General features: G+C 46.6%; 6 protein-coding genes and 4 long non-coding RNA genes across 22 annotated transcripts; 7 read left to right on the forward strand and 3 right to left on the reverse strand.

The window, feature by feature from the left end:
• The first annotated feature begins 76,570 nt into the window (after window positions 1–76,570).
• LOC142578549 (uncharacterized) lies at window positions 76,571–80,372 on the forward strand. The gene is made up of 3 exons (XR_012827217.1): window positions 76,571–76,784; window positions 78,071–78,183; window positions 80,131–80,372. It is a non-coding gene; the product is annotated as an uncharacterized LOC142578549 (long non-coding RNA).
• Window positions 77,025–82,637, reverse strand: LOC142578550 (uncharacterized). Its single transcript, XR_012827218.1, has 2 exons — window positions 82,371–82,637; window positions 77,025–77,232 (listed from the first exon to the last, which is right to left on the reverse strand). It is a non-coding gene; the product is annotated as an uncharacterized LOC142578550 (long non-coding RNA).
• A 64,031-nt stretch (window positions 82,638–146,668) lies between these two features.
• On the forward strand, window positions 146,669–148,082 carry LOC142578552 (uncharacterized). The gene is made up of 3 exons (XR_012827219.1): window positions 146,669–146,807; window positions 147,605–147,679; window positions 147,748–148,082. It is a non-coding gene; the product is annotated as an uncharacterized LOC142578552 (long non-coding RNA).
• A 4,081-nt stretch (window positions 148,083–152,163) lies between these two features.
• LOC142578551 (uncharacterized) lies at window positions 152,164–154,371 on the forward strand. The gene is made up of 2 exons (XM_075687919.1): window positions 152,164–152,653; window positions 153,618–154,371. Exons 1-2 carry the CDS (start codon window positions 152,402–152,404, stop codon window positions 153,930–153,932), a joined length of 567 nt encoding a protein of 188 aa, XP_075544034.1. The 5' UTR covers window positions 152,164–152,401; the 3' UTR covers window positions 153,933–154,371.
• A 2,068-nt stretch (window positions 154,372–156,439) lies between these two features.
• Window positions 156,440–159,043, forward strand: LOC142578553 (uncharacterized). Of its 2 annotated transcripts, XR_012827221.1 has the most exons (3): window positions 156,440–156,526; window positions 157,682–158,593; window positions 158,662–159,043. It is a non-coding gene; the product is annotated as an uncharacterized LOC142578553 (long non-coding RNA). The 2 variants fall into 2 exon arrangements; XR_012827220.1 differs by lacking the exon at window positions 156,440–156,526 and having other exon boundaries at window positions 157,271–158,593.
• An 11,549-nt stretch (window positions 159,044–170,592) lies between these two features.
• On the reverse strand, window positions 170,593–874,148 carry tweek (transmembrane protein KIAA1109 homolog tweek). Of its 5 annotated transcripts, none has more exons than XM_075687924.1 (62): window positions 873,877–874,148; window positions 869,446–869,657; window positions 854,165–854,308; window positions 841,657–841,865; window positions 832,458–832,619; window positions 823,904–824,027; window positions 798,529–798,827; window positions 787,728–787,898; window positions 783,736–783,853; window positions 770,652–770,801; window positions 756,915–757,012; window positions 736,436–736,593; window positions 729,152–729,401; window positions 712,165–712,374; window positions 708,032–708,199; window positions 699,180–699,299; window positions 687,624–687,866; window positions 679,136–679,261; window positions 639,004–639,216; window positions 633,645–633,763; window positions 618,137–618,461; window positions 617,808–617,909; window positions 590,270–590,515; window positions 572,561–572,860; window positions 563,347–563,487; window positions 562,198–562,455; window positions 535,465–535,721; window positions 527,396–527,576; window positions 527,282–527,329; window positions 519,867–520,184; window positions 506,586–507,493; window positions 505,078–505,241; window positions 504,537–504,664; window positions 463,136–463,483; window positions 450,660–450,875; window positions 430,337–430,573; window positions 411,722–412,027; window positions 394,281–394,358; window positions 394,118–394,214; window positions 393,971–394,044; window positions 384,624–384,755; window positions 376,466–376,586; window positions 372,435–372,575; window positions 369,305–369,400; window positions 351,638–351,804; window positions 349,788–350,030; window positions 321,043–321,275; window positions 316,420–316,545; window positions 309,346–309,504; window positions 288,664–288,856; window positions 288,487–288,603; window positions 276,593–276,692; window positions 271,899–272,239; window positions 268,953–269,169; window positions 268,754–268,861; window positions 263,749–263,875; window positions 250,753–250,910; window positions 250,445–250,650; window positions 215,562–215,996; window positions 184,041–184,377; window positions 183,801–183,929; window positions 170,593–174,543 (listed from the first exon to the last, which is right to left on the reverse strand). In XM_075687924.1, the coding sequence occupies exons 1-62, from the start codon at window positions 873,891–873,893 to the stop codon at window positions 174,230–174,232; spliced, it is 12,243 nt and encodes a 4,080-aa protein (XP_075544039.1). In that variant the 5' UTR covers window positions 873,894–874,148; the 3' UTR covers window positions 170,593–174,229. The 5 variants fall into 5 exon arrangements, with proteins under 5 accessions (XP_075544039.1, XP_075544037.1, XP_075544038.1 ...); XM_075687922.1 differs by having other exon boundaries at window positions 572,561–572,863; XM_075687923.1 differs by having other exon boundaries at window positions 450,660–450,872; window positions 572,561–572,866.
• A 19,076-nt stretch (window positions 874,149–893,224) lies between these two features.
• Window positions 893,225–898,882, forward strand: Rcd1 (Reduction in Cnn dots 1). Its single transcript, XM_075687926.1, has one exon. It carries the CDS (start codon window positions 893,507–893,509, stop codon window positions 896,180–896,182), a length of 2,676 nt encoding a protein of 891 aa, XP_075544041.1. The 5' UTR covers window positions 893,225–893,506; the 3' UTR covers window positions 896,183–898,882.
• Window positions 898,883–905,011: 6,129 nt separating this feature from the next.
• Window positions 905,012–923,991, forward strand: LOC142578558 (uncharacterized). Of its 3 annotated transcripts, XM_075687932.1 has the most exons (4): window positions 905,012–905,314; window positions 906,915–907,038; window positions 909,844–910,143; window positions 910,922–923,991. In XM_075687932.1, exons 3-4 carry the CDS (start codon window positions 910,014–910,016, stop codon window positions 911,014–911,016), a joined length of 225 nt encoding a protein of 74 aa, XP_075544047.1. In that variant the 5' UTR covers window positions 905,012–905,314; window positions 906,915–907,038; window positions 909,844–910,013; the 3' UTR covers window positions 911,017–923,991. The 3 variants fall into 3 exon arrangements, 2 of the variants coding, with proteins under 2 accessions (XP_075544047.1, XP_075544046.1); XR_012827226.1 differs by having other exon boundaries at window positions 905,012–905,201; window positions 909,844–923,991; XM_075687931.1 differs by lacking the exons at window positions 905,012–905,314; window positions 906,915–907,038 and having other exon boundaries at window positions 907,045–910,143.
• Hip14 (palmitoyltransferase Hip14) lies at window positions 922,883–1,094,905 on the reverse strand. 5 transcript variants are annotated; one of them, XR_012827222.1, is made up of 17 exons: window positions 1,094,805–1,094,905; window positions 1,093,263–1,093,390; window positions 1,092,318–1,092,521; window positions 1,090,478–1,090,687; window positions 1,075,147–1,075,309; window positions 1,063,414–1,063,539; window positions 1,026,609–1,026,748; window positions 1,016,166–1,016,266; window positions 1,013,192–1,013,316; window positions 1,012,511–1,012,667; window positions 1,011,626–1,011,709; window positions 999,727–999,848; window positions 963,123–963,220; window positions 954,556–954,721; window positions 946,774–946,850; window positions 944,761–944,891; window positions 922,883–930,337 (listed from the first exon to the last, which is right to left on the reverse strand). XR_012827222.1 is itself a non-coding variant. In XM_075687928.1 (15 exons), exons 1-14 carry the CDS (start codon window positions 1,094,862–1,094,864, stop codon window positions 954,589–954,591), a joined length of 1,851 nt encoding a protein of 616 aa, XP_075544043.1. In that variant the 5' UTR covers window positions 1,094,865–1,094,905; the 3' UTR covers window positions 922,883–930,337; window positions 954,556–954,588. The 5 variants fall into 5 exon arrangements, 2 of the variants coding, with proteins under 2 accessions (XP_075544043.1, XP_075544044.1); XR_012827224.1 differs by lacking the exon at window positions 946,774–946,850; XR_012827223.1 differs by lacking the exon at window positions 944,761–944,891.
• A 240-nt stretch (window positions 1,094,906–1,095,145) lies between these two features.
• On the forward strand, window positions 1,095,146–1,131,893 carry LOC142578557 (cysteine and glycine-rich protein 1-like). 2 transcript variants are annotated; one of them, XR_012827225.1, is made up of 6 exons: window positions 1,095,146–1,095,325; window positions 1,097,643–1,097,763; window positions 1,110,543–1,110,723; window positions 1,118,461–1,118,608; window positions 1,122,862–1,123,082; window positions 1,125,923–1,131,893. XR_012827225.1 is itself a non-coding variant. In XM_075687930.1 (5 exons), exons 2-5 carry the CDS (start codon window positions 1,097,667–1,097,669, stop codon window positions 1,123,027–1,123,029), a joined length of 594 nt encoding a protein of 197 aa, XP_075544045.1. In that variant the 5' UTR covers window positions 1,095,146–1,095,325; window positions 1,097,643–1,097,666; the 3' UTR covers window positions 1,123,030–1,131,893. The 2 variants fall into 2 exon arrangements, 1 of the variants encoding a protein (XP_075544045.1); XM_075687930.1 differs by having other exon boundaries at window positions 1,122,862–1,131,893.
• The last annotated feature ends 20,819 nt before the right edge of the window (window positions 1,131,894–1,152,712 follow it).

The following is a 1,152,712-nucleotide window of genomic DNA, read 5'->3' on the forward strand; positions in this document are numbered from 1 at the left end:
AAGCGGATCTATAAGTTTTCAAAGTTAAGGCCATGGCTACAGGACGAATGCACGGCGCTGTCGAGCCTTTCTCGGCCAAATCATGGGAATCGTGGATCCAGCGCCTCGACTTTTACTTCGTGGGGAGCGACGTCAGCGAAGAAGCGGGCACTTCTCCTCACGCTTTGTGGAGCCGACACTTTCGAACACCGTGTGCGCTCTGATATACGCCGAAGATCCCGGCAGAAGTCAACTTAAATGATTTAGTGACACTTCTTAGGCGGTACTTCGACACCAGGACATCCGAGCTTTAGAGCCGGTACGTGTTTCAAAGACCCGACCAACGGCCAGACGAGTCGATCAGTAGCTAAGCTGCGGCCCTCGGAACGTTGACAGCCGACTGCAACTTCGGAGCGCTGCCTTCGTCTACAATATCGACGACGTCACCTGACACCCAAACGACCGCTTCAGCGGCGAATCCAACTATGCCGCCCCAAGATGTGATGCTGCGGGACAAGTTCGTCCGCGGCGTATGCTGGGACGAACGCCTTCCGCAGACACTGTTCGCAGAAAAAGCCTGACATTTCAATGCGCTGTGGACTTAGCCTTGTCAGCGGAAAGTGCGTCAAGGCATCAGCGAGATATCAAGGGAGTGGTAAACTCGGAGGAAATTAACAGGACGTCGCAAATCAAGCCACGAGGCAAGCATACGTTAGCGTGAAATTGCTATCGATGCGACGGCTTGCACCACCCTGAAACATGCAAATTCAAGACAGCCGAGTGCCGTTTCTGCTCCAAGGAAGGTCACATCGAGCATGCCTGCATCTCAAAGAAAAAGAAAAACACGGAACCACGCTCCGACAATTAACAGCTATGGGCACACAGTGTCAAACCACCACCTGTCAGCAAATCCTGCTGCAAGCTGCACACAGATAGTGTACGTACACACTGCCCCAAGTTGCTCGCGGACTTGATAGTGGAGGGAAAGCCAGTCCAGTTTGAGGTGGACACAGGTACAGCATGCTCCCTGATAAGCGAACACACGGACTACAGAAGGTGGAAGAAAAACACTCCGTGGCTTTTATGCGAGCCGCTCGATTTGCGCACATGGTCAGGTAAACACTCACACGTCCTGAGCTCCACACAAGTTCATGTGATGTTGAGATCAAAGGACTATCTGCTGTCGTTGTTGGTTATGATGGGCACCAGGTGCAGCCTCCGAGGCAGAGATTGGTTTTTGGCACTTCAAATTCAGGTGAAGGGGATCAACCACGTTGGAGAGCCAGCACTAGAAATTACAGAGGTCGTGGGATGACACCCAGATGTCTTCAAGGAAGACATTGGAAGCTATACAGGTCCTTTAGTTCACCTGGAACTCGAAGACGGTGCGACAGCAATGTTTTGCAAGGCTCGTCCGATTTCAGTCGCGCTGCAGGCGCTTATGGAACATAAGCTTGACCATCTACAGCGCCAAGGCATCCTAAAACCAACGCAGCATACCGAATGGGCAACCCCATTGGTACTTGTTCAGAAGACCGACGGTACACTCAATGTCTGTGGTGACTACAGGAGTACTGTTAAAACTGTTACTGTTAATGCAGCAGCAAAGAAGGCATCTTACCCGCTACCAACTATAGATGAAGTGTTTGCAAACCTGCATGGTGGAATCCTCTTCTCAATGTTGGATCTTTATCAAGCATATCAACAACTGAAAGTTGATGAAAAAACAGCAGCACTGCTCACAGTGAACACCACAAAACGACTATTCAGGGTGGAATGCCTCCCGTTCTGAATTTCCGCTGCACCAGCTATCTTCCAGTGCGTGAGGGAGACAAAGATACCTGGAATTCCAGGGGTGAGTGTTCCCCTTGACGACATCATTGTCAACAGGAATAGTGCAAATGAGCACGCACAGTGTCTGAATCAGGTTCTGTCGAGACTGAGAAAGGCTTACGCCTCAAGAAAGAAATGTGCAGGTTCGGAATTACGTCAGTTTAGTTTCTGAGACATCGAATTGATTTGCAGTGGTGTTTGCAACACCGAGAAAAAGTTTGAGGCTATACTTCAAGCACCCAAACCATCTGACAAGACATCCCTAAGGGCTTTTCTGGGCCTTATTTCATCTGACGACTGCGTTTTGGAGAACAGAGCAATGGTCGTGGTGGAATTGTATAGGCTCCTAGAGAAAAACACGCACTGGAAGTGGAAGAGCAAGCATCAAGCCAATTTCGAGGCACTTAAGGAGATGATTCGTGCATCTACAGTGCTCGCTCACTACGACGGGACGAATCCCCTTCTTTTGTCTGTGGACGCATCGCCGTACGGCGTTGATGCCGTCCTCGCTCGGGAAGATGCTATTTGCCGAGAGGCGCCCATTGCATTCAGTTCATGAACACTGGAAAGTGCCGAAAAGAGCTACTTCCAGCTCAACAAAGAAAGTGCAGCAGTAATCTACAGCATCAGTCATTTTCATAAGTACATAGCTGGCCGGCATGTGACCATAACAAATCACCAGGCATTGATTGTAATCGTGAGTGAAACAAAGTACCCCGGGTCTTTTCATCAAGGATTACGCAATGGTGCAATGTACGATTACAAGTTGCTGTACAGGCCTGGCCTACTGCACCAAAATGCGGACACTCTAAGCTGACTTCCACTACCGGCACAAGATAAACCTTATCCCCTAAGAGACGTGCTCATGTTGGCTACCATTCCCAGCTTCGAGCTTTCACCGCGTCAACTAGCGCGAATGACTCGAGAAGGCTCAGTTCTGTCCCAAGTGCTGGAGGCTGTTTCAAATGGTGAAGTTCATAAACTGCCAAAAGAACAGTTTTCATTGTGCCGGAAACTGAAGACTGAGCTTTCAGCGCAGGAAGGGTGCCTTGTTAGAGGCTTCCGGATGGAAACTCCAACAAAGGCAAGAAACTACCTTCTTAAACTCGCACCTGCAAACCACCATATAATTGTGGTCATGAAGGCATGTGCACGAAGGTACTTTTGTTGGGCAGGCATTGACTTTTGTTGGGCAGGCAGGCATAACGGGCCATCCTTCGTTTCAGTAGAAGTTCAGAGCTTCCTAAAGAAGAATGGGGTAGTCCATGTAACAAGCACACCGTACCATCCTACAACAAATGGCCAAGCAGAAAGGATGGCTTTTGAAACAAAACGAGCATTAGCCAAAAACAAGGACGAAACATTCGCGTGTAGGCTCGCCCACTTTTTCTAAAGCAACACACCACAATCTGTACATCAACGGGTGAAATGCCAGCTCCACTTGTGTTTGGGTGTGAGCTGGATACAGCTCTCACGTGCATTCAGCCCCAAGCAAAAGCGAACAAAATCCATACTAACTGCAACAGGGACACAAAGTCGAGAGTACTCGCTGTAGGACAAGCAGTTTTCTTTTGAAACTGTGGATGGAATCTGATCTGGACAGAGGGAACGGTTTTGGAAAAGCTAGGCCACAGATTGTGGCTCATTAAAGGCCCCAACAGGTTAGTGCGATGACAATGTGACCACATCAAGCCTGGTATTTTGAGACACCGCACAGAAGATTCGGCGACACAGGATAAGGGCTGTACGCTAAGCGCGAGCAGTGTCCCGCTCCCATTTATGCTTGGGATAAAAGCAGATAACTCCACGTCGTCAGAGGCCACTCTCTCAGGGATGCTGGAGCCTTCGCAATCATCGGTGACCAAACCAGAGATTGGCACTGCCCCTGAGACCGTGCCAAACACAACTGCAGAGTCATGCCCGCAGCGGAACGACACCCTCTGGATCACTACGGCGACTCCATCTGAGAAGGGAGGCAAGTGTTTTGTACAAGCGATGCACCACCACTCCTCGGCTGGATAAGGCACCAGTGCAGACGAAACAGGAAGCCACCCCGCCCCGAGTCGAGTTCCAAGAATTCTCCATCACCCTCAGCGTCTCGGCCACTAGACAGGGACCGAGAGTTTGCCCCCTCGAACACATGCGGCTCTCTTCTGCATCCGTTGTAGAAAATAAACTCTGTCTGTTTTCTGCCACCAACCAATGCGAATTCCTTTCACGGATGGGGCCAGACCCTGTACGTAACAGCTTGGAAGAACACGCATACACGAACACACAGGTGTATCTAAGCCAATGAGCAAGGGATCTGTCACAGCAACAGCGTAGCACGCTGAAGCGCCGCAGCATTATCTATTAACATACTCCTATACAGATGTTCTATTATCACGGAATACAGCTGTGTTGATTGACAAGTCACTTCATCACCGAGCACGCATGTGAATCATCAACAGTGGCTTGTTGATTTAGTTGCACTTTGCTGCTGAGGTCTCTTTAGTAGCTGTCAAGTTAATAGTGAGCCTACAATTGCTTACATGATGTAATATGGCACTGCACTTCTGAACAATGATGTTACACCGAACGAACGCACAGGGGCGCACAGAGCTAGCATTTGTTAAATCTATGTTACATCATTATTTCAAAGTGCACTGCCATGTTAAGTCATGACTAAACTTAAACTAGCCATCAGTACGTCTTGAGCAATTGATTACAATTATGACATACATAAAAGTAATATGTACATATCACAGTTACTTCTTCAGGCAGAGATGCTTGTCAGATATGTTTTCAAGAGAAGAATGTTTGCATGAAAACAAATATTAATTCATATTGCTGAAAAGACACCACATATAGGCGTGAATTGACCTAATGTTTACATTTCTTGTTGGTGCTAAAAAATGTCCCTCCCAATAGAAGTAGTGTTATGTCATTCATGCCTTAAGAAATGACAGAGCTTTACAGCGCACACAAGGCAGCAATGCCCATGCATAAAGGCCTGGGTGGCCAATCTGCTGCCCCTTCACTATTTATCCACACTTCTATCAGCATTTAAACAATGTACAGCCTGTGGTCAAAGTGAATACAGGCATGCTTGCTCTCTCAGCAATGGCGACAATCAAGGATGATTGCCTTGACACCGTTTGCTGCTGTCAACATCATTTATGCATGCATTCTCTTTTTTTATTCTTTTCCCTAGACAAAAAAAGAAGCTTGCACAGTCAGTGAGCTATAGCAAAGTAAAGTTACTTGATTGCGTTGGGCTTGGCACAAACGTCATTCATGTAGTGACAACCTAGCTAGCTGATGCATGGCCACATTAAAAAAGAAAGAGAAGTGCATAGGCTAACAAACAGGTGCACAGTACGTGTACCTCATCTCAAAGCAAAGCAAGATTATCAAGCGACTATATAGAGATCTAGATTAAGGGGACGCAAGCATTGAGGCCCCCTTGTACTTCGAGCCTCAACGATTGCATCCCCCTGATCTAAAACTCTCTAATAAGCATTGCAATGAGTGCAAGGATCTTGCATGCAAAATGGTTGACATAGTAAGTCATTTTAAGCCTTTCTGAATCAGTAACAGCTTAAACAGGTACATGACAATGAAATGAAATGCTGGCTCATATGGTGCACAAGACACAAGTAGGGGAGAACATTTGCCATGCCTGCTGTAACACCGATTCCAACATGCAGTAGCTTGTGGGAAATGAATGCATGTTCATTGTGTCAGGGCAACTTGCACCTAACCCTAATGAAAGAACAGAATGTCTGCATTGTAGACATTAGTTAATTAGCAGCATGTGCGGGGCAGCACAAGAAAGTAAGAGAATGTTTGTTGCCATTTATTTTCATAACCAACAGACAGTTTCTTGGGTGGAGCTTTATGATGAATTCATATTATGTTGTGTGTAAATCTGTAATGTGGGCATGTTCTATTATGCAATCACTTCATAAGTAGTCAAATGAATGCAGATAGCCCCATAAACACTGTGAAACGGAACGCAGAAATTTCCAGTTAAGAAGCCATAGTAACTTCCACTCTGTGCTGAACATAAAATATAAAAAATGCGTAGTGGCAAATTGGGTGCACATTCTCATCTGCCATACAAATCCATATATTACAAGTAATCTTTTACTCATTCTCGTATTGCTTACAGTTGCACGAACCTTACTGCAGCATCCTCTGTGGAGTAAAATAATCTTGCCAGTCACAGCTACTTGTTCACTCTATTAACATATATTAGCCCCCAGGCTCTCCTGTATCCCTTCATGCATGCTACAATACCATGGCTGTGCTCAATCACCTCTTTCCATTCTACTGAAATGAAGATGGCATATATTTGTTACCAAAATATGCTGTAAAGCATAACTGTTCATCATTCTTTAAGCCTCTGAGAAGCAAGGATGGATGTTCAGCCTTGCTGTTGTGGGATTTCATAGGTTCTAACCCAACGTCGTATTCCTAAACAAACAATGATGAAATTATATAATCAAGCCATACCATCAGTACAACTGAGGTATTGCTTCCCCAGGGAGTCTCACTGCTACCCCAATTTCGTAAATACTTAGACATTTTAACAACCTAGACATGCTGAGTTTAACTTTACAGCCTGTGTTTTAACATGACAAATAAACCAGATTAACCCAACAGCCCTTATATCATTCTCTTAATCACTTGAAATACTAACTAGCACAAGGCATTATAGTCATATTATATTCTGTTTGTATGTTTGGTGAATTGCACAAATAATTTTTGTCGCCCCTACAGCCTAGCTGATGCTGCCTTTCTTTATAACAATTAAGCAACAACCTTACTTGGTGCATCGCGGTGAGAACTATAACTAGCTTCACAGTAGCACTGCATATGTACCCTCACACCACACCGTAGACATGCTTCTATAGATGCTATAGGCTGGCCACAATCAGCATAATTTTGAAATCTAGATGAACAGGGTGCGAATTCATGTGTATCAAATAAATGTCTGTTCCATTGAGAGGCTGTGTATTTGTGTGCAACATAGTTAATTCACTATACTTATGGTAGAAGAACAGAATACACAGAACAACAAAATCAAGTTCTCTCTGAAAAGCTGCTTTTTGCCACTATTATATGCAGCAAAGTAAGACTTCAGAAAGCGCAAATATGGCTGAGAACCACAGAAAGCTGAGCTAGTTGGTAAGGATTCATTAGGCAAAAAAGAGGTGAGGTGTGCAGACAGGAAACAAGAGTAGAGAAGTCCACTTCTCTTGTGTCCTACTCTACTCTCGTATCCTGCCTGCATGCCTCATCTCTTTTTTGCATCACAAATATGGCTTGGGGGCCTCTTCATGCATTGTGAGGTGGGCGAATGTTAATTTTTTTCAAACAGAAATTGAACAAAAATAGTAAGTGTTAAATATTGAACAGTGACACGACGACGTGAGTACTTGTAGTAGCAATATTTATTTCCGTATATTTAGGTACTACATCTTAACCAACTAGTGCGAAATAGATCTAACTATTGGGGACAAAGGATAAGGTTTAAATGCAAGGCTACTAATGTTATATAAAAAAAAAATACTTGAATAGTGTATCAACAACTTTAGAGCCTCGTTGCAAAGAAGCTTTCCAAGAAATAATGGCTGCTGTATGAAGAGCTTCCAAAAATTCAAAATAAATTGTTTCCAAAAAAACATGAAAGTTGTAGAAAAAACAAACGTAATGAAGGGCCAATGTTTTGCGGACACATGTAAAAGGACTTGTTGCAAGGAAAACAGCAGAGACTTTTCACATAAAAGATAAATCTGCTAGATCGAGATGGGTGCTTGGCTTTAGGCAAAAAAAAGCCTATGGAAAAGTTTTGTGCCAATATGGCTAAAACATACATTCGTTACCGTGCCTGCCTTCGGAAGGCTGCATAGGCTTGTTCACATGCAAGTACTTGTCACATATTCGTTGTTAAAAAACTTCCAATTTATATATTGATACAAAAGCCTGCTCTGATCACAGAAAAAAAATAGAACTGTCATATAGTATACATAACATTTAGAACATCAGGGTACTATTTTTCACATTACACAAATACTCGTGAAAGACAAAACTGCAAGAAACAGCATAACACTGGCATAATCCGTAACTGATTATGTCAGTGAGTTTCCCATTTCATGTGGCAAAGTTGCATAGGGCAGATGGGATGTGACATCTTTGATTCGGAGAAGCGTTATTGTATCTGAGTACAAGTTTTATACAATTGATCATTCTGGGAGTAAAGAAATAACAGGCATTGATTACCAGTATGTCATCATGTCACTTCTATCTGAAAAGTGACTATCATTTCAAGTCAAAATTGCATTGAGCACCATGTTTATGTGCCCGTATATGTGTATCCCATGAACCGTTGCTTTAAGTTATGGCCAGTGTCATGTCATTCCTGTATGTAAATGTGGGTTTGCACTATACAACTATAAAATTTTTGATCAGCATCCTAGTACATTTCCTTGAATTTGCCCCACAGGCTTTCTGTCGCAACACCCTCTTCGCACCCATGATAAATGCTGCAGTCAGTAAAATAGAGCTTTACATTATTTCCTAAACTGCTTTCATTCCAGCAAGTAGACGCCGAGCAGACGCTGCGCCGCAACTGAACATTTATGAGGGCGTTCATGCTTGCTGTTTATTAAGGTGGCTGCAAGGTAAATGGAGGGAAAGTGTACAGGTGAAGCAAAGCTCTGCTGTCGCATGCACGTAAACAAAGCTTCTGGTTATGGCTTCAAAACATTTTTTTCATCAATCCTCCAACAATGGAGCACGTACTGACAGGATGGAAAGCAGACACCAAGCAGACGGTGCAGTGCAATGAAGACACCTTGAGGGGCATTCAGCCTTCCTATTAACTAAGGAGCCCTGCAGCTTCCCCAGTGCGGCAAGGAACTACTGAGATGGAGTGCAGCTCACAGAACACATTGTTAGCGTGAAAGGTTGGTTTCGTGTTCCAGGGCTTCCGTGAACGAAGAGGCAGACTGAACTTGAAACATGTTTTATTGCATGGCAGCAACTTAACGTGGCAGAATGACAGCCAAGGAATATAAGGACAAAAAGTACACCGCAGCTTGGCGGCCAATGATTACATACACATAGTGAGCGAGGTTGATGTGATCGCAATATGGCCCGCATGACAGAAAGGGAAACGCTATCACACATGTACACGTGTACAGATATGCGACAGTTGGGCAGTGGCAGAGAGGGTGTTTTGCTGTGTCGCCACATGTGCAAAAAATTGCATAAGGAGCATTTGCATAGCTTACATTACAGCACATGACACCTATAACAAAATGAATAATTGCAATACGTGGAGCAGTGCCATAACTTCTAAGCTGTTCCCTAGCCTCCCCTCTTCATAAAGCGTAAAATGTTCAGAGACAGCTCTGGAAACAAACATGTACAAAGCAAGGAATCTGCTTTGATACACCTATATTGAGAGGCATAAGAGCATAAACGATCAGTGATGCTTCTGCAATGTTTATTGCTGCAGAGCACATGCAATTGACAGAAAATACGAAATTTGAGTGCAGCTCTACATGTGTTGTCATTTCACTGGCAAGGACAATCGGTCTCGTGTCGCATGTTGCAAACGGAGCGAAGTATGGCGCCACTGCCTTGCCAATCTGGAGATCGCGTGAGCCAGCGCATGGGTGACGCATGGGCATGGTTCACAGAAGCCGCCGCCAGCAAACCTCCCAGACATTGCGTGCTACTCCGGCACCATCTCATAGCTACCGTCACTGCATTTCGCTTTTATTTGCACACTTTTGCTATACACTCCTCTCCTTTCTGCCTCATGGTTATGCTGCACCTTCCTATCCACTTTCCTCCTCATGCCTCTTCTCACTTGCCAATTTTTTAATCTCCCACTGCATGCTGCCTTCGCTCTCATCTTTTGATGAACTCGTTCGCTCAGTTTAACCGAGCGAACGAGTGGTCCTCACAGCACGACAAAAGCTAAAGGAAATGTGCTCAAAAGTAAATGGAATGACCAGCGAAAGGAATACCCTGAATGCATGCACTATAAACCACGTTAAAGGATTGACTGAATGCACGATAGACATGGTCTACAAGATACCTTTGACACGTGGGGCTGATTACATGGGCCAAACAGGCAGGTGCGTAAACCATTGACTGTGCAACCACCTATACAACTGCAGTCTGATACAAGCACCCAGAGACCTTGCCATACACTGCACTTCATGTCGTATCTTCCACAGGATGGGGATCTTGCTCAAATGTAGTAACCAAAGAAAAAGAAGTCATGGAAGCCTACAACATCAAGATGACCCCATGTGCCATCTATATAAGTCAGCAAAGAGATTAGCTTAATGACTCACAATAGATGGCATGGTTAGACTAAAAAGAACATCCTTGAACATGCGAGTAGGCTGTATGAAGGTCTCATTTTCCGAAAAATAAAACAGTTGTTAGTTTGCACTTGGGTGTCGTGCATTGTTTTTCTCTCTTAAGTCCTGTCCCTTCGTCACTTTGTGCAACAGTGTTATGTCGAACCAACTAGCCCACTGGGAATTTTTTTTTAATTATATGTAATATGCTCTGAGTGCACATTTATGTCAGTCTTGTTTGCAATGCACATGTGAAAGACAGCACAAAAAAGATGCAATATTAGAGGTGAGCAAATAAGGATTTTTGGGACAGAATAGTATAGTGCCAGAAGCAAATTGAATTGAACACTTTTCTAAAAATGAATAGCCATTATCGTAATTAACATAAACTGATGTTTATATCCCTGTATTTTTGAAGTTAGCAAATTGCTGTAATAGTATAGTACCTTACTAATATTGTATTCGAAAAACACAAACTGAGCATACTAGCAAACAAGTACTTTATTCGCATGCACAGGGCTCTTCAGAGGATGCAAATGATCACTGTAGAGCCTGCAAAGTGTGGCTGCCTGAGTAACCTAGCCTGCTCCTCTACGCAAGTTCTCATGTTTTATGGCTATAGCACGCCTGTCATGGTGAAAATTTACCGTACTTTTCTGCAATTTAGTGTTTATGTGGGTGCAGGTGGCATTTTGAAATACCCGAAACGTATCAAAAAAATATTCACATTTACAAAAGGTGACCACCGAATCGAATAGGGCACTATTCGATGCATAATTACAAAGTTGCAAATATTCACACATCCTTATGCAATACAACAGCTTAAAATAATGGTTTCGACACTTACATACACACTACATGCTCCAGCAGCCAACAGAATATCATATATTGACAAAAGGGTGTTTAACTGGGCTACTTGGTTATTCTTCGAGGGTTGTAGCAGCAGAATTTAAGGAACACGGGCATAGAAGGAACGACTAGACGAGTACGCAGCTGCACTGTCAACTGATTTCTTGATTGAAATTCCCACTATTTATTTCATCGCCATATCCCTTCTCTTATACATCTGAGGCTGTCTCAGAAAGGTGACTTCCTTTCTTGTCAAGGCCACTGACGGTGTGCTTACACATTACGCTCCTGTTTTACTTATCTCGAATGCCTCAAGGATCTCCCGAGTTAGCCTATCGTCGTTCCTTTTCAGGACTTGTAATTCATGAAATTACGAGTTACGACAAGTTTGCCAAAGTCTGGTGCCTACTGTCAGCGGCGTGTGTTCGTGTAGTGTCTCTGCGTTTCTCGTTGGACGGGGTGAAGCGATGGAGCAAGACCATTCTCAGGAGAAATGAGAAAAGCGTGCGCGCATGAAACAAACTTACGAGCGTCTCAACAGAAAATATTTGCAAAAGAAGCCTCCAACGCAAAGATTTCTCGCCATTAACTTAGCGTGAACGATCATTGTCAGCAGTGAGATAGCCGAGCGTCTAACGGTGGTGTTCAAGCATTGTGTAGCACCGTCGATTGATTGCTTTCCACCAGTGCTCACCACACGCGCAAGCTGTAGAATGTGTGCTGTGGCACAGTCACGCATAAGTTGTGTTGCCAGCGCTTGATATGGTTTCCCACAACATAGCTTCACGCTGCTTTTCGATTCTCGTGATATGTTGCAATTAAAAATTCCCAAGACAGTGTTAAGAGAGCGGTTAAAAAAAAACATACAAGAAGGTAGGTAAAGCAGCTTGTGAACCCACTCCTATAATACCTCTACCTGCATCTGTTTGTAAATGTGCTTTTTCTTGCGTTTGTCGATTTTTTTTAATTTCCCACATTTCTTTCTATTCGAGTTTTTCTTAGTTTTCGCATTTGTGTATGAACACGTGCCTGCTACCATGCGTGTTTGCGCTTACTCTTATTTCTGTCCTTTTATTTTATATTAGCATTTGTTTTTGCTAGTTTTTTTTTAGCAAAGTATTTACACATTTTCATTAACCAATCTCATTCAAAGCACTAACTCCTGTACACTGCAGGGCTGGCCTCTTCCATCTTATTAAAACCTGTCTCGTTGGTCTACCTCGTCTTTTCAATCTGCCTACTCGCTGTGTTTTCTGTCCTTGCTTCTTGTGTTGTTGCTGCGATGTGATTAACCAACTTGCTCAAAACAAATTTTGGTCGCCTATGAAAACAGAAAGGTTTAGAGATACATTTTCTTAAAAGCGTCATGTGGGTTGCACAGTACTTTGCCTCTTACCTCTGTTCATGCTTATGCATCAGTGCATGTGGCAGCTCGCCAAAAGTGCACATGAAAGGCTGAATATTGCAAAACAACACCTTGCTATGCTGCTGCATTTTTCATGCATTCAGTCTTAGTAAACAGACGGTTTCACTGCCCATCACATATGATGGTAAAAATATTCAACACGAATAACATTGTGCAGTGGGGTGTCATTTCCTGTCTGATGCTTTCGTCGTTGCAAAGACATTTTTCAGTGAATGGAGCCCGGCGAAGCAGTGCACTGAGAGCTTTTGCAACTTTCACCATTTATTACTTCACGAATGTCACTGTCTGAACCTGGCCATCGATCGCTATGCCGATGGCTTGTGAATTAAATAATTGCCTCAATAAAACATAGTCAACTTCACTCAGCATTTTTTAGTACAAACAATGTTAGCAGAGCTATTTAGGGTGAATAATTGTGCTTACAATGGTGTTACTTGCGCGGTCAGATAAACAAACATAACAAAGGCTGCGGCATGGCTGTGATTTGATGTGCAGATTGCAAATGGTGCCTTTCAAGTGTGCCCTCGACTACTGCTATTAATAGCTACCCGACTGAGTATTTTGGGCCTAACTAAGCTATTGACGTTTGATAATTGTTCTCTTATTCGCATTACTTGCCTGGGCCAGGTAGCCAAAATAAACAATGCCACCACATTAATGTGTGTTTGCATGCAAGCTGCCAACAGTGGCTGTCCTTTTTGCATTGATTGCTGCCATTTCACTGACAGTGGCGACAGCTTGACTGTGCTTTGACGTGCAGACTGCTAATGGTGCCTTTCAAGCGTGCCCTCGACTACTGCTATGAATAGTTACCCAAATGAGTATTTTGGTCCTCACTAAGCTAATGATGTTTGATAATTGTTCTATTGTCCATATTACTTGCCTGAGCCATATAACCAAAATAAAGAATGCGACCACATAAATGTGCTTTTGCATGCAAACTGCTAAAGTGACGGTCAATTTCGCGTTGACTGCTGCTGTTTCACCTACAATGTCTACGACATGGTTGCGCTTTGAAGTGCAGATGCTAAAGGTGTCTTTCAAGCATGCCCTGACGACTGTTATCTCATCACAGGGCCCGTCATGCTCGTAGGTGGCTGCCCAATAGAGTATTTTGGGCCTTCTGACATTGGCATTAGTCATCTCAATGGGCTGGAAATAACAGTAGGGGCAGCACAACTGCACGCAAAGCACAATGTGCTTTGGCGTGCACATTGGTGTGGCTGTCACTTTCACGTTGACTACTGCTTTTTCGTGTGAAGCTGGATAGTGGCTGCCCGAATGAGCATTTTGGGCCCCGCATAGTTATTCAGGGTTAACAACTGTATTTGCATTCAGATTTTCCAGCATTTCAGCACGTTTCCATGCCAATACTTATATTGAGCACGATCTGTGCAGGACGTTGCTTTTTCAGAATTGGGCTTCCATTAAAAGGAATATGTCACCAAATGAACTGCTTATTTATTTGAGAGGTCACGGCAGAATGCTTGGCTGCTGCGAACCCACCGGCAATATTTTGGTAGCCCTAATAAGGGCTGTTCTTTCATTAAAAAGAAGCTGTTATGCTTCATCGAGTGGCTCAATGCCGGACAGCTCGCAGTCGGAGTCGCTTTCTTCACTGTCATTTTCACCCAGTTGGATGATGATGGGTTGCATGTGGTCACTTCCAGACATATCAAGCCTGAACTTTGCCTCCAGGTCCATCACATGGTGAAGTTTCTTCCTCCAGTCTTCCGCCGTTACGTGCTTGATTTTTTCCATCAAGACGTCTCTGACCGTGGACAGCTTGATGCCTCTGTTGTCCTCAGCTATGCCATTTTTTACCTTTGCCCACACGAGCTCGATAGGATTAAATTCTCAGTGGTACGGTGGGAGCCCGAGTACGATGCAACCGGCGCTTTCAGCTGCATTGTCTACGATGTAGCTCAGAAAGCGTGGCTTTACAGATGCTACCAACTCAAGCAGCTGCTTTTTAACCACCCTTTCGCTGTAGGTGATGTTTTTGCTTTTGAGTCGCTCCTGTATTTTTTCTTTCTTCCAAGCTGTTGACGGCAATTTCTCTTCTCGCCGGGAATGATAAGGTGCATTGCCCAAAATAATGACGCTACCAGCAGGCAACTTCTGCAGAACGTCATTAAACCATCCCTCGAAGTGATTGCCGTCCATTTCTTTGTGGTAGTCGCTTGTTTTTTGGCCTCAGAATATAACTAAGCAGCCATCGACGAAGCCATCCTCGCTGCCAATGTGCGTCACAATCAGGCGCTGGCCTTTTCCAGAAGGTTGTTTTAGACCCGTTGACAGGCCATTTGCTCGAGCGTATAGGTGTCCGCGCTTCTGCACCACGATGTCTGTCCACACGATCGACCCAGTGTGTACCGCCGTCACCCATGTCTCGTCCAGGAAAAAGATCTTTCGGCCTTCTGCCCGTAGCGCTCCACGTCACGAAGGTAGCGATTCTGCCATTCAGCGATGTCATCCTGATCGGTCAGTAGCGAATTGTGGCTCCTCTTCTCGTGCTTGAATCAGATCTCAACAAGCAGGCAACGCACAGTACACCGCTTCAGTGATGGGAGATCCATTGTTGCATGTGTCTAGGTATGTGTGGCTGGCAGGAGGTCTGGACCCCACTTCACGCAGAGTCAGAGACGAGGAGAGCTTTCTCGGTGAAGAATTCTTTATATAATGTTTACATGTTGTCGTCGTTATCAGGAGAGAGACCAACAGAGTAGCTGCAAGCTGCTTAAATAACACCCCTCAGTCCACAGATTCGCCAGACAGTCCCTAAGGACAAAACAAGGTCGAGAGAGAGAGGGTCTGGGCAGCCTCCGTGGTCCTAACGCCGCTCTCGGTGGCCGGCACTTCCTCAAACCGCGCTGCGGCGTCGGGCCGATCTGGCGGTCGGTCAGAATGGTGCGCCGGGGAAGTTTTATGGCCCGCATAGGACAAAGGGAACCAACTGTAAGGCACAGGGTCGACACACAGGCCTCCTTTGGAAACCGTCCCAAACACAGTGGGAGTCGTTCGTGGTGCGGGCACTGCTGGACAAAACAGGGGGGGTTGCATTGCAGCCGGCACGGGGAGGGGCCGAATAGCAGTCCGGGATCCGGTGGCCGCTTCCGTCGTGGACGCCGTGCAGCCACGGGGAAACCCAAGCCGTGCACATAGTCGTGTGCCCGAAGCAGGGACCATGCGGGGATGAATGCTGCCTCCACAGTCGACACACCATAGCACTGGCCTTCCGTCAGACAAATTCCAGGGCACAAACATAACACCATATACGCTTCGAGAACTCGTTAGTGATCTTCTCGATCGTCGATATCTCGTTGCGGCGAAATAAATCGTGCACACGACCTCGGTGTGCACAATGTGTCATACTTCGTGCCGTGTCTTTTTTTCTCCGCATTTCGTGGGCACTTCCGCGAGGGCGTCGATAGTTTGCCACCCGAAATATGCAAAGCTTTGACCTCCCTCCTCACCTTGAACACTGTGCTTTTGCTGACACCGAGCATCTTGAGTTTGTAATGGTTGCGATAAATGCATTGTTTTATATAAGTACTTGTTCAATAGCAACTGATTCATTTGAAGCTCGGAACAGGAGTAGTAAATGTGCCGTGTACATGCAAACAAGCACAAAAGCCAGAGTTTCTCTTTCTACTTTTGTCACTTGCATGAAGCTAAAGAGCAGACGACGGGCAGCGTTGTGGAAGGCAAGGGGTTATTTTTCGGTCGCGATCCGGCATGTGCTGTAGCACATGAGAGCTCTACTAAACCAGTTATTAAAATACGAAACTCTTTATTTATACCTAGAATTGCGCGTTTTAGAAGCACGATTTTTTGAGTGGAATTATTTTAGTCACGGAGGCAATCGGACATCGCGCTTTGGTCATCTGGGCGAGGCCTCCCCTTTTTTCTAAAGTTGTATCCGACTATAGTTGTTCCTTCTGTGCCCGCATTCTTCAAGTTTTTCTGCTACAATCCTCGAACCAGTTGTGTTGTCATCTTCATGCTTTGTTAAAACATGCATATAGCTTTTTATCAAAAAATGCAAATTGTCAAGAATCAAAATGAAGTATCTATTTTTCACACATTATATGCTTATCATGCTGTGCCACTGGTGTTGGCACTAACAGTGTGTACTCAGACACAAGAAACAACCAGCTGAATTTCTTGCACATGCAAGGCGCTAAAATCTCTCAGTATAAAAATGTATACTTTGCTTAATCTAGAAATACGCCTCAGGATTTCTGCTGTTTACACCAATGTCCCTATGACAAAAATGAAGAGTGCCCGAAATTTGCATTCATGAGAACAGTGCACACGCGCGTCCACATTTCACGATAGCGCGCATGTACTCATGTAACTTTTAAGCTGTTCCTTATATTGCCCTCAGCGACTATAAACACCTTCATAGCACAGAAATAACAGAAATAACTTCTGAAAAACCCACAAGATACGTGAACGAGGCAGAAAGGGCCGGAACCAAAACTCGCCCGCAACGCTTATGCACTGTTCACTTCAGAACATATGCATATTGCATGAAACGAACACTTATACGCCTAGCACCACTGCGACACATTGCACGTGCATATCACAGTACACTTACGCTTCGTAAAAGTAAGAACCCTAGCGCTCGAACATTCTGTACGTGTTCGCGGTCACCAATGCGCATCGCAGCCGGCAAAACAGCTCACACGAAGCAAGACACAAACAGCACATTACGAATGCCTGCAATGAGACGACAATGAAGCTCATCGCTACACATCGTGCCATCACTTCTGAAACACAAGCCAGCACTGCACAAACGTGCAATCTTCGTATCGATGAAGCGCGCACACACAACACCTACGAACACTATATGCTGATGTGGTCGAGCGCAAATCCTTTCATTTTGGCGCGTACCGAACTAGTGTCAAGCTTAGAATGCAGGTGTGTGCGATGGCCTTCACGTTTGTAATGCACATGCAAAAAAACGGCCTAACACACGAAATCTGCGGCTTCATTCCTTCCGATCCTCGCGTAAACACAACGCACATCCGTCTGTTTCCTTTGGCGATCGCACGTACTGAAGACTGTCAGGAAGAGTACAGCTGCTTGTTACGTTAGACAAATAGCTTTGCAGGTGCTGAATAGCTCTTGCAATCATCACAATAAACCACACAAAAAACAAACGGCCGCTGAAGCCTAGGGGTCTAGGGCTTGCGCCCCGCTTCGCTTCGAACCAGCGCCATGTTTATGCGGGCGCCGCACGGATATGGCACGGAGGCAAAAGTTCACGACCGCCTCTCGTGACGTCACGTCGGCCATTACTGGCGGGCCGCTGGCTTGCGGTGCGGCGTGCGGCCATGGGCGGTTTGAGCGTAAATCGGCCCTTAACAAGGTTGCTAGCGAAGTAGAGAGTACTGCTGACCCGACAGACGCGAAAGCGTTTGGAACGGGAGGCCAAGAGAGCTTCCGTAGAAGTAAAAAGTGCTGTTTTGTTTTATTTTTGAACATATGAAAAATATCGCGATTTAAGACTACAGTTTCTTTCAGTATGTAAGGTATGAGCTTTGTTTATGTTTTGTTTGGGAAGCTCCGAGAGTTGAAAGACGCGTTTTAAGTAAACCTGTAGCATAGCGAGTTGTTAGTTAATGAGTAAATAGGCTTTCTTTTTTGTGTGCGTGAGTAACCTGAAGGTCAAGGTTATCGTTGAGAGGCCTATCATAAATAGAACTGAGGTGAAACAGCGCGAAAAAGACGAGGACACAAGGAAACAAATACCACAGACAAGCGCTGACTGCCAACTGGAAGTTTATTTGAAATTCACCGGACATTTATACCTTTTTTAGCACAGGCATGCGCACATCAGTCGCAGAAACATCTGCAAATCAACATTTTAATCTTATGTGATTTCTTTTTCCGACAAGGCAAGAGAGGGAGTGCTTACACATTTATCTCCTTCCTCTCTTATATGAAAGGCCTCTACTATTTCCCTTTCCTTCTGACCCTTTCCTTTCCCTATGAATTTTGCCTTTTCAAATATGGGGGTGCATTGACACTTGTTACAGTGTCCAGCTAAATGACTCCCATAGCCATTTTTTAGGTTAGTGTTGTGCTGACGAGCTCTTTCATTGAAGCACTGTCCCGTTTGACCTATATAAGATTTTCCACAGCTGAAAATGGGAGTCATTTAAAGAATGCATGAAGCTGCTTAGCGCAGCTTCATGCAAGACAGGCACTTGTGCTCGCGGACCAACAGGCTAAGAAAATGCTAAACAGCAGCACTCAGGTTGTCACAGTGACATGTTCATCTCAAAGTGCAAGTTGCGGATTCTTTTTAATCCTTTGTACTTCACCTGCATTTTCTTCCCTCTCTTGTACAGGTACACTAGCTGTACCAGCTGCATGCATTCACACTAACATCAAGTCATCAGGAGTGTCTGTACCTCTATCTAAATATTACACTATTGTCTAAGATGGAAAATCAGACTTGTCTATTTTGCTGTAATGGTTCTGCCAATAAAAGACTGATTATACATATTTATTTTCTTGCAAAGCTGGCATTGTATATGTAACAAACCAGTGCAGCATATAATCTATAACATTTTTCCTTTTTTTTTTTGCAGATGCGTAACACTCACCTGCTATGAAACCAACTTGCAGTGCACAGTTCATACAAAACACAGAAGATGATTGTGCACCATCTTGAATGCCTTGGCATACTTATTTAGGAGTATTTTGTATCAGCTATGCAGCACAACTTGACTTCCATGTTCAAGAACAAACTAGCCTGCACACAAGTTTCTTTTTGCACTAACTACGTTAAGCATGTGCCATTTAAGTCCTAGTCAAGTCTTTTAAATACTCCTCCTTGATCAGGTGCTTGTCACTGTCAAAACTGAGGCAAGGTATAGCTTTGTCTACAATTTTTATTGCACATGAACGCAAATGAACAGAGACGACAGAATTAAAAAAATTCATGCTAAAGGGCAGCACTCTATAACAACCCAACACTCAAGTCCAGATTACAGTTTTGCAATGAACTGGCTTGAAAAGCACAACACACATTTACTGTTCGATTGTGTCTGACTGTTGCGTGGGTGATCAAGTATTGGGCCCCTGTACCTAATCTGAGCATACTTTAAAGAATTGTAACACAATTCAGTCATCCACATCACATTTTTGCATGCACTATACATCCATTTTTTTTCTAGAACATTTTCTGGGTATCCCATAGACATTTCGCTGCAAGACTTGTGTATATTACATGGATGTTCAGCGAACGTCTAGAAAAGGCACTTTGAATGTTACCTGAAAACGCCCTCAATATTAATTCAATGTTATTCTTATTTTGTTTGACAAAGAATACTGCACATTTTTATGGTGTATGACAGTGTAGCCCATCTAAATGTTACTTTAATGTAGCAGAGAAATCTGTATGGTCATTAAAAGAGCTATATAAAGTTAGCCTGCTTCACTACATAAAATGGGTATGAAAAGGTGACATATCTGAGGGATAAAAATAATTCCAAGTTCACAACAATTGGTAAAACTTGGTGACCTAAGGCACCTAAATAAACCTTTCCATGCCTTGTTCACATACTGATTTCTACTACACTGTAACACTGAAGGTGCAGCGGTGGCGTAGAGGTAGAACACCCGCCTCGCGTGCAAGAGGTGTGTGGTTCGAATCCCGGTGCCGCGTAATTTTCCACCGGATTAAAAAAAAATCCGCGTTGTGATAAAATTGCATAAACAGGCCTGGAGTGTGGCCTGATCACGGTGACCAGAAGCGGTAACCAGAGCGGATTGGCCTCACCAGAGCAGGACTGGCCACCCTGGTGCAGTAATTGGCCACAACCTCCTATATATGAACACAATCAAATCCCGGCCCTCAGTCCCCAGCAGCTGCGAAGCAACTGACCACGGCAGCGGTCAGACCTGCGACGCAGCAGAGGGTGCTAAGAATCCCTGGTTCCGGACAGGCCGCCATTGGAATATGAACCTGGCAACGTTTAACGCTAAAACGTTATCTAGTGAGGCGCGTCTAGCAGTGCTGTTGGAGGAATTAGAAGGCAGTAAATGAGATATAATAGGGCTCAGTGAAGTTAGGAGGCCAAAAGAAGCGTATACAGTGCTAAAAAGCGGGCACGTCCTGTGCTACCGGGGCTTAGCGGAGAGACGAGAACTAGGAGTCGGATTCCTGATTACTAAGGATATAGCTGGTAACATACAGGAATTCTATAGCATAAACGAGAGGGTGGCAAGTCTTGTTGTGAAACTTAATAAGAGGTACAAATTGAAGGTAGTACAGGTCTACGCCCCTACATCCAGTCATGATGACCAGGAAGTCGAAAGCTTTTATGAAGACGTGGAATCGGCGATGCGTAAAGTCAAAACAAAATACACTATACTGATGGGCGACTTCAATGCCAGGGTAGGCAAGAAGCAGGCTGGAGACAAGGCAGTGGGGGAATATGGCATAGGCACTAGGAATAGCAGGAAGGAGTTATTAGTAGAGTTTGAAGAACAGAATAATATGCGGATAATGAATACCTTCTTCCGCAAGCGGGATAGCCGAAAATGGACGTAGAGGAGCCCGAACGGCGAGACTAGAAATGAAATAGACTTTATTTATTTATTTATTTATTTATTTATTTATTTATTTATTTATTTATTTATTTATTTATTTATTTATTTATTTATTTGAATATACTGCCAGCTGCTTTTTGGCAGCCAAAGCAGGAGTGGTACATAGAAAATACAAAGGGATACTGTAGAAGCAAAGAAAATGCCAAAATAAAATTCGAACACAGCAAGCTCACACACAGTGCAACACAGATCATACTTGTTCGTTACTGCGCAGAACAATATCTCTGAAACTAGTGACACGAGTTGAACAAAAATTCCGTACGAAACGAATTGCGTGCTTCGCTCACAACTGAGAAATAGCCGATAAAAAAAGAGTCGACAGTACGCTTGTTCGTTACCTCTTGTGGAAGCCTGTTCCATTTTCTTATCGTTCTAGGAAAAAATGAAAACTGATAAGCGATAGTTCTAGCCTGGGGTACAATAAGGGTAAGTTCGTGCTTTCCGCGGGTACTTCTACACGTGTTAAACTGTAAGTATTTGTCAAAATTTATTTTAGTTTGGCCGTTCACTATCGTGTAAAGCATCTTCAGACGGCGTAGCTTACGGCGTTCCTCCAGTGTTGGAAGACCAGACCTTGAACGGAGATCAGATAGTGATACTTGTCTTCCGCAGGCATTAAAATAAACCTGAGTGCTCTTTTTTGTACTTTTTCCCGCTTATCTGTATCAGTCTTAGTGTGCGGGTCCCAAACGACATCGCACCAGTGAAGTATAACCAACTAGTTTCGTCTTGCTTGTACAGTGCTTCAGACGTTGCCGCAGTAACCATAGTCTTTTTGAGGCTGACGAAACTATCTTTTTAATGTGCGCACTCCATCTTAAATCGCGAGATATTTCAATCCCCAGATATTTAAACGTATCGACAAGAGTAACGCCAACGTCGTTAATTTTGTATGCATGCGATAGTGGACTCTTCTTTTTTGTTACGGTCATTTGGGAGCCCTTAGGGATATTTAGGCTCATTTTCCAGGTCTGGCACCAGTTAGCAATTGATGTTAGAGAATTACTTAAGAGTAATTGATCATCTTTAGTTTGAATGGCATGATAAACAACGCAGTCATCCGCGAAAAATCGGCATTGTACAGCAGCGTCAAGTGAGAGATCATTCAGATAAACAAGAAAAAGTAATGGTCCAAGGACGGACCCTTGAGGTACGCCTGAAAGGACTGGAAGCATTGATGATTTAGAGTCACCTATTTGAACATATTGTTGGCGTTGCGTTAGGTAAGAGTCAAGCCACCCCAGAATACGCTCATTTCTAAAGAGGTGCTTTAGTTTTAATATCATTTTGGAATGCGACACGCGGTCAAAAGCTTTTTCAAAGTCTAGAAAGATTATGTCGACCTGGCCACTGTTATCAAGAACTGCAAACAAATCATTAGTAATATGGAGTAAGTCTGTCACTGTTGAAAGGCCACGCCTGAATCCGTGTTGACTGTTCATAAAAAAATTGTTGCCTTCTAGGAAGCTGCTTAAATGTTTGAAAAGAAAATGTTCTAATACCTTGCTAGCTGTGCACAACAACGACACCGGGCGATAGTTAGTTACTGTGAGCTTATCGCCAGTCTTGTGTATTGGTATAATTTTGCCTATTTTCCAGTCAGAAGGAACTTCTTTCTCCAAACTTTTGCTAAAAATAATATAAAGATACTTGGCATGCCACTCCGCGTATCTAAACAAAAATGCATTGGGGATTTCGTCGGGTCCCGAAGATTTCCTGATGTCTAAGCTAAGCAATGCTGAAAAAATACCTTCTGTGATTATTAGCTCTGGAAGTTCATACATAGTTGCGTGGCTGAAATCTATATTGTTATCGGCACTGCGCAGAAAAACGGACGAAAAATAGTCGTTGTATGCCGTTGCTATACATGTTGGGTCAGTGACGTCCTTATCGTGTATTTTCAATTTATTAACTGGTTCCTTCTTTTGCGTCAAGTGAAGCCAAAACTTTCTCGGATCGCTGGAAAGGAAGTTGTGCATATTGACGTTAAAAAAAGTGAATCTGGACGATTTTATTTTCGAACGCAAGTCCGATCGCAGCTCAGCCAAGGTGCCGCTATCTCTCTGGTTTTTAGACGATAATCGTTTTACGCGCCGCTTTATATGAATGATTTCGCGCGTTATCCAGAGGCTTCGACGTTTGCTATTATGCCTTTTAGGGATATATTTATTCATGCAATGACGCACCGAACATTTGAAGTGCGGCCACAAACTATTAACAGTTGTAAAGTTTCTGTGACAATGTAAAAAGAAATCATAGTCTTGTTCTAAGAAATCTAATATGCTGACATTGTCCGCATTATTAAAATCATAGTAGGGCCTTGGCTTGCTGCGCTCAGCTTTACGCCACAGTTGGCTTTTAAGAAGGACAGAGAAATGGTCGGATATACCGGGCACGATGTCGACAGTATAACCTAGTTGACTTGACGTTTTCGGATATGAAGACTAGGTCGAGAATCGAACTTGATACGGCAGTCTGGCGCGTTAGGGTATGCACTACCTGGTGTAGATCGAAGGCATATGCGATGTCTAGCAACAGATCCGCGTGATGGAATGTTGAAGTGGCACACATCAAGTCCCAGTCTATATTAGGCATGTTGAAGTCGACACTCATTATAACGCAACTGTAGCGCTTTTTGTTGTCGTACAGAAAGTCGTGTAGTGCCTCCAGCAAAGAAATGTCAGCATTGGGTGGCCTATAGACAGCTCCGATAAGTGCGTTTTGGCCGGAAAGTTTGGCAGCTATCCACACCATTTCAATCTGCTTATTGTGTGGGACCAGCGTATACTGAGTGCCTTTCTTCATCAGAAGTGCCACACCTCCCCCTCTTGAACAGCGATCATGACGGATAATTTCATGCGTGACAGGTACAACATCTGCATCATCTATGCTATCGTGAAGCCAAGTCTCTGTTACCACGGTGATGTCAGGATCGTAAGCAATGAGTAAACCTTCTAGATCGTCGCTTTTATTTACAATGCTTCTAGCGTTGACATTCATTAAGGATAAAGCTCTTCGGTTGTGAGGAACTATCGGCTGAGGTGGGGGGTTGTTTGGATTGCATTGTTGGGTGCAGTCATCCCAAGAGCGTGGTCATTGCCTAGTAGACTGAACAAGTTCGTTCCGCGCCTCATTCCAATAGTAAAGGGTCCCATTGATTCTAACCTTGTCGAAAACAAGGATGACTTTATCCCCATTGGACCTGTTTACTTTGGTACTTGCCCAAAGCTTCTTGCGGATTGACTGTACCCTAGGCGAAAAGTCCTCCGAAATACTGAATTCCGTATCTCGCAATTTACCACAGTTTTTCAAAATCCTAAATTTGTCTCTCCCATCAACAAGTTTGAGAATAACTGGACGAAGCCTATTCTCTGTTGGCTTACCGATTCTGTGGATTCGTTCAATGCCCACGTTGGGCAGCTTCAACAGGTCGTCAAGGATATCTTTCGATACTGTCCGCTCAAGAGATGCAATATGCTCCCCTTTTGCTTCCTTTACTCCAAAAATGATGAGGTTACTACGTCTGCTTCGGTTCTCGAGGTCGTCAATCTTCAAAAGTAAGCTGTCAACTGTCTCTTGCAAGGCATCAACTTTACTCGTATATTTGGTGACCGTTGAAGCTACGTTATCCAATTTCCTGTCAATGGCATTCAGTTTGTCGGTAGACTAAGTTTACTGTTCGTTGTTTGCTTGAGGTCTCGTATGTCGTCGCGTATGATTTTAAGAATGTCTTCAGTAGAAGAACCCGGATTAGATTCAATGTCTCCACAACATGGTAACAAATTAACAAAAGTGATACATCATCAATGTAAGATCAAAAATGGACCATGGGCACGGCAGAAGCAAGAGGCATACGTTGTTGCTACGGTAAGAATGAACCAAATGGTCTTACCTCACCTGCACAATAAACAAGAAGGGATTCGTGAGACGCATGGTCTCGGTGCTTCCGCCGTGCCCACTGGTCGTGCTCCGTGCAGTGCAGTCCCTTAAGAGGAAGCTTTAGCTGAATTATTGCTCCGATTTGAAATTTTTTGTTCAACAGATGGCGTAGCCTACGCTACTAAATCAAGGCACATTCTAGCTGTTTTAAGAACTCTATGCAGACCGCGTAGCAATTTATGCCGCTCGAGAAAGTAGTGCGCAGTATGAAGACCGCGTACAGGGAAATAACAAAATTTAGTATGACAGAGCCTTACAAGGAAGACGTGAATTGTGCTACAAAGCATCTTGACGTCGCTTAAATTGCCAAAAACTTTGTATGCTTTTTCAAGAGTCGCCCATTGAAAATGCACAACAAAATGGCGGCCGTTCAGCTGTTTAGATTCTGTGGTAGGTGTGTTTGTGAAAGCGGTCTTTCTGGAATAAGCAACGCGTTGTGTGAAAGGTTTGTGCAATATTTTGCATCGTCGCTGGTATTTTGTTTCCAACGAATGTGTGCCATCACAAAAGAAGCCTGTTTCTTCCGAGGAGGCGCTTGAAAGTGGTCGAGTACGCGCTGGTGTCGTTGTGCGGTTCTTGTGCACATGTAGTTTATTTGTTGCTTATATTTAATGCTGGGCGTACGACTGCATAGCTTATCGGATTTTAGACACTTCTAAGGTAGCGTAGCAGTACAGGTGTGTACCGTTGCGTCGTTGAGTGTAATTCCCTCCGTTCGTTCATAGTACGTAGCAGTAGGCCTAATCTCGCCCAGCGGCTGCCGACTCCGTCACCCTATCGTGCTGTCGCTAAGTTTTGCAAAATTCGTTGGGCCCCTAGGACCAGGTGGGTTGTTGTATAAACAATATCACAACGGCTCGCATGGCGGCAGTTTACACCTAACTGTACGACGTCCGCGAGCAGCGTGCATGGTCGTGGAACGAAGAATTAGTCGTGCATTCGGCACTGTATACGGCGTACCTCGCGAGGTAAAGACTATTCTCAAATGAAAGTGGATACGATGCCAACGTTGTCCTGCCTTTTTGCTACACTGTGCTGGCAGTGGCTTGTGCCAATGGGAAATAGACTCGCCTCGCTCGTGCAATGACAAGGCGCAAACGAGGAACTTGACGTACGATACAGGCAGCGTAGTGTCTCATGTCGCAATTCTGGGGTTTTACGTGCCAACACCACGATCTCGTTATTAGGCACGCCGTAGTGAGGGACCCCAGATCAGTTGTGACCGCCCTATACGTGACCCCAGGCGCTGCCCCAACGCACGGGGCACGGACGTTATCGCCCAGCCGCTAAGCCACCGCGGCGGGGATCTCTTATGAAGTACCTTCGCAGTTTTGCGCGGTGTCTGTACGAACTTATATGTCTCGTATAGCCACTGAAGATCCAGCGGTTGTAAAAAATGCTCTACACAATAAGATAGTATTGGAAGAGAAACTAGCGTCTCCGCTACGATGGCAGATCTCTTGCAGAGACTTTTGAGGCTCTTTCCATAAATGACAACAGCCTTGAGCAGATTGTCAAGCATGCGCCCCCACAAAGCATGCGCCAGACATGTTGGCCGGTGCTCACTAAAATCTTTAATGTTTTCATGGAAAGGGAATTAAGATACCATCCGTCACAACCCCATGCAAAGGGAATATGCCTAAATTGTACGAACTATACGTAGACTAATTTCCACGACGCCAATTGGCAAACACAATGGAGACCTGAAATGTGTTGAGAGCTACCGATACGGTTCTCAACCTGGAAGGAGCTGTGATGTTGTTCTTGCCATGTTTGCTGCAGAACGTTCTTGCGTGGTTGCGAGACATTCTCTTACAGAAAAGTCAGCACATCACTTTGCCTCTGCTCATTGTGCTAGTTACCTTGAGGAACAGTGCAAGGACATACACTGTTAATGGTTTCAAGTGTTACATTTTGCATTTGGTGCGTTCCAAATGTGTGGGTTGGTCGCCTACACGTGTGGCTTTGATTTCCTTAGGAGCAGCGCGACCATTAACCCTGGAGTGTGTAGAAACGGCCCTTTTCTGTTTTTAACGTTATCATTGACCATCATCTCGGCTGCTGACAGTACACTCATGCGATATTCTTGAATGCATGGGGACTATAGGACGGCAAGAAAAGTTGGTGTCGACATTGTTAAAATGCCCCCCAAAGCAACAGTCCTGCCGATACTCAAATACTACAGCTGAAAGTGCGGTCCCTCATCCACCCATGCAACTCACCTCATCGCTCGGGTTGGTGCAATGTCAAGTTGCGTACATCGCTGTCTGGTGCAGTCTTGTATGGAACACATGTCCCTACCACGAGCGGCAATGTTTGGTTGGTTGCGAGTTGCTGAATTTCTGCCACTAGGTAGCCACAGTATGCTTCCTAGCGAGATTATTAGGGTCTAGATGCTGTCACTCTCTTGTGCTGAACTGCCATCAACAGAGTGCATTCCATTTTTAGAACCACAAATGCAATCATTGCTCACACCGTGTGCTTTTTTTTAGGGGTGGGGGGTGGGATTTTGCCTGCCACTGTGCATCACCTTTGACTGATGCAAGCATTCTGCATTGAATGTACCACGAAGTGACCACACAATTCTAGAAATTGACCTTAGACATGCAGAAGATTCGGAGAGTTTATGAGACATGTTGAAACAACTGTGCAGTACTGAAGAACGAGACCAAACGGAAACAACACATAGGACGAGCGCCAACTTTAAGTGAAGTTTGTAGTCGCTGCTTGCCATGCGTAATCTTTTTTAAGCGTCCTCATTGTTCAATGCTAGAGGTAATTCAACATTAGTAGAACTACCCATCGCAAGGGCTGTACATTAACACTCTATAGATGTTTCCTTTTCTCTTTTTCATTTCCATTTGGGGTCATTACGGTCACTCTTGGCAAGCTTCGCAGTGGCAGTCCGTAGCTGGCCAGCTTTCTTGAGGTGAATAAATGCAACTACTAGTATAAGCTATAAACGACCCAGTACCACTTTGTGCAGTAGCTCACGTGGTCAACATCACTTGCAGGAGCTCAGGTGACTGCAGTTATGCAACACATGAGCACAGGTTGGCGTGGTCGCCTGTGCAGTATTTGCAGACTTTTATCCGACTGAAAAGGGGGAGATGGGGGGGGCCCAGCAATATTACTTCTACGAAATGGTATTGGCACGGCGTGGAAGGAAATTGTTGAAAGCAGGTGAAGATGTCTAGTAGGAAGTACATGAGATATGTACAGGGAAGGCATACAATAGGCTCATGCTTTCAGTCGCAATGTGAGAGTGGAAGGCAAGCAATGGTTCATAGAAGCACTCATTCACTGCACAGCCGTCACATATTGTATATTAGATTGAGTTATTTGTATGTGATCACTGCATTACACATGACAATGCAACATGCAAGACCAGAATTTATGCGAAAAAAGTTATGATTGTGGGAAATAGAGATTGTTCTTTAAGAAAACGTATATTACTATGCGCAGAAAGTAATTGATAGGCCCCCTTTCACCAGAAAAGAGGGCTTATGACAACATATGCAGAAAGTGCACTGGAGTTGTTGAAGTATGTGTTGGCATACCCTCAAATTTCAGTTTGGGCACCCCGAAATGTTAGTAAGGCCACCCGTAAATTTCAAGTAGGACTACCCGCAAACTTAGGGTTGGCTCACACTGAAATGTCACGTTGTGCAACCTCTAAATTTAAGCTGGTCTGCCTCCAAACTTCAGTTGGGCCACCCATACATTTAAAGTTGGCCGACCCTCAAATTTATGCTGGCTTACAACGAAACCTCAAGTTAGCCCACCCGCGAAATCATGTTGGCCCATCTTCAACTTTCTATTTGGCTTACCCATAAACTTGCAGTTGGCGTGTTCTCAAATTAGTTGGCTTACGGCGAAATGTCAAGTTAGCCCACCCCCAAATTTCAAGTTGGCCGATTGCCAAATCGCAATTGTTCTGCCAACAAATTTCACTTGGCTAACTTTTACTACAGGATTCCCCACGAAATTCCTACGCAGACCTATGTATGTCAAAGGGTTTGCATAAATGTGATCTCGGGGATTTCTGAGAGCAATTTAGTTTTTTGTTTCAATTGTTTCTTATCCCATTTTAATATACCAATCATCAGCATGTGCACTATTGATTAAATGTGTTAAATTCGCGAATTAATTTTTTTGACATATGCAAAGCATATTACACTTTGCGCGTGACACAAGCACTTTGCCGAGGTACTTGGCAAAGCATACATACATATTGAAATGGAGAAAGCTGAACAGGGTAATGAATTTACGAAAACACCATAGATGTGAAACCCTAACATACACCCATAACACAAAGAATGTGGGGGAAATGTTCAGTAAATTTTTGTTTGTTATGGCAACGGTACCTAAGAGGAAAGGATACGAGATCATGAAATAAGCAAGAAAATTCTACCTTGCACAGCTCTGCAATGTGGCATTGCCGAAAGGCATTGCATGGATTGAGTACACGTACGTAGGCTGTAGCACTTGATTTTAACCGGCATGCCGGGGCTGCATCATTCGTCTGCATACTTGTGGTTGCCACTGTACATGACCATTTAGTAAGCTCAGTTACGAAAATGTTTTATTGATGCGAGTGGACACCACCAATCATAAATGTGTTTGTCAGATAGACTTAAATTGGCTCACATGATACAATGCAGAAAAACATCTCTGAGATGATGCAACATTGTTTGCTTTCTATTTGTTAATATTCATGCAAAGACACAAAAAAGTCCAATAACTACCTTTAATTGCCACTTATGCGCAGACTGGTAGTGTTTAGATTATATCGTAACTCAGCCAGGTGACATAAGTCGTCTTGATGGGAAACTGTAGCCTACTAAGAAAATGCAGTCTTGTGAAAGTGATTAGCCCTAAAAAAAGCGATAAAATATGTTACATGTCAAGTATAGGTTATTTCAGTGATGATATATTGCTGAATTGACACAAACACGGTGACACATACCTAATTTTTAAAACATTCGGTGTGGCTGCTGCATGTACAGTTTGTCTAGTTTGTCATGCCCATGCTAATGCCTCATTTTTTACACATCATGCCGTGTGTACCATCTTTGAAATGTCAGCTATACAGAGCCCTACCATTCCTCGCATAGAAGAAGTTGTGGCACAAAATACTGTGAACAGCGCAGTGCCACAGATAATTAGAAGTGATGACAATGAAAGTAAACGTGCCATACATGCCACAGATATGGTCACGGCAGCAGAATTTACATCAACTTTCTCTCATTACGTTATGAGCTTATGCAAGTCGAAATGTAATGGCATATTTATTCAGTATTCTTGTCGTGGCACTTGTGTGATCCTTGTATATAGCGATGCGATGGTACAGGAATAGAGAGCTCAGGTGCTGTCCCGAAGTTGAAAGGCAGTCTTTCCATATTTGCCTGAAAAAAAGAAAAATGAGGGAGCATAAACAACTTGCACTTGCTTCGATACGATTATGGAAGGCTGCAACAGAGGCAAGAAACTTGACAGCTGAGGATGGTAACTTGTAACAATGGTTTGTGATGAACGGTTCGTCATTCATCAAGTGTCAACATGGCGATTAGAAAGTGCACAAATGAGGTGTATGAAAGTACGTAAAGTAAACTTTAGCTTACAACAGCATTTCAATTTACACACTGAATGAATTTAATCAGACAGTGTAAGTAAACATAGCATTAATATACATTTGCACCTTCACATAAGAGATTGTCAGTGTAACAGATTCAGCAATGGAACAAAATATTTACCTTTCTAGGAGTTGTCCCTCGAACATGTGTTTCAAATTTCAATATACTGAAGTGTGTTTATACTCGATATCAACGTAAGGAAATGTCACTTTCACCGCAAAGGTATACCGAGACAACATACCAAGCTTGTCCAGATGAAGATGGTTGAATGGTTGAACTATATGCAGCTGCTTACGCATGTACCTCTAAAATTGTGCGCTGCACGACCACTGAGGTGAAGCACTGTCATTAACGATGAAATGTGTGAGTGCAATTTTTGTGCCTCACACGATGTAATGTTTGGCTGCGAGTGAGTAATGGGAGGCGATGGCGAGTGGAGGAGGACGGTGGTTTGATAGCACCGTTTTCCTGTGCAATCACGGGGAAAGGGGTGGGGTGCGGTTACACTATCAAGAACGCAGAGGGGGGGGGGGGGGGGGGAGTTGGCACATGTGTTTTAGAAATATAGTTGTCTGGGCTATTTGGCTAGATACAGCAATGGCAGTCATAGCAAGGATTTGTTGAAGCTGATGTGACAGTAAGGACCAATGATAACTGCACCAGTTCACCCTTCAGTTGCTCCGACTACAAGTGAATTTGTGTTCCTGGAAGCGGCTGGTTTTCATGGGCGGTGATTGCGCCTGTTCGGTGTGTGGGCCTACAAATACGTTTTTTTATAAAATAAACACGGAGTTGAAAGTTAGCGCCCGTCATCTTGTCTCACTCTGCTCCGTGTTGTTTAGCACGAAGACCCCACTGCTTATATATTTTAAGCACGTTCGCAGTCGTAGGTGCATGTGGCTGAGCACATGTGCCGCCTGTGCACCGTTTAAAAGTAATCTGCAGTGAGTGCAAAGAGTGGGTGCGCTGAGATGGTGTGGCATCATGTGCACTGTTTTCAGGTGCCTTAAGGTTTGGAGACTGAGTAAACTCGAGTTTCTGAGACACTTCGATGCGAGAGGCAGACAAAGCACTCGCTCCCCATCGCCGGCACTTACAATGCCAGTGTAGTCCCAATTCAGGCGACACTGTCAGCAGCAGGGCCAAAGCCATGGGGCCAAACGAAGCATGGCTGCCACTGGTTCGCAACGCCAATGTGAAGAACTTGGCAACACTGCACGAAACCGTCTGCTGTCTCCAACTTTCATATTCAATAACATTTTTATCTTTTTCTCATACAAATTTGCTTATTCCAATTGCATGATATTTCCGAAAATGTGGCCTCTACTGTGTAAAACTCATGTACTACTGCACTTATATGCATAGTAAGTGAAACTGCAATATAAGACTTAAAGTTTCGATATAATGCACATTGGAGATTTCACCAAAATGTCGAAATTCACTGCAGTTTGAGTGTTCTATAGAACAGCTAGCACCATTACACCAGTTCTAGAGTGAATATTTTTGTAAGAGCAAGTTCGTGCCTAAACGTCCAACTATTTACTGCTACCTGCTGCCTGATTCCCACTGTCATAGCTGCAAAATATGGGGTGTCTGAATGAGAAATCGAGAAATTGTTGATAAATGCTGGGAGGATCACCTCGAATTGTATTATTGACGTCGCGTTCCTTGTATAGTGCAATAGTGTTTGTGTTAAATGAGTTAGCACATGAGGTACTACTATGCTGCACTATGGGAAACTGAACAGTCTGCTCAATAAACAACTTCTTTCAACTCCACGTAATGCTGCATGTATGACGCTCCTGCGATGTATTTCCTGGAATTTGCATTCAAGCTGTGAGACACAAGTGTAGTCCACAAGAGGTCCTGTGCACTGTATTGTGAGAAGTACGGTTCGAAATTGAACTGGAACACATGGTGCACAATAAAATGATAATGCGTTCCACATCCCAGTTTCATCACTTCTAAAAAGTGTGCCTGATGAGAACAGTACTTTCAGGTTGTGCATACAGTACCGACATACAAACCAACAGACATATGTGTTTCCATTTGCTATGCCACGAATGTATGACAACTAATGAAAGTGGAGAATGTGAGTGCTTCTTTCACCTAAGTACGCGCAAAGTGTAATGCCAAAGTATTATCCAAGTAGACAAAAGAATTGTGTTTAGCTTTGATAAGACTTTTCATGCGTACGAACATAATGCTTTCTCATTTGGCTGGAAGAGTTCGTGTGCCTGGTTAAAAAAAATTAGGAACAATGTTCGAACTTTTGCTGGTCACTTTTACGTCTACATGGACAATATTCTGTCATAAAAACCATACAACCAGCACGTAAGTCATGTATCGCACCTTTTCAAAGCAGTGAGGTATGCCAAATTAACGATAAGCACACAAAATCTCAGGGCGAAATGTTCGAATGACCACACGAAAAGTAGCAAAGGCCAAACCATCACAATTTGCATTCCTTGCGCGACTCTTTCTAAGTCCATCTGGACACTTTCCAGCCTTCATGCCACGCAATGCCAACATGAGGAAGTGCTTGACATCTGTAAGACAGGTGCACTTTTTGCTTGCAGTCTACATTCCTAACGAAAATATCAAGACCTTCATATAATTACATCTTCAGGTGCTTGCTGCCTTGATAGTGGTGGGCTTCGAATAGCTCAGCGTGGATGCATACCTTTATGTAACTGCGATTGTCCTCTACCTACAGGAGATGACTCGCGGCCATCGGGGTGCCAAGTCAAGGTCGCATGTTATTACTCATACATATATACGAAATCCCACGAAAAGTACCCGAGTACAGAAAAGTAACTACCATACTTATTCGAATCTAGGCCGATAGTTTTTTTTTTTCAAATAATCGTACTGTCACGTGGTGGTGACGTTGAAAAACACAGTAGCAATACTGTGAAATACAAACTAACTTTATTGGGCAAACCTGTGCCCACAAAAACAGGCTACACTTATAGCACAACGGTAGCGGTGCTATCTCATCAGCGGGTCAAGCGCATTGGCTTTTATACATCAGTCGTCGAATGTTCCAGAGTAATTGCTGGGACCCGCGTGCCTTCCACAAAGTTCACATTATTTGCGTCGCGCACACATGCACTCAGATTACACAAGGTTCGGCCACAGACAGCGGATGGAAGCATCGATAACATTTCCGAAACTTCCGATATATGCAGGCGCGTCCTGCGCTGTGCGATAACACTTGTTAGGCAGTGAAACGTGTCGCTTGATAAAAGGGTAACAAGTACACGTGTCAATATTCACAACTCTAGGGTCGGCTTAGAATCGAGGATATTAAAAAATGTGCCAGCTTTTCATTGAAACTGCTAAATATGGTGCATAGCTAGGGCCATCTAAAAAATTCAGTATTGCAGCCCCTACTAGCCGTGCCAGTAGCCAACCGTACACAAGCACGGTCACCATTTTGACCTGTGTCGTGTCAGCCGTATTGGTGTGCGGCGTGGTGGTATCGCGATGGCACCAAGCAGGATATGCCATTACAGTGCCGCTATCAAACGAAAAGTTGTGATAGCTGCAGAGGCACTGTCGAACCTTCAAGCTGGGTGGGACCTCAGCGTCGACAAGAAAAATGTCCGTCGTTGTAGGGGACAACGACAGCAGCTTTTTGCGTGCACCACAACGAGGATGGCATTTAGCGGACTAAAGAAAGGCCGTCAGCACAGAGTGGAGACAGTTTTGGCCGACTTTGTTTGGATGCAGAGAACAGCTGCCCTTCCAGTGACAACAGAAGTGCTCCAAGCGAAAGCTAGGGAACTTTCGAGGGAGCGAGGCCTAACGCCAAAGCATTTCAAAGCCAGCCGGGGCTGGCTTCAGAAATTCATGAAGCGCTTCGGCTTCAGCCTCCGACATCGCACTTCAATCACCTAGAAGCTCCCAAGCTGTTTTGAAGAAAAGGCGATAGCTTTTCAGCACTACATGCTGCGAAAGAGAGAAGCGGCAGGCTACAACCTTGGGCAAATTGGCAACGGTGACCACACGGCTGTGTATTTTGATATGCCAGTGGCGTACACCATGAATGAAAAGGATGCCAAGGAGGTGAAGGTGCGGCCTACGAGAAGCAGCGCGCAACTGTGATGCTCTGCTGCACAGCTGATGGACATAAAGTCCCTCCTTATATGATATTTAAAAGCAAGACACTGCCTGCTCGAGAAACTGTCCCACGAAATGTCATTGTGCAGGCAAATAAGAACGGGTGGATGACGGGTGCGATGGTGGAATAGTGGGATAAGACTGTGTGGCGACAGCGTTCAGGTGCCCTTTGACAAAGAACTCACTCCTTGTCGTCAAATCTTACCGTGGGCACTTGACAGACGTGAAGGCAGCGCTCGCCCAAGCGAACACGGACCTTCCTGTCATTCCGGGCGGCAGGATGGGCCAGCTGCAGCCACTTAATGTCTGCATCAACGAACCTTTCAAGGATCGTCTGCGGAAATATTACACGGGCTCGTTGACTGATGGAGACCACATGCTAACGGCAACAGGCCGCACCAAATGTGCATCGCTATCGCAGCTAACGGCCTGGGTAGCTGCAGCATGGGGCGACATCTCAGGTACTTTGATCATGCGCAGCTTTAAATTTAAAGTGCAGCATATCTAATGCGCTTGACGGTACCGAAGATAGTGCACTGTTTGAAGCTGACAGGGACAAGGAACACAGCAACGAGTCTAGCAGTGACGACGTTGAACGAGCTCTGCACGTTCAGGCTAAATAAATGCTGTTTGCATTTTGTGAACGCTGTCCTCGTTTTTTTTGTTCAGTACATTCAAGGTAATATATATATATTTTTGTTGGCCTCAGACTTTAGGCGGTCGGCTTAGAATTGGGGTCGGCCTAGATTCGAGTAAATACGCTTCTTGCAATGGTGACGGCTGTCGGGCATTTCCAAACATGCGCTGATAATCAATAGGTTAAACTGGCATGAGACACCGAAGCACTTGCCTACCTTTTCAATTTCACGCAACCCCGCGGATATAATTGTTGTTGAAAGTCGCAAGCGAGAACCATGCATTGTTGCACACGTGGTTGGGGGACCGACGAAACACGAGAGAGAGGGGGAGCCGGCCAACGGGCGAGGGGCGCCCCACTGCACCACGTACCGGCCGGCACATCTACTGACAAGCTGATCCGTTCCACCGGCTTTTCGGCGAACCGCCAACTCAGTGCGAGGCGCAGGCGTCCCCGACAAAGACGAAGGCCTTGGTGTGGCCAAAAGAGAACGTGGACTTTCTGTAACTTCTCTCTTTCCATTCTCCTTTCTTCGATCTATCTTTTGTAAATAAACCAGTCTCGAAACGGATCCCAACGAGTGAAGTTCCTTCCTTCGAGGCTCCTGCGTGCACGACCCACGCCGTCCACCTTAGTTAACACGCAGCAAAAGTAGGCGGAGTCGTCCAAGAGCGACAGCAATTAGAGTTAGCCCAAAGGCGCGAGCATTCATTTACAATTGTGAGGTGGATGAGCGTACTGTAGAAATTAACATTTGAGTTGATCAATAGACAAATGGGCAAGCTGCCAGAAGTTGATGCATTGTTAAGGCTGGCTATTTCACCAGCAATAAATACGAACAAAGTGGTCGCCAACGGCATCTTGGAGGGCACAGAGGAAATTTGAAATCAAAATCACTTCAAAATAGTCGTTACAACATAACAAGGGAAATGCATTTTCGAGGATGAGAGGTCAAAAGCCCTCTTGAGGCATGACTGGCCCTGCATCTTATAAACTAGGCACAGGAGTGGTTGCAAAGCAAAAGAAAATGTTCAGAAGAAGCTCATAAACAAGGCAATGTAATAATGTTTCTAAATCAGTGTTGAGAGATAAGCTATATCAAAGATTTATTTAAAATTTATTAAGGGAAGACCATGTTACATTTTGTATAGTAACACCCAAGCATAAGAGCGTAGAAAAGCCTCGAATTCTGGAGGGTTCATTCTTCCAATATCAATGTCTATTTCTTTAAAAGAATTTAATAACCTCGGTAAATTACTTTCAAGCATCTGTTTGCTATATTTGTCGTATGTCTCACAACATTCCATATTTCAGTGCGGCGGGTGGTGTAGGCAGGTACATTGTGATGCTGGTTGGCAATTTCCGCAAGCGTAACATTATGTTTCTTTATTTAAGTAACTCCCGTAGGAGTCTATATGTGTACAAGTCATTAATTTTTCTTATGTGGTACCTATCGAAAAGTGGTGCGGTGTGTTCAATGTAAGATACATCGGTAATAATACGTAGCACCCTTTTCTGCATGACGAGCATATTGTTAAGATTTGTCTGTGTGGTAGTACCTCATACTAAATGACCGTAATTGATATGCGACGCAAACAAAGCGTTTATAAAGCAGTATTTTAACAGAAGTGGGGAAAGTGTGTCTACTGTGACTTGGCATACTAAGTGTGCTGCTGAGTTTCTTGGGGGATTAGTCTATGTGGCCATCCTATTGTAAGCTGTTGGAAAAGGTTACACCAAGAATTATAATTGTGTTCACAACCTCAATATTCATAGACTCAAACGTTATATTGTTATGCTGTGGGATTTGTTTACCTGGAGTTCAAAAAATTACTGCTTTGGTCTTATTGCGATTAACGTGTACACAATTCTTGTTTGGCCAAAAAGAAAGCCTATCAAAAGTTCATTTGCCATTCTCAGCAATTCTGTGTAGCTTTGAGACGATAAGAAAATACTAGTGTCATCACAATACATAACAAATTTTGCTTGTTGGTAAATAGGTATTAGATCATTGACATAAATGTTGAAAAGTAGCGGCCCGAGAATACTTCCTTGTGGTAACCTGAAATTATTTGTTTGGGTTGAGATTGAAATTCATTTATTGAGACAAACTGATGTCTGTTATTGAGATAGGAGAATAATAATGCGAGTGGTGTGCCCCTTACCCCATACCATTATAGCTTACTGAGGAGAATATTGTGATTGATGTAGTGAAAAGCCTGCGTGTAATCAACAAATATACGGATTGCTAATAACCTGTTGTCAAAGTTTTTTTAACGTGTACTCTTTCTGATCTAATAGTGCCAGTTCTGTGGATTTGTGCTTCAGAAATCCCTACTGAGCTTCAGTTATAAGGTGGTATCTGGTACAAAAATGATGAAAACCGATTTTGCATAATTTTCTCCAAGCCCTTTGAGAAAATTGGGAGGATCGATGTTGGGTGATAATTTTGTACATTTTTGTTTGTCACCTTTTTTTAAAAGTGGTGGTTACTCTGGCAGTTGTCATTCTGTCAAGAAAAGTACAAGAAGTACACAAGTTGTAAATATACACTAAAATTGGGGCGATATCATAAATGACATATACAATAGGCTGTATGCGCAGGCCGTCTATGTCACAGCTACGTGAACTTTTGAGGTTCAAATAAACGTAACATACCTCAGCAGAGTCGGTGTGAGAAAAAACTGAATTTTTTGTTTCTAGGTGTTGTGATATCATTAGTGTGGCAATAATTTGGGTCAACATTCTTGGCTGCAAAGTATTGGTTAAATACATCACCAAGTTCCTAGTCTTAGACTAGGTGTCCGTTTAATTAAATTTCTTGTGGTGACTCTCTCTTCTGCTTCTGTCTCGTAAGAGTGTTTATCTTGTTCCATAGTTTATCAGTTTGTACTGTGCAAGATCCAAACTCCCTAATATAATGTGCATCACTTTGCCGTTCATAATTGTTTTGTTAATTTACTTCTGAAGGTCTTAAACACTGTAACATAAAGGTTCCCGAGTTTCTTAAAAGTTCGCCTACAACCTATCTTGTTTTCTAATTTTCGTTAAGAGCTCTTCGTTTACCCAAGGCTTTTGAATCTTTGTACTGATTTTTCGCTCTTTCGTGACAAAGTGTTTCCTGTATGCTGCCACGACCACGACGTTACTAATGAAGATATCGTAAGCCTTTTCTGGCGAGTCTTCTAGAAAAAGCTTTATCCTAGCAGGTCCCGTGTATCTTGATCTGAAATACTTCCACAGAGTTTCCCTGATGCTTTGCAAGGTTACACACATTTTCTTTGTTTTATTTGTACTTTTGGGAGCGTTAAGAGACATACATATTGGCATATGGTCACCTACACAGCAGCTTAGAACGGCATTTGAGACGTTGGTTGGGTCATAGTTTGTGATAAAAAGGTCAAGCAGTGCATCTGATGTGGAGGTTGATGTTTCACACTTTATAACACTCGCGTAACCATATGTGTAAGTAGTCTTTCAAAGTCTATTGTTTTGCGAGTAGCACCTTTCATGTCAGTCTTAAAGTCACCGCCAATCATAACTCTCTGCCTATTCTAACTTGTAAAAATAAAAAATTTCTCAAGTGAAAAACGTGCAATAGTCTTCATCAGGGGCACGACAACGTGTGGCAAGAAGCAAGCACTTGCTTTCAACAAAAAGCATTTCGTAGTCATTGGTAATGCAACAGAAATCAGTTAACAAATCAGTTTTCCCACAGTCATCTATAAATAACAAGAGACTTCTGCCACGTCTTGATGTCCTGTTCAAGTAAAATGTGTTTTTGTTAGGCAATTTAAACACCTCAGTATCTTCATTGTACAATGTTTCACTAAACATAACATCACAGTGTCTGTATGTATCCACATTCTCCACTTTGTGCCTAAGATGTTTCTTTCTTTCTTGGTGGTCCTGGCGCTGCTGTATGACATCAAAGCGATCTTCTGAGAGTAGCTAGCTTCCAATTCCGGAATGTCATTATTCAGCGACTGACCATTCATACGTACACAGCTCAGTTGTTTTCTACCGAGGCCTCGAGGAGTGAAGCATTTTTCTTTTGGTATATGTTGAAAACTGTGCATGAGGCAACGCAGTTTCAGAAAGCAACCAAACGAACAGCACGCCTACAAATGTAGAGCCTTCAAGTCATCTTCATGTTTAATCACCGCAGCAATTTCACCTGGTGCCCTACGCACGAGAATCGTACCACCTGTGTGCCATACGAACTGATAGCCTGATCCCTTCGCACATTCTTTGGTGGATGTAAGCACTTTCCTAGACCGAGATGTCACATTTTCACAGATGTACCGCTTATCGTTGGGGCCATTTTGAGCCATTCTTTTAGCCATGAAAGCACTCTTAAGTTCACGGCGAGCACAGCACATGATAATCCCTGGTGTCTATCCAGGCTTTGATGGCAATCTGTGGAGTGCTACTACGTCTTCTCTAGTTATCACTTTTGGCTCTAGCTCTCTCGCCAAGTCATTCACCTTCTCAAGAACATCTTCCCCCCTTCGTTTCAGCAATGCCGTGGATTGCGACGTTGAGGCTTGGACTAGGCCACTCAAGAGCCTCGATGTCAGCCTGAAGGTGGTCTAGCTCTTTTGTGGTGCTGCATTTCTGCATATTCTCCACTTTGCCCCTAAGATCTTTAAGTTCTCTATCTTGGCGGTCCTGGCACTGCTGTATGACATCAAAGCAATCTGAGAGTAGCTAGATGGCTTCTTCACTGCCGTTAACCTTAGTCAGCAATTCGAGCAGCATGTTTAGCTTGCGGTCCACATCTACAAGCCTAGTGACCACTTCACTGTTGTATGTTCTTGCAACTGTGTTCATGCCGTCTTCTGTCCTACACCTTTCACGCTTCCAGTGCTTGTTTGCAAACTTTTTTACCTTAAAGTGTTGCTCAGTGACATGCGACCATGCTCCTACGTGAAATAAAAATTCACACTGTACAGGTCACTGCAAGATCACCATCACTCAGCACACATTGCCATAAGTTACACTGCTCCATGATAACAAGAACACAAAAGATGACAGGATTATTGCCTCGACCTAGAACACTTTCAACCGTGCATGTCATGTTTACATCATCAGTAACCCATCACACTGGCAGCAAACAGCAAACGGCGGAGTGTCTATGTACAGTGCAAATAATACCAAAGAATAGTAACCAACCTGCGACGGTAGATAAAACAAGGATTCGGCGGGCTGCATGCGATGCACTTCGCCGCTGCTGCCAAAGTGAAGGGCACTGCCCCAGCTGTGGCCGTGGCCTGCATGTGGTAACAACAGCGCTTGAGTAGAATGATGTGGCCGGCAGCAATGCAGCGCGGATTCAAAAGGTCAGACCGCCAGGTCCAGGATAAGCACAGGGCAACGAAGTTTACGGCACCTACGAAGCTTGCCGTTCGCAGCCTCCGATTCCGTGACAGGGGTATAGCCTGTGACAGTAGAGAAAAGGATTCAGCGGGCTGCATGCAATGCGCCCCACTGCTGCTGCCAAAAAAGTAATATAGTCAAAAAAGTCAATTTGACCACAGGGCGAGAAGCATTATGTGCCAGACACCGTGCGGCCAAGCATCTTGCCTGTTTACCATGACAGCGCCCTATCAGTTGGCCATGACAGATTCTGAAAGCTGTTCATGAGAGATCAACCAGCATTCCACCTCGGAAGCATAAAAGATGTGAACACTGTCCACGTTTGGCACCCACGCAAGGTGGCTAGAGCGAAATGCAAAACCCGAAGATACAAAATGTTCATGCCCACGTAATCAAGCGTACCCTTTCAACTTGTACAATACATTTTATTGGATTTGAAACAATAGCAAAAGTTTAATGCAGATTAAAAAAATACTACATTGCGCAAATTCTAAAATGCCATTCTGTCATTTGCAACGGCCAGTGCCATTGTCCTATGGCCACTAGGAAAGAGTGCACCATATGTGGAACATGCTGCATGGAATATTCTGAAAGTTTATACATAGTAACCAGAGCTTACCACTTTCATTACGTGACCGTTAGACATGACATAACAGTGTATGTATTACGCATACACCTTCCTTGAGGTGGTCAGATGCATGAAATGCAGAGGCAGTGGCCTAACATGTTACAGCAACTCAGACAAGCTCGTTAGTCGATTTTGGGCACTGCTGCAAAGCAAGGTCCCATTTCTTGATGGTTAGTGGCATTGGTGACAGTGTGCTCATAGGTAGCATGTGTTTCTAATAGCAATATGAGTGTTTTCCTTAATTAGCCATGTTGATTTCTTTACGTGAAGTCACTGCACTAGATGAGCTCCTAAAGCGAAGTTTTCTTAGCGTCTTGAACGTTATAACTGTCTCAATTAGCTGCTAGCACACGGTACAGGTGCGCTATGACACCAAGTGAAAGTGCACACTAAGTAAAGGTGTTGCTAAATTAAAGGTTCGTTTTAACGCAGTATTTCCAGCACCAAGCTTGCTGCTTTAACCATTACGCCAAGAATGCATTCCCGAAAGAGGCAAAGAAAAACACCCTTGCAATGTTTCATCATGCAAGCCAGCGCTTAATGACGTTCGGCATTGTAGTCATGTTAAATAGCTATGATGACAAAGAGTGAGTGCATGATTCTTTCGGCTCACGATGAATAGAGATGATACGGGATTCAATTTCCACTGAAATTCGCTATCACATGTCAGTTTAGTGCGGTTCTAAAGGCTAAACACATGGTGTGTTGCAAGTCACGTCGCAGTTCACTCAGTGATACAAATTATGCATGCTCTGCAATGTCCACATTGGTGACGGAGGGATTTCTCATCACATAAATCTTCAGAGGGTGTTTTGATTCAATACACCATTTACCTTTGCAGGCTCATGAAAGCTTCTCGTACACCTATTCCCACAGTGTGAGATGTCTGCATAATTTTTCTCCCGTAAATCCAATCAATGCACTACTCTTTCCTAGACCTCTTGTACCTTAGATGTTCCTTGATAGTGCCCTGCCATGCCTGCAATGGCCAACATGACTATTACCTCAAGAAAATGAGACTCCCTTGTCATACAGCTAGATTGCACTGCTATTGTTGTTTCTTTTGAGCTAACGAAAGAGAGAAATGACTATGATTTGTGCTTTCGTTGCATAGAGCGTGAACATACGCTATGCAACATTGTAGCAGTTACTTGGCATTATGACACATTTCATCTCTCGACACCTACTTCCTCTGATGACCAGGATAGCAAGGTATTTCGAAGGATTTATAATTGTAAATTATGTTTTGTCCAATGCAGGGTCCTGACATTTGAAAGTCATATTAACAGAACTGATACTGTTCCTCGTAACTGCTCTGTCATGTACATGCTCAATCTGATCTGTAGGTCGAACTGGGTAATGAAGGCAATGTTAAATACATTTTACAATGGGCATTTGAAGGATATGTCAAACCTGTGTAGCTGCCATAATAAATAATAAGTGTTAGATCACATAAGCAGATCACGTAGTGTGCTATACAAATAGCAGTAGTATGTAACTGTAATGAAATACATACAAAATGAAAGGGGAAGTGCTGTAAAGCTTGAGCGTCAAGCTCAGATGCGGTAGTGATGATGTAGTCAGCTCGCACACGACAGGGGTGACTGGAGATTGCAGAGATGGCCCTTTATTCTGCAGTTGGAACAAGCAATTCCTGCCAACGAAAAACCACAGACGTAGTAGAAAATTTGCAAGTAGTATGTAGTAACAAGTTTGCATGTGAATGTCTATGCAGCCGGGTAACCTCAAGAAAAGTGAAATACTTCAAAATTATGGATATAGGTGCCCATAAAAGGCACTAAGGCTGCCATTTGAGGCATATATAAGAATCAATGACTGTCCTTTAGGCTGCTCCCCCGACCCCCAATACAGGCTCAAATAATAAGTTCTAACGCTGTGCATTTGAGGATAAAGTATGATTTCCTTCGGGACTCAACCCACTGACTCCCCCCCTTTATTGTGAAATTCAGATTGTTTTCACAATAAAATGGCTTGAGGCAGGTTGCATAGATGAACAGCCAGCAATTAGCCCACTCAGTTGCCCATAAGTTAGTAAGGTATGATAACGACATCACTTACATGAAATGGCACATTTCTAAGGTCTCAGTCTCTGGTAATGTCGCAATGTTAGCAGAGTGATGAGAAGAAGGCTTGGTTGCGGAAGTAAACAATGTGGCCATCAAGCTTTCAGAATTGGAGATTCAATATCTCAAGAAACGTGACACACGCTTTTTTGTTAGGCAGTGTGTAAGTAGCAAAGCAGCTGTATATAGTTCCTCTTTCTGTTATTTCAACGATGTCGATTTGTGTAGAGTGACAGAAAATTCTAAGGCATGTGTGTTAGCTTACGAACTTAATAAATTTTTGAGGAAGTGTTATGCAAAAATTTTTCGCCAGTGCACTAATTGCAGCTGCCACATTACAGCGCAAACTTTCATGAACAGCCTTACGAGCTCAACACATAGAAATTGTGCTCATTGTTGGAATCTGTCAGCCAAAAAAAAATATGTGGAGCAAGTTCTTGAAATGCCACAGCATCTTGGAAAGAAAGTGGAGATAGTTTAGCGCCAAGCATGTGATAGTGTCCATCAGGTGACCCTTCAGAAAGAATAAAAACTTGCCAGGTGTGACAGGTCACATGATTTGCCTTGAGGGACACAAGAAAATGTGGAAGCAAACAAACATGCTGAGGCACTATCAGCTCCATAAGGTTATCTCAACATATAATCAAACGCATCATAAACTCGCACTCGCGCTGCGACGTTTTATTCACATATTCATCAGCTCACTCGCAGGTCTGTTCCTCCTTGGTGCAAATGACACTTGGGAGAACTTACTGAAAGCTCATACTCGTCTGCTCTGATGCTCTGAGCAGCATGTACGCACTTGTGATAACAATATCCGTCCATACTTACTGACACAAGTTTAAAAACACAGTTATTTCCATTCGCCCATAATAAGGTAGCAATAATTTCCACTAGCTTGCAACCACATACACTGCCACAAACACTGGAGTTTACAATGTGCTCATAGGCACACTGCCTTTCACTCACGCTTATCTTCAATCATGCATCTTGCCATTACTTGCTCTTTGCACTTCTTGCATGCCACGGTGGTGCAGTTGGTTCTACAATGTATGTTTAAAGGGGATAACTGAGGTGCGATAATGGACGAGGTGTGTCTTTCATTGAAAACATCAGTGTGCTTTAATGAAATGTATGTGTTACTCCGTCTGGATGACGTGGACATTGTTACCTGGTAGGCAATGAAACAATGATGTGCAGCAACAGTCTGTGATGGTACCCATATATGTGTGTGTGTGTGTGTGTGTGTGTGTGTGTGTGTGTGTGTGTGTGTGTGTGTGTGTGTGTGTGTGTGTGTGTGTGTGTGTGTGTGTGTGTGTGTGTGTGTGTGTGTGTGTTTGTGTGTGTGTGTGTGTGTGAAAATCCCGAAGAGGATCTGCTGTAATAAGAACAAATGTCATGCATCTGTCGTAATGTCACATAGTTTTCATATGTACGGATAGTTTGGTACAGGAGCACAGTTCTTCCATAAATCACTCGATGAAAAGTTTCCCCAGCAGACATTGAATGTTGTTGCTTTGTCACAATAACTACACAATTAATGCCGCTACATTAAAATGCATAATTGTGTCTATCATCATGAACACCCTAAAGGCTATGAATGTGAGCTAGTTGGTACAAATTCATGGGTGAAAAACAGTGCAAACACGGACAAGGGAAGAACACAAGACCACACACGTGCTGTGTTCTTCCTTTGTCCGTGTTTACTTTGCATTTTCTTCGCACATGGACCACGACGGAATTCAAGTCCAAGCAACAAATTAGAAGCCAAATAATGCATACAACTGCCACAACAAGAGTCACCCTAACAGAAAACTGACTGTGAAATGCGAACCTGAATTCAGCAGTTAACAAATAAGATTGTGCTGCTATTACCGGCCAATAAAAGTATGAGGCCGACAGGGAGTATGTGCACAGTCAGTGTCGCACTCACTGGGGATTTCACTGCAATTCACACAATCTTGTTAATCCATAGTTGCTTATATCCCTACTGACGTGTGAAACGTAGGTAGATGTGGATGAATGGGTGCATTTAAGCAAGTGCAATTTATTGTTGCAGTATGTACAGATTCCCAACACCTTGAGAAAATACACAGGTTACACAGAGTAAGCACATAGGTTTGTAATCATTTCTGATACCAGAGATTAAAATTTATGTGAAATCCTGCAACATTACTTCAACTACACTGTACTGATTCTACAAATTGCTGCACAAAATGGAATTAAAAATTAAATAGAAGTCACTCGCTGCTTATATACCTGCCTTACTGAAGTCTCCCCGAGCTTGGCGCGCATACACGTAAGGTCCTGGAAGATGGTCTCCAGAGAATGTGTGAAGGTACGTGGTGCTGCAAGCAAACGATACAGCATTTGTGTCAAATGGCGCAACTTGTAGGCGAAAATGCACAGAGAAAAAGAGTATAATGAAGTTTAATTTGGCATTTTAAAATCGCATATTGGCATTGCTCATAGGTGGACATTTATTTAAACAAGTAAACAGTGGCTGCATTAGCACTGCAGCACCAACATTAACTAGAAAAAGACATAACATAGTGGCACCTTCTTCAAAGAAAATGAGTGCGAATAATGCACTTGTGTTACAGCATCTTTCTCTTTATCAATCAGGCCAAAAGCGTGCCTATTATTAACAGTACCAAGCCATACTCCGTCTTTGTGCACGTTACCACACATGAAAGAAGGCACTCGGGCTCTTCTATGTTCACAAACTGATAGGAGTATTCAACAATCCATATGAACATGCATACATGTTGAAGCGCAGTGAATAAACGTGAGTACAACACCTGTAGCACAACAATATGCAGTTTTCTATCAGCGTCATATTGCTTCTCCAACAGAGGACAGTACATGATTGCAGTAGCTGTCATGCCCCTCATGTTCGTTCTATTCATTACTTGAAATCTTCTTCCATTACATGTGCATGTGCTGATCAACAAGCAGTGCGATGTTTGGTAAAGGTGCCGTTTAACGTAAAATGCCTGTCGAAATGCGCTGCTGCAGGAATCTTGATGCGTGGTGTTTGCTTGGTAATGGTTTATGGTTGCAGCTATGTGCTACATTACATATATCGGGAATATGTGATGTAGAAGACCAGTACTATGTGGCACTGTTCTGACTGAGTCAGCCAGCATTACAAGTCTGCAATTCCTTTGTGACACAGTAAGATCGTCATGCCCACAGTGCTCGATTGAACTTAGTCATAAGGGTAGTGACCAGCGTTACTCCCACACATAACAGTTATCATCACTAGAGTTACCTCCAAGTACGCACATCATATCTGTACTGTCTAGAGAACCCCGTGACATTCAGTACTATCAATGGAGTGCAACGATGAAAACTAACAGTTTTGAGCATGCTCAGAGGATGAAGTGCAAATGAATTATTAACTTGTGCACAAGACCTCACATCATATTGAGCTCATCCTCTGCTATGCCAAGCTGTTGCAAACAACGAATCGAGTATTACCCTATGCGGAACGTACATTGTGGCGTACGACAGAGCCCTAGTGAAACAGCTATTTATTCTATCACTGCACAGTAGCGATGAGAACCTGTTTGTGAAGAGTGGTGATTGTGAGAGTAGACTCTTAGAGGCTGCTTTGTTCTTTGTGCTGTCTCATTTGCTCTCTCAGAATGTAACACATGTATGATTAGTATTGTACCCATGGTCTGAAGTGTTTAAACTTTTAAGAGTGTGCAATCTTGTATTTTATATTGATTACCTGTCCTCCCTACTGTAATGCCCAATGGGCGAAGTAGGTATGTAAATAAAAAGAAAAGTCCGTGCATGTTGTGTACAATTTACTCCCAAGCAGAATCACCTAACGTTAAAAAAATCCAAGGGAGTGTACTGTAATTCATCGCAAGATGCTGGCGGAGCGTGAAGTAAAAAATATATTATGGGTTTTTTACGTGCCAAACCCACGAAATGATTATGCGGCACGCCGTAGTGAGAGACTTCGGAATAATTTCAACCACCAGGGATTCTTCAACGTGCACTAAAATCTAAATACGCGGATCTTATCGCATTTCGCCCCACTCGAAAGGCGGCCGTCGTGGCCGGAATTCGATCCGGCGACTTCGTGTTGAGCAGCCCAACACCACAGCCACTAAGTAGCCATGTCGGGTTGGAGCGTGACCTCGTGGGGTAATGTGGAACAAAGTTGTCGCAGCTACAAATTGGTAGACAGCAGTTTTATCGGCTGCGTAAACTTGTAAGCATGCGCTTACTAAGCAGATTAACAGACACGGTGTCACGCGCGCTCCGGAATGTCCGCGGTGTCGGAAGTATGGTTTGAGGAAGAGCGGTAGTAGCAGCAAGCGACCCTCGTATTGCCCGTCGCTTCAACGCGAACAGCGAGAACGCAGCGCACACGAACCCTCGCTGAGCGTAGCCTATCGTAGACCGGCATCAAGATAGGACCTGCGCGGCCGCGCATACGCAGTCGCCGGTGGATGCGGCTTGCGGCCACGATCTTATCGCACTTGCACTCTGCACGGAACATCACGCGGCGATGCCGACGGCGGAAATCCGCCAGAATTGTTCATATATGTGTGCTATCGCAACACGGAAAAAAAAAAAAAATGAGGGGGGACGTTCGGTAACGGTTACGCCATAGCCGGTTACACCATGGAGGAAGTGTAGGTGTGCGGGGCGGAAGATGAACATGAAAACGAACCAGATGCAGCGATTCCTAGGGAATGAGGAGGGGAACAAGATAGTCATTTAAAGTGTTCGAAGTTATGCTGCCTTCTAGTGGCAAAAAATGTTATTAATATTTAGATGAAGCATTATATCAACAGTGAAAGGTAATTACATCAGAACTGCCCGTACAAATGAGTGAAATTCGCTTATGCTAAAAATGGGTCCAGTCATTTGTGCGTTGCGTTTAGTACATTTTTTTATGGAGCTGTTGTTACAGTCTCCAATCCGATTGCACGTTTCCGAGGATGGATGGTCTCTCATTTTTTTTTTTTCATACGCGCAGCCGGAGGCGACGGGCGAGAGCACGCGCTTGTCGCCTGCAGAGCACCAATGGCGCACTGTGAAGCGGCAAACCTGTTACGTGGCCCCAAGCGACACAAGCCCACGTAACACGACAAAGGACTAGCAATCGTTACAGCTACGCCTGGAAGTAAAGCGAAGTGGAACGGAAACGTAGCAAGCGGCTTCAAAAACGCGTCGCCGCTGAGATACAAGAGAACCTTTTGTTGCAAGCTAAATGCATGTGCACTTTCTGTTAAGTGCGCCTAGACCTGCTACTTCGACAATGCTGCTGTCACATACGCATACCTTTCCCGGACGTTTTCGTTGCAATGCTTCCACACCTTGCGTTGTTGACTTGCTGCGGATTTCGCCAGAACGCAGGGCGCGCGAAATAGCGTGCGACGAAACAGTAGGTATTTCCATCTGCTTCGCCGAAATAATTATTCGACGAAGTTGCGACACGGAACAGCACGTAGTATCTGGTCAACACTCAATACGTGTCCGTCGTACGGGTGGTCTGGTGAGGCAATGATTCGCAGAGAGAATCACCTGTAGCACAACATCACTGGTCTCATGCCACACGCACCACGACACACAACACGCCAGCGCGCAGTAAATGGCAGCCACGTGAATGCAACAATACTTTGGCTGCGGCTATTACCGCCATTGGCTTATAGCACGCCCCAGGGCACTTTCGAGTTTCGGTTTCGAATGACCGCGTATGATGTAATGCGTGCGAGCGAGAGGGTTAGGAGCGCATTTCATCGGCGATGCAGCGAGCGCTTGAGTGAGGTTGCGGCAGCAGCTCGCGCAGGCGCAAGTGCTCGAGGGGCGGGTCTTGAACGGCATCGTCTGCTACGGCGACGCGCGCTGGCCGCATTGTCTGCAAATGTGCTACTGTCAGGGTGGTGCGCTGATGTCATCGTTACTGCGTGAAATGAGCCGGTATTCTTTACTAAGCGTTGCGCGACGCCCACTAATATGCCTTGACGGTAAGTTCATCGCTGAAAGGTGCAGGGCAATCATAGACGATGTAGTGATTCCATACGTTATATTGACAGCCCAATCCCGGAAGGCGACTATATATTCCAACACGATAGGCCGCCGATTCACATTGCTCGTGTGTTGCAAGGAACGCTCAAGGAGCGTGCCGTCACTCTCCTGAAGTGGCCGCCCCAATCCCCGGGCGTCAACATCATTTAAAATGTCTAGGGAGTATTGAAAGCATCGCTGACTAACCACCCTCTCTATTGTTTGCCCGAGGGATAGGCTTTGGGCCACCATCGTCATGGCGTGAGACGTGCTGCGAATGAACACATCGCTGTCCAAGTCACTCTGCACTTCACTGCCTTCCAGGAAGTGCGCTGTCATCGCGGCCGCTGGGGACATGACGAGATACTACTAAGTCAAGTTCGGAACATGACGCGTCTAACTCTCCGCCGGCGAGCAGGGCCTGTTTGGTTTAGGGAATGATTGTGGAAAAAAATCACTTCCAGCTCGTTGTCGTAACCTTTAAAAGATTCCTTTATTCGTATCCGTTTCTTTCATCGTGTATGGCCCCCAGAAGTTATCATTATTGAGTGCCTCGTTTTCCTTTAGAGTCAAAGACAGCACGTTGCGCGCATATCTTGGTGCGTCTTGTCCCTACATATTACATAGCACACGTACTGAAGAAATTTACACGCACGCACTCGGTACCCCGGCCTTTTGAAAGAACAAACGAAGCATGCCGCCAAAATAAGTTTGTTGAACTCCATCATCGCCAATGAAGGCTCAGAGTTTGGCGTCGCACAACGTTCAGTACAGAATGTCAGCTCAGTTCCCGCAGTTACGATGAAAGCGGTGCCCCGCCCCTGACAGTAGCACGCTTCCCAACAATGCTAAAACAATGCAGCCAGCGCGCGCCGCCGTGGCAGACGACGCAGAACACGACTCCGCCCCTCCTGTATAGGGTCTACGGTGCCACTCTGCGGCCACGCGAGCTGCAGCCGCCAGCCGCTTCGGTCCTTACCGACTCCAGCGCTCGCCGCATCGCGATACATGTGTGTTCCGAGTTTTCCCCTGAGTGAGAAACAGACTACGTTGGTGCATGCGTGTGTGTTGACACGTGGGTGCGTGTTGACGTGTGTGTAGACAAGATGACATTCTTTGTTTCGATGTTATTTGCACCAGGCAGCGAGATAACAGAGCCCAAGTTTCTACGTGTCACGCACTACATTCGCTTGTGGTCCTGAAACGCAGACGCTGCGCGTCTAGTTTATCGGTTTGCTTTTGCCATGGCTTTCGCTCTTGCCATACGGTCATCTCCTCTCTCGCTCTTTCGCACATGTTTTATTATTGTCCAAGTGTTCGTCCCGCTTTTCCTCTTTCATTAGCCACATCTCTGTCGGCGCCCAGGTGACGGAGAGCTGTTTGTTTCAATGTGAGCAATATGCCCCACCCTCGGTCCCTATAACCGGTCCCACTGCGATGCTTGCGCGTCACTGTACAGTATACTGCCTGGACATGTCCCAACGCACCGATACTCTCCTCATACTCAACCACACATCCGAACAGTGGGAGGCCGCACTGTCCAATTCGAACCCGCTTGACCAGCAACAACTTCTATATGGTGGACCCGACAGGCAGCCAGAGCCGCCGCAATCTCTTCTGGCTTGTATCTGACGTGTGAAAGTTCTAATAAAAGGGTTCCTGTTATAACACAATTTGTACTGTCTTCTGAACTGAAGTGTCGGTCGGCTGCAAACGTCTCTCCGCTGCCCGCAGCAGACGCAGGGTACGCGCCGAGCAGACGACAGAGCAGATGCGCAAGTGGACTCGGGCGTATTCCAGCCGGTAGCATGGCCCAGCAGCCATGGTTGCTATAGTAACGGCGCAGGGAACCGAGCGCGCGTCCTAGATTTTTTCGTGGCAGCAGCAGAGCAACACTACTCGCTTACGACCTAATGCGCCTAATAGAGGGGCACCCGGACCTTGTGCTACGTGTCCTCGGTGTACTAGCATAACAATAAATGTTCCTGCATTTCAGAAACCAAGCCTGCAGTGGCTATGGGAGGTTATCTCATTTTTACGCATCTGTATGACAGGCAGTGTCATCTGCACTCGTGACGCTGAGAGCACACGCATGTACGTAGACGCGTAGTGTGTCTACTTTACGGCTTAGCTGCTACAGACGTCGGGTGCTGGCTTTTTTTCTCTCAATGAGAGAAAAACGCTTTCGAATCAAAACTTCCTCCGGGAATAGGTGGTTATGCTCAGTGCCTGTTTGCGACCTTTTCTGACTTCGGGGGTTGTTGCTGACCATAGGCGCCAAGGGCCTACGTGCGCGAGCCCCCTCCGGAGTTTTCCGGGAAAGTCTGAGCCACGTCACCCCCCACCACCACCAAACGTTCCAATACCAGTGCTTTGTCACCCACATTATGTGACGTTTCTTTTAACTTTCCTCGACGTTTTCACTTGAAATTCTGCTGGGGCAACCTTGTTGGCGCGGATGAGAACGGCTTCGAATTCATACTTTCGCTTTCATTCTTCAAAAAGAAAAATTAAATTATGGGGTTTCGCCTGCCAAACCACGATCTGATCATGAGGCACGCCGTGGTAGGGTACTCCAGAAGTTTGGACCACCTGGGGTCCTTCAACGAGCACCTCAATCTAAGTACACGGGAGTTTTCGCAATTCGCCCCAATCGAAATACGGTCTGCCTGGCCGGAATTATATCCTGCGATCTCGTGATTTGTAGCCCAACACCATTCTCACGAAGCAACCACGGCGAGTCGCTTTATTTCTGCAAATCCTGACATTATGTAGGAGGACGCGCGCATTAGAAGCACTAGCGGCTTCAGCGTCATCCGTATTTTCTCACTTCAACATTGTTTACATTTGCACTGTAAACACCACGAACGTATACAATGCATTTCAGTATACGTGCAGCACAAAGTTTATTTCATTTTTGGAAACAGAAGAATGTACCCAATTATCAATCATTTCAAAAGGTATGGATAGCTCATACCTAGAGAATTAATATGTAGCTGCACATTCACCTCGCTTTAAATTGCTTTGCGGGATTTTTTGACCATGACAGAAAACTAGACTTCAGTGACCCCTTCGGCAGAGTCTTTTATCAATGGCGTGCGAAATGCAAGTAAATGTTGTGTCTGCTAGTAATGCTTCTCTTTCCAGTAAGCAATGATAACGACTCAGAGAAATAGAAAACTCCAGTAATCTACAACATTTTGTAGAGATGGAAACATCGCTACTTGCATGCAAAGGTCATAAATATACACGGTGTCCAACATAACGTCAGCCAAGAATAGAGAGATGAAAGGCGCATCGGAAGCGACATTGAACCGAACGCATACTATTCGCACTACGCTATATAGTAACTCATACAATTTTTTCTTGTTTTCCCCATAACTCAGTAATTAATGAAGCTTCATTATCCAACTGTTTAAATTGTTGGCTGAGAACCCCGTGTATGATACGCAGATTTGTACAGCCCCTTCAGAAACCACCGATCGAGTTGTTTCCTGTGCGATACTGCTCATGTAGTCCTTGTCTCCGTGTAGCCCAGAAGGCCCGCAAAATATGAAAAAAAAAAGCCACGTGACAGCGCTTGCGCAGTGATATCATGCTCCTTGCTCTCGAGCTGGATCTTTATTCTCGGTCTACCTCCATGACTTTCGGAGGCAGGTTCACCTACGCGAGATTTCGCAAACGCGTCCAAGTATACTGCCGACAAAGCTTGGCACAGCGCCAGAAATGAGGACGCGCTTGGAGAGTGCAACTTCAAAGCGAAACTATCTGATCCGCCCCTTTCTCGTGTTTCCTGCTTGGATTGCCCGGCTCGAGCTGGTTGCACGCGCTCTAGGAGGGCACGCTAGCTGCGTCAGCACAGAGCTGCGGGCCGCACTGAGGCAAAGAAGGGAAGGCCATTTTTTTTTTTTTTTAAGATGCTGCGCCTAAGGATAATTACTTATACACTGTGTGGCGCAGCTCAGGTAGGCGCGCCCTGCAACATCGACATTTTGAAAAATGCGCCTATCTTCGCCCGCCACGCGCCGCAGCTAGAGGGAGGTGCGAGAAGAAAGAAAAAAAAAACATTCTGTTTGCGCGCGGTCACGTGCCATGGTGCGAAGAAGCACAGCTGCTCGACGTCCTATTCGAAGGGGGTGTTTTTGATAAGCCGCGCCAGACAAGTGCGGAGCCCGGTGCGGCTCACGTGGCGCAATTCGGTCGGTATTTTTGGTTCCGGGGCCGAATGCAGTCCATCATAACCATTGGCAGCACAATTTCACTACGTGAAATCGAGGTGTCGAATAGGTGTATATCTACGGGGTTTTCAAGGGGAGTTGCACTTCGTTTTATTCATTACTTCATTATAAGCCGTCTTCTTACAACCAGGTTCAAGATTATTCATTCTGACCGAGTTACGTCACGCTATATCTTGGTGTATCTATGCATGTACGCCTTACGTAATTGCAGGATTCATTTGCGGGATTTATGGCGACAACAATGGCGCGGACGCTCGAGGCCCGTTTGCGCCGTCGGTGTGTGCCTCGTTGTCGTCGGGCAGTCCGGCTATCGGCAGCTCATGCGCGGCCACCGTCTGTAGTATCATACGCATTTCCATTCTATCCTGATTTATTTCTTGTTGATTTTGTAATAAACGTGCCTTTTTCTTTCGATCCTTTTTATCCAATAAATGCCTTCTCTGATTCTCTCGCTTCCTTTTTTATTATTCATGTTTGTCTATACACACTCTCAATTGTGCTGCACCTGGTTGCCTACTTTCTTGATATCTTCCTCTATTCCGTGTCCACGCTTTTCAGGCGAACATATTTGTGCACAAACTCCGGCCATTTCTTTCCATCCATGTACATTACAGTGTATCTTCAAAACTAGTCTTGCCCTGCATGCGCTTCTCCAACATCAACAGAAGCCCAAGCCATGTCCCAATGCATTGCCTCATTTGTGTTTTTACCATGGCCTCTCAAAGCCAGTTGGCCCACCGCCCTCTGACATACAACCTCGGTAATATTTCTGATTTATAGCGCAGATTTGTTATTTCGACCGCTAGCGCTGGCACCATTAAACATTTCCCAATTCCTCGCGCGACCTGGCATTTGTCCTAGCCCCAAATTCCTGTATTATAGTCTGTATTCCTGTATTCCTGCACGAGCTCGAGATTCCTGTATTAGTCTGCAGGAGCTCGTGTTGTTGTTGTCTTCTTTCCCCTAATAGATAATGCTGTTCTTGCTTTCATGCCTCTCAAACATAATTTCCTTTATTTTAATCATTCCGGCCAAGACCTTAATCAGCAGCGCTTTTCTCCTTGGGCCCGGCTGTTTGATTACAGGTATCGGAATGTCATTGGGTCCTGCGACCTCATTGGTGAAAAGATTTCCTTCTGCTATCTGCCAATAGCACTATTGTTACTACTGTAGGATAATTTTATTTCTCTCGGGCTTCTGCGTTGCTGGATTTGCTTGAGCCAGGACTCTTGAACCGTACTAATGTGAAGCTTGGGGCTCCCATTCAAGACGCGGTAAAGACACATGCAGGTGGTAATCTAAAGCGGCCTTGTTCATATTTGTGTGCACGTTAAATAATAATCCAGTATTCCCCACTACTAAGCACGTCATTATCAGATGCTGGGTTTGGCGCTGAAAACGCAAGGCTTTATTCAAACTGCCAGTGCACGCTTTCACGGCAATTTGCATACAAGCCGTAACCTCCGCAAGTACGAGCATGCGGACTTCGCGGCATTCCTGCTTACCGATAAGGTATGTGCCGCGCTGACAGAGGCTTCCGAAACGGCTAAAGGAAGAGACGAAAAAAAAGCAGACGAAACAGTTTATTTACAGGGTGCAGAGCTACCTCATTAAAAACTCGCAAAAAAAAAAAACGCGCATTTCCAGATTTCGCTCCATCTCGCACACTCCGCAATCAAAGAACGGCAAGGAGAGACATACACGATGTAACACATGTACACGTGCAAAAGAACCGCGTGCAAAAGTTCCCCAGCCCCCTCACCTCTCGTGATTATCACCATGAGCTGCTGCTCATGGTGATAATCACTTCCCGGCGCAGACGCAATTCTTTGTTGCTGAAGGTCTGTGTGCCTGCGCGTGAACAATTTCCTCGATTAGAAGCGACGGCTCTGTTGCGGTGACACTGTGGTTCAAAACCTGTCGCTTTTTCTTTATCAAACGGAAGGGCAACAGAAATGGTGGTTGATCATAATTCCACGAATGCGCGAAACTCCATCTCTCCTTGCCTGTATATGTATAGGCAGGAGTGCTGTTCACCCAACTCGCTTGACTACGCGTTTGCCTCCTCACCGCGTTGCCGAGCGCCGGGCGAAACCTCTCTAGGGAAGAAAAATGGGCTTGCCCACCAAAAACTTTGGTTTAACAAAACGTCTACACTAGTCCAACAATTAATACATAAACGGGCACAACTTTCTGATCGAAAACAACATATACCGAGAGGGGTTTCATGGGACTGGCAAGTAACACCCACTGATTCCAATCAGGAGAGCTCGCGTGCACTAGGGTGTGTCGAAGACAGAGACAGCGCTCGTCGCACTCTATCTATAGAGGCTGCACTGCGAGCGCATGATCCGCACTACGTACTGCATGTGGCACGCTGGCCCCCGAGCAGTGCTTCCGAGCTATAGTTGGTTTCGCCTTGTACAAACAGCAGAACGTAAGAGAATAACTAAGTTTCAGCTCACACAGGCGGTACGAAGTCATCGATGTAAGGCTTATGGTTATAAGCTTCCACCTTATATAACAATGGCTTTCGCAGGGTGCCATATAAGCATGGTCCGCTGTCATGATGTGTCCACAGTGGCGCTCTTTTGTGGAAACTCAATACAGCCTCTTCGTCTTTCGCACTTCCGAGCAGCTCTGTCAGGTTACACATTTGAGCTCACACGAACCGGTGTCATATATACTCTCACGAAAAGTGGTCTTTGCACGTTTATTCATCACTGTTTTTATTTTATTTTATTTCGGACAACAACACACGGTGTACGCGGGGAGAGGCTAAAGGAGGCTAACATGTCTCCTGACGAGGCCGAACACCCGCATTACACGTCGGTGCAGATGGTGCGGAGTAACATATCAAGAACAGTGGTACATCAAACACAGCGAGACAAGAATTCAACATAAGCAATCCGCGTCTTTCATGTTCCTGAGCTGCCCTCTGACGCACGCCGCTGGAAACGTTTTGGAAGGATGTCGGGGATTTCGCCGGTTGATTTGTGTATCTGCGCCCATGTTGGCTTTACGTCCGTTGTGCGGTTCGTGGATCGCGATTAATTATTAACGGTTTCTCTGGGGCAGCATGTCGTTCACCCATTGAGTATAGTGGGTGTACAGGCCCGAGTGCGCTGTTGCGGAAACAGCGCGGCCCATAAAGGCACGCTGAGTTCCGTCTGCCGAGGAGCCTGCCTTGAGTTCGTTGTCGCTGATGTCTGCAATTGCACATTGCTTTTTGTATTCCTTTTGCACATTCACTAAACATTTCGCATATTCAAGAAGCCTTCGAGCGCAGCCTTCCAGGTGGGATTTGCCAAAGCGGTGCATTTGTTTACCTCTGCAGCTTCAGATCGCTGTAAGCTTCGGTTATTGTAGAAACGGCGCGTCGCTGGTGTGAAATAGTCTCGAAACGTAGCAAAACATACAGACGAGTCAGTATGAGCGGCCGAGTCCCTTAAACAACTGCAACTGTGATCCAGACACATATATATTACGGGCTGTTACTGCTGATTCTCGCTTTTGTTTAACTTCATCGTACTTACAGTTTGCGCGTGCTATAAAGTATTATTAGAGACAACTGTGCTCGGCGTAAGTCCCCACTTATATGCCGTGTAGTTCTCTCGCTCAAAGGCGGATGCCATCGCTGAAACCGTTGGCAACTGAGCGAGTTTATGCTGCTGTATCGAATGCGCTGTCTCTCCTTTCCGGTTTGACGCAGAGGTAAACAATACCTATTTGGAATTAACAAATGTCACCATAACAATACACTCAGGCCCACCATCCACGGGGATTCGGCCGGCAGCGTTCGGGAACGGTGACCGAAATACAAAATGTTGGCACAGGGCTGTGTCACCGCTTGCCGCTTATTATGTGCGTGCCGTGCGAGGTGAAGAGCAGTTATCAAATCGCTATAGGGCTGCAACTAAGAGCGGTTTCCTTCGTCCTGACTGCTTATTTTTTAAGTCCAGCTCCATCGGTAGCAGGTGCACGAACTCGATGGGGTGAGGCCTAACCCAAACTTCGCTAAATAGGATCAACATTGACTCAAACTTCACACGCACAGCTTGAGAGGAGTGAAGCTCGTGCATTTCAACTTCGAAGGCATCTCGGCGCATTTTGAGCGCGAATAATTTTATTTACAAGTGAATGAGCTGCAACATTGGCTGCAGCTATCGCGTTGTCGGTTCGATATCACGTAGGGTTCGGTCAAGCTATCACTGTCGGCTCGATGATTTTGTCGGTGCTGTTGACACGAAAGCCCGTCGCGCTATATGACAACTCGCACCCGTCGGCTACGTGGTTGTCGGCCCATTACGATCAAATGGTCTTAGTGATACAGTGCTGAATAGTCGGCCAATCATCGGCGCCAGTGACTTGTCGGTCTCGTATCAATGTTACCACGCCTTAAAACAGTACATGAAGTCAGGCACGCGCTGCCACTACCAGCAACAGTGGGCTGACGCTGCAAGAAGACTGCGTCAGCAACGTGTTTTTGAAGTGTCGTCCAAGTGTAACGCAGGGGTTTATCGATAAATTTGACAACCGTCAATTAAAGGCGGCAACTACGTGTTTCACGGTGCAGTCCGGACGAAGGCCTGGCCCTTTTCTGTTTCGAATTGAAGTTGCAGTCCTACGCAGGTTTTCGGCACCGAACCGACGTCGAGCTACCAGTAGAGCTTCAACGCGGTACATAGCACGAGCGTTTGCAACAGCGAGCGTCCAAGTGCTTTTTTTTTTCGGGGTACTTTCTGCCGATATCTGGCCGCGCGGCCTCGCTAGCGTCCCTTCCAAAACGTTTCGCAACTAATCCGCTAGGGCAGGGCGCATGCGCCGTCGCACCGTGAAAGAGGCGGATTATACAAGCACTGGTCAGGCAGAACATAATAGTGAAGAAGTCATCAACAATGAGCTATGGTAAGTGGTGTAGAAAGAAATAAAAAAAAACATAGACGTGCTTTATCGGCGCATTTTAAACCGCGAAATTGGAGTGATTCACAGCGTCAACTCGCCAATTCAGGGAAAAAAATAGAGAGAATTTGTTCAACTTTCCTCAACAAGCTGTGCACAGTAGCCGTTTGAACAGGCGATCGAGTACAATATGCGGACAGCCTCATCGCGGCAAAGTTCTCCATGCACAGCGCATACAATGAGCACTGCCGTAAACATGGCGCGGAAGTTTTCTGTCTTTTTTTGTTATTTTTCGCTCGCTGTTCTTACGTACTGTACCGTCTCAACTCCAACAAGGGTGTTCATTGAACGTATGCCACATATCAAACCACAGCAGCTCCTATCTACTTTCTGCAGATTCCAACCTAGTTTCTTCGAGGCGGAGTTACTGCGGGTTATGGATAGCATGGGAGTGGCATCGTAACGGAGTCGACGATGGTGATTTGCTGCTGGATAGTCTTCAGATTCCCTAGCCGACTCGCCTAGAGAACACGAGGGGATTAAAAGCAGACACTTTGCGAAAGTGAAGACAGAGGGTGCTGGGGCCCTATAACGTAAAACCATTCCAATATGTTTCGATTCCAATCTCCTGACGTCAAATTTGCGTCAACGCAACCACCGGGCGGTCACGCGCAGCGTTGTCTGAACATACCAATCAAACGCTCTCCTCCTTTATAGGAGGTCACTTTTGTTTGCTTGAAAAACGAATAACATTGCCTACACTAAGCGGCTTCTCGTATCTAATTGGCTGACAAGAGGCGAGGAGAACGCTCAAGTGGAGAGGGATTCGATGGGGCCGAGCCACTGCACTGAAAGTCGATAACCGGATGAAGAGGGTGGTGCCGGCGTCTACGATTGGTCGGCTTTGCCTTAGCTTGCGGTTGCTGGTGGAAAATCGCGGGGGCATGAAACGGAAGCTGAAGAATGACCCTAAAACGGACCTTCAACAAACAATATTTGGCAGAATGAGGGGGTAAACGTGCCCAAAGTGCTTGAAAACGTTGCACGGCCACGCAAGAAGATTTATTATACGCAAATATACCCATGCTCTCCGGCAGGTGCGAGTAGCCAGTGTCTGAGCGATCGGCGGCAGCCATCTTTTATTCCTTTCGGAACGGGGCAGCCTGCGGCTATTCCGAAGAAAGCTCAGTTTTGTTCGGCATAATAATGCATCTTTAACGCGTGCACATCTCTTTGACGCGGTGAGTTTTTGTGGTTCTGTGACGTCGCGTGACAGGCAGGTGAAGTGGGTTCAGCGCGAAAACTCTTGACCAATAGCCGAGGGCTAATGGTGAAAAGGCGTCGAATCAGAAGTAACTATACTTGTTTTGTTCGGTCAAGTCATGCATAATCAGTGTGTACACGTATATCGGAGGGGGAGGTATCGCGGTTTTCGTGACGTCGCGTGACAGACAAGTGAAGTGGGGGTGGTTGAAAAAAGGTTTTGGCCAATCGTGGAGGGCTGATAGCAGAATTGGAATGGAAAAATTTGCAATAGTTTTACGTTATAGCGCCCCTGATGTGAACTGAGACGGTCAAATTGCTCCTGAATTGAGTGGGCTCCCTCACTGGAGCAGTGTAACTTAGCTAAATAAAGCCTTTTTCCTTCATTTTCTGCAACTTGACGCCGCAGTCGATGGTGGATTTCATGCCCTGAACGCTACCCTAGCCGCAACAGTACATCGCCCAACTCAAGCATGATACAGACCATGCTTCCCGAGGCGCATAACTACTCGTCAGGGCACGTGAAACGTAAATATAATGCAAGCGCATAGGCAAGCGTGTTTGTTCATTGATTCGCCCGCTTTGTCCTCTGCCGTCGTCTTCGAAGTGACTGCTGCGCGATGACGCGTTAATTTCTATTCGACTGCGTGCTGCATTTCTCTTGCTTACTGGTACCTTTGCTATACGAACAACGGCCGCATGTTCGAAGTGTGACGCAACTGAGCGATTACCTCCACGCTGAAGGTAATAAGGAGGCTGCTTGTGAAGAGTATATGTGCAATGTTGAACGCGAATGTGAAAGGAAGACTCGCTAATAAACCGATGAGTAATATGCTATGTAGGCATTCTGTGACATCGCCCACTCGCGCGTAAGAACATGTCCGTGTGACTGAATGCGAAACCATTGCGGCAAGCGCCAGGACAGCCAGGAATGAGAGAAAATTTGAGGACCGTCCTTATTACCTTAACGTCTACTCAGTATAGTGCGGTACCCGTATCTATTACTCATTTGCAAATGTGTTGCTACCGGATTCACAGGGCTTCGGTTACATTTCTCCTTTTCTCTCCGTCGATACCGACATGCGTGCATGATCGACATTGGGAAAGCACTAGCGGAGTGCAATGTGCTTCTTCGGCCACTTGAACTATGTTTTCGTCGTCATAACACAGTGTAAAAAAGCTAATGGAAACATGAATAAACTGGAAAGGCTACATTCTTTTCTCTTCTTTTTTTGCTGTATACATTTCACGGAAGAAACATAAGCATGGACATGCTACGTAATGCGCAAACACGCGGTGACATCCACGTCATTCGTGTAAACGTCACATTGGCGGCATTGCGTGCCACTCATAGGACAGCTGAAAAATCATGCTGGACAAGGTCGTTGATATGTTCCGTTTTCCTTGAAGAAATTGTACACATTGATGTGATGAGCACGACTGTTTGCGTTTGACGCAGTCATGTAATACCGCTCAAAGTAGTTCCACCGACAGTCACATTTCGCTTGATAACATCCCGTCACCGCTCTTGTCGGCGACGTACCCGGTCCACCGCGTTGATCACTCTGGAAAGCTACAATGACGCTCGCCGTCATGGTATCATTGAAGGCAAGCTATTAGTTCTGCTTGCTGGACATGTCTGCGTGTGCCGCGGTTTCCTACAGCTGACACCTCTGACAGCAGAAATCTTGGCACCTAAGCTCAATCACGAATATGAAAACTGTGTCGGACGTTCGTCGGTAATATATTTGGAACAAAGTAGCGGCTCTACTATTTGCTTGACAATCCGACAGTTGTTTGGAAACTGTAACCTTACGATGGACAGCGAAAAAGACGTGACTACAGTCTACACAAAATCCAGCAATCGAAAAAGAAAAACTTCACGGTGTTGACGTGCCAGAACCAGGATCTTATTATGAGCCACGCCGAAGTGGAAGATTCTGGAAATTCGGCCCACCTGGGGTTCTTTAACGTGCACCTAAATCTAAGTATACACGGTGTTGTGCCATACTACGAGCACCACGTGGCGACCACGAGGCGACGGGTGCTGCCTTACCCCATGCACCACGTGGCTGCCACGATGCGACGAGAGCACCCACTTCTCCGCGACGAATGAAGAATTCGACACGGGAGGCGAGTACAAGTAGCGCCAAGCCATCTCCGCGGCGCCCAGCCATCTCCGCGACGAATCAAAAATTCGACGCAGGCGAAGTCATCACCCTGCCACGCCTGGTTCCTGCCGACGAGCACTCGCCCAAGCCGGTTCCTGCCGACTAGGGGTCGCCGGGAGAACCGTTCCATTGTGAGAACACAGAGTCGCTTGCAGCCGCCCAGTCGGTCGGAAGCGCTCCTACTGCTACCTGTGCGCTATCATCCACTATCTGTAAATATTGTACGAGGTTTTTCGTTCCTTCTTCTTCTACGGAAGGAGTCCGTATTTCGTCTTCCACCCCGAAGTAACAACACCGGGTGTTCCCGCATTTCACCCCCATCAAAATGCGGCCGCCGTGGCCGGGATCCGTTTCCGCGACGTCGAGCTTAGAAGCCCAGCAATCGAAGAGACTTAGAATGCTTTCCTGCGTGCTTTGTTTCAAACATCGAAGTTCAACCAGACCACAACTATGACAGTGACATGCATAACCGACCCTACGGACCGACATGTGCACCACCGTGCCTACTGCATTTCTCATATAGCAAGACGCCATTCGAGACCATACACTTGCAGGCGACGTCCTACATCTATCAACTAATAACTGGGTGCCACCTGCGGGTTTCGTGAAATATAACGGTGGTATACGAAGCCTTTGGTGTTGAATGCCTCCAGCTCAACAAAGTGACGAAGAAGGACGTTTATATCCTTCCACGCGTCGAGGACTGTTTCCACCATTTTCGGCACGTCTGTTTCTTTTTTTCCCCTCATCAGCACGTATCCGCAGCAACTGGTAGCTTGTAAGAAATAGTAACCGCAACCTAAAACAAAAAACGGAATCATTTCGTCTGAGAGAAAGTACAATACGAAATTATGGCGATTCCATTCGAATTATGCCCAGAGCCTAATGCTTTTGAGTGCGTGATGAACAAGTTTTTATACGAGGGCTGGAGTGGCACTAACGCCCTGTATGTTTAGCGAGACAGTGGTGTTTTCCCAACTTTTCATCATGACCTCCCCAGTGACTACAAATGTCATGCCTAACACAAATCGAAGGGCCAGCCCGTTTTTAGGGCCCTAAAAATGCCTGCGCCAATGTGAACGTTTTGCGAACTGTTTGGTGTGGGGTCATTCAAGGCCATACCTTTAAAGCCATACTTGTTGCCGGCTTTCCAAGACCGACGAACAAAAGTGACATTCGGCAATGTTACTGTATCTCCGTACTCTACGTACGCTTCGCAACAATTTCTTTGATGAAAGCCGTACCGCGAAGCACGAAATTCTGTTGGTTTAGGTAGAGAGCCAATGGGATGCGTTCTACGAGCTCCACAAAGGTTAGCAAACGCCTTGCGTTCTGGAACACTTCGACGAATCAAGCGCTATTGCATTTCACACGGATGCCAGGAACATTGTCCTCGATGCATTACTTGTGCATTAGCAAGATGGAGCTGAGCGAGTGGTCGTGTGCCGCGAGCTGCAATCTGCCTGTGTCTAAAGGATTGAATCTCACGACAAAGAAGAATGTTTGGCGGTTGTGTGAACAATTGCAACGATATGCCCAACTTTCTACGGCCAGCCATTAGAGCTTTGGCAGAACAACGATCCTTGTGCGAGCTCGCCAAACAGAAAGGAGAGTGTGGCCGTGTTGCACGCTGCAGTCTTTGGTTGCAATAACAAGTCATGGTCGCATTTGGCGAGTGCATAGATCGACGCTGGATCCGTAGTCGACCTACTCGACGTCGGTGAAGCAGATATATTTCCCTCCGCCATCCTCGTTCCGACAAAGCCGATCGTCAGCGAAAAAATCCACAAATGCGGCCACTCATCGACTCCCTTGAAATTAGCATACTGGAAAATCCAATCAACGTTTGTTTCTACGCTACGTTCGTTTCTTCAGCGCCATTCACTCCTGCACAAACTTTCAGAAACGAGCAAAGGCGCCTGCCTCATTGCAATACAACGCCGTTGCTCAGTAACGAGCTCTTGCGCACCCCTCACGACGAGCGGGAGCTCGTCGCAAGAAGTGCATGAGAGATGCGACAAACATTTGGCAGTCACATCCACGTGCGCACACGGCGTAAGTACTTCAAGCCCGCTGGCTTCTTGCATCCTTCGTTCGTTCCCTTTCAATATAGTCGCGCTTTATTCGCTGCTCTTACAACCACCCTTGCGTTGTCAGTGACAGATTGTGCTGAACAGCTTTTCGCCCGACGCTTCGAAACCTATTTGGATCGACATTGGTTCGCCTATGGCACTGCTGTACAAGTAATCACCGCCACTCTCTGCTTCCCGCAAAAACATCGCCCAACTTTCACTGCGGGTGGCGCCAAATTGGCTCGATGTGCTCAAGATCCGCGCGAGCATACGCGGATGTATGTGCGCTATCACCAATGCAAAGACGGCCACCGATACAACCTTAACGCCACTGAGACTTCACGTATCAGCCTGGTGCTAAAGCATACGGGGAGACACCTATTCGCTAGCGCGTTACATTGGGGGAGCTTTGACGTCGATATTTTGCCCTTTATCTGGCACTTCACTAGGTTAGAGACGTCACATACCAAGGCCTTGCTGAGGGGGACGCAAAGGCCGCCACTGACGTATACCCCGGCAACGAGGTGATGTTTACGGTGCCAGGTTGAAGGCACGTTATTCCCGCTGGCAGCAGCACAAGTCGCTCACCAGCTACCGGCTTTCCTTTTTGCCTCATTGTATGCCTTTGCTGGCCACCAAGACGATGCTACAAGGTAAGCGGTTAATGTCATTGTCAAGCAGCAAATACAACGCGCGTGCTCTAGTATACCGGGGACAAAACAATTTCCCGTACTGCTGCTGACTGCGACCGCACGCACTCGCATTAATTTTGGCACAGCTTGAAAAGCAACTTGCTCTGCAGAATGGCACCGAATATTGGTTTCGGCAAGCGACTAAGTCACTAAAACGGAAACAATGTAACGTCAACTGAGCCACAACAGCAAACTCCTGATGTTAGCCAAAGCAGATAAATTACTGCAAATAGCAACACGTAAGGAAAAAATAAATAGAATGAGTAAATAAATGCATAGATGAGTATATGAAAACAAACAGTGACGAACGATATAGCATAAGTAACGTTAAAACACGCATGACAATGCCCACGTGTGCACAAAGTAAAAACACGGAGTAGAAGAAGTAACAGCACTGCAAGGTTCAAATGACTTTCATGTATGGCCAGACCTGCTCCGTTGAGTCGTCTCACAAGTTAGGCATGTTTATGCGCACTCGCACCACCCACAACACAACACCAGTAGCTGAACAAGAACTCTCGTCGGAGCACAGGAACTTACGCTGCAGCACTGGCCAAACGCCGCATACCTTACGAGTCTGCAGGGGGACAGAAACAATCCAGAAGACGAGCGGACTTGCTGTCTTGAGTCGTCTCACAAATTAGGCACGTTTATGCGCACTCGCACCACCCACAACACAACACCAATAGCTGAACAAGAACTCTCGTCGGAGCACAGGAACTTACGCCGCATACCTAACGAGTCTGCAGGGGGACAGAAACAATGCAGAAGAAGAGCGCACTTAATTGCTCCCTTGAGTCGGCTCACAAATTAGGCATGTTTATGCGCACTTGCACCACCCACAACACAACACCAATAGTTGAACAAGAACTCTCGTCGAAGTACAGGAACTTACGCCGCATACCTTACGAGTCTGCAGGGGGACAGAAACAATCCAGAAGACGAGCGGACTTGCTGTCTTGAGTCGTCTCACAAATTAGGCATGTTTATGCGCACTCGCACCATCCACAACACAACACCAGTAGCTGAACAAGAACTCTCGTCGGAGTACAGGAACTTACGCCGCATACCTTACGAGTCTGCAGGGGGACAGAAACAATCCAGAAGACGAGCGGACTTGCTGTCTTGAGTCGTCTCACAAATTAGGCATGTTTATGCGCACTCGCACCATCCACAACACAACACCAGTAGCTGAACAAGAACTCTCGTCGGAGCACAGGAACTTACGCCGCATACCTTACGAGTCTGCAGGGGGACAGAAACAATCCAGAAGACGAGCGGACTTGCTGTCTTGAGTCGTCTCACAAATTAGGCATGTTTATGCGCACTCGCACCATCCACAACACAACACCAGTAGCTGAACAAGAACTCTCGTCGGAGTACAGGAACTTACGCCGCATACCTTACGAGTCTGCAGGGGGACAGAAACAATCCAGAAGACGAGCGGACTTGCTGTCTTGAGTCGTCTCACAAATTAGGCATGTTTATGCGCACTCGCACCATCCACAACACAACACCAGTAGCTGAACAAGAACTCTCGTCGGAGCACAGGAACTTACGCCGCATACCTTACAGTCTGCAGGGGGACAGTAACAATCCAGAAGACGAGCGGACTTGCGGTCTTGAGTCGGCTCACAAATTAGGCATGTTTATGGGCACTCGCACCATACACAACACAACACCAGTAGCTGAACAAGAACTCTCGTCGGAGTACAGGAACTTACGCCGCAGTACTGGCCAAACGCCGCATACCTTGCGAGTCTGCAGGGGGACAGAAACAATCCAGAAGACGAGCGGACTTGCTGTCTTGAGTCGTCTCACAAATTAGGCATGTTTATGCGCACTCGCACCATCCACAACACAACACCAGTAGCTGAACAAGAACTCTCGTCGGAGCACAGGAACTTACGCCGCATACCTTACAGTCTGCAGGGGGGCAGTAACAATCCAGAAGACGAGCGGACTTGCGGTCTTGAGTCGGCTCACAAGTTAGGCATGTTTATGCGCACTCGCACCATGCACAACACAACACCAGTAGCTGAACAAGAACTCTCGTCGGAGTACAGGAACTTACGCCGCATACCTTACGAGTCTGCAGGGGGACAGAAACAATCCAGAAGACGAGCGGACTTGCTGTCTTGAGTCGTCTCACAAATTAGGCATGTTTATGGGCACTCGCACCATACACAACACAACACCAGTAGCTGAACAAGAACTCTCGTCGGAGTACAGGAACTTACGCCGCAGTACTGGCCAAACGCCGCATATCTTACACTCTGCTGGGGGACAGAAACAATCCAGAAGACGAGCGGACTTGCTGTCTTGAGTCGTCTCACAAATTAGGCATGTTTATGCGCACTCGCACCACCCACAACACCAATAGTTGAAGAACAAAGCTTCGGAGAACAGATGTCCACTGCACATTTAGCAGCACTGAAACTTCAGCACACCACGAATGTCACTGGCATGCCCCAAACATCGCTCCACGCTGTTCATACTGGTGGGCATTTATGTAATTGTAATACTGGATGCGTACAGGGACATCCCACGCGGCGTTGCCTATGTGACTTTCGCTTGCTGCAGTCATCGTGCTTGCTCACACTCGTCATAGTGCCCTTGAAGTTCTCCGCACCTGTCGAGCATATATACACTATGTAGTGTATTACGTCCTGCTCCTCCCTCGCCTCTACACCGAACTCATTTGCGTCCATCTATGTGCCAGTCGCTTGCTTCTTCAATTGCCGCTTTTGTGCCTCACAAATATACGAGGGCTCTCGTACGGGCAGGCTGCGCGGTACCCGTGGGTCAACCAGTTCTGGCACAAGGCAAAACCGGTAAAACCTACTCAAGAGCGGCAACATGTGGTCACTCCAGAAGTTGTCATCTCTTGCTATCTCCTGCACAAACAGACTTTTCTCCGTTCTCACAACGAAGAAGCAAGCTTGTCTCTCAGTTATATTGAGCTGCCCTTGGATTTGATACCAATAATCGCTTCTGGGTTTTAGTGCAATGTTGCCACTTCTGTCGATGGTCATGTAATGTAGCTTTTTTTGCTCCATTGCTTCGGCGATGGTCATGGTGCTAGCTGACTTCGGGCACTTCACTTCGACAACTTTGTCCTTTCCTACTAGGCCATCAGGGCTTGCAGCCAAGTAGCAGTGCGCAGGGTGGACAAACAAACCGCACTTTTGCACCTGGACCCCCAGATGCTCCTCCAGCTCCTGAATGGCTAGTGCTTCGTGTTGTCGGCCGAAGCGCATTGCGTCAGTATCCACAGAACTATACAAGAGCGCGCGCACGGTCTTCTCGCAGCTGGTATGCTCTCTCATTTTGCATACCCTGCCGAAAGAAGAAGCGGTCAGGCGCTTCCTTCGCTCCTGGAACCACACTGGGCTCTCGGCCTGTCCTCTCGTGTCTCGTTCGAGTTGTTCTCGTTGCGCTTGCGACAGCTCGAGAGTCTCCAGAAAGGTCTCGCATGCCGCTGCGAAGCGTTCTTCTGCCATGTCGGGTCTCTGTGCGTTCGGCCCGTAATCATGATCCGCGTTCGCATTTTTATGCGACAGCGGGTCCTCTCCGTGGGTACTCCGTGCCCTTGATCTTGCGGCGATTTTGTGACCAAGAGTTCTGGTCAGTCGCGCTTCCTTGCTCTTTACGTGGGCTTTTGTCCATCGCCCTGGGCTGCTTCTGTACATGCTCTTATGTAGCACACGGTGATAGCCTCCTCGAGCATTGAACGATACTGCCGCACCGAGGCATCTTGTGTTGTACGAACGCCTCTGGCAGAAGTTTACGCGTTTGCCTCCGACAAACTTTGCAACCACCGAGTTGAAGTGTTCCGCGGCATTGTTGTCCACGTCGTGTATCAGGCTGAACGAGTTGTCAGCCACTCGATTCATTGCTACGAGTATTTCTTCATACACGCCCGTGGACCGCAACTCGGGAACTCGGTTAAATTCGTCATTTTTTGGGCCGGAACAGAAGTAAGTCGCACAGTTCTGGTGCTCGCCGAACACGTGGCTTGGTCCGTTTCTTATGTCGGCCTCGAGTTGTCTAATTTTCTGATGCAGAGGGCCGTCCTGCGAACTGCGGTATCTTATTGCAGAGGCGACGCCACTGCGCAGCCGCACTGCTGCCTGAAGCAGGAGCACCTTTTGGGAGGATGGCAGCCTTTGCGGTCTTTTTCTCTGGGCAATGTCTCTGATGCAGCCTGAGTAGTTCCGCAGGACATGATTGCGGCATTCCACCTTCTGCACAATGTGGTGGCCATACGGTGCTGCTTCTAGTACGCACTTGTAAGTGCTAGAGTCACCGTCGGCTATCAGCCTAGTGTATTTTAGGCCGTGGATGTCCAGGCTGCGACGAAAGCCTTCGACAATTATGTCGCGCTCCATGCTCGTCGAGCTACCACGCCAATTTCGGTAGCAAGTGTGCTCCCTCGGTCCTCCAATGACCTTTGCCCTTGCGCAAAACGTGCAAAATTTATTTCGCACGCCTACGAAAAGGACCTTCTTCGTCCGGAATCCGATGATGGCAGCCTGGGCAAAAAAGGAAGGGTAGTGACTATCAACCATTTTATATTGTGTGAAAAACGAGCGATCCTTTCCATTTGCGCATCTGCGACCGGAAGTGCAGGAAATGAAAAAAAAATTTGCCTTATTATGGGTAACCGCTTGCATGAACGAGTTCTTCGGAGTACCCTCAACGGATAGGGGCGCCACCGAATATGACCATGCCAGTTTCTGGCGGCTGCAGTTACTATCGACTTACAACCCGAAAATAAAAGCAACATTTCTTCAAGATGACGTTGTGCAATAGGTGGAAACTGTGCAAGGAGAAATAAGAACAGCCTCATTCCGTTTCAATCCTCCATGGGGAGACGTGAAATTATGCACGAATTCAGGGCAGGTTACACTGATGCAACAAATGCGCATTTCCTAGATGTAATGCATTTACATCATCACTGTTTTTGTTAGACGAAAGGAAAATCTGATGCACCACGAAAAGAAGCAGCACAATAAATGGTATTTGAAATCTGTCTAGAGAAATGTCCTTTTAATAGCGATAAAGCTTTGTCATTTGAGCTACCTCGTTATGGAAATGTGCACGTTCCCTTCGTTTTTCAACATATATGCAGTTGTAGATCTTGCAAGTGAAAAGTAAACAACTTTGCGAAAATTTACGCTGTATGCGTACGCTCACCGATGCACGTTCTGCGTGGCTTGTGCTTTCACGAAAAAGCAGGTTGTGAATGACGCGCTCTGCAAGTACACGTGCTGACTAATGGTGATGACGAGCACATCCAGGTCGTTCTGCCGATGACAAGCAGCTAGTGTGCTAAGGAAAACTTAAACTATATCAACTATTCATTGATGGAGGGCATAGTGTGATCTGGAGTGAGGCGTAGTGGAAAGAACAACTTTGAGAAAATCTTGTACAGTGTGCTAAACGCAACGTTGCAATTGTCTTTCATTAACCCGACGTTACGTCGACATTTATATATTATTTTTCACTTGTTTCGCTTGTAACTTATTTCGATGTTGGTACTACGCACCCTCACCGTCACATTAACCAGCGCATAGTCAGTGCGACAATGTAAGAAACGCTTATACCAAACGCTCTTCACATTCCTGTTACAAAGGGTACACGTATTCAGTTTCACTAACAAGTACCTTTCTTTAATAAGAACAATTACATTACTATTCACACACAATTTTTCTTGTATTAAAATGGTGCAACAGTTCATTATAAGGAATTAGCTATTTCATTCACTGATCAAGCGTGTCATATGTTTGTCCACGTCATAGCACCGTATACAGTCTCAACCATTCAGTAACGGTCGCGCACAGGCACGTGTACGCCCAAAGGATGGCCCGAGCCCCCCCCCCCCCCCCCCCAACCCCACATTAAGCGGCATCCCCCCCCCCCTTCCTGCCCACGCCACCACTTCTCAGACACATTCCTAGAGCGCCGACAAATCAATCTATTCGGCGGTCAAGATGTCGCTGCCTTTTACAAGGAAAGCTGTGTACGACTAACCTTCCGTAGTTTTCCCAGCGTCCGCCATCAGAAGAAATCATCATGTGGGCTGATCCTGATGATAGTGCAGAAAGAGTACAAGCTCAATCGCACATACCCCTGTGGGCCGGGAACACGCGCCCTTCGAGATCATCCGGATGGGCCCACGTATGGGAAGTGCTTAACGCCTGCTTCACCTCCGCCGCGGGTCGGCCCGGCATTGCACTATCTAGGGAATCGGCCCACGTATGGGGACTGCCTACGTCACCTCCGCCGCAGGTCGGCCCGGCCATTAGCTGTTCAGGAGGTAATGGCCCGGCTTTGTACTACCTTGGGGCCGACCCACGGCAAAGGTGTAGTACTTCGCTTTTCGTTTGAGAGCTTTGGCTGTCGTCAGCTTCCGCTGCCATTCCATATTCACATAGTGGAATGGTCGTCAATTTTTCCTTTCCTTTTGGTAGGCAGTATGCTATTGGCAACTCCTGGGCCAGTTTTCTCCTCAGTTCGGTGCCCGCACGATTAACTCGAGATGCGTTCAGTTGCCATCACCTATTCAACGATCACGCGTATCGCTGTTGCTTCGTCAGTTCAACCTTCTTTGTTTAGACTGATCCAGGGACCAACAAAGCGATTTGGTTCGTTCTCAGCCGGTCTGTGTGCTCGTGCAACGAGTTATGGCCGGAAAAAACGCCGGTTGCCTTGAACTTTTTCTTTTCCTACAACATTTCCTCGAGTGACTGCTCGCCGCGACGCTGGAAGATCCTCAGAACCACGTAACCGCGCTATGGGTTAGTTAAGTTGGAGAATAACATAACGCGAACCAGCCTCCAATATCACAGCCTGCAATGACCGTTAAACTCATAAGCAATATGACTGTCACCCGTTACCTCGTCTGGCGTTTCCGTAATTGTGCAGCACTGTTCCTACGAAATCGCCAACTGGAAACAAGCGAGAGAGCCAAGGCAACAACCAAGCAGGAAAAAAAAGCGAAAATGAACAAATTTACCTGTTATGTGTGAAAATATTTATGGATATGAACATCTTTTTATTGGAAAAGGAAGCTGAGAAAACGTCGCCGAAACTGGAGAATAATGCCGTCTGTTTTAAATGATGCTTCTATAGTTATTAGTCGAGCCATCTGATGTAGCCACTTCACTGCTTTGCTAGATTGGGTGCTTTATACCCTCCGGTGGCGGCCGCAGTACGTTTAGAACCTCAGCGTCCTGCGCTCTACGCGGTTTTACGGGACTCGTGACCGCGCATCGTTACCCAACTTCCCAAGTAACAACACCAGTCGGCTTTGGCACTCTAATTGGTAAAGCAGTAAATGAGGCATCCAAAAGAACTGTGGTTGATCCGGAAATATATACATTTCTCTACAATTCTTCCAGAGTTTATTAGAAAAACGCTACTAGAAATCTTTCCTTTACGCTTTCTCTTGTTCACTTGCTGTTGTCAGTGTTCTTCCGTTACTTCTTTCATGCTCGAGTGCATTTGACGTGGTTCCTTGTTTGCCAAGTAAAGGAGAAGTGTAGCTCATAGGCGTTCCTGTCAGATACACCTTAGTTCAATTGTGCTTTGCGGGTTTGCGCGTCTTTATGGCGAATGGTGGGCCTTATTAAGATTTATACTACTAAAGGTACCTCCCCCCCCCTCATTTACACAGAAAGGTTACACCGGGTTGCCCCCCATCCCCCGAAAAAAAAATCCTGGGTACGTGTCTGGTCGTGCATATTCCAGGTTTCACTAAATTATTCCCCTCATCCTGTACATCTGTCTAGAGTGAACTCTTTCCGTACTGTAACAGTGACACCATAGTAGAACAATTCGATGAGTTGTAGCCGCGTTTAGAAGGGAGACATGTCAATTGACAAATGGTACCCGCCGTGGTGGCTTAGAGGCGGCCGTATTTCGCCGAGAGTGAAATGTACGAAAGGCCCGTGCATTGTGCGTTGGCTGTACATTAAAGAGCAGGAGTCGGTCGAAACTATGCTTCATAGTTTGTGCGTCATAGTGAGATCGAGGTCTTGTCACGCGAAAACCCCGACGTTTAGGTAATTTTAACCGCATAAAAAGTGAACAGATTAGCTGTGGCTCCTGAGTTTAGGGACACACATGATAAACGGTCCCGGTGCAAATAGGAATGTGCACACTGACAAAGTGCAGTGCATTGAGAGGATAAAATTTCCTGCTCATAGGAATCCCCTTGGCAACGCCGTTGGTGTAAAAGGCACGTGAAAATCGTAACTGACCTAAAAAGAGTGCTTTTGCGATGTCATTGCTGTCTTATTTTACGACCTAAGTCAAACATTGTGGGGAGCAAAATAAACACCAAGTGGGAGAAGTTAGCTGTCCTACATAATGGGAAACAACGGGAATAATGTACGAAGACTGATGTTACAGGGCGTGTATATACATTTTTCATACATGGACGTCACATCACTGGCAAAAGCGACATATTCATGTACAAGCTACTCTTACGACGCTATTACGCCTGCGTGTACCGGCTAACCGCATTTTCTTCCGCAGTACAAGGTACTTCTGTGCACGTCTTCCTTGTTGGCGGAACAGACAAATTTTATCCCTTTAATGAATTCCATACCTTCTTATGTCGAACGTTGCACGTGCACAGGGAATACTATAACTAAAAGGTAAAGCCTTGCGTGTAATAGAAGGACAGATCTCCCATAAAACGTCCTAATGTCTGTGCACTCAGATCCGCGGTGAAATGAATTGGTGCATGTGCTTCCAGTACTGCACTTCTCATCTTTTTCAATTCTTTGCCTAACAAATTGATGCAGGGGATTCTCATGCTTTTTTCTCTTTCATACAACAAGATTTGTCGAACAGCACGACTACGCAACATTGCTTTAATGCAGCGCAATGACGGAGTTTTTTTTGTTTGTAGTCACTATTGGGGAAGATAGAATTACTCCTAATTCGCATACGTCACCAAGTATATTGACGTTCAAGTGCTGTTCACTCGTGCGACGCGCTTTACTGTCGTCGTTCCAAGGCCGGCACGAGTGGCATGACCTAAATTTCCCTCTTCTCGTCACAGAGAGGAACTTTCGCGACCACCACAGTTCCTTGCGCTTGCAATCGAACAAATTTTTGAATGCGTCGCCGAAAAGGTCGCATCAATTGCACGTTAAATATTGTGCATTGCGATTATATTGCAGTCAGTAACACTTAATCGAAAATATGTTAACATTGTCTGAGTTATGCGCATTACAATAACTTTGATTCTACAAAAGACTTGGAATACGAAACAAGTGCGCAATTAGACGCTGCACCGCTGAAGCCTTCAAGGAGAGTGCGAACAGCAAAAAAAAAAAAAAAAAAAGAAAAGACGGTTTACACGCTTCTTTGGAACCGTCGTTTAATAGCCCGCCGACCTTCTGTGCGCCTGCTTCATTTTCTACTATTCTCCCACTCGATGTTCTTATATTTCACTTAACGCAGAACCTTCTAGCTCATCTTTCACCGCAAACTTGTTCAGAATATCTTACTTTCTTTCTTAGCAAATAAATTACAGTTACTCGTTGTGATGGTTCAAGCTGGGTTCAGGGCACCGACTAAATTTGCACAACATATGGAAAGTTCGCTCGTACAGAGGTTACATTAATTATTTCTTGTATGCTTTGCGCACCTGCACACCTACATTCATGTTCTTACGAAGCCCAAATGTTCAACATGACTGCAAGTTCGTGTGGCATTATTACTATTACTATTATTACTATTATTAGCCATGGAAACATACAAACACACAAAGGAAACAAGAGTGGCGCAAGTTGACAGCTGACACCGAGAGGGCCACAACGCCTGCCTACTCTTTTGGGACGAAGCATCACTATATGTTTTCCGATCGCAAGTACTTAATACAGTTCAAGCCGGTGTAAACGGGAAATAAATAAAATAAAAATAAATTTACGGCAATGGCTACCAATGCTGCTGAATGCATACTTTCACTGAAACCTACAACCCACATTCATACTGCAGTATTACCGAACACGTTCGCTAGAACAATGTCATACAAGAAGTCTCCGCATGACGACTTGTTCGGGAGCAGTCGGGGCCCCAACCGCTCTCCTGCCCCTGATACACGCTTATACCACTCCGGGCACCACTACAAAACATATAAGCACCGCTGCATACCCTCTGCGATCACTTGTTGTGCAAATCTTAAAGAAATTACGCTACTGTGCTCTGGGCTCTGACATACATACAATTTGCGTTTAAAATGCGTAGCTATGAACACAGGGGCCTGTATTCGGCATTATATATTGAGGTATCCGATGAGTGCAATGCAAACTCACTACTCCGGATGAGGCATCGTAGTGGTTCTTGTATGACCTCTTGGACCAGGCGCCGTCAGCAACAACTGTGATCGTCGGTACCCCGTCCTCGTCCACGTCTCCACACTCGCGGGCTAGGCGTGCTTCCTCGACGCCAGCCGCTTTCATCATGTCCCATGCAGCTATCTCGATGGTGTCGGCGACTTTGTCCTGGCACTTGGAGAAAGTTGCTGATGACATCGTTGGAACATTTAGCGTGCCCAGAAGTTCGGAGAGGTTCGTGTAACCGGCGCCAATGGCCACAGCTCCCGACGTCGCTGCCGTGTTTGCGTCCATCTTAGCCGGATTTTCCTTTGGGGGCGGCTCTGTGGTGATGACGTCTTCCCTGTTGCACATTCTGCATTTGAAGGTGAACGCGCTGATCAGCCCTTGCCGGCGCTCCTTCATAAACTGCATGTCCGCAAAGGAGCAATCGAAAGGCTCGTGCCTCGACAGTGCCTGGCAAGAGGCAATGAAATGGTTGATGTCGACCAGCCGCCTCCCTTCCAGTATTTCGCCGACCTTGTCTTGTGTGTCTTCATTCGCCAACGATGCGGAGACTTGCAAAGGTGCTGACTGTGCTAGTTGCTGAGAAGTGTCATCATCCTCACGAAATAGCACTTCTGAAGCAACGCTTTCCGTTGGTGAACTTGCCATTTGCCCAGCACCAGACGTCGAGGACGTAGCGAAGGAGCGAAACTTGCGCATATTTAGAAGTATGCGCTTTCTCTTCTTACCGAACTTCTGGCTACGCTTCCATGCCATGGCTTACTGTAGCGTGCGAGAAACTGCCGAACTCAACTTCACACAACGAAGTGACCACTTTCTCACGTACAGCAGCACTAACAACAACTGACCGCTCTTTTTCGCGTCAAGAAAGCCCGCGCTAAAGCCGTCTGCTCCGGGGATTGTTGAGAGTATGCTAGGCGCAGCATCGTATTTCTTGTGCGTTGAAATTACATTCTTAAGTTATGCGCACGCACAAAATTGACACCAAATGAGCGTTAGCTAACTAAAGCATTTAGATAAATCCACACTGCGTCTCGGGGCCGTTACTTTGGCCCATGCTATGCACAAGGACATGTCAAACAAGCACACCCTTTGGTGTCGTCTGCTATTGCTCCGTGCCAATGTACGTAATCGACGCGCTTACTTTGGTGCCCTTTTGTTTTCTACGCTTGCACCTCAGCACATGTAATTTACTATTTATGTTATCATTAAAGCGACTGAAAACCCTTTTTAAACAATCATTTCCATTGAATATATCATACGGCAATTCGGCTGAAAGTAACAACACTAAACAACGTCTTGTGTAGCAATGGCGCCGTAGTGGTGTACATCGAGTGCATGGTACACCGTGCGCAACTGCAGTACCTCAAGTCGGTTATTACATTTCACGCGTTCCTGCCGTACCATGCTAGTACGGAGCAATGCGTGCGCCATTTGTCGTCATTCCGTCAGTTTCTCTTTATCTTCGTTCGAGTGAATACACCTGGTGTGACGCAAAGAACGCGCGAGGCATGAAGCGGACTGCACGTTTTCTCACGTAAGTTGCTGTTTTCATGTCGTTATGGCTATGGCTGTTATTACAGTTTATATTTTCTTGCTGCGTACCACAACCTCATGAGTTACCGCGTGCTGGGGTTTCTACCCCCAGAGCAGCGGTAAGGCTACATCTCAGGTACTAACTTCATGAACCGACGGGGGAGAGAAACATGTTCCCCGTTATCGCTCAGTAAACAATAAAAATTCATGAACCGAACATGCCACAGGAACAGGCGGTGGGATGATGATAGAAACATCTTTATTGACAGCAAGGGAGAAGTCGTGAAGGCGCTGCTAGTCACGGAGTCTGCGGCGACGGCCCACGGCCCGTGCCTCTAGGATCAGTGCCCGTCGGTACTTGCACGCGCCGTCGGGAAGGCCGCCCTCCCACTGCTCTCGGGTGCAGGACGTGAAAAGCAGCCGACCGCCATAATTGATCGTACGATTTCCTGCACGTTTGCCACAACCAAAAAAATGTTACTTATTTGGGGCGCTAATGATATACAAAATCGCATGAAACGTGCCATTTGAGCCAATAACACGTTCGAGCGATATAGATGTCATGTTGCCAACAGCATGTACAAATAAATATTGCATGCAATTTCCAGTACTAGTTTTTAAATGTAGCCCGATTCGTAGGGTTGCGGGCGACGGCTTGAAGCACTTTTTAGACCTGAAAGTGCGCGGACTCGAGGAGGGTGAGCGATATATTGGGGTCGTACGGTGACTAGAAGTATGACTGTACCCATGCTTTCAGCTTTTCTTCAACGAAAGTAGCAAACAACTCTTGCGCGTACGACAGCATACTCTCAGCGACACTTCGGCACGTTTTCTATGGGCCTTTTATACGTGCTCATATGCAAGTACACTTGTGCATCCAGTGAAGAAATGAATAAATTTTTTTTTCTCAAATATTTCTTCTAACTTCAGCAGCGCTACAGTAAAACAGTGTCGCAGTCAACGTGACTACTCTATCAGGTGCATTTTAAAACAATTCTTGTCAACCATACTTCCGCAAGCGAGCTTAAATGTAAGATTACTTTGTAATACATCTAGTTCTCATTGCTTCAGCCAACTTAAATTGTTTTTCGAGCTAGCTTGGTATTTTTCTTTTATGTCATTTTATTGTTTTGCTTGCTTGTGTCTGCGTACATCCTTTGTAACTTCACAACAGAAATGTGTTGGAGCCCACCAGTTTGCTTTGGTCAGTCTCATTACTTTATTCATGTTAAGTATACACAATTGCCGTTCTTTATGCCGTCTGCTCACAACACTTCTTCTTTACAGATAACACAGCAGCCCAAAAATTACCTTATCGGTTGCTTTGGAGGTGCCACCGTGCTTGCCGTTCATATCGAAAGGTGGCCTTGGAGTGTGACACACGACACACAGGTGATTGGGTATGTTTGCTATACTCCTGCTAGGTGTCACCCATACATTAACAGCAATGTCATGTGTTCAACAATGAAAATTCATTGCAAGCTGAAGGCCACAAGCCCTTAATAAGGGTATCATGGGACAATGTTACCATGAAATAAAAGGATGGTTATAGGCACCCTCCCTCTACTGCTGTGCGAATGAAACATACCTGTACCTCTTCCTTTTTCCTTTCATGCTGCCATCCCCCTCTTCCCTGCAGGGCAGTAAAGCAAACCTCCACCCAGTCATCCTCCCTGCTTTTCTTTTTTTCTCTCTTTTTCTAATGTTATTGTTTCTCTGGAAGAGGCTTGCATCATTCTTAATAACACCCTGCTTGTGCTTCCTGGTGTACCTTGGTCATATAAGACGTGTTGACCTAGCAGTGTGAGGTGTAGTCCTGATTAAAACATTTCAGATACATACACATAGTTCAACTCACACAACGCTGTTTATTGAATAATACCGTTGCAACATGTATGGTGTCATGCATTACATGTGCCTTGACCATATCACATTAATCTGGTTATTAACAATTGCTATGACAACGTAAACATGTTGTTCGGCAACCATCTCTTTGCACGTGACACATGGACAATAACATTTGCTGTAACAGTGTAAACGAGGCATCCAGAGAAATTAAATGCATGCATTAATCACGCCATACTGCTGTGTTACACAGCGTTAGGTTGTATACATCATCACGTGACGTACACCATCACAAACAATTGCTATGTTAGACTGTGTTACATTGTACAAACTGCAGTGTTGCGACATCCTTTATTTCTGGATGTTCTCGAAATGGAACGTGCTGTTTAACTCTTTCAAATAACTGCAATTTGCATGGATTTAAACACAATTTGAACCTGTACTTGCAAACTAACACAGCATGTTGATGTCCATGCGCATCTTTATGTGTGTTTCTGCACATCGTTACTTGGAACACAGTATGGGAACATTTACTTTATTCTCTGCATCACTTTGTCCTATGGCTGCACCATACCACATCCATCTTCACATTTACAGCCTCACTGCCACAAGCCATAGCAGCTGATGGTGACAAGGCATCCGTTACAGTTCGTAAGATCAACAGACATTTAGAAGAGGCTGTAGCATCACTTTGTGCTCACACTGCCACAAGCAAAACCGTGCTGTGTAAGTGTGTGGAGATAGAAACCCGTTGCAGTTGTGCTTGTGCTCTTCGTCTGTCTAATTTTCTATCTCCTCACTTACATGCCCTGTTGGCTACTGTGGGTTATCAAACAGGATTTTACTTACTGTTTAACTTCACCTGTAATTCCCTTTCTTCTGTCTCTTTTTAACTGCACTTGGCTGGTCGTGAAATGTACATTTATTGTTCAGTAGGACTCTGGTGAGAGTTAGTTCATGATTTTGTTTCTTCCTGTTCTTTGTCTTTCTTCTCGTTTTCTTTGCACTGCTCAAAGTTTGCTTCAAAAGCATTCATTGTCTTTTTCCTGGGTACAATTTGCTACAGATTGTCTTTTGTTACATTAATGTTTGCCCCTAAGAAAACATATGCTCCCACATGCCACTCTAAACATCTCGTGGTCCTGTACATTCATTTCACCTTTTGGACATTGCACCACACACAAGATGCAGGGACACAGGCACACAACTGTCACACTGTGTGTTTTGTGTGCCCTAAAATGTTACACTGGCATACCGACATGCCCAAACTTGCATTCTTTCTTTTCGCTGAATCTGTACAGAAATGCAGAAATTGATGATGGCAAGCTTGGAGAAACATAGGTTAGATATTGTGCGCGACAGTCCAGTGCCATACACGCTCCTTTTGGATGCCTGCTACATGTGCTGTGTACAGAAATAAAACTATCCTGACTCTTGTACATGCACACTACTGACCGCTGTATATGCAATACCTGTATTGTTTACATCATTTCCTTTTCCAGGTTATTTCCACGTGCCAAATGATATCTTCTACGATGACTATTCAAGCCATTTGCAGCATGAATAACGCCTACTTGATTACCTTGCAATGACACACCCCACCATGACCGTTGGGAAGACTGTCCATTGCCTGTCGCTGGTGCACGAGGCTACATCTTCACCTGTTGGTACTCGCTAATTGTGTTGCAGCTTGTCTTTTGGCTCATCACCACTACGAATAAAAGCTCTGTTTTAAAATCAATAACGCTGCAACTTCTGAATAGCTCGACCTAATTCTCACAGCATACTGACCCCACACGACATCTAAACATTGCGAATGCTAATCCTGTATGGTTTGTTTTTGTCGAATTATTGACATCCTACATAAAATAGCATACTTCGAGTATACACACGCCTATGCATTTCATATCTCAAATTGGTGACATCCGTAGTATGACTCTTACTATGATATTACTTTTTACCCTTACTTCAGGTACACATTTTTTCCCATGCCATGTATGCTCACACGGCTGTGTTCAAAGTCAGGTTTCTTCATGCGCTTGCTCGCAGCACAATAGTTTTATGGCACCCACGTTTGTTTGCTGCGACATGCCATAGCCTCATTGGGGCGTCCCTCTCCATGGTAACCTTTACAAGCACATCAGGCACTTGGCACATTTCAAATGGGGTGAGCAAGACAAGAAATGGTGCATTTTTCAATCCGCACTGGCTACAAATTTTCTGCAGTCATGCATAGTGCATTGCAGGGCTTTGTAACCCTACTACTGTGAGACTCTACAAAGCAGGTGTGATACTAACACACAGTGCGGTTTCCACCTCGCTGCATCTTCCAGCTGTCTGATTATCCTGCATTTGTGCACTGTTGCTCTTCGACTCCTCCCTTCAAAATGTATCTCTTGCCAAGGCACCTCTGCTTTGTAGTTGCTACATATTCAATGAAAGACTATATTCATTTGGAAAGGATTGCCTCTCGAGAAGGACACACGAAACACTTGGCAGGACATTAGCAGCAAAAAAAGTGACACTTAACCGCCATGCTAAACTAGCACACAAGTGTTAGCTGGCACCTTATTGAAATTACTAGATTCCCTTTTGCACAGTTACCCCGATATGCAAGGAAAGCTCCCTATATCCTGTGACCTACACATGCAGCAATTTGTTTGACCTTGCAGTTTTAAAGAATGTATGAGGCGTGCTTGGACACGCTGCCTTCAGAGAAATTCGTTTAGCACTTTGGCCTCTGCTCTCGGCAGCGTGATCAAATACTCAACATGCAGCCAAAACAAGCAAACAAAAATTATATGAAAAAAAAAAATTGAAACAAACTTGCAAATGATCACACACCACTCGACGCCTTCTTCAGCTAGCCGAGCAGGTAAGGCTGTAAAATTAGTCACGTACGCGCTAGCGCAGGTACATAAAACCTCGATGTGTAATAATCTACACGCAAGCAAATGCCATTAGTAATGCGGAAAGCTTCTTTATTACGCCTACGCAGGTTAAATGCACTATTGCGCTCAATACGAGTTGCGATACGGCATACACTAGTAAATTATTCTAACAAAAAAAAGTGCAACTTCCCTTGTAAACACGGTGCGTACAGTGCCGTTGTCATATAACACTATTATCATCGCTCTTCAGTTTTTATTTGTGTGTGTGTTCGTGTGCGCGCGCGCGTTGGCGCAGCCACGCGCCGTGCCTGCGCCCTCATAGAAAAAGAAAAGAAACAAAAAACAGACGCTCGCGTTGCGACTCGCAGTGAGCGCGACAATATGTGGCAAAATGTGTACGCAGCTGCACCCATTGCATATTTAGGCAAAGTCACTTGAGGAATAAAAGTACTCCGAACGCGCGCAGGCAGCTTCTTATTGCAAATCACCCTTACATATTCCGTGCGGCAGCGTTCACACTAGTGTACCTCTAAGTTTCTAAAGCTTGCAGAAATCGAAACAAATCAAGCTATAACAGTTGCAAAAACACACTGCGCAGAATGTTGAACAACGCGGGTTTCTCACGGGCAGTTCTTTAGTTATGCTTACATACAACTGTGCGGTGGTGAGTGCTCAGTATTTCGTGCAAGAGCACCTTACCTGAGTGCGCCAATATTATTTCCCTATCGACAGAATAACTGCACACGCCACAGCTTTTTCATGGACTCGCAAGTTTCAGCCACATCGAAATTATGCGGATCATTTAGTTTAGAGACATCACGAAACGCAAGCAATTTCTTCATCCTTCTCACATTCCATTTTTGCTCGCCAGCGGTTTCAATCAGACCACGAGCTCCCGACTCAGGACGTCGTTCACATGGCCTTCCCATGTGCTTTCGATCCGGCATACCGGCTGCTGTCACATATATTACGCTACCTGCTGGTGCGTACAATGCTCTAGCGTTCCTAAATGAACACTGCACAACCTCGACACTGCCACTCGCGTACACAAATGTCATGGCGAAATCCTACAGGTACGACACCGCAACACAAAACACGTGTTTTCTTGCCTGGACAATGCTATTTCCCAGACGGCAAAAAGTAGTCCTCACGAAAACAACACAAAAAGTGTACCGTTCCGCGTGTACAGCTTCCGAGATTCCCGTTGTTAAACGATAGGCGGAAATTTTGACAGCAATTTCAAAGGCCATACAATACGAAGAATAGTTTTAGTTTATTCTGTGAGGTGGCAGCACATGATAGATTGTCTTTGAGGCCTTCGTTTGTTTGTTGCTACATGCTTTAGGAAAATTAGTTTTACCAATCACATGCATCACGTATGATGCCACCAGCGGTCTTAAATTTGTCCTCTAAGATTGATCTAGTGACTGTTGGTTTTAGTTTTTCCGTTTTGGCCTTCTTTTCCGACATATTCAGTTGTAAATTCGACGGTCGGAAAAACATGACTTTTACTCACATTTCGGTACTTTTTAATAAAAAATTGACAACCTAACTCAAAAATTCGAAACCAACAGTCACTAGATTTTGAGTTTTTCTTTTAAATGCAACAAACCTCGTCAAATTCGGTGCGGTGGTTGCCGAGAAAAACGAATTCTCCTTTTACATGTATTTAGATAGGAGCCCCCGAGCTAAAGCTTCCTCTTAAGAGGAAGCTTTAGCTCAAGTGCTCCTATCTAAATACATGTAAAAGGAGAATTCGTTTTTCTCGGCAACCACTGCACCAAATTTGACGAGGTTTGTTGCATTTAAAAGACAAACTTAAAATCTAGTGACTGTTGGTTTCGAATTTTTGAGTTAGATTGTCAATTTTTTGTTAAAAATTGGCAAACATCGAAAATTTTCAAAAAACGATACTATCAAGTTTACAACTCTGTAACTTAACCACTAAAAATGATAATACAATTCTGTGAATTGCATCTAATAGTACATCTAAAGCGGACAAAATTGATATGTTACACATGAATATAAAAAAAAGTTAATAATAGGGAAATACAACTTTTGCAGAACCGTTGTAACCAACGTAACAAATTCACCTAAGATGTAAAATGACATATTGAATTTGTCCGCTTTGAATGATCTAATGGATGCCGTTTACAGAACCGCGATATCGGTTCTTGATGCAGAGCTATGAATTTATAAACTTCGTGCTTCTATTTTTTTCAAAGGGTCAAATATTTGAAAATCGTTTTAAGAAAATTCAAGCCCTAAATCGAAATTTCGCTTCTAACAGTCACTAGAATTTAACTTTCTCTTTCAAATGCGGCAAATTTCATCAAAATCGGTCCTGGGGTTATCTCATAAAAACGTTTTTGCGTTTTACATGTATTTGAATAGGCCGCGTCGGAGTTGGGCCCGAGCTAAAGCTTCCTCTTAAGTACACCCATGTAGCAGACGTAGATGACGTTGGTATCACGTGAACGTCTGGTGTAGCTCTCCAACCGCGCAGGCTCCATAGACAATCGTCGGCACCGTGAAACGATGTGTCAAACCCAGCAACTTGATGCGCAGTCGTAGTAGCATTAGGTAGATTGTCGGTGTTCAGTTCCTCGGCCGGTACAGGTGAAGAAGTGAAAAGGACGGCCTGCACAATAAACAAGAAGGGATTCGTGAGACGCATGGTCTCGGTGCTTCCGCCGTGCCCACCCACTTTATACTCTGCGCTAACCCTGGCATCATACAAGATGTGGACGTTGTAAAGTCGCTCTGATTGTTCGTGTTCTTAAGTGTCACGAATCGGCCACGTGCTTTGTGTATAGAGAGGGGGTTCACTTGCCCCCATGTCAGCCGGGCGACAGTTGCTGTGTTGTGGGGTCACAGGCACCGCGCGGTGTTGGGTGACGCGTCGCGGCAGGCGCCAGGCGGGCGAGTGCAGATTCCGGGAAGTCGGTATTGTGCGCACGGTGTTGGCAGTCCGCCAACGGTCACACGAGTCCACACAGACCAGCCTTGAAAGGGACCGCTGTACAAGGTATTGTGGGTCTGGCCCCCGAGTGCCTGACTAATTGGAGGCGCCGCCGAGGTTAAGAAGGGCTTAGCAACTCTGACCCCGTGCCGCATGCAGTGAGCATGGACCTAATCTTCTACGCGTCCGGAACGCAATCGCCAGCCTTGTCGTTGGGTGCGACTGCCTGTGTGGTGTCGAAGGCCAGCTTACAGTGCACGCTGTAGGAATGCGGGGCACACGTAAAGAGTGCATTCGGACGACGGCGTCTTGGAAACACGCACTCGGAGAACTTTGTCTTGTAGACAATAGGTTTGAAGGACAAGGAGGGCCATCAGTCTCCCACGCGGACAAACTTTGAGTACGGCCGCACTACGTGGTGTCGATGCCCCTGCTTCCGAGACATTTGCAGCCTAGAGACGCCCTTGGGATTTGAGGCGGCCTAGCGATAACTTGTTCGGGCCTGGCGTGTTTTGCTGAGCGCGTCACGAACTACGGAGAAATGAGAGGGCAACGGAGTTTTAGGGAAGAAGGAAAAGAGCTTTGTTTTCCAATATGCTTATTTTTCAGAGTAAGCCCATCCCTGTGGGTTGTGGCTTAACAAACGGTTGATTCTGATTGGCAACTGAACCTGGGGGACGGGCCAACAGCCCTACCGCCTCTTTTTCTTTGTATATTTGGGCTATAAAAATCGGGACGACATGCTGTCCCTCAGACTTGGCTGAAATCAGGATTGCTGATAGATCAGTGAGCCTCCGTACTATGTACGTTAAAACGAGTCTGGGCTCTAACAGTGATTGAGACAGTCGAAGAGTGAGACTTTGTTTCTCAATTGTTGAAGTTTGTAATGTATTTGTTTTACCTGCCATGTATATAGAAAAGTTTACCTATAAATATTTCTTGTCCATCTGATCTCATCGCTTCCTGCCTGCGTTTGATCAACAACTGCCGATCATCGTCCGAGAAGCTTCAAGTTCCAGCGGTGAAGCGAGGACAGAGAACGAACGAAACTTTACTGACGTGCTCAGCAAGGTGCGCTGTAGTGACCATAGGATGGTAAGAACTCTAATTACACTAGCCCTGAGGAGGAAACGGAAGAAACTGGTACATAAGAAGCCGATCAATGAGTTAGCGGTAAGAGGGAAAATAGAGGAATTCCAGATCACGCTACAGAACAGTATTCGGCTTTAACTCAGGAAGAGGACCTTAGTGTTCCAGCAATGAACGACAATATTGTGGGCATCATTAAGGAGTGTGCAATGGCAGTCGGTGGTAACTCCGTTAGGCAGGATACCAGTAAACTATCTCAGGAGACGAAAGATCTGATCAAGAAACGCCAATGTATGAAAGCCTAAGTATGGACAGCTGGGCTAGTTGGTTGTGATTAGCATTATGAAACATTCCAGCGCATAAATGAACAAGGACGAGAAGAGAAAGACAACACGAACGCCAGACTTCAACTGAATTTTATTCATGGAAAACGGGGCTTTATGTACACAGGGGGAGGGAGAGGGGGCTGCTAGTGCGCAGGACCACCCAAAAATATTTCCTTGGTCTAGGCAACAGTCATCAGAAATGTCAAACCAAAAGAAGAAAGGAATAAAAGCAAAAAGTGAAAAAGCACTGTGCAAAGCACTGTGAGCGCTCTCTGCTGCAGCCTTCTTAGTGCAGCGCTCCTGTCACTTCGTCAGAGCCACTGCGAAGAAAAAAATAAGACATAACCAATTTTATACCCGAGCTTGCTGCTAGCCGTCACTACCATCTGGGGGCCCCCAATGCTTGACATGATGTCAAGGAAGCTTCACTTTTCAGCTGTCCCCTGCCTCCAAGCAATCTTTTTGCTCCTTTCTTACTTATAATATAAACGGAAAAGTTATACACACAGTATACGTAAGCCACAACATTCAGCAATGATAAGTGACATTGTTCTCATGCACTGAAACCTAAGCATTTTATTGTTGCAGTTTTAATATTGAATAGGCATGCTTGGATAGTGAAATTTTCTCATTGAATCGATAGCAATATTCAGGAAAAATTACCTCTGAATATCGAATCAAATATTGAATATTCCCAATTTATAAAATAATGAAATGAAAAATGCCGTGGAGTCCGTTAAGGAAAAAAAGACTTGCTGGCCTTCTTGGATGCGTGTAGTGCCATTAAAAACTAGATGTCAACTAGGAAGCTTGTAAATGAGAAGCAAAGGAAAGCACAATCATATCTGGTGCGCATTGACCATGACATCAATAAAAGAAAATGAACAGCATGTCCCAGACACATGTAGTATAGTAGAGTATACAGCTCAGTGAAGGAGCTAAGGGCAATAATACAGCCCTGCATATCATTTTGAAGGAATCCAAGCATATGTAGAGATTGACCAAACAATAAATTGATTGTCTAATTAGACAGAGCAAATGCAAAGTCTTCCTAAGGCAGGGCATGCTTACTCAACTATAGCATGTAAATTACCTCCTCCATATCTTTGTTTAGAAACTGGATCATCTGCGCAAGAATCACAGTTATCCTGCACTATAACCATTCAACGATTCTTTATACCAGTCTTCCTCCTTGTAGACTGCAAGAAGTGTTGTTGTCCCTTACAGTATTCGAACAAAACAAATGTACTATTCGACCACTTCAAATAGTGAATTTTCGAATCAAATACGAATTGAATAGCGAAGACTATTTGATTCATATTCGAAATATTGAATATTTGCACACTGCTATTATGGAATTACAAGATTGGCTTGTAATGCCAATATATGCGGCAAATTTTCTATTAAAAAAATATGGGTTAGCCCCCGCATGCATCTCATTTCACAGCCAGTCAGCCATCACTTAATTTCCTTGCGTTGCTGCTGTTCACTCTGTCTTATATACATACATCTACTAGTTGCAGCTCTCTGTTCTCATTTATACAGAGATCCTCCCATGATAATGACATTTTCTGACCTCCTGCTGTATGGCACTGTACTTATATTAGCACTAATACAAGAATAATGTTCAGGAGAAGTAATTACGCAGCTATTTCTTACGTGAGATATCAGGATGCCTAGAGGACACTGCAATTTACCCAGACTATGAGTATGGATCGCCGTCATCATCGCATTTACAGCATTAAAAATTATTTTTCTTTTATATGCACACACCTGTCCAGTTGACACAAAGAAAAGGCTTATTGCAAGACTGTGAGACACTAATTATGCATGCTATCAGATCCTGCCACACTAAATCATTTAGGAAAGTTGGCGAAGATTCTAGACAGCATCAAAGAGAAGAAAAATTGAGACCTGGAGACTACGGGCACGCTAATGTGTACTTTTGTGGTCTCATTTATTACTATGAGGGTACTCTAGGTTCATATGTGATGTCATTGTGATGAGAAAAGAAAGAAGTTAGGCAAGGATTTCAGCTGCTATGATATGTGCTTTATTAGAAAGTATATGTTGCATTAGTACCTGTGTGGTTAAACCAGCATGTTCCCTGAACAGTGAAGCTATTTTAGCCTACAAAAGCTGCCCTGAGGCTACTTCTTTTGCTTCAATTGTTGGCAAAAGGTATCTTGCTCTCTTAAAACAATTTTATAGGAAAATGCTGCATACTTATAAGATGCACATCATATCTAAGGCAACATGTAAAGCTTTATTTCGATAGCTAGTAAAGCCTTGGCCATCACTAATGTCTATGCTGTGTACTGATATGGCAGCACCACGCTTACACATTTAGACATCTTTTGCAGTCAAGCATGCAGGAATGCAGACAACTTTGAAAATCTTGGTCACAAGCCTGTCTCACGTACTGATGTTTAAATTTTGTCATTTTCCATCGTCTCCATGCTGAGTGATCACACGAGAGATCAACACGGGTGAAAAAATTTATATTTTAGATTCGATAGAATATTTTACATTTTACGCGCATATCACTCGGTAGCATAAAAGTGAACATGACTTCATTGCCAAATGAATATTTAGGAGGAAAGAAATAGGGAAATTCCTCAGTGTGGAGGCACCTATTTCATGCACAAGACATTCTCGTAAATTCGCAACAATGTGAAATACAATATATTAGAGCTACAAAGAATATATTTTTTGTTTGTAAAACATAAACGTAAGGAAGGGCCAGCTAGCCGTGCAAAACGGAAGTGTTTTAGCATAGCTGCTTAATTTGCTACAATTTTCAAAAGCTGCTATATCTACGATTTTTTATCAACTATACCAATCCGTGGACCTGTTGAAATTTGGCGGACTGTGAGACCTTAACCTATTCAACAACTGTGCACAATATTGCTGTATCACAAATTATCAGTTTTACAATTCACTTGAAATGTGAAGTTTTGACGAAAATGAATGAAATATAAAAATTAACATAAAGAAAGAACATCGTAAATTAAAAACAAGTTGCATTATTTTGTTTGTAAGGACAATATAAGTGACAGAAATGAGAACTTCACCAGAACAGAGCAATGTGCTAATAATAAGGGACATCAGGGTAAAAAGAACATGCACAAGGCTCTGACTTGCCTAAACTTGACCATGATTGCGACAGAAAGGCAGTTTTGGCCTTATGGTTAATACATATACATAGAAGTGCGTTTACTACAATAATCATTCGCTTTAATGGGAATAAAGAAGCGTCAACATAACCTTTACATGGCTCTTTTATTTAACAGCATATGTGCGCAGCTTATGGCGCAGATAATTTTTAACTAAGGTTTGTATTTCTTTGCGTGCTACAGAATTAACGGTTAACTCTCTGTGGATGTGCACAGGTAACAGAATGTACGGCAGGTGAATGCCTCTAAAAATGCCGCACTGGTCATTATATAAACGTCATTATATAACTGAGGATGCGGTGGTGGCAGTGGAAATGGTGCTGGTTAGGGCCGTGTTAGCTGGCACATAGTTTCAGCTGCCAGGTGCCTAAAACTGCTAAAACTATCCTTCTGTAGCAACCATGGTCAAGTTTAGGCAAGTCAAAGCCTTATCCATATTATTTTTACGCTGATGTCCCTTTTTTGTCTGATTATGTCTGATGTTTAATAGTACAAGGGCCTGGAATGACAAAAGAATGCCATGAATATTGCATGATACATTTAACACTTAATGAATTGCTATAAATAATAAATATTGGCTGTATACAGGCTTAAAATTACTAGCTGTATAGGAGTGTAAAATATGTCTACTGTTATTAAAATTACAAGCCTATAAGTGATGTTTGTCTTTGCTAAAATGCATGAGGAGAGGAGAAGATAAAGCATTTGAACTGATGTGGTCTTTTACCAAGCACTCTGGGCCTTTCCACAGCCTTTACGCACAATGGTTTGGAAGCTGGCACTGCATGTGCACTGCAGCATTGCAGCTTAAGCCTTCAACTGGAGGCAATGCTATGATTTAAGACTTTGAAGACACTGTATATATCCAGCATACCTACACCATTGAGAAAAGTACCTTACAATTTTGTTATTGAAAAGTAAATTGTTGCCAAGGAAAAGGGCTGTACTGAAAGGTAAACAGGTGCACATTATATCACACTTCCTGTCACAACCTATGCAGGACTGACAGTATTTGTCAAATAAATAAATAAAATTAAAAATATAATGTAATAATAAATTGTTATGCTGTTTTATAGATAGACCTATCATATAGACATGTTTTATGGCTGGACTACCTGTTCTCTATAAAGACATGGAGAACAGGTGGACCCTCCAAACTTGCTGCATGTTGACGGCTCACTGCTCGTCAGAAGGCAAGAATGTGTACATGCCATCCATTTTTATTCTCCACAATCCGAATTCCAGCCACCTTGCTTGTCTTTCCATTGGGATCAGGCTGCACTAAGTGTAAAAAGGTAAAAACAAAAAAGCGAAATGTAGTTGCCAAACAAAGCATGCGTCCAAGAGTGTATGCTGCTAACTAGACTTGGTATACCTGATCCCGTTATCTTGTGACGAGGTGTAACACGAGAGGGCAGAAGCACCACCATCCAGTGTGTGCTAGAGTGAAGTGAATTACTGATACTTTTATTTTTGTCCCTCTTGACATTTACACGTCTACTCTACCATTCTCTGTCATTGTTTTGTTATCACGTGGCATTGTGAACCAACTTTTGCGATTTATTTTTCTTGTGTATACTGTTCCTTCATGAAATCGAGGGTTCGACGGAAGCCCGTCTGGTCGGGATGAAGCATTGAAGAAATAAAACTGTGTGCTGTGGAACGCCGTCTGTCCAATCCAGCTCGTCCGGCCAATCCCCGACCAAGAAAGCGTGCTGCCATACCTTACGTTCCAGGGATAAGCGAAACCTTGTCTCGCGTTCTACGCAGTTATGACGTTGAGGTGGCGCACGTGCCCGTGTGTAAGCTGAGGCAAGCGCTCGTCGGCGGTAAGGACAGGCTTCCGAGAGAATCGTTTCCCGGCGTGGTCTACAAGATACCCTGCGCAGATTGCGACTACGTATACATCGGTGAGTCGGGAAACTTCAGAGACTGAGGCAGCATCAGAAAGATGTCGAAAAGAAGCGTACAGTGTCGAATGCCCTTGCCGAGCACACGTATACAACGGGCCACAAGATCGACTGGGATCGCTCGAAAATTATTGGCCACGAAAGAAACCTAAAATCGCGGCTGTATCTGGAATCACTGGAGATACAAAAAACACGTCACACGCTCAATCGAAATGAGGGAACCCTCCCCCCGTCATACACGCGCTGCTTACGTCACGTTCTGTAGCATACATAACCTTTCATGAACCTTCCGTCATCCCATTGAGAACAAGGCTTCCGTAGCGAAGCCGAAACGTCTTTTAGATTCTTTCATTTTTTAGCACTTCTGTTGGTCGGTGTCCTTCGTTTTATTTCTTCACTGTTGCTTCAGGACATTACCCACGCACACACACACACACGCACACACACACACGCACACACGCACACACACTGTCACGTGGTGGTGACGTTGAAGACCACAGTAACAATACGCAATACTGTGAAAGACAAAACTAACTTTTATTGGGCGAACCTGTGCCCACAAAAACAGGCTACAATTATAGCACAACGATAGCGGCGAACACGGTCGGCGATCGTCGAAAATCTGATCAACGGGTCAAGCGCGTCGGCTTTTATACATCAATCGTCGAACGTTCCAGACTAATCGTTGGGACCCGCGTGCCTTCCACAAAGTTTTACAGCATTCGCGTCAGGCGATGAAATCAGATAACATAAGGTTCGGCGACAACAGACAGCGGATAGAAACATCGATAACTTTCCAGAAACTTCGGATACATGCAGGCGCGTCCCGCGCTGTGAGATTACATTTGTTAGGCGGCGAAACGTGGTCGCCCGATAAAGATAAGTACACGTGTCATTACCCCCCTCTTAAAAAGCATCGACCCGATGCTGCAAACAAACGAAAGTAATAAACAAAAGCACTCGAAGCAAAGAAAACAAAAAAAAATAGGAAGTTCGTCAGCGTCCGTAAAAGGGTTTAAGGCGCACCACGTGGACCACTTCAGATCGTGCGCGGCGCCGCTGTGAATGCGAAAAGCCGTCTGGCACGTCCTCATAGTCCAGAGCGCCAATACGTCGGATGACCTTGTAGGGTCCGAAATAGCGTCGGAGTAGTTTCTCACTGAGTCCTCGTCGGCGTATCGGGGTCCATACCCAAACACGGTCGCCGGGCTGGTACTCGACGAAGCGTCGTCGGAGGTTGTGTCGGCTGTCGGTCCTCTGCTGGTTTTTGATCCGCAGGCTGGCGAGCTGGCGGGCTTCTTCAGCGCGCTGGAGATAGATAGCGACGTCAAGATTGTCCTCGTCAGTGACGTGCGGCAGCATGGCGTCGAGCGTCGTCGTCGTGTTCCTGCCGTAGACCAGTTTAAATGGCGTGACCTGTGTTGTTTCTTGCACCGCCGTGTTGTAAGCGAATGTTACGTACGACAGGACCGCATCCCACGTCTTGTGCTCGACGTCGACGTACATTGCTAGCATGTCGGCGAGGGTCTTCTTCAGGCGCTCCGTGAGACCATTCGTCTGCGGATGGTAGGCAGTTGTCCTCCTGTGACTTGTCTGGCTGTATTGCAGAATGGCTTGCGTGAGCTCTGCTGTAAAAGCCGTTCCTCTGTCGGTGACGAGGACTTCTGGAGCACCATGTCGCAGCAGGATGTTCTCGACGAAAAATTTCGCCACTTCTGCAGCGCTGCCTTTCGGTAGAGCTTTAGTTTCAGCGAAGCGGCTGAGATAGTCCGTCGCCACGACAATCCACTTATTTCCGGAAGTTGATGTCGGAAACTGTCCCAACAAGTCCATCCCGATCTGGTGAAAAGGTCGGTAAGGGGGCTTGATTGGCTGTAGTAATCCCGTTGGCCTTGTCGGTGGTGTCTTGAGTCGCTGACAGTCTCGGCATGTCCTGACGTAACGGGCGACATCGGCGGTTAGGTGCGGCCAGTAATACCTTTATTGTATCCTCGATAGCGTCCGGGAGAAACCGAGATGCCCAGCGGTCGGATCGTCATGTAGGGCGTGCAGTACTTCTGGACGCATCGCCGACGGAACAACAAGAAGGTAGTTGGCGCGGACTGGTGAGAAGTTCTTCACGAGTAGGTTGTTTTGAAGCGTGAACGAAGACAATCCACGCTTAAATGCCCTAGGGACAACGTCGGTGTGCCCTTCCAAATACTCGACTAGGGCGTTTAGCTCCGGGTCCCCTCGTTGTTGTTCGGCGAAGTCTTCCGCGCTTATTATACCAAGGAAGGCGTCGTCATCCTCGTCATCTTGCGGCGGTGAGTCAATGGGGGCGCGTGAGAGGCAATCGGCATCTGAGTGTTTTCGTCCGGACTTGTATGTTACAGTGATGTCGTATTCTTCTAGTCTGAGGCTCCGCCGTGCCAGCCGTCCTGAAGGGTCCTTTAAGTTAGCTAGCCAACAACGCGTGATGGTCGCTGACCACTTTGAATGGCCTGCCGTATAGGTAAGGGCGAAATTTCGCTGTAGCCCAAACGATGGCGAGGCATTCCTTTTCCGTGGTACAATAATTGCCTTCCGCTTTTGACAACGACCGGCTAGCGTAAGCTATCACGTGTTCATGTCCATCTTTTCTCTGGACTAGGACGGCACCGAGGCCTAGGCTACTGGCGTCAGTGTGGATTTCGGTATCGGCGTGCTCGTCGAAGCGCGCAAGTACCGGCGGCGACTGCATGCGTCGTTTGAGTTCTTTAAGTGCGTCGGCCTGGGGCGTTCCCCACTTGAACTCGACGTCACATTTAGTTAGCTGTGTCAGCGGCTCAGCGATCCATGAAAAGTCCTTGACAAATCGCCTGTAGTAGGCACACATGCCAAGAAATCTACGCGCTGCCTTCTTGTCGATGGGCTGCGGGAACTTTGCGATGGCAGCTGTCTTCTGCGGGTCGGGGCGGACTCCAGACTTGCTGATGACGTGGCCTAAGAACAGAAGCTCATCGTAAGCGAAGCGGCACTTTTCTGGCTTCAGAGTGAGCCCTGATGACTTGATTGCCTCTAGTACTGTTGCAAGCCGCCTAAGGTGATCGTCGAAATTTTCGGCGAAGACAAAGAAGTAAACGAGACAGGTCTGCCACTTCAATTCTGCTAAAACCGTGTCCATCAGGCGTTGGAACGTTGCAGGCGCCGAGCACAGTCCAAATGGCATAACCTTGAACTCGTTGAGGCCGTCTGGGGTAATGAAGGCGGTCTTTTCGCGATCTCTTTCGCCGACTTCTATTTGCCAATAGCCAGACTTCAGGTCTATCGACAAGAAGTATTTAGCGTTGCAGAGCCGATCCAATGCGTCGTCTATCAGTGGGAGGGGGTATACGTCCTTCTTCGTGATCTTGTTCAGACGACGATAACCGACGCAGAAACGTAGGGTTCCGTCCTTTTTCTTTACCAGGACAACAAGGGATGCCCACGGGCTTTTCGATGGCTGGATAATGTCGTCGCGCAGCATTTCGTCGACTTGTTCTCTTATAGCTTCACGTGCTCGCGGGGAAACTCGGTAAGGGCTCTGGCGGAGTGGTCGAGCGCACTCCTCGGTGATTATGCTATGCTTGGCGACTGGTGTTTGTCGAATCCTCGATGACGTAGAAAAACAGCCTTTGTATCGTCGGAGCAGACTTCTGCGCTGCTGTTGCTTAATCACGGGGAGACTTGGATTAATGTCGTAGTCTGGTTCGGGAACCATGGTCGTCGGCGTAGATGCGGTGGAATCCGAGAGGACAAACGCATTACTGGTTTCCAGAATTTCCTCGATGTACGCGATCGTCGTGCCCTTGTTGATGTGCTTGAACTCCTGGCTGAAGTTTGCCAGCAACACTTCAGTTTTCCCTCCATGCAGTCGAGCGATCCCTCTTGCGACGCAAATTTCACGGTCTAGCAGTAGACATTGGTCGCCTTCGATGACGCCTTCTACATCAGCGGGTGTTTTGGTGCCGACCGAAATAACAATGCTGGAGCGAGGCGGGATGCTCGCTTGATCTTCGAGCACATTCAATGCGGTGTGACTACGAGGGCTCTCCGGCGGTATCGCTTTATCTTCCGACAGCGTTATTGACTTCGACTTCAGGTCGATGATTGCGCTGTGTTGGTTCAGGAAGTCCATACCGAGAATGACGTCTCGTGAACACTGTTGGAGGATAACGAAGGTGGCACGGTAAGTCCGGTCATGAATGGTTATTCTTGCCGTGCAGATTCCAGTCGGCATGATGAGGTATCCTCCTGCGGTCCGAATTTGAGGGCCTTCCCATGCGGTCTTAACTTTCTTCAACTGGGCGGCGATGTGTCCACTCATTACGGAGTAATCAGCCCCTGTGTCCACTAAGGCGGTAACTGCGTGGCTGTCGAGAAGCACGTCGAGGTCGGTGGTTCTTTGTCTGGCGTTGCAGTTAGGTCTTGGCGTCGGATCACGGCTGCGTCGTGTTGAACTGAAGCTGGAACGTCGTGTCGTCAGGTCGTCCTTCGTCCTCGTATTCTTTGCTTCCAGACTTCGTCGGGACGGCGGCGTGTCGTTATGTCGTCGAGGTAGTTTCTTCGGCGTCTTCGTCGGCGGCGGAGGATCTTCGTCAGTTCGACGAACAGCGACCGCACCTCCATCGGTTGCTGCTTTTAGTTTTCCGGATATGGGCTCGCTGACCGGCCCCGGGCTGGGCCAGTGTATGGACGGCGCTGCGGAGACAGGTAGCGGCCTGGTGACGGCGAACGGGACGGTCGTCGAGAGTTGTACTGAGTGGCGGCTAGGTAATCGGCGATGGCACGTGGGCGCTCCCCAAGCTGCGGACGCGGCGCGTTGACGGCGAATCCTCTCAGTCCCAAGTCGCGGTATGGGCATCGGCGGTACACATGGCCGGCTTCCCCGCAGTGGTAGCAGAGCGGGCGGTGGTCAGGAGCGCGCCAAACGTCTGTCTTCCTCGGGTAGCTGCGCTGGGCGACGGGTGGGCGTGCTGGCGGCGGCGGCAGTGGTCGACGGAATTGCGGCGTTACAGGGCCCTGGCGCGGTCGTGGAGGAGGACCTTGACGGCGGGCGACGGCGGCATAGGTCATCGCTTCTGGCTGGGGCTGCGTTGATTGTGACTGTACCTCGGGAACTCCGAGCGATCGCTGGACTTCTTTGACAACTTCGGCGATTGAGGCCACTTGACGTTGCGATGAAAGGAAGATCTTCTGAAGCTCCTCTCGTACGACTGCCCGGATGGTCTCGCGCAGGTCGTCGGTGGCCACTGATTGAACGCCGGCGTAGCTTGTTGGCTTGGTGCGTCGGTCGAATTGCCGGTTCCGCAATTCCAGTGTCTTCTCGATGTTCGTCGCCTCACGAAGAAACTCGTCGACGGTCTTCGGTGGGCTTCTTACCATTCCGGCGAAAAGTTCCTCCTTTACACCACGCATCAGTAGGCGGACTTTCTTCTCCTCTGACATTTCCGGGTCGGCGTGGCGGAACAGACGGGCCATTTCCTCAGTGAAGATGGCGATCGTCTCATTCGGTAGCTGCGCTCTGGTCTCCAGTAGAGCTTGGGCTCGCTCTTTTTCGCACGACGCTTGTAAATGTTTGCAGGAAGCCGCTTCGAAACAGGTCCCACGTCGTCAAGGTGGCTTCTCGATTCTAGAACCACGTCCTGGCGGCGTCCTCCAATGCAAACTAGACATGTCGCAGCTTGTCGTCGCTTGCCCAGCTGTTAAACGTAGCGACCCTCTCATACGTTTCCAGCCAGCTTTCCGGGTCCTCAAATGTGGAACCGCGGAACGTCGGTGGTTCCCTGGGCTGCTGGAGCACGATGGGGGACGCTGGGGCTGCCATTGGGGTTGCCTTGGCCACAATCTTCTTGGTCTTCTCAGGTAGAAGTCCGTGCTCCGGGGGCAGTTGTTGAAGACGGCGGCTTGCTCGATGGTCCGGGACTATGTTGGTGTTCTCTTTGCGGTCCGGGCTTGAATTACGGCTTGTCGGGGGCGTCCAGTACATGAACGTAAAGCACCTCCACCATATGTCACGTGGTGGTGACGTTGAAGAACACAGTAGCAATACGCAATACTGTGAAAGACAAAACTAACTTTTATTGGGCGAACTTGTGCCCACAAAAACAGGCTACAATTATAGCACAACGATAGCGGCGAACACGGTCGGCGATCGTCGAAAATCTGATCAACGGGTCAAGCGCGTCGGCTTTTATACATCAATCGTCGAATGTTCCAGACTAATCGTTGGGACCCGCGTGCCTTCCACAAAGTTCTACAGCATTCGCGTCAGGCGATGAAATCAGATAACATAAGGTTCGGCGACAACAGACAGCGGATAGAAGCATCGATAACTTTCCAGAAACTTCGGATACATGCAGGCGCGTCCCGCGCTGTGAGATAACATTTGTTAGGCGGCGAAACGTGGTCGCCCGATAAAGATAAGTACACGTGTCTATATATATATATATATATATATATATATATATATATATATATATATATATATATATATATATATACGCAGGAAAGAGACGACGAACTTTTTGGGAGACTTCTTTTTCTTACTTAACGTTTTCGGCTGGTGGACCAGCCTTCGTCAGAGTACAGGTCCCACGTCGTCAAGGTGGCTTCTCGATTCTAGAACCACGTCCTGGCGGCGTCCTCCAATGCAAACTATATATATATATATATATATATATATATATATATATATATATATATATATATATATATATATATTAATGTTTTCCTTAAACAAATATTTTTTCTTGTGTACACAGTGCCAAGCCTACTTTCTTCACCTCTCTTCTTTCGCCTGTGTTGCATCGTGCGGCCAAGCAAAGCATCGCTATAAATCTGCACCCCCTTGCCCACCTTTCAGTTATTCTGCACTGTGTGTAATTCATTACTGACCTTTATATATTCCATGTATCTTGCAAATTGCTTCTGAACATTTTACGCAAGCTTTAGGTTCGTGAATGAAACGTGAGCTCCACTTTCAGGGACTCTATAAGTGATGGATGCTTCTTCCTAATCTGTGAGCCAGAGATGGATCCTGGGCAGCCTCTACAGGGGGGCCCACCTCAATATATGCAAAAGAGAAGGGGGACCTCATTGCACACTATGAGCGCTAAAATGCCAGCATTCTCAGGGGAAGCCTGGGCCCTGAGAATCTGCTGGTGCTGCAAGCTCATTTCATTCTAAGCAACGGCGAGCAGGCACCATATGCAACTAGGCCATGCACAGATACTTGTGTAACTAGCTTAGTACCACGTTCTCGTGATTTTTATATGTTTTCATTACTCTCACTGTGCTAAGGCAGTCAATGTGTAGTAATACAGCTTTATGAATGCTTGTGCCTATAATATATTTTATGGGGAAAATAACTGTTCGTGCTTTGCTTGTAAGGATGCTTGTTTTCAGATTAACAGCCTCACATGCATTAAAAGAAGGTCCCAGTGCTGCAAACAATAATCTTGCTTGTGATTTTGAGGTGTCAGTGATGAACTCTGAGCATGTATACTTATATTTCAATTCTAAGTATTGCAGTTGCATATATGCACACCTAGCACGTGCACATGCTTGGAAGTTTAAGGAATGAGGTGTCGCACTCTTCGCATTGTTACTGTTGAGGTGGAAAATGCTTAGCATGGGTCATTAAACGATTTCTGTCGTTCTGTCCAAGATCTGGCAACAATGCTCTTAACATGCATTGTGAATGGCAGTCTGCATGTTGGCCATGTAACTAGATCAGACTATTCGACATGCCATCTACTACAGTGTGGCAGCAGTGTTCAGGATCTGAGTGAATGTTAGCATGACTACTAAGTGACGCACTGGACTGGGGATGCAGAGGTTGAGGGAGTAAGGGGGAGGTGGGGGGGTCGGGTCTTTGCCAGCCACATACAGACGTCTTGGGGAAGGGGGATGTGTCCTTAGTGCCCCCCCCCGGTATATGCCACTGACGTTGCTACAGGAGTTGAGCACTTGGGGCACATTTCTTAGTCAACTTTAGGCGATCCCTAAGCCCAAGTGATTGATTGTCTAAGGGTCACTCCAGGACAAAGTCTCTGAAGAGATATTTCCTGTGTCCGGGTAAGGTCAGAGAGAAAGAGCAGACTTATCGGGGAAGTAAGGCACATATATACGTGTCCCACCAGAGGCAAGATTCCAGTGCGAGGTGAAGAGCATGGGGATTAGATGGAAGGAATACAGTTAGGCGTCACAAATGAGGCAGGTGATTGAGCCAACTGGTCAGCCCAAATGGTTGAACAAATCCCATCTGTGCCCTTGTACTCAGTGCACCTCAATACTGAGATGCGAGGAAGTGTAGAGTGTGAACTTATTGACAGATTTGTAGCATTCTTAACTGTGTGGTGAATGGGCGCTCGTCAAATTTCGTCCATACCTATATGGTCGCCCTTTTGACATTGTCACCAACCACCATTCACTTTGCTGGCTGTCCTCGTTGAAGGATCCGTCGGGTCGCCTAGGCCGATGGGCACTCCGCTTACAAGAATATGATATCCGCGTTGTCTACCGATCGGGCAGAAAGCACTCTGACGCCGATGCGCTTTCCCGATCACCGCTACCTTGTGATGTGGCTTCAGTGTCTCCGCTCTTCGCATCCATGTCAGCCTTCAACGTCGCTGATATACCGGACGAGCAGCGTAAGGATCCCCTGCTTTCAACTATGCTGAATTTCCTCCACGACCCATCCGCCACACCCTCTTCTCGAACACTTCGTCGCCAAGCCGCTCACTTTACTGTCCACGACAACGTCCTTTACCGCAGAAATTATTTGCCTGATGGTCGCAAATGGCTCCTGGTGATACCACGACACATGCGTTCCGACATATGCGCTTATTTTCATGCTGCTCCTCATAATGGTCACGCCGGTGTTCTGAAAACGTATACTCGGCTAAGGCAGCGTTTCTACTGGCACGGCATGTATCACTTCGTGCGCCAGTACGTACGCGCTTGCACGGCGTGCCAACGGCGTAAAATTGCACAGCGCCCTCCTGGTGAGCTACAGCCGCTGCCCTGCCCGGCTCGGCCCTTCGACCGCGTCGGCATAGACCTATACGGGCCACTTCCGTGCAGCTCCTCGGGTAACCGATGGATAATTGTAGGTGTCGACCACTTGACGCGCTACGCCGAGGCTGCCGCACTCCCGGCAGCCTCTGCGCGCGAAGTTGCGTTCTTCATCTTGCGGAACTTCGTTCTTCGACATGTTGACTATGTACGTCGCCTCGGATCACAGTAACTGGGACACTGTTTTGCCGTTCGTCATGTATGCCTATAATACGGCCACACAAGCTACCACTGGCTTTTCGCCTTTTTTTCTGCTGTATGGACGACAGCCCTCGTGTACATGGACACACTGCTCCCATACCGACCTGACGCTTCCGAATGCACGCCTGTGTCTGAAGCCGCCAAATACGCCGAGGACTGTAGGCAGCTCGCGCGAACCCTTACGACCGCTGCTCAAGGTCGTCAAAAGCTGCGGCGTGACAGTGGCGCGCTTACACCAGTTTTCCCGACTGGTTCCCTTGTTTGGTTGTGGGTCCGGCCTCACAGCCCTGGCCTTTCGACCAAACTCCTTGCACGCTATGATGGCCCCTACCGCGTCATAGACCGTACCTCCGCTGTCATTTACGTTGTAGAACCTGTGACGCCTTCACCCGACCATAGGCATCGCGGGCATGACACGGTTCATGTCAACCGACTTAAGCCGTACTATGACCCCCTCATCCTACCTACGCCGTAAGTCGCCAGGATGGCTCCTCTTCTCTCCCGGGGGCCATTGTGGTGAAGAGGAAGACGAAGAAGGCGCTCTTGTGTCGGCTGTGCGCGCGATCAGCGTTCGTCTACTGCCAGTGAAACTAGACTGTGCCTAGTGTCTTATAATAAATCATCATATTACAACTGTAACTTGTTTGAGCTGCTTCACTGCAGTAACTGATTGAATCTTTTATCGTAAGTGATAGAGAGGGACTTGCACTATTGTGATGTTTGGTGCTGTACAGATGTACTAGATGGCATCGTGAAAGGCTTGCAATTCAAGTAGTAGTGAGTTGGGTGTTTCTGCCTTGTACATGAAGAAAATACCAATAGCGGGGTGAGATGGGCTCACATAGTTCTGTTGTGCTCAGCATGTCACAAATGATTATTTCCGGCAAGCCTCACAAGATTCCATCAAGGTAAATATACCTGGTAGCGAAGCTTCCATAGGAACCCATACGTTCAAAACATGGCGGTCCTTGGGCAGTTCATGGGGCTTAGCGCCATCTGTATGTGGTGGGAACACTTCCGGTGGAAGAAAAAATAATGTGACGCCATGTCCGTTAAAAGCAGAAGTTACGTCATTTTGTTTTCGAAGGTGCGAAATTTGTTTTGTCCTTCCTTTGGAGCTATATATTCAAATGCACCGCCATTCGACTTGACGGGTGTTTCGAGCTTTCAGCGTGGAAAGCGATGCAGGAAGAGGCCAGCCGTACGGTTGTCGAAATCGCATCCCTGCACAGAACATACTTTCTTTGGAGGCTGAAGAAAGCTTTAGGTGTAGAGTGCTGACCCTATTGTCGGATGCCAAGCCCGTCGGCCAGCGCAGTCGCACGAAAACAACTACACAATTATCTGGCGGTCGTAACTCACTACTTCTGACTGAACAGATTAAGAAGCGATGAAGCTACCCGCGTCACCAAATGCAGACAAACTTCGACAAGCAAGAAAGCACAAACTGTGAGGGGGGCGTATTTCAGCAGGTGAACTTTACGAGTGCGCCTTTCTGCCCATTTCAATACGTGCCTTGCATTGCGAGTGATAATGGCGTCAACGCCCCCTGTAGCGATGGGCGCTAAAAAGAAATGCATTTATTAATAATAATAAAATTAAACTTTTATTTTCTTAACTCGTCACGAATATATAAGAATGACTAGGAATTTTATTTTCGTTGAATGAATCTAACTGTCTCGTTTTAATTAAAAAACGCGTTTTTCTTTCCGAATGTTTGTTCCCTCCAAACATAGTCGCTTGAATCCCTGCTCCCATAACCCCCCATGCTGATGTCGGTGACAATCTGTACTGAACCGCTTTTCGCCCGAAGCATCGCGACCTATTTGAATCGACCTTGATTCCATAGCGCCATGTCGTGTAACAAGCTTTTTTTTTTATATATGGAAATATGTAGATAGAGATAATCTGATGCGCTCAGTGTATACCAATTGTCATTGATCGTCAACATGCCCTCCCTAAAGCCGCATTGATACGGCTTATTTAGCTTTCTAGAGAGTGTAGGAGATGATTTATCATTTTCACGAAGACTTTGCATAGACAGCTACAGTAAGTATCACAGACCTGTTGCTAGCTGCCAAAGATGGATTCTAATCTTGCTTCCTTGAGAAGAGGAATTAGAATGGCTTTCTTTTTTATGCAGAACGAAGATGCGTGAAATTACAGATTTTTTTTTTATAATTTAAAGAATCGTTATAGTGTTTCAGGATGCAAGTGTTTTAATATCTCTCGTATGTATAATTCGATCAAGTGCCAGGGGCAGACTTATTACAGAAATTTAAGGAGGCTTTAAGCGCAGAATGATAATAGCTATAATGTGGAGCATACTTGAAGTTTACTTGTTTTCGATCAGCCATTTCACATAAAAGAATCTTAATAAAATAATGTGCATCACTATAGGAAATAGGTTCTAAATGTGAAGCTCCCACCCTCCCCAGGTGCATTCTTTGCTTGATCTCATGTGTTCCCTTAATTGATAATTGGCCAATGGCAAAGCATGGTTTTGCTTCTGTTTAAGCCTTCCAAGCCCAACAAGCAAATTTAAGCCCACGACTGCAGGGGTCACCTTTGATTATACATTATCTTCAATACATTTTCAAGATCTTCGGGATCGGCCCAGTTTACTATTACTCTTTCAAGGATCCGCTCATTTTACTCGACGATACGCACGAGAACGCAGCTAATCCCGGGGGAACGCAGGAAAGGAAAGCTTCTGTTTATAATTGAGCACAATGGTGGCGGCCGTATCGGTTTCTCCGCGATCCGAGCCAGTAATATTTGCGCAGCTATGATGACATTAAGACGCACGGCGCAGCAGGAAATGGGGCGTCAAAACTGGTCCACTGGTTGCTTCGATCTCGAAAACGAATTGTGGTGACAGATCTTGTGGTAGATAGCTAGCGAAGAAGTCGTATGGGCCCGACCCTTTGAGGAAACATTCGAGTGACAGTGCGAAGACTCCAGTTTTACGTATCCGTCACACACTGTATATAAATCCGTATTGCGGCGTTCGGAGACTGCTATAAATACAGCGTGTGGCGACGTAAACGTGGGCATGTGCTGCACGCTTGTAGCGCTTGTAGTCTGCTGCTCCAGAGAGGAAACAGGGGAGAAGCGTGCGTATGCTTGCGGCCCCACCTCATTCCTCGGGTGCTTGGGTGACGCACGAGAGGCTCAAAAAAATTGCTTTCCATCTCTGCAGGCACCTGATAGATAGTAAAATATTTTTCTGCCTTGTAATATTGAGCGCTGACTATTATTATAGAGAAACGCATGGCAGTATAGTTGAAATCATTTTGCGATGATGTCCTTAATCAAAATGTGTACATTAACGCATAAGACAACTTTCTTTCATATTGTTGCAAGTTCAACGCATTGTTTAGTAAGATTTCATATATTTCAATTGTTTTTTGTTTAATTTATTAAAGTGACGTCACTTCCGTGCGTTGCAGGGGCCGAATCTTATAACGGTTCGGAATACGAACCGTTCGCTTCGCCGCTTACGTCACTAGATGTGCCACTCCCAAGCCGGTGGTGGAAGCAGGGGAGGAGGCGACCAAGAGATGAGAGGGTGCCGCCTCTGAAGTGTACGTCATTATATGACGAGCTAATCGAGGAATTGCAGAATGTTTCTGCTTGGTAAATAAATTTAAAATATAAATTAAATATTATACGCCAAGTTCTGAAGTATAAACTTTTGGTGCCGGGCGTTTACGCAATGCAGAAGTAATTTATTAACGTCATTCTTTTTCATTCTCAGCCGACAGGCGGTATCGCTAGCAGGGAAGACGTTTGGGCGTGTTGGTGGTATACATACCTACTGGGATACATAGCGCAAAAAATGACACAGGGACAACCAGGAACACAGGACGAGCGCTAACTTTCAACAATTGATTTATTGCAGCTGGTGAGTATATATATATATATATATATATATATATATATATATACACACACACACACACACACACACACTCACTGGGACGCCCCTGCAATAGACACTCTGAAGGGGAGGAGGAAAACAGTCATGTGACTACTATGCCCAAAAAATTCAAGCTCTTTCTTTGATAAGAGTATAGACGGCGTGCTAACGCACTCGTCACCTGCTCTGGCTATCTCAGCTGCTTCCACAATTTCTCTCGTAATCTTATTCCTGTGGCAATAGACAAAAATAGCTTGTTTTTAAGAGCAGGAAGCATGGTGCCTTCGCGTCACATTTTCTACAATGGGCAGCCAGATGCCCATCTATTGCCGTTTGACTGTTCAAACACTGCTGTTAGCTGTATTCTTGCCTCATTCAATGAGTATTATAGGCCACTTACGCTCACCACTGAATTTCCAGCGCAGGGCAATATCAGGTTTTTAGACTTGCGTTTGCATTTCAAAGCTGAACACGTGTGTTGGGTACATGAGCCCAGAGCTAATAAGCCGCCCTTGAGGTACAGTTCTGCACACTCTAAACTCATAAAAAGAAGTATCGTACGTTCATTCCTGTCATGCGCTCTATCGTAATTCATGTGCTCACTTGCTCGATGAAGGCCTTAGTAAGCAGGTGGCTCGTCTGGAAGCAGCGAACTATCCGAGACATATCATTACCTCGGTTGCTGAAGGTCTGCATTGTCAAAGGAAACTAACTTCACGCATGAGCGATGAGCGGATGCCGAAAGAGAAAGAAAAGAAGGGACAAACGAAAAGGGGCGGTAATTCCCTATTTTCATAAGAATTCCCACAACCTAAAAAAGGTTGGGCAACGTTCTAGAGTAAACGTTGTGTTTACAGCACCTAACAAACTCTTGAGGTTGAGTGTGTTGAGCTGTCCCATGAGGAAACGAAAGCCTGGTTGTGCTACCGCGCACAAAGATCCTTTTGTTACATGCACTCGCAATGTTGTGTATAAGATCCCACTTTTGTGTGGGAAGTACTACGTGGGCCAGACGGGCAGATGTTTAAACGTGCGTCTGGCGGAGCATAGTAACAAAGTGGAGAGCATCTTGTTTGAATCGCACCGCTGGTACGAGTTGTTGTGGTCGTACCCGCTGGTACGATTTGTTGGGAACTCGGCGCTGACGCCCGTGGTTGTACCTGGGTCGCAAGCCCCAAGGGTAGCGTTGGCCTGGCGGCCTGGGGTACAACTGGAAGCATCCGAAGGTCCCGGCAAAGCATGAGTCGACTGGTAACAACAAAACAACTTGTTTATTTTAACATCGCAAAGAGTTGGCGGTCAGGTAGACCGAAGTAGAGACGGGAGAGCACTTTACTCAACAGAAGAAATCGGAGCCCTCCTTTTGGCGTCCGGGGGCAGCTGTTTTTATACTCTCGCAGTTGAGGGCAAGAAGGAACCCCTCAATAGACGAGCACGTGATTGTACAATGGGCTAAGGTGACGCACACTGTCGTAGCGCCGCCGGTCGGGCACAAAGACTGGGAGGAGAAGGTAACTTCGGCTCTCGTAGCGCCTCTGGTCGGGCACAATGACTGGAAGGAGAAGGTAACCTCGGCTCTCGTAGCGCCTCTGGTCAGGCACAATGACTGGAAGGAGAAGGTGACTCCCTGCTCTCGTAGCGCCTCTGGTCGGGCACAATGACTGAGAGGAGAAGGTGACCCCCTGCTGTCGCATCGCCGCCGGTCGGGCACAATGGCACATACACTCACACACGCACATGAAGACACGTGGCATCGGAACATGCCTGGAAACGCCTGGAAACGCCTGGAAACGCCTGGAAACGCCTGGCGGGGAGCGTAGCGGCGACGCCGAACGGGCCAAAATGTCTGCCGCTTTGTTGCAATCGCGCCGGCTAAACCGCGCGTCGTAGGCGAAACATAACAGACCGCCCCGCCGGGGGAAGGAGATCCCGATGGACAGGGGACTGCATCCGCTGTCCGGAGGGATGTCGCTCGATGATGCTCATAACCGAAGTCGGGCGTCCCTCGACGTTTCTTGAGCGCAGCGCACAGAGAAGGCCTCGTTCTCTCGTTCAGGTTCGCACAGGACACTGCAAAGTGACTTCGGGAGAGTTCACATTTTTGTTCTCGTTCCCGGCAAGCGTTAGAACTACGCTGAAACTCAACCGCTCAGTCAGCAAGCACGGCACAACCCTCACTAAGCCCTGCCAGGCTCTTTCCCTTTTTATACCACTGCCTAGTTCCTTACAGTAGTCCAGCATCACTCAGAACGCGTCCACAAATTGGAAAATTGCACTAGAAAGCATATCATCACTTTGAAACACTAAACAAAAGCAATATGTTAAAAAAAATCCTGCCTCAGGAAGAAAAACATCAGTAACAAACAATTTTGAGGCTGATTCCTACGTTAGGGGCTTCGACTTAAGCCATCGGCGTTACCGTTGAGACTCCCCTTTTTGTAACGCACCTCAAAGGAATATTGTTGCAAAGCGAGGCTCCAGCGCAGGAGGCGGCCATTTTTGGGAGAGATGGTCTGCAGCCATTGGAGAGGGCAGTGATCCGTCTCAATGATAAACCTCGAGCCGGCTAGATAGCATGACAATTTCTGAACGGCCCACACGAGACATGCACACTCTTTCTCGGTGGCGCTATACGCCTGCTCACGACTGGTCAGCTTACGACTAGCATACAGGACGGGGTGTTCTACTTCTCCATTCTCCCGTTGGCACAGTACAACGCCCATGCCTCGCTCACTAGCATCGCACTGAACAACGAACCCTTTTGTATAGTCTGGCGATCGTAGCACAGGCTGGCTTGTTAGGGCACTCTTTAGGGCGCTAAAAGCTCTTTCCTTTGTCTCGTCCCAGACGACTGTTTGAGGCTCTGTCTTTCTTAGAGCATCCGTCAGGGGAGCCGCGATATCAGAGTACCTGGGGATGTACCTCTGATAGTAGCCGGCGACACCTAAGAACGACCGAATATCGGTCTTCGTCCGCGGTTGCGGAAAGTCTCGCACTGCGGCCACTTTTATTTCAGAGGGGCGGCGATGACCCTGACCAATCACGTGACCGAGGTAGACAACCTCGGCCTGTGCTAACTGGCACTTAGGAGCCTTTACTGTCAAGCCCGCTTCGCGCAGGCGGGTTAGCACTGCCCGCAAGTGTGCCATATGCTCAGACCAGGATGCGGAGAATATCGCTACGTCGTCTAGATACGGTAAAGCGAATTCTTGCTGTCCCCGCAACACTTTATCCATGAGGCTTGAAAAACAGTATGGCGCGTTCTTCAAACCAAAACTCAATACTTTAGGACGGAATGTTCCCATTGGTGAAATGAACGCCGCATACCTACTAGCCTCTTCTGTAAGTGGAACCTGCCAATAACCCCTGACAAGATCTAGGGTGGAAATAAACTGAGCGCTACTAACTTTCTCAAGGCGCTCCTCGATGTTAGGGATCGGATAAATTTGATCCTTAGTGATGGAATTAAGCCTGCGGTAGTCGACGCAAGGACGAGGTTCCTTGCCCGGTACCTCAACTAAAATCAAAGGGGAGGTATAATCACTCTCACCTGCCTCAATAACACCGAGCTGTAGCATTTTCTTTACCTCAGCCTCCATAATATCGTTCTGGCGGGGTGACACCCGATACGCCTTGGATCGTACTGGCTCTGGGGAGGTAAGTTCTATATCATGAGTAAGTACAGAAGTCCTACCAGGCCTCTCAGAGAACAGACCTTGAAACTCTTGTAATAGCTGGTGTAGTTCGGTTTTCTGCTCACGTGACAGCGATGCTCCACTGACTAAGTCACTAATGACTTGACCGGTGTCTTCCCTGTTCGTCACTGAGCCTAGTCCCGGAAGCTCGACCGGAAGCTCTTCAGGAACGTTTACCATCATGCACACCACTGCTTCCCTTTGTCTATAAGGTTTGAGCAGATTACAGTGGTAAACTTGCTGTGCTTTCCGCTTTCCTGGCAGACTTACCACGTAGTTAACGTCCGACAGTTTCTGAACAATTCGTGCTGGGCCCTCCCACTGCACGTCTAGTTTGTTGTTTAGCGATGTGCGCAATATCATGACCTCATCGCCCACCTCAAAACGACGGGCCCTGGCGGTCCGATCATAATAAACCTTGGCCCTCTGCTGGGCCTTTGCCATTGCTTCACCTGACAACTCCTGTGCCCTTCTTAAGCGTTCGAGGAGCTTAAGCACGTACTCCACCACGACTGGGTCGTCGCCCCTGCCTTCCCACGATTCTCGAAGCATGCGAAGCGGAGACCGAAGCGAGCGACCGTACACCAGCTCGGCTGGCGAAAACCCCGTAGCTGCATGCGGCGCGGTCCTTAATGCAAACATCACCCCAGGCAGACACAGCTCCCAGTCAGTTCGATGTTCAAAACACAATGCTCTCAACACGCGCTTCATGACGGAGTGGAGCTTCTCAACGGAATTCGACTGTGGGTGGTACACTGAGCTGTGTAGCAGCTTTACCCCACACCTTTCGAGAAAAGTTGTCGTCAAAGCGCTAGTAAACACTGTGCCCTGATCTGATTGGATTTCTGCAGGAAAACCAACTCGCGCAAATATGGACAGTAGTGCATTGACTATCTCAACTGAGCTGAGTTCTTTAAGCGGCACTGCTTCAGGGAACTTTGTCGCTGGCCAGATCACTGTCAAAATGTGTCTGTACCCCGTGGCTGTTACCGGCAGAGGTCCCACTGTATCAATAACGAGCCGTCTAAAAGGCTCCGTAATGATAGGTACCAATTTCAACGGCGCCCTTGATTTGTCCCCTGGTTTGCCCACCCGCTGACAAGTGTCACATGTCCTCACGAAATGGTCTGCGTCCCGAAAACACCCTGGCCAATAGTACTCTTGCAAGAGACGGTCCTTAGTTTTCTTAACTCCTAGGTGTCCGGACCACGAACCCCCGTGCGTCAAGCGCAACAGATCCTGACGATAGCATTGAGGCACGATCAGCTGATCGAACTCCACTCCTCTGCGGTCTAGATACTTCCGGTACAGGACTCCACCTCTTTCCACAAAACGCGCATTTTTCCTGGCGATACCTTCCTTGACATTGCAGCGCACGTTTTCCAGGCTGCCATCCTTCTTTTGCTCGGCTATCAAAGCCGACCGGCTGACTTTTAGCAACCTATCAAGTCCGTCTGACGTAGGCGCGATGAGCAAATCTGTAGATAGCTCTTCTAACTTTCCCTTATCGGGCATTTCCTCTCCAGTATCTGGCGCCTTCAACGTACAGACTCAATTTTATTCAGTTCGGGCGTGCTCTGAATATCAGCTTGCTGCGCCTCTGACCCTTTTTCGTTGTTTGATAACGTCGGCCCCGCAACTACCGCCTTTGCAGCGAGCTCCCGAACCTTCGACCTGGTTAAGGCCTGAACACTAGCTTCACCAAACAAAAGCCCCTTCTCGCGCAGGAGGTGATCGGACCTGTTTGAAAATAGGTACGGGTACTGAGGTGGCAGCATAGATGACACTGCGGCCTCCGTCTCAAGCGCTCCGAAAGGTCCTTCAATAAGCACTTTTGCTACCGGCAGACACACGCTATGAGCTTCCACGGCTTGCTTGATCCATGCGCACTCGCCCGTGAACATATGGGGTTCTACATAAGACGGGTGAACTACATCCATCGTAGCTGCGGAATCTCGAAGCACTCGGCACTCTTTCCCGTTCACGAGGAGGTCTCGCATGTAAGGCTCGAGAAGCTTCATGTTCTCGTCAGTGCTGCATAATGACAAAAACACAACTTTTGGTGTTGTTTCCGGACACTGCGCCGAAAAGTGACCCGGCTTCTGGCACGTATAACAAACGCGCGCTTGCCTCATCTCGAACCGCTTTCTGCGTTCGGCTTCGGCTGCCGCCGTCTCCTTAGGTTCGGTCGCACTGCTTCCACTCGCATCCGCACTACGCGTGTTCCCCTTTGCTCTCATGGGTGTGAACTTCGGCCTTTCAAACTTCGAGCCAAATTCACCCTTTTGACCGTCTTTAGCTCCGCGAGCCCGACGCGTCACAAACTCCTCGGCTAGCTCAGCGGCTTTAGCCACCGTACAAACGTCTGGCCTATCCAAGACCCAGTATCGCACGTTCTCCGGTAACCGACTATAAAACTGTTCTAGCCCGAAGCACTGCAGAACTTTATCGTGGTCACCAAACGCTTTCTCTTCTTTGAGCCACTCCTGCATGTTTGACATAAGCCTATACGCAAACTCTGTATATGACTCACTTTTGCCTTTCTCATTTTCCCGAAACTTCCGACGGAACGCCTCCGCAGACAGCCGGTACTTTTTTAGAAGACTCGATTTCACTGTGTCGAAATCCTCTGCCTCCTCTCTATCCAAGCGAGCGACTACGTCGGCCGCCTCGCCGGGTAACAAAGTGAGCAAGCGCTGTGGCCACGTTTCCCGAGAGAACCCCTGCTTCTCGCACGTTCGCTCAAAGTTAACCAGGAACAAACCAATGTCCTCTCCAAGCTTAAACGGCCGCATCAGGTCAGTCATTTTGAACAATACGCGTTCTCCTGCACCGTGTGCCTGACTTCCATTACGAGCGCGTTCCATCTCTACCTCAAGACGCTTCATTTCCAAAGCGTGTTGACGGTCACGCTCTTGTTTTTCTTTTTGTTCTTTAAGTTCGCGCTCTTCTTTTTCTTTCTGTTCTTTAAGTTCGCGCTCCTGTCTTTTTGCAGTCTCCCTTTCCTCAATGGTCTCAAGGCATTCCGACAGCTCGTCATCCTCAGCTTCTAACTCAAGAATAGCCTTTAGCAGTTCTGGTTTTCTGTGTTTGTCCGAGACATCCAGACCCAACTCTCTTGCAAGCTCCAACAATTTCGGTTTGCGCAACGACTTCAAATCCATGGCTGCTCTGAATGCTGCTTTCTCTACTGCCTAATATTGTCTTGCCGCAAACTAACCCGGCAGCAACGACAACCACAATTACCAGCTCTGTTTCTGACACTAACAAAAGCCTGGCAAAGCTCAGAAGAAGAAAGTCCCGCACTCACCAAACCTCGCAGCCAAGAGTCCAGCGCAGTCGTTCCGCTGCAGGCAACCAGTCATCACACAGGGCTCGTTGCACTGCTCCCGGATCGTCGTTGAGCTGCTCAGCATACAGTCAACTGCATCTCTTCGCTGCTGGCCTCCGTTGTCGCGATCTCACCGCTGGCAGACAGTTATTTGGATCGCACCGCTGGTACGAGTTGTTGTGGTCGCACCGCTGGTGCGATCGGTTGCGAACTCGGCGCTGACGCCCGTGGTTGTACCTGGGTCGCAAGCCCCAAGGGTAGCGTTGGCCTGGCGGCCTGGGGTACAACTGGAAGCATCCGAAGGTCCCGGCAAAGCATGAGTCGACTGGTAACAATAAAACAACTTGTTTATTTTAACATCGCAAAGAGTTGGCGGTCAGGTTGACCGAAGTAGAGAGACGGGAGAGCACTTTACTCAACAGAAGAAATCGGAGCCCTCCTTTTGGCGTCCGGGGGCAGCTGTTTTTATACTCTCGCAGTTGAGGGCAAGAAGGAACCCCTCAATAGACGAGCACGTGATTGTACAATGGGCTAAGGTGACGCACACTGTCGTAGCGCCGCCGGTCGGGCACAAAGACTGGGAGGAGAAGGTAACTTCGGCTCTCGTAGCGCCTCTGGTCGGGCACAATGACTGGAAGGAGAAGGTAACCTCGGCTCTCGTAGCGCCTCTGGTCAGGCACAATGACTGGAAGGAGAAGGTGACTCCCTGCTCTCGTAGCGCCTCTGGTCGGGCACAATGACTGAGAGGAGAAGGTGACCCCCTGCTGTCGCATCGCCGCCGGTCGGGCACAATGGCACATACACTCACACACGCACATGAAGACACGTGGCATCGGAACATGCCTGGAAACGCCTGGAAACGCCTGGAAACGCCTGGAAACGCCTGGCGGGGAGCGTAGCGGCGACGCCGAACGGGCCAAAATGTCTGCCGCTTTGTTGCAATCGCGCCGGCTAAACCGCGCGTCGTAGGCGAAACATAACAGACCGCCCCGCCGGGGGAAGGAGATCCCGATGGACAGGGGACTGCATCCGCTGTCCGGAGGGATGTCGCTCGATGATGCTCATAACCGAAGTCGGGCGTCCCTCGACGTTTCTTGAGCGCAGCGCACAGAGAAGGCCTCGTTCTCTCGTTCAGGTTCGCACAGGACACTGCAAAGTGACTTCGGGAGAGTTCACATTTTTGTTCTCGTTCCCGGCAAGCGTTAGAACTACGCTGAAACTCAACCGCTCAGTCAGCAAGCACGGCACAACCCTCACTAAGCCCTGCCAGGCTCTTTCCCTTTTTATACCACTGCCTAGTTCCTTACAGTAGTCCAGCATCACTCAGAACGCGTCCACAAATTGGAAAATTGCACTAGAAAGCATATCATCACTTTGAAACACTAAACAAAAGCAATATGTTAAAAAAAATCCTGCCTCAGGAAGAAAAACATCAGTAACAAACAATTTTGAGGCTGATTCCTACGTTAGGGGCTTCGACTTAAGCCATCGGCGTTACCGTTGAGACTCCCCTTTTTGTAACGCACCTCAAAGGAATATTGTTGCAAAGCGAGGCTCCAGCGCAGGAGGCGGCCATTTTTGGGAGAGATGGTCTGCAGCCATTGGAGAGGGCAGTGATCCGTCTCAATGATAAACCTCGAGCCGGCTAGATAGCATGACAATTTCTGAACGGCCCACACGAGACATGCACACTCTTTCTCGGTGGCGCTATACGCCTGCTCACGACTGGTCAGCTTACGACTAGCATACAGGACGGGGTGTTCTACTTCTCCATTCTCCCGTTGGCACAGTACAACGCCCATGCCTCGCTCACTAGCATCGCACTGAACAACGAACCCTTTTGTATAGTCTGGCGATCGTAGCACAGGCTGGCTTGTTAGGGCACTCTTTAGGGCGCTAAAAGCTCTTTCCTTTGTCTCGTCCCAGACGACTGTTTGAGGCTCTGTCTTTCTTAGAGCATCCGTCAGGGGAGCCGCGATATCAGAGTACCTGGGGATGTACCTCTGATAGTAGCCGGCGACACCTAAGAACGACCGAATATCGGTCTTCGTCCGCGGTTGCGGAAAGTCTCGCACTGCGGCCACTTTTATTTCAGAGGGGCGGCGATGACCCTGACCAATCACGTGACCGAGGTAGACAACCTCGGCCTGTGCTAACTGGCACTTAGGAGCCTTTACTGTCAAGCCCGCTTCGCGCAGGCGGGTTAGCACTGCCCGCAAGTGTGCCATATGCTCAGACCAGGATGCGGAGAATATCGCTACGTCGTCTAGATACGGTAAAGCGAATTCTTGCTGTCCCCGCAACACTTTATCCATGAGGCTTGAAAAACAGTATGGCGCGTTCTTCAAACCAAAACTCAATACTTTAGGACGGAATGTTCCCATTGGTGAAATGAACGCCGCATACCTACTAGCCTCTTCTGTAAGTGGAACCTGCCAATAACCCCTGACAAGATCTAGGGTGGAAATAAACTGAGCGCTACTAACTTTCTCAAGGCGCTCCTCGATGTTAGGGATCGGATAAATTTGATCCTTAGTGATGGAATTAAGCCTGCGGTAGTCGACGCAAGGACGAGGTTCCTTGCCCGGTACCTCAACTAAAATCAAAGGGGAGGTATAATCACTCTCACCTGCCTCAATAACACCGAGCTGTAGCATTTTCTTTACCTCAGCCTCCATAATATCGTTCTGGCGGGGTGACACCCGATACGCCTTGGATCGTACTGGCTCTGGGGAGGTAAGTTCTATATCATGAGTAAGTACAGAAGTCCTACCAGGCCTCTCAGAGAACAGACCTTGAAACTCTTGTAATAGCTGGTGTAGTTCGGTTTTCTGCTCACGTGACAGCGATGCTCCACTGACTAAGTCACTAATGACTTGACCGGTGTCTTCCCTGTTCGTCACTGAGCCTAGTCCCGGAAGCTCGACCGGAAGCTCTTCAGGAACGTTTACCATCATGCACACCACTGCTTCCCTTTGTCTATAAGGTTTGAGCAGATTACAGTGGTAAACTTGCTGTGCTTTCCGCTTTCCTGGCAGACTTACCACGTAGTTAACGTCCGACAGTTTCTGAACAATTCGTGCTGGGCCCTCCCACTGCACGTCTAGTTTGTTGTTTAGCGATGTGCGCAATATCATGACCTCATCGCCCACCTCAAAACGACGGGCCCTGGCGGTCCGATCATAATAAACCTTGGCCCTCTGCTGGGCCTTTGCCATTGCTTCACCTGACAACTCCTGTGCCCTTCTTAAGCGTTCGAGGAGCTTAAGCACGTACTCCACCACGACTGGGTCGTCGCCCCTGCCTTCCCACGATTCTCGAAGCATGCGAAGCGGAGACCGAAGCGAGCGACCGTACACCAGCTCGGCTGGCGAAAACCCCGTAGCTGCATGCGGCGCGGTCCTTAATGCAAACATCACCCCAGGCAGACACAGCTCCCAGTCAGTTCGATGTTCAAAACACAATGCTCTCAACACGCGCTTCATGACGGAGTGGAGCTTCTCAACGGAATTCGACTGTGGGTGGTACACTGAGCTGTGTAGCAGCTTTACCCCACACCTTTCGAGAAAAGTTGTCGTCAAAGCGCTAGTAAACACTGTGCCCTGATCTGATTGGATTTCTGCAGGAAAACCAACTCGCGCAAATATGGACAGTAGTGCATTGACTATCTCAACTGAGCTGAGTTCTTTAAGCGGCACTGCTTCAGGGAACTTTGTCGCTGGCCAGATCACTGTCAAAATGTGTCTGTACCCCGTGGCTGTTACCGGCAGAGGTCCCACTGTATCAATAACGAGCCGTCTAAAAGGCTCCGTAATGATAGGTACCAATTTCAACGGCGCCCTTGATTTGTCCCCTGGTTTGCCCACCCGCTGACAAGTGTCACATGTCCTCACGAAATGGTCTGCGTCCCGAAAACACCCTGGCCAATAGTACTCTTGCAAGAGACGGTCCTTAGTTTTCTTAACTCCTAGGTGTCCGGACCACGAACCCCCGTGCGTCAAGCGCAACAGATCCTGACGATAGCATTGAGGCACGATCAGCTGATCGAACTCCACTCCTCTGCGGTCTAGATACTTCCGGTACAGGACTCCACCTCTTTCCACAAAACGCGCATTTTTCCTGGCGATACCTTCCTTGACATTGCAGCGCACGTTTTCCAGGCTGCCATCCTTCTTTTGCTCGGCTATCAAAGCCGACCGGCTGACTTTTAGCAACCTATCAAGTCCGTCTGACGTAGGCGCGATGAGCAAATCTGTAGATAGCTCTTCTAACTTTCCCTTATCGGGCATTTCCTCTCCAGTATCTGGCGCCTTCAACGTACAGACTCAATTTTATTCAGTTCGGGCGTGCTCTGAATATCAGCTTGCTGCGCCTCTGACCCTTTTTCGTTGTTTGATAACGTCGGCCCCGCAACTACCGCCTTTGCAGCGAGCTCCCGAACCTTCGACCTGGTTAAGGCCTGAACACTAGCTTCACCAAACAAAAGCCCCTTCTCGCGCAGGAGGTGATCGGACCTGTTTGAAAATAGGTACGGGTACTGAGGTGGCAGCATAGATGACACTGCGGCCTCCGTCTCAAGCGCTCCGAAAGGTCCTTCAATAAGCACTTTTGCTACCGGCAGACACACGCTATGAGCTTCCACGGCTTGCTTGATCCATGCGCACTCGCCCGTGAACATATGGGGTTCTACATAAGACGGGTGAACTACATCCATCGTAGCTGCGGAATCTCGAAGCACTCGGCACTCTTTCCCGTTCACGAGGAGGTCTCGCATGTAAGGCTCGAGAAGCTTCATGTTCTCGTCAGTGCTGCATAATGACAAAAACACAACTTTTGGTGTTGTTTCCGGACACTGCGCCGAAAAGTGACCCGGCTTCTGGCACGTATAACAAACGCGCGCTTGCCTCATCTCGAACCGCTTTCTGCGTTCGGCTTCGGCTGCCGCCGTCTCCTTAGGTTCGGTCGCACTGCTTCCACTCGCATCCGCACTACGCGTGTTCCCCTTTGCTCTCATGGGTGTGAACTTCGGCCTTTCAAACTTCGAGCCAAATTCACCCTTTTGACCGTCTTTAGCTCCGCGAGCCCGACGCGTCACAAACTCCTCGGCTAGCTCAGCGGCTTTAGCCACCGTACAAACGTCTGGCCTATCCAAGACCCAGTATCGCACGTTCTCCGGTAACCGACTATAAAACTGTTCTAGCCCGAAGCACTGCAGAACTTTATCGTGGTCACCAAACGCTTTCTCTTCTTTGAGCCACTCCTGCATGTTTGACATAAGCCTATACGCAAACTCTGTATATGACTCACTTTTGCCTTTCTCATTTTCCCGAAACTTCCGACGGAACGCCTCCGCAGACAGCCGGTACTTTTTTAGAAGACTCGATTTCACTGTGTCGAAATCCTCTGCCTCCTCTCTATCCAAGCGAGCGACTACGTCGGCCGCCTCGCCGGGTAACAAAGTGAGCAAGCGCTGTGGCCACGTTTCCCGAGAGAACCCCTGCTTCTCGCACGTTCGCTCAAAGTTAACCAGGAACAAACCAATGTCCTCTCCAAGCTTAAACGGCCGCATCAGGTCAGTCATTTTGAACAATACGCGTTCTCCTGCACCGTGTGCCTGACTTCCATTACGAGCGCGTTCCATCTCTACCTCAAGACGCTTCATTTCCAAAGCGTGTTGACGGTCACGCTCTTGTTTTTCTTTTTGTTCTTTAAGTTCGCGCTCTTCTTTTTCTTTCTGTTCTTTAAGTTCGCGCTCCTGTCTTTTTGCAGTCTCCCTTTCCTCAATGGTCTCAAGGCATTCCGACAGCTCGTCATCCTCAGCTTCTAACTCAAGAATAGCCTTTAGCAGTTCTGGTTTTCTGTGTTTGTCCGAGACATCCAGACCCAACTCTCTTGCAAGCTCCAACAATTTCGGTTTGCGCAACGACTTCAAATCCATGGCTGCTCTGAATGCTGCTTTCTCTACTGCCTAATATTGTCTTGCCGCAAACTAACCCGGCAGCAACGACAACCACAATTACCAGCTCTGTTTCTGACACTAACAAAAGCCTGGCAAAGCTCAGAAGAAGAAAGTCCCGCACTCACCAAACCTCGCAGCCAAGAGTCCAGCGCAGTCGTTCCGCTGCAGGCAACCAGTCATCACACAGGGCTCGTTGCACTGCTCCCGGATCGTCGTTGAGCTGCTCAGCATACAGTCAACTGCATCTCTTCGCTGCTGGCCTCCGTTGTCGCGATCTCACCGCTGGCAGACAGTTATTTGGATCGCACCGCTGGTACGAGTTGTTGTGGTCGCACCGCTGGTGCGATCGGTTGCGAACTCGGCGCTGACGCCCGTGGTTGTACCTGGGTCGCAAGCCCCAAGGGTAGCGTTGGCCTGGCGGCCTGGGGTACAACTGGAAGCATCCGAAGGTCCCGGCAAAGCATGAGTCGACTGGTAACAATAAAACAACTTGTTTATTTTAACATCGCAAAGAGTTGGCGGTCAGGTTGACCGAAGTAGAGAGACGGGAGAGCACTTTACTCAACAGAAGAAATCGGAGCCCTCCTTTTGGCGTCCGGGGGCAGCTGTTTTTATACTCTCGCAGTTGAGGGCAAGAAGGAACCCCTCAATAGACGAGCACGTGATTGTACAATGGGCTAAGGTGACGCACACTGTCGTAGCGCCGCCGGTCGGGCACAAAGACTGGGAGGAGAAGGTAACTTCGGCTCTCGTAGCGCCTCTGGTCGGGCACAATGACTGGAAGGAGAAGGTAACCTCGGCTCTCGTAGCGCCTCTGGTCAGGCACAATGACTGGAACGAGAAGGTGACTCCCTGCTCTCGTAGCGCCTCTGGTCGGGCACAATGACTGAGAGGAGAAGGTGACCCCCTGCTGTCGCATCGCCGCCGGTCGGGCACAATGGCACATACACTCACACACGCACATGAAGACACGTGGCATCGGAACATGCCTGGAAACGCCTGGAAACGCCTGGCGGGGAGCGTAGCGGCGACGCCGAACGGGCCAAAATGTCTGCCGCTTTGTTGCAATCGCGCCGGCTAAACCGCGCGTCGTAGGCGAAACATAACAATCTCAATAGATGGGCATCTGCTGCCCATTGTAGAAAATGTGACGCGAAGGCACCATGCTTCCCGCTCTTAAAACAAACTTGTTTTCTATCGCCACAGGAATGATTACGAGGGAAATTGTGGAAGCAGCTGAGATAGGCAGAGCAGGTGACGAGTGCGTTAGCACGCCGTCTATACTTTTATCAAGGAAAGAGCTTGAATTTTTGGGCATAGTAGTCACATGACTTTTCCTCCTTCCCTTCAGTGTGTCTATTGCAGTGGCGTCCCAGTGAGTGTGTGTGTGTGTATATTATATATATATATATATATATATATATATATATATATATATATATATATATATATATATATATACACTCACCGGCTGCAATAAATCAATTGTTGAAAGTTAACGTTCGTCCTGTGTTCCCGCTTGTGCCTGTGTCATTCTTGCGCTATGTATCCCAGTCTGTAGGTATCGCTAGCGTAGATGAGTTGGCAGAGCGGAGCGCTATATGTCGTCTGCTACCAAGAGCTCGCACGATGCTCGCGGAAGGAACGCACTGCCAGCACTTCCTAAGTAGCGAGCGCGACAAAACCGTGAACTGGTTCTTAGGGACACCTTTGCTAGCCGACTATATCAATTTTCTTTCTTTTTTCGCCCTTCGTCATCGGCTCGGACATGACTCACTCGCCGCCGCGCTGCCGCTATTCCTGCGATCTGCCCCACGGCGCGTCGCGTGATAGAAGCAATGGAACTTGAAATCGAACATAACGGTATACGGGACCTGCATTGCCTGCGCGAAGTAAAATCGAAGAGTGTGGTGCTGACGGTGCGCGCTGGGCCGTGAAGTTGAGGAACAAAGTGCGGCACTCCCGAACTAGAGAAAAAAAGGCAGCCAAATAAGAGATCTCCACAATACCTTCCCGTCCTGATTTTATAGCTTTATCAGCCGAACGAAGGAAGCGCTGAACCAGCCTAGATTGAACCCTTCTGACTGCTGAACGGCGATTTGCAAGCTATTCACGCTGGCGATAGCACTGGGAATTCGATCTCACCATGCAAATATATCCTTGACATTGGCTTTGAAGCTGAGGTCACGGGAAAGCTGACCCAGCCATTTAACCGGCCAACACAATAATTGCGAGAGCAACTTTGTGAACAGCGTCGGCAGCAGAGATCCAGGCCATTCCGATTAATGATTCGCGTCCGACTGACCTCTGGAAGCTGCAGGCCGGTGGCGATGAACCGCAGCGCGCAATACTCCTTCCTCCGCGTGGAATGGCCACTCGTACGCTTGCACCCGAGTCTCCTCCATTTGATAGCGTAGCCTGCAAAAGGTCTACTTAGAAAGCCAGCAAGGGCGGTGCAAATAATTATCCGTCACTTCTTCGAACGCGTATCGCACTCCCAGCCGTGGTCGACACCGAAAGAGCAACGCCAAGCAGACGACGAAGGCAAGTAATAGCCTCCGAAGCAACCAAGGCACGCGCGCGCGACGCCCGCGTGTCTCCGGGGTCGCGCGACCGGCGCGCGCGGCCAGGGTCACAAGTCAACAGCCAAGCCACAGCAACGGAACCCAAAGCGGACTACCCCTGCGCCGGTTCCTACGACTGGTTCGCTTTCAAGATGATTGACAGATGCGTGACGTATTCAAAAATTGCGATACCGCCCCGCTGCCTGTGACGACCTGGGACGTAATCAAAATTTCGGCCAATCAGCCAAAGGAACGGTTCCCCAACCGATTCGTCCCCAGGAGTCGATTCGGTGTGGAGTCATCTGGGGAGCACCGAGTCGCACGAGACGCTGCCTTTAATAAAATTTTAAGCCGCATAGGACCTAGTTTTGTAGTCTCTCACTAGATGGCAGAAACACAAAAACCAGCATTTATTTTCGGTTCTGGTTTTTCAGCGGCGCAATTTCTTTTTTAACCCGCATAGGATTAAGTTTTATAATCTCCCACCAGATGACAGAAACACAAACCTCATGATTGGCTTTCGGTGCTGGTTTTCCAGTGGTTCTCTTGAAATATTATGTTTTCTATTTTCCTTCCTAAAACATAGCAGTGTCACGTTAATTTCTTAAGTCATCGCATTTATGAAGATTTTATTCATTGGACATCATAACTAGAAGCTTGCGCATAGCTTTGTGTTATGCAAAAAAAAAAAAAAAGAACTTTCGTGCTTTGCAGCGTGGAACCTGGGAGAACAAGATGGCCATTCTTATTGCGTTATTCTGGAAAGTCCGTTTTCTTCGACTTTCGCCTGTCCTTAATGGCACATACTCCGAGCGAATCAGGTCCACCTGGGCTACAATGCCACCCTGTGGCAAATGCCATACCTATGCAACATTCGTGCGGAACAAAGGTTCCGCTGAGTCGCTGCCCGAACGTTAATGATTTCTAGATATTCATCCAAATAAGAAATGCACCAACTAGGAGATGTGCAGCGTGTGGAGTAATAGCTACTGTTAATGTGTTCGCTACAGCCAAGTGGTATGAATCCGTAGGTGTGGCCGTAAAAGAACCATTTGAGTAAATAAATGTCCCGTGCTGTGTCTGCCCCGGTCGCTACACAGAGAAGCTAGCTAGGCTAGCCGTCAGTATTTAGGATCATCATATGGCGTCGCTCGTTCGGTGCAGTTGCTTTTAATGCGCAGCATTCTTTGGCGATACCCCAGAAATTTGGTAGCAAAATCGTGGAAAATCGTGACTAACGCCAAAAAACTTGACAAATTTCCCATATGAATACATAGGTCTTCATAAAAAAGGTTGGGGGTGGCCAACTTGAAATTGGAAGTGGCATCAGCATAAATTTGGGCGTGATACAGGGATGGGCCAAGTTGAATCTGGTAGTGATATGGGAGTGGCCCAACCTAATTTGGGGTGAAATGTGCGGGAGTCTTAGTCTCACAGGAGTACCGACCACCGCGGGTTTGAGCTTAGCGAGCCACAGGGCCGCGTCAGCCTCTATAGCGCCGCGGCGCGCGCAAGCTCAGGCCACAAGGGGCTACCGAGCGACGCACGCAAGAACACAGTATTGCCCTAAGTTGACGGAAACCGTGTATTGTCTCCAACGGCACCTGACACTGCACAAACGCCCGGTCCCGGGGCTGCGGGGAACCAAAGGGGTCCCGCACCAGGGCGGAAAATACAGCCAGGGGCGCCTGTAGCACGTCGCTGCGAGAGCACAGGCACGTTCCGAAGGTGAGTATAACATGTTTGGTGGGGATTTCTTGGTCGTTTCTGCGGATTACTATTCTTTGTACTTTGGTAACATTTTGTTCCTGGAAACCTTCCAGCAGTTCCTCGTCGCTTAAGCCAATAAAGTCTTCAGATATTACTCCCCTGCTTGTATTAAGTGTTCTGTGGGCTGAAACAGTCACTGTCGCCTCGCCAATACTGGTAAGTTCAGACAGCTTATCTGCTTGATCTTTATTATTCAGTTCTAGGAGGAGGTCCCCGCTAGACATTTTGGAGGCTTTGTATATCGGTCCGATTTTATCTTTCAGGCATTTGGCTACAAGGAATGGGGAGAGTTTTCTTACTGGCATGTTGCTTTCGCTGTGTACTACATAGTATTTGGGGAAGGATGGAGCGTTGCTCCGAAAGGTGAAATGAAATGGTACTTCGGTGCGGCATCTCTTCAGACGCCGATCGTAAACAACAGAGGCTTGCGCTGCCATAGGAAAATATGCATGTTCGGCAACAGCGCCGACCGCCCACCACGGAGCGCAACGAGGGGACGCGGCAGAGCTTGTGTTCAAGCCTGCACGACGCCAGCCGTACGCCGTCACTATAACCAAATATGGTGTACCCAAGGTAGGATAGCCACACAAGGTTAACCCTTGCCGCCGTAGAGAAAGGAAATGGAAGAGAGAAGAAGACAGGAAAGATCAAAAAGTGAGCGAGAAAGACGAAGATTCGAGGAGAAAGACAGGAAGAGGCGACTGCCGATTTCCCCCGGGTGGGTCAGTCCGGGGGTCCCGTCTACGTGAAGCAGAGGTATGTGAAGCTGCGGCGGTATACATCCTGAGTTAGCTTCGCTTCGATGTTTGGAACAATCCCACAGCATGTGCTCGAATGTGGCCGTCCCCCTGCAGCACGCTCTGCACTTGTCATGGGGGTGCGATTCAGGGTACATCCTATGCAAGAGTGCCAGGCTTGGAATCGTTCTCGTTTGTAGTTGCCTGAATAGCACGGCCTACGACCTACTCAGCCCTTTGCAGGGCGACGGGAGAAGTCTGCGGGCCAGCCGAAAGCCTTGGTCAGTTTGTTATAGCTGGTCATCCGGTCTTTGACGCTGAACCACAGCGGGAAGCCGTTGCCTTGGGCGCGGTCGGTTAGTCCTTGTGCTCGGGCGTGTGCCGTTTCGTTGTGATTGGCATGCTTCTCCGACGCTTGTCCTGCGTGTGCCGGGAACCACTTGATTCGAGTCCTTTTGTCGCGGTCTGCCTGTCGGAGCAGGACGCGTGCCACCGTTGGGGCAATTCTTCCTTTGGCGTAGTTCCTAACCGCCTGTCAGGAGTCGCTGAGGATCATGTGGCATTCTCGGTCTACGATGGCCAGGGCGATGGCTATTTTTTCTGCTTCCTCCGCTTGCTTGCTCGATGTGCTGGCGGTCTCCCGCACTTTGCCTCCGGAGTCGACCACCGCGATCGTGAAGCCGTTGCGGCCGGCATATTCGGCTGCATCCACGTATCTGGTGACGGTGTCTTTCGCGTGCAGGTCCGTCAGTGCCTTGGCTCTAGCGCGTCTTCTGCCTTCGTTGAATTCCGGGTGCATGTTCCTCGGCAAGGGCTCAACCCACATGTTCCGTCGTACGTGGTCGGATGATATGTGGTGTTTAATGGCGCAAGGGCCAGGTGTGGCCAAAGAGCGCCATGACAAGTGGTGATGTTGACGATGTATTATGGAGATGTGACTTGGCTGTAAAGTGGCCTAAAAATAGTTGCTGTAAAGTGCATAAAATCTACGTGATATAAAATTATGGCGATGACTAATGACGAATACTGTGAACATTAAAATCCATCGTAAAAGAATGACATAGCATAGAAAATATATGAGATGGTAAAAATGGCTGGAGCACTGTTGCCTCGCCGGAGCCCTTGAAACACAAGGGCCTAGAGGCACGTGCTATACGAAAGAGCTATCACAGCGGTATCCTCTGAAGAGAGGACCCGCTATGAACATGTGGGGCTAATAACATGCAGGACAACATCTTTCAGGAAACTTAGGACTGCGTTGGTATCAAATAGCGGTTCTGGGCCGAGTAACATTGCGGGATGAAGGGGGATCTGCTGCCGGTATGCTAGGGGAAAATGCTTCTTTCTCTCAGATTCGACTGGCCGACACTCCAGGAGGACGTGGAGGACGGTCAGCCTCTCCCCGCATCTACCGCAGGTCGGAGGATCATTTTCATGGAGTAAAAAATTATGTGTGCCAAATGTGTGTCCTATTCTGAGGCGACAGAATAGGACATCTGTTCGCCGTGATTTTGTTACGGAGGGCCAAGAACCTAATTGTGGCTTTATCACGTGCAGTTTGTTATGTACTTCTGCGTCCCACTTACGTTGCCAGTGGTTTCGCAGTTTCCTTCTTAAAAAAGGCTTCAGGTCTGTGACAGGGACCGAAGCAGTAGGATTAGCTGCATGCAATGAAATTGATGTGGCCATCTGGTCTGCTAGAACGTTACCCTCAATGCCCCTATGCCCGGGCACCCAGCATATGACATGCTGGTTAGACATGTATGCTCTACAGAGAATGGAATAGAGCTCGATTATTACGGGGTTTCTGTGTTTACAGTGTGACTTCAAGGCTTTAACGACACTTAAGGAGTCTGTAAATAAAATTGTTTTTTGAATATTTGATTTTCTGATATGTTTCACAGCCGACAATAGTGCATGGGCCTCAGCCGTAAATATACTTGTTTCAGGGTGCAGTACACCGGATTCCGAGAAGGACGGACCAATGGCTGCGTAGGACACCCCGGCATGCGACTTAGAAGCGTCTGTGTAAAACTCTGTGCACGAGTACTTGTACTGGAGCTCCAAGAAATGCATTTTGATATGTGTCTCTGGCGCATGTTTAGTGACCTCTACAAAGGATGTGTCACACTATCAGCTGCCACTCCCAGGGCGGTACTAGCTTAGCTGGAGGCATTAGGCGTTGTTCGAGAACTGGGACATTCATTTCCGTGCTAAGTTCTCTTGCACGCAGTGAGAAAGGAAGTCTCATAGAGGGTCTGTTATGAAAAAGTGTTTCACACGTCAAGTCGTTAGCGATTGTGAAACACGGATGTTCCTTATTAGAGCGAACCTTGAGAAAATACGTTAAGCTGATGTTTGTTCTCTGAAGATGGAGTGGCCACTCATCTGACTCTACATATAGGCTTTCAACAGGGCTTGTCCTAAATGCGCCAGTGGCCAGACGGATACCCAGATGGTGAACGGGGTCTAACACCTTAAGTGCGCTCGGTGCGGCAGAGTGATATACTACGGCACCATAATCTAACTGTGATCGAACTAGGCTCTTGTAAATATTCAATAAACACTGTCTGTCGCTACCCCACGTTGTGTGGGATAGGATTTTAAGTAAGTTCATTGTTCTAAGACATTTTTCTTTAAGATGTTTTATGTGAGGTATGAAAGTGAGCCTGGAGTCAAGAATAACACCAAGGAATTTGTGTTCTTTGTTGACAGGGATTTGTTGTCCGCCCAGTTCTACACAAGTATGTGGGACCAGGCCTCTTTCTTGTGAAGAGAACACAAGAACTTTTGTGGGGGTTGACCTTAAATCCGTTTTCGTCTGCCCACTTGGAAACCTTGTTCAAGCCCTGCTGTACCTGTCTTTCGCATACTGTGAGGTTGCAGGATTTGAAGCCTATTTGTATATCGTCTACGTATACGGAATAAAAAATGGCAGGTGGTAGTGAAGCACGTAGCGTGTTCATCTTAACGATAAAGAGAGTGCAGCTGAGCACGCCTCCCTGGGGTACACCAGTTTCCTGCGTAAAGGGACGTGACAGTGCATTGCCGACTTTTACTCGGAAGGTACGATTTGACAAATAGTTTTACAATTGTGTTCAGCATATTTCCACGGATGCCAATTTCTGACAGGTCTCGCAAGATACCGTAACGCCATGCCGTGTCATATGCCTTCTCCATATCGAGGAATATCGATAGGAAAGACTGTTTATGTATAAAGGCATCGCGGATATTTCCTTCCATGCGCACAAGATGATCGGTCGTCGACCGCCCTTCTCGGAATCCACACTGATAAGGATCGAGCATATTGTTGACCTCGAGGAAATGTATAAGTCTGCGATTTACCATTTTTTCAAAAAGCTTACACAGACAGTTAGAGCTATCGGACAGTAACTTGCCGCCGAGGAGGGGTCTTTTCCGTGCTTCAGAACAGGGACTACAATCGCTTCTTTCCATGTGGATGGGAGGTATCCGGAAGCCCAAATAGTGTTGAATAGTGTAAGTAGTGTAACTTGTGTGTCAGTATGTAGGTTTCTGATCATGTCATACATGATTCTGTCAGGTCCCGGTGCAGTGCTTTTGCATGTGTTCAAGGCAGCTTTCAACTCGGCAATACTGAAAGGCCGGTTATACGGTTCCTTCTGCCTGGATTTTCGTATGATTGGCTTACGTTCTATTATTTCTTTATGTTTAAGAAAGGACTGGGGATAATTGATTGAGCTCGACACACGCTCAAAGTGCTCCCCAAGTGAATCTGCCTGGTCTTGCAGAATTTCGCCTTGTGTGTTTACCAAAGGGAGGGAGTATGTTTGTCGCCCTCTTATCCTACTAACCCTGTTCCAGACTTTCGCCTCATCTGTGTACGAGTTGATGCCCGATAAAAAGTTCTGCCAGCTTTCTCTTCTAGCCTGTCGGCGGGTTCGCCTGCCTTCGGATTTTACTTTTTTAAAGTTGATAAGATTTTCTGCAGTGGGAGAAGCGCGTAGCAAACCCCACGCTTTGTTCTGTTTTTTACGTGCGATCCTACAATCGTCGGTCCACCACGGGACGCGCCGTTTGCACGAGAGGCCATTTACTTGTGATATGCATTTAGATGCGGCATCTATTATAAAGGCTGTAAAATACTCCACAGCAGCATCAATTTCTAACGAGGAGATGTTATGCCATGCGATACCAGTAAGAGTTCGAAATTTGTCCCAATCAGCTGTCTCAATCTTCCACCGAGGTGCCTGTGCTGGATATTCGTTTTCTTGAGGTGTTCTTAGTAGTATGGGGAAGTGATCGCTTCCGTAAGGGTTCTTTGTAACTTCCCATTCAAGTTCAGACAGAATAGAAGGAGAAACTATGCTGAGATCGATTGAAGAAAAGGTTCTGTTTGCTAGAGAGTAATATGTGGGTTCCTTCTTATTCAAAAGGCACGCACCACAAGAAAAAATGAACTGTTCAACAAAACGACCTCGCGCATCTATACAAGAGTCTCCCCACAGGGAGCTGTGCGCATTGAAGTCGCCAAGAACAACATAGGGTTCTGGCAGTTCATCTATAAAGGACTGAAATTCATGTTTAGTTAATTTGTAATGCGGGGGTATATAAAGCGAGCAAATAGTGATGAGTTTGTTTAGCAGAACAACTCGCACCGCCACTGCTTCAAGGGGCGTTTGAAGCTGTAAAGGTTGACATGCTATACTTTTATGAGTGAGAATCGCAACACCACCCGATGATGCGATGGCATCATCGCGATCTTTGCGAAACGTAACATACGTACGGAGAAAGTTTGCGTGTCTGGATTTTAAATGTGTTTCCTGTAAACACAGCACTTTTGGATTATGTTTGTGGATGAGTTCTTGCAAATCATCAAGGTTTGTAAGGAGACCTCTAATGTTCCATTGAATGATTTGTGTATCCATATTTAAAATAAATTGGTGCTGTGTTTACGGAAACGGACGGGATGCCTTAGATTACAGAACCCTTTCGAGGCCCTGTAATAGGAGTTTTGTTCTTTCTGGAGCGTTCGAGGGAGCCTCGCCGCTCCTTAGGCGCTTGGTGCGCCTTGAGGATGGGTGTAGTGTCCATTGCCTCTTGTGAGGCGCCGGACACGTGCTCTTGCGAGCGGGAAGTTTTCAGAGGGAGTCCCGCCTTGGAGGGCAAGACCCCTGCGCCCACCAGTCCGGAGGTCGATGGGGCTCCCAGAGTGATTTGGCTACGCCGGCCGTTCCCAGCGCAGGAAGGGACCTGGGAAGTTGAGGCAGCCTCGGCTGCGCCCACCTTCGGGGTCAATGGTTCCTTCTCCTCGGTTGACGGAGCAGCGCTAGCTGCAACCGTCGCGGGGGCAGATGGCGTGACTGCCGACTCACTGCTTGTGGGTCGGACAGCCGCCGGAGGCCGTTGTGACGCTGCCCCCTGACGCGCCACTTCGGCAAAGCTTTTCCTTGGCAGGTATGCTACCCGCCTTCGTGCCTCTTTGAACGATATATTTTCTTTTACTTTTATGGTTACAATTTCTTTTTCCTTCTTCCAGGAGGGGCACGACCGTGAGTACGCGGCGTGATCCCCATCACAGTTTACACAGTGTAGAGAGTTCTTACATTCTTCAGTTGCGGGTTCAAGGGCACTGCATTTCGCACATGTTTGGCGGCCTCGGCAGCTCTGCGAGCTGGGGCCAAAACGTTGGCATTTGAAACATCTCAAGGGATTTGGCACATACGGTCTTACACGGAGCTTGATGTACCCGGCCTCGATTGATTCGGGCAGGACACTTGAATTAAAGGTGAGGATTAGGTGCTTGGTCGCAATTTCTTTACCCTCGCGCCTTATCTTGATTCTTTTGACATTTATGACCTTTTGTTCGCTGAAGCCCTCCAAGAGTTCAGCCTCAGTGAGCTCCAGCAAATCATCGTCCGAGACAACGCCGCGGGTGGTATTCATCGTGCGGTGCGGGGTTACTACTACTTGGGTCTCCCCAAATGATACTAGTTTTGGCATTTTCTCAAATGGTTTCAGATCGCGGAGCTCCAAGAGGAGGTCACCGCTAGCCATCCTCGACACCTTATATCCGGGACCAAAAACGTCGGTAAGAGACTTAGATACAAGGAACGGGGAGATTGTTCGCACTTGTTTAGCTGGTTTTTCTGCGTGGATGACATGAAAACGAGGAAAATTGTGGACTTGTCGTCCGAAAAACTGAAAAACTTCTTCGGTGCGCCCTCGTTTTTGAGGGCGATCAGGTAGTTTAGGAAAAGCATGTTTCATAAGTAATGGTGGGCTTTCGGCCGCGATGCCGACCACCCACCATGGAGCCCTACAGGGGGACGTGACAGAAGTTCCTGCAAGGGAAACCCTGCCAACGCCAGCCGTACATCGCTGCTATAACCAGATACCGCATAACCAAGGCTGGCTAGCTACACAAGGTTAACCCTTGCGGCCGGGAAACTAGGAAGTGAGGAGAAGTGAAGAGGAGACAGGAAAGATGGAAAAGTGGGAGAGAAAGACGAAGATTGGAGAGGAGGACAGGAAAAGGCGACTGCCGATTTCCCCCGGGTGGGTCAGTCCGGGGGTGCCGTCTACGTGAAGCAGAGGCCAAAGAGGTGTGTTGCCTCCGCCGGGGGGCCTTAAAGGTCCGAACACCCGGCATCGACTCAACCCCCAGGATCCCCCTTTCCCCGGACACGGCTTAGCCACGCACGGTTAGGCGCGGGAGGGTCCAACCCTCGTGTGCTCGGGTACGTGTTGTCGCGACACACCAAACGCCTGCTGACGCAGACGCCCCTGCGGGGGTACGTGGTCGGGGACGGGACATTTTGGTCCCTGCTGTTTGTGATAACCGATGCCTAGACTGCACAGGATCTTTCTGCCGGCCTTTGTTGATGACACTCTTTCCAACTGAGCGGCTCTTTGCGCTTCGGCGATTTCGTCAAGCGTGTTGTGTATGCCCAGCTGGAGGAGACGTTTCGTGTTGATAGTTTCGGGTAGACCGAGTGGTGTCTTGTAAACCCTCCGGATTAGGATGTCTAGCTTGTTCTTTTCGCTTTTCCCCCCACTTGTGGATGGCTGCCACGTACCCTATGTGGCGGAATACGAAGGAGTGTATAAGTCTGATGAAGTTTTCCTCCTTCATGACTTTCTTCTTGGTGGTAACGCGCTTGAGCAGTCTGGTGGCGTTGGCCGCCTTACCCATGATGCGGGTGACGGTGTCTCCGTTCCTGCCGAGCGCTGCGATCGTCATGCCCAGGACTCGGATCTTGCTGACCGTCGGTATTGTGTTGCCATCGCTGGTGCGGATCTTGATCTTTTCGTGTTTTCTTTGCTTCTTGATTCTGTGCGTTTTGATCGGCTGGTAAAGCAGGAGCTCCGACTTACTTGGGGAGCAACGCAGTCCCGTACTTTCCAGGCTTTCTTCGATCGTTTCGGCGGCTGTCTGTAGTGTGGATTTTATGCGGGCATCACAGCCCCCTTCCACCCACAGCGTAATGTCGTCCGCGTATATCGTGTGCTTCAGTTCTTCAAGCTGGCATAGTCTTTTGGCAACTTGAATCATAACAAGGTTAAATAGCATGGGTGAGATGACGGAGCCTTGGGGAGTGCCCTGGCTCCCTAATGTCTTCTCGTCCGTCTTCAGGTCGCCGGCTCTGAGCTCCGCCGTTCAGCCGGTGAGGAAGTCTTTGAAATATTCGTACGACCTTTCGCCTAGGTTTAGATGGGATACCTGCGCGAGGATGGCAGAGTGCGTCACTTTGTCGAAGGCGCGTTCTAGGTCGAGCCCGCGGACGGCTTTGGTGTCCCTGGCTTCGCCGTCGATGACCTGATGTTTGATAAGTAAAAAGTCTCAGTGCACTCCCACTCTGTGAAGAAAGATGACCAGCAAAGCTGTGTATGTGGGCCCCTTAATGGCGAACTGCACCTCCGCCGTATGTCGGCCCCGCATTGTACTGTCTTCGGGATCGGCCCACGTATGGGGAGTGCTTAATGCCTGCTTCACCACCGCCGCAGGTCGGCCTGGCATGGCGTTACATTCGGGATCAGCCCACGTATGGGGATAGCTGGACGCTTGCTTCACCTCCGCTGCGGGTCATGCCGGTATTACGCTATCTTCGGGATTTTGCTCTACACGCGGACGGACGCGATAGTGGGGAAAGTAGCCCTTAAAAGGAACCTTCAGCTCTGGTGGACCTATCTAAATACATGTAAAAGGAGAATTCGTTTTTCTCCACAACCACTGCATCAAATTTTACAAGGTTTGTTGCATTTAAAAGAAAAACTTAAAATCTAGTGACCGTTGGTTTAGAATTTTTGATTTAGGTCATTTGTTTATTCAAAATTGGCAAAGATCGCAAATTTTCAGAAAACGAGACCATCAAGTTTACAACTCTGTCTTTCGACAATGAAAACTGATATCACAATTCTGTACATTGTATCTAACAGCACATCTAAAGCGGACAAAATTGATATATTACGCATGAATCTAAAAAAAATAGTAATGTGGAAATACATCTTTTCCACAACCCTTGTTCACAACGTAACGACTTCACGTAAGATATAAATCGGCAAATTGGATTTGTCCGCTTTGAATTGTCTAAAGGATGCTGTTTATAGAACCGCGATATCAGTTCTTGATGCGGAGTTATTAATTTGTAAACTTCGTGCTTCTGTATTTTTCGCACTTTCGAATTTTTGAAAATCTTACCAGAATTCAAGCCCTAAATAGAAATTCCGCTTCCAATAGTAACTATAATTTACCTTTCTCTCCCGAATCCAGCAAATTTCATTAAAATCGGCCTAGGGGTTATCTCAGAAAAGCGTTTCGGCGTTTTACATCTATTTGAATAGGCCGCGTCGGAGTTAGGCCCGAGTTAAAGCTTCCTCTTAACGACTTCGCTGCAAAAAAAAAAAAGGAATATAAGAATAAAAGAAAAAAAAAACCGCCTCAGCCGTCAATATCGCGGCCTCAGATTTCGTCATGATGGCACCGCCACCACCGGCACGGCTCCGTGAGCAGCTACCAAGCTGTTCACTTTCGTTATCTTCCTTCCCTCGGCGGCAGCGCATTGTCTTGATGCCAGCGACGCGCTAAATCTGCACCATCATTCCGTCATGCATCGCTTCCGCGACCAAGCAATCTTTCGGCGGCAACCGTTCACTGCCGTATTGACAATACAACTTTAAAATGCTTGCCTTCGAGAAAGCAGCATGAATAAAAATGGAACGCGACTATGTGACCATGGGGAACATGTTCACAGGGCCATACTATTGATGACAGCATCACAAAAGGCTAGATGTGGTCAGGTTGACTTTGCAGGTTTGGAAGTAATGACTGACCGGCTAGTTGCTTCATTATCACAAAGAACAGCGCTTAAAGTTAGCGCAGTTTGTGTGTGGTTCCTCCTTTGTGTCCCATCGTAAAGTGCTGTTCTTTCTGTGACTTTACAGGTGCTCTTTTTCTGCGTCAGGTACGTCTTCTAAGAGTGTTTACTTGGAAAATTTTTGCTCGCATGGCTTTTACAGAAGCATGTTTAGTCGAAATATTTTCGCTTGGCTGCATAATCTCGAGGACGGGCTCCAAACTGCTCATTTTCTTTAGCCACGCAAGAACCATTACTGAAAATTTATTTAACGTAGCTTTGTTAATTACGCAAACAACTTCAACTTACTCCGCATCTAGAGGTTACCAATCTGAACACTCGAATGATAAAATGATGTTAACATTGTATCGTTTCAATATTTTTCTTTCGTGCGCTTAAGAGCAGCCGCATATTGATGGTGCTGTAGACGTCTTATAAAGTAAGTGTGAAAGCTTGGACAGGTTATCTTGGCACAAATCAACATCATGAACTTAAAACACATGGCCCAACCTTGCACGTCTGTCTTTACAACAGATTCTCATACATTATACAAGAAGCACCTCAGCGCTACGGTACATCCCACAAGGTGTGCGAGAACATTGTGCGCGCCCCCGATTAGGTTTCTGAGCGTTGGTGGCATCAGGCTCGGTTTCCTGGCACCATAAGGAATAAAAACAGCTACCTGGAGGAAAGCATTGGGTACATTTTTAGTACTTTGTAACATATGGATGAGCACGGATATGTACGTTAGATCGAAAAGTACTGAAATATTAAGGTGAGGGTTTCGCTGGATGTATTTTAGCTGACAGGATCTAAAGAAAAAAATACTGCGATTTTGTGACAATTAATGCTGACATGAAATATGAGCTGCGACACAGTACCAGTGCTGGAACTGGCCCCTGGACTACAGGGCTACATTGAACCACGATATGCTGGTTTGATAAATACCAGTAATTGAAAAGTTGTTCGCTCTTGCATTCCCTATATGTCGGCGCCGCTGTGCAGTGTTGGGGGCCCTTTTTAAACCACAAGCACTATGCTTCAGCTAATATTGCAAGCAACTATTCTTTTTTTTTTAGGTGGGGGGGGGGGCTTTATTTAGCGTCTAACCACAGTTCCAAAGTTATCAGTTAGCTCAAGATGCGCCTGCATGTGTATCTAATATCGAGTATGTTGTCGCGGATTCAATAGCGAAAGAGCGTTATCTTATCAGATTGCGCGCGTGAAGCGAATACTGGCGTACATTCTCCATCACATTTGACGACCCGAAATTGCGCTGCAATGTACGAGCATTCCAATCTGACGAACCGACGCCTTGATCCGTAGATCGGAATCAGAGGAAGCACTTTACGCGCAGCCATCGTTATGTTTGAGTGTTATTTTCTTTTCCAGCGCAAGCTCACCTATGAGTTAAATTCGTGACTGACTCTTTTGGAAGTGTTTTATTCTTGACATTACTACAACGTGAGAGTATAGAGGTGCTCCATCTTCATTGAGTGAATAGTGGGAAACGGACTAGGCCTTTTCTTGCGTCTGCGTTTACACATTTACCGCACCAATTTATTTTTCGTAACTTACTTCTTAATTTAGGGGGCTGTAAAGCACAGCAACCTTTTATTAACAGCATGTTTTAATAACACTGAACATTTAAATGTTTATTAGTCGGCTTTCACCTCATGGTAAGGAATTTAAATAAAGATATACTTATGTTTGGCGTTTAGCAGGCATTCTCAGATCATGAACAGCAGGTTGCCATTATCCCTCAAGAGAAAAGTGTATAATAGCTGTGTCTTACCAGTACTCACCTACGGGGCAGAAACCTGGAGGCTTACGAAAAGGGTTCTACTTAAATTGAGGACGACGCAACGAGCTATGGAAGTAAGAATGATGGGTGTAACGTTAAGGGATAAGAAAAGAGCAGATTGGGTGAGGGAACAAACGCGAGTTAATGACATCTTAGTTGAAATCAAGAGAAAGAAATGGGCATGGGCAGGACATGTAATGAGGAGGGAAGATAACCGATGGTCATTAAGGGTAACGGACTGGATTCCAAGGGAAGGAAAGCGTAGCAGGGGGCGGCAGAAAATTAGGTGGGCGGATGAGATTAAGAAGTTTGCAGGGACGACATGGCCACAATTAGTACATGACCGGGGTTGTTGGAGAAGTATGGGAGAGGCCTTTGCCCTGCAGTGGGAGTAACCAGACTGATGATGATGATGATGATTAAAAGCCTATCCGTTTGACAACGTTTCATCTGAGTTCCCCTTTGCAAGGTGATACAGACTTGCAGGTGGTTCGTATCGGGGACCCCCGACATATGTCCAACCGCCAAACAAAGGGTTATTCCGAATGTTTCATTTCAGGAAGGCGTGTTACCCTCCTGTCTTTTATTCCCGTTCGCAAACATGCATAAGACGAAAGTGCTGCGGGAAGAGCGTCGTTAGTCCAAGCTGACGAGCTACTGTAACTCACCTTGCGTATATCGCTGTCATATAGGCTTAGATAAGAAATATATGTATTTTAAATCGACGCATCACGAATACAAAAAGAGCTGCCCGCGACCAGCCCAGCTAGGTTTCGTTCATTTCGTACTTCGTCGTAGCGGCTAATAGTAGCTCACGAAGCAGAGCACTGAGTGTGGATATGGTAGAGAAGGTGTCCTATATACTGTCTCGTCACCCACCGAAAATTTCCCGCCGTGCTACTGGCCATTCCTAGAAAATTGTATATGTCACGCCCAGCCATTTCCAACACAGCAACTTTGTTTTGCGATGTTAAACTCTAAACTGGTCTCGTCGAGGAAGCACCAGCGCAGGCACTCGTCGCACTGCACTTGCTCCCCGTCCCCCGCGGCCTTCCCTTTCTTCGGTTTCAACGCTAGGCCAACGTCCTTAGGCTCAACGAGCAAGTCCGCCTAATCACTCGAGCAAAGCCGACTTCGCCCGCTTTCGTAGGTCGTAGGCGGGACCAATCTAATAGGTCCCGTCTACCACCTAGGCCTAACGGGGGAACCGCTAGACAATGTCACGAGGCATTATAGTTCGATTGCTAAAACGCTCAGATAGCAGAGCACCTCAGCGAGAGGACACAGAGCTTCGGCGACACAGGCACAAGCCTTCCAAGCACTCGTCGTCGTCTTTCTCTAAGCAGTGCCTACTGCTCATTCTTCTTCAGTACAATTGCCTCCCCGGGGAAGAGGAGCCGTCTCGGCGACCTACAGGCAAGATAGCACAGGTGGGTCAAAGTACGGCTTGAGTCGCTGAACGTGCACGATTTCGCGCCCTCGGCGGCGCTTACCGGAAGGCGGCTCAAGGGGTTCTACCATATAGTTCACAGGAGACGTTTGACTGATGACACGGTAGGGACCCTGGTACTTGGACACAAGCTTGGGTGAAAGTCCAGGGCTGGTAGCGGGAACCCAAAGCCAGACTAGTGAGTCAGGGGCATAGGGTGCCGGAGAAGAGGGAATATCCCGAAGGTGCTTCTGTCGCTGCTGATCTTCCGAAGTAAATGTGAGGGCGAGCTTCCGGCACTCTTCAGCGTGTGCAGCAGCCTCGGACAGGGTAGTAGCCTCCGTTGTGTCAGGGCGATACGGAAGGATGGTGTCCATTGTGCAGGAAGGCTCGCAGGGGGCGGAAGAATTCAAAATTTGCGCCCCTACTCCATGCAAAAGAGAACCCTTCGAAAACACTAGCTAATAAAAAGAAAATAGTACTTAGCTACGAACGACGTCACTGAAGCCTCGAACACAGGGGCGTCCACCACATCCACCCACCCCATAGATTTTTTGTAGGAAACTCTATGGGAAACTATGACCCACGCAGCAAGATAAAATGGATGGATGGGTGGATGGATGGGTGGTTGGATGTTATGAGCGTCCCTTTTGGAACGGGGCGGTGGGTTGCGCCACCAAGCTCTTGTTATTATATTGCCTAATGTCCTACCTAGGTTAAACAATAAGAAAAAAAAAAAACACTATGAACTACCACACCCAACTTTTCTGATCCCGTATACCGAACTGTGCTTTTGTACGTCTCCGTTTTTTGTCGTTTCCCTACTCTTCCACCAATCCTCCAATCGCCTCTTACTAATGCCTATTGCGGATATGTTTATTTTTCCACTGCTCCCGCTGAACCCAACGGCTTCCAGTAGGCCAGTGGTGCCTAAATCGACCGCTGGTTAGACGTCTTCACATTCTAATAAAACATGCTCCATAGTTTCCCTAGCTTTACTGCAGCAAGCACAAAACTGCGCTTATTACGGCGCCTCAGGAAATCTTGGAACTAACGTAAGCATCCCGAAGTGATTCTACTAGATTCTACTATGCTGGTTTTGTTAGCAGCGGCGCGCGGTCGATTTTTTCGCCCTCTGTGGCCATTCGTTGAGTTTGAACTGTGGTGAGCATGGAGGAGTCGGATTCCTGATTAATAAGAATATAGCTGGTAACATACAGGAATTCTATAGCATTAACGAGAGGGTGGCATGTCTTGTTGTGAAACTTAATAAGAGGTACAAAATGAAGATTATACAGGTCTACGCCCCTACATCCAGTCATGATGACCAGGAAGTCGAAAGCTTCTATGAAGACGTGGAATCGGCGGTGGGGAGAGTGAAAACTAAATACACTATACTAATGGGCGACTTTAATGCCAAGGTAGGCAAGAAACAGGCTGGAGACAAGGCAGTGGGGGAATATGGCATAGGCACTAGGAATAGCAGGGGAGAGTTATTAGTAGAGTTTGCGGAACAGAATAATATGAGGATAATGAATACCTTCTTCCGCAAGCGGGATAGCCGAAAGTGGACGTGGATGAGCCCGAACGGCGAGACTAGAAATGAAATAGACTTCATACTCTGCGCTAACCCTGGCATCATACAAGATGTGGACGTGCTCGGCAAGGTGCGCTGCAGTGACCACAGGATGGTAAGAACTCGAACTAGCCTAGACCTGAGGAGGGAACGGAAGAAACTGGTACATAAGAAGCCGATCAATGAGTTAGCGGTAAGAGGGAAACTAGAGGAATTCCGGATCAAGCTACAGAACAGGTACTCGGCTTTAACTCAAGAAGAGGACCTTAGTGTTGCAGCAATGAACGACAATCTCATGGGCACCATTAAGGAGTGTGCAATGGAAGTCGGTGGTAACTCCGTTAGGCAGGATACCAGCAAACTATCGCAGGAGACGAAAGATCTGATCAAGAAACGCCAATGTATGAAAGCATCTAACCCTACAGCTAGAATAGAACTGGCAGAACTTTCGAAGTTAATCAACAAGCGTAACACAGCTGACATAAGGAAGTATAATATGGATAGAATTGAACATGCTCTCAGGAGCGGAGGAAGCCTAAAAACAGTGAAGAAGAAACTAGGAATTGGCAAGAATCAGATGTATGCGTTAAGAGACAAAGCCGGCAATATCATTACTAATATGGATAAGATAGTTCAAGTGGCTGAGGAGTTCTATAGAGATTTATACAGTACCAGTGGCACGCACGACGATAATGGAAGAAAAAATAGTCTAGAGGAATTCGAAATCCCGAAGGTAACGCCGGAAGAAGTAAAGAAAGCCTTAGGAGATATGCAAAGGGGGAAGGCAGCTGGGGAGGATCAGGTAACAGCAGATTTGTTGAAGGATGGTGGACAGATTGTTCTAGAGAAACTGGCCACCCTGTATACGCAATGCCTCATGACCTCGAGCGTACCGGAATCTTGGAAAAACGCTAACATAATCCTAATCCATAAGAAAGGGGACGCCAAAGACTTGAAAAATTATAGACCGATCAGCTTACTGTCCGTTGCCTACAAAGTATTTACTAAGGTAATTTCAAATAGAATCAGGAACACCTTAGACTTCTGTCAACCAAAGGACCAGGCAGGATTCCGTAAAGGCTACTCAACAATAGACCATATTCACACTATCAATCAAGTGATAGAGAAATGTGCAGAATATAAGCAACCGTTGTATATAGCTTTCATTGATTACGAGAAAGCGTTTGATTCAGTCGAAACCTCAGCAGTCATGAAGGCATTACGGAATCAGGGTGTAGATGAGCCATATGTAAAAATACTGGAAGATATCTATGGCGGCTCCACAGCCACCGTAGTCCTCCATAAAGCAAGCAACAAAATCCCAATAAAGAAAGGCGTCAGGCAGGGAGATACGATATCTCCAATGCTATTCACAGCGTGTTTACAGGAGGTATTCAGAGACCTGGATTGGGAATAATTGGGGATAAAAGTTAATTGAGAATACCTTAGTAACTTGCGATTCGCTGATGATATTGCCTTGCTTAGTAACTCAGGGGACCAATTGCAATGCATGCTCACTGACCTGGAGAGGCAAAGCAGAAGAGTGGGTCTAAAAATTAATATGCAGAAAACTAAAGTAATGCTTAACAGTCTCGGGAGAGAACAGCAATTTACAATAGGCAGCGAGGCACTGGAAGTCGTAAGGGAATACATCTACTTAGGGCAGGTAGTGACGGCGGATCCGGATCATGAGACGGCAATAATCAGAAGAATAAGAATGGGCTGGAGTGCGTTTGGCAGGCATTCCCAAATCATGAACAGCAGGTTGCCGTTATCCCTCAAGAGAAAAGTATATAATAGCTGTGTCTTACCAGTACTCACCTACGGGGCAGAAACCTGGAGGCTTACGAAAAGGGTTCTACTCAAATTGAGGACGACGCAACGAGCTATGGAAAGAAGAATGATAGGTGTAACGTTAAGGGATAAGGAAAGAGCAGATTGGGTGAGGGAACAAACGCGAGTTAATGACATCTTAGTTGAAATCAAGAAAAAGAAATGGGCATGGGCAGGACATGTAATGAGGAGGGAAGATAACCGATGGTCATTAAGGGTTATGGACTGGATCCCAAGGGAAGGGAAGCGTAGCAGGGGGCGGCAGAAAGTCAGGTGGGCGGATGAGATTAAGAAGTTTGCAGGGACGGCATGGCCACAATTAGTACATGACCGGGGTTGTTGGAGAAGTATGGGAGAGGCCTTTGCCCTGCAGTGGGCGTAACCAGGCTGATGATGATGATGATGAGCATGGAGGAAGTAAACTGAGGAGAGGCCCTACCCCCTCCGCGCGCTAGGAGAAAAGTGTGGAGGAAATGACGTAGTAGGTTCTTTTTTTTGCTGATTTTTTTTTATTTCTTTGCTGTAGCGGCCACGCTTTTCGGGCCACAATGGCGGCTTTGTTATTGTTCTGTGCGCTCACATGTGTTCTTCCTTAGGTTTCGTACCGTGGCAAAGGCGCCGTACGGGCAGGTTTGCGTTGTTCTCCGTGTTTTGTTGCGCTGCGTTATCTGTACCATGCTCTAGCGGATGTTGCTGTGGCCAGGTGGGACAGGAGGAACTAAAGTTCGGGAAATGAACGCGCATGCAACGCTGTACGCAATGTACCGCGCCACGGCAACGGACGAAGGAATATCCGCGGTAGCGACTGTATCCGCGGGAAAGTTCGCCCTCTTTGGCGGAATCATGCTAACGTGGTAACGATTGTTTTGTATTGTTGCGGAGCACGCGCGTCCGAGCAGCCCGGTTGCGCGCAGCGCGGCGTGGTTTCGCGAGAGATGTAAACAAGAGAGGAGAGCTGGCCCGATAGGCGGAGCAACGCCATGAACAACGCCAACTTCCGGCTTCACTTTAGCTTCACAAAGAGTGACGTCAGGGCCTCTCTTGAGATTCCTTCCTCCGTGATGGCGAGCAAGCAACTGTGTCCCAAGCAAGTCGCTGCTAGCCGCCAAAATCGGAGATAAACAGGGAAAGAGTATGAACATGTAAGACAAGAAACAGAGGTAAATGCTACATCGAATGCCCTATAAAAAAATACAACAGCTCACTTGCTCGGGTAATATCAGCAACAGCAATCCCACGAAAGATGAAACAATTTTTTTAATTTTGTTTGCGATCGATGCATAACACTAAGCGGCCACTGCAGCAACAAGCGTTTAGAACGAGTTTAAACGTTTTCGCCATAAGAGTAAAGAAGTGCTGCCAAGCTGAGAGCACACATGTGCCCCATTCACAAAAACAAATTCAACAAAGAGCAACAGCACTGAAAAACGTGACAGGAGCTGCAAGGCATAAGCAAACGAGCTGCTCCAGCGTTGCGCCCAAGTGTCGCTCGTGATCGCTAGCTTGAACACCATCCGGTTCTTACAGCACAACTAGAACATGCTAGCTCATAATACAGTAAGAAACTGTAAAATTGTGTTTTGGCTAAGATGAAAAGCTGAAATAGCTCCAGGTCCAGCAGCGCGCGCAAAACTAGAGTGCAGTAGGTCACTCTAGCAAAACTACGAACCGGAACACGCCTATGTTTGTTTAAACACCACAACCACGTGTCCACAACTTGCGTTACTTCCATGCGTGGCAGCAGCATATGGAATTTCGCTTCTACCACACGCGTGTCACCAGTCGCCGCCTTTCGCTTACACCATGCATAGCTTACCCAGTGCATAGAAATAGCTAAGGCGGAAAATAGACCTCTGTATTTGGCCTTCATGGACATAAACGGTGCATACAACAACATGAGCAGGGAACTCCTGTGGAACATATTAAAATATGAAGGTATCGGTCATGGGGTAATTGATTTTCTACAGGAAATATATCCGGAAAATAATGTTGAAATAACATGGGAAGGGATTAAGAGTACGACAACTGTCGAGGTACACAAAGGATTAAGGCAAGGTTGTCCTCTATCACCGCTGCTGTTCATGTTTTATATGACAAGTATGGAAAGAAGGTTACAACGCAGCAATCTAGGGTATAATCTGTCGTACAGATTAGGCGGAAAGGTTGTTGAGCAGCGACTACCGGGTTTAATGTATGCGGACGATATTGTACTGTTAGCAGAGAGCCAGGAAGATTTGCAAACTCTGGTTAATTACTGTGGAGACGAATGAGACAGTTTAGGTTTCAGTTTTAGTGCAGCTAAGTCCGGTGGGATGTTTTTCAACGATACAACGGATCAGGAGCTTACAAGGCCATGAAATACCCCGAGTGGCCGAATACAAATATCTCGGGGTATGGATAAACAAAGGGCAGATGTACACGGAAAAGCACGAACATAGCAAAAGGGGCGAAGAGGTGCCGGGATAATGAAGCATAGGGTATGACGTATGAGGTACTGAGAGCTACTTGGAAGGAGTAATGGTGCCGGGGCTTACTTTCGGGAATGCGGTCCTGTGTTTAAGGGCAGAGGTTCAGTCGAGACTAGAAGTAAATCAGAGAGATGTGGGAAGATTAGCACTAGGTGCCCACAGGAAAACCACAAACGAAGCAGTACAGGGGGATATGGGCTGGGCATCGTTCGAAGCACGGGAAGCTCAGTAAAATCCTATACGAAAAACGCCTGAGGAAATTGGACGATAACAGGTGGGCAGCAAATGTATTTAAATACCTATACAGAAAGAGTGTTGACTCACAATGGCGGAAAAGAACTAGGTAACTAACCAGTAGGTATGCCAGACACGAGGACGGAGAAAGACAGAGCATTAACCCTTTGAGGGTTGATTTTTTTCGCCTTATGCGACCACCCAGGGTCGATTTTTTTATTGCACATTTAATTTCTTCAGAGGGACCTATTTCGAAAAAAATTTACCGTAATTTTTCTAGGGTGACCGTAAGGTGAGAAAAAAAAATGTTTTGCGTTGGCATATATACTGTTTATTCATGAAAAACAATAAAAACTAGCAAATAAGTTATAAGAATTAAAAAATTGGCGCATTGTTATACACAATGTCCACACGAGAAAAATACACAAGAAGAATGCGCACACGAAAATTTTTCGCAAGTCTCAAATGTTCTTCTTGCACTAATATTTCTTCAGCGTGTGGTAGTCCTTGAAGCATGGCTCCACACAGAGCGGTTTGTTGCACTCAGCGCAAATGTACGTTGCGTTGTTGCGACGTTTTGCCGTGGGAGGCAACTGCTGAATAAAGTGCCAAAAAAGGAAATGCATGCACGGCTGCATCCTTCGTATGCGGATCTCTGTGAGCAACAAACGAGCGAGTAACAGGCGGTCACCCTTTGAGTGATAAGAACGCGATAGCCATCAGTTTTTCGAGCAAAAGAAGCCCAAACCGCGTGCGGAACAAAACCAAAACTAACCGCCGCGCGCCCGCGAGGGCGCCAATGCGCGAGCGGTAGCAGACGCGTCGGAGCAAAAGAAAACTATACAACGAAAACCGAAAGAGAAGCGATAAAAAAATTCCATGTATTCCCGCATAGTAGCAGCACATGCCAGGCAAGAAAAAGTTAGGAAATTAGCGCGCGTTTTAAATGTACAGACGGAGCCGCAAATATACCGCATCGACCATTTTCGGACCTGTTCGCGGCGCCGTATATTCACGGCATGGACACTCAAAGGGTTAAACGACAGGTTAAAAATGCGTAAGGTAAAAATTGGATAAATTCAATGGAAAAGAAGCATAGTGTTCAACTATATCGAGACTGGAAACAGCAGATGAGGAAGGAAGCGTTTTATGATAACTCAAGAGGCAGTGCCCTTCTATTTCAAGCTATAGGTCAGGGTGTCTTAGAACACGGAGCTATAAAAAGAAATTTAACGAAGCGGAAGAGACATGTGCCATAGAGAAAGGAATAGAACAAGAGCGGACACTCTCATAGAGCCCAGCGGCCCAATTGACTGCAGCGCACCAAGCCGCCGGCGTTAATACTTGAACCACGCTTCCGGTTTCGGTTTTATGCGCGCGCGTTATGAATGCCAGCTGGCAAGCGTCACGCCGGCTGCGCGTTTTCTTTTTTTGCTTCTACAGCATCGACCGCGCGCGGTTTTCGTGCTAAATCGTTTTATTACTAAGTAAAAATGATTGCGGATGATATTTACAAGCCTCCATTGAATATGCGCCACGTGCAATTTCATAAATATGCAACAGGCCTTGTGAAATGAGTATATGTTAATTTTACTTATATAAATGCTCGTTGCAGGCCTTTTGTGCATTCATCCAACGTTGTGGCACCAGGTAAGCAGCATTAGTTCCCGTAGGAAGCTCCACCAGACGACGTAAGCTGAAAAAATTAAATTACTAGCACGTGTAATTTTGGTATTAACGTGCAAGAATATTGCGTGTAGAGGCGAAGCGTGCGAAAGTGGTGAATGGGTGGCATTCCAAGCAAAATCAGTTCGCTTTTACATACACGGCGTAGAAAATACCCAACTCATCCCAAACACCGTACATACCACGAAAACATTCTATTTACAAGCATTCCCCTCTTTTCGGGCCTTATTTCCTGCACTTTAATAGCACGAATACACGGGCTGCTGCGCGTTTCCAGGACTTGGCTACAACCGACGCGATAGCAGGCTACGAATACACAGAGGTGGCCACAACACAGGCTCTCAAACAGACAATGCTGGACGCTCGCAGAATTCCTTCTACTCGCATTTAAGACAAATGCGTCGGTTCAAAGCTTGCCTTCAGTCGTTCAGAAGACAGAATTTTAGAGTTACAAGTTCCTGGCGTTTGAGCTCCTTAGCGTTATCTTTTGCGCGTTCTGCCGGCGCAAGTAACACGCTCCCGTGTTATCACTCTTGGCAATTGCTCGTCGCGTTTTCGACAAGCGTGAGTACCGAAAGAAGACAAATTGGTTGCGTGGCCATAAAAATTGTCACAAACTTGTAGCAGTAAGATTCAGTACGCGCCAAACTGACTGTCGCCACGGCCGAGCTGCTGTTCGTTGCGTCACGACAGGGGCGGCGAGCGTGCCTCATAAGTAACAAAAAGTACTGAAAATAATTTTCAACAATGCTGGGCGTCAGAGAAAGCGCCTTGACCTTGTCGGCGCATTAAAGCGCGAAACTGCACACCACGGCCGAGTTGCTTGTCGCTAACCGCGTCACAGCGCCAGGCGCGCCCGCTGCGCTTGAAAAGCACCCCAAAAAGTAACGAAATTAGTTACAATAATGTTGGGGATCAGAGAAAGCGCCAAAACTTGTCGCAGTAAGATTCAGTACACGCGAAACCCGGTGAAAGCACCCTGTCGGCCCACCACGCCCAAAAACCGAAATAAGTTAAAATAATATTAAGGCTCATAGAAAGCGTCGCAAACATCTGCCAGTACGATTAATTAGTACAACTTAAGAGCGCCACAACGGCCGCGCCGTTTTTCGTTAACTGCGTCACACGTCTAGCCTATAGGTGCGTTGCCGTAAGCGTAATTACTTGAAATGCGTCGCAGACATTCTAACAAAGTTTCTCACCTTGCCGTAGTCCAATGGTGCAGTGGTGCCATGTCGAAGTTCAGGAGGAACGCAAAAATTCGCCGGGAGCCCACCAAACCAGGCTAAATCCAAAAATAGAAAAAGAGGCCGACGGTGACCGAACAGGCCAACACTCAAATGCGCGGGCGGTCTCTGGTCCCTCTCGCTTCGGCGGCGTGTGTCCATAAAATGGAATAAAGGTGCGTCTGACGAATGACGCATGCATCTGGCTCGTCATTCACCTGTGGCTAGGCAACGGAAGTAACCGCAAAGTTTAATTTAATTTATACGCAGGTATTTTTACTTTTGCCGGGAAAGAAAAAAGAAATTCTGTTAATCTCATTTCATATCTTTATTTTTTTTTCGATGCTCGCGGCAGCAAACGGTCGGCGTAAATACTCTAGCGTGACGTATTTCCTGTTGCCACTTTTCGCCGAGTGTCCCCTCTTGTTATATTTATTTATCTATGCATGTACATGTGTGTGGTAAATCTGTAGAAACCATACAGTATAGCAACTCTATGGTAGAAACAATAGAACACCTCGGGGCTCTATTCTCGACACACATGGCGGCTGCACGGCCGCCACTATCCTCCATGTTTACTCTCTGAATGGCTGTGGAGAGCTCACGTGCCTTGAAATTTGTGCCGGGAAACGGAAGTTTTGCGAAATGTCATTTTGCGTTTTCATCAAGGTGACGAAACGTGACGTGGAGCTGCAAATTTTATGGACTAATGCATCTTTTTGGTCCTTGGCAGATATATTGTGATGTTAGCGCTTCAAAACGAATGTGAGCGGTAGCGTGCAGAAGCCAGAGCAATGCATCTGCAATTGCACGAATATGTTGTGGCGATCCAAGATATGCGCCATGACAGCTTGCTAATTGGCTGAAGGAATATCTCGTGAGGAGCGTCACAGGAAGGGCTGTTTCGTAAACGTCATTTTGACGATGCGTGACGTTACGCCGGGCCGCCATTGCTGAGATCTTCCGCCATAATTTCTGCTGCGACGAGCAGCGCGAATTATGCTAATGAGCAGCCATATGCAATGGCAGCCGAGAGGAATGCGTATCGCCACATTTTTCCCGTCGTTTGGCGCCACGAAAATCTTTTGTTCATTACGCGCGCTCGTAGTATTTGCATCGCTCTCGGGTGGTGTTGGCATTTGTGTTTGGGGCCATCATTTTTTAAAAGAACGTGTTTATACGAAATAATATTGGTTGAATATAGCAAACTTTCGGCAATGTTGTCCACTTTTCACTGCTGCATTTGTATTGTAATCAAGATTAATGCCTTTTCGCACAATCAAAAGTTATGACAACGGCCTCTTTCTAATTTATAAAAAGAAATGTACGCAAGGCGGCGCCTTGAAGTTTCCTCCCGCCATAGAGTCAGTAGAACAACTCTAGAAAAAAAGCTGGGCCGGAAAAGTGGGAACCTCTAGGGCGCCGCCCTGTTGCTACTGGTCAATGCGGCCAGCGCAATTACTATTGAAAGAGCTGAAAACAAGTACAGGTCACCTTATGCTTTGTCATCTAAAAACGCATACCTGATGGCTTTATGAAGGTGGTACGTTAATATTAAGTTTACAAAAAGCGGTCGCTAAGTCCGTGACTTATGTAAATCACGATGTAGTACGCATTCATGCAATAAAGGTGACGCGAATTTCGGTTTCGAATCTGTTTTCTGGAAGCGTAGTAGTTTCGTACAGTTTAGGTTTGACATGCGACCGCGCGTCGACATCGGACGCTATGGCACACTCGTGCCTTATGTGCCACCGAAGCCCCGAAGTGCTCTGGCATATACCTTCACATGTAAGTAAACGAATGTTTCTCCTTGTTGAGAATATCACGCGAGTAGGCAGCTCTTGTGGTGCATCACAATCGTTTGAGAAGCGTCACAGTAGAGCATTTTTCTGCATGCTGAGCGGTGTTTTTATTTGCAGGTTTCCCTTCAGTAGCAAATTGCTGGACAGGCGGACCAGCGCACCGGAATCGTACTGGCGAAGCCACAAGCAACTCAAAGAATCTGTTTAATTGTTGCACTTTGAACAATCATGCTTCTACAAAGGCAACATCAGAAAAACAGCCTGATGCCGAGTATTTCTGTGCCACGAAATGATCAAGAGGCGAGTGCCTAATGCGGACGAAATCGAGTGCATCGAGACTTAGAACGACAGAAAGCTGAGCTAGTTGGTAAGGATTCATTATGCAAAACAGAGGTGAGGCGTGCAGACAGGACACAAGCGTAGAGAAGTGGGCGGCGCTCGTGTTGTTTGCTTGTAAATACTCTACTCTTGTGTCCTGTCTGCACGCCTCACCTCCGTTTTGCATAACGAGTGCAGCAACCCACATATTAATAGCGTAGGCGTTTTATTAACTGTGCAATATTTTCAACACTTCCTTGCATGCCATTTCATGTGGCATATCTTTTCTGGTCACAAATTTGTGCAGCGAATCTATTTGCATGATCTACTCCGGGCCTGTGGGACCGTTCACTTGCACTTGATGCAGAGTCTTTTACATGCATCCATAAACTGCAAATACGCACATCAGATCCCTGCGAGCTGTTTCAAAATTCAATTATTTTAGCCAACAAGCACAAATGCAATACTGACATAATCTCAAATACCACTAAGCAGCTGGGACACATTTTTGTTGACCATACTCGCAGGTAAAATAAGTAGATCATGTGGACAGCTCCAGCTCATTTTCCTTAAATAAGTGTGTACAAGGGGTATGCAAAAATAATTTTTTTCTCGCGCACCGATTATTTTGCTGTATAAGCAAGAGAACCCACTACGTTAGTGTAACGTATCTTGTACATCACACTAATATGTGCTTTAATTTACCAAGTGAGACGAGTTACTATTATGGCTCATTCAGTCATATCACACTGCAAGTTGCATTCATCAATCTTCAATTGGATTTTGCAAATGTTTAATGAAACATGTTTCCCTTTTATGCAGATATGAAATGGCAAGCCCTTCCGTGTGTTCCAAAGGTAAAATTTAAGCTCTAAATTAAAGAAGGCATTTCTAGTTAGAAACAAGCAAAAAATGAATGCAGAGTATCAGAAGCCCAAGGTACAGAAATTATGAAAAGTGTCGAATGATTTTAAGGAAAGAGTTGTATTTGAAAATGCAAGACTCTTTAGTGGAGGTCAAGCAAGTCAATATAAGTAGAATACTCTGCAAAATTATGCGAGTGAGGGGATGTCAAACAATGGGTCAGTCAGTGCATTGTTTTTCTGCAAAACAAAAGCTGATGATTGTCATTACATAAGTCACTTTAGCATCATGAGACTGCTGCTTGATAAATTCAGAAATAAACCAAAAAACAAGACACGCAAAAATAAAAAACAATTTAATGATGCTCTCTCCACACTGGGATAAATAAAATCAAACACATCTAATGTGGACATATCAGACGCCTTGTGAAACACTAAAGGAAAAATTCAGTTTCGAGCTATGGCACTTGCCGCGTAGATGTGGGGGGCCTTGCACTAATAGTGATAGTTACCACTGCATTTAGAAATTCAAAGCATTCATGCAGACAAGGTTGATTCTTTATATTTTTGGCTACCACTTCAAGTGCCTCCACAAAGTATTACAATGCTGCATGCAGCCATACTGAGGATCTCGCAGCAACACCTGCAGGTAAAAAGCAGAAGCAGTCAAAGTGCTGGTGTGTACTGGACACTATGTTTGAAAACTTTTAGGCAAGAAGAGTGCAAGAAGCAGACATAACTGCATTTATTTCCATAATTCCCCATTTGAATGGCCTTTTCTTTTTGCTTAGACAATGCCTACGCCTAACCACAGCAGCTCCCTCATACAGACTCCGCAAGCCAAGAGGCCGTGGAGGCAAATTCAGGTAAGAGGCAAGAAGCAATAGCACTGGTATCGACATTCATCTAATTTCTTTCTTTTTCTTTCGTTTAGGCAGCCAGCACACCTCGAACAGCCACCTTGACTGCGGGTGTGTCACCCTAGTCGCCAAGGAAACATTTGAGGGAAAGCGACAGGCAATGTGAACAGCCACTTCTTCATGTAAACGATACTCTTTCTCTCGGATGACTTCTATGCCTCACCACGCCAGCACACTTGTGCACAAAGATGCTGCAGAGGCACGTGCAGGTCAGAGTCAAGAAGCAGTGGCACTGGTGTCGACATTCACCCAATTTCTTTTTTTTACACTGAGGCAGCCAGCACACCTCGAACAGCCACTTTGACTGCGGGTGTGTCAGTAGATTCCTGTTGTACATATGCTCAGTAAACTTGAACTTGATAATAAACTTGAAGGCAAATGGGACATTGATGCATTGTTTTTTTGAACATTTATTGTACACATACAATATATGTTACACTTTGCAGTGCTACAGAGCGTATTTTGAAGCTTCCCCCTATATTTTGCACCTTTAATTACGTATGTGTTGTGTGGCCCTCAACGCAGTTCATGTTGTAGCAGCTGCTTTGTCAGTGTATCGCACATTGGCTTAAGCTCGTGATATGCACATACTTCTCTCACATATACGAAATAAGGTTCTATGTAGTCCTCAGTGTTACAACAAAAAATGAAAGTAAACGATCCGATCGTGGAATTGCGTTTACTACAGTGATAATTGTAACAACGGGTGTGCGTTCCGCCATGGCTTACTAGCGCTAGTAGATCGGGTCATGCCATATCAACAAACCTGTCAGTAATATTTTCGAACACGGTGCTTAGGAACGTCCGAGATTGTGAGACGTGTGCCTTTTCGGCTGACTAACATCAGCAGCGACATCGCGGCTGAGTGCGGACATACGCGCTCAATTTAAATGGTTTTATTTTTCACGTGGAATGAACCACGAACCACAGTTACTGAAAAGCTGACAACTTGAACTGGTCAATCCGTCCATAGCCTCCTCTATATTTCAAAAATGAAGGAGGCCATGATCCGTCATGGCAAGGAATTGTATGTATACATAAAGAAAAGGGGGTATGTGTGTGTGTTTGTAGTGGGGGGTATAGGATTAGGGCGGTACGAAAAAATGTACCAACACCGACCTCTAGACCCATTCCGTTAAGGTACCGTAACAAAGCGTATTATGCATAAAGTTCATACAACCAACTCCGATATTACTACACACGCCAGGCGACGCGAGCTGCATTTGCCATGACGCATTCGCGATTGCACCGGATACCCTCCATATTATTCTCGTTAATCGTGCTCACTGCACCGAGGCAGAGGAAAGATCATGGGCGCAGGTGCCTTTAAAATATCTCGACCTTGCGAGGCACTGCTGCGCGTGCCAGGGGAGCTGTCCGTGCGAACACCCCCTGGCACACACCTGCTTCGGCGGCCCCAACCTACGTACCGTTCTGCTTCGAGCTTTGATCCCCCCACTGTCCCTTGGGTAGGGTGTTCCTGCGCCGCCTGCTTTATTATAATCTCAGGTGCTCTCCTGAGACTTCCGTTTGTCGGTTACATGTGCCCTACAGCTGGATCAGTACTTATAATAATAATAAAAAAACCATCTATCGTCGCGACGATAGATCGCGAAAGCGGCTTTTGCAACATACCGCACCCGTGCGAAGAGAATTACGGAAAGCCAACGAGGAATCTGACCACAGCTTCGAGCTCGTAAACCTCGTCGAGTGACACTCTTGCAACAGGCGTGACCGTTGAAAACCGCATACCGCCGGAAACTTCAACAGGATCATCCTTCGGTTGCATAACTGCCACCTGTACGGCCAACATGGACCACACCCACACCGTCCCGCAACATAGAATGAAGAACCAACTTATAAAGCCCAAACACACGACTGCACGCACACATCACGACACTACAAGTGAGACGCCATGCTGCTACCTACGCTGCTACGGTTGCCGGATTAAAACTGACTACTGTCACCAAGTCTAGCAAGCGTCTCAGGAGCTGGCAACCTCGGCGCGTAGCAACATGGCGGCGCTCTTGCGGTTCCCGATTTCAATGCATGGGTTATTACATGGGTAGGGCCCTATGCGTAGCTTGTCTTCTAGAGTCAGTATAGTAACTCTATGCTGAGGCCCTAGGGTTCAGAGATAACAATAGTCATGTAAATAAATATGCGGTGGAAATTAGCAAAAAGCGATTGGAGGCTTGGTGTCTCATAAGCAGAGAGGTGACATAAGGTTAAAAGTGTAGGAAGACGTACTTAAAGAAAATGGCTAATTTTTTTAGCTTACAACACAGTTAAACAAAAATAAAAAGCTGAGCATGGTGACAATTGCCACCACCCCGTTTCAAAGGGGACACTCCTACATTCCATCCATCCATCCATAGAGAAAGAACTTTCTTTTCTGCGCGTATAGCATGCGCGCCACTAGTTACCGCGCTCGTCTGCTACCACGTTCAGCCGCACGCGACGTGAACCGACCATGACCAGTAATCCGCACAGCCGAGCGCTCTTCGTGAAAGCGGATGGCGGGCCCATGTACTTTTCCATGGTGCCCTACTCGGAGCGAAAGGAGATACGCCAGCTTATAGAAAATGGAGGCGGCGTTCTTTTGCGGCTGGATAAGAATCCTGACGTCGTCCGGTTGGTGCCCACTTCCATTACAACGACGGAAGGCCCCGATGACGCTTTCTCTGCCATTTACATACGTGCTTGCGTTTACAGCAAGAAGCTCTTTCCTCTGAAAGAATTCATATTGCCGAGAGTGTCAGCTGCGGAGACAGACGGAGATTGCAAGGTGCGTAAACTGCGCTCCGTTCGCTCAAGACGCGAGTACACGCTTGAGGAAGAAATTGCAATGGCGAAGTACATAGCGAACAAGCCCAGTGTCCGTGTACGAGGCAACGCTGTATACAAGGAAATGGCTGCGGCCTGTGCTGTGCCTGGCGGTCACCCATGGCAATCCCTCAAGCAGCATTACCTGAAGAAAATACTTCCGTTGAAACATCTGTACGAGTCACCTGTCGCGAGTAAACTCGTCAAGAGACATGCCCGCGAGGCGCAAGAAGCGCGTGACGCCGCGCCGAGCGCCACTTCAGAGCGCAAGATAGTTAACGTTGAAGACGGCAGCAGCGATGACGAACAGTTGCCCAAGCCGCGGGGAGCTACTGACGGTGGAGTCGAAAAGAAGTCCGTTCGCCTAAGACGCCAGTACACGCTTAGCGAACAAATTGCGTTGGCGAAGTACATAGCAAACAAGCCCAATGTCCGTGTCCGTGGCAACGCGATATACAAGGAAATAGCTGCGGCCTGTGCGGTGCCTGGCGATCACCCGTGGCAGTCACTGAGGCAGCATTACCTGAAGAAAATACTCCCGTGGAAACACCTGTACGAGTCACTTGTCGTGAGTGAACTCGTTGAGAGATACGCCCACGAGGCACAAGAAGCGCGTGACGCCTCGCCGAGCGCCACTTCAGAGCGTGGGATAGTTCTCGTTGAAGACAGCAGCAGCGATGACGAGCAATTTCCCAAGCCGCGGAGGGCTGCTGACGGTGGAGTGGAAAACTGGGATACCAAAATTGAAGTTATTGAGGAAACAGAATGTCAAGGTGCATCGTGTTGTTCACAGGACTGCGACACACCCGCTGTGGGAAAACATCCCAGTAGACAGCGCAGAATGAAACACAAGAAGCTTTTACTGTCTGCTGCATCTTTTTCGGGCAGTTGCAAGAAAAGCTCAAGTGAAGTGTCTCCTAGGAACAAAAGTAATGTCCCGACATGTGGGAAAAACAGTCGCGATGACGGCATTGTAGACTCCAGCCAAACGGCTGATGAGGTTGTTCCTAAGAAGTGTGCGATGCCTACACCTCAAAGAGTGCACAGCAAGACTTCTAGTATGCAAACTCAATCTCATCCTGATAAGCGAAATGATGGTGTGGGAATAGCAGATTCACAAACTGCTGCAGTATCGGAGACCACTTCTGGAAAAAAACATGTGCTGCAATCATCTCGAAGGAAGTCCAAGAATGCAAAGCAGCAGGACACGCCTGCTGATGAGAGCACTCATGGTCATAGTATACCAAACAGCGATCTCTCTGGGGAGCTGTGTGTCTCAGACATTGTTGGCATGCAACAAACCACCCAGCCATCACCACAAAAGAAAGTTGGCACTGCAACCTCCCAGAAGCATACTAGTGGCCATCTTAGCCCATCACTGCTTTTCCAGAGTCACGACTGCACTGCCTCGGGAGTCAATGAACAGCAGATGTCCTATGCCAGCAAGCTTAGGTCCTTTCGGTTGACTACAAGAAAGCCAGTGCCGAAGCCCACGGAAACCTTGACACTTGCTTGAATATACAATCCACATTTTAATCGACTACTGCTACAAAGGACAAATGTCCTCGCGTAGAAACCTTTAGTGGACAAAAGCCCTTGTGATCGTTCCAGAGCAAACGGCCAAACACAGCTAGGCAGATTGATCTTGACGGCCATTTGGATGAGCTGCCACATTCGGAGTCTACTGATGGCATCGCGGCAACAAAGGGCTTACGTTCTTCAACCGAGTCTGTCTACCGCACAGCAGAAAACGAGGGCACATCCCATGGCACTGAGCATGTAGGCAAGCATGGCAAAAAGGTACCCTCGGCAGAACAGCTAGCAGGGCCAGATCCAACAGCGATGAAAACACACAGGAAAGCATTGCGAGTGCCTGCATTACGTAGGAGTGATAAAACTTCACCGCCTTCTAGTGAGAACGCACATTTTAGCAGCACTCATCGAGCTGCAGGTTGTAAACATAAACCGAAGTCGACGCCAGGAATCAGCAGTGGGACATCAGGTTTTGACGGTGCTGATGCCCTGCTTGTGAGGACTGAAGAGCAAGCATCTTCACTTCATGTCTCATCTGGGGTCAGCTCTGAAGAACATGACGTGAGTTTCCTCCTGGCATTGATTGCAGATTCTTGGCCACATGTGGAAAAATTGAGCTTGAAACTACTGGTGTTCTGGTATCTCTGGTTGTTTAGCACCAATAGATGTCAAGAAGCTTGCTCTATCATGTTATTAGATGATGTGTAGCTAGCCTTTGTTAACTCATCATATTTTGTGCCCAGCACAAGGTAAATGTTGTGGACTGTAGTTTACTTATTGGTTTAAAGGAATACGCTTAAGAAAAAGTTTGCTCTTAGAAGAGACTTGGCAACCCAGAAAAGATGCAAACAAAAGCCAGGTGGGCGGACAAGTTGTTGCACTGGCTTTTCTTGACGTCATGGATATTGATATAGTTAATTTTTTATCAATAAAGCTCTGGACTAGATTATAAGAGCCAACGATTTTACTTACCAAGTCTTGAGAATGTTTACATTGCCACATCAGGCCTAATACGAAAAAACACTTTACTACCCGTGATGCCACACCACAGAACACCTATATGCCACACTGGCATAGTAGGACTGCTAACGTGAAATTCGATGATGGTGCTTTCACTTTCGAGTTCTCTTCTAATGATCGAGTTATTACAGTAAAAATTATTAAAGAGAGAGTTTTGAAAGGATGACTAATCAGGCTAAACTGTTCTGTGTTTATCTGAAGTGTCTCAACGTCACTTCACACATCATCACTGGTGTTTAAGTTCGTCAAAGAATAAGCCTCCCCCTGATGTCTCCAGTTGCTTTTGTCCTGCATCGGCGTGTTCCTCCATAGGCCCACAAATTTCCTAATTGTCACCCAATTCTGTATTGCACTAATCAGCACTTTCCATTCCTTCATATCCGTTTCATTACTGTAACTTATGATTAGTTCGGTTTTGTGCATTACATGGAATGTCCAGCTTCACTTGTGCTTGTTTATAATGGTATTGTATCCCACCGACATTCTCTGTTCGATCTCTCCCCAGGCAACCACAGCTACGCCTAACGTGCAATGGGAGCTCTCCAGGCTCCTCACCGCTCTTGGGGAAGGGAAGAGCCGGCTGCCACACACCACATGCCCCCTGCAGTATACGTGTCCTCTGACGAGCTGGTACGCCCAGTCTGTGTGGGCAGTCGTATCGCTCAGTGTCTTTCTGGCCTTCCACGATGCACCACTTCAGGACCAGTCAGGAGGTATCACCGACCCCGTTGTGGCCATGGCACTGGAATGGGCATTGCGCCACCAGGAACAGGGTGCCAAGAAGGCGACAGCAGTGCTTCGCAGTGAACGTTATTCCTAAGGCCTTAATCTATTGCCGCTCCAGTGAAAAGACGTGATGCGATGTTCTGAAATTTGTACTGGTGACTTTGATGACAGTGCATCATGAAATTTGCCATGTGAAGCATCATCATTTGAGGAAAGTGACTTAGCCTTCTGATCTGCATCCTTCTTTCTTCTTACTTTTTCTTCTTCCTTGTATTGAAGTTGTCTTAATTTAAGTTATTATTTTAACCTTTTATTACACCAAGAACATCTTTCTTGCAGAACAATTTGACGAGCCCTTATTCTTGGCCAAAAATGTTAGAATAACGCTCTGTCTTCCAAAAAGAAAGAAAGAAAACGAGGTCATATCTTATGAGCTATATACATGCTGTGCATCATATACTTGACCAGGAGCTTTTATTCTTATATGCCACAATAAAGAAAATTGCAGGCCCCTGCTGTTCATTTCCCAAATACTATCTGGATAAGCAGACATTACTAGCAAGAATAATTTTGCTAATTACCTAAAATGTGCTAAATAACAACTCTTCACCTTAGGGAGCATGTTGCAATGCGTAACTGAAGCAGGGCAGTTGTGAAGCCATGTCTCCATAGCAGAAATCCTAAGACTAGCACCACTTTCAAGATATGTTAACTTATGTGGTAAGAAATACCTTGACATTAAAGAGACACTTTTAAACACTAATATGGTTGGGCACAATTGTAGAGACGATCAAGGGAAACACTAAAACAGTTTGTGCCGACAAACTATATTCGCAGTATTTCCTATTTGGCCTCATTGGCTCAGCAAAAGTGCATGGAACTAGCCAGGTGCTATCTTTATCGCCTTTAGAATACAATTGTAGTCAAGGCGAGTACGGTAGCGCGATTAAAAGACGGGGCAAAAGAAGACACATAGGGACACACACAGCGATGCATTACCAACAAGCCCATATTGCAACCCTAATGTAGTCAATTTTTACCAATGAACAATTAACCATGCTGGCAAAATCTGATGTAATGGCAAGCTGCTGCAGGAACTTCAAGGTGGCCTCAACGCCCATTTTTTGTTCTTGCGGCTTTTTCTGGCTTACCAAGCCTAGTCCTGGCGTAAGAGGGGCTTTTTTTTCCCCCTAGAAGAGCTGTTTACTGATACAGTGCAATTATTTTTCTCGTAAGTGTTCCTTTAAAGGGCCCCTCACCAGGTCTGGCCATTTTGAGCTGACAAGCGCAGAGCATACATTGCAAGATAACGATCGTATCTGCAAAGTATTACATCGCTAAGCACCCCGGAAAGATCTTAAATTTAAAGCCGAACGCCGTTTTCATTTCTCCTCGTGGCCGCCGCGCTCCAAGCCGGAGGAGGACGTACGCGTACCTGCGCCTACGTACTGTCAGAGCTGCGATCGCGCAAACAGCTCGCTTTTCCATTCGTTCGGTTGTCCTCTCGTGATTCGGTGCCCGCGCGTTTTGTCACGGACGCCATTGCGCCAGGGCAGCCAGGTCAGGGCCACAAAATCATAGAGTTTCCTTTTTGTAGGAAACTCTATGCACAAAATGACCTGAACCATAGAGTTTCTCACTATAACACCTAGAGGGTAATCTGGCGCCACCGTCTATGGGAGTTTCTTAAGGGGGCCCCGTGCCGTCATGGGAATGACGGTATATGTGTCTGCGAGGCTCGTGTTGGCTGGTGTTGTAAGAGGCTTCGTCTAAAACGTGGATATGGCTACGCAAATAACGCGCTCTCAAAGTAAAATCTTCATAAAATGTTTCCATTCACGCATATTACATCTTTACTCACCCACAGCGCATGACGAAGCGAAGAGAAGCAAGAATAGACGACCAACTGTTTCAAAGCGAGCGCGAACCTTGTCGTCTGTCCTCCAACTTTAGCGGCCCGCTGATACTTTTTACGTAACATGTAGTCGCACACACAATAACAACTTCTCATAGTTAAACAAAACATGTTTTCGCGTAATAATAAAGCTAAAACAGCTTTTCACGTGCTGTTCTAGTAGAAAATGAATCATGGTGACAGACGGAACGGTACTTGCCAAGCGCGTCTTCAAGGTGTCCTGTCTCTACGAGAACGATGCCAATCCGAATCCACAATATACCGGCATTCCCATGCATACCACAGCGCAGCAGCGCCAGATTTCCCTCTAGGTAATGTAGTGAGAAACTCTATGACCTGAACATCGCCCCATAGAGTTAGTAGAACAACTCTAGAGGAAAAGCTGGACCGGAAAAGTGGGAACCTCTAGGGCGCCGCCCTGTTGCTACTGGTCAATGTGGCCAGCGCAATTACTATTGAAAGAGCTGAAAGCAAGTACAGGTCACCTTATGCTTTCTCATCTAAAAACGCATACCTGATGGCCTTATGAAGGTGGTACGTTAATATTAAGTTTACAGAAAGCGATCGCTAAGTCCGCGACTTATGTAAATCACGATGTACGCATTCTTGCAATAAAGGATGACACGAATTTCGGTTTCGACTCTGTTTTTTGGATGCGTAGTAGTTTCGTACAGTTTAGGTTTGACATGCGATCGCGCGTCGACATCGGACGCTATGGCACACACACTCGTGCCTTGTGTGCCACCGAAGTGCTCTGGCATATACCTTGACATGTAAGTAAACGAATGTATCTCCTTGTTGAGAATATCACGCGAGTAGGCAGCTCTTGTGGTGCATCACAATCGTTTCAGAAGCGTCACAGTAGAGCATTTTTCTGCATGCGGAGCGGTGTTTTTATTTGCAGGTTTCCCTTCTGTAGGAAATTGCTGGACAGGCGGACCAGCGCACCGGAATCGTACTGGCGAAGCCACAAGCAACTCAAAGAATCTGTTTAATTGTTGCACTTTGAACAATCATGCTTCTACAAAGGCAACATCAGAAAAACAGCCTGATGCCGAGTATTTCTGTGCCACGAAATGATCAAGAGGCGAGTGCCTAATGCGGACGAAATCGAGTGCATCGAGACTTAGAACGACAGAAAGCTGAGCTAGTTGGTAAGGATTCATTATGCAAAACAGAGGTGAGGCGTGCAGACGGGACACAAGAGTAGAGAAGTGGGCGGCGCTCGTGTTGTTTGCTTGTAAATACTCTACTCTTTGTGTCCTCTCTGCACGCCTCACCTCCGTTTTGCATAACGAGTGCATCAACCCACATATTAATAGCGTAGGCGTTTTATTAACTGTGCAATATTTTCAACACTTCCTTGCATGCCATTTCATGTGGAATATCTTTTCTGGTCACAAATTTGTGCAGCGAATCTATTTGCATGATTGACTCCGGGCCTGCAGGAACGTTCACTTGCACTTGATGCTGAGTCTTTTACATGTATCCATAAACTGAAGATATGCACATCGGATCCCTGCGAGCATTTTCAAAATGCAATTATTTTAGACAACAGGCACATATGCAATACTGACATAATCCCGAGTACCACTAAGCAGCTGGGACACATTTTTGTTGACCATACTCGCAGGTAAAATAAGTAGATCATGTGGACAGCTCCAGCTCATTCTCCTTAAATCAGTGTGTACAAGGGGTATGCAAAGATAATTTTTTTCTCGCGCACCGATTATTTTGCTGTATAAGCAAGAGAACCCACCACGTTAGTGTAACGTATCTTGCACATCACACTAATATGTGCTTTAATTTACCAAGTGAGATGAGTTACTTTTATGGCTCATTCAGTCATATCACACTGCAAGCTGCATTCATCAATCTTCAATTGGATTTTGCAAATGTTTAATGAAACATGTTTCCCTTTTATGCAGATATGCAATGGCAAGCCCTTCCGTGTGTTCCAAAGGTAAAATTTAAGCTCTAAATTAAGAAAAAACATTTTTAGTCAGAAACACGCAAAAACGGTGAATGCAGAGTATCGAAGCCCAAGGTACAGAAATTATGGGAAGTGTCGAATGGTTTTAAGGAAAGAATCGTATTTGCAAATGCAACTCTTTAGTGGAGGTCAAGCAAGTCAATATAGGTAGAATACTCTGCAAGATTATGCGAGTGAGGGGATGTCAAACAATGGGTCAGGAAATGCGTTGTTTTTCTGCAAAACAAAAGCTATGATTGTCATTACATAAGTCATTTTAGCATCATGAGACTGGTGCTTGATAAATTCAGAAATAAACCAAAAAACAAGACAAGCAAAAATAAAAAAACAGTTTAATGATGCTCTCTCCACACTGGGGTAAATAAAAATAAACACATCACATCTAATGTGGACATATCAGACGCCTTGTGAAACACGAAAGGAAAAATTCAGTTTCGAGCTATGGAACTTGCCGCATAGATGTGGGGGGCCTTGCACTAATAGTGATAGTTACCACTGCATTTAGAAATTGAAAGCATTTGTGCAGACAAGGATGATTCTTTATATTTTTGGCTACCACTTCAAATGCCTCCACCAAGTGTTACAATGCTGCACGCAGCCATACTAAGGATCTCGCAGCAACACCTGCAGGTAAAAAGCAGAAGCAGTCAAAGTCCTGGTGTGTACTGGACACCATGTTTGAAAATTTTTGGGCAAGAAGAATGCAAGAAGCAGACATAACTGCATTGATTTCAATAATTGCCCATTTGAATGGCCTTTTCTTTTTGTTTAGACAATGCCTACGCCTAGCCACAGCAGCTCCCTCATACAGACTCCGCAAGCCAAGAGGCCGTGGAGGCAAATGCAGGTAAGAGGCAAGAAGCAATAGCACTGGTGTCGACATTCATCTAATTTCTTTCTTTTTCTTTCGTTTAGGCAGCCAGCACACCTCGAACAGCCACCTTGACTGTGGGTGTGTCACCCTAGTCGTAAAGGAAACATTTGAGGGAAAGCGGCAGGCAATGTGAACATCCACTTCTCCATGTAAACGATACTCTTTCTCTCGGATGACTCCTACGCCTCGCCACGCCAGCACACTTGTGCACAAAGATGCCGCGGAGGCACGTGCAGGTCAGAGGCAAGAAGCAGTGGCACTGGTGTCGACATTCACCCAATTTCTTTTTCTTACACTGAGACAGCCAGCACACCTCGAACAGCCACCTTGACTGCGGGTGTGTCAGTAGATTCCTGTTGTACATATGCTCATAATAAACTTCAGTAAACTTGAACTTGATAATAAACTTGAAGGCAAGTGGGACATTGATGCATTGTATTTTTGAACATTTATTGTACACATACAATATATGTTACACTTTGCAGTGCTACAGAGCGTATTTTGAAGCTTCCCCCTATATTTTGCACCTTTAATTACGTATGTGTTGTGTGGCCCTCAATGCAGTTCATGTTGTAGCAGCTGCTTTGTCTGTGTATCGCACATTGGCTTAAGCTCGTGATATCCACATACTTCTCTCACATATACAAAATAAAGTTCGATGTAGTCCTCAGTGTTACAACAAAAAATGAAAGTAAACAATCCGATCGTGGAATTGTGTTTAATACAGTGATTCCTATGACAGTTACTGAGAAGTTGACAACTTGAACTGGTCAATTGGTCCATAGCCTCCTCTATTTTTCAAAAATAAAGGAGGCTACGGATCCGTCATGGCAAGGAATTGTATGTATACATAAAAAGAGGGGGGTATGTGTGTGTGTTTGTAGTAGGGGGTATAGGATTAGGGCGGTACGAAAAAATGTACCAACACCGTCCTCTAGAGCCATTGCGTTAAGGTACCGTAACAAAGCGTATTATGCATAAAGTTCACACAACCAACTCTGATATTACTGCACACGCCAGGCGACACGAGCTACATTTGTCATGACGCATTCGCGACTGCACCGGATGCCCTCCATAATCGTGCACACTGCACCGAGGCAAAAGAAAGATCATGGGCGCAGGTGCCTTTAAGGTATCTCGACCTTGCGAGGCTCTGCTGCGCGTGCCAGGGGAGCTGTCCGTGCGAACACTCCCTGGCACACACCTGCCTCGGCGGCCCCAACCTACGTACCGTTCTGCTTCGAGCTTTGATCCCCCCACTGTCCCTTGGGTGCCCTGGAGTTCCTGCGCCGCCTGCTTTATTATAATCTCAGGTGCTCTCCTGAGACTTCCGTTTGTAGGTTACATGTGCCCTACCCCAACTGGATCAGTGCTTATAATAATAAAAAAGCCCGATCTATCGTCGCGACGATAGATCGCGAAAGCGGCTTTTGCAACGTACCGCGCCCGTGCGAAGAGAATTACGGAACGCCAACGAGGAATCTGACCACAGCTCCGAGCTCGTAACCTCGTCGAGTGACACTCCTGCAACAGGCGTGACCGCTGAAAACCGCATACCGCCGGAAACTTCAACAAGATCATCCCTCGGTTGCATAACTGCCACCTGTACGGTCAACATGGACCACACCCACACCGCCCCGCAACATAGAATAAAGAACCAACTTATAAAGCCCAAACACACGGCTGCACCCACACGTCACGACACCACAAGCGAGACGCCATGCTGCTGCCTACGCTGCTACGGTTGCCGGATTAAAACTGACTACTGTCACCAAGTCTAGCAAACGTCTCAGGAGCTGGCAACCTCGGCGCGTAGCAACATGGCGGCGTTGTTGCGGTTCCCGATTTCAATGCATGGGCCCTATGGGTAGCTTCTCCTCTAGAGTCAGTATAGTAACTCTATGCATCGCCCCCCCCCCCCCCCGAGGGCTCTGCGGTCACTGCGCATGCCTGAGCTGAGAGAAGGTGAGAAAGGAGAACTCTTTTTCGCAGGATGTGACATCGCGTTGTTGCTTGTTTTTTACTTTTTTGAAAGAGCTACTCTCGAACGTAGATTAGCCATTGCCGTCGTGTCGGCTGCAAGACGTTCTGCGCGCGCTTTTGTGCGTGTAGAAAGCGTATAACGTGCGCGATATTCGTGCGAGCGCAGTTTGACTTGAGCAATCGTGGGCTTGGACTCCATGACATTTGCTTTCGTCATGTGCGAGTGAGGGGCTTGCCAACAGGTAAACCGCTGCTGTACTTAGGTGAATACCTTGTTTTTCGTGGTCCTGAAATAAATGGCGCGTCGCTGCGATGGAGACCTTAATTGAGTGTGGTAATTGCTGCGAGGGCTCTGTGGTTGCTGCGCATGCGTTAGCTGAGAGAAGGTGAGAAAGAAAGACAAGTTTGCTTTACCAGATGTGACGCCACATTGTTTGTTTTTGTAACTACTCTCGAACTCAGACGGCATGATTCGCGTCTGTTTCTTTATTCTATGTGCACACTTGGTCGCGTCGTCTTAGAGTGCATCGGCATATATTTTAACTCTGGCTAAAGTTAGCTGAAACACCCTGTATACAATGACTTTTGCTTAGATACGTAGATTTATTGGATACTTATAGGTATATATAAATATCTTGTTGCGAGATTTTGTGGATACGCGCACTGAACTTTGTTTGCAGAGAGACTTTTTTTTTGCTTTTATCAAGCTTTATCTTCGCATTTGTGTATCCCATTGTACTTCGCCTTTCTAATGTATATATTGCAAGACTGCTGATTTTTATATGTGATCTCTGTTGCGACTACAACTTCGGTGCAATTACAATACACGATCGGTGACAGCTCCTCCTGCGCAGTAAATTGGAACGAAGGACACCGTCACTGAGATTTTTCCCTGGCCATTGCATATGTACAAAAATTTAAACAAGGTTTTCGAATGACAAAGTTTCATTAAAATATTTGTCCTCAACTTGTTCATTTCACGGCCTTTACATTTATCATATCAGCGGTATGCACTGCGTTGCTGGTTTCGCACTGATATAGTTATAAAGTTCGTGTGATATTTTCTTTCTTATTAAACAGACAAAAAACGTGGAAGCATTAATGTCCATTATTTCTGGCACAATTTTTGGTACATAAGAATATATTCTTTAATGAAAAAAAAACATATTTTACTTGTCCTGATGCGTAGCGTCCAACAATTCGTTTGCAGCACCTTTATCAATGGCAATGCAGATATTATTGATGTATTTGATCCCTGGCAGATTCTGTGAGGAGGCCGAGCTCCAACGTGAGACCGCCCCCCCCCCCCCCTCCTCCTGACGAAATTTTTGGCTGCGCCACTGACTGTATATATCCAGCATACCTACATCACTGAAAAAAGTACCTGGCACTTTTTTTATTGAAAAGTAGATTGTTGCCAAGGAAAAGGGCTGTACTGAAAGGTACACAGGTGCACATTATATCGCACTTCCTGTCACAGCCTATGCAAGGCTGGAAGTATTTGTCAAATAAATAAATAAAAATAAAAATATATATAATGTCTGTACTGGAGTACTAAATTGTTGTTATGCTGTTTTATGGATCGGCCTGTTTTATAGGTATGTTTTATGGCTAGACTACCTGTTCTCCATAAAGACATGGAGAACAGGCGAACCCTCCAAACTTGTTGCATGTTGTTGGCTCACTGCTCATCAGAAGGTAAGAATGTGTACATGCCACCTATTTTTATTCTCCACAATCTGAATTCCAGCCACCTTGCTTGTCTTCCCATTGGGATCAGGCTGCACTAAGTGTAAATAGGTAAAAACAAAAAAGCAAAATCTGTTTGCCAAACAAAACATGCGTCCAAGTGTGTATGCTGCTAACTAGACTTGGTATACCTGATCCCGTTATCTTGTGACGTGGTGTAACACGAGAGTGCAGAAGCACCACCATCCATTCACTTTGTCTCGACTGTCTTACCATTTGGCCAGTTACTGTCACTCATGTGGATGTAACCCCACGCTCAATCACACACTTCTGCTTTCCCATCATTGTAACAAATTAATGAGCGAAATAATTGAATTTTATTTATTTTACAAGTACTGCCAGCCTTGTTACCAGGCCTTAGGCAGGAGTAGGCATTTGAAATAACAAAAAACATATATGAAATAAGATCAAACAAGATAACAGACACTGAACAAGAATCTGCATAAAAAACAACATAAGAGAAACCTTTCACAATCATGATTTGATTGGTAAAAACGAGAGATGAACGCTATGGTTTATTCACAAAGTGCAGAAAGAAAGGATGAAACCGTTGGACATTTGACAGTTGTGAATCATTTTGTATCAACAAATTACAAATGCATTAGCCAGGCTTATCTTGTGACCCTTGTGACCAAGAAATGTAATTATCTAGATGTGTGTGCTAGAGTGAAATGAATTATTGTTGCATTTTAATTTTTGTCCCTCTTTTGATATTTACACGTCTACTCTACCATTCTCTGTCATTGTTTTGTAATCACGTGGCTTTGTGAATCTACTTTTGTGATTTATTTTTCATGTGTATACTGTTGCTTCAGGACATATTATATATATATATATATATATATATATATATATATATATATATATATATATATATATATATATATATATATATATATATATATATATATATATATATATATATATATATATATTAGCGTTTACCTTAAACAAATAAATTTCTTGTGTATATACAGTGCCAAGTCTTTACTTTCTCCACCTCTCTTCTTTCGTCTGTGTTGCATCGTGCTGCCAAGCAAGGCAGCGCTATAAATCTGCACCCACTTGCCCACCTTTCAGTTATTCTGCACTGGGTGTAATTCATTACTGACCTTTATATATTCCATGTATCTTGCAAATAGCTTCTGAACATTTTACGCAAGAAAAGCTTGATGTCCGTGAATGAAACGTACGTGAGCTCCACTTTCAGGCCCTCTATAAGTGATGGATGCTCCTTCCTAATCTGTGAGCCAGAGATGGATCCTGGGCACCCTCTACAGCGGGGCCCACATCAATATATGCAAAAGAGAAGGGGGGCCTCATTGCACACTATGAGCGCTAAAATGCCAGCATTCTCAAGGAAAGCCTGGGCCCTCAGGACTCAGAATCTGCTTGTGCTGCAAGCTCATTTCATTCTAAGCCACGGCGAGCAGGCACCATGTGCAATTAGGCCATGCACAGATATTTGTGTAACTAGCTTAGTACCATGTCCTTGTAGTTTTTATGTTTTCATTACTTTCACTGTGCTAAGGCAGTCAATGTGTAGTAACACAGATTTATGAATGCTTGTGCCTATAATATGTTTTATGGGGAAAATAACTGTTAGTGCTTTGCTTGTAAGGATGCTTGTTGCAGATTAACAGCCTCACATGCATTAAAAGAAGGTCCCAGTGCTGCAAACAATACTCTTGCACGTGATTTTGAGGCGTCAGTGATGAACTCTGAGCATGTATACATATATTTCAGTTCTAAGTATGGCAGTTGCATATATGCACACCTAGCACATGCTTGGAAGTTCAAGGAATGAGGTGTCACACTCTTTGCATTGTTGCTGTTGAGGTGGCAAATGCTTAGCAGGGGTCATTAAACGATTTTCAATCGATCTGTCCAAGATCTGGCAACAATGCTCTTAACATGCATTGTGAATGGCAGTCTGCATGTTGGCCGTGTAAATAGATCAGAGTATTCGACCTGCCATCTACTACAGTGTGGCAGCAATGTTCAGGATCTGAGCATGAGGCTACTAAGTGACGCACTTGACTGGGGATGCAGAGGTTGAGGGAGTAGGGGGGAGGTGGGGGGGTCGGGTCTTTGCCAGCCACATACAGACGTCTTGGGGAAGGGGAATGTGTCCTTTGTGCCCCCGGTATATGCCACTGACGTTGCTACAGGAGTTGAGGACTTGGGGCACATTTCTTAGTCAACTTTAGGCGATCCCTAAGCCCAAGTGATGGATTGTCTAAGGGTCGCTCCAGGACAGTCTCTGAAGAGATATTTCCTGTGTCCGGGTAAGGTCACAGAGAAAGAGCAGACTTATCGGGGAAGTAAGGCACATACATACGTGTCCCACCAGAGGCAAGATTCATGTGCGAAGTGAAGAGCATGGAGATTAGGTGGAAGAAATACCGTTAGGTGTCGCAAATGAGGCAGGTGATTGAGCCAACTGGTTGAACCAATTCCATCTGTGCCCTTGTACTCAGTGCACCTCAATACTGAAATGTGAGGAAGTGCAGAGTCTGTGAATTTATTGACAGATTTGTAGCATTCTTAACTGTAACTTGATTGAGCTGCTTCACTGCAGAAAGTGATTGAATCTTTTATCGTAAGTGATAGAGAGGGACTTGCACTATTGTGATGTTGGGTGCTGTACAGATGTACTAGATGGCATCGTGAGAGGCTTGCAATTCAAGTAGTAGTGAGTTGGGCGTTTCTGCCTTGTACATGACGAAAATACCAATAGCGGGGTGAGATGGGCTCACATAGTTTTGTTGTGCTCAGCATGTCACAAATGATTATTTCTGGTAAGCCTCACAAGATTCCATAGCGCCATGTCGTGTAACAAGCTTTTTTTATACCTGGAAATATGTAGATAGAAATAATCTGATGCGCTCAGTTTAAATTTGAAGGATCATTAGTGTTTCAGGATGCAAGTGTTTTAATATCTCGTGTTTGTATAATTTGATCAAGTGCCAGGGGCAGACTTATTACAGAAATTTAAGGAGGCTTTAAGCTCAGAATGATAATGGCTATAATGTGGAGCCTCCTTGAAGTTTACTTGTTTTCGTTCAGCCATTTCACATAAAAGAATCTTAATAATGTGCATGACTATAGGAAATAGGTTCGAAATGTGAAGCTCCCACCCTCCCCAGGTGCATTCTTTGCATGACCTCATAATGTGTTCCCTTAATTGATAATTGGCCAAATGCAAAGCATGGGTTTGCTTCTGTTTAAGCCTTCCAAGCCCAACAAGCAAGGTCCACGACTGGGTCACCTTTCATTATACATAGCCTTGAATACATTTTCAATATCTTCGGGACCGGCCCAGTTTACTATTAGTGTTTAAAGGATCCGCTCATTTTACTCGACGATACACACGAGGGCGTGGTTAATCCCGGGAAAGCAGGAAAAGGAAGCTTCTGTTTATAATTGAGCACAATGGTGGTGGCCGCATCGGTTTCTCCGCGATCCGAGTCAGTAATATTTGCGCAGCTATGATGACATTAAGATGCAGGGCGCTGCAGGAAATGGGGTGTCAAAACTGGTTCACTGGTTGCTTCGATCTCGAAAACGAATCATGATGACAGACTTTTGTGGTAGACAGCTAGCAAAGAACTCGTATGGGCCTAACCCTTTGAGGAAACATTCGAGTGACAGTGCGAAGACTGCAGTTTCATGTATCCGTCACACTGTATATAAATCCATATTGCGGCATTCGGAGAATGCTGTAAACACAGCGTGTGGCAACGTAAACGTGGCCATGCGCTGTACGCTTGCAGCGCTTGTCGTCTGCTGCTCCAGAGAGGAAACGGGGGAGAAGCGTGCGTGTGCTTGCGGCCCCACCACATTCCTCGGGCTCTCGGGTGACACACGAGATACACAAAAAAATTGCTTTCCATCTTTGCAGGCACCTGATAGATAGTATAATATTTTTGTGCCTTGTAATATTGAACGCTGACTATTATTTAGAGAAATGCAAGACAGTATAGTTGAAATCATTTTGCAATGACGTCTTTAATCAAAATGTGTACATTAATTAACGCATGAGACAACTTTATTTCATACCGTTGCAAGTTCAATGCAGTGTTTAGTGAGATTTGATATATTTCAATTGTTCTTAGTTCGATCAATTTATTAAAGTGACGTCACTTCCGTGCGTCGCAGGAGTCGATTCGGTATATTTGCACACATCACATTGCAATTCCTGTTTGTGTGATCCTGTGCAATACACTTGTTTAATTAAATACCTTGGCGTTTTTTTACCGTGATTTATCCTGGAATTTTCATTTCGCACATATTTGTCAAAAACTTCGCGCAGTGTCTTGTGTTTTGTGTAATATTAAATTTTACATGCCATTGTCTGTTTGAAATTAAGTTTAATTAAGGGATACATACTGTGTCCCGTGACAATTGCCCCTTCCCACGCTTGTCGAGTCTCACCGCAATAATTTGCGCCCGCTTCACCGCGTAATATTGCTGTTGTGAGGCGAAGCTGACTTTCGGCAACCGGTATTATGCAACGTGTCGTGCTTTCCGAGCTTCGAAGCCAATCGCGAGGACCACAAAGGAGGAGTCGGTGCCATTGCTGACAGCGGCGAATTTTTCAATGAAAAACTGAAAAACATGGCACAGAACGGCAAGAAGCTTAATAGCGAACGCAGAAGCAGCTAGGCCTAGCGTTGCTGCGGTGGTGGCTACGGCTGCCAGCGGATCTGCGTGCGAGTGCGCCAGTTCGAGGAGCGACGAGGTAATCAAAATGGCGGCGGTGGTGGTGGTGGTTTTATTATAACCGTTTAGGACCTGCCATGACGGCAAAAAGTCCGGAAAATCGGATGGCCAAGGGTTTTCGCATCCTCAATTTCAGACGTTATTATACATATATAGGCTCTATGGGCTACATAGTGGTGCCGCGAATCCGCCCGAATTATCGGGCCGTCCGTAATGTCGGTAGTTGACTAAACACTGGCAACTCCTCCTACTCCAGCCAGCTTTACCGCGACTTTCTTTCCCTTTCAATAAAATTACAGCTAATTTTCCCTGATAGAAGCGCAAGTTCCCCGAGTTTTTCCAGACTATTGAAAATCCCCGATAATTCCTGGTTTTCCCGGTTGGTAGACACCCTGCTCATTGATCGGCTTCTTATGTGCCAATTTCTTCCGTTCCCTCCTCAAGTCTAGGCTAATTCCAGTTCTTACCATCCTATGGTCACTGCAACGCACTTTGCCGAGCACGTCTACATCTTGTATGATGCCAGGGTTAGCGGAGAGTATAAAGTCTATTTCATTTCTAGTCTCGCCATTCGGGCTCCTCCACGTCCACTTTCAGCTATTCCGCTTGCGGAATAAGGTATTCATTATCCGCATATTATTCTGTTCTGCAAGTTCTACTAATAACTCTCCCCTGCTATTCCTAGAGCCTATGCCGTATTCCCCCACTGACTTGTCTCCAGCCAGCTTCTTGCCTACCGTGGCATTGAAGTCGCCCATCAGTGTGGTGTATTTTTTTTTTTTTTTTGACTTTACCCATCGCCGATTCTACGTCTCCATAGAAGCTTTCGACTTCCTGGTCATCATGACTGGATGCAGGGGCATAGACCTGTACGACCTTCAATCTGTACCTCTTATTAAGTTTCACAACAAGACCTGCCGCCCTCTCATTAATGCTATAGAATTCCTGTATGTTACCAGCTATATCCTTATTAATCAGAAATCGGACTCCTAGTTCTCGTCTCCGCTAAGCCCCGGTAGCACAGGACGTGCCCGCTTTTATGCGAAGCATATTACTAGAGCTCAACCCAGCTTCCTCAGGCGCGGCGGTGTCGCCTTCAATACCACGTGACACCGTGACGTCACGACAGAGGAGAAACGGGGCTCCAACTCGCGCCGTCGCTCGCGGCGTCGCCTTCAAGGCTGACCACGTGACACCATGACGTCACGACAGAGGAGAAACGGGGCTCCAACTCGCGCCGTCGCTCGCGGCGTCGCGGCGGTATATAAGCAGCTGCGCTTGGTTCTAGGTGGCTTTGGCTCAACTCTTGCAAGATGGGCTGGGTGGGAATCGAACCAGGGTCTCCGGAGTGTGAGACGGAGACGCTACCACTGAGCCACGAGTACGATGCTTGAAAGCGGTACAAACGCGCCTCTAGTGAATGCGGTGTTGCCTTAGAAACGAGCTGTTTCTAAGGCTCAGGCGTGCGTCGCTTGCTCAGGCGCACATTTCGTTGCCGCGCCGAACGCTGCGTTGCTCGACGCTCACCGCGTCCAATGCGGGGCGCGTAGTCGCTGCGCCGTAGCCCATTGTCTTACACCCCTTGGCGGGTCGACGGGAACGCTGTCGCGTTCCACTCTTGAAGGCGGAGCAGAGTAACGCATGAGTTGTTTCTTCGTCTAGCCGAACCAAATATAGCCAAGCAACAGCAGTTCACCAGGCTAAACAGTGGTTCAACAACTAAAATAAAGGCTAGTATGCTTCGCATCCTGGGCTTAACCTTAGCTAAGCCACAGCCATTTTTTTAGCACTGTATATGCTTCTTTTGTCCTTCTAACTTCACTGAGCCCTATTATATCCCATTTGCTGCCCTCTTAATTCCTCCGATAGCACTGCTCGACTCGCCTCACTAGATAACGTTGTAGCGTTAAATGTTGCCAGGTTCAGATTTCAATGGTGGCCTGTTCGGACCCAGGTATTTTTAGCACCCTCTGCTGCATCACCACTGATCACCACAAAGTGTGCCCCACCCACAAAGTGTGCCTCAAGAGGACGAATGAGACGGCTTTTCGTTGCAGCAACAGAAAAGTACAGACACCCCGCAGCAAGAGGTACGCTGCCGAGATTCTCCGAAGTGACCCTGCTAAATGGCCGGACGATATTACTGACAGCTTTCGGAGTGTATGCCTTGAGAAAGGGCCATTGTATTTTCAAAATCTGGCAGAAAATTTTCCATCTCCCGAAAGGCAATACAAAACTCAGAAACGCTATATGTCACCTCATCTTTTCGTGCGAAAGGCTGTAAATGGGGAGGCGTACGAGCGACATTGGTTAATGTACTCTGAGTTCAAAGGTTCTGTTTACTGTTTCATCTGCAAACTATTTTCGATTTCAAGCAACCCCAGTGCTTTCACCACACACGGCTTTCCTGATTGGAAAAGAGCAGAAAAAAAGGTTTGCGCACATGAAAATAGCGTCGAGCACCGGAACTACGTGGCAGCATGGCTCGCCCGCTCTAACTCGAGCAGCACAATTGACAAGGAGCTGGTTAAGCATTTTGTCACTGAGACCGCTTACTGGACAACTACTGTTGACTTACTTACTACTACTTACTACTGTTGAAGCGCGTAGTCATTGTAGTTAAGCTTCTAGCTGAGCGCAACCTAGCATTTAGGGGCAGTGAGGTGATTTTTGGTTCACCGAGAAATGGCAATTCTATGGCAGTGCTTGAGGCCATTGCCAAGTTTGATCACTTTCTAGAGGAGCACATCAAACGCTGCGGGAACAAAAGAAAAAGTCACCCATCGTATCTGTCAAAAACCATTTGTGATGAATTTATCGAGCGTATGGCAAAGGCTGTCAAGGAACGTCTCGTTGATGAAGTGAAATGCGCAAAATACTGCTCTTTAATTGTTGATTCGACTCCAGACCTTACTCACGTTGATCAGCTGTCAGTTGTTTTACGATACTATATAAATGCGAAAGTGTACGAACACTTTCTTGGATTTGTTCAAATTTAATCGCATACCGGCTTGTATCTTTTCGATACCATGATGTCCCTCTTGACGACCAATGGCATCTCAATTGATGATTGTGGGGGCCAAGCTTATGATAATGCGAGTAATATGTCAGAAAAATACAAAGGACTGCAAGCTCAAATCGAAGACCTGAACGAATTGGCGGTCTACGTCCCGTGTGCTGGTCATTTACTGAACTTAGTTGGCACGTGTAGCGTTGACAGCTGCCTTGAGGCAGTCAAATTTTTCACTGTAATTCAGAGACTGTATGTGTTCTTTGCTGCCTCACCTAAGCGATGGAGGTATCTTTTGGACAGCATGGGCGGAACTGGCCAGCAGCTTGTTTTGAAAAGTCTCTCTGAGACCAGGTGGTCAAGACACGCTGAATCATGCAAGGCCATTCTGAAAAATTTCAATGCAGTCTTGTGTTGCCTTGAAGGTATATCAAAGAACGAGGAAGAAAATGGTGACATTAGGAACGAAGTGCACGCTCTTCAAGAAAATGACAAAACTAGAGACTGCATTCATGGCGATTTCCTGGAGTGAAATCTTGGAGCGCTTTGAAAAAACAAGCGCAGCACTTCAGAAACCAGGCCTAGACATTTCAACTGCTGTAGACCTGCTGAGCTCTTTAGAAGGCTTTGTCAATTCTTTGCGACCTCTCTTTGATACCTTCGAAGAGAGAGCACGCACCTAAGTACCAGTCAATGTTATCAGAATGAGGGCAAACGCATCGTTTTGAGTAAGCACCCGGACGGAAAAAGCGATAGTGCGCTGCAAGGTAGAAAAAAAATTATCGTAGAGACAATGTTGTACTTGACAGTCTAGGCTCTGCTTTGCGATTGCGAAAGGCTGCCTACACTGAACTCTGCAAAAGGTTCGGATTCTTAAAATTGCTGACAGAAGTTGGGAGCGAGGCCTCTCTGGCACAGCAGGCTGAGAAGTTGGTGAAAACCTACAAGAATTATTTGGAGCCAGAATTTTCCGCTGAAATCATTCAGTTTGCAAACTTTCTGCACAACTCTGTGTGCCAGGACACGGCTCCCCTGGGAATAATAAAGTTGCTGCATGAAAGAAAGCTTATTGATGTGCTTCCGAACCTTTCTCTTGCTTTGCGAATGTACTTAAGCATACCCGTGGCAAACTGTGAGACCGAACGATTGTTTTCCAAGTTGTTGCTGATAAAAAATCGCCTTCGTTCGAGCCTCCTTGACGACAAGGTGAACTCGCTTGCTATCATGTCCACTGAAAGTGACCTCCTCCGCGATCTATCCTTCGAATAAACTATATTGATTTCGCCAAAGCGAAGGCGCGAAAGATGCCATTTTAAAAGAGGACTGTTTGCGCTATACATGAATTGTTCCAATAAGTTCGTTGTGTCGCCTCCCAGCCTCCACGTTGCCAATGAAGCGCTGAGCAGTGTAATTCAAGATATGCAAATCTTCGTTGTTAATCTCTTGTTTGTTCTTCTTGCGATATTTAGCGTGCTTATAAAGAACTGTATTTTTGTTGTTTTTGATAGTGCCACATTTATTTGGTGTCGTCCTTGCTTGTCTTACCTTTAACGAAAAAATTTTCAAATAATGTTTTGTAATTACAGTTGGTAATGTTCATCTGTATTCTAGTGCACTTTTATGGTGTTTGTATTGCCTTAAGTATTGTATATATCTATTGCATGTTTATAGAGTAACGTGTATAACGATTACTGCAGTCTGATGCTTGAATTTTAATAAAGAATGTTTTGGATACAAGCATGCGTCTCCTCACAGAATTAAACTTAGTGATGCAAACAAAGCCTAGCTTCAGAAGGATCGACATCTGAGCTGTGTTGTCTTTTCTACGTTCTTGTTCGTCTTGAGCGCACTAAACTTTTCCTTAAAGCCTAGCTGTAACAAGCATGTGACGCCCCCTCGGGCATAATCTTCGTTGGCCCGCCAGGCTCGGTGGCCTGCCAGGCTCAGTTAGGCAACATTGGTCGCCGCACCAATAAACACCGGCGAGCACAACTGCTCGGCGGTCAGTCATCGTTCAGCACCACCACACTGCGGAGCGTCCATCTAACGGAGGGTGCCTTGAGCCCTCCCTTGTTCATGAACCCGAGCGGATCGGGACACTAGCTTTTGCTGAAAACAGAATGCAGATTAATCACAAAGTGAACATATGTGTAGGCGTTTACAACAGCACACGTTTCAAGTAAGTTTTGTTGTTTTCCATATCATAATAATAATAATAATCCCGTTGATCGCACTTCGTTCTTTTAAATTTGGTGGATTAAAATGAAACATGGCATATTTCCAGTAGCGTAGCAGGCGACAGGGGGGAGGGGTCAGTATAAGGAAAGGGGGCCTGCATGCGCATAAGCCCAGGGCCCCCATTTTTCTTAATCCGGCCCTGAGCATGACAAAGCTGTGAAGTGGCAATGGGACATACAGAATGAACTGCAAGATTAATGAGTTCTTTGCGGACTATTGCCTGTACAAATGGTGCTGCAGGCAAGTTCGGCTCACTGGGACGGTAAGAAAAAGGCTGCAGGAGCCATGGTTTCAAGTTCTCGCCACACTATCCGCATCAGGTCATCTGATGATGATGGTCCCTGCACTCCTAGCCTGTCGTCAGAAGATGATGCCACAGCTGTGTTCGGCAGATGCGCGAACGGCGTTTCAATGCAGTGGCTCTTGGCCTGCTCAAAATGCTGAGACGCTTTTATTTTTGCACATAAGCATATGTTGAAAGCATCGTCAGCAATCCCCTTCGGTACATGCCCAACTTTATCTAACTCAGCCATATCGCTGTCGGCATTACGGCACAGAGCCAGCACTGCCTGGATGTAAGAGACGTATGATTCTGTGGACATTTGGATGCGGGTCGCTAGTTCTTTCATAGCGGTGCTTTTCCGCTCAGCAGGACGGCCGAAAAAGTCCCTTTATCTTTTGTTAGCACATGTCCTGGTTGTTAAGCTCTTCCTCATGGTTGTCATACCATACCTTCGCCACGCCTTGTAGGTAGAAGACCAAGTTAGCTAACATAATCGTCGGATCCCATTTGTTTTGGGCATTTATACTCTCATACGTGGCGATCCAGTCTTCCACGTCGAAGTGGTCGGTGCCGCAGAACGTTCCTGGATTCCACGGCTGAGCCAGCACAACCATCGGGGTTGTAGGCATTGATGTGTGCCGCACCATGTCGGGTCTTGTTTCGTCCGTCATGTTGTCCAGTCCGAGGTAACGACCACTGTGGAGTTCCGTTGTTGTTTCTCGTGGGTACCCAGTACCTCCACCAATTTGTTACGTAGCAGAAATCACATATACAGATGTATTTACAATATTTGCAAAAGGGACAACGATGTGTAAATAAGATGGCTGTCGAGACCAATTCCACCTCTACATGTCAAATTCTTTTCTTCTGACTGGCGCCACTCTTGGTTGCTCCGTAACAAAATTGTGCAGCTAAAATACTGTATTGAAAGAAGCTGTCTTCTTATCTGAAAGCTATTCGAAAAGTATTCAATGGAGTTTTACAAATTACAAGTTTGCAATCCCCCTAATTCAGAGCGGCGCATCTGCAGATGTGTAGGTACGACTCACCAAGAGACAGGCACAAACATGTCAAAGGCTTTGCTGCAAGAGTAGAGATGGCTTCCTGTGACGCATGCCTTATGCTGTTTGACATATTGGAGCATTAGTAGTAGAATAAAACTTGTATCCTTATGATGAAATATGAGAAAGCATTCCATGCTTGCTTCCATACATGCAATATACCAAGAATTTTTCACTGCTGTAGAGCAGGATGCCACAATGTACTTTATACAATGGTGCACAAATCTTAGGTGTGGTGTCTAAGTGAGCAAGGCAAACTTAACTGCTCACTTCTTGAATATAACAAACACTGACACATTTGTCATTTTGCCATCTATTTCAGTTCATTCATTATACTGTAAATAATATCAACAAATCAGTGTGCATATCGAGCACAATGCAAACCAAACAATCACTGAAAGTCTAACAATATACAACAAATTATAGATAAATTTGCTTCTTGCATGCTTCATTTATGCAAAAAGCCAAGTTTAACTTAAAGTTGCTGCACAACCATGACTCAATAAATCACAATCATTGCTCATTAGCCTAAGCTGCAGCAATATCCTCTGGACAGTATATCAGTGCTGTCGCACAGCTTTAAGCATGCGCTCTAGCATGAGCGACAGGAACAGGTCCAGGGGGTCCATGCATCCTCGCTGCAGCCACTTTGGTATAGTAACACGAGCATGTGAAAATCCCAGCTTGTGCAAAATGTAGTCCACGCCATAAGGTTCGATGCCCTTGCCCGCCCATGATAGAAGGCGCACAGTGGGCTCAAGGTGCCAGGTGTAGCACTGGTAGTCACGGAAGTCTCGATGCAGAGACTCCAACGACTCTGCTACACTTCGCTTTCGCCGCTCACTTTCTGGTGACTGGCTTTTGGCTGCCCCACCTACAAAGGGACACTCTGTCTTAGAGGGAGCACTCTTTGAGTGTGAAATAAAATTTATACAGTGCTTCTGTGGATAAAGATATGATAGCAAAGTGTATGATATTACGTGAGTTGATGTGCATCTAATTCTTATTAACTTAGGCAATATCATTATTATGTACACTTCTCTACTTCGTAATAAATGAGTACTGACTATAAGTTTCCCTACATTGGCAGCTGTTGACCCATCGTTGAGAGTATGAAGTCTCACTTGATCCTGCCCTCAAAAAGTAATTACAGCATACTAAAAATTCACCACTTCAGAATACACATTATGCACATAATGGATTCATGCCAAAAGACACATCACTGCTGATTTTAAGGCCCAACATAGGCACCAGTGAGCTCATTTCCAACCAATAACTAAAAGCACACTAGTCACATGAAGCAAGTAGGACGAAGCTGCGAAGAAGAGGGGATGCAGTGCATGGCTGCAGGGCTGTCGGCACTATTACATCACACTGATCAGTGTGCACGTCAGCGGCCAAATGGTTTGATGCTTCTTTTGGCATGATGCTGCACTACTATGAATATTTGCCATGAAGGAACAAATATAACTGCATGTTGGGGAAGCCGTGCCATGCTGCAAGTTGTCAATTTTGGCCAGAAAACTGATATTAAATTCTCACAGGTATAAGTTCATTATTCATGATTGTCTAACCGTAACTTCCTTCATCAGGGCTTTGTAAAACTAATAGCGCATTAAAAAGTACTGTGGGTCTTTATCCAGTGCACTGTATGATCTACATCACAAACACATGGAGGTTCGCGATCCTAAAAAAATACTTAAGCATGGATAGTAAGCTCTTCACAAAACCGAGATGTACAGACTACGGTTGTGTGAATATAGAATATCACCGAATAGAATATCTACTATTCAGGAGTGCAGACTTTTGGGCTAGTTGGTTCCTAGCATAAATTGAAGTCGTAGTGCTGGATTGACAGGGACAAAAAAGACGACAGGACGTATGCTAGCTATCAACAGCTGATATCTAGCGCACATCCTGTCGTCTTTCTTATCTATGTCAATCCAGCGCTATTGGGGCGAGGAGTTACGGAGTCGCCATCTGTCAGAAGCGCCTCCCTTGCGTAGTATGAGGGATCACATGGCACGCTCCTCACAGGTTTCACTTACGGCACTTAGGGAAGTTTTTGACTGTCGATATAGTAATCTTGGGCAAACTGAAAGCGCAGAATTGTTTACAGACGCTATCTCTTTACCGAATATGTACAGTGAACGCCACTGCGCGCGGTCGCTGCGATGGAGTCTCCCGAACCGGCTTGTTGCGTGAAAGGTAGGCAAAAGCTGAGAGTAAACTATGTGAAAGATGTTCTTATAGTGGGCTTGTTTGTATAACCAAATGAGGCATAACAGAATGAAGCCTCAATGCAGCGATTGCACGGGTTTGCAGCGACCGACTGCGCGTATGCATGCATGTCCGTGCACAACGTTTTGCTTTCGCTGTGAGCGTGTTTTCGCACCGTGTTGTGAGCTTTAGGCCGCAGCATATGAGCATTTGTCAGTACACTAGCAACCATTGTGGCGTGGACACTATAAGAACCGCTCAAAAATAATTTCGGTATAGAGACTTCGACGCCTACGGCGACTGTGATGTGCCGTCGCAATGATTCAATCTTTTTTTGTCTTCTGAATTCTTGGACATTTCAATATTATTTCTCAAGTTGCGTCACACTGTATGTTTATCGGTCTTCCCAGTGTGCGATTTCCCTTTCTTTTTCGTAATCCAGTGTATTAATTCATAACGCAAACACGACCATATGCCATGCCTTTTTTAAATGTACGTCTTACTGCTCCCTTTCTGTTCTAGTGAACTTGCCAACATCTAGCATCAACAAGTTCATAGACCAAACCAACATGACATTAGCCAGGCAGCAGGCGCGGGTGAGCGTCTCGGTGCGCGTTTTCTGCTAATCGCCGAACATCACGCAGTCCCGGCCCCGTAGCAGAAATCTTCCTCGCCTCTGTGCTTGCTCCATACCCGAGTTATAGCCGAAGGCTTTCTGCCGGTTCTAAGCTTCCCCAGCCAAGCTTCGCCAGCCAAGCTTCGCGCAGCTCCTTGCCCTGTGGCTATGTGTCAATAAGGTTGACACCGAGCTCCGTTGCGTACGTCCGGCACTGCGGCACTGAGCAGTAGCTTACCATGCTGCATGCCTACAAAGGCAGCCACTACCTATTATAATACTTTCAAATGTTGTCAAGCAGACACCCAAGGCGGTAAAGCCTCACCACCTAAACAGAACCGCGGCGCAGGTGGGACTTTAAACTTTCGTTTTCAACTCGCTTCGGCACTCGTGAAGCAGCCGACGCAGCCGCTGTGTCCACGTGATTCCTCATGCCACATGCGCGCCATACCACGCCGATGGTGGCGCCAGCTTTTCCAGTGGTGGAGCTCACCCCCAATGACTTCAACTGATCTACTATTCGATTTTTCGAATGCTCGATATATCTGATGTAGAAATCCGCACAGTGTCACATCTCTAGAGTTGGGAAGTTACCGCAAAAAACACGCGGGACGAAGGAAAAGACACAGTCTTGTGTGTTCTTTGCCGTAACTTCCCAAATCAGGATTCACCAACTGGCCTACTCCCACACTCTTCTAAGCCACATGTCGCGCGCTGCGGAGGCCCTTGTGCTCGATGCTGCACAAGCGAGTGTTTCACTTCATTTTCAACGCAAAAGGAGCGCCGAGGGCGCCTTGAACGGGGAACAGTAGCGGACTTTGTCACTGCAAGTGTTCCCCGACATTGGCCCGACAGTGCCCGAATGTCACAATTCACGGAACGGCACCGCGTCTGCCAGGCCCGCCTCTGTCGGCACAAGGTTCGTCGGGGTCGACATCAGCGATCTAGATGATAACGCGATGCGGACAGAGCGAACGGCAAGAAAAGCAGTGTGTATTTTTGTAAAGTGCAAAAGCATATGTGAAGCTGGGCCGATTAGACGCCGATAGGCACGCAGATTGTGTTGGATATGAGTACCAACAAACTTAACGCCACTTCGAGAGCAGTCAGTCTAACCCGCACACTTAATCTCTGGACCGATCACTGATGAGCCACCCGTACGAACATATTAACGGCAAGAATTCCACAATGGCTTGCGACCCGTTGTCACAGCAGCCAGCGTCCAATTTTAACACATCCTTCTTCCTTTCCTGCTGTGTGCATGAGAGCTGAACTATTTTATGTTTCCAACAGTATTTAAATGGACGGCTGAAATGCTTGAGCAGTTCAAAGACACGTCCAAAATTAGAGCTTCCATCAACTTAAAATTTGCAAGTTTTAACTAATAAGGTGCAACTGCACAATTGGTCGTGTGAATTGAAGGATGGTTTCCTTTTACTGAATACAGCTATACAAACGAAATTCCACAGTAGCCTATATATGGATTCAGCAAAATTTTAAACTGTGCGAGGAAGACAGGACATGAACAGAAACATAGACAAACACACGAAGTGTGTCAATGTGTTTTTGTGAGCGTGTCTCCGTGTGTGTGCGACTAGCCCAACAACATGCCTGACTATATATGGCCCTTGCGACACAATCTAGGGCATAAAAATGGCACATTTTGAAGCAATGCTCTTGTCAAACCTTCTACAACCCTCTCTAACAGTTGACACACAGCGATAAAATTAATTAAAATCAAGCGTCTGCTCGATAAGCAGCTATACACTGGCACCAATCAGAGTGTGTTAATGGAGCACACTGCAAACTCCCCGCCCCCAACTGACCCATGACCTCTCCAGGCTCACTTTCCTGCCACACTAAGCCACGTGGCTGTTTACACACCAAATACTAAGGTCAAAAGCCTTTGTTTTATTTAAAGTGCAGTTCCAAATGCAAGGAGAGGTGTTTTGTATGCTAGTATTTACCTAAGCGAAAAGATCAAGAAAGCACTATACTTGTGCGAACAATACATTGACAGGCAAGTACGCAGTCATTGCTTAGCCATCAAGGCATATATCCCACATAAGCTCACATAAAGTACCTTAGCAGAAGGATTTCCCAATTTAGTGTTTGGTGACCTCGTTAAAGCTGGTCATCCGGTCTTTCTCTGTTTCCAGTATTTGCAGTATTTCCCAGTGCAAGGGTTCTCAAACTTTCTGGCATTGGGGAACCCTACCAGCTTGCCCAAAGTGCAGCGGAACCCCTCCCCTCTCCCTCCTTCCACCAATGCCATAAGGCCTCATTAAAGAGAATGGAATTGGGAGAGGATGTTATGGCACTCTGGATCTGCCTAACTAAAGTAACACCACCATTGCACTTGATGAGAAACGGACAATAACACAAGGGAAAACGGTCTCATTCTTCTTTTTTTATGCAGAATCGACCATACAGCTACCGCCCTAAGCATCACATGCCATAAATGGCGTCGTCAAGCAAACAAAGTGTCATACGCACGAAGGCTTCTTTCATGTTTTAAAGAAATGTCGTAAGTCACTTACACTGTCAAAACATCTTCGATATACTGATCACAACGCTAAACCTAAATGCCTGCTTGAGCTGGTAAGCAGCGGTACCCTTTGGGCACACCGAAATTCTTGTCGCGCATTATAATTACGGAACCAATACAGTGCGGTAGCAAGCCGGCTTGTATCACAACTATGCCATGCTGACACTAACACGTCTGAACAACAAATAACATGTGAAGTTCCCGTGTGGCTGTTATGTACATAATGACGTTTAAATGGACAGTGCTGTCCATGGACAACAAGAGTTGATCAGGCTGATGGCGCTAAATTCAGGCTCTTAGCTCGCAGACCTGCCCAATTGATTCCCGCTCACGTGCTACAGTAGACTACATGTAAAAGTCCGTAAGCTTAGCTTAGGCTAGCTTATGTAGGCAAGTTGCACAGCAAGTTGCCCTACTCAATATGGCCGCATTTTCGCTAGTAACGCTGTGAAAGCTGAGATACGAGCTCTGAAAGCTCGGCTTGTACGGGGAATGGATGATGGCAGGAATTATGTCATCATCCTGCATGTTGACACTTCAATTACAATTCTACATTGTGCATTCTACGTTACATTGCACACGTGTGTCTGTCTCTTTCTTTGCCTTCATATAACAGTATAGCGCAGCAAGGAGAACGATACGATTCTCGCCTGAGGTCTACCATCTTGGTTATGTCAAAGGAGGTGTATGGTGAAGTGCACATGCAAGTTTTACATATTGTCTATTAAACTGCGCTTGAGAGCATGAATTAGGAGTGCTCGGTGCAGCCACCGTGGGCACGTAAGTCACATGTAACGAGTCTTGTATGCTAGTGCCATGTTGGCCTCTCGCTGCTCGCAAACTAACGAAGTTGGTGAACATATTCGCTCGTTATCTGGTCGCGGTGAGTTGGACTTCCGCGATTTGTCGCGTGCCATTGGCATGTTGATGCTAGGCACTGTATTGCCTATCTCATTAAGAGCCCATGCGGCACGGTGGTACCAACTTGTCGGCCACCAAGCTTGTTCGATGGAGGAGTTTAGGATGCTCATCCGCACGAATTCCTCCCTCCTGACTATGAGCGCCGCATGCATCGCGAGCTAGAGCGTTACACCACCCAACACCTCGACGAATCTCTGATCGAGTATGCCAGGGCTATGCAGGAGCTCTATCTTCTTGCTGACCCTTTGGTATCTGACGCTGTGAAGGTAGAGCGGGTCATTCTTCAAGCCCATCCAACCTTGGTTGCTTACCTTCAGAGCACCCGTTATCGTGACCCAAACGAGTTGGCCTCCGATGCGAAGCAGATTCAGGGCAACATACTAACACTGAAAGCCTACCGCCCGCCACCTCTCTCGAACCTCGTTGTGCGTGGGCTGGTGGTGACACGTCACCCTGTAACTCCCAAAATACGAGGCGGCCTCGGCCACGAGAGAACATCGAGATGCGCATGAGTTTTCTCACCGCATGAGTTTTTCTCGACCCGTACTCACATGTCCGGGCGCGCTGTTCTGCCCCACACGGCCAACGAGAACACGAACCCCACGCCCTTGCGCACGAGGGGAAATCCGATCGCGGTGTTGGCTAGTGAACGGAAGCTACCTAGCACTCTAGATGCGCCCAGGCCACCTCAATCGGACCAAGGCATTGTCTGCTACCATTGTCATGATAACAACTGATATATTGTTACAACCGGTATCGTTATAAGTGGGTTCAACTGTAATTACGTTGTGGGATTCTCACCCGTGCTCTTGGGACAAAGGAATGACAACACACTAGGGCAAACAATCACAAGGGCATTTATTGCACCTTTCATAGACTAATGCCTGCTAGCAGAGTTGCTATCCACAAAACATGCCAATGGGCGCGCGACAAGTCGCGGAAGTCCGACTCACCGCGACCGGATAACGAGCAAATATGTTCGCCTCATGTTGGACACCAACGCCTGGTCGTTCGCGTGTACGGTCACGCGAATGGTGGCACGTTCGAACGAGGCCTGACGAGATGGTCTCGCAGAAGCATGGAACGTCTGTGCAGCTTGCTGATCCCAAACCAAAGAGGAAGAGCCTTCTCCTTTCAGTGTCCAAGTAACCCCGCCGTTAGGAGGCATTAGCAGCGCAACACTTGCGCCATCTCTTGTACTGCACTTCAACCAGACCGATTGCCGCGGGCATCACAGCATCACGCAAGCCACGCGGTGAAACCGGATTGCAGGAGACGGGAGCTATGCAGGAAAACAACATATCAGGGCACGCGTGAGAGTCGCGCATCCCCACATCGTGTTGGAAAGAAACGCGAGAAAAACATACTAACCAGGAAAATGTACGATCAGAAGTCCCTAAAAATTGGCAGACTAAACTAAAGTTGGCATCTACATAATGCGAAGCACTGCATGTATCCTTGTAGCACGAGACGCCGATGCGAGCTGAGCTAGTGGGGCTCAAGCAGCCCCGAAACACGCATTGTCGTTTTTATGGCTTTGGCAAGATTACATTTGCGCTTAACGAATTCAGCCTGGGTCAGCAGCTTCTTCAAGCAGGGCATTTTGGCAGAAAGTTCTGATGTGCCTACTCACCGCAAATCGTAGCGGTAAAAGACATAGGTGTCTGCGCCGAGCTGGTATTGCCTAAGCGACCTGAGACGGACATTGTCATTTTCCTTTTGGTTAGTGCTTTGAGGCTGCGACTGGAAATATAAACAAAATCGAGCTGGCGGGCAACACAGGAATATGATGTCTATGATGCCGCCAGACGATGGCGCTCCCTTTGCACCGCATGCACAAGGGAACGGCAGCACATTTGGGTTATTGCCCACTAAAAGCGTGCAGTACGCTTCTAACAGCACTGCGGCCCATGCGCTATGAAACAGATAAGTGAAGATGCGTATTGCAATAGGGTTGGCGGCGATACCTGTGAATGAGGTGTGCTACGACCTGAATGGTTATTTGCAGATACCAGAACAACAAAACCTGCATTTTCACGTGAGATGGGCGGGCGAGTATCCCGGAGAAGCACTGTGGTGTGCGGCTTACTATTTTCGATCGGGCGTGCTTCGCACTTCTTATTTGCATGGGATCTAGCGGCTGGAACATGTATCATACGATCGCAGTTTGGCGACATACTGAATGCTGGTACCGAAAGATTGCGTTTTCTGGGAACATATGAATCGATAAAAAAAATCATGCAGAAAGTCCTCTGCGAGTTATCTAAGCATTCGTAAGCATTGTGCAAATTGTTCATCTTCATGCAGCCTGGTGTCATTATCAATATTATGAAACTTGATTGGGCCAGTACAAATGACTGTGCTGCAGCGATATAAACTGGTGCAGACAGTGGCGCAAAGAGCATTTATGATGCAAGCAAGGTACTGCAGGTGGCGGCGCCAGGTCTGCTGATGACGTTCCAATCTGCATAAGCCATTATCGGTCTTTAGCGCCTTATTCACCTGCATCAAATCCTTATGAACCGTGGCCAAACATACTCTGGGGGTGGCTTCGCATGGCACCGCCATGCTGGCCAAACCTTGAAAGTGATCTGCGATGCCTCCAAGGAGTGCCGACTGCTCTGACAGGAAATTGTACGTCATGAGCTGTATATGTCTGTGATCTCAAAATGGCAAAAAATTATTTCATCTTTGCACTGCCGCTTTACACATGACAGCTGCACGCAACTGCTTCTGCTGCGCGTGGCCTCCAAGATACCAGTGGTGTGCTGTGTAGTGTGGTCTACCTTGGCAGCCACGGGATGTCACGAAGAGCCCTTTTGCTGCCAAGACACTTAATTTTGGGTGGGGCTCTGCCCTCTTGGCTCCTCCCCTGTTTAGCTTTCAGCGCCCGGAGACGAAAAGTAAGAGAGCTGGGTATCACTGCGGTATAACTCCACTTGTAGTTGAAGGATTCGAAAAGTTTTTGCAGCATGATATTCGTAAGATGAATTCCTATAATAGCGAGGCCATTCTATAATTAGTTAGGAAAACGTTTCAGGGTCCTTTTAAGTCGATAAATTGTGGAAGTCATTTGGGAAAAACGGGATGGGGCTAGATGGGGAATCCTAAGATGCCGATTGTGTAACCCAGTTTGAGAACCCATGTCCTACAGGAAAACAGGCACAAACAGAAAGGATGAAGAGACCGAGAAAGGAAGAATGCTCCATTTCGTTCACCTTTTTGCGCCATATAGCAAATAATACGTGTTGCCAAAAAATTTCAGTTCGCAATTTAAAATTAGCATATTTATTCATACTTAGCACATCATTGTAACATTTCTGTTAAATCCATGCTATTATTACTTAAAATGCTGCATTTAACAGATCTAGAAGCACAAAAAGTTCCTTTTGAACCAACCGAGCCTTACTTAACATTTTTTTATATGCCACATAATGCATGCGTTTGCATTTTCATTGGTTAATACTGAAGTTTATATCATGCTTATTGATCACATATGAAACTGCTTAAGCAAGCCCATTTTCTGTTCAATTTGTTCATGTTTCCATATGTTGTTTAAGTGATATAATTTGTGCTCTACTGTACTTATAATTGCTGCCTTTCTCATTTGTTTTATAGTTGTATTTATTACTGTTGCTGCGTTAACTAAGTTTACTTTTCCTTTCATTTATATCATGTACAGGAGGTCCCAATTCTGTCTTCGACTCCGGGACCTCCTCCTGTATATTACATGTTGTAATAACTTCGTATACAGTAATAAAATTTGATTCTGATTCTGACCGTGATGTCTGAGACAGCGAGCAGGGCAAGTAAGTAAGAAACTAACCACCGTCTTTTTCTCGGATGTACGACACGATCAGGTTGTGCAGGAAAAAGAAAGCTTCTGCATCCACAGCCACAAAGATATGGTCGTCAAACTCCGTGACAAAGCTGCACTCCACCACTGGTCTGGAATCTGAAAAGAGAAGTGATGTTTTACTGTGCAATGCAAGCTTCACAAATACCTCCTGAAAATGACAAGCTTTAAAAAGGAGGCATTAAAAACAGGAGGGCCACACCAACTGACCGTCAGGTCCCGGACTGTGCTCGCCCTGCAGCTGCTCTGTCTTCATGTGCAGCTCAAGGCTGGGGAAGGCAAAGATCATCTCCATTGTGTGGCCAGCCTCGGGTGGCCGTGGTGGTGTGGGTCGTCCTTCAAACACAGGGAAACGACCCACGTCATCCAGCTCACTGCTGGCAAATGCATACTGGAACCACTCGCTCACACTCTTGAACTGCGGTGGGAAGAGGACGTTGCGACTGATGCGGCACACGGTGGCCATACTGCCAGTGCTGCCCGAAGATCCGGCCGCATGACCCAGACGAAAAGTCAGGTGCTGCACGACATGTGTGTCCACAGCCGCCTGTGGGAATGTACCAACATTTTGTCACAACATTATGCCGGGACAAGGTCTAGTTTGTTACCCATACCGAAGCAGCACAATAGGGATATAGCAAAGGCAGGCACAGTGCCAATTAGAACTGACTTATTGCTGTGATGGACAAATAGTTTACAATCATATCTACATAATTTCAAGTTGAATGGGCAGAACAATTTATTCAGATTAAACAGAGTTGTAATTAAAGGAAGTCCACTGAATGGAGATGTTACGTGTTGCTCTGCGTTATGCGGTGCATGTGCACTGAGCTAACACACGAGTGAGGGGTTTCAAAAGTGCGGCTTCATAGCAGTGCGGCATGTGCTGTCGTGAAGCCACATTTCCAAACTAAATATTTGCTGCTCTAAAGCCGCACCTCACGGCAGAATTCACACATAACCCGCAGCCCAACTTTATTTTTATACTTTGTGAACTTTTTGCTGCTAGTTATACACGCCAAAATATGGTACTTGCAACAAAAGATGGAAGCAGCAGCCAGTGCATGGCTGCAATGCATGGTCGGAAGCGCCGCTGCATGAGTTGGCGTGTTGCTGAGAGCATGGTGGGATGAGATGTTCAAAGGAATCGTCGCAAACACTTACAGATTCAAATTACTGGGTGATTTCACACATTGAAATACACTTTATTTTGACAGGACCAAAACATCAATTCAAATAAACTGGAAGTTTGAATTAAGTGTGTTTAAATTCATTACATTACACTGTAGCACCACAGACAGGTACACTTGGTCAAGCAGATGAAAAAAAAAAAGATTAAGAAGTCTTCTTAAGTGGCCATTGTGCCTGAGAAAGGAAGCAGTGCAATATAACGCTATTAAGAGAATTTCGTGCGGGCCCCCCAGTACCGAAACAGGTTGTGCAACAGGTCGCGAGCAGAAAATCAGTATACCCACTGTTGAAACCAAGCTGACTCGAGCTGCAACCTGTCCCAAATATGTAAACATGAACATGCAATTATCTCAGGCTGATTTTAGCAGATGCAATGAAAAGAACAAAACAACTACGTGTTACTTATGTTTACCTAGGAAAAACACGGAAGGCAGGAGATGGTAATTCAAGATGATAAGCAAAAGAAGAACAAGGTGAAAGCCGGAGCCAACGTTTCGACAAGTAATCTTTCTCCAGGTGACACAGTTTCCTCTGCACAGTATACATAGGGTTGTTCATTTTCGGACTTTATATATTTTTAAAGGGGGGTAAAAATCAGGTGGTATTTCTCAAATGATAATCAGGAAGAAATCAGCTTTTGTGAAACCAAGCTGAAATACGGGGTTTTTTGCGTTAAATCTACAGATGTGCTAAGTAATACACTCAGTTTATTTCATCAGAAGGTATGACAGGCTTCTTAACACTAATGCATTAAAATTGGTGTTTGTTTCAAGCTGGTAATCTGGGGGGGACATCACAGTTTTCTAGCAAATACTTTCCGAAATTTGGCATTTGTTTGGAAAAGAATCAGTAATGGTGACAGCAAAGAGCATTCATCATCATCATCATCAGCCTGGTTACGCCCACTGCAGGGCAAAGGCCTCTCCCATAATTCTCCAACAACCCCGGTCATGTACTAATTGTGGCCATGCCATGCCTGCAAACTTCTTAATCTCATCCGCCCACCTAACTTTCTGCCGCCCCCTGCTACGCTTTCCTTCCCTTGGGATCCAGTCCGTAACCCTTAATGACCATCGGTTATCTTCCCTCCTCATTACATGTACTGCCCATGTCCATTTCTTTTTCTTGATTTCAACTAAGATGTCGTTAACTCGCGTTTGTTTCCTCACCCAATCTGCTCTTTTCTTATCCCTTAACGTTACACCTATCATTCTTCTTTCCATAGCTCGTTGCGTCGTCCTCAATTTGAGTAGAACCCTTTTCGTAAGCCTCCAGGTTTCTGCCCCATATGTGAGTACTGGTAAGAAACAGCTGTTATATACTTTTCTTTTGAGGGATAATGGCAACCTCCTGTTATGATCTGAGAATGCCTGCCAAACGCACCCCAGCCCATTCTTATTCTTCTGATTATTATCGTCTCATGATCCGGATCCGTCGTCACTACCTGCCCTAAGTAGATGTATTCCCTTACGACTTCCAGTGCCTCGCTGCCTATTGTAAATTGCTGTTCTCTTCGGAGACTGTTAAGCATTACTTTAGTTTTCTGCAGATTAATTTTTAGACCCACTCTTCTGCTTTGCCTCTCCAGGTCAGTGAGCATGCATTGCAATTGGTCCCCTGAGTTACTAAACAAGGCAATATCATCAGTTAATCGCAAGCTACTAAGGTATTCTCCTTTAAATCTAATCCCCAATTCCTCCCACTCCAGGTCTCTGAATATCTCCTGTAAACACGCTGTGAATAGCATTGGAGATATCGTATCTTTCTGCCTGACGCCTTTCTTTATTGGGATTTTGTTGCTTGCTTTATGGAGGACTACGGTGGCTGTGGAGCCGCTATAGATATCTTTCAGTATTTTTACATACGGCTCGTTTGCACCCTGATTCCGCAATGCCTCCATGACTGCTGAGGTTTCGACAGAATCAAACGCTTTCTCGTAATCAATGAAAGCTATATATAGGGGTTGGTTATATTCCGCACATTTCTCTATCACCTGATTGATAGTGTGAATATGATCTATTGTTGAGTAGCCTTTACGGAATCCTGCCTGGTCCTTTGCTTGACAGAAGTCTAAGGTGTTCCTGATTCTATTTGCGATTACCTTAGTAAATAGTTTGTAGGCAACGGACAGTAAGCTGATCGTTCTATAATTTTTCAAGTCTTTGGCGTCCCCTTTCTTATGGATTAGGATTATGTTAGCGTTCTTCCAAGATTCCGGTACGCTGGAGGTCATGAGGGATTGCGTATACAGGGTGGCCAGTTTCTCTAGAACAATCTGTCCACCATCCTTCAACAAATCTGTTGTTACCTGATCCTCCCCAGCTGCCTTCCCCCTTTGCATATCTCCCAAGGCTTTCTTTACTTCTTCCGGCGTTACCTTTGGGATTTCGAATTCCTCTAGACTATTTTCTCTTCCATTATCGTCGTGGGTGCCACTGGTACTGTATAAATCTCTATAGAACTCCTCAGCCACTTGAACTATCTCATCCATATTAGTAATGATATTGCCGGCTTTGTCTCTTAACGCATACATCTGATTCTTGCCAATTCCTAGTTTCTTCTTCACTGTTTTTAGGCTTCCTCCGCTCCTGAGAGCATGTTCAATTCTATCCATATTATACTTCCTTATGTCAGCTGTCTTACACTTGTTGATTAACTTCGAAAGTTCTGGCAGTTCTATTCTAGCTGTAGGGTTAGATGCTTTCATACATTGGCGTTTCTTGATCAGATCTTTCGTCTCCTGCGATAGTTTTGATAAGAGCATTGATAACTTCTAAAAAATGAAACGTTTTATTCACGAAAAGCTGGTCATGCAACATGTTGGTCTCCATTCGAGACCTGTCCAGTTGTTGAACGTTTCTCAGCTGGGAGAAAGTTCTCTCGGCCTCACAGCTTCCATTAGCTAGGCACAATGTCAGTGAAGTGTTTGCTATCCTGGGGTAGAGATGGGTACAGTCATGCCAATACTCAATGAGTTCAACAGCTGTGTTTGTGGCGCTTGCTTCCAGCAAGTACTGGTTGAACTTGCCGTGAAGTGAACATACACCGTCGGTTACAGACATGAACAGAGGTCAGTAGTCATCAAATGACTGCCCCAATAGACGCTTTTGAAATGGATCCAGGACAGCTCCCAACTTCCACAAAGTTAGCTGGTTTTCCTCTTTGTCTGAGGCATTCCGTTCAACAGTGCAGTGCCATTTTATGGCGAGTTTCATGCAGAACTTTTCACATGTTTTTACTAATCTGGTGCTGCTCTTGGGTAACATAGACAAAACAGGTCTGGCCTGATCGCTTTTACCGATCATAGTTGAAAACTCGCTGACAGTCTCCTGCAGCTTGACGTTTACCAGGTGATCAAAGCTGGGCATCAGAAGTTTTATGCTTTCAAGGGTTTTCTGGGCCTCTAAAAGGGGCAGACTGTGTCTCTCATCAGGATTACCTTCGAAGCTGGGAAATGGAAAGAACACTTGCGGAAACGTCCATGTCGGCGTTGGCAGGCGTGTGTACAGGGTAACGGGACAAGCAGTCAGCGTCCTCGTGTAGGCGACCAGACCTATACACCACCGAATAGGAATACTCTTGTAGCCGCAAAGCCCGTCGTCCAAGCCTCCCTGTGGGATCTTTTAATGACGAAAGCCAAGAGAGGGCGTGGTGGTCTGTTACAATAGAAAAGGGCCTGCCGTATAAATAGAGGAGAAATTTCGCCACTGCCCACACAACGTTTAAACATTCGCGCTCGGTAATAGAGTAGTTCCGCTCCTCAGGTGACAAAAGACGCCTAGCGTACGCGATGACACGTTCATGGCCGTGTTGAACTTGTGCCAAGACGGCACCGATTCCGTGGCCACTGGCATCGGTGCGCACCTCTGTAGGGGCTGAAGTCGCGAAGTGTCCTAGAATCTGTGGGGCGGTGAGCATGGTGGTAAGGAGTGAAAAGGCGGTGGCCTGAGCGGATCCCCATGAAAACGGCACACTTTTCTTCAGGAAATCTGTGAGAGGGCATGCTATGGTGCCAAAATCTTTAACAAAGCGCCGGAAGTAAGAGCAGAGGCCCATAAGACTTCGGATATCTTTTGTGGACCGTGGAACAGAAAACTCTTTCACTGCGTGAATTTTCTCGGGGTCCGGTCGGATGCCAGTCGCATTGACGACATGTCCAAGAACAGTAATCTCACGATGGCCGAAGTAACATTTTTTGGAGTTGAGCTGTAGACCGGCCTTGCGAAAAACGGCAAGTACAGCTGAAAGGCGCTCAATGTGTGTGCTGAATGAGGGCGAGAACACAATAACATCTAGGTAGCAGAGACAAGTCGACCACTTGAATCCTTGGAGTAATGAGTCCTTCATACTCTCAAAAGTAGCTGGAGCATTGTATAGCCCAAAAGGCATAACTTTGAAGTGCTAAAGACCATCAGGCATTATAAAAGCGGTCTTTTCACAATCTAGATCATCGACAGCGATTTGCCAATATCGGGACCGTAGGTCGATGGACGAAAAATACTGTGCCCTGTATAGGCAATCGAGGGCGTCATCGATATGAGGTAGTGGGTAGAGGTCCTTCTTCGTGATGCAGTTTAGGTGGCGGTAATCAACACAGAATCTCCATGAGCCGTCCTTCTTTTTGACAAGCACGACAGGAGATGCCCAGGGATTCGACGATGGTTCAATGATGTCTTTCGCTAGCATCTTGTCTACGTGCCGCTCTGAAGCTGAAACTCAGTATGGTCGCTTATGGATGGGTGGATTATCTCCTGTATGTATACGATGTTTGACAAGTGACGTCTGGCCTAAGGGTCGGTTGTTCAGGTCAAATATATCCTTGTAGGAAAGCAAGAGACTGCAGAGCTGTTCAGTCTCCGCAGGAGTGAGATTCGGGGCGATCATTTTCCTAATGTCGTTGTCAGTACATTTGGCAGACCAGAGAGGCTCACAGGAAGCGTCGACGGCGAAAGTTTCAACGCAACTAACTTCTAAAGCAGTGATTGTAGCCAGGGTGATATCTTTAGGCAGAGTTTGCTTAGCGAGCCCGAAATTCACCACAGGGAGTGTGGGGTTCTCAACCCGTACTCTTGGGACAAAGGAACGACAACACAGTAGTGCAAACAATCACAAGGGCATTTATTGCACCTTTCATAGATCAATGCCTGCTAGCCGAGTTGCTATCCCCAAACATGCCGATGGGCACGCGACAAATCTAGGAAGTCCGACTCACCGCGACCGGATAGCGAGCGAATATGTCCGCCCCATGCTGGAACCCAACGCCTGGTCGTTCGCACGTAGGGTCACGTGAACGGTGGCACGTTCGAAGGAGGCCACGCGAGACGGTCTCGCAGAAGCATGGATCGGTGCACGCGCGGGACGTCCGCGGTGTTCGCCGACCCGCAGCCAAAGAGGAAGCGCTTCAACCTCTCCGACCGCCCCGGGCGCCAGGCCACGCGGCGAAGCCGCACTGCAGGAGACGGGAGCTATGCGGGAAAACAAGATATCAGGGGATGCGTGAGAGTTGCGCATCCCCACAGGAGGTATGTGCGATTGTCTGTGACCCTCAGTATTGTATGCAAGATCAGTAACGCTGTACGTGAGAATGATGGCAGTTATGGGAGCGGAGATGTAATCACCATCGGGACCTGGCATAGAAGGCAACATTTCGATGTATGTCAAGACCTGCGGTGGAATGTGAACAAAATCAGTCGGTCTTAGGCGAATTTCGTGTGGTGTTGGAGTAATGTCCAGTAGAGGTAGGTCAAAACGAACAGTATTTGAAGAACAATCGATGAGCGCTGAGGAAGTCTAGGCCTAGGACGGGGTCATGGGGGCATTGGCCAAGCACAGTGAAAAGAATGACAGTATGGCGGCCGGAAATGCTCACACGGGCAGTACACAATCCGACCACGGTCACCGGGCTACCGTCGGCAATTCGTAAGAACGGAGTAACGGCAGGCGTAACAATTTTCTTTAAATGGCGGCGTAGGCGACTGGTCATAATCGATGTGTGCGCCGGTATTTATAAGGGCTGTGACGGGTGTGCCATCAACTTGGAAATCAAGGTTATGTCTTGTAAGCAGCGTCAAAGGAGGATTTTGGGGCGAATCTGACATTACAGCACCACCTCGAGGTGCTGAATTGCCTAGTTTTCCTGCTGGGACAGTCCTGGGTCAGGTCACGTTTTCGCTTGGTGGTGGCGAGCTAGATTGGTTGATACAGGAAGAGGTCGCTGCAGTATTTGTGTGTGAAGTGATTTTTGAAAAGGAGACGGAAGAGATGAGTGCAGCGCCGTAACTGTCTCCCACAGGAGGGCACCTCAACAGCACTGCACAGGGAAGGGGAAATGGGGAGAAAAAGGTGAAAGAGAGAAAGACAGGAGGAACGTGGCAAGGGCAAAAAAAAGATGAAAATGCGAGTGCGGGGCTTTCAAGTGCGTCGCATTGCAATAGTCCAGCAGTGCCGAAAGAGCGTGCTTCACGATGGACGAGTGGGCTGCAGGGAATAGCAGCGCGGTCGCCGTATCGTAAGTCAGTCCCAGTCGTCGATAGACTGCACACAAGTCCGTGCGCTGCACACCGAAGGCAGGGCAGTGTAGTAGCAAGTGGTCGAGCGTCTCCAAATCGCCGCAGTTGCTGCACGCGGGGCGGCCAATTCCCTGCAGCCTGTGCGTTCTGGCAGCCGTCTTGTAGCAGCCGACGCGCAGGCGAAGGAGGAAGGAGCGGTCCGCCCGAGAGAAGCCGACGCGGGGGAGGAGTCGAAGTGACGTAGTACCTGCGGCGATGCGCTGGTCCGGGTGCTGTGCGCGGAGCGCGCGCAGAATAGTTGTTTTCGCCACGTCGAAACCGTTGACCGAGGTCGCGAGGGGGAAGCGACAGGAATGAGCCTGCTTTGCGAGAGCGTCGGCGGCTTTGTTCCCTTGCAGGCCAATGTGCGCCGGAACCCATTGCAACGCCAAATCGCAGCCCTGGCTGACGAGATGGCGGAGCTTTGAGCCGACGCGCTGCACCAAAGGAGGTCCCAGGTAATCCTTCGCCAGCATACACAGTGCCGCGCGCGAGTCCGAAAGGATCGCGGCAGAAACAACACTGCACTGTTGAAGCAGGAGATCAGCTGCTAGGTCGATCGCCGCAAGCTCGGCCACCGTCGACGGCGACACAACACGAAGGCGGCACTGCCGTGTAGCACAAATATCCGGCGCCGTGCACGCTGCAGCACCGGAACCATCACTCGCCACTGGGCCATCGGTGTAAACAAACAGCCGGCCCCCCAGGCGCTCGTGCAGAAGTGCGGCCGTTTCCTGCTGCATAGCACAAACAGCTGTTCGACGCTTGCACTTGACGCCCGGCACCGTGGTGTTGACATCGAGTAGCGCGGAGGCGTGCGGCGAGACCGGCAGGGGTAGGAGTTGCGGCGTCGACGCGACGAGTGCGCTGAATTCGGTGGCACGCTGGCACTGCCCGAGCCTTCGAGGGTATGGAGGCGACACACGAGGCGTTGTCCCTGTGGCGAACGTTGAAGGCGCTCGATGTCGTTCATCGCTTGCTTCCGTGCGCGAAGTGAGGGCGGCCAGTCTCCCGCTTCGGCGAGAGTTGCTCCCACTTGCGAGTTGCGAGGAAGCCCGTAAAGTTGGCGGATTACGGTGCGGTGCTCCATATCGATCGCCCTCCAGTTGGCGGCTCTGACGTTGGTAATGGGCAGTGCATAGAGCGCACGCGACGTTGCTACCGAGTTGTAGACTCGGAGCGCAAGTTGCGGTGTGCATCCACGACCACGGGCGAGCAGGGAGCGTGCGGCGCCGGCCACCTTCTTCGAGTCCTTGCATAGCTGGGAGACGGCGGCGTCGAAGCTGAGCCGGCAGTCGATGTTGAGGCCGAGATAACGCACTTTTCTCTGCCACGGGAGGGGGCTTCCACGCAGCACGAGTGGCGGTACTTCGAAGCGCGCACGAGAGCGGGGATGCACCAACAGCGCCTCAGTTTTTGATGCCGAGAGCTGTAGCCCAATGCTGGCGAGGTGTTCATCCACAGCGTTGATCGCCGACTGCAGTGACTCTCGTACTGGATAGCCGGGGTCCGTGGGCCCGCACGCAAACAGCGCAATGTCGTCGGCGTAAATCGCCACACGGACTTCGTGTGCTGTGATCTTTGGAATAAAATCAGGGAGCCTTGCCAGTGCGAGGTTGAATAGAAACGGGCTGATGACGCTGCCCTGTGGAACGCCGGAAGTCACGCTTCGGGTGGAGCTGAGCGCGTTGCCAACTCGGACTGTGAGCGTGCGGTCACTGAGGAAGGCCGCAACGTAGTCGAAGAGGCGGCCGGTGACATGCAGCTCACGTAGTGCTTGAGTGATGGTGGTATGGGGCAGACCATCGAATGCGCCTTGCACGTCAAGCAGCACGAGATATCCAGCCTCACGGCGACTTACCGCGTCCTCGAGTGTAGCCACAACATCCGCGAGCGAGTCCGATGTTGAGCGCAGTCGCCGGAATCCACTCTGTTCGGGGGCGAAAGCGTCGAGGGCGGAAGCGATCCACTCAAGGCGGTGCAAAGCCATGGCCTCCAGTGTTTTGCCGGCTACCGAGGTAAGCGACACTGGACGATACGAGCTGGTGTTCGTGGCCGCTTTGCCGCGCTTGAGTATGGGCACGACGATCGCTTCCTTCCACTCAGCAGGGATGATGCCGCTGTGCCACACACCGTTGAATGCCTCGAGCAGTGAAGGGAGCTGCGCTGCATCGATGTTCCTCAGGACCTGATGTGTCAGTTCGTGGGCGCCAGGCGCGGAACGTCGTTTACGCGTGTTCAACACCCTTCGCAACTCACTGAGTGTAAAGTCCGCCGAACACAACACCTCGATATGTTCCAAAATTGCACGCGTAGGAAAATAGCGCAGGGGAGCGAGCAGTTCAGCCTTGTTGTACGGCGGGAGTGCGCAGGCTGCACTCGGCACGTTCACACCGAAGGCGGAGCGGACAAGCGGACAAGCGGATCCGGCCAAGCGGCCGCGGATTTTCCGCAAAGCGGAAAATCCGCGGCCGCTTGGCCGGATCGCGCCCGGACCGATTTTTTCCGCGCGGATAAGTTGGCCGCTTTGGCCGCAGCCAATCAGAACCCGACACTGCGGAAGCGCTGGTGAACGAATGTAAACGAATGTCTTTCTCTGGGCTTTTCGCTTCTGTTATTCAAAAGCGTCAAAACGGCAAGTTGGGCCACTTGGTTGGGATTCATAGTAAGGTTTGTTACAGCGCAACACAAGACAAGGACAAAAGAAGGTATAAAACGACGACACGGCGCCGTGTTGTCGCTTTATACCTTCTTTTTTCCTTGTCTTGTGTTGCGCTGTAACAAATCTTGAAAGTCGACTAGACAAGTGACGAGTAAAATGCCAACGATCTCGTCTTCTTCGTCTGAGCTTATTTTGCAGAAGTAGATAGCGGACGGGAGCGCGCCGACCCACGAAGAAAAAATATCGAAAGTGCGCGCACAAACCCAAAGTGCCGCGAGTTGGCGCCACATCCTTGAAATTGCTGATACACGTGATACTTGCTTGTAAACAACTTCACCCTGCAGTTGAATCTAACGGGGAACTATTCAAAGCCTTGGGTTTTAAAGACAGTGAAAGTAGAATAGACTTTGAACAGGTAGAAATAACTAAACGGAGGCTATCTGATTGGTGGACAATATCAACGCAAAAGTAAAGGAGTAAATACATAGGTATGCATGCATATAGAACCATTAAAGGCTAGGTGGCGCGCGCCGCCGCCGCCCGATTCAAAGGGTTGAGCCACAACCATCCATCCATTCATCCATCCATGCTAAAGAAAAATCGAGATGCCCCTCCTTCCCGGCGGCGCGGATAGCCAGACAACGCGGCCGGTCTGAACAGGCGTGAGCACTCGCCGCCTCGCCGCTTTGAAAATCCGCTTGTCCGCTTAGACGCTCCGCTTTCGGTGTGAATGTGTCACGGGGCGTGCAGCGGGTAACGGCGGCGCGAAGGAATCCGCGAATAGTTCTGCCAGTTGCTGTGTGCTCAAGCCCTGAGCTACTGCGATGGAGAGTGCAGGGTGGCGGGGATCTTCGGGTGAAGGAGGGCAGCGAGAATGCGCCAAGGGCGCGACTTGTCGCGACTATCCTCCAACGACACACAAAGGCTCTGCCAGCTCTGGTTTCGGCGCTGCCTGGCGTGACGGCGGCATGCAGCGTCAAGGCGGTTATATATCGACCAATGTTCCACCTTGTCGCTTCTGATGGCACGGCGTTCGGTGCGACGACGGACAGCGCGCAAGTTGAGGAGCTTCATATCGGGGGCCGGCGTTCCAGCAGGCACCACGCACGATTTGGTGGCGGCGTTCACGCACCTTGAAATATGCGTGAGGAAATCTGTGTTCGCCGGAGGGGGTGTGGCGCAGAGTGATCGGAACTTGGACCAGTCCGTGACGCGATACGTACAGGCGCCCAAATCTTTAACTGGCGCGCGCGAGCGGCGACTTTTCCGTGCGTCAGCGCCGTATGACGGGGCGCGGCTGCAAAGAGTCTGAGGCTAAGTGCATACGGACAAAGCGCGCTCAGCTGGGCCCATCGTCTGCTAAGCTGTTTCCAGCCTCGCCCCGTCATACGGCGCTGACGCACGGAAAAGTCGTCGCTCGCGCACGCCAGTTAAAGATTTGGGCGCCTGTACACGTTCTTGTGCGGTTGAAGCCGAGCGGGTCGAGGGAGATGGGGTAATGATCCGATCCCTGCGTGTCAGGGCTGCGGACCCACTCGTAGTGGCAGCGCTCGCTCACGAGCGACAGGTCTATTGCACTCCTGTGTACCCTCCGACGAACAAAAGTGGGACTGCCAGTGTTCAGGATTAGCAGGCCCGTTGAATTGATGCAGTTCAGCAGGTCCCTGCCACTCGGATCGCTGTGGGCGCTGCCCCATACCGTGTGGTGAGAGTTGAAATCACCGCACACGACACAGTCGCCACCGATGCGCGCGATGAGGCTCGAGATGAAGGCCGTATCCCACTGTCGTACGGGCTGCACATACACGCTGGCGACACAAGTGTAGGCCCCCCCAACGCGCACAGTCACAGCCACGCACTCCACGGAAGCAGGGACGATGTCGGCCACGCGAACGACGGCTTGAGCAAGGCTCGCACGGATGTAAACGCGCGGGAGCGACCGGGCGGGTGTAGCGGGTCACAACACGGCACGTTCGCGCAAGTCCGTAGCTCGCAGGTGGTCGCGCTGTGGTAGCCCACGAAACCCGGTAGGCTGCAGTCTCCGTTGCGCGTGTATGTTTCCTGCAACGCGAGTACGTCGTACTCGTGCAGGAGTAGGTGTGCGGCTAATTCCGCGTGACGCCGCCGCAGCGAACGCACATTCCACTGCAGGATGCGCGGCCGATGTTTGGCATTGCGACTAGCCATGCTGGTTGTGTGGCTGTTGGCTAGCCACTGCCTGCAGGCAGATGGTCCGGAGCGGGTGGTCAGCTGGTAGCATAGTGCTGACTGCTTGCATGGTGAGTAGCAGATTTGCTACCAGCTTATCCACAGTGGTCTGGGCAGGTGGGGCGGCGGCTTCCTGTGTGGGCTGGCGTTGGGAAGCACGCGGCGCTGGTACTGGGCGCCTCGGTGCAGGGCTGGAGCCCTTCAGTGCGCTGGCGTAGGACCGCGTCGCGGGTGAGGAGGACCGCTGCTCCTCGCGAACTGCTGCCCTGACAGCGCGCCTTGACAGTGCCGAGGTGGACGAAGCCATGATCGTGGCCACCCTCCGTTCTTCCTGCCACTTGGGACAAGCGGGAGTGTCTGCTCTGTGGGAGCCCCCGCAGTTTCTGCATCGGATGGTCTGGCAGGAGACGCTCGCCGCGTGGTTTTTGCCGCATGAGATGCAGTCGCTCGGCTATTGGCATGACTCTAGGACGTGCCCGAAGCGGCCGCACTGCCGGCACTGCACTGGACGGGGCCTGGCTGGCCTCACCCTGAAGCCGAGTTTGAGCACGCGAACATGCTCAGGGGGGACCGGTCCCGCAAAACGGAGGGTGGCGGTGCTCCCGTCCAGCCGCGCCGACAGGGCCCCGGCAGTGTGCTCGGGGCCCTGCTGCGACGAGCCGGTGGGGCCTTCGTCCGCGAGCTCCATCGCGGCAGCATCGTTCTCGCGAGCAGCCAGAATGCTAGCAGACGACGCTGCGAGGGGCGCGCCGCCATCGGGAGCAGACGGCGCGTTGGATGGATGGATGGATGTTATGAGCGTCCCCTTTGGAACGGGGCGGTGGCTTGCGCCACCAAGCTCTTGCTAGTATGCTGCCTAATATCCTACCTAGGTTAACCAATGAAAAAAAAAAAAAACACTATGAACTACCACGTCCAAATTTTCTGATACCCTATTGCGAACTGTGCTTTTGTACGTCTCCGTCTTTTGTCGTTTCCCTACTTTTCTTCCACCAATCCTCCAATCGCCTCTTGCTGATGTCTATTGCGGACCTGTTTGCTTTACCACTGCTCCCGCTGAACCCAAGGGCTTCAAGGAGGCCAGTGGTGCCTAAATCGACCGCTGGATAGACGTCTTCACATTCTAATAAAATATGCTCCGTCGTTTCCCTAGCTTTACCGCAGCAAGCACATGCTTCTTCTTCCTTCTTATATCTCGCTTTATAGGTGCGTGTTCTAAGGCATCCCGATCTCGCTTCGAAAAGTAATGAGCTTCCCTTTGAGTTATCATAAATGGTTTCTTTCCTAATTCCGTTTTTTCCCCTTAAGTAGTTACTCATGGCAGGTTTCTTTTCCATTGCCGCCACCCATGAGATTAATTCAGCCTCTCTGACTTTCCGCTTGACCTTCTTTGTTGCTGTGTTGCCCACGCCACAGGCCGCATACTTGCTGGTAAGCTTCCTAGTTCTTTTCCTCCACTGTGAATCAATGTTTTGCCTGTACAGATACCTGAACACTCTCCCAGCCCATTTACTTTCTTCCATATTCCTCAGCCGTTCTTCATACTCAATTTTACTGCGAGCTTCCCTCACTTCAAAACTAGTCCAGCCCATATCCCCTTGCACAGCTTCATTTGTAGTCTTCCCGTGAGCGCCCAATGCGAGGCGACCCACTGACCTTTGGTTCCCGTCGAGTCCTGATTGTACCCCTGATTTAAAGCAAACAACCGCATTTCCAAAAGTAAGTCCTGGAACCATTACCCCTTTCCACATACCTCGGAGGACCTCGTACCTATTGTATCCCCATAGCGCTCTGTGCTTCATTATGGCTGCATTTCTCTTCCCCTTGACTGTTATGGTTTTTTCCTGTGTTTCCATATATCCGTTGCCTTCGTTTATCCATATACCAAGGTATTTATATTCTGTTACCCGACGTATTTCTTGGCCCTGTATCTCCACTGTCTGTTCACTGTTTTCATTGAATACAATAACACCTGATTTTCTAACACTAAATTTCAAACCTAAATTGTTGCCTTCCTGTCCACAGATATTAGCCAGACGTTGCAAATCACTTTGCTTGTTTGCGAGCAACACAATGTCGTCCGCATAAAATAAACCTGGGAGTTGCTGCTCTATTACTGTACCTGCCTGTTTGTATGAGAGATTAAACCCGATATTACTTCCTTCTAGCGCCCTCTCCATTCTCACCATGTACATCATAAACAGCAGCGGGGATAAAGGGCACCCCTGCCTCAGTCCCTTGTTGATATGAACTTTCTCCGCGCTCCTCATCCCTTCCCATTCAACGCAAACAGTATTTTCTAGGTAAATCTCTCTCAAAAGCTGTATACAATCGTTACCTAAGCCTTCCCCTTCCAGAATATCCCACAAAATGCTGCGGTCTACGTTGTCGTATGCTCCTGTAATGTCCAAAAAGGCCACATACAACGGTCTGCTTTCTGCTTTTGATATTTCAATACACTGAGTAAGAACAAACAAGTTATCATCCAAAAGCCTACCTATTCTAAAGCCATTCTGAAGCTCTCCCAAAATGCCATTATTTTCTGCCCATGCTTGATGCTTTAATTTGATTGCCTGCATTGCTAGCCTGTATATTACCGATGTAATGGTCAACGGTCTATACGAGTGAATTCTGTCTTTCTCCCCCTTACCTTTATAAATTAAATTCATTCTACTTTGTCGCCAACTGTCTGGTATTCGTCTATCTTTTAAAGTTTTTTCAGCTGCTTTCACGAGAGCTTCCTTACTTTTTGGTCCCAGTTCATTTATCAGCCTAACGGGAACCTCGTCTAGCCCTGTGGCTGTGCGCTTAGGAATTTTCTCTTCCGCTTTCTTCCAGTTTAAATTTGTAAGCACTAGCTCCTTTCCCCCTTGGGTCTCTTTCATGCTCTTTTTTTCTTCAAATACAACCTCGTCCTTGCCTTGGAAAGATTCGGCTGTTACTTTTTGGATGTAATTTATTGCTGCTTCTCCTTCCAGTCTGTTTTCATCTTCGTCTAGGATATGTTGTTGTATTGTTGTTGACTTCCTGCCTAATAATTTTATGTGATTCCAAAATATTCTAGGTGCGGCCTTCTTTTTCTCACGTATTTCTGACAACCAACTTTCACTTTCACCTTTTAATTTTGCTTGCACCAGTATTTGAACCATAGACTTTTTCTCCCGGTATATTTCCCATTTACTGGTTACTTCATCCTGTGGCAACTGCGCCTTCTTTGCCTGCCTGTGCTCTCGAGATGCTTTCTGTCGTTCGGCGATCGCTTCTCGTATCTCCTTGTTCCACCAGCTTTTCGGTTTCTTTTTTCCTTTCCAATGAACATGTTGTTTCTCTTTCCGTATTTCTGTCGTTACTACACTTAGAAGCTCACCATATTCCCACCCCTTACTTGGCGACTTGCCAATTTCTTCCTCCACTCTAGTGACTATATTTGCTATTTGTTCAGCGTTCAAATTTGGACTGGCCATTTTGCTTTCGTTGCTCTCTTTCCCAACTACATATCCCATTTTCAAAATGATGCGTTTATGGTCACTCCCTATGCTGCTAAACCCTTCCTCATCGATGACCATTTCTCTCAACTTATCATGAATTCCTTCTGTCATCAGACAGTAATCAATGGTCGATTGCCGGTCTCCCACTTCCCACGTGATCTGTCCTTCACACTTAGGCCCTGTATTCACGATCACGAGGTTATGTTGCTCGCAAAGGTCTAGCATTGACTTCCCGTTATTGTCGGTATAGCCATCTAAATCCTGTATGTGGGCATTCATGTCACCTAATAGGACTATCTCAGCACCATTCCCGAAACCCCTAATATCAGCGCTTATGCATTCCACTAACTCTTTATTCTTCTCTGTGCAATTTATTCCGGTCCACAAATACGTAACTCCAAGCCAAGTTTCTTTCCCACTCATTGTACCTGATAACCAAAGATGCTCTTGACATTGTGAATTTACTCTTTTCCATTTGGCTCCCTGATGGATGAGCATTCCGACTCCCCCTCCCTTTCTTTCCGACTTAGTTCTGTTGCACCCTTCCTATACATAATTCTCAATAACTGGCGGCTCTCCTGAGTCTCTAAGGTGCGTTTCTGTAACCGCATACACCCCTATTTGTTCTCTATGTAACTGCTCCTCAATCTCTGCCCACTTTTCCTTTCTTCTGCCGCCCTGCATGTTTATGTAGCCTATTGCATGGCGAGCTCTTGTTCTTGCTTTCCTCCTTTTTCTGTTATCGACGGCGATGCTCTTCTGATGTTCCCCTAGGGGACCTTCTTTATTAACGCGACAGCGTTAAGGAGCTCGTGTCGCAGAAAAGCCGGTGTCGTCGGCGTCGGTGTCGGCGTCCGCGGCGTTGGCCGTGAGCGATAAATCCCGGTAGGCACTTCATGAATAAAAAACAGCTTGCAAGATGGGCTGGGTGGGAATCGAACCAGGGTCTCCGGAGTGTGAGACGGAGACTCTACCACTCAGCCACGAGTTCCATGCTTCAAAGCGGTGCAAAAGCGCCTCTAGTGAATGCGGTGTTGCCTTAGAAACGAGCCGTGGAAAGTTATACTGCGGTGTATATCGGTAATTATGAACATGTAACTTACAGAAGTTGCAGTTACACGAGTAGGGAAGTGCGTTTCCGCTACATTTCTTCAGCGCTTTCTGCACACGCAGAGCCATCTTGCGGCAAACACAGAAGATCCCCTCCTCTCAATGTACGGTGCTGCCCCGACAGGTGGCGCGTCACGCGCGCATTGGGGTGTGTGAGGACAGGTGCGAGGCGCGTCGCGTGCCGGACTCCCTCTCCCCTGACGACGTTTCTCCTTGCTCTCACACGGGTTGGAGAATCAAGCGTCCTTCCATTCTTTAGATCACTATCTCTCTATCTCTCTGCCCGTGCCGATCACGACGTTTGGCTGGCGTGCGTCGTTTCCCCGGGGCTCCGAGACACAGAGTTCTTTGGTTCGTTGCGCTAGCTCAGGCGCACGTTTCGTTGCCGCGCCGAACGCTCCGTTGCTCGACGCTCACCGCGTCCGATGCGGGGCGCCTCGTAAGTGATCGCTGCGCCGTAGCCCATTGTCTTACACCCCTTGGCGGGTCGACGGGAACGCTGTCGCGTTCCACTCTTGAAGGCGAAGCTTAAGCGTCCTCCAATTTTTACTACCTACTCTGACCTCCTGAGCGCCCGCGGGCCCCCTAAAAAGCAACAGCGCGACCCCCAAGTCGCCAGCCCACTTCTCGTGCTAGCCTGTAATTGAAGTGGATCCCATTTCGTTTAAAACCACCACAACTTCTCACTTCCCTGTTTACTTCGACAACCTCGAAGCCTTTCTCTCGGCCTTTGGGGGCGGGGCCAGGCGCGCCCTCGTTCGGAGGAGGCGCGAAGCAGGTGGCTGTCGCCTCGTCGGGACGCCGAGAGATGGCGCCCGCGCTTTCCGGAGGGGCTCCTTGGTCGGCCGGAAGGGAGAGACTCGCAGCTGTTTCGCGGGAGGTTGGCAAAATGGCGCTGTCCTGGTCTCCTTGCCCCACGTGGCTGCTGGCTGCAACGTGCAGCTCCGAGGTAGGGAGAGCGCTCAGCGGCTGCTTACGACGCGTGGTGTGCTCGTCGTCGTCGCTCTCCGTTTCGCGAGCTCGCTTTCTCGAGCTCGACAGGTCCATATCCTCGTCGTCAGAGGAAGGTAGGGGGATCGAGGTATGGGGCTCCTCGTGTGCTTGAAAACCGTCCGCGGGAGGCTTCAAGGCTACCTCGGGGGCTGACGGGTTCATGGCGTTTTCTGGGGTGTCCTCATGTGGTGGGGAAACCGTGGGTGGAGTAATGGTGGTGGCGCGGTGTTTGAGCCACTGGCCCAGCATGCGTGTGGCACGGATTTCAAGGTCTTCCCTTGACCGGAGTTCGTCCAGTGACGCGGGGCCGAGTGTCACCAAGCTTAGACTGGCGTGGCGACGGTGGCGAACGCGCGGCGGGCGCTGTCCGGGTGAGGCGAAATCCATGTTGTGCTCTGCTGCCGGTCCTTAGAGAGTCAGGAAAGCGGATCCATTGCTGCTACTCGTATCAATCAGGAGAGCGAATTCTCTTGCTGCTGCTTCGAAGCGAGTCAGGAAAGCGAATCTTGCTGCTGCTTCGAAGCGAGTCAGGAAAGCGAATCTGCTGCTGCTTCGAAGCGAGTCAGGAAAGCGAATGTTGCTGCTGCTTCGAAGCGAGTCAGGAAAGCGAATCTTGTTGCTGCTGCTTCGAAGCGAGTCAGGAAAGCGAATCTGCTGCTGCTTCGAAGCGAGTCAGGAAAGCGAATTCTGCTGCTGCTTCGAAGCGAGTCAGGAAAGCGAATGTTGCTGCTGCTTCGAAGCGAGTCAGGAAAGCGAATGTGCTGCTGCTTCGAAGCGAGTCAGGAAAGCGAATGCAGTATTTGGAAGCCGTGTAAACTGATTGTATATATGGCGACTCTTCTTCGCCTGCTCGAAATGGCGGCATTCCTTCATGATGGCGTCGACAATCGATAAGTTTCTGAAGGCCAAAAGGTTTAATGCATCGTCCGCGAAGCCTTTGATAATATGTCCAACCTTGTTCGCCTCTGGCAAGGATGGGTCGATATTATGACAGAAGGCTAGGACGTCCTGAATGTAGGAGACATACGACTCGGTAGCAGTTTAGGTACGCGTGGCCAGTTGTTTGGCGGCTAGTTGTCGACCGGTCGGATTATCAAAAACGTCGGACAGCTTTTCCTTGAACATGTCCCAGGTGGTTAGCTCTTCCTCGCGTGTATAAAACCACGTTCGCGGTGTTCCGTCAAGGTAGAACACGACATTGGCCAGCATTATGGTCAGATATCCCATCTGCTCCCCTTGCTGATGCGCTCATGCATCTTCAACCATTCTTCCACGTCAACACCATCAAGGCCGGTGAACTTGCCAGGATCTTGCGGCTGAGGTAGAGCAACGTACTGGGTATGCGTAGTCGGCATTGCAGCTGCAGATGCGGTGCCTTCCACTAGAAGCATGGTCCCAGGCTGGGTGAGACGTCCGCTGCGGAGCTCCGTGGCGAAGACGCGTACTCCGCACGCCCACCAAAATGTCATGGGTATAAAACTATTTACACGGTGTATTTACAAAGTGTATATTCAGGGTGTCTACTAAGTTGACATTTCCAAATTCCCCGAGTTTTCCAGGTTTTCCCTGAGTGCCTTTGCAAAATTGCCTGAGTGATGCAGAACTGTTTTATGTCAAGACGAGCTGAAACCATATCACCCGATGCGGTCATTCTCTAGTAAGCTTATATATATATAAAAAAACGACTTATTCCAATTTGAATACTAAGGAGTAGTGTTCATGTTATTCAAGAAGAGAATAAAATGGAGGGGTTAGTAAAATGCACAGCAAATAAAATGTCTCCGAAAAAAATTGCAAATTGAGTCGAACATTCTCAAATACGAATAAAAAAGGAAATGCATACAAAAACAAATATTTTCCAATAAGTTATTTCTATCAACTGATAGCAAGCTCAGTGGTATGAGGCCCAAACTTTGTCACAATTGAGATTCTCTCTCAACAGCTCGTAAGTCAATCTCAACCGTCCTGACATACTCTCAGCCCGTGCACGACGCCTCATTGACATGTTTCACAGTCTGCTTCAAAGAGTTTATTTTTGTTTAGATGAGGGACACTTGCATCTCGGCATCAGCCTACATTTTGTTTTTTGATCTCAAGCTTCTTCAAAACGGCGGCAGCACACTTCCTTTCCCGTTAATTCCTCAATGCGTAGGTCCTTTCTGTTATTGTACTCCTTCCGTCACTCGTTCGCCCCCACAGACCATTTGAAGCATCTTTTTGGTCAGTTGCACAGTCCATGTCTTAGTTTTCGAACTCCTTAGGGGCCGTGAAAACGTCCGAAAAATCGGCCAGTTGGAAAAAAATAAATGCATGTCATTTACTCCCATAAGGGCTCAAACCGCCACAGGCACATTCGAAAACGCTCTGAAGGCCTGTCGGTACACTTATTAGGCATATCGATGCTCGTACTGTGACAGGAAATACGGGGTGCACGCGTGTATAATCAAGGAATACATACTGTGTCCGAGGCAATAGCCCCTTCCCACGCTTGTTACGCTTCACTGCAATACTTTTGCGTATGCTTCACCAAGTAACATTTCTGTATGGAGGCGAAGCTGACTTCCAGGAACCGGCATTATGCAACGCACCGTGTTTTCCAAGTTCTAAGCCAATCGCGAAGACCGCAAAGATCGAGTCCGTGCCATTGCTGATAGCAGCGAATTTTTTCAATAAAAAACACGGCACCCAACGGCAAGAAGCTTCATAGCGAACGTCGAAGCAGCAAGGCCTAGCGTTGCCGCAGCAGTGGCTATAGACGGCTGCCAGCGGATCTGCGTGCGAGAGCGCCGGTTTCAGGCGGCGAGGTAATCAAAATGGCAGCAGTGGTGGCTTTGATTAATGCCGTTTCGGACCTGCGGTCAGGGCAAAAAGCCCGGAAAATCGGACGGAGAAGGGTTTTTGTGTCCGAAATTTCAGACGTTCTGATACATTGACTCTATGGGGTACGTGGTGGTGCCGCGAAGCCGTCCAAATCATCGGGAACCCGGAAAGTCGGTCGTTGACTGTACACTGGCAACTCCTCCAGCCGACGACAGGACGTCAAAGACGATTCATTACGATTCCTGTCTGTTGCTCGAGCCAGCATTACCACGACTTTCGACCCTTTCAATAAAATTACAGCTAATCTTCCCTGATAGAGGCACAAATTCCCTGAGTTTTTCCAGACTACTCAAAATTCCTGAGAATTCCCGGTTTTCCCGGCTGGTAGACACCCTGATAGTATTGGCGGCGAGGAGTTACGGAGTCGCCATCTATCGGAAGCGCCTCGCTGGCGTAGTATGAGGGATCACGCGGCGCGCTCCTCATAGGTTTTGCTGCCAGCGCTTACTGAAAACACCACGCGCGAGCTCTGCCGGACATTTCCGTAAGTACTTTCCAAACGAGAGAAGTTGTTTACTGTCTAAATAATGATCTTGGGCAAACTGAAAGCACACAATCGTTTACAGACGCTATCTCTTTACCGAATACGTACAGTGAACGCCACTGCGCGCGGTCGCCGCGATGGAGTCTCCCGAACCGGCTTCTTGCGTGAAAAATAGGTAAATACTGAGAGCAAACTATGTGAAATATGTTCTTATAGTGTTTGTATAACTAAATGGAGCGTAATAGAAAGAAGCCTCAATGCAGCGATCGCGCAGATTCGCAGCGACCGACTGCGCGTCTACATGCTTGTCTGCGTACTGTTTCGCTTTCTCCGCGCGCGCGTTCTCGCACCGTGCCATGAGCTTTAGGCCGCAGAAAACGAGCATTTGACAGTATACAAGCAACCATTGTTGCGTGGCAGCTATCAGAGCTGTTCAAAAATAACTTCATTGTAGAGACTTCGACGCCTACAGGGACTATGATGTGCCGTCACGACGACTCAATCTTTTTTTCTGCTTCTAAATTCTTTGACTTTTCAATATTATTTTTCGAGTTGCGTCGCACTGTATGTTTATCGGTGTTCTCAGCGTGCAATTTCCCGCTGCTCCTTTTTTGTAATCCAGTGCATTAATTCATAACACAAACATGACCATATGCCATGCTTTTTTTAAATGTGCTTCTTACTGCTGCCTTTCCACTCCACTGAACTTGCCAGTATCTATAGCATCGACAAGTTGATAAACCAAACCGTCATAACATTAGTCGTGCAGCAGACTCGGGCGAGCGTCTCAGTGCGCGTTTTCAGAACATCGCAGACCGGGCGCCGTAGCAGAAATCTTCCTCGCGTCTGTGCTTGCTGCACACCCGAGTTGTAGCCGATGACTGTTTGCCGGTTTTATGTTTCGCGAGCCAAGCTTCACGCAGCTTCTTGTCCTGCGGCTACGTGTGAATAAAGCTGACACCGGCCTCCGTTACGTGCGTCCGGCCCTGCGGCACTGAGCAGTAGCCTACCATGTTGCGCGCCTTCAAAGGCAGCCACTACCTATTGTAGTGCTTTCAAGCTTTGTAAAGGAGACACTCGAAGCGGGAAAATTTCGCCACTAAATGAGGACCGCAGCGTACGAGGGAATTCAAACTCGTTTTCAGCTCGCTTCGGCGCTCCCGAAGCAGCCGACGCGGCCGCTATGTCCACGTGATCCCTCCTAGCACGTCACGCCGACGGTGGCGCCAGCTTTTCCAGTGGTGGAGCTCGAGGCCAATATACACAGCTGCCGAGAATCCCGAGAGGCTCTTGCCATAGAGTGAAACTCTATGGCTCTTGCCACTTCGTCCTCTTCACCGTCGACGACCTTGTTCTCTTTACCCACCGTAACAATATTGCTACGGAACAGCCGCCACAGTGTGGCTGCACTGAGGACGAAGACGACGTGTGTGCCGGTTTGATATAGCGTCGCCATTTTGGCCTCCGTGAGCTTACCTGTAAATAAATTGTAAATAGTATTCGGCTTCAGTTTCACGTAACATTAATTTGGTGGAGGAGGACGTTCCCCGTACCCGTCATAGAGCTTCGCAGCGGTCGCAACGGCGACAATGCAACTTTGGCTCCTGCTGGCGGCACTTCATCTACGCAAGCGTCTCCCCCTGCAGCCCCGACCTACGTCGCCGTTTCCCCACCTCGGGATCCAGGTGTTTTCAACGGAGTCGGCAGTCCTGATGTTGACGACTGGCTCCGCTTATACGAACGTGTCAGCACCAGTCACAGGTGGGATCCGACTATTATGCTTGCCAACGTACTTTTCTAGCTCGATGAAGCTCCATTGGCGTGGTTCCAGACTCGCGAAGAGGAGATCTCGAGCTGGGATCTCTTCAAAGACAAGCTACGCGACCTTTTTGGCAATCCATTTGGTCGACAAGACAACGCCGGAAAGCCCGTGCCACACGTGTACAGACATCGACCGAGTCCTACGTGTCGTACATTCTCGACGTGTTGGCCCTTTGTGCCAAGGCTGACCCGAACATGACTGAGGACGATAAGGTTAATCACGTCCTCAAAGGCATTGCTGACGACGCCTTTAATTTACTGGTGTTTACGAACGTCACCAGCATCGATACCATCCTCAAGGAGTGCCGCCGTCTCGAGCATGCTAAAAGCCGCCGGGTATCCCAGCACATCACGCGACTTCCCAACACAGCTGCTACGTCATCCTGTGACGACCTCTTCCACCAGCCGTCGCGATGTGACAACTTGACCCGTATCATTCGTCGTGAGGTCGAAGCGGCACAACCGGTGGCCCCTTCATTCCCGTTACCTGATCATTCTCCGGTGACAATCTCCTTGATCCAGGCAGTCGTCCGTCAAGAGTTGTCCAACGTCGGCGTGCAATCCCTTCGTTCCGTACGCTCGGAACCTTTGTCTCCACGCACGTCCCCACCGTGCTCTTCTTACTCCTCTTATGGACAGCGCAACCCCTCCGAATGGCGAACCGTGGACGACAAGCCAATTTGTTTCAACTGCCGACGCATTGGACATGTCGCTCGCCACTGCCGCAGCCGCTGGACTTCTCCGACGCGCTATTATCCTGATTACCCCCCTCGCCCCTCTAGCGCATCCTTTTCCTTCACCCCTTCTATGCCCGCTCCATCATCTGACAATGCGACACCTTTGACACGACCCCGCTACTCCCGCTCGCCTTCTCCCCCCCGCCGCCAATCCCGCTCGCCCCCGTCACGCCGTGCTCCTTCTCCGACCTACTCGCCGCACCCCCGACCGGAAAACTAGACAGTGCAGCTTCTGCAGGTGAAGCTGCATTGACGACATTGGCACGAAATCCTCGCTTCACCTTACCCACGAACAAGAATCTTTTGGCCGTTCTCGTTGACAATGTTCCTGTGTGCGCGTTGACACCGGGGCGCATGTGTCCATTATGAGTGCTGCTCATCGCCGTCGGCTCAAGAAAGTTCTGACGCCTGCCCCGAACCGAGTTTTACAAGTCGCCGACGGAGGGACTGTCGCTATTGTTGGCATGTGTTCTGCCCAACTCACCATTGCTGAGAGACACACCGTCGTTCTCTTAACCGTCATCGAGCATTGCCCTCACGAACTCATTCTCGGTCTGGATTTTCTTGCCCATCATTCTGCCCTCATTGACTGTTCGGCCAGCTCACTTCGCCTTGACTTGCCTCTCCTTGCCGACCCTGTGGACCCGCCTCCAAGCCATCTGAGCTGCATAGATTTTATTCGCCTACCACTTCACTCTGTGACACACGTCAACTTGTTGTCCTCTCCAGCTGTACCTGACGGCAATTATGTGGCCGCACCAATTCCGGCCGTTACGCTTACACATGGTGTTACCGTGCCGCACACTGTGCTGACAATTACTGGCAACCGCACCTGCCTTCCACTTGTCAATTTCGCGCTAACCGCGCAAGTTCTGCCTCAGGGGATCCCCTTGGCTATAATTTGCGCTTTGCAGGATGATGAGGTCGAGCCATTCACAGTGGAAGATCGTTACAGCTCAGCCCATACCGTGACGTCATCGCACGGTACTGACGTCGACATTAAGAAGATGGTCTCCTCTGACCTTACACCTGCTCAAGCTGAAGCTCTTTGCCGCGTTCTTGAAGGCTATCGCGACATTTTTGACTTTGACAATAGACCCTTAGGTCAAACGTCCGTCGTGACCCATCGCATAAATACTGGCGATGCAAACCCTATTCACCGACGTCCATACCGTGTTTCTGCGTCGGAACGAGCTGTTATCCAACAGGAAGTCACAAAGATGCTTGCAAAGGACCTTATCGAGCCTTCCTGTAGTCCCTGGGCATCTCCCGTCGTACTTGTCAAAAAGAAGGATGGAACGTGGCGCTTTTGTGTAGATTATCGCCACCTGAACAAAATCACAAAAAAGGATGTGTACCCTTTGCCGCGTATTGATGACGCTCTAGACTGCCTGTAATGTGCCACCTATTTTTCTTCTATCGACTTACGGTCCGGCTACTGGCAGATATCCGTCGATGACATGGACCGAGAGAAGACTGCATTTGTTACCCCTGACGGCCTTTATCAGTTCAAGGTGATACCTTTCGGTTTCTGTAATGCGCCCGCCACGTTCGAACGAATGATGGACTCTTTGCTTCAGGGGTTCAAGTGGTCCACCTGTTTGTGCCATCTGGACGACGTCATCGTTTATTCGCCCACATTCGACACGCATCTAGACCGTCTTTCAGCGATTCTTGACGTGTTCCGCCTTGCCGGTCTCCAGTTGAACTCGTCAAAATGTCATTTCGCTTGCCGCCAAATCGCCGTCCTTGGACACCTCGTAGATGCCAGAGGCGTGCGACCCGATCCGGACAAAATTCGCGCCGTTACGAATTTCCCTGTTCCGAAGTCTACCAAGGACGTTCGTAGTTTCGTAGGGCTGTGCTCCTATTTCTGACGCTTTGTGAAGGATTTTGCGACCATCGCCCGTCCCCTTACCGACCTCTTGAAGAAAGACGCCTTATTTTCTTGGGGACCTGACCATGCCGCATCTTTTTCGCAGCTCACTACTCTCCTTACGACGCCTCCAATTCTGGCCCATTTTGACCCGTTTGCTTCAACGGAAGTTCGAACTGATGCCAGTGGTCATGGCATAGGAGCAGTGTTAGCACAGCGCCAGCGTGGACATGATCGCGTTATAGCCTACGCCAGCCGACTTCTATCACCCGCCGAGCGCAATTATTCAATCACAGAGCGCGAGTGCCTCGCTCTTGTGTGGGCTGTTGCGAAATTTCGTCCATACTTGTACGGACGCCCCTTCTGTGTGGATGGATGGATGGATGTGGATGGATGTTATGAGCGTCCCCTTTGGAACGGGGCGGTGGCTTGCGCCACCAAGCTCTTGCTACTATGCTGCCTAATATCCTACCTAGATTAACCAATGAAAAAAAAAAAAAAACACTATGAACTACCACGTCCAAATTTTCTGATACCCTATTGCGAACTGTGCTTTTGTACGTCTCCGTCTTTTGTCGTTTCCCTACTTTTCTTCCACCAATCCTCCAATCGCCTCTTACTGATGTCTATTGCGGACCTGTTTGCTTTACCACTGCTCCCGCTGAACCCAAGGGCTTCAAGGAGGCCAGTGGTGCCTAAATCGACCGCTGGATAGACGTCTTCACATTCTAATAAAATATGCTCCGTCGTTTCCCTAGCTTTACCGCAGCAAGCACATGCTTCTTCTTCCTTCTTATATCTCGCTTGATAGGTGCGTGTTCTAAGGCATCCCGATCTCGCTTCGAAAAGTAATGAGCTTCCCTTTGAGTTATCATAAATGGTTTCTTTCCTAATTTCGTTTTTTCCCCATAAGTAGTTACTCATGGCAGGTTTCTTTTCCATTGCCGCCACCCATGAGATTAATTCAGCCTCTCTGACTTTCCGCTTGACGTTCTTTGTTGCTGTGTTGCCCACCCCACAGGCCGCATACTTGCTGGTAAGCTTCCTAGTTCTTTTCCTCCACTGTGAATCAATGTTTTGCCTGTACAGATACCTGAACACTCTCCCAGCCCATTTACTTTCCTCCATATTCCTCAGCCGTTCTTCATACTCAATTTTACTGTGAGCTTCCCTCACTTCAATACTAGTCCAGCCCATATCCCCTTGCACAGCTTCATTTGTAGTCTTCCCGTGAGCGCCCAATGCGAGGCGACCCACTGACCTTTGGTTCCCGTCGAGTCCTGATTGTACCCCTGATTTAAAGCAAACAACCGCATTTCCAAAAGTAAGTCCTGGAACCATTACCCCTTTCCACATACCTCGGAGGACCTCGTACCTATTGTATACCCATAGCGCTCTGTGCTTCATTATGGCTGCATTTCTCTTCCCCTTGACTGTTATGGTTTTTTCCTGTGTTTCCATATATCTGTTGCCTTCGTTTATCCATATACCAAGGTATTTATATTCTGTTACCCGAGGTGTTTCTTGGCCCTGTATCTCCACTGTCTGTTCACTGTTTTCATTGAATACAATAACACCTGATTTTCTAACACTAAATTTCAAACCTAAATTGTTGCCTTCCTGTCCACAGATATTAGCCAGACGTTGCAAATCACTTTGCTTGTTTGCGAGCAACACAATGTCGTCCGCATAAAATAAACCTGGGAGTTGCTGCTCTATTACTGTACCTGCCTGTTTGTATGAGAGATTAAACCCGATATTACTTTTTTCTAGCGCCCTCTCCATCCTCACCATGTACATCATAAAGAGCAGCGGGGATAAGGGGCACCCCTGCCTCAGTCCCTTGTTGATATGAACTTTCTCCGCGCTCCTCATCCCTTCCCATTCAACGCAAACAGTATTTTCTAGGTAAATCTCTCTCAAAAGCTGTATACAATCGTTACCTAAGCCTTCCCCTTCCAGAATATCCCACAAAATGCTGCGGTCTACGTTGTCGTATGCTCCTGTAATGTCCAAAAAGGCCACATACATAGGTCTGCTTTCTGCTTTTGATATTTCAATACACTGAGTAACAACAAACAAGTTATCATCCAAACGTCTACCTATTCTAAAGCCATTCTGAAGCTCTCCCAAAATGCCATTATTTTCTGCCCATGCTTGAAGCTTTAATTTGATTGCCTGCATTGCCAGCCTGTATATTACCGATGTAATGGTCAACGGTCTATACGAGTGAATTCTGTCTTTCTCCCCCTTACCTTTATAAATTAAATTCATTCTACTCTGTCGCCAACTGTCTGGTATTCGTCTATCTTTTAAAGTTTTTTCCACTGCTTTCACGAGAGCTTCCTTACTTTTTGGTCGCAGTTCATTTATCAGCCTAACGGGAACCTCGTCTAGCCCTGTGGCTGTGCGCTTAGGAATTTTCTCTTCCGCTTTCTTCCAGTTTAAATTTGTAAGCACTAGCTCCTTTCCCCCTTGGGTCTCTTTCATGCTCTTTTTTTCTTCAAATACAACCTCGTCCTTGCCTTGGAAAGATTCGGCTGTTACTTTTTGGATGTAATTTATTGCTGCTTCTCCTTCCAGTCTGTTTTCATCTTCGTCTAGGATATGTTGTTGTATTGTTGTTGACTTCCTGCCTAATAATTTTATGTGATTCCAAAATATTCTAGGTGCGGCCTTCTTTTTCTCACGTATTTCTGACAACCAACTTTCACTTTCACCTTTTAATTTTGCTTGCACCAGTATTTGTACCATAGACTTTTTCTCCCGGTATATTTCCCATTTACTGGTTACTTCATCCTGTGGCAACTGCGCCTTCTTTGCCTGCCTGTGCTCTCGAGATGCTTTCTGTCGTTCGGCGATCGCTTCTCGTATCTCCTTGTTCCACCAGCTTTTCGGTTTCTTTTTTCCTTTCCAATGAACATGTTGTTTCTCTTTCCGTAGTTCTGTCGTTACTACACTTAGAAGCTCACCATATTCCCACCCCTTACTTGGCGACTTGCCAATTTCTTCCTCCACTCTAGTGACTATATTTGCTATTTGTTCAGCGTTCAAATTTGGACTGGCCATTTTGCTTTCGTTGCTCTCTTTCCCAACTACATATCCCATTTTCAAAATGATGCGTTTATGGTCACTCCCTATGCTGCTAAACCCTTCCTCATCGATGACCATTTCTCTCAACTTATCATGAATTCCTTCTGTCATCAGACAGTAATCAATGGTCGATTGCCGGTTTCCCACTTCCCACGTGATCTGTCCTTCACACTTAGGCCCTGTATTCACGATCACGAGGTTATGTTGCTCGCTAAGGTCTAGCATTGACTTCCCGTTATTGTCGGTATAGCCATCTAAATCCTGTATGTGGGCATTCATGTCACCTAATAGGACTATCTCAGCACCATTCCCGAAACCCCTAATATCAGCGCTTATGCATTCCACTAACTCTTTATTCTTCTCTGTGCAATTTATTCCGGTCCACAAATACGTAACTCCAAGCCAAGTTTCTTTCCCACTCATTGTACCTGATAACCAAAGATGCTCTTGACATTGTGAATTTACTCTTTTCCATTTGGCTCCCTGATGGATGAGCATTCCGACTCCCCCTCCCTTTCTTTCCGACTTAGTTCTGTTGCACCCTTCCCATACATAATTCTCAATAACTGGCGGCTCTTCTGAGTCTCTAAGGTGCGTTTCTGTAACCGCATACACCCCTATTTGTTCTCTATGTAACTGCTCCTCAATCTCTGCCCACTTTTCCTTTCTTCTGCCGCCCTGCATGTTTATGTAGCCTATTGCATGGCGAGCTCTTGTTCTTGCTTTCCTCCTTTTTCTCTTATTGACGGCGATGCTCTTCTGATGTTCCCCTAGGGGACCTTCTTTATTACTACCTACTCTGACTTCCTGAGCGCCCGCGGGCCCCCTAAAAAAGCAACAGCGCGACCCCCAAGTCGCCAGCCCACTTCTCGTGTCATCACTGATCACCACGCACTCTGCTGGCTATCCTCGCTCAAGGACCCCACGGGACGACTCGCTCGCTGGGCGTTACGCCTGCAAGAATATACCTTCTCTGCGGTGTATAAGACGGGACGCTTGCACCAGGATGCCGATTGTTTGTCCCGCTACCCCATCGACAAACCGGCTGATGCGGACGCCATCGCTTGCATTTTCTCTGTGTCCCAGTTGCTTCAAATCGGCAACGAGCAACGGTGCGATCCTTCATTACGCGCCCTCATCGACCGTCTGGAGTCAACTCCTGGCGACGCCTCTCTCCAGATGCTTCTCCTTAAGGAGGAGACATTATACCGCCGCAATCTCGATCCACACGGCCTTGTCCTTCTGCTCGTCATTCCAATGTACCTGCGTTCGACTGTCCTCCAGCAACTTCACGATGCTCCCTTGGCTGGACACTTGGGCGTCTCGCGCACATACGACCGTGTACGCCGTCGATTCTTTGCGGCGCTACGTTGCCGCTTGTGAGCCCTGTCAGCGCCGTAAGAAGCCCTCCACACCTCCAGCTGGATGTCTCCAGCCGATCGACATCCCACCCGAACCCTTTTTCCGTGTTGGTCTAGACCTTCTTGGACCATTTCCTCTCTCTCGGGCTCCGGAAATAAATGGGTCGCCGTCGCTACCGATTATGCTACGCGGTACGCAATCACCAGAGCCCTCCCGACAAGCTGTGCGACTGACGTTGCTGACTTTCTGCTGTATGACATCATTTTAGTGCACGGTGCTCCGCGCCAATTACTCACTGACCGTGGCCGCAGCTTTCTGTCGGCAGTCGTCGAGGACATCCTCCGCTCCTGCTCGACAAAGCACAATTTCAGCACGTCCTACCACCCCCAGACCAACGGCCTCACGGAGCGCCTCAACCGGACTATCACCAACATGCTTTCCAAGTACGTTGCGACCGACCACCACGACTGGGATCTTCACTTACCATATATGACGTTCGCATATAATTCATCGCGTCACGACACCGCCGGCTATTCACCGTTCTATCTCCTATATGGCCGAGAACCCGTGTTGCCCTTGGACAGTTTGCTGCCCTCGGCCACACGTTCCGCCACTGAATACGCCCGCGACGCGATCGCACACGCCGACCATGCGCGCCAGCTCGCCCGCTCCCGTTTCGAGGCCTCACAGGAGCATCAGAGATGCCTCTATGATTGCCACCATTGTGACGTGCACTTTTCTCCGGGTTCTCTGGTGCTTCTCTGGTCACCCGTTCGCCGTGTGGGCCTTTCCGAAAAGCTGCTGTCGCGCTACACTGGCCCTTACCGTGTGGTACGACAAGTGACCGATGTCACGTATGAAATCATTCCCGCCGATCTCTCAGCGTCATCATCAGCTGCAAGTGACATCATTCACGTGGCAAGACTAAAACCCTACCACACACCTTACACCGCGGATGTGTAGGTTAAGCACCGGGACGGTGCTTCTACAGCCGGGGGTGATGCTACGGAACAGTCGCCACAGTGTGGCTGCACTGAGGAGGACGAAGACGACGTGTGTGCCGGTTTGATATAGCGTCGCCATTTTGGCCTCTGTGAGCTTACCTGTAAATAAATTGTAAACAGTATTCGGCTTCAGTTTCACGTAACAATATCAACAATATTCTACCGTATTTGTGGTAAAAAAAATAATTTGAATCAACCTGAACAGCAGCTCCTGGCATCAACTGCAAAAAGGAAACCCTTTCATGAAAGTGTATAAACATGCAAGACAGCCCACCTGCGGGCCAAGCACATCCTGGGCCTCAGTGGCAAAGTGTATGCTGGGCTGCCGAAGGCTGAACAGGGCCCAGGCCTTGGATCGAAAGCTGACGCCGTGAAAACAGGCGAGTGAGACGTTCCCACCTCGCAGGTCCATGCTCCCGCCCACCAAGGTGCCATGCAGGGGCAGGCGTAGACCCCAGCCCAGCTGCAGGCCTGAGACCAGTGCTAGGGCCCCTTGCCAGTGTCGCTGATTGGCGTGTCGGCTCTCCTCTCCTCCTCCACCCATGCGGTCGGCACGACGTGGCCGAGGCCCAGCCAGCCGCATGGACGAGAACACACGTCTACTACTGTGGAACTGCTGGGAGAAGAACTCCTCCAGCTTGGCACCCATCTTAGCCAGGTCGGGTGTGGTTGACTTGGAGATAAGCAACTGCAGTTGATCCCAGTGCACCTGCGAGACCCATTGGAAACAGCTGCAAAAGCACTTTCTAGGGAGCACTCCACCACAATGATTTAAAAATATGTTTATATATTCATAACAGAGATATTACCATGCAAACAAAACCAAAGTACCAGACTGAACCAGAACCATAAAAATGCACCCGAACTGCAATTGTGGCTGGATCTGAATAAAAACTGATATTCTTGGAATTTGCCCGAGCGTGAACTGAACACAAACCCAGGAAACTAATAGTAATGGTTATCGTGTGGAACGAAATGGTTCGAACAAGAGGGCAGCACCAATACCTGAGTAGAAAATTGTTAGAACTCTTGAGTTGTGTTTTATGTGACAATGGGCACAGATGAAAGTTTATGATAGGTAACTGTGGCCATCTCAGCAGAGACACTTGCATGTTTACACTTGGTCATGCCAGTTGTGCTCCATGGCTGAAACATTGCCTTAGGGCTACGCAGAATTAATGTTTGTTTGTCAATTACGCAAACCGTTAGGTCAGACAAAGCTAGCAGTAAGAAAAAAGCCCCTTAAACTAAAAGGCCTGTAAAACATGCACTTGATAAATTTCCGCTGGTACTAACCAGTGCCTCTCTTCTCTAATTTCTTCCTAAAGCTTTTTTAACCAGTGGAAATCATATTAGGTTACGCCGGGTGACAATGAAAGATGTCAAAATGGTGTGCTCAAGGAGGGCAATAGTGACAGATCACAAACCACATGCCAATTCAATAACAAAAGAAAGAATGTGCTTATTTAGTATTTGGTCTTTTTCTATCCTTCTGGCACAATGTGACAACTTGATGCTATGCGCAGAACATATAAATGTTATCTTTGTCGGGGATTGCTGCACAGCAATAGGAACACCGGTGAGTGCAATAGCATGCATTCTTGTAACAACAACACTGCTGCAGTGAATGAATGCTGTCACCTTCTCAGTGCACAGCAGTAAATAGCGTGCGAGATCTACTTTTGATGGGTCATAGTTGAAGGCTTGCTTGGTGGCTGCAAACAGAGAACAGACAACAATGCTCGTGGACGCAATAACTGATGCACCCAGGTACACAGTCCTCAGCCTGGGCTGAAACGCATGCCTTTATTTCAAATGTACACAGATATATAGGGCGTTCTTTTTTGCTGTACCAAATTTAAAAAAATTGCCTGTGGCAGATAGCACAATTCTTACCTTTGATCAAAATTACTCAATGAGGCGGCCATTACTTCTAATAGAAATCGAAATGCTTACTTGAATAATTAACTTAATTACATTAACTCCTTAATTATTTTACAACACGTATTTCAACCTACAAATGATAGCCTGTATGTTCACAACGCGTGTCCCCTTGGAATGAATTATCTGGGCTGCACCAGTTTCAAGATATTAATTTTCAAACTGTCAGATGAAATGCATTGGTTTTCCAGTTACTTTCGTGCTTTAATTCGCAAAACAGCATTTTATTTAAGAAGGTAAATGGAACGCCAATGCATTTTATCAGGCACTTTGAAAATTAATATCTTGGAAATGGTCAAGTCCAGAGAATTCTTTCCAAAAGGATATGCCTTGTGAACTCAGATGCCATAAAATAAACAATAAAAAGGTTCATTAGCATAATTATGCTAATTATTTATTCAAGCATTTTGATTTCTAATATAGGTAATGGCTGCCTTATCGAGTAATTTAGATCAAGGGTTACACTTGCGCTACTTGCCACAGGCGATTTTTAAAAATTTGGTGCAGCTTGACCCGAGCAGCATTGACCTGAGCACCAACATCTGACGAACGTCTGCTTCCCAAGTTGCACACCCTCAAGGTGTGTCGCCATCATGGTTGAAGCACGTTACGTTAGGAATCTTTTCAATGCAAGCCTGGAATGCAGCATTTATCGCATAGCTGATATGCATGCTGCATGACATACTTGCATGGGAGAACATGAAGCTAAAGTTTGTTCGACTTCTAGGAAATTGTGTTATTGTTGCCGACATAAGTGCGAAAGGAAATATGCTACTCATGTCGCTCGGTGCGAGAATAGTCGTGCATAGTCGTCAAGTACACTATAGCATCGCAAAGGGATGAGACACCATGAAATCACCCATAAGCTGAGGAATAGCCTCTGAGCTTAGTGCATCACAGGTGCCAAAATCACAACATACTCTCTTCTTTATTTTAACATGTTGGTAATATTAGTAGAAGTTAGTATTGAAAATGCCAAACATGCACTAGCGTACTACACTATACACACCCCAAATTACTCAATACACATACTTTACACCATATACAGTAAGCGACCGCTTTCGTACATAATGTCTTTGAACCAAGCAGGTGGTCGGTGTTCTTGTATTCGCTGCTCAGCTGGCAGCAGACTGCACCGCCAAAAGCTGGGACTGTGGTGTGCCAGATGAAAAAAGGTGCACCATGGCAGCAGCAGGTGGTGGTGTCTGTACCGCGACAGAAGGAGGTTGTGGCATCTTGGTCAAAAGCTCATGAAGATGAAGCCTGCACCTCTGCGGAACCTTGGAGAGTTTTGATGCACTCCAGTTCGTGCCATCTTGTAGCCTGAAGACCCTTGCCTCTTCATGACTTCAGCTTGTGGTGAAAAGGAGGAGTCTTCTTTGAAGTCAACGAATGGCCTTCTTGATGAGAACAAAACCTGCTACTGCTACTGTTCTTTTCTTGGTAGCTCTTCTCTTGTTTGCATACTGCTTGCTGTGTTGCTATTGGTACTAGACTCTTTGGTGTAATTGGGAGAGCACCTTAGCCAGATCTTCAGTAAAGGCTGGCGCTGAAAAACACACCACATCCAACCTGGCTTGGGGCATTCTACCAAGCAATTAAACTGTTGGAACAACATCAGTCATTTCCTGTAGAGTGCATCTGTAGATGCCGAGATATTCTGTGACTGATTGGCGGAGTAGTTGCTGCTCAGGAAGTGACACCAGCACATGTTTTTAAAGGGGCCCTGAACGACTTTTTATTGAAATGGAGAAAGGCATTTGAAGTAAAAATAGGCTATTTGAGAAATACTTTGCCGTAAAAGGTACTTCAATGTGTTGAGCAGAAGCGGAGTTATTGGCAATCAAACACGGCCTCCGCTGTGCTGCCGTTCCTTCTTCAGTGCCTTGCACTGCGAAGGCTACGGCGGAGCTGGGTGTGCCCACAACGCTCCCTCTTCTAAATGTCACTGTGGCGCGCAGTTGAAATTTGATTTTGGATGTTAACGCAGACGCCACGATTTTCGATTTTGGTGCCTATGGCATGCTAAATGTAAGCGAAATGCGTTTCTCCTCAGCGAGCCACAATGCGCTTTGCCAGTGGACTCGTGGTGGTGCCCTGTGGCAGTTGCAGTATCTACACTACGTAGCTGACCACAGCTACCAGTAGCAGCTGCATATGAGAATGTGCGTTATTACGAAATAAAGTGTCCAGAAGAGAATTAGGAGCAGGCTTCTATTGAAAAGAGAGCGTTTGAGAGAAGAGTGACTCTGTGCTCCACTTGAGGGTTCCACGCACCGCGTACGACAGCAAAACTTGGCTGAGATGTTCACAGCAGCGTATGCTGCCCGCAGACTATGTTATTTCACCAAGCCCGAGGGGTGACTCAGGGCCCCTCTAAGCACTTGATTAAACTGTTCTATTTGCATGTTAGTCTGTCGATAACAGACTGATGAGTGAGACAGGTGGATGGCTTGCTCTTGAATAAATTCAGTGAATTCATGAGAAGTGAATTGTGGCCCGCTGTCACCGACTATTTCTTCAGGATAGCCCTCTCAAGAAAAAGTGCTAGCTAGAAACTCCTTGACCGTGCTTGTGGATACATTGCTACAGAAATATACCTGTGGCCATTTGGAGTGGTAATCCACAACAGTGATGACAAACCTGTTCTTGTGTGGTGCATGCTTCAGGGGCCCAACAATGTCAGCGCCAAACTTTTGCTATGGCCGCGCATTCCGCAAGCTCTAAGGGTACTGGTACTGGCAGACTTGTCTGCCCCTTGTAGGATGTTAGGATGTGCCCTGCAGGCACATCCTACAGTTCCTTATGGCCAATTCTACTCTGCTTGTCTGTCTGAGGCCACCAGAATTGCTTGCAAATTCGTGCCTTTGTGCGTTGATGCGCTGGTACATCTCATGTGTAGATGGGATGATCTGAACAGAAAAGGATGATGGAACCAGCCACTGTGCACACAGTAATAATTCATCCCCCATTGAAAGTTCTTCAAGAATGTTGAGAATGGGTTAATCTCTTGAGGAATGGACTTGTGCAGTGGCCAAAAAGTCATTATGAAGGACATCGCCTGTTGTAGACGGGCATCAACAAAGACAGCTTTCTTGAATTATTCTTTTGTCACACAAGCGCGCACAACAAGTGAGAATATATTCTTCCATGGCAAGCTCAGTTTCTGAACTAGGAACTGGCAGACAAGGAAGAGCATCTGCTACTGTTTTCATAGACCCATTTTTGTACGCAACCGCAAAACTGTAGCAAAGCAGCCTTCCGCACCAGCATGCAATATGAAGGGGGTGCTTCCCAGATTCTTGTGATGATAGCAAAGACACCAACCCCTGACAATCTGTTCAGAGTTGGAACCGGTGACCCCAAATGTAGGTATGTTATCGTTCACATGCCTAGCTGTAAGCAAATGCTTTGTGTTCTCTGACCGAGTACTTTCATTCAGTTGTTGATGGTATACATTATGCGAAAGCTATTGTGCCCATTTTATGCCCATCTTGCTGTTGCAAGACTGCTCCAAGTCTGCAGTCAGATTCGTCAGTTGACACAACCATTGGTAGTGCTGGGTCGAAGCACTGTATGTGATGAAAGAAGTTTGACTCTCCTGAAACTGCTGTCTGCTTATGACGAAATTAACAATCGATTTTGATGCTGTAAGTTTCATAGGTTCTACCACCTGAGCCAACCGACAAACAAACGGAGGGTGGCTACATTTGTTGGTAATGGCGTGTTTCAATAGAGTTTACTTACTTTGGAAGCAGTGCAATACCATTAGCAGTGACCTTGTGTGCTCGAAATGTCAGTTCTTGAATGTCGGAAAGGCATTTGTTGTACAGCTTCAAGCCTGCTTCCTTGATCATTTACAGGACAGCTTTCAAGTTCAGGAGGTGCTTTTGTGCACTATTCCCGAAAACAATGACGGCGTCTGTGTAGAATGTACACCAGAAGAGCGTGTAATAAACCTTGCCATTAACTTCTGGATTGCCCGCTTAGAATAAACAAGCAGGGAAATGCATGGCGCAGGTAGGAGTAAAAGGCTTAGAAAATTCTCCTTGAACACTTGTTCAGACAAAATAGAGATGGATAAATAAATAAAGATGGGCACACCTACACTCAGAAAAACAGGTTGTACTGAAATCACAACAATAGCGGCAAGCACAGGCGGCAAATGCCGAAAATTTGATCTCCTGGTGAAGCGCGTCGGCTTTTATATATGACTTGTCGAAGGTTCCAGCGTAATTGCTGGTGTCCGCGTGCCTTCCTGAAAGTACTACACATTTCGTGTTGCACATACAATCAGATTACACAAGGTTCGGTGACAACAGACAACGGATAAAACCATTGATAACATTTGAGAAACTTCAGCCACAGAAAGGCACGTCTTGTGCTGAGTGATAATACTGCAACATAGTTGGGTTGTAAAGAATGTTCACTGAATATATAAACAATTTATACAAATGTCAATATACTCATTGAGTATATTGACGTTGACTATACTGACCGCAGATTGAGCAACAATGGCCTTGAGCTGGGCACTGCTACGACAAAGCCTCACACTTTTTTATTGCGATAGCAATTAGACGGCCACTCCCTGTCGTGGCCTGTGAGGCGATGCTGTAGGCTTAGGTCACAAATGGTAAAACGAGATCCCAGTTAGGTTGTTGGACACAATGTACATGGATAGCATATCGCCCAAAGTGCAACTGAATCGCTCAGTTATGCCGTTAGTCTGTGGGTGATAGGCAGTAGTGGTGCGACAGACAGTACGGCATGCAGTAAGGAGTGCGTTAACTACCTCAGAAAGGAAGACCCATCCTCTGTCACTGAGAAGTGCCTGGGGTGCACTATGGCGAAGTATAAAGTGTTGCAAGAGGAAGGATGAAACATCGCGGGCAGTGGCGGTTGGTAGGGCAGCTGTGTCTGCATAACGCGTGAGGTGATCTACGGCAACAACAACCCAGCGATTCCCAGAAGGCGTGTACGGTAGAGGGCCGTAGAGGTTGATGCTAACGCGTTCGAATGGTCAAGAGGGGCGCGGGATTGGCTGCAAGGGACCACAAGGACGGCAAGCAGGAGACTTGTGGCGTTGGCATTCTGAACATGAGCTGATGTACGTCTGCAGAACACTGTACATCCCACGCCAATAAAAGCGCAAGCGGAGCCTGGTGTATGTTTTGAAGAGGCCAGCGCGGGCGCATTGCGCATTTGCATGGAAAGCAGAGCACACATCTGTGTGGAGGTGGCGATGGACGACGAACAACCACTTGCGACTGTTTGAAGCATAGTTGCGGCAATAGAGCAGTCCATCCCGTACCGTAAAGTGAGAAGCTTGATGGCAGAGAGCACGGGAAGGACGAGTCGCCAGGAAGTCAGATAGGCAATCCAAATGAGCTGCAATCCACAGATCCTTGCGCTGCTCCGCAGCCATATCGATGAGCGCTGGTGATGAAAACACAGTGTCGATGGCAGAAAGGCAAGTTTCGTCACCTGACGTAGGGGAGTGAGAGAGAGCGCCTGTGTCGAAGTCTTGTAACCGGAGGGCCCAGCGGGCGAGGCTGCATGATGGGTCTTTACATGTTGACAGCCAACATAAGGCATGATGGTCGGCAACGACATTGAAGGGACGGCCGTGCAGGTATGGTCGAAATTTTTCAAGGGCCCAAATGATAGCTAAGCACTCCTTTTCAGTTACGGAGTAATTAGAATTGGCCTTGGTTAGTGTCCTGCTGGCATAGGCTACTATGTATATGCTGTATCTACTTTTGAGCTGAGCGAGGACAGCGCCAAGTCCTACACCGCTGGCATCCATGTTAACTTCTGTGGGAGCCAGGGGTCAAAATGGCGCCATACGGGCGGCGATGTGAGCAGACAGCGCAACGTTGTAAATGCGTCCTCACAAGCTGGGGACCAGGCAGAAAGGCTGGTGTCGCCTCACAGAAGTTGGGTTAATGGAGCAATAATAGAAGCAAAATTCCGGGATAAAACGACGAAAGTATGAGCAGAGCCCGATGAGCCTTCGAAGTTCCTTCAGGGTCGTTGGTTTCAGAAAATCGGTGACAGAGCAATGTTTAGAAGCATCGGGTAAAATGGCGTCTTTGGAAACCACGTGCCCGAGTATCGTTAGTTACTTGGCTCCAAAGCAACATTTCTTCATATTGAGTTGGAGGCCCACATTAGTTAAGCACTGCAAGACATGCTCGAGACAGCACAGATGAGAGGTGAAGTCACGAGAAAAGACGACCACATCATCAAGGTAACATAAGCACGTCTTCCATTTTAGACCACGGAGGAAATTGTCCATCATCCATTCAAAAGTAGAAGGAGCATTGCAAAGACCAAACGGCATAACGTTAAATTCATACAGGCCATCTGTTGTTACAAAAGCTGTTTTTGGGTGATTGGCCAGTGCCATGGGCACTTGCCGATAGCCAGAACGTAAGTCGAGTGGGAAAAAGTACACTGTGCCTTGCAAAGAATCGAAGGTGTCATCAATGCACGGCAAAGGATATACATCTCTGCGCGTTATTTTATTAAGACGGTGACAGCCCACGTAAAACTGGATGGCCCATCCTTTTTCTTCACAAGGACTACAGTGGACAACAAGGGACTGTTAGAAAGTTGAACAACTCCACACTGAAGCATATCGCTGACTTGGTCTTCAATAGCACGGCACTCTGTGGGTGACACGCGATAAGGTCGCTGGCGCAGCGGAGTATGGACGCCTGTATCTATCTCGTGCTACACCCTCGATGTGCAGCCCAAAGTAGCTTGTTGACAATCAAATGTATAGGAGTACTTGCGAAGCAGGTTGAAAAAGCTGGGAACGTTGTATGATGCTCAGGTTGGGATCTATAGAACTGTTGAAGACATCTGGGGGAAACAAGGGGCAAACAGGACAACAAGCCAATGTACTGATCTCGGAGCAAGTGCCATCAACAGGGGCATCGAAGATGGTCGTAGAATTGTTACGCTCAAGACGTCCAAGGCACTCACTGCGACGCAAAGGGGCGAAGCACAATTGTTGGATACAAGCATATGAGTGAAGCTCCCGTTGACAGTGAGGACAACGAAGGGAAGAGAACATTGACGATGAACAAAAATATGCGACGGTGTAAAAAGAGCAGTGGTATCTGTAAAACTGTTGTAGCAGGCAGTTGCAATCACAGATGAGTGCGGAGGGATCGTAGTGTCATCAGCAATGAGCAGCTTGGCGCCGGAATCATCAACATCATCAAGTTGGGCGTCAGGAAGCGGTGGAAATTCAACTTTGGCGCGAGAACAGTCAAGGATGGCCTTGTAATCGGAAAGAAAGTCTCACCTCAAGATGGTGTCATATGAGCATGAAGACAGAAAAACAAATTCGACTGGGTATGCGAGTCCTTGAGTGGTGATGCAGGTAGTGCATGCAGCAACAGGGGTAATGTGCTCTGCGCTTGCTGTACGGAGCAACAAGGCAGACAAGGGTGTCATTACTTTTCTGAGCGAGAGACAAAGTTTTTTAGTAATGACAGAAACGGCGGCTCCTGTGTCGACTAGTGCAAGTTCAACGATTCCATCTACAGATACTTCAATAACGTTCGTCAGAGAATAGCGAGGCCTTGTGCTAATCGACACAGACACAGTTCTTGCCTCGAGAACTGTGGCGACTAGTTTTCCTGTTTGGCAGGAGGCGAACGACGACGCATTGGCGAAATTGAACGGCATCAGGGAGATGGCGAGCAGCACTCATGGGCAGTGTTGGCGGTGCGTGGAGAAGTCTGACATAATTCAAAAGGTGACGAGAACAGAACTGGAGGGGCGTATGATGGCGCACGTTGGTCCGCTCTGGGAATCAATGAACGTCGGTGACAGAACCATGCCACATGACCAGGGATGCCGCAATAGAAACCTATTGGATGGTTGTTGGGCATGCACCATGGTCCAGTGTTGGCTGGTATCCTGGTGGGAAACATGGGCGGATGTGATAGTAGAGCGGGCTGTGGTGGCGAGAACGGTGATGGCACGGTCCGTGCTAAAGTTCAGCGTATATCATAGGTGCAGGTAACGGTGCTGGTGTACGCAGGGACGGAATAGCCTCAGATACTTGCTCCTGTATCATTTGGCGCAGCTTTGGAGTCAAAGATGGCGTAGAGCTTGAAAAGGCAGTGAGTAGAAAGAGCTGCCGAGCGACTTCGGCACGGATGAACACTTTCGTCTCACAGAGCAGGGGGCCATGGTTGGGAACTGCAGTCAAGCTCAAAAAAGAGACATCCTGCGTGGAAGAATGCCGGGTCAGGAGACGTCTGTGGAGTTCGTCGTTACTCTGACAAAGATCAGCGACTTCGACGAATGTCCACAGACTTTTCGATAAGAGCATTTGAAAGGCATCGTCTTCGATGCCCTTCAAAATATGCCGGATCTTATCGGATTCGGTCACTGAAGCATTGACGTGCTTGCAAAGGTCCACAACGCTTTGTATGTAGTCGGTGAAGTTCTCACCAGGCTGCTGAAAATGGCTGTGCAAGCCCTCTTCGGCACGAAGCTTTCGCACTGGGGGCCGACTAAAAACTTGCGTGAAGCTAGTCTTTAAGTCTGACTAGCTGCAAAGGTCAGATTCGTGGTTGCAGAACCACACATTTGCAACGCCCGTGAGGTAGAAGACCGCGTTGTTCAACTTGTGAGCATCATCCCATTTGTTGTGGGCACTCACGAGTTCATAGGATGAGGACCAGTCTTTGACGTCATTTTCATTGGGGCGGCTGAAGATGGTGGGATCCCGTGGACGCAGCGAGCTGGAACAGAGGAGGTTGGGTGAGGCCGGTGGTGGTGTTTGGCTTGCATCTTCAGGCATAATGGGCGGCAACTTCCGACTGCGAAGTTCCAGGGTTTGGGAAAACGTATCAACCTCCACCAGATATGTACCGCAGTTTAATTAACTAGCCAGAACATTGCACGATACACAGGCAGGTCTATTGATCAAGCGTCGGGCACCAAGCGCGCGAGCTCTGTTCTCGAGCGAGGCATTGACGATGCATCTGAAGCACACGCCTGTCTTCTTTGCTACACTTTGTTCGTTTTCAATGCAGAACAACCATTTGAGTGATATTCTAAGCTACAATCTAATCATCATTTGTGAGAAGTTCTTTTTGTGTGTTTATTCTGATAATTAGTTGAGTTATTATTACTTCAAAATGGCAATTTACGGCTATACTTGGTCATGCATTCTCGAAGTTTGGACAAAACTATTCAAGCTGAAACTCTGACAACTTCAATAATCAAGCAGCAAGCTCTCCTCTCCCATTTCATAGAGCGAAAATTGTCTGATCTTTTTTAGGAAATCTACGTTGAAACAGTGAATTTAGCTATTTTTTTGCTAGCCAGGTCTGTGCAAATTGACGTTCTTTCCCATAATATGCCGTTTCACTAAGAGTGTCGCCCATTGGTATACAGCCATACAGTGTCCTTGTTCGTTTCAAGCAGTGCTTGAGACAAGCTTTCCAATGAATAACAAATACCACAACCGTTTTTTGGCAGTGGTGCCATTTGTGCAAAAATATATCGAGCCGTTTCACACCACTTTCAGCATTTCTCAATTGTGCCTGCCTCGCCATTAAACATTACAAAATGGGCAAAATGCAAATGGATTCTTTCTCCAGGTTTGAGTGTTTGGTTAGTCGAGTCACCTTGCCTACCTGACTGTCCTTCAAGCACATGTTCGTAACCACACCTTCACCATAGTTCTATCGGAGCTGCTGGAAGAAAGAATGGAAGTGCCAGGTACGGCTGACACGTGAACACATGCTGGAAGTAGGGTGCAGTCAAAAGGGCAGAGGCTAGGGCAAAGTAAACACAGGGAAAGTACGATAAGAATGACATAAGAAGGGCCATTTGATCTACTGTTCATTATAACGACTAATAGCGCCCCCAATTTACTTGGGTCATTTTGCTTCCTTTTCATGGTATATCATGAGCGCATGCCGCTAGCCAGCAGGTTAAGCTATTGTGTCATCGTGACCAGGAGCTATGGCGGATGAAGATTCCAGAAATTTGCTGGGTGACCACTTTTGTTCACAGGTGACTGGGGAAACGTTTTTGAAGTTCCCAATCTTGACATCGCTTCCTCCTAGCTCCCAGGCTTGTATGCTGATACCTGCAAAGTGCAGGTATGGCCGCTACTCATGCTTCTCCCAGTGCTTCTCCCCTTACGAGAAGCATTGGCAGGCAAGAGAGAGAAGAAAAAGAACTCACCGATGATTATGACGCTCCCCGATGCGAAATCTTAATGCAGCTCTATATGTGTTTTCATTTCGCTGTGTATTGGCTGGCGCAGACAATCTGTCTCATGCTGCACGTTGCAAATGGAGCGAAGTATGGCATGACTGCCTCGCTAATCTGGAGATCGTGAGCGTCAGCACGTGGGTGATGTGTAGGCAACATTCACAGCAGCCGTCACAGACAGACCTTAAAGACGAACTAGTCTGGCGCTCTACTTTGGCGCCATCTCGCAGCCATCATCGCCGCACTACGCTTTTCTTCTCACACTTTCGCCCTACCCTCCTCCTTCGCTTCCCGCCTCATGGTTCCACTGCATGAACCTCCTCTGCTTTTCCCCTCGCATCATTCATCCCCCCCCCCCCTGTGAACTGCATTCGCTCTTTTATCATCCGCTCTGCTCTAAAGCTTTATTGCATGGAGTAGTTCAGTTTCAGAGGCTTTTGTCTACAAACAAGTCCCCCTTTTCACAGTCTGGTGCATGCAGACGTAGATGCCACATGTACATGCAGCTCTGGCTATTTCATGGTGATTGCCTTGGCAGTTCTGTCATTTTCTTCGTCATTTGAAAAGAAACGAATTTAGGAGTTGGAGAGCTTTTCTTGATGCATCAAAGGCAAGGGCAGTTGGCCTTAATGACATCAGTTGGAGATATTTTTTTTTATTCAGCCATGAGCATGGTTTCATGGACAGTGCTTGCAAATGCAGATTGTGTCTCGTGGGCTTCGCAAATAACTCAGCTGTAGTGGAGAAGCACTAATGTTTTAATTTTTTGTCCTCTTCAAGAAGTCCGTGTCAGCACCCTTAAAAAATTAAATGATGGTGTTTTACACACCAAAACCACGATCTAATGATGAGGCATACTGTAGTGAGGGACTTGGGAAATTTGGACCACCTGGGGTTCTTTAACGTGCGCCTAAATCTAAGTACATAGGTGTTTTCGCATTTTGCCCCTACCTAAATGCAGCCGCCGTGGCCAGGATTTGATCCGGCGACCTCATAGTTAGCAGCCGAACACCATAGCCACTAAGCAACCACAGCAGGTTGTCAGTGCCCTTCCACATTCTAGCCGGTGAAAAGAGGAATCACTCCCCTCTAATTTATGAAATAATCTTATGGCCTGCGAACAATTTTCTTTTTAGAGCACAGCTCTTAAGCGCCCGTTCCTGCATTGAACGTTGGCGTGCCTCAGCAGTGGCGTTACACTTCGTAACCAAGCGAACGAGCACAGGGGGAAGATAAAAGTGAATATGGAGTGCAGTGGTAAACAAGAGCGCATGAGGAGGAATGTGAAGGAGGAGTTTACACGGAAAGCATGAGACGGGAAGTGGAGGAGTAGCAGAGAGGAAACGGCATGTGCATGCACTGAGCTGCCGGTGGCCACAGCATCCGCCGCCGTGTGGGTGTTTCATCTGCACTTCCAAGGGGGCACCAGGGTGGAGTGAAGTGTAGTGTTCCTGTATATGCTCCTGCAGGGAGCAGAGTTGCACATAACTTTTCCAGTGCTGCTTGCACTGCTATTCACTGAGCGCTATCACACGGCATCAAAGTTCAACTGTGCTGCTGTGAAGCCAACATTACAGGCGCGATGCCGACTCGTTTCCGTCAGTGCCATCGACGTTGCAATCAGTGAACCGTCGAGCGTGCGTTGCATTCATTGGCTCCAGCTTGCAGGTAGGCTATTCAATGATATTACAGAATGACGCAGTGCAGCGCACCAAACTGCACACACCACATGGAAGGTGGCAAAGTTTCTTACATGGTGCCGTGCGAACCGGAAACTGGTATGGCTACTGCGTATAAGCCGAGACCGGCAGGCTCCTAAAGTTACCAGGATATGTGAGATATGTTCGCCTTGATTACAGAAGTGAGCTTGCTTTGTTTACACTAAAGCAACATTCATCTCAACTAACACCCCTGTTAACGCTGAGATACGTATGGGTGGCATGAAAGGTTGTTCACTTATACGATTTTTGGCGCATATGTAAAGCACAATACAGACGTGGGACAAAGAATGAATGGCACATCTGTGTCGCGCTGCACATATACGCCATGAATGTTAACTTACCAAATAGCCCACTTTGCTGTGTTGCTCATATGATTGTTCTTACTATGTGGCTCTAGAACAGTGTTTCCAAACAGAGTAAATACTATAGTCGGACACAACTTAAGTTTGCAGTGAAGCCCTGCCCACGCCCTCATAACCGCCAGCCACTGTTCCATGCGCAATAAAGTTCCTGGTGCTTTGTCTCTGAACATATACTTAGTCACCAGTGAGCGCCTTTCCTGTCCACGTCTCCTTTTTCCGCAACGCTTCTGCGCTCCCCTTTGCAAAAATCGTCTGCAATGAACTTGATGCCGCAGCATATGATGTGACCGGTGTTGAACATAGCTCCGCCTTCATTTACACACCTTTGAGTCTCTTTAGCAAGAAAGAAAGTATGGTTTGCAGCGAAACTAGAGGGCCTGACGTGTTTTGCTGCTCGAGATGTACACACTTGCGAGATCGCCTTATCACCATCTCGGCAGCCATTTTGCCCTACCGTCGCGCCGCCTATAGTAACTGGAATGACTGAATAGTTTTAACAGTTTTGCTTCGTTCGAAACCTTTGTTTGATACGAAGCGTAGGCCTAGCATGGATTTTCTTGAGTGAGGCGATGGTGGCTGTAGTGTGTTTGAACTTTTCAACATGCTAAGCCTTTTCGCAAATGATCTTTTTAAATGACATTCGTCGGTACGAGAGCCAAGTGGTTTACATCCTGGGAGAGCGAGTGAGTACGGAAGCCTCGGGGTTGGTCCGAATTTCTTATGTAAATAGCTTCTTCTACCTCTTTGACTCTGATGAAGTCGCGGCTTCGGGAGCCGGGTGGCCGCGGGCCACGGGTGCCGTTACGGGCTGACTGGTATTGCGGCCTGGCACCGGGCGCTCCGACACTGTCTGGGACGGTGGGCACCGTCAACTCGGATGCCGTGTGCACCGAGCGTGGTAGGACCACCTAACAGAGCTGACGTTTCCTCGCGGCTGCCTGTTTTGCACCCATTTTGGGTGTTGTTTTTTGGATGCCGGTTGTTGTCAGGGTCGCTTTAGCGACGCTTTAGGCCTAAGGCTTTACGGAGCTGCCTGTCGCACGTGGAGGGACACAACCTGGTGGACCGTGGCGTTGAGGTGTTGCACTTTGCTTCCCTCATTCTAGTTAGCCTCGCACAAATTGAAATTACTCGTTTGACTCAAGGAAGCGAGCTTCGTTCACGTGAACTTAGCATCTGAGTAGCTGCCCGATCTTTTGCTAGCCGAGTTGAACATCGTACCACGTGGACGATGCGCATGCAGAATTCCTCTCCCTTGCACTACTCTGGTGTTTGCCGAGTGTGTTGAGTGTACGCAGCGTCATTGGAGTCACCCCTGGTTTGCCGTTACCTGCACATCGTCTGCACTGCTGCCCTGGACTATGATCGAGCCACCGGGCAATGGCGATGCTGTGGAGAGTTCGGCGCAGCGACTTCGGCGGCCGCCTGTATCCAGCTCGCAACCCTCGGCGGCGGAGAAAAGAGCCGGCGATCACCGACAGCTACCGCGGCTCGCCAGCAGGGCGCGTCGGCCCGAGCGATGCTTGCTCGTTCCGACTACTGCGTCGCCGTTTCCGGAGTACCGGCCTGGAATCGTGCCGTCGAGTCTGCAGAGCTGCTGCTGTGACCAGTGGACGCTAGCGGTGTACCCAAGGACAATGTCAGCTCGCATGCTATGGACACCGTGTAGACATTTCCTCGGCGCGGCCACTGTTGCATGTACCATCTTGTTCGTGAAGCACGGGTTGACGTTAGACCGTGTAACATGTTTCGCCGGAATAAGTAGGGATTTAAGGTTGGGGGGATGTGGGGATGCATGACTCTCACGCGTCCCCTGATATGTTTTTCCCGCATAGCTCCCTTTCCCTGCAATCCGGCTTCGCCGCGTGACTGCGTGATGCCCGCGGCAGTCGGTCTGGTTGAGCCGCAGTACGAGAGATGGCGCGAGTGTTGCGCTGCCAACGCCGCCTCCGGTGGGGTTCATTATGCAAAAAAGAAGTGAGGCGTGCAGACAGGACACAAGAGTAGAGAAGTGGACAACACGAACGCCGAACTCCGGTGGAGTTACTTGGGAGCGAAAAGGAGAAAGCTCTCTTTGGCGGCGGGCCGGCGAGCGCCGCGGACGTCCCGCGCGGGCGCAGATCCATGCTTCTGCGAGATCGTCTCGCGTGGCCACCTTCGAACGCGCCACCGTTCGCGTGACCGTACGCGTGAACGACCAGGAGTTGGGATCCAGCATGGGGCGAACATATTCGCTCGTTATCCGGTCGCGGTGAGTCGGACTTCTAGATTTATCGCGCACCCATCGGCATGTTTTGTGGGTAGCAACTCGGCTAGCAGGCATTGACCTATGAAAGGTGCAATAAATGCCCTTGTGACTGTGTTGTCGTTCCTTTGTCCCAAGAGTATGGGTTGAGAACCCCACAATGTTCAATGGGCGCTGTGCTACAGTAAATTGGCCCGAATAGTATGAAAAGATCAAGACATATGTATTGTCCTACTATAACTTGAAATGTGTTAATAATTACTTTGCAAGTTTGCCATCCTGACTTGATTACTAGTGCAATAAATATAACCTGCTGGTACTCTTAATGGTTTGTCGCCTTTCCAGTTGCTTTGAATTCTGCCCCCACCCCCCAAGGCTCCAAGAAACAGCACTCTTGCCCATCTGCCAACAGCCATTGGTCATCCATTCCAATGTACGAAATAAATTTGATCTAGATGCTCGTCCATTTTGAATATTTTTCCATTTCAAGATTTGCTGCTACAAAGCAGCTGGTTAGTGTGCGGTATGTATGAATCGTAAAAATAAGCTTTGCATAAAGTGTGTGCATGTGAACATTTGAAATGCGTTTCAATCTACGATGCGGCGCCAGAGTAGCGCGTCATCTGTATAGAAACAAAGCGCGCTACCCAAAGCGTCCTCTTCCTAATATAAACCTACATAATCATAACAAAAATACTGACAAGCAAAATGAAAAGACCTATAGAGCGGTGCTGAAATTTTGCATCAGGGGTATGATGGTCATCGGTGAATAAAACAAAATGAAAATATTTTGCGAGGAAGCAGTTTTTAAAGCAGTCGAGGTTCAAGTATTTGGCAAATTGTTCTATTGGACTAACTGAGCATTTTTTACTGTGGAGGTAATCCCACTGCGTGGCTAAAGAAAGGCTAAAGAAAGGATAAAGGAAGGCAAAAGGAAAGCAATAAAGAGCGTTCAAGATATCGTGGCTAACATTCAACTAGGCCCCTCATTTAGAGCAAGCTGAGCTCGTGAGAAAGCACTGACAGGAGTGGTGGGAATACCCATGCAATGCACTAGTTTCTATGAGCAGATCACTCAGAACATCAGTGTATTAGCAAGCACATAAAGAAAACAATTTTAATTTTCATCTGCAACAACTGAGCGCTCGTTCACATAGTTTCGTGTGTGCATGAGTACATGCTTATGCTTGCAAAGGTTGTATACAGAAGCCCTGTATAGGCACTCTGCAGTTTCTTGTTCTAGCAATTGCTTCCACATGCTGTTCAATGCTGGTCAGTATAATTTCTTAGCAATAACTTTGCACTCCAATTTTACAGAAGTGTTCAACAGCTTGAATGGCAAAACTTTTGGCGTTCAAACCATTGAATGGTAGCGTGAATAGCTATTGCTAAGAATTTTTTTAAATTGTTTCATCACTGCACACGCGCAGGAAACGTATATTGAGATGAAAATACTTTCGACCACAGACTAGCAGAATAAAGCATCGTTCCCATTCAATATGTTCCCTTTATTCTTTGTTCCCAGACCTAGCCTGACTGTTCCCACCTTTCTACTTTGCAAGGGTTGGGTCGTAGTAAAGGCTATTGAACAGCAACAATACCTATTTTCCTGGTGGCCAGGTGTCAGGTGTGGGGGCACTACGATGACAGGAATGTTTCAGAATACTTCTCTGAAATCCGTTGCACTTCCCTTCGTCCTTGGTTGTGGAGAGAAACCGCATACAAGGTAGACGTGTAGTCGGTAGACGTAAGTTTTTTTGAGAAACAGCCTTAGATGGTGTTATGTTAAAAAAATAACTGCACGGACTCTCGAAAGGTCGAACTAGTGGCGTACAGTGATTATAATCATCAACACAAATGATGGTGAGGAGGTAGGCATTTACCGCCATACCAGATGCCCCTCATTTTCTTGGTATCCAATTATCCCCAAAGGGAAACAATTTAAAAAGGAATCACTGGCTGCTTTCGCGAGGGCAGTCGAGGCACAATACACCAGACAATCCTACAAGAGACGGCGCAACCAGTCCTCAGTGCAGCATAGTCGTATGCTACTACGCCAGAGGTCCGTGCGTAATACCACTAACAAGCTGAATATGCATATGAATATGAGGCAAAGGTAACCCGACTGAAGCACGACCTGCCAGGCTGCGCTCCTTGAGCATTATCAGCACCGTTTTTCCACGCAACTTGGCTGAAGCACCACCAGCCAGGTCGTATGCCCTGCCACTGCTAAACATCTCATCGTCAACTGGCCACCCGTCCATAGCTAAAATGGAGTGTTTTAGTTTGGTGTTTTTATGCTCCGCTCAGCAGCTGAGGAGGAGCGGAAGCGCGAATGCGCCCTCCGCTTAGCCGCAAGCAGGCTAGTGGAGCAACAGACACAGTCCGCTTACAAGCTGCCTGGACGGAGTGTGCTGCGCAGCGCGTTGGCTAGCGTTGGCGTCAGGAAGGATTGGATTGGGTGCAAAAGCAAGCTCGCTGGCTGTACGTGGCGTTCCCCAAGACGGGGCTTTATTTTCCAGTGGATAAAATGGACCAGTAACGCATTAAAAGTGCACGTCTAGGTACTTCATGGACAAATAAGTTATATATATATATATATATATATATATATATATATATATATATATATATATATATATATGCGTTTTACTTTATAAAACTGATCAATGGGTGTTTCTATTTTCTTTCATCACCCTGAAGTTGGCCAGAGGGTGCTGCAACTACGAAAGGTCTAGAAAGGTCCGCTCCGCTACGCTACACGTTTAACTAAACCGTGAAAATCTCCCGCCGCTTTACTGTGGCTTAGCGAGGCCACTCGGAGCAGAGTGGACCATAATGACGCTCAACTAAAACACTCTAATATTGTGACACGCTGACGAAGAAGATGTTTTCAGCTTGATCGGAAGAAGACGACGCTCTGGACTTTGCGTGATCTCTACCATCTTGTCAGCTGCTACAGTTATTGTAAATATCCTGAAAATATATGTCTGACTGTTTTTAACCCCATAACATTTTTGGTGGAAGTTGCAGGATCATTATCAAGACGGATTTGCGCAGCGGGCACTCCTTGGCTGCATCTACAGTGCCAGCTCAAGGCGAGGATGCTTCGGGCCCGTCGGCACCCACGCCCCCCGTTATTCTAGCACAACCCCGTGACCCAGGAACCTTTTCTGGCATCAACAACACTGATGTTGAAGACTGTCTTCAACTATATGAGCGGGTGAGCGCCAGCAACCACTGGAACCAGACCATCACACTCACTAATTTGACATTTTACCTCGCGGGCACGGCACGCGCCTGGTTTCAGACCCACGAGGAGGAACTTACCAGCTGGGACATTTGTAAACAGAAGCTCAAGGATTTGTTTGGCAAGCTTGTTGGACGTCAGCGCGCCACCCAAAAAGACCTCGCTTCGCGTGTAGACGTGCACTGAATCCTACCTCACGTACATCCAGGACGTGCTCGCTCTGTGCCGCAAAGTGGACCCGAAGATGTCCGAACCTGATAAAGTTACACATGTAATAAAGGGCATAGCAGATGATGCCTTCCACCTCATTGTGTTCAAGAATTCTTCCACCGTGCAAGCCATTATTACCGAATGCCGGCGGTTTGAAGAATCCAAGAGTCGCCGCATTGCCCAGCCATTTCCCCGCCTTCCCAACACAGCTGCTACGGCCACCTGCGAGGACGTCCGCAGTCTGCCCATGCCCAATCGCTCTGATGACATCCTACATATCATCCGACGTGAAATAGAAGCCGCATCTCCTGTCACAACCCCAACCCATGGCCCCAACAATTGCCAGGCGACCGTCTCATTGATCCAGTCCGTTGTGCGCCAAGAATTAGCCAACATTGGCTTGACCAACGTCTGCTCAGTTGATCGACCTGACTACACTCCGTCCAGCACTGTCATACGCACCCGCAGCCTGAATGCCCCAACGCGTTATTGCAACCCAGCCAAATGGCGCACTCCAGACGACAAGCCTATATGCTTCACTTGTGGCCGTATCGGCCATATTTCATGTCACTACCGGTCTTCGTGGAATTCGACCCCCTGGCCCTACATCCCATCTCACGGCCCTCAGGCTGCTCCTTGGTTCACCCCGCAAACGCAGCCAGTAAATTCTGGCGACACTTCTCTTCCTACCCGCTCTAGCCACTCTCCTTCGCCATGTCGCTGCTTCTCCCAATCGTCCCCATCTCGTCGATCACCATCCCCTAGCTCCTTCCGGCGCACCCTTGCGGAAAACTAATGGGTGCAGCACCTGGAGGTGATGCTACCAAACCGACCCGACGCAAAAATCCTCTTCTGACCTTGCCCACACATCGGAACCTCATTAAAGTAAACGTGGATGGTGTACCTGTTACGGCTCTGATTGACACTGGCGCGCACGTATCTGTGATGAATGCTCAGCTTCACAATCGTCTCAAGAAAGTCCTCACTCCTGCCCCATTGCCAGTGGTCTGAGTTGCCGACGGCGGAACACCAGCCGTCATTGGCATGTGTACGGCTTACGTGAGTGTCGCCGAACATCATACTTCTGTTTTATTTTATGTTCTACAGCACTGGCCCTCCCGACCTCATACTTGGCCTTGACTTTCTGTCAATACATTCCACTTTGATAGACTGTTCTGCTGGTGTTGTGCAATTCGCTCTACCAGCTGCTATTGACCCTCCCGATAGTGCTCCGATACGGCTATGTTCCACAGATCATATTCGCCTCCCTCACCGTGCCGTTGCCTACATAGGTATCTCCCCCGTTCTACTTGTACCAGACGGTTACTACATAGTATCCCCTAATCCGGATGTCCTGCTCTCACACAACGTCACTTTCCTCACACCGTCATTACCATTTCGGACAACACGTCCTGCCTTCCGCTTGTGAACTTTGGACTTTGTACACAAGTACTCCCGTGTGGAATATCCCTGGCGCAAATAACACCAGCCAGAGACTACCACATTTTGGCTTTAACTTGTGACAGCTCCTCATGTTAAACTCTTGTTTCGCCCCCTGTCCCTTGAGACTTGAATGCCCTAACAAAAATGACTGCTCCCGACCTTCCGCCCCAGTGTGCTCAAGAACTACGTTGCCTCCTTGCCTCATACTGAGACATATTCGACCTTGGAGAGTGCCCTCTAGGACAAACATCTGTCGTCAAAGATCGAATAAACACCGGTGATGCAAGCCCGATCTATCGGCGACCCTACCGCGTCTCGCCTACTGACCGACACATCATCCAACATGAAGTTGACAAGATGCTTTCTCGAGACATCATCGAACCTTCTTGCAGCCCATGGGCATCCCCTGTTGTACTAGTTAAAAAGAAGGACAACAGTTAGCGATTTTGCATGGATTATGCAAACTTCGATTAGGATTATGCACATCCTAATGAAATGCGAGGGGGTAAGGTGAAACGCAGTGCGACCCGGAGGTAATGTATACACCTTCCAGAAGCGTCAAAAGTGTGGCAGGTTGGGCGAGTTGGTATGTCATGACTTTTTTAGGCTTGTAGCAGCCCTTCCAGCTTCATTTTCGCTTTTTCTGAGCTGCGCTACAAGCCTAAAAAAATTCCAGAAGCGCTTGGATTTGATGTGTACAGAAGCATCAACCAGTCAGCTGGCAAGAAAAGCTAGAGACGTTTGCATAATCCTCACAAAGAAGGACGTCCATTTGCTACCACGCATTGACGATGTCCTGGATTGCCTGCATGGAGCACAATATTTTTTGTCCATCGACCTTCGCTCCGGCTACTGGCAAATTGCCGTCGATGACAGGGACCGCGAGAAGACAGCTTTTATTACTCCCGATGGCCTGTATCAGTTCAAAGTGATGCCTTCCGGTTTATGTAATGCCCCGGCCACATTTGAACGAATGATGGACGCCCTCTTACACGGTTTCAAGTGGTCCATCTGCCTCTGTTACCTGGACGAGGTGATCGTTTTTTCTCCAACTTTTGTGATACACCTCGAAAGCCTATCGACCATCCTATCTGTTCTCCGTCAGGCGGGGCTACAACTAAATTCGTCCAAGTGCCACTTCGGTCGTCGTGAAATTTCTGTGCTCGGACATCTCGTCGATTCTTCTGGTGTACGCCCTGATCACGATAAAATACGGGCAGTGAAAGACTTTCCTGTGCCAACATGTGCCAAGAATGTTCGCAGCTTCTTGGGCCTTCGCTCCTACTTCCGTCGGTTTGTCCGAAATTTTGCGAACGTTGCGCGCCCTCTCAATCAGCTCCTCAAGAAAGATGCTGCATTCATTTGGGGCCCTGAGCAAGCTGGTGCTTTCACCGAGCTGATTGGGCTGCTTACGTCCCCGCCCATTCTCGCTTACTTTGATGCGTGAGCTCCAACAGAAGTCCGTACCGATGCCAGTGGCCACGGTATAGGAGCTATCTTGGCACAGAAACAACAAGGGCGAGAACGTGTTATTGCCTACGCCAGCCACCTCCGTTCCTCTGCTGAGCGCAATTATTCTATCACCGAGTGTCTGGCTCTCGTTTGGGCAGTGGGTAAAGTCCGCCCCTATTTGTAGGGCTGCCAACTCACAGTCATCACTGATCACCACGCTCTGTGTTGGCTTTCGTCCCTCAAAGATCCTTCAGGGCATCTTGGCCGCTGGGCTCTACGCATTCAAGAATGAAACTATTCAGTTGTATACAAAATTTGCCGGTTACATCAAGACGCGGATTGCTTGTTGTGCCATCCTCTCAACCCTCCTAACGTTCCTGCGGCCGGCATACCTGTCACTGTTCTCTCGCTGGCTGCTTTTTGTGATATTGGAGCCGAACAACGTCAGGACGCCTCCTTACAAGACCTTATTCAACGGCTCACTTCAACGACGCCTGATCCTTCCCTTCGCATGTTTGAACTCCAAGATGGTATATTCTACCGCTCTAACATGCGCCCGGACGGCATTGCCCGACTCTTCGTTGTGCCTGAGCATCTGCGTCAAACTGTTCTCACCCAGCTTCATGATATACCAACTGAAAGTCACCTTGGCGTGTCACGAACTTATAACTGCGTTCGTCGGCGCTTCTTTTGGCCTGGTCTATACCGTGACGTCTGCCGTTATGTCGCTGAGTGTGACCTTTGTCAACAACGCAAAAAGCCGCCCACATTCCCTGCTGGTTGCCTTCAACAACTTGACGTACCATCCGAACCATCCTTCCGTGTAGGTGTTGATCTTTTAGGCCCTTTTCCTACGTCTGCTTCGGGAAACAAGTGGATTGCTGTAGCAACAGACTACGCCACCCGATATGCAATCACACGGGCTCTTCTGACAAGCTGTGCAACCAATGTCGCTGACTTCCTCATAGAGAATGTCATCCTTCACCATGGCGACAGCTCCTCACTGACCGAAGCCGCTACTTTCTTTCTAAAGTTGTCAATGACATTCTGCACTCGTGCGTGACTAAACACAAACTTGCTACTGCTTAATTACCATCCACAAACGAACGGTCTAACCGAGCGCCTTAACCACACTCTTACTGACATGCTGTTCATGTATGTCTCTGCTGACCATCGCGACTGGGACCATTTTGCTGCCGTTCGTTACTTTTGCCTATAATTCGTCTCGCCATGATAACGCAGGCTTTTCTCCATTCTTCCTCTTGTTTGGTCGCGACCCTACGCTACCTTTCGACACCGTTCTGCCTGCTAGTCTGAATCCCACATCCGAGTATGCCCATGAAACCATACTCAAAGCACAAGAAGCACTCCATGTTGCCCAACGTCGACTTGTGGAGTCGCAGGACAATCAGCGGCACTTATATGACGCCCGTCATTGTGACGTCCATTACGCACCAGGTGCCCTGGTTCTCCTTTGGTCGCCGTTGCGAGACGTTGGCCTCACGGAGAAGTTACTTTCATGCTACTCTGGCCTTTACGGGGTCTTGCGTCAAGTAACTGACGTCGTGTACGAAATCGCCCCTCTTGAGCCAACCGTAGCTCAGCATCACTCCAACGTGGGCCACGTAGCGCCTCTTACGTTGTATCACTCACCCGCCTCCTAACCAGCACCGAGCCAGTGCTTCAGCCGCCGGAGATCATGTGACACACTGACGAAGAAGATGTTTTCAGCTTGATCGGAAGAAGACGACGCTCTGGACTTCGCGCGCTGTCTATCGTCATGTAAGCTGCTACAGTTATTGTAAATATCCTGTATATATACGTCTGACTGTTTTTAACCCCGTAACAATATTTACAGTCCCAAAAATAATGAAGTAACAGTGGCAACCAACTTATCGATTTTAGCAAATAGATTTTCCTCAATATGTGGCACTCAGAAAAGTCAAACACTACGAAGACGAAGCATCTTTCAACCATCAACGAGAGAAATCACAGCTGCAGCAAGCTAGAATTCTAAAACGATTACAAACAAACCAAAATGGTCAATAAGAATATTAGTCCATCTTTTTTATCACAAAGAGTACTGTGCTCCAAGCCAATCTCTATGCGCACTAGCTGAGGAGGGCAATATTGAAGTGATAAAAAAAATTTTTGTCTAAAGCTAAGAGCAAGTGTGTGAAACACTGACACATAAAAGGGATTATAATTGACGATTGTATTCACTTTATTTGCCTGTGTTGTGTTTTTAGTACTACTACTGCATAACGGATGTCTTATGCAATCTAGAAATATAGTGAGCTTGAGGCAGTTTCACCACAAAATGTGTACAATCATTATGCGTACGAGCATACAGCATGGAAATCACTGCACAAAGGCAAAGACCTCAGTCGAGGAAAGACGGGACCACTTCACGAAATGGCGAAGCAGCCTATGGAAATGTATTTGATGTGGACTGTTATGTGAGAAAATACGACTGCAAAAGCAGAATAGAAAATCAAGGTTCCTCAGTGCTCGAGGCTTGCATTTCCTTTCTTTACTTGCCGGGTTTCCGTCAACAAAAGTCCCTAATGCACATGTTGTGTTAGCTTCGAAAGCTTGCTATGCATTACTGCCCCCCAGGCCCCAGGTCGTCAGCCAAACATGAATGAGACCCACGGCGTGTATGGTCACGTGTTTGCTTCTTGCCCTATCTTGCATGATGTTGGTAGGATTCACAATAGGATTAGCAGTAAACAATGTTAGGAATGGCCGTACGGGGTGACAACGTGCCAGCTTTCAGCCCGCTGCACGTGTTCCAATCCAACCAGGCGGGACGCACTTCAGAGAACTGCGAATAAACCGGCAGGCACGTGGCGTGGGGTCAGCTCAGGAATGTGGCACTCGGCCGCGCCACCCGGGACAAAGCAGAGTTCTACGAAGCCCTCTGACGTCGGCTCCGGACCTTTACACCTGTGTGTGTGTGCAACACGAGTATGTGAGACCGCCTCCTCCAAAAGGGCGGGTCATCTTCGGTGACGTCGAACGCTGACGTCGAACGATGACTGGACGAACGTTTCCGTTCGCTGGGAATCAAGGGGGGACCAAGTGCTTATAAGCAGCGGTTGCCGGCTGCTAGGGTGTGCTCGTCGTCGGGAGCTGTATGCTCGCTGTCGTGCTCGAGATGTACTAGTGAGCTGCGTGCTCGTTGTCAGGCTCGAAATGTACTCGTGAGCTGTGTGCTCGTAAGCTGTTTGCTGTATGTTAGTCTTGCGGGCTCCATATGGGAGTCACGCTAGACTGCCAATGTATCTTGCTTAAAATGTAAATCCTGCAAATAAACCCTGCTCGCCTACCTCCTGACGATGACATTAAAGGGCCCCTGAAACGGTTCGGACAAATTTTGTAGACGCGTAGGGTACAGCTTAAGCAGAACATTCGTACCACAATTTAAGTGAAGCGTTGCGTATTAATGGAGCTACAAGCGATTAGAAGTTACCCTCCTCCCTAGCCATGCTTTTCCTCCTCAACTCGTTCGCCGAGCGAGCGGGGCTCCGCCTTTACTGGTTCAGCGTCACGATGCGACGTCATATCGTCCACTTCCGGTTGTTTTGGAGCCCGCCTGTGCGAAACCACTCCGCTAACCGCTTGGCCGTCGACCCCAAGCGAGAGCTATCGAAGCAGCGTGCGTTGCGAGCATTCTGTCGTAGCGCTGAACGTGTCTTGTATTCCGGTAACCACAGGCAAGCTGGTCATTTCGGCAAATGACTGTAGGCATAAACTCAAGCTGATGAAGGAACGTTAGCGTAGACGTACGTGAGCGGCCTGATCGGTCTGCACGGTCCATACACTTGTTGGTGCAGAGCTTAACCAGCCAAACAAAGCGCTAATATTGCTCTAACCAAGTGTAAAACATTTTAAACATTTATAAAAACAACGTGTTCATGATTACACTCCTGCGAAAAATACACACCAGCAGCAAAGAAGAATACACTTCGTTGCTGCTACTGTGTATGGTTGAGCTCTGTGCCACCAGGTGGCTGCACCGTGCAGACCGTTCGCATTTGCCCTTCTGCTCATCTCATGGCTCATCCCGTTACGGCAAAGTCAAGCGGCCAGACTCAGTCCCCTTGCGCTTGCGTTTTCCCTAATACCGGACTCGGGAAACGCTACTGCGTTAGTAATCTTCCGGTGTAAAGTGACGGCCACAAACGCGCAAATCCTGGCGCCAATCGGATAGCGGCAGTCCGATGCGCAGCAGCCAGTTCGCTCGTACGCTGCCTTGCAGAGGGACACGATGTCGCAGCTTGGCATATTGCCAGTCGCTACGTTTGCAGTCCACAAGGCAACAAAGTCGAATCATAGTGCTCGCGAAAAGACTGAGACCGACTCTGACCGCGGAGCTCTCTTCAAAATGGAGTACGTTGTAACACAAGCAGACGACACACGCTGTGTGCCGGAAGTGCTTAAGTGTACTGAAAAATTATTCTTGTGCATTCTCTTTATGTTACTTTCTTTTCATAAAAACAAATTAACTAACATTCCAACTATTACGAAGATCATTTGTTTATCATAAAATTGGAAAAATTATCGATCACGCGCCCTTGTCAGCCAATCGGATAGCTCGCCCCACTGACGTCGTATGGGTGATTTCGGTCATATGGGTAGGGGCGGCTTAAAATTCCGCCGAGCAGTGTGCTGCGATCGGCAGCGATGTGCATATTTAAAACCTTATAATAAATTACACGCTTTACGCGGAGCACTTAGATGTGTCAATTAATGATCAGAAGGACCTACTCTAACGACTCAATACGTTTGTAGAAAATCGTCAAAAGCGTTTCAGGGTCCCTTTAAGCCTCTCCCTTCAACTACGACCGCTCCAATCTTACAACTGGTGGCAGCGGTGGGATCGGCTTACGGCTCCTAGATCGGCCTACGGCTCCTAAATCGGCCTACGACTCGGAGACAGCAACGGCAGCTGACGGACGTTGGCACATGGTGACCGACCGGTATCCTGATCAAGTTGGAGGTGACGTGAGATTGACCACCTCTTGCAACTGACTGGGTACGGTGGAGAAGGACTGGTGATATGGTGCTGCTTCAGTGGGTAAGCGTTTGGCTTTGGCTGTAAGATTTACCAGGCTTCAATTTCTCTGTGTTTTTGGATTTGATTCGCTGGGGATCTTTTACTTGCATTTTGATTTGCGTGGGTATCGCAGCAAGTATTGTGTGACAGCAGAGCCAAAGCTTAAAGTAGCGACCATGGTCCTAATGTGTTTGACGAGAGCTCACCTGTTGTGGTTGTGTGAAGAGATCGAGGTAAACGTAGAGGAGGACTTGACGGAAACAGAAATTCGTAAGACAATTCTCGAAAGTGAGAATGATTTGAAATTCATAGAACAAATGGGCAAACGAATTCTAAGTAAGAAACGGGAACAGGAAGCAATTAGGCAAGAACAGGATGAATTTAGGCAAAAGCAGGAAGAAGCTAGGCAGAAACTAAAAAGCATTTCGCAAGAAAAAGACCTAACAGAAGTAACGAGGCAGTACATTGATGCACTGAACAAAGAGATTGAAGGTTTTGAGCAGTTAATCGAGCAAAGTCAACAGCGGCTTGAGAAATCTGTCGGCTGGACGCAGTGAAAGTGGGAGGAAGTAGATAGCAGATTTTGCTCAAAAGCCGAGAGAAGTAGCAGCACCTGCGAGATCAGCAGCACGTTCATAAGTGAACTCGAAGTGCTAGCAGCTAACAATGCCTTAGTGGCAGCAGAGGCCGTTAAAGGCCAGAGTGAGAGCGACGAGGTGCTGTGCCAACAGAGGACTGTAGAGACAGCTAGGCCAGCTGCGAACAAATTGGCACAGTTACCACGCGTGTGCGTCGCTTGTAATATTAGCGAGGTTGCTAGCGAAGAAAAAGGTACTGCTGACCTGATAGACACGAGCACCCATGTCGAGTCAGATCTGCGTGCCAAAGAGAAGTGCCAGCTGGACGATGCAGTTGAGAGTAGTTCTCGGGATGGCGAGCTCTGTAGCTCACGAGAGAACAACTGCATTGTTCAGGGATCGGTGCGGCTCTCCGCCAGTCTAGGTAGCCAAGAGAGCAATGATTTAGTTAAGGATCAATCAGACTGTGCGGGTAAGAGACCGATCCGTGCCGATGAGAGGTGTAACGGCCAGCACGAGGCGCCAGAAGGCGACATGAAAGAGAATTCAAGGAGAAAGCGCCGCAAAAAGAAGCGCCCTAAAGATAGGAATGCGGTGACTAATGTAGCACCGCCAAAGACGGCGAGAGACCCAAAAAGGCAGGGCGCGAGGAAAAGAAAGGTGCGGTCGTCACTGACGATGTTGACACATCAAACACGTTCTAGCCACCGGTCAAAGGGGGACCGCGAAGCATGTTCTGCACGGACGCGGACAAAGGGCACGGGGCAGTTAAATTCCTCGTCGTTCCGTCGTTCTCTTCGAAGCTCAGCGTGTAGTACAAAGAAGCGCGAGGTGGCAAGTCGAGACCAGGTGGGGAGTAGCGACGCGATCAATCGAGTTCGTGAGGAAAGAGGGGCGCCAGGACGCAAATTGGCAGAAGACTGTAACGTCTTGGGGGAGCTGATAGTGAGTCAACCCTTTTGTTGTTCCTCGGTAGCCAGAATAGCTTTCAAACTGCGACCACCTCGAGTACGACTCAAAAGTATGAGTCAGTCGTAAACATTTGAAACGGGAGGCGAAGGAAACTTCCGTAGAAGTGAAACATGTTTCGTTTTATTTTTTGAGCATCGGATAATTTTCGCGATTTGTTTCTTTCAATATGTAAAAGTATGAGCTTTGTTTTTGTTTTGTTAGAGAAGCCCGAGATTTGAAAGACGCGTTTTTTTGTAAACATGTAGTATCGCGAGTTGTGGGTTAATGAGTAGATAGGCTTTCTTTTTGTGTGTGTGAGTAACCTGAGTGTCAAGGTTATCGTTGAGAGGCCTATCGTAATGCGCGTGTGTGTTATTTAACCTTCTTTTTTAATGTTGTTTTTTTATTTTCTAAGGTTAAGAGCGTAGGTATTCAGTAAGTGCATGATTTGCACTGAGAAGAGCTCTTAGGTCCTTTAGCGCGTGTCCTGTGCGGACGGAGGGAAGCAGATCATTTATGACTGGGTTGCTCGTATGTGTTGAGGGCAGCCGTATTATGACTTCTATAGTACGCGTGCGTACAGCTAGTTAGTAGAATGCACATTTGTTGAAAGGTTCCTCTGTGTTGCTAAGTTACGCAAGTTTGGTTGTTCGTTTAAGGAACATGTCCTGTAAGGGCTAAAGGAACAAATGTGAGTCAGCATGATGAAAACTTTGTATGATGCAAGCACGTGTTCGGAATAGGGACCACAAAGCTAGCGCGATTGTATTTACGCACCTATGGAGTTGGCCAGACTGTTCAGTGGCAACAGTACGTGAGATAAGTACGCCACTGCGATAGGGTAAGAACAGGCTGTTCGTGAAGTTAGGCTGCTTAAGATATGTTCGGGTATTGGTGGTTGAGAAGCCTTCGGTTTAGTTCTACGTAAACCTTTGCTCTTATGCAGTGCGACGGTCAGGTTTGGTCAAACTCTGGGGGAACGTGAACGCTCGCTTTGGTGGCACAAAATTTTGGGGCAAAATTTGGGGTTCCCAGTTGAGTGACTTGCATTGAAATTTCGATAGGAAGCCTGGCAGGTTAACAGCTAATTCCGGGCGTTTGAACGCTGAGCGATATTGTGTTGCCGGGATCGACTCTTCAGTGCCAGTTGTTGTGAGATGGTTGAAGGCATTCCAAGTACGCAGGGGTTGCAGAGAGCAAAGCCATTGTCTTGCTCGCCAGCCATTCTCTTCCTGCCCAGCGGTTGCTAGCACTGGGCAGGCGAGATTTTCCGGGCCATGGAGGAGCTGTTAGGAATGGCCGTACGGGGTGACAACGTGCCAGCTTTCAGCCCGCTGCACGCGTTCCAATCCAACCAGACGGGACGCACTTCAGAGAACTGCGAATAAACCGGCAGCCACGTGGCGCGGGGTCAGCTCAGGACTGTGGTACTCGGCCGCGCCACCCGGGACAAAGCAGAGTTCTACGAAGCCCTCTGACGTCGGCTCCGGACCTTTACACCTGTGTGTGTGTGCAACACGAGTATGTGAGCCTGCCTCCTCCAAAAGGGCGGGTCATCTTCGGTGACGTCGAACGCTGACGTCGAACGGTGACTGGACGAACGTTTCCGTTCGCTGGGAATCAAGGGGGGACCAAGTGCTTATAAGCAGCGGTTGCCGGCTGCTAGGGTGTGCTCATCGTCGGGAGCTGTGTGCTCGCTGTCGTGCTCGAGATGTACCAGTGAGCTGCGTGCTCATTGTCAGGCTCGAAATGTACTCGTGAGCTGTGTGCTCGTAAGCTGTTTGCTGTATGTTAGTCTTGCGGGCTCCATATGGGAGTCGCGCTAGACTGCCAATGTATCTTGCTTAAAATGTAAATCCTGCAAATAAACCCTGCTCGCCTACCTCCTGACGATGACATTAAGTCTCTCCCTTCAACTACGACCGCTCCAATCTTACAACATTAAGTGAGTCGTTATTTTTCCGAACGCAGTGGAAAACAATTCTGGGGTTTTGCGTGCCAAAACCACAATCTGATTACGACGCACACCGTAGTGGGGGATTTCTGATTAATTTCGACCACTTGTGTTCTTTAAAGGGGCCCTGAACCACCCCTCGGACTTTGAGAAAAAACACATCCAGCGGATGGTTTTTGCACTCATGTGCGACACGTGGGGCTCACAAGCGGAGCGTGAAATCACCTTTTTTTCAAACTCTCTTGTTTCAAAAGAATCCATTTTCTCACTCTCTGTTGTGCACTTTATTTTGTCATAAAGCACTTCCCTTACACGGCTGCTATTGGCTGATCACTGACATCAATCAAGAAGGGTGTTTGGATCAGTGCACTTCTTCCTACTGTTACCGTGGATATTAATTGACACAGTTAACTAAACAGGCTGAAGTATAGCTGAAGTAAGCGAAAGCTTTGCTTTAAGTTTTCATATGGATGATGCGCTTCCGGGTGAAACCACCTGTCGTCTGCTGATGCTCAGCCATGGTTCAGCGGCGCCCAGAGCCGGCGCGCCCGCGTGCATTCGAACTATGTTTGACCACACTGTCTTTTTGGCATCGCCGCCTTTGTACCTCATTTGTTTCAAGTAGTTTTGAATGCCAGAAGTGGTCTCAAACCTTACGAAGCTTGTGATGCGGCTCTGCCGCTTAGTTCCAATGCCGCGGATCCTGTGCTGGTAAGTGCGCACACTGAGTATATGTGAGCATGGAGCACGGGGTGCATTGGGGAGCTCTAAGGCGCGCTACCAATGTAACTACGCACACTATTGAAACAGGTCGCACACAGGCGACGTTACAAACAGCAGTTCGGAGGACCAGTTGCACAGCCGTGCAAAAACGTTGGCCACGCGCACTCAGAAGCAGGTGACCGGAAATACCATGTTGCCAACAGCACCCAGCATCCGTTAATTTGAGTGAAAAGTATCAGCAAAAGAAGAAACACAACACTGAAGCCTGGTGACGTAATTCCACGGGCGGGGCATCACCATAGGCTCTGCCTCCCTCCGTCGGAACGGAGGATGTTGAGGAGGAATAAGAGAGATCAATATTCCTCTCGCGATATCTACGCTCCTGCTAGGTCTTTTTAAAAAATTCTTTCGAATATATGTTCCTGGGAGGTATGAAACTTGTCTGAAGGTGCTTTTGAGGCTTCAGAAAAAGGTGGTTCGGGGCCCCTTTAACATGCACCCAATGCACAGTACACGAGCTTTTTTGCATTTCGCCACCATCAAAATGCAGCCAATGTGGCTGGGTTTTGATCCTGCGACCTCATGTTTAGCAGCCACTAAGCAACTATGGCAAGTCAACGTCAGCGAAAAAATGCAGATGGCTGCGTGACCTGTGACATTCCCAGCTGCACGCAACAAACCAAATGTCATGTATTCCTACCCCCCATCGCAAATGCACATTACCTTTGAAACATGCAATTTCTAATAGGTTGTCTTCTTGTTGGAAAGATGTATTATATGCGAGCACTATGCTAGTTCTCGCATCCCCCAGCCATTTTCTTTTTCGATGAGTCATCACACACTCAAAAATTACTGCAGCTGCAGATGACTGCAAAAGAATGCCATCTGCTTGTTACAGCAGGTGAGGATTGTGCGCGGCAGCCAAGTTTCCTGCCATTTCTTTTTCCAAAGGGTTTCCCTCTCCCCCATTGTATGTGCAACAGTGCACTTGATAGTCTCCGATTTCAGCACACACACACACACAAGCACAAAAATGTGAACCAATGCAATAAAGACAGACGTGTACACGGATGCAAAAGCACCTGTGTACTTAGATTTAGAAGCACGTTAAAGAACCCCAGTTGGTCCGAATTCCCTGAGTCCCCCACTACGGCGTGCTTCATGAACAGATTGTGGTTTTGGCATGTAAAACTCCACAATCTATCTAGAACTTTCGGTCGGAATCAAATTAACCGAGAAATTGAATTAACCAGAGTCTAATTAACGGAAGTCTATTGTACTGTGGGTGCGAGCTGAGTGGGCTCGGTAGCGGGTGCGATGGCACACCTACTAGAGAGCCGTTTTTCTTAACTACAGCAGATGGCCTGTCACAACAGGGACAAACTGGAGCATGCTGCCATGGCAAAGAGCAGATTTTCCACCCCTTTTATTCAAACATGACTGAGTGGCGCTAACTGGTGGAAGAATCTGAACTACATGCAAGATGTCTGCTATGATGCATCTACCTTCATTCAACCTACTCGATAATTATCAATTTCGTCGCTGCCATCAGGGTCGAACTTACAGGAGTCAACTGTAGTACCAAATGAGTGTGTTCTTTTATTTTTGGGCTGTCACCACTTTCCCTCAGGTATCAATGTTTTAGTGCTCATCAATCAGGCACAAGATGCGATTTATGCAGCAAAACATTCGTTCCTTCATTAGTAAGGAGAGCCAATTGCATTCAGATTGTACAAATGTCGCAACTGCTACACCTAAAACCAATGTGAACCCCAGAGGCTGCTCTGGAATTGTACATTTGGTGGCAGTTTACAGGGCCTAGGTTGCACAAAAAAGCATAATTTCCAAGTGGCTTGGCTGTGCAGCCTGTCAAGAAACGGATTAGGCCACACATACTAATACAAGAGGCTTCCACTCTGGGCTATGCACCCAAGCATTATGGAAGCAGATTTTTAACAAGTTCTGTGCCCCGTAAGACTTTTATGCAAACAGTACAATGATGCAATGGCAGATGGATTCAAGCAGAAATATTTAATTGGTTCAATAATTGCTGCCAAGCTTGGCTTGCTCCTATCAAGCACCATTCTAGGAACAAGTTTGGCTTAAACAGGTTCTTTTTGGCTAGTGTTAGTCTGCGCACAGCTCACCCAATTAAGAACACTTGTAATTTTAACATTGCACCTGTACATACTCTACTTGCTATTATTTCAACCAGCTTGCTTTTCTGAGTGGATTAGGGTTGTGAACCATCCCAATTTTAGCGGGACAGTCTTGACTTTTGAGTAAATGTCCCATGTCCCGACCTGACCCGGTTGGGTGGAAAAATGTTCGGATATTTCCTTTTTATTTTACTGTATAATAATAAACATACCAGATGTGCTTTTTATAATGCTTGACAGCTCGTTTGCACATTCTTCTTTCTAGTGTTCTGTTGCATTCTTATAAACATAAATATGGTTTCGTTTTTGTTGTGGTTCCAGTTCAGCTGTAATCACTAACCATTTATGTACCTCTATTCATATTTGTAGCCGTGTTCGCCAGGCAACTATACTGCACCTTTCTTGTCGTAAACTGTGATACGGCAAGAGTAAAAAATTTTCTCTAACTTTGTTGCATGCACAGGCTCCAGGCACTTGGTAGCCGCCCTCCTCCTCCTCAAACCCCACCTTCGTCCCTGCTTCATCCACTCAAGAGTTGGCAACATAGTGTGGATTCTTGCCCCACATACGCTGAAGACCGGAATGGTTAAGGACAGATGTGGTAAAGCACAGATGAGTTTTTAACAACTGAGGCAATGGCGATGTGTTTTATGAAGTGAAATAAAGATGCCGGTCTGAGACAAAAGCATGTACAACGTCAGGTGCCCTGCTTGTAACTTAAGTGCTTCTAGCCATTTTGCAGCTGTTGCAGTCACAAAATAGTCGCTGATGCCACATGCAGTGTTTCAGGTCTTACCAAACACAGCAAACAATATGCTCAATGCCTTTAAAGTAACAACATTGTGAACTGACCTGGCCATGGACAAACAGCAGTGCCGGTCGCTTGGTAGCCTCACAGCCTTCACAGAGCCGCCACTCATCCCGCAGCTCCACAGTGAGCTGGGAGACCCGGCCCATGAGCACACTGCTGCCCATGTAGTCGAGCCGACTCTCAGCTGCCCACAGTGCCAGCGTCAATGTATGCACTGGCTCCCGGCCCCAGCTTTCCTGCAGGCCCACTGCATCGTGGGGTGCCCACACTCAAAACCTGTTGATTGCCCTCATTGCATGATGAGCTCACATTATAGCTACCTCAGGATGGTGTCAAAGGAAGCACTCACTGTGTGTGTGAATACGGCTAAGCTCGATGGCCCCACCAACAATGCCTCCTTTGGCATCAAGGCTAGAGCCATCAAGGTCCACTGCCAAATTCAGGTCCTTGTGGCCACGACTGTCAATCGCCAGGCGACCCTGGGACCTGAAGCCTTGCGTCAGCCACCTGCACAGGTGCCATTTGGCATGCAGTACTAAAGCACAATGCACTGCTTGTTGGAAAGGCTGTGCTAAGCACCTGCTACCTTTATCTCTTTTGGTATGAGCAGAGCATTGTATACAATCAGCAAATTGCATAGCATGTACAGACTGGATAAGTTAACCCAAGCCCACACATTCAGAGGCCAAGCAAGTGTACAAACTGAAGATGTCAATTATGTGCCACAGTCAAAGCAAAGTCAACAGGCTAGTTCCTAGTGAGGTGTGTGCCTCGCATGTACTGTAAGTATTGCTGGTGACCTGAAGCACCATGTGCAGCACACAAATTGCAATTTCAACTGACACTTAGGGTTACCATAGACCTTAGAATACCATACTGTAGGGTTACCATAGGATTTTACAGCATGAAACAGGGCTCTGCTGTAGTAAATAACACAGCGATTGCCTTAAAAACCTTACAAAAACATAAGGGGCCTGTAACAAGCAACCCTACATGACATATCTACTTGTTGCTGGAATATTTGGTTCAACTATAGTGGGAAACTTTTTCCTGTCCACTAATTTCTTCTTTAAACCTATCTAAAGCCTTTTACACAATAACCCTGCATGAGCTTAGGTATTCGTGGCACAACACGTCGCACATGGTGGCCTCTGATGGCATCACAGAAATATTTAATCATTTACCCAACTAGAACTCACCCACACTGTTAGTACCACTTCCACTGAGGCCGAGTCGAGCTCATCCACACCAAAATAGGGCTATAATCAAATTAAGCTGCATCCATTTATGGTTACAGTGATCTATTATTGGTTAAAACATGTTGGCGGGCTAGCTGGTTTGAATCCATGATGGAGTGAGTAAGCGTTGAAAGCTGCGCAGTCTCTGTGTATCTGTTTCTTTCTACGTCCCCATTCAGTCGCGCTTACACACTCTATCCTGGGTCCATTATTGCGCCCAATGATGATCCCAACAAGGAAATATTCTAATTAGAAGTGACACACCATGTGGAAAGGATAGCAACTTATAATGGTGATCTGAAAGTTAAGTCATCTTCACTGCACGGAAACAGCCTGTGCAGTGGGATAGCTAGAATTTGTTTTGGGAGGGGTGGGGTGGGGGGCTACCCACTTGAGCGGGGCAAAGGTGAGGCGGGGGGAGGCTCAGAAAGCCGCATACTAACAGAAATTTAGAGTGGAGAGGGGAGCGATTGGGGGCACATGCCTAATGTGCCGCCCCTGGCTATACCATTGTATTTGTGACCACTGCAAAAAATGACAGAAAACAAAATTATTCTCAGTTCTTCCAATTCAGAAGTGGGCATGTCACCAGAGAGTTATATTGAATAATTAAAATTAATGAGAAGCTCTGAATAACCTCTTTAATGGACCTATTTGACACAAACTTGGCTCACTGGGCATGTGTCACAGGATACCTGCTGCTCTTGAATGAACCTCTTTTAAGCCAACTTGACAATTTAGTAATATGGAAATACACCTTATGCAGACCCTCATACACAACATAACGAATTCATATAAGCTATAAATTGACACATCGAATTTGTCCGATTTGAATGGTCTAACAGATGCCATTTACAGAAGAGCGGTATCTGCTCTTGATGCAGAGCTATTAATTTGTAAACTTTGTGCTTTTATCTTTTTTCTAACTTTCAAATTTATGAAAAGTCTTAACTAAATGAAGGCTCTAAATCGAAATTTGGCTTCTAACAGTCACTAGAATTCAACTTTCTCTCTCAACTGCAACAAATCTTATGAAAATTGGTCCAGGGGTTATCTCCGTAAAGCATTTCTGCGTTTTACACGAACTTGAATGGGCCACGTCAAAGTAGGACCCGAGCTAAAGCTTCCTCTTAATGGAAAAAAAAAATCAAGAATTTCTGCCATGCTGGATGAAATCGAACCCAATTCATATGTAATCAGATAATCTTGTCCGAGTATATATTCGCCATAGGTCGGCAGTGTGGGAGAATACTCACTCACACTCACTCACCATAATTCTTCCAGGCGCCGCACTCACTCACGTTCACGCTCACCTCCACTCACACGCATCCACTAATACTTGCACTCACCTCCACTCACCTCCACTCACACTCACTGGCCCTCACTCGCAGTTGCACTCACGTCCGCTCACACTCACTGGCACTCACTCGCAATCACGCCTTTTAAACGAGTGCGAGTGAATGTGAGTGAGTTCACTCATTAGTGAGTGTGCTGCCCACTGCCACTCACAATTCGTGTATATTCAGACCGAAGCTTCCAATTTAGCACCTATTACATCTGGAATGGGAGAAGGCAGTGTTTTGGGCCCAGTTTTATTTTTAATATATATAAACGATTTGTCTTCCCAATTACATGGTAACATTCGTCTATTGGCTGACAGTTGTTTTTCGTATTGCAAAATTATTTGCAATGACGATCACCATATACAAAATTCTACCTTTTCTTGGTGTCAGGAGTAGCAGATGACCCTAATTGCCCAAAGATAAGTAGTGCTAACAGTAAGTAGAAAGCAATGGATATCTGATTTTACTTACATTATTAATGATACACTCCTCACTTGTGTATTTCAGGGTAAATATTTAGGTGTCACTTTAACATGCACTCTCCCCCTGCAGGGGCATCTGCGTCAGCAGGTGTTTGGTGTGTTGCGACACCACGTACCTGAGCACATGAGAGTTGGCCCTCCCACGTGTAGCCATGAGCGGCTTATAGCCGTGTCTGGGGAAAGGGGGATCCTGGGGGTTGAGCCAATGCTGGGCGTTTGGACCTTTAAGTCCCCCAGCGGAGGCAAAACACCTCTTTAGCCTCTGCTTCACATAGATGGCACCTCCAGACTGACTCGCCTGGAGGAAATCGGCAATTGCCTTTTCCTGTCCCCCTCTTCAATTTTTTTCTTTCTTTCTCACTTTCCCATCTTTCCTGTCTTCTAGTCACTTCTTCTCACTTCCGAATTTCTGGGCGGCAAGGGTTAACCTTGTGTGGGTAATCAACCTAGATTACAGAATATTTAGTTATATCAATGATGCACTGCTGACGTGTACACAACTTGCACTTATGTCGTCACGTCCCCTTGTTGAGCTCGGTGGTGGATGGCAGGCATCACTGCTGAACATAATACTATGTACAATGGGATCAAGCTATCCTCCACTTTCTGATTGTCCCCCTCAGAAAAGGGGGCGCACTGATGCAACACTCAACTTTTTTGCCCGACCTAAAGTGACATTCCCAAAGTCCCACGTTGTGCATTGTGAAAATCCAGACAAGACTGTTCAAACAATCTCACCATTTCTCGTGTCAAAATCTCTCACTGAAATAATACGGCCAGGTTACAAAGCAGTGAAGATGGCTAGTGGTGACTTGCTGTTTGAGCTGAGTGATAAAACACAGTATAGCAAGCTGTCCGACCTCGCGGCGATTGGGGACAACCCTTTCTCCATTTCTCCTCACCGCTCAATTAACACAGTCCGTGGAGTAATATCTGAACAAGACCTTTTGGACCTAACTGAAACAGAACTGCTTGAAGGATGGAAGGAGCAAGATGTAATCAATGCACAGAGAATTAAATTGAGACGCAATAACAAAGAAATACCAACAAAGCACCTAATTCTGACCTTCACGATGAGTAACTTACCAGAATCCATTGAGACAGGTTATCTTATTATCCGTGTGAGACCGTACATACCAATTCTCGCCGATGTTTCAAATGCCAGAGGGTTGGCCACGGCTCACAGAGCTGCCATGGTCGGCTGACGTGTGCTAAATGTGGAGCGAATGACCACCCTGCAGATGACTGTCAAGGCAAACTTCACTGTGCTAACTGTTATGGAGGGCACGCCGCATACTCGCGGTCATGTCCCAAATGGAAACAAGAAAAAGAAATTCCCCTAGCGCTTAAAGTAAAACAAAACATCTCTTTCAAAGAAGCGTGTAAGCATTTTTCTTTTGTTGAGAACACAACTTATGCCGATGTGGCGTGTCAGGTGGCGGCACCACCACGGCCAAAGGCGGCTGCTAAGATCCCTAGCTGTGAGCTTGCAGTTCCGCCACCCGCCCCCTTGGTGAGTGCAGCTAGCGCTGCCTCACCTGCTGGATTTGATGGAAGCGGTTGTACTTGCTCTTACTTTGGTCTGCGCACAACGGCCCTGTCCCTGAACTACCTCGGCTACACGAAGGTGATGTGGCACTCGTGCATGATGACAGCGCACATCCGCTACTAAGGAAGCTAGGCAGAGTTCTATCGGTGAACCCAGGAAAGGACGGTGTTATGCATGTACGTACAGTTTGACTAGCTTCTGGACAGATGATCAAACGACCCGTTCAGAAGGTGTACATTCTTGAAGCAAGCTACCAAGAACCAGCTGCCGAGTGATCCCCTTGGTCCCTTGGGAATATGTTGAAGATCATTGCCAACAGGTGACGAAAGAGAGAAGGAGGAAGAGAAACGGCAGGAGCAATAGAATAAAAGGATGGAGTGCTATGGCTATGGCTCAGGTCTTCATTATGCGACAGCCACCATTGATAGTTTGTACGCACGACCTTTGGTGGGAGTCGAACCATCGACCTTTGGTGGGACCAAAATTCAATGGCACAAAAATTTACAATGCCACCTTTGATGGCTGAACCCACAACCATTGGTGGGAGTCGCACCCACAACCATTGGTCTTAATTAAGGCACAGTTAATTAAGACAGAGTTAATTAAACCACATAAATCCATAACCTTTGGTGGGATAAAACAATAAGAAGTAACAACACATTCAAATGAGAATGTTAATTTAATGAATGTCTTGAGAGTGCGCAGGCTTTCACCTTCGTCGTCTTTAGAGTATGCTGAAGTAACTGTCAACTTTTCTTGTTTTTTTCTTTCCCACCCACCCCATCCTGGGGCCTCTCAGTCCTCGATCCCCTTCCCTATACTGAGTAGCATGTAGGCACCTGCATGCATTTCAATAAAGACCTTTTTCTCACTCTTTCCATCCTCGCTAGGGGGCACAAAGGCTCACTTCTGGTTGGTATTCTAACTGGCCACTGGGGCAAACCTTGCAAAATTATGAGTATGAATGGGGCATGCCCAGTGTAGTTTCCACATTGGCACAATCAATAGCAAGGTGGTGCGCTCTATCCTCCATCTATGGTTGGTGCTTACCAGCAACATGCATGAAAGGACGTGTGCAAATAATGCAGTGGAACCTGCTTATAACAATATTCAAGTGCCATGAAAATTCCATTGTTGTAACCAATAATTGTTATAACCGGTTGCATAAAAAAAAATGGGGGATGGCTTAACTGTTCGGAGAAAACTATAATGGCGGGGAGGCCACTTCCCCACCACTTTCCTCCATCCGGCTTCTGATTGTGTTGACTCGTTTAACTGTTTAACTCTGCTTCCTGTGCGCTTCGATTGCGTTGGCGCTCAAGAATGGCACTACTATAACAACTGCAAAGAAGGGTCACGGGCAGCAAGTGACATACGAGCTCCGCCGAGGCATCGCTTCAGTGGCCCCAAAAGGTGCCTTTTAATAAACTCAGTACTCTCCCACTCTGTGAAGAAGGATGGCCAGCGAAGCTGTGTATGTGGGCCCCTTAATGACAAACTGCACCTCCGCCGCGGGTCAGCCCGGCACTGCACTATCTTCAGGAACAGCCCACATATGGGGAGTGCTCAATGCCTACTTCACATCCGCCGCGGGTCGGCCCGGCATGGCACTAGCTTTGGGATCAGCCCACGTATGGGGAGTGCTTAACGCCTGCTTCACCTCCGCCGCGGGTCGGCCCAGTATTACCGTATTTATTCGCGTATAACCCGCACCAAAATGTGAAAAAACGCGTTTAAAAAGTGGGGGTGCGGGTTATCTGCGAATTTTTTCCTTGGGAGGGGGGGGGGTCGGCTTCACCGCAATGTGCGGCAGCCTCCCCGTGTAGTCCGCCATCCCCATCGTCATCGACGCTTGTCAAGCCGATGAAGGGCCAACGAAAGGCCAGCATTTTGAGCCTCGCGTTAGGCGCTGTTAGGGTGGCTAGAATTGGGAGGTGTGAAGACCGCGGCGTCGCCGCCATTGCCTAGGGAGGCCCCGCTGCGCGTTCCTCCCACTGGGGGAAAATTTGGCGCTTCCGTCGGGGGCGCGGGTAGGGTGGCTAGCGCGGGGGCGCCGTAAGCTTGTCACTCTCGTAGGCCACGGTGCAGTACAATGTAACTCTCGTGGTCGGTGTAGTGCAGCTGCGTTTTTCTCGCGTTTCCTAAGCTTTTCTTCAAAGTAGGTGGTGTGAACTGCTGTCGCTATCCCCTGACATCCTGTGAACATGTTGCAACGATATGGAAGGTCGACAGCAGTGCCTTGATATTGAAAGTTGCACCCAAGTTGACATGTTCACACATATACCCTATGGATTTGAAAAGATGCGGGTAAATCTGGCCTTCAATATTATCAACAGTGCAGTTGTGCACGCCATGAACTTACAGAAAGAAAAAATTGAGCAACAGTGCTCAAATCTAGAGCCAACAAGGGTGTTCATTGACGTGATGGCTCAAACAATTGAAGCCATGACATCACGGTTTCTAGCTGAAGCTTTGAGGTATGCACACAGCAACTGTGCTCAATTTCGTGTGACGGTGGTAAATGCTTTTCGTGTTGTTTCAGACGTGGCAGTGCTCAAGAAACTGCACTTAACAGCATGCTGGCGTTTCTGGATCAGTGGGAGGCCCATGCTAAAGGGCTCGGCTTCTTAAGGGCACATCAGGTCTGCGTGTGACCATACATTCCACTGAAGACCTCTTGACGTATCTAACTGAGAAGGTTGAGTTCAGGTTCTTGATGACTTCCCGCCTCAGTCAGGATTGCCTGGAGCGTTCATTTGGTATTGTGAGACAGTCCAGCGGAGCCAATGATCACCCCCCTCCTGCGCAGTTCATCATTATAATGAAGTATGCAAGCTTATGCATTTCAGTCTGGGGGGGGCTTCAGTATCCCTTAGTCTGTCTATACAACCTCATTCAGACACTCGAGGACAGGTTTACTCGGGCATTTAGTACTACGCGACTGCACGCAAAAGTTGTCAAGAATTTATTGCTTCTAGCAGCCAATGTGGCACAGATTTGCTGCAGGAAGCATTCCGCTGATCTAACAGGATCGGTGTCTAGGTTTTATTGAATAACACGTATTCACTTTTTAAAAATCAGTGTGTCATCCACAACAAAGCCAAGAAGGTTAAGCCTTGTGTTTTGTAAAAATGTGATATGCAATTATTGTGTTATTTCCAATAAACATGTATTAAGTCGCAAGAGCTTTGTACTTTCTAGAATTTCTTCACCACGTACAATGCTGATATATTGCATGAACTTCTTCCATTTAATGTTACAATCCCAAATATGTGACTTATGTGTGGGCGACACATTCAAGGTTATTCCAATGCGCTGGCCTTGCGCGGCGGTTCCTATGAACTATACTTTCGGCGAGGCATAGGCGCGCTAATCTCGGCAAGAGGTGGTCGCAAAAACCATTGCTGTGTCCGCTGCGTAGTCGGTGCTCGCTGTTTCCATGTGGAATGAGAGCAGCGAAACATTAAATTGTCTCAGCATCTACAATGTAGAGAAAAAAGTCTGGTCAGATTCTAACGCATTCAAACGCTAAAACTAAGCGCTACCAAATCAATTTCCCGCCCAGAGGTATGCAGACGCCGCGAGAAACTACGGCGCCCTAAACGGCGCCCACGGCGCCCCGGCCGGCAGCGCCGTCACGCGGCAGGAACGCGTTTTCGGGCCAGCTTCCGGAGGTCGGTCTTCACACCTCCCCATTCTAGCCACCCTAGCGCTGTTTAGTGTACTTACCCCAGTTTGCACTGTTTGCCTGCTTTGTTTTGGCATCATGAGTGCGACTCGACGGCAGTGTTTCACAGCGAAAGAGAAGCTAAAGATTATAGCCGCTGCCGAAGAAATCGGCAACAGAGCTGCTGCAAGACAGCATGACGTCGACGAGTCGTGCATTCGCGACTGGAGGAAGAAAAAAGAGAGTCTCGAAGCAACGAACCGGAACAGGCGAGCGTTTCGGGGTCCGAAGACTGGCGCGTACCCCCACCTCGAGACGCAGCTTGCGAAGTTCATTGAGGAGCAGAGAAGTCGTGGCCACGCTGTTTCGACTGAGATGACGCAAATGGAAGCCCTGAAGTTGGCCCGGGAATTGAACATTCCACGTGAGTTTCGTGCAAGCCGTGGATGGCTTCAGCGCTTCATGCGAAGACATGGATTTTCTATGCGGAGGCGAACAACCATGTGCCAGCGGCTTCCTGAAGCCTACGAGGAAAAGTTGTTGAACTTTCAACGATATGTGATCGCACTTCGGAAGGAGCACAGCTATTTGTTGTCTCAGGTGGGAAATGCTGATCAAACACCTGTGTACTTTGAGATGCCGATGGACACGACCATGGAAAAAAAGGGCTCCAAATCAGTCAGCGTGCTGACCGGCGGAAATGCCAAGCTGCGCTGCACAGTCATGCTATGCGCTTTGGCTGACGGCACGAAACTGCGCCCGTATGTGATTTTCAAACGCAAGACGCTACCTAGCATTCCACTGCCCCCAGGAATCGTTGTGCGTGCGGAAGAAAATTCGTGGATGAACAGTGGCCTAGTCGGTGACTGGCTTCGAGTAATCTGGGAGCGAAGACCAGGTGCCTTGCTGGCACGCCGGTCGATGCTCGTACTAGATTCCTTCAGAGGCCACTGCACTGATGCGGTGAAGGCTCGCCTTGCCGAGACCAGCACCGACCTCGTCATAATACCTGGCGGCATGACGTCCATGCTACAGCCACTCGACGTGTGCCTGAACAAGCCGTTCAAGGCACACGTGAAGCGGCTGTATGCCCAGTGGATGGCCGACGGCATGTACGCCCTCACACCGACGGGACGCGTGCGAAGGCCTGAGATTCCATTGCTGTGCCAGTGGATCGTGGATGCGTGGAAAGCGATACCGGCCGATTTGGTGCGCAAAAGCTTTAAAAAATGTGCGATCAGTAATAGTCTGGATGGTTCCGAGGACGACTACGTCTTTGAGAGTGGCGATGAAGCCTCGGATGGCAGTAGTGAGAGCGGCGACGATTAAGAATCGGATAACCAGTGACGTGGTGGCGGTCGTTTGAATAAATGTTCTGAAAACGAAATGATCACTGAGTGTGAGTTGCATCTTTCTAGCGCTCATTTCTTTTTTTTTCAGGTAAACGTGCGGGTTATACGCGAGTTTTTTTTTTTTTTTTTTTTCCGCCGAGTTCAAAGTTAGGGGTGCGGGTTATACGCAGGGGCGGGTTATACGCGGGTAAATACGGTACACTACCTCTGGGATCAACCCACGTATGAAGAAATTTTTGCTTATGACACGAAAATTTCTTCAGAGGGTAGAGGTATTCAGCTTTGCTGTAAAAATGCGGGAAGGTTGCCGCGGCAGCATCTCGGCTTGGGAAATCTAGAAGAAACGCAGGAGCGAGGTTGCCACAGTATCTCGCAATGTACTATCAGCGTCAAATGAAACGCGAACAGCGGAGCCAGGCCCAGAACACTCTCAAGTTCAACAAATGGCCACAGAGGGCAAAAAAACAGACCGTGCGGCGCTGCTAAAGAAACAGCCATAGACCACCAATTAAAAAGGTTCCCCATGAGTGCATTATCTCCTACTAGAGGCGCCATAGTAAGCACAATTTTAACCTATAAACTTTCTTCAACAATAAACGAAGCGTTTTTATTACATGACAAAGAGTACAAAATTATAATTCCCAATTCTACATTGTACTCTTTATTACCAACTTTGTTGTTTTTTGCCATTTTAAACGCAAAATAGCGTTCAGCATCATCGACTTCCCACGTGACCTCTGGCCTGGATTTAAAATGTTTACCGGTATGTTCGCGTGCACGGCAGGAACGGATTCTTTGGTTCATACATTGGTTGGTTATTTTGTGCTAAAACCAGTTTATTGCGCTTTTATATCTCACATTATTTAACTCGGGGTGTAAGCCGGAAAGCTAGATTTCAGTCGTGAGCCATGTGGAACACGTCTGCATCGAAATGGGAGCAGGGTCCTGCTGTGACTGGGGACTGCAATACCGGCGAGTCGGTTAACATCGCTGCTTCAATCACTATGTAATATATTCTTGTTAACTTACAGATGGAGGCAAGTTAAAGAACTAGATGCTGCATTACATATGGGCAGTTAGGACCCTTCGTTGCTGTTTCCTAAATAAACTTTCAGTTGTGAGGCCATCATTATACACACATTCACGAAAGAGAAAGCGATATCGGAACGCGCGTCACATTTTTCATCTTGTTGTAGCCGTAGCCATGGGTGACTGAGTAGCCTTTGTCAATATATATATTTTTTTCGAGTCCACCGGCAACTTCTTTCGTTCACAGAACCGAATAACCCTTTGATAAACTGAAGCTAAAGTACTAAATTTATTGTATTAAACAGTTGCATGCATGACAATTCACCCATATTTCGTACCTGTTGGTTCCAAATGTTCTTGCTGTTCAGTTTTAGAGTTAATGAGAGTTTACTGTATTTGTGTTTCGGAGGGTGACACGGCGCAGAGCTATGGGTGCAGCCCATTCGTGTTTGTAGGTGCGGGAGGGCGATGGGAGAGATGCACGTGAGGCTGCGTGAATCTCTCATGTAGAGGAGTGTGCGGCGGCAGTTAAGGTGGTGGGCGATCATGCAGCAGCCTCGCATTTCACTTCTTCTTTTTAAGGATTTCGCATTCCATTACCTTCCGGCATGGACACTCAACAGCCAGACTTCATCATCATAACCGATAATACGGCATGGGGACATTGTAGTAAGCGGGTTATTTCCCCTTAGAAAACATACAAAAGTTGATGGTGCAGCAGCTTTTCATTGTTACAATCGATATATTGTTACAACTGGTACCGTTATAAGTGGGTTCAACTGTAATTACGTTGTGGGATTCTCACCCGTGCTCTTGGGACAAAGGAATGACAACACACTAGGGCAAACAATCACAAGGGCATTTATTGCACCTTTGATAGACTAATGCCTGCTAGCCAAGTTGCTATATACAAAACATGCCGATGGGCGCGCGACAAATCGCAAAAGTCCGACTCACCGCGACCGGATAATGAGCGAATATGTTCGCCCCATGCTGGACACCAACGCTTAGCCGTTCAAGTGTATGGTCACGCGAACAGTGGCGCATTCGAACGAGGCCTCGCGAGACGGTCTCGCAGAAGCATGGATCGGCGCACGCACGGAACGTCCGTGCCGCTTGCCGATCCCCGAGCCAAAGCGCAAGTGCCTTCTCCTTTCCGCACCCAAGTAACCCTGCTGTTAGGTGGCGTTAGCAGAGCCACACTCGTGCCATATCTTGCGATGCGCTTCAACCACACCGACTGCCACGGGCATCAAGCCACGCGGCGAAGCCGGATTGCAGGAGACTGGAGCTATGCGGGAAAACAACATATTAGGGGACGCGTGAGAGTTGCGCATCCCCACAATGTTTTGGACAGCGTTCTGGTTTTCTTTTGTTGCCATGGCTTCAGCTAAATGCATGGGATACTTAGGGACAGTTAAATTAAAACTGTCGTACAATATTACATGCCTCACTAAATATTAGGAAACAATCCATCTTGTTAAGACTGCTAAATGAATAAAATTTGTTATACAGTAATAGCTCATTGATACGATGCCATTACGTATGATTTCCCAGCTCCAACGTTCCCAATCGAGGACACAAAAAATTATCCAATGCAGTTACGTTTATATTTATATACGTTCCCAGAAAACACAAATGTTTAGCCCCAACGTTCAGTAAATCACAAAACTGCGATCGTATGATACGTTTTCCAACCGCTAGATCCCATGTAAAGAAAAGGTGCAAGTTGCACATGATGGAGAATGGTAATCCATCTGCCGCAGCAGCTCCTCCGCAATACTGACCCAACCGTTGCACATGAAAATGCTGGTGCGCACTAAGTTTCTTATTCTGGTATCAGCAAATCTCCTCCCCGCTTGTCGCACATTTCATTTACAGCTATCGCCGCAAACCCTATTATAATGAGCACCTTGACTTATTTGTTTCACAGAGCGTGGGCCTTAGTGCCATTGGAAGCATACTGCATGCTTTTATAGGCAACAATCCAAATGTGCTGCCGTTCCCTGCTGCATGCGGCACAAAAGGAGAGTCATGTATTGCTCTGGCAGTATCATAGGCATCGTATTCCAGCATTGCGCACCAGCTCGATTTTGTTTATATTTCCAGTCACATTCTAAAAACACTATGCAATAGGAAAATGACATCTGTCTTGGGACGCTTAGGACCTACCAGCTCATTTCACAGACGTCCCCGTCTTGCACTGCAACAATTCGCGCTGAGTGGGCATGTTAAAACTTCCTGCCAAGAATTCGCCGCTAAAGGAAGCTGCTGACCCAAGCCGAATTCGAGGAGTGTAAATAAACATAAGCTTGCCGATGCTGTAAAAACAACAATATGTATATTGGGCCGTTCGAGCCCTGCCAGCTCGGCTCGCGTCGGCCCAACACTTTGCATTATGCAGATATCAACTACAGTTAGGTCTGTCAATCTTTTAGTAACTTCTAATCATACATTTTCTCAGTTAGTATGTTTTTTCACACACTTTTTGTTCTAAAATGTGTGAATGTGGTTCTACTGCATTTTGGATTATTGTGAGGTTCATAAAATCGAGGTTCATCTGCAATGGCAGCAGTGGTAAAGCTGTGCTGCCAAGACTATTGACATGTAACTTGCACAAACCTGCTCTGGCAGCAATAATTAGTTTCTTGTAATTCTTTTGGCAAAGAGAAACAGTGTACTCACGAAGTGTTGCCCATAACGTTGCCCATGTTCATGTGAACATTAAGACGGGACAGGTTCAAAGCATACAGCAGAAGTGTCTCCCATGCTTGACCCCTGGGAGGTGCTGGCCGTTCTTGAGGAAAGGGAGCTGGTGAGACAGAGCAAGAGGTACATGTTGAGAAATATTATACAAAAGACGCTGCTGCAGTGGATCTCAGCAGAAGGCAACTTGTTTAGTGGCAATTACAGTTAGAAGAGCATAGTTTCACTTGTATGTTAGACACAGGGTTCAGGAGAAGCTGCACCTGAATAAACCTGCCCCTTTCCAAGAAGTAAATAACCTAGTTTGCAGCTAGCTGAAGCATTCCACTCAAGGCTGCCTTGAGCCTAAGTGCAGCATTGCAGCCATGAAGCATTGCAGCCATGAAGATTGCAGTGACATTGGGTGATATGTGATACTAAGTAGCGCTAAAAAGTAGGGGTGTGCAAATACATGAATATCACTGAATCGAATCGAATAGTGAACGTTTGAATAATTCAATTTGCGAATTAAATATCTACTATTCGATTTTTCAATATATTTGGCGTATAGACCCTTGCAGTGCCACAAGTCGCGTGCGCCACGGCACCCCTTGTGCTTGATCCCACCTAAGTGAGCATTTCACTTCATTTTCAGCGCAAAAGGAGCGCCGAGCGTGATATGGATGGGCCGCCGTGGCTTATGCGGTAATGGACTTTGTCATTACAAGCGCTCCTCAAGGTTGGAATGATGCCCGAACTGCAATTCGCAGAACAGCATCGTGTTGGACAGGGCCACTTTTGTCGGTACAAGGTTTGCCTGAATCGACAGGACCAATCCAAATGATAATGCAGGACAGAGGGAATGACAACAAAAGCAGCGCATATCTTGTAAAGTACGAAAGCATGTGAGAAGAACAGGCCAATTAGCCGCCGATAGGCACATAGATCGTGTTGGATATGTGGCGACGAACTTTAATGCTGCTTCGACAGCTGTCAATTCAGTCCACACGCATGATCCCAGGACCAATCATGATGAGCTACCTGTATGAAAGTTTCAAACTAACCTTCATGCATGATCTCTGGACTAATCACTGATAAGCCACCCGTACAAACATTCTGCAACGGGCTTGTGGCTTGTTACCACATCAGCTAACGGCAAATTATCATCACGGCCACACTTCCTAAGCCATTAGGCCTAATCAGTGCTGATTCATTGGGTCTCAGCAAATAAAGTTATGGTTCAGTGCCAAATTCATGCAGATCTTTTCACAGTAGCTGTGCGACACTCAGAAAGCCAAAAAAACCACCTCACAAATGAAAAGCATGTAGGCGTCGGCCACAAGCGGAGCGGTGATCAAGTCCTGTGATGCGCGGCTCCTTCGTCTGTCGTGCAGATGGGCCTTACACTAATTCATTAGTTTCAGAGAAAAGGAAAGCACTTGATTCTATTCAACAGATTAATTAATAAAGATATATTTTCCAGATCTTCATATCCTAGAAGAGCTATAATCAGTGGTGGCATATTAATTTGGTATTCTCTTTAATAAAAATAGACCCTACCATAAGTCTTGATTTCTATGTACCTACCTAAGTTACTGATGGCTCGCTACATTCTTGTTATGCAATGTTAGGAGCATGTGCAGCAACGTATTTTCTTGCTGAAAATATTAAGCATTAAATTTTGCAAAAATTTTCTGATATTCGATTCGAAATCTACTAATCAATATTCTATGTTGTCATTCTTATGTCTGTCCTTGTATTATTTAGCGCTACTTGGCATCCCAGCAAGACGGACCAACTAGCCTGAAGCTCTTGAACTAGCTCTTGAACTAGCTCTTGAACAGCTCTTGAACTAGCTGGTGCAAGGCGTAAAGGGCCTCTCACTTTTTTAAATATGCGCCATCGATAAGAAATTCAATCAATGTTAGAAAAAACTTAACGAAAAAACAGATGGGACAGGAAGAAACGCTAGTTTTTTTCGCGCTGGAAACCATGTTGCAACAAACGCTACCCTCTCCAATTGCCTATCCTCTCCGCTTTCTCTCGTCAGAGCCTTTGCTTTTTGCCATGACCCTCTCAGCTCTATTTTTTTTTCTCTTGCTGCACAGTGTGTCTGTAGAGGTGGTTCTAGATGCTCTGCGTTTCACAGGATTTAAATCTCACTGCTGTGTTGGCACACTGGAGGCATCATGCGTGTGATGCAGAAGCACCAACACATGTGACACTGTTTCACTGGCTAGCTGAGTGGCTCCTCCAAGAATAACTGTATGCGGGTTCTTGTTTGGATTTTCAGCTAGTTTTTGAAGCATACATTGGTGCCATACTTTGTAGACACAATTGTCACTGTGTGACATAGGCACCATGCTTGTCTATTTGCAATGCCCAAACAAGGTGAGGGGTCCTTTATGTAAAAACAGTGCACAAGATTATACAAAGCACAGGAAATGCACTAACTTTTGAGTAAATTCACTTCTACAACACAAGAGAATTTGGAAGCAAGCACGTAAACAAGGAATGCACATACACAAAAAATAATAATTAACCATCACAACCTATGATGCTATGTCCACTACAAGACAAAGGTCACTCCCAGTCATGCACCAGCTGACACCATCTCATGCCTGCAAATTTCCCAATTTCATAACAGCACCTAGCTCTCTACAGTCCTCAACTGTACTTCCTTTCCTTATTACCTATTTCGCAAATCTATATTAGACCCCGATTATATGCCTGCACAGCTCTATTTCATCCTCATAATCTCAATGAGAAAAATGGCTGTCCTCATTTCCTCTCTAATCCACACCATAGTCTTCCCGTCCCTTACTGTTATACCTAAAGCTTTCTGACTTAGGGGTGTGCAAATACTCGAATATTATCGAATTGAACAGTGAACATTTGAATAACTCAATTCTCAAATCTAATATTTACTATTAAACATTTCAAATAATCGGTATATTTGGTGTAGAGACCCCTGCAGTGCCGAATGCCACATGCATCGTGGATGCCCCTTGTACTCGATGCCGTGCAAGTGAGTGCCTCGCTTGGTTATTTTGGGTACAAAAGCTCCAAGTCCACCATGGACAGGCCGTCCCGGCTGACACTGTAGCATACTTTGTCTCTGTGAACGCTTCTGCCCCACTATATGCGCTCGCTTGCTGATGGCGGGGAGCGCATGCAATTCGCAGAATGGTGGTGCATTGGCCAGGGCCGCCTCTGCCAGTACATGGTTTGCCCACGCTGATCAAAATGATAATGCGATGCGGGCAGAGGAAACAGCAACAAAAGCAGCGCATATTTCGATAAGTGCGAAGATCGGGCCGATTAGCCCCCAAGAGGTACGCAGATCATGTTGAAACATGGCAGCTAAAAGAGGAAGGGAGAGGGAAGGGGCTGCTCTGTGCGAACCTGCCATGACTTTCAGAAGCTTTGAAGCTTTCAGAAGCGAACCTGCCATTTCAGAAGCTTTGACAAGTGGCAAATAATCACACCTGACAATGAAAAGACGCCTGCTCTTTACCGTTGGTGCTGACAGCGATTCACCCGCACAGCACCAACGATGGCTATGCATGGAGCAGTGATTGAGACCCGTGATGTGCAGTCCGCACGTTTGTTTGTTGCACAAATTAACCTTACGATAGCACACCTACTCCAAAGATGGGAAAGCCCTTCTATATCTTGAACGAAAAGTGAAAAGCAAAACTTTCTATGCAATAAAAGACTGCCATAAAATACAGGTCGACTATCAAACTGAGAACCTCATTAGCATAATGTTGCTAATTCTTTAGCTTCAAAGGGAGAAAGCCCTTGGTTCTATTTGACATTCTATTGGCAAAAAAATGTTTTCCAGACCATATACTAGAAGTGAGCTGTAATCAGTGCCGGCATGCTAATTGGGACCTCCCTTTAATAAGAGTAGACCGTACTGTACGTATATCTTGATTTCTATGTACCTAAGTTAATGATAGCGTGCTACATTCTTGTTATGCAATGCCAGAAGACTCCCCAGCATGTGTAGCACAGTAGCACGATGAATGATGTGACATTAGAGTTTGTTATCATTGCTTTCTTTATGCGGTCATACATATGCTCACTACTTAAGCTTATAAACTTTCTATGTACATGTGCTTTCTAGATGTAACGTCCTCCAAGTACTTTCCAAATGTATAAAATATAACAAACATTTCCTGCATCACTTTTAGACAAATCTTTGTAGAGAAATTGTACATGAAATCGCACAAAACCAACATCTCTTAAGAGACTCTCCTAATAGGAAAGCTAGCAAGCAAATACTACATCAACAATAAGACATCTTTACGAGTTATCAGAAATTGCTATTCTGGCCCCTGGTGTGACTCCGCAGCAGTAAAGACAGCTATGTGGAGAGATGTGGTTCACATAAAGGCGCGGCCACTGCTAGCGGGAACACAAAAGCCTATGGCAGCGCTCTATGGAAAGGCACCACTGGTGCCACACGAAGTCATGGCAGACGACTTACCATAGCAGATGACTCGCTGGGCTTTTTTGCCAATCGCTTTGATTGCACCTGTGCCGCAAGACTTCATGAGACGAAGGCAGTGGGGCACTCCATGTAGCAATGCCATGGGCATCGTGTTCTCACTAGCAATGGCCACGCCTGTACACACTTCTTTCTTTCCTCATCATAATCACTCTTTTTCTTTCCCCTTTTTTCCTACGGATGCGCTACAGAGTCGATAGTGTTATTATTGTGAGCATACAGCTCCATGCAGTCAAGTGATATGATTGTACTCATTTGTCCACAGAATAAAGTGCGCAGTTAAGTTCTGGCATCGTGTGAACCACATTTGCTTCAGCCACTGCGGCTACCGCCGGAGGGGTTGGGGGTGACAAAAATCACGCTGTCTAGAGTAGCATACCAGACCATACTAGCTCAGGCCTCTTCTATAAAAAATTATCTCTTACTGAAAGTGCTTACTTCTTGCAAAGCCACTATTTTAGAAGAATTGAAATGTAGAGAGCACATCACCTGCTTCCTCTTCAGGTGAGCCAAGCTCCAAGCTTCCAAAGGGGAATGAATCAGCCCGACTTGGGGACAGGGTTCCACTGCTGCTACTTGTTTCGGCTGAGTCTTCGGCTTGCAGAGAAGATGTACATATATATATGTGTGTGACAAAGAATACCGAACGCAAAGGAATGACAAGACAAAGAACGAGAAGTGCACTCACCTTGGTCACCAAAAGCTGAGCCTGCAGTGGCGGGGTCTCCTAGGAACATGCGGCGAGCGATGCTACGTCGATACCAGGCTTTGGGGAAAGCTAGAATCTCTGTCAGACGTCTCATGTCATACTTAAATGAGGCAGAGCCAACATCACACAGCGCTGAGAAACGGATCAAGGCTCGGCCATTGTCCACACCAATGTGACGGCTACGGCTCATGTTGACCTGTGCATAAGTAGGAAGAAGTCATTTGCAAGGCTCTTTTATTAAGCAACACACCAGGAAGCTAACAAGCATCTAAAGTGCGTCCAAAACCTGACACCATCATCACGTGCACAACTGAACCCTGCATTAGCTGCCAGTGAACCACAAGAGCTAAAACTAAATAGTACCAGTAGATAAGTGCAGCAATGGCAAGACCGTGCGGGGGCATTTGGTGGTGTGAGCATCTGCCTTGCACAGCCAACGTTGCACCAGTCTTGAGCATGAGGGCAAGTGTTTAAAAAAGGGGACCAGGTGCCATTATCTGACACAGGGCAGCAAGAGAGTTATATTACCTTGTCGCAGCCCAGTGACGTCGTGTCAGAAACAACAGGTTGCACGAGAACTAACTGCGTGTCTCACTACTGCTTCTTGCTAATCCTCCGATGCATGGTGTCCATTCCTTGAAAGGGTTGCCAGAGGGCTTTTGCAACAATAAGCTATGCCTTTTTCTCTCTGTAATGTGCAGTCAATGCCTGGCCGGCTGATATGACATGTAGCTTTCACTGCATACACTTAGCTGATGTGTTCCCCAACTAAGCACTCTACGTTTAAATTAGACATTAAAGGTGTTCGAATAGTGTAACTTGCAAAACTAAATGAATAGAATATTCAAGAAACGTAACCCTTGAATATTAAATCAAATGTAGAATATTTTCCTATTTCTAAATGAATATAAAATATTTTGTGTGGTGCCAGTAAAGCAATAAAAAAAAAGAAAGTAATCAGACGTATATTGTGGGGGTTCTCCTCCGTGCTCTTGGGAAAAAGGAACGACAACACAGTAGCGCAAACAATCACAAGGGCATTTATTGCACCTTTCACAGATCAATGCCTGCTAGCCGAGTTGCTATCCACAAAACATGCCGATAGGCGCGCGACAAATCTAGAAGTCCGACTCACCGCGACCGGATAGCGAGCGAATATGTTCGCCCCATGCTGGATCCCAACGCCTGGTCGTTCGCGCGTACGGTCAAGCGAATGGTGGCGCGTTCGAAGGCAGGCCACACGAGGCGGTCTCGCAGGAGCATGGGTCAGCGCCCGCGCGGGACGTCTGCACGGCTTGACGATCTCGAATCCCAGAGCCAGCACCTTCCACTCCCGCACCCAACTAACCCCGCCGGTAGCAGCGCAACACTCGCGCCATCTCTCGCGCTGCGCTTCAACCACATCGACCGCCGTGGGCGTCACGCAGGCCACGCGGCGAAGCGGGATTGCAGGAGATGGGCGAAAACAAGATATCTGGGGACGCGCGAGAGTCGCGCATTCCCACAATATGCAATGGCCACATGCATATACCATTCACAATACAGATGGCGCGATGTGCCCGAGTTCGAAAGGATGTCCCCAAAGCTTGCCTTGCCTGGCACTTCGTGGAGCAGTGGATGAGGAGGACGTTGAGGTACTCTAGAGTTCGGGATGGAGGAGAGCTGGGCCATGCAAGTGCGCTCGCCTGAGCCTTGGGCATGTGGGTACATCTGAGTACGCATGTGCGCTGTCATCCTTGAGCATGCACAGACACAAAAGCGGCGCGATGGCCTTGATGTAGCCCTGGCACTATACACAGTATCTCGTAGTTCGTAACGGCAATATGCCGTTGCATGGCCGCATCTCAAGGAAGGAGTCGACGCTGAAAAAAGAAAATGCAACGGCTCCGAGGCCGCGCTTGTTTAACAGGGCAGTGAGAGTGCCGACGGAAGCAAAGCTCGTCTCGCCAAAGGACGCGCCCGCCATACCATGAAAACGGCCGAAACCCGCGAGGCCGGTCTCGCCCAAATTTGTTAATCGTATCGTGTTTGCATAATCAACATTCAATCATCAATTAATTTCAACCCCCATGTGCATCGACCTCGTCTTATTTAGCGTCAACACTTGGTAGATGGTTTCTCTCTTTTTTCTGCTCTGCATTTCTTTCTGTGGAATGGCGCTTGCAGTGGTGGAATTTCACATTCTGCATTGGGTGGTTTATCAAATTCATGTGTCATGGTGAGTGACATTGCAGGGAGTGCATCTTACACAGAGGCATTTGTGATGTGACCTTGCCTCTCTGGCTGGGAATGGGGCTCCATCGAGAGGGAGGGCACATGGCATTCAGTTTGAAATTACAGCTGTTTTTGCAGCGTGCAGCAGTGTAATACTTAGCACACAGGATTGTCGGCCCATGATGTATCTGCTGCGCTTGTCTGTCTAAAATGCCCCAACCTGCTGGGGGACTATTTAAATAAACAGACCCTCTATGAAACCAAGACCATTGCACAGCAACAACTCCTTCATCACTAACATTGGGCTGACGCCAAGTACTAGCTATACAGGAGTCAATAAAGTCCTATTAGTACAAGCAGCCTTGGAGTGGTGTAGTAGTCACAGCAGCCTCTTGTTTTATCTCAGCCCATCTCCTCCTCTCAAGCTATGGGGTCACCATGCATGTGTTGTGACACTGTCTGACTGCAACTGCAGTGGCTACTACTCATCCCCACTTCTATGGCTTCACCAGGTACCAACTGCACTAAATCTAGGAGGTCTAGATAAAAGACATTATATGCAGGATGTGCAGAAACACCTCAAGAGGCACTGCTGGCATTTACGAATTATAGCATTTGTCGGGCCCACTCAAAACTGGTCTTTGATGCTCCCCTACCAAAGGAATGTTTCAAGTTGTTTTGCTTAAGGGTCAGTGAATGGCGAAGACACACCTTGACAAACTCCACTTGCAGTGACAATGAGTCCTTGCGCTCTGTGACAGCCAGTGGGGAAGCGTCAGCTGTGGCAGCCATCTTTTTGGCTCCACCATATGGGTGGAAAATGTAGAGGGAGAAGTCGGCCAGGCAACCCGTGGCTGACAGGCCACCCACTGGCCCCTCATCGGCCCGTTTGGACGAGAAGGCCAGGTCAACCGAGGGAAGCCGCAACAGGCATTCTACTCGCGACACAGGCAAGCAGCTGAAGCGCAAGATGGATGGCTGCATGCGGAAGTAGACAATGACGTCCACCGGAAAAGAGCCATACTGGCTCTCTTCTAGTACCAGGCCTCCATCTGCGAGAACAAGGCACGCAACACTGCAAGGGCAGCAAAAGGGCTCAAGAATTAAATGCTTTTTGTTTCTGCCTCTGGTACAATCTATGCATCATCTCTGGTATGAAACCTGAATTACTGCTTCATTTGGACCAGAGTGTGGCAACCATGGAGCACTGCGATTGTGTCACACAATAACTGTGCTTGTGTAGGAACAGAAGGCCTGTCCACTACACTAGCATACAACTGAAACACTGCAACTGATACCTGCTTTGCTTTGTTTTATACATTGCCCATGGTGCTACATCTATACAGTATGGCAGGTGCAGCAAGCATTGGTTTCGTTCTGATTCATAGTAAGGTGCTCAGTGTAAAGAAAGAGCACGAGACTGATGGCAACAGTGTTGATTGCAACCCATGTAGCATCATATGCATACTAAATTACATTCTGATGTGTAATAAATGAGAAGAAAGGGGGGTTAACCACCTTTCGTGAAATGCGACGGCTGTGGGATCATTCCCCAGCTGCGGCAAGTTGTTTTACCATCCACTTTCATTTTAATTTTTTTATCGTTTCTTTATTTCATTTATTAAGCACATGTAATTTCCCCTATATTGTCCTTGGTGTCAGTGTTTGTTGGCTTTTTATGATTTTGATGTGCAAGTACACTTTGGGCCAGATTACCACTGACAATGAAGTTATCAGAACCTACAGGCACACAGTAGCGAAAACCATGCTTATTATTTTCATTTTGATATGTCAATAAATACTGCTGGATGCCTATTTGAAACATCCAATGCACTGCGGCATTAAGAAAAAGAGCCCAGTGTACATCAGTAATGACAAAAGGAAAAGCAATAATTATGTGCTAATGCAATAAGTGAAAGCAATAGCAATAATGAGGAACATTATGCATTTTGCAAAGACAGCAGCGTGAAATAACCTAGGCAGAAGGAGCAGCCACTGAAGTGCCCCCCACCCCCAAGTGCAAGTGAGGAAACTAATAAAGGTAGTTTTGTGGGATTCAGACACAAGGAGTTACAGGCACATAGCGCAATAATATGTGACATTACATATATGCACCTTCATTGCAGAATATAAGTTTAGTGGCATGCCCTCAAGTATTCTAGAAAAAAATCACCAAGTATGTCGCCGATTCCCCTCGGCTGATGGTTTAAATCTGGTGATGTTCCGTTGTCTTGTGTAAAAATGAATTTAAAATAGTTATTGAACTGATTTGCTCTTTGGAAAGCATCCTTAGGTGGCAAATTGTTTTGCTTATGCATGTTCGCGTTAAAATATCTCCAAAATTTTTGAGGAGCCGTCTTGATGAAGTTGCTGAGTGTGATGTCTTTGTATGTATGCTTTGCTTGTTTTATCGCTGCTCTCAACACATGTGCCAATTTGCTAATTTTCTCAGAGTAGCAGGGATTTGATGTCTTATTCTTAAGTTTCCTCAGCCTTGACATTTTACATTTCATATGTATTATATTCCTTGTGATCCAAGGGTTTCTTTTGCGCACTTTCTTTTTTTTTTTTCATGGGTACAAACTTTGATAAACATTGCTGTACAATGGTCTTAAATTTCGCCCATAATTCATCTACTGTCACAGAATTATCATGGAAAAGACAAGAAAAATTGGGGTAGTGATAATCAAAAAGGTCAAGAATGCTGACATCATCTGCGTTTTTCCAATCATATATTCGTGTGATCAATTTTTCTGAGCATGCTGACGACAACAGTGATAGACAGCATTTGGTTGCCTTGTGGTCCGAAATTCCGTCAATAATTTCCCATGATATGTTCTCTACAGGAATGTTTTCACTCACAAAAGTTAGATCAAGAATTGTGCTGCTCGACGAAGTGACATGTATAGGTTGCTGAATGATTTGCTTTAAACCACTATTGAAGGCCATATCAAGTATCGCCTCAGTGCCGTCCTTATCGACAACACCAGCATTGTACGAATCCCATTTTATACCTGGTAGATTGTAATCCCCCGTAAGGACAACCTTTTTGTCCCCTTGAAGGTGATGCTGCATGTAATCAGACAATATATGTAATGGCTCCGGGCCAGAATTCGGTGCTCTGTACATTGTACCAACATAAAGGGAATATACGCCGATCGTGATCCTACAAAACAGTGCTTCTGCACTGGTAATGTTAGGTAGGGGTGTGGTCTTAATGTCGTCTTTTGCTAAAATCGCAACGCCACCGCCATGTGTACATCTATCCTGACAGCATTTAGCTGTGATAGCAAGACAACAAGTAGGGGAAAGAAAAATAGGGGATAAAAAATAGGGGAGACAAAAGTGAAAAGGATTTACATGTGCAAGAAGGCATGCATAGTGAATGTTGTGAGCCTAGCTTTCCCAGAAAACAGGAACTAAGATATATGGTTTGGACATTTGAAGAACAAGTAACAAAAAATGAGCAAAAGAAAAAAAAACAGCCAAAAATAAACTGAGCTGTATCCATAACACATGTTTGGTTAAAAGTAAAATTGGGAAATGAAAGCAAAGACTATGTTTGCACACACATTGAAAGCTCAGGGTGAGAGAAAAGAGCTTTACCAAATAATAAATTACTATTTAGCAATAAAATTCAACTAGGTGTGATAATACATTAGAAACAAATAACTTCTTAGAAAATGAATGATTAAGTTGGAACCACAGAAAGTCAAGCTCCCCTTTTTTTTTCTCTTAATGGTAATTAGAATATCGGCTTTAATCATTTTCTCTCTGATCCACATTTCTCTCTTTCTGTCTCTTAACGTTACGCCTAACATTCTTCGTTCCAGCACTCTTTATGCGGTCCTTAACTTATTCTTTAGCATCTTTGTGAGCCTCCCAGTTGAAGTCCCTCTTCAATGAACCTATCACCAACTTGGGTCACTGAGTATGTGCCACTGATTGTGCGGCAAGCGAGTGACCAATTCTCAGTGTTTGCAGACATCGGCACGCTACGTTTCTCCTCTCAGAGGCCATGCTTGGACTTCTTGGCAGTGCCACTAGATGGTGCAACATGCTCAGAAAGTAGTGCGAAAGAGGAGCTCGATTGCTGCATGACACGTTTCTCACCGCCCGCATGTACCAGTGTAACATGCATTTCAGAGGAAACAAGCAGATCTCACAGCAGCGGCACTAGATGGTGCTGGTTGTTTTTAGCGAAGCGTGAAAGAGGAATCCTGTTGCAGTACATGCCTCATACACAATTCGTTTTGACGGTGCCAATACATTGTGTCGCTAAGTTAATTGAATACTGAATGCATTACCTTTGACAGTCATCATGAGATGGGTTCTACTGCATTTCTGCGACATCCAGAAGGAGACAGAAGAACCCAATTTCCTGTCTTCTTCAATGTTTGTGGAAATGAAAGTTTGGATGGCCCTGGACATTATGCCAGAACAAGTGTGACATCACTAGCGATCACTCGTCAAGAGGAACAATGCAAGGACTGCCGCTTAGAAGACAACAGCCATCACTGCTTTTGCTGGTTGGCCATTACCTATGTTAATAGGTACTTGCTATTTCTGCCAAGCCCTTGCTGCTGGTATTGTGCTATTATGGTGGATGGGTGGTCAATGTTGCTACTATTGATATCCAATCATAGGTAAATCATAGGTCATAGGGCATAGGTCAGGGCTCAAACTCAGTAGAAAGTGATCAGAAAAAACTGGGCCCTAAGACCACGAAATTGTTGCAAATGATTCTCGAAATCGGACCGCATTTAACTGCCAGCTACATCCCATCAAGAACGAAACTGCTGTAGAGAGAGTTAAAACTGATAAGTTGCAGGATGTTATTTTGCTTGATTGCACTACTGTGCACTACCTGTGATTATAAAAACTTAGATATTTGTGGTACAGGGTGAAAATCTCTTGAAATAGTGACTTGTATCGTAGGCAGTTACTCTACCTGGATTACATGGAATGTGGAAGCGTTTATTTCGGTAAAACCAGAAGCATGTACTGGAAGCGTCTTGTGCCCATATACTAGAAGTTTTGCATTGTAACGCACTGGCTGCAACGTCTTTGCCGTGTTTGCAAGGCTGTTGTCACAACCTACGATGCAACGCTTAAGCGCTATCATTGCAGAGCCAGACATTTATGCATAAAAAGTGAGGAAACAGGACAAGATGCACTGCTCTCAGACGTTCCTAATAGGGCAAGCGTAACAGTAGCTTGTACAGATGTGCCATGAAATCGAACCATATGAAATGTTTAATGCTTGTAAAAAATGCAACAGGGGCTAGTAACTGGCCACTAACAGGCAACAAAACCTGGCATTCAAAACGTGGACAAACTTGCACAGCACTATATGGGGCCACAAATGAGCCAGGCAACGCTAAAATGCACAATTTAGTCCTTACCAACTGATGCCACAGGTGATGCTTTTGCAGCCTGCTGCATGGGTATGGCTTCAAGTGCTTGTTCCAGGAAGTCCAGGATGTGTGGGCTTATCACTGTTTCCTGAACAACATAAAGTTACATTATATATTTCCTGCGAAGAAAAGGTGGAATTCTTAACAGCAGTAACAGGCTATACAAGTATAATGCGATTATTGCTTGGTGCACATAAATGCCTCTATACCTTCATTGCACAACATGTCAGTTCCCTCATAACGAAGTGAGTTTCCTGCATAACAAATACTGTTACAATAAAATTTCTGGAACAAAGAGGTTTTCTTTATTCCTGCCAATTTTCCATAATACTTCTTACATCTAACTTACCACCACACTTAAGTACCTGGCAGATGCATTTTGGCACCAACAATGTTTTCATGGAGCAAGCCTGCACACTCCCACCCCTGAAAGGGTACTGAAGAGCTACTCTTGTGAGTTATGATGTTAAAGAAATGTTGGTTACCGAATAAAACAAAAGCATCCACTGCCCTGGAACTACCCCCAAAATAGTGTTGACAGGGGCCAAGCAACTGCCCATCACTAGAGCTGGTGCTATTGCCATTGTTGTCAGAAGATGGCGAGAGACCAAGCTCTTAATGTGAAGCATTCATGTCTCTCTCAACCAAGCTTTGTTATGTATCTGGCCATTTTTGCAGGCCGATACTAAAGATAGTGCAGTATAAAAAAGAAGCCAGTAAAAAGAAAGAAACCACAGTTTGGGTAGTTGTCCTACATGGCTTGTGCCCATATTAAATTAAAGGCTTTGTGCCCAATGAGAAAGCGGTTAGAACTGCACAATTAACCATGACAGCATTAATTGCACCCCTTGAAAAGCTGCCTTCCATTAAAGGGCCATGAGGCCTTGCTTTGAGGTTTGAAGTCACACTTGCAAAAGTGCAAGAGTGCACTCTAGTGCTGTTCCGCTTTGCTCAGGTTACTCCCACAGTACATATTCTGTTAGCTCCGATTTATGTGTCTATGAATTTCTAAGGATGTACATACATCCTTAGCACATACATCCAGTGGCACATACAGGATGTCCCAACAAATTAGCTGGGACACCCTGTGTGTGTGTGTGTGTGTGCGTGCGTGTGTGTAACATTCAAAAAAGAAAAAAAGCCGAACGTTACGGCACATATTCTTACTGACGTTTCGGCTGGAGGACTGGCCTTCGTTACCCCGACGAAGGACCCGGCCGAAACGTAAGTAATAATATATGCCATAACGTTCGTCATTTTTCTTCTTTGAATGTTATACCTTTGGGTCTGACGCAAAACCCTTCGTCTTTAGTGCATTTACATATATATATATATATATATATATATATATATATATATATATATATATATATATATATATATATATATATATATATATATATATATATATATATATATATATATATATATAGGGTGTCCCAGCTAATTTTAGCCAGAGTTTAAAAACATGCAAATGCCGTGTAGATGTACAGAACCAAGATAATGTTGTTTGCTGTCGCTTGGAGATACTCAAATTATTTTTTTTAATTCTGCCTCATTAAATAATTGGTCTTAATTAATTAATCAACTTCTCAAATATTATAATCAGATGAAAAGTGTCAATGAGAAAATTGTAGAGCGACATGAAAAACTCCCAATACAGCTTTCCGTTGCTCAATGTGTGCTACATAATAGTGTTTTTCCAAGAGTGAAAGAAGCCTGGGAATACACGCAAAGTGCCTTGAGCGGCCAGTGGCATAGCAATTTTGCATGCATTTGCGGGCTTCTTTTAGCTCAGAAAAGCACTTTTATGTAGCACGTGTTGAGCAACAGAAAGCCTTATCGGGAGTTTTTCATGTCACTCAACAATTTTGTCATTGACACTTTTCAACTAATTATAATATTTGAGAAGTTGATTAATTAAGACTAGTTATCTAATTAGGTGGAATTAAAAAGTAACTTTAGTATCTCCAAGCGACGGCAAACAACATTACGTTTGTTCTGTCCAGCTATGTGGCATTTGCATATTTTTAAACTCTGGTTAAAATTAGTTGGGCCACCCTGTATGTTGCAATAGAGAGAAGCAGACAAAAGGTTATTGCGTAGAATGCCTGGTTTACTTTTTCCTCTCTCTCCTTGTGCCTGCAATCCGAGCACCCAAGCCAACGTGGGGGTCTTTGTCTTCGTGAGAATCATTACACATGCTGTGGCACCATGCTGTGACTTGCCACGCTGCCAAAGATGGTTCTGGTGGTTGTGCGGATGCATCGGTGGTTAAAACCATAGTCGACAAGACTGGGAAATAGAATTTGTCGTCATTGAGCTGTTCAGTGCATGTGCAACCAGCTTCTCTGGTGGGTGGCACTGAGTGCTGCACTATGGTTGCTGGCCTCGAAGATGATTAGCCCGTCGCTGTTGGGAAAAGGCGGCAGGAAATCCTTGATGCATAACCGCTGTTCGTAGCACTAAACATGGTTTGTTGCATTGATCACAGTCAGTCTCAATGAATCGGGCTTGTCTATGACGTGTCTTCTTCAATGAGGAGGTAAGCATCCAGGCTAAAATGCAACACAACTTACATATGCTGTTGCAGAGTTGCTGCTGACCGAACAACGCTCTCAAGGTGCTCGAACTGGTAGATCTTGATAAAACATTGCATGCTGCCATGCCGTCCTGGCCAGTGTTCACACCATCTGCAGGAGATGACTGGCCCTTTATCTGTACTGCAAAAGTGGATGATGGAAAGATCTGGGCCGCATGGGCAGGTCTCAATTGACGATAACCTCGGACCTGCGCAAATCTTCAGCAATGGTGATCACACCCTTGTTGGTCCCCCTGGCTCTCTTCAGCAAGATGTTGCTAGGCGAGGCATGAACGTCTCTGCATTTGGCCAATGACTGCTGCGAAGTCCGGAGGTGTAGGTCTGATGGGTCCAAAAGTATCTCATTCTTAGGGTCTATGGACATGTTGGTGTGGTCCTGAGTTGTTAGCACTCAATTACAGGAGCTTGATGACCTGTTGCGTGCAGTTGAGCTGTTCAAGGATGAGGGCGTGATACTAGGTTATGGTCGGTACGAAGATGTGACCTTGGAAGAAGTTGACAGGCCCGGCACGTCCACGAGGAGAGATGGCCAATGGTTGAAACTTAGAACTTTAGTTTTGGTGGCCGTCGCTCTAGGCTGAACATAATAGCTTTCAAAAATCCTGAGCACGGAAGCCACTTGGCGGTAGGTCACAGCAGAAGCGGTAGTCTGCTGAGTGTTACCCACAAGCTCGGATGGAGCCTATGGCATCACCCAAAGAGCCGGCCCCTTCATGTGCCCAACTGATGGCGAGCTTGGAGGCCGCGTTGCCTAAAGCCCGTCAATCTCCCAAAGTAGCGCCATTCACTTCCCTCCTCCTCCGCTCGGCGCGGCCTCGACGGCAGCGGCGCCGGTGCTGGGCCTGCCGTAGCACACGACGGCTAACATGCTACGGGAGGAAATCCGCGGAAAAGCTTGTTTGAGCCCTGCGGAGCAGTTTTTTCAATAGAGATCTTGCTTCGTCAGTTGGTAACTGGCCTTAAAGATGTCGTGTTGCAATTGTGAAAGAAATAGAGAAAAGGACTATTATTCAAGGCGTATTTAAGGCGTAAAGTGCGCGCACGTTGACAGTTCATGTTGCTAAAACACGACGCAAGCCTGCGGTGTGCTCAAAGACGCGCGTAATTACCAAAGCGTCAGGTTTTGACAGCGTTAAAGTATGTGTACGTGGTTTTGTAGGTTCATTTACGTACCTGCAGGATACTTTTGTTCGTCCGGCGCGTGAGAGATTCTGACTGTCTGCTGGTTTCTTTTATATTTCTCTTTTAGCTCCCAAATAATATATGTCTGCGGTCAGCAATGCCTGGCAACAGGGCCGCTTTTTTCATTGCGGGGTGCTTTGGTAATCGTGACGATAGATTGTTTTTTTTTTACAAGTACTGCTCTAGGAGGGAACACGTAACGGCTAACGGAGGCCTCTGAAGAGCATGTGACATTACAATAAAGCAGGCGGCGCAGGGAGTCTTCGCATACAAATCTTATATCTCTTATACCTCTTATCTTATCTTATCTCCCTTGGCATGCACAGGTTTCAGCGAGCCCCATCCAGCCCTGGTTCTAGCTTTGGTGCTCCCGTTGCAGCTTTGGTGCCCTGGAGGCGCCGTCAATAGTACGAAATAATGACACGGTGTTACAACTAGTAAATAAAATATATTGAAGAAATACAATCGCGCCGAGGCGCCAACTTCTAAAGCAGCGCTAGCGCGCCTGCGCAAGAATTATGAAATGCCAACGAGGAATTTACCGGCCCGCGTACGACTTTACGATCAAAGTACACGTTAAACATCCCCTGGCGATCTAGATAAAGTTATCCGGAGCCATCCACTACGACCTCCATCATAGCTTTAGTCGCTTCGGGACGTTAAAAACGTTAATCACCACAAACCAAATCAGTACATGCGGGCATACATTCGAAGGTAAAAGACTGCATCCGCAAGTCATAGTGAGCCTTGCAAAAGCGTCGAGAATGTGCTAACTTCTGGTGGAGCTCAAAACACACCCAGAATAAAGTTGCTTCTATGTCACAGGCCAGCTGCAGATGCATGCACTTTCACCGCAAGATGAAACTACATGAAACAAAGAGAGCACATTCGAAAAAAAGTCTAACTTCAATGCGCTAAAAACCACGCAGAGCATGAACACATACACTTTTTTGAAGCAGAAGTTGTCAACTAGGCTCAAAAGAAGAGGTTGTGAGGAGCCGTGGCACTTACTTCACGAAGCCGTGCGTTTTTTGCCACTTCCTCGAAGTCAACCCGCCCGATCTTGTGAATCTACACTTTTCTTTTTGAGTTGCGCCCGCCGGATGGCAAAGCAAAAAAGCTTTTTGCCCTCGCTGTGTCTGTTGCGGCAACCGAAGACGCAGCAGCACAGCAGCACAGCATCGCAATTAAGTTCTCGGCCCTAACACATTCTATTATGCTAACACATTCTGTCAGTCCGCCTGCCGTACTTTTGTCACACAGGCCCAACAATGGAGGTCGGAGCGTGCTGGAAAGAAAAAATATACAAAAGCGCGGCGCCTGCTCCGCTCTGGAAAGAAAAAAAATATACAAAAGCGCGGCGCCTGCTTCCACGTGACACGGATTGGCCAGTGGTGGAGCGGAGGAGGCTGGGGAGACAGGAGGCGAGGAGGAGGAAGCACCAAGGTGAGCGAGGTGGCGGAAAGATCTAAGAATGGTGCTACTTTTGAAAAATTGAGGGGCTTTAGCGTTGCCAACTGCTGTGGATTGGAAGTGGTTTCAACCTCTGGTAATGAATGTGGGATGTCAGTTACTGACACAGAGTTAGAGAGCCACAGTGGCAAAAGCAGGCTTCACAGAGGTTCTGTGGGCGACTTCTCTGTCGGAGGGCTGCAGAGCAGGTCTGCTGCAGAATCAAAGCAATAACTCTTGGAGCACTGTGCACAGAATGGCACTGGTTGGACTCACCACAGGCACAAGGAAGCTGGCCAAAAGCAGCTATTAGAGCTGCACTCCATTCAGGCTTGGACCACTGCTTGATGCTTTCGTAGCTGTCCCATGCTTTCGCAGCAGTGCAAAGTCGTTTTGCTGCAACCAGCCATCTCTTTTGGTCTGCCCAAACATGACGGTCACCCAAGGCACTGACAGCGTGAACCCAAAGGACGGTGTTGTCTTGAAAGCCGCAAAACGCCAATATTTCCATGAAAGCCAGCTGCTGGAAGTCGCAGTGCCCCATTTCCGTCAGGCTGCCCAAGGAACCAGAGGCAGTGTCCACGGAGAGTGCAATCATTGTGCTCACCATGCTAGTTCTACCACCAAGGAAGGATGGACGGTATCCCTTCGTGGTTTGGAGGTCGAAGCAGTGCCTGGGAGGATATCCTCACCAAGGGAAGCACGGACGGTGTTCCCAGACAAGACGGGTTGCAGATTGAGAGGCCGAAGCACTGCCTCATTGTGAGGTCGAATTATGGCACAACCGCCTGATGTTACGAAGGTGTTTATCATCATCTGGAGTTGTTGTGTCAGCTTGGTAATGGCTTGGATGAGATCCACGGTAGAGTCCTGCCCTAGAGCTGCAGAGGAGGCTTGGATGCCGTCTCTGGACGGTGAGGTGGCAGCTAGTGACTGGTAGGCTAGCAGGCTTTGTAACTGAGGAAATGTGTATGGAGTTCTTTGGCAGGTCCTTACAATATATACATACTGTGGGCATTTCTTATGCACTTCTTCATCGTCTGCGCATGATTATCATCCCATCGGATTCTTCGTCATCATTGTTTGTGGGGACTCATCTTGAGATTGATCTGTGCCTGTAGTGTGATCGGTCCACCAACTCTTCAGGGTGTATTAAAGGTCGTGTTAAGTGCTACGTCACACGTCGTGGAGGTTGCTCCTCGGTCCCTTGTCCTCTGGTCGCCCGCTCTACCTCCTGGAGCTTCGCTCGGGTCGCCGTTTGTGCCAGCTGTACCCCCCGTGTGCTGCATGACGAGCATTCCGCATTCCGGCACTTCTACATCTACAGTCTCAGCTACACCTGCTGCACCATCTCCTTCTTTGATCATCAGTGGGCCCCAGAGTGATCCCCATCTGTTCGCTGGCCTTCGTGGTGAAGATGTGGAGGATTGGCTCAACAACTACAACCGGGTGAATTCTGCTAACCGTTGAGACGAGGAGCTGAAGTTATGCAACGTATCCTTCTATCTCAGGGGTGTAGCGAAGACTTGGTTTTTCAACCACGAGATCGACTTCACCAACTGGAGTACTTTCAATCAGCGGCTTCGACAAGTTTTTGGTACTCCGGCGGTTCGTTCCGCCCTTGTGAAGAAGACACTTGACACTCACAAGCAACAACTCGGCGAGTCCTATACCTCGTATATAAAGGATGTCCGGGCTTTTCGTCAATGCATCAACGCTTCTATGACAGAATCAGACAGCTTACGCCACATACTCAAAGGCATTGGGACTACAGCTTTCAATGCGTTTGCCATCATGGACCCGGCTACCGTTGCTGATATTGTATCTATGTGCCAGCACCTTGATGAAGTCGAATATGTCTGACTGCCGCCAGACATCCCTGAAACCGACCCACAGCCGATCCCTCTTTGCACGCAATGGTCCCCGCAATTATACAAGAAGAGCTGCAGTCTCTAGGCTTCTCAGCAGGTCCCATTACTTCCCACACCTCCAGTGCCATTTTGCATGACGTTGTAAAGGGGGAGTTGGCGTCCATGGCTGGTACTGCATATACGGACACTCTACCCCCTAGGCCTCCACCAACATATGCACAAGTAGCCGCAGTTAGCCCAGCCTACGTTGCGTCAATGCCTCCAAAACCGACACCGGCCCACTTGGCTTCGATGTCTACCAGCGTATTTCTTCAACCATACTATCCGCTATGGCATCCGACTCAACGTATCTACTACTAATGTGGATATCGTGGCCACATCATATGTTTTTGTCACAAGCGACAGCAAGACAAGCATCGTGGATTTGACACATACGAACAGGCCGACTTTTCTGATGGGGCCACTTTCCACTGCTGTCCTTATGCTCCACGTCCCGGCCGCTCCCGATCGCCCCCTGCAATGTCTGAGGTGGCTTCTAGCTGCCATCCTGCCAGACGCCACTCGCCGTCACCCTTTCATAGCTCTACGTCACCACTTCAACCAGCCTCTCAATTTGCCGACTGTCACTCAGAAAACTAAATTATGCAGCTTTTGGAGGAAAAGCTGCATTGCACGACAGGACAGAAATTCCTCCAATGCGTCCATGTAATATGCTATCTTTTTTAGTGGAAGGAGTACATGTGGAAGCATTAATAGACACTGGTGCTAGTTTGTCAATTATTCACCGTAATTTGTGGTCACGTCTCTGGAAAGTTACCATCCCCTATGATGGACCTACACAACTTGCTGCTCAAGGGCACACCATATGACCTTCCACCATGTGCACTGCTCATGTCTATGTTTATAGACTTCTGCATTAGGTGCAATTCGGAGTTGTAAACTTGTGTGCCCAACAGCTGATATTAGGATGGAATTTTCTTTCTACAGTGTCTGCTTTCATTGGCTGCCGGCAACGTGTGCTCCACATGACCAATACTGCCTATTCGTTTCATGCACATGACGCACCACTTCGTTTGCTCGCTTCAGACACGAAGCTACCTCCTTGCCTTCAGCCAAGTAGCTGAAAGCAAAACTCACGCATCAGAGGACTTACTAGCAGTGTCACACACTGCCGTATTCTAGCCGAATTGGTGTGGAATTATCAGTAAATTTCATTCTTAACTCAAAATTGTTTGTTATCTTCAGCGCTTTTGCCCGTGAATGCCGTGTGTGCTCAGAGTTTGTGCCCTGCTCCAATGGTCAGTCCCAAATGCCGGTGACTAATAAACGCCTTTACAAGTAGTGGAGGTTGCTTTGGCCTATAACGTCAACCCTGGTACTTCGATCCTGTATCCCACGCTCAACCATGCCTGAAGACATGATCCCAGCAAGCACATCTTCAGCCAGTCCTGTGCTCTGGTGTGCCTCGCCATAGGGACCCTGCCATTTTCAGTGGCGCAGACGAGATATGTAGACGTCGAGAACTGGCTGGCGACAGATGAAAGGGTAAGCACTCATAACAAATGGGACGATCCCGCCAAACTGAGCAACGTGCTCTTCTACCTCGCGGGTGTCACCAGTCTCTGGTACAAAAACCATGAGGCCGACTTTCCGACATGGTCCTCGTTCAAAACCTCTTTAGTTGGTTGGTTGGTTAGTTGGGGTTTAATGACGCAAAGGCTACTCAGGCTATGCTGTGCCAGTCACAAGACAATAGAAAACGCAATGTTAAAGCAGATAAACCTGTGTTACATTATAGTTGGTGTAAATAACCAGTTGTTTCTAAAAAGTAAAACAAGTTAGTAAATGACACTAGCGGGTCATCTCCCAGTCGTAGGGCAGGGTGTAAAGGTACATGTATATTAAAGAGATTGTGTAAAAGCATCCGTCCCTGTGTATTAATGTGTGGACATGTCATAAGGATGTGTATCACTGCAAGAGGTTCATGGCATTTTTTGCAAGTTGGCAGGCTCTCTTTTCGAAGGAGAAAATTGTGTGTCAGATGTGTGTGTCCAATCCGAAGTCGGCACAGGATAGCTTCACAGAACCGTTGCTGGTGATTGCACCCCTTACACTCGCCAATTACAGGTTTAGTAAGATGTAGCTTGGTGCTTATACAATGGTCCCATTCGTGTTGCAATTTTGACCTCAAGGCCTTCCAAGTCGCGTTGATGCTATCTTTACATATGAATGTGTTGTGTCCGTTATGTCTTTGTACGCTGCCACTGATGCACATCTATCCGCTGCTTCATTACCCAGTATACCAACATGGCTTGGTACCCAGCAAAAACCTAATTATCTGCCATATTTGTTTGTAGTTACCACGTTTAAGAAATCCTCTAACAGGGGTTCATATTCGGATTCCATGTGTAGAGCTTTCAGTGCGCTTAACGAATCGGTCTATATGACTGTGTTTTCATATTTTTCAGCGTTGATCATTTCAACCACAGTCCATATTGTATAAACTTCGGCTGTGTAGACAAGAGGCATGCTGTGGTAACTAACCTCTTTAGTGGCTGTGTTTAGTCGCCCTGCTGTACGCAAGCTGTGAACAGAATTGCGTTTGCGAAAACGTGCACAGCAGCCGGGTGAATCACTTACCAGCTACATTGAAGATGTACTGGACTTGTGTAAGAAAGTCAATGCGACGGTGTAGAAGTCTGACAAAAATCAGAAGTGTCTTAAAAAGGGATAGAGGACAACCCACTATATCATTCCAATCCTCCTCTACAATTATAACAGCTTTAGGAAATCTTTGCTTCAGCAAAACAAGATGTATGTTTTTGCATAGGAATTTCAAAGATGATTACAATTATTCGGTTAAGTCCATTAGTTTGTGACAACCAGTTTCGTTATAACGAGGCTAGACTGTGCTCTCATTCTGAAATCACCTTTACCAGGGTGTCTACCAAGTTGACATTTTCAAATTCCCTGAGTTTTCCAGGTTTTCCCTGAGTGCCATTGCAAATTTCCTGGAGTGATGCAGAACTATGTTTTATGTCAAGACGGACTGAAACCATATCGCCTGATGCTGTCACTCTCTAGTAAGCACATGAAAACAATAAAAACGTGACTTAACCCAATTTGAATACTAAGGAGCAGTGTTTATGTTATTCAAAAGGAGAATAGAAGACATGGGTTAGTAAATGCACAGCAAATAAAGTGTCTTCGAAAAAAAATTGCAAATGTGGTTGGACATTATCCAATACGAATAAAAAGGAGATGCATATAGAAGCAAATATTTTCGAATATGAGCTATTTCTATCAACTGATAGCAACCTCAGTGGGATGAGGCCCGAACTCTGTCACAATTGAGATTCTAGCTCTCAACAGCTCGTAAACCTCAACTGTCCTGACATACTCTCAACCCGTGCACGACGCCCGAGTGTTGTGTTTCACTGCTTTAAAGAGTTTATTTTGGTTTAGATGAGGGACACCTGCATCTCGGCATCAGCCAAAACTTTATTTTTTGAGCTCAAGCTCCTTCAAAACGGCGGCAGCAAGCTTCCATTCCCGTTTATTCCTCAATGCGTAGGTCATTTCTCTTGTCCACCTTCCGCCACTCGTTCGCCCCAAGGACCATTTGAAGCATCTTGGTCAGCTGCACAGTCCACGACCGATTTTTCGAACTCCCTAGAGGCCGCGGAAACGTCCGAAAAGTCGGTCAGTTGGAAAAAAATAAATCCGTGTCATTTACTGCCCTTAGGGGCTCAAACCGCCACAGGCATGTTCGAAAACGCTCTGAAGGCCTGTCGGTACACATATTAGGCATATCGGCGCTCGTACTGTGACAGGAAATACCGGGCGCCTGCGTGTATAATTAAGGAATACATACTGTGTTCCGTGGCCCCTTCCCATGCTTGTTATGCTTCACTGCAATACTTTTGCGTAAGCTTCACCAAGTAACATTTCTGTAGGGAGGCAAAGCTGACTTTCAGGAACCAGCATTATGCAACGCACCGTGTTTTCCAAGTTTCTAAGCCAATCGCGAGGACCACAAAGGCGGAGTCCGTGCCATTGCTGACAGCAGCTAATTCTTTCAATAAAAAACTCGGCACCCAACGGCAAGAAGCTTCATAGCGAACGTCGAAGCAGCTAGGCCTAGCGTTGCCGCAGTGGTGGCAACGGCTGCCAGCGGATCTGCGTGCGAGAGTGCCGGTTCGAGGTGGCGAAGTAATCAAAACGGCAGTGGTGGTGCCTTTGATTATTTCCGCTTCGGACCTGCGGTCACGGCAAAACGTCCGGAAATTCGGACGGCGAAGCGTTCTTGCGTCGGAAATTTCACACGTTTTTATACGTTGACTCTATGGGGTACGTGGCTGGGCCGCGAAGCCGTCCAAATTATCGGGAATGCGGAAAGTCGCTAGTTGACTGTACACAGGCAACTCCTCCTGCCGACGAAAGGGCATCAAAGACGATCCATTACGATTCCTGTCTGTTACTCGATCCAGCATTACCGCGACTTTCGACCCTTTCAATAACATTGCCGCTAATTTTCCCTGGTAGAGGCCCAAATTCCCTGAGCTTTCCCTGACTTTTTCCAGACTACTCAAAATCCCTGAGAATTCCCGGTTTTCCCGGTTGGTAGACACCCTGTTTACAAAGCTTCACTATTCCAAACCATTACATTATTTTCCCACCACCTATTATTTAGAACTTATGAGTTATATAACAGTAACATATATTTCACTACTTCACAATTACTACTGTTAGCACAAAGTTTCATGCAATCATACCTCTGGGATGCTTTGCAGTGTTATCCAAGCAAATAGTGTGGCCTTTTTTGTGCCCCCTTTGCGAGCAGGTGGATCAACTGGACTCTCCCCTCCCATGGTCCATGAATTGTAGTGCACCTGAGAAAACCAGCCGCCAGGTGATGGCCAGGCAACACTCCTCAATGAGGGGCCACTCACCTTCACATCTAGGCCTGGCACCAGAAACACCGTGAAGTCCGTTGTCACCTGGCTGGGAGTGGCTGAAGCCACAGGGGGGAAGCGCATGCGAGAGGATGAAGGATGGCTGCGAGGGCCACTGCGACGTCTCGTCGGAGAGCCGCCATCTGGAAGGCCTCCAGAGAAGCTGCGCTCCTTGCGCATAGGACGGCTCCTGTTGATGACAAGCACGCTATCAGTGCCACTGTATGCTGTGTGTTGCAGTACACATAACGCTATTGCATGGCTATATATTTTTAGACATCGTAGTACTTCTGTCAAGGGCATGCCCAACAAGGCTACCATTATGGTTCAACATGACACTGATAAACAAAAGACAGCGAAGAAATGCTTCATCCCGACCAGACGGGCTTCCGTCGAACCCTCGATTTCAAACAAAAGACAGCAACAGTTTAGCTCAAAAGTTCAACAAAAGACTTAAGTTTCAAAATTATCATCTAGAGTGTAAAGGGGGTTTATTTGGGTCATAGAGGAGCAGCGACAAACATAGCACCAGCAGGTAGGGCACAGCCAGAGAGTGAACTGGGTACGAGCCACGCGATGGCAACGGGGCTTTTCAGCCTGCTGATCTTCTTCGTCACAATCACCGCTGGAATTGAAGAGTAGCCATCTTGACGACCTAGGAAGAGGTGAGTGGATCGTAATATGGCTTCAGCCGGTCAATGTGCAGTCTCTCACCCCTGACAATGCAGGTCGAGAGATGGCGACATGGGCCCAACCACGTAATTAACTGGTGATGGTTGTGCAACCACGCGGTAGGGCCTGTGGTACTTCAGGAGCTTGGATGAAAGGCCAGGAACAGCAACAGGCGGGACCCAAAGCCACACATGTGAGTAGATGGGGAAGGGGTAAGAGGGCGGCCGGAGGTCATGACGCTCTTTTTAACGGCACTGTTGAGCAGACGTCAAAAAACGGGCCAGTTGTCGGCATTTCTCGGCATACCGAGCGACTGTAGAAACAGGTGAGCATTCAGCAAGGTCTGGCCAGTATGGGAGAACCATATCAATGGTGCTGGAGGGATAGCGGCCGCAAAGCAAAAAGAATGTTGAGAATCCGGTAGTGGCTTGAGAGGCAGTGTTATATGCGTATGTGACGAATGGAAGTACAAGATCCCAGTTGGAGTGGTCAGACGCAACATACATTGATAGCATGTCACCAAGAGTCCTGTTGAATCGTTCTGTTAAGCTATTGGTCTGTGGATGATAAGCAGTAGAAGTGTGGTGAATAATTTGGCATTCAGATAGGAGTGACTGAAGGACGTCCGAGAAGAATATGTGACCCCGATCGCTCAGCAGTTCATGAGGTGTGCCATGGCGGAGAACAAAGTTGTTTTGAATAAATGAGGCGAAGTCTTTAGCTGATGCGGCAGGCAAGGCGGCAGTTTCAGCGTATTGTGTCAAATGATCTACGGCGATAACAATACATCGGTTGCCAGTGCCAGTAGATGAAAGAGGCCAGTGCTTATGTTGTGCGAGCACGGCACCAAGGCCGACACCACTGGCGTCAGTGTGAAGTTCTGTAGGTGCGCCTGGATCAAAATGGCACGAGATTGGCGGAGACATGAGTAGGCGACGAAGAGTCATAAAGGCATCATCAGAGGCTTCCGACCAAGTAGAAAGTTCATTGTCGCCTTGGATAAGTTGGTTCAGTGGTGCGATCACAGTAACGAAATTGCGAATGAAACGTCGAAAATAGGAGTATAGGCCAATGAAGCTGTGTAGTGCTTTCAAGTTGGTGGGCTTTGGGCATTCGGATATGGCGTGAAGTTTAGCAGGATTACGAAGAATGCCTTCTTTGGAGACAACGTGGCCTAATATAGTCAGTTTTCGAGCTGCAAATAGGCACTTCTTTAAGTTAAGCTGGAGACCAGCATTCTGCAGACAGGTCAAAAGTTGATGTAAATGGCAAAGATGGGAAGGAAAATCAGGGGAAAAGACGACAATATCGTCGAGGTAGCAGAGACAAGCATGCCACTTCAGGTTGCGCAGGATGCCATCCATCATGTGTTCAAAGGTAGTGGGTGCATTGCACAGACCGAACTACATTACATTGAATTCATACAAGCCATCTCGTGCAAAAACATGGTTTTAGAACAGTCAGTGTCAGCCATGGGCACCTGCCAGTAGCCAGAGCAGAGATCTAAGGAGGAAAAAAACTCCGCTCCTGGCAAACAGTCAAGTGCGTCGTCGATACATGGTAACCAGGTATACATCCTTTCAGGTAATCTTGTTAAGCCTTCCATAATCAATGCAAAATCGTATGGTGCCATTTTTTTTATTAACTAGGCTGACTGGTGATGCCCAGAGATTACTAGGAGGCCGGATGACACCGCGTTTGAGCATATTGTTCATCTCGTCATTGATAACGAGTCTTTCAGTCGCTGATACTTGGTAGGGATGCTGTCGAATGGGCGCATGGCTCCCAGTGTTGATAGCGTGCGAAACAGATGTTGTGCGGCCGAGTGATGCTGTTTGGCAGTCAAAAGAGGAAGAGAAGCCTTAGAGCAAGTGAAGAAGTTTATTGCGCTGCATCGTCGTAAGGTCACTGGCAATAGCTGGCGTAAAAGAATGCGGCAGTGACTGAGGAGGCAATGCCTCAAGAGTGGCAAGATAAGTGAAGTCGGCCATCGTGTCAAATATTGAAGATGAGGCCAGTGGCTCTGCTCTGTCAAGGCTTTCACGGCAGCATAATGTAAGTGGTTTGGCCGATGGTTTTGACACGCACATCAGAGAGGCACCAGTTTTGAACTCAAGGACGGCGAACGGCAGTGGCAGTAACCGTTGGCGAACTAAGAGTTCAGACGGAGCGAAGAGTACTGTGCCGTCATCCACAGAGTCACAAGAGATACTGACAAGAGCGGAAGACCAGGCAGGTATGACGGTGTCTTCTGTAACGGCGATTTTGCGACAAGGGTCCTTGTGGTCAGTGATAGTATTGGTCGAAAATGGAAACAGCTCGATTTCGGCGTGGGCGCAGTCAATGATCGCATGATGTGTGGAGAGAAAGTCCTAACCTAATATGACATCGGGCGAACATGATGGCAACATGATGAATTCTGTGATATTGTCACATACGAGTTTGTACCGCTGTGGACAAAAGGACGTTGGAAGGTGAAGAGGAGGTTGAAGTGTCTCAAGGATTGGTAGATAGTGTTACCCTGGCTACTGAGTTACAACCTTGTAACTGTATATATTGTAAATACATATATTTTCTCCTCGTGATATATTGGTGAAAGTGCGGGGTACTCTCACCACAAGACGGCCCTGGATCTTCGCAGCGGGCGTCACATCAGTTCTGCTGTTATGGCTACTGACGCTGCCTCCACTGCTGACGTTGCCTCTGCCGCTCAGACACCAATGGAAGTAGTGCTAACCCAGCTACGTTACCCAGGAATCTTCATCGCCACTGGCAAGGTCGACGTTGAAGACTGGCTGACGTCGTAGGAGCGCGTCCGTAAGCACAACAAGCGGGATGCCACACTTTTGCTCGCCAACGTGATCTTTTACTTGGGAGGAACCACGAAGGTATGGTTCGAGATGCATGAAGCTGACATTAGAAGCTGGGACTCTTGCAAGGAAAAGCTACGTGATCTTTTCGGAAGACCTGTGGGACATCAAATGGGGGCCACGCAAGAGCTAGCGTCTCGTGCCCAGACATCAACCGAATTGTACATCACGTATATACATGACTTTCTGGCTCTCTACTGTAAAGCGGACGCGGACATGCTGGAGGCTGATGAGGTTGGACACATCCTGAAGGGCATCGTGGACGATGCATTCAACCTCATGCTTTACAGGAACTGCTCAACGGTTAAGTCCATCATTAAAGGAATGCCGCAATTTTGAGCAAGCGAAGAGCAAATGCATTGTACAACGCTTCGACCGACTTCCGAATACAGTTGCCACTTCCTCCTGCAATGACCCTCCGGGGTCACACCCGCCTACAACGCCAAGCTTGACACAGGTCATCCGTCATGAACTTGAGGCTATAGCTCCAAGTTTTCACTGCCTCCATTCGGATGATAACATGACCTTCTCACTCATTCAAGCTGTTGACCGATATGAAATTGCAAATACGGACATCCAGTCTACCGTCTGCCCACATACCCCCCCTACCGCTCCTGTCATTGCCTCTGCTGCACCTTGACAGTCGTTCCCGAATCGATATCGGAACCCCTCTGAGTGGTGGACACTGGATGACAGGCCAATTTGCTTTGCTTGCTCCCGGGTCGGCCACATCTCCCACCACTGCCACAGTAGCCACTGGTACTCCTTGCCACAACTACAGGCTGATCGCCGCTTCGGCCGAGACCCTCAGCCTCTGTCGCCACTCTCATACTATGCCATACTATATGTCATACTATGTCATACTATAACCATACTATGCCAGCCTTCCCTCTTGGGGAAACACCACCAGCCGCTCACCCTCGCCACAACGCTGTCAGTCCCGTTCGCCTACACCTCGACGTCCCCATGCTACACAGGCCACTTCTCAGGAAACTAAGCAATGCAGCCCCCGGAGATGAGGCTCCATTGACGACTTGGACTGCAAAACCTCTGCTGAAATCTACTGCTCAACCGAACCTTGCTGAACTTTTTTGCTGATGATGTACCTGTTCAAGTTCTCAACAATACTAGTGCTCAGGTGTCGATTATGCGATCAGATCTTCGTAGCCGTCTCCGTAAAGTCCTGACATCTATCTGCCAAGTCGCCTGCCCTCCGAGTAGCTAATGACAGTACAACAGCCATGATGGGAATATATGCCGCCCGTGTTACCATTGCCGGCCGTCCAGTGTTAGTCCTGTTCACTGTACTGGCCGAGTGTCCCCATGAAGTGATCCTTGGAATTGACTTTCTGACAGCCCATTCAGCACTTGTTGACTGTGCAACCGGCACCCTTCGACTTGAACTGCCCCATTACTTAACGGACCCAACCGATGACCACAAATCCCGACTTCGTTCTACTGAATTTGTTCGACTGCAACCTGATGCTGCGACTTATGTCCTCATGTCGCCTTCTCCACCACTTCAAGGTAGTCCGTACGTGGTGTCTGCACTTTGTGACGTCCTCCAGGCATGTCAAATAGCACTACCAAGCTCAATTATAACTCTTGTCAACAATAGAGCGCGGCTTCCGCTTCTGAACTTTGGTTTGTGTCTGCAAGTGCTTCCTGAGGGTGTATCTCTCGCTGTGCTGTGCCCTTTGGAAGTCTGTAAAGTAGCTGCTCTTACACCCGAACCACGATTCGACACTGCTGCAGCAATGACTTCACGCAACGACAAGTTTACGCCAATGATAGCTACTGATCTACGACCTGCTTACGCCGACGCCCTTCGCCGCATTCTGATGTCCTATGAAGACATCTTTGATTTTGGCAATAGCCCGCTAGGTCGAACCTGCGTTGTCACCCATCCAATACATAGTGGTGATGCTTCTCCTATACACCAGACGCCCTACCGTGTGTCTGCGGCTGAACGCCAGGTGATCCAAACGGAGGTGGACAAACTGCTCTCAAAAGATATAATCGAGCCAGCCTGCAGTCCATGGGCGTCCACCTGTCGTTTTGATTAAAAATAAGGACAATATTTGGATATTTCGTATCGATTACCGTCATCTCAATAAGGTTACCAAAAATGACGTGTATCCACTTCCGCATGTTGATGATGCGCTGGACTACTTACACGGTGCCCGTTATTTTTTGTCGATTGATTTGCGCTCTGGCTACTGGCAAATTGCAGCGGATGAACGAGATCGCAAACAGACCACCTTCCTCACCCCAGATGGTATCTACCAATTTAAAGTGATGCTTTTTGGACTGTGTCATGCCCCTGCTACCTTTGAGCTCATGATTGACTCTTCTGCTCGGATTCAATAGACCACACGCCTCTGCTACCTTGATGACATCATTGTTCTTTTACCAATGTTTGAGAGCCACCTCAACCGACTCTCAGCTATCCTTGTTGGTTTTCGAAGAGCTGGCCTACAACTCAATTCTGCAAAATTTCATTTCGGCCACCGCCAAATACGAGTACATGGTCACTTGGTTGACGCCGCTGGCATCCATCCTGATCCTATTAAAGTTTGTGCCGTTGGTGAGTTTCCACTTCTGCATTCTTCTACCGATGTCTGAAGTTTTCTAGGGCTGTGTTCCTATTTTCTGCCATTTATCCAGAACTTTGCCGAAATCACTCGTCCTTTCGCAGACCTCCTCAAAAGGGACACGTTGTGAACCTGACCAGGCTGCAGCATTTTCAATGCTTATCAGTCGCATTGTCAACCCACCCTGATGGATCATTTTGATCCGCATGCCTACACAGAAGTTTGCACTGATGCAAGTGGCCATGGCATTGGCGCTATCTTATCCCAATGACAGCGGGACACCAATCACGTGATCGCATATTCTAGCTGTCTTCTTTCAGCACCAGAGTGCAACTACTCCATAACAGAATGTGAATGCTTGGCTCTTGTTTGGTCCATTGCTGAGTTCCGCGCTTACCTGTTCGGTCAACATTTCACCGTTGTAACAGATCATCATGCCTTATGTTGGCTATCCTCGCTCAGAGACCCGACAGGCCGTCTTTGCCGCTGGACTTAATGCCTGCGAAAGTACACCTTTCCCGTGTCCTACAAATCTGGAAAGCTCTATAAGGATGCTGACTGCCTCTCCCGCCATCCTGTCGACCCTCCTGATGGCACCGAAACTGATACAGATACCTGCATTTTGTAGATCTCTTCTCACGCATCACCTACAAGCAGCGTCGTGACCCATATGCGCGATCCATCATCGAACGCCTTACCTCAGAACAACAGGATGTTTCCCTCCATAAGTTTGTTCTTCAGGACGGGACCTTGTACCGATGCAATATGAATCCACATGGTGCTGAACTGCCTCTCGTTGTTCCATAGCATCTGCGCTCGACAATTCTCCCGCAGTTGCACAATGTGCCCACCGCTGGTCATTTGGGTTTCTTCCATACATACGACCGTATGCGCAGGCGATTTTTCTGGCCTGGGCTATATCGCTTTGTTCGAAACTACGTCGCTGCCTGCGAACTTTGCCAACACCGGGTGAGGGTACCGGGCTGACGCCAGGTGGCGTAGGGTTGCAGGCACGAGATGGTAGGTAAATGTGTAGAGTAGCAGGCATTGGACGGTATGCAACAGTGTGTGGCGAGGAGGAAGAACATAAAAGGCGTGTGTGCACGGTCGGCATGCAGGAAGCGCGCGACAACAAACTGAGTGAGTGAAGTAATTGGCAGAGCAAGCCACGGGTGGTGCGGCGCGACGGAACGCAGACTGCGTGTCTGTGCGTGCGCCGAGGATTTCCCAAAATAAAGAATGTACTTGATAGGTGCAACAAGCCTCCATGGTCTCTCGTTGTCACCCTCCTGTGGCGTCGGCCTTTGTGAAAAACTGCTGCCGTGATACGTCAGACCATACTGAGTGTATAGATATCCCCAGTGAGCCATTTTTCTGTGTCAGCCTGGACCTCCTTGGCCCATTTCCAACTTCATCCTCGGGCAACAAGTGGGTGGTCATTGTGACAGACTATACCATGCGTTATGCCATAATGCAGGCCCTCCCTACGAGCTGATAGAGGTCGCTGTTTTCTTTCTAAGGTTGCCGACGACCTTCTTCGCTCTTGCTCCATGTCCCACAAGTTCACAACGGCTTACCACCCACAGACAAACAGACTTACCGAGCGTCTCAACTGTACACTCATGGACATGCTGTCCCTGTACATGTCTGATGATCACCAGGATTGGCACTGCACCTTACCCTTCATGACGTTTGCATACAATTCGTTGCGTCATGATATTACTGGTTATTCTCCGTTCTATCTACTATATGGCTGTGACCCATTCTTGCCTCTTGACTTGCTGCTCCCTTCCGATGCCAACACTACCACATTCTATGCACACGATGCCCTTGTTCACGCGGCCACAGCACGTCGCATTGCCTGTGACTGTCTTCTGGCGTCTCATACTATCCAAAAGCATCATTACGACAGTCGTCGTCGGCACGCTCATTTCAGCCCTGGGTCACTCGTCCTGCTTTGGTTACCCTCCTGTCGCGTCGGCCTTTGTGAAAAACTGCTGCTGTGATACGTCGGACCATACTGAGTTCTTTGCCAAGTCACCAGCCTCACATATGAGATATCACTTGTGACTTCGACATCTTCTACCCCACCAAAAACTGCTATTGTGCACGTTTCGCGACTAAAGCTCTATAATTTGTGCACTGATTCGACACCCTAGGAAGCATCGAGACGATGATTCTGCTGCCGGGGGTTAATGTCACGTACGAGTTTGTGCTGCTGTGGACAAAAGGACGTTGGGAGGTGAAGAGGAAGTTGAAGTGCCTCGAGGATCGGTAGAGGGTGTTACCCTGGCTACTGAGCTACAACCTTGTAACTGTATATATTGTAAATATATATATTTTCTCCTCGCAACAATATAAAGTTACGGCTGAATGTCAACACAAGCGGTGCAGGTGCCAGATGGCTCGACGTGCTGTGCATTGGCAATCTAAAGGGACAGTCCAGAAAGCGTCGTCGCCATTTTTCCTATCTTGCGGCAAATACGGGTATCTATCACTGAAAGTGCAGCGCCGGTGTCAAAAAGTGCTAGTGTCAATGTTCCTTCTATTGCAACTTCAATAATGTTTTTTGGTGAAGTGTGAGGCCTTATACATTTTGCTGACACTGCGGTTCTCACCTCCTGAACTGCGGTTTTTGGTTTTCCTGATGCAGAGGGCTCCGCCGATGGTGCATGGGGGAAAGGGAGCGGCGGCGAGGAGAAGGAGAACGGCGAGTGGAGAATGTAGTCTTGACGGCAGGAGGAGATTCAAAGGTGTCTGAATAGTTGCGGCATTGTTGGAAACGTGGCGCATATCAACGCCCATTATTAGGGACGTTCGGCATAAGTAGGCGACAGTGACGTGCTACGTGTCCAGCACGGCCATCATAAAAACAAATCGGACGATTGTCTTCCGTGCGTCAATGGTCTTGAGGTCGTGCATACTGCACCACTGGCTGGGCTGGAGGGGATACGGGCGGGCGCAAATGTGGGCGAAGGGGACAGTAGGTCCGTGGTGCAGGCCTCGTAGCGACTTTGGCGTAGGTCAGGGGAGCGGCCGTCGGAGCCTGCTGGAGAGAAGGCGAAATGTGGTCGGCTACCTGCTCCTTGATGACACATTGGAGAGTGGGTGTCAATGGAGAACTCAACTGGCTATGTGTAAGTGGAATCAAAAAAAGCTGACGAGCCACCTCTTCAAAGACGAATTCACTGATCTGTAGTAGCAGCGAAGTGTTATCCGAGGCAACCGCCAAGCTCGACATTGAAGTGGCCTGAGAAAGAGATTGACAGGTGGCTATGCATTGTTTGCATAGTTCATCAAAGCTTTGACAGAGACTGACGAGTTCAGAGACTGTCGCTAGATTTTTTGCTAAAAGCATCTGGAAGGCGGCATCTTTAATTCCTTTTAAGATATGGCGGATCTTCTTGGAATCGGCCATTGTGACGTCAACGTGGTTACAGAGGTTACAGAGTGTTGTACCCCACTGCGGGGTACAACTGGAAATCTGGAACTTCGCAATCGGACACTGCAGCCCGTTTTCATTATGCCGGAAGAAGGACCACCACAACCAAAACCCACTGCCCCGGTGACTACCATGGTGTACCCTGCACCTCCACCACTTGTAAAGGGGGTTTATTCGGGTTATAGAACTGCACAAACAAACAAACGCAGCATCAGCAGGTAGAGCGCAACCGGAGAGAGAACTGGGTATGAGCCACGCGATGGCAATGGGGCTTTTGAGCCTGCTGATCATCTTCGTCACACGAGCAATGTTGAATGTATCTTACACAACAGGATATCTTTAAGCCATTGCCTCTGGCATTTCTTCTCCAGCTCACTCAGGTGGAAGGCCACTTGCAATGGTAGACATGGTTAGCACACATTATATTGCTATGGAACAGTATATGCGATGACGAAGAGGCGAGCAGTGTGAAGACGACGACAATTAGAGGCTGGTGTGGGCTGTTGCCTCTTGGCCAAGTGCGGCGTATTTTCTTGTAAATATACTTGTATATAGCTTTTCATCTGCGTCTTCCTAGGTAACATATCTGGTGGAGGTGGACGTTCCCTGTACCTCGTCACGGAGTTTTGCAGTGGACGGTACGTCGAGCCTTCCTTCATGGCTCCCGGCGACGACAACTCGACTCCGCCGACTCCGACACCTGCTGCCACTTCGACGACCTATACCACTCACCCCGCTCTGTGATCCTGGTGTATTCTCGGGCAAAGATGGGGAAGATGTTGACGACTGGATCAACCTGTACGGACATGTCAGCCGCAATAACCAGTGGGACCCTACTATCATGCTCGCCAACGTAGTCTTTTACCTTGGTGGCACACCTCGAGTTTGGTATCGGATGTACGAAGATGAGCTCACCAGTTGAGATTCGCTTAAGCAAAAGCTCCGAGATTTATTCGGCAACCCCTACGGTCACCAACTTACCGCGCAGAAGGCGCTTTCCGGCCGTGTGCAGACGTCAACAGAGCCCTATGTCACGTACATTCAGGACATCTTGGCTCTGTGCCGCAAAGTTGACGCACGCATGACAGAGTCAGACAAGGTTTCCCACATCCACAAAGGCATTGCCGATGGCGCCTTCAACTTGCTCGTTTTCAACAACGTGGCGATGGTGGGTGCAGTTATCAAAGAGTGCCGCCACCTGGAACTCATTAAAAGCCGACGTATTGACCAGCAGTTTGCCCGTCTGCCCAACACCCCAGTGACATCTTCCTGTGCCGACGCTCCTCGTCCCAACAACACTGGCGATGTTACCAGGACCATCCGGCGTGAGATTGAGTCCGCCTATCTTGCTGCTTCGACTCCAGCCCCACCCACGCAGCTGCAGTCATGGTTTCCCTGATCCAGGCAGTTGTCCGCCAGGAGTTCGAAAACATGGGTCTCCATACCATCTGCTCGGCCCATCGCCCTGATACCCGCCCAGCTTCTTCGATTCCACCCTGTCCCGCATCTTCTTACCCACCACGTTTCCACAACCCATCTGAATGGCGCACTGCTGACAACAAGCCCATTTGTTTTCACTGCCATCGAATCGGGCACATTACTGGCACTGTCGCAGTCGCTGGAGTTCCCCGACTCGGTCTACTTATACTGCCTACTCTCGCCCCCCAGGTGGCCCTACTCGTCCCTATGCCGCACGCTCCGATAATGCCGCCACTGATTCTCCTACGCTGAACCGCCCCTATTCTCGTTTGCCTTCGCACCAATGTCGACAATCTCGCTCTCCCCAGCCCCGTCTCTCCTATTCACCAACTCCCTTCGGACGCCGCTCCCAGCCAGAAAACTAGACGATGCAGTGCCTCGAGGTGACGCTGCATTGCTCCCTACGTCGCCAAATCCTCTACTGACGTTGCCCACTCATCTGAACCTTCTTGACGTGCAAGTCAACAGTGTTTCTGTGTCTGTTCTTATAGGCACTGGGGTGCATTTGTCATTTGTGAGCGCTGATTTTCGTAACTGGCTCAAGAAAATAATCACGCCCGCCACGATGCCTGTTGTCCGTGTCGCCGATGGCAGAACAGCCCCTGTAATTGGTATGCGTGCCGCCCGCGTCTCCTTCGCCGATCGCTCCACTATCATGCTATTCACAGTCATCGCCCACTGTCCCCATGACATCATCCTTGGCTTAGACTTCCTCTCCGCACATTCTGCTCTCATCAATTGTTCCGCCAGCACTCTCCGCCTTGACCTGCCTGTTCTGGATCATGCTGAACCACACCCCAGTCTCCTCAGTTCCATCGACTTCATTCGCTTGCCACCTTCGGTATTGACTCACGTTGACTTCGTGTCATCCCCACCAGTCCCCGACGGTCACTACATCGCAGCTCCTATGCAAGACGTCCTCTTTACTCACAGGATCACAGTACCTCATATAGCTTTATCTATTACGGCGAATTGCGTCTGCCTGCCAGTGGTCAATTTTGGCTTGACGACACAAGTCCTGCCACGCGGGATGTCTTTGGCCCAGCTTTGCTCATTCGAGGATCACTCAGTAGCATCTATTGCAATAGACGACAATTCAGACGATCCTCCTCTACCATCGCAGTCAGCAACTTGTACCATCGCCGACTTACAGAAAATGATTGCGCTCGACATGCCGTCCGAGCACGCTCGTGAGCTCTACCGTGTTCTGTTTTCCTACTACGATATTTTTTACTTTAACGATTGTCCTTTGGCCCAAACTACAGCTGTTAAACATCACATTAATACCAGCGATGCCCCTCCTATTCATCGCCGCCCGTATCATGTGTCACCGGCTGAGCGTCAAGTTATTCATGCCGAAGTTCGCAAAATGCTTGCCAAGAAGATTATTGAACCGTCATGTAGTCCATGGGCGTCACCTGTTGTACTGGTCAAAAAGAAGGATGGCTCATGGCGCTTTTGCGTGGATTATCGGTACCTAAACAGGGTTACCAAAAAGGACGTGTATCCCCTACCTCGGATTGATGACGCCCTTGACTGCCTCCACAGTGCTCGCTACTTCTCCTCTATTGACCTTCGCTCCGGCTACTAGCAGATTGCCGTGGACGATCTCAACCGCGAGAAGACTGCTTTTGTAACACCCGATGGTCTTTATCAATTCAAAGTGATGCCGTTCGGTCTATGTAATGCTACTGCCACTTTTGAACGCATGATGGACTCCCTTCTTCACGGTTTCAAATGGTCCACGTGCTTGTGCTACTTGGACGACATTATAGTATTCTCCCCAACGTTTGCTACGCACCTCGAGCGCCTCTCAGCAGTCCTGGACGTTTTCCGTCGAGCCGGTCAGCAACTCAATGCATCGAAGTGCCAATTTGGCCGTCGCCAGATTACCGTCCTTGGACATCTCATTGACGCAAACAGAGTGCAACCGGACCCAGGCAAGATTCACGCAGTTACGCACTTCCCTGTTCTGAAGTGTGTCAAGGATGTGCGTAGCTTCATCGGCCTTTCTTCGTACTTCTGCCGTTTCGTGAAAAATTTCGCCACCATAGCGCGACCACTAACCGAACTTTTGAAAAAAGACGCCCCTTTCCAGTGGGGCGATAACGAGGCCTCTGTATTCTCGCATCTAATCGACCTTCTCACAATGCCTCCCGTTCTGGCCCATTTCGATCCTTCTGCTCCTACTGAAGTCCGTACTGATGCCAGCGGTCACGGAATTGGCGCAGTACTGGCACAACACCAGTGCGGCCATGACCGTGTTATCGCTTACACCAGCAGGCTCCTCTCACCCGTGGAGCACAACTATTGCATCACCGAGCGTGAGTGTCTGGCCCTACTTTGGGCGGTTGCAAAATTCCGCCCATACTTATATGGCCGACCCTTTTCCGTTGTCAAAGACCATCACGCGCTTTGCTGGTTATGCTCACTGAAAAATCCTACAGGAAGACCTGGTCACTGGGCCTTACGCCTCCAGGAATATTTGTATTCGGTCATCTATAAATCTGGCCAACTACACAAGGAAGCTGACTGCCTGTCTCGGTACCCAGTCGACGAGCCTGACGCCGCCGACAGTAGAACTGCCAACGGCATTTTCTCTGTGTCTGCCTTCCCTAACATCGCCGATGAGAAGTACCGAGACCTATCGCTGCGAGCACTCATCAACGTCTGCGCTCTACACTATAACGACATTGAGGTGGTCCCGTAGCGCTCGTCGCCCGTTTTGTGACAGAGCGTTGGTAGCGAAGACTCTGAGTCAGGCGTCGGTGAGAATAACGAAAGGGACTTTATACACTATATACAGATCATTATACAGGACAAGATCGGATCGGCACGGGGGCCGCGAGCTCACAGCAAACGCGACTGTTCTCGCACGGCGACGTCCGGCGAGACTGCAACGCGTGACACATCTCACTCCACTCGAGAGCGGCACTCGGCTCCCGGTGGGTTGGTGGATCCGGTTCTCCCGGCGGCAGCGTTGGGGCTTATAAAGCCTCGAGAAACCATTGTCACTCAAACGGCCCAATACAATGCCAGCACTCGACGGTCGTCCGAGAGGTCCAACCAGCGACCGCGCTGGCCACCTGGTTCAAAGTTGCCGCGCGCGGTGACCTCCAGGCAAAAGGAAATACTGCGCCGGGCTGTCTAGCACTTTGTTGCACGTTTGGACATGTCGCTTGCCGATGCTTCTCCTCAGGATGCCGCTGCCTGACGGCTCAGCATCTTGACTTGTCAAGGGGGAGTTTAGGGCGCTGTGCCTTTCGGCGCAGCCCCGGGTTTGTCCAAAGGGCGTTCGCAGGATAAATTTGCATCTTGTAGATTCGGAATCTGGGCTGGTGGTAATGGCACAACAGCATCCCCGCCATCAGTTAAGGCGCCGGGAAGTCGAGCTGCCTCCACGTGGCTCGGATGCCAGGCGCGCACGTTCGTCAGGCTTGTCCAAGTTCACGTCCAGTGTCCGGACGCCAAGTAACTTCACGTGCCCAGGTCCCACTCGCCAGGACAGGAGCTCTGCTCACTGCGTTGTCACCAAGGCACCTCGACCAGCTCCGCTCAGGTCGTTCCGAAGCCCTTGCTTCTCGCCACTGGTCATGGTTGGTCATTCTGAAGCTTGCAAAACCGACCGGCAAAAGGCAACACCCAACACGAGCAAGTGCCCTCTGTCTCCCGTCAAACACCAGACAAAGCCATAATCCAAATCAACCTAACTAAATTGCTATCCCCCTTTTTGCTCCCGCTGCAACAAGAGGCAGGTGTACGATCTGGTATACAAGGCACAAACAACCATTTTTCAAATTAACAACACACCAAAATATCAGGAACAACTAATAATCAGCAATAATAATGACAAACAGAATGGTCCCCTTGAAATCACTTGGACCGAAAACATACTACTGAGGAAGCAAGTGAGGTCATTCATTTTTTTCGGTGATATTTTCGAGGAATCAGAAGCTGCTTATATTTGCGACCCTGCTTATCCGTGTAGCGGCGGTACAATAAGCCAGATTCCTCATAAAATGAAACCCTCTTTTTTTCACTCCCCGTTTGACGCTCTTCCTCAGATCAGCTATTGAACAGTCTTCCTGTTGCTCGTGAATCAGAGTTTCCCTTTCAACTGCAGCCAGCTCCTGCCAGCTGGCGGAAACCGGAGCGAGTGTGGAGCCCGCGTCGCCTAACTGCGGCGTCGCGTCCATATCGTGGCTAGCACTGCACGTGTCACTCCCACTCACTTCCAGGACACGCTCGCCCAGGCCAGCCTCCGAGCTCTGCCTCTCCCGTGCCTGCTCGCCACTCTAGTTACCTTGATCGGTCCGTGTGCCACACCGCTGTTCACTCACTGACGCAAAGTCAAGTTCCCTCGACAGCGGGCGCGCTTTGGATTGCGTGAGGGCCATGTACGCCACGTCGGCAAAGAATGATTTGCCCTCATCCTTCAGCAGCTGTTCCAAGCTATTTGAGAAGCGGTAGGGAAAGTGCTCCGGGAGGGCGGCAGACACAGCGGCTTCTGTGTTAAGTTTCCCAAACTCTCCTTCAATGATAACCGTTGCGATCGGTAAACAGACACTCTCCTCGGCCACTTGCCGTATCCTAGCGCACTCTCCCGTAAAATCACTCGAGGAGACGAAAGGCGGGTGGACAACGTCCATAGTTGCTGCAGAGTCCCGAAGTGCATGGCACTTCTTACCGTTTACCTTAATTTCCTGCATATATGGCTCCAATAGTCATATGTTTTTGTGAGTTTCCTGTATTATTGCAAAAGCAATTTTTTCTTGGCAGTTCGCAGCGATGTGCCCTTGCTTTCTGCAATTGTAGCAGGATAACACAGTTTCCGTTTTTCAAAAGAACGTGTCGTATCGTTTCGCTGTTTGGGACCATCGTTATCATTCTGAGATGCATTCTGTCCTTCCCTTACAGTTTCTTTGGTAAGGGACTCGTCTTCCCGAAACTCGCGACGCGTGTTTTGTTTCCGTTCGTTGGGCTTCCCGGAAAACCCATCTCTCCTATCTGCTTTTTCTACGCGCACTGCCTTGCTGTGCAAGCTGCGGCGGGTGTAATACTCTTCCGCTAACTCTGCTGCCTTGTTTAACTTAACCTCCTTTAGCCAATCTTGCAGCCAGAGCCTGACATCCTCATCAATGCAACGGTAGAACTGCTCCAATGCGATGCATTCGACGATTTTGTCGCGGTCGTCGTAAACCTCTTCGCCCTTCAGCCATTCCACCAGGTCGGCTTTTAGACGAAACGCGAAGTCAACATTCGACTCCCTGCCCTTCTTTGCATACCGGAACCTCTGCCGGAAAGCTTTGGGCGACAATTTGTACTTCCGCAGTAGCGCTTCCTTCACATCACTGTAGCTCTCAAACGCCTCTTTCGATAAGCAAGTTATTACGTCCGATGCCTCCCCAGGAAGCAAGGCTAACAGATTCTGTGCCCAGAGAGATCGCTCAATGCTATTCCGTTCGCACACGTGCTCAAATTTCACGAGGTATTTGGCCATATCCTCTCCGATGACGAAGGGTGGAAGTTGATCGCGTATTCTTGAACCGTTAGAAGTGAGACTAGGCGCCGGCAAGCTATTTCGGGTCTCCAACTCTTTCATTTTAAGCTCGTGCTCACGACGCTCCTTCTCTTTCCTTTCCTCCTTGCAACGTTCCTTCTCCCTCTTTTCCTCCTCCCGACGTTCCTTTTCTGCCTGCCGCTCCCGACGTTCATTGATATCCGCCCAGGCCTCTTCGGCTTCCTCAGCCGTTATGTCCCCAGTCCTCATGACCTCAAGGATCGCATTCTTTCTTTTGGTTGAGCCCAACTCAATGCCCAACTCCTCACAAATTTGGAGAAGTTCTTTGACCTTGTACTTCTCCATCAATCACACTGTCCTCCTGCTGTTTGCCCTTTTTGAATATACCTGCCGTACACTACTATAATGCTACTAGTAAGACATCCACAAGTATTTCACACACTTCCCTGTTTACCCCCTCAGCATCCCCTGGTTTTCAAAGCACTCTCACTAGGCTTGAACAAGAAGAAAGGGGGTTAACCGAGGGGCCCGATGTTTATTAGTCATATCATAAGAAGCCAACAAACACTGACACCAAGGACAACATAGGGGAAATTACTTGTGCTTAATAAATGGAATGAAGAAACGATAAATATAATGGAAATTGAAGTGGATGAAAAAACAACTTGCCGCAGGTGGGAACCGAACCCACAACCTTCGCATTTCGCGTGCGATGCTCTACCAATTGAGCTACCGCGGCACTGTTTCCCCATCCACTTTCTTGGGTATTTATGTGTACTAGTAAGAACCCTTGGAGTGTTAGCCAGCGCCACCACTCACAGACCTTGGTCCTTCACCCAGTTGCCTTCACTCAAAAGATTACGTTCTCGTGACGCCTGCGGCAACAAGGACGTTCCACGTCCGCCGCCAAGGTCTGTGAGTAGTGGCGCTGGCTAACACTCTAAGGGTTCTTACTAGTACACATAAATACCCAAGAAAGTGGACGGGGAAACATCGCCGCGGTAGCTCAATTGGTAGAGCATCGCACGCGAAATGCGAAGGTTGTGGGTTCAGTTCCCACCTGCGGCAAGTTGTTTCTTCATCCACTTCAATTTCCGTTATATTTATCGTTTCTTCATTCCATTTATTAAGCACAAGTAATTTCCCCTATGTTGTCCTTGGTGTCAGTGTTTGTTGGCTTTTTATGATCTCACTAGGCTTGAAACACACAAGCTTAACACAATGCAGCACCAAATCCTTCCCTAAGCTACTATAACCTGTGTCAGAGAAAGTCTGGTGTTTGAGGTAAACTTCAGGCACTCACCGCGCCGAGGTAGCTGATGCCGGTCAATCCCGTAGCTGCCATCCACTATTACGACTTTGAGGTGGTCCCGTAGCGCTCGTCACCCGTTTCGTGACAGAGCGTTGGTAGCGAAGACTCCGAGTCAGGCATCGGTGAGAATAACGAAAGGGTTTTATACACTATATACAGATCATTATACAGGACAAGATCGGATCGGCACGGGGGCCGAGAGCTCACAGCAAACGCGACTGTTCCCGCACGGCGACGTCCGGCGAGACTGCAACACGTGACACATCTCACTCCACTCGAGAGCGGCACTCGGCTCCCGGTGGGTCGGTGGATCCGGTTCTCCCGGCGGCGGCGTCGGGGCTTATAAAGCCCCGAGAAACCATTGTCACTCAAACGGCCCAATACAAAGCCAGCACTCGACGGTCGTCCGAGAGGTCCAACCAGCGACCGCGCTGGCCACCTGGTTCAAAGTTGCCGCGCGCGGTGACCTCCAGGCAAAAGGAAATACGGTGCCGGGCTGTCTAGCACTTTGTTGCACGTTTGGACATGTCGCTTGCCGATGCTTCTCCTCAGGATGCCGCTGCCTGACGGCTCAGCATCTTGACTTGTCAAGGGAGAATTTAGGGCGCTGTGCCTTTCGGCGCAGCCCCGGGTTTGTCCAAAGGGCGTTCGCAGGATAAATTCTGCATCTTGTAGATTCGGAATCCGGGCTGGTGGTAATGGCACAACAACACCTACCGACGCATCTGTTTGCCGATATGTCCTACAGGGCGGCATTCTGTACCGAAGGAACTTCTTCCCTGACTGCTCTGATCTTCTTCTTGTCGTGCCAAAACATCTACGACAGACTGTGCTCTTTCAGATGCATGACGCACCCACTGCAGGACATCTTGGGGTAACCCGCATGTACGACTGCGTCCACCGCCGCTTCTATTGGCCTGGTTTCGGTCGCTCCGTCCGACGCTATGTTGCTGCCTGTGATCCCTGCCAGCGTCGTAAAACACCTCAGGTGCTACCTGCCGGTCATCTCCAGCCGATCACTGTCCCTGTGGAACCGTTCTTTCGTGTTGGATTAGACCTCCTCGGTCCCTTTCCCATGTCATCCTCTGGGAACAAATGGGTAGCCGGCGCAACTGATTATGCCACCCGATATGCTATCACGCGGGCTCTCCCTACCAGTTGCGCCACTGACGTCGCAGACTTCGCGTGACATTATCTTGTGTCATGGCGCCCCGCAACAGCTGTTTACTGACCGTGGTCGTAACTTCCTCTCGAAAGGAATCGCCGACATTGTGCGTTCCTGCTCCATTCAACACAAGCTGACTACCTCATACCATCCTCAAACCAATGGCCTGACAGAGCGGTTAAACCGTACTCTTACTGATATGCTCTCCAAGTATGTTCCCAATGACCACCATGACCGGGACATTGCCCTTCCTTACGTCACATTTGCATACAATTCTTCCCGGCACGACACCGCTGGATTTTCTCCATTTTATCTACTGTACGATCGCGAACCGACCTTGCCCCTAGACACGGCACTTCCTCCTGCTGCGATCTCAACAAGCAAGTATGCGCATGACGCCATCGCCCTCGCCGACCATGCATGCCAGCTTGCCCGTGCTCGATTGACGGCCTCACAAACCACTCAGCAGTGTCAGTACAATGCCCGCCATCGTGACGTACAGTTTTCGCCTGGTGTGCTCATGCTCCTGTGGTCACCCTCTCGTCACGTCAGACTTTCAGAGAAGCTCCTTTCGCGATACACAGGGCCCTACCGTATGCTGTGCCAGGTGACGCCTGTGACGTACGAAATTGCTCCTGTGGGTTCAACCTCGTCCTCTCCTCTTGCATCTAGTGATGTCGTGTACGTCAGTAGGCTCAAGGCCTACTACACTGCTTCCGAGTCCGACCTTTAATCGCTCCAGGACGGCGCTTTTGCCGCTGGGGGTAGTGCTACAGAACAGCATTTGCGATGAAGAAGAGGCGAGCAGTGTGAAGACGATGATGACGATTAGAGGCTAGCGCAGGCTGTTGCCTCCTGGCCAAGTGCGGCGTATTTTCTTGTAAGTATACTTGTATATAGCTTTTCGTCTGCGTCTTCCTACGTAATAATATGTAGAGACAGTGTTTCTTACTCAAACGCCAGCATCAAAATGTGTCCCCCGATGGGCACCTCAACTGCCAAGTATGCGCCTATTCAGCCATAGCCGCATAGCAAGCACTGCGCTCTTTTTATGTAGTATTGATATGGTGCATAAAACCCTGTCTCCTCTTTACATACTAGTCCGTTGACAAGAAGCTCATCGACTCAAGCAATAGCATCGCGGCAAAACTTGTTTCCTGGTATTCTGTGGCTTCTCCTGTCGAGCTGATATGCTCCCAAAAGGCTACAATGCAAGGCAAATGCTAGTAAAAGCAGACAACGCGTGTGACACCACAAATCGCATAAGCGAAATGCACCTCAGTCACAGTCTCACCAATTTTTAGGTGTCAGCCAGGGGCTGCGTCAGTGCTGTGATGAACCCACGCAGTTTCCCAACTGACCCTTTGCTCAACACTGACAGCAGCAGGAAAAGTTTGCTACACTGATATTGCAAGTAAACACACTCGGTTATATTCAGTCTGCGGGCATTAACTTACAGAAGGTACCTAGTTATGCTGAAGTGTGTTACATACTCTATTTCACATATAATATAAACTAAGCCTTTTTGTGGGTCTTTCCCTTGTGAAATTACTGATACTGAATCATTCTTGTCTCTACAAATAACCAGCATGGAAACCTACAGGTATAACCTCCAACTGCTCACATTTTGATGGTCTCCTCCTCATGGTCCCTGGTGTGCAGCACACACTTGCCACTGTTGAAGAACACCTTAATGTCCAGCTCAAAGTCAATGCTGGGCTCCACCTGCTGCTGCTGCTTCGAAGGCACAGGCGTGGTGTGGCCTGCACGTGCCTCAGTGACCCTGCGGCACGCAACTGCCATTTCATCATCGCATCCAGACACATTACAGCAAAAAATTTCATGTCTCTTCGATATTTATGAGCTACCACCAGGTAAGCCTAAGCCAAAGCCAATGCCAATGCACTGTCAAAAAACCGCAAAAAAGAAAGTGCCCATGTCATTAATTCCACTGGTGTGAACAACTTATTATTCTGTCTTGCACTACATGCTGAGCTTTATGAACTTTGCTGCAACAATTGTGTAAATACAGCCACATAAATAACAGCAATGTGTGCAGGCATTTTTTCTACCTCTTCAATATACCCTCTTGGATAACTTTATCAATCCTATTGGCCCAATTCCAAGATTGAATTAATGTTGTAGTGCGTTTTACTAGTGCCTATTTTGGATGTTAGCTCACACTTGTCACTTGCTAGATACCACAAACTGGCAGGGCTTTGCAATGCCATCAGTGCCATTTTTATCACCACTTGTCTACAAATTGCTAATATTCTATTGATTTATAATGTACAGTCATTTCTCAATGGACCATGCTCTCTGTGTCCTTTCAGTTCATTACTGCAGGATGGCACTTCAACATTTTATTCTGAATGGTCAGCTAACACTGAGCACCTTCTGGTTGTTTGCATGGCTATTCCATTCATGCATTCAGGGAGGCTGCATACTATTTGAGATTATGCATTTGTAGACATGCAAAGGTTTGTCTTATTGCCTTGTCTTGCCTTATTGCCTTGTCTCTGAGCAATACTTTATTTTGTGTTGCATGAGACTGCTTCAAAATAGCAGCAAGATAAATACTGCATTATTTTCCTGCTGTACAGGCTGTCTCATGCCCCAGTTACACAGGCATTTTAGATCATGAAAGAGTGCAATCGGGATCACATTTCTCAATCACAATCGGCTCATTTGCGCAAGCTACAGCAGGGAGTCAATTGTGATTGAGAACTTCAATCTCAATTCAATGTGCCCCTTGTTACCGAGGTGCCAAATTTGTGGGGTTGCAGCCGATGCAGCTGAGCCTCTTGACCCACTCAAGAAATAAATTTATTCATTAGAGAATTGCGTGGCCCTCCTGCCTAAATATGAATAACTTCTCTGCCAACTGTTTACAAAATAAAATAATATGCCCCTGATATACTGAACCAAATTTAGACCCAACTGCAATAATCTAGTTCAAGCACCTCGAAAGTAGACATTCTAAATTAATACCGGGACAGTTTAAGCAGTACATACAGTAGTGCTTTAAGTCTGCATAATTAACATAGTGGGGTTCCAAGCATACTTGACAGAATGATAACACAGTGGTCGAAACACCCGAAGAGGCATTTATTGCGCCTTCTATATACAATAAGCCAGCTAGCTGAATTACAACAAATGGAACATGCCATATGGAAGGCGGGTTATCGTAAGGCCAAATGGCATGAGAGATGAAAGCACAGACCACGCATTCAACGAGAAGAAAGGGGGTTAACCGAGGGGCCCGATTTTTATTAGTCATATAAGAAGCCAACAAACACTGACACGAAGGACAACATAGGGGAAATTACTTGTGCTTAATAAATGAAATAAAGAAACGATAAATTAATGGAAATTAAAGTGGATGACAAAACAACCTGCCACAGGTGGGAACCGAACCCACAACCTCCCCTATGTTGTCCTTCGTGTCAGTGTTTGTTGGCTTCTTATAAGACCACGCATTATGTGACTCAATCACTGCTCCCCACATACCATCACTGGCACTTTGAGTGTCACGACAGTCAGTGCAGATGGTGAAAAGGCACTTTTTAATTGTTAGGTTCAGCATGATTTGCCACTTGTCAATTATTCTGAAACCGGCAGGGTCACAGTAAGTTTCGCGCAAAGCATCACCCCTCCCCCCTCCCCAGTCTATCCATCGTCCTTGCAAATGTAGGCAATCGGGTTGGTCAACACACTACAGTCACATGACACTTTCGCACCCATCGTGTAAATCCAAAGCTAGTCTTGTGAAGGGTTGTTCAAAGTTATAAAAAGAGACCAATTTGCCTTAACAAATGGTGTTAGGAATGAGGCCGCCGTGAGTATTGGTGTGTTGCAATTAGGATGGCAGCTGTGAGAAACTTTGTGACCATCCCATACACTCACTTTCATTTGTGAGGTGGTTTGTCAGCTTTCGGAGCGTACTATGCTACAAATATGTGGATCTGCATGCACTGAACAGGCACCGAACCGCAAGTCGCCGACACCAGATGAAATAGCACCAATTAGGCCTAATGGCCCATGATGTGTAGCCGTGACAAAAAGTCGCCGCTGGCAGATGTGATAACAAGCTGCTAGTCACTGCAAAGTGCTTGCCGCTATAATATGTGTGTACAGTTGGCTCATTGATCGGTCCTGAGATCATGCGTACGGTGTAGATAGATGGCTATTTAAGCAATGTTAAGTTTGTCACCGCGTATCTAATATGATCTACGTGCCTTCGCACATGCTTTCGCTCTTTCCAAAATACAGGCTGCTTTTGTTGCTGTTCTCTCTTTCGGCACTGTGTTATCGTTTTGATCAGTCCTGTCAACTTCGACAAACCTTGCATCAACAGCGCCAGCCCCGCCTGACGCAGTGCCATGTGATCCTTGTATTGGGCCAACATCGGGGAGCACATGCAGTAAGGCAGAATCGCTCGCAGAGATAAATTCCGTGACCACATCTGCTGGGGTTGGCCTGTCTGCGACGTGTTCGCTGAGAGCAACGAAGCGCTTGTTTATGCAGCATCGAGCATGAGGGAAACCATAGCGCAAGTGACATGTGGCACTGCGCGGATCTCTAGAGCAATCAAATTTACCGAATATTTGCTCCCCTCTAGTAATTACATATATGGACAACCTCACTTCAAGGTGACAACTACCGTGAAGATCACTCTGTCTGAACATTACCCCGACAGGCTGAACTAATTGATGAAAGAAGCCAACGTGAAAGGATACCGTGAGAACAATGTCGACCTCGGTTTTCCAGATTGCTGCATGCTTGTGCTATATGCAGGGGTGAAGGTGAAGGCAGAAGGAGGTTTAGTCCGGCAAAATGGTGCGACATCATGGGAGGGCTTTTGTGACCAATTCGATGAATGTGATTGGCCGAGATATAGTCATCAGATTCTCTAGTCTATTCTCATAGGGAAGACAACTGTTCTAAAAAGCGGAGACTTTTAGTGGATTGAGAGGTGTGCTGACGTGTCCTAATGTGAGCTCAGTTGTTTAATATGCTCCTACATGGAGTAAGCTTCGTATTTGAAGCCAGTGTAAATAATGTAAAGAAAAATTCATCAGCTCTGTGAAGGACGAGCAGCAAAGCTGTGGCGTGTTTTATTTCAATCGACGCATCTATCTATATAGTACAGGTATTATTATTATTATTATTATTATTGAAGGACACAGACAACTAATACATCTTTTGACTGTAAAGTGATTTATTCTTATTCTTTTATGAAGTAGTGATGTGTGTAACTACCGCCACATGGCAGACGAGAATTCCACTATATGTACAACTTCACTTTGAACTACGTAATTATGAAAAGCAGATGAAGCTCAGTGTAATGTTGGAGTCGTCTTAGCAGCTAATTTTCATATAATTTGGTTTAAAATAGTTTTGGTAAAACAAGAGTTACACCCATTTTCTGTAACCATATTCCCTCCGTACATGGCCATATGTATTGACGGGAATTCTGTAATGTTTACAACTTCACTGTGAGCTAACTAATTATGACAAGTAAATGAAACTCAGTGTAATGATAGAGTCATCTTAGCGTCAGTATGATTCGTTTTGGGATAGTTTCAACAAAACAAGAGTTACAGCCATTTTCTGTAACCATACTCCCTCCGTACATGGCCATATGTATTGACGGGAATTTTGTAATGTTTACAACTTCACTGTGAGCTAACTAATTATGACAAGTAAATGAAACTCAGTGTAATGATAGAGTCATCTTAGCGTCAGTATGATTCGTTTTGGGATAGTTTCAACAAAACAAGAGTTACAGCCATTTTCTGTAACCATACTCCCTCCATAGTTGGCCATGTATTGACAGCAGATGGGAATTCTGTAACGTTCACAATTTCACTGTGAACTATTTAAGACAAGTAAATGAAACTCGGCATAATGATAGAGTCATCTTAGCAGCCAATTTCGGTATGATTGTTTCCAAGATATCTACATTAGATTGAGAGCTACAGAGCATTTGCGAGAAACTGGAGACAAATATTTTTTCAAGTCGATGTGACACATAGACAGGTGGGCAATGACCACCGCCGGAGGGTAGCTATATACAGCTTCGCTGTAAAAACCCTTTTCTTTCATTCCTACTACCGGACATACTCATGAATGTTCTGCGCAGATTCCTGGCCTAAACACTACTCCGAGCCATGACAGCACACGCTGTTTAATTATGCTGACAGAGACGACTCTATCATTACGCCGAGTTTCATTTACTTGTCTTAATAGTTAGTTCACAGTGAAGTTGTAAAAGTTGCAGAATTTCTGTCTGCTGTAAATACATGGCCAACTACGGAGGGAGTATGGTTACAGAAAATGGCTGTAACTCTTGTTTTGTTGAAACTATAGGTGCGCCTTATACTGGTGCAACTTAAACCAATTTTTTCAGAAATACTTCCAAAAGTGGGAGGCGGAACTTATACAAAGGTGCAACTTATAATTGGGAAAATACTGCATACATGCGTCTGTGACTTAATGGGCTGAGTGTTCCCTAGATGAACTACCAGGGAAATTACCCATATTTTTATAGGTTCAATGTAGAAAACGATGCACCCCCAAACCTAATGTACAGCCAATATTATAAGAAGAAAAATATAGCATGCTTCCTGCAGCATTTACCTTCACTGAAATGAAAGTTTATCTGCACTCAATGCGCATTATTGTCACTCCATGCCATCGGTATGTCCCATGCGTCAACCTTCCTATGGTGTCTGCTGCACTCAATATTCCATATTTCTTGAATGACTCCTCAACCACTGCAAACGAGCTAGTGCCCACACGTAGACTAGGCCAGTTCAACGTGCAATGCCAAGCTCTCATACACTGAAAGCACACGATGTGTTGCCACTAGCTTAACACATTTAACTTTTCTTTCGAATAAGCTTTCACAATCAAAGTGATTCTGTCAATGGTGATGATGCTTGTCAATGGCTCTGATGGTTAGAACTAATGCAGCTTTAGGTTTCACACTAGATTGTAACATGCAAGCAATTTTCAACAAAGAAAAGGTGCATATTGATGTAGTCACATGCAAACATGTGCATTCACATTCACAAGCTGTCTTGGCCACTTGAAAAATATACTACTTATTTATATTTCTAATTTCTTCCTTTCCTTTTGTTTAGCTCTGGTGAATTCGTTTCATTAATTTTTCGAATTCATTTCCCTCGACTCCCGATTATTCGGTATTTCTGGCATTCCCTGCTGAGTCTAAATAGTCCATCAGCTATATGACAGTTGACTTCCATTATTTGAACTCGAATTAATTAATTTTTTCGGTTAATTCGATCTCAACGAAAGGCACCAGCTGGTGCCTATGCATATCTATGGGTGTAAGCTTTCATTATTTCAGTCCTAAAATTGTCTTTAGGTGGATAATTCGAACTTGAGCAGTCAGCACTATGGCGACACCAATAGCAACCCCTTTAAGTGGCAACGTTGGTCTAGGTGGAGCTTAGGGGACAGTGAATGTGTTGCCACACATCATCTCCCGTAAATAATGCCTATTTCCGGCCTGCCCCAAGAATATTTTCAAGCAATAACTGTAGCTGACAATGTCCGATTACAGAATTTACATGTTTCAAACATGCGCCATTATTTGTTTAAGTTTTTGCATTAAACTTGGGCAGAAAGTTGTCTGCATGGTGCAATTGGACACAATACCAAACAACCTTTACGGTGTTTGTGCGCTTTCCCGCACGACAAGAATGTATTGCGACGAAGCTGATTTAAACAAAGCATGCAGTGAAGCTTAGGAAAATGGTCACCATTGTGCAACACATATTAGACCCTTGCCCATTTTTCTTGCTAAAAAATCGGGTTCGCATCATATTTCCACTCTGTTGAGGAGCTTTAATGTCATTTTTATGTTAGTTTTCGACTTTGGACACATAGAAAGTGGGCGCGCATTTATTAAGGAGCATGTTAGAATCGGAAAAATGCTGCCAAATTAATCAGCAGTGTGTTTTGATGTTTTTTCTGCATCTTGCCTACATGTATGCCTACATGTACAGATGCAAATATGTATAGATGCTGGGTTGGTGTAGATACGCATGTGAATATATGTATACAGATGTTATAAATGTTCTGCTGTGAATATCAATATCTGTATAATATGAAATTGTTTTTGCACATATGTAACTGATCTTCTTTTGAATATTCTGCAACTGTTTTTGAATATTCTGCAAAGACAGGGGACAGGAACCTCGTCAAGCTGTGATTACGCAGCTTTTTGTTCCTGCCCTTGCATTTTATTTTTCTGTGCAAAGGAAAATGCGAAATAAATAAAGTTTGAAATAAATAAAGTTTGAAAGTTTGTTTAATTCAACCCATTTCATACTTTAATCAATTTTGTAGGTATTGTCAGGGTCGAAATAATGGAAGCAGGCTGCATTACTATTTTTTTTTTTGGGGGGGGGTGTAAGTGGGGGCGGGTCCCTAACTAAACTCACACCTTGTAATTGTGACCTCCTTATAATAAAATAAATACCATAAATGGATGCACTACTCAGGTATAACACAGATACATAAGCACAGCCAAACCACTTTGCTCACTGAGACAGCATGTTTGTTGTTTGTGGCTACAGGATATGGACTGCCAGAAGAGGTTTTTGTAGAAAATGTTTTATGGTAAACTACAAAAAGACAGGGTTTGTGCAAGACAGTTGTTACTTACGGTGGGGGCAAAATGTCATCCTGTGGGCTTAGGGCAGGCTCTGAGGGCTCACTAGTGGGGGTTGGTGCTCCACTATTGGTCACACTAGCAGTTGTCTGTGAGAAGACGCTGTCAAGCGAGAGCTCCCTGCATACAGAGACAGTCAACCCAAATGTGAGTTACTACACATACTTGCTTTCTTGTGAAGCTCTTTTGCATCTGAGCATGCACTTAAACGCACGGTGGCCTGCCTGTGTGCTTGCATCATGACACCCATGTAACAAGCCTGACAACACCATATTTCATAGTGCGCTTTTGTTATTCACGCATTTCAGTAACAACTTTGGAGCTACATGCTACTTCAAAAGAACATTTCGACACTCTTGTTGGCTCTCTTCTCAGGCCTTCCCAATAAATGGTGTTTCCACCAAGCACACACATGAAACTGCAACACTAAGTGAGACTTTGAAACAAGTGCATAAAAATTCATTGACGAGTACAATGCTACTTGCAAAATTTAAGCGTAGCTGTATGGTGTTTTCATTTCGCAATATATTGGCTAGTGCGGACACTCTGTCTAATGCGGCATGTTGCAAACAGAGAGAAATGTGGCGCAACTGTCTCGCTAATGGGGAGATCGCGAGAGGTGGCGCGTGGGTGACACATGGGCGCGATTCACAGCAGCCACCGCAGACAGACCTCCGCTCACGCAGTGCTTTGTTTCCATACAGACGACGCGTGCTACTCTGGTGCCATCTCATAGCTCTTGTCGTCGCAGAGCCTGTCTTGTGCGACACTACGCTTTTCTTCTCATGCTTTCACCCTCAGCTTTCTGCTTCATGGTTCCGCTGCACCTTCGTCCTCCACTTTCCTCCTTGCACTCTCTTCACTAGTGCCGTCTTTCATCTTCAGCTGTGCTCCGTGTTTGCTTTCATCGTTTGCTGTGTTTGTTTGCTCAGTTACAAGGGACAATGCCCATACTCGCCACAAGAAAGTGTGCCTATGAGCTGCGCTCTCATATTTGATGTTTATAGCATCAGAATAAGGACTATTCCGACAGTGGATTTGTTTTGACACATGAGGGGATTATCTCAGTTTTAGGAGGTTGAACATGAATAGCACTCTGTGCAATTAAACAACCTTTAGCCGTGTGAGGATGATTATTAGTAGGAAAGTGTGAATACCGCAAACATAGTAGACTTCTGTTAATATAATATTTCAGTTCATTTGATCCAACCGAAGGTCCTGGCCAGTGTACATGCATTTATATGGACCCAAACTTTCGTATTGTGATTCTAAAATTGGCTTTCACCAGATAATTCAATTTGACTAGTTGGCATGCACACACCTGACTGCTATACTGCTATGGTAACCCCAATAGTGACCCCTATAGTGGTAGTGTGCATCTCGGAGAAACTTAGTGGACAGTGAATACATTGAACACACGTCATCTCCTGTCAAAAATGCCTATTTTTGACCTGCCCTAGGAAGGTTTTCAAGCAATAACACCAGCTCACAATATCTGAGTGCAGTATTTTTCCGATCCTAACACGCACCATTTCTTTTATCAATTAGGCCAAAAATCCCCTGGGTGATGCAATTGAATATGAAACCCAAACCACGTTTGCAGGGTTTGTTTGCTCTACTGCATAACACAACAGTACTGCGGCAAAGCTGACTTCAGAAAACTGGTCATCATAGTGGAACACGTTAGACAATTTTTCTTGCTAAAACACCAGGGATGCATTAGGTTCCTACTTTGTTTAGGGGATTTAATGCCAGTTCCACGTTGGTTTTCTACTTTGGGCAAATAGAAAGCGGGAGCAAGCGTTGGTTGACAAGTGACAGTGTCGTAACCTTCTACAATCTGGAGAAGTCAATAGGCCTTGTGGGGATACGCGACTCTCACGCGTCCCCTGATATGTTGTTTTCTTGCATAGCTCCCATCTCCTGCAATCCGGCTTCGCCGCGTGGCTTTACTGCAGCGGTCGGTATGCTTGCAGTGTAGTACGAGAGATGGCGCGAGTGTTGCTCTACTAACGCCACCTAACGGCGGGGTTACTTGGGTGTGAAAGGGAGGAGGCTGTTCCTCTTTAACTCTGGGTATGCAAGTTACGTGGACGTTCTGCGTGTGCGCCGATCCATGCTTTTGCGAGACCGTCTCGTGAGGCCTAGGAGCACGGCACCATTCACATGACTGTACACACGAGCGACAAGGCAATGCCGTCTATACATATTCGCTCGTTATCAGGTCGCACTCAGTCGGACTTCCTAGATTTGTCGCACGACCATCGGCATGTTCTGTGGATAGCAATTTGGCTAGCAGGGATTAGTATATAAAAGGTGCAATAAATGCTCATGTGATTGTTTGCACTGTGTTGTCGTTCCATTGTCTCAAGGATATGGGTTAGACCCCCCACAGTGCATACACAGCTTGCATGTTCTGTTTTAGAGGTAATCTGCCGTGTGTGCATAGAGTGGGCATGCCGAGATGGCATGGCATCATATGTGGTGCCTTCCCATGTGTTTAGTACTGGAGGTTGCGTAATGTCGAGCTTCGAAGACACATTGAAGCGAGAGGCAGACTAAACATTTGCTACCTGCTGCCGGCGACACTACAGCCATGGGGAGGAGTGGGCACGAAAGTGTGGCTGGCTTTGCTTTGTACCGCCAATATGAAGACATCATCAAGAGGGCAGGAAACCATGTCTTTCGTCGTACACTCTCAAATTCAAGAAAATGAATGTTTTTCTCATTGAAGTTTGTTTTTTCTGATTGTCCAGTAATTCAGAAAGGTTTGTGGACCCTTCCAGGTAAGAAAAATCCATCAGCAACTGTACTTATTTGCATAAAAGGCATAAATTTAGTGCAGTTAAACCTCGATATAATGAAGTAGGTAAAATCAGCAATTTGCTTCATTATATAAAAATTCTGTTGGTTTGAAATTCGACCTCTGATACAAATAAAGTACAGCTGCTGATGAATTTTTCTTACACGGAAAGGGGCCGCAGAATTTTTGAAATAATCGGGCAATCAAAAAAAGCAAATTTGAATAAGAAAACAATTCATTTTCATGAATTTGGAAGTCGGCGACGAATAATACGGTTTCATGCCAAGTTGACGATACCTTAACACAGGCGGTACGAATTAAGCGAAACCAGCCATGCTTTCGCGTGCACTCTGCCCCTGCGGCTGATAGAGGTGCCCGCACTGGGACGACGCAAACATGAAAAGAGCTGGCAGTGGGGACCGAATGCTTCATCTGCCTCTTGCTTCAATGGGTCAATGAAACTCGAGAATACACAACCTTCAATACTAAACGCGCGGGAAGACAATTTACATGATGTCACGTTGCCTTGGCTCGCCTACTTTTTGCACACGCGGCACACAGCCATGAGCAACCGTGGCCAAGACACACGCCAGAAATTGCAACACGCTCCAACTCAACTTACGTAACACTCAGAGGCGGCTCTCGTGCGTGAAGCCACCATCTTTCTTTCTCACCCTCGCCCACTTTCACTTGCACTAAACCACAAAGTGCACAGGACACGATAGGATCTTATTGCACTTGGACTTTTTATGGAACATGATGCACCTTCACTTCGGCAGTCGCTCTTTCATGCGGCACATGATAAAGAGGCACATGTGCAAGCAGGCACTTGTAATTCAATCATTTAACCATTTGTGTCCCCGGAAGTTTCCACTTATTGTCTCGCATGCCTTTGCTGTGGAAGCGAAATTTCACTATACTGAAATCGCATAGAACACATTTTGTTATATATTAAGGTTCTAATTACGTGGTGTTCTATTAACAAGAGGTTAGGAAAAGTTAAATACTTCGTTATATCAAGAATCTGATTATACTGAAGTTCGTTACATCAAGGTTTAACGAAATTTTGATCTAACGAAAGAAATCACTGATTTGACCAACTTTGTTTTGTCAAGGTTTAACTGTACCACAGTAGTACGCCATCCTCGAGCTACTGAAGTATACCCCCAAGGAAAGCTAAGTCTGATTTGATGCACTTTTTGATGAAGCTATGGCTCTGTAAAAGCTTCCTTGTTAGCATAAAAAGCTGTGGTGATCAATCTGAGTGGCTGTAATGATGCTACCATGCTGGAGTTTGGCGCTGTGTTGCCGTACTCAGACTCCATGTGCAGCACAATAGAGCAGGCCTCGATGCTTGATTAAATGGCCCTGTAAATACCATAAGGGCCAGGAAAGTCTGATGCAAGTGTGGAGAGGAATGAGAAGGCGGTGCATTGCTGTCTGGTGATCGAAATCAACACGCGTGGGAAACTTGCTTTCAAATGGATGTTTGTATGACGGCAACCACCACTCAGTACTCCACAGCCGAGATGCCCGAATGTTCTTACACGTACCACCTCACTCGAACGCAGGTAGTATGCGAGAATCAGAGGTGAGAGTCGGATGACGAAGCTTGAATGACGACAATGCAGTGACCGCGATTGCATTGTGAACATGAGCCTGTATCCAGTGGCTCAAGTTGCTAGGCACTGCCAGCACTGCGGTGTAGGAAGCTAGGTGGATAGATAGACACACTAAAAGCGCCTAAGTTTGCAAAGACTGCTGCGCATTAAAAAGAATCACCCCGCACACGCAGTGGTAAATGCAAGGCCAACCTGTGCACCAGTGACATGGGCCGCCTTGGGGTGGCTGGCAAGTCTGACATGTCGAATGAGGCAGTGCGTATGTGTGTGCCACCATCTTTGGTTGGGGAGACGGGAACTCCTCCACCAGACGATGGCGGCGTCGCATGCTCCAGGTGGTTGGCCATTCGGGCCTCTTCCTCGGGTGTGTCGGCAGGCAACCGGGACACAGTGCCCAGACCAAGCTTGTCCTTGATGGATGCTGCCTGCAAGGGAAAGACAATGGCAGTTATGCTACTGGCCCTTGCCATGTCAGAGTAGCTTTTGGAGGAGCCAGATGCATTTTGGAGCAGTAGAATAGGCTTTTGGAGAAGGTGCATGAAAGAGGTTGCAAACTATATTACATGGAGGTTTTACAGTGGCCAAGCCATGTGAAAGCAGTAAATGGTCGCTGGTTCATAAACTCAATCCAAACATAAAAAATTACTCCCTCCCCCCCAACATATAGCAGTCATTACTATGGACTACAATGAAGCAGTGGTGTCCTAAGATGTGCTTAAAATGCACTTTAGTGGCTTAGAAAAGCAGAGAAGCACTTGGACGTGCTACAAGCAATCTTTGGAGGTGTTTTAAGAACCTATGTGATTTCACTGCTATAAATGTATCCTTTAAGATGGAGGCCTCTTTGAAAGAAAGTAGTTTGTTTACAATACAGTAGAGCCTAATGCAATAGGCACACTCTCCTTCTTTAGGTGTCTAAATGGAATTGCAAAGGTAAATTTTTTTTTTACAATGTTCTTGCAGCACTGTTATCTCTATATAATACAAGTCAATAAAGTTAAAGTATCGGGAATTTTCATAAATCTGGTGTTATCTACTAAGGGTGTGCGAGTAATAATTAGTAGATTTCAAAACAAATCTCAAATTTAATCAAGTAAAGCAAGCCGAATATGGAATCAGATATCGAATATAAAAAAAATGTTCACGCTATTTGCGATGACTAACTTTGGGCAACAAAAATATGGTGCTGCACATGCTCAGGAGTTTCCAACATTGCATAACAACAATGTATCAAGTTATCAGTACCATAGGTACACAGAAATCAAGATACACAGTGCTATACTCTTACTAAAGTAAACACCAAATTACTATACCAGCACTGATTACCACTCAGTTCTAGTAAGTATATAAAAATCAGGAAAATATTTTTTATCAATAAAATTTTTGTTGAATAGAATGAAGTGCTTTTTTCTCTCCAAAACTAATGAATGAGTGACAATCTGTTGTACTGATTACCAATGAGGTTGTCAGTAGAATAGTGGACCTTAATGGAATAGTGGAATGTTTAGTCACAACATTTTATTTTTCACGTAGAAAGTTTTCCTGTTCACTTTTTCTCCAAAATATAGAAAGGTTATCCAAACTTTACAGTAGGTGGGATGTGGGTTATTGTAAGGCGAATCTGCATGACAGACAAAAGGACAACACATCAGGCGACTTGATCACCATCCATGCGTAGCCTTTGCCGACAGAAAAGCCCCTCCATCCCCACGCCACCGCTACTTTAGCCAAGTAGCGCCAACCTTTGATGTGCGCCGCTGGTGCCTGATTCGTTGCTCAAGCCAGTTCTGCTTCCGGAATTTCCACTTCTGGTGTTTCCATTTCCAGTTCCTCTGCTTGCGCGATTTCTGGCTTCAGAATTTTCGCTTGTTGCATGCCAGCACCTCTATGCAACAGTGACATCGCTTACACTTAAAACCAGAAGCTGAGATATGTAAGTTGTGCTAGATGCCAGAAACTGAGGGGATGAGCAAGGGAGGAGAGCAGAGGAAGAGGTTAAGTTTGCAGTACTTAACCTGGTCAACGAAAACGTGTATGGAGGGGTTTAGCCGACAGTAAAGAGCAGGCACCATCTGCACCATTTCATTGTTCGGTTCAGAGTGATTTGCCACCTGTCAAAGATTCTGAAATCTTCAAGGTCGCGGCAAGTTCTGTGGGGATGTGCGACCCTCATGCGTCCCCTGATATGTTGTTTTTCCACATAGCTCCCGTCTCCTGTAATCCGGCTTCGGCGCATGACTCTATGGCGGCAGTCGGTATGCTTGCAGGGTAGCACGAGAGATGGCGTGAGTGTTGCGCTGCTAGCACCACCCAACGGCAGGGTTAGTCGGGCGCGACAGGGAGGAGGCTCTTCCTCTTTGGCTCAGGTTCGGCAAGTGGTGCGGACGTCCTGCGCGTGCGCCGATCCATGCTTCTGCAAGACTGTCTTGCGAGGTCTACCCCGGAATGGATGAACATGATTGTTCGAACGCGCCACCGCTCGCGGTACCGTATGTGCGAACAACCAGGCATTGGTGTACAGCATGGGGCGAACATATTTGCTCGTTATCCAGTCGCGGTGAGTCGGACTTCCGCAATTTGTCGCACGCCCATTGGCATGTTTTATGGATAGCAACTCGGCTAGCAGGCATTGATCTATGAAAGGTGAAATAAATGCTCGTGTGGTTGTTTGCACTACTGTGTTGTTGTTTTTTGGTCCCAAGAGCACGGGTGAGAACCCCACAGTTCGTGTGACATTCGCTCACTACCTCCTCCCCCTGCCTCACATCTCCTCCTTCATCCATTGTCCAAGCAAATACTTGCAACCGGCCATGACACTCTCACGCCCATCATGTTAACCTAAACCTAGTCATGTGACGGGTCGCTGTAAGCTAAAAAAAGCGAAAAAAAGAAAGACATCCAGAACAATGATCTGCATGCCTATCGGCACCGGATCTTCACAAATGCTTTTGCACTTTAGGAAATAAACGCCACTTTTGTTGCTGTTCCCTCTGTCCACGTGGCATTACTGAAAGTGGCAGCCCCTGCCGGTGCGGCTACGTTTTGTGAATTGCGGCGCTCGGGTGCTGTGTGTGTGATCGCCTCAACATGGGCCCTTCGATGACTTTGGACGCTCCAACTGGATGAAGGTGGGGCAGCAGCTTTCCTTAGCCTAGAAATCTAGGGAGGACAGAGGGAGTTTAAGCAAACTCCTCAGGGTGCTTCTATTCAGTCATGCTAGACTGACAAGACGTGACATTTTCCACTCCTTATGTAGATATAGCAAATAAACCACATACTCCTCGTTCTCAATGAGAACATGTTCCTCCCTTCAACAACATCCTTAGCATGGATTAGTCGGACGATGGCATGGGCCGGCTATGCCTTTTGAAATGCCTGACCCCAACTCATACAATTGGCGCCAGCAGTAATAAAATGGACTTTGCAACGTGGTGCTGCATCTTCAGTGAGTGCTTGGTTTTGCAAAACTCTATGCCTTTTTGTGGAAGAAGCAAAAAAAAAACTAAATTGGCAGTATTGCCCAAAGAGCGAAGCAATGACAGCTACAGCATGGTTTAGCGTTGTGTTTGAACTCCTAGGATGGTGTGCAACATGGCGAACGACGCAGCACGTAAGGAAGCTGCTGCCGGGAAGAAGGGTCAACGTCTTGGCAGCTACCAGGCATCTCACAAAGCTGGCGTTATGAGGAATACTGCCAGTGGCATTGCAGTCATCACAGCTTGATGGAGCACGAGACGAGACCAACGGGAACCCATCGGTGCTAGTCAGCACCAAGTGAAAACTTATAGAGTGTTAGCTTAATGTTGACTGTCCGTTCCGCTAAGACCATTGCGTGCAAACAGCAGCTCAGCAAGAATGCTAGTGTGCTTATAGTGGCATGCGTACAATGCTCGTTCCAGCAGTAGAAGACAGCCTGGCTTTCATGGCTACGCCACCGGATCAATGGAGTAAAGAGTTGACGCATTGCATCTGCACTGCTTTGTTGTTTTTGCCACCAAACACACTATGTGTCTAAATAGACCCTCCAAGACCCTCAGTGCATGATCCACACATGTGCTGTCGATAGGGGGACAGCACCATGGTGGCGGCAGCAGCAACGGCGGGAATGGGGCATGAGCATCGGTATAATTTATTTCACAATGATGATTCTGAGAGAGTGTTTTGACTATATGCGGGTATGACTAATGACAACGCGACATACGTGTGTGCGTCAAAATTTCTGGCAACCTGAAAGGCTTTTTGCTTCAGCTCTTTAGGCTTCATTGTGTGGTTGTTCAGTTTAGAACAGTAGCGAAGCTGGATTGTTGATTATAAGCTAGGTTGTGTTTACATAGTTCTGTTTAGCGAGCAGGACCAAGGCAGTAAAATAGCAATCACGGATTTGAGGACACTGCTGAGAGATGAATCGTTGGTTGTCGGTGAAGAACTGGGCCTAGAGCTACACAAGGAAATTATGAAGTTGGAAGTATTAAAGCTGATTTCCGAACAGGCCAGTGAAAAGGACATTGGAATTGGGTTAGAACTCTTTAGGAAAAGAGATAAATGGGAGAAAGAAGAATAGGACAGAAAGGAACGCGAGAAAGATCGCAAGAAAAATGCATCTTGACTTTGAAAGCAAATATTTGGAGTTGTCTCAAGCGAGTGAAGGGGCTCTGGAATGATTAAGCAAGGTAGAATCATACCACATGGACAGGCTGTTAAAGTCATTTGAGGTCGGGAACGACACAGGCTTGTTCCTAGGAAATTTTGAAAAGACTTGCAAGAAGATGAACTTCGCTCCGAGTACATAGTCACAGTGGTTTCCGTCTATGTTACCAACCGTGTGAGGCTGCTGAAGTAATCGCCAGACTCAGTGCATAAGATGCATATGATTATGCGAAGGTTAAGGCTAGCCTTTTGAAGAAGTACTGCCTTTCAGCTGTAGCCTTTCTGCAAAGGTTTTGAAGCACAGGCAAGAAGGCTAGTGAGGGATATCTAGAGTTTGTATATGGCTTATTAAAGGCAAACCCAGTCGAGTGGTTGAAAAGGAGAGCACGTTGTTGGGCGAGTCGGTCGTACATACTTAAAGAAGGGAATTGCGCTAAAAAAGACACGGACGAGTAAGGACATGGACGGGCGCAAACTCACGACTGATTTTATTCAGAAAGAACATAAATATATACCTAGATTCTTATCCAATCATTGCCTAAGCGCACATGCCAAGAACGTTTTCTCTTTCTTATACAAATTGATACTAGAGTCGCTTACGCATTCATCACCTGACTTATCAATGTAAAAAGCCTCTGCGAGTTCACGTGCTACCTGGTTACGACTGCGCCTTAAGATTTTGGTTCTAGCCAGCAAAGGCTGGCATGCTTTATCAGGCGTAGCCAAAGGGCATGCGCCGCAATGTAAGGGCAAATTTGACCCTTTTTCGTTAACCATAGAAAGCTTGTGTTCCCTTAGTCGTTCATTTATACAACGGCCTGTCTGGCCAATGGGATGTTTCACGACAAAGCCGTTGAGGCCGTCGGAAGGAACTTTGTCACCAAAAACGTGAAGACTTCCAAGGTAAAGGCTCAAGCCATAGAACTGTGCAAGGACTTGGCTTTAGATAGACTTTCAAGAGCTGTTAACAACTGTAAGCGCAATAGCCTAGAACTGTTTTTTACCGTGAAGACGCACAAAGATGACAAGCCGTTCCGGTGTATTGTGAGTGAAAGGGATACGTGGCAACGAGAGATTAGCTCTTTTCTCCAAAAGTGTTTAAGGAATTTAGTTATACAGACCCTTTTGTTGTGAAGAATTCAGGTGATGTGGTTGCTTTCCTACAGGGTTCCTCATCTTTAGGTTACGCTGTCTCCTTTGACATAGAAAACCTGTTCTTTTCTATACCACATGATGACCTATTTTGTGCAGTTAGGTCTTGCATCGACGAGAATGGTGTAGTAGATTTTCAGAATACTAGCGGCCTAACCGTGGACAATTTCATGAAGCTACTAGAATTTTATCTTGAGTCCACTTTTGTAACTTTTGACAACCATTTTCATGTTCAACGTCAGGGCATTTGCATCGGGTCTTGTGTGGCACCGGTACTGGCTAACATTTTCCTGGCCAGCATTGATCGTGATCTGGTGTGTTATTTGGACGACAAGATAGTTCTGAGAGTTTTTAGATACGTGGACGATTACTTGGTGATTTTTAAGAAGCAACCCGGTTTGACGCACACGGTTACCGTGCAAGAGACCTTATCTGTCTTTAAACGACACGGGAGGGGTCTAACCTTCACCCACGAATTACCTGTACAAGATAGATTGCAGTTTTTAGATAGTAACATCACTTTAACACCAGATATTAACATCACTTTAACACCAGATCACACGTGTTGGATGTACTCACCACGAGCCCGGAAAGACCTGTTGCCTTTTGAGTCCGCTCATTCTAAGACGGTAAAACGCGCCATTGTTATGCTGTGCCTGAAGGAAGCCCTGCAGAAATCATGTGTTCACCTGGTAAAGGACAGCCTCAACAATCAGATTGGCAGGTTACAGAAGGCTGGTTTTCCCGTTTCCGTCGTGGCTGCTGTGGCAGAGAAGCTTCTGCAGAGCTTGAAACCTAGAACACCTCAAGAAGGTGGCGGTCAACCGAAGACCAGACCGGCGGTTCTCTCCTATATTCATAGGGTCTCCCACAACCTAAAGAATGTAGCCAATCGCTACGGTGTGCTGGTGGTATTTTCTGCCCCGCGCAAGTTGGCCTCTTTGTGCCCCCGGATTGTCTCCGGCGAGGAAGGCGTGCGAGACTGCACGAAACGTCACGCCACCCAGTTTGTCAGGTGTTCGGTCGGGGCTGTGTATGAAATTCCCCTGACATGTGGAAAAGTTTACATTGGCCAGACGGGCCGTAGTATAAATGAACGACTAAGGGAACACAAGCTTTCTATGGTTAACGAAAAAGGGTCAAATTTGCCCTTACATTGCGGCGCATGCCCTTTGGCTACGCCTGATAAAGCATGCCAGCCTTTGCTGGCTAGAACCAAAATCTTAAGCAGTCGTAACCAGGTAGCACATGAACTCGCAGAGGCTTTTTACATTGATAAGACAGGTGATGAATGCGTAAGCGAATCTAGTATCAATTTGTATAAGAAAGAGAAAACGTTCTTGGCATGTGCGCTTAGGCAATGATTGGATAAGAATCTAGGTATATATTTATGTTCTTTCTGAATAAAATCAGTCGCGAGTTTGCGCCCGTCCATGTCCTTACTCGTCCGTGTCTTTTTTAGCGCAATTCCCTTCTTTAAGTATGGTTGAAAAGCGCAGAAGTGTACGAGAGCAGAGAAATGATTATTCAGTGGATGCGTCTAGAGCAGTTTTAGAAAAGCATCCCACAATCTGTGAAGCTGTGGGTGCCAGACAGAGGGAACGTAAACACTGTGGAAAGGGCGGCCGAATCAGCTGAAGAGTACACAACGCATAGAAAGCTGAATGCCGAGGACAGAAATTGGGACGGTCGAAATAGACCGCTTAAACAATTTCTGTTCAAAAAGGTATCGCAGATGGAACAATCGGAGCATGTAGACACAGAGAAAAGGACATCAGAAAAGTGTGAAAAGAAGTCAAGTGGCAAAACCATCCAAAAAGAGCAGTAAAGGGAATTCGAATCCTTTAGATCGATCTGCTGCTATAAGCGCCAAAAACTGAGCCATCTTGCTATGAACTGCGGGAAGCCTAGCTTAGTTTTTTCATACGTGGATGGAAGAGACGGGAACATAGAACTTTTATGCCCAGGTGTTCACAACCTGCATATCAAAAGAAAACCATGTCGGGTGCTAAGAGACAGTGCTGCCACCACGGACATTGTCCATCTGTCTTACGTGACGGTAGACGACTTCACTGGATAAGTAGCATAGATTAAACAGCTTGTGAAAGAACACAGCGTGTGTCTGACGACGACAAAAGTCAGAATCAGTGGGCCATTTGGGGAGTTTGTGACCAAGGCTGCAGTTTCCAAATTCTCACCACTGCAGTACCCTTACATCTTTTTCGAATTGGTCATATCAGTTACTGTGTGAGAAAGGCCTGAAGCTTGGAGACGGCGTAGTACAAGTGTTAACGCAATCCCAAACACGTCAAATCGCGTCGATTTAATCTGAAAATGCAAAAGCTGCTCCAGCAGAAGTAGCAAAAGAGATAGCCTCAGCAACAGAAACCAAGCTAGGCTCAAGGGATGAAAAAGTGGTTGAGGAAGTCCTGCCAACTGACCAGCTCAATGAGAGCATATCACAGAGCATGTGTCAAAGGTCACACTAGCAAGGAGAGCCAGATGACGCACTCACAAGCGAGACAGGCTCGTTACTATCATCAGCCTCAAAGAACTTTCATTGGCTCTTACATGTGGACAGAGAGTCACTGGCAGCTGAGCAAAAGAATGACAAAGCCTGGCTAAATTACATGTAACAGCTAAAGAAGGCATTGCTAGGTGCCACGTGACGATGCATGAGAAAGGTGTCGGGTGCTAAGAGACAGTGCTGCCACCACGGACATTGTCCATCTGTCTTACGTGACGGTAGACGACTTCACCGGATAAGAATGACAAAGCCTGGCTAAATTACATGTAACAGCTAAAGAAGGCATTGCTAGGTGCCACGTGCCTCTACCAAACACGAAGTTCGGTTGCAGGTAGCTGTTTACGATGCTGTGTCTGGCTACAAAGTTTCTGGAGGCAATCCCTATGAAAAAAACTTAGCTCCAAAGTAGTAGACATGCTTATAGACACCGAAAGGGCAGAATTCTGGATCAGTTAATTGTACCTACTGGGAGGGCCTTTTGGGTCATAGAAATGGGTGGTCTGGCCACCTAGACATAAACAAATAGAAAGAAAGATTGCTTATGGAATAGTACTGCCCTGGCTGTTTCAAAGACATACAAAACTTTATGAGAACATGTTACGCCTGGTAGTGCTTGGGGAAACTGGAAGAAACATGGAAAGCTCCACTAAAGGTAAGTGCACTTAATATTGCAACCCTTCAGATGAGTTGTGATAGACACGGTAAGGCCTCTACCAAACACGAAGTTCGGTTGCAGGTAGCTGTTTACGATGCTGTGTCTGGCTACAAAGTTTCTGGAGGCAATCCCTATGAAAAAAACTCAGCTCCAAAGTAGTAGACATGCTTATTTGCTCGAGTCAGGTTTTCAGACAAAATCAAGGCAGAAAAAAAGTCAGTATTCACCAGCTCACTGACTTCCACATTCTTACAAAAGTGCGGGGTAGAGTTAATACACAGTTCATTTTTCTACCTCAGTCAAATAGTGTAGAGAGGTGGCATTCAGTGCTTAAGCGAGTTTTGCAGGCACTCTGTTACGAGCACAAGAAGGACTGGGAGAATCGTCTCCCGGCTACTTTGTTTGCTTTGTGAACGGTTCTTCATGAGGCTGTACAGGGTTCTTGCCTGCAGAACTAGTGTATGGGAGAACACTCCATTCCCCACTGAGAATGTTGAGAGAGATGTGGGAGGATTCATGGTAGAGTATGTGCTAAATCTGCTGGAATAGCTAAGTGCAACACAAGAACTAGTCGAAAAGAACATGGGCGTGGCACAAAAGAACACCAAGTTCTATTACAACAGGAATGCGAGGCTTTGAACGTTGTAACACTGGGGACAAGGTAATGATCCACAGACCTTCAAGAAAGAACAAGCTTGAAGTTCACTGGGACGGACCCATTAAAGTGTCGCACAAACTTTCAGATACTAATTATGCTCTGAAAGTGCCCAGTTGCAGGAAGGTAGTGAGTATATACCACTGCAATTTGATGAAGTCGTGTGCGGAGCAGAGTCGTTAACTTTACCATCAAAGAGCCAGATGACATTAATACCGAGTTTAATGAGAGTAAGGTGACCTCCAACTCTGAAATCAGCCTGGAAGAAGTTGTAGAACACTCAGTAAGCACGGACACTCTTAAACCTGAGCAGTTGTACCTGGTACCAAACATTGAGGAACAAATCAAAAGAGTCAGTGCTGCTAAATACATTTCGACTTAAGATCTCATGTGGGGATACGGGCAAGTTTCCCTTTCCAAAAGTGCCAGCTGCTATGCCGCATTTATCTGGCAGTGGCTGTGGCAACAGCAACATGCACTGACCAACGTTTTTTGCATCTGCAGGCTAGTGTCGTTGTCTTTTGCTCCCCATGATAAACGTCACGCTATTCGCTTCCACGTGTGTCCCGGCCTTCAGCAGGTGTGTGGATCAAGAATCTTTGGTGCTGTCGGAACCAGCGTTGTGCTTACGCCACCAGCCCGCAGCGGGAAGAGGATAAAAGGAGGCGCAGCGGTACCTGCACCTTATTCTGGCAGCGGTTGTAGCAATAGCAACATGCACTGACCAACGTTTTTTGCCTCTGCAGGTTAGTCATATTGATACAAGGCAGAAACATATTTAAACAAAGTGTGCAGGTTTGTGTGCCCCCCCCCCCCCAGAGGACAATGGCGTATTGGAGGAAAAGACGGTGAAAAAATGGCACGTGTTTTCGCTGCACGCACTCGCATTGTAGGTGGCCATTGTCGGCGTGTAGAAGAAAAAGAGGTGAAGCGACGCTCGAGAGAGAAGAAGAAGAAGAAGGCATTCCTGAGCTCCTGTTTATAACACGGCAGCCCTTTTTATTTACCCCCAGGGCACAAGTTAACCTACAATAAATAGTTGTGTCTGGACTCCCTTAACTGCTCGTTACAATATGCTTAGGTATCGTTGTCATTTGTAATTCCAATATTGCTGCAGAACTTGTGTTAACTTGTACTGCCAAGCTTGTGTCGTCTCGCGTGGCCTTCCGGGTCTGATCGGTGAACAGTGCCTACAAATGCAGAGCTCGCCAAAAGGATTGATGACATTGAATCCAAGCTTGGAAATGTAAGCGAAAGACTACTTGATGACATTTTTGGGAAATTCCTGCTGAGGGCGAGCAATTCAGGTATAGAAATCATAGAACTTAAGGAAAGAACTCATAGTTTGGAAACTAGCGTGAAATTTTTAAGCAAACTCGTCGAAAACCTGAGTGCCGAAAACAATGAGCTAAAAGCCGAAAACAAAGCTTTACAAGCAAAAGCACTCTCACAAAGAAAGTTTACGAACTCGAGCAATACTCTCGACTAAACAACGTCAAGATTAAGGGCATTCCTTGCACACAAGGAGAGGACTGTGCGACGGTCATACAAACTATTGGCAACAAAATTGGCTGCCAAGTAATGGCCGCCGACCTCGACATTGTTCTTCGTGTTCCTATAAAATAAAACATAAAAATATAATCGCTCGCTTCTGCTCGAGCACGAAGAAAGCTGAGTTTGTTGCGAAAGCACGGAAAGCTAGACTCTGCCTGAGCGATAGTGGCCTCGCAACAGCAAAAGAGAACCCTGTCTTCATTAATGAACGTTTAACACTTGAAAAGTGAGCTCTTTTTTCGAAAGCGTTGGGTCTGAACAAAATGAAAAACTGGAAATTTCTGTGGACAGAAAACTGTCCAAATCAAGGCTCGGAAAACAACCGAAAGCCGCATCTTTCGCATCGCAACTGAATCCGACCTTTCAGTGATAACTTTAATAAACCTTTGCGCCGCGCCTGTCACCTAGGTTGTGGGCATGTGTGACTCTCCCGCGTCCTCTGATATGTTGTTTGCCCGCATAGCTCTCATCTCCTGTAATCCGGCTCCGCCGCGTGTCTTGATGCTCGTGGCAGTCGGTTTGGTTGAAGCGCATCGCAAGAGATGGCGCGAGTGTGGCTCTGCTAACGCTACCAAACAGCGGGGTTACTTAGGCGCGGATAGGAGAACGCGCTTGCTCTTTGGTTAGGGTTCGGCAAGCGGCAAGGACGTTCCGCGCGTGCGCCGATCCATGTTTCTGCGAGACCGTCTCGCGAGGGCTCGTTCGAACGTGCCACCGTTCACGTGACCGTACGCGCGAACGACCAGGCGTTGGGATCTAGCAAGGCGCAAACATATTCACTCGCTATCCGGTCGCGGTGAGTCAGACTTCCGCGATTTGTCGCGCACCCATCGGCATGTTTTGTGGGTGGCAACTCGGCTAGCAGGCATTAGTCTATGAAAGGTGCAATAAATGCCCTGGTGATTGTTTGCACTACTGTGTTGTCGTTCATTTGTCCCAAGAGCATGGGTGAGAACCCCACAAGGTAAATCTCATAATGTCGTCCTATCTCACGGCTAACCAGTTAAACAATCCTCCTTCAAATCATTAGCGCTCTGTCTTGCATTTGAATGCACGCAGTCTGCGCAAGCACTTCGACGAATTCTCTGATCTCCTTTCTTCATTCACCTTCCCATTTTCAGTCATCGGAGTATCCGAAACTTGGTTGAGTGACCTCAGTAAACACCTTTTCTGTTTTTCTAGTCTTGTCCCTGAATACTTCAATTGTCCGTTCGGCAACCATGGTAGCGCAGCACTGTATATCTATTCTGATATTACATACAACCGAAGGAACGATCTTGTGCGTAATGTAACTAATTGCGAAGACGTTTGGATTGAACTTAAAAATGACTTCCTCAACTTAGACAACAAAGACCTAATAATTGGTTGCATATATCGTTCACCCTCATCATCAGCAATAAATTTCTGTGCTGCTCTGCATAATGTCATGGGACTGCTAGCAGATGAAAACAAAAATGTAATAATTAGAGGCAACATCAACATTAACCTCGCCGATGCGTCTACTAATGCTTTACATTATTCTGATTGTTTTAACAGCTTTGGTTATGAATGTTTAATTAAGATACCAACACGATGTGCTAACCAACCCATAGGTACATTAATTGACCATGCATTATCAAATTTGGCATATTCATCAACGCAGGTGTTATAATGACCGACATAACTGATCACTATGCTGTATTTTTAAACTTTCACTATACTCATGGCTCCAAAAATCATGTACACGAATTTTATACTAGACAAACAATCATTCCTTGAAGCCGTGTCGAACCTTGACTGGTCCCCCTTCCTTTCTACAAATGATCTACAAAAAGCATTTGCACTGTTTATCTTTATGCTTGAGTCATATTTTGATCGTCATTACGTTCAAGTTAAATGCAAAAAGAAATTCGCGTCGCCTCAAAGTCCATGGATAACAAATAAACTCTTAACTTTAATGTGCAAGAAGGATAATCTTTATAAGAAAACCAAACGACAACCATTTAACAAGAATTTAGCCATTTGGTACAAGAAGTTTTCTAACGACCTTTCTGCCACATTGAAAAAAGCTAAAAAAACATGGTATGAAAGAAAAATATTGGAATGCTGTAAAAACGTAAAAAATAAATGGGAAATTGTTAACTCCTTCTTAAATAGGGCAAATAATCGCGAAACTATAACAGAAATTGCTTATAAGGGCAACGTGTACAAGACCACCAAAGAAATAGCTGATGCACTTGCTGATTTCTTCTTTAGCAGCGAACTACAGAGACCTGCGCATGACAATCCTATGCCCCAGCACCTGCCACAGTCTTTCTTTCCATTTCCAACTACATTCCAGGAAGTTCTAAACATTATAAACAACATGAAAATAACAGCCACCAGCATCGATAAATTACACCCCATATAAAATTAATTGCACCCTTAATAACTGATGTCCTTGCAGACATAATCAACATCATGTTTAAATCAGGCAAATTCCCACAGGAACTTAAACAAGGCAAGATCACCCGAATTATTAAGAAAGCTGACCACCCTTTTAATTTTTAATTATCGCCCCAGCTGTGTATTACCTTTTTTTAGCAAGATAATTGAAAAGCTTATAGAAAAAATGTTTAACTAATTACCTTACAAAATTTAACATTCTCTCACCATTCCAATACGGCTTTCGCTCGGGTTACTCGACCGAACTGGCTCTCGTTGCTCTAACTGATCAACTAAAACTCACTATCGATGAAGGCAATTATGCAGCTTCAGTATTTGTAGATTTAAGCAAAGCATTTGAGAAAATAATTCATTACATCTTATTTCGTAAGCTTAAATTATTAGGAATTACTGGCACAGCACTTTTGTTACTACAAAATTACTTAACAGAAAGAATGCAGGTAGTAATTATTTCAGGCGTTCATTCTAAAACCATGTTCACTAATACTGGCGTACCCCAGGGTTCTATACTGGATCTGCTTTTATTTTTATTATACGTCAATGATCTGCCTAACTGCCTCTCTTCTTCGAAATGTATACTTTATGCAGATGATACCACTATCATTAACTCTAATAAATGTCTTACAACCTTAGTATTTAACCTTAATGATGATTTACACAGCCTGCTGGAGTGGTGCCATACTAACCAGCTATAGATAAAGCCCTCAAAAACTAAATTTGTTGTATTCACTTCCCACCAACGAACACTTTCCTCTATTCCTCCTGCATAGGTGCAGAATAGGTGCAAGTCCTATTCTGCAAGAAGAAGGAGAAGAAGAAGTATTTTAATGATTGGAAAATGTAGAGAGGTCGGCCGGATAATGGAGCATATTCTGCAAGTTTTTCACGTAGTTGTCTTGGTATAGAAGTAGACAGAAATCTTTAATTTATTGAGCACTTAATCAAAGTAAAACAGATTACCTACAGGATTAGGGTACTAAAGCACAAAAGGGTCTAAAAGCATGAAATATATTTAATTATCAAATATTACTATCATTATATTTTTCATTTATTCATTCCCACATTAACTACTGCATTCTTTCCTGGGGAAACACTTACATAACCCGTTTAAACTCACTGCAAATCCTACAGAATCAGGCTATTAGGATAATTACCATTTAGCCCATATAACCACAACGGTTAATATATTTTATGAACTAATCACATTCTTTCAGTCACACAACTCATTAAACACTCATTAACCTAGATACCTTTTTCTTCCGTCAAATCAATTACAATTTTGTAATCTTTCTAATCATCTCTATAAAAACCGTTTCTGATTCTGATCTCACCTATGGGCACTTTTCGCAATCTCATTCTTAGCTTCAGGCTGAAGAAAGCACCGTTTAGCTTAAATTGATGGATATTGTCTTAAAAGACTTGCATTCCTCCTGTTTGTCCATTTACACTTTCAATTACCCTGTACTTGGTTGCTAACTTTCTCGACTTCTTCCTCCATTCTGTGCCCACGCTTTTCAGGTACAGTAGGTACAGATACTTGGGCACTTCAGCCGCCCATTTCTTTTGATCCATGTTTCCGAGTCTTTCTTAACATAAATGTCCTTAACATAAAGCGTGAACAACAGTGGAGACAGAGGGCATCCTTGCTTCAGTCCTTGGAAACTTCCACCACTTCATTACAATTTCGGCCTTCCCATACAAATTTCACTTTGTTGTTTCCATATATCTCCCTCAGCAGCTCCACAAAATCGTTATCTATGCTTTCGTACTTGAGTATATCCTATAATAACTGCCTGTCTACATTGTCGTAGGCTCCCTTATAAATATCTAGAAATGCTATCCATAAAGGTCTATTCTGAGCTACTGAAGTCTCCATGCACTATGTAAGAACAAAATTTTATCTTCTAAGCATCTGCCTGGTCTGAACCCATTCTGTAGTTCCTCCAGTACATCATTTGTTTTCACCCACTTCAACAGTTGTAATTTTATGGCTTGCGTAGCACTGACGTTACTGTAACTGAGCTGTACAAGCTCGTCCTATCCTTATCACCTTTGCCTCTATAGATGAGGTTCATCTTGCTTTCATGTCATCCAACTGGAATTTTCTTCATTTTAATCACTTTTTCAATAGCATTAGTCAGCATTGCCTTGCTCTTTGAAGCAAGGTTCTTGATTAGCTATATTGGGATTTCATTGGGTCCTGCGGCAGTGTTATTAGGGACATTTCCTTCAGCTTTCTTCCAGTAAAAACTTTCAATGGTAAATTTTGATTTCTCAGGTTTCTCTGTTGATGCTGGATCTGTCTGGGTCTTAGCTAGGCTTTCTGTTGTGTTGAAGTTGGCCCTGACAATGTCTGTTATATATCGCAGTGAATGGTCTCCTTTGAAGATGCCACAGTCTTCATCCCTTACAGCCATCTGCAAATTTTAAGTTGGAGCTCCAAAATCTCTTACATGCTTCCTGAACCTTTTTGGTACTCCACTGTCTCTTTCGCAAATGTTATGCACCCAACATTCACTTGGGTATTTAATTTTCTCTTGCACAAGCTCACTCACCCCTTCCCCCCTTTTCTCGGTATTTGTCTCCACCTCTTCGTTGACTAATCCTAACTTTTTGGCTTCTCGATTACCCCTAGATGCCTGCTTATGCTCTTCTATAGCTTGCTTTATTTCCTTGTTCCACTACCGCATTTACATGATTGTAAGTCGACCTATTCTTTTAAATTTAAAGATCTGAAGTGGGGGGATTGACTTACAATTAAAACCAAAACATGGCCCCACCAAAAAGTGAGACCAGTGAGATATCAGTGGAGCTACAACGTAGTTATAATTTTATCTTTGCTCTATGGCCCTACCCATAGTTTTCACTATCCCACACGTTTGTTTGCTTTTCGGAAGGGTTTTTCAACATTTTTTTGAGTTTTACAGCACACACAACAACACTCATGGGGGGGTGTCGATAGTTGATGGAAGTGCTGCTGTTCCATATGCAGCTGCACCCCCAGAAAAGCAGCGCTTGCAGGGAGTATCAATAGTTCATGGAAGAGCAGACACCACTCATGTGTTTCTCTTTCCCTGTAGTTCCTAGTTTGATGAGTTCGACTCGACTGCCGGCTAGGTGCTACTTCCATGCTTCCTCAGTCATCATGAGTGCTCCAGGCCCACTAAACATTCGGCGCTCGTTCACAGCGGTGTTCAAGAGGACTGCCATACTTTCCGCTGAAGAAACAAATCACTGCGCAGCAGGCTGCAAGTTCGATGTTTCTGACTGGGTGGTGCGAGAATGGGGATTGCAGCGAAGCAAAATTTTCACCTGTGACGGCAAGCAAAGAATTTCCCATGGGCCAAAGTCGGGACGCTTTCCAGAGCTGTAGGCTAAGCTTGCGGCATACATCGCTGAAATTCGTGATCGGTCCCTGCCAGTGAAGTGCGACATGGTCATGAAACAAGCCCAGATCTTCACCTTTTAAGGACCTGCTCCACCATGAGTACAACGAGTGGCTGGCGGTAGAAGACCATGAACTTACGCCAACCAAACCTGTCAAAAGAGCCTCCCTGACAGCTGTGTGTGGTTGGGTGCATTCGGCGTGGGCTGCGGTTCCACAAGACGTGGTGCGGTCATTTGCCAAATGTGGAATTTCACTGGACGATGAGGTGCTGTGGGACCGAAGCAGCGATGACAACGGCAGCACTAGTCAGGACGATGGCACAAATGAAGACGTGTAGTCCAGTGACCATGCCAGCAACTAATAAATTTTTGTTATGGAATGTGCGCTCAGGTATGCTTTTTTTTTCTCTGTCACATGCGATAGGGGGGGTCAACTTGCATTCGAGTTGACTTATAATCGTGTAAATACGGTACTTATGTGGTTTCCGCTTTCCAATCCAACAGTTCTTGTTTCCTTGTCTGTCTTCTACCAGGTCCTTATATTCCCAGACTGTTGTAGGAAACGCCTTTATTTTCTTCTCTATGTTTTTTGCAATCTCTTGTATTTCTACTTATCTTGGCTAACAGTGCCCTCTTGGGGTAGCTGGGCATGCATGCCGCATTACACTTTTTCGCGGGGGAGCACGGCAAATGGGACGGCAGGAGCACAAATAACCAGCCAGCGTGCAATAATCCCAGAGGTCATGAGTGAGCTTACTGCTGGAAAATGCCAGCTGGGAGAGGGCAGTAGCACAGCTGCTATAAGCTCTGCCAGGCTTATAGGCTGGCATGCTACATAATCCCCTACACCACAAAGTAGGTTCACCTTTGTGTCGGGACTTTCGCCTCTGAATGTGAAACTAGTAGGGGTGTGCGAACATTCAAAACTTTCGAATAATTAATTTAATAGTCCCTACTCATAAATGTGAATATTTCTTAAATACTTTTTCAAATATTTCTGGTCAACTGTGCCCAATTAAACATAACACTGGAGCAAAAGTACGGTAAATTTTCACATCCACTGGCATAGTATAGACGCAAATGCCTGTATAGTATAGACATAAAACATGAGAACTTGCATAGTGGAGCAGGCTACGTTGCTTAGGTAGCCATACTTAACAGACTATAGGTATAATGATCATTTGGAAGAGTCCTGTGTATGCGAAGAAACTACTTGTTTGTTCCTAATGCTCCATTTATGCTTTTAATACACAAAGCTTCATAACATACCATGTAATGAAAGAAACTTGCTAACTTCAAGAATGCTATGATGTGAACATCATTATATATAGATTGTGATAATGGCTGTTCAGTATTCGTAAAGTATCTGATTACAGTATTCCATTAATATTTGATTCGGTCTCAAAAATTATCATTCGCACACCGTTAGAAGTTACTATAGTGAGAGTGTATGAAAACAGTTGCAGACCGATTTTTTAAGTTCTCGCAAAAACATCAGAATTTAGTTGTACAAGCAGTCCAAAATGGTGAACTTTACCAGTAAAATGATTTTTATTGCTTTTTACAACACCAGTGGTACAAAAAATAGACTTAATTTGTGTGAACTTTAGCACTAACATTATTTCATTGCTTTTCACAAGGCCACTGGTATTAAAAATCAACTCAATCTTGCTCAGTGCTGTGTTTCACTGATATATCATCTGCTTGAACTACCACAATGATTGGCACTACGAGGGTGGTTCGCTTTCATTCGTAGCACAGCTCGACATGTGTTGTGCACCTTCATAAAGTTTGGATATACATGCGTGACTTATGACTGCGCAACGCTGTCAGATTAGGCTGTGATGTGAGAATTGAGTTTGGAGCATATGCCATTTCAACCTGTATGAGCAAAAACAAACTTCGCGAAAATGTTTGCGGTAGTTGCCGGCACGTTGCTTGTGGACCCAGGGATCTATAAAGTAAAGCTATTCCAAAATTTCCTATTCCAATTCTTAAATCATCCCACCACGATTGGTCAAAAGATTATCAGGCCACTCCCATTTTGCCTGTCTGTCACGCAACGTCACGAAACCACAAAAACATTCCATCTGATATCATATGTGCATACTGATTATGCATCATTAGGCCAAACAAAAGAAAAAAAGTGGTGGCACCATCAATTTTGGTGCATTTGAATTTTGTTCCCATCGAAGGTTGAGGGTTTGATTCTCACAAAAGGTCATGGGGTCAAGTGCCTTAATTAACTTTGCTTTAATTAACACCAAAGGTTACGGGTTTGACTCACAGCAGTGGTTGTGAGTTTGACTCCCACCAAAGGTTGTGGCTTCACGTCCCATCAATAATCGTGTGTGGCACCATCAATTCTGGTGACATTGAATTTTCTTGCCATAATGCTGGACGGTCAATTTTTCAACCCATGAAGCACTTAAGGCTTTCGCCTTAACAATTACTTCTGATTCGACACTTTTCTGGCTATTAGCCTGCTGCTATTTGCCAAATGTTTTCGGGATACGCCCACTTTGCCTGTCTGTCACATGGGATCACAAAACCGCGAGAACTCACCGTATCAAAGTGACATGTATGTGTGAAAGACACATTACTATGCCAAACAAAACTGAATTGTTTTTCTGAATGGCTGGAGACTGCTCCGTTGCGAAAAGAGTCTAAGATGGATCCACATTGATCACTCTGGCACTGGCTACTCGGAGCTGCTGGGGAGCGTGGATTTATTTGCGGATAATAAGCATTTTGGTGGCAGTGCAATGTTATCAAGCCATTTCGGCATTTATACTACATCGCTCTGCCAACTCTTCCTTGCTAAGGAGCCATTTTTGTGGCATTTTTAACATTCCGTTGCATGCCGCCATGATTTTCGACAAGTCACCGCAAGCTACCGTATTTACACGACTGTAAGTCGACTCGAATGTAAGTCGGCCCCCCATATCGCGTGACAGGAAAAAAAAAAAAAAAAAAAGAGAGCATACCCGAGGGCGCATTCGATAACGAAAATTTATTAGTAGCTGACATGGTCACTGGAGTACTCGTCATCACTAGTGCTGCCATCGTCATTGTAGCTACGGTCCCACAGCGCATCATCGTCCAGCGAAATTTCACATTTGGCAAACGACTGCACCACGACATCTTGTGGAACAGCAGCCCATGCCGAATGCACCCAACCACACGCAGCCGTCAGGGAGGCTCTTTTGACAGGTCCAGTAGGCATAATTTCGCGGTCTTCTGCCGCCAGCCCCTTGTACTCACGGTGGAGCAGGTCCTTAAAAGGCGAAGATCCAGGCTTGTTTCATGACCATGTCGCACTTCAGTGGCATGGACCAATCGTGCATTTCAGCGACGTACGCTGCAAGCTTAGCCTACAGCTCCGGAAAGCGTACAGACTTTGGCACGTGGGAAATCCCTCACTTGCCATCACAAGTGAAAATTCCACTTCGCTGCAGTCGCCACTCTCGCACCACCCGTTCAGAAACATCGAACTTGCGGCCTGCTGTGCAGTGATTTGTTTCTTCGGCGTAAAGGATGGCAGCCCCCTTGAACACTGCTGTGAACGAGTGACAAATTATTAGTGGGCCTGGAGCACTCATGAGAACTGAGGAAGCATAGAAGCAGCACGTAGCCGACAGTCAAGTGGAACGCGTTAAACCAATGCCTTTCGTCAAGCTAAGCGCAACAGGCAAAGAGAAACCCGCGAGCGGTATCTGCTCTTCCATGAACTACCGATATTCCCCGCAGGCGCCGCCGTTCTGAGGGTGCCGCCGTGAATGGAACAGCGGTGCTTCCATCAACTATCGATACCCCCTCATGAGTGTTGTGTGCACTGTAAAACTCTCAAAAATGTTGAAAAACCCTTCCGAAATGCGTATAAAAACACGCAGGATAGCAAGAAGCTATGGGTATGGCCATAGAGCAAACATAAAATGGTAACTACGTTGTAGTTCCCGTTGGCATAGTTTCTCACTATAACAACTAGAGGGAAATCTGGCGCCACCGTCTATGGGAGTTTCTTAAGGGGGCACCGTGCCGTCATGGGAATGACGGTATATGTGTCTGCGAGGCTCGTGTTGGCTGGTGTTGTACGAGGCTTTGTCTAAAACGTGGATATGGCTACACAAATAACGCATTCTCAAAGTAAAATTTTCATTAAATCTTTCCATTCACACATATTACATCTTTACTCACCTACAATGCATGATCAAGCGAAGAAAAGCAAGAACAGACGACAAACTGTTTCAAAGCGAGCGCGAACCTTGTTGTCTGTCCTCCAACTTTAGCAGCCCGCTGATACTTTTTACATAACATATAATCGTACATGTAATAACCAGTTCTCATAGTTAAACAAAACATGTTTTTGCATAATAATAAAACCAAAACAGCTTTTCACATGCCGTTTTAGTAGAAAATTAATTATTTTGACAGACAGAACGGTGCTTGCCAAGCACGTCTTCAAGGTGTCCTGTCTCTCTGAGAACGATGCCAATCCGAAGTCACAATATACCAGCATTCCCATGCATACCACAGCGCAGCAGCGCCAGATTTCCCTCTAGGAAAGGTAGTGAGAAACTCTATGCCTGTTGGTCTTGCTTTTTTGGCGGTGCCATGTTTTGGTTTCGATTGTAAGTCGACCCCCCACTTCAGATTTTCAAATTTGAAAAAAAGTGGTCGACTTACAATCGTGTAAATACGGGTAACGGGAAGCGGACCAATCGCAGATGCCGGCCCAGCTTCCTCGTCCTGTTATTTACTTTCACTATGCTGGCTTTGCCCCATCAAAGCTCTCTCCACTTCAGCATGCGCCTCGCCTCTTGTCACCCAATTAGATAAGAAAAACTGCTCAATGTAGGCAATGCTATTTGCTTTAAAAGCAAGAAAAGCGACTTCCTGTAATTGAGGAGCATGTTTGATTGGGCTTTTCAAACAACATTTTGGGTAACCGCCCGATGATTACGTCGGTGGTCACGTAAATCTGATGTCATGAGATTGGAATAAAAATAGATTGCAACAGTTTTACATTATAGGCCCCCCAATCTAGGTTTTCAGCCACCAGTCTAGCCTGTGATCTCACACCCAATTACTGATGTGGTTTACTGGTACGAGCATAGTGGAGGCCACCTTGGTGTGATCACCTGCTGCCCGCCACCGCATCAGCTGGCAGTGAATTGAAAGCTGACTGAAAGGCTGTGTGCTGCCCAGCTGGTAATTGGAGACGCATTACGATAGGCACTGTGCCAGCATACAACAAGAACAGCTGGGATCGAAACCATGGTGTTTCATTTCCATGTTTCTGCTAACAAGTATCAACAACAGGTCCAATGCAAGGCTTGATGCATGCGCCTTGCCTTTGGAGATGGCATGTCAGATAAAATTTGACATATTCCAAAAGAGCAGCAGCGGAAACACGCGCCACGAAGGCTCCAGTGCCATACAGTTGAAAGCATTCTAATGCAAGTCATGTGGCAATGAACATCAATAGAGAGAGAGAGAGAACATTTATTTGGACCGTAGAGGTTGTTGCTCTTGAGGTCGAGTGGGTGGTATTCTCATTCTAGGACTCCACTGGCCATGGCTGCTGGACGTACTTGCTGGACGAGAGCTTCTTGTCCGCCAGGGTGTCACCAGTCAGCTGTACCTCCCACCGCTCAAATGACATGCTAGGCGTCCTTAAGTGTTGAGGTTTGCCCCTGCACCCCCACAAGATGTGAAAGAGTGTAGGGCGTGTGTCGCCGCACCAGGGGCAGATGCCGTGATATGTACGTGCGTACATTTTAATGTATCTGTGTAGGTTTGGGAATGTGTTGGTCTGAATAAGTCTGAGAGCTACTGCCTCTTCAGTGCTGAGCTTTCTGTGAGGGGGAGGATTTAATGGGCTTCTTGCAGCCTCGGGATTAGAACCTGAGTTGCCAGCAGTGGTGTTCATCCGTTGGTAAAGTTACGGCAGGCCTGTTGCGAATCGGTAACGACATGAACTTCCCTGCCTACCCTGTCTTGTTGCTTTATTACTAGCACCGCAGCTATGGTCTCAGCCACAGCTGGGGTCTCTGCCCTGATGGAGGCCGCGAGGGTCAAGGAGTTGTCTCTCCCGCTCGCGGAGGCTACTACGAAGAGGCCCCCTACAGGGTACGCTGCCACGTCCACGTATGTTACGTATAGGTCACCTTTGAATTGTTGGCGCTGTCTGTTGATGTGAGCCTTGCGTAGGAAGCTCATGACATGTGCTTCGGTATGGGGTTCGCCTTGATCTTGCCTCTGACCTCATGCGAGAGTGATCGTTGCCCATCGAGAGCATGGAGCTCTGTTGCCATTCCGGTCCAGTAGAGGATGGTTCTGCCCGCCACCCTGTTCTGTAGTTTGGCTTTTTGCGAAGCCATAACCACATCCGACAGCTCAGCAAAGGTGTTGTGGATCCCGAGGGCCGCTACCTTCTCATTTGAGGTGGTGACAGGGAGACCCAGGGCTGCTTTGTATGCGCCTCTGATGATGGCATCAACTAGTTCTTGGTCGTTTGTTTAGAAAGTGGTAGTGATATGGCATGCTATATGTTACTCTGCTGATCACCAGAGCCTGGACGAGGCGAACTGTGTCCTCTTCTCGCATGACCTTGCAGCTTCTTGTTATTCGTTTGATAATCTGCAAGATCTGACCTTAAGGTTTGTATGGTGTGGGAGGCTTTCAGGTTGCTCTGGATCCAAAAACCCAGAATCCTAGTCTCATTGCTTTCCGTGATCTTCTGGCCCTCTAGATTGAGGTCGATAGGGCCGGAGGACTTGTAGATTCCTCCTCCATGCACTTAGATCACCTCGGACTTCTCCGGCACGCAATGCATCCCGCTCGCTGCCGCAAATCTCTCGACGGCTGTCGCGGCCTCCTGAAGGGTCACCTCTTTTCGCGCGAGGGAGCCCTTGGTGGTCGAGAGCATGTCGTCGGCGTACAGGGCGTAACCTAGGTCCGGAATCTTCCGCAGCTCTTTGGTCAGCAGCAGCATCACGACGTTGAAGAGAATCGAGGAAACTATCGGCCCTTGCGGCAGTCCTTTGTTCGGCACGTCGATCGTATCCAATCGAGTCTGGCCTATTTCGATGGTTGCCATCCGGCCCGTCAGGAAATATAAGGATTTCATGTAATTAAAGATGTGCTCCCCGCAGCTGATGTCGTTCGGTCCCTTGAGAATGGCCTCGTGAGGCATGTTATCGAAGACCCCCTTCAGGTTAAGTGCGAGCAGGAGGTGTTCTCCTCCCTTCGGGATGCCCTTGAGAACTTCTTCCCTTAGGATTAGGAAAGCATCTTGTGCAGAAAGTCCCGGCCTGAAGCCAAGCATGGTATACGGGAAGAGGTCACCGTCCTCTATGTAGTGTTGGAGGCAGGTTTCAATGACCCTCTCTTACAGCTTGCCGAGGCACGAAGTCAGAGAGATGGGACGCAGGGCGTCGATTGCTGGCTTCTTGGTGGGTTTCGGAATGGTCATGATTTCCATGTGTTTCCACTCGTTCGTTATCTGGCCCTTGCTCCAGAATTCCTCATTTAGGTATTCGGTCAAGTCCTGGATGTGCATCGGGCTCAGGTTTCTAATCATGGCATTTGTGATTTTGTCAACCCCAGGAGCAGTGTTGCGCTGTGAGGCTCGTGCCGTGGCATACGCCTCTTCCTCCGTGATGGGAGCGTCCAGTTCTGGCCTTGGTTCTCCTTCGTACTTTAGGAGGCAGGGAGGTATTGGGTCGCTACCCAGGTATCTGGTTTTCAGGGTGTCAATCAGATCCTGGTCGTTTCCGGGGAACTTGAGAGCGATTTCTAGAAGCGTCTGACTGGTTGTCGATCTCGCCTTGTCGGGCTCGATCAGGCAACGTAGGATGGCCCGCGTCTGCGCCGTACTGAGGGTACTCTTGAGCGAGGTGTAAACCTGTACCTAATTCTGCTGTGTCAGCTCGTTCGCGTAATTTTTGGCTTCTGCTATATGCTCAATTCATAAACGTAGTTTCCGATTTAACCGCTGTCACTTCCACCATTTGAGGAGGCCCTCACGGGATTCCCACAGGTGTAAGAGCCGGCGGTCAACTTCAGGCGTCTCGATCGTGCTCTGGATGGTTTTGGTGGTTTGGATGTGGGCGTCCCAAAGGTGCTGCATCCATTCCGCCATGTCCATTATACCGTTTTCAGACGGGGGTACTGCCTGTACACCTCCCAGTCCATGAGCCTAATTTCGCCAATTGTTCTCTTGAGTTTTGGGGAGGATACCGAGATGCTGAGGATGTAGTGATCGCTGCCCAGGGTCGTCCATGAGTATACCCTTATGTTTTTTAAAAATGACAGGTCTGGAAACGTGTCTCGACTTAGACTGTTGCCTACTTGGGTTGATTGGAGGAGGTTGGTTATCAATTCGAGGCCCGGGACAAAAGAACACACAAGGACACACACAGCACCATGTGTGTCCCTGTGTGTCTTCTTTTGTCCCGTCCTTTAATCGCGCTACCATACACCCCTTGAAGTGTGTCTAGCGTTCATGTCTCCCACCACTGCCAGCTGGTTGCAGCCAGCAGCTCTTCCTCTGTCGTAAATGGTGCTGCGGAAGTCATACTTCTGAGCCCTCGGCGGACTGTACAAATTCAGGATGAAAGTGCTACGTCTACCCTTCTTCTGCGGGAGGACTTCCACTAGCACGTGATCAATGTTGTGATGTTGATAATGTTGTCCCACGGCCGTCACCGTTTTGTGAACTAAAACCACGACCTTCGGTGATCCCGCATGTTTAATAACGTGGTAACCCTGTAGCTTGATCGGCTGGTTCACGGCCTCTTGAAGGCAGATGACGTCGGGGGGGGGGGGGGGGGGGGAGGGAGGGGGGGGGGCGTATGGGTGACTTTGGCTGAAGAGCTGGAGTGAACTTGCCTTCTTGTTGAAAGAGCGACAATTCCACTGCCAGATCTCTAAGTGTTCGAGCTCACTGCGTGTGGCGCTAGCCATTGCTGACGTTGATGACACCGCTGTTGCAGTTGCCGGTGTCCCTGGTGTCACCTGTGTTGTTTATGCACCTGTACGCCTTGATGCGTGGGTTGCTGCTCTCATCGTCAACCCACTTGCGCGAGCCAAACTCAACCTTGCGTAATCTTCTTTCAAGGTCTTCATGGCTTAGTGTGTTCTTCTTGACTTTATTGTTTAATTCACCCATCCGGTAAAGAATCTGTTGTAGCGTAGCATAAATGCTTTCGAGGGTGACTACACTTTACTGGCCTTCCGCTGCCGAGACCGCACTGGTGAGCGAGGAGGGCGTGGTGGTTCTTGCGGGGGGAGGAATGGAGATGGCGGGCTGGTGGCCTATCGTTCCGCTTTGCAGCCCTGCCTGTGCGCATGAGGGTTGCAATGTGGGCTTGTTGGTAATGCATTTTCAAGGGGTGTATGGGGTGGTTCAAGTTGTGGTTCAAGGGGTGTACGCACTACCATACACCCCTTGAACCTGCCTGTGTGTTGTTGTTTTGCTTAGCAATGCTTCTAAGCGTTGCATGCATTGATTTAGGTTGTTCACTTGAGCTTTGAGTTTTTTATTTTGTTCCCTGATGCGCGTACATCCTGGGGAGCATTTACTATTGTCACTGGTATTTTGAGCGGAGGAGGTACTAGAGTGATTCCGGCTCACCTTGTTGTTGTTGGCTTGGTTCTTCTTGCCCGATTGGTTCTTCTGCTTCGATGTGGATGTCGAGGTAGAAGGATGCCGCTGCCCTTGCTTCTCTCCTGGCTTTGGCCACTCCGAGCGGAATCAAGACCTGGACCTGGACTGGGCCCGGGACCTTGAGCGGCTCGCTGAGGGCTCCGAGCTGAACCACCACAGACGGCTTTGCCTTGGCCTTCTTCCATCATTGTCGTTGTCTTCCTTCCTCCTTCCGGGCAGAGGGTGCTTTTTGGTGGTAGTGCTGTTGTTTTTGAGTTTTTGCTTGCACTCGCGAGACCCCGTGGCATGGGCTTCGCTGCAGATGGCGCACTTGATCGAGCACTCGTGGTCGTCCGTCGAGTCGTGCGTCCCGCAAGCGAGACAGATCTTGATGTTCGAGGTAGGACAAATGTCTGATCGGTGTCCCTTGCACTGGCACACGTAGCAGATTTGTTTTGTTGGCTTGCAGGGGTGGCGCTCAGTCTCCCCTCCGTAGTAGTAGACGTATCGTGGAACTACGTGAGAGCTGAACGTGATCACGGTCGTCTTGGTCTTTCCCAGTATGCGGACCTGCATGATTTCCACGCCTTGGGTCCTCACCCTTAGGCGACTCATAAGCTCCTCGGGCAGGGTATCGGGGTCGATTCCATGAATGACACCCCAGGCCACTCCGTCCGGTGCCGCAGCGTAAGAGTTGACTTCGTAAAGGCTGCCATCCAACACAATCAGCGTGATCTTGTGCGCAACATCTGCGACCTCCTGATCTGGTGTACTAACAACGATTATGTTGGAACCGGGTCTCAGGCACACGAGGAAATGCGAATTGTCAACTTTCCCTCTGCAGGCGGCCGAGAGGGCTTTTGAGATTTGGTTGAATGATGATTTTCAGGTCGCGATGTGACAGGGGAGGGAGTCGTCACCCCTTCTTAAAAGAAGGCTTCTTTGACGCCCCAGCGCCTGCAGCTGCGTAGGACGTTGATGATAACGCGGTGGTGGAGAGATCACCCTGCCTGCCACGCGTACTAGCTGGCCTCTGGCGAGCTTCTTCTTCGTTCTTCACTTGAGGTGTGAAGACCAATCGGAATAAGCACACAGCCCTACGACATGACCTGAGGCCACAAAGTTTACCATTTGCTCAAAGTTTATAATGAGAAAAGAATTGTCAACATTAAAGAGGATGAGATGCTTCTATGAATATAGTACAATACACTCCTGCCAGGTAATATTTCACGAAAATACTGTACACTTCCTCTAATTCAACTCCGGTTAACTGGATCTTCTCAGCGAATTCAACCCCAGCCATAAGGTCCTAGCCAGCGCCCATGATTTCTATAGGCCCAAGCTATCGTTATTTCAATCCTAAAACTGGTCTTCGGTGGATAATTCAAACTTGATTAGTCAACATGCACATGCCTGACCCCTATGATGACCCCTAGAGCAACCCTTTTAGTGATAGCGTCTGTCTTGGCAGAGCGTAGGAGACAGTCAATGCGTTGAACACATGTAATCTTCAGTCAAAAATGGCTAATTTAAGCCTGCCTGATGTCTGATTATATTATTAACCCATTTCTAACACATGCCTTCTAGCATGTTTCTTGATAAAAAACTAGGTGTATGTTTCCACTTTGTCCAGGAGCTTTAATGTCACTTGTTGTTAGTTCTCTACTTTTGACACACAGAAAGTGGGCACACGTTTGATTTGGGGTTGGGCTAGATCGGGAGAATACTACAAATGAATTAGCAGTGTGCTATGACAGTTTTTCTGCATCTTGTTTAATTTGAGCTGCTAGATAATTTGATCAATTTCGACCCGTCAGAGTCAAATTAATGAAAGTCAACATTATTATTCTGAAAGGTAGATTTGGTCTGTAAGCCTCGGTCCTGAAGAATTACAGAAGGGCACAAATTGTCATTAACCTGACGTTAGCATGAAGCTACCAAGAAAACCTATCCTGGTTTCTTGGGAAGAAAGCTTCATAATTGAAAGAATTTCAACCCTACAGTTGTCTTTATTTTCGTTTCAATTCTAAACCTTTCTTTCTTCTTTTTTTGATAGCTTTGTGCTACTACTGTATTCATGACTCTTTCATGAAACTTGCAGAAGTAATTTGCCATGGGCATTTAATGATAGTGCTTTTCAAACTGTCAAGGTTAACCTTACTGTGAATCTATTTGGCATAAATTTGCAACATGCACCGTATTGTATCGACTAAAGACCGATGAGACTGACTGCTGTGCTCCACACTCTAGGATACCTATTTTGAAAACACCACTGCAGCCTGACCTTGACACTCTGCCTGCGTAGCTTCTTGATCACATCTCGGCGGAAGTCATTGAAGACGGCCGTCTCGAGCTCCTTGAGCCGCCTCTCCTCTTGCTCAATGGTGCTCTGGCTGGCACCCAAGAAGCGCAGGTCGCTGATGATCTTGGCCTGCTCATTCATCTCTTTCTCAATCAGCCTGGAACGCTTCTTGGCATCCACACTGGGGTCGAGCAGCAAGCAGGCATGTCTCAGGGTCACTGGCTCCTGAGACACAAAAGAGAATTTCCTTCATCAAAAAACTTGCATCCAAAATAACTTTCGAGAGTTTCTGCACTCACTTGCAATTATATTTCTAAAAAAAAAAAAACATATATAGGAAGGCAAAAACCTGTTCGTACTTTTGCAATTCCCGATTACATGGAATAGTTAAAGGGTCCTTGAAGTTATATTGGCAGTTATCCACCAACACATTCATTTACCACATGCCTTCTGTGTTTGTTTAGCAAACCCTGCAATATAACCGATAGGATGATGGCCAATCAATAAGTCTATAAAGCCACTCTGGTGCTTTTGCAAAAGCTGAATCATTAAGGCTATTATGTCAGTAGCATCATGTTGGAGTACTGTTCTGGACATTGTCGAATTCTGCAATGTTGTTGGACTTAGAGGTGGCATTTTGAGCCAATCAGAGAGGCCCTGAGGGCTACTAGAGTGCCTCTGACTGCGTCGAAGTGCCACCATTATCAAATTTGACAACATGGCAGAGTTTGACAATGTCCAGAATAGTAGCCCTGCTGTACAACTCCACTGTCTTGAAGTCACCAACTTGTCTTCACTTCTTTCCACAAGATGAGGAGCCTTTGTGCTGTCAGTGGCTGTTAGACAAGAACTTGTTTTCAGCTACAACAGCTTGATGCTTGCTGTTCTCATTTCATGCCTCACAATGTAAATAAGTTGCGTGAAAGTACTTAGGACTACAGGTGTGAAGTTAACGGGAATGAGTCAGTGAAGCACACTCAGACCTGCCACGAGACAAGTAATAATCTTCAATAAGAAATTATTTTTGCACGCTTTCATGCCCATTGGACTCTGGTAGCATAATATATAGCACTGGTAACAGGGATAATCAAGCGTACTTTCAACGCACAATAGAGTGATCTAATGGACGGAGAGGTATTTCTTTGCAGGCTGAAAAGCACCTATAGTAAAGATGTGTGTTGCATTTGTATGGTGACATCGGAGTTAATTGTAAAATGGCATTGTCCTCGGCATTACCCTTGATGTTGCCTTAACCTAAATCACGGAGGAAGACATTTAGGAGGTGAAACTCCCGTCAGCGCGAGCGAGCAGATAAGGTCACAATTGTATGCGCCGACGGGGCCGTATGCAGTGGCGGCGCCATGCGGCGCGCCGTAGAAGCCGCAGAGAAAAAATAAATAAAAATACAGTGCCCGGGCAGGTGGCTCCGGCGTGCTCTCCGGCCACTTCCTCCGTGCCCTCAATAGAAGTCAGGCACGTGCAGCCAAAAGGGAGCAACACGCTCGACTGGTTGCCCTGGCAACCGAAACGGTGGTAATTTCTTTCCAGGCCGCCAGCACGATAATGGCTCCGTTGGCTTGTGACCTTTTCTGGTCGCCACAAACAGCGGAGTTTCCACTCCTAAATGTTTCTTGTTCGGTGACCTAAATGCAGCCAATAAGTGGCGAACACTATACTGTCCTCTGGCTGAGCTGCTGCGCAAGCACTCTGACTGTGGTGAAATTAGTCGACTGCGACCAGATGTAGAACTGCCTCTTGCCCCAGGTACTGCTAACCAGTGTCATTCAAGATGTGCATGATGAGCTATTTGAGTAGCAAAGCACTGAGATTACCTGTGCTGTACGGGCTTGCTCCTCGGGGCTTTCACCCTCGTCACCTTCTCCCGTCAAGGCAGTGAGTGTGCGGAACAAAGCTGACAGAGCCTTGCTGATGCCCACATCAACATGAATGTCCACACCTTCCATTTGCCACTGGACATTCAGAATCCACTTGGCATTGCCTGCATTAGGCACACCAATCATTGCACACATTGGACACATTGGTGTAATACTGCCTGTCATTTACAATTACCAGTTCATCTTGTCTTTCTCATATTGTTATCATAAGCTATGTTCAAGCAACAAGCTGATCTTCATCCCTTTTTGACTACTGTCTGTGGCTGCATTATTTGAAATGCATTTAGAGATTACTTTGTTACTTGTTTTTTGATCTTTTACATTTCAGCCTTTCACAGTGATTTACTTCCAGCATAATAGCAGTCATGGTGTATGTTAAAGAGACACTAAAGTGAAAAATGATTTCTTCTGCGTCTGTAAATTACCTTTCTACAACACCAAAAACACCACTCTTACAACGATAAGACGTTTGGTAAGCCAGAAAAAGCGCCAGTACGAAATGTAGGTGGCGACGCCTACTTAAGTTCCCGCACCTGGTGGCTGTGACGTCTTGGATTTTGATGGCATCTCCTAGGGCCTACTAATTACATATAGCGGTACAGATTGACTACATTGTGTTCTAAAGGAACGAAATATTAAACATGGCAAGTTTCGGGAACCTTTACTCAGCCAACACAGCCCAAATGTGAAAACATACTTTGGAACCCCTGACGTCATGCTGACGTACCGGCGCTGGGGTTTTGGCGCGAAATTCAAATACTGATACTTGGACCTTCATTTTCTCATCTAATAATCAAACTCTTTTTTTTAAATGACTGCCTGCAGGGTTCTCAAGCAATCCTTTATTAGTATAAACTGATTTATTGTTTCGCTTTAGTGTCCCTTTAAACAAAATACCGTGTGCATATCTTTACCAACTTTCAGGATAAGTTGTGTACCAGTCCCCTTTATCAATCCATTTACCTTACTTACTAATGAGGCTATAGCAATATAAATGTGCTAGGCTACTAATTTAAAGGCTGCTTGTTTCCAAAGCTCCAATTGAATGTATGGGCAGAGGAGCACAAGACACATTTCTTAGATGTATTTGTTGAGTCAGCAGTTTTTCTTTTAGCTCAATTTATGTACCTAAAAAGAAAAGTGTGAAGGAGAGGTTTAAAAGAAATCACAGAAGTAATGAAAACAACAGAGAATATTAGTGCCAACAGCCCTGCACAAGAACGATGTGGAGTATGGTGACGTATCTGCATAACCGTCGCTTGCATGGTGCCCGACAAGACAACCAACTCCAAGCTAGGTGATCACCGGTGCCACGTCCAGCCTGCCATCTCAAGATTCACTGCAAGATTATGGCTGGATGCCTCAGAGCAAAAGGATGTCTTCCATTCCACACAAATAAAATGAAACGTGTTCCTTTCAAGTGGTGAATTAATGCCAAACCTACACATCCCAGCTGGCCATAGACCACCTTGACAGGGAGATGCTCTGGCTACATCCATGATCTGGGTATTCCGGCCCTATTGCATAACAAGGCAAGTGGCACAATGTGACCTGCCTTTCCAGCCGCTTTCCTCACAGCTACGACTGACGACCTGTATGCGACTTATGAGGTCTCACACATGCTCTTGGGATAAAGGAACGACGACACAGTGGTGCAAACAATCACAAGGGCATTTATTGCACCTTTCATACACCAATCCCTGGTAGCCAAATTACAATCCTCAGAACATGCTGATGGGCCTGCAACAAATCGAGAAAGTCCGACTCACCACGACCAGATAGCGTGCGAATAGGTTCGCCCACATGCTAGACACCAACACCTAATCATTCGCGTGTATGGTCACATGAACGGTGGCGCGTTCTAACAATTGTGTTTGCCCATTCCGCTGTCCTAGCTGCTCCCAAGCCTTCCTGGGACGGTCCCCTGAAGCGGGTTGGCTATACGCGAAAGGTCCGCACCGCTCGCTGACCCCAAGCCAAGGACGAAGAGACTATTCCCTGTCACCAATGTCAGCAATGGTCTGACTTGTGTCAGGGACATATGGAATCGCAGCTCACTTCCTCGGAGACGGTGTAGAATGTTGTCTTTCTGGGAGTGGCCCTTCTTTCCTTACTGAGGACAAGAAGAACGGAGGGTAACCGCAGGTTCTTATTTCTACACAGATGCTCCCAATATCACGAGTGCAGTCCTCCTCTCTTGTGCAAATGGTTTTTGCTTGTTGGAACAGCGTAGCAGGAACAGACCTTCTGTGTGAAAGCGGATGTACCGACTTGAAATGCAGGTACTGGCCTGTACATGTAGGCTTCCTGTAGACATTCAAAGAAAGACCTGAGTCACCGCGCTTGACAATAACATCAAGAAACAGTAGACAAGCGTATGCTTCTTGCTCAACAGTAAGCTGAATCACCTGTTCCATGCTCTTAAGACTAGCAATGAAGGCAGCTAGAGCATCCTTGTGAATTATGCAGAAGCAATAATCTGCATATCCCAGGAAAACCTTTGGAAAAGGGGTAAAAGATGCAAACGCCAGACGTTCTCCAATTGCCAGATTCGCAGCAGAAACTGATATAGATGCACCCATAGCCGTAGCATGCATTTGCAGGTAAAAATTATGTTGTAAGATGAAGTATATATTCGACTAACAGAACTTAAGGAGATAGGACAGGTCTGAAACGTCAGTCGGAGACCTATCGGGCAGCGACCCGTCATCTTCAAGGGCAGTGGTGCAAACCCTTACAGCCAGTTCTACTGGAACACTTGTGATTAGTGACCCAACTTGAAATAAGACCATGATGTCATCATGAGCAGGAATAACATGCCATATCTATTCAATAAAGTCGCCAGAATTGCATACTTGAGTGCCACTTTTTCCAACGAGTGACTACATAATCCAGTGTAAAAAATTGGAAAGCTTGAACAAAGGTGAGCAAGTGTATTCGACAAAGGGGCGCATAAGAACACGTTGCTTGTGTATCTTTGGTAGGCCATGAAGTGCAGGAACTTATTCGTTGTGACAAAGTAGCCAGTAATAGCGTGACTTATGCTGGGGCGGGGCCAAATGGAAGTCGTCAGCTAGAAGCTTCTGGAAGTCCCTTTGCAGTATTCCTGTGGGATCACGCATTGGTGTCACTAACCAGTGCCAGAATTTTTTTGGTGTAGTCACCACTATCAAGCAAAACAGCTGCGTTTCCTTTGTCAGCTGGAAGAATGATGATGTCAGGATTGCTTTGAAGCCAGTCGATAGCCTCACGTTCCTCTAGCAACAGCGCAGAGTTTGAAGAAGGGTTTTGAAGCCCAAAGGCGCGCTAATAACACGTGTGCGAGCTTCGTCACGTCTAGTAGCGTCGACTTGGCTTAGAGCCTTTTCAACAGCCCAAATCAGCTATTTTGCATCTCATGTGGGCCCTGTGCTCAAATTTAGACCAAGGCTCAGAACAGAGTTCTGTTTTGTCAGGTTTATAATAAGAAAGATTGTGTACAGCCTCTCTTGGTGAACTTCGGGACCTACCGTTTCAGGATGGTCGCAGCATTTCCAGCTTGGCATGGTACATGACATCGTTATTTCGTTTTCTCACGCTTGCTTGAAATTCAGCGTGTAGCTGAATTGAAGCTAATTTGGCAGGACTAAGGAACTCTAGTCGGCGACGTGCATAGAAGGTATTTTCCAGCTTATGGGCCTTAGCATTGCACTCCGGTATTCCTGCTTGTAGTAATAGTCGTTCAGCCCTTGAAATCACACAGTCTTTTCGCATTTATTCAACCTGTATTTTTCCGGCCAGACGGGCTGCCGTCAAACTTTCGATTTCAGCTCTTGGTGTTTACACGGAACATGGCGGAGATGGCAACAGAAGGACTGCGCCTGAGGTGTCCATATTTATTTATTTATTTATACATACTGCAGACCACATAACGTGGGCCAAGCAGGACGGGCATTTTTAACAAATCACATTGAGTATATGGGTGCACATACATTATGTTTTACATCCAGATACAAATAAATAGCAAAAATGAACACAATGGCTAAATGTATACAATGCTACACGATGGCAAGACGATTGCGCTCTGGCATAGAATTCCATTGAGACACTGTGTGCGGGAAAAAGGAAAATTTATAAGCATCTGTTTTTGCGAAATATGGCGTTAAAGATCTTCGTTGTTGATGTCGTGTATGTTTCGTGGATAGGGGGGATAAATACAAGGAAGGATCAATAGCGAATTGATGGTTAAGGAGAGAATTCAGGAAGCCCAAGCGAAATTGCCTTCTTCTGTACTGAAGGGGGGGTATGTTATTCGCTGTCATTAGTTCCGACGGAGAGTCCACAGGACGAAATTTAGAAAAGATAAATCGAACAGCCTTTCTTTGAATTCTTTCGAGTTTATCAATGTCATGTTTTGTGTAGGGGTCCCATACTATGCTTGCATATTCTAGCTTTGGTCTGGTGTATGATTGATAGCATAGAAGTTTTACATTTGGTGGTGAATTACGAAGCTTGTGTCTTAGGAAACACAACTTTCTGAAAGCAGAGGAACAAATGTTATTGACGTGTGAATTCCAGGAGAGGTTAGCAGTGAACGTTACACCTAAATATTTGTAGCTATCGACATGATTAACTGTAGATGAACCTAGGGAGTAAGCATACTGAAAAGGGGATTTTCTTTTAGTTATAGAAATGGAAACTGTTTTTTGTGCATTTACGACCATGCCCCACTGGTTGCACCATTGGTATACGTAATCGAGATTTTTGTTTAGTTCTTTTTGATCATGTATGCTGCAAACTTCACGGAATAATATACAGTCATCTGCAAACAATCGAATTTGAACCGTTGGATCAATTATATCTACGATATCATTTCTATAGCACAGAAATAGCAACGGCCCTAGCACACTGCCTTGGGGCACACCCGACGTGACTGGTAGAAGGCGCGAATTTTGATCCTCGACTGTGACAAACTGCACCCGATTTCTCAAATATTCAGCCACCCAAGCGACCAACACCTTCGGAAGACCAATGTTGTTTAGTTTATAGATTAGTTTGTCATGAGGAACTTTATCAAAGGCCTTACAGAAATCCAAAAAAAAGTTGTGTCTATCTGAATATTATTATCAAGACCTTATTATCAAGACCTATCAAGACCAAGAACTCATGCGTAACAGTGACGAGTTGCGTCACTGTCGAATACTTCTTTCTAAAGCCGTGCTGAAAACTTGTTAATATGGAGTGTTTGTCAAGGAATTCTGTAATTTGAGTGGCTATAATATGTTCTATAAGTTTACAACATGAGGAAGTTAAAGATATCGGTCTGTAGTTAGATAGTAATAATCTGTCGCTTTTCTTGAAGATAGGGATTACTCGGGCCATCTTCCAGTCACGCGGCAAGGTTGCTGTTGACAAGGAACTATTAAAAATAATAAAAAGGAACTTGGCAACGCATTCGGCATATCGTCGAAGAAACACATTTGGAATATCGTCAGGATCGCAAAATTTTTTCGTGTTTAAGTTTAAAAGCATAGAAACCAAATTAGGATATGAAATAACATTGACTTCGTAAGGTTGAAATGACATTGCGGTAGGCGTACATGGTCCGGATACTGAAAACACGTTATGAAAATAGGCATTAAAATGATTTGCTATATCTTCATAATTTGTGACTATGCTACCGTCAACTGATATCTTCGAAACTGCTTTCTTGGTTTCACTAAGATAATTCCAGAACTTGGAAGGATCATTTTTATAAAATTGGGCATTACAGTTTTAAAGTAGTAATCCTTTGCGTGATGCATCGCTTGTGCAAAGATTCTTTGGTGATCGCTGATAACGCTGCACTGCGCATGCTGCTTTCTTAGCCGTTTAACTTTTCTCTTCAATTTGATGATTTCACGAGTCATCCAGGGTGTACGCCTATGTGTTTGTTTGCGTTTGCTGGGTATAAAGTTGCTCATACAATAATGACACGTCTCAACAAATTTGTCCCAAAGAGCACCCGTGTTTGGGGAGCCGTTATCAAAGTCAGCAAGTACGGTTTCCATGTATTCAAGCACACGAGCATCGTCAGCTCGGGAATAGTCCTTAAAATACTGAATGGGAGATTTTTGGTAGCTACTGCATTTAAGAAGAGGAATTGACACGCTTACAAGTTCATGATCGGACAGCCCTTGTTCCACTAGAATGGTATGTTCTGAAAAAGCCCTATTTACAAATACCAAATCTAGAACCGAGCTTGCATGTCCTTGTACGCGTGTGGGTTGTTTGATTATTTGAGTTAGGTCGTGAGCGAGCATGATATCAAAAATAATGTTAGCGTTTTTACTGGCCTGGGAACAGGACAGTCCCTCCCAGTCCACACTTGGCAAATTAAGTTCACCGACCACGAAAATTTTCTTATTATGATACTGTGACATATGTTCTTTGAGCACAGTTAAATACTCCGGGCACGCGTCCGGCGACCTGTAACATGCATATAAGATGAAGCTATGTCCCCAACAGGATAACTGTACGCACAAGCATTCACGAATGCCAACATCAGTTGTAATCGTAGCTTCTACATCAGGTTTAACAAGGATAGCTACTCCCCCACCTCTAGTAGTTCTATCTTTTCGATATACGTTGTAACATGAGGGAAAGATTTCATCGTCACTAATTTCCTTTCTCAGCCACGTCTCTGTTATCACCGCGATGTGAGGATCATGCTGCATAAGTATGGTTTCTAACTTATCTATTTTATTAGTGACACTGCGCGCGTTTATGTTAAGTAGCCTCAGTTCTTTCCATTTGGTTACATCTCCGGTTTTATTGGAGGACCTAGGGATTTTAACTTTGGATGTGCTTTCCAGACGAGGGATCTGGTCGCATTGCTCAGTTATGTCTATGGCAATGGTGCTTGGCTTCGAGTATTTGGCCGTCGGGTTTCGCTTGCCGCCGTGCGTCGCTTTTTGCTTCCGTTTTTTTGAATAGGTACTTTATCATTTTTGTTTTCGTCCCAAACATATGCCTTTTTATTGATATATAGCTTATCGTATACCAGCGAGGCTTTCTCGCCGTTTTCTCGAATCATTTTGCAGCTTTGCCATAGCTTTCTTCTGATTTCCCGCACTCTTACCAAAAAATCCTCGCCAATAGAGTAATTCGTGCCTTTCAGTTTGCTTCCCTGCTTTAGAATTGTAATTTTGTCTTTTGAATTTAGGAGCTTGAGAATAACAGGCCTGACCTTGCCAGGCGATGGCCGTCCCAACCTATGAATACGTTCTATAGCCACTGGTTCTAGCTCAAGAATACCTTTTATTATCTCATTGTTCATAGCACCCTCTAGCGATTCGGTTTTCTCTTCTTCAGCTTCAGGTAGTCCGTAAACAAATCCGTAAACAATGATATTAGACCTTCTGCTTCGGTTCTCCAGGTCATCAATTCTTGCTTCAAGGTAAGCAATTTGCTCCTGGCACGACGTAACCTTAATTTCTAGACTGGCCAAGGAATCTAATTTTTTGTCAATATCAGTAAGGCGTTTTACTTTAATTTCCCTAATGTCGATTGCAATCTCACTAAGTTGTTTTGCTATTTGTGCGAGGTCAGGGCCAGGGTTAGTTTCGATGTCGCCACAAAGCAGTAGTAGCCATCGAAGACATGAAGCAGTATCGAACAATGCGCAACATATTCCGGAGCCGAACAACTGTGGGCACGGCAACACCACCGAAAATGGATCGTCAGAACGAAAGCATTTTCTGTATCGTTTGCTTACCTGTACAAAATAAAGGAAGGGATTAGATGCGGCCCACATCGTGGTGATGCCGCCGTGCCCAGTGCCAGGCAAGTCCGCTGGAAAGCCTTTTATAGCGGAATCCGTCCATGTCGTCATCCACTCTCTGGTCACGTGGTAGCGCTGTAACGTCTCCGTTTAGTGAGAGGGTAGCCTTGCCCATGATGATGCTTGTAGATTATCCGGTGCTTCGTGGTGATGGAAATTCCGCTTATGCGCCGCTACGACGTTCGCCGGTTCCACGCGCGTGTTTTTGGCAGTGATCAGCAGGCCAAAGATCCGTACAAAATACAGGAAGGGATTAGATGCGACCCACATCGTGGTGATGCCGCCGTGCCCAGTGCCAGGCAAGTCCGCTGGAAAGCCTTTTATAGCGGAATCCGTCCATGTCGTCATCCACTCTCTGGTCACGTGGTAGCGCTGTAACGTCTCCATTGGGTGAGAGGGTAGCCTTGCCCATGATGATGCTTGTAGATTATCCGGTGCTCAGTAATATAATAGGAGTATCAGAGTCCCGTGGCCGATCACTTTCCGGAAAAGAAGTAACAAAATCAATCTTTCACCATGCAACAATTCGCTGCGCCGCAACGTCTTTCTTTCTTTTGTGAGGTGGGGGCACTGAAGTGAAAAAAAAAAAAAAAAATGCAAAGGAAAGCATGTTGGCCACAATTGAATGCCTACTTGGGGCACCTAATGGGGTTACCGAAGGAATATCGAAGAAAACATGAGACACTTGTTCCACAGAGAGCCATACGCATGCTGCTCGGTATCCTGCACCGGCGAGACAAAAGACGTTCCGCAGAGGTTGCAATAACATCAATGTGAAGGTGATGTTCTCAAGCGGAGGCAATGCCACCTATAGAGTTCCCAGTGATGGCAGCTAGCGACCATTGTCTATTTTTCTCGTCTGCTAGCCAGAGAGTGCCCAAAACTCTGGCAGGCCAAAATCCAATCAGCCCGAGAAAAACGAATGTGCACCAAAGTGCGCCGCGCGGTGGTCGGGGCAACACGAGAAAAACGCATGCGTTCTGGCTGGCTCTAGTAGCCCGCTAGATACGAGAACAAGAAACTTGAAGAGGCTGAATGTGTCCTGGCGAATAAAAGTCAAAGTAGAAAAAATAAATAAGAAAGTAGTTACCTTTTCTGGCTTTACTTTCTTGACATCGATGCTTTGGCGCAGGTGAAAAACATGTTGATATTCTTTTCTTCTACATGACGGTGCAAATGAACCGTCACAACACTTTGTCTCATAGGACCTCACGTGCTTTGCCTACTTGTATGATAGTGTGTCGATTTGGCTTGTGTCGTTGTATGGCCTGATGTACGACTTTAGAAAAGTCAATGCACTTTTGGTATCAAATGTTTATAAGAATTTTGTGGCCATAAAGTTTCACAATTGAAATCCATGTGCTCCGTAGATTCTGCGGCTACCGCGTGGTGCTGCAACGAGCACACTCACCATCAAAATGCCCTTGAAACTTTGTGCTCAGATGGCGCTTTTTGGGGGAGCATTATGTGACTCCAGGTGCATGGGAGTAGCCGCGAAATCCAGCCCGTGTTCACGATGTTTGTGCCGAAATGTCTTTTGGAGCATAAAGAAGACATTCTAGACAAAATCCAGAATGATTTCTGGTGCCAGGGTTGTTTTGGTCGGTGGTGCATGACAGCATGACAGCCCATAAGCCCCCCACCCTGGCTATGCCCCTGAACCTTTGCACTGTCTATCGCTTCAACTTAAACTGGGTGGTGAGAACACAGCGCATGCAAAACTACGAGCCATCAACACAGCTAGACTGTGCCCCAAAGCAGATTGCGTACAAGATAAACTGTGTGCGGCCGAAATACAACACCTCCCTCCCTCCCCAGTGCCACGTGCACGACAAAAGATGGCGTGCTGCCCCCCCACTCCCCATTTTCTGCTTTTTGCAAGCGAGATTGAGCTGCCATTGTCAGCTCACTGTTGCACTCTTTCATTCACACACACAGACACAGTGTATGGCACGCGAGGACGATGTTATCACAAGACGAACCCGCTACGTCTGTATAGCAAACAAAACCTGTAGCAACTGCCAGAGGAGGTCAACCCAGCGTGCCTCCGCCCTCCTTCATGCTTTGCCTTGTTTCTCCTTCCCCACTTTACTCAACGTCACCAAGACTTTCCTCTAGATTGCGTTGCTTTGCTGCGTACTGAGCGCCCTTCTTCGTACTCTCGCTAGCTCAGAGCCTGCACCGATGACTTGTCAGGCGGCACATACGTGCTTGAACTCCCTAGTGAACTTTTTCCAGCAGCACGAAGGCACAGAAGGATTTTTAAGGTCATTAGGTGAGATGATGTTGCTTGTGACTGCTTGCTGATTTGCATAGAAGCACCGAACATCCATCATGGACTGGATGAAACCAAGCAAGAGTACCACTTGAAAGCAGTTTTCTATTAAGTTCAGCTCAACAAATGTTTTTATGATATTCCCTCCCCCCCCCCTTTCCCCCGTTTGAGGTCTACTTCATTTACCACCTTGAAGTAAGATATGTGGATGCACCTGGTCCCGTTGCCAATTATTCTTCTGATAAGATGAACAAATTTTCATGGTCCTTTCGAGCTCGTCTTAAAGGGAGTCTACTGTACTTCAATGCGTTCAGCGGAAGTGGAGTTATTGGCAGTCAAAAGTTGTCTATGATCCCTTTATGGTGCTTCTGCTCCTTCTTCAATGCCTTGCGCTGAGAAGGCTACAGCGTAGCGGGGCATCTCCACAACACTCCATCTACTGAGCGTCACCGTGGCGCGCAGTTCAGATTTGACTTTGGATGATCACGTAGATGCCACTACTTCCGATTTTGGTGCCTAGGATGCGCCAACGTGGTTTTCCTCAGTGAGTTGCAGTGTGTTCAGCCAATAAACTCGTCGTGGCATCCTGCAGCGGTCGCTGTATATACAATACATAGTAGACCACAGCTATGTGCAACCGTAGTACATATGTGCAGTGTTTGCTTTGTGCACGACAGGAGCTGGAGTGCATGCTCACACTCATATGCTCCAGTCTGGCCATACTACACAGTGAGGACCAGCATTGTCCTACACCAGCTGCTTGACTGACAAATAATAGCCACATCTAACTTGCACATTTTGAAGTGCTATCAATAGCTCAATACGAAGCAAAGTTTGCCTAGGCGTCTAACCAAGCGTGCATGTAGTCTGACCTTAAAGGGAAAATACTAAGTCAATGTGAACTGTTAAAATACCATTCCAGAACCTCGCAGCATTTGTTTTGTGCTAAGAAAAAACTTAGTTTATGAGAAAATTGCCTCTGAAGGGTCCAAATACCTTTATTCGTATTCAAATCTTCCGCCACCCAACCGGGGGGGTGGTTGACGTTCCACACCTCATCCCTGCTTACTACCTTTCCTGATTAAAATGGAACCCAAAAGTGGTGAAAACCATTCAGGAATCCCATGACATTACATGGACATGGCGTTCTCTGCTAATTACAGTTTGTGTGAGTTTAACGAGACAGCAAAACCAGTGCAGCACTACGCAATAATGAAACTACTGAAATGCATAAGCGTCGGCAGTGCAGAGTGGAGAAAACAAAACCTTGTGGCGGCCAACATCGTCGTCAAGTGTAGCGTCAGTAAGTTCTTTCTTTCAAAAGATCTATTTGAACTGGACAAGTAACATTTTCTTTCACCTTATTCTGCAATACAATGATGTTTTCATTACGAGTGGTTGACTACTAGAAACAGAATTATAATGAGGGGTGCCTTCGTCACTGGGCTAGTAAATTAGTGTCCTGGGGGAGTCTCTAATTGTATCCTGCATTTGCCTCAAAATTTAAAGCTCTGTTTGCAATAATATTGACACCTCAGAGGTTCGTAAGTACGAATCTATCACTTTAGCTTGACTTAATACTTGCCTTTAGTGTCCCTTTAAGTATCGTGTGGTTCAAGGCTAGTTGAGTGTTTGAAACTACGTAGTTGATATTGTTACGAGGAACAGTAAAGAGGAAAGTTGGGCTAGTTGGTGAGTGATCATCATACCTTGCTGGTGAGCAGCAAGGTATGATGTCAGTGTCAGTGTCAGTCCGTGTCAGTGCACTGCTTCACCAGCAAGGTATGATGTTACAAGGAAGTTGGGAGTATAGAAAGACTGTATTTACAATATGTACACAAGCAGAGTCAGTGTAGCTAAAAATGGTTGACCAGCAACAACATGCAGCAGCCAGCGTCTCGCGATCTTCCTTCCTCTTCTTTTATCCTTCCGTAACAGCACCCCTGGCTGCTGAAGCGCTGTATCGGCACATGGTAGGCGAAGAATTGCGAGCAAAGTATGGCTTCACCCGCGAAATGTGCACCATGTCAACAAGCGTTGGACTTGAGGATGGATCAAACTGTAACGGCGAAATCTTTTAACTGACATCATTGACTTGATGTAGGACTTCATAAGGCCCTGTGTAGTGAGATAGAAGCTTCTGCGACAGGCCGACCCACCAACATGGTGACCAAAGCATCACCCAAGCACCTGGGGCGAACTTAACGTCGCGATGGCACCGGTTATAACGCACTTGATGTATATGCTGCGAGGCTAATAAACGAGATCAGGCGACTTGATGTGCCATTTGAGCGCAATCGATGACTTCACAAGCGTACTCAGTTGCAACACGTGGCACAGAAGGGGGGGGATGGCATCAAATGGCAATGTGGGGTCGCAACCATACAAAAGATAAAAGGGTGAATATCCTGTGGTGTCATGTCGGGACGAGTTATATGTGAATGTCACGTAGGCCAGCATGGCGTCCCAGTTGCGGTGATCGTTGAAGATGTACATTGACAGCATCTCTGTGAGTGTTCGGTTGAGATGTTCCAAAAGACTGTTTGTTTCTGGGTGGTAGGTGATGGACAGCTTGTGCTCAGTAGCACGTTAGCGGAGGAGTTCGTCGACAACTCAAGACAAGAACGAGCGGCCGTGGTCTGTAAGTAACTGTCGAGGTGCATCGTGGTGGAGAATGACGTCCTGGAGGAGGAAATCGGCGACGTCTGTTGCACAACGAGTCGGCAATGCCTTTGTGATCACATAGCATGTTGCATAATCAGTAGCGACGGCGATCCACTTATTTCCTCTAGTGGTATTCGGAAAAGGGCCAAGCAGGTCAAGGCCTACTCGAAAGAAAGGTTCAGATGGAACTTCAACTGGATGGAGTCGTCCGACAGGTGGCAGGGGAGGTTTCTTCTGGCGCTGACACAATTCGCAAGTCGACACAAGACGCACAGAAAAGTAGAGACCCGGCCAGAGAACCGGTGTCGTCATATGTACGCAGAGCCCAAGATGTCCCGCCATTGGTGCATCGTGAAGTTCTTAGAGAGCGACGGTTTGCAGATGATGAGGAAGGACAAGGAGCAACTCAGGGCTGTCAGGGTTGATATTGCAGCAGTAGACGATGCCTTCGTGTAGCAAGAAAATGTGGCACATGCCGTCGGTGCTGGTGCACCGACGGTGCACTCTGGTGATGATAGACTGTAAGGATTCGTCCCGTTGTTGTTCAGTGCACACGTCGGTCATGTCAGTAAAAGCCATCACGCAGGTCACGACATCATGTGCAGCAGCATCAGGAGGATCTAAAGGGTGATGAGAGAGGCAGTCAGTGTCCTTGTGGAGGGAATAAGTGGATCGCCGTCGCTACTGATTACGCAACATGCTAGGCGATCATGGAAGTGTCCAAACTTGTAATTCACAATAAATGAAAACTCCTGGAGCCGCAAAGCCCAGCGACCAAGCCATCCTGTCGGGTCCTGGAGGGAAGAGAGCCAGCAGAGTGCGTGGTGGTCTGTAACGACCGAAAATGTGCAGCGGTACAAATATGGCCGGAACGTGGTGACAACCCAAACTAAAGCCAAGCACTCCCGCTCGCTGATGGAGTAATTTCTCTCGGCAGGTGACAGCAGGCGGCTGGCGTCACGCACTCGGTACCTTTCTGTTGTTGGGCGAGAACAGTGCCGATGCCATGGCCGCTTGCGTCAGTGTGGACTTCGGTCGATGCAGATGGATTGAAGTGGGCAAGTATGGGAGGGTTGGTCAGAAACCCCATGAGAGTGGTGAACGCGTGAGCCTGCTCTGGGCCTCATGAGAATGACGTGTTCTTCTTTAGAATATCTGTCAAAGGCTGAGCAACGTTGGCAAAGTTTTTGACAAAACGGCGAAAGTACGAACACAGGCCAAAGAAGCAGCGTACATCAGAAGCAGAACATGGCACAGAAAAACTGCGAACGGCGCGAACTTTTTCCAGATCTGGTTGTACACCGGATGCGTCAACGAGGTGTCCCAATATCCTAATCTGACGGCGCCTGAATTGACATTTCGTGGAGTTCAGTTGTAGGCCAGCTTGGAGACCGCGAGAATGGCAGCGAGTCGGGTAAGGTGGCTGCCGAATGTGGGAGAAAAAACAGTAACGTCGTCAAGGTTACAAAGACAGATGGCCCATTAGTTGCCTTGCAGAGGAGAGTCCAGCATACATTCAAATGTCGCAGGAGCATTGCATAGGCCAAAGGGCATGACTTTGAACTGATATAAACCATCCGGCATGATGAACGCCATCTTCTCATGGTCCATTTCATCAATTGAAATCTGCCTGTAGCCAGATCAAAGATCGATGGACGAGAAGTATTTAGCTCCGTGCAAGCAGTCCAAGTCGCACTAATCGATGCAAAAGCGTCAGGTACCACCTTTTTGTTTCACAAGGACGACAGATGAAGCCCAAGGTCTGGCTGATGGTTCGATGACCATTTTGCAGAGCATTTCGTCCACTTCTGATTGGATGACTCGACGATCAGCATGCGATACATGATAGGGAAGCCAACGAATAGGATTCGTGTCTCCAGTGTTCATACGGTGGTGAAAACAGATGTTGGGCCTAAAATCCTGTCGCCAAAATCAAAGATGTCACTGTACAATTCGAGCAGGAGACGTATGACCGTGACCTGTGTAGAGGTGAGGACAGTTGCAATCATTTTCGCAAAGTCATCCGTTAAGGAACCAGAGATGAGAGCTGTAATTGGCACGAATAAACCACTCTCAGCGTTCAGACTCTCTATGTAAAATTTGGAAGTAGTAGAAACGCTGGTTAAGAACATGCCAGCTGGAAGCACTTGAGGGCACAGGCTGAAATTCAGAAGCAGTAGAATGACATTGTTATTAGTAACTGTGACCAGCATATGCGGAACAGCAATGTTCCGGTTCAAAACCATGTTGACTATGGGGCGAAGCACATATACATCCTCAGGAACCTGTGGCTGTACGGTGAAAGTGACGTAAGTAACTGCCTTGGATGACAGACGCACATCGTAAGGTGAGCACGAGTGTGGTGGGGCGGTGCTCGGAGCATCAGCGAGTTGAGGCAGTTCTAACTGAAGAACGCTGGTTGCGCAGTCGATGAGAGCAGAATGATTGGATAAAAAGTCCAATCCAAGGATAACGTCTTGAGGGCAGTTGTCGATCACAGCAAAGAGAACAGAAGTAGGGCGGCTGGCTATACTTAAACGTACGGTACACATTCCAAGAACAACCAGCATGCCGCCGTTGGCCACACGACGCACTCGGGCAGCTGCTGGGGTGAGGACCTTCTTTAAACGTCTATGTAGGCTAGCAATCATTACAGATACGTCGGCTCCAGTGTTGACGAGTGCTTGGACAGGTTACAATTACACTTCTCTTTGTGGGCACAGATAGAGAGTTTGCTGCAGTAATAGGCAATGCCGCACCACCTCCGAGGGCTGCATTTCTTATTTTTCCAAAAGGGTGCAGCCAAAAGCCACAGGGGATGAAAGGCGATGTGGCTGCGGCGAACGGAAAGATGGGCGATGTGTTTGTGGGGAACGACAATGGTGTCCGTGTCGTGATGGTGAGCGACTGTACCACGAGTTCCTAGCAGAGTTTCCGGCACTGTTAGACTTGGCGGTGGGCGAAACATTGCAAGCATTTTTATCAAAACAGCTCTGGTTAGTCTGCGTGCGAGGTGTTGAGGGCCACAAGTTGCGACAGTATCAGGCGACATGACCAATGTGGCGACAGGTGAAACATATTGGCTAGTCATCCGCAGTTCTCCACTTAGGTTGCGATAACGTGGAGAGGCGTCGGGGTGGAGCAAAAATAGCAGAAGGGCATTCGTTGACTCTGGGGTTGGCAACAGCACAGACAGAATGTAAAATAATGTTTTGAAGTTCCTGGTGAATAACGGCTTGTATGAGCGGAACTGAAAAAGGCGTACCATCAGGGCTACATGAACAGAAAGCTGCGGGTGCCATCGCATCCAGTTAACATCGAATGATTCGCACCACATCCTCTGATGGCGACGCATGCTGCTGTGCGGGTTGAGCTTCAAACGTCGACGTTGCAGCAGTATTGGGAAGTCTGGCGAATGGTTGCAAGACGCGACGGCTCTTGGCCTGCTTGAATTTTCGGCACTCTTTGATGATAGCATGAACTTCTGCGCAGCTTTTGCACATGAGCAGATTAAAGGTGTCCTGAGCAATGTCCTTCAGCACGTGCCCCCGACCTTCTCAGCTACTGTCATGTCATGATTGGCTTCACAACTAAGTGTGGGCATGTCCTGGATGTACAAGAACTAGAAATTCATGGGGGATCGGGCACGGGAGGCCAGTTCCTGCTTTGCGGCAATTTTACGGCCAGCTGGTTTGCCAAACAATTCTTTCAACTTTTCTTTGCATTCATCCCAGCTGGTTAGCTCCTCTTCGTGGTTTTCGTACCACAGCTTTGCCGTGCCTCTAAGGTAGAACAACAGGTTAGCTAGCATAAACGTAGGGTCCTATCTGTTCATTCCACTCACGCGTTTGTTCATCGCCAACCACTCCTCAATGTCGGCGCCATAGGTCCCGCAAAAAGTTCTGGGATCCTTGGGTTGCACAACCACCGAAGGGGACAGTGACGTAGCTGGCAATGGTGACGTTGGAGGCACCAATGACGTTGATCCCGCGTGCTCACCGTCATTCATAGTGGGGACAGTGATGCAATGTCCACTGTGGAGCTCTGTCCTCAACCATGGTACACCGCACTTCACACCAATATGTTACGGGGATGTTGGGAGTATAGAAACACTGTGTTTACAATATATACACAAGCAGAGTCAGCATAGTTAAAGATGGCTGACCAACAACAACACGCAGTAGCAAGTGTCTTGCGATCTTATGTTTCCTTCCACTTCTTTTATCCTTCCGTAACAATATTAGCGAGAGTCGGCGGCTACAACACTGATAAGCAGGGTGGCCAAATTTTAATTCCTACGTGAGCGGCTGTGGCTGAGTGTGAGCGGATGATAGTCGGCTTCTTCTGGAAGTACATAATTATTATCGAAATTAAAAAGCAGAGTTTAGCTTACTTCAGCCTGTTTATCAAACTGCATCAATAAATATATGCAGTAACACTAGGAAGAAGCGCAATGATCCAAACACACTTCTTGACTGATGTCAGCTATTGGCCAATAGTAGCTGCATATGGGAATCTACATTTCGAAATAGAGCGCCCAGAAAAGAGTGAGGAGCAGGCTTCTGTTTAAAAGAGAGTGTTTGAGAAACAGGTGACTTTGCAGTCCACTTGTGAGCTCCATATGCCGGGCACGACTCCAAAATTTAGCTGAGATGTTCATAGCAGCACATGCTATTGGCGGAACTGCTTACCCAGGGAGGAGGAGGAAAGAGAAAAGAAGAAGGCAGGGAGGTTAACCAGAATAACGTCCGGTTGGCTACCCTACACCGGGGGAATGGGAAAGGGGAAAGCAAAGGTACTGCTTACCCAAATCTTTGTACTGTGCATATAGGACTCTGTCGATGGCTTTCAAATCCATCCTCACCTTTAGTGTTATCTGTCTCTCTGTTTTCTTCTGTTCTCTTCCCATTTAGTGTAACTCTTTCTGCTTGTGAGTCTGGGTTCATTTTTCTTTCTCCTCCTCTTTAGTAAAAAGAGAGAGAGAAAGAAATCTAAGTGGAGGTATTCTGTAAAACTGCATATTCTACAGCTGTGCATTTTAGAAATTGTACTGAACCATTCCTTGCACGGAGGAAAGACATTAGCCGCATTCGTGACAACAAAGTGGGTCCTAGTGGTTTTAACAGTAGGAAACATTACTGTTTGGTGCCATACCGTTTTAAAGCAGCTGGTGATTTTAGATTCATGGCATATAAAACCACAGCAAATTATGATGCATCTCTATGCTTCTTGTTGATCTGTTCTGCCACTTATTTAGACTATTCATCAAAGCGAGGTAAATGTAAGTCAACTGTATTTCTTTCTCTTTCTCCATATTTCTTCATTTTTTCAATATTAATATTTTCTTTTGCTTCACTATTTTCATCAAAGACCACGAACCATATACCAACATGAAAGACAAGTAAGATAACAAATGTTGGCTGTTTACCGGTATAAAAAGTAAAAAAACAACGTGAAACATTGTCAAGTTTCGACTAAAGTAGAATCCTGCTTATATGCTCCTTGTTCATATGTTTTCCTGGGTATAATGTTGCTAAAGCCCGATCCCAGCAATGGACATCAGACACCTATATATTACAATCCCCTTTAATATGTTACAATTCGTGCAACATCTCCATGTTATACATTGCGACTTTGGCTTATAATTACAAGAAAACATCAAGTGTACTAACTATTACTTTAAATATCTAAAAAAATGACGACCATGCTTAACACCATAGCACAGCCCTTCCAACCACCACCAACGTGCGCTCTTGACATGCCACAACCTTAGCAGTGTTGTCTTAGCAGAAATTTTGGGCAGCTGAAAGCGCATCATTCAATATTCGAACTCCAACTGCACGATCACGTGCCAATTTGGCCATAGAATCAAGCGAAAATTGCGATATTTTGATTTTAATATCTCACTGGCATGTCATCAGCCATGTCGCTGGCTGCTCCTCAAAATCGAAACTAGCGAAGCCTACTTGATGAGTAGTTGCCAGCCATGCCCGAACCGCAGAATAAGCAAAGCCAAGCTGCTACGTGTGGGAAGGCTGCATGTGGTTGCATTGGCTGCATTGGCTAGTTGACATGTGTGTTCCGCACATCTGGAATTTATTCATTTACATATTAATTGACATGGTGTTGGTAACTTCTTTAAGCAGTTTGAAGAGGCACCAACTTTACCCACAATATATGTACCAAAAAGGGTGGTTAGTATTAAGTGACGGCAGCGCTGGACTGTGACTGTTGCGAAGAAACTCGCGATTGTTCAGTTGTTTCAGCTTGGCCGACTTCTGTTATGTTGTGGTGCCCCATGCACTGATTGTACTTTCGCCTATCTGTAGTGGCAGCATGGGAATGGTTCAAACACAAGACTAACCAGGTCACACGTAAGCTTATGTGCACGCAGCAACATGGTGAAAACTTGGGCTATATTCTTAGACAATCACTCTCGAAGATACTACTTTCAGTTTTGTAGCATCGGTGAAAGTGATCCTGGCACTGTGTCAAGAATGCAGTCACTCGTAGATGCCAATCCATCTGGCGCTAGTCATGCGAAATCATGAGAAAGTGAAGGTATCCCCGAAAATGACCATCCAAGAACAAATCTTTTTGGCCACTTGTGGAATAAAACTCAATCTCTGCCAAATTCAATACTTAGAACGGCTGATTATATTTGGATGTCTAGGTGGTCCCCATGAATTCCTCATTAGCTGTCAGTGACTATAAATCCTTTAGAGGCTGAGCCTTGCATAGTGTCCTTGTTTTGAGATTTAGCAGCATATTTGCTTGATTTTAAAAGTATGTTCATGTGATATGTTTTTTGAGAAATAAATTGTTTTTCTGGTGGTCGTATGGAACATGTATTAGAGGGGCTCTACTATACCTTGAAAATTAGGTTTAATGACTTCTATTTACAGTTTACTCCCATTATTTTAGCCCACACAGAACTGAAGAAGTTGATCGAATTATACAGTGGCTCAAGTTAGACAAGATGCAGAAAGAATGCCAAAACACACCACTGATTCATTTTCCTGCACTTGCCCTATTCTAACATGCCCTTAAACCAACCATGCGCCCACTCTCTATGTGCCCAAAGTGGAAAACTAACATAGAAATTAAATTAAAACTCCTAAAGAAAGTATAAATCTAATGGGCATCTGGTTTTTTAGCAAGAAATATGGACGAGGATCTAATATATATTGCACAATAGCTGTCAATTCCTTAAAGCCAAATTCGCTGCATAACTTAAAGTCAGCTTTGCTGCAATATATTCGTCAATATGCAAGAAAGTATACAAACACCTGCCAAAAAAAGTATAAATCTAATGTATACCTGATTTTCTAGCGACCAAAATGGGCAAAGATGTAATATATGTTTCACAATGGCAGCCAATTGCATAAAACCAACTTTGCTGCATAATTTGAAGTAAGTTTCGCCACAATATATTAATGTTATGCAAGAAAGCACACAAACACCGTGAAGGCAATTTTGATTTTGTGCCCGATTGTATCGTGCAGGCAAGTTCCTGCACAATTTTCTTAAAAAAGGAAAAAAAAAATAAGATGCACATTAGAATCAGGCAAATACCAAAATCAGACAATGCGAGGTATGATTATTGCTTGAAAATTATCCTAGGCAGGATAAAAATATGCGTTTTTGACGGGTGATGACATGTTCAATGCATTAACTTTCCTCTAAGCTCTGCCACTATTGGTGGTCACCATAGGGTTTCAAGTGCATGCATGCAGACTGGCCAAGTTCACATGATTCATTTTAGGCCAATTTTAGGATCAATATAATAAAAGTTTGGAGCCATAGAAATGCATGGGTGCTGACAAGGACTTTTGGAGGGAATCAAATTAGCGGAGTCAGAATTAGCAAAACAAATTCAAGAAAAGATGCATAATCCATTGAGCTATTCTAAATATATGAAAGGTCGACAAGAGCTACACATGCTGTAATGAACAAATGACATGATTAAAAGAAGGCCATGTGGTTGTACTTACTGCCAGCTTGGGCTGCAATAGTGCGGGAGCAGATCTCGTAAGTGCCCTCAGACACCACACACAGGTTTGTAGTAGTGGCATCACTTGGCTTCCAATCCTCCACAGACACTTCAAACTCATCCGCAAAGCGTAGGCACAATCCTGCATATTAACAACATTCCAAAAAGTACCAGATTATCAAATCAGTTGCAGTTTCAAGCAAAAATAGAACTTGATATACTACACAGACAAATAAAGTGTGATGTTGTAGTGTCTTGAGCGGAAATACGGGCTTGAAGAAATGGAGTGGACAGGACAGACGCTCACTTACAACTGAAGTACAATAATAGGTTTTCCAGGAAGCAGAGGGTCACACACGCACAGTCAAAAGGCAGTTACAAAGCTCATCCATAATCGCCTGTAAACATTGTAAAAAATGCTACTAAAAGCTCTAATCGTGAAACAAGAAATGAAATTGACTTCATACTTTCTGCTGATCCCAACATAGTGCGGGATGTAGAAACGATAGGCAAGGTAAAGTACAGGCATCATGGGTTAGTGAGGGCTAGGATTCACCTCAATTTAAAGAGAGAAAGAGTAAAATTGTTCAAGAAGAAACAGGTCAACCTAGAGGCAGTAAGGGTAAAAGGAGACAAATTCAGGCTGGTACTTGCAAACGAAGATGCAGCCTCAGAACAGAGAGATGATGATGACATAGTGCTAATGACTGAAACCGTAACTAGGCTGGCTTCAGAGGCAGCAATTGAAGTGGGCTGCAACACACCAAGGCAACCAGAAGGCAAGCTCTCCTAAGTAACTAAGGACCTAAATAAAGAAATGACAAAGAATGAAAGTTACTTAGCTAATTTGGGTTTAATGGCACAAAAGCAACTAAGGCCATGCTGCGCCAGACACAAGGTATTACGAAATCAGATGTTAAAGCATCGAAAGCTGCGTTACTTTATAGTCTGTGTAAAAAACCGGTTTCTTCTAAAAAGCTCAACAAGTCAGTGAAGGTTCATCTCTGAGTATTGAGGCAGGGTGTAAAGGTATGTGTAAGTTGTAGAGATTGTGTAAAAGCTTCCGTCTCTGTGTTTCAGTGTTTGGACATGTCATAATAATGTGCATTACTGTGAGTGGCTCATGGAACTTCTTGCAAGTTGGCGGGTTTTCGTTTTGAAGTAGAAAATCGTGTGTCAGGTGTGTATGCCTTATTCGAAGTCGACACAGGATCCCCTCATAGAAGCGTTACTGGTGACTGCACGACTTCCACATACCAATCAGGGGTTTTATTGTGTGTAACTTATTATTTATGAAAGAGTCCCATTCTAGTTGCCACTTTGATGTCAGGGCCTTATGAATCGCTCGGATAATGTCTTGGTATGGAAGTGTTGTTTGCAATGCACCTTTGTGCGCTGCCATGAACGCGCATCTATCTGCTGCTTCATTCCCTGGTATCCCAACATGGCTTGGGACCCAGCAGAATCGTAAGGTTCTTCCGTATTCATTATATGCCAAGATGTTTAGGATATCACCAAGTAGGGGTTCAGACCCGGAGTTAAAGTTTAGAGCTCTGAGTGCACTTAATGAATCGGTATATGTGATAGCATTCATCTGCTTGTCGCTGGAAATCTTTTTTACTACTGTCCATATCGCAAAAAATTCGGCGGTAAACACTGAAGAAAAATTATTTATCTGAATGCTATTTTGCCAATTTTTCATTATTATTCCGGCACCTACGTATTCTTGTGTTTTGGAGCCGTCAGTGTAAAATTCCGTGTAATTTTTATATTTTTCTTGAATAGCTTGGAACTCTTGTATTATGTGTTCTTGTGGAATGTCTTTTTTCTTTAGATGTGTTAGTGCTTAGCCACATAGCTGTGAAAAGTTGTACCATGGGGGCAATCTTGGTGGCCTTTCAGCAACCTGCAGGACCTCAAGAGGAAGTTCATAAGTCTCACAGTATTCTTCGTGTCTTAAGATCAGTGGCCGAATCATGTTCAGTTTGTTTGTATAGTGTACCTGGTGATTTGCACTGTGTTACAAAGCTGCAGCATATATGTCATGGTGATGACCGATCCTCAGTATGTAAGAAAGTGTAAGTAGTGCTCTGCGGTGCTGTAAGGACGGCTCTTTGCAGTCAACGTATAAACTTTGGACAGGTGATGTTCTGTAGGCACCGCTCGCCAGTCGTAGACCAAGATTGTTAACTGGATCAAGTCGCTTAATGTAGGACTGCCTAGCTGCGCCATAATCTATACTACCGTAGTTGAGGATTCTATGTACAAGAGACTGGTATATACGTAATAGACATGTTCGGTCAGATCCCCAGTGCTTATGCGATAGAAGCTTAATGATATTTAGTGCTTTATTTGCTTTTATTTTAGTTGCGTTAATGTGGGCAAGGAAATTCAGTTTTGTGTCAAAAGTTACGCCTAAAAATCTGTAGTCTTTTTTGACCGGCAGCATTGTACCATACAATGTGGAAGCTGGAGTGCAGTGTAACCCTCGCTTCTGGGAAAAGAGAACTGTAACAGTTTTGTGTGTTGAAAAACGGAAACCATTTTTGTCAGCCCATTGTGTGAGGTTATTTATTGCTATTTGTACTTGTCTTTCGCAGGCAGGTAGATGTGAAGCGCAGCAAGCCACTTGCAAATCGTTGACATATAATGAGTGCATAGCAGATGATGGGATGATCTTATTAACAGAGTTCATTTTGACAATGAAAAGTGTCGTGCTTAGAATGTACCCCTGTAGAACACCATTTTCTTGTGTAAATGTGCGTGAAAGTATTGTGCCGAGACGTACTTGAAATGTTCTATTTGACATGAAATCACATAGACAATTTAGCATTCTGCCGTGAGTTCCCCGGTCAGCCAGGTCTCTTAAGATTCCATATTGCCCCATCGTATCATACGCTTTTTCTAAATCGAAGAAAACAATCAGACAGTATTGTTTGTGTAGAAACGCGTCACATATTTCTTGTTCTAGTCGCACGAGATGGTCAATGATGAAGCAGCCCTTTTTGTATCCGCACTGGTGCGTGTCTATTAGGCGTCTTGTTTCAAGGATAAATGTGAGTCTCATGTTTATGTTGCTCTCATAGGATTTGGCTACACAGCTTGTGAATGCAATGGGTCTATAGCTACTAGGGGATGTTGCGGGTTAACCAGATTTTAGAAAAGGCACTACTACCGCATTTTTCCAATCTGTAGGCATTACCCCAGAAGCCCCGGTAGCACAGGACGTGCCCGCTTTTTAGCACTGTATATGCTTCTTTCGTCCTCCTAACTTCACTGAGCCCTATTATATCCTATTTACTGCCCTCTAATTCCTCGAATAGCACTGCTAGACTCGCCTCACTAGATAACGTTCTAGCGTTAAACGTTGCCAGGTTCAGATTCAAATTCACCGTCACTGCAAGATGACAATATTTTTAATATAGATTTTTCAATGATACCTTGCACACCTAATTCTTATATAGTTGGTTGTGCAAGGAGCTGCCAAAAATGAAATCGTACTTCAGCTTTTGAAATGGTATGGCATGGTCATGCACATGTTTCCAAAGTGATCTTGTAGACATACTACGAACCCAGCGCAAGCGCTAAAGTTGATATTTTGTGCTCTATTGTTACATCAAAGGTAAAAAGAAACTTTTGCGGTAGGCGTACACTCATTATTCAAACATGGTTTTATATCTGAAAGAGCATACAGATCAACTACAACTAACATGATGTTTTACTACATACAACTAACTTAATGTTTCAAGCTAAGCTTACAGCTGGCTGTTTTAAGGCGGATTGGTTGGTTGAACACATAATAATCCAGCAACTGTGTGCCACAGCCAAGGAGCGAGTGTCGGTGCATGTCAGAACTCGTGTCCAGTGGTTGTGTGCTCTTTTCCTCCAACTCACACGAAGCGATGCGTTCGCATGTCGGCGCATGCCAAAGCGTGCCAACGCATGCCAGTGGTTGGGCCTCAACTAGAACTGTTGCTGTGTGTAAGAGCAAAACAATGTAATAAAATATTTTTGCTAGTGAAGAGACATCACCTGTGAATCGGGCTTTGCTCACAAGGGAGCCGCATGAGCAAGCGGAGATCCGTGTGTTCTCCAGAGTCACCACAACTGCTGGAGTGGCATCAGCATCAAACAGCCTGCTGTTCGTTAGTGTCTGCATCAGATGAGAAACCATCATTAAAGCTATCAGCAAAGACAACTTCACAGCTATATATACTTGCCTCTCATTTTTGGAAGGACAAAATACAAATTTGCTAGTGAGGAGGCTTGCCTTATCAACCACCTCACAATACCAATACACTGTATAATGTATTAGAATGTGTAACACATTTTACTGTCTTGAGTGAAAAACATTTTGGTGCCCCATATGCATGATTCATGCAGCAAATTACCAGAAAATACAGATTACTCATCTAATAAACTTAAATAGTCTACTACCTAGAATCTGTTACAAAGATCTACACTCTAGCATTGTTACAATGAAATGGTATATAACAAAATGGTGAGTACAGTTAAACCTTGGTATAACAAACTTCAATATTGCAAAATTCTTGATTTAACAAAGTTTTAAGAAGTTAGTGCCTGTCCTGTGTCTTTCTAATCTGTTCGTGTGTGTCTTCTTGTGCGCTAATTTCTCCGTAGGTCTGCTATGCACCATCTAGCCCGTCTGCAGGTGTTGTTAATAATGTCTTTAACTTTAGAACTTGTCGATAGAACACCATGTATTCTGAACTTCAATATAATGAAATGTGTTTATATCTACAATTTTGATATACTGAAATTTTAATGCCGCCGTGAAAGAATGTTGAAGTAATCAATAGAAACTGCTGCAGATGCAGATCATCAAATGACTGAATTGCATGCGGCTGCTTGTGAACTTGCCTCTCAAATTTTGTGCCACTTGACAGAACGTGGCCACCAAGGCACAGCAGCACAGCAGCAAGACACTCTATCATCCATCATGTTCCACACAAACTGAAGTGCAATAAATACCCTATCGTGCTCCGCGTACTGTATGCTGTGGGTGTGCAGGAAACCGTGCGAGGGTTAGCCGAAAAGAAAAATGGTGGATTGATGCATGCCATCTTCCCGCACGAGCAGGGTGTGGGGCGCGCGATAATTTGTTAAAGAGAGCACTAGAGGGAGTGTGGGCGTGTCTTCTCCTCTAGCCCAACAGTAGCTGTGCATGGCTGAGCGCATACACAGCCTGCGAGCCCTATTTTGAATGTATTCTGTGTAGAGTGCAAAGGTAAGGTGGGTCAAAATGGCTGTGGCTTCATGTGCACTGTTTTACTGCATGTTTAGTGCTGGAGGCCACGTAATCTCGAGTTTCAGAGATGATTTGAAGTGAGAGCAGAGGAAGCGTTCACTCCCCTCTGCCTGCCCTCTTTGTGAATGAATGTGTGTGGCGCAAAGGCCAGGCACAAAACAATTATCACAGCGGCATCCTCTGGAAAGAGGATGCGCTCTGATAATTCACCACACCAACTTCCACCAAAGTTGTAATGGATGGGAGTTGGTTTATTTACAAGATGATAGATGGTTAGCGTACAGCAAGGGACAGGAGAGTCATCCAAGGCCAATAAGCAGCGGCCAGCTCCCTGCGCACACCTCTACTTTCTCTTCCTTCAGCTGTGCCAATGTGTTTTCCAGCCGCTAGATTCCACATAAACAAGAAAATGCACAAGAGGTATGCAGCCGAGGACAGCAGCCACCCACTACGCCAGCTTCACAGCAATACACGCCCACGCATCAATAAGAAAAATGTGAGCTCACACTCAGTTTCTTATTCTGGTACCAGCAATTCACCTCTTGCGTCGTCACACGGAACATTCGCAGCTATCACCACCAACCCTATTGCAATAAGCATTTTCACTTATTTGTTTTACAGAGTGTGGGGCATAGTGCTGTTGAAAGCATACTGAGCACACTGCATGCTTTTAGTTGGTGATAATGCAAACACGTCATCGTTCCTTGCTGCAGTTGGCACAATGTGAGCTTCACATTGTAAGGACTGTGTGGCGGAGACAAGCACCGCAAAGCCGAGAGATGGCGTCACTGGACAGAGCGACATCATCATCACAGATACGGAGTGGTGGAGAAGTCGAGGTGAGGCAATAAAGGGTTGTACTTGTTCGAGATGTGGCGTGCACACTTCCTTCCTGACAAGTGGGGGCTTGTCCGGGATTGGAAATGGATAGTGTGAATGTTCCAGAGGAAGTAGTGCAGTACCTCATCAACCAGACAGACGGTTCGCCCATCCAACGGGAACAGGTTGCCTCCCTGCTGCGGCAACGAGTGACGATTGCCACCGTGTCTACCGTGCGGTGCGGTGGCTCTGTTGCAGCCGCCTGCCATGACTTGCACGCCATACGTGACAACAGTGCCGCCAAAGTTCTCGGGATTCAACAACCTACAGTCGCCAGAGGTGTTCCTTGAATGTTTAGAGAACTTTTGCCTTGTGTCTCGTATTGACTCTGCCAGAAACCTTAGTAACGTGGTGCCGGCTGCCTTGGAGGGCAGTGCTAAGCACTGCCCTCCAAGGCGCCACTACAGCACTACCACAGCGACAAAGTGACACCCTGTGGTGGCACTTTGTCAGTGTTTTCGCCACGTGGGAAGAGTTCACACAAAGCTTCCCGCATGGAGTTTGCTTCAATCGATTCAAAGCGCCACCTGAAGGAAGAGCTTCAACAACGCACCCAGCACCCAGAGAAGAATTTGAAGGAGTTCATTTACGTGATATCGGCATACTACGACCGCATCGGTGAAGCCGTACCAGAAGAGCAAAAGGTCCAGCGGATTCTACACCAAATGCACCCACAGTTACAAGACCTCGCAGAAGGGTCAACCTTTACAACATTGAGGGAGCTCGCAACGGAGGCGGATGGCTTAATGGAAAGAGTGTGGCAGTGATGGCAGTACAAACCACCGCCACCACCAACAAATCAGGTCGCAATGGATTTGGTATTCCAACCACACAGGGCAGTCGCTAATGCTCTCAGACCGCGGCCCATCTCGGCGGCTGCCACCATTGGCACCACTGCATCAGCCACAATGTCTCCGGCGTACCACTGGCCACTACGCCCCGCAGCGGTCGAACCGTCCTATCTACGTGATCAAAATCATCCCGCCCCCACTGCCCCTACGCTGACGCAGACAATTGCCCACACTTGCTCGTTGGCAGTGGCCCAACATGTGACAAGTCCACTGCCAGCGCTGTGGAGGCATTGGCCATGTTGCTCGCCAATGTGCCACAGGTAGGCAAAATGCACCACCCAGGTGTTTCAGTGCCATCAACTGGGGCACGTGCGGGCTGAATGGCCAGAGAATCAGTACTCGGAAAACATGCATTGGTAGACGCTACTCCGGCGAGCATCTACGACAGCGCGCTCCAGGTTGCGGCCACTGCTGGCAGAAAGGAACCACTTCTCGACATTCACATCGGAGCAACGACATTACAGGCGCTCGCAGACACGGGGTTCAGCCTTCTGGGACAACAAGCGACAGCGGCCGCTGAAGCCACAGGAGCCAGTCACAAAAGAGAGGCACGCATGCTCCGCCTGGCCACAGGCTGGTCTCAATCTACTTCCTCGCTCCGATGCAAGATCCACTGGGTGGCCGGCTCCCACCGTCAGCGGTTACTGTGTGTGCCTGACCTCTGTAAAGACATTGTACTCAGGAGGGACTTCCTGACGGTGACTGGAATATCGCTCCATATTGTACTGGGAGGTTGGACAACTGGGACTGAACCGCCGTGCGCATGATACCCTTCGTCAAAGGAGAGCAGCAGGTTAAGGGGGGAACTAGACAACGAAGAATCATATGACCTGCAAGCAATCTTCGCCGAGCAACCTGAGCCTATGGTAAGCTCTGAAGTCCCAACCACCAATGACCCTGCTAGATTTGCGGCTCAGGTGAATGTAGATCCACGTCTGGCACAGGTGCTCGAGACTTTCAGCCCAATTGTTACAACTACCCCTGGACGCACAACATTTGCTGAACATCGAATTAATACTGGGGACAGCCTACCTGTACGTTGCAAGCTTCACCCTGTCAATGCTAAAAAACAGGCCATTATCGATAACTGCATCTGTGACCTCCTAGAGCAAGAGCTCATACGCCCGAGTACCAGTCAGTGTACAAGTGCTCCTGTTTTGGTTGCAAAAAAGTCTGGTTGCTTCCGCCTTGTCATGGATTATCGACCACTGAATAGCTGAAGAAGGGTGCCTGTTTACCCTTTGCCCATGGATGACTGGCCCTCGGCACAGCTGGGTCAGGCGCAATGGTTTTCAAGTTTTGATCTTTCACAAGACTTTTTCCAAATCTCAGTGGGCAAACAGGATATTCCCAAAACTGCATTTATCTGCCACCAGGGCACCTTTGAATTCAATAGGATGCCCTTCGGAGTGGCAGGTGGGCCAGCAACCTTCCAAACATTGATGGACAGTGTTTTGGATGGTATAAATCATAAATTTGCAATGGCCTTCCTCGACGACGTCCTGGTGTATTCAGACACTCTGGACAACCACGTGAAACACATCCGATGTGTACTCGAGCGCATCAGAGCCGCAGGCTTCACCATTAACCCAGACAAGATCCAACTCTGCCACCATTCGCTCAGGTTCCTTGGACACATCATTTCACCTGGGCAGTGTTGACCTGATGAAAGCAAAGTGCTTGCTGTGTAGCACTACACTCGACCAACAACAGTCAAACAACTGCAAGCTTTCCTTCGCCTGGCGGGATATTATCGAAGCTTTATACCTTGATTTTATCTCACAGCCCACCCCATCACCAGTCTTTTGAAGAAAGATGCACCCTGGCAGTGAACCAACCAGCAAGAGTGCGCATTCCAGATTCTGAAGCAGTCCCTGGCCAATGATGCTGTGGTGAACCTCCCTGACCTCAACCAGCCCTTTGTGGTGGAAGCAGGTGCCAGTGGTATCGGAATAGCTGCTGTGCTACTCCAGGAAAGCCCTGAGGAACTCAGACCTGTGTTGTTTATAAGCAGGGTCCTCACTGATGCAGAAAAACAGTACACTTTTCAGGAATGGGAGTGCCTGGCAATGGTCTGGGCAGTCGATAAATTCAGGCCTTACCTCGAATTCACGGAATTCGAACTCTAATGTGACCATTCTTCTCTCTCATGGATGTTTCAGACAAATCAAGCCTCACCAAGAGTCAAGCAGTGGGTCTTTAGGCTGCAAGGCCTTAACTGCAAGATCAAACACAGAAGGGGACTCGCCAACATTCTAGCGGATGCCCTTGGCAGAACCCTTTTGAACTGTCCAGACATCCCAAGCCAGACTCTACCCGAAACTCTGTTCCCGATTACTGTTCAAGACCCTGAGCAACACATTGCGTTTGAGACAGTTGCCGCCTTATCTATGACAGACGATGTGACTCTCCTTAACAATATAGAATGCCTGATTGAGGAGCAACGTCGTGATCCACTGTTTGCCAAGCTGAAAAGTGTCATGCAAGATACAACGCTCCCAGAGAACAACCAACAATCATGCCTAATTAAGGACTTGGCTGTTTCGGCAGAACTGTAGTCTACTGGACTGCTCATTCAGCACAGAGGGAACCAAAAGGTGCTTTGGCTACCAGAGTGCTTGCGGACTCTGGTGCTGAAAATGGTGCATGACCACCCCACCAGTGCACATGTGGGTTTTTTCAAGACACTGCAACGTGTTTCTTCTCATTTCGTATGGCTAGGTAAGCCAGCAGATGTATCTAAATATGTCAGATGCTGCAAAGTTTGCCTGCGCTCCAAGGCTAATTGCCAAAAGCCAGCAGGCCTTATGAGCAGCCAGTGGGCCACTGCACCGATGGAGGAACTTAGTGTAGATGTCATTGGACGATCATACCACTCACACCACGGCACCACCAGCAGGTTGACAAGTTCACCAAGTTCATTGAATTGTTTCCTCTAAGAGCTGCTACCAGCCAAAACATTGTTCACTGCATGCGGCAAGTCTTCTGTCGGCATGGAGTACCAGTAGCAATTTGCAGCGGCAACGGGCGTACGTACATTTGTCAGTACGCTTTGGAAGGGCCTCCTGGAGCAATGGGGCATAAAAGACCGTCATACCGTGCCTTACTGCCCCGCTGGACAAATGGTAGAACGCCATAACGGTACAGTTAAGGAATGCCTCCGGGCCTGCTGCACAAACCACAGGGAGTGGGACTCTCACATACCCGAAATTGCCTTTGCTCTCCGCACCGCAGAGAGTGTTGTGACAGGCTACACGCCTGCCTTCCTGTGTTATGGTTGAGAGCTGCACACTCCATGGGAACCACCTGGCACCAAGGACAACGCTGAACCGCCTGCTGCGGCTTACCATGCCTTTTCTGAAGAAGTTCGCCAGTGCCTTGCCCAGGCCTTTGAATTTACTCACAGACGGCAAACTGCCACTCACGCAAAACAAAAGGCATATTACGACCATCACAGGCCGCCAGTTGCCCTGAAACCAGGCGACCTTGTTCTCCTGGACAGCCATACTTTAAGTAATGCAGCAACAGGTGTCTCATTGAAGCTCGCACCAAGACGTTCAGGTCCTTATAGGATTACAAAGAATGTCAGTGCTAATGACTTCATCCTGACAGACCCAACGACAGGGCGCCGTCACGGGATAGCCCATGCTGACCAGCTGACAGCGTATTATGAACCCCGACTGGACATGCCCATGACGGGTTCACGTCCTACGGTGGGGAGACGTCTGAATCCTGTGGCGGAGACAACCACTGCAAGGCCGAGAGATGGCGCTACTGAACAGAGCGACATCATCATCACTGATACGGAGCCGAGAGATGGCGCCACTGGACAGAGTGACATCATCATCACGGATACGGAGTAGTGGAGAGACCGAGGCTAGGCAATAAAGGGTTGTACTTGTTCGAGATGTGGTGTGCACACTTCCTTCCTGACAATGTGTTACCCCAGCAGCACCCATCGTTAGAGCATGATTTCGTCTCGGTTTCCTGTTGCCATCTTAAAGCACTACGCAGTAGGAAAAGAACAAAATGTGTCTCGGGTGGTCGAAGGCCGCCAGCTCGATGCGCGACGGTGCAATTTGCCTCGTGCCACAACGATTCGTGCAACGGTTCGCACTATGTAGCCGTCAACTACAATTGAGTATGTCAAATTTTTTACTTACTTCGGATAGTACGTTCGGTTAGATTGTTGTACATTTTTCCTCTCGTTTTTTTCCAAAACGTATGAACGAGGTTCTACCATTTGTAAATTTCTGCCTCCTCTTGATGAAACTTGTGCATGCACACAAGTCGACGGTATAATGCAGCCTATTGCTGTGGGGCAGGACAAAACTGACTGTGCCAAAACAGTTTGTGAACAGGTTCAGTGTTGCGAACTGGTTTGCAAGCTGTTATAAATCTTTATTTCTGAAAACCAGAACTGAACTGGTACTTTTTTCAGTCCAGCAACCTAGTTCAAACACACGGCCTAGAATTTTTTACTAACAACTGCACTCTCAGTCAGATATGCTTTTGCTTGTTCATTCACATTTCATCTATATAATATGAAACTGGTTGCATTAAGATCAGTCCAGCTGAGCATGTCAAGTGGCTATATCGATTTTTGATGAAAATACATTTTTTTGTCTAACCTCCAAGAACAATAAGACCTATATTAGCTTAGAAAGAAGAAGATTACCTTTTTAAGTAAGTGTGGAAGGCGCTTCTTAGGCAGAAGCGCATCCTTCAGGCTACGTATTCAGAGGGCCGCTTCAGAAAGATGAAGAGGCTTTGGTTCTAAAAATAATTGGTGAGGGATTGTACAGATGGGTAGTATGACACCATGGTTACTCACCATAACACAGTAATTGTATTTTGAGTGAAAAACATCCAAATATATGGAAGACTGCAAAATGTTCATTCTACATATGTTTATATGTACTCGAGCTTTGTCACGAGAGAAGTGTGTATGTTTTGTGAGCTTTGTCATGAGAGAAGTGTGGATGGTTAGGTGAGCATGATTTTATGCATGTACTTACCAAATAAATTTGCAATCCTTACGAAATGCAGCACCTGACTTGGCTGTATTTGAAAAGCATGTCAGATATCAGCTTTTCCCAGAGAAGGCAAAGTGAAGCCAGAGAGAAATGGCTGACACCACAGCCGATTTTTCAGGAACTATGCATATAAAATCATAAGTTATTGCACTCACCCCTTTGTTCAGTGGCATGCAGATGCCCAGGTCTTGCACTGTCAGCTGGAGAAATAGCGTGCCCAGTGCTTGGCTGCTCAGCTGAGGAAACTGTGGCACCCGCTCGAACAGCTGTTGGGTGGCTGTCAGTACCTACATCATCAAAGGTTTCATGTATCACTCAAGGGCTCAAATGCATCACACGCACTCACAACCAATAAGAGAACTTTTCTCGTGTTTTCACTCCAGGCAATATTAGCAACTAATCAGTGTAGAACCTGGATGAGAAATCTCTAAACTGCGCATGAGCAGCAGTCTATCGCAGCCATGGCTAGACTGCACAGCATGTACCAAAGCATCTTTCCTTCTCATAACCAAAAGCATATGTGCTCCAGTGTTTGCGTTGCACAGTATGACACCACCTTTGACCAAGGTTCGGCAGTGCAATCGGTTTGGCATGTTGCCATGTAGCAAAGTGCTTCTGAACTGTTGAATAAAATTTGTTACAAACAACTTTGTGCACCACCTGATTTATGTCTGATCAGCACAATATCATCATTAAATGTTCATTTTGAACTAAAGAAGGTTCATAACAGCAATTTAAAGGAAATGTTTGCTTTGCTAACATCATTTTAGATGCCCAGATTTAGAGAATTATGTTTGCTTTGATACACAGTAGAACCCACTTATAACGATAACAGTTTTAACAATCTATCGGTTATAACAATGAGAAGCTGCTGCACCATCAACTTTCTTATTTTTTTCATAATGAAATAACCCGCTTTCTACAATTCCCCGATGCTGCATTATCAGTTATAACGATGAAGTCTGGATGCTGGGTCTCCATGCCAAAAGGTAGTGAAATGCAAAATCCTTCAAAAGAAATAAATAAAATGAGAAATTAGAGTTGCTGAACGATGGCCTGCTGTCCCAACAGCCGCCACGCACTCATTTTCCAGCCTTCTCTGCGCGCCTCTCTCCTGTCACACTTCCACTGATCCGAAAACGAATGGGCTGCACCCATAGCTCTACGCCGCGCCACCCTCCGAAACATTAATGCACCACACCAGCCACGCTGCTCCCAGATTGCTCGCTGGCTCCCCATTCAGTGCAGTTATGCAAACAGCTTAATCTCTCACATTCGTCTTTGTTGGCTGCATCAAAATCATTCCTGGCCATGTGGTTTCTCAGCTTCGTTTGACTTGCCGCCGAAAAGGAAGATGGCTGTGCCGCCAACTGATCATCAGCAATGCACGATGTTGCCGGTGAAAAGAAAGCGCATGGCTATAGATTTGGAAACTATGTGCTTCTAACCGAAGAGGCGATCATCGTGAACGTGCCTGCATCGGATAGTGATGGCGATGACGGCAGTGATGATGCGGTAGGACAAGCTGCCTCAACATTGTCCTTACAGGAGGCCTGGCACATGATTCAGTCCCTCCGAGGCTTCGTTTTCTCAAGGAACCTTCCGCTGCATTATGTGAAGCATCTGAGTGTTTTGGAGGAAGATGTCGGCAAGCTTCGCACAAAGCATGCAAGGCTGACAGACATAGGGTTTTTATCGTGCGAGCCAGTGAGAAGTACAGTGAAATTTTAATATAACGAACTTCAGGGAACCAAGGTAAATTTTTCATTATTCTGAAAGATTGTTACAGTGAAAGCCACAAAATTAACCATTTCATCCATTAACCCATTAGTTCATAAGTTGTCACCATATGAGCTATTCCACAAAAATGTTGTTGTTGGCTCTCGGCACACACCGTCGCTACTTTCCATAGATTCCGTCGCCACATACTACGAAGTACTGTAAACAAGAGTGACATGTGCAAATCAGATGCTGACGCTGAGAAAACTACCGACAAAAAGGTAGTTGCCTCTAAAGCGTAATGTTTTCTGCCTTTTGTTTGTTTTTCACATTTCTTGCCCGTGGACACCACAACTGTCTCACTGGAGGCAGACACCTGAACTATGTCAACATACAAGCACATGAAAATGGCACCATCTGGAAAGTGCAAAGTGCGACTGTGTGGCATCCCTGTGAGTATGGAGGTTGCATTTCACCATGCGCAGCTAGTGCGGCCACAGAAAGAAGTGCGAAACAAAGAGGCGTGCGCAGATAGACGAAAGAGACACGCGTTGCTAGCTGACACATTTCTGGGCAGAGCATCCGCTCTCGCAAAACCTGATGCGTTGTCGCTTCCGCTCGCCCACATTCTATTTTTCTCTAGCACCATCTCAGCTTTTCCAAGCCCCACGTCTGCCCTCTTTCTGACGTGCGCCCTCTGTGCCTTGTTGTCTGTTAGCCTACTGTTTAGGCTGCTGTGAAGGATACACGAAAAGCTAAGAATCCCTAGACTTTGGAATATTAGTTCATAGTACTAAGGAGTTGTTAACATCACAGGGAAACTGAATAACAATCATTATTCTGAAAGTCTATTATTCTGAAGTTTGTAGTACTGACATATTTTTACATTGAAACTATAGGTTGGCAGGGGATTTCTGAAAAGTTTGTTAATCTGAGAGCTCGTTAGTGTGGTGTTCATAGAAATGAGGTTTCACTGTACGTGGCGAGATGCTTGTGGCGATCTTGCCTCAGCATTTCTTCTGGATTTCTTAAGCTGACAGGCTGCCATAGCAGTATTCTCGCATTCTTTAAAGGAAGGCCCCTTTTAGGGTCACTAAAGTGATGCCTCGGTGGAGCTTGAATATCCCTTGCCGCCCGTCACCTCTCTTTGCAGTTGCTATAGCAGTGCCATTCTTTAACGGCGATAGCCGTGGCTTGTTATGCGCAATCGGAGCATCCAGGAAGCAGTTAAACAAGGGAACACGATCTGCAGCTGGATGGGGGAAGGTGGTGGAGAAGGCCTCTGGGCCTGCTTGCCATTATAGTTTTGCACATTAACTCTGCCATCCCCCTATTTTGATTTTTTCATGCAACCCGGTTATAACAATTATTGGTAATAACAATGGAATTTTTATGGCACTTGAATATTGTTATATGTGGGTTTGACAGTATGTTTTAGTTGGTTTTGTTATTTTAATGAGGTGTGACTGCAAACATCATTAAAAAAATGTTGCGGGAGAACACTTCCAGGCTTGACAACTTCAAGTGAGCATGTCGCCAACTAAGGAGTTGCAGCGTAGCACCAGAACAAGAGGACCAACATTGCAGGCTCTTAGAACGAACTAGCATGTACTGTGCTTGCGCCATGAGTATGCGCCGTGCAACTTTATTTTTGTCATATTTCACAGTGCCAAATGAGAGCGCCGACCATTAGCATCGGTGCATAGCGGTGTCAGTGGGTGCTACAGGGCCCCTTGCCCAGATGGAATGGTGAAATGCACTCGTCGACAAAGTGGAGATGGTGCTGTCTTGCTTACATGCAGATCAGCGGATACGCCAGTGACTTCTGCGGGAAGCTCTATGGGAGCCGTCTCAAGGTAAGCCGGCTTGAGGCAGTCTAATGAGACTACCTCTTTGCAACCATTCAATAGGATGGTGGCGGACTTTGGCATCTTGTGGAGGACATGGTACTGCCCATCGTATTAGGGCACAAGAGGTGCCTTTAGAGTGTCTCGTCTGAGAAAAACGTGGGTCAAAGACGTAATGTCTGAATACACAAAGATGCTGCTGAAGATTGAGGCAGGATAGGGCACATTTGCTGAATGCAGTCCTCTACGCATTACGCATCCTCAATGCAAGGTACTGCAACGGCTGGGGCAAGGGGTCCGAAGGAACAAACAAGTCTCCAGGAAGCCGCAGGGGTTCACCATAGACAAGTTCAGCCGGAACTTGTTAGAATGTACCGGAAGTCATGAGTGGTCCAACCAAATCAAAATGGACATGGTCAAAGTGACAGCCAGGTGGCAAAACAGACTGTGTGGAAGTGTTCGTGTGGCGGGTAACTTTGGCAGTGTGGGACGCAAGGCACAAATGCGCCCACTGGTGAGCACTGGTGTTAATGCTTGGCCAGACGTAGTGCTGCGTGGCTCAGATGCTGGGATGTCAGATGTCGTGAAGGGACTGGAACACCGCTCAACGGAAAGCAGCTGGAATGAAGGGGCGAGATGCAGGCACTGATATGTCACAGCAGAGTGAGCCAGGTACAAACGGGTGAGGAATGAGTTGTAAATGGAGGGGACAGGGATGGTCACGTAGCTCTTGCAGCTCAGGGTCTTCCATCTGCGCCCAAGTCCACAGTTGATGTAGAAGTGCCGAGGAAAATGATGAGGGAGAGTGCATCAGCTACCTCATTTTCGGGGCCTTTGATATGCCGGATATCCATAGTAAACTCTAGTATATAGGCTAGTTGACAAAGTTCAAGTGCGACGTACTTGGAAGAGCTTGTACGGAAGACATACACCAGAAGGGCTTATGGTCCGTTTGAACATAAAATGGCTGGCCCTCCAAGAAGTGCCGGAAGTACTGAATGGTGGAGTAGATGGCGAGCAGCTCGTGGCCAAAAACGCTGCTGCGAGTCTCGGCAGGTTGGAGCTTCCGAGAGAAGAAGCCCAGTGAAGTTTATTTGCTGCTGGAGAACAGTGCCAGTGGCCACACTGGAAGCATCCACCGTGATGCGAGTAGGTACATTAGTTCTCGGGTGGATGAGAAGTACCAAATCGGCGATGGCTTCTTTAACAGTCCTGTGAGCAGCTTGAGCTTCAGGAGACCAGGAAAGTGCGAATGAGGAGCCCTTGGTCATGCGAAGAAGGTCAGTCGATGGATACAGAAGCTCAGTGCAGTGCGGAATAAAGTGGCGGGAGAAATTCACAAGGCCCACGAACTCAGGCATCTGGAGTGGGGTAGTGGGTGCTGGGAAGTCTTGCACGGCCTGGGCATGGGAGGGCAACAGAGGGATTCCCAGTGCTGAGATGTGGTGACCCAGGAACTCGAGCTCGGAAGACCCAAAGACACATTTCTGGGAGTTGACAACCAGGTCAAATTGTTGATGGCACTGAAAGAGTTTCAAGACGTGACAATCATGATCTTGTGGATTGGGACTCGTGACGAGGATGTCGTCGATGTAGGCAAATACAGCTGGGAGGCCGTGCGTTACCTCAGCAATTATTCTTTGGAACGTTTAAGCTGCATTGTGTGCCCAAAGGGCATGCGTACCTACTCCAACAGGCCAAAGGATGTAGTAATGACTAAACAGGGATTTGGTGGTAGGCCTTGACAAGGTCTCCTTTACTAAATATTTTGCATCCTTCAATGTGGCCTTTGAAATCTTGAATGTGTGGAAAGAGATAGTAGCTATCGCGGACCGTGTGGGTGTTGAGCACACAGTAGTCGTCGCACGGATGCCAGTCACCCGGTTCTTTCTTGGGCACCAGGTGGAGCGGGGAGGCCCAACTGCTGGACAACGGGCGAATAATACCCAGCTGGAGCATGTGCTCGAATTCTCGTTTAGCAATGGCCAGACGCTCATCGAAGAGGCTGCGCGGAGGAGCTGCGACGGGTAGACCATGCGTGACAATGTCATGGGTTACGCTGTGCTAGGGTGGCTGATTTAAATTGCAGGGCCTTGTCACCTGAGCAATGCCATAGAGGATGTGAACGTTTGGGCATGGTGTAATCAGCATGCAGATGCCAGTGGGAGTGACAGCCGACAGAACTCCAGGTATGCAGGGTCACGTCTTGCTGTCGATCAGGTGACGACGACACATGCTGACATCTAGGTCGAAATGGGTCAGGAAGTCGGAGCCGAGGATAAGCTGATTGATGTTGGCAACAATGGTGAAGACCCAACGGAATGTGTGCCGCAAGCCAAGGTTGAGAATGAGGAACCATAGACCATATGTGGCGATGGAGGTAGAGTTCACCACGCAGAGGGGAGGGCCAGATGACTTAGAAGTGCAGTCACACTTGGACGGCAGCAGCAAGCTTATCTTGGCACCCGTGTCTACAAGGAAGCGCAGGCAGGAAATGCAATCCATGACGATGAAAAGGCGGCTGGGTTCAGAAGCGTAGACTGTTGGGCCAGTTGGTGCATGATGCAGTGTCGGCGGTGAGCGGAAATACAGGCAGGAAGAAATGGAGTCCTGTCCACTCCGTTTTTTCCCGCTCATATTTCCGCTCAACAACATTACATGTGGCCGGGTTGTAAGGTGAGGTCACATGCAGCCGTCAGTGATCTTGCAGTGCATTTCCCCCTGCCCACTAGCATGGGGACTTGCACTTTTTAAGCGTACAGATGGCACCATAAGTATACAGCATCGACCATTCTGGACTTGTTCGCGGCACCGTATATTTATGTCATTGACCCTGAAAGGGTTAATCTTGTTATTCCCTTCCTATACATCTTCTGTGTACTCACGCGCATGCACATTCACATGTTCAGTGCTCTCTTTTTCTTCCCTCTCTCCCCATAGCTATATATTAAGCCACTTTTGACCTCAATAAATAGTTCCAAGTAGCGCCTTGTCCTGTTATTGTTTGTTTCTTCATTGGTGTGCTGTTTCTGTTCGTGCTACATCTTTTTGAAAGCTGTGACGTCCTGTGGGTGCGAGGAAGCATCAGGCGGAAGGTTGCCTGAGGGCAGTAGGTTGCTGTGGTTGGTCATTCGTAGTCCTGAGTCACCAATGCCGCAGACCGAGTCACTGTTGCAGCGGAGCGCCAGAACAAGAGGACCAACGTTGCAGGCTCTTAAAATGCACTAGCGTGTGCTGTGCTTGGGCCACGAGCACACACCACCCAACTTTATTTTCATCATCTTCCACAGTGTCGACCGAGAGTGCCGACCTTTAGCGCCTGTGTGTTGCAGTGTCGGTGGGCACTACAAGCACATTCCAGTGTGAATTTGTCAATCCTCAGTGTCATTTTCATAGACAACATATATATCTAAAGCATAGCAGCTATCACTGAGCAATACTAGAACAGCCTAAATTGTCCACCACTCTAGACAAGATGCACACTATACATCTGAAGCACTCGGTGAAGCAGGCACTGTGAGAATGGAGAGTGCTATGAATTTCACCACCATCAGGTATAGCATCCAACTCAATACTTTGTCAAGAAATTATCACAATGCAGTGATGCTGCAGAGGACTTGTGATTTCCAGCAAATTTTGTAGAAGCAGAATTTTTATTTTAGAGCTCTTGGGAGCATGTTAATTTTGCATTTTGGAGCACTTTGGAGTACTTTGGTGGCACAAGTTGCATTTTCAACGCTCTTAAGTACCTTAAGTTGTACTATGGAGCACTTATGAGGGTCTACATAAAAGATATCCAAGCCAAAGCTGATCTCACGGAGAAACCATTTTTGAGTAGAAGCAGCAGGAATCAATATTTCGCCCCAATAATGTCAGAAATAGGGAAAGCTAGTCTCACAATTGAAGATTGCGGACTAACCTTCTCGGTTACTTTCTCGACAAAAATAATTAAGCAGAGGATACTACCCATTCAAAGTACAGAACATGTGGTTGTCAACATGCAGAGCTCTTGCCCTAAAACTATCAGATTCTTCATCCTAGAAAAATATTTCACTTACTATCACTTAGCCATCACATAAGGCTCACTTAATCACATGTACAACTCTCTCCACAAAGTCCTAAGATTGCTGCAGCTTTTGACTGATGCCTCCGAGCAGATTCCTCATCCTAGTAAAATATTTCACTTAATATCACTTAGTATCACATAAGGCTCACTTAATCACATCTAGAATTTTCTCCACAAAGTTCTAAGATTGCTGCAAAGCCTTGATTTGGGCTTGTTGTTTGCTGCAGCTTTTGACTGATGTGCCTCTGAGCCTAGTCATGCTCTCTGCAAGACTGGCATTTGCCTCAGCCAGAAGCACTTGGCCACATTCTATCTCCTCCAGGGTCCTCACGTGACGTCACTCAGCTAGTTTTGGCAAGCCAACTTCATCTAGCACCGCCCTTGCTCTCTCCGGGCCCTATCTGTGCAGTGGTGCAGGGGAATGATTAAGCCCTTGTGTTAGTTGGAAAATTTAGGACCTATTTGGTTCACCAAAGCAGATGTATGCAGATGCAACGGAAACAAAGCATCTGGAAGCTACTGCTAGTCTATCATGTAAAGAGGGCTTATGTCCATTTATATTTTTGTTATTCTTTATGATTAGGCTTCAAGATCATCACATGCCATTTCCACCTAGCTTTTTTTCCTGCCACCATGGTGCTTTGGCCGTGGTTCTGTTGGTAACAGTGAACAAAAGCAGGGCAACACCGTTGGTCACCCGTTACAAAGGGAATGGCCACAAGCTGTTCCGTGCAACGCAGAAAAACTGTCACGCGAGCCACCTGAGAGCTAAAAGGGGCTGCGCTTTTATAGGATCTCGATTTCTAGCATCACAGAGCTATACGGCAATGAGGATTTGTGCAGCAAGAGGAGGATTAGCAAAAATGCTTGGCATGGAGCTGGTCAGGGGTCAGGGTTCTGTTATGGTGGCGGTTCAATTGCCAATCCAATTCCAAGACTCGTTTTGGCACAGTTTGGCACATATATGTAAATCATATATCATATATCACATATATGTAAAAGTCAGTAATGCGTTAGCAAGAAAATTAACCCAACACTGACCATACTCGCATTTCTAATGGTAGCTGTGACATTGAGAGGATGCAGCTACATTATGTTTGCAGAAGGTGGATTAATACGTGTAATTGGTATTTAATTATTTTTATGGCAAGAACATATATGTTGAACCAGTCAAACAGGACAACAAAGAAGAAAGGCTCGACAGGCCTAGGATAGAGAGAAATGCTCCCAATGCATATAATGATGCATGTCAACAAGGGCTTGTAAGTTTGGAAAAAGCACCACAACTCTTGCGATGCATATCTGTGCGTACTACTTTTGTACTTTTTCCTTTTCTAAAATGCAGAGACACCAAAGTAAAGAATGGATTGCCAGATCAGTGTCCGTTTGATGTTTCTGTTAATGCGGTTTGTTTTAAATATATTAATAATGCCCAACAACAAGAATTTGTAGTGATTGAATCTGTCACATGATTTGCGAGCAGCTTTCTTTACCATTACACATTCCATTGGGTGATTTCGCCTGTTTAAATAGAATGTGCAAGTCTAAAAGGAGGCCATTGCTTGTGTTAATTGTTTGTACAAGCCACCAGAAAAATTGCAAGCTTTGGGCTGCCAGAGAACAAAATTCTCAATTTCTACCTGGATTTCCAGCCAGACAAGAATGCCACTGATTTCTCCCCAGCTTTCCTCTTTAAAGATAACACCCAATTTTTACTCTCTGAAATTCAAAAAAATATAAAACCTGAAAATGAAGGGCCACAGATAATGTCAGTTCTGCACAGCTCTCTATGCCAGGGACAGCTTGGTACAAAACATCCTTGCAAAAAAATATATATATTACTCAAAACTGCTAAAGCCGACATGCTCACCTCCTTATTTAGGCTTCCCCGCTGCTCATTCCAGTATTCATAAGCATTCTTGTAGTTGAGCCAGACAAGGACAGCTGCAAAAGAGATTACAGCCATCGTGAGCACTGCCACTTTGACCAACAAGCAGTCTATCCCAACAGTGGATACCTTTATCAAGAGCAATAGGTTGAAAGTAAATCATGGGCCGATTCATTGTGATAAGAACAGCTTCTTTGTCATCGTACTGGCTGGAGATCATTTCATCCTGAAAGAAAAGTCAGTAGGAGTAGGTAGGTGCTGCACAGTCTACAACTGTTTCGAGATGGCTTACTTGAAGAGCATTGCGTAAGCATATCCGAGTCTTGAAGAATGCAAACTGCTGAAATTCTGCCTCTTCAAACAATGTGTTCTGCGAGAAACAAAGAAAAATTAGAATCACAAATGTGTTATGCATGCACAGCGGGCTGAATAAGAGGTCAAGTTACGTAATAATGAACTCAGTAACCTCATGACTGCACTATGATCTCGATGATATGATTCTCTCAGGACGGTGATAAAATTTTTATCACCCAAAATTCATATAACCCGAAAAGCATTTAAAAATCGGGAAGTTAAGGGGGACATGGCAATCAAATAGTCGACTTTTTAGCAATTTGATTTTTTATTAACTTTCTTTCTCGCAATGCTCGGACATTCATTTATCTCATGGCAAAATTTCTGGAAGAAATGCACAGCAGAATTTGAGAAAATTGCACTTTTTTAGTAAGTTATCTTTGAAACCAAGAAGAAAATCAGGCTTCAGGATGCGCTTTCCAAGGCGGCTATACATATACCTAAACTTCTGGAGCGGAGGTGGTTCTCCAAAAGTGCAGCCGGTCTCTGCCATCTTGCTAGATGCAAGAAGCCCGAACCATTGTAGCCACCATGGTAGAAGACATAGTTAGGTCATCGCACTTAAAGATTGTGCGCTGTTGGAAAAGTATTTAACCGACTGTGGCATGCTTTCAAAGCATAAGAACACTTCAGCAGGTCATGGCTGCACTAATTATGTAAAGATGATGCCGAGCATAATGTTCCACCTCTAACGTAAGCTCTCGGCATTTTCAATGCCCAGCTACATGCTGTACGTATACCTTTAGGTGCTCATCTGTACATGCACATCAATATTATAGTTATGCCCTAAATACTTGTTGGCATGCCACTGTGCACAGTTTTGATGTAGCTCATGCATGTGGGGGCTTCACATTAGGAGATAAGAGGGTACCTCGCCGAGGGTCTGAAGTGGGTTCGCTGTGCTCTAATACACCATAGTAAGTCCAGCGCCAGTTCTCTGTACTTCTTCCCTTGTGTAAGGTGTGCCTGTTTGTTTCTCTGGCTTCTCGTTCATTCACAAGCATATACCAATTAGCTCGTCTAGCAAGAAAGTCTGCTGTAATATAGCTTTAACAAAACATGTTGCAGAACTGCAACCTAAGGTTTCTGATACACCACATTACTAAGAAAGCTAATCGAACAAATTGTGAAAAAGAAAGTGCGAACATTACATGTATTATATAAAATTTAATTAACACAGAAAGTGAGTGTGCCAGTGCAGTGTGCATGTTACAATAACAATTGCTGTTCTAGACAGGATAGATGAGTAGCATTAACTTCTTTAGGTACATATGAGAGTGAATCAGAGAAAGTCTTCACCTCTTCTTTTTAAAGCAAAATTACAATTGTAAATGTGAAGTAAATATATCCATTCCCTACGGTGGACCTTTCTTCGATTGGCCCGGCCTTATCTGCCGGTAGCTCTACGGCACAGCGCTGATGTCAGTTGTTGAAGATGGTGGTTGTGCTTGACACGTCCATGGCATACGAACAACGAAGTGTGATTCATTTTCTGTGGAGCAAGAGATGAACACACATCGAAATCCACAGGGAAATGCAGCCCATGTATGGGGAAAGGTGTTTTGCTCTGAGAAGTGTGGGGTGGTAGTGTTGCGAGTTTGCAAAAGGCTATGAAGACCTGCATGACAATAAGCATTCGGGGAGGCTATGTGTGTCGCTGACTGACAACAACATTTCTCAAGTTTAGTTCTGTGATGTGTGGGGTTCTCCTCCCGTACTCTTGGGACAAAGGAACGACAACACAGTAGTGCAAACAATCACAAGGGCATTTATTGCACCTTTCATAGATCAATGCCTGCTAGCCGAGTTGCTATCCACAAGACATGCCGATGGGCGCGCGACAAATCTAGAAGTCCGACTTACCGCGACCGCATAGCGAGCGAATATGTTCGCCCCATGCTGGATCCCAACGCCTGGTCGTTCGCGTGTATGGTCACGCCAACGGTGGCACGTTCGAAGGCGGCCACGCGAGACACTCTCGCAGAAGCATGGGTCGGCGCACGCGCAGCACGGCACGTCCGTCCCGCTTGCTTCCCGAACCCAAAAAGAGAAAGCGCCTTGTCTCTCGGCGCCCGAGCAACCCCGCCACGGCGCGACACTCGCGCCATCTCTCGCACCGCACTTGTACCACTCCGACCGCTGCAGGCGCCAGGCCACGCGAGCCGTGCGGGAAAACAGCATATCAGGGGATGCGTGAGAGTCGCGCATCCCCACAGATGGGACAAATGTCTGAACTGGTGCTGGGGACAATATGGAAAACTTTTGTAAGGTACGTAGTAGTAGGTATATTTGTAATTGGTGTACCTCCCTCCAGACGTGACTAGTGAATCCGCGGTAAGTGCTGAAAGTTTTTTAATTTTCTTATTTTCTTTCTTTCCACACTAATTTTAAGTGCTGCTCAATTCCGCCGAAAATAAATCATGTATCTAGCCGCGTTTATGGCCGCTTGAGTATGGTAGAGTCCGAAACCACGATGTTAGAACCATTGAGAAATACTATGCCGTGATCATCAAAACCCGTATATCGCGGATAATTCAAGGCTGACTTTCTAGTGAGGGCTCCCCCCACCCCCACCCCCCTTTGAAGAAACTGTAGCGCTAAAGGAAGAGAAAAACTAATGAGAAGGTTTGCAGTAGCATGCAAACAATAAGGAAAAAAATAATGCAACAACAACAGTTGCAAAGTTCACATACAGATTTTCATCAAAAAGAAAAAAAAAAACTGTCGTAATTTGGTACCACTTATTTCTTCTACATTTGCACTTGTATCCGTTTTCGTGGGTTTCCGTTTGTACTCCTGTAGATCACGTATTTGCAACTGTGAAAGGTTGACCCACCATGGTTGCTCAGTGGCTATGGTGTTGGGCTGCTCAGCACGAGGTTGCGGGATCGAATCCCGACTACGGCGGCCGCATTTTGATGGGGGCAAAATGCGTAAACACCTGTGTACTTCAATTTAGGTGCACGTTGATGAACCCCAGGCGGTCAATATTTCCGGAGTCCTCCACTACGGTGTGTCTCATAATCAGAAAGTGGCTTTGGCACGTAAAACCCAGTGATTTAATTAACTTAGAGGTCGTCGGTAAGCCTGTAGGGTTTACCTAGCCAAGCTCATGGCCATCAGTGCACATATGGTTTCGGAACTACGAGGGCAGAATTGTTTAGAAATCATTCTATATTGGAGTTCACACATCTATCGCGGATAAATCAAATAAGTTTTTAGGCGCGTAAGGGCCCTCTCGGTTGTAGTTGTCAGCGATAAGGTAGCCTCGCCACCTACGGGATTATCTGACTGAGCTATGTGGAATGCTGGGTTGCCATGTTCGGAAGTTCAAATCCTTCTACAAGGTTTCCTTCTTTTTTTTTGTTTTGGATGATGGTAAGCTCGAAATTCACCTCCTCCAGTACATTACATCTCCAGGCTTGGGGTGACACCTGACACTGGCATAAAAAAAAAAAAATATGCTGAGAGTGAGTGGGGCTAAACTAATCTAGGTACAACCAAATTAAGAAAGCCCACTAAGCTTCAACAAAGACACTCCCTCACCAGAACAGGAATTGGCCTCCCTGGTGCAGTATTCGACCACTACCTCCAAAACGATACCTTCAATAAACCCATGGCCCTCAGTACCCAGCAGCTGCGGAGCACCTGACCAAGGCGGCGGTCAGATCTATAACACAGCATAGGGTGCTAAGAATCTCTGGGTCCAGACAGGCCGCCAATGGAAACTGACCCTGTCAACCTTTAATTGCTAAACTCTGCTGAGTGAGGCTAGCTTAGCAGATAAGAAGCAATACGGGGTAGGATTCCTAATCCATAATGATATAAGGGGCAACATAGACAAATTCTACAGCATTAATGAGAGGGTAGCTGTAGTAGTAATCAAACTTGATAAGGAAGGAAGGAAGGAAAAAGAAATGCACAAGTCAGGGAGGTTAACCAGAATAACGTCCAGTTGGCTACCCTACACCGGGAGACGGGAAAGGAAAGAACAAAGGCGATAGGGAGAGAGAGGAGGGAAGGAAAGAAGGAAATTAGCGGTGAGTTCGCTGATGCGTAAGTTTAATAAGAAGTATAGATTAAAGGTAGTACAATCCTATGCTCCAACATCCAATCATGATGATGAGGAAGTAGATCAGTTTTATGAAGATGTTGAATTAGCAATGAGAAAAGTACAAACTCAATATACTGTAGTAATGACTTCAATGCAAAAGTAGGGAAAAAGCAGGCTGGTGAACAAGCAATCGGCAACTACAGCGTCAATTCTAGGAACGCATGAGGAGAGATGCTGGTCGAATTCGCAAAAAAGAATAAGCTTCAAATAACGAACACCTTTTTCAAGAAGCGTAGCAACAGAAAGTGGACCTGGAAAAGCCCGAATGGTGAAACAAGAAATGAAATTGACTTCATACTTTCTGCTGATCCCAGCATAGTGCAGGATGTAGAAGTAATAGGTAGGGTAAAGTGCAGTCATCATAGGTTAGTGAGGGCTAGGAATCACCTCAATTTGAAGAGAGAAAGAGTAAAATTGGTCAAGAAGAAACTGGTCAACCTAGAGGCAGTAAGGGTAAAAGCAAACAAATTCATGCTGGTACTTGCAAAGCAAACAGATATGTATGCAGCCTTAGAACAGAGAGATGAAGATGACATAGAGATTATGAATGAAACCATAACTAGGCTGGCTTCAGAGGCAGCAACTGAAGTGGGAGGCAAGGCGTCAAGGCAACCAGTAGGCAAGCTCTCCCAAGTAACTAAGGACCTAATAAAGAAACGACAAAGAATGAAAGTGTCCAACTCAACAGATAAGATAGAATCAGCGGAACTGTCTAAAACTGCTCAGCAAGGCAAAAATAAGTGATATTCGATACTATAACATGAGGAAGACTGAAAAAGCCATAAAAGACGCAGCCTGAAATCAGTGAGAAGGAAACTTGGCATAGGACAAACCAAGATGTATACACTGAAAGATAAGTAGGGTAATATCATCAGCAATCTCAAAGGTATAGTAAAAGCAGTGAAAGAATTCTATACTGACCTGTACAGTACCCAGAGGAGTCAGGATACCTCCATTAGAAACAGTAATGAACAGGATACATAAACTCCTCCCATAACTAGTGAGGAGGACAGAAGGGCCTTGCAAGACATGAAACGAGGAAGAGCGGCAGGAGAATACGGAATAACGGTCTATTTAATCAAAGATGGAGGAGACATAATGCTTGGAAAACTGGCGGCTCTTTATACGAGGTGTCTATCTACTGCAAGGGTCCCAGAAAACTGGAAGAATGCAAGCATTATACTAATCCACAAAAGAATACACGTTAAAGAATCGAAAAGTTATAGGCCTATTAGCTTACTTCCAGTATTATACAAAATATTTACCAAAATAATCTCCAATAGGATAAGGGCAACACTGGACTAAGTCAACCAAGGGAATAGGCTGGCTTCAGGAAGGGATACTCTACAATGGATCACATCCATGTCATTAATCTGGTTATTGAGAAATCTGCAGAGTGCAATAAGCCTCTCTATATGGCTTTCATAGATTACTAAAAGGCATTTAATTCAGTAGAGATACCACCAGTTATAGAGGCATTACGTAATCAAGGAGTACAAAACGCTTACGTAAATACCGTGAAAAATATCTACAGAGGTTCTACACCTACCCCAATTCTACACAATTAGAAAAGCAGGAAGATACCTATAAATAAAGGAGTCAGACAGGGAGCCATACTCTCTCCAATGCTATTCACTGCGTGCTTGGTAGAAGTATTCAAGCTATTAAACTGGGAAGGCTTAGGAGTAAGGATCGACGGTAAATATCTCAGCAACCTTCAGCTTGCCGATGACATTGTTCCATTCAGCAACACAGCAGATGAGTTGCAACAAATGATTGATGACCTCAACAGAGAGAGTGCAAGAGTGGGGTTGAAGATTAATATGCAGAAGACAAAGATAAGGATGAATAGGCGGGCAAGGGAACAAGAGTTCAGGATTGACAGTCAGCCTCTAGAGTCTGTGAAGGAGTATGTTTACCTAGGTCAATTAATCAGAGGGAACCCTGATCACGAGAAGGAAATTTATAGAAGAATAAAAATGGATTGGATCGCATACAGTAGACATTGGCAGCTTCTGACTGGAAGCTTACCATTATCATTGAAAAGGAAGGTGTACAATCAGTGCATTTTAACAGTGCTGACATATGGGACTTGGTGACTGACAAAGAAGCTTGAGAACAAGTTAAGGGCCGCGCAAAGAGCGATGAAACGAAGATTGCTAGGCATAACGTTAAGAGAAAGAAAGAGAGCGGTTCGAATTGGAGAGCGAACAGGTACAGACGATGTTTTAATTGACATCAAGAGAAAAAAAATGGAGCTGGGCAGGTCATATAATGCACCGGTTAGATAATTAGTGGACCATTAGGATTACAGAATGGGTACCAAGAGAAGGGAAACGCAGTCGAGGACAACAGAAGACTAGGTGGAGTGATGAAATTATGAAATTCGCGGGCACTAGTTGGAATTGGCTAGCGCACGACAGGGGTAAGCGGAGACCGCAGGGAGAGAGAGGCCTTTGTCCTGCAGTGGACATAAAACAGGCTGATGCTGATGATGATGATGCTGATGACCTGTATGTACCTTACTTTGGTTAATAAAAAATAGGGGCAAGAACTTCCTGGTTTGCCCTGGTATAAAATATAAGAGGAAGTTTACATGAAGTTTGAAGATACAACCTCTGGCTTTGGTATATAAATACAGTCGACTCCCGTTAATACGAAGTTCACGGGGACCGCAAAAAACTTCGAATTAAAGGAACTTCCAATTAAGCACAAAACACAAAAAACAGCACTTTATTGTGGCGAAATCGAGTATTTTCTCTAAGAAAAATAGTCGGTCATCTTGCTTTGCTTCTTCTTGCCGAATCGCGCTGCTGAAAGCAAGTTCTGCAGGCTGTAGATGTGGCGGAACGCTTCTTCCGCGTTACCTTCAGCGGCAAAGAAGCGCTCTGCGAGAGCAAGGCCCGCAGCTACATCGGCAGCCTTAGGTTGCGGCTCGCCTTCAACGTCATCGTCGCTTTCCTGGGTCGCTTCCTGGGGCCGAATAATCTCTAAAATTTCGCTATCCGTCAGCGCACCGCACATTTCGACCGCCTTGTCTACGATGACGCAATCTTCAAAATTGACGTCCCCGAGAGCATCACCAAAATCAGTGCCGTTAAGCTCGCTTGTTGACGCTTCCTCCGCTGAAATTTCAGAGGCATCCTCCGAAGAAGCTGCCACAAAACCGCAAACCCTGAAGCAGTTTGCGATTGTTTCTTGCTTCACACGATCCCATGCTCGCGCCAACATGTGGATGGCACTAAGCAGGCTCACCTCGTAATTTGTGTAGCTATCCATACACAAAATCATGCGCTTGAGGAGGTGCCGCCTGTACAGGACTTTAGCATTCTTGATGATGCCTTGGTCCATTGGCTGCAAAACAGCCGTTGTGTTTGCAGGCAAAAATGCGAGGCGTATTGCACTCGAGGCTGGCACATTCACGTGAGCACTGCAGTGATCGACAAGGAACAACACCTTGCGGTTCGAAGCAGCAAACTTGCGGTCCAATTTGTTTATCCAGCTCTTGAAGATTTCGGCCGTCATCCACGCTTTTTTGTTTGCCTCATAGTCCACAGGCAGCGTCTTCACGCCTTTAAAACATCTTGGCTTCGCGGCTTTCCCGATCACAAGTAACCGACATCGTTTCGTGCCAGTCATGTTTGCCGCGATCAGCACCGACACTCTCTCCTTGCTGCGTTTGCCCCCAGCACAGTCGTCGTCCTTGAATGTCAGGGTCTTCTCTGGTAGAAGCCGATAGAAGAGTGCAGTCTCATCTGCATTGAAGATGTCTTCCGGTCTGTATTCGGCGAGATATTCACGCAGCTTTCCGTCCTTCCACGTGGCGCATGTTTCCTGGTTAACGGACGCCTTGTCACCACACACGCTCTTGAAAACCAGGTCATGGCGATCTTTAAAGCGCGTCAGCCATCCATCTGACGGAACGAAGTCATTGATCCCCAACATTGCTGCAAGCGTTCGGGCTTTCATCGCAACGATGTCTCCGCTGAGAGGAAGTATGTTGCTTCTGGCCTCCCTAATCCAAACCAGCAGAGCCTTCTCCAACTCTGGGTAAGCGCCGGTGCGCATTCGCTTCCGAGAAGTCTTGAACTTGTCGTTCTCAAATGCATCCATTATTGTGCGCTTGTTCTTGATGTAGATAGAGAGCGTGTTCGGCTTGATCCCGTACTTCCGCGTTATGTCTTGTTTGGCGGCACCTCCCTTCTCAACTTCCTTCAAAACCTCGACTTTCGATGCCAGGTTGAGCGTGCGATAAGAGCCACGGTTTGCCATGGCTATAAACTGCGCGACTAGGTACAGTCAATTCCGAATCACTCGTGGAACAACCTAGCCTACGAGCTTCCCGCACAAAGGCGCTCGACATACGCTGCGCACGCTGCAAGACTAATCTCGCACAATCTCGCCACTGCCAGTATGCAGCGCTGCATGCACCTATGGCACCCGCGTGGCCTCCGGCGGGAGCCGCTTCGCCTCCCGCCGGAGTTGATCGCGGAGGCCACGGCAACCGTAGCAATGAATAATCGCGCCGCTCCAAGAAGGATGGCGTTGCGGGCGGCTGCGGTGGCGATGGCACCAACGCGGAGCACGGAACTGTTGCAACACTTGAAAAATTGCACATTCTACCAAAGAATGACGGTCACCTCGAGGATCCCGGCTGGAAATTAACTTCCAATTAAACAATATTACTGGATGAGGACTTCGAATTATCGAGCGATTTCTTCTATAGGATTACATGCAAAACTCACGGGACCAGCACTTCACTTTTAATTAACCGAAAATTCCAATTAAGCGGCTTCGAATTATCGGGAGTCGACTGTATATGTTTTTTCAATATGTGAAATGCATGCATATTTTGTGATGTCTTGCTTGTGTAAACCAGCTTGGCAATGTTTTGTACTAGACTAAAGATCAGTTGACATAGTACTGTGAATTAAGTAATGTCTCCAGTGTCATGAGCGCGTCTTTGGATAACTATCTAGAGCAGATAGATAAAATGAAGTGCAGTTCCTCCACATGTCCATAGCCATGTGACAGCGCTCACGAAAGGTACAACAAACCAATAAAAGAAGGCCGTAGTCACGCTGTATATTCATACATTGGTGAGTGGAATGCGTATTTGGTCTTTATACAAGATAGCTGAAAATCTCTCATGTTAACAAATGGGTAAACAGTTGCGAATATTCATTAGGCAGTCACATCACACAAGCCTAATTTCTATTAAGAGACTATTCGTAGTTTAAACAAGTGAGGAAGTGTAACAGCTGAAGAGTCCTGCTGGTAGCCTTTCTCGTAGCCTGCAGCACGATATGAACGCAGGAATTTTTTTTTTAGACAGCAACGATACACAGTTGTCAATTGATATACATCCTAAACAGATTATTTCTCCATTTTTCATTGTCTGCAAACGCAATCGAGCGCTCCAGATATTCTGCGGCTGCCTATGCTGGGACCACCCTCTTCTGCCACTTCCAATATGGCTGTGGCAGCTTCACTCACTCCTGTAGGCAGCTGCAGGGACTGCCACTCCAGAAGCTTCCTGTAACCTCCTTGGTGCGATCACACTGCTGACTGTACAATCGCGGGTTTCAGTTGACACACCGCTGCCATTTTATTATCAGCATAAACAAGAGAGATAGAAGATTCAGATAGGCACAGCACTGTATTTCTCCGTGGAGAAATAGTTAAAAAAGGAAGCGAGCACATAAAGGGAATACTAGAGCCACAATTTGTTACTGCAGTCACAAGGCCACTCCTATTGCCTGATGTGAATTTGAAACAATGGCACACTTGCTTCACGCACATTTTGGCAGCTGCACACATTACATGTTCAGAGGCCAACATTTTAAGATTCACTTCGTTACCTTGAATTTCTTTCCTTGCTGCATCCCAGCTGCTGCCTCATTGTGATAAGGACATGATTTGCATAAGATAAGGGAATCTGTCTACTTCTCCTTCTGACAGTGTTTACTTTAATCTGACGGGTACAAAGGTAGAAAAGTTTAGAACTGTCATCGGGCACCGAGATAAGGTTACCCATGGAAGCAAATGCCACTGATCTTGCTGATGTGGCAAAGCTGGGTCGCATGTTATTGCTGGCTCCTTATAAGGTTGCAAGGCATTTAAAAGCAGCTGACGAGCTGCATGATATGGCACAAAGCAAAAGCATCTTTGGGGGGAGGGGGGAACACGCGGCAGTGAAATGAAGGCCCAGTGACGTAGGTTGCCGCAGCAACAGTAATGTGACTTGCGCATAAGCACAATCAATCTCTGCCTGCCTAACAATAGTCACCTGGCGCTACCGGCACAACGTGACCTCCTTACCAGTTCTGCTGGGGATTGCGCAATGGCTCAATTGTACATATCGTCCACCATGACATGAAAAGTGGTTTGCAACAATAGAAATTTAGCCCATTGTAAGCTAATGAACTTGGGCCGGAACTTTTGAAAGTTTCTATCATCCAAAAATTTGTATAGTAGGCTTCCCCATTTACACTCCGGTTAATTTGATTTTTCGGTTACCCGACTGAAAGTCCCGGCCAATGCCGGTGCATTTCTATGGGGCCAAGCTTTCGTTATTAAGCATGAGATGCTTTTAGCTCCTGTTGTTGGCGACCTTCAAGTGACTTTGAGCCAAAATCCACAGCCATTATCCGGGCATTGTTGCGAGAACAAAACAGGATCATCCAAGTAACCAGTCAAAACTTAATAAATGCAGCCTCAGGCCCCTAGCCCTTTGTACAGGGCCACATTACATACGCTAGTTACTGCCCAAACAAGTTACAAAAAATATTGCTTCTGAGTTCTTCCTAATCTTTGTTCACAGTATCACTCAAGCTGTAACTTCTAGTACGCTGAACTTTAATTTGTCATTTCCAATAGCGAATTTCAAAAGGTAGATACAGTGCACCATACACTTGATTGTTATCTTTTGATGCTGAGACAGGGTTGCCTGTGCTTTTTTCAATGCCAACGGTTCGTGAGTTCTGAGGTGCGGGTTTTGCGCCACCTCCTTCGAGATATGGCATTAGGCTGCATAACCAGGCAACAAAAAGGCTGGCAGTGTCTGGTTTGCTGGGGATGGTTGTGAGTAATCATCGTAATTACTCCAACCAATCTGCTTTGCCAGTAGCCATTTTATGCTTACATCTACTCTTGATTACGAGAAAGCCACCATTTTTTCAATCCTAAAATCATCCTTTGCCGAATAATTCGAACTTGACCAGTCAGCATACATGCACCTGATCCCTATGGTGACCCCTATAGTGACCCCTTTGGTGGCAGCGTCTGTCTTGACAGAGCTCAGGGGACTTTGAATGTGCTGAACACATATAATCTCTAATTGAAAATGTGCATTTTTGGCCTGCCCCCCTAGGAGGATATTCAAGCAATAACCATAGCTCACGATGTCTGATTACAGCACCTAGCCAATTCTAACATACACTTCTTTTTTTTTAAATATAGGATAAAAAATCACCTGCGCAGTAACGGGACACAAAACCATAACTGCCTTTGCAGCATTCATGTGCCTCATTGTATAACCTATATGTAAAGAGGTGAACCGGACTTTAGGGAAACCAGCTACCAATGTGCAACACAGAGTAAATAAACTACTAGGGGCGTGCAGATATATCGAATATCAACGAATCAAACCAAACAGTGAACATCCGAATATTTCGATCGCGAATCGAATATCAACTACTTGATTTTTTAAATATTCGATATATCATTGAAAAGACTCGCACAGTGCCATATGTCACGTGCGCCGCCCCTGGTGCTTGATGCCGTTCAAGTCAGCATTTAACTTCATTTTTGGCACAAGAGGGGCACCGGCTACTTGCATCGGCTACTCGCATCTTTCACTATGCCTCCCCAGTCGAGCACCTGACACCTGACAACTGTCCTCATTCCACGTGGTTGCCTCTCGGCATGTCAGGATGCAGCACGGGTCCTTGAGGGTTCCAGCCAGGTGTCCGTGCATTGGTGAGGTGTCCTTGTGATTTTTCCTCCTGTTCTTTTGCGTTTAGTTGAGTTTTTTAGCTTTTGCAGTCGTACTATGCTAGTGTAACTTCGGCTAGGTGGAGCCGCCACATGGTTTTGACCGAGATGGTGGTCCCTTCGCAAATTTGGCCGAGGACCTTTTCCGGTCGTGTTCCAAAAGGTGCGACCAATGTTGGTGTGTGCAAGGAGCTAGTGAAGCCCTTCACGCATGCTGATCTCAAGGGTGTACAGGATATTAGAGCAGGCAGGATGGCGTAGCTGTTCCAAGAAGCCTATAATGGCAGGGAGGTCAATTCTGCTCCTCACCACCTTCCTCCATCTGACTTCTGATTGTGTTGAATCGTTTAACTGTTTAACTCTGCTTCCTGCATGCTCTGATTGCGTGTTGTTACCAAGCCGTGGCTGTTGGCATTCAAGAATGGCACTGCTATAACAACTGCAAAGAAGGGTCCCACAGGCGGCAAGTGACATACAAGCTCTGCTGAGGCATTGCTTTGACGGCCCCAAAAGGTGCCTTTTTAAAAAAATGCGCGAACGCTGCCACAGCAGCCCCTCTGCTTGAGAAATACAGAAGAAACGCTATAGCGAGGTCGCCACAAGCATACTTCCACGTACTTCCCACTGGCTTGCACGGAAAAACCGCATGTTTATCAGCCTTGCTTCCTTTATGCAAAGCTTGCTGACATTTTTTTCCAAGGCATCTAGGTGCTCCACATAGTGAAGCAGAAGGTCCCTCAAAAAAACAAGCCCATAAGGGAAGGAATTATCTGCAAAACCTCCCATAGGGACAATGTTGAGGCAGCCTGCCCTACCGCGTCAGAGCTGTCATCGTGGCCGTCACTGTTGCTATCTGATGCAAGCACGTTTGCGACATCCCCTCATTGGCCAGAAGCACTTCGTTTTCGAATCTATAGCAGTGCTCTTTCTTTTCACCAGCAACGTCGTGCATTGCCGATGATCAGCGGGTGGATCAGCCGCCTTCTGTTGCGGCTGCAAGTCAAACGAGGCTGAGAAACAATGAGGCCAGGAACGACTTCGACACAACGAACAAAGACAAGCACGAGCAATTTAATCCGTTAGCAGAATTGTGCAGAATGAGTGCTAGAGAATGAAGAACTAACTGTGAGGGCCAAGCGAGAAATCTGGGAGTAGCGCCGGCAGCGTTGTCAGCACAGTTGGCGCGTTCCATTCGTGTTCAGAGGGGTGGAAGGGCGACGGGAGAGATGCACGTAAGGTTGGCGTGCATCTCCCATGGAGAGATGTGTGCAGCGGCAGTTGGGCTGGCTGGAAATCGTGCGGCTACTCGCATTTCCCTTTTTCTTTTTTCTTTTCAAGGATTACGCATTCCATTACCTTTAGGCACAGACACCCAGCTTCATGGTTATAACCGATAATGTGGAGTGGGGACAATTGTAGTAACCGGGTTATTTTCTCATAGAAAACATACAGAAGTTGACGGTGCCACAGCTTTTTATTATTATAACTGATATATTGTTAAAACCAGTATCATTAGAAGTGGGTTTGACTGTATGGATCTGTGTTTTGCAGCAATATTGTATTTATTGCATCAAATATGTTGCTTTCCAGCTTTTTTCCAAAATGCAGAAGGGCTGTCCAAACTTTACGGCAGGTGGGTTATCGTAAGACCAATCTGCCAATCTGCACGACAGACAAAAGGACTGCGCATGACATGACTCTATCACTACTCTGTGTGTCGTCGGCACTGACAGTAAAGAGCAGGTGCCGTCGGCGCCATTTCGTTGTCAGGTTCAGGGTGATTTGCCTACTGTCAAAGAATCTAAAATCTGCAAGGTCACTGAAAGCTCGCATGATGATCGCTACAGCACCCCTGCCTCCTCCTCCTCCTCCTAATTCATTTGTTATCTCTTCCTTTTATTTATGAGGTGGTTCGTCGGCTTTCTGAGTGATGTGTGGCTGTTGCAAATAGACCTGCATCGATTCAGCACCAAACCGTAACTAAGAAGGGTCGAACCCCCCCCCCCCTCCCTCCCGAAATTTTCTTACGAAAGAACCCCTCTTTTCCCATGGAACAGAAAGTTTCAGGAGGTGGGCTCCAAAAGAGCAACATGGATGAAAGGGAAAGTTTGAATGTGAAAGCAAGGCGAGGGCTAGTGGCAGACCGAAAGGGGGGTAGGGGGGACGTGTTCACATGGGGCGACCCCCTCTCCCATGCACAGAACCTTGCGGCCCCACTCAAGGCGCACCTCTGCCTCATTTTGGATCGTGTTAACCAAAAATGCTGCGGGGAGAGTAACGTTAAAAATTCCACACAGAGATGAGATAAAGATGGATAAAGATGGGATGAGTGCTTCCATAAAAACTTAGGGACATTGTTACTCCCCACCAGGCCTTTGTGTCTGCTATTGCTGCCACCACCACTGCCGCCGCTGCTGCTGCTGCTGCTTGGCACACCGCTTCGGGAGGTGGTTCAGAGTGCGTGTGTAGATGACAGGAGAGTGCAGAAATTGCGACGCGAGAAACTCGTTTGTGTAGAGGTCACCACAGTTTAGCACATGTGTTAGGTTGCCACCAGTACGTGGTCCCACATGTGACTTTGTGCTTCTATCTATATTCATGACTAATAAACGGGGTGTGTTCTTTTCCGTTGAGCTGAGAAGCACCTCTGTGTCACTCAGTCCCTGCAGGCCCGTACTCCCGCGGTACAACCGACGCGACATGGTGTCAGAAGTGAATGGGTAACGCCCCCAGCATGAGGCCTCACCACAATAGAACGACACTACGATGTCCCTCGAGACAAGCGCGCAGCCGAAAATGTTTGGAATCAACTTGCACCCACCGGCCCCGTTCGATTTCGCAAACCCGGGAACTTGGCCGACATGGCTCAGCCGCTATGAGGGCTACGCGACGGTTTCAGGACCAACACAAGCGTCTGAAGACAAGCAGGTACGCTCGCTGTTGTACTGCATGGGCCTGGATGCCTGCCTGCTTCTTGAGACCTAGCTCGACGCCCCGCTGCTCGCCTCATGCAATGTGGACGTGGTTGCCATCCGCTTCACTGACCACTTTGTGCACCCAGAAAACTAGCTCTACGAGCCGTCTCAGTTCCATAGGCATGTTCAGCTGCCCAACTAAAGTAATGACACATACTATGCAGAACTGTGCGGAATGGTGAAGCGCTGCAATTACCCTTTAGCTAATATGGAGCAAGGGCTCATACGGGACCGATTCGTCATGGGCCTTCGCGACTTCCGTCTCTCAGAACAGCTATGTCGAAACACAAAGTTGACACTCAAGGAGGCATGGACACAGGCCCATCAATCCGAAGACACTGACAAGAAAAAAACGTCCTAAAACTGGACCGAGCACTCCCACGAGCTCCATGTCGACGCTGTAAAAGTTAACAAGTCCGCCTCTCATTGCAGCCCTGACACAAAGCCTCGTTCGCTGCAGTTGAAAGCAGAGGGCTCATGTGAGCCGTCCACGTGTGAATTCTGCAGCCGCTTTCCTCATCCACGTTTGTACTGCCCAGCACGACACTCCGCCTGCAACTTCTGCAAAAAAAGGCCACTTTGCTGAAGTACGCTGCTCAAGGAAGTTTAAGCAGAAGCTCGGCTCTATTCAACTGCACGCCGTTAGGATGCCCGCCATGGCAAAGTTAGTTGACATCACAGTTGACAATTACACTGCACAGTTCAAAGTAGATTTCGGAGCCGAAGTACCTGCTGTTTCAAGTGAATTCTCTATGTTGCCTGCCAAGCTCAACCAAGTTGACACTCTGCTCACCAGTCCAGGAGAACAGCCATTGCGTGTGCGAGGCTCCTATTTAGCATGACTTCGGCGGCAGGGGAAAACAAGCTTTCAGCATCTGTACGTGATCAAGTCTCTCACCGTGCCTCTTTTGGGACTGCCAGCACTCCAAGCTCTCCAAGTAGTGTGTAGAAAATAATGTTGCACGTCAATCTCGTAGGGAATTGTGCACTCTCAAGGATTAGTACATCATCTGGCTGAAGCCTGATGCCGTGCCTTTCTTGCTAAGCGTCGTTCGCAGGATTCCGATCCCACTGCTTGAAGTTGTCCGCCACGAGCTGGACAAATCGGAGAGTAGAGGAGTGATAAGCAATGTCGACAAGCCGACACCGGAGCACCACGGTGTTGGCTTGTCGATCTTGCAGATCACCAGACGAGCAACAGCCACCGCCGCCAGTTCCCCCTCAGGAACCTCAGCCTGGCAACCCAACGGAACCAACAGCCTTCCTCAGACAGTCCCTTGTGGTCAGGGACCGGAGCGATTGAGTGGCATGAACGCGTAGTGGCCAGCGTATCCCATTGTCAGTATCCCATCGTCGTTTTAAAACAGTGCGGCTCTGTTTTAGCAAAACAGAGCGTGTTGCAACAGCATTTTGTGCTGCAAGGACTCTCGCTGAGTGGGCACTTCCCGCCAAATTAGCTTGCCCAAAAGAGCTGCTGACACAGCCCAATTTCAAGTAGCGCAAATCTAAACTTCTGGAACCTGTAAGAACAACAACAAATGTCTTGAGCCCCACCTGTTCAGCGCGTGTCGGCACCTTCTGCTGTAATGATTAGTGAAACTCTTAGCGTTATGTAGATTTCACCTACAGTCCAGTGTGCCATATTTTTAGCAACTTTGAGTCATACATTTTCCTGGTTAGTATGTGTTTTCTAGTTTTTCTCCAACACACATAAATGAGGTTCTACTGTAGTTGTTTTTCTGGACTACTTGAGCCTTGAAGTCAGTAGCCGGGAGCAGGCTACACTGATTACCTTTAATTTTTAACAAGATACTATGCCAACTACAATATGGTAATCTGCATACCAATTTGACGAACATTTCCAACGCTCTGCATCTATGTTAACCCTGAAACTTACCCTCCTCCCCCAATTGTAATGTGCCCTCATATCGAGCACACATCTAATTTTCATGGGTTCAAGTAAGAAAATAAAAATGCACCTCAATGTAATGTGCCCCCCAATTTATAAAAAAAATAAATAAGAGAAAAAGTTTTATTGAACGGTTGTTAGTGGACACACAACATTTACTATAACAACCTAGCACAGTGTGGTGGAAGTTCTTTTCAGACACAGCACAAAAAATCTACACAGCTAGGTTTCCATGTTAAATGTGAAAAGAAATGCCTTTGTCAATGGCATGAATTTCAGGTGGTGCAGGAACATGAAAATGCACAGTATGCGTCAAGAGTTTCAAGTTCTCATGAGGCATTGAAAGCTGAAAAAGCGGTAACTTATGCATTCACTCTCCAGCTTACCTTGACCAGCTGGCCCAGAGCCAGGCTGAGGTCCACCTGGCCTTTCCCAAAGAGTTTCATGGCTGTGACCGCACGCGAGGCATTCTGCACTCTGTTGGAGAGCTGCAAGTCCAGGGTGCCCGTCTCGAGGCGCACAGCACTAGCTGTGGGGGTCGTGGCAGTGAGCCGGATGCCCCGCAGTCGCAGCTGCAGAGAGAATAGCAGCTGGCCTCCACCCAGGGCACTGTTGCTGCTGCTGCCACCACCACCCTCCCAAAGGCGCAGTGGCCGTGTGCCAGACATCTTCTGTACAACCTCGTTCACCTCCTGCGTTGCAAAAACTTGATGAGGAAAAGTGCATTCTGAATATGATCTGTTCTGGCCAAAAGCTAGGTTTGCTCACGTTCCATATTTGCATGCTGGTGACAACACAAACTGTGTCTTAAAGCTTCGTCAGTTCCCATGCCATGTATTGGCCATGTATCGGTGAACAGGCCGTTCAGAGTTCACACAAATTATTCATTGGAGGCTTGCGATGCTGATACATGGCATCACGCTTTAGCTTATTTCGCATAAACCCACTCATGATATCATTTTCACCAATATTGAAATATTGAAGGGTATCAAATAGGCCTATTAGGATACCAAATACCAAATATTAGACCTCAAATCGAATACAGAATCGAATAAGCAAAAACAAAAAAGCCGAATATCAAATCAGATATCAGAAAGGTTATCGCAATGTTTAATGCCTCGCAGACCATGGGCAAGAAAACACAGTGCTGCACATGCCCGGAAGTCTCCTAGCATTGCATAACAAAAATGTAGCAAGCTATCAGTAACTTATAGGTAAATAGAAATAAAGGTATATGTACAGTACTGTCTACTCTTATCAAAGGAAACTCCAAATTAGATGCTAGCAACGATTACAGATCAGTAGTATTAAAAAGCCTGAAAAATATTTTTTAATTACTAGAACGTGTGGAGATGGGTTTGCACAAGGCTCAGCCTATTAGCGACAGACAGAAAAGAGCATGCCGCTCCTCCATTCCACAACGCACAGAGGCACTACCGTAGGGTTTGTCGACTTTCCAACATGGTGCAGATAAGGCTGCAAAGTCAGATCGCAAACACACACTGGTTTCCCAAGATACAGCACAGTGTGACAGTCATGGGGCTTACGGGCAAAGGCTCACCGCAAGACTGATCGAGTACACGCACCGCTGTGCTAGGGCTAACTGGGAAGCAGCCCACCAAGCACGAGAACGAGAAGTCGTAGGAGCAAAAGTTCCATATAACCAACTTGTTGCAGGCCTGTGAGCATCAGCCACAGTGATAAAACGGTCAGCGAAAGAGAGCTTGGGTGGAGAGGGCGCCCGGGGGCCGCCACTTGAGAGGCCAATCAGGGCGTGTCCCAGTGAAACTTGTTCGCACAGCGATTCGACCTGGGAGGGAGAAGCATGGTTTGCGAGGGAAATTAGCTCCGGCGCGCTGACCATGTACGCCATGTTGCCGTTATGGCAGCTGTTCCCAGAGATCGAGCTAAGCACAATGCGCGAGCTGGGGGACGAGGCGTGGGAAGGCACCTTGATTTCCGCATTCCCTCCTCCTAAATCCTCCTAAAAACCACAGCCAGTATGAGAAACCGTGATGCCTGTCTGACCAACCACCACCTTTATTTCTGGCATTTAATCCAGAAAACTGAAGTCCATAGCCGGTGGACTGGAAAGTGAATTTTTTCCTCCGTGGCCATATTAACTGCCCGCTTGTGCCGAGAGTCCACCTCCTTTGTGGATGGGGTCAACGCAATAATAGCCGCCGCAATGGCCACCATGAAGTTAGGGTCAGCCGCAAGGACTGCAGCAACCAAGTGCAGTGATTCGGGGGCTGCGCAGTCAGAGTTGAGTTTGCCTGTTGGACCCTTTTTTCCTTCTTTTCCGCTTTGGCCTTGTGCACTAGCGAACTGTTGTGCGTTGCCGGGTGCATGACGAACACTCCACACATGTCGAGAAAGGTTGCCGATGGGTTCGCCGGTGTTGCCGCACCGCCAGTCGCCTGGCCCTGGTCTGAGAGAGCACGGCCCTGGAAAGGGTGGGGGTAGTCCCATGCTGCTATTCCGATTTCCACTTTCTGTTGTTCCTGCGAACGCCGAGCGGAGACTAAGGCCACAGGAGCCTCCTGACCTTGCTGGAAGGGCCACATTGCCACATTCTGATAAGACAGCCGCTTCTTGGGGCCAGCAGGGGCAGAGGGTGCATGGACAGGTGCTGGCCTGGATGACTTCTGGGCCGGCTTGGAGGGGTGATTCGAAGCCTCGATGCCAAAGCAGGAGCTGCCACACAGGACTTTGGCTTTGAGCGGCAATGTGCAGCATCCGGCTGCTTTTGTGAGGGTGTCACGGAAGTGATTCACGGACAAGCAAACAAAGAAAGTGATGCGATGAAGGTAAGGCAGTGCTCGAAGGAAAGTGTGGCCTCTGATGCACTACCAAGGTTACCCAATCAGAGCAGTCCCTTGGCTGGATAGGAAGGAGTATTGGGCCAATAAGGGAGTGCACTTCCTTCTGCACCGGCGTACTTAGAGAGGTAAGCCCCCCAGCCTAGTGAGTAAGCGTGGTTGAGGGGGGAAAAGTCCTCTCCCCTCTTGCCGGCGTTCAGCACGGGTGGAGAGGGCACGAACCCCACTTACCTAGCTTGTAGCGGTGTTTATGCAGGTGAATAGACCGCCAATGACCTGTTACTTCAGGGTTGTAGAGAAGCTCGTCCACCAGTGAAAGGCCAGGACTGCACAAGAAGGTATATTGGGCTAAGGGAGCCCGTCAATGCTTCGACATGTGTGCACGAACCATTTATTTTCTCTGTTTACCAGGGTGGTAGGGAATAACGTCCATCTACCTGCTAGTAGGGGAAAATTCCTTAGTCGTGTCACTATGAGGCCGGGTCGGCACTCGAGGGTAAATTAGGTCAGAAGGGCCTGTCACCCCTTCGATGTGCGCCCTCGCGCTGTAGCTGCATTTCTCCATTCAGCTGCCCAGTAGGGAATAAAGTCTGGCTACAAGCTGGTGGGAGAAAAGCTGCCTAGGTGCATTCCCACAGGTGGTACGGGTGGCATGGCCTAGGGCCAGCTGTGTCACGGTTTGCCTGCGGTTTGTTGACCGCCTCCCTCTCCCCCAGTCTCCGCTTCTGGCAACGAAAGGTTTGAGGTCCGAGACCTGAGCTGGACCACCGACTGGTCTCCCTTGGGAGCCAGCCAGCTTGTATACCAGAGGGGACATTTCGGTCTCCACTCGGTATGGGCCTGACCATTTGGCCGACAGGGAGGCAGAGATGCCTTCGGCCGCATCACTCAAAACATGGTTGCACCTGAGGACAAGATCATTGACACCGTAGTGCACGTCCCCATGTGACCGGTCGTATTGGGCTTCTGTCCAGCTCGCGCTTTTGCCAGGTTGGAACGGGCCAGGTCAAGCGCCACGTCCATCTGAGAGCACAATTCCGCTGCATAGCCAGAAAGGCAGGCTTTCATGGTGCATGCCCTGCTGCCGATCCACAGAATGCGGTCCATGGGGTTTGGCAGCTCTCTCTCTCAAAGTTGAGGTAGGCAGGCGTGCACAGCAAGAACTCTACCTCGTTGAAACAGACATCCCAATCCCTGTGTTGCTGGGCAAAGGCCACGAGCAAGGGCTTGATGTTCCGGTTAATCCACTCTGTTGGGTTTGCCTGTGGGTGATGCATGGTTGCCTTGCAGTGTTTAATGCCAAAGGCAGCACACACATCCACGAGCACCTTGGCCGTGAAAAAGGATGCATTGTCTGATATGAGCTCCGCCAGAAAGCTGAAGTGGTCAAAGATCTAGGTGAACTTGCCCCATATTGCGCTGGTCATTAAGTTCCGAAAGGGAAAAAGTTCAACCCATTTCATGAAGTGATCTGTGACAGCCAGGGGAAAAATGTAGCCTCGCTGGCTTCTGGGAAAGGATCTCATAATGGCAAAGGCCGCAACTTGCCAGGGCAGCTGGCTGTCAATTGGCTGTATGAGCCCAGGAGGTTTGCCCATGCGAGGCTTCACGCATTGGCACTTGAGGCATGAGCGGGCGTAATGAAGAGCGTCACGCTTCATGCTTGGGCAGGTAGTGGAGCGGCACAACTTTTTAAAAGTCTTAAGGCCGTTCGCATGTCCGGCCAACCACGAGTCGTGGAAATAGCTCAAGTAGGCTTTCCTTAGACTGCAGGGTATCCCCACCAATACCAGCTGCAATACCAGCTGCAATACCAGCTGCAATACCAGCTGTCCGTGTGTGCCTGATGGCTTTGCCGCCCCGCTCCTCTTGGGAGCTCGGCTCTGTGAGCCCGTCAACAATTTCTCAACAAAATAAATCACTCTGCTGTGCCTTAAGTAGTTCTTGCCTGCTGAAGATGACACCAGAGGAAGCAATGGGGTCCACCAGGTAAACATCCTCTCCCGAGGCTGGCAATGTGGGGACAGCTTTGCCATCGGGGGCCACACTGTTTGAGCCATTGGAGACACAGGCTATGCAACTATTTTGTGCACTAAAAGGGTTGCGTTGCGTGAATTATATTTCATGCCTACATTTTTGTAGTTTTTCAGATGATTATTTTTGTTATCTGCCTGCTGCTATTTAATGGGTCCTTTGGCACTCTCAAGATGTCTGCGACATCTTTTCGCCCAAGAACCTCCGACTCGGTGTTGTTGGAAATAAACTTGACTTCACTTGACGTGTTGCTTGATGGCCACACAGTCACCACGTTAGTAGACACAGGAGCCAACTACTCTGTGATGAGTGGACCCTTGGCCGCCAAGTTCATGAAAGTTAAGGCTGTGCGGGAAGGCCCCCAAATTAGGACTGCTGGAGGACATCTAATAATGCCGATTGGAATCTGTATGGCAACGATTACAGTTCATGAGCGGACCTACCCTGCCACGTTCGTTATCTTCCAAGAGTGTTCCCGAGACGTCATCGTCGGCATCGACTTTCTGAACAAACATGGCTTAATCATTGACCTGAAGTCAAAGTCAATAATGTTATCTGAAGATCAAGCAATACAGCCGGAGAGTGCTCATAGTCATCATGCCTTGAGTGTACTAGAGGACCAAGTTAGCATCCCGCCTTGCTCCATCATAGTCATTTCCATTCGCAGCGAAACACCCGCAGACGTAGAAGGCGTTACCGAGGGTGACCGACGTCTACTGCTAGACCGTGAAATTTATTAGATTCTTATGAACTCCTGGTGATATTGGCTTTCATTCCTCACCACACAGACCACCATGTGCACTTCCCTGGTTTGTATTTCCCGCCAACATGCTATCAGGTGCAGTGGAAGCTCGAGCCAAAGTAATGCAATGGTGGGACTCAAATTCAAAATTTCTTTCTCAATGAAAATGCAAATTGCTTTGATTAAAATTTCTGGGGCGAAAGTTGTTATTTTTCTCAATGATATCCGCTCTTCTGCTTATTTTTATAGACCACCTTAGTGTGTCATAAATGTCTAAACATAGGCCAAAATAATGTTTTTTGCCACATTCAGGCTTTTATTTTGGAGCCTGTGAGCATCACATAGCTGAAAATAAAATTTTAGAAGATGGTAAGCTTTAGTGACAGTTCTATAAAGTAATTCCAGGTATCCTACCCAGACCTCTTTTCGTGAAAAATTTAGCAAAAACGCTCGAATTTGCACATTTTCACCTCGGTGCTAAGTAAAAAGCATGAAGTTATTTTGTGAAACTGTTTTATAACGAAAGAACAATATTCAGGCAACACAAAATCCCAAACTCAAATAATGTGCAATACGGTCGATTTTTTTAGGAGTCAATGATGAATGATGACACGTATGTCGGCGATATCTTCACATCGGCAGTACGAATTAAGGGAAGCCAGCCACGCTTTCGCGTGCACTCTGCCCCTACGGCTGATAGCATTGTCCCAGTGACCGCAACGCTATCAGGAAAAGAGTCGGCAGTGGGGAAGGAATGCTTCGTCTGCCTCTTGCTCCAACGAGTCACCGAAACTGGAGATTATGCAACCTCCAATACTAAACGCGTGAGATAGCTTACATGGTGCCATGCCATCTCAGCATGCCCACTCTTTGCACATGCGGCAGATTACCTTTAAAGCAGGGTGCGCGGCTGCGTATGCGATCAGCCGCACTTGTAGCCATGTGCTGCCACGGCCGAGATGCGTGCCAGAAATAGAGAAGCACCAACTTACTCCTCACTCTGCCCCACGCCCTCACGCACGCTTTATCGTATTATCACGAGCTTCGCTCCCATCCCCCATTTCCCTTTGCTCAGGTGGGAAGGTGGCACTCTCACCCTCGCGCACTTTCACTCACAGCTTAAGCAGAGAGGCTACCCACGGATACCAACTTTCTTGTTTATTGAGATATCTTAATGAAATTTTTAGGATAGACTCATAGCAAAAGCATTAGTAGAACTACAAAATTTGATGCAGTTATGTTCACTGGTTTCTCAGGTTACCGCAAAATGTCAGAATGGTGCACATGGTTTTCTCATTCCAGGCCTGGAGAATTTTAAAAAGGTGCTGCAACTGTGAAATTCACCATGACGATTCCCAGATGAATACCTCAGGGCAAGACAGAGCCCTTTTTAAAATTTCCTTACTGAAAAATTTTAGCAGACCACCGAATTTAGTGTTAGTGATTAAGATTCTATCAATCAAATTTTGATTAAATGTCACAAATCACACACACAGTATAAATGTGACACAGTATAAATGTTAAAAAGGGCTTGTCTTGCCCTTGGAAATTTATTCAGATACACACACAAAAAAAAAGACTTTTAGAAATATGATGAGCGGTTACAGAGATATGACTGGAACAAGCAGCCTCACCAGCCAAAAAAGTCATATTGAGAAAATTAGCTATGAATGTTTTGAGCATATATATTGGTCTAAAATGACCCTGTAGCATAACTGGAGATGTCCTTAGGCACCCTCTTCTTTTGCCGCCTTTCCACCTTCTCTTGCGATTGCTTCTTGGCCTTTTTCAAGCACAGAGGATCTTTCTCGGCTGCCCGTCGAATGGCCAGGTGGCCAGGTGTTAGCCAGCATTATATCTTAAAACTGCCTCATGCAGTGCTGTCTATACAGCAATCAGCGACGCATGCTGCTCTTTGGGCATCAGGGATCACAGCACGGAGCGAAATGATTCTGATGCATTCTGTGTTTTTGCTCCCAGGCAGCATTGTGAGAGATACTCATAAACAAATAGCAGTGCTTCTGCAACATAGCCTGGAAGATTGTACCGATGCTTCGGAGGTGGCACACCATCACTCTTGCTGGTGTTATGATGACACCACGAGTCTGTACCCTCAGGGCACAAGTCGTGGTAAGGATCCTCGTCCATCGATGTCACATGGTGGTACGATGCCATCACTGCATGCTGCATTGCAGCCACATTGTTGGAATTGTTCTGTAGGGTCCAGCCATAATAGTCGGTCAACTTGTCGTTGAAGGCCTTTGTCAGCCTGCCCTTCCCTCCTAAAGCCTTGTCACTTTTCTGCACAAGGTTGCGCAGTGCTGTCCCCATCCTCTTCTGGACGTGATTCAGGCATTCCTCTTTCGAAATGGGAACCAGTCCAGAAGCATTTTTTTTGCACAAGGGCAGAGAAGGTGGCACTATCTCCGTCAGACACGAGCGTTGTGTAACGGAGGTTGTGCTTTGGCACCGAACGTGAGAAAAGGATGACAGCTGCCTCAATCGCCATCCTCCCAGACTTAGAGTCAGTGTTTTTCTGGCACACATGATCCTCCTGCCAGCTTGTGTAGCCTGGGTCTCCAGGGTTTGGTCCTACTTGGCAACCTAGGCACTGGTTCGATAAAACGATGACGTCCAAGATGAGGCCCGTATGATTGCAATTATTGCACCAACTCCAATATGGGACATGTGGCCACACTTGTGCCATGTTCCATCAAAGTTTACTGTGATATCCCTGCTGAAACATGGACCCATTTCCTTGTAAGTGGTTTTCAAAGCAGAAGCAGATTCTGCATAGAACTTCTCTATGCACTGTGTCTGTGGTTCCTTGAATTTCTTCGAGTGCTTCTGAAAAGTCTTATGAAGCAGGCCACGATGGGACACGTTCATCGCTGCCCAAAAGTCATTGAGGGCTGTTTGTCCCTTCCCTATCTGTTTTGTAATACTTGGTTATATTGAGAATTTTGTTATACTGATGTTTGTTATATAGAGGTTTAATTGTATATGCCTTTGACATGCTTCCCATCAGTTCCTGATGGAGACTATGTGCCGACTTCTAATGTCAATGTTCTCCTGCCATGCAAAGTTGCTGTTCCTCGTACCATACCATTGTGACTATCGCCGATAACCACGCATTTCTTCCTGTTTTAAATTTTGGTTTAAGTATGCAAGATATCCCAAAAGGCATGCTGCTTGGCAACGCTTCTCCCATTGACAATATTGCCATCTCTGTATTAGATGTTCCGTGCTTGTGTGCAGCCACTTGCTGTCCGATCAGTTCCGCAACATCCGATCCCGGCATATTTTTTCGAAGATGATCGCTGAAGACCTACTCCCTGAACAGGGTGTGTATCTTTGTTGTGTCCTGGTGCCTTATCGCGACGTCTTTGACTTTGAGAATCGCCCGCTAGGACAGACTTCCACTGTGACCCATAAAATTGTGACCCATAAACTGGTGATGCTAGTCCTATCCGCCGACGACCTCATCACGTGTCTCACGCAGAACGCAGGCCGCGTTATCCAAGCTGAAGTAGACAAGATACTAACCAAAAGTGTAATTAAGCCCTCTTAGTGTCTTTGGGAATTGCCGGTTGTCTTAGTCAAAAAGAATGATGGTAGCTGGCGATTTTGTGTCGACTAACGTCAACTGAACCATATCACGAAAAAGGATGTGTACTCTCTCCTCTGGATTGAGGATGCTCTCGACTGCCTTCACGGATTGAAATACTTCTCTTCACTCGACCTCCGACCCAGTTATTGGCAGATTTTGGTTGATAAACTCGACCGTGAGAAGACTAACTTTTGTTACACCGGATGGCCTTTACCATTTTAAGGTTGTGTCTTTCGGACTTTGCAATGCCGCAGCAACTTTCGAAAGGACCACCAACTAGCCCGCCTATCCCTGTTAAATGATGGACTCTCTCCTTCGGGGCCATTGGTCCACCTGCTTATGTTATCTGAACAATGTCATTGTATTTTCCCCTTCGTTTGACAGCCACCTCATCGCTTGGCCGATATTCTTGTAGTCTTTAGAGAGGCTGGCTTTCAACTTAACTCTTCTAAGTGCCATTTTTCACCCCACGAAGTCAAAGTTCTTGGCCACCTTGTCAGCGCTGTGGTATATATCCTGATCCTGATAAGATTCACATAGACAAGAACTTTCCTGTACCCTGCTCAGCAAAATATGTGCAGAGCTTCACAGGCTTATGCTCCTATTTTCGTCGGTTTGTTAAAAATTTGCGGATATCGCCCGGCCACTGATTGACCTTCTCACGAGGAACACTGCAATCTTTCGGGGCCGTCAACAAGCCAACGCCTTCTACATCCTCATCCACTTATTAAAGAGTTCTAGAAATGGGGGCCCAAGGGGACCCAAGAAAATTGCGCGCCACAAGTGCGCATGCGCAGAATCCAAGCCAGTCTTGGGTTCTTGCGTTTGCGTTAACCCAAGACCTAAAAATCGAAAACTAGCATTGGCCCCCAAGCCGTCTTGGGCCGCCCTCGCAGGTGACAGCAGTGGCGTACAGCAGATGGTCGCAGAGCAAACTTGATTTACTTCGACTGATTTTCGCCATTTCACGCAGGTGAACCCGCAGTTCTTTCGCAGCGCGTCACAAGAAAACACTAACTAAGAGCACTTGGCTTCAATTAGCTTAGCTTGGCTTAGAATTGCACACTTAATTCGTAATACTAACCGATACTAACACAGCGATTACGTTTCTTACATTTTATTGTTCGCTCTTTTTGCTCAAAAATGCATTCTGTTCGTTTTCTCTCGTAAGAAAAGAGGCTTTTTTTTTTTTTTTTTTTTGCTTTCAAGCACCTTTCTATTTTTCACACTGCAGCGCCCCAAGCGCTCAACCCAACACTGTTTGCGTTCGACCCAATCCTCAAACTCTGCTGCTCATCTAAGCCCAAGTGCAACCAACGGAACGCAGCTTCGGGGCCCAGAGCCTTGCGCCCCCAATTCTAAAGCTCTCTATTGACAACGTCTCCGATATCAGGCCTCTTTGATCCATCTGCACCAACTCAAGTTCGCACAGACGCCAGTGGCCATGGTATAGGTGCTGTCCTCACCCAACAGCAAAATGAAGTCAAGCGCCTCATTGCCTATGCCAGTCACCTTTTGCCTCCTTCAGAGCGCACTTTTTCTATCATTGAGCGCAAGTGCCTCGCTCTGGTGTGGGCAGTGGTTAAATTTTGCCCTTACTTGTTTGGCTGCCCCTTTTCTGTCATTATGGACCACCATGCTCTGTGCTGGCTATCATCACTGAATGACCCGGCTGGCCGCCTTGGACCCTGGCACTCAGACTTCAGGAGTATTCTTTCGCAGTGATGTACAAGTCCGGCCACTTACATCTGAATGCCGACTGCTTGTCTCGTCATCCTATAGATTCTTCTTCTGACGACGAAATGGATGCTGACACTTGCCTACTGGCCATTTCTGACTTTCCCGACATCATTACTGAGCAGCGAAAGGACTCCTTTCTTCAGTTGGTCATTGAGTGCTTGACTTCAGGACAACCAGATTGCTCAAACAGAATGTTTGCGTTCCATAATGACATTCTTTGTCGACGCAACATCAGCTCTGATGGATCAGATTTACTGCTAGTTGTCCCTCGTAATCTCCGCTCTACTGTTCTTGCTGAGCTCCACGATGCATCCACTGCCGGACACCTTGGCGACGTCGCTTCTTCTGGCCAGGCCTTTACCGCTCTGTGCGACATTATGTTGTGGCTTGCGACCACGGCCAGCATCGAAAGAGGCCATGTGCACAACCTGCAGGCAACTTTAATCTAATTGATGTTCCAACGGAGCCTTTCTTCAGTGTCGGCATGGACCTTTTTGGCCCCTTCCCCCCATCTATAAAGGGAACAAATAGATAGCTGTTGCCACAGACTGCGCGACGCGCTATGCCATTACGCATGCCCTGCCTACCAGCTGTGCTACAGATGTAGCAGACTTTTTTACTTCAAGACGACATTCAAGATGCTACTTCCTGTCCCAAGTTGTCGAAGACATACTTTGTTCCTGCTCCAACAAACATAAGGTCACAGTCGTATATCACCCACAAACGAATGGACTGACTGAACGACTAAATCACACCCTTTCAGAGATGTTGTCTATGTACGTTGGAGCAGACCATCGCAACTGGAACAGCACGTTGTCCTACATGAGATTTACATACAATTTGTCACGTCATGATACCACTGGTCTCTTGCCTTTCTACCTCTTCTTTCTACCTTTTGTGAGATTTGTACTAGCCTGTGCAACTACCACTAACTTTTCCTCATGTAAATAGCTGTACATACATTTGTGCATCGGCCTTCCTCTTTGAAACAATATGTTCGAGCAATTTGCAACAGATGCAGGTTATTGAGACAGGGTAGTAATTTTCTGATGAAATCTTGCATTCACTTTTCAACACCAGAACTACTTTTTCATCCTTCCAGTCACACGGGAGCAGCCCTCATGATAACGACTGCATGAAAATGATGCATAGGATTTGGCTAGAGGTGGACGAGGTATTTTTTAGTATCTTGGAATTTATGTTATCTATGCCTGTGGAAGATGATACTTTGAGATTTAGAAAGAGTTTTGTCATCTTTTATACTATAATGTTAATTGGTGCCATGAATTGAAAAGAGAGATCGGAAAAAATAGGCACTCGGGAATGATCTTCAATGATGAATACGGATGTAAAGAACCTGTAAAAGTCGAATGCAAATTGTTGATCAGACATCACTATCTGGTCATCATTAAGGAGTGTTACGCTGCGGGTGGGACGATCAGGTGCAATCGTTCACCAAAACTTTTCCGGGTGAACCTTAAGAAGGGAGAATAGATCATTTGAGTAATATTTGTTTTTAGCCGAGATTATTTTGGCGCAGTAATTCTTTAGGTAATCTTGCAACAAGCCTATAGGGAAGGACAGCTTGAATTTTAAGCTTACTTACAGTTGACTCTTGTTACAATGGACCCTGATAATCGACAAAACATGTCTGTTTTATCCAAAGCCCATAACATCTAAATGCCTCACTTCCGAAACTTTCGTCACAATGTCTAACAACTTTATTGCAAAGAGTGAATGACAAATGTCCAAAGTAAAAAAAAACAAACAAAAAAGTAGTAGTTTTGCCCAAAAGGCGAAGCATCGATTGTGATTAATAAAAGGAAAATCAGACATCCACCCATTTGTAGCAATTGTTAAAAGGGAAACCCACACGGTTTCTTCGAAAGAAAAGCCTCGCAGTTGAAGAAAAATTCGTCCTGGTCCGGTACTGAAACCCGGGACCACCACCTTTCCAGGGCAGCTGCCCTACCATCTGAGCTAACCAGGTGGCTAGCAGATGGCAGGGCGAAGTTGAATTTGTCAACAACTCAAAGCACAGGCAAGAGTTTGACCTAATAGTTCTGCGGAAACCCACAAGGTGGAGAGAAGTAATTAATAAAGGGAAAATCAGACATCCACCCATTTATAGCAATTGCTACAAAGGAAACCCATACAGGTTCCTCGAAAGAAAAGCCGAAAGAAAAAAAAAGTTGAAGAAAAATTTGTCCTGGTCCAGGACATGAAACCAGGACCACTGCCTTTCCGGGGCAGCCACTTTACCATCTACTTCTCTCCACCTTGTGGGTTTCCGCAGAACTATTACGTCAAACTCTTGCCTTTGCTTCGAGTTGTTGACAAATTCTAATTCGCCCTGCCATCTCTTGGTCGCCTGATAAGCTCAGATGGTAGAGCGGCTGCCCCAGAAAGGTGGTGGTCTCAGGTTCGAGTCCTGGACAAGGACGAGTTTTAATTCAACTGTGAGGCTCTTCTTTCAAGGAGCCCGCATGGGTATCCTTTGTAGCAATTGCTACGAATGGGTGGATGTCTAATTTTCCCTTTATTAATTACTTCTCTCCACCTTGCGAGTTTCTGCAGAACTATTACATCGATTGCGATAGAAAATTAAGCAAGACAAGTGTGGCAGCAGCAGCGAGCGAATTGACCTTCATGCCACCTCTCGCTCAACATGAACTAAATGTCGAAAGCACAGTGCATACGAAGATACCGGGCTAGCAGGGTCCAAAATGTGCTCAAATGTGATTGTCTTGCACTAAAATTGCATAAAATACCACCACATTACACTTGTGTGGGCGCCTTGTCCTGTCTGTATTTCTTCTTGTGTGCCGTCACTATTGGCGCTTCACCTATTGAAAGCTATGCACCAACTAGTCCCACAACGTGTTTTACTGAAGATACCGGCACTGGGCACACTTTTTCTACATTGCAGATCGCTTTGAAGATGAGGCCTATGCGGGCGCACACTTTGTTCACAGCGCAGATCGCTTTCAAGATACAGAGCCCACACTGTAAGCAGCAGCCGCCGGAGTAGAACCTCCGTTTCTCTCGCCTCCCCCCACCCCCAGCTGTCCGCCCTGTGCCTCGCGCGCAACAGACGACGATGCGTTTGCACTCCACCTTCCTCTCTCGTGCTCATAATATTGAGCCGTGATCATCGGCTGACCCTCACAAGTCAGTTGTCAGCCCATGTCGCTGCGGCAAAAGTATGTAGAAAAATATTTGAACATTTTTTGTTGCCCCTAATTTCGTCTGCTGTAGCCAATAGTCCTGTAGTGTGGTCCACTAAAAACGGACTTTGTTGCATTAATAAAATAGGTAGGACAAACTAAGGCTGAAGTATGGTCCGTATATCCGAAATTCTGTTGTAGATGGTCCACTGTAACAAGTGTAGATTGTATATAGTGGCTTTTTTCAGTTTCATAAAGTATGAAGACGCTTGTTAAACCAGGGTTTACACTTATCATTAGTTACTGTAAATAGGGAGATGTACTTATCAATTAATGCTAAAAGAGTGTATCTAGTTTTCATTTAGTGAACGACAGGAAAAAGAGGGCAGGAATGTGTCACTGTAAAACACAGTTAGATTCATGTCACCATAGTTAGCCTTATTACAGTGTAAACCCGCGATAATGAAATCCCGGAAAAACGAAATTCCCACAACAATGAAACATTTTCGTCTCCCTGGAGAACACCCATAAGATTCATTGCATTTCGTACGTGTGGATGTCTGATTTTCCCTTTATTAATTACTTGTGGGTTACCTCGCAGGTTTCTGCAGAACTACTATGTCAAACACTGACCTTTGCTTCGTGTTGTCAACAAATTCGGCTTCGCCCTGACATTTATTAGCCGCCTTGTTAGCTCAGATGGTAAGGTGGCTGCCTCAGAAAGGCGGTGGTCCCAGGTTCGAGTCCCAGACCAGAACGAATTTTTCTTCAACTCTGAGAGTTTTCTTTCGAGCAACCCGTATGGGTTTCTTTGTAGCAATTGCTACGAAATGGGTGGATGTCAGATTTTTCTTTTTATTAATTTCGTATCTCTTGGCAACGAAGTGTTGCTGTACTGCAATCCTGTACAGTAAAACCTCGTTAAACTGTACCCGCTTAAACAGTAGTTTCATTTTAAAAGTAGTAAAGTCAAATCCCCGACTCAGCGGCCATTGAACATAATGTGTTTTGTATCTGCATAAACCGTACCAGCTTATTGCGTACACATCAGTTAAAACGTAGCGTTTCAACTTTTAGTCGCGAAAACACGCCGGTGCGTCTCATCGCCGGTCTTCATCGGGCGGTCCGGCAGAACAACAAGCCTCAGAGATCGGAACAACGGCCTCCAAGTGCCCTGTGCATTTGCGCATGAAGCCACATCAACATCAACATCATTTTGACGCCATACCAGAGAGCGTTATGGCGTCGTGCAAGCGAGGACTTGCGTTATGCCGAAGCTCGGATAAAAAAGACGCCGGGTACTCAGCATAGAAGAAAAATTAGACATCGTCCGTGCTATCGAACGCAATACGAAGTCTGCGCTGGCACGCAACAGGGATCTGCTTTTGACTATGGTTTGTGGCATTTGGAATGCGAAGAAGTTGCTCGGCAGCGCTGCTGCGACCATGAAGACATGTTGGCTACGAGGTTCGACTTTTCACCCTCGTTGCTTCTGTTGTTGCTGAAGTGTCGACTATCAACAGTGATGAGGACGACATGGAATGCGAAAGCACGGGCGATTCAGGCCCCACAGTGGCATAAGCTGCGCGTTACGTCAGCCCCATGAATGCAATCGTTGCGACGAGAACAGGGGCGCGATAACGTAACTCTATTCCAAACGAAAAGTATTCCAAACTCCGACACCTGGCAATGAAAAAGGTGCCCCGGGACTTCTGCAGCACTACTGCGCATGTGCACGGAGAGTACGTAATGCCAACGAGAAATCTGCCATGTGAGTGTTTGCCGTGAAGAGGGGCTGGTTGAAAAGCTGGCATGCAGCTTCAGTAAGTTTGAGGCCGCTGTCATCGTGCTAGGCCGTCGCGGCATCAAACGAAAATAACACTTTTATCACGCGAAGTGAATAAATACTGAATGTTTTTTTCCCTTTCATCGCACTCTTTGAGTTCCGTTTTGGACAGGTAAGTGATCGATCTCATGCTATTTCGGTTAAACAGTACTACCGTTTAGTATTTACATTTTCCGAGCTCCGGCCAACTACGGTTTAACGAGGTTTCACTGTATCAACGAAATTTGCCAGAACGTAGCTCCGCATATTACCTACTCACGTAAGGCTAGCAGGGTCCAAAATGCGCTCAAATGTGATTGTCTTGCACTAAAATTACATAAAATACCACCACATTACACTTGTGTGGGCGCCACCAGTTTTGTTCATAAAAACAACCAAAGCGCCGGAAGCGATCAGTGCGCTGAAAACATGTCATGGCCGCCATCTTGTTTGTTGATCGTCCGTTTGAAGCGGCACGCATGTTGCGACCGATATGTGACGACAGTTTTTGCATGCCTACTAGGCGAGATCGTAGATTGTTGTTCGAAACACGCGTTCAGTTTACGTTTCCCGCGGCTGACAACTCGGCGAGGCCTATAGGCCAATCACGTGAGGTGAAATTGAACGCAAACTGAATGTGTATTTCGAACAACAATTGCCTATCATGGCAGTGCACTGCGTAATGTGCGCCTCAGTGAGAAAAATGCAGCAAAAACAAGGAAATCCACGTCCCACCAACAAAGAATTGTTTATGGCACTTGAGATGGCAGTCGCAGCATACGGAGTGTCATGCATCGGGCCATGATTGAGCGATCGTCCGGGAATACGCATCCCTTGCTTCAAGAATGCTGGTTTGGTGCCACCCGACAGGCACAGTGTGAGGATACGGTGCCGGACGTATATTTGCACAAAAGGGCCGCTATCTCGATCGTTTTACCCTCGGGTACACGAGATGCAATAACTGTTGTGCTTCGCACCGGACGCGTTGGCGCCTACGGGCAACAGTGTGCCCTGGAGAAATGCTGCTGCATGCGCTGCTGCTCTGCTACTGGTGCTGAGTTACGCAAAATCTCGCAAAAGTGATCGCATCTCTGAAAGCAATTGACCGAGAATACTGTGCCATGGCAGTACTGCCACTGCTGGTCGATGCATGCGGCGCAGTCTCTACTGTCGGCAATGCGGTTCCATATCATCGAGCAAACCTTGCCAAAGTAGGCTAATGGAATTTTGACAGTACAGTTTTATTCTGTAGTGCATTACCTATCTGCACTGTCTCTTTTCGCAACAACGAAAATCTTGAGAAAGTGAATTCTTTTTGCGTTCCCCGCCAATTTCGTTATTGCGAGTTTGAACTGTATAATCACGGATTCGTTTAACAGCTATGCCTGCAAATTGTAACATAACCGTTGAACCTCGTTCATACATATTATAAAAAATTGCGAGAAAAAATGTGCTAACTAGGAAAACATACGATACAAAGTAACAAAAAACTTTGATAGACTCAACTATTGTTGACATCTACGTAAAGCAAAGTGTCACACAGATCATTGCGGCACGAGATGCTGACATGCGTTGAGCTAGTAGTGCTCTGGTGGCCCGAGACACATTTTGTTGTTTTCCTATTGCGTAGTGTTCTAAAAGGGTGAAGGGAAATTGAAATGAAATCGAGCTGGAGGGCAACACTGGATTCAGCCAAAGCAAAACATGTTGCCCACATCATGCCGCCTACAGCAGGAAATGGTGACGCATTTGGATTATCGCCTACTAAAGGCACACGGTACGTTACCAATGGCACTACGCACCACGTGCTGTAAAACACATAGGAGAAGATGCTTATCACAATAGGTTTGGCGGTCATAGCTCTGAATGCGGCGTGCAGCAACCCAGGTGGAGATTTTCTGGTACCAAAACTTAGAATGCGAAGCTTGTCCACAGATAGCTTGAAGGGCTTGTTTGTACTTTCTGCAAACTCAATGAACTTTTTTTTAGCTTCTCGTGTAAATGGCAAAAAGTCCTCTCGAATAAAAAAGGCACATTCCTTTAGACGATTTGCTTGTCCTTAAAGAATGCAAACTTAGCTATAATGGAGCTGTGTTTACCTTCGGCAAACATGTCCAAGCTATGTGCGCACTCTAGTTGTGTGCTGGCTATTTGTAGTTCAAGCTTTTCAGAACAAAAATGAATATTTTTTTTCTGAAGCTACCCAGTTCTCCTTTTCTTTATCTTCCAATTAAAAAAATAAAAGATTGTAGCGATGCATCCGATTCTCAGTGTCGTCGTACCTTGCGGCAATAGTCTGCAATTAATTGTTTACGCCCCTAAGTGAATTGCAGCCAGCACTATTATCAGCCAGATTAAGCGAAGAAGGAGCTGTTTTAACGGATGCAAGTTCAGCTGTCAAACTGGTGACTTCCCCAGACATGGCTTCTTGCCCTTTTTTAGGCACATGACTTCAGGCAGTGTATGGCCCATCATTAAACTGAAAACCCTATGAGTATTTACTAGCAAGATTCTTGTTCAGTAATGTGATTAGCCTCCCGAGCATGTGCAGCACTCTGCTTATTGCACAAAATTTGGAAGCATATAAGTTTGTCTTAAATTTTTTTATATTCGATAAGACATTTGGCCTTTTTTTCTTGATTCAATGCAATATTCTATTCAAAATCTACTATTCTTTATACACACATCCCTAGTTCTGACCAAGAATTTGTTGATGTCGACGAAATTGCACCACGGCAAGAATAGTCAGGTAAGGACTCAAGGAAGCACTGTATTCATCTTCCCAAAAACTGTGCCTTCTTTGCAATTCACACAGTCATTTGGTGCAGCAGCGCCAGCTGTGTCATCTGAAATTCATGCCAGCATCTGTCTGCATGGTGTCCAGAATCCCCCAAAAATTTCAAAATGCAAATGTTCGCAGCTCAAGGGTTAACATATCTGGCTGCACAAGGGCACAAGTTGGATAACCAGTGACCAAATTTTGTTTGCCCTTCCTACATGGCTAAAATAGGTGTTTTGAACGATCCAACAGCTCTTTGGTGACAAGGAGTGTGTTCAGTACCTTCATAAAGACCTTTTGCACCAGCACCAGGTGGTTGAGCAAGTCGGTGGTGAGGCTGTGCTCAAACGTGCCAATCTCAGCGAGGGCGCTGAGGTAGGAGCCCCGACGCAGCACTACGCCATCCGCATCCCTCTGCGAGGGCCCACCTGGGTCTTGCAGATACTCGGCCGCCACCTGCACGGGTGGCAGCTCCACACTGGCACGCGAGGGAAGGTTGGCTTCACACGCTGGGGGCACCTGCGTAGCGGCACAGGAGTTTATACACACCTGCCCCTCAGGTTCTTCTGGCCAATGAGCGTCCTTGTCACAATGCAATCAATGTTTTCCTAGCACATTTGCCCCAGACAGCAGAATGGACACAAAGAGCACTCAACTAACAACTGCATTTGCACCTGAACTCAGATGTAAATGCAGCACTTTTGAGACAAGGAGTCGATGTGAATGTGACATAACTACACCACAATCAACTGTAAATTTGTCCTTACTTAATTTTTGAGAAAGAAGATACAGACACGTACATATGTCCCAGAAGAAAATTATTTGCAGCTTTTTCAAACCGCCATTCAATAGGTGCCCTGCTGAAATGTGCCCCCTTCACTTGTGCTTGACTTTTGTATACTTTGATCTTTGTTTGGGGTCATGGACAGCCATGCCTTTTGCTCCATGTTCAAATTAAATGAAGGTTAACCCCTCAGTAAGCGGAAAAATAAAAAAAAGAAGCTTATACTCCTTTAGATGAAGAAAATTTCAGCTGGCATATACAGTCCTGCTATTTTGGAGCAAAAAACAAAGGCTGTGGCAGCTACATCTGACATTGTGGGGATCGAGGTGCCTTCCCACACCTCATTCCCCCAGCTTGTGCGTTGCGCTTAGTTTGATCTCCAGGAACCACCGTCGTTACGGCAACATGGCGGACATGGCGAGCACCGGAGCTAATTTCCCGCACAAACCATGCTACTCTCTCCCCGGCTCCAATCACCATGTGAGCAAGTGTTACCGGGAGGGACGCGCCCTGATTGGCCTCCCAAGTGGCAGCCCCCAGGCACCTTCTCCGCCCAAGCTCTCTTCCGCTGAGTGCTTCATCGCCACAGCAGATGCTGACAGGCCCGCAACGAGTTCGCTACATGGGACTCCTCGTTCTCGCACTTGGTGGCCTGCTTACCGTTTAGCCCTAGCGCAACGGGTGCGCGTATTCAATTGGTCTTGCGGTGAGCCTTTGTACGTAAGCCCCCTGAGTGTCGAACTGTGCTGTATCTTGGGTGAATAAACCCACGTTTGTTGGCGATCTGACTCTGCAGCCTTCTCTGCGCCGTGTTGGAGAGTCGATGAACCCTGCCATAGCGCCTTTGTGCATTGTGGAGTGGATGAGCATCGTGCCCTTTCCTGACTGTTGCTCGTAGGGTGAGCCTTGTGTAAACCCATCTCCACAACGTCTCCCTCAAAACTGTTTTACAGGTACGTTAGACTGATCTGGCAGTGTTTTTATGGAGGTACATCCAATGGTTCTTGTTGGCTTTTTTCCGTTCCATGTTAGGATACACTGAAGGTTAGGTAAAGTTGCAGAGGGTCTATCTGACCATAATATAGTTATGTTATATTTAAACATTATAGCAGACATACCTAGTACTCATTAAAAAAATTCATTCTACATTTTCAAGCTGCTGATGACGTCGGTGCATTTGACTTCTTAGAACAGTCCCTCGACCAGTTATTAATACATTACCTTTCCTGGGCCAGTACAGACCTACCGTGGAACACTTCTTCGAACATTGTACGACAGTGCATAGAACGTTTTGTCCTCAAACGCCACAAAATTGTCAGGAAGAAAACTCCTTAGATGATGAGGGAAATTATACATATTAAAAAGAAACTGAAAAGGAAACGAAGAGCCCGTTCGCAGAACCCCACCTCACAATATAAGGAACTCATTCGACATCTAAGTAAACAGTTAAAACAACTAGTCCGGGAGAGCAAGGACAGGTTTCACAGCATCACACTTAAAAAAATTCTTGCAGATGACCCCGGAAAATTTTGGCGCTTCGTTAATCTTAAGGGTAAGCGACCACACGTGAATGCGAGCCAAAATAACAATAAACAGGTTGACAACTCTAGTGATTTTTTCTCGTCTGTTTTTACACAAGGTAACGGTACGGTTCCACACTTTGTAGATAGCTCCGATAGGGCCCCAATAGAGGACATAGTAATTATTCAAGAAGGAATTTTTAACTTGCTCCTCAACAATAATAAAAGAAATCACCCGGACCAGATGAAATACCCAACGAATTCTTATGCAGGTATGCGGAGTGGGTTTCAAAATATCTTGCCATTACATTTCACTCATCTATTACTACTGGCTGCTTCCCGAGTCCTTGGAAGCGTGCCAAAATTGTACCCATACGGAAAGGCAGCGCAACAGCCGACATCAGCAACTACCGGACAATTTCCCTTACCAGCACGTGTTCAAAATTACTGGAGCATATTGTATCAAAACATTTAATTGAATATCTGGATTATCATAACGTATTATACAGCCATCAACATGGGTTCAGAAGGAAACTCTCCACAACAACTCAATTTACAGAAATTGTACATGACCTCTCTTAAACCATTAATTCGCGTGGCCAAACTGACATAGTGTACCTAGACATTGCGAAAGCTTTTGATAAAGTTTCTCATCCTAAGTTATTACACAAAATAGACACCATATTTAAAAATCCCACAATCACGAAATGGTTCGCATCTTACCTTCATTGCAGCGAATAGTATGTTCAAATTGGAAACTGCCAGTCTGTACCCTCACTTCTAGAGTCTGGTGTAACTCAGGGTATGGTACTAGAATCACTCTTATTTCTCGTATTTATTAATGATATGCCTACTGGGACATCACTGTACCATTGCACTTGTTTGCCGACGAGTGCGTATCTTATAACAAAATTCAATTGAGACAAGACCAAGAAGAACTTAAATCTAATCTACAAAAAATTAAACAATGGTGCGACGATTGGCAAATGGCCATAAACCCGCAAAAATCAGTCTCTATGTCTATTTCACGCAAAAAGCATACCCTTAGTTATTCATACTACATTGATGACAAAAAACTTGAGAACGTTGGAAAACACAAATACTTAGGTTTAACCTTTACGTCAGATTTACGCTGGAATACACACGCAGAAAATGTGTGCATCAAATTGCTTAAAGCCCTGTGGTCCTTGAGGCGGAACCTCAATCGGACAACCCCTGAAATTAAATGTCCTGCTTACAAAACTCTAGTTGGGCCAATTATTGAATATGCTAAAATTGTTTGGGACCCACACACCATAACTAACTGTTCTAAACTTGACCGAATACAGAGTTTAGCTGCCAGGTATATATTTAATAAATATTGTCACATCCATTCTCCAACAGAGTTGAGTCAATTAGCTGATCTAGCACCACTTGAGCTCAGAACTAAATACGACAGATTAAAATTCCTCTTCGAAGTTATTCACAATCAAGTATATATTAAACCAGATGATTATCTTGAGCTTCCTACGAACGCATCAACGAGGCATTGTCATAGTATGTACATTCCTCCTCCACTCGCCCGCAATGATTGCTTCAAGTTCAGCTTCTTTCCTAGGGCGATAACAGAACGAAATTTGTTACCCGACTCTCTTGTAACCTCGATGTCCTTAACTGCCTCTTTGGAAAGTCTTAAAAGCACAATTTTTTGTAATAACACGTAGTGAATTGCCCAATATGTATGCATTTACTTTTACATTATCTTATCGACTCATATTGTGTCTATGACAATGCGGTGCCAAATTGTGAATGGTTTCTTTATTACTTTCCCATGTATGTTGTATTTCATACCTCTTTCCATTCTAAGACAAGCTTTGCGAGTCAAAGCCTGTAACGCGGTCGCATTCTATGTTTCTTTTTAACACGACAGCGTTAAGGAGTTCGAGTCGCAGAAAAGCCAGTGTCGTCGGCGGCGTTGGCCATGGGCAAAAACTCGCGGAAGGCAATTCACAAATAAAAACAACTTGCAAGATGGGCTGGGTAGGAATCAAACCAGGGTCTCCGGAGTGTGAGACAGAGACGCTACCACTCAGCCATGAGTTCGATGCTTCAAAGCGGGACAAAAGCGCCTCTAGTGAATGCGGTGTTGCCTAAGAAACGTGCTGTATAAAGTTATACTGCGGTGTATATCGGTAATTATGAGCATGTAAATTACAGAAGTCACAGTTAAATGAGTAGCGAAGTACGTTTCAGCCACATTTCTTCTGCGCTTGGCACACACGCAGAGCTGTCTTGCAGCAAACAAAGAAGACCCCCTCCTTGCAATGTACGGCACTGCCCCGTCAGATGGTGTGCCACTCGCCCACTTCTCCCCTTCGTCTCGTCAAGAGCACGCCGAGCGAATGAGTGGGCGATGCGAACGGGGTGCGATAACGCTATCGCGTTCCACTCTTGAAGGCGAAGCTTAAGCGTCCTCCAATTTTTGTTGTTTTTATTATACACTTCTCTAGTAGCCCTAGGACGGCTGACAGTATAAATAAATGAATAAATGAATGAAAAATTAAACATTAGCACACTGAACAGCTAAATACATGCTGTCCTCGTGTCAGCGCTAATTCTGCGTGTGTTGTGGTGCAGCATGCCTGCCTTCGGGGCATGCTGCAGAGCAGTTCTCTTTTGACGCTTCTTCAGGATATTGCTTTAATCATATCGTATGACAGACCACTAATAAAAAACTTTAAAAGTGGTAGCACGACTGCCAGTGTCATATAAGATGTGGTTTCTGAATACATTTAAAAGCTTTTTCAGCTGTGCCACTGGAATATACAAACTTATACTTAAATGCTGCTTCGTTTACTTGAAACAGCGAATGCTTTATAGAGGAGCTCTGCAGATAGGGGGGCAATGGGAGCTAACATCGTCGAGAATACACGTATAGTAACTAACTTCGATGGTAATCAGTGCCAGAGCAGCTGAGGACTCACACAAAACGTGCAGTGGCTGTTTCTGTTAAATATGTTATAAATAATGTACATAAATTGCACAAGTATTGGTTTTTTTGAAACCCAAAATAAGCAAAAATTCCGTGGCAGAAATTTGAAGTTTGCAGTCAGCTGTTAATATTACAAGTACATAAACTGTCTCGAGTCGGTCGTTCAGCTGTCATTGTGATAAAATCTGCAATTGCTAAGCTGGGTACCTAGGGAGGAGAGGGAGGGGGTATTCTATAAGTGTGCAGCTAGTGGACACGTTCATTTTGTCTGCTGCTGAAGTTCTGCTTTGCTGTGCTGACGAACATGTCAGACATGCCTCTACTAGAGCCAATGAGCACTTCAGCAGCAGAGGAAATGGACATGTTAACTAGGTGGACAATTACAGAGTACCCCCCCCCCCCTCTCTGCCCCCCAGGTTTGGATACCAATTTAACAAAAAACTTTTTTTTGCCACTTACGTCCATCAAGTCAACATGACACGAATCAGGGTGTCATCACTGCTGCCGGACCACCACATGCATCAGATCGTCGAGTCATGCATTTAAGTGAACTTCTTGCACCATTCTTGCATGTGCTACAGATCATGTATTATATAAACAGCACAATAAGCATACTGATATGTTTATTCTGTGTTCATTCTTCAAAAGTCATATTATGGATCATTTCTTCATAGCTCTCTGCTTTCACAACAGTCTTAGCAACAATAACACAAGTTTTGTTAAACACATGTTTGATCGTGTTAAATTTGTACAATTAATATCTAGCTCTGATTGGTCTTGTGTTATGTCAATGAACAATGTTGAGTCAGCTTATAGAAACTTTGTCTCCATAATAACCAACTGTGTCACCTCATCCCCAACGTCTGTTCAGTGCCATAAAAGTTATTTCTCTCCTAGGAATCCCTGGTTAACATCAGGATTACTCAATAGCTTACGTAAAAAGGATAACTAATGTAAAGAAACTGAAAGACAGTGATTTATTCTGCGCTTAAAAGATCGCTGCAAACAGTATTGTAACACTGGTGAAAAATGAGAAGAAAAGCCATTATCAAAATGAAATTATGCATACTGGTTCTGACAAAAAAAAAAAAAAAAAAGAACAGCAGCGTTCGATCAATTCTTTTCTCAATAAACCTACAAGTCCTACTATAATTAATATTACTCACGAGGGATCCATTACCTCTACCCCTCCCGACATCGTCAACTCATTCGTGAAATACTACTCCTCAACCATTTCTGTTCCACCCTGAAGCTTATAGAGCATGAAAGAATGAGGACACAGAAAGATGTGGTACACACAGGCGCTGTGTGTACCAAACTTGTCATTGCAGTCATTCATTCTTTCTTTTCCCAACTCCGGAAGAGTTAAACAGTATAATAATCAACCTAAAATGCTCCAGTGCTGGTGTATACAATATTCATGCTAATCACATAAAATTTGCTGCTGATGTCATTGCAAATGTGCTTGCCTTAATAATTAATCTAATTTTTCAAACAGGTACATTTACCAGTGCGTTAAAAATAAGTAAGGTAATTCTGGTATTTAAAAAGGGTGGTAAATCACTGATATTCCATTACAGACCAATCTCTGTTCTTCCAGTTTTTAGTAAAGTTATTGAAAAACTAATCCACACTCGTCTGTCCAGCTATCTCTAAAAGTTTCACTTGTTGCACCCTAAACATTTTGGATTCTGTCACAGGTATTCAACTAAACTTGCTCTTATTTACTTCACTGATAAATGCAAAATCGAAATTGACAAAGGTAACAATTGGTTCTGTTCTTTAATTTCACTAAAGCTTTTGACACAATTAATCATGCTATTTTATTCTCTAAACTTGCTCCTTACGGCATTGAAGGAACACTGCTAAACCTCTTTTAAAGTTACCTATCTGATCGTCAGCAAATAATATACATTTCTAGCATTTCTTCTAACAAAACATTAATTAACATCAGGGTTATACATGTCTCAATTTTTGGCTTGCTTTTATTGTTATATATTAACGATCTACCTAAATGTCTAACTTCAACAGAGTGCATCCTATAGGCCGATGACACTGTTATCCTCGGGTAACTGTTTAAAGAATCTTATAATGACCCTTAATGCTGATCCATACTTGCTGTGCTAAAAACAAACTTCTAATGAATCCTCCCAAAACTACGTTTGTAATCTTCAGTTATAGACCCAATAATGATTCGCAAGTTCTGCCAATTTTTATTGATTTGCATGCTATTTATTCCTCCAACCACTGTTCATTCCTTGGTGCTGAACTTGACTCAAACCCGCCGTGGTTGCTCAGTGGCTATGGTGTTGGGCTGCTGAGCACGAGGTCACGGGATCGAATCCCGGCCACGGCAGCCGCATTTCGATGGGGGCGAAATGCGAAAACACCCGTGTGCTTAGATTTAGGCGCACGTTAAAGAACCCCAGGTGGTCGAAATTCCCGGAGTCCTCCACTACGGCGTGCCTCATAATCAGAAAGTGGTTTTGGCACGTAAAACCCCGTAATTGAATTTTTAACTTGACTCAAGCTTAAAGTTTAACTTGCATATCCATGAACTACAAAGAAAAACTTGATACAGGATTAAAATTCAGCTCAAAGCCAGGTGTTATTTTGCTTTACATACTCTGATTACTAAATATTACGCATTCATTCTGAGCCATCTAAACTGTTGCATAACTTCCTGGAGTCAAACCTATCACTCTCATTTTTCATCCTTACAACAAGTCCAAAATCAAGCCATCTGTGTTATTACTAAAAGTAATTGCCAATAACATGTTACAGAACTATACTGTGATGTTAGCATACTCTACATTATTAATCTTGTGAAATTCAATTTTTACATATTTGCATATTGAGCAATTAAAGAGCATCACCTTCTGGGGAGCACCTGCCCCCATTTCCTCCCGCGTACTCGCGTGGTCCCGTTCGCACGTGGCGGACGGGTTGAGCCGGCGTAGACAAGGGAGAGAGGCACTACGCGCCCTCCCTTTCTCCGTCGCTCTTGTGACCCGCGTACACCCCCCCCCCCTGCGGCTCACGGGAAAGGGAAACGTATCCGGCAGGCGAGAAGGACTTCCCCTCGCAACAAGGTAAAAAGGCATAAAAGCGCACCACCGGGGGAGACTCTCTCTCTTGGGACGCCGGACACCTGGACCACCTGGACGAAAGGACCTGCCGCAACCCGTGAGTGATCTCGTTTGTCTGACCCACCCAAGCAACAAGGCAAGCCTATTTACTACTATTACTGAGAGGACGTCCCTCTGCGAGTGTTCGTTATTGCTAATAGCAATAAACGTTATTACCGTTGATGCCACGGTTGCCTTATTCGTTCGAACCCGGTGTAGCCGCGATTCCCGCGCTACGGGTTGGGAGTACCATGAAGCGACTACGTGGGGCTAGATCCGGAGCTGGCCTTCAGCCCTAGCCGCACGCAGAGTGGAACCCCCACATCTGGCTGCCCAATGTGGGGCTCTTGGGGAATCGGACGATAGTTTTAACAGTTTTGCTTCGTTCGAGACCTTTGTTTGAACTGAAGCGTAGGGCTAGTGTGGATTTTAATCGCTAGCGTTGGTGGCGTGCTTTCTTGAGCGAGGTGACGGTGGCTGTAGTGTGTTTGAACATGTCAACATGCTAAGCCTTTTCGCAGGTGTTTTTTTCAATGACATTCGTCAGTACGAGAGCCACGTGGTCTGCATCCTGGGAGAGCGAGGCTTAGCGCCCGCGGAGCAGTGGTAAGCCTGAAGCGAGTGAGTACGGAAGCCTTGTGGGTGGTCTGAATTTCTTATGTAAATAGCTTCTTCTATCTCTTTGACTCTGATGAAGTTGCGGCTCTGGGAGCTGGGTGGCTGCGGGCCACGGGTGCCACTACGGGCCGACTAGTATTGCAGCCTGGCACCGGGACAGTAGGCGCCGTCAACTCAGATGCTGTGTGCACCGAGCGGGGTAGGACCACCTAACAAAGCTGACGTCTCCTCGCGGCTGCCTGTTTTGCATCCATTTTGGGTGTTGTTTTTTGGATGCCGGTTCTTGTCAGGGTAGCGATGCTTCAGGCCTATGGCTTAACGAAGCTGCCTGTCGCACGTGGAGGGACACAACCTGGTGGACCATGGCGTTGAGGTGTTGCACTTTGCTTCCCTCATTCTATAGCCTCGCACGAACTGAAATTACTAGTTCGACTCAAGGAAGCGAGCTTCGTTCACATGAACTTCGCATCTGAGTAGCTGCCCGATCTTTTGCTAGCCGAGTTGAACATCGTACCACGTGGGCGATGCGCATGCAGAATTCCTCTCCCTTGCACTACTTTAGTGTTTGCCGAGTGTGTTGAGTTTACGCAGCGTGATTGGAGCCATCCCTGGTTTGCCATCACCTGCACATCGTCTGCGCTGCTGCCTCGGACTACGATCGAGCCACCCTGGGCGATGGTGATGCTGTGGCCAGTTCGGCGCAGCGACTTCGACGGCCGCCTGTATCCAGCTTGCAACCCTCGGCGGTGGAGAAAAGAGCCGGCGATCACCGACAGCTACCGCGGCTCGCCAGCAGGGCGCGTCGGCGCGAGCGACGCTTGCTCGTTCCGACTACTGTGTCGCCATTTCCGGAGTCCTGGCCTGGAATCATGCCATTGAGTCTGCAGAGCTGCTGCTGTGACCGGCGGACGCCAGCGGTGTACCCAAGGACAATGTCAGTTCACATGCTATGGACAGAGTATGGACATTTCCTCAGCGTGGCCACTGTTGCATGTACAATCTTGTTCGCGAAGCACGCGTTGATGTTAGATCGTGTGACATGTTTCGCCGGAACATGTAGTGATTTAAGGTTGGGGGGATGTGGGGATGCGCGACTCTCGCGCGTCTCCTGATATTTTTGTCCCGCATAGCTCCCTTTCCCTGCAATCCGGCTTCGCCGTGTGGCCTGCGTGATGCCCGCAGCAGTCGGTCTGGTTGAGGCACAGTACAAGAGATGGCGCGAGTGTTGCGCTGCTAACGCCGCCTCCGGCGGGGTTACTTGGGAGCGAAAAGGAGAAAGCTCGCTCTCTTTGGTGCAGGCCGGCAAGCAGCGCGGACGTGCTGCGCGTGCGCTGATCCATGCCTCTGCGAGACCGTCTCGCGTGGCCGCCTTCGAACGCGCCACCGTTCGCGTGACCGTACACGCGTACGACCAGGCGTTGGGATCCAGCATGGGGCGAACATATTTACTTGTTATTCGGTCGTGGTGAGTCGGACTTCTAGATTTGTCGCGTGCCCATTGGCATGTTTTGTAGATAGCAACTCGGCTAGCAGGCATTGATCTATGAAAGGTGCAATAAATGCCCTTGTGATTGTTTGAACTACTGTGTTGTCATTCCTTTGTCCCAAGAGCAAGGGTGTGAGAACCCCACAACCTTAAAAAAGTTGTTTTCATGCAAAAGCTTACCAATACAAATTACACACGTTTTTGTTTAAATAAAAATTTTCTACTTCCAAAAGTCTGCCCTAACTACGGTACCCAAAGAGTTGGTTTTGCTTTAATTAAATCGTGGAATTCTTCGCCTTATAATAAGCTCCTGTTTCCAGGTCATCATTAAAATGTTTGCTTCGTGATTTTATTTGTAACCAATAACACAATTTGACAAGTGAAATAACCTGTACTTTATCGTTTCTTGTTGAATAATGACTATGTATTCATTGGCTAGAATTGTTTAATCACGGACATGATTGTACTAGCTTAATTACTTTATTAATAATTGTGTTACTGCTTGCATTTTATTGTAACTGTTTTTTATTACTCTTTTTGCTGTTTAGTGGATTTGCATTTCATGTAACATATAATAGGAGGCCTCCCCTACAGCGTTTTCACTATATGGCCTCCTTCTGTACACTATCATACCCACCTTTGTATATCCTTTTTATCACAATAAACTTCAAACTTCAAACCTGATGATGCATTAGATTTAGATGTCAAGCGATGGTGAGGATGTGTTGCTTGCTGTCGCTTGCTATATTCAAATATAAGGGGAGAGAGTGTTTCCACCAACAGCAGAGATACTGGTGAAAAAAGAAATAGAAAGAAAAAAAAAAAAGCTGAGAAAAAAGGTACGTTGCGACGAGGAATCGAACCCTAGACTGCAGCGAAGCGGGCAGACACATTACCTCAATGCCATTGCTGAAGCTCGCCAAATGGCTTTTCAAGTCATTATATTAACCACTGTCTCAAAATTGTTAAGAGTCTTTGTTGCATTATTAAAGCAAAGCTTTCTTTGCCCTTTCCTTTGATCTTTCCACTGCTGCTGCTGCTGCTGCTGCTGCTGTCTTGCATGCCGTGTCGAGAGGTGGTTCAGAGCATGTGTATACATGGAAGGAGTGTGGTAGAGATGAAAGGCGATGTGAGAAACTCATTTGGAGCTTTCCATCGATGGTCATCACAGTGCCCTCTGAAGCGTTCTGGGCGTTGGCCCAATACAATCTCGATAGATGTAATTAGCCATGACCCCCCTCAAAAGTGTTGCAGAAACATCAGCGCTTACCTTTATACTAATCTGCAACAGTCCAGAAGGGATATACATAAAATGGTAGAGAGGAGGTAGGCGAGAGAAGCAGAAAATGGGTAGAACCGACACAGCAACGAAACAAGTGAATACAGTCGAACCCGGCTATATCGAACTCGCAAAAAACGCCTATCAGTTCGATATAGGGCATAATTTGACATAAGCCTGGTAAATAATTGGATAAAAGCACATATCATTTATAAAATCACTTTATTACTGAAACTAGCTTAGCTTGACACGAAGTAGTCCTGCATTTTCTTCTGCTTGGGCAATTTCGTTGCCTGCGATGCATGCACTTCTCCACATTGTCTAAGGAGTCGGAGCAGCTGAGGCCTCAACCTTCTGCATTCGCGCAGAAGCACCAGACTAGTGCGGGTGCACCAATTACTTCGGAGGATGTGGGCAAAGGAACGTCGTTTCTTTCCTCATTGTGCCCACTTTCACTTGTGCTCGGTATGATGTCGGCAATGTAATCTTTGTTTTCAGGCTCTCCCGTGGTCATGACACCATCATTTGCACTTACAAACTCATCAACCGTTTATTCGGCAACAGCTTCCGGAAATTCTGACAGCTCGCTCCAAACTTTGGCAACACCGGCAATGGCTTCGTCGCATTCGTCAGAATTTACAGTCATCACCAAGCACGCGGAAGCCAGCACGACTGAAGCAATTTTGGATGAACCACTCGTACACGGCCGCACAAATGCGTCGGGCGCCACAAGCACCGTGTCGCGAATTTGGCCGCTTTAACCCTAATCTCCCCCTTATTCTTCAAAATGGTGCTAAGAGTGCTCCTTGGAATCTTGCACGCTGCGGAAACATCCGACTTCTCATCGCGTTGAATCTGATTTATGATTTCGAGCTTCCCGACAAAAGGCGAATTCTGCCGCTTCATCACGGCAACACTGCGGGAGAAGGCCCACAAGGCGCAAACACAATGAACCAGAAATACAGCGAGACAACTTGCGCCTTCACCATCTTGCACGACGAGGGCACAAGAGCCCCTGATTGGCTGTCTGAGCAAGGGCTGCAGGCGGGCCAGGAACATTTTTTGCAGGCGGGTGTCGATGGCTCGTCCGAGGCAGTGCAGTCATGATAGGGAGAGCGGTTGGATGGAGCCGTGCTGTCGGGTTTACCCGCCGCCGCGAGGAAAAGACAACTTCTGGGGGCACTTTTCCGCTGCTTGGCGTTCTATATATTGGGAGTCGCTGCTATTTTTGTTCAATATAAGCATAATTTTTGCTATATATACTCATTGTAACTATACAGTGTGCAGAAATTGTTCAATATATAGAATAATTCTATGTAAACGGGTTCTATATAGTCGAGTTAGACTGTAACAGGCTTAGCACTCTTCGCTCATGCCTCTCCTACATGGGGAGAGGTGAGAGAAGGAAAAGGAGATGTGATAAGGTGAGGAATAGCTCCCACTAGGCATGACAGCAGTTGCGGACAAACTGGATAAATTTAAATTTAAGGAACGGTGTGGTACATTCCTGCTATTTATCAAAAACAAATACTATGCAAATTTGTCAAGCGGACAAGTGAAGCATGGCGTGTAGACGTATAGCCGAATTAAAACACCATAGCATCTAGGTGACAATATCGAAGTGCTTGCACATCAAATCAACAATTCTGTGGCCGTCATGATAGCGTTGCGGCTGTGGCTTTGTTCGAGGTCACGGGTTCGATCCCAACTGCGGTAGCCGCATTTTGACTGGGCCAAAAAACAAGAACGCTCATGTACTAGATTTAGGTGCTCATTAAAGAACCCAGGGGGTCAAAATTAATCCGCAGTCCACCACGACATGGCTCATAATCCAATTGTGGTTTTGGCATGTACAGTCTTATAATTAATGTTTAATACTTCTGGCAAGATCCGATGTGCCGTGCGAGGCAATGAGATTGTTGTGACACCATTGGATTGGTGACATCAAGCTTCATCAGTATAAAACCTCCGTCGTTCCAGCGCCCCGGCAGTGGGCAATGCAGCAGAAGCAGCTTCAGCATGTTGCCTAAATGCTTCTTCTTGCTTGCACAGGTAAGTTACTTAGACAACTCGTACCGTATCCGATCCGGTAATCAATTCCTGCTGCTGCTGTTTGGCCCACACAGTTACTTGCGCTGTAGACTCATGTGCAATTTTTCCTATGTCGTCGATTACCGTAGTCGTCTTATGCTGAGCGGTGACATTCAGCTTATAACCCCGGCCCCAGGAAACCGGCACCTAAAATGGCAAACGTGATGAATCCCAAGAAAGTGTTCCTAATGCCCCGGAGGCGTCGGTCGAGCTGGCAATGTCTAGCTGCGATAACCCTTCTCTTGTGAAGGTTCTTTCCGATTTAGTTGCTTGTCAGAAAAATATGTCACAAGACATATCTGAAATAAAAAATGCTACGAATACAAGTTTCGATGCCTTGGAATTGCGTGTGGTTGCTCTCAAAAACTCATGTTCGAAAGTACTGTCTGATCAACACTCTGATAAGCTTCGTTCTGAGGCGGTTTGCCTAAACGCACTATTGCCGAACTAACTGCCAAATATGATGATCTTGAAAATTGTTCACGAAGTAATAACATAATCCTTTATGGCATACCAGAAATACCAACGAGAATCGTGACACACCGTACCCCAAGGTTGCGAACATGTTCAATAGGCTTCTTCCCCTTGACTGTTTGCGTATTGAACGCTTCCATAAGTTAGGAAGAATGCACCCTGGGCGTTCTTCCCCTATCATTTTAAAATTGCTTTATTTCAGCGATAAGCTAGTGATGCTGAAAAACACATATTGGCTGAAAAATTCCGACATAAAACATTCCGAAGATTTTTCGTCCAGAGTGTGCGCAGTATGTAAAAAGCTATGGGATGCTTAGGTTGAGCAGGAGAATAATGTCTTGATTATTAAAGTGAGGTTCGATCATTTCGTTATAGATAATGTTTGTTACAAAAGGGACAGTGCCTCAAATAGTTTAGTAATAGCTCCTGGTTTTGATTCTAGCACAAAATTTCCAATCGTATCATCATCACTAGGTTGACAATCTCATCACTCTGCCACAGATCTTGCGCTTTTGAATGTTAATGCCAGAAACATAACTAACAAATTTTCACAGCTTCTTTCGCTAGTTTCTTCATGTTCTCCTCATGTTATATGCATCACAGAAACATGGTTTCATGAAGATATTCACGACTCAGAATTCATGCCTCCTGGTTACATTGCTGTCCGGTATGACCGCCAGAATAAGAAAGACGGTGCTGTTGCTTTCCTTTTACATTCTGATTTTAACTTTAAAGCTCTACCAGGTCCTCCCAATGTACAATCGGTTGTTGGAAGTTAATAGTGCATGAGCAGAATTTAATAGTTTGTGGTCTTTATCACTCCCCTGATAGCCCTAGTGACTTGTTTGAAAATATTTTGCATTTTATACATGACCATAGCCTTGACAGCTATAACTTAATCGTTATTGGTGACTTTAACGTTCCTGGCATTCACTGGCCTTTCCTTACATATTCTGCCACTAGTGCCTCTATTTGTAGAGAATTAATCACATTTTCTTTGTCCCATAACCTGACACGATTAGTTGATAAAAATATGCGGCATGACTCCATACTTGACTTAGTGTTTATCAGTGACAGCCTTGCTCATTTAGGTTTTAAGTATGATATCTTGGAAGGAAGGATCATAACGCAGTTCTCATACACATTAACTGTCCTATCCCACATGAACGCTTTAGCTATTCCACATTTAATGTTTTAACAAGGCTGACGATACGTCTATCACCGATGCTCTGGAAGATAACTTTGACTATTTTTTGTCACTCAGTACCGAATGCCATGTCGACAGTCTTGTTGATTGTTTTGAGTCATTAAAAAAAAAATGTTAAACAAAAAAGATAAATAATAAACTTCCTCGGATTAACCAGGACATCTTGCGCCTGTCACGCCATGTAGGTAGACAACGTAAACAAAGCATTCTAATCCTGTGCTTCATGTTCCTTTTGAAGAAGCCAAGGAAGAACTTCCTACTTGCACTAAAAATCCTACAGATTTATATTTTTCAGTGCAACTCCCTATACTACTTAAATCAAATCCTCACAGGTCCTGGACATCAATCTTACCTAGTGCACTATGCAGTACCTGTTTCAAGATTAACGACACTATTACTAATGACCCCACCATAGTTTCGAATGCTTTTAACTCGTACTTCCAATCTTTTTTCACCCTTTATAATGATGTAGTTCCAAAGTTTAGTTATGATGCATAAACTAATAAATTAGGCAATACTGTGTCAAATCCTGATGGTGTCTTAAACCCAATCTTGAATTTTGACACTAAAAAGTGTACTGGTTCAGATATAATCCCGAGTTATTTCCTTGTAAGATACTCCCTATGGACCAGCTCAATACCTTACTGTAATCTTTCAGAAATCCTTAGACTCTGGTGAAGTACGAACTAAATGGAACAGAGTCAAAGTCCTGCCTTTGTATAAATCAGGTGGCAAACAACTTCTCTCTAACTACAGGTGATATCTGTCACACCCCAGTCATGCAAGATGTTAGAGCACATTATTCACAAACATATAATTGAGTTCCTTAACTCCAATGATGTTCTAACATCCGCCCAGCATGGTTTCCGTCCTGATTATAGCACTGTAAACAAATTAGTCGATTTTGTTCATGATATCACTTTTAAACTAGACATGGGTAATTAAGTGGATGCAATCTTTATTGACTTCTCTAAAGCTTTTCACTCTTGTGATTCATACTAAACTACTGGTAAAATTAAATGCCAAATTCAATAATCCCTGTCTTGTTTCTTGGATAACCAGTTTTCTTCGTTATCGCTCACAATTTGTTTATTTTAACTCGGTGAAATCAACTCCTGTCAATGTTACGTCAGGTGTTCCTCATAGCACGAACAAACATGATCCTGATGATTTTTTAATTATTTTAACTAAGGACGGGAGTCTAAACTCTGCAGAGGTTGTGGCTAATGTTTTATCCGTTTTTAGACAACATGGAAAAGGCTTGGATTTTACACATGAACTGCTGCAAGAAAACGTTTTACAGTTTTTAGATCTGTGGGGTTCTCTCACCCGTGCTCTTGGGACAAAGGAACGACAACACAGTAGTGCACACAATCACAAGGCCATTTATTGCACCTTTCATAGATCAGTGCCTGCTAGCCGAGTTGCTATCCACAAAACATGCCGATGGGCGCACGACAAATCTAGAAGTCCGACTCACCGCGACCGGAAAGAGAGCGAATATGTTCGCCCCATGCTGGATCCCAACGCCTGGTCATTCGCGTGTACGGTCACGCGGACGGTGGCGCGTTCCGAGGCGGTCTCGCAGAAGCATGGGTCGGCGGCGCGCGGGATGTCCACGCTGTTCGCCGACCCACCGGGGAAGAGCCAGCCTGTTCTCCCCCGCACCCCCAAGTAACCCTGTCGTGAGGCGGCGTTAGCAACGCAACACTCGCGCCATCTCTCGCACTGCGCCCCAACCACATCGACTGCCGCGGGCATCACGCAGGCCACGCGGCGAAGCCGGATTACAGGAGACGCGCCATGCGGGAAAAACATATCAGGGGACACGCGAGAGTCGCGCATCCCCACAACCCCCCAACCTTAAATCACTACATATTCCGGCGAAACATGTGACACGGTCTAACATCAAACTGTGCTTCGCGAACAAGGTAGAACATTAAACAGTGGCCGCGCCGAGGAAATATCCACGCTGTCCATAGCATGCGAGCCGACATTGACCTTGGGTGCACTGTTGGCATCCGCCGGTCACAGCGGCAGCTTTGCAGACTCGGCGGCACGATTCCAGGCCAGGACTCCGGAAACGACGACGCAGTAGTCGGAACGAGCAAGCGTCGCTCGCGCCGACGCGCCCTGCTGGCGAGAGCCGCAGTAGCTGTCGGTGACCGCCGGCTCTTTTGTCCGCCGCCGAGGGTTGTGAGCTGGATACAGGAGGCCGCCGAAGTCGCTGCGCCGAACTGGCCACAGCATCACCATCACCCGGGGTGGCTCGATCGTAGTCCGGGGCAGCAGCGCAGACGATGTGCAGGTGGCAGCAAACCAGGGGTGCCTCCACTCACGCTGCATACACTCAACACACTCGGCAAACACTAAAGTAGCGCAAGGGACAGGAATTATGCATGCGCATCGCCCACGTGGTACGATGTTCAACTCGGCTAGCAAAAGATCGGGCAGCTACTCAGATGCTAAGTTCATGTGAACGAAGCTCGCTTCCTTGAGTCGAACGAGTAATTTCAGTTCGTGCGAGGCTATAGAATGAGAGAAGCAAATTGCAACACCTCAACGCCACGGTCCACCAGGTTGTATCCCTCAACGTGCGATAGGCAGCTCTGTAAAGCCTTAGGCCTAAAGCGTCGCTACCCTGACAACAACCGGCATCCAAAAACAACACCCAAAATGAGCGCAAAACAGGCAGCCGCGAGTAGACGTCAGCACTGTGAGGTGGTCCTACTCCACTAGGTGCACACAGCATGCGATTTGACGGCACCCACCGTCCTAGACGGTGTCGGAGCGCCCGGTGCCAGGCCGCAATACCAGTCAGCCCGTAGTGGCACCCGTGGCCCGCGGCCACCGGCTCCCAGAGCCGCGACTTCATCCGAGTCAAAGAGATAGAAGAAGCTATTTACATAAGAAATTCGGACCACCCACGAGGCTTCCGTACTCGCTCGCTTCAGGCTTGCCACTGCTCCGCGGGCGCTTAGCCTCGCTCTCCCAGGATGCAGACCACGTGGCTCTCGCATTAAAAAAACACTTGCGAAAAGGCTTAGCATGTTGACATGTTCAAACACACTACAGCCACCATCACCTCGCTCAAGAAAGCACGCCGCCGACGCTAGCCATCAAAATTCACGCTAGGCCTACGCTTCGGTTCAAACAAAGGTCTCGAACGAAGCAAAACTGTTAAAACTATCGTCCGATGCCCCAAGAGCCCCACGTTGGGCAGCCAGATGTGGGGGCCTCTCACCCGTGCTCTTGGGACAAAGGAACGACAACACAGTAGTGCACACAATCACAAGGGCATTTATTGCACCTTTCATAGATCAATGCCTGCTAGCCGAGTTGCTATCCCCAAAACATGCCGATGGGCGCGTGACAAATCTAGAAGTCCGACTCACCGCGACTGGAAAGCGAGCGAATATGTTCGCCCCATGCTGGATCCCAACACCTGGTCATTCGCGTGTACGGTCACGCGGACGGTGGCGCGTTCCGAGGCGGTCTCGCAGAAGCATGGGTCGGCGGCGCGCGGGATGTCCACGCTGTTCGCCGACCCGCCGGGGAAGCGCTAGCCCGTTCTCCCCTGCGCCCCCAAGTAACCCTGCCGTGAGGCGGCGTTAGCAACGCAACACTCGCGCCATCTCTCGCACTGCGCCCCAACCACATCGACCGCCGCGGGCATCACGCAGGCCACGCGGCGAAGCCGGATTACAGGAGACGCGCCATGCGGGAAAAACATATCAGCGGACGCGCGAGAGTCGCGCATCCCCACAGATCTTAGCATTGAGTTCGGTAAGAATCATGTTTGTTCGTGCTATGCACCAGGTGCAAAGAAAGGGCTTCTGCCATTTGACTCAGCGTATTCGAAATTGGTGAAGAGAGGAATTGTGTCACTCTGCCTTGAGTCCGCGCTCAGGAAGTCGTGTGTTCACAAGATGTCATTGAGTTTCGACAATCAATTGGCTAGACTGACTTCAGCTGGGTTCCCTGGTTCGCTCCTAACAGGAGTAGCCGAAAGCCTCTTACAGAAAATGAAGATAAAGGCGATGAGAGCTGGAGCAGAGGCCTCTCGGCAAGAGGTGAGACCGGTGGCTGTGCCGTATGTGCACAAGGTGGCCCACAATCTGAAGAAGGTAGCGAGCAGACATGGCGTCCCGCTAGTGTTTTCAGCCCCGAGGAAGCTTGGAAGCCTTTGCTCCCAAATCGCCAAAAGAAAGGAAAAAAGAAGCGAAAAAGGCTGTGGAACCAAACATGGGCGACCTTTCATGAAGTGTGCCGAACGGGTTGTCTACAAGATCCCCCTTTCGTGCGGTCGTTCCTATATAGGTCAGACCGGGCGCTGTGTTAATGAGCGTGTCAGGGAGCATGACAGAAATGTTGAGCAAATGAAAGAGGGCCCAAATTTGCCTAAGCACATCGGGACCTGTCCCTCACGCTCTTGTGAACCATGTTTTTCAGATGTGCGGATTTTTGCCCGAAGTAAAGATACTAGAGCAAGGGAACTGGTTGAAGCCTATCACATAGGCAAGAAAGGCAGCTTGTGCGTGAGCGATACTTCGATATCATTATATAAGGCTGAGATGAGGTTTCTTGAGCGTGGTGCGTCATGAATGTTTGATTAGATGCGTGAAAGAATGTTTGCTCTGTGCGCATGTGTTGACTACAGTATATATGTGCCTGCGTTCTGTAAATAAAACAGTTGCGAGTGGTGCCCTGTCCCGTTTTCTTCTCTTGTGTGTGTCTGTTTATTTGGCGTCTTCATATTTTATAATGATTATACCACTGTATCCTGATGGTAGTGCAAAGATTGGCAGAATGTGGTTGCAGAAGAGCATTCTCCCAACAAATCTACCCATTCTGTCGTATCTTTAAGGCAACAAACTGAGTTGTTTGTGCATACGTCCAACCTAGATTTAGACACTTCAAAAAACAAAACATGTCAAAATGGGCATACAGACACGAATCCACTGCAAGATTATTATCAAGACATATCACAAGATGCCAATAGATCTGGCACAATGCATGCTTACCAATCATAGTTTGGCAGCCATACCTTTGTGTTGAAACTGAGCGAGTGTTGCGGCAAGTGGACCGTAAAGCGAGCCTGGGCACCCGTGCAACCGGTGCCGGTCAGGGGCCCCATGTGGTAGTGTGCCCGCAGAGAAGGCAAGAGTGCTGCTCCAGTTGTCAATCCCTCCAACAGCAGGTCTAGCCTCACGACAGGTGGCACAGGTCGTGGATTCACCGCTGGTGGCATGGGGCCACCCTGCTGCAACCAAACTAGACTGAAGCTGTTTGTTGGACAAGTTGGTAAATGAGAGAATTCATAGCGCTAGCAGACAAAGACTTGCAGACAACACAGTGTGCTGACTTGAACAGTTATTGACCTCTAAATAGATTTATCAACATGCCCCAACGAGCAGCACTCAATCTCATTTTAAGTGCACTGGGCCCTTTCTACATAGTTGCTTTATTGCCCCCCGTCCAGTCCGGTGCATTCGCTGCAAGCACCATCCTGACAATGGTTTGAGTGATGGCTTTGCTCAATGATGCAATCAGAGTGTTGAAGATTTTGAGGAATGAGTGATAGAGGTAGGCACATGTGGTAAAGGCTTGCTTTAGGTGGTTCTTTGAGATCCCTGTAAGCCAGCTATATTAACTTGTGGCAAAATTTCCTTCTTCTTCTGAGGAATCACTAGTTTTAGACATTAGCAAGTAGTGGGGTATGGCTTAACAGACGATTAAAGGGACTGACAACCAATTTTCATGGTACCCATTTTTTTTTTAGTGCAATGAATAGCTTACCGGTCAGAGTGTCTATATTCATGAAATGCCAATGCAGAAAACGCCAAGGAAAATGATTTTATCAGTATTTTTCGATAAATTCATGTTTTCCGAATTGTTAAATGATTTCTGTGATAACAGCTATGTGTTTTTGTGGTTTCCTAAGCAATTGCTTCGGTATTTAACCAGGCAAAATGAAATCAATTGGGTCGATAACGAAACGACATCTTTACACATAACACGGTGTTCAGCGTGTTGCCATAGCCATGCATGCACTTTTTATTTCCGAAGGATAGAATAATGCGCGAGTATACAATAATATACCAACTGCAATTTTAAGCAATAAGTATGATGTACATAATAACAGTCAACTTATGTACAGTAATCTCATAGAATACATCTAAAGTACCTAGATTTCACCGCCAGGTCTCGCCACTTACTTGTTTTTGAGACTTTCTTTGCAAATTTAAAATTATAATTTTTACTTAAATCACAAACAGTGTTCTGGGTTCTATCACTACCAATCATGGTCATTTCATTTCCATCAATCATTTGTCATCAGTCATTTCATTTCCCCATTCTGGCGAGTCCCTTTAAGTTCTCCTCGGGATGCTGTGTTTACTGGTCCAACTCCTCTTTAAGTTGCAGCTTCTCGTTGATGGAAGTGAACTCCTTCCTGAAGGCATTAGCAAACGCATCCCACGAGTCGAACGGCCCGGAAAAGTGGTACCACAGTTTGTCGCTCAGATCCAGGGTGGTCGCGATGAAGTGTCTGACACGGTCTTCACCAGGAATGTCCGGCACCAGACAAAAGTTTTCCACCTTATCAAGCAACTCCTGCAGCGAATGCATGCATGTCATGGTATTCCTCAAGCTGCGGAACCACTGCTGGCATCGTCAATGTCATTAAACATGTTTTGGTAGTACCGGCGTGAACAAAAAAAGTAGCCATGTTCGCTCTGGCGTTCAGAGCAGATGAGGTCAAGGAAGTTGAGAAGGTTGAGATCGGCACTACCATTAGCAGTTTTCACACTTGTGCTGCCAAGCACTCCTGTTCCATCGATGACCCGTCAGTTCGTTGAAGAAGCATCTGCACTAGATTCTCTGGAATTTCTGCTGAGTCCGTCCCGGACTAGCCCCTACTTGTCAGGTTTATTAGGCCTAACTTGCGCTTTCCGCGCCTTCCATGCTGCCGCCCGCCACCGTGCACACACACATCTGACACACACTGCGGACAGATGTCATCACAGCCCGTGTCTTCTGCCACCATGCCCAGGGGGCATGGTGATGGAAATGCAGAGACAGCAAAGCAGTGCCAGCTTCTGTTGCCAAGGGGGCTGGTGGCACAGCCACGGCCACACTCTTTGTGGGCCGGGCCAATGCCAGAGTCTGCTGCGGCATCGCCCCTAGTGTGCTGCGCATCAGCATAACCTGCGGTATGAAGAAATTACACACATTTTTGTGCTTCCTGAAATGGGCTGTTCTCTTTTACTTTAAGTGTGAGGATATCTTAGGCTGCGTGTACACCAGAGAGCAGGCCGTGTGTCCACCATCACAGTTCAAACAGTGAAGCATGGCACTACAGTTGTCAGAGTTGTGTTTGTACTCGCCGCATTTTGCACAGGTCAGTCAGCCTCAGCAGCTTTGTGAGCCATGGCCAACTCTTTGGCACTTGAAACATTTAGGCGGGTTTGGGGTGTAAGCTTGTATCCATGTCTTTGAGTACCCTATTTCGAGGGAGTCTGGCAGTATACTGGATGCAAAGGTGAGCATGAGGGGTTTGTTAGGTATTTCTTTGTACTCATGTCTTATCTTTATTCTTTAGACTTTGATGACGTTCTGGTCCTTCCAGGTATTGAGCTCTTCTACGGTCGAATTTAGGAGATCATAAGCTGACATGACTTCTCAGACTGTATTCATGGAGCGGTGTGGAGTCACTGTGATTAGGAATTACCGAATACCACAAGGTTAGGGAGCTTTTCATGTTGTTGTATGTTGCGGACCTCGAGCAAGAGGTCACCACTCACCATTTTGTTGACAGTGTATCCAGGCCCTAATGTGTCAGTGAGGCATTTTGCAACAATGAAAGGTGATAGTGTTCTCACAGTTTTTTCAAAATACGGACTGCGGACGGCATGCAAATGAGGGAAAATTTCTTTCTGCTGAACAAAACATCTAAAGGTTTTATCGGTACGTCTTCTTTTAGAAAGAGGGCAAAAAGAAGTGGGTGAAACAATGCTGTAGCTGTAAAATTTATTTTGGTTTCAGCAGCTGTGCCAGCCGCCACATCATCAAGCCCAACAAGGGGACGCTGCGAGACACGAAGGAAACGCAGACACCAGCTGTACTTAGCTGCTATAACCTAATGTACTAGGGTTATTCAAAAAGTAAGGGCTGTTCCTTACCAACCAAAACCTTGAATTCTTCTCCTTGGTTTGGGGAGCGGTGTGAGGACGCGTGCTGTCATGGAGAAGGAGAATTTCAGACTGTTTCCTGCGCCATTGATTTTCGATCGCACGTCTCAATTTGGTGAGCATTTCGCAGTATACGTCAGCTGTAACTGTGGTCTCACGTTTCATGAGATCAACCAAGAGAACGCCCCTTTCGTCCAAGAAAACTGTAGCCATGACTTTCTGACTCAAGTAGAGAGATTGCTTGAATGTTTTTGGTTTTAGTGAAAAGGAGTGGTGCCGCTCCATTGATTGTTGTTTTGTTTCTGCAGTGGCGTAGGATATCCAAGTCTCATCGCCTGTAACATTGTGCAAAAACAACGCATCTCCGTCTTGTTGGTAGCGGTCCAAGAACACTCGTCCACTTGACTTTCTTTGCTGTTTGAGTTGGTTGGCAAGCATTTCTGGCACCCACCTTGCAAACACTTTGCAATATCCAAGCTTTTCAGTTACGATCATGTAAATTGTAGTGCGTCTGACAAAAAGAAATTTATCAGCCAGACCAATAACTATCAGCCGTCAATCAAATCGCAATTCCCAGTCCACTTGTCAAACAGTTTCATTGAACTGGATGCTGCGTCTGCCACTCCTCTCTTCATCGTGCACAATTATGTGGCCATAGTTGAAGCCTCAACACCATTTTATGAACTTTCTTTCACTCATCCCTGTAGGCCCTGTAGGCACAACTTCCCATAAATTTGAGAAGATGATGATCCTTTTGCATGCAAAAATCAAATTAGAGCTCGCACTCCACAACAGGTGGGAGCAACAATTGTCGCGGACATTCTTGCGTGCATTTTCCGACAAGCAGACGAATACTGGGCCAAAATAAAAACTTCATTACCTTCGCGAAGAACTAACGGATGCTGCTGCACAAATAAAGTTTTATTCTGATGTGTAAATATTGTTGCAGAAAGAAAGCAGGCCCACAAGTGTAAAATAATGCATATTTACAACTGGCGTATATGGCGTTCAGGCAACTGCCAGATTTCATCTTCCTCTAGTCCAACTCGACTTCTTTCCCTTCACCGTAACATCACCCTCCCAGCAGGGTAGCTTTGTCCCGGTGCAAGTTATAGAGCCTCACTTAATGGGGGGACATAGGGCTTGAGCCTGGCGACGTGAACAACATCGCTGGTGACAGAAGAACTTCACTTTGGCCTAGTTGGTATTTACTGCATATCATATTGACCGCAAAAAAGACGGGGACAGAGGGAGAGAACACATAAACAGCACGGGCGGTAACTTTCAACTGTTTTATTCACGGCAGCCCGTGGGCATATATAGGCAAAAAGAACATGCGCAGATCGCAGCAAACGAGAATACAGATCAGCTTAGCGTGGCAACCAATTATCAAAAAAATCTATTTCCGATTGAAACAACCTAATGGAGGTATCGCTAACACAGTCTTCGCCTTTCTTTTTTATGCGATAAGCCTCCATCAGTTCATGTGCAGTCTGGTCATGGCTTTTCCCCAGAATCTTTATCTCCTCAAAAAGAGGTGCACAGCGACAGGCATTGCAGTGCGCAGGTAAGTGCGCCAATTCATCTTTCGTTAACTTTTGTTCATGTTCCCTGGCTCGAACATTTAGGCTTTTAGGATCTTTAGGCTGACCGACTGGGGTGATCTCGCATGTCACGTCAGACAGTTGGCCTAAGATCTGGTACAGACCAGAATAACGGGAAAGTAGTTTTTCCGACAAGCCGACACGGTGTGAAGGCATCCAGAGAAGGAAAAGGGAACCAGGTGAAAAATGGTGGTCTCAGTGCTGAAGGTCGTAGCATTGCTTTTGAGAAGCTTGCGAGACTGTGAGGCGATGACGGGTGAAATCTCGGACCTGGGCGGCTAAGTCAATAGCATCACGAATGTAACCAGTGCTGGGTGATTGTACTGTGGAAGGTAGCAACGTGTCAAAGGGCAAGGTGAGGTCACGGCCATACAAAAGGTAAAATGGTGGAAATCCGGCAGTGTCGTGATGGGACGAGTTGTATGCGAAAGTGATGTATGGTAAAGCGACGTCCCAGTCACGGTGATCGTTGGAAACGTACATGGCCAGCATTTCAGTTAGTGTGCGGTTGAGTTGCTCTGTGACGCCATTCATTTGAGTGTGGTACGCGGTAGAAATCTGGTGTTCTGCAGAACAGGAGCGGAGCAGATCATCGACGACCTTCGATAGAAAGTAGCGGCCGCGATCCGTCAGCAACTGGCAAGGGGCTCCGTGGTGCAGGATGACGTCGTATAGTAAGAAGGCGGCGACATCTGTCGCGCAGCTGGTTGGCAGCGTTCATCAATCAGTCATCATCAATCACCATCAGTCATCATCAATCACCATCAGTCATCATCAATCAGCGCTCATCAATCAGCGCACAGCAATCCATTTGTTTCCTTCGATGGAAATTGGAAAGGGGCCAAAAAGGTCGAGGCCCATACGGAAGGGCTCTGTAGGGATATCAATTGGTTGAAGCAAACCAGCGGGAGGCATAGCAGGCGTCTTCCGGTGCTGATAGAGGTTGCAAGAAGTGACATAACGGCACACAGAGCGATAAATGCCGGGCCAGAAGAAGCGACACCGCAGGCGGTCGTAAGTACGAGTGATGCCCACATGTCCAGCAGTAGGAGCATCGTGAAGTTGCTGGAGTACGGCCAGCCGAAGGTGCTTGGGAACGACTAGGAGGAGCTCCAGGCCGTCAGGATGAACGCTACGACGATATAAAGATCCATCAGGCAAGGTGAACATCTGGAGGAACGGGTCATTGGGCAAGCAGCTTAGGCATTCCATAAGTGGTCGAAGAACAGGATCTTGGAGCTGCTCATCGCCAATATGGAGGAAGCCAGAGAGGGATAGAACACTGATGTCCGAGTCTGCATCAGTATCGTCCAGTTGATGCACGGGATTGCAGGGCAAGCAGTCAGCGTCTTTATGCAGGCGCTATGACTTATACATAATAGAAAATGTATATTCTTGTAGATGCAATGCACAACGTGCAAGTCATCCAGTTGGGTCCTTCAAAGAGGAGAGGCAGCAGAGGGGGTGATGATCGGTTACGACGCAGAAGCTCCGACTGAAAAGGTACGGTCGAACTTTCGCGACCGCCCATACGAGCGCAAGACATTCTCTCTCAGTAATGGAGTAATTTTGCTCGGGCATGGAAAGAAGGTGGCTAGCGTAAGCGATGACACGGTCTTGGCCTTGTTGACCCTGAGCGAGAACAGCGCCAATGCCATGACCACTCGCGTCAGTTCGTACTTCAGTGCGCGCAGAAGGGTCAAAGTGTGACAGAATCGGGGAAGTTGTAAGCCGATCAATCAGGGTAGAGAAGGCTTTCTCCTGCAGTGGTCCCCATGAGAAAGGGACGTCTTTCTTAAGAAGGTCAGTGAGAGGGTGAGCGATGTCGGCAAAATTTTTCACAAATCGCCGGAAATATGAGCATAAGCCCAGAAAACTACGGACATCGTTTGTTGAACAAGGTACAGGAAAATTTTGCACAGCATGAACTTTCTGTGGATCAGGTTAGACTCCGGCGGGATTTACGAGATGGCCAAGCATGTTAATTTCACGGCGACCAAAATGGCACTTGGAGGAGTTTAGTTGAAGGCCAGTCCTGCGAAACAAGGAGAGTTTGGTTGTGAGGCGCCGCAGGCGGCTCTTAAAGTTCGGTGAAAACACAATCACATTGTCGAGGTAACAGAGGCATGTAGACCACTTCAAGCCGCGCAAGAGAGAGTCCATCATGCGCTCGAATGTAGCTGGCACATTGCATAATCCAAAGGGCATGACTTTAAATTGGTACAGACTGTCCGGTGTGACGAAGGCGGTTTTCTCGCGGTCCATCTCGTCGACGCTAATCTGCCAATAGCCGGAGCGGAGGTCAATTGATGAAAAGTATTGGGATCCGTGAAGGCAGTCAAGAGCGTCATCAATGCGACGCAGGGGATAAACATCCTCCTTTGTTATCCTGTTGAGGTGACGGTAGTCAACGCAGAAGCACCACAAGTTGTCTTTTTTCTTTACTAAGACAACCGGTGATGCCCATGGGCTACTGGAAGGTTCAATGATGTCCTTGTCCATCATCCTGTCTACCTCTTTCTCTATGATGGCCCTTTCTGTTGCGGAGACACGATATGGCCGCCTATGAATGGCGGCTGGCGTCACCACTGCTGATGCGATGCGTGACAACAGATGTCTGGCCAAGTGCACGGTCGTCCAAATCAAAGATATCCCGATAAGATGACAGGAGGTGATGAAGAGCTGTTGTTTGCTCGGAAGGAAGGTCAGGGGCGATCATTTTAGAAACATCGTCCGCAGGCGTCGAGTACCAAGGAGTGGGTGACAAAGGTCTGTTGGTACTGAGGAAGGATTCAGAGGTCAAAGAAGAAATCTGAAATTCTTCCAAAGGAGTGATATGTGCTATGGCGATACCATGTGGCAACATGTGACGAAAAACCAAAACTGAGGATGGGCACGTCAGCGCAGTTTTCGCAGATCCGGATTAAGGTGCTGGGTAGGGCAATATTGTGCGACAAAACCACGTCAGTAAGTGGCGACACGACGTACTCGCCATCAGGTACGGGAGGAAAGGGCATCAGGAGGACGTTGTAGCCACCTGTGGACACAGCCTTGCAAACTCAGCAGAACATAAGCGGTGTGAAGCACAAGTGGTTGCGTCGGCAGGAAGTGGCAGATCCAACTGTACAACACCTGCGGAGCAGTCAATTTGGGCATAGTGTTTGGAAAGGAAGTCGAGGCCATGCGGACAGGTCAAGGACGATAAATAGAACAACGGTATAATGGCCCCCAACGGTCACATGTGCTGTGCACATTCCAAGGACAGGTGAAGTACTCCCATTGGCAACTCGCATAGTGCACTGTACGGCAGGTGTCAGAACCTTTTTGAGCCTTCGGCGGAGAGCAGTGCTCTTAACTGAAAGCTGCGCTCCTGTATCAATGAGAGATCTAACAGGAACGGTATCAACTTCAATGTCCAGTAGGTTTCCACATGTAGGCAGGGACAACAGAAGATTTGTGGGCTGGGTCGGAGTTGCAGCTCCACCTCCGGGAGCTGCACCGCCTAGTTTCCCAAAGCGAAGCAACCGGTTGCAGAAGGGGATGAAGAGCAGTGAACAAGAGGCGAACGGGACCTACGACCTTGCGGAGACGGGGAGCGGCTGGATCTTGGTGGAGCACTGTCAGCGTTGATGTTCCTGGTTGGCGTACAGGGCGAGAAAGTACGATTGTCCGGTACTTGGTGGTAGTGACTCGGAGATGACCACAGAGGAGGCGACGACCAGTGGTTGCGGCAATGACGGGCAATGTGTCTAATACCGGAACAATTAAAACAGATGGGTTTATCATCCGCTGTGCGGAAGTCAGCTGGGTTGCGACGGAGTGGCGGAAAGCTTTGCATCTGGGAGTGAGCGACCGGAGAAATCTGGTAGGCGTTTGTATGGCAGACCGAGCAGAGAGATGGAATGCCGAAACTTGCTATTTCCTCCCGAACGACCGCTTGTATAAGGGAGATAGCGGGCACGCTTTCCCGACAGTCGGAATGAACTGAAGCCGGAGCCATGGCCTCAAGCTCACGGCGAACGATGCACGTGATATCTTCTGGTCCTGTGGGCTGTACAAACCGCGATGGGTCTTCGCAAGAAGATGTCGCGGCGGTATTGGGCAATTGGTCAAAAGTTTGCGCGACGCAGTGGCCCTTCGCTTGTTCGAAGTGCCGGCACTCCTTTATAATTGCATCCACAGTGGCACAATCCTTACACATCATGAATTGAAGGCATCGTCTGCAATACCTTTCAGTAGGTGACCAATCTTGTCTGCCTCGGTCATGTTGTTATCAGCCTTGCGACAGAGGGCCAGCACATCTTGCATGTACACGACATAGGATTCTGTGGACGTCTGAGCGCGGCACACAAGTTCTTTTTTTGCTGCCAGCTCATGACCGACAGGTCTGCTAAACAGGTCTCGAATTTTTTCTTTGCAGACATCCCAGCTCGTTAGGTCAGCTTCATGTGTGTCGTACCATTGCTTTGCAGTTCCTCTCAGATAAAATATCACGTTTGCTAGCATCATTGTTGGATCCCACCTGTTGTTGTCGCACACTCGCTTGTACATCGTAAGCCAGTCCTGGACGTTGGCGTTGTCTGTGCCAAAAAATGTCCCCGGGTCCCGCGGATGAGTGAGGATGACCACTGGCACGGACTGCTGAGGTGTTGTCGCTTGTGTCAGTTGATTTGCCATTGTGGCGGCAGGTAGATGACATCCGCTGCGAAGTTCCGTGATTGTACCCCGCACCTTCCACTAAAATGTAACAGGAAGAAAGCAGGCCCATGAGTGTAAAATAATGTACATTTACAACTGCTGTATATGGCATTCAGGCAAGTGCCAGACTTCAACTTCCTCTAGTCCAATTCAACTTCTTCCTTCCCTTCACCGTAACAATATTTAAATATAAGCAAACAGCCCTTACTTTTTGAGTAACCCTCGTAATACCCAAGACTGGATATTAAACACAAGGTTAACCCTCGCCACCAGGAAATTTGTGAGAAGTGAATAGAAGAAAGGGAAAGATGAAAAATTGAGAGAGAAAGAAAAAAAAATGCTTGAAGAGGGGGATATGCAGCAGAACTGATAGTTGGGCGAGTTGGTAGGAATTCGTAGCGAAATATTTAGCGCGCACAATCGACAAGGACACACGTGTGTCCCCCTTCACTGTGTCCTTGTCAATTGTGCACGCTAAATATTTCACTATGAAGGGGGACATGAAAAGGTGACTGCTCATTTCCTCCAGGTGGGTCAGTCTGGAGGAGCCATCTATGTGACGCAGAGGCGAAAGAGGTGTTGCCTCCGTTGAGGGGCCTTAGAGGTCTGAACAGCTGGAATCAGCTTAACCTTCAGGATCCCCCTTTCCCCAGACAAGGCTAAGCCACGCTCAGCTAGGCATGGGAGGGTCCAGCCCCCATGTGCTCGGGCCCATGCCAAACACCTGCTGACGCAGATGCCCCTGTGGCACTGGGTGACCAGTACATACAGTTGAATATAGTGTGCTTTGTACTGCTATGAAAATATGAATTATAACTTCAATCCATACTCAAGTTTGCTGAAGTTTAAGTTAAGTTTACACGTGTACACAATATCTTGTGAAATAAAGATAACAGCATTGCTTTGGCTGGATGACATGCGATGGCAGTATTCCGGGCTGCATGATGGAAATGAATAGAAATTTTTATTGTTATCATTTAAGCATGTCTCTGTGACACAGACTAGGGAAAAAGGAATGAGGATCAATAAAAACAGCAGGTGGAAATCATCATAGTGTTTTTTGAGACTTGTAGCAATGAAGTGAACAACTGAGTAGGCTGAGCTTGAAAACAGCAATGACAATTCGTCTAAGTTGACGTAAGCCATATAGGATTAAAGAAGGAAGTGCTATTATGCTTGGTTAGCAGAAACACTCAGATCGGCCTCATCTTGAATGCGAAAAACCTTGCTGCCAGGGTTCTTTCTTACCTTGATCAGGCATTTCATAGGAATTGATAGCGAGTTTCCTTCTTCAGGGACAGAGCCTTCACAAACAACCTTTTCTGTTTTCCTGTAGGTTGACACAAATTGGCTTTGATTCTGTTCTTTGAAAGCGTAGTTTGAAAACAACTCTTCTGTGCCTTACTTCTGCCTCCTCAATGTGAACCTTGGTATTTGTGGTTCAAGTAGATGACACACAGTGGTCAATGTCGACACAGTCCCTCGATAGTGGGCAGTCAATATTACTTCCAACAGCCTGAAGTATTACACAGTCTTCACTTTGAATGCAGGGCACACCCTTTAGTTCAACTTTATTTTTGCATGAGTATTGCTCTAGCTCACTGACTCTTTTCCAAGGCTGCATTTCATGTTGCCAGTGCGGTGTTCGCACTTTTCTGTTTTTTGCTTTCAGACTTCCTCTACAGCTCCTATACAGTTTCCCTTAAGGAAGCTAGGCTCACTTGGAATTCATCAAATCCTTTCCTACAGGCCCCAACAGTCATTTCAGGTTCAGATGATATCTTCGATTTTACACTCGCAAGGAGTTGTTTAATGGCAACGTCCAGTTCTTCTAGCAAGACACTTTCAAGTGCACCAGGACACTTCACAAGTTCGGAATTCGTGAGCATGATGCATTCATGCTTTTATACATTTAGCATTTATACAAAATGAACTTGCTGCGCGGAATGCTGCTAGCAATGGAGTGTGACAAGACGTACTGCATCGACATGCTAGGTGCAATACACCTGTTAGCCTACTCGTGGCAGCGGGTCGATTCCGTCACATTCGAGAACTTCATCAGTCAAGCAAAGTTCGTTGTGCGCATGAGCAATGGCAAAAACAAAGAGGGTGCCAATGACTGCAACAGCCTGCTCACTAAGGTGTTGGAGTGTCAAGGTAATGTCAAGGCTCAGCAGTTTGAATCATTCTGTGACCTAGACAGCAATGTGGCAACATCTCCTGACTTATCAGACAGCGAGATTGTAACCGATGTTGTGCCTTGTGCAGTTGAAGATGATGAGAACGACAATGATGATGTCGAAGTGGATGATCCAGGTCCATCTCTGACAGCAGTTGCTCACACCGTGGTTGTGATGAGGGCATTTGCCGAGAAGAAAGGCCTCATGGCGAGGTTGGCCCGAGGTCTCTCCAAATTTGAGGATGCTGTTGTCGCTGCAAGCGCTCCACGGCAGCAATTGAAACTGACGGACTTTTGGTCTAATGCTTCGTAATAAAGCAAGCTGTGTACTGTGAAAATTACTACTCATAACTTTTTCTTCCCTTCTGAAAGGTAAGTTGAGGCTAATTTGTGGTTTTTGGTTAAGGTGTATAACCGGTTAGCCCATATTTTTCCCACATCCCCGCCAACTACGCATGAATGAAGTTTTACTGTAATACCTCCAATGAGCACTACAGTTCTATGTACACTTGCAGAAGTGCTTTTACTTTGTTGAATTACTGCCACTGTCATAGTGCACCCGAAATAATCATATTTCCATTGTTCTCACTTACAAGCTTCTCAAATGAGCCAAAATACAATTGATAATCGCTGTATGAAATAATGTAAATAAGCCTTTTGTTGCCAAATAGACTACACGAGAGCACTTATATTTTACTTTGTTTAGAAGTGATAAAAATATTGAAAACCCAATTCAATATTTGAAGCCCTTTTCTTTTTTAATATCCATATTAGAAAATTTCACTATTCACATACCCTTACTAATAAATGCATCTACATATTCAATATTCACACAGTCTCATGTCCTCACCAGGGTTCTCTCTTCCATGGGTGGCCGCTGAGCTGTGCGCCCCGGAGCACTGCGGCGTAGTTCCTGTAGAGTGGTGGATAGCTGCTTGCTTGAGCGAGTGACCATGCTGTGAAGCACCACGGGGTGTTGCGGTATGTCGATGTGCACGGCCCCAACCGACATCAGGGCTGCATGCCGTGCTGTGGGACCCCAGCCACGACTACAGCCCAGCGCTTGTGATGTACCAACAGCCATGGTAACCACCATTTGGTGGTTTGGAGGCTGGCCCTCCAGCAGGACCACACTCGCTGGTCCAAGGCGACCGGTTGCAGATGACTCACTCTGGTGACTTCCGTCACGAAGCGTTTCCTGCCAGAAATCATGTCTAGAGATATAGTTTGGCAATTTCAACAAGCGAAACTAGTAGCGTTACATGAAAGCAAAAATTAAAACAATGCAGAATCACAAAAATAGGGAGACTAGCAAATTTCTGACAAACAATCAAGTTCTTAAGTGACTTCTGCGCAACACTGCCCCAATGCCCAATTGTGCTGCGCTATGGCGCCCCAGCAAAATGGACGAATGCAATCTCCATACTCATGGTCTGTTTGGGCCAAAACAGCGGCATGTGTTTTACATTCTCGCTGGTCTAAATTGCCCTCAGAAAAAAGGGAGAGGGAAAGCAGGGGCCCGCGCGCGATGTTCAAAAGTGACTTCCGTGCGATGCTACCCCTATGCCCAAATTGCATTGCGCTATGGTGCCACAGCGAAATGGACGAACGCAATCCCCGCACGTTGGTCTATTTGGGTTGGAACAGCAGCAAGTATTTTACAGTCCCACTCCTCCACAGTGCCTTCGAAGAAAAGAGAGGGAAAGTGGCGGCTTTTTTAAAGTGACTTCTGCATGATGCTACACTCTGGTGCCGCAGCAAAATGGACAAACGTAATCCCCACACTTCTGGTTTGTTTGTGCAGGAACAGCAGCAAGTGTTTTATGGTTCTGCTGTGCCTTCAGACAAAAGAGAGAGGGAAGGCAACGACCCATGCACACGTGAAGTTCCAACTTGACTTTTGTGCGATGCTCCACTACGGTGCTGTAGCGAAATGGAGGAACACAATTCCCATAACGTCCTGTCAGAAAGGAGTTCTGACTTGTCGTCCAAAATGAGTGTACAGCCCCTGCAGTGACCTAGAAGACATTAAATTAGCTAGTAAGCAGTGTTGCCTTGTGACGGTTCAGTGGTTTCTCGTGGTGTACTATCACCCCCACAGGTAGACCAGAAAACGGCGCCTGTGAACTGCTGCATGGAACCTGGTATCGACGATTCCTCTCAAGGGCTTGCACAGGTGTCTGCACAACATAGCAGAGTGGCCTCTAGGATTGATAGTGGCCTTTGTCCTTGTACCCATGCTTCTTTGACGATTCAAAAGTCACGAGCAGCATGGCGTTTGTTAAGATTATGCGTCTATTGATGGCTTTCAGCTGTGCCACAGTCCTTGAAATTTGCAACTTTTGCCCAGTATGAAGCTAATCTTGCCCAGTAGAGTGAGTAAGCATGGTAGAAAGAAGGCAGGATCAACTATACGTCATTGCTGCTGTAATCTGAAGACTCCTTATTATCTGCACTTTTGTTTATGCATTCTGAGGGTGCCACCATACAGTCACTGAGGTACATGTGTTTAGCACCTGCTACATTTATTTCTATGTCTGCTGAATAATTAGGGTCTAGATAAGGCGAAGAGAGACAAGAATGCATGACACTCGCTGCAGTGAGTGTCGTGCATTCTTATTGCCTACAAGCACAGAGAACACCAGAGGCAACCTGCCACACCTAGGAAATAAAACGCAGCGATTTTAAACATTTGGACTGAGGGAGCTTCACTGAGAGGGCAATAACAAACAGCCACACAATGATTAAAGCACAGCCTAACATCCACATGCACTATTTGATCCGAGCATGCAGCTTATATAAAGCTGAATGCAGTCAACAGTTGAGGCTTTACTTAACAGACTCAGAAAACAGCAGTAAAAGAAACGATATAAAAAATTTTGACATGAATACAGCAGAGTGCCATTAATTTGACTTCGGTTAATTCAATCCCAGCCAAAGGCACCCATGCATTTCTATGGGCTCAAAATTAACTTTCATTGTGTTGATCCAAATACTGGCCTTCGCTGGATAATTCAACCTTGACCAGTCCTCGCACAGACGCCTAACCCCTATGGTGACCCCAACAGCTACCATTTCAGTGGCAGCATCTGTCTTGGCAGAGATTTGGAGTCATTGAATGCATTGAAAACACGTCATCTCTAATCGAAAATGCCTATTTTCGGCCTGCCCTAGCAGGATTTTCAAGGAATAAATGCAACTCACCAGGTCGGTTACAGTATCTGCCCAATTCTAACATGTACCTTATTTTTTTCAGAAATATTGAGCTGAAAATTGCCTACGCAGTAATTGGACACAAAACCAAAAGCACCTTTGCAGCATACATATGTGCTTTACTGCATAACACAAATACACTGCATGAAGCTGACTTTAAAAAACTTTGTGGCGGATCTGACTTTAGGCAACTGGTCGCCAACGTGCTACACATACTAAAACCCTTGCCCATTTTTCTTGCTAAAAAATTTGTTGCGCATCAGATTTCTACTTGCAATTGTTCAAGTCATCGTTATGTCATCCAACACATTATGCACATGGCAATGAACACTGAACTAAGGAATTATCAGATGTAACCAAGTAAACATGGTTATCTCGGATCCTAAATCTGAAAAAACTACTACAGTCTATGCCAATTACAATGGATCCAATCTGCATACAACACACTTTTGGATATAACAGACCATTCCTTTCACTTAGTTTGGCCTGCCTATACTATCAATGCGACAAATTCCGCTTTTAACAGACTATCAGCTACAACGGACAAATTTTTTTTGCAAACTTTGTTTCAAAGCAAAGATGAAAGGCATGTGCTTCAGGCACATAGTCAACACCTCGCTCGAGGATAGAGCTTGTGCGTTCGGTGCCTGATGCTCGAGCAACAGACCTGCCTGTTTATCCTTCTGGCTTTGTAATTAAACCATGTTACATATTTGGTAGAGGTTGCTAGGATTTCCACAAGCCTGGCAGTCCCTAGTCGGAAGTTGCTGACCATTATGCCTGATGACGCAAGCCAAACACTACCGTCAGCATGGCCTGCCCTTCTATTTTCTGGCTCACTGCGTCAATGGTATCTAGCCATCTTCAACAGCACCTCCACCAAATATGTAACATGGTTTAATTACAAAGCCAAAAGGATATAAACAGGCAGGTCTGCTGGTCGAGCATCAGGCACCGAGTGCACGACCTCTATCCTCGTGCGAGGTGTTGACGAAGCACCTGAAGCACATGCCTGCCTTCTTTGCTACAGTTTACATGGTATAAATAAGACATACTTTGTTGTGGAGATGCATGCATGCGGCAGTGTACTGCACACAACTATTTTCGCCCGCTTGCGGAATACGTGAAAATGCGTTTTTTTTCTTCAAGAAAGATTACACTAGCACCAAGTTTCCTGCAACGGCCCGCAAGTGGAGTGTTCTTGTGTCGACCATGTAAGCGGCTCATTGCCGTCCACCACTGTCAGCTCAGTGCCAATAAAGTGCCCGCTAAGCCTAAGCAGCTTTAAAGTATAGCCGAAGAACATGGCACTTCAAAAACCACTGTATATGATCGCAAAATGCATCATACTGAAAACGCGTTATTTATCATCGCATCAATTCACACAAAACAGAAGATAGGATGCTATTCGCGCAGTCCATACTGCAAGGCATGTGATGTGGACGGGCCATCTCGCATACAGCGGTGGCCGGAAGCGAGCTCCACATTGAACTGACCTCATACCACGGCTCTCGTTCGTGCTACAGATTTGATAGTGGACCTTCTCTCTTTCTTTTTCTTCTTTATGTCCCCCCTCCTCTTCCCCAAGGCATGGAGTCATGCTCCATAAAGGGCTGCAGAAAATGGCGCCTCTTCCTTTTCACAATTGCACACACTCTCTCTATAGTGGTCGCTTGGCGCGAAAAATAAAATTAAGACATCAGTTTATTCTACTGGCGACTGTTTGTATAAAAAACAAATTGTAGTCAATGTTTGTGTCATTGGCGCCCCTCCCATACCCCTCCCACACTTGCCCACTTTGATCCATCTGCACCGACCGAAGTCCACACTGACGCAAGCGGCCATAGCATCGGCGCTGTTTTCACCTAACAACAGAATGGTACCGAGTGCGTGATAGCTAACGCCAGCCGCTTGCTGTCACCTGCCAAGAGAAATTACTCCATCACCGAGTGGGAGTGTGTGGCTTTAGTTTGGGCTGTCGCCAAGTGCCGGCCATATTTGTATGGCCGCACGTTTTCGGTCGTTCTCACTCATTTTGTATATATATTGTAAATACAATCTTCTATACTGCCAACATCCCCGTAAAAATATGATCTAGTGCGGGGAAACCACAAAGTGTGAACAACTGCCATTTGTCAGTACCAGCATCTAGAGAAAGTGGACAGGAAGATGCCGTTCCGCTTGGCTGTACGATTACCGTGTAAACCTGTTTATCTAGAGTTGTTTAATTTCACGGTTCATATAATTTTTTCGATCTCCTACTGGATAGATGGCAGTGTATATGAAGTTCCACCATTTCACAACATACCGTGACCCTAATCTTAGACAGACTAGACTTCCGATATAACGGACCTTTTCTGTATAACCAGTGTTGACTTTACCCCCCATCAGTTGGCAGTATTTCCTCTCCCTCTGTACTCTCGCCTCATACCGACCATCCACATAAACTCAGAACTATGTCGTGCTAAACAAAAGCTTGTCAGCTGTCAGTCACCCATATACCTCAGACGCCTGCAACCCCCTTCCCAACTCAGCAGCATTAATCGCTAATCATTCGCAATCTTGCGCAGCTTTAGTAAATTTACTATTGCATATGTAGAAACTTCACTATACCAATTGCACAGTTTTATGTGTCCGCCAAGATATGTGTTGTATATTGTTGTGCACTAAGAAGCAACCTGAAATATATCTTACTATTTCCAGCATTTAACTAAAATTGTATGACCAGAAACTGACCACAATATGAAGACTTTATCTTTCTCTTTTTTCCTTCTAACCCACTCTCCTTTGTAATGCCACTGGCCCTGAGGGTACAATAAATAAATAATAAAAAAAATCAATACACATGAAAGATAAAAGCAACGTAAACAAATTGAAGATAAAACTCAATCCTGTTTTTTTTTTCCACAAATATTAGCATGTACACTTATATTTAATATAGGAAAGAACCGAAACTCGGTGTAACGAACGAAGATATCACATTATCAGCTGTAACGAAGTAAGTCTAAAATTACCATGCTTTATATCAATCGTGTACAGTTAAATGTGGACCTAACAACCTTCAGCATAAAAAAATTATTGATGTAATGAGGTATTTAACTTTTCATAACTTTATGTATATGATACACCGAGTACATATTTTCAACCTCAATATATGCATGTTTATCAGAAATTTAACAATAACAAAATTTAATTGCTGCCGCGAATAAAGATTGAGGCAACAATTGGGAACTACTATGGGTGTCAGTAGTGAAATGGTTGAATTACATTAAGTTGCCTGCAAACTGTTATAAAAGAAACAGAAAAGAAAAGAGGCATGTTTGCTAATGGTTCACAGCACAAACAGCTGTGCCTTTGAAAATGGGAAAGACATAGGCGGAGAGTTTTCATTTTTCCAGGCAGGAATGTGTGTGTATATATATATATATATATATATATATATATATATATATATATATATATATATATATATATATATAGGGGTTTTCTTCAAAGTTCAGCACGCTGGACCCGACGTAAAATACGCAGGAAAGAGACGACGAACTTTTTGGGAGATTTCTTTTTCTTACTTAACGTTTTCGGCTGGTGGACCAGCCTTCGTCAGAGTACAGTAACGCATGGACAACACATACACAGCTTTAAAGGCACCATATCACGAGCAGAGGGCGCGCTATCTACACTGACTCGACCATACACTGCGCATCATAAATCATTATCATTGCGCATTATAAATGATTGTACATGACACGCATTTTGGAATATACAAAAAAATGAAATGCAGATGTGTTCACGATACAATACATACAAACATGACTCTCAAGTAAGTGCCAGCGGTTACAATGGTTATGTGTAGTGAAAACAAAATGACTTACACGTGCAGATGCAAAGGCGTGATGTTTGACACATGGCATCTCTAAGTGCAACCTCGAATTATCTAAAAATGTAATATGTTAAGCGTTCAACTTCGAGCCACAGCGACATACGTCAAAAAAGCCACATGTAAAATAAGAGACAGAAAAAAGCGCTGAAATCATGTCTGTACACTGTGCGGGAAGTGTATATTTGTGCTCAATCTAAAGTTAGACAGGTTAGTTTTCCTTTGTTTTCATTTATTCCAGACGAGACAGTGTTAAATTTGTGAATCAGGTAAGATTCGCGAAGCTCGCGGTCATGGTTGGTGCGGAATGCAGATTCGAGTATTGTTACTTTGAGATTATTAAATGAGTGGCCCGGCATGTTAACATGTTTCGAGAGTGGTAGATTTGGTTGGGATTTGGCATGTGACCTGTGGTTGTTAAAGCGGATCCTGAAAGGTGTTTCAGTCTGCCCTATGTATTGCATGTGGCAAGTGCCGCACTCGAGCAAGTACACTACGTTATATGAATCACAGTTGAAACTGCCTTTAATAGTGAACATGAATTGGCTGGCTGTGCTGGTGGCAGTTAATGTAGGCGTTATATGAGCGCAGACTTTGCAACGTGGTTTATTGCAGCGGCTGCAACCGGTCGGGTTAGAAGTGGCGATTTTTGAAGACGTTAGTATGTCACCTATGTTTTTCGAACGTCTATACACGACACGAGGTGGCTCAGGAAAAATGGCTTTTAACCTGTCGCTTTGGGTAAGAATGTTATAGTGTTTGCGGAGTATGCCTGAGACCTTAGGGTTAGATGCGGAATGTGTGAGTATCAAATTAGTCGACTGGGAGCCACTGGGCTTGTTCCTGCCTTTAAGAAAGTCCATCCGGTCATATCCTGCCGCTCGGTGTATCGCGTCATCGATCATCTTCTCTGGATATTTACGGTTGAGAAGTTTCTTTTTGAGTTCCTGGCAACAAGAATTAAAATCGCCTTCTTCGGAACATATGCGCTTAAAGCGCTGTGCCTGGCTATATGGAATCGCAGTCTTACAATGACGCACGTGGCTGCTTTCAAAATGAAGAAATTGATGATTATCAGTTGGCTTTTTGTAGAGTTTTGTGATTAGGCGTCCATCGGCAATGGTAATCGTCACGTCAAGGAAGTCTACAGATGACGGTGAGTAATGATGCGTGAATTTGATAGCGGGGTGTGCCTGGTTGAATTCCGCAATGAAGTTTAGGAGTTCCGTTTCGCTATGCGTCCAAATACAAAATATATCATCGATGTAGCGCTTAAAGTAGATCGGTTTTAGTCGTACACTATTAAGGAACGCGTCTTCGAGCACTCCCATAAAAACATTCGCATAGTTGGGGCCTATTTTAGTTCCCATCGATGTCCCACTAATTTGTACGTAATGAGAATTATTAAATTCGAAGTTGTTAAACTCGAGAACTAACTTAAGCAGAACCTCGAGGGTTGAGCTATCAATCGGGCTATTACATTGGAGGTGTTCATAGGATTTCAAGACAGCTTGAATGCCATCCCTATGGGGAATATTCGTGTAGAGGGAAGTGACATCCATCGTTACCAGAAGCGAGCCTTCGGGAACGGTTAGATCTATTATGTCATTAAGAAAAGCATTAGTATCCTTAATGAAAGAAGAAAATGTGGCTGGAATAAATTTGATTAGACTGTCGACGTAACGAGAGATGTATTCTGTGACTGTTCTGATGCCGGATACAATGGGACGGCCTGGATTACCTGGTTTGTGTATCTTGGGCAGCAGGTAAAAGCGCCCAGCTATTGGACTAAGTGGGATCAAGGAGCGTGCTGTTTTATCGTCGATCTTCTGCTTCTTCACCAATGCTTTTATGGTCTCCTTAATGATGGAAAGGAATTCGTCGGTAGGATCACAGGGAAGTTCTTTATAAAATGTACCGTCAGATAACTGTCTTACGACTTCTTTGTTGTAATTTTCTTTTGTCATTATCACGACCGAGCCACCCTTGTCTGCCGGTTTAATAACAATATCATCGCGCGTGCTTAGGCTTCTAAGAGCATCGGATTCGCTAGTAGAAAGATTTCTCTGGAATGGGGCGCGTGTCTTGTAGGTGTCGAGCACGTCGCGAGAAACAGCTTTGATATATAGGTCTAGGCATTTGTCCCGTTGTGAGGCAGGCGTCCAGTGTGTCGCGGACGGTATAGCTGGGTGGTCCTGTTTGCTGCTAGCGCGGCCATGAAAATATTCTTTGAGTCTTAAGTTTCGGGAGAAGTTTTCAATGTAATCTCAAAGTAACAATACTCGAATCTGCATTCCGCACCAACCATGACCGCGAGCTTCGCGAATCTTACCTGATTCACAAATTTAACACTGTCTCGTCTGGAATAAATGAAAACAAAGGAAAACTAACCTGTCTAACTTTAGATTGAGCACAAATATACACTTCCCGCACAGTGTACAGACATGATTTCAGCGCTTTTTTCTGTCTCTTATTTTACATGTGGCTTTTTTGACGTATGTCGCTGTGGCTCGAAGTTGAACGCTTAACATATTACATTTTTAGATCATTCGAGGTTGCACTTAGAGATGCCATGTGTCAAACATCACGCCTTTGCATCTGCACGTGTAAGTCATTTTGTTTTCACTACACATAACCATTGTAACCGCTGGCACTTACTTGAGAGTCATGTTTGTATGTATTGTATCGTGAACACATCTGCATTTCATTTTTTTGTATATTCCAAAATGCGTGTCATGTACAATCATTTATAATGCGCAATGATAATGATTTATGATGCGCAGTGTATGGTCGAGTCAGTGTAGATAGCGCGCCCTCTGCTCGTGATATGGTGCCTTTAAAGCTGTGTATGTGTTGTCCATGCGTTACTGTACTCTGACGAAGGCTGGTCCACCAGCCGAAAACGTTAAGTAAGAAAAAGAAATCTCCCAAAAAGTTCGTCGTCTCTTTCCTGCGTATTTTACGTCGGGTCCAGCGTGCTGAACTTTGAAGAAAACCCCTATATTTACCGCTATGGACCTTGCAAAGACGACTTTCTGGAAGTATCCGAAGACTGCCACCGAAACAGCGGTCATCGGTGATTCACAACTAAAGTACGTATACCAGTACTTTAATCCACATCAGATGGGTACGCCTGCGTTCATAACGCAATCTGGCGCGCGTGTCGAGGACGTGCGCTCCCTGCTAGACTTCGTACCTGACACCGCAAGGACTCTTGTACTGCATGTCGGTACCAACGACCTTTCTTGTTCGAGTGCCGCAACAGTGTTCCAGAAATACCGCACGTTAATTGACCACATCCGGATAGAACTACCGAAAGTATCTCGAATCTACGTAAGCCTTATTTTGCCAAGAAGCCTAAATCGCCGTTATGGCGGTAAAAATTTAGGCTTTGTACGACGATGCAATGCGGAAGCGTGCAGGTTCAACAGAATGCTTCGCGGCCTGTGTCATCGATCGAAAACAGTATTTTTCATCGACCACGGTTTTCAATGGTTATCCCCCCACCGAGTGCTTGCTGCCGATGGGCTACATCCCAGCTTCGAAGGAGTTAGCCTGATAGCAAGCCACATCCGTCATCTTTGCGCCAAGAGTCTTCTGGGTGCCTCGTCGTTCTGGTGCGACCACGCGTCAAAAGAGTCCACACAGCCACCTGCACAAACCCCGATGTCAAGGGACAGAGTTCCATCCCGGGTTCCGTGCTGCAAGTCTCCAAATAACCCAGCACCGAGTGACCAGTGACTACAAGACTCCTTTGGTAAATCAACTTTAAGCACTGTTTCCGTATCTTTTCTGAAGTGCCGGAAGGTGACTGAAAAACGCATTCGTGCGGAACTTCATGTGTCCACCCTTAGAGAGTATGTTAATACTTCAGTAATCCCTAGGGGCCTTCTAATTCGTGTAAACCCAGCCACCTCTGAACTATCGACCGTAAACAAGCATAAGTGGCAAGATGTACTGACTAATGCTTCACTCCAGCTAGTCCGTATTATTTTAAATCACTATGAATCATCGGCAAGTTCACTTTTAAATGTAGAAAAAACCTTGGTTGGCCAACTTGCCTCGCATGAAGTACATTTGCTGAATGTTTACGAAGAAAGAAAGGTGAACGCGTTAACCAAAATAAAAAGTCGGAAACTGCTACGGGACAATGTCCCGGCGATAACATACTCTACCAAACAAACCTGTTCGGCAACTTCTGTAATCCCAGTTGCTAAAGCATTGCCGGAGACAACCAACCCGGGCACTACCATAGTTAACCTTTCCCATGTTGCGCTTCTGCCTACGGAAGAAAGGGTTCTTTCAAAAGGCCTCAATTTCTGTCCAGCCACCGGGGGCTTCGACGAATTCCAGTTAATGAAAGACATTGAAAACTTCTCCCGAAACTTAAGACTCAAAGAATATTTTCATGGCCGCGCTAGCAGCAAACAGGACCACCCAGCTATACCGTCCGCGACACACTGGACGCCTGCCTCACAACGGGACAAATGCCTAGACCTATATATCAAAGCTGTTTCTCGCGACGTGCTCGACACCTACAAGACACGCGCCCCATTCCAGAGAAATCTTTCTACTAGCGAATCCGATGCTCTTAGAAGCCTAAGCACGCGCGATGATATTGTTATTAAACCGGCAGACAAGGGTGGCTCGGTCGTGATAATGACAAAAGAAAATTACAACAAAGAAGTCGTAAGACAGTTATCTGACGGTACATTTTATAAAGAACTTCCCTGTGATCCTACCGACGAATTCCTTTCCATCATTAAGGAGACCATAAAAGCATTGGTGAAGAAGCAGAAGATCGACGATAAAACAGCACGCTCCTTGATCCCACTTAGTCCAATAGCTGGGCGCTTTTACCTGCTGCCCAAGATACACAAACCAGGTAATCCAGGCCGTCCCATTGTATCCGGCATCAGAACAGTCACAGAATACATCTCTCGTTACGTCGACAGTCTAATCAAATTTATTCCAGCCACATTTTCTTCTTTCATTAAGGATACTAATGCTTTTCTTAATGACATAATAGATCTAACCGTTCCCGAAGGCTCGCTTCTGGTAACGATGGATGTCACTTCCCTCTACACGAATATTCCCCATAGGGATGGCATTCAAGCTGTCTTGAAATCCTATGAACACCTCCAATGTAATAGCCCGATTGATAGCTCAACCCTCGAGGTTCTGCTTAAGTTAGTTCTCGAGTTTAACAACTTCGAATTTAATAATTCTCATTACGTACAAATTAGTGGGACATCGATGGGAACTAAAATAGGCCCCAACTATGCGAATGTTTTTATGGGAGTGCTCGAAGACGCGTTCCTTAATAGTGTACGACTAAAACCGATCTACTTTAAGCGCTACATCGATGATATATTTTGTATTTGGACGCATAGCGAAACGGAACTCCTAAACTTCATTGCGGAATTCAACCAGGCACACCCCGCTATCAAATTCACGCATCATTACTCACCGTCATCTGTAGACTTCCTTGACGTGACGATTACCATTGCCGATGGACGCCTAATCACAAAACTCTACAAAAAGCCAACTGATAATCATCAATTTCTTCATTTTGAAAGCAGCCACGTGCGTCATTGTAAGACTGCGATTCCATATAGCCAGGCACAGCGCTTTAAGCGCATATGTTCCGAAGAAGGCGATTTTAATTCTTGTTGCCAGGAACTCAAAAAGAAACTTCTCAACCGTAAATATCCAGAGAAGATGATCGATGACGCGATACACCGAGCGGCAGGATATGACCGGATGGACTTTCTTAAAGGCAGGAACAAGCCCAGTGGCTCCCAGTCGACTAATTTGATACTCACACATTCCGCATCTAACCCTAAGGTCTCAGGCATACTCCGCAAACACTATAACATTCTTACCCAAAGCGACAGGTTAAAAGCCATTTTTCCTGAGCCACCTCGTGTCGTGTATAGACGTTCGAAAAACATAGGTGACATACTAACGTCTTCAAAAATCGCCACTTCTAACCCGACCGGTTGCAGCCGCTGCAATAAACCACGTTGCAAAGTCTGCGCTCATATAACGCCTACATTAACTGCCACCAGCACAGCCAGCCAATTCATGTTCACTATTAAAGGCAGTTTCAACTGTGATTCATATAACGTAGTGTACTTGCTCGAGTGCGGCACTTGCCACATGCAATACATAGGGCAGACTGAAACACCTTTCAGGATCCGCTTTAACAACCACAGGTCACATGCCAAATCCCAACCAAATCTACCACTCTCGAAACATGTTAACATGCCGGGCCACTCATTTAATAATCTCAAAGTAACAATACTCGAATCTGCATTCCGCACCAACCATGACCGCGAGCTTCGCGAATCTTACCTGATTCACAAATTTAACACTGTCTCGTCTGGAATAAATGAAAACAAAGGAAAACTAACCTGTCTAACTTTAGATTGAGCACAAATATACACTTCCCGCACAGTGTACAGACATGATTTCAGCGCTTTTTTCTGTCTCTTATTTTACATGTGGCTTTTTTGACGTATGTCGCTGTGGCTCGAAGTTGAACGCTTAACATATTACATTTTTAGATAATTCGAGGTTGCACTTAGAGATGCCATGTGTCAAACATCACGCCTTTGCATCTGCACGTGTAAGTCATTTTGTTTTCACTACACATAACCATTGTAACCGCTGGCACTTACTTGAGAGTCATGTTTGTATGTATTGTATCGTGAACACATCTGCATTTCATTTTTTTGTATATTCCAAAATGCGTGTCATGTACAATCATTTATAATGCGCAATGATAATGATTTATGATGCGCAGTGTATGGTCGAGTCAGTGTAGATAGCGCGCCCTCTGCTCGTGATATGGTGCCTTTAAAGCTGTGTATGTGTTGTCCATGCGTTACTGTACTCTGACGAAGGCTGGTCCACCAGCCGAAAACGTTAAGTAAGAAAAAGAAATCTCCCAAAAAGTTCGTCGTCTCTTTCCTGCGTATATATATATATATATATATATATATATATATATATATATATATATATATATATATATATATAGTGGGATTCTCATCCGTGCTCTTGGGACAAAGGAACGACAACACAGTAGTGCAAACAATCACAAGGGCATTTATTGTACCTTTCATAGACCAATGCCTGCTAGCCGAGTTGCTATCCACAAAACATGCCGATGGGCACGCGACAAATCTAGAAGTCCGACTCATCGCGACCGGATAACGAGCGAATATGTTCGCCCCATGCTGGATACCAACGACTGGCCGTTCGCACGTACGGTCATGCAAATGGTGGCGCATTCGAAGGAGGCCATGCGAGACGGTCTCACCGAAGCATGAATCGGTGCACGCGCGGGACGTTCGCGGCGTTCGCCGACCCGCAGCCAAAGAGGAAGCGCTTTCCCCTTTCCGCGCCCAAGTAACCCCGCCGTGAGGCGGCGTTAGCAGCGCAACACTCGCGGCATCTCTCATACTGCACTTCAACCACACCGAGCGCTGCGGGCCCCAGGCCACGCGGCGAAGCCGGATTACAGGAGACAGGAGCTATGCGGAAACACAACGAATCAGGGGACGGGTGAGAGTCGCGCATCCCCACAATATGTACATATATATATATATATATATATATATATATATATATATATATATATATATATATATATATATATATATATATTGAGAAGAGGTTTATAGGCGCCTCCTAATGCAAAGGCACAGCGACCGGGAATGGCGAGACAGCCCGAAGCACTGTCCAAAAAGACGCCAGCAATCAACAGCGCGAGCCGGGCCAAGCCACGCGTTGGCGATGTGGCTGTGCCGCGAGATGCGTCTTCTTCTTCACAATCTCCCCCCGGACAAAAAGAGCCACCCTGGCGCTTTAAGACTCAGGAGGCAGAGGGTTGTGGTAGGGCTTGAGACGCGAAACGTAGACAATGTCACGTCCATGCCGGCGCAAGTCTTCAGGTGGTGACAGTGGCTCAATTAGAAAATTCACCGGGGATGTTTGCTCCAAGACTCGGTAAGGCCCGTCGAATTTGGGGACGAGTTTCGAAGAAAGCCCCAGCGTGTGGAAAGGGACAGACAACCACACAAGAACGCCTGGAGCGTAGGTGGTGTATGGAAGCATGTCGGTGTGTTTTTCTTTCTGGCGCTGCTGTTGCTATGCCGTAAAGGAGCGCGCTAGCTGGCGGCATTCTTCGGCTTGTTGGGCGACGTCGGACACAGGTAGACACTTGGAGGCGTAACGACGGTATAGAAGGAGCGTGTCGATGGTATGCGTAGGCTCGCGGCTATACAAGATGAAGAAAGGTGAAAATCCCGTAGTGGCATGGATCGCGGTGTTGTAAGCGAACGTGATGAATGGCTGGATGCGGTCCCAGTTACCATGATCAGATGTCACGTACATCGAGAGCATATGACCAAGTGTGCGATTAAATCGCTTTGTGAGCCCGTTAGTCTGGGGATGGTATGCCATCCTTGTCCGATGAATAATATGGCATTCCGAAAGAAAACTTTCGACGACTTCGGAGAGGAAGGCGCAACCTCGATCGCTGAGGAGCTCTCGAGGTGCGCCATGTTGAAGCACGAAGCGATTTAGGACGAAAGAGGTTACATCCCGCGCTGTAGCACTTGGTAAAGCAGCAGTTTCAGCGTAGCGTGTCAAATGGTCAACAGCAACTACGATCCACCGATTGGCGTCTGGCGTCATAGGAAGTGGACCGTACAGGTCAATGCCGACGCGATCGAAGGGTGTGGCAGGGCATGGGAGCGGCTGCAAGGCCCCAGACGGGCGTAAAGGCAGTGATTTGCGGCGTTGACAATCAAGAGAGCACCGAACAAACTTTTGTACAATATTGTACATGCCGCACCAGTAGTAGTGGTGGCGAATTCGTTCGTACGTCTGAAGACTCCGGTGTGGCCACATTGTGGATCGTTGTGGAAAGAGGTGCACATTGGTGACCTTAAAGGGACACTAAAGGTTACCAGAAACTCAAGTTAAAGTGGTAGAGCAATGTTCTAGAACGTCTAAGGCGTCAATATAATCGCGAACAGAGCTTTAGTAACCGAGAAATTGAGGTAAATGCATGACACGATTTCAGACCCCCCAGCGACATTCCGGTACTAGCCCGATGACGAAAGCACTCCTCATAATTTGTGTTACTAATACTCAACTACTCGTATTAAAAATATCATTTCATTCGATTATAAGACGGAAAAAATGCTACTTGTCTACGTCTGTTCGATTCAAAGAAAAAATAACATTTTGACGTTACCCTTCAGTAATATGGGTGGTCGAAAGGTTTCGTTTTCGTTCGACTCTGCGCGCTCGACTCTGCGCCGCGCACGCTTTGGAGTTTCAGTAGTTTCGTTATCGCGTCGTGCTGTGAGGGTTCTACTGGCTCACGAAACTTTCATTTGGAACAAGCAGCGAGAATGCCACGTCCATGTGATGTCGTGGGAAGCCCTCGTTGCTTTCCCGCTCCGGAGAGCCGGTGTCGAGGCCGCCGTCGTAGTACGCAACGACGCCGGCAGCGCGAGCCCTCGATAGCAGGTCGCGCTCGTCAGTGCTCAAATCGCTGAAGTTGAGCCCACCATCGCGAGCCAATCTGTCGTTGTCAGGGTCCACTGCAACGAGCGTAGAAGTTTGCGTCATAGAATGAAGTACGAGCTTATGGTCGCGCGTTTCTCCTTCCGCTAGCCACCATACTCCCGCTTTCGCTCTGCTGTCGGCTCTGTCTTGGCTCTGTTTCTGGCCGTGCGTTTGTGTTTTGCGCAGAAAAGCCGTAGCGCCGTCTGCGGACGCCGTTCTACTCACCGATGGCGCAACATCACTATCAGATCATGATGTCAGTACTCCTCGATCGGAGGGCGGGCGATTTGAACTGCGCTAGAGGTACGCGGACGCTTCAGAACGCATTTCCTCTTAAAATAAGTCTCTCCTTGGCACGAAACAAGCGTTTTGAGGTTTCTGGGATGGTATTTCAACAGTCCACGTTGACTTAATAGTAACCTTTAGTGTCCCTTTAAGCAGCGGGGAATCCCCAGAAGCCACCGACGGCCTTCAGGAGCGTAATTGCGTCGGTGGAGCAGCTGGTCACGAATGGCGAAATGAACAGCTTGGCGTCGGAGGGTTCGGGATGCAGGGATGGTCGATGATCCAGATAGATAGTCAAAAAGAGAGGCGATCCATGGGTCACGACGTTGTGCGGTGGCAAAGGAGTCCATGTCGAGAGATGACACAGAGTGTGCGGAAGTTGTTCCGCAGGCCGAGTCTAGAGGTAAAGGTGAACGAGACAGGGCATCTGCGTCTGAGTGTGTGCGTCCGCTGTGGCATACGAAGCAAATATCGTACTCCTGGATGCGTAGTGCCCAACGAGCTAGGCGGCCAGTGGGATCTTTTAAGTTGGCAAGCCAACAAAGCGCGTGGTGATCTGTGACCAAGTTGAATGGGCGCCCGTACAGGTATGGTCGGAATTTGCCAAGTGCCCATACTAATGCCAAGCACTTTTTTTCGGTCACACTGTAATTGGCCTCAGGCTTCGTCAGCATGCAACTCGCATAGGCGACTACGTATTCGGAGTAGCCGGGCTTTTGTTGGGCGAGCACGGCGCCGAGACCGACCCCGCTGGCATCTGTATGTACCTCAGTTGCAGCTGACGGGTCGAAATGGCGAAGAATAGGTGGGGAGGTGAGAAGACGACGCAGCGTAGCAAAGGCGGAGTCACATGCAGGGGACCAGGAGGAGAGGGTGGCGTCACCGCGTAGAAGCTGAGTCAATGCAGCCATGATCGATGCGAAATTCCGAACAAAGTGCCGAAAATATGAGCATAGGCCCACAAAGCTTCGAAATTCTTTGATGGTCTGAGGGCTCGGAAACTCTGCAACTGCTCGAAGTTTTACAGGATCGGGTAGAACACCGTGCTTGGACAAAGCGTGGCCTAAAATGGTGACCTCTCGTGCGGCGAAGCGATACTTCTTGAAGTTGAGTTGGAGGCCAGCGTTCATTAGACAGGTCAAAACATGTCTGAGGCGGAGCAGGTGAGTAGGAAAATCAGGCCAGAAAACCACGACATCGTCAAGGTAACACAGACATATAGACCACTTGACGCCACGCAGCGTGTTGTCCATGAGTCATTCAAAGGTAGCAGGGGCATTACAAAGCCCAAAAGGCATCACGTTAAATTCGTATAAGCCGTCAGGCGCAATGAATGTGGTTTTCTGGCGATCGGCCGCAGCCATCGGGACATGCCAGTACCCTGAACGCAAATCAAGGGACGAGAAGAATTCTGCTCCCTGAAGACTGTCGAGGGTGTCGTCGATGCGCGGCAAAGGATAGACATCTTTGCGCATTATCTTATTTAACCAACGGTAGTCGACGCAAAAGCGAATAGACCCGTCCTTCTTGCGAACAAGAACAACAGGAGATGCCCAGGGACTGTGCGAAGGTTGAATAACGCCACGGCACAGCATATATTCGACTTGGGTGGTAATGACATGACATACGCTCTTCGGCAGAGATGCGATACGGTCGTTGACGTAATGGCTGATGTGAACCGGTGTCAATGTAGTGCTGCACTTCTGACGTGCGGCCCAGGTGAGGTTGTGAAACGTCGAATGAACTTCTAAACTGGTGCAGGAGATCAAGAAGGTCGGCGCCTCTGGCAGGTGTGAGGGCATCGACGATGGCACTCGAGAACGCATCCCTGGACGCTCCTCAAGGGTGGAAATCGAAGAGGGTTGGCCGGAGTCGACATCAAAAGAGTCTCCAGGGACGTCAACCAAAGACGAAGAGTTGAGGAGTTCCAGAAAACCAAGGCATTCACCAATGAGCAACGTAATAGGCGCACAGAGGGGATTGTAAAAGTATATATTGCTGCAGCTGCCAGCCATGTCAAGCGCTGCGAAAGGTAGTGGGAGATATTTATGGCTCATGAAGAGTCGGACAGTGTGAAGAGGACCGTTGCATCAGTGGTGGCATCGCAATAGGCAGGTACGAGGGTGAAGGAGCCAGGTGGAAGCAGCAGCTCGTTGGTGCATGAAAAGGCACGCCTGTCGTTGCTGCTGACTCGTTTTGGCGCGATCTTTACTGAACAACCGGGTTGCACCTTCCTTGTGCAACATCGGATCAACACAGGCATTGCACTGCCTTGGAAATGCAATCCTCGCCCTGTTAGTGTGGTCAAGAGGAAGGCAATCGACCAGGCATTGGATGAGCTTATTGAGACTGGTATTGTCCAACGCTCAAACAGTCCCTGGGGTTTACCAGTGGTAATGGTCCCCAAAAGAGACAGCTCTTATTGACTCTGTGTGGGATACCGTCAGCTGAACGAGGTCACAAGAAAAGATGCTTGTCCTATGCCTAACGTGGACTCAATCGTTCAAACTTTCAGGCAGTGTTCTACTTTTGCAGGGACCTTGCAGTAGCAGACTTTGCTGACTTCCAAAATATCGGAGTGGCTATGCTCAAAACATGGTCCAGACTGAAGGCCCTTCACTAACAGCAGGTGGTGGAGGGTAGTGTTGCACATCAATGAGCAGAATCCAGTCCTAGTTTCTCGCGCCGTGCTAAAGATACTCTCACACTCTGCGTAGCTATGCAGTATCCCGAGTAAATCCAGCATCACCTTAGCAACTCGGTGAAACAAGTTTTCCATCAGTTTTTCATTTTTCCAACCACAGACCACTGCACATCCCACCTTTTTTCATTCAGAATGCCCTCTGGAAGACTGTACACCTGTAGTGTAGCAAACTCAGCTTCGAGAGCAAGAAACGAAGACTCGAGAGTGATGACTCTGAAATAAATTTCAGGTTGGCCACCTCCGCATTCTTCAGAGTTGCATCCACATCCACAACACTTTGCCTCGTCACATTTCGTAAACATTTTCTGTAGAAGAGGCCCAACGTGGTCACTGACACTAAGGGGTAGGTTGTGTTCGACGAGGGAGCCCATTAACAGGCACTCCACACGTATGACACTGTCCTTGCAGTTGTTCCGGAAAAAGTTCACTGTGTTGTCCTGCTGCTCAGCGGTGCGAACGTAGCTTTGACGCTTCGCCATGGAAACGCACAGTTTCAAGTCGCCTTTGCCACCGTGAGACAGGCTGACGTCGCATCCACACATTGTACAAAATGCAAAATGTTGTCCTTTTCTTGATGCCAAAAAGCAGGGAAATTCATAAGTATAAGATCGCAAGAACTTATGCAAATACCTTTTCTTGTGTTTTGATACTGCCATGGCATCAAGCACACGAGGATTCTAACTTTACACGGTACACCGCACACACACGGCCTAGCCAACACTAATCATACACACAAGCAGCAGCAACAATGCACAATGGAGGAAGGCGTGCATAAAATGCAAGAGCCACACTGGTTCTGGCTTTGGTCGGCTTACTAGGCACCGTAGTAGGCTGCTTAGTCAATAATACCAATGGTGCTAGTGCAGCAGTTGTTGGTGATGCTGACGATTACGATGTGGCTGTAGATTCCATGCTGCCGGTTTTACAAAAACCATTATTGCGTGAACCGACACCACTTTTCGGGAGATATAAAACAGTGATCGTACAATCGGAAAGTTCAGTAAAAAATCGGGAGTCTCCCGGGCGAATCAGGAGGGTTGGCAGGTATAGTGATGCATGCTACTTCACTACCCTGGATGCTAGCCGTGGCTACCTGCAGGTTCAGATGGAGCTGGCTGATGCGGAGAAAACTGCGTTCACCTCTCACCGAGGCCTTCACCAGTATACCCGTATGCCATTTGGCTGCTCTGGAGCTGCAGCTACGTTCCAGAGATTGATAGACCACATTCTGGGGGATGCTAAGCGGCGCTATGCACTGGCGTACCTCGATGATATTGTCATCTTCTCTTGAACATTCGAGGAGCACCTCCACCACCTGGAGGATGTCCTCGAAAGGTTGCATGCCGTCGAGGTGACTCTAAACCCGAAGAAAGTGCAAATAGCTGAGACTCGCATTTCCCGATTGGGCTTTACGATCGACAGTGGTCACATTCTGCCATGCGATGAGAAGGTGCGAGCTATCCTCTAATACCCAATGCCAGCGAACATTCAGGGCCTTAGGCACTTTTTTGGAATGGTGAACTACTACAGACAGTTCATCCCAAATTCTGCCGCTCTGTAAGCGCCCTTGAACGCACAGTTCAAAAAGTTGGCACAATGGGGCTGGGGACCTGAGCAGGAGGGTGCCTTTCATGCACTATCCCGAGCTCTAGTGGACACAGCCAAACGGAAGCTGCCCAAACTGAAGCTTACCGCCTGTGTCGTTTTTGTGTTCTCTTCCGCTGTCCCCGTCTTTATTTGTGATCAATATGATATTGTCGCAGCCTAGTAGAAGACGGGAAAGCCGGCGTAGAGGACATATGGAAGCACTTTATCAGAGCAGTCAACGCGACGTCGTTGTCGTTTCTGTTTTTTCACTCGCGCGCTACTTCAGCGTCGTTCTCATCGCCTGGCACATACCCGCAGTGACCATATAGGATGTGGCATTTGCCCCCCCTTTGAAAAAAAGGGCATCGTCCCGATGCACCAACGTCCGAAGGCTGTGCACAGACGGTGCAAAGTTGAGGTCATGAGGAAATGTATGGCTTCATACGAAGCACATGCACAACCTCGGGCAGATGCCGCCGGCGTTTGGAGCAGTTATGGCTGTCGGGGACAACTTCATAATTAACATCGCTGATGCGGCGCAGAACTGTGTACGGGCCGAAGTATCTTTGCAGGAGCTTTTCAGACAGCCCCCGCCGACGAATCGGAGTCCAGACCCACACCTGGTCACCGACGTTGTACGTGACTGGTCAGTGTCGAAGATTGTAGTGCCGGGCATCGTATTCCTGTTGTGCTTTGATTCGCAAACGCGCAAGCTGCCTGGCTTCCTCTGCGCGTTGCGTAAACTCCTCGGCACCAGTCTCGTCGTCACCGCACTCGTGCGGCAGCATTGCGTCCAACATGGTTGTCACTTCGCGTCCGTAAACGAGGTTGAAAGGCGTCACGCGTGTTGTCTCTTGGCGAGCCGTGTTATATGCAAATGTAACATATGGTAAAATCTCGTCCCAGTTCTTGTGGTCGACGTCGATGTACATACTCATCATGTCTGCCAGAGTCTTATTCAGACGTTCTGTCAGCCCATTGGTTTGGGGATGGTAAGCCGTGGTCTTTCGGTGAGTGGTACCACTTAGTCGCAACACGGTATCCAGAAGCGCAGCCGTGAACGCAGATCCTCTGTCTGTTATGACCACTGCGGGAGCGCCATGCCTTAGGACGACGGCTTCGACAAAAAATCGCGCTGCTTCGGCTGCTGTTCCACGTTGGATAGCACCTGTTTCGGTGTATCGCGTAAGATAATCCGTGACGACGATTATCCATCTATTTCCGGCAATAGACAGTGGAAACGGACCTAAAGGTCCATGCCAATTTGTTCGAACGGCGCTTGCGGTATCTGAACAGGATGCAGCAGTCCAGCTGGCTTGCCGGGTAGGGCTTTGCGGCGCTGGCAATCCAGGCATGTCTGTGTGTAACGTTTCACGATCGACGCAAGTCTCGGCCAATAGCACTTGAGCCTAATTCTTGCTAATGTCCGAGTGTAGCCCAAGTGACCAGCGGTCGGCTCGTTGTGACAGGCGTGTAGGACTTCGTCGCGAAGAGATGCGGGAATGACGAGTAGGTAGCTGCTGCCACGAGGTGAAAAGTTCTTTTTATACAGAACGTCGTTGCGCAAGCAGAATGAAGGCAGCCCTCTGGCGAATAACCTCGGCACGCTGCCTGTTCTTCCCTCTAAGTAATCAAAAAGAGGAACCAGTTCTGCGTCCTCGCGTTGGTGGCGTGAAACGGCGACAGTATCTAGCACGCCTAGAAAAGCCGTGTCATCATCGTCGTGCACTGCAGTCTGAACAGGAGACCGAGAAAGGCAGTCGGCATCGGTGTGTCGTTTCCCTGATTTGTAGACAACCGTGAAGTCGAACTCTTGGAGACGAAGACTCCAGCGCGCTAGCCGACCAGCTGGATCTTTTAAATTAGTCAGCCAGCAAAGTGCATGATGATCACTGACAACGGTGAAACACTGACCATACAAATATGGCCGAAATTTCAGGACGGCCCACACCAGTGCGAGACATTCTTTTTCTGTCGTGGAGTAGTTTGCCTCTGTTCTTGATAGCGTCCTGCTGGCGTAAGCAATCACTCTTTCGGTGCCGTCCTGCCGCTGTACAAGCACTGCGCCGAGGCCGACATTACTAGCGTCGGTATGAAGAATCGTAGGAGCGTCGTCATCAAAGTGTGCGAGCACGGGAGGCGTCTGCAGGCGTTGCCGTAGGTCGTGAAATGCCCGTTGCTGGTCTTCACCCCATACGAAGGGGACATCTTCTCTGGTTAGATGCGTTAATGGCCATGCGATGCGCGAAAAGTCCGCAATAAAGCGTCGGTAGTAGGCGCAAAGGCCCAGAAAACGTCGCACGGCTTTTTTATCTGATGGCGTTGGGAAATTAGCAACGGCAGAGGTTTTATCAGGGTCAGGTCGGACACCTTCACGACTGACAACGTGACCGAGAAATTGAAGTTCTTCAAAGCCAAAATGGCACTTTTCAGGTTTCAAAGTTAGACCAGCTGAGCGTATTGCTTCAAAGACCGTCTTTAGTCTCCGTAAGTGTTCCTCGAACGTGGCGGAGAAAACAATCACGTCGTCGAGGTACACCAAACAGGTTTGCCATTTGAGGCCTGAGAGTACCGTGTCCATTAGTCGCTGAAACGTTGCTGGCGCAGAACACAAACCGAAGGGGAGCACCTGAAATTCATAAAGTCCGTCGGGCGTCACAAATGCGGTCTTCTCACGGTCTCTCTCATCAACTTCTATTTGCCAGTAGCCGCTTTTCAAGTCCATCGACGAAAAGTAACGTGCGTTTCGTAGCCTGTCCAGTGAATCGTCGATACGCGGCAGCGGATAAACGTCTTTCTTTGTGATCTGGTTGAGTTTTCGGTAGTCAACGCAGAAGCGCAGGCTACCGTCCTTCTTTTTCACCAACACGACAGGCGATGCCCAAGGACTCTTAGATGGCCGAATAACCCCGTCCTCAAGCATCGTCTTCACTTGCGTTTGTATCGCCTCGCGCTCTTTCGGTGCCACACGATAAGGATTCTGCCGAATTGGTCTGGCGTCGGCTTCGGTGACAATACGGTGCTTAGTGAGCGGCGTCTGGCTGACTCGTGACGTAGATGAAAAGCATTTCTTAAACTCATCGATGAGCTCAAGAAGGCTGTTACGTTCGACAGGTGACAAGGTGGGACTGATATCAACCACAGGGGCTGGCATGGCCACGGCGGCCGTCACGTGCTCCACTGAGAGGCAGTCTTGTATTGAGGTAAATTCGTCGAAGTACGCAACAGCCGTGCCTCTAACAATGTGTCGACGTTCCCTGGTAAAATTCGTCAGCAGGAGTTCAGCACGTCCGTCGTGTACGTTAATTACGGCCCTGGCGATGGAAACGCCTTGACTCAGTACCAGTGCGTCGATGTGTTCAGCGACACCAGTCCCGGTGTTCAAGCCGTCGCAGATAACAGGTACGAGGGCACAGCTGCGCGGCGGAAGCGTGACGTCGTCGTCGGCGATACGTAAGCGGGGTCGCTGGTGCTCCGCGGAGGCGACGTCGTCTGAGCTCGTAGAAAATGTGACGACGAGGTCACGGACATTAATCACTGCACCGTACTCTCTCAAGAAATCCATGCCCAATATAAGTTCCTTGCAGCACTCAAAGAGAATGACGAGGGTGGCGACGAAGGTTTCACCGGCGATTACTATCCTGGCTGTGCATTTTCCGATCGGCGTCATCAACTGGCCGCCGGCAGTTCTGATGTTGGGCCCGGTCCACGGCGTCTTCACTTTTCTCAACCTGTCGGCCAGCTTTTGACTTAGTATCGAAAAATGCGAACCAGTATCGACGAGAGCGGCCACTTGGTGGCCGTCAATGAAAACGACAAGATCGGCGCTGACCGCATCGGTTACAGGGGGTGCGGTTGGAGACGTCGGAGTTTTAGAGTCGTCGGTCGTCGGTGATGGGGGCTCTTGGAAAGCTAGACGGTTTGCAACCTCACCCCCGGAGGTCGCTGCTTATAGTTTTCCCGGCGTGGGCTAGGGGACCTGCCCCTAGAGGCGTCAGAAAAATCGCGACGGGTCGGTGGGGTATAACGAGCCGGAGAAGGGGAACGTGATCGAGGCGTCGCTGAACCTTCTGGCCGAAAGTTTGTAGAATTGTCGTCGCAGGTACGTGCAGCATCAAACGCAGGGTAATTGCAGTTGGGAAACCTTGGATACCCGGCTGCGCGGTAGTGGCACGCGTGATAAACATGTCCAGCTTCGCCGCAATGAAAGCACAGCGGCCGGCGGTCAGCGGTGCGCCACAAATCGGTGTTTCGAAGCGGGTAGCCCAGAGGGGATTCGCTGTAAGACCGAGGCGCAGCGATCGGCTGGCGGCGATACGGCATAGCTGGCGGCGACTGTGACTGGCGAAAGTATGGCGTCGGGGGTGGCGGTGCTGGCTGCGTCGTAGTGGTCGACGGTGTCAGCAGCATCGAAGTCACGGGAGGTGGACGACAAACAGCTTCCGCGTAGGTTAGCCGTCGCGGCACCGCCTGCCGGTCGGAGGACGAAAAGGCCTGTCGAATTTCCTCCCGAACGATATCAGCGACAGAAGCCACCGCTGGTGCCATAGGAGAAATCCCGAGCTGCCGGATCTCCTCTCGCACAATCTCCCGGATGACTTCACGCAGAGACATGCCGTAGCTCTCAGGTAGAACTGAAGCATTCACCGGTGAGTTCGCGCGATCATATTGGCGGTACCGTTGCTTTAGTGCCCGTTCTATAGCGGTAGCCTCCTTGGTGAATTCGACCACTGTCGTCGGTGGATTCCTTACGAGTCCGGCAAACAGTTCCTCCTTCACTCCGCGCAAGAGATAGCGTAACTTCTTTTCTTCGGCCATCTCAGGGTCTGCTCTGCGGAAAAGGCGGGTCATATCTTCTGCATACATGGCTACGCTCTCGTTTGGTTTTTGAAGACGGGATTCGAGTAGGCGCTGCGCAGTGTCTCTTCTGTCGGTACTAGTGAACGTGTCTAGCAGCTGGGTGCGGAAGGCATCCCATGTGGTCAAACTTCGCTCCCGGTTAACAAACCACGTCCGCGCGCTGTCTTGAAGCGCGAAGTAGACATTAGACAGCTTTTGCTGGGAGCCCCAGTCATTATAACTGGCGACACGCTCAAATTGGTCAAGCCAATCTTGGACATCTTCAAAAGCGTCGCCATGGAAGCTTTCTGGTATCTTAGGATTCTGCAGCGTCACCTGCGATGGAGTTGCAGTAGCCATGGCGGAAGAAGGTAGACGCGTTCCAGCGGGGTCCTGCAAAGCGTTGAACTCGGGCGTCAGGCCTAGCTGGCGGCGACTGTACCGGTGAACAGGAGTTTCGACGAACGAAGGTGATTCCGTTTTCGAGGTATGGCTCCGCGAAGGGGTGCCGAGCATGAGGCAATCCTACCCCGCACCTCCACCAGTGTCGCAGCCTAGTAGAAGACGGGAAAGCCGGCGTAGAGGACGTATGGAAGCACTTTATCAGAGCAGTCAACGCGACGTCGTTGTCGTTTCTGTTTTTTCACTCGCGCGCTACTTCAGCGTCGTTCTCATCGCCTGGCACATACCCGCAGTGACCATATAGGATGTGACAATATGCAGTAAACACCAACTAGGCCAAACCTACGTTCTTCTGAAGCATATATCTCCTCTGCTAAAGGCCACACGTGCTGGCAGTACTTCTCTCGGGCACAGAATGGTTTGGTGCCATACGACTCCTCCTAGTCAAAGATTGTAAAACGACGAGTAGCGAAGCTATGCTTAAATCGGCTCTCCACAAGTTGTGTGTGCACAGGATGCAGCTTGCCTTTGACAATCAGATTTCCCGTCTTAAGATGGCAGGGTTCCCTGACTCGATAGTAACACCAGTGGTGGAAACCCTCCTGCAGAAGGTAAGAGGATCTAGGAGCAAAGCAAGGGTGAGGACGACTACTAAGGCTATTAGACCTGAAGTGGTACCGTATATTCACAGGGTCACTCACAACCTAAGGAAGGTGACAGGCAGGTTTGGAGTCCCCCTTGTCTTTTCAGACCCTTTTAAGCTGGCGAGGCTCTGCCCTCGCATTAGGAGTTGTGCACGAAATCCCCCTGGCATGTGGCAAGTCCTACATAGGGCAGACAGGACGGTGCCTGAATGATTGAGCCAGAGAACATGAACAAAAGTCAACGAAAGACGAATTGGTGCACCTGCCTGGTGCACTGCAATGCCTGCCCCTGTGTACCACTTTTTAAGGAGATAAAAATTCTGGGGAGAAGTCAGGATGCGAACTGATGGAGGCATATCACATAAATAAGAAAGACCAAGACTGTGTTAGTGACACTTCCATTATGTTGTTTCAATCGGAGATAAATTTTTGATAATTCGTTGCCCTGCTAAGCTGATAAGTGTTCTTGTTTGCTGCATTCTGGGCATGTTCTATTTGTCTGTATATGCCCAAGGGCTGCGTGAATAAACCAATTGAAAGTAAAAAAAAACAAAAAAAGAACGCCCGTGTTGTTTTTGTTTTCTTCCGCTGTCCCTGTATATATTTGTGGTCAATATGATATGCGATATGAAGCTGCCCGACCTCAATCAGCAAGTTCATTGTACAAGCTTATGCGAGCGACCTGGGTGTTGAGGCTGAGGCTGTGCTGCTTCGGGAGCACGACAGCTTTTCTCCGACGGGTCGCCTTTGCCAGCCAGTCATTTAACACCGCCGAGTGCAACTACAGTGTGACTGAAAGGGAGTGTCTCACTGTAGTTTTTGCTCGCCGGAAGTTCGACTAGTACATCGATGGAGTGCCGTTCGTGGTGGAGACGGACCACATGGCACTCACCTGGCTTAAGCGCTTGCACGAGCCCTCAGGCCACCTCGCGCGGTGGGCGTTGACACTGCATCGGTACAACTTTGTTGTGCGCTACCAGAAAGGGAGTTCAAACGTGGTGGCTGATGCCCTGTCGCACGCCCCCGTTTCAGTCTTCGACCCTTTGGTCTGTCACTCCCATGAGCATTTGCACCAAGTAGAGACCGGAGCCTCAGTCTCCCATGACTCGAACGGCGCCAATTTACCGTATTTACACGATTGTAAGTCGACCCCTTTTTTAAAATTTGAAAGTCTGAAGTTGGGGGGTCGACTTACAATCGAAACCAAAACATGGCCGCGCCAAAAAAAGCGATACAAACAAGAGCTACAACGTAGTTACAATTTTATGTTTGCTCTATGGCCCTACCCATATCTTTTTGCTATCCCGCGTGTTTGTTCGCTTTTCGGAAGGGTTTTTCAACATTTTTGAGAGTCTTAAAGTGCATGCAACACTTATGGGGGGGGTGTCGATAGTTGATGGAAGCGCCGCTGTTTCCATTTGCGGCGGCACCCTCAGAACGGCGGCGCTTGCGGGGGGTATCGGTAGTTCATAGAAGAGCAGACGCCGCTCGCGGGTTTCTCTTTCTCTGTTTAAAGGCATTGGAATTGGTTTGACCAACTTTTTGACGCGTTCCACTTGACTGCCGGCTACGTGCTACTTCTATGCTTCCCCAGTCGTCATGAGTGCTGCAGGCCCACTAATTGTTCGGCACTCGTTCACAGCAGCGTTCAAGGGGGCTGCCATCCTTTACGCCGAAGAAACAAATCACTGCGCAGCGGGCCGCAATTTCGATGTTTCTAAATGGGTGGTGCGAGAGTGGCGACTGCAGCGAAGCGAAATTTTCACCCTGTGACGGCAAGTGACAAATTTCCCACGTGCCGAAGTCTGGACGCTTTCCGGAGCTGTAGGCTAAGCTTGCGGCGTACGTCGCTGAAATGCGTGATCGGTCCCTGCCATTGAAGTGCGACGTGGTCATGAAACAAGCCCGGACCTTCGCCTTAATTTAAAGGTTCTGCTCCGCCGTGAGTACAACGAGTGGCTGGCGGTAGAAGACTGCGAAATTACGCCAACCGGACCTGTCAAAAGAGCCTCCGTGATGGCTGCGTGTGGTTGGGTGCATTTGGCGTGGGCTGCTGTTATGCAAGATGTCCTGGTGCGGTCGTCTGCCAAATTTGAAATTTCGCTGGACCACGACGCGCTGTGGGACCGCAGCAACGATGACGATGGCAGCACTAGTGAAGACGAGTAGTCGAGTGACCATGTCAGCTACTAATAAATTTTCGTTATCGAATGCGCCCTCGGGTATGCTCTATTTTTTTTTTTTTTCCGGTCAAGCGATAGGGGGGGGGTCGACTTACATTCGAGTCGACTTACAATCGTGTAAATACGGTACACTCAGTAGAGACCGGAGCCTGTGTCTCCAATGGCTTCAACGGTGCAAATCCTGATGGCCAAGCAATCCTCAGAATACCAGCCTCGGGAGAGGACGTTTATCTGGTGGACCCCATTACTTCTTCGGGTATCGTGTTCAGCAGGCAAGAACTACTTAAAGGGAAGCTGAAAGCTTTTCCAGAAAAAATGAGTGAAGAGCAGTACGTCGTGGTTTTCAACACTCTGAATTCGAATATTGCATCGAAACTGAGCGAAAGAAAGCGCAAACATATTTTATTTCGACGAAAAGTGCAGCAGCAGACACGCCCAGCTCGCGCGCCTCGTTTTCGCTTGTGATTGGTCGGGCGCCTCGTGACGTCAACAATGGTGTTCGTCCGGACCGACTGCTGCCGCTACACACGAAGCACAGTTCAAGGTAGTTTGGTGGTGTTTTGCTGAGACGGTCATGGAAAATTTCGAGAGCTTGCGTTTCTCTGAGGAGTTCGGCATTAAGTCCAAACTCCACGAGAGCGATTTTGCTCGCGACGGTGACGGGCGACGGCTTCGAGCGACAAAACGGGCCGTCGCTTGAACATATCGCTCGGTGTTGTCGCTCAATCACTCGTTTCTAGAAATCTAGAACTCGTCGCTCGTTGCCCGGAAATGTTATGAGCGACTAGCCAATAGTGCGAAGCCGAAACTAGATGTACATAACTTAAATACTACTGCTTGTCGCACGGAACGAGCAAACTATTGAATTTTACACGTGCAAAAATAAGAACCTAGTGCAAGACCTTCATAAATCTTTTAAGCTCCTTCTTCAGTAAAATACATCAACTTAAATTGATAAAGCATGCGTCACGCTAGTTTCGGCGCGTATATTGCTGCCCTCATAGCGGGAAGTCGTTGCTCAAAGCCGTCACTCACGTGGAGTTCGGCTTGCCGGCGACAAGTGAACGCGACAGACATCGCTTCGCTCGTCGCGCTGTCGCTGTCGTGTGCAAGATCACTTGTAAGGGGTTTATACTTTACTCCCTACATGTACGAGCCGAGTGCGAAGAGCCGGCCTCTCCAAGAAGCAAAAAATGCTGGTGCAAGCACTGCTTTCCACGCGAACGAAGGCGAAGTGTTAGCATCTCCTTGTGTTGGAAATGTTCTTTGGCGAGTATGTTTTTTGCTAAGCTGCATTCAGCGTTCCAGTAAGTACGTTTCCGGGCAAACAACTGTAGTGTTATGTTCCTGCATGCCTCCTTGTAGAACGTAAGCGGTGATGCGATCTTCGGCATTTGTGCACTGCCCCAAAGCTGTCGGCAGTCTACACAGACGGTTTAAACGCAGGAAAAGTTTACCGGCTGTTGTAGCACGTATAGAACCTTCATCAGCGCGCCATCCGCACGCTACTCGTAACCGGCGAATTCCGTCAGTTACGTGAGATGGTCGGTTTCTCTATGTGTGTGAGAGAAGGGGGAGCGCAGCGTCCTGGCGTGAGCAGGCTTTCCAACACATGAAAACTTTACGCTTGCACTGCGTTATGGAAGCTGCATGCAGGCTGTTTCACAACACACGTGCGACTAGAAAATTCGCGGCGCTTGGCGATGAAACCTGCATCAAGGGTGGGAGATAAACATGCACTTTCCGTTCAGGGTGCTATTTTTCTTTTTAGGAGAACCCAAAGCACGCATTATTGATAAACTCCGGTAGTAATCGTCACGGAAGTGGTTAGAGCACAACACTGTTGTTCTTGAGTGCTTGAAGTTGTTTCGCTTCACAGCAGCCTCCCACTTAGCTGAAAGCTTCTTGTCTTGCAGGAACTAATGGAACATCGAAACATTGTCGCGGTCGCTGGTGTTCGGGCAAGCGTAGGCTGCACAGAACGCCGGCATGATCGGCCTACAAGTTCAATTGATGCTGCGCACGTCAACTACCACACCTATATACACACAAACAAAGGAATGTAGGGTCGAGCGAAGCAGATTAGGAGGGCACACACGCAGAAATAAGCCCGGTCAGGCACGGTCGCAGACACTGCGAAGGAGAGGAACACCAGTGTTGACGTCACTACGCCGCGGTTTCTAGTCTCCGCTCGCATCGTCAGCGTCAGCAGCAGCGCGCGGCACTCGACGGGGGGCGAGCTACAGCGCAATTTTAACCAACGATTGCGTCGCTCCCAAGTGAAAAATCCCCCCCAAAATTTTACCTTCATGGTTTACAAGAATTCTTTAGATCCCAACCAACTCGCCCAGCAACAAGTTCTACTCAATGGTTTACAAGGTTCCCGCATCCGTATATGAGCGTCTTATTGAATTCGACAGACTCTTCAGCTTCCCTTTAAGGCACAGCAGAGCGATCCATTTTGTTGACAAGTCGTTGACAGGCTCAAGGAGCCGAGCTCCCAAGAGGAGCAGGGCGGCAAAGCCATTGGCCGCACACGAACAGCTGGTATTGCTGTTGGTGCCGACTGCGACGCAGCTGGTACTGCTGTGCGCATGTTGAATAGGTGTCTGCTTGACGCCGATGGAGTTCTCCTGCGCTATATCCCATCTGAAAAGGCTAACCAGGAGTCTTTCAAGGTGGTGGTACCCTGCAGCCACCTTGAGCTATTTCCATGACTTGCTACACTGACTTGAGCTTTCCATGACTTGGCTAGACATGCGAGTGGCCTTAAGACTTTCCAAAAGTTGTGCAGCTCTGCTAACTGGCCAGGCATCAAGCAAAACGCACTTCACTATGCTCACTCCTGCTGCTGTGTACCAGTGTGTAAAGCCTCGCACGGGCAAACCCCCCGGGCCCATGCAGTCAATCATCAGCCAGCTACCTTGGCAAGTAGCGGCCTGTGATATTATGGGACCCTTTCCCAGAAGCTGGTGAGGCTACGTTTCTCTCCTGGCTGTCACAGGTCACTTCACGAAATGGATTGAACTTTTTCCCCTTCGGAAGTTAACGGCATGCACAATCTGGGACAAGTTGACCAAGGTCTTCAACTGCTTCGACTTTCCGGTTGAGCTGATATAGGACAACGTGCCCTACTTCACAGCCAAGGCGTTTGTGGACGCGTGTGCGGCCTTTAGCATTAAGCACTGCAAGACAACCACATATCACACACAGGCCAACCCGACAGAGTGGATTAACTGAAACCTGAAGTCCTTGCTCACGGCCCTTGCACAGCACAACAGGGATTGGGATGTCTGTCTTAACGAGATAGGCTTCTCCTTGCAGTCCACAGTGAACCGTTCGACTGGGTACATGCCCGCTTTCTTCAACTTTGGGAGAGAGCTGCCAAACTCAATGGACCGCATCCTGCAGACCGGCAGCAGGGCGTGTGCCATGAAAGCCGGCTTTTCCAGCTACTTGATGGAACTGCGCTCACGGATGGATGCGGCCCTTGACCTGGCCGGTTCCAATCTGCCAAAAGCGTGAGCTGGACAGAAGGCCCAATACGATCGGGCACATACGGATGCGCACTATGATGTCGGCGACCTCGTCCTCGGACGTAACCATGTTTGGGTGACACTGCCAAAGACATTTATGCCTCCTTGTCGGCCAAATGGCCGGACCTGTACCGAGTGGAGACCACAATGTCCTTCTAGTGTACAAGCTGGCTGTCTCCCAAGGGAGACAAGTCGGTGGTCCAGTTCACATATCTGATCTCAAACCTTTCATTGTCAGAAGCAGCAACTGGGGAGAGGGGGAGGTGGTCAACGAACCGCAGGCGAACCGTGACACGGCTGGCCCCAAGCCACGCCACCGGTACAACCTGTGGAAACGCACCTAGACTGCTTTGCTCCCATCAGCTCGTAGCCGAACTTCACTCCCTACCGGGCAGGTGAATGGAGAAATGCAGCTACAGTGAGAGGGCACGCATCGAAGCGGTGACAGAGCCTTGTGGCCTAGTATTCCCTCTTTTGTGTTGCTCAAGCCTCAGCCTGGCAAACGCCCCAACTTGGGCAATTAACCAGGCGGGCACCTTTTTGGCAAGCCGGCTATGCTGGAGGGCTTTCCTGTACTTTCTGCAGCGTCGTCGAGTCTTCTTGCTATGCCTGGTCCCACTGTGCCGCCAGTCTTGCTGACAACGAGGCCAGCTCTCCCTGGTTTTGCCACCTTCACTGACTTCTACCTTGGGGGGGGGAGGCATGATCTTGTGCCAGCCTTGCCTCCGGCTGCCTAGGCCGCCGATTACTCTGGCTGGTGCGCCCAGTCAAGCGCTAGCCCCTGGCCGAGGTTAGTTACTACAGCTGCTGCTGCTAGCCTCCATGGCTGCCAGTCATTAAGGTCTTCCGTTCCTGTGAGCATGCAATCCAGGGAGCCCAGTGACTTTCGTTGTGGCTGCTGCACCAAAATAGCAGCCATGCCTTGCGCGTTCCTGGCAGTTCCTGTTCAGCGGACCTCAAGCATTGCGGGCTGACCAATGGTGCTGCCCCACCACATCCTTCCTGGGCCACTGATCCTTCCTGGTGTGCGGGACTTTCGTGACCAAGGCTGGCCCCCCTGGCTTTGCATCAAGAGAAGTGACACTTTCGTCTCTTCGAACTACTGTCCTACTCAAAGACCTGGTTCCGAAGATGACGGCGACACCCTCTTGGACTTTTCCCTGTTGGCTTTGCCCACTTTAGCTGAGTCAACCTTGCCACTTGGCCCGGTCAGCCTGTTTTGCTGCCTGGCCTTGGTCTTTAGGAGCGGGGAATGTAGGGACCAAGGTGCCTTCCCGCGCCTCCTCCCCTAGCTCGCACGTTTGCTTAGCTCAATCTCTGGGAACTGCCGCCATTACGGCAACATGGCGGACATGGCTAGTGCGCCAAAGCTTATTTCCAGCACAAACCGTGTTTCTCTCTTTGCGGCTCGCATCAGCACACGAGCAAGTGTCACTGGGATGCGCCCTGATTGGTCTCCCGAGTGGTGGCCCCTGAGTGCCCTCTCCACCCGAGCTCTCTTCCGCTGAGTGCTTAATCACCGCGGCAGATGCTCACAGGCCCGCAACAAGTTCGCTACGTGGTGTGGTGTTCTCACCTGCACTCTTGGGACAAAGGAATGACAACACAGTAGTGCAAATAATCACAAGGGCATTTATTGCACCTTTTATAGACTAATGCCTGCTAGCCGAGTTGCTATCCACAAAACATGTCGATGGGCGCGCGACGAATCGCGGAAGTCCGACTCACTGTGACCGCATAGCAAGCGAATGTGTTCGCCCCATGCTGGACATCAACGCCTGGCCGTTCGTGCATACAGTCATGCGAACAGTGGCACATTCGATCATCGTATTCGTCCATTCTGGTATAGGCCTCCTGAGACGGTCTCGCAGAAGCATCGATTGGTGCACGCACGGAACGTCTGCGCAACTTGCTGATCCAGAGCCAAAGAGGAAGAGCCTTCTCCTTTTTTGCGCCCAAGTAACCCCGCTGTTAGGTGGCAATAGCAGAGCAACACTCACGCCATCTCTTATACTACCCTACAAGCATAGCGACAGCCACTGTAAAGCCACACGGCGAAGCCAGATTACAGAAGAGGGGAGCTATGCGGGAAAACAACATATCAGGGGATGCGTGAGAGTCACGCATCCCCAGAGTGAGACCTTTGCTCCCGTGACTCCTCGTTCTCGCGCTTGGAGGACCGCTTGCCAGTTAGCTTTAACGCAGCAGGCGCATGTACCCGATTGGTCTTGCCTTTGCCTTTGCCTTTGCCTTTGCCCGTAAGCACCATGACTGTCGCACTGTGCTGTATCTTGGGTGAATAAACCCGCGTTTGTTGGCGATCTGACTCTGGAGCCTTCTCTGCGTCATGCCAGGGAGTCGACGAACCCTGCTGCAGCGCCTTTGTGCATTGCAGAGTGGAGGAGCATCGTGCCTTTTCTTGACCATCGCTCATAGGGTGAGCCTTGTGCAAGCCCATCTCCACAGCAGATCCCAAGGCAAGGATCATGTTTACCTCCTGCTCATAAGAGAAAGACATGGCGACTGGGATGAAACAAAGTGCACTTTTAAACCTTTGCACTGACATTGTCAATTCACTTTTGTGGTGATAGATATTAAACAACAACAACAAAAAACATCCATGCACTTTATCAAAGCTAAGACAACAGCTATCACAGCTTGTTTCCAATTAACACCAAACGCGACATGGCCGAGGCGCAGCATATAAAGCACTAGCTCGATCACGATGTTTTTCTTTATTTCCTTTATTTTGTTCTGAATAACTCACATGGAGCCTGCTCGAGGGTGCTGCTTTATGATCCGGGTGGGAGCACAGTCACGTGGTATTCTCCATATTTCGTGGGGTTTATTTATCGCTCAGAAAAAAATCAGTACGTAATTAGCAAGTCGCTGAAGATACCAAGGTTAGATGTCCCTAGGCAAAGCCTCCAAATACCACATTGACACTTTGATAATGAGGATAGTATGTCTCAAATTCGTCCTGTTCCGGGACTCGAACCCGGGACCACCACCTTTCTGGGGAAGCTGCTCTACCATCTGAGCTAACCAATTGGCTAGCAGATGGCAGGGCGAAGTCGAATTTGTCAACAACTCGAAGCAAAGGCAGGAGTTTGATGTAATAGTTCTGCGGAAACCCACAAGGTGGAGAGAAGTAATTAATTAGAGAAAAAATCAGACATCCATCCTGTATATATTTATGACCTTTGCATGCAAGTGACAATGTTTCCATTCCTAATAAATGCTGTAAATTACATAAATGTTTTTTTTTTCATGAGTCGGTAGCATTGCTTACTGGTAAGAGAAGCAATACTAAGACACACAACATTCACGTGCCTTTCAGATGCCATTGATAAAAGACTCTGCCGAAGGAGTCACTTTAAGTATATAGGTTTATTTTTCAAGATCAGAAAAGCATGCAAAGCAATTTGAAGCGTGGTCAACATGAAACAACATATTCATTCTCTAGACATAGGCTATCCATGCCTTTAGAGATAAATTTTAATTGGCTACCTCCATCTCTTTGAAAAATATATTAAACTTTGTCCTGTGTGTATAGTTAGATATATTGTGTATGTGCATAATGTTTACAATTGAAATTTAAAACAATGTCGAAGTGAGAAAATATGGATGAGGCAGCCGCCGCTAGTGCTTCTAATGCGCATGTCCTCCTATTGCCAGGATTAGCAGAAATAAAGCGAAAGTATAAATCAAAAGCCGTGCTTGTCTGTACCAAAAATGATGCAGTAAGCTATTAGCCCCAGTAAAACTTCAAGTGAAAAGGTCGAGAAAAGTCAAAGGAAACCTCAAATGATGTGGGTGACAAAGTTCTGCTAAAGGCACTTTAGATGTGTGGGGAAGGGGGGTGGGAGTCTTCGGCATCACCTGGGAGTGGGGGGGGTGTAACTCCAGAGGAGGCTCGGGCCCCAGAGCCCACCTCCACCCCCCTCCATATTCAGTGCCTATGTGTACAGAGAATAAAGGTGAAAAAACTGAACAGAACTGTTGTGAGGGAGTTATAGGTCACATTGAGTACAAAGCACTCTGTGATAGTTGGTGTTAAAACTTTTTGCTCAAGTCCATGAGGCCACTTGCTGTTCTATTAAAACGAGTTCAGACATGTCGTCTTCTTCTTGATCTAGACAGTGTGGTAGCTGGCAGAACCTGAGGTGGTCCCCGACATGGTGCCGAGAAACCTGGGACATCCAAAACAATGTGGTCTTCTTGTTTTACAGTGACAGTGAAGCTGTAAATTAGGAATCGAGATAACAGACATTAGGAATATGGATTGTGTTAGTTGCCTGTCAGCCGCCTGTGTCAGTTGACCTCGCTGGGCTGATTTGTTTGCGCCTTCCTTCTCCCTTCCTTCTGTGTGGTAATATATATCTGCTCTTGTGCAATAAAGATTCAGTTCTTAGTTAGCACTGTGTTTCATATTTTTCTTTCATTGTCCATGTGCTTCTGTGCTACTGTGTAAATACTGCATATATTTAAATCTAGACTGACAGATTTTCTTTTTTTAAATAATTATATGCCAAACTCTAGGTTCGGCTTAGATTCGAGGATTTTAAAAAACGCCAGTTTGTATTCGAAAATGACAAATATGGTGCATAGCTAGCGCCATCTAGAAAAGTCAGTATCGCAGCCGCTACAATAGAAGTAAATGAGCGATGTCACCATTATGAGTTGTGTCGTATCGGCGTGTGGTGTGGTTTTATCGTAATGGCACCGAACAGGCAATACCACTATAGTGTTGCTTTCAAACAAAAGGTTGTGATAGCCGCAGAGGCAACGTCAAACGTTCAAGCCGGGCGGGACTTCAGCAACGATGAGAAAAATGTCCGTCGTTGCAGGGAGCAATGGGAGACGCTTTTTGCATGTGCCACAACGAGGAGATGACAGCGATAAGGAAGATAAGCACACGATAACATAGAGGAGCTGCTCACCAAGATTGCACCGCGTTTGAACGCGTACAAGCCGTGCTGCACTGTCTGCGCATGCGTGTGTGCGCAAACGCAAGCTTGCGCACCTCCCCAAGCGTATGAGCATGCGTATAGGGCTAGCAGTGATGATGACGTAGAGTGAACTCAGCATGTTATTAAATAAATGCTGTTTTCATTTTGTAAATGCTGTCCTCGCTTCTTTGTTCAGCTTACATTTGAGGTAACCTTTTTTATTTTTTTCGTGCTTCGGACATTGGGGGGTAGGCTTAGAATCGGGACCCGCTTAGATTTGGATAAATATTGTTACGCGAACGAAGCAATAAGAACTGGAGACTATTTACAAAGTGTATTTACAAAGGATAATGCAGTGCTTGCCAGTTCAGCCAACAGCTTGAGAGCCAGAGCGCGTTCGTCGTCTTCCTCGGAGCACCCGTGTGCATCGGCCACAAGAAACATGCAATATGCACATATCATTATCCCCAGCCGCAGGAGCACCGTCCCGGTGCGTCTAAATATCGGTGGTAACAGCAGAGTAATATGGTTTGATGCGTGCGACATGCACAACGTCAGTGGAATATCCTCACCCCAGGTACATTTCCCACAATCAAATCATAAAGAGGGTCCTCCACACATCTAGCTGTAACTAGTCCAGTAAAAAAGGGTGTCAATATTTGAATCCTTGCCTCTGGCAGATATTTAATGGACTTATCTACCAAGATTACTGGCTTAAAGTACCCGGTCATGCTTTCTGGTGGCACTAGACTGCTCCTTACTAAAATGGTATTGGTTCCCGTGTCTCTCAAGACCGTAACCTTCCACTACTGGCATATACTGCTCTATCTGTGTTATCTTCTCTAGACCTCATGATACATACAGTCTTATCCACGGACCTAGTCCTGCATTCGTCTCCTTTGTGGCCTTTCTTTTGGCATAACTGGCAAACAGCCAGCGTTTCGTGACGGTTATCTCTCACTCGGCAGTTCACCGCTACATGACCTAACCGGTTGCATAGAAAACACCTCTGGGGTCCCCTTTGTCTATTACGCTGCCCCTGGTTCTTCGTCTCTCCTACTGCTGTTGTATGCGCATCATTGTCGCTCTTTCCTAAATTTCTCAATCCCTGTGCCTCTACGAACTGATATGTTTGTTCCACCATCTGCTCCACAGTTTGTAGTTTTTCTTTCCTTAAGGAATATCGCCAAACTGCTGCTACATCTGGCAAGGAATTTTTCACCCACGACCTTGTCGCGAACCCCTTCATACGTTTTGTCCATTTCGGGCAGCTCTATTCATCTCCCAAAATAATTTGTTAGCCGACACGCGAACTGCTTGCCTGTTTCTGAATCTTCAGGCTTACATGACCTAAACGTCTCCCCGAACCCTTCTGCGGTCAACCTGAATCTTTGCAATAAAGTTTTCTTTACCTTGTCATAGTCTAATGACTCCTCTGCTGGCATACGCCCAAAGACACTTAGAGCCTCGCCCACTAAACACAGACTCAAAGCGTTAGCCCACTCGCGCCTCTCCCAGCCTTGCCCAAAAGCTATTCTTTCAAACCGATGCAAATACGCATCCAGGTCATCTCTCCGCTCAGCGAAAGGTGCCATCAATTTCCTAGGGCAAATCTGTTTCGGCCTGGAAGAAGGTGAGCCGGATGACACCGATCTGGGAGTACTCATACCTTCACGAGAGCCCGCACCCATCTCTGCTAGCTTTATCTTCAATTCTAACATTTCCTTTTCCATTTTGTGCTCTTTGCACGTTCTTTCATGCTGCTTCTCTTTTTATTGTTGAGCACACTCGAAGAACTTCATCGCCCCTCCTTTGACACGTTTAAATCTTTGGCTATCGCCCCCAAACGTTCCCACTCCATCTCTAAACCAGCAAGATCAGTGATAGGGCCAAAATAGAATCCTGGAAATATCCTGGGACGGATCCTATCCTGGGACGCATCCTGGTACGGACTCTATCCTGGGACGTATCCTGGTACGGATTCTATCCTGGGACGTATCTGGGTACGGATTCTATCCTGGCAAGCTCGCCGATTTGTGTCACTGATCTCAGGGCCGTGCAGATGATGGGAGAGATGGAGTCGGGAGACGCAGGCGAGCACAGCAAAGAGATATTGATTTACCCAAACTGGAAATAGAAAAGTAAGAACTCGAAAAGGAAAAGTCAAAACTCAATTGGCAAAAAATAAAACTCCACACTTGCATAGCCAAAACAATGTCCTTATCCTCGCCTACTTGCGTCCTTAGTGCATTTCGCACGAAAGTCCGGCAACCGTGGCCTATGGCTGCACGCTAACAAAAAGGAATGCTCTTACAAAGTTCCGCTGTCACACGTAACTCCAAGTCCGATGTGTGTTGGCTCCAGTTGGTGCTCCTGCCGACTTGCAAGCTTTGTTGTCGTGGCATCGACCGGCCAGCTCCTCCGTCTCGGATGCCGATGCCCCGAACTATGTCGGTGATGTTGCACTCTGGCCTTCCGGGTTAGGCCTACCGCCGGGCTCTGCCGCTACCTCTCCAAGTGCTGACGAGAAGCCCCGGGGACTACCATTCGTGCTGGTCTGCCAAAGAAGGGGGATCCAATTCCTGGAGTGCCCGGCAGCGCCGTGGGAGGCTGCAGCAGGACCAGGGAGCCTCGCTCGAACGTCGCCGAGGTCGACGGCCGCACCCTGGATGGCCAGCGTCACGGGCCACTCCGAACCTCCATGGCTCCCGTCACCAGTGCGAAGCTGGCGCTCCAACCTTTCTTGGCACATAGCCACGTTGATAATCCCAGTGTGGTGCCGCTTCTCCCCCGATCACACCTTGGGTCACGCGCCTCAAGGGCCGCTGCGGAGCTCCGTGGCGAGGACGGGGAATGGCACCCTCCACCAAAATGTTACGTGAACGAATGAATAAGAACTGGAGACTATTTGTAAACACTGGAGACTATCCTTTGTAAATACACTATTACAAAGTGTATTTACAAAGGATAATGCTAGCCAGTTAAGCCAACAGCTTGAGAGCCAGGGCACGTCTGTCGTCTTCGTTGGGGTGCCCGCATGTATCGGCCACAAGAAATATGCAATATGCATGTATCAAAATGGTAATGTCATACTAACTAGCCCACCAGTCTGTCTCTTTGGAGCTGTTAGCCTCTAGCTGGTTGGGATTTTTTGTGCTTCTTAGGGGGCCAGGATGGTGTAAGGTGGGGAGGGCTTCGCTCGTCCACGACGTCAGCTGCTGAGGTCAGTCCATGGTACCAGCGTTTGTGACGAGGACCACTGCTGCAGCAAGGGGTGATGGCAAGCGGTTACGAGTAAGGCTCGATGTGACGTTCCCTTGGGTATCGTTGCCATTGACACTGGTGGCATGATTTCCTCACGACAAAGGGCCGCTCTCATTGTTGGTGGAATGAAAGCATGAGAAGAAAAGTGTAGTGCCGAGCAAGACAGGCTGTGCGGCGACGATGGTTACTGTATGGTGCCAGAGTAGCGAGCGTCGTTTGTATGGAAACAAAGTGGGCTACTCACAGTGTTCTCTTTCTAATATAAACCACATACCTATATTATCATAATACCAAATATGGATAAGGGAAATGAGAACAAGTATAGAGGTGTGCTCAAATTTTGCATTAGGGAGCATCGTAATCATTGTTGAATCTTTTTGCATGCAGCTCCAAACGGCATCTTGAGGCTCATAGCCCAGCTGTGCTGCCAACTTATTCTGAGACAGAGTATAAAAAGGTGGCGTGCACACAAGTAATCTGTGGTTATAACAATCACCCAACGAGCAGTGCGTATGCCACCTATGTCAGTTCTGAAATGGTGCCGTCTTTAAAAAGAAAATGAGCTGTCTGTACAGTCGCCCAAATCTTTAACTGGTGTGCGGGAGCGGCGACTTTTCCGTGCGTCAGCGCCGTTTGACGGGGCGAGGCTGGAAACAGTCTGAGGCTAAGCGCATGCGGACAAAGCGCGCTCAGCTGGGCCCATCGTCTACTAGGCTGTTTCCAGCCTCGCCGCGTCATACGGCGCTGACGCCCGGAAAACGCCCGGAAAAGTCGCCGCTCCCGCACACCAGTTAAAGATTTGGGCGACTGTACATGCCATTTGTTAGCTCCCCATATAACTGACATTTGGCTGAAAAGCTCTACATGCTTATGCTCTACATGCATGTGTTCACATGCCAAGCTTGAGACATGGTTTTGGGCCTTTTCAAGTCTATTTTGAGCATAACCAATGACATAAAATCAAGAATGATGGCTAGAAAGAGAGCAGCTTGTACATCCAGCACCTAAAAGGAAGTGCCATTGTTACAGATGGTCATTTGCTTTCATGTAACTTTCACAGCCTTCCATTAATTTAATACTTCACTCAGTTTGATGCACTACACCTGGAACCAAACCAATAGGATCCAAGTTTACACTTGGCTTTACACTAATTCACACTTAGCTATGTGACCCTTACCTTGTGTGTGCCGCTAGCCTGCAGTCCAGACAGCTCTGCCTCAAGTCTAAGTCCACTGAGCATGGCCAGAAGCCGGATTCTCTTCACATGGCCCATTGCAAACACTGCCAATGGTACACGTTCAGCAGCTGGTAGAATAAAACAAGCATGGGTAATACAGCACCATATATACCATTCATGTCAAACAAATGTGAATGTGAGCACATGGCAGTAAAATGGTAAAGGTGCAAAGTTCTTCATTTCACACAATACTGTTAGACAGGTAATTCCACCTCTGTGTCATTTATTAGCTGTTATACTAACACCCATTGCAAGACCCTACTTTGTTCACTCAATTCAAGTCTATAAAGCCACTCAAGGGTAAATGAACTTTCAGCAAATGACACCAAATTATTCTTATATGAGCATTATCACAAAACATGCCTTACTTTTAAGTTTCATGACCATAAGGCCTGTTTATTTTATACGCAACCAGTACTAATTCTACTCAGTCTGTCCACAGCCAGCAGTGCAAAACAGTGATCAAAGAAATGACACTGACCAGCAGCTGCTGGACGTGAAGGCATCTCTCTGTGTCCTGTCCTGGCCTGAGCATCCCCATTCTCTATATCAACACGATGCTCATGCAGGTGCTCGTACTTGCCATTGCCTCTGTAGCCTTCAGAGGCATCAATCTTGTGCTCAGCTCCCACAGATATTGTGAACCTGCACACACGTAGTAGGTTTATGAACATGTCCAGTACAAAGTGCCCAGCTAAACCAGCAACCTATGCACAGTAATTAGGCTGACCACATATTCATCAATAATGGCAATGCATGGGAGAAATTATATAGAGTCGACTTCCGTTAATTCAACTTCGACGGGGCCTATGAAATTGATCAAATTATTTGGCAGTTTGAACTAAACAAGCTGCAAAAAAAAAATGCAAGAACACATCAGTGTTTACCTTATTCTAGCACACACCCGAATCAAGTGTGTGCCCACAAAGCACGGCAAAGGAGGGTGGCAGCGAGTCGGTCAAAGAGATGAACAGTGATGTGATGGAGGCAACTGGGCATAGTGGCTACTTTCCTCAGAGACATTGGACACAGAGGATTTGGTGAGGGGTGGATAGCAGCTTGCAGTACGGAAGGGACCAGCGTAAGCAGGAATTAGGCATGGGACTGAGAAGGCCACTAGCTGCGGCAATAGCGAGCAATGTGTCCAGCTCGGCTGCAGTGGAAACAGATAGGTTTATCATAAGCTGTTCTTCAATCCGACGGGTTTCTGGAATGATGAAGGGCGTACGGTCCGTGATGAGGCCTGTCTGCAGATACTAAGGTGGCGTCAAGAGTGTTCATGGTGCAGACAGCAGAGTAGAGGCCAAGGTTTGCAAATTTCTGGCAGACAACGGCCTGGATCAATAAAACAGCCAGCATCGAGGTATAGATTTCACTGTGCAAGGGTGATAAACTGGGTAGTCGTTGCAGGTGTAGCTGGCAGCGACGAGTCATCACCTTGAGGCATGGCGGTAGATTCAAGGCATCCACTGCGAAGCTCCATCATCAAAAGTACCTCGCACCTCTACCAAATAAATGCTACGTGAAAGCACAGTACGGAAACTATTTACAGGGTGTATTTACAAGGGTAGCAAGCACTAGTCAACATGGAAGCCAGCCAACAGCAAGCAAGGCACGTCGTCATCAGATCAGCAGTGGCCGCTTAAATCTAAATTCACTAAATCCAAGGGTCAACATCGTCGTCTTCGAGTAGCATGTAACAATATTTTAAGTCCTAAATCAAGATTCAGCTTGCTAGAGTTGCAAGAATTTAACTCTCTCACTCAAATGCAACAAATTCCACTTAAGTCAGTTGAATGGTTGTCTCATAAAAGCATTTTCGCTTTTTACATGCATTTAAGTAGACTAAGTGGAGTTGGCCCCGAGCTAGAGCTTCCACTGCAAGCTAAGTGAAACCTGGCTGGCAGAAGACATATCAGTACAACAACATCAGAGTGCTCAGGCCTGATGCTGAACATCACAGGCTTGCATCCATTCTAATATGCTCACCTGTCAGCTAAGGCCTGTGAAGGGGGCATTGTCTCGTACAGATCAAGCAGGAAACACATGGTTTTCCAGCAGCGTGGTGTGCCTTGCCCTGTCTGTGCAGGGGCGACCGACTCCTGGCTGCCACCAAGGCCTGGCTGCTGCTGCACAATCACTGAGTCAGCTCGAGGTCGGCGGCACTGTAGCTCCAGCCGCGTCTCCTTTACATTCTCATACATGCTTGAGAACTGGTTCAACAGTCGCAGCAAGGGCATGTTCACCTGCTGAGCCACATACTGCACATCTACTGCAATGTGAGCACAGGTGCCAGGGCTTCCTGGGTGACGCATGTCAAGTTCCAATGCCAGCCGGTCGCACACCAATGCCGGTGTGTCCGTGCTTGTGTCCACAAAGAGCCGCTGGCCAGGCTTGGAACGTCTTCTCTGCGGCTGCTCGGGACTCTCCGATTCCACAAGGTCTACGCGCAGAAGTTCTGCCACAGCTGAAAGAGCCAATCGCGGCCCTGGCGTTTGCAAACTGAGGGCACAGGCTCCCAGCACTTCCAGGAGTGGCTCGAAGACAGTTTGGGCATCAGGGATTCCTCCCGTGGGCACACCCGAATCACGCAGGGCACTGCGACTTGAGGGTGAATCGATAGGTGATGAGGGTCCCCTTTGACGCGCCATCCAGTTGTACAAGTCCTCATCATCGTTTGCTGGGTCCAGGGAGGAGCGCAGAATGGGTTCGACGCTAGAAAAGCTCCAGGTAGCCAGGCTGTGGTGTGAGCCTCGCAGACGACCACTGTTGGCCACCATGCACGAGATGCCGTGCTCCAGTGTTTTTCCAAGATACAGCATGCCACCATAGTGTAGCGGGGAATCCAGAGGTGCACCCAGAAGTGGGAAGGCTCCTGGGCGAGCTGTCTTGGTCTCCTGGGGGGGACAAAAAAAAAAATCTAGTCAAGACACTTGTGGGGTGCAAAAAGAAGGTGCCTAGCTCCCACAGTTTCTGTAAACACTCTGTGACCTCATGCTTGGCTTCTTATAGACTGCAGCTACATACAACTCTTAAATTTGTAAACATTTGTACAGTAAGTAACCTATGACTGCTCACGTGAAAAATAAGCTAGGGTTATTGACGGTAACATTAGGTGCAATATCATGCGAAAAGCTCAGCAGCATCTGCAAATCACGCAACCTTCCACACGGCATGACGTTCAAGGACAACTTTACCTTTGAACTGTAGAGCATCTGTGTGGTGCATACAAGCATGTCGCGTGGCATATTGGTCACCTCTTCAATTGTTTCCGTAGAGAGAAGCCGATTGAATATGCATAAGCGAAATTAGTACTACAGTCAACTTCTGTTATTTCAACCTTGACAGAGCAAACAAAATTGATCAAATTATCTGGTAAGTCAAATTAAACTAGATGCAAAAAAAGGAAGCCAAAATACACCGCCAATTCATTTGGTAGTGTTTGCCGATTCTGACATGCCTCTGAATCAAATGCGTGCATGCTTTCTGTGTGTCCAAATTAAAGAAAACTAAAACAGAAATGACATTAAAGCTCTTATACAAGGTAGAAATCTAATGCGTACCTTGTTTTTTGGCAAGTAAAGTTGGCAAGAGTCTAATATGTGTTGCACACATTTTTTGCAGTGCATGCACATCACTTTTCATATATAGCACATAATGTCACGCAAGGACTCAGTGCCTTTAATGCGATTAACATTCTCTGGGAACTTCATCCAGTTTGGAGTATATCTCTCTGCCTGTCTGTTCACATCTAAGCTGTTTCACTCCAACTTAGTTAACTAGGTAGCCCATGGTCTAATAGGCAAAGCAACTGGGCTGCTGTGCCGAGGCAACCGCTTTCGAGACCAGCTGTTAGACCAACATACGTCACTAAGTACAGTAGTGACAAGCACATGCATCAATAGTCGAAATCTGATACCTGGGTTAGACGCCTATGCTAGTTATACACGACTCTATGAAAGTTCCAGTGGAATCGCTGGTGCTTGCATACCTTCCACAAAGAACAACACTATTCACAACACAAACACAATCTGGTTATACTCAAGGTTCGGCAACAACATGTACAGCGGATAGAATCGGCTATGATAATCGAGAATATCATATTGACCGCAAAACAGACGGGGACAGAGGGAGAGAACATATAAACAGCACGGGCGGTAAATACCAACTAGGCCAAAGTGAAGTTCTTCTGAAGGATAATCGAGAATGTTTTGATACATGCAAGTGAGTGTTGCACCGGTTGATGAACATTACACATTCCTTAACCGGTGACAGAAAAAGGATAAACAGCGACACGTGTGAATATGGTGGTGCACGGTGTTCACAGCAAAAAGAAACCAGATGAATTGCGCGCTATCTGAAACAAGTGAAGCAGACAATGTGCTGCAACAACCGAAACAGATTCATCGCTGTGGCAATCGTTTTGTGAACGCAGTGGCCATTTCGTCTTTCTTGGTAAAGTTGCAATGGAAACTACATATTCAAATGACATGTAGTGCCCTTAGCAAGCTCTGCGCTGGCATTGCAAACCTTTCTGCACGTTATCATGCCTAGTTCAGATACTTCTCGCAGCATTAGGGTCTAGTAACCAGTCCTAAATAACGAAAGTGCCGAGTAACATACTTGTCAGGGATGCTTAAACGACATTCATTTCATTTTCTCCAAGCAAACTGCTACGTTCGCTCTACCACTCTGGCTTTATCTTCAAATGCAAGATAACCATAAATGATGCTCCCCTGAGAACGGGAGAAAGACAAGACACATACCTTGAACAGCTACGTGCATTTGCGAAAAAGCATTGTCCTCAGGCTTATTGCCATGTCCAGCATGCTCATAGCATCAATTTTTCAAGATGCAACAAGTTCTCTGTAATCACTGGACTTTACAGACCATATGCAAATGCCTCTTACATGATCAATATCAAACACACCAGAGAAGTGTCTGTGATTAAAAAGCTTGAAAAACTGCACCAGTGCTACCCAATTAATGGCATGTAAGACAGTCATCAAGCCACTGATTGAGTATGCAGTGTGGGGATGCGCGACTCTCACGAGTCCCCTGATATGTTTTCCTGCATAGCTCCAGTCTCCTGTAATCCGGCTTCGCCGCGTAGCCTGATGCCCGCGGCAGTCGGTCTGGTTGAAGCGCAGTACGAGAGATGGCGCGAGTGTTGCACTGCTAGGTGCTAGGCCTAGGTTAAAGCCCCTCCATGGGGCTCTTGCATTGCCCAGGGGTGCTGGGAAAATGGTGCTAAAAAGCGCCCTCTGTCCTGAACTGGGTAGTACCAAGAACGGTCGCCTGCTTTGGAAAGCACGTTTACAATATGGACCCGCCACTTTCAGTTTTGTTGTACCACGGTTTGCAGCAAATATCAGGCGTTGAAGATTTTTTCGGGGATGGCACGCTGCGTAGAGGCAATAAATTATGCAATGCCGAACACGTGTACGCCGTTGAAGAAATAAGCGGCGAAGTTTTAGCGCGGTGTCAATTGTAAGTGAAGTGAGTCGCGTATGAAGTTGAACTTCAGGTAGGGTTTGCACGCTGTTAGATTCATGCGCACAAACGCGAGAAAATGCTTGCTATAAATGAATTCACAGCAGCGATAAGCAAACATCATGTGTACGGAACTGCTTGAGCACACGACGGTACGCGCTGCGACGGAAGTGGTCTTTCAGCATGCCGCAATGTACGAGCTGCTCGAGCGCGCGATTGTACGCGCCGCGACGGGCCTCCTGCAATCTTTGTTGACTGTATGCCGCTAGACAAGTAGTTATGCCTGCAATGTAGTAGCGGCCATCTGTCCCTTTAGCAACTGATAAATAACTGATGCAATGCATATGAGCTCGCAGTAACGTACGTGCGAATCGCGCTGCAGCACGAGCTCGTGCGCTGCTCACTTGATGTAGCTTTTAATGACAACGCTCAAACATTGATGTGCTGCAATCAATACTACCTTGCTGCGCTGCCTCAATGTGCTGGCTTAGGTCATGGATGAGCACATTTAACTTTCTAACCTGTGCTGCTCGTAGTGGGGTAGTGAATTGTCTCCCAATCAGCCCGACCATTTGTGGGCATTTGTGGGCATTTGCACACAACTGGTCACTTCACCACTTCGCACCAGTCGAATTGTTAATTATTGTCGCTGTGGCCGGGTCTCGGATCGTGAATCACCAGTCATGCCTGCTGCTATGTCGGTCTGCCTACGGGACTGTAGGTGCAAAAGACCGAATTTTAGCAACGCAGATAATCAAGCAAGCTTCAAGACAGGCGAAGCAGTCAGCATGGTTTCGCTTACCCAGGGCGACAAACTGCAGCTATTTAGCGCGCCCGACGCTCCGCTTCGTGAGGCTTTGAAGGAAAATGGTAGAATCCGATGCTGGGATTCAGGCCTTCTTGTTCATGGCAGCCCACGACGCAGAATAGCGACGGTGACGCTTTTTCGAGGCTGAGCTAGGTCTCTCCGGATCGGCGTCGCCCATTCCTTCTGCTTTCAGCATTACGTCTCACGGAGAATCCGTTTTCGTTAAACTATATCGCGGCTACGGCTAGCTCGCAGCGTGGTCGGCGTGTTCTGTGAGAAGTGACGAGCTTTTTCGCACTCGCAACAGGGCAGAAAAAAGTGCGAATCGATGCAAAACTCGGGCTAGAAATGTGCTTCGCCACAGCCAGAGCTCAATACTACCCAAGCCGGTACTACCCAAATAACGTTTCGCGCCGCCACCAGGCGCCGCTACTATACCTCAAACTCCAGCGTAAGACGCCCATCCACGCGCCACTGCCGACCAGGTTAAGTACCGCCAACCATAGAATTTTTGTAGGAAACTCTATGCCGCCAACCATAGAGTATCATATTAGTATACAGAAACTCTATGCCGCCAACCTACTCTCCTCCTCCACGCTCTTCTCCCACTCACCCCCTTAGCTTCCGGCGTAAAGCGGAACATACGTTGCTGAAGCTTCCTGTTGCGAGTGGAACTGACGCTATGTTTTTTAGCGTTGTTTACTTTCATGTCGATGGAGAGGCTTTAATTGCACCAGCTGCGGTTTAAACTGTGAATGCGATTCCATCCAAGAACCGCCGCCTATTGTAATCAGCGATCTGGTCGTGTTCGCTGCTTCGCGTCAACCTGCGACGGGTTGTGGCACGAGAGACAATGTACAGTGGAAAGTAGTGCCTGGGCGCTTGGAGACCACTGCCGTTTTTCGTGCATTTGGAAAACAGCGACCGCGAACTACTACTTCAGAGGAATACAACAGCTTGGCCCCTTTGCATTCTTCTTATGGTGACTGCCACAGCTCTGCTAAGCACGCGTGGGCGTCTCAACATCGTCTAACAGCAGTCAAAGCGGAAATTCCCGCAGCGCAACTCCAGGAAGCAGAAACGTCGGAACCGGATTTGGTGTGAGGGGAAAAGGCGGCGCACAACAAAGGTTGTCGCTACTTATGAAAGCGGCGGTGGTGCGTGGATGGAGGGGCTTTAGCCTAGGTAGTAGGCGGGACCTATTTGATAGACTTATTTTCTCAGCTAGCTCTTCGAACTGACTCTTAAATGGAGTAGGGAGTGCTAAATCTTTTATTTTGGTTGGGATAGCGGTCGAGGTCGGCTTTGCTCGAGTGATTTGACGGACTTGCTCGTTGAGCCTAAGGACGTAGGCCTAGCGATGAAACCAAAGAAAGGGAAGGCCGCGGGGGACGGGTAGCAAGTGCAGTGCGACGAGTGCCTGCGCTGGTGCTTCCTCAACGAGACCAGTTTCCAGAGTTTAGCAGACGCGGAGGGGTCTAGCTTTATGTGCAGGCTGTGCGAGGGTGTCAGAGAAGCAGTCCAAAAACTGGAACGAACTTGGGCAGCCAAGTTCGAAGGGCTTAAAGCAGACATGAGGGAGGATCGCGAGAAGCGGGCAGCACTGCAGGCGAAAGTCGCCGATTTGGTCAAGGTGGAAGCGGTCCAGGCCGTGCAATTAGTAAGGACCGTGGCCGAGCTTGCAGAAGAGAAGGAAAGGAGCGCAGAACTGGAAAGGCGGCTCGATGCGCTTGAGATGCGGGCAGCGGAGAATGATGGGTCGGGACATCAAGCTGGTGGCAAAAGCACAGAAAGTAGGGTAGACCCTACAGGCGAAGGGGGAGGCAGGGTGGCAGACCAAGCGGTCGTCGGCTCGCCGCCGGTGAATCGGCATAGTTATAGTGAAGCAGCGCAACACGCCCCAAGTGAGGCGACGCTGCAGCCACAGGGGTGCCAGCAGGCGCGAAGAGAGGAGGGGCACAAGCTAACCCCAAGGAATGAGGTCATAGTCAATGATAACAAGCAGCATAATTTGGAAGTTAGGAGGGAGGAAGGGAATACCCTAGTACTTATCGGTGGTGACTAAAATATAAGAAAGTGCAAAAGAGCTATAATGGAGTGTACAAAGGGTGATAAGCGGGTAGCAGGCGGGGTGTTCCCCGGCAGGACAATGGACACAGTACTGAAGGAGACTAAAAATGAGCTTTCTAAGAATGTTGCAGAGCGCAATTTGCTAGTGCCAGCGGCGGGGCTAAATGATGTCCTGAATGGTGAAGCCGCAAAAGTAGTGGAAAGATTAGTGGAGGCAGTTGGCGATTTAAGGGCGATAGCACAGCAAGTACAGATCGTGGTATGCACAGTGCCGGAGGTGCAAGGATGAAATGGAGAAATTACCAAGGACATTGTGGCTGTTAATCGAGAGATAAGAAAGCTAAGCCAGGAGAAAGGCTTTGAAGTGGCAGACATAAACAGAGAAGTGCATGGAGCAGGCTTTGGCGGAGGCTTTACACGAAATGGCTTCCACTTTAATGGAAGGCTAGGAGCCGAGATCGGCTGGTGCCTGGCAGGCCGGACAGGAGCTTTTTTAGGGGATCCACTGCATCTCAGGGCGTAGGGATAGGTAGAAACAATGTCCACTAGGAGGTCCACGAAGAAAAATACAAGAAAGAAATTTAACACCAGGATCAGGTGCATAAACATGCAAGGCCGTAGAAAGAGAATGAAGTGGTTAGAAATAGAATAGCAGTTAAAGGACGGACAAGTAGGTGTATACGTGCTGTGGGAAACACATCTCAGGGATCTAGAGGACCCACAGTTTATTGAAAGCTACGTCTCGGAAGGGAGCAACAGAACAACAACGGAGAGGAAGGGAGGAGGAGTAGGTATGCTGATACATCAAGGAACAAATTGGCAAAGAATAAAGTCCACTTGCAAAGAACATGTCTGGCTATCAGGTACAATTGCCAGTAAAAAGACATGGCTAGGAGTAGTTTATTTAGGGACAGGGGGCAAATGCAGGCAAGAAAACAAGGATCTTGTGAAGTGTCTCAATGACGATATAAAGCAGTTTGGAGAAGGTGCCAATATTATTCTGCTGGGTGACATGAATGGCCACATCGAGGATCTGGATGGATACACAGACTGTAACGGGAAGTTGATACCAGACTTCTGTGAGCAACACAACCTAGTTATAGTAAATAGAGGAACTAAGTGTGAGGGACAAATCACGTGGGAATTCCGTAACAGGCAAACGACCATTGACTACTGCTTGATGTCGCAGGGGATGGATAGCAAGCTCGCAATAATGGAAATAGACGAAGAGGGGAAGTACAGCCTCGGAAGTGATTATAAGCGTATTAGTCTACAACTGGGAGCCCTGCTCAAAAGAGGAATGCAGGGAAGTCAAAAAGAGTATGCAAAATTAAATGACGAATAAATAGCGCAAATAGCGGCCGGCATACAGGAAGCAATAGAGAAACATCCCATGGAAAAGTGGGAATATAGTCAGTTAGAACTACTCATTAGTACAAAAATAAAAGAAGTAAAAGGAGTAAACGGCTGGAGAAAAAAGAGGAAGCCACGAAGTTGGTGGAATAAGGAAATTAGGGAGGCCATCAAACAGCGACGATTGGCATCACAGGAACACAGAGAAGCAAAGAGGGCGCAGTTACCTGAAAAGGAAATAAGCCAAAAATGGGAGTCTTATCGACAAAAGAAACAACAAGTGCAGGTCCTCGTCCAGGCTAAAATAAAGCAGTCCTCTGATCGCTGGCTGGCTGAAGTTCGCGGTGCAACTAAAGGGGTGTCAAGAAAATTCTGGAACCATATAAGCTGGCTGGGTAAAGCAAATCACAGAAAGCAGGAACAGATTCATGATGCCGAGGAAAATTGTTTAGAGGGAGATGACGCTGTGAACTACATTGGTTCAGTTAAAGCCGAGTCATTGGTCTTCATTTCTCCCATGACATGTTATGGTCGAAACACATTGACATCATATGTAACAAAGCTTTTAGAAGTCTCGGTTACCTCCATCGTTCATTGCGTAAGGCTCCAAAGGATACCAAACTGATGATGTATAAAACACTTATCCGCCACATTCTTGATTATGGCTGCATCATATAGAATCCTCATAAGAAATCCGATATTAAAAAGTTAGAATCAGTCCAAAAGAAATCAGTACACTTCATTTTTCGCAACTATAGCCGAGATTTTTCCCCTTCTTCCAATTATACAGCTACAGGTCTTACAGTTCTTTCATCTCGCTGCCGCTTAGAATGCATGAAATTTTTACACACGCTGATTCATTCTGAGCGCCTTGATACACTAAATAATTATTTGAACTTTAGTCCACCTTCTATCACTAGGAGTTCTCATAATCTCAACCTTATCCCTTTCTTTTGCCGAACGGAGATGTTCAAGCACAGCTTCTTTCCACTGGCCATTGAACTCTGGAATTCACTGCCTGGAAGCATCCGCTCTTTGCCTATGCAAGAATTTTTGAAAGCAATTACATATACTTGATATTCATATTTTTTTTGTGCCTGTGTCTCGTTTTCTTGCTTTTCTTTTTTTTTACTACCCACTCCTGCACTAGCCTCACCGAGGTTGCAGTATGTATAAATAAATAAATAAATAAATTTAGGAAAGACGATAGGGTAATCACCCCTAATGTTGGAGTAACACCGGATAGCACAATAGAAAATAGCTTAGAACTGACCAATCTTAACTGGAAAAAGGCAGAAGCAAATGTTCCAAAATGCCCGTCCGCAGGGATTCCAATCAAGTTATTAATGAACTTGGCCCAAGAAGTAAGGAAACGCTGATAAAAGCATTGGAGGCAGTCATAACAAATAAGCAAATTCTGCACAGCTGGAAACAGAGTAAAATGAATTTGATTTATAAAGGGAAAGGCGATAAGACGAACATAGAATCCTTCCGACCAATTACGATAACATCAGTTATATATAGGCTGGCAATGCAGGTGGTAAAATTAAAAATGCAGTCATGGGTAGAAAGTAATAGAATACTCGGAGAACTTCAGAACGGGTTCAGAAGTGGTAGGCGCTTAGATGATAGCCTGCTCGTGCTTACCCAGTGCATAGAAATAGCTGAGGCGGAAAACAGACCTCTGTATTTAGCCTTCCTGGACATAAGCGGTGCATACGACAACATGAACAGAGAACTCCTGTGGCCATTTTACCAGCGTTTCACCAGCCGTTTCACCAGCGCTAATGAACTTGGGGACGTTGCACAGCTGAACTTCTGATTCTTTTTTTTGGACTGTGTCACCTTGGACTTTGTTTCTTTGTTGCTACTTTGTTTAACAAGTGTCCTTTTCTGTTTTACTCTCCTGTTATATTTGCAGCATCGGGACGATGCTTTTTGAGAGGGGGGAATTGACACATGAACTAGTTTAACTTTTACGGGTGAGCGCTCTTACCGTCCATGAAATGTTATCGCTCAGCACAGGATGTGTCTAAATGTATCGGAAGTTTCTAGAATGTTATCGATGCTTCTATCCGCTGTCTGTTGTCGCCGAACCTGGTGTAATCTGATTGCATGTATGCGCGACGGGAATGCCGTAGAACTTTGTGGAAGGCATGCAGGTAGCAGCGATTACTCTGGAACATTCGATGACTGATCTATAAATGCCGACACGCTTGACCCGCTGATCAGATTTCCGACGATCGCCGACTGTGTTCGCCGCTCTCGTTGTGCTTTAAGTGTAGCCTCTTTTGTGGGCACAGGTTCGCCCAATAAAAGCTAGTTTTTTCTTTCACAGTGTTGCTACTGTGTTGTTTAACGTCACTATCACGTGACAATATTAAAAGATGAAGGTATCGGTCATGAGGTAATTGATTTTCTACAGGAAATATATCGAGAAAATAATGTTGAAATAACATGGGAAGGAAGAAAGAGTACGGCAACTGTCGAGGTACACAAAGGATTAAGGCAAAGGTTGTCCTCTATCACCGCTACTGTTCATGCTTTATTTGATAAGTATGGAAAGAAGGCTACAAGGAAGCAACCTAGGGTATAATCTGTCGTACAGATTAGGCGGAAAGGTGGTCCAGCAATGAATACCGGGTTTAGTGTATGCGGACGAAATTCTACAGTTAGCAGATAGCCAGGAAGATTTGCAAACTTTGGGTAATTACTGTGGAGACGAAGGAGACAGTTTAGGTTTCAGTTTTAGAGCAGCTAAGTCTGGTGGGATGTTTTCCAACGATACAACTGATGAGGAGTTTACAATACAAGGCCTTGAAATACCCCAAGTGGCCGAATACAAATATCTTGGGGTATGGATAAACAAAGGGCAGATGTACACGGAAAAGCACAAACAGTCTCTCATAGCAAACGGGCGAAGAGATGCCGGGATAATGAAACATAGGGCATTGTGGGGGTACAACAAGTATGAGGTACTGAGAGGTATGTTAAAGGAAGTAATGGTGCCGGGGCTTACTTTCGGGAATGCGGTCCTGTGCTTAAGGGCAGAAGTTCAGTCGAGACTAGAAGTAAATCAGAGAGCTCTTGGAAGATTAGCACTAGGTGCCCACAGGAAAACCACAAACGAAGCAGTACAGGGGGATATGGGCTGGGCATCGTTTGAAACACAAGAAGCTCAGAGTAAAATCCTATATGAAAAACGGCACAGGAAATTGGACGACAACAGGTGGGCAGCTAAGGTATTTTAATACCTATACAGAAAGAGCGTTGACTCACAATGGCGGAAAAGAACTAGGAAGCTAACCAGTAAGTATGCCACAACACAAGGACGGAGATAGACAGAGCATTAAATGACACGTCAAGAAGGCGGAAGGTAAAAATTGGATAAATTCAATGGAAAAGAAGCATAGTGTGGAACTATATTGATACTGGAAACAGCAGATCAGGAAAGAAGCATTTTATGATAACTCAAGAAGCAGTGCCCTACTTTTTGAAGCTAGGTCAAGATGTCTTAGAACGCGGAGCTATAAAAAGAAATTTAACGAAGAAGAAGACACATGTACTGTGGGTGGTGAATATGTAGAAACACTAGCACACGTCTAACATCAACGCGTGCTTCACGAACAAGGTAGTACATGCAACAGTGGCTGCTCCGAAGAATTGTCCACACGCTGCCCATAACATGCGAGCCGAAATTGTTCTTGGGGTACACCGCTGGCATCCACTGGTCACAGCAGCAGCTCTGCAGACTCGATGGCATGATTCCAGGCCAGGACTCCGGAAACGCGACGCAGTAGTCGGTATAAGCAAACTGGCCACAGAATCACCATTGCCCGGGGTGGCTCGATCGTAGTCTGGGGCAGCAGCACAGACGATGTGCAGGTGACGGCAAACCAGGGTGACTCCACTCATGCTGTGTACACTCAACGCACTCGGCAAACACTAAAGTAGTGCAAGGGAGAGAAATTCTGCATGCGCATTGCCCACGTGGTACGATGTTCAACTCGGCTAGCAAAAGATCGGGCGGCTACTCAGATGCTAAGTTCATGCGAAGGAAGCTCGCTTCCTTGAGTCGAACGAGTAATCTCAATTTGTGTGAAGCTAAGTAGAATGAGGGAAGCAAATTACAAAACCTCAATGCCACGGTCCACCAGGTTGTGTCCCTCCACCTGCGACAGGCAGCTTCGTATAGCCTTAGGCCTAAAGGGTCGTTACCCTGACAACAACCGGCATCCAAAAAACAACACCCAAAATGGGTGCAAAACAGGCAGCCGCGAGGAGACGTCAGCTCTGTTAGATGGTCCTACCCTACTCGGTGCACACAGCATCTGAGTCGACGGCGCCCACCGTCCCAGACGGTGTCGCACCGCCCGGTGCCAGGCCGCAATATCAGTCAGCCCGTAGTGGCGCGTACGGTCACGCGAACGGTTGCGCTTTCGAACGAGCCCTCGCGAGACGGTCTCGCAGAAGCATGGATTGGCGCAGTGCACGCGTGGAACGTCCACGTTGCTTGCCGACCTCGAGCCAAAGAGGAAGCGCTTTCTCCTTTCCGCGCCCAAGTAACTTCACCGTTAGGTCGCGTTAGCAGCACAACACTCGCGCCATCTCTCGTACTGTGCTTCAACCAGACCGCCTGCCGCGGGCAGCAAGCTACACGGCGAAGCCGGATTACAGGAGATGGGAGCTATGCAGGAAAACAACATATTAGGAGAGGCGCGAGAGTCGTGCATGCCCACAACCTTCGCTAAGTGAACTAGTTCTAGCGCCCGTGTTGTCGTCGTCTTTCTTCTTGTGTATGTTGTTTTTTGGCGCAAAATCTTTTCAGTATGCAAGATCACTAACTAGCCCAGCAGTTAACTCGTCTGAACTAGTTCTCACTTTTTGTTCAGGCCTCCCTCCGTTTATTTAAGGAAAAATAAACTTGATTTGATTTGATTGATACAAATAACTTTGGCTGCTTATGCTTTGCTAGCTGGCCTATTTGAACGCCTTTTGCACAACCATACATGTTTTTTGTCTTGTGAGCAAGGACAACTGCAGGTATCTGTACCACTCTTTGAATTATGATGATAGAGTTTCAGAGGCAGTGATGCACACTGCACTTTTCTAAGCTCATACCTGTCCCTAGTAGTTTTCATACAGGCTTGCTCAATTTTCACTCCAGGGAAGTGTTGCAGCCAAGAAACTAGGCTGCTGTCCAGAGGTAACTTGAAATTATGAGCTCAACATCTTTTCACTCGTTTTTAAATTGCAAATAACAGTTGGCTGTAGAACAAGCGCTTACACCTCAGTCCAATAGGAGTCAACAATGCTAACAACAATAAAAGACACTCTGATTTCTACAGCAGAAGCAAATTTGCAATCTTGACATCACATTCCTTCATAATGTGTCCTGCCGATCCTTCTAATGGCTAAAGTCTTGAGAGTTTTTCTCACTGCTGCTCAACTCGTTATTAGATTCACCATCCCTACAATCCGCAGGATGCAGTGAATGTTTGTTTTTGGGAAGTGCAGAATATTCTCTCCATGAGAGCACCACTCACCCTGGCCGCCTGTGCAGCACCCGTGGGGTCCTCGGCCAGCAGGCAAGCAGTTTCATCAGATGGGGGCTCGTCCTCACGCAAGGGCACACCCAGCAGCTGAGCTGGTGGCTCCGGCCGTGTACGTTTGCGAAGCCGGCTGTTCTGCTCAACCAGCAGAGGCATGTACAGTAGGTGTTTCCACTGGCGGCTGAGTGCCAAGAGACCACGTCGCAGTGTGCTCAGTGGCGGCACATGCTGGGCGCCAAGGCATTCCTCAGGGCTGGGTGCCTCAGGCAGAAAACGGCACAATGCTGATAACAACTGGCATGATGGCTCCTCCTACAGATAAAACAGGAACCAATGGGTGAGCAAGTCACAGGAAATAACTCTGTGCATAAATAACACAAGTAACTGCCATCAAAAACTATCACCTGTTCAAGAACACCTTAGCTAACATTGGAAGGTTAGAATTATTGACGTCCTTGCTCACTTTTAGCTAAGCATTTTGACAGAATTGCCTGTTTGGTTGGGTTAATTCATTATGACATTCAAGTGGCTCACAGCAGAAAATAAGTTTATTTTTCTCATGTTTTGGAAACAATGCAGCTCCTGCTTCAGGGGGGGAGGGGGGGGGGAGTGACGATGGGGATGTCGAGTTGCAACTTTTAAGCTTTCGTGGTTGAGGAAGGAGAGGGCGTGTTGAATTCATCTTTGCTACTTAAGGGTGGTAAGCCGGGTGCAGTCCGAGATGGTTGTGTGCTTACACTGTGAATGTAACCTGATGGCAGCTTTCCTTTGGAACAGTTTAAGCTGCCGCTTTTGTTGGTTGTTCTTAGTTGAAAGAATTTTGATTTCTTCAAAGGCAATTTTATCGTCCGTGTCTTCCGAGTGTTTGGCTTGGGGGTGCTTTCGCTGTCTGGAGAGTGTTCTGATGTTGTTCTTGTGTTACTGAGGTGAGGGATGGGGTGTTGAGGAGGGATGTTGGATTCTTAGCAGCTTCTCATTGCTGTAACCAATATATTGTTAAAACCGGTATCGTTAAAAATGGATTCAACTGTATTACATAAGTGGTGGCTAACATGTATACACAAGGCAGGTGTTATGGTGAAATACTAGTGTGAACAGTTTCCAGAAATTCTGAATGACATATGATAGCAGCGACATTGAAGGATAGGTCGTTCCAGTCTTTGGCAGCTCGAGGGAAAAAATTGAAGCTTGAAAAGTGACAGTCCGAGTTCGAGAAGTGTTCGAGGATGAGAAACTTGGAGTTGATGGCTGGTACGCTGTGACATGCGTGAAGAAGATGGCATGATGTAAGGAGGGCGGCTTGGCGAGCTGTAAAAAAATTTGTGATAAAGAGAAAGTGTGACGATACGACGATGAAAAGCAAGAGATGCCAAGCTAGATTCTGCCTTTAGCCCTCTCAGGGTCGATTATTTTCGCCATATGCGACCGCCCAGGGTCAATTTTTTTTATTGCAGATTTAAATTCTTCAGCGGGACCTGTCTTGAAAAACATTTATCGTAATTCTTCTAGGGTGACCGTAAAGTGAGAAGAAAATATTTTGCGTTGGTATATATGTACTGTTTATTCATGAATAACAACAATAAAAAAAGAAAATAAACTTATAAGAATTAAAAATCTGATGAATTGTTATTATGAGAATATTTCGCAAGTCTCAAATTTTCCTGCTTTTACACTAATATTTATGTCCACAGTGTAATCGAACTGTGTAGGTGAGCGCACTAAAAAAAAACTGTGTGGTTGTGTGCTTGTCAAAAAAAGCAAAACTTGTGACAAACTTCTGCTAATCTTCATTTTATCGCCAACCAGGAGATTAGTTTTCGTGAGTCTCAAAAAAAAAAAAAAAAAAGAAGAAAAGAAGGAAACGCATGCATGGTGGCATATTTCGTATGGGCACCCCTGTGAGCGAGTAACAGGCAGTCACCCTTTGAGCGATTAGTAACGAGATAGCCATCAGTTTTGCGAGCGCAAGAAGCTGAAACGGCCAGCAGAAAAGAACTTAAACTAACCGTCACCCACCTGCACACGTGACAATGTGCAAGCGGTAGTATATAGACGCGCTGGAGCAAACATACTAGCTCTAACACAAACCATGCAATGGGAACCGAAAGAGGGAGGCGCGAGGAAAAAATTCCTTTTATTCCCGCACAGCGGCAGCACATGCCAGCAAAGAAAAAATTAGGAAATTGGCATGCTTTTTAAACATACGAACGGCGCCGTAAATATACGGCATCAACCATTTTGGACTTGTTCGCGGCGCAGTATATTTACGTCATTGACCCTGAAAGGGTTGAGTCCATGGAAGAGAAATAGCGAGCATTTCGAAGGCTATCAAGTGAATTGCCTAGTGGGAAAGCGACTACTCATCTTTTTTTGTCACCTGACTTAGCGTTCAAAATCCACACAGAAATGCAGGCTGCCGTCCTTCTTAACCAGAACTACAGGTGATGCCCAAGGGCTCTTGGAAGTCTGAATCACATCGGCTTCAAGCATTTGGTTAACTTGCTGTTGTATCATCTCCCATTCTTTTAGGGCCACACGATAAGGGTTTTGAGGAATCGGTCTCGTTGCGTCCTCTGTGATTATTTGGTGCTTGGTTCAGGGCGCCCAACCGACCCTTGACATCGACACAAAGCAGTTTTGGAACTCGGCCAAGAGTGCAAGAAGCCGTTCTAGCTCATGTTGTGGTAAAGTAGTGTTTACATCAAGCACAGGTGCCGGGTCTTGTGCAGATGCTTCCTAGAGTACTGAAAAGCAGCCCCGAATATCAGCAACGTCGTCAAAATAGGCCACAACCGTGCCCCTTGGTAGGTACTGTCACTCTGTGCTAAAATTGATTAACAATAGGTTTGTGCACCCATCGGTCAGATTTACGATGCCTCGTACAACCAAGATACCGTGAGTAAATAACAGTGCGGTTACTTGGTCTGCAACTCCTTCACAATCAAACGGTCCATCACATGCCACCGAAACATGACCAAGGTGGGATGACCACGTTGTTGTCGATGAGTCGAAAGGAGTAGTGTTGCAGTGATAAGCAGGAAATTAAATCAGGCTTCTTATTAAACACAACCAAGCGGTCCAGGATGCTGATTATGGTGACATATTCCCTTAGACAATTTATGCATATGACAATATCTTTAACCATGTTGGAAGAACGATCAAATTGGCCACGAAAGAAGAATCTCCGATGGTAATTCTCGCAGTACAGCTTCCAGCAAGCATGAGCAGTTGGCCACCTGTAGTTCTTATATGGGGTCCCGTCCAGGGCTTTTTTACTTTCTTAAGGCGAATGGTTAAACTTTGACTCATTATGGAATAATTGGCACCAGTGTCCGCTAGTGCTGTCACTTGCTGTCCGTCAATGGAAACAATAAGATTAACGCTCACAATTTTGTCGGTACTCACAATTTTATCAGTATCAGGGTTTGTCGGTTTTACAGCGTCCTACAGCGGGGTTATTGGAGGCTTTTCATCCTCTTGTTTTCAGGCCGCAACCTTACTCCTAGAGGTTGCCGCCGTTAGTTTCCCCGGCGTGAGCTAGGCGACCTAGTTCCCTGAAGGTCAGCAGCAAAAGGGAGTCCATTTGATGAAGATGAATGAGCAGGGGATGGAGAGCATGACTGTCGGCCAAAATCAGTCTGGTAATTAGGCAGAGAGTCCTTGCCCAGAGTGTACATTACAGCAGGACCTTGAAAAGAAGCAACGTCGCGCCATAGCATGTAGTCGTCACAGGTGCGTCGACCGTTAGACCAGAATTGACGAGGTCAGGAAGAGGTGTCAATGTGATGGCTCAATTAAGTTACAAAATGGCATAACAAATTACATGTTATAATCCGCTGACCGCACGGATAGTCTTCTGTCTTGTGCTGATCGGCGCAGAGCCACTGGTGGTTTGTTCATTGATGGTGATGTCTGAATAGCGCTGCTCTGTGTTCTTGATGGTACCATTATCTGTGGCAGCTCTAAGAAGCCTCGTGTATTGTGAAACTGAAAGCTTGCAATGGCAGCCTACTGCGTGCACATTTGTACCTTTAAGGGTACAAATGTGCACGCAACACAATGGCACGTGGCTTTGAAAATCAACTTCCTTATTTCTTCATGTATGTTGATGAAAATTGGCACAAATGTTTAGAATGTCTCCCCGATGCTTCCATAAAAGTTTCAGAGCGATATCTTGAGAACATTTTATTCAACTGTAGTGAGCAGAATTTTTCTCCCTCTTACTTTCTGGAGTGCCTGGGGAACTTAAAAAAATGTGATAGAAGGCTTGTTAAGTATTGACTGCATAGCTAAATGCTTGCTGAAGGTCGTGACATTCTTGCATTTTTTTTTTTTTCGCAACACAAATTTTTTGGAGTGCCATATTTTATGTTACCTTCACATCAAGCACACTTTCCGGTTAGACAAACAGCCATATCGTAAACTTACAAAGTGTCAAGATAAGAAAGCAAGAATGTCATGACCTGTACTGCAGCCCAAGGAACGTGACAAAAAAAATGGAGTCAAAATATGTTAAACGATAACAAAGAAATCAGCTCCAGAAACTGAGAAGAAAGGCAGAAAGACAGTTTTGAGAAAACAGCTCTCAAAATTTCACCTTCTCTTCAGTTCTCTAAAAGGCACCAAATTTGCAGCCTTTGGGGTGTTTTATGATGTGGGGCTTCCTGTACATGTGGCCTCTGGTCTGGCGGGCTTTCCCCCCTCCCCTTTTTTTCTATAAAAAGAAAAGGGGGGGGGGGGCATTCTTTGCTGCTGCTGCGCTACAAAGAGCATGGTGCCTAGATTTCAAACCAAGTGACGTGCAGAACTCTGTGTGGGCATGAATATAGTTCGTGACGTGCAGAACTCTGTGTGGGCATGAATATAGTTCCAGTGTACATTCAGGCAGCCTGTACCTGTAGGCTGCCCAATTGATAGCAACCTTCAGTACAATCAGCGAGGCATTTTTTTCTTTTCTTTTGGTAGAGTTGACTCTGTTACTGAATGAAGGCTCTTAGTGTCAGCAGCCTCCCAAGTCATCTTTACTTGAGAATGGCTGTAGAACTTAGGATCAGAAAGCCAGTGAAAGATATGCAGCTGCTAGGTGCTTTCCAGAATTATACTTTTGTATGATGCCTCAATCACTTCTGCAGCCAGGTGTCTCTGCCAGCCCAAAGGGCCTAGTGAACAGAGCTCATGATGAGGTTCTCTTTATGAAAGGGTGGTATGATAGATATTGCTACGAGCTATTGTGACAATATGATAATAGAGTGAACGCGCAATATGCGTGGTTGCGGGTCCGAAGTGCCGACGCGTGAAATTCCTAGCTGCGGGGTCGAGGAGTCGACACTCTATGCGCTTATTCGCGCAGACCGAGGTGCCGACGCGCGAAATGCCTAGTTGCGGACTCAAGGAGTCGACCCTTGATGCACTTATTCGCACAGTCCGAGGGGCCAACGCGCGAAATGCTTAGTCGCGGGCTCGAGGAGTCGACCCTCGATACGCTTATTCGCGCAGTCCAAGGTGCCGACGCACGAAATGCCGAGTTGCGAGCTTGAGAGGAGTCGACCCTTGATGCGCTTATTCGCGCAGTCCGAGGTGCTGACGTGCGAAATGCCTAGTCGCAGGCTGCGTACCCAAGTCACATGTAACAGACAACTCATGAAAGCTTGTGATGAATGAATCCACCAATTCCCCTGGCAGCTGAGCTTGCTGGCGGAACTGTAGTCATTCGACAATGAGATTAGTTGTAGTGACGAAGTAAGCTTCGAGCTTTGCTATGAAGGCATCAAATTCATCTGGTTCAGTCGTGAGTGTATTGCTCTTGTCAAAACCGACACCTCTGCTTCCGGCCATGTGTAGAAACTGCGCTGCCCTACCATGCCCAAACAATGCAACAAGAGCGCTTTATGATGTGCAGCCGAGTGGGTGTTGTTTGACGAGGCCAGCAGATAATTTTCAAAGAGCCTACGCCACTGCTTCCACGGGATGGCTGGCTTTCCCGGCGCTTGTAGGAATTTTGCTGGCTGAAGCAGGCTCATCTTCCAACTTATTTAAGTTCAATCCTGTTGACCCTTGTCGCCATCTGTTGTATCTCCAGCTGGAACATGCGAAGCGGCCTTCAGCCCAAGCAAGCACAATGACGTCAGCCAAACGGAAGTCCCTTTATTTTATTAGTAGGGTCGCAGAATATATACAACCAAGGGTCACCCACGACGCCCTCCAGTATTATGTACCATAATTGCAACACACTTCTAAAAGATATCTAAACAGCATTTCTCTTGGTCATATTCAGGAGATCCAAGAAATTTTTATGACTTAAAGGTGAATGGCACGAGGAAGGTGATGAGCAAAAATTCTAGCAGAAATATGAACTGCTTTAACACGAATAGAAAACATGGAACAGCAAATATAACTAGCGTATTTATTATGCATATTTTTTCTGAGCCAGGTTTGATTCCTTGGGATGGCAACTTAACGTATTCAATACATCAAAAAGGTAATTGAGGATTCAGGTGAATGCATTTGTCCCTTCAGAGTGTACCAAGCCCGGTACCTTTGCCTCTCAGTACACCTTGACTCCAACTGATGTAGATCAGCTAAAGAGCTGTCAATGAAATGCTTGGCAAATCAGTTTTGCACAAATCCACCATCTGGGGAAGTTTCCCAATTAAATAAGTTGCCCACCTAACAGCAGAACGAAGCTACAAAAAGTTCATATGAAATAAAGCTCAGAGAGACAGTTTCGCAGTTTTAAAATTTAAATTTAGAAGTTTTAGACACTGCCACCCTTGAAGGCATGAACCATTGCCAGGTGCCCACTTTTTGGCAGGTCCTTTCTAATCGCAACTGCATTTGCAGGCGGTCACGGAGCGATGCGGCATGCTTGTTGTGCACAAAACAGTGCTTCTTATAACATTAAACAACTTAAACAGCACGATCAGGGCAAACCACCACCAACAATGGCATATGACCACTACTACAGCGGGTATAACTTAGGCTATAATGAGTCGGAGAGTCTATAATGAGTCGGAGAGTTGGCCTGACGGTGCCGCAAGCGCCATCACGCAGCAAGCAACGGAAGGGTGATGCAGTCCCCCTCGCAGTTTTCAAACTGAAGCCAATTTAGTAGCATCAGTCAGTGGTGTGTGACCATAACCTGTTACAGAGTGGAATTATGCATTCTTTTCCGACACAATCTTTCTAAAAGAAATTTCCGGTTTGTGTGTCTGTCCATTCAGTAGGCCCTTGCCTCTCTTCATCAGCATCCACTGAAAAGCTCCTAAGCATATTAACGGTACAGGCCTTCGTCTCGGCTGGCTTCTTTGCACTTCCAACCACTCCAAGCTTACAACTGCATGTTCGCCCCACGAGCCCACAGCAAGGTGCTCAAAAAAAAAAAAAAAAAAGAAGTCTATAGGCAACCTTACCTGAAGTGCTCGAGCAAGAGGTGTCAGCTTTCCGTAAAGTTGTTTTCCCTGGAAAAGGAAATCAATTGAACAGTTGCTGCATTCTTTTGGTCCTCAGTCTTATTAAGCACTGACCCTAGGTGGCAGATGTCCCCCCTGTGCATCCATCGCCTCCGCCATGAGCCAGGCAAGCACTGCACAAAGACGCTGCTGTTCTGTCTGCTGAGCTTTGCGCAAAGCCACCAGGAGCCGGTCACATGGCTTGAGCCAGGCATTTATGGATGGGGTCATTGTGCTCAGAAGATGCCAGTCCAACCTGTTGGGTTTCAACACCACATATATGCACTGAAAGCAACTTTCTTAACTTTGAAGTCCCTAAAATATCGCCAATTGTTCTATCATTGTTTAAAATGTCGCCGGTTACTAAATAAAGAAAGAGTTGTCACTAAACAGACCAAAAGTCGTAAAATCTAGTGACATAATGAATGTAATGGCAACACTGACAAACTGTCTATAGTGCACTGCTACAGCCACAGTTGAGAGGCAAGTGCTGCAGCTACAATGGCCATCACAGCTTCACTTTCTGCGTGTTTCATGTTGTATCTTTCCTTCACTAGTAGACTGGGTGCGAGTACAAAGGCATCACTGTCTGGAGTTTGCTCTCTAGATAGTGTGACATTTACTCAAGTCACCTGCAGTGTCCAGCATTTTGTTGGAGCATTAGCATTTACAATAAAAAGAGGGCAAGTTCTGGCCATGTGGTGACAGTGGTGCAGGTGCCTGAATGGCACTGCCCTCCTCCATTTGCCTCCAGCCTGTATTTTGTTAAATAGTCACATGCTTCTCCGAGTTGTGGTATGGTGATGATATGGTTGGGTATTTGGTGGAAAGTGGACTTGGAACAGCTGAAAGCAAAACTCAAGGGGCTCATTTTGGGCCATGTGGAGTGCTGAGTAACATTTGACCATGTTTAAAGGGCCCCTCACCAGGCCACATAGCAAATTTCAGTTATACACTAGAAGTTATTACGTGTCCTCTAGCAGGCACTCTGCTGGAAAAAAATTTTCAAATTGGTTCATTAATAGTTGAGATAGAAACAATTCCTAGAGAGACACTCTCTCCACTTGCCCCGTCTAGCCTTCACAAGCGAAATTCCTTCCCTGCGTTCTTCCATACTGGAGCTCAAGGATTGCGTACGTCACGGGCCCCGCCTTCATATTTTTTTTTTCTCCTCGCTTTTTTTGAGGTGCGGCACACTTCCGCTGACGGCATCAAATGCGAGCTGTTGGGACTGTCTTGTTTCGCACAGTGCATGATTTTGCACTCTGTGCACAAGGAGACCTGACAAGTGGTATAAGTCAGTGCTACACAAATACTGAGGCAGACACAAGCGGATCAGAGAGCATGATCGCGGGCTGGAACACGGTAGAAAATGACACAATTTTGGTGTCTGCGTGCGTGACTGCATGATGTGGGAACAAGCAGATGAAACAGAAGTACGGCTCTCTTGCTGCCATGCGAACTAAAACATTAAACATGCAGACATTCGGTTTGTGTGTTTAATTACTTTTCTAAAGATTAATTCGTCGATTGAACCAACAGATCATACAAATAACAGATGTTGCCTCTGTAATGAAGAATAATTCTTGAAGTCGCGTGTCACTATGAGCGACACCACAGGGCAAACACATGTATGCAGGCGCACTAGCACATACCGTATTTATTCGAATCTAACATGCACTTTTTTCCTCCGATAAAACGAGTCCAAAAATTGCATGCGCATTAGAATCGAGTATGACACTAAATCTGCATTACCATATCCCCATCAGCATTTCAAAATGACCACCTCATACAGGCTTCGAGCCTAGCTGCCATAGGTTTCTCCATGTGCTGCAGTAAATGCGCATTGGCAACGCTTCCTTTGGCTTAGGTTAGTGCACCGTCCGTCTTCCCATTTTCTGCGTTTGCTCTATCAGCATGGAAGTGCGGACTGCAATGACATATAGAGTTCATCACAATGCTGCAATTAAAGGAAAGCAATCACGTGTGCAGGGACGGATGGAAATCGGATCGCATCACAGGCGTTCGGAGTTCCCAAAACTTGTGTGTGGGACTGGCACAAACAGGAGCAGCATTCCACACCGGTGGCTGCTATGTACCGCGTGGTCGCGCGGCCCCTATCTTGAAAGTGGTCTGCAGCAGAGACAAGAGTCTACGCACCTAGGTGCACCGCACTGTGTTCTCATCGCTTAGTTCTCATCGAAACGAGAGGCCGCACAAAAGTGAATTCCCTCGCTCCTGCTACCACACTTCGTCACTACAGTGTTTAAAATGTTTCTGCGGTCATTGGGTGAGATGTACTCATGCTTGTTTGCGCGTGACACCATGCTTGTTAATTTAGTTAGTAATCAAATGTTCAACAGTTTATACGGCCGATAAAACTACTATCCTTACTTTTCGTGTAGCTGTATACTAATTTGCTGTCATAATCGAGGCTTTGCATTCCGCGCGAAACTGTGACTTTTTTTATTTATCGCAACTTTAGTGCATTGGGTGTAAATCTTTGTTTTTTCCAAATGAGAGAAAGTTGTATTTCTGTATGAAAGAATGAGGTGTGCGGCACTGTAAAGGACTTTTCTTTCTTTGGGTCACGGCAAACGGGTGTGTGTTACAATCTAGGGCAGTTCTTTCTTTCCTTTTTTTTTTGTCACGAAAAACGGGTGCACATTACAATCAAGGGTGCATTAGAATCAAGTAAATATGGTATATGTCACCCTCTGGCTTGAAGCAAGCACGGCGCCTGTGAGGAGAACGGCAAATGGCATTCGGTTTGAAATTTCAGCTCTTTTCGTGGTGCTTAGCAGTGTAATACTTAGCAGACACAATCGTTAGCGTGCATTGTATTTACATATTTACATATTTATTTATTTATTTATTTATATACCTCAAGATACCCGTGTTGTGGGGTTTTACATGAGGAATGGTTAACCATACATAAAAATTCAATAACAGGAAAGAAACACTAAATACAAGAATACAAAATAACTATGAATAACAAATATAAACAAGTAGTAAATACAACACATTTAACAGTAAAATAAATAAATGTAGAAATGTATAATATTTACCAAATTAAAAAAAAATGCTAGTTTATTGATGTATACGTATAAGGATTTCAATGCAGTGTCTTATTTATTTATTTTCTATTTATTTATAGAATACTATCAATCCCCCATGGGGATTATTACAGGGGCGAGCAACAATTCACATCAATGAACCCTACTAAAACATTCTATAAAAAAATAAAGCACATAATGACTGGAGACTATACAAGAATAGCAGTAGTACATTCATACATAATAATACACACAACGAAGCTAATGTACATCAACCAGCAGGGAAACTAGAGAAAAAAAAATACAGAGTAGAAAGCATCATTCAAATACAAAATGCACAGAACAAAAAGTGTAGGCAAGTGCTTTCCTATCACAAACTGAATCAGGATGGATCACATGGCGAAAGCAATTTAATTACTTATATTGACAACTTTTAGGCTAATACAGCATGCTCAATTAATTCCATAAATTTGGCTAGTGTTGGCTGCTGCTTCGCGACTATATCCAGTGTATTAACTTCACGAATTGACCGTGGGAAGAAAGAATAGCGAAACGTATTATTAATAAACAGATATTCTACAAGTTCCCATGCATGCCTTCTTCTGGTCGGTCTAGTATCATAAAATTTCAAGTAAGAGTCAGGGTTTATACGGAATAATCTATGCAATAGTTGGTATATAAATTTGAGGCGAAAAAGATTTGCATGACTTTCAAGGGTAGCTAGACGAGCATGCTGTAAATGAGCAGTGGGTGAGTCAAGGCGTCCGTATCTGTTAAAGATAAAATGCACCACTTTCCGCTGCATCCTTTCCAAAATTGCGATATTGTTCGCAGTGTGAGGGAACCATACAGTATTGGCATATTCTAAGACTGGGCGCACAAAAGTGACGCATGCGAGAAGCTTTGTTTCGTGTGTAGAATATGACAGGGCCCGTTTAATGAAGAACTGTTTGTTTAAAGCTTTATTTGACAGTTGACACACTGTCATTGTCCAGCTGAGATTAGATGATACTGTGAGACCTAGGTTATTTATACTGGTTTACACTTCGAAATGGCACATTGTTAAAATGGTATGGAAAATCAAGCTTAGATGTTTTATTTGTAATGGATATGAACACGGTTTTATCAATGTTTATTGTCATTTGCCAATCTGCACACCACTGAGCTATTTTATTTAAGGCGTTATTTGATTTCACCTGGTCATCGTGGTGTCGTACTTCATTATAGAGCATGCAGTCATCAGCAAAGAGCCTGAGTTTCACGCCAGCATAGTTAGTTATGTCATTTATAAATATTAAAAACAAAACTGGAGCTAATACGGATCCCTGGGGAATGCCTGATAACACTGGAGCAAGGTCAGAAGAGTGAGCTCCGTACTGTACAAATTGGTAGCGGTCTGTTAAGTAATTATTAATCCATTGGTAAATTGGGCCATCACCTAATATTTAATTAAGTTTAAGGAGTTGTTTAGTGTGCGAGACGTGGTCAAAAGCCTTAGAGAAATCCAGAAAAATGGCGTCAGTTTGAATGCACTTATTAATGCCGAGGGCCAGGTCATGCAGTGTTTCGACAAGCTGTGTAACAGTGGATAATCCAGAACTAAAGCCATGCTGATTCATGTGCAGGATATTGTTTGACTCAATAAAACTTACTAAAAATTTTAATACAATGTGTTCTAGACTTTTGCTGCAAGTGCAAGTGCAAGTGATAGAAATAGGCCGGTAATTAGAATGAGAGGCTGCATTACCTGATTTGAGTATAAGAGTAATTTTAGCAATTTTCCATTCAGCAGGAAGGCAAGCATCTTTCAAAGATTTGGAATATATGAGATAAAGATATTTGCTGACTGGCTCCGTGTACCGTTTCAGAAAGCTGTTGGGAATTGAGTCTGGACTGCTACTTTTCTTTTCATTGATACCTAATAGGAGCGAAAGGATACCTGCCTCCAATAAAGTAGGCGTGCCTAGCAATCGATTATCCTGATTGTAAAAGGAAGGATTTATTTTCGCAGTACCATTATCAGCTGTAAAAACCGAATAAAAATAGTCATTAAAATCATGAGCTCTAGCCTCATATAGAACATCTGGCGAAGCTGGATTAGTCAGCTTTGCATTCTTATACTGACAGAATATGTGAGGCATGTTCTTAATAGACTCATGCAATGCAACCTGGAGAGAGAGAGCAATGCATAACGCTGTTTAATAATGTCAGCCAGAACCGCTTTAAATTTATGAGGGTCGGTATTGTTTACAGCATCTACAGGTAACTTGTTCCAATCTTTTGTCATTTGGACAAAAAATTAATCATATGCGCAGTAGTATGGGCATGTGAGGGATGAATGGCTTTTTGGTGACTTATGCTAAGTGATAGTCGATGAGCCGGAGTGAGAACGGCAGGGTTAATCAACGAGTGATAAAATTTGTGAAAAGTTGTGGTCTCTCGCTATACTCACGGCACACACGCTCTATGCCCGGTAAGTTTACGATGCCCGGTAAGTTTACGAATGATGGTGTAATCGCAGCAACCATATTTGTTTGCCACTGAAGTTTCATTAGTTCCGTATCTTCTGTTGAAGTGTGCATAAAGTAGTGTAAAACTTCTAACCTAAATTGATAACTTAATACCGCATATAAAAGGCGGTAATATTTATTGACATCAAAGAGCAGTATGGCAGAGAAGGGAACACGGCGGGCGGGAAGATCACAAAAGTGCGACCGTAGTCAGCTGCAGTTGCGCGCAGCACGTGTGCATTGGCGGCTGCCATGTTGCAGTGTACTGTAGCCATGTCAAGGCGAGGCGTGCGTGATTTTTAGTGAATTAACTATGTGTTTTTAAGGAACCCAAGGCGTTGGCATCTGCGCAATCTTATTCCTGCAGTAGTATATTTGAATATGGGCGTTGTGTGACTTCAAAACAATGGAAGGCAACTGTTTTTACCCTTTTGCTTCGTGGCTTTGTGGATCTATCTGCGTGCATCGATGTGATGTGTTTTCCCCGGCGCCGATTCTACCATTTGGAGGTAATTATTGTACTTATTTATGCTTCTATAGTATAGTATAAAGTTGTTTCTTTTTTTTTATCCCAAAGGTGGATGCACTTCAGTACAGTGTCATTGGGCCGACTGTTGTGCGCATAGCAGCAATGACATGCCTGTTTCCGACAATGCTGCACAAGATTTCTGTCTAGAGTTGTTCCTTATCTGCCTACAGTTTTGATGTAACACACAGAACATCTTAGGTTAATTTTTTGTGCTGTCTAATTGTTCTGTCGTATCAGGTGACGTCATTTTTCATTATGATAAACGTGTCGAACTGAGCATATTGCACTTTGTCCTAAATTTAGTTTGGAAATTATAGGGCCATATTATTCCAATTTAGAAACAAATATTGCCAGCTTAAACATTTAGTGGTAGAACTAGCACCCCTGCTTTTAAGTGTTTCTATATGTGTGCATGTTTCTGCCCAAGTATTTTTAACCTCCTCAAAAGGACGTTCTCTGGTCGAAGTGGTGGAGTAAAAGCTCTGGCAATCAAGAGTGCTGACCTGATGAATATCTCAAAAGAGAAATCTGTAAAAATATTTGATGTGCTAAAGATGCTTCTAGCAATTGTGCCTGTTTTTCGTTCTGTAACTGGTGCATCGCAACCTTTTCATTCACATCAATAGACCTATTAGACTAATATGCCGATATACCTATTAGACTAATACACAAATAGACCTATCAGACTAATAGGCCAATACACCAATAGAGCTATTAGACTAATACACTAATAGACATAATAGACTGTATTAGTGTCAATAACCTCATAGGCTATTAGTTTTTGTATTAGAACTTTTGCTAGAATTCAAGAAAAAGTGGATAAATTGGCATACAATGACCTAACTAAAACACTATGCCTTTACAGGAAACAGCATAAAAGACAAGACAGACGACTGGACACACACACAAAGCACAACAGAGTTTATCATCGAGTGAGTCAAGAGCAACATTTTAAACCAATGTGCATGCATTGATGGTTCAATTTTCTTTTTACAACTGGCCATGGCAGTCACTGAGGACGAATCAAAGTGTGCATAGTGAGTGCAACTTTGAAGCCATTTTTATCAGAACAAGGCAACCATTGAATAAAACTGGAAGCTGTCAAAACTCCAACACAAGCACACGTGGTAAAAGACCACAAAAAAGAATGAAATGCATATCTGGGGAATAAAATGTATAAGAAAGCAGTTGTGTTACCAAAACCAGTGATCAGTAATCTTCTACACCTTGATGACTTCCCTGTTTATTGAGTAACTAACTTTGTGTTCATGTTGCTGTTTTTCTGATGAATTCTGGCTTTATTGAAGGGCCTCCTCCTGTGGTGTAACTTCAAAACACGAAACGAGACCGAAGGGCCCTCTGTCTCACTCTTCTGCACTACGAAGTTATATCATGGAATACCAACTAGCCCAATTTCTAACACTGTTAGGCTTTCTACTAATAAAAATGACCCGAAGATTCAATTGACTCTGACACAATCCATTTTAGATAACTGACATGACAAATGTCAAAGAAAAAAAAAAGAACTAGCACTAGCACTTGTGTCCTCACCGTACACACGTGCATTGGCTTGAACTGTTGCTTGTGACCATTTAAAAACTAATCACTTGGAGTCGGATTTTCGGGCCATTCATAGTGCAGAAACATGACAGTGTCCCATAAAAGTGTAGAAACGTGACAGAGCCACATGACAGTGCCTCAGCAGCACTGTCATGTAGCCCGATTTTTCTCTGTTCTATATATCTGTTACTGTTTCTAATAAAAAGCTCCAGATGTGTTTGGAATATGTCTTTTCACCTTCCTTGTTATTTGTGTTGTGCTGTCCTGCTTTTCATATTAATTTTTTTTAAAGTGCATTTCAGATGCAGATCTAGTGGTGCAGCGTGTAAGCCAACCATTCTGATTGCACTGCAAGCTGTCTCACTGAGTTTACATGCCACAGGTAACTGAGAGCAGCCCTTATGACGAGCAGAAGTAAAGCTTTCAGTAGTAAGCCGAGCAGAAGCTCTATAACTTTTGTTTTATGAGGCCAAACACTGCCTTGTGTACCTGGTGAAGTCGGTGCGGTGTGCATTGGTGGTGCGTGGAGGGGCGGCAAAGTTGAACCAGACCGTCTTGATCTCAAGTAGGAGCAAAGCATCACAGGATGGCTCTCCTTCAGAGTACAGGGCCTCGAGGTTGGTGCTGTGTGGCCCACCATGGCCCACCAGCTTCAAGCTCGCTCCTTCCACGCCACACTCGGTCATGATGAAGCCCATCTTGTCATCCACCTTCTCCCAGTCAGGGCATTCAAACGTGAAGCACACCTGAAGAGCAAAGGCTCTCTTTAGAAAATGAGACGAACATTGACAACTCAAGACCACTGTAAGAACACTGCTGGCTGAAAGCAGTGACAGCATACATGCTGTGAAGACCTTCTTGTGCTGAGGGTGAGGTTTAGGAAGGGCGGATAATTTTTTTATCATCATCATCAGCAGCAGCCTGATTACGCCCACTGCAGGGCAAAGGCCTCTCCCATACTTCTCCAACTACCCCGGTCATGTACTAATTGTGGCCATGTTGTCCCTGCAAACTTCTTAATCTCATCCGCCCACCTAACTTTCTGCCGCCCTCTGCTACTTTTCCCTTCCCTTGGAATCCACTCTGTAACCCTTAATGACCATCAGTTATCTTCCCTCCTCATTACATGTCCAGCCCATGCCCATTTCTTTTTCTTGATTTCAACTAAGATATCAGAAACTCGCGTTTGTTCCCTCACCCAATCAGCTCTTTTCTTATCCCTTAACGTTACACCTATCATTCTTCTTTCCATAGCTCGTTGCGTCGTCCTCAATTTTCTATTTTTAAGGGTTCTACTTAACTTTTTTTATGGGTGAGGACAAAGGTGGAAGGAGGGCGGTCAAATTTTTCAATGTGAGCGTGAAGTGAGGACGGTACCTGCGGCACTAGAGTGAGGGAGGAAAACCAAAAATAAGGGCATTTGCCCACCTCTGCCAACTGCTACAGCTTTGAATATGAAACCTTACAAGCCACAGGACCGTGTCAGTTGTTGTGCAAATACTGATACACTGTAAGAAGCACAGTGGTGCCCAAGCTAATGAAGGACAGGCTTGCCCAAGACAGGCGTGCCCATGCTAATGAAGGACCTTTGGCGATGCCCGACAAACAGCTGATCACAGGCAGCACAGGAAGCCAAATTGCCCTATCAAGGGTGAATACTGTCACGTGGTCGTGACGTCAAAGAACACAGTAGCAATACTGTTAAACACAAAACTAACTTTTATTGGGCGAACCTGTGCCCACAAAAGAGACTACACTTATAGCACAACAATAGCGGCGAACGCGGTCGGCGATCGTCGAAAGTCTGATCAGCGGGTCAAGTGCGTCGGCTTTTATAGAGCAGTCGTCGAATGTTCCAGACTAATCGTTCGGACCCGCGTGCCTTCCACGAAGTTCTACACCCAGGTGATGAAATCAGATAACATAAGGTTCGGCGATAACAGACAGCGGATAGAAGCATCGATAACTTTCCAGAAACTTCGGATACATGCAGGCGCGTCCCACGCTGTGCGATTTGTGGGGATGCGTGACTCTCACGCCTCCCCTGAGATCTAGTTTTCCCGCATGGCTCGTCTCCTGCAGGGCGGCTTCGCCCCCCGCGTGGCCTGGCGCCCGCGGCGGTCGGGTGGTACAAGCGCGGTGCGAGAGATGGCGCGAGCGTCGCGCCGCTGCGGGGTTACTCGGGCGTCGGGAGACAAGGCGCTCAGGTTGTTGGGTTCGAGACAGGAAGCGGGACGATCGTGCCGCACGTGCAGCGACCCTCTTGCCCGGTCGGCGCGCGGCGGGGACGTCTCCCGCGTGCGCGCCGACCCATGCTTCTGCGAGACCGCCTCGCGTGGCCGCCCTCGAACGCGCCACGATTCGCGTGACCATACACGCGAACGACCAGGCCTTGGGATCCAGCGTGGGGCGAACATATTCGCTCGCTTCCGGTCGCGGTGAGTCAGACTTCTAGATTTGTCGCGCGCCCATCGGCATGTGTTGTGAATAGCAACTCGGCTAGCAGGCACTGATCTATGAAAGGTGCAATAAATGCCCTTGTGATTGTTTGCATACTGTGTACTGTCGTTCCTTTGTCCCAAGAGTACGGGTGTGAGAGGAACCCACATCTGGCTGCCCAACGTGGGACTCTTGGGGCATCGGACGATAGTTTTAACAGTTTGCTTCGTTCGAGACCTTTGTTTGAACCGAAGCGTAGGCCTAGCGTGAATTTTGATCGCTAGCGTCGGCGGCGTGCTTTCTTGAGCGAGGTGATGGTGGCTGTAGTGTGTTTGAACATGTCAACATGCTAAGCCTTTTCGCAAGTGTTTTTTCTTAATGGCATTCGTCGGTACGAGAGCCACGTGGTATGCATCCTGGGAGAGCGAGGCTGAGCGCCCGCAGAGCAGTGGCAAGCCTGAAGCGAGTGAGTACGGAAGCCTCGTGGGTGATCCGAATTTCTTAGGTAAATAGCTTCTTCTATCTCTTTGACTCGGATGAAGTCGCGGCTCTGGGAGCCGGGTGGCCGCGGGCCACGGGTGCCACTACGGGCTGACTGGTATTGCGGCCTGGCACCGGGCGCTCCGACACCGTCTGGGACGGTGGGCGCCGTCAACTCGGATGCTTTGTGCACCGAGCGGAGTAGGACCACCTCACAGAGCTAACGTCTCCTCGCGGCTGCCTGTTTTGCGCCCATTTTGGGTGTTGTTTTTGGATGCCGGTTGTTGTCAGGGTAGCGACGCTTTAGGCCTAAGGCTTTACGAAGCTGCCTGTCGCACGTGGAGGGACACAACCTGGTGGACCGTGGCGTTGAGGTGTTGCAATTCGCTTCCCTCATTCTATTTAGCCTCGCACGAACTGAAATTACTCGTTCGACTCAAGAAAGCGAGCTTCGTTCACGTGAACTTAGCATCTGAGTAGCTGCCCGATCTTTTTCTAGCCGAGTTGAACATCGTACCACGTGGGCGATGCGCATGCATAATTCCTCTCCCTTGCACTACTTTAGTGTTTGCCGAGTGTGTTGAGTTTACGCAGCGTGATTGGAGTCACCCCTGGTTTGCCGTCACCTGCACATCGTCTGCTGCTGCCCCGGACTACGATCGAGCCGCCCCGGGCGATGGTGATGCTGTGGCCAGTTCGGCGCGGCGACTTCGGCGGCCTCCTGCATCCAGCTCACAACCCTCGGTGGCGGACAAAAGAGCCGGCGGTCACCGACAGCTACGGCGGCTCTTCCCAGCAGGGCGCGGCGGCGCGAGCGACGCTTGTTCGTACCGACTACTGCGTCGTCGTCTCCGGAGTCCTGGCCTGGCATCGTGCCGTCGAGTCTGCAAAGCTGCCGCTGTGACCGGCGGACGCCAGCGGTGCACCCAAGGACAATGTCGGCTCGCATGTTATGGACAGCGTGCGGACATTTCTTCGGCGCGACCACTGTTTAATGTTCTACCTTGTTTGCGAAGCACAGTTTGATGTTAGACCGTGTCACATGTCTCGCCGGAATATGTAGTGATTTAAGGTTGGGGGGATGTGGGGATGCGTGACTCTCACGCCTCCCCTGAGATCTAGTTTTCCCGCATGGCTCGTCTCCTGCAGGGCGGCTTCGCCCCCCGCGTGGCCTGGCGCCCGCGGCGGTCGGGTGGTACAAGCGCGGTGCGAGAGATGGCGCGAGCGTCGCGCCGCTGCGGGGTTACTCGGGCGTCGGGAGACAAGGCGCTCAGGTTGTTGGGTTCGAGACAGGAAGCGGGACGATCGTGCCGCACGTGCAGCGACCCTCTTGCCCGGTCGGCGCGCGGCGGGGACGTCTCCCGCGTGCGCGCCGACCCATGCTTCTGCGAGACCGCCTCGCGTGGCCGCCCTCGAACGCGCCACGATTCGCGTGACCATACACGCGAACGACCAGGCCTTGGGATCCAGCGTGGGGCGAACATATTCGCTCGCTTCCGGTCGCGGTGAGTCAGACTTCTAGATTTGTCGCGCGCCCATCGGCATGTGTTGTGAATAGCAACTCGGCTAGCAGGCACTGATCTATGAAAGGTGCAATAAATGCCCTTGTGATTGTTTGCATACTGTGTACTGTCGTTCCTTTGTCCCAAGAGTACGGGTGTGAGAGGAACCCACAGATTACATTTGTTAGGCGGCGAAATGTGGTTGCCCAATACAGATAAGTACACGTGTCAATACCCCCGCTTTTAAAAAGCATCGTCCCGATGCTATAAATATAAGAGAGCGAAACACAAAAGGACACTTATTAAACATAAGTAACAAAACAACGAAAAGAAAGAAAGTCCAAAGGTCAGTTACGCGAAGCCACAAAGTTCATTAACGCTGGTAGTACGGCTTGAGTCGCACAACGTGGACTATTTCAGGTCGTGAGCGGCACCGTTGTGATAGCGAAATGCCGTCTGACACAACCTCATAGTCCAGTGCGCCAATACGTCGGATGACCTTGTACGGTCCGAAATAGTGACGCAAAAGCTTCTCGCTCAGTCCTCGTCGGCGTATAGGGATCCAAACCCAAACACGGTCACCGGGTTGGTACTCGACGAAGCGTCGTCGGAGGTTGTAGTGTCGGCTGTCGGTCCTCTGCTGGTTCTTTATTCGCAGGCGGGCGAGCTGTCGAGCTTCTTCGGCGCGTTGGAGATAGGTAGCGACGTCAAGGTTCTCCTCGTCAGTGACGTGCGGCAGCATGGCGTCGAGCTTCGTCGTCGGGCTCCTGCCATAAACCAGCTTGAACGGCGTGATCTGTGTTGTTTCTTGCACCGCCGTGTTGTAAGCGAATGTTACGTACGGCAGGATGGCATCCCAGGCCTTGTGTTCGACGTCGACGTACATCGCTAGCATGTCGGCGAGGGTCTTATTCAGCCGCTCCATAAGACCATTCGTCTGCGGATGGTAGGCTGTTGTCCTCCTGTGCCTTGTCTGACTGTATTTCAGGATGGCTTGGGTGAGCTCCGCTGTAAAGGCCGTTCCTCTGTCAGTAATGAGGAGTTCTGGGACGCCATGTCGCAGCAGGATGTTTTCAACAAAGAATTTCGCCACTTCGGCTGCGCTGCCTTTCGGCAGTGCTTTAGTTTCAGCGAAGCGGGTGAGGTAGTCCGTCGCCACGACAATCCACTTATTTCCGGTTGTTGACGTCGGAAAGGGTCCCAGCAAGTCCATCCCGATCTGCTGGAATGGTCGGCAAGGAGGCTCGATAGGATGTAGTAATCCGGCTGGCCTTGTCGGCGGTGTGTTGCGTCGCTGACAATCTCGGCATGTTCTGACATAACGGGCGACGTCGGCGGTCAGGCGCGGCCAATAATACTTTTCTTGTATCCTCGATAGTGTCCGGGAAAATCCGAGGTGTCCAGCAGTCGGATCGTCATGTAGGGCGTGCAATACTTCTGGACGAAGTCCTGACGGGACAACAAGAAGGTAGTTGGCGCGGACTGGTGAGAAGTTTTTCTTCACGAGTAGATTGTTTTGAAGCGTGAAGGAAGATAATCCATGCTTAAATGCCCTCGGGACAACGTCGGTGTGCCCTTCCAAATATTCGACGAGGCCTTTTAGCTCCGGGTCTGCCCGTTGCTGTTCAGCGAAGCCTTCCGCAGTTATCATTCCAAGGAAGGCGTCGTCATTCTCGTCGTCTTGCGGCGGCGGGTCAATGGGGGCGCGTGATAAGCAATCGGCATCGGAGTGTTTTCGTCCGGACTTGTAGGTTACAGTGATGTCGTATTCTTGTAGTCTTGGGCTCCACCGCGCCAGTCGTCCTGAAGGATCCTTTATATTCGCTAGCCAACACAACGCGTGATGGTCACTGACGACTTTGAATGGCCTGCCATAAAGATAAGGGCGAAATTTAGCAGTAGCCCAAACGGTGGCGAGGCATTCCTTTTCGGTCGTAGAATAGTTGCCTTCCGCTTTTGACAGCGACCGGCTAGCGTAAGGTATCACTTGTTCGACTCCGTTTCTCCTCTGGACTAGAACAGCACCGAGGCCTAGGCTACTGGCGTCAGTATGGATTTCAGTATCGGCGTACTCGTCGAAGTGCGCAATTACCGGCGGCGACTGCATGCGTCGTTTGAGTTCTTCAAATGCGTCGGCCTGCGGCGTTTCCCACTTGAACTCAACATCACATTTAGTTAGACGTGTCAACGGATCGGTGATGCGTGAAAAGTCCTTGACAAAGCGCCTGTACTAGGCACACATGCAAAGGAATCTACGCACTGCCTTCTTGTTGATGGGTTGCGGGAACTGTGCGATGGCAGCTGTCTTGTGCGGGTCTGGACGGACACCAGATTTGCTGATTACGTGGCCTAGGAACAGAAGCTCATCGTAAGCGAAGCGGCATTTTTCCGGCTTCAGAGTAAGCCCTGACGACTTGATGGCCTCTAGTACTGTCGCAAGCCGCTTGAGGTGATCGTCGAAATTTTCAGCGAAGACGACGACGTCATCCAAGTAAACGAGACAGGTCTGCCACTTCAGTCCTGTTAACACCATGTCCATGACGCGCTGGAACGTTGCAGGCGCCGAGCACAGTCCGAATGGCATAACCTTGAACTCGTAGAGGCCGTCTGGGGTGATGAAGGCCGTCTTTTCGCGATCTCTTTTGTCGACTTCTATTTACCAATAGCCAGACTTGAAGTCCATCGACGAGAAGTATTTAGCGTTGCAGAGCCGATCCAATGCGTCGTCTATCCGTGGGAGGGGGTATACATCCTTCTTCGTGATCTTGTTCAGACGACGATAATCAACGCAGAAACGTAGGGTTCCGTCCTTTTTCTTTACCAGGACAACAGGGGATGCCCACGGGCTTTTCGACGGCTGGATGATGTCGTTGCGCAGCATTTCGTCGACTTGTTCTCTTATAGCTGCACATTCTCGCGGCAAAACTCGGTAAGGGCTCTGGTGGATTGGTCGAGCGCACTCCTCAGTGATTATGCGATGCTCGGCGACTGGTGTTTGTCGAATCCTCGATGACGTTGAAAAGCAGCCTTTGTATCGTCGGAGCAGACTTCTGAGCTGCTGTTGCTTAATCACAGGGAGACTTGGATTAATGTCGTAGTCTGGTTCGGGAACCATCGTCGTCGGGGTAGATGCGGCGGAATCCGAGAGGACAAACGCATTACTGGTTTCCAGAATTTCCTCGACGTATGCGATCGTCGTGCCCTTGTTGATGTGCTTGAACTCCTGGCTGAAGTTTGTCAGCAACACTTCAGTTTTCCCTCCATGCAGTCAAGTGATCCCTCTTGCGACGCAAATTTCACGGTCTAGCAGTAGATGTTGGTTGCCTTCGATGACGCCTTCTACGTCAGCGGGTGTTTCGGTGCCGACCGAAATAACAATGCTGGAGTGAGGCGGGATGCTCACTTGGTCTTCGAGCACACTCAAGGCGTGGTGAATACGAGGGCTCTCCGGCAGTATCGTTTTATCTTCCGACAGCGTTATTGACTTCGACTTCAGGTCGATGATTGCGCCGTGTTGGTTCAGGAAGTCCATACCGAGAATGACGTCTCGTGAACACTGTTGGAGGATAACGAAGGTAGCAGGGTGAGTCCTGTCATGAATGGTTATTCTTGCCGTGCAGATTCCAGTCGGTGTGATGAGGTGTCCTCCAGCGGTTCGAATTTGAGGGCCTTCCCATGCAGTTTTAACTTTCTTCAACTGCGCGGCGATGGGTCCACTCATGACGGAGTAATCGGCTCCTGTGTCCACTAAAGTGGTGACTGCGTGGCCGTCGAGAAGCACGTCGAGGTCGGTGGTTCTTTGTCTGGCGTTGTAGTTAGGTCTCAGCGTCGGATCACGGCTGCGTCGTGTTGAACTGAAGCTGGAACGTCGCGTCGTCAGGTCGTCTTTCGTCGTCGTATTCTTTGCTTCAAGACTTTGTCGGGACGGCGGCATGTCGTTATGTCGTCGAGGTAGTTTCTTCGGTGTCTTCGTCGGCGGCGGAGGATTTTCGTCAGTTCGACGAACAGCAACCGCACCTCCATCGGTTGCTGCTTTTAGTTTTCCGGATACGGGCTCGCTGACCGGCCCCAGGCTGGGCCAGTGTATGGTTAGCGCAGCGGCAACAGGTAGCGACCTGGTGATGGCGAACGCGACGGTCGGCGGCTGAGGCTGCGGCGATTCAGGGGCGACTCCGAGTTGTTGTTGGAGCTGCTCACGTACGGCGTCGGCAATCGATGCCACTTGAGGCTGTGATGATGGGAACAGCTTCTGTAGCTCCTCTCGCACGACAGCTCGGATAGTCTTGCGTAGGTCGTCGGTGGCCAGTGATTGAGCTCCGGCGTAGTTTGTAGAGTTCGTGCGTCGGTCGAATTGCCGGTTTCGCATCTCGAGTGTCTTCTCGATGCTGGTGGCCTCGCGAAGAAACTCGTCGACGGTTTTCGATGGGCTTTGTACCATTCCGAGAAAAAGTTCCTCCTTCACGCCACGCATGAGTAGGCGGACTTTCTTCTCCTCGGGCATTTCAGGGTCGGCGTGGCGGAAGATACGGCTCATTTACTCTGTGAAGATCGCGGTTGTCTCATTAGGTAGCTGCACCCGGGTTTCTAATAGCGCTTGGGCTCCTTCTCGGCGCACGACGCTTGTGAATGTCTGCAGGAAGCCGCTACGGAAAAGTTCCCAGGTCGTTAAGGTGGCTTCTCGGTTCTCGAACCACGTCCTGGCTGCGTCTTCCAATGCGAAGAAGACATCTCGCAGTTTGTCTTCGCTGTTCCAGTTGTTAAACGCAGCGACTCTCTCATACGTCTCAAGCCAGCTTTCCGGGTCCTCGAAAGTTGAACCGCGGAACGTCGGAGGCTCCCTGGGCTGCTGCAGCACGACGGGGGACGCTGGGGCTGCCATTGGGGTGGACTTGGTGGCGATCTTCCTAGTCGTCTCAGGAAAAAGTCCGTGCTCCGGGGGCAGTCCTTGGAGCCTGCGGCTACCTCGCTGGTTCTTGGCGACGTTGGTGTCTTCCGCGTGAGGACTTGGGTCACGGCGTTGTGGGGGCGTCTGGTACATGAACGCAAAGCACCTCCACCAGATGTCACGTGGTCGTGACGTCAAAGAACACAGTAGCAATACTGTTAAGCACAAAACTAACTTTTATTGGGTGAACCTGTGCCCACGAAAGAGGCTACACTTATAGCACAACGATAGCGGCGAACACGGTCGGCGATCGTTGAAAGTCTGATCAGTGGGTCAAGCGCGTCGGCTTTTATAGAGCAGTCGTCGAAAGTTCCAGACTAATCGTTCGGACCCGCGTGCCTTCCACAAAGTTCTACACCATTCGCGTCAGGTGATGAAATCAGATAACATAAGGTTCGGCGACAACAGACAGCGGATAGAAGCACCGATAACTTTCGAGAAACTTCGGATACATGTAGGCGCATCCCATGCTGTGCGATTACATTTGTTAGGCGAAACGTGGTTGCCCGATACACATAAGTACACGTGTCACTACTACACAGAATAGGCACTGCTAGGACATCGCTGTGAGAAGAAACTTCCCTCTACTATGGTGTGTATGTTTATGGTGACCAAAGGGCATGACAGCAAGAGCACAGGAGCTATCTCCTTGAGCATTTGCCTCCAATGAGTGCAGCCCAGCACAGTATGACCACATGCCGCTCTTTGGCTTGATATTTAGAAGGTGTGCAGTGTATGCAATTGAAGCTAATCGTTTTGACATAGTTGCCTGTTTGGTTGGGTTGATTATGACTTTCAAGTGGCTCCAACCAAAAAGTGAATTTATTTTTCTGATGTTTCAAAAACAACTCAGCTCCTTCTTCAGGGGGGGATGACTATGGAGATGTCGAGGCGCAACTTTTAAGGTTTTATGTCTGGCAGGGGAGCGGGGCGGGGGCATGGAGGTGGAGGAGGGAGGGGGGGTGTTGAATTCTTCTTGGCTACTTGAGGGTTGTAGGCCGGGCACAGTTCAGGATAGTTCTGGGGGGCTTGGGGGTGGCAGGGTGAATTCTTCTTGGCTACATGAGGGTGGTAGGCCGGGCACGGTCCGGGTTGGTTCTGGCAGGGAGGGGGTGAAGGAGGGGATGTTGAATTTAACTTGGCTACTTGAGGGTGGTAGGCCGGGTGCAGTCCGGGATTGTGAATATAACCTGATGGTTGGTTTTCATTGGAAGGGGTAAGACTGTCGTTTTTATTGGTTCGGCTCGCTTGTAAGAATTTCAGTTTCTTCAAATGGTCTGTGTCTTCTGAGTTTTCGGCTAGGGGGTTTCGCTGTGTGGAGAGCATTTTGTCATCATTCTTGTGTTGCTGAGGTGGGGATGGGGGAGGGTGGATCCCTCATGGCTACACAAGGGTGGTGGGCTAGGCGCGGTTCGAGATGGTTACCGTATTTACTCGCATAATGATCGCACTTTTTTGTAAAAAAAAATTGATGCTAATTCAGGGGTGCGATCATTACGCGAGTTAAATTTCCCGCAACAAAAAAATTTTTTTTTCATTTTGCGTTTGCTGTGGCATGATAACAGGTCAACAAATAAGCGGCTGCCGCTGTATGTAGTGCCGGACACCGAAACAAAAAATGGCGGCCGGCGGAGCAAGCCGAATGCGCCAACGTGATTTTTTTTCTTCTCATGAGTACATTATGTGCATTGAAACAGGTTCTTCTGTATCAGCAATGAATAATATCATTAATATCGGCAAGTTTGCGGCAATAACGCAGCCATGTCTACTTTGAGGGGACAGAAACAGATGGGCGCGCTTAGCTGCCAGTGACATAGAAACACATGGCGGGCATGCTGCGGAAACTGCAGCATTTGTCTTCACTACTATCCTAATACGGCATGTTTCCGCTAAGGGTGGGCGAATATCTTAGCTGTGTTACAAGCGTCGGCGTATGAATAGGGTACACTTCTAACGTATCAGTGTAAACGTGACTGCTATCGTTGCCGCTCGCGGTTTGTGGCGTGCCCACGAGTGCAGACAAGAAGAATCGAAAGGCGCCTTTTTTGTTGTTGTTGTTGACCACAACCATTATAAAGCCTACACATAATAAAGGCAAGTGTGGTTGTTGTTTCTTTGTCATGGAAGTGCGGAAAGTGATGAAAGGAATGAAATCAGGCATCTGCTTAAGAATGTTTGGTGCGTGCAGACTACTTGGTTTGTCTTGAAGAGTCGTTCGCGTAGCATTCGACGGATGGTAAGCGCGATCATTATTAGCTAGACTTGGCACACGACATATCGCTGCGGCAAGTTTGGGGTGCGATCATTACATGGGAAATAAAAAAAATCGAATTTTGATGAAAAAATTCAGGGGTGCGATCATTTCGCGAGTGTGATCATTATGCGAGTAAATACGGTATTTCTTTTTGTTGGTTGTGCTTAAACTATGAATATAAACTGACGACAGGTTTTCTTTGGAACGCTTTAAGCTGTTTCTGGTGTTTTGTATATACCACAACTCCAACAAAAGGCGTTTTTGTTGGTCTCGGTTGTCAGAATTTCGGTTTTTTCCAAGGGGTTGTCTACGAAATCAAATCTTGAAACTGTCAGGCAGCATACATTGGCAAAATGAAAAACTTGACCGAAAGAATGAAGCAACACAAGAACTATGTCAGAACGTTTTCCAGACAAGGAAACCTCCTAGTCAAACACTCAGAAGATATGGGCCATAAAATGGCCTTTGAAGATTCAAAATTGCCATAGTGCCCTCTTTGTGCACTATGATGTACCAGGTTTGTCTGGTGATCGAGAGGCCGAGTGAGAAGGATGAAGCAACAACACAAGCAGCAGCAGGCTGAGTGCAAGTCGACTGATCCCGGAGTCGTCAGCAAGCACCGGGCACGAGCTGAACAAAAGTGGCAAAAGGCACGAGCTAGGCATGCCCAAGAGACCCCCGAAAAATGTGCCAGGTGGCTTGCGACAATGAGGGTGCGTCAGACAAAGCGGCGTAGCTTAGAAACTTTGAAACAGCACCCATACACTTGCACTTAACGCCCATTCATGAAGTGAAACGTGAGTGTAATTTTTAAGGCAAAGCTTGCTTTGGCTCTTCCTTTGACTTTCCCCCTGCTGGTGCTGCTGCTGCCACTGTCTGGCACACCACATTAGAGGGTGGGGTTCAAAGTGTGTGTATACATGACAGGACCACGGCAGAGAGGAAAGGCAACACGAGAAGCTCGTTGGGACCTTTGCACCATATTGAATGTGTGCAATTACCTCTGGAGCTCCCTGGGCATTGCCACATTAGTCTCTTGACAACTGTAATTATCCGTGACCCCCTGTAAAAGTATTGCAGAAATTGCAGTGCTTACTTTTCTACTTACAGGCAAGTCCAGAAGGAAGCTAGATAGAATGGTAGAGAGGAGGCAGAGATTGGGTAGAACCGACGCAGTCATGAAACAAGTGAATAACAGCCTTGCCACTCTTCGCTCGCTGTTCCCCTCCAGGGGGGAGGGCGGGGAGGGGGGGTAGAGGGGGATAGGGAAGAAGTGATGTGAGAGTGCAATAGAACGCTACTACTATAGATGCGACAGAAGTTGTGGACTAATGGAATAAATTTAAGTTTAAGGCACGGTATGGTACGTTTTTGCTATTTCTAAAACATAAACACCATGCAAACTTATGAAGCGAACAACTTACACAAGCCGTGCGGAAGCAGAGCCACATTACAGTACACAGTAGGGTCCAGACAACCCTACAGAATGGGTCACACGCTAAATCAACACTTCTGTGCCCACCGGGGTAGCTTTGCGGCTATGGCATTGCTCGAGGCCACGGGTTTGATCATGAGTGCTGCAGCCGCATTTTGACAGGGGCAAAATAAAAAACACTTGTACACTTAGACTTAGGGATACATTAAAGAAAACCACGGTGTCAAAATTAATCCAGAGTCCGCCACTACGGCGCGCCTCATAATGCGATTGTGGTTGTGGCATGTACAGCCCCATCATTCAATTAATGTTTAATACTTCTGCCACGATGTGATGTGCCATGTGAGGCAATGAATATGCTCAAACCTCTCAGAGCTAAGAAGCATGGCACACAAAAATACCTCAAGCAAACACCTCCTCCTGTGTGTTCTGTGTACTACACAGACAAACAGCAGTGGTGCACACAAGGTAATGTTTAACATCAACTCACCAATCTCGTGTTACACTAACCGTTGAAGAAATTGAACATTTGCCGTTAATGTCACCACTAATTATCGTCAATTAAAGCAAGCAGCACAGAAAGCGTCGCTTACATCGATTCCCACAGTGTGTGAGATCCGTATAGGTTTTGCTTAGAGCTCACTTGGACTCAGAATCACCGCAATTCTACTCTGTCCGGCTCACTAGGATTCAAACTCACCAGATTTAAATTTAGCTGGGCTCATTTGGACTGAGACTCGCCAAAATTCTAATCAGCAGTGTTCTCTTGGACACAGACTCACGAAACTACAACTCAGCTGAGCTCACTTGGACTCAGACTCACCAGAAGTAAAATCAGTCAGGCTCACTCGGATTCAGACTCACGAAAATACTAATCAGCCAGGTTCACTTAGACTCAGCCTGACGAAAATTCTACTCAGCCAGGCTCTCTCGGACTCACCAGAATTATACTCAGCCAGGTTCCCTCGACTCACTCAACCACACCCTGAAAGGTCTGTTTGTCCCACAGACCTCCAGAACTCGGACATCATCTTGCATTGAACATATTGTTATGGGAAGGAAGGGAAGAAGCGTACATCTATTTACAGATGGCTTTTAATGGTGGAGCCAACATGCGTAGTGCAGTGAAAAAAACCTAAACTCTTTTTTGTCATCTACAAGGCCACTATCAACGTAGTCTTCCCACATTACAGACTGTGACATTAGCCCCGTCGGAAAAAGCACTTAATTGTTCCGGCTCATGGGTCCAAGAAAGGTACGGTTTGAGATGGCTGACATGGATGGTGTCAAAGAGAGGTGAAGGCACAGTGGCATCCAGTAGAGACACCTCATATGTGACAGGGGTCACCTGGCGGAGGATGCGGTAAGGGCCGTAGTATCGCGAAAAGAGTTTCTTCGAAAGACTAACAAGCGGAGTTGGAGACCAAAATAGCACAAGGGCACCTAGTTTGTACTCCACGTTATGATGGCACTGGTCGTAATGGCACTTCCGGCGTGTCTGTGAAGCAGAAAGATGAATGCGAGCAATATGCGGCTATGACATCCCGAGCATACTCTGTCGGCGAGTTGAGTGTGGTTGAAAGGACAGTCTTGAAAGGCCAATCAGCTCACAGCCGAAGAGGAGATAGAAGGGTGAGTAGCCAGCTGGGTCATGGCGTGAAGAATTGTAAGCAAATGTGATAAATGGTAGAGTAGTGTCCCAGTCGCGATGATCAGATGAAACACCCTGCTAGCGTGTCAGTTAATGTGCGGTTCAGGCGTTCAATCAGACCATTAATTTGAGGATGGTAACTGGTAGTAAGCTTGTGTTTAGCAGCACATGATTGAAGTAAATCATCGATGACTTTGGCAAGAAAGTATCTTTCACGATCAGTGAGTAGTTGACGAGGTGCACCGTGGTGTAAGATAACGTTGTGAAGCAAAAAGTCAGCAACATCTGTAGTGCAACTGGTTGGTAGGGCTCTAGTAACGGCATAGCAGGTTGTATCGACGGCAATCCACCTATTTCTGTCATTTGATATACGGAATGGTCCAAGAAGATAAACACCAACATGAAAGAAAGGGTCGGTCAGCATATCCAAAAGTGCCAGCAGACAAGCAGGATGCACAGCTGGTCTTTTCCGGCGTTGACACGACTCACATGCGGCAGCATAGCGCCGGATAGAGCCGTTGAGATGGGGCCAGAAAAACCGTCGCCAAATTCAGTCATAGGTTCGAGTAACGCCAAAGTGTCCAGCGGTGAGAACGTTGCGCAGTAGCTGGAGTACTGGAGTACAGTCTGTTGAAGATGAGATGGAATGACTGATGAGATGGAATGACTGATGAGATGGAATGGTTAGGAGCACGACCCGTCGGGGTGCATGTGGCAGCGATACAAAGTGTCATTCTGTAGCACGAACATGTGAAGGAATGGGTCAGCTGGATCAGAGAGCAGGCATTCCATAAGCTGCCGCAACTATTTATTGCGTCATTGTCCAACACCAATGTCTTTCAAGGCAGAGAGCGAAAGAATGCAGATCAGTGCGACATCCACTAAACCAGCCGTTGTATCGACGGGATGACAAGACAGGCAGTCGGCGTCCTGATGTAGATGACTCGACTTGTAGACCACAGTGTATGTGTATTCCTGCAGCTGTAGGGCCCAGCGACCGAGGCGTCCGGTGGGATCCTTGGGGGAAGAAAGGCAACAAAGGGCATGGTGATCGGTTGTACTGTAAATGGTCGGCCATATATGTAGGGTCGGAACTTGCCCACCGCCCGAATGAGGGCAAGACAATCGTGCTCGGTAATTGAGTAGTTTCATTCGGCTGGAGAGAGGAGGCAGCTGGCGTAGGTGATAGCGTGGTTGTGCCCACATTGGCGTTGAGCTGAAATTGCGCTGGTGCCGTAGCCACTAGCATCAGTGCGAATATCTGTCAAAGCGGAGGCGTCAAAATGGGCAAGAACAGGAAGCGTGGTGAGTAGTGTGATGAGCTACAAAAAAGCAGACGCTTGTTCAGAGCCCCTGGCAGAAAGAAACGTCTTTCTTGAGGTCAGTCAGGGGACAGGCAACATGGGCGAAATTTTCCACTAACCTGCAGAAGTAAGAGCAAAGGCCAATAAAGCTTTGAAAATCTTTGGTACAGGTTGTAAGGGGAAATTCTGCAAAGCACGAGCTTTAGCGGCGTTGGGGCAAATGCCTGACAAATCGACGAGATGTCTGAGCATGGCTATTTGGCAGTGACCGAAGTGGCACTTGGTCAAGCTGAGCTGCAAGCCAGTGGGGCAAAAAACAGAAAGAACAGATGAAAGTCTTTGAAGGTGGGTTGCAAAAGTTGAAGAAAATACGATGATGCCATCCAAGTAGCACAAACAGATGGACCATTTCAAGCACACAAGGGCATGTCCATCATCCGTCAAAGGTCACCGGGGCATTGCACAAGCCAAAAGGCATTACTCTGAACCGACATAGGCTGTCTCGTGTGACGAATGCGGTATTTTCATGGTCCATTTCATCCACGGCAATTTGCCAATATCCACAGCGAAGTACTATGGATGAAAAATAAGCGGCACTGTGAAGACAATTCAGAGCATTATCAATGCGGGGAAGTGGATATACATCTTTCTTGGTTAGTGTGTAGATGGCGATAGGAAACGCAGAATCGCCAGCTGTCATAATTTTTTTCTACGAGAACAACAGGGGAAGCCCACAAGCTGGAAGAGTGTACAATAATCCCTTTTGCAAGCATTTTTTCAACCTCGCTTTGGATAACTTGTCGCCCAGAGGACGACACTCGGTATGGGCATCGGCGAACAGATGCTGCATCGCCGGTACTTATACGATGCTTCACGACCATAGTTTTATCGTGCCGACAGGCATTTCACCATGGGCTTAAACGGCCAACAGAACAATATCTCTATCGATTGCCTCAAACCCACTTTGGTTGAGGACCCACTCCGTCAGTCACCGAATAAACCAATTAGGTCAGAGCCAGTTGGTACTCGCCAGTCAACAAACATACTTGAAATCCTAACACCCCCACCCAAACTCCTCAAAGTATCGTTCCAGCTTCCTGCATGGCTCTGTTGTTAGAGGGGGGCCTCCTGTAGCAGCATTGATGTCAAGGAAGATGAGGAGAATGGCAGCTGGTTAGGGACAGGCCATTGCTTAGGAACAAAGCGGGCACGTGGTTCAGATTACGAGCGGCTTGCGCGATGTGGTCGGGAGATTTGCATGTTGAGGAATGACCATCAGCTAGAACCTTCTACTCAGTAAAAACATGCTCCTGCTTATTGTGGCTCATTGTCATCGCTGATTTTGCATGCCACAGGTCCTTCAAATTTGCCAGCCAACAAAAAACGTGATGGTCGCTCACAGCTTTGAAGGGCCTACTATATAGGTAAGGTTGAAACTATGCGGTAGCCTAAATATAAATGAAAAAGTGATGAGAAGGTCTGCAGTAGCACTCAACAATAAGAAATAAATAACATAAAGTCAACAGTTGCAAAGTTCACATGCAGGTTTTCAGCAAGTAAAAAAAAAAAGTCGTAGTTTGCGTCCAATTATTTATTCTACATTTGCACTTATATTTGTTTTCATGGGTTTCAGCTTGTACTCCTGTAGATTACGAGCATGTATTCGCAACTGTGAATGGTCGTCAGTACACCTGTAGGGTTTGCCTAGCCGAGTTCACGGCCGTTTGCAGACGTCCAATTCCGTAACTACGAGGCCAGAACCATTTAGAAATCGTTCTATATTGAGTTACCCATCGCAATCAGGAAAACACATCTACCGCGGATACATCAACAAGTTTTTAGGCACATAAGATTTATAAAATGGGTTGCAGAAATCTCCGAAATACGCCGCCAATATGTGCCTACTAAGATGCCCCCCTTTTTGTGTTCAAAGCGAGCGCATCGTGCACGTTATTATTATTTTAAATGCGAGTAGCGGCATGAGCTTTGTGTCATACAGAACCCGGTGGCGGAGTCTTCCGATTAATTCGGGAGCGAGTTTCCACGTATATATATATATATATATATATGCGTATATTCGTTTTCGCGGGTGTCCGTTTGTACTCCTGTAGATCACGAGCATGTATCCGCAACTGCTAAATTGCATGTATTGCAAGTCTGGCGGCAAACGGGACGTCAATAGGTTCCCTGCGCGAAGTGTAGAAGCAATGTCAAACTAATCATAGGCAGAAGCTTACGATGTAGCTTAAAAGAGGCGTCGTATAAGCGATTTCCAACCATAGAGCAAGGCCGCTTTCAAGGTCGCCTATTTTACGTGCGGCTCAGAACTATCGTTTGGCGGCCCGTCTCGCCACTGAGGATTTGCCTTTGAGCGAAAGTCTCTGTCAATGCACCCTCCTCACATCCGACATCTCAGCCTTGGGCGGCACATCAGTACCAGTTCTGTCTCATTCGGAAAGACTACTCCGATGCATGAGACAGGCAGCTCATAGACAGAGCACACACAGAGCTCTATAGCATAAACTAACACTGGTGGCTAGCCGCCTTTTAGCGATTCTGAGTAGGTTACCTTATCAAATAATGATGCAAGGAATTGCAGTCCGCGTTTTGTACCAACACAGCACACCAGCCTTTCACAAGTAAGGCTATTAGAACTTGAAGCCGACCAGGTCCAAGATTAGCCTGTGCACTGAAAAGGGTGTGGTGTAGTTGGTCAAAGTGATTGCTCGCTCAAAGGCATCATTGTAATATTTACTTCATCAATATTAAAATTCCCTGCATTATCGCAAAGATTCCCTCCTTTCCATTCGTCCAAATTTGGAGCCGAAAATTCCCCCCCCAAAAAAGAAAATTCCCTGCATGAAACATCACTGATGCTGACAGAGCAAACACAGAAAACGGGAAGACAGATGGTGCGCTAACCGAAGCTTACGTACTACAGCACATGGAGGAAGCAACGGCAGCTAGGCTTGAAGCGTGCACGAGGCGGCCATATTGAAATGCCGATGGCAATTTGGTAACGCAGATTTAGGGTCATACTCGATTCTAATGCGCACGCAATATTTGGACCCGTTTCCTTTTTTTTTTTCTTGGAAAGAAAGTGCGCGCTAAATTCGAGTAAATACCGTACATGTTACAATAGAATGGCAGGAATCAGGCACGTACCCAGGGGGGAAATTAAAAGACATAACCCCCCCCCCCATACGCCCTCGCCGCCACTCCTCACACACATTCCTAAAGCGCCGCCAAATCATTCTATTCGGCGGTCAACATATTGCTGCCTTTTACGGCGAAAGCAGTATATGACTGACTTCTGTAGTTTTTTTGGCGTCCGTCAACAGAAAAATCATCCTGTGGGCCAATCCTGGTGATAGTACAGAAAGGGTCCAAGCTCAATGGCACATACTACTGAACCTGGAACCTGTAACACGCCCTTCGAGATCTTTGGGATGGGCCCATGTATGGGGAGTGCTTAATGCCTGCTTCACCACTGCCGTGGGTCGGCCCGGTATTGCACTATCTTTGAGATCGGTTGACGTATGGGGAGTGCTTAATACCTGCTTCACCTCGGTCGTGGGTCAGCCCTGCACTGCACTACCTTCGGGCTCAGCCCACGTATTGGCGGTGCTTAACGCCTGCTTCGCCTGCACCGCAGGTCGGCCCAATATTGCATATCTTCGGGCCGACCCGCAGCAGAGGTGAAGCACTTTTCTTTTCGTTTGATAGCTTTGACTGTCATCAGCTTTCGCTGCCATTCCATCTTCATAGAGTGGAATGGTTGTAAACTTTTTTTTATTCCTTTTGGATGGTGGTATTTATTGGCATCTGCTGGGGTGTGAAGACTGGTTTTCTCATCGATCCGGTGCTCGTGCGATTAACTCGAGATGAGTTCAGTTGTCACCATCTATTTAACGATCATGCACATTGCTGTTGCTTTGTTAGTTCAACCTTGTTTGTTTAGACTGATCCAGAAACCAGGAAACGGATTCGGTTCATAGTCAGCTGGTCTGTGGGCTCGTGGAACGAGTTGTGGCCGGAGAAAATGCCAGTTGTGTTTACCTTTTCCTTTTGCTTCATTATTTCCTCAAGTGATGGCTCACCACAATGCTGGCAGATTCTCGGAACCATATATGCTGCCATAAAGAAAACGCTGCCGGAAGTGGAGAATAATTCTGTGTGTTTTGAATGACGCTTCTACACTTATCAGTTGAGCCACCTGATGTATCCACTTCTCTGCTGTGCTAATATGGGTGTTTTTCTAACCTTCCGCGGTGGGTGCAGTACGTCTAGGACCACATCGTCTTGCGCTCTACGCGGTTGTACAGGACTGGTGACCACGCATCGTCACGCAACTTCCCAAATAACAACACGAGTCGGTTTTGGCACTTGGTAGAGCAGTAAACGAGGGATCTAAAAGAACTGTGATTGCAGTAAAACACGTTGTGGGGCTAGTTGGTGCATAGCTTTCGATAGAATAAGCGCCAAAATTGACGGCACACAAGAAGAAATACAGACAGGACAAGGCGCCTTGTCCTGTCTGTATTTCTTATTGTGTGCCGTCAATTTTGGCGCTTATTCTATCGAGAACGGTGATTGTTCTGCAACTATATACTTATCTTAAACTCTTCCAGAGCTAATTCAAAAAACAGTATTAGAAATTTTTATTTTACACTTTTGCCTGTTTACTTTTTCTTAGCAGCGTTCTTCCTGTGCTTCTTTCGTGCGTGAGTCTATTTGGTGTGGTTCTTTTGCCAAGTAAAGGAGAGGTGTATCTCACAGGCGTACCTTTGAGATACACCTTAATTCAATTCTCTTTTGCGGGTTTACGCATCATTATGGCGGATGGTGGGCATTATTCACATTTGTACTACTAAAGGTACCCCCCTCCCTCATTAGCACAGAAAAGTTACCTTGGTTAGATAAAATAAAGCGAGCTGTTAGATTTTGTATCACTTCAAGGGTAAGGGTTAGTGATGCTTGATTGTTATCGCAAATGGCAGATGCATATTCTAGTTTTGAGTGAACTAGGGTTTTGTAGTGTCAATTTAACAGAATTAGGAACAGTAGAAAAATTACGATGAAGATATCGTAACATGTGATTAGCATTAGCAGTAATATAATTAGTATGCATATTCCATGACATATCATTAGTTATGTGAAGGCCAAGATATTTGTGAGCATTAACAGATGCTAATAAAGTGCAATTCAGTATATATCTGCACTGATTGCCACTGCTGGCCTTACGTAATATGCACATCGATTTACACTTGCTAACATTATGTTTCATAAGCCATTTGTTAGACCACAGTGACACATTCTAAAGATCCTCTTGTAGTTTATATGAATCATCCAGGTTAGTGATCTTCTGGTATATTACGCAATTGTCTGCGAACAGATTAACTGATGTTCATGTTGCACAGTTAGGGAGATCATTATCATAAATCAAGAAGCGTAAAGACCCCAAGACAGAGCCTTGTGGCACTCAGGATGTAACTGCTGACAAAGCAGATGGTAGTTATTGGTTGTGACATATTGAGTTCGATTAGAAAGAAACTCCTTAATCCAAGACAACACATTTGGGTCAATATTAAGCTGATTAAGTTTATGGATAAGTAGATTATGACATACAGTGTTGAAAGTTTTGGCAAAATCTAAAGAAGTACAGTCAATATTGAATCCTTGATCTAAGACGGCAAACAAATCATTAGTGAAACAAAGAAGTTGAGTATTGCATAATGAAGTTTTTCTAAAACCATGTTGAGATGGATGGACGAACGAGTTGCTTTCCAGGAAATCGATGAGGTGAGAACATATTACGTGTTCTAAGAGTTTGCATGGAATGCTAGTTAATGAGATGGGTCAGTAGTTCTTGGGACAATTTGCGTTACCCGATTTGTGGACTGGAATAACCCTTGCCGTTTGCCAGTCTGTAGGAAGCGATGAGCACTGTGATGACTAAGTAAACAGTTTAGGTAGAATAACAGATGAGAATAATGCCGTACATTTTAACATTTTTGAATTAATAAGACCAGGATCTGCAGAAGATGAAATCTTTTCATTAACAATAAAACGGTTAATACCAACCCCATCAACTCATATGGAATCCATAGCACAAAACAAGAAATGAGGAATATTTGTTAAATAGGCAAGGTTATTATCACAAAAAAGGCGAGGTAAACACTTCAATTACCACAGTGTAACACAGGTTTTTATCAACATTGCTGCTATCAACATGAACTAATTGAATAGAGTCAGCTTTCTTGTCACAAAAAATGCTCCAGAATTTGCATGGATTAGTTAGTAAGAGGGATGGCAGTGTGACATTAAAATAAGTTTTTTTAGCATTCCTAGCAGCATAAATGTGCTCGGCTTCTACATGATAGTAAGCATCCCAGCAATCGGCAAGATTGGTCTGTTTGGCACAACGGAAAATAAGTTCTTTTCTGTTGCATAGTCGCAACAGAAAGAATTATTAAACCAGGGTGAGCATGAGTTACAGTCGACTCCCGTTAATACGAAGTTCACGGCGACCGCAAAAAACTTCGAATTAAACGAACTTCCAATTAAGCACAAAACACAAAACACAGCGCTTCATTTGTGGCGAAATCGAGTATTTTCTCTAAGAAAAATAGTCGGTCATCTTGCTTTGCTTCTTCTTGCTGAATCGCGCTGCTGAAAGCAAGTTCTGCAGGCTGTAGATGTGGCGGAACGCTTCTTCCACGTTACCTTCAGCGGCAAAGAAGCGCTCCGCAAGAGCAAGGCCCGCAGCTACATCGGCAGCCTTGAGTTGCGGCTCGCCTTCAACGTCATCGTCGCTTTCCTGGGTCGCTTCCTGGGGCCAAATAATCTCTACAATTTCGCTATCTGTCAGCGCACCGCACGTTTCGACCGCCTTGTCTACGGCGACGTAATCTTCAAAATCGACGTCCCCGAGAGCATCACCAAAATCAGTGCCGTCAAGCTCGCTTGTTGACGCTTCCTCCGCTGAAATTTCAGAGGCATCCTCCGAAGAAGCTGCCACAAAACCGCAAGCCCTGAAGCAGTTTGCGATTGTTTCTTGCTTCACACGATCCCATGCTCGCGCCAACACGTGGATGGCACTAAGCAGGCTCACCTCGTACTTTGTGGAGCTATCCATACACAAAATCATGCGCTCGAGGAGGTGCCGCCTGTACAGGACTTTAACATCCTTGATGATGCCTTGGTCCATTGGCTGCAAAACAGCCGTTGTGTTTGCAGGCAAAAATGTGAGGTGTATTGCACTCAAGGCTGGCACATTCACGTGAGCACTGCAGTGATCGACAAGGAACAACACCTTGCGGTTCGAAGCAGCAAACTTGCGGTCCAATTTGCATATCCAGCTCTTGAAGATTTCGGCCGTCACCCACGCTTTTTTGTTCGCCTCATAGTCTACAGGCAGCCTTTAAAAGGCAGCCTTCACGCCTTTAAAACATCTCGGCTTCACGGCTTTCCTGATCGCAAGTAACCGACATCGTTCCGTGCCAGTCATGTTTGCCGCGATCAGCACCGACACTCTCTCCTTGCTGCGTTTGCCCCCAGCACAGTCGTCGTCCTTGAATGTCAGGGTCTCCTCTGGTAGAAGCCGATAGAAGAGTGCAGTCTCATCTGCATTGAAGATGTCTTCCGGTCTGTATTCGGCGAGATATTCACGCAGCTTTCCGTCCTTCCACGTGGCGCATGTTTCCTGGTTAACGGACGCCTTTTCACCACACACGCTCTTGAAAACCAGGTCATGGCGATCTTTAAAGTGCGTTAGCCATCCATCTGACGAAACGAAGTCATCGATCCCCAACATTGCTGCAAGCGTTCGGGCTTTCATCGCAACGATGTCTCCGCTGAGAGGAAGTTTGTTGCTCCTGGCCTCCCTAATCCAAACCAGCAGAGCCTTCGCCAACTCTGGGTAAGCGCCGGTGCGCATTCGCTTCCGAGAAGTCTTGAACTTGTCGTTCTCAAATGCATCCATTATTGTGCGCTTGTTCTTGATGTAGTTAGAGAGTGTGTTCGGCTTGAGCCCGTACTTCCGCGCTATGTCTTGTTTGGCGGCACCTCCCTTCTCAACTTCCTTCAAAACCTCGACTTTCGTTGCCAGGTCGAGCGTGCGATAAGAGCCACGGTTTGCCATGGCTATAAACTGCGCGACTAGGTACAGTCAATTCCGAATCACTCGTGGAACAACCTAGCCTACGAGCTTCCCGCACAAAGGCGCTCGACATAAGCTGCGCACGCTGCAAGACTAATCTCGCACAATCTCGCCACTGCCAGTATGCAGCGCTGCGTGCACCTATGGCACCCGCGTGGCCTCCGCGATCAGCTCCGGCCACGCGCGGCAGCCGCGCGTGGCCTCTGGCGGGAGCCGCTTCGCCTCCCGCCAGAGTTGATCGCGGAGGCCACGGCAGCCGTAGCAATGAATAATCGCGTCGCTCCAAGAAGGATGGCGTTGCGGGCGGCTGCGGTGGCGATGACACCAACGCGGAGCACGGAACTGTTGCAACACTTGAAAAATTGCACATTCTATCAAAGAATGACGGTCACCTCGAGGATCCCGGCTGAAAATTAACTTCCAATTAAACAATATTACTGGATGAGGACTTCGAATTATCGAGCAATTTCTTCTATAGGATTACATGCAAAACTGACGGGACCAGCACTTCACTTCTAATTAACCGAAAATTCCAATTAAGCGGCTTCGAATTATCGGGAGTCGACTGTATAAGGAATCTGCCTTCAAGCTATATACCGGTTAATTAAGTAGAGCAATTTATTTTTGTGGAGCTGCTAGTTTTCTTCGACAGAGCATTCATCAAATTTAGTAATGTAGTCACTGGTAAACATTTCCGGTTCACCAGTAATTGAGGGTATGTGAGCGTGGTTATAGCCAACGATAATTCTAGATCGCCTCTAGGAAGACGCATGCATTTTCAATCTGAAATTAATAATCAAGTGATCACTTACGCCCTGGAGGTAAATCAGTTTCGAAACAAAGTCAAGTACGCAACTTTATCGGGTCAACACATTTTTATGCCAAAAAGATTAAACCTGTAATTAACCTGTAATGTAATCTCACATTTGTGACAAGGGGGGATGTAGTGTAGAGGGCGCTTCTAACCCTACTAACATTACTAACGACTGACGCTACTTATCATTTGTCCATTCTGTTGTTCTGCTGGCCGGTATAAAATATGTGGCAAGAAAACGAGCAGACATTACTATCTGCGAGTATGCAACACGTGGTGCTGCTTCATTCCCTACAGTTGATGGCTCTCGAGGCTTTTACAGCAAGATGGGGGACACTGGGGCTGCCATTGATGTTGTAGACGTGGCCACAATCTTTTTCATTGTCTCAGGTAGAAGTCGTGTTCCGGGGGGGGCAGGTGTTTTATCCTGTGGCTTGCTTGATGGTCTGGGACGAAGTTAGTGTTTTCTTTGCAGTCCATGCTTTGATCAAAGCTCATCGCAAGTGTCCAGTACATGAACGCAAAGCACTTCCACCATATTTTACGTAGTAGTGATGGTGAAGAAAGCAGCAAGAATGTGAGTGACGAAACTATTGTTTTGTTGGGCGAACCAGTGCCCTGAAAAACAGGCTACACTCAAAGAAAAACGACAGCAGCGAACAGTCGGCGATAGTCAAAAACCTGATCTGCCAGTCAAGCGCGTCGGCTTTTATATATGAGTCATCGAAGGTTCCAGAGTAATTGCTGGTGCCCGCATGTCTTTCAGAAAGTTCTACACAATTCGCGTCGCACATGCAATCAGATTATAAAAGCTTCGATGACAACAGACAGCAAATAGAACCATCAATAACATTCGAGAAACTTCTGATACATGCAAGCGTGTCCCACGCTTGCATGTAAAAAGATGGTAAAAAGCGGTTGTACGAAAAAGATATGCCAGCACACGTGTCAGCATGAACTGGTAAAAAAATAAGCAGAATACCATTGGGTCATTGTGGTTTTGATTGTGAACATTGGCGCTGCAAAATCGTACGTGACTGGATCGCATCAATGAGGTTCTACCGTATCTTGATATCCATGTGTCTGAGTTTGCAATAGCCTGCTACATTCTTGTTATGCAACACCAGGGGACTCCCGAGCACCGGGGGGACTCCCGATAGTTTGTGGTGGTGGCGCTTGTACTGCCCACCTTGGTGGTCGCGGCGCTATGGCAGCGCAGCAGGCGCAATGGGTGAAAGGAGTGAGGGGGAGACTTATTCAGGATGTCACAATGGTACGTACATGTTTTCCACCTCGTTTGCTGGCCCCTTTGTTAGGGCCTTGGACATGAGCCCATTTGCGGAGCTTTGCACCTACTGCGAGTGCATACATTGCGTTGCTCCTTTTTTCCACACGATAAGCCGCAGAGTGGTGCTTCATGCTCATGCGTGGTCATACTGCACCGAGCCCCACTTGTCAGGGGCCGAAGACGATGGATATGACCTGAGCTCTTGCGATTGGGCCCAATGGTTATTGCGAGATCAAGGAGAATATCCGCTTGGTTATTTCCTAGCGGCATGTCATGGTGAGCCATCCTCTCGCAGTGACGTGTTAGTAGTGGCCTTTTCTGTATTTTTCACCCTTGGCATGGGAGCCCTTTGATTCCTGCGCCAGCCCGGGACTGGGCATTTGTGCAGTGTTAGGTGTAACCGGACACAAATAAACAGTTTCTGCCAACTTAAGACAATACCGTGTTCTCATGTGTGCGCAGCGCTCTGCCCCCCCTTTTGCGGCCTAGGCATGCGCACAGCAGTGTGCTAGATGACAGGAGGCAACGGTTGACGCGGCCCTGGGGCTGACTAAGCCCGAACCAGTGGTGGCTGATACTTCTGTGGGATACTAGACCCCTACAACTTTCATTTGACTAAATTACTGCTGCAGGTACTGGTGACAAGGCAAAAATGTAGATTTGTCAGGTCAGGCAAAATTCACTTATTTGACAAAGCTACTTCCAGCCAGCATTCATAATCTAAGCACAACATTTCAGAAGGCACACACAGAGAACAAAACGAAGTAGGCAAGACCAGAGCTGGCCTCACTCTGAGTGAGCATCTTTTTGAATTTTGTGCTGCAAATATGAGGTCAGGTTGTCGCAGCTAACTAGAACACCTGTAAAAGGAAGTGTCCAGTACAGTCCAGTACATGTCCAGAACACCTGTAAAAGGTGATATATTTGGGAAACCCTCAAGAAAGCCAACCTTGCTGTGGTGGGGTGCCACGCACGTCACAGTGGCCTCCTTGAGCAACGAGGAGCTGCAGTTGCGCAGGCGCCGAAGTTGAGCATGAGCTGCACCCAGGCTGATGGTGGCCACACCCTGGTGGTGGCCCGGCAGGCTCGTCTCAAGCAGCAGTGGCTTTTCGCGGCGCCGGCCAAGCGGTGGGCTCTGCTCCTGTGCCTCAGGCAGCACCTGTAGGCACCGTTGTGCCTGTTGGCTCTGCAGCATCTGCACTTGCACCTGCCCGCAAAAGACCACCCAATCACTGCAGCTGCTCACATAAGCATGGATGAAGTAACACTGTCAGGTATCTCGGCACACCCCTAAGTAGGGACAGCGCAGGCACAATGCCCGAACACAAAACTGCCAATAGGCCCAGTATTTGTGCAAGATTCAGTCAATAAAACGATCACCTCTCGAGCAACTCTTATTAAATAGACACTGGTATTTCAAGATAACTTGAATCATGAATGCTGTCTGTCCAACCATGGTCAGGTTGTTGCTGTAGCAGTACATTGCCATTCCCAAGAGCATTGACATACATGTGGCTTTTCATAGCAAAAGCTCAAGCATGTTGCAGTGATCACCTATGGCTTAGTTTTGCTGAGGCGATCACAACTAAGACTGCTGGCCATACCAAGCGTAAAATGGAGCAAAAGGTAGCTGGTCAGCACTTAAAGGTCTTTGGTACGAAAAGAACATCAAAATACAACATTTCTTTAAATGTTATTTTCATCATCTAGATTTATTACACTTCTAACCTGCAGAGCTTTTTATCTTAAACACCAGTATTTCAATCGTAGCAGTAATGCAGACCCCAAAATTGCACACATACAATTGATGTGAATATTTTGGCTGTGCTTGTGTTGGGACAGCTGCAACAAATCAACGATATTTTAATTGAGATGGACGCATCACACCGTGGACTGCACATAAAGATGTGACAGAGCTACATGAAAACAAAATTGTGAGTGCTGCGATTGGTGCAACAAAATACAAGCAATGGAGTACGTGGAACCAGCATTTGTTTGACCTTACCTGCAATAATATGGGTGAAAAAGACTAAGCACCATAACATGAAAAAGCAATGAACATGACCAACCAGACTTAAGAGCCATCTGTTTAACTGACCTGGTCTAAGCAGAGGGCCAAGACAGACACACAGGCCAAGTCCTTGAGATTGTCTAGAGCAGAAAATGCAATCAATTCTTCCACAACCGAACACTGTAGTGCCATGACATTCACACGGGGTACATGAAGCCAGAGTTGCACCTGCAAAGAAAAGTGTAACAACATACAGCCACTGAGCACAAGAAAAAACAAAAACTATTAAATTAAACACTTGTTTCTTCAAAGCAAAGCTTTTTTTACCTAACCTAACCCCCTTCCGTGGGACTAAAGCGGGCTGATACCAGAGATGATGCACTAAAACCTGGGCCAACCACAGAGACTGTGCAATCAAAGGTGATAGTAGAATATTGTGAAGTAGTACAATATTCTTTGAGTCTTTCGATCGGCCTGATGGTCCATCAAAAGACTCAAAGCACAATGGCAGCGGCGAACAGAGTCGGCAATCATCGTAATCTGACCTGCCGGTCAAGCACGTCGGCATTTATACATGAGTCATCGAACGTTCCAGAGTAATCGCTGGTGCGTACGTGTCTTCCAAAAAATATTACACAATTCGCGTCACGCATACAATCAGATTATATACACAAGCTTTGGTGACAACAGACAACTGATAGAACCACTGATAACATTCCAGTAAGTTCCAGTCATGCAATAACTTTAAGTTGTTAGCGGGTTAAATGCAGTCCACAGGAAAAGGATAAATAAGTACACGTGTCAATACGTCGCTAGGTGAGGTGGCTGAAGTCTAGAGGGTGCTATGTTGGGCTGATCTTTACATGAATGCACCAAGTGGATCCTGGCTCAGACATGCATGGTGGTTTGTAACACGAGCCAATCCTGAAGTGCAACCCTGATAACCTTGATTGTGCTATCAAACTACGATCACTCAGGTATAGAATGTGGACCTAGATTCTTTGTCTCTTCCTCCAGGTATGGCACCTCACATAACCTGGCATGCTACATGCCTGCTTTCAACAAGCAAAGAACGCTGCACCGAAAAAAATAGAGTACAGTATACTTCCATTAATTCGACTCTCGTTAATTCAATTTTTTTGTCGATTCAATCCTGAATGAAGGTCTCGGCCAGCGTCCATGCATTTCTATGGGCCGAAACTTTAGTGATATCGATCCTAAAACTGACCTTTGCCGGATAATTCAAACTTCACCAGTCAGCACACACGGACCTGACCCCCACGGTGACCTAAATACCAACCACTCTAGTGGTAGCGTGTCTCTGTGAAGCTTAGGGAACAGTGAATGTGCTGAACACACGTCATCTACCATCGAAAACGCTTATTTCAAGTCTGCCAAAGGAAGATTTTCAAACAATAACCATAACTAACAATGGCTAACTACAGTATTTACCCGATTCTAATAAGCATTTCTTTTTTCTTTTGCAAGAAATTTGGCCAGGAAAGTGCCTGGGCAGTGCAATCGGATAAGAAACCAAAACTGCCTTTATGGCGTTTGTATGCTTTACCGTGTCATGCCAATGTAATGCGGCGAAACTCACTTAAGGAAACCAAACCAGTTACCACAGTGCAACACATATCACCCTTTCCCATTCTCTTTGCCGAAAAATCAGGTGCGTGTCAGATTTCATACTTCATTTAGAATTTTTAATGCTACCTCTACGCTAGTTTTCTACTTTTGACACACAGAAGGCAGGCATGCGCCTGATTCTGGGGCGTGTTTGAATAGGGCAAGCACAGCCAAATGACTCAGCGGTGTGTTCCGATGATTTTCTGCCTCTTATTTTATTTGACGCACCATATAATTAGATCAATTTCGGCGGTCCCATCAGGGTCAAACTAATCTAAGTTAACTGTAGTGCCCAAGTTAATGAAGCATAGATTTAATTGCTTCTGGCGACACCAAACACTACAAACACCTAGCCTGAGGTGGCACAGGAAACGGAGGCTCCCCATGCCAAGGCGCGAAAACCTAAAAGGGTGCTGCTGGCACATCACTGCAGGAAAGTAGCTCCACGCAACACGCAGGGAAGAGAAAAGTGTACCCGCAGCTGGGCTGTATACTCACATGATGATCAATGCGTGTGCTCATGACAGCTAGGGTAATCTGTTGGCTTGGGCCTCAGATCAGTGCGGCACGGCATAGTACAGCCATGCACGAGCACCATGCACACTTTTCAGCATAACATTTGAAAAAGGAGCAACACAAGATACGTGCTCAACACAGATGCAAGGTACTCTAGACGTGCTCTACTCCAAGCAATACCAAAAATGCTGGTGGACGAGAGGAAAACTTGGCAGACTCAAATGTATAGTTGGTGTTTACGTAACACGTGTGGGGCTTCAGGCTAACGTGCCCGGACCCGCCTAGCTAAGGTCTAAGGAGACACGCAGATCGTCCCCACTCCGCGGCGCACGCAAGCGGCTGGTTCGCTGACTCACCAGTAAGGCGTAGAGACGGCGACAGCCGTGGTACCAACAAATGGGGATTTATTCCCTGTTATGTACAAAATGCGCGTACAATACAGGAATACGGCACTAGAGTGGCAGTCACAGACTACGATTGAAAGCTTCCGGGAAGTCTGCTCTGCCACACTGGCTCTTCCGAGCAGGTTTTCCAGACAGAAAGGGGCCGTCTTGCTCAGAGGGGCGCGGGACCAAGTGGGTCCGCACGTCCGACAGCCAAGAGCACCGAAAGCCAATCTGTCGGGCGAAAGCACCCGCATACCTTCTATGCTGAAGGAAAGAGAAGCCGAAGAGAGGGCGAGAAGGGCTCGTTCCTCAGGTGCTGTTCTTACGCTCAGCGGACGGCGTAACATGAGCCATGCGCACAAGCAGCAGGCTCCGCGTCGCGCCAACACCAGTGGCAGCAGGCAATGTAAGTACACTATCCAAAATAAGGCTGGAGCTGCATGTCCACATCGATGGCGCGGGCGAATGGCCCAAGTCATGCGTTAACAGGAGATGGGGGCCCAAAAAGGGTCCCCACATCCCCCCCTCCTGAAGACTCGGGCCGTCCCATAAGGGAGCCGACCGGAATCAATGGCGAAGCTGACATCTCACCTGTTTTATTTCCTTAAGTGAAAATATCGAAGTCAAAAACTATCGCCAGGTGGGTCGGTGCCTCCGGCTTGCGGTGAAAGGACAGAGCTGTGGAGGAGTGCCAGCACCGTCGCCTGCTGGTCAGCTGCCACCATGGTCGCCGCAAACCCAGGATCCAAGGCGAGAGCGCCGACAACGGAATGCAACAGGGCAGGGTTGACATCCGGGTCCGTGTTCTTCAGCACCTGCGTGACTGGATCCGTCCCGGGCTTCCCAACGGCTAGGTCTGTCTTCCTCATGTGAAGCTTGTGCACCCCGCTGGAGTCATGGGACCGGCACAGCCGCAGCACACCGGAGTCGCCGCAGTACACTGCCGAAGGGTCAGGGGCCATGACTGCTCCACCCGAGGCCTCGACCATGGCTGATACCGTGCGGCCGCGGAAGATGCGTGGGATCTCTCGCCCGTTCCATGTCATTCTCCACCTTTCTCTGTTCTTTCTAGCATTTCGTCGACACGAAGCAAAGTGGCACTTCGGAGTTGGATTGGAAGGCCCAGGTAGCGACGTGGCGGCGTGAAGGCAAACGGGAACCTGGCTGTGGAGACGCATGTAACGACAGCACCGGGAAGGATGTGGAGGTGGCAGAAGCACTAGATTGGACCACGGGTCGGGCTGTGGTCTCAGGAGTGAGTGAAACCATAGTGGCTTCCCGGACGGCTTGTGACTGGAGGTGCCTGCGGAGGCGGCGACAGCTCCCGTGAGACCTGGACGAGTCGGTCGATGTCCTCGAGGCGCGTTGGGTTGGGTTCATTGTAGGCGTCTGTGTAGCACTAGCCTCATAATATTAACACTTCAAGCAACTAAGTTCGCACTCCGATGATAAAAACAACACACCAACAGTTAATTTCACAGTCCGACAACAATGTTCATACACAGAACATGAAGCTCATGCTGCGTCCACCAGCTTGCCAAATGCCACATCGCTCTGGCGCATGCACCTTTGCAGGTGGCTACCAGAGAGTAGGAGGAGGCTCACGGAAAGAGACATATTGGGCTTATGGTAGCCTCAAGCACCCCTTTGGCCAGCGCTGAAACACTAACTGTGCCTTTCATGTCATTCGAGCGCCACTGGAGGATAGAGTTTCCCGGGCACAAGCAGTAAGGCAACGACTAGGTTCGCTTTCGCAGCTCACACCGGTGGGCTCGTGTATCACTTTGATTTACCACAATCTTCAGAAGGAGTTGCGCACTACGAAAAAGCGTCTTATTCGGGTAAAGAGTGCCTGTTTTCCGCTTTAATGTGTGTGTTCACGCTATAGTCACACCTCTCCTCTTGCCAGCTCGGCGGGCAGTAAGGTCCCTCGATCCACCAGTGAGAAGCAGCGACTAAGAGCGTTTTTGCAATTTATACTGGCGAATGCGCAGAGCCGTCTTGCTCGGTTGCGCTTGCTGTGTCTCTTACTCTTCCCAGTTGCTGCTTCTGGCAACGAAAGGTTTGAGGTCAGAAACGTTCACTGGACCGCTGGATGGTCTACCGTTTGAGTCCACCAGCTTATACACAAGAGGTGACATTTTGGCCTCTACTCAGTATGGGCTCGACCACTTGGCCGACAGAGAGGCTGAGATGCCCTTTGTTGCGTCAGTCAGTACATGATTGCACCTGAGGACGAAGTCACCAACTTGATAATGTACTATGCGACTGGTCATATTGTGCTTTCTGTCCAGTGCGAGCTTTTGCCAGGTTAGTGCGGGCATGAGAAAGGGCCTCGGTCATCCTAGCGCACACTTGCACCGCGTAATCGGAGAGGCCCAATGCAGCGGCATCCGCCCCACTACCGGTTCACAGAATGTGATCCAAAGGGTTTGGCAGCTCTCTCCCGAAGTTGAGGAAAGCGGGCGTGCACCCAGTCGAACGGTTCACCGATATGCGCAAAGAGAAACCTATCTCGCGGAGACAGGTGTCCCAGTCCCTGCGTTGCCGGGCAGAGGCCGCGAGCAAGGGCTTCACATTTCAGTTCATCCGCTCGGTGGGATTGGCATGAGGGTGATAAGTCATTGTTTTGTGGTGCTTTATGCCAAAGGCTGCACAGACATTGACGAACACCTTAACCATGAAATAGGACGCGTTGTCAGTGATCAGCTCCACCGGAAAGCCAAAGCGGGTGAATACCTCGAGCAACCTGTCTCATATGACGTGTGCCGTTAGCGTTCCGAAGGGGAAAAAGTTCCACCCACTTCGTGAAGTGATCTGTGACGGCCAGCAGGAATGTGTGACCTTGCCGGCTTCTTGGGAAAGGTCCCACAATGTCACAGGCTACGATTTACCAGGGTAGCTGGCTCTCGATCGGCTGCATGTGGCCGGGGGGTTTGCCACCATGGGGCTTCACACTCTGACACACGCGGCATGAGTGAGAATAATGAAGTACATCGCGCTTCATGCCTGGCCAGGTCACGGAGCGGCACAACTTAAGATAAGTCTTACGGCCACTGGCGTGTCCGGCCAACGGCGAGTCATGGAAACAGCTCAAAGTGGCCCTCCATAATGATATCTTCAGCCTCCCTGATGATATCTTCAATTAACAAATGGCCCTAGTCCCCAGTGGCTGCGGAGCACCTGACCAAGGCGGCGGTCAGACTTGCAATGCAGCAGAGGGTGCTAAGAATCTCTGGGTCCAGACAGGCCGCCAAAGGAAACTAACCCTTGCAACGTTTAACACCCAAATTTTCTCGAGTGAGGCTAGCTTAGCAAGACTCTTCGAAGAACTATCAGACATTCTTTGGGATATTATCAGCCTTAGTGAGATTAGAACAACTGGTGAGGATTACACACTGCTGAATAATGGCCATGTCCTCTGCTATAGAGGTCTCCCGGATAAGAAGCAATGTGGGGTAGGATTCTTAATCCATAAGGACACAGCGGGCAAAATTGACGAATTCTACAACATCAACGAGAGGGTAGCAGTAGTCCTAATAAAACTGAATAAGAGGTATAGATTAAAGGTAGTGCAAACCTACGCTCCAACGTCCAGTCACAAAGATGAGGAAGTAGATCAGTTTTATGAAGATGTTGAATTAGCGATGAGAAAAGTGCAAACGTGGTATACAGTAGTAATGGGTGACTTCAATGCAAAAGTGGGGAAAAAGCAAGCGAGTGAACAGGCTATTCGCAACTACGGTGTTGATTCTAGAAACGCTAGAGGAGAGATGCTGGTAGACTTCGCAGAAAGGAATAAGCTGAGAATAACGAACACCTTTTTCAAGAAACGTAGTAACAGAAAATGGACCTGGAAAAGCCCTAATGGTGAAACAAGAAATGAAATTGATTTCACACTTTCTGCCGATCCCAGCATAGTGCAGGATGTAGAAGTGATAGGTAGGGTAAAGTGCAGTTATCATAGGTAAAGTGCAGTTATCATAAGTTAGTAAGGGCCAGGATTCACCTCAATTTAAACAGAGAAGGAGTAAAATTGGTCAAGAAAAAAACAGGTCAACTTAGAGGCAATAAGGGTAAAAGCAGACAAATTTAGGCTGGTACTTGCAAAAAATATGCAGCCTTAAAACAGAGAGATGATGATGACATAGAGTTAATGAACAAACCGTAATGAGGCTGGCTTTAAAGGCAGCAATTGAAGTGGGAGGCAAGGCCCCAAGGCAACCACTAAGCAAGCTCTCACAAGTAGCAAAGGACCTAATAAAGAAATGACAAAGAATGAAAGTGTCCAACTCAAGAGATAAGATAGAATTTGCGGAACTGTCAAAACTGATCAACAAAGTAAAAATAAGCGATATTAGAAATTATAATGTGAGAAAGACTGAAGAAGCCATAAAAAATGGATGCAGCCTGAAATCAGTCAGAGGGAAACTTGGCATAGGACAAACCAAGATCTACGCACTGAAAGATAAGCAGGATAACAACATCAGCAATCTCGAAGGTATAATAAAAGCAGCGGAAGAATTCTATACTGACCTGTACTGACCTGAGTCATCCCAGAGGAGTCAGGATACCTCCATTAGAAACAGTAATGAACAGGATACATAAACTCCTCCTATAACTAGTGAGGAGGTCAGAAGGGCCTTGCAAGAAATGAAACGAGCAAGGGCGGCAGGAGAAGATGGAATAACAGTCGATTTAATCAAAGATGGAGGAGACATAATGCTTGAAAAACTGGCGGTTCTTTATACGAGGTGTCTATCGACTGCAAGGGTCCCAGAAAACTGGAAGAATGCAAGCATTATACTAATCCACAAAAAGGCTGACGTTAAAGAACTGAAAAATGATAGGCCCATTAGCTTAGTTCCAGTGTATTACAAAATATTTACTAAAATAATCTCCAATAGAATAAGGGCAACATTGGACTTTAGTCAACCGAGGGAGCAGGCTGGCTTCAGGAAAGGATACTCTACAATGAATCCCATCCGTGCCATTAATCTGGTTATCGAGAAATCCACAGAATACAATAAGCCTCTCTATATGGCTTTCATAGATTATGAAAAGGTATTTGATTCAGTAGAGATACGAGCAGTCATAGAGGCATTACGTAATCAAGGAGTACACAACGCTTACGTAAATACCATGGAAAATATCTGATTAAGTTCTATAGCTACCTTAATTCTACACAAGAAAAGCTCTAAGATACCCATAAAGAAAGCGGTCGGACAGGGAGACACAATCTCTCCAATGCTATTCACTGCATGCTTGGAAGAAGTATTCAAGCTATTAAACTGGGAAGGCTTAAGAGTAAGGATCGACGGCGAATATCTCTGCAACCTTCGGTTTGCCGATGACATTATTCTATTCAGTGACAATGCAGACGAGTTACAACAAATGATTGAGGACCTTAACAGAGAGAGTGCAAGAGTGGGGTTGAAGATTAATATGCAGAAGACAAAGATAATGAATAACCGGGCAAGGGAACAAGAGTTCAGGATCACCAGTCAGCCTCTAGGGTCTGTAACCTTTACCTAGGTCAATTAATCACAGGGAACCCCGATTACGAGAAGGAAATTCATAGAAGAATAAAAATGGGTTGGATCACATACGGCAGACATTGTCAGCTCCTGACTGGAAGCTTACCATTATCATTGAAAAGGAAGGTGTCCAATGAGTGCATTTTACCAATGCTGGCATATGGGGTAGAGACTTGGAGACTGACAAAGCAGCTTGAGAACAAGTTAAGCACTGTGCAAAGAGCGATGGAACGACGATTGCTAGGCATAACGTTAAGAGACATAAAGAGAGCGGTTTGAATCAGAGAGCAAACGGGTATAGACGATAGTCTAATTGACATCAATAGAAAAAATTGGAGCTGGGCAGTTCATGTAATGTGCTGGTTAGATAACCATTGGACCATTAGGGTTACAGAATGGGTATTAAGAGAAGGGAAAAGCAGTCAAGGATGGCAGAAGACTAGGTGGAGTGATGAAATTAGGAAATTTGCGGGCACTAGTTGGAGTCGGTTGGCGCAGGACAGGGGTAAAAGTGGAAATCACAGGGAGAGGCCTTCGTCCTGCAGTGGACATAAAACAGGCTGTTGATGATGATGATGATCTCCAAAACTCAAGATTACGCAACCTCCAGTACTAAATACGCAGGAAGTCTGCACACATTGTTTCATGCCATATAGGCATGCCCACTATTTGCACACATGGCAGATTATATCTAAAATGGAGCATGGGCTGTGTATGTGCTTGGCCTTACTGGCAGGCAGGTGCAGCCAAGTCTGCACTAGAAAAAGAAATGCAGGCCAACCTGCCCCCCACTTCCACCCCTCATCATGCCACCATCATTCTCAGCTAACCCTCGCACAGAAAGCTTATTACACACAAGACACGCTGGTATCTTCTTGTACTTGGTCGAGTGGCATGAAATTTGAGAGGTACATTCGCAAGCAGCCACTTGGAATTCAACCATTTGACCATCTGCAGCCATGGACATTTTTATTTGTTGTTTTGGTATTCCTTCAAGGCAGCAGTGAAATTTCATCCTATTAAAATCATGCATAAAAATTCTTCATTATGTTGAGGTTCTAAATACATGGGTGTTCTAAGGACAAGAAGTTATGAAAAATTAAATACTATGTTACATCGTGAATTTCGTTATATCGAGGTTCAACCATAGATAGTTAGTCCATAGAAAGTTCGTGAAGTAACCTAAAAATGCAAACGCATTAAAAGTCTCGCATTCATACAAGCAGGGCTTGCCTGTTCTGTGTGCGTCTCATGGTACCCTTCGGAAGGGCAGGGTCCCTGAGATGGGTGGCCAGCTGTCGGGGGCGTGCTGCCTTTGACTGCCCTCCAGCACTGTGCCAACAACCGGCCCAGCACGGTGGTCGGGTGCAGGGCTGCCAGTGTAGGCACCAGGGCCTCAGCAAAGCCTCGCACTCCTTCCAGCAGAGGTGGCGACACCAGCAGTTGTACATCTCCTTGCAGGCGCACCACCACTGCACTGCGCAACGATAGCGGCTGGGCCCACTGCTGCTGCTGCTGCTGCTGCTGCTGCTGCTGCTGCTGCTGCAACATACACATGCAGGGACAGTCAGAGTGCCATGCTACAACAAGGGCTGGTGCCAAGTTTTTGAAACCTGTGCTGCCTTTTAATGTGCCACAACTCTCAATGCGGCCACTATGACTATGTACAAATATCTCGGTATTCATATTACAACAAACTTATCATGGGAAGCGCATATAAAACATGTCACAGCAAAAGCATCTAGCACACTTGGTTATCTAGAATGAAACCTACGTGAAAGCCCTTCAGCCACTCGTGAAATAGCGTACAGAACCTTTGTTCATCCTCAGCTTGAATTCGCTTCTGCCATCTGGTCGCCACATCAGGAATATTTAATAAATTCTCTCCAATCTGTTCAAAACTGTGCCGCACGTTTCATCACGAAAGATTACAGTAGGCATTCTAGTGTTACTGCTATAAAGGAATCACTATCACTCTCATCTCTTGAATCTAGAAGGACGATAGCTTTGCTTTGCTTACTGCACAAAATCACTCATAGTCAACACGCAACCACATTACCTCTTTCTCGCCCATTTCGCACATCTCACCACTTATATAACGCACACAGTCTCAAAGGTGTGTTTGGCCACACAAATGCATTTAACAAATCTGCATTACCTCTGGCAACAGCAGCTTGGAATGATCTTCCAAGCTGCAGTGTTGAAATTAATAATCTGGACTCGTTTAGAGAAACATTAAAAAAATTGATTCCGTAGTTATGCGCACACGCTTCATTTGTACCATGTGACTTGACTGTCGTCATTTTCGCTCCTTGCAAGCAGTTTATAAATATACATGCGTTTGCAGTTCTTTACCAGGAGTTCAGTGAGCCATGTGCGTTTCTGATCGTCTAGAGTGTTGTTGTTTGTCGTGTGCTTGATGTTAATCGGCGTCTGTCTATTCAATTTTTTTCAATTGTTTGATTTGTTGTTGGCTATGTTCTCCTGTTTTCGCTGCATGTTGTTTCTCTTACCTCCCTCACACAATACTACAGTTGGAGCCTGTGAGGTATGTGAATAAATAAATAAATAAATAAATAAATAAATAAATACAACCCACATTCCAAGAACTTGTTCTTGAGTAAGCTGGTCTGAGCACTGTGCATGCTAGAAAACGCACTACAGCCCTAAGATTACGAAAATAGTTTATTTGTGTCTGGCAACACCTAGACTGCACAAATGCCTGGCCCTGAGCTGGCACGAGGATCAAAGGGGTACCGTGCCAAAGGCAAGCAAAAAAAAAGAAGTCGGAACCCATTTTACAATGACCGTCAACAGTAATGCATTTAGCAATGAATCAATGTAGTGACACGAACAAAACCAGTTATGTGTACTGTAGGCTGTGGGGATCCGCGAGTCTCACGCGTCACCTGATATGTTGCTTTCCCGCATAGCTCTCGTCTCCTGTAATACGGCTTCGCCGCGTGGCGTGGTGCCAGCGGCAGTCGGTCTTGTTGAAGCTCAGTACAAGAGCTGGCGTAAGTGTTTCTCTGCTAATGCCACCTAACGGCGGGGTTACTTGGGTGCAAAAAGGAGAACGCTCTTTCTCTTTGGCTCGGGATCGGCAAGCGACGCGGACGTTCCGCGCGTGCGCTGATCCATGCTTCTGCGAGACTGTCTCGCGAAGCCTACCCGGGAATGGACGAACACAATCGTTCTAAAGCAGCACCGTTCACGTGACTGTACGCGCGAACAACCGACATTGGTGTCCAGCATGGGGCGAACATATTCTCTCGTTATCCGGTCGGGGTGAGTCGAACTTCCGCAATTTGTCGCGCGCCCATCGGCATGTTTTGTGGATAGCAACTCAGCTAGCAGGCATTAGTCTACGAAAGGTGCAATAAATGCCCTTGTGAATGTTTGCACTACTGTGCTGTTGTTCCTTTTTCCCTGGGGCACGGATGAGAACCCCACAAGGCATGTACTGCACTGGGATTACTCTTTCACGCTTCCCTAAGAATACTCGGTGCCATCTAGCACCGCCACCATGAAGCCTACATGTGGCAGAAATGCATGGCACGCTGGCACAGGAGAACATTGAGAAATGTGTCACATGACACCCGAGCTCCTTTCATGCTTCTTGCTGAACATGCTGCACCATCTAGGGGCCCAACCGAGACATCTGCACATCGCATCCGAGACAAGAAGAGCGGTGTGTTAGTGCCTGCGAACACTGAGAATTGTTCCCTAGCTTGCTGCACACTCAATGGCATATACTCAGTCACCCAAGTTGATGAGAGGTTTGTTGAAGAACGGTACACATCCAATGCATTCATGGTGCAGCACCCTATACCCCATGCGCAGCACCTATAGGGCCGCCACTGAAAGCTGCATAGCGGCAGCCATCGGAACCGCAGGCCTGCTTTGCGCCGGAGACACGTGCTTCCACTGCAGGCATGACTGAAGTGCGTGCATGCAATTTGTCGCTTGTGCACATTCCAGATAGTTACTTCTGCGGTGTGAGTGTGCACAAGGAAATCACACTATACAATAGTAGACATGTGTCCGACTTCACGGCTGTCTAGGACGACATTGTCTCCTTACGCGCCAAGTGTGTGCCTTAGATGAGAATCAACAAGCTTGCCTACGAACTGGAGCACATCGCCAATATGCCACTTTCATTACAATGCCCCGACCGCTAACCGCTTCATTTGTTGGCCCGTGAACCAACATTTTTATGCACACACTTGCTTCGTTTACATGCTGTGCATTTTTATAGTAGGTTGAGGGAGTGCCATCGTGCCTGTGAATGCATGGTTTGTGAACCAACATTTTTTATGCACACACTTGCTTCGTTTACATGCTGTGCATTTTTATAGTAGGTTGAGGGAGTGCCATTGTGCCTGTGAATGCATGGTTTGTACAGGTGTGGCAAGGTGAGAAGCCAGCGACAGTAAAGCTTGTAAACCAGCATGATGAGCTTTAGCAAAATAGCACATAGAAGACTCTAGCAATAATTAAAGGATGATTGTTTTTATGCTTTCGTCTGTAACAAGCATGTGACGCCCCATTGGGCGTAATCTTTGTTGGCCCACCAGGCTCGGTGGCCTGCTAGGCTAGGTAGGCAACATTGGTCACCGCACCCAATAAACACCGAACAGCTGCTCGGGGTCAGTCATCGTTCGTCAGCACCACACTGCGGAGCATCTGTCTAACGGAGGGCGTCTCGAGCCTTCCCTCATTAACAAACCCGGGCGGATCGTGACACTGGAGACGAATACCCACGGATTGTCCCATGCCGCTGTGAGCGGCAAAACACTGCCCCCCGTTGCTGCCGCCATGCCGTTGTATGGAAGGCTCGAGTCGTTCGAGGGAGATGGTTCCGCCTGGCCAATTTACGAGAAACAAGTCCACGCGTTCTTCCAGGCAGACGACACACCAGAGGCCAAACAGCAGGACGTTTTCCTGGACATCTGTGGGACCCGCGTCTTCAGTCTCCTGCTCGACCTTCTCAAGCCAGCCATGCAACATGTTAAGATGCTGGGTGAGCTGCTCGCCATACTGCGCTCGCATTTCAACCCAGCACCGTCCACACTAATGAGGCGTTTCAGCTTCAACAACCAGAGCCGCCGGGAAGGAGAGAACCTCAGGCAGTTCGTTGCTGCGCTACGAGGGTTAGCAAGTGCTTGCGTTTTCGGGGACCAGCTGGACTCGCTGCTCCAGGACCGTTTCGTCTGTGGCATCAAACAACCTGCCATGCAGACGCGACTCCTGTAGCTTCCCGATCCCTCGCTGGACGATGCCATGAAGGCGGCACTGGCAATGGAAGCTGTCGCCAAGGACGCCGGCAAGATTGCCCGTGTGACTGGCTCACCGTTGGCAGAAACGGCAGTCAACAAGTTGGCAACAAAGCGCAGTACTTGCGGTCGCTGTGGTGGTGTCCACTCCCCTTCACAGTGCCAGTTCTTTAAAGCACAATGCTTCACGTGCGGGAAAACTGGGCACCTGGCACGGGTATGCCAAAGGGGAGGACGAACAGCAAACAGCAGCAGCATCCTGGCTCAAGCCCAGGTACCACGCAAACCTGCGGACAGGGTAGCCGTTGCAAGGGTATGCAGCGGGGGCATGCAGCAGCAGGCTCAAGTTCTTCCACGGCCAGGCTCCACGTCGTGGCCGAGGACTCGCCGATTTTCGACGTGTAGCACGTGTGCGCAGCACCTATAGAGCCACCGCTACAGGCCTTTTACCATCGTCTCTGCCACCATACATGCTGACCGTCGAAATCTGCGGGCACCCAATTTCCCTGGAGCTCACCACAGGGGCCAGCGTGTCTGTCATGGCTGGGAAACGGTTCAGGCGTACCTTCCCCAGCATGTCCGTCAAGGCTTTGAGCGTGATGCTGTGCAGCTACTCCAGATATCTAGATATTTTGGGGGGCAAAATTCTTGTTAATGGCAATGGCCCAGGAAGTTCAATGGTTAATGGTTAATGGCAATGGCAATGGCTAATGGCAATGGTTAATGGCCCAGGAAGTTCCATGAATCTAGCTGTTCTATCTCTAACTGACTACATAAAAAAATGTATTGACTCGGGAAACTTAGTTGGATCTGTATTTTTAGACTTCAGTAAAGCTTATGACACAGTTAACCATCAAGCCCTGTTTAATAAACTTGACTCTTATGGTATAACCGGTCCTGCGCTAACATTCTTAAAAAATTATTTACGTGACCGGCCATACACAGTACATGCAGCAAATACTTTCTCAGTAACAAAATGTATTAACCAAGGTGTACCACAGGGGTCAGTTCTGGGCCCTTTGCTTTTTCTTTTATATATTAATGATCTTCCGGATTCTCTTAACTCCACCAACTGCGTTCATTGCATTTTATATGCAGATGACACAACCATAGCTTCATCTGACAAATCTGTTACTACTCTTACTTCTAAGTTAAATATTGCATTAAGTAACATTATAAAATGGTGTAGCAACAATTACTTAGTTCTTAATCCTTTAAAAACTAAATGTATGTTATTCAAAAGTGCTCAAAGGGCCTTAACTTCTATTCCTGAAGTAAAGCTTGGAAGTCATTCAATTCCCGTTAGCACCGATGTCACTTTTCTTGGAATACATCTTGACCCTAACCTTACATTTCGCTCTCACTTCCAACATCTCAAGCACAAGACTGCGTTTGGTATACGTGCATTAATTAAAGCTCGCCCTTTTTTTTCTCGTGAGGCTCTGCTAGCGTTGTATTATGCGTTCATTCATAGTCACATTAATTACGGCATTGTTTCATGGGGCAACACATACGCTTCTCACTTATCATCAATTCAACATATCCAAAATCAGTCAATACGCATTATCACTTCTAGCTCCATGCAATCCAATGCCTCTTTGTTACTTCGCGCGTATAATATCTTGTCTATTAATAATTTGTTCCAGTTTAACATACTCGTCTTACTCCACAAGTTGGTTCATAATAACCTTATGTATCCGTTAATTGCAACTGACCTTTTGCAGAATAAAAATATGACCAGATTTGCGGCTAACAACAATTTCTTGTTACCCATGGTTCATACCAATAACGGCAAAAAAACATCTTCCTTCGCTGCAATTTCTCTTTGGAATGAATTACCATCAACCATAAAATCCTGTACTTCTCTTGCAATTTTTAAAAATCACCTTAAGCATCATTTACTGCGATAACTTAACTACGATCTAGCGGTGTACCTCTGACATTTATCTCACATGTCATTTGTTGTATTTCATCCATGCTTTTTTCCGACTTTCTGTTATAACGTGCTTTTTCGTGTTTGATTGTAAATGACATGTCTAATGATGCATTTGATCTGTAGATGTTGTTTATAATACGCTAATTTGCTGACTATTGATATCACCATCAATGTTGTTATTATTAACCGAGGGTCCCACTACAGTTCTTTCACTTTGGGACCCTCGTCTGTATATGTCTCATGTAATTACTTCTTTTTTTTGGAACGAATAAATCTGAATCTGAATCTGAAAAAAAAAAAAAATGACCGCTTTTTCTTAAAAGTACGAATAGGCAAAACAACGAAGCTGCCATCTTTGTCTGCTTGCAGGAGGAACAGGTCTTTCTGTTTGAAGTAGGTCACAATACGCTGAATTGAACGCTTTTTATCCCCCCAATTGCGATTCGCAGCACTTTTGTAAAGACAGTCAGTGACCTCACGTAAATACCTTTCAAGCTGTTCCACTTCCGCTTTTGCCACCATACTTCTATTCAGTGCAGATAAATCATGTGCTGTTATTTTTGGTTTCATTTGGACACCTAATGTGGCTACCGAAGGAATATAGAGGAAAACATGAGATGCTTGGCCCACGGAGAATCATACGAATATTGCTCGGCATCCTACATCAGCAAGACAAGACATTCCGGAGAGGTTGCGCTCAAGCTAATGCGTTGCAATCCATTGAGTCAGCACAGTGATGGCGGCGAGCGACAATTTTTTCTTTTTCTCATCTGCTAGCCAGAAAGCATCCAAAACTCTGCCAGGCCAAAATCCACTCGGCCAGAGAAAAACGAACACTCACCGAAGTGCACCACGCGGTGGTCAGGGCAACACGTGAAAAACGTGTGCGCTCTGGCTGGTTCTGGCAGCCCGCAGGTAGCGAAAACAGGAAAATTGAAGAGGCTCAATGTGTCCACATGAATAAAGGTCAAAGTAGAAAAAAAAAAAACACATAGTTACCTTTTCTGGCTTTAGTGTCTTCACATGGATGCTTTCGTGCAGGTGAAAATTTGTTGATGTACTTTTCTGTGACATGACGGCATAAATGAACAACTACAACGCTTCATCTCATCAGACCTCGCTGCATGCTTTGTCAACTTGTCTGATAGTGTGTTGATACAGCTTGTCTTGTTGTATGGTCCGACGTACAACTTCAGAAAAGTCAATGCACCTTTGGCGTCAAATGTTTATAACAACACTGCACCCACAAAGTTCCAGAATTGAAAATCTAAAGCAAGACTTTGGAATTGTCAGCGCACCTTTCGCATCAAAAGTTTATGATAACTTTATACCCATAAAAATTCGGAATTGAAATCCATGCTCTCCATAGATTCCATGGCCTCTGCGAGGTGCCACGACGAGCCCACTCGCCATCAATATGCCCCGAAACTTTTAGCTCGGTTGTGGCTTCTTGCGTTATGCGACTCCAGGTGCATGGGCGTTGCCAAGAAATCCAGCCCAAGCTTGCAATGTTCGCGGCGAAATGTCTTTTTCAGCGTGAAAGACATAAAATCCAGAATGATTTCCCGCGCCGAGGGTTGTTTTTGTCAGCAGCGCATGATAGCACGAAAAAATTTCGAGGGGGGAGGTTGAAGCCCCATATGACCGCCCCCACCACCCGCCGGCTATGCCCCCAATAAGGGTAACAAAAGAAAGATGTTGGTGTTCAAGCGTTTCCTTAATGTTTAAAAGCATAGTTCTCACATGTTTCTTGAATTTATATTCAGGCAGTTTGAAATTGGTGCAAGTTAAAAATTTGTTCAGTATTGCTGGTATGTGGTATTGAAGAAGACGTTCTCCGTAGCTTGACCGGGAAAACGGAACTGGTATAAGTTGATTTTGGAGAGTGCATCGGGGGGAGCTATCAAATGAATGCTGATAAAGCTGGTTTTTCTTTGTATAAAGTAGTAATTTATATGTGGGCACGCCAGCTGGTCATCCGTCAGAGCCATGACCAACCCGTTCATGTTGTTCACGCAGACTCTTCTATCCGCTGCGACAGCGATGGCCGGCGCCCTTCAAGATACGACCGGCAGCATCACCCCTGCACTCCCGTTCATACTCTGTGGAGATTGCGCAAACAGACCTCAGCTGGATTCTTGGGCAAGCCTTCACCGGAAACCAACGCACTCAACTTCCATTCCACCCGACTACTTAAACACCCTCCTGCCCCGGAATACTCTCAGTAGGCACGCCAGCTGGTCATCCATCAGAGTCATGACCAACCCATTCATATTGTTTACACAGGTTAGTAACACATACTTTTCCGTCAAAACGTCTCACTGCTGTCTAGTCCAGTTGGCATACCCTTCAAGCGTTAGTACTGTATGCATGTTCGTTAAAAAATTTTTGCTCTTGTTGCTGCTGCTCAGTGGGGATATTGAATCCAATCCTGGACCCACTACTGAATAGTTGCTGAGGGAAATTCTTGATGGACAAAAGAGTATGCAGAAACGATTAAACACCATTGAGTCTAAACTTGAGAATGTGGAAACCATAGCAGCCAAATATGCGGAACTCGGAGCACAATTCGAGAACATGCAAAGAATACAGGATCCCGAAAAGAAACTAATTGATTTAAAGGATAGGAGCAGACGAAACAACCAATTAGTCTGGCTTTAAAGAAGATGTGAACGAAACACCGGATTCGCTATTGACCACATTAAATGAAGAATTATTTTTAAAGCACCTAGGTTATTGAGTATCTTCCATAGAAAGGCTGCACATGATGGGCCATAAACAAGCAAAGAAGCACCGGCGTATCATTCTAAAATTTATAGACCACCGAGAAAAAGCAACCATGCCGAGTAACTGCCACAAGCTCAAAGGGCAAAATATATCAATTTCGGAAGATTTTTCAGCAGACACACGGCAGATAAGGAAGCACCTCTGGGACAGCACAGCTGACGATAGGAAAGCAGGTGCCAAAGTAAGGCTTTGGTATGACAAGATAAAGGTTGACAATCAAACGTATTGATGGGACAGCGCTCAGATGAAACGCATACCTGTCACCTTCCGTCGAGAAAACCCTAAAGGACTGCAATGACCCCGTTCCTGTGTTAAAAAATTTTTAAAAATGTTTCGGTGTCCAAACATAAATGCTCGGAGCATAGCAAACAAAATCGCCGAATCAGAGAGTATTGTAAAGGCTCAACCAGACGTACGCGTTCCAATGCGTCCGCACACGCCGCGCTGACTCGACGTCGCGTGGCGCCCGACGGAGGAAGAGGGCGCGCACCCAAACGATGCACGAGTTGCCACGCGTAGCTGCGCGTCTCGTCGCGGCGGCGCAGTGTTGCTAGCTTGCCATGTTCAAGGCAGTCTAGCCTTAGCTTAACGGCCTCGTTAAGCAATGTGTTACATATTAGACAGTTTTAGTTTAGCGTCAGCAACTACAGCGTACGCTATACGCTATAATATAGCGTACGCTAAGCAGCGCACGTTTTCTACAATTTTAGTTGACCGGCGATATCTTCGAATCTCAGAGGCCATATGCCGTTGTTGCGGCTATTTCGCGCCATTAGCGACAGGTGGCGTTGACATCTCGAATGTTTCTTTCGTTAGGCTTCGACTCGTTCGAAACGAGAAGCGATCTCGAAAACACCACGAGGTTATCCATAATACTCTGTCGTCGAAGCGGCCTGAGACTAAGCGAAAGCCGTTTACACAGTCATTTGCTACGAACTAAGTGCATTTTACAAAATGCAACGCCAAATTCAATTCGAAGCGGGCAGCCGGGACCGCCGCCATGTTTCCCGCAAGCTTGCCTGAACGTCGCGTGAAGAGTCGTTCCGGAAGTGACGTTGGCTTGCCGTGGTCATGTGAGGTGTGTCATGCTACTGACGCGAGCGGCAGCTTCCGGCGCGGGCGCAAAAATTCTAGCGGTTGTAGGTCTCCACGCCGCCGCGCGCCGACACGCGAAACAGCCTCCGCGCCTGACGCCGTACGCGCCCAGGCGTGGTGCGGCGCGTGCGGGCGCATTGGAACGCGTACGTCTGGTTGAGCCTTAACTGCCCACAAACCCCATGTTCTAATAATAACAGAAACCTGGATGCATAGTGATGTCAGCAACTCTGAAATAACACCTCGCAGTTACGGAATCTACAGACATGACAGGATTCCCATGGCGGCGGTGTTGCAATTCTCTTCCAAGAAACATTGAGTGTTGCTAGGGTGCCTGATAATGCAGGAATTGAATGTGTTGTTGTGAAAATTTTTCTTGACGAGTGGAATCTAATCATAGGAGGGTTTTATTAGCCTCCAAATTGCGACACCACCTTCTTTGAAAATTTTAATGAGTTCTTGTGCGCCTATAAGAATAAGCGCTGCAGTATGCTACTTGCGGGTGATTTTAATGTTCCTTCTGTAAACTAGAATAATGATTTCCCTAAACCCCTCTCAAGTGCTTCTGAACCTTTCGTAGATATAGTAGTGCTTCACAACCTTTCACAGCTTCTCAAAGAACCCAACCGTATTCAAAATTATACACTATCAATTCTGGACCTTTTCCTTGCAAATACTGCCGTAGACCTCCGCAACCCACAAATTCAGGTTTTCAAAGGTATATTGGATCACAAAATGGTATACCTTAGGTTGGAAGTGAACTTTGCTCCACAGATTGAAAAACAAGAAAGAATTGTCCCAGATTTCTCCCGTGCCAGTGATATTGATGCATTGGACACCCCTAGATGGCGCTTTTTCAGAATTTCATGCCATGTGTGAATCAACCGAACATTCTATTGATGATATATGGGGCTACTTCAAGTTCCTGGTTTTGAAGTGTATCTGTGATTTTGTACCTGTGAAGCGAAAAGTGCTCCGGAAGAGCAATCCTTGGGTAAGAAAAGAAATAGAATGAATAGAGCGGAAACTGAAAAAGGCAAGAAAACAACTCAAGCAGCATCCAACTTTTCTCACAAGCGATCGGCTTCTTGGCTTGCATACCATTATTAGCTGACAAAATAAAAAAAGCACAGGAATACTATAAAAAAATAACACTAAAAAATTTCCTCGTCTCATCCCCAGGAAAGTTCTGGCAGCACTTATCGCCAAAAAAGAAAGCTGCACGCAAACTTTGTATTGGTGATACCTTTTTAACCAACAGTGCCGAAACCACAGATGTGCTCAACCGATATTTCTGCTCAATGTTTACGCGTGACGACGGTATCAGCCCACAGTTCCCTAGCTATGAACACGTTCTGCCGATTGGTGATGCCACAATTACTGAGGAAGGTGTTTTAGCACTTATGGTTAACCTCGATGCTAAAAAATCGCCCAGAGCTGACGGAATCCCGAATGCGTTTCTTTTCAGGTACACCGAATGGTGTTCAAAGTATTTAACTTTAATATTCGAGAAATCACTGACGTGCAGAAATTCCAACCGACTGGAAGTACGCGAAAATCATCCCCATACCAAAAACAGCAAATCCATCTCTCCTCACATCATACAGGCCAATAGAGAGTTTTAGAATTGGGGGCCCAAGTGCGCATGCGCAGAACCCAAGCCAGTCTTGGGTTCTTGCGTTCGCGTTAACCCAAGACCCAAAAATTGAAAACTAGCGTGGGCCGCCCTTGCGGGTGACGAGATATCGCGAGATAGCCAGGAGGCTTTGCTTGGCTTAGAATTGCACACTTAATTCGTAATACTAACCGGTACTAACACAGTGATTGCGTTTCTTACATTGTATTGTTCGCTCTTTTTGCTCAAAAATGCATTCTGTTCGTTTTCACTTGTAAGAGGTTTTTTTTTGTTTTTTTTTGCTTCCAAGCACTTTTCTATTTTCCACACTGCAGCATCCCGGGCACTCAACCCAACGCTGTCTGCGTTCGACCTAATCCTCAAATTCTGCTGCTCCTCTAAACCCAAGAGCAACCGACGCAATGCGGCTTGGGGGCCCAGAGCCTTGGGCCCCCAATTCTAAAGCTCTCTAATATCTTTACTATGCACATGCGCAAAAACTTTCGAACACATAATTTTAGAGCACATTTCTGCCTTTCTTAACGGCAATGCAATAATTGACACAAGACAACATGGTTTCCTGCAAGGTTTTTCTACTGTAGCTCGTAGAAACAGTTCACGACTTAGCGACAGCTTTAGATAGACAAGGCCAAATTGACTTAATATTTCTCTATTTTGAAAAAGCATTTGACCGCGTCTCTCACTCCAAACACTTCTTAAATTTCAACCTATGTTAAAGAATGACGCCTTAGTTAACTGGATTAAAGCATACCTTTCATTACGGAAACAAAGTGTTCAGGTCAACGATACAGCTTCGACACCCACAACTGTAGACTCAGGCATTCCACAGGGATCAGCGTTAGGGCCACTCCTCTTTCTTATTTTTATCAACGACATCATCAGTGACATACACGTCAAGATAAAACTTTTTGCAGATGACTGCATATTGTACAACGAAATACGCAATTCAAACGATCAGGAAGCTTTAAACACCTCACTGTCTAGAATACAAACATGGTGCTCGAAATGGCAGATGACTATTAACCTCAAAGACTGTTGCAATGACCATTACTCGCAAAAGGAATCCCTTAACCCCTACTTGTAGCATTAACAGCCAGTCATTATCAGTCGTGTCTATGTAATACCTGGGAGCAGTAATAACATCAGATCTTGGGTGGAATGAACACGTAACATACATTTATAATAAAGCAATGAAGAAACTAGGCTCTTTAAGGCGATCAATAGGAAATGCTTCACGTGAAATAAAACATTTAGCATATAAAACATTCATTCACCCGACCCATTCTAGAATACGCTGCAATTGTTTGGGATCCACACACACAAGCCAACCTCACTAAAATAGAGGAAGTCCAAAGAAAATCAGCCAGGTTTTATTTTCAATTCGTACAGCTGGCGCACATCCCCATCATCTCTTCTAGAAGCTGCAGAACTGGAAAACCTTGCAATAAGGCGTTACTGGGACAGAATGAAATTTTTCTTCTTACTCTATAACAGTCAACTAGGAATAGATAAGACATTATACATTCTACCGGCTAGCCACCACTGCACAAGCTCTTATCACAACAAAAAGGTTAGAGATTTTTCCTGCAGGACCAACACATTTAAAATTGGTTTTTTCCCGCACACGATTTCCGAATGGAACGCATTACCTGCCACAACTGTCGACTGTCCAACAGTTTCATCCTTTCTTTCTGCACTTTGTGAATAAACCATAGCATTCATCCCTCGCTTTTACCAGTCAAATCATGATTGTGAAAAGGTTTCTCTTATGTTGTTTGTTATGCAGATTCTTGTTCAGTGTCTGTTACCTTGTTTGATCTTATTTCATACTTGTTTCTTTGTTCCATATGCCTACTCCTGCCTAAGGCCTGATAACAAGGCTGGCAGTACTTGTAAAATAAATAAAAATAAAAATGTATAAAGATAACTTGCTCTGTTAATATCGTGACTTATAAACAGCTGATGAGTATGTAGTTTGCGAGAGTGCCCTTGATAATTTTCAAATATTCGAAGAACCTTTTTTTTTTGCAATACCTTGAGTCTTTTTAGGTTTTGAGCAGACGTTGTTGCCCATACTAGCGCACAGTAAGACAAGCGAAAGTAGAAGTGGGCGTAATATATAGCCTTTTTTAGCCATAATGATACTAGATTTGATAACCTGTACAGGCAGCCTACAGTTTTGCCTAATTCAGAAGCAAGCTTAGCCACATGGGTATTTCACGACACGTTTTCCTCAAACCAAACACCTAGAAATTTTTGCATGCGAATGCACTCTAAAGTGGTGCCTTGAAAGGAAAATTTCAGGTTAATACATGGTTTGTGCATAGGCCTAAAAGTAACGTATTTTGTTTTACTTCTGTTTAATGCAAGTTTGTTTTCATGGAGCCACTCTTGCAGATGCCTTAAATAAGTGGTTACAGTAACTTGAAGAATATTTATTGATTCAGGACTAAAAAAGGCATTCGTGTCATTTGCATACATAATTAGTTTTCTGTGAAAGGGATATTACGTAGATCACTAATATAAAGTATAAGATCAATACTAAGGCTAATATAAAGGGTCCTAAGATCAAACCTTGTGGAACGCCTTGCTTAAATTCAGCTTCTGCTGACATTAACCTTCAGAGTTTAACATATTACTTTTGTGGGAATGCGCGACTGTGGCGTGCCCCTTGATAGGTTGTTTTCCCCGCATGTCTCGCACCTCCTGTAATCAGGTGTCTCTGCGCAGCTTAGTGCCGGCGGCGATCGGGCGGATTGCAGCGCATTACGAGAGATGGTGCGAGTGTGGCACTGCTAGCGCTACCTAATGGCGGTGTTGGTCGGGCGTGACAGGGAGCAGGCTCTTTGGCTTGGGGTTGGCAAGCGGAGCAGACGTTCCACGCGTGCGCCGATCCATGCTTCTGCGGGACCGTCTCGGATGGCCTAGGAACAGGACACCAGAATGGACGAACACGATTGTTCGAACGCGCCACCATTCGCGTGACTGTATGCGCCAATGACCAGGAGTGCCCAGCATGGGGCGAAAATATTCGCTCGCTATACGGTCGTGGCGAGTCGGGCTTCCTCAATTTTTCATGCACCCATCAGCATGTTTTGCGGATAGCGATTAGGCTAGCAAACATTATTGTATAAAAGGCACAATAAATGCCCTTGCACTACTGTGTTGTAGTTCCTTTGTCCCAAGAGCACGGGTGAGAATCCCATACTTTCCGGCAGGAAAGCAATTTTTAATAAGTTCAAGAGCAGCACTGCATATTCCATAGACGAATAATTTTTGCGCTAGAATATCATGTTTTATGCTATTAAAAGCCTTTCTCAGATCAAGATGCAATCCAACTGTATATATAGTCCTTTTTTATATTGTTTAGGATCTCTTCTTTTATGTTTAATGGGGCTAATTAAGCGGACTTGCTTTTTTGGAATCCATAATGAGCATTGTTCATTTGATACTTAGTAAGAAAGTTCCTTAGTTTGCAATTTATGGCAGATTCAAACACTTTCGATAGTACAGTCAAGACAGATATTGGCCAACAGTTCGAAATGTGATTTAGAGCACCGCCTTTATGCACAGGGCATACATGCACAAGCTTGAGATTAGAAGGGAAAAGACCAGAAACGAAAACACGATTAATGAGATGAGCCAGGGGCTGAGAGGTGAGATCCGCAACATACTTCAGAGGTGCGGTGCTTAATTCATCAGCACCTGTTGCGGCGTTCTTACGTAGTCTATTTATTGAGCTTAAAACCTCAGAAGGTGTCACTGAGGCTAAACTCATTATGTTAGGCTGCCTTGCTCTACGGGAAATTCTTTCCTGTGTACTCTGTTCTGAAGGCAGCAAATAGTCACTGGAGTGGGTAAAATACTCGTTCAAAGCCGTGATAGCTGCGTCATCGCTCATGCGTTGGGAGAAGGGTTTGATGTTAATATGCATTTTGCTTTCCGCAAATTGTCCCACATTATTCACTGCATTCCACAATTTACAAGGATCATCATAAATCTTGACGGATAGGCATCCATAATAAATCTTCTTAGCTTTCCGTATGTTGGTATTTAATAAATTGCAATACGTTTTCAATTCTTTTAGAGCCGCCACGTCACATGTTTGAAGAAACTTATGATACATGTTGTTTTTCATTTTTGTTATTTGAAGACTAGTGCTGATCCATGGCTTTTGAATTTATTTTTTTTAATGTGTGCAGTACTATAGGAAAATTGCCGTAATAACATGTTTTGAGATAGCAAAAGAAAATGCTATATGCGCGATCAGAATACTGTTTTGCACAAAACAAAATAAACAAAAGACCAGATCATAAGCACTATTTCTGAGCAAAATTTTTCAAGTGTGAGCTGGTTTATGACGCGATACGTTGTTGTACATCAATACGTCACACACTGTGATACATTGGTGAAATTAGGTTTATTAGGTATAATAGAAAAAAGAGCAATAACTGGTAAGTGGTCACTAAGGTCAAGTGAAGATAGGCCTGAAGCAATCTTATTTGTTGGTACGTTTGTGATGCAAACATTCAGCAGTGTGGCGCTATGATCAGTGATTTGGCTGGACAGCTTAATATTCGAAAAATACTAGGTGGACAGAATAGTTTCAAACTACACAATGGTCACGTCATCGCTTATCATTTTGATAGTTATGGCAACGGTGAACCTCCTCAGTGAACAGCCTTGATATCATGTAGACCAGTTGAAACCATGGTCGAGCCTTAAATGAACACATCATAACACAATGTTGTCATCAATAACTACAGACAACCAAAAGACCACAGACCCACACTTCTTCAGCAACCCAAGCTTTGTAGGTTAACAAGGGAACAACGTCCACCGGTCCAGCTCAACTTATGGAAGAAAGGAGTGCTACATAGCATTCAGGATCTTACTTTCTTGCCTGTCATGCATGACATTAGCAGTGACATCATGGCATAAAGGTATAAAAAGAACATGTGCTAAATAAGCATATTTTTTCTTCTGTTGGTTACTTTGTGTATGGCTCATGACATATCAGGTGTGACAACAATGGCATGACAACATGATGCCAATCCTGACAGATGCAGTTCAACCAGCACATTATTCTACACCTAGCTCACCCTTTCAAAGTAGATGCTGTGGGCATAATGACAATGGTGGGACGATGGTGGGATCACTACAACAGAATGATGACGATAGAATGACGACAACAAAGAAATGATCATAAGTAGGAGTAAAACTATGGGAATAGATAAAAGACAGAAAGTCTTGTGTATGAGCTATTAGGCAAGATAGCAGCCAGTCAGCAGCAGCAGCAGCAGTGGGAAGGTTAAAGGAAGAGGCAAGGAAAGCTTCACTTTAAAATAATCAGAATGTGCCCGCAGAAGTCAAAAGCATGCCTGAGATCAAGATATGGGTCTCTAGCCGCTGCCACACAGGGGTGGAAGTCACGAGGCCTTCACGACTGCGAGCACTAATCAGTCACAAGATGACAAGAATTGCAGCTTCCACACCTTTTTGTTCAATATAGAAACAAGATTTGTTTATTAATTCAGTACATAAATGCGTGTTGATTTGGTGGGCATTTTTTTATTGTACTATTGATACCATTGATAATATTGACACGTGTACTTGTCTTCATCGGGCGCCACGTTTCACTGCCGAACAAATGTTATCGCACAGCACAGGACGCGCTTGCATGTGTGGCAAGTTTCTGCAATGTTATAGATAGTTCCATCCACTGTCTGTGACCGAACCTTGTGTAATCTGATTGCATGTGTGCGCGACGTGAATAATGTAGAACTGTGTGGAAGGCGCGCGGGTGCCAGCGATTAGTCTGGAACATTCAACGATTGATGTATAAAAGCCAACGCACTTGACCCGTTGATCAGATTTTCGCCGATCGCCGACTGTGTTCGCCGCTGTCGCCGTTCTTTGAGTGTAGCCTGTTTTTGAGGGCACAAGTTCGCCCAATAAAACGCTAGTTTCGTCTTTCTCAGTTTGGCTGCTTTCTTCACAGTCACTACCAGGTGACAATATGACATTTACATGATTGCGACATTTTTTTCCAGTCCTGTGAAATCCAAATTAACAAAGTTTTACTATACAACATTGAATTTAGGCTTCTCTGCATGTGCAGCGACTCAGAACAGATGTCACTAAGGAGAGTCCCAGCTGCTGCTCAATGAGCTCTTCTCAGAGGCAGTTGGAAATGAAAAAAGGCAGATTACCTCTGCATTATTTTTGGTGGTGAACTGTGATGGACGAGCACTGCTTCCAGCAGCTCCAATGGATGCAGCTCTCCGTGCCCGTGCCACCATGTGCACATCAGAGAAGCCACGGGTGCCCCAAGGTGTGAAGCGAGGTTTCCAGCACGAGCTGGTGTGCAGGAAGCAAGACGCTGAAGGAGGTGCCCCGTCTGTGGGTCGTGTCACCAAGTGAGGCAGAGGTGCCACAGCCTCCTCCCAGTTGGCCACCTGGAACCCAATGGATGCAGTCTCTTTCAACCAAAGCAAAGGAGAAATACACACAAGCTTGCAAATCTTTTCTGTAGGAGAAACAGTGGCACCACATCTCGTTAAGTGGGTGAAACTACCCCATTCTATGAAGAGAATTCTGCCTTTCCTTTATTTAAAAATATTTATTCTTCAACACAGCACCGCTGCAGTCTAACCACTTGTGATTTACTCTGTATGAAACCAGTGATCCCTGCACAAACAAACACCAGCACTTATGCTGGAGGAGCTGTTTATACTCTGCTTCCTTATAAGTCCAATGTCCATTATTATGAGACCCTAAACAACCACACTACGATGCGTGAGCACTTGTATGATGAAGCGCTAGTGCGAGTGAACAACTCGCAGGGGACCATGAGCACTCACGTCAAAAAACAGCTTCACGGAAACCTGGTGCAGTGATGTGAAGATATCTTAATTATCAGCAGAATACGCAGTCACTCATGAACACGTATGCCACAGTCTGAGCCCCTTCTCCTGTTTCACATCAATCCACACGAGGTTGCACAATACTAAAAAGGGCTAAGCAGAACAGTGAAGCTGAAAACAACCTGCGAAGCAACACAAACAAATTGAAGGTAAAAATCAAAGTACAGCGTGTCAAGTTGTCATTGAGTGAACACTGCCTTCCATGACACTAGTCCTATCCCATGCAATACTGTAATAGCTAATGTTGCAAGTGCCATACACTTTGGACAAAAGTGCTAGAAAATAAAAATTTTCTTGGATTCCCCTTTTCAGCAATATGCCATGCGCAAAACGCCGGCAATGCCACCTGTCGCAAAGGCTGTGAAACGTAGGCGGGCTCAGGCAAGCACTGTTCCCATTAGCGCCTATGCATGTGTGCACTTGATCGTAATTTAACGCTTCTGTCAGCCTTCAGCGATGTCTTCAAACAGCTGTTGTGTAGTTGGGTGCTTTAACACATACGAAAACTCGACAGGCACACACTTAGTTTTCTGTGCTGCTTCGCGAGCAAGAGCAACGATGGCAGTGGATCATGGCTATTCGACGGATAAGATAAGCAACCGCACTTTGTTTACAGCAGGTTTAGAGCGATAAATGTGTTTTTATTTTTTGCTTGATGTCACGGCACCTCCAGCGAGCGCTTCCACATTTAAACTTAGATTAGATTATTAAATTATAGTGTTTTACGTGCCAAAACCACGATCTGATTATGAGGCACGCCGTAGTGGGGAACTCCGGAAATTTGAACCACCTGGGGTTCTTTAACGTGCACCCAAATCTACCGTAAGTATGCGGGTTCTCGCATTTCGCCCCATCGAAATGCGGCCACGGTGGCCGAGATTCAATCCTACGAACTCGTGCTTAGCAGTCCAACAGCATAGGCATAAGCAACCAAGGCAGGTCGTTTAAACTTCATCGCCTCGTCTACAGTCCAGAAGATACGATAAATTAGGTTGTTGTTAGTGATGAGACGCCCCCCTTTAAATGATGATGTCCCCCTTTGAAAAAAAAAAAAGAAAGAAAAGAGAGAAAAGAACATGCAAAATTTAAGCCGGAAAAGGCAGAACAAAGCTGTGAAGTGCTCATTGTGTTTAGATGCTTTGAACAAAGGGCTACGTGTTAAAAAGCAAGTGACGGCGCCTTCAAAGACATTCGCAGTTCTGCCAGAAAGGTGAAGTACTGATTGCGATAGCAAATTAGTAGATAGCTGTACGAAGTAAGGATAGTAGTTTTAGGGACCGTATAAATGTAAACACTCACTTACTAACTAAATTCACAAATATAGAATATATAAGCGTGACTCAATGAAGACGTAGAAAGAAACAGACACACACAGACAGGGCTGTCTGTGTGTGTCTGCTCCTTTCTACGTCTTTTTTCAGCCGTGCTTACACATTCTATCATGGATTCAAACCAAGTATCCTGCCAACGTGTTTTAACTAAATTAACCAGCAATGTGTCATGCGCAGACAGGTAAATATGAACATATCTAGCTCAATAAACGTGGAAACTTGCTGTCAAAATTCTGGAGTGAGGAATCGTAGCATCAGCAAGCGAATTGATCTTCTTGCATCTCTCGCTTCAATGCGAATGAAACGTCGGAAGCATGGCACATACGAAGCTATCCGGAGTATGTGCACTCTGCTAGCATCGCAGACCACTTTAAAGACGAGTCCCGCGCAGGCGCACACTTTGGCCACATTGCAGATCACTTTCTAGACACACGAGTGCCGGCAACGCGTCCCTACGGCATTTGCCAAACGTGTCTACTACGGCATTGCCGATTCGCATAGACAACGTCGTAATAGATGCCGTGGTTGTCTCCGCACTACAGAGCAATGGGTGAGGAGGACATCACGGTACCCTAGCAGCCACCAGAGAAGAACGCCCCTCCTCTTTTGCCTGACTCCCCTGCTTCGTGCGTGACAGGAGAGGGCATGCATCTGGGCCGCATTCCTCGCTGACGCACGCAAGATTGAACCACATTCGCCGGCTCACTCTCACACGGTTTCACTCATACGGAACCTCACAGCAATGCCGATGACAGAAATGCACCTGGAGTGTCCATATAATTGCTATCGCAATAAAACGTCACGCAATCACCCATGCGTTGCATGCAATCGGCTGTTGCTCTACCTATCGATGGCACTGAAATGCGGCCTGCAGCATATAATGTTCGTTGTACACTCGCCTCAGCTATCTGCACATTGGCTGTAAAACCTGGCGTCTGTGACCATTAAAGGCTTTTGACAGGGCATTCAACCATGTATTGAATGCCTCTGAACATCACTTTGCAGTAATGGGAAATGCCTAAGTTTCGAAGCCCTGATGTCTGCAACTAATGCAGATACACTTTAGCCCAGCTGTGTCATGCGTTGTGGTCAATTCTGAAACTTTCATGTTTCTTTTATTTTTTTGTTCTTGCTAGTGGTGGTAGTGAGTGCTTCGTCTCTTTTTCTTGTTTTACATGAAATAGGTCAATATATGTTCGTGTTACTTCACTGCAGTTGTCTCTTCTTTGAAAATGATTTCAATGCAGCATGTGGTTTACAATAATTAATTATTGCCATGCTCTATATTTGCTTTCAAAGTGCTAATATTGTGTAAGCATACTCTTTTAACTAATTAAAAAGAGCTGCATTGGCTATTCAGACTCGGGGCACTACAACAGCTGATACAGTGGAACCCCGATTATACAACTTTCTCGGGACCGCGAAAGAGCATCATAAAATGTGGGCGTCATAAAATCCGAACATAAATTATGCCTATAAATATACAACTTATTTAGCGCGACAGATTTATGAAAACTTCAATGTAAACTACTAACACACTCTGCAGGGCTTGGAAACCCAAATTACCAAAAAGGTAAATGCGATAAGAATTAATGCTGCAGTACACGTACCAATCATGCTTTATTCAAACGAACTTTCACGGCACTCCACTGCCCACTGCCACGATTCCTGCCAGCCGGCGCGAACATTAAAAAAAAAACGGTAAGTTTCTTTTGGACCTTGTTTGATCCGTGAACCAAGAGCTTTAGATCTAATTGGGCAACATCCAAAAGGAGGTCCTCTGCGGCGTCGCGTGAACAAATGAAGTTCTGGATTCCGTCTATATGCCATAGCACCTCAGCGAACCTGGTAGGCACAGGCACAGCATCTGTGGCATTGTCGTTGTCTTCGTCCAATGTCGCAGCAGTGTCGGCACTAGGCAAAGCCTCCTCGATGGCGTCATCCAGCGACACCTCGCCGCAAATTGCAACATTGTTGTTGGCCTCCACATACTCAGCGAAGATGGTGGTAAGGTTTAAACTCTCGAAATCGGCGGCGGCGAAGCCTGCATCGTCCTCGAGCGGCATCGAGGTTGTTGCGTCCCCAGCAGAGGAGGCAGGTCTCTCGCTTAAAGTCACAGTGCTTGAACGAGATAGTGAGTGTGCTTCGCACGTATTGGGTGGGTGACATGGTGCATTGTCCATGAAAAGCAATATTTTCCTTGCCTTAGCACTCATTCTGTTATCAAGCTGCTGCAAAAAAATTGCTGAAGAGCAAGGACGTCATCCATGCCTTGTTGAAGTTGCAGCTGCACGGCAGTGTCTTCAAGTTCTTAAAGCGCCATGGCTTTGCAAACCATCCAACAATGAGCACAGGCAGCCTCTCAGAACCATCCTCGTTAGCACAAAATAGTGCCGTCACACGCTCTTTACTACATTTGCCACCATGACAGCTGTCACCCTTAAATGCAAGAGTTTGCTCGGGCTGCATATGGTAAATAATACCACCCTTTCTCTAACTTCTCATGCTGTCCTTCTTTTGCTGCTTTCCGCTTGAGCCCAAACTTGTTGGCATTCTGCAATATCACCGCTTTGTTTGCCAGGATCGTCTTAAGCGAAGATTCGGGTATCTTAAGATCCCGGGCAATGCTGGCTTTCGTGGCTCCATGCTGCTATTCCACTTCCTCTATAATATTCAGCTTATCGCTGAGCGACAGAACTGTCCGCTTTCGGGACATCAGGCGTCGCCTTGCTCCGCACAACTCAAAACCTCCGCTGAACACTGGTCGCTAGGATTATGACGAAGAACACGTGCAATAAACCTAGGCCTCTCCGCGGTACCTTGTCAGGGATCTGCTGCTGGGAAACTGGAAGGACAGAAACGCTTCCCCAACGTGATGTGAGGCGACGCTGCTGAGAAGAGAGGGAGAAAGTGATTGGGGAGAAGAAAAGGCGCTATTTCAGCACAGCGGGCGTCGTGGGCAGCTGCTGGTGGGGGGGGGGGGAGAGAAATGCTTCCCCAATGCAACAAGAAGCGATGCCACCGAGAAAAGGGGGAGAAAGTGATTGCGGAGCGGAAAAGGCGCTATTGCAGCAATGAGAGCGTCGCGGTTGGCTGCCGGTGGGGAAGAGAGAAACGAATGATGAGACGAGGCAGGGAAGAAAGCTGCACTGGAGCGCACCGGTAGAGCGTTGTCAAGCGCTCCACATACGGAGAGATGGAGCGAGCAAAGAGACCCGCGGCACTTTTCTTTCATCCGCCGTTCCATGCCGCGCTTCGCAAGGGTCGTCATATAATGCGGGTCAGGCATAAAATTCTGTCAGATAACCGGGGTTTTTAATGCACTGCTTCTATGGGGACTTCGGCAGAACTGCGCTAATCCGTCGTAAAACCCGGGTCGTCGCAAAACCGTGGGACGTATAACTGGGGTTCCATTGTACAACATGCAGTTTAATTCTGCATTTGGGTGCGAGGGTGATGCTAATAAAAATGGTGGTGACACTAAAGAATAACATAAAATATACAAGGAAAATGATCCTGACTAACTGGGGAGGCAAATTTTCAGCTTTGGCATCTTCCAATATCTCCCTCGCGTGCTCCCATGAAATCATCGAAACGCTCTGCTTGATTAATGATGGAACATGTGAAATTCATGCTGTGCAGACAGTGGTAAGACGCAAGCAGAAAAACAACAAACCCTTAATTATTTCCGCAGTCCTATATGTGCTATTTTTCTCAAGCTCATCATGCTGGTTTGCAAATTTTACTGTCACTGGCTTCTCACGTGGCTGCACCTGTATGAACCATTCACAGATGCGACGCCGCTTCCTCAACCTACTAGAAAAAAACACAGCATGTAAAAAAAGCAAATGTGAGTATAAAGAATGTTGGTTAACGGGCCAATAAATGAAGCCATTAGCGACCGTGGTGTTACGAAAGCAGCATACTGGGGACAAGCTCTATTTCTTAGGCAAGCTTGTTGATGCAAATTTAAGGCACACACTTGGCACTGCAGGGTTCTCACCCATGCTCTTGGAACAAAGGAATGACAACACAGTAGTGCAAGGACATTTATTGTGCCTTTCATGCACTAATGCTTGCTAGCCGAGTTGCTATCCAGAAAACATGCCAATGGGCATGTGACAAATCGCGGAAGCCTGACTCACCGCAACCAGATAGCGAGCGAATATGTTCACCCCATGCTGAACACCAATGCTCAGTCGTTCGTGCGTATGGTCACGCAAATGGTGGCGCATTCAAACGATCGTGTTCGTTCATTCTGATGTAGGCCTTGTGAGACGGTCTCGCAGAAGCATGGATCGGCGCATGCACGGAATGTCCGCGCCGCTTGCCAACTCCAAGCCAAAGAGGAAGAGCCTTCTCCCTTTTGCGCCCAAGTAACCACGCCGTTAGGTGGCGCTAGAAGAGCAACACCTGCGCCATTTCTCGTACTACCCTGCAAGCATACCCACCGCTGCCGTAAAGCCATCAGGGTGTCTACCAAGTTGACATTTCTAAATTCCCTGAGTTTTCCAGGTTTTCCCTGAGCACCTTTGCCAAATTCCCTGAATGAGCCAGAACTTTGTTTTATGTCAACACGGGCTGACACCATGATGCCTGATGCCGTCACTCTCTAGTAAGCACGTTGAAACAAAAAAATGACTTAAGTTTGAATAGTAAGGAGTAATATCTATTTTATTCAAAAATAAAACAGAAGGAAGGTGCCAGTAAAATGCACAGTGATAAATATGGTAAAACCCATTCCAAATTGAGTTGAACATATTCAAATACGAATGAAAAGGGGATGCATACAGAAGTAAATATTTTCAAATACAAGCTATTTCTATCAACTGATAGCATGCTCATCGGTATGAGGCCTGAACTTTCTCACAACTAAGATTATCTCTCAGCAGCTAAGAAGCCAACCTCAACTGTCTTGACATACTCTCAGCCCATACACAACAACTCAGTGCTGGGTTTCACTTCTTTAAAGAGTTTATTTCGGTTTGGATCAGTTTGGATGTGGGACACCTGCATCTCGGCATCAGCCAACGCTTTGTTTTTTGAGCTCAAGCTCTTTAGAAGAGGCAGCGGCACGCTTCCTTTCTCATTAATTCCTCAGTGCATCGGTCCTTTCTGTTTTCATCCTCCTTCCGCCATGTGTTCGCCCCATGGACCATTTGAGGCATCGTCTTGGTCACTTGTACAGTCAACTTCCGATTTTTCGGACTCCCTAGGGGCCGCAAAACCATCCGAATAACCAGGCAGTCCAAAAAAAAATGAATGCATGTCTTTACCTGCCCTTAAGGGCTCAAATCGCCACAGGCACGTCCGAGAAAGCTCTTAAGGCCTGCCAGTACACTTACTAGGCATATCGGTGTTCGTACTGTCACAGTAGACGGGGGTGCGCGCGTGTATAATTAAGGAATACATACTGTGTCCCGTGACAATAGCCCCTTCCCACGCTTGTTATGCTTCACTGCGTACCACTGCTGTACAGAGGCGAAGTTAACTTTCGGAGACTAACTAGCATTACGCAACGCGCTGTGCTTCGCGAGCTTCGAAGCCAATCGCTAGGATTAGAAAGGCGAAGTCGGTGCTATTGCTGACAGCGCCGAATTCTTTCAATGAAAAACAAGGCACCGCACGGCAAGAAGCTTAAGAGCGAACGTAGAAGCAGCTAGGCCTAACGTTGCCGCGATGGTGGCTACGGCTGCCAGTGGATCCAACGAGTGGATCTGCGTGCGAGTGCCGGTTCGAGGCGGCGAGATAATCAAAATGGCGGCGGTGGTGGCTTTGATTAATGCCATTTCAGACCTGCAGTCAGGGCAATGTACATTGACCCTATGGAGCCGTGGTGGTGACGCGAAGCCGTGCGAATTATCGGACATGTCCGAAAAATCGGGCGTCTGGAAAATCGGTCGTTAACTACTCTGGCAATACCTCGTGCCGATGACACGGCGTCAGTGATGATTCGTTGCGATTACTCTGTTCCGGAGCCAACATTAACACGATTTTCGTGCCCTTTTAATAAAATTACAGCTAATTTTACCTGATAGAAGCACAAATTCCCTGAGGTTTCCCTGAGTATTTCCAGACTATTCAAGTTCCCCGAGAATTCCCGGTTGGTAGACACCCTGGCCATGCGGCGAAGCCGGATTACGGGAGCTATGCGGGAAAACAACATATCAGGGGATGCATGAGTCGCACATCCCCACAGTGCGTTAGGAGACAATGTCGTCCTAGACAGCCGTGAAGTCAGACACATGTTCACTATTGTACAGCGTGATTTCCTTGCACACACTGACACTGCAGAAGTAACTATCTAAGGCGCGCACCAGCGGCAAATTGCACACACACACTTCAGTCATGCCTGCAATGGAAGCCGGCGTCTCCTGCACGGGTCCCACCGGCAGCTCCAACGGCCGCCGCTACACGGCTTTCAATGGTGCCCCTATAGGCGCTGCGCATGGCATATAAAGCTATTCATGTCAAAATTTATCACTTGAAGTATTAATTTTAATTCTGGGGTTCTAAGTGCCAAAAACACGATCTGATTATGAGGCATGCTGTAGTGGGGGACTCCTGAAATTTTGACCATCTGGGGTTCTTTAACGTGCACCTAAATCTAAGTGCACGAATGTTTCCCGCCCATAGAAATTTGGCTACTGTGGCTGGGATTCGATCCCGCGACCTCATGATTAGCAGCACAACACCATAGCCACTATAAGCAACCATTGTGGGTTGATCTGAAGTATTAATAGTTGCTGTGTACATGTGCGCAATCGCATTAGTGATGCACTGAATGTAGGCTACAGGAACCCTATGAAGTTGGCATCACATTTTGCATCAGCACAAGGCTTGCTATCTTCATGTGAAACCTAACACATAAGCAAACCCTCAAAAATCAGCATCACTGAGAGCACGACTGATCTGGAATTCTTGCTACTTTCACAAAGCTCTCATAGAATCACAAAAACCTGGTTGCCCGTGATACACATACTGATCTAATGATATGAATGCCTAGAGAAGACATACAGTTGAGGAGTGTGTACAATATCTCAGAGATGTGTGAATGTGGTTCATTGTGACACAGCCAAAACAATTTAGTGTAAGATTACATCACAAAATGGTGTCTATTTTGCAAGTGCAGTGTATCAGCTTCGATTTCCCGCCAAGTTAGCAGACAAACTGGGGTGCGATCGGAGATTGCTGCTCGGAATGCGCATTCAGTTTCGCTTAATACGAATGGCCTAGGCCGCTCCAATGTCGTCAGTCGCTGGGCGCGGCCACATTTTTGGTGAAGTCAAACTGACGACACTCTCCTGTCAATCATTTTGAAAGCAAGCATGCCGTCTGCTAGGAAGAGAACGTGATGCGAGCTGTTTCGTTCGAGTGGTCATGTTTTCGCTATGGGACTGGCTTTGCATAGCATGTCTTGTGGATTGGGTTGGATCCAAGTGGTGGCTGTAGCTATGAATGGCACATTCGGATCCAATCCATAGTCTAATTCAAGAAAATGGTGCTTGCAATGGAATCTTCATCTGTTGTGTGGGCGTTGCTCGATGAGGAAGCAGAGCGGTTGAAGGAGCGAAATGCATTTGAAGAGATGGAAGAAATGAATTCCCATGTCACTTCCGTTTGTCGAAATGAACAGTGCGTTGAACAGCTCCCTCTGATGCACCGAGATCCGGTGGCCCAGTCAGACATTGCGGTGCAATGACATGTTGCTGCCTCTTGAAAAGTGTGCCACTGTTCCTGTTTCTTTTTTTCTGTGCATGACACCACCTAGCGCCCATGCTGAGAAACTAATAATAATGAATTGCAGTAGCCATAAGTATTATTGAGAAGGTGTTTAGGCTAGAGAAACAAAATACATTTTTTTTTTCATATAAAAAATTTATTCATTCTAAGATTAGAAACATTTAGTTATTTAGTATATTGTCCCCAAGCCGGCGGCAAACGAGGCACGTAACTTACCGGGAGTTCAGTGCTTTCTAATTGGCTGCTCTCTCCCTCCTGTTCTCACCAATTTTGTGGACCACCCACTTTGTGATGTTCAACGTCGGAACTCGTTCTGTTTCAAACAAAGATCACCGATCATACCAAAGAGCACATTTTCTTGTATTCATGTAAACGGGAGCATACACCTAATAATGGCAGGAGACTATAACGAACAATTGAAAAATTGGCAGAACCTCACTCAAAGTAGCGTTGGATGGTTCAGCACTCATAAATTGTTAGACTCCTTTAACTTAAACCAAATTATTCAAGGAGATAAGAATGGCTTATACCTCACGGTCACTGTTGGATTTAGTGTTTCTATACAGTAAAAAAGATAGTCATTCAGTTGCAGAAGAAAACAGAGTATCTAACCATAAAATTACTGGTACATAGGCACGATGCATTGTACAAAGTACTACTTTGTTCCAGTGACAGATAAAGACTAAAAACATGCTCATGACAATTCTCAACTTTCTGAAATTCCAGCTGGACAATTTTGAACAATATTTCATCAACAACACAGTACAGGAGCTGTGGAATGAATTTGAGGCTATTCTAAAGAACTATGAGGATAGGTTCAAACCATCCGCCAGAAAAATTTCTTAACACTGGATACCTTTGATAATCCTTGGCATTACTCACACGAAGCGAAACCTGAAATGGCACAAAAAGAAAAGGGCCTTAGAGGAAAGGTCCCATTGAGTTGGGGCTGCATTCTAACAAATGACCAAACACTGACAATCTTTTTAAAGAATTCCCCACAAATGTTTTGGAGGCTCTGGCAATCGGCAAAGTCCATTGTTTCTCCCACCACTAGGTGAGCCGACAAGTTCACATCCGATTTCCTCTCCACTCTCGTTCTCATGGAACCGGGGTCCCAGTTGGGACCACCCGTGCCCAAGGGAGGAGACGACTGCGAGAGACCGACCAGAGCAGAAGCAGCTGGAATGAGCATCTTCCAAGAACCATGGTCGAGAACATAGAGCAATAATGGAGGCTACAGCACTAAGCACAGGTGAATACCGCTGCTTCTTGCTAGCCGGCTTTCAGCCCATTCATCAAGCATCCCGGAAGCCGGCACGTCGTGCTGGGAACGTGCAATAAAGCATTTGTTTTGTTTTATTGTTCTGTTACCACTGTGTGTATGTGTTCTGTTCGCACCCATGCACCTGTATGTCTCTGGGGTCGGAAGCGCTGAAGGTGCGTGTGTGCAGTGACAGGCTAGACAGTGTCCGTAGCATCTTAGTAAGGGCTAGACTGGGTGTAACCAACTTGCAAGTTATTAATGTGTTTGCATTTATAGGGTAATTTGCCCACTTTCTGTTTCTGTTTGCCCACGCATGTTTGTATCTAACCGTTTTTCCGCCTACCTGGGTCACTTGGTAGTTCGTGGTAGAATGGGTAGCCCATTGGGCTCCTGTGCTGAGGGAACTGGGTTTGAAACCAACTATCAGACAAACTTGGGTCACTCAGTATGTGCCAATATGCCAACTCAGCAGTGCCAAAGATGTGTCACTGTAGACGTGGGGCAGGGTAGGTGCCGCTGTTTAAGGAAACTCTGTGACGCCCACTTCGCTCCACAATGTGGCGCCTATAGATGCCTTAAATGCATGTTGTAATGGTTGGGGTCGGGCATGAAATAGATGGTAGCTGGCCCATGCCGTCGTCCAACTCATCCACGCTGAAGACATTGTTGAAGGGAGAGACTTGTTCTCATCGAGAACTAGGAATATGGGATTTATTTACAGCATCTACATGAGAACGTTACAGTTCATCAGTCTAGCATGACTGAAACAGAATGCACATTCAGCAGCCACACCACGGCTGCTTATAAACACTCGGTCGTCCCTAGATCCCTAGGTGAGAGAAAACAGCCGTTCAACTGTCGACCAATTCGGAGCGTTCAAAGTCGTCACAGTCAACCCGCTTTTGAGGGGAAGGTTTACGCACAGGTTTCACTGACCACACCAAGGTGAGAAGGTTTTCGCAGACATGGGTCTTGCCCTGAGCAGGCACCTCTTGATACCAGAGTTGACGCCACAGACAGTAGCCACCGTGTCTGTCCATTGACTGATGACTTCCAAGACCTGTGAGACGGCGCTGCAAAACACCTTCCAGGAGTTCCCCGCCCCAAACAAACTGTGATGGTGACAGCAAATCCACTAACAATACTTGGTCTGACTTACTTGGTCATCTAACTGGTGGCTGGCTGCCTGTGTCTATTTTGTGAACCACCAGGGATGTGCAACCAGGCAGAGTGGTAAAAATATGGTCATGGTCTGCAAAGATGTTATTAAGTTTCTGCTTCTGCTCCTCCCAAAGGTTCTCTAGATGACACTCGCCACTTTCAGTGGTATTGTGGCATACATTCAGCACATCTGCAAAAAGTGCCTGTAGAGAGCTAGCCACACCTGCATCAGGCTCTTGACCTTGCTTATCGCATTGCAATGCTGTCTTACAGACTGACAAAGGTCGGTGTCCAGCACCGATGCACAAGGCCGCTTCAGTGCCTTTTTAAGTTTGATAAGTCCATATGGGTCAGAGTGCAGTGACCATCCGGCAAGGCCCATGTGGAAAGAAATACCTGCCACCTCAAGAAAATTCCACCCAAGGACAACATCGTGACACAGCTCCGGCAAAAGAAGAATACGCTGCTTCCTGGAGCCACCTTGGCGACAAATACGACAGCGAACCGATTGTGTAGTTTGTGACCAGCCCTGAGCAAGCCTCAGGGTTCGTGCTCCTTCTCTGACTGTGGCTCCCAAACACTTGGCCGCTCTGATGGCACGGCTACCTATTAGACTCACGCTTGCTCCAGTGTCCATGAGTGCATAAAGGGCACTGTTACCAATCAACAGTTCAAGCAGTGGTTCTTTATTTCCGGCTGTTGGGAGCACTTGCAGATACGTCGCGTAGCCGGCGGCCGGAGGAGCGGCTACACTTGTCTATTTGGCAGGCAATCTCCTTACAGGTGTCCCGCAGAACTGCAGTGAAAACAGCAGGGTTGGTTGCATGGTCTAGCAGTAGCGCATCGGCGTGCAATGTGGCCAAAACCGCCACACCGCCGACCCGTGCTACTGCAGTTTGGCGGCTCGAATCGTGGGATACCTTGCGTCACTTGAAACTCGAAGTTCTGAGGCGCTCTCCCGAGTTGTTGCGGTGCCGAAGTATAGTTGCCATGGTGCGCGAGCGAATGGCACAGGTGAGGGGTTCACTTCCAGCGCTCCAGCATGAAGTGTCGCTTACCGTGGACACTCAGAAGCTGAAACTGCCGCAGGCTGCAGCTGCGACTCTTGTTGCTGGGCCGGGAGGGTTTGGTTGGGCATTGCAGTGGTGTGCAGAGATGAATAGACGAAGGCCAAATCAGCTGCTGCTGGTACAATACGCGGTGGTGGCGGTGGCGTGTAGTGCAAGCGATGCCAAGTGCGTTCCATAATAGGGCCGGCCCCTTTTGCCATTACTTGCAGGTTTGCGAAGGTCATGCTGGCTGTTAGGTCTTGGAATGTTGGAAGCACTTGTCTCAGCATGCGTTCCACCTTTTCGGCATCTGAAACAGGCTCCGCTATACGGTCATAGTATTCGGCAATGACGTGAATGAACTACTTGAAGTTTTCTGCCGGATGCTGAGTGCGCTGATCTAGCTCTGCTTTTAGTTTAAAATTGTAGTCAACGGTGGTAAACACCACTGTAAATTCGGGCACGAAAGACTGCCAATTGAGGTGTGCACCTGAGAAGTGCTACCATTGTTTGGCTGACCTTTCTAGCGCTGCTGGAAGCAACTGCAAACGGCGGTCAGGAGGGATCCTTGCAATATCGCAGTACTCTGAGCTCTTATCCAGAAAATCTTGCGGTGAGTGTCAGTCCTGGTAGCCACTGAATTTCGGCAGGGAGACGGGCGCACCTTTGATGTTGAGCACTGGCCCCGCGCCGGTTGTATCGTCGGGCCTAGCCACGCTAGTTGACTCGTCAAGCATAACCATGTTGTTGAGCGGTTCGGTGCGCAGAATTTGAGCTGTATCAGCTGCGAGTCTCTCCCTTTCCATTGTGGTCCCAAAGGTCGAAGCCAACACTCCTTGGATGATCAAAGAAGGCAGGAGAGGCTGTGCAAATGGCTGGGTGGCACCAGACGATTCTTGGTCCTCCATGTTAGGTCTGGTTGGATGAGCCCCCACTTGCCAAGTACGTTCTTTATTTCGGTGTCCAACAGCCCAATTTGTGACTTCTGCGGGGGCAATGAAACAATTGCGCACCTTCTTTGTCAGTGCTCTTGTTTCAACCCACAAAGAGCAGTCCTCCCAGCCACCCGAGACAAACTGGACAAGCGCCCAATGACAGAAAACAAGATCCTTGGAAACTGGCCGACGCGAACATCAGCGCGATTGGCTATGAAGGCGCTGCTGTGGTATTTAAAAGAAACTAGACTATCTTACAGATTGTGACTTCAATGTGTGACGCAGGATTGTACGGTGACACTGCACAACACTAGGAATGCCTTTATGGGCTGCGTGACAGTGCCCACAGAAACAGTTTGTGTGTACGTGCATGTGTGTGTAGCTTTTTTTCTTTTTTTTTAATCCTTCTCTCTCCCCTATCGCATCCCCTTGCCCCTCCCCCAGTACAGGGTAGCACACCGGAGATAATCTCTGGTTAACTTCCCTGTCTTTCCTTTGCCTTTCTCTCTATCTCTCTATTTCGGGAAATCCTCAGCACACACACATACACGCAGTCTGCCTTCCGTCCTGCCGCATCGCACGCGGCTTCCTGTGCCGATTACTTCACTCACTCAGTTCATTGTTGCGCACTCCCCGCATGCTGACCACGCACACACACCTTCCATGTCCTCTTCTTCTTCTTTGTGGTTTGGGAGAGGGAAAGTACGCCTAATTCTGCAACCCGTATGGGAGCACAGCGCAGCATATCGGGAATGCGGGCGGGGGATGAAAGATGAGGGGATAGAGGGGGAAAGGGAGAGTAGGTGTCAGGCAACGTATGTCAGCATCATGCAGGGCCGATGGCCAGCGAGCGAGGCAGAGGCCTATGGGAGGCCGAAGTCTAGTAGTGGTCTAGGAGCCCGTTTGTGTATACATATTCAAGCAGGCTTGCCAGTGGTAGCGGGCCGGGAAGAGCAGGTGCGTTTCTGAGGTAGCCGGGAGTCCGTACCGTCAGTAGGTGGCCGAAACTTGAGCGCGTTCCTGGGCTAATGCAGGACAGGTGCAGAGTAGGTGCTCGAGGGTCTCGGCATCACCACACCTTCTGCAGGCCGGCGAGGTGATACATCCCTTGACATGAAGTCTGGCCGCCGTCCACATGGAGCCCGTGCGCAGACGCAGGGGTGTGTCTCTCTCCCCACCACACACCGTTACCTACTGTCCCATGTCTGCTACTCTACACAGTTGCCTACCGTCTCATGCCTGCGACTCTACGCCACCTGGTGTTGGCCCGGTATCCTCACATGAGTTACAACAAATGATTGAGGACCTTAACAGAGAGGATGTAAGAGTGGGGTTGAAGATTAATATGCAGAAGGCAAGGATAATGATGAATAACCGGGCAAGGGAACAAGAGTTCAGAATCGCCAGTCAACCTCTAGAGTCTGTGAAGAAGTATGTTTACCTAGGTCAATTAACCACAGGGAACCCTGATTATGAGAAGAAAATTCATAGAAGAATAAAAATGGTTGGATCGCATACGGCAGACATTATCAGCTCCTGACTGGAAGCTTACCATTATCATTGAAAAGGAAGGTGTAGAATCAGTGCATTTTACCATTGCTGACATATGGGGCAGAGACTTGGAGACTGACAAAGAAGCTTGAGAACAAGTTAAGGACAGCGTAAAAAGCGATGGAACGAAGAATGCTAGGCATAACTTTGAGACAGAAAGAGAGCGGTTTGGAACAGGGAGAAAACGGGTATAGACAATATTTTAATAGACAGTAAGAAAAAAAAATGGCACTGGGCAGGCCATGTAATGCGTAGATTAGATAACCGTTGGACCATTAGGGTGACAGTTGGATAATTGGATTGGACAGTTGGATTAGGGTAATTTGCAGATGCTAGTTGGAATCGGGTGGCGCAAGACAGGGGTAATTGGAGATCGAAGGGAGAGGCCTTCATCCTGCAGTGGACATAAATAGGATGATGATGATGATGATGAGTCGGCACAAACGTGGATATCTCCGTTTGCCTTCAAAGGAGTTACAGTAGGTGTTTCCCATTGGGTGTGGACAACACGCTCAAGAATTCCCTATAGTATCAGCTTATCCAGTTCGGCATTGATTTTGGGGTGGTGAGGGAGGAGGAGGAGTAGGAAAACTTTACTAATTATTGAGAGGGAAGAGGGGAATAAGGAAAAGGGTAGGGTGGGTCCCTATTTCAGAACACCAGTGATCCTGGTTACTCTCTCCACCTAGTGCAAGAGGCCCCTTTGGGACCCCAGCCCCAGCCGGGCGAGGAGGTAAGCATCTCAGACGAGTTCGCTTCTTGTGGTCTTTTTGTACATTCCCACGTCACATGTGGCAGCCACGGCCACGCACAGCACCATGGACAAGCGCCGGCATGTAGCGTGGGATTCATGTGGTGTGCTCTTCCCAAGTGGGGATAGGTGCGTGTTTGTGTTCTTCTGTATGCGCGGGCTTCTTGTACCCAGAGTTGCCGATGCGGGTGAGCAAGGTGCCCTCTCGTGCGACGTTGGTGTTTGAGGTTGTCTGGGGCTGTAAGTGGACTATCTTGGAAAGGGCTGTGGTTCCCCGCTCAGTTTGTGAGTTCTCGAGCTAGGGAGTGTGCCCTCTCATTGCCTGGGATGCTCCCGTGTCCTGGACACCACATGATCGCATGTTCTTCTTGGAGTGCGTCGCCTAAGATTCTCAGTGCGATTCATGGCAATCTGCCTTGCATGTATATTCTGCATGCTGCATACTGAAACAAAGTCATCATCATCATCATTTATTTTTCCCTAAGGACCCCTGTCGCGGGGTATTACATAAGGGGGGGTTACAGAAGATAAGGATAGAAACAAAGATATGGTTACAATTTCTTACAAGACTCAGCCTGTGGATTCGCACTAAAACAAACAAACAACAACAACAACAAAAAAGCCAAGAGGCACACTGAATAGAATGCAAAAGCAAATCAGCAGAACAGTCACAATGTGAGATGGCAATCGCAAAAGAATGAAGGCACAGTACGGTCATTATAAGGTTAGGGTTTAAGGTGATCAGTAAGCAGCTGCTTGAAGATAATGGGGTTGCGCTCATTGACAACTCTATCTGGTAAATTGTTCCACTCTATAATGGCGCTAGGCAAAAACGATAGATTAAAGGAAAGTGTTGAGCCATGCAAGCGCTGGATGCTGCAAGAGTTAAAAAGGCCACGAGATGTACGGGTTGGTGGGATTAGAAGCCTTCCATGCAGTTCGGGGAAGTTATAATAAAGTCGCTGGAAAAGGCACAGTTTCGCAATTTTCCGACGCAACACCAATGGTTCGAGTCCTAGAGATGATTTAATCGCACTGACACTTTCTTCACGGCTGTATCTGGAAGTGATGAATCTAGCGGCACGATTTTGTATTGATTCTAACATATTAATTAAGTAAGCTTGGTGCGGGCTCCAAATAGCTGAGGCGTATTCAAGTTTACTTCGAATAAAAGTTTCATAAGCTAGTTTTCTTGTGGATGAGGGGCACAGCGCAAGGGTACGTCTGACGTAACCAAGTGATTTATTAGTGTCAGTAGCCAATTTTGTTATATGGTCGGACCAGGTCAACTTGCTATTAATAGTAATACCGAGATAACGATACGACTCAACGGTGGATAGGGCTGTCGAGTTTAAGAAGTACGAGTGATTCTTGTTAGAGTGTTTACGGGATACTTGCATAGCTTTACATTTGGAGATGTTAAGTTTCATTAAAGAGTTGGAACACCAGGTTTCTAATGAATGTAAGTCTTTTTGGAGCGTTGCATGGCCGGCTGGGTCTGTAATGCGACGGTAGATTATGCAGTCATCTGCAAAAAGTCGGATATTGGATGATATGCCGTTGAGAAGGTCGTTTATGAAGATGAGAAAGAGAAGGGGACCGAGGACGGACCCCTGTGGTACTACGCAGATGACGCTAGCAGTGGTTGAGCAATGATTTCCGATAGCTGTGTACTGGAATCGATTAGTAAGAAAGCAACGGATCCATGACAGTGCGAGAGGGTCGAGACCGAGGCATGAAAGTTTGGCCAAAAGCCGCTGATGGGGAACACAGTCAAATGCTTTGGCGAAGTCTAGATATATGACGTCAGTTTGAAGTGATGAGTCTAAATTCAGGTGAAGTTCAGTAATAAATTCAAAAAGCTGTGTATCGCATGACAAACCAGGCCGGAAACCATGCTGATTGTGAAAAAAGAAGGAATGATCACCGAGATGACATGCTATTTGCGAATATGTTATATGTTCTAGGAGTTTACAGGGAATACTCGTTAGGGAAATGGGGCGATAGTTGGAAGGATCAGAGTGGCTGCCTGACTTGTATGCCGGAACCACTTTACTAATCTTCCAGTCATTTGGAAGTGAACTATCAGTAATGGACTGGGTAAAAATTATTTGTAATATTAGACTGGAAATTGCTTTCGTACCTTTTAGTATCTTAGCAGTGATGTTATCTGGCCCGGGGGCACTAGAAATCTTTAGGTTATCAATACGTTTCATAATGCCTTGAGAAGTAATTGTAATGGGAAACACGAGGGGAAAACTGTGGATGGGCAAATCAAAGTCCTTCAGTGCAGGCTCACGAGTGAAAACAGAAGAAAAATATGAGTTCATTACGTCTGACTGCTGATCAAGCGACACGTTTGAACCGTCAGGAGAAGTCAAGGAAATGTTATTGGAGCTATTGTTTGGTTTCAGAATATTCCAAAATTTTTGGGGGTTGACACGTATGATGTTAGGCAAATCGTGGTGGAAGAACTTCTTTTTGGATTGTCTCAAAGTGCTAGTGTATTTGCGCAGGCATTTGAAGTACCTGTCCCACTTTGAACAAGATTTAGAGCGTTTCGCATCACGAAACAGACGTTTTTTCCTTCATGACAGCCTCCGAAGTATGTTGGAAAACCAGGGTTTTCCTAAATCACCGCGAATGCGAACAAGAGGTACATGTCTCTCAACAAGCTGTAATAATTTATTCTTAAATAACAACCAGTTTTCATCTACTGTACGAGAAGGAGCAGTCTCACAAAAAAAATGTGAAAAAGTGTTCAGTTCAGTGTTAATTTTGCTAAAATCTGCTTTGTTGTAGTCCCTAATGTATTTGGTCGAGGGCTGTCTGAAAGGAACTGGGATGCAGAGATTAAATAGCAGTAATTTGTGGTCGCTTAGACCAGCTACAGATGATAGCGATTTTATTATTTTGGGGTTAGAAACAAGGACAAGGTCTAGAATGTTCTCCCCACGGGTTGCCATATTAACCATCTAAGTAAAGCTGAATGTAAAGATTGTGTCAAGAAAATCTTTGGATTGCTGGTTATGTGCGTCTAGATTTGCCCAGTTAATGTCCGGAAAATTAAAATCGCCACAGAGCATAAAATTCGCAGACGGGAAGCATGAGTAAAGATTCGCTAGTACAGAATTTAGTTCATGGTTGAAAGAAACATCACAGTCAGGAGCGCGATAACAAGCAATAATCACAGTCATACTTGACCGAAGTGATATATTTACACACAAAATTTCATGTTGACAGTTCAATTTGGTGACATATGAAGGAACACTTTCTTTCACAAAAATCAAAATGCCGCCTCCCCTGCACCCCAACCTGTCAAGCCTGTGAACAGCGTATGTTTGGCTATCATTTAGTAGCTCGTGGTCAGCAATATTTGGATGCAGCCAAGATTCCGTAAGTATAGCAAGGTCAGTATTGTTGTCTTTCAAGATAGATTCTAGGGCGTCTTTCTTAGCCAGGTAACTACGCATGTTTGCGAGCAAGACCGACATACTTTGATAAACAGGGACAGTAATCGAGGCGCGGCAGGTTTGGGGGGGAGAAGAGGGGCGCGCATGCCTGGAGAGACGCAGTGACCGCTATGCCCTCAGTTCAACTATACAATCAGATTCAGCATTGTACGTGAATTGTTTGCCATCAAGCAGCAGCTTGTCAAAGCGAAGTTTAAATGATCTGCCGCTCTGTTGTCCATGAAGATAAAGTTTCCTTCGCGCCTGTCGAACTCTGGCTGAGTAGTCCTCGCGAATAGAAAAATTCGTGCCCTTGAGCCTAGAAGCAACTGCAAGAATTCTTGATTTATCTTTAAATCTTGCATATTTTACAATATTAGGCCTAGTTTTGTCTTGCTGGTAATGACCAAGTCGGTGTGCACGCTCCAATTCGTCTGTACTAACGGATAAACCGAGTTGCTCAGAGCAGAATGATACTATTTTTGTCTGAGACTCAAGCCAAGTCTCACCCTTTGTGTCTTGAATTCCACAAAAAAGTAAGTTTGAACGACGCCGGCGATTTTCTGCATCATCGCATTTTTCGGTAAGAACTTTGATTTCAGTGGAAAGTTTTGCAAGGCTACCATTCACGTCCGCCTTTAAACCTATTTCGTTTGACTGAGTCGACTGGACAATCTTCTCCAGGGCATCAACGCGAGCCGAAAGGCTGGTCACGAGGGTCTCGATGCTATTCTGTGATGCTTGGATTAGAGAAAGTTCGGACAGAACAGAGCTTTGTGATGTTTCTATGCGAGATATAGCCTTTGCAATAGTTTCAATGGATGGCGGTGAAACGTCAGTTGGTCCTGGGTTTAATTCTATGTCGCCCGACAGCAACAGGAGCAGAGTAATTGTGTTAGCATTGATATATAGAGATAACATTTGACACAACAGCCCACAACAAGTTCCAATAACACAAGGGGGGCACGACACCGCAAGAAAACAGCGATTTCTAGAGCGGACACAAGCCGCGTTCGGAAGGTAACTGACCTGCGTCAAGAAGGGGATTTTTGTGACCACTGTCGTTGCAGTGGCGTGCCCCAACTGGCCCCAGTCCGGTGGTGCAATATGTAGTCGATGCGGCTCTGAGTACGTCTTCGCACGGAGCTGGCGGCTGGCTGATGTGTTGCACCGCGGTGATACTGATGCCTAAAGTCAAGAACCAATCCAGACCGAGCAGGCTCGGGTGCTTGCCTTTGATGATTATCAGTTTCAGTAGCCCATTGAAATGGTTGAATGTCCCTCTGACTAAGCTAATTCCGTGCATGGAAATGCGGTTGCGTTGGTAATCTCTCGTTACAATATCAAGCGGTTGCAGCTTCGGTAGTCATCCGTTACGAAAAATCTTCGTAGCTGTGGCATCAGCAATGAGCGAGAACGTCGACCTCAAGTCCACTTCCATTTGGCACACTGCGCCCTCGATGCTGATGCTGACATACACCTTCTTCTTGGCGGGTTCCGGCAGCACATGAATGGAGGCTAGCGCACCATCATAGCATTACGAGCTACCTTCACAAGCAGTGCCCTTGAATTGATTCTTGCTTCCGTTTTCCCAGTATGCTCATGGATCGAACCGCCCTGTAGAACGACATACCCTGGCAATGTGCCCTGTTTTTCTGCAATTTCGGCACTGTGAATCTCTGAGATGACAGAGACAGCGCTGATGCGACCCGCCACAATTAGCGCAGTATCCATCCTGCAGTCTGTTTTGGTCCTTCTGTGTACCCGCAATAGCTCGTAAATGTAGAACGTCCTCCTCCGTGACGTCCTGCTTTTCATAATTGCCCCCCATTATTAGTTGGTGCGCTGGCTCTATTTGTGTTGCAGCATGCTAAAGCGGGGCAGAAAGTCAATCTCCCGGTCCACAACTTCTGCCACAATGGCCTCAACCATGACGCTGGCGAGCATCACCTTTTTTTTTCGCTAAAAGTTGCCTCTTCTCCTTTGCGTTGCATAAGCCAAACATGAAACGATCCTGCAATGCCGTGTCGAGGGCCATAAAATTGCAGTGCTGCGCTGAGCTCCGAAGGGCTGCAAAGTAGCTGTAAGCTGACTCCCCCAGCACCTGGTTTCAGCAATGAAAGTCGTAACGCCTTGCCAATTCGGGTGGTTTCAGGGCAAGATGCTCTTGCAGGGCAGACAGTTTCGTAGAGAGCGTAGTGTTCTTCAACAGTGGAGGGCACCACAAGGGCTCTGGTTAACTGGAACGCCGCGGGACCGCATCAGCTCAGGAAGGTTCACCTCTGCTTGTCGGCATTGTCTATGTTGTGGACTTCCAAAAAGAAGTCGAATCGTTAAGTGTCATGTCCCAGTTCTACGTCCGAGATAAACCTAATGGCTCATTGTAGCCTTCCATGGCGGCGCCCATCAGACTTTCCGGTGGGCGGCGTTGTCCATTTCCTTCAGTTGGCCCCCGACAGTGAATATGCGATGATGAACTCCGAGTGATAGCATTCCGTTATCTACGCACCGATCCCATCCTTGTCGCCAGTGTTGTATCGTGGAAGCGACGACACATTGACATGCAGTTTGACTCAACTGAAGAAAGCGCAGCCCCTTCCTGCAGCCGCTCTTTATTCACTTTTGTGACATCATCGTCAGAACCAAGCAAAGTTGCCAACGTCATAAAACTAATCACGGCATGCAAGCGGCTGTAGCATGCAAACCATAACATACCTTTACATTACTTTTGTAATTACCATCCATTCCATTAGTGTATATCGCCTTCCGCTAGCTATTATGTAACGTCACCTTGTTTTACGTACCTCAGTACATCTTATATACTCTTTATCTTTTTCCATTCTTTGTAATGCTCCCACTTATGAAGATATTGTTATGCCCAGGGACTCGAAGAAGGCTCAATGATGTTTTTGTCTAGCATTTTGTTGACTTCGCTTTGAATTACTCGACGTTCTGACGCAGAAACTCGATACGGTCGTCGGTGAATAGGAGTAGCATCGCCAGTAAGAATCCGATGCTTGACCGCGAGCGTCTGGCCTAAAGGGCAATCGTCTAAGTCGAAAATATCTCTGTAGGACGATAATACTTGAAAAAGGTCTCCAGCCTGCGCAGAAGACAAGTTCGTCGCAACCATTTTCTGTATCTTGGGATCAGCGGCAGAGGTGGCACGATGGGCCTGCTAAGCTCGCAAGAAGCATCGGTCAATAAAGTTGCCACGTGATGGTCGCCGAGACAATCAACGTTGGCAAGGCGAACGTTGATTGCGGTAGAATTTGCTTTGCCAATCCAAAGTTAAAGATAGGCATGAAAGTGCGGTTAGCAGTAATAATAAGTATACTGTGAGGCACGGTAACATCATACTGTAGTGGGATGTCGGGCAGAGGAGTGACGAGGTACTCGCCATCAGCGACTGGTGGGAAAGACAAGAGTTCAATATAGACTATTGATTTTGGAAGCAGGCGAATAAAGCCGGTGGGGCGTAGGCGGCACTGGGGTGCGTCAGAAGGTTCTGCAAGAATCGGCAACTCAAGGCGAAGGGTACTGGCAGAGCAGTCAATAAGAGCAGAACGCGCGGTGAGAAAATCGAGACCAAGAATGAGGTCGTGGGGGCAATGAGCAATCACGGTGAAGAGTACAGGAGCGTGGCGGCCGGCGATTCTAACACGTGCCGTACACATGCCGATGATAAGCACAGTACCGCCATCCGTAACGCGGACGACGCGTGCCGACGCTGGGGTGAGGAGCTTGTTCAGTCGTCATCGGAAGGCAGCACTCATAATAGAAAGATGTGCCGCTGTATTGATGAGTGCCGTGACAGGATAGCCGTCAACGTCAAGAAGGTTTCGGTTCGTGGGTAACGTGAGCAGAGGATTTGAGGGCAGGGTCGACAACGCAGCTTCACCTCCATAAGCTGCAGTGCCTAGTTTTCCGGCTGGATCTGGGAGGCGATTGGCGGCGAAGAGAAGCGACGGGGTTGGGGCGAACGAGACTGATGGCGTCGAGGTGAGGGCGAGCAACTGTACTGAAGGTTCAGAGCAGGAGCATCAGCGGCAGTGGATTCATGGCGGGTGGTATAGGGAATGGAAGGTCCAAAGGTGCGGGAATAAGTGGTGGCATATGTCCAAGGAGGCGGTGGCCATCGATTGCACCAGTGACAAGCGATGTGGCCGATGCGACAGCAGTGAAAGCAGATTGGTCTGTCATCAGGGGTACGCCAATCGGACGAGTTGCGGCGAGATGTAGCGGAAAAGGGCTGTCGGGGACGAGGAGGGCCGATAGAGAACTGGGGAACGCTGGGTTGAGATGTTGAACACACGGAGTTCAGACCCATGTTCGCAAATTCCTGTCTGACTATGGCCTGAATCATGGCAATCGTGGTTGCTGGCAGATCGGGAGGCGTCGTGGAGAAAGCTGGCGAACAGGCGGCCTCGAGCTCACGGCGAACAATACGGGTGACGTCGTCACAGGTGGTGGCCTGACGCGATCGACCTTCACATGTCGACGTAGCAGCGGTGTTGGGTAGCCACATGATGTGGTGTGTGATACGGCGGCTCTTGGCTTGTTCAAGGCGACGGCATTCTTTAATGTTGGCGTCGATTGTCGAGACGTTGCCGAAAACAAGCAAATTGAAAGCGTTGTCGGCGATGCCTTTTAGGACATGGGACACTTTATCTGATTCAGACATAGCATCGTCAGCTTTGCGGCATAGAGCCAAGACGTCGAAGATGTATGAAACGTACGGCTCTGTAGATGTGTGAACACGAGACGCAAGAACCTTTCTCACGGCAACCTTGTGGCCAATGGGGTCACCGAACAGTTCCCGTAGCTTTTCTTTGTAAGTGTCCCACCTGCTTATCTTGTTGTCATGCGTCTGGTACCCCCCCCCCCCCACGATGGGGTGCCGCCAAGATAAAAAATGACATTGGCGAGCATAATGGTTGGGTCCCACCTGTTATTAGCGCTGGCATGTTCATATAGCTTGATCCATTCATCAACGCCCTGTCCCTCCAGGCCAGAGAACACACCAGGGTCGCGATGTTGGGCAACCGTGACGATTGGAGCAGTCGGACCAGCTGAAGCCGTTGCAGAGGCGGGCTCGTCACCGGGAGGCATGGTGACAAGCTCGATGTACCGACCACTCCGGAGTTCCGTGGCGAGGACGGGGATCGCTGACCTCCACCAGAATGTTACGTGTAGAAAGCCACAGACGAAAGAGCCTATTTACAGGCTATTTACACTGGACTGGAGCCAGAGCGCCAGGCCGACATTCACTCGCGCCAAGGGCACCGACCCACTTCGTCGTCATTCTCGCGGCGGCTCGTCCCTTGAGCATCGCTCGATGATATCGTAACAATATATATTGCACAATCCCCCCTCACACAATACTCCTGCTGGAGTCTGTGCAGCTTTTTGAATAAATAAATAAACATTGCGACGGTTTCGTTCAGCTGCTGTAGCCTCGTCTGAACTGCAAATAGACCCTGTCTCTTTAATGGCATACCAAAAGAAGAGCATACAGCTAACACATTTCGTCTTTCATGGTGCTGACCTTTATGCACGCCTTCCAACAATGTGGGAGCCCCACATCATTGTGTCAATATTTTGGTAAGAAAAATGTGGCAGTATTTCTTATAATTAGGCTAATACAAATACCAATGTTTTGGATAGAAATTAATAGTTGTGGTCTTTGCACAAAACCTTGAGACAGGTGCCACAAGTAGAAAAAAAGGGGGGCAGGGGGAGCATGTGCCTTAGTTGCATACGTGAAAAATTTAGTGCTGTTATGCAGATGTTTTTATGCATGAATGCAAATTCACAATTTGATTACAGCACCTGGAGTGGAAACAAATTTATTTACAGATTACAGTGAAATTTTCGGCTTGTTGGTTCATTATCACCGGGTTGTATAGCGACCACAAAAAGCACAAGATGACACAAAAGTGCGAACTACCAACAGAGGTACATTTTCCAGAGCCCAATTTTACATGCTCACACAAACTCCCCACACATGTGCAAATGATTGCCTCCTAAGAAAAACAAGTTCCTTACCAGAAAGGTTAACGGATGGGATGCTCATGCACTCAGGACCTAATCTCAAAATATTTTCAGCCTCAATGATTTATCTTGTAAGCTTGTCATGCATGAAGCTCACAACAGTGCACGAACTGAACAATGATTCACATCTACAGAATTTACAATGAATAGCAAGCCACCCATCACACGCATTTTTGACATTGTTATTGTGTTCTATAAGTCTATCATTAAGGCACCTGCTCAATTTACATTGTACCACTAGAGAGGGGAATCCTATCAACAACATTGCTACTGCAGGGAACGAACATAATTTTGTGTGTCTTTTCACACTCCTTTGGCCTCTTATTGCTGTAGTAATGATGGCAGAGCCCAAGAAGTTTCCAAGGGGCTGAAAAAACTACTCGTACCTTTGATCAATCTGCTAGTTTTTTCGGATTATGGGATATCTTGTGATAATCCAGTGTAACAGCTACCTTCTTCAGTGTATCCGCTGGAGGCTGCTCTGTGGTTGGCGGACAACAAAGTTTTTAGAGCAAGGCTAAAAAATAAGCCTGTCCTGCCTTACCCCTTGGCACACTCTAAATTAGTAAAAAGTGCCATTGTTAACCTCTGCTTCCGTAACACTCTGACTAAATCATGAGAATACAAATTAGCAACTAGCCCAGATAACCAGTCAGACAGGCTATCAGAGGCTGGCTATCTCTTGCATCAGCAAATTTCAGTTGCTGAAACCTTGCTCAGAAAACTTCATCATGCGGCAACTGCAGAGCAGCCTCCAGTCGATAAAATAAAGAAGGTAGCTGTTATACTTGATTGCCACAAGATATCCCATAATCCAAAAAAAGAAGCAGAATGATTAAAAGTAAAAGTAGTTTTTTAAGCCCTTCAGAAACTTCTTGGGCTCTGCAATTGTAACTAGGGCGATAAGAAACAAAACGAGTGTGAAAAGAAACACAGAATCTTCTTCATTCTCTGCGCTAGCATTGCACGCCACATATTTAGTGCTGAAGGTTGCACAATCTCGAGTCTAGGATACGCATTGAAGCAAGGGGCAGAGGAAACATTCACTGCTGGTGCGTTTCACGACAGCATCGTTCAACTGTGGACAACACTATCAGTTGCGAGGGCTGAGTGGACGTGAAAGCGTGGCTGGCTTTGCTTCACTGATGAGAAGGTGTCGTTGACATGGCTGGAAACCGTACCTTTCGTTGCTGACTCTATCATTTAACAAAATGATTTTTTATTCTCATCCAAACTTTTGTTTTCAGATTTACTGATAACACAGAACATTTTGCCAACCCTACCGTGTAAGAAAGATTTATCGGCAGCTGTACATATTTGCATAAAAAGTCAAATTTCATCATAATAAAATTTCAATTTAACGAAGCAAATTGCAAATTTTACCAACTTCATCATATCGAGATTTAACTGTAAAATACAAAGCTTCCTTTCATACCTTTGTGTTTGTTTGTTTTTTTTTGTCTTTTTTTTTCTAACACTAATGCTTTGTGGAACCTATGTTCTCCGTATACAATGCCTAAGAAGACATACCTGGTACTGTGACAAATGGGCTGCATAACAAGCCATCAGCAGAGGAGACTCGGTTATTGGACGATCCATTTGATGGTGCAGGTTCACAAGGGTAACATCCTCCTGAAGAACATACAAGATCACTTTTATCAAAACTGCCTGCAGACCAAATTGCCTTAAACATAAACATTTCTTTTTTGGTTTACGGCACAAAGCTGTAATGAGATCTGTGTATAAAATTCTTTTGTTATACACATTTTACTAAGAGCCATGTTTAACTTTAGCAACAAGTCCTGAAGTAGAAGCCCAAACAAAATTGGTACCTAATATCAAAGGTGAAGACATCAAACCTGTGATGACACAGCTGAGAGAAAAGATGTGCTTGACACAGAGTTGGAGTCTGCCTCAGGGTCCTGCTCCTTGGCATGGCGTCTCCGGTCAAGACTGGAGCTGGCCGAAGATGAGCCCCGCACACAAAATGACCGGCGCCTCCTGTCCGAGTTTTGATCACCGTCATCTTGTAAACGCCCAGCAGCAGCCCCATCTTCATCAGCAGAGAAGAATGCTTCCGAGGAGTGCGTGGAGTCTGTTGACACCGCACGCCGCACAGCTGAGCCATTGCTACGTCTACGATCAGTCGCATCATCAGCTGCCTCTCGGGAACGGCTGTCAGGCCTGCAAATGAAGTGCATGAGGAAACTGCCAGTTGTACTCTACATGATGTGACCACTACACCAATAGGGGATATTCAAAATGTCATGTGCCATCTATCAACTTGCTGCAAAGCAAGGCAGTGCAAAGCAGTGGGCTTGTCGGCTGGCCGCCAGTCAACATGACCAACCCATTGCTTTTCTACATGCAGTTCTTCCTGTTCGGCACGACAGCGGTCAGCGCATTGCAAGATTCAACGCCCTTGCTCATCACCACGGCAGGTTTCTACGGAGACTGCGCATACGCGCCGCCACACCATGAAGATAGCTGGGCGTCAATGCATCCAGACCTATCGACATCATCAAGAGCGCATATAAGAAGCCAGCCGCCACCAGAACCTTCTAGTGGGCTCGTCGGCTGGCCGCCAGTCAACATGACCAACCCGTTGCTTTTTTACATGCAGCTCAGTAACAAAGCTTCTACTGTTAAATCCAGCGATAGATGTTTCATCCAGCTGACGTGCCCATGCAGCCTTTGTATGCTCTGTTTGGTTGTTCATGATTTTGTCTTCTCTCTTCTAATGCTTTCTGGGGACGTAGAGCCCAATCCTGGACCTGGGGCTACGACTGATGAACTGTTAGTCGAAATACTTAATGGTCAGAAAAAAATAGAAAAACGGTTAGATGAAATTGAAATGAAACTAAAGGTGGTTGAGGAGTCGGCATTGGCTATTAAAGAAGTCAGCAAAAAAGTCTCTGGCCTTGAGAAAAGTGTGCAGAGGTTGCAGGAGAAATTTGTCGATCTAGAAGATCGTTCCAGGAGGAACAACCTTCTGGTTTTTGAGGTCAAAGAAACAGCTGCCGAAACTCATGATGATCTGAAGCAAGCTGCATTAGAGGGCGTGTTTAAGAGCGTTCTCGGTGTGCAAGTTTCCTCGGCTGAACGACTTCATAGGATCGGGCGCAGACACGGGACTAGACCACGCCCAGTTATAATCAAGCTCTTCGACCACCGCGAAAAAATGGCCGTACTACAGAATTGTTTCAAACTAAAAAACAAAGATATTTCGGTCTCGGAAGACTTCTCAGCACCCACAAGACTTAAAAGAAAGAAACTCTGAGATAGCGCCTCCGAAATTAGAGCTACTGGGGGGAAAGTCCAACTAGTGTACAACAAAATTAGGATTAATGGCGAGCTATTCCGATGGGATGGCACAAGTGACAGAAGGATTCCCACAGGCAGACAAACTGAAGAAAGACACCAGTCACAATGAACCCAAACAGATGCCCAAAAGCCGCTCCGTTTCATCAACCTTAATGCACGTAGCATCGTTAATAAAGCTGATGATATTGAAAGTATCATTTTAACACACAAGCCACATATTCTTATAATCACGGAAACTTGGCTTCACCCCGATATCTCCGACGAGGAAGTAACACCACCAGGTTACGGAATTCATCGCAAAGATAGAAGTTCGCGCGGCGGTGGTGTTGCAATTATTTATCAACAGTCACTACTCGTGTCTAGGTTACCTGATATACCTGCAATTGAGTGCGTGCTCATTAAAGTATATTTCGATGGGCACACTGTAATTGTAGGAGGCTTGTACCGTCCCCCTACTCAAGATAACTTCTTTCTCGAGCTTAACGAATTCCTTTGTTCTAGCAAAAGCTATTCTTGTAATGTCCTCTTGGGTGGTGATTTCAATAGGCCTTCAATCGACTGGAGTACCGATTTTCCTGAGCCCTTTTCTAGTGCTGCTGAACCTTTTGTCGACCTCGTAGTATTCCATGATTTAGCTCAGTTAGTAAAAGAACCCATGTGCATTAAGAATGATACAGCTTCAATTTTAGATCTATTCCTTGTAAGCAATGCAGTGCTAAGTCATGATCCCGAAGTACATATTTTTGACGGAAAATCTGATCACAAACTGATATCTTTAACAGTTGAACTTGGCCGTCCGACTGAAACCAAGAAAAAAAGGTGCCTCGTTCCAAACTTTTGCCGCGCTAAGGACGCTGACAAATTGGACGCCATCGATAGGTCGCTGGATGATTTCATACTTTTTTTCTGAATCGGGCACGTGCTGTGTGAACGAGCTGTGGTGCTTCTTTAGGAACCTAGTCTTAAAATGCGTCAGGAACTTTGTCCCAATGAGACTAAGCAGTCAACAGCGCACACGCCCATGGATTACAAAGGAGATAGTGCGGTTGGAACGGAAGGCTAAATGAATAAGAAAACAGCAACGTCAGTGTACCACAGAGCGCAATGCCAGTAAACTTTCCAACATACGTCTGCAACTAAAGGCAAGCATTAAAAAAGCAAAGGAATACTATCAAAGTGTATCTTTGAAGAATTTTCTGCTGTCTTCCCCGGAAAAGTTCTGGCGTCATTTTTCTTCGAAAAAGCAACCCTTGTCTAGTTTCTGCATCGACGGGGATACCGTAACTGATAAAAGTTTGATAGCAAAGTCTTTCAATCAATTTTTCTGTTTGGTATTTACGGATGACAACGGTCGTAAACCAAGCTACCTTCCAGTTGATTGCCCGCCAATTTCAGATATCTCAGTGACCGAAGAAGGCATTTTATCTCTCTTGTTAAATTTGAATACAAAGAAATCGCCTGGAATGCACGGCATACCTATGGCCTTTCTCGTGAGATATGCCGAGTGGTGCTCAAAATATCTGTGCATCATATTTAGTAAGTCTTTATCGCGTGCGGAAGTTCCGGATGACTGGAAGTACGCAAAGGTTACCCCAATACCCAAATCAGAAAACAGGTCGCTTATCACTTCGTACAGACCAATTTCATTGTGACCCACATGTGCAAAAACCCTTGAGCATATATTATTTAAACATATTTTGGTCTTTCTTAATGACAACAATATCATTGATCCCAGGCAGCATGGGTTTCGGAAGGGACTGTCTACAACAACACAGCTACTGGAAACTGTCCACGAACTCGCAGCAGTTCTAGATAAACAGGGCCAAACTGATTTAATATTCATAGATTTCGAAAAAGCATTCGACCGTGTCTCTCACACTAAACTGCTGCTAAAGCTACAAACAATACTTAAAAATGATTCTTTGATTTCATGGATTTCAGCGTATCTATCGTTAAGGCGGCAAAGTGTGTTTATTGACGGCGCGCGTTCTGGATCAGCACCAGTTCGATCAGGCATTCCACAGGGGTCCGTCCTCGGGCCTCTTTTCTTTCTAATCTTTGTCAATGACTTAATAAAAGAAGTAAACGTGAAAATATGTTTATTTGCAGACGACTGTATACTATATCAAGAAGTTAATAGCGTAAATGATCAGGTCCGCTTGAATTCTTCACTAGCCAAGGTAGAAGCGTGGTGTGACACATGGCAAATGAATATTAATGCAAAGAAAACGGTTGCTATGTCAGTAACACGAGAACGCCACCCCTTAAAATTTTCTTACAGTTTCAGTGGTAATAATATATCTACGGTTAGTAGCTACAAACACTTAGGCCTCGTAATTTCATCCGACCTTAGATGGAACGATCACATATCTCATATTTCAAAAAAGGCAATGCGCCAGCTTGGTTACTTGAGAAGGTCGCTTCGACAGTCCATACACGAAATCCATCTTTTAGCGTACAAAACGTATATTAGGCCAATTCTTGAGTACGCCTCGGTAGTGTGGGACCCGTACACCCTGAAAAACATTACTCAATTGGAAAATATTCAAAGAAAATCTGTTAGATTCGTGTTTAACTGTTATAGCTGGCACGTATCTCCGACAGTTCTTATTAATGCAATTAACCTGGAAACATTAAAATTAAGGTGATATAGGGACCGTCTGAAATACATGTATTTACTTTACCATGATATGCTGGGGATAGATAAGGATATGTACATTACTTTAGTCACTAGGCGTGCAACATGATCTAATCATCAGAAGAAAATAAAGGAATTTTCTTGCGGGACAAACGTATTTGAAAACACATTTTTTCCTCGGACGATAGGTGAGTGGAACGCGCTCTCTGCGAGTACAGTGGAATGCCCGACCGTCCAGTCATTCTGCAACCAGCTGAATAGCATTTAGACTTAATGTTATATGTATATGTATGTATGCATGTAATTTTTCTTTTTCCTTTTTGATTTACAATATACGGAAGTGCTATTTTCGCTTGCTTGTCATTACTATTTGTAGATTTCTTGCTGCTCAACCTACCGAGCATGCGCGATGTCTTTCAGCATACCACTATGAATGCGACTCCTCGTTATCAATATCGCGTTGTTATCAATATGCTCTGTACAGCTTTTGCGGTTCAGCGAATATCCGTATTTTAAAATATATTGAAATATTGTGATGCTTTTTTCGTTGGAATGCTCTGTACGGCTTGTGTGGATCAGGGAATATGTCTATTGCAATGTATTGAATTCTTGTAATGATTTTTGCTGTTAATTTTTGTTTTGTTCATCTGTATATCGCACTGTCCACTCCTGCCCAAGGCCTAAGACTAAGGCCGGCAGTGTCCTGTAAATAAAATAAATAAATAAGTAAATGAAAAAAAGCGTTATCCTCCATCTTGGTGATGCTGCGGTAAAACGAAGCTTCTTGCCCAAGAGTGTGGCGACACCTATAGCTGCTACTTTCATCCTTGTTCTGTGGTGTCCTCCCACAGCCATTTGCTGCTATAAGTAAAGTAAAATGATCCGTGGCAAAGCCAGCAAATACCTAAGGTTGTTTGTTTTCAGCAGTGGAGACAACAAAATGAGCAAATAAAGTAAAACACAGAGGCTAAACAGAGACCGATGCAACTAATGTCGTGGATCGAGTGCTCCTGAATCTCGTTCTCTCGTGCCCTTACTGCGAAAAATTATTTCTGTGTTAATGCATTAGCATTCTTTGGGTACTTCCCTCACTTTTTGGGGGGCTATCTACATACATTTGTGTGAGCAAGGGGGAGCGATCAGAGAAGGCTGTCATGGAAGAGAGGGCCTCGTCAGCCACTGAGGGGTGCCTGGTCAACTCGCGCTGCCTCCTCAACTCGTCGTAGCTTTGGCACAAGTTTATGAGCTCTGCTACGGTGCGCGGACTCTTGGCGACCAACATTTAGAAAATGTCATCGGCGATGCCCTTCAAAATGTGCTTCAATTTGTCATTTTAGGGCATAGAAGCATCCACACGTTTGCATAGGTCGAGAACCTCTTCGACATAACAGGTGAATGTTTGACCGGGTTGTTGCGCTCGCTCTCGTAACCGCTGCTCAATGCGCAACTTGTGGACAGCAGGGCGACCGAAAACTGCAGCGAAACTGGTCTTGAACGCGGACCAGGACTGAAAGTCGGCTTCGTGATTTTTAAACCACAGGTGAGCCACTCCCGCAAGGTAGAATATGACGGCATTTAATTTGGCAGTATCATCCCATCAATTGTGCAAGCTCACCCATTCGTACGTAGACAACCAGTCATTGACGTCCTGTTCATACCACTGAAAACCGCTGGATGGCGTTGCGGGAACGCGCCAGAGCAGGCAACGAGGGGTGGCGGCGACGTCGGCTGGGGAGAGTCAGGTATGACGGGAGGCAGAGTCCGAGACCGGAGTTACAGGGCGTAGATGTTCTTGAATACCCCGCACCTTCCACCAATTGTAATGGGTGTACTGAACAGTTCCGAGGGCAATGTCTGTTCGTAACCGAAAAGGCAGGTGACGCAGAGCAGGAACAGCTGGTTGCCCGAACGGCTCACACTCGTGCTAAGCACTGGCGATCCGGCTGGCCCACTGGTTGCACAGCAGGCATGGAAGAGACGATCTGGCTGGCCTTGTTCTTGTGCTCTTCTTCTTCATTACAGTGCATTGGTACATAACTGTTTTCCTGCCTACTTGGGTCACTGGGCAGATTGTGGTCGAATGGGTAGTGCATCAGGCTGCTGTGCTGAGGTAATGTAGTTCCAAGTAAAGCATGGCACCAACTTATGTCAATGAGTACATGGCTATTTTTAAACATGTGCTGCTCCTCAACGAACCTCTTTCATGACGACATGGGTCACAGTAGACACGGGACTGGGTAGGCATCACCACTGTTCAACAAAACTCTTTGACACAGATTTGGAGCACTGGACAGGTGCAAGTTGGTCTAGGCTGAGGGAACAGGGTTCGAAACCAAACGTGGTCTCACTCTGAGTGGGCCACTGCTGCAAGTGGCTATTGTTAATGCATTAACATTCTTAGGCCGCTTCATGCACTTTCCAGGGGCTATCTATGTATGTATCTATGTACGTTTGTATTTAACCGGTTTTATGCCCTGCTTCAATGGGTAGTCAGCAGCAATGGGTAGCACATCGGGCAGCTGTGCTGAGATAACAGGATTCGAAACCAACCATCAGACCAACTTTGGTCACTGAGTATGTAGCAATGTGTATGTGGGAGGCGGCGCAAAGAGGTAGCGCCGTGGCCACAGTTTATTTAGGCCAGTCAGTTATGGTGCCGCGGGATCACAGGAGCTGCAGCTACCACGACTGCAAAAAGAAAATATGTGCAAAAGGTGTGCATATAAAAAGAAAACAGAAACTGCGAGACTATATGCATGAGTGACAATCTGTAGCGTCCATTAAGAAATCCAGGTAAGTTTTGCATTGTCGATGTCTATGCACCTAATGCGGTGTGACTCAACAAGCAGAATTGAGGCTTATTGGCTGGTTGTTGACGCGTGCCGAGAGTTCAGGCCATTGAGGGGCTACGGAGAGCAGATGCTATTGTCGTTGGTAGCGTCAAGTTCACGGAATCCGAGAGATTTACCAGGCAGCACCGGTAGCATAGGTTGTGAGCGAGGCACAGTCACAGTGATGCCGTAGCGCGAAATCATGACCTGCCGCAAGTTCTAGTAGATACCCGTGTGTGGTCGAAGTCGGAGCTCTGAAAGAAGACCGTCTGGCAGCTTACAACTTCTGTGGAGATAGCGCAAGTGTTGGTCACTCACGTTATTGATGTAGAAGTGATTCTCGAGCTGAAGCGACCAGATGGCAGCACTGCTCCTACAAAGCTTCAGTAGACCATGCATCCGCAGAAGGCACAAGTACAGAACATTGGAAGGCTCACCTGCTGCTGCTTGTGGTGAAATCTCAAATGCTGATAGCATTAGGGCTGCAGTGATCACTGAAGGCATCGTGACATTTGTGCATAGTGGAGCCGGTGGGAGAGCCTCTGAATTGGTAATGAGTGAAGTGCCCATCAACAGAAAGTGGATAGCCTGTGCGAACGACCCAAGGAAGGAGAGCGGCGGGTCACAGAGTAGCTGAAAGCACTTGCATTTGGCCAAGTGAATTCTTTGGATAGAGTCATCTCACAGCCGCCTTCGAGATGGGGTGGAGGCTCACGGACTGAGTATGAGTTTGATGCTGGGGCCGGCATGTGCCGTAGATCGCACAGGTGGATGTAGGCGATGTTGGACGTGAAGACGCAGAATGACGCAACAGTTCAAATGGCGAGAGCTGTTGTGACTGAGCACTCAAGGTGAAGTAGCCAACAAGGACAACTGCCTGCAAGTCCTCGTAGAAGTCAGTGGTGGGCATTGGCAACCAGAGCCTGGAACCTTGTTGAGATGGAAGTGGCTGTCCAGCTGGATGAACCAAATGTACAGCCTGTCGATGTAGAATTCCCGCACACCCTACAAGCGCGTGAGGTCGTGTGAGGCCACGTCACTCTCACCTCGGTAGAATCGGTGCACTGACACTGGCATGGCTGGGCTCAGTTGTCTGGGTCACCAATCTGTGGGTCACCAATCCACTAGTTACAGGGTCCCTTATGAAAGTAATGCACATTTTCTGGGAAAAATATTGACCGGACCTGTACAAATGGTTGAAATTCTTCAAAATACTCTCCCCCTGCATCAAAACATTTGCGGAGACGTGGCTGCTACGTCTGGAAGGTACCCTGAAAGTCCTCAACAGGAATGTCTCTCAGGAACACTGTAACATGCTTTTGGATGTTTTCCACAGTCTCCCAATGCTTTCCTTTCAGTGCTCTCTTCACTCGGGGAAACAAAGAAAAGTCGCACGGAGCCAAGTTGGGACTGTAATGGGGATGGGGAACTACCGGGGTGTTGCTCCGGGCCAGGAAGTTGGTAACGATGAAGGACGTGTGGCTGGGGTCATTGTCATGCTGGAGCTTGACCGTGTCTTTGATGTCATCCCTCACGCACATGACCCGGTGCGTAAATCTCTTGAGTACCTTCAGGTAAAAGGCTGAGGTGACAGTTTCTCCCTTTGGTACAAACTCAACATGGACAATTTCTCGGGCGTCAAAGAAGACAATGAGCATCGTTTTGATGCGAGACTTGCCCATTTGCGCTTTCTTGGGGCGGGGGGATGATTTTGTATGTTACTCGCTGCTCTGTCTTTTCGATTCTGGGTTGTACTTGAACATCCAGGATTCATCTCTGGTTATAACAGAGTTAAGAAAGCCCGGCTCATATTGAATCATATCCAACAATTCTTGACAGTGCAAAACTCGAAGTTCTTTCTGATCTTCCGTCAACACTTTCGGCACAAGCTTCATGCAGACCTCCGCTCACACTGCTCGGAGTAAACTGGCGACCCGCTGCATTGGCAGGGCAGAATCCTTGCCGCATTTCCTGACCGGTTTTACCACACTGCCGTGGATAGTCGTGTCATAATAAAATCATGTGCATTATTTTCATAATGGACCCTGTGTGTGCCACTCTTCAATGAACCTCTCGCCAACATGGGTCACGGAGGATGCACCTCTGGGTGTGCAGCAAGCGAAGGAACAATTCTTAGCATTCACAGGCACCGGCGCCACGCTTCTTGTCTCGGAGGCCATGCGTAGACTTCTTGGCAGTGCCACTAGATGACGCATTGTGTCCGAAAAGAAGCATGAAAACAGCATGGTTGCCGCATGACCCATTTCTCAGTGTTCGCATGCACCGACGTACCATGCGAACACCATTTGGGAGTACCATTTGGGAGTCCACGCGCAGGCTTTCCGGCAGTGGTGCTAGATAGCACTGAGTGTCCTTAGGAACAGGCAAAAGAGAAATCCCACTGCAGTAAACACTTCATACATAACTCGTTTTGATGGTGGCAATTCGTTGTCACTATATTGATTCGATGCTGACACATTACCGTTGACAGTCATTGGTAGATGGGTCTTGCCGCAATATTTTTTTTCTTTTGCCATGTCAAGCTGTGTTTATATTTGCTCTCAACGTAACGCTAACTTCCATACGAAACATTGTTTTAAAAATGTCTGTTCAGACTACTACTGCAGCATTATTTTTGTTCGTGAAGGTACTGCTCCTTTATAACAAGGCAACTTTAAATTCTAAGCATTTGAACCCTTTAAGCAATGCAAGATGGATAACAAAGCGTGCAAAAACTCGCTGGTGCGGCTACAGTGTACCGGACAGGGGTAGCATGTTCAGGGAGGGCCCGTGGCTGAGGCTCCTTTTGTCACCAGATGTCACCAGGCAGTGCCACTACAGCATGGGATGGGAGAGTGTTCAGATATTTGTACAGGAGGAACATTGACTCACAGTGCAGGAAAAGAACTAGGAAGATTACCAGCAAGTGCGCAACTGATATGGTGAGCAATATGGCAACAAAGAATGCCAAGCGGAAAGTCAGAGAGGCTGAGATAATTTAATGGGTGGCAGAAATGGAAAAGAAACTACTTCAGAGGAAAAAACGAAATCAGCAAAGTAAGCTTTTCTTAAGTCAAAGGGAAGGTCCTACTTTTCGAAGTGAGATCAGGATGCCTTAGAACACACTTATAAAGCGAGATACAACGAGGAAGAAGCATGTGCTGGCTGCGGTAAAGCTAGGAAAACAATGGAGCATGTTTTGTTTGTTTGTTAAATGTGGTTTAGTGGTGCAAAATCGGCTAAGGCTATGCTGCGCCAAAAACAAGATGTTTTAAAATCAATCTAGGAAGAAAAAGGCTGTGTTAATCTTTATTTTATGTAAAGAGCCAGTGTAGTCTAGAAATTTACGCAGGTCAGGTAATGGGACTAGAAGATCATCTCCTAAAATTAAAGCAGGGTGTAACGGTACGTGTAGTTGATATAAGTTGTGCAAAAGGTTTCGTCTGTGTACTTATATATGTGTGCATGTGAGTAATATTTGCATAACTGTTAGTGGTTCTTGGCATTCCTCGCATGTTGGTGCGTCGTCTTTTGTAAGTAAATAATTGTGTGTGAGGTGTGTGCCCAATGGCATAGTTGGAATAAAACTACTTCAATGAACCGCTCCTGGTGTTTACACGACTGCCACTCACCAAGTACGGGTTTAGTGAGATGTAGCTCATTGTCAGCACAATGGTCCTATTTGTGTTGCCACTTTCACGTTAAGGCCTTCCTAATCACATGGATACTATTTTTATATGGAAGTGTTGCTTTTTTTATGTCATTGTATGCTGCTATCGAAGCACATCTATAAGCTGCTTCATTACCCGGTATTGTAACATGGCTTGGGACCCAGCAGAAATGAATAGATGTCCCATATTTGTTTAGCGCCACCATGTTTAGAATATGCCCCAGTAGGGGTTCATACTCAGATTTCAGATGTAGAGCCTTCAGTGTACTTAAGGAATTGGTGTATATAACTGCATTTTTGTGTTTGTCAGTGATAATGTTTTTAACTACCACCCATACAGCATAAACTTCAGCAGTGATAACAGAGGCATGTTTTGGTAAATGAATACTTGGTTCCCAATTTTCCGTTACGGCTTCTGCACTCACGTGTTCTTTTGTTTTAGAGCCATCAGTGTAAAATTTCATGTTATTTTGTTATTTGTCCTGAAGAGCACAGAATTCTTGTAAAATGTGTTCATGTGGTGTGTCTCTTTTCTTTAAAAGTGTTAATGTCCAGTCACATAACTGTGTGAAATAGTACCATGGTGGCAGTGGTTATGGTTTTTTGGCAACCTGGAGGACTCCTTGAGGAATGTCATACTCCCGACAGTATTCCTCATATCTCCGGACAAGTTGCCTAATTATGTTCGGTTTATTTGTGTAGTGTAGGCATGAGTTGCACTGTACGACGATGTTATAGCATATTTGTTGTGGTGAGGACTGAACACTGAGCACGTAGAAAAAAGTGAGTAACGCTCTGTGCTGCTGTAAGGAAGGTTCATTACACTCAACGTATAAACTTTTGGGACAGGTGATGTTCTGTAGGCACCACTTGCCAGTCCCAGTCCAAGGTTATGTACTGGATCAAGTCATTGAATGTAAGACTGTTTGACTGAGCCATAAGCCACGCAGCCTTAGTCTAGAATGCTGCACACAGGAGAGTGGTAGATATGTAAAAGACACATTCAGTCATAACCCAAGCGCTTATAAGATAAAACTTTTAGGATATTCAATGCTTTATTTGCTTTAATCTTTAGTGTTTTTATATGAGCTAAGAAGTTTAGTTTGGTGTCCAAAGGCTACTCCTAAAAACTTGTGATCTTGTTTGAACGGAAGTCTGGCGTCATTCAATTTTAAGACTGGATCGTTGTGTAGCCCTCGTTTCTGAGAGAACAAAACAGTAACTGCTTTCTGTGTGGAAAAACGAAAACCATTTTTGTTAGATGTTACGGTTACCGTGATGAAGAATTCCCCGAATGGAACTCTTTTTCCCCCTATTGCAGAGCAGAAAGAAGGAAAATTACCAGCTTCGAGTGCAAACCCCATAACAGTGCATCGGTCGGCGCCTTTAACCCTTGGAACCTGCGCTTCTATGATGTAGAAGATGCACTGTTGTGAGGTTGTGTAAGTTGATTTATTGTGACTTGAAGCTGCCTTTCACAGGCTGACATATTTGAGGCACGGCAAGCCACTTGAAGATGGTCTACGCAAACAGAGTGCATAAGAGACAATGGTATAATGTTATTAACCGAGTTATTAACTGAGGCGCAATACACAAACCGATGCACATACCGCGTTATTGTAAGAAAAGCTGTTTGTCAAAGCAAATAAAGGTACTATTAAGATAGGCTTCCAATAGTGTTCAAAAGTCCTCAAGCGTAACACCGGCTGCATTTTGAAAAACTATGATGCCGCTTTCTTCTATGCACATCTTTACCGCAACAAAAAGTGCATCATGTGGAATTGAATAAAACACATTCTCAACATCCACAGAAAACGCATTGCCTATGGATTGTTTGTTTCGTAGAAACTGCACTATGTCTTGTGAATTGCCTGTAGAGAAAGGGTCATTTACTTTAACAGATTTTAGCCCCTTTAGCATGTATCTACTAAGTAACAACTGCCACGTGCCTCGTTCACTCACGATGCTCTTAAACGGCACATTGGGCTTGTGCATCTTTGCACTGAAAAATATGTTTAGCGCTGTAGCTCTCAGATTGTTAATATCTTTTGCCAACTTGTCCAAGTTGAACGCCTTACATAGCTTGACAATTTTACTCTTTATCTTTGATTCAGATTTCATAATCTGTACAAAGCTTTTGTTTACAGCCTCTGCGGCTCTCTCATTGTACATTCCTCTAGGAAGTACCACAAAACATCCCTCTTTGTCTGCTTCCAAAATAATAATCTTCTGCTTCGAGATGGTCAACAATGGGTCTGGAAGAAGGAGCAGGACCGGGCCTTCCAGCGCAGCAAGGAGCTAATCACCAAGGCTCCAGTGCTGGTGCACTTCGATTCTGCTAATAACTAGGTCATGATCTCTGCAAAACTTAACAGTCTTCTGCATAACAGCAGCATCACGACTTGACCTACACCCTGAAACGTTTTTTTCTAGACTGTCCACACCATCAAGCAAACATCTTTCTTTGTCCTTCTGGGGGAGCTTTCCTAGCCACATTTCTGTTAAACGCGGCTAGTTCATGCACAAAAATGCTGGTGGGTTCAATGCTATATTTAGGTCCTTTCATAAGAAGGGTTGTGGCATCCTCAGGTATGCTGGCATTTCCCAGCAGCCCCAGGTTGTTTGTTGCTACTGTTCTCTTCGTTCCGCCATAGGCTATCCTAGGGCTTGGTTCCACCAGTACTCCGTCATATGATGGATGATGCGTCTAGACGTCTTCAGCTTCCTCTCCGATAGCCAAGCAGGATCTTTGTTAAAATGGACTATACGAAGCCAATCATTAAGCAAACGTATTCTTCTCCAAAGTACCGAACACAGTATCTTTCACAGGCGATTACTGTGTCTTCTGGACGGTGCTACATAACCAAAGAGGGTACTCACTTCAGAGGGCGTCAGTCCTTTCTTCACCCAGAATCCGATGTATCTTGCATGGCATGTCATTGCGACGATATAACTGGCGATTGTGTCGACGCTAGGAAATGATTTCGAAAAACGCGCACAAGAAGACAGGCCGGCTGTACTAGAAATATGTTATAATATAAGCGGCATTATAGCTTTTCAAAATGCAGCCGGTGTTAAGCTTGAGGACTTTTTAACACTATTGGAAGCCTATCTTAATAGTACCTTTATTTGCTTTGACAAACAGCTTTTCTTACAATAACGCGGTATTTGCATTGGTTCGTGTATTGCGCCGCTGCTGTGCAACATATTACTATATAGTGCTGATCGCCTGCTCGATGAGGCTTTTAAACGGGACAGCACTTACGGAGTCCACACTGTCTTTTCCGATGAGAAACTGGTACACGTCCTCGGTGATCCCTTTTAAAAGATGACCAACTTTGTCCTCTGCTTTCATTTGAGGGTCCAGGGCCTTGTACAACTTCAGCACTTCCTCGATGCACGTCGTGCAGGTTTTGGCGGGAACTTGGGCTCGCTGCATTAGGGTTTGCTCTGTACGCTTCTCTTTAGCTGCTGGATCTCCGAAGCACTTCCTGATTTCGTCTATGAACTATTCCCACATTGTCATGCTTTCTTCGTGGTTTTCAAGCCACACAGACACGGTTCCCTTGAGGAAGAAGGCAACGTTGGTAATCTGGGCAGTGGCATTCCAGCTATTGAACCGAATTGCGCGTTGGTAAAAGCTGAGCCATATGTCCATGTCTTCCCCACTTTTTCCGGCGAAGGTTCGTGGTTCGATGTAGAGCTGCAATGGGTAGCTGGAAGAAGGTGGCGGGTTGTTGCCGTTGGAAGCCATCTGTGGTGGCAGACTGGCAATTCGGCGACTTCGGCGAAGCTCCACTGATTGCACTTCTGCGGGCGGTTCGTCATCGTTCTTCGGGGGCGCTGTTGCTTTACCCCACACCGTCCACCAAAACTGTTATGATGGGGTGCATTTATTTAAAGAGGAATTGATGAAAAGGGGCCCCGCCGGCAACTAGCCACTGCAAAAACAAGCGCACTTCTTCTCCTCTTCCGTTCTCACTGTAGCTTTGTATTGCATTCAATCTTTATATTGTAGCAACAGACGCTGTGTATAATTGAAACTGGGACACCTCAGGAAAAAGCAAGCCTTTACTTTAAAAGAATATGTCATTTCTACTACATAAACTACAAGAATTCTCACAATAACACAAAGTTGTACGCACACGCTAGCAGTGCACAACTAGCACAACTGCCAACAGCAGGAATGAGCGACAGGATACCCTATGCGACAGATGTTGGCAGCGGCGCTGCAACTGCATGGGGTGGCATCCAAGTGCCGGACCTTTCCACACTTTTGGCCTCACGGCAATGCATGAGGTGTGCCACCCCTGAACACAATATCCCCTTCTAGTATACTGTAATGTGGCTAAGCTAATTTGTGGCAGCAAATGAAGTTTGCTGTTTTTTAATCACTGGATTAAGGCAATTGCTGCATTTTAGAGTCGTGAATAGCCACACAACAATCATTACCGAACTTCATAACATACAGCCGCCTTGTAATATGCCGTTGCAAAAATTATTAAAGCAGCCACTGTTTCCAGATGACTATGCATTTTGAATATCGCATATCAGTCCAACTAAGATCACAGCATTCTTTATGAGCTCTCAGAAAGGACATGCCCACATACACAGTAAGGATCTAAAAATGGGTGATAATGTTTAGTAGTAGGGTAGGCCTCTATGGCATGAGCAAAAGTTTGCTCTAGCAGAGCAATTCCATCACTTTTTGTAAAGCAGCACACTTTAAAGCCCCAACAAGCACACACCACTTTGTCATCATTTTGCGTGTGTCTGTATTTCCAGGCGTGCTGCTTTAGCCAAATCAGAAATAAGTTCATGAGCACTTGCTAAGCAACTGCCTCTTTATACCGTAGAAACCTGAAAGCTGTGAGTGACACATCTTGGAAATAAAGCAGACATACCCGTCACATGCCGAAGCGGAACGGGCAAAGCTAACGGCAGCTGGCTGGCGATGCGCTGGGCTGCTGTGCTGGCGGAACACAGAGTGGCGTGATTCTTCTTCTCCCTGCCCGGCATCACCCTGACAAGAACAAGTGAACCACATTGCGAATCTGAGAGGTGCAACCTCTGGTCCCAACAGCTGTATACATTATTTTATGCAATAAAACTCTTGTTAATTTAGACGTATTTGGCGGCACATCAGTTAATTCAGACATTGGTTATTCCACAGGCAATTTTCAGCCCAATTTTCAGGAAAAAAACAAAGAAAGGGGGAAAGAGACATGTGTTAGAATCGGGCAAATACCGTAATTAGTGTGTTCAAAGGGGCTGGTTGGTTCACCATTGGAATAAAACAAAAACAGCATGAAACAGGACGAGTGAGTAAAGAGTGTAGGACAGCACTCTGTCCTGTGCTCTTTACTCGCTCATCCTGTATTGTGCTGTTTCTGTTTTATACCGTAATCAGACATTGTGAGTTATGACTAGTGCTTGAAAATCTTCCTAAGGCAGGCCGAAAATGGGCATTTTTGATTAGAGATGATGTGTGCACAACACATTCCCTGTCCCCTAAGCTCCCCTGGGACAGATGCTGTCAATAAATAGGTCGCAATTGGGGTGATTATTGGAGTCATGCAAGTGCATGCTCACTAGTCCCGTTCGAATTATTTGGCAAAGGATAATTTTACTATCTATATAACGGAAGCTTGGGCCCATAGAAATGCATGGGCACCGGCCAGGACTTTCAATGACGATCGAATTAACCAAGACACCATATGTGCGCTGACACCATATGTGCGCTGACACCATATGCTTGTTAATTCAGTTAGTAAGTGAGTGTTTCCAAGTTTATTCGTCCGATAGAACTACTATCCTTACTTCGTATAGCTGTGCACTAATTTGCTATTGCAATGGATGCTTCGTCTTGTGGGAGAACCTGCGACTTCTTTTTTGCATGCCAAGCAAAGATGCTCTCTCCCTTCTTCCCACCTCGCATTAGATTTGTTGTCCCATTATGTTATTGCAAATGCAGTACTTGGACATCAGTAATTCTGTTAGGTGTCTCACACTCTGCAAAAAAACAAATGAAGGGGTTTGCTGCACAAGCTGTGCTGCAAAAGTCCTGCCTGCATGTGGCACAGACAGTGGTGGTCCAGTCAGCTTAGAATTTGTAGCAACTTTTGGAGCAGGAAAAATGTTGTTCTGGAGCAGTTTAGGAGCAGCCACACCAGCCTTTGAAGCAGTTTCGGGAGAAGAAAAATTGGTCTTTTTGGAACACTTGGAGTAGAAAGCAATAATCTGAAGCCATTTGGCAAAGCTTGTTATTACTGTGTAATCAGTAAGTGCTGCTCAAGAGTGAAGAAAGACACAAAGCCAACAGCGACCAACTAAGCTTGCCTTCCCACGGACGGTATACCACGCACAGTATGTTGCAAACATTTTAACGCAACAGCATTAAGGGTCCTGTGTCACAAAAAATCCAATCATACCTCGCTTGGCAAAAAATTATTTCGAACCACATCCACGCAGGCCCTCCATGCGGAGCAAGGTGTTACTGAACTAATTGAATCCTCAAAGGAAAATACGTCAGAAAAATCGTAATGTATGACCAGAACTCAATCTACAGACATGATAGTGTACGAGTTTAATTTGAATATACCAGGAAACATAATTCTGTTACGCGGAAACTCAAACACATATCCTTTTCCCAAGCGGCGCAGCCCACTCGGTTCCTTGGAAGAATACCATTGCGCTCGGCTCCACGCATCCACAAGAAAGCGGTGGTTGCTGCAAAGCGTGACAAGCAGTCAGGGATCTTTGGAATTTATCGCGTTCCACTCTTAAAGGTGAAGCTTGAGCTGCCTCAAAATTCTTTTAATTGGATAGGCAAATAAAAAAATTTGGAGGCCGCTTAAGATTCAAATGTGGGCAAAAAAAGAATTTGCACATGGACATGATTGCACACGATTCAGTCATGTGACGTGAATCAGATCACATTGCAGAGCGGATAGAGCAGCTCTCGTAAGGGCAAAGGTGATGGAGCAAATGCAACCAAGCCAAAAATTCCAACAGTGATTTACCTTTCCGCCGTATCGTGAAGCACTTTGTGCTGTCTGAGGTGGTGGGCTCGAATTGCAACGTTCTCCAACATGTGAACATAGCTCTCTCTTTAGAATCTGCTATGCTAGGACAGCTTTTCAGCAGTGCTTATTGTGATCCAAGTAGTAGTTTGCCAGTTCCATGTATACAATTCCCTAACTACTAAGTGCAAAATGGCGACCCGTAAAAAGGAGGATAATGGGATAGTCGATGGAGGGGAGAAGGGAGCTTCAATATGCAGGGGTGGAGAGGGAGTGACGTTGCCCTGCCCCTTTTATTTATAGGATAATTAAATATTGGATGGCATACTTTCCCTTGAGGTGTAGCTTCACGAAAGCATGTGTCACACTGCTGTGAAGCCACACCTCAAGGCAAATTCGCATATAACCCGTACTCCGACATTACTGCTATATCAAAAAAAATTTTGCAGGTTATACAGTCAACGTCCCATTTTTCGGACTCACTAGGGGCTCAGAAGGGTTTGTGTGCAAGTAAGTTTGTACGGGTCATTCATTTTAAACAGCACATACACACAAAAAAAGAAACACGGAAGAGGTAGAGCATGAGACCAGCACTGACTGCCAACATGTTTACTGAAGCCTGCCCACATATATATAACAAATGTATACTATTCCCAATCGGCTGAAAGAGCCGATTGGGAATAGTATAGAAAGTGGGATCTGCCAAGTGCCCACTTCTGAGACAGTGACTCTGAAGGGGTTGCAAATCCTGCGAGTTTTATTGATAAAAAAATTCGCAGTTCCGCCCGAAAGACGAAGCTCCCGATTGCAATAGCAAATTAGTAGATAGCTGTACGAAGTAAGGCTAGTAGTTTTATTGGCCGTATAAAGTTGTAAACATTCGCTTACTAACTGAACAATGATAGAATATGTAGGTGTGACTTAACGAGGATGTAGAAAGAAACAGACACACAGAGACAGTGCTGTCTTCGCATGTCTGCTTCTCTGTGCATCCTTGTTCAGTCCTGCTTACCCATTCTATCATGGATTCAAACCAACTAGCCCGTCAATGTGTTTTAACTAAATTAACCAGCATGGTGTAAACAAACACATCTTGCTCAATGACAATGGAAACTATCTGTGAAAACGTTGGAGTTAGGAATCCTGGCAGGAAATGCAAACCAATTGACCTCCGTGCATCTGCCGCTTCAACGTGAACGAAATGTCAAAAGCACAGCACTTACAAAACTACCAGCACTACGTGCACTCTGAAACATTGCAGATTGCTTTGAAGATGAGGCCTGCATGGGCACATACTTTAGCCACGTTCGTGGACCACTTTCAAGACACACGAGCGCCAACAATGCGTTCTTACGGCGTCTACCAAAGGAGTCTACTATGGCGTTCGCTATTTGCGTGGCCAACGCCGTAGTAGACGCCGCGGTTGTGTCCACTCTGTACAGAGTGGCGGGTGAGGAGGACGTAGAGGCACCATAGCAGCCGCCGGAGAAGATTGCCCCTCCTCCCTGCCTCGCACACCATAGGAGAGAGCATGCATTTGAGCCACGTTCCTCGCGCGCACGAGGTTGAACGGCATTTGCCGGCTCACTCTCACATGCTTTCACTCATGTGGAACCTCACGACGATGGTGACGACGACGGCAGAAATGTGCCTGGAGTGTCCATATAATTGCTATCGCAATAAAATGCAGAAAGGCATATTTCCTTGGAGTGCTTCAGAGAATTCAGGGAAGTTGTCTAGTGTGACGAAGCACTCCAAGTAAATGTGCCTCTCTGCTTTCAAAAAAATTTTAAAAGATATCTGCCTCCATTTCACCCTGTTAAAGAACATGTACAACGAAGCTGTTGCCGAGGTTAGACAAGCGTAACCGACATTGACAAGCACCACCAGCAAAAGTGACATACGTCCTGCACAGATGCACATGTGCAGAATTGCAGCATACACCCTCATTCTTCCAGGCTCGCCGCCAAACGCAAGTGCCTTATTGAACTAATTAAAAATTTCAAAGTAAGTTGCGTGAGAGAATTCACTAAGTACGACTTACACACAAGCTGTAGAAATTATAGCTTCGGATTGTAATTTGAATATACAAGAAAGCATATTTTAGATACACAGAAACCCAAAGACAAAGCCATTTTCCAGGCGATGTTTGAAGTCTGCCTGGGCGGCCACAGTCACTGGGTGGGGTCCTCTTTCTGGGTGAGCACAGAATGTCTCCACGAAAAATCCTGACAAACAAGAAGCCAACAGCTTCGCTGTAAAACACGGCACCGAACAGCAAGAAGCTTGGTAGCAAACGTTGAAGGAGCTAGGCCTAGCATTGCCACAGTGGTGGCTATATACGGCTGCCAGTGGTTTAGTGTGCGAGGGTGCGGTTCAAGGCGGTGACATAATGAACATGGCAGCAGTCGCGCCTACGATTAATGCCGTTTCGCACCTAAGGTCATGACAAAAAGTTCGGAAAATCAGATGACAAAGGTTTTTTTTGCATCCGAAATTTTGGACATTCTTGTACATTGACTCTATGGAGGACACAGCGGCGTCATGAAGTGCCCGAATTATCGGGCGTCTGAAAATTGGGCATCGAGAAATCGGTCGTTAACTGTATATTATGCCGAAATAAATATTTCTGCTGTAAATATACACATTTGCATTGGACTGTTCTATATTCAATTCAATATTTGAGGCTTACTATCTGTATTCTAAAAAAGTTGACACCAGCCCACCTCTTAAAATAACATATAGGTCACTGTGTGCAAGACCACAGCATCAGTGGTATAATGATTTCAAGTTCTTTACTGACATGCTTAAGGGCATCGTGAAGATGTTACAGCCAAGGAAAATGTAAGCTCCATACTCTAGTTTTGTGCACTGCTATTCAGGTGCTGATACTGGAAGTTATTTGCTATCACAACAGCTGGCAGAGAATAAGTGCTGAATTAAATATGTTTTTCCATCATAGTCTGTAGGAAAGTGCAACTGAACTTGCATAAAAATTTAGAATATTGTTAAGGGATTGAGGGATTAAACACCAAAGACCATTTACCATGCATATTTATAAAAACAAATGCAGTGTAGGCTAACTCAGCCGACAGCTTGAGACCCAGGAGCAGTTTGTCTTCGTTGGGGAGCCCGCGCACATCATCCATAAGAAAAACACAATATGCGTGTAGCGATATATATTGTATAAAATTGCATAAAGATCATAATAAATATGTGCTTGTGTAACACGGCAACATACCGCAGGTGAGCTATCTGTCGCATCATCAGAGCCAAAGAAGAAGCAACCGCCTAGACAGCCACAGCGACCTCCAGCACGGTTGTCTCCCCACAGGAACCAAAGCCGGTGTGTTGTTTTGTCATGTGCTCGAAGGAAGCCCTCCTGGCTGTTTTGAGGCAGCAGCCCCTGTGCCCAGTTGTCCATCACAAGAGGCCCAAACTCCAGCTTACCAGTCTGAAATAGAATTCAAAAGTAAGTGCAGGCCAGAATGCCACGTGACCCTTTAGCACTAATGGTAACATAACTGTGATCTATTTGCAAGTATTGTACAGTGGAACACTCGTTATGCGATTTTGCAATGCCTCTGATTTAGTGCCGGATTAGTGCAGCTTCAGCAAACTCTCCACAGAGACAATGCATTAAAGGCTGGGCCCTGCCAAACTTCTTTTGAAGTCAGAAAATACAGTTGATATTAAATTACGCTATTTCATATATACAGTAATCCCTCGTTATAACGAAATTGCTTTATTCGAAATTTCTTCCAGTCCCGACCCCAATGCATGCATTTTAAGCCGCATTACTCAAAGTGCACGAAGTGCTTGACCCGTTTAGAGCGAAGTGGCAAGTGGAGGCATCGCCGTCGCTGAGCGGTGGCAACCCTTTTGGGCATGCAGTGTCAAATTAATACTGCCGATGAATTAGTCTCATGCAGGCAGAGAACAGGCCACAAAAGTACCAAACCCATGACTGATGACCACCTAGTGACGGGTACCAAGTGAGTGCCAAGTGCTCCCAGCCGTTTACTGTGGAGCAAACGGAAGCTGTCAAATTCCATAGTGCAATGCGCCCGAATCGTTAATCTCAGCTGCAATCACATCACTGGTGTCTCCCATTATAGAATCCACACGTGAATGAAGTTTTCTCGACACTTTGCGATGTCAGAAAACCGCGGTCTTCTCTTGGATGCCGAAAAGTGGCCAAAAGACGACGGGCAGACTTATGCCATAGCATTCTATGGGGTGCACTCGATGAGCAAAGTTTTACCACTCTAATGAGCACTTTGCGTCAAGATTGGAGAGGCACTCAGAATTGGCTAAGGAACAGCCTACACCAGAATCTGAGAGACCACCAGCCTTTACAACGAAATATTCTAATGCCCTCCCAAACATAAACATCCTGCAAAAATACACCCCAATATAATCAAGTAACGACTGTCTGAGAAAAATTTTCCCAGTGGTACCAAGGGTGACCTATCGCCGCAATAGAAAATTTAAAGACATTTTTGTGCATGTGAAACAGTCAGCCAACATCATTCCCCTGTAATAAAAGCATGTTGTCACCCAGATGCAAAACCTGCAGACACCTTTAAAGTGACATTAAAATCAAAAGCACCGCAAATAGCCATACACACGAAGTGAAAGCAAGCTTTGCTTGTACTAGTTCTGATGTGATTTATATGCTTGAATGTTCCTTCTGTAAGAAACAATATACTAATGAAATGGGACAAGCAATGAACATCATGTTAAACAGGCATCACGTAGACACAGCTAAAAAGCTTCCCAAAGCCGTCTCCAAGCATTTCAGCCAACTAGGTCATAACATTGATGAACTTCAACTCTACATCCTAAAGTCAAATTTCTGTTCTGCGTTAAGACAGAAAATACAGAGAATCACAACTCATCCAAAAGTTCAAGACTTTGCAATCAATAGACATAAATGTTTCAAATGGAGCTTTAGAATCTATTTGCTACACTAAATTTCACCCTATAGGCAACAGCACTTAGTTATTTTTCATTGGGCTGTTAGTATTTCTTTTCTTTATTTCTTCTGCCCTCGTTTTTCTTTATATTTTGAATCCGTTTTAGTAATTTTTTTGACAAGCACCATTTTCTACTGCTTCTTTTGTTCTCTCTTTCAGAGAGGCACTAGGTCACTGACCTCCAGCGGAGTAGATAATACTCACCCCACCCCCCCCACCCCCTTTGTCCAGGCTCCTTCCACGAAAAAACACACAGTCGGCTGATACACAGCGCTACTGCACATTCCCTCACCCACACTGAATAGCACCCCTTTCTATACCCCTGCTCTCAGTCGTTCATACTCTCACTCACACTCTCACTCTCAGTCAACACACTCTCAGTCGTTGCCTCGCCCACCTGCCTTACACCCACTCCCTTTTAGGTGAACTCTACCTATATATTGACACAATGATGTGGGGCTCCCGCACCGCGGGACAGTGTGCACAAAGTTCGGCGCCATGAAAGACAATGAAGCGCCTGAGCTGCATGCTCTTCTTCTGGCCCACCATTAAAGAAAAGCATCTATTTTGCAAGACTCCATCTTCAATCTACGTTAAGTTTTTCTCGTGGAGGTGCGGGGTACATGCGACCACTCCCAGATCGAACACCGTCTACAAGCCCAGTATGAAGTTCGGTCGAGCTGACTCCTGTTCACGTACGGACAAGCCGTCGGTTGTATCTGCCGTCGTGCCGTGCCCGACTATACCGCGGGCGCCGGAGAACCACGTTATGAACTGCCCAGGCCATACCTCAAACAACACTTTTCTTTATTAGTCCATGATGAGCATATATCCGGTGTCGACGCAACCGTTGCTGCAGTCGAGAGCGGAGAACAGGTGCATGCGTCAGCTGACGTGATAAGGCACGTGCCTAGCGGCATCTAAGTTACACAAACACAATTACTGAATACCACATCCTCCCCCCTCAAATAGAGTTACTTAACAAATTAACAACTGGAAACACTATAAGCACTTTATGTTTATGATAGTCTTTAAACCACGATGGTGGTCTTCTTTGCCTTGTCGAACACCTCAGTTCCAGAAAGTCCCTTTCATCTGGTGTCTGAACAAATGGCTGTTGAGGTGGGTCATGGTTTTCCTGCTGTGGCTCGCCAAACGGTGTTACGTTTTCAGGCGAACAGCTTCTTGCAACTGTAGGTGGTGTGACTGGTCGAGGACAGGGTACCAGCCGATCCCGATTTCAAGTGTGGCCATCATTAAGCTTGTAGGTGTCTTGGCCACATTGGTCAACAATGGTGAATGGGCTTGAGTAGCTCAAAGCGCCCTTAGGCACATGACCTTTCAACCAGACTCGAACCGACTGACCCATTGTTAACGGAGAAAGCTTTGCAGCTCGTCAACGGTCAGTGTAGGACTTACTTGCTTGTTGTTTTTGTGCTACTTTGCTGCGGACGGCTTTCATCACTGCGTGCAGATATTGGAAAAACTGTTTACCTGGCCCTCCTACAAGATCAAGTTTTGTTCTGGGATGGCGGCCGTGAAAGAAGGAAGGCTTCACTCCTGTAGTGGGATGCGGCGTGAAATGGTAGACTCCGAGGTAGTCGGTGATAGCTTCCTTCAAAGGCCAACGTTCTCGTGTGCACACTTGAACATACTCTTTAAGTACCCGATTAAACCTTTCTATTTTACCGTTGGATTGCAGATGACAGACTGCCAAATATGCATGGGCGATGCCACGTTCCTTAAGAAAACTGTCAAACTCACAGGCTGTAAATTGAGGACCGTGGTCGCTCACAATCTTGTCAGGATATCCTTCTCTGCTGAAGATGCTTCGCAGAAAGGAGATGACTGTTGTGGTAGTCACTTTCAGTGAGAAACAAACCTCTGGCCACTTGCTGAAATAATCAATGGTTGTAATAGCAAATCAGCAATCTGCAGGAACATTGGAAAAAGGGCCTATGATATCAATTTCTAGCTTCTGCCATTGTGCCGATGGGAATGCAACTGGCTGCAGGTGTGGTGTCACCGGTTTTGCAGACTTGTCAACTGATTGGTATACCCCGCAAGATGCAATCAATTGTTCCACCTGCTTGCACATAGCAGGCCACCAGTATTGTTCCCGTAGTCGCTGCTTCGTCCTTGTTATCCTTGGATGGGACTCATAGGCTGGGTCAACAAGCCGTGCTATGAGGGAATGAAGTTACGACGAATTTGTCTCCACGAAGCAGGAGGTCTCCAAAGACTGAGAGCTCAGTCCGCACCCGGTAGAATGGAACTGCCTCAGGAGGCAACATCTTCACTGCAGGCCGTCCTGATGTCACCCACTTTATGACCTGTTGAAGCAGAGGGTCCCGCATTGCTTGAACGACAAACTCCGCATAAGTAACGCAAGTTGAGACAACACAAATGCTCTCCTCTCTCTCTTCTTTCTTCACATGACATGGGAGGGGCATCCTTGAAAGAGCATCAGTAACAGTAGTATTCCTGTCACCCTTCTGGTATTCAATAATAAAGTTTTATGCCATCAGCCTGGCACGCCACCTTGCAATCCGGAACAGACATCAACCTACTCCTTTTGCACACGGGAGTGTGACCAGAGCCTGGTGGTTGGTGCGCAATGTGAATGGGCGACCACAAAGGTATACTCTCCAATGTTCACATGCCCACAAACAAGCAAGGGCCTCCAGTTCTCCAACAGAGTACTTCTGTTCCTGTGGGGGCAAACCTTCAAGAAGCAAGAGCAATCGTTACAAGCTCATCATTTCTTGTCTGCTGCAACACGGCTCTCAAACCAATGGACGAGGCATCTGTAGCGACAATAACGTCACCCGCAGGATCAAATAGCTGTAAGCATCTTGTGGCCAAGGAACTTTTCAGCTGTTCGAAACAAACTTGTGTCGCATCATTCCAAGTGAATGGGGTATTCTTAAGTAGCAACTCACGAAGAGGCTCGACAAGCACCACATAATCAGGCACAAACTTGCGGTAATAGACCACCATGCCCAAGAATGAGCGCAAAGTGTGTAGGTTTCTCACCCGCGCTCTTGGGACAAAGGAACGACAACACAGTAGTGCAAACAATCACAAGGGCATTTATTGCACCTTTCCTAGATCAATGCCTGCTAGTCGAGTTGCTTTCCACAAAACATGCCGATGGACGCGCGACAAATCGCGGAAGTCCGACTCATCGCGACCGAATAGCAAGCGAATATGTTCGCCCCATGCTGGATCCCAATGCCTGGTCGTTCGCACGTAAGGTCACGTGAACGGTGGCGCGTTTGAAGGTGCCCTCGCGAGACAGTCTCGCAGAAGCATGGATCGGAGCATGCGTGGAACGTCTGTGCAGCTTGCCGAACCCCAACCAAAGAGGAAGAGCGTTCTCCTTTCAGCCAAGTAACCCCGCCGTTAGGTGGAGTTTGCAGTGCAACACTAGCGCCATCTCTCGTACTGCGCTTCAACAAGACCGACTGCCGCGGGCATCAGGCCATGCGGCAAAGCCCGATTACAGGAGACGGAAGCTATGCGGGAAAACAACATATCAGGGGATGCGTAAGAGTCGCGCATCCCCGCAAGTGCCAATATTCGTTGGTGCCGGTGCAGCCTCGATGGCGTCGATGTCGCTTTTTTGTAAAGGGCGTATACCCTTGTCACTGATCCTGTGACCAAGGAAGTCTATTACTTGTACATTGAAAATGCATTTGTCATTCAGCTTCAATCCAGACTTTGCAATCAAGCGCAAGACTTGTTTCACATTCTCGAAGTGTTCCTCACGTGTGCTTCCATACATAGAGACATCATCGATGTAGCACAAGATGTCTTTGCAGTTCTGCAAAATAGTGACCATCATTTCCTGAAAGGCAGACATTGCCGATGCAAGGTCGAAGCAGACGCGTTGGAATCTGTATAATCCACTATCGGTGATGAAGGTAGTCAATTCTCTGCTTTCAGGACTCAGCAGGACATGGTGGTAGGCGGCTGCTAAATCAATCTTGGAAAAATATCTTGCACCTTGAAGTTTGTGCAATAGTTCTTTCGTGCGGGGCAGCGGAAATTTGTCAACAACAATCGCATTGTTTGGTTCGCACAGATTGACACAAATTCTTATCTTTCCGTTTTTCTTTGCAACTACTATGATTGGAGACACCCATTCAGACGAATCAACCTTTTCTATGACATCATCATGCTCAAGGCAGCGCTGCAGCTCTTCATGCACCGGATCTCGCACCGAAAATGGCAGGCACCGTAACTTAGCAGCGACACGCGTGATTCCTTCTCTTATCTTGACCTTATGAACAAAATTTTTTTGACAGACCTAACTTTCCATCAAACAAGTGCAAAAACTGACAAAACAGTCCCGGATCAAGGCCTTGTGACGCTTTCGTAATGTGGGTGCATTGCAATGACATACCATTAATGTGTAGCCGCAGTGCTTCGATAGCGCCGATGCCGAGGATGTCAGTGGCGTCGTTAACAACGTAGAAAAGTATATCGGCATGTCGACCCTGGAAGACAACTGGCGCTGTCAAACACCCCTCTGTGCTTATCCTGTGCCTAGAAAAATTGTAAAGTGACGCTCATGTCGGCTGCATAAAAAGACATTTCAACCTTGAATACGTGGTGGTGGACAGAATCAAGACAGCAGAGCCCGTATCTATGAGGAAACGTATGGGTACATCTTGCATGAGGACTCAGATGTGTATTCCTGCTTTGCTCGACCACGCAAGAAGCAAGACGTTGAGGTCGCCTGATGTACTGCAGGTATTGACTTCTAGGACTGCAAGGGCCCACTCATTGGGCATGCTGCTCTTACAGACACGCTAAAAATGTCCTGGTTTGCTGCATTTGCTGCATACTTTATTAAGCGCCTTGAATTTCTTGTAATCTGCAAGAAGCTGCGAAGACCCGCAACAAAAACAAGACTTGTGCTGCTGCTGTAGCGGTAATCGGGATTCTGTACGGCATGGAATCTGACGTTTTTCCACCTTTTGAATGCTCGCAGCGGATGACTGTAGCTCAAGCGAGTATTTCGTAGCTTCTTCAATATTTTTCGCAATAGTCAGCGCACATTCAAGAGTAAGTGAAGTGCCTTCTAGAAGTAGGCATTCCCAAAGAACATGGTTTCTCATTTTTGCTGCAAGTTGGTCACAAATGAAATCGTCAGCTTGTTCACGAAAGTCCCAACTCAATGCCAGCTCGCGTAATGGCGTGACGAATGCTGCTGCTGTCTCCCCAGGCAGTTGGATGCGCTGTCCGAACCTATGCCGCTCATTCGTTTAGGAGTGAAGTAAGCATCCAATGTAGCTACTGCTGCATCGTACTCGTCGCTCATGCTGCCTTTATCCTTTTCTTCTGCATGCGGCGTCGACAGTTTCTTCTCCGGCAATGCATAGTACAAGTGTTGGCCTTCAGTACCCAAAAATTGCAGTAGCAAAGGTTTACGACGTGCAGGTGGGTGGGCGTCGCTCCCCGATGCCTGGAGCTAATTCTTGAAAAAGCGGTGCCACTCTATCCAAGGAATGACGGGCTTCCCTGGCGTCGGCAGGAACTCAGGCGGTCCATGTAGGTTCATTGCTTCCACTTTCGGTCACTTCAGTTGCCTCGACTGACGCGATAGGAAAGTTTGCCACTGCGAGTGCTCCTTGACGTCGGCTCTATGAGAGTATATATTCTAGGGACCATAATATGGGAATTCCACACACAGTGCCCAAATGCCGCAATATGCAGGACGGCACCACATCAGCCGGGACTACCTTTGTCGGTCAAAGGTTCGTCAAGGTCAACAAGATTGATGGAAATTATAACATGACATGGAAAGAGGAAAAGGCAACAAAAGCAGCACAGATTTCGTGAATTGCGAAGATCGGGCTGATTAGCCAATATGGGCATGCAGATCATGTTGCAGAGATGGAAGCAGTGAAGGAATTTTGGAGCAGTTCTGGGAGCAGCAAATTTGGCACACTGGAGTAGGTTTGGAGTAGGAATTGTTCGTTTTAGAGCAGAAGATACAAATTGAGCATACTGGGTATGGCTCAACATGAGTGAAATACAGACAAATACAGAATAGATGTTCTTCACTGGACTTTTTCAGGACCCTATTAGATGATGGTTAAACAGTTCTGGGAATGTCTGCAACGTGGATAAAAGTTCACTAAAAGAAAAAAAATGTCATACTACTAAAAGAAAAAAAATGTCATACACCCGACAAAGGAAACCTATGTGTGTTCATCAGAAGCCACTATTAGTTACATACCAGACGAGCCACGGACCTTCCCAGGTAAACTCGGTGATGACGTAGGTGAGTGGCTCAGCCACTATGTGCAGGTGAGCCGATCCAGTGGTTGGAATGCTGCTAGCCAGTTGTCTAATGTGGGGTTGTTTCTTGATTTCACTGTGTTGGCATGGTTTCAGAACCATGAAGACACTTTGATAACCTGGGAACTATTTGTGGAGGAAATTAAGAGATGTTTTGGAGAACCAACAACGAAGAAGAAACATGTGGAACAGACGTTGTCGCAGAGGGCTCAAGTCACAGGGAAGAACTGCAGAACCTACATTGAAGAGATACTGAAGTTGTGCAAGTCGGTGGATGCCCACATAACAGAAGGAGACAAGGTGGGCTATATTCTCAAAGGTATTGCTGAGGATGTTTATCACTTCTTCATCGGCAAGGAGAGTCTGGAATCAGTGGCTGACGTGATTAATCACTGTGAAACCTTTGAGGCCCTTAAAACATGTCGCATCACTTTGAAGTTTGGGTGTCTCGCCAACGTCACGACAGCTGCCACCATCGATGTATGCCATGATTCACTACCTGCTGACCCTTCCTCCACCATTCGTCTCATTGTACACCAGGAACTACTTCAGCATGCTTCTGTTCCTGTCCAAGCTAGAGACATGCAGTCTAATATACCATCCAGAACTATCTATGCTGCAAGTTTCGACGAGCGCAGCTACTTCAACCGAGGACCTCGGCTGAGGTTTCCACTACATATGGCCTCTAACATCGAGCCACCTTATGCGCCCCACGACAGTTACAGCTACAACAGCCAACCATCTCCTTTCGTTATAGAGTGGGAACAGTGTGCCGAGTACACTCACAATACCACAACTTTTGGTATGCCATGTGAACGCCCCGTGTGCTACCAGTGTGATGTTCGTGGACACATCGCCTGGTTCTGCCCTTGTTTGACAAATCAAAAGTGATATCTAGAAACCTAGTTACTAGGGAAGTCATCGAGGCATTTGAAATGATTAGAAATAATAAATGTGTAAGTTGCCCATCTGTGTCGCTGTAAAAAAGAATCTTGTTTCTATCGCGGCAGTGGCCTGCAGTGGATGTTTACGCTGGAAAGAAATCTATGTTGCGATATTGGCCTGTTGTACGATGGTATATATGTGGTAACCATGTGCAATAAAAATTCAGTTGTTAGTAGCACTGTGTATTCGTTTCCTTTTCTTGTCCTCGTGATTTTTTTCGCTTTGCTTCAAGTTATTCCCCCGTTCTTCACTTCGCGTGCGACGATGCAACCTGAGGCCCCATGGGCTTTGCCTGAATGCTTCATTGCATCCAGCAAAGTTTCTACTGGCCCAAGATGCGACAAGACACAGAAAAATATGTGTCGGGTTGCGAACAATGCCAACGTCAAAAGCGTCCCACGAATACGCTACCAGGACCTCTTCATCCTATCCCGCCTCCTTACTCTCCCTTTGAGGCCGTTGGTGCTGAAATCCTTGGTCCATTTCTGCAATTAAACAATGCCAATCGATGAGTAGTCGTCTGTGTCGACCATCTGATGTGCTATGCATAAACTGCAGCAATACCTGCAGCAACAGCCCTCCATGTATCGCAATTTATGCTTCGCTTTGTAATTCTACACCATGGTCCTCCACGAGTCATCATCAGTGACTGCGGGTGTCAGTTTATCGCCGCCGTCGTTGAGACGATCCTGCATCTATCAGCCTGCTAGTTCCGCCATGCCACTCCATATCACCTGCAGACCAATGGACTCGAAGAGCGCACGAACAAGACTCTTGCGAACATGTTATCCATTTACGTCGATTCCAAGCAGATAAACTAGGACAAAGAAGTATATTATATCACTTACGCTTACAAGACCGCGAAGCACGAGACCACAGAGTACCCTCCATTTTATCTGCTCCACACTCACTCTCCTCGCAGCTGTCTCGACATGATTCTTCCTTTTACACTATACGTGGAAATTTTGGTTGCTGAGACATTGTGCCAAGCAGAAGAGGCCCATTGCATTGCAGGCCTCCAAACTCTGGCATCTCAATGGCGTTCAAAGATCCATTACAATGCCTGCCATCTGTCCATGTCTTGTGTGGTTCTTACCCGTGCTCTTGGGACAAAGTGTAGTGCAAACAATCACAAGGGCATTTATTGCACCTTTCATAGACTAAAGACCAGGCGGCTACCCAGATGCTAAGTTCATGCGAACCAAGCTCGCTTTCTTGAGTCGAATGCGTAATTTCAATTCGTGCGAGGCTAACTAGGATGAGGGAAGCAAAGTGCAACATCTCAATGCCACGGTCCACCTGGTTGTGTCCCTCCACGTGCGACAGGCAGCTTCGTAAACCCTTAGGCCTATAGCGCCGCTACCCTGACGACAACTGGCATCCAAAAAAAAAACAACACCCAAAATGGGCACGAAACAGGCAGCCACGAGGAGACGTCAGCTCTGTTAGGTGGTCCTACCCCGCTCGGTGCACACAGCATCTGAGTTGACGGCGTCCCAGACGGTGTCGGAGCGCCCGGTGTTAGGCCGCAATACCAGTCAGCCCGTAGCGGCACCCATGGCCCAGTGGCCACCAGGCTCCCAGAGCTGCGACTTCATCAGAGTCAAAGACATAGAAGAAACTATTTACATAAGAAATTCGGACCATCCACGAGGCTTCCATACTCACTCGCTTCAGGCTTGCCAATGCTTCGCGGGCGCTATGCCTCGCTCTCCCAGAATGTAGACCCTGTGGCTCCCGTACCAACGAGTGTCATTAAAAAATAAAATCATCTGCGAAAAGGCTTAGCATGTTGAAAAGTTCAAACACACTACAGCCACCATTGCCTCGCTTAAGAAAGCACGCTGCCGACGCTAGAGATCAAAATCCACGCTGGCCCTACGCTTCGGTTCAAACAAAGGTCTCGAACAAAGCAAAACTGTTAAAACCATCATCCGATGCCGCAAGAGGCTCCACGTTGGGTGCCAGATGTGGAGTTCTCACCCGTGATCTTGGGACAAAGGAACGACAACAGAGTAGTGCAAACAATCACAAGGGCATTTATTGCACCTTTCATAGACTAAAGCCTGCTAGCCGAGTTGCTATCCACAAAACTTGCCAATGGGCGCGTGACACATCGCGGAAGTCCTACTCATCGCGACTGGATAATGAGCGAATATGTTCGCCCATGCTGGACACTAACGCCTGGTTGTTCGCGCGTATGGTCACGCAAACGGTGGCGCGTTCGAACTATCGTTTTCGTTCCTGCATTTGGCAGCAGCGGCTTGCGGCAGCGTGTATACCTGTCTGACACTAGAAATTTTTACCGTACAAACTGCCGGTTACCGATCCTGCCGAAAGACCACTGCGGTGCCAGCCATATCGTCCTGCTGTTTCCTTCGTGGGAACGCGCACACCGACTGCATCGTACTGCGCCTGCGTGGTTTCCAGCGTGGCCGTTAAAAGCTCGTCGAAGACCCAGGAACATTCCATTTGGCAGCAGCAGCTTGCGGCAGCGTGTATACCTGTCTGACACTATAAATTTTTACCATACAGGTCAGTGTGTTTCTACCAAGTTTTTGTTGTATCTATCAGACCTTTTCCTGCCGTTGCTGCTGCTGCTACTGCTGCTGTTATAGTGCCTACTTTTTCTTAAGCTGTGCATTACTGACTCTCTGGATCTGCTTGTAGTGTTGTACTTAATCTTGCTGCTTTGAATTTTGCAGTACTCACATAGCATGACAAAGGAAATGAATAAGTTGTTTGAGGATCTCAAGCGAAGCGAACAATGATGCAGGAATTTCGTGATTTTCGAGAAAGCCTTGAGAGGGATCTAAGAAAGGTCATCAGGGAAATAAAGGCTAGCCTGAACTTCATAAACAAAGGTTACGAGTCAATGAAGGTGTCCGTAGATCGAGTCAAAACAGAAAATCAAGCTTTAAAAGAAAGTGTTAGGGTGTTGGAGGGTAAGCATGATGCCCTGTGTGCGGAGCTGAAGCAACATGAGACTAGACTTATGCACAGTGAACAGCACTTGGGATGCAATAATGTAGAAGTCAAGGGCATGCCACATGCTTTGAACGAAAACATCAAAGAAATCACCAAAAAACTAGGACAAGCAGTAGGCCTGCCCCTTGAGGACCCTGACATTGAAATCTGCCACCGTGTTAAAACATCAGGCAATACTACTGCTCCTAACATTGTCATTCAATTTGTCCGAAGATCATCACGAGACTCCTTCCTAGACAGGGCTAGGAAACAAAAGCTATTTTCCAATGCCTTGGAATTTTCACCAAAAGTGCCCATTTATGTAAACAAGCACTTGTGCCCTGCCATGAAACTGCTATTCGGTGCCGCGAATGAAAAGAGGAAAGATTGTAAATGGCAGTATGCATGGACAAGAAACGGCAAGATATTCGTTCGCAAATCGGCTGGGACGCCTGCTGTTTTCATAAATAGCCTGGTTGATTTAAGGAACATCGTGTAGGAAAGCTCAGTCGTTTTTGTGTTTTCCTTTTTTGTTTTTGTGTTCTGTTATGGGTTTTTTACTAGATGATGTTAACATACTGATGAATGCAAAAAGACCATCACTGTCATTTTTTCACCAAAATGTTCATTCATTAGTAAATAAAACTGATGAAATGGAAGTGCTCCTGGAAAGCATAAATGTGCCGTTCACGGCTATAATGCTTACGAAAACGTGGTACACTAACACGTCACAAGTGTTTTGTCCACCCGGCTATCAAAGTGTTTATTGAAATCGGGAAGGAAAATGCGGAGGCGGTGTTGCTATTTTTGTTAAAGAGGGCATCACATGTGAAGTTGTCGATGATTTCTGCGCTATCAGTTCTGATATCGAAGTATTTACACTCTGAAACCATAACAATCTTTTTTTGTGTCATCTACCGGCCACCCTGCGGTGATTTTAATCGCTTTTTGAGTTTCACCGGAAAACTTTTCAGTCATGTTGTGGAGAAAAATTTTCACCTTTTTCAAGGGGTGACTGTAATGTGGACATGCTTATGCACACGCACTATAGGCAACAATTTCAGGACCTGATAATTGCGAACAGTTTCAGCAATGTAATTGCAGCACCAACACGTGTTACTCAGGGAACTGCCACACTGTTAGATATTTTCATCACAAACACTTACTTTGATGATGTAAAATGGATATTATTTATACAGATATCAGCGACCATTAAGGTATTGTTATGTTAATCAACAGCACCTTCCGTTTAGTAAAAAGAGCCCACCAATTCGCTATGTTCAAGACATAACGGCACATTCTCTTGAAGATTTTCGCAGCTCCATCAATTCACAGCAGTGGGACAATGTTTTAAATTCAAACAATAGTGAAAGTGCATATTCCGTTTTCACCATTACATTAAAAAAAATATACCACGAACATTTTTTACTAAAAAAGTTAGAAAAAGTTTCGAAAGCTCGTAAACCTTGGGTTACTTATGAATTATTAAACATGATTAAGCATAAGAATGCGCTGTGCGCCCATTTTGTTAAACATAAAAATCCAGCTAGTTTGGAAGAATATAGGTCATACCAAAATAAACTTACAAGTAGACTGAGAACAGCTAAAAACTTATATCTGCAAAACTTATTTTCAGAACCACCACCTACGCTATCTGTTTTGACATGGAGAAATTTAAACTTTCTGCTAGGCCCTGGTAAACCTCACATTATTCCCGATAACTTTCTACATCAAGGCAAACAGCTATCTGGTGCAGCACTAGCAGATGTTTTTAACGATTTCTCTATCCAACAAGTTAACCCCTGTAGTTATTTACAGAGTAGTCATTATGATGCCTTGCCCATTATAAACATGAGTGCAAAATCATTTTTCTTCACTCCTACGAATTGTGCTGAGGTTTTTTCTTTTATAAGCTCTGTTAAAAATAGTAAATCACAGGACATAGATGGTATTCAAATTGGACCTATAAAGCATGTCCTTGACATAATTTGTCCTGTTCTTGCTCACATTTACAACTTGATTCTATCGCCTGGCCAATTTTCGAAAGACATGCAAATTGCTCAAGTGCAACCTTTGTTTAAAAAGGTGACAAAAATTTGCTAGGCAATTATCGTCCAATTTCGATCCTACCAGTATTTTCGAAAGGCATTGAAAAAATAATTCACGCTAAAATAGCATCATATCTTGACAAAAATAATTTGTTAGGCGATTTCCAACATGGCTTTAGGAAGCATCACTCCACCGAAACAGCTCTTTTAATTAATAAAGAAACCATTCTACAAGCGTTCAACAATAAAATATTACTTGTGGGAATATATATAGATTATTCCAAAGCATTCGATCTTGTAAATCATAAAATTTTACTTGCTAAGCTGCTAGCTTATGGCATCCGTGGTATCGTCTTGGAGCTCTTTGAATCTTATTTATCGCATCGAGCATAATATGTAGAGTTGGAAAGGTAAAAGTCCAGTCTTCGGGCTGTAAGAGTTGGAGTGCCGCAGGGAAGCATCCTTGGACCACTCCTTTTCATAATGTTTGTGAATGACATGCCACAAAGTTCAAAACGGGCAAAATTTATTTGTTATGCTGATGATACAACAATGTTTATCACGTCTACGTCAGAAACTGAACTACAGCTTCAGGGGAACCGAGCATTAAGAGAATTTAAAGATTGGGCTGATGCAAACTGTTTGCGAATAAATGCCAGCAAGACAAAAGTTGTAGTCTATGTGCAAAGAGGCAAAAAGTTATGAAGTACAATAAACATGAAAATTGATACGGATCAATTAGAGATTGTTAACATGGTCTCTGTCTTAGGCGTAACATTCGCTAAAGACTTAAGTTGGAATGATCACGTGGAACATGTAAGTAAAAAGCTATCTTCTGTTGTAGCTATAATAGGTCGATTGAAATCCTTTCTTCCTGTTAAAATTAAAATTTTACTTTACAATACTTAAGTATTGTTAGTTCTACAATATTGTAACCTCGGTTGGGGCACTACTAGCAAGGTAAATCTTACGAAATTGCATTTGCTCCAGAAAAGAGCAGTGCAATACATTGCCAATGTCCCTCATTTATTTTATACGACAAATCTGTTCTCAAAGTTTGAAATCTTGCCTGTATTCTCTTTATACAACTATCGTTTAATTTTGAGCTACAGGTCATACTTGAAGTCTAATAAATTTATTGTGTTTTCTCTGGCCGATTTAAAAGCTAACCGTAGCATCCATGATACTAGGCATAAAGAAGAATGGAACGTACGCACACCTCGGACCAATTACGATAAACAATCATTAACACTTACCGTGCCCATTCTACTTAATCAACTCGCACAGGAAGATTTTGATCCTTTATGCAACTCCAATAATGAAATAAGACTATTTTGTCGGTTATGCCAAATAGACCAGAATCACATATATTTTATTCACATATTACAGTCATGAGTGCATGTTAGCACACCTGTCCATGCATGTATATAGATCTGTGTACATTGCCTGTGCATATGGTTTGTATCTGCATGTGTGTATATATGCATAAATGCGAAATTGTATGTGTATATAAGTATGTATGTATTTTGTGTAATTTTATACTAGATTTTTCTTTTTGTTGAAAGTGCATTTGTTTCCAATATTACTTTGTTGCAAGTGTTGCATTTTTCGTGATGTTTCTGCAGTGCTCTGCTGTCAAACGTATAAGGGGGCGGGACCCTCGTCAAGCTGTACCCCAGCTTTTCGTCCTATCTCCTATTTTTCAATGTGAAAAGAAATAAAACACCATTCATTCATTCATTCATTCATTCATTCATTCATTCATTCATTCATTCATTCATTCATTCATTCATTCATTCATTCATTCCGGGGAAGGCCTCACGAAATGGTCTCGCAGAAGCATGGATCGGCGCATGCGCATAACGTCCGCGTCGCTTGCCGACCCCGTGCCAAAGAGGAAGAGCCTTCTCCTTTTTGCGACCAAGTAACCCCGCCGTTAGGTGGCGTTAGCAGAGCAACACTTGCGCCATCTCTCACACTACCCTGCAAGCATACCAACCACTGCAGTAAAGCCACATGGCGAAGCCGGATTACAGGAAATGGGAGCCATGCGAGAAAACAACATATCAAGAGACGCGTGAGAGTCGCACATCCCCACAGTCTTATACTAAAGGTGACCTTGCGTGCAAACACTGGTCCGCAAATGTGGTCTGTGTCGGAAGTTCTTGGCCTGCTTCTCCGGTCCATTCGTCATTGTCAGTTGCCTCGGTGACGTTACTTATGTAATCTCCCACATCACGAGCAATGGTCGCCGCTCTAGGAAGACACAGCTGACACATGTCGCGCGCCTTAAGCCATTCTACAGACGATCTTCTGAATGATTTGCACAGCAGGTATCATCTGCGAATGGGGAAGCAAAACGTGCAAGCAGAGTTCGGATGAAGATGAGAACGAAGCTTGGCTGGCTCGTGCACAGCGCAGTGAACTGCTTTTGCTGAGTGATACCTTTGCGTTTCTCATCTTGTAAATAAACGCGATCCATCATCACAGTAGCCATCATGATCTACCACAGCGTACACAAAGTGATTATCACTACATAATATTAAAGTAATAAAACATTTCATACTCTGTGGTGTCTCACACTTGCTCTTGGGACAAAGGAACTACAACACAGTAGTGCAATTAGACGGGCAGTCCGACTCACCGCGACTGGATACTGAATGAATATGTTCGCCCCATGCGGGACACCAATGCCTGGTCTTTCACGTGTATGGTCGTGCGAACGGAGGCGCATTCGAACAATCGTGTTCGTCCATTCCAGTGTCCTACTCCTAGGCCTCACGAGAAGGTCCTGCAGAAGCATGGATCGGCGCACGCATGGAACATCCTTGCCGATCCCACGCCAAAAAGGAAGAGCCTACTCCCAGTCACGCCTGTCACCCCGCCGTTAACTGGCTTTAGCAACACAACACTCGCACCATTTGTCATAGTATGTTGTAATCACACTGACCGCCGCCGGCGTTTAGCTTTTTTGTCAGAAAACCCATCACCACAAAAGTGAATTGAGTCCGTGAGTGCAAAGGTTTAAAGGTGCGTTTTGTTTCATCCCAGTTACCATGTCTTTCTCTAATGGGCAGAAGGAAAACATGATCCATGCCTTGGAAGCTGCAAATGGCAACAAGAGGAAGGCCGCAAATATGCATCAGTCAGGGAAGTGTGGCGGTAGACCAAACGCGTTGACTATCATCAGAAATTATGAAAACCTGAGATAAATTAGAGGCTACCAGAAACAGCGGGGAAGAACTCCACCATTGAGTCCTAGCCTATGCACCGGGACGTGGCTGCCCAGGTACCAATTCCCAAGTCATCAGTTTGAAGGATTCTAAATGACCCGGCCTTTTATCCGTGCCACCTTAACCTGCACCAATGCTTGGAAGATATGGTCCTGCAGAATCGTCTAGATTTTTCGAATTGGGTGCTCACAAAAGCCAATGAGTCCCCGGAATTTTGGGGCAACATCATGTGCAAAGATGAAGCCAAATTTTGCATTGCAGTCGAACCTGACTATATCGAACCCGTTTACATCGAATTATTCTATATGTCGTACAATTTCTGGGCACGGTATAGTTACAATGAGTATACATAGCAAAAATTACATTTACATCCAACAAAAATAGCAGCAACTCCAGATATATCGAACGTCGAGCGGCGGAAAAGTGCTCTCAGAAGTTGGCTTTCTCTCGTGGATCGGGGAAACCCAACGGCCCAGCTCCATCCAACCACTCTCGTTACCGTGACCACGCTGCTTCGGACGAGCCGTCGACACCCCCCTGCAAAAAATGATCCTGGCCCGCCCGCAGCGCTTGCTCGCTTGCTCAGACAGCCAAACACCCTTCTACCAGCTCTTCTACCCTCGTCGTGCAAAATGGCGAAAGTGCGAGTTGTCTCGGTGCTTTTCTGGTCCATTATGTGTGTGCCTTGTGGGCCTTCTCCCACAGTGTTGCCGTGATGAAGCAGCAGAATTTGCCTTTCGTCATGAAGCTCGAAATCATAAATCAGGTCGAACGCGGTGAGAAGTCGGATGTAGCCCCGCAGCGTGAATGTTTCCGAGGAACTCTCAGGACGATCTTGAAGAATAAGGGGGAAATTAGGGCTAAAGCGGCCAAACTCTCGCCCCGGTGCCCATGTCGCCCGACGTGTACGCACGGCCTTGTACGAGTGGTTCATCCGAAATTGCTTGAGCTATGCCGGCTTCCGCGTGCTTGGTGATGACTGTAAATTCTGGTGAATGCAACGCAGCCGTTGCCGGTGTTGCCAAAACTTGGAGCGAGCTGTCAGAATTTCCGGAAGCTGCTGACGAATCAACAGTGGACGAGTTTGTGAGTGCAAATGATAGTGTCGCGACCACGGGAGAGCCCGAAAACGAAGACTACATTGCCGACATCGTACCGAGCACAAGTGAAAGTTGGCACAATGAGGAAATCAACGACGGCCCTTTGCCTACATCCTCCGAAGTGATTGGTGCGCTCGCACTAGTCCGGTGCTTCTGCGCGAATGCGGAAGGTTGCGGCCTCAGCTGCTCCCGACTCCTTAGACAATGTGGAGAAGTGCGTGCGTCACAGGCAGCCAGCGAAATTGCCCAAGCAGAAAGAAATGCAGGACTATTTCATGCGAAACAAAGCTAGTTTCATCAATAAAGTGATTTTATAAATGGTATGTGCTTTTATGACATCCAATTATTCAGCAAGCTTATATCGAATTATGCTCTATATCGAACTGATCGGAGTTTTTTTGCGAGTTCGATATAGCCGGGTTCGACTGTAACAGCCAGGTAAACTTGCATAATGCACACTAGTGGAATGACTCCAATCTACACTAGGTAAAGCGCACTCGGCACAAGTACCAGTGGTCGTTCAATGTGTGGTTCAGAATTTACGCTGGTGCTATAATCGATCCCATCTTTTTCGGTCACACATTGACTGGACAGCATTACGTGGACAAAATCCTTGAAGGAGTGGTGAATGAGCTTCTCAGCAAAGTCCTGCTGTCACGTCTTCCACTTCTGTAGTATCAGGAAGATGGGGCACCAGCACAAAGCAGCAGCCGAGCATGGGGATGTATGCGACCTTTTGTGCGCAATACATTGGAAGGCACGGGCCTGTAAATTGGTCAGCTAGGTCACCTGACCTCTCTTCACTCTATTTCTTTCTGTGGGGTAATGTGAAAGATCGTGTTCACATGATCAAGATGAGCTCAAGGCAAGGATAATGGGTGTCTTTCATAGGATTTGTGGGGATGCGCGACCCTCGCGCCTCCCCTGATGTTTTTCCCGCATAGCGCGTCTCCTGTATTCCGGCTTCGCCGCGTGGCCTGCGTGATGCCCGCGGCGGTCGATGTGGTTGGGGCGCAGTGCGAGAGATGGCGCGAGTGTTGCGCTGCTAACGCCGCCGACAGGCGAGGTTACTTGGGCGCCGGGAGACTCTTTCCCGGCGGGTCGGGGAACAGCATGGACGTCCCGCGCGCCAACCCATGCTTCTGCGAGACCACCTCGCGTGGCTGCCTTGGAACGCGCCACCGTCCACGTGACCGTACACGCGAATGACCAGGCATTGGGATCCAGCATGGGGCGAACATATTCGCTCGCGATGCGTTCGCGGTGAGTCGGACTTCTAGATTTGTCGCGCGCCCATCGGCATGTTTTGTGGATAGAAGCCCGGCTAGCAGGCATTGATCTATGAAAGGTGTAATAAATGCCCTTGTGATTGTTTGCACTACTGTGTTGTCGTTCCTTTGTCCCAAGAGTACGGGTGTGAGAGACCCCACAGATTCCAGCGTTGGTCATGAAGAACGCCACTGAAGATGTGATAAAGCGGACTCAGTGCTGCATACCTGCAGAAGGACACCTATTCGAACACGTCCTCTAGTCAGCAACTGGTGTTCACCGCCACTTATGAATTCATAGATAATAAGGGCACAGTGATATCTGATGGTTCTAAATGCGTAAACATTTCAATCCCTACCCAACAGAAAAACCATCTCTCTGTCATTCCCGTATGATGATCGCTTTCAACATAGTACCCGCAGCAGCGAGTGAATTACCTGCATGCTGCCTCCCGCTTCAACGCCAATGAAGTGGCGAGAGCACAGCACTCACGGAACTCTCAGCACATGCCGCACTCTGCCACTTTTGCAGATCACTTTCAAGATATACGGGCTGCACTGCCGCGCCAGACGTAGCCGTCACCGGAGCACAGTTGATCACGGTTCATAATGGTTCAGTGTACTTAATAAATGTTGCATATACTTCCTTCATTTGGTACATCTCCTTGGTCATTTCATCCCACGTCCACGTCCACTGCAAGCTATGTACAACACTAATGAACATTGATTCTACTAGCCACTTTTACGTCGTCTCGTGTAGGTCTAACTTAACAGTTCGGTGTTGCAACTGTGCTTCTTTGTTTCATGGTTCTTTTACTACCATGAAACACCACATCAGTACTACAAAATGCTTACGCATTATTCAGATAAATTCCAGATCAAGTTATGCCTTTTTTTTTTTTTTTTGGTGACGTGCCTATTTTCAATTTGGCAAGTCTAGAAGTGGTACATTTACTTTCTTGAACGCATCGGTTTTGCCTTTTCCCTACACGTGAGTTGCTGCCTGTCTGTTTATTTTGTTTTTATTTTTTGCCACGAACCTGTTTTTCAGCACTTATACACTCTAATGAAAAATAAAACCATCACTTTAATTGGCTTTGGTCTGATGCAAGTTTTTGGGGTGAAATATAGTTATTCAGGCACTCTTTTGATGCGGTGCGAGCAGAGCTGGTATTTTGAAACATTCTATGCCTATTAGATTGCTTTTCGAGCTTGGCGCGTGATCAGAGTGGTGCTTCAGAGGGCGTAATTAAGAGAATTTTGTTATCAATGTGATCAGCCTGTTTTGAGAAATGGATAATAAGTGTGACATAGGAATGACAGGAAGGAATAGCTGCGAAGCCACGATACCTGCTGTTGGCGCTCCTTCTGTACCCTTATCAAGGTGATGCACACTGTCTCTTTGGGATAGTGAAAGGCGAAGCAGCTGCTTTCAATCAGCTTATTCGAGGGCACTGCTTTATGATGCAGATGGCAATGCAGGCACATGGTATCTTTAATTTTTCGTGAGGTTTCTTTACTAGTCTGAAAAAATTGTACGCAAATAGTATTTTGTTGAAAACACCGCAGTTGGATGCCGTGTGGGGGGTGCCTACAAATGCCTCACTGACACTTCGATAATTACGACAGTACTTGTCAAGTTAGATAAGTTATTGTAATTACCAAATCAAGTCTCAGTAAACAAAAAATTGCTGGTGGCTATTCGACTGTACTTGACACAGTATGCACTAGGTATTCGAGTAACGCAATTCCTCTTTTTTTAGGTCTTGGCGCATGATAGTTGGGACACCCTGTATAATTCACTCAGTAACTAAAATAAATAAATAAATAAATAACTGAAGTGAGGCCAAGCTGGATTCACAGGAAATCAAAATCAACAGCAGGCATCCGGAGCAGCGTTTATACTCGGACTCACAGAAAAAAAGAAGAAGAGATGCTGCAGTTTCTCTAAAAAGGCGAAGCAGTATTAGTGATAGCGAAGTATAAAACAATTACACAAAGGAAGATTATACCACAGAGAGATGCCAGATTCTTGTGGGTGCGAGAGGACTCAGGCTGCGAAATTGAACTGTCTCCCACTGTGAGGTACTGTATATACCCATATAATGCCGTCACTTCAGTGGACAATTCTTCGAGGTCACACAAAGTTTCTTCCAGTGCAATTGTTACTAAAGGTTCTATATATTGTAGCGAACTCCTCTTGGACTTCATAATGTGCCCGCAACGTTTCAGTGCATTATAGACACAGTTATGCGCAGCTTGAGGTGGCACACTGCTCGTGCTATCTTGATGACGTTATTGCTCCTGACTTCACCATGCACCTTCAACGGCTCAGGGTCTGTTTTAACATGTTTAAACAAATGCAGGGCTACAACTAAACCTCAAGAAGTGCCGATTTGCTGCTCGGCAGCTGGCATTTCAAGTTTACATTGTATCCAAGAAGGGAATTCTCCCCAATCCAGCGAAACTTCGAGCCATCGCCGAATTCCCTAACCCCACGTCCATCAAATAATTGTGCAGTTTCATAGGTCTCTGCTCTTACTTCAGACACTTCATTCGCAATTTTTCCGCCATCATATCGCCTTTGAAATGAATGAATGTGCGGTGTTTAGTGGCATAAGGGCCAAGTATGGCCAAAGAGCGACAAGCCAGTGTTGTTGAGCTTGCAGTGGAGTTATGACTTCTATGAAGTTGATGTAATGTGGCTGTAAAGGGGCCTTAAAAATGGTCACTCTAAAGTGCATACAGTCTATGTGTAATAAGATTATGGTGATGACAAATGACGTGTACTATGAGCATTAAGGTGCACTGCGAAATAATGATATGATATACAAAATATGTAAAATGCTAAAATTGACTAGAGCACCATTGCCTCATTAAAGCCCTTGAGACACAAGGGCCTGGAGGCATGTGCTATACAAAACTACTATCACAGCGGCATCCTCTGGAAAAAGGATGTGCTACGACTTTAATGGGCTTATAACATGTAGGACAACATCATTTAAGAAATTTAGGACTGCTTTGGGGTTAAAAAACAGTTCTTTACCAAGAAACATAGCCATGTGAAGAGGGACGCAATAATGATATGCATGAGGAAAATGTTTCTTTCTCTCATATTCAGCTTTCCAACACTCCAAGAGGACGTGGAGGACGGTCAGCCTCTCACCACGCCGACCACAGGTTGAAGGTTCATTTCCAGTGAGCAGAAAATTGTGGGTATCAAATGTGTGCCCTATTCTGAGGAGACAGAATAGGATATCTGTTTGCCGTGATTTTGTTGGGTAGGGCCAAAAACCTAACTGTGGCTTTATAGCGTGCTGTTTATTATTTATTTCTGTATTCCACATGCGTTGCCAGTGTTTTCGCAGTTGCTTTCGTAAGAAAGGCTTCAGATCTCTGACAGGGAGAGCAGCCATAGGAATAATAGTTAGTGATGTGAGTGATGTGGCCATTTTATCAGCTGGTACATTACCCTCGATGCCTCTATGGCCAGGTACCCAGCATATTACTACATGTCTATGTGATAGATAAATATTGCATAAGAGTGAGTAAAGTTCAATGAAAACCGGATTTGTATGCTTTTATAAAGAAATTAACGCTTTTACAAGACTTACCGAGTCTGTGAACACTATTGCTGTGCTGAGTTTTAATTTCTTTATATGTTTTTACTGCAGATAGTACTGCATAGGCTTCTGTAGTGAGGATACTAGTTTGCGGGTTCAGTACATCAGATTTAGAAAAAGAGGGACCAACAGCAGCATAAGATACACCAGCATGTGATTTTGACACGTCTTTGTAGAATTTGGAGCAGGAGTGCTTCAATGGAAGTGCACGGAAATACATAGCAATTTCAAGCTCAGGAGCGTGCTTTGTGACCTCTACAAAGGATACATCACAGTCTATCATCTGCCACTCCCAGGGCAGTAATACCTTTGCTGGAGGCATAAGGCGATGTTCGAGAACTGGGACATCCATTTCCTCGCTAAGTTCTCTTGCACGCAGTGACAAACGAAGTCTCATAGAGGGTCTATTACAAAAAAGTGTTTAACACATTGAGTCGTTAACGGTTGTGAAACATGGATGTTCCTTATTAGAGCACAATTTGAGAAGATAGGTGAAGCTTTAATGTTCTCTGAAAATGGAGTGACCCCTCATCTGACTCTACATATAGACTTTCGACAAGGCTTGTTCTAAATGCGCCAGTGGCCAGGCGGAAGCCCAGATGATGAACGGGGTCTAACATCTTTAGCACGCTCAGTGCAGCAGAGTGATATACTATGGCACCATAGTCTAGTCGTGAACGAACTAGACTCCTGTAAAGATTCAGTAAACACTTCCTGTCGCTACCCCATGTTGTGTGGGATAGAATTTTAAGCAAGTTCATTGTTTTTAGACATCTTGCTTGCAGACATTTTATGTGTGAAATGAAAGTAAGCATGGCGTCAAGTATAACACCTAGATATTGGTGCTCTTTGTTGACAGGAATTTGTTGTCCGCCCAGTTCTACACAAGTATCTGGAACTAGGCCTCTCTTTCTTGTAAAGAGAATACAATAACTTTTTGGAGGGTTGATTTTAAATCCATTTTGGTCTGCAAACTTGGACACCTTGTTTAAGCCCTGTTGTACCTGTCTCTCATACACTGTAAGGTTGCAGGATTTGAAACCTGGAGGCTTACGAAAAGGGTTCCACTAAAATTGAGGATGACGCAACGAGCTATGGAAAGAAGAATGATGGGTGTAACGTTAAGGGATAAGAAAACAGCAGATTTGGTGAGGGAACAAACGCGAGTTAATGACATCTTAGTTGAAATCAAGAAAAAGAAATGGGCATGGGCCGGACATGTATAGAGGGAAGATAACCGATGGTGATTAAGGGTTACAGACTGGATTCCAAGAAAAGGGAAGCGTAGCAAGGGGCGGCAGAAAGTTAGGTGGGCGGATGAGATTAAGAAGTTTGCAGGGACAACATGGCCACAATTAGTACATGACAGGGGTGGTTGGAGAAGTATGGGAGAGGCTCTTGCCCTTCAGTGGGCGTAACCAGGCTGATGATGAAGATGATGACGATGATGTATATCGTCTATGTAAACGGAATAAAAACTGGCCAGTGGTAGTGAATCACGAAGTGTGTTCATCTTATCGATAAAAGAGTGTGCAACTGAGTACGCCTCCCTGGAGTACACCAGTTTCTTCTATAAGATGTCGTGATAATATGTTGCAGATTTTCATGCAGAAGATACGATTCGACAAATAGCTTTCAATTATTCTCAGCATATTTCCACAGATGCCCATTCCCGACAAGTCTCGCAAGATCCCACAACGCCATGTTGTGTCATACACCTTCTCCATACCGAGGAATATTGATAAGAAATACTGTGTATAAATGCATCGCGGATATAACTTTCAATGCGTACAAGTTGATCAGTTGCAGACCGCCCTTCTCTGAAGCCACACTGGCAGGGATCAAGTATGCTGTTGAGTTCAATGAAATGTATGAGTCTGCGATTAATCATTTTTTCAAAAAGCTTACACAGACAATTTGTAAGAGCTATCGGACGATAACGTGGCGCCAAGGAAGGGTCTTTATCCTGCTTCAGAACAGGGACCACGATCACTTCTTTCCATGTGGATGGAAGGTATTCCGCAGCCCAAATAGTGTTGAAAAGTGCGAGCAGTGTAACATGTGTGTCAGTATGTAAGTTTCTGATCATGTCATACATGACTTTGTCAGGTCCCAGTGCAGAGCTCTTGCATGTGTTCAAGGCAGCTCTCAACGCGGCAATACTGAAAGGCCGGTTATATGGTTGCATTTAGGTATGATTGGCTTACATTCTTCTGTTTCTTTGTGTTTAAGGAAGGACTGAGATTAGTGGATTGAGCTCGACACATGCACAAAGTGCTCCCCAAGAAAGTCTGCCTGCTCTTCTAAGGTATTCCCTTGATCGTTCTCCAGAGGCAACGGATTTACCCTATTTACTTGCATAATGATCGCACTTTCTTATTAAAAAAAATTGACGCAACTTCAGGGGTGCAATCATTATGCAGGTTAAATTTCCAGCAAGAAAAAAAAAATGTATTTTTTTTTTCATCCCGCATTTGCTGCAAGATGACAACAGGTCAACTAATAGACGGCTGCCGCTGTAAGTAGTGCGGGACACCAAAACAAAAATGGCGGCTGGCGGAGCAAGCCGAACGTGATTTTTTTTCTTCTCATGAGTACATTACGTGCATTGAAACAGTTTCTTCCGTATCAGTAATGAGTAATATCGTTAATATCGGCAAGTTTGCGGCAACAACGTAGCCATGTCCACTTTGAAGGAACAGAAACAGATGGGTACGCTTAGCTGCCAGTGACATAGGAACAGATGGCGGGCATGCTGCAAAAACTGCGGCATTTGTCTTCACTACTATCCTAATACGGCACGTTTCTGCTAAGGGTGGGCGAATATCTTAGCTGTGTTAGAAGCATCGGCATATGAACAGGGTACACTTTGTGGGGTTGCGTGACTCTCGCGCGTCCCCAGATATCTTGTTTTCCCCCATCTCCTGCAATCCCGCTTCGCCGCGTGGCCTGCGTGATGCCCGCGGCGGTCGATGTGGTTGAAGCGCGGTGTGAGAGATGGCGCGAGTGTTGCGCTGCGAACGCCGCCGACAGGCGGGGCTACTTGGGCGCCGGAAGACAAGACGCTCTGGCTCTTTGGGGACGGGACAGCAAGCGGGACGGACGTGCCGTGCCGCGCGTGCGCCGAGCCAGGCTTCTGCGAGACTGTCTCGCGTGGCCGCCTTCGAACGCGCCACCGTTGGCGTGACCGTACACGCGAACGACCAGGCGTTGGGATCCAGCATAGGGCGAACATATTCGCTCACTATGAGGTCGCGGTAAGTTGGACTTCTAGATTTGTCGCGCGCCCATCGGCATGTTTTGTGGATACCAACTCGGCTAGCAGGCATTGATCTATGAAGGGTGCAATAAATGCACTTGTGATTGTTTGCACTACTGTGTTGTTGTTCCTTTGTCCCAAGAGCACGGAGGAGAACCCCACATCTGGCTGCCCAACGTGGGACTCTTGGGGCATCGGACGATAGTTTTAACAGTTTTGCTTCGTTCGAGACCTTTGTTTGAACCGAAGCGTAGGCCTAGCGTGAATTTTGATCGCTAGCGTCGGCGGCGTGCTTTCTTGAGCGAGGTGATGGTGGCTGTAGTGTGTTTGAACATGTCAACATGCTAAGCCTTTTCGCAAGTGTTTTTTTAATGACATTCGTCAGTACGACAGCCACGTGGTCTGCATCCTGGGAGAGCGAAGCTGAGCGCCCACGGAGCAGTGGCAAGCCTGAAGCGAGTGAGTACGGAAGCCCCGTGGGTGGTCCAAATTTCTTATGTAAATAGCTTCTTCTATCTCTTTGACTCGGATGAAGTCGCGGCTCTGGGAGCCGGTGGCCGCGGGCCACGGGTGCCACTATGGGCTGACTGGTATTGCGGCCTGGCACCGGGTGCTCCGACACCGTCTAGAATGGTGGGCGCCGTCAACTCGGATGCTGTGTGCACCGAGCGGAGTAGGACCACCTCACAGAGCTGATGTCTCCTCGCGGCTGCCTGTTTTGCGCTCATTTTGGGTGTTGTTATTGGATGCCGGTTGTTGTCAGGGTAGCGACGCTTTAGGCCTAAGGCTTTACGGAGCTGCCTATCGCACGTTGAGGGACACAACCTGGTGGACCGTGGCGTTGAGGTGTTGGAATTTGCTTCTCTCATTCTATAGCCTCGCACGAACTGAAATTACTCGTTCGACTCAAGGAAGCGAGCTTCGTTCACATGAACTTAGCATCTGAGTAGCTGCCCGATCTTATGCTAGCCGAGTTGAACATCGTACCACGTGGGCGATGCGCATGCATAATTCCTCTCCCTTGCACTACTTTAGTGTTTGCCGAGTGTGTTGAATGTACGCAGCGTGATTGGAGTCACCCCTGGCTTGCTGTGACCTGCACATCGTCTGCGCTGCTGGCCCGGTCTGCGATCGAGTCACCCCGGGCGATGGTGATGCTGTGGCCAGTTCGGCGCAGCGACTTCGGCGGCCACCTATCTCCAGCTCACAACCCTCGGCGGCGGACAAAAGAGCCGGCGGTCACCGACAGCTACGGCGGCTCGTGCCAGCAGGGCGCGTCGGCGCGAGCGACGCTTGCTCGTACCGACTACTGCGTCGTTGTTTCCGGAGTCCTGGCCTGGCATCGTGCCGTCGAGTCTGCAAAGCTGCTGCTGTGACCGGCGGACGCCAGCGGTGCACCCAAGGACAATGTCGGCTCGCATGCTATGGACAGCGTGTGGACATTTCTTCGGCGCGGCCTCTGTTGCACATGCTACCTTGTTCGCGAAGCACGCATTGATGTTAGACCGAGTGACATGTTTCGCCGGAGTATGTAGTGATTTAAGGTTGGGGGGATGTGGGGTTGCGCGACTCTCGCGCGTCCCCAGATATCTTGTTTTTCCCCATCTCCTGCAATCCCACTTCACCGCGTGGCCTGCGTGACGCCCGCGGCAGTCTATGTGCTTGAAGCGCGGTGCGAGAGATGGCGCGAGTGTTGCGCTGCTAACGCCGCCAACAGGCGGGGCTACTTGGGCGCCGGAAGACAAGGCGCTCTGGCTCTTTGGGGACGGGACAGCAATCGGGACGGACGTGCCGTGCCGCGCGTGCGCCGAGCCAGGCTTCTGCGAGACTCTCTCGCGTGGCCACCTTCGAACGCGCCACCGTTGGCGTGACCGTACACGCGAACGACCAGGTGTTGGGATCCAGCATGGGGCAAACATATTCGCTCGCTATGAGGTTGCGGTAAGTCGGACTTCTAGATTTGTCGCGCGCCCATTGGCATGTTTTGTGGATAGCAACTCGGCTAGCAGGCATTGATCTATGAAGGGTGCAATAAATGCCCTTGTGATTGTTTGCCCTACTGTGTTGTCGTTCCTTTGTCCCAAGAGCACGGAGGAGAACCCCACAACTTCTAACGTATCAGTGTAAACGTGGCTGCTATGGTTGCCGCTCGCGATTTGTTGCGTGCCCACGAGTGCAGACGAGAAGAATCGAAAGGCGCCTTTTTTGTTGTTGTTGACCACAGCCATAATAAAGCCTACACATAATAAAGGTGAGTTGTAGCTTTTTTTTTGTCATGGAAGTGCGGAAAGTGATGAAAGGAATGAAATGGGGCATCTGCTTAAGAATGTTTGGTGCAAGCAGACCGCTTGGTTTGTCTTGAAGGGTAGTTCCGTGTAGCATTCGACAGATAGCGCGATCATTATTAGCTAGACTTGGCACATGACATATCGCTGCGGCAAGTTCGGGGTGCGATCATTACATGGGAAATTTTAAAGAAAGCGAATTTTGACGACAAAATTCAGGGGTGCGATCATTACGCGAGTGCGATCATTATGCGAGTAAATACGGTATTTGCTGCCCTTTTAGCCTCCTTACACCATTCCAAACTTTCGCCTCCTGTGTGCACGAACTTATACCTGAAAGGAACCTCCCCCAGCTTTCTCTCTTCGCCTGATGTCGTATCTGCCTTCCCTGCTATTTTATGTGTTTAAATTCAATAAGATTTTCTGTATTCGGTGATCTGCACAATGTGTCCCATGCCTTATTCTGCCTCTTTCGCGCATCTCTAAAGTCTTCATTCCACCAGGGAACACATCTTTTAATTAAGTGAACCACCATTTGTTTGCGGGATAAACTTTTCAGCATCATCAATAATAAAAGAGGTAAAATATGCGACAGCATCATCTGCAGTCGCCGACCGTTTATTTGGACCTCCCGGGGACTGTGGAAATGTCCGAATAAACAGGTGTCCGAAAAAGCAGATTAAGAAAAAAAAGAAGGAAGGGATCCTTTATTTCCATGCACTTATTCGGGCTCGGCAGCAGGCTTGAAGAAATCGTGAATGCGCCGTTGCACGCTGTTCTGTTTATGCACAATCAGATAAGCCTGAATCTCGAAGAGGGTCGTACGGTCACTATAGCCGGCTGAAAGCACAGTCACTGCTTGTACCCGCTCCGCATGTGACGGCATACACGTGTAGCACATGGTGCGTCATCTCCCGACTCGGGAGTCATCGTCTGGCGGTGCAGCAGAAACCTGACGAATGATCTTGCCGTCGTCGAGTTCTGCGCATGTTAGTACAGCAGTGTCAGCACCTGTGAAACTGTCAAATGAGACGGTGTCTGGAATCGCAATGCAACCACTGCGCAGGTCTCCGCAGGAAATTTTCGGCTTCAGTAGGGAGCACATTGGAAGTCGACAAATCCTAGGCCTCCCGGCACCCACTTGCCGGCCTACCCCAGCGCAGTCTGTGCGGGCACTGTCAGCGCCATTAGACACTTGACGCGATGTTTCTTGTATGCCGTGTTGGATCACCACGACCTCGACACAGCACACAAAGCAAACACCACCACGCCGTCAAGTCGACACCAGCCGCACAAACGAAAAACGTGGCCTACTCACAGTGTCGTGCACGAACAAACAAATCAGCTGCTGGATTGTCTTGACATGGCTTACTAAGTTGAGACCGCAACTGCTGTAGCAACTCTATCAAACCAGGCAAACACAATGATGATGAGCGGGAATTTCCAGTAGCGCCACTTCGTGGGGCAGCAAGGAGGCTCCGTTCAAAACAAAGATGGCGTTCAGCAAGTCGAACCATGCACCGGTCAGAGTCATTGCATGGTGCTCTCGATTGAGTTGGCTCAAGGAGTGTCCGAAAAATCCGACTATAGGTTGCAAGGTGTACGAACTTTCGGCAGTTGTTATACATCATGGTCTATGGGGAGAATGGCGATGCCGCGAAGCAGACCAAATAATCGAGCATGTCCGAATTTTTGGAGCCCGAAAAATCAGTTGGCGACTGTATACTAAAATTGCTTATAAAATTGGCTGATAAATGAGTTGATTCTTTAAAATGCTCCCAGTCGGCCCATGCTAATTTCCAAATGGGAACACAGGGTGGGCTGTCATGCTGCATTATTAATACCCGTGTCACACGGGCGTTTGGAAGGCCTTCCAACCGATAGTCCGTTGACTCAAAGGTCAAGTTCGAGCTGCTACACAGGCGGTTTCGAAGGCCGCCGAGTCAATAGTCTATCGAGTCAATGGAGCACCCTACAACTCTACCGAAATCTCGATGGCCTTTGAGCAACGGAAGTGGAAACAGTGCGAACATGCCCTCTCGTTCACAGTGTGCTCGTACTCACGGTTAGAAAGAACAAATCAAACCAAATGCTCTAAAAATACTATATATGAGCGTTATTCATTATTCAATAAAGTGTTTTTGCCACTTGACATGTGCGAACACACACCAAAACGGCAGCCGCATCGAGCGGCACAAACGTTGCCACAGTTTCGCTACTCAACAACTTAAAAACTAAACATATATGTATGGCAATGTATAAAAAATTTTTTTAATGTATAAACAAACATAAAAGAAATTATAGTGCTTTTAAATGGTTTTAATGTTTAATTTCTCGTGACATGAAAACGAAAATAAAGATCCGCAGCGCCACACAATTTTGCGAGAAACGCCTGAACCACTCAACGGCCTTTCAAAAGTGCCGTGTAGCAGCGCGACAACTCCTTTGAGTCGATAAAGTTGTGCCGTTTCAAAGGCCGTTGACTGGAAGGCCTTCCAAATGTGCCCGTGAGACACAGGTATAAGTTTAAAGTTATAGGGAAGTGGTCACTTCCAAAAGGATTATTGATCACTTTCCATTCCAGATGAGGCAGAAGAGAAGCAGAGCCTATTGCTAGATCTATCGATGAATATGAGTTGTGTTGTATATGCTATAATAGGTCGGCTCCTTCTTGTTAAACAGACAGGCACTAGATGTCAGAACAAAATTTTCAATTAATCGACCTCCTGCGTTGCATCGCGAATCTCCCCACATCATGTTGTGGGCATTAAAAATCACCCATGAGTATGTAGTAGTCAGGAAGCTGATTAATTAGGTTATAGAAATAGTTTTTTCTCAGATGATAGTTAGGAGGTATGTGTATAGAGCACAGAGTCACCAGTTTGTTAAAAAGGATTGCCCGAACTGACACTGCCTCAAGGGGCGTCTGAAGGGCGATCTGTTGACAAGCTACAGACTTGTCTGCAACTATTGCAACACCACCGGAGGCATTAGCCTCGTTGCAGTCTTTACGATAGATTATGTACTGATAAAGAAAGTTTGTGTATGTGGGTTTCAGATGCGTCTCTTGAATGCATAGCAACCTTGGATTATGTTTGTGTAGGAGTTCTCTAATGTCGTCAAGGTTATGAAGCAGACCTCAAACATTCCATTGTAGTATTTGTGTCTCCATTATGGCAAATGTGTTGGGTGCTGTGTGTTTAAGACATTGAAATTAGTTCACGGGCCCTTTAGAGGCGCCGTGACGTGAGTTTAGTCTTTTTTGGAGTGATCGAGAGAGCCTCACGACTTCTTAGGCGCTGGTGGGGCCATCTTGCTGGTGGTTGTGTCCATCGCCTTTTGCAAGGCGCTGGACGCGCGCTTTGTTGGACATGAAGGTCTCAGAACGTTGGCTGAGACCTTTAAGGCCACCTGCCCAAAGGTGGATGGCCCCTTCTACTGGGGTGGCGGTGCAGCACTAGCTGCAACCACCACGGGGGTAGATGGCGTAACCGCCGACACACTGCTTGTGGGTCGGACAGCCACCAGAAGCCTTTGTGTCACTGCCCCCTGACGCGTCACATCAGCAAAAGTGTTCTTGGGCAGGTATGACACCCGCCTGCATGCCTCCTTGAAACTTATATTTTCTTTTACTTTAATTGTTATAATTTCCTTTTCTTTTTTCCAAGACGGGCAGTACCACGAGTATGCGGCATGCTCGCCATCACAGTAGGCACAATATGGAGTGCTCTGGAACGTTTCAGAGGAATGTTCATTTTCACTGCACTTGGCACATGTCAGCCGGTCTCGACAGTTATGTGAACTGTGGCCGAACCTTTGGCACTCAAAGCATCTGAGAGGATTGGCCTAACATGATGGCCTAACACAAAGTTTGATATAACCGGCCTCCACGGACTCGGGCAGGACACTTGAGCCGAAGGTGAGGATCAGGAGCTTCATCTCTTTGCTATCCTGCCTCATCTTAATTCGTTTAACATTTATGACATTCTGTTCACTGAAGCCTTCAAAGAGTTCAGCCTCAGTCAGCTCAAGCAAATCGTCTGACACAACACCGAGGGTGGTGTTCATAGTACAGTGCGAGGTTACCGTTTTGTGGGTCGCCCCAAGTGACACTAGTTTCGGTAGTTTCTCATATTGCTTCTGATCGTGGAGCTCCAAGAGGAGGTCACCGCTTGCAATCCTCGACGCCTTGTAACCTAGACCAAAACATCAGTCAAGGACTTTGAAACAAGAACCGGTGAAATGGCTCACACCGGTTTGTCTGACTTTTCAGAGTGAATAACGTGGAAATGGGGGAGTTCTGGATTTGCTGTCAGAAAAACTGGAAGACATCTTCGGTGCGCCCTTGTTTCTGAGGGTGATCAGGGAGTTTAGGGAAAGCGTTTTCCATTAGTGTAGATGGGGTTTTCGGCCGCGATGCCGACCACCCACCATGGAGCCCAACAGGGGAACATGACAGAAGTTCCTGCAAGAGAAACCCTGCCAACGCCAGCCGTACATCGCTGCTATAACCAAATATAGCATAACCTAGGCTGGCTAGCCACACAAGACCCTTGCCACCAAGAATCTCGGAAGTTATAAGTGAGGAGAGGACAGGAAAGATTAAAAGTGATTGAGATTGATGAAGATTTAAGAGGCGGACAGGAAAAGGTGACTGCCGATTTTCCCCAAGCAGGTCATTATGGAGGTGCCGTCTACGTGAAGCCGAGGCCAAAGAGGTGTGTTGCCTCCACCAGGGGGCCTTAAAGGTCCAAACACCCTGCATCAGCTCAACCCCCAGGAACCCCTTACCCCGGACATGGTTGAGCCGCACACGGCTACACACGGAAGGTTCCAACCCTCATGTGCTCGGGTACGTGGTGTCACAACACACCAAACGCCTGCTCACACAGACGCCCCTGCGGCGCATGTCGCCCCTGACGAAGCTACTTAGACGCAATATGCCCTTCACTTCGTGGTAGTCCAAGTGCAACGAGGCCTTCACAAAGCTCAGTCGTTTACTAACGTCTCCGCCAATTTTGCGCCATTACAACCCGACAGCCCCTACCGAGAAGCACACAGATGCCAGCGGTGTTGGCCTCGGCGCTGTTCTTGCCGAGTGCAAACAGGGGTTTCCTGAATATGTTGTGGCTAATGCAAGTCGTGCGCTTATGAAAGCTGAGACCAATTACAATGTGACAGAAAAAGAATGCCTGGCCATCATCTGGGCTCTCACCAAGTTCAGGCCTTATTTGTATCGCCGTCCATTTGATATAGTCATGGATCACTATGCACTATGTTGGCTGTCGTCCTTGAAAGATCCCTCAAGCCGTCTTGCCCGATGGGCACATCGCCTGCAGGACTGTGATATCTGCATGCTGTACCGCTACAGACACCAGTATTCTGACGCTGACGCCCTCTCACGCTCTCCCTTGCCTGATGACAATGCCTGCTGCTCACTATCCCACTTTACTGTTTCATCGCTCAACCTTACCGCAATCGCGACCAAGTAGCGCAAGGACTATCGGATTAGCTCTCTTATAAACTTGCTTTCTAGTTCATCAGCCCCCCCAACCACTCATACGCTGCATCATCAAGCTCACCCTTTTGCCATTCACAACAACGTGCTTCACCGATGCAATTACTATAACCCCGATGGGCACCAGTAGTTATTAGTAGTACCTCGCAGTGTCCATTCCAACATATGCGCAACTTTCTACACCAATCTGCGGCGTGCACACTCGGGAGTTTTCAAAACTTATCAGTGCCTTCGACAGCGGTACTACTGGCGAGCGATGTACAGCTACGTTCGGAAGTTCGTTTGCTTTTGCTCCGATTGTCAGCGCCAAAAATCGCCACCCTCCTCTCACCAGCCAGTCTGCAACCTTTACCTTGCCCTGCCCGGCCATTTGGGCGCGTCTCCATCATTTGTATGGGCCCCTTTCGCTGACATCGGCTAGAAGCCACTGGGCCATTGTGGCGGTTGACCCCCTCACGCGATACACCAAAACTGCCACCCACCCAGCTGCTATAGCACATGATGTTGCCTCCTTCCTGCTTCATCGATTCATCCTGCATGATGGACGAGCTGAGGAAGTGCTCAGTGATCGCAGACGTGTCTTCCTATCCAAAGTAGTTGAAGCTATTCTTAAAGAGTGCTACATTGCTCCCCACACAACTACGACATACCATCCTCAAACCAATGGCCTTATGGAACGCTTCAACAGTACGCTCGGCAACATGCTTGCAATGTGTGTTGCCTCCGACCACACAAATTGGAATGTCATTCTGCCCTACGTAGCCTATGCATACAACACCGCTATTCAGAGCACCACCGGCTTTTCCCCCATTTTTTTACTGTAAGGTAGGCACCAGTCACACACCACTGACACAATTCTACCATACCGGCCGGATGCATCTGAATGTGTGCCCATTTCTGACACGGCAAGACATGCTGAAGATTGCAGCGATCTCACGTGGGCCTTTACCTCCAATGACCAACAGCGCCAGAAGAGCACTCGCGGTGACACCACCTCTGCATCCACCTTCCTTCCTGGAGCGCCTGTTTGACTTTCCATTCCTTCTGCTGCACCTGGTCTCTCTTCAAAACTACTGCCCAAGTATGAAGGGTCACACCGTATCGTCGAGCATGCATCCCCCCGTTAAGTACGTGATCAAACCCATTGAACAGTGCTCAGACATGCGCCATCGTGGACGAGACATTGTCAATGTTGATCGCCTCAAGCCGTACTCTGATCCACTAATAGTGAGGAGCTGTTAGGTTGCCGGCCAGCTCTCTTTTCATTCCCAGGGGTAATTGCAGCGAAGGAGAGGAAGACTATAGTGGGCCATCTTCTCCAGTGCTTTCTAGTGGGTCACGCTCTCCAGCGCTGTTTTCGGGGAACACCGCTCATGCTGAGAGTCCGTGCACTGTGTTGACGGTCAGCCTAACCGCTGGTGGCTAATAAACACCTTTACAAGATATATGTGTGTGTGTGTGTGTGTGTGTGTGTGTGTGTGTGTGTGCGTGTGTGCGTGCATGCGGATATGGGATTCGGAAAGCTGGTCGGGCACCAGCCTCCCTCTCCACCCCACCCCCTCCCCCCCGAAAAAAATTAAAGCTTTCCAAGCCTATGAAACGATTCATGCACATCGGAAAGAAATGTTTATATTGGTGGATAGAGTGATGTGCAGACTGTTTTTCCAGGTGTGAACCATCTATTCTTTAGGAATTCATTGTAGCACAGCATTGTGATTTGTATGCTGGCGTCATGCTTATCTGTTACCTGTCTCTGAAACCAGCATGTAATTGCTGCCTGAACTGCAGCATCCTCAGTAAAATGTCTCCCTGATAGAACTTATTTCAGTTCTCAGGAGACCCAGAAGGGCAACATTTGGTCAACAAAGATGCACTTCATGCATAGCTGACGTTTTTGCTCCAGTGAAATGATCAATGATTAATCTTAGCAAAATGCGCCTGTTGACCACTAAGACTTATGCAACAATATTGCTACACTGCAGGCACTTCTGAAAGAAAGAACAGTTCACATCTGGAAGAACTACCTGTGTACCACTATCCAACAATATACACTTTCTTCTGATGTCCATGCCTCATTTAATAATGAATTGTAACTGTGGACATCCCTTGTGTTTTGCGTTACTGTAGATGCTGCCAAAAATTTTTTTTGCAATATCTTACAAAAGTTTTGAGTTGTTCTTGTGAAGATGTCCATTAACCATTATTTAGCGTAACGATAGCAGAACTTAGTACCTTTAGACATCCACGACTCAAAAATGTCTTGATCAAGACCATTACTATCTTGAATTCGCCGTTCAAGACATCTTTTAAACATCAATTGGCCTCTTCTGAGTTTCATGGGCATGGCTGCATTGGCTATTGCTTGACAGCAAATTGGTGTGTGAGAGCACTCAGTGGCCAATGTTGATGCAGCTAGACCTATAGACCAGAACACGATAGCCTCGCACCCAGACTAACCGAACGCATACTCTCGCACCCGGGTTGCCCGGTCGACCGGCGCCATTTTGTACTGGGCTGCCAAAGTGTGTTCGCCGGCGACCGGCACACATGGCAAGCGTCAGCTCTAGGACTCCAAAGTGCGGAAATGTGCCCGTTCACGCGGATCCAAAGTACAAGAAGTCATCTGGGCATCATTGCGTCATGTTTGGATGCCAAATCAACCAGCGCAAAAGGAGCAGGTTGCTTAGCGCTGTTTGCGAAGAGCACAACACACGTAGGGAATCGTTCCGGTGCGGTGTTTTCAGCCTGCACCGATTTCCATCCGCAACGAAGAATGCCAAGCTGCGCCACCGGTGGATAGCTGCAGTGAATAGGAAGAACTACCAACCCAGTGAAAATGCACGAGTGAGTATTCGATCTCTGTATATTTTGGTGCCACGTTCAACTTTGCGCCCTACGAACGTAATATGTGTAACACGCAGGTTTGCTCCGAGCACTTTCTGGACAAGCATACAGAGCAGAATTCCGTGCCGGTGCTTCGCCGTGGCTATAACAAAAAGACAAGCCTTTTCGTGTTTTCAGTCATGCAGAGCTCCCGACGGTTAAGCGGAACAGTTGAGTTTGCGGTTAGCGATACTTGCAGCTGGTGCACGGCATGACCATTAAGCGTGAACGACAAGTTGTAGGCAATAGAATGTTGCCCTGCTAGTGAGCGTTATTGCTATGAAAGTAAACCGAAGTCTGCTCGTCACGTAGCATGCGTCCACAAAAACGTAAACGACGACTACTCGTCGCCGAAAGTGTTCGTGCAGCGCGCCTGTCTTTGCGAGCCGGTGTTGCAGGTGTCATTCGTAACGAATTCATTTGAGCTTCCTGAGCTCTAAACTGCGTGCGGGCTGTTATGCGGGGTAAATCGCAAGATTTTTCCGTTCATGTAGCGAGGAAAATAAGGTGGTTAGTTATTGTTGTATTTTGTAACAAAATTTTGCTCGTTCTCGCCAGTTTTTTTTATTGTTTTCTTTTCTAAGGGAGCGCCAACAATCCGATATGGCCTCGTACAGGCGAAACAGGTCTGATACCAGGTAGCTGCAGTTGGTGGGGCTAATTTAATGCAGGCGTGGTTGTTGTATTGTACAAAGGGGTCCCTGATGATGCAGCTTTAAGTAGGGATGGTAATTTTATGTGCCCTGTCATGGTTTTTGCAGCAGTTGTACAACACCTGCATCTGTCATGCTCACCCTGTTATACGGGCTTTGACTGCACATGTAGTTGAACATTATAACTACTGTAGTTCCTCATTTTCCATTGAGTGCAGGTTTAGCTTCATATACTGCTTGTTCGAGTGCTGTAGGCTTGTGTTCTGAATGTTGTACTCTTAAGTGGTTGCACAATACAATTGGCCTGGTGTATTTTTCATTTTGAGAGGACTTTATATCTTCGCAACAGTGATGGCATGGGAAAGAACTACAGCCGTTCTTACTATAACATATATTTTGTTTTCAATGTGCAGGTGGTGAAGGGCAGGCGTCTGCTAATCAGGCAGTCTATAAGCCCTGTCATACGACCTCGCCAGTTGGTTGCCAAACGCGGCCAACCCAGTAGTGACCATGACAAACAAGACCAAACTGAAAGTGCAGAGGACAATGTTCTGCGTGCTTTATTAATATATGGCACCAACACAGTGCTGTATATTTCTTCACAGGTTACGTGCCAAAAATGCGGAGATATTACAGCTCACACGTGTTCTAGCATATAGCGCGCGGTTTGTACAAACGTAATAGCGTACTTGCCCGATGTATTCGCTTCTGCAGCCTGCACAGCACTCAGTGTGGCCATTGCGGACTTGCATGAGGTCTTGAAATTTGATTGGATCGAGACAGCGAAAATGACAGGTTAGAAAAAACGCGACACACGCCTTCCGCCCAGCTGAAAAGCCCAAGTTTCGCGTTTGCGCCGGGTCGCATCTCCCGGCGTGGCAGCCCAGACCTGCTACTTCGCGGCGCTTGGGATAGATGGCGCGACCAGCGCTCATCAATATGGCGGCGCGCTTTGAATTCACGGTGTTCTGGTGTATAGCGCTGCCAACGTGGCTGATGCTGCCAGTGGATCGCCAGGTATGCTTGGTACCCAATGTCAAAGCAGATAGGCCTAGCATTGCCACGGTGTCTACAGCTGCCAGTGAATTGGCATGTGAGAGCACTTGGTAGCGAACGTCGAAGCAGCTAGGAATAGCACTGCCGCAGTGTCTACAGCTGCCAGCGAATCTGCGTGCGAGAGTACTTGGTAGCGAACGTAGGAGCAGCTAGGCCTATAGCATTGCCGCAGGGTCTACAGCTGGAAGCGAACAGGCATGCGAGAGCACTTGGTAGCGAGCATCAAATCAGCAAGGCTTAACATTACTACGGTGTCTACGGCTACCAGTGAATCGGCGAGCGAGAGTGCTCATTAGCAAACATTGAAGCAGACAGGCCTAGCACTGCCGCAGTGGCTATGGCTGCCAGTGAATCAGTATGCAAGAGTACCTCGTAGCAAAGATCAAAGCAGCAAGGCCTAACATTGCTGCATTGTCTACGGCTGCCAGTGAATCGGCGAGCGAGAGCGCTCAGTAGCGAACGTTGAAGCAGATAGGCCTTGCACTGCAGCAGTGTCTACGGCTGCTAGCGAATTGGCGTGCAAGAGTGCTTGGTAGCGATAGTCAAAGCAGCTAGGCCTAGCAATGCCGCAGCGGCTATGGCTGCCAGCGAATCAGCATGCAAGAGGACGTGGTAGCGAACTTTGATATCAAAGCGGTTAGCCTAGCATTGCAGCGGTGGCTACTGCTGCCAGTGGATCGGCGTGCGAGAGCGCTGGTTCGACGCTGCGATATAATAAATTGGCAGTGGTGGTGGCTTCAATAAATGCTGTTCTGGACTTGTGGTTATGACAAAAGGTCTGGAAAATTGAACAATGAAGGCTTTCAATGTCCGAAATTTCAGACTTCCTGTACATTGGCTTTATGGAATACGTGGCGGTTCTGCGAAGGTGTCTGAATTGTCGGGCATGTCCGAAAGATCAGTCAGTGACTGAATTTGGGGTTCCACTGTACGTAACCTGTGTCAAATAGATGGGAGCCACTTCCAAAATGCATGGGAGCAATTTACTGCATCTTTCTGGTCTGTTGTTCACTCAAATATAATGCACTAGAATGTTGATTATTGTTTAGGTGCTACTGCTAAATTCATGCAACTGTGATTCACACAATGAAGGTCATATGTTCCCTACACATTACAGGAAGGTTGCCCATCAAGAAAGCTCACTTAAGTTGTCATGAAAGAGCATATGGTTTGAAAAGTTCAATTTCAGGAAGCTCTTCAGCTTTCACAGCACACACTCCAAATAAAAGGACAGTAGGTTGTACCTGGAGCCAAGGTCCATCATGAGACAGCAGGAACTGTGCTACATTTACAGCTCGCAGCTGTAAACTTAGTCCTGAAGTTGTCTGGTCCGAGTGTAAGTTGCATTGGGTGAGCTTTAGTGGTCCTAGCTGAAAGACAAAGCACAATGACAACATTACAACATGAAATATACGTCAAGTTAAGTATGCATTTTCATGTCATAAAATGCCTACCAGTAAGGTTTGACTCTGGGCTACCAACAAAGCCACGTAAAATACAACCGTTACTGGATTGAGAAGAAAGGAAGGAAGTCCCATCTGCAATTCCAGCATGTGGAAACCTTGACACGAAAACTCCACTGAAGCAGCAACTACCAGTCTGTTGAAACTAATTTATTACCAGAGCAGGTATTTTCCCGGGCATTTAACCAAGACAGGTATTAGGGTTACAAAAATAACCCTAAGGTGATATTCAGCCCTTCATTTCCAAGTGACACGGTGTTTTGTTTATGAGCAAGGTGATCCGAAGGGTATTATCTTTTTTTTTTTTTTTTACAACACTATGGGGAAAACAAACAACAAAGCTAGAGTCTAGAAAGCTTGTTGCTGGGCGATTTCGTGCTTAGAGGCCATGGAATAGCAATAGACACGGTGAGGGCTGGGAAGCGCACTGCTGGACTGAAGTATTATAAGCAGAGAGTGCCTCAGACTATAGGTATTGTAGCGTCCACTGACACTACTGTGCGCGGATGCTAAAGGTTGATGCCCTCGGTTGGCATGGCAAAAGATAACGAAATCCACCACCATCCTATTAAAGGGACACTAAAGGCAAATAATGAGTCAAGCTAAAGTAATAGATTAGCGCTCGAGACTATCTAAGGCGTCAATATTATCGCGAACAGAGCCTTAATTACAGAGAAATTGAGGTAAATGCACGACATGATTAGCGACTCCCCCGGAATATTCAAGCACTTGCCCGATGGCGAAAGCACTCCTCAGTTAAATTCTGTCACTAGCAGTCTACCACTAATTGCACAAAACATCCTTGTATTGTATTAAAAGAGAAGAAAGGAGGTTAATCTAGGGGACCAATTTTTATTATTCATATCATAAGAAGCCAACAAACACTGACACCAAGGACAACATAGAGGAAATTCATCATCATCATCATCAACCTGGTTACGCCCACTGCAGGGCAAAGGCCTCTCCCATACTTCTCCAACTACCCCGGTCATGTACTAATTGTGCCCATGTTGTCCCTGCAAACGTCTTAATGTCATCCGCCCACCTAACTTTCTGCTGCCCCCTGCTACGCTTCCCTTCCCTTGGAATCCAGTCCGTAACCCTTCGTGACCATCGGTTATCTTCCCTCCTCATTACATGTCCGGCCCATGCCCATTTATTTTTCTTGATTTCAACTAAGATGTCATTTAACCGCGTTTGTTCCCTCACCCAATCTGCTCTTTTCTTATCCCTTAACGTTACACCCATAATTCTTCTTTCCATAGCTCGTTGCGTCGTCCTCAATTTCAGCAGAACCCTTTTCGTAAGCCTCCAGGTTTCTGCCCCGTACGTGAGTACTGGTAAGACACAGCTGTTACACACTTTTCTCTTGAGGGATAGTGGCAACCTGCTGTTTATGATTTGAGAATGCCTGCCAAACGCACCCCAGCCTATTCTTATTTTTCTGGTTATTTCAGTCTCATGATCCGGGTCCGTGGGCACTACCTGCCCTAAGTAGATGTATTCCCTTACCACTTCAGCTAGAGTCAAGCTAAAGTGATAATTACTTGTACTTAATAAATGAAATAAAGAAACGATAAGTTAATGGAAATGAAGTGGATGAAAAAACAACTTGCTGCAGGTGGGGAACGATCCCACAATTCATTTCCATAATTTATCGTTTCTTTATAAGTACTGTTATTCAGATATTTTTATGCATAAATGCCCATTCAACCCCTTTTTACTACCAAACAGCAAAGAAAATTTCTCTATTTATTTCGTGTTGACCTTTAGCCTACTTGGATGTTTTGCAATGGTCGAGGCCACAGGAGCGTATCGGATTTCTTTATTTAGAAATATCTCACAGGCCTCCAGAGAGGCATCGAGTGAGGGGAGCATGTGGTGCAGTTCAATTACACTTGGAGGCAATCTCACTACAAAACATCGGCAAGGAAACAAATATGCAACCTTAAAAATAAAGGTTTTAGAATGGCATGACAAATCACGGAAAAAAGGAAACAGTAAAACTGCAAAGCACAGAAAAAAAGTGCTGGAAAAGGGAAGTTTATCGCTACCGGTATTACTAAAAGTATTCAAGAACACAGTTAGCACTTTTGTAAAATGAAGTAATCAAAACAACAACAAACACAAAGACGACAATTGCAGAGGGTAATGACACATTAGTGGCATTACAAAAGTGTTCACACAGTGTTCATAAAAAAAAATAATAAACATAATTGCAACAACACCAGAAACACTATAGGTCAAAATGACGCGTTACTGGAATTACAAGCAAGTACATATGCATAATTTGCCAAAAAGGAAAACAAAAAAGAAAAAAAAACACTGCAGTGGAATCTCGTTACTACGAACACCCCATTAACAAACTTTTCAGGTATCTCCAGCTGACTTCTTATGGTTTGAATGCAAAAATATTTCAGTACTATGAACTTCCAAATACTGAACTTTTCAGAATAACAATCGTTATTCAGTTTCCGTGTCATGTTAACAATGCCTCCGTACTGACAACTAATATTCCGAAATCTGGGGATTCTTAGATTTCCGTGTATCTTTCAAGGCAACCGAAACATTAGGCTAACAGATGACAAGGCACAGAAAGTAGATGTCGTGGCTCATGGATTCAAAAAACCTGAGACGGCGCTCAATAAAAAAAATGCAGGAGATAATTTTTGTTACCTACTCTGGAGGCGACGACGCATCAGGTTTTGTGAGCGCATGCTCCACCCAGGCAAGTGTCACCTAGCAACAGAGGTGCATCTCTTCCTTCTTTCACCCTTCTTTCTGTGCACAGTTCTTTGTTTGATACTTCTTTCTGTGGCCGTACTAGCTACACGCGCGAAGAAATATGACCTAACCTCGATACTCATGGGGATGCCACACGGTCACACTTTGCACTTTCTGGATAATGTCATTAACACGCTTGCACTTTGGAATAGTTCAGGTGTCCGCCTCAAGTGAGACAGTTGCGGTATCCATGGGCAAGGAATGTGAAAACAAATAAACAATAAATATTACGCTTTGGAAGTGACATGGACCTTTCTTTTTGTCAGAAGTTTTCTCAGCCTCTGCTTTGTATGTGTCACTCTTATTTGCTTTGGTTGTGCGTGGTGGCGGAATCTATGGAAAATAGAACAGCTCAGGCTGAGAGCCATTTTCAGGATGTTTTCGTGGATAGCTCAAACGGTGATAACTTATGAACTGATGGGTTGATGGGCGGAATGGTTCATTTTGAGGCTTTCACTATCACAACCTTTCCGAATAACTAACGATTTTCGCTCTCCCGTGTGATTCATTATATTGAGATTTGACTAGTTGTGAGCAGAAAAACGTTTTGCTGGTTATTACAGAAGGTGTCATGATTTGTAAATGAAGAAATATTATCTGTGAGGCTGTTCCAGAGGCGGATGGCACGTGGCAGTGGCAAAAATTGAAATACCTGTGTCACACTATATACACAGGCATAGCTGGAACTGTTGTGCAAACTGTGTGGTGTGAAGACTTGGTGTTGCAAGTGTGGTAGGGATGAACCGTGAGAGTAAATTATTTTACGTAATAATGATGATAGCCAGGCAATATTATGGCAAGTGTTTAAGGGCTGTGACTATAGTTCAATGATTTGAATAATACTTCATTGAGCAAAGAAATAAAACAACTTGCCCTATTTTGAATTCTTTCCAACACTTCAATAAGGTATATTGATGTGGTGATCACACTGGAAAGGCGTACTCAAGCTGGGGTCGAACGAATGTTAAATAAGCCAGTTTATGCAAGGTAGAAGATGCACTGTGCAAGTTCCAGCACCAACATCCTAATGATTTGGATGCATTGGCACAGATGCACATAATGTGCTCAGGCCATAATAAGTTCAATGTGAGGTACTGGCCTAAATAATTATGTTGTGTAGCAGGGGATACAAGGCTGCTTTCAATGTGTTATGAAAACTGCGATACGATAGGTTTACGGGTCATCATCATCATTATCATCATCATCACTAACTTATTTTATGTCCACGGCAGGATGAAGGTCTCTCCCTGCAATCTCCAATTACCCTTGTCCTACGCCAACCAATTCCAACAAGCGCCTGCGAATTTCCTAATTTCATCGGCCCACCTAGATTTTCTGCCATTCTCCACTGTGCTTCTCTTTTCTTCAAACCCATTCTGTAACCCTAATGGTCCACCAGTTATCTAGCCTACGCATTACATGACCTGTCCAGCTCCATTTTTTTTTCTAAGGGGGGAGGCTACCCTCAGAAACTAACTTTTTTGTTTATTGAGATATCTTAATGAAATTTTCAGGATAGACTCTTAGCGAAATCATTAGTACAACTACAAAAATTCATGCAGTTATGTTCAATGGTTCTCAAGTTACAGCAATACATCAGAATGGTGCACATGGTTTCCTCATTCCAGGCCTGTAGAATTTTCAAAAGGTGCTGCAACTGCGAAATTCACTATGCTGATGCCCAGATGGATGCCTCAGGGCAAGACAGAGCCCTTTTTTTAAATTTCCTCGCTGAAGAATTTTACCAGACAACTGAATTTAGTTGTTGGTGATTAGGATTTTATCAATCAAATTTTGATTAAATGTCACAAATCAAAGATACAATATATATAAAAAATGGGCTTGTCCTGCCCTCATAAATTTATTCAGATACACAATAAAAAATAACTTCTGGAAATCTGATGAGCGGTTGGAACAAGCAGCCTCACCAGCCAAAAAAGTCATTTTGAGAAAATTAGCTTTAAAAGTTTTGAGAACATATATTTGTCTAAAATGATCCTGCAGCGTAACTGGAGATGTCCTTAGGCACTCTCTTCTTTTGCCGCCTTTCCACCTTCTCTTGCGATCACTTCTTGACCTCTTTCAAGCGCAGAGAATCTTTCTCGGCTGCCCGCTGAATGGCCAGGTGTTAGCCCCACTAATGAACATAGCTCTTGGGTGGCCCTGTGCCAGCCAGCATTATATTTTAAAACTGCCTCATGCAGTGCTGTCTCACAGCAAAAAGTGATGCATGTTGCTCTTTGAGTATCAGGAACTACAGCACGAAGTGAAATGATTCTGATGCATTCTGCATCTTTGCTGCCAGGCGGCGTTGCAGAAGAGAAGCCTGTGAAAGGCGCACATAAACAGGTAGCAGCAGTGCTTCTGCAACATAGCCTGGAAGATTGTACCGATGCTTCGGAGGTGGCACGCCATCACTCTCTTGCTCGCTTTATGATGGCACCACGAGTCTGCACCCTGAGGGCACAACTCGCGTTGAGGATCCTCATTCGTCAATGTCACGTGGTGGTACGAGGCCATCACTGTCACTGCATGCTGCATTGCAGCCACATCATTGCAATTGTTCCATAGGGCCCAGCCATAATAGTTGGTCAGGTTGTCGATGAGGGCTTTTGTCAGCCTGCCCTTCCCTCCTAAAGCCTCGTCACTTTTCTGCACAAGGTTGCGCAGTGCTGTCCCCACCTTCTTCTGGACGTAGTTCAGGCATTCCTCTTTCGAAATGGGGACCAGTCCATAAACATTTTCTTGAACAAGGGCAGAGAAGGTGGTACTATCTCCATCAGACACGAGCGTTGTGTAACGGAGGTTGTGCTTTGGCACCGAACGTGAGAAAAGGATGACAGCTGCCTCAACCTCAATCCTCCCAGACTTAGAGTCAGTGTTTTTCTGGCACACATGATCATCCTGCCAGCTTGCATATACTGGGTCTCCAGGGTTTGGCCCTACTTGGAAACAAAGGCACTGGTTCGATAAAACAATAGCGTCCAAGATGAGGCCCGTATGTTATTCAATTATTGCAACTCCAATACGGGACGTGTGGCCACACTTGTGCCATGTTCCATCAAACTTTACTGTGATATCCCTGCTACAATATGGATCCATTTCCTTGTAGGTGGCTTTCACAGCAGAAGCAGATTCCGCATAGAACTTGTCTATGCGCTGTGTCTGCGGTTCCCTGAATTTCTTCAAGTGCTTCTGAAAAGTCTTATGATGCAGGCCACAATGGGACATGTTCATCACTGCCCAAAAGTAATTGAGGGCTGCTTGTCCCTTTCCTACCTGTTTTCTTGCCACAATGGCTCTTATATTCCCGTCAAAGGCCATTGAGTCATCCTGACGAGCAGAACTCCACGAGCTTGTAACTACTCCACAATGTAAACATAGCAGCTCAAGCTTTATTGCAAGTCCAAATTGGGTGCCTCCTTGAACCTTCATCCCAGTCTCGAAGCACCACTGGTTCAGGGTCCCGGATAGCAGGTCGCCTAGGGCATCCATTTGCACAAGGAGAAATTTTTTGCCTTCGCTTGTAGCGGTGGCAGCTTCAGGATCGCGCTCCATTGCTTGAAATTTTCGCTCCGTTGCTGACATAGCGCCAAGTCCTCAATGCACAGCAGTGCATTTTTTATCTGCTGCCTCTTTCTCCTCACACGTCAGGAAACATGTTTTTAAGTGCACAGTGGACAACGCAATCGCACTGTCCGAGGCAGATAGATGAAAGAGAGGATGTAGAAGCTGCTGTCGATGAGCACGAGACACCAGGCGCACTCGTCACGACAAATTCTTGCGCCGGTGGAGCAGGAGGCATGTTGCTAGAAGTGCCGATGCAACCACGCTCTTGCGTAGATGAAGCAGAAGCTGCCCCACAGGAACTATCGGTGCAATCATCGTTGGTGAGCAGGCAAGCAGCGAGCTTTGCCATGCAGACGAGCTTCATAGAATGCGTCTTTGCAGCGAACGCATGTAGTGTCTTGGGTTTCTTTGGGCGCATCGTAGTCGACCGCACAACAATCAGTAGGCTAAACGCAACAACGGTCACGTAAAAATGATTCAAAATAGTCTCGTAAAGATGGTAGAAACTGTGCTGGAATGTAATTCCCTGCGGCTGAAAGCACATTCCCACATGATGTGCCGATTCATTGTGCCTGATGCATGTATGGAACCACGTGTCGCTGACGTCACGGTGGTTCTACTTAAACTGCTGTGGAAATAAAGACGGGGCTTTTTCCGCTTGCTTGCGGGTTGGATTACAGTCGTCTCTGGTCTTTCAACGATCACGCACTGATAGCGGCGGGCGCCATTATGACAAAAACTTGGAGAATATCTGAAGGGCTGCAAAGATAGACGATGGCAAATGGAACCCACAAAGGCCGCCAGCGATGGAGGAGCCGAAGCAGATGATGGCCGGACACATTATGCAGGAGACCACTACGTCATCGCACGCAGCAGCCAATGGGAGTCGCAGGCTCCCCCGCATCCTTGAGGAGCGCACACTTCGCCCAATCTCAGCTTTGCGTCTCAGCCGCGGCAAACTTGAAAGCTCTCACGAGCCCTCCAATCACGAGCAATTTATGCCTCTCTCACGCTGCCGTCACCACCGCGGGTGGAGGGGAAAAAAGAAGCACAAGAATGCACGCACAAAACAACACCAAAAGAGCGGTGAAGAAATGGTTGAAGTCATACGGTTGAGTCATACTTTTCCGCCCACTGGGGAGGTTAGATGTTCTGAGCCCTCTCCTTGGACTAATGAAGAAAACAATGATGGTCGGGACATTGCGTGCGTTCAGCCATCTTGGCCATCCCTGTAAATAGTCTTGTGCTTCACTTCCATCCATTTGGCGCCCCCCCATCACAATATAATTAATAAACTCTAAAGTGCTCTATAATGGCTGTTGCCAAAAGACATCTTCGCCTTAGTACAGCCATGTTACATGGTCAAGCATATGCAAGGTATTGAGGTGAAGTATATCAAGAGTGGAAGGGGCCACTGCCGTAAGTCATAAAAAGTGTTCGTTAATTATACATGCGTGCACGTGCCCTCTCCTGTCACTGTACAAATGCCGAAATGCCTGATAAGTGTACTGGCAGGCCTTTAAAGCTAGTTCAGATGTGGCTATGGTGATTTGAGCACCGTCAAAAGCGTGAACTTGTTTTTGCGAACCGCTCGATATTTCAGATGTTTTTTTCGTATTTTCTGTGTTCGAAAAATTGGACCTTGACTGAATATGCAACATAAATGGCTGACAGCTCCTCTCCTGGCTGTGGCAGTTGATTTGTGCAACATCCAGCAACTGATTCTGCATCTTCTACATCTTGCAGCATAGAAGGAACAAGGACACAGAAGAGTACAGTGTTTTTTTCTACATGCTTACCATTCCTTCTGTGTCAGAGAACTTAGTAATTAAACCTGTATCTCAACTAAATCGGCACATCCTGTTCCACTGGCTAAAGGATCTAAAAGATAACATAGGTTCTAGAATATACATACCTCAAAGCAGACAACTGAGCTGGCCTCTTCCAAGCAGACGTCAACATAGTCCAGGGATAACCTTGTCATGCGGTATTTGAGGTCATCTGATACAGGGCATGGACAGCCAGACTCAGCATGAGAACACTCAATCTGAGGTTGGTCATGCCGGCAGTGAATGCGGCCTTGGGGGGGCACCAACGCTGCACTACTGTGCTGTGCCTGCTGCACGAATAGCTCTGCCCCAGCAACCAGATCATACAACTGCAAAAAAAGACAAAGCTTGTTTTGCCTTCTCCAAGACCTAGAACATCAAAGATGTAACCAAAGATGGTCATGCCACTGTAATGCCCAATAGACACTATGCTTAGTGCACCCCACTGACCAACAAGGCTTAATAAAATATATTTTATATTTTTTTATATTGGATAGCAATTTTTAATGCATAGGTTGCCTCATAGAGAGGTCAATTTTACCAATGTAAAGGAGCCATGACATCAAATTTTTGAGCTAGCATTATGCCTTACATGTTAAATTGTATACATTTCAGCAAACTGGAAAATTTGAGCACATTCAGTGCAGTAAAAAATTTCTATTTTAATTACAAGTGGTTTTGTTCTTGCATGTACGTGTGCATCAGCAGTCATCCCAGGATAGTTTTTACTAACATTTTCTCGTTTGTGCTGTTTTTATCATGCGAGTGAAAGACTTGCAAACACAATGCAATGGCAATGCTCTCGCTGTGCTGTTTGGTGCCAGAGTATGCAGTGCTAGAAGAGCCTGGCACAGCGTGCACGTGGTTTCAGGATGTTTCAGGGCACAAAACACAGTAATATTCTTGTGCCTTTTTTTGTCACATAAGCCACATCAAAATGGTGGTCGCTGTTGTTGGGAGGGGCTTAAAGGGGCCCCTAAATCACCTTCAATATTCTTTAAACATTTCAAGTAGCCACAGACGAGTTCAGAATGCTGTCACGATCAACGATGCCCTATGCAGCAGCGCTACATACCGCAGGCACACCCTAAAATAAAAAAAAACAATCCCATGCTCCTCTCTGGGCCTTTCCGGTATCCCCAGCGCTTGTCATGACGTCACCAGCAGCAGGTGCTGTCAACTGGTTGAACAAGAACCTATGACTTCTGGTTAGTCTGCTAGCAGGTACGCATGCTTCCTGCTCTTCCTCATCATGTTAACTGCTTGTGCACGCTTGCAAATTGGTAACTATGGCCTGCAACGCAAGTGCCAAATCACTCGCGTTCCAACACAGTCGTGCTTAATGGTCTGATTAGCTGCGCGAACAGAGTCTGATAGTGTTTTGCAAAAGCGCCAACTGGAAAAACGAAACGATGTGACACTGGCTGCCTCATGATGACACCCTGCACAATGCCTGGTGCGCAACAAACATGCGCACATTGTAGGGTCCATAGCAGCACGCTTTGCAGGCGCACAGGCCGGTACGGCAGCAACAGTGGTTAGCCAAGAAGCGCGGAGTCCCAGCAACCAGAAGTGGACAGTGTTCAGAAAAGCATGTTGGTGGTGACGTATGTCATGTGACATTTGGAGGAGCACTCGGCGACAAGGAGACCAAGCGATGAATGAAGCGTAGCAAAGGAAAGAGCAAAACGAGCAAAGGCTGCGTTTCGATCATCAAGCGCTTGTAACTCCACTATTATGGCCCCATTTCGAAAAATTCTTGCAGTTATGTGTTCATTGCAGCTACGTGTTCATCACAGACTCATGTACAACTGTCACACACCACAAATAAACTTCAACATTTGGGTTGTTTAGGGGCTCTTAAAAGACAGCAATTTCAAATTGAAATTTTTGATTAACGCGTGCTCTGAAAGCTAAATCGTATTGTGTGTATAACCACACTGACCGCTCAGCTCTATGTTACATAATAAGCTAAGAATAGTTTGATGACCACGCGTGACCCCCTTTACACTCCTGCTTATAATTAAACATTTTCAATTATGTTGCACATTTGTTAAACACTTAGGTGTCTTATAATGGTGTGAAGAAAGAAAAGAAAGGGAACTGAGGTGTCCAATTTTTGTTAGTTACAACCATGTGAAGCGCAGATAATGAAGCCAAAGAAAGCATAGAGGAAATTATGTGTAGTTATTAAAATGTAGAAATGATAAGCTAATAGTAAATGAAAGCGGATAAAAAAACAACTTTACTCCTCTATGCATGCCTTGGAGGTACCACACAACATGTGCATAAGCTCCTATGTACAGATACACAATTTCAAATGACTTTGGGTGACTCCATAGAAATGGCAGCACCTCTTAGAACCAGTGGTGTTGAATGCATGTGAAATATCAAACATAATGTTGGCGTTGTACATGTACAGCAAAACCCATCGAAGGGGTAAATATCTCTCTAAACGGCAGTTTTAAGAGGCATACTGCACTGAAACTGAAACTTACACAGTCTCTTAAAGTGACGTGCTCTTTGGACCTGAGCTACATAGTTAGAAGAACTGCTCCACCAAACTTCCTTTTTTCGTTATTGTTTTTCCAATTCTGTAGTTTTACGTGTCAAAACCACAATTTATTATGAGGCATGCTGTGGGGAGACACTCCGGATAAATAATGACCACCTGAGGTTCTTTAGCATGCACCTAATGCACAATACATGAGCACTTTTCCATTTTACCCCCCATCAAAACGCGGCTGCCACAACCGGGATTCAATCCCACACCCTCGGTCTTAGTAGCATAATCCGTGGGGCAGCGTGACTCTCACGCGTCCCCTGATATGTTGTTTTCCCGCAAAGCCCCTCTCTCCTGTAATCCGGCTTCGCTGCGTGGCCTGGTGCCCGCGACAGTCGATGTGGTTGAAGCACATTGCAAGATGGCGAGAGTGTGGCTCTGCTAAACGCTGGTCGGCTGGCCACACAGCTGGTCAGTTGCAGTTGGCAGTTATGCGGTGGAGACACTTGTTTCGATGCTCTTCGGATTACGCGTGGTGACCGGGACCGGACAGATGGATGACTGCGAGAGCGCCGTGACTACGACAAATAGATGAGTTATTTCCTTTATTATGTTGAGAATTTAGATTTAGGCTAGTTTTTAGATATAGGCTAGTCAAGTGAAGTGCTCTCGAAAGAGCAGGTCAGTGACCTAATGGTCGGGTCTTTTCCGGCCGGCAGCTATAGATTTGCAGGGCTCATTTGTGAGTTAACTAATTTAGACAGGTAGTTATTATTTCTTTTCTAGGTGATCGGTTTTTTGTGGTAGGCAGAATTTTACTTGAGCACGTGGTTGCACGTGGTTTTTTTTTCTAGCTTTTGTAGTAGCGATAATAGAGTGCTGCTAAGATGGTCAAGCAACTGAAGGTTAAATGCAAGGAGTGTGAGGCGTCGGTGAATTGGAAGGAAACACGGTTCGAAACTACAGAGGAGGCCGAAGGCACGAATTTTATGTGCAAATGCTGCGTATTAAGTGCACGCTTGGACAGGGCTGACAAAGCAAACACCAGCCTAGCGTTACGTATGCATGCTCTAGAAAAAGAGCTACAGGTAGAGAGGGCAGAGAAGCGCAAACTTCAAGCGCAGCTTAGTGAATTGTTGGACCAAAAAATGGCTGACGGCGCCATGCGAAGTCACACTGGCAGACTTTCCAGCGCCAGCCACGTGGATGGGGCCTGCACAGGCATGGACAGCGATAGGAAAGATGGTCAGGCAGGTTCAGACACGAATAGCTATGCACACGTGGCAACTAGGAAGTCAGGAGGCGATGGAGAGGAGGGAACAAGCTAACCCCAAGGAATGAGGTCACAGTCAATGATAAGAGGCAGCATAATCTGGAAGTTAGGAGGGAGGAAGGGAATACCCTAGTGCTTATCGGTGGCGACTCAAATATGGATAGGTGCAGAAGAACTATAATGGAGCGTGTAAAGGATGATAAGCGGGTAGCAGTCGGGGCGTTCCCAGACAGGACAATGGACGCTGTACTGAGAGACAAAAAGCGAACTTCCTAAGAATGTTGCAGAACGCAATTTGGTAGTGGTAGCGGTGGGGATAAATGATGTCCTGAATGGCGAAGCCGCCAAAGTAGTGGAAAGATTAGTGGAGGAAGTTGACAATTTAAAGGCGATAGCACAGCAAGTCCAGATCGTGGTATGCACAGTGCCGGAGGTGCAAGGATGGAACGGAGAAATTACCAAGGACGTTGTGGCTGTTAAACGGGAGATAAGAAAGATAAGCCAGGAGAAAGGCTTCGAAGTGGCAGACATTAACAGAGAAGTGCATAGAGCAGGCTTTGGCGGAGGCTTTACACAAGATGGCATCCACTCCAATGGAAGACTAGGAGCCGAGATCGGCTGGCAGTAGCTTTTAGGGGGTCCACTGCAGCTCAGGGCGTAGGGGTAGGTACAAACAATGTAGAAAGTGCAACAATAGAGGCTGGCGCCAATAAAATGGCCACTAGGAGGTCCAGGAAGAAAACTACAAAAAGGAAATTTAACATCAGGATGAGGTACAAGGTGGTAGAAATGCAAGGCGGTAGAAAGAGAGCAAAGTGCTTAGAAATAGAACAGCAGTTAAAGGACAAAGAAGTAGGTATACGCATACGCACTATGCGAAGCAAATCTCAGGGATCTAGAAGACCCACCGTTTATTCAGGGCTACATCTGGGAAGGGAGCAAATGAACAACAACGGAGAGGAAGGGAGGAGTAGTAGGTATGCTGGTACATCAACGAACAAATTGGCAAAGAATAAAGTCCACTTGCAAAGAACATGTCTGGGTATCAGGTACAATTGCCAGTAAAAAGACATGGCTAGGAGTAGTTTATTTAGGGACAGGGGGCAAATGCAGGCAAGAAAACAAGGATCTTGTGAAGTGTCTCAATGACGATATAAAGCAGTTTGGAGAAGGTCCCGATATTATTCTGCTGGGTGACATGAATGGCCATATTGAGGATCTGGATGGATACACAGATTGTAACGGGAAGTTGATGCCAGACTTCTGTGAGCAACACAACCTAGTTATGGTAAATAGAGAAACTAAGTGTGAGGGACAAATCACGTGGGAATCCCGTAACAGGAAACGACCATTGACTACTGCTTGATGTCGCAGGGGATGGATAGCAAGCTCGCAATAATGGAAATAGACGAAGAGGGGAAGTACAGCCTCGGAAGTGATCATAAGCGTATTAGTCTACAACTGGGAGCCCTGCTCAAAAGAGAAATGCAGGGAAGTCAAAAAGAGTATGCAAAATTAAATGACGAATAAATAGCACAAATAGCGGCCGGCATAGAGGAAGCAATAGAGAAACATCCTATGGAAAAGTGGGATTATAATCAGTTAGAACTACTCATTAGTACAAAAATAAAAGAAGTAAAAGGAGTAAACCAGTGGAGTTGAAAGAGGAAGCCACGAAGTTGGTTGAATAAGGAAATTATGGAGGCCATCGAACAACGACGGTTGGCATCACGGGAACACAGAGAAGCAAAGAGGGCGCAGTTATCTGAAGAGGAAATAGGCCAAAAATGGGAATATTATCAACAAAAGAAACAACAAGTGCAGGTCCTCGTCCAGGCTAAAATAAAGCAGTCCTCTGATCGCTGGCTGGCTGAAGTTCGCAATGCAACTAAACGGGGGTTAAGAAAATTCTGGAACCATATAAGCTGGCTGGGTAAAGCAAATCACAGAAAGCAGGAACAGATACACAATGCCGAAGGAAAATGTTTAGAGGGAAATGACGCTGTGAACTACATTGGTTCAGTTATAGCTGAGTCATTTAGAAAAGACGATAGGGTAATTGCCCCAAATGAGGGAGCAACACAGGATAGCACAATAGAAAACTGCTTAGAACTGACCAATCTTAACTGGAAAAAGGTGGAAGCAAATGTTCCAAAAGGCATGTCCACAGGGATAGACGAAATTCCAATCAAGTTAATTATTGAACTTGGCCCAAGAAGCAAGGAAACGCTGATAAAAGCATTGGAGGCAGTCATAACAAATAAGCAAATTCCGCACAGCTGGAAACAAAGTAAAATTAATTTGATTTATAAAGGGAAAGGTGATAAGACAAACATAGAATCCTTTCGACCAATTATGATAACATCAGTTATATATAGGCTGGCAATGCAGGTGGTAAAATTAAAAATGTAGTCATGTGTAGAAAGTAATAGAATACTCGGAGAACTTCAGAACGGGTTCAGAAGTGGTAGGCGCTTAGATGATAGCCTGTTCGTGCTTACCCAGTGCATAGAAATAGCTAAGGCAGAAAATAGACCTCTGTATTTAGCCTTCCTGGACATAAGCGGTGCATACGACAACGTGAACAGGGAACTCCTGTGGAACATATTAAAAGATGAAGCTATCAGTCATGAGGTAATTGATTTCCTACAGGAAATATATCGAGAAAATACTGTTGAAATAACATGGGAAGGAATTAAGGGTATGACAACTGTCGAGGTACACAAAGGATTAAGGCAAGGTTGTCCTCTATCACCGCTGCTTTTCATGCTTTATATGATAAGTATGGAAAGAAAGCTACAAGCAAGCAATCTAGGGTATAATCTGTCATACAGATTAGGTGGAAAGGTTGTAAAGCAACGACTACCGGATTTAATGTATGCAGGCAATATTGTACTGTTAGCAGATAGCCAGGAAGATTTGCAAACTCTAGTTGATTATTGTGGAGACGAAGGAGACAGTCTAGGTTTTAGTTATAGTGCAGCTAAGTCCATTGGGATGTTTTTCAATGATACAACTGATCAGGAGCTTACAATACAAGGTCATGAAATACCCAGAGTGGCCGAATACAAATACCTTAGGGTATGGATAAACAAAGGGCAGATGTACATGGAAAAGCACGAACAGTCTCTCATAGCAAAAGAGTGAAGAGATGCCGGGATAATGAAACATAGGGCATTGTGGGCGTACAACAGGTATGAAGTGCTGAGAGGTATTTGGAAAGGAATAATGGTGCCGGGGCTTACTTTTGGGAATGCGGTCCTGTGCTTAAGGGCAGAAGTTCAGTCGAGACTAGAAGTAAATCAGAGAGCTGTTGGAAGGTTAGCACTAGGTCCCCAGGGCGAAACCACAAACGAGGCAGTATAGGGGGATATGGGCTGGGCATCGTTCGAAGCACAGGAAGCTCAGAGTAAAATTCTATATGAAAAACGCCTCACGAAGTTGGACGATAACAGGTGCGCAGCTAAGGTATTTAAATACCTATACAGAAAGAGCATTGACTCACAATGGCGGAAAATAACTAGGAAGCTAACCAGTAAGTATGCCAGGCAAAAAACGCAGAAGGTAAAAATGGATAAATTAAATGGAAAAGAAGCATAGTTTTGAACTATATTGATACTGGAAACAGCAGATCAGGAATGAAGCGTCTTATGATAACTCAAGAGGCAGTGCCCTACTCTTTGAAGATAGGTCAGGATGTCTTAGAATGCACAGCTATAAAAGGAAATTTAACGAAGAAGAAGACACATCTACTGTGTGTGGTAAATCTGTAGAAACAAAAGAACACCTCATACTAAAATGTGATGGTATCCATCCCGATGTCAATGCGGACACAGTCACACTTCCTGAGGCCCAGGTTTAGAGATAACAATAGTCATGTAAATAAATATGCGGCGGAAATTAGCAAAAAACAATTGGAAGATTGGTGGCTCAAAAGCAGAGAGCTGACATAAGGTTAAAAGTGTAGGAAGAAGTATTTAAAGAAAATGGCGAATTTTTAATAACTTCCAACACAGTTAAACAAAAATAAAAAGTTGAGCATGGTGGCAAATGCCATCACCCCGTTTCAAAGGGGACGCTCCTACCTTCCATCAATCTATCCATCCATAACTTATCCCCCCTAGCAGTGGGGTTACTTGGGCACGGAAAGGAAATGGCTCTTCCTCTTTGGCTTGGGATCAGCAAGCAGCGCGGACATTCCGCGCGTGCGCCGATCCATGCTCCTGCAAGACTGTCTCACGAGGCCAACCCCAGAATGGACGAACATGATCGTTCAAACGCTCTACCGTTCGCGTGACCGTACGCACAAACGATCAGCCATTGGTGTCCAGCATTCAGTGACCATATTCACACGTCATCCAGTCGCGGTGAGTCGAACTTCCGTGATTTGTCGCACGCCCATCGGCATATTTTGTGGATAGCAACTCGGCTAGCAGGCATTGGTCTATTAAAGGTGCAATAAATGCCCTTGTGATTGTTTGCACAACTGTGTGGTCTTTCCTTTGTCCCTAGAGCACAGGTGAGAACCCCACAAGATGTTCCAACGTTGTTGCAGTTAACGCCACTGGTTGCTTTCTTCGTTCGAAGCCGACGTAGCTGCAATTCCCGTGCTACGGGTTAAGGAGTACAACGGAATGACTGTGTAGGGCTAGATCCGGAGCTCGCCTTCAGCCCTAGCCACATGTAGAGTGGAACCCCCACATTTGGCTGCCCAACGTGGACCTCTTGGGGCATCGGGACAATAGCTTTAACAGTTTTGCTTTGTTCAAGACCTTTGTTTGAACCAAAGTGTAGGGCTGGTGTGGATTTTGATCACTAGCATGAGGGGCATGCTTTCTTGAGCAAGGCGACAGTTGCTGTAGTGTGTTTAAACTTTTGAACATGCTACGCTCTTTCAAAAGTGTTTTTTTTTTTTAATGACATTTGTCGGTACGATAGCCATGTGGTCTGCATCCTGGGAGAGCGAGGCTTAGCGCCCCGGAGCATTGGCAAGTCTGAAGCAAGTGAGTACGGAAGCCTCATTGGTGGTCCGAATTTCTTATGTAAATAGCTTCTTCTAGCTCTTTGACTCTGATGAAGTCGTGGCTCTGGAAGCCAGGTGATCGCGGGCCACAGGTGCCACTACGGGCTGATTGGTATTGCGGCCTGGCACTGGGCACTCTGACACCATCAACTCGGATACTGTGTGCACCGAGCGAGGTAGGACCACCGCACAGAGTTGACATCTCCTCACGGCTGCCCGTGTTGTGCTCATTTTGGTGTTCTTTTCTGGATGCCAGTTGTCAGGGTAGCAACGCCTTAGGCCTAACGCTTTATGAAGCTCCCCGTCGCACGTGGAGGGACACAACCTGGTGGACCGTGGCCTTGTGGTGTTGCACTTTGCTTCCCTCATTCTATTTAGCTTCACACGAATTGAAATTACTTGTTTGACTCAGGAAAGTGAGCTTTGTTCACGTGGACTTAGCATCTGAGTAGCTGCCCGATCTTTTGCTAGCCGAATTGAACATTGTATCACAGGGGCGATGTGCATGCAGAATTCCTCTCCCTTGCACTACTTTAGTGATTGTCGAGCGCGTTGAGTGTACGCAGCATGAGCGGAGTCACCCTGCTGTCACCTGGATATCATCTACGCTGCTGCCCCAGAGTACGATCGAGCCATCCCGGGCAATGGAGATGCTGTGGCCAGTTTGCCGCAGCGGCTGGGAAAAGAGCCAGCAGTCACCAACGAATTCTGCAGCTCTAGCCAGCAGGGCCCCTCGCGCAAGTGACGCTTGCTGTTGCTGACTACTGCGTCGCCGTTTCCGAAGTCTGGCCTGGAGTTGTGCTGTCGAGTCTGCAGAGCTGCTGCTGTGATCAGCGGGCACCAGCGGTGTACCCCAAGGACAATGTTGGCTCGCACGTTATGGAAAGTACGTGGACATCTCCTCGGCCCGGCCACTGCTGCATGTACTACGTCTTGTTCGCGAAGCATGCATTGATGTTAGACCATGCGACATGTTTCCTCAGAATATGTAATGATTGAAGGTTGGGGGGATGTGGGGATGCACGACTCTCACGCGTGCCCTGATATGTTGTTTTCCCCCCATGTCTTGCGTCTCCTGTAATCCGGCTTCTTCACATAGCTTAGTGCCAGCAGCGGTCGGTCTGATTGTAGTGCATTACGAGAGATGGAACGAGTGTGGCGCTGCTAGCGCCACCTCGCTCCAAGCACACCGAGAGCTCCAAGTGAGGCGAAGCAAGGCACGGTTCTCGGAGTCTGCGCGCGGTCGACTGTAGTTGCCAGAGAGAGGACCAGATGGTGCGAGTGCGGCGGCGAGAGGGGAAGGAAGACACAGGTGGCACACAGTGTGTGTGGTGTGGTATAGGCGGATGGACAGCATGTGGACAGCGTATGGTAAGAGTTGCGGAGTGGAGTAATAAAGTTTGCAAGGTGCGTGTCGGCCTGTCGTCGTTCGTAACAAGCTAATATAGACTATCATGCGGATACGGAGGGTTTGCTCAAGAAATTTAAATACATGCCTATCCTCCACCTTTATGACTATTACTTAGCCTTCCAGGTATAAAAAATTACTTAATTATTCTGAGACTGTCTTTCTTGACATGTCATCTCCTAAACAGTCTCAATGTACTGTTTCAGAATTCTGGCATATTTAATATTGCTGCACTCAATCTGCATTGGTGCAAAGTGTTACACTACAGTGTCCCATATTTATTAAATAAATAAACTGATGTTGAAAAACATCTTCCTTGAAGAATGCCGCATGCATGGTGTTGGAGAGCATTTTCTGTACAAACCTTTCTTATGTACTGTGCTGAAGTGCTTAGTACTTGCCCTATTTCTTTGGTTGTATGTTGTATTATGTATTTACTGCGCATTGTTTTAAAAATGAATGTATCTTGCACCAGTGGTAAGCCAAAAATCAGGGGATGCACGGGCACTTACAGGTGAAGCATGTTCACTTTTAACTTGTGCCTGCATGGATGGTTATGATCTAAATAAAATGCCCTAGAAGTTGAACTTGAACTGACTTCAGCAGAATCTCGTTAATTCGAAGTCGAAGGGGACTGGAAATTCATTTAAATAAAACAAAGTTCTAACTTAAAAGAGCCCTTTTAAATATAGCGCCCGATCAATTGTGCGATACAGCATGCAAAAAAAAAAAAAAAAAACGCGACTGGGCGTGCATTGAAAGAAGTCACGTTTCCTCCATCAGCACGTGATGGCACGTGCCCGAAGTAGTCTCGAGTTCCATATAAAGTCCAGGTGCAATAAGATTGCGCCTCATACATCATTTGCTGTGGGTGAGAGAAAAAGCAATAGGCAATGGTGAGCCAAGAAGGATGGTGGCTTGATGCACACCATCCTCCTGAGTGCCCAGTTATGGAGACGACGTGATCTAGAGCGCTTTAGTATGGCGGGCGTAGATGAGCAAGTGTTGGGAGCTCGCTCTTGCTCCTTTTACATGCGCCACTCTGCTTGCTCTGGTTCGGTCTCAGCTCATCTTTCCGCATCATTTTCATGACACACAACATTACAGTAGCTAGCGATGCATCAAGCCTCCGCCACTGGCTCTAGTTTTTCTGAAAAGCGGTAGACGGGAACGAGAAATTTTGTTCTGAATAACCGTTGCATCATTTTTGGAGTTCAAATTTGTGGGAGTTTTTCTCTATACATATCCAGAGGACTTTGCCAGGGCGAAACAGAGCAGTTGGAATTATCTGTGAATTCGAATGAAGAGAATTTGAATTGTCAGCATATCGCTGTATTACCCTTGCTGCTTATGCGACATAGAAGACAAGCTGCACCCTATTACTGAATTCACACCCCAAGGGTGCTTCCTACTACACAAAAAATGAAGCCCTCACCTGAGGAACAGTGAGCCGTCCAGTAATATCTCCTGCTTGAAGTTCCACCAGCCAGGCATACTCTAGAGTCTCACTGCCAAGGGGACGTTCTGCTCCCGAGAACAACGCTTGTGCACGTACCTGGAAGGAAAAATCTCTGAGATCAATTGAGTTGTGGGGCACTATTTCATGAATTGTAAGAATGCAGAACTCGCTTATCAAACACTGCGTGACCAAGTGCAACCGTCACAAGCATCACCTATTCTACAATACGCTGCATTCTATCCAGTACACTTCAGGTAGTGCGCAGTGCAGTTTCCAAGCTGGTGGGGCCCTTGTCACAAAAGGCAATTGTAGCCATATTCAGCAGTATGCTGGTGCCCTGTCATGGGATGCATCTTATTCCAAGTAATTATCACTGCGTGGAGCATCAAGCAAATAAGCACAGCAACACTTTTTGCTTTGAGCAATGCTGTACACACAATGCTGTGCAACCAGAAGAGCCAGCGAATGCCGACGCAGCATAAACGACAACAAACTGACAGCCAGAGTGCCACACCAAACCAGTACTTTCTATCAGCACAACGCAGTCAGTCAACCGACTTCCTCTTTAATGTGATAGGGTTAAGGGCATGTCCCATAAAATCTGATGTCGGCATCACGATGAGCAAAACGAGAAAGAGGTGAAAGCAGAAGCCAACATTTCGACAAGTGGACTTGTCTTCTACAAGGCGACATATGCTTTCCTCGCCACAGTATATATAGGTGGGGTTCTTCTAAAGGGGAGAGGGCGTAATGCGGGTGGGTGCGGCAACGAGCGAAAGTGCGTTAGTGTGTCGAATTGAGAATAAAGGAGTGCTGTGCACAAGGCCAGGGACCCGGCCGTCTGTCAATCACATGTAAACGCCTGTGTGTCAGCCAGCGTGTGAACAGCGGGCACAGCAGCCCTTTATTACCTGTTTCACTGGTGGTCGTAGGCTATCATGTCTCTGAAAGAGATAATAGAAGGAGCAACAGAAACCGGTGCTCGTAAAAAGAAAGGAAAATACTGAAATGGTATAAATAAATAAAGGGGGGAAAACAGAAAGAAGAAGAACAGAAAAAAAAAGAAAAAAAAACGGAAAAAATGCCAAGAAACCAAACTAAGTATTGTTGCCTATTGCTTGAAATTTAGCATAACAAATAGATTCTAAAGCTCCCTTTGAAACGTTTATGCCTATTGGTTGCAATGTCTTGAACTTATGGATAAGGAATGATTTTCTGTACTTTCTTTCTCGTTCAGAAGGGAAGATGTAGAGTTTGAGTTCATCAAAGTTATGACCTGTTTGGTTGACATGCTCGGCGATGGCTTTGGGAAGCTTTTTAGCTGTGTTTGTGCAATGTCCGTTTAATCTGACGTTCATTGATTGTCCTGTTTCACCTATATATTGTTTCTTATAGAAGGGACATTCAAGCATGTAAATCACATCTGAACTTGTACAAGTGAAGCTAGATTTGACTTCGTGTGTATGACTATTTGCAGTGCTTTTAATTTTAATGCCACTTTGAAGGTGCCTGCACCTTACATTGCATGTTACATTGACGACATATTTATAATATGGGAACACGGCACAAGTGCGTTAACCAACTTAATCAGCCATTTAAATCGCTTTCACCCGAGTATTAAATTTACTGCTCACCACTCTTCTAGTCAGATCAACTTCCTGGACACGACGGTCTACTATGGGTTTAGTGAGATGTAGTTTGTTGTCGGCACAGCGGTCCCATTCGTGCTGCCATTCTGCCGTTAAGGCTTTTCTAATTGCACGGATGCTATATTTGTATGGAAGTGTTGTGTTTGTTATCTCTTTGCATGCTGCTGTCGATGCACATCTATCAGCTGCTTCATTACCTGGTATCCCAACATGGCTTGGAACCCAGCAGAAACGAATTGACCTCCCGTATTTGTTAAGCGCCACCATGTTTAAAATGTCTCCCATCAGGGGTTCACACTCAAATTTCAGCTGTAGAGCCTTCAGTGTGCTTAAAGAATCAGTGTATATGAGTGCATTTTTGTGTTTATCAGTGATAATCTTTTTAACAACAACCCATATAGCGTAAACTTCAGCCGTGAAAACAGAGGCGTGTTGTGGCAATCGAATACTCGTTTCCCAATTTTCCGTTACGGTCCCCACGCCCACATGTTCTTTTGTTCCTGTGATCTTTTGATCCTGTGTTGTTTATTTTCTCCGCCTTTAAGGGTGGTGCAAGTGGCGCCATGCACAGCTATCTAAAACGAAACCGTAACAGTCCTCCCCCCTTAGATCATGCAAGAAAAACATTATGGGAAGTAGCGCTACACTGGCTTATGGCTTCTTGTGCTTCTTTGCAACTGAGGTGTGCTGCATACCGAGTTAAGACAGTTCACAGCAGTCTCTTCTGTGCCACTGTGACTAGTTTATGGCTGGCTCCGAGTTTGCAAAAACAGCCGGATGAGTATCGCACACACTTGTCGGACGGCTAACAATGTCTGTGTTGTAGGAGGTTCAGGCTCCAATGGTCCGGCAGTTGATGAGGAGACTTCTTCGCGTTGAGGACGTAGGTGGTCACTGTGCCCATGCCAGTCAGTACCATCACTGAGACAGACGATAGCTGCTGGCTGGCCTGTGGTGCTCACGACACGTGCAGGTACCCACGGTAGGCCTTGACGAAGTCCTTTGCAAGTACGTTGTCTCCCACATTTGGCAGTGGAGAAGAACGGCACCTATTTGTGGTGTACAGCTTCCACTTAACCTGTCTCAGCAGGACTGAAACGTGTAAACTTGGGCGAAGAACATCCAAAGGTGTCTTGAACATCCTTCCCATGAGCATTTCACATGGTGCTCTGCCAGTGACCTTGTGTGGTAAGGTTCTATAATTAAACAAGAACCTTGACATTTGGTTTTGAAAGGATCCACGACTGCTCTTCTCGACCTTGTTCTTGACACTCTGTACAACACGCTCTGCCGCACCATTGGAAGCTGGATGGTAGGGTAGTACAAGCATGCGACGTATCCCATTTCTTGTCAGGAATTCCAAGTATTGCTCACTTGGAAAGGCGGGTCCATTATTGGACACGATGACATCCGGCAGCCCTTGCTGTCCAAATGCTATCCGCAATGCTGTGATGACAGCATGAGCTGATGTTGGCACCACTGGACAGACTTCGACCCATATTGAATAGGCATCCACAATGACGAGAAATGTATGTCCCAAGAACGGGCCCCCAAATTCAACATGAAGCCTTGACCAAAGCCTCTGTGGTCATGGCCAGGGCGTGCGCTGAATGCATTGAAGTGTACGCTGGAAAGCTTGGCATGTAGCACAACCCTTTATGCTCTTGGAGATGTCACCATCGATTCCCGGCCACCAGACATGGCTTCTGGCAATCGAGTTGCTTTTCTCAATGCCAGGACGCCCAGCATGAAGAAGAATCAGGACTTTGCCTTGCAGAGGTTTTGGGATGACAACTCTGGAACCCCACAGCAAGCAACCTTCATGGAGGCTGAGTTCACTACTCCTTGCTGTGAATGGATTGCCCTCTGGTCCGACTGGAAGCCCTTCTAGTAGGACAACAAAAACTATCTGACTCTGGAACGGATCATTTCTTGTAGCCTGTGCTAGAACAGCTGGTGACAAGAGTCCCAGGTATGCTTGTTCAAGCATGAAGATTCCAGCAGGTGCAGGCAGATCAACACTCTTTGTTGGCAACAGCAACCTGCTGAGGGCATCAGCATGACTCAAGTCCAGACCAAGCTTGAACATGAGCTTGCACTTGTAAGCAGAAAATTTAAGTGCACACCTGACTAGTCGTGGTGAAGCTTGCACAGGAACAGGCTTATCAGCACTCGACAATCACAGAAGCAGTTTATGATCCGTGTATGTGGTGAAATGAATGCCCCGCAGGTACTGGTGGAACTTTTTAATGCCGGATGCAAAGGCTAGTACCTCTTTGTCAATTTGTCTGTACTTTTTCTCTGCATGAGACAAGCTTCTGGATGCAAAGGCATTGGACAGTTCTCGACCATCAGCTTCTCAATATGCCAAAACTGCACCAATCACATATGGAGATGCATCAGAACTGGGACACAGTGGTTTCTCTGGATATAAATGTACTAGGACCAATTGCCAATTGCCAATTACCAATCGCTTCACTGTGGTGAACTCATCTTCTTGCTCTTTTCCCCACACCCATGTTTTCTCGTTCATGAAACATGGATGAACAGGGCATAGGCATCCAGAAATGTTTGGAAGGAAACGCCTGTACAAATTCACAATCCCCAATGAGCTTTGGAGTTCCCTGACATTCCGGGGTGCAGGTGCGTGAAGGATTGCGGATACCTTGCTTAAGCTTGGAGATAGCCCTTCTTTGCTTATGATGTGCCCTAGGTACTTCACCTGTGGCACAATAAAGTGGCACTTGTCGAAATTCAACTTAAGTCTGTTGTGTCGGCAGCGGCAGGCAAGTGGGGGCCCCCAGCCAGTGAACGCGCGGCGAGCGCCGACGCAGTGAAGGAGACTCGGAGCTAACTGCTCCTGATGAAACCGGAACAAAGACTCAGCCGGCTAGCGGCCGTTTATTACTAAATAGGACTTCACATGCGAGATGACACCTCCTGATTGGTTCCAGCTCGTCACATGACAGAAGGGGGGTGCGCCATCTAGCTAAACTACTACAAAACATAAATGTATGATAACACGTGGATCTGGCAGGGGGCGACACTATACTGCAAAGTCCAACATCACCAAGTCAAGAGAGAACAGCCCTGAGGTTGCGAAAGTGCTCCGAATCATTCAGGCTAGTAACAAGGATGTTATCAAAATATACTGCAACATGCAGCAGTCCTCAAAGAAGGTTCTCCATTTCTCTTTGGTACAAGGCTCGTGCTAAAGAAATGCCAAAAGGAAAATGTGTGTACTGAGATAGCCCCATATGTGTGGAAATAGTAACGTACTTCCTAGAGTCTTCATCAAGAACTATTTGCTGCTAGGCATCCCTCAAATTCACTTTAGTGAACTTTTCACCCTTCAACATGAGTCAAAGGTCCTCAATTCTCAGAATTGGGTACTTTTCCAACGTGGCCACCGGATTAACAGTAATCTTGAAATCTTCGCAAATTCTGATGTGGCCATCCTTCTTAGCCACTGGAAGATTAGGCACAGCCCAATCTGAAGAGGCAACTGGCTTAAGAATGCCCTCTCTATAGACCGTTTCATCGGGCGAAGAGGATAGGGCGCGCGGACCTCCTCTCTGGCTTGGGCGATCCGGCGCGGCGCTGCTTGAAAGTATTGCTGTCGCTTGCTGCGGAACGATTTCAAGATGTTTTAGATCTTACTTTGTGAAATTTACGCCATGTTCATTCATATAAGGTCGTCAGGGAAGCCTTTCGGTGCATCGGTAACTACTGTAGGCCGAAATATGTCTTGGAGGCGCAAAAATGTGACGTGCATAATCAGCCGCGGTGTATGCGCATTATCAGTCGCGGTGCGTGTATGTGTTGTTTACTATTTTGCTTATATCGATTTTAATTCAACAAAGAAAACCGGCGTCTCTGTATTACCAGCATTAAATGGTAAATCAGCTCACTGTCTGATCGATTGGCGTAAGGAGTAAAACATAAGAGCGCATGCTCGTGCACGGCCAACCTAAGGCAACGACGAAACATCTGAGCGACAGGCGCTATCAAATATTTGTGATACACTGGCATCATTCTCACGCATTTCAAGTCTAGTATGCTTGAAATTACCATACATCTACGCTAGCCTTGCTGCACGAGGCCCGTGGCGCTGCTCAACACAGCGATCACTGCGGTTGGTGAGCTAGCACGATACATATATAAGCTGCGTGCTTCGGCATTGCCTTTTTGGCCTGTATACAGCCATAATATATGAAAGGGTTCGCATAAAAAGAATGCGATGGCAATTTTTGAGGGCTAAATTTCCGTAATACGTGTGAGTGCGTCGTAGAGAACTGAACGAATACAACCGAACAAAAAATCGGTTATTATCCTCTTTCTCTAAATAAGCAAGAAAAAACGGGCTAACGCCGCACAACGTTTATAAATATATAACCGCTGATGTCGTATGCTTGGCCATGCGCTATATAAAACAAAGATATCTGTCATCCAGCACCTACTACTGCTTAGGAGGACGCTTGCGAAGTTCGTAAACGGTCGCTTTGATGGACAAGCTTAATTCAGACTGTAAGGCATGCTGCTATTACTAGCCAAAACTATTTTATTCATAGGTGGAAACCTCATCCACCCAACCAAGTAGTCACGCAATGTAACCTGCAGCGAACAGTTTTAACGCTTGTCAAAGTATAACAGCACAGCTCCTATCGCAGCCGAACGGTACCCACGCTGTTACGATCGGCGCGTATGTTTCATGGCTCCTAAAGCGCAGCTTATAAATAGAGGATAACACTACAATGAGGTCACATTAGTGATTGGAACATTCAGAAATACACAACTGATCTCCGAGGCTGATTGTAGGCTCAAATATGCGCGTACACATCGCGCTGCGTGTTCCGTCCACCTCAACGCCAGCAGAAATTCCGGCCACGCCTTAAACCACTTCAGCACATCTCACAGAACCGTTTACCACGTAGAAGACGCACGTCATACTAAACAGACCGCACGGCCGCGAAAACAAACGCCAGAACCTACCGCCGAGCGTATAGCTGCCATGCAAAAGAGCGCTTTCACCCAAGCCAGTATGGCGCTGCTCATAGGCGGCGCCACTGCGTTCACAATATGGCGGCGCCTATGAAAAAAATGTCTATATAGGCGCTGAAGCTCTTGTGACACCCCATTCTTCAGGGCAAAGGGCACTGTATCTTGCGGTACCCAACCTTATGCATAGGTAACGAACTTCTGCTGGAACTGAAACTGGAACTCTTAACATCCTTGCCTTCTTTATATCCCTCTCTCTCCCTCTCTCTGCTGGAACTAGCTATCTTGCCAGCATCTTTCTTCGCAGCTTCCATGGCAAGTGAAATTTCCACGACGTCTTCACACGCAAGATCTGCCTTCTCGAGCAGCCTCGTCTGCACAGCTATGTCTTTGATGCTGCACATGATATGGTCCCTCAGCATATTGCCAAGCTCAGTTCCAAAGTTGCAATATTCTGAGAGACTTTTGAGAGACACCACAAAGTTACTGATGGACTCGCCCTCCACGCCAAAGCACCTGATGAACCGAAAATGCTGAATAACAGCAGATGGTTTGGGGCAGTAATGGACACCCAGAATGGAAGTAATTTCTTGCAAAGTTTCGTCTTGCGGCTAGGCAGGTTCAACAATATTCCCCAAGAGAGCATACATCTTTTATCCAGAGCAACTAAAGAAGACCGACTTCTATTTTTCTGCTGCAATGTCATTGGCGATGAAGAAAGCTTCAAGGCGTTCAACATAGGAGGTGCCACACATCTCCGGTCTCCTCTGTCGCATGTTTCGAGGTTGCCGAACATTGGCATGACGAAGTTCTGTTGCGTCGAATTCACTAGATGAACGATGAACTCACATGTGTAGAAATGAACATGAAAGAATGATGCACTTAAAGAAACTTGAATGAGAAACTTGAATGCTTTTACCTTCATCGCCACTTGTTACGAGTATAACTGAGCAGTTCCGAGAGGCAGACCGACTGCAGACGCCGTCAACGGTTACGCCCAATGAACAGAAAGCGACAATATGTACTGCAGCACGACCGTACACTTGGGTTCGCACTTGCAACTGATCCCATGTTGTTTATTTTCTCTGCCTTTATAGGGTGGCGCAAGTGGCACCATGCAAGACAAAGCCATTTAAAATGAAACTCTAACAGTGCCCAACGCGTATGCGTGGCCGACGTCAAGGGGGCCATGTACAAGTGGATAATCCGAAACTGCTTCAGACGCACCCAGTGATGACTCTGAAAATTCAGATGAGTGCAATGAAGCCATTGCCAGCATTTCCGAAGTTTGGAGTGAGCTGTCAGAATTTCCGGAAGCCGCTGACGGATCAATGATCGACGAGTTTGGGAGTGCGGATGATGGTGTCACGACAACAGGAGAGCCTGAAAACGAAGACTACATTGCCGACATCGTACGAAGCACAAGTGAAAGGGGGCACAATGAGGAAAGCAATGATGATCCTTTGCCCACATCCTAAAAGGTGATTGGTGCACTCGAACTAGCTCAGCGCTTCTGTGCAAATGTGGAAGATTGCGGCCTCAGCTGCCCCAACTCATTTGACAATGTGGAGAATTGTGTGCTGTCACAGGCAGCGAAGTTACCCAAGCAGAAGATACAGGACTATTTCATGCAAGACTAAGCTAGTTGCATCAATAAAGTGCTTTTCTAAATAATATGTGCTTTTATGATGTCAAATTCGTTAGCAGGCTTATATCGAATTATGCCCTATATCGAACTGATAGGAGGTTTTTTTTTTTTTTCAAGTTCGATATAACCAAGTTCGAGTGCATACGCTGACCCCTCCCCCCCCCCTGTAAAAAACTTCCATCAAAATTGGATTGTATGCTATGGCCACGTGAAGCATGCTAGGTTGACCTCCTCTGGCAGTTGCTATGGGTTGTGTGCGCACTATGGAGATACCAGGTTGTTCTCATGATCGAGTTGCGGAGCGACATGCGAGAAGGATGGAGTAGCAACGTAAGTGGCAGCAGGCCGACCGCGAGTTGACCAACTCCGAAATCGTCGCACCTGCAGATTGCTTTCAATATACAATGCGCGCCGTTGTGAAAACTACAGTTGCTACCAGTGTACAAGCCACTGGTTAAAACTAGACATTTGTTAGCAAAAACAGACTCACATGAAAACAGAGAGAGCTCTGGAAGTATGAATACCAGACTCACTTGAAACGAAGACAGGGCGAGGTGTCCCTGCGACCTGTCTCCTGGGCAGACAGCCACCAGTGGTGAGAGCAAAAGCTGCAGCTGGCTCTCGCGATGGCTTTTGCAGACTTCCAGCTGAAGGCGCTCCAGGTACAGGGATGGGCACGGAGGCTCCTGCTCACTGCAGCCCTGAGATGTGGCACCAGTCTGTGTTAGCTTTTGGGTGAGCCACTCTAAATGTTGGCCTTCTTGGCATGGATGGTGTTCTTTGTTGTGAGGTTGGGTATATTTAATCATGACAAAGAAGCTTCCTGGTGCAAATCAAGTTTAAGACACAAAAATTGCTAGCATAATGCACAAGATATAGCCATGTCCCTCAATACATTTTTTATGTGTGCTGTTTGCTACAGCCTTGCATTCTGCCAGTGAATGGATACTTGCAGAGTCTAGCCAACTTGCATGAGGCAGGAAACATAACAATAATGCATTCTGCTAACACTTCATAGAAGCCTATGCAGGTAGAGAACAGCTAATCTTTCACAGTCACACTGTGCCACTAAAGTGCCAGTGCACCAATGCAAAAATTACTTCAAGGTTCTCTTTTTTTTTTTCTAGTTATGCTTTTCCCCATCCCCCCCTACCAAAGTTACCTTATTTTATTACAGATTTAGATACTGCTGAGTGACTCATTAAAAGAAAAAAAATAATCAGGGTGAGTACCAAGTTGACAATTCCAAAATCCCTGAGTTTTCCAGGTTTTCTCTGAACACCTTTGCAATATTCCCTGAATGAGCCAGAACTTTGTTTTATGTCAAGACAGGCTGACGCCATGTTGCCTGGTGCTGTCGCTCTCTAGTAAGCATGTTGAAACAAAAAAAATGACTTAATCTAAGTTTGAATAGTAAGGAGTAATATCTATTTTATTTAAAAAGAAAACAGAAGGAAGATGTTAGTAAAATGCACAGCGAAAAAAACGGTAAAACCCACGCCAAATCGAGTCAAACATTTTCAAATACGAATGAAAAGGAGATGCATACAGAAGTAAATATTTTCAAATACAAGCTATTTCTATCAACTGATAGCATGCTCATCGGTATGAGGCCTGAACTTTCTCACAACTAAGATTTTCTCTCAGCAGCTAAGAAGCCAACCTCAACTGTCTTGACATACTCTCAGCCCATACACAACAACTCAGTGCTGGGTTTCACTTCTTTAAAGAATTTATTTCGGTTTGAATGAGTTTGGATGAGGGACACCTGCATCTCCGCATCAGCCAACACTTTGTTTTTTGAGCTCAAGCTCTTTCAAAGAGGCGGCAGCACACTTCCTTTCTTGTTAATTCCTCAGTGCGTCAGTCCTTTCTGTTCTTATTCTCCTTCCGCCATGCGTTCGGCCCATGGACCATTTGAAGCATCCTCTTAGTCAGTTGTACAGTCAATGTCCGAGCCAACGTCCCAGCACATGAACCATCTTCGTGGTGGCTCGATGGCTTCCCAAAAGAGTTCCTGCAGCTTTCGCTTGCAGGTGTCTGAAATAGTCAATTTCTCCTGATGTGTTTGGAACCAAAGATGGGCTGCTCGTTTGAGGTAATAGATGATGTTATCCAGCATTATAGGCAGGTCCCACTGGTTGTTCTTGCTGGCTCGCTCGTATTCGATTAGCCAGTCTTCGACATCCATGGTGTCAGCACCGAAAAAGGTGTCAGGGTCTCGGAGTTGGGTCAGCACTATCAGTGTTGTGGTAGCCTGTGATGTGTGGTGTGTGACATGGTGCGGTGATTGGGACAGTCAGGAGCAGACGACACTGAGTGCACGCGCGCCGAGGTGGAACAAGGAAAACAACGACGCCGAAGAGCGTCCGGCACAAGAACGCGCGGCGCATGAAAAACAACAAAAAGAAGAAAAGCAACCAATTAGAAAAGACCATGGGGCGTTGGGCAGCCAATCCGAGAATGCCTAATCGGCCAGGCAGAAGAAAAAGCATGGTGCGCTGGCAGAAGAAAGGAGACGCAAGGAGATGCAGGGGAGACGCCAGGAGAGTCCCAGGAAGCGACGGCAGGAGGAGGTCAACCACCGGAGCGGGCGTTGAAAACGGGCCGTCGGGTTCCGGACCCGAGCCACCAGGACTTCACCCGACTGGGGCCTCCTGCCAACCTGTTCCTGTGCGTCGCCCGTCTACTTGAGCGTGCTGCCAGCTCCTCAAGGCCGGTGAGCTTCTGCGCCAGTGGGCAGGACAAGAACAGTCGGGCTACGGGCCCTAATTCTAAGCCAGCTGCCCGGCCAGAATGCCACCCCCGTCTGTCGTGCCGCCTGCTGCCCGAGGCCAGCGTTCGAGCTTCTGTGCCCGTGGGCAGGGCAAGAGCAGTCGGGCTACGGGCCCGAGCTCTACATCCAGCTGCCCGGCCAGAACGCCACCGCTGTCTACTCGCGCCACCAAGCCGCCTGCTTTTCCTCGCCTAGCCAGAGCTGGCGCGCTCTGGTCGCCCGGTCAGTCAGCTTACGCCGCGACCTATGGTGAGACCGGTGCCACTCCTTTCGCCAGCTTGTCGCCGCGTCGCCGCGTGGAGACTGTTACGCGTCCCTGCACTCGTGGCAAGCCCGGACTCGCGCACTCATTAACCGCATGCAAGCCCTATATGTGTTCCCTGCCACAATGTCTGCTTGAGTGTTTATTTTAGGCATGCTTTCCATTTCCTTCTATTTACTTTATGCCTCTTTTTAGTTTGATTAAAAGTCTTTGTGTGTGTGTTCAAACCAACGGCTTTGTCCTCAATTGGGTTCTCGGAGGCTCCGCCTAAGAGAACCAACTGAACCATTGAGTACACGAATCTTTGTCCCCATATTTGAGGCATCACATAGCCAAAGCCAAAGCAGTGGGCCTCTCAGTCAACATGGCCGAATGGCCCACAAAATGTCTGCTACAAAGTTCTGTGATGTGCTTATGATGTATCCACCAACTCCACCAAGATGTTACTTGGAGATCCACAGAAAAGGGGGTTTATTTCCACTATGGACAAGGAGCCTAAAAGTGGGGCAGCAACAACAAAGATGGCGGGCAATAGACATCACTTCATTCTCCTCTTGTCCAGTCTACATGTAAGCGTCTTCTTCTATATCCACAGCGCAACTGGCTCGTAACAATATAACGGAGTCAGTAAAATGTGCACTTTACTTCGTTGTATCTAGATTTTGTTATATTGAAATTCGACTTTTTACACAAATAAGAACAGTTGGTTATGGATTCTTCTTTCACGAAATCGGCTGTAATATCTTCAGAATTATCAGGCAATCGAAAAAACAAAACCAATTTAAATGAGAGAAAAAATTTATTTTGTTCAATTTGAGAGTCAGTGAACAAAGATACAACTTTATGCCATATTGTCGATATCTTCACATCAGCAGTGCAAGAACGAAGAGAAGCCTATGACACTTTCCTGTCCACTCTGTCAACGCAATTGATAGTGCTGCCCACAATGGGTTGATGCTATCATGAAGTGCGCAGGCAGAGGGGAACAAACGGTTTGTCTGTCTCTCGCTTCAACGCATCTCTAAAACCTGAGATTGCAAGACCTCCAGCACTAAATGCGTGGCAACACAGCACATATGAAGCCATATGTAGGCTCGCCAATCTTCTCACCCACCGCAGGTTACCTCCAAGGTAGAGTGCGCAAGCCATGTGTGTGCTCACCCATAGTGACAGCCATGCACAGCTCCAGCTAGGCTACAGGAGGAGACCCGCATTTACCTGCCCCCAGTCCCTCTGTCTTGCTTGTGTGGGAAGACAATGCGCGCGCCACTTGTGGCCACTGAAGAGGGCTGACATCCGCTGAAGACTTGTCAGCAATTCAGCACCATAAGCGGGTGCGTAAAATCTTCAGTTTTTCTTGCAAAAGCATTGCCACCAATTTCTGCTAAGCACCATTTCATAAACAATCACTCTTACGGCTTAAACACTTCTGAACTAACAAAGCACGTTCGAGAGATATTTTCCATCCCTGCCAATAGCCTGTATAAAACTGGCAAAGTGAATGAAGGCACTTTAGCTGCTCTGCTCATGCAATAGGCATGCACCAGTAGTCTCCAGGCAACGCCCCTTACAAAATAAATTAAGTTCTCTTGGGTAAAAGAAGCTTTATGGTAACGATATGCGCTTACCTTCATGAGATGGCCTTGCATGTCATGCATGATAAGCGTTGCACGCACATCAAGAGGCCTGAAGCAGCGCGGATCGAAATCTCCTTCAGGCAGCCTCACAGCTGTAGTAGGTGCATCAGCCTCCATGTCAACGTAGTCCTGACAGGCCCCAAAGTAGTTTTCCTTCAGCTGCAGCAACAAGTGCAGCACCACGCCTTCTAATGACAGGACCTGCATGAATGAGAAGAATGCCCATCACCTGATTACTTCGGCTTCAACTAAACACATATGTACTCTAAATATACGAACACCACCCAAACACGGCTAAATGCTTGAACAATTAAAAAAAATCTTATGAGTAGGGGCACGCAAGCATAGAGACTAACACAGCTAAGACTAGGCTTTAGGCTGGAATGCGCACCTCAAAACCTCTGTGGAGCAACGTGTTAGCAATAATTGCTGTCACCGAAAAAAAAAATTAATCCTGGAGCAGGCTCTATTTCATATTGTCACGAGAGGAAAAGCCAGCCAGTCAGTTCTAAGCGAACAGCCGTTTACAGTTCGTGTTTGCAGCAGCTACCACGCACACTTCTTCTTCCTCGACCTCTAGCATAACTAGTGCGTGCCATTACCCCTCCCTCCAAAAAAAAAAAAGAAGAAATAAATAAATAAAGTTGGGGAGATGTTAAATGCCACAAGGAAAAATAAAAGAAATGAGAAAGACAACGGACGAGACGACAGGGGCCGCATCACAAAGTTTGTGGATGAGAGTCAGCGCGAAAGGTAAGGCTTCATCCTGGTAACATGAACAATGTCAGAGGAACGTGGTCTACGGGAGTGGTGCGAAGTGTCGGCTGGAATAACTTCGTAGTTGACAGGACTTAGACGACGCAAAACTAAGTAGGGTCCAAAGTATCGGCGCAATAATTTTTCTGACCGGCCTCGTTGACGTATAGGGGTCCAAACCCATACAAGATCTCCCGGGTTGTACGTGACGTCTCGATGGCATATGTTGTATCGACGAGCATCTTGACTTTGTCGGGATAGAATTCGTTGCCGCGCAAGGTGCCGCGCCGCTTCGGCACGCTGAACAAAGGCGTCTGTATAGGTTGTGGTAGGTTGAGACGAAGTTGGTAGGAGCATCACGTCGAGCATAGTGGTGACGTCGCGTCCGTAGACCAGACGAAAAGGAGGAAACCCGGTGGTTTCTTGTAAGGCAGTGTTGTACGCGAATGTCACATACGGGAGCAGTTCGTCCCAATTTTTATGATCCGTGGCAACATACATGGAAAGCATATCCGCAATCGTTCTGTTGAGACGCTCTGTTACACCGTTAGTCTGCGGGTGATACACAGTTGCCGTACGGTGCGTTGTTCCGCTCAGCTGCAGAATGTCTCGGACCAACTGGGCAGTGAAGGCCGTACCACGGTCTGTGATGACGACAGCGGGAGCACCATGTCGAAGGACGATATTTTTGATAAAGAAGTTAGCAACATCTGAAGCAGTAGCTCGCTGAACGGCTTGTGTTTCGCAGTATCGAGTGAGGTAATCGGTGGCAACGACGATCCAGCGGTTATCAGCCGAAGACTTGGGAAATGGGCCAAGTAAATCCATCCCGACTTGTTCAAAAGGTGAGCAAGGAGGTCGGACAGGCTGAAGCAGACCGGCTGGTTTTAGTGGTAGAACTTTGCGGCGCTGGCAATCTCGACAACTTCTGACGTACTGCTTCACGGTTTTTGTGAGTTTTCGCCAATAGTACTTCTGCTTGATCCTCGCGAGAGTACGCGTGAAACCAAGATGCCCGGACGTTGGTTCGTCATGGCATGCACGTAGAACGTCGTCGCGGAGAGTAGCGGGAACAACGAGCAGGAAAACGGCTGCCGTAGGGTGAAAGTTCCGCTTGTATAGGATGTCGCCACGTAGGCAGAAAGAGGACAAGTGGCGCGCGAACAGCCGTGGGGGTTGTGGGCGGCGTCCTTCAAGGTATTCAATCAAGGGCTGGAGCTCGGAATCTTGGCGTTGCTGTTGAGCAAGGTTTAAAGACGGAAGAGTGCAAAGAAAACCAGAATCGTCGTCAGTATCTAGTGGTGCGGGTTCGACGGGGGCGCGGGAGAGACAGTCGGCGTCAGTGTGTTTCTGGCCAGACTTATAGACGATGGTCACATCAAATTCCTGTAACCGAAGGCTCCATCTTGCGAGACGGCCTGAAGGATCTTTGAGATGCGCCAGCCAGCAGAGAGAGTGGTGGTGGCTGACGACACGGAAGGGGCGTCCGTACAGGTATGGGCGGAACTTCTGGATAGCCCATATGACTGCCAGACATTATTTTTCAGTTGCTGAGTAGTTTTTTTCAGCAGCGGACAAGGTTCGGCTGGCATACGCAATAACGCGCTCAACACCAGCTTGAAACTGAACGAGTGTCGCTCCGATACCAACGTTACTAGCATCAGTATGCACTTCTGTGTCAGCCTCGGTGTCAAAGTGACCAAGGATCGGTGGTGTCTGTAGACGTCGCTGAAGGTCGTGGAAGGCGTCGGATTGTGCTGGGCCCCAAACAAATGTGACGTCGTTCTTGATGAGTCGTTGCAAAGGTTCGGCAATTTCACAAAAATTGGGTACAAAACGGCGGTAATACGCGCAAAGCCCTAAAAATCGGCGGACATCGTGTTTTGTCTTCGGTATCGGGAACAGAGCAACTGCCAGGGCTTTGTCAGGGTCAGGGCGCACACCGGTGCTGCTGACAATATGACCTAGAAATTTGAGCTCCTCGGAGCCAAAGTGACATTTTTCGGGCTTCAGGGAGAGGCCGGCGGTGCGGATAGCTTGAAGAACCGCCTCAAGCCGCTGGATGTGTTGTTCAAACGTGGTGGAAAAAACAACTACATCGTCTAAGTAGACTAAACACGAGTTCCACTTGAGGTCAGATAAAACTGTGTCCATCATGCGTTGAAATGTGGCCGGAGCGGAACACAATCCAAAAGGGAGGACCTTAAATTGATAGAGACCGTCGGGTGTTATAAACGCCGTTTTTTCCTGGTCCCGTTCGTCAACTTCAATTTGCCAGTACCCACTACGTAGATCCATTGAAGAAAAGTAACGGGCATGTCGCAGGCGATCCAAGGAGTCGTCAATTCGAGGAAGTGGGTAAACGTCTTTTTTCGTGACCTTGTTCAGTTTGCGATAATCGACACAGAATCTTAGTGAACCGTCTTTCTTTTTAACTAATACAACAGGTGAAGCCCAAGGACTTGTCGATGGTTGAATGACATCATCGTCGAGCATTTGTTTCACTTGATGACGAATAGCATCCTGTTCTCTTTGCGACACGCGATAAGCGTGTTGGCGAACAGGTTGGACGGTCGGTTCAGTGATGATTCTGTGTTTAATTAAAGAAGTCTGTTTGACCTTCGACGTGGTGGCGAAACAGTCGCTAAATGACGATAGCAGAGTAAGGAGCCTCTCCTTCTCGTCTTGGTCGAGCTGTGGGTTGACGTTGATGTGACTGGTCAAGTCCACATCGCTGGGTTCCGGAATCGAGATTGTCGTTACCGAAGCACAGGCGTTGGACTCGGCCACCGTTTCAAAGTAGGCCATGGTGGTATGCCTCGCAAAGTGTTTGTATTCGCCACTGAAGTTCATAACTAGAATCGTGGTTTGCCTATGTTGGAGCTCTACGAGACCTCGTGCGACGCCGACTTCGCGATCCAGCAATATGGTGAGGTTACCTTCGGCGATGCCTATTCCTAGTTGTTCTTGAGGGCATTCAACGAGGACGAAGATGCTACTTCGAGGCGGTAACGTCACGCAGTCATCAACCACGCGTAAAGCCGCGCGGTGATGTTCATCCGCCACATTCGAATCCGAAGAAACATAGTTAGAAAAAGTCACGAACAAGTCACGAAGGTTAATGATCGCCCCATATTCCTGGAGAAAATCCATGCCCAGTATAACGAGCCGAGAACACTTGGGCAGCAGAAGGAAAGACGCTACGAAAGTCGAAGTAGAAATTGCAAGTCTGGCGGTGCATCGTCCAATGGGAGACACGAGGTGTCCTCCGGCCGTAATCAGATGTGGGCCGTCCCACGCTGTCAGCACCTTGCGTAGCCGAGTCGCCAGTGAGGCACTCAGAACCGAGTAGTCAGCTCCCGTATCTACAAGTGCAGTTACTGGATAACCGTCGATTGAAGCAGTAATAGCAGCAGAAGTTTTTTTTGCAGTTGCGAATGAAGGCGTCAGTGGTACGTCGCGAGGGGATGGCGTCGGCGGAGGATATTTGACGGTTCGCATGACAGCGGCCTCACCCCCGGAGGTCGCCGTTTTCAGTTTCCCCGGCGCGGGCTTCCACCGTTGACTCCAGCGGAATCAAAGGCGGGTCGAGCACGGTTCGGTGACGCGTACCGACGAGGTGAAGGCGACCGTGACTGTCTTCGCTGTTGGGCAGGAGGAAGCCGGTTACTTTCTAAGTATTTCTCGATTTCGTGCGGGCGTTCGCCATAGCGCGGGCAACGGGCGTCCGGATGGTATCCCCGCAGACCAATCCGTCGGTACTGGCAATCGCGATACATGTGACCAGCCTCCCCGCAGTGATAGCACAACGGACTGTTGTCGGGGGCGCGCCATACTGTAGATTTGCGCGGACCAGGATGAAAGGGTGCTGGCGGATTCGTGCGGTGGATTGGACTTTGGGAGCGTCGAGAAATCCCAGCAGGCGGCTGCGAAAAACGGCCCGTCGACAGCGCGCAAGCCCGAAGAGCATCCGCGTACGAGAACGTGGGAGGTTCGGGTCGTGTTGGTGGCGAGGGATGAACCACTTTGCCGATTTCTTCTCGAATGACATCCGTAAGAACCGCGGCACTAGGAGGTGTCAAAGCCGATGCATAGGACTTTTGCAGTTCTTCTCGAACAATTTGTCGTATTAGCTCGGTAAGTGACTCCCTGTCATCATTTGCAGGTACGAGAGAGCATGCAGCAGTCATGGTGGTCTGGCGTTCATACTGCGAGAGCCGCTGCCGAAGCATACGTTCCATGACTGTTGCCTCACGAACGTACTGAGAGACTGTTGCAGGAGGATTACGCACGAGGCCCGCAAAAAGCTGTTCCTTTACGCCTCGCATTAACAGAGGCACCTTCTTGTCTTCTGGCATTAGTGGGTCCGCCCGACGGAACAATCGCGTCATGTCTTCGACGAACATGGCGACGGTTTCGTTTGGCATTTGGAACCTCGAAGACAGTGCCTGTTCGGCTCTTTCTTTCCTTTCGGGAGTGCAGAAGGCTTCGCATAGCAGTCAGTAAAACTCCTGCCAGCTGGTAAATGAGGCTTCGTGGTTCTCGTACCATACTCTCGCCGCGTCTAAAAGGGAAAAGTAGACGTTCTTCAACTTACGGCGATCGTCCCAGTCGTTAAAGGCGGCGACCCGGTCGAAATGGTCCAACCAGTCTTCAATGTCCTCAAAGGCGTCGCCATGGAACGGGTTAGGCGTGCGAGGCGCGTTGAGAATGCATGGTACGGGAGCATTTGGGATCACCTCGGTTTGGCTTGCGGTAGTTGTTGACATCTTCCTCACGGAGCTTGCCAGGGGACTGTATTGCGGTGGAAGACCTTGGAGGCGACGGCTGCTTCGATAGATTTCTGCCGTCCCCGAGGTACTGGCGTCGGTAGCTTCTGGTTCAGGACCTGTAGGCATACGATGGATGCGTACCCCGCACCTCCACCAGTTTGTCACGAGAGGAAAAGCCAGCCAGTCAGTTCTAAGCGAACAGCCGTTTACAGTTCGTGTTTGCAGCAGCTACCACGCACACTTCTTCTTCCTCGACCTCTAGCGTAACTAGTGCATGCCAATATATACCCCTGTCACTTCAATTACAGGGTTTTACGTGCCAAAACCACAATGTGCTTATGAGGCACACCAGAGTGAGGGACTCCGGAATAATTTGGGCTACGTGAGGTTCCTTAACATGCACCTAAATCTATATACAGTCAACAGTCAACGTCGATATATCGAACATGAACATATCGAATTATTGCGTATATCAAACGCTTTCTATATCAATCAGAAAATCGCACACATTTTTAATTTTTTATTTTGAGCGTGGTCAGACGTAAAATGGACATACCGAACTCCGCCACCCCAGACCACATGCGCTCTGTAGACAGGCGGTAAGCTTTCCCGCAATATCCTCGAAGATAGTGGTGGCACAATGGCCATTCCCGACTGCTGCGCACCATAGCTGTACACATCGATCGCGCCGAGGGTGCCATTTGAACTTAGCGGCGTACGCACGTGGGGGCTTGGCTAGTGCGACCATTGAGTACGGCAGTGTCAACGACACAGTGCATTTGCTGCACCCTCCTTAGTCCCGCGCTCTTTGCCTGCTGTGTCTCGCGAGGACTCGCGGTTTGCACTCACAATGACGCGCAACAGCGTGCGCTTCCTGGGCTCTCATAGATGCCTCAGCAGACACCACTTAATGCTTTGTTATTGAGAGTGTTTCAAAATGCTTCGATTGATGGACGTGGAGATCGCAGTAGAAGTAGCGGCCAAACAAAGACACTGCCGAGGTTGATTCCATAAGTGCTGATGTTGCCCCGCTCCTGACTTCAACTGAGGCTGTAGCTTTTTTGGCCCTTCTACGCCGCCAGCCTATGACTTAGACTATGTTGAGGACTACAGGTTTAAGCATGTGGCTGCCAATAAGAAGCAGGCTACACTGCTGCAGCATTTTCAGCCAAAGAAATAAACGCTTTGTGTGAAGCTTGAAGTGAGTATTTAATGTGCCACAATTGAGGCGCAATCAGAGATTGTTGTTCGGAGTGCGCATTTGGTTGCGTCGCGCGCGATTGGCCCAGTCCGTGCCGATTTCGCGCAGTGGACGAAGTCGGCGTAGCCTAGGCTACCTGCACGTGGTGCAAATGACCATGCTCCCGGCTGACGAAGTCGGCGCGGCCAAAGCCAATTCCACGCGACACAATCAAATGATCCCTGATAGTGCCCTTGGTAGTTTTTGACACATTGTTTACGTGATTTTATGTATCGAATTCTGGCTATATCAAACTATTTGGCAGTCACCGTGCTGTTCGACATATAGAGGACATATAGAGGTTTGACTGTACAAAAGTGCTTTCATATTTCTCATGCAAAAAAGGAGGTGAGGCGTGCAGACAGAACACAAAAGTAGAGAAGTGGACAACACGACATGTGTTGTCCACCTTCTGTCATTTTTTGTCATTCATATTTTTCCCTCATCGAATTGCGGATGCCGTGGCAGGGATTTGATCTCGCAACCTCGTGCTTAGCAGCCCAACACCACAGCCAGCAACCCCGGAAGGTACCCCGGTCACTGTATTCATATTTCCTGAATAAGATACAGATAAATCTCGACGTAACGAAGTCAATAAAATCAGCAATTTACTTTATTACATACAAATTTCATTGCATTAAAATTAAACTTTTTATGCAAGTAAGTACAGTCGTCAATCAACATTTTTTTTACGTGAAAGGGGCTGTAAATTGTTCCAAATTACCAGGCAATTGAAACAAGCAAACTTGAATGAGAAAAAAATGATTTTATCGAATTTGCGAGTTGGAGATGAAAGATACCATTTTATGCTAGATATCATTTTATGCAACGACATCTTCACACTGGGGGTACGAATTAAGTGAAGCCAGTCATGCTTTCACATCCACTCTGCCACCACAACTGACAGTGCTGCCTGCAGTAGAATGACAAATGCCAGCAGTAGGGAGCACAAATGCTTCTAAACTTGAGATTAAAAACTTGAGTCTCCTAAACTTGAGATTACAAACCTCCAGTCAGGAAGGCAGCACACATGATGCCATGCAATCTCAGCATGCCCACTTTTTGCACATGTGGCAGATTAACTCTAAAACAGGGAGCACGGCATGCGTACGCATTGAGCAGGGCTGACAGCCATGCGGAGCCATGGCCATGCTGAAAAAGGAGAAGTGCGTCAACCTGCTCTCCACTACGCCCTTTGCATGCATTTGATTGCGTTACTGCAAGCTTGCTCCAATCCCCTTTACCCTTTGCTCACAAGGGAAGACGGTGCTCATCAAGTGTGGGGAAGCGCGACTCACGCGTCCCCTGATATGTTGCTTTCCCACATAGCTCCCGTCTCCTGTAATCCTGCTTCGCCGCATGACTTTACAGCAGCAGTCGCTATGCTTGCAGGGTAGTGCGAGAGATGGCACGAGGTGCCTCAGCTAACGCCACCTAACAGTGGAGTTACTTGGGCGCAAAAGGGACAAGGCTCTTCTTCTTTGGCTCGGGGTCAGCAAGTGGCGCGGACGTTCTGCGGGTGTGCCGATCCATGCTTCTGCAAGTTCATCTCGCGAGGCCTACCCCAGAATGGATGAACACGATCATTCGAACGCGCCATCGTTCGCGTGACCGTACGCGCCAATGACCAGGCGTTGTTGTCCAGCAGAGGGCAAACATATTCGCTCGCTATCCAGTCGTGGTGAGTTGGACTTCCATGATTTGTCGCGCGCCCATTGGCATGTTTTGTGGATAGCAACTCAGCTAGCAGTCACTGGTCTATGAAAGGTGCAATAAATGCTCTTGTGATTGTTTGCACTTCTGTGTTGTCATTCCTTTGTCCCAAGAGCATGGGTGAGAATCCCACACAAGTCACCATGCTTCTTAGCTTACCCTTGCACACTTTTACTTGCACCCAAAGCATACAGAGCATGGGATTTGAAACGATCTAATCTCACTTGGATCTTACACAGAACATGACGCTGCTCTGCTTCATAGGTCACTTCTATTTGTGCTGGGCATGATTCAAGAGGTTTTTTCGCAAGCAGCCACTTCTAACTCAACCATTTGACCATCTATGTTAGCAAAAGTTTCCATTTATTGTCTCGCTGCTCCTTGGCAGTGGCAGTGAAAGTTTGTTATGCTGAAATCGTGTATAAACAAGCTTCATTACAATCAGGCTCTAAACACATGGTGTTTTACAGACAAGAAGTTATGAAAAGTTAAATACTTTGTTATATTGAGAATTTCATTATGATGAAGATCAACCCTTTGAGGGTCAATGACGTAAATATACGGCGCCGCGAACAAGTTCAAAAATGGTCGATGCCGTATATTTACGGCGCCCTCAGAACGTTTCAAAAGCGCGCCAATGCATTCTGCGTTGTCGCCAGCTCGCCCGCATCAACACCGAAGCACGGCAATATGACCGCAAGCAGCATTACGACACCTCTCATCGCGTCATGTGCTTCCACCCTGGTGAGGAAGTGCTACTCTGGACACCAGTTCGTACTCCTGGCTTGTGTGACAAGTTTCAGCTTCGGTTCATCGGCCCCTACAAGGTCTTGGAGCAGACTTCTCTGGTTAACTATTGCGTGGTACCAGTAATTGATCCAAATGACCGCCGCTGCCACGCCGCTGAGGTTGTCCACATTTCCCGTATGAAGCCTTTCACGAGGCATTCGTCGCCCCTTTGAACTGCAGCCAGGATGGCCGCTCTCGCGCGAGGGGACATTAGTGTGGCCATTTATAAGCTATTCTTTGTCATCTGTGCATGATCATCATGTGGGGTTCATATGGGGTTCTTCTTCATCATCGCTTGTGGGGCTGGCTCTCGAGTGTGATCCGTGCTGTGGGCGTGGTCGGTTCGCCGCATCTTCAACTCGGAATAAATGTCGTGACAACTGCTGCGTCACAATATTTTCAAATGAAATATAAGATGTGCAGTCAACAACACATTTCGGCAAATAATTCCATTCTTCACTTGTAAGTCGAAAAAATGATTTCTGAAAGATTTTAGTGCGAGCAAAATATGACTGGACAACTTTAGAATGAAAATTATGCAACGACCTTTGTGGAGCATGAGTAATATATGTGGCATTTGCTAAACCTGTTTGATTATGAAACAACGAGTAAAAAAATTTCAGCCTGGTGATTTTACGGCGCACATGGATCGGATCCAGTCCAAGTTGGCCTAAAATGCCAGAAACTGATCATGATGTTTTGTAATCGAAGCAAGTAAACCGTGCTGCCAGGCGCTGAATTCGTCCAAGTTTATCAATTTCCTTATTAATGAACGGATTCCACACTATGGAAGCATACTCTAGGACTGGTGTACGAGGGAATGATAAGCTTGCAGCTTGACAGATGAAGGTGACTTCTTTAGCTTTCGCGTAGAAAGCAAAGTTTTTTGAAGGCTTTGTTGCATATGTTGTTAATATGGGTGTCCTATTTGAGATTACTGTTAATTGTTATGCCTAAGTATTTCACAGAGGTAATAGATTCAAGTTTCCGATTGCCAATGTGGTAAGTATAAAGTAGTGGTTTTCGTTTCAGTGTTATTGTCATTGAAACTGTTTTGGAAAAGTTTATTTGCATTCCTCTGTCATCACATCAATCCGCGAGTTTACAAAGACTATTGTTAAGTGTATCCTGGCATGAAGAACTCCTGACAGCAGAATAAATGACACAATCATCAGCAAACAATTTCACCTTGACATTAGGATCCAAATTTTCAGCAGTATCATTTACATAGATACGAGACAGCAGGGGTCCCAACATTGACCCCTGCGGTACACCGGATAAGACAGGCAGGCTATTAGATTTCACACCATCGATTACCACCAACTGAACACAATTCGCTAAATAAGCTTGAATCCAATGCACTATATATTCTGGTAGTCCATGTGATTTAAGTATTTCAATTAGATTTACATGTGGCACACGGTAAAATGCCTTTGACAAGTCTAGATATATTGCATCAATCTGCAGGCAGTCATCTATGGCACTGGCAAAGTTGTGTACAATAGATAACAACTGAGTTGAGGTTGAAAACTTCCTACAAAAGCTATGCTGAAAATTAACAAAAAAATTAATCGCTTCCAAGTGGTTAGATATGTGGTTAGCGATAATATACTCCAAGAGCTTACAACATGTGCTTATGAGGGAAATAGGTCTGTAATTGTTAGGAACAGGTTTATCACCTGATTTAAACACCGGTACTACCTTGGCCGCGAGCCAGTTTTTTTGTACTGAGCTCTGTTTAAGGGATGCATTAAAAATAATGTATAGAAATTCAGAAGTTAGTTCGGAGTAGCATCGAAGAAAGTTGTTAGGCAAACCTTTGGCTCCAGGCAATTTTTTTACATCAATATCAAGCAACATAGAAAGAATTCCTTCGCGACTAATTGAAACATCAGGAACTGATTGAGATGCAGATGGCGTATATGATTTATCACGGGCGCTGAGAACTGTAGGTCGAGCAAATGCTTTATAAAATGTGTCATTTAATTAATTGACGATACCATTAAGATTAGAATTTACGCTGTTGTTTATTCTTAGCTGCTGAACACTTCGATTAGAGTCGGACAGGAAATGCCAAAACTTGCCTGGGGAGTTTTTTAAGAATGTAATCATAGTCTGATTATAAAACTTGTCACAGGCGTTATATAGTTTGATGAGTAAAGCATCCCTTAAAGAGTGGAATTCAGTATTCTGGGCTAGCTTATACTTGCGTTTGCGCTTTATTCTACACTTGACATGAATGATTTCACGAGTGATCTATGGATTATGATGTTTAGTTTTCTTTCTACGCGTCAGTATGAATTTATCAATACAATACCTAACAACAGTGTTAAACTTGTCCCAGAGAAATGTGACGTCATCATCACGTTTTAATTCATCAAGGGAAAGGTGTAAGCAATCCAAGACAGCTTCGTCATCAGCCGATGAAAAATCTAGAAAGGACTGCGTGATAAGTGTAACTTGGATGCATTTATGTATTTCCAAGTCCACATGTACAAGTTTGTGGTCAGCTATACCTTCAGTTAAGACAACAGTAGAATTTTCCGACAAGCCTTTCGTAAATACAAGATCAAGAATCAGTTGGGTCAGACCTGTGACACGTGTGGGATGTAATACAACCTGTTTAAGATCATGAAACAACATAGAATCAAGAAAGACGCATGCACTGTCAGCAATATCAGAGCCAGAGATTGATAAGCTGTTCCCAATCAACGCTTGGTGGATTGAAGTCACCGGCCATCAAAACTTTATGATTAGGTCGGAGCATGTGCTCTAGGTAGACGGCAAGAGATCCCACGAATGACACTGGGCTTTTGGGAGGCCTGTACACGGCACCGACTAAAACAGAAAAATCTCAATGTTTAACTTCACACCAAATGCTTTCATGCTGTGGTATGTTTGGAAGCTGGACACAATTGATCCCCCTTTTTGCGATCAAGGCAACGCCCCCTCCTCACCCAGAGCGGTCGCATCGAATTATTTTGTGGGATGGGGGAATTATTTCGGAGTCATTTATTTTGACGTAATAGTTCTGCGGAAACCTGCAAGGTGGAGAGAAGTAATTAATAAAGGGAAAATCAGACATCCACCCGTTCGTAGCAAATGCTACAAAGGAAACCCATACGGGTTCCTCGAAAGAAAAGCTTCGCAGCTGAAGAAAAATTTGTCCTGGTCCGAGACTCGAACCCGGGACCACTGCCTTTTTGGGGCAGCTGCTCTACCATCTGAGCGAACCAGGTGGCTGGCAGATGGTAGGGCGAAGTCGAATTTGTCAACAACTCGTAGCAAAGGCAAGAGTTTGACGTAACAGTTCTGCGGAAACCCGCAGAACTATCATGTCAAACTCATGCCTTTAACTCTTGCACTTTTTAGTGGGTACACATCCTAGCAAGAACTCGGCAGGTTGCACAGACACACTACACAATACATCTTGACACTAAGAAGCGTGCACAGCAGATCACAGAAGCTCGATACCAGTTTAAAGAGTGATGACCTTGTCATTATTAGAGATGACAAAGTAATCATTACATTGTCGAAATCAGCAAAAGTAGTTAAATGATGGGTACGTCAGAGCATGCAAAGTCCGACTAGAAAACGATACGGAGCTTACGAGACTGCTTCAAGTTCTTTGTCCCCAGGAATTGTGCAAATGACATTGTCGGCTGTGGAGGATGTTGGAAATTGTGCTCGCACGGTGCATCGAAAAGGATGAAGAAAGTGACGGGTTCACGACTGGCAGAATGCTAATGTTAGGCTTGTTACGTTGAGTTTGCCATGATTGGATGGCTTAGCACTCTGCGCCAATAAACCTGGCAGAAGTATCTTTTCCCACAAGGGATGGTACAGCGCGCCTTCATTGAACTCTCTTGCTCCCCTGCACAAAAATCTGTGCGGAAGCTGCAATTCTCGCCATCTTGCAACACTGATAAGCACTTGCAGCAAACAGTTTACCTCATCTGAATTTATATCTTACTGCGCACATACCTCTTTCTGAATTCCACTGCCACAAGTTAGCCAGCTAGCAAATTGCAAGTTTACTACTACCAACAATGGCTGCCTGTAGGCCAAAGTAGATCTATCTTTAATACTCGACAGCTTCTGCAATTTCTTTTATAATATTCTATGTCTCATGCCAAGTGAGAATGAAACGACTGCTTGCTGCAACTGCTGTCACAACTAATGCACGGTCACAACTGGAGGAACTACAGATGGCAACCACGGCCAAAGGAGTGCTGCAACAAACCAGAAAAAGGTGCAACGCTGTGATGTGGCACGACATATGCTGCCACATTGTTTCACCTATGCGGCACACTATGCTCCAAGGTTTGCCCGAGTCAACCAATAAGCAGCCTCCGTATTAATGAGTTTGATGCTATTGAGTAATGTGTACACTTGCTGGGACGAAGAGTCCAAATCAACAATGAACAAATTAACAAAGTTTTACTGGTAGAGTCAACGCACTTTATTGTTTCATCGCATGAATGCAAACACAATACACTTAAACCTCGATATAACGAAGTAGGTAAAATTGGCAATTTGCTTCGTTATATCGAAATTTTGTTGTATCAAAATTTGACCTTTTATGCAATAAGTACAGCTGCTGATCGATATTTCTTACATGGAAAGGGGCTACAGAATTTTCTGAAATACAGGCAATCGAAAAAAGCAAATTCGAATGAGAAAACAATTCATTTTGAAGAATTTGGGAGTCAGCGACGAATGAAACGGTTTAATGCCCTGTCGACGATATCTTCACAAAGGCGGTACGAATTAGGCAAAGCCGGCCACACTTTCATGTACACTCTACCCCGTGGATGATAGTGTCACCCACACTGTAATGATGATATCATAAAAAGTGCCGGCAGCAGGGAGTGAATGCTTCATCTGCCTGTCTTTCCAAGGGGTCACCAAAACTCTGATTAGGCAACCTTCAATACTAATTGCACTGGAAGACAGCTTACATGATGCCATGCTGTTTCAGCATGCCCCTTCTTTGCACATGCAGCAGATTACCTTAAAGCCCAGACCACATGTACGCTTGCGGACATGCGCAAGCTCACTTCCGCACACCCACGCATGCACAGACGACATGACACAGCGTGTACGGTTCGAAACGTGGCGCAATCTCAGTGAACAGCTCCTCTCTGTTATCACGTGCTTGGGCTGCCCTACGTCGGCATGCCTGACTACGCAGCTATGGCATGCTATATTCAACTCTCAGTGAATCAGATTTATATCTTGCAAGAAAGTGCTTCTTCTTTCCTTTTTTGTTCTGATCTAACAGCTATAAAAATATTAAAATTATGTTTATAGATTTCGAAGCATTTTGAAACATTGTCGACAATGAAGTATGGATTGGCATCTGCCAAAGGCACCTATGCATGCGCTCAGTGAGCGCACACTGTCGCGCGTCGTTGTGGACGCAAACCGCCATTCCTCACGAGGTGCGGCAAGTGCAAGGTGCATAGACACGAGCTTGCGTGGGTGCACAAGCATATGTGTGGTCTGGGCTTAAAGCAGGGTGCGCGGTTGCATATGCACTCAGCTGTGCTTACACCCATGCGCAGCCACAACAGAGACGCATGCCAGAAATTGCGATGCACGCCAACTTACCCCCCGCTCCTTGCATGCACTTAATCGCGAACCGCGAGCTCGCTCCCCTCCGCTCTTTCCCTTTGCTTGCACAGGGAGACTGCGCTCGTGTGTGAAGTCATCATCTTTCTTTTTCATCCTCGCACACTTTCACTCGCACCTAAAGCACCAAAGTGTGTGGGGCGTGATAAGATCTTATCGCACTTTGACTTTATACTAAACATGGCGCCACATCACTTCGGTGGTCGCTCTTGTCACACCGTGCGTGATTTGAGAGGTGTGTTTGCAAGCAGCTGCTTGCAATTCAATCCTTTGACCATCTCTGCATGTAAGTTTCGATTTATTGTCTCGGCATTTTTTTGTTGCGGAAGCGAAATTTCATTATTTTGAGATCGCATACAAACACACTTTGTTATATTGAGGTCCTAATTACATGGTGTTCTATGGACAAGAGATTATGAAAAGTTAAATACTTCAATACATTGAGAATTTTTCATATTGAAGTTTGTTGATATCAAGGTTTAATTGTAATCACTATTTTCATTCATCTTGCAGAGTAACTGGACAAGTTTAATGGGGTCACTGATGTCCATGTGCTTTAGGAACATTTGAAGAATTCCCCAAAAATTAGTAATCTCATGCACCAAGCCGCGGAGTGCATAATGTCTATAGGCCTTTCCTATAGCCAAAGGAATGATAAAAGGAGCTACTTTCCACTACATACTAAGCCTACGTGTGATATCACATTAGGCTGATGAATTAAGTGAGATGGCTCTTCTTGAAGTGTGTTGATACTGCAAAGGAACAACTGAGATTGAAAGTGTCTCAGTTAATCCCATGTGCATACATACTCTACTTCCTTTTTTTCTTTTTTTTTTTTTGCAACATAGGTCACAGCAGTTCCGTGCAGCTATGTGGGGCTTTCCTGCAGTATGCAAGCAGTCTTTGCAAGAATTCAAAGGAGACGATGAAATCAACGCCTTGTTCTCTTCTATGAAAGATTGTCAATGTGATAACTGACAAAAAAGTTGCTCAGTGCCCAAGTCACTCTCGCTGAACAGACTCACATTAGAATCGATCTCGGCTGCTTTGCCACTCAAATTTGATTGTACGTAGACAAGTTTTCGAACATGTTTACTTGTGAGCCTGTTGCGAAGCTTCTTATAAACATTATGAAACAAAAACCAGCTTCGATCCCAGCTGGCACATGGTGAAGGTACCTGCAGCAGTCTAGAGGAGCTATATACGGGCATCAGGGGCCTATTAGTGCAAGGGCCTTGCCAGCAGCTTGATGTTTCCACATGCTTCGCGGAGTCCCAGATGCCAGTCTTGGATTAAAACCCATAGGGGTCCTGTATTTCGCAACGTTTGAAAGCTACGCTACGTTATAAAATGGAAATGAAGGCATACAAAGATGCTTGAAAACTGTGCTACTGTTTTCTTGTCATTGTCATTGCTTCTAGAATTGTATGTGTCACATAAGAAAATGGCAAGTATAACTGTGTGTGTAAATTTGAATGGTATCTTTCCACTTTCTCTGTGCTGAGAAAAAAAAATAAAGACAAACATTTCTTGTTTCCCAATATTTACAGATTTCTTGCCTACCCTTACATCACTGGTCACGACGCACCAGAATATAACAAGCAACCCAATCATGCATTGGAATAGGGATTTCAAGAAATGCTACAGCAGTGAACATGCTAATAAAACATGGAGGCAACTTGCACAAAGCATTTTGCCCACAGACAGATTAACCTTCAAAACTACAAAGCACATATAAGACAGCAAGCTGTCGAGGCGCATGGGGCAACACTTGAGAAAAATTTGATGGCTTGCTGTGTGGCGTTCACTGCTCCTTGGATGAAGCTCTTAACCACTGGAAAATTGGCAACCCTTTATACACAGAACAAGGTCTGTCATAAAGAGTTATCACATGGTAAGGGGGCTGGGGCTAGGATGGATTCCCTCAAAAGCACGTGAATACCCAGTGAATAAAACACTGTTCTTAGCAACTTCAGAAAGAAAACAACACACTTCATTGTCGGATGCTCAACCTATATACCGTATACGACCCACACATTGATAAAAGCACTGAACTTGCAAGGAAAGGACTTACCGAAGGTCCAATCTCGAGCTCCAGTGAAAGAACATCGGGCACCATGGAACCTGGATCAAAGTCATCTGGGGCTACCAGTACTGCACGCTTTTTGGGCGGACGGATTGGTGAAAGCAGCAGCTCTTCCTTTTCAGGTGTTGTCACGTCAAAATCCAGTGGGTGTGCAAAGTCCAATGGAGGAATGGGGTGGTAGGTATACTGCAGGCTGAGTGCCACTATGGGCACTGAGACGACTTCCACCCATCCCTTGCTGCACAAAATTAAGTTCGCAAGTATTAGGCAGTGCCCACTACAGTTAAAAAGGAATCTGTCTGATTAAACATGGCAACACTGCCTTTGCATAAATATAACACCTTTCCTTTCTCCCATGTAGTGTGTGTTCTACAGCTAAATAAACTGCTTACTACACAATGCTCCTATACCCCATTATTGGCTATAACAATTAAATCTGGATACTGGGTGCTTGCACAACAAACAAAGAGTGCAAAATACCGGAAAATAAAAATAAAAAGACGGCCACATCGCCACGCTCGTCTTTGTGCTGCGCACCCTTCGCGGCACACTTTTGTCGCCCCTCTTCCATCTCTCTTCCACCCTACCAACATTGGCAAGAGGATGGATGGAAGGGGCACGCGATGTGATGCAACAAAGGTGTGCCAGGCAGGGTGCACAGAACAAAGGTGGGCGTGGCAAAATGTTTTGTTTTTTCTTTCTTCTTTTTTTACCGAGACAATCTGAAAAAGGTGTGCAATGTAGCGTGCATAAAAAAAAAGGCAGGTGTAACAAAGCAGCCCGCATTACCTCCTCTCGCTTGAGTATATTAATTCTTTTTCCTTTTGACAGACACATTTAGTAGCCAGATTTAATTGTTATAACCAATAATGTGTCATGGGAGCATTTTAGTAAATGGTTTATTTTACCAAAGAACACATACAAAAGTTGACGGTGCTTCAGTTGCTCATTGTTATAGCCGATATATTGTTAAAGCCAATGTTGTTATAAAAGGGTTCAACTGCATTTCAGAACCATGGTTAAAAATTGAAGCAACATCTTATTTCACCAATTTAGCAGATGCAGCTTACAAAAAGGCAATATCTGTTTTTGGTGCATAGTTATGGATTTATAAACTCCACACTACCATATGTTTACCCTTACAAATATTGATAAATTTTTTTCTTAACTTTCTGGTCCTAAATCTAAATTTTGCTTCCTAGAGTCCCTAAACTGAACTTTCTCTCTCAGATACAACAAACTTATTTCAAATGAGTGCAATGGTTGTCTTATAAAAGCATTCCTGCATTTTACATGTATAATTAAACCTCAATATAACAAACTACAATATTGTCATGTAGTAGCGACGGTAAAGAACACAGTAGCAATACCATGAATGAAGAGACTTTTATTGGGCCAACCTGTGCCCACAAAGGCAAGTTACACTCAAAGCACAACAATAGCGGTGAATACAGTCAGCGACCGGCGAAATTTGATCAGCGGGTCAAGTGCGTCGGCTTTTATACATGAGTCACCGAAGGTTCCAGAGTGATCGCTGGTGACGGCATGTCTTCCAGAAAGTACTATACAATTCACGTCGCACATATATGCAATCAGATTACACAAACTTCGGTGACAACAGACAGCAGATACCAACTATCGATAACATACAAGAAACTTCTGATACATACAGGCGCTTCCTGCACTGAGCAATGACGTTTGTTAGTGACACGTGGTCCCCTGATAAAGTTAAACAAGTACCCATGTCAATATAACAAGATTAATCTTCCACAATGAAGCAACATGATGCAATAAATGGAAACTGGCACATCGCTGACGGTCAAATGGCTGAAATATATATGTCTACTTACAAAAGCATGTGATCGGTAAAGTTGAGTTTCGGTACCAGTAGTGCAAAACGTTAGATCCCCATGCTGTCAGGTTTCGTATAAAGTCGAAGAGCACTAAGATCTTATTGTGCCCCCATGCAACATGTTCTATGGGTGTGAGGGTGAGCTGAGAAGGAAAGGTGGCTCGATGTGCACTGTCTCAATGTGCACAAAAGTGGGGGTGAGCAAGCGTGCGGTAACGTGAACAAGCATGCACTGGGGAGGGGGCCGCATTTACTCTCCACTAGCTTTTATCTTGGAGGTAATGCCTGTAATGTGCTGTCTTCACTTGCGTTTAGTGCTGGAGGTCCCATAATATCCCCTTTTTGAGATGCATTGAAGTAAGAGGCAGATGCATTCACTCAGATTTGCCTGCACTCTTCATCATGCCAGTGTTGAGGTAGTGAGTGTTTGTGGCCATCACACGAGACCTGTTAAAGTTTGCCTATGAAAATGTGCCATCATGCTTGTTAATCTAATCAAGTAAGAGAATGTTTACTGCTATTTATACAGCCAATAAAATTATGAACTTTTGTTTGATGTCTAATACTTTGCTATCGTTATCAATGCTTCACCTCTCGTGTGGAACTATAACTTTTTTACTCAAAGAACCAACACTGGAAATAGTGCATAAAGGCTACCAAAATTTTGAACGCCCTACCATATCTTGTTTGGTTTCTTGGACATGACACGTGCATGCAAGGTCACAAATCTACAACAAATATGTGTCAGTGAACAATGGGTTGTCACCAATCGCCTTGATTTCAAGTGATCTTACATTGAAGCTTTCTTCGCCACATTTGACAAGTTTTGATGTTGCATTCATTGGACTGTGTGGACAGCGGTCTGCTGATAGCATCGTCCCACTGCAGGCAACTTCACCAGCCGCAGCGGCGGAGTGGACGCAAAAGCTTCGCATGGCAAATCGCCAAACCTCAAATTCAACAAAATAATTTTTTTAATGAAAATTTGTTTTTTCCAATTGCCCCATAATCCAGAGCTTTCAATGGTGCCTTCCATGTAAGAAAAATCGGCCAGCGACTGTACTTATTTTTATGAAAGGCAAAATTTCAATAAAATGGAGTCAAGTGCTGATAATAACGATTTTCTCACATCAAGGTTGTGTGGGTACTGGGCCAATGCCAGGTGGCATAGCGTCGCAAGCATGAGAAGGTAGGCAACTGTGTAGAGTAGCAGGCACGGGACGGAAGGCAACGGTGTGTGGCGGGGAGGGAGAACATGGAAAGCATGTGCGCGTGATCGGCATGCGGGGAGCGCACAATGACGAACTGAGTGAGTGAAGTAATTGGCGAAGCAAGCCGCGTGCGGTTGGCGGGTCGAAACACAAACTGCATGTGTGTGCATGCGCCGAGGATTTCCCAAAATAAAGAATGTACACTCACCCACAAAATATTTCTGGGTGCGCGAGCACGTGTTGAAACGAACCTCCTCCCCTTCTAGCGGCGCACCCCTGTTGTTGAGACCGACGCATGCGCATCCCTCCGAGACTGCAAGCATGCATGCTTCCACGCTTCTTCCTGGCGCACCGGTGATATCAGAATGTAGCCACGAGGTGCCCCTCTTGCAAGTGGCACAAAACTATGTGACGCATGAGCTTGAGCGCGACGCTGTGGCCGCTTTTTGACGAGTCACTAACGCTGAAGCATAGAGCCCGGTGGCGAACGCCACCAGTCATTTTTTTTCTGTATTGCACCTTCTCGTGGCCAATCTTCAATGCTTGTTTCTTTTCATGAACGGTGCGTTCTCACACAGAAGAGCGTGGCAGAAAATGCGCTCTATAGAACAAGACAGGCAAAACGAAAATGATGTTGTCGTGTCTGACGGAGATAATGCTACCTTCTCTGCCCTTGTGCAAGAAAATTTTTATGGACTATGGTGTATCCGTAAAAGCCCCGACTGACACCGGTGCACACATTCAGTAATGAACTCAAACCTCCGTGAGCAACTAAAGAAGGTCCTCACTCCTGCGCCGTTACCTGCCTGTAGCTGGATGCCGTGCTTCTGTTTTGTTTTATGTTTTGCAGCACTAGCGTTACAATATAATCTTGGGCCTCGATTTTTTTCTTGGCCCATTCGGCCTTCAGTGACTGTTCCGTGGGAGTTGTGTAAGTTTTCCTACCACATTATTTAGACCCTCAGGATCTTACTCCGAGTCGTTTGTTTTCAACTGATTACTTTCACTTGCCTCATCTCGCCGTAGTTTATATTGCAGTATCACCCGAACTACCTGATAAGGAGAGAGGCTATGTCATCTCTCCTAACACTACCACCCTCCCTTCGCACAATGTGTGGGGACAAGTGACTCTCACACGTCCCCTGATATATTGTTTTCCCGCATAACTCCCGTAATCCAGCTTTGCCGCATGACTTGGTGCCCGCGGCAGTCGGTGTGGTTGAAGCGCATTGCGAGAGATAGCGCGAGTGTGGCTCTGCTAACGCCACCTAACAGCAGGGTTACTTGGGTGTGAAAGGGAGAAGGCACTTCCTCTTTTGGCTCGGGATTGGCAAGCGGCGCGGACATTCGGCGCGTGCGCCGATCCATGCTTCTGCGAGACCGTCTCGCAAAGCCTACCCATGGACGAACACGATCATTCGAATGCGCCACCGTTTGCATGACCGTACGTGCGAACGACCAGGCATTGGTTTCCAGCATGGGGCGAACATATTCACTCATTATGCGGTCGTGGTGAGTCGGACTTTCACGATTTGTTGCACACCCATCGGCATGTTTTGGGTATTAGTGTATGTGCATGCTTGTCCGCGGACTGTCTTGCTTTCACCGCGTGCACGTTTTTGCACCATGCCATGAGCATTTGACAGTATACAAGCAACCATTTTTGCGTGGGCGCTATCAGAGCTGTTCAAAAGTAATTTCATTGTATAGACTTCGACGCCTACGGGGACTGTGATGTGCCGTCGCGACAATTCAATCTTTTCTTTTTTCTTCTAAATTCCTGGACGTTTCAATATTATTTCTCGAGTTGCGTCGCACTGTTTGTTTATCGGAGTTCTCAGCATGCGATTTCCCACTGCTTCTTTTTTGTAATCCAGTGCATTAATTCATAACACAAAAATGAACATATCCCATTATTTCTTTTAATGTGCTTCTTACCGCTCCCTTTCCACTACAGTGAACTTGCCAGTATCTATAGCATCAACAAGTTCATCGAATAAACCGTCATGACATAAGTCGTGCAGCCGACTCGGGCGAGCGTCTCAGTGCGCGTTTTCCGAACATCGCAGACCCGGCGCCATAGCAGAAATCTAGCACATCAAACCACACTAGCATAGGGCTAGTGTGGATTTTGATCGCTAGCGTTGATGGCATGCTTGCTTGAGCAAGGCGACAGTGGCTGAAGTCTGTTTGAACTTTTCAACATGCTAAGCCTTTTCGCAAGTGTTTTTTTTTTAATGACATTCGTCGGTACGAGAGCTACGTGGTCTGCCTCCTGGGAGAGTGAGGCTCAGCGCCCGCGGAGCATTGACAAGCCTGAAGCGAGTGAGTACGGAAGCCTCGTGGGTGGTCCGAATTTCTTATGTAAATAGCTTCTCCTATCTCTTTGACTCTTATGAAGTCGCGGCTCTGGGAGCCGGGTGGCCGCGGGCCACGGGTGCACTACGGGCTGACTGGTATTGCGGCCTGGCACCGGGCGCTCCGACACCGTCTGGGACGGTGGGCGCCGTCAACTCGGATGATGTGTGCACCGAGCGGAGTAGGACCACCTCACAGAGCTGACGTCTCCTCGCAGCTGCCTGTTTTACGCTCATTTTGGGTGTTGTTTTATGATGCCGGTTGTTGTCAGGGTAGCGACGCTTTACGCCTAAGGCTTTACGAAGCTGCCTGTCGCACGTGGAGGGACACAACCTGGTGGACCGTGGCGTAGAGGTGTTGCTTCCCTCATTCTATTTAGCCTTGCACGGATTGAAATTACTCGTTCGACTCAAGGAAGCGAGCTTCGTTCACATGAACTTAGCATCAAAGTAGCTGCCTGATCTTTTGCTAGCCGTGTTGAACATTGTACCACATGGGCGATGCGCATGCAGACTTCCTCTCCTTTGCACTATGTTAGTGTTTGCCGAGTATGTTGAGTGTACGCAGCATGATTGGAGTCACCCCTGGTTTGCTGTCACCTGCACATTGTCTGCACTGCTGACCCAGACTACGATCGAGCCACCCTGGGCAATGGTGCTGCTGTGGCCGGTTCGGCGTAACGGCTTTGGCGGCCGCCTGTATTCGGCTCGCAACCTTCGGCGGCAGAGAAAAGAGCCGGCGGTCACCGACAGCTACTGCAACTCTCGCCAGCAGGGCGCGAATGACGCTTGCTCATACCGACTAATGCGTCGGCGTTTCCGGAATCCTGGTTGGGGGGATGTGCGGATGCGCGACTCTCATGCATCCCCTGATATGTTGTTTTCCTGCGTAGCTCCTAGCCCCTGTAATCTGGCTTCGCCGCGCAGCCTGATGCCCGCGGCAGTCGGTCTGGTTGAAGGGCAGTACGAGAGATGGCGCGAGTGTTGCGCTGCAAATGCCTCCTAACGGCGGCGTTACTTGGGCGTGGAAAGGAGAAGGCTCTTCCTCTTTGGCTCGAGGTCGGCAAGCAGTGCAGACATTCTGCGCGTGCAGCGATCCATGCTTCTGCAAGACTGTCTCGTGAGGCCTACCCCGGGAATAGATGAACAAGATCGTTCGAACGCGCCACTGTTCGCGTGACCGTACGCGCGAATGACCAGGCGTTAGGATCCAGCATGGGGCGAACATATTCGCTCACTATCCGGTTGCGGTGAGTCAGACTTCCTAGATTTGTCACGTGCCCATTAGCATGTTTTGTGGGGAGCAACTCGGCTAGCAGGCATTGGTCTATGAAAGGTGCAATAAAAGTCCTTGTGATTGTTTGAACTACTGTGTTGCCGTTCCATTGTTTAAGAGTACGCGTGAGAACACCACAACTTACACACAATTCTGTGCCATATATTGAGTAAGTGAAGCTGAGAAAATAAAAACATGTTTAATTGCCCTGGAAAACATACTATTGCCATTTATTATTTTATTTCAAATTACTGGAAGGCAAGACTATAATAGTTCTGTCTTGCTGTTTTTAGGTCAGAGTCAGTTTAGTCTTGACTTTTATGTATGTCTTGTGTAGCAAGAAGAGGTTGGGTTCATCAATTCTTTTGTGCAGTTCCTTATTTATACGAGGCTTTTTAAACCTCACATGGTACTGTACCTTCTTTACAAAAAAAAAAGTGTTTTCTTTAGCTGTTGACTGACCAGCAATGTGAAGATGTGGGAAGCACATCGAGTTAAGGATTGTACATTCGCGTATTTTCCTAATTGTGTGCACTGAAGCAAGCATCGCATGTATTGCAAAAGTGCGAAAATTACCTGGGCTGGGCTACAAAGTGCCATTTCTTGTCTGGAGGCGGCTGTAGTCTGGGAGCTCCCATTCGGTCAGTAACCAAGGCACTGCGGTCTAGCAGCAGGAGCAGTTCACGATGGGGATCCCCCTCAGGTAGAGAGGCCAACATGGAAACACTTTCAGCCTAAAACAAAAGGTTGTTTAATTGTAGACACAAGGAATTACATGCAGTGAGCAAACACTAGTATAGAGCATGGGCATCTCGCAAATTGTTTCGCACAGAACAGGTTGAAACATGAGCAAAGGTATACGGATCATGGGTTCCACACAAAAAAATGGAAGATGTGCCTGTGGCATTAAATTTATCTGTGCTATTCCCTGACTAGTTTTTTCCATGAGAAAAGAGATGGCACTTGCAGCATGCCCAGCCATTTCTTGCCTCAAGGCTATCTGCGGTGCCTCGGTGGCAGTTCAACTCCCAGTTGCGGTGCCCACCATGTTCCGATAGGAGTGGATTGCAAAACACTCCAGTACTTACATTTAAGCGCAAATTGAAGAACTCCAGGTGGTCGGAATGAATCCCCCACTAGGTCATGTTATCTCGCAGCCTGTGTGCTGCTTTGGCAACCCACAATTCAGGTTTCCCGTATAAAACCACAGTGCACAGGCACAGCACCTGCTCCAAAATATTTGTCCCAGGGTAACTGGGATTTGCTACGGAAAGCAGTATAACCACAGTCACAGCAATAGAATAATCACATTAGTCGTATGCAGAGAGAACTTCCTAATTCTTTAAATCCTCAATACACATACCTTTGCTGGGAACATAGTACTGGGTATCCCCAGAGAGGCAATTGTACACTGATGCTCATCCCAAAATGATAAAGATACATTCCAGAGCACTACAGATTAGACAGAAGGAAATACCCACCACCTCATACCACAGTAGGGACGAAGCCATGCAGCTACAAAGACTCCAAACAAATTCCTTCCTACACGCCACATTATTGTCATGACAAGATACATCCTACACTATACAAATACAACTGTCGTTTTTGCAGAATACCCAAAATGCTCTATCATATGGTTTGGGAGTGCAACAGTGTCACGGAGGTGCCAATGAATACAATGCCATCTGATGAGCAGGGGGATCACCTGCTGACCAGTGCTGACCCAGAGGGCCAGCAACGACTGGTGAACCAGGCAGGGCAGGCAGCTGAGGGCCATGGCCTCTCGGACTAAGAAAGGCACCCATGTGAGGGGCAATATAAACAAAGTCACCAGCTCTATCTTTTTAATAAAGTTTATTTCATCATCATTAGTACACACTTAAATCGGATAAACATACGTAAACATACTTGAGTAAAGTTGCTTCATAGTATAATGGACTGATGGCTGTGGCATTATATAGATTGTGGGGATGCGCGACTCTCACGCGTCCCCTGATATGTTGTTTTTCCCGCATAGCTCCCGTCTCCTGCAATGCGGCTTCGCCGCGTGGCCTGGGACCCGCGGCGGTCGGTGTGGTTGAGGCGCAGTACGAGAGATGGCACGAGTGTTGCGCTGCTAACGCCGCCTACCGGCGGGGTTACTTGGGTGCGAATAGGAGAAAGCTCTTCCTCTTGGGCTGCGGGTCGGCGAGCGCCGCGGACGTCCCGCGCGTGCGCCGATCCATGCTTCTGCGAGACCGTCTCGCGTGGCTTCCTTCGAACGCGCCACCTTTCGCGGGATCGTACGCGCGAACGACCAGGCGTTGGGATCCAGCATGGGGCGAACATATTTGCTAGCTATCCGGTCGCAGTGAGTCGGACTTCCTAGATCTGTCGCGCGCCCATCGGCATGTTTTGTGGGGAGCAACTCGGCTAGCAGGCATTGGTCTATGAAAGGTGCAATAAATGCCCTTGTGATTGTTTGCACTGTTGTGTTGTCGTTCCTTTGTCCCAAGAGCACGAATGAGAATTCCACAAGATACAGTAGGATTCCATAAATTTGACTAACTTGATGTTTCAATTCATTCGATCCTGATAGGAAATCCTGCACCGCGTCCATACATGTCTATGGGCTACAAATTTCGTTATTTTGATCCTAAAACTGGCCTTCGCCAGATAATTCAAACTTAAACAGTCAGCACCTGAGCCTTTTAGCGTGACTCCAATAGCGATCCCTTTAGCAGCAGCGTCTGTCTTGGCGGAGCTTAGGAGTATAGTGAGGAGGTGTCCCATTGAAAACGCCTACTTTCGGCCTGCAACAAGTAGGTTTTTAAGATAGAATATTAGCTCAAGATTAATTATTACAATATTTACCCAATTCTAAGCAACTATTCCTTTTTTTTCCACTGGGATGCAAACTGTCAGCGTAGTGCAATCAGATACGAAACCAAAAATGCATTGGTGGCATTCGTAGCAACCTATCATCATAGCCAGCCTAGCAGGCCACCCTAGCCAGGGCCACCCTACCACCCTACCACTAGAAGCCACCCTACCAGGGCCATCGCCATTGCCTTCCCAAGATGGGGACATCTGAAGTTCTCGCCAGTGCGTTCTAGAAGGGGTGCGTGGGCTCACTGCCATATGGCCCCACTGCTGCACTGTGCTGCACTCGGTGTTGGCCACATTGGCAGCCACCAGGGGTATGCGTTGACATGCATTCCTCCTGAAAAACTTTCCCGTACTCGCTGCGCCACTGGGTTGGCATGATTACGGTAGCTAGTAGCTTGGTGTTCCCAGCTCTCGCTTTGAAAGGGCCGCCATCTTCGTATGCGAAGTAGTGCCGCTCTTTGCTTGCTTGATGCTTTGCTCAGTATTCGGTACATGTGAGTGAGAATGCGTAGGCATCATCGAAGCTATTGCTTTGCAACCAGACACGGAACAGGCTACAGTCGTGAGAAGAATGCACCATAGCTGTCTTTGTTCATTGTCCCCCACAATGAAGAATGGCGAGAGCAATGGCAAAGGAACTTCCACCATGCTGGTAAGAAACTAGATCACTCCTGTGCTGTCTCCAAACTACATTTCAAGCTACAGTGTATAATTTGGGCCTAGGTAAACCTAATAGACAGCAAGAAGTTGTGCATTCCTTGTGACAGGCCGTTGTTGCTGGAGAATGCCATCCTTGTGATTCTTCTGAATTTGCCTCAGTATCTATCTAATAAAACAACCTCAAAGCCAAGGATCAAAAGAAAGAGATGCGAACATAATGCAACAACCGTGAAGAGAAGCCAAAGCATACTGGACAGTGACTATTCAGATTTTCCTTTGGCTACTACCAATGCTTCATGGCAGAATGCAGCTCAGTGCAAGATGAAGATGTTACAGCAGAGACAATACGGTGCTTGTTTCTTTTTCGTGTGAAGACTCCTTCCAAATACTGGAGTTATGCGTCATATCACCTCTCAATCTCAATGGAGTGCTCTATTAGACGTCGGCACAGAAAATGTGCACAAATCAAATTGCACTGGTGCAAGAACGAGGTTTTGCCTGTAATAAATCAACAAAGACAAGGCCTGCAAAGCAGCAGTGCTTGACTGATAAATGTCATAATTGGTTGTCAACACAATTTTTTATAATAATAGCAACGTGCCTTCATGGTCCAGGCAAGTACATACGTTTCCCCCTCCCCACCCCAACACGTTGTTGTGGCTTAGCAGCTATGGTTTTGTGCTGCCAAGCACCCAGTCATGGGATCAAATCACGGCCACAGTGGCCACATTTTCGCGGGGGTGAAATGCGACAAATCATGTATTGTGCATCAGGTGCACATTAAAGAACACAGGTGGTCAAAATTAACCTGGAGTCCTCCATTACGGTTGCCTCATAATCTAGATTGTAGTTTTGGCACATAAAACTGCAGAATATAATTTCTAAGGCTTTCTTCAACATTGATCAATACATGGGGAAGAAAAATAAAAGTGTAGTGCCGCAATTTTGTACCAATGCCTTTTCCAATGCTATTCTTTAAGTGCTTCATCAGCGGTGAGAGTAATGTACAACTTGCATTTTTAACCCTTTCAGAGTCTTTTTTTTTTACCATATGCAACAGCCCAGGGTCGATATTTTTTTATTGCAGATTTAAATTCTTCAGAGGAACCTATATCGAAAAAATTTTTTGTAATTTTTCTTGGGCGACCGTAAAGTGAGAAAAATATATTTTGCATTGGTATATACATATACTGTTTATTCATCAATAACAACAATAAAAAAAGGAAATAAACTTATAATTAAAGATTTGATGCATTGTTGTATACACAGTTCAAGGCTTGGACAATGCGCCCATGAAAATATTTCGCAAGTCTTAAGTGTTCCTGCTCTTACACTAATATTTACGTCCATAGCGTAATCGAACGAAGTGGGTGAGCACGCTCAAGAAAACTTTGTGGCTGTGTGCCTGTCAAAAAAGCAAAACATGTGACAAACTTCCACTAATCTTCATCTTATTGCCAACCAGAGGCAATTAGTTATTGCGAGTCTGCAAAAAAAGAAAAAAAAGGAAACGCATGCACGGCGGCATCCTTCTTTGCATGCGCATCCCTGTGAGCAGTAAACGAGCGAGTGACAGGTGGTCGCCCTTTGAGCGATTAGTAACGAGACAGGCATCAGTTCTGCGAGCGCAAAAAGCCGAAACTGCCCGCGGAACAAAAGCCAAACTAACCACCGCACGCGCCAATGCGCGAGCGGTGGTATATAGACGCGCCGGGGCAAACAAACCGTGCAACAAAAACGGGGAGAGGGAGGCGCAAGAAAAAAATTCCCTGTATTCATGCATTGTGGAAACACATGCACGGAATGAAAAAGTAGGATAATTGGCACGCTTTTTAAACGTACAGACGGCGCCGTATATATACAGCATTGACCATGGTGGACTAGTTCGCGGCGCCGTATATTTATGTCATTGACTCTGAAAGGGTTAATAGGATCAGCCATCCATGAACGATGGATGATAATAGTGTGACCCAGTGGCGTTTAAAGGGTCCCACACCAGGTCTGGCCATTTTGAGTTGACAAACACAGAGCAAACAATGCGTGCTAACAATCGTGCTTGCAAAGTATTACATCGCTACGTGCCGCAGAAAGGTCTGAAATTTAAATTTGAACACCATTTTCCCTTTCCCTTGTGGCGACCGTGCTTCGAGCCGGATGGTGACGTACTCATGTCCCTGTGCCTACGTACTCGTGTCCACAGTGTGACGTCGCTCGTGGTGACACATGACTTCGACAATTATTTGCGGCAACATCTGTTATTTGTGTGATCTGTTGCTTGAATTGACAAATTAAAGTTTAAAGAACTATTAAAACACACAAATGGAATGTCTGCGTGTTTTTTTGTTTTACTTTACACCGAAGCAAGAGGGATGTACTTCCGCTTCGTCTGCTTGTTCCCCTGGTCGTGTAGTCATTACAGATACCGAAACTATGCCATTTTCTACCGTGTTCCAGCGCGTGATGATGCTCTGCGATCCGCTTGTTCTGCCTCAGTATTCGTGTAGCACTGAATTATACCGCTAGTCATATGTCCTTGTGAGCAGCGCGCAAAATCGTGTGCTGCATGAAACACAACAGCTTGGCGCAACGCCGTCAGCGGAAATACGCAGCATTGGAAAAAAAAAAAAAGCATGGAGAAAAAAAATGAAGGCGGGGCCCATGACATATGTGTCACGCAATCCTGGAGGTCCGGTATGGGAGAGCGCAGGGAAGGAATTTCGCTTGCGGAGGCTAGACAGGGTGAGGGGAAAGAGTGCCTGGCTTCGCAGTGGAGCCCACCTGCTGAAATCATGACTTCGCGGGCCGGAAATATTTCTATCTCGGCTATTAATGGGCCGATTTGAAAAATGTTTTGCGGTACGTTCCCTAGAGGATGCGTAACAACTTCCAGCGCATAACCGAACTTTGCCATGAGGCCTGGTGAGGGGCCCTTTAAGTACTGTGCGGCAGTGCTCATGCCACGGAGGCTGAGTACTTGAGTGACACACTTTTAAGCCACATTGTAGTTTAAAAGCAGGACAAAGCGGAGAAATGCCTTCGCTCTATGCTCCGTGATAGTGGCCACGATAAGCTTTTCACAGCATAACTGCAATCAGCGCTTCCTATACAAGATCTCGTCAATGCTCCGTAATGACTCCCCAAGATGGCCAAGTTTTTCAGGAAGCACTGCTAAGACGCACAAATATAATACCCATGCCTTGCACATTGGGAATTTTTAAGCATCTTCTGGAAAATACTATGGCCATGAGTGACAGCCGCCAAGTCTCGATGGCTAAAAACAATCCGGTGAAGCTGCAAAACGTGCCACCTGTCAATGATGACACTAAGTGTGTCAGGCACTGCCGCGATATAAGCACACTATAAACCTTCTAGAACACTACATTCTCGTCTAGCCTGTGCATAGCATGACAAAGATGTGTCACTTTCAATCTTTGATTACTAAAGCTCATTGAAAGATAAGTTATTTAACAAGCTAAGCTAGCAGCAACAAGCCATGCAATGTGTTCTTGGCATTCTCAAGGATTGCTTGTATTGCAGGAGAAACTAGTAAGGCTTGGGCCACCATCTTGTATGTGATTGTTGCGATTTGATTTGTTTGATAAATGCAGAATGTCAAACACAATATGAACCGTAGAGAGGACATCTTATGGTTTACAGACAGCGATGAAGTACTGCCTAAGAATGATGACAATGGACATCGGGTGTAAATAAATTTATCTTCTGTGAAGATAAAGTTCCTTGGTGTTATCCTCTTCTAATTGCCTAAGTCAGATGCATGCTATATTTCATGTGTCAAGAAATTGAATGTGCATTCGATTCTAGGGCCTGTAATACACAGGCAAGTACTACAAATGAATTGGCAGTGTGTTTTGCCTTTTGTTTAATTCGACTTGAAGGATAATTGAATCAATTTCGTTGGTCCCATCAGGGTTGAATTAACGTAAGTTGTCTGTACAAGCAAAGGCAAGCTAAGGCATTTTGCATTACTAGGCTCAAAGCAGCTGCAATATATGCATTAACAGACAGATGCAATAACAGCAATGACGCAAACATACTTCTCTACCGCATGTAGAAGAGAACATCAGGTTCCATTTTGTGAAAGCATCCAAATGTACTTCAAAGAGCATCTGCTCTATGGCCAGGTTAGCACAATCCACCACAAGCACACTATGAAAATTATAGTTTCATATTTTCTTGCGCTCCTCCACACGCCGTGGGAGCAAGAAGAGCAGATGCCTAGCTTCTCTCTTTCCACATGAGGAGCCAAATCGTTTGCCTACTGGCATCACGAACTGGTCGGGAACCGGTCACAAACGTGGCCATGGAGTTCTGCACACGTTCGACCAAGCCAAATAACAAGGTAGGAGCATCAAGCGAGCACTACGGGTGAAGATTGCCTGTCACAACACAGGGAGTATCCCAGATCTTGTGCCTTTTTTTTTTGTCATGGAGATGCCATGGGGAAAGGAGAGGTGGTAAAGTGTGCTTTTCAACCATGCCAAGATGGCCATGCCACGTAGCATGGTTGCTGAGGTACACACGCTTGAAAAATGTGATTCTTTTCTCGATTTGCATCAAAATTTCATTGCCAGACCTAATGTAATGAGTTATTTGTCATAATTCGAGGCAGTTTTCTGCGAGAATATTTTGAAAAAAAATGGAAAAGGGTCCACAGTCTGTGAATTAACTTCTCAAAAAGTTATTGATCTTACATTTTTTGCCAGTCGATCACCACATCCCCTTGCTTTTCAGTACTTGGATTTGTGAGCACATGCACAAAACCTTGTTGCAAAATGTGCAATGCATTTATACGGAATATTATATAGGCTGAACCCACAAGATCAGTTCTCACGCAACTGAAAAGATTTAAGAGCCTTCCCGGCTTTGTTAAGCTCAGTAGTAGTGCGTGCATAAAGAACTAATCATTTTGAAAGCGATAAGGCACTGACGAGCTGTTTGTCGAATCGAACATGCTTGACTTGTTTTGCTGTGGTAGCCCTGACATGACTGATTTTGATGCATTTTAAAATTTCCTCCTGTACGTAGTTGATCTAATATATATAAACATGAAGTACCCAGGTTTTTACTGGCTGACAAAATTTTTCTTTACCTATATACGGTAGAACCTCATTGACACGATCCCATTCCGTACGATTTCAGAGTGCGAAAATTTGCAATCAAGAACACAAGAAATGACCCAATACATTTATGCTTGTTTTCTACCTGTTAATATGTTCACAGAAAACAAGATTTTTTGGCACTAGCATTCAGTACATCACCACATTGCAATTGTATGATATATTTTCCAGTCACTAGATGTGTCTGAGCAAGAAAAGAATGCGAGGTACGCGAGGTCAAGAGCAGTAGCCACCCACCACAACAACTTCCCCGCAATACTTGTCCCCCCTTGTCATGTGAAAATGCCGGTAAACACTCACTTTTCTCATCCGGTATCAGCAAATCGCCTCGCCCGTTGTCACACGTCGTGTCAACAGATAATGCTGCCAAACCTATTCCAATAAGCTTCTTCACCTTAGTAATGTGCATTGTTGAGCAAGTGCACCTATCTGTTTCACAGCGCTTGCAGTGTAGTGCAATTGGAAGCATATCCTATGCTTTCAATAGGCGAGAAGAAAAATGCACTGCCATACCGTGCTGCAGGCAGCGCCATGTAAGCATCATGTTTTACTCTGGTGGCATGGTATTCCGGCGTCATGCAACAACTTGATTTTGTTTGTTTTCCTTTGCTGCCTAAAACACTATTCGCTAGAAATGCAGCAAAGCAAGTCTCGGACTGCTCGGGCTCACCTCGACGCACATCGACGTCTAAGGCTGCAACAATTCTCGCCAGGGGGGGGGGGGGGTGGCACGTGAAAACTTCCCGCCGAAGTGCTCTACCCAAAGAAGCCGCTTGACCCAGATTTAATTATAGGAATGCAAATGTAAGGTTGCCGAAGCCACAATAACGATAAGTGTGCGTCTAGGCCACTCAAGCCTCTTCATCTAGGTGCACGTCGGCATTTTGTGCTGCAACAATTTGAGCAACCCTGCAGCTGCCCCGAAAGGGCGGTGGTCCCGGGTTTGAGTACGGGACCAGGATGAATTTTTCTTATCATCATCATCATCAGCCTGGTTACGCCCACTGCAGGGCAAAGGCCTCTCCCAAACTTCTCCAACAACCCCGGTCATGTACTAATTGTGGCCATGCCGTCCCTGCAAACTTCTTAATCTCATCCGCCCACCTAACTTTCTGCTGCCCCCTGCTACGCTTCCCTTCCCTTGGAATCCAGTCCGTAACCCTTAATGACCATCGGTTATCTTCCCTCCTCATTACATGTCCTGCCCATGCCCATTTCTTTTTCTTGATTTCAACTAAGATGTCATTAACTAGCGTTTGTTCCCGCACACAATCTGCTCTTTTCTTATCCCTTAACGTTACACCTATCATTCTTCTTTCCATAGCTCGTTGCGTCATCCTCAATTTGAGTAGAACCCTTTTCGTAAGCCTCCAGGTTTCTGCCCCGTAGGTGAGTACTGGTAAGACACAGCTATTATATACTTTTCTCTTGAGGGATAATGGCAACCTGCTGTTCATCATCTGAGAATGCCTGCCAAACGAACCCCAGCCCATTCTTATTCTTCTGATTATTCCTGTCTCATGATCCGGATCCACCGTCACTACCTGCCCTAAGTAGATGTATTCCCTTACGACTTCCAGTGCCTCGCTGCCTATTGTAAATTGCCGTTCTCTTCCGAGACTGTTAAACATTACTTTAGTTTTCTGCAGATTAATTTTTCGACCCACTCTTCTGCTTTGCCTCTCCAGGTCAGTGAGCATGCATTGCAATTGGTCCCCTGAGTTACTAAGCAAGGCAATATCATCAGCGAATCGCAAGTTACTAAGGTATTCTCCATTAACTTTTATCCCCAATTCTTCCCAATCCAGGCCTCTGAATACCTCCTGTAAACACGCTGTGAATAGCATTGGAGAGATCGTATCTCCCCTGCCTGACGCCTTTCTTTATTGGGATTTTGTTGCTTGCTTTATGGAGGACTACGGTGGCTGTGGAGCCGCTATAGATATCCTTCAGTATTTTTACATACGACTCGTCTACACCCTGATTCCATAATGCCTCCATGACTGCTGAGGTTTCGACAGAATCAAACGCTTTCTCGTAATCAATGAAAGCTATATATAAGGGTTGGTTATATTCCGCACATTTCTCTATCACCTAATTGATAGTGTGAATATGATCTATTGTTGAGTAGCCTTTACGGAATCCTGCCTGGTCCTTTGCTTGACAGAAGTCTAAGGTGTTCCTGATTCTATTTGCGATTACCTTAGTAAATAGTTTGTAGGCAACGGACAGTAAGCTGATCGGTCTATAATTTTTCAAGTCTTTGACGTCCCCTTTCTTATGGATTAAGATTATGTTAGCGTTCTTCCAAGATTCCGGTACGCTCGAGGTCATGAGGCATTGCGTATACAGGGTGGCGAGTTTCTCTAGAACAATCTGTCCACCATCCTTCAACAAATCTGCTGTTACCTGATCCTCCCCAGCTGCCTTCCCCCTTTGCATATCTCCCAAGGCTTTCATTACTTCTTCCGGCGTTACCTTTGGGATTTCGAATTCCTCTAGACTATTTTCTCTTCCATTTTCGTCGTGGGGGCCACTGGAACTGTATAAATCTCTATAGAACTCCTCAGCCACTTGAACTATCTCATCCATATTAGTAATGATATTGCCGGCTCTGTCTCTTAACGCATACATCTGATTCTTGCCAATTCCTAGTTTCTTCTGCACTGCTTTTAGGCTTCCTCCGTTCCTGAGAGCATGTTCAATTCTATCCATATTGTACTTCCTTATGTCAGCTGTCTTACGCTTGTTGATTAACTTCGAAAGTTCTGCCAGTTCTATTCTAGCTGTAGGGTTAGAGGCTTTCATACATTGGCGTTTCTTGATCAGATCTTTCGTCTCCTGCGATAGTTTGCTGGTATCCTGCCTAAAGGAGTTACCACCGACTTCCAATGCACACTCCTTAATGATGCCCACAAGATTGTCGTTCATTGCTTCAACACTAGGGTCCTCTTCCTGAGTTAAAGCCGAATACCTGTTCTGTAGCTTGACCTGGAATTCCTCTATTTTCCCTCTTACCGCTAACTCATTAATCGGCTTCTTATGTACCAGTTTCTTCCGTTCCCTCCTCAGGTCTAGGCTAATTCGAGTTCTTACCATCCTGTGGTCACTGCAGCGCACCTTGGCGAGCACGTCCACATCTTGTATGATGCCAGGGTTAGTGCAGAGTATGAAGTCTATTTCATTTCTAGTCTCGCCGTTCGGGCTCCTCCACGTCCACTTTCGGCTATCCCGCTTGTGGAAGAAGGTATTCATTATCCTCATATCATTCTGTTCCGCAAACTATACTAATAACTCTCCCCTGCTATTCCTAGTGCCTATGCCATATTCCCCCACTGCCTTGTCTGCAGCCTGCTTCTTGCCTACCTTGGCATTAAAGTCGCCCATTAGTACAGTCGACTCCCGATAATTCGAAGCCGCTTAATTGGAATTTTCGGTTAATTAGAAGTGAAGTGCTGGTCCCGTCAGTTTTGCATGTAATCCTATAGAAGAAATCGCTCCATAATTCGAAGTCCTCATCCAGTAATATTGTTTAATTGGAAGTTCATTTTCAGCCGGGATCCTCGAGGTGACCGTCATTCTTTGGTAGAATGTGCAATTTTTCAAGTGTTGCAACAGTTCCGTGCTCCGCATTGGTGTCATCGCCACCGCAGCCGCCCGCAACGCCATCCTTCTTGGAGCGGTGCGATTATTCATTGCTACGGCTGCCGTGGCCTCCGCGATCAACTCCGGCGGGAGCCGCTTCGCCTCCCGCCGGAGGCCACGCGCGGCCGGAGCTGATCGCGGAGGCCATGCGGGTGCCATAGGTGCACGCAGCACTGCATACTGGCAGTGGCGAGATTGTGCAAGATTAGTCTTGCAGCGTGCGCAGCGTATGCTGCGTGAATATCTCGCCGAATACAGACCGGAAGACATCTTCAATGCAGATGAGACTGCACTCTTCTATCGGCTTCTACCAGAGAAGACCCTGACATTCAAGGACGACGACTGTGCTGGGGGCAAACGCAGCAAGGAGAGAGTGTCGGTGCTGATCGCGGCAAACATGACTGGCACGGAACGATGTCGGTTACTTGTGATCGGGAAAGCCGCGAAGCCGAGATGTTTTAAAGGCGTGAAGACGCTGCCTGTGGACTATGAGGCGAACAAAAAAGCGTGGATGACGGCCGAAATCTTCAAGAGCTGGATAAGCAAATTGGACCGCAAGTTTGCTGCTTCGAACCGCAAGGTGTTGTTCCTTGTCGATCACTGCAGTGCTCACGTGAATGTGCCAGCCTTGAGTGCAATACACCTCACATTTTTGCCTGCAAACACAACGGCTGTTTTGCAGCCAATGGACCAAGGCATCATCAAGGATGTTAAAGTCCTGTACAGGCGGCACCTCCTCGAGCGCATGATTTTGTGTATGGATAGCTCCACAAAGTACGAGGTGAGCCTGCTTAGTGCCATCCACATGTTGGCGCGAGCATGGGATCGTGTGAAGCAAGAAACACTCGCAAACTGCTTCAGGGCTTGCGGTATTGTGGCAGCTCCTTCGGAGGATGCCTCTGAAATTTCAGCGGAGGAAGCGTCAACAAGCGAGCTTGACGGCACTGATTTTGGTGATGCTCTCGGGGACGTCAATTTTGAAGATTACGTCGCCGTAGACAAGGCGGTCGAAACGTGCGGTGCGCTGACGGATAGCGAAATTGTAGAGATTATTCGGCCCCAGGAAGCGACCCAGGAAAGCGACGATGACGTTGAAGGCGAGCCGCAACCTAAGGCTGCCGATGTAGCTGCGGGCCTTGCTCTTGCGGAGCGCTTTTTTGCCGCTGTAGGTAACGCGGAAGAAGCGTTCCGCCACATCTACAGCCTGCAGAACTTGCTTTCAGCAGCGCGATTCGGCAAGAAGAAGCAAAGCAAGATGACCGACTATTTTTCTTAGAGAAAATACTCGATTTCGCCACAAATAAAGTGCTGTTTTTTGTGTTTTGTGCTTAATTGGAAGTTCGCTTAATTTGAAGTTTTTTGCGCTCCCCGTGAACTTCGTATTAACGGGAGTCGACTGTATAGTGTATTTAGTTTTCACTCTACCCATCGCCGATTCCACGTCTTCATAGAAGCTTTCGACTTCCTGGTCATCATGACTGGATGTAGGGGCGTAGACCTGTACAATCTTCATTTTGTACCTCTTATTAAGTTTCACAACAAGACCTGCCACCCTCTCGTTAATGCTATAGAATTCCTGTATGTTACCAGCTATATTCTTATTAATCAGGAATCCGACTCCTAGTTCTCTTCTCTCCGCTAAGCCCCTGTAGCACAGGACGTGCCCACTTTTTAGCACTGTATATGCTTCTTTTGGCCTCCGAACTTCACTGAGCCCTATTATATCCCATTTACTGCCCTCTAACTCCTCCAAAAGCACTGCTAGACTCGCCTCACTAGATAACGTTCTAGCGTTGAACGTTGCCAGGTTCATATTCCAATGGCGGCCTGTCCGGAGCCAGTGATTCTTAGCACCCTCTGCTGCGTCGCAGGTCTGACCGCCGCCGTGGTCAGTTGCTTCACAGCTGCTGGGGACTGAGGGCCGGGGTTTGATTGTTGTGTTCATATAGGAGGTTGTGGCCAAGTACTGCACCAGGGTGGCCAATCCTGCTCTGGTGAGGGAGTGCGTTACCGGTTCTGGTGACCGGGATCAGGCCACACTCCAGGCCTGTTTATGCAATTTTATCAACACGCGGATTTTTTTTTTTTTTTTAATCAGGTGGAAAATTGCCGGCACCGGGATTTGAACCACGGACCTTTTGCACGCGAGGCGGGTGTTTTAACTCTACGCCAACGCTGCATTTTTCTTCTACTGCGAGGCTTTTCTTTTCGAGGAACCCATACGGGTTTTCTTTGCAGCGACTGCTACAATTTGGTGGATGTCTCATTTTCCCTTTATTAATTACTTCCCTCCACTTTGCAGGTTTCCACAGCACTATTACGTCAAACTCTTGCCTTTGCTTCGAGTTGTTGACAAATTTGATTTCGCCCTGCCATCTGCTAGCCGTCTGGTTAGCTCAGATGGTAGAGCGGCTGCCCCGGAAAGGCGGTGGTCCCAGGTTAGAGTACCGGACCAAGATGACTTTTTCTTCAACTCCGAGGCTTTTCTTTCTGGAAACCAGTATGGGTTCCCTTTCTAGCAATTGCTACGATTGGGAGGATGTCTCATTTTCCCTTAATTAATTGCATTACACAGATGTCAACTATAATTGAGTTTGCCAAAGTTTTTAGTGACATCGGGTAGGATGTTTTACCAGTTTGTACATTTTTTCTCACGTTTTTTACCAAGAAATATAAACTGGGTTCTACTGTATACTATTTACTGGTAGAAGACAAATTAAGAAAAAAAAGCTATTTTCAGTTGAAGTTCATCTCTGCCGTCTATACAACGAGGGTGGACAATCTAAAAAAAAAAGGGACTTCTTATTTTCCACCCAAATTGGCCCTTGCAGTCTATATATAGAAAGAGTGCAAGCTATAATCCAGAAAATTGGGTATAGCAAATTACTAGAACTGAAATGACAACGAAAGTTTTCTAACCGATGCAAAAAGAAAATGGCTAGTGCAAGCTTTTTCTTAGTTTTGCCACGGAAGCCTGACAGCCTACAGTGATTTTGCATGCAGTTTGTCATTTAGTGTTTTTGGCAGTCTAGTCATGTAGCAGTTTTATCTTTCACACCAAAGCCATTGATGTTTTCCTTGCAAAAGCCAATTTTACATTTGTGTACAGCACAGAAGCTTTTCAGTAGCTTTTCTTTTTATTTTTCATAATTTCTTTTCTTTTTTCGACAACCATTTATGTTGCAAAAAGCTGTAGTCATACAGCTATCATTAATTCTTTGAAAGCTTGTTTGAAAACAGACTCTAATGATGTTGAGAGGCTGTTCATGCAGTTCTTTAATGTCAATTAGTCATCTTGCATTTATAACCAATCCCTTGCTCCTGATACTAATTAGCTGTACTTTTAGCACTATAATCCATCCAAGCGTAATATCCCTTCTGTTAATATATTCGCCTATGTGTGACTATGCTATCAATTGGATACTTGCTCTTCATATTCGATTTGTATTTGAGAAAACTGATATTCACCCACCTATAGTTTCGTCTTTAACCCTTCAGCCCAGCACCAATTGCAGCAACAGTATTATAGTAGAAATAGTGGTGAGCTTTGTCTATTGTTCTGAGGCCACATTTTATTGCGATAACAATTATATGCGCATATCACTCTGCAGCGGAGCCAAGGCTAAGAGCGTTGTGCATGCACAACAGCATGCCTATCCCTTTCATACAATGTGCACAAAATTGCGTACAGCAAGATAGTGCATCAACAGCAGAAGCACTGATGAAAGTAATGATATTTAAAATGTGTTGCATACATCTTGAAACACCTATGATTGGAATTGTGCTGCAATTTTGAATAACATGTACAGATTGTTTTAGCAAAATGCGTGGGAAGGTAGATGGTTGGATGTTTTTACTCACTGTCAGTGTGTTGTATCTATCGGGTTCACTTCTTTCATTGTTCTTCAAAATGTCATCCACCAGGCATAATTTGAAGTGCCTGGATAAGTGCTTTTCAAACTTTTCAGAACGTGAAATAGATTATGCTCTCATATTTGATGTTACTGCAGCGAGTTTTCGCGTGGTGTCCACATTCTGCAAACTTGACAAAACTCACTCAGCAATTGAAAATTCTTCATCGTTTCCGCAGCTGTACGCTTTCTAGGATTTTGAAGATGCATGAAATGTGGTGAAAGTAAATTTTCAATCAACGAGATAAAGTGGCATCTGAAAGGGATATACTGGTGCATATTTATTCATTTTTTGTATTTAAAGATACCTTACGGTCCCTAGAGGCATTGTGTAGGCGGGGAGAGAACAAATATTACTATAACATACAATATTTAAAATACATATGTGAATGCATATACAAAAATACAGGGTAGGAAATGCACTAATATACAGTAATATAGTATTCTAATATGCACAAACAAGAAATCGAACACTTTTGAACACGACAGCTCATTTAACAATACTACACACAGTAAGAAATAATCAATAGAATTACAGAGAGAGTGGGACATAATTAGGCTATAACAAAACAGTATTTAACGCATAGTTGCACATTTAAAAATAATGTCACGTAGTAGGGACGGTGAATAATACAGTGGCAAATCAGTGAATGACGAAACTAATTCTTATTGGGCGAACTTGTACCCACAAAAGCAAGTTACACTCAAAGCACAGTGACAGCAGTGAACACGGTCAGCGATTGTCTTAATCTGATCTGCCGGCCAAGTGCGTCAGCTCTTATACATGAGTCATCGAAGGTTCCAAAGTAATTGTTGGTGCCTGCGTGTCTTCCAGAAAATTCGACACAATTCACGTCGCACATGCAATCAGATTACACAAGCTTCGGCAACAATAGACAACGGGTAGGGAAATCAATAACATTCGAGAAACTTCCAATACATGCGGGCACGTCCCACATTGGTGGTAACATTTGTTAGACGGTGGAAAGCAGTCACCCAAAAAAGAGAAGCAAGTACATGTGCCAGTAATGTGTTTGTCATCGGGCACCAGCGAAAAGTGGTGGCTTTCCCTATGTAGAGTACCAATTTCTTTCTGTATTTCTGGTGTGATATACTTACCAGTGGTTTGGCTACGTATATTCTTGCAGGACACATTACAATCAAGCACTGAAATGGGAGTTTGTGTGAATATTGTTCAAGTATTGTACACTCGAGAGGTTGCCTGCCACTCGATAAGAAAACTTAAATGCTCTTTTCTTTACTCTTGCAGATTGAAATAATAAAATAATTTACTGATTATTGTTTGCTTTATTTCGGCATGGATAAATACAACCCTTTGAGTAACTGAATCATCTATCTCTCATGCTTACGGCAATACCAAGATGGCAGCTCTGCATCAACCATAAGAGTCAGGATACTAACTCTAGTGGAAAAGCTGGGTAAAAAATGTGGTAACCGCAAAGGTGTTCCGCCATGTTGCTACCTCTGTTTTTTTTGCAATGCTAAAGATATTTAATATATGATGCAAAAAATAAGCATTTACACATAGCATGTATGTATGGACAATGTGTAAGGTTCATTCTGTATATGTTTCAGAAATATCCAATGGCTATATATAAAACCTTGATGTAATATTTATGGTGCATGAACGGACAGATTTGCAGGTGCCTGAACTACCGTATTTAGTTAAATCTAAGCCGAAAGTTATCTTCAAATAATCATATACCCAACTCTACAGTCAGCTTAGATTCAAGGATTTTAAAAAAGCACACCAGTTTTTAATTGAAATTGATAAATATGGTGCATAGCTAACGCTACCAAGAAAAGTCAGTACTTAGGAGCTACTAGCCACGCCAGTAGCCAACTGAAGTACCCGAGCGACATCACCATTTTGACCTCTGTCGTATCGGTGTGCGGTGTGGCACTATCATAATCGCACCAAACAGGCGATGCCACTATAGTGCCACTTTCAAACGAAAAGCTGTGGTAACTGCAGAGGCATCATCAAACATTCAAGCCGGGTGGGACTTCAGCACCGATGAGAAAAACATCTGTCGTTGAAGAGGGCAACGGGAGATGCTTTTAGATAGCGCCGCAACAAGGGTGGCATTTACCAGACCACAGCAGCGATGATGACGTAGAATGAGCTCAGCATGTTCATATTCAATAAACACTGTTTTCATTCTGTGAACACTGTCCTCACCTTTTTGTTCAGCCTACATTCGAGGTAAGTTTTATTATTTTTTTTTATTCAACTTTCGGTGGTTAGCTTAGAATCAGGGCCAGCCTAGACTCGAGTAAATACAGTAGATGGTGCCACCATGCTGAGGGTGGCTCATGATCTCACTGATTGCGCATCTCATCATCTGTGCTTGCACGCCTGCATAGAATAGCAACATGCACTCTAAGAACAGTTTACACCCTTTGGCTTGTCCCTTCTGCCGCACGAAAATAATCGTCATCTGCCTTGATGCGTTTCCTTTCTTTATCGCTGCAAGCCCGGAACTTTCCAGTGACGAACGGCACGCGCGTTATCAGAAGAGGCACTCCAAAGGGTGTAAACTGTTCTATGCTGATAACGCGCGTGCCATTCGTTACTGGAAAGTTCTGGGCTCGCAGCGATAAAGAAAGGAAACGCATCAAGGCAGATGACGATTATTTTTGTGTGGCAGAAGGGGCAAGCCAAAGGGTGTAAACTGTTCTTAGAGTGTGGCATAGCCCTTGCAGTTACCAAGAGTTGGTTATATTACAGTCGAACCCGTTTATAATGAGCTCGATAGTTCCGGGGAAGGTGGTCATTATATTAGTAGTTCATTATATGTGGACTCGAAAAAAATGCTCAGAAAATAACCGCACTGAAGCTGGTGTCAGCACTTACAATTCAGCAACACTTTTGTCCTTAAACCACATTTTCAGTGGCAATCTTGTTCTCGGTATGTTCCTGCGCCTAGCTGCAAATTTCTCTTAGAAATGTTCATCTAATGAACAAAATGTGGCATAGTACAGTCGACGACCGATAATTTGGACTCCACGGCGAGCATAAATAAGTCTGAACTATCGACTGTGGAAAACGAATGTATCCAAAAAAAAGGTTATTTTATTTACGTTTTAAGGCCCCTTTGAAAGGAAGAAAGGAAGAAGTGGTCAATCCATTGCTGCACACACATCCGCTTACGTGAAACCAAGTCCACCTGTATTTCTGCCAGTTTTGTATTGTCTCTGTGCGCCGATGCAAGGACTGCAAAGGCTCAAGTCCGATACGCCTATGAAGGCTCCGAAGCGCACGGCACATCATCATCACCCGAGGTAGAGTCGCTGTTTGACGGTGGGAGAACTGGCTCAGTTGTTTCATTCATCATTCAGTCCACCACATGATGACACCGAGCTGTCGACATCTGCAACGTCTTCAACTGTAATGGCGGCAGTAATCGGCACACCGCACCATAGCAGGTCCTGCTACGGTGCCCTGCCCTGATAGCCTACTATCTAATGATAGCCCTGCTATCATCATCATCATCATCACCACCACCACCACCACCACCACCACCACCACCATCAGCAGCAGCAGCAGCCTATCTTATGTCCCATGCTGGTCACTGCACTGTACACTGTACATTTTGTATATTTATTCACATATGTATCCTAATTATTTTATGTTATAATCCTTGAGTGTACTCTCCCCCATTACACAATGCCTCTAGGGGCCTGTAAGGTATCTTTAAATAAATAAATAAATATCTGGAAGCAGTCCCGATAGACAGGATCAGAAAATTGTGAATGCATTGAGATGTGGTCGTTATAAACGATAGGTTGTTATATCTGGGAATGTTAAAAGTGGGTTCGACTGTAACTCTATAGTGTCAACAGAAAGTTCCACTCCTGAATCCCAATTTTCTTCTCTATTTTGAAGAAACACACTATTACTAAAGAAGTGCAATTTTCTCCAACTCTGCTGCATATTTCTTCCAAATATTTTGCCATGAGATAAAGCAGCGTCTTAGGATTGCAGAAAAAGAGTTAGATAAAAATGTGAATGTTTGAGCAAGTCGGCCAGTGCATAGCTGCACTGTTTAACTTCATTAATTTCTTGATTTCTTACATTGTTGGGTGATACGAATTTCGAGTGATACGAATATTTTCACTGTCCCGAGGGATTCATATCATCAAGATTCTACTATAGTAAAGAAACAGAATCCATTTGTTCTCGTATCAAAAAAATAAGTGACGATAAAAATGGATGCGGCACCAAGCATGCGCGACCATTCGTGAAGTGCAACGAAGGCGTTGTGTACGAAATGTCCCTCTCATGCGGCCGCTCCTACATAGGGCAAACGGGGCGCTGCGTTAACGACCGAATCAGGGAACATGAGAGAAATGTAGAGCAAGATAAAGAAGGGCCAAACATTCCCAAGCACATTAAGTCCTACCCATCATGCTCTTGTGAGCCATGTTTTGCAGGGGCGCGAATTCTGGCAAGAAGTAAAGATCAAAAAGCTCGGGAAGTGATTGAAGCTTTCTTTATCAGAAAGAAAGGAAGCATGTGCGTCAGCGACCCGTCAATATCTTTATATATGGCTGAGAAGAAATATTTAACCAGTGCGCTTCCATATCAATCTTGATGTGATTGTGCCCTTGCGTCTAAGACGGGTATATAAGTGTGTGGTGTGCCTCCGAATAAAAGCAGTTGTAAGTGGCGCTCTGTCCCGTCTCCTTCCTTGTGACGTGTGTGTTTTCGCGCCTAGTAGCCAAGATGAATTGTGACCAACTCGCCCAACAAGACGTCCTTTTAAAACAGAATAGTCCAAGGCACAGGTAAAACAATGAAAAACTTGCCTGAATCCAAAACTTGAGTCCAAGCTGAGGGGGCAGGAAATCCACAAAGGGAAGGTCAAATGACAAGTCGAAGACCTCACCACAGAAGGCCACCCGGGCTGTTGAAATAAATTTTCAAAATCAATGACACCAATATACAGAGCATCATAATGAGAGCTAGCCTACAGAAACTACAAGCTATACTGATTAATGTTTTGTGTTAGCCAAAACAATGAACTCATGATCAACAAAAGTGAAAACCAAAAAAGCAGCAGCTACAGAACTTATGTAACAGTGCGGAAAAATAAGGAAAGAACGACAATAGCGACAGAATGAAAAGAGCGCTGTCTTCTAACTGTTTATTCTACTTACTATGCTAGGCTATGTACACATACAAGGCACCAGCAGGAAATAGAAAAAAGAAAGAAAGGAGGAAGAAAAATAACAACAATCAGCATGAATGGATCAAGGTGATATCATCAGGGTCTTAATCACGAACCATCTAAAAACCTTAGCCCTTCCTTGGTCAATGTAAGTGATGGCATGCTTACACACCCCTCTCCTACACGACCAATCTTAACCTCAGAAGGACCGGACCGTCTGTTGGGCTAGTTGGTCTCACATTGTAAATTCCAAAAACAGCACGAACAATACACATACACTTAAAGAAGACACGAAAGATGCGGACAAGTGCTACTACCAACTGACCAACTGTTTATTACAATCGACACACCCTCTGATTTTAAAAGTGAGCCACGCACAAGTGTCACACCCCTTTTTCCCATGCGAAGGTGAGTGAACCACATGGCTCGAGTGGCTTTAGAAGAATTCCATATCCATAAAAATTCACCTATCTGTGTAAACGAAACATTTTTGCTTTTGCACAGTGCTGGCCTGGACTTCTTATCTGCTATCTAAAGCAGGCAGCAGTTTTGTTCACCTTTTTTTGTTTTTACTTATGTTTATCACCTTCGCATGGGAAAAAGGGGTGTGACACTTGTGCTTGGCTCACTTTATAAAATCGGAGGGTGTGTCGATTGGAATAAACAGTTGGTAGTAGCGCTTGTCTGCGTCTTTTGTGTCTTCTTTATGTGTAGTGTATTGTTTGTGCTGTTTTGGGAATTCACAATCTTGACCCCCTCTCAGGAGATAATCGAGGCAGTCAAAACTGCTCATGCAGATTGCTTGTCTTTATTATTTTGCGCCTCGATTATCTCTATGATGCACTGAGAGGTGGTCAAGATTGCTCGTACAGTAGAGGGGTGTGTGCATGCCCTCACTCACATTGACCAAGGAAGGGCTAAGGTTTTCAGATGGTTCGTGATTAGGACCGTGGTGATATCACCTTGTGCAACTCATGCTGATTGTTCTGTTTCTTTTTTCTTTCTTTCTTTTTCTCCCTTTCCTGCTGGTGCTTCGTATGTGTATATATGCCCAGCATCGTCAGTAAAATAAACAGTTAAAAGTCAGTGCTTTTTAATTCGGTCTCTATAGTCGTCCTTTCCTTAATTTTTTTTTTTTGCACTGTTACGTAAGTTGCAATGAACCAAATACTTAGCCCAGCAAGCAACCATTCCAATCACTCTGGAGCTGCTAGAACTTTCCGGAATTTGAAGAAAACATTTCTATTCTGCTACCACTTCTGGGCACCCATCCAAACTTACATCTTGCTTTGCTCTATAGTGGCTGTCATCGTGCTAGTTTGGGAATGCAGACGACTCATTAACTTGACCTTGGTTTGGACTGCACAAAAAAGTTCATTTTAGGATAAGTTACATAGTGAGGAGCCTCCATGCTAAATTTGATGTTCAAAATATGAGCAGAATTGTCTCAAAAAGATAGCAAAAATAGTTGTTTTTGCTACTGGAACTGAAAAAACCCCGCCATAACTGCTTGCCAGAAGTGACGCAAGACCTAGTTTACAGTTCCTCAACATGACCTGTGCAATCTCAGTGGCCACTTTGGTCCATAGCATAGATGCCACAAGAAGCCCTCTCAGCACTGATATGCTCGGAACTACTGCACGCTTCGATTGGTCTCTATGATTTTCCAGGTGTGGTGATGCGAGCCAGCCCTGGTCGACCCTAGCTTGTACTGCCCGCGGTGCGCTAAAACTTTTGAACGCAGCGTGCTGGGACTTACGTCATAGGGACACCACCAGGTGCATGCATCGTATGTTCAAGTGGTGTTTGAAGACTGCTGGCAAGAAGACTATAAAATTACTAATTCTGCATCTTTGCTAAGATTGGTTTAGTGCAGGGGTTCTCAAACTGGGTTCCGCAAACGACATTTTAAAGGTTGTGCGAGCGGTCAGAACAATTTCAACCCAATTCCATATTCCCCTATTCACTGCTTCAATTTATCAATTTAGAGAACAAAATCCTGCACTGCAATTTGGATTTCGCAAAGCTAATGCATGCCACAGCCACACTTCACTAGTCTGTGAGCAGCAAGACACTCACGTGGCAGCAGCACACAAAGGGCCCTGCAATGCCACTTTCGGGTGGCCATATTTGCTCTAGATCTACTCACAGCATGTCACAGAACACAGAGCAAAAGGAATTATGAAAATTAGTCAACACAAGTCAAAGTTACTGGTTAGAGAAAATTCAAGAGACAAGCAAAATGAGAGTTACCCCCACTAGAATTTTCATGGCTTTAAAGTGCACATTTAACTTTCCAATGATGTCATATGGTGCCACCCAATAGAAGCAGGGCATTAGCACAAGTCAGCACATCACAATTGTCAAGCTTGCTCAGCCTATTGATGACATTTTCCATGGCCACCGTGATCGGGTGGTGCATTATGTAATCTCGGAGCCTATGGACTGACTGTTATGGTTATGACAGCTTCTGCGAAGCGGCTGTTGGCACACCAAAGGGCTCGGCATGTGATGCGTTCTCTTCTGTATAGACAACACCTCACCTGTGGTCATGCAATATTTAAAATGGTTGTAAAAACGTAATCCCATAGATTTTTTGCAGTAGTCGCAATATTTTGACAACATAAATCACATACAGTGCAGTCCACGTATAACGATACCACATATAACAATATATCGGTTATAACAATGATGAGTAAACTTAGTATCAACTTATGCATAAGGGCTATGAGAAAAAAAATCTGTATATAACGTTTTTCACCACATATCAGATGTAACGATCGAAATTCTGCCATTTGGGCGACAATTCCCATGCAGAATAATCGTGAAATTTGTGTTGCTAAGTTCCCTTTAACTGAGAGGGGGCGAATCGTTTGATTACACAAGTTTGTATCTGCCACCATTATCACACAGCGCATCCCACCAGCACGCTAATTGCGAAAGCCATGGAGAGCATCGTAAGTTGGCGCAGCGTCCCACAAGATGGTACCAGCTGCTTCGAGTGTGTGTCGCTGGCGAGCATCCAGAGAAAAAAAAAATGCGAGAAGCAAACTCTGCCTGTGCTCCTTTTCTACGACCTCCCTCTCTTCCTCAACGACTGCGGAAATGCGCTGTGAAAGCAGCGGGGGCAACGGTCGGTGCGCCATCAAAGCGCAAAGCTGTGGCACTTGATACGAAGCTGCAAATTTTGCAAGACTCGCGCAGTCAATGATACTGACGATTCTGAAAACCGCAGGCTTCGTGAGCCAGGGTGAAAGCCCTCATGTGTGAAACCAACACGGTAGTAGCTGGGGACATTACCAAACTCTGGGAGCATGTCGCTACTGCTGATAAAATAGGCGGTGCTTCGATCGAGGAGTTTCTGAGTGCAGATAGCACTGCCTCGTTCTGTGAAGAATCTCTGACAGGGCAATCGTCGCGACACAGACAGTGGCAACATGCGACTGAGGCGACGACAGCTGTAGCAGTGACGACGAGATTGACAGTGGCCAGTTTTTGACAACGACCCAAACGTTCGCGCAAAGTGCACTGTCATCGATAAGAGTCACTCACTGATTTCATGCACGCTAAATTACGGCCACCAGTGTTCCCGCAGCCTCTGAACACGACGCACACCAGGGTTGTGACCCAAAACTTCCGCAAAAGCAAGTGCAGATGTCTGACTATTTCAGCATGCCTAATGCTTGACACGCTGCTTAGAGGTATGAATAACTTCATTTTTGACAGCCTACTTTCTACAATGTCAAACATTTATTGTAAGTGGCAAATTTGGTCCTTTCTACGAGGTACACAATAACTGCACAGAGGTGATGCCATCCGTACCGCTCAGGAAGCTTTCCTTGACATATTGCAGGGCTCCTTTAAGACTTGTCACCTGTGACCTGCAGGCCTACGATGGCCAACAAAGTGCTTTTAATTCTTGCTCGCGAGCCCAGTTCGTAACACGTAAGCAGTTCGTAAAACGTAAGCAAGAATTAACTCGAAAATTATGCAGCCGAGAACCATTTCCGAATTTGTCTGTCTGCTTAACTCTTTTGGCTGACAGATAAGTATACGGTTAACAAACACACATTTACACATCATTTGTGGTTCAAGCTGTGGGGATGCGCGACTCTCGCGCGTCCCCCGATATGTTTTTCCCGCATGGCGCGTCTCCTGTAATCCGGCTTCGCCGCGTGGCCTGCGTGATGCCCGCGGCGGTCGATGTGGTTGGGGCGCAGTGCGAGAGATGGCGCGAGTGTTGCGCTGCTAACGCCGCCTCACGGCAGGGTTACTTGGGGGCGCAGGGGAGAACAGGCTCTCTTTCCCGGTAAATCGGCGAACAGCGTGGATGTCCCGCGCGCGCGCCGACCCATGCTTCTGCGAGACCGCCTCGCGTGGCTGCCTTCGAACGCGCCACCGTTCGCGTGACCGTACGCGCGAACGACCAGGCGTTGGGATCCAGCATGGGGCGAACATATTCGCTCGCTATCCGGTCGCGGTGAGTCGGACTTCTAGACTTGTCGCGCGCCCATCGGCATGTTTTGTGGATAGCAACTCGGCTAGCAGGCATTGATCTATGAAAGGTGCAATAAATGCCCTTGTGACTGTTTGCACTACTGTATTGTCGTTCCTTTGTCCCAAGAGCACGGAGGAGAACCCCACATCTGGCTGCCCAACGTGGACCTCTTGGGGCATCGGACGATGATTTAACAGTTTTGCTTCGTTCGAGACCTTTGTTTGATCCGAAGCGTAGGGCTAGCGTGGATTTTGATCCCTAGCGTTGGCGGCGGGCTTTCTTGAGCGAGGCGACGGTGGCTGTAGTGTGTTTGAACATGTCAACATGCTAAGCCTTTTCGCAAGTGTTTTTTTTTTTTTATGACATTCGTCGGTACGAGAGCCACGTGGTCTGCCTCCTAGGAGAGTGAGGCTCAGCGCCCGCGGAGCATTGACAAGCCTGAAGCGAGTGAGTACGGAAGCCTCATGGGTGGTCCGAATTTCTCATGTAAATAGCTTCTCCTATCTCTTTGACTCTGATGAAGTCGCGGCTCTGGGAGCCGGGTGGCCGCGGGCCACGGGTGCCACTACGGGCTGACTGATATTGCGGCCTGGCAACGGGCGCTCCGACACCGTCTGGGACGGTGGCCGCCGTCAACTCGGATGCTGTGTGCACCGAGCGGAGTAGGACCACCTCACAGAGCTGACGTCTCCTCGCGGCTGCCTGTTTTGCGCTCATTTTGGGTGTTATATTTGGATGCCAGTTGTTGTCAGGGTAGAGACGCTTTAGGCCTAAGGCTTTACGAAGCTGCCTGTCGCACGCGGAGGGACACAACCTGGTCGACCGTGGCGTTGAGGTGTTGCTTTCCTCATTCTATTTAGCCTCGCACGAATTGAAATTACTCATTCGACTCAAGGAAGCGAGCTTCGTTCACGTGAACTTAGCATCTGAGTAGCTGCCCGATCTTTGCTAGCCGAATTGAACACCGTACCACGTGGGCGATGCGCATGCATAATTCCTCTCCCTTGCACTACGTTAGTGTTTGCCGAGTGTGTTGAATGTACGCAGCGTGATTGGAGTCACCCCTGGCTTGCTGTCACCTGCACATCGTCTGCGCTGCTGCCCCGGACTACGATCGAGCCACCCCGGGCGATGGTGATGCTGTGGCCAGTTCGGCGCAGCGACTTCGGCGGCCTCCTGTATCCAGCTCACAACCCTCGGCGGCGGAAAAAAGAGCCGGCGGTCACCGACAGCTACTGCGGCTCTCGCCAGCAGGGCGCGTCGGCGCGAGCGACGCTTGCTCGTTCCGACTACTGCGTCGCCGCTTCCGGAGTCCTGGCCTGGAATCGTGCCGTCGAGTCTGCAAAGCTGCTGCCGTGACCGGCGGACGCCAGCAATGTACCCAAGGACAGTCGGCTCGCATGTTATGGACAGCGTGTGGACATTTCCTCGGCGCGGCCAATGTTGCATGTACTACCTTGTTCGCGAAGCACGCGTTGATGTTAGAGCGTGTGACATGTTTCGCCGGAATATGTAGTGATATAAGGTTGGGGGGGATGTGGGGATGGGCGACTCTCACGCGTCCCCTGATGTTTTTCCCGCATCGCGCGTCTCCTCTAATCCGGCTTCGCGGCGTGTCCTGGCGCCCGCGGCGGTCGGAGTGGTTGAGGCGCAGTACGAGAGATGGCGCGAGTGTTGCGCTGCGAACGCCGCCGACAGGCGTGGTTACTTGTGCGCCGCAAGACAAGGCGCTCTCTCTTGGTTCGGGACAGCGAGCAGTACGGACGTGCCGTGCCGCGCGTGCGCCGATCCATGCTTCTCCGAGACCGTCTCGCGTGGCCGCCTTGGAACGCGCCACCGTTCGCGTGACCGTACGCGCGAACGACCAGGCGTTGGAATTCAGCATGGGGCGAACATATTCGCTCGCTATCCGGTCGCGGTGAGTCGGACTTCTAGATTTGTCGCGCGCCCATCAGCATGTTTTGTGGATAGCAACTCGGCTATCTATGAAAGGCGCAATAAATGCCCTTGTGATTGTTTGCTCTACTGTAATGTGGTTCCTTTGTCCCAAGAGCACGGGAGGAGAACCCCAGAAAGCGTATCAGTGTTGGCATGGCAAAGTTTCTATGCAAAATTGCTTGCTATGGCACTGCATCGATCCCGTAATAAAAACATGCGACAAGTGTTTCGATTTGCACGAGGAGCACCGCTGCATGCCGGGTGAAGCGGCATTTAGGCTTAATGTTACAATCAGTATATCGAAGACCATTCTGCAGAGTGGTTGACTTGTGACATTTGTTTGTAAGAAATAAAATAAATTGTGCAGTAAGACTCCCTATCCCCGTTACCATTATGTGTACATTTGACGCACCCTTTTAGTGAGTTTGTATGTAGGTGCACTGGTGGAAAAAGGTAGGGGTTCTGTGGCACTTTCGAGAAGCTGGTGGAGTATTTCAAGGCCAGAAAGTTTGAGAATCCCTGGTTTACTGGCACGTCCTGCTCACTCGCAAGACATTTAGCCAAAGTAAAATTTTATTGCAGTTTGCCTTTCAAGAGGCCCTGAAACACTTTCTGAACATAGTAATAAAATGTGGCAGATCTATAAAAGATGCTTGTGAGCATTAGCACACCGAGGATTTTTGTCAGGTGAAGGGGTTCCAAAACTTTTATATGGAATCATGATTAAATATATACATTTGAATAAAGCCTACAATGAAAAACACAACATATTTCGACGATTCGTTTGGGGAATGGCCCACAGTCAAAAACATTTTCATGTCAAGATATAAAGAAATATTCATTTAATAGAAAGATTGCGTCTACCCCAATGAAGGGCCAAACCCAACTTATTGCTGCATGAAATACAAATAGAAGACCAGTAGCCATGGTTTCATTGCCAATTCATCCAACATCTTGTCTGCAGATACAAGAACTTCTCTGTGCACATTCAACAATGCTAAAACACTGCGTGCAAACAAGACAAGCAACCCCTCAACAGTCCTAATACATTCTTGATAACGGCCATTATCAACGGGTTCTTCCGGTGGTAACAAAACTGGCCTACACTCTTGTGGCTCATTTTATTTATGCTGCCAGTTACACTAATGCTTTACTAATAGAGAAAACAGGCTCCAAGGCATGGACGGTTCGGAGGAAATGGTGCACTGCCTGATGAATCAAGTATGCCTATAGGAGTTCATGTATAAGTTTAACTGATAAAATGCTAGCTAGAAATGCTACCTGCCCTAAAATGGTATCTGTGCACATGTCTAGCTACAAAGGCTGTTTTGTGCAATAGTCGAGTGGATGACAATTTTCTCTTTCACGAACCTTCCTTCTTCTTGGGGGCTTCAGCAGAACTGACTTGTCCTGTTAAGCCTGTACCACACTGCATAACTGCCAATATTTTTCTTGGTTCTGTGATATATTTCTACACAAACACCTAATCAAAATTTACCTCACACTCCCCTTCTCTTTCAAGTAATGTTTAAACAACCATTTTTTTAAGCTGACCTGAAAACATCAATGAAAGATTCTATGGTGACATTTTGTTTGGTCAACCTGGCTGTCAGATCCAGAAAGAAAGAGATGGAGGGGGAGTTACAACACATACACATCCATTGTTCAAGGAAGCACCAAATGACACTAGCGACTCTGCTCGTAACAAGAAGAACCTTTATTGCTGTCTGCCCGTTAAGTATATACTTGTTGCAAGGTGCCGCCCCCTTGCTTTCAGTGCCACCTTGTAGCTGCAAGGTGGCACTGAAAGCAAGGGGGCGGCACCCTTATCGGCGTCATCATTGGAAATGATGACGCCGATAAGGCAGCTCGGACGTCAAACCAAGAAGACCGCTGTGTCCCCATTCCTCTCTCAAGGACCGACGCCGCTAGGCAACTTGGCATTCTAGCACGCACGATCTCCTTGGCAGAGTGGAACACTGCACATGCAAGGCGCACAAGACTGCAAAGACTAAACCCGTCACTTCAACTCAAACCTCCGGCGGGTCTACACCGACGTGAAGCGTCTCTTCTGTGCCGGTTATGGCTTGGAGTTGCCTTCACGAATGCCTACCCAGCACCAATTGGAATGACTAATACTTCTGCATGCGATGTTTGCGGATGCGAGGAGAACATTGACCACTTATTGTGCCATTGTCCTCAATTTCAAGCACAAAGACAGTCTTTGTCCAACACACTGAGGAAACTAGATGATTGTCCTCTGAGTGAACAGACCATATTAGAGCACCGTCCCGACCGATCATCGGCTCAGAAGGCAGTGAGGGCACTTTTGTGTTTTCTCAGAACTTCTGGTTTGCTCGAGCGACTCTAACTGAAGTGCTGTCCGTACACGTATCTACACCTTCTCTCTCCCTTCTTTCTCTTCCCCTTCTCCCATCCCCCAGTGTAGGGTAGCCAACCAGACTATTGACTGGTTAACATCCCTGCCTTTCCTGAACTCTCCTCTCTCTCTCTTGTAGCTGCAAACTCAAGGGCAAGGCGGTGACCACTATATTATGCGAAGCATATTAACGTAGGTTTCGGGCCTTCGCGCGACGCCCGGCGGTGGCCACCATTGACCCTGAAGTGGGGTCACGTGACATGACGTCACGTGATGACGTCACACAGGCTGCAGATGGGGCCTCATATCGCGCCGTCGGTCGCCTCCCGGCAGTGGCCACCATTGACCTTCAAGTGACCTTCAAGTAGGTCATGTGACATGACGTCACGTGATGACGTCACACCGGCTGCAGATGGGGCCTCATATCGCGCCGTCGGTCGCCTCCCGGCGGTGGCCACCATTGACCCTGAAGTGAGATCACATAATGTGACGTCACGTGATGACGTCACACCGGCAGCAGATGGGGCCTCATATCGCGCCGTCGGACGTCGCCCGGCGGAGGCCTCCACGCTTCGGTTCGCGCCGTCGCGCGCGACGCGGCGGCGGCGCCACCATCGCTGCATCACGTGATATGTGACGTCACGCCAGGGATGAAGCGGCGCGCGCCCGCCGTCGCGTCAGTCTCTGTGCCTGCAACCGCGCCAGCGTCTTTGCGCCGGGCGTGTATGCGGTCAAGATGCCTCCAAACGCTAAGGATACGCTAAGGTTAAGCCCAGTGGATGCTTCGCATCCACTGGGCTTAACCTTGATAAGCCTCCAATTTCTTCCTTCCTGATATAACTACAGTTTCAACTTGCACCGTGGTCTCACTGCACAACCGTATCACACTTGCTTCCATTCATCATGTTCAGGCGATCTTGCTTACACAGGCAGACCCTGTATTTCATGCAAGGAAGTGTGGCCACAGGTCGCACAGGCAACATGCAGAAAGAACTTTGTAGTGACATTCCTGGTGTTGTTGGTGAGGCTGCTGCCCATCCTTAGACATTCTGGTCTGCTGAGGAAGGCACCAGGAAGTGACAATTCCTTTGCTGAACGCTGCTAAGAGTCTCAACCACATACGATCGAGGTCGTTGAGCAGGGCTGAGGACAGGACCGCTGCATATCATGTCCTTGATACACACGTCATTCCCTGGTTTCAGAGGACTCAGGAGACCTGCACTGTGACGGCGTTTGTAATTTTTCACCTGTTGCACCTAGGCCACAGAATCCTGTGCCCTACACTTCTCGTGACTTGGCAATGCGGGCAGAAGGCGTTCTGGCAGCCCCGGAAGGCGAGCTTGCAGTTTTCATCCCATAAGTAATTGTGCTGGAGAGATGCCCAAAACTCCAAGTTTATCTCGGTAAGCGAGAAGGGCCAGGTACGGATCGGAGCTTTTCTCAAGCAGGTCCTTCACGATCTGAACCATGCAATCTGCCTCACCATTACTCTGAGTGTATCAAGGACTGATTGTCTCATGGTGGAATCCGTAACATAGAACAAAATCAGCGAAATCTTTGGACATGAACTGAGGTCCCTCTGTCAACACAGCGTCTGGAATCCAGAAGTGAGCAAAACAACTCTTCACCGCGACAATGACCGCCGGTGCTGATGCAGTCCCCAGCGTGACTACTTTAGGGAATCGGGAGTAGTAATCGACGATCAGAACATAGTCAGGTTTCTTTGAAGTGGAACAGGTCAATTTCCAGGCGTTGCCATGGCCTTTCCGGTGTGGGAGTTGGTACCAGTGGCACAAACCTCGACACACTTGGCACACGGAGTCACAAGGTGTTCAATATGCAGATTGCAATTTGGCCACCGAACACGCTCTCAGGTGCATTCTTGACAGCAGCAAACCCCTTGATGCCCCTCGTGCAGCAGTGCAAGGATGTCCTGGTGTTGAGAAGTTAGAACGTTGATATGGTGATCCAACAAAAGCAAGCCATCGTACACACTCAGTCTGTCTCTCTCTATCCAGTACCGTGCTACGTGGGTTGGTACTCTGTTCTTGGGTGGCCAACCTCTCTCACAATGTGTCACAACTGAGGAACACTCTCCATCCTCAGCTTGAAGATGACAGATATCGTCTAATTGACTAGCCACTAGTGGAGGTAGATCCTTGAAGACCTCTCCTATGTGGATTTTTAAGCTGTTAACAGTTTTCTAGATTGGCAGGTTGCAGGGTGCTCATGATAGTGTATCGGCTCTAGCTAAGAGTTTCCCAGGTACATCAGCTCGATCCACATTCACTGTACTCGAGGCGGCAAGACTTCCAGGTCCTTCCTCAAAAGGAGGTCTACAAGCAGAAGATGATCCGACATGACCTCAAAGTGTAGGCCACAAATGTACTGGTCGAACCTAGTCACGACCCACATGACAGCCAGATTCCTTTTCCGTTTGACTGTGGCATCCTTCTGTGGGAGTGAGGGATTTCGGAGCATAGGCCCCAGCATGTCGAATTCCAGAAGACTGGTCCTGGAGCAAGACGGCACCCAGGCCATGAGAGCTTGCATCAGCCGATACTGTAGTATAGTGTGGATGGTACTTTGCCACAAATTTATTGGAGCTGAGCAATGACTTGATGTGAGTGAAAGCTTGCTCTTGGCTGTAGTCCCAATTCCAGGCGTTGTTCTTGTTCAAGAGTGAACGAATGGGTGTAGACCCCAGACAGGTTCAGAATGGAACTGGCCACATGGTTGGCCCCCCATTCCAAGCCATCAGCGAACACCGCTGACATCGATTGGTGGTGGGAGGTCCATGATAGCCTAGTCCTTATCTGGATCTTGCTAAATTCCCTGCATGTTAACGACGACTCCTAGAAATTTGACACAAGAAGCTCAAAACTGACACCTCTTTTCATTGAAAGTGATGCCTGCTTGATTTAGACGTCAGCTAGGTGTCGGTCGTGCTCTCGGTGGTCGCTACCAAAGATTAGCATATTGTCTATCATATTGACGACTCTGGTAGTGCCTTCTAATAGTCGTCACATGAAGTGCTGAAAATATTCGGGCACTGTCGCAATGCTGAAGGGAAGGCATCTGTAGTAGTAATAGAGGCTAAAGGGAGTGATGAACATTGTCAGTTTTTCACTCTCTCGACTTACTTTGATTTAGTGGAAGCTGGATCTTGCATCGAGCTTGTAAAAGACTCTTGCACCATAAAGCTAGCCTAAGACGTCTTAGACTGTTGGCAGAATGTGCTGTTACTGCTGGATGACCTTTTTAAGCTTCGTCAAGTCAACACAGAGCCTGTACCCACCCGATGGCTTCGGTACAACGACAAGGCCGGAACACCATGCGGTTGGCGTGTCGACCTTTCGGATGACTCCTTGGGTTTCCATGTCATCCAGTTCCTTCTTCACGTGCTCAAGCACAGCGAAGTTGTGGAAGATGTGGAAGTTTGTCACACATTTTGCTTTTTTGACAGGCACGCAACCACACAGTTTTCTTGAGTGGGCTCACCTATGCAGTTCGATAACGCTATGGACGTAAATATTGGTATAAGAGCTGGAACGTTTCAGACTTGCGAAATATTCTCATGTGCGCATATTCTAGGCCTTGAACTATAACAATGCATTAAATTTCTAATTCTTATAAGTTTATTTCCTTTTTTTATTGTTGTTATTCATGAATAAAGAGTACATATATAACAGCACAAAATATTTTTTCTCACTTTACGGTCACCCTAGAAAAATTATGGTAAATTTTTTTCGAACTATGTCTATTAGAAGAATTGGAATCTGCAATAAAAACAAATCGACACTGGGCGGTTGCATATGGTAAAAAAAATCGACCCTGAAAGGGTTAATTGACTCGGATGACCAGTAGGGCACAAAATCAAGTGCTAAAGTGTATAATGAAACTGATGAGCTACACGCTGAGCAGACTGTACAACTTTAATCATTCAGCGCGGCTTTTCTGCCCAACTGCCCCCATGAAGTGAGTGCTAGTTCAAATCATCTTCAACTGGTCTGCATATATGCGAATGCACAGCAGTTTTATAAAACATTCATAATACATACTAAAGCGCAAAAACGGTTTTCATTTTCTTGTGACCTAGTTACAATTATCCCACCAAACACGCCCGCACTCCTATGACGCTGACGTTGAAATGAATTGCTTCGGCTTGGATTGCAGGGCTATGCACTAACCAATGCATGTCTATGGCTGTGTGGTTGCCACTGAACAAGCACATCCTGCTAAATTTGGGAACTTCATTTGAAATTAGTGCTTAAGCGCAAGTTGGTGTAGCTTAACGGTTTCATGTAAGATGGTGCAATTGGCGCAGCACTTCCATCCCTGCTAATAACTGGTAGCTTGCTCAATTCTTGTTATGCAGTGCTTGGAGGCTCCTAAGAATGAGCCCAAGATTCACACCAATTAATTTTTGTGATAAGTTTTCTCATATTCCATAATCGAAATCTACTCATCTGTATTCACACACTCCTACAATAAAGGGTTAGAATAGGAGCCCATGTTAACAAACACCATGAAAGCATCAGTCAGCAGTGAGCGCTTACCATTTTCCTGATGAGCACAGTCAACCCAGTTGTACTCGTTGGCCAGTGTAATGAGCTCAAATTCAGTCAACACAATGTTGAGGTGCCAGGTGTAAGGGACAAAGCGAAGAATATCTGGCCGAGCCTTACTTGCCCAGTCTTCCACCAAGGCTGCAATGGAGAGTCAAGGACACCTCTAAAACAAGGCACAAAAGTCTAGCCTAATAGAAGCTTGGATGGCAGATATGTATGGCAAGGGTCTGTAACAATAAAACTCTCCCTCAAGCTTCTACATGCACACAAAAATAGTACACCAAATTCTCCACTCTTGCTTCATTCTTGCTGAGCAGCAAGTCAACACTATCAATTAAGACTCACATTCTCCAGCTCTCAGGAAGTCTTGTGCAAGGTGCAACTATAATTGCACAGCATTCCCACGTAAACACTACACAGTCACAGTAATATATAGGCACCAGGGGTGTAGCCGGGGGGGGGGGGGGGGGCTTATGGTGCGTCAGCCCCCCCTAAAATTTTTCCGTGCTGTAATGTACTGCCGACTAAAACAACCCCCGGCACCGGATCTCATAGTGTATTTTGTCTAGAATGTGTTTTTCACGTTCGAAAAGACATTTCAGCGTGAACATTGCGAACTCGGGTTGAATTTCGCAGCAGCGCCTACGCACCAGGAGTCACATAACACAAGGAGTCCCATCCGAGCAAAAAGTTTCAAGGGAGTTTTCATGGCCAGCAGGCTGGTTGCGACATCTTGCAGTAGCCACGGACTCTATGGAGCACATGGATTTGAATTCCGAAACTTTATGGTTATAAATTTCTTATGAACTTTTGATGTGAAAGATGCATTGACATTTCCAAAGTCGTGTTTTAGATTTTCAATTCCGGAACTTTGTGGGTTTAATGTTATAACATTTGATGCCAAAGGAGCATTAACTTTTCTAAAGTCATACATCGGACCATACAACGAGACAAGCCAAATCAAAACGCTATCAGACAAGTTGACAAAGTGCGCAGCGACGTCCGATGAGACGAAGCTTTGTGATGGTTCATTTGTGCCGCCATGTCACAGAAAAGAATATGAAGTCTAGGGTTTGCAAGGAAAGAACATGGCTGAATAAGCGTACACTCGCCAAATGAAAAAATTCAAAACCACACATTGAAGTTTCGGCGCCCAATACGGGTGCCTTGTTCACAATAAATGAATGCATGATGGTCTTTATTATATATGTGTCGGAAGACGTAATGCACTTGCATACAACTCAGGGAGGGGTACCCGTGTCCGGTTTATCGTGTTTGTAGTAGATTGCATGCAGAATGATTCAAGGAGCAATCGGGATGATAATTTTTTCTCTCTTTCGATTATAGAAGCCGAATGCCAGTTAATACTGTGTCCAGTCTTTTCGTGAAGCTCTGCCAGGGCGTTGGAAAGCATGTGTCCTTTGGCTACATCCCTGCGGTGCTGCTGTAGCCTTCTTTTAAAGTTCCTTGTCTCGCCTACGTAGCACGCCTGGCAGTCCTGGCAAGGAATTTTGTAGATGACGCCCGGAAATTTTTCTTTTTCGAGGCGGTCTTTGACTTGGACGAGTTTTTGTTTTAGCTTGCTTGAAGAGATGTGGCAGATTTGTACATCATATTCTTTGAAAATTCTTGACATTGACTCGCTCACGCCTCATGCATAGGGGAGAGATGCCCGTTTTCTTGTTCTCATCAGCCTTACAGGGGGTTCAGCTGCATGCTTTTCTTCAGTCTTTATAATCTAGCCGGGGTAGCCAACTCAGCTCTGCGTGCGTCAGTAGTCGAGCACAAACAGAATGCACGGGTGAACAATGTCGAGGCAACAGATCGTTTTTGTCCAAGGGGATGGACCGAATCAAAGTTCAGATATTTCCCCGTGTGGGTAGGCTTACGATAAACACTTGTGAAAAGGCCGGATGCAGTGCGCATGACTTCAACGTCAAGGAAAGCCAAGTGACTATTAACTTCTTCAACGGTGAATTCTATTGTGCTTTGGAAAGAGTTCAGGTGCTGCAGAAAAGGTACGATGTCTTCGTGGCAGATAATGGAAAAACAGTCGTGACATACCACAGGAACAATTTTGGGGTGGGCTGGAACATCATCAGGGCTTTTATCTTCATGGGCTGCCAAAGCAATGTTGGCACACGACACTGACACCAAAGCTCCCATTGCCATTCCAAACACCTACCTGTAAAATGATCCATTAAATGAAAAATATGTGTTGTGTAAGCAAAAATCCAAGAGGAGGCACACGTCATCGACTTCGAATGGGGTGCGCGAAGGCAGACATGTGTCGTTTTGCAATGCTGTTCGGCAGCAGTCAACAGCATAATCCACAGGTATGCGTGTGAACATAGACTTAACGTCAAAGGAAACCATGACGTCTTCAGTGTCTAAAGTCACGTTCCTGAACTTGTCGACAAAATCAGCGGAGTCCTTTACGTACGTCGGTGTTCGTCCAACGAGGGGTTGGAGCACACCATGAAGATAGGCAGAGAGACAGTGCAACGGAGAGCGAGTGTAATCTACTATAGGCTGCAGTGGGACATTTGGTTTGTGAACCTTGGGCAGGCCGTATATTGCAGGAGCCGAGCCGTTGTGGCACAGCAGCTGGTTATACAGATAGAAAAGAATATCAACATTTTTTCACCTGTGACAACGCATCCATGTCAAGACACTGAAGCCAGCAAAGGTGACTACATTCTTATTTATTTTACTCTGAATTTTATTTGCGAGGACACACTGAGCCTCTTCAATTTTCTTGTTCTCACTATCCATGGGCTGCCAGAGCCAGCCAGGGCGCATGCGTTTTCTCGTGCCCCGTACACCGCACGGCGCACTTCGGTGCGCGTTCTTTTTTGTCTGGCCAAGTGGATTTTCGCCTGGCAGAGTTTTGGACGCTTTCTGGCTAGCATACAAGAAAAAGAAACGATGGTCGCTTGCCACCATCACTGTGGGGTCTCGAAGGATTGCAACACGTTCATTTGAGCGCAACTTCTCCAGAAAGTCTTACCTCGCCGGTGTAGGATACCTGTCAGTATGCGTATGGTTCTTAGTGGACCAAGCGTCTCACGTTTTCTTCGATATTCCTTCAATAGCCACATTAGGTGCCCAAACTAGGCATTTGATTTTGGCCAACATGCTTTACTTTGCGTTCTTCCACTTCGGTGCCCCGGTCTCACAAAAGAAAAAGAAACAAATGAAGACATTCTTGCGGTGCAGAGAAATGTCGCACGGTGAAAGTTCGGTTTCGTTACTTCTTCTTTTGCGGAAAGTAATGGGCCATGGAAAGCTTCATTTGCCGGATACTTTTATTATTTTATTGCGATAGCAATGATATGTATACTCCAGGCGCATTCCTACCGTCGCCATCGCCCTCATATTCCATATAAAGTCCCAAGGGCAATAACATCGTGACCACGTGCCGCACGCTGTATGTGCGCGTGAAATCGTAGGGGGGGAGGGGGGGCATGGGTGAGCCGACGATGGTGGCTTAGTCTTGTGTACGCAAGGAAGGAAAGCGCACCTTCCGCCACGCGCGATACATCAGGGGAAGCGGAGAAAGGGCGGGGGAGCCTTAGGTTTCTCTGATCTGTCATTCTGTGATTGCGCAACATGTTTATTTTCCTTTTCTTTAAGCATTATAAAGAGTGACTTTTTCTTAGATACATAGATTTATCGGAGACTTACACCAATATTTAAACATCTTGTTCCAAGGTTTGCTGCACACGTGCAGTGAACTTTGTTCCCAGTGACACCTTTTTGCCCTTTATCAAGCTGTATCTTAGCATTTGTATATTCCATTGTATCTCCGCATTTCTAATGTATGAGGGCGAGTCAAATGAAAGTGAGCCAATAAACCCTGCGCAATAATGGTTCTGTTCATTATCTGCAAGGCATGCGCATAGCACACAGGCATCTCTCATTTAGAAAAGTGACACGCAGGTGTGAGTATAAACGTTCTTTAATGCTCTCATACACTGGGTTGAACATGGTTGCATGACATAATGGACACTCTAAAAGTTGAACAGCGTGGTGTTATGAGGTTTTTGACAGCTGAAGGCGTTTCCCAAAAAGAAATCAGTCACCGTATGGCTGCCGTGTACGTTGAACATTGCATTTCACTGGCTACTGTAAAGTGTTGGAGCAAATGGTTCAAAGAATGACGTGAAAGTTGCAAAGACGATCTAAGACCATGCCAAAGCCACCGTGCAATCACCTCCAACACAATTGCAAAGCTTGATGAGTTGATTAGACAAGAACGGAGGATAAGTATTGATGAACTGGCAGAGTGTGTGAACATCAGTCATGGATCAGTTCACACCACAATTCATGAACATCTCAGCTATCGGCTCTTGTGTGCGCAATGGATGCCCAAGATTTTGAACCACTGCCAGAAGACAGAGAGGTTCAGCGCTGCCTCAACTCATCTGATCCGGTATCTCAAAGAGGGTGACAACTTCTAGTCTCCAATAGTGACCAGAGACAAATAATGGTTGCTGCTACTACGGGCCTGAAACAAGACGACAATGCTTACAGTGGAAACATTCGAACTCACCACCCCCAAAGAAAGCAAAGGCCGTCATTTGTGCCGGAAAGGTGTTGTTGACTTTTTTTTCTATCATCAGGGGCCATTACTGATCGAATTTCCTTAACCTGGAGAGACTATCAATTGTTTCTGATATTGTGAAACGCCGGATCGGCTGCATGTCACAATCAAGAACAAACGACGTGGAAAATTGAGTAATGGGGTCATCCTGCTCCACGACAATGCCCATCCCCACGTCGCTGATGCTGTTAACACAAAACTGGCAAAGTTCATGTGAGAAAGGCTGCAACGTCTGCCATACAGCCCATACCTGTCACCTTACGACTTCCACATTTTGGAGCAATTGAAAAAACCGCTCAAGGAAACCATATTTGTGTTGGACAATAACGTGAAAGACTGTTACAGATTTTTTGAAGCAACAACCCAAGCAGTTTTATGAGACGGGAATCACGCGACTCATTAGTCAGTGGAACAAATGTCTAAATCCTCATGGAGACTACTTTTAAATAAAGTACCCCGTTTGTCATACATGAGCATTGACTCACTTTCTTTTGACTCTCCCTTGTATATATTGAAGAACTCCTGGTTTTTTTTTTTTTTATATGTGCTCTCTGTTGCAACTATAATTTTGGTGCAATTACTCACAATACACAACCGGTGACAGCTGCTCCTGCGCAATACATTAGGATGGACAAAGGACAGCGTCACTGAGATTTTTCTCTGGCCGTTGAATATGTACAAAAATGTAAACAAGGCTCTTGAATGATAAAGTTTAAATTAACTTATGGGGTTTTACGTGCCAAAACCACTTTCTGGTTATGAGACACGCTGTAGTGGAAGACTCCGGAAATTTCGACCACCTGGGGTTCTTTACATGCATCTAAATCTAAGTACACAGGTGTTTTCGCATTTCGCCCCCATCGAAATGCAGCCGAACTGGCCGAGATTCAATCCCGCGACCTCGTGCTTAGCAGCCAAATACCATAGCCACTGAGCAACCATGGCGGGTGTGACAGTTTCATTAGCATATTTGTCCTAAACTTGTTCATTTCACAGCCTTAACATTTTTCATATGTGCAGCATGCACTGCTTTGCTAGTTTCGAACTGATATAGTTCTAAAGTTCGTGTGATATTTTCTTTGCCTATTAAGTAAACAAAAAACATAGAAGCATTAATATCAGTTATTTCGGGCACAATTTTTGGGACATACGAGTATATTCTTTTATGAAAAAAATACATACTTTGCTTGTCTTGACAGTGCATAACATTCAAGAATTCGTTTGCAGCATCTTTGGTAATGGCAATGCAATTATTATTCATATATTTGATCCTTCTACGGAGGAGGAGGCCGAGCAGCAATGTGAGCCCCCCCCCCCCCCCCCCCTCGAACGAAATTTCTGGCTACGCCACTGATAGGCACAGAGACAACTTAGCTGATGGGGAGGAGGGGTTAAACTGGGCATACCAAATTTGCTCCTGATAATACATTTTGCCTGTTGATGATATTTGCTTGATGAGACATTTGCATAAATGAATAAAATTCTGTGATTTTACATGCTGAAACCACGATATGATCAGGAGGCATGTTGTAGTGGAGGACTGCCGATTATTTTGACCACCTCGGGTTTTTTAATGTGCACCTTATGCAGGGTACATAGGCATTCTTGCATTTTGCCCACATTGAAATGCGGCCGCTGATGCCGAGATTTGGTACCACACCCTTGAGGTTAGCAGTGCAACACCAAAGCCACTGCACCACCGTGGTGGGTTATATCATATTTATTCGAAATCTAGGCCAATTGTTTCTTCAAATAATCAAATACCAAACTCTAGGGTCAGCTTAGATTCAAAGTATTTAAAATGCTCGCCAGTTTTTAACTGAAATTGATAAATAGGGTGCATAGCTAGCACCATCTAGAAAGGTCACCATTATAGCTGCTACTAGCTGCGCCAGCTGACATAAGGAAGTATAATATGGATAGAATTGAACATGCTCTCAGGAACGGAGGATGCCTAAAATCAGTGAAGAAAAAACTAGGAATTGGCAAGAATCAGATGTATGGTTAAAGAGACAAAGCCGGTAATATCATTACTAATATGGATGAGATAGTTCAAGTGGCTGAGGAGTTCTATAGAGATTTATACAGTACCAGTGGCACCCACGACGATAATGGAAGAGAGAGAATAGTCTAGAGGAATTCGAAATCCCACAGGTAACGCCGGAAAAAGTAAAGAAAGCCTTGGGAGCTATGCAAAGGGGGAAGGCAGCTGGGGAGGATCAGGTAACAGCAGATTTGTTGAAGGACGGTGGGCAGATTGTTCAAGAGAAACTGGCCACCCTGTATACTGTGGGGTCTCTCACACCCGTGCTCTTGGGACAAAGGAACGACAACACAGTAGTGCAAACAATCACAAGGGCATTTATTGCACCTTTCATAGATCAATGCCTGCTAGCCGAGTTGCTATCCACAAAACATGCCGATGAGCGCGCGACAAATCTAGAAGTCCGACTTACCGCGACCTGGTAGCGAGCGAATATGTTCGCCCCATGCTGGATCCCAATGCCTGGTCATTCGCGTGTACGGTCACGCGGACGGTGTCCAAGGCGGCCACGCGAGACGGTCTCGCAGAAGCATGGGTCGGCGCACGCGCAGACGGCATGTCCGTCCCGCTTGCTTCCCGAACCCCCAAAGAGAGACAGAGCGCCTTGTCTCCCGGCGCCCGAGTAACCCCGCAGCGGCGCGACGCTCGCGCCATCTCTCGCACCGCGCTTGTACCACTCCGACCGCCACGGGCGCAAGGCCACGCGGCGGGCGAAGCCGCCCTGCAGGAGACGAGCCATGCGGGAAAACTAGATCTCAGGGGAGGCGTGAGAGTCACGCATCCCCACAATACGCAATGCCTCATGACTTCGAGCGTGCCGGAATCTTGGAAAAACGCTAAAATAATTCTAATCCATAAGAAAGGGGACGCCAAAGACTTGAAAAATTATAGACCGATCAGCTTACTGTCCGTTGCCTACAAAGAATTTACTAAGGTAATTGCAAATAGAATCAGGAACACCCTAAACTTCCGTCAACCAAAGGATCAGGGAAGATTCCGTAAATACTACTCAACAATAGACCATATTTACACTATCAATCAGGTGATAGAGAAATGTGCGGAATATAACCAACCCTTATATATAGCTTTCATTGATTACAAGAAAGCGTTTGATTCAGTCAAAACCTCAGCAGTCATGGAGGCATTGCGGAATCAGGGTGTAGACGAGTCGTATGTAAAAATACTGAAAGATATCTATAGCGGCTCCACAGTCACTGTAGTCCTCCATAAAGAAAGCAACAAAATCCCAATAAAGAAAGGCGTAAGACAGGGAGATACGATCTCTCCAATGCTATTCAAAGCGTCTTTACAGGAGGTATTCAGAGACCTGGATTGGGAAGGATTGGGGATAAGGGTTAATGGAGAATACCTTAGTAAGTTGCGATTCGCTGATGATATTGCCTTGCTTAGTAACTCAGGGGACCAGCTGCAATGCATGCTCACTGACCTGGAGAGGCAAAGCCGAAAGGTGGGTCTAAAAATTAACTTGCAGAAAACTAAAGTCATGTTTAACAGTCTCGGAACAGAACAGCAGTTTACGATAGGTAGTGAGGCACTGGAAGTGGTAAGGGGATACATCTACTTAGGACAGGTAGTGACTGCAGATCTGGATCATGAGACTGAAATAATCGGAAGAATTTGAATGGGCTGGGGCACGTTTGGCAGGCATTCTCAGATCATGAACAGCAGGTTGCCATTATCCCTTAAGAGAAAAGTTTATAACAGCTGTGTCTTACCAGTACTCACGTACAGGGCAGAAACCTGGAGGCTTAAGAAAAGGGTTCTACTTAAATTGAGGACGACGCAACGAGCTATGGAAAGAAGAATGATAGGTGTAACGTTAAGGGATAAGAAAAGAGCTGATTGGGTGAGGAAACAAACGCAAGTTAACGACATCTTAGTTGAAATCAAGAAAAAGAAATGGGGGGCATGGACAGGACATGTAATGAGGACGGAAGATAACCGATGGTCATTAAGGGTTACGGACTGGATTCCAGTAGCAGGGGGCGGCAGGAAGTTAGGTGGGCGAATGAGATTAAGAAGTTTGCAGGGACAACATGGCCACAATTAGTACATGACCGGGGTAGTTGGAGAAGTATGGGAGAGGCCTTTGCCCTGCAGTGGGCAAAACCAGGCTGATAATGATGATGATGATGATGAGCTGCGCCAGTAGCTAATATAAGTACTGTTGGTATCTCAGCGCTGACACCCGTTGTTGCAATCGGGTTGCAAGCCCCAAGGGTAGCGTTGGCCTGGCGGCCTGGGGCACAACTGGAAGCATCCGAAGGTCCCGGCAAAGCATGAGTCGACTGGTAACAGAACAACTTGTTTATTCTAGCATCGCAAAAGAGCGGGCGGTCAGGTCGACCGAAGTGGAGAGACGGGAGAGCACGTAACTCAACTGAAGAAATCGGAGCCTCTCTCTTGGCGTCCGGGGGCAGCTGCTTTTATACTCTCGCAGTTGAGGGCAAGAAGGAACGCCTCGATAGACGCGCACGTGACGGCGCCGCTCGAGCACGTTGAGACGAGTAGGTGACGCATCCGCCGGGCCGGCGCCGGTCAGACCTCGCATCACACTTGGGGGAGCTCCTCTCCCCGGCTGCCGCGCTTTGACAAGCATGGGCACCAACATGCACACACACACACACGCGCGCACACGAAGACACGTGGCATTGGAACATGCCTGGACGCGCTTGGCGGGGAGGCGTAGCGGCGGCGCCGAACGGGCCAAAATGTCCGCCGCTTTGAACGAAGCCCCGGCGTCTGTTGCATCCGCGCCGGCTATACCGCGCGTTGTAGGCGAAACGTAACAGACCGCCCCACCGGGGGAAGGAGATCCCGATGGTCAGGGGACTGCATCCGCTGTCCGGAGGGATGTCGCTCGATGATTCTCATAACCGAAGTCGGCCGTCCTTCGGCGTTTCTTGAGCGCAGCGCACAGAGAAGGCCTCGTTCTCTCGTTCAGGTTCACACAGGACACTGCAAAGTGACTTCGGGAGAGTTGACATTTTTGTTCTCGTTCCCGGCAAGCGTTAGAACTACGCCGAAACTCAACCGCTCAGTCAGCAAGCACGAAACAACCCTCACTAAGCCCTGCCAGGTTCTTTCCCCTTTTATACCACTGCCTAGTTCCTTACAGTAGTCTAGCAGCACTCAGAACGCGTCCACAAATTGGAAAATTGCACTAGAAAGCACGTCATCACTTTGAAACACTAAACAAAAGCAATATGTTAAAAATCCTGCCTCAGGAAGAAAAACATCAGTAACAAACAACTTTGAGGCTGATTCCTACGTTAGGGGCTTCGACTTAAGCCATCGGCGTTACCGTTGAGACTCCCCTTTTTGTAACGCACCTCAAGGGAATATTGTTGCAAAGCGAGGCTCCAGCGCAGGAGGCGGCCATTTGTGAAAGAGATGTTCTGCAGTCATTGGAGAGGGCAGTGATCCGTCTCGAAGCATGCGAAGCGGAGATCGCAGCGAGCGACTGTACACTAGCTCAGCTGGCGAAAACCCCGCAGCCGCATGCGGCGCGGTCCTTAATGCAAGCATCACCTCAGGCAGACACAGCTCCCAGTCAGTTTGTTGTTCAAAACACAATGCTCTCAACACGCGCTTCATGACGGAGTGGAGCTTCTCAACGGAATTCGACTGTGGGTGGTACACTGAGCTGTGTAACAGCTTCACGAACGGGCCAAAATGTCCGCCGCTTTGAACGAAGCCCCGGCGTCTGTTGCATCCGCGCCGGCTATACCGCGCGTTGTAGGCGAAACGTAACAGTACACAAGTGACGTCGCCATTTTGTTCTGTGTCGCATGGGAGCTGGTTGCTAGTTTTTTATGCTGTGGTATTGGTGTGTGGAGTGACGTTATCGCAATGGCACCAAACAAACGATGCCACTTTAGTGCAGCTTTGAAACAAAAAGTTGTGCTAGCCACAGAGGCATCGTCAAACGTACAAGCTGGGCGAGACTTCGGCAACACTGAGAAAAATGTCTTATGTTGGAAGGGGCTACAGTGCGAGGGCACATGTCGAAGCGGTGACACACTCTTGTGGCCTAGTATTCCCTCTTATGTGTTGCCCAAGCCTCAGCCTGGCAAATGCCCCTTCTTGGGCAATCAGCTGGGCAGGCACTTTGTTGGCAAGCCGGCTATACTGGAGGGCTTTTCGTGTCCTTTCCTCAGCGTCGTCAAGTCTTCTTCCTGCGCCTGGTCCCATTGTGCCGCCAGTCTTGCTGACCATGAGGCCAGCTGTCCCTGCTCCTGCCACTGTAATAGGCTCCTACCTTGGAGGGCCACGAACTTGTGCCTGCCTTGCCTCTTGCTACCTAGGCCGCCGCTCACTGTGGCTGGTGCACCCAGTTAAGTGCTAGCCCCTGGCCAAGGGTGGTTACTCCAGCTGCTGCTGCTATAGCCTGGCTGTCAGTCATCCCGGTCTGCCATTCCAGACAGCACGCAATCCGAGGAGCCCAGCGACTTTTGTGGTGACCACTGTGCCAAAATGGCAGCCACGCCTCGCGCGTTCCTGGCAGCTCCTGTCCGGTGGACCTCAAGCGTTGCAGGCTGACCTATGGTGCTGCCCACCCAGTCTTTCCTGGGCTGCCGTCCATTCCTGGGGCGTGGAACTTTAATTACCAAGGCTGCCTCCCCTTCCCCCCCTCCTGGCTTCACATCAAGAGAAGTGACACCTCCGCCTCTTCAAACTGCTGTGGCACCTTCTCCTTGACCTGGTTCCGTTGACGGCAACCCCCTTGGACTTTGCCCTGTTGGCTTAGCCCACTTTGGCTGAGTCAACCTTGCCACTTGGCCTCAGACAGCCTCCTTTGCAGGCTGGCCTCAGTCTTAAGGAGATCGAGGTCCCTTTTTTTTAGATCGAGGTGCCTTCCCACGCCTCATCCCCCAGCTCGCGCGTTGTGCTTTGCTAGATCTCCGGGAACCATCGCTGTAACGGCAACATGGTGGACACGGCTAGCTTGCCAGAGATAATTTCCCACGCGAACCGTGCTTCTGTCTCCCCGGCTCGAATTACCATGCGAGCAAGTGTCACTGGGATGCGCCCTGATTGGCCTTTCAAGTGGCGGCCCCCGGGTGCCTTCTCCACCCGAGCTCTCTTCCGCTGAGCGCTTCCTTGCCGCGGCAGATGCTCACAGGCCCACAAGTTTGCTAAATGGGACCTTTGCTTCCGCGACTCCTCGTTCTCGTACTTGGTGGACTACTTACCGGTTAGCCCTAGCGCGGTGGGCACGCATACTCGATCGGTCTTGTGGTGAGCCTTTGCCTGTAAGCGCCGTGACAGTCGCACTGTGCGGTATCTTGGGTGAATAAACCCGCGCTTGTTGGTGATCTGACTCTGAAGCCTTCTCTGCAACGTGTCCAAGAGTCGACGAACCCTGCCATAGCACCTTTGTGCGTTGCAAAGTGGAGGAACGTCGTGCCCTTTCCTGACCGTCGCTCGTAAGGTAAGCCTTGTGCAAACCCATCTCCATACTTCCTTGCGGCACGTGGAGGGCCTGGGTATGGGTGGTTCGTAAATCTTTTTGCCGAAACAATGTCCGACGCAACGCCGGACGCCAACACAGGATGCCAGCACCGAATTTTCTGCAACACGTGGCCCTTAATGCTATCACGTTAAAACTAACCACCGGGCGCGCATGCAGATGTACGAGTAGTCCCTGAAACGTTAGCATAAAGAAGCTGTGGAATGAAAACCATGAGACTACAGAGCGAAAGAGAATTAAAGAATTCAAAAAGCACTCTGTGTGTATCCACACAGAGTGGCAACACTTGCCAGGCCACAAAGAGTTGAAAATTTTGCCATTTTTCAAACATACAGACGGCGTCATAAATATACAGCATCAACCATTTGGGACTGCTTCGCAGTACTCTATTTTACGTCTTTGACCCTCAAAGGGTTGAACATTACCTTTTCAATACTTTATGACTTGACCTCTGACTTACCTGCTGCTGCCTTTAAAAGAGTACTAATGGCATATTTGTGGTTGGATGCCTTGATATATGCCCTAGATAAAATTATGTATTATATGAATGTCCATGGTAAGCTTTTTTACCTCTGCTTGTCATCGATGTAACATTTAAACTCATTTGTATGTGAAGCTGTATTTGTATACTTGTACAATTTTTTTTTTCTTTTCGAGTGCATTGTACCTTGCTCTTGTCCGCTGTACTCTACATAGTGTGAATCTAGGGGTATCACGGCCCAGTCAGGCAAACTACTGCCTTTAGCCACATTCAATGAGACTGCTGTATATTATCTGTGCTGTGCATCTCAAATGCTCAATAACAAGATAAAATGACCAGCAATGCGAGAACTACACGAACCTTTGTCTAAGTAAGAAATACACACGCTATGAACAACAGGAGGAAGGTCAGCACCTCAAACAAGCACAAAATTACTCAGCACAATACCTTGAAAGAAGCCCTTGTGTGTGTGCAGCAATGTGAGTGAGCTGCGGCAGCCAGCCAAGCTGCACTGCCAATCTTGATGGCCATTCCAGATAAGTGGGTACTTGCCTTGTACATCAAACTGGACAGTAAGAAAAAGAAAGGCTTAGGAGCATTGCACAATGTTTAAGAAATGGCCCCATATTGATTCAAGCATATTTTACCACTTGACAGTGTGTGTGAAAGTGCCCACTTTTCATCTCAAAAGAAAAGCAAACACCACCTTCACAGAAATTTTGATATATAGCAACTATAGCTGCTGCTGAAACTGTGACTGTGACACTTCTTCTGAGGTGGCTGTGGTCCTGCCATGCCCAATATTTTATCACCATTCTCAGTGCATTTAGGATCGGTTCGAATTAAGTGCATGGCTACTGTCGCTAAATGACATGCTACTACATTCTGCAATTTCCCTTTGTTTCACTGAATCACATGTGAACCCACGGCCTAGCAACACAAACACAAAACTAATAACTATTGACCAACACAGAGAATGACAATGCTTCCACAGTGTTTACATATATTTCACACACTACCTAAGGCACTGGACCATGTAAATAAAGTAGACCAAAAAAGTTTAGTGCTATTTTATTTCTGGACAACTATGTGACTGCTGACGCCAGAGTTGGTGAAGGAACCATAGAAATAAATGAGAGTGTTCAAGTAGTGCATGTCTAGAAATGGTGCTAGTTACTAGCTTGCTTGTTCCTTTGGAAACCTGGTGAAACTTCCGTTGAACTCTTTGCCGCTGATGCAGCGCTTTCTCAAAGTGAAGCCACGGCATGTTGTTGTGATACACCACTAAGCCAGATGCCTCTCTGCGGCTTAGAAATCAAAAATCGAAACTGTAACCCATATATGATCAGGCTCGATTGCCAAGGAAAGGGTGCGTTTAGGAAATGAGAAATATTCACAGAAGCATTATGGTACATTCACAAACATGAACTATTGTTTCAATCGTCCCTAGATGCGAGCTTCCAAGTCTACATCTTTAAGCATTCTGCAATAGGGGTGAGCTTTTGGCTAGCTTAGAGACGTCTGTAGTGTGTAGAAGGGATAGTATGTGTGTCTGTGCCCTTGTTTATTTCGCACTTTTTGCTCTATTAACATTAAGCATTCAGATGCATTCTTACATTTGTGCACTTCAATGAGTGCTTGCAATGCGATGCAATGCAATGAGCTAGCATGAAGGAAGAAGATAGTAGTGTGCCGCAGGCAATACCAATCCAAGCCAGAGGCATGGTTAACTGCCTGCTGTATTATAATAAGCTGGACCTTCATTAGGTCGATTCAAGGACCAATCGCAAGAAAACCACCAAGATAATGCCTGAACTTTGCTAGCAAACATCTCTAATTTCATTCACTTTACGTGAAGAGGGCAAATGGGTCAGGAATAGCTACTTTTATGGCCTGAAGTGAGCAGACTTGGTGCCGCCATGCCGAGCAATGATGTAGTTTCTGAAAAACAAAAGTTGTGGGGATGCTCGAATCTCACGCATCCCCTGATGCTGTTATCCCGCATGGCTCTTACGTCTCCTGTAATCTGGCTTGTCCATGTCCGGTGTGGTTGCAGCATAGTACGAGAGATGGCACGAGTGTTGCACTACTAATGCCACCTAACTGCGGAGTTACTTGGGCACAAAAGGGAGTAGGCTCTTCCTCTTTGGCTTGAGGTTCGAAGCATGCTGTAGGATTTGCGAGTCGTGGCCTCCGAGTCTGGCATCACACAGAAGGTCGCTCTCTAGCCTACACAGCCAGTGCATCTTGCAACGGGTAGCTGGCCTACGCTACTGGCGCGTCACACAGAGGCGAAGCAGGCCTACGCAGTCATCCGAGCTTACTTGGCGAGGGTTGCTTCTTCAGTGAAGAGTACGAAGTCAATAGGATGAGTAACGGAACAGGAGGTTTATTTACATTGGAAAGGCAATCTTATTTACATAGAAAAAGGGGTACTTGTACTGGCCAGAGACCGGAGTGCAGTACATCATTCTCGTAGCATGAGCTACAGGTCAGTGGCTACATCCTTCTGGCAAGCACATATCAGAGCACACTCGCTCACCAAATGTGTCCACATGCAAAACCCCTCTGTCCTCCCTAGATCCTTAGGCCAGGGAAATCAGCGGTCACACCACCTTCCAATCGCAGCGCTCATGGTCGCCTCGAGGGGGAGAGTGCGCACAGTCACTCTGATACTTTTGTTCACAGAAAGCCCTCAGAGAAATACCCCCAGGCGCACATGGCTCACTCTTCCAGAGAATGAAGGGGTTGCTCTCATAGATGGGGTGTCACACTAGACTTCATTTGCACGTCTTGGCTTCTGGTATGGCCCAGTAGCAACTGCAAAGAGGCGCATAACGCACTTTCACAGGAGTTCCTTGGTTTCAGCGTCGTGGTTGGCGACCAAATGCCATCCATCAACTCTGTAGCCATCAAACGTGTCTCGCCTTGGTGTCGCCGCTGGTCTGTCCAAGGCAACATAGCGTGAGCCTCACTATTGCCTCCTTTACTTAATGCCTGCGGAATGGCTCAAGCTCCCAGCACAACGTGCCTGCCCTCAGTTGTGAACAAGCATTGCGAGGTGGCGTTTGGGACCGCTGGTTGTCTGGCTAAAGAACAGCTGTCACCTGTAATGCCTGCAAACATAAGCTGAGCTATGATTGAGGCTAATTGCCTTCGAGATTGGCATGCACACGTGGTGAAGATTTCGGAAGCCCCGCAAGGTAATGCCCAGTGGTTCCACCAGTCACATTTGGCGCTCGTGACCGACAATAGTAAAGAGGAGGAAAGGGAAAGCGCTTGACAGCTGGTTTTTCATTCAAGCGAAATGCATCTAGTAAAGGAGGCAATGGCCTCACGAAGCGATTTATCACAGTAGGGCAGGAGAGGCCGGAAGGTCGCTTTCACTGCTGGCCGATCGTAATAATGCATGGTCATCTCCCAACCTGCTTTGCCGGACCGTCTCAAGAAAGACTTCGGAACGGCACACCAGGAGGGACAAACACGATTGTTCCAACGCGCCACAGTTCACGTGACCGTACACGTGAATAATTAGGCATTAATGTCCAGCATGGGGAAACATATTCGCTTGCTATCCTGTCACGGTGAGTGAAACTTCCTCGATTTATCAGTCAGCACCCATTGGCATGTTCTATTGGTTGTGATTTGGCTAGCTGGCACTGGTGCATGGAAGGTACAATAAATGCCTTTTTGATTGCTTGCAGTACTGTGTTGTCATTCCTTTGTCCCAAGAGCACATTTGGAGACCCCACAATGTCTGCAGGAGACATAGCCCAAAACTAAATTTAGCGATGGCCATCGTGTTGCTGTTCTAGAACTCAACTCAACCACACTCAAGAGACTGCAAACTGACTAATTCGGACTTAGTGGGGAGGGCTAAGCATTAGAATTATATACAAATTAAAACTATAAAGAAATGTTTAGTGCGTCAGCATGCCTTTATTTAATGATTAAATTTGTTAAACTTGTTTGTTTACTGCACAAAATTTGTGGAATTTCATTATGTCACATGTGAATGATGCACTCTAAGAACCTGCTGGGAGAGCTGACATGAAACTTACAAAGAATACTGAGGCCCTCATGATTTTGTTCATAGCACAGCAGTGGCAGACTTGAACAGACGCATTTTCTATTTTAGCGTCAGTGAGCCAGCCAGCAATGATCATTTCTCAGGATATTACATGTAAGTCTTAGTTGAGCCACCTTCCACCTTACTTGCCGACAGCTTTCACTATGTTTGTCACATTGTACACCTCGCATTTATTCAAAACTGCTAGCTGCAGCCACCATCTCGACCACAGCTGAAGCGTCTCTCCAGGGTCACAAAGACTGTCAGCTACAGTTCCCTTAGAAATAATAAAAGTGACTGCCACTTGCGGTATTTAAATATTGCAGCAAAGTTGTATAAGGTGGTTCTACGATAGACGTGCGACACTTACACCAAGAATTTCGCTCTCCAGTAAATTTCTGAAAGGCAGACTGGTTGAGGCTTCCAAGTGAAAAAGCTGACCAGTCACTCGAGTAGTGTAGCCTTCCTCAATCACTTGCCAGGGCAGGGTCAGCTCCAAGTACGAGCCTTGCTTTACCGTCATGTGCACAGCATTGGTCTCCTGCAGCGTTGTCATCAAATGAACACATGCCTCAAGCAGGTAAGGCAAATTGCGAATGAAAGGCTGTTATATAGAGTACACCAAAACAAAAAACTAGTATTTCAAAATTTGAAAAGGCTGTAGTGCGAAAAGACATGGACAGAGACGAGACGACAAGGACAAGCGCTGATGTCGTCTCGTCTTGCTGAAGTTGTCACCGTCTATGTCTTTTTTGCACTGCCACCTTTTTCAAATATGTAGCAACACACCCAATTCACCACATTAATCTAGTATTTCATTTGAGGAGAGAAGTAGGTCCGCATGCAGGAGTTTGATATACCTTTCTGTTAAATTCTGATGCATAAATCCGCTTATGTGCACCAGTGCTGATTCCCTGCATGTGAAGCACAAAAGCAAAGTGGAACAGCTAAGAAGCAGGTGCACTACTGCAGGCACCCACTCTGAAGAACCAGCAAGTGCACTGCTAACATACTTGGGACTTATTCTCAGGCAGTCACTATCAGAGATATCACTTTCAGTGCTCACTGTGGCTGGTTGAGCAGAACCGCTTGAATTGTCTAATATGCAGTGTACTACGTCACGCTAAAGTGGTCATAGTCTGAGAATACCACCCCTGGTTACAAACGCACCACCTTGGAGCCTCTCATTCTCTGGTGGGCACTGCCACTGAACAGGCACCTGTCAAAGTGCACTGCATCAGTCAACCGTCACAGGGATGTCAAAGCCCTAATCAACCTTGCTTTCATTCTCAGACAGGTATAAGCAATGACCACGTAATGTAAAGTGCTCAGCGATTGAAATGCAATACTTGGCTAGCGTGGCTGCCAGCATTTGGATAGCATGGCTGCCAGTACCACGGAGCGGTACTGGAGACAACGTGCTGATGCATTTTTGTATACCAGAAACGCAATAGTCTTTGTGATCCATTGTGACTGCATTTGGCTTATCAACAATCAACCCAGCAATAGCTGGTGGCGCAAAAAAACGCTGGCTGCCATGTTCTCAGAGTACGCTTCAATCACTGAGAACAGCACAACATACAGCATAATGAGCAAGTGTAATAAACAACACCCATGATCAAAATGGACAATCCCTCACTCTGCATCATTGTGTCACCCCCTCAAGAGCACTTGATGAAGTGCAGGGCACAACACTCACACCTACTTTCAACCAAGTGTCTTTAGACTGTGCAGGAATAGATAATTAAACTACACCTTGTTGGTCGGGAGCTAAATTCATATTAAGGAAACAAAAAATGCAGAATGCTATAGGGAGGAAGAAAGTGCCAGAACCATAAGACCTGCAGTGCTTCCTTATCGTCATAAGATCTCCCATAACCTGAAGAAGGTTGCAGGCTGGTATGGGGTACCCATTGCCTATTCTGTCCACATCAAACTGGTTTGACTGTGCTCGAGAACAACTCGCGAGGAGACTGGTTAGCAACGCTGTGGTAAGAAACATGGCACAACTTACGGAAAATCTACCCCAGGGGTGGTCTAAAAAATTCCCCTTACGTGCAGCAAGTCCTACATTGGACAGACCATCATCATCATCATCATCATCATCATCAGCCTAGTTACGCCCACTGCAGGGCAAAGGCCTCTCCCATACTTCTCCAACTACCCCGGTCATGTACTAATTGTGGCCATGTTGTCCCTGCAAACGTCTTAATGTCATCCACCCACCTAACTTTCTGCCGCCCCCTGCTACGCATCCCTTCCCTTGGAATCCAGTCCGTAACCCTTAGTGACCATCGGTTATCTTCCCTCCTCATTACATGTCCGGCCCATGCCCATTTCCTTTTCTTGATTTCAACTAAGATGTCGTTTACCCGCGTTTGTTGCCTCACCCAATCTGCTCTTTTCTTATCCCTTAATGTCACACCCATCATTCTTCTTTCCATAGCTCGTTGCGTCGTCCTCAATTTCAGCAGAACCCTTTTCGTAAGTCTCCAGGTTTCTGCCCCATATGTGAGTACTGGTAACACACAGCTGTTATACACTTTCCTTTTTAGGGATAGTGGCATCCTGCTGTTCATGATTTGAGAATGCCTGCCAAACGCACCCCAGCCCATTCTTATTCTTCTGGTTATTTCAGCCTCATGATCCGGATCCGTGGTCACTACCTGCCCTAAGTAGATGTAGTCCCTTACCCCTTCCAGTGCTTCGCTACCTATCGTAAACTGCTGTTCTCTTCCGAGCCTGTTAAACATTACTTTAGTTTTCTGCAGATTAATTTTCAGACCCACCCTTCTGCTTTGCCTCTCCAGGTCAGTGAGCATGCATTGCAATTGGTCTCCTGAGTTACTAAGCAAGGCAATATCATCAGCGAATCGCAAGTTGCTAAGGTATTCTCCATCAACTTTTATCCCCAATTCTTCCCACTCCAGGCCTCTGAATACCTCCTGTAAACATGCTGTGAATAGCATTGGAGATATCGTATCTCCCTGTCTGACGCCTTTCTTTATAGGGATTTTGTTGCTTTCTTTGTGGAGGACTACGGTGGCTGTGGAGCCGCTATAGATATCTTCCAGTATCTTTACATATGGCTCATCTACACCCTGATTCCGTAATGCCTCCATGACTGCTGAGGTTTCGACTGAATCAAACGCTTTCTCGTAATCAATGAAAGCTATATATAACGGTTGGTTATATTCTGCACATTTCTCTATCACTTGATTGATAGTGTGCATATGGTCTATTGTTGAGTAGCCTTTACGGAATCCTGCCTGGTCCTTTGGTTGACAGAAGTCTAAGGTGTTCCTGATTCTATTTGCGATTACCTTAGTAAATACTTTGTAGGCAACGGACAGTAAGCTGATCGGTCTATAATTTTTCAAGTCTTTGGCGTCCCCTTTCTTATGGATTAGGATTATGTTAGCGTTCTTCCAAGATTCCGGTACGCTCGAGGTTATGAGGCATTGCGTATACAGGGTGGCCAGTTTCTCTAGAACAATCTGACCACCATCCTTCAACAAATCTGCTGTTACCTGATCCTCCCCAGCTGCCTTCCCCCTTTGCATAACTCCTAAGGCTTTCTTTACTTCTTCTGGCGTTACCTGTGGGATTTCGAATTCCTCTAGGCTATTCTCTCTTCCACTATCGTCGTGGGTGCCACTGGTACTGTATAAATCTCTATAGAACTCCTCAGCCACTTGAACTATCTCATCCATATTAGTAGCGATATTGCCGGCTTTGTCTCTTAACGCACACATCTTATTCTTGCCTATTCCTAGTTTCTTCTTCACTGTTTTTAGGCTTCCTCCATTCCTGAGAGCCTGTTCAATTCTATCCATATTATAGTTCCTGATGTCCGCTGTCTTACGCTTGTTGATTAACTTAGAAAGTTCTGCCAGTTCTATTCTAGCTGTAGGGTTAGAGGCTTTCATACATTGGCGTTTCTTGATCAGATCTTTCGTCTCCTGCGATAGCTTACTGGTTTCCTGTCTAACGGAGTTACCACCGACTTCTATTGCGCACTCCTTAATGGTTCCCATGAGATAGTCGTTCATTGCTTCAACACTAAGGTCCTCTTCCTGAGTTAAAGCCGAATACCTGTTCTGTAGCTTGATCCGGAATTCCTCTAGTTTCCCTCTTACTGCTAACTCATTGATTGGCTTCTTGTGTACCAGTTTCTTCCGTTCCCTCCTCAAGTCTAGGCTAATTCGAGTTCTTACCATCCTATGGTCACTGCAGCGTACCTTGCCGAGTACGTCTACATCTTGTATGATGCCAGGGTTCGCGCAGAGTATGAAGTCGATTTCATTTCTAGTCTCACCATTCGGGCTCCTCCACGTCCACTTTCGACTAACCCGCTTACGGAAAAAGGTGTTCATTATCCGCATATTATTCTGTTCTGCAAACTCTACTAATAATTCTCCTCTGCTATTCCTAGAGCCTATGCCATATTCCCCCACTGACTTGTCTCCAGCCTGCTTCTTGCCTACCCTGGCATTGAAGTCGCCCATCAGTATAGTGTATTTTGTTTTGACTTTACCCATCGCCGATTCCACGTCTTCATAAAAGCTTTCGACTTCCTGGTCATCATGACTGCATGTAGGGGCATAGACTTGTACCACCTTCAATTTGTACTTCTTATTAAGTTTCACAACAAGACCTGCCACCCTCTCGTTAATGCTATAGAATTCCTGTATGTTACCAGCTATTTCCTTATTAATCAGGAATCCGACTCCTAGTTCTCGTCTCTCCGCTAAGCCCCGGTAACACAGTACATGCCCGCTTTTTAGCACTGTATATGCTTCTTTTGTCCTCCTAACCTCACTGAGCCCTATTATATCCCATTTACTACCCTCTAATTCCTCCAATAACACTGCTAGACTCGCCTCACTAGATAGCGTTCTAACGTTAAACGTTGCCAGGTTCAGATTCCAATGGCGGCCTGTCCGGAGCCAGGTATTCTTAGCACCCTCTGCAGCGTTACAGATCTGACCGCCGCCGTGGTCAGTTGCTTCGCGGCTGCTGGGGACTGAGGGCCGGGGTTTGATTGTTGTATTCATATAGGAGGTTGTGGCCAAGTACTGCACCAGGGTGGCCAATCCTGCTCTGGTGAGAGAGTGCGTTACCGGTTCTGGTCACCGGGATCAGGCCGCACTCCAGGCCTGTTTGTGCAATTTTCTCAACACACGGTTTTTTTTTTTGTATTTCCCGGTGGAGAATTGCACGGCACCGGGATTTGAATCACGGTCCTCTTGCACTGGAGACGGATACTCTACCGTCCCCGCAGGAGTTAAATTAAAAATTGAATTATGGTGTTTTGCGTGACAAAACCACTTTCTGATTATGCACGCCGTAGTGGAGGACTCCGAAAATTTCGACCACCTGGGGTTCTTTAACGTGCACCTAATTCTAAGTACACGGGTGTTTTCGCATTTCGCCCCCATCGAAATGCAGCCGCCGTGGCCGGGGTCCGATCCCGCGACCTCGTGCTCAGCAGTCTAACACCATGACCACTGAGCAACCACGGCGGGTCCCGCAGGAGTTGTACGCCTCATTTAACCTACAGTGGTGCCCTATTTTATCAGTCAAGGTGGACCAATCTGAGCAAGCGCTACATAAATGAACGAGCCAAAGAACATGACCTAAATCTAATGAAAGATGGCGTGGCACATTTACCAGCGCACTGCAACGCCTACATGTGTTAACCACATTTTCAAGAGGTAAAAATTTGCAGTAGAAGCAGAAATCAGGCGGCATGTGAACTAATGGTAGCTTATTATATAAAAAAGAAAGATTCAAGCTGTATTAGCGATTTGTCTGTTATGCTTTAAAATCAGAGACAAGACTGATCGACTGCTGGATATCATAGGCTTGTGAACAGCCTACGCATGCATAAATATGTATATTGTGGGGATGCGTGACTCTCGCGCGTCCCCTGATATGTTTTTCCCGCATGGCGCGTCTCCTGTAATCCGGCTTCGCCGCGTGGCCTGCGTGATGCCCGTGGCGGTCGATGTGGTTGGGGCGCAGTGCGAGAGATGGCGCGAGTGTTGTGTTGCTAACGCCGCCTCACGGCAGGGTTACTTGGGGGCGCAGGGCAGGACGGGCTGGCTCTTTCCCGGCGGGTCGGCGAACAGCGTGGACATCCCGCGCGCCGCCGACCCATGGCTTCCGCGAGACCGTCTCGCGTGGCCGCCTTGGAATGCGCCACCGTTTGCTTGACAGTACGCGCGAACGACCAGGCGTTGGGATCCAGCATGGGGCGAACATATTCGCTCGCTTTGCGGTCGCGGTGAGTCGGACTTCTAGATTTGTCGTGCGCCTATCGGCATCTTTTGTGGATAGCAACTCGGCTAGCAGGCATTGATCTATGAAAAGTGCAATAAATGCCCTTGTGATTGTTTGCACTACTGTGTTGTCGTTCCTTTGTCCCAATAGCATGGGTGTGAGAGACCCCACATCTGGCTGGACTCTAGGGGCATCGGACGATAGTTTTAACAGTTTTGCATCGTTCGAGACCTTTGTTTGAACCGAAGCGTAGGCTTAGCGTGAATTTTGATCCCTAGCGTCGGCGGCGTGCTTTCTTGAGCGAGGTGATGGTGGCTGTAGTGTGTTTGAACATGTCAACATGCTAAGCCTTTTCGCAAGTTTTTTTTTAATGACATTCGTCAGTACGAGAGCTACGTGGTCTGCATCCTGGGAGAGCGAGGCTGAGCGCCCGCGGAGCAGTGGCAAGCCTGAAGCGAGTGAGTACGGAAGCCTCGTGGGTGGTCCGAATTTTTTTATGTGAATAGCTTCTTCTATCTCTTTGACTCGGACGAAGTCGCGGCTCTGGGAGCCGGGTGGCCACGGGCCACGGGTGCCACTATGGGCTGACTGGTATTGCAGCCTGGCACCGGGCGCTCCGACACCGTCTAGGACGGTGGGCGCCGTCAACTCGGATGCTGTGTGCACCGAGCGGAGTAGGACCACCTCACAGAGCTGACGTCTCCTCGCGGCTGCCTGTTTTGCGCTCATTTTGGGTGTTGTTTTTGGATGCCAGTTGTTGTCAGGGTAGAGACGCTTTAGGCCTAAGGCTTTACGAAGCTGCCTGTCGCACGTGGAGGGACACAACCTGGTCGACCGTGGCGTTGAGGTGTTGCTTTCCTCATTCTATTTAGCCTCGCACGAATTGAAATTACTCATTCGACTCAAGGAAGCGAGCTTCGTTCACGTGAACTTAGCATCTGAGTAGCTGCCCGATCTTTGTTAGCCGAATTGAACACCGTACCACGTGGGCGATGCGCATGCATAATTCCTCTCCCTTGCACTACTTTAGTGTTTGCCGAGTGTGTTGAATGTACGCAGCGTGATTGGAGTCACCCCTGGCTTGCTGTCACCTGCACATCGTCTGCGCTGCTGCCCCGGACTACGATCGAGCCACCCCGGGCGATGGTGATGCTGTGGCCAGTTCGGCGCAGCGACTTCGGCGGCCTCCTGTATCCAGCTCACAACCCTCGGCGGCGGAAAAAAGAGCCGGCGGTCACCGACAGCTACTGCGGCTCTCGCCAGCAGGGCGCGTCGGCGCGAGCGATGCTTGCTCGTTCCGACTACTGCGTCGCCGCTTCCGGAGTCCTGGCCTGGAATCGTGCCGTCGAGTCTGCAAAGCTGCTGCCGTGACCGGCGGACGCCAGCAATGTACCCAAGGACAGTCGGCTCGCATGTTATGGACAGCGTGTGGACATTTCCTCGGCGCGGCCACTGTTTAATGTTCTACCTTGTTCGCGAAGCACAGTTTGATGTGCTCAGTTAGACCGTGTCACATGTCTCGCCGGAATACGTAGTGATTTAAGGTTGGGGGGATGTGGGGATGCGCGACTCTCGCGCATCCCCTGATATGTTTTTCTCGCATGGCGCGTCTCCTGTAATCCGGCTTCGCCGCGTGGCCTGCGTGATGCCCGTGGCGGTCGATGTGGTTGGGGTGCAGTGCGAGAGATGGCGCGAGTGTTGCGTTGCTAACGCCGCCTCACGGCAGGGTTACTTGGGGGCGCAGGGGAGGACGGGCTGGCTCTTTCCCGGCGGGTCGGCGAACAGCGTGGACATCCCGCGCGCCGCCGACCCATGGCTTCCGCGAGACCGTCTCGCGTGGCCGCCTTGGAATGCGCCACCGTTTGCGTGACAGTACGCGCGAACGACCAGGCGTTGGGATCCAGCATGGGGCGAACATATTCGCTCGCTTTGCGGTCGCGGTGAATCGGACTTCTAGATTTGTCGCGCGCCCATCGGCATGTTTTGTGGATAGCAACTCGGCTAGCAGGCATTGATCTATGAAAGGTGCAATAAATGCCCTTGTGATTGTTTGCACTACTGTGTTGTCGTTCCTTTGTCCCAAGAGCATGGTTGTGAGAGACCCTACAATATATATTCCTGGATCAGAACCCAAAATGAATCGGTTGGAAGTGGTGCACATGCTGTCGTCTTTGTTCTGAGGTGGTGATGGAGCTGCTCAACAAGGCCATTGGCTTGTTGGTGATATTGTTACGGGGAGAAAAGACACTTGACAATATATTTACAAGACATATACAACGGGCAGAAGACAGGCATACAAAATGGAGCTTGTGCGCACAAATATTGGGGATCGTCATCTTAATCAGTCCTCTCATCACCGTTCGCTCCTGCAGCACCTCGTAGCATGACCCTCGGCGGCAAAGGCGCTGTCCCGGCACTTGGTAGGTTTGAGTGATATTGCTTCAGTCGAGCGACCCGAACGCTATTAGAGGAGGATCGCGGTGTGGAGGTATCGAGAGGTTGTAACTCATTGGTCGCGCCTGTCACTTGACGCAAGATGCGATATGAGCCTCAGCAGGGTGAAATCAGCTTCTCACAAAGACCACCTCGCAGTGCTGGTTTCCAAAGAAGCACGATGTCACCAGGGTTAAAGTGAGCATCGCAGTGACGAGCGTCATATATGCGTCGTTGCTTTTCTTGGGAAGTGGTCAGATGCAGGCATGCAATCTCACGTGCCTCTGTAGCTCTAGATATGGCATTGATTATCTTGATGGTTTATTGTACTCACACACCCCCAAAATGTTATCTGGACTTTTAAGAAGTGGCTGAGTGTGACCAGATGATAAAGCTTTCAAAAGTGTCGCAGTGAGAAACTTTCTACCTATACCACATTATTATATCAGCAGCCTTACTTGACAGCTTTTTCATTAATCCCCCTTTCATGTACACACAAGCTCTCGGTGTACCACAAGCAAGTGGCAAACATGCGCAGCTACATTAGTTACAAGCTGAGAATTCAGTTGAAAACAAACCTTAAAGGAATCCTGAAATGATTTTTTACAAACATACAGAGTTGTTATGGTAGGTCCTTCTGATGATTAAGTGACACATTTAAGGACTCCACATGAAGTGCATAATGTACACTCAAACCTCATTATAACGAAATGGGAATATAATAACATAACGGATATAATGAAGTAAATAAAGTTCCCCTTGAAATCTTAATAGAGGTCCGTGTATTTAACACCCTTGTTTTAACACACTGAAATTGTCCTGCATTGAATATAACGAACTAGATTCGACCCCAAAACCAAAAAATGGATGCAGTTCCACTCAACGTGAGAGGTGTCAGAAGTGCGGAGCAGTGATTCGCCAGTGTTTCCCTTGCGTTATTATTGTGAGTGCCTTGTGTTTATCTTCTGTTTATTTGTATTTTGCTTTTCTATTTATGTGTTTTTATTCTTATAATTTTTCTGTGTTTAGCTTTTCTTTTTCTGTGTTTTGCTTTTCTTCTTCTTGTGTTTAATGTGTGGGCTTGACTGAAAAGATCGCTTTCTTTATTTTTTTAAGGCCCCTGTGCAAGGAAGAAGTGGTCGATTCATTGCTGCACGCACTTCCGGGTACGTGCAACCAAGTCCACCTGTATTTCTACCAGTTTTGTGTTGTCTCTGTATGCCGATGCAAGGATTGCAAAGGCTCCAGTCAGATCCGCATGTAAAGGCTCCGGAGCATACAGCACATCATTATCATCCATGTTAATGTCGCAGTTTGACGGTGGGAGAACTTGCTCAATTGTTTCACCATCAATCAGTTCGGTACACGACAACACCACACTGTCATCGTCTGCAATGTCTTCAAATGTAACAGTGGCAGGAATCGGCACACCGCAGCCTAACAGGCCACCAATGATGTCCACATTTGAGCTCGTTGTGATAGGCAGCTGTTCAAGCTTTTCAGTTACGTAGCCGGGCGCAGTCGGACTGCAAGGGCACCGTTGGTGTCATTTGACGCAGACTGTCGATAACTTCACAAGACTTCTTGGAGCAAGCAGAGTGCTTTCTGGAACGCACACTAAACAAACAAAAAGCACAGACTGGCAGGATGCTGTCCGGAAGGCAAATTCAACAAACAAGAGTGGGCCGTGTGCAATGGTGGTAAAATGCGTAATGCGATGATCGTAATTTCGATACGACCTTACAATTCAGGCAAATCCTCCAAGATAGACATTTACAGCTAAATCTCTGAGGCGCAGTGCTGCGACTAAGGCAAGACTTCAGGGATTATTATTTGGTGGGTAATCTCTAAGGCCATCCTTGATGTCTTGTGTATCTCTGAGGCCATACTAGATGTCTCTTCGAGGTTGCCAGAGGAGATAATGGCGGCAGATTCGGCGTACGCTACAGCCACTGACGGAGTCTGGATAATCAAGTGTAGTGCTGGCGGCTGTCCAATATCGGTCATCCTTACACATTAAGTCTATGGGGTCATTGGCAGTGCCACGAAGCTGTCCGAATTACTGAGCATGTTAGGATTATCAGTGTCCGATTTATCGGTCAGCGACTGTACATTGAAACCTTGTTACTATGAACACCACTTTAATCAACTTTTCAGATTATCTAACTTTTCAGAAATCGCCACCTAACTTCTTATGGTTTCAATACAAAATATTTCAGTACTACGAACTTCAGAATACCGAACTTTTCAGAATAACAAATGTTATTCAGTTTCCTTGTCACGTTAATTTTTGGGGGTTTAAAGGGCGACCCCCTATGTAACAAACTACTGCTATAATGACCACTTTTCATGGAACTATGATTCTAAATAGGTTCAACAAGACATATGACACAGCAGCAAGCAAGCATTTGTGATGCGCGCGCACACACACACACACACACACACAAACAAACCTTTTCCTTGGAGAACAGTAGATCCAAGGTAGCATCAGCTGTGGTGCTGAGGCGCAGATCAAATGACTGTGCACGCCGCCTCTCACCCACTTGAGGCTGAGGCGTGGGCTTTAAAGGCTGGTAGTCTTGTGGGAAGAAGAACTGCATCAGCTTGTCCCTCTGACGGTCTGCCCATGGGCCATAGCTGAAACTGGTGCCTCGTCCACACTTGGCATCCAGGCCCCATGTTGGAGCACTGCGCCGTTCCACCAGGTCGCCATTAGCTAGCTGCACCACTTCCTGCTCAGCTGGAACCAATCCTGGAGAAGCACAGGATGCAGTCACTACACCTCGTGCCACATTTCCAAGAAATGGAAGGCGCCAGAAAACCCATTTCTTAAATTGCCATCCCACAATTTCAACTAGGCGATCAGAATACTGCCCAGCAATGCTGCATCTTTATAGAATAAGTTTTATGAGTCTGTATGCAGAGATTTTCACCTATACTAAGGAGAGGCCCTTGGCAACATGCACTAATATTGGAAGTTGAGACACTTGGCAAGTAGATTTGGCTGTTTCTGAAGGTCTCGTATGGAGGGCTCATCTGGCAATTGTCTTTGGATTGCATTTCAGATTCCTTGATCGAAACTTGGGCAAGGCAAGATGGCACTATGCTCTTGCTTACATATACAGCCGAACCAGACTGCAGTCGAACCCAGCTATATCGAACTCACAAAAAAACGCCTATCAGTTCGATATTGACGCGTGTATTCTATGCAGACGACAACGAAGATACGGACATTAACGGACTTCATCTAGTGGGGCAGTGAGATTTGGCAAGGACGAAGAAGACGTGTCTCTGGCCTGTTTGTTTTTGAACAAGTTGTCCTGCGGTTCTTGAAGAATGTCTCCCTGTCTACTTGTCTACTGTCCGCATTGTACTGCAATACTGGTGGAGGTGCTGGGTACTGACCGTGCCTGATGCTCCGGAGTCCTGGGAGTCATTCATCTAGCCCGGACACGTTATCATCAGTTACAACATCCCGTGCATCGCTTTAATCGTCGACTGCTAGGCCTTGCCCCAGAGTTGTCCCCTCTTGACCAACCTCTCTCTAGGAGCTCCACACATGTCGCAATGGCCGAAACCAGCCCACCGCAAGCACCCCAAAGCAGCCGGTTTTCCAGTCCACAGCAAGTAGCCATTCTTCATCCTCTGGTTCCTGATTGCTGTTGCGGTGCAGTCTTCAAAGACATTGAAGACTAGCGTGACAAGTATGAATGTGTCGTACAGATTAATCAGTGGACTGAGCAGCAAAAGCTCTCCCACATCTATTTCACCCTCGACGACAGTGGCCGAACTTGGCACGAGAACCACAAAGCTAGCCTAACAACATGGAATGACTTTCGACAGAAAATCACGGATACTTTTGCGAGTGCCGACCGACGCGACCGCGCCCAGCAGATGATGGACCTACGGGTACAACAACCTAATGAGTCGGTCACAATGTTCGCCGAGGACATGGCCCGCCTCTTTCGTAAAGCCGACCCGAACATGACTGAAGAAAGAAAGTTGCGCTACCTCATGCGAGGTGTAAAAGAGCAGTTGTTCACGGGGCTTGTGCGGAATCCACCAGGCACCGTCGCTGACTTTATCAAAGAGGCTACAGCTATTGAGCGGGCCCTTCATCAGATATGCAGGCAGTACGATCGACTGTCCACGAGCGCCACAATCAATACCGCCGCAGTGACTGGCGAGTATCAGAACCCCTTAAGGGAATTGATCAGAGAACTTGTCAGAGAGGAAATTCAAAAGATTCGGACACCAACAGTGGATAGACCTATAGCGTCATTCGCCGAAGTGGTGCTTGACAAATTCAGGCAAGCGTTACCGGCAGCCGATCTTCAAGATCACCAGCGTCCCATGACTTGCGCAGCCACTGTCCGATGTCCACCACCCGTTACAACCACACTGCCATACCACCAGGCTCCGACAGTCACTCCTTGGTCACCACAGAAAGAGGAGGCTTCAAGGCACGCACCCATTACGCAGCTACAGTCATACCACCAGCCGCCGTTCAGAGCGCCTTGGTCAACGCCGCAACATGACACCACAGGACAGCCGCAATTTCGGAGAACCGACAGATGACGCACCGTCGATAGGCGCCCACTTTGTTTTCACTGCGGAGGCGCCGGCCACATTTCGCGTCATTGCTGGCATCACGACACATCATTTCGACCTTTTTATACGTGGTCCTAGGTCGACGTGCATATGATGACTCCATGCTACGTCGCAACGAAACTGCTTTTCAGGGACCTCCAACAGTGCACCCGAATGATGAATCCGTGCTGCATGTTCAGTCCGATTTTGGCCATCGGTCGCGCTCTCCAACCCCTCCACGTGAGATGCCTTCCCCTACTGGACATACTTTTGCTGACCTCTGAGGGCGAAGGTCGCCCAGCCCTAGCTGGGGAAACTGAAGGCAGCGACCTCTGGGATTAAGGTTGCAGGCCCACCGCGAGACAATAAAAAGCCCCCAACACTCACGCCGCAGAATGACGTGAAGCCGATAAACCCTGACACCGAAGAAATTGTGAGTGCTGACATTGATGTTTTGATGGACGGACAGCCGGTGACAGCATTAGTCGGCACTGGTGCCGACTTCTCTATAAAGAGTCAGAAACTCGTCCTCCGCCTCAAGAAAGCAAAGACGCCATGGACGGGACCTCACATAAGGACGGCAGGCGGGCAATTACTGATGCCTACTAGAAGATGTACTGCTAGAATTAGCATCCGGGATTCTTCTTTCGTAGGATTCTTCTTTCTTGATAACGCAAGACGTATCAAGATATTTCAAGACGAATCAACATAACAATATTTCGTTATGTTGATGATTACCTGATTTTCTGCTATAGGAAAGAATTTGATTCCGCTGCTATCTCAGTAAGTGAGCAATTTAAACTTTATGGAGGAGGATTAAAGTTTACCAAGGAATTTCTTCAAAGACGCGTAATTCAGTTTCTAGACATTTCCTTGGTCTTCGAATAAAATCATGATTGTTGGCAGTACTCCCCAAGATCTTCGAGGCCGTTGTTAAACTTTCAATCCAAGCATTCCAAAGTAGTAAAATACGGAATTGCCATGTCGTGCCTTAAGTCTTCTCTCACCAGATCCTGCATGCACAATATGAGCGCCAGTTTTAATGCACAAGTCTAGCACCTATTAGAAGCAGATTATACTAGCATAGCAGTGGATACTGTGGTTAACGCCTAAAGTCGGTTTCGAGGGGGACGGACGTGATTACAGAAAGCAGTAATAGCACAAATAGAGTAGTGGCTATTCTGTACATTCATTCAGTATCACACAGGCTTAAAAAAGTTGCAAGTAGATATGATATTAATGTTGCTTTCACTGCTCCCAATAAGCTCAGCACTGGATTAAGGAGGGGGCTAAGGGGGCTGCAGCCCAGGGCGTCACCTCGGACAGTAGGAGAAGGGGGCCCATTTATTCTAACCTGCTTAGTATATGGAACCATGGGCAACGGAACTTCGAGCGACATGTATGAAGCAAGAAAACCAGAACGAGCAGACGGGGCCCCTCGCCTAATGTAACAGCATGCGTTTAGCCTGATCATTTGGGGAGAGCTTGTCGAGCTGCAAAAAACGGGAATCCCCCGCCACCCCGGCGGGGCCCTCTTTCTTACAAAGCGAGGTGCGTTTGCTTGGAAGAGTTTTCGTGGTTTCATGTCAGTCCGTCTGTCCAGTGCTGTCTGGAGAGGAGGGGCAAGCGAGAAACGCCTAAAACATGTAATGTGGAATGAGGACCTAAGTCTCCCTTGCCCCTCGTCACCACCACACCACCCTCCACCTCTCAAATAGTTCCGCCGCTGTCCTTCTCATAGAAAGGATGTGCTGCAGTACTCAACAGTGCCTCCCATTCGACTTTTCTTTACCGTGATGGCAATTTGGGTTGGGCAGGATGAGTCCAATAGCAGATGATGATGAGTCTGATGGCAGAGTCTAGGCAGGGAAGGAAAGATGACATCACACGTGCTTTTGTCCGCGTGCCGTGGGGCATAGAATGTTTACTGTTCGGGCTAGGATTGTGCAAGAGTGAAGGGGAAGTTGGAGAGCTGGACACAAAGGCCTGTCTCCAGGGCCCATTCCTGCCTAGTGGCTGGGCACCCTCGCGCGCGCTTGACGTAAAAAGTGGGTCAGACTGGCCGCTGCACTTTCCAGAAAGAAGTAGAAAAAGATGACTCAGAGGCGACGGAGGCCGTGTAACTTTGCCCACGCTAGGAGTCGCCCTCTCCGCTTCGTTCTCACGCTCGGTGTCGACGGGGTGAAAGAAAAATCGAGAGCCTCCCAGAACAGACAATTGCTCCTAGCAAATAGGAAGACAAGACCGGAAAGGAAGAGAGTGAGTTTGTACGGAGGAGGAGGGAATTTGTACAGGGAACTCTATGCGTATGTGAACGTCTGCTTTGGTGCTAGTAACAGACAGACGCGGCACGTGTCTATAAAAGGAGGTTGATCGCGGGCTGCGATTCAGCCCCAAGCCGCCGGTTAAGCTTGCATAAGCGCGCCCACTGAGGAGTTCCCGGGGGACGCACCACTCTCGGCCAGCCACGGACCAACCAGGCAGCGTGCGCCACTCATTGGGATGGCCTCCATTGGACACTTGCGGTCACATCAGACTGACGAAGTGCCCAGTGAACAATTAGCATCCATTCATGCGAAAATGCTCGGTCGGAAGCATCAAAGTGGTGTGTCTGAACGAAACGCAAAATTAGAAAGAGAAGAGCGTGAAAAGAAGCTACTAAAGATGACAAAGTACCAACTGAATGCAGCTTTTGCGGAGCAGTATGATCACTCTACCCAGAGTCCGTGTCAAACTCCCAATAGTACCAATTGTGCTTCTGTGGAGGACTTGCCAACTCCATCACCACAGTTTCCTGGCAAGAAGCAAGGTTTGACTCATCTTCTTGGTTGCCTGGATTCTGTGAAAACGATGCCAACTTTGGTCGTCCATATTTCTGAGCAACTGACGCCAACCGAGCCATGTCCTGTTCCTGATTCAGCAATGTCTATGCTACTCAGCCAGGCTCCTGCCAAAGAACTCCATGTGTCCGGTCCGCCATGCCCGATTTCTACTACTGCTGGTCAACAGGTGCTGAACCTCCCTGATGAGCCTCCTTCTACTGACAAGCGCCAGGAAACAACACTCCAAGAACTGACTCACTTCTTTCCTGTTAGTTTGGCTTCAAATAATCATGTTCCCACCCACAATGTGTGCCTTGAGAGGACGAATGAGACGGCTTCCCGTTGTGGCAACAGAAAAGTACAGACACCGAGCAGCAAGAGGTACGTTGCGAGATTCTCCGAAGTGACCCTACTAAGAGGCCGGACGTTATTACTGACAGCTTTCGGAGTGTATGCCTTGAGACAGGGCCATTGTATTTTCAAAATTGTGCAGAAAATTTTTTGTCTTCCGAAAGGCAATACAAAACTCAGAAACGCTATATGTCACCTCATCTTTTCGTGCGAAAGGCTGTAAAGGGGGAGGCGTATGAGCGACACTGGTTAATGTACTCGGAGTCCAAAGGTTCCGTTTACTGTTTGATGTGCAAACTATCTTCGATTTCAAGCAGTCCCGGTGCTTTCACCACGCACGGCTTTTGTGATTGGAAAAGAGCAGAAAAAAAGGTTTGCGCACATGAAAATAGCGTCGAGCACCGGAACTACGTTGCAGCATGCCTCGCCCGCTCTAACTTGAGCAGCACAATTGACAAGGAGCTGGTTAAGCATCTTGTCACTGAGACCGCTTACTGGACAGAGGTGTTGGAAGTGCGTAGTCATTGTAGTTAAGCTTCTAGCTGAGCGCAACCTAGCATTTAGGGACAATGAGGAGATTTTTGGTTCGCCGAGAAATGGCAATTATATGGGAGTGCTTGAGGCCATTTGCCAAGTTTTATCCCTTTCTAGAGGAGCACATCAAACGCTATGGGAACAAAAGAAAAAGTCACCCATCGTATCTGTCAAAAACCATTTGTGATGAATTTATCGAGCATATGGCAAAGGCTGTCAAGGAACGTCTCGTTGATGAAGTGAAACGCGCAAAATACTTCTCTTTAATTGTTGATTCGACTGCAGACCTTACTCACGTTGATCAGCTATCAGTTGTTTTATGATACTATTTAAATGGGAAAGTGTACGAATGCTTTCTTGGATTTGTTCCAATTTAATCACATACCGGCTTGTATATTTTTGATACCGTGATGTCCCTCTTGACGACCAATAGCATCTCAATTGATGATTGTAGGGGCCAAGCTTATCATAACGCGAGTAATATGTCAGGAAAATACAAAGGACTGCAAGCTCAAATCAAACACCTGAACAAATTGGCAGTCTACGTCTCGTGTGCTCGTCATTCACTGAACTTAGTTGGCGCGTGTAGCGTTGACAGTTGCCTTGAGGCAGTCAAATTTTTCACTGTAATTCAGAGACTGTATGTGTTCTTTGTTGCCTCACCTAAGCGATGGAGGTATCTTTTGGACAGCATGGGCGAAACTGGCCAGCAGCCATAGAGTTTCTCACTATAACACCTAGAGGGAAATCTGGCGCCACTGTCTATGGGAGTTTTTTAAGGGGGCACCGTGCCGTCATGGGAATGACGGTATATGTGCCTGGGAGGCTCGTGTTGGCTGGTGTTGTAAGAGGCTTCATCTAAAACGTGGATATGGCTACACAAATAACACGTTCTCAAAGTAAAATCTTCATAAAATGTTTTTATTCACGCATATTACATCTTTACTCACCTACAATGCAACACCAAGCGAGGAAAAGCAAGAACAGACGACCAACTGTTTCAAAGCGAGTGCGAACCTTGTCGTTTGTCCTCCAACTTTAGCGGCCCGCTGATACTTTTTACGTAACATATAGTCGTACACGCAATAACGAGTTCTCATAGTTAAACAAAACATATTTTCGCGTAATAATAAAGCTAATACAGCTTTTCACATGCTGTTTTAGTAGAAAATGAATCATTGTGACAGACGGAACGGTACTTGCCAAGCGCGTCTTCAGAGTGTCCTGTCTCTCCGAGAACGATGCCAATCCGAAGTCACAATATACCGACATTCCCATGCATACCACAGCGCAGCAGAGCCAGATTTCCCTCTAGGTAATGTAGTGAGAAACTCTATGCCAGCAGCTTGCTTTGAAAAGTCTCTCTGAGACCAGGTGGTCAAGACACACTGAATCATGCAAGGCGATGCTGAAAAATTTCAATGCAGTCTTGTGTTGCCTTGAAGCTATATCAAAGAACGAGGAAGAAAACGGTGACACTAGGAATGAAGCGCACTCTCTCCAAGAAAATGACAAAACTAGAGACTGCATTCATGGCGATTTTCTGGAGTGAAATCTTGGAGCGCTTTGACAAAACGAGCGAAGCACTTCAGAAACCAGGCCTAGACATTTCAACTGCTGTAGACCTGCTGAGCTCTCTAGCAGGCTTTGTTAATTCTTTGCGACCTCTCTTTGATACCTTCGAAGAGAGAGCACGCACGCTAAGTACCAATCAATGTTATCAGGATGAGGGCAAACGCATTGTTTTGAGTAAGCACCCGGACGGAAAAGGCGATAGTGCGCTACAAGGTAGAAAAAAGTTTATCGTAGAGACCTACAATATTGTATTTGACAGTCTAGGCTCTGCTTTGCGAGTGCGAGAGGCTGCCTATACGGAACTCTACAAAAGGTTCGGATTCTTAAAATTGCTGACAGAAGTTGGGAGCGAGGCCTCTCTGGCACAGCAGACTGAGAAGTTGGTGAAAACCTACAAAAATGATTTGGAGCCAGGATTCTCCACTGAAATAATTCAGTTTGCGAACTTTCTGCACAACTCTGTGTGCCAAGACACGAGTCCCCTGGGAATAATGAAGTTGCTGCGCGAACGAAAGCTTATTGATGTGTTGCCGAACCTTTCTATTGCTTTGCGAATGTACTTGCACATACCCGTGGCAAACTGTGACACTGAACGATCGCTTTCCAAGTTGTTGCTGATAAAAAATCGCCTTCGTTCGAGCCTCCTTGACAACAAGGTGAACTCGTTTGCTATCATGTCCATTGAAAGTGACCTCCTCCGCGATCTATCCTTCGAACAGACTATATCTAATTTCGCCAAAGCAAAGGCGCTAAAGATGACATTTTAAAAGAGGACTGTTTGCGCTATACATGAATAGTTCCAATAAGTTCGTTGTGTCACCTCCCAGCCTCCACGTTGCCAATAAAACGCTGTAATTCAAGATATGCAAATCTTCGTTGTTCGTCTCGTTTGTTCTTCTTGCGATATTTAGCGTGCTTATAAAGAACTGTATATTTTTTGTTTTTGATAGCGCCACGTTTACTTGGTGTTATCCTTGCTTGTCTTACTTTTAACGAAAATATTTTCAAATAATGTTTTGTAATTACAGTTGGTAATTTTCACCTGTATTCTAGTGCATTTTTATTATGTTTGTATTGCCTTAAGTATTGTATATATCTATTGAATATTTATAGAGTAACATGTGTAACAATTACTGCAGTCTGATGCTTGAATTTTAATAAAGAATGTTTTGGATACAACCATGCGTCTCCTCACGGGATTAAACTTAGTGATGCAAACAAATCCTAGCTTTAGACAGATCGACATCTCAGCTGTGTTGTCTTTTCTACATTCTTGTTCATCTTGAGCGCCCTAAACTTTTCCTTAAAGCCTAGCTTTTGCTGAAAACAGAATGCAGGTTAATCACAAAGTGAACAAATGTGTTTGTTTACAACAGCACGTATTTTAAGCAAGTTTTGTTGTTTTCCTTATAATAATAACAATAATAATAATCCCATTGATCGCACTTCATTCTATTTAATTTGGTGGAATTAAAATGAAACATGGCATATTTCCAGTAGCGTAGCAGGCGAGAGGGGGGGGTCAGTATAGGGAAAGGGGGTCTGCATGCGCATTACCCAGGGCCCCCATTTTTCTTAATCCGGCCCTGAATAAGCTAGGTAAGATATGCGCTGCCATGCAGAGGAAAAAGGAGCAGGTAAAAGGCAAAAAAAGAACAGATATTTGTCCGGTGAAGAACAATGAGAATAACAGTTTTACTGATTGTCGTATGGGTGTGGTTTATAACATTCCCTTTAGCTGTGGCCAGTTCTACGTAGGGCAAATGGGGCGCTGTATCTATCAGAGGCTCATGGAACATAAAAGGTCGTTAATCAGTGGATCACCTTCTAATCTTTTCCTACACTGCCAAGGTTGTAACTGCACAACAGAGTTAGATGAATGCGTGACATTGTACAGGCATAAGAATGAAGATACATGTCATATGGTAGAGGCATGGCATATCTATAATGGTGGAAGTGCATGCGTGAGTCAGCCTTTGATTACTTTACATGAGGAAGAGATTAAGGGGTGACGTGGCTTTGAAAAATCAACATCCTTATTTCTTCATGAATTTTGAAGAAAATTGGCACAAATGTTTAGAATGTCTCCCTGATGCTTCCATAAAAGTTTCAGAGCGATATCTTGAGAACATTTTATTCAATTTTATTGAGCAGAATTTTTCTCCCTCTAACTTTCTGGAGAGCCTGGGGAACTTAAAAAACGTGATAGAAGGCTGGTTAAGTATTGACTGCATAGCTAAATGCGTGCTGAAGGTCGTGACATTCTTGAATTCTTTTTTCGCAAAACAAATTTTTTGGAGTGCCATATTTTATGCTACCTTCGCATCAAGCACACTTTCGGAGTAGACGAATAGCTATTTAGTAAACTTACAACGGGCGAAGATAAGATAGCAAGAATGTCACGAGCTGCACTGCAGCCCAAGGAAGATGACAAAAAAACGGAGTCAAAATATGTTAAACGGTAACAAAGAAATCAGCTCCAGAAACCGAGCAGAAAGGCAGAAAAACAGTTTTGAGAAAACGGCTCTCAAAGTTTCATCTTCTCCTCAGTTCTCTAAAAGGCACCAAATTTGTAGTCTTTGGGGTGTTTTGTGATGTGGGGCTTCTTGTACATGTGGCCTCTGGCCTGTTTGGATCGCACCGCTGGTACGATCTGTTGGGAACTCGGCGCTGACGCCCGTGGTTGTACCTGGGTCGCAAGCCCCAAGGGTAGCGTTGGCCTGGCGGCCTGGGGTACAACTGGAAGCATCCGAAGGTCCCGGCAAAGCATGAGTCGACTGGTAACAACAAAACAACTTGTTTATTTTAACATCGCAAAGAGTTGGCGGTCAGGTTGACCGAAGTAGAGAGACGGGAGAGCACTTTACTCAACAGAAGAAATCGGAGCCCTCCTTTTGGCGTCCGGGGCAGCTGTTTTTATACTCTCGCAGTTGAGGGCAAGAAGGAACCCCTCAAAAGACGAGCACGTGAATGTACAATGGGCTAATGGTGACGCACACTGTCGTAGCGCTGCCGTAGCACCATGTCGAGCACGATCTCGTAGCACCCTGTTGTAGCGATGCCGCAGCACCATGTCGAGCACGATCTCGTAGCACCCTGTTGTAGCGATGCCGTAGCACCATGTCGAGCACGATCTCGTAGCACCCTGTTGTAGCGCTGCCGGTCGGGCACAATGACTGTAATGAGAGGATGATCCCTGCTTTCGCAGCGCCTGGTTCCGGCACAATGACTGGAATGCGAGGGTGATCCTTTGCGGTCGCATCGCCGCAGTCGCGCCTGGAAACACCTGCCGATGAGCGTTGCGGCGACGACGATCGGGCCAAAATGTCTGCCGCCCCGCCGCAGTCGCGCCGGCAAAACCACGTGTCGCAGGCGAAACGCAACAGACCGCCCCGCCGGGGGAAGGAGATCCCGATGGACAGGGGACTGCATCCGCTGTCCGGAGGGATGTCGCTCGATGATGCTCATAACCGAAGTCGGGCGTCCGTCGACGTTTCTTGAGCGCAGCGCACAGAGAAGGCCTCGTTCTCTAGTTCAGGTTCGCACGGGACACTGCAAAGTGACTTCGGGAGAGTTCACATTTTTGTTCTCGTTCCTGGCAAGCGTTAGAACTACGCTGAAACTCAACCGCTCAGTCAGCAAGCACGGCACAACCCTCACTAAGCCCTGCCAGGCTCTTCCCCCTTTTTATACCACTGCCTAGTTCCTTACAGTAGTCTAGCATCACTCAGAACGCGTCCACAAATTGAAAAATTGCACTAGAAAGCATATCATCACTTTGAAACACTAAACAAAAGCAATATGTTAAAAAAAAAATCCTGCCTCAGGAAGAAAAACATTAGTAACAAACAATTTTGAGGCTGATTCCTACGTTAGGGGCTTCGACTTAAGCCATCGGCGTTACCGTTGAGACTCCCCTTTTTGTAACGCACCTCAAAGGAATATTGTTGTAAAGCGAGGCTCCAGCGCAGGAGGCGGCCATTTTTGGGAGAGATGGTCTGCAGCCATTGGAGAGGGCAGTGATCCGTCTCAATGATAAACCTCGAGCCGGCTAGATAGCATGACAATTTCTGAACGGCCCACACGAGACACGCACACTCTTTCTCGGTGGCGCTATACGCCTGCTCACGACTGGACAGCTTACGACTAGCATACAGGACGGGGTGTTCTACTTCTCCATTTTCCCGTTGGCACAGTACAACGCCCATGCCTCGCTCACTAGCATCGCACTGAACAATGAACCCTGTTGTATAGTCTGGCGATCGTAGCACAGGCTGGCTTGTTAGGGCACTCTTTAGGGCGCTAAAAGCTCTTTCCTTTGTCTCGTCCCAGACGACTGTTTGAGGCTCTGTCTTTCTTAGAGCATCCGTCAGGGGAGCCGCGATATCAGAGTACCTAGGGATGTACCTCTGATAGTAGCCGGCGACACCTAAGAACGACCGAATATCGGTCTTGGTGCGCGGTTGCGGAAAGTCTCGCACAGCGGCCACTTTTATTTCAGAGGGGCGGCGACGACCCTGACCAATCACGTGACCGAGGTAGACAACCTCGGCCTGTGCTAACTGGCACTTAGGAGCCTTGACTGTCAAGCCCGCTTCGCGCAGGCGGGTTAGCACTGCCCGCAAGTGTGCCATATGCTCAGACCAGGATGCGGAGAATATCGCTACGTCGTCTAGATACGGTAAAGCGAATTCTTGCTGTCCCCGCAACACTTTATCCATGAGACTTGAAAAACAGTATGGCGCGTTCTTCAAACCAAAACTCAACACTTTAGGACGGAATGTTCCCATTGGTGAAATGAACGCCGCATACCTACTAGCCTCTTCTGTAAGTGGAACCTGCCAATAACCCCTGACAAGATCTAGGGTGGAAATAAACTGAGCGCTACTAACTTTCTCAAGGCGCTCCTCGATGTTAGGGATCGGATAAATTTGATCCTTAGTGATGGAATTAAGCCTGCGGTAGTCGACGCAAGGACGAGGTTCCTTGCCCGGTACCTCAACTAAAATCAAAGGGGAGGTATAATCACTCTCACCTGCCTCAATAACACCGAGCTGTAGCATTTTCTTTACCTCAGCCTCCATAATATCGCTCTGGCGGGGTGACACCCGATACGCCTTGGATCGTACTGGCTCTGTGGAGGTAAGTTCTATATCATGAGTAAGTACAGAAGTCCTACCAGGCCTCTCAGAGAACAGACCTTGAAACTCTTGTAATAGCTGGTGTAGTTCGGTTTTCTGCTCAGGCGACAGCGGTGCTTTACTGATAAGGTCACTAATGACTTGACCGGTGTCTTCCCTGTTCGTCACTGAGCCTAGTCCCGGAAGCTCGACCGGAAGCTCTTCAGGAACGTTTACCATCATGCACACCACTGCTTCCCTTTGTCTATAAGGTTTGAGCAGATTACAGTGGTAAACTTGCTGTGCTTTCCGCTTTCCTGGCAGACTTACCACGTAGTTAACGTCCGACAGTTTCTGAACAATTCGTGCTGGGCCCTCCCACTGCACGTCTAGTTTGTTGTTTAGCGATGTGCGCAATATCATGACCTCATCGCCAACCTCAAAACGACGGGCCCTGGCTGTCCGATCATAATAAACCTTGGCCCTCTGCTGGGCCTTTGTCATTGCTTCACCTGACAACTCCTGTGCCCTTCTTAAGCGTTCGAGGAGCTTAAGTACGTACTCCACCACGACTGGGTCGTCGCCCCTACCTTCCCATGATTCTCAAAGCATGCGAAGCGGAGACCGAAGCGAGCGACCGTACACCAGCTCAGCTGGCGAAAACCCCGTAGCCGCATGCGGCGCGGTCCTTAAAGCAAACATCACCCCAGGCAGACACAGCTCCCAGTCAGTTCGATGTTCAAAACACAACGCTCTCAACACGCGCTTCATGACGGAGTGGAGCTTCTCAACGGAATTCGACTGTGGGTGGTACACTGAGCTGTGTAACAGCTTTACCCCACACCTTTCGAGAAAAAGTTGTCGTCAAAGCGCTAGTAAACACTGTGCCCTGATCTGATTGGATTTCCGCAGGGAAACCAACTCGCGCAAATATGGACAGTAGTGCATTAACTATCTCAACTGAGCTGAGTTCTTTAAGCGGCACTGCTTCAGGGAACTTTGTCGCTGGGCAGATCACAGTCAAAATGTGTCTGTACCCCGTGGCTGTTACCGGCAGAGGTCCCACAGTATCAATAACGAGCCGTCTAAAAGGCTCCGTAATGATAGGTACCAATTTCAACGGCGCCCTCGATTTGTCCCCTGGTTTGCCCACCCGCTGACAAGTGTCACATGTCCTCACGAAATGGTCTGCGTCCCGAAAACACCCTGGCCAATAGTACTCTTGCAAGAGACGGTCCTTAGTTTTCTTAACTCCTAGGTGTCCGGACCACGAACCCCCATGCGACAAGCGCAACAGATCCTGACGATAGCATTGAGGAACGATCAGCTGATCGAACTCCACTCCTCTGCGGTCTAGATACTTCCGGTACAGCACTCCACCTCTTTCCACAAAACGCGCAGTTTTCCTGGCGATACCTTCTTTGACATTGCAGCGCACGTTTTCCAGGCTGCCATCCTTTTTTTGCTCGGCTATCAAAGCCGTCCGGCTGACTTTTAGCAACCTATCAAGTCCGTCTGACGTAGGCGCGATGAGCAAATCAGTAGATAGCTCTTCTAACTTTCCCGCGTCGGGCGTTTCCTCTCCAGTATCTGGCGCCTTTAACGTTACAGACTCAAGTTTATTCAGTTCGGGCGTGCTCGGAATATCAGCTTGCTGCGCCTCTGACCCTTTTTCGTTGTTTGATAACGTCGGCCCCGCAACTACCGCCTTTGCAGCGAGCTCCCGAACCTTCGATCTGGTTAAGGCCTGAACACTAGCTTCACCAAACAAAAGCCCCTTCTCGCGCAGGAGGTGATCGGACCTGTTTGAAAATAGGTACGGGTACTGGGGTGGCAGCATAGATGACACTGCCGCCTCCGTCTCAAGCGCTCCGAAAGGTCCTTCAATAAGCACCTTTGCTACTGGCAGACACACGCTATGAGCTTCCACGGCTTGCTTGATCCATGCGCACTCGCCCGTGAACATATGGGGTTCTACATAAGACGGGTGAACTACATCCATCGTAGCTGCGGAATCGCGAAGCACTCGGCACTCTTTCCCGTTCACGAGGAGGTCTCGCATGTAAGGCTCGAGAAGCTTCATGTTCTCGTCAGTGCTGCCTATTGAAAAAAACACAACTTTTGGTGTTGTTTCCGGACACTGCGCCGAAAAGTGACCCGGCTTCTGGCACGTATAACAAACGCGCGCTTGCCTCATCTCGAACCGCTTTCTGCGTTCGGCTTCGGCTGCTGCCGTCTCCTTAGGTTCGGTCGCACTGCTTCCACTCGCATCCGCACTACGCGTGTTCCCCTTTGCTCTCATGGGTGTGAACTTCGGCCTCTCAAACTTCGAGCCAAATTCACCCTTTTGACCGTCCTTAGCTCCGCGAGCCCGACGCGTCACAAACTCCTCGGCTAGCTCAGCGGCTTTAGCCACCGTACAAACGTCTGGCCTATCCAAGACCCAGTATCGCACGTTCTCCAGTAACCGACTATAAAACTGTTCTAGCCCGAAACACTGCAGAACTTTATCGTGGTCACCAAACGCTTTCTCTTCTTTGAGCCACTCCTGCATGTTCGACATAAGCCTATACGCAAACTCTGTATATGACTCACTTCTGCCTTTCTCATTTTCCCGAAACTTCCGACGGAACGCCTCCGCAGACAGCCGGTACTTTTTTAGCAGACTCGATTTTACTTTGTCGAAATCCTCTGCTTCCTCTCTATCCAAGCGAGCGACTACGTCGGCCGCCTCGCCGGGTAACAAAGTGAGCAAGCGCTGTGGCCACGTTTCCCGAGAGAACCCCTGCTTCTCGCACGTTCGCTCAAAGTTAACCAGGAACAAACCAATGTCCTCTCCAAGCTTAAACGGCCGCATCAGGTCAGTCATTTTGAACAATACTCGTTCTCCTGCACCGTGTGCCTGACTTCCATTACGAGCGCGTTCCATCTCTATCTCGAGACGCTTCATTTCCAAAGCGTGTTGACGGTCACGCTCTTCTTTTTTCTCTTGTTGCTCTCGCTCTTTCTGTTCTTTAAGTTCGCGCTCCTGTCTTTTTGCAGTCTCCCTCTCCTCAATGGTCTCAAGGCATTCCGACAGCTCGTCATCCTCAGCTTCTAACTCAAGAATAGCCCTTAGCAGTTCAGGTTTTCTTAGTTTGTCTGAGACATCCAGACCCAACTCTCTTACAAGCTCCAACAATTTCGGTTTGCGCAACGACTTCAAATCCATGGCTGCTCTGAATGCTGCTTTCTCTACTGCCTAATATTGTCTTGCCGCACTCTAACCCGGCAGCAACGACAACCACAATTACCAGCTCTGTTTCTGACACTAACAAAAGCCTGGCAAAGCTCAGAAGAAGAAAGTCCCGCACTCACCAAACCTCGCAGGCAGGAATTCCGCGCAGTCGTTCCGCTGCAGGCAACCAGTCGTCACACAGGGCTCGTTGCACTGCTCCCGGATCGTCGTTGAGCTGCTCAGCATACAGTCAACTGCATCTCTTCGCTGCTGGCCTCCGTTGTCGCGATCTCACCGCTGACAGACAGTTGTTTGAAGTCGGAGGCGATCTCACCGCTGCCAACCAGATGTTTGGATCGCACCGCTGGTACGATCTGTTGGGAACTCGGCGCTGACGCCCGTGGTTGTACCTGGGTCGCAAGCCCCAAGGGTAGCGTTGGCCTGGCGGCCTGGGGTACAACTGGAAGCATCCGAAGGTCCCGGCAAAGCATGAGTCGACTGGTAACAACAAAACAACTTGTTTATTTTAACATCGCAAAGAGTTGGCGGTCAGGTTGACCGAAGTAGAGAGACGGGAGAGCACTTTACTCAACAGAAGAAATCGGAGCCCTCCTTTTGGCGTCCGGGGCAGCTGTTTTTATACTCTCGCAGTTGAGGGCAAGAAGGAACCCCTCAAAAGACGAGCACGTGAATGTACAATGGGCTAATGGTGACGCACACTGTCGTAGCGCTGCCGTAGCACCATGTCGAGCACGATCTCGTAGCACCCTGTTGTAGCGATGCCGTAGCACCATGTCGAGCACGATCTCGTAGCACCCTGTTGTAGCGATGCCGTAGCACCATGTCGAGCACGATCTCGTAGCACCCTGTTGTAGCGCTGCCGGTCGGGCACAATGACTGTAATGAGAGGATGATCCCTGCTTTCGCAGCGCCTGGTTCCGGCACAATGACTGGAATGCGAGGGTGATCCTTTGCGGTCGCATCGCCGCAGTCGCGCCTGGAAACACCTGCCGATGAGCGTTGCGGCGACGACGATCGGGCCAAAATGTCTGCCGCCCCGCCGCAGTCGCGCCGGCAAAACCACGTGTCGCAGGCGAAACGCAACAGGCCTGGTGCGCTTCCCCCCCACCCTTTTCTTTTTATAGGGCATTCTTTGTTGCTGCTGCTCTACAAAGAGCATGGTGCCTAAGTTTCAAACCAAGTGATGTGCAGAACTCTGTGTGGGCATGAATATAGTTCCAGTGTGCGTTAAGGCAGCCTGTACCCGCAGGCTGCCTGATTGATAGCAATGTCCAGTACAATCAGTGAGGCATTTTTTTTTCTTTTGGTAGAATTGACCATGTTACTGAATGAAGGCTCAGAGTGTCAGCAGCCTCCCAAGACATCTTTACTTGACAATGACTGTACAACTTAGGATCAGAGAGCCAGTGATAGATATGCAGCTGCTAGGTGCTTTTCAGAATTGCACTTTTGTATGATGCCTCGATCACTTCTGCAGCCAGATGTCTGTGCCAGCCCAAGGGGCCTAGTGAACATAGCTCATGATGAGGTTCTCTTTATGAAGAGGTGGTATGATAGATATTGTTACGAGCTATCGCGACAATATGATAATAGAGTGAATGAAAAATATGCTTGGTTGCGGGTCCGAGGTGCCGATGTGCGAAACGCCTAGCCACAGATACAAGGCGCCGTCGCGCGATGTGCTTAGTCACGCAGTTCGAGGTGCCGACGCGTGAAATACCTAGCCGCGCAGTCCGAGGTGCCGACGTGCGAAATGCCTAGTCGTGGGCTCGATGAATCGACCCTCCATGCGCTTATTCACGCAGTCCGAGGTGCTGACGAGCGAAATGCTTAGGTGACGGTCCGAGAAGTCCACACGCGATGTGCATGATCGCAGAGTCGGAGACTCCCTATGCGCAAAAGGCTTAGCCGCATATCCGAGGATTCCGCGCGTGAATCTTAGTCGCGAAGCCCGCACCGTCGATGCTCAGAATGCTTAGCCGCGAGTCTGGAATGTCCACAAGCATAGGGATTGGCCACGGTACTGCGATGTCCGCGTAGTGCCCGTTTTGACACGTCGAGATTACGGCGAGTGTAGATGTCCAGACCATATTTCTCTATGTCCGGGCTTGCGAGGTGCAAAGAGCCAAGCAGATGACGCAAGCGCCGGACCAATGGCGAATCACGCAGGAGTCACGTGGCGGGCGCGGCCAATTGCAGACTCTGGCACAACCTTCAGTCATTTGCTTTTTGTGTGCTTGTTTCTGTGTGGAGGAGATAGCTGAAGCAGCAAATTTGAAGATGGAGACATGCGCTTTCCAACGAGACTAAGATGGCGGCGCTTGGTCACACCATTACGGAGATATTGTGCCTTGGAAAACGCTGTTCTTTCTTGATTTCCGCGAGATTTTTCGGCACCTTGGCTGATAAAACGAATTTTTTAGAGCACTTCTAAGTGGTTTACAGTGATGATATTTGGGTATCAAATAGAAAAAGGGTTATAGAAACTGAAAATGTGATTTTCAAAAAATCGACTTTTTGGTAATTTTTCGCCATGCCAAAGCCACATCCCCCCTTAAGTGCCTTAACAGTTATGTAGACCGGCACATGTACCCGACTGACACGTGGCGACACCATTCCAGAGCTTGCGCAGATGAGTATTCTGTCTTCTTTCTTTTTGTTCGCCTCAGTTCTCCCTTCAGTTGATAGTCGGCGTTCGTGTTGTCCACTTCTCTACTCTTGTGTCCTGTCTGCACGCCTCGCCTCTTTTTTGCATAATGAATCCTTACCAACTAGCTCAGCTTTCTGTCATTCTAATGGTTTAGTCTATTGCTTATCGCAGCAACACAATTCCTTTCATCTAGCAGAAGACAACGTCATCATCCCACCTCGATCATGTACCCTTGTTTCGGTAGCATGTGACGCACCATTTCATTGCAAGGGAGTAGCCGACCAAATAACCACGCTGTTGCTTACTCACGGTATCTCGGTCACACAAGGAATTGTAAATGTCACCGACGGGCGCATGAACCTGTTACTAACCAAATTTAGCACAGAGCGACGGTACCTTCCAAAGGGCATGGCTGTGGCTTATTTTGATGGGATTGCGGATGTTCACGGCTGCTGTTCACTACTCGAAAAAGCGCCTACGCAGGACCCAGCTTCTGCACTTGACGTCAGCACTGCTCTGTCGCAGCACGAATGAGAGCAGATTCTCACGCTATTGTCGAAGCTCAATGACTGCTTTGCGTCGACGTCCAGCGTCGGATGGACGCCTCTAACGAAGCATCGGATAATTACTGATACAGCAAGACCAATTCACCAAAATCCTCATTGTGTGGCTCCCAGAGAATGTGAAGCCATACTGTTAACAAGTGACAAAAATGCTGGACGACGTCGTGATCCAGCCATCAACGAGTCCCTGGGCATCTACATTGCTTACATTGCCGACATCGTACCGAGCACAAGTGTGGGCACAATGAGGAAAGCAACGACGGTCCTTTGTCCACGTCCTCCGAGGTGATTGGTGCACTCGCACTAGTCCGGTGCTTCTGCGCGAATGTGGAAGGTTGCGGCCACAGTTGCTCCAACTCCTTAGACAAGGTGGAGAAGTGCGTGCATCGCAGGCAGCGAAACTGCCCAAGCAGAAGAAAATACAGGACTATGTCATGCGAAACTAAGCTGTTTCATCAATAAAGTGATCTTATAAATGGTATGTGCTTTTATGACATCCAATTCTTTTGCAGGTTTATATCGAATTGTGCTCTATATCAAACTGATAGGCGTTTTTTTGCGAGTTCGATATAGCCGAGTTCGACTGTACAATGTTGTGGTATACAGACGACTCCCATTCATTCGACTCTTGCGAAGCCACAAGATTTCATCGAATTATCCTAAGGTCGAATCATTTTACAAATGACAGCAAAATAAACAAATTAAAATCATTTTTATTGATTTTTATTGCACCCACATGTTTAAATGCCGACAGTGTCGTAGAAAGTGAGTTACCCACAGCAGTCAACACTGTCTTCTGTACTGACAAAACTCTCAAGAGAGACAAAAGCAGCACCACTGTCTGCTGAATTTATCATGTTTTCAAGGCTTTAGCAAGCCCCACGCATGTGAGATTGGTGTCGAATTAACCCAAGTGGTTTACTCTCTCATTCAAACTTGATTTTGCCGAAAAAATGACAGTTCTGCGCAACTGTTCAAAGCTTAAAGGCACAGACTTATACGTGTCGGAGGATTTTTCGTTTGCAGTTCGTGAAACGCGCAGGAAGTTATGGGAGTCCTCAAAACCAAACTGAGCATGCGGTGATAAAGTTGTGCTTCTTTTCGATAAGCTGAAAATAAATGACACGCTGTACGCATGGGATAAGCACGTGGAAAAAAGGATACTTCTTAAACAAGCTCGTTGTGAGATGACTGGTCGCGAGGGTAATAGTTCAAATGCATGATGCCAAGAAAGAACACCGTCGTTTTCTTTATTGTGTTTCAACGCTCGAAGCATAGTGAACAAAACAGATAAACTAGAGGAGATTTTATTGGCTTACGAACCTGACGTTCAAGTGATTACAGAGACGTGGCTTCATCCCTCTATCCACGACTCAGAAATAATTCCAGAAGACTATAGCCTAATTCGCAGAGATCGTGATAGCCGTGGAGGCGGAGTGGCCATCGCTATAAAGAATGGTCTAAAGTTCCAAGAGGAACAAGGTATACCTAACCACGAGAGTCTCTGGTGCACGGTCACATTTCAAACCACACCTCTACTAATAGGTGGAGTATACAAACAGCCTGGGGCACCTGAAACTTACCTTACGGAATTACACAACTACCTCCTCGAGAAAATGCATGATCGGACGAAGCTAGTACTTGTTGGCGACTTCAACTTGGCAGGAATTGACTGGGATAACCTGACCGCCAGCAATAGGGAAGTAAACAGCTGCGAACGACTTTTTGATACCATGTTAAGTTTTTCTTTATCCCAATGCGTAACGCAACCGACACGCGTCCAAGGGCTTGTTTCTAATATTTTAGACCTTGCTTTGATTTCCTGCACAGTAGACACTGAAGTTAAGGTGGACGATGGAATATCTGACCATAAATTGATTCTAATTCATTTTCCTAATCTTAGCGTGGCAAAAAGTAACACTGAAAATTCACATATAGTTATTAAAGATTATTGCAGAGCAAACGATGAAAGCATTATTGATTACCTGGAAATGAACTCAAACGATTTTTACGCTGAACCTTCCGATGATGTCGAGAACTTATGGCTCAACTTTAAAGCGGCAATTTTTCACAGTGAGAAAACTTATATACCTACGAAACGTAAGAGGACAAGGCGAAGAAATCCTTGGATAATGCGAGAAATTGTTCATATGAAACGGAGGCTGAAAAGAATCCGGAAGCGTAAATGCGATCCAACAGTAATAACTAAATATTACCACTAATTTAAAAGCTTGTTACGGCAAGCAAGAAATAAATTTTTTTCACACACTTTAACAGATTTCATGACAAAGCAACCAAGAAAATTTTGGCGTTACCTTGCTAAGCCGGACAGCCCAATCCGTAAGATGGAAATCAACAGCATCATTACTGAAAATACGCACACAATAGTTGTCTCATTCAATTCTTTTTTCCAGTCTGTATTCACCCAAGCATGCCCAGTCCAAGTACCGCTTGTTCAACGTGACTCGGCTATGCTGGAAATCGAGATAACCGAACGAGGTATCTTGAACCTGCTTCTACAACTAGATGTTAAAAAATCCCCGGGCCCAGATAAAATCCCAAATGCGTTTCTTAAGCATTATGCAGAACAACTTACCCCCTTTTTGCGTAAAATATTTACGCTCTCACTGAAAAATGGTGCAGTTCCGACAGACTGGCTTTGCGCTAGAATAACAACAATTCATAAAAGTGGTAACAAACTTTCTGTGGAAACGTATCGACCCATATCACTAACTACTTGTTGTTGCAAATTGATGGAGCATATTTTCAACAAAGCCATCATGGACTACTTAGAGTCTAAGAATATACTGTACCCTAAACAGCACGGCTTCCGTAGAGGGCTGTCCACAGTAATGCAACTCGCGGAAATAACTCATGACTTTGCTGGCATAATTGATTCTAAACTTCAAACTGACGCAATACTCATAGACTTTGCGAAAGCATTCGATCGCGTAACTCATTCTAAATTAATAGCCAAGCTTGAATCGATTGGCATTAATAGCAAAGTAATAGGATGGATTTTGGCTTACCTTACAAATCGTACCCAGTATGTAAGTTTAAACAATGTAGATTTTGACTGCCTAAGCGTTTTGTCCGGTGTGCCCCAAGGGCCTGTTTTAGGGCCAACATTGTTTCTTATATACGTTAATGACATCTCTTCTTGCGCAGAACCAGGTGTAACATTGCGACTTTCCGCAGATGATTGTGTCATCTATACTGCAATTCGTAGTACTGACGACCAACTAAAGCTTAATTCTTCTTTACGAAACATTGCCCAATGGTGCAATACGTGGGGGATGGAAATAAATATCTCTAAAACAGCGTTCATCAGCCTAACCAAGAAAAAACAACCTTTATCATTTACGTACAATCTTAAAGGCTTGAATATTACACAAGTCGACAAAGTAAAATACTTGGGTGTCACATTCTCGTAAGACTTAAAATGGGATAAGCACATCACCGATACATGCGCGAAGGCATTCAAGCAATTAGGATTTCTACGCAGAAGACTGAGTAAAGCACCTCAGGCCGTAAAATTAACTGCCTATAAAACTCTGGTCCAACCTATTTTGGAATACGGAAGCATAGTGTGGGACCCTCATCAAAAGTACCTTCGTGATAAACTTGAAAGATTACAGAATAGGGCTCTTAGGTTTATCTATTCAAAGTATTCTTGGCACGACAGTGTAACGGACATGCGCAATCAAGCGCATTTGGCAACTCTTTCCTTCCGGCGTCATGTTGCATCTATGAAGTTTTTTTATCTCCTCTTTAACGGACACATCAAAATCGAAAAAGACGACTATATTCATCCGCCTGGCCGTCGGTCTAGTAGGACAAACCCCGATAAGTGCGTCCGGCAATTTAATACGCATGGCAATACGTTTAAGTTTTCCTACTTCCTTCACGCTGTGAACGCTTGGAATGCGCTACCAAGCGAAGCTGTAAATAATCCAAATTTAGATCAGTTTTGTTCTCTAGTGGAGCAGCTAATGGACCGTGTATAACTACTTTTCCTGTTGTAAAACGCCAGAAAGTATCTTGTAGTGTTGTATTATTTTCGTGTGTACATTTTTCTCATGTATAGCATACGATTCATAATGCTAGCTTTTCTGTTTTCGTGTTCGCGAAGCGTAACCATGTAGGTAATATAATATTGATGCCCTTGTTGTTGAAAAGTGTTCTGATCTACCTCATGTTTACCTCTTGTCTTTTTGAGAACTTGTTGTATCTTATGACATGCCTATGATGATGTAAGCCCGCTCCCTGTATGGGTCTGTAGAAGACCTACAGTATTGATAAATTAAATAAATAAATATAAAATTAAATGAATTTTCAATGAAGACACCCAGTAAGCCGGCCTCTGCGGGGAAGCAGTCTGCAGGCCTCTGTGTCGAGGTGTTACTCGGCACAACTGTTTTGTAAAGGTGGTGTATCTCACGAGCTCCAGTCCCTGTGCAGTGCCGGTCGAGCTTGCCGCAGGTATAAGGAAGCCGGCCAAAAGCAACTATCAGAGCTGCACTCCATTCAGGCCAGGACTGCTCCTTGATGCCTTCGTAGTTCTCCCATGCCTTGGCGGCACTGCTAAATCGTTTTTCTGCAACCAGCCATCTCTTTTGCTCTGGCCAAGCATGACGATCACCCAATGCTTGAACGCAAAGGATGACGACGTCTTGAAAGCTGCGAAATTCCGGTATTTCTGCCAAAGCCTGCGGCTGGAAGTCGTAGCACCTCAGCTCCGTCAGGCCGCCGGTGCAGCTGCCCAAGGAACCAGGGGCGGTACTCACGGACAGTGTGGTCATTGTGGTAGTCACGGCAGCCATTTCTACCACCAAGGAAGCATCGACAGAATACCTTGGTGGTTTGTAGGTTGGAGTAGCACCTGGGAGGATATCCTTGCCAAGGGAAGTGTGGACGGCGTTCCCAGGCAGGACATGTTCAAGACAGAGAGGCCAAAGCACTGTCTCAGTATGAGGTCGAAGTACGGCACAACCCTTGAAGGATGCAAAAACACTCGTCATAACCTGGAGCTGTTGTGTCAGCTGGGCGATGGCTTGGACGAGGTTACCGGTACAGTCCTGCCCTAGAGCCACCGAAGAGGCTTGGACGCCATCCCCTGAAAGTGCGGTGGGTACTTGCAATATTGGTAGGGTGGTGGGCTTCTTAACCGAGGAAGCATGGACAGCGTTCCTAGGCAGGAGGGACCCAGCACGCCGAAGAACTGTGAGGACGCAGTTAAGCCTAAAACGCCTCAAGGTAGGTTCATTGTAGCCTGCACCATTGTAGAGAGACAACACCCATTCCTGGGCCGGCTGTCCTATTCTCTGCCTCATCACCCTTTACTCGCCATGCGCCCGCAGTGCGAGCGCCCGAGGCCAAGTTCACTTCATCTTCACGCAATGTATGATTTTTACCCGGAACTTTTCAGTGTTCGAATTAAGTTAAAAGTGATATTGCCAGAGGTTGAATTAATGAGGCTTGACTGTACTCTTTGATGAGCACTTACATTATCTCAGAGACATGTTGGAACGTCTGTGGAGATAACACTACACCCAACCAACACCCAGATACCGGAAAGCTAAACAACAATACCGTGGTGGATAGCAGATGTCTTCTGCTGAGTGATGACAACATTCAGCCTTTATTGAACTATTCATCATCAGTAAACATAGGCTGACTGAGATGCTTCTGGGGCTGGTGAACCTTTATTGCCACTTCATCCTAGAATGTTATTACTCAATATTACTTTCTGTGGTCGATAAGACAGCGAAAAGAAGGTGTCATTGGAATCCGATAGCCATAGCCGCTAAGATTCAGCTGCGTGCGTGTTTATGTGGCTTTGTGCATTCCATAATATCATTTCAACACAGCACGTGTCGACTCGGGTTTCGTTACTCGATGTACATGGTAGAACTGGCACCAATTTATTTATTTATATATATATATATATATATATATATAGGTGGTAATATAACTGCACATTACAATTGGTGGTGCAGTAGAATCGTGCAAATATGGTGTTGCACAAATCTCAAAAACAGCTGGTAGTTTTGTGAGCACACTGCACCTGCTAAAACTCTAACAGCATCCTGCTGAGTTACACCCCCATAGAGAGGAATACATCTGAGTCCTTCAAGACAGTGATACAACAATGCATGCGGAGAGGGGCACTTTTACTCTACTTCCACAATGCATGCATCGCTAGGCAACTTAGTGGACTTCCTTTAATGCTTGGTTTCCTTGCACAAAATTTTGTAGCATTAAAGTTTGTATGAAATTTTCTTATATGCGATCTGATAAGCAGATTTTCTCAATTTGATTCAATAACCCATTCAACAGCCCTACATAAAGGCCATTCTAGCTGATGAAAGTCAAGCACACCTACCTGCTTCATCTTGATAGTAGAACAGATGAACCCTGTTTGACTGGAGCACGACAAAGCCTTCACCCATGAAGCGTGGTGGTTCATCAGGTACACCTATGTACTTTGGGCTGGGAGCCAACATAACCTAAGGACAAGAAAATTTTCATGTGAAAGAAAAAACTGACACCATGATAATCCACAAAAATCAGCCAGTAGCAAACATGCTTCATGCAAGATTTCTGCTCCGATGACAGCAGAGAAAGTTACAATTAGAGGTGTGCAAATACTCGTATCTCAATAAATCGAACAATGAATGTCCACATAATTCAATTCGCAAATCGAATATCTACTATTCGATTTTTGAATCATTCAGTATATTCGGTGTAAAGACCCTTGCAGTGTCCCATGTGGCATGCTCTGCAGAGGGCCTTGTTCTCCATATCGCACAAGCGAGTGCCTCATGGTATGCAAGGGGTCTAGCTAGTAACATGGCCAAGCTACAAATCCACTTAAGTGCAAGCACACACAGAAAAACAGGACACAGCAAAGCAACTAATAAGACGCAAGGGGGTAAGTTTCAGTTAGCTGAGTGCACCATGGCACAGCAGCCAAGCCAAACATGCGAATTGTACGTCGTTGTTTGAGGAACACCTCTCCCACTAAGGCCACATCGCCAGTACGAAGTATCAATGCGGGACACGCCAACAACACATGATGGGCCAAGCGCACACTGCTAGGCCTGACAGAACTGCATCATCAGAACTGCATATTAGGCCTGACAGAACTGCACGACCAGAGGATATGGTACACAGTTTCCAAATGGCTGACCGTGAATATGCGCAAGCCTGAACTGGACTGGATTAGCTCAGTGACAATTTAGCTCATTTAGCTTTTGGAATGATAGGAAATGTGACGAAACTCTTCACATAATTAAATGGCAACTGCCACTTGACATTCACCATAACTACTCTTCGCCATAGCCTCCGAGACTGCACAATGCGGCACGTCCTAGAGCAGCTTCTCTCATTTATGGCATGGATGTAGCAGCATTCCCACCATTGCATGTGCAGCACCATGATTTTATGACATAAATTTACAAGCTTTAAATTCTGTGAAAAATGATCTGATATTCAATTTGATACACGAGTGTTTTCTTACAGCAAAGCTGTTAAGGGCTAGTTTCCACAGGTTTGTGTCCATGTGTACACACAAAATCATGAAGATGTTACAATGCCGGGCTGACCCATGGTGGAGGTGAAGCAGGCGTTAAGCACTCCCCATAAATGGGCCGATCCGGAAGATAGTGCAATACCGGGCCGACCCGCAGCAGAGGTGAAGCAGGCGTTAGGCACTCCCCATGCGTGGCCAGATCCCGAAGATAGTGCAAAACTGTGTGATGCGCAAGGGCCACAGCAAGCGAGCCCAAGACCCGCGATGAGGAGCCACGGTTCTCGGAGGCCAAGCGGGGGATCAACAGTAGTTGACTGAGCAGAGAGGATGTGGCGCGAGTGCGGGGAAGACAGCGGCAGGAGTGAGTGAGTGTGCGGGGAGGAGAGGGGCGAATGGGGGGACTCGGAGGGTGGTTGTGTGGTGTGCATGGTTGGCTTGCGGAAATAAAGGACAAGTTCGGGATGAACGTGTGGAGTGTCGTCGAGCGCGACAACCGGGCTGACCCGTGACCGACCCGCAGCCCAAACAGGGTCTGTGAATCTGGGCCTGCTTTTACTTCACATGTTCTAGCTAACACATCAGTAAACTTGCCCACCGCCAGCTCATCCAGCAAATATCGCGCTCTAATACCGACAACCTATCAATTGTATTCACGAATATCAGAAGTATCCTTAATAAGTGAACTGATTTGTCGTCCAATACCAATTCCTGTTCAGCAGACATCATCCTCACTGAAACGTGGCTGTTGGCTAAAATATAAGATAGCAAAATCTTCAACTGCGAGAAAGCCTATACTATTTATAGGTATGACTGTGACATTCACTCCGGAGGGGGCGTATTGGTTGCCGTCAGTGACTCACTTGTGTCTTCACCTGTTGCTATTGCGTCCCCTCTGGAATTAGTTTGTGTATGCATTCAAGCTGGCTATCGAGAATTTCTGTTCAGCGCATGCTATCGGCCTCCCACTGCATCTATGTCGTTTTGTAATGAATTACATGATGCACTTAACAGCGTAACCATTCGATTCCCCAGCCTGCCATTGTTTCTCTTGGGTGATTTTAATTACCCTGCCATTATGTGGAGCAACCCGGCTACTGTTCCTAAACATAATTATTCTGAGTGCGTTAATTTTCTGACCCTCTGTAGTGATTTTAAACTAAACCATTTTGTTCTTCAACCAACTAGAACCACTGTATCAGTCTCCAACATTCTTGATCTTGTTTTGACCAACATGCCTGACATAGCTAGCCCTCTCACTTACCTCCCTGGTATAATTGATCATTCTTTGATCCACTTTACAAATCAAAGTTAGGACCTTATCCGACAAAAAGCATAAAATGTTTCGTGATTACGGTCGAGCAGACGTGACGTCGATAATAGCCGAAATGCAATCGTTCTTCCTTGATTTTGTGTGTGATTTCTCTAGGCCCACAGTTGAGGAAAACTGGTGCCTCTATAAAAATAAACTGGTTTCTTTAGTCCAGCGCTTCACACCACAGCGAAAGATCCTTTCTGACCCACGGTCGCCCTGGTTTACTGCTGCTCTAAAACGGCTTTCAAACAAATAGAAACGTCTTTTTTGTCATGCTAAGCGAACCAATAACCCTGATCATTGGGCTGCCTATTTCCAAGTAAACATGCAGTACAATAACAGCATCAAGCATGCCAAGGTTTTGTTTTTCAACACTACTTTACCGAAAATGTTGCAAACTAACCCGCGCAAATTCTGGAACATTGTCAGTGGCTCGGAGAATCGTCCTATCCAACTTGCACGTGTTGATAATAATTTAGTCCCTCCTTCACAGTGCTGCTCAGTGTTTAACGATGCGTTTGTTTCTTTTTTTCTGTAAAACCACACGCTTCTTTTCCATGTTTTTACGACCATAATTTTCCTCCTATGCATTGCATCATCGTTGATTCTGTAGGCATTGGTAAACTCATTAGTAATATTAAAATTTCACCTTTGTCTGGTGTGATTCAATTACGTCAAAAATATTGAAAATGACCGAACTGTACTCCTCTGTTATCTTGTCCAACATTTTTGCTCTATCTTTAGAGTGCTCATCAATTCCCAATGATTGGAGGATAGGGAAGGTGGTTCCTGTCCATAAGTCAGGTAATGTACATCTTCCCGACAATTACAGACCCATATCGCTTACAAGCATCCCATGTAAGCTTCTTGAGCACGTTATTTATTCTCATTTCATCAAATTTCTAGAGGAAAATTCTTTCTTCACTAACTCCCAGCATGGTTTCAGGAATATGCTTTCCTGTGAAACGCAGCTACAATCTTTTACTAATGATCTCTTTATAAATAAAGACATTATGCAAAAAAGAAGTGAGGCGTGCAGACAGGACACAAGAGTAGAGAGGCGGACAACACGAACGCCGACTATCAACTGAAGGGAGCACTGAGGCGAAAGATAATAATAATAATATTTGGGGTTTTACGTGCCAAAACCACTTTCTGATTATGAGGCACGCCATAGTGGAGGATACCGGAAATTTTGACCACCTGGGGTTCTTTAACGTGCACCTAAATCTAAGCACACGGGTGTTTTCGCATTTCGCCCCCATCGAAATGCGGCCGCCGTGGCCGGGATTCGATCCCGCGACCTCGTGCTCAGCAGCCCAACACCATAGCCACTGAACAACCACGGCGGGTGAGGCGAAAGAAGAAGACACAAAACTCATCTGCGCATGCTCAGGAATGGTAACACCACGTGTCAGTCGGGTACACGTGCCGGTCTACGTGAGAGATTACTGTTAAGACACCTAATCTCTTCCTTATGTAAAGTAATCGAAGGCTGACTCACGCACGCACTTCCACCATTAAAGATATGCCATGCCTCTACCATAAGACGCGTATCTTCATTCTTATGCCTGTACAATATCGCGCATTCATCTAACTCTGGCATGCAGTTACAATCTCGGCAATGTAGCGAAAGATTAGAAGGCGACCCACCGGTTAACGACCTTTTATGTTCCATTAGCCTCTGATTGATACACCGTCCCGTTTGCCCTACGTAGAACTGGCCACAGCTAAGGGGAATTTTATACACCACACCCATACGACAGTCAGTAAAACTGTTGTTCTTATTGTGCTTCACTGGACAAATATCTGTTCGTTTTTTGCCTTTTACCCGCTCCGTTTTATTCTGTACGGCAGCACATATCTTACCTAGCTTATTGGGAGCAGTGAAAGCAACATTAACATCATATCTACTTGCAACTTTTTTAAGCCTGTGCGACACTGAATGAATATACGGAATAGCCACTACTCTTTTTTTTCTACTACTGCTTTCTGTAATCACATCCGTCCCTCTCGAAACCGACTTCTTTAGGCGCTCAGCCACCAGTGGCCACCGCTACACTAGGATAACCTGCTTCTAATAGGCACCGGACCTGCGCATTAAAACTGGCGCTCATTTTGTGCATGCAAGATCTGGTGAGGGAAGACTTAAGGCACGACATGGCAATTCCGTATTTTACTAATTTAGAATGCTTGGATTGAAAGCTTAGCAACGGCTTCGAAGATCTTGGGGAGTACTGCCAACAAACGTGGTTTTGTTCAAAGATCAAGGAAATGTCAAGAAACTGAATTACGCGTCGCTGAGGAAATTCCTTGGTAAACTTTAATCCTCCCCCATAAAGTTTAACTTGATCACTTACTGAGGTAGCAGCGCAATCGAATTCTTCCCTATTGCAAAAAATCAGGTAATCATCAACATACCGAAATATCTTGATAACGCTATCACCTAAGGCTTTCTCTAAGCAGTTGTCAACCTTAGTCAGGTAAATGTTGCTGAGAATAGGGGCAACCTTTGAGCCAATACAAATGCCTGATTTCTGCAGGAAAACGCCATCTCTCCATCCAATCAGCGTCGACTTCAAGTACATTGAAAGAATAAACATAAGAATAAAATAAACTAACATAACATAAACATAAGAATAAAGCATAAACTTAGACCAGTAATATCTGACAAGGAAGGTTATATCATAATTATGCCAGATGACATGTTTTGAGAAAAAGCGATTTCAGCCATAGAAAATAATTTACAGCCAGTAAAACTCAAGCCTTCGGTAGTTAAGCAACGTGCGGTTGACCTCTTGTCAAGACATAATCTTGATAGGCTTGTCTGTAATGTCAAGAAAGCTAAATCCCTAACTTTAGAACTGTTTTTCTCGGCCAAGACCCATAAACAAGAAATTCCTTTTCGTGCTATAGTGTCAGAGAAAGGGACGTGGCAGGTCTGTGTCGCCAGTTACCTACAGAACTGCTTAGCTTCACTAGTTTTTTCAGCCCCCTTTTGCTTACGTAATTCTCAGGCACTAGTTCAGTATTTGAGAGAGGAAAATCCTGGTGATTGTACAGCTTTTAGTATGGATATCGAAGACCTGTATTATTCCTTGCCGCATGACGGGTTACTAAATTCTGCAAATGAGTGCATTAAAGAACAAGTGTAAGAATCGGATTTTATTGACAGATGCGGTGTTTCCACGGGAGCTTTTCTAGAAATTCTTTCAATGTACTTGAAGTCGACACTGATTGGATGTAGAGATGGCGTTTTTTTGCAGAAATCAGGCATTTGTATTGGCTCAAAGGTTGCCGTATTCTTAGCAACATTTACCTGAGTAAGGTTGACAACTGCTTAGAGAAAGCCTTAGGTGATAGCGTTATCAAGATATTTCGGTATGCTGATGATTACCTGATTTTTTGCAATAGGGAAGAATTCGATTGCACTGCTACCTCAGTAAGTGATCAAGTTAAACTTTATGGGGGAGGATTAAAGTTTACCAAGGAATTTCCTCAGCGACGCGTAATTCAGTTTCTTGACATTTCCTTGATCTTCGAACAAAACCATGTTTGTTGGCAGTACTCCCCAAGATCTTCGAAGCCGTTGCTAAGCTTTCAATCCAAGCATTCTAAATAAGTAAAAAACGGAATTGCCATGTCGTGTCTTAAGTCTTCCCTCACCAGATCTTGCATGCACAAAATGAGCGCCAGTTTTAATGCGCAGGTCCGGTGCCTATTAGAAGCAGGTTATCCTAGTGTAGCGGTGGCCACTGGTGGCTGAGCACCTAAAGAAGTCGGTTTCGAGAGGGACGGACGTGATTACAGAAAGCAGTAGTAGCAAAAAAAAGAGTAGTGGCTATTCCGTATATTCATTCAGTGTCGCACAGGCTTAAAAAAGGTGCAAGTAGATATGATGTTAATGTTGCTTTCACCGCTCCCAATAAGCTAGGTAAGATATGTGCTGCCGTACAGAATAAAAAGGAGCGGGTAAAAGGCAAAAAATGAACAGATATTTGTCCAGTGAAGCACAATAAGAACAACAGTTTTACTGACTGTCGTATGGGTGTGGTGTGTAAAATTCCCCTTAGCTGTGGCCAGTTCTACGTAGGGCAAACGGGACGGTGTATCAATCAGAGGCTAATGGAACATAAAAGGTGGTTAACCGGTGGGTCGCCTTCTAATCTTTCGCTACATTGCCGAGATTGTAACTGCACGCCAGAGTTAGATGCATGCGCGATATTGTACAGGCATAAGAATGAAGATACGCGTCTTATGGTAGAGGCATGGCATATCTTTAATGGTGGAAGTGCGTGCGTGAGTCAGCCTTCGATTACTTTACATAAGGAAGAGATTAAGTGTCTTAACAGTTATCTCTCACGTAGACCGGCACGTGTACCCGACTGACACGTGGTGTTACCATTCCTGAGCATGCGCAGATGAGTTTTGTGTCTTCTTCTTTCGCCTCAGTGCTCCCTTCAGTTGATAGTCGGCGTTCGTGTTGTCCACCTCTCTACTCTTGTGTCCTGTCTGCATGCCTCACTTCTTTTTTGCGTAATGAACCCTTACCAACTAGCTCAGCTTTCTGTCGTTCTAAAATAAAGACATCAGCTTTGACACTGATTGCATATTCTTGGATTTTGCTAAAGCTTTACATGGGGTGGCGCATGACTTACTTCTTTTTAAATTAAGCAAACTTAACTTAGACGCCAAGGTATTCCACTGGATTAAAGATTTTCTTTCTGACAGCACCCAATTTGTGACTGCTCACAACTGTTCATCTACTTTTTCGCCTGTCTCATCTGGTATCCCACAAGGATCAGTGTTGGGACCCTTACTCTTTCTTATTTACATTAGTGACTTCCCTGACTGCATCACATTTTCATCAATATTGTTAATTTTTTGCCGACGATTGCATTCTCTATAAAAAACTTGCACAACCCTTTGATCAGCATGACCTTCAAGAAGATCTTAACCACTTGTCCTCATGGTACAATAAATGGATGATGCGGCTCAACATCAAGCAGTGTAAAAGCATGCGAATATCTTGACGGGGCCACACTATTAGCATCGAGTATTTTCTTGATGGCATCCAACTACATCCTGCGACATTATACAGGTACCTCGGCATCCACATCAGTTCTGATCTTTCTTGGCGCATACATGTTAACTATGTTACTAACAATGCAAACCACATGCTGGAATACTTCCTACACAATTTTACATGAGCACCATCATCTGCAAAACTACATCATTATAAAACTCTAGTTCGCCCTAAATTAGATTACGCATGCGCTATCTGGGACGCCAAAAACACTACACTTTCAGAAATTAGTGAATCCACCCAGAATCATGCAGCACTTTTCACTCTATCAAATTACTCTCAGCATGCCAGCGTATCATACTGAAAGCAACATTTGCCGTACCTGAACTATCTTTGCACTGTAAATGCTCTCGCCTTTCACTGTTCCACAAAATCTATCATTATAATCCGATTTTAAAGACTTTCTTTTTTCCACTCCCGTCTACGTGTCATCGCATTCAGATCATAACTATAAAGTTGGTGTGCCACCTTGTCGGACTAATTCCTACAGCGAATCTTTCATTCCAAAGACTAGCAAAGAGTAGAACCACCTTCCCTTTCATTGCCGACATCACCGACATCAACAGTTTCAAGACTGCCATTCATGGAACCTTATGCTAACTTGTTTTTTTTTACTTGATATAACTGTATTTTTTCTCTCTTTTACTGTGCAAATATCTTTATTAACTACTCCTTCCTTTAAGGCCCTCGGGCCTTGGAAGTATGCTAAATAAATAAATCGATTTGTCTGGCAAGGCACACCTTACACAGCTGCAAACATCACTGGCCTTGATAACAGCAACAGCTATAAGCAGGCTGTGTGCCAGAGAAAAGCCACTGCTCGTCATTCGCAACCCTCGACCAGACTTGCTCTGCAGTTCAGCGATTGCCGGACTGTAGCCACGGCTGCTGCTTCAAGACTTTGTTGTAATGTGTTTTACACTTGTTACTTATTGAAAGAATTAAGCAGCATATGTTGGTACTTTAAGTTGGAATTTGCCACTTCATTATCCCCCAGCCTCACTTGCCTTGAAGCTGTCAAGCCGGCAATCAAGTGTGTGCTGAAACAAGTCAATCCTGGATGCAGCAGCTCTTGTCTTGTACGTAGCATGGCCTTCTTCAAAACGAATTGATATCGTTGTCGGGAGAAGACGATTTCCAAATACCAAGCGGCCAGTTGATACTTCCAGCTGCAATGACAACATAATAAACACTGACGCTGGCTGCAAAGAATACACTGCTGCACAAAACTCAATTCATAAGACTAGAAGAGAGCATAAAACTGTGAATAACAGAATTGCAACAGGTCTTTTGCACCACGGTGACATACGTTCCCATAATATCGCTGCTTCAGGTGCAAAACGTAGTAGAAAGACACCGTAAACATTAGCTACATACCTTGGCAAAGCCTCTGCTGCAGTGTGGTGCCATACACTTTATGAATAGTGGCTGCTGCCTCCAAAATTTTTGTGACCACCTTTTGTCTTTCTTAACAATCTTGTGATAACACGACACATAAGGTGATTCAGACAAGCTGACAAACACTAAGCAAGCTTGCGATCACATTTTCCATGACCTTGGAGGCACGCACATGAGGCTTCAAACAAAACGCTTTACAAATAAGTGCAACATTGCAAGCAACATCAGAAAGGTGCAATGGAAACACAGGCAGGGAGATTGACATTCCTACAGGATAAAAGGCAATATATATTCTTTTTATGAAAACTTGAAATGTCAACCAGCCATGCCCGGCCAGTCTTGCATGGAACAACCCTTCTGTGCATTTCGTATACTCTTTGTACCTTTGTGCACATGAAATGACAACCAAGTGTTCAACAATGTGGAAAGAGCATTGTTAGACAAGATCCTGTGCCATTCTTTCTTTAAAGGGACAGAACAGACAACCTTTTAGTGCAACACAAATCCTACCAGCCAGTGTCCAATCCAATGCAGAATACATTGTGGAACAATTTTTTATCACAATTTTTCACCTGTAGCCGCAATCATGTATATGTAGTCCTATGCTGGAAACAGTGTGTGGTGGTGATTTTACACTGACATGAGAAAAAAAATGGGATGACAAGAGCAATCTTAGCCATAAGAAATCATTCTTTTGATCATGAAGCGAACACTCATGCTGTTCATGCTTTTTAAACTGCTAAATTATTTCTACAAAAGCAACATGCTTTTGTGGTTTCCGGTCTGACTGCTTCGGCCATCTTTATCCAAGCCAAACTGAGCACGAGGTCGCGGGATCGAATCCCGGCCACGGCGGCCGCATTTCGATGGGGGCGAAATGCGAAAACACCCGTGTGCTTAGATTTAGGTGCACGTTAAAGAACCCCAGGTGGTCAAAATTTCCGGAGTCCTCCACTACGGCGTGCCTCATAATCAGAAAGTGGTTTTGGCACGTAAAACCCCAAATATTATATTATTATCCAAGCCAAGTTCTTTATCTAAGCCATGTTTTCAAAAACAAAACTACGGCTTGACATTCGTTGTGTTGGTGCTGCGCACCTTTAATTTTCGAAACATGTCATTTGTTAGATGCTTTGATGACAGCATGTATACCGAAGAGCAATGGAGAAGATGCAAGCACAAGGCGGCAATGAGCAACTGATGGCCTCTTTCCACTGCCTTTTCCTGTTGGCATCGGTGAGTATCAAGTGGTAGGATATGCCAGCAATGCTCTCTGGTGGTGCTGGCACTCGTTTATGGCCCAATTAGCAAACAGAGTTTCGTATGTCACAGGGAGACCACAAAATTTGGGGCACTTGCAAACTCACACAGCAGTTGTCTACCAAGTTTCCATTTCAAAATTCCCTGTGTTTTCCAGGTTTTCACAGAGTGCATTTGCAAAATTCCCAGAGTGACACACAGAACTTTGTTTTATGTCAAGACGGGCTGACACAATGCTGCCCGATGCTGTCACTCTCTAGTTACCACATTAAAAAATAAAAAAATGAATTAATCCAGCTTGAATAGCAAGGAATAGTGTTTATATTATTTAAAAAGAAAACAGCAGGGAGGGGTTAGTAAAATGCACAATGAATGAAATAGCTTCAGAAAAAATGGTAAAGCCCATTGCAAATCGAGTCAAACATCGAAGCAAATATTTTTGAATATGAGCTATTTCTATCAACTGATAGCAAGTTAATTGGTATGAGGCCCAAACTTTGTCACAAGTGAGATTCTTTCTCAGCAGCTGGAAAGTCACCATCAACTGTCCTGACACACTCTTAGCCCATGCAAAGTGCCTCAGTGTTGCCTTTCACTGTTTCAAAGGCTTTATTTTGGTTCGGATGAGGGACACCTGCATCTCAGCGTCAGCCAACACTTTGTTTCTTGAGCTCAACTTCCTTCAAAGAAGCAGCGGCACGCTTCCTTTGCCATTCATTCCTCAAAGCGTCGGTCCTTTGTGTACTCATCCATGTTCCACGGCACGTTCGTCCCACGGACCATTTGAAGCATCCTCTTGGTCGGCAGCACAGTCCATGTCCAATTTTTCGGACTCCCTAGGGGCCGCAAAGACACTCGAAAAATTGGACAATTCGAAAAAATGCATGCTTGTCTTTTACTGCCCTCAAAGGCTCAAATCATCGCAGGCACATCTGAAAAAGCTCTGAAGGCCAGCCAGTACACTTATTATGCATATCGGAGCTCGTACTGGCACAGGAGATGGCAGGTACATGCGTGTGTAACTAAGGAATACATACTGGGTCCCATGACGATTGCCCCTCCCCACACGTGTTACGCTTCGCCACGTATCAGTGCTGTAATGAGGCGAAGCTTACTTTTGAAAACCGGCAACACATGGTGCTTTCCGAGTGGCTAGGACTAGCGTTGCCGCGGTGGTGGCTACGGCTGCCAGTAGAGGATCTGCGTGCGAAAGCGCCGGTTCGAGGCGGCGAGATAATCAGAATGGCAGCGGTGGTGGCTTTGATTATTGACGGTTCGAACCTACGGTCACGGCAAAAACTCCAGAAAATTGTACGGCAAAGGGTTGTTGCGTCTGAAACTTCCTATGGTGTTATACATTGACTCTAAGGGGCATGTGGTGGTGTCACGAAGCCGTCCGCATTATCAGACATTTCACAAAAATAGGGCGTCCGGAAAATCGGTCGTTGACTGTACACTAGCAACTCCTCCAGTCGACGACACAGCGTCAAAGCATATTCGTTACGATTCCTCTCTGTCACTCGAGCCAGCATTTGCGCAACTTTCATTCCCTTTCAATAAAGTTACAGCTAATTTCCCCCAACAATAGATAGAGTATTTCCAGATTGTTGAAATTCCCTGAGAATTCCTGGTTTTCCTAATTAGTAGACACCCAGGTTACAAAAAACCTCACAAAACCTCAGATCCGGGTAACTGTCAGTCCTTTTAAAGATAAGGAACTCCATAGGATCTGTGCTGTGCAGTCATCATGTCTGAGCTGATTGCCTTCCAAGTAGGATTTTGTTAGTTCAATTGTGCTTCCTCGTTTAGTTCATGCATTCCACCACTGAATATGTTGTGAGGGATGGAGCTCATCGAGAACAGATGCAGTCACCACGAAGGCTGAGAATAAATGCAAGCATTTGCAGCAACAAAGGCAAAATATTTTCACAATCATACAAGTACAATGCAAAATTGGCATATTAATAGCAGTAGCAAATAACACTTGTCCTATTCATTTTTACAGTTTGCAATCACTAATTCAGGGAAATGTTGGGAATTATGCTACAGAGACACAGAAGCAGCTGCCATACAGTTTTATGGTCAGAGCTTGCACTGAATTCCCAGGCTGTCACCAAGTCGTCATCTGGACGAGTACATCCTAGGAGAGTACATCCAACAAAGGGAGCACTGGCTTAGGGAGCACCGGAACACTGTAAATGCTCTAGCAGGCGCTAGAGCATTTACACTTGGCTGACCACTGCTGAAAATGTACTCCTAAATGCTCCCCATGTTTTGATAACATGCATGCGCTCAGACCAGGCAGTTAGATAGGGAAATATTTGAGGCGTTTTGCATTTCAAAAGCTGCTGATGAATGCATAAGCACTCCATCACTGGCACTCACTCATACAGAAGTGTTGTAACTTGAGAAGAACCTGGTGAATGCTTTGTAATGGCTTGTTGTGGGTGCTTATCGGCTTCACTGCGCATTCAGTTGTCTCCTATGTGGCACATTCGTTTATGTGTCTGTCTACACATTTATTTGAGCATACAGTGGCCTCTTTGCATGTTTTTCTGAATAAAGTTTGTCAGTTAAGGTGCAGCGCTCTGTCCTGACCCACCCTTTCTTCCGTTAGTCTTGTTCGTGCTAGTAACTATGTCACAGAAACTATTCAGCCACCGAAATTTCGGTTGCTGAAACCCTTCATCGATCTATTTTCTGGACTTTTTGGCATGATAGCAGGTCTAAAATGCCAGTAATAGAAGCCACTACTGCTGCCATTTTGATTAACTTACAGGCCCGAACCAGTGCTCTTGCACACCAGTCTGCTGGCAGCCATAGCCATCGTGACTATGTTAGGCCTAAATGCTTCAATGATGGCCACCAATCTTCCTGCCGTTTGGTGCCGTGTTTATCATTAAAAGAATTGGCCGCTGTCAGCAATGGCACTGGCTACGCTAGCCTTTGTCATCGTCGCAGATGGCTTCCAAGTGTAGTGAGCACAGCAGGTCTAAACAATGTTGCCTAATGCCGCTTCACAAAAATCAACTTCGCCACTAGACAGCGGTGTAGCGCAGTCAAGCATACGCAATGTATTGCGGTGAAGCATACAAAGAGTAGAAAGGTACCATTTTCACGAGTCACAGTGTGTATTCCTGAATTATATATGTGTGCACCTGCAGTATTATTGCGATAGCAAATATATGAACACCCCAGGCGCATTTCTTCCATCGGCGTCGCCGTCGCCGTGAGGTTCGGTATGAGTGAAAGCATGTGAGAGTGAGCCGGCGAATGCTGTTCAATCTCGCCTGCGCGAGCAAGGACTGCCGCCAGGATGCTTGCCCTCTCCTGTGGCATGCGAGGCAAGGGGGTTCAAGCAAGAGAGGAGGGGCTCCGGCGGCTGCCAGGGTGTCTCGATGTCCTCCTCACCTGCTGCTTCATACAGAGTGGAGACAGTGCGGAGTCTACTACGGCGTTGGCCACGCGAATCACGGACGCTATAGTAGACGCCGTTGGGACGCGTTGCCGGCGTTTGTGTCTTGAAAGTGATCTGCGGCATGGCTGAAGTGCGCGCCCATTTGGGCCGCATCTTCAAAGTGATCTGTGATGTTTGCAGAGTGCGCGTAGTGCCAGTAGCTTCGTACGTGCTGTGCTTTCGACGTATCATTCGCATTGAAACGACAGATGCACGGAGTTCAATTGGCTCACGGCTGCTGCCGCGATTCCTAACTCCACCATTTTCAGACAGCTTCTGCTGTCATCAAGCAAAATGTGTTCATGTTTACCGGTGCGCACGTGACACTGTGCTGGTTAATTTAGTTAAAACATGTTGATGGGCTAGTTAGTTTGAATCCATGATAGAATGGGTAAGCGTGACTGAACAAGGACGTAGAAAGAAGCAGAAATGCAAACACAGCACTGTCTCTGTGTGTCTGTTTCTTTCTACGTCCTCGATGAGTCATGCTTAGACACACTATCATTGTTAATTTAGTTAGTAAGCGAATGTTTACAAGTTTATACAGCCTATAAAACTACTATCCTTACTTCGTACAGCTATATACTAATTTGCTATCGCAATCGGTGCTTCGCCTTTCGGGCAAAGGGCAAATTTTTTTTTGTCACAGCACAAGCCCCGATATACCTAATAAGTGTACTGGCATGTCTTCAGAGCTATTTCGGATGTGCCTGTGGGGATTTCAGCTCTTTGTGAATGTAGAGGGCATGTATTCGTTTTTTTTTTAGGGGATTGTGTGAGTTTACTGACACTTTTACGGCCCCTAGGGAGTAGTAAAAATCGGACATTAGCTGTACATGTGTAATGGAGAAGCAAGGAACACAACAGCGAGCGACACTGACTCTCACCACGGTGTTCTGCGTAGAGGACTCCAACTAACCAAAACTTCACATTTTGAACTGGCAGTGCTGCATAACACAGAATATCGCATGAGAGTTGGCCATGGTTGTACAAACTTAATCAAGTTGTGAATGCCATGGTATCAAACGTCAATCAAGTGCACCGCATCTGATGTCTAGGATACAGAGCATATTCAACTAGTGTGATCTCGAGCAGTTCATATGCTGCCCAACAGAACTTGTCTGCACTTGCTTCCTGGCCTCATGCCAAGTAGTACTCACAACATAGTGTAGCACACCCTCCTTAACTCCAGCTTCATTATCTCATAATAATGGTTATGTCAAAATGTTTCCCTCCTTGGTGTCAACGACACGTTTTTTGCCTACTGAATCATTTTTGTGCCAGATTCTGGATATTATGGTATCTTAACTGGAAAAATAACAAAGAAATTTCCCTACACAAGGGCTTCTGTACTTTGTGTGCTGTTGCAATATCATCAAAAACAGAGAACTGATTTCTGCAGCCATGGCAACATTAGATTAATGGTGTTAACAAGCCTTGGCACAAGACTTGTGGTTGTGCTGGGTTGTGCAATCTCTTGCAGGAGGGACCCCGACATCATTCTTGGCAAGGCCTCCTCAGATCGGCACCTCTCCCTTAGCACGTTAAAGAACCCCAGGTGGTCAAAATTTCCGGAGTAATCCACTACGGCGTGCCTCATAATCAGAAAGTGGTTTTGGCATGCAAAACCCCATAATCTAATCTACCTCTCCCTTATGGAGCCTAACTCCTCTCAACCTGCCCTTACTCACTCAAAGCTGAGTGCACCGCAACACTGACCAAGGTCATCAGAGAGAGCACCCTGAGCAACCATTGCTATTTGCCTCGCAAAAAAGAGGAGAGCAAATAACACATCACTGCCAGCAATGTTTTTTGCAATACATCTGGGAGTGGTCATTTTCAAAGGCAAGCAATATTTACAGAACCTTCCACACCGCCGCAAGCAGGTCACCTGAGCAAAGATGCAGCGTTGCTTCCCGTTGCTTTTCACCTGGCAACAAGTGATCTAGCAGTGCCAGATGATGCACCGCCCACCTATTATTTCCCTTTTCCTTGTGTCAATCATCGCCCACCTGTGCTTGCTTATCACTTTGTTGAGGCCTTGTACAAGAGTTGCAAGCTCTAGTACAACCGAGCGATGCAGCTGTCAAACAAAGTAAGGATGCCAGTCCGGAGTGCAAAGTTTCAGAGAGATTGTAGCTTGATAGGTGCGCTCACCTTATGCTTGTGCAACGGTGACAAGTAAATAGTCACGTCACTCAGAGGTGGCTGCTAGAGGCGTGACATTTTCACTTTTTCGCAGTTCAGTTTTCAAATTAAAATAGTTCAAAATTTATTACACTGAAGAAATTAGTACTGCCAGTTTTTAACTTGTATGGAACCGGTTATAAACCCCCTTGGATGAAGGCATCAATTCTCAGGCTAGAATCAATCGTCCAGCTCCATCGCCCATAGGCACCAATGTGTCAGGTGCCAAGTCATGCAAAAGCTTCCGAAAATGATCCACTGAAAATACTGGTCCAGGTATACCGAGCTTCTGTGAGTTAATGGTTACACGCACAATTAAAAAAGAAGTCTATGTGGCCAATGCACAGCCAGTGAGCTTATATTTCCATAATTTCAAAAGTCTGCTCATCTCAAATGTTTTCAGTTTTTATAACTTCAAATTAACAAAGTTTTACTGTACCTCGTAGTAATAAAGAATGCCAGGCAAATGTGAGCCATACTGAATACTTTACTAGAAACCTTCCCTTGCACATTTGCCACCTCACTTGTTTTTCTGCTTCATCCGCTGCCTAGTGGCAGCTGCTACAGTCTCATATCAATATTATCAAGTCAACAACTATTTCTTTTTCACCGTGAGCACCACCACTCAGCTGTCAGACAGCCCATGGCAAGCACCTCGGCCCACTTGCTTTAACATGTGGCAACCATAGTAAAACATTTACATTCATGTTCACATATTACTATAACAAAGTAATGATAGTAATGGAAGCAATTTCGACAACCCCTGCTTTATTAACCCTTTGAGAGTCAATGATGTAAATATACGGCGCCACGAACAAGCCCAAAAATGTTCAATGCCGTATATTTACGGCGCCGTCTGTACGTTTAAAAAGTGCGCCAATTTCCTAACTTTTTCTTTTTTGTCCTGTGCTGCCACTATGTGGGAATACAGGGAATTTTTTCGCATGCCTCCCTCTCGGTTTTCGTTGCATGGTTTGTTTTAGTGCTAGTTCGCTCCCACGCGTCTATATATTACCTCTCACGCATTGGAGCATACGCAGGCAGGCGGCAGTTTAACTTTTGTTCCGCGGGCGGTTTCAGCTTCTTGCACTTGCAAAACTGATGGCTATCTCGTTACTAATTGCTCGAAGGGCGACCGCATGTTTCTCGCTCGTTTAGTGCTAACAGGGTTAAGTATAGGAAGGATGCCACCGTGCATGCATTTCCATTGCTTCTTTTTTTTTTTTTTCTTGAGACTCGCGAAAACTAATTGCCTCTGGTTGGCGATAAGATAAAGATTAGCGGAAGTTTGTCACATGTTTCGCTTTTTTGACGGGCACACAAATGCACAGTTTTCTTGAGTGTGCGCACCTACGGAGTTCGATTATGCTATGGATGTACATATTAGTGTAAGAGCAGGAACATTTGAGTCTTGAGAAATATTCTCATGTGCGCATTTTTAAAGCCTTGAACTATAACAATACATCAAATTTTTAATTCTTATGGGTTTATTTCCTTTTTTTATTGTTGTGATTCACGAATGAAGAGTACATACATACCAATGCAAAATATTTGTTTCTAACTTTATGGTCACCCTAGAAAAATTACGGTAAATGTTTTTCAAAATAAGTCCCCAAGAAGAATTGGAATTGGCAATAAAAAAAAATCGACCCAGTGCGGTCGCATATGGCGAAAAAAATCAACCCTCAAAGGGTTAACTTTGGCTCTCTCGTTTTATGCTCTTTAAACAAATGAGAATGTGCTCCAGGTTGGATGCGAATAAATGCAGCAAGATTCAGCACAGAGAAGAATGATTCACAGCAACACTATGAGCTTGATGCGGGCTAAGCCTTGCAGATAAGCCTGTTGCACAGCCCACAATACTGCTTCCCTTGCACCAAAAAACGCAGGCTAGTTACTAGTACCTTAACAACCGGAACAAGGTCTCGCCAGGGATGATCTTCCACTGCATTATTTGGCTCTTCAGGCTTGAGTTGCTCATGACTGCTGGGCAGCACAGTGGGTTCCAGGCCAAACAGTTGCTCCAAGTGCGCATACAGCTGGGACCGGTTATAAATGTGCAGCTCCAGGCCATTTAGGAGCACAAACACACGAGCCTCTGCATCGGCACATGCTGAAATAGGTGACACAGAACTGCTCACACAGCACTCATGAAGAGGCAAAACACTATGCTCGCACTGCATGCAAAAGGCTTCCGATTTAAATTGGCAAGCTCAAGCAATTACTCTGGCTTTGCCCCTAATTTAGCCAGCAACACTATGCAAAGCACCTGCAATATCCTCCAACTGTGAGGCACGACGACAACAGCAAAAAGAGCCCTGCGAGAGCACCAGCTTTGCTATGCAAACATACTGCCTGCTTTTGCCTGCAAAAGACAAGAAAGCAGGGCCAAGGTACAGAATGTCCTCTTTATTTGACACTTGAAAAACAACTAAAAGAAATCGTGGCCCACACTTATGTTCCTCCCTTGTTTCTCATTTTCTTGCACAGCTTTAACAGTTCCCTGCCAAACAAACACTAGGCACTTGCTTCTTTTCAAGAGCAAGGTATTGGAGATGTACCCATTATGGAAAGATGACGCTACTAAAAATGTGCATTTGAGTGAACATTTCTGCCACTACCCAGAGAAGTTCCGTCACTTGTCCCATATTCCACAATTGCCTTGGTGAGTTTCTTTCCTTTATCAGCATGTCTCCAAGCATGACTGATTACGTGGGTGCATTTTTATTAACATGAACCAAACAAAGTGCTTGATGGTATACCTGTCATCACCAGTTCAAGGAATTATTTAACCCATGCTTTCAATTTTTCTATCTTCTACAGGTACTCTGGACGATGACGCATTTTATGCTGGGCAAGAAAGCTTGAGGAGAAGCACTGTCAACACTATAAGAAAATGATTTGGCAAAAGCAAAGTTTGTTCCATCTGTTCTGCATACACAAATGTTAGTGGTCGAGAGTTGATCATTGCTTCTACTTTGATGGTCAAAAATTCTTTGCAGAAAAATTTTCCAATGCTCTCTTTGAGGTAGACTTATCAGATCTATTAACTCATTCCAAAAGTCTCCCCTACTAGGGAGTTTGCTCGGCAATAAACTTCTAAACAACACTGTATTCCAAATAATGCCTATACCCCACAGGCACAAGAAATGACACTCAATCACTAATTACCATTTTTTCAGCAGGGCTACCACATGTCCAAATTTAATGACAGAGTCTTCTAAAGTGGAAAGCTTAGAGTACTAATTAATGATAAAAGAAAATTAAGCAGAACCTCCCTGAATGGAAACTGTCCACTGTCCAAGGTATGTGTAGCATTATACAGCAGTTGGCATGGTGCGAAATGTGTTATGCATGATAATGATGTGTAGGGGTGGTTATGTCAATGTAGAATATATTTATTTATATATGTGTGAAGAGTACGAGCAGAGAGATGCACATATTTACATTGTAATGCTGGCTTTGTCTGCAATGCAGATGACAGAAACAGTGCTATGGCCTGCGTTCTATTGCGAGAGATGCATGCTCTAATGAATGCGGCACTTGGTGTGTGCCAGGTGAACTATACAGACCCTGCAGGTGGAATATTACAACATGTTAATTTCGTCAGGGAGTCCTGCAGGGTTAGCAGGTTAGTTTCATGCAATTAACAAGTAATCAAAAAGAGCACCAATGTTGTTCGCACAAAGCATTTTAAAAGCGGTGTCGCAATGCAATTGGCAAATTTATTTTCTGCTTTAAGAGGAACATATTGTGCCCTGCTCTCTGGAACCGAAAGGCTGTTATAAGACGATGTAAGAAAACACCATCATAAATACAACTGACAGCCTAGACGAACATGAACAAAGTCTTCTGGCGTTGCATGCTACTCCTGTTCAAATGCCTGAACATGTTTGGCTACAAAATTCATAAGTACAGGCTGACGCGCTGAAATGTGTTTCACATCCACTCTTTGCATTCATGGAAAGAAAAAAAATATATATAAGCAGCGGCTGCAGTGCTTGACGTCACTTGTTTTGGTTTTCATATTAAAAAAAGCCAGTCACAGTTAGTTGAATGGTTTCTCAGGCTCAATTTATTAAATATTTTGGTACCATGCCTAGACAAATCAATCAGCTTGATAGACAGTTTTTCTACGTGTTGTTATACACTCCCTCCCCCCTTAGATGCCCCCTACCAATGCAAGGCTGGTGGCTCCAGTGCCGCCCATGAAAAAATACAAAATACAAACAAACATTTATTACTATGCGACAACGGAGCTACTCATTAGCAGCTAAAACCCTAGATTACAAGCCTTCAAAAAATAATAATAATAATAACAACAAATGTTGACGGAGCTTAAGCTTTGCCTTTAAGAGTGGAACATGAAAGCATTAGAAGATCCCTGACTGCTTCTCACGCTTCATGACAATTGCAGCGTATGTAACCGTAATGTTTACCAGGAAACAGTGGCCACGAACGTTAAGCACAGAAGTGGGCATTCTCGTAAAAATGCAGCCTCTTGTGTGGGTCACAATGCAACGGAGGCGAGCGCCAGCTGAAGGTATTGCAAGGAAGTGGGCGCGCCGTTCCGTGGCCCCCAAAACACCCGCGTGCCCGCGCGCACGAATGACAGACACCATGGCTGGTATGTGAATGGTAGAAATGCTAGAAAATGGGTTTTTTTAAGTTTTTGAACAACAGAATTATGTTTTCTCATATAGTCAAATTACAATCCGATAGCTATCATGTCTGTAGGTTGTGTGTAAGTCATAGTTAACCATTTTTCCACGTAATTTAGCGTGAGAAATTCAATTAGTTCAGTAAACTCCGTGCATCACGTGGAGGGCCAAGGTATGGGTGGTCCGAAAATCTTTTTGAGAAAATGACATGCGAAGCCAGACGCTGAAAGTGGACACCAATGCCGGATGCGGACACCGGATTTTCTGCGACACCGACTCCTTAGCACTATTGCGTTAAAAAAATTCTGAGGCTGGCCATGTGGATCACCACCGTCAGGATCGGCTGGGCAGCCAGAGTTTCTACTGCAGAGCATTGGCGCTTGTGACCACTGCAGGGCACGAAGCGACTTGCTCATTTTGGGGAGGTTGGATTCATCAACCCCAACACGCTGGGCTTGTCCAGGGCCAGGGTGAGTAGAGGCAAGCTATCCGTGTAGCTACCGCTGGATGGGGACATCCCCCTTGTTGCTTCCAACGAAACGCACACACATACTCACCCCGGGCATGGGCGCACTTCCATGTATACGCTCCAACCACGCAAGACTTCCTCAGAAGAAAGAGCCACTGGACATGTGCAGACAAAACGGCTGCGGTCACGTCAGACAGCCCAATAAGGGAATAAATGACACAATAAGCATCCCATCTGCAACACCATTACAGTGGCCCTCACGCTTGCGCACATTTGGAAGCAATGACCAGGTGACCGCGCCACCCCTCAGAGGGCAAAACAGCAGCCGTAGTGCGAGCTGGCCTCCCCAACTATACACAGATATACAAAAGTAAACTGCCATTCCACACCCCGTAAAGTAAAAGAGAATGCACACATGGGAATTTGAAAGTAAAAATACTAACACATACCATTATAATAACATAAAACGAATACAAAAAATACCCAAGGAAGCACATACCCACAAAATCAAAACAAAGGGTTTAGGGAAAACACTGAGACACACATGGTCTAAAGAAGAAACAATAAACAAGGGAGAAAAAAGGACAGAAGGAAGGAAAGCAGCCTGTCTGATTTCTGCGAAGTGGATTGCTGAGAGCTTTTTGAAGAGAAATGGTCAGCTAATCCAAAGCTTTGACTTTGCTTAGGCAAGCCTTGTCTCAGTATAAACGGTTAATCCATCCGAGATCAGCTAAACGTGGCAGACGTGGTCTTCACTAGTGCGATGTCATAGGACTTCGGCACTAGCAGAACTTCCTTCCATGGGTACACACTGTCCATCCACAACACCAAGCAAAATGGATATCTATGACGCGATGTCAGTGTAATGAACAGATGTAGAAGGTTCGGCGATTGACGAAGAGTTGCTCCACACTGGGCCAAGTAACTGAGCGAATCAATTTTAAAGAAAAGAAAACCTTGGCGCTCTGATGACTGGCCGATACTTGTCGGAGTAGTGCGCAATCATGCTTCTCCGGTGCCAGGGATTACCACCTGCAACACAACTCCCACATTGTAGGGTCTAGCGGGTGGCATGTGAAGATCCTGGCCGAACTCGTTGTGAACCTGCAGAGTGAACCCTCCCAGGGCAAAAGCAACACACGCCCCGTGCACCCATTGCAATACCAGCAACGTTTCAGTGCCTGTGCCCATGCAATAGCAGCACAATTCCAGCACTTTGCCTCCCTGAGGCCATGGCACATTTATGTACAACTAATTTACAAAACGGGTCACTCTGGTCCCTTTGGCGCTCTTCGGGCCATTTAAAGAACAAAGCAAAGCGACGATTTCAACACACCAGTGGAGGTGGCTGGTTTTGTTTCCCCAGGCCCTCCTCGTCATCGATGCGAGATTGCGGGGCAGCGTCCCCTTTGTGGGGATGCGCGACTGTCACGCGTCCCCTGATATGTTGTTTTTCCCGCAAAGCTCCCGTCTTCTGCAGTGCGGCTTCGCCGCGTGGCCTGGCGCCCGCGGCGGTTGGAGTGGTTGAGGCGCAGTGCGAGAGATGGCGCGAGTGTTGCGCTGCTAGCGCCGCCTCACGGCAGGGTTACTTGGGGGTGCGAGAAAGATAAGGGGCTCTCTTTGGCGGCGGATGGGCGAGTGCCGCGGACGTCCCGCGCGCGCGCGCCGAGTTATGCTTCTGCGAGACCGCCTCGCGTGGCCTGCGTTCGAACGTGCCACTATTCGCGTGACCGTACGCGCGAACGACCAGGCGTTGGGATCCAGCATGGGGCGAACATATTCGCTCGTTATCCGGTCGCGGTGAGTCGGACTTCTAGATTTGTCGCGCGCCCATCGGCATGTTTTGTGGATAGCAACTCGGCTAGCAGGCATTGATCTATGAAAGGTGCAATAAATGCCCTTGTGATTGTTTGCACTACTGTGTTGTCGTTCCTTTGTCCCAAGAGCATGGGTGTGAGAATCCCACACCTTCTGCACGCTTGAGGGGGGGGTCTCGGGGCGCTTGCTTCTTCACAAAGCAGGCTCTTTTTATGGCCTTGGTCTCCACTCGATAGTTGCTCTGCTAATTTTGCCCCTTACTGATGATACAGAAGGCACCACCACTAAGCGGTCTTCCTAAATGGAGACTTTTGGTGACATAAGGGCATGAAAAAGTGCTCAACTATTACGGCTTGAATTTTAGTGAGGAAAGATGTGCATCAACTGAAAACTGCCGAGCAGCCCACTAAGCCACACCAAGAACAGCAAAATACATATATTTGCCTAATTAGCTGGCCCTAGAGGCATTGTTCCCGAGCAGTCAGCATAATTAGCAGCTGGGAATATGGTAATGAAGCTAGAGACTCAAGAAAATCCCGTCTCACCACTCGACTCACCAAATCGTCGAACTCAGCTGACCGTTTGAAATCGTCGGAATGGTCAGCCCTCCCAGTATGAATTGGCGAGATCTTTAGCTCTCGCATGATCTCCACAACCGAGGACGACTGCAGCATCTTAGCGGCCGATTGACACCTTTCCTCATCCGTACTTCACAGCACCGAACTTTGAAGCGGGTGTCCAATACACTTACCATGCTACTTTTATTGAGGCAAGGCATGACGGAAAGAGTGAGAGGAAAGTAAATGAATTCAACACATGAGGAGAGACATGGCTCGGTTAACACAGAGCATTCACAGCAACCCCCACCTCAGCCATGCAACAGCTCAAATTTTGGATGACCAGAGGCTGATTAGGCCCCTGGCCCCACATTAGCCATCATTTTGTGGTCTCACGCTAGGCTCATAGCGTGCACACTCTGACTGTGTGCACCAGACGACCACCACGGGTTCAAGCATTCCGAGGCACCATGCATACAGGGTGTCACATCCACGCCTGCTCCGACCCAGTCCATGTGCCGATGCACCACTGCACGCATGCGCGCCCCACCGGCCCCAGCTAGGGAGGAGGCAAAACCCCACACGCAGTCAGCGAGACCCTGGCGACGCTCTCTAAAAGCAACAAAGAATATTTATTAAGTTGGGATTCAATACAAACACAAATTGCAGCAACACATACGAATCTAAATCTATAATCACGTCACAATACATGGCCAAATGGTCGCCAGTGGCCGCTAACTGCGCACCGTGAGAGAGAAAAAGAACCCAGCAGAAAGAGGCTGCCTATCATTCGGCCAGTGCCTGCCATCGTGCACCCCACAACAGAGAAAATGGAAACATAAAGAAATGGAAGAACAGATGGGGTTACAATCAAAAGGCGCTGCCCCAGGAAATGGAGACGATAGAAGTGTCTGCACCTGCCGAGGCCGAGACCCTGATGAGCCGAAGTAACCATCGGCCGACGGCAGACAGAGGGGTCACCGCTGGCTGAGAGGAACATGTAAGTACTTCCCAACGCCCCAATGTGGTCTCCTCAGGCCCCGTCTTGTGTATGTGTACCCGGAGGGCATGCAAGCAGGGCCCGAATACCACCACGGAGTCGGCCGATGAGTGGTAGCCCATTGACCTTCAAGTGTGCGCGATGACAGCCAAGTGACAGTGTTGGTGACCCGCTGACATCCAACCCAGGCAGGGAAGGGGATGAATACGGAGCCCTCGGAAATGCAACGCAACAGCTTTGCACAACCACTGCGAGCACTCGAATATTCTCAAACGTCAGAGAAGTGCACTGCTGCAATCCCATCATAACGAACCCTTGGCCGATCATTTGAGTGCCTCCAAAGTCTTTGCGGAACTAAGCCAAACTGTGACCTGGCCTCGTATAAAACATTACATTTTTTGCTATTGCCATTTCTGCTACACCTGTCAAACGGTGAAATCAAAGGGTGGCAAGGCACCCGGATTGACGAAACCAATTGACAGTGAGCATCCGTGGCAAGTGACCCCCTCTGATTATATGGGGCCTTTCCACAGGAGTAAGCAGGTGTTCACACACCTGATGGTAGTCGTTTATCATTTTTCAAAGTGGGTGGAGTTGTTTCCTCTTCGGACAATGACAGTGCGGGCGGTGCTGGAGAAGCTACAGGGAGTGTTTTGTCGGTTCTACTTGCCTAAAGGACTGATTACGGATAACACGTCCTATTTCATCACTCGGGTGCTACGTGCAGTTCTCTGGGAATTTTTCACTGCACCACTTTGCGCGCCACCGTTCGCGTGACAGTACGCGCGAACGACCAGGCATTGGGATCCAGCATGGGGCGAACATATTCGCTCGTTATCCGGTCGCGGTGAGTCGGACTTCTAGATTTGTCGCGCGCCCATCGGCATGTTTTGTGGATAGCAACTCGGCTAGCAGGCATTGATCTATGAAAAGTGCAATAAATGTCCTTGCGATTGTTTGCTCTACTGTGTTGTCGTTCCTTTGTCCCAAGAGCACGGGTGCGAACCCCACAATTTAAAAAAAATAAATTTTTTTATATAAATTTGTTTTTTCCAACTGACCAATAACACAAAAAATATTGTGGCCCCTCCTTTGTAAGAAAAATCTAACAGCACATGTACCTATTTTGCTTAAAAGGTGGAATTTCAATACAGTCAACTTCTTTTAATTCGACCCAGACGAAACCCTGTGAAACTGATCGACCTATCCAAAGGGGTCGAAACAAACAAGATGTAGAAAAAACACCAATGCACATCATCCAATTTATATGGCAATTAAAACTACATACAGCATGAAGGACGAGGGCTAAGAGAGACGACACACACTGTGCTGCACTGGCAGTGCCAGCATCTATGTAGACGGTGCAGTGTGTGTCATTTCTGTCAGTCCTCGTCCTTCGTGCTGTACATGGTTTTAATTAACAATAACGAACTAGCCCAAGCCTCCACTCTCATTCGGGAGCATTTTCCCGATTCTAACACAACCCTGAATCAAATGCATGCCCACTTTCTACGTTTCCAAAGTAGGAAAACTAATGTATAAATGACATTAAGATTCCTTTTTCGCCAGAAAAATGGGCAAGCTTGTAATACGTTGTACAACGAGCGGTTTCCTGAAATCAGCTTTGCCGCAATACATCTGTATGATGCATTAAAGCATACAAACACCACGAATGCGGTTTTGGTATGTCGTATTGTACCTTGTAATTTCATTTTTTTTTTTTCAAGAAAAGAAATGCCTATGTTAGAATCTGGTAAACAGCATAGTCAGATATTGTGAGTTATGGTTACTGCTTAAAAATTTTCCAAAAGCAGGCCGAAAATAGGCGTTTCAAACAATATGTGGCATGGGTTTTTAAATGCATTCTCTGTCACCTAAGCTCTGCCGAGACAGACGCTGCCACTAAAAATGTTGCTACTGAGGTCGCAGTAGGGGCCAAGCACATGCATGCTGACTGGTCAAGTTTGAATTAGCCAGAGCAGGCCAATTTTAAGACCAAGATAACAAAAGACTGGGCCCATAGAAATGCATGGGCACCAGCTAGAACTTTTGACTAGGATCAAATTAATAAAAAAATTGAATTAACTGAACGTGACTGAACAGAAGTCTACTGTATAATGAAATTTCAATATAACAGACTAAAATGCCAATTTTACTTACTTTGTTATATCGAGGTTTGACTGTATCGTCCAACGCTTTGAAGCTTCTCCGCAAGATTATCCTTCAGAAGCTGCCCTTCCATACGGTTATCAAGTCCTGTAAGTATGCCTTCCTTTACCTTCAACAGGTTACAATGTTTGGTCGGCCCCACTAGATTGTGGCAATTGCTCGTATACAAAAATGCTGTCATGTCATTGATGATCCTGGTGACCAGTGTGCTTAAACAATATCGCATTTCTGATGCAGTCCTTCGATGTTGTCACGTCGGGAATCGGAGGCTTGGGGATGAATTGGGTCACTCTTTTTGGTCACTGCACTGATCGCATCAATCATTCTCTTCAGAAAGCTTGCTTCATATTCAACTGATGAACCTGAGCAGGAAGCAGAACTAAGGTAGAGAGTGTCTTCTTTATTTATAGCTTGATAAATCAACTAAAAAAATGCTGTCATGCTCTTATGTCCTTGCTCACTTGTCACTTGCTGATTTTCTTGCCATTGCATAGCATGTTATTTAACAACACTCTTGAAACCTGCCTATCGCCATGGAAGCTGCATGATGAAGCATCCAAATTGCTGCAGTGGGATAAAACCAAGCGGCCTTGCAAAGTGTTGTTTTCCATCATCTTAAGCTGTTGTCAAAGCTTCTTCAAGCTCCTATGACAAGGGGTGTGCAAATACTCAATAGCTGATTTCAAAGCAAATATCAAATCAAATCACGAAAAAAAAGCTGAATATTGAATGTAATATTGAATATCAGAACACTTTTCACAAAATTGAATGCTCACAAATTTTGGGCCAGAAATTACAGTGCTGCACATGATCGGGAGTCTCCTAGCATTGCATAACAAGAAACTATCAGTAACTTAGGCACATAGAAATCAAGACCTACGGTACAGTGTCCACTCTTATTAAAGGGAACACCAAATTAGTATGCCAGCACTGTTTTCTATCAATAAATTTATGTTGAGTAGAATAAGGTGCATTTTCCTTTCTGAAACTAATTAACTAGTGACACTGGATACCAATGAGGTTCACAGTTTAATAGTGAACCAGTGTATTCTGGCAATCTTTTATTTATTAGATAGAAAGTTTTGCTTCCCAGTTTTCACCAAACCACAGAAGGGCTATTCAAGCTTTACAGCAGGTAGGTTATCATAAGGCCAATCTGCACGACAAATGAGAGGGTCACACATCATGTGACTCAATCACAGCTCCGCACCTAGCCGGCACAGACGATAAAGAACAGGCACCGTCCACTCCGTTTCACTGCCAGGTTCAGCAAGATTTGCCACTTTTTGAAGATAAAAAATCTGGAGGGTCACAGCAAGTTTCAGCAATCCCCCCCTTCTTCATCCGCCATCTACATAAATTCATGCAATTCAGTTATCCCCCTTCCATGCCCGCCATGTAAATACACAGCTAGTCTTGTGACAGGTTGCTCGAAGCTACAAAAAGAGACCAAGGTGTGGCTACAAACAGCATCGAGAACAAGAGGCCACCACAGGGTGTGTCAATAAGATAGTCGCCACGAACAAGTTTGTTGCCATCCCATGCACTCGCTTTTGTTGTGTAGCATGGCTGTTGCGAACACATGTGCGTTGATTTGGCACCAAACCATAACTTTAGTCCCCCATGCCTGATGCAGCAGCGCTTTAGGCCTAATGGCCTCAACAGTGTGGCCATAACTGCGAGTCGGTCTAGTTGGAACAGATTCATCTTTAAAACTTTTTGTGCAGAAAAAAAAAGGGGGACAAAGAAAAGGAGCAACACAAGGACTTTCTAAACACTTTCTAGGTTAGAAAGTGCTCGTCCTTGTGATGCTCCTTTTCTTTGTCCCTGTTTGTTTTGTGCACAAAATGTTTTAAAAATGAGCGTGTCCATGATGAAAAATTTGACGCCGGCTGATCTAGTGACGGGCCACGAGCCATCATGGAATCCTCACCACTAATATGTTCATAGGGGCATGTGGCTCATCAGTGATCGGTCGTCAGATTATGCGTGCCGGTTAGATTGACGGATGCTCAAATGATGTGGAGTGCATCGCCACGTATCCAAAATGATCTACACGCCTATCAGCAGCTACCGTATTTACTAGACTCTAACGCGCTCTCGATTGTAATGAGCATCCATTTGCCGTGACCTAAAAAAAGAAAAGTCCTTTACAGTACCGCGCACTTCATTCTTTTACACAGGAATACAACTTTCTCTCATTTGAAAAAACAAGGATTTACTCCCAATATACTAAAGCTGTGATAAATAAAAGAAGTCACAGTTTCACCCGAAAGGCGAAGCATCGATTACGATAGCAAATTAGTAGACAGCTATACGAAAAGTAAGGATAGTAGATTTATCGGCCTAATAAACTTTTGAAGATTCGCTTACTAACTAAATTAACAAGCATGGTGTAACGCGAGTGAACATGTCTCACGCAGTGACCACGGAAACTCTTCATCGAAACGCTGGAGTGGGGAAGAACAGTAGCAGGAGCGAGCGAATTGACCTTTGTGCGGCCTCTCTCTTCAAACACTAAGCGACGAGAACACAGCACAGCATGCCTAGATGCGTAGACTGTCTCCATCACAGATCGCTTTTAACATAGGGACCACGCAGCCGCGCCGTACGCAGCAGCTGCCAAAGTTGAAAGCTTCTCCTGCTTGCGCCAGTCCCGCACGCAAGTTTCGGGAACTCCGAACGCCTGTGACGTGGACCGATTTCCGTCCGTCTCAGCACACGTGATCACTTTCCTTTTAATTGCGGCATCGTGATGTACTCAGTATATCTTTGCTGTCGGCAGTTCCATGCTGATAGAGCAAATGCGGAAAACGAGAAGTCGGGAAGACAGACTGTGCACTAACCTAAGCACAAATACTACATCACATGGACGAAGCTACAGCAGCTAGGTTCAAAGCGCGTGTGAGGTGGCCATGTCGAAATGCTGATGGCGATATGCAAACGCAGATTTAGGGTCGTACTCAATTCTAACGCGCACACAATTTTTGTACCAGTTTTATTGGATAAAAAGTGCGTATTATATTCGATAAATATGGCAATCGGCCCAATCTTCAGAACTTCATGAAATAAGTGCTGCTTCCGTTGCCGTTCTCTCTGTCCGCGTCACGTTATCATATCGATTGGTCCTGTAGACTCAGACAAACCTTGTAGCAACAGAAGCAGCCCCAGCCGACACAGCACTGTTGTGTGTGATCCCCACATCGAGCCTACATCGTGGAGCACTACCGCATAAGCCGAGGCAGCCCATCAGCGGCTCACTCAGCCCTTTTTTTGCACCAAAAACAAAGTGAAACTGGTGAAACACTCACCTGCACAACAACAAGCATGAAGGGCTCTGCGAGGCACGCACGTGGCACTGCTAGGGTCTCCGAATCGAATATGTCAAACATTTGATAAATCAAATAGTAGACATTCGATGCATGTGTTGAATTATTCGAATGTTCACTATACAATTCAATTCGGTAACAGAGTATTCGCACAACCCTACTTACAACAGCACAGCAGTGTTGGCAAACAGATATTATATACACCAACCATGGCAAGATACATAAGGTCCCAAAGTGGTGTTGGCACACACATTAGAAAAAAACATGACAAGTTAGATTACTTCTAGAGCAGGGACCCTTTTGGAGACAGGGAGATGAATAATCTGTAAAGAGCATCTGCAATCTTTTCACACAACTTAAAAGGAGTGAGAAAGAAAGAAAATGAAAGTATGCAGACAACTGTACGTACTGCGAGGAAATTCCTTTCTGACATATGGAATCCACCAGCGAAAAATCACCCAGCCATCCTGAGCTCGTATGGTGTAATCTGGGGTGACATATGCGACATCTCGGAACATCAGCTTCCCCGAGAGCACCGAGAGAGACACAGATCCTGCAACAAAAAGGAAATAATCATTTCAAAATGAAAATATCTCTTCATGACCAAAGAATTTACAAACCACGATTACAAAAATGGCAGCTCTCTAATACTGTTATCATAAAGATAACCATTCTCTAGTAGTTGATTCATCCTCAAAAAGCAATATTTGATATAAAAGATAACTGGCAATAAATATGCCAGCACTCCATCTCTTGCTGTCAGATGGCGTTCCCGACAGCTTTAGGTTAAACAAAGATTAACATACTTTCTGAACTATAGTTCGCAGGGCCAATATGGGCTCAAAACAAAAAGTTTTACCTAACACTCCTGCTACATATTGGACAAACTTAGACTTAAAAAAAGTTTTTTTTTTTTATCTTATCTGTAACCAGTGAACAGTAGATAAGCAAGAATTTCATTGTCAACAAGTTCTTTATTACACTGTATATGGAAGTATATTATAAAAGTCAACAACACCATTCTTATCGAGGCTGCCAGACCAAAACCCGCCAAGCATGTCTGATTCAATGAGCAGCTCCTCAATCTCTTCATCACCTTCAGAATATTTCGTTCTTGTGCGCGCTTGAACAATGCCATGAAGGCATTTCAGCTTTTCGACTATTCTTTTGTTCTGCACATATACGAAGTTGTGTATAAATACATTACACATTTTGTAACGAGGTCTTGCACATGTGCTCACAAATCCAAGCACTGAAAAGCAGCCACTATCTTGTTTCATATTACGTGACATATATTTCACACAACATGGCCTGCCAGTACAAGCTGAAAATATTGCTCATGCGCGGCAATAGTCATTGTGGAACTAATTTGGCTATGTGACTTAAACAAACTGACAACCAATTTTTATGCTACCCATATATTCTAGTGCAACGGAAACCTTACTGGTCCAAGTGTCCAATCATACAGTGGTAATGCAGAAAAAAAGGGGGTGAAAATTTTTTCATTAGAATTTTCCGATCTGTACTGAAGATGTAGGCATGCTCAAGACATATGCTGGAAACAGTGATAGATGAGCGTGATAGCAATTATACACCAGCATTGGTGGGAAGTGGACAACAAGTGCTGCTCTAGTTATAAATAATATAAGCTGCAAAGCATTCATTTAGAATTTCAATGGAGTCAAAATTAAAGGATAATCCAAAGGAATTCTGGAAACATGTAAAGAGAAAAGACACTGTAACTATACCACCTCTTGTGTCTGGTAACAGCTTTATTGATGATGACGTAGGAAAAGCTGAGTTCTTTAACATGTATTTTAGCTCCGTTTTCAGCCGTGCAATTGGACATGATGATACGAATACCTTGAACTTTCTGCCAGTGATGAGTGTTATGGATGATGTTATTGGCATCGATGGTATAGAGTCTCTGATGCAGAATCTGAGGATTGCTAAGGCTGGGTGTCCCGATGACTTGCCAAACAAATTTTATAAACTTTGTGCTCAGTCAGTTGCACCGTACTGGAAGATTATCTTCGAAAAATCACTTTACTAATCCTGCCTTCCAGATGACTGGAAAATTGCAAGCATTATGCCAATTCCCAAATCTGGTCCTCCTGACACCGTGTCAAATTATAGACCAGTATCACTAACTTCAGCTGAGTGCAAGACACTTGAACATATTTTGTATACTAATAATAGTAGCACATATGGACGCACATTCATTGTTTAATCCTCATCAGCATGGTTTTCGAAGGGACCTCTCTTGTACTACACAGTTGACTGAATTTGTGCACAACCTGGCAGGGGCACTGGACAGGCGTCGTAGTGTGGACTGTGTGTTTTTGGATTTCAAAAAGGCATTTGAAACCACGACGCATTGTTTACTAATTTAAAAAATGGCCTTTTACAATATTAGTCCTGAAGTGATATCATGGGTAAAGGATCACGTATGTTTACGTCAGCAGTTTGTGGTTGTGAATGGTACTGAATCTCAGAGGGTGCAAACTGTGTCCGGTGTTCCGCAAGGCTCCGTGTTGGGGCCACTATTGTTATTGCTGTACGTAAATGACATTAGTGACGGAATAGTGTCTCAAATGCAGTTATTTGCGGATGACTGCGTTCTCTATAAAGTAGTAACTTGTGACTGTGATGTTGAAATGTTTCAGGAAGACGAACAGAATCTCAGAGTGGTGCGTCAAATGGTATATAAATTTGAATTTGTCTAAAACTGTTCATATGAAGTTTACAAGAAAGAAAAACCATGATGTGCAACCATATATTATTAGGAATGTAGTGTTGGAACAGGTATTCGAATTTAAATATTTAGGTGTTTATTTTACTTCTGAATTGAATTGGTGCCATCACGTCAATTATGTCGCTGCTAAAGCATGCAAAACCTTGGGATTTCTTCGGCAAAATGCAAACCCTTTTCCACAGTCATATCGGGACATTTTTTACAAGACTTATGTCAACTCAATTCTGGAGTACACATTGTATGGTGTGGGACCCGCCTACTGGTAGAAATAAAGATAAGTTGGAGCGGGTGCAGAACATTGCCTCTCGTTTCATATCTGGCACATGCGGGGCTCGGTATAGTGCATCGCGTACGAAGGAAGCACTCAACTGGGAACTGCTCCACACGCACCGAAAGAAGTTGAGCCTGAAGTTTTTTCATGCTATTATTCAGCTGTTCGGGTAGATCGCGAAAAGTATGTGCAAGAGTTTTTTTATAGATATAACCGTGTTGACCATGATTTTAAGGTCCGTGAATTCGCGACGAAAACTGAATTGTTTAGAGTGTCTTTCTTTCCTAAAACCATTGGGGAATGGAATAGACTGGCGAGTGATGTTGTGAGGATTGAATCAAATGATGCTTTCTTTTTGATGTTGTAGATTGTAGATGTGCATTGCCGAGTGCTTTGCCCTTTTTTTCTTAGCACTTATAACTTTGTCCAGGAGCAGAGGGGTCATATGTACTTTTTCTTGTGCACCCCCCCCCCCCCCACACTGTAATTCCTTGGCGCTGTGGGTCCCTTAATATATAAAATAAATAAATAATGTGTGGCCAGCTGAGAAGGCTTTCCATTGAGCTAGGCAAAAAAACCCTGCGCAACTACGCCACGGTACTATTATTTTGGGGGACATATTAGAAACCACAGCAGCCTCAGCCAGTGGCTCTTTCTCTGTCCCCTCTATGTTCTCAAAAGTGCAACTACTAGTTTTACCTTTTAGCAGCCCAAAAGTGCTGCCCTCACCCAGGAGGGCATACAACAGGGATGGAAGTGTTTTGGAGCAACTCACAAATTTGTGATTTCAGAGCAGGAATTTCCCATTTTGGAGCAGCTTGATAAAACTCAATATGAGTGAAATACAGGCAGATTAAGAAAAGGTGCTTGACTTTGGAGAAGAGTATTAAGTTAAATATTGTCTGTGCCAGCTAAACATAGCCAAAAAATTTAAATAATGTAGGGCTTTACAAGAACCACATTCACTCTATGTTGGTGTTGCTGTTCACACTCTTCCTAGGCATTTTTTGTACAAAAGAGGAAAAAAATTACATTCAGTTTTAATCAGCCAAGTTCTACTAACTTTACTGATAATGTGTCAATGTAAAAGTTTGGATGGACGTCAAGAAATGACCAATAAGAGCGTTTACAGTAATGTAGGTTTTGTGTGCTTTACAAAAAGAAGAAAAAGAAGAGCCCACAAACTTTTTTTTAGATCCACCTCCATGCCAACCTGTGAAAATAGATGTACAGCAAAGCTGGTGCAGATGTTAGACAAGACCATCATCCCACCTGATGTAAGACAATGTTACATGAGCACCACCACAAGCGACGTACATCACGCGCACACACACATTCCCATTCCTCTAAGCACGTGCTGGCGGGCAAGTTGGTTATACATGATTACAACGAAGGCGCCAAATAAAACAATGGACAAAGGAAGGCGACACGGGACTACCACGTAGGCACACTAACAACTGAGCGTTTTATTTCTTGACACAGGAATAAATAGTTAGTGCCAAGGGTCAAAACAACAAGAAAAGCAGTGCCGTCATCTGCATCGCACAACGAAAACACGATACAGAACAGCTTCTAAGTGCTGCTCCCAAGATATGCCAGTTCCTTTGTCGACACAGAAACTGAGGGTTCACTGATATAAGCATCACCACACTGCTTGATCTCAAGCGCTTCCAATATCTCCCTTGTCAGTTGATCATCTGCTCTGTTCAAAACACAGGTTCTACTAAAATCTGGAATGCACTTCGCAAGTTTACAGGTGAGCCACAATGGAAGAACAGCCAAGATGCACTTCAGAAGGCATGGATTTGCTCGCATGCTGCAAGACATGTGTTCAAAAGATTCCGGTAGCTAAAACAGTTAGTTATTTGAAAGGACAATCCCTGTCTCTTTTAACTTCGGATAAGGAAGGTGGCTTCGTTGTATTGCCGAAAGGATTGTTTGAATCAAAAGCTTCAGAAGCCCTCAAGGGGTTTTTAAGAATTGCAGGAAAGTGTCTCTTGCAAAAGTAAAAAGCAACGCCAAGAAGCTTTGCAAGAACCTGAATTTAACAAAACTAATGACCGCAATAGAATCGGAAAAAAAGTTGAGCCTTGATGTATTCTTCACGGCAAAAAACCATAAATCTAATTGCCCCTTCCGGGTCATAGTCTCAGAAAACGGGTCATGGCAAAAACAGGTCTCCTTGTTTCTCCAGCAAAATTTGAGTAGACTACCCGTTGACGACCCGTTTCACGTGAACAACTCTGAACACGTCGTAAAATATCTTGCACAGAATGAAAACAAAATGCTATCCGCCTTTTCTGTTGACGTAAAAGACTTGAATTACTTGATACCACAAAATGAATTGATAGAATGCGTCACTGAATGTATTGATAAATTTGGAGCAGTTGCTTTCCAGAACGCCTCTGGCATAGCAGTAGGTTCCTTTTTGGAACTGTTGTCCTTATACCTGAAGTCTACGCACATAAAATGGAATGACGACATCTTTCTACAGAAAGAGGGTGTGTGTATAGGTTCGTGTATAGTCCCTGTTTTGGGCAACATCTTTTTAGCTTCAAAAAACAACCTGTTAAAACAGTTCTCATTTGGGACAAATATGACGCAGATCTTTAGATTTGTGGATGATTTTTTAGTGTTCTTAGATTGTAACAGTCCAGAATTGGAGACCCAGTCATCATTATTACTGTCAAGAGTTTAAAACAGCCTTGCATCCTCTAACCCTGACTCACGAGCTTCTGGCCAATAACTGTTTAAGATTTTTAGATTTGGAAATCACTTTCTAATCTTGTCTCATGTGCTCGCAGTTCAAGCCAAGGGCTAGCAAACCCATCCTATCCTTCAATTCAGCTCACTCAAAAGTATTAAAAAGAGGCATCGTTCAATCATGTCTAACCAACGCACTTAACAAGCCATGTGTGCATCGGCTACAAAGCAGTTTTCATTATCAGGTCAGCCGCCTCAAAGGGGCACATTATCCACACCATGTGATCATCTCTGTTGCAGAAAAAATGCTCAGGCAGCTCAAGGAACCTAACATTGTAGACCAGGGTCGAGCAGGCCCTTCTGGAACTAGGTGTGCTGTCATCCCATATGTTCACGGCATATCTCACAATCTGAAAAAGTAGTAAAATGAGCTGGTGTTCGGGTTTTAGTTTCCGTTCGGAAATGTCTTCATTTGATGTGTACCACAGTGAATGCATGACATCGGGAAAATAAACAAGTGTGCGCAAAAAAACATGGGCAGAAGCATGTCGGATGTGTAAAGAAAGTAGTTTATTCAGTTCCTTTGTCGTGTAGTTCATCATATGTCGGCCAAACGGGCAGATGTCTAAATGACAGATTGTATGAGCATCGATATAAGATGGAAAACCAGCTCTCCGGTCACATTGGTGCTCATTGTAAGGCTCACAAGCGTATTCCTGATTTTAATAGAACCTGTGTTTTTAACAGAGTAGAGAGAGAGATGCAAATGAGAGAAAGGCAGGGAGGTTAACCAGAGTTAACCTCTGGTTTTCTACCCTGCACTAGGAGAAGGGAAAGGGGAAGCAAAGTCAGAAAGAAGAGCGTGACAAAAATAAAAGCGTGAAACAAAAAATGAGAAGGGATGGAATGGGATCATTATAGTCTTTCTAATAGGCCACTGCCCCGTAAAAAGGTCAAAAAGCCTTAACCGACTTTCAGTACAATGACAGTTTATGTCGGCATTTCGAGATTGACTGTTCTGAAAGTCATATGTCGGCAAGGCGTGCCAATGTGGTCGCTAGTGACAGCCGGTGGGCGCTGTTTCGAGGACGGTGGCAAAGTACGTGTTCTATAGTCTCCTCGTCGCCGCAGTGACAAGCAGGAGATATTGGAAGCGCTTGAGATCAAGAAACGTGGTGATGCTTGCATCAGTGAACCCTCAGTTTCTCTATCGACAAAGGAACTGGCGTATCTTGGGAGCGGCACTTAGAAGCTGTTTTGTATCGTGTTTTCATTGTGCGATGCAGATGATGGCACTGTTTTTTCTTGTTGTTTTGATCCTTGGCACCAACTATTTAGTCCTGTGTCAAGAAATAAAACGCTCAGTTGTTAGTGCGCCTACGTGGTTGTCCCGTGTCACCTTGCTGTGTCCATTGTTTTATTGAGCACCTTCGTTGTAATCATTCCTCTAAGCCATCTGCCATGCACAAGTGCCTTATTGAACTAAATGAATGTTTACAAGTAAATTGCGTCAGAAAACGCATAAGGTAAGACTTACACACAATGAGCAGACGTGATAGCTTCGGAGTGTAATATGTATATAAGATAAAACACAATTCTGTTACATGCAAAGTACAAGACAAAGCCCTTTTCCAACTGCCGTTTGCGGTCCATCCTCATTCTTGTAGGCCATCCACCTGGAGCAAGTGCATTATCGAGATAAATGACTCTCTCAAAGTGAAATGTGTCAGAAAATTTGTAAAGTATGACTTACACACAATCTACAGACATGATTGCACCGAACTGCAACTCGACTATATGACAAACGTAATTCTATTACACGGGAACTCAAACACAAACCACTTTTCCAGCTGCCGTGGTGGTACTGTTGTTGGACCGTGATCACCATAATGTCGATTACGGTCACAGCACACACTGCGCAACAGTTACAATGGGCAGAGCATCCATGCATCAAGGACAGATATATTGTGTGCACACATTCGACACATACACACGCACCTGTGCAGAAGTGAAGCATACATCCTCATTCTTGTAGGCCCTCCGCCTGGCATAAGTGCATTATTGAACGTAATTGAATTTCTTAAAGTAAACTGTGTCACAAAATTAGTAAAGTATGACTTACCCACAACCTACATACATTATAGCATCGGATTGTAATTTGAACATACGAGAAAACACCATTCTGTTACGTGGAAACTCAAAGACAAACTTCTTTTCCAGCTGCTGTTTTTTTTGTTGTTGTTGTTGAGCATGCCACGAAAAATCTAAACCAACTAGAGGCTAACAGTTTTGCTGTAAAATATCTCATGACAACCCGCCCCTCTACCAGCGATATGAGTGGTCTCACTTGTAAACCTTGTCCTCCAATACACTGCACATCTTACACACCAAAAATATGTGACAAAAATAACTAAATAATGACAGGAGAGAGTGTGGCCACATGTTCGCAGTGGGATTAACTAGGCCCATATGAATAGGTTTAAGCATGAGACTGCTGCAGCCCCGGGTGCACAAACACGTAGCAACAGCATATTAATACATTTTTTTTTATTTTTTATTGTTTGATTTTGCAGAGCTTTTAGTTGCCATTAAAAATAAATCTCGCAACACCTACAGTTTGCTTTAAAGTCGTTATTGGTCATTTCTCAGCATCTTTCACAACTTCTACATTGACACCACATCGATAAAGTAGGTTAATAAAATCTAATTAAACCTAAACAATTATATGTGCACAATTAACAAAACATCCATGATGAGCATGAACAATGCCCATCAATGTAGAGTGAGTGCTGTTCGTGCAGTGCTGTCTGCTATTTTTCATTCTTGGCGACACTTTACTCGGACAGGCGGTATTAACACATCGAAAAATAGATGTAAAGTTACTTGATGACTGCACGTTTACCAGTTTTCCAGTTCACTTGAAGGAAAAAAAACACTGATATTTTATTACGAGGAACTACAAAGAAAGAAGATCACTGGCGTTTCACCCTGCATACACACCTGCTATCATAGGCTATACAGTGGAAGATTAATTTTTCAGACAAGCTCCAATTTATTCGCAACCTCACCACGGGCTCAATCAACTCAACGTACTACAATGGTGACAGTTATTTTAGATACAGAACAATGGTTAATTGAATTCTTGAGGCTCGATCGCAGAAGTCACTATGGGAACATCATTGCTGCACTTGCAGTTACTGGCATTTGCATTTTCTCAGGCTTCTTTATGACTGTCATTTGGCCACTGAAGCTGACTAAAACCATGACTAAAACCAAAACCTTATATTCCTGGCTTGTGTTCTGCAGTGGGAAAAGTCTGATCTGGCATCATGCAGTCATACAGAAAATGGAGTAGATGCAGAATCCAGATTTGAGTGACAATCATTGTTGCAACTTGAGATTTGTAGTCGAGAAGTTTCACGAGAGAAGCAGGTGGTTTGTCGCCATGCCTTAAGTCAAATCAGTGATTAGGGATGGTGTGCGGGTGAAATAGATTGGCACATACATGCATGATGCTTGCCAGTAATTGACATGGATTTACCGAACGGGCATACAAGCGAGCACCAATGTATCAGTAAGAGCTACACGCAGAACAGACATTATACATAGTACAACTTATTCGCTCAAGTGACACAGGGCCTCTTTGATTTTCCAGTTTTGGCTACCCACAGGCTGCCAGTTCCAGCCAAAGTACATTCGTTTTTCTCAGGCTGCTCCGCCTACCGCTCGATGCATTTTCTTCACGCATTAGCTTTACTTGGGTTGGACGGCTCTGGCTACCTGGGGTCTACCAGAAACTGCCAAGACAATTTTGGTCTAGCTGCTCTCTGGAAGTTTTCTGGCTAGCAGACGACAAAAAGAGGTGATGAGCGCTCGCCCTCATCTCTGTGTGGACTTGGCAAATAGCAACACGGGCACTCCAGTACTGTTGCCTTGCTCAGCCAACCAGCTACGGTCACCTTCAGAAATACAGAGAGATAGTGTGTGTGCTGTGAAGGTTGCTTTCCGGCTGTGAACAGCACCTTGCGCTCTCATATGTGCATGCTATCAGCATCATGTTCCGCACAAGTTGTAGATGCTCACTGACACACACAGTGATGCTTTTCCGGTTCATCTTTCTCTCGTGGTATCACTTTTCAAACCTCTTGCATTTATAGGGTGATATCTCCTTTTTGTGCAGTTAGCGAAGGCGTCGCAGCTAGCAAGAATTCACTCCATCTTTCCATCGTATGTTTAGGTGGCAGTTCAAAACTAATGTGTTCTAATTAGGCCGTTGATGTTAAAAGAACACACAGGTTGATTAATGGCCACAGGTACACTAGCTTATTGCTCTCGTAATCACGGGCAACAATGTTTTTCATGTGAAACTTTTCGATGGTCATAGGTGACATGCATTTTCATGCACCAGCCGCATCTCCAGCTCCTTCTGCACAGGGGCACAAGAGAAGCACCATCAGTCAAAACAAACTTTCTGAAATCGTAACCCAAGCAGGTCAGCACAAAATTTTATGCATATAAGACATACCCGATATCCTGCTTTTTTGTGTCTCTTCAAATAATGACAAAACGCCATATCATCAGTGTCACCTGTGGGCGACGTATCGCTACAAGCAGGCATCCTTGAGCGATCGCTTTCCGGGATATGTCACTTGATTTTGCATCTTCGCATCACACGATGACACGCATCGGAGACTGTTTGCTGCGCTGTGCAAAGTGAGGTGCCCGATGTGCATCCTCTGCCAAGTGATGCAAAATCTCATGACAGTGATCATATCCTCGAATGTGACTACAGTTAAACCTCAATATAACGAAGTCAGTAAAATCGGAAATTTGATTCGGTATATTGAAATTTCGTTCTACTGAAATTCAACCTTTTATGCAAATAAGCACAGTTGCCGATAGGTTTTTTTTTACGTGGGAAGTGGCCACAAAATTTTCCAAATTATCGGGCAATCGAAAAAAGCAAATTTCAATGAGAAAACAATTCATTTTAATAAATTTGGGAGTCAGCGACGAATGATACAGTTTCATCCCACGTACATCAACGATATCTTCTCGGTGGTACAAATTAAGCGAAGCCAGCCATGCACTCTGCCTCCACGGCTGATAGCATGTCCCGCACTGAGACGACGCCATCAGGAAAAGTGCCAGCAGCAGGGAGCGAATGCTTCGTCTGCCTTTCGCTTCAACGGGTTACCGAAACTCCGGATTACACAACCTTTAATACTAAATGCGCGGTATGACAGCTTACATTGTGCCATGCCGTCACAGCATGCCCACTCTTTGCACATGCGGCAGATTACCGCGAAGCCATGGCGAGACATGCACCAACTTACCCCAAGTCCGCCCCAACGTGTGTGTTTGGATCACGTTACCGCGAGCTCGCCCTCCCTCCCCTATTTCCCTTTGCTCGCGCAAGAAAACGGTACTCATGAAGCCACCCTCTATCTTGCCTCACCCTGGCACTTTCACTCACACCTAAAGCACACAGTACGTGGGGCGCAATAGGATCTTATCTCACTTGGACTTTATACAGAACACAATGCAACTCTACTTTGGCCTTCGCTCTTGTCCTGCTGCGCGTGATTTGAGAAATGCATCTGCAAGCAGCCGCTTGTAATTCAATCCTCTGACCATCCGCGTCGGTGAAGGTTTCCATTTATTTTCTCGGCATTCCTTTGTGGCAGCAGTGAAAATTCGTTATACTGAAGTTGCATACAAACACACTTCGTTATATTGAAGTTCTAAATACACGGTGGTCTATGGACAAGAGATTATAAAAAGTTATATACTTCGTTATATTGAGAATTTCGTTATAGAGAAGTTCATTATAGCGAGGTTTGCTGAACGCGATCCGGCCTCGCTGGCCGCTGCCACGCTGGTAGCATGTTTATGGTTATTCCGTGACCAGCTGTCCTGGCATTCAATTTTGTAAACTTCGAGCAGCTTCGGATTTTCTTGGGATCCCAGCCCACATGTGTTCCTATTAGGACCGCAATTAGCTGACTGCCAGAACTCCGAAAATCAAAGAGGTCTAGTGTAGTTTTTCTTCACAGCTACACCATAAGAAGAATGGCAGTTTAGATCATTTTTACCTGATCTGCATAGTACGCAAATGGGCAAGAGTTATAAACATGCACAATGCATTCCTCATTTCTCTATAGCCAAGTTACAATGCACCCCTAAACACCCACACTCCAGATGCAACATCTGAAACTAATTGCCTTGGAGCCCTAGGAGTGCCATTCTGGACATCGTCAAATTCTGCTATGATGTCACATTCTGTAATGGCAGCATTTTGAAACAATCAGAGGCTGTAGAAGCCCTCTTGGGCCGATCACGGCTGACAATATGGCGGAATACGACAATGCCCAAAAACACACCAACGTACAATTATGGCTGTGTGGTTGCCAGGGGATGCCACACATCCTGCTCAATTTAATTGACTGGCACAGCTCGACGGTTTGGTGCGGTATGGGGCACTTAGCACAGCACTTCCATCCCCGATGCGCACATCAATAAGCGAATTGAACTACATGCATGCAACATATATAGGGCTGTTCGTTTTCAGGTACCCGATTTGTCCCCGAATGGACATTCCCAGTAGCAATCTGCACAATCGTGCGCTGACAGTCCACCATTCTCTCCAGGCGCCCCGGGCAATATAATTTATATAAACAAGCGGGTGCATTCTCACCCTGCTGCTTGGAGAGTAGATATTGCTTTGTGGTGCTGCACTTTTTTATCCCCGATTTTTCGACAGGTCGCAGTGAGTTCGTACATGCACCCCCCCCCCCCCCCCGGAAGAAAGGCTTGCAAAGTAAAGGGGCCATCATGTTTCAGGCTGACCACACTGTGAGCACATGGCTGCCAGTCAGGAGGTAACAAATTTAGGATGAAAAAAAAAGGCCAACAGCACTTCACCTACTACAAATTAGTCTTGGGTATGTGCACCTACTTCCATAGCTTTCATGCAAAAGGAACAGGTGACGAGTCGGTGGGGGAGGGATTGAGCGACGCAGATGTTTAGTGCACGGGATTTTTACCAACGAGGGCCCCAGTGCCTATTATCACTTTTCTTCAGCCAGCCTCCATCACGGTGAGTTAGAAGTGCTTGTCAGTAGGCCTTGTTGAGAGCCATGTAGCGTTCCGCATCCCTCGCGCTTTGTGTAGCTTGCGATATCCCCTTTCGACTGCCCACAAGAAGGGACAAAAGCCACTGCACTCAAAATTCTGTTTTCACAGGATCAGCAAGATTCCACGAATGGTGGCATTGTTCCGATTTGAAGGACTTCAAGAAAGGGTCATGTTTTAGTGAGGGGGGGGGGGGGGGAGAGACACAGGAAGACAAATGAGAGAATGTGACCAGCAGGCGATAGGAGGTTGGTCTCTTAGGTGTTCCTAGAGGTTTTCTCGACAAATTCGAAGCACTGCTAACAAAGAACTCACAAGCCACCTGGAGAGAAGGAACTGCCGATGAAGTGAATCGTGCATCTGATGCGTTTAAGTGCAAACTCTAAGCAATGAGAAGCATGATCGCCATCATCACATACCATTACCAGGGGCGATTGGTGATCACAAAGTCACTGTCGCAAACATAAGGCTCCAGTACACGGCATGGAAAAATTCAGCGTGGGGATGCGAAGAAAATTAAGGACACTGTATGACTGGTGTAAAGAGCATGAAGTTCTCCAGATCGCAACGAAAGACAGTGAAGGCAGCCGCACGTTAGTGTGCAAATATTGGAACATCGAGATGGTCACTGATCCAGCGAAGAAGCCCTACGACCGAATCACTAGCATCTAGCGTCATCTCGTCATAAGAAGCTCAAGATGTCGACCCAGGAAGCTGAGAAGGCGGGAACATCTCAGGAGATGCTCTTTGATATGTTCTGTAGACAACATGCGAAAGAGAATGAAGCGGACAGCGTAATCCATGACTTCGTCTGCGCCCTAGCATACAGTAAAATCAGCATGCACCAGGTGGACGGACCTCTGGGGGACTTCAAACACAAATACTGCAAGGCCGCGAAGACCACGCCAACAGGACAAAGACTTCAGCCGAAATACCCGAAAGAAGCTTTTGACAATGATATGGTGGAATTGCGCGATGATATGCAATATGCATCGACGAATCCCCAGAGATCACTGGAGTGCCTACCCTCAACGCTCTCCTGTGCTACTATAACCAAAATACCGTGAAGTAGGTTGTTTTGGTCGACATCGACAGAGTAAATGCTTCAAACAGCTACACGGTGGCCAACGTAGTCAGCAAGCCTCTCCTGACTGTAGGTAAGGCGTGGAAAGACGCTGTGGCTGTAGCCATAGACTCAGCGGAATACATGCAAAAAATGGCACGAGAAATCTGTCAAGCCGAAGGGATCCAAATCTTGCGTGTGAAACATTTAGCACACCTGATTCATGTGAGTGTTGACCATTTCATTTCTTTACCATGCATGTCAACAGTTCGATCCACAGTGATCAAGTTTGGAGTGTTACTTAAGCATACTAACAAGCTCTACCAAAAGTACACCGAAATCCGCTTCTACACTGCTTCTAGTGGCCTTTTTAGACCGATGTTAAGAAGCCACCTTCTGTTGTCCTGAATACATGGCAAAGCTTCTGCAAAGTGCTCGTGGTTGTCATAGAAATGTGCAGCTCGTTACAGGCACTTGCTGAAAGCTCACACGATAGCAACAAAGTGGAAGCTGTTCAAGTGATACTTTCTGAAAGAGTTGTTCTTGCAAAGGCAATCCTGATGAGAGAGACACTCGGCCACCTTTTAGACGCCCAGAAAACACTTGAAGGCAGAAAACTTCTGATGCCCAGCTTTGATCACCTGGTAAACGTCTAGCTGCAGCAGACTGTCAGCGAGTTTTCAGTGATGATTGGTAGAAGTAATCAGGCCAGTGCTGTTTTGTCTATGTTACCCAAGAGTAGCGCCACATTAGTAAAAACATGTGTAGAATTCTGCACGAAACTCGCCGCAAAATGGCCCTGCACTGTTGAATGGAACATCTCAGACAAAGATGAAAACCAGCTTTGTGGAAGTTGAGAGCCGTCCTGGATCCATTTCAGAAGCATCTGTTGGGGCAGTCACTTGTTGACTACTGACCTCTGTTCATGTCCGTAACCGACGATGTAGATTCACTTCACGACGAGTTCAACCAGTACTTGCTGGAAGCAAGCCCCACATACATGGCTGTCAAACTCATTGAGCATTATCATGACTCTACCGCTCGCTATAACAGGCTGGAAAATGCTGCACTGACATTATTGTGCCCAGCTAATGGAGGCTGTGATGTCGAGAGAACTTTCTCCCAGCTGAGACATGTTCAACAACCGGACAGGTCTCGAATGGAGACCGACATATTGCGCGTGCAGATGATAATGTATGTAAACAAGGGTGTTTAAAAATTGATGACCAGCTTTTCATGAATAAAATGTTTCATTTCTAAGAAGTTATCAATGCTCTTTACTGTCATCATTACTGATTCATTTCCAAACAAACGCCAAATTTCGTAGAGTATATGCAAGAAAACTGTGATGTTCCCTTCTGCCTGATTACCAGCTTGAAACAAACACCAATTTTAACGCATCAGAGTTAAGAAGCCCGCTTACCTTCCAATAAAATTAAATGAGTGTGTTACTTAGTACATCTGTACATTCAACCCGAAAGAACCCATATTTTGGAATGGTTTCACAAAAAACCCAATTTCTCCCAGATTATCAGTTTGAAAAACAGCATCCGATCTTTACCCCAGTTAAAAAAATATATAAAACCCCAAAACAAACAACCCTGAATATATGTAATAGAGATCGAGCCACATTTTTCTACCAGAGCTGATTTATCACAGGGAATGACCGCACAGCGTGACAGCCTTTGGTTTTGATATTGTTAGGATATTGTCACATTTTCTTTTTGTGGTAACAATATGAGACCCACAGTGAAGAGAAATTACCAATTTTGAGATATGCTTTCCCCACAAAACGGTTGAGGATTTTGGTGAGCAGGAAGCCCAAAACACGGGCATTGTAGAATGTGATGTAGATGACCCATGCGGTGGCTGCGAGCAGTGCACACAGCAGCCAAGCAAAGTTGGAGTCCAGAGGCAGTTTCTCCAAAGGGGCTGTGGTGTTCCATGCGGCAGGGTATGCAGCCACTTCTGGCACTCTGCACAAGGGTTATAAAAAAAGAATGACGACTGTTTACAACATTTTGTTATTGAATCTAAGAGCACGGGCCCCCTTTGACACTTCTATTTCACATTATTAATTCTGCAGTGTGCTTTTCAAAGCTACAATATCCACACTTGCTGACTTTACATTATTGTTTCACATAGCAGTCACTAATCATGGTGACTGCTATTTCTGCATTTGCAAACACCTAGTGAAACAATGTATTAGTGCCAGTGTAGGGTTATTCAGTCCACTTTGGTGAAAACAAATGGTACATTCAACCAGTCACTTCCACACGCTCTCACAGTGTGGTTTACATTCAGCTAGGTGAAACCGAATGTTCAGAACACATCTGCTTGGTTCATCCAGAGCGCTGCATTTCAGCTCATGGCACTTGTGAGAAAAGACCAAGATCAAACAAACTTAATTTCATGGAGTTAGATACAGACTATGAATCAGCATTGGTCAAGTTCTCCGAGCGCAACCACTTGCCGACACATTCCAATTATGGTGCACCTGTGCACGTAGACCGTGCTACCGAACCCGCCAGACAGGCTGGCTATCTCACCCTCGTTTGTCATGTGTGGAGCTTTTGTCTACACCCCCCCCCCCCTCCGTGTGACACTTCCCGAAGGTGTACATGGAGGTCGACACGTTTCGAAGTAGTTGCCCTTAGTCCCGAGACAAGCTGGTTTGCAGCACTGGAAGGTCGTTCAAGGTCAACCAGGCGAGGATGCAATGCCGGACAGATGCAGCCATCGGAGGGTAGAGCCCAGAGAGAGTTTCCATTGGCCGAACATGACGCCACTTGCACGGGCCCTACGATTGGATAAAAATGACACCTGTACGGGCTCACCGATTGGATTAAAATGACACCTGCATGGGCTCAACGATTGGCTGAAAATGATGTGACCCCGTCAAACTGAAGGGGTTATAAGCCAGAGAACCGTTGGGAAGGAAGAGACGTTCTTGCCACAAGCTGCAGCGTACAATTTGCTGCCGGACGTCGATGAACCTTCACTGTTATTTTACCTTTTTCTAATCCTGTACATAATAACTGCTGCCATACGATAGCATACCAGTGTTTGTTGTAACTTACTGTTGGTCATCATGGCAAAAATAAGTAAAGAATTGGTACGTGCCCTTGAGGACCTGAAGAGAGAAATCAGGACCAACCTCAAAAATTTGAAAGATTCTCTGGAACGAGATTTTCGAAATGAACTCAGAGAAATAAAAGCTAATCTCAAGTTTACTGATGACAAATTTGATGATATAGTAACCAATCTGAAAGCAGTTATAGAAGAAAATAAACGCTTGCGCACTGAAAATGACAACCTAACGTCACATTGCGATCAGATAGAAAGTCAAATGAAATCGAACGAGTATCGAATTGTGGATTGCCAACAGTATTCGCAAAACGCCAATATAGAAATAAAAGGAATTCCAGTGTATGCTAATGAAAAGCTGACGGAAATCATGATGAAGCTTGGTGACTGTATTGGGGAACCCATATCATCGTCTGATATTGATGTGTGCCACCAGGTTTCAGTACCAGGAAGCCAAACTGAAAAGAACATTATTGTCCAGTTTGCACTCCGAACGAAACGAAATGCAGTGCTGGAGAAAGGAAGACGAAAGCGACTAACGGCTGGTGAACTTGTGTTATCTCAATCTGTGCCCATTTACGTTGATGAGCACCTGTGTCCTGAAAAGAAGTGCCTCCTTGCGCAGGCCATTGCCAAAAACGTGAAACGAACTGGAAGTTTGTTTGGGTGCGTGATGGGCACATTTATGCCCGCAAATCTGAAAACAGTGCCAGACTAGGAATCACTCATGGTTATATTGCGCTCAGTTTTACACAGACGATATTAAGGAAGGACAGGACGTGGACGGACGTAGCGCAATGTCCGTCCACGTCCTGTCCTTCCTAAATATCGTCTGTGTAAAACTGAGCGCAATATAACCATGAACGTTCACCAACTAGCCCCCTTCATTGCTTTACTAGGGATCACTAGCTCGAACGATTTGAATAAAGTGAGCTAAAAACATAGATGCCCCTATGAGCTGCCTCGAACTTCCTTCTATCGTAGATCTAGACAGCGTTTACTGTGAAAATAATGTTGCTGTTTTCATATGAACTGTCGTTCTGTGTGCAACAAGGCTGATGAAATACACAGCCTGCTTACTTCCCTTAATTGTTCGTTCCATGCAATTATGTTTACTGAAGCCTGGTACCACGATGATTCAACATATCTTGTACAAGACAATTTGCTCACTTTGCTAATAACAGGCAAACTCGAAGAGGTGGCGGTGTATCTTTGCAAATTGTGAATTTGTTTCCTGCAACAATAATTGAGAAATTCATGTTCTGCACTCCGAACTGTGAAGTGTTAACCCTTCAGAGTGACAAAAATATCTTTTGTGTTGTCTACTGCCCTTCAGACGGAAAACTTGAAAATTTTTTCTCATCGTTAGAAGCCCTTTTTTATTATCTGTCTATAAATAAGCACATGCTACACCTTTCCAGTGATATGAATATTGATATTCGAACCGCGTCACCAGAGCAGACAGAATTTGCTTATTTCATTCTTATGCACTCGTGAATGTAATTACTGTACCAATGCGCGTAACTTGTTCCACTTCATCTACTTTAGATTTCATTATCACCAACGATGATAAAAGCACTACAAGTTCCCGAACTTTGATAACTGACATCAATGATCATTTTCCAGTATTTGCCTTTATTGATAATACCAATTCTAAACATGCATCTAAATCACCGCGTCTTATTATCACTGCATTGATTCAAAATCCCTCGACACCTTTCGTAATGAAATATGTAAAGCCAATTTCTCCCATATATTGTCACTATCTGATGCAGATGTTGCATATGATGCACTAATGATTGAGTTAAAACACATATATCAAAACTGCTTTCCTTTAAAATGCTGTTGCAAACGAAAATCGAGGAAACCATGGATTACGAAGGCCTTATTGACAAAAGTAGAAAAGGAACGAAACTATATGCACAATTCATTAAATCCAAGGATCCCGTGAAATTTTCTCAATATAAAAAATATTGCAATAACTTGAACAAAGAACTACGTCAAGCCAAGTACGAATACTTCAGCTATTCATTTTCAGATAATTCTAGCACGAACCCTCAGCATCAAGGGCATCAAATAGGTAACTAGTTGGACGTCACTACAACAGTGGGGACGAGTCAGGACTGGTTGATGACACAAAGAGACGCCTGGAGGACTGGTGGCAAAACGGTACTGGTGCACCACAGTTATTGTTAATAGTGTGCCTAAGAAATGGAGTGTTACCACCGATTTTCTTTTTCTTTTTAGTATTTTATTTTTAATGGGTGTTAGCGTATTTACCTATTTCTAGTAATTTTATAGGGATCTTTGGCCTGGCCGCTCAGAATGTGGCAACCCGTTACAAAGGGTACGGTCACCATCACCATCTACCAAAACTTGTGGACGATATTTTGTGCCGCCATCATCAAAGACCTTTATCGACGTCAGCACTATTGCAATTGCCAGTGCCTGCATTTGATTTGCGCGGTCCGTATATGGATGGAAACAACTTTATTTTCGGTCGGTATAACCTATCGCTTACTTTGACAATTACCTTCAATGATTTCAGCAACAATGCATTCGTGTTTTATGGCAGGCCGCAGTAACGTGCCTGGTGATCCGCATAGTTATTGATCTCCCGGCAACGCCACACGTAAGATTTCACAAGGATGTTGAGCACTCCGAACATCGAGCGATCGCGCGACGAAGCTATTCAGCAATCCAAACTGTATATGCTCTTCTTATGCAATGCTGTCTTGCGAAACCACGTGCCATAATACCAGTAAAGAAGATGCAGACCTCTTCCGTACGTTGCAGAGGCGCGGCTTCAACGAAAACAACGTCGTCAGAGACCGCATCAGACAAAGAGGTAAAGCTTAAATGGTTTAAACACAAGAGAATTAATTTTGTCATCGCGAATGAAGCATCGCGAATGATACGTTCGCCGGGTTTCTCATACGAGAAAAACGCAATGTGAAGCGTTCTGTGTACGATGTGCGGCAACAATCGAAAATTACCAAATAAATCGGAGGGGTAGTTTTTGACCTTGGAAGTTTCGCTTTTGGGCACTTCAGCGCGACTCGCGAAACAGAAACTAACCAAACGAACATAATAATGCAATGAACTCACGTTTCTGAAGTGTTCATGGCATGTATGTTAAACACACAGACACGCTTGTTTCTGCTGCTGCATCAACGTCACATCTTGTACTGCACGCTAAAGCATGAGAACCATAGAATAAGGAACTAAAATTGATAGAAGTTGTCTCATCACGTCACTTTTGTGCATCGAATCAGCGACAACACCAACAGTCCGTAGGAGTACACATGAGAACTAACATTATAGAAAGGACACTGCACCACCACAGAACACCTATACAAACTTAGAGAAGGTAAACTGTACCTTCCACAGTGCAGCAGAAATAAGAGTAGCGGTGGCGTTGCGAACTAAACTATGCGATCTAGAGACGGCGCTGGCAGTACCATCATCATTACGTAGTGAGCATCACGTCGTGGTGAGCATCATAGAGTTTCCTACAAAACTCTATGGTGAGCATTATGGCCGCTACTAGGCTAGCCACCCTACCGCACCGCTACCAGCTGCTAAAGCTAGGGTGGCTAGAAGGGGAGGTGTGAATACCGGTGGCGCTTTCCTTCGGGCGCGCGTGACCCCCTTGCGCACCGATGCTACCAGGGGGAATGTGGCGCTGCCGCTCGCGGCGGGGGACTCGTAGCCGTGCTGGCCTGCGCCTCCGCTGTCAGTTGGTCTCGGCGCCCCTTTTGGAGTGTTCCTCGCGACAATCCGTAATTCGAGGGCGAGATGCAGTCGGCAGCGAAAAAGAAGACGGAGCTTTGTGCCCGGATGTGATACTGGGTGCAAGAAAACCTCAGAAAAGGTATCTCTTCCGTGCCCCTGCCTGCAAACAAGCATTTGCCAAACGGGATCGAGTGGTCCCAATGGTCAGGCCAGGATTGAAGCTATGACGTCGAGGTTCCCTGCAGAAGTCATGAGGTTATTTTAACATAGTTTTTCTCTCAAAATGGTGCATGATTGTTCTCTTTGGTATTTCAGATGGGGCAGCAAGAAAGAGGCCACCCTTGATGAAACTCTTCCGTTTCTTGATGAATGGGAGGCTCACTCCAATGGGCTCGGCTTTCTTAGTAACAGTACTTCTGAGGGGCTGACGATGACCATCCATTCAACAAAACACCTTATAAAGTACCTTACCGACAATGCTGACATCATGTACATGATGACTTCGAAACAGAGCCAAGATCGCCTAGAGCAATGTTTTGGCGTTGCGAGACAAGCGAGTGGGGCAAACAATCATCCTACCCCACCTCAATTCATTCTAGTCATAAGGTGTGTATACGTGCAAGCTTGGTATTTACAGAAGTTCGGCATGCTTAAGTAACAAATGTTGCTTGCGCACATCCAGGTGTCTTAGTTTCTAGAACCTCACAAGGAGCCCCAAGGACGGAAATTGTGTCGTCGGATGTCCTGGAGTTGTTATCTGTTGGAGAGGTGCTGGCTGAACAAGAAAGCCACAGTGAAGACAGCGTGAAGGCTGTGCCAACATATGCCGTGCAAGTGGCTGTGGACCACCAAAGTTATGTAGAGCACCGCAGCGACGCACGGCTTAAAGTTTATTATTATTACATGGCAGGTTATGGGGCGAGAAGGCGTCTTTTGCCCACACATTGTGAAGACTGCAAAGCAGCATGTCTTAATGATAAAGGCAATATCCCCAGAGAACTTCCATCAGAGGCATATAGATTCCAAAGAGTGGCACCTTGAGGGCCTTTTATATCCCTCAGAATCGTTCTATAAGCTGGACAATGCCCTTGAAAACAAACTCACTCGTTTATTCAGTATAACACCCGCCGTGGTTGCTCAGTGGCTATGGCGTTGGGCTGCTGAGCACGAGGTCGTGGGATCGCATCCCGGCCACGGCGGCCGCATTTTGATGGGGGCGAAATGCGAAAACACCCGTGTCCTTAGATCTAGGTGCACGTTAAAGAATTCCAGATGGTCAAAATTTCCGGAGCCCTCCACTACGGCGTGCCTCATAATCAGAAAATGGTTTTGGCACGTAGAACCCCATAATTTTTAATTCAGTGTAACACGCTGGCATGCCAAAGCTGTGGCCGAGATTTTGCAGTCAATTGGTTAAACATCAAAGATTGGTTGCCTAGACCATTCTGCTACCCTGACAGCCTCAGTTATACGTTTTTATTGTCTCACAGAGATTCACTTTTTGCTTAAAGGTGTCAATCAGCACAGCAGTGAGAAGAAACGGAAAACACTGAAACCTTGTGTGTTGTAAATTTTTTTCCTCACTTGTAAATAAACGATTTCATGACCAGATCTGTTGCTTCACCGTCTGCAATCATAGTAAATTGCTTATATGAGCGTCAAAATGACATGCTACAGGTCTGCAAGCGCAGACAAAAAGTGGTTTGTAAACACGTCCAGACGTTATCAGGTAATGTCTGCAGTTTACAGGTCTTACGGCACGCATAGGGTGATTGACTGCTAATCTCGAGGACGACGGTCGCATTTTCAGGGAGGCGATAAGCAAGGCGCCTGTGCGCCGTATGATGCCAAAAAAAAAATTATGGGGTTTTACGTGCCAAAACCACTTTCTGATTATGAGGCACGCCGTAGTGGGGGACTCCGGAAATTTGGACCACCTGGGGTTCTTTAACGTGCACCTAAATCTAAGTACACGGGTGTTTTCGCATTTCGCCCCCATCGAAATGCGGCCGCCGTGGCCCGTATGATGTCAGTGCGCGTTAAAGAACCCGAAGTGGTCGAAATTATTTCGAAGCCCCCACTAGCCCCTAACACCCAAAGCCAGCTCACGAAATGCACACAGACGAAACGCGTTTGAATCTCGATACAGTGCGAACTGGGCCCGTAAAATTTCGCAGGTGTAACGATGTGGGCTGACATAACATTGTTGTCATGATAAAGATTAATTCTTTGACGCTCGCAGAAAGCGCGCGATAGCCGAAACGGGCTCACTTTCCCTTCGGTGGTAGAGATGCAGCCGACGCGAGGCTGGCGAGGCGCTCATTTCGGCTGCGTGCCTACCCCGCTTTGGTCAACAGCGCCGCCCCGCGGCATCGGTGCGCTGTGGGGTCACGTTTGCGCCGCCGGTATTCACACCTCTCCTTCTAGCCACCCTACTAAAGCCATAGAGTTTCTCACTACATTACCTAGAGGCATAGAGTTTCATATTAGTACACCTTTTTGTTAGAAACTCTATGCCTAGAGGGAAATCTGGCGCTACTGCGCTGTGGTATGTAGGGTGCCTCGATGCCAGCGCCGCCGTTCAGGGTGGAGACAACCTCAACGGCGCCGCCATATTGAAGCACACAGGATCGACTGCGCTAGCGTTCGTAACGGCGCCGTTCATGCTCTCGGCGCGCTTCGAGTGCTTTGATTTGAACAATCTTTTTATCAATATTGCACTGCGCATCTTTTTACTCATAATAGCCGTTTTAACATCCGAGGGTCGAAGACGTAATTGTACGAATTAATTTTAGGGCCCCGAGTGGTCGAGGTTGAACAATTAGTGTGCCGTCAGTTGGCTATCATTTTAAACAGGTTATCATTTTAAAGATCCGTTGCCCAGCAGGTGCTACCGCTCCGTGCGAGTGGAAGAAATTCTTTTTTTTTTCTACGTGGTTTTTGGTTTTTCAATTCCTGCGCTATGATAACAGCCGCGCGTCATCAGCCGCTCGCGCGCGGCGGTTGGTTTCGCTTCGGTCGCGCGAGCTGTTTCCGTTTGTTTTGCTCGCAAAGACAACCTGTCTGCTTTTTAATCTTTCAAAGTGTAACTGCGAAAGAGCGTAGGTTAGGGCGTGTTGGTATTCCATAACTGAGGTTTTTTAGCGCACGAAAAGGGACGAAAGACAGTGGCGAAACGAGGACACAGCGCTAACTTCCAACAATGGTTTTATTCCACAAAGCGGTAGACACATATATATATAGGTAACACCCACAACCGTACGCATGCGCATATGTACTGATTTTTAGTCAAATGAGACAGCACCGAGACATGTGTAATGGAAAGTTAACTTCCCATTACACATGTCTCGGTGCTGTCTCATTTGACTAAAGATCAGTACATATGCGCATGCGTACGGTTGTGGGTGTTACCTATACATATATGTGCAACGCCTCCTATAATATACTTATAGGAGGCGTTGAGTGGGGGAACAAAGCGCGCCGTCCGTACCGCCTAGTTCATGCGCCCGCCACCAGACCGCACTGCCTTCCCATTCCCTGTACAGGTGTACTGTGTACACCTGTACAGGTGTACAGGTGTACTGCCTTCCGTACCCTGTAAGCCAGGACAGGTGTACTGAGGACTAAAACGTACCGAGCCAGATACCAGGAGATAGATTTGGTGTGCGAGGCGTGTAGAGAGGAGGAGGAAACGGCGGAACACCTTATACTTGCTTGTAAACAACTTCACCCTGCAGTTGAATCTAACGGGGAACTATTCAAAGCCTTGGGTTTTAAAGACAGTGAAAGTAGAATAGACTTTGAACAGGTAGAAATAACTAAACGGAGGCTATCTGATTGGTGGACAATATCAACGCAAAAGTAAAGGAGTAAATACATAGGTATGCATGCATATAGAACCATTAAAGGCTAGGTGGCGCGCGCCGCCGCCGCCCGATTCAAAGGGTTCAGCCACAATCATCCATCCATCCATCCATCCTGTCCCAGAGCAGACGACGCGACGCCGCCGCTTGCGCGCGCGCTCGTGGAGACAAGTTTGGCGTTCGTATTTGACATGGAATTATAAAATATAATCGCACGTTAAATTGATGTTCGTACACAATGTGCATTGGAAGTAAGCAACACAAAACATGTTGTGGAGAGCCAGCCATTCACCAAAGAGCGCCGAACTGTGAGATCATAGCTCACAGTTTGAGGGTCATTCGTGACAGCGGTTTCACTTCAAACACTTTAGCCATGTCGTGTTTGCCTGTCGCCTTCATTGCAAAATTTGTGAATATTGGGCGAAAAAAACTTTGTCAGCAACAGTTGCAGCAGGTTTTCTTGGTGTCCTGGCGTCGAGCACATCAAGGTTTTGCGTTCGCGGAGAATTGCAGCGGCATTACTCACAGCCTCCTTCAAAGGCTGATTCATGTGCCTTCTTCTTGCGAGAAGAACGCCGATAAATTTCTCTAATGCGTAGAGAACCGCTAAAAGTTGTCCAGATGGGTAGATGAGTCCACCGCGGTCTTGGTGCTATATCAGCGAGTCCGAGGGCGCCGAGGCGTTTGGCTTTTTTAACAGGCTGACGCACTCCTCACAATTGATATTTTCTTGTACAGCTCTTGCCAAGTAGCCGCCGACCATAGCCAATGCTGCGACATCTGGAGTAGGAAGCAGAGGCTGTCCTCGCTTGAGTCGCTCTGTGAGCTCTCTACATGCATCTGCAGGGAATTCCTCGCTGCAGGTTCCTTCCCTTGTATTTTTCTGTTGCGGCATCGTTGACAAGCAACCGCTGCCTTCTGCTGCCATTACGTTGCTCGTACCAGCCGCCGACGCGATGCCAGTCTTCAGAGTCTTCTCAATACCTGACAGAACAGCTCGGGCATCCGTTTGATCATTTGAACCTGCTGACTTCCTCAGCCAGCCAAAAAACGACTCGATTGGGTCAGACGACATTTTCCTCGTTAAAACAAAGTGAAAGCGCATCTCTTCAAGAAGGTATCGAATGCACTCAACATTTGAACGAGTTGTCATCACCAGGCCTTCGTAAGTCTCCTTGGTTAAGAAGTTCTTCGCCAGGCACTGGCTTTTGAGATCGGCCAGGTAGTCTAGGAAGCTTGTTTCAAGCCAGGTTAGCCGTTCATCGCTTGTAGATTCGAACTGCTTGCAATCGGCATTGTTCTGGTGTATGTGCTGGGTACAATTGCTCACGTCCATGAGCATGAACCAGCGGTGCACGGTGACCATGAATTCAACCGTCGGTCCGACACCCGCGAAACTTGCGTCGCATGTGTGGCCCGCTTGCTCTTGCAGGAGCTTCAGTGCCGCTGTCACCGCAGGAGACAAAACTTGGATTGCTCTTTTCACGTTCATTTTTTCGATGTTTGTGGGGAACACGTGTTTTCTCGTTAGAAATCGAACTGGCTTTACAAGGCTGCCTTGCTGCATTTTGTAGAGGCTCTTCAAGTGGTTCGCCGTTATTTCGCCGCCTTTTCCAATGTCACGCGATAAAAACTGCGATCGCACGTTTTTGACCAAGTGGCACTGATTGAATGCTAAGAAAAGCTTTCGATTCGGTGTTCTTGGGTGCTCAATGCAATGCGTGAGGCTTCCGTTGCATAGAAGTTGGAACGCTAAGACAGTGATTTTGTGGTTGTCGGTGACAATGCGCACGATGAAAAATCCTATGTTTTCAACTTCCTTCAGGACGTGTCGCATGAGCGTGTGCAGCTCGCGGCCAGTGCAATTTCTCGTGAAAAAGTATGCCACGGATATTTTAAACGAAACTGAAAGGCCGTTGAGGACGAAGCACAGAAGTGAGTTGACTAGCACAGGCTCATTTGTTGTTTCCTTAGGAAAGCTCCCACCATAGTCTACTTCATCGATGAAGGTGTCCCTTTGTTTATGGTAAAGTAGCCTCTGTTTCACGCGCATTTCGTCTACAATTAACGAGCACGCTCTGGCTTGCGATGAGGGATGAGAAGCGAGCTCGGTTGACAGCCTTTGCTTCGCGAGTTCCGTCACGCCGACTTCGCCACGTGATGTGCCCATAAAATGCTCCAGGGTGCTTCGACTGGGCAGCTGGAGAATGCCTGTGGTCCTTATGTGCTCGTATGCGCGAGTCGAGAGGTTACGTAAAACCACAGCATGGCGCACTGTCAGATCAGACCACGTTGGTTTCGTTTTCCCGAAATTCTTAACTTGTTCTCCTAATACTGACGCAGCCAAGTCTTTCTCCTTCGCTTTCTCGACAACTTGGAGGAATCCATGAACAAAGCACTCTTCCTTGAGCTTTTGTATTTCTTGTTTATAATTGTCGACGGTATTCTTGAGCCGCTCAATACGCGCGTTTAGGTCTCGTTCTTTGCGTCTCCACTTTCGTTTGTCCACTGTCGAAACCGAGAATTGTGAGGACACCTGCACTGCTCTGTCCATCTGCAAAGTCGCGGTGATGCAGCGCTCGCTAGCGCCATTTTTCACGGGTGGCAACGGTTCGGTAGCAGTGCAGTCCACAGGTGACAAATCTTCAAAGACGACGTTGACAACCGGCAATTCGTCGAGCGGATGCGGACACGACTCCATTTGGTTGTCATCAATGACTGCACGTCACTTCGGCGGTGGTGGGTTGGCTAGCGCAGCAGCCTCGTGCTTTTTCACTGACACGTAGCTTCTCTCTCTTTTTTAGGAGGCTGCAAGTACGCCGGATATTCTTCGAAAATGCTGGGAATAGCGTCTTTCTTAAGTTTCCGAATTTTGCAACCTTCCTTGAAGTCAGAGGAACTGAAGTGTCGGCTGCATACAGTCGAATAGCACGACGTCGTATTCGGTACCCAGTTTTCACGAGAAATGACTTTCAGCCATTTTGCGCACAGTTCCGGATCGCTTGGTATTTTGTGGAACGATATGCCCGGCGTCCGTTGTTTACTGGATGACTTGCAGCGTGGCACACAGCAGTACGGCATCTTGTCGGGCGCAGGACACCACAACCGATTCCACACTGCAGATAGAGAACTGATTGGGTATAAAAAAGAAAGTAACGCAAGGAAACGATAAGAACTGTGCATCGTAAATCACTGATTTTATACTAGTAAAGCAATACATGTTGCAACAACGCCAACAATTAACTAACACGTGGTCGCGGAAAATCTAGTAAACAAACGGTCGCTTCATTTGTGTACACTGCTTACAAGACATAACGGAGCTTTAGTGATGTCACATGATCTGCCAGAATTCCACGAACTGCAGAGTAGATGTTTACTATTATTCGTACTAAGGGCGCGATAAGCACAGTGAGGTGGAGCTTAATACTGTCCCCTGTGATGTTCAGCTGCATTTGTGCCCGTTTTTCGCGCTCTTAGTTTTAGCAACGGGACGCAGGGTTCGGTGCAAAGTTGGGACGAATGAATGTGTATATACGTCTGCAATAACTTCACCGCAACACATTTGTTACCCTAAACATACTGCCCCGCCCGCTTTACTATAATCTCAGGTGCTCTCGAACTCTCTATTTGCCAGTATTTTTATTTTCACGTGCTGAATGGTCCTACCGCAATACATATATATAGTGAGGTGAAGCTGATTATTGTTGCCAAATGCTTTGACAGTGTCAGATCTAACAGTTATAGAATGACATGGCCAATACAACATCTCACACCTTCACTTTAAGAATTCTATTAGGACTGTCAAACTAATCTTACAGCACAGAAAAGCAACGTAAACACCTCAAGAGTTGATTAGCAAGTAATACTGGAAAGTTCAAGTCTAGTGACCAAGGGTGTGGTGAAGTGCTTTAAACATTCAACCAACACACCTTAAGTGCTTAAAAATTTCTAGCATATTGATGCAGGCTGATCAGACTTACTTTGACATTGGTTGTTTTACAATGAAAATAATAGTACTGCATAAGAGGACGCAAGCGACTCGTGTGCTGCTTGGTTATGCAAACCACATGGGTGCCAGAAATACCCAAACATGGTGCTTGTTTACACACGCTGCTTGCATCCACTAATCTAAAGCTCTTTAATGTCAGCAGTATAAAGAGAGGCTGTAAAAATATGGCTTTGAATTTCACAACTCCAATTTTGTTTCTTCTGTACTTGTACAACCTATGGTTTCGTGACAGCATCTACCTAGCTCATTGCCACATTTTGCGACAAAAGCAGTGATGAGTCAGTCAGAGTTGCCTGTCCTAATATTACTCCAATAATTCTTTAAACAGTTCATTTTTTAAGCACGAAGCATGTCATGCCCAACTAGAAAATTAACCATGCAATAATCTACTAGAAGTGGCTAAAAAAATCAGCAGTCTTCTGAAGTCAGCTTGATTTGCAGCTGCTAAAATTGGCTATTATTGAATTAGGGCAAGGAAGAAACGGCTTGAATAAACATATGTGTCTCATCAGAAAGTTGCGGTGGTGTGCTGCAGGCTAAAAGCCGTTTTGGCATTGGTCTACCTCTGTCCCAAAACCAGGCACCACAGCCAAGGCGACTTCACTTGGCTTTTACAGCTTCAAGTTTGCTTTCACAAGCACGTAATACTCAGTCGAGGTGGGCTCAATGCACATCACCCACACTGGGGATGCAAAGACATACGGCCGAGAGGATGCCATCTTGACGAAGCAGACACCACAGACCTCGAATTAACAAATGACGCCAACTATCCCAACTGGTATACCCTCCATTCAAACCAGAAGGGCAGTACACTTACCTAGCATGGGCAACTAGGGCCTTCATCTAAGAGTGTCAATGCGATTCTGCCCCAAGAGGCAGCGACCATTATGTGATATAATACTTGATGTAGGGGTGAAAATGTGCCACATTCACAAAATCGGGGTTTCAGGCTGGGGCCATTTCCGTGATGCACTTGAGTGTGCAGAATGTGAAGGTGTTGAAGAATCGCTAGCAACACGCATGCTTTACACACTGCAAAGAGCGACATGCTAACTAGAGCTGACTGGGCGCGTCATTTAAACATATAGGCCTCAGTAAGCTGTAACACATTCTTGGCTATAACAGGATGCACCAAATACTGTAATACTATTGAAAACATGCTGCTCGATTTTCAGTGCACATCTGAGAAATTTGAGGAACAAGCTGCAGATGTTATCCCCGACCACCTTGCAGTGACTGACCGTCACCTGAGTTGTACGCACCTTAATGACCACTTGCCAAGGAAGGAATGGAAAGCCTCTATTTACGATGGCAGAACCTGTTGTTGCTCTCGAGCATGTCAACACTTAAAGTGCACATGGCAAAGATGGAGTCATTTTTCAGATGTTGAGGAATCTTGCCGAAACAAGGAAGCAAGCACTATTGCTTGTAATCAATGAAATCTGGAATATTGGAATTCCCCACAGAGTGGAAACACTTGGTCATGATGCCACTACCGAAACCAGACAAGAAACCTGACACCATAGACAACCTTTGATCAGTCTCACTCACATTGACAGTGTGCATATTGACTGAAGGAATGTGCCTCGCGAGGCTGAACCAGCATCTGGGAAAGACAAGACGATTTCCACCTGTGCCAGTTTGGTTTCTGACCTAAGGTTGACATGTGCCACAATACCCTCTTTCTGCATCAAACCATCGCCAATGCCAGCTGCTTTGGAGGAAAGATGTATGGGTTCTTAGTCACAGTCCAACCAAGAAGGATGTTGAGCACAGTCTGCAATGAGGAGGTACTGGTGGCCTTTCGTGAAGCCTGCCCAGGCATTAGTGTTGCGAAAGCCTCTTATGCAACCATATGTTTGAATATGAAGTTATAGTAAACAGCCAAAGACTTTTACCAACTGCACAGGTGGAAATGCAGGTAAAACCCGGACCAGCCCACTTGGTTGCAGGAGTGATTCTCTGATGAGGTAAGAAGGTGACTTAACAGTTGGTGATAAGGTACACCGAATGCAGGTGTGCGCGGTATGTATACATACTGTTAGGCTGAAACAGATTAATTTTCTCCAAAGCAATATCAAAAGCTCAATTTTGTTTAGGATGCCACTCATGTGCTTTAGGTAAGTGTGGACATCATCATCATCAGTCTGGTTACACCCACTGCAGCGCAAAGGCCTCTCACATACTTCTCCAACTACCCCGGTCATGTGCTAATTGTGGCCATGTTGTCCCTGCAAATTTCTTAACCTCATCCGCCCACCCAACTTTCTGCCACCCTCTGCTACGCTTCCCTTCCTAGCAGTGTGGACAGGGTTATATAAAGCGGCATAGGCAAATGATACAACTAGATACAGCTGTTATGCGTAATATTTTTTTCTGGACTAAATTCTTGCTCCTTGAACTCATTCGAGATCATTAACTGTAGCACCAAAGTAGTGGAACACTATCGAACAAAGGCATGTAGCGCGCACATCTCAATTCTTCTTATGCCAGTCTTCTTTTTTACACCAATAGCTGCTATGGGCCAACTCCCCTGGTTCTGATGTCTACTGGTGTTGTCACTCTAATTCCCAAATTTATTGCTATAATATTGCCGATAAAGTTCTCATTGTGATGTGTGGATTCAAACATATGATCAAAAGATTGGCAGTCCACAATTCTACATTTCAGCCACTCTGCTGAAGGTACAGTTGTGGCGAATACTGATCCTGGAGAGTGCGATCTAGCCAACAGGTGCCATGATTGGCTAACACCTGTTCAATGTCTGCGTGCCGTATATAGAGCGGGCGTCCACGCCTTCAAATTCTTACTCATCATTTTCCCCACTTGTGAAGGCAGTACTATGTTAATTTTTCTTCTTACATGTAATGACAGTGATTGGGTGCATCTGCTTTATTAATCGTCTAGTGCTTGGCTTCTCAGATTTACTGGATGGAAATGGTTGATGGGGCAGAGCGCGAGACTTAGAAATGGGTAGCTCAAATATAGATTTGCGAAAACCAAATTAATTCAGCAGTAAGAAGCTAAAGGGTTGTTTTTCTGGAGACCAGTGACCAAGTCTGGATGTGAAAGAGGAGGAAGAAAACTAGTCTTTCCAATTCAACACTGGGAGGCACAACTCCCACTTGTTTTACTTCTTTAAAGGAGATTACCGACTTGCACTGGCAAGTGTTCACTTCAACAAACACGGAATGAAGCAAGCTTCCTGCGCATATTTCACCATTTATTGCATCACTTTCACAGTATGAGTGAAACTGCAATTTTCGTTATGCCACAACTTGCCCAATCCTGTGTTTTGCAGTAGGATGTTAGCAGTGCTATTAAGGCACTTACATATTCGTGAATAGTAGTAGAGAAAAAAAAGTAAGAAAACAGTGGCTTTTTGTGCATCGACTATGCATGCACCTGGTGCTCTCATGTCCATTTTTTTTGCTATCCGCTAAACCATTCTAAACAAGAAAAGCTCATACGCTATTATTGTACAGAGTCAGACAACTAAACCAGTATCCTTGGTAAGCAAGGTTTATTTATTTGGTGACATTTTCTGTGGCGCTGTTATTGGGCTTTCCTTTCATCCTTTTCCGCTGTGCAGATTCATAAGAAGTGACAAGACAGTTTGACAATTTTAATCATTGAAAGACTTAGCGAAACCTTTATTGGGTTGTTTTCCCTTGCTTTCAGACTCTGCACATTGCCTTTTAAGGCATGTTTTAAGTGTTTCTTTTTTTTTATGAAGAGGGCATGTTAACATCTTTTACACCATGTCAATTATGTAATGCCATAGTGTGTTCTTGGATGGAGTCTTGCCCTTTCATTCAGTACAATATAATGTCGTTTTTTGTGTCGTAGGCCGTTTTACATTTGAGTATGAGTGTAGCATTTCGCCAAGTTTTGCCTCTGTCACCCAAGCTTGCAAGTTTGCTACCCACTGCTGTCGACATGTGACACACGTGACTTTTGTTCAATAAAAGGAAGTCTGTCACTTATCCTGTGCACTGGTTGTCTTTTTCAATTACAATTTGTTGCCTATATAAGTTCTTTTGTTGTATCTCAGATTAGGAATGGCTATCACAGTTGACATCATTTAACCATATTGCACACAATGTGGATGATATGTACTTGCAATATATGGCCGCCATAAATAGAAGTTAATTCAAGAATAGTGCCTTTGCATGGTGGGGCAGCCATGAATTGTAGCTATAAGTTACCAGCACTGCAAGTAGCACTGTTTGTGCAGAATATAGTTCAACTCTACTACTTTCAAACATCATTGTTTTTATCTGCATTTGTATAGCTCCAGTTCCTGTGAACAACACGCATCTGGCGGAAAAGTGGCTTGCACCTGCAGTTGGGCCCAACGAATAGGCAAATTTCTGCCCGTTTTCATGTTATTAACATATTAGTTGAGGCAGTCGTTCTTATAGTAGCCTGTTTGCCCAGTGTAGAAGCCACTGCGGGTGTCAGGATCTTGTACACATCTTCAGCTTTGCAGGGGACACAGCATCTGGTACATAGTTTGTCACAGGCCATGTTTTTGGGGCAAGTTGGGTTTACTCACTTGCAAAGAGAGAACCAAGCTTGTTGGATATGAATTAAACCGCCTGTAAACTCGGTGGCCTTCTTCATTTTGTGTGACATATATGGTTATAGCTACCCTTGCTTTATGCACTCCTTGTCCGGCAGCAGTTTTGCTTTTGAAACACTCAGGATAGCTTTCAGCAAGCTGGACAGGAATAGCACTGAAAAACCAGCAGATGGTAATTGTCGCACTTGTCATGCAAAGCTTCCTACAGTATGATGAGGAAGGAAATTAATGAAGGTGTTCCTCAAGGCCTTCTAGCTTGTCATGAGTTTGGAGCAACGTGATGTATAGCACTTTTCTGAACGCACACTATAGGTTCAGCAGGTGTGGCCATGGTTGAAGTGCAGTGCAAGGTCAAGAAAACAGATATTTATGAGCAGCACACTGGTAAAGGAGACGCTGGGAAAACTAGTGGGAAGCCTGTTGAACATCTAATTGACCAAGTTGCTGGCTTCATCAGGTAAACTGTGATAAAGAGAAGCAAGTCATCAACACATCAGAAGGTTTTTGCGTATAGACACTGCTAAGGTTCTCAGGCACGTCTCTTGTAACACGCCAACAAATCTTAGTGCGCAGGCTATGCATGACCAACTACATATGCCTTCTGTTTGGACAAAGAACTGCTCATTGTAACTGATGAAGATGGAGTGGATAAAAAAAACGGCAGCTCCACTAATCTGGTTTCATTGGTATCAGCTGTGCTTTGTAAGTGTGCATCGCCATACTCCCCACTGCCTTCTTGGTTGACATCAGCAAGGACCGGCTTGAGGCAAGGGGTAATAGACATCTTTACAAGTTAAAGATGCATGCATGCATGGAGAGCACATTGTGTCCAAAAAGTAGGCACTTCACAGGGGCACTGGAGAAGAAACAGATTATTGACAGTGGCGAAAAGCAAGCTTATCTGCTACTAAACACCCAACACTGTTGCCATGTGACACCTCTGAAACAATCCTTCTGAAAGAAGAAATCATCCTTGTGCATCCATAAAGAGGGCGGATAGGCAAAGCCCCTTCAGCAATGCTGCCAGCTTCAAAAGGCCCACTTGGCACATCCTGAATGCTTCCTTCTTAGACTTTGCTGGGTGCAAGCATTCTACTGTCCAAAAGTTGTCATTGAGAGCACTGTTGGTTTGGTGGCAATACAGTTCAGAAGCGATTGCAAGAAACCTTTCTTCCCAGTTGGTCTGGAGGCTCATGGTGCTCACAAAGCGACACCATGAGACAAGCAAGGTGACCAGATGCCTCCAAGCCTTTGTTCGTGTATCACACTGTTCTGTTAGTAACAACCATCAGATCTGAAACCAACAAGCCCAAGTTCAGCACTCGTGTGGTTACTGTGGTGGATTCATAATAAAAAGCACAAAACAGAAAACTGAATGGAAAGGATAAGGCACCATTTAACACCTAGTATTGCTGCAGCCCATCCCCTTTTATTTTGTCTGCCCCCCCCCCCCCCCATGCTACATTATTTTCTATAAATAGGCATGAACTTATCCTGTGCACAGCTTACTGCAGAGAGCATAGGTGATGTTCCCAATCGGTGTCCGATTTTTATATACACTATGTGCTGGCTCAAAGAGGCTCGAAACACTGCAATGGAAGCTTCTAATAGAAAAGGCGCCTGGAAGAAAAAAAAGCTGTGCTGCAACCATCTTGGCAACATCTTGTCCCCTTAATAAAAATTGTGCTTCCGTATAAACTTCAGCCCTCCAGTTTAGAGTAAAGTACCAGTGCACTTATGAACAATGAATCAATTCTCAAAGAGCATGTGCAGTCCAGCCAGAAGCATAGGCATGAAACCGCATTGTGCTCCTGCATTGAAGGTGAATAATGCGTTACAAAATGACGAATGTGCCTTAGTAAGCTTCCCTGCAATATGAATTTGTAATGTACAAAGAATTGTCAATTAAGCTTACCAAGAGCACAGATGCACTTGCAAATTATATCACAATTGAAAATAATGAGCAAACCTATGTGCCCTTTCCACTATAAGTATGCTTTACTGCACGATGCTTATTTCCACCTCTGTATTGCGGTGTAGCAAGCTACGAAAGAAACGCTGCATAATTGAGCTTTTTAAGATTACCTTTTTTGCAATACACCTGTGTTCTGCGGTGAAGCCTAAGCAATGTACTGCGTTGAAGCATACCAAAAGTGGAAAGGGGCCACTGTCACTGGACATAAAAAAGAGTTCTTTAATTATACCCTATGATTATACACTCGCGCAACCGCCGCCTCTCAGGTCGCCTGAGTGGACATACTATGCTGGGTGATAGCGGCCCCCTCCCACTTTTAGTATCCTTTACCGCGTAACTAAAATGCACTGCGGCGAAGAAGCCGTACATTTGTATTGAGTGAATAAACAAATGGTTTTTACAACAGTACAGAAATAAACGCGCACCATGCATCAGTCTACCACATGGAAGAGCGTCGCAACAAAAGGTAGCTGATTCACACAGGCTGTGTAGCCCACTTATCAGTCGTAAAGGCTATTCTGGGTAATTCATAATTTCACACACACAGAAATATGTTTATATGTTTACGTTCGTACTCCTTGCGTAATAAGACTTCCAGAACTTCCACACCAGGAAGTAATTTACAACACACAAACGAAAACAACAGATATATATGCCTTGTTTTCAACTCGGTCGTCATGCAAATGACATATGGCACGGAAAAACGTGAACATGCTGTTTGTTAGCATCGTAAACTTCATACTAGGCAAGGAGCACACCACAATCCCGCGACAGCCGCTAATGAGACCAAAACGGGAGCACATATCCGTGAACGTGCAAATGGAGACCCTAAGCCACTCTGCTCCTCCACCACACCCCGCTGTACGGCTGAACCACTCGTTTCAAGCACAGCACACCTAACACACATTCAGCACTGAACAGTGGGCGGTCGACGCAGTCGCATTTACATGACTTGTAGCGAGCAGCACATCCCTGGATGTTCGTTAAGCAAAGTCGGACACGGCGACGCCACATCGCGGTTCGCAGAACTTCGCTGCCGATGCACTAGGCCACTTCGACATTTCAATTGTCAAGGAAGCACGGGTCACACAACACAGATTCTCTACTGCCAGAGCTCACCGAGGCGAAAGCCGCACTGCCGCACCACCACTACTCGCGGCTTTCCGCCAAGTAACGCAGAACCTACAACCAACACACAAGCAACGCACGTAGTACGTACAATGACATGAGCAATGTTGAAAACGCGGGGTCCAGAGAACGATCACGCCGTGGACGAACACGCCACGGCGTCGCTCGGCGCCAGCATCGCGCCTTCTCAAAAATCCCTAAACGATGCTGTCCCTAGGCACCTAGGATCAGGTCACGTGAGGGATTTTTGTACGACAAATAGACGCACGCCTACCTACGGCATAGAGTTTCCTACAAGAATTACATTTTGTAGGAAACTCCATGACCTACGGTAGCATATACCATAGAGTTTCTCACTACATGGCATATACAGTAATACCTGTGTCACACGGGCACATTTGGAAGGCCTTCCAGTCAACGGCCTTTGAAACGCCACCACTGTATCGACTCAAAGGAGTTGTCGCGCTGCTACACGGCACTTTTGAAAGGCCGCTGAGTGGTTCAGGCGTTTCTCGAAAAATTGTGTGGCGCTGCGGATCTTTATTTTCGTTTTCATGTCACGAAAAGTTAAACAACATATAAAACCATTTAAAAGCACTATAATTTCTGTTATGTTTGTTTATACATTAAAAAATTTGTTTATACATTGCCATACATATATGTTTAGCTTTTAAGTTGTTGAGTAGCGAAACTGCGGCAGCGTTTGCGCTGCTCGATGCGGCTGCCGTTTTGTTGTGTGTTCGCACATGTCAAGTGGCAAAAACACTTTATTGAATAATGAATAACACTCATATATAGTATATTTAGAACATTTGGTTTGATTTGTTCTTTCTAACCGTGAGCACGAGCACACTGTGAACGAGAGAGGGCATGTTCGCGCTGTTTCCGCTTCCGTTGCTCAAAGGCCATCGAGATTTCGATAGAGTTGTAGGGTGCTCCGTTGACTCGACAGACTGTTGACTCGGCGGCCTTCGAAACCGCCCGTGTAGCAGCTCGAACTTGACCTTTGAGTCAACTGACTATCGGTTGGAAGGCCTTCCAAATGTTCTACTAACTCTATGCTTCCAAACGCCCGTGTGACACGGGTATGGATGGATGGATGTTATGAGCGTCCCCTTTGAAACGGGGCGGTGGCTTGCGCCACCAAGCTCTTGCTACTATGCTGCCTAATATCCTACCTAGGTTAACCAATGAGAAACAAAAAAAAAGACACTATGAACTACCACGTCCAAATTTTCTGATACCCTATTGCGAACTGTGCTTTTGTACGTCTCCGTCTTTTGTCGTTTCCCTACTTTTCTTCCACCAATCCTCCAATCGCCTCTTACTGATGTCTGTTGTGGACCTGTTTGCTTTACCATTGCTCCCGCTGAACCCAAGGGCTTCAAGGAGGCCAGTGGTGCCTAAATCGACCGCTGGATAGACGTCTTCACATTCTAATAAAATATGCTCCGTCGTTTCCCTAGCTTTACCACAGCAAGCACATGCTTCTTCTTCCTTCTTATATCTCGCTTTATAGGTGCGTGTTCTAAGGCATCCCGATCTCGCTTCGAAAAGTAATGAGCTTCCCTTTGAGTTATCATAAATGGTTTCTTTCCTAATTTCGTTTTTTCCCCTTAAGTAGTTTCCCCTTAAAGGGACCCTGAAACGCTTTTGACGATTTTCTACAAACGTACTGAGTCGTTAGAGTAGGTCCTTCTGATCATTAATTGACACATCTAAGTGCTCTGCGTAAAGCGTGTAATTTATTATAAGGTTTTAAAAATGCACATCGCTGCCGATCGCAGCGCACTGCTCGGCGGAATTTTAAGCCGCCCCTACCCATATGACCGAAATCACCCACACGACGTCAGTGGGGCGAGCTATCCGATTGGCTGACAAGGGCGCGTGATCGATAATTTTTCCAACTTTATGGTAAACAAATAATCTTTGTAATAGTTGGAATGTTAGTTAATTTGTTTTTATGAAAAGAAAGTAACATAAAGAGAATGCACAAGAACAATTTTTCAGTACATTAAGCACTTCCGGCACACAGCAAGTGTCGTCTGCTTGTGTTACAACGTACTCCATTTTGACGAGAGCTCCGCGGTCACAGTTGGTCTCAGTCTTTTCGCGAGCACTATGATTCGACTTTGTTGCCTTGTGGACTGCAAACGTAGCGACTGGCAATATGTTAAGCTGCGACATCGTGTCCCTCTGCAAGGCAGCGTACGAGCGAACTGGCTGCTGCGCATCGGACTACCGCTATCCGATCGGCGCCAGGATTTGCGCGTTTGTGGCCGTCACTTTACACCGGAAGATTACTAACGCAACAGCGTTTCGCGAGTCCCGTATTAGGGCAAACGTAAGCGCAAGGGGACAGGGTCTGGCCGCTTGACTGTGCCGTAACGGGATGAGCCGAGATGAGCAGAAGGGCAAATGTGAATGGTCTGCACGGTGCAGCCACCTGGTGGCATAGAGCGCAACCATACACAGTAGCAGCAACGAAGCGTATTCTTTGCTGCTGGTGCGTATTTTTCGCAGGAGTGTAATCATCGACACGTTGTTTTTATAAATGTTTAAAATGTTTTACACTTGGTTAGAGCAATATTAGCGCTTTGTTTGGCTGGTTAAGCGCTGCGCCAACAAGTGTCTGGACCGTGTAGACCGATCAGGCCGCTCACGTACGTCTACGCCAAAGTTCCTTCATCAGCTTGAGTTTATGCCTCCAATGATTTGCCGAAATGACCAGCTTGCCTGTGGTTAACGGAATACCAGACACGTTCGGCGCTACGACAGAATGCTCGCAACGCACGCTGCTTCGATAGCTCTCGCTTGGGGTCGACAGCCAAGCGGCTAGCGGAGAGGTCTCGCGCGGGCGGGGGCGGGCTCCAAAACAAACGGAAGTGGACGATGTGACGTCGCATCGTGACGCAGGACCAGTGAAGGCGGAGCGTAGCCCCGCTCGCTCGGCGAACGAGTTGAGGAGGAAAAGCGTGGATGGGTAGAAGGGTAACTTCTAATCGCTTGTAGCTCCATTAATACGTAACGCTTCACTCAAATTGTGGTGCGAATGTTCTACTTAAGCTGTACCCCACGAGTCTACAAAATTTGTCCGAACCGTTTCAGGGGCCCTTTAAACGCTTTCTGGTTGAGCAACGCCATCTGGCATCTGCCCCGCTAAGTTCCATGCGCTGCCGCTGCTTATTTTCGTACCACTGCGGAAGGTACAGTTTGCCTTCTCTAATGTTGGTTCTTATTCTATGTAATTGCGCCAACCGAACGGGCGTGGAACGTTCTTGCAGTTCTTACACATTTTTGGCTTTTGTAGGACTTGCGTTACCATTATTTGCGCATCTCGTTTTTTTTTTTCACCGTCTTGTGACTGCGTGGCGACAGTGAACTCGCTGCGGATAGCTTCAAGAACTTCGCTATTTTGGATACAATCGCGTTTTGGATCGTACATGTCAGATATGTGCGCAGCAGCGCACCACTATCACTACGGCGATGGCCGTGCTTCGAGCGCAGAAATGTATCTACACCGGCTTTCGGGCCAAGAAAAGGAGCCGCACATTGTGAGTGTCGACCACAGTTACGCCAAGGCGTGGAATGCCCACCCGGACTCGCACCATGCAAAACCAGCAAAGCTTCTCTTCATGAAGGATGTATTTTTTTCTGAGAGCAAGACAGGAATCCGCGAAAATGTTGTGGTGAATGTCGAAACTTGGAAAGGTGTGGACACACCTCCATACGATGGGAGCAAGACGCGTAACCTTATGAGCGAATGCGAGCGCAGCGCATCCGTTTCATCCAGGCCGGACGCAGACGCAACCATGTGGGATGAAAATGTGAAAAGGCTGGGCTGGACCAGCTCTCAGCATCGAGCGTTCAACCATGTTCTGCGACTCCTTCACGCGGACCGGTTGGCACGACTAGCCTACAACAACAATGCCAATGAGCCAGTTCTGCGGCGACTGGCCGTGGACCGGACTGCTCGTCGGCTGAGGCGCATCATGGGGTTGTTTAGCTGGGACTTGAAACTGCTTCAGTGGCTGCATCAGCTGTTGATGGAAAAAGCCACTGTCTCCTATGTTGCAGCCTATATGGACGCTTTGCAAGCCCTGAGGGCGCAGATCCCTCAGCTCATCGACAAGCTGGTGGCTCGGCAAGCAACGCCCGGGCGCTCGACCGGCCCCGATGCCGTGGGTATGCTGCTGCGACGCCCCTGGGACCCAGTGGCGCCTTTCCTGAGTCAGCACAAGCCAAAACGGCTGCCCTGTTCTCCTCTGCTGGTGGTGTGCCCAGGCGGCCCACGACCCCAGGCGGCTGGTCTGCCCCGCTCCAAATTTTGGACCTCTCAGCTATCCGTGCTGGGCAAGCTGGTGGCCGTAGATCCTGTGCCGACTACGCCGCCAAACGCCAGCCTCAACCAGGTACTGGAGGCCATGGTGGCTGCTGCACGGGCCAAGGTCCTTGAGCTCAAGAGCCATTTTTCGTCAAGGCCGATCATCTTAATTGGATGGATGATAGGCGGCCTTGTTGCATGTCAAGTTTCATTGATGGAGTCTGTTGCCGCTGTCGTGTGCTTCGGTTTCCCGCTAGTTGGGCTGAGTGGATCTCGAGACGTGGATGACCCGCTGCTGGATAGCCACACACCTACACTGTTTGTGGTCGGCCAGAATGCCCTGTCGTGCAGCATGGACGAGCTGGAGAACTTCCGAGAGCACATGAAGGCGGTGTCGGGCCTTGTGGTGGTCGGTGGAGCCGATGATTCACTTCACATGTGTGCCCTCAAAAAGCGTCTTGAGGGCGTTACTCAGTCGATGGTGGATCGGTGTGTCTTGGATGAAGTTGGGTCATTTCTGCAATGGGTGCTTAGTGCACCACACATGGGTCCAGCTGGAAGCATGGCATCTAAGGTCACAGCTGCTACAGCTACATCTCTTGCTGCACGACGATGTTCGCAGGCTCCACTGCCTGAAAGCTCATGCCAAGTTGCCCTTGGTCGTCGTCAAGGCCGACAATATCGATCTCATTTCCACCACCAATCCTCTTCTGGGAGCTCCAACATGGACAGTGTAATTTGTTCAAGCTCGAAATCCAGCTTTGTTGCAACTGGTATGCACACAAAGCGTGGTTCTGGACGCCGTGTTGGGAGACCCCCCAAGCAGGTCACCGAAAAACCTACCTTTAGCAGCTTCGCACCCCTGAAAGTGCCTCGTCCCCTGGCAGGACAACAGCGCAAGCGTACCCTTGTAGCACCCACTACATGGCCAGCTGGCAGCCCATCCCAACCATCCTTGCAAAGTGAGCATCGCATTCTGCCTGGCCCGCCGGCAGCCCCTGATGATACAGTGCCATTGAGTGAGCTAGTAAGTCACTCAAGTGAAGTTGACCTCATGCCGACATCTTCACTTTGGTCACAGTCCCTCATAGCTGACCCACAAAGCAGTCCCTGCTTCAGCTCTTCACCAATGTCATCACCCATGAGCAAATTTCAGCAGAAGGTTCATTGCACAGGCAAGCCTTTAGACACACCCCCACAATTGGCTCAGTGTGTTGCCGGTGAGGGTGAACTCCAGCACACACTCGATGCATGTTCGGCAAACAGCACAGCAGAAGAACGGCTCAAGGAGGAAGGCAAGTTTGTTAGCCTGGCAGATGGTGGTGTCCGAACAAGCCAGCTACAAAAGAGTCTCCAGCCGTTGAACGAGCTACAAGCGGTGTGCTCAACGCAAGCAGCAAATAGCCCATTCTGCCAAATGGTGCTGCCGGCCAGCCGTGCTATTTCCATGGTTGTGACACCAACTAAGATGGAGCTGCATTCAGGACACTCTGGCATTTGCAGCTTAAGTGGGCTACCCCTTGGCCACACTGCAAGTAAGGAGATACTGCAGCCACTGCAGTGTGTTCGAAGTAGAGAGTCCAGTGCACTGGAAATGCTGGCAGAGGCATCAAGCACTCACCGTGACAGTGACTCTTCTGTCTGTAGCACATCACAGATGCCACCTACAAAGACTTTGGGTACATCCCATGCTGTAAAAGGCATGCCTAGCAGGTACAAAGCCTCCTTCTCACTGCCTTCAACAGCAGCAACAAGAACAAGAAAGGTTCGAATGCCACGTTTCTATGACAGCTGATGTAGCCTAGCCATAATTAAAAATGTACCAGAAAAAGGAAACGTCTGAGTGGGAGTTACTGGGTCAAGCATCATGCATCACCTGCAGCAATTAGTCCGTTTTTGTCACCCACACACACCCAGTGATTTGGTCCACAGCTTCTCAATAGAAAAAGAATGTGCACACAGTGGAATTTTTTTTTTTGCATTGAACTTGAATTCAGTATCAATTAGATATGGTGCACCAGGAATTATATTTAAAGTTTACATAAAGAAATAGGCTGCTACTTTAACATGCTCATTGCTGTAGCACTTGGTCTTTATTCCTGTACATGAAGACTCACCTTATCCTATGCTTGTCCCATTCCTCAGTGTGTCATGATTCAATGGTAAGTAACAAAAGAGTGCTCCTTTGTAACTTCCTCGTAGTGTAGAGAGGTCAGATACAAACGACAGGTCAGGTACAAAGCAACAAGATTTTTTCCTCTCCTTTGGTTTCTAGCAAAAGTGTTGCTTGTGCGCGGCAGGAAAGCCCTGCACAGGGAGAAACAATTGCCATCACCCACATTGCTGTAAACTTGTTATACCAAGTATGGACATGCAATTTGCTTGTCATTCTTTTTTCTACTGTCCATAGACATTTGCCAATTCGGTAATTATGGTATGAAGCATTAATTCCTCTATAACATGATGGATAATTGCCATCCTTTATTGTGACAGAAGTAATTTTAAGCATGTTGTCGTGGACCATAAGTGAGTTAACCGATTCAACTTGGTGAACCGTTGATCTTGCCATTAACTGTGTTTAGTCAGCTTGTGCCATACTAAAGTGCATCAAGCCGTCCCTTGGAACACCAAATTTGTCCTGTTTCTTTTGATGGGCCTGTGCATTCGGCACCGGATAACAACCGAGAAGACGATGGGGACACTGTGTTTTAAGAAAAGACCAGCCAAAGAAAGACGCACGCAGGAAACATACAAAAATACAGGGACCAGCCTCTTTGCTGTCTTCTTGCATGTTTCCTGTGTGTGTGTTTTTTTTCGCTGTTTTTTTTTGTTAATGCAATGCACCAACTAGCCTAACAATGTTTTACTAGACACTTTGTTGTCGGAGAAGTAACGATAGAGAATCCACTTGTATGCAGGACCTACAATTCTGCTGGAATATACTTTCCTGCAAATTTCAGTTGGGTGGCTGCTTTTCTTGGCTCTGCAGCCATATGTCCCTAATAAAAGCCCACCGACTATGTACACTTGGCCACAAATTTTACAGAACATGAAGTAAGAAAAAGATAAATATATGCACAGCCTCACAGCGTAGCCTAGTATTCACATTTACAGCATCTCCCAGTATATGTGAACAACATTGTGATGCTCATTTTTACTGACTACTGCTGCAGGCTGGTCGGAAATAGAACATTTTCTGAGATCCGTGTAGGCCGTAAGCTTTTGTGGTTGACTGTACCTACATTAAACGTTCATCTCAGCTGGAATCTATATAAAGCACGTTTCATAGAGTGTGCTGCAATGACCAAGGGAATGAGACTTTTTTGACTGAACAGCTCACCGTCACAGAAGTTTGCTCATGCATGGCATTCGGTGGTGGGTATTGTCTGGTACTGTATACAGGTGCTGCACTGGTTTCTTCTCATTGAATTAAGTCTGTATATGCATGTTTGCAGCATTATTTGATATGTAGTGGCCACTACACCCTCTCCTGCATTCATTCTAACCTGACAAAAAGTAAATTTGTTTGACTCTGCCCTTGTTATAGATTATGCCCATTTCTGACCTTCATCTTGATACGTGGCCACATAAATCTGAAGAGTGCCAAGTGCATGTGCAAACGAGTTGCTTATTCGTTCTTGATGCTTCACAGTACTTATAAAACTGTGCATCATGACGTTTAATCTAATGACAGAAACTTGCTAACATCAGCGCTATGATGTTAAAATTGTTTTATAATAATGGTGAAAATGCTGTTAATAATATGAAAACATTGAAAGGCTTCCAATGTTCGATTTGCTTTTGGCACTGGTTCACTGTAAAACTTATTTGTACGCTTGGACTGTTAAGTATTGCTTTACAAGTTCAACATTCTATACTTGTGATTGTAAGTTGATGTGGTGTGAACAGCAGCATATGTCTAATCCACTACCAAAAACATGTTTGTGGTTTGCCCTCCATGGTCCTGTTGTACTGCCTAGGTGGTGCAGCGAAAATGCCAGTCAACAGTGCCCTCAATGCCGTAGTTATAACGTAGCACAAAACCTGAGCCTCTCTTATTGAGTGTATGGAGCTGCATTGTAATATTTGTTGACCACATTTGTGCTGCAGTGGGAATATTGTAAACTTTTGTGTATTGAAAGCTTGATCATGTGCACTGTATGTCACAAAAAAAAAAGGAAACTGCTGTACCAATGTGGCTAGCAAGAGGTCGTAGGTGCAGTTTCAATATGCCACTGCTTTCAATCACTGCAAAAGTTGCATGGCATCAAGCTGCTACGAACTCTTGCAAGGTACTTCTTTGTGCAAATCATCTCGGAATCATGGCCCATCATAGGTTGTTTCATCAGTTAGTCAAGTTGATCAAAAGATGAGGTCAGGGCCATCACTAATTGGCCCTGGTGCAGTTAACACTTGTCGGCGAGCCACGGCCCTGCTTCTAGAGAAAGTACAAATTTCCGTCAATGGCCAACAATAAATCACTGAATTGTGTCTTGTTAGCTTTGTGTTATTCAAGCAAAAGATTCCTTACAGTGTGCAAGCATAATTGTTCTGTTGTTTTGCCATTTATCTGCTTACAGTGATGGCATTGAGGGCCCCTTACCACGTCCTCTTAGTTATTTACAAAGAAAATCATGCCATCTAGGGAGTTCTGTACTGCAAGAATTCAATTTGCAGGTCCTGATGAGCAATGATAACACAATAGCATTACCAGGATAAGCTTACCCATGCATTTTATGACTGCCTCTGGGATCAGTAGATATTACAAACACGTGCAAGGATTTGCCCGCCTCACTTTGTGACATTAACAAGAAAGGCTGGTGCGGGTGTTCTGTAATGTTAAAAATGATTATTACGTAGTACCCGAGATAAAAGCAAGTGAAATTGTGTGAGGCCATGGTGCAAGCAAATGGGCTGCCCCCGTCTCACCTTCCCATTGCCGGGAAGCAACATTCCTGCTTTCTCAGACCATGTGATCCCCGAGGGCCCAGCTCTTTCCTGCACAGCACATTTCCATGGGCAGTTTTTCATCCTCGGTGTTTCACGTGAATGCTCGAACTGTTCGCATTGCTACTGTTGACTCTTTGTACACTGCAGGTGCTACATGTGGAACATCGCAGGTGGTGCAGCGAGTGGCTCTTCAGGAAAGGGCACTGGGCTTTCGTTAAAATTGCATGATATTCTTGTGGTGGGCATAAACGTAATATTTTGCAGACTTTCTTTCACTTAGCTTGTTTAAGCACCTGTTGTACCGAAGCGCATTGCTATATGCCTGCATCAGACAGGATATAGTTGATTAGATAAGGTCACAGCTTAGATTAAATAGAGCACTGCTCTTAGGTGCCCGTTCCTCCGTTGAGCGTCGGCATGCCTCATCCTCCCTTGGCATAACCAAGCGAACGAGCACAGGAAAGAGCGAAGAGAGTGCAAGGAGGAAAGTGGAGGACGCCACCTTGAAGCACCACTACATGGCGCTTGCATATGTGGAACCGGCCATGCGGGGGAAAGAGAAAAAAGACCAGAAAGCTTGCCTTTGCTCATAGCTTTCATCGCAAGCGCTTCCCAGTAAAGATTATGATTGCATAAGCTGCAATGGCCTGGAAGCGGCCAATGTGTGGCCAGTCCATATATAGCGCTGCGTGTCGCAGCTCTGCCAGTCTGTACGGTGATCAGTATGATGCCTCAATACATCGCAAGATGAAAACACGTATAAAGCAGTGCTCAAGTTTCACATTGGGGAGTATTGCAATCGTCGGTATTCTTTATTACTTTTCAGCAAGCACCATTTGACATAGAATTTAGGATAGCAGGATAAAAATGGGTCAAGAAAGGCCGCATGCAAGTTCATTTGAGCAGTCGCGGCATCATGACTGTTTAATTATATCGCAGTCACTTAAAGGGGCCCTGAAACACTTTGTGAACATACTAAAATACGGCAAATGTACAACATGAGGCTCCTGTGAACATGTTAGCCAAATATTATTGCACTGCATGCTGGAGGGAACTTACAATCTCTTGTCGAAAACGGAAAAACCGCTTCTGCAATGTCATCACGCAGGCTCATCGCAAGCAACTGAACCCGCCAACAGCTATTGGCTGATTTCGTGATCGTAATAACATTGCTACTAATACATAATTGCTCATTTTGAGTTAAATAAATGAAATGTATGTATTACTGCATTCTCAAAAAGGCCGAAAAATAATTTCATCTTTCCACTGCTGGTCTATGCATGACAGTTTCGCATAGCTGCATCTGCTACGCGTGGCTTCTGAGATGGTGACATAGCGTAGTCTACCGCGGCTGCAACAAGCCCTTTCGCTGTCGAGACACTCAACTTTTGGGCAGGGATTTTTCCCCTTGGCTTCCCCTAGTGCACTAGCAGAGATGGAAAGAGATTGCATGTTGGTGCAATAACTCTACTTATACTTGAAAGATTTGAAAAACTTTTGTAGCATGATATTTGTGAGATAATGTCTTTTAATAGTGAGGCCATATTGCGATTAGTTAAAAAGTGTTTCAGGGCCCTTTTAAATATGCCAGGCAAGCAGAACTTGTTGCTGTGCGATGTTTGAATCCCACCGATGGCAACGGTTGTTGTGGTCGCACCGATGGTACGACCTGATGGGAACTCGGCGCTGACGCCCGTGGTTGCACCTGGGTCGCAAGCCCCAAGGGTAGCGTTGGCCTGGCGGCCTGGGGTACAACTGGAAGCATCCGAAGGTCCCGGCAAAGCATGAGTCGACTGGTAACAACAAAACAACTTGTTTATTTTAACATCGCAAAGAGTTGGCGGTCAGGTTGACCGAAGTAGAGAGACGGGAGAGCACTTTTCTCAACAGAAGAAATCGAAGCCCTCTTTTTGGCGTCCGGGGGCAGCTGCTTTTATACTCTCGCAGTTGAGGGCAAGAAGGAACCCCTCAATAGACGAGCACGTGATTGTACAATGAGATAAGGTGACGCATACTGTCGTAGCGCCGCCGGTCGGGCACAAAGACTGGGAGGAGAAGGTAACTCCTACTCTCGTAGCGCCTTCGGTCGGGCACAATGGCTGGGAGGAGAAGGAGACTTCTACTCTCGTAGCGCCTTCGGTCGGGCACAATGGCACATACACTCACACACGCACATGAAGACACGTGGCATCGGAACATGCCTGGACGCGCTTGGCGGGGAGCGTAGCGGCGACGCCGAACGGGCCAAAATGTCTGCCGCTTTGTTGCAGTCGCGCCGGCTAAACCGCGCGTCGTAGGCGAAACGTAACAGCGAGTTGTTACGTCTCAATCACAGCCCGAAGGGCACAAACACATGCACATACAATGTTGAGCACACACACACAAAAAGAAAGACAAACGGAGTGCCAACTGAAATTTTATTTCATGGGACAGACCTTTGTATAGCATAGGAGTTGCTCATGCGTTACATTCATGAGAGATGGTTAAAAACTGAAAGCGTAAAAGAAATATTTTCACAGCCTAGCATTCAGAAAAGAAAGTTACACATTATATAGCGAAAGAGACTTGTTGCTGATGTCCCTCCCTCCCATTTTATTGATGTGATTTGCTTCCAGGGCCTCTCTCACTGCCGCATCTTTATTTTTGCAGAGAATCCTAAGATTCTTAAATAATGCCTCCCACCCGCAGTTATTTACATGCATGGCCAAGTGTCCACCATCCAGGTTTCTTAAATTTTGCACTTGCTACCTTATACGGTAATTGATGCAGCTACCTGTTTGGCTGATGGACACCTTCTACACCACTCATCCTGTGGAACATTTCTTGAAAAGTGGGCTGTGTTTCTTGCCACATCCCCTTTGACTCTGCTTATGCTGTAGGTATGGGGACAGCTTTACTGGAGCAGAAGAAAAGGAGCGCACAGGCCACCATGTTTAAGTTTTGGCTTACCCCATGCACCACTCTTTCAGGCCTCAGTTTTGTAGACTGGGGTTTCTTATTTTTTGCTTCACATTTTACCTTTTGTAGGAGGGTTTCTGCAACTGCCACCAAGTCAGCTAAGTGTGTTATGTGTATATTATGTCAGGCAGATGTGTTTTGGGGACACAATAACAGCTGACATCAGCACAAGTAAAGGTGGCATTATAAGAGTAAGTAGAGGTAAACTGATTAGCTAATAAGGATTGCATGTGCACTGCTGAATCTAGCTGTTCACTGGTTTTGCCAATCATGCAGGTGACCGCAATACGGATTGTTTGACCAGTCACATATAGTGTACATCTAAGGCAACTTTTTAAGCGGAGCTTTTTCTGTACTTTCCTGAATGTGGCTGCTGTCCGGCCGAATATATTTGTGGGTGTGTGTGTATATATACAACTGTTATAAGAAGGCACCCACGAAGTGGCTCATATAAACAACCTTGTACGATGTCCAGCTCTGTTCTACGTAAAAAAAAAAACAAAAGAAAAGAAAAAATTGCCTCCTCCATAAAACCTGCACATATAATGTTGGTTAACGGGTATCTCTAAAGCATGCCAACCGGTTAAAGTAATGGAGAATTATATTTAATGGATTCATTGATTTATTTTATTTTCGTTGATTTAACCACTCAGTATTTCTCACTGGGTTTTTGGCCGCTACTCCAAAATGGGCATGTCCCACTAAATACCCAGATAACCATTTATGTTCCATAGATGTCCTTAGAAAATCATGTTTTAGACATTGCACACATCCTATAGATATCTATACTTATCCATACATTACAAATACCATGAATAATCTAAGTTTCATCCAGAATGCGTTGCTGTAACATTGTAAGGATATTGCAGCTATACATATGTGACGACTAATGGAGGCTTACTTTAGGCATGCAGAGGTATATAGAACATCTATTGGATATTTTCCAGTTCACACTAGCGAGTTATACTTGCAGCTGCCACAGCAGATACACTATCAAGAATAAATTCAATATAATGTTCGTAGCGCACTTAATGTGACAGAATGCCCACACAGCAAGATCGTACACATCGTGTGCACACATTACATATGCCGGCAATGAGGCAGCACAACATACTTGTTCTCCTGGACCTCTCGCCTGGCACACTGAGCATATTAACAGAACATTTAAAAGTAAATTGTATCAGAAAATAGGCAGAGTAGATGTATACATATAGATGCAGACACAATAGCCTTGAACTATAAATTGACCACCTAATAAAATGTAATTCTGTCATATGGGTGGCAGAGAAAACGTCCTCAGTGGGGGGAGAGCAACTATTTATCTGTGGTCTGAAAAAAGTATTTGTCATGCTACGAAATACAATAGATGTCATGTGATGCAGCGCAATACCATAACCACAGGCTACCACATTGCGGAACAAAAATTAGCTGAAAATTTTCAACATTATTCCAGATCCCAGCATTTTTTGTATGACAGTGTAATAGTTAAGCATTTTATATCTTTTTAATCAATTTTGTTGTCGGTATTATATCTGCATTACAGTGGTTACCACGCACTCGCGGGTGCCATTGTATCATGTGGCGCTGCCTCCCTTTCAACATGTGCTGCTGGCAATTATTGTGTGAACAGCATGAAAAATTGCCCATGGCTTCAGGAGATATGTAAATGTTGCGTATCCTTGCTTCTGAGGTCATTGCGCCATGTTCAAATGGTGCTAGCACTGTGTTACGGTGTTGGGCTAGATACTGTTTTCGAAGACACAGCAGTACCTTGTGGCGGTACGTACTTGCAGCTGCTTTATTAAATCACAAATAGTGTAATTGGCTCCTTGTTCTTTTTCTTTATTTATAGCCAATGGCTTGAAGGCCAAACATTGTCATATTTTTAGTTCAGTAACCTTCTTGTTTGGATTTTATTACCTTATTTTCTCTGCGATCACACTTGAATGAGTCAGTTGCGCTAGATTCCTTTCTGCTGCGAGCCTAAAGCATCCTTTTGTAGTTTTGCAGTAGCTGTTGTTTGTCACTCACTTATGCTGTGGTTCTTGACGAAATGTTAAGTTTCTAACATTTTCCATAACATGTAAACCACTCATTGGTCAGCCTACTCTCTAACGAGTACACTCATATCCAATATGACATAAGTCTCAGTGAGTTTCAGTGAGTGGCCCCAAGCTTTAGTGGAGACTAGAAAAATAATATTTACAAGTGCTAGTGAGTGTTTACTAAATTTGCAGTGTTCTCTGGTAATAATATTTTTCTCGAAACTTTGCCTTTGATAAAAATATTCACATAATTGCTTTGTCACAGCAAAATCTTTGAGTTCGATGACAGTTAGACATTTTGTTCTTGGGTTGTGGTGCGAAGAAGCAAGAATGAAGGAAACCTTATAGCTACAGGCACATAGAGTTAACAGAATGTGAATAACAATCTTTTTTTCAATGCTTCTTTGTATGTGAACACTGAATATGACGAGTTGGTCAGCCTTTAGTACAAAGATCCATGTAACTATAGGTAGTGGTGTAACTAAAGTGTATGCGAGTATGGTATATAAAGTAAATTTTTTTAATGTGGGGTTTTGCGTCTTCAAACTGTATAGTGGGTTATGAACGATGCGTGCGTCTAAATGTCGTTCAAAAATCCCTCACGTGACCTAATCCTAGGCGCCTAGGGACAGGATCGTTTAGGGATTTTTCAGAAGGCGCTATATATGGCGCTATGCTGGCGCCGAGCGACGCCGTGGCCCGTGGCGTGTTCGTCCTCGGCGTAATCGTTCTCTGTACCGCGCGTTGCTCAACATTACTCATGTGATTGTGCGTGCGTTGCTTCTGTGTTGGTGGTAGGCTCTGTGTTACTTGGCGGAAAGCCGTGAGTAGTGACGGTACGGCAGTGCGGCGTTGGCCTCGGTGAGCTCTCGCAGTACAGAATCTGCGTTGTATGACCCGTGCTTTCTTGAGAACCCGGCGGTGGTGACAATTGAAATATCGAAGTGGCCTAGCGCCTCGGCAGCGAAGTTCATGTAAATACAACTGCGTCGACCGCCCACTGTTCAGCGCTGAATGTGTGTTTGGTGTGCTGTGCTTGAAACGAGTGGTGCAACTGTGCAGCGGTGGTGGTGGAGGAGCAGAGTGGCTTAGGGGCTCCGTTTGCGCTTTCACAGACATGTGCTCCTGTTTTGGTCTCATTAGCGGCTGTCGCGGCATTGTGGTGTGCTAGCTCCTTGCCTAGTTTGAAGTTTACGATGCTAACACACAGCATGTTCACGTTTTTCCGTGCTATATGTCATTTGCATGACGAGCGAGTTGAAAACGAGACATGCGTCTGTGTTCTTTGCGTTTGTGTGTTGTAAATTACTTTCTATTGTGGAAGTTCTGGCAGTCTTATTACGCAAGGAGTGCGAACGTAAATATATAAACATATTTCTCTGTCGGAAATTTTGAATTACCCATAATACCCTTTACGACTGATATGTGTGCTGCACGGCCTGTGTGAATCAGCTACCGTTTGTTGCGACGCTCTTCCGTGTGGTACACCGATGCATGGTACACGTTTATTTCTGTACTGTTGTAAAAGCCATTTGTTTATTCATTCAATACAAATGTACTGCTTCTTCGCCGCAGTACATTTTAGTTACGCGGTAAAGCATACTAAAAGTGGGAGGGGGCCTCTATCAGCCAGCATAGTATGTCCACTTAGGCAATCTGAGAGGCGGCGGGTGCGCGTGTATAATTAAAGAACTCTTATTATGTCCAGTGACAGTGGCCCCTTTTCACTTTTAGTATGCTTCACCGCAGTACATTGCTTAGGCTTCACTGCGAAATATTGGTGTATTGCGAGAAAGATAATCCTAAAAAGCCTAATTATGCAAAGTTTTTTTTTTTTGTAGCTTGCTACACCGCAATACAGGGGTGTAAATAAGCATTGTGCAGTAAAGCATACTAAGAGTGGAAACAGCACACAGGTTTACACTGTGTTCATTATTTTCAATTGTGACATAATTTGCAAGTGCGTCTGTGCTTGTGCTAAGGGCTTCATTGACAATTATTTGTACATTACAAATTTTACATTGCAGGGAAGCTTACTAAAGCACATTCGCCATTACGGTACGCATTATTCACCTTCAATGCAGGAGCACAATGCGGATTCCTGCCCCTGCTTTTGGCTGGACTGTACATGCTCTTTAAAAATTGATTCATTGTTCATAAGTGCACTGGTACTTTACTCTAAACTGGAGGGCTCAAGTTGATGTGGAAGCACAATTTTTATTAAAGGGACAACATATTGCCGAGATGGTTGCAGCACAGCTTTTTTTCTTCCAGGCAACTTTTCTACTTGAATCTTCCATTGCAGTGTTTCGAGCCTCTTTGAAACAGCACATAGTGTATATAAAAATTGGAGACTGATTGGGAACATCACCTAAGTTCATGCCTATCTATAGTAAAAAGATGTAGCATGACCAGACAAAATAAAAGAAGAGGGCGGGCTGCAGCTATACTAAGTGTTAAATGGTGCTTTATCCTCTCCCTTGAGTTTTCTGTTTTTGTGCTTTTTATGGATCCTCCACAGTAACCACGCGAGTGCCGAACTTGAGTTTCACTTGAGTGCCAAACTGGTTTCAGGTCTCATGGTTGTTACTAACAGAACAGTATGATAAACGAACAAGGGCTTGGAGGCATCCATTCACCTTGCTTGCCTCATGGTGTTGCTTCATAAGCACCGTGAGCATCCAGGCCAACTAAGAAGGTAGGTTTGTTGCAATCGCTTTTGAACTGTATTGCCACCAAACTAACAGTGCTCTCAATGACAGCTTTTGGACAATAGAATGCTTGCACCCAGCAAAGTCGTAAGCAGGAAGCATTCAAAATGTGCAAAGTGGGCTTTTGAAGCTGGCAGCATTGCTGAAGGGGCTTTGCCCATGTGCCCTCTTTATGGATACACAAAGATGATTTCCTCTTTGAGAGGGATTGTTTCAGAGGTCGTTACATGGCAACAGTGCTGGGTGTTTAGTAGCAGAGAAGCTTGTCTTTGCCTACTGTCAACAATCTATTCCTTCTCCAGTGCCCCTGTGAAGTGCATACATTTTGGACGCAATGTGTCCTCCATGCATGCATGCATTTTTAGCTTGTAAAGAAGTCTATTACCCCTAGCCTCAAGCTGGTCCTTGCTGATGTAACCCAAGAAGGCATTGGGGAGTATGGCAATGCACACTTACAAAACACTGTTGATACCAGTGAAACGAAATTAATGGAGCTGCTGTTTTTTTTTTTTTTTTTTGTCCACTCCATCCTCATTAGTTACAATGAGCAGTTCTTTGTCCGAACAGAAGGCATATGTAGTTGGTCATGCATAGTCTGCGCACTAAGACTTGTTGGTGTGTTATGACCTTAGCACAGTGTTTATATGTAAAAAACTGATTTGTTGACGACTTCCTTCTCTTTATCATACTTTGCCTGATGAAGTCAGCAAGTGGGTCAACCAGATGTTCAACAGGCTACCCACTAGTTTTCCCAGTCTCCTTTACCAGGGTGCTGCTCATAGATATGCTTTCTTGACCTTGAGCTGCACTTCAATTATGGCCACACCTGCTAAACCTATAGCATGCGATCAAAAAAGGGCTATACATCATGTTGCTCCAAACTTGTGGCATGTGCTACAAGGCCTTGAGGAACACCCTCATTTATTTACGCCCTCATCATACTGTATGAAGCTTCGCATGATAAGTGCGACAATTAACATCTGCTGGTTTTTCAGTGTTATTCCTGTCCAGCTTGCTGAAAGCTATCCTGAGTGTTTCAAAAGCAAAAGACCGCTGCTAGACAACAAGTGCATAAAACAAGGGTCGCTATAACCACTTATGTCATACAAAATGAAGAAGGCCACTGAGTATACAGGTGGTTTACTTCATATCCAACAAGCTTGGTTTTCCCTTTGCAAGTGAGCAAACTCAACTTGCCCCGAATGCATGGCCTGTGACAAACTATGTGCCAGATTCTGTGTCCCCTGCAAAGCTGATGTGTACGAGATCCTGACACCCCGCAGCGGCTTCTACACTGGGCAAACAGGCTACTATAAATATGACTGCCTTTACTAATATGCTAATAACATGAAAACGTGCAGAAATTTGGCTATTCATTGGACCCAACTGCAAGTGCAAGCCACTCTTCCACCAGATGTGTGTTCACAGAAACTGGAGCTGTACAAATGCATGTAAAAACAATGATGTTTGAAAGTAGTAGAGTTGAATTATATTCTGCACAAGCAGTGCTACCTGCAGCACTGGTACCTTATAGCCACAATTCATGGCTGCACCACCATGCAAAGGCACTATTCTTGAATCATTAACTTCTATTATATTTATGGTGGCCATATATTGCAAGTACATATCCACATTGTGTGCAATATGGTTAAATGTCAATTATGATAGCAATTCCTAATCTGAAATGCAACAAAAGAGCAAATATAGGCAACGAATTGGCATTCAAATAGATAAAAGACAACCAGTGCATAGGATAAGTGACAGACTTCCTTTTATTGAAAAAAAAAATGTCACATGTGTCATGCCACTAACAGTGGGTAGCAATCTCAAGCTTGGGTGACAGAGGCAAAACTTAGCAAAATGCTACAATCGCATTGTAAAACGCCTTGGACACAAAAAACCGACATCATATTGTACAGAAAGAAAGGGCAAGATTCCATCTAAGAACAGTCTATGGCACCACATACTTTACATGGTGTAAAAAATGTTAACATGCCCTACCCATAAAGAAAAAGCAACAAACACTGAAAACGCCTTAAAATGCAACGTGCAGAGTCTGAAACCAAGAAAAAACAACCTAAAAAAGTTTCACTAAGTCTTTCAACGATTAAAATCGTCAAACTGTTTCATCACTTAATGAACCTGCACAGCTGAAAAGGAAGGAAAGAAAGCCCAATTGCAGGGCCACAGAAAATGTCGCCAAATAAATATACTTTGCTTACCAAGGATGCCTGTGGTTTGGTTGTGGTCTGACTTTGCACAATAATTGTGTATAAGCTTTTCTTTTTTAGAATGGTTTAGCGGATAGGGAAAAAATGACCATAAGAGCACCAGGTGTATGCATAGTCTATGCACAAGAAGCCACTGCTTTCAGACTTTTGTTTTTCTCTCTACTACTATTCATGAGTATTTAAGTGCCTTAATAGCACTGCTAACATTCTACTGCAAAACACAAAATTGGGCAAGTTGTGGCAAAAAGAAAATTGCAGTTTCACTCGTAATGTGAAACAATGATGCAGTAGCTGGTGAAATATGTGCAGGAAGCTTACTTCATGCAGTGTTTGTTGAAGCGAACACTTGCCAATGCAAGTCGGTAATCTCCTTTAAAAAAGTAAAAAAGAGTCATATTTTCTTCCTCCTCTTTCATATCCGGACTCGGCCACTGGTCTACACCAAAACAACCCTTTAGCTACTTACTGCTGAATTCGTTTTGGCTTTCTCAAATCTATAGTGGGCGACGCAGCAGCGAAATGGGCAACATGCTCAGGAACACTTTTTTCTACGTATTCCAGGTTACCGCTCTCCTGGCAAAGTGCGAGCTTTTGTTGGGCTGCTGCTCTGCAACTGCCTCGTGGAATCACGATATAGGACGACTTCGCATCCCGTTATCGGATCCTGGTGACATCTGCCACGTCAACAAGATATCGAGCCCTGGCATCACAGCGTACACACGGGACCAGCCATGGATGACGTCGACTCACGTGACCCTGCAGGAGGACTTAAAAGTGAAGCCCGCACCGTGCTTCTCCAGTGGGCGACGCAGCAGCGAAATGGGCAACATGCTCAGGAACACTTTTTTCTACGTATTCCAGGTCAGTAGATGTTTGCCGACGGCCTGCTATCGTAGCGATAATAGGTTTTTACTGCTGCTGCCTTGCCCACTGTGTCTTGAATGCCTTCTTGCTCAACTTAAAAATATTCCGGTAAATATTTTGCTTTGTGGCGACGTTGAGGCCAACCCTGGCCCTACCGAGAAGGAAATATTGATGGAACTTCTTGCCGGTCAAAATTCATTGAAAACAGCTATACATGATGTACAGGCGTCTCAGAAAGAGATTGGCAAGCAAGTCAGTTCATTAACTGATCGTGTTGATGGTTTAGAGCGCCAACTGAGGAACCTAAGTGTAGTTACTAAGCGGGTCGAGGATATGGAGACAGCGATGTCTACGGTGAGAACAGATCTAGCCGCCATTGTTGAAAAACTAGATGACCTAGAAAATCATAGTCGAAAGAACAACTTAGTCATTTACGGTCTTGACGAACCAAGCAAAGAATCTTCTCAGGATCTTGAAGAGAGAGCAAAAGATTTGTTTCACAGCAAACTTGGTATCTCTGTGGCGAATATAGAAAAATGCCATAGGATTGGAAACAGAAATGCTGGCCATATACGACCAATCATGCTTGATATGTCGCACTAGGCTTAAAACACTGACATCAATCAGACATAACGCCGCAAGCACCGCAGCTTTATTGCAGCCTGCGTCCGTGTGTTCCGCTGCTCACGTGTCATGATGACCATGGCAGTGCCGATGAAGGCACGATGAAGATGACGATGAAGTTGGCGATACATCACTTCTTCCCCTCTTACAGGTCCAAGCGTTCAGGAGGCCGTCGCTGTCGGGTCGATCTTCGTAACGGTGGCGGGCTATCCGTCTGGGCCACTTCCGGACTATGTCGCGACGTGATTGGAGTGCTATCTGCAGGGTTTACGGCTACCCTCTGTGTCGAGAAAGAGTCTGAGACAGTTCGACGTCTCACCAGGTCCAAGTGTCGCCGCTGAATTCCTTTCCCGGAATCAACAGTGACCATTCTGAACCCCAGTTGATCTCGCACTACTCCTGGTATCCACCTGCGACGACTTGTTCGGAAATCGCGCATCCAGACTGGGTCACCTGCCTGAACTGGAGACCCTCCAACTCGTGGTTGGATTTCTGGTGACCTTTCATCGGGAGCGATACAGTCCAGCTTTGTTCTTATTTGGTACCCCAATAAGAGTTCCGCCGGCGACTTTCCATCCTTGACGGGCGTTCGGCGATATCGACATAAAACTCGCGCTATGCGTATTTTGAGGTCCATTCCGGGGTTCTTCTTTAGTCCTTCCTTGAGCGTACGCACAGCTCGTTCGGCTAACCCATTCGACTGTGGATGATAAGGGGCTGTTGTGAGTTGTTGCACATTGTTCCGTGCCAGAAACTCACGAAAAACTTTGCCCACAAATTGTGGTCCGTTATCAGAAACAAAGGTTTTTGGAAGGCCGAACCGTGCAAATATTGATCTTAGCGTGTTGGCCGTGGTTTGCGAAGTGGCAGTTTTCATTGGAATGGCTTCCATCCATTTCGTTTCCGAGTCGACGACGACTAAGACCATTTGTCCGTCCAACGGGCCTGCGAAATCTGCGTGCAGCCGGCTCCACCTTTCCCCGGTGGCTGGCCAGGCCAAAGGTATCTGTGCTGGTGGCATCGCTGAAGCCTGCGCACATGTGGAACATGAGTTCACCAGTTGCTCTATGTCGGAATCCAGTCCCAGATACCAAAACAACGTTCTCGCTGTGGTTTTCATGGCTGTCATGCCGGGGTGTGTCTCGTGCAAAAGACGCAACACACGCCTTGCCGCCGCCAGGGGTAGAACAATGCAATGTACCCAGTACACCAAATTATGGCTGACTGTAAGCTCTGTTCTTCTGTTGAAGTACGGCCGGAGATGCTCATGGCCCTGCGGAAGATATGACGGCCATCCCTGGGAAATCCATTTTTTAACCTGCCAAAGGCTGGTGTCTCGATTAGTCAGATGTTCAACCTCGCGGGCGCAAAGCGCTGTTTCCTCAAGAGAGTGGGCATACAAAACGTACTCGTCGGCAGCAAAGTCCCGCGGCTCCTCCATTACTGGCAAGGGCAACCGACTGAGGGCATCAGCATTGGAATGGTCACTGCCCTTCCGGTACTGCAATGTGTAGTTGTAGTTGCTAAGAAACAAGGCCCAACGCTGTATTCTTGCGGCCGCCATCGGTGGTATGGCTTTACCTGGATTGAATAAACCAGTAAGAGGCTTGTGGTCTGTTACTAAGACGAACTGATGTCCGTACAAGTAGTCTTTAAACCGGGCGACGCCGAATACCAGTGCCAAAGCTTCTTTTTCTAACTGCGAGTAATTGCGCTTGCTCTTGGTAAGTGTCCTGGACCGGAATCCGATGGGGTAGTCAACACCATTCACGCGGTGCGACAAAACGGCCCCAATGCCTACTGATGATGCATCGCACTCCATCCGCAGTGGCTTATCCGGGTCGAAGTGAGCCAGAAACTTGGAAGCCACAATTGCCTGCTTAACTTGCTGAAATGCTTCCTCCTGTTCCTGGCTCCATTGCCACTTGACTCCTTTGGATAAGAGAGCATGTAGCGGAGCTAGCATGGTGGCCAGATTGGGCAGGAACTTGCCATAGTAATTTATGAGACCGAGAAAAGCTTTCAGCTCACTCACCGAGGTGGGCTTTGGGGCTTCAACAACGGCTTTGATATTGTCGTCCTTCGGTCGCAGACCCTTCGCGTCGATACGATGACCGAGAAATGTGACTTCGTCTTGCCGAAACTTGCACTTTCCCTTGTTCAGTCGGAGACCATACTCCCGCAGCCGCTGCAGCACGGTTTTGAGCCTAGATGAATCATGTTTTTTCTCGGCGATGATAATGTCATCCAGGTACACCTGCACTCCAGGAATATCCCCCAGCAGTCCGTCCATTCGCCTTTGGAATATGGCTGGAGTAGAACTTACGCCAAACGGTAATCTGTTAAAACAAAAAAGACCCTTCTGGGTGTTGAGGACTGTTATCTTCTTTGCTTCCTCATCCAATGGCAACTGGTTGTAGGCTTGACGCAAATCCAAGGTCGTGAATACTTCGCCACCGTTTAACCTAGCAAAAATGTCGTCCACTCGAGGCAACGGGTATTGTTCTACCACAGTGGCCGCATTCACAGTCATACGGAAGTCTCCACACAGTCGGAGGGACCCATCGCCTTTCAAAACGGGTACCACAGGGGTTGCCCATTCAGCGGTTTTTACCGGCGTCAAAACGCCTTCCGCGACCAGCTGATCCAACGATTCAGGCATCTTATCTCTGAGAGCGTAGGGTACAGTACGGGCCTTAAAGAACCGTGGACACGCGTTTTCTTTCAATTGAAATGTGACCGGTGGTCCTTTGCACAGGCCGAGTCCCGGAGCAAACACGTCGGCATATTCGTCAAGCAGCTGTTGCAGACCTGTGCTAACAGCCTGTATTCCAGCCGGTTGCAGATTCGCTACCACATTCGACAACATTGCCACTCCAACTTCATTAAATGCCTTGATGGTGTCTCTGCTGCACAAAGATGGTCCGGAGCTGTCGACCACTATGACAGTACCAGGAATATCTTTCCCGTCGCACGTAGCGGTCATGCTAAGCTGGCCGACAACTGGAAGTTCTCCCAAGAGACAAGAGAGCTTGAGCTGTGAACTCTCCAACGGAGGCCAGAGCTGCTTGTATTTGCGGAACACCGTTACGGGAATGACGCTTACAGGTGACCCCGTGTCCACCAACATAGTGAGCGGAACGTTATTCCAACTGATGTCCTTGTAAATAGGCCGAACCTTGCGGATACTGGCTGCGTGATGGAGAACCGCTGTAATTGTGTGCAAGGCATCGTTGTCGTCCGAGCTTGTGTCCTCTCCGGCTGCCATGGCGTACGAACCCTGGCGCCGTTGTCTTGCTGGATAAGATCCCTGCCGACGGTCACTATTTGTGCTAGACAGGCACATCCGACGTAGATGTCCTCGTTTTCCACACCGGTGGCACACTGCGCGAAGGTGTTTGCACTCGTCCTCAGCATGCGATTCTCCACACCTTCCACACACGTCGCATTGTTCCGGCTTGGGAAGTCGCTTCGAGGAATGGCTCTTTCGTCGGGCAAAATGTACTGCTGAGTGCGCCGAGTTCATGCTCCTGGCATTTTCAACAGCTCTCTGGGCTGAGACAGCAAAGTCTTCAGCCTCTTCTAAGGTGAGTTTCCATCGCGTCAGTAAATGGCGCCGAACGTCTTCATCCAGCACTCCGCAAACGATTCGATCCCTCAACATGCGCTCCAATGACGTGCCGAAGTTACACTTCTCAGCTAGGCGTCGAATGTCCGCAATGAAGTCCTGAGCAGCTTCCCCGTCTTGTTGCAAACACATGAAGAAAGCATAACTTGCAGCGATCTCGTTGACCTCCGGAGCATAGTGATCTTCCAGATACCCGACGACTTCCTCATAGCTCAGTTCATTCACCTTTTTTGGTTGACACCGGCCCTGCACCACACGCACTGCACTGTCCGTGAGCGAAGCGATGAGCAGCGCTCGCTTCTTCATTGGGTCTACGATGCTAAGAGCCTCAAAGTACGCCTCCAGGCGAACGCGATACGTAGGCCACGTCCCTTCTGCATCGGCAAATTCCGGTGGCTGTCCAGCACTCATGCTGACGCGGGTCTTCTCACCTAGCGACGCTAGGCCTCGTCGCCACTGATATGTCGCACTAGGCTTAAAACACTGACATCAATCAGACATAACGCCGCAAGCACCGCAGCTTTATTGCAGCCTGCGTCCGTGTGTTCCGCTGCTCACGTGTCATGATGACCATGGCAGTGCCGATGAAGGCACGATGAAGATGACGATGAAGTTGGCAATACATCAATGCTTAGGTTTCTCGACCATCGCGAAAAAATGTCAATTTTGAAGGCTGCTTACAAATTGAAGGGTACAGCGGTTTCAATATCGCAAGATTTCTCACGTAGAGTTCGAGAAATTTGACAGAAACTCTGGAACAGTTCTACTCTAGAAAGAAATAATGGCTCGAAAGTCAAACTTCTACACAATAAACTGAGCATAGACGGCGTAATCTTTGGCTGGGACGAAAGGAAAGGTACACGTGTTCAACAAAAGAAAAATCAAAATTGACGTTTTGTACAAAGGCCTCAGGAGCTTAATATACTTAACGTAAACTGCCGGATTGTGGTTAATAAATTCACAGAACTTGAGGGAATCTTGGTGGCCCATAACCCTGAAATAATTATCCTCACGGAAACATGGTTAAATGATTCTGTCAAAGATAACGAATTTGTTCCTCGTGGGTACAGTGTGCACAGAAAAGATCGAGGGAGCAAAGGTGGGGGTGTGGCTTTGCTGTTCAAGGAGCGTTTTAATATTCTGAGAATGCCAGATATACCGAACATTGAGGGAATATTCTGTAAAGCCTATCAGGGCGCAATTAGATATGTATTGGGAGCACTTTACCGACCACCTAATTCCTCTCCTGATTTCTTTGCTCATCTGCAAAGTTACCTGATTGCTCATGTGAAGCCTGGTGATCGATTAATTCTGGGCGGAGACTTCAATATGCCAAACGTAGATTGGTCAACCTTCACACTAAACGTTTCTAATGACAGGCTACAAGAAGGGTTGTTTGATATGATTTTTTCTTTTGATCTACGGCAAGTAGTTGACAGTTTCACTAGAATACAAGGTAACTCCCGCTCCATCTTTGATCTGTTTTTCTTAAGTGGATCTATTACGGGGCAAACAAAGTGCGAAGTACTGCCTGCAATTTCCGATCACTCTGCTGTGTTGTTGACCCTTTCGGGCGTCTCTGTGAAGAAATCTGTTGATGTCACTTCCGTGCTCAACTTCTCGCGTGCAGATGATGTCGCCATATTGGATATGCTTTCGTTTAGTTATGGCTCATTTAAAGGCAGCAGCGCAGACATTCATACATTGTGGAATCAATTTAAAGATCTTTTAAATGATTGCATCAAACGCTTTGTCCCTTGCATGCTAAAGAAAAGGAAAGGCAAATCTCCTTGGATTTCTCGAGACACATTGCAATTAAGAAGACGATTAAAGCGCCTGAAGACAAAAAGACGTACCGCAAGAGACTTGGACGCTTTGCTTACTAAAATTTCCGAACTCTCCTCCGAGCTAAAAATGAAAGTTTCTTCAGATAAGCAACGCTACTTTGGGGAGAAACTTCCTAAATTTATTTCAACATCTCCTGAAAAGTTCTGGAGGCTAATTTCTCCCAGTAAGCAAATTAATGATGCTTTCGTCGTAAATGGTATTTTGAGTAATGATAGTGCAGTAATAGCAGATGCATTTAACTTACATTTTAGATCTGTGTTTACGCAAGACAATGGTTCATTGCCATACTTTCATGCTTCATACCCTCCTATGTCTGACGTTACCATTAATGAGAATGGAATACTTAACATGCTCCTTAACCTTGATATTAGGAAATCACCTGGTCCTGATGGTTTGCCAAATGAATTCTTAAAGCGTTATGCGCCATGGGTCTCTAAATATCTGAGTGTGCTCTTTTCTAAATCACTTAATGAAGGCGAGATTCCAATCGACTGGAAAACGGCAGCAGTGAAACCTATCTTCAAAAATGGTAATAAGCAGCACGTCTTGAACTATCGTCCTATTTCTTTGATTTCAACATCATGCAAACTTCTGGAGCATATAATACATAAACATCTTACTGAGTTCCTTTCAAAGAATAAAATATTATCATGCCATCAGCATGGCTTCAGAAAGGGTTTCTCTACATGCACACAATTAGTAACTACTGTACACGATTTCGCTAAGGCAATAAATTCAGGTAAGCAGGTCGATGCAATCTTCATGGACTTTGCGAAAGCCTTTGACAAGGTTTCCCACAAAAAGCTACTCCACAAGCTTGATGTTACTCTGGGTAATGCCAAAATTGCTACTTGGCTTTCTGCATATCTTTCAAACCGATATCAATATGTTTCATTCAAAAACCATGCCTCTCGGAGGCTTCCCGTTGAGTCTGGTGTTCCACAGGGTTCGGTGCTCGGACCACTGTTGTTTCTAGTTTTCATTAATGATATCGTCAATGACATTCCCGTAAAAATTAGATTATATGCGGATGATTGTGTAATGTATTCAGAAATAGATAGCGTCAGTGACCAACTACGACTAAATGAAGCCTTTGAAAAAGTTGTAAAATGGTGTAGTGACTGGCAAATGGCTATCAATTTTGACAAAACTGTATTTATGAAAATTTCGCGCAAACTTAGAAATCTGCACTTCCAGTACTCTGCGTGTAATGTCTTGCTATCTGAGGTTGAGCACATAAAATATCTTGGTATTTGAATTTCTAAAGATTTTAGATGGAACAAACATATCAACACTGTATGCAATTCCGCCAATCAGAGGCTTTTCTTTCTCAGGAGGGCCTTGAGACTGACAACACCTGAAGTTCACCTTCTTGCATTTAACGCAATTGTGCTGCCACTTTTATCCATCATATGGTATCGTTTCACTAAAAAAGATATTAATAAAGTAGAAGGTATTCAAAAGCGGGCTGTTCGATATGTATATAACAGCTTTGGGTGCACGTCGATGACAGCCTTGCTAAGCAGAGCCAATTTGCCAACTCTAACCCAAAGGAATCGTGTTCTCAGATTAAAATTTTTGTTTCAGCTCATTAAAGAATACTACAGCATAGATATTTCCGAGATTATTTCCTTTTCAACAGGTTATGCTACTAGGCAACGGCATGCACTTACAATTACCCCCTTCACTAGTCGCAAAAATTGCTTTAAATACTCATTTTTTCCTAGGGTCGTAACTGAATGGAATCAGCTGTCCAACGATGTGGTATTGCAGCCATCTCTGAATTTGTTTATGTCCCATATTGTGTAATTTTCTTATTTGCGCTCTGTTACATTTGCACTTGCAGTAGATGCATTGATTCAGTTGTACTCGTAGCGTATCTTTTATTTCATGATATCTGATTGTCTTTTTTCTAGTCCATGTAATTTTTCTTTTGTTTGCCCTGCTAATCATGTCATAATGATGTATCCCCATCCTGCAAAAATCCCATAACGGGATTGCAGTATTTGTAAATAAAATAAATAAATAAATAAATAAATATTTGGGCTACCCATTGCTAGGTCTCACGCTGTTCCTGAAAAAAACAGGACACCAACAGCTCCATCCAGTAAATCTGAGAAGCCAAGCACTAGAAGAAGATTAATGAAGCAGGTGCACCCAATCATTGTCATTACAAGTAAGAAGAAAATTTAACATAGGACGGCCTTCACAAGCGGGAAGGTGATGTGTAAGAACTTGAAGGTGCGGACGCCAGCTCTATATACAGTAATGACAGTGTGAACTAACGCAGAGCCACTGTTGATTGACAGGTCTTCTTTGCAATTCCTAGAATTGTGAGGCTTCCTTGCGGCTGTCGTAGGCACTAGAGGGGTAACAGTGGTCTTTGCTGCTGGTGTAAAGCCCAATGGACGGTAGCCTTGATGTGTCGCAACAAGTTTGGAAAATATGGATTGAGGTCTTTGTGCTGGCAAAGCAGCAATATAGTGACTGGGTAATGCGTGTTCTAAGGTTGTCAGTCACTATATATGTTGGAACCAAGTAGTCTCTAGTAATTATGATTGTTGTGTGAGTCGAGGCGTGTCGTGTTAGTCCAAGACATGTTCGTAGAGCCTGGCCTTGCAAACTTTCGAGAGTACGAATGTTTGCTTTACATATGTTCATCAAACTGGCAAGCTGTACCATAAAAAGCCCAGAAACAGTGCTCTGTTCAGCTGCAGCATGGACTGTACCAATTTGCCCCACGTTTTCCCGCACAGGAACCTCAGGATATGTACAATCTAAATTAGTCTCTGCTTCAGATAGATGCAGTGGGGGCTCCATGAAAGATCCCTGTCAATAATCACACCTAAAAAGCGGTGAGACTTGTGGTATTTGATAGCCTGGCCATTGAGAGAAACAGGGTATGGTGCCATTGGTTTGTGCATAAACACAATTTACATGCGTTTTTCGATGGACAGTCTAAGGCCTTGTTTGCGGAGATACGAAGACGTTAGGGTAGCTGCCTACTGAATTCTTGCGCACACTTGAAGATGAGTCACCACGGAAGACCAAAGACAGATATCATCAGTGTACATCGGTAGGTGAATTGTCTTGGGTAATATATCAGTGAGGCCAACCATAGTTAGGTTAAAGAGAACAGGGCTCAATACACTGCCTTGTGGGACGCCACCGTGACAACAAAATGACAAAGATGCTTAGCTATGACTAGGAGACAGTGTTTTTGTTCAACACCATGAAACTGATACAAAACTTATACAAGCTATACAAAACTGATATATGGAATACTGTATACATACTGATAACGCATAAACCATGGTGGGACATGAGTGCACCGCACAAGCGCACCACAGATGAAACATTCCGCTCCATTTACGCCCAGTCAAGCCGGCAGAAAGGTGGGGGGTCTTCAGACATATATGACACCCCCCTCCCTACTTGGCACCCCAGGCCCACCGCCCCCCTCCTACCGTTTGTGGCATTCTCACCTGTGCTCTTGGGACAAAGGAACGACGACACAGTAGCGCAAACAATCACAAGGGCATTTATTGCACCTATCGTAGACTAATGCCTGCTAGCCGAGCTGCTATCCACAAAACATGCCGATGGGTGTGTGACAAATCGAGGAAGTGCGACTCGCCATGACTGGATAGTGAGCTAATATGTTCGCCCTATGCTGGACACTAACACCTAGTCATTTGTGCGTACGGTCTCGCAAACGGTGGCGCATTCGAACGATCGTATTCGTCCATTCCGGTATAAGCCTCGCGAGATGGTCTCTCAGAAGCATGGATTGGCACATGCGCACAATGTCCGCGCCGCTTGCCGATCCCGAGCCAAAGAGGAAGCCTTCTCCTTTTCGCGCCTGAGTAAGCTCGCCATTAGGTGGCGTTAGCAGAGCACCACTTACGTCACCTCTCGTACTACCCTGCAAGCATAGCGACCGCTGCCATAAAGCCACGCGGCGAAGCCAGATTACAGGAGACGGGAGCTATGCAGGAAAATAACATATCAGGGGACGTGTGAGAGTCTCGCTTCCCCACACGTTACTACGCCACAGTTTCTGCGGCATGGTGCGTTCGTCTAGTCACAATGCACAATGTGCATAAGTTTTGCATGTGCAAGAGATGTCCAAATCACAAACATTCGACATCCTCTGGACGACCCTTGACTGCCGTGTACTAGTGGAACATATTATATATGTGAAGAAGACGTACGTCGTTTAATGTCTTAGATATTCGGTCTTTTGTGGTACACCCACTGGGTATTCGTGGTTTGCTGGGTCCTTAATAAGTCAAAGCAGCCACTTCTTTCCCATGTTCCTGGATGAAGTGTTGACGGGCCCACGCACAGTGCCAAGGGCAGCAAAATGCACACTTTCTACGTAACGCTTTATCAGCACGTGTAGTACTGTGGTACACCTGTGTAGGTGTGTATGACCCTCAAATGCCCTCTGCTTAAAAGAGTTCGTGCTGTCGTGAGTACTGTGAGAAACAAGCAACAGTTGAGCAACATTTGTTTTACGTAGTAGTTCTGCGGAAACGCGCAAGGTGGAGAGAAGTAATGAATAAAGAGAAAATCAGACATCCACCCGATCGAAGCAATTGCTACAAAGGAAACCCATACAGGTTCCTCGAAAGAAAAGCCTCATAGTTGAAGAAAAATTCGTCCTGGTCCGGGACTCGAACCCGGGACCACCGCCTTTCCGGGGCAGCCGCTCTACCATCTGAGCTAACCAGGCGGCTAGCAGATGGCAGGGCGAAGTTGAATTTGTCGACAACACGAAGCAAAGGCAAGTGTTTGACGTAGTAGTTCTGTGGAGAGAAGTAATGAATAAAGAGAAAATCAGACATCCACCCGTTCGTAGCAATTGCTACAAAGGAAACCCATACGGGTTCCTCGAAAGAAAAGCCTCATAGTTGAAGAAAAATTCGTCCTGGTCCGGGACTCGAACCCGGGACCACCGCCTTTCCGGGGCAGCCGCTCTACCATCTGAGCTAACCAGGCGGCTAGCAGATGGCAGGGCGAAGTCGAATTTGTCGACAACACGAAGCAAAGGCAAGTGTTTGACGTAGTAGTTCTGCGGAAACGCGCAAGGTGGAGAGAAGTAATGAATAAAGAGAAAATCAGACATCCACCCGTTCGTAGCAATTGCTACAAAGGAAACCCATACGGGTTCCTCGAAAGAAAAGCCTCATAGTTGAAGAAAAATTCGTCCTGGTCCGCGACTCGAACCCGGGACCACCGCCTTTCCGGGGCAGCCGCTCTACCATCTGAGCTAACCAGGCGGCTAACCAGGCGGGTGGATGTCTGATTTTCTCTTTATTCAACATTTGTTTTAATATGCACAAAAGCAAGTTGTTGCTGAACACGAAGTTCTAGAACTAGGATTATGAATTCTTGAATAATGTACATTCTACGTGCTGCGAATGCACCATGCACTGTCAAAAGCAGGAATCACTGACCTGCAAGGTATTGATTGTACATATTTTGAAATGCATCGGTTTCCGCCTGCGATGGCACGTTAGCACGACTCCATCGAAGAGTGCAAAATTTCTCGTGGATATTCCTTCGTCCGTTGCCATTGCCATGGTGCAGTACATTGCGTGCAGTGTTGCATGCACATTCATTTCATGAGTTTAGTTCCTCCTGTCTCGCCTGGCCACAGCAACATGGGGGAGAGCACAGTCCAGATAACACAGCGCAACAAAGTACAGAGACTAACCTTTGCCACAGTATGAAACCTACGGAGCAACATATGTGAGTGCGCAAAACCTTACGAAAGCTGCCATTGTGGTCCAAAAGCATGGCCACTACAGCAAAGAAGCAGAAACTACCACGTCACTTACTCGACACTTTTCTCCTAGAGCCACTCCTTAGTTTTTTTTTTCCTTCCTCCATGGAGCCCCAGGTCGTTTTTCATCTCTGTCATTTTTCCACAATGTGGCTACTTTATTGGCTAGATTTCCGTCTCCGGCCAAAGTTGGCGATTTTTTTGGCTACTTTTTATATTTTGGACCTGGCAACTCTGATTACATATGTATGGTGGCGAGATTCTAGCTACCATAACGTATGCTCGCACAGTTTTGGCAGAAAATTAGCTCCGGCGCTCTAGCTGTGTCCACAACGTTGCCACTGAGGCAGAGATTCCCGGAGACTGAGCTAAGCACCACGCACAAACTGGAGGATTAGGCACGGGAAGGCACCTCGACCCCAACAGGCATGCCTCACAATTATATCGTGGTTATCGCATGCGAAATCCCAGAATTACTTTTTTTTTAAATATTGCATTCAGCGAAATGTGTCTTACTGTGCACAGAATCTCATCGGTATTTGTCCATTATGAGAAACATGTATTATGAGAAACAGCATATTTACAATCAACATTTAATGTTGTAATGTAATTCAACGTAAAGACATTGCAGGGCTAGTAACAGCTGTTGTAGCAAATGCCACTGCCACAATGGCCATGGGCCAATTTCTCATGTCGTGGTACAACCTTACAAACCCAGGACAACCCAAATGGCATTTTACAAGTGCACTAGCAAAAAAAAGAGGGGGAAGGGGGTGCTTTTTAGCATGCATAACAGCTGTGAAATGTCACTCAAACTTTTAGAATCAAACAGAGCAAACGTACAATCATCTTTAATTAGTCTTTTATTGCACAAGGCGTAAATTAGCATTGGGAACGCAAAGCAGAAGCTTGCAATACAGTACACATCTGTTGACTGAAGTTGGCCATATATACACTGGTATTTTGGTGATCTCGGGTTGGGCATTTGGCCAGGGAAACCATACGTGTTACTGCTGCTATTTGGTTGTTCTTTGACTGGCAATATTGATGAGCAACCTGAAACACTGTGAAAAGTTATGGGTGCACGCTACTGTCCTTATGAGGTAGCCAATAACTATACATCTAAAATGACGTCACCGGCAACTGTGCTTGGAACAGCATGGGGAAGCTCCATTTCTCAAGAAAAGACAGTCAACAGCTGACTTGGCTCTTGAGGCACCATCAAAATGTTCCCCAGCATGATTTTTTTTTCCAATGCGTAATAATCGACTAGAAAAAGCATATTTACAATCAAAAGTGACCGTACTCTGCATTAAGCAAATGTTCATTTTTATGGCAACATATACAAGAAACTAGACACCTAGCATCACTAAAAGAATTTTCAAATGAGCCATCTTTGCAACATCAACAGTTTTGTTGTTTCTGTCAAACCACAGAAGCCTGCTCATGTAGCTTTCTCTAAAAAGAATGAGAAAAGGAAATCTACCTACTGGGTGTTTATTTGTGTTTTTATTTATAAAGAACTTTTAAAATTACCTGTGGCAGATATCACAATTCCAGTACTTGAACTGGATTACTTGAAAAGGTGGATACTCCTTACCTGTGAAACTGAAATGTGTAATAAAAAAAATGCACAAATTACCTCTTTAATTATTTATCATATGGCACATATTGTAGCCAGTGAGTTCCCATGGCGTGTTCAATGGAAAAGAATTTTCAGGATGACCCGAGTTCGGAGATACTCATTACCACTGCAGGCGGCGAAATACATGGGTATTTCAGTTACTTTCATGCTTCACTACATAAAATGGCTTTTGTTGGAAGTGTAACTAGAACAATCGTACATTTGTGATGGCAGTTTGATGGCATGTATCTCGAAACCCTTGTCATCTTCAGAATTCATTCTAATTGGATATGCCTTGCAAACACGTCAGCTACAATTTGTGTGATGAAACATGTTCTACAAAAAATTTGTTAAACCTTAGTGATATTTTCTTAATTAGTGAAATATGCATCTTAATTTCTCATGCATGTAATGACCGTCCTGTTGAGTAATCCAGTTCAAGGACTACAATTATGCTGTCTGCCACAGGTGTTTTTTCAAAAATCTGTATACAGTCTAAAGAAGAAAAAAAAATAAAAATCCGCCTCCATTCCACCTTGTGAAAGTGGATGTACAGCGAAGCTGGTGTGGATGTTAGGCAAGCGCCACCACCTCAACTGACGTTAGACGATGCTACACAAGCACCACCACAAGCAATGTACATCATGCGTGCATACGGAAGTGTAGCATACATCCGAATTCTTCCAGGCCATTTGCCGAGCGCAAGTGCCTTATTGAACTAAATTAATGTTTAAAAGTAAACTGCATCAGAACGACTTACACACAAGCTACAGCCATGATAATTTTGGATTGTTATTTGAATATACTAGAAAACATACATTTGTTATGCAGGAACTGAAAGACAAAGCCCGTTTCCAGCTGCCGTTTGAGGTTCGAATGACCGCTAGGTGGTAGTACCATTAGCACAGCATACATTCTCATTTCTGTAGGCCCTCTGCCTAGCTGAAGTGCGTTATTGAAGTAACTGAATTTCTCAAAGTAAAATGCATAAAAAAATTCATAAAGTAAGACTTACACACAACCTGCAGACATGATATCATCAGATTGTAATTCGAGTATACGAGAAAACGTAATTCTATCACACGGAAACCCAAACACAAAGCCTTCCAGCTGCCATTCGTTTTTGGGTGAGCGCACCATGAAAAATCCCGACCAACTAGAGGCTAACAGCTTCGCTGTAAAGGACACCCCATATGGTTCAAATAAAGGTAGAGTGTGTTACATTGTGTGCGCAGTCAGATTTAAAAGATGAAAAAGCTGTATTATCTGAAATTGCATAAGCACAGAAAGACGGAGCTCAGGAACAAATCCCAGCCTGAAGGTTTGGTTTGTCACATTTACTATGCCACCAATATTGGATTAATTTGTGTGTGCACTATAACCGCACATGTCTGAAAGCAGGCACAAAGTTGTGTGTGAGCAGTCTCCTCAACCTTTCCAAGGGCACAGGTTTGAATTCTGTTGGACAGCTGAGTGGCCAATCCTCTCAGGCTTCACATACCAAAATCTCCAAAGGTGTAGGTAGGGTTAGCAACAAACATACTTAACTGTTAAAAGTTCATTTCATTATACAGCCTTCTAAAAACCATCAAAAAGATAAAATTTAAATGCAATTGCTTTTATGCAGGATAATTGCCAAAAAACATTTGCTGGGAAGACAGTACAAACGCTATGACAATATAATGCCAGTTTTTAGTGCACGACAGTGCAATACCCTGAACAACATTGAAAATGCATGACTGTTACAAAGAAGTGCTGTCTGAGGAGAATGTGTAGCTGATTTGCATTAAAATCCAAAGCAACAAATGATGATACCAAAATGAGGCCAACTAGTAAATTCTGAGAACACTTGCTGCCAAGAAATTACATGCACCCTAGATAGCAATGCTGATTGCACGTGTGACTGTCACTTCTAGCAGTAAATGAGGAAGTGATATGCATACTTCTACAATGCGCCACAAACGTCTTACCCCTAAAATACTCGCCTTTCCATAACACACTTCTCCTGTAGCTCTATGAGGCTCTTAACACAAGTTAAATGTCTCTATAATAAAATGTTAGCATATTAAACAACACACAAAAACCTAGAGAAACCTCGACACTTGAAGCAACACTTTAAAAGCAGTGTGAATACAAAAAAGAAGTTTTTCCTGAGACTTGATAAATATGATAGCACTCAGACAATTACTTCAAAAATGATGTTCCACAATTTTCAGCAACAAAAGATCACGTCTAACTGGCATTGAGAAATAGCATCAGAAAACACAATTTAAGATATTAACTTTTTTGGCAAACACTACACTAATTAGGCACAAACCGTTGGTGAATGTCTGGTCTGATTACTTCATTTCAGCCATCTACAGTCGAACCTCTATATAACGAACATAGATATAACAAATTATCAAAAAAATTATGGTGTTTTATGTGCCAAAACCACAATCTGATTATGAGGCACGCCGTAGTTGGGGATTCCGGAAATTTGGGCCACCTTGGTTTCTTTAATGTGCACCTAAATCTAAGTACCACAGATGTTTTTGCATTTCGCCTCCATCGAGATGCGGCCACCGTGGCCGGAATTCGATCCCACAACCTCGTGTTTACCAGCCCAATATAACAAATTATTGAATGTAAAGAAGTAGATCTAAAATTTTGTTGATTACTCTTTAATTCAATGGAGTAATCTCCTTACTATAATGAAATCGAAAATGCAGGATCCGTCATTCCCACGGCATTCCCTGACTTTTACACCGGGCGGCCATAGCTATGTCCCACCTCACTCATGCAATGACTCAATTATTGTCTACTTCCGGTTGATTTAAGTAGACTGTGTTCCCGTATATCTTTCAAGCACAGTTTTTCTCATTATCAAACATTAAAGGCGAACTTCGCATGCTGACACAATGCGCAATGTTCGCTGACATTCGCCACATGAAGCGGCAAGACGGATGCCTTCGCGAGTGTACATGCAGTTTGCAAAGTAGCTGTTTCCGGTATTATTCCGGTTTGATAATAGCCTAACAACATGCAAATATCTAACACATACGTTTACAGTTATCTCTACATTACAGCTACAAGATTTACTTGTAGCTGTCAGCAGTAAAAACAAGCGCTGCCACAGCTAGGCTAGGGTTGCTAGTAACTTATAAGTGTGGTGAAATGGGCTATTTGTAATGTTCCCTTAACGCTAGAATATAAAGAAAAAGATACACTCACAGTGGGAATCGAACCCACACTTTCCGAGCCGAAGGCACAGACAATACCAGTACACTAAAGTCTAACTCAGGATGGTGATTCTTTGGCGGACATTTCCCATGTTGCAAGGCAGGTTCAATTGTCTTCACAGTGCTTTAGTTCTTTACTTCTTAGGATATTTTTCTACTACCATTCTAGCCAAATTATACACATACCTTGGCTCTCTGATAAATGTGGAACCTGTGCTGGCCACTAAAGCGCTTTTCTTTTCAAAATTGCAAGTGAAGCATGTAGTAGCTGCAGTTTACTTCCAGCAGGCACCTGCAGTGTAACACAAGCATAGCACAGCGCTGGTACTAATTCATGTTCCTGCCATCAAAGAAGACATCACTGTACTTATTTGGATATGTTGGACATATTGAATATTGGACATAATGAAGGTATTTTTGTGGCCAGTCCAACTTCGTTATAATGAGGTTCGACCGCATGTGGGCTCTCAAAACACATATGAGGGTTGGATGAAAAGCTCTGTACTCTTGCGCGACACTTTCTTTTTTCCAGAAATATGGAATGAGTGTGGCAAGAGCATTCCTTCGACACTCTCTTGCGACAAAAGGCTTTAGACTCTGCTTTCTATTCTACCGCCCTGCCCCACCCTTGAGGCCACTACATGTTTTTCATAGTTGAAGTTGCACTCTGCCTGTTTGTACCGTGGTTGTGGCATGACCTCAACAGAACTGGGCCATCTAAACTCAGAAGGTCTAAAGAGATCTAGCCACCATGACTATAAGTGCATAGCATATGCATGCCGTATGTAAGAAGCCTCCTTTGGTAAATTGCTACTGCACTTTTCTTGACTAATGAAAAAAAAAAAAAAGAGCCGAAATGGTCCATCCAATTTGAACAGCAAGTTACAACGGGTCCGTGCTCATGCTGTGGAAATATGTTCAATTCCAAATGCACACTGCAGCGTCACCCCTGCATCACGAGCAGCAGCTGCTGCTGAACATTGTGGATGATCACAAGTAGCTGAATTATTTTGGAAAGCACCATTGAAATCAGTGAGCAATGTTCTGACTATCATCTAATCTAGGAATGATCGAGCATATTTGGTGCCATTCTACCTTGGCCCACTTTAAACAAATCAACCCATTTTACACACATTAGAAATATTTTCAGCATTTGTGGCAGGCTAAACAACTGGGAGATATCCTAACCTGAGCCTTGCTGGCTGAGCACTATTCCAAAATTAGGAAAGCAGATTCTACTGTCATTCCTCAGGTTTAATATCATTGACTTTCATTAGCTCAAACTTTTTAGCATCCTTAAATGTACCACACACACACACAACAGGGACAGGAGCAGACATACGGCGCTGTGTTTTTACTCTTTTCTGTCTTGTACCCCTGCACTATATGTTTAATTACATGTCACAAAGCATTCCAATACAATCATAATAAACTAGCTTTTACTTAAGCATATTCTGCTTGGGATCCAAGAAATTACATTCCATTAAGCTGTACGAAATTGAGATGCTTATTCCATACTTTGTAATTATTGCTGTACTGCCAGTGTTTCTCACTTTGAGGCTATCCTGTCACTGCACCGTAACTGTTCTCTTATGTCTGTTCCATGAAATCTATTTACACCACTCCAGTTCTGAAAAATTAGCTCCTACTTGAGCCAACTTATTTCCCCATAAAGCCAATGTCTGTAGACCCGTGTTGCACTTTGGCTGCATGGAATGCGAGTCAAAAATGTTCCTTGTTCCACTCCTGTCTACAGTGGCTTTCAATAAACTCTTTTAAGTGGATCTTTCTCATAAAGAACAGGTCCCATTGCTAGGGCCCTAGTACGTGTTTAGATGGATAAAATAAAAAGTGGAACGGGGAGGGTAACTTGCTGTTGATCACATAAGTAGCCTGTGACCACTCTGTCTAAGCTTATTGTATGGCATCTAAGTGATGAGACCAGTAGCACAGTAAATTGTTTTTTTTTGCAAGCATGCATAACTTTGACAAGAAATGTGCTATTGATACACACTGTAAAATATTCAGAGTGCCTCTTTCTGTTTTGCCACACCCATCTCATCACCGATCTCGTGTTGTTATAGAAACATCATTACAGACCTCAGTGAAGAGGGTTGCAGCAAGAAAAACTCTGGTCTGGCTCTTTCCGCACCAGAAAAAGTTTCATCCAACCCTCAATATAGCAACAATTGTACTCATAAATTTGACATACTTTGTACAACAACCTTTAGGCATTGCAGTATTATATACTTTTGCACAAAATATAAAATGAGAAAGGTCACTGGATGATACATGCAGAAAAAGATTCCAAGGTGCAGGATGTGGGCTCATTTTTATCAAGTGGCATCCATGCACTATTCCAGCACAAGAGGTTAGCACTAGACAAGATGCGGACTACCCATTGCCTTTTCCCATACTGACCATGTGTTTTCCTTCGTACAGAGACAGTGCTCTATGGCAAGTTTCGGTACTGCTGGCTTATTTGTGCACTGCAGGTGCGTGACATGTCACGTCACTGGCATGCCGAGAAGAGAGAGCTGCTGCTGTTCTCTCATTTCAGCTACATTTATGGTGCAACACTTACGATCGTCACTGTGCTTGCCTGTTTTCAACGGTCAGGGGACCCATCTCAGTTGCACTGTGCTAAAATGAAGGAAGTGCTTGCACTCACATCTCTCAAGGACCACGACTGGTTCAGCTCGCTACAAGTATGCTAATTAGGCATATTTATAAATGCTTTCATTATGTTCACGTTAATACACTACCACATTGTGAGCTACAGTAAGGAATGTGCCAAAATCTTGCCGATTTCTCGCAGAATTGGGTCACTAAGAATGAGAAAACATATTTTGAAAAACACCACATGAAACAATATAAACAGCTTCTCTCACAACAATAAAGTGGTCAATCATTTCACCCTTCATTGCATAGTTTAACATAGCTATCAATAGAATACTCATTCTCAAATAAACATGAAACTTTTCGTTTGATAAAGCGAGGCCAAATGAAAGCACCAGGCTGTTGCCAGTGATGACAAGCACATATACTTTCACACAATGATAACCCTCCAACTATCCAACAAGCAACATTGGAAAATGAAGCTGCACTTTTTGCTCTACTATATACACAATGAAACTGCTATACAACCATCAAAACTTTTTTTCCACACGTTGACAATGCCAACTTTGCTCAATTTGCTTGAATATGTCTTAAATTTAACAAATATGTGCTTAGAAACAGAAAACAAAGTCCAGCTCAGCCCTACAAAGAAGGAAGCCACAGGCAAAATCCAAAATGCTGCTGACCACATCTGAACGCAAAGACGAAGCTTGTTTTTGTCCACACCACGAAGAGCTTGTCGGTGAGGCACAGGGTCACACACACTGGTAGAGTCCTTCCAGGTTTCATTGCAGCTTTGATCACAGATGTCTAAACAATGCCATCATCTTGCTCTCCTGCACACACCACAAAAATAAACTTTTAAACAAATATACTCGTGCCAACAATGTAGTACAAGCGCTGCTGGCAGGAAACCATCAAACAGCTTGAGAAATGCTTACACTGGCAATTGGTTTATAGTGGCAAGACAAACTATGAATGCTAAAAAGTGTCCTAAAGCCATATATTGAATCAATTTACAAGTAATTCCTTCTTTTGAACATTTCCCTTACAACCAGGGAAGACAACTGTTGCCATTGTTTGTCGCCCAGTCTTTCAGAGCTGTGTACATTAACTGTTCAGCATATGCTATCCAATAACAGACAATGTATATGAATTTTTATATAAGAAAGCAAAACAAGTCCATACATCAGAATCAAGCTTATTTTTCCACTAGGTCTTTGTTTCGGCATTTCAAGCAAGATGAAAAATGTGGAGTATACAAATTCAAGATTCTGCAAGAGTAACTAAATGTAATGAAAGTTTCGGTTTCATAATTGTAAAACATTACCACATTTTTCAGTGTATAAAACAAATTATTTCCCCAAAAGTTTCATCAGTACATCTTATTGACCTTTTTCATGGAGCAGTTTCTTCTAGAGAAACAATATAGTGCTTTTGACTGCTTCCCGCATGTCGCCTCAGCAACAGCCCACACACGAATACGAATCCATTAGTACTACCACCTTGCTTCTGTGCTATAAGAAATGCAACCGAGTTTTTACTAATGCACTATGCTCCAATCATGTCGGATTCAGTCATGTGGATTGAAGACGTGTGCAGTAGTTGGCTGCAAAAATAGTGACTGGCATATAAAGGAATGGAATGAATCTGTGTACCCAAGGTAACGAACCATTGCTGCAACTGTCTACGTGTTACTGGCACTTCGAGATGTACGGCTTTCTCCGATGACACAGAAATTTGGTCATCTGCCAGTGTTGTGGCGCTAACCTTCAAAGAAAGTGCTTCAGCCCCAGGACATTGGCAAGAGTGAGCACCACTCGTTAAACAATGACAAAGGCAGTAGTGCCGCTTCCTGTCATAGTAGATTTTGTGCACAGTATCTGCACACATCTACCCCAACTGGCATGGAATCTTACGCCCACTCTATCCCCAATGTGTCACTATGTGAATGGGCGCACACTTGAATATATGCGCATCATATACGCACAATAAATGACGGACTACACCGATAGCACACGAATGGTCAAAGCTGGATGTTTCGTGACAGTCCACAAGAGTAAGCGAGTTACTTGTTATAACACATCCTTGCTACAAGGTATTGTAATGCTCAAAATGGCTATGTTTCAAGCCTTGTGTGCAGCAAGAACAAATCTATTGGAACTGTTCCCACCCGCTAGCGAGTGGGCAGGAATAATCAGATAACGACCGCACCAAGGAAATTTACTGAGTCAGGAATGTGACAAGCCGCTGCTTCAAAATATTTGCCAAATGAACAAAGATCAGAACACGCTAATCCTAATTCAATTCATGAGTGGAAAGTTTGGATAGCTTGGAATACATATTTAGCCTCACTTTTAAAACAAGCACTATGTACACTGCTCGTGCCGTTTGGACAAAGCTTAACCAGCTTCCAAAGCACTTTTGCATGTTCTCTGAAGCTGTGGCCAAAGCTTTGTGTTGTCCACCCAGTCACCGTCCACAATATCTCCTGAAACAAAGGTTTGCTAAGCCGTACCGGCATCATACACACCCATAGTAAATGCAGAGGCAACGGAAGCAGTTGAGGCAAGCAATGGACGCATCACAACGCCATCAAACTCGGCAGCACCCACAGGATCGCCATGAAAAGGGTCAATGCAACGGTGCCTTATATATTCATAAAGCAAAGTGCGCTGTCATGACTGATACGTGCGTCTTTGTTCATGAGTACAAGAAACAGCACCAGCATTCTGAAACAAATTGATTACTTTAACAGTGGAGAAACTGTGGTGACAGCTCAGAGGGCTCGCCGGATAGGCGCCTGGCTGCAGTAGCGTGCAGTAAAGGCTGCCATTCCGTGATATAGGTGCCTCTTTATTGATTGGAGGAGGTGATGCGTACTATAGTACTGCTGTTGTAGCATATTTATTTTTTTAAAGAGCACATTAGACTAACGCCATAAATAACAAAAAGGTACCAAAACTGTTCATTGTTTTGCTGTGATGACAGACATCTGTCAATTAAAACCTGCAGCTCGTAAAAAAACAGTGTTTACGGAAATTTAGTGCCCTGAAATGGGAGAGTACAACATTTTGCAATGAGTGTACAAGCATGCATAATCACATTTAATCATGTCGACTCAGCTAAAATAGATGCGTCTTATATACCAATTTTTTACTTTGAATGTCGTGAAAATTTGTGTGCGTGTCTTCTACAAAGATGCTCTACACCAGGAAATACATTACTTCATATTTTAGATAGAAATACACTCAATTTATTACATAGGCCTGTAACACACAAAAAAATCCGACAAACTTGGTTTTTGAAAAAGAAACTCAAAGATTAGCCTCTTTTGACAACTTTTTTATGTGCTTTGTAGCAATGAATTCCATTCGAAATTTTTTCTGTGCATACTCTGCTATTTGATGAGTACACATAAAAATATATTCAGCCTAACTTATGCAGAGTGCTAAACCAAAAGTTTTTTCATTGTGTTTCAGTAAAAAAAACAAAGGAGCATACCAGTTTGAGCTGGTTTATGTTCATGCACAAAACGTAAGAACAATTACAGGCAAACAGCATAAATTTATTTTGTGTAAAAGCTCAATAATGCTATTGAGCTGCCCAGAAAGACTGAAGCGAAGGTATGTGTGTGCTGTTATTTATGCCACAACTAGACACAAACAAAATCCCATTGTGGAACCTCAGAAGCAATAAGCTGGAAGCAATAATGCCATTTCTATTACACTTCTATATCCACACCAATGTGATCAAAAGTGACCACCAAGCTAAGAAGTGCTTTTTCATTTCAGCAATTATATAGGTCCCTGACCACCAGAGAACTATTGACTGTCACCAATTTCAAACCTTAGCCACAGCCGACAAAGTTTAGGAGTGGCTTTGGAATTTATCGTATTGATACGATTATAGGGCAAGGATGCAGTTGGGGTACCTGAGAAAAAGAACTTAAGTGCAGTCCACTTATTACGACACCACATATAACAATATATATTGGTTATAATGATGAGTCAACTTAAAGGGCCCCTCACCAGGTCTGGTCATTCTGAGCCATGGAGTAAGACATTTAGGAGGGGAAACTCCCGTCAGCGCGAGCGAGCACGGGCGACTAGATAAGGTCACAATTGTTGTATGCGCCGACGGGGCCGTATACAGTGGCGGCTCCATGCGGCGCGTCGTAGAAGCCGCAGCGAAAAAAAAAATGCAGCGCCCGGGCAGGCGGCTCCGGCGTTGCTCCGGCATGCTCTTAACGGCGGTAACTTCTTTCCAGGCCGCCAGCACGATAACGGCTCCGCGGGCTTGTGACCTTTTCTAGTCGCCGCAAGCAACGGAGTTTCCGCTCCTAAATGTTTCTTGCTCCGTGTTCTGAGCTGACAAGCCCAGAGCAAACAATGTGTGATAACGATAGTGTCTGCAAAGTATTACATCACTATGCACCGCGGATAGATCTGAAATTTCAGACTGAATGCCATTTTCCCTTCCCTTCGCGGCCGCCACGCTCCAAGCCGGAGGATGACGTACATGTGCTAGTGCGCCTACGTACACGTTTGTGCTGTGAGGTTGCTCGTGGTGACACGTGACTTCAAGAATTATTCAAGTCGACATCAATTATTTGTGTAATATGTTGCTAGAGTAGACTAATTAAAGCTTAGAGGAATAATAAAACACACAAACCAAATGTCTGCATGTTTTTGTTTTACTTCGCACCACAGCAACAGAGATGTACCTACTTCTGTTTCGTCTGCTTGTTCCCATATCGTGCAGTCGCGCGCCCAGACACCGAAACTATGCCATTTTCTCCTGTGTTCCAGCACAGGATCATGCTCTGTGATCCACTTGTGTCTGCCTCAGTACTCGTGTAGCACAGACTTATATCACTAGTCAGGTGTCCTCGTGCACAGCGCGCGAAATTGTGTGCTGCCTGAAATGAGACAATTGAACAGCTCGCACGTGACGCACCGTCAGCGGAAGCATGCCACACCGCAAAAAAGTGAGAACGAAAAAAAATGAAGGTGGGGCCCGTGACGTATGCATCATACAATCCTGGAGGTCCAGCATGGGAAAACGCAGGAAAAGAATTTCGCCTGTGGAGGCCAGACGGGGGCAAATGTGGGAAAGCATGTTTGCGTTGAATCTCGCCTCCTGGAATCATCGGTTCGCGACAGTGAAATATTTATATCTCAGCTGCGCAAGTTCGTTTCTGCCGCTATTAATGTGCAACGTGTACCGCCCACGGTGGTGCTGACTGCACAACCATTGCTAAACCCATGGAGAGTATCGAGAGTTGGTGCAGTGGGCCACAAGATGGCACCAGCTGCCTTGCATCTGTGTCTTCCATGATTGTGCTCTGTATGCATCCAAAGAAAAGAGAGAAAGAAAAAAAATGAGATAAAAAACGAAGCGGCATGGTGGCTGCCCGCCCTTTCTACAATCTTTCTCTCTTTCTCAGTGAGTGCAGAAATGTGTAACAGAAACAGTCCCAAAACAGCGGACAGCCCAGTTTGCAGATGATGTATTGCTTGAGACAAAGCTGCAAATTTTGCAAGACTCAAAGAAGGATGGACTCATGCAGTTGACAATATTGACGATTCTGAAAACCGGTAGCATTGCGATCGTGAATGCTGGAGTCAGTGGCCACGCTGATTAATGGATAAGGTGGGCTTCATGCACCAGGGCAAAGCCCCTCAGGATAATAAAATCAACACTGGAAGCCACTGACATTACCGAGCTCTGGGAACACATCACTACTACATTGATTTTGGAGTTTCTGAATGCAGATAGTGCTGTCTCGTTCTGCTAAGATATCTCAGACGGGGTAATCGTTGTCACGACAGACAGCGACGCTGTGCAACGACAACGGCGGCAGTGACAACAATATTGACAATGACCCGTCTTTGATCCTGAGCCTGATGGTCACGCAATGTGTGCCGACGCTGATCAAGTTGCTTATTGAGTTTGCACAAGCTAAAGGATTGCCATCAGCATTCGTGCAGTAGATGGACGCGATGCAAAACCACGGTTGTGAACCTCAAGCTGCCGTGAGAGAGAGAGAAAATTTCCGACTGGCAGCTCACCAAACGCTTGACACACTATTTAGAGGTATAAATGAATATTTCATTTTTCACAACTTACTTTCTACAGTGGAATCTCATTGATACGATTCTGCATAATAGGTTTTGCGGGGTAATATATTATTTTTCCTTTTACCAGCCAACATCCCCTAGGAGCAATGTATATTCATACGGTTATTGCAATCGCATTTTCACCTGAAATTGGACAATACTACCGGAGAAGTGGGCTTTTACTGGTGTTTCTAAAACTCACAGCTTTATATTCCAGTGTACTAGCTTAGAGGGACCGACAACAAATTTTTAAGGACCCAGTTTTTTTTTATCTCGCAACGGAACGCTCACCCTTGGCAGTGTTTAAACCTTGTGGGTATGAGTGACTTTCACGCGTCCCCTGATATGTTGTTTTCCCACATAGCTTTTGTCTTCTGTAATCCGGCTTTGCCGCGTGGCCTGGTGCCCGCGGTAGTCGGTGTGGTTGAAGCGCATTGCGAGAAATAGCGCGAGTGTGGCTCTGCTAACGCAACCTAACAGCGGGGTTGCTTGGGCGCGGAAAGGAGAAGGCTCGTCCTCTTTGGTTCGAGATCGGCAAGCTGCGCGGACGTTCCGTGCGTGCGTCGATCCATGCTTCTGCGAGACCGCCTCGCAAAGCCTACCTCGGAATGGACGAACACGATCATTCAAACATGCCACCGTTCACGTGACTATACGCGCGAACGACCAAGCGTTGGTGTCCAGCATGAGGCGAACATATTTGCTCGTTATCCGGTCGTGGTGAGTCAGACTTCCGCGATTTGTCGCGCGGTCATCGGCATGTTTTTGTGGATACCAACTCAGCTAGCAGGCATTAGTCTATGAAAGGTCCAATAAATGCCCTTGTGATTGTTTGCACTACTGTGTTGTTGTTCCTTTGTCCCAAGAGCACAAGTGAGAATCCCACAACCTGCAGCGGTTACTTCCAAATAAGAGTCCTTCCTCAAGCAATGCTGAGAAGGGAGAGCGATGCTGCCAGCGCACTTCACAAATTGTGGAAGTTACCCATCGTTCTGTTTTGACAGGAGTGATTGCAACTGTGATTAACTACCTATACTTAGAAATTTGAACCACTTTTGAAAATAAAAAGCTGGCACAATAAGTTTGTGTTGTTGTACAGACTTTTTTTAATATTTGTACCATGTTTTTCTCTTTCGACTTCGTTCGCTTGCCACCTTCGGCACTGACTTACGTTGAATTAGTGTCATCCTCACCAGTGCCCGACAGTCACTACATCACGGCTCCTATGCAAGACGTCCTCCTTACACACGGGATCACAGTGCCTCATACAGTTTTATCTATTACGGCGAATTGCGTCTGCCTGCCAGTGGTCAATTTAGGCTTGACGACACAAGTGCTGCCACGCGGGATGTTTCTGGCCCAGCTTTGCTCATTCGAGGATCACTCAGTAGCATCTATCGCAGTAGACGACAATTCAGCCGATCCTCCTCTACCATCGCAGTCAGCAACTTGTACCATCGCCGACTTACAGCAAATGATTGCGCCCGACGTGCTGTCTGAGCACGCTCGTGAGCTCTAACGCGTTCTGTTTTCCTACCACGATATTTTTGACTTTAATGATCATCCTCCGGCCCAAACTACAGCTGTTAAACATCGCAATAATACCGGCGATGCCCCTCTTATTCATCGCCACCCATATCGAGTATCACCGGCTGAGCGTCAAGTTATTCACGCTGAAGTTCGCAAAATGCTTGCCAAGAACATTATTGAACCGTCATGTAGTTCTATGAGCGTCACTTGTACTGGTAAAAAAGAAAAATGGATCATGGTGCGTGGATTATCGGCACCTTAATAGGGTTACTAAAAAGGATGTGTATCCCCTACCTCAGATTGATGATGCCCTTGACTGCCTCCACGGTGCTCGCGATTTCTCCACTATTGACCTTCGCTCCGGCTACTGGCAGATTGCCGTGGACGATCTCGACCACGAGAAGACTGCCTTTGTAACACCCAACGGTCTTAATCAATTCAAAGTGATGCCGTTCAGTCTATGTAATGCTCCTGCCACTTTTGAACGCATCATGGACTTCCTTCTTCACAGTTTCAAATGGTCCACGTGCCTGTGCTACTTTGACGACGTTATAGTATTCTCCCCAACGTTCGCTATGCACCTCGAGCGCCTCTCAGCAGTCCTGGACATTTTTTGTCGAGCCGGTCTGCAACTCAACGCATCGAAGTGCCAATTCAGCCGTCGCCAGATTACCGTCCTTGGACATCTCGTTGACGCGAACAGAGTGCAACCAGACCCAGGCAAGATCATGCACTTTCCTGTTCCAAAGTGTGTCTAGGATGTGCGCAGCTTCATCGGCCTTTGCTCATACTTTCGCCGTGTCATGAAAAATTTCGCGTCCATAGCACGACCACTAACCGAGTTTTTGAAAAAAGACGGACGCCCCTTTCCAGTGGTGCGATAACGAGGCCTCTGCATTCTCACTTCTAATTGACCTTCTCACAACGCCTCCCGTCCTGGCCCATTTTGATCCTTCTGCAACCTGCCGAAGTCTGTACTGATGCCAGCAATCACGGAATTGGCGCAGTACTTGCACAACGGCAGCACGGCCAAGAGCGTGTTATCGCTTATGCCAGCAGGCTCCTCTCACCCGCAGAGCGCAACTATTCCATCACTGAGCGTGAGTGTCTGGCCCTTGTTTGGGCGGTTGCGAAGTTCCACCCATACTTGAATTACGAAGGAACAGCGCCAACGAAGACGATCACAAGTGGGGAGAAGAACACAGGACAAGCGCCAATTCGTTCTCCCCACTTGTGATCGTCTTCGTTGGCGCTGTTCCTTCGTATTTCAAAACAGAAATGCTGCGTTTAATAGGTCTTTACATTCAAACTATCACGATAAATGAAAGAGCGCGTTCCCCCTGGTTCAACAGTACTTTAAAGCGCTTAAACAAAAAGAAAAAACGATTATTTCGTGTAGCCAAATGCTCAGGTTCTTCTTCTGCCTGGGAAAAATATAACAAAGCTACAAAAGAATATAACTCGTTAAAAGCACACACAAAACGTAATTTCTTTTCTACTACCGTCCCAAATATGTTGCGCTCTAACACGCGGCGTTTTTGGAAAACGATAAAACCCGAAACTAATAGCTCTATTTCTCCATGTGATAATTCTGGCTCACCCATTTCTGACTCAAATGTTCCTGATGCCTTGAACCTTGCATTTTGTTCAATGTTTACAAAAGAACCTGCCAATGAACTACCAGATTTACCATTTTTCGACTTTACACCAATGGAAGGTATTAATTTTAGACCGGAAGGCATCATTAAGGTAATAGATGGCCTGAAGTGCTCATCATCCTGTGGAACCGATGGCATTGATGCCAAAGCGTTAAAAAATACAAAGTATGTCTGTAGTTCGATCCTCTGTATCATCTTTCAGCAATCACTTGACACAGGCATTGTTCCAAGAGACTGGAAAACAGGGAAGGTCATTCCAGTCTTCAAGAAAGGTGATCGGTCTTCCCCAGGTAACTACCGCCCCATTTCACTCACCAGCGTATGCTCCAAAATCATGGAACATGTCATTTACTCTCATGTTGCTAACTTTCTGACTTCAGTGAAGTTCTTTCACCCTAATCAACATGGCTTCAGGAAAGATCACTCATGCGCAGTTAGCTTTATTTATTCATGATATTCATTTAAACCTCGACTCTAACATTCCAACTGACGCCCTGTTTTTAGATTTCGAAAAGGCTTTCGATAAGGTTCCACATTCTCGCCTTCTACTAAAATTATCACGCCTAAACATCCACCCACTTGTTCTTAACTGGATCCAGTGTTTTTTAACTAACCGAAAACAGTTTGTATATGCTAACAACCTTACATCTTCCGTTTCCTCCGTTCTATCTGGTGTACCTCAGGGCACTGTTCTTGGGCCACTCCTATTTCTAATCTATATTAATGACCTGCCATTCACTGTAACCTCTGCAATACGTCTTTTTGCTGATGATTGTGTCCTATACTGCCCTACCAATACCGTCGCAGACAACTCTGCTCTTCAGGAGGACCTCTTTCATATTCAAGACTGGTGTGCTACATGGCTCATGTCCCTAAACGTTAGTAAGACTTGTGGGGATGCGCGACTCTTACGCCTCCCCTGAGATCTAGTTTTCCCGCATGGCTCGTCTCCTGCAGGGCGGCTTCGCTCGCGGCGGTTGGAGTGGTACAAGCGCGGTGCGAGAGATGGCGCGAGCGTCGCGCCGCTGCGGGGTTACTCGGGCGTCGGGAGACAAGGCGCTCGGGCTGTTGGGTTCGAGACAGCAAGCGGGACGGTCGTGCCGCACGTGCAGCGACCCTCTTCCCCGGCGGGTCGGCGCGCGGCGGGGACGTCCCGCGCGCGCGCGCGGCGACCCATGCTTCTGCGAGACCGCCTTCGAACGCGCCACGATTCGCGTGACTGTACGCGCGAACGACCAGGCGTTGGGATCCAGCATGGGGCGAACATATTCGCTCGCTTCTGGTCGCGGTGAGTCAGACTTCTAGATTTGTCGCGCGCCCATCGGCATGTTTTGTGGATAGCAATTCGGCTAGCAGGCATTGATTTATGAAAGGTGCAATAAATGCCCTTGTGATTGTTTGCACTACTGTGTTGTCGTTCCTTTGTCCCAAGAGTACGGGTGTGAGAGACCCCACATCTGGCTGCCCAACGTGGACCTCTTGGGGCATCGGACGATAGTTTGAACAGTTCTGCTTCGTTCGAGACCTTTGTTTGAACCGAAGCGTAGGCCTAGCGTGAATTTTGATCGCTAGCGTCGGCGGCGTGCTTTCTTGAGCGAGGTGATGGTGGCTGTAGTGTGTTTGAACATGTCAACATGCTAAGCCTTTCCGCAAGTGTTTTCTTTAATGAAATTCGTCAGTACGAGAGCCACGTGGTCTGCATCCTGGGAGAGCGAGGCTGAGCGCCCGCAGAGCAGTGGCAAGCCTGAAGCGAGTGAGTACGGAAGCCTCGTGGGTGGTCCGAATTTCTCATGTAAATAGCTTCTCCTATCTCTTTGACTCTGATGAAGTCGCGGCTCTGGGAGCCGGGTGGCCGCGGGCCACGCGTGCCACTACGGGCTGACTGGTATTGCGGCCTGGCACCGGGCGCTCCGACACCGTCTGGGACGGTGGGCGCCGTCAACTCGGATGCTGCGTGCACCGAGCGGAGTAGGACCACCTCACAGAGCTAACGTCTCCTCGCGGCTGCCTGTTTTGCGCTCATTTTGGGTGTTGTTTTTGGATGCCGGTTGTTGTCAGGGTAGCGACGATTTAGGCCTAAGGCTTTACGAAGCTGCCTGTCGCACGTGGAGGGACACAACCTGGTGGACCGTGGCGTTGAGGTGTTACAATTCGCTTCCCTCATTCTATTTAGCCTCGCACGAATTGAAATTACTCGTTCGACTCAAGAAAGCGAGCTTCGTTCACGTGAACTTAGCATCTGAGTAGCTGCCCGATCTTTTGCTAGCCGAGTTGAACATCGTACCACGTGGGCGATGCGCATGCATAATTCCTATCCCTTGCACTACTTTAGTGTTTGCCGAGTGTGTTGAGTTTACGCAGCGTGATTGGAGTCACCCCTGGTTTGCTGTCACCTGCACATCGTCTGCGCTGCTGCCCCGGACTACGACCGAGCCACCCCGGGCGATGGTGATGCTGTGGCCAGTTCGGCGCAGCGACTTCGGCGGCCTCCTGCATCCAGCTCACAACCCTCGGCGGCGGACAAAAGGGCCGGCGGTCACCGACAGCTACGGCGGCTCTTCCCAGCAGGGCGCGTCGGCGCGAGCGACGCTTGTTCGAACCGACTATTGCGTCGTCGTCTCCGGAGTCCTGGCCTGGCATCGTGCCGTCGAGTCTGCAAAGCTGCCGCTGTGACCGGCGGACGCCCGCGGTGCACCCAAGGACCATGTCGGCTCGCATGTTATGGACAGCGTGCGGACATTTCTTCGGCGCGACCACTGTTTAATGTTCTACCTTGTTTGCGAAGCACAGTTTGATGTTAGACTGTGTCACATGTCTCGCCGGAATATGTAGTGATTTAAGGTTGGGGGGATGTGGGGATGCGTGACTCTCACGCCTCCCCTGAGATCTAGTTTTCCCGCATGGCTCGTCTCCTGCAGGGCGGCTTCGCCTGCGGCGGTTGGAGTGGTACAAGCGCGGTGCGAGAGATGGCGCGAGCGTCGCGCCGCTGCGGGGTTACTCGGGCGTCGGGAGACAAGGCGCTCAGGCTGTTGGGTTCAAGACAGCAAGCGGGACGGTCGTGCCGCACGTGCAGCGACCCTCTTCCCCGACGGGTCGGCGCGCGGCGACCCATGCTTCTGCGAGACCGCCTCGCGTGGCCGCCTTCGAACGCGCCACGATTCGCGTGACTGTACGCGCGAACGACCAGGCGTTGGGATCCAGCATGGGGCGAACATATTCGCTCGCTTCTGGTCGCGGTGAGTCAGACTTCTAGATTTGTTGCGCGCCCATTGGCATGTTTTGTGGATAGCAACTCGGCTAGCAGGCATTGATTTATGAAAGGTGCAATAAATGCCCTTGTGATTGTTTGCACTACTGTGTTGTCGTTCCTTTGTCCCAAGAGTACGGGTGTGAGAGACCCCACAGACTGTGCACATTTCATTCCATCGTCGACCTAACGACATTCCGCCTGCCTACAAGATTAACAACTGCACTATATCTACTACCGACTCCTTCAAGTACTTAGGAATTCACCTATCGAAAGATTTGTCTTGGACAAATCACGTAAGCCACATAATTAATTCAGCTAACAAAATTCTTGGCTATCTTCGCCATAATATCTTCATGGCACAACCACCCGTGAAATCAGTTGCCTATAAAACGCTTGTGCGACCAAAACTTAAATATGCATGTGCTATCTTTGACCCTTACCAATCTAATCTCACTAAAGCCCTTGAAAGCATTCAACACCGTGCTGCTAGATTTATTCTTTTAGATTACTCATATCACACTAGCGTTTCATCACTAAAATCTAAACTAGACCTATTGCCTCTTGCCTCTCGTCGTCGCATCTCTCGCCTATGCCTCTATCACAGGTTTTTTTGTTCTATACCTCGTGACAGCCAGCTGGTCCAGCAGGCTCATCGTGTTCGTCGAACAGGCCATCCGAACTTCGCAATCCCACCACAAGCCCGCGCCACTACGTTCCTGCAGCCATTCTTCGCCCGAACCGCCTGAGACTGGAATGGCCTTCCCAGACAAACTGCACTCATCCGCGATACAGCACGCTTTAGATCTGCCATTGAGTGTTCCGACTCATCTTTCTAATTTCCACATCATCAATCCCGCCTTTTACATGCCCACCCCTCATGTAATGTCCTATTTTGGACCCTTGAGGTATTAATAAGTAAATAAATAAATAAATGCACCATCTAGCCCAAATGAATGTCGCCCATACTTATATGGCCGACCCTTTTCTGTTGTCACAGACCATCATGCACTTTGCTGGTTATGCTCACTGAAAGATCCTACAGGAAGACTTGATTGCTGGGCCTTACACCTCCAAGAATATTCGTACTCTGTCATCTACCAATCTGGCCTACGGACGCTGACTGCCTGTCTCGCTACCTGGTAGACAAGCCTGACGCCGCCGACAGTAGTACCGCCAATGTCATTTTCTCTGTCTGCCTTCGATAACATCACCGATACGCAGTGATACGATACCTATCGCAGTGAGCACTCATCAAGCGTCTGCGCTCTACATCTACCGACGCATCCGTTGGCCGATATGTCCTCCAGGGCGGCATTCTGTACCTAAGGAACTTCCTCCCTGACGGCTCTGATCTTCTTCTTGTCATGCCAAAACATCTACGACAGACTGTGCTCTTTGAGATGCATGACGCACCCACTGCAGAACATCTTGGCATAACCCGCACATACTACCGCGTCCGCCGCCGCTTCTATTGGCCTGGTCTTGCTCGCTCCATCCGACGCTATGTTGCTGCTTGTGATCCCTGCCAGCGTCGGAAAACACCTCAGGTGCTACCTGCTGGTCATCTCCAGCCGATCACCGTCCCTGTGGAACCGTTCTTTCGTGTTGGATTACACCTCCTCGGTCCCTTTCCCACGTCATCCTCTGGGAACAAATGGGTAGCTGTCGCAACTGATTACGCCACCCGATACGCTATCACACGGGCTCTCCCTACTAGCTGCGCCACTGACATAGCGGACTTTCTCTTGCATGACATTATCTTACTTCATGGCGCCCCGCGACAGCTGCTTACTGACCGTGGTCGTAACTTCCTCTCGAAAGTTATCGCCGACATTGTGCGTTCCTGCTCCATTCAACACAAGCTGACTACCTCAAACCAATGGCCTGACAGAACGGTTAAACCGTACTCTTACCGATATGCTGTCCAAGTACTTTTCCAAGGACCACCACGACTGGGATATTGCCCTTCCTTATGTCACATTTGCTTACAATTCTACCCGGCACGACACCGCCGGATTTTCTCTATTTTATCTATTGTACGGTCGCGAACCGACCATGCCCCTAGACACAGCACTTCGTCCTGCTGTGATCTCAACAAGTGAGTATGCGCGCGATGCCATCGCCCTCGCCAACCATGCAGGCCAGCTTGCCCGTACTTGAGTGGCGGCCTCGCAAACCACTCAGCAGCGTTAGTACAATGCCCGCCACCGTGACGAACAGTTTTCGCCTGGTGCGCTCGTGCTTCTGTGTTCGCCCTCTCGTCACGTCGGACTTTCAGAGAAGCTCCTTTCGCGATACACAGGGCCCTACCATGTGCTGTGCCAGGCGACGCCTGTGACATACGAAATTGCTTCTGTGCGTTCAACCTCGTCCTCTACTCTGGCATCTAGTGATTTTGTGCACGTCAGTAGACTCAAGACCTATTACACTGCTTCTGAGTCCGGCGTTTAGTCGCTCTGGGATGGCGCTTTTGCCGCCGGGGGTAGTGCTACGGAACAGTATTTGCAATGACAAAGAGGCAAGCAGGGTGAAGACGACAACCACGATTTGAGGGTAGCGTGGGCTGTTGCTTCTTGGCCAAGTGCGGCGTATTGCCTTGTAAATATACTTGTATATAGCTTTTCGTCGGCGTCTTCCTACGTAACAATATTGTCTTAAGTCCTCGCACACGACGTATTGTGAAAGTTGAAAATATTTACATAAAATCTGTCGACGTGGCCACGTCACGTCGTCGTCGCTGCTTCCGACGACATGTCGTTGGGCCCACCGATGCGTCGTAGACTCGACGTCGCTGTGTCCGGCGTTGGGTCCACAGTTGGCCTGGTTAAGCCTGTTTCACATGATGCAATTTTCGTCACACCGGAAGTCTAATCTCCATCGTTTGCAATGAAAATTGCAGTCGCAGTGCCGACCCCCTTATTTTCGGCTGCGTCCAACCGGTTGGTCGCACCGTCGCAGCGATCGCTGCGATTTTCCGCCGAAATTGCACGGCGAGCTATCATGGAGCTATTTCGCCGGTTTGTTTTGGAAAATGGCGTCTCACACAAGTGCAATACGCGGAGAAGTGGATTGCCGAATTTGGTAAGTACGCGAAGGGAGAATAAAAAAACTTGTACCGCAGATTCCTTTCTCCGATTTCTATGCGTTTGTTGACATGCTACACAGCAAATGAAGCGCATTTTCACGTTTACTTCGTACGTCTTTGCGAGTTGTCAGTACTAGGTATGACTAGGTGTTCGATCCCCACCAAACGACGAGGTCGTCACAATTTTCTTTTGTTGAGTAGCATGCAAAAATCGTGCTTACAGAGCAGCTTGAATAATTTCAACTTTGGCAAGATCAAATGACAAGACAGCAAAGTACCCGAAGTTCCAACGTTAGGCTGAACGCGGTACCGTTCAGTTGCATTGTCAGTTTCTAAGCGTGAATTTCCCGATGCATCTTGAAAGGTTATCTTACCTCACTTATTAATAAAGTTGACAGAGCGAAAGTGTAGGCTATCGTAATGAATTTTCTGCAATAGCATTAAATCCATGGCTTGAATAAACAGCGTCGTTAACTTGTTTTCGAATATTACATGCACAATAAGTTGCACCTCTTCTCATGATAATTTTTTTTCCTTGCACAGAAACCAATAAACATTGACTATGTTGCAGACTTTGTATCCTTACTGCACCTGCATTAACATTTGCTTTGAAAGGTAATTAACTCTACAGCTAGTAAATTAAGTAAATTATTCGCTTGCTATAGTGGAACAGTGACAATGTACCCTCCTGCACATTCATGTAAAACTTGTGCAACAATGCAAAAAGCAGGCAAATAGCCTGTTCTTGTGGGGATATAACAGTAGAAAACGACACGTTAAAGAAAAGTAAATCAAAACTGTGCAGTGAAGTCAGCCAGTTGCATCCCTTCCTGTGAAACTTTGAATCTTTTAAGTACAAGCAGTTCTTGCACATTCACAGCTGATCAAGTGTGCAGAAACATTCGTGCCTTACATGTTTCTAATAAGTTTCTAATAAGTTTGTGATCACATATATTAGTGTGTAAACACATATAATGATATCCGCCGTGATTACTCTTTATAAGTAATAAAATACCATGCTACTTGCAAGGACATATCACCCGAGAATTTTCGAACGAATTTCTGCATTTCAACTATACACAACATGTGGTTTGTTCAATAAAGGACTACAAACTGCTTTTTTGCAATGATAAACTTATTCTAAATTTTACTTACATACAGGCAAGAAAAAAATATCGATAGACAAAAAATATTGTTCTTCAATTTATTCGCCTGCCACTGTGGCTATAGCATTCTGCTGCTAACACAAGGCGAGGGGTTGATTTGCCAGCCATGGAAGTTGCATTTCGATGGGAGTCATAGGTAAAACAAAGCTCTTGCACTTATATTTGGTTCATCACCTTTTATTGAACCCTTAAACTTCCAAATACTATTGCAGAGGGGGGGGGCATACTTATGCAAAATCTAACACCAATCGAAAGCAAAGGGCACAATTGTAAAACAACCATCTTTCGTGACAATACGAGTGTGTAAACATTCATTGCATCAATAAGTATTGTTCAACAGCACTGCACAAATAAGCACAATCAGGTATAGCAAGTACTCTGTCAGGAAGCTGGTTCTACAGATATATAAATGTCAAGACATGAATTCTCATACTACGTCGCATATATAGCACAAAACAAACCTTTTTCAAGAGTTGTCCCTTCTGGCAGATATGAGTGGGCCATAAGCAGCAGAAACTTTTGTGCAGGTGAAATACCGCTTATGAAAGAAAGAAGAGAGTGAATGAAGCACCGCAGTACCTGATGCTACTCTAATAAGAGGAACGATGAGCAAGAAATTTCTGGTAGAGCACTTAAACAGTAACATTTTTGAAGACGGAAAATTCCAGGTGAGAGTTGGAGGTACACTTGGCCCACCCACACCAACAACACAGGAATATTACAAGAAGTACTACAGCCTATGGTGTGCTACAGTCTATGAGAAAGCTATCTTATACAGAAATCAAGAATGATGCAATAAGCTCTCGACAACACTGCAGACTTTCATGGCCAGTCTGGCCCTCTCGCTTCCTGATAAGTCAGCTTACATCGATGTCGGAAAAAAGACTAGAATCAAGTACTACTCCAGATTGCACATTGTGCTCCCAATAGCTGGAGAAACATACCCGCAAGTCAGCAGGGAAGAAGTTTGGGCACGTTGGTGGGATACATACAAACTGGGATACATAGCGCAAGAGTACACAGGGATGAAGCAGGAACACGGGACGAGCGCTAACTTTAAACAATTTCAACAAAGCTTCCCGCTCTTAAAACAAACTGTTGTCTATCACCACAGGAATAAGATAACGAGCGAAATCGTTGAGGCAGCTGAGACAGCTAGAGCAGGTGATGATTGTGTTAGCATGCCGTCTATTTTTTTATCAAAGAAAGAGCTTGAAATTTTGGGCATAGTAGTCACATGACTGCTTTTCCCCCGTCCCTTCAGTGTGTCTATTGCAGTGGCGTCCCAGTGAGTGTATATATGCTCCCCAGCTGCAATAAATTAATTGTTGAAAGTTAGCGCTCTTCCCGTGTTCCTGCTTCGTCCTTGTGTCATTGTTGCGCTATGTATCCCAGTTTGTATATACCCGCAAGTCAACATCCACAAATCCTCAGCTAGTGTAAGACCATGACGGCAGAGCCAGCATGTGGGTGAAACAATTATGCCATGCCAGGACGCAAATTCTACACCTAGTGAAAAGAGTAACCTCAAAATCATGGCGGATGGGCGAGTGAATACTATGGAAAATTGCAGATGCTGTGCTTGTGTCCAAGGTATTGTACGGTGTGAATTACCAGCAGCACACAAAAAACGACAACTCATCGAATGCAGGCATCAGGTAATAACAGGTCTTTCCGACTTTACTATGCTTGAAGACCTCTATGAGAAAGAGCAAACGAACAAGACCTAGACAGAGTAGAGTTGCAGCCTGCAGCAGAAATTCTTTGCCTCAAGAGCTCAGAACCTGGTCCCAATATACTATGCCAGCTAGCATATGAGATGCAAAGATGACTGCCTCTCCCTTCAGAAACAACCTCGGGAGCACCTGAATTTGAAGTACAACAGGCCCATACCGTGCAATATGGAAGCAAACAATTAGGCCAGGAGACTATATGCAACTGCCAAACACACAGAGGAGGTTGCTAATCATGAAGATGCAAGCAAACGTCAGGCACACATTAGAAAAGATGAACTGAAAGCAATCAAAGCAGCACTTGTAGTGCCGATTACACACTGCACAATACTCTGCACATCTCCATGGACTCACCAGAAACTGTCTGGGACTGCACATCACACAAGATTGGAATGACATGCGACTTGCATGTCAATGAGACAAGGAAGGCTCATGCAGCGAATGAAAAAGGGGCTCGCGCAAGGGAGTTCGTTTGAACGAACCCACATCTACGAGTGAGGTTCACCAGGCGTCCGTCTTTGGGACAGAGAACGCCTCAAGTCGTTGCGTGGCATGAGACCTTGGAGCAGCCTGCTGCAACCTCGAAGCCGCATCTACGTGCGAGGTTCAGGAGAGCGGGCGTCCGTCATCGAGACAAAGGGCGCCTCGGGTCGTCACCTTGCACGAGGCCTCAGATCGGCCTGCTGACATCTAGGAACCCGCATCTGCGCGCGAGGTTCAGGAGACCGGGCATCCATCATCGAAATGAGCGCCTTGGGCCGTCGTCTTGCAAGGGTCCTCAGAGCGGCCTGTTGCCGTCTATGGAGCGCTGTGGGCCGCCTACCTTTTCCTGCCCCATATTGCTGCATCTACTTTTCCATGCCGGTCATCACTCGACCAGCGAGTGTTCCACCTCAAATACTCTACGAGCCTCACCACACTCCGGACTTCAGCCGCAACCTCGTGAGACCACATTTTTCTTTTTCCTGTTTACGAACACCCTTGCATGCGTGGTTCTAGTTGAATATATTCTTCGTGTTAATGTGCCATCTAATATAATTGTCGTGTGTTTCCTAATCATGCACCGTCTGCTCCATCTTCCTCGCGTCACATGCCTTGCAATGTGATGATCCTAACCATCACATATCTGGCGTCCGCGACAGGACCGCTCTTACGCTGTTGAGAAAAGCATCACATTGCATATGCATGTCTGACGGGTGAGGATGAAGACAGACAAGCTTACGGCAATTGGAAAAGAACTGGGGTTGACTGGCCTGGCACTGAAACAATGGGTAGACGAAGAACACACACGCGAAAGAGAAGCACATGAAGCACGTATGGCTGAACGCAATGCAGCAAAAGAAGCTGATGCCGAAGCGCTAGCTAGATTAAAGGCAGAAAGGGAAGTGCTCGAGCTCAAGTTAAAGTCGAGAGAGTTAGATGCGACAGCGGGTAGCATGACTACTGTGTGGCTTACAGAGAGTGTGCACGCAGGTGCTACCGAGAGCTACCAAAGTCCGCACAAACTAATCCCAGCATTTAACGAAGGACTCAATGAGTTGGATGCATAGGTTCAACGATATGAGTGCGTCGCAACGAGCCAAGGCTGGCCACAACACAAATGGGCCCTATCGCTAAGCCTCTGTTTGACAGGCGTATCTCTAAGTGTTGTCGGCAGAATGGCACCTAATCATGCCATGGACTATACAGCACTAAAAAAGACGCTTTTGCAATGCTTCAGGTTCACGGAGGAAGGCTACAGAAACAAGTTTCGGTCGGCAAAACCCGATAATTCCGAAACTGGTAGACAGTTTACCGGTCGTCTATTGAGATATTTTGATCACTGGCAAGAAATGGCCAAGACGGACCAGACATATGATGCTCTGCGTGATAAGATTGTCCCAGAACAGTTCCTGATGACTTGCCATGAGAAACTGGCAGTCTTTTTAAGAGAAAGGAATTGTCAGAGACTTTACAAGCTAGCGGAAGCTACTGATCATTACCTGGAGGCGCAGGGGTTACTCAAACTTGTCAAAGGTAAAAACGAGAGAGACCCTAGCAAGCCACCAGGTCAAGCTCGACCTCCTGAGCGATAAGAAGAGAAGGAAAGACCATACTGCTTTCTTTGTGGTAAACGTGGTCACAGAGCTGCTGATTGCTGGACCAATACGAAGGGTCCAAATACAAATACATATTTCTGTGGAAAGTGCCGCCGCACTGGGCATAAGACAGGTGACTGCTCCAACAAAGCCAACAGTATCGAGAAGGCTTTGTGCGCAATGCAGCAAGATGTGTCCAAGGCAGTTAACGAAGAGACGCAGACCTTGTGCCGAGTTCCCAGAAGTTCGGAACGCGGGAGAACACAAACGCATAAACGAGACTAAAAGTCTATGCCTACTGCCAAAGGTGTGCTTGAAGGACATCCCGCTACTGTCTCGTGAGATACGGGATGCGACTCGATTATTGTCAAAAGGACCCTCGTACCAGACAGCAAGCTGACAGGAAAAGTTTCCTCGGTCTGTCTTCTGGACAGAAGATTGTTGAAGCTACCTGAAGCAAACGTGGAGATCGCGTCACCATTCTTCACAGGCAAGACTTGGGTCTTATGCATGGACAATCCTTTATATGACATTGTTCTGGGAAATGTGAAAGGTGTGCGGAATGTCTTAAATCCTGACAATGAATGTAAAATACATCTTTATACATTGGATGCTCCGGATGAATCATTTAGAGCAGGAGGTGGAAACTGTTCTACCAACGAATTCATCTCTGCTGACACTTTATCATCGGCTGCTAGAGAAACCAGGGACAAGTCGGAAGTGGCAACGACAACCAGACAGACAAGATCAAGTTCGTATCCGTTACCAGCACCAGCTATAAACCCCCTAGACATCAGCCCAATCGACTTGAGAACCAGGCAAAGGGAAGATGGCAGTCTACATAAATTCTTTGAAGCAGTGGACAAAGAGATGAAGACTAGGTTTGTCGACATCCAATTCTTTGTAAAAGAGGGAATTCTTTAACGAAAGTACACACTGCAGTCAAAGAAACAAATGGAACAGCTTGTCGGGCCCAGAAGCCTTCGTAATTTTCTGATGAAAATGGCTCACGAAGGAATCCTTGCACGACATCAAGGAATAAAGCGAACCACAGACTGTGTGTGCGAAGAATTCTACTGGCCTGGAGTCCAATCAGACATTGCGCAATTTGTTAAATTGTGCGATACGTGCCAAAGGATTTTTCCCAAACATTTAATAGGTCGAGTATTATTGGGAAACACTCCTGTCAGTGATACCCCGTTTAATAGAGTTGCCACTGACATTGTGGAACCATTATCTCCCATGTTAGAGAAAGGGAATAAGTTCGTTCTGACAATGGTTGATATGGCAACGCGGTATCCTGATGCTGTGGCACTGCCTAGCATTGAAACAGAAAAAATCGCTGAGGCACTTCTGGAGATGTTCTCTCGTGTAGGAGTCCCACATGAGGTAATCAGTGACAGAGGCACATCATTCTCGTCACGCCTGATGAAGGAGCTAAGCCGGCTTCTCTCTTTTACACAGTTGCCAACATCTCCATATCATCCCATGGCAAATGGCCTTGTGGAGAGGTTCAACAGCACCCTTAAACAAATGGTAAGACGAATGTGTCAAGAGAGCACGAAAAAATGGGCCGGTACTTGGCACCATTGCTTTTTGCTTGTCGCGAAGTTCCTCAGTCAAGCCTGGGTTTTGCACCCTTAGACGTTGGCCGTTATGTCAGAGGGCCCATGGCGATATTGAAAGAATTATTGGCATGTGATCATGCTGATGATGATGCAAAAATCTCATACGGGTATGCAGTTGAGCTGCGGAAGCATCTTAAAGACACTTGTCGTTTAGCCAAGGAGGAGCTTCAGAAAGCAAAACTTGTACAGAAGAACCACTACGACTGTAAGACCAGACCACGTCATTTAGCTGTTGGAGACAAGATTATGCTACTGTTCCCTTCGGACAACAACAAATTGGTTCTTACGTGGAGAGGGCCATTTACTGCACTTCAGAGGAGAAATGACGTCGATTATGTTATTGACCTCGGGACAAGGACGACACTATTCCATGTAAATTTACTGAAGAAGTATGAGGAATGGCCACCTATATCACCACCATTACCGGTAGCGTCAGCTGCTTGTCAGACGGATGACACCGGATTTTTCCAAACCTTTCATACTTTGCACCGACGCATCATCAACAAGTAGAGGTGCCATACTTATGCAGCGTCATGAGAAAGAATTCTAAACCCGGTATCATATGCAAGCCGCCGACTACAACCACGAGAAGTTGCATATTCAACAGTTCAGCGAGAAGCCCTAGCTCTTACATGGGCCGTCCAAAAGCTTCACATCTACTTGTTTGGATGCACATTCATATTACAGAGCGACCATAAGCCCCTTGTTTACATCAAGTCGGCCAAGCACATCAACAGCCATGTCTTACGTTGGAGCCTCATACTTACAGAGTATGACTTCTCGGTTGAGTATATTAAAGGCAGCGAGAATGTAGGCGCAGACTATATGAGCCGGTTGCCAAGCACATGAAGAGTGTGTCTGCGGAAACATGATGTATTAAAAGTGTGCACTTCAAACCGGTGTAACTTTATATGTTGAGCAACATTTTCTGGCAGGTTAGTTTAATGGATTTTTTTTCATCCTATATCGCGGTGTTGTGACTTGTAAATGTTATGCTGAGTGTGCGGTGCTCGGAACTGTAGTTCTGTAGTAATTTTTATGTGTACTCATACGTACCGAGTGTACGATGCTCAGAACTGTAGTGTTGTGGTAAGTTTTACATGTACTTATACGTACAGAGTGTGCGGTGCTCAGAACTGTGGTGCAGTGTTAATGCTCTTGTGGAGTGTGTGTGCTACGATGGACCAATGTATGTCAAGTACCCTCAAGTTCTTTGAACGAAAGAACTTTCTTAAGTGGGGGGTGATTGTGAAGAAGTACTCACAAAGTACGGAACACCAGAGCAGACGACATTGCGGCTGTCCCCAACAAGAGGAAAAGAAAGACAAGGGAGGCTCGTGCAGCAAATAAGAAGGGGCTTGCGCAACGGAGATCGTTGGAACGCCGGCACGACTAGGACCGCCGGACCTACGGAAGCCACATCTACCGGTGAAGTTCACTTGACCGGGCGTCCGTATTCAAGACAGGGAACGGCTCGGGTCGTTGCACGACACAAGACCTCGGAGGGGCCTGCTGCAGCCTCGAACCCGCATCTACGCGCGAGGTTCGAGAGAGCGAGGGTCCGTCATCAAGACGAGGAGCGCCTTGGGTCGTCGCCTCGCACGAGGCCTCAGGTCGGCCTGCTGAAATCTCGGAACCCGCTTCTACGCACAAGGTTCGGGTGACCGGGCATCTGTAATCGAAACGAGCGCCTTGGGCTGTTGTCTTGCACAAGACCTCGGAGCGGCCTGTTGCCGTCTATGGAGCGCTGTGGGCCGTCTACTTTTTCCTGTCCCATACTGCTGCGTCTACTTTTCCATGCCACTCATTACTCTACCAGTGAGTGTTCCACCTCAAAGACTCTACGAGCCTCACCACACTCCAGACTTCAGCCACAATCTCGTGAGACTACATTTTTTTTCCTGTTTACAAACAACCTTGCATACATGGTTCTAGTTGAATATATTCTTCGTGTTTATGTGCCGTCTAATATAATTGTCGTGTGTTTCCTAATCATGCACCGTCTGCTCCATCTTCCTCGCGTCACACGCCTTGCAACATGACAATCCAAACCATCATAATGGGAAATATTCCCCACATGTTCGGTTCCACCAATGTATGTGGACGGTGGTGGAATAGTCTACGCATAGAAGCAGACGTGCAGACATCACGTGCTAATGTGGAAAACGAAGTCATTGACAGTGTGCCAGCGGGCAATAAGCTTGCTATTGCCCACTTATGCACCGACTTTAGTGATGGTTATCGAGTCCCTCAGCGTCATCTGCAGCTCTGTTCGAGTGCAGCAAAGGTGACCGAGATGCTGCGCAATAATTAACGGGCTAGACAACATGACCCTTAGTGTAGCAAACTGCCATACTAAGCAATCCCATGTCAGTAATTACTTCAAGTAGTTCTGCTACACAGAAAATAAATGTAACATGCTTGTGTCACACAGTGTTGCTCTTCTTTTTCTGGGCTTTTCTTTTTATCAGTTCATTCGAAATATGCTTAATTTGAAGAATTTCTGCGGTCCAGCGGACTTTGAATTAACCAAATTTTACTGTACTTTGCTATTGCTATCAATGCTTGCCTTTTGAGTGAAACTGTGACTTTTTTAACCTTAATTATCTCCTGCGTAAGGAAGATGCCAGTGCAACACATCAGCAGACTGTCTGCTGACTGTAGTCAGCCATGCAAGCTTGCCTCAGTGGCCTGTCCAAGTCATCGTAGTATGACATAAACCTCACAACAAAATCGGCCTACTGTCTTGCTCATGTGACAGCACCTAAACAAAACAATAAAATGTTAGGGAAGCTGTGACTTACAAAGTTTTTGGCAAGGCTGAGCTGACTTGTTCATTACACATAATGAAGCAGTGTTTCCTTTTCATCGTCATCCTCATTAGTGTCGTAGATGTGTCTCCAGTCCTGAGGTTTTGCTCCCAGGCAGCGCCATTCACAAAAGTCAGCCAAGTTCTTGAATGGCCCCATGCTGGAACGCAATGACACATGTCATTTCATAATCAAAGGGATGACTTTCTAACAGATACAGACTTATTGCTAGTCACTTTTGTACAACTAGTACATAACCTACAGCTTTGAATGAGGCATAAGTGTGCTGAAGCTTTACTCCAAGTGGATTAGTAAGTCACAAGAGACACCTGGACAAATAGTTCACTACAATAAATAACTTCATTCTGGGGTAATAACACCACAGAAAATAAACAAAGATGGATAAGGGCACACAGGACACAAGTGCTGACTCTCAACTCGTCTTCATCAAAAAACAGAAAATACAGTAAAACTTTGGTGATATGTTCACAGCCTGTATGACTTTCGGTGTGATACGAGTTTGTAATATTTTCCTGCTGAATACATTGCATAGAATGCGCAGGACATTGGTTGCTCTGAATGCGTTACCACGCCGCTGCAGATCATACAAATGCACAAGCCACGGCCACAGCGATAGCAGAGCCAGTGGAGCGGCCAGCACAGTGGGATACCAAATGCTCGTAGTTGCCACACAACTGCCTATGTTACACGACTGCACAATATTTCATTGGCTCCTCGTTGAGTGGACCAAACCATGCCCGGTGGGCACAGGGGGTAGGAAGATAGGAAGTGTGAGAGAGCATGATGTCAGCCAGTGAGCTGTCTTCAAGAGCCTGCTGGTTTGTTCTCTGGAGTGATTCCACGAGAGATCAAACATGCATGTCCGCTTGATATTTTTATTTTGCCTGTTTTTTTATGTCATGTAGGAATATTCAAACTGCATGGAACTGAAAATTTTGTTCCCAAGAAGCATTCCCAGCAAGCCAAAAAAATATTTGAAGGTGGCGCCGCGAGCGTCCTCCTGTTCCTTACCACAATATTTTCCGATTTCATGGCCAAATTAAATGCGAACTAAGAATATTGTGTCAAAAACCTTTTCTACTCATTTCATACGCTTCACAGTAAATTAGTTTCATGCATTTCTTATGCTGTCCACAAACAAATTCTTTTTAATTTCAAACATGGCCAAAATCAGAAAAAATGTGCAACTTTGATGCATCTTCGCACAATTTCTATTTTACACAGAAACTTGAAAAAAAGTGTCAAACATAGAATGCTCTTTTTGCAACATTTATGCAAAATATTATCTTCCTACATGAAACACAAGAGAAGAAAATGTAGTTAAACAAGTTTTTTCGAAAATCTCATTTAAAAAAAAAGCCCTGTTCCAATTTTTGAAAAAATTTTGGATGGAAAAACGTGGGTGAAATATGTTTCCTCATTTGCTTTATTCACAAATGAGCAGAAAATGTTTTTGACAACATTTTTAGTTTGCATTTAATTTGGCCCTGAAATGGAAAATATTGTGGTAAGCAATAGGAGGACACTCACGCTGGCACCTTCGAATATTTTTTTGGCTTGCTGGGAATGCTTTTCATGAATAAGACTTTCGGTTCCATGCAGTTTGAATATGCCTACATGACATATAAAAAAACCCGACAAAACAAAAATATCAAGCAGACATGCATGTCTGATCTCTCGTGGAATCACCCCTCTGTCGGCTGAGGGCAGACATGCACATCCCCCCACACCGTGTTGGCCCAATATCGGTTTCATTTCCTTTATTTTTTGCTCTTTCTTTTTTACATGGCACTTATTTGGCTCTTCCGCCAAGTAGCACAAATCACACATTTGCATGCCGTTTGTTCATCTTGCATGTTCTTTTTGTGAAAACACGGGGAATGTGGGAGATGGAAATTCAAGACGATGAGCAAAACGAGAACAAGGTAAAATTGGGAGGCATCATTTCGACAAGTGGACTTGTCTTTTTCAAGGCAACGTATGCTTTCGTTGGCACAGTACATATAGATAGGGCTCTTCTACAGGGGAGAGGGTGGGTAAGTCATGTGGGCGAGGTAATGACCGAGGGTGTGTTAGAGGCACAGGTGCAGAATTGAGAATAAGGGTTGCTGTGCACAAGGCTGGCGACAAGGCCGTATGTATAGCCCTCCTCTATTATCTGCCTCGCTGGAGTTCATGGGCTATCGTCTCTCTGTAAGAGATAATAAAAGGAACAGCTGAAAATAGTGCTCGTGAAAAAAAGAAAAATTACTGAAATGGAATAAATAGCAAACAAAAGAAAGAAAGAAAGGGAGGGGAAAAGACAACGCAACCAAACTAAGTGTTGTCGCTTGTAGCTTGAAATTCAGCATAGTGAACAGATTCTAAAGCTCTATAAATACTTCGTTTAGCGCAAAACAACGAACACAAGAAAGGCGACAGGACAAGGCGCTAGGACATAGGCGACAAGGCAACAGGACATAGCACCTTGTCCTGTCGCCTTTCTTGTGTCCGTTGTTTTGCGCTAAACGAAGTATTTATGGATCCGCACCAACTAGCCCGCCAACACATTGTGCTGTTCTAAAGCTCTATTTGAAATGTCTGTGCCTATTGGTTGCAATGTCTTGAACTTATGAATAAGGTATGATTATCTGTATTTTCCTTCTCCTTCAGAATGGAAATTTTACTGTAAGATGAAGAGTTTAAGCTCGTCAAAGTTATGACCTGGTTGGTTGAAAAGCTAAGCAACAGCTTTGGGAAGCTTTTTAGCTGTGTCCATGCAATGTCTGTTTAATCTGACATTCATTGATTGTCCCGTTTCACCGATAAATTGTTTCTCACAAAACGAACATTCAAGCATATAAATCACATCCAAACTCATACAAGTAAAGCTAGTTTTCCCTTCGTGTGTATAACTATTTGCAGTGCTTTTAATTTTAATGTTACCTTGAAGGTGCCTGCAGGTTTTGCACATGGGGCGACAACATGCTCGTATAAACCCCCGTAATCGAAACGTTGTCAAAATGTTGGCTCTTGCTTTTACTTTGTTCTCGTTTTGCTCATGTTCTCTTTGTCTGATTTGGTTTGCACAGTAATCGGGAGGAGGCTTTTGTACTGTTCATCACCATCATGTCGTGAAACTGAAAGCCTCTGTAATTCAGGGAGAAGTTGGACATTTTGCAGAAGGCAGACGAAGGTCGAAAGAAGAGGACTAACCTCAACAAAAAGCTAGGCTAGGCACCATCTACCCTGTGCCCAATCAACAGTCAATGTGACCAGATAATGAAGAATGTTCAACGCTTTGCTGTCAATGCTAAAAACTTAAAATGCAAGAACTGCACATCTTGTGCAGCTCAAGGAAGCTCTCCTAATATGGTTTAAGGCAGCCCTGGCAAGCGGAGTCAACATCGACAGAAAGGTATTGCACAAGAAGCCCGGCAACATTAGACTCCCACTTGATGTGAAGGACGTCCTAACCTGAGGGGGTTGGATCCATCAGTTTAAAGCAAGGCACAGACTTGTTTACGAGTCTGTAAGCCGCCGCCATGAACTATTGGATGGAGACTACTTTACCCTAATCTCCTTGCTGTGTACGAGCCACATGAAATGAGCCACATGGTATGAGCACCTCCACCAAAAATGTTACGGGGTTAAAAGCAGTCAGACGTAAATTTACAGAATATTTACAATAATCGTAGCGGCTGACAAGATGGTAGACAGCGCACGAAGTCCAGAGCGTCTTCTTCTTCCGACCAAGCTGACATCTTCTTCGTCAGCGTGTCACAATATGTTTAAAGGGACCCTGAACATGAAGTAAAATAGACTATTTTACAAATATTTTACTACCAAGAGTACTTCAAGCGCTTAGCAGAAAGGGAGTTATTGCCAATTAAATGTTCCCTATGTGGTGCTTCCACTCCTTCAATGACTTGTACTGAGAAGGCTACGGCAGAGAGGGGCTTGCCCACAATGCTCTGCCTACTGAATGTCACCATGGCACGCAGTTCAAATTTGACTTTGGATGTTCATGTAGACGTCACTACTTCCGATTTTGGCACCTACGATGCACCAAACACGGTTATCCCCAGTGAGCTGCAGTGCGCTCAGCCAGCGGACCTGTGGTGTCACCATGCTGCAGCCACGGTACCTACACTACATAGTAGACTGCAGCTACGTGCAACTGTGCGGCTTACGCGCAGCTTTTGCTTTGAGCACGACAGGGCTTGAGTACATGCTCATGCTCATATGCTTCAGTCTGGCTGTGCTACTCGGTGCGGACCAGCTTTGTCCTGCACTGGCTTGGCTGACGGATAGTAGCCACATCCAACTTGCACATTTTGAAGCTCAATACGAAGTGAAGTCTGCCAAGGTGTCTAACCAAGAGCAGCCAGGAGTGAGCGTGTGATGGCAAGCATGCATGTGGTCCGGCCATAAGTTTCACATGGTTCGAGGCTATACTTGTGGACAACTTTTCTTGGCTATGAAGCGAAGGCTACGAAAACTAAGCAAGCCTCTTTCATCGCTGTTGGAAGTAGTCCCACAGTTTTGCTCACGTTTTCTTACGTGGGAAATAGGGAACAATACTTGTTTTTTTACAGCACGTACTTTGAAACAATACATAACATTCACCAGTCAAATATTGGTATTTTATTGTACTTTTCGTTTGCTTTTCGAGTTTTTGCACACCTGAGACCATCGCACGCTCTGCACATTCATCAAACGCAAAATGATGCCCGTGTCATCTGGTGAGTGTTCGTCGCTTACTGTCCTGCCAATCAACTGTCCAAGAGGCTGTTTACTAACTTTAGCAACTAAAGACTGGTGAAGCACACAAAAAAAGTTTTTCCAGCGTCTGTGCGGAAACCAAGCGAGCCCATCTGGAAATCACAACCATTGGCACGTACAAACAAGTGAGCGAGCCGACTGCTCCGCTGGCTCTACCGACGGCACCGTTGGTGGCGCATCGACATACGGCTGCTTTGGAGCTCCAATGCAGGCTACGATGCTGGCTGCTCATAACTTGGTACATATTGTATGTGAATAAGCATTGATTCACATTGAGTTATTGTATCTGCCTTGACTTGAGAAGTTGTGCGAGGTTGGCGAAACCGAAACAGGTGCCGAGCGCGCCCAGACTACATTGTGTACGAATACAGTCATGTGCCCCTGTAGCTTTCGCTTCATAGCCAAGAAAAGTTGTCCGGGAGTATAGTCGAGTGTTTAAGAACTAGTCGAAATTAGTGTGTCTCAATAACTAAGACAAAGAAAAGCAGGACGGCCAAAGTTTAATTCCTACGCAGGCGGCCGCAGGCGAGCATGAGTCAGCTTCTTCAAAAAGTACGTAACTATGATTATTGAAATTTGAAAGCAGATTTTCACTTACTTTAGCCTGATTATTAAACTGTGACAATAAATGCCCTATTTACACGACTGTAAGTCGACCTCCCCATATCGCGTGTGACAGGGAAAAACAAAAGAAGGAAAGCATACCTGAGGGCGCATTCAATAACAAAAATTTATTAGTAGCTGACATGGTCACTGGACTACTCGTCTTCACTTGTGCCATCGTCCTCACTAGGGCTGCCATCGTCCTCGCTGCTACGGTTCCACAGTACGTCGTCGTCTAGCGAAATTTCACATTTGGCAAACGACCACACCACAACATCTTGTGGAACAGCAGCCTATGCCGAGTGCACCCAACCACATGCAGCCGTCAGGGAGGCTCTTTTGACAGGTCCGGTCGGCGTAAGTTCGCGGTCTTCTGCCGCCAGCCACTCGTACTCGCGGCGGAGCAGGTCCTTAAAAGGCGAAGATCCGGGCTTGTTTCATGGCCATGTTGCACTTCACTGGCAGGGATCGATCACGCATTTCAGCTACGTACGCCGCAAGCTTGGCCTACAGCTCCAGAAAGCGTCCAGACTTCGGTCCGTGGGAAATTCCTTGCTTGCCGTCACAGATGAAAATTTTGTTTCGCTGCAGTTGCCACTCTCACACCACCTGTTCAGAAACATCGAACTTGCTGCCCGCTGCGCAGTGATTTGTTTCTTTGGCGTAAATGATGGCAGCCCTCTTGAACGCTGCTGTGAATGAGCGCCGAATGTTTAGTGGGCCTGGAGCACTCATGACGACTGAGGAAGTATGGTAGTAGCACGTAGCCAGCAGTCAAGTCGAAAGCATCAAACTAAGAGCTACAGGGAAAGAGAAACACATGAGAGGTGTCTGCTCTTCCATGAACTATAGATACTCCCCACAAGTTCCGCCTATCTGAAGGTGCCGCTGCGAATGGAACAGCGGCACTTCCATCAACTATTGACCCCCCCCAGCCCCCCTGGAGTGTTGCGTGAACTGTAAAACTCTCAAAAAATGTTTAAAAACCCTTTCAAAAAGCAAACAATCCTGAGGGATAGTGAAAAGCTATGGGTAGGGCCATAGAGCAAACATATTGTAACTACGTTGTAGCTCCCCTGATATCTCGTTGGTCTTGCTTTTTTGGTGGTGCCATGTTTTGGTTTCGATTGTAAGTCGAGCCCCCCCGCACTTCAGATTTTTAAACTTAAAAATTGGTCGACTTATAATTGTGTAAATACGGTATACACTGTAACAGTAGGAAGCGTACTAATCTAAACATCCTTCTTAATTGATGTCAGCTATTGGAAAATAACAGCCATACAGGAATCTGCTATATGACAATATAAAGCATCGAGAAAAGACTGAGGAGCAGGCTTGTGTTGAAAAGAGAGCATCTGAGAAAAAGCTGACTTCGTGCTCCGTTTGCGAGCTCAACGTGCCGTGCATGACTGCAAAGTTTGGCAGTTGAGGTGTGGTTCAGAACCCCTTTAACATAGATGAAGTCAGACTATCTTACAATTTGCAGCTAAATAAGAGCATCTGTTTTAAAGGCAAAGCATGGAAAGGTGGCCAAGAAAAGGTGCAGCTAACAATCGTTGGCTGCTACCTGAATCAAAAGACTAGCGCAAATAACAGGGACACAGACAGAGAAGACGACAGGACGAGCGCCAATCCTTTAGCGCTCGTCCTGTCGTCTTCTCTGTCTGTGTCCCTGTTATTTGCGCTAGTTTTTGATTAATGATGACACACCAACTAGCCCAGCTTTCTGCCTTGATTGCTACCTGAAGCCCCGCTGCTTCAATATGGCAGGTAGTTTGTTTTGCATTTACAAGGCCACCTGCAAGGCCTGGATGACCTCTGCCTTGTTCACAGATTTTTTTTTTTACCTCTCTCGACCCACAAAACATACAGCCAACACAGGAAGATGTGTTCGGTCTTGGATCAATGCAACAAAAGGTGCCTCCCTTCAAAATGACAAAAAGGTTCTTTTATTTTTGTGCCCAAATACAATGAGTCATTTACAACCGCTGGACACGGATATCCTTTGGAATGCCAAGTATTATTTTAACTCTCTTGGTGTGTCATTTGCTGGGTAAAGTTAGAATGGAAATACAAGAAACTGAACATCCGCATCCTAGATCATGATGTGATACACTTCATTGCAATGAGCTGCGACTGCATCTTGCCAACGACAACCGCCAAATGTTTTGTGAAATGCTGCTTTGACAAGCTACCTGAAGAAAATATGCAAGAGGCAGCAGTTGCAATTGAATATTGGAATGTGCTCGGTGTTAAAGGGGCACCAAGAACAATTTTGTTACCATGGATTTTGTTACCTGGTGGCCTGTGGATTGCACACCGTGGACGGCATTGAACAAGAAGTTTCCACATAACAGCCTGATGTTTTGAACAGCGAGGATGAATACGACAACCGCTGCAGAAACAATGAATACAGCGACAGAAATGCTCCTTGCTAGGACGTGCCGGGGCATGCAGTGGCATGCGAAAACGTTCAGAGAGGACATATTTTTACTAGAGGTGCGTGAATACTGAATAGTAGAATACAAGGATTCAAGAACCCACTGGCGTGACTTGACTGATTCGTGGCAGCACAGTGAAATTTCTGTTCATCAACTGCTGCACAATGAAAGTGACTGTTGCATTTTAGAGCCTTGAATAGCCGCATAACGACAGTTGCCGATCCTCCCAACATGCAACCAGGTCACAACTGCGTCGTTACAAAGATGGCGAGTGTAAGCAGCATTGCCAGATGCATTATTACTATCCCCTACTGCTCATTGTAGCTGCACTCACAAGCCAAGTTTTACACTCATCATTGCACAATAAGGGTATTTTTTGTAAAGGCACAAGACTACAGTTGAACACAGTTTTTTTTTAGAGAAACAAGAAGAGCAGGGGTACTTGCTGTTGGGCTAGTTGGTGCATGTCAAACAATAATGAATTTAGTGCCAAAACCACTATCACGGAGAGGGAAGGACATAACAACAAGAAATGCATGTATGGTATGCATACATTATAAAAAAGAATACATTTTATATGCTTACTGTCTGCAAAAATAAACAGTTGAAAATAAGCGCTCCTCTCCCCACAGTGATCATGTTCTTGGCGCTAAATTCATTATTCTTCAAAAAGACAGCAGATAAACGTGAAAGAAATAGCTCCTTTATTTAAAAAAAATTTTCCAAACTTACTTGAATGGGCTAATTACACGTCCTGAACTGCTCCGCCTGAAGTGTGGATACCGGTTGCAGTTCATGCGTTCATTGGTGGTCATGGCTAACCACACCATCTGAAAGAAAGCCAACACTATAAGTTGAAGCCTATTTAGACAAATCTACTGCATTTTGAGCATTCCCTTTTAATGCGTTAACATTCTCAGGGTACTTCACATACTGTCGGAGTGCCAACTATTATGTTTGTATGTATGTATGTACCTATCTATATTTGTACCTAACTGCTTCGAATGGACAGCACATTGGGCTGCTGTGTCGAGGTAGTAGGGTTCGAAACCAACCATCGGACCAACTTGACTCACTGAGTATGTGGCAATGTGTACATACGTGCTGCTCTTCAATGAACCTCTTTGATGCCAACTTGGATCACTCGGAATGTGCCATGCTACAATGATGAAAAATATCCATTCTCCCATGCTGAACGGAATCAAACCCTTACTCAAAGACATCAACCCAACGCATTAGCAGGCTGCGCCACAAATACACTGGGTGTGGGCCGCTTGAAGGCCTTTCATGCTAAAAGCTCACTGTGAATGCACTGGGTATGCGCCGCTCTGCAATGAGCCTCTCGTCAACTTGGGTCACCAAGTATGTGCCACTTACTGTGCAGAAAGCAAGGGAACAATTCTCAGGCACTGCCATGCCATGCACCTTGTCTTGGCAGTCGTGCGCCGACTTCTTGGCAGTGCCACTAGATGGCACAGCGTGTAGCATGTTTAGAAAGAAATGCAAGAGAGGAGCCTGGTCGCCACATGTCGTGTTTCTCAGCATTCGCACGCGCCATGCATTTCGGAGGCCACGTGTAGGCTTTGCAGGTGCCTGATGACGGTCAGCAAAGAAGCACAAAAGAGGAGTCTCACTGCAGCACACACCTGATACATAACGCATTTCGACAGTGGCAGTACATTGTGTCACTATATTGATTAAATGCTAACACATTACCATCCCCAGACATCGTGAGATGGGTTCCATTGCCTTTATTTAAAATACACTTTGTGACGTGTTTACAAACCTGACAAACCAACAACCAACCAAACCAACCAAGTAGCAATCTATTTCTTAACCTAACACAAACAGTGCTGCTGGGGTGTTGCCATCAGCCTCAGATTAATAAGCACACGGTGCTGAAAGACCATTCCTGGTGGCCTAACACTACTGGTGACAACAGTGTGGCACCTCAATGCAGACTGATTATGCCAATGCATGCTGTGCGGCCTCAAGGAAACAACTTAGCTCAACACTTTTGTGCAACCACAGCCAGGTGTGCTGGGCACTATGTCACTCTGTCTGGCTGCACCAAGAGTGAGTTAAGACTAGCCTTCATTTTTTTTTTTTTGTGCTCAATGCTGAAACTTGGTAGATACATTAAGGTAACATTGGGAGCCGAAACATAAATTTTCAAATGAATATCTTTAACAAATTTTGTTTTATAAGAAATTACATACTGATTGCTTGTGAAAAGCCTCACACGCAACGAAAGATCCTAGAGGGGTGGAATCACTTGTAATACTTGCTTAGATGTGCAATTCAGGTCAAGACAGAGCAATAATTTTTTTAAGTAGTTTACAATTCTTATATTCAAAATTACATGCACACTGCTATATATGACCAAACAGTGTTGTGTGGAAATAATAGAATAATAAAAAGAGGAATCACCTCAATTTGAAGAGAGAAAGAGTAAAATTGGTCAAGAACAGGTCAACTTACTCAGTAAGAGTAACACAGTAACCTACGCAGTAACAGCAAACAGTAAAAGCAGAGAAATTCAGGATGGTGCTTCCAATCAATTATGCAGCCTCAGGACATAGAGATGAAGATGACATAGAGGTAATGAAAGAAACCGTAACTAGGCTGGCTTCAGAAGCAGCAACTGAAGTGGGAGACAAGGCACAAAGGCAACCAGTAGGCAAGCTCTAACAAGCAACAAAGGACCTAAAAAAAAAAAAAAGATGACAAAGAATGAAAATGTCCAACTCAAGAGATAAGATAGAATTCGCAGAACTGTAAAAACTGATCAACAAGGCGAAAACAAGGGATATTCGAAATTATAATGTGAGAAAAACTGAAGAAGCCATAAAAAATGGACGCAGCCTGAAATAAGTGAGAAGGAAACTTGGCATATGTGGGATCTCTCACACCCGTGCTCTTGGGACAAAGGAACGACAACACAGTAGTGCAAACAATCACAAGGGCATTTATTGCACCTTTCATAGATCAATGCCTGCTAGCCGAGTTGCTATCCACAAAACATGCCGATGGGCGCGCGACAAATCTAGAAGTCCGACTCACCGCGACCGGAAAACGAGCGAATATGTTCGCCCCATGCTGGATCCCAACGCCTGGTCGTTCGCGCGTACTGTCACGCGAACGGTGTCCAAGGCGGCCACGCGAGACGGTCTCGCAGAAGCATGGGTCGGCGCAGCACGGCACGTCCGTCCCGCTTGCTTCCCGAACCCAAAGAGACAAGCGCCCAAGTAACCTCGCCTGTCGGCGGCGTTAGCAACGCAACACTGGCGCCATCTCTCGCACTGCGCCCCAACCACATCGACCGCTGCGGGCATCACGCAGGCCACGCGGCGAAGCCGGAATACAGGAGACGCGCTATGCGGGAAAAACATATCAGGGGACGCGCGAGGGTCGCGCATCCCCACATTCCCCCAACCTTAAATCACTTATTCCGGCGAAACATGTGACACGGTCTAACATTAACCCGTGCTTCGCGAACAAGATAGTACATGCAACAGTGGTCGCGCAGAAGAAATGTCTACACGCTGTCCATAACATGCGAGCCGACTGTCCTTGGGTACACCGCTGGCGTCCGCCGGTCACAGCAGCAGCTTTGCGACTCGACAGCACGATCCCAGGCCAGGACTCCGGAGACGACGACGCAGTAGTCGGTACGAGCAAGCGTCGCTCGCGCCGACGCGCCCTGCTGGCAAGAGCCGCCATAGCTGTCGGTGACAGCCGGCTCTTTTGTCCGCCGCCGAGGGTTGTGAGCTGGATACAGGAGGCCGCCGAAGTCGCCGCGCCGAACTGGCCACAGCATCACCATCGCCCAGGGTGGCTCGATCGTAGTCCGGGGCAGCAGCGCAGACGATGTGCAGGTGATGGCAAACCAGGGATGGCTCCAATCACGCTGCGTAAACTCAACACACTCGGCAAACACTAAAGTAGTGCAAGGGAGAGGAATTCTGCATGCGCATCGCCCACGTGGTACGATGTTCAACTCGGCTAGCAAAAGATCGGGCAGCTACTCAGATGCAAAGTTCACGTGAACGAAGCTCGCTTCCTTCAGTCGAACGAGTAATTTCAATTCATGTGAGGCGAAATAGAATGAGGGAAGCAAATTGCAACCCCTCACCGCCACGGTCCACCAGGTTGTGTCCCTCCACGTGCGACAGGCAGCTTCGTAAAGCCTTAGGCCTAAAGCGTCGCCACCCTGACAACAACCGGCATCCAAAAACAACACCCAAAATGAGCGCAAAACAGGCAGCCGCGAGGAGACGTCAGCTCTGTGAGGTGGTCCTACTCCGCTCGGTGCACACAGCATCCGAGTTGACGGCGCCTACCGTCCTAGACGGTGTCGGAGAGCCCGGTGCCAGGCCGCAATACCAGTCAGCCCGTAGTGGCACCCGTGGCCCGCGGCCACCCGGCTCCCTGAGCCGCGACTTCGATATCCGAGTCAAAGAGATAGAAGAAGCTATTTACATAAGAAATTCGGACCACCCACGAGGCTTCCGTACTCGCTCGCTTCAGGCTTGCCACTGCTCCGCGGGCGCTCAGCCTCGCTCTCCCAGGATGCAGACCACGTGGCTCTCGTACTGACGAATGTCATTAAATAAACACTTGCGAAAAGGCTCGCTCCACCATCACCTCGCTCAAGAAAGCACGCCGCCGACGCTAGCGATCAAAATTCACGCTAGGCCTACGCTTCGGTTCAAACAAAGGTCTCGAACGAAGCAAACTGTTAAATCTATCGTCCGATGCCCCAAGAGCCCCACGTTGGGCGCCAGAGGTGGGATCTCTCACACCCGTGCTCTTGGGACAAAGGAACGACAACACAGTAGTGCAAACAATCACAAGGGCATTTATTGCACCTTTCAGTGATCAATGCCTGCTAGCCGAGTTGCTATCCACAAAACATGCCGATGGGCGCGCGACAAATCTAGAAGTCCGACTCACCGCGACCGGAAAACGAGCGAATATGTTCGCCCCATGCTGGATCCCAACGCCTGGTCCTTCGCGCGTACTGTCACGCGAACGGTGTCCAAGGCGGCCACGCGAGACGGTCTCGCAGAAGCATGGGTCGGCGCAGCACGGCACGTCCGTCCCGCTTGCTTCCCGAACCCAAAGAGACAAGTGCCTTCCTTGAGGCGCCCAAGTAACCTCGCCTGTCGGCGGCGTTAGCAACGCAACACTCGCGCCATCTCTCGCACTGCGCCCCAACCACATCGACCACCGCGGGCATCACGCAGGCCACACGGCGAAGCCGGAATACAGGAGACGCGCTATGCGGGAAAAACATCAGGGGAGGCGCGAGGGTCGCGCATCCCCACACATATGACAAACCAAGATGCATGCACTGAAAAATAAGCAGGGTAATATCATCAGCAACCTCGAAAGTATAGTACCAGCAGTGGAAGAATTCTATACTGACTTGTACGGTACCCAGAGGAGTCAGGATACTGCCATTTGAAGCAGTAATGAACAGGATGCAAAGACTCCTCCTGTAGCTAGTGATGAGGTCAGAATGGTCTTGCAAGACATGAAACAGGGAAGAGCGGCAGGAGAAGATGGAATAACAGTCAATTTAATCAAAGATGCAGGGAACATAATGCTTGGAAAACTGGCGGCTATTTATACAAAGTGTCTATAGACTGCAAGGGTCCCAGAAAACTGGAAGAATGCAAACATTATACTAATCCACAAAAATGGAGACGTTAAAGAATTGAAAAATTAAAGGCCCATTAGCTTACTCCCAGTATTATATAAAATATTTACCAAAATAATCTCCAATAGAATAAGGGCTACACTGGACTTTAGTAAAGCAAGGGAACAGGCTGGCTTCAGGAAGGGATACTCTACAATGGATCACATCCATGTCAATAATCAGGTTATTGAGAAATCCGCAGAGTAAAATAAGCCTCTCTATATGGCTTTCATAGATTATGAAAAGGCATTTGATTCAGTGGAGATACCAGCAGTCATAGAGGCATTATATAATCAAGGAGCACCGACTGCTTATGTAAAGAGCTTGGAAAATATCTACAGAGGTTCCACAGCTACCTTAATTCTACATAAGAAAAGCAGGGAGATACCTACAAAGAAAGGGGTCGCACAGGGAGACAGAATATCTCCAATGCTATTCACTGCATGCTCGGAAGAAGTATTCAAGCTATTAAGCTGGGAAGGCTTAGTAGTAACGATCCACAGCGAATATCTCAGCAACCTTCGGTTGCTGAGATATTCTAATATCCGACATAGCCGATATTCTAATCGACATTAAGAAAAAAAAATTTGAGCTGGGCATGTCATATAATGCGGCGGTTGGATAATAGTTGTACCATTAGGGTTACAGAATGGGTATCAAGAGAAAGGAAACGCAGTCGAGGACGGCAGAACTCAAGGTGTAGTGATGAAATTAGGAAATTCGCGGGCGCTAGTTGGAATCGGTTGGTGCAGGACAAGGGTAATTGGAGATCGCAGAGAGAGGCCTTCGTCCAGCAGTGGACATAAAACAGGCTGATGATGATGAAAAAGAGGAAGCCTAAATGAACAAGCTGAGACTGTCTCACCCTCAAGAATATCTTGGTGATTACAACAAAACCAAAATTAAGTTCTGTGGTTTTACATGCCAAAACCACAATACGATAATGAGGCCCATGACAGTGGGGGGCTTTGGATTAATTTTGACCCCCTGGGGTTCTTTAACGTGCACCGACGCACGGCAAACAGGCGTTTTTGCTACAGCAAGCTACAGAAAAGTGGCTGCCGCAGCTGGGATTTCGCCTCGCCCTTAGGCATAGCAGTGCAATGCCAAAGCCGCTCGCCACTGCAGCGAGTCATAATAAAACAAACGGCATGAAAATCCATCCAGCCGTTATCAAGCTAGCTTCTGCCAGCAAGGTGTCAGACACACAAAAGAAAAAGAAAAGCAACACTTTTGAGAAAATGGGCTACAAAGTTTTGGGAGCAGTTGACCCACACAAAAACATATCAACCACAATATATCAATATATTGTTACGAAGAGCTGTGACAAAATGGCTTCATTCATGGGAGATGGACAATGGCAGTAGCGCAGCCTGGCCTCCAAAGCTCTTCGTTCTCTCTTCTTCCTCCCTGCCTTTCATATCTCCGTTACATTTCCACGCAAGCAGGTTAAGGCCGTAGGGTGAGTCAAGATGGACAAGCAAGGTAGGAAGGTTTCAGGTGAGCAATACGAATCAGCTCTGTTTTGACATAATAGTTCAGCGGAAACCCTCAAAGTGGAGAGGAGTAATTAATTAAAGGAAAATGGATCATCTACCCAATCACAGCAATGGCTACAAAGGAAACCCATATGGGTTCCTCGAAAGGAAAGCTTCACAGTTGAAAAAAAATTCGTCCTGGTCCAGTGCTTGAACCCGGGGCTACCGCCTTTCCGGGGCAGCCACTCTGCCATTGGAGCTAACCCGGCGGCTAGCAGATGGCAGGGCGAAGTCGAATTTGTCAACAACTTGAAGCAAAGGCAAGAGTTTGACATAATAGTTCTAGGGAAACCTGCAAGGTGGAGGGGAGTAATTAATTAAAGGAAAATGGAACAACTACACAAAGTTGGTAAGTTGCGTTCTGCTTGATCGCCGACCATTGTACAGGAGACGAGCTATTAAGTGAGTGAGTTTACTCACGTGGTCCACTAATATAAATGGGCCTGAATATTGTGACAAGAGCTTTTGACACAATCCACGCTTGCTTTGCAGTGTCTAAAGAAGAACCAAGTCACCTTTTTCAAACTATAGTTGTTCATCACAGTCGTCGTATTGCTCTTTCGAACGACTTTGCAAGACCAGAGTACGAAGACAAGCTATTCAACGGGCTTCTTCAGTGAGACACAAGGCCTTTGATATAGAATTGTCATTGTGCAGAATAAAAGGTAAGAAATTGTCCAGAGGGCTTCACGGTAACTTTAAATACAGCAGACTAAATGGGCTATAGTTTGTGGTTTCGTGTTTTGCCGTGTTGTATGCATAAGTGATGAAGGGCAGCAAGTCGTCCCAGTTCTTGTGATTGGAGGAGAAGTACATGGCAAACATGTTGGTCGCATCCTGCTTGTCCTTTCAATGAGACCACTGGTTTGTGGATGATGCGGCATGGAATGATGAAACTGAATTGCACAAACGAAGTAACTCTTCAACGGCATCAGCAGTCAACTGGTGACCACGATCGCTGGTAACACGTGGTGGGCCATGACAAAGGACCATGGAATGCAACAGGAAGACTGCCATGCAAGCAGCGATAGAAGAGGGTATGGCTGCAGTTTCTGCATACTGTGCAAGATGGTCCTTGCAGACAATTATCCAATGGTTCCTATTGTTAGATAACAGGAACGGAACCAAAAGGTCAATGCCTACTTGCTCAAATGGCATACTGGGCAGAGTCAATGTCAATGTCCAAAGGGGACTCGCGACGGGAGCGGTTGGTCACTTGTGACGTCGGCACATTTCACAACTAGCGGCATAGCACTTAGTTGTTTCGTATATCTTGGGCCAGTAAAAGCGCTCCTGTGTGCGATGTAGCATTCGTACGAAGCCAAAGTGGCCGGATGTCATACTGTCATGCATGGCACATACAACGTCGGAGCGGAGACTCTTGGGGACAACTAGCAGAAAATGCTCCATGCCCAGAGTAATTACAGTAATCCTTCGTTATAATGAAATCGCTTTACTCGATATATCACTTTGTTCAAAATTTCCTCCTGCATTTTAAGCCGCATTACTCGAAGCACACGGAGAGCTTGACCCACTTAGAGCGAAGTAGCGAGCGGAGGCATCGCCGCCACCGAACGGTGGTGTCCCTTTTGTGCACGCAGTGTCAAATTAATACCGCCAACGAATAAGTCTCATGCAGGCACAGAACAGGCCACAAAAATACCAAACGCATGGCCGACGACCTAGTCACAGATACCAAAGAAGTGCCGAGTGTCCCAGCTGTTTACTGCGGGGCAAACGGAAGCTCTCAAATTCCAAGAAGCAGCGTGCCCGAACCGTTAATCTTGGTCGCAATTGCATCGCTGGTGTCCCCCGTGATAGAATTCACAGGGAAATAAAGCTTTCCTGACGCTTTCCTATGCCCTTACAAAATCCACTGATTTTGTAAGGGCATAGGGCCCTTACAAGGGCATAAGGGCCCTTACAAAATCCACTGATTTTGTACAGGTATAGAGCGTAATAAACAAGGGAAATAATGGATGCCTTTTACATGTTTTTTGGAGGGTGACAGATGCATCAGTCAACCCTCCGATAGCTTTGTCACAGGCAGAAGTGTCATACTTTCGGGAGTTCGTGCAAATCAGTTCTTCATCAGCCAGCTTTGCTGTTGCCACGTGTATGTGAACAAAGCTATTGCTGTTGCTTGGACACTCTGACCTGCCTGACTCAGCAAAAAAGGTACGGCGCCTTGGCCCTAAACATGCATTCGCAGCCTTGCTTGAACCGGCTGAAAAAGTAGTGTTGGCAAGGAATGTTGCAAGTAAAGCAGCGAACGATGAAAAAGTTCATGTGTGTCTGAGTGCATAGATGTGTGTGCAAAAATCGGACAAGCATTAGCTTGTAAGAGCCCTATTGCTTTGGTCGCATGGTGTCTCATTTCCAGAGGCTTAAATGCTGTGGTAGCAGGCAAGGAGGGCTTCTTTGTAACTCTGCCGCAGGGATTGTTTGCTGAAAAAGCAAGAAATGCCGTAGAAGGAAATGTTAAGCAAGCCTGCTTTCGCGAGGCTAACGTGAAAAATCATACTAAAGCCATCTTGCTGGATTTTCATCTTGAGTCATTATGTGCAAAAGTGAAAAAGACCAAGAACAACACTCTTGAGGTTTTTTTCACGGCTAAAACCCATAAGCCTCATCACATACCTTTCAAAGCCATTGTTTCCGAGACAAACACTTGGCATCACGAAGTTTCAAAGTGGGTTCAGCATCATTTGTTACCTCTAAAAAACGATGAGATGTTTTCTTTTCTTCCCAATTCTGGTGCATTGGTCTCTCAATTTTGAATGAGCATAATCCTGGGCATGCCACAAGTTTTAGCATTGATGTACAGGACTTGTACTACTCCCTACCTCATAACAAGTTGATGCAGTGTGTCAAGCCATGTATAACCGAAGATAATGATGAACTTTTGTTTATTAGAAACTATCTTGGTTCTGTTGAAAGTTTCATGGGAATTCTATCATTTTATTTAAACTTGTGGGGATGCGCAAGTCTCACGCATCTCCTGTAATCCGGCTTCGCCGCGTGGCCTGACGCCCGCGGTTGTCGGAGTGGTACAAGCGCAGTGTGAGAGATGGCACTAGTGTTGCGCTACTAACGCTGCCGACAAGCGGGGTTACTTGGGCGCCGAAAGACAAGGCGCCTGTCTCTTTGGGTCGGGACAGCAAGCAGTGCGGACGTGCCGTGCCGCGCATGCGCCGATCCATGCTTCTGCGAGACCGTCTCGCGTGGCCTGCCTTCGAACGCGCCACCGCTCGCGTGACTGTACGCGCGAACGACCAGGCGTTGGGATCCAGCATGGGCGAACATATTCGCTCGCTATCCGGTCGCGGTGAGTCGGACTTCTAGATTTGTCGCACCCATCGGCATGTTTTGTGGATAGCAACTCGGCTAGCAGGCATTGATCTATGAAAGGTGCAATAAATGCCTTTGTGATTGTTTGCACTACTGTGTTGTCGTTCCTTTGTCCCAAGAGTGGGTGTGAGAACCCCACAAACTATACATAGATAGAGTGGGAAGGAAAAGTTTTTTTACAGAAATCAGGAGTTTGTATTGGTTCGAGCATTGCGCCTGTTCTCAGCAACATTTTTATGGCTTATGTGGACAGAAGAATTCAAAAGAACATCGGTGACTTGGCTGTTAAGGGTGTGCGAAATGTTGATGATTTTCTTGTTATTGTGAAAACCTTTGATGTACAAAAAAGAGTTGCTGATGTGTTAGAGGTGTTCAGGGAATGTAGCGTAGGCCTCAGTTTCACTTGTGAACTGCCTGTTGAGAGAGTCAGTTTTTGGACTTAAGGATGGTATTTTCTGGAGCAGATCATGTTTTCTGGGAGTATTCCCCTAGGGCACAGAAGCTTTTACCTAGATTTTTGTCTGATCACTCTAAAGTAGTAAAAATTGGTATTTGTGTTCTTTGCAAACTCTTCTTTGTTTAAATCATGCCATCGCAGAATGCAACATCGTTTTGAGAAGCAAGTATCTAGACTAAAAGAAGCAGGGTACTCTACTGGTGTTATCACAAGAGCTTCTGAAAAGGTGGCAAAACAAGTTAAAGGCATTCCGAAAAGAGCAACAGTTGAAATTGTCCCTAAGAGTAGAAGGAATGCAGTTTAACTCCCTTATGTGCATAAGCTAGCACACAGGTTAAAAAAATGTGGCAAACAGGTACAAGACTGATGTCTTTAGTGTAGGCCACAAGCTTGGTCAGGTTCGTCCAGCTGTCCACAACAATATGGAGTGGAGAGTGACAAAGCTGCAGGATGTTCTGTTATTCATAAGAAGTGTGTGGATTGCAAAATTCTAGTTGTTTATAAAATACAGTGCTCTTGTGGAAAGGTTTACGTAGGGCAAACAAATCTATGTTTAAATATCAGGATCCAGGAATATGCGATCAATGTAAACAATGGCACTGGTTCACACTTGGCAGTTCATTGCTGCTTCAAGGGACCCTGAAACAATTTTGACGATATTGTACAAACGTACTGAGTCGTAAGAGTAGGTCATTCTGATCATTGATGCATGTAAGTGTTCCGCGTAAAGCGTGTAATTTATTATAAGGTTTTAAAAATGTACATTTCTGCTGATCGCAGCACACGGCTTGGCTGAATTTTCAGCCACCCCTATCCATTTGACGTAAGTTGCCCTAACGATGTCAGTTGGGCAAGCTATCCGATTGGCAGCCCAGGGCAAGTCATCGATAATTTTTTGAACTTTATGGTGAACAAATGTTCTTTGTAACACTTGGAATGCTAGTTCATTTGTTTCTGTAAAAAGAAAGTAACAGAAAGAGAATGCACAAGGACAACTTCTCCACTACACTAAAACACTTCTGGCACAAAGCAACTGTCTGCTTGTGTTACAATGTGCTCCATCTTGGTGAGAGCTCTGTGTTCAGTGTGCGTCTGTCTTTTCATGAGCACCATGAATCACCTTTGTTGCATTGTGGGCTGCAAACGTAGCGACTGGCAATATGTCAAGCTGCGAAAATGTGTCCCTCTGCAAGACAGCAGACGATTGGAGTGGCTGCAGCACATAGCACTATTGGTATCCGATCGGCGCCAGGATTTGCACGTTTGCAGCCGCCACTTTACACCGGAGCGAGGGGACGGTGCCTGGCCATTTGACCGTGCCGTTTCATGGGATGAGCAGAAACGCTAACGTGAATGAATGATCTGCACGGTGCAGCCACCTGTGGCACAGAGCTCAAACACAGTAGCAATAATGAAGTGTATTCTTCTTTGGTGCTGGTGTAAATTTTTCACAGAAGCGTAATTGTTAACATGGTGTTTTTGTATATGTCTAAAATGTTTTACACTTGGTCAGAGCAATATTACCCCTTTGTTTGGCTGGCTAAGTTCTTCGCCAACAAGTGGCTGGACCGTGCAGACCGATCAGTCCGCTCACCTACGTTTACGCTAAGGTTGCTTCATCAGCTTGAGTTTATGCGTATCCGTCGAAATGCACAGATCGCCTGTGGTTACCGGAATACCAGACACGTTCGGCGCTGCAACAAAATGCTCGCAACACACGCTGCTTCGATAGCTCTTGCTTGTGGTTGATTGCCAAGCAGCTGCCGCAGAGGTTGGGGAGGCTTCCTGCGTTCGCTCCTAGAGAACCAGAAGTAAATGACACGACGTGCCTTCATGACGCAAAAGCAGTGAAGGTGGAGCTTAGCCCCAATCACTCGGCGAACAAGTTGAGGAGAAAATGCATGGCTATGGAGGAGGGTAACTTGTTCTCATCCATAGTTCTCTTAATATGAGATGTTTCACATAAAATGTGGTACAAATGATCAACTTTAGTTGTACCCTACTTGTCTACAAAATTTGTCCAAACCGTTTCAGGGGCCCTTTAGGATTGTGTAAACCAGTGTTTGATAAAACAGACATTGTACAGGCACAGAGGTCAAGAAACAAGGGAAATAATGGAAACCTTTTACATATTTTTGGAGAGTGACAGAACAATCAGTCAACCCTCGATAGCTTTGTCACAGGCAGAAGTGTCTTACCTTCAGGAGTTCGTGCAAATCAGTTCTTGATTAGCCAGCTTTGCTGTTGCCACATGTATGTTATTTTTGTTTTCTCGTGCACATTTCAGAGGGTGGTTGTTCAGCTTTCAACATAGTTTTCTACTTATTCTGTTTCTTGGGAAATAAACTGTTAGTTGCGAGTAGCGCCTATGTTTGTCTTTTCTCTCTTTTTTCATCTACGTCTTTTTTGTTAAGATGGAACCTCACCAACTTGCCCAGCTCTCAGTCTTGATGGCAGTACAAACCACCACCACCAACAACAAATCAGTTTGCAAGGAATCTGGCATTCCAACCAGCCAGGGCAGCTGCTAACACTCTCAGACCATGGCCAATGTCCACGACTGCCACTGTGGGTACTAGCGCGTCTACCCCAATGCCTTCAGCATACCACTGGCTGCTACATCCTGCAGTGGTCCACCCGTCCTCTCTCCATGATCATATTCATTCAGCCTCCACTGTCCCTACGCTGACGCAGCTGATCACCTATGCCTCAAAACCGGCTGCTCGTTGGCAGCAGCCCAACGCATGACAAGTCCACTGCCAACGCTGCGGAGGAATCGGCCACGTTACCCGCCAATGCGCAATGGGTAGGCAAAATGTGCCACCCAGGCATTTCCAGTGCCATGAACTGGGGCACATGTGGGCTGAATGCCCAGAGAATCAGTACTCTGGAAACATGTGTTGGTAGATGCTACGCCGGCAGGCATCTACGACAGCGCACTCCAGGTTGCGGCCACTGCTGGCAGAAAGGAACCCCATCTTGATATCCACATTGGAGCAACAACATTCCAGGCGCTCGTGGACAAGGGGTCCAGTGTCAGCCATCTGGGACAACAAGCAATGGCGGCCGTTGATGCCACAGGAGCCTGTCATAAAAGAGAGGTACATACACTTTGCCTGGCCATGGGCTGGTCCCAATCAACTACCTCACTCCGATGCAAGATCCACTGAGCAGCAGGCTCCTGTTGGCAGTGTTTCGTGGGTGTGCCTGATCTCTGTAAAGACATTGCACTCAGGAGAGACTCCCTGACAGTGACTGGAATACCGCTCCATATTGTGCTTGGAGAATGGGCAATTGGGACTGAACCACAGTGCATGGTACCCTTCATCAAAGGAGAGCAGCAGGTCAAAGGGGATGTAGTAAAAAAACTGGTATGGCAACATGGAAGAAGCCAACAGAAGCCATGAAGAAGTGAATGCGTGCGCTCGAGACAAACGTGCAAGGAAGCTCGTGGTTCTTGGAACGAAACACGGCTGAGCTGGTACTGCCAGGCTAGCCATGATGCGCACAGGTTCAACCTGAGGTACAACACTGACCGCGCCGGTGCTACCACACCAGCCAGGACGAGACTGGCATGTTCTGCAGTGAAGCAGTGTTCCAGGCCAGAGCTAAGGTGCGGACCAGATAGAACGGGTCGGTGCTGTTCGTGTGGTGAACAAGCATTCGAGCAAGGCAGTAGCAGGTGACCCTGGTTGAGAGTGTGATGTTCGGGCGAGTCACGTGAAAGGGTCTGGCACAACCCGCCTGCTGGGGTTGTGGTTGCGGTGCCGCGTGGCTGTCAGCATGTCGTGCTGTTACGCGAGCAGTTCAGGGTCTGCTCGTGCGCTGGCTGCCTGTATGATTTTCTCGTAGAAACTGCACTGCAAGTCTGCAAGCGCAGACGCCTCTGGCCTCTTCATTAAGTACTGTGAGTGATGATCTTACGAAGACTCATTGTATTGTCAGTAAGGACACGCATTGTAATAACTCGCATGAGCCATGGACTGCATGGACGGCTACAGAAATAGTTCAGTGTCTTGCTAACTCATCATAAGTGTAATTGTTGTTGTCTGTCATTGATAAATGTTTGTCCTGTCTATGACATTGCTACCTGTATCTGAGTCCCTGGGCTCGCGAACCGTTACAGGGCAGTTAGACAGCGATGAATCCTATGACCTGCAAGCAATCTTTGCCGAGCAACCTGAGCCTATGGTCCACTCTGAAGTCCCAACCGCCAATGACCCCGCTCACTTCGTGGCTCAGGTGAATGTAGACTCGCGTCTTGCACAAGTGCTTGAGATCTTCAGCCCAATTATACAACTACCCCCGGCCGCACAACATTTGTTGAGCATCGAATTGACACTAGGGATAACCTACCTGTACATTGCAAGCTTTCCCCTCCCTGTCAGTGCTAAAAAACAGGCCATTATGGATAACTGCATCCGTGACCTCCTAGAACAAGACTCATACACTCGAGCATCGGTCAGTTAGCCAGTGCTTCCATTTTGGTTGCAAGAAAGACTGGCGCCTCGCCGTTGATTATCGGCCATTGAATAGCTGAACAAGGGTGCCTGCTTATCCCATGCCCAGGACCGACTGGCTCTTGGCACAGGTGGGTCAGGCACGATGGTTTTCAAGTTTTGATCTTTCACAAGGGTTTTTCCAGAACCCAGTGTCTGAACAGGACATCCCCAAGACTGCATGTATCTGCCTCCAGGGCACCTTCGAATTCACTAGGATGCCTTTCGAAGTGGCAGGCGGGCCAGCAACCTTCCAAACATTGATGGAAAGAGTTTTGGAGGGTTTTATAACAAATTTGCAATGGCATTCCGCAATCACGTCCTGGTTTATTCAGACACTCTGGCCAACCACGTAGAACACATTTTACGTGTACTGAGAAGATCAGAGCAGCAGGCCTCACCATTAACCCAGAGAAGATACAACTCTGTTGCCAATCACTCAAGTTCCTTGGACATATAATTTCACCTGGGCAGTGTAGACCTAACAAAGGCAAGTGCTTGCTGTGTTGCACTACCCTTGACCAGCAATAGTCAAACAACTGCACACCTTCCTTGGCCTGGCAGGGTATTATCAAAGCTTTATACCTAGATTTTCTCTCACAGCCCACCCCCCTCACTAGTCTTTTCAAGAAAGATGCACCCTGGCAATGGACTAACCAACAAAAGGGCGCATTTCAGAGACTGAAGCAATCCCTTGCCCTTGATGCCATGGTGAACCTACCTGACCTCAACCGGCTCTTTGTGGTGGAGACAGATGCCAGTGCTATCAGAATAGCAGCAGTGCTACCCCAGGCAAACCCTGAGGAATTGAGGCCTATGTCATCTATAAGCAGGGTCCTCACCGAGGCAGAAAAACAGCACACTGTTCAGGAATGGGAGTGCCTGGCAGTGGTGAGGGCAGTCGATAAGTTCAGGCCTTACCTCGAATTCAGGGAATTCGAAATCCATTGTCACCATTCTTCTCTGTCATGGATGTTTCATACAGATCAAGCCACATCAAGAGTCAAGCAGTGGGTCCTTAGGCTGTAAGGTCTTAAATGCAAGATCAAACACAGAAGGGGACCTGGCAACATACCAGCAGATGTCCTTAGCAGGGCAACCCAAGTCACACTCTACTCAAAACGCTGTTCCCGATTACAGTCCAAGAGCCTGAGCAACACATTAAATTCGAGACAGTTACCCCCTTGGCTATGACACACGATTTTGCTCTCCTGAACAACACAGAACACCTGATTGAGGAGCAAGTTCATAATCCACTGTTTGCCAAGCTGAAAAGCTTTATGCAAGGTACAACGATCCCAGAGAATGACCCACAATCATGCCTAATTAAGGACTTGGCTGCTTCAACATAACTAGAGTCTACTGGGTTGCTTGTTCAGCACAGAGGAAACCAAAAGGTACCTTGGCTACCAGTGCGTTTGCGGATACTGGTGCTGAAAATGGTGCATGACCACACCACTAGTGCTCATGTACGGGTTTTCGAGACACTGCAGCCTTTCTTGTCGCTTCGTTTGGCTGGGTATGCGAGCAGACATATCTAAATATGTCAGATGCTGCCACAATTGCCAGCGCTCCAAGGCAAATCGCCAAAAGCCAGGAGGCCTTATGAGCAGCCAGTGGGCCACTGCACTGATGGAGGAACTTAGTTTAGATGTCATTGGACCGTTACCACTCGCACCACGGTGCCACCAGTACCTGCTGGTGGTGGTCGACAAGTTCCCGAAGTTTATTGAATTGTTTCCTCTAAGAGCTGCTACCAGCCAAAACATTGCCGACTGTATGTGCCAAATCTTCTGTTGGCATGGCATACCATTAGCAATTTCCAGCGACAACGGGTGTCCATTTGTCAGTACCCTTTGGAAGGGCCTCCTGAAGCAATGGGCCATAAAAGACCGTCATACCATGCCTTATCGCCCCACTGGACAGATGGTAGAACATCATAGTCGTACAATTAAGGAATGCCTCCGTACCTACTGCACAAACCACAAGGTGTGGGACTCTCACATCCATGAAATTGTCTTTGCTCTCCGCACCGCAGAGAGTGTTGCGACAGGGTATATGCCTGCCTTCCTGTGCTACGGTCGAGAGCTGCGCACTCCATGGCAAGCACCTGGCACCAAGGACAACGTTGAACCACCTGCCGCGGCCTACCATGGCTTTTCTGAAGAAGTTCGTCAGTGCCTTGCCCAGGCCTTTGAAGTTACTCACAGACAACAAACTGCTGCTCAGGCAAAACAAAAGGCTTATTACGACTGTCACAGTTGGCGAGTTGCCCTGAAACCAGGCGACCTTGTTCTCCTGGACAGCCACACTTTAAGTAGTGCAGCAACAGGCGTCTCATCAAAGCTTGCAACAAGACGTTCAGGTCCTTACGGGATTATGATGAATCTTGGTGCTAATGACTTCCTGCTGACAGAACTAACAACAGAGCGCTGTCATGGGATAGCCCATGCTGACCAGCTGACAGTGTATTATAAACCCCGACTAGACATGAACACGACGGGTTCGCGTTCTACGGCGAGGAGACGTGTAAGGACTGTGTGGTGGAGACAGCGACTGCAAGGCTGAGACATGGCGCCACTGGGTGCGGAGACATCATCATCACCAACAGTAGAGAATAAAGAGTGCTGCGTGAGACTTTGTGTGCACACTTCCTCCTTGGAAAAAGTTTCGCTTAACAGCAAAACTTCTGTACGGCAAAAACAGCTGCCAGGCATTCCTGTTCTGTAACCGTATAATTGCATTCAGATTTGCTCAAACAATGGTTGGCAGATGCGACGGCATATTCTGTGCCACTGTGACTTTGTACAAGCACCACACCTATCTTAATTCCATTAGCATCAGTGTGAACCTCAGTCAGGCAAGATGAATCGAAGTAACCCAAGAGGGGTGCTGACATTAGTATAAACTTCAGTTAGTATAAACTGACGGGGTGCCACTAGGTCGCACTTTACACTTTCCAGATGGTGTCGTTTGCGCACGCTTGTGCTTTGGAATAGTTCAGGTGTCCGCCTCGAGTGAGACAGTTGCAGTGTCTACGATAAGGAATGTGAAAAAAACCAAGCAGCAAGAAATATTGTGCTTTAGAGGCGACATGGAGCTTCCTTTTTGTCAGTAGTTTTCTAAGCGGCAGCCTCTGTTTTGCGCGCATCACTTTTATTATACGGTGCTTCAGTGGTGCATGGCAGCGGAATCTATAGAAAACAGCAACAACACGGGCCAAGAGCCAACAACGACATTTTCGTGGATAGATCAAATGGCGAGAACTTATGAGCTGATGGGTTGATGGGCAGACTGGTTAATTTTGGGGCTTCCACTATAATGACCTTTCAGAATAACGAACAATTTACTGCACTCCCCTGAAGCTCGTTATATAGAGATTAAAAATTATTAAAAATAAGTAGAATAAAGCAGCAACAGTAGCACATTCTGTCTGACAATATGATTGCACATGATGATGATGTATGGGGGTTTTTATGACGCAAGGGCCAGATATGGCCGAAGAGCGCCATGCATGCGGTGATGAGTTTTCAGTATCATTTAGGAAATGGAGTAATGACTTGCAAATGGTAGATGTGGCATAGCTGCAAAAAGGCCTCAAATCAGTCGTCGCTGTAACCTGCATAAAATATATCAGTATTAAAATAATGACAATGACTAGAGATGTGTGTTGACCATAAACATTTTGTTACGAAGGGATGATGAAGTAGCATGCGCAGGTGGAAGTAGCACGGGTGCCTCAACAGGGCAAAGTTTGTTTAATATGACAAAGGAAAGTTTTTTTTCCCCCTTTGAGGTTCTAATTCCTGGCACTCTATTAATATACGAAGTACAGTCTCGCCACATTTACTGCAGACGGGAGATCCGCTGCCAGTTAACAGGCGGGTGCCACATCTGCGGCCGATTCTAAGATGGCATAAAATTACCTCAGTTCATCGTAATGGGTGCTCTTATAACCGTGGCTTAATCTTTTGGAGGTTATTAAATAAGTGTTTCAGTGCCCCATAAGTGCTGCCAATAGCTCCTAAGGCTTTTCTGCAGGACAGGCTCCATATCTATCGCAGGGACAGCTATAGGGGGGAGTTCTCATTTCTTGTTAGGCTGTTTCATCTGCAAGCATGTTGTCCTCATGCCTCTGTGGCCAGGTAACCAGCATATTATGACATGCTGTCTAGATGTAAATGCTGCGCATGGCACTGAATAGAGCTCATTCAGCAGAGGATTTTTGTGTTTACAAGGTGACATTAATCCTTTTACAATGCTTGAGGAGTCAGTAAATATAACTGTTTTGCAGATTTATTTTCCTGATATGTTTCACTGCAGACAATAGTGTATAGGCCTTGTGGGGTTCTCACACCCATGCTCTTAGGACAAAGGAACGACAACACAGTACTGTAAACAATCAAAAGGGCATTTATTGCACCTTTCATAGATCAATGCTTGCTAGCCAAGTTGCTATCCACAAAACATGCCGATGGGCGCGCGACAAATCGTGCAAGTCCAACTCACCGCGACCGGATAGCGAGCGAATATGTTCGCCCCTTGCTGGATCCCAATGCCTGGTCGTTCGTGCGTACGGTCATGCGAACGATGGCTCTTTCGCACGAGGCCTCACGAGACGGTCTCGCAGAAGCATGGATCGGCGCACGCGTGGCACGTCCGCACTGCTTGCAGCCCCGAACCAAAGAGGAAGCGCCTTGTCTTTCCCGCACTCAAGTAACCCCACCGTGAGGCGGCGCTAGCAGCGCAACACTCACGTCATCTCTCACACTGCGCTTCAACCACTCTGACCGCCGCGGGCGCCAGGCCACGCAGCGAAGCCACACTGCAGGAGACAGAATCTATGTGGGAAAACAAGATATCAGGGGACGCGTGAGAGTCACGCATCCCCACAGCCTCTGCTGTAAATGTACATGTTTCTGGGTGCAGGACGTTGGATTCACGAAGTACTGACTGCCTCATAAGACACACCAGCATGTGACCTCGATTCATCGGTGTAATATTCTGGGCAAGAGTATTTTGACAGACGTTCAAGAAAATGTATTCGGATGTGTATTTCCAGAGCATGTTTCGTGACCTCAACAAACAATGTACCACACTCTACAATTCTCAATTGCCATGGTGGTAACAGCTTTGCTGGAGGCATTAAACGATGCTCAAGGAGTGGAACACCCACTTCTTCATTGAGTTTCCTCACCCGCAGTGAGAAGAGGTTGAACTTCTTACTTTCAGAAAATATGTAAAACTGGAGTAAGACCTTTGAAGATTGAAGGATCACTTGTTTGACTCTGCGTACGACTTCGCACAGAGCTTGTCCTGAAGGCACCGGTCGACATGATCCAGCATCTTTAGAGCACTGGGTGCAGCGGGCTTATAAACTGTCCCTCCATAGTCTAAAAGTTTAATAAACACTTCCTGTCACTGCCCCACATGGTGTGCGACGACATTTTCGGTATGTTTATAGATTTTAAGCATTTACCCTTGGAGGTACATTATGTGGGGAATGAAACTTATTTTTATTCGAATCTGGGCCGATCGCTTTTTTTTTTTTTGAAGTAATCATATACCAAACTCTATGGTTGACTTGGGCTCTAGGATTTAAGGGGGGATGAGGGTCTTGAAAACTTTTTTTTTTATTTCTTAACATATCTTCCTGAAAATTGGCATGCAGATATATCTTTGAATGCTGATTCCAAATATATATTCAGATTTGATATAGCTCATCTAGAAATGAAGATATCGCAAAATAATTGATCCCACATAGGTCTTTTGTTACGGGCCATTATGATAATTTCTTAATTAAAAAAACTAGTTTTAAAGAATAGCTGTCATTTCCAAGGACCCACTGCACATCCTAAAGCTAAAGAAATTTTTTTAAAGTCATCATATAGGTCATGAATGAATAACAAAGTAGGAAGAAAAAAACAATGCAGGAGTAATTAGCTTACACCTGACCTAATTGCTAGTCTATTGGGTTTAATGAAAAATGGAAAGCTTTAGGATGTAGCTGACGTTTTACGGAAAAAAATGATACCTAATTCAATAAAATCAGTTGATGCAAACATTATGAAAAGTTCTGTAAGGCAAAGGCATTTGATCGAAAAAGCAAAGCTGAGAAAATTGCATTCAAAGTTTTGCTTACTCTGCCACTTTTGTTTACCTATCACATGGAAAAATTTAATGCTTTAGCATGCAGCCCAGTCATTACTCAACACAATAACACCAAACTCACATAAATCTGTTCATGTAAAGATTGTGAAAACTTCTGTATTGCATTGGCACTTGACAAAAAAAAAAAAGCTCAGAAAGTAACTTGCTATTTTCTATGAATCTGCCACACATTCACAAAAGTCCTGGGCAGTAGTCCTGGGTTCTGTCAGGCTTGTGTTTCTTGGCCATCCTCTTCTTCACCTTTTCAGCATTGGTTGACTTTTATCAGACCTGCACAGCCTCTTTTTATCTTTTTCAAGGCTCCTACGAATGAGGCAGCTCCCAGGACTGTAACCAAGCTGTGCTGCAACAGCTCTGCTGGTTGCTGCCATTCCTTGGTTGAAGCGAGAAACTGCTTCTGCAACAGCTCTTTCAACAGCCAGCAAAGAGTCATGCGTGTTCTTGGAGCTTTGGCTCCAAATGACAGAGTGCGTTCTGTGTCATGCCATCTTTGCAGCGCTCCAAGAGGGCCTCGTCGCCCAGCCTTGCAAAGATCGGCTCAAGAGCAGTGCGAACGTGGCCTGGCAGAGGGTTTTTATGTGGTGGCTGCTCCACTTGGTTCGCCAAAGCACGATTGAAGGCACACCATGAATCAACCGCTTGAGGACAGCAACTGTGGTCTGGGGCTTCATCTGTCGAGGTCATGTGCAACAGCGTGGCGTGCACTGCCTTTTTCATGCCTGCAACATCGTGGCTGTGGCTCCGCAAGGCATACCCATAGTAGTTTGTAATTTTCTTTTATCTTGGGTGAGGTTATCTTGGGTGAGGTTGCCCTTTCCGCCAAGAGATTCTCCTCGTGCCTTCTTCTTCTCAACCAAGTTGCGAAGAGCCGTCCCCATCCACTTGTGGACATGGTTCAAGCAGTCTTTCTTTTCAATGGATATATATCCATACACTCCTGCTGAGGTCAATGCATGAAAGGTGCGGCTATCACCATCAGAAAGTATAGTTGTGTACCGCAACCCATTTTTTTCCAGAGACCTGTTGAACAAAATGATAGCTGCTTCAGTCTCCATCCGGCCGGCATTGCAGTCAATGTTTTTCATGCACTTGTGGTTCACAGCCCAGTCACCGTACCCATCATCACTGGGATCAGGTGCCCCTTGGCACCCACGACAGTACCTCGAGAGCACAACGTGGTCCAGTACTAGGCCAGTGTATAGCTCTATGATGCAGCCAACTGCAATATTTGAATTGTGACCACGTGTTTTCCATGTGCCATCAAATATAACATCTACATTTCCTGGTGGATTCAGGAAGTTCTTGTACATGTCCTTCACCACTTTGACGCTTGCTGCTTCTGTAGCAGTAGCTACTGCCTGGCAAGCTTTCACCATGGTGTCCATATGCCCCCTGAAAGTCTTGTGGTGAAGTCCTCGGTGAGAGAGGTCCATGGTGGCACAAAAATCCGCTAGGGCAGTCGCTCCCTTGCCTATACCTTGAATTCCCTTCATTGCCCGCAAATTGACCTCAAAGGGCGTGATGTTGGATTTCCCGGGCACTCGTGGCGACGAGAAGTGCCGCTCGGCGAAATCGCAATTTGAGCATGTGAGCTCCAACTTCACTGCTAGGCCGTATTCTCTCTCACTGCACTTTGCGAGTTGGAGAGTGGTCATCCCACACTTGCTGCAGCTTGTGGACACAAACAGCTTCTTTAGTACAGAGAGATCGACGATGATGTACTCTGTGCCGCGATCGTCGTCATCACTTGCTGTGCCGACGTTCATTAGCTCGAACTTGCGGGAAGTCGCGGACTTCTTCGCCAATGAAGTTTTAATGTTGTCTGCGTATTTTTCGCGCCCCGCGCACTCCGCCTCCGTGAAAAACACCGTGTCGAAGCGTTGAGCACGCGAGCTCGGTTCAGCAGCGTCCGTCGGCACCGAAGCGGCGTGCGGAAACGCCGAAGTCGACGTTAGGCTTAGGTCAGCCGGCTCGGCCGCTTCCGACAACACGGAATCCGAAGCGACTTGCAGCGTCTCAAAAGTTGGCATTTTCGACGGGCTTAGTCCACGCGCATCCACCGGCACTGCAGAGACTTGCGGTAACACCGAAGTTGACACCGATCGGCACTGTCCAGCCGCGTCCACAGGCGAAGCTAGCGTCGATGGGGTTTGTTCAGCCGCGTCCCCCGGCGAAGCTGTTGTTGGCGAGCTCAGTCCGGCCGCATCCACCAAGGGCACAGCAGCTTGCGGCATCACCGAAGCTGTAGTTCTCGACGATGTAGCGCTCTTCTTATTCCATGCGCGTCTCTTTTTGCTGACTGCTTTTCGCGTGCTTGCTTTCAAGCGAGCGTCTCGCGCCATCGTGACACGCGGAACAAAGCCACCAGGCACGCAAAATCAAGAAATTCGTGGTTAAAAGAAGCGACTCAATAGCCAAAATATCTAGAAGAATGATAAAGAAAAAGGCAGAACGAAAAATACTAGGAAACAAAGAGGAGCGCGAAAAATGACGCGCGTGCAGGCGAAAGCAGACGACGAGAAGGAGTCGAACAACGCGGCCGCGGAAGGCGAAGCATACGTCACGGCCAATCAGAGGGCTGCTCCTCGAGGAGGCGCCCGGTTCACCCAATCAGTGGCTGTCTCGCGACGATTTCCCGCTTGAGAACGGGTGCCAATCGCTCCGCTGCACGAGGGTCTACCACAGAACACCTATACAAACTTAGAGAAAGGAAACTGTACCTTCCACAGTGCTACAGAAATAAGCGTAGCGGTGGCGTCGTGAACTAAAGTATGTGACCACAAGTGGCGCTGTACAACAGGAAACAGAACGAAACAGGGGTGCCCATTGTCACCTCTGATGTTTATGCTGTACCTACAAGGTCTAGAGGCCAAAATACAGCAAAGCGGACTCGGCTTCAACCTATCATTTCTCAAGCAAGGAAAATTGATTGAACAGTCATTACCAGGACTGATGTACGCGGATGATATTGTATTAATGGCTGACAATGCAGACGATCTGCAGGAATTAATGGACATATGTGGTACAGAAGGAGACAGGTTAGGCTTGAAGTTTAGCAAAGAAAAATCAGCAGTCATGATTTTTAATGATAACAGTTGCGGCGAGCATAAGATACAGGAGGCCACGTTGGAGATAGTCGATAAATACAAGTACCTTGGGGTGTGGATAAATAATGGCATTGAGTATCTGACAGAGTACGAAAAATATCTAACGACTAAAGGTAACAGAAGTGCAGCGATTATGAAGAGTAGGGCACTGTGGAACTACAATAGGTACGAGGTAGTACGAGGGATATGGAAGGGGGTAATGGTACCAGGCCTGACTTTTGCCAATGCAGTTCTATGTATTAGAACAGAGACCCGGCAACAGTTGGAAATTAGGCAACGTGGTGTGGGTAGGCTCGCTCTGGGAGCACATGGCAAGACACCAAACCTTGGAGTGCAGGGGGATCTGGGATGGTCTTCTTTCGAGGGCAGAGAGGCTAGTAGCAAGATAGCATTTGAGGAGCGATTGAGAAAAATGGCGGAAATTCGGTGGGCTAGGAAGGTTTTCAGTTACTTATACACGAGGAATGTTGACACGAGGTGGAGGAAGCGAACTAGAAAATTGACAAGCAAATACTTGGGCAGTAGCGGGGGAACAAGTAAGGAATCATCTGTCAAGAAAAAGGTTAAGGAGGCAGAGAGGGGTATGTGGAGTACAGAGATGCAAACCAAATCGGCATTGGAGACATACAGGACGTTTAAGCAAGAAATAGCCAAAGAAAATATTTACGATAACTCTAAGGGAAGCTCATTGTTGTTCGAAGCCAGGACAGGTGTACTGAGGACTAAAACGTACCGAGCCAGATACCAGGAGATAGATTTGGTGTGCGAGGTGTGTAGAGAGGAGGAGGAAACGGCGGAACACCTGATACTTGCTTGTAAACAACTTCACCCTGCAGTTGAATCTAACGGGGAACTATTCAAAGCCTTGGGTTTTAAAGACAGTGAAAGTAGAATAGACTTTGAACAGGTAGAAATAACTAAACGGAGGCTATCTGATTGGTCGACAATATCAACGCAAAAGTAAAGGAGTAAATACATAGGTATGCATGCATATAGAACCATTAAAGGCTAGGTGGCGCGCGCCGCCGCCGCCCGATTCAAAGGGTTGAGCCACAATCATCCATCCATCCATCCATCCAGAAACGGGGTTTTGCACACGCTTTACCAGGTTTGCACACGCTTTACCGGGTGTTCTGTGGCTTTACTGGGTTTCTGGCTGCTGCGCCTCGATCGTGCTCCCGCCAGTTTAGTTGCTGTGTAGCAAACGTAGCGCCTACATATTTATGTAGGCGCTACGTTTGCCACACAGCAACCAAACTGGCGGGAGCACGATCGAGGCGCAGCAAAATACATGTAGCGCTGAGTAATATCGAGTTGAGGCACACTCTGAACTGACTTTTAAGGGCATCCCGAGTAGTGCCACCGCGCTCCAGCTGTTGCATTTCGTGTAGGGCTACTGACAGAATGCGATTTCCAGATGGCACGATGGCCTCGACTGGAATAAACGCACACGACACCAAAGATTGAGTAAGCCTGAAAATATTTTATTTGAATTTTACAAGTACAACAAAAAGCACACGTCTACGCATCCTCACAAACGCGGTTACATAGTCAAGAGATGGCTCATTAATAAGGGTAGCACAAACGCACAAGAAAGAAGACCTAAGCTACAAAACGTACGGTCGGCTGCTAAGTATAATAATTTCCCTGTCACCGCGTGTCACTTTTATACAGCATCTTTACAGCACTACCAGGCCGGGTAGTTTGGCGGAAAAAACGCAACAGCTTATACGGCCGTCAGCTGCCTCTTCCTTACGGGTGTCATAATTATCCTAACCTCTGCATCAACGTGGTGCAAGTTCGCATACAGGTATCTGTATCTGAACCATATGTGCCAGCTTAACACACGTGTAGTGAAATTATGATAACCACTGCGTCTTATCAAACGTATTGGTTTTGCAAATGCGTATTACAGCTGACGGAACGACATACTGTAAGTGAAGCACAAGAGAACAAGGACAAAAGGAGGATACAACACTTGAAGAAATGAAGAATTAGTAGGCATACAGCAAACAAGCGATGACGGAGAACACACAATGATGCATCGGGTGTTGTGCGACATCGGTTTGCGTACTTACGGTGTTATGGAGATCAACGGCATAAAAACGTACCTTCAAGCGTACTCCCTCAACCTCCGCCGCATTCATTATGATAATCAACGCCTAAACAATATGAGGCACTATTCTTTGCCAAAAGTAGACCTTCTTACAGCAAGTCTATGTAATGACTCGCAGACGAAACCAGCATGCTTTCGAAAATGTTTTACCGCCGTAGTATTCGAACGCCAACGGCCAGGAAACACATCGATACCAATAGGCTGTCGGCTGTCGGTGGTTAATCGAGCACAAAAACCTTGACGCTATGACTAAAAAGCAGCTTCAACAATCAAATTAAAAGAAAATCAACTGCCTATTTGCCTTAGGTAAAAAAGCATCCTTAGACACCTCGATTGTTCATGTCAATGGTTTGTGTAAATTAAAAAATTCAGCATGTTCAGCGCCCCTAGCAGAGAAAGCACAAATTAAAGTGTTCGACCAAATTACAGTAGCTCCACTTGTGCGCTTACGCTGAAACGCGCCTCGATTGATTTTTCGTCCTCTGTGGCCATTTGTTGAACTTGAGAGTGTGCGGGGCCTGGTCTACAGCGTGCCAAGGGGCGCCAGAATGGAGAGCGGGAAACCAGCTTTCAAACGAGACCAAGATGGCGCCGATCAGTTCGCGTCGCGCGGAGCTACGGCAGCTTGAAAATGAGGCAAATCTTCGCACTTGGCGTTCAATTTCGTCTCACCGACGTTTCTAAATTGCCGTTTTTTTATACTTCGAGTAGGAATTGAGCCATAATATTTTGTAGAGGCATAGTTGGGACATTAAAGACTTCGAAAACGCAATTTTTGAAAATAGCCATTTTTGACCATTTTTCGCGATTTCAAGACCCGCGTCCCCCCTTAAAAAAAAAAAAAAAAAAAAAACGCATCTGTTTGTAACTGAAAATGATAAATATGGTGCATAGCTAGCGCCATCTAGAAAAGTCAGTATCGCAGCCACTACTAGCCAAGCCAGAAGCCGACTGAAGTACATGAGCGATGTCATCATTTTGACCTGTGTCATAACAGCGTGCGGCGTGGTGTTATCGTAATGACACCAAACAGGCAATGCCACTATAGTGCCACTTTCATATAAATTGTGCTAGCCACAGAGGCATCGTCAAACGTTCAAGCCGGGCAGGACTTCATTACCGATGAGAAAAACGTCTGTCGTTGGAGGGAGCAATGGGAGACACTTTTTGCATGCGCCACAACAAGAAGATGACAGTGATAAGGCACATAAGTGGTGTGATAACAGAGAGGAGCTGTTCATTGAGATCGCGCTGTGTTTCGACGCGTACGAGCCTTGCTGCACTTTCTGCACATGCGTGGGCACGCGGGCATGAGCTTGTGCACGTCTGCAAGTGCACAAAGCCAGCAGCAATGAAGATGTAGAGTGAGATTAGCATGTTCATATTAAATAAATGCTGTTTTCATTTTGTGAATGCTGTCCTCACTTGTTTGTTCGGCCTACATTCGAGGTAAGCTTTTTATTTTTTCTGGCTTCGGACATTTACGGGTCGGCTTAGAATCGGGGCGGGCCTAAATTTAAATAAATACACTACTTTAGTCTAGAATGGTGCCTAAAAACTTGTGTTGTGTGTTCATTGGTACAAGCTGTCTGTGAAGTTCTGCTTCGTGATCTGCTACCAGTGCTCTCTTTCGTGTGAATAGAACACACAAGCTTTTATTTGAATTTATTTTGAAGCCATTTTCAGTGGCCCATTTCGACACTTTGTTCAGGGCTACTTGAACCTGTCACTCGCACTGTAAGGTTACAGGATTTGTAGACTATCTGTACGTGCTCAATGTACATGAAATAAGATGTAGCTGAAGGCAATGATGTCTGGAGTGAATTCATCTTAACTATAAAAAGCGTACAGCTAAGCACCCCTCCTTAACCTCCTAAAACTCCTTGTACAATATATTGCACCTTCAATTTTTCTTCTTTTTCAAAATTCACTCGGAAGCGATCACTTAAAACATTCACTCTGGACATGAAGTCATGTGCATCTGGAACTGTATGGAAGCGGTTTACTAATATACTTGTCACCTGCTTTCGAGAAAGTTGAAACTAAGTTGATCTGGACCTCTGTGTTGTCACAGATGGCAGGAAGCGGATGGCAGGAAGTTTATGCTTGTGTCGCGAAGCTCTTTGGGCAGTAAGCATTCGCGACTAGAACGATAGAGCAGCGAGAGGTAGTACAGCCGACCGAGCACCGAAACAAGGTTTTTCTCTCTCTTCGTCGTCGTCTCTCTCATAGCCACAGCCTCACTGCTCCATATTTTACAGTACGGTTATCTCCCCCACGGAAAAGGAAGCTGTCCCGAGACCTACGGGTAGCACAACACAGGCGAATCATAGTAGGGCTTGGGACACTGGACATGCACAATTTCGTGTCCTTGACGGCGATGATCCAAAGGTAGCTCGAGGGGTTCCACGATATAGTTGACTGGAGACGTTTGATTGATCACACGGTATGGGCCCTGGTACTTCGACACGAGTTTCGGTGACAGTCCAGGGGTAGGGGCTGGAACCCAAAGCCACACTAGCGAGCCAGGATCATAGGATACAGGAGCATGGGAAGTTTCTCGATGGTGCTTCTGGTGTTGCTGGTCTTCTGACGTAAATATACGAGAAAGCTTGCGACACTCTTCTGCGTGTGTAGCAGCTTCGGATAACGTAGTGGTTTCCATGGTGACAGGGCAGCACGGCAGGATAGTATCCATTGTGGAAAAGGCTGACGTCCGTACAGGAGAAAGAAGGGCAAAAATCCCGTGGTAGTCTGCGTGGCAGTGTTGTAAGCATAGGTCAGAAACGGTAGAACATGGTCCCATTTGGTTTGGTCGGATGCAACGTACATGGCCAGCATGTCACCAAGAGTGCGACTAAAGCGCTCGGTCATGCCATTAGTCTGCTGGTGATGCGCAGTAGTAGTGCAATTAATGATGCGGCATTCTTTGAGGAGAGCCTCGATGACATCGGAGAGGAAGATGCGGCCCCTTTCACTGAGTAATTCCCTGGGAGCTCCATGGCGAAGGATGATGTGGTGCAAGAGAAACCAGGCGACGTCACATGCAGAAGCGCTGGACAAAAGGGAAGTTTCCGCACAGCGCGTAAGATGGTCGATGGCCATGATTACCCAGCGATTGCCGTCTGATATGGTTGGCAGAGGTCCATAAATGTCGATACCTACTCGATCAAAAGCACATGCTGGGCAAGGCAAAGGCTGCAATGGGGCGGCTAAATGACGAGGGGGATCTTTGAGGTGTTGGCAAACGAGACAGGAGCGGACATAATGACGGATGAATTGATACATCCCCCGCCAGTAGTAACGGAGGCATAGATGTGCGTATGTCTTCAGTACACCTGCATGCCCGCACTGGGGATCATTGTGGAATGCTGCACAAATATCCGAACGCAGGTGCCGAATAATGACAAGCTACCATTTGCGGCCATGCGGGAGATAGTTACGATGGTACAAGAGCTTGTCGCGAATGGAGAAGTGATGTTCTTGGTAATGTAATGCGCGATTGGTAGTGGGTGTCGATGCGGTGGACAAGAAACGCAGTGGACAAGATGAGAGGTTCACACCACAACGACTGGACTATCAACTGATAGCCCAGTCGTTGTGGTGTGAACCTCTCATCTTGTCCTTTGTGTTTTTGACTGGTTTTCTCGTTCAAGTATGTACCAACTGGCCCAGATTTCAACCCTTCTGCAAGAAACGCAGCGTGGGCACAATCCATGGGTCTTTCTTCTGCTCCTGAAGAATATCCGTGGCAGCAAGGGAAGACTCTGACAATGAGGCCTTCGGGGAGCTAACCTCTTGTGTTAGTGATGAACGAGACAAGGCATCCGCATCCGAGTGTTTTCAGCTAGAACGGTACAGCACTTGAATGTCATACACTTACAGTTGAAGGGCCCATCGAGCAAGACGACCGGATGGTTCTTTTAAGGACAACAGCCAGCACAGCAAATGGTGATCAGTTATCACGTCAAATGGGCGGCCATAGAGATACGGACAGAATTTGGTTATGGCCCAAATTATAGCCAGGCATTCTTTTTCTGTTACAGAATAGTTCGATTCAGGTTTAGTGAGTGCACGACTGGCCAAGGCAACAACATACTCATCGAAGCCAGACTTTCTCTGAGTGAGAACGGCACCAAGGCCAACGCCACTGGCATCCGTGTGTATTTCAGTTGGAGCGCTTGTGTCGAAATGGCGCAGGATTGGTGGTAACGTCAAGAGACGATGCAGCTTTGTGAATGCGGCATCGCAATCCGGTGACCAGGTCGAAAGGCTGTGGCCACCATGAAGAAGCTGCATTAAAGGTGCTGTTATGGTGGCAAAATTGCGGATGAAACGGTGGAAGTACGATGCTAACCAAATGAAGCTGCGCAGTTCTTTCAAGGTCATTGGTCACAGAAACTGGGCAACAGCTTGTAGTTTCGCCGGATCAGGGAGTACACCTTTTTTCGACACAACATGGTTGAGGATGACCACCTGCCGGAAAGCGAAGCAACACTTCTTCAGGTTAAGCTGGAGGCCAGCATCGGCGATGCACTTGAGGACGCGTTCAAGTCGAAGTAAGTGGGAAGGAAAGTCCGGTGAAATCATAACGATGCCGTCCAGATAACACAGGCATATCCGCCACTTGAGGCCGCACAAGATGTTGTCCATCATTCTTTCAAATATGGCAGGCACGTTACACAGGCCAAATGGCATCACAGTGAATTCAAATAAACCGTCAGGTGTGAAGGCCGTTTTTGGACGGTCCGACTCAGCCACTGGCACTTGCCAGTACCCGGATCATAAGTCTAAATATGAGTAGAATTCGGCGCCTTGGAGGCAGTCTAGCACGTCATCAATACGGGGTAGCGGATAAACGTCCTTGCGGGTGATCTTATTGAGTCGCCGGTAGGCCACGCAAAAGCGAATTGTGCCATCTTTCTTTTTTACCAGCACTACAGGAGAAGTACAGGGACTGTGCGAAGGTTGTATAACGCCGCGTTGGTGCATGTTTCCAACTTGCTCAGTGATGACGCTACGTTCCTTACGAATACACGATACGGCCTGTGGCGTAAAGGCGCATGGTTGCCGGTGTCGATGTGATGGACAACAGTGGAAGTACGGCCTAAGCGAGATTGGTGCAAGTCGAATGACGTGCAAAAGAGGTCTAGGAGATCGTTGATCTGGGTGTGCTGCACTGGAGTGAGGTTGGGATCAATAAACTGGGGGGAAAATGTTGGGTCACATGGCGGCGTGGGAGGAGAAACTTGAAGGGCGAGAGCATCAATCGGAGGAGAAGCCGGGTCGTCAGGCACCTCGTAAAGGAAGCTTGGTTCAATTTCGTCGGCATAATCAAGACACTCATCGTGGAGCAGGCTAGCAGGGCAAGGAAACAGGTTCGATACATAAAGTGCACTGGAACCTTGTCAAATGGCAAGAAGGGCAAAAGGAAGCAAGAAGGGATGACAGCGAGCAACAAGCTTAGACAGCGTGAAAAGAACTGTGGAGTCGGAAAACCCAACGCAAGAAATGGGTACAAGTGCGGCAGAGTATGGAGGAATCTCTGTGTCGGCGGTGACAAACACACAGCCGGAAGAGTCATCAGTATCTTCAAAAATGTTGGTGCCGAATGGTGAAAGTTTGAGTTCAGCACAGGCACAATCTATAACGGCATGATGAGAGGACAGAAAGTCCCATCCTAAAATCATGGCATGGGAGCAGTGAGGCAGAACAACGAACTCAACATGGTATAAAGCGCCGCTTATAACAACACGCACGGTACACTTCCCTAAGGGTTCAATCGGCGCAGCGCTTGCTGTACGTAATGACATGGCAAAATATGGCGTCCCGACTTTTCTAAGGGTAAGACGAAGCTGGTCCGAAATCATTGATATTGCTACTCCCGTGTCTACAAGCTCATCAACAGCAATGTCTTCTGCATAAACTTCAAGGACGTTCGCAGGAAATAAATGGGGTATTGAGGAGTTCGTTGAGATCGCAGTTCTTGCCTCCGGAACTGCGGTTCTTAGTTTTCCTGTCGGATAGCTTCAGGGCGACGGATAAGTGGCGACAAAGAACGCCGACGGGGAGACGTAGACTGATGGGTACTGAAAGTTCGGGAAGCAGGAGGCGAGGCTTCGAAGGGCTGAGCGGCAGCGGAACGGGACGGAGAGTCAAAACCATTGCTTTGTGCCCTTCGAGAATCCGAAGGATACCATCCGCGCCGGCAGCAAAGCCATGCTACATGCCCAGGTAGGCCGCACGAATAACAGGTAGGTCGGTTGCCATGGGTGCGCCATGGATTGAGAACAGCGGGTGGAGACTGATGGAAATATTGGTGAGGTGAGCGGCCAGTAGCTGCTTGGGGGAGTAGGTGCAGGTAAGTCTGGATTGAATACCTGCAGACGGAGGCCTTGGATTCGCGACAACAGCAGCGTATGGAAGTGGAACAGGCGTAGGAGGCGGTTGATGAGCAAGTGGTACTGCATTAGCTACTTGTTCTTGTATCACCTGATGGAGATTGAGAGACAAGGGTGACACTGAGGCTGGACTGACTGGCAGAAGAGAGAGTTGGTTAGCCACTTCTTCTCGTACAAATTGCTTGATTTGGTTGAAAATTGCTGAACTGCAAGGAGTAGCACTGACACCATCACTCAGAGCTGAAAGCGTGACGTCCGGAGCGAAAGCTCGGCGTGTAGAAAGCTGTTGTTTGTGCAGCTCCTCATAGCTCTGGCAGAGCGTTATGAGGTTGCTGACTGTCTAAGGATTCCTTGCCAAGAGCATTTGGAAGGCGTCACCTTCTATGCCTTTCAAGATGTTCTTGACCTTGTCATCTTCGGTCATATCTGGGTTGATACGCCGGCAAATGTCAAGTACATCTTCAATGTGGCTCGTAAAAGTTTCGCCGTTTTGTTGGGCACGACAGCGAAGCTGTTGTTCAGCCCGAAGTTTGCGCACAGCAGGGTGACCGAAGACTTCTTGAAGTGTCGTTCAGAATGCTGTCCAGGTGGAAAAATCAGCCTCAAGGTTGCAGAACCAAAGATAGGCGACCCCGGAAAGGTAGAATGGTACGTAACCAAGCTTGTCAGCTTCAGACCATTTGTTGTGGGCACTCACTCGGTTGTACGATGACAGCCAGTCCTCTACGTTATGATCGTCAGTGCCATTGAATATGGGAGGATCCCGTTGGCGTGGTGCACCAGGACAGACGACCGGAGGCACTGCCATGGGTCGCTCGGTAGGACTAGTCTCCTCAGGCATGAGAGATGTGACGGGGATCGTCCGGCTTCAGAGTTCCAGGTTTGCAAAAGGTCCAGCACCTTCCACCAGATGACGCGAAGCTCTTTGGGCAGTAAGCGTTTGCGACTAGAACAAAAGAGCAGCAAGAGGTAGTACATAGTACAGCCGATCGAGCACCGAAACAAGGTTTTTCTCTCTCATCGTCGTTATCTCTCTCATAGCCACAGCCCCACTGCTCCTTATTTTACAGTACACTTGAAAGAAATATCTCCCAGCTTGCCCTCTTTGCCTGTCTTAGCGTCCGTCTTCCGTGACTTGATGTGTTCCAACTCAATGAGATTTTCTGAAGTCGGAAATCAATGCAGTATGCCCCATGCTTTATTTATTCATTTTTTTGTGCTTTTATGCAGTCATTACTTCACAAGGAAACCCACCACCACCGCCAGCTGCCCGTTGTATGAGGAATGCACTTCTTTGCTGTGTCTATAATAAAAGCAGTAAAATATGCTACCGCATCGTCCATATTAAAATTGCCGATAAAATCTTGAATGATATATGTTGATTCTTTAAAGGGCCCCTCACCACGTCTCGCTATTTTGAGCTGACAAGCGCAGAGCATACACTGCACGATAACAATCGTGTCTGCAAAGTATTACATCACTACGCGCCATGGAAAAATCTGAAATTTCAATCCGAACGCCGTTTCCCTCTTCACTCGGGGCCACCGCACTCCCAGTCGGACAGTGACGTAATTGTGCCCCTGCACCTATGTAATCGTGCCTGCAGTGTGATGTTGCTCGTGGTGACATGCGACTATGAGAATTATTCAAGACAACATCTGTTATCTGTGTGATCTGTTGCTTGAATTGAAGTTCTGAGAAATAATAAAACACACAAACGGAATGTCTATGTGTTTTTTGTTTTACTTCGCACCGAAGCAAGAGAGAGGTACTTCCACTTCGTCTGCTTGTTCCCACGGTCGTGCGGTCACGTGCGCAGGTACTGAAACTATGCCATTTTCTACCGTGTTCCAGTGCGTGATGACGCTCTGCGATCTACTTGTTCTGCCTTAGTATTTGTGTAGCACTGAATTATACTGCTAGTCATGTTTCCTTGTGCACAGGGGCAAAATCGTGCGCTGCGCGCATGAGACAACAGCTCGCGCACGACACCATCGGCGAAAGTGTGTAGCGCTGAAAAATAATAATAGCAAGGAGCAAAAAAAGAAAAAGAAGCATGTGTCACTTTATACGGTGTGGCGCTGCCCCTGACATGCCAACACGCAGGAAGGTATGATACCTGCCTCCTTGACTTATATATCTTTTCCCTTTGATTGTCACAATTTCTTTTTTCCATGATGGGCAGGACCACGAATATGCAGCATGCTCCCCATCACAGTTCACACAGGGAAGGTGTTTTCACAAGATTCAGAGTTGTGTTCATGAGCACTGCATTTCGCACAATTTTGGCAGCCTCAGCAGCTCTGTGAAATGTGGCCTAATCACTGACACTGGAAGCATCACAGCAGATTTAGAACATACGGTCCGACCCGGATCTTTACATACCTGCCTCGATTGTCTCAGGGCAGCACACTTGAGCCATAGGTGAGGATAAGGCGCTTTGTCTGGATGCTTTTGCAGTCACATCTCATCTTAATGTGCTTGACATTGATTACATTTTGGTCACTCCTACCTTCTAATAGCATAGTTTCAATTATTTCCATCAAGTCATAATTGGAAACAACTGCACAGGTTGTGTTCATCATGCGGTGTGGGGATACTGTCAATGGGACGTCGCCGAATGACACTAGGTTGGGCAGCCCATCTCTGATGCTTAATAGCCTGGGTCAGGAGCTCTGGTGAGAGACTTTGAAACAAGGAAAGGAGAAATTGTTCTTACAGTCCTTTCTGGTTTTTTCAGAATTAATAACTTGGAAACACGAAAAGTTTTCTTTTTGCTCTGCAAAAAAACTGAAAAATTATTGGTACGTCCTTTTTCTGAGGGCGATAAGGGAATGGGGGTAAGAGCCTACCATAAGTGTACATGGAATTTCTGGCGACAACACAAGGCACCCACTATAAAGTCCATCAAGAGGACACTGCAGGACCTGGACAGAACAGGTCCTGCAAATGCCAGCTATACGCCACTACTTTAACTAAATATGAATAACTAGGGTGGTTATATCATAAGAAGCCAACAAACATTGACACCAAGAACAACATAGGGGAAATTACTTGAGTTTAGTAAATGAAATAAAGAAACGAAGAATTAATGGAAATTAAAGTGGATGAAAAAACAACTTGCCGCAGGTGGGAACCGAACCCACAGCCTTCGCATTTCGCGTGCGATGCTCTACCAATTGAGCTACCGCGGCGCTGTTTTCCCATCCCCTTTCTTGGGTATTTATGTGTCCTAGTAGAACCCTGGGAGTGTTAGCCAGCGCCACCACACACAGACTTGGTTATGTCACACAAGGTCAACCCTTGCTGTCAGGAAAATCAGAAGTAACAGCAAGTGAGAAGAAGAAAGGAATGACAAAGTGAGAGAGAAATACGAGGATTCAAGAGGAGGACAGGAAAAGGCAACCACCGATTTCCCTCTGGTGGGTCAGCCCGGTGGTGCTGTCTATGCGAAGCTGAAGTCAAAGAGGTGTGTTACCTCTGCTGAGGGGCCTTCACAGTCCAAACACTTAGCATCAGCACAATTCCCAGGATCCCTTTTTCGCCAGACACATTTAAGCGCGGGAGGGTCCAATGACCGTGTGCTTGGGTCCATGGTGTCGCAACACACCAAATGCCTGCAGATGCAAACGCCCTGGCTGGAAATATCATTAACACTGAAGTCGCTACTTTGTGACAACATAGTATTGTGATATAACCGAGAGATGCTCAAGAGACGAGCCGCCGCGAGAACGACGATAAAGTTTGTCTGTGCCCTTGGCGCGGGCGAGTGTCGGCCTGGCTGTCTGGCTCCAGTGTAAATAGCCTGTACATAGCCTCCTTCGTCTGTGTCTTCCCACACGTAACATTCTGGTGGAGGTGCAGGGTAACAATCCCCGTACCTTTCGTGCATAAAAGTGAATAGTAAGCAGTGGCTGCTAAACTCCCAAGTAGACAATAAATTGAGACAGACGGAGATGCATTCAGCGGCTTCTATGGTCAGCAGATCTCACCTGGTACAGCTGGCAGACGAGCAGGCAGCTGACCCAAGCGCTGTGCAGGAGCGTGTTGAATGCTATCCAGGCCACCCAACCACTCTGGGACAGGGCAGCCCAGAGTGTGTGCTCCTTCCAGACTGGAAAGGGGCGGGGGGGGGGGGGGGGCGTTATTGACACATGCTACTCTTGCAATTGAGCAACAAGTGAAAAATTCTGTTGACATATTGTCAGTACACAGTAATGTTGCCTTCTATTTTGAGTTGTATGTTGCAAGTCCTTCAATATGAGTACAGGGAAACAATGTCATAGCAAACACAACAATTGTTTCAATGATCTGCAAGAAAGCAGTGCAGGTTGCACAATGCTAAGTCTCTTGTTCATGGCTTGATCACAATTGTGCAAAGTTCAAGGTTCCTACAGAGCATCCGACACAAATTTCAAGGACAATTAAAGGATTCCCATGTTGCTGAAGGCCAATATTTAAGCAGGTTGAAGCCAACTTCAGTCACACGCATAAATTAAAAAAATATTCATACCTCCTCCTTCTCAGCTGCAATTCTTTACCACTAAGCAGCCAATAAATCACATGAACGCTGCAAGCTCCTCAGGTAGCTTTTCAAAGTTGACTTTCCCATTGTAGTGATTTAAATCGCCTTGTGGCACATCAATCTTTGCTTAATGAGGTTTAACAGTGTCTGGATTCACCCAAAGATACACATCACATTAGAGCCAAATGACTAAAACTTACTTTCCTTCAGGCATTTGGAGCTCAGGCCTCAATAACAGAGCTGTGATGGCTGTTATGTCAACCAACTAGCAAAACGAAAATGCTGACACGGCTTGATCTGCCTTTGTCCATAGCATCATGATGGCAACGGCGATTTAAACAAGCATGTCATCAGTGGCTGTGGACCTTCAAGACTGCAATCGCTTAGTGAAACTCTCAAATGAAAATACGTAGGATCGTTTCCCTATAGAAAGTGTTTACGGCATGGTGCTGATGCAGAGTTTGTTATTTTGAATGTCACCCCCAACCAAAAATTTTTAAATAAATCAAGGAGCACATTTACTTGAAGGATTATTTAAGGGCCCTTGAATATGTTTTTCTAAATTCAATGGTTTTCAATGGTTTCAAGGAAGCGTGCGAACCCTGGTAATGACACTTCATTCACAGCAGCCAATGCCAATAAGCTGTTTCCATGACTGTGTTCATTTTAGTAAGAAGCAGTATGTTACCTTTATCGGGAAAAAAGACCATGAAGAGTAATCCCTACAAATAAGGCTAATTACTATATAAATGCGGCTGTTTTCATACCACACTAGTGCACTTGCCCTGGAAAGAAGGAAGCAACCTTCACACCGTCGTGGCAAAGCGGGACACACACTGTCAGCGCTTGGACTATCACTCCACATCTCCTTCCACTCTCGGCACTCAGTGGTGACCAGGCTTATGTGTGCATTCCAAGACCAGACAGTCACATTGCTAGCTCAGTTAGTTAGATGTGATTTAGTGGCACAAAAGTGGCTACGGCTATGCTGCACCAAACACGAGGTGTTTTAAAATTCAATTTAGGAAGAAAAAGGCTGTGTTAATCTATATTTTATGTAAAAAGCCAGTGCCATCTAGAAATTTACGCATGTCATTTAATGAGACTATCAGGTCATCTCCTAAAATTACAGCAGGTTGTCAAGGTATGTGTAGTTGATATAAGTCGTGCAAAAGGTTTCGTCTGTGTACTTCAATATGTGCACATGTCAGTAATATATGCATAGCTGTTAGTGGGTCATGCCATTTCTTGCATGTTAGTGCATATTCTTTTGTATGTAAATAACTGTGTGTGAGGTGTGTGTGCCCAATGCGTAGTCGGCATAAAACTACTTGAAAGAACCGGTCCTGGTGGTTACATGACTCCCACTCACCAAGTACGGGTTTAGTAAGAGGTAGCTTGTTGTCTGCACAATGGTCCCATTCGTGTTGCCATTTTGACGTTAAGGCCTTCCTAATCGCACGAATACTATCTTTATATGGAAGTGCTGTATTTGTTATGCTTTTGTATGCCGCCATTGATGCACATCTATCAGCTGCTTCATTACCCGCTATCTGAAGATGGCTTGGGACCCAGCAGAAACAAATTGATCTCCCATGCTTTTTAAGCGTCACCATGTAGTATCCCCTAGCAGGGGATCACACTCAGTTTTCAGATGTAGAGCCTTTAATCAGGGTGTCTACCAAGTTGACATTTCCAAATTCCCCGAGTCTTCCAGGTTTTCCCTGAGTGCCTTTGCGAAATTCCCTGAGTGACGCAGAACTATATTTTATGTCAAGATGGGCTGAAACCATGTTGCTTGATGCTGTCACTCTCTAGTAAGCATGAGAAAAAATAAAATAAAAACGACGTTATCCAGTTTAATACTAAGGAGTAGCGTTTATTTTATTCAAAAAGAGAATAGAAGGGAGGGGTTAGTAAAATGCACATCAAATAAAATGTCTTCGAAAAAAATTCCAAATTGAGTCGGACATTCTCAAATGCGAATAAAAAGGAGATACATAAAGAAGCAAATATTTTCGAATATGAGCTATTCCTATCAACTGATAGCAAGCTCAGTGGTATGAGGCCCGAACTTTGTCACAATATAGATTCTCTCTCAACAGCTTGTAAGTCAACCACAACTGTCCTGACATACTCTCAGTCCGTGCACGGTGCCTCAGTGTTGTGTTTTACTGCTTCAAAAAGTTTATTTTGGTTTGGATGAGGGACACCTGCATCTCGACATCAGCCAACACTTTGTTTTTTGAGCTCAAGCTAATTCAAAATGGCGGCAGCACGCTTCCTTTCCCGTTGATTCCTCAATGCCGTAGGTCCTTTCTGTTCTCGTCCTTCTTCCACCACTCATTTGCCCCACGGACCATTTGAAGCATCTTTTTGGCCAGTTGTAGTCAACGTCCGATTTTCAGAAAACGTCTGAAAAATTGGCCAGTTGGAAGAGAATGCATGTCTTTTACTGCCCTTAAGGACTCAAACCGCCACAGGCATATTCGAAAAAGCTCTGAAGGCCCGTCGGTACACGTATTAGTCATATCGGTGCTCGTACTGTGGCAGGACATAGCGGGTGCACACGTGTATAATTAAGGAATACATACTGTGTCCCGTGGCAATAGCACCTTCACACGTTTGTTAAGCTTCACCACAATACTTTTGCGCATGCTTCACGAAGTAACATTTCTGTAAAGAGCCAAAGCTGACTTTCGGGAACCGGCATTATGCAATGCACCGTTTTTTCTGAGCTTCGAAGCCAATCGCGAGGACCACAAATGAGGAGTCGGTTCCATTGCTGACAGCAGCGAATTCTTTCAATGAAAAACACTGCGCCCAACAGCAAGAAACTTAATAGCGAACGTCGAAGCAGCTAGGCCTAGCGTTGCCACCGTGGTGGCGATGGCTGCCAGCGGATCTGCGTGCGAGAGCACCGGTTCGAGGTGGCGAGGTAACCAAAATGGCAGCGGTGGTGGCTTTGATTAATGCCATTTCGGATCGGCGTTCCCAGCAAAAAACTCTGGAAAATCAGACGGCGAAAGGTTCTTGCGTCCGAAATTTCAGACGTTCTGATATATTGACTCTATGGGGTACGTGGTGGTATCGCGAAGCCGTCCGAAAATTTAGTCGTTCACTGTACTGGCAACTCCTCCAGCCGACGACAGGGCGTCAAAGATGATTCATTACGATTTTTGTCTGTTACTCGAGCCAGCATTACCGTGACTTTCGTTCCCTTTCAATAAAACTATAGCTAATTTTCCCTGATAGAAGCACAAATTCCCTGAGTTTTGCTCGAGTTTTTCAAGACTACTCAATATCCCTGAGAATTCCCGGTTTTCCCAGTTGGTAGACACCCTGATTAATGTACTTATTAAGGAACCAGTTCCTAAGTTCACGAGTTCCTAAGTCTGAAATTTGAAGAAAGCAATGTGAAAAAAGACATGCTGCGAAAACAGAACGAAGCTCTCAAAAAAGAGAACTTAATGCTGAAAGAACGTGATAAGACTGTGAAAAAGCTTACAGATCACAAATAGCGAGAAATACTGTGGAAATCAAGGGGATAGAGGAGGATAGGAATGAAAATCTGCATGAAATACTGAATCAAGTGGGTACAGCTCTGAATGAGCCAGTAACCATAAGCGTCATTGATGTTTGCCACAGAGTGAAAACCAGGAATGATTCTTCTTGTTCAAACATAATAGTGGAATTTAACCCTTTGAGGGTCGATTTTTTTATTGCAGATTCCAATTTTTCTTAGGGACTTATTTTGAAAAATATGTACCGTAATTTTTCTAGGGTGACCGTAAACTGAGAAAAAAATATTTTGCCTTGGTATATATGTACTCTTGATTCATGAATAACAACAATAAAAAAGCAAATAAAGTTATAAGAATTAAAAATTTGATGCATTGTTATACACATAGTTCAAGGCTTTGAACATGTGCACACGAGAATATTTCGCAACTCTCACCTGTTCGTGCTCTTACACTAATAGTTACGTCCATGGCGTAATCGAAGTGCGTAGGTTCGCACACTGAAGAAAACTGCGTGGTTGTGTGCCCGTCAAAAAAGCAAAACGTGTGACAAACTTCCGCTAATCTTCATCTTATCGCCAACCAGAGGCAATTAGTTTTCGCGAGTGTCAAAAAAAAAGGTACGGAAATGCATGCATGGCAGCATCCTTCTTATGCGCACCCCCGTGAGCAGCAAATAGACAGTTTTAGTTTAGCGGCCGCAACTATAGCGTACGCTATACGCTATAATATAGCGTACGCTAAGCAGCGCACGTTTTCTACAATTTTAGTTGGCCGGCGATATCTTCGGATCTCAGAGGCCATATGCCGTCATTGCGGCTATTTCGCGCCTTTAGCGACAGGTGGCGCTGACATCTCGAACGTTTCTTTCGTTAGGCTTCGACTCGTTCGAAACGAGAAGCGATCTCGAAAACACCACGAGGTTATCCATAATACTCTGTCGTCGAAGCGGCCTGAGACTAAGCGAAAGCCGTTTACACAGTCATTTGCTACGAACGAAGTGCATTTTACAAAAGCAACGCCAAATTCAATTCGAAGTGGGCAGCCGGGACCGCCGCCATGTTTCCCGCAAGCTCCGCAAACCCCGCAAAAACGCTAACGCTAACTCGTTTGCGTTGCGTACGCCCGCTATACCCGCTATTTCGTTTAGCGTTCAGCGCATGCGCAGTGACGACCCGCTATTTTTTAGCGTACGCAATGGAATAGCGTACGCTATACTAAAACTGTCTAATGAGCGAGAAACAAGCGGTCGCCCTTTGAGCGATTAGTAACGAGATAGCCATCACTTTTGCGAGTGCAAGAAGCCGAAATCGCCCGCAGAACAAAACCCAAAACCGCTGCCCACTTGCGTGCGCGCCAATGCACGAGCGGTAGTATAGACACGCGTGGGAGCAAAGTAGCTCTAAAACAAACCATGCAATGAGAACAGAGAGCGGGAGGCACGCGAAAAAAGATTCCCTGTATTCCCACATAGTGGCACCACATGATAGAAAAGAAAAAGTTAGGAAATTTGCGTGCTTTTTAAACGTATAGATGGTGCCGTAAATATATGGCATCAACCATTTTTGGACTTGTTCGCAACATTGTATATTTACGTCATTGACCTTCAAAGAGTTAAGACGTGCTCAAAGCGTGACGCCTTTCTGCTCAAAGCAAGGAAAACTAGGCTCTCGACTAATGACATTGGTCACTCAAGTAATAAGCCAGCATTTGTTATTGAGCATCTCTGCCCTACTCTCAAGAAGTTGGTTGGAATGGTAATCAGTAATAGGCATGCCAATGAAAATTCGTATGGACAAGGGATGGAAAGATGTTTGCTTGAAAGGACGAACAGTCCACAGTACTTCGCGTAAGCACTGAAAGTGACATAGCGAAAATAGTTTGAGTGAATGGCGTCACGCCTTTGAACATCACTCCAATCCATAATGGCATTGCAACCTGAAGACGTTAACAGACTTGCACCTTCCGAAAATGATATTGGACTAACGTGCTTCCACTTAAACACCAGATCTGCCTACCACAAATAGGACTTGCTAAACCTCTTCTTGGACCAATCTTGTTTTAAGTTCAACATAATTATGCTGACCAAAATGTGGTTTAATTCGGACTGCGATGCTATAGTGATTGATAATTACCAGACTTTTTGTCAAAACTGCCAAGATAAACGTGGTGGAGGAGTGTTACTGAATATCAAAAAGTGCATTACTTGTGACCTACTTCCTGAATTTTCATTTACAACACATGATGCAAAGTGCGTTGCTATTGTATCAGAGAAATATATTGTAGCTGTAATGTACCGCCCTCTAGATGGAATTGTGGATACATTCATTGTGTATTTGGAAGGTTTATTGAACTATGCAAGTGAAAACGACCTGGTACTAATACTGGGGGTGTTTTAACATCGACATGCTGAATTACTGAAATGCTCAACACAAGTTACAGACAATGCTATTTTCATACTGTTCGACTAATGAGATTAGAGATTTCACATGAGTGAAAAAGACAACGAATACATCAATTGATCTGTTTATAACAAACCTACCAGAGCACAAAGTTACTGGTGGTGTATTGGCATCAAGCATTAGTGATCACTTACCTATGTTTTTTTTTTTTTTTTGGGCGAAAGTGCTTAATCAAGACCGTTGGACATTACCACAAACCAATAGAATTCAAGATATTTGCGAAAAAACATTGCAGAATTTTCGCAATCATCTTATAAAAATAAATACATGTCTCGCACTTCTGATGATGCATATGACGAATTCTTGCGCCTATTTCTTGATGCATACTGGAAGTCATTTCCATATATCATACACAAAAAAGTAAAAAAGCGTGCAAACCTTGGATAAATAAGGAATGCCTTAAAATGACTAAAAATAAAGATAAGCTTCTTAACAGGTTCCTCCAAACGCATAACACTGATGACTGGGACACATTTCGGACACACAGAAACAAAACTAATGCTGTATTATGGAATACAAACCGAAACTGTCTCTACAGTTACTTCTATATCGGGAGAAAACAGAAATTGGACTTAATGTGGAGCAAAATTATTTAGCTACTAAATCAGCTACCAAAAAATGCAGAGGTTCATGAAATAACACTGAACAATCAACTTAAACAAGGAGCTGAATTAGCAGAAGAATTTAATCACTACTTCATAAATCTAGTCACTAGCTCTCATTCTACGGAGGCAGTAAATGGGATCTCGAGAAATTCTACGAGCATATATATGAATCCCACAACTGAGAGCGAAATAAATAATGTGTACAAATCTCTTAATAACAGCTTAACGTTTGATGTTGACAACATTCAATTCAGGCCAGTAAAGTACGTTCTTGACATCATACTGCCACAGCTCATGCACATTTATAATCTAGCTCTCTTGACAGGTGTTTTTCCAAAGAAAATGCAAATAGCAAAAGTTATTACGATATTCAAAGGCGGAGAAAAAAAAACTTATCAAATAACAAGCCAATATCCATACTGCCAATGTTCTCCAAAGGTTTAGAAAAAAAATTATGTACGCTAGAATAATTGGGTTTGTCAACAAGTACAATTTGATTAGCCCCACCCAATTCGGATTCAGAAAAGGCAGGTCTACAGAATTTGCCCTTGTCATGCAAAAAGAAATCATTCTAAAAGCCTTCGATGAAGAACGCCTGATAGCTGGTATATATATCGACTTCTCGCAGGCGTTAGACCGTCTAAACCACTTAACGCCAACTAAAAAACTTGAATTATATGGAATTAGAGGCACACCGCTCACGCTTATAACATCCTACCTGCAACATAGAATGCAATGTGTTTGCATTCAGGGAAATTTATCTCCGTGCAAAGCAGTTTCCTCAGGTGTCCCCCAAGGGAGCATATTTGGACTACTTCTATTTAATTTCTACATAAATGACATTACACAAGGTAACCATGGCACAGAGTATGTAACTTACACAGATGATACAACAATTCTTTTTCACAGTCATCGCTATGAAACTCTTCAAAGTAATATTAATGAAGCTCTCCGCGATCTACACAAGTGGAGCATAATAAATTCGTTTGAAATTAACATAGCTAAAACAAAAGCTATTATCTTCACACGCTAATGAACCTGAACCAGCTACTTATATTACAAACGAAAGCACTTCGTCACATTGCATGCATTGAAAAAACTGCGCACACAAAACCTCTATTTATAAAATACAATCTTGTAACTGTGTATAAATTGTATGCTTTAAATCTAGCCAGAAAATTTAAATAGTATTCAGACGGACTTCTACGTACACTTTCAGAGTTGACACCACTCACAAGGTCTTATAATTCATGCAGTGATGATATCTGGAAAATACCCTTTACATGCCTTATGTTAACAAAACAAATGCTTCGTCACACGTTTCCAAAGCTGTTAAACGAACTTCATCAATACGGAATGAAATTAGAAACAACTGGGAACTGTGCAATCAAGGCATTTTTTTGTTGCGAACGATAGATGAATTTCTTTTGTGCAAAAGCTACACATTATGTATAATTTTATTCAAGATTTCCTAGTTATTTTTTTCCGCAGTGTTAAAATTGTATAAAGCATCGATGGATTTATTGTCATGAATGCCTTAGGGAATTATCATTGTATAATGTGTACAAACATTTTGTATTCCAACGCTCTCACTGTATGCCATGTAAACAGGGGTTTGAAGCTTCTCAAGTGGATAGATCCACTTTTTTTCGAGCCCTCATCTTTCACAAAAGAACAGATTTGCGGATGGAATAAAGTTTTGTGATTGATTGATTGATTGATTGATTGATTGATTGATTGTGCATATGACTGTATTTTTGTGTTTGTCAGTGATAATTTTTTTAACTACAACCCATATAGCATAAACTTCAGTAGTGAATACAGAGGCATGTCTTGGTAATCGAATACTTGTTTCTCAATTTTCCATTACAGCCCCTACACCTATGTGCTTTTTTTGTTTTAGAGTCATCAGAGTAAAATTTCATGTTATTCTGATATTTGTACTGAAGAGCACGGAATTCTTGTATAATGTGTTTGTGTGAGGTGTCGCTTTTCTTTAGACGTGTTAATGTCTAGTCACATAACTGTGTGAAATTGTACCATGGGCGCAATCGTTTTGGTTTTAACGAACACAGAGGTGAAGTAGTTCCTTCCAAATTGTACATCACTGATCCAGTCATTGCACTAAGGTGTGAGTGCGAGCCTGAAATGTGCGTACTGCAGCAGATTAGAGCAGTGCATTCTGCTCCACAAAACATTGAAACTGGCCGAGAGACGAGAATCAACCTATATCATCACCATCATAATCAGCTTGGCTACGCCCACTGCAGCGCAAAGGCCTCTCCCATACTTTGTGAGGTTCTCAACCATCTCAACCATGCTCTTGGGACAATGGAACGCCAACACAGTAGTGCAAACAATCACAAGGGCATTTATTGCACCTTTCATAGATCAATGCCTGCTAGCCGAGTTGCTATCCACAAAACATGCCCATGGGTGCGCGACAAATCTAGAAGTCCGACTCACCGCGACTGAATAGCGAGCGAATATGTTCGCCCCATGCTGGATCCCAACGCCTGGTTGTTCGCACGTACGGTCACGCGAACGGTGGCGCGTTCGAAGGCAGGCCACGCGAGGCGGTCTTGCAGAAGCATGTGTCGGCGCGCGCGCGGGACGTCCACGCTGTTCAACAATCCGCCGGGAAAAAGGAAGCGCCTTGTCTCTCGGCGCCCAAGTAACCCCGCCTGTCGGCGACGTTAGCAGCGCAACACTCGCACCCTCTCTCGTACTGCGCCTCAACCACTCCGACCGCCGCGGGCGCCAGGCCACGCGGCGAAGCCGGATTACAGGAGACGCGCCGTGCGGGAAAAACATGAGGGGACGCGCGAGAGTCACGCATCCCCACAACTTCTCCAACTACCCCGGTCATGTACTAATTGTGGCCATGTTGTCCCTGCAAACTTCTTAATGTCATCCGTCCACCTATCTTTCTGCCACCCCCTGCTATGCTTCCCATCCTTTGGAATCCAGTCCGTAACTCTCAATGACCATCGGTTATCTTCCCTCCTCAGTACATGTCCTGCCCATGCCCCCGTTTCTTTTTCTTGATTTCAACTAAGATGTCATTAACCCGTATTTGTTCCCTCACCTAACCTGCTCTTTTCTTATCCCTTAACGTTACACCCATCATTCTTCTTTCCATAGCTCGTTGAGTCGTCCTCAATTTCAGCAGAACCCTTTTCGTAAGCCTCCAGGTTTCTGCCCAATACCTGAGTACTGGTAAGACACAGCTGTTACACGCTTTTCTCTTGAGGAATAATGGCAACCTGCTGTTCATGATCTGAGAATGCCTGCCAAACGCACCCCAGCCCATTCTTATTCTTCTGATTATTTCAGTCTCATGATCCGGATCTGCGGTCACTACCTGTCCTAAGTAGATGTATTCCCTTGCCACTTCCACTGCCTCGCTACCTATCGTAAACTGCTGTTCTCTTCCGAGACTGTTAAACATTACTTTAGTTTTCTGCAGATTAATTTTTAGACCCACCCTTCTGCTTTGCCTCTCCAGGTCAGTGAGCATGCATTGCAATTGGTCTCCTGAGTTACTAAGCAAGGCAATAATATCAGCGAATTGCAAGTTACTAAGGTATTCTCCATTAACTTTTTATCCCCAATTCTTCCCACTCCAGGTCTCTGAATAACTCCTGTAAACACGCTGTGAATAGCATTGGAGAGATCAACTTATATATGGCACTGCAAATGGTGGCTAGTGCGTAAAGCACATTGAAGCACGAGATCATATCGAACTGCTTGAGGCACTCTGTATTTGGGAACACCCAAGCAGTGACTAGCTCAGCTGAAGCCAAAGATGACCTTTTAATTGCTTCACGGTGGATGACACTCGAGGACAAGGGATTTGTGCCTGCTGATGTTCAGCTCGATGACTTCGTTAACATCAATGTCAACATGAAATTCCACAAGGAATTGACAGATTCTGAGATCACTGAGAGCGTGCAGAAACATGACACTGTCTCGTCATCTGGAGAAGAACACAATCCGCAAGACACACTGACTCTGGCAACTGCTTTGAGTAATGGATGCTTTTGACCTCATCAGAAACGTTATCGGAGCACAACACAATGATATTGCAATGGCTCATTTAATGGACTGTGAGACTCCCGTAACGCCTTTGCTTACCGTGAAGCGTAAGCAGTCCAGGCTGACCGACTTCTGGAAATAAAACTTCCGGTAACCATAAGCTTGAAAAACTTTGCCGACTTTGTCATAAATATGCAGTGAAATTGTGATAATTCAAATTGCTTCACTGCAGCAGCACATGTGCCCTAAAATTAGCGCTTCACGATTGGCCGGGCAAGCGGGCTTTAGGCATTGGCCGCTATGCATTAAAAATTCTGTAAAATGTGTTGCTGAGTGAAGGAGCATCATGCTCTTCCCTGACCGTCGCTCGTAGGTTGAGCTTTGTGGAAATTCATCTACTCAAGGTACAGCGCATCTTGTTTTGTTGCACCTTCTTCTTTTTTTTTTTTTGGCTGTAACCTTCCCATGGTTATATTGTACAAAGGCGAATTGTTCTGTTCCTGTGGCACTGCATTTAATGTATGGAAGCATGTGTCTCTGTCATGGTGGCATTTCCTGCAGCTTTTACTGCTTGTTCCCTATGTCATGTGTGCAGTAGGGTGATGCAATAAACATTATTACCGTTTTAAGTCAAATCTGTCTTATCTGCAAGTTGTTTGAATAGATCAAACAATATTGTACATTGAAGCAGTTTGTGAATGATTCAGAATGTTGCCTCAAACTCAAAGGTGAGCACTTACATGCAAAGCAGCCATACCATGACCAGCCTAGCATGCCCAGAAGGAAAATTAAATAGTTGACAAAGTAGACATGGTTCCCAGCCCCTGCAAAGAGACAAATCAATATCCTCATTAGCAAGTGACCTGACGAGACTCTACAATTTGAACAACCAAAGCAAACTTTTACCGCCGCGCTCACTGCAGCATTTTTGTAGAGTTGCTGAGAGGCTGATCAAAGTTTTGACAGTGAATATTGAAGCCCATCACAAATCCACTCACTCATTAAATAGCTACAGTACACAGAGGTGCTTGACGAAGTGCATTCAAGCTCTTATTGTATGTAGAGTAGCCTAAGTGATGATGAGAAGATTCCTGCGAAACCCATCTAATGATGGCTGTCAACATTAATGCAATTAGCATTGAAGCAATGTAGCAACACACTGTATTGCTGAAGACAACTCTAATTAAAATTCCTAGTGGTCCCCCCCATTGTAAGATTTCCATTACTTTGAATATAGCATGCAACATGTCTCGGGGATAGGCGCACTTTGCTGACACTCGATCGCTGTCATGACCGTGATGGCCTGACAATGACTGTATGATGACGACACAGTCACAATGACAGCATGATGGAGATGTAATGGCGTCAATGAAACGACAAAGGGTATCATGGGATGAAGGCCCTCATATGTGACACACTATTTTTTGGTTGTGTATGCAAGCAGTAGGAGAAGTCTCCCTAGCCTTCGTAACATTGCCTGCTATGTATGAAATGGAATGTAGGTTTTGTAAACATTATAGGCCTTAAACTGCCGCAGTGGAGATGTAATACAACTGCCTCAGCACTCTTAGATCATCTGCTTGGACAAGAACTCATCCATCTTGTGCATGCATGCAGGTCCTCACCAACACAGTTGTTGACCCAAGGGCAGTGGTGGTCGAAGCGAGCCACACAGTGGTTGCACACAGAACAATGCTTGGAGCGTAGTGGCCGACGCACAAGGCAGGTGCTGCAGAACACGGCCGGGTCGAAGCCATCTCGCTCGGCCAGCTCCACTATCGTCTGCGTCACAAGCCCTCTTAAAGAGGTCCACATATACCACCAACAAGAGGCACAACCCCGGTTCCAAAAATATCTTTTGAGATGTCAGTCACTGTCCTCATAAGCAGGTATCAATAAGTCGATTGGCATCATTATCATGCACAAAAAAAGCATCTGTGCCTATTTCCTTGAAATAAGTCTAAGCTAAATCATTAAGTACCGTGCCTCCAGTTCATGTCTTCTGGCACAAAAAAAATTAAGCTTCCAGCACAGAATTTGTCAATTTATAGCTACTGCTACTGAGAACACATGACATGCATGCAGGACGTGCAGACAGTGACATACAAAACAGCATGTAAAAAGAGTGCATTTTTATATTTTCCACTGCTGCTGTTTGCTGTCTGCCAAGCATCATTCCACTTGTCTTCAACGACACAAAGTTGGTAACAATGCTCTGTGCATCTGAGGTGTCAAGCACTAATAACAGGCTGATTGGCAAGTGACTGGTCATGGGCGATGAGGCAGGCACACATCCGCAATCTCACCCTGTACTTTTGTTCCACGTTGGCGATGATGATGCCTGGATCTGCCCGCCACGACTTGTAGAAAGAGTAGAACAGTGGCACAGATGAGATCACAAAGCCCACATTGACCCAAAGGGTGCCAACATCTTTAAGCTCAAGTCAAGGTTCTACTGGGTAGAGTAAGAAAGCATGCAAAATATAGCCTCTTTGCATAACTTCAAACCAACATTCACTTAGCCACATGCATAATTATATGACAAAAATCCATAGGCACACACAGAAATTCACTCACAAATGTGCACAGTATTTTCTGGACTTAAGTTTGTACACAGCCTTGATAGCTTTTCTTTCTCTTGCTACAATTTTACACTGTCCCTTGCTTTGCAGAGGCAGTGTTGTTTCATGCGCATAGCAACGCAATACTGCGGCATTTTTCCAATGGCCTCATCCTTGTGCTTGTTGCATGGGAAAGTCAGTGAAAGATTACAGAGAATGTGTTCAATGATGCCCCAGAACACATCACAGTCATCCATGTTCTCTTAAAAAAGAAATCAGCACGGTGAAGCATTTCGAATAACTGAGTTCGAGTGCGTGAGAGCACCTTGTGGCCCTGCAGAATGTCAGCGTTGCCTCCTGCCTACTCAGGGTTGTGACTGAAAGAGACTGCGTGCTGTTTGCACAGGAAAGCAGCTTCATCATTTTTTGGCTGACGAACGCTGTTACATAGTACAGGATGGCGTCAACAACAGCGGCATTGCTGTGGTCATGTCGCACGCTGTCATCACACTCACTCTTCAGTTTCAATCAGCCCGTCCAGCTTTGCTTTGAGCATGTCTAGGAGGTTCGACCGGTCTAGTTTCTCATCCATGAATGCAGCTCTAAAGGCAGCAAAATTAAGATCAGGTTCTTCCTCTCCCACTTCGGAGTTGCCAAACATAGGCAGCTTCAGCAGAGTGCACACGGCGAGCGTTCTGTACAGCTGAAGGAATGTCGGCATGTCAGGGTTCACCTGCTGCTAGTCAGGCTTTTCCGAAAGATCGTTCTGCAGGGTCTTAACTGAATTTTGCAGTGAGAACATATTTGAAACCGCATTCTGTTCGCAGGTGTTCTGTCAGGGCTAACGAAGATAAGAGGGATACTCAGAGGCCCTCAGCTGTTAACGGAGTCAGGAATGTTTGTTTGATGACAACAACAAAGTTGAGATCACGTTCCCAGTCGTTGAGCCATTGCGATTGCCTCGTCACAGGGATGTCCTTGCCTTTCTTTTGTGCACTCCATTACGTGGATGTCGCCTGTTCACTGCATTAGACAGGTCATCCATAGGTTCAGTAAACTACACAGTACCTGCCATATCTCCAGCATAATGAACACATTCGGCTCAGTTGATGGCCAAAGCCATAGATTGGCTAGGCACCTGCATTGTGAGTTTAATACACATGAGGTCTGTGTTTGGGGGGTCTAGGTGGCGGTTTGTTACTTTCGGGCATACCTTCAAGCCACCAGCATTTTTCAGATTTTTTTTGTAGACAGCTACAGGGAAGCACCATTTCACCCACTGTCGTTTTACTTTGAGCAGATGCTGCTTTAGCAGTCATGCACTTAAAGACGTGCCGCACATCTGAAAATATGTACCTACACCTTTTGCTCTACAGACACAGGTTGCTCAAAGAAGTGTTCGGCTGTGTCCATTTTCTCACTGACACCAAGCTCAGTCCACATTTTTCTGTTGGTGCTGGCACCATCACATACAATGCCATCAACAACTGCACCTTCATTTTCCAACATCGCTATCGCTTGCAGCACCAACTGGCTCAAAACAGTTCCCTTTGTCGCTCTCCTTAATGCAAACACCCCACTAAATTGTGAATAATTTTCTTCGAAGGATCAAAACATAAACAAAAGTTTGTGGTTGGCCAGCGTAGATGTTTCCCCGCTACCCTCGCTGTAGTCAATGAGGCCAATGTAGGTTAGCATTCTTGAGTCTACACATATTCTTTCCCTCACATGTACCGCATCAAAGAGAAGCATGTCATGCCTTCGGAAGCTGGATTTCACATCCAATTTCTTTTTCAGTGCTGCAAGAAGTCCTAATCGAAATCACATTTCATCTCAATGGTAGCAATGTGTTTCCTTATGGCTCTAACAAGGTATATTCCTCACGGCTCTAACACAGGGCAAAGGCAATATGTTGCTTTCCCAAAGAAACCTGTAGCTTGACATCTAACGAATATGTAACAGTAGACAGTAGCAGCCAGTTCTCTGTGTACTGCCTTCCCTGTTCTGACATAGCTTTCATGGTCGCTATGCACTCCGTTCACAGCATACGGTATGTTTCCAGGAGCGCCGCTTTGTTTGCCAGGTCTTCCACTTCACTGTGTTTTAGGGCTTTAGCTTGCTCTTCATACTTCAGCAGTTCATTGACGACTGCTTCCTTTCTTTTCTGGAGCCTCAAATTTGCACAAAAAAAATTATTACACACATCCCCAATTACAATAGCCCAGATAAAAATTATCTATGCTTATAACCTGTGCAAATACCATATATGTGCCAGATTCTAAATATCTCTTTTTCAGCATAATTGGTTTTATAAATCGCCTGCATGTTGCCTGTAAACAATTTTCTTTTTTACAGGTTGTGTAGTAAGGACAATAGATTTTTTTCACAGAAACCTGTCTTTCTGGAGTGTCATACCATTCAAGCATTTTCGCAGTTTCTCTGTTTGCAAAAAAGAAAAATTGGTTCACATAGTTGAGCAAAGTCGAAGACTCCAGTAGTGTAGTAACACCAGCCATAAATGGCTCCTGTTCAAGCACAAGAACAAACTTTTTTCAATTGCTTTGATAAGTGTAAACCAAGAGAGACCAAACTGAAAGAGACCAAAAGCACAACAGTAAGGTTTTCTACTAATGAGTTTTAAACATCTATGAAGCAACAGATAATCTCTTTGCTACATCCTACCTAATGTATTGTAGATTCGTGAGAACAAGAAGGATACAAGGCCACAGGTCTGTCATCCACGTGATATACATCCAGAATTTAGTAGCCAGGTACACAGCCATCGGGAGAACATTCATAGTGCGTTCATCAAATAAACATCTGAAATGACAAAATGTAGAGACCAAGTATCTGAAATCACAGCACATCACACGCACAGAAATGCCTTGGGTATGTACAAAGCACTGGCCACTTGATAAAAACATACATAGGTGCTGTGACCTACGCCACACAGCAATGAATGCGCAAGGATGAGAAACAGGAGTAGTTCAGTTGCCCCTACTACTTGGGCAGAGGCGGCTCTTATCCATGCGTAGCAGAATGGGTGTCTTGGGTGTGTTGGACTACTGAGTTTACATTGCGCTTTAGCTTGTTCGTACTATTTTTTTTTTTTTTGCCCATAGCAGAAGAAAGTGTAGAGGTCTTCATGGGACTGTGTGTCATGTGTGGCACCATGTCACACAACAGGTGTGTGGTGGTGCGAGGCACAAGCACAAGATATCGCAGGTTTCCATGAAAACAGTGCAGTGAAGCATAGTTGAAAAGTTCCCGAGCTGTGCACAGCCAAAATGATACAGAGGTGTGACAAATCCTTAAGATGTTTGCTTCGCTTTACAAATGATGCAGCTACTTGCAGATGCAACTCTCAAATCACGTGACCGCTAAAGTGAAGCAATGTCATGTTCTGTATAAAGTTAAAGTTAGATAATATCCTATCGCGACCAGCGTGCTGTATGCTTTGGGTGTGAGTGAAAGCGTCCAAGGGTGAGCACAGAAGGATGGGGGGTTGATGAGCGCATCCTTCACACGAGGGAAAAGAGGTGAGTGCAGCAAGCATCAAGTGCACATAGGAGAGGGAGTGGGGCAAGTTGGCTTGCGTCTCCTTTTCTAGCATGGTCATGACAGTGCGTGGATGTCAGCGCAGCTGAGCGCATAAGCAGTCTGCGTGCCTTATTTAGATGTAATCTGCAGCATGTGCAAAGAATGGGCGTGCCGAGATGGTGTGTCATAACGTAAGTTGTCTTCGCACATTTAGTGCTGGAGGTTGTGTATTCTCAAGTTTCGGAGACGTGTTGACGAGAGGCAGAAGAAGCATTCACGCCCTGCTGCTGGCGCTTTTCTTGATAGCGTCATCCTACTGCAGATAATACTATCAGCTACAGGGTCGGAGAGAATGTGAAAGCGTTGTTGGCTTCATTTTGCACCGATGATGTGAAGATATCATTGGCACGGTATGAAACCTTATCTTTCGTTACGACTTTCAAGTTAAACAAAATGAAATTTTTTTTCTTATTTAAACTTCCTTTTCCTGATTGCCCAATAATTCCGAAAATTATGCGGCCCCTTCCACGTAGGAAAGATCCATTGGCAACTATACTTATTTGCATAAAAGGTCGAATTTTAATATAACGAAATTTTGATATAACGAAGTGAATTGCTAATTTTATCCACCCAATTATATCGAGATTTAACAGTAATTATTTAGTAATTATTTACTACATAACAGGCTATGTACCTCAAAGAATGATAAACAAAACCAAATGTGACAAGTGCTTGAGAGCACTCATTTGGCCATCTGTTTCTAAAATACCTGCGGATGCCTGGCTAAATCAGGAAGTAGACAGGGGAGGAGTGCATTGCCCGTCTGATTAACTGCGTTTACACATCTGCAAATGTGGAAAACTTGTTCACATACAGCTTTGTGGGCTCACAATAGATCCCCCTGCACAGTGTCGGTAAATTGCCCAAAAAGGAGGCTTCACGACATGACACAACGGCCTGTGACGATAGACCTGCATGTTTTTAGCACGGGGCCAAAAAACCTGACAGCTCTTTCAGGAACATGAGATATCCAGGATAGTTCATGCATTTACTGCCTAAAACATTATGCCACAAAATATGTACAACACTGCACTTGAACGGACAGGTGGATGCTAGAGCATCCCCTTTGAAACGGTGTGGTGGGTAGCGCCACCAAGCTCTTGTTCTTATTTTGCCTAATGTCCTACCTATATTTCTGAAAAAGGAAAGAACACACACAAAAAAAAGAATTCTCAGCATCAAACTTTTTGAACCACTGCTGGGAACTTTGTGTACGCCTCCGTTGTTTGTGGTCTCCATACTTTTCCGCCAACAAACCTCCAATCACCTCTTACTAGTCTCCATTGTGGGCATGTTTATTTTCAACCCCTGCTATCCTTAAACCCAAGGGCTTCAAGGAGGCCAGAGGAGCCTGAACCGACCACTGAGCACGTATCTTCACATTCTAATAAAACATGCTCCATCGTTTCCCTAGCTCTACCAGAGCAAGCACACACTTCTTCCTCCCTGTTGTACCTCGCTTTATATATATGTGTTCTAAGGCATCTTGATCTCGCTTCAAAGAGTAAAGAGCTTCCCTTTGAGTTCTAAAATATTTCTCTCCTGATTTCATTTTTCCCCGTTTAGGTAGTTGCCCATAGCAGGTTTCTTTTCCATTGCCGCCCCCCATGAGATTGTCTCAGCCTCTATGACTTTGCGTTTGACATTCCTTGTTGCCACGTTGGTGACCATACTGGTCGCATACTTGTTCTGGTAAGCTTCCTAGTTCATTTTCTCCACCGTGAGTCAGCACACTCAGCATCCCATGCCCCCGATGGAGGAGGAAAGCCAAGTGCTGTGCCGTGTCAAACTATGGTACGTACAGACGGGCTGAGATGTGTTTGCAGACACTACCTAGCACTTTCTGCCACCAACTCAAGTCAGCAACACTTCAGACATGAGAATGTGACTCACCGAGCGCATGTGACTACCACACGGGAGCAACACAGAACCACACAGCAAGCCGCACTGATGCAAGCTGGCAAAGCATGTGAACGTCCCAAAGCTGGAGCACTAAAGTTATAGCGGTGGCCCTATGGTCTCACAGGAGTACTGACCATTGCGAGTTCGCGCTTATCGAGCCACAAGGCCACGTCAGCCATTGCCTAGCGCATCACTGCATGCACTGTCAGGCCACAAAGGTGCTACCAAGTGCAACACACTCAAGAGAACACAGTGTTGCCCCGAGTTGGCAAAAACCCCCTCATTATCTCCAGTGGCACCCAACACTGCACAAACGGCCGGTCCCAGGGTTTGCGAGGACCAAAGGGCCCCGGCACCAAGAGCGAAACTACAGACAGGTGCACCTATAGCACTTCGCTGCGAGAGCAAAGGCTCCCGCGACACGCCACTGGGAGAAGTCCTCACAGCTATGCTGTTTGCTTTCGCGATAACCAATGGGCCAACTCACGAGGGCGTGGGCAATCTCCTTTGGCATGGGCCTCCGATAAGTGCAGCTCGGTGCAGTTCGACCACACGCAAGCACTAGGCACTGCTCTTCAGCTTAGCGTCCAGAAAGGATCAACACAGCGTAGTGCTTGCCATACGGGCAAAGGCACTGTATGCGAGCTCAAGCCCGAGACACAAAGAGGCCGGTGGACGAGAGGAAATCGTTTACGTTGCGGGGGTTCCACTCTGCGTGCGGCTAGGGCTGAAGGCGAGCTCCGGATCTAGCCCCACGCAGTGGCTTCGTGGTACTCCCAACCCGTAGCGCGGGAATCGCGGCTACACCGGGTTCGGACGAATAAGGCAACCAGCGGTGTCAACGGTGACAACGTTTATTGCTATTAGCAATAGCGAACACTCGCAGAGGGACGTCCTCTCAGTAATAGTAGTAAATAGGCTTGCCTCGTTGTCTGGGTGGGTCAGACACGAGGTCACTCACGGGAGGCGGCAGGTGCTGTCGTGCAGGCGGTCCAAGGTGTCGGCGTCCCAAGAGCGAGTCTCCCCCGGTGGCGCGCTCTTATGCTTTTTTACCTTTTTGCGAGAGAAAGTCCTCCTCGCCCGCCGGATACGTTTCCCTTTCCCGTGAGCCGCATAGGGGAAGAGGGGTACGCGCGTCATCAGAGAGACAGAGAAAGGGAGGGCGCGTAGTGCCTCTCTCCCATGTCTACGCCGGCGCGACCCGTCGCCACGTGCGAACGGGACGCCGCGGGTACGCGGGAGGAAATGGAGGCGGGTGCTCCCCACAACGTGCCCAGTGCTGTTCCTACAGAGAAGACCAGCGTTCATGTCACAGGTAGTTGGCAGTGGCTCCAACACAACACGAACGCCCCCACTGCAAACCATCGTCAGTGGAACGCCACCGCCGACAACCGCTGTTAGCGGAAAGTAGAGAAGCATAGGGACAATAGAACAGGTGAATGCACATGCAAAGGCACCGGAGCATACCTCAATCTCCATAAGGTCACAAAGAGATGGTCACTCAGGTACCTTGCCTCTCGTGACCGTCACTCGTCCTTTCTGCTGCTCGATTTCCAACGCACCATGACCATGCTACCCTAATCAAAGCTTCCCAAGAGCTTATCACCGCCAATCCTACTGCGATAAGCACCTTTGCCTATCTGTTTCACAGTGCGTGTTGCCGTTGGAAGCGTAGCATATGCTTTTATTAGCCAATACTCGAAACACGACCCCGTTCCCTGCTGCAGACTGCGATCGTATACGTTTTACGGCCACTAGACCCCATGTGAACAAGAAAAGGCGCGAGGCGCATGTGAAATTTCTTATTCCAGCACCAGCAAACCTCCGCGTGGGTCGTCACACGCTGCATTCACAGCTACCACCACCAAACCTATGGTGATAAGCACCTTCACCTATCTGTTTTACAGTGCATGGCCCCGCAGTGCCATTGGTAGTGTACTGCACACATTTAGTAGGTGATAATCCAAACACGCCGCCATTGCCTGCTGCGGTCGGCACGATGTGGGCATCACATTTCGCTTCAGTGGCATCTGGCGTCGCCCATCAGCTTGATTTCGTTTCGGTCTCCTGTCGCCCCCTTAAAACGCAACACAATAGGAAAACAACAAAATGCGTCTCAGGCCGGCGAATCACCACCAGCTTGAGGCCAGTCTGCGTCTCGTGCCGCAACGGCCGGCGCGATGCTTCGCATTATGTGGATGTCAACAATAGTTGAGCCTGTCAAATTTTTTCAGTTACGTCGGATCACACGTTTTCCCGGTTAGTATTTTCTTTTTCTGTCATTTTTTTTTTCGAAAATGCAGAAACGAGGTTCCACTGTACTTGTTTTTCGTAACGATGGTGGCGTTTCACCTTTGCCCACTGTGCGGCACAAGGCGTGGTGCATGCCACTCTCTGCGATTCTGTTGAATGTTGATGTTGCATGCGACGTTCACGGCACAGTTTAGGCTTAGTGCTTTGTACCTCAGCAAGTGCACAGCAAGTGCACAGCAATTTCACAGAGGAACTGAACGCATGCTGTAGTCTACAGCTAATAGCCCACGATCGCCTGCAGTCCCGCATGCCGTTTCTATGGACCTAAGTCTACACCGTACGCATAATCTCGGACGCAATCACCATTTAGCCACTCGATAAACGGCAAACTTCTCGCAACAGTTTTGGCAAATTTTTGTAATGGCAACACTGGCTTGGCTATTAGGCCTTTTCAGCGCTGCTTTGCCAGGTATTGGCAAGTAGCAGTTTGGTTGCCTAGGAAACAGGATACAGAGGACAACCTGAATGGCAGCACATTTCAGATTTTACAACACCGTGTGCGCAAATGATTTCAGAAAATTTAGAAAGATGCAGTAGAGAATCCAAAACTTTGATAATTGAAAAATCCATAGGTGGCAGATGTGGATGAGTGGTGGCATAGTTTTTGGCTTGTCTTGACTATGAGCCATGACAATGGTAATGCAACTTGCTCATGGAAACCAAAACTGTTGCCGGTACACTTTCAAAGCGACATTCATCATCCCAAATACAGCTGAACCACTAATAACGATACCGGTTTTAAAAACAGATCAGCTATAACAATAAAAAGCTGCTGCACCGTCAAATTTTGTATGTTTTCTATAGTGAAATAATTTGCTTACTACAATGCCCTCATGCTGCATTATCAGTTATAACGATGAAGTCTGGCTGCTGGTTGTCTGCGCCGAAAGGTAATGGAATGCAAAATTCTTGAAAGATTCAAGACGCTGCATCCTCATCCGCTGCCCCAGTAGCCACCACACACTCACAGACTAGAACCTGTTTTCCTCCCTTCCCTGCATCGCCAGCTTAGCGCATATCTCTCTCGTCGCCCTTCCACCCCTTCGAACACCGAACACAAATGGGCTGTGCCCATAGCTCTATACCACGCCAACATCCGAAACACGAATGGACTACACCAACTGCACTGACAAGCATTGCTCCCAGATTGCTCGCTGGCCCCTCATACTGCACAGTTCTGTCCATGGATTAAGTTGTTCCTGCTCGTCTTTGTTGGTGGTGTAGAAGTCGTTCCTGGCCACGTGGCTTCTCCGCCAAAATGGAAGATGGCTGATTCGCCCACTGATCATCGGCAATGCACGACATTGCCGATGAAAGGAAAGCACACTGCTATAAATTTGGAAACAAAGTGCAGTATCATTAGGGTTACAAAGAAGGTAAAAAAGTGTCTGACTTACTGAAAATACACGGACTATCACAACTGAGAGTGTCAACACTCATCCGCTCAGCAGAGAAGTTCAACAAAGAAAACTGCTCGGTAGACAACGGGTGCAAAGCATTCGATAAGGTGCCTATAAGGAGGTGGAATAGGCCCTCTACGAGTGGTTTCTCGGTGCCCATGCCATCAATTTGCGCGTTGCCGGGCCAATTGTGGCCACAAAGACAAAGCAGTTTGCCCTATTCAAAAATGTGGACTTTCAGCTAGGTGGCGGCTGGGTACAGGACCTCAAAGAAAGGCAGAGCATTGTTTACAAAGCTGTTACCGGCCTGGAAGCTTTGCTTGATGCGGATAGATGCAAGGCACTACAACCACCAACATCGCGAAACGCTATATGAACCGGGTGACAAAGTGTGGATATGGACCACAGTATGACATCGTGGGCTGTCCAAAAAAACTTCTTTGTCAATATTTGGGTCTCATGAAGTAGTTCACTGACTTAGTGACCTTACTTATGAAGTCAAGCCTGCTGGACACGAACACTCAAGGCAACGCAACCCCACAGAGCGCACCCATGTTGCGTGCATGAAACCTTATTATGACAGATAAATAGAAGGAGTACCCAACAAGACGTCCGTGATGCAGATTAGCTTATCTGCAACACGTACACTGTATATTATTTTCTTAAGCATTAGGACGATGTGCATTAGGAGGGGATAGTGCCACGCAGCCTGCATTCAAGTATCACACAGATCACTTTGTACATTGCAAGCATTGCAATAAAGCGAAATACCACCAGCGTCCATCACAACACGCGGAATGCGCCTGCCTGCCAGCCCGCGTGCATTCGTGTGCACAAGCTCCCACCAAGGAGCTGCCCCACCAATGGGATATGACCACGTGTAATTTCATCAAGGACGGTGACACATGGCAGGGGACGTTTTTTGACTACCTTCGCTGCGCAAAGGACAGAGTCATCTTCTTTAGCTCTGGTCACAAGTTTGCCCCGTAATAGATAGTTCTTTATAAACATGTGTTGACTAAGGTTGCTAGAATATGGAGCGATCCAGGAGAAACGGGGCACTCATCCTAGATAATTGTAGTGCCCACCACTCGATGCCTAAGCTCTCAAGTGTGGAACCTTTGACATGCAAATGTAGGTACCCCATCTGTCAAATCGGCGAGATTATGTTTCTCCTCACGAAGGAAACGAGTGCTGGAGGAGGAAGGTGTCTGGAGATGGAGAAAAGAATTGCCACGTTCGTGCCCTTTCTGTTTGCGCTTCGATGGCGCAGTTCTCGCTGTGCAAGTTCACAGCGTCTCTTTTCTGCATATGCAGCAATATGTGCTTTCGCTATGACACATCAGGCGTCGCACCATCGAGATGATTGTCGCATCCACAACTGTGTTCGCACTTTTTCAGTTTGTGCTTTTTTTCACCCCACAGTGCTCGCTGTGCATGTTTGCAGCATCCATATGCTTGCGCATAACCCGCATTCATAAAGTGAGACATCACTAACTTTTCTTTCCTGCCACCGAACACGACGGCAGGCTTACAACCCATGGACGCCTGTGCGATCGCCAATTTAAGGTCATGTATCATCAGTGCATCCTAAACAATTTAGTCTTGTTGATGGACATGAGCACATGGACAAGCAGGGAGCAATCAGACTTGCACATCATTCTATTGATGGCCGTGCAGTTTAGCTTTGGTGTGTGGTATGAAGTAAACACTTCTACAGTGTGGAGCTGCTCTAGGAAAGCGTGCTTTGTCCGAGCAGCAGTGACTGTGAAGCTCCCATCAACGAAGTGATGCCTGAACTTTGGTCTGCAGTTGAGGAGGATGCTTCAGGACTGGAAGAATTTCTACATGTTATGGGGGTCTTAGGGTCCCACAGGAGTACCGACCACAGCGGGTTCAAGCTTAGCAAGCCACAGAGCCGCATCAGCCATCATCTAGCGACTGTTGCGCGCACTCAGGCCACAAATGGGCTACCGAGCACTAAGCACGCAAGAGAACACAGTATTGCCCAGAGTTGGCGGAAACAGCTTATTGTCCCTGGCGGCACCCAACACTGCACAATGCCCGGTCCCAGGTTTCGTGGGAACCAAAGGGCTCTCTCACCAAGGGCAAAAATACTGACAGGGGCACCTATAACACATGGCTGTGAGAGCAAAGGCTCCCATGACACGCCACTAGGAAAAGTTCCCGAAGCTATGCTGCTTGCTCTCACAATAACCAATGGGCCAGCTGGTAGGAGCTTGGACAATCTCCTTGCGCTTGGGACTCCGATAAGTGCGGCTCGGTGCAGTTCGACCACGCGCAAGCACTTGGCACTGCACTTTCGCTTGGCGTCCGGAAAGGATCAGCACAAGGTACGGTGCTCGCAGTACAGCCAAAGGCACCGTACACGAGCTCAAATCATAGACACAAAGGGGCCGGGGGATGAGAGGAAAGCATGTATGTATTCAGTGCACTCCCAGGAGAGAAGACCTGCAGTCCCATCAGGAGGAACCATCAGCAGCCATCCCCCCTATGCCCCCACTGCAAACTATCCCGAGTGGAGTGTTACAGCCAACAACTGTCTTGAGTGGAAAGTGGGAGAGGAGTAGGGACAACAGAACAGGTGAATGCCCCCGCAATGGTGCTGGGGCATAGCACAATCCCCACAATGTGTACGATGCATTAGAAACATCAGAACTTCTAACCAATGAGGTGATCGTTGCAAGCGTCCTTGCATCAGATAGTGATGGCAACGATGAGAGGGATGTTGTGGTAGGGCAGGCTGCTTCAAGGTTGTCCTCACAGAAGGCCCTGCAAATGATTCAGTCCTTCCAAGAATTCGTTTCTGTGAGGGACCTTCCGCTGCAATACATGGAGCACCTGGATGCCTTGGAGAAAGATGTAGGCAAGCTTTGTGTAAAGCAAGCAAGGCTGACGGACCTGAAGTTTTCTCATGCAAACCAGTGAGAAGTACATGGCGAGATGCTTGAGGCTACCTCTCCCCAGCGTTTCTTCTGGATTTCTCAAGCTGAGAGGCTGACGCAGCAACCTTCTCGTATTTCATTAAAACGCCCCTTTTGGGGCCACCAAGGAGACGCCACGGCAGAGCTCGCATGTCACTTGCCACCCATGACCCCTCTTTGCAATTGCCATAGCAGTGCCATTCTTGAACACTGACCGCCACACCTTGTTACACGCGATCGGAAGTCAGGAAGCAGAGTTGACCATTTAAACGAGTCAACACAATCAGCAGCCGGATGAAGCAAGGTGGTGAGGAGGGGCACTGGCTTCCCTGCCATTGCAATTTTTTCACAACAGCTCTGCCATCATCCCCCTTTCTTGCTTTTCTTCATGCAACCCGGTTACAACAATTATCAGTTATAACAATAGAATTTTCATGGCACTTGAATATTGTTATAAGTTGGTTCGACCACAAAATTTTATCTGAAGTAAATACCGAATAGCATACCATTCAATCAAACAGATGGTGTCCAAAATGCGACATTTATGAAATGTTTTCGGCTCCTACAATTGCATCCAGCACATTTAGCCTGCAACAACATTGCCTTTAGGAACTGTATTTTAAATCTAGAGGGCACCACCTTTTGGGCCGAGGATTTGGACATCACCTACATTCGGAAACATAGAATATTCCCTTCACCCTAACAGCTTTTTTTTAGTATGAAATTGTTACAACATTGCTCATAAATACAAATGCCAACTCTTTTTGTGATTACTATACAGTCTTGCAAGAGATTCTAACATGAATGTAACAGCACCAATATATTACACTGTTCATGGCCTCATAAAGCCAAATTTGGGAGAAACAAAACAAAACAGCATGAACTGTATCTATGAGGTTCATGTAAGATCAATGCAGCAAAATGCTACAATGATAAACTCGTTGAAAACAAAGCATTGAAGTTGAGAAGGATGCCAGATGAAAGACCTGCATGCTGACTCACTTGGAAAGGAACATGGTGGCTAGGCCCATAATAAATAGAAGACCAAACTTGACTAGATAGGTCTCTTGGCTGTCGAAGACGAGGCCAACAGCATAGAAGGCTACAAATGGAGAGGTGAACATGGCCCAATACTTTATTGTCTGCAAAAAGAAAAAGAAAGAAAAAATGATATCAGTAGCAGAACAGCAGTGAATAAGGTTCGAGAGAACAATTGGCTGTGTTTCTTTAATATGAACCATAAACTTGTTAGTGCTTGCCATCCTCATCGAAGTGTGACCACCACAGCTGGAATGACACTGAGCAGGTTACATGGATGGCATTTTTATGTGCTTGTCATCTTTTCGAATACAGAGGAAGAAGTGTAGAAAGCATTCCAGTGCTGTGGGACCTTTCAGTTGTCTTTTTCCTTCCTGTCGTGTTCCTTTAAATCATAAATCCCTGTCAACTTGAGCTCTCGCTCTAAATGATTTCAATAGTTTCAAAGCAGCGATAGCGGTTATTCAAAATGCAAAGTTGTCTGGCAGCATCTTGGCAATGACGTAGATGCAAGGCAGCTGTATGTTGCGAGGTTCGACGATCGTCACCGTGCTGCTATTCAGGACTCTAGAACGCAAAAACCACCTTAATATATTAAGTCCAGTGTGTGGTGGGTACGCTCTGCATGAGGCTAGGGCTGAATGCAAGCTACGGATCTAGCCAAATAAGGTCGTTCTGTGGTACTCCCCACATCGTAGTGCGTGTAACCGCAGCTACGTTGGGTTCGAGCGAATAAGGCAACCAGCGGTGTCCGCTCTAACAATGTTTATTGTTTCAAGCAATAAGGAACACTTGCAGAGGAAAGTCCACTATGTAATAATTAACAAATAGGCTTGCCTCGTTGCGTGGGACAGTCAAGCAAATGAGGCCACTCACAGGTTGCAGCACGTATCCGTATCCGAAAGGTTCGGAGTTCTGGCGCCTGAGAGAAAGGGCCTCCCCGAGTGATGTTGTTTTCTACCTCTTTACCTTTGCGAGAGGAATGTCCTCCTCACGCAAAGTCAGGGGGAAGGGTGCACCCTTCCCTTTTTTCCTGTAAGTCAGGGGGAAGGGTGCATACATTGCGAGGGAGAACTAGGAGAGGGCGTAGTGTGCCTCTCCCGTGTCTAAGCCAGCTCTCGACGCGTCCACAACTTGCTAACATGACAACGTGAGTACACGGGAGAAAATCTATTTATTTATTTATTTACTTATTTATTTACTGAACATACCTTACAGGCAGGCCCCTTGACAGGGCATTGAGTAAGGGGGGTAATAAAAGTGCAAAGTAACTTGTCAGTGTACAAACATACAGCTGAAATTTGCAATTTAACACAAAGAAAAGGAGAGGAATCGATAATGTGGTATGACGGCAAATATAAGGTTGGGTGGAAAAAAGGATAACACAAAAAAAATATATATATATTGGCTGGCATTATTTATATAGCAAAATTGCACACAAGAACTATAAAGTATACCAATCACAATGACAACAGTAAAAAGAAAAGAAACTGCAACCAAAGATAGACTGCCAAATATGCGGATTCTAGGCGCAGGAACAGTTGGCAGGGTTTCAAAGACTCACAACGATAGGGCATGATAAAAGCGCAGGAACTAATTTTGTGCACAGTAAAAACATCAATATAAAAAATGCAGCCAGGCACAAAGTGGGATACTAAAAAAGAAAAAGAAGAAAAAAACACGTGCAGTGGTACAAAAAATGACGGATGTCTTTGGTCTTAAAGCTGTCAAAATAACAAATAAATAAATACATGGGTGGTATACAGAACATGGCACCGGAAGTAAAACAAAATTGGAAAAACTAGTGGCAAGTTTTTATTGCGAAATGAAAGAGTGCAGAAGTTGACAGAAACTATCGTGGTCTGGTTCGGATGCAATGTTGTCTGGAAGACCATTCCACAAACGTATGGTGCGAGGAAGAGCAGATGAGTTGAAGGCGTGAGTCATATAGTCGCGTGAAACTTAAGTGATTATACAACCGACGTGATGTAATGGAACGAGCATCAAGGTGAAGTGGGAATGGTCTCTTGCTGTATGCGTATTTGTGAAAAAGGCATAAAAGGGCAGTGTCGCGACGAGCACTAAGGGGTCCAAGTCAAAGATTGAGTTTAATTTGCGTTATGCTGTTATGGTTGTCATAATTGCGTGAAATGAAACGGGCGACCCTATTCTGAACCATTTCAAGCATGTGAGTTAAATTTGTGGTAGGGGGACCAGATAGATGCGGCAAATTCAAGGTGTGGGCGAACGAAGGTCTGATAAGCTAGTTGACAAACGTGAGTGGGATATTTATGTAAATTTCGACGTAAATACCCTAAAGATTTTGAAGCTTTTGCGCATATGGTGGTAATATGGTGAGACCAGGAGAGGTTGGGTGTGAAATGAATACCAAGGTACTTATAAGATGATGCCTGCGACAATTGATAATTGTTAATGGTGTAGCAGTAGTTGGAAATGTTTTGCTTGCGTGTGAAGGAGATTATTTTGCATTTTTCTGTATTCAGCAACATAAGCTATTTTTACACCAGTTGTTAATGCGGTAAAGGTCGTTTTGCAGCGTTAAGTGGCCGTCGGCACAGGTTATTGGACGATATATGATGCAATCGTCAGCGAAGATTCGCATGCAGGAAGAAATGTTTTCTGGCAAGTCGTTTATGTAGATTAAAAAAAAATAGGGGGCCGAGGACGCACCCCTGCGGTACGCCTGAAGTTACGTGAGAAAGGGAGGATTGGAGATTGTTAATAACCGTGAACTACTGGTGGAGTGAAAGGAAGTTATGGAGCCAAGATAAGGTTAGCGAGTCTAATCGAAGGGCAGATAATTTAGAAATCAGATGGCAATGGGGCGACGCGATCAAAGCCTTTTGAGAAAGCAAGAAAAATACAGTCAGTCTGGAGGTTATTGTTCATGTTGCAAAGTAGTTCTGTACTTAATTCTAGTAGTTGGGTTTCGCAAGAGAAACCTTTCCTGAATCCGTGTTGGTTGTTAAAAAAGAAACTGTTAGATTCTAAGTGTCGGTAAACATGAGAAGCGATTATGTGTTCAAGAAGTTTGCAGCAGATGCAAGTTAAAGAAATTGGACAGTAGCTTTCAGGAGCATGTTTATCACCGGCTTTAAAAACAGGCATTATTTTACCAATTTTCCAATCGGAGGGAAGTTGACCTGTCGCTAAAGATTGCCTGAAAAGGTGGTATAAAATGTTAGCAGAAACAGAGACAGTGTTCTTAAGAATTTTAGAGTTATTATTGTCAATGCCGGCTGAAGTGGATAATTTAAGGTTTTTATTTAGAAGTATTATAAACTTGGCAGTTATTTCGATCGGTTCCATATATGGGAAGACAAAATCGGGTACATATGGAACGTCAAAAATGGTCTTCCCGGGTGAAAACAGATGAAACGAATGTGTTAAATGCCGAGGCACAATGACTCTCTGAAAGTGGAACATCATTGTCATCTAGCAAAATATCTGTTGCAGATCGTGTTCGGGGGATACAAGTTTCCAAAACTTCTTAGAGTTAGATTTAGGAAGGGAAGGTAAATCACCAGAAAAATATTCTTGTTTAGCAGATTCTACTGTGTAACAGTAAGTTATTATAAAATCTTTGTATGGCTTCCACGCGGAAGGCGTGCTATATCGTTTTGCTGTGCGGTATAAACGTTTCTTTTTGTTTCTAAGCTGCCGGAGGGATCTTGTAAACCAGGGGTTTTATTTATCGTTTTTGACTGTTATTAGCGGGACGTACTGATTTGCTAGCGCACACAATTTGTCTCGGTAAAGTACCCAGTTGTCTCCGATGGGAGGACTGTCGAAGGATGGTAGGAATGTGTCAGTGTAGAAGGTTTCGAGTTTGGCGTTAATTTTCCTGGATGTGTGTGCTCCCCACAAGTGATTAAAGAAAGGCAAACTTCCATGTGCTCCTACGAATCAATGAAGCCATGCCAGCCAGTTTTCTGCACTGCTGGATATACACCCAGATGACATTGACAAAAAAAAAAAAAAAAAAAACCCTTTAATTCTGGGGTATTACATGGTAAAACCACAATATGATTATGATGAACAACATGAGAACAAGGTGATGAAAGCAGGAGCCAACGTTTCGACAAGTGGACTTGTCTTCTTCAAGGTGACATATGCTTTCCTTGCCACGGTGTATATAGGTGGGGTTCTTCTAAAGGGGAGAGGGCTTAAATCGGGTGGGTGCGGCAACGAGCGCAGATGTGTTAGTGTGTCAAATTGAGAACAAAGTAGTGCTGTGCACGAGGCCAGGGAACTGGCTGTCTGCCAATCACATCTCAACACCCCTGTGTCAGCCGGCATGTCAACGGCATGCACAGCAGCCCTCTATTACCTGTTTCATTGGTGGTCGTAGGCTATCGTGTCTCTGAAAGAGATAATAGAAGGAGCGGCAGAAACTGGTGCTCATCAAAAAAAAAAAAAAAAAGGAAGATACTGAAATGGTATAAATAAATAAATAAAGAGAAAAATGGAAAGGAGAAGGAAAAAAAGGAATAAAGGAAAAAATAAACGCTAAGAAACCAAACTAAAAGTTGTTGCCTACAGCTTGAAATTTAGCATAGCGAATAGATTCTAAAGCTCCCTTTGTAACGTTTATGCCTATTGGATGCAATGGCTTGAACTTATGCATAAGGTATGATTCTCTGTATTTTCTTTCTTGTTCAGAATGGAAATTTGACTGTAAAATGTAGAGTTTAAGTTCATCAAAGTTATGACCTGGTTGGTTGAAATGCTCGGCGACGGCTTTGGGAAGTTTTCTTGCTGTGTTCACACGATGTCCGTTTAACCTGACGTTCATTGATTGTCCTGTTTCACCGATATTTTGTTTCTTACAGAAGGAACATTCAAGCATATAAACCTGTCAAACAGCTGATAAGACAATCAAAGATTGCATTATGGAAAACGACGAGTTAAAGTTTAGAAATGATAGTGGCGACCCGGTTGAGTCTTTTCTCGAACTCTTGGTTTTCTATTTAAATTCCACGTTCGTTATCTGGGATGATCAAATAATGATTCAGAAGCGGGGGGTCTGCATCGGCTCTCAGGTCGCACCCATTCTTAGCGAGATCTTTCTCGGCACTGTTGACCGGGCACACGAGAGCGTCTTGGCAGGAACTTTGATCAAGTGCTTCAGGTTCGTTGACAACTACCTGGTAGTTATCCGCTCCCAAAACAGTTCCAAAATTATTGGAGATATTCTCGCCGCTTTTGATAAAGAAGGAATGGGTCTCAGATTTATTCATGAACTACCCAGTAATAATGAAATTCAATTTTTGGATTTGCATTTAAGATTAACAGCGCAACATATTTGTTGGCATTATAACCCCAGGACTAGCAAACCAATTCTAAACTACGCCTCAGCACACTCAAAACTTGTGAAAAGAGGAATTGCTATGACGTGTTTGGGTTCTGCACTTAGAAAGTCATGCCATCACCTCGCCAATCTGAGCTTTTCGCAACAACTCAATCGTCTATAGAAGGCCGGTTTTCCTAAATCCATTATTGTGTCAATATGTGAAGGGCTAGTGAAGAAAATAAAGAAAGGGGATGCACCCCAAAGACAGATCGAAAAAGTTAAAAAGTACGCAGTCATCCCTTATGTACATCAGATGGGGCATGGGTTAAAAAAGACAGCCATGAAATATGGTGTTCAAGTAATCTTTTCAGCAAAGAACTCCTTAAACAAGATTTGCAATCTTGTCAATAGACCTAAACAGGCGTCCAAAGCTACATGCCGCGTCAAACACTCGGGGCAGCTTGTGGCATGCTCGACGGGAGTGGTCTACGTCATCCCACTTTCGTGCGGCAAAATGTACTTTGGGCAGATGGGACGCTGCCTTAACATCCACCTTAGGGAGCACCAAGGTGCGATCAGGAATGAAACAGGTTCGAATCTGGCCGCGCATTGTAGAGTTTGCTCATGCAAACCCATGTTTGAACAAACGGAAATACTGTATAAAAATATGCATCAAATTAACCGCGAGATTGTAGAGGCCTACTTCATGCATGTGAACTCAGGCGCATGCGTCAGCCAGCCTTCTATCACTCTACAGGATAAAGAAGCTGATTTTTTGAATGGCAAGATAGGCTAACACCCTTGTAAACGTCATTTTACACGTGTTTACATTTTCTGCATATTATAGTCCGTTGCTTAAAATAACAAACCAGTTGTTAGTTTGCGCTCGTGTTGTGTACTTCCTCTCGTCCTTCGTCCGGGTTGCGCTGCCCACCCATAGGAACATGCTCAGTAAGTGAGCAATTTATCCTTTATGGAGGAGGATTAAAGTTTACCAAGGAATTTCCTCAGCGACGCATAATTCAGTTTCTTGACATTTCCTTGGTCTTCGAACAAAATCACGTTTGTTGGCAGTACTCCCTAATCTTCGAAGCCGTTGCTAAACTTTCAATCCAAGCATTCCAAAGTAGTAAAAAACGTAATTGCCATGTCGTGCCTTAAGTCTTCTCTCACCAGATCCTGTGCGCACAAAATGAGTGCCAGTTTTAATGCGCAGGTCCGGTGCCTATTAGAAGCAGGTTATCCTAGTGTAGCAGTGGCCACCATGGTTGAGCGCCTAAAGAAGTCAGTTTTGAGGGGGACGGACGTGATTACAGAAAGCAGTAATAGCAAAAAAAAAAGAGTAGTGGCTATTCCGTACATTCATTCAGTGTCGCACAGGCTTAAAAAAGTTGCAAGTAGATATGATGTTAATGTTGCTTTCACTGCTCCCAATAAGCTAGGTAAGATATGCGCTGCCGTACAGAGGAAAAAGGAGCAGGTAAAAGGCAAAAAAAGAACAGATATTTGTCCAGTGAAGCACAATAAGAACAACAGTTTTACTGACTGTCGTATGGCTGTGGTTTATAAAATTCCCCTTAGCTGTGGCCAGTTCTACGTAGGGCAAACTGGACGGTGTATCAATCAGAGGCTAATGGAACACAAAAGGTCATTAACCGGTGGATCGCCTTCTAACATTTTCCTACATTGCCAAGATTGTAACTGCATGCCAGAGTTAGATGAATGCGCGATATTGTACAGGCTTAACAATGACGATACGAGTCTTATGAAGTTCAGTAAAGTGGAAAGTTGGGCTAGTTGGTGAGTGATCATCATACCTTGCGGTGAAGCAGCGCACTGACACGGATTGAGTGAAGACAAACAGGAAAGACGACACTCGCTGCGAGTGTCGTCTTTTCCTGTTTGTCTTCACTGTGTCCGTGTCAGTGCGCTGCTTCACCGCAAGGTATGATGACGGGTCTTATGGTAGAGGCATGGCATACCTAGAATGGTGGAAGTGCGTGCGTGAGTCAGCCTTCGATTGCTTTACATAAGGAAGAGATTAAGTGCCTTAACAGTTATCTCTCACATAGACCGGCACATGTACCCGACTGACACATGGTGATACCATTCTTGAGCTTGCGCAGACGCGTTTTGTGTCTTCTTTCTTTTTTCGCCTCAGTGCTCCCTTCAGTTGATAGTCGGCGTTCATGTTGTCCACTATTCTACTCTTGTGTCCTGTCTGCACGCCTCACCTCTTTTTTGCATAATGTCGCACCCACCCGCCTTTCACTCTCTCTCTTTTAGAAGAACCCCACCTATGTGCACTGTGCCGAGGAAAGCATATGTCACCTTGAAGACAAGTGCGCTTGTCGAAACGTCGGCTCCTGCTTTCACCTTGTTCTCGTTTTGCTCACCATTTTGAATTTCCATCTCCCGGCTTCCCCGTGTTTTCGCTGGATACGATTATGAGGCACACCATAGTAGGGGACTACAGCTGAATTTTGACCACTGAGGTTCTCTAAGGTGCTACCAATGCACGGTACACAGGCGTTTTTGCATTTTGCTTCCATCGAACTGCGGCTGCCGACGCAGGGATTTGATCCCACGCTCCCAAGCTTAAGCCACTACACCGAAGCCAAAGCCAGTATGCCACCACAGCAGGTAACGGCATTCACAAGAAGTGTACTTCTTCAAAAACAAAATCTGAGACAAACCTCTTTTACAGTGACATGTGCTTCGAACCTGAGCTAAGCGTCCTGAAAATTGACTCACTCATTCTCAAATTTTTTTTTTTAAGCCTCTGAAAGAATTTTGCATTGTAATAAGATGCTCATTTCGTCGCCCCTGCAAGCAAAAGAATTGTATGCAAAAAAGTGGAAGCTTCAGTAATATGTACAGTCCATCGACGCTGATAAATAATACTCCTTGCACACAATTAACGAGACTGAGGCTGCTCTGTTCATATTATATTCTTATGTCAGGTGTGCGAGCTGAAATTTTGCTAATCAGGTTGCACAAACATGTCTTGCAAGGACAAAGCAAGGACAAACATGATCAGCAAGCTGAATACCAAGACTTAGTTCTCTTTTGTTCACATTTTTTTATTGACAGCAGTATGCTTTCCTTTCTTCCATTCGCAGCAGCACATAATAAGTTTGACATTGCACATGTTTTCTTCCACTCGCACTCCGTGAACTGTTTAATTCTTGCATTGCTTTTGTACCTGTAGGTTGAGGACTTGAACGTTCACAGACGCTCCAGCTATAAGCGCCACACAACAAGCAACCCTGCAAGCATGCGGCGAATCCCACTAGCACTGCGTCTCAATACAAAAGCCTAAAACAGAAAAGCACAAGGTGATTTAGTGCCAAAGGAAAGTAAGGAACAAACGCGCATGCTGTGGGGCAAAGCAGCGACAGTTTGCCGATAGGGCCTTGTCCATCTCTACTGTTAGTGCGCTGCTGTGAATATGTGCAGTAGCAATGTTCAGCGACCTAGTACAGTTAAACCTGGATGTAACGAACCTCCATGTAACGAATTGCTGGATTTAACGAAATTTTTTCATTCCTCAATGCCACCCCCATAGAAGCCCACGTATTTCTGACCTCCACGTAATGAAGGCATCGTGGTAATTGACCCTGTCGTAGCGAATTTTCGACACTCATCATTTATTATCGTGAGCAGTAGCTCTACCGAAAATTCAGGTAAATAGTGCGTAATTTTTGTAATTGACAGATAAGGCAAGCGGCTGATCGCGAGAGGAACGCATGCGATCGCAGCGAGCCAGAGCAAGCAATCCAGTAGGCCGCTATGATGACGATGAAAGTGACTAGCTCCCCTAGCACCACTCGGTGACAAGCCGATCCAGCCTCTGCATTTTTTTTTTCTTATGTATCGTGACACCAGGTGTCGCTACCATGCCTGCCTATGCATGAGCGCGGACGCTACGTGAGTGTTAACTTCAGCAGTGTATTTCAGTTTTCCGCAGTGTTCGTTTGCTTCAAAAATAAGTTTGGCGAGGAAGCACAAAGTTTTGTCTTTTGAGTACAAGCTTTCAATTGTGAATTCGATTGCCATGGGCGAGAAGAAGAAGGATGTTGCTACCGGTTAAACATCCCAGCCAGCACCCTGTTGAGTATCTAGAATGTGAAAGAAAGCATTTGCAGTGCAGTGGAGTTGGGCACAAGTTCAAAAAATTAAAAAAAAAAAAAAGGATGAAGTTGTCGATTTATGCCGATGTGGACAAAGCCATGTTTACGTGGTTTTTGGACACATGGGCACGAAAGGTGCCCAGACAGACAGACAGACAACGAACTTTTATTGAGGTCCTGAGGGAGTAGCCGGCGGAGACCCATTGGGGCCCCCGGCTCGCCGCTGGCTGCTCCCATGTCGGAATCGGGAGGCCAAGCCTCTCCGCTCTTTCACGGGCCCTCTGGATGGCCATGGACTGGAGCTTGAGTTGCGTACTAGATATGGCCTCGTCCCAGTCCCGTTCGCTGGTGAGGGACGTATCCCGTAACACAGGACACTGCCAGAGCATATGAGGTAGAGTGCTAACCTCCCCACAATCCGGGCACTGTGGGTCAATTTCTGGATAAATCCTGCTTAAGAAAGCTCGCGAGGGATATGACCTCGTCTGAAGCATCCTAAGCGTGATCGATTGAGATCTGCATAGATTTGGATGTGGAGGCGGGAAGCGCCTGCGTTCCTCTTTATAATGGGAGACGATCTCATGAAAGGTTAATAAGGGGTCGCTGTGGCCGAGCTCCTCCAAATCCAATGTAGCCCCATCGCCGTCGCGGCGCGTTGATTCTTGCGCACGGCGGTGAGCAATTTCATTGGGGTTCGGGCGGTCCGGCAGCACGTTGTCGCCCATGTCAGCTGGGAAGCACATAATATAATGCACGGGGTCACAATTAGTTCTGGACTTGTTTTTCAGAATCGCCTCCACCTGTCTCGCAACCATTCCTGAAGCGAAAGCCCTGACGGCCGCGCGTGAGTCAGTGTAGATATACGGCCTTTTTGAATCCTGCATCGCCAGCGCCACCGCCACCTGTTCTGCCACGTCGGCCGTCACAGCGCCTACCAAGGCCGCAGATAGGAGCTCGCCCTTTTCGCTGACCGCTGTGACCGTGAATTTACCGGAGCGCCCATATTGAGCTGCGTCCACGAAGGCTTCCATGCCGACCGTTTTCTTCAATATCGCCCTGGCACGAGCTGCTCGCCTGCCCGCATTATGTTGCGGGTGAACGTTTCTAGAGAAGAGACTGACGACATACCGTATTTACACGATTGTAAGTCGACCCCTTTTTTAAAATTTGAAAGTCTGAAGTTGGGGGGTCGACTTACAATCGAAACCAAAACATGGCCCCGCCAAAAAAAAGCGATACCAACGAGAGCTACAACGTAGTTACAATTTTATGTTTGCTCTATGGCCCTACCCGTATCTTTTCGCTATCCCGCGTGTTTGTTCGCTTTTCGGACGGGGTTTTCAACATTTTTGAGAGTCTTACAGTGCATGCCACACTCATGGGGGGGTGTCGATAGTTGATGGAAGCGCCGCTGTTCCCATTTGCGGCGGCACCCTCAGAACGGCGGCGCTTGCGGGGAGTATCGGTAGTTCATGGAAGAGCAGACACCGCTCGCGGGTTTCTCTTTCTCTGTTTAAAGGCATTGGTATTGGTTTGACAAACTTTTTGACGCACTCCGCTTGACTGCCGGCTACGTGCTACTTCTATGCTTCCCCAGTCGTCATAAGTGCTGCAGGCCAACTAATCTTTCGGCACTCGTTCACAGCCGCGTTCAAGAGAGCTGCCATCCTTTACGCCGAAGAAACAAATCACTGCGCAGCGGGCCGCAATTTCGATGTTTCTAAACGGGTGGTGCGAGAGTGGCGACTGCAGCGAAGCGAAATTTTCACCCTGTGGCGGCAAGTGAGAAATTTCCCACGTGCCGAAGTCTGGACGCTTTCCGGAACTGTAGGCTAAGCTTGCAGCGTACGTCGCTGAAATGAGTGATCGGTCCCTGCCATTGAAGTGCGACGTGGTCATGAAACAAGCCCGGACCTTCGCCTTAATTTTAAGGTTCTGCTTCGCCTTGAGTACAACGAGTGGCTGGCGGCAGAAGACTGCGAAATTACGCCAACCGGGCCTGTCAAAAGAGCCTCCCTGACGGCTGTGTGTGGTTGGGTGCATTTGGCGTGGGCTGCTGTTCTGCAAGATGTCCTGGTGCGGTCGTTTGCCAAATTTGAAATTTCGTTGGACCACGACGCGCTGTGGGACCGCAGCAACGATGACGATGGCAGCACTTGTGAAGACGAGTAGTCCAGTGACCATGTCGGCTACTAATAAATTTTCGTTATCGAATGCGCCCTCGGGTTTGCTTTTTTTTTTTTTCGGTGAAGCGATATGGGGGGGTCGACTTACATTCGAGTCGACTTACAATCGTGTAAATACGGTAGGTCCCTCTGGAGTTCTCATCCAGCTGAACCACCTAGCTGTGACTGTAACGCGGCTGCAAGCCCGCAGCCTCCAAGAGGCACCTACCGGCGCTGGAGCCCGAAAGCCTCGTGATCTGCACCGCTCGTTGCGCCTCTATGAGTTCGAGGGTCGTGTTATGAACGCCGAGCTGCATTAGCCTGTCCGTGCTCGCCATGATCGGAATACCCAGTACCTTCTTGACGCTTTTCCGCATCAACATGTCAAACTTGTCTCTTTCAGTCTTTGTCCACTGCAGGGCCGAGACCACATAGTTGATGTGGCTCATAAGAAAAGCGTGATGCACCCTAAGTAGGTTGTCCTCGCCTAGGCCCCCCTTCTTATTGGAGACTCTCATGATTAATCTGAGAATATTCTCGGTTTTGGCAGTCAGATGCGCAATGGTTTTAGCATTACAGCCCCTGGCATCGAGCAACAATCCTAGAACTCTAATCGAATTCACCCTGGGGATCTTCTGGCCGTCCCGCGTGTATACATCTATGGGGATCTGCTCGAGCGGCACGAGCCCCCGAACCCCCTGCCTTGCCGGTCTGTATAACATGAGCTCTGACTTGGTCGGGGAGAGTTGGACACCCGTGCCCTCCAGGAAAGACTGGGTCACATCCAAGGCCTCCTGGAGCGCCTGTTCCACGGCCGCCTCCGAGCCTCCCGGACACCAGATCGTAATGTCGTCGGCGTACAGCGCGTGTCCCACGTTTGGCACGGCGGCCAGCCGCTTCGAGAGTCCGTGCATTGCAATGTTAAATAGGAGGGGGGAGATCACCGCCCCTTGTGGCGTGCCTCTGTTTCCCAGCGGGAATGGTTCTGATTTGGTCTGCCCCACCTTGACGACCGCTGTCCTGCCCCTCAGGAAGGACTCCACAAACGCGAAAAATCTACCTCCCAAGTTTAATGCCGAAATCTCATTTAAGATGAAGTCGTGCGACACAGTGTCGAAGGCTTTGGACAAGTCTAGTGTAAGAATGCCTCTGACGTCTCTAGTCCTGTTGTCAATAACCTGTCTTTTTAGCAGTAGCATGACGTCCTGCGTGGAAAGAGATGGTCTAAACCCTACCATATTGTACGAGAACAACCCCTCGCACTCTATGTGTTTTGAGATCCTGTTATGTATAACGTGCTCGGCAACCTTACCTAAACATGACGTTAGCGAAATGGGCCGGAGGTTGTCCAGGCTCGGGGGCTTTCCGGGCTTAGGAATCAGTACCACCGTCGCCTGCTTCCACGAGTCCGGAACACTACCTTCCTCCCATACCTTGTTGATTTCCTTTGCAATGGTGCTAATGGACTGGTCGTCCAGGTTCTTCAAAACCTGGTTGGTTATGCCATCCGGCCCAGGGGCCAACCTACCATTGAGATTGTAGAGCACCTCCCTGATATCTGCCTCAGAAAACGGATCATTGAGCTTTAGGGCGTCCTCCCCCACGTATTGAGGGCATTCCCGTAGTTCATCCTTTCCTACCAGAAGATACTTCCTTGCCAGGTCTCGGAGAAGGGACGTATCGGAATGACCTTCCTGTTTTTGCTTATGCACAAGTCTATCTACGAAAGTCTCTGATTACCCCCGGTCTGTTTATCATCGAGCAGGTGCTTAAGAAGGTTCCATTTTCCCCCCATGCGCATTCGCCCGTCTGCTGCCGAGCAGGCTTCGTTCCATTGTTGTCTGTTGAGCTCCAGACAGTGTGCCTCTATGCTGCGATTAAGCTCCGCGATCTTCTTTCTCAGCCTGCGGTTTAGCCTTTGCGTTTTCCACCTCTCCAGCACAGACTTCTTGGCCTCCAGGAGATGCGCCAGGCGCGCGTCCATCCTGGGGGTCTTAAGGTCCGTGGATATTTCCTTGGTGGCCCTTTCAACGTCTCTCTTGACCTGCGCGAGTAGATCCTCCAGTGCACCGTACTCCGACTCATCTTCGTCCCGTATCTTTCGGAAGAGATCCCAATCAACGTACTTAAATATCCTAAGCGGGGCCGCTCTGATCCTGATTGATAACGCCACAATGTGATGGTCGCTCCCTAAATTTTCTTGCAAGTTAGTCCAGGCTGCGTCAGTGTTTCTAACAAAAGCCAGATCTGGCATCGTGTTCCTCGAGACCGAGGTGCCTATCCTCGTGGGAAAGCGGGGGTCCGCCACTAGGGTCAACGCGCAGTCTTCTGCCGTGCTCATTAAGTTCACTCCCTTCGCCGTTTGTCTATTATAACCCCAGGCCATGTGCGGGATATTGAAGTCCCCTGCCACTATCAGAGGGCTGTCACCCGCTATGGCAACTGCCCTGCCTAGGAGTCCGCGAAAACTCTGCCTCTGATCTGTCGGAGGGCTGTACACATTGAGGACGAATATGCTCTGTTTGATCCTGCCACTAGGGATTATCTCAAATAGCTGCGCCTCCAATCTAGTGCTAGCATCAGCTCTGCCTATTGTGATCTCGTGCTGGATGTTCTGGATGCCATTGGGGCACACCGTGTCATCCCGCACTTGTGTCGGCGCCAGGGCCGCCGCCATGGCCAGCGCCCGGGCGGGGTGTATCAAATCCGACTTCTTTAAGTCCAGCCCCCCTCGAGGTCGGACGATGATCTTGAATTGCTCCCTCGGTAATCTGGGGAGCCTCGAGGCGTCCACGATACGCTTCAACGCGCTCCGTGGTGCGGCAGTGCGGCTGCCGCGTTTCTCGCCTTTTTTTTTTTCACTTCGGGCCCCGGCATCCACGGCTCGCCCGGCCCGGTCTTCTTCTTCTTTTTGCCCAGCGCTGTTACCCAGCCTGAGCACTCCGCATCCTCCGGACTAATATCCATGCCTTCAACAATCACCACGCTTGGATTGGAGGCCATAGCACCGCATCTCGCCGCCACTCGCCGAGCGTCTCGCCAAGCGGCCACCGCTCTGCCGTTAGGCTGAGCGCGTTAGGTTTAGCGGCGCGCCAGCATGGTCCACCAGAAACAGCTCGGCGAAAAGTCACAAAAGCATCCACCGGTGAAAGTTCGGTGTCCTCCGGTTCCTTGCGATCAACCGCGTCGAATACTGCAATTGTGTAACGTGGCAGCCAAAAGAACCTGCCAAAAACATTTAACAAAGCGGGAGCCGATATTCAGCCATCCGCACTGGTCGGCTCTTCTTCTTCTTCCATAAGGTGCCCATAAGTGGCGCAATCTTGCAGCAGAAAGCAAAGGACTTTGCATGCATCCTGGGCCACAAGGACTTCAACGCTAGCAATGGCTGGTTGCAAGAATTTAAAGGAGCACTGACACAAAAATGTTTTCTTTTTTTTTTTTTCTGCTGCGATAAGTACCTAATGACCGAGTAATAAAGACACGAAACATCACGTGCTCCAAAGCGTGACAGGTAATTATTTAGAGTCTTGTTTGTGGCGACCAGTCCGAGTTTCGTTTTCGGAGAGCAACGAGATGGGCACAAGAAGGAATGTAAACACAGCTGGGAACGTGATTGGACAAAACTCTGTCTTGCACAGGCCAGCACGCACATCGGCACATGAGCTTCATGTTGCTAGTTCGTCTGCTATGCCAGCATGTGCTTTGCAATGTCCATGCCATCATTGTCGTCCTCGTTTTCGTCCTTCAGCGGCGACTATTTCCTGCAGGCAGCAGTCGCCTGCCACATTAAACGTGGCCAACCCCTTTCGACTGGATCCACTAAAAAGCAGCAACTTGAAAAGTGCAGCCAGCGACAGCTATCGATACACGTACGCACCGCTACAAGTAGTACGAACCATTCGTTGAGGGTGCTTTGGGAATGAAGCATATTCCAGAGCAAGACAAAAGGCAGGGTAAAAGTTGTGGGGATGCGCAACTCAGGCGCGTCCCCAGATATCTTGTTTTCCCCCATCTCCTGCAATCCCGCTTCGCCGCGTGGCCTGCGTGACGCCCGCGGCGGTCGATGTGGTTGAAGCGCAGCGCGAGAGATGGCGCGAGTGTTGCGCTGTTACCGGCGGGGCTACTTCGGTGCGGGAGCGGAAGGCGCTCTCTTTTTGGGTTCGGGAAGCAAGCAGGATGGACGTGCCGTGCTGCGCCGACCCATGCTTCTGCGAGACCGTCTCGCGTGGCCACCTTGGACACCGTTCGCGTGACAGAACGCGCGAACAACCAGGCGTTGGGATCCAGCATGGGGCGAACATATTCGCTCGCTATGAGGTCGCGGTAAGTCGGACTTCTAGATTTGTCGCGCGCCCATCAGCATGTTTTGTGGATAGCAACTCGGCTAGCAGGCATTGATCTATGAAAGGTGCAATAAATGCCCTTGTGATTGTTTGCACTACTGTGTTGTCGTTTCTTTGTCCCAAGAGCACGGGTGTGAGAGACCCCACATCTGGCGCCCAATGTGGGGCTCTTGGGACATCGGACGATAGATTTTTAACCGTTTGCTTCGTTCGGGACCTTTGTTTGAACCGAAGCGTAGGCCTAGCGTGAATTTTGATCGCTAGCGTCGGCGGCGTGCTTTCTTGAGCGAAGTGATGATGGCTGTAGTGTGTTTGAACATGTCAACATGCTAAGCCTTTTCGCAAGTGTTTTTTTTAATGACATTCGTCAGTACGAGAGCCACGTGGTCTGCATCATGGGAGAGCGAGGCTGAGCGCCCGCGGAGCAGTGGCAAGCCTGAAGCGAGTGAGTACGGAAGCCTCGTGGGTCGTCCGAATTTCTTATGTAAATAGCTTCTTCTATCTCTTTGACTCGGATGAAGTCGCGGCTCTGGGAGCCGGGTGGCAGCGGGCCACGGGTGCCACTACGGGCTGACTGGTATTGCGCCCTGGCACCGGGCGCTCCGACACCGTCTAGGACGGTGGGCGCCGTCAACTCGGATGCTGTGTGCGCCGAGCGGAGTAGGACCACCTCACAGAGCTGACGTCTCCTCGCGGCTGCCTGTTTTACGCTCATTTTGGGTGTTGTTTTATGATGCCGGTTGTTGTCAGGGTCAATACTCGTGTCAAGTACATGTGTCAATACTCCCCTCTTAAAAAGCATCGACCCGATGCTGCATACAAACGAAAGTAATAAAGAAAAACACCTGTAGCAAAGAAAACAACTAAATAAGGAAGTTCGTCAGCGTCCGTAATAGAGTTTCAGACGCACCACGTGGATCACTTCAGATCGTGCGCAGCGCCGCTGTGAATGCGAAATGCCGTCTGGCACGACCTCATAGTCCAGTGCGCCAATACGTCGGATGATCTTGTACGGTCTGAAATAGCGACGCAAAAGCTTCTCGCTCAGTCCTCGTCAGTGTATCGGGGTCCACACCCAAACACGGTCGCCGGGCTGGCACTCGACGAAGTGTCGTCAGAGGTTGTAGTGTCGGCTGTCGGTCCTCTGCTGGTTCTTGATCCGCAGGCGGGCGAGCTGCCGGGCTTCTTAGGCGCGCTGGAGATAGGTAGCGACGTCAAGGTTCTCCTCGTCAGTGACGTGTGGCAGCATGGCGTCGAGCGTCGTCGTCGGGTTCCTGCCGTTGACCAGCTTGAATGCCGTGATCTGTGCTGTTTCTTGCACCGCCGTGTTGTAAGCGAATGTTACGTAAGGCAGGACGGCATCCCAGGTCTTGTGTTCGACGTCGATGTACATCGCTAGCATGTCGGCGAGGGTCTTATTCAGCCGCTCCGTAAGACCATTCGTCTGCGGGTGGTAGGCCGTTGTCCTCCTGTGCCTTGTCTGACTATTTCAGAATGGCTTGGGTGAGCTCCGCTGTAAAGGCCGTTCCTCTGTCGGTGATGAGGACTTCTGGGGCGCCATGTCGCAGCAGGATGTTTTCGACATAGAATTTCGCCACTTCGGCTGTGCTACCTTTCGGCAGTGATTTTGTTTCAGCGAAGCGGGTGAGGTAGTCCGTCGCCACGACGATCCACTTATTTCCGGTTATTGACGTCGGAAAGGGTCCCAGCAAGTCCACCCCGATCTGCTGGAATGGTCGGCAAGGAGGCTCGATTGGCTGTAGTAATCCGGCTGGCCTTGTCGGCGGTGTCTTGCGTCGCTGACAGTCTCGGCATGTTCTGACATAACGGGCGATGTCGGCGGTCAGGCGCGGCCAATAATACTTTTCTTGTATCCTCGATAGTGTCCGGGAAAATCCGAGGTGTCCAGCAGTCGGATTGTCATGTAGGGCATGCAATACTTCTGGACGAAGTCCTGACGGGACAAGAAGAAGATAATTGGCGCGGACTGGTGAGAAGTTCTTCTTCACGAGTTGATTGTTTTGAAGCGTGAAGGAAGATAATCCGCGATTAAATGCCCTGGGGACAACGTCGGTGTGCCCTTCCAAATATTCGACGAGGCATTTTAGCTCCGGGTCTGCCAGTTGCTGTTCAGCGAAGTCTTCCGCGCTTACAATTCCAAGGAAGGCGTCGTCATTCTCGTCATATTGTGGTGGCGGGTCAATGGGTGCGCGTGATAGGCAATCGGCATCAGAGTGTTTTCGTCCGGACTTGTAGGTTACAGTGATGTCGCATTCTTGTAGTCCGAGGCACCACCACGCCAGTCGTCCTGAAGGATCCTTTATATTCGCTAGCCAACACAACGCGTGATGGTCACTGACGACTTTGAATGGCCTGCCATAAAGATAAGGGCGAAATTTAGCTGTAGCCTAAACGATGGCGAGGCATTCCTTTTCGGTCGTAGAATAGTTGCCTTCCGCTTTTGACAGCGACCGGCTAGCGTAAGCTATCACCTGTTCGACTCCGTTTCTTCTCTGGACTAGAACGGCACCGAGGCCTAGGCTACTGGCGTCAGTATGGATTTCTGTATCGGCGTACTCGTCGAAGTGCGCAAGTACCGGTGGAGACTGCATGCGTCGTTTGAGTTCTTCAAATGCGTCGGCCTGCGGCGTTTCCCACTTGAAGTCAACATCACATTTAGTTAGACGTGTCAAAGGCTCGGCGATGCGTGAAAAGTTCTTGACAAAGCGCCTGTACAGTCGAACCCGGCTATATCGAACTCGTAAAAAAACGCCTATCAGTTCAATATAGAGCATAATTCGATATAAGCCTGCTAAATAATTGGATGTCATAAAAGCACAGACCATTTATAAAATCACTTTATTGATTAAACTAGCTTAGTTTCGCACGAAATTGTCCTGCATTTTCTTCTGCTTTGGCAATTTCGCTGCCTGCGACGCACGCACTTTTTCACATTAAGGAGTCGGAGCAGCTGAGGCCGCAACTTTCCGCATTCGCGCAGAAGCACCGGACTAGTGCGAGCGCACCAATCGCTTCGGAGGATGTGGGCCAAGGACCGTCGTTGCTTTCCTCATTGTGCCCACTTTCACTTGTGCTCGGTACGATGTTGGCAATGTAGTCTTCGTTTTCGGGCTCTCCCGTGGTCGCGACACATCATTTGCGCTCACAAACTCATCCACCGTTGATTCGTCAACAGCTTCCGGAAATTCTGACAGTTCGCTCCAAACTTCGGCAACACTGGCAACGGCTTCGTTGCATTCATCAAAATTTACGGTCATCACCGAGCACGCAGAAGTCGGCACGGCTTAAGCAATTTCAGATTAACCACTCGTACACGGCCGTGCGTACGGGTCGGGCGCCACGGGCACCGGGTCGCTAGTTTGGACGCTTTAGCCCTAATCTCCCCCTTATTCTTCAAGATCGTGCCGAGAGTGCTCCTCGGAATCTTGTGCTCTGCGGGGACATCCGACTTCTCACCGCGTTCGACACGATTTATGATTGCGAGCTTCACGACGAAAGGCAAATTCTTTCGCTTCATCACGGCAACACTGCGAGAGAAGGCCTACAAGGCGCACGCAAAAACAGCGAGACAAGTCGCACTTTCGATATCTTGCATGACGAGGGCACAAGAGCATCTGATTGGCTGTCTGAGCAAGCGCTGTGGGCGGGCCAGGATCATTTTTTGCAGGGGGGGTGCCGACGGCTCGTCCGAGGCAGCGCGGTCGGGCGCGGTCACGGTAGGGAGAGCGGTTGGATGGAGCCGCGCAGCCGGGTTTTCTCCGCCACCGCGAGGGAAAGCCAACTTCCGGGGGCACTTTCCGCCGCTTGACGTTCGATATATCGGGTGTCGCTGCTATTTTTGTTCGATGTAAGCGTAATTTTTGCGATATATACTCATTGTAACTATATCGTGTCCAGAAATTGTTCGATATATAGAATAATTCGATGTAAACGGGTTCGATATAGTCGGGTTCGACTGTAGTAGGCACACATGCCAAGGAATCTATGCACTGCCTTCTTGTTGATGGGTTGCGGGAACTGTGCGATGGCAGTTGTCTTTTGCGGGTCTGGACGGACACGAGATTTGCTGATTACGTGGCCTAGGAACAGAAGCTCATCGTAAGCGAAGCGGCATTTTCCCGGCTTCAGAGTAAGCCCTGACGACTTGATGGCCTCTAGTACTTTAGCAAGCCGCCTGAGGTGATCGTCGAAATTTCCAGCCATGACGACGACGTCATCCAAATAAACGAGACAGGTCTGCCACTTCAATCCTGCTAACACCATGTCCATGATGCACTGGAACGTTGCAGGCGCCGAGCACAGTCCGAATGGCATAACCTTGAACTCGTAGAGGCCGCCTGGGGTGATGAAGGCCGTCTTTTCGCAATCTCTTTCATCGACTTCTATTTGCCAATAGCCAGACTTGAGGTCCATCGACGAGAAGTATTTAGCGTTGCAGAGCCGATCCAATGAGTCGTCTATTCGTGGGAGGGGATATACGTCCTTCTTCGTGATCTTGTTCAGACGACGATAATCGACGCAGAAACGTAGGGTTCCGTCCTTCGGATACATGCAGGCGCGTCCCGCGCTGTGTGATTACATTTGTTAGGTGGCGAAACGTGGTCGCCCAATAAAGATAAGTACACGTGTCAATATATACACTGAACAATGTATGAAGAAACAGTACATGATGGATATTTACACGTACCTATTGCGTAAAAGTTCCTGAAAGGTTGTGAAATCGGTTTGAGTAGCAATGTGTGATGGTAGGTTATTCCATGCAACAATTGTTCGGGGAACGAAGGAGTTAGCATAGTTAGCTGAGTGACAACTGATGCATTTTATCTTGAAGATATGGTCTGTACGTGCAAAGAAGGCTGTCGCTGGTTCGAAGATACGGTGTAGGTGCGGATGATGATGAAGTCTGTGCAGCAACGAGAGGCGGGCAATGAGATAAGTCGTCAAGCTGAGCGCAAGCTTTTAGTGCTGAAATGCTAGTATAGGGTGAATAATCAGAAAAAATGAAACGGGCCGTGCGGTTTTGCAGTGATTCGATCTCTTGTGTGATATATGTTTGAAAAGGATCCCAGATAGCTGATGCAGACTCGATTTTGGGGCGTATTAATGTGATGTATGCTAGTCTGCGTAGTTTAGCTGAAGCATGCTTAAGGTTGCGTTTGAGGAGGCCTAAAGAGCGGTTAGCTGATACCAACGTAAGGTGGATGTGATGATACCACGCTAGATCAGACTGTATGTGAATACTAAGGTACTTATATGAAGTTGTAAGTTCAAATATGTTGTTAGATATTACATACGATGTTGGAATACAGTGGTTGCGTCAACATTAGTGGCAAGTCTGCCTCTGCTGACAGTGATGCTTCTGCATCGTGGGTTGCCAAGAAGCTGCTTGGTGTTTTCAGCCGCTAAGAGACACTGATGTCTACAATACTGATGAAATGGCTCTGTTTTATCAAATGTTGCCAAAGCACATGCTGGCGCTTAAAGGAGAAGACTGCCGCAGTGGCAAGCAAAGGAAACTCTGTTGCATGACGGTTTTGCTTTGCACCAACAGCAATGGCAGTGACAAACGAACCCCGTTAGTTATTGGGAAAAGTGCCCAGCTCAGATGCTTCAAAGGAACAAAGCGAATGTCAGTTAAATATGTGGCCAATTCTCAAGCGTGGATGTCACAGGTGATCTGTTCCGACTGCTTGAAAGAGCTCAACGAAGATAAAAAGCGACATCTGCTTGCTGCTTGACAAGTGCTCCGCACACCATGTCGACGGCCTTTGGCTGTTAAACATTGAGTTGGTATATTTTCCTACCAATTGCACATTCCCGATACAGCCATTGGACAAAAGAATCATCAACAGTTTCAAATGCTGCTACCGGCGTCGAGTGATAGATAAGATCCTTCTGGACATCCGCTTTGAAAGACAGACAAAGATAAACATATTAAGCAACCAAGATGCTTGCTGCATTGTGGCAGGAAGTTAGAACGCAGATGGTCTCAAATTGCTTTGCCAAGGTTCAAACAAAGGTCGCTCAAGCTGGAATCTTTGACGACGAAGAGCAGCCTGAAAACCCATTTGATGTCACCAACCTGTGGGTATGCGCTTCATGAAATGGTAGAATGCCAGCAATGTCGATCTTTGCATATTTTTCTATGCTGACAATGGCTCCGTATGTACTGAAGAAATGTCAGATGCATCGCTAGTTGAAATCATGCGTGATCACGGTGACGAAGCAGGTGCATCTGAGGCAGGTACACTGTTTGCCATGCCTGCCGCGAGAGAGGTGATGGACGCCGCTTGATGTCGTCAATCATGCACAAGAAAAAAGCTAAAATCACACAGTTTTTTTCTCCTGAATAATCTTTGAGAAGTGAGCTCACCTGAAGTAAAATCCGCCTCATTTTGTTTTTGTTTTCGCGTGATACTTTCCAGTTTTCACGTGCAACTGCACGCAACAAAAACCTGTATATAATGAAATATTCCGAACTTTCTTCAATTTCGTTACATCCAGGTTTAACTGTAACCACTCTTCTATTTCCCCAGCTTGACAAAACCTACTAATAAATCTGCTGAGGTGCTTCAAGTTTTTAGTGAATAAATGGCAATAATACAAACTATATGTATGCTTATATTGATGTGTCAAAGCACACACTTTTTCAGTACAAATTAAAATACAATTTTCGTGAACACTGCACTCTCTTCTGGGAAGTTTTTCATTTTCACTTTATCAGGAAAACATTTATTGCAAAATGTGTGCCACAACATTTTGCAAGGTGTTTTTTATTCGATTTCTATAGGTATTATAGTTGCTGATATTCTTTAATATTTCAAAGTGCATTGTTATGAAAGAGCAGTGGCTCCACACACAAAAAAAATATGTGGTCATATGCTAAAGAGACATTTTTTTGAACAATTTTTCATATGGAAGCTAGTACAGTGCATTCCACTTATAACGATACCACATATAGCGATATATCGGTTATAACGATGGGTCGACATGAGAGTGTCATTTTATGCATTAGGTCTAGTATGGGGAAACAAACCATTTATAACGATAGGTTATTCACCGCATATCGGATATAACGATCAAAATATTGCCGTCCAGATGGCTTTTTCCATGCAAAATAATCGTAACATTTGCGTTGCTTAGTTCCCTGAAACGAACGTTGTCGAGACGAGGCGATGTTTACCTCCATAAGTTCGTATCTGCCGCCATTACCACGCTGCGCGTCCCGCGCCGCCCGCGCACCAGAGAGTACTTGAGTACATAGAGTTTCCTACAAAAATTACTACAGTCGAACCAGACTATATCGAACCCGTTTACATCGAATTATTCTATATATCGAACAATTTCTGGACACGATATAGTTACAATGAGTATATATCGCAAAAATTACGCTTACATCGAACAAAAATAGCAGCGACACCCGATATATCGAACGTCAAGCGGCGGAAAGTGCCCCCGGAAGTTGGCTTTCCCTCGCGGTGGCGGAGAAAACCCGGCTGCGCGGCTCCATCCAACCGCTCCCCCTACCGTGACCGCGCCCGACCGCGCTGCCTCGGACGAGCCGTCGGCACCCCCCCTGCAAAAAATGATCCTGGCCCGCCCACAGCGCTTGCTCAGACAGCCAATCAGATGCTCTTGTGCCCTCGTCATGCAAGATGGCGAAAGTGCGACTTGTCTCGCTGTTTTTTCGTGCGCCTTGTAGGCCTTCTCTCGCAGTGTTGCCGTGATGAAGCGAAAGAATTTGCCTTTCGTCGTGAAGCTCGCAATCATAAATCGTGTCGAACGCGGTGAGAAGTCGGATGTCCCCGCAGAGCACAAGATTCCGAGGAGCACTCTCGGCACGATCTTGAAGTATAAGGGGGAGATTAGGGCTAAAGCGTCCAAACTAGCGACCCGGTGCCCGTGGCGCCCGACCCGTACGCACGGCCGTGTACGAGTGGTTAATCTGAAATTGCTTAAGCCGTGCCGACTTCCGCGTGCTCGGTGATGACCGTAAATTTTGATGAATGCAACGAAGCCGTTGCCAGTGTTGCCGAAGTTTGGAGCGAACTGTCAGAATTTCCGGAAGCTGTTGACGAATCAACGGTGGATGAGTTTGTGAGCGCAAATGATGTGTCGCGACCACGGGAGAGCCCGAAAACGAAGACTACATTGCCAACATCGTACCGAGCACAAGTGAAAGTGGGCACAATGAGGAAAGCAACGACGGTCCTTGGCCCACATCCTCCGAAGCGATTGGTGCGCTCGCACTAGTCCGGTGCTTCTGCGCGAATGCGGAAAGTTGCGGCCTCAGCTGCTCCGACTCCTTAATGTGAAAAAGTGCGTGCGTCGCAGGCAGCGAAATTGCCAAAGCAGAAGAAAATGCAGGACAATTTCGTGCGAAACTAAGCTAGTTTAATCAATAAAGTGATTTTATAAATGGTCTGTGCTTTTATGACATCCAATTATTTAGCAGGCTTATATCGAATTATGCTCTATATCGAACTGATAGGCGTTTTTTTACGAGTTTGATACAGCCGGATTCGACTGTACAGGGAACTCTGGCGCTGCAGTCGTTGTCCTACCATGGGAATGATGGGAAGTACATGGATTTGTCTGATCTTCGTGCTTGTGGATTCAGACGTTCTTGTGGCTTTGTTTATTACGCTATATAAATCTTACTGTCGTATATTTCAGCACAATCTATATCCTTCAAAGTGCAGAAGACGCCGGGAACGCGTACCATTGCTATTAATTGCAAGGATTGAGCTTGTCCAGGTGGTCAAATCGAAACGCGCCAAGCGTCTCAAGGCACTGGCATGCCCGCAATCAATTCGCAAAGGCGTTTCATTCGCTTGTCGATGCATGCGTCCATGGCTTAATGGTTTCAATATCAGGCGTCTTCACTAGAGTCCCTGTGTTCGAATCCTGAAGTCTGGCAATTTTAATGATGTTTATTAAATTATTTATTACGCAATACACTATTGAAAATGACGAGTTTACAAAGTCACGAAGCCGGCTTGAAGCCAAAAAGACGAAGTTTAGGCAAATCCATGTACTTCCCATAATTCCCATGCTGGGACAACCGCTCCCATTGCAGCTCCCGTAGACACTAGCGCCAGAGTTCCCTCTAGTAATTTTTTGTAGGAAACTCTATGCTTGAGTAGGCGCAGCGCGCCGCATGATGGCGCTAGCTGCTTCATGCGTGTTGGCCAAAGTCACTCCGAAAGAGATAGAAAGAAAAAAAAAAAGCAACAAGCAAAGCGGCGCGATGGCGCCCGTCCCGCACCCAGTCTCTCTCTCTCTCGCGATAGCAGGCTGACGCCACCGAACCAGTGTGCAACCAACGGTACAACCCAGTTCGAAGATGGCGCCGACAAAGCGTAAAGCTGTGTCGCTGGACACGAAGACGGATATTTTGCAGGACTCTCAACGCGGCTTCAAGGTGAGCGCCCTCGTGAAGAAGTATGAGCTCGCCCAGTCGACGATATCAACCATCTTGAAAACCGGGAGCACCGCGATTGTGAAGGCAGGAGCCATCAACGGCCATGCCGAACAGCGGAAAAGGGTTAGAGACCCTTTGTACGCCGATGTTGAAGAGGCACTTTACCAGTGGTTCATCACAACCTGCACGCATAATGTGCCTATTAGTGGGCCAATACTTGCCACCAAAGCGAAAAACTTCACTTTTCTTCTGGCACGGCCAAATTTTGAGCCTGGGGAAGGCTGGATTTAGCGCTTTAAAGAGCGGCGCGGAATCGTTTACAAAAACGTGGTAGGGGAAGCGGCGTCTTTGGACACAGAGGCAAAGCAGCAGTGGCTGCAGACAAAGCTGCCCGGCGTGCTGGAGCGCTACGCGGAGAAGGACATATATAATTGCGACGAAACTGCTCTGTTTTTTCAAATGTTGCCGTCGAAGACTCACGCTCATAAAGGAGATAGATGCCCCGGCGGGAAGCACTTGAAACTTAGGGTGACCGTGTTGCTGTGCGTTAGCCATCGTCTCAAGCCTTTTATGATCGAGCGATCAAAGAAGCCAACATGCTTTAAGAATCAGCACATCCCGGTCCGCTATCGCAGCAACAAGAAGGCGTGGATGACCCGCGACCTGTTCGAAGAATGGCTGCTCGAGTTCGACAGTTTAAATGAAGGCCAAGGAAGAAAAGTAGTGTTGCTACTTGACAAATGTAGCGCACACAGCCTTAACCCGAAGCTAACATCTGTCAAATTGATGTTTCTGCCTCCGAATACCACGGCAGGCCTTCAGCCATTGGACACCGGCGTGATCGCCAACTTTAATGTCCTGTATCGGCGGCGCATGCTGGAGTGGCTAATTTCAGCCATTGACCGCGCAGCTCCTGGCACGTCGGGTCATGCAGACGGGCCCCCTGACCTGAAGATCAGCCTTTTGAAAGCCGTGCGCTTCGTTTACGGTGCATGGTATGAAGTAAAGCAGTCAACCATATACAACTGCTTCAAAAAGGCGGGCTTTGTGCATCAGGACAAACTTCCCCAACCCACTGAGACCAACACGGTGGAAGCCGCAGACATAACCGAGCTCTGGGAGCTCGTTCCTACTGGTGACACAGGTGGTGCATCGATGGAGGAATTTTGACTGCTGACAGTGCTGCCTCATTCTGCGATGAGGTCACCGACGAGGCGATCGCCGAAGATGTGCAGTCTCGACAGACGGCAAAGTTGTGCGATGGTGGCGACAGCAGCAGCAACAGTGACAACGAGTTGGCAGTGGCTCCTTGACCCCGACCACGATGTCCACGCAAAGTGCACTGTCGTCGATCGACTCCTTAATTTATTTTATGCATGCCAAAGGATTGCCGCCAGTGTTTGCACTGCAGCTGGAATCCATGCACACCGCGGTTGTGAAGCTGAAGCTGCCGCAAAAGCAAGTGCAGATTTCGGACTATTTCGGCTCGCCTAACCCCTGACACGGTCATTGGCGCTAGAAATAAAGTTTGTTTTTCATAGCCGACTTTCTACATCATCTATTCTTTAGAGCAAGTAGCGAATTCGAGTTCGGAGCTGCAAAGGTATGGTCTGCGTTTTTTATTATTTCTTAAAAATTTTTTATAACTGCAGTCCAGATATAGCGATCATCGGTTATAACGATCATATTTTTCGTCTTTCTCGATATCGTTATAAGTGGACTGCACTGTATTAGCCTTGAGCTCAAATTTAAACAGCTTGAGGTGATGAAAACTATTACAGAAATAATTTCTATTTTTCGTTTATTTTATAAGGAGGTGGGTGGAGTACCATTTTACTAGTCTCAGTAAAGACAAAACATAAGAAGAAATGTAAGTTAGATGCAAGACTTGTATATGTTGCTAACAGCAGCACCCGGTCCACAATGTCGGTGTCAACGTACTGCAGTGAAATCTCGTTACTATCAACCCTACATTAACGAACTTTTCAGACTAACAAACTTATCAGAAATCCCCTGCTGCCTTCTTAGAGTACTTCAGTACTGCAAACTTCAGAATACTAAACATTTCAGAATAACGCATTATTCAGTGTTTGTGTCATGTTAATGACACCGGAGTTCTACTATCTAACATTCCAAAATCTGGGGATCCTTAGATTTCCGTGCATCTTTCATGGCAGCTGAAACAGTAGGCTAGCAGACAACAAGGCACAGAAGGCAGACCAGAAACCAGAGGCGACAACGCATTGGTTTTGCGAGTGCATGCACGGCCCAGCCAAGTGCCGCCTAACAAAAAAGGCATGCCTCTTCCTTCTATTACCCTTCTTTCTGCGCATGCCTCTTTCTTTAGCGCTTCTTTCTGCAGCCCTACTAGCTGCGGGCATGGAGACATGCAGCCTCTGTACTCGTGGGGATTTTACACGGTCCCACTTTACACTTTTCGGACAGTGTTGTTTATGTGTGCTTGCGCTGCCTCGAGTGAGATCATTGTGGTGCCTACAGCAAGTAGTTTGAAAACAAACAAACAATAAACACTGTGCTTTGGAAGCGACATGGAGCTTCCTTTTTGACAGCAGTTTTCTCAGCATCAGCTTTGCGCGCATCACTCACGGTGGTTCGGTGGTGCAAGGCGGCGGAATCTACGGACAATAGCAACAGTGCAAGCTGTCAAACCAGAGGAACGCCAATGACGTTCCCCTTGTTCTCTCCCATTCTATCTTATTTGCACCAAAGCGATCGTATTTATGGTCTGCTCAGCAACGACCATTCAGAATAACGAAAAATTTTCGGTGGTCCTGCGTGATTCGTTATATCAAGATTTTGACAGTACTGTTTAGCATGTGGATTTGACTTTAACAGCCCACTTTTTGGTGCACACTTTGTGGGAATGCGCGACTCTCACGCATCCCCTGATATGCTGTTTTCCCGCACGGTTCGCGTGGCCTGGCGCCCGCGGCGGTCGGAGTGGTACAAGCGCAGTGCGAGAGATGGCGCGAGTGTCGCGTCGCGGCGGGGTTACTCGGGCGCCGAGAGACAAGGCGCTTCCTCTTTGGGTTAGAGATCAGCAAGCGGTACGGACGTGCCATGCCGCGCGTGCGCCGACCCATGCTTCTGCGAGACCGTCTCGCGTGGCCACCTTGGAATGCGCCATCGTTGGCGTGACCGTACACGCGAACGACCAGGCATTGGGATCCAGCATGGGGCGAACATATTCGCTCGCTATATGCGGTCGCGGTAAGTCGGACTTCTAGATTTGTTGCGCGCCCATCGGCATGTTTTGTGGGTAGCAACTCGGCTAGCAGGCATTGATCTATGAAAGGTGCAATAAATGCCCTTGTGATTGTTTGCACCACTGTGTTGTCGTTCCTTTGTCCCAAGAGTACGGGTGTGAGGGATCCCACATCTGGCTGCCCAACGTGGAACTCTTGAGACATCGGACGATAGTTTTAACAATTTTGCTTCGTTCGAGACCTTTGTTTGAACCGAAGCGTAGGCCTAGTGTGGATTTTGATCGCTAGCGTCGGCGGCGTGCTTTCTTGAGCGAGGTGATGGTGGCTGTAGTGTGTTTGAACATGTCAACATGCTAAGCCTTTTCGCAGGTGTTTTTTTTAATGACACTCGTCAGTACGAGAGCCACGTGGTCTGCATCCTGGGAGAGCGAGGCTGAGCGCCCGCGGAGCAGTGGCAAGCCTGAAGCGAGTGAGTACAGAAGCCTCGTGGGTGGTCCGAATTTCTTATGTAAATAGCTTCTTCTATCTCTTTGACTCTGATGAAGTCGGGGCTCTGGGAGCCGGTGGCCGCGGGCCACGGGTGCCACTACGGGCTGACTGGTATTGCGGCCTGGCACCGGGCGCTCTGACACCGTCTAGGAAGGTGGGCGCCGTCAACTCGGATGCTGTGTGCACCGAGCGGAGTAGGACCACCTCACAAAGCTGACGTCTCCTCGCGGCTGGCGGTTTTGCGCTCATTTTGGGTGTTGTTTTTGGATGCCGGTTGTTGTCAGGGTAGCGACGCTTTAGGCCTAAGGCTTTACGAAGCTGCCTGTCGCACGTGGAGGGACACAACCTGGTGGACCGTGGCGTTGAGGTGTTGCAATTTGCTTCCCTCATTCTATTTCGCCTCGCACGAATTGAAATTACTCGTTCGACTCAAGGAAGTGAGCTTCGTTCACATGAACTTAGCATCTGAGTAGCTGCCCGATCTTTTGCTGGCCGAGTTGAACATCGTACCACGTGGGCGATGCGCATGCATAATTCCTCTCCCTTGCACTATGTTAGTGTTTGCCGAGTGTGTTGAGTGTACGCAGTGTGAACGGAGTCACCCCTGGTCTGCCGTCACCTGCACATCGTCTGCGCTGCTGCCCCGGACTACGATCGAGCCACCCCGGGCGATGGTGATGCTGTGGCCAGTTCGGCGCAGCGACTTCAGCGGCCTCCTGTATCCAGCTCACAACCCTCGGCGGCAGACAAAAGAGCCGGCGGTCACCGACAGCTACGGCGGCTCTTGCCAGCAGGGCGCGTCGGCTTGAGCGACGCTTGCTCGTACCGACTACTGCGTCGTCGTCTCCGGAGTCCTGGCCTGGGATCGTGCCGTCGAGTGCGCAAAGCTGCTGCTGTGACCGGCGGACGCCAGCGGTGTACCCAGGGACAATGTCAGCTCGCATGTTATGGACAGTGTGTAGACATTTCTTCGGCGCGACCACTGTTGCATGTACTTTCTTGTTCGCAAAGCACGGGTTAATGTTCGACCGTGTCACATGTTTCGCCGGAATAAGAAGTGATTTAAGGTTGGGGGGATGTGGGGATGCGCGACTCTCACGCATCCCCTGATATGCTGTTTTCCCGCACGGCTCGCGTGGCCTGGTGCCCGCGGCGGTCGGAGTGGTACAAGCGCAGTGCGAGAGATGGCGCGAGTGTCGCGCCGCGGCAGGGTTACTTGGGCGCCAAGAGACAAGGCGCTTCCTTTTTGGGTTCGAGATCAGCAAGCGGTACGGACGTGCCATGCTGCGCGTGCGCCGACCCAAGCTTCTGCGAGACCGTCTCGCGTGGCCGCCTTGGAATGCGCCGCCGTTGGTGTGACCGTACACGCGAACAACCAGGCGTTGGGATCCAGCATGGGGCGAACATATTCGCTCGCTATATGCGGTCGCGGTAAGTCGGACTTCTAGATTTGTCGCGTGCCCATCGGCATGTTTTGTGGGTAGCAACTCGGCTAGCAGGCACTGACCTATGAAAGGTGCAATAAATGCCCTTGTGATTGTTTGCACTACTGTGTTGTCGTTCCTTTGTCCCAAGAGCACGGGTGTGAGAGATCCCACAACTTCTGAAAATAAACTGAAGTAGATTATTGCCACAGATCACTTGCTTTGCTTACGGCAACAAACAGCAGTGGTAGGGCACTAAAAAACTTGGGTGAAAGCAGCAGCTATGTGTCTAGCTGTGCTGTCACGCCAGCAGTTTTGTTTTGCCGTGCTGTTACCAAGATGGCTAACAAAACTTTGCCGCAAGGCAACAGATGGCGCTTTTTTATTATCCAGTATTATTCCAGCATGACAAGCACAGTATTACCATCCTCGTTCGTAAACATAAATTGTTCAATGTAACAAATTTGTAAACCACAATATCAAGCATAAACGCATGCTAGAACCCTGTAAAGAAATATAACGCGTCATTAGTATTATAATTAATGACCCCAGAAATTGCTGCAATATGTGTAGCAACACTGGCTGCAAATTTATGTCACCACTGCCTGTGCATCTAAAAATTCATCCTGCCTTGTGCAGCCATCTTGACGCATCCACAAAGAGCTTTGTAAGTAGCGTCAATGTACTTCAAGTAGATACCAACAAGAAAGAAGCACTTCTAAGGAGCATGGGATTACACAGTCCACAAATACAACAATTTTGAAGGATCGGTAGAAATGAATGGCCAAAGGTTTAGGTCAGCAAGGCAGCAAAGAATACAATGAAGCTACTGGTGTGTGGCAAGTGCTTTAGATGAAGCCAAGTCTCAAGAGATGTAACAGTCAGCAGTGGTGTTGTTCATGTTTTGACAAGTTAAACAGATGTTTGACTGCTTGCACTATACTGTGGGCATGCTAATTCAAAGTGTCTGCTCTGGCAACAGTAGTAAACTTAGAAAGGTGGTGGTTTGGGCTAGTTGGTTTTTCATAATGTTAAGCAGTGCAGCGTGAAGTAGGACATAGGGACACAGAAAAGTTGAGGACAAGCGCTTGCCGCCAACGGAAATGTTATTGTTTGGTACAAAAGTTTATATAGAAAAACAGAAGGAAAAAAATATGCAAAATGCAAAACAAAACAGAAATACCGTCGTCGTGCATTGTTTGCACCAATGTTGTCCAGGAATGCCAACTCCCCTTGCAAAAAGGCCAGGGATGGCTTGCTTGTGCGCAGGCATCCTTCCTGTGCCATGCTAGCTGCTTTGACAATGATGCGCGTGCGGCCATCCATGTGCGTAAAAATTACTTCTGTTTGCTCAAACACAGGAACGCATCCGCATATGCTACAATGCAGGACTAAAAACTTCTGTTCCGACCATTGTTGGCATACTCTCACAGGCGATCGTTCAAACACCTGCTAGTCTGGCCCACGTAGCATGCACCACAGCTCATGGGAATTCTGTACACGACCCCCCACGCACATTCCACATATCTGTTACGGTGCCTCACTTCACACTGGGCTTTTTGTTTCGTGATAGGAATACTTCTCCTTGATAGTCAACAAAGCTTGTGTGGGGCAGAAAAAACTACACATACGCCAACCCGCTCACCGATTTCTGAAGTCAATGGGTGACTTGATGTTTGTATGAAATCACCGCAACCTTACAGTCCTTTTGCACAGTCTGCTCTGCAGTGACCATAGCTTCACTGTGATCTTTCTTTCCCTGCAGATTGTCTCAGCTATTGAGACAAGTAATCCATCAGGATAGCCTGAGGCTTTCAGGTGAGTGATCTGTGTTTGAAAGCTGGCACTGGGTGTGTGGTCGCAGGAGCAGTCTAAGGCATTGGAGAAGCAAGAGTGAACAATGGGCCTTTTTACTAGTTTACTGTGTACGGATGAGAAGGGCAGGCAGTGGTTTGTGCATGTGAGGTTCCTATGTCTGGCAAATATGATCGAAATAAAAAAAGCCCAATGTGAAGGCAGGCACCATAACCGATATGTGGAATGTGCTTGGGGGGTCGTGTACAGAATTCCCTTGACCTTTGGTGCATGCAATGTTGGTCAGACTAGCAGGTGTTTAAACTATCACCTGTGAGAGCATGCCAACAATATTTGGAAGGGAAGGTTTTTTATTATGCAAAATAGAAGTGAGGCGTGCAGACAGGACACACGAGTAGAGAAGTGGACAACACGAACGCCGACTATCAACTGAAGGGGCACTGAGGCGAAAAAAGAAAGAAGGCACAAAACTTATCTGCGCATGCACAGGAATGGTAACACCACGTGTCAATCGGGTAAACGTGCCGGCCTACGTGAGAGATAACTGTTAAGGTACTTAATCTCTTCCTTATGTAAAGTAATCAAAGGCTGACTCACGCACGCACTTCCACCATTATAGATATGCCATGCCTCTACCATAAGACGCGTATCTTCATTCTTATGCCTGTACAATATCGCGCATTCATCTAACTCTGGCGTGCAGTTACAATCTCAGCCATGAAGCGAAAGATTAGAAGGCGATCCACCGGTTAACGACCTTTTACGTTCCATTAGCCTCTGATTGATACACCGTCCCGTTTGCCCTACGTAGAACTGGCCACAGCTAAGGGGAATTTTATAAACCACACCCATACGACAGTCAGTAAAACAGTTGTTCTTATTGTGCTTCACTGGACAAATATCTGTTCGTTTTTTGCCTTTTACCCGCTCCTTTTCATTCTGTACGGCAGCGCACATCTTACTTAGCTTATTGGGAGCAGTGAAAGCAACATTAACATCATATCTACTAGCAACTTTTTTAAGCCTGTGCGACACTGAATGAATATACGGAATAGCCACTACTCTTTTTTTGCTATTACTGCTTTCTGTAATCACGTCCATCCCTCTCGAAACCGACTTCTTTAGGTGCTCAGCCACAGTGGCCACCGCTACACTAGGATACCCTGCTTCTAATAGACGCCGGACCTGCGCATTAAAACTGGCACTCATTTTGTGCATGCACGATCTGGTGAGGGAAGACTTAAGGCACGACATGGCAATTCCGTTTTTTACTAATTTAGAATGCTTGGATTGAAAGTTTAGCAACGGCTTCGAAGATCTTGGGGATCTCTTTTGCATAATGAATCCTTACCAACTAGCTCAGCTTTCTGTCGTTCTAAGGTTTTTTAGCACTGCATTGTAGCGCATGCAGATGCACCCCAACATTCGAGCTAACAAAAGTAAATTTTACGCACATGGACAACAGCACGCACATCATTGTTGAAGCAGCTAGCATGGCACTTAAAGGATGCCCGTGCATAAGTAAGCCATCCCTGGACTTCTCGCAAAGGGAGTTGGCACTCGTAGACAACATTGGAACAAACAGTGCGCAATGATGGTATTAGTTTTATTTTGCATTTCGCATATTTCTTTTCCTTAGGTTTTTCTATATGAACTTCTGCACCAAACAATAAGATTTCAGTTGGCGTTTGTGGGGTTCTCCTCCGTGCTCTTGGGACGAAGGAACGACAACACAGTAGTGCAAACAATCACAAGGGCATTTATTGCACCTTTCATATATCAATGCCTGCTAGCCGAGTTGGTATCCACAAAACATGCCGATGGGCCCGCGACAAATCTAGAAGTCAGACTCACCGCGACCGGATAGCGAGCGAATATGTTCGCCCCATGCTGGATCCCAACGCCTGGTCGTTCGTGTGTACGGTCACGCGGACGGTGGCGCGTTCCAAGGCGGCCACGCGAGGCGGTCTCGCAGAAGCATGGGTCGGCGGCGCGCGGGTCGTCCACGCTGTTCGCCGACCCGCCGGCAAAAAGACCGCCTGGTCTCCCCTGCGCCCCCAAGTAACCCTGCCGCGAGGCGGCGTTAGCAGCGCAACACTCGCGCCATCTCTCGCACTGCGCCCCAACCACATCGACCGCCGCGGGCATCACGCAGGCCACGCGGCTAAGCCGGATTACAGGAGACGCGACATGCGGGAAAAACATATCAAGGGACGCGCGAGAGTCGCGCATCCCCACATCCCCCCAACCTTAAATCACCACATATTCCGGCGAGACATGTCCCACGGTGTAACATCAACGCAACGGTGGCCGAACCGAGGAAATGTCCACGCTGTCCATAGCATGCGAGCCGACATTGTCCCTGAGTACACCGCTGGCGTCCGCCGGTCACAGCAGCAGCTTTGCGGACTCGACGGCACGATCCCAGGCCAGGACTCCGGAGACGACGACGCAGTAGTCGGTACGAGCAAGCGTCGCTCAAGCCGACGCGCCCTGCTGGCAAGAGCCGCCGTAGCTGTCGGTGACCGCCGGCTCTTTTGTCCGCCGCCGAGGGTTGTGAGCTGGATACAGGAGGCCGCCGAAGTCGCTGCGCCGAACTGGCCACAGCATCACCATCGCCCGGGGTGGCTCGATCGTAGTCCGGGGCAGCAGCGCAGACGATGTGCAGGTGACAGCAAGCCAGGGGTGACTCCAATCACGCTGCGTACACTCAACACATTCGGCAAACACTAAAGTAGTGCAAGGGAGAGGAATTATGCATGCGCATCGCCCACGTGGTACGATGTTCAACTCGGCCAGCAAAAGATCGGGCAGCTACTCAGATGCTAAGTTCATGTGAACGAAGCTCGCTTCCTTGAGTCGAACGAGTAATTTCAATTCGTGCGAGGCTAAATAGAATGAGGGAAGCGAATTGCAACACCTCAACGCCACGGTCCACCAGGTTGTGTCCTTCCACGTGTGACAGGCAGCTTCGTAAAGCCTTAGGCCTAAAGCGTCGCTACCCTGACAACAACCGGCATGCAAAAACAACACCCAAAATGAGCGCAAAACAGGCAGCCGCGAGGAGACGTCAGCTCTGTGAGGTGGTCCTACTCCGCTCGGTGCACACAGCATCCGAGTTGATGGCGCCCACCGTCCCAGACGGTGTCAAAGCGCCCGGTGCCAGGCCGCAATACCAGTCAGCCCGTAGTGGCACTAGTGGCCCGCGGCCACCCGGCTCCCAGAGCCGCGATTTCATCAGAGTCAAAGAGTTAGAAGACGCTATTTACATAAGAAATTCGGACCACCCACGAGGCTTTCGTACTCACTCGCTTCAGGCTTGCCAATATGCTCAGCGGGCGCTATGCCTTGCTCACCCAGGATGCAGACCACGTGGCTCTCGTACCGACGAATGTCATTAAAAAAAAACACTTGCGAAAAGGCTTAGCATGTTGACATGTTCATACACACTACAGCCGCCGTTGCCTCGCTCAAAAAGCACGCCGCCAACGCTAGCGATCAAAATCCGCGCTAGCCCTAAGCTTCAGTTCAAACAAAGGTCTCGAACGAAGCAAAACTGTTAAAACTATCGTCCGATGCCCCAAGAGTCCCACGTTGGGCAGCCAGATGTGGGGTTCTCCTCCGTGCTCTTGGGACGAAGGAACGACAACACAGTAGTGTAAACAATCACAAGGGCATTTATTGCACCTTTCATAGATCAATGCCTGCTAGCCGAGTTGCTATCCACAAAACATGCCGATGGGCACGCGACAAATCTAGAAGTCCAACTCACCGCGACCGGATAGCGAGAGAATATGTTCGCCCCATGCTGGATCCCAACGCTTGGTCATTCGCGTGTTCCGTCACGCGGACGGTGGCGTGTTCCAAGGCGGCCACGCGAGGCGGTCTCGCAAGCATGGGTCGGCGGCGCGCGGGTCGTCCACGCTGTTCGCCGACCCGCCGGGAAAAAGACCGCCTGATCTCCCCTGCGCCCCCAAGTAACCCTGCCGTGAGGCGGCGTTAGCAGCACAACACTCGCGCCATCTCTCGCACTGCGCCCCAACCACATTGACCACCGCGGGCATCACGCAGGCCAAGCGGCGAAGCCGGATTACAGGAGACGCGACATGCGGGAAAAACATATCAGGGGATGCGCAAGAGTTGCGCATCCCCACACGTTATGTGCTCGTCCTCATCTTTTCTGTAGCCCTATGTCTTGCTTTGCGCTGTACTGCTTACCATTAAGGTAGTAAACTGTTACAGAGGATGTTGCAAAGTTGACATTCACTTGTTCCTAGTCATCTGTACGTCATTTCACCAAATAGAGAGAATCAGTCATCTATAGAAACATTTTGTCATTAAATAGAAAATCACTACAGTATGGTTTAAATGCCACGTGTTACACTAGAAATTAGGAACAAAAGAAAAGTACCTTGTCTCGAACAATGCGCACCAGGAAATGACCTCGAGCACTTGCTTGAGCTGCTTCTGCCTCCAAGAGGCGCTCTTCTATCCAGACAGACTTCAGCTTCTCAGCCATCATGCGAGGAGTGTCGCCCTGCACAAAAGGCCTCAATGAAAGCATGCACAGCAACATGGGTGTCCTAGAATTAAATAAAATACAACTGCCTCTAACACAATGCCCTAACTGAACCTACCATGGCACTTGACATATAACCATCAAGCTGCTGAATTCACAAGCCATCATAAAAATATGGTCACAAAGAATACAGCAGCCAAACAAATGTGAAGAGGACAAGGAAAATACAGAAAGTAACATAACATTGTTGTAGATAAGATTAATAGTCAAATATTCACATGTGCCCAGTGCACATGTGACGAGTTTAGAAAGTGAGGCTGCTTCATGGCGGCGTGGCGAAAGCTGCCATGAAGCCACACTTTTATGCAAATTTTCAGTGCTGTGAAGCCACACCTTAAGGCTAAATTCGCTTATATCCTGCACCTCGACATTAAGCGCGAGACATACGGTGCGATTTTGCAGGTGATCCGTTATACGAACATTTGCATCAGCAGCCGCTCTCAACAGGTTTCGCCGCATGCGACCAACTTGCTGGATATGGTCTCACACCTGCCGCGTCGGTTGGATGGCCGCAGCCAATAATAGCGCCGCTAGCGTGCATGTTGTAGCCACACGGTATACCTGGCGAGGCGGGGCTGGTGAGCAAGTTCCTTGCGGCTCCGATCAGGGTTGCCAGGTTTGGCTACTTTGAGTCAAAATGGCTACTTTTGAAGGTTTGTGGCAGGAAAATTTTAGGGTTGGCTCCTTGTCTACTTTCTGGCTATTCTTAAAACCAACATTTTCCTACAGTAATTACATACAAACTAGACAAAATATTATAAATAATATAATTTGCTGTACTGTGCCTCTTACGACACACACAATGTGCAACGACCGTCTTCACCATGTGTATTTGGAAGGGATGACGGAACCTCCACTTTGTAACCGACAAAATTAATTCGACAAGGAACACCTGGATCATTCCGTGGAACACCTCCTTTTATATTTGATTGCTCGGAAAATTATACGGTAGAAGCAAAAGTTTTATTACAATTCCATAATGAATTTGAGCAAAGGCATGCGAGCACACAACAATATATGGCTATAAACACTACTACAAAAACACTTTTCTTAAGTACTAGAAATTTTGACTGCTCTATGATATTCCCTTGTAAAGTTTAGATACTTAGATATGGCACAGGGATACATTGACATATGGATAGAGAGCGAGGATTGTGCATATACAACATATTCGCTGGTTCTACACTTCAGTGACAACTACTTGCGTTTACTTAATCATAGATGCAGGGATAACAATTCATGAATACGATTATGGAGCCACCAGTTCTAACTGATCTTCCTTTGCAAAATCGCCAGAACTATACACATGAGCGAAAGTAATGAAAAACAACTTTTGCATCATGCCACACGTGAACCCTTCTTAAGGCTTTGTAGGATTTGTCGAACGATCTCGCCGCTGCCACCAGTTGAAGGGGTTATAGGTCGTAGAGAGAAGCTTGGAAGGAACTAGGCATACAAGGTTTATGTATTTACAGTATTTACATTTTAAACAAGAGATACATTTACACAGTCTAGCGTGACTCCCAAATGGAGCCTGCAAGACGAAGCATACAGCAAACGAGCACACAGCTCATGAGTACGATCACAGAGCACACTGACGAGCACCCACTAGCAGCCGACAAATAGCCGCTTATAAACACTCTATTGGTCTCTAGTTCCCTAGGTGAGAGAACCGTTCGACCAGTCATCGAAGTTGACCCGCCGGTTGTCCATTATCTTGAGTCTTGAAAGGCGCGTCGGTTCCCCGAGCTGACCCCCGCAGCGCGGCTGCCGGTTGCCCATTGTCTTGCGCCTCTAAATTCCAGAGCTGCCTTTTTTCTGTAGTCACCATGAGTGTCGGCAGACTGTGACAAATCCTGGGGCCCCCGTACCGCAAAGCCCCCTTTTGTTAGGGAAAGCTCTTCTTGCTGCAGAGAGACCATGACGACCCGGCAAATCAAGCAACAATACGTTGGGTGCCAAACGTGGCCCGCCCTGCTGTCATCACCGGTTCTCCGAACGAGGCGCATGGTGGATTAGCGCTGTCATCCTCCCTGGTTCTCCGAAGGGCGTCAGCACCGCGGGTCGATCGAAGCACGTGCAGCGGGATGAAATAGTATTGCAGAGCAGTATCCCTGCAGGCCGATCCTAACAGCTTGTAGCGCAGCTCAGAAAGAGCAAAAAGGAAGGTGGAAGGGGTAACGAACAGGAACAGAGAACAGTGTGAGCGCTCACTCTGTTCTCCATTTCCTTTCATTACTCGTTCCTTTTTGCTCTTTCTGAGCTGCGCTACAAGCCTAAAAAGTAATGACATACCAACTCGCCCTAGCTGCCACGCTTTTGACACGTGAACCCCTATTGCATCACAGCCAGGTACTTGATTTCATTTTTGGCGAGGGCAATAGATGACATGATGATGCAAAGGTCACCCAGCCGCTGTATCTTATCAGCCTCTATGATTTCACATGCAAGCTGTTCTCGGTGTCTGGAGATTATGACGCAGTTTTCAAATTCAGGGTCACAAAGGCAGTCTCTGCAGGGGGCACAGCACCGATACTACCATGGGGCACTCACCATTGCTGTTATTCCAGGTGACCCTCTTGCTTGGCGTGCCTACGAATTCTCTGAGCACCGAACCACGCTTCAAAGCTACTGTTGTTCAAATTCAAAGAATTTGAACAACAGTACTTACCCAGTCCCACAGCTACAGAGACCGATGTCGTGGAAGAGGTACATTAAAGAGCGTCATGTATGTACACATTGCCACATACTCAATAACCTAAGTTGGTTCGACGGTTAGCTTTGAGCCCTGTTACCTAAGCACAGCAGCCCAATGCACTACCCATTCAACCACTGACTACCCAGTGACCCAGGTAGGCGGGAAAACAGTGAGCTGCAAACATACATACGAACAGATGCCCACACACACACACACACACACACACACACATATACAGTCGAACCCACTCATAACAATATTCAAGTGCCATGAACATTCCATTGTTATAATCCATAATTGTTATAACCAGATCGCATGTAAAAATAAAAACAGTGCGATGGCAGAGCTGTTGTGAGAAAACTATAATCGCGAGGACGCCAGGACCCCTCCCCACCGCCTTCCTGCATCTGGCAGTCAATTGTGTTGACTCGTTTAACTGTTTAATCTTGCTTCCTAAACACTCAGACCACATGTAACAAGCCATGGTTGTCGGCGTTCAAGAATGGAACTGCTACAACTGCAATGAGGGGTAGCAAGCAGCAAGTGACATGTCAGACTCGCCGAGGCATCACTTTGGTGGTTCCAAAAGGGGCCTTTTAAATAATGCGAGAAGGTTTCCGTGGTATCCTCTCGGCTTGACAAATCCAGAAGAAACACTGGGGCGAGAGCGCCACAAGCATTTTGCCATGTATCTCTCACTGGCTTGCACGAGAAAACCTTATGTCCGTCAGCCTTGCTTGCTTTAAGCGAAGCTTCCTAACATCCTTCTCTAAGACATCCAAGTGCTCCACGTAGTGCAGCGGAAAGTCCCTCATAAAACTGAAGCCCCAGGGCAATTGAATCATCTGCAGAGCCTCCTGCAAGGACAATGCTGAAGCAGCCTGCCCTACCACGTTGTCGCTGCCATCATTGCTGTCACAGTCGCTGTAGATATCCGAAGCAAGTTTGTTCGCAACAATCGCCTCATTGGTTAGAAGCACTTTGTCTCCAAATCTATAGCAGTGCGCTTTCTTTTCACTGGCAATGTCGTGCATTGCTGATGTTCAGAGGGCAGATCAGCCCTCTTCCGTTTCGGCGGCGAGTCAAACGAGGCATGAACGACTTCGACACAACCAACAAAAACGAGCATGAGCGACTTAATTCATTGGCAGAAGAGCACAGAACGAGGGGCCAGCGAGCAATCTGGGAGCAGTGCCAATGGCAGCACGGTCAGCACAGTTGGCACAGTCCATAAGCGTTTTGAAGGGTGGCGCGGCACAGAGCTATGGGTGCAGTCCATTCGTGTTCAGTGGGGTGGAAGGGCAACTCCGCGACACATACACCTCACCCGGCATACCAACTCATCTCCCTCATATACAGGACAGCCAAACACAGAACACCAACATAACAGAGGCAAAGGTTAGAGCAGCCCTCTCGACTCTTTGCACCAATTCCACACCTGGTGCCGTCCAGGTCACTATCACAACACTCCGTAATCTGGACAATGGATCAATTTCTTGCATCACGGAGTACTTCAACCAGTGTTGTTAGGAGGGCACCCTCCAGTCCTGGCACCACACGAAGGTAATCTTCATCCCAAAGCCCAACAAACCAATTTAATTCCAAAACCTTCGCCCAATCTCGCTAACCTCGTGTATCAGAAAGCTTTTCGAGCACATGGTATCATCGAGGCTCACACAGCACATGGCAGACCATGACTTATACCCTCACAGCATGGTGGGATTCCACCCCCATTTGTCCAGAGAAGACACCATGTTGCAAATCACCTATGTCATCTTTGACGCTCATTCCAGGTCACATCAAGACAGTCTTGGCTTGGGATTTATCCAAAGCCTTTGGTTGCGTTGAACACCATGCGATCATGACTGAACTCTCCCCACTGAATGTGGGTGCACGTACTGTGGGAATGCGCGACTCTCACATGTCCCCTGATATCTTGTTTTCCCGCACGGCTCGCGTGACCGTATGCGCGTACAACCAGGTGTTGGGATCCAGCATGGGGCGAACATATTCGCTCGCTATCCGGTCGCGGTGAGTCGGACTTCTAGATTTGTCGCGCGCCCATCGGCATGTTTTGTGGATGGCAACTCGGCTAGCAGGCACTGATCTATGAAAGGTGTAATAAATGCCCTTGTGATTGTTTGCACTACTGTGTTGTCGTTCCTTTGTCCCAAGAGTACGGATGTAAGAACCCCACAGTACATACACCTACATTCAGGCATTTCTCACAGCATGCACAGCTGAGCTTCACTTCGGCTCTCTCACCTGCCCCACATACTCTCTAAAAAGCATCAGCACCCCGCAAGGGTCCATCCTCTCACCTTTCTTATTTAATATCACTCTCATCCTCCTAGCACGAGAATTGGCAGCTGTTCCTAACCTGAAACATACTCTCTACGCTGACATTACACTATGGACCACCCATGGTAGTGATGGCGCCATAAAGGACGCCAACCCAACAGCCGCCAATCTGACCCAAAACTATGCAATTAGCATAGGACTTTCTTGTTCCCTAGGGAGGTCCGGGTCACTCTGCATCCATCCCAAGAACCGTAACTCGCTCTGCTCTCCCATCGTCATCGAACTGGATGGCAGACTGGTATCAGAGGTCGAAACCCTCAGGATACTGAGTATGCATATCCAGGTTGATAAGAAGCAGACCACTACACTCTGGAGACTGAAACAGGCAGTAGGGGCACTCTCAAACCTCATCTGCCGGATCTCGGGCCACCACAAAGGCAAGCGGGAGCGTGATCTATACCGCCCTGTTCACGCTTTTCTATTCAGCCCATGCACTCACCCCCCATCTCCAGCTTTCTCACTGTGACACTGACGCCATGGATGCTCTTATTTGTCACGCATACAAAGTCGCCCCCGACCTTCCGATAAATACACCTACCGTCTGACTCTTACGCTAAGCCTTCACAACACAGTCGGGGAACTTGTAGATGCCACCGCCAAGCACAATACCTTCGTCTCACACAAACAGACACTGGCCTGTATATCCTGCATGCCCTTAGAATCCAGATATCGTTCAATAATCCGACATTATACTCCGTAACAAGACCCTTACACCACGAACTGCTCATTAAGCCGCTCCCCTGTAACATGCACCCTGACCACCACGACAAGCGCCGCATAGCTCAAGCTACAGCACTCCACTGATATTACGGCTCGGAACCAGATGCTGTATGGGTAGACGCAGCTTGCACGGGCAATGAAACAGTCGTTGCCGTGGTGGATCATACACTCTCCCCCATCGGAACACGTACACTCACCCCAGACACCTCCCTCAAAGCTACAGGGGAAGCCGCCATTGCCCTAGCCATCGTCAACACAAAAGTACAGTAAGCTTTACCAGATCCCAAAACTGCAATCAGGAATTTCAAACGAGGCCGAGTCCACGTCCCTGCTTTTTGCATACTCGACTCGCCCATTGCACCCCCGCTCCGTCATGTGGAGGTGATTTGGTTGACCGCACACGGCCAGAATCCTGGAAACGAGGCCATCAACCTCTTAGCCCGAAATTCTTTAAACCAGGCTCTTGCGGCCTCCGATCGGGGATTCACAAAGGAGCATGTGCACACATTCAACGTCTGACGCAGGCCTCCAAGGTGGCGCATCAGCTGCACCCTCCACCCCACAACTCCCTTTGCACTCGACAACCAACCGTTGGTCGCCAATTATGAACATGCACTTGCCCCTCTTCTCTCACTCTTTCTCACTTCAGCCTGTATTTTCTGTCATAACCTCATGCTTCTGCTCTCCATCTCCTTTCTCAGTGCCCAGCAGATCCTCCCCCATGGGGCCTAGAGCACCTGAAGACCTGAGAGGACTGGGAGACCCTGCTGCACTTTGGAGACCCAGTCGTTCAGACCACAGCCGCTGATCGGGCTGCCCCGTTATCAACCAAAGGAACATAAATGCTGCGCTCCGGAGACCTGGTCGTTCAAACCACAGCTCTTGCTCGGGCTGCCCCGTTATGGACCAAAGGAACATAAATACTTGAGTGCAGTGGGGTCGTGCGGAGGCCCGGGAGCCTGCGTTCTCCAAACTTTTCAGTCTCCATAAAATTTGTGATGATGATGATGGCAATGAGAGAGAAACACGCAAGGCTGGCGATGCGGAGAGGGCAGGAAAACAGCTTCTATTGCATGAGCATGCTGCGGCCGTCGGGGTGGCAGGTGATCATGCAGCAGCTCGAATTTCTTTTTTATTATTATTTATTTTCAAGGCCCCCCTCCCCCCACTTCACATTCCATTTCCATACCTTTCAGCAACGACACCTGGCAGCCAGACTTCATTGTTATAACCAATAATGCGGCATGAGGACATTGTAGTAGGTGGGTTGTTTCACCATAGAAAACATACAAAACTTGACCATGCAGCAGCTTCTCATTGTTATAACCGATATATTGTTAAAGCCGTGTGAGGGTAACAGGCCGATACCAGGTGGCGTAGAGCCACAGGCACGAGATGGTAGGCAACCATGTAGAGTAGCAGGCACAGGATAGTAGGCAACGGTGTATGACGGGCAGGGAAAATATGGAAGGCATGTGTGCACGGTCGGCATGCCGGGAGCGCGCGACAACGAACTGAGTGAGTGAAGTAATCGGCGGAGCAAGTCGCATGCGGCGCAGCGGGACGGAACGCAGACTGCGTGTGTGCGTGCGCCGAGGATTCGCCGAAATAAAAAACGTACTTGACAACCGGTATCACACATATAGCTCTCTGAAAGTGTGTGAAGAACCCCAAGAATGCCAATGCATTAATATTGCTTGCAATAAATTTTTGCTGTACGTACGAGTTTTCCATCATTTCCTACAACTGGAAACTACAATAAAAACATTGACCACAGAGGCACGGTTTTTGCAAAAAAATTTCACCCTCAAATGCTTATTAAAACTCTGATGGTGGCAGACGATGCTCAAACACACGCCTTATGTCTTTTGTCGTCCTATTAGACGTTTCAACAAACTGCCCTATAGGTAAAGTTAGTCGAGCACAGTTAACTTTAAAGTTTGATGAGCACAGAGCACACTGCCACACCGCTCTCTCGATGCTGGTCCCTCTTCCAAGTCTTTTTTTCCCTCTCGTTGTACATGCAGTTTGTTATTTGAGACCTCTCTTCCTGGTTCGTCAAGGCTTGTCATGAAGAAGACGAATACTGTTTTAGACATTTTGGAGCCCTAAAATATCAGATGTGCCTCTGCATATTGTGTCCATAATGGAAGCAGCTGTGGTGCAATGCTAAGAACAGCTGCATAGCGCAAGCACATATAAAAGATGAAAAAACAGACAAGCCGGGGCCCAAACTGTCACGATGGCAAGCTTTGATTCACTTGATCTAAAGTTCTCAATGCACGGAATATGTTAGACCCAATAAGAAACGTGGCAAGGTGAGAGGTTCTGGATCACTGCAGCCATTGTAGATGCAGATTATCAGTGTCGAGTTGACAATATCTATAGCTTTGGTGAAGAGTGTTATGTTCCCTCTCACATTTTGCTCCCATGCATACTTTTCATGGCAAGAACGCTGATAAAGTAATCCCCAATGTGGAGCCTTTCAGGCTGATATGCTCGTAAGACAGACGGTCAAGGATTTTTTTATTGCAAATAGTCTTCCAGTCAGCAAAGCTCTTTGTTGAAAGTCGAGGTATTGTTAGAATTCTAAACAGTACCTTGTAGCCCTCATCAGCACACGTAGGAATGAATTTAAGGATCCTATGAAGTCCTTTTCCAGCTTGAGATGTACGGCTCAAGTTATAGCACATGCGAACAAAGCGACAGACCTTTTCGACGTCCCACTGCTTCACATACAGCGGTCCAATCAAATCTAGTTCCTCAAAATTGTTTTGATATGATAAATTTATTGACTCGTAGACATTTCCACATCGTCTGCATGTTTTGTGCTGCAACACTGACAAACAGTGCATCCTCTTATGACCTTTTCCACAAATTGGCAACTTTGTAGAATTAAAAATCTATGCCTCAGCAAGTTCGCATGACAGTTTATACAAACTGCAACGAAGAAGAGAGACACTAGTGGGTTCAGCACTACTGTATCAACATACTAGTGGATCGAGCACTCTTGCTCGGCAACGGCTCTCGTGCTTGAAAGATGTCCCTGTCCTGACGGTTGATATTGCGTTGCTTTGAGCTCTGCCAAATAAACACCTTTAGGGGAAAAAAAATTATATACATATATTTCCATCATAGATTATCATAGACTTCCTTACTGATCCGTCATCATAGCCAACCATTCATGCGTTGCGCCATCAAGCTCGCCATTTTGCCATTCACGACGGCCTGCTTTACCGACACAATTACACCTCTGACTGCCGCCAGTGGTTATTAGTACTACCTCGAAGCCTGTGTTCTGAAATCTGCGCATCGTTCCACTCTGATCCACAGTGTGCCCACACGAGACTTTTCAAAACCTACCAGCGCCTCTGACAACGCTACTACTGGTGAGGAATATGCAACTACATTAAAGAGTTTGTTCGCTCATGCACAACTGCCAGCGCCGGAAATCTTCACCGTGGCTCTCGCCAGCTGGTCTGCAGCATCTACCCTGCCCTAACTGGCCGCTCGACAACATTGGAATCGATCTGCATGGACCACTTCCTTTCACACCGGTAACCGTTGTGGGGATGCGTGACTCTCACGCCTCCCCTGAGATCTAGTTTTCCCGCATGGCTCGTCTCCTGCAGGGCGGCTTCGCCCGCCGCGTGGCCTGGCGCCCGCGGCGGTCGGGTGGTACAAGCGCGGTGCTAGAGATGGCGCGAGCGTCGCGCCGCTGCGGGGTTACTCGGGCGTCGGGAGACCAGGCGCTCGGGCTGTTGGGTTCGAGAGAGGAAGCGGGACGGCCGTGCCGCACGTGCAGCGACCCTCTTGCCCGGCGGGTCGGCGCGCGGCGGGGACGTATCCCGCGTGCGCGCCGACCCATGCTTCTGCGAGACCGCCCGCGTGGCCGCCCTCGAACGCGCCACGATTCGCGTGACCATACACGCGAACGACCAGGCCTTGGGATCCAGCATGGGGCGAACATATTCGCTCGCTTCCGGTCGCGGTGAGTCAGACTTCTAGATTTGTCGTGCGCCCATCGGCATGTTTTGTGGATAGCAACTCGGCTAGCAGGCATTGATTTATGAAAGGTGCAATAAATGCCCTTGTGATTGTTTGCACTACTGTGTTGTCGTTCCTTTGTCCCAAGAGTACGGGTGTGAGGGACCCCACACCGTTAGGCCATTGTTGCAGTCGATCACCTCACACGATACACCGAAACAGCCGCCCTCCATTCCTGCTTCGTCAGTTCATACTGCGGCATCGTCCACCTCAAGAACTGCTCAGTGATTGTGGACACGTCTTCCTGTTGGAAGTAGTTGAAGCCATTCTCAAAGAGTGCCACGTTGTTCATCGCACAACTACGGCGTACCACCCTCAAATGAATGGCCTCACAAAACGGTTCAACCATACGTTTGGCAACATGCTTTCATTGTACATCACCTCTGACCACACGAACTGGGATGCCATTCTACCCTTCGTAACCTACGAGTATAACACCGCTACGCAGACCACCACTGGATTTTCACCCTATTTCTTCCTATATCGTTGGCACCCTTCACATATCATCAACACAATTCTGCCATACTGGCCGAATGCATCTGAGTGCGTGCCTATTTCTCCCACGGTCAGACATGCAGAAGAATGCTGTGACGTCGCTCGGGCTTTTATTCCGATGATCAAGAGCGCCAGAGGAGCATTCGCCGTAACGCCACTTTCACGGTCACCTTCGATACAGGAGCGCTCATGTGGCTCTCAGTCCCTTTCGCTGCCCCTGGCCTCTCTTCAAAACTGGTTCCAAAGTATGAAGGCCCTTGTCGTGCCCTTGAACGCGCATCTTCTTTAAACTATGTAATAGAACCAGTTGAGCCATCTTCAGACATGCGCTGCCGTGGACGAGACATTGTCCATGTTGACCATCTAAAGCCTTACTACGACCCGCTCATTGTGACGAGCTGTTAGTTCGCCGGTCGGCTCCCTTATCGCTCCCGGGGGTGATTTTAACAAAAAAGAGACGCTAGTGGGTTCAGCGCTACTGGATCAACACGCTAGTGGGTCGAGCACTCTTGCTTGGCAATGGCTCTAGTGCTTGGAAGCTGTCACTGTCCTGACTGTTGACGTTGCACTGCTCCGAGCTCTGTCACATAAACACCTTTAGAATATAAAGGCTGATCCTATGCCGATCCTGCCTTTCCAGTCTTGTCAATTAAACGAAGACAGGATTTCAACTCATCATCATGGTCGCTGTGAGCAGGGGCGGCATCCTCAAGCTATTGTTTTCCGGAGCCCAACCATTTCTTCAAGATTTCGCGTCTTGACACGGTATGCTATGAAAAGGTAGTGAGCTTGGCACAGCATCTGTCTTGTGCCGAGTAAAGCAAAATTTCACAAAAGTGGTCATATCCTCAAAAGAAATTGCTTGAGAATAACACTTGAGCTCTTCAGCAAATGCAATTCCATATTTCTAAATGGGGAACACACAGATGGGTAGACTATGCCAAGAGCACTGGCCATCAGTTGCTGCCACTCTTATCCCCGCCCATGCTTTCGTTTATCCAGGCATTCAATTTTGCAACCTTTGGGCAGCTTCGGCTTGTCTTGGGATCCCAGCCAACATGAACGCGACAACAAGAACAATACTAGCTGCCACAACTCCGAAAATCAGAGGCTCATCATTCTATTTCTGTGCATCAGCAGGCACCATTCTATGCCTAGTAATTGCATTACACACACACACACACACACGCACGCACGCACGCACGCACGCACGCCCTTGGCACCAACCCTTATCATCTGCACACCTGGGCATTCCTGGCAAAGAGATCAGAGCCGGCCTTGATGAGCAACGACACCGCACTGCTATTGCGCACGTACACAGCCCAGTGCAAGGGTGTGTTCCTGTGGTAGGTGTCGCACATGGTGAGGCTCGCACCCAGTGTGATGAGCAAGCGGGACGGGTCGTTCCTGGGGAAAGAAAAACATGGTGCCGTTTCTTGCGTTCAGCTGTGCATACGAAAAAGTGCAGCATCGTACAATGCGTACAACCCAATCCTTTTGCAGACATGGTGCATCCACATACGCTACCATGGACCGTTAAAATACAGCGAGAAAAGTGCTCCATGCGAAATTATGGCCATGATACATTGTGGAATGCAAAAACACTGCATACACACGTCTAGTGTTTGACTAGTGGAACCCAGATGACAGAAAATGAAAAAAATGCTCGAAAGTAGAACAAAACGATCTTGCATGGTGATCATACAATGGCAAGGTGTCTTGCTTTTTGCCATTCTCTGGACACTGGTGCAAACAAATGCTGAATACCCTGCACAAATACAAGATATCTGTATTGGCAAAAAAAAATATGCAGATCCCACGCGCTGTGGGAATCAACGTAATCGAAGCTTTCTGTGCGGGACGCTTTGGTTGACGATAATTAGTGGTGATGTTTACGGTTAAGCTTAATTTCTTAAACGTTTAGCCTAACACGAGAGTGGTGAGTTGATGTTAAACGTTACCTTGCGGGCACCAGTGCTGTTTGTCTGAGTAGTACACAGAACACGCAGGAAGAGCTGTTTGCTTGAGGCATTGTTGTGCGCCATATTTCATACCCTTCAAGACAATTGAGAATAGCCACTGCCTCCCATGGATGGCACACTGGATTGTGGCAAAAGTACTAAACTTGAATTGGATTATGGCGCTGTACATGCCAAAACCACAATCGAATTATGGGGCATGGTAAAGTGGCGAACTCCGAATTAATTATGACGCCGTGATGTTCTTTAACGTGTCCCAATATCTAAGTGCACATGCATTTTCTATTTCACCCCCGTCAAAATACGTCTGCCGCAGTGGGGATCAAGTCCACGGCCTCTAGCAATGCCATAGCCGCAAAGCTACCGTGACAGGCACAGAAGTGTTGATTTGACGGTCAACCCCTTCCGTAGCGTTGCCTCGACCCTGCGGTGATTTTTAATTAATGCGGCTCTGCTTCTGTACGCCCTGCGTAGTTTGTCCGCTTAACATATTTGCATGGTGTCTATTTTTCAGAAATAGCAGCAACATACTGTACCACACCTTGAACTTAAGCTTTCCAGTTTGCCCGCAGCCGCCATCGTATAGTAGCAGGGTTTGCTTGCCTTCTCACGTCGCCCCCCACTCCCTTGTATGGGTACTGCCTCTTCTCCTACCTCCAGTTCTATCTACGTCCCCTCTGGACTCGCGAGTTAGTAGAAAGGGAAGTGCTGCAGTTTCTGCAATGCTTGTGAGAGGAGTCACGGATAATTACAGCTGGCAAGAGGCTAATGTGGAGACAGCCAGGGAGCTCCAGAGGGCATTGTGCACATTCCACGCGGAGGGGTGAAAACCAGTTTCTAGCATCACCTTTCCTAACTCACCCCTGTCATGTATTCACACGCTCTGAACCCCCCTCTCCCACCTCCAATGCAGTGTGGTTGACAGCAGCAGCCACAGCAGCAGCAGCAGTGGGAAAGTTGAAGGAAGAGGCAAAGAAAGCTTCACTTTAAAAGAAAAATGGGTTCAAGCAATGTTTCTACCATCGTGGCACTGAGTAAGACAGACAGGAGTGTTAATTTAGAAGGCACCAATTGTACAACGTTGACGGGTGGTTCACAGTGCGTTGGCCCTACGGTGCTATGCCCAGGGTTCGTACAGAACATTTGGCTCAACATTCAAAGACAATTCAAGGATGCCGAAGGCCACAATTCAAGGAGGGGGAAACAACTCTTATTGGTACACCTACACTGTACATAAGCAAAATCTCCTTCTCAGCTCTAATTTCTAGAAGCTAAGCAGCTGTTGAGTTGGAGTTGGCTTCAAGATCTTCATGGCTTTTCAAAGTTGACTTGTAATGATATCAATCACCTTCTGGCATGATGGTGTCTGGCTTGAGCGAAAGATAGTCCAGTTATAACTAAATGGCTAAAACTTACTTTCCATCAGGTATTTCTCAAGTCTATGGCCTATAAGGCTCGAGAATGTAGCCATGATGGCTGCAATATGAACCAACCAGCAGAACAACATTTTTTTTTTTTTTTTGGTTATGCATGGTCGTTTTTCATCTTCGATATCATCCTACACGTGTCTCGTTGCTGTCTCATCTTACACAAAATCAGTACATATGCGCATGTGTACGGTGGTGTCTGTTCCCTTATACATATGTGTACCGCTTCGTGGAATAAAACAATTGTTGGAAGTTAGAGCTGTGTCCGCGTCTTGCCACTGTCCTGCGTCCCTTTTCGTGCGCTAAAAAATCTCAGTTATGAACCAACACGCCCTAACCTACACTTTGTAAATGTGGCAAGGCTTGCTCACGTTATCTGGCTTTTTCTAGCTCCCTGGTGGCAACGACGATTTAAATAGGCCCGTCTTTGGTGGCTGAGGACACGCCACATTGCAATCCTTGCACGACACTCTCAAAAGAAACTATTTAGGATTGTTTTCCAATAGACAGTATCAATGGCATAGCCCCTACACAGAGTTTGTTACACTGAATGTTTAAAAGTTCTCAAGGAATTTAAGGAGCACATTTTTTTTTTAGAAAAGAAGAGTTTTAAGGGCCCTTTGAATCTCCCTTTCCAAATTCAAGGGTTTTCAAGGATTTCAAGGAGTTGTATGTACAATATCGTGGCTACGCCGGCGAAAAAACATGTAGGATGGAGGGCTGCTGTTGTCACAAACCAGAATCACAGACATGCCGGCAGGCAAAGCCACTGCTATTGGCGGCGAGGAGTTACGGAGTTGCCATCTATCGGAAGCGCCTTGCTGACGTAGTATGAGGGATCATGTGGCGCGCTCCTCATAGGTTTTGCTGTCAGCGCTCACTGAAAACACCACGCACGAGCTCTCCCGGACATTTCTGTAAGCACTTTAAAAACGAGAGAAGTTTTTTTACTGTCTAAATAATAATCTTGGGCAAACTGAAAGCACACAATCGTTTACAGGCGCTGTCTCTTTACCGAATACGTACAGTAAACGCCACTGAGCGTGGTCACCGCGATGAAGTCTCCCAAACTAGCTTCTTGCGGGAAAGGTAGGTAAACGCTGAGAGCAAACTATGTGAAATATGTTCCTATAGTGTTTGTATAACTAAATGGAGCGTAATAGAACGAAGCCTCAATGCAGCGATCGCGCAGATTCGCAGCGACCGACTGCGCGTCTGCATGCTTGTCCGTGCACTGTTTCGCTTTTCCATGCGCGCGTTTTCGCACCGTGCCATGAGCTTTAGGCCGCAGAATATGAGCATTTGACAGTATACAAGCAACCATTGTTGCGTGGGCGCTATCAGAGCTGTTCAAAAATAATTTCATTGTAGAGACTTCGACGCCTACACGGACTGTGATGTCCCGTCGCGACGATTCAATATTTTTTTTCTCCTAAGTTCTTTGAACTTTCAATATTATTTCTCGAGTTGCGTCGCACTGTATGTTCATCGGTGTTCTCAGCGTGCAATTTCCCGCTGCTCCTTTTTTGTAATCTGGTGCATTAATTCATAACATAAACATGACCATATGCCATGCTTTTTTTAAATGTGCTTCTTACCACTGCCTTTCCACTCCACTAAACTTGCCAGTATCTATACCATCGACAAGTTCATAGACCAAACCATCATGACATTAGTCGAGCAGCGGACTGGGGCGAGCGTCTCAGTGCGCGTTTTCAGAACATCGCAGACCAGGCGCCGCAGCAGAAATCTTCCTCGCGTCTGTGCTTGCTGCATACCCGAGTTGTAGCCGATGACTGTTTGCCGGTTTTATGTTTCGCGAGCCAAGCTTCACGCAGCTTCTTGTCCTGCGGCTACATGTGAATAAGGCTGACACCGGACTCCGTTACGTACGTCCGGCCCTGCGGCACCGAGCAGTAGCCTACCATGTTGCGCGCCTTCAAAGGCAGCCACTACCTATTGTTGTGCTTTCAAGCGTTCTAAAGGAGACACTCGAAGGGGGAAAATTTCGCCACTAAATGAGGACCGCAGCGTACGAGGGAATTTAAACTCATTTTCAGCTCGCTTCGGCACTCCCGAAGCAGCCGACGCGGCCGCTATGTCCACGTGATCCCTCCTAGCACGTCACGCCGACGGTGGCACCAGCTTTTGCAGTGGTGGAGCTCGAGGCCAATAGCAATGCTGGTTCCTTGGCCGTCTGGCTGAATGTCTGCTTTGTCGTTTGCTCGGCACACACCATGGCACATGCTGTGCATCATGCTCTTGCTTCTAATGGTTATTAGCAGAGGAACATTTACAGATGAAATACATTTCAGTTGAGACAATAAAAACGAGCACGTAATGAAAACATTCCTTCTATTAGCACTGTCAGTCAGCAAATTCAAGATGGCAGGTGCTTTTCCCTTTTCCTATAGCTAGCTATGGCATTTTGCTGCAGAGCACGAGGTTGCAGGTTCAACACTGTGGCTGTCTTTACTTTTTTAATATGGTGGATTAAAAAAGCTTTTCTATAGAGATTTTATGTGCCTTCAGGTAACGTCAGGCAATCAAAATTAATCCTTAGTTATACCCTTATGGCATCAATCATAGCAGATGGTAGGATTTTGGGAATTGTTCATTTTTATTTATTGCACTTCTCATGTCACCCTTATCTGACGGAAGCAGTATCGCCGCATCCTCATGCGAACATGTTAGTGTGGTAGGTCCACCATTTCTGCAAGGAAGCACAAGCTCTGTTTCTCCGCCACATGGTCATATATTGATCCATAAAAGTTCATGGATTTCTCGTGCAAATAAGTTAGTCCTCAGCCACATGCACTAATTTGTTAAGGTTCAGGTTTGAATACAGTAAAGCGCCTGTGTATTGGTGGCAAAGACACTGGAAACATTTCATTGCAGGCTTTGTTGACTTGTATCTAGTGCTTCCGTGCATGCAATGCAACTATTGCATAAATTTCACTCCACTATATCGCTAATCAATTCAGTTATTCAGTCAATTACCTATGAATTGCCCCAGCACTTCGTTTCATAAGGCCATCTAGTCCTTTAAACATTTCCTTACATTTAACAATCTTTTGTGTTCACCAACAGAGGAGCAATGGAATCTGGTGATGTTGTGGATAAGCGACACTTGCGTGTCTTTTGCCGTATCCATAATTGCACCCATGCACGAAACACTTTATCGTTCGGTAGTGTGCAGCCTCTTCAAACACAAACATTCACAAGCCTTGTTCTTTCACACAAGCTTAAATATACTGAGGAAATATGTAAACAAAGCACCCAAAACAAAATGCCAATAATGTTTCCTCCACGACCCGAAGCAAGATGACCGCTCCGTGCAGACGCGCTAGCGTAGACAATGGGTACATCAATTCTGCCATTTCCCGCAGTTTTAGTTTTCTTGTGCTTTCATGGATGCGAATATTTACCTTGAATGCTAGCAAAAAGAAAAGAAGCATTGGTTTATTTTGTTCGTGCATGCAGAATTTAGTTTTTATTGTTGCTGCTAATAAAGATGCCATAAACCATAGTGTCTAGCAGACAGTACTGTACATGATATCCACATGCAACCATGCCAGTTCCATGCCACCAATGCTGACCTCCACCACTCGTGAGTATGTGCACAACAAAGCAAACAGTTTACTTATTTCTGGGCATGCATTGTAATAATAATAATATTTGGGGTTTTACATGCCAAAACCACTTTCTGATTATGAGGCACGCCGTAGTGGAGGACTCCGGAAATTTTGACCACCTGGGGTTCTTTAACGTGCACCTAAACCTAAGCACACGGGTGTTTTCGCATTTCGCCCCCATCGAAATGCGGCCGCCGTGGCCGGGATTCGATCCCGCGACCTCGTGCTATGCAGCCCAGCACCATAGCCACTGGGCATGCATTGTACAGCACCAAAGTTGGCACTCCTGTCTATCTTACTCCATGCATTATGATCAGCTCTGTGCCAGCCAGCCAGCCCGAGTGTGGCGCCGCTGCCTACATCAGCTACAATTTGTTTTCTAAGCAAAACAATGGTCCATGGACAGCTTGACATAACTTGTCTTTCATGACAACTGACAACCAATGTGATGGGTCTAGCATGAATGACAGCTGCATACAAGGTAAATTTCTTGAGTCTGATTCTGGCCACAACTGCACCAGATACGAGATGGCTTGATAACACCTCAATTTACATGACGTTAAAGGCCCCCTAAAAGGAGGGTATTACATAAGGGGTAGGATATATGTCTATGAACAAAAAATTGCAACAAGCTTCAAGCTGATAAGTGATCAGTTACAGAAGTTAAAAATGACAATGGGCAGGTAATGTGCAGAGGAAGGCCATTCTACTCAGTGGCTGCTCAAAAAAGGCAATGAAGGAAGGACTGGAAAAGCACAAAAGGGAACATGCGATTGATTTTTATTTTTTTATTTGTGGCTCATGTGTAGCACCGCCACATTAGAGAAAGATTATAAGTACAATATGTTTCATGCAATGCACATGCTTACTTAAATTTTGTAAAAAAAAATTGAAGAGTTGTTGTAGAGGTTCTTTATGAGAAGAATAATAGAACTTGTGGAAGAGGGAGAGACCTACAATGTGGTGTCCTAAGGAAAAAGGAGGTAAAAGAATTATGCAGATACTCCACTGAAGTTGTCTAAGTATGTGTAGGCATCGTGCCACTTGCTTATCTTCACATAGCCGGGTATCATTATCAATCTTATCAAACTTGATCCGACCAGCATCAACCCTTATCAGTCATTACCAACCTGGGGTTCTTTAACGTGCACCTAAATCTAAGTACACGGGTGTTTTTGCATTTCGGCCCTATCGAAATGCGGCCGCTGTGGCCAAGGTTCAATCCCGCGACCTCATGCTCAGCAGCCACTTAGCAGCACAACACCATAGCCGCTCAGCCACCATAGCAGATGTTAGCATGCAAAGCAGTTATACTACCAATGCATGATTATGCTGCGATTATTTGGAACCCATACGCAAAAACAAATATGGACAAACTGGGACAAATGCAAAAAAAAACTCAGTTTTTTTTTTTTATATATAGTTTCAGCCACACATCGATAACTGATCAATTGTCGAAAGCCAATCTACAAACCTTAAGTCAGAGAAACTGCTGTTCACATTTAAGGTTTCTTAATTAATTAAAGGCCATTATAACATTTTACACAAAAGAATTCATTATTTTCTCATCTAGATATACCACTAGGGAATACTATGATCTATTAATAGCACCATTCACTACTAGAAATAATCATTTTAAATACTTGTATTCCCCTTTTCAGAGGACTGTTACCGAGTAGAATAACCTAAGTAATGATTCTGTGCTGGTACAGACGCCAACATCGTTTGTATGTAGTTTAGAGTGATTGCATTGCATACTTTGTCACGTTATCAGGTATATGTGAAACCTGTATTGTTTGACTGTATGTGCAATTTTTTTGTACTATTGTATTTTGTAAACCACCTTGCTAAAATCCCCAGAGAGAGGATTGCAGTATTAATAAATAAATCATACACCAAAACATACAGCTTGGTCACACATGTGGCAGTCGCTGTGACGTTTATATGTCAAATGTGTGAGATTATTCAAAGTGTACATGCGAAGAAATACTGTGCCTTGCTCCTAACAGTACTTTGGCAGCAGCAGAGTTAGTTCATAGTGACGAATGAGTACAGAGCGAAATGGAAGTGATTTGATGCATTTCCGACTACAGGTTGCAAAGCCACTCATTATGTCTGTGCTAAGCACCACAAAGAAGCCTGTAAGACCGTCACTTAAAATTTAAAATATGCTGCCTGAACTTCATGCATTCAGTGGCCCAGCACAGATGTCCAGTATGATGCCGTTGAGCACTGGACTGCAGCTAAGCAAACAGGTGGGTCTGTCCAGATGTAAATGTGAAAAATGCAAGGGTCAGTCAAGAATATATTGCATAAAGTGCCAGGTGCTGCTGTGCCTAACCGATAGTCAGAGTTGCTTCTTCATGAAGAAACTATGTCGGTTCTATGACTATTGAGGCACTTTGTACACTATTAATTGTTACACGTTTGTAAAAAATAAACATGTTTGTTTCGGCTCAACAACCTTGTCGTTTGGTCTTGTCAGGTCTAGAGCGCAAGAAAAAGCAAGCGGCACCTGAAAGGGTTAAAGGGACACTAAAGGTTACCAGAAACTCAAGTTAAAGTGGTAGAGCAATGTTCTAGAACGTCTAAGGCGTCAATATAATCGCGAACAGAGCTTTAGTAACCGAGAAATTGAGGTAAATGCATGACACGATTTGAGACCCCCCAGCGACATTCCGGTACTAGCCCGATGACGAAAGGACTCCTCATAATTTGTGTTACTAATATTCAACTACTCGTATTAAAAATATCATTTCATTCGATTATAAGACGGAAAAAAATGCTACTTGTCTACGTCTATTCGATTCTAAGAAAAATAACATTTTGACGTTACCTTTCAGTAATATGGGTGTTCGAAAGGTTTCGTTTTCGCTCGACTCTGCGCCGCGCACGCTTTGGAGTTTCAGTAGTTTCGTTATCGCGTCGTGCTGTGAGGGTTCTGCTGGCTCGCGAAACTTTCATTTGGAACAAACAGCGAGAATGCCACGTCCATGTGATGTCGTGGGAAGCCCTCGTTGCTTTCCCGCTCCGGAGATCCGGTGTCGAGGCCGCCGTCGTAGTACGCAACGACGCCGGCAGTGCGAGCCCTCAGCAGCAGGTCGCGCTCGTCGGTGCTCAAATCGCTGAAGTTGAGCCCACCATCGCGAGCCAATCTGTCGGTGTCAGGGTCCATTGCGACGAGCGTCGAAGTTAGCGTCATAGAATGAAGTACCAGCTTATGGGCGTCTTGCGCTGGAGTTTGAGGTATAGTAGCGGCGCCTGGTGGCGGTGCGGGAAACGACATCTGGGTCGTGCCAGCTTGGGTTGTATTGAGCCCTGGCTGTGGCGAAGCACGTTTCTAGGCCGAGTTTTGCGTCGATTCGCACATTTTTATGCCCTGTTGCGAGTGCGAAAAGGCTCGTCGCTTCTCATAGACCACGCCGACCACGCTGCGAGCTCGCCGCAGCCTATAGTTTAACGAAAACGGACTCTCCGTGTGCCGTGGGACGTAATGTGGGACGTAATTCGTTTCTCCTTCCGCTAGCCACCATACTCCCGCTTTCGCTCTGCTGTCGGCTCTGTCTTGGCTCTGTTTCTGGCCGCTATAGGGGTATTGCTCAGGTTCGCGCGTGCGCACCTGACCCTTCTCTGGATCGCACAGCGCCGTCGGAGCGGCAGTCGCTCGCTAGCACTTTTGCAGCAGCCCTAGCAGTCAGAGCTGTGACCGCTAACCCGCGGTTCGCAGTGAGTTGCGACCACGGCGGGTTCAGGCCAGTGGGGACAGGGTGAGTCTCGACCTAAGGTGTTTATTCACCTTAGAGTACAAGGATACCAACAGACAACAACAGCCACAACACATACAAATACAACACATACAAATACAACACAAAACAAAACCACAGCGGCGGAGCATTCCGCACGTCTGGGGTGAAATAAACCGCACAGTGTGGGAACCACAAAAGAGGCTGATAAGAGTTCAGCTCACCCAGAGTGGATCCGCGCTCGGGCCCTGGGGCGGTCAGTCGCACACAAAGGCCGGGCGCAACAGGGGGACGGCGTGCGGCGGTCTCAGCGGCTGAATTGAGATGCGGCCAGTCGCAAGCTCCTCAGCCGAAAGACAACGGTGCATCGGGGGAATAGCGCTTCTCCCCGAGCGGCGGAGAGGGAGTCTCCCCGTTTCCAAGAAAAGGAAAGGAGGGAACGGGGTGCCTTGGGCTGCGGCGTCGCGGCCAGGCGCGAAGAGCAGCGGGAGCGGCGAACGTGCCCTCTCCCAGCTACTCTCCGCGAGCGAGCAAGTGATTATCGCGTGATAACCGCGTGGCCGCTCCGGAGATATCGGGATGCGCGTGCGATCCCCACATCTCCCCCCCTCCTTAAAATAACCCTTTAGCCGCTAAGAGGCCGCCGTCACCTGAGGCTTTCCTGAGAGGGACATGCTACTCCGACAGCAACACGGTTTGAGTCCATGTTGGTGAGGGAGCAGCTCTAGCTGCAGACCGCCGTTGTCTCCGTGTAGGTGGTCGCGAGCCAGGCCGGAACATTGAACAATGCCACGGAGCAGCTTGACAGTAACGGGACGCAGCAGGAGGCAAGAAGGCTGCTGGGTCCGGGTCACCTTGCGTCTCAGCGGCGTCACCTGCCCAGTCGGACGTGCCGGGTCCGTGGTGGGGAAAGGGCCCCTGGATTTCTTTTGGCTGCCTCGACCAGACCAACGCGATCCTCGAACCAGCCTCGATATGGCGCAGGACAGCTAGCTTGGTGTTCCCGGGGTTCGTTGTCCTCTGGTATTGGCGAATACGTTTCTTTCTGTTCGTTCCGCCGCAGCTCTCTCTGTTGTTGCGCACCCTCGCGGGTGTCGGCACGCAAGATCGGCAAAGGCATGCCGACTCACCCCTAATTGTGGTCTTCTCGTCCGCGACGCTCACGGCGTGCACGCTCCGATTCCGCGCGCGCCGGACGACCACCGCGGGTTCGAGCACTCCGAGCCGCCGCGCGCGCAGGGCACCGCGCGTCCGCGCCTGCTCCGGCCCGCTCCGTGTGCCGAGCTGCAGCTGCGCGCGTACGCGCCCCGCCGGCCCCACAGCTTAGGGGAAGGCGAGACCGCGCGCGCAGCAAGGGAGACCCTAGGCAAAGCTCTCGAGAAGCCAGAAAGTACATTTATTAAACTGGGAGTCAATACAAACACACGTTTTAACGTCACGTCCGAATATGAATCTGATTAGACAAAACATGGCCGAATGGTCACCGGTGGCCGCTAGAATGGCGCACCGCCACCGAGAGAGAACAGAGAAACGAGGAACAAAGAACAAAGAACAAAGAACTCGAGCAGTAAGAATTTGCCTATCCTTCGGTCAGCGCCTGCCATCGTGCGCCCCACAGCAGAGAAAAGGGAAATAGAGAGAAACGACAGACGAACAGACGGGGGCACGATCGGCAGACGCTGCCTCAGGACATCGAGACGACGGAAGAGTGCCCGTGCGCCCGCCGAGGCCGGGACCCCGACGAGCCGAAGTAACCATCGGCCGGCGGCGGACAAAGGGGGCCGCCGCCGGCAGAGAGGAACACGTACGCACCTTCCGACGCCCCGATGTGGTCTCCCCAGGACCCGTCTTGCGCGCGCTTACCCGGAGTGCACGCAAGCAGGGCCCGAATCCCGCCAAAATGTGGGCCAATGGGGGAAGCCTGTTGACTTTCGCGTGGGCGGGATGACAGCAGAGCGACAGTGTTTTATGACCCGCTGCCACCCCGTCCAGGCAAGGAGGAGAGGGACACGGAGCCCCCGGCAACACAACGCAATGGCTCCACAGAACCATCGCGAGAGCCTGAAAACCGCCGCGAGAGCCAGAAACCCCACATCCCTCCCTCCTTAAATGCTCCCTACCAATGCAAGGCTGGTGGCTCCGATGTCAGCCAAGAAGAAAAGAAAACAAAGAACAAAGAAATAGTCATTACATTACGGAGCTATCCATTGGCAGTTTGAACCTAAAATCACCAGCCCCAAAACATAAATTAAAAAAAGACATCAAAGGAAGAAAAGCAAGCTAGTAGAATTGATTAAATAGGGACGTCTGAGGTACACAACAGCAACACAAAAGAAACTCTACACGAGCCCATGCTTTAATGCGAACATGCACAATAAAAGAATCCACCGAAGGAAATGTAAGAGTAACAATAAAAGACAAACGCTTAGAGACATAATGACATTCGGACACAAACGCGGACAAGGGAAAATGACAAAACGTTGGCCTATACAATCAATCAAAACACAAGAGAATAACAACGGTTCAGAGGATGTACAGGGAATGTCCGCGCTAAATATCTCCGGCGAGCACGAACAAAGCCCGCATGCCACGCGTGCGACTCCAAGCCACTTTAACAGCGTCCGGCAACGGCCTCTGGTGCCGGTGCCTCTGGAGGTGTCCGCTCCATGGTGCAGCCATGATCCGCGCCAATCTTCGTGACCGCACAGCCCGATCCACAGCCCCGCCGTCGCCAGGCCTCGATCCAGTTCGACATCACTTGTTGACGCAACACGGCAGCGAGGACACACGCGAAACACTCTCGAAACGCAAAACACATAGATACAAATAAATGACTAACGTAAAAGCAACACGAACCATACCTAAGGAAACCCATACACAAAAGCAAAACGAAGACGGCTAGGTAAGACACAGAGAAACAAGTAGTGTAACGAAGAAACACTGAACAAAGGGAAAGCAAGGACAGAGAAAGACGGATAGCAGCCTGCTTGATTGCAGCAAAGTGGATAGCTGAGAGCTTTTTGAAGAGAAATGGGTAGCTGATCCAAAGTTGTGGATACCCATAGGCATGCCTCGTCTCAGTATAAATGGTTACTCCGTCTGAGTTCAGCCGGACACAGTAAACGTGGTCTTCACTAGCGCGATGACATACGACTTCGACGCTAGCGGAAATTCCTTCCACAGACGCACACTGTCCATCCGCGGCACCAATCAAAATTGACTTCGACTACGCGATGTCTGTGTGATGAACAGACGTGGAAGGTTCGGCGATAGACGAAGAGTCGCTCCACGCCGGGCCAAGTCACAGCGCGAATCGACTTTAACGAAAACCTTGGCGCTGTGATGACCGTGCAATACTTGCCGGAGTGGCGCTAAATCGCGTTTCTCCGGTGCCTGGGGTTACCACCTTGAACAAAGCTTTCACATTGCAGTTTCAGCGGGTGGCACGCGATCTTCATCGGCCGACCTCGTTGTGACCTCGCAGAGCGAACCCGCCCGGGGCAACAGCGACACACGCTGTATCCGGCCCCGCGCGCCCGTTGCAATACCAGCAACGCTACGGCGCCCGCGCCCGTGCAATACCAGCCACGTTCCGGCGTTCCGCCTCCCTGAGGCCGTCGAAGAACTATTTACAATTATTTACAAACGGGTCACTCTGCGGTCCCTTCGGCGCTCTTCGGGCCGCTTAAAAAAAATACAAAAAGACGATTCCAACACCCTTTGGTGGGGGTGGCGGGTTTCGTTCCCCCGGCTGGCTTTCCACCCGGGCTGTCCTCCCCGTCATCGCTGCGGGGTAGCGGGATAGCGTCCCCTTCTGCGCGCGCGACGGAGGGATGTCCGGGGCGCTTGCCTCTTCGCGGAGCGGGCCTGTTTCGTGGCCTTTGTCTCCGCTCGGCTATGCGCTGCCAGCTTTGCCCTCAGTTGGTGGTGCAGAAGGCACCACCACTAACCGGTCTTCCTAAAGGTGACAGAGGGCATATTAATAGTGCGTCAGCTATGACGGCTTGAATTTTGCGAGGAAAGGCGCGCATCAACTGAGAACTGCCGGGCAAGCCACTGAGCCGCGCCAACAATAGCAAAACCGCAAACTTCTGCAGAGTTAGCCGGCCTTAGAGGCACTGTACCCGAGCAGTCCGCGCAATTAGCAGCCGCCAGAATGGTAATGATGCTAGAGACCCACGAAAATCCGTCGGACTCACCGAATCGTTGAGCAGATGGAAGGACGGAAAAGTCAGCCCTCCCGGTACGAATCGGCGAGACCTCCGGCCCCGCATGGTCTCCACAATCGATGACGACTGCAGCATCTTGGCGGCCACTTGACTCCTTTCCTCGTCCGCGCTTCGCAGCGAGGAACTTCGAAGCGGTGGTCCGATACGCTTACCACGCTACATTTACTGAGGCAAGGTATGACAGAAAGAGTGAAAAGAAAATAGACGAATTCGGCACACAGATGATAGACATGGCTCGGTTGACAAAGCGCGTTCGCAACGCAGCCTCTGCAACGCAGCAGCCCGGACACTCGGCGGCCAGAGGCTGATTAGGCCCCTGGCCCCACGTTGGGCGCCAAATTGTGGTCTTCTCGTCCGCGACGCTCACGGCGTGCACGCTCCGATTCCGCGCGCGCCGGACGACCACCGCGGGTTCGAGCACTCCGAGCCACCGTGCGCGCAGGGCACCGCGCGTCCGCGCCTGCTCCGGCCCGCTCCGTGTGCCGAGCTGCAGCTGCGCGCGTACGCGCCCCGCCGGCCCCACAGCTTAGGGGAAGGCGAGACCGCGCGCGCAGCAAGGGAGACCCTAGGCAAAGCTCTCGAGAAGCCAGAAAGTACATTTATTAAACTGGGAGTCAATACAAACACACGTTTTAACGTCACGTCCGAATATGAATCTGATTAGACAAAACATGGCCGAATGGTCACCGGGGGCCGCTAGAATGGCGCACCGCCACCGAGAGAGAACAGAGAAATGAGGAACAAAGAACAAAGAACTCGAGCAGTAAGAATTTGCCTATCCTTCGGTCAGCGCCTGCCATCGTGCGCCCCACAGCAGAGAAAAGGGAAATAGAGAGAAACGACAGACGAACAGACGGGGGCACGATCGGCAGACGCTGCCTCAGGACATCGAGACGACGGAAGAGTGCCCGTGCGCCCGCCGAGGCCGGGACCCCGACGAGCCGAAGTAACCATCGGCCGGCGGCGGACAAAGGGGGCCGCCGCCGGCAGAGAGGAACACGTACGCACCTTCCGACGCCCCGATGTGGTCTCCCCAGGACCCGTCTTGCGCGCGCTTACCCGGAGTGCACGCAAGCAGGGCCCGAATCCCGCCAAAATGTGGGCCAATGGGGGGAAGCCTGTTGACTTTTTCGTGGGCGGGATGACAGCAGAGCGACAGTGTTTTATGACCCGCTGCCACCCCGTCCAGGCAAGGAGGAGAGGGACACGGAGCCCCCGGCAACACAACGCAATGGCTCCACAGAACCATCGCGAGAGCCTGAAAACCGCCGCGAGAGCCAGAAAAGCCGTAGTGCCGTCTGCGGACGCCGTTCTACTCACCGATGGCGCAACGTCACTATGAGACCATGATGTCAGTACTCCTCGATTGGAGGGCGGGCGATTTGAACTGCGCTAGAGGTACGCGGACGCTTCAGAACGCATTTTCTCTTAAAATAAGTCTCTCCTTGGCACGAAACAAGCGTTTCGAGGTTTCTGTGATGGTATTTCAACAGTCCACGTTGACTTAATAGTAACCTTTAGTGTCCCTTTAAACAACAGCAGCCAGTGAATGAAGCACGTACGTCATCACCCTGTAGGCGGACCACATGAGGGGAGTCATGCCATTGCTGTCGGCCTGGTTGACCGGCTGCCCCTTGGCCACCAGGTAGGCCACGATGGCCGTGTGGCCCGACTGGGCACCCAGGTGGATGCAGGTGCAGCCTTCACCGTCCACCAGGGATGGGTCTGCACCGTGGCGCATGAGCAGCACCACCATGCCCAAGTGGCCCTGCCTGCACCGGTTTTTAAACCTTAAAGAAGTCCAACAGTGAAACGGAGAGGAGCTACACGATCAGGCACATGCGCTCCCTCAGTGCCACACCGTGCATCCTGCCGTGGTGAAAAAGTTTTGGCATCACCTTCGGTAAACAATTACAGCTAAACCTCGATATAACAAAAGTCAACGTAACATAATTCTCGATATAACAAAGTATCTAACTTTTCCTAACTTCTTGTCCTTAGAACACCATGTATTTAGAACCTCAATATAGCAAAGTGTGTTTATACATGAGTTCAACAGAACCAAATTGCACTGATGGCGTGAAGGTATAACGAGACAATAAATCAAAACCTCTGCGGATGCAGATGACCAAATAGTTGAATTAAAGCAGCAGCTTCCGAACACACCTCACAAATTGCGCGTCGTGCGATCAAGAGTAACCGCCAAAGCGGAGCGGTGTTGTGTTCCTTATAAAGTGCGATAAGATCCCATTGTGACCCGCACGCTGTGTGCTAGGATGAGCCAAGAAGGATGGTGGTTTGATGAGCACAGTCTTCCCGCACAAGCATGGAGAAAGGGTTGCAATAACGCAATCAAGCATGCACGAGGGCATGGAAGGAAGCGGGGGCAGCTTGTCTTCTTTTCTGTCAGTGCAACGGAGCACATACACAGCCCGTGCACCCTGTTCTAGAGGTAATCTGCCTTGTGTGCAAAGAGTGTGCATGCCGAGATGGTGTGACATGTGCACTGTGTTGCCACGCGTTTACTACTGGAGGCTGCATACTCTCTCGAGCTTCGGAGATGTGTTGAAGCAAGAGGCAGACGAAACATTTGTTCCCCGCTGCCGGCGTTTTTCATGATAGCATCGCCCCACTGCAGGCGACACTATGAGCCGCGGGTACAGAATGGATGTGAAAGCAATAGATGGCTTTGCCCAGTTGCAATATCGTTGACACAGTATGAAACCATATCTTTCGTGGCCAACTCTCAAGTTCAACAAAATAAATTTTTTCCTCATTCAAATTTGCTTTTTCGATTGCCTTATAATTAGAAAAAGTTTGCTGCCCCTTCTGTGCAAGAAAAACTGACTGGCAACTGTACTTATTTGCATAAAAGTTCAAATTTCTATATAAAAAAATTTCGATATAGGGAAGCAAATTACTGATTTTACTGACTTTATTATGCTGAGTTTTAACTGTACTTGGTTTTCTTTTTCTACCAAGAGTGATTCAACACAAGAATGTTTTGAATTTGTTGTATTTGGGCACTGTGCCTATCAAGAGGGTCTTTGAGCTCAGTTTGAAAGCAATTATTCATCCACACGAGTGATAAACCATTTGCCTAAAATTATGTCAGAGCTGCCCTTCAGGCTCAATGTCTTTTCCTTATGTTGTTCAGTAGTAGCAGTAGCACTCTCAAAAATAATCTTGCCTTTTAATTACTAACTGGGCCATTCAAATTGCCACTATGCCTCTGGGACTTGCCAAAGGTAAACCAACAATTTCTCTGTACTATGCTGCCCAGCACATGCCCATGACCACTCCTAATATTGCCCACCTTTGGATGCATGCACTTCATAATGATGCATAAATTACACTGCGAGTGTTTATGCTCTACACTATAATGAAATAGGACGAACGTACCGAGTGGCCCAATGCAACGGCGTGGAGCGCAGTTCTCCACCAATGGCATCCACCACAGCTCCCTTTGAAATGTAGAAGTTGACAATCTCACGGCGGTTGTTGATGGCTGCCCAGTGCAGCAATGTGACATCCTCCGCATCAGGCTGGTTCACGTTGTAGCCTTCTACCTCAATCAGGTAACGGCACCTCTCGAAGATTCCATATCTGCCACAAAGCAAGAAAATACAGATCACTTTGGGACAAATAACATTACAAAGACAGTGAATGAGATGAATTTCGCTTTCTTTTATTGTAATCAACAAACTCGAACACTGCTTAACTGCTCTTCAAGCACCTAGTTAGCTTCTGAAATCTGCTGCTATGAAGGTTTGTACTCCGCGGCTAAAATCAAAGGCCGCTCATTCAGAATCAAGACTTGGCAATAAAGATACTGATAATTAATTGATAACTTGCTCAAAGCAAGTACCCCTTTCTGCTGTCCTTTTATCATCAAATAACAAAAAGTTTAGAGACTGACTAGCAAACTTTCTTTGCAGACAGAAATTATTTTTCATCAAACTTCATGGTACATTTCTAAGGTTGTAAGATGAGCCGAAATTTAGAATCTTTACAAATAAGTTGGGGGAACTAGCAGGTACAGCTATGCGACACTGATATGATTGAGCAAGGCTTGCCCAAGAAAGTCAGGAAGTGCAACATACTCCAAGCTCAACATCAGTCTAGAAGGGGAAGTTCAATTAAAGTGCATAATCTTCGTAGTGTGCACTTGTGATCATGAGAATTGGTTCCATCTCAAACATTTACACCTCCTCGACGTTGGTTCCTGATACAGAGCTTGTGGCAATAAACATCACCGGCACAGCTGCATCAGACCTGCAACAAATCTTCTGAAGAGGCCTTTCAGACAGTAAGAAGGGGTGGATAGAGCAAAGAGAGGGAACACACTGTGTAGCCTTGACGATGTCAAACGATGAATAATCTTCTTGATGTTGAGGCAAGGAAGTGTGAGGTGGTTGCTGCCGGCAGCTAGCATCCCCGCCACCAGTGGTGGACGATCCGCCACCGCATGGAACCTATGCGAAAATATTGCATATGTTGTTCTCCACCACCGTGACTGGAACATTTCACTAATGAACTTGGCACAAAAGGGGTGCAGAAAGGAAATGTTGATGAGCAAATATACATCGTAAGCACAAGACATACTAATAATTTATCTTAGAAGAACTTGCTGTTTGGCTAGTTGGTAGCTGATTATGGTAAGACAGAGCCTCAAAAACAAACATGTACAGCCATACACAAAAAGATCTGCCAGATACAAGTGCCTGTGTCTGGGGGGATCTTTTAGGGCGATTGTGTGTGGGGGTGTGTAGGCAGGGGTGTTTTTAGTACTCTACTTTGTTTTACCATAACATATTAGCATGATCGTCATAAATGGAGGATGTCAACAAGTTACGACTTGTACGTCTTTTCAACTGACAAACCATGGTCTACTAAACACGACTTTCGTCTTAACGCTGCCAACGGCTAGCAAAAAGGTTCACACCAGGCAAGCAACTTGAATACTCAGAAGGGAGTCTGCAAGCCACACTGACATGCTACTACCAATAAACGAAACTTTCACGTCAGACCAAAAGGTTTTGACGCCTGTTGTAGAAGTGGCGGGGCTATTTTCGTTGCAGGGTGTACGCCGGAGAGACTCTCGCGCTGCGGCGCTCGTTCTGAGTCAGGCCGGATTATACCTTTCTCGTGCCTTACGGTGCTCTACCTTCGAATTAACATCACTGATTTTCCTGGGGGAGCAGTGGGGGCAGTAGTAGAGGCCGAGCCTGCTCTCCTGGAGCAGCATCTTCGCTCGTGCCAGGCTTTTCGTACGCTGCTCTCCGTGACCTTCCAAAAACTTTTAATGATCACATTTGAGTTCAATAAACGTCCTTCTGCAAATACATGGACAAAAATCGGTAGGCGGGAGCCGCACAGGTAGCGAAACGAAAGCAAAGCAGGTACGTCCCACGCACCTATTTAAGAGACAGCGCTATTCTCAGGTGCTCTCCCGAGGCCTCCGCTTGCTGGTTACGTGTGCCCTCCCGGAGCAGTACTTGTAAAAAATCCAATCTATCGTAGTGACGAAAAAAGAATGCAACGAAAAAAAATGTGCAGGGACAAGAAGCGTGCTACAGATTTGAGGACGACGCAAAAAATCGTGACTTGCTAGCAGAATCTGTATGTATGTAAACTACTGCATCTCGACATAAATGACAGTATCGTTAAACGTTGTCCCTGGGTCACGTTGAAGTAACGCATCACTCGACTCTCTCTCTCTCTCTTTTTCTACTGAAACAGTAATTTCCTAGTAATACTGCAGTGAGAAGGAAACTAAGGAGGTGAAGCTGGAGAACAGGCACATAGTTGGAATGGCCCTAAACTAACAAGTTTTATCACAGAATTCAACAGGAGCACCACTTTGTTTAGCAACGAGGTAAGAAGTACCTGCCCCGCAGTTGCAGTGTAATAAACCGGAGCGCACGACGGATCCACCTCTTCGTCCATGACAGCCGACCGTTCTTTTTTGTTTATCTTTGAACGCTGTAGTTGTCGAGCGTCAAACTAGTTACGCCACACAAATAAAGTAAATGCGTAATATTATGTGCCGAGTTAAAAAAATACTTGTTTACATTCTTTGTGTTAAACATGGAAGAAATGCATATATTATAAGAATCAACAATAAACCAAACCATAAATCACGCGTTAACCTCTTTACGCATATGTCGACATTAAACCAAGTCAATCCTAAGACGCTTTTTTAAAAAAAATAGCGCAACAAAAATATTATGAACGCATATATGAATATAAGCGACGTAGTTTCCAAACAGAAAGCAAACGCCCGCGATTGACCGCGGAGTGCACGCGTCTGCAGCAATTCTGCAGGAGCGCAGTTGTGTAAGGATTGTTGTTGGTCGTGTCGTCTGGTGTCGTAGAGAAAGTTCTTTCTCTATGGTCGTGTAACAAAGGTAAGCATTCAGCTTTTCATTGAGGGCTTTGGGCGGTGCCTCAGTGTGCTATACGATATCTTCGGCCGTTTGGCTCTAGTTTGGAGGCTGTATGCACGTTGTGGACGTGTCACCTGAAAAATTATAACACTAGTTGCGCATAGCTCATTTTATAACACGAATTATCGACCAGCGACATAACTGCATGTCATGTAAACCTATGCCATGTCCATGGTCACATCGCCGTAAGTGTGCGTCACCGAAACCAAGAATTTATGCAGCTCTGTGGAGTGAATTCGCGGGGCTTGTTCTGCCAACACCTACGCGCAAATGTGGCCCAACCCGCATACCGGTTTCTCGTTCATGTTGACACCGCAGACCTTGGGTTAGCTTGAGGTTGGCTTCATAGGCGTGTGCCTGACTAAATATTGAACTCGCGCATTCGTGGGGTGTACGTGTACCGTGTTTTGGCTAGAGAAGTCAGTTCACGATGTAATAAACAGTTGTAATCGTGGACTAAGGAAGCCGAGGGTAATACTGAACTGTGTTGCTTTTTACCTTGCTTTGGGCATTTTCGCCACTTTACCACTGGTAGTGCGCCGCACTTGCAGAGTGCCCCACAAGTGTCCGTTTGCGCGTCGGCAGTGCCTTCGTTCATTTGTAGGAAAACGCCCGCGGAAGAGGAAAAACTCCGCTTCGACCTTTTCGCACTGGCGCGACCGTATCGGCGGCGATAACGCACCACCCTCTCTGCCGCACGTCTCATTAGCTGATGTATATGTACATTTCATCTAACAGTCCTTGTTGTGCATGTCGTTGGAGAACTTTGTCTCTTAGATTTGGTGGAGTGCACGCGCGTTGTGATTTCGTTGCACGGTTGAAAAGCCAAAGTTGGGTCCCGCTTTTCCAGCCATAAATGACCACGCTGGTTGTGATCTCGGCGACACATAATTCTTAATTTTAAATGAACGTAGTTGTTTTGACGTTGCCTGTCTCCACTATTGACCTCGGCTGCATTTCATGTTCACAAAGACATCCTTTTCTATACAGAATAGCGCTGCAGACTCTCGTGTGTTGTATATTCAATCCAGCATTACAGGTCCTGAATTGTCACATAGTGAAGGCACACCCTCTCTCGTGACCATGTTGCACAGCTCTCAGCTGTGTGGCATTGAAATAGCTCTTTGGAACAAAGGACATAGTAATGTGAACATTACTAAAGACAAGGCACTGTGAATGCACAATGCTACTGGTTAAAAAATTATACACATCCCCTGCTTCATGGAAATCTGTTTACGTGAAGCCTTCATAAGCCAGCGAGGCAAAATGACAAGTTATGACTAGAAACTCGCTGCAAATTTCAATTATGAACATGATAGCTCTTGGCACCAGCAGTTACAAGAGTGATTCGATCCCACAGCAAAAAAAAAAAAAAGGTTCTAGGGCAATGTACGATGAGACAGCTCGCACGAACCATCTCGCAGCCACAACAGCGTTTGTAGGACTACTGCATCACCAGCTCAACCACATGATTGGGGGGGATTTGTACTAGGTCTGTGGTACCTTGTAGCAAACGCTGTGGTGAGTCCAGGAGTGTGGAATGGAAGTTGGAGCCAAATGAGACTGAAACGTCAAAAGGCTAATTGTGACGAAAGGCCTTTGTGAAAGAGCGGTAGTGGCACCCCCAGCAACTTCTGAAAGCCATGTGAGCATCTGGGTGTGCAGAAACAATGGTAACAAACACATCATAGTGGCAGCATATGTAACAAAGGAAAGGAAGTCGTCCCAATTAGAATGGTCTGATGAATGTTTCCTGAGGCCATTAAGGTGTGAATGACATGCTGTAACGACCAAACACGCTGCACATCTGTCACTCTTCTAGAAACCTTTCATACATGAGCAGTGTGTCAATTATGACAGCACAATGGTGGCAATGGCGACAACACAAACATACTTCAAGCGGCCATTTAATTGCTACTGCATTTAAAAAAAAAAGGGTTCGAATGTAGAAGAGAAATGCGGCTTCATGCACATTTATAGAGACAGACACAAATGCAGATACACCTTTGGACATCTTTATCAAATTAACTCGAAACATTTTGTGCATATGCACATAAATTCCATTTTTTTTTCTTTTAAACATGCAATCACGGCACAGATTTTAAGAGTGGTTTGTAAGGAAAGTTAATTTTATTGAGCCACAGGAAACTGGTGTAAGCCGATTCAAACTTGCTTTTTTTTTTTTCACATTACAGAGCTGATACACAACCATAGTGTTTGTACTGTGGCATTTTGCACCAAAATGTTTGTCCCATAACATGAACTAATGTGTTCACAGGCCTCTCATCTAGAATACCGCAACATGCCTGGCATCTGCCCTCGGTGCAACACGACCGTATACTTCAATGAGGAGAAGATCGCCATCGGCAAGCACTGGCACAACAAGTGCTTCTCCTGTGGTAACTTGCTCTATGTGCCATCACAATCTGCTACGTGTCGTTCCTTTTTGCTTTGTCTGGTACTGGTTAAGTCTAACAGTCAGTGACTGCTGTTCCACTCGGAAATGCCTTTCACGTGTGTCAAGCAATGCTGGATTATGCCATATCAACATATCAGCAAATCATCTTTCCTCAATGCGACTTTCATGTGCATACATTTCATTAATCATTGCCACTATATTATTACAAATAAATTTTACACAGTTTACGGCAAGTGCTTTTTAATACCTCTTTACAGCCACGTCACATCTAACTTTCGTGATTCATTGCTACATTTTGAGGTAGAAGAGAACTGGGCAATTCATAAAACAAGAATGCTTTCGCTTATCGTGAAATTTGTGCCTTTGCATAAAATTCATTCCAAGTTTCCCTCTCCTTGGTTCACTCCACTGCTCAGCCATCTACGAAACAAGAAAAAAAGAATTTACAGAAAAGCAGTATCAAGTGATAAAGCTGAATGCTGGGCAGCTTATCAAAACTGCGTCTCTGATTACAAGAGTGAACTTGAAGCGGCTAAGCGCAATTATTTTCAAGCACTCTTCCTTTGCTGCTTCGAAATAAACAGCGCAAGTTTTGGGAAGTGGTTAGCGGTAAACCAAAACAAGATATCCAACTATTTGATGAAACAGGGAATGTCATACCATCTGATATGTGCTGTGTTGCTCTGCATAACCTATTTAAATGTTTGTTTTCTGATCAGTCCTTTTCATCACCCGTATTTAATAACCCCTTGTTTCGCGCCATGGATCCCATAATCATTGACTGGGTTGGAATAACAAAACTCGTAGAGAATTTAAAGGTATCTGCACCTGGCCCTGATGAAATAACTGCTCAGTTTTTGAAATGCATTGTAACCCACTCATCTATTATGTTATCTAAACACAAGTGTTTGTACCTTTTAGAAGTCTGCTACACACAAACACTTCCTTTCTTTTTTAACCTCCGCCTCGCTTGAAACACTCTTCATATTTAAAAAATTGAATGAGGCTCACTGGGTCGACCATGTTTGCACACATAGCGTCACTGTTTTTGCGATTTCGTCACTGATATCCTTGAGACCGATCTACATAAAGTGTGATTGGCAGCAGGGACTCTGTTGGCTTCCACGAAACACCTCAATTTGACGCCATAAGAGAGAAACGTGACCACAGCACCAATTGAAAGCCACTGTGAACCTGGATGTCGTAGCCATCTTTGTTTATTTGGACAGTGTTGCCAGCTCAAGTAGCGAATTATAGAGTTGCCAATAAAGTTGCACCATGCTGAGGAGATGGACAAGAAACAGGCAGCCAGGTTGGAGCGAGCATTGGCTACCAAACACCAGCGTCGCGCCGGGGAAACTGATGAGGAACAGGCTGCCCGATTGCAGCAAAAGTGGGACAGCAAGCACTGGCAGACCCAGACTGCCCGCACCATCAAACGGTATGGTTGACCGGGCACCTCATGTGCGGCCAGTTGAGCATCGTGGAACAAGTTTTTGACGTTCCTGTAGAGGTCTACAAAATCGTTGAGTGTATTCCTCGCAACGTCTAGAATGATGCAGACATCTTTGTCAATTTATGTAAGATGAAAACGTTCAAGTCCATGCTTGTCTCGGGTACGGTGTGCGTGGAAGACGAACCCCAGGCTCGACTACCCCTTCCGGACATCCCTGTATTGGCTCTACAATGTCACAGTGCCAAAGGGAGCCGTAGACCGCTGCCTGGAGAAATTATCAGACGCCGAAGAACCTGAAACTGCCCAGGGATTAGACCAGTTGTGCATCGGCAGTCTTGTGCAAGCAAATAACCTGCTGGCACTGCAGCAGCAGACGTTGATGTGGGACAAGACATGATACCTCGACATCAGCTTTGATAAAAACAAGGTGGCACAGAGCCTTCTGTACTACACACACGCAGAAGAACTGTCATTTCCCCAGATATACTTCGGGCAACCGTGGCACATCTGCCAGGATGTGTGCCCTACAGTCTGATTTCACCAACAGCGAGGTCTGCTGCATGCACCATCGCGGCGTCGTGCCATGCCACATCTTGTTCATGGTAATGAAGGTACTGCGGTTTCGCATTTGCACGGGGCTTGTCGCCCCCTTCCGGAACTGCAAGGCTACAGCAAACATCACCAAGAAGCTGCTCGAAGATAAAAGCTTCATCAAGGAATGCATGCAATCAGATTTTGCCTTCTTCTGAGGAATCCCAAACTCCATCTACTACTGGGTGCAACGGAAGCAAGATGTGTTCTGCCATGATAACTTGGAAAGTGTACCCTCTTCCTGACCCTGAGTATGTCCAAGCTGCATGACGAGCGCTTCCCGACAGTCATCTAGAGCCTCAAGGAGCCCGTGGAGGAGCATCACCATGCATTCACCAACTTGCACACCTTCTACGAGGTTTAACATGTGAACAGTGACCCTGTGCTATGTGCCCTCTACTTTGATAAGCTGGTGCGCATCATTATAAAGGTGCTGCAGAGCACAAAGTCCTCCCCCTTTGGAAAGCACCGAGTTATCGACTACTTCGAGTGAATCGAGGTTCAGCAGAGGGGGAGCGTTCATGCGCACATGCTCATTTGGCTCGGCAAGGCACCCGAAAAGTCACTCGGCGACAGTATCCCCCATTCAGTCACCCTAGTGGACTCGCTCATGAGCTTCAATACTGATCTCCTCGAGCGGGAGCAGTGCCAAATTCACCAGCATACTTTCATGTGCTAAAAGTGCAGCAGGACCAAGATGATGTGCCGATTCCACGTATCATGTCGGCCCATGAGAAAGACGTGCATGCTCGCGTCCACCCTGAAGCACGATGGTAAAGTGGTCGAGCTTGAGGTGCTGCGCGCAAAGTTTCATGACATGTACCAGCAGCTCGAGGATGTTGACTACAGCTCCTTGAAGGACTTCTTGACCCACAACTGAAGACTGCAAAGAAGACTTCTTCAGGGTATTGAAGGTGGGCATCAAACCGGCTGACTGTGTTTCTGAAGCGGGAGGCACATCAAAAGTTTGTCAGCACCTTCAACCTCCATTTTACAATCAAACATGGATATTCAGTTCATTGTGGATACATGTTTGTGCACCATGTACGTGGTGGACAAGATGAACGAGGCACACCGCGGTTTCTCCAACCTGCACAATGCGCCTGCAGACATCTAGAAAAAGAGCACCCCGACCTCAAGCTCCATAGCTGGTTGTGAAGCTGGGCGTGCATGTGCTAAATGGCGTCGAGATGAGCAGCCGGGAAGCTGCGGGAATCCTCCTCTGCCTCTACATGTTCGAGTGCAGTCACCAGGTCGTCTTTGTGCAGGCTTGCACCCGGAAGAGTGAGTCCACGTCCACCAGCAGCAAGAGATAGAAGACTCCACGAACGTGTCTAAGCTAAACATTGTGGAAAAGGAACTAAACGCGCCTCAGCACCATCATACAGAAACAGGAGACACCCTCGAAGAAATCTGCAGGCAACTTCTCAGTGGCAGGCAGCAGCACGAGCAGCAGCAGCAGCAGCAAACGGCGGTAGGGTACCAAGAAGTGGTGGATGGCACCGCACTCTGCATAGATAAACTGTGTTGTCTGCGCGAGGGATGACATGACAGTTGGTGATTACTGTGCTGCCCTGCATCTGACCGACACCAAGCAGCATTCCCTCATTCTAGATATTGAAGCAGCGCACTTAAACCTGACACGTTCATGCACACATGAAAAAAGACATACACAGGTGCTGGACGGTGACTGTGTATGTCCTTTTTCATGTTTGCGTGAACGTGTCAGGTTTAAGTGCGCAGCTTCAATATCATAGCTCACCAACTAGCCCATCAGTATCTATTAAAGGGCCCCTGAAACGGTTCGGACAAATTTTGTAGACGCGTAGGGTACAGCTTAAGTAGAACATTCGCACCACAATTTAAGTGAAGCGTTACGTGTTAATGAAGCTACAAGCGATTAGAAGTTACCCTCCTCCCCATCCACGCTTTTCCTCCTCAACTCGTTCGCCGAGCGAGCGTGGCTACGCTCCGCCTTCACTGGTCCTGCGTCACGATGCGACGTCACATCGTCCACTTCCGGTTGTTTTGGAGCCCGCCCCCGCCCGCGCGAGACCTCTCCGCTAGCTGCTTGGCTGTCGACCCCAAGCGAGAGCTATCGAAGCAGCGTGCGTTGCGAGCATTCTGTCGTAGCGCCGAACGCGTCTGGTATTCCGTTAACCACAGGCAAGCTGGTCATTTCGGCAAATCACTGGAGGCATAAACTCAAGCTGATGAAGGAACTTTGGCGTAGACGTACGTGAGCGGCCTGATCGGTCTACACGGTCCAGACACTTTTGGTGCAGTGCTTAACCAGCCAAACAAAGCGCTAATATTGCTCTAACCAAGTGTAAAACATTTTAAACATTTATAAAAACAACGTGTCGATGATTACACTCCTGCGAAAAATACGCACCAGCAGCAAAGAAGAATACGCTTCGTTGCTGCTACTGCGCATGGTTGCGCTCTATGCCACCAGGTGGCTGCACCGTGCAGACCATTCACATTTGCCCTTCTGCTCATCTCGGCTCATCCCGTTACGGCACAGTCAAGCGGCCAGACCCTGTCCCCTTGCGCTTACGTTGCCCTAATACGGGACTCGCGAAACGCTGTTGCGTTAGTAATCTTCCGGTGTAAAGTGACGGCCACAAACGCGCAAATCCTGGCGCCGATCGGATAGCGGTAGTCCGATGCGCAGCAGCCAGTTCGCTCGTACGCTGCCTTGCAGAGGGACACGATGTCGCAGCTTAACATATTGCCAGTCGCTACGTTTGCAGTGCACAAGGCAACAAAGTCGAATTATAGTGCTCGCGAAAAGACTGAGACCAACTGCGACCGCGGAGCTCTCGTCAAAATGGAGTACGTTGTAACACAAGCAGACGACACTTGCTGTGTGCCGGAAGTGCTTAATGTACTGAAAAATTGTTCTTGTGCATTCTCTTTATGCTACTTTCTTTTCATAAAAACAAATTAACTAACATTCCAACTATTACGAAGATCATTTGTTTACCATAAAGTTGGAAAAATTATCGATCACGCGCCCTGTTCAGCCAATCGGATAGCTCGCCCCACTGACGTCATATGGGTGATTTTGGTCATATGGGTAGGGGCGGCTTAAAATTCCGCCGAGCAGTGCGCTGCGATCGGCAGCGATGTGCATTTTTAAAACCTTATAATAAATTACACGCTTTACGCAGAGCACTTAGATGTGTCAATTAATTATCAGAAGGACCTACTCTGACGACTCAGTACGTTTGTAGAAAATCGTCAAAAGCGTTTCAGGGTCCCTTTAAGCTCATCCTAGAGGTGATTCACTGCTCCATGCTTCATGGAGCCTGTCGGAGTGTTTCTCACGAGCCCGGCTGTGCATACATACACGCTCACCTTGCTGAAGGACACCTACAACCGGCTGTGCATGACGTCTGGCTCTGCTTTCAGCGCCTGCATAGCCACAGCCACCGCTGAAAAGGCTGCTACTGCCATCGGGGGCACCACGGTGCACTCGGCACTGAAGATATAGATGAAGAAGGGCGACACAGGCCTCAGTGAGACCTCAACAATGTTGCTGTGCCTTCAAATCTGTCAAGTCCATCTTTGTCATCGAAGTCAGTATGACGGGTTTGAAGGGGTTGGTGAAGATAGACAATGGCTCTGTCAGATTACACAGCCATTTGGCCAGCCCTTCAGAAAAATTGCCGTCTATCCGTGCAAGGACCTGTGCTAGTTACAAACCATTCAGGCCACGGAAGTGTACCGTCGCAGCAACCGCCAAGTCCACAAACTCAACACCGAGCACCCTTGGAGGAGCCTGCAGGACCACCCTCTCGTCAAGGTAGTGCGCCAGCAATACGCAGTCTTCTCATCATTTCTAACCTGACTGAGAGATGGCGCCAAGCTGATGGACGGCGATGCCCGCATGATCTAAAACCAGTTCGTGACCACTAAAAAGGCCATGCATAAGAGCCCCAATTCAGTCGGGTCGTACTACAGCAACGCCAATGTCAACTTGTACAATGGCCAGTGTCTGAAAAGCATCATACAACATTCTACAGACCACCTAATGATAAGATTGCCAACTGCAAGAGGCTGGAGGTCCTTCCCCAGGCCTGTGCGAAAATTGCAACTATGAAGGCTAGTGACATGGGGGCGTCTGCCTGCAGGGCTATCACTATGCATGGGCATAACCTTACATGATCAAGGCCAGCGTTAATGTCACTGACTGCCCGGTTAACGGCAGTAAGGCTCAAGCTCAAGTATGTCGAGCATGACAATAACGATTCTACCATGCTACTCTGACTACAGTTCCCATCGCTGGTCATCAGCATTGTGGTGCAGGCCAAGGTGCAGCATGTTTGGCAGAGCAATCCTCGCGTGCACATGAATTTGGTGCCCATCGGACAATGCCACATTACTACTGCAGTCATTGTCAAACAACATTTCCTGCTGGGGGATGCAGTTTCATTTTGTGCAGGCAAACACAGTCACGATTCGCTAGCCCCAGGCGACCAAGTACAAGGAGGTCATGTATGAGTACAACTGCAAGCACCCCTTGAAACTCACGTACGTGTTGTTGTCCCAGGCTACCAATTTCACTTGAAATGCACAGGCTGCACACGATCATGGAGCAGACCCAGGAGTTTGTGGACAAACACAACTTTGAGAAGGATGTGATTCTCGCCTCCATCAATGTGCAGTCCCTTGATGCACATGTCAGGGACCTCGAAAGAGGCTCGGTCATTTCCGGAACAGGTGTCCTCGTGCTCTCAGAAACATGGAATTACAAACTGACAAACCCACATCCATCTGCTGCTTTAAACTCGTCGGGCACAGCAAGCGGCTCAAGTCAAGCCACACTGGTGTCGCCCTTTACAAAAACGTTCTCATGCACCATTTCACTATTGAATCAGTCACTTTACGTCTGTCGCCTCAAGTCGACGATATGCTAGTGCACAACAGTGTTGGAGACATCTGCATGGGTCACATAACGTACAACAGTCAAGACATCACCATTGTCGTCGTCTGTCAGTCCCGGGGCCACCAAGGAGATAATGTCATGCCCATGCACCTAACAGCTTACAGCAAGACTGCCTTCATACCTTGCTACAACAACGTTCGCGAATGAGACATGTTGTTCGCCATCTGCAATGACTTCAAAATTGACCTCTTAAAGCCCCAAAATGCATGGTTTCCGGAGTACATGAGAGGCATGTGCCGCCGAGCGGGCCTCCCTCAACAAGGTACCCCTGGCGAGGACCAGTGGTGTGCTTGACCATATCTTTGTCCACAGAATCGGACAGTTTAGACTTCACACGTATGCATTGTACTTCTCTCTCGATCGCCTTCTGCTCGTCGGCATCGGCAACAAACGAGAAAATGATGCACTGCTGTCTACTAGCTCTGCTGAACCGATAAACATTTTGTCCTAAACTGTACAAATGTACTATAGAACATACATACCATGTGAATATTGTTACAGGTGTGTTGGGAGTACAGAAAGACTGTATTTACAATACATACACGAGCAGAGTCAGTGTAGTTAAATATGGCTGACCAGCAACAACGCGCAGCAGCCAGTGTCTCGCGATCTTTCTTTTATCCTTCCGTGACAGGACCCCCGGGTGCTGAAGCGCTGTCTCGGCGCATGGTAGGCGAAGAATTGCGAGCGAAATATGGCTTCAGCTGCAAAATGTGCATGATTTGACCAGCCATTGGACTTGAAGGATGGATCAAACTGTAACGGCAAAATCTCGTAATTTACATCGGTAACTTGATGTAGGACTTCATAAAGCCCTGTGTAGCGAGAGAGAAGCTTCTGGGAAAGGCTGACCCGATACATGGTGAAAAAAGGAGCACCCAAGCACCTGGGGCGAACTTAACATCGCAATGGCACCAATCATAACACTCTCTTTGTATACACTGCGAGGCTAATAGACGAGATCGGGCGACTTAACACGCCGTGTGAGTGCTATCGATGACTTCACGAGCGTACTCGGTTGCAACACGTGGCACAGAGGGGAAAATGGTGTCAAACGGCAATGTGGGGTCGCGACCATACAAAAGATTAAAGGGTGAATATCCTGCAGTGTCATGTCGGGACGAGTTATACGCGAATGTGGCGTAGGCCAGCATGGCATACCAGTTGCGATGGTTGTTGGAAACGTACATCGACAGCATCTCTGTGAGTGTTCGGTTTAGACGTTCCATAAGAGCCATTCGTTTGTGGGTGGTAGGTGGTGGACAGCATGTGCTCGGTGGCACAAGAGCGGAGGAGGTCATCGACAACTCGAGACAAGAACAAGCGGCTGCTGTCTGTAACTGTCGAGGTGCACCGTGGTGGAGAATGACATCGTGAGAAAATCGGCGACGTCTGTTCTGCAACTAGTCGGCAACGCCTTTGTGATCATGTAGCATGTCGTGTAATCAGTAGCGACGGCGATCCACTTATTCCCTCTAGTTGTCGTCGGAAAAGGGCCAAGCAGAGTAAGACCTATGCGAAAGAAAGGTCAATTACACTTCTCTTTGTGGGCACAGACAGAGGACTTGCTGCTGTAGTAGGCAATGCAGGACCACCTCCAAGGGCTGCATTTCTTAGTTTTCCCAGGTTGGTCAGGGTGCGAGGTGTTGAGAGTCACGAGTTGCGACAGTATAGGGCGACATGACCAATGCAGCAACAGGTAAAACATATTGGCTGGTCGTCCGCAGTTCTCTACTCAGTCGGGTTGCAATAATGCGGAGAGAAGCGTCGGGCTGGAGCGAAAATAGTAGAAGGGCGTTCGTTGGCTCTGGGGTTGGCGACACCCCAGACAGAACGTAAACCAATGTTTTCAAGCTCCTGGCGAATGATGGCTTGTACGAGGGGAACTGAAAAAGAGGTAGCATTAGGGCTACGTGAACAGAAAGCTGCAGGCACCATCGCATTCAATTCACATCAAACAATTCGCACCACGTCCTCTGATGTTGACGCATGCTGCTGTGCAGGTTGATCTTCATACGTCGACATTGCAGCAATACTGGGACGTCTGGTGAATGGTTGCAAGAATGGTTGCAGGCTTTTAGCCTGCTCGAATTGTCGGCACTCTTAGATGATAGCATCAACTGTCGAGCAGCTTTTGCACATGAGCAGATTAAAGGCGTCGTCAGCAATGCCCTTCAGCATGCGCCCGACCTTCTAAGCTTCTGTCATGTCATGATTGGCTTTACGACAAAGCACCAGCACGTCCTGGATGTACAAGACATAGGACTCCGTGGGGGATTGGGCACGGGAGACCAGTTTCTGCTTTGCGGCAATTCTTCGGCCGGATGGTTTGCCAAACAACTCTGGCAACTTCTCTTTGCATTGATCCCAGCTTATTAGCTGCTCTTCGTGGTTTTCGTACCACACCTTTGCCGTGCTTCTTCAGTAGAACAACAGGTTAGCTAGCATAAGCGTAGAGTCCCATCTGTTGATTCCACTCACGCATTCGTACATCGCCACCCACTCCTCAACGTCGGCGCCATAGGTCCCACAGAAAGTTCCAGGATCCTTGGGTTGCACAACCACAACCAAAGAGGACAGTGACGTAGCTGGTGACGGTGACGTTGGAGACGGCAACGACGTTGATCCCGCATGCTCACAGTCATTCATGATGGCAACGGTGATGCGACATCCACTGCGGAGCTCCATTTCCAGCAATGGTACCCAGCACCTCCACCAATATGTTATGGAGATGTTGGGAGTATAGAAAGACTGTATTTACAATATATACATAAGTAGAGTCAGTGTAGTTAAAGATGGCTGACCAGCAACAACATGCAGCAGCCAGCGTCTCGCGATCTTCCTCTTCTTTCCTCTTCGTTTATCCTTCCGTAACAGTATATTCAAATGCACATTACTGTACTTAAAAATGTATATAGAAAACAATGAAATTACATAAAAATTATAATTCTTCAATTGAATATATCACACAACCCTGTCTCTGTCCCATTAATTCCACCATCACAAGAATCCATCACGTCTAATTAATTAAAAACCCGTCATGAGAAAGAATGCTAATCGCATTACCGTCGCCAGTCATCTCTGTAGGATGAATGCACCAACAATTTTTTTAGAGTTAATCTAACCCGGGCAAAGACTGCGTGAGCTGAGATGGCGTGGCATCATGCGCTGTCTTCCTGTGCATTATGTCTTGGAGGTTGCTTAATCTCGAGTTTCAGAGATATATTGAAGTGAGAGGCAGACGAAGCATTCGCTCCCCACTCAACATTGCTAGACTAGCTTCAGTTGTAAAACTTTCCGCCCACGCGCTTATAACCGCTGTTGCCACTTCTGTGACAGCCACCAGATGGCAGCGCCGTTCCATCGAGCTCCACTGCAGACACCTCACCGCAGCCTTGAGCTCATGCGGACGGGCAGTTTGCCCGTGTTTCACGCTCGCTGGCGTTCTCTTTTGTCCGAATTAGTAATACCATGAGAAAGCGGTATCCACCTGCAGCAATAAAATTTATTGGGCCAGTTGGTTCATACTGAAAAAAGGGTAAACTACACGAAAGGAAGAAATGCGTACAGCCAAGCGCAGAAGCTGCATTTCTAAATGTCGTGTATTTCTTCCTGTCGTGTTAACGTTTCGTGCAGTTTCTTAACGATTCGCGCAGTTTAGGCTCAGGAGCTTGAAGATCTGGCCAAAGCGCATGATTGTAGAATTATCTTCATCCCCACCGAAGCTTTTCAGCAGGCCAAAGAAGCGCTACAGAAAGATGAGGTCGGTCTTGGAACACACAAGGCACACACACAAAAAAGAATTTTAAGAATCAGTGGCCTTTCCACTCCGTAAAGATGATCAACAAGCAAAGCTGAAACATGCGGCCCCTGTGTTTGTCACTGGGTTAATCCCGAGGGTTCATTAAAGTATTTCTCAATTATGAGGTTAGTCACACGATTGGCTGCGACGGAGAGAACAACGTCACTGATGGTATGCCCGCAGTTCGCCGTTGTCGCTTGCGTTCGATGTCTCGAGTTTGCTCAGCGGCGTGGTTAGCAGCCTTCACCCGCCACTTGCCGCTTGTGATTCTTTGAAATTAAAATTCTTCAAAATTATATCTGTCCGTTAGGTAAGACAATGGCTCATACTCCCTTAAGCAATGGCTCATACCCCCGTAAACACAGCCTCCCTATAACGGCGGCAGAAGAGAAGTGAAATTCTACGCTGGAATGATGAACGGCAACGCAGCCAGCTGTGAAAGTCGACGACGAACACGGGAGCAATGGCACAAGCGCATGCCGTGGATTTCGCAGCGAGTTCCTGTTCAGCGTGAGGAATCGCTCTGTTCCACCCCGAGCAAAGGGTTCCATTGCTGGGAGCACAGTGGCGCGCCGAACTGTCGACATCGTTCCGATAGCCACCTAGGCAGCCAGGTACGCAGCACGTCGGCATCATCTGCTGATATTCTTAACAAACTCTGCGAAGGCTACAGTTTCGTGGATGACATGCTTGCTGAAATTCGCCATCAAGAACGAACCACAGAATACACCAACGCTGCACCGCGTGCTTAGTCCGGCCTGCCCGCGTAGCTGGCTAGTGAGGGAGTGAAGCTGGGCACGACTGCAGTGCCACGAAGGCGCGGGTGGGTGGCGGTTCCATGCAACGGCACAGAGTTTGAAAACTGAAGCTGGTCTAGTAACGTTGCTCCCCACTGTCGGTGCTTTTCATGATAACATTTTCCCACTGCAGGCAACACTATCAGCTTCAGGGGTGGTGTGGATGCAAAAATGTGGCTGTGTTCACTTTGTATGCTGATAGGATGATATTGTCAATATGGCATGAAACCATATCTTTTGTCGCCGACTCTCAAATTGAACAAAATGATTTTTTTCTCATTCAAATTTGCTTTTTTCGATTGCCTGATATCCGGAAACATTCGCGACCCCTTTTGTGTAATAAAATCCATCATCGACTGCAGTTCTTTGCATAAAACAAAATTTCAATATATAACAACATTTCAATATAATGATGAAGCAAACTGCCGATTTTGCTGGTTTTCTTAACTTAATATATTAAAATGCAGAACATGTGACTTTGGACAACTTTGATAAATGGTGCAGCTCATCCAGAGGAACTTGCGCGAGAATAGCCCTGCTGCATACATACCTCATACATGATGCATTTCAAATGTGGCAATATGGTGTGTCGCTACATGGGTTCAGTGCTGATTGCATTAACGTTGACATTCATAGAAAGATGGGCTCTCCTGAAATTTTCTTTTTTCTTACTTTCTTAAATTGCTGCACTCGTGAACATGAGTGCTGGATGTATATCATGGAGGGCTTCATTTGCATTGCCATATTCCAGACGACACTTTGAATTATTCTAGATCGCGCACGATGAGCTCTCCAAATTTCGCAACAAGCGTGCATGTGGTCTGAATGGAGGAGATCAGTATCGCATGGCTATGGCATTGTTGCTAGTGGCTACACACCGTGTTGTAGGTCGGTCGTGACACCCAAGACACTGGTAGCATGTTTCTGTGGTGCATATTTACGGTCCAGGTGCATCTTTGTTTGCCAGACACTGCAAGGCGTGGAAAGACAGCCAGCAATCTGAATGTTGCTTACAGCATGACTTCAGTGCTGGTCATCATTAGTTCACACTTGACATGAATTCACTTTGTGTCGTTTACTGCACATAGCAGGCTGGTGCTTTGGGCAGATCCTTGAGCTCTTTGCTTGAAACAAGCGGTGCACTTTCCTTGGCGCACAGCCAATGCTGACTGCCATCGGCGCCTGGACAGCAGCAACCTGACCGAGCATGAGGGAAACATCTACTGCCGCTCCTGCTATGGCAAGCTGTTTGGCCCGAAGGGTTACGGCTATGGTGGCGGTGGTGCTGGGGTGCTCTCCATGGACACTGGTGACAAGTACAGAAATGGACCACCTACCAGGTATCCTCATTGCATATTAGACCATCCGACTTCTTGTCAGTCTTTAATTTTCACATAACACAGTCGTATGCAGGGCACCACAAACAGTGCCATCAGCGAACATAGCCGTACAGAACCCATTCAATCAGCTGAGAGCACATTACCCTGTGCTGCATGCACTTGATGTCAGCAGTCAGCTTCCGTGTGGCAAACATGATGTTGTTTGTTTCTAATAGGGAAGGGTTTAGGATTAAAAAGTGGGCTGTGTACAGAGTCCGGGATGCTCTAGGCATTATAGGTCATTTCCAGTAGGCTTCTTGGTTGCAGCCTGGTGATAGCGATGGCAAAGTGAACAAGTACGCAACTGGAGAACAACACCAATTTCAGTTCGTACCAGCATGCGCAACTCGGTGGATAATTTTATATTGGGTGAACGAAGGAGCTGTGTTCTCTACCATACATGGTCAACAACTGTTGGATGGTTAAAGGTGAAACATGCATTTTCCAACAAATGTCTATGATCAACTAGGACAGAGCTAAACAGGGTCATGTGACCCATAAAATCAAAGTGCTGGCTTTCTATGGCAGTGGTAGTAAATACTGCCATCGATTCTGTAGCAAAGCTCGTATGTGGTACAGCTCGTACGTGGCACATTTGGTGCCTTGTGAAATACCTCTTTAACTACATTCTATGGACTGTGGATGTTTCATGTCTACTGTCATGGCTGCGAACGTTGCTGGCTCTTGAGATTGGGTATCATGCATCGCACACAACAAGCAGGCTTTCAGTTCAGCTTTTAAATTGTGTCTTGGGATTATAGGTAACTTCAACCGTGACTTGAACAGTGTGTTGTACCTGCTTGAACACTCTGTCTGCAATAAATGGTACATGGTCAGACCGAAACACCATTATTGAGACACTGCTTCAATAACTACAAGGCTCACTGTGCTTCTTAAAATATTGTCTGTGCATGTTAATGTATATGTGATCATCTTCTAATTAATGCAGCCATCCTGAAGTCGTTTTTTTTACAATGTTTCACTGTTAGTGACACCTGAACAACTGAGTACAAGTCCTACCCAGAAAAACTGAATCTATGCCTCCATGCTTTGGAATGTAGTTGACAAGAGAGGCGGCAATGTTTTATAAGCTTGCCTATCAGCCCAAGCAGTTTGTACAGATGGTTAACCAGCGAAGCTGAAGCGTGCGGCCCTGGTGCTTATCACTGGATAAATTCTGACAGTTCATTAAAGTCTTTCTCAATTATTGGTTATGTCGTCATAATTATTTAATGACTATGATGAATGTGGGAGCACTGGCACAAGCATGTTCATGAGTTAGCGCCGAGGTGCGCCAACGAGCCAGCTGTATACGACAATGCTGGATCCATTGCTAATGATGATAGCTTTTCTACATGCGGACACCATATTGGAGAAACTAGCTCTTAGCACCTTCGCTGTAAAAAAATTGGGTAGAAAATTGGGCTTCAGGAGGTACCATCACATCACGGATCGTGTGGCTTTCCGTCAACGCAATGCCGCCATCTTTACCTTCATAAAGAAGACAGATGGAAGCATCAGATAGCTGCAGCATGGTATTTTGCTGTGCAAAACAAAAACAAAAGAAACAAGCCAAAAGGGAATAAACTGGCATGAAGATTCGTTGCTGCTGTCATATGTGTATAAGAAGCACTCCTGTTGATCGTGGCGATGCTTAGTGATGACGATAGGCTGTGCCGCCGGCTAACATTTCTTTTGTTAATGCATTCGAAATGCAAAATTGTTCAATGTACCATTCAAAATCGTGGAGTGGTGGTATACACTATGCACAAAACGCTGACAACGCCGCCTGTTGTCAAGTCTGCGAAGCGTAGGCGGGTTCGGACGAGCACTGTTCCCGTCTGCGCCTATGCACGTGCTGTCATGTTTGCATTCTTGATCAGGATTTAACGCTTCTATCAGCGATGTCTTGAGACAACTTTGCATAGTTTGATACTTCAAAAAGCACAAAGAGCAAAAGGAGAAAGAAAAATTTAAAAAAGAATGAAGGAAAACAGGTAACAGTGTGGGGTCTCTCACCCGTGCTCTTAGGACAAAGGAACGACAACACAGTAGTGCAAACAATCACAAGGGCATTTATTGCACCTTTGATAGATCAATGCCTGCTAGCCGAGTTGCTATCCACAAAACATGCCGATGGGCGCGCGACAAATCTAGAAGTCCGACTCACTGCGACCGGTTTGCGAGCGAATATGTTCGCCCCATGCTGGATCCCGACGCCTGGTCATTCGCGTGTACGGTCACGCGGATGGTGGCGCGTTCCGAGGCGGCTACGCGAGACGGTCTCGCAGAAGCAGGGGTCGGCGCACGCGCAGGTCGGCACGTCCGTCCCGCTTGCTTCCCGAACCCCAAGAGAGCAAGCGCCTTCCTTTCAGCGCCCAAGTAACCTCGCCTGTCGGCGGCATTAGCAGCGCAACACTCGCGCCATCTCTCGCACTGCGCCCCAACCACATCGACTGCCGCGGGCATCACGCAGGCCACGCGGCGAAGCCGGAATACAGGAGACGCGCTATGCGGGAAGAACATCAGGGGAGGCGCGAGGGTCGCGCATCCCCACATGCCCCCAACCTTAAATCACTTCTTATTCCGGCGAAACATGTGACACGGTCTAACATTAACCCGTGCTTTGCGAACAAAATAGTACATGCAACAGTGGTCGCGCAGAAGAAATGTCTACACGCTGTCCATAACATGCGAGCCGACTGTCCTTGGGTACACCGCTGGCGTCCGCCGGTCACAGCGGCAGCTTTGCAGACTCGGCGGCACGATTCCAGGCCAGGACTCCGGAAACGATGACGCAGTAGTCGGAATGAGCAAGTGTCGCTCGCGCCGACGCGCCCTGCTGGCAAGAGCCGCCGTAGCTGTCGGTGACCGCCGGCTCTTTTGTCCGTCGCCGAGGGTTGCGAGCTGGATACAGGAGGCCGCCGAAGTCGCCGCGCCAAACTGGCCACAGCATCACCATCGCCCGGGGTGGCTCGATCGTAGTCCGGGGCAGCAGCGCAGACTATGTGCAGGTGACAGCAAGCCAGGGGTGACTCCAATCACGCTGCGTACACTCAACACATTCGGCAAACACTAAAGTAGTGCAAGGGAGAGGAATTATGCATGCGCATCGCCCACGTGTGTACGATGTTCAACTCGGCTAGCAAAAGATCGGGCAGCTACTCGGATGCTAAGTTCACGTGAACGAAGCTTGCTTCCTTGAGTCGAACGAGTAATTTCAATTCGTGCGAGGCGAAATAGAATGAGGGAAGCAAATTGCAACACCTCAACGCCACGGTCCACCAGGTTGTGTCCCTCCACGTGCGACAGGCAGCTTCGTAAAACCTTAGGCCTAAAACGTCGCTACCCTGACAACAACCGGCATCCAAAAACAACACCCCAAAATGAGCGCAAAACAGGCAGCCGCGAGGAGACGTCAGCTCTGTGAGGTGGTCCTACTCCGCTCGGTGCGCACAGCATCAGAGTTGACGGCGCCCACTGTCCTGGACGGTGTCGGAGCGCCCGGTGCCAGGCCGCAATACCAGTCAGCCCGTAGTGGCACCCGTGGCCCGCGGCCACCTGGCTCCCAGAGCCGCGACTTCATCCGAGTCAAAGAGATAGAAGAAGCTATTTACATAAGCAATTCGGACCACCCACGAGGCTTCCGTACTCACTCGCTTCAGGCTTGCCACTGCTCCGCGGGCGCGCAGCCTCGCTCTCCCAGGATGCAGACCACGTGGCTCTTGTACTGACGAATGTCATTAAAAAAACACTTGCGAAAAGGCTTAGCATGTTGACATGTTCAAACACACCACAGCCACCATCACCTCGCTCAAGAAAGCACGCCGCCGATGCTAGCGATCAAAATTCACGCTAGGCCTACGCTTCGGTTCAAACAAAGGTCTCAAACGAAGCAAACTGTTAAATCTATCGTCCGATGTCCCAAGAGTCCCACGTTGGGCAGCCAGATGTGGGGTCTCTCACCCGTGCTCTTGGGACAAAGGAACGACAACACAGTAGTGCAAACAATCACAAGGGCATTTATTGCACCTTTCATAGATCAATGCCTGCTAGCCGAGTTGCTATCCACAAAACATGCCGATGGGCGCGCGACAAATCTAGAAGTCAGACTCACTGCGACCGGTTTGCGAGAGAATATGTTCGCCCCATGCTGGATCCCAACGCCTGGTCATTCGCGTGTACGGTCACGCGGATGGTGGCGCGTTCCGAGGCGGCTACGCGAGACGGTCTCGCAGAAGCAGGGGTCGGCGCACGCGCAGGTCGGCACGTCCGTCCCGCTTGCTTCCCGAACCCCAAGAGAGCAAGCGCCTTCCTTTCGGCGCCCAAGTAACCTCGCCTGTCGGCGGCGTTAGCAGCGCAACACTCGCGCCATCTCTCGCACTGCGCCCCAACCACATCGACCGCCGCGGGCATCACGCGGCGAAGCCGAAATACAGGAGACGCGCTATGCGGGAAAAACATCAGGGGACGCGCGAGGGTCGCGCATCCCCACAACAGAAAAGGCGTTTCAGTCACAGGCATTCTGACAGGCTGGTCAATCTCAAGGAGCACAGTAGCTCTTGCACGGCCTTCTGATGCGATGTTAAGTCGCGTAGATGTAAAATTATTTCTTCCAACAGCGGCTGGTTGTCGAACTGGTTCAGCATGAAGGAAAGCGATTGTTTGTTGACACTGTGCTGCGGGCACTGGCATAGAACATGACGAATGGTGAACATGGCGAAGCTGTGAAGCGTTCATTGTGTTTAGACGCTTTGAACAAAGGGCTCCATATTAAAAAGCAGGAGACGGCGCCTTCAAAAAAGCGTCGCGCAATCTCCCACGCGTTGCACGGCATCGGCTGTTACTCCACCTATCTATGGCACTGAAATGCGACTTGCGGAATAAAACGTTCAGTGCACGCTCGCTTCAGCCATCTGCATGTTGACTGTACAAGCTGGCATCTGTGAGTATTAAAGGCTTTGACAGTGCATTCAACCTCGTTTTGAATGCTTCTCAATGTCACTTCGCGGTAATGGGAAATGCCTGAACATAGAAGCCCTGATGTCTGCAACTAATGCAGTTTCACTTTACCCCAGCTGTGTCATGTATTGTGGTCAATTCTGAAAACTTCGTTTCTTTTTTTCTTTATTTAGTTGTTAGTGGTACTTGTGAGTGCTTGTTCACTTTTTCTTCTTTTGCGTGAAATTGGTCAATATATGTTCATGTTGCTTCACTGTAGTTGTCTCTGCTTTGAAAATGATTTCAATGTTGCATGTGATTTACAAGAATTATTTAATGGCATGCTTTGTATTTGCTTTCACACTGCTAATCATGTGTCAAGGTGGTACTCTTGTGACTAATTAAAAACCGCTGCATTGGCTATTCAGACTTGGGGAACTACAAAAGGCGATACTACAACATGCGGTTTGATTCTGTATTTGGTTGCAAGGGTGATACTAGTAAAATTGGCAGAGGCACTAAAAAGTAACATAAAATATAAAAACAATATGCTCTTGACTGACCAGGCAGGCAAATTTCAGCTATGGCGTCTTCTGATATCTGACTTGCGTGCTCCCATGAAATCATAGAAACGCTTTGCTTGTTTAACGATGGAACATGTGAAATCCATGCTGTGCAGACAGTGGTAAGATGAAAGCATAAAAACAGTCAACCCTTAATTACTGCCGGAGTCTCTATGTGCTATTTTGCTCAAGCTCATCGTGCTGGTTTTGCAAGCTTTACCGTCACTAGCTTCTCACGTGGCCATGTACGAATCATGTATTCGCAGGTGCGACGGCACTCCCTCAACCTACTATAAAAATACATGACATGTAAACGAAGCAAGTGTGTGCATGAAGAACTTTGGTTCACGCACCAACAAATGAAGCCTTTAGTGGCCGGGGCGTGTAATGAAAGCGGCATATTGGCCATGAGCTCTACTTCATAGGCAAGCTTGCAACGTTGATGCTCATCTGCGGCAAACATCTGGCGCGTAAGGAGACAATGTTGTCCTAGACAGCCATGAAGTCGGACACATGTCCACTATTGTACAGTGTGATTTCCTTGCGCACACTGACACCGCAGAAGTAACTATCTGGGACGCACACAAATGGCAAATCGCACGCACACACTTCAGTCATGCCGCCTGCAGTGGAAGCCGCAGGGCTCTCCTACGGTTCCAACGGCTACGCAGCCTTCAGTGGCGCCCCTATAGGTTCTGCGCATAGCGTATAGGAAAAACAGAGTAAAAAAGAAGTCCCATTTGTGCGTATATCCTCACTCCTCCTCTCTGAAGCATTGGAATATGTGCATTGCACTTCAAGGGTGCCAAGGTCACTATCACTAGAAAACTGATAATTGTATAATTATTCTGTATTTCAGCATTTGCCATATAAGAATTAAGGTTCTCATTTGAATCATCCTATTATGTATGTATGCCAGTGACACTAGTATATTTCTTTCAGGGACCGATGCTAACTGCCTCACTTGGAGAGGCTGAGTTTCACCTAAATTTAATTAATGGTCTAAAGTCAATTCCTCAAATATTTAGTAAGAGTAACGTAATTTTTGAGCAAAATGTGGTAATAATCTCTGCTGTATACTTTAGCGAATACTGGCTTTAGGACAGAGGAATCAATCAGCATAACCAAGGGGCTAAACTATCAACTTGTATTGCCACTAACAATGTTTATCAAATTCTAGTCTAATGTGTGTGCTATAATCTTGCTCAAGTGTGCTAAATGTTAACCCTTTAAGTGCCGTGGACTAGTCTTAGTTGCACTTTTTCCTTGCAATTAGCACCCAAGGACGAGTCTGCTTTGTCCACTTGTTTGGGCGCTCTTTCCGATGCCAGTAACAGGCCAGGCTGGTCCAGTTCATTTTCATATTCCGGCGAGTTGCCTCTTTGGCTGCTAGGAGGCCTACAGACTCTATGTTCATCCGGTGGCTGCCAGTCGTGTATTGGTGTGCCCGTCGTGAAAATGCGATCTTCATTTGATTGAGTCGTCAAACTCCAAGGGTGATTTGCTTCTGCATGAATGCATTAACAGTGACGCCAATGTTTTCAGTGCTGTAAAAACATCCAGTGACTCTGATGTCGCTGAATATGGCGATAGTTTTGATACATCGCAGCATTGGGTAAAGTTACAACGATATGGAGCCAGTGCCTCCTCGTTTTACATTTGTGTGTTTTAGACACAAGTCGTAAATTTACTGCGACCATGTCATAAATTTCAAATCTGCAAAAAAGTTGTTATCAAGACGTTAAATATTAAAAAGTGTCATTTTCTGAACACTTTTCTTTTCCTTCATTATATTTTCTCCGCCAACACTTAAACGGTTAAGAGAATGGAAGCGCAGTCAAGGATGACAGAAAATTAGGCGGGCTGATGAAATTAGAAAATTTGCAATCACAGCTCAGAATCAGCTAATAGCCAGCCAGGGGTAATTGGAGGTGGCTGGAAAAGGCATTCCTCCTGCAAGAGACATAAAAATAGGCTGATGATGGTGATTATACATTAGTTCTGTTTCCTTGTCTCTGGAGGGACTTATTATCAATATACGCAGCAAATCATTTAAGGCGCCAGAAGTCCCATAAAAACCTGAGATTGATGTTTGCTGCCACTTTCAAGTCAACGACCCTATTATTATCAGTGATTGCAATGAACGTACATTCTTTTTGGTCCAATTCTTGCGGTGCATTTTTCTTCTTCACAGCAACATTCCAGCGACAGCTCAAGCGCATGTGGCACCTCAGAATGGCACTGTGAAGCCCGTGACCCAGAATCGTTGGGGAGGCACTGACGTTTGCCCTCGGTGCGGCAAGGCAGTTTACATGGCCGAGAAGAAAATGGGAGGCGGAGCAGTGAGTGAACATTTTCCTCTTGAGAGTGACACATCTTCAGTGGGCAATATTGTGTGGTCTAGGTGTGTGCCCACAGAGCAGGTCCACTTGGCTCATCTGCGACTTCCTTCTGAGACCACAAACTCTGCTTCATTGTTGCAGCAAACAGAGTGCGATGCCAGCCTAGTGTATAAACAGTGGTGCCAGCTGTTGCCTCTGTGTGAAGGCCTACATGCCTATTGATACATGGATGGGGGCAAAGCCTTTTCAAGTTACCACAGCTATCCCCGTTTGAGTTCTCAACATTCCATAACAGGGATATCTTGTGGTATGTCCGGAAGATACTGACAAAGGATTGGATGTCCACATAGAATTTCCGACAGATGCACTGGGGACGTCTAGTAATGCAATGGAAACCTTTACACAAATATAAATACTAATTGTGTCACTTTGCGTCGTGTCATTCTCAGTTGCAAATGAGAAATTGTAAATGTAGAATCATACTCAAATGTATTATGACACATTACATATTCTGTTCTGTCAACACCACACTGACATGTACCAGATTTACCCGGATCTAATGCAAACCTTTTTCCCCTGAGAAAACGGGTACAAAAATTGCTTGCGCGTTATAATCGGATACAATACCAAAATTGTGTTCGCAGCATTGCAGACAGCCTGTCATCACAACATGGCAACAGAGCATGTTTTAATGAAGGTTGCAGCGAATAAATTTTGTGGTCAATTACGACCTGGCGTTAGTGGCGTTCTCGGGCAATCACTTTCGGAAATACTGTCGCATTCGCAAAATTTTGCACGACTGCATGGGATGCGTTGGCTTATATGGCCAAGCTCTGCTGCCCACGGTGCCAGAAACACTTTTGCCGACATACTTCAACTCCAGTGCAGAATTGCATAGAATTCTGTCAAAGTGATAGTAGTAGTACCTCTAAAAGGAGTTGCTTGAGAATACCGTTCTTGCATGCTTGGTATCTGTGGCCAATGAAGCACTGATGTTGCCGATGATACACCACTGTCATTACGAATGCTCACTAAAAAATATTCCTTCAATCAAGGTAAATCCTGTGCGACGCATTTTTTGTGATCACAACTGTTGAGAGCATGCTATATTTGCTTTGTATAAATTAAGGTCACATTACACACAGGTGCATCTTTATTTTCTTAATTTTTACTAGCGAAAGTTCGGTGGGTGTGTGTTACATTTGGGGGCTCATTAGAATAAGGTAAATACGGTAGTAGTACAGTTAAACCTCGATGTAACCAATTTGGTAAAACTGGCATTCGAGGAAGTACAATCGCCAGCCACTTTTCGGTTTCATTCAGTTTGAGAGTCGGTAACCAGTCACAGTTTGATGCTGTGTCACCATATATCCCTTCACAGTGGCTATGTGGCACTTGGAAAGGCGGGAAAAAAAATGTAGGTACAATTCACTTTCACATCAGAATCTTTCACGTCCACTCCTCCATCGTAGCTTACCAACACAGCCTCCGTTGTCACCTAGAGTTGACGACACAGTGCTATTTTCACCTGAGCGAACTGCCCTCCACACTGTCTTATGCAGTCTCAAAATGCCTCCGACACCACAAATAAAGCTACGATTTTAATCACATAGATGTGGGACAACAACTTAAATTGCAGAAGCTTCATTCATGGCTGCCACATGTGTTGTTTTGCAACATCACGCACGCATTATGTCTGAAAAATTGAGCGAGATTCAGCATGATGTCTGAAATTTCAGTCAGTGTTATCCATTGGTTATAAGGAATGGGCTGCAGGTTAATTCAGAGTGAGACCTGGCACTGCAGCTCAGAGACATTCAAAATTTCGGTCACCATCATGTATTCTTTCCCTGCACGGAAAACCTTCAAGTTGGTTCGTTTGAGTTAGGTAGCGATGCTGTGGTTAAATAATCGAGCAGCTCTGAAAAATTTGTCTGCTACTTATATCCAAAAGTTGTCACATATTGAGTGCTCGCCTAAAGCACATAGTATTTGTGGTAAAAGTACTCTATTAATTTCAGTACAGTCAACGACCGATAATTTAGACATGCTTGATTGGATGCTGGTAATTTGGACATGTTTGATTATTTGTAGAGCCCCACAGCACCGCCACTTGCCCCATAGACAAACGTATAAGGACGATTGAAATCTTGGACACCTTATGCCGCATCATGTGACTATTTGGACTTCGACTGCATGACCAACTCGAGCATAAATAGCAATGTTTTTGTTTTGAGACGTTGCCGACATAGTCATCGGCCATGTCGCCAGTGCTGTGCAAAACCAAAACTAGCAAAGCCTAGTTGATCTAGTAGTCGTCGATGTGAATTCGGTGCAAGCATTGACTGGGTACTTTCATCTATCTGTAGCAACAGCATGGCCACGATTTTTCAGCGATGCTTTCCTCTCGATTCTATGCCTTTCTTATCACCTACTGTTTGTGGCTGGCTAATCCTTCACTTGTCCTGTCGATATCATCGCTCTGACCACTGACGAAGCAGGAAAACGAATAGCGCAAACAACATGGCTAAGAAATCATGGTCCCAGAATGTCTAGGTCAAGGACAAGCGTATGTGCGTGCAGCAATGCGCTTAGACAAACGCGGGGCATATGCATAAATGATCACTTTCAGAAGACACATTCATTTTCGCAATATTTCATGTGACTAGCACTGGATGCATCAAAGGGTGGCAGTGTTTCCGCACAGTGATGACAAAAGTGATGTTGCCCACAGAAGCCGATGTGTCTTGAGCTAGTCATACAAAAGATAGCATGCTTGGCACTTTGCCAAGAAAACCGTCGCCCCTAGACGCCGATGCATCTGGCACTATAGTCATGTGAAATTGAAGGTATGTAGTTTCCGAAGTGGGCAATCCATGAATATGATGTACCTTGTTTGGCCACTTTTAGAATAAAGTCGCTTATTTTTACCAAATCAGGTATGTCAGACTCCTGATTATTAGGACGTTTTGCCGATCCCCTTAGAGTCCAAATTATCAGTTGGTGAATCGCTGGGAATCTGTGCCTTACTTTTTTTATGGGGGGGAGGGGGGGGTCTTTTTTCTTTTTTTTCTTCGACATTAAGATTGTGGAAGGCGAGACCTCTGGCAACACCAAAATGATTACTTTGATTCTCTGCAATTGGGGACCTCAAGTGATAAGGCCTTGTGTTTAGCAACCCTATTCATGCTGCCAATGTTTAGCCTCAAGAGGTCAGATTTCTGCAACCAAAGATCATTGTGCTTTGAGTGTTACTTGTAATTTCACCCAGTAAAAAGTTAACTTCTTAACTCGGGCCTTTGGTAGTGCCTTATTCACAGTCGCAACAATGTGACAATATTGTTATGGGGAGAATCCCCATAACAGCAGCCTATAGGTGGCACTGTATTTACGACCCGACCTAAAATTCCGATTGCCCCTCATACACGATGCAACCTGGTTGATGGTTACTGCTCCTCCTTCACAAAATCTTCATATAATCATGAATGTTCGCGAACTAGCCCCTTTCATTGCTTTACTAAATTTCCTTCCTCCATGCCTCACTGTCAACTAGGCTTCAACTCTAGTCGTACTCTGATGACTTAGCCTTGGTGACCTGTCAGTGGCGTATAGACATGGAGTGACAATTCTAAATTTTTTTTTCTTCTCCCCATCATAAACTTGTGAAAGCACAGCAAAATATCTAATTGCACTCTCTTTCCAAAGAACCGAATGGCAGCATACAGATAGCTCTGCTGGCCAAATCATGGGTGGATGACGATTTTCCTCATGTTGATGCCTCTCGACTCGTCCATGTTGGTCACTGCACGGCCTTCTCCATCTCTCAGAAGTATTAGCACATTGTCTTGACCACAACAGTAGTGCTTCTGTCATGCAATGCAGACAGACTTGATGCACTTTGTATTATCGCCGCACAATGACAAATGCTGAGGCATTTACTATTGCAAATCGGTCAAGCACATGGGAACAATTGCCATTCCATGGATTGCGGCATGCGTGAAGTTGGGCACTTTGGAAAGTATAAGGTTCGTACAGCACAGACATTGTGAGACTGCCTGGCTGCCTCGATACTGCAATGCCCTGCACTGTTGGTTGATGGGGGAGCCTATGGTGCAGCTATTGAGCTCAACACAAGTGGCCGCCGCCATCATTGTTGTCGTTGCCGGCACTGCCTTTGTTGTTATGGGATTTTGTAGCTTTCGGTGCCCAAGGACTGGTGCCTGCTGATTTTTTTTTTTCTTCTTCCTTTTCAGGCCTGGCACATAGCCTGCTTCAATTGCCATCAGTGTCATAAGCGTCTTGAGTCAACCATTCTCTGCGAGCGAGAGGGAGAGATCTACTGCAAGACATGCTATGGAAAATACTTTGGTCCCAAGGGATATGGCTATGGTGTGGGCTCTGGCACCCTGCAGATGTCCTGAACATATTTAGGCCATTAGCTTAGTTGTAAAAAATATTTGTGCATTTAGAGAAGGTTGGTAATGGCCTTATTATATTTTTCGTGTTACTCGCTTCATCTCAGTGGCAGCTTTTGTTGTGATAATTTGCAACATTTTTTTCCCCCGCCTTGTAATTTTAATTTAGTGAAAATAACATCATTTTCTATTTATGCACTTTATTCTAACAATGTCGGTTCAGAGTGCAATGTACCTATTTGTTGCTAGGCTAACTAGATGCCCCATGAAGTGAGCACCCGCTGTGGTGGCCAAGTGACTTCAGTATTGGGCTGCTAATCCCAGCCACGGCAGCCGAATTTCGATGGGGGTGAAATGCGAGGACACCCGTGTACCAGGCATTGGGGGACCAATATTTGCTTGTCTGTGCTCACTTGAAGCTTCATTCCTGCAAGCACAAGAACTCTTCTGGCACTGTGTGAAAAGCAATGCCACAGCTTACTTTGATGTGTTCTAAGCTGCTTTTACAATGCCATAGCATTGCCTTTATACTGTCCCGTGCTATTATATTCATTAGTGTTGATCATGCCTGAGAGCGACTGGTTTTATAGCAATTAACAATTATGTGGACACTCCAAGCTAGTTTATGCCATAGTCGTGAGGTTCCATATATATTTAGGCATATGTATGCTGTATGCCACACTTTGCTATACGACATGCGGTATATGCAAGTTCTATTGCCACACCATTCTATCGCTAAAGTTTCTCATACATACCAGCTCTTACGTTCTTGACAAAATTATTCCTCTGAATTTTGAGAATGTCGGCCCACGAACAAAATGCAGAAAGTGCATAAATCTTCTCAGACTTAAATGTTAAAAGTGTGAGACAATAAGAGAGCTCAAACCTGAAAATGATGCAATTTTATTGGAGTGGCTGTGCATAATCTCTGGGATCGGCCCAGAAAAGAAGTTTGAAACATACCTGATATAGAAAAGCGGTGGTAAAGTTTCGAAGAAAGACGTTGGCCTTAATTAATAAATATTAATTTAATTATCCGATGGCAGGATTCAAACAGAGGACCCCGAGCATAGCAGCTTGTTTGTACTTAGTCAGCTTACATTTACTTAAATTCATACTGCGACCACAGCTGCAAGTATCGTATTCATTGTTTTGCCCATATGTGAAATTGATATTATATATATACATTTTTTTAGGGCCTCTAGGTGCAAGTTAAACTTCTTCCTTAAGTTTTAAAGCAGCACCTTCTTTTGATGAATCAACTAGGCATGGAGTTTGAAATCAGTTTCTCTTTTACATCCCTCAGAGTGAAAGCAAGAAGCACCTTTGCAGGAGTGCTCATAGATGCGCCCACACTGTGCAGGACTGATTTCAGTGGCCTTTGCCATGGTCACTAAAGATGAAGAGAAAGGCAGAGCAGTTGGCAGTATGAGATGTTGCACAGCCTTTAAGAATGGCAGACGCATGTGGCACTTTGGGCACTTGTGAAGTTTGCGTGATTATGTGTCTGAGCAAGCCAGATCAAAAAAATTTACACGAGATAGCTTGAGTCCTGTGTCATGTTAGACAGAAATATTGAAAAGCAAACAAAGGCCAGACCAGTTGACGAGCGTGACTTGTCAATCGGAAGATCTGTCCCACATACAACACGTGAAGGCAGGTCAAGGCATCCATACATTGCAAGTTATTGGCAGCCTTTCCACTGAGGCATCCTAGAAGGCATAGCAATGGACGTGTGAGACCTTGGACAAAACATAGAAAGAGCAGTCAAGCTGAAACAAAAGCCAGATTTATTCTGCTATGTCAGCAGGTGCCAGGAGCATCTCTGCCTCTACAGCAATGGCGATGCCTTGACAGTGATGCAGCCCTGGCACTTTGCTGACACTCGTGGGTTCAGCCTGGAGAGTGCACATTCGATCCTTTTATGTTTCGTTTAGTGTGTACTTTCTGTATGCATCAATCCTGAGCCAATTAAGGCTTTTGAGAATTGTATGCTGGTTATTTACTCATCTTGCATCATTGAAATGCCAGTTGCAAAGTGTTAAAAGGAGTTGTTGTACTCATGCCATAGTTGCTTTGTTTAGGCGATATGTGTGAATTATGGTCTCTTTCTTTTTTTTCCTTGCACTGCGGGTGGCTTTGATGTTGTTTTGTACAGGGAAATGCCATTACAACGAAGTACTTGGACCTCAAAAATCCTTTGTTGTACATACCTTTTTGTTGTTAAAATCATGCACCATATGTTTAGCAAAAGAAAACCATTATTTAACAGGTGAATTGAAGTGGTACTTCGAGAAAGGTCTCCAATTTTCTTCAACACAGTTGATCCTAGAGTATTCCACAGTAGTCAATCTTACGATATTGAGATTCAAGCCATGGTCTGTGGCAAAACTTGCGAGTGAAGCAAGGTACAGCAGGCAAGATGTCGAATGCCCTTGTCGTAATTCTTTGTACGCCTTCTTCATCACTGCTGCCTTTTCCCGTTTTTCGTCCTTGAGATCATAAGTGGGGAAGCGTGCTTCAGAGGCAGCACAATTATGTGCATTCTGTGTGAAGCAACAAGTCAGCCATCAGGGACATCTAGATTATTTCATTGCAGTGGTCTTTTTTATAAGGGCGTTTACACTGCCTGTAAAAGATTGACATTCGGCCAGGACATGTGGAGGTGTTCGACTATGGTACATTACAAGAAGCTATGCTCCAAGTACCAGCTGTAGACATTTATTATTTTCCTGTCAAGGATAGCATATGCTCTCAAAGAATGAGACCAGCCATGTTGTAAAACTGTAGTTTCTTGTTCAGTGCGCTTGCATGCAGTGTTGATTAATTTCAAGTGTGCTGGCAAGAAATGTTTAGATTTGTCTACCTGCTAATGTTCCATCTTAACTCTTTTCCACAGATAAACTGTTTCAACCTTCATGGATAAATGGCAATTGTGTTAGACCACACCTGCATGAAAAACCTTGTTTTGTTTCTCATTTCCATGAAATTTCACATACTTGGCACTCATTTATGTTCAGAAGATTGCGGGTAGCAACTATGACTTTTTCTTTGCCTATGTTTTCTTTTACATTTACAGTTAGTTGACAACTTAGCTGCTACAATTAGACTTCATTCAAAACATTTATTTCATTAATTCATAATACTGTCAGCCCTGTTGGGCTATCACAGGAGTGTAGACCAAATATAGACTACAGCCATCGTCATTCCTACAGCACTAAAAGGATACGAATTGCTTGTACATAACTCGGGCAACACTTTAATACAAAAAAAAGACAAATGTTAAAATAAATCCAAATAATGGTAATAGGGACAAGCAACACTGTCAATTTGTCAATACCGCAACACACTTTCACGATTGTATTAAGCACCAGTGAACTTGTTACAGCATTGCGCAACTCGTTCTGTTTATGAGAAAAAGCTCTGTCTAAAACAATCATTTCTTAAAGGGACACTAAAGGCAAATACTAAGTTGACATTGATTGTTTAAATATCATTCCAAAAACCTCGCAACTCTGTATCGTGCCAAGAAAAGACTTAGTTTACGAGAAGATTACATCTAAAAGGTCCGAATACCGTCATCGCAATTCAAATTTCCCGCTTCCCAACTGGGGGAGTGGTGATGCATATTCTATCACCACCCTGTGCTGCCATCGGTGAGTGAGACGGCGCCCAACAGACGGCGATACCTAGCCAAGACAAAGCAGTGGATTTGCTGCTGCAGCTGCTTTTTGGTCAGGTGCCGTTAGACCGTTCATGCATCCCGCGACATCACATGAAACGAATTCTCTGCTACTTACAGTTTGTGCAAGTTTCGTGAGCCAACAAAAGCAGTGCACTACTATGCAATGACGAAAGTGCTGAAACGCGAAAGCATGGGCAACGCAGAGTCAAGCGAAAATGAAACCTTTCGACCGCCCGCATCATTGTCAAGGGTAATTTCAATGAGTTCTTTTTTGTAAACATGAAATAGAACTTGACAAGCAGCATTTTATTTCGTCTTGTAATACAATACAAGGATGTTCTTTGCAACGAGTGCTTGAATACTAGTGACAGAATTTAACTGGGGAGTGCTTTCGTCATTGGGCAAGTACTTTAATGTCCCGGGGGCAGTCTCTAATCATGTCCTGCATTTATCTCAATTTCTCTATTATTAAGGCTCCGTTCATGATAATATTGACGCCTTAAAGATTCTCGACCACTAATCTATTACTTTAGCTGGACTTAATATTTGCCTTTCGTGTCCCTTTAACACTGACATTGAGATATGAAGACTATAACAATGTCTGAAACTCTTTTCCCTTAATGTTTATGTATCCATTGTGATTAACTTATCTGAGGTGCACTGATGACCCCTTTTGGACACTGTGTTCACAACAAAAGCACTCATGAAAATGAGGACATTTAAAATGTCTTTCAAACATCTTGAAACACTTCTATTTGAACCTGTGCTGCAAATTTCTATTACATGTGTAAAGTGTTTTCGTAGAACAAGCTGGAAAGTACAGTGCTGGGTGTTTGCCCTCAGTGTCTGTATGCTGTCTTGTGGCATATTCAGTTCTTTCTTGGTTTTTTTGCAACAGTTTACATCAGGCATATTTTTCAAATAGTAGCTAGATGGGCGCTCTCTAAGCATACCAGACATGAAATACTTGTTCTCATGTTTGACATTCCTGTAAAGGGTTCTGGCATAGAGTCCACACTCTGTGTACTTGACAAAACTCCCTGAAGGATTGAAAATCCTTAGTCTGTTTTGGCGGTGTTTGCTTTTCACGATTCTGAAAATACAAGAAATGTGATAAAACAAATTTTTCAGTGGATGGAATCAATTGGACTTCTGAAGGGGATAGAGTAAATGAAACATATCACTTGGTTGTTTGTGGTTATCATTTTTACTGAAAATTGCCTTACATTTGTCAGTTAACTTCACTGAAAAGGTGAGAGGTCAATATTCAACATGTACATGGAATTTCTTCATTACAGACAGCTGTAAATTACCTTTCTTCCTGTGGTCCAACATTCTGGTCACACCGGGCCTACACATTATCAAATTTTAAATCATCCTATGTGGTGTTTAATTTCTGAACCAACTTGGGGGTATGCTTATGTTTAGCTCTTGCATTATCGCATTGGCTTGTGTCCAATTTCTGTGCAGCAGTGTGCAAGCACGAGGCTGGCAGCAATTCTCGAAAGTGCACATTGTGTGCCGACCATTGTCATGGGCAGCGAGTGGGCTTAGTAAGGTTTTATTGCAGCACCAGGACATTCGCAGTATAAACGAAGGGTCATGTGGGAATCCCTCTCTGGGTCCCTTTTATGGGCTGTAAGATTGTCTACAATGGCTACTGCATGTAGCTCACAGATTTTTGCCTGCATTGGTACTTGGACACAGCGTTATTCGACTTAACTTAACCCTTTGTTGCATGGAGAAAAATTATGCATGCAAACTGTGATTACTTTTCGTTCTCTATCAATGCGGGTCCAGAAAAAGCTAAGAAAACTTTTTTTTGCTGTCAAATGTTTATTTAACATGCAGAATATACACTATAGTTGACAACATGCGCACCAGCTTCAGTGATGGCATGATACTGACAGTTTTTTTATTTATTTTATTTTATTTATTTATTGAATACTGCGGACACGTGGTCCAAGCGGGGAGGGCGACATATGGTACATACAAAGAAAATCAGATTGACAAAACAAACAGAACAATGAAAAACAAGATTAGGAAGTAGATTCAATTTATACAATTCCATTTGGTTACAGTTTGAGGAAAAAAAGAAAACTTATATGTGTTTGTTCTTGCAAAGTAAGGGGTTAATGCATCATGTCTGCGGTGGCGTGTAGTTCTGGTCGATAACTGCGATAAATGTTCAGATGGGTCAAGGGATAAATTGTTAGCGTGAAGTAGTTTAAGGAATTCAAGTCTCTGTTTTTTTTCTTCTAAGTTCGAGTGGTTCAAGGTTGTTAATTTTCATAAGTTCGGTTGGAGAATCACATCTGGAAAATTTGTTAAATATAAATCTGACCGCTTTTGTCTGAATTCTCTCAAGACTATTGATATTAGTTTTTGTGTATGGATCCCAAACTATGCAAGCTATTCTCACTCCCACTCCAACAGGCACAGTTTCTGCCACCACATAAACAAATGCAGGCTTGAACACAGAAGTTTAGATTGGGCATACGTTACTGTGCAATGTCGAATAAGAAAAAAAAAAAAAACTTTTGCCGGCAATGTCCAAGTCATAGCCAGGAATTTAATTATGCGGGAGTGGGGGAACTCATTTGACCGAGGAGGAGGCACCTGGGCAGGCGAGTATTGTCGCACATTGCTTGATGCACATGTCACAATGTTGAAGGAAAAAAACGGTCGCAAAAGACAAGAAGAGAGCTTCACACCACGACGACAATATTTGGCACTTCATTGTCTCCTTTTTTCTGTCCCTTTTCATGAAATGTATTTTGCGCCATAATCAAGTATACCTAGGAAATGCTTAATGCTACATCCCGATTGACAAAAATGACTTACATTACAAAATTGCTGTACAATATTTCTGACAGGAAAAATGATTGATGTTACCATGACACATGCAACAGCAACTAAATTTGTTTGAGCAGGTGGCCTTCATTCTGCTGCAGCAGGAGCTGCGGGTAACTCGTTATCTTGTTTCCTCCTGTTAGCTTGCTGGATAATATAATGCACAGACCGTTACTACACGAAAATATGAGGCAAATAACAAAAACAATCTCATTGAATGCAAAAGCAGCGAGGACTTCGCTGTGCAAAAAATGCTCCCATGCACATTTTGTTGTTCCTGTCATGCCTGATGTCCACTGCAGTGGACATTTTAGAAAATGTCTTTCGCAGATGAACTTTGCTTCACTCTGCCGCAATATTTACAGGTCTTGCCTCGAAAGGCTTGTTCTATCCCCTGTAGACAATTGTGTGTACCAAACTGTAATGTCACAAGAGTTGTAAGTATGGGGATACACATTACTTATTCGTGGGAACAGCAGAGTTGAGGGGAAAATGGTGGTTGGTGGCACCTTCTATGGCAGATATATGGAAAACTTAAGTTCTCCACTGACACTATGCACAAGGGCTTCTCAGAAGCGCTAAACTTGATTTAAAAAAAAAAATCTGAAATTCATCCACCATGGTGGACAGCACGCAATAAATGGTTAAATGATTAAGGTGCGAAAAGGTATTTTACCAAGTTGTGTTCTTGTATTCTGCTATGTATATTATATGCCAGTCACTGGAAACTAGTTTCTATCTTGATGCACATAATACTGGAGCCTGAAACTTGGGCACTGGCACAAATGTAAGAACTGCTACAAACATGCACGGGTAATATTCATCTTTAGGTGCGCACACATTGTGAAAAACAGCCTCGTTAATGTAATGAGCCGAGATGGACCCAAAGAACTCTTATGCAAACACAGTCCCAGTACATTAATGTTGGTGCTTCAGGATGTCAATACCTTTATGGTAAATTCCATCATCTCACTTGTTAAACAAAGCACGAGGCAAGGAATGCCTGCTTCTTGCACCGTTCTCTGCCAATGCTGTAGTTGTCCCTTGTTACTTGCTCCATGGTCACGTTCAGTTTATTTTGCTCGCTCAGCGCCGCTTCTCATTTTCCAAAATTGCAGCATTCATGCATGGTGGGATTATACGCAGTTTCACATAATAAACGAGGGTATAGCGTGATACTGGATATGACAATGTCAATCTGAAATTCTTCTCTGCAGTATGAATATATGCTTTTAGAGAATATCAGATGTAATAAAGGTAATTTTCCTGTTGAATGCAACTTCGTTAAACTATGTTCAACTGTATTTGGCCTTGACCATGTTGTGCATAATGCTTCTAAATTGAGTGGTTAAGCTCAATAAATTTTTAGCTTTTTATTGGCCTGCAAATACTTTTGAAACATTCAGAATTAGTCATTTCTATGTATTTTAGTTGAGTGCAAGTCTGCAAGTGCCAGCAGGTTGAAGCAATTCCTGTAGCCTGCAAACCAAGTAGTAAGCTTGATATAAAGCATCGAAGCATGGCACAGGGTCAATGAAACAAGTTATCATATAGTGGCAGCTGTCATGCATGTTACTTGTGGAACTGAGATTTGTGATGTTGGGCTTCAAGTCGCAGTAGGGGATGTAATCTGGAAGGTTGGATTTTTCTCAAGTATATCCTTAGATTATGGTAATGGAAATGGGCTCGGATCCTCGTGTTTAAAAATTTGGTGCAAGATTTTAACAAGGATTTAGCGCAGAATGCATTGAATTCAGCCCCTAAGATGCAAGGTCTCAGTGCAGCCACATGACAATTCTAGCAAAGTACAGAGGGCAGATGGATGGCTCTGCTTTCTTTCGGCACAAGCTTTCATCAGCTTTTTTTTGTTGTTGTTTTGTTTTCAGTGTCTGTGTAAAATTGTGATGAAATCTCAATGTGCCAATCGCACCTGCTCTTACGTAAGTGATTGTTCGAAATAACGGCGTGCTCCTTTAATTTTTCAGAACCCCGAATTGTAGTGAAAATCCCCTCAAAGTCAGTTACTTGCCACGTAGTGAAAATTCGCGTTTTTAATAGTCCGCATGGGAGTGATCGTTCAGTGACAACTGCACAGGCTTGTACTTAACTGTCACCGTGCCAGCCACCACAGCAAGCATGTATTTGAGAAATAATTCAGTGGGCAGCATTCCCACACTCTTGGTGGACCAGTGTAAGTAATAACATTTCTATTTTTACTTTTAGAAGTGATGCTTATTTGATAAAGTAAGCATGTGTCTGTTCTCTGTTCCAACAGTTTATCGCATGTATCGAAATGTTGCCTTATGGAATTGGCAATAAAGCTATAGTTTTATGGCTTCTGTGTTGTCAAATGTATTGACAGCAGTGGCTGTTATGCGGCAAGTTTCCTGGAGGGTTATGTCTGTGCCTGTGTATTTCATTAGGTACATGAAGGAGAAGAGGAAACTCAAAGTGCTCAATGTTCATCACAGTCCTGTGGAGCCAAGGAAAGCATAGGGGAATTTGTTTTTAATTGAAATGTAGAAATGGTAAGGTAAAGGGAAATGAAAGCGAATGAAAAATACAGCGGTATGCAAGTTGTTTGCATGACTGATTGGGCATGACTGATTGTGCATGGCAAGTACTGCAGCAGAGAACCATGGCATTTAAGTTAGTAATGCTGCAATTAGCAATGCAACAAAATAAGTCGCCGGGCCAACAAGGCGGCCATCACTGTTTATTTCTGTTACAAGAAGCTTCTTCGCCTTCAGGAGCACATTTCTCGCTTCTTTGAAACCATAGGCGAAGAGCTTTAATTTCTCCGGGAGCAGCTGGGGCCCGACCAGCCCTATGTATATATATATATATTATATAATTTGCACTTGAAACTGTGTGACCTCGAAGAATTGAGTGCTGAAGTGACTGCATTGTATGAGTATATACAAGACCTCATTGTAGGAGACAGTTCAATTTCACAGCCCGAGTACTCTCAGTGGTGTAATCTTCCTTCGAGTAATTGTAGCATACTTGGCTATCGCTAATACTGCTTCGCCTTTCCGGCTAAACTGCAGCCTCTCTCTCTCTTTTCTGCGAGTCTGAGTATAAGCGCTGCTGCTTATGACTGCTGTTGATTCTGATTTCAAGCGAATCCAGCTTGGCCTCATTTCAATTACTGAATGAATTATACAGTGTTCCCCAACTATCATACACGAAGACTTAAAAAAAGAGCAGTTTCATTACTCGAACAAAACCTAGTGCATATTGTTTCCAGTACAGTAGAGCAGCCGCCAGTAATTCTTTTGTTACCGAGATTTAATTCTGTAATTGCAATTAATTATCCAACTCTAGAAGTACTGTCCTAATTTTCAAAGTGTCAATGAGGCCTATGTAGGCGCCCCAAATGACATCTAACTGCGGTGCTTTCAGCGATGTACTAGTTCCGTACAATTTTTTACGACTGGCAAAGAAACCTCGCGGAGTATTACAAATATTACGTGAATGTGCTCCGTACCGCACCATAAAGCAGCACCCTCAAGTAAGCTGATTGAAAGCAACTGCATCGCCTGTCGCAAACATAAAGAGACAGCGCATTACCTTGATAATGGTATGGAAGGAGCACCAACAGCAGGTTTCGTGGCGTCACAGCTATTCTTTCCTCCCATATCTATGTCACACTTATCTGTCTCTCAAGGCTGATTGGTCACACTGATAACCAAAGCCCCTTCATAATGTGGCCGAAGCGTTGCTCTGACCTTGCACGAAATGTAAAACGCAATGTAATGGGCATAGAATGTTTCGAAATTTCAGCTTTACTCGCTCCGCATTGACAGAGGGTCGGCAAAGCTATATTTTGCACCAGAAGCTTGCTTCAGACCAAAGCGAAATTAAAGTGGAGGTTTTATTTTTCATGAAAGTCTATATGTGCTATGAAAACAGGTTCGTGTCAAAAAATAAAAGTGAATTAAAGAGACCAAGAAACGACCAACATGTAGAGAAAAGGCAGAACCGACGCGTTCAAGAAAGTAAATATATCACTTCTAAATGAGCCTAATTGGCAATCAGGATGTCTGCAACAACAACAACAAAAAAAAAAAAAAAAAGCTGATTTCAATGTGCCTAGAGGACATGTTCGAACAGGTCTCGATTTGCAGCTATGCAGTACTGTCCGTTTTATCACATCTTCAGTGGCTTTCTTGATGACCGACCCCGGAATTCTACAGCAGACATCCATTATCCTTGCCTTGAACTAATCTGACGTCCGTCTCGATCCTGTAAGCACGATCTTTCACATAACCCCAAAGAAAGACATCGAGTAAAGAGAAGTCAGGCTACCTAGCCGGCCAATTTACTACAGGCCCATGCCTTCCAATCTACTGCGCATGAAAAGACGCGTCCAGCTAGTTTCGCGCTCAGCTGCTGCTGTTTGCAGGTGCCCCATCTTGCTGATGCCACAGAAGTAGAAGACGTGACAGTGGGACTTCACTGAGAAACTCGTCCACCATTCCTTCAAGGATTTCGTTCACGTAACGCTGTCCAGTCAGTGTGTGATCAAAGAAGATGTGACCAATTATAGCACTGGCGTAAATACCAAACCACACATAGAGTGACCACTGGTACCGGTGCCGATTACGCTTTACCCAGTGCAGATTGGAGTCCCTCCAATAGTGTGCATTATGCAAATTTACCTAGGCGTTTCTGCGAAAATTGGTTTCATCTGTGCACATGATGTTGCTCAAAAAGTCCGGTGACTCGTCAGCTTTTGCGAGGACCCAATTCTAGAAATCTAGACGATTCTACAGGTCCCTATCTTCTAAGCATTGGTGTTGGTTAAGGTGGTACGTGTGAAGAGCCGTAATTTAGAATCAAACTGATGACTGAAATTGGTACATGCGCAGCCACGTCCCGCACGCTAGCATGAGGGTTTGAGGCCATAAATGCTAGAACACCTGTGCGTAGGCTAGGACTCAAAGATGGAGTCCTTCACCGCTGTTTCTTGAATCTGCCGGTTTGTCTCGGGTTTTCATAATTTCTGATGATAGTCGATGCATTTGGTATACCGCCACACTTCTATGACTGATACATATATATATATGCGGCCTTCCTCCTGTTGCCATTTGCAGATCCAAAGGCAACGATCATGTTTACCTCCTGGTCTTGAGAGAAAGATGTGGTGACTGGGACGAAACAAAATGCACCTTCAAACATTTGCACTGACGTTGTCAATTCGCTTTTGTGCTGATAGGTTTTGTGTTTGTGGCAAAAAAAAAAAAAAGATCCGTGCACTTTATCTGCGCTAAGACATCAGCTATCACAGCTTGTTTCCAACTAACACCCAACGCAACGCCCCGGCACGCAGATAAGGCACTATTGCGATCACATTTTTCTTTAGTTCCTTTATTTCATTCTGGATAACTCGGAGGGAGCCTGTTTGAGGGCGCTGCTTTATGGTCCGGGTGGGAGCACAGTCACGTGGTATGCTCCATATTTTGCGGGATTTATTTATCAGTCGGGAAAATTAGTACGCAGTTTGTACGTCACAGAAAGAAAACTCGGTTGGATGTCCCTTGGCTGTGCCAACAAATGCCTCATTGATACTTCGATAATTAGGATTGCACGTCTTGAGTTCGATAATTAAATACAGTTACATAATTAAGTTTCAGTAACGAAAAAATTACTGGCAGCTACTCCACTGCACTGTATATGCACTACGTTTTCTTCGAGTAACGCAGCTCGGGCCCGGGAGCCGCCCTGTAGTCAGTGCCTATGGTAAAAACACTTTTGTTATTGACTTTAGACACATGAAATTTTGAGGAAATATTTAGTCTAGTGTGCTGATTACAAATATGCAATTAGTTTTTTGCAAGTCATTCCAAAAGAAAAGTTGCAAATATTTTTTGCATTCCGAATTTGAAATGTGACTTGCAAAAAATGTGCTGCACCAAAGAGAGCTAAAATTAAGCAGGTATCTTCCTGAATGTTCAAAGAGTGCAAATTTCGATTTTGATGTTTATATATGTATCTCAGCTGAAGTTATGAACTCCTACTGTGGCAACTTCGCAGACGTGAATTTTTATTGATTCCTGTAAGGTATGAAAATGTTGCAGTGTCCTAAAACACACTATATTATAGCTTTTAAGCACTCTCTGACTCTCTAGCATTCAGGCAAAAAGTAAATCAAGAGGATTGAATGAGTAGCAGTTACACAGCGCTGCTCCCAAAACTTTATAATATAGACTTGGGGAAATCATTTCTTGAGAAAAATGCAAAAAAAGCTCGCAGGGCAAAAGTGACACTTTGTGCTACAAAACCAGGTAATTTTCTTCTGAAGCCGAATTGAAGGCTCGTTCTGGCAGGAGAGCAAGCTGCAAAGATTCTATTTTAAACAAAACTGAAATGACCTTGCTATTACAGACGGTTTTGGAATGGCAAATGACACAAAATTGGTCGTGTCGGCACTTTCATGGGCAAAACTGAACATTTCATTGGACAAATACAGTGTTTTCTTCCTCAACAACGTTTCATCTTGAGCTATTGTTTTGCCAGCAGGTGTGCCCTGATATGGGGATTAGAAAAATAACAGAAATGAAAAATCGATTTTCTAGTAAATTTTTTGTCTCCAATACCCCCAAAGGCTGCAAACTCCAGCTGTTCATTATTCAGTCTTGAGTATGTCTTGTTGCACCAATAACTACTTCAAGAGGTCCTATAATTCTTACTTGACTGGCTGGAAGTTCTTTCTGAACGAGGAACGAGCACAGGGCCTTACAGTCAAACGTCTGGTATATGGCCTTGGCGCCGCTTGTAAAAGTTAAACTTTATGGCTTTTCTATGTCTGTATCACTCTTGCTTTTCCATGCTCGGTCAGCAGTAGCCTGTTGGCCATTCCAAGCTTTTCGTCTGCACTTAGCTTTGGAACCTCTCCGTAGGCAACGAAATATAGACTTCTCCCAAGGCTGCTTGTATGATTCCTGTTATGATGATCCACAGCAACTTCTAGGCAGCATTTTCAGCCACTGTTAAAACTTCAACACCTCAGCATGAATTATTTCACTAGTCACCCTCTCTGCCATTTCATTTGCCTGCGGGTGATACTGTATGACGCACAGCTCCACAGTGTTGTGCCGCGGCTCTTTGCCCACTGTTAAATCTTTCTGCTGTCTGATATTACAACCTTCAAATTGGACAGTATTCCTCTATCAAGGAAAGCTATAAAACTTTGCATCTTCCTTGCTGGGTCGGGCCGCCGCCATTCTGGTACACTGATCTGTTGCAACCAGAAATTACTGAGTTTTGCATACGCTTTCAGCTTGGCAAAGTTTACATATATGACTCCAAAAGGTTTGTCCAAGTGTTCAGACCACACAAGCTCATCCAGTCGTGGTCAGTACTTTGTTTATCTGGCCGAAGTGGCTTGACCTTGCATAGTTTTCATTGTTTGTTTTCATATAAACCTACTGCCCAAGATCAAGAACACCATTCATTTCAAGCACCACACAAGTGAATATTGTAGTGGCATGTGCTATGTGTGTGTGTGTGTGTTTAACAAATAGTTTGATACACACAGGCAGTCTGCCAAGTGACTGCATACATGTTTGGAAACATTGAATATAGCCCTCATTTATTATGCAGGAGACACAAGGTTGGGTTGCCCTTAAATGAGAAATTTTTCTTGTGTACGAATGAGAACCCATAAAATGCTTCCTAAACATAACACTTCAAGTGCACCCATTTAGAAAGCAGGTGTTTTAAATTGTCCATACTGAGAAGAGCAGTGGAGATATAGTGTTCACAATTTAACGCTGCAACATAAGAAAGTTCACCATTTTCAATTCAAGGAAGAAATTATTAAATTATTAATTCAAGGAAGAAATAAATTATCACGACATATATCTCATATATGCCGTGAAAGTCAAAATACAAAGCATTTTACATGTAACTGGCAGCTATCTAGCATTTTTGAAGGTTTCTGCAAAGGTTTACCCGATATCGCCACATTCTATGCATGGCAAGCAATTGTGTGTGCAACAATATAACAGCAAGGCAAAGGTACGATGATGGCGGTCAAAGTGATATCTGGTGGGGTGGGGGATAACCTGTAGAGTTCGGAGTACTTTCCTACGTAGTACTTCTGTGCGGGGGGGTATGTTCTGCGACTTAGCTTGTGTACTGCTGTGTGATATCTTAATTGATTCCTATAAAGAATGGCCAATTGTACACATGCAGCGAACTGATCATCATTCTCGCGCATTCACGTCGAAAGCGTGGTCTAGAACGGATAGTACACTTCATATATGAAGGCTTTTCACACAGATCATCTTAACACATAGCAACTGTTACACCAACTGACAAGTGAGTGGAACCTGCAGCCGAATGTGCAGTGCTACAAATGTCGCTGACTGCTGTGGGGATCAAGGTGCCTTCCCTCGTCCCCCAGCTCGCATGTTGTGCTTAGCTCGATCTTCAGGAACCGCCGCCGTAACGACAACCTGGCGGACACAGCGAGTGCGCGGGAACTAATTTCCTGCGCAAACCATGCTTCTCTCTTCCTGGCTCAAATAACCGCGCGAGCAAGTGTCACCTGGACGCACCCTGATCGGCCTCTCGAGTGGCGGCCCCCGGGTGCTCACAGGCCTGCACCGAGTTCACTACATGGGACCTTTGCTCCCGCGACTCCTTGTTCTCGCACTTGGTGGACCGCTTACCGATTAGCCCTAGCCCAACGGGCACGCATACTCGATCGGTCTTGTGGTGAGCCTTTGCCCGTAAGCGCTGTGACTGTCACACTTTGCTGTATTTTGGGTGTATAAACCCACATTTATTGGTGATCCGACTCTGGAGCCTTCTCTGTGCAGTGCCGGAGAATCGACGAACCCTGCCGTAGCACCTTTGTACGTTGCGGAGTGGAGGAGTGTCGGGCTCGTTTGTGACGGTCGCTCATTGGGTGAGCCTTGTGCAAACCCATCTCCACATAATTGGCGCCCAACTCGGTTTCGGCATGGCATCAGAGCAGGCCCCTTCACGGCCCTCGTTTCTGCTTGATTCCGTGGCTACAGACTAAATGTCCTTCATTGCGGACGACACCGACAGCATGAGGTATGCTTGCCTCGACAACCCTCTGCTTTCGGCCACCGGGAGCAATCCCCTCTTTGGAGAGCGCCTGGGTGATGTCGGCCACTTGGATGTCTACCCTAGTCCTAGCCATGCCAGTTTTGGGTTTCTTCAACTGTTTGAGAGACCTCCAGTCCCCTCAGCCAGGCATGCCAAGTGGCCTATGGGTACCTCTCCCGTAGTATGACGATTATTCGAACCGCATGAGTGCTATGGAGTACCTCGTGGAGCTACACCGCTATCAACAGGCAATGCGGCTGGACGACGGCGTGATGCTAGGCACTGTATTGCCCGTCTCGCTACAGCCCACGTGGCATGGTGGTACTGACTTGTCGGCCACCAAACTCATTCCATGGAGGTGTTTAGCACGCTTTTCCGCAGCAAATTCCTCCCTCCTGACTATGAGCGCCGCATGCATAGAAAGCTAGAGCTTCGCACCCAACACCCCGGCAAATCTCTGTTCGACTATGTCAGGGCTATGCAGGAGCTCCATCTTCTTGCTGATCGTTTGCCATCTGACGCCGAGAAGGCGGAGCGGGCCATTCAATCGTCAAGCCCATCCAACCTTCGCCGCTTACCTTCGGAGCGCCCGTTATCGTGACCTAAACGAGTTCACCTCCGATGCGAAGCGGATTCAGGGCGACATACTGATAGCGAGAGCCTACGCCACTGCCGTCTGCCTCTGTCGAATCTCGTGCTTGGGCTGGTGGTGACACGTCATACCGTAACTCCATCATACCGTAACGGCCTCGACCACGAGAGAACACCGAGACGCGCGTGCCCTTATTGACCGCGCTCTCGATCCGCACTCGCACGCCTGGGCGCGCCGTTCTGCCCCGCACGCCCACCGAGAACGCGAACCCCGTGCCCTTGCGCACTAGGGGAAATCCGATCACGGTGCCCCTTTGGCGAGTGAACGGAAGCTACCTATCGCTCGAGACATGCCCAGGCCCCCTTAGTCGGACCGAGGCGTTGTCTGCTACCATTGTCAAGCGTGCAAAGCGTGACATGCAAAGCGTGTCGCCCGTCGGGAAACGGCGTAAAGCCGCCGGTTAGTTCCGATCGCTGCAACAGCAGGAGCGCATGGCGGTGAACCGCAACCTCTGACTGCAATGGCCTGTCGCGCTGGAACTGACTCTTCCCCCACGCCGGCGACTTTTATCGCCCTTACGATCACTGGTCGACAGTTTGTGGCGCCGCAACCTCTGGCTACAATGGCCTGTCGCGCTGGAACTGACTCTTCCCCCACGCCGGCGACTTTTATCGCCCTTACGATCACTGGTCGACAGTTTGTGGCGCTGCTGGATAGGGGGGCTTCGGTGTCACTGTTCGGCGAGGAGGTTATGGCTCATTTGCGCCGGCGTTCTGTTCTCATTAGAGCCTACGACACCGCCTTCCACCTTGCGAGCGGCATGGCTACCTCGTGCGGTTGGTTGTGCGCTGGGAGAGTTGCGCGCGCCGTCAGAGCTTTGTGCATCTCCCAGATATTTCCATGCCCGTGATTCCCCAACGTGACTTCCTCGCCTGCACGGGTATCATGATTGACGTCGCAAGCGGAGGCTACAGCTAGGCAGGCTCTTCCCACCCCCTACAACCCTTGGCTACACTCCCGCTGGCCGCGGCAGCCCCTCAGACGCCAGATGCCACGCAAGGGCAGGAGGAGAGGAGACATCTAGCGCTGCACCCTCGGCTCGGGCGGAAAACGGTCGGTGCGCAGCGCTGGATTAAGGGGGAGGGGGCTAAGGAATTGCAGCCCAGGTTCTCACCTCGAATAGTAGGAGAAGGGGGCCCATTTATTCTAACCTGCTTAGTATATGGAACCATGGGCAACGGAACTTCGAGCGACATGTATGATCGAAGCGAGAAAAGCAGATTGAGCAGACGCCCCCCTTATGTAACAGCATGTGTTTAGCCTGATCATTTGGGGAGAGCTTGTCGAGCTGCAAAGACTGGAATCCCCCACCACCCCGGCAGGGCCCTCTTTTTTACGAAGCGAGGTGTGTTTGCTTGGAAGAGTTTTCGTGGTTTCATGTCAGTCCGTCTGTCCAGTGATGTCTGGAGAGGAGGGGCAAGGGGGAAACACCTAAAACATGTAATGTGGGATGAGGATCTCACTTGCCCCTCGTCACCACCATGCCACCCTCCACCTCTCAAATATTTCCGTCGTGGTTCCACCTCTGTCCTTCTCACAGAAAAGATGTGCTGCAGTACCCAACAGTGCCTCCCATTCGACTTTACCGTGATCGTAATTTGGGCGGGGGAGGATGAGCCCGATAGCAGATGATGATGAGTCTGATGGCAGAGTCTAGGCAGGAAAGCAAAGAAGACGTCACACGTGCTTTTGTCCGCGTGCCGTGAGGCATGGAATGTTCACTGTTCGGGCTAGGGTTGTGGAAGAGTGAAGGGGGAAGTTGGAAAGCTGGACATAAGGCCTGTCTCCAGGGCCCATTCCTGCCTAGTGGCTGCGCACCCTCGTGCGCGCTCGACGGAAAAACTAAATCAGACTGGCCGCCGAACTTTCCAGAAAGAAGTAGAAAAAGATGACTCAGAGGCGACGGAGGGCGCGTAACTCCGCCCACGCTAGGAGTCGCCCTCTCCACTTCGTTCTCGCGCACGGCGTCGACAGGGCGAAAGAAAAATCGAGAATCTCCAGAACATACGAGACCGGAACGGAGAAAGAGTGAGTTTGTACGGAGGAGGAGGGAATTTATACAAGGAACTCTATGCTTATGTAAACGCCTGCTTTGGTGCTAGTAACAGACAGACACGGCGCGCGTCTATAAAAGGAAGTTGATCGCGGTCTGCGATTAGGCCCCGAGCCGCCGGTTAAGCTTGCATAAGCCCGCCCGCTGAGGAGCTCCCGGGGACGCACGACTCTCGGCCAGCCACGGACCATCCAGGCAGCGTGCGCCAGTCATCGGGACGGCCATCGTTGGACACCTGCGGTCGCGTCGGACTGACGAAGTGCCCGGTGAACAATTAGCATCCATTCATGCGAAAATGCTCGGTCGGAAGCATCAAAGTGGTGCGTCTAAACGAAAGGCAAAGTTAGAAAGAGAAGAATGAATGAATGAAACCACGTTTATTCCACATTAAAATGCGCCGAAGACACTACGGTGGAAAGGGAGGGGTATTATTGCAAAAGGGGAAGGGTGAGGCTGCCGTATGCGCCCCCGGAAAAATTGTCGGCACCATAGGGTTTCTAAGTAAATACCCTAGAGGGAAATGTGGCGCCAGTGTCTACGGGGGTTCTCATGAGCGTTGCCTCAACCTACATGGGAATGATGGAATGATGGGAAGTACAGGCTTCGGATTGACTTCCGTCTTTAGACTAGTGGCGTTTGCTGGTGGCGCAGTAAACAAAGCTATACTCAAGTATTATCGCGAAAAATCTAATTTTATTTCTGCAGTATGTTATATAATGTACAACACGCTACATAAACTTTGTATGACTTTGAGATGGAAGCATGGCTTACTATGGTTTGTCAGCAGGACGCATAGTTGTGCGATTCTGTTCCCAATTTTACGCCAAAGAATAATTATTTATTCATTTTTGCAACAGCAAAACAACCGTGCATGTACTTATATAAAAGTACTCATTAAGTATTTCTGGAAATAAAAATGTTGTATTGTGACAAAGCGTTGCGCCCTTGAGCGGAATGCGACAAGTGTCGTCTGCTATACGACGCCTGCTCGCTGCAAACGCGAGACTTTTCTCGCAGACGACAGGCACTTGCGAACTCTCTCACGCTTTCGAAAGGCTGCGTCGGCTGTCACGATTGCTGAATGTCTTCAAGTACTTTTAAGCAAATCTGATGCAATTCTAGCTAGGACGCTAGTGGCCTCCTACGAGTATTTCGTCATCATATCTTATATTGACGTACCGCTTCCGAAGCGTGCCCATGAGATAGTCATTGATTGCTTCAACACTAAGGTCCTCTTCCTGAGTTAAAGCCGAATACCTGTTCTGTAGCTTGATCCGGAATTCCTCTAGTTTCCCTCTTACCGCTAACTCATTGATTGGCTTCTTGTGTACCAGTTTCTTCCGTTCCCTCCTCAAGTCTAGGCTAATTCGAGTTCTTACCATCCTATGGTCACTGCGGCGTACCTTGTCGAGCACGTCTACATCTTGTATGATGCCAGGGTTCGCGCAAAGTATGAAGTCGATTTCATTTCTAGTCTCACCATTCGGGCTCCTCCACGTCCACTTTCGACTAACCCGCTTGCGGAAAAAGGTGTTCATTATCCGCATATTATTCTGTTCTGCAAACTCTACTAATAATTCTCCTCTGCTATTCCTAGAGCCTATGCCATATTCCCCCACTGACTTGTCTCCAGCCTGCTTCTTGCCTACCCTGGCATTGAAGTCGCCCATGCATTTTGTTTTGACTATAGTGAACTAGAATACTTTCTAGTGGCGCGAACGGAAGGGAAATGGGCGCTCTTGACACGCCGGACGCCACTGACGGCCGCTGGTGGCGCTGCAGGTCTCTTTTCTAGTCTCTAGTTTCTAGTTTCTAGTCTAGGCTCGTGGAACGGTCGTGGCTCGCGGACGCTCCTGTGGACGAGGCTTCAGCGACTTCGTTCGTAGCTAAGTACTCTTTTATCTTTATTAGCTAGTGTTTTGAAGTGTTTTCTTTTGCATGGAGTAGGGGCGCAAATTTTGAATTTTTGGTAGGAGTAGGAAACGTACCGGCTTTGTCTAGGCAATGCCTCCTTTACTAGATGCCTGCCGCGTGAGCCGAGAAGCTGGTTCCTGCCCCTTTCCTCTTTACTCTTCCCCACCCGGGTTAACCCGGGTCGGCTGCGAGCGCTAGCTGCGGTGGCCGCTGCAAACCTAAATCACGTAGCCATGCCTCCGAGATTTTAGCGGCGTCTGATGCGATCCCGGAGGCACAGGACCCACAGTCTCTGGTCAAGCCATTGGTCGAGCGCGTGCCAGCCTAGTTATCGTCACTTCCTCCGCAACAGGAAGTGGGTCGGCTGCGAGCGCCGTCTCTCCGCGACTACCCTGAACTACGGGAACCTCCGCTCCAATAGGAAGACTAGCGACGCGGCAGGCATCTAGTAAAGGAGGCATTGGTCTAGGTCTGGCGGCTCCCCCGTTAGGCCTAGGGGGTAGTTCTTTCAGCTAGCTCTTCGGATTCTCACATGGAGTAGGGAGTGATAATTCTTTGTTTTTGTTTGGGATAGCGGTCGAGGTCGGGTTTGCGTGAGTGATTTGGCGAACTTGCTCGTTGGGCCTAGGGACGTAGGCCTAGCGATGAAATCGAAAAGCGTGAAGGCCGCGGGGGACGGGGAGCAAGTGCAGTGCGACGAGTGCCTGCGCTGGTGCTTCCTCGACGAGACTAAATTTCAGAATTTAGCAGACGCGGTGGGGTCTAGCTTCACGTGCAGGTCGTGCGAGGGCGTCAGGGAAGCCGTCCAAAAACTGGAAGAGAATTGGGCGGCTAAGTTTGAAGAGCTTAAGGCAAACCTGAGGGAGGAGCAGGAGAAGCGGGTAGCATTGCAGGCGAAGGTTGAAAATTTCGTCAAGGTGGAGGCGGCCCAGGCCGCGCAGTTGCTGAGGACTGTGGCCGAGCTTGGGGAGGCGAAGGAAAGGAGCGCCGAACTGCAAAGGCGGCTCGACGCTCTTGAGACTCGGGCAGCGGATAATGTCGGGTCAGGACACCAAAGCGAGGGCGAAGTGGGAGGCAGGGAGCCAAAGCAAGCGGTCCCAGCTCGCCGCCGGTGAATCGGCGTAGCTATAGCGAAGTAGCGCAACACGCCCCGAGTGAGGCGACGCTGCAGCCACAGGAAGCCGGGAAGCAGGGAGAGGTAGGAGAGAGCGAAAGGGCGATTATCGCTGGCGACTCAAACATGGCTGGGTGCTCAAAAGCAATTGTGGAGAGGGTGAAAGGCGACAAAAGAGTGGCGGTAGGGACATTTCCAGGACAGACACTGGGTTCTGTCATGGAGCGAGCAAAAGAAAAGCTCACGGAAAATGCCCACGTGCGCAACCTTGTCGTAGTAGCAGGTGGGCTAAATGACGTCCTGAACAGGAAAGGGCCAGGACTAGCCCAGCGCTTGGCGAAGGGGGTGGACGAATTGCGCGAGCTATCCCCTCAGGTGCAGATCGTGGTGTGCACGGTGCCGGAGGTGCCTGTGCGTGACAGTCACGTACAAAGAGCCGTAATGGCTGCCAATGAGACAATATGGAAAATGAGCCGAGAGAAAGGCTTCGAGGTTGTCGAAGTAAACAGGGAAGTGAGAAGTTGTGGTGGTTTTAAACGAGATGGGATCCACTTCAATTACAGGCTAGCACGAGAAGTGGGCTGGCGACTTGGGGGTCGCGCTGTTGCTTTTTTAGGGGGCCCGCGGGCGCTCAGGAGGTCAGAGTAGGTAGTAATAAAGAAGGTCCCCTAGGGGAACATCAGAAGAGCATCGCCGTCGAAAACAGAAAAAGGAGGAAAGCAAGAACAAGAGCTCGCCATGCAATAGGCTACATAAACATGCAGGGCGGTAGAAGAAAGGAAAAGTGGGCAGAGATTGAGGAGCAGTTACATAGAGAACAAATAGGGGTGTATGCGGTTACAGAAACGCACCTTAGAGACTCAGAAGAGCCGCCAGTTATTGAGAATTATGTATGGGAAGGGTGCAACAGAACTAAGTCGGAAAGAAAGGGAGGGGGAGTCGGAATGCTCATCCATCAGGGAGCCAAATGGAAAAGAGTAAATTCACAATGTCAAGAGCATCTTTGGTTATCAGGTACAATGAGTGGGAAAGAAACTTGGCTTGGAGTTACGTATTTGTGGACCGGAATAAATTGCACAGAGAAGAATAAAGAGTTAGTGGAATGCATAAGCGCTGATATTAGGGGTTTCGGGAATGGTGCTGAGATAGTCCTATTATATGACATGAATGCCCACATACAGGATTTAGATGGCTATACCGACAATAACAGGAAGTCAATGCTAGACCTTTGCGAGCAACATAACCTCGTGATCGTGAATACAGGACCTAAGTGTGAAGGACAGATAACGTGGGAAGTGGGAAACCGGCAATCGACCATTGATTACTGTCTGATGACAGAAGGAATTCATGATAAGTTGAGAGAAATGGTCATCGATCAGGAAGGGTTTAGCAGCATAGGGAGTGACCATAAACGCATCATTTTGAAAATGGGATATGTAGTTGGGAAAGAGAGCAACGAAAGCAAAATGGCCAGTCCAAATTTGAACGCTGAACAAATAGCAAATATAGTCACTAGAGTGGAGGAAGAAATTGGCAAGTTGCCAAGTAAGGGGTGGGAATATGGTGAGCTTCTAAGTGTAGTAACGACAGAAATACGGAAAGAGAAACAACATGTTCATTGGAAAGGAAAAAAGAAACCGAAAAGCTGGTGGAACAAGGAGATACGAGAAGCGATCGCCGAACGACAGAAGGCATCTCGAGAGCACAGGCAGGCAAAGAAGGCGCAGTTGCCACAGGATGAAGTAACCAGTAAATGGGAAATATACCGGGAGAAAAAGTCTATGGTTCAAATACTGGTGCAAGCAAAATTAAAAGGTGAAAGTGAAAGTTGGTTGTCAGAAATACGTGAGAAAAAGAAGGCCGCACCTAGAATATTTTGGAATCACATAAAATTATTAGGCAGGAAGTCAACAACAATACAACAACATATCCTAGACGAAGATGAAAACAGACTGGAAGGAGAAGCAGCAATAAATTACATCCAAAAAGTAACAGCCGAATCTTTCAAAGGCAAGGACGAGGTTGTATTTGAAGAAAAAAAGAGCATGAAAGAGACCCAAGGGGGAAAGGAGCTAGTGCTTACAAATTTAAACTGGAAGAAAGCGGAAGAGAAAATTCCTAAGCGCACAGCCACAGGGCTAGACGAGGTTCCCGTTAGGCTGATAAATGAACTGGGACCAAAAAGTAAGGAAGCTCTCGTGAAAGCAGTTGAAAAAACTTTAAAAGATAGACGAATACCAGACAGTTGGCGACAAAGTAGAATGAATTTAATTTATAAAGGTAAGGGGGAGAAAGACAGAATTCACTCGTATAGACCGTTGACCATTACATCGGTAATATACAGGCTAGCAATGCAGGCAATCAAATTAAAGCTTCAAGCATGGGCAGAAAATAATGGCATTTTGGGAGAGCTTCAGAATGGCTTTAGAATAGGTAGGCGTTTGGATGATAACTTGTTTGTTCTTACTCAGTGTATTGAAATATCAAAAGCAGAAAGCAGACCGTTGTATGTGGCCTTTTTGGACATTACAGGAGCATACGACAACGTAGACCGCAGCATTTTGTGGGATATTCTGGAAGGGGAAGGCTTAGGTAACGATTGTATACAGCTTTTGAGAGAGATTTACCTAGAAAATACTGTTTGCGTTGAATGGGAAGGGATGAGGAGCGCGGAGAAAGTTCATATCAACAAGGGACTGAGGCAGGGGTGCCCTTTATCCCCGCTGCTGTTTATGATGTACATGGTGAGGATGGAGAGGGCGCTAGAAGGAAGTAATATCGGGTTTAATCTATCATACAAACAGGCAGGTACAGTAATAGAGCAGCAACTCCCAGGTTTATTTTATGCGGACGACATTGTGTTGATCGCAAACAAGCAAAGTGATTTGCAACGTCTGGCTAATATCTGTGGACAGGAAGGCAACAATTTAGGTTTGAAATTTAGTGTTAGAAAATCAGGTGTTATTGTATTCAATGAAAACAGTGAACAGACAGTGGAGATACAGGGCCAAGAAATACCTCGGGTAACAGAATATAAATACCTTGGTATATGGATAAACGAAGGCAACGGATATATGGAAACACAGGAAAAAACCATAACAGTCAAGGGGAAGAGAAATGCAGCCATAATGAAGCACAGAGCGCTATGGGGATACAATAGGTACGAGGTCCTCCGAGGTATGTGGAAAGGGGTAATGGTTCCAGGACTTACTTTTGGAAATGCGGTTGTTTGCTTTAAATCAGGGGTACAATCAGGACTCGACGGGAACCAAAGGTCAGTGGGTCGCCTCGCATTGGGCGCTCACGGGAAGACTACAAATGAAGCTGTGCAAGGGGATATGGGCTGGACTAGTTTTGAAGTGAGGGAAGCTCGCAGTAAAATTGAGTATGAAGAACGGCTGAGGAATATGGAGGAAAGTAAATGGGCTGGGAGAGTGTTCAGGTATCTGTACAGGCAAAACATTGATTCACAGTGGAGGAAAAGAACTAGGAAGCTTACCAGCAAGTATACGCGGCCTGTGGGGTGGGCAACACAGCAACAAAGAAGGTCAAGCGGAAAGTCAGAGAGGCTGAATTAATCTCATGGGTGGCGGCAATGGAAAAGAAACCTGCCATGAGTAACTACTTAAGGGGAAAAAACGAAATTAGGAAAGAAACCATTTATGATAATTCAAAGGGAAGCTCATTACTTTTCGAAGCGAGATCGGGATGCCTTAGAACACGCACCTATAAAGCGAGATATAAGAAGGAAGAAGAAGCATGTGCTTGCTGCGGTAAAGCTAGGGAAACGACGGAGCATATTTTATTAGAATGTGAAGACGTCTATCCAGCGGTCGATTTAGGCACCACTGGCCTCCTTGAAGCCCTTGGGTTCAGCGGGAGCAATGGTAAAGCAAACAGGTCCGCAATAGACATCAGTAAGAGGCGATTGGAGGATTGGTGGAAGAAAAGTAGGGAAACGACAAAAGACGGAGACGTACAAAAGCACAGTTCGCAATAGGGTATCAGAAAATTTGGACGTGGTAGTTCATAGTGTCTTTTTTTTTTGTTTCTCATTGGTTAACCTAGGTAGGATATTAGGCAGCATAGTAGCAAGAGCTTGGTGGCGCAAGCCACCGCCCCGTTCCAAAGGGGACGCTCATAACATCCATCCATCCATCCATCCTAGCAAAGGTTTCAATGCATTCCGGCTATTATCTGGCATATACCGATGTTTCTGTGCGCTTGTTTAGTACGAAACGGCGATTCCTTCCTTATGGAGATTTATTTGGAGCTGCACCTACGTTAGAACGCGTTAAATTCGAAATTGAGCTTGCCTTCATGGCTGCACTAGCTGCGGAAGTGCTCACCCCTTGTAATTTACTGGCGTTAGCTGCGGCTGATATCGGACGAGTGATCGCACACTACAAAGCATCCTGGCCACGGCAGGTGCTACAGGCAGTGCATTCTGTCCAGCCGTGCAGGACCCGCTTTCTTAGAGGGCAAACTCAAGTATCAGCGAGAAACTGGCGGCGCGCGGTTCCTTAGAGTGGCCGGCTGACAGGCGCGCGGGTTTTCGCTTTTCTCGTTAGCCGCGCGCGTCGGTTCAAGTACCATTTTTTTCTCCTTTTTTGGAAATAAAGCCTATTATTGTAGTATGAAATTCGGCATTTTCAGACCAGCATCCGCGAATCCTTCATTAAGCAGGATACCTGCATATTGTTAGGCAGCTTGGCAATTGCAAAGCTGCTCTTGAGAGCAGCTTTGAGATGTTACGTTTTTTTTTAGACAGGTAGTGATCACAAACAAAACGTACGTTTTCGGACCTAGCCACCCGGGGATTTTTAGTGGCGTCATATCAGTGCTCTCTTTTCAAGGAACATCTGTTATAGACCATTTCTACAAGCTACGCACCAACATTATTTTCATTTGTGATGATCATGCACAACATGCAAAAAATACGAGGAGGGCAATAAAGTTGTGTTTAAGCACACGGCAAGGTTTCACGCCGGCAAATTTTATTAGCATCGCACAAAAGGCAAGAACAACAAGGCAAGACCCAACGTTATCAGTTAACAATGCTTCAATTTCTTTTTCTAGAGTGAAACTGAAGATCGCATGATCTAAGAGCATCTACTCAACTTCAGGTGCTTTGAAGCCCGACGCCTCTTGTCATTGCTTTGATTAATACTCTTTGTGAAAAAGTGCATGCGAGTGGTTACGTAGACAGCAGTCATTTCTGCTGCAACATTTTGACAGTGGTCCGCGCACCCAAGGCTGTAATTTCGCTTAGCTGTAAATGTACTCAGCACATCCAAAATGCTGTCTGAATGCAGCTCGTTTAAGCTGAAACATGCTGTAAAGGCATTCTCAAGGTCAGCCACAAACTGATACAGCACACTTGCAGGGTACAAAAGGCCCCCGTTGTCCTCAAGGAGAGTGAATTGAGCTAAATTTAATACCTCCGACTTTTCTTTGCTAATTAATAGGAGATTGAGGCATTCCTCACATTTAGTCCTGAGGATACATTTTCTGGCTACATAGCCAGCCATATAAAATATAAGTCTGCTGTCGCTTGATGCCACAGCACACTATGTATGGTCGGACTCTGCACTGAGCATTAAAGTATCTGCAGCATCAATATTGCCCACATCAAGACACATGTCAACAAGCTGCTGCTTGCCAGAAGGACCGCTGTGCTGACTGGCATCAGGGCCTAAGAGGGAACTGAGTATTGCAGGCTCACAATTTCCTTTCGCAACCGAGTGAACAAGATTACTGAACGATAGGCAGTTTACAGCAACAACAAACTGCTGTGGCGTCAGATGGGCATTGCATCCACATGACTGCCGCACTATACCAAAAAGGTGCTCAATGGGGTCCTGGCTTGTCCGGCTCGTTAACAGGTATTTAAAACCTACGACTTCACAAAGGTATTTCAGCAATGACAATACACTTGAGACAGTAACTCGGAGCCCTGTTGCAGTGGACTGGCTCAGGAAGCCACGCTGTCCTTTTGCGTGACGTTCCCAGTTGTCCAGCAGTACCAGCATGTTCTTCAGTTTGTCCGCAGATGGTGATGAAAGTCTCAATGCTTCGGCAGGAAACCGGGAAGTCATTATCAAGATGAGGTCACGGATGATCCTGCATAATTAAGACGACATAAATACAAGTTTGACTGTGCAATAAAGGTGATGCAGCTAACTAGTTGTCATCACATTTTTAACATGAATTACTAGTGCTATATTATTGGAGTACTTACTCAAAGAAATGTAGTGTTGCTGTAATATCACCGCACCGTTCTTCAATCTTTTCCCGGTAGAGCTGCAGGCCCTTGACAACTTTGTCACTGAATAGCTGGAAAGCTAAAGAAACCCGCATCTTTTCGAAGTTGTTCGGGTTAGTGTGGCTGGTGGTGATGCCATGTAGTGCCTGGAGTGTCACGTTGTTCCCATCCATTGCCACGGCTCTACGTACAGCTTGCAAGGAGACCTGTAATGAACAAAAAATATGCCGCCTTGGTTGGTATATGCATATGCATCAGTAAATGAAAGGAGCATTATTTATGTTGGGATGTATTTGGATTGTAATGTATACAGTAGAAAACTCACCCGCCCTTCCGGCACCAAGTACTCATGGCTAAGCAGGCCGTTGCAAGCACTTGATTAAATGAGGGAAGTCGGAAAGGAAATGGAGCCGTCGCTTCAAATCCACGGGATGGGGCGCACTACACTTGTGCCGGTCAGAGATGCTCTGATGCCCATTAAGGCCCACATCTTCCGGTTCCATGTCGCACCGTCCGACGTTATGAAGTCGACCTTGAGGCCTGCTTTCTCTGTCAGTATGACAGCCTCAACCATAATCTTTGTGAGCAGGGTCCCTTTGATGTTGCCTTTTGTTGCGAAAGCTGCCAGGACCTGTGTCCAATTTCCCACGAATGGAACAAACATTATCACCATGCCATGGTCACTTACATTGTGCTTGTCTTCATCAGAAGTAAATGGACCAAGGTCCACAAAGCCATCTATGTGGCCAGCAGAGCTTACGGAGAGATGTTCAGATAGCTTCATCTCATCCACAATGAGACCTCCATGTAGATGGAATTCATCCATGGTGCTAGTAGCTTGTTTCAGCACATCAAAAACTTTTGTATTGAATCCAAAGCCTGCCTTGTAGCAACTGAGATACTTGCGAAGAGTTGTTTTAGAGGGTAATGCAAGTATGTTCTCTTTTCGCATGTGCTCATAGAGCTTCGCACTCCTCATTTTCATCACTATGCAGTCCAAAACCCACTGTGGCGAGTACTTCATGCCTTTCGGACTCTTGCGTGATGACGCTTCAAATACGTGGTGTACCGCTTCGCGCTGTTTCGGAGGAAGCTTAGCGACTCTGGCATCAAAATCTTCCTTGGCAATCTTTTTGTTTTTTGCCGCCATCGCGACAAGCCGCTCTTCCATGGAGGTGGTGCGTTTTCTCAGACGAGCTGTTCTTTTCTTTTCCAGCTTGAGCCGCAATGCACACGCTCTCTTCACTGACAGATTGGCTCTGGTGCGTGCCGTCTGCGACTTTCTTGTAAGGAGCAACTTTCGAAGGCCCTTGCATTCAGCGCAAGGAGTTCCTGCAAATTCAAATATTTGACCATAAGAATCACACAGCGCAGTTGTACTTAAAAAAAAAAGGCTAAGAAGCCGACATTTTGTGCTGAAAATGCCACGCCCACTCACAATGCTTGCCGCCCGTAGTTTTTCTGTCAAACGCTCCGTTATTTAACTGAAGTCTGTGTCCAGCATGGCTCCCTTGCAGACACAAATTCCCTCTGTCTCTCGCAGCACATTGTCCGCTTCTGCCAGCCAACACACGACAGTGTCACTACATAACGCACCTCTAACGAATACTTGTGCGCGCACTTCATCTCCGGTGGCAGCAAACAAAACAACCTTGTCATGTACAACCTCAAGCCTAGGGCTTGTTTCTATGCTTGTTGTCGCAAAGCCAAGACTTGAGGCACCATCGTACATAAATCGGCACCAGTACTCAGGGGAAACTTCTAAACTACGAAGTGCACCAGTCGTGAACGCTTCAGTTCCCGATGAGTCCACAATTTCATTGTCGTCGTTCGCTGCGCTACTGACAGAATCCTGGCTCTTCTTCTTATTTGTTGACACGCTTGCTGGAGCTGGTCTTTTCCGCTGAGTCCTTGCTCCCACGGGCTTCACGGAAAGATAGGCCGGGCAACCAGGCAAGAGCGTAGGCACCGCGTCAGGTGCCAGCGATGGCTTACCGCGTGGAATCCGCACTTGGCTGCCGTTGATCACATGAACGTAGTCGCGCAAAATGAAATGCGGCTCAAAG

The sequence above is a fragment of the Dermacentor variabilis genome, chromosome 4, assembly GCF_050947875.1.
Source record: "Dermacentor variabilis isolate Ectoservices chromosome 4, ASM5094787v1, whole genome shotgun sequence".
Classification (NCBI taxonomy): domain Eukaryota; kingdom Metazoa; phylum Arthropoda; class Arachnida; order Ixodida; family Ixodidae; genus Dermacentor; species Dermacentor variabilis.

Coding starts and splice junctions, on each gene's coding strand:
- LOC142578551 (XM_075687919.1), top strand. CDS start 152,402: ATGAAAACACACAGGAAAGCATTGCGAGTGCCTGCATTACGTAGGAGT. Junction 152,654..153,617: donor TCAGCTCTGAAGAACATGAC/GTGAGTTTCCTC, acceptor ATCTCTCCCCAG/GCAACCACAGCTACGCCTAA.
- tweek (XM_075687921.1), bottom strand. Junction 394,215..394,280: donor GCTTACGCAATGCTCTTCAA/GTAAGCCATCTC, acceptor CTTTTCTTTCAG/GATGAAATGATCTCCAGCCA. Junction 384,756..393,970: donor GGGGAAGCCTAAATAAGGAG/GTGAGCATGTCG, acceptor TTGATGATGTAG/GTACTGACAGCCACCCAACA.
- Rcd1 (XM_075687926.1), top strand. CDS start 893,507: ATGTCAGATATGTGCGCAGCAGCGCACCACTATCACTACGGCGATGGC.
- LOC142578558 (XM_075687931.1), top strand. CDS start 909,802: ATGGGCAACATGCTCAGGAACACTTTTTTCTACGTATTCCAGGTTACC. Junction 910,144..910,921: donor CTTTTTTCTACGTATTCCAG/GTCAGTAGATGT, acceptor CCCCTCTTACAG/GTCCAAGCGTTCAGGAGGCC.
- Hip14 (XM_075687928.1), bottom strand. CDS start 1,094,864: ATGGACGAAGAGGTGGATCCGTCGTGCGCTCCGGTTTATTACACTGCA. Junction 1,016,267..1,026,608: donor GCCACCATGTTCCTTTCCAA/GTGAGTCAGCAT, acceptor TTGTCATTTCAG/ATGTTTATTTGATGAACGCA. Junction 1,011,710..1,012,510: donor TTGGGTCAACAACTGTGTTG/GTGAGGACCTGC, acceptor GTCTCTTTGCAG/GGGCTGGGAACCATGTCTAC.
- LOC142578557 (XM_075687930.1), top strand. CDS start 1,097,667: ATGCCTGGCATCTGCCCTCGGTGCAACACGACCGTATACTTCAATGAG. Junction 1,097,764..1,110,542: donor CAACAAGTGCTTCTCCTGTG/GTAACTTGCTCT, acceptor CTTGGCGCACAG/CCAATGCTGACTGCCATCGG. Junction 1,110,724..1,118,460: donor AGAAATGGACCACCTACCAG/GTATCCTCATTG, acceptor TCTTCTTCACAG/CAACATTCCAGCGACAGCTC.